Raw genomic sequence first — 1153433 nt, 5'->3', positions numbered from 1 at the left:
TTCTTGCTTTCTGAGCTAAGGTAGAAGTGACTCGTGGCTTCTTCACATCTGTCAAAGAAAGAAAGACAGATGTCTTTTAGAATGACAGGATTAACTTGTTTAAGACAGACCTTACAGAAAATTTCTCCTGTTTCCTGATTAGGGGAATTTGTTTGGAATCTGTATAGATATTAGAGGCCCTGGCATTTTGGTGTGCAACAATTACTAAAAATATAAGCCTTGTGATCCCAAGAAAATGTGCTTGTTCCAATGGGCTTGTACAGACTACGCATTGGAGAAGTGATGGGGCCCAGCTGCCCCTGAATACATCAATCATTGCATTGTATTTATTCAGCAATGTAATTTTAAACCTGGGGGCATTCATGGGGTCTACGGGAGTTATTTTTGCTTTAGCAACCCAATTAGACTAGTAACCTCATGGTTCTGGCCACCAGAGACTCTACCTATCATTAAGCTTGAACATAATTGGAGATCATAATATACAGCTGATCAGGTCAGAACCAGTATTATATTTAAACTAAGACTAAAAATGTTTAGGCCTGTATGATACTGAGTTTTGGTTTAAATATAATACTAATTGGTGGGACTTATCTTTTATCTTCAGGATTTAGAATGCAACTCATCACCAAAAACTTCATCGGTATGATATTTATCATAATTGTATTTCTGTCTCCAATGCATCACCTAATAGTAGACATATATTAGGCATTTAGCTTCTTTTTTTCTTTTTTTTTAAACTTTATTTACTTATTTTGAGAGACAGCATAAGCAGAAGACAGACAGAGAGAAAAGGAGAAAGAGAGAACCTCAAGCAGGTTCGCCACCATCAGTGCAGAGCCCAAGGCAGGGCTCAAATCACAAACTGCAAGATCATGACCTGACCTAAAACCAAGAGTTGGACGCTTAACCAATTGATCCACTCATGTGCCCCTAGCTTTTTTTTTAACAAGTGGATGAATGAATACATGACTATAAAATTAATATTCCATTTAAATAAACATTCCAGTGAGCAGATTAAAAGTGTAAAAAGCAGGAAAAGCCACATACATAGTGATTTTCTATTATATTTTATTTCTAAAGTTGACATAATTTGGCTTCTATGAAAAAGAATACCTAGGAAGAAAATGGGTCGTCATCTCCTTTTAGCAGAGGTGGGAAACTCTTTATTCATTTATTTATTTTTGAGTATGAAAACATGAATATTTAGACCTCCGAATAGGAGCCATATGATGGGTGTTCATCAAAGACCCAGAGGCTTCCAGTTTTGACTATAAGAGGAGGGTTTAGAATCTGGTCTCTCCACTGCCCTCAGATATGTTAGAATTAAATGAGAATACTTTTTTTTAAGGTTTATTTATTTTTGAGAGAGAGAGAACATGAGTGGGAGAAGTGCAGAGAGAGAGGGAGACACAGAATCTGAAGCAGGCTCCAGACTTTGAGCTGTTAGCATCGAGCCTGACATGGGGCTCGAAGTCATGAACGGTGAGATCATGACCTAAGCTGAAGTCAGACACTCAACCTACTGAGCCACCCAGGTGCCCCATAAATAAATGAGCATAATTTTAACTTTTAAAGTCACATGTACAGCTGTGGAAGGGAGACAGAACCAGAGAACCAGACTTGGAAGCACCTTACAGTTTCTATGTATGAGTCTCCTTATCCACCCACCCCCATGAAAACTGAGGCCAGGGAGGAATAGTTATACAACATATCTTTGCAACAGAATATGAACTGGGGCCATGATGGAAAAGAGGTGTATGATATAGTAAATAAAAAGTAAAGTACTAAATTTTATATATGATTCCATTGTAACTACCAAAAATTACAACATATAAAAGATGACTAGTGATTTTTTTTTTTTTGCATTTTTCAAGCATTCTCCTATGCAGGCGTTAGGAAACTTTTTTTTTAAATGTTTGTTTATTTTTGAGAGAGAGAGAGACAGTATGAGTAGGGGAGGGGCAGAGAGAGAAGGAGACACACGGGAGTTATTTTTGAAGTAGGCTCCAGGCTCTGAGCCGTCAGCACAGAGCCCAGTGTGGGGCTTGAACTCGTGAATCATGAGATCATGACCTGAGCTGAAATCAGACGCTTAACCACTGAGCCACCCAGGTGCTCCAGGAAACATTTTTTTAAAGGGCCAGATAGTGATTTGTTTTAGCTTCACAGGCCAGGAAGTCTTTGCAGCATGAAAGTAGCCATAGACATTGTGTAAGTGCATGATCATTAGTGTGTTCAGGGACCTTGCAAAATAAGGGATGGCCAGATTTAGTTCAGTGGCCACAGTTTGACCACCCCCGTTTTCTTCTCTCAACAAATGTTCATTTATCAAACAAATGTTACATATTAGGTGTTGTGTTTATATACTGGGAACAAAGGTGAATAAAATCCGGTCCTACTGTCCAACTATATCCCAGTCCAAATAATAGTAATTGCCTTATTTTTAAATTAAAGCCATTTATGAATTAATTTCCTCTTTATCTTGTTGACATCTTTCTAGTGGGTGTAACCTGAAAAGTAGACTCCTTCCTTCAACATGCTTTGAGAATCTAGGGAAGGAAGAAATGCAAATGAGTAAGGAAACTTTGAGCCTATATGAATAATAATTTTTCACTGAATATAAATTACCCTCAAAATATGTGGATACTACTGTTTAGCTCTGCAAAGGAAGAACAGAATTCCGTGTTCATGTTGAATTTTGCCTTCAAAGACAATGGAGTCAGTGAACTACAGAATCCTTGCGATCCTTATGGAATATTCATGCTTGGCAAATCCCACTCTGTGTACTATTATTGCTCAAAGCGTGCTCAAGGGATATTGAGTAAATGCTGCTAGAGAGGAGATAAGACTTCAGAAAAGAAGAGTGCAAATAGAAACGTACATTTTTACAAAGGACTAAATTGTGTGAGTGCTAATAAGAATGCAATCTAAGTTTAATCAGGAGCGCCTTGTAGAAGTGGGGTAAGTACAAATCTGAAACATTCTGATGGCTTTGCCAGAGGATGTTCTACATGCTAAAACTTGGGCAAAAATTCTTATCAAATAATGTTGTGAGTTTTAAAAATATTCAGTAACTATACACTGATAATTGTGCCCTATAATCAGTAATTTGAGGTTTGAGAGAAAGACACATTACCTCTTGCCCAATGGGAGGTGGTGCAATGGGAATTTAGTAATCTAACATAGAAATGTTGGCCATGAGCTTGCCTTTCCCCACATGGAAATTTCATTAGCTCTCCAGTTTGGATGAGTCTAGATAGCAGAGGGAAAAACCACCTCAAAATCCTTTCCATCCTACATGAAATGCCTGAAAACGGAACAGTATATTGTAGACACACTTATACTCAAGAGACACAGCTGGTTCTCAAAAGACAAGTTCAATAAGGAAAGAGAAGTGAAAATAACATAAAAATGGGGAGGGGGACAAAATGTAAGAGACTCCTAAATGTGGAGAACAAACAAAGCGCTGCTGGAAGGCTTGTGGGAGGGGGAGTGGGCTAAATGGGTAAGGAGCATTAAGGAATCTACTCCTGAAATCATTATTGCACTATATGCCAACTTGGATGTAAATTAAAAAAATAAATTAAAAAAAAAAAAAGGCAAGTTCAATTTAAAGTTCTTTCAACGTGATGAAGAGTAGGGTAAGCCTGCAGGTCCCATGGTGTTTTAAAGCTATGCACAGTTTTTTTCCTGCTTAAGGATTTATGTTGTTTACCATCTTGTATCCTTCTAACATTGATAAGTTTATCTTTGGCAAAAGATGCTACCCATTCACTGCTCACCAGTCACTCTGTTGTGTTACTTCCAAGGAGCACATAGAGAGAATGCACATCTGGGCTTCATCACATGTTCCCAGGCCTCTCACCTTAGAATTGCTGCCAAGCCTCTTGTTTTCCTTAACTCTAAAGGTGAATAAAAGTAGTACCTACTTTACAGGGTTGCTAGAGTAAAAGCAGGTAAAGCCTTTGAGGTACCTGAAAGTATCTTTTCATAAAAAACTAGAAACTATTAATAAGAATACCAACAAAAATATATTTATGGTCAGCAAAAGTTCAAGCAGCAATTCAGCCCTTGTGCTTATTCTGAAATTAATTTCAAAACTTTTCCTGAATTATCAGTTGACTACTAAGACATTGTATATAATTAACAATCCTGGAGCCAGAAACTTGAATATCTTTCTTCTTTTTTTTAATTTATTTTGTCATTTAGCATAGTCGATCACTAGCGATTTTTAGTGTAGAGGTAGAATTCTTCACATAATATGTGGCCATATCATTCATCAACCAAATAGGGCATTTGTAAAAGTAAAAAGGATATTAAAATAATTAAATGCCACAATTATCACAATATTGATTGATTGATTAATACAATGGATTTATTGATTTTGTAGACCTGTATAACTCGAAATGTATTTTCAGAAATTGAATTCTTTCAAAATATAATAGCAGCATATACATTTTATTAAATCAAAATTAATCTTCCTTTGTATTTATTATCTGGATAGTAAAACTATAGCATATGCAGCTTAATTATTCTTGGTACACATTTTCATACTTTAATCAATTGTTATTTGTATCTGTTTCAAACCTCATTGCTTGTATATTTCTGAAGAATGTATATTCACTTGCAATATGGTCTTATTTAAGTTATTTTTCATAAAAATATGAAGTCTTCAAACATGTAATCTTCAAAATTGCATTTTATGGTTAATAACTTTGAAATTATTGAGATCCTCATTTGACGCTCTTTGTAGACCATAATATTTTTATTTGAGAGCATACTTTTTTATATACACTAAACTCACTCCTAATTATGAGTCAGTTTCTTAAAATAAATCTCTCTCTCTTTATACATGAATATGTGTGTGTGTGTGTATGCAGATACACACACATATATATTCATATATACTTTTGGTACTTTTGTTTATGTCTCTCTAGAAAATCCTAGTATAGGGGCGCCTGGGTGGCGCAGTCGGTTGGGCGTCCGACTTCAGCCAGGTCACGATCTCGCGGTCCGGGAGTTCGGGCCCGCGTCGGGCTCTGGGCTGATGGCTCAGAGCCTGGAGCCTGTTTCCGATTCTGTGTCTCCCTCTCTCTCTGCCCCTCCCCCGTTCATGCTCTGTCTCTCTCTGTCCCAAAAATAAATAAACGTTGAAAAAAAAATTAAAAAAAAAAATCCTAGTACAAAAAATAAACTGTGTAAAGTTCTACTTCAATTTCATGAATTGAAAGGAAAAAAATGGAACTACTATTGAAATTAACTTTCTGTTTGATGAGTCTAGCAACACTGATGTAAAACTAGATTCATTTAACTGTTTCCAAAGTTCTTTTATTCAAGCCAATAAATTAGCAGCTATCACTTTGTATTTTATTCTTGTACATGAAAACTTGGAAGTAAAAGTGAGCAAGATGAATTTAGAAGAAGAATAATTTGATCTAAATTAAAAGTCACTTTGCATAGAATGGTATATGTCTTTTGTTGCTGCATGTATTAAATCTTTTTTTTCCAGTATAGTTATCTTAAATTAACTATAGTATTTGAAGGTCATTGAGGTGTTTTTAAATAGACTTGAGTTCCCCAGTTTTAGTATGATCAGTGATATTGTTACAATTATTATGGGGAATAGTCACTAATGACATATATTTTGTGCAAGTTACATTATCAACTTTCTTGAGAAGCAGAAATCTCATCATTAAACTGTAATTTTTCATTTATTTCATTATTTCATGTCATTTTTCCTTTATTTCTCCTAAAGTGGATTATTGTGAAATAAAGAAATAAAATGATTATTTTATGCCACAAAATGAGGAAACAACAGTTGTGGCACCACACATCAGAATACTGTATCTCTTGCTAAGGCAGGGCTTCTTCTGTTTCCCACTCAAATTTCACATATACATTTCCAATATTTCCTACATTTTCCATTGGTCTTGCTGACTAATACCTTGGTCGCTTGAACTTTTTAGGACTGTGGGACTGGCTATGGCCCTGGTGGAAGCAAATGGTGCCCCAAGTGGGTCCTCAGGGGGTAGCATCAAATTCTTCTGCTTCTTCTCCAGGAGATTTGAAGCATTTCTGAGTGTGTCTCATTTTATCAGAAGGAGCCCGCCACGCTCTGCCTTAAAGAGTTAAATTAAAGTTGTGGTGCATTTAGAAGGATTGGGAAAGAAGTAAGGTATGGATCTTGTTTATCTTTAAATTTAACCACCAGTTAAAGCAAGAACTCTGTTCCGTGAACCTAAGTGTCCCATGTGCTAAGAGAGATCACAGAAACTCACAGTACAAAGTGGAGAACTCCCAGACCTACACTAGGTCATTTGAATTCAACTATTTAAAATAAAATGGCATTGTTTAAGAACGAAAATTCTGGAACAGATGCCAAATCAGAAAGGCATCAAGGCAACACTTGTAAATTGGACTTGTCCCAGAGAAACTAGGACACATGGTTAGCCTAAGTATGAGTCACCACCTGACCTTCTGACTGCCACTTACAAATAATTTATCTGGTATATATATGTAAAATATTTGTCATTTCACTATTTTCAAATTTAATTATCTCAACTTTCATTTCCATAATAATTATGTTCTTCCTATATGTTCTTAAAATATCTTTCATGCTTTTGTAATTGTTGGCTATCATAAGAATAACAATGTGAGTCAAATACTTCAAAATTAAACCCAAACTCAGCAAAATGTGATGTTTGCTCATGAGCCTCACCACTAGTTATTGGTATGGGCAGAGCTAATGTATTTTGTTATGGAGCACAGCTTTTTTAATAGGTGTGACAGTAAATGACAGGTTCACAGAAGAGAAACTTAGTGTTTTAATACTATTGAGTAGATTATACAAATAACTCAACCCATGTGAAATTACATATAATGAAGATTGAAAGAATATGACCCATCGCAGAAATGCTCAGTTACGTACTGTGCCCCAAACTGAGAACCATAGCCTTTAACAACAGGGAGAATATTTGTTGACCTTTCATTTCTGTATTGGAGGACCATTCTACACCTCTCTGATAGGAGAAATCTTGTTTCAAGTTTCAAAAGTCATGCCTTTCATTACCTACTGTCTCTCCCATGTTTTGACCTCAACGTGTACTTACATGTAATGAATTGTCATCATGTTCTCTCATATGTACCTGTTTATGTTTCTGTATTCTGTAAGTCTCTGTCTAGGACAGGGCCAAGTCTTATTCTTTGTATTTTAACAACCACTTAGTGTGATTTAAAATAGAGTAAATAGCTCAAGATGTGCTTGTTGAAAAAAAAAAATGTCAAGATTGCATTCACTTTCTGGTCATAATTGTCCTACTGACCATCGTTAATGATTACCATTTTTAAAATTCTAATTAATGTATAAGTCAAAAATTTTGTAGATTTCAGTGTGACAGTTGAACTCCAAATAACTCTAGCTTGAGACAAAAACAGTACCAAAAACGATTCTAATTACTGTGATGGCTTTAAATAAAGGTATATGCAAGCAGAATTTGTGTAATTTTTAAAAACCAGTAATACAAGTATGTTTAAGACCACCAGTTGTTCAGCCTATAGTAATTGGTGTACATATCTATCTGTGGCAGCATGCTGCTCTAAAAGGATCTTTGGTATTGTGGCTGGGAAGAAGACCATTGGGAAGATGGTCTTATATCAATAAATGAGTTATATCTTTCTGCAGAAACTTTGTCTCTTTCACATTACAGAGTATCAGACTCAGTGTTGAATTGCTGACACTATAATAATGAAAAGAGTTTTCAGGTGAAAGGTTTTATAAACTACTTTATTTTTTCAACATACTTACCTATACAAGAAAACAATTCAGTTCAAGTAGTTAAAATGACATATTTAAAATTACTTAGTAATTTGTCATTTAGGCTGCCTTTAAGCCATCAACATTTTTGCTAAGTGAAACAGGCTTTCTCACACACAAAAAAATGAACTGTTGTTTCTTTTTTTTTTTTTAATTGTGAAGAACATAGTGTGTTTCAGGAAGAAACCATGTTTAAAACATCTCTCTTTGTCAATGTCATGAGGCTTATCCTTTTTTTTTTTTTTTAACGTTTATTTATTTTGGAGACAGAGAGAGACAGAGAATGAACGGGGGACGGGCAGAGAGAGAGGGAGACAGAATCGGAAGCAGGCTCCAGGCTCCGAGCCATCAGCCCAGAGCCCAACGCGGGGCTCGAACTCACGGACCACGAGATCGTGACCTGGCTGAAGTCGGACGCTTAACCGACTGCGCCACTCAGGCGCCCCGTCATGAGGCTTATCCTAATCAGAGCCCCCATTTGATGTCTGCAAAATTTAGAGTATCTTTAAACACAGAATCTACACATGCTTACAGAATATGTTGTGTTTCTATTTCAAGGGAAAATTGTGTTTACCCTATTACCTATCATCATAATACCTGTCTGAATTGTTGTTGTAAGTCATTCATCATCTTAGAAGTAAATAATTTTCTGGGTGTGTTGAAGGAAAAATACATCAATATAGAGAATCATGATGGTGTGATTACAGTAATTATCCCATGTAACACGGGTAGTTACTACTATTTAGTTCTCTTCTAATTCATTATAGAGCTAGTAAAAGTCACATTAGGGAGGATATACAAGGTGAAATAACATTAAGGAATTTTTACTCACTGGAAATGAAATGAATAAAAGGCTTTGAAGTAGATTTGATTTACAATATTTTTCTGGCTAAACTCTAGGGTAAATTTTAATTACCTATATTATAGTTTTGAGAGGGATCAAAATAACTTTCAACTGGAAACATTATTATAAATAGTCATTGAAAAGATGAAAAAGTCAGGAAGACAACAGACTTGAAAATATTCTATTTTTCTAAAATTTATCATTTGTGTTGTTGATTATTGGTTTCTTTTTCTAGATCCTGGATTATGCAGAGACAGAAATCACATTATTTCTCTTTTTTCCCTAATGCCAAACAAAGTGGTATATGGAATATAGTGGTATATGGAAAGTGATATGTGAAGTGCTGGGTCTCCCTCGTGCTAGCGTGTGAGAGCTGATTGTTAGGCTTTAAAGAACTGTTCAGGCTGTTAAGTGTTGCATTGGTAGTTTGACATTAGGCGTGGTGGGAGTATTTCTAATACAGAATTAGGTAGGGAAAGAGTTTTTCCCCAGAGAGCATGTGACTAAACATTTACTGGCATACCATCAGAAAGTTTTCAATAAATGGTGAGTGAACAAAGAATGAGTGAATGATTAAAACAAAACAACATAGTGATAATCTGCAATAATACAAAGAAATGCAAACCATTCATGACATAAACACATCATTAAATAAGATAAAATATTGTCATTTGGTGTCACACAAGCTTCTCTTTCTAATGTGAGCTCTTGCACTGACTTGTTGTGTATTCTTATGCAAGAAATTTACACTCTTTGTAATATAAGCCTCTTTTACCATGTGAGGATACAATGAGACATCTACACCCTGCAGGAGGGTCCCCCACTGATGGCATCCCAATCTTGGACTTCCAGCCCCAAGAACTGTTATGAACTAAAAGCTGACTTTAAAGTGGGAAATGATGAAAATGAACACAAGTTTTCTTTAAAAACAATCAGTTTAGGGGTTTATGCAGAGGATGAATTGTACATTGTGGAAGCAGGGGCAATGAATTGTGAAGGCAGTCCAATTGTACTTCACTGACAACTTTGAAAATGTTGGTACAGTCACTGGTTTGTCTTGGGGCTCTGAAACACCACCACCTGTGGTCTTATGGCTAAGTATGGTTTGGGGTCTATGCATATTAGCAAACAGGACTCAGTAGCTGTAGAGGAAGATGCTGAGTCATGTGAACCCCCTAAGTACATCTGGAAAATGACCTGCTTCTGGAAGTGATAGCAAGTTTCCACAGAAAAAAGCAAAACTTGGAGTTGATAATATTGATGAAGATATTGAAGATGATGATTTTGATAAGGAGGAAGTGAAGCAAAAACTTCAGCAAACAAATGTATATGCAATACTATATGTAATACTCAAGCCAAAAAATGCACAAAAATCAAACCAGAATGAAAAAGATGCAAAACCATTAACACTAAGATCAAAAGGTGAAGAATCCTCAAAAAACAGCAAAAACATTCCCAAGACACCAAAAGAACTTAGTTCTGTAGAAGACAGTAAAACAAACATGTAAGCAAATATAGTAAAAGGTGGCTGTCTTCCTAACCTGGAAGCCAAGTTCATCAACTGTGTGGAGAGTTGCTTCTGGATGACTGACCAGTGAGGCTATTCAAGGTCGCTGGCAGTGAAGGACGTCTCTTAAAGGAAATATTTTATTTAGTTTGTTAAAATTTCCCATCTTATTATGTAGCAGTTGATACACTAATGCAAAGTGTCAACTTTCCATACCATGTCTGATAATTATTATCCAGGTCCCATTGCCAAAAATGTGTTGTCCAAAATGTCTGTTTAGTTTTTCAAAATGGAGCTTTACCTTTGCTTGGTTATAAATATGTGTGGAATGTTATGATAGCAGTGGTGGTCAGATAAATGGAAATGGGGAGACAAAAATATACATGTGAAATAAACTCAGTATATTAATAAAATACAAAATAAATTATATGAAGCTTAAGTAACTTTCTCAATGGTGTGTGTGTGTATGTGTGTGCATACACATGTATGTATGCATGTGTGTGTGTGTGTATGAGAGAGAGAGAGAGAGAGAGAGAGAGAGAGAGAGAGAGATAAAGAGAAATGCGGGTAATAATGTTCACCATATAGGAATATAATGGAGATTGACTAAAATTTATGAGATCAAATCATAGGGAATGGATTTTGTTATACATCAAAAACAGTTAGGTCAATTATTTCACATGGCTTGACTTTTATAGTAGGTATGCAATAAATATTGGAAGGGAGACAGAAGTAAAGAGAAATAAAAGAGGTTAGGAAGAAAGAAAAAAAGAATATAGAAGCTATCATAATTTTACTCATTTTTTTCCTCTGTGTACGTACACATTTTTTCTTGCCCAATCATCCATTTCACTACTATTGTCAGTGACTTACACAGCAAAAACTAGTTTGACTTAAGACATTGAAGCCCCTACAGATGCCATCTGAACCATGCAATATATGTTTAAATGTGTAATGTCTATTAGTACATTGTAATCTTTTGATAAAAGTATTCCATTTAGACTGTGTTTTGGGGACAAAGTTAAGAAACACCTTTTAATCTATTTCTGTTGCTAGCTCATTTTAAAATCAATATATGTCCTTAAAAAATCCTAACCATATTGAAGTTTAAAATAGCTGTATATCAAGGAGAACACATGTAAATATTAATTAGGACATAAATCAGATCATGCTGTGCATACTGTTCTGCAGAATGTATTTCAGACTAACAAATATGCCATGGGTATCTTTCCATTGAATGCAGAGAGATCTATTTCGTCTCTTATTTTTATATAATATTCCATAGTATGGATGAGTCAAAGAAGACTAAATCAGTCTTCTCTCACTTTTGGCTTTCACAAACAATGCATCAATGGACATTTGTAAGTGCATGTATATATGTGTGTATATATATGTTTTTGTATATTTATGTATGTACATACACTATTACATATGTAGGCACACACATATTGTTTTCATACATGGATAATTATATATGATAAAGTCTTAGAGTTCGAAGTGCTTTAAATTTGGCTAAATATGACTAAATTATTCTCCAGAGAGGTTAGGCTAATTTATATTTTCTGCAAAATAAAAATGATCTTTTCTCTGTATATCAAAAAAATGGTTTACAAATCATCTCTGGAATATCTTCAAGTTTGATATATGAAAAAACCTTTAAATTTGCATTACTTGATAATTAATGAAGGTGACTATCTCCACATATATTTATTACTTCTCAAATTTTCCCTACATCTTTTTTTTGTTTTAATTTTTTTTTTCAATGTTTATTTATTTTTGGGACAGAGAGAGACAGAGCATGAACGGGGGAGGGGCAGAGAGAGAGGGAGACACAGAATTGGAAACAGGCTCCAGGCTCTGAGCCATCAGGCCAGAGCCCAACGCGGGGCTCGAACTCACGGACCGCGAGATCGTGACCTGGCTGAAGTCGGACGCTTAACCGACTGCGCCACCCAGGCGCCCCAATTTCCCTACATCTTATGTTCATACTTTTTGCTCATCTTTCTATTGGGTTGTAAGGCATCTTTTTTAAAATATATCATTATGTCAGTTTGTTCCATATAAGGTTTATATTTTTGTTTTCCCTTAACATTTTCTGTGGTGCTTTTTACTGTGCCATTTAAAAATTTTATGTGGTGAAATCTGTCAATACTTTGTTTTAAGATTTATATCACACACACATTTCCTCACATTTTCCAATATTTTATACATATTTTTATATTTAAATCATAGATCGTATGGAATTTATTTTGGTGAAGTGAGAGAGCACTGGCTTATTACGTAATGGCTGGAAGTTATCCCAATAGCACTTTTTGAATAATCCATCTTTCGCTTATCCATTTGAAATACTTGTTTTCCTGTATTCTGATTATCATTCTGTCCTGGGTATATTTAAACTTCCAAAAAATTTTTCCAGTGGTTATTCTAGTCTTGCATCTACAAGATCTTGTTGTAATTTTGGTTGTTTTGTTATATGTTTTAATATCATTTAGGATAAGTTATTTTTCATTATTCTGTGTGTACGTGTGTGTGTGCTCTTGATTTCTGCTTGGGTCATGATCTCACAGTTCATGAGTTAGAGCCCCACATGAGGGAGAGCAGAACCTTTCAATGCAGAGCCTGCTTGGGATTCTCTGTCTCCCTCTCTGCCTCTCCCCAACTCAAGCTCTCTCTGTCTCTCCCAGAATAAATAAACATTAAAAAATATTTTGACACATTGCAATTTAAACACAGAGAGACACACAGATGTATACTCATTGAAATTTTCACTGAGCTTACACTAAATTTACTAATTGGTTTATAGAAAACTGACATGATACAAAATGGAATCTGCATTTCACCATTTTTTTAAACTTTTCTTCTTGCTTCCACAGTCTTGTAACTTTATTCATATAAGTCTTGTATATTTTTAGTAAAGGCATTTTCTTTTCTTTTTTTTTTCTGGTTGTTGAATATTTATTGATTTAAGCAGAGTTAAACTTATGGGTTGTTCTTTTTTTTTTTCAGTATATGAAGTTTATTGTCAAATTGGTTTCCATACAACACCCAGTGCTCATCCCAAAAGGTGCCCTCCTCAATACCCATCACCCACCCTTCCCTCCCTGCCACCCCCCATCAACCCTCAGTTTATTCTGTTTTTAAGAGTCTCTTATGCTTTGGCTCTCTTCCACTCTAGCCTCTTTTTTTTTTCCTTCCCCTCCCCCATGGGTTTCTGTTAAGTTTCTCAGGATCCACATAAGAGTGAAACCATATGGTATCTGTCTTTCTCTGTATGGCTTATTTCACTTAGCATAACACTCTCCAGTTCCATCCACGTTGCTACAAAGGGCCATATTTCATTCTTTCTCATTGCCACGTAGTACTCCATTGTGTATATAAACCACAATTTCTTTATCCATTCATCAGTTGATGGACATTTAGGCTCTTTCCATAGTTTGGCTATTGTTGAGAGTGCTGCTATAAACATTGGGGTACAAGTGCCCCTATGCATCAGTACTCCTCTATCCCTTGGGTAAATTCCTAGCAGTGCTATTGCTGGGTCATAGGGTAGATCTATTTTTAATTTTCTGAGGAACCTCCACACTGTTTTCCAGAGTGGCTGCACCAGTTTTCATTCCCACCAACAGTGCAAGAGGGTTCCCATTTCTCCACATCCTCTCCAGCATCTATAGTCTCCTGATTTGTTCATTTTAGCCACTCTGACTGGCGTGAGGTGGTATCTGAGTGTGGTTTTGATTTGTATTTCCCTGATGGGGAGCGACGTTGAGCAACTTTTCATGTGCCTGTTGGCCATCCAGATGTCTTCTTTAGAGAAGTGTCTATTCATATTTTCTGCCCATTTGTTCACTGGGTTATTTGCTTTTTGGGTGTGGAGTTTGGTGAGCTCTTTATAGATTTTGGATACTAGCCCTTTGTCCGATATGTCATTTGCAAATATCTTTTCCCATTCTGTTGGTTGCCTTTTAGTTTTGTTGGTTGTTTCCTTTGCTGTGCAGAAGCTTTTTATCTTCATAAGGTCCCACTAATTCATTTTTGCTTTTAATTCCCTTGCCTTTGGGGATGTGTTAAATAAGAAATTGCTACGGCTGAGGTCAGAGAGGTCTTTTCCTGCTTTCTCCTCTAGGGTTTTGATGGTTTCCTGTCTCACATTCAGGTCCTTTATCCATTTTGAGTTTATTTTTGTGAGTGGTGTGGGAAAGTGGTCTAGTTTCAACCTTCTGCATGTTGCTGTCCAGTTCTCCCAGCACCGTTTGTTAAAGAGACTGTCTTTTTTCCATTGGATATTCTTTCCTCCTTTGTCGAAGATTAATTGGCCATACATTTGTGGGTCTAGTTCTGGGGTTTCTATTCTATTCCATTGGTCTATGTGTCTGTTTTTGTGCCAATACCATGCTGTCTTGATGATGACAGCTTTGTAGTAGAGGCTAAAGTCTGGGATTGTGATGCCTCCTGCTTTGGTCTTCTTCTTCAAAATTCCTTTGGCTATTCGGGGCCTTTTGTGGTTCCATATGAATTTGAGGATTGCTTGTTCTAGTTTCGAGAAGAATGCTGGTGCAATTTTGATTGGGATTGCATTGAATGTGTAGATAGCTTTGGCTAGTATTGACATTTTGACAATATTTATTCTTCCACTCCATGAGCACGGAATGTTTTTCCATTTCTTTATATCTTCTTCAATTTCCTTCATAAGCTTTCTATAGTTTTCAGCATACAGATTTTTACATCTTTGGTTAGATTTATTCCTAGGTATTTTATGCTTCTTGGTGCAATTGTGAATGGGATCAGTTTCTTTATTTGTCTTTCTGTTGCTTCATTATTTGTGTATAAGAATGCAATTGATTTCTGTACATTGATTTTATATCCTGCAACTTTGCTAAATTCCTGTATCAGTTCTAGCAGACTTTTGGTGGAGTCTATTGGATTTTCCATGTATAATATCATGTCATCTGCAAAAAGTGAAAGCTCAACTTCATCTTTGCCAATTTTGATGCCTTTGATTTCCTTTTGTTGTCTGATTGCTGATGCTAGAACTTCCAACAGTATGTTAAACAACAGCGGTGAGAGTGGGCATCCCTGTCGTGTTCCTGATCTCAGGGAAAAAGCTCTCAGTTTTTCCCCGTTGAGGATGATGTTAGCTGCGGGCTTTTCACAAATGGCTTTTATGATCTTTAAGTATGTACCTTCTATCCCAACTTTCTCGAGGGTTTTTATTAAGAGAGGGTGCTGAATTTTGCCAAAGGCCTTTTATGCATCCATTGACAGGATCATATGGTTCTTATCTTTTCTTTTATTAATGTGATGTATCACATTGATTGATTTGCGAATGTTGAACCAGCCCTGCATCCCAGGAATGAATCCCACTTGATCATGGTGAATAATTCTTTTTATATGCTGTTGAATTCAATTTGCTAGTATCTTATTGAGAATGTTTGCATCCATATTCATCAGGGATATTGGCCTGTAATTCTCTTTTTTTACTGGGTCTCTGTCTGGTTTAGGAATCAAAGTAATACTGGCTTCATAGAATGAGTCTGGAAGTTTTCTTTCCCTTTCTATTTTTTGGAATAGCTTGAGAAGGATAGGTATTATCTCTGCTTTAAACATCTGGTAGAACTCCCCTGGGAAGCCATCTGGTCCTGGACTCTTATTTGTTGGGAGATTTCTGATGACTTATTCAATTTCTTCACTGGTTATGGGTCTGTTCAAGCTTTCTATTTCCTCCTGATTGAGTTTTGGAAGAGTGTGGGTGTTCAGGAATTTGTCCATATCTTCCAGGTTGTCCAGTTTGTTGGCATATAATTTTTCATAGTATTCCCTGATAATTGTTTGTATCTCTGAGGGATTGGTTATAATAATTCCATTTTCATTCATGATTTTATCTATTTGGCTCATCTCCCTTTTCTTTTTGAGAAGCCTGGCTAGAGGTTTATCAATTTTATTTTTTCAAAAAACCAACTCTTGATTTCGTTGATCTGCTCTACAGTTTTTTTAGATTCTATATTGTTTATTTCTGCTCTGATCTTTATTATTTCTCTTCTTCTGCTGGGTTTAGGCTATCTTTGCTGTTCTGCTTCTATTTCCTTTAGGTGTGCTGTTAGATTTTGTATTTGGGATTTGTCTTGTTTCTTGAGATAGGCCTGGATTGCAATGTATTTTCCTCTCAGGACTGCCTTCGCTGCGTCCCAAAGCGTTTGGATTGTTGTATTTTCATTTTCGTTTGTTTCCATATATTTTTTAATTTCTTCTCTACTTGCCTGGTTGGCCCATTCATTCTTTAGTAGGGTGTTCTTTAACTTCCATGCTTTTGGAGGTTTTCCAGACTTTTTCCTGTGGTTGATTTCATGCTTCATAGCATTGTGGTCTGAAAGTATGCATGGTATGATTTCAATTCTTGTATACTTATGAAGGGCTGTTTTGTGACCCAGTATGTGATCTATCTTGGAGAATGTTCCATGTGCACTCGAGAAGAAAGTATATTCTGTTGCTTTGGGATGCAGAGCTCTAAATAGATCCTTCAAGTCCATCTGATCCAATGTATCATTCAGGGCCCTTGTTTCTTTTTTTTTTTTATTTTTTTTTTTTAATTTTATTTTTGAGACAGAGAGAGACAGAGCATGAACGGGGGAGGGGCAGAGAGAGAGGGAGACACAGAATCGGAAACAGGCTCCAGGCTCTGAGCCATCAGCCCAGAGCCCGACGCGGGGCTCGAACTCACGGACCGCGAGATCGTGACCTGGCTGAAGTCGGACGCTTAACCGACTGCGCCACCCAGGCGCCCCAGGGCCCTTGTTTCTTTATTGACTGTATGTCTAGATGATCTATCCATTTCTGTAAGTGGAGTGTTAAAGTCCCCTGCAATTACCACATTCTTATCAATAAGGTTGCTTATGTTTGTGAGTAATTGTTTTATATATTTAGGGGCTCCTGTATTCGGTGCATAGACATTTATAATTTTTAGCTCTTCCTGATGGATACACTCTGTAATTATTATATAATGCCCTTCTTCATCTCTTGTTACAGCCTTTAATTTAAAGTCTAGTTTGTCTGATATAAGTATGGCTACTCCATCTTTCTTTTGACTTCCAGTGGCATGATAAATAGTTCTCCATCCACTCACTCTCAATCTGAAGGTGTCCTCAGGTCTAGAATGAGTCTCTTGTAGACAGCAAATAGTTGGGTCTTGTTTTTTTATCCATTCTGATACCCTATGTCTTTTGGTTGGCACATTTAGTCCATTTACATTCAGTGTTATTATAGAAAGATACAGGTTTAGAGTCATTGTGATGTCTGTAGGTTTCTTGCTTGTGGCGATGTCTCTGGTACTTTGTCTCACAGGATCCCCCTTAGGATCTCTTGTAGGGCTGGTTTAGTGGTGACGAATTCCTTCAGTTTTTGTTTGTTTGGGAAGACCTTTATCTCTCCTTCTATTCTAAATGACAGACTTGCTGGATAAAGGATTCTCGGCTGCATATTTTTTCTGTTCATCACTTTGAAGATCTCCTGCCATTCCTTTCTGGCCTGCCAAGTTTCAGTAGAGAGATCTGTCACGAGTCTTATAGGTCTCCCTTTATATGTTAGAGCACGTTTATCTCTAGCTGCTTTCAGAATTTTCTCTTTATCCTTGTATTTTGCCAGTTTCACTATGATATGTTGTGCAGAAGATCGATTCAAGTTACATCTGAAGGGAGTTCTCTGTGCCTCTTGGATTTCAATGCCTTTTTCCTTCCCCAGATCCGGGAAGTTCTCAGCTATGATTTCTTCAAGTACACCTTCAGTACCTTTCCCTCTCTCTTCCTCCTCTGGAATACCAATTATGCGTATATTATTTCTCTTTAGTGTATCACTTAGTTCTCTAATTTTCCCCTCATACTCCTGGATTTTTTTATCTCTCTTTTTTTCAGCTTCTTCTTTTTCCATAATTTTATCTTCTAGTTCACCTATTCTCTCTTCTGCCTCTTCAATCTGAGCCACAGTTGTCTCCATTTTATTTTGCAACTCATTGATAGCATTTTTTAGCTCCTCCTGGCTGTTCCTTAGTCCCTTGATCTCTGTAGCAAGAGATTCTCTGCTGTCCTTTATACTGTTTTCAAGCCCAGCGATTAATTTTATGACTATTATTCTAAATTCACTTTTGTTATATTGTTTAAATCATTTTTGATCAGTTCGTTAGCTATTATTATTTCCTGGACGTTTTTCTGAGGGGAATTCTTCCATTTCGTCATTTTGGATAGTCCCTGGAGTGGTGCAGGACTGCGGGGCACTTCCCCTGTGCTGTCTTGAATAACTTGCGTTGGTGGGTGGGGCTGCAGTCAGACCTGATGTCTGCCCCCAGCCCACGCTGGGGCCACAGTCAGACTGGTGTGTGTCTTCTCTTCCCCTCTCCTAGGAGCGGGATTCACTGTGGGGTGGCGTGGCCCGTCTGGGCTACTTGCACACTGCCAGGCTTGTGTTGCTGGGGATCTGGCGTATTAGCTGGGGTGGATCCGCAAGGTGTACAGGGGTGGGAGGGGCAGGCTCAGCTCACTTTTCCTTTGGAGATCCACTTAGGGAAGGGCCCTGTGGCACCAGGAGGGAGTCAGACCCGCCGGAGGGATGGATCCGCAGAAACACAGCATTGGGTGTTTGTGTGGTGCAAGCAAGTTCCCTGGCAGGAACCGTTTCCCTTTGGGGTTTTGGCTGGGGGATGGGCGAGGGAGATGGCGCTGGTGAGCGCCTTTGTTCCACGCCAAGCTGAGCTCTGTCCTCCGGGGCTCAACAACTCTCCCTCCCGTTGTCCAAGCAGAGCTGTTAGCTTATAACCTTCCAGATGTCAAGTCCCGCTTGCTGTTGGAACACACTCCATCCGGCCCCTCTGCTTTTGCAAGCCAGACTCAGGGGCTCTGCTTGGCCGGCGGGCCGCCACTCTGCCCTGGCTCCCTCCCGCCAGTCCGTGGAGTGCGCACCGCCTCACCGCCCTTCCTACCCTCTTCCTTGGGCCTCTCTTCTGCACCTGGCTCTGGAGACTCCATTCTGCTAATCTTCTGGTGGTTTTCTGGGTTATTTAGGCAGGTGTAGGTGGAATCTAAGTGATCAGCAGGACGCGCGGTGATCTCTGTGTCCTCCTATGCCGCCATCTTCCCAGGATCCAGTAAAGGCATTTTCAAGATTTTTTTTTTACTGTTGATATTATGAATGGGATATTTTTAAAATTTCATTTCTAAACTGCTATTATTTATGTACCACAAAGATAGGGTATTTTGTATATTAAACATTTTTTTTTAACATCTATTTATTTTTGAGAGAGAGAGCACACACACAGAGAAGGGGCAGAGAGAGAGGGAGACACAGAATCTGAAGCAGGCTCCAGGCTCCAAGCTGTCAGCACAGAGTCCAAGGTGGGACTCGAACTCACGAGCCATGAGATCATAACCTGAGCCAAAGTTGCACATTAAACCAACTGAGCCACCCAGGTGCCCCACAAATAACAGTATCTTAAACCTGACTTTGATGGCAAGGCTTTTAGGATTTCACCAGTAAACAGGATATGTATCAGCTGGTAAGATGTGTTTATATGTGTTTATCAAGGTACATAATCCATTAGCTCCTAGTTTCTTATATTATTTTTAAAAATTTATTAGGCATTTATTACAATTTTCCATATACTTTTCCCTTTACTGTTTTTAGGGAGTAGTAATCACATTTCTAATCAAATTTGGAATGTACCTCTGTTGGTTACATTTCATTGAAACTTTAATATGCTATTAAAACTGATTTGCTAATATTTTGCTTGGAATTTTGCATTTGGAGATGTTTATAATTTCCTTTCTTGGTCTTATCTTGTCAGTTTTCCTAATGGCACTGTTATGATTATGTAAGAAAGAATTGGAAATATTTCTCTCAGTATATGTCAGTCATTCCCAACCCTGGCTCTCCATTAGAATTTTTCAACTATAAACATTTAAAAATTACTAGGGCCTGGGCCCCATCCCAGGTCACTTGTATGGAGTTGGGTGTATTAGTGATTTCAATATAATATAGTCTCAAATTTCTTCTCATTTTGCCTTGTGTTGGCCATGCATGCCACCATGACTCATTCTTTTTAACTGAGCAGAATAAGGGAGTCCGCGTGTATCTGAAGCCAAAACAAGCATGTTCCATCTTTCTCTGGAACAAAAGTAAAAGAGGTTACCCAAGGCACTAACCATTTGGGACTTTCATAAGGTGTGTATTACCCTTATGTAAATGTAATAGTTAGTGATACTAAAGTATTAGGACCTTGATGAAATAGCAGATTCTGCCAAGTATCTCATTTTGAAACTGTTGTTTTCCTCACCACCTCTTTGTGCATAGATCTCATTTTTTTGTGTTCCTTTACCAACTTCTCCCTTCCTTAGAGTGATGGTGATCTTCCATGCTTAGATTCTCCCCTCTTCATGATAACAAATTTGCTATCCTCCAGGACTCTCTTTTTTGCTGTCCTTACATTCTGTTTCCCTATTTACATTATAAATGTCCCTCTTCTGCTAGCTGTGACTATACGACTATACCATATTGTTCATCATGCCTCAGAATTCATCCCTCAAGTGCAACCTGCCCACCCAGCCACTGCTCCTCTGTTCCTAAGTTCCAGGCTCGCTATGGATGCCCCTGGTTTTTGGATAGGTTCAGAAAAACCAATCCCTTGGATAACTTTCACGACATTTTTCATTCTTGCAAAAGCACTTTCATCTGCTTAAGAGCTGACTTCACATTGTTTTGTAAATATCATAGCCAGATAAACTCACTGTTGTTTTATCCCTGTTACTCTCAGTCACACTGCAAGATACAAATCTCTAGGACCATCCACCCACTGGCGTGTTCACCTACCCACATGCTCTACCAAATTCACATCCTATTTTTCTCACTCTGAATTCATTTTTTTCCAAGTTTATTTATTTATTTTTTAAAATATCAAATGTATTGTCAAACTGGTTTCCATACGGCACCCAGTGCTCATCCCAGCAGGTGCCCTCCTCAATGCCCATCACCCACTTTCCCCTCCCTTCCATCCCCCTTCAACAATCACTTTATTCTCAGTTTTTAAGAGTCTCTTATGGTTTGCCTCCTTCCTTCTCTGTAACTTGTTTCCCCCCTTCCCCTTCCCCATGGTCTTCTGTTAAGTTTCTCAGGATCCACATTAGACTCCCTCTGAATTTCAATACTGCTTGCCACTGAGAGATTCAGTGAAAACCAATGTTGTATTCTCAGCTGCTTCCCTGACCACGTGATTTCTCTCTGGCCTGACTCACTTTCTCTGTACTTTCTTACACTAAGATTTCTGATTTCTCAATGCTATATACCTTGTGTAAGGATTTGAATAAAACCCACTCCGCATTCCTACACATAACTCATTAATTTTCACCTCTATATAAGAAGTTTTGCTTATCTGGGGCTTTTATCATCTGGTAACTACCACTCTCCTACCTCTCCCCTCAATTCATTAAATATTTTAGCTTCTCAATTATTGCCTTTATTCATGCCAAGCCCTGCTACCACCCCATGTGATATCTCATCACAGAACCCACTCTTTCAGTTTGACCTCTTAAACAATGGCCTTCATCATTATTTCAGACTAATCACCCTCCTCAATGACAGCATGTTGAAATTTTCTTTCTCATGTAACAGATAATTCTATTATTTTACATTTGCACATTCTACTTAACTTCCTGTCCTTCCACCTCTCTACTGAATTATATCTTTTTCTCAATTATTTGCCTTGTTTCTTCATATCAGATGCATAAGCAAGTCCTATTGGTGTTGTTTCCAAAACTTACCCTGCATCCAAACACCACTTGCCACTTTTACCACTATCATAGTCATTCTGGCTGCCATTTTATCACACCTGGACCTCTCAGTATTCTCTTATTTGGCTACCAGCTTGACTTTTGCTCCTCTGCTTTTCTTAGAGACTAAATCAGATCCTATCACCACCTTCTTATAACTCTCCATTGGCTTCCTGTTGCCAATAGGACATTATCTATACTCTTTGAAAGCCCTGTACAATTTGTTCCCTACTGACCTCTTAGATCCTATTTCCTATCCCTCCCCTTTAATCACTATACTCTAGTTACAGGAATTTTTCTATCTCCTTTCTTTGAAGAGGCCAAGCTTAGTCCAGCCTCAGGATTTTGTACTATTTTTTTTTTCCTTCTGCCTGAAACATTTCTCTTAGATCTTTGCTTGGCTGCCTCTTTTGCATTATTTAGATTTTTGCTCAAATGCGTTCTTCTCAGAGTTCTGTTAAAATACTCACTAACCACTCTTTCCAGCAAGTAGCTTTTATTTCCTACATAGTTTTAGTCCTATGAAAATATGGTTTTTTCTTGTTTACATATTTAGTTTACACATTTATCTCTGTGCCTCCCACTACATCATAAGGTCCATAAGAATAAGAATTTTTTCTGCCTTTTCTGTAAGTCACCTCAGCCTTAGAACAATGCCCAGAATGTAAAACATTCCCATTAAATAACTGCTTTAAAAAAACAAAAACAAAAAAGCATGAGAGAGAAAAACTTCTTTCACCCCATCCTTTGCTCTTCCTCTTTACTGCACTCCCATATACTTTTCAGACTTTGGGGCTTTTTATTTTACTCCTGTCCCATATGGGGATCTCTGAAATATGACTATATTTGCACCCACGTGGCACATCCCCAAGATGAGTCCAAGATCTTGTTATCTCCTACCTGCACCTAGCCTGCAAAACCCTGCGGGGGAAAATCACATGGCTGCACACATACTGCTCTGTGTTCCTGCCACTGCATCGTCATCAGTGCCTTGCATCTCCATTTCCTTCTGTTCATTCTTTTTACTTGCTATGAGGGAGGATGTGTCCTCTCTTCTGTGTAAGGATAGTATCTTCACTCTTTTCAGGATCTTCTTTCCTGCACTTCCCTGACTATAGAGCCCTGCACTATTATGTTTCTCCTTTCTTGGAATCAGCTGCTCCCTCTCTACTTGCTACTCTTCATAAGCGTTTGAGCTTGCTTAAATCTCTGTCATCACTCATCCCTGCATTTTCAGGACTGAACTTCTGTCTCTTTCCTCTTTCTCTCCATGCTTCCCCATCTTGCAGACAGCTGGCCTCCCACAGGACAATGTTGATCATGTAGTTCCCCAATATAGAAAAACCTTTGATATGTCCCCATCTATTGTATGATCCAAAGGTCCAAAACCTTTGCCCGGGCCTCCACTTACTACACACATACATCCTTTTTTCCTTCCATTCTTTCTCCCTCTTTCCGTACCTAACATTTTCCTTCCTTCCATCCATTTATTCAACAAAGGCTAGTTTAGTGCCTGTCACGAAGTTGATACTCAAATTTGTAGTTAATTTATTTAGCACTAATAGATACATTATCTTGGCAAAAAAAAAAATCAAACACTACAATTAAGACTGATAACCTATTTGGTCACTACCTTTAAGCTATCCTCTTAAGAGGTATTAATTATTATCAGTTAATATGAATCCTTTCAAATACCTATTCACTTACAGAAATTACATAGTATGACATGTTTTTATTTTCGTCTTATTTTTTAATTTTTGTAATGTTTGTTTGTTTGTTTTATTTGAGAGACAGACAGAGACCGAGGGCAAGCAGGGGAGAGGGAGAGGGAGACAAAGAATCTGAAGCAGTCTCCAGGCTCCGAGCTGTCAGCACAGAGCCCACAGAGCCCAATGCAGGGCTTGAACCCACGAACTGTGAGATCTTATGACCTGTGCTAAAGTCGGATGCTTAACCGACTGAGTCACCCAGGAGCCCTTATTTTTTAAAATTTTTACATGAATTGAATTATTATGCAAGAATTTTCAGTAGCTTGTTTTCTGCACTAAACAATAGGTCTTGGAGTGTTGGAATATGGGTACACATATAAATCTGATCATTTCAACAGCTACATAGTATTAACCACTGTAATATTTATTTAGTTCATTAGGTTATTCAGCTATTCATCCATTAGCAGGCATTGGGGTTATTTTTATCATTTAATAACTTATTTTGCTGTTTTTTTTTCTTGACAAAGTGAATATTTTTTTATTTCTGGCTTCTGGATACATGTCTCATGGTTTTCTAGGGTAGATATGTCGAAGTGTAATTTCAGTGACACAGGAGGTACATAATTTAAAATTTGCTGACACTACCAAATTGTCTTCCATATTGCCTGTATTAATTTATATTTTTACCATCACAATATGAGAATTGGCTATTTCTATAAATTCTTATTTGCCAAAAATGTTTTTAATAAACTTGTATATTTGACATTCTGATAGATAAAAACACACAAAAGAAAGATGTCTTTTGTAGAAGTTTTTCATGTTTGGGTTACTGGAAAAGTTGAATATCTTTGCATATTTCATTGGTAACTTTTATTTCATATTCTATAATAAGACCATTTATATTCTTTGCTTTTTGAAATTGAACAATTTTGTTTGTAAGAATTTTACTTTTTAAGATCTTGTATAGATAACTGAAAATATGTTCAACTGTCTCTCACTTAAATTTTAACCATATTTTTTTTATCATGCACATTTCTTTACATTTTCTAGTATGGATATTGCTTCTGAATTTAAAATTTTTGTTTATTCTTAAAGGTATACATGTATGTTTTCTATAATTTCCTTTAATTCTCATTTAGAGAATTTTTGGTGTGTGTGCATGTGTATACATTTTAGAAAGTTTGATCATCAATTTATTTCTGGAAATTTTTTTATATTAAAAAATATACCAGTTATATTAAAATATAATTAACACATAACATTGTATGACTTTATACAGTGTGATGATTTGATACATATATACACTACAAAATTGATTACCACAATAAAGTCAGTGAATACATCCATCATCTTACATAATTACATTTTTTGTAGTGACAACAGTTTAAGATCTTCTCTCTTAATAACTTCTAACTATATAATACAGTAATGGTGAACTATAGTCATCATGCTGTACATTAGATCCCCAGAACTTACTCATCTTATAATTGGAGTTTCATCCCCTTTGACCAATATGTTCCCATTTGCTCTACCTGCTGGCCCCTGGCAACCACAATTTTATTTTCTGTTTTCTATGAGTTCAGCTTTTTGTCTTTGGCTATCTCACTTATCTTGCTTAACATAATACTCTCACAGTCCATCTCATGGTTGTTTTGAATGACTTGATTTCCTTTTTTTTAATAGCTGATTAATATTCCATTATATTTATCTCTTTACATATCTTTATATATTTCATATTTTCTTTACTAACTCATCCATTGATGGACTTAGACTGTTTCCATGTCTTGGCTATTGTGAATAATACTGCAGTGAACATTAGGGTGCAGACATCTCTTTGAGATAGTGATTTCATATCCTTCAGATACACCTAGAATACATGCATAGATAGAGAATGGGATTTCTAGATCATATGGTGTTCTATTTTTTACTTTTTGAGGAATCTCCATATTGTTTTTCATAGCAACCATGAAATTACATTTTCATCAACATGCACAAGCGTTTTCTTTCTCTGCATCCTCACCAGCACTTGTTATTTCTTCTCTTTTTATAGAAGTCATTCTAGCAGGTTTGAGGTGTCTCATTGTGGTTTTGATCTACATTTCTCTGAGGATTAGTGATATTGAGCACCTTTTTATGAACATTTTGGCCGTATTTTTATTATCTTTGGAAAAATGTCTATTCAAGTCCTCTGCCCATTTTCAATGTGATTATTAATCTTTTTGCAATTGAGTTATATGAGTTCTTTATATATTTTCAACATTAACCATTTACCTTATACACGGCTTGCAAATATTTTCTTTTACTTCACAGGCTGCTCTTCATTTTATTGATTCTTTCCTTTCTTGCATAGAAGCTTCTTAGTTTTATGTAGTTCCACTTGTTTAATTTTGCTTTTGTTAGCTGTGCTTTTGGTGCCATATCCAAACAATTATCAAGGAGATTTTCTCTATGTTTTCTTCTAGTCTTAAATTAAATATTTAATCTATTTCACGTTAATTTTTGAGGGTGGTGTGAGAAAAGAGTCCAATTTTGTTCTTTTGTATGGGGATATTCAGTTTCCCAACATCATTTATTGAAAATATCTTTTCCCCAATTGAGTGAGTATTATTGGTTCTCTTGTCAAATATTAGTTGACCACATGTGTATGGGTACACTTCTGGACTCTTGAATTCTGTTTCATTGGTCTATGTATCGTTTTCTGTGCCACTACTGTATGTACTGGTTGGATTGCTATAGTTTTGTAATATACTTTGAAATCAAGAATTGTGATGTTCCCAGCTTTGTTCTTCTTTCTCCAGATTGCTTTGACTGTTCAGGGTCTTTTGTAACTCCATACAAATTTTAGGATTATTTTCTGTGAAAAATGACTTTGGGATTTTAATGGGGATTGCACTGAATTTGTAGATTACTTTGGGTAGTATGTAAAATTTAAACATTTTAAATTTTCTGATACATGAACACAGGATTGCTCTTCATTTATCTATGTCTTCTTTAATTTCTTCATCATTGTCTTACAGGTTCAGTGTACCCATCTTTCACGTCCTTGGTTAAATACATTCCTAATAAGTATTTTATAGTTTTAATATTATTGTATTTTTTTCTCTCTCTTTCAGGTAGTTTGTTGTTAGTATAGAGTAATAAAACAGATTTTGTATACTGAAAATTTACTGAATTCATTTATTGTTGTAATAGTTTTATGGTGGAGTCTTTAGTATTATCTTTGCATAAGATCATATCATATGCAGTCGGAGACAATTTTACTCTTTTTTCTATCTGGATGCCTATTATTTCTTGTTATTGTCCAGTTGCTCTGGTTAGGACTTCCAATCCTGTGTTAAATGGGAGAGATGAAAGTGGGCACCCTTGTCTTATTCCTGATTTTTGAGGAAAACTTCCAACTTTTCACTGTTGAGTACATTGTTAGCTGTGGGTTCTTCATTTATGGCCTTTTTTACATTGAAATATGTTATTTCTAGACCCAATTGATTGAGATATTTTACCACGGAAGGATGTTAAATTCTGTCAAAAATTTTTTCTGCATCTCTTGAGAGAATGATATGATTTTTATCCCTCATTCTATTAATGTGTGTCATGTCTATTAATTAGTGTATGTGGAACTGTTTTTGAATCCCAGTAATAAATCCCACTTGATTGTGGTGTATGATCTTTGTAATGTGTTACTGAATTCAGGTTACTAGTATTTGTTTTTTGTTTTTATTTTTTTTATTTTTATTTTTTAATATGAGATTTATTGTCAGATTGGTTTCCATACAACACCCAGTGCTCCTTCCAACAGGTGTCCTCCTCAATGCCCATCACCCACCCTCCTCTCCCTCCCACCCCCCATCAACCCTCAGTTTATTCTCAGTTTTTAAGAGTCTCTTATGGTTTGGCTCTCTCCCTCTCTAACTTTTTTTTTTTCCTTCCCTTCCCCCATGGTCTTCTGTTAAGTGTTTCAGGATCCATATAAGAGTGAAAATATAAGGTATCTGTCTTTCTCTGTATGACTTATTTCACTTAGCATAACACTCTCCAGCTCCATCCACATTGCTACAAAAGGCCATGTTTCATTCTTTCTCATTGCCAAGTAGTATTCCATTGTGTATATAAACCACAATGTCTTTATCCATTCATCAGTTGATGGACATTTAGGCTCTTTCCAGGTTACTGGTACTTGTTAAGAATTTTTGCATTTATATTCATCAGGAATATTGGCCTGTAGTTTTCTTGGTTTGTAATCCTTAAATGTCTTTGGTATTAGGGTAATGTTGCCCTTGTAAAATGAGCTTAGAAGTGTTTAATCCTCTTCAGTATTTCGGAAGAGTTTAAGAAGGATTGGCATGAGTTTAAGTGTTTGGTAGAATTCACCCATGAAACCATCTGGGTCCTGGGCTTTTATTTTTGGGATTTTTTTAATGTTTATTTATTTTTGAGACAGAGAGAGACAGAGCATGAATGGGGGAGGGTCAGAGAGAGGGAGAGACAGAGTCTGAAACAGGCTCCAGTCTCTGAGCTGTCAGCACAGAGCCCGACGCGGGGCTCAAACTCACGGACTAGGAGATCACGACCTGAGCTGAAGTCGGATGCTTAACTGACTGAGCCACCCAGGCGCCCCTCTTTTTGGGAATTTTTTGAAAACTGCTTCATTCTCCTTAGTTTTTATGGATCTGTTCATTTTTTATACTTCTTCAAGGTTCAGTCATGGAGTTTGTATGTTTCTAGGAATTTATCCATTTCTTTTAGTTTTGTTGTTCATAATTATGATAACATCTTGTAATTCTTTGTATTTCTGCCCTATCAGCTGTGATATCTTCTCTCTCATTTCTGATTTTATCTATTTGAGTCTTCTCTCTTCTTTTCTTTTTTGGTACAGCCAAAAGTTAGTCAATTTTGTTTATTTTTTCAAAACAAACAAACAAAACCCCAACTGTTTGTTTTATTGATTTTTTTTTTTCTGTTGTCTCTTCAGTCTCATCATTTATTTCTTCTCTAATCTCTATTATATCCTTCCTTATGCTACTTTGGGACTTACATTATATTTTTTCTATATCTTGAGGTATAAAGTTAGGTTATTGATTTCAGATCTTCCTTTTTTTCCCTAAATGTAGGTGTTTATCATTTTAAGTGATTTTGATAAATGTTGGCTTGGAGGGGCTTGAGTTGACTCTAAGCCCCTTCAGGATCTCTGGGATTGCAAACGGGATTGTCTCCTGCTGGGTCCCTGGATTGGCAGGTCTACTGTCAGACTTTGGTTGTGAGGGGAACCAAGTATAGGGCCCTTTCAAGATCTCCAGTGGCATAGGTTACTGTATTAAAAGGACTGTTCACACACTGTGGCAGAGACAGTTTGGAGCCCAGTTACAGGGCCCTTGCAGAATCTATGATCTGACTAAATTTGGCAGCTTTACCTCCAGGGGCTCCAAGACTGTGGTCAAGAGGAGCTGAAGCTCATTCATGAGCCACTTCAGGGTCTAAAACTGTGACCAAATCTTGAACGTCTTTTACCCAACACACACATGAGTGAGGTAACTCCTCCCAGGTCCCTTGGCATGTGGTGCTAGTGACAGGACCAAGACAAATAATGGTGTGGTGAAGTCCTTAGGGAAATAGAACAGTTTCTGAATATGTAGCTGTGAATTTACTTGGCATGTCAGCCACCTGGGAGCAAATCTGCCTTCTCATAATGGCTCTCCTCAGTTTTGACCTTCACTTGGGTTCCACATTCTCCTACCTGGCTCTTAAAACCCCAGGAAGTCATTTTTATCTGTGGATGAATGCCACGTTATTGTTGCTCATAGGGTATGCATGAGGGGGACATCTTGTTTGGCCGCCTTGCTGATACCCCTCTATTGTTGTGTATTTTTGTGTATGATGAGTGAAAAGCATTCAAGCTTATATTTTCCAAATAGATATCTTATTTTTTGAATATAATTTATATAAATCTGTATTTATGAATTTTCTATTTATTGGGATTCAAGGTCACACTTAAAAACAGACCAAAAAGCATTCAAAGAGAAACAGTGTTAATGGAAATGATAGAATTATCATGTTTTCTTTCTGGAATATAAGTTTCCTCTGTCTGTCTTTTTCTCCCTTCTTACCTCTCTCTCCCATTCTCCCTACAAAGAGGGTTTGGATAGATAAATTAGGTAACTGTTTTTTGCGTGACTGAATTGTTTGTGTTGATACTCTGTGATTGCATATTTATGTCAACACTTTCTGATTATGTTCCATTTGTAAAATTTGAAATCACAGGCTCCTTCCCAGCTTCAGGAGATAACAGATGAAATATGAGGCAAAGAAATGGGGAGGATGTCATGCTGATTGCTTTCTGGAAGACTCAATTTGTAAGCTAGTGAGAACCCATATCTTTCCCAGTTGACCTTTCTTGTTACACTTTTTGTACTCTTTTTCTTCTAACACAAAAATTATCATGGGGATTTGTGGGAGATTGTTTGATTCTGGGAACTGCATGTGTTACTTCTTGTAATTTATAGCAGCTCTCCACAAATAATTTATTAGTGCTTGTTGTTAAATGCTCTGTGAAATATCTACCAGTCCATACTCTCACAAAAAATATTGAGACCTTTTCTCCATATGCAGATTCTTTCTTAATTACATTTATTCCTAGTACTGGGATATTCCCAACAGTGATGTCAAAAAGAATGATATCAGCCCTCCCCTGTGTTCCAGGGTCCTCCCAGTTCCAATAACATCTTTCTATTGTATTACCTGCTGTTCAGTGAATTATTAGCCATCTGCTACTGGCTTAGTACTGTGATTTAAGTATTATATTAGGTGGGTACAAAGGGTAAGAAGATAGATGTAACATTCTCTTTCTCAGTATGCCACTTAATTTGCTTGACATATTACACCTTGTAAGTTCCTGTGTCTGTCAACACATCCTCTCTACCCCCAACCTAGCCTGCAAGTCTGAAGTGTGTTGTTGATTTTAAATCTGTTCCCCTTCCATAGCTCCATATAGTGTATAGGATGGGCAAATAGTTTGTAATTCACATGTAGATTCAGTTTGATAGATAACGGTAACTGACTGTGCTAAGAAAAAACTGAGGCCATGCATTTGCCACTCAGTACTTGTCCAATAGGGAAGATTTGGTGACTAGTGGTTTGGTTTCTATTTTTGTTATTTTTTTTCCAGTGTCATATTAAAAACATTGATTTTCATACATATAACATTTTTTCTATTCTATCGAATGCATTCATTTAGCTATAAAAATTTAGATCATATTTTTTAAAATATTAATTAAAAGCAAGTTCATTAGTGAATTTATTGCATGTCAGTACTAGAACCTATGAATACTTGAACTTGAATTTCTTGAATGGCAGTTATATTCCACTGTAATCTGTCAGGAAACAAAGAATCCTAATGAATTAGTTAGACTTATAAAACTGAGAAAAAATGTTTTGCATTAGTGTGAACTTTATATTGCAAGTTTTTTTTATTTTATTTTTCTAATAATTGAAGTATTTCATGGAATATGTTAAAAAATTTGAGGGTTGCCTTGGTGGCTCGGTCAGTTAAGCGTCTGACTTTGGCTCAGGTCATGAGTTTGTGGTTTGATTCGTGAGTTCAAGCCCCATTTTGGGCTCTGTGCTGACAGCTCACAGCCTGGAGCTTGCTTCAGATTCTGGGTTTCCCTCTCTCTCTGCCCCTCCCCTGCTCACGCTCTGTCTTTGTCTCTTTAAAAAATAAATAAAAATTGGGGCGCCTGGGTGGCTCAGTCGGTTAAGCGTCCAGCTTTGGCTCAGGTCATGATCTCATGGTCCGTGGGTTCGAGCCCCGTGTCGGGCTCTGTGCTGACAGCTCAGAGCCTGGAGCCTGCTTCAGATTCTGTGTCTCCCTCTCTCTCTGCCCCTCTCCTGCTCATACTCTGTCTCTCTCTGTCTCAAAAATAAATAAAAACATTAAAAATTTTTTTTAATTAAAAAATAAAAATAAATAAATAAATAAAAATTAATTAAAAAAAATTAGAAGTATGTAAGGAAATTTTAAGTGGAAGAAAAATGACTTTTATGATCCTGACTCACTGTACTATTAAAAGTTTTACATACACTGTTGCGTTTTTTGTTATGTGTGTGTTTTTATAATTCAATTAAAACTATACTGAAAAGATAATGTATATCCTATTCATTTCACCTATCATTAAAACATAAGTATTCTCTGATGTTTGTAAACTTTTCATAACATTATTTTTTATAGATTTAGAATATTCAATTAACTGAATGTGTTTACTTCACTGAAGCGTTCCTAATATGGTACATTTACATGGATTTCTCATTTTTACCACAATTAACAATGCCCCATTGAATGACGTAATATATTTTAGATTATTGTATTTTACCACAAGTGAAATTCTCAGAGCAAAGGGAAAAGTATTTTAAGGTTTTGAGTAAAAATCTTCTTTTACAATAAACAAGTGTATGTAACAGGATCCATCTGTGCAGTGTAGCTTTTCAACTTTGTTATTTTCTTAAATAAACAAGTCATGCTGGTATTGGCAAGGAAGATCCCATCCTGGCAGGTAATAAATTTTTAAATGGCTTTGTTCTGGCAATGATTCTGGACTTTAGATATCTCTTGTTGTGATAGATACCATGGAGGAAAGAAAACTCTAGAAAAGTTGTTATTTTCAAGGACAGTTGATCGAGTAAAATGCAATATCAGACTTCAGACCACATATTGTATAGTGTGCTCTTTGAAATTTCTTCTAGAAAAGATGGAACTAAATTTTTTTAAAACAATTAATTTTAGTTTATTATCAACTTTAGGTTATAGTAGCAACTGTGTATGATTATTGGAAACTAAAAAAAAATCAATTTTTCAGCATATTTTTCTAAGTTTAAAGTTAGCAGAATCCTTCACTCGGGATGATTTCTGCACCATGTTCATAAGCAGGGTCCTTTTTATATAAATCTTTGGTACATCAGCAGTTTTCCCAAGGACCTCACCTAATCTTTTGAAATTCAAGTGATTCTCTTTGAAACTGTCTTTTTATGATCCTCCCATATCAGCTTCCCAGATCTCTTCCTGCTAACTGATCTATCTCTGTTGGAAAGTTATTTGCCAATGGCTTTGCATGTGGTTCTTCAACATCACTTATGTGAAATCCCAGATCATTTGCAGAAATGTGAAGTTCCATAATCTGACCCAGTTGCACATGGATTTTAAACATCGGATACATTTTTTTTGAATAACAAAATGGGAAGAGATAACTGTCAGTGGTAGCCAGGAGAACTGTTTGAATAGGGGTTGATTTGATAAATCATCAGTTATATAGCAAATATTTTTTTATTATGAGTCCTGACCAATATCAGGACTTTAAGATTGTGACTAATAAATGTTTGGATATAAAGAGCCACGCATATGCTGTGGTCCTACTGTGCAATCTGTCCTTCTAACCTAGTGTCAGGGTTTACAGTTCACAGTCAGGAGGGGACGACTTGATGGAGATATTCTTCATACTAATCATGAGGATTAGCTCTATTGAAAACAAGGGGTTCATAATATTGGCTTCACATTAGAATTGCCTGGGGAGCTTTTAAAAAATGCCAAGTATGCAACCCACACTCAAATAAATTAAATTAGAATTTTTGAAGTTCGGCCCCAGTCATTAATATTTTTTAACCATCCTTCTAAAAGAGAAAACATGAGTATGAACTCATGTTCTGACTCTTAATCCTAAGAGAGTCATTTGAGAGTCTTCTAGATTGAGAGTCTTAATCCTAAGAAACTCATCTTCTGACTCTCAATTCCTACGAATTCTGATTAACCATATTTGGGGATTTGGTATCTGAGAATTAGCACTTTTAATTGGCCTCTGTGACTGTGATATAAGTTGTCTTGGAGAGCCCTTTAAGACAGTGCTGACCTTCAAAGACAAGAAATGGTATATAAAGAGATTAGGGGTGACTGGGTGGCTCAGTTAGTTAAGCACCCAACTCTTGGTTTGGGCTGGTGTCGTGATCTCACAGTTCATGAATTTGAGCCCCACATTGGGCTCTGCTCTGACAGCATGAAGCTTGCCTGGGATTCTCTCTCCCTCTCTCTGCCCCTCCTCTGCTCTCTCTGTCTCTCAAAATAAATAAACAAAAAAGAGAGATAGTTAATCTTATCCTATGGAATGGCAATGCTCAATAATTTTAATTTTTATTTTCTGATTAATATCATCAAACATTTTTACTTCTCTGTAAGACATTGGCTACTTCTGCAGATAACAACTAAAACTACTTAGCATGCCAATTTTACCTGTTTTATGGTGAGAATTGCTAGTTATAAAGGATTTCACTGCAACTAATCAAATACTGGTGCGCTGGGTATATGACATTTTATACATAATTATTTGCACATACACACACACTGTGTCATAGCCATCACTCACAAAACAATTACCATTAAAAGCATCTCTAGATCAGTGCTTCTATAAGTTCATTGTGCATCCAAATTACCTGAAAATCTTGCTAAAATTTCTGTTACGTTTCCAATTCTTATGACTGAAATGAGACCTAAGATTCAGCATTCCCAACAAGTTTTGCAGCTTTTGCCACTTCTTTTAAATTGGACCAAAATTTGAGTAAAAAGATTCCAAGACTATCTCTGTATACATCTGTCTCATAGGATTAGATCCAACAAAATGGACCATTCTCTTGATATTGACCCATTATAATCTTCTCATAATTAAATACACTTGAAAAATATATTTACTAGGTATTCTGAACCTTCCAGGACAGAACACTTTAAATATCAAACATCAAAGATATAACTTTGTTTATTATACCCATTTAACTGAGGCTTAGAGAAAAATAGTACTTCACCCAAGGCCACACAGTTTGAATGGCAGGACTGGACTATATATTTATCTTCATCTGGTTCCAGTCAGCTATCTTAGAGTCTTACAGTCTGTCATCTAACTGAACAATATAATCTTGTCCTGGCTTCTCTGCCTCCTACCACCCCCTCAGCTGACCTCTCAACCTGTTGTTTGGTAATGATCAAAAATGGGTGTTTGAACTTTATCACATGCTACATACATATTGCTCTTGAAAATAGTTGTCTAGGCAAGACTATTAATTAACATCATTCTGGCATACATTTAAAAAAGTAAAATATGGAATTGTTATTGCACATTTGGGTAGCACCTCCCTCTGTATTCAAGTCTTTTTATACTAACTGGATTTGAATTTCTTCTGCAGAAAATGACGATTGACCTCCATCTTTATTTTTGGATGAATGAAACCAAGGAAATAAATGCTAAGTTACTTGAGGGTTGGCGTGGATCTTATAGCGTTTCATCTAATAGAAAAATAACTTTTATTGATCTCCTATTCTGCACTGAATATTATGCTAGTCACCTCATGCACAGATTATGCCACTCAGTCATCACAAGCTACTAAATTATCCCCTACATTGTATAGATGAAGAAACTAAAAATAAAGGTGTTAAAAACATGCCTGCCATTAACAGCTGCTAAATGACAATGGCAGTGTTTGTCTTCTTAGTAAATCAATATAGTTAAAGGAGTATCATGTTTATTTCTATATAAACTGCAGATAAGAATTTGGAGTACATTAGATGAATTTGTAATATATTGTGGTAAAATAGATCTGTTTTTATTTTGGAACAAATGAAGGCATGTTTAATCTGATGATCATTGCAATAACTCTAGCCTGATTGAGATTCATGAGGGTGGTTATTTATGTGAGGAAGATAAAGTAACATTTTGCAGAAGGCACACCCAGCCACCAGTATTTTTACATGTGATTTATAAAGTGAAAGTGAAAGCTTCCTAAAATAAAAGATATGGAGTGTTTCACTTCCTGTATCTTCGCATTTGTGATAAACCATGCCATGATGAATGAATCACATTATATTGATTAGGTTTTTGCTACAGTCAGTTATCATTTTACTTACTAAGCCCTTCTGCTTGAGACTAAGAATTAAACAAATGGCTTAATTACAATGAAGAGGAATCCTTTTTCACTTCCAACTAGTAGGCAGGAAAATTAGAAAAGAAAAAAAAACACATTTTGGTGATGACTAACTTCTCATTTATGATAAAATCATAAATATATTATAAAGCCTGTGCTTGTCTTACTATTTCTGGATTAGATCCAATTTCCAAATATCTGAGTGAATTTTTACTTTTTTGTTATTATTGTCATTCTGTTTCATTCTTCCTGAAAATTGTTTTCACACTAGTCCTATATTCCCATACGAGTGCTATGTTATAGCCATGGGAAAAATTTGGAACTGTACTAACTCTGGATTCTTCTCCTTTGCCAACTGAAGATGTTGGTTCATCAGGTCTGCATGTTTGCTAGCGAATGGTTCTTTCTTCTCTCTTCTCTTCCCCCATGTCTTTATTTCATTTCTGCTCCTATATTGTAATTATTATTTACAGAAGCCCTTGAGGGCAGCATCTATTTTTTTTTAATATTTGAATCTCCAGGCATCACACATGATGAACACTCAGTAAGCTCAATAAATATTGGTGGACTTAATAACTATTAAATACCCATGCAGAAAATTGATTAAACATTACTAGCAAACTTTCCATAATTTGGGCTAGACATTACTAAAATGGTAATTGCCTTTTCTTATCTATATTTACTCTCAAATTTATCATGATGACATGATTTCTAAGGAAATGAACTCTTCAGGATAAAAGTAATCATTTAGGCAATTCCTTATATTTTCATTTGGATCAGCACATGGACGCATCTCTGTAAAAGAAGTCTTTTCTCAGCAGGTTGTTTATGATTAGAAACCCATTTCTGTCCTCCAACAATCTGAGACCCTCATTTTGGTTTAGAGCATAGATTTCCTGAGTAGCAGTGGCCATGGTAATATTGTACACAGAGCTGGAATGTGGTTTTCAAACAAGGTCTGATTACACCCCAGTGGTTCATGAAACTCTAATGCCGGGCAGTCGTTTCAAAGCATTTTATTTGTGAACACCTCAAATGAGAATTCTAAATTTTATTTGCTTGGAGCAGAAATTGAAATACAGAGAGGCGGAGCTGAGATCTGTTGTTACAATGTGAAAAAAACATCTTGGCTTCCAGTGCAGAGAACACTTCCAGGGAGAACCATAAATGGTCTGTGGAATTATTCCTTTTCTACCTAGTATGATAATAGAGTAATTGTTCTCTAAAAGGCCTGGCTGTTATTGTAATGGTACTAACTGCTATGTTTTAGACTCTTCTTGTTCATATTATAGTATTTATTTAGAACTAAATATTAGAAGACTCTTGGGCCAGTGAGTAAATCTAGGATGTGAGTTGCCTCTGCATTTTGCCCAATTAACTTCCTAGAAAGCTAAAAAAAAAAAAAAAAAAAAAAAAAAAGGAATAATTAATTAATTAATTTAAAAAAATAAGAAAGTCTTTATTCTGTTACTAGGAATAACTTCGATTTTAAAGCTAGAGGATCTGGATTCAAATCACAATTCCCCACATTCTAGTTGCGTGTCAACAGGTAATTTTTATTAACCATCTGGGCCTCTTTTTACTTATCTGTAAATTAGAAATAGTTGACTAAGTAGTTGTGACTATATATTATAAATATACATACACACACAGAAAAGAAACTGCCCATACCTGACACACTGAAATGTGAATAGACATGATTTACTCTGCTATGGCAAAACACTGTATGTAATTGGTGGTATACTATTAAGAGATAATTGCTGCAACTTTGCCAAAATTAGATTGAAAACAAACCCTAGGTGTTCCTACTACAGAATTTTTTGTATCATTTTAATGAAGAAATATTCAGTTTTTATGTCTATAAGTTATCATAAATTCCTGATGCATTATGACACTTATACTATAGGTTATGAGTTAACAAAATAGCTGTAAGGAAAAGATAGTAAATATTTTAGACCCTATGACTCATATGGTCATGGTGGCATCTGCTCAATTCTGCCATTGTAATAGCATAGACAATATATCAACAGGTGAGCATAGCTTTACTGCAGTAAGGCTTTATTTACAAAAAACAGATGGTTCGCCACATTTGTCCCATGACCCCTGCAATATGTCATAGGTAGTATGGTTCATGATTGTAGATTATTAGCTAGTATTGCAGAAATTAAAGCACTACCTAACTACTACTGAGTTGATGAAGGGGTGCGTGTGCGTGTGTGTGTGTGTGTGTGTGTGTGTGCGCGCCTATGTATATTTTATTTCTGAGTTTGTGGGAGTGAAGAAGAGGAAGCTGTCAGTCTTACTTCCAGTAATGTTTAGGACAATAGGAGGACTTTAGATAATGCATCGTAAATTGCTTTTTGGAGATACATCTGCTAGAATACATTTTTAAGAAGGATTATGAAATCCTGCCTTCAGGCTCTCTAGCTGATTGCAAGAATGCTTCACACTCTCATATTGTACAATCCTTTTTTTTTTTTTTTTTAAGAATTGAGAAGTTAATTTCTGTTATAGTGTCTGTCACGGAACAAGAGCTGGAGCATTAGTGTAGATTACCCCTAGCCAAGTAAGCCCAACATATTGAAATATGTTGACAGGTGGTAGGATATAGGAAGTGACTCTGCAGTCATGACAGGATTCTCCACAGGTATTTTTGAAAAATAACTCTCCTATTTAAAATAGGATGTAATTGATGGACATCCATTTGCCCACTCACCTAGAACACATCTGTTGGCACATCTGTACTTTATATTTTATGGAACTTTCTCTTGAGGCTTATATTTGAGGACATCTTCTAAATACTGTAACATCAGTGTCCAGGCAAAAAAATATTATGAATATTATGAATATTAGCATCTACATCTAAAATGAGGGAGAGTGATAACATGCAGGTTTTAATAAGAACTTTCAATATTTTTGTCACTGATGTCTCTTTTGGGAAATTCATACAACATTATTTCATGGTTTCCATAATTTTGTGATCACTCCAGCCTACAGTTACTTTCTGACCTTTTTGATCTCCTGTGTGTTTGCCATCAAAACTATCTCATCCCGTTTTGTACACCTGGGTCCTGTGTTATAAAAGGTTTGTGAGAAGATTGAAATAATGGCTTGAAATTGAAGATTGAAATACCTACTCTCGTTCCACATTATATACTCTGTCTTAGAAGTCTAATTTTATTCTTGAAATCCTTAGCTTTTAAGAATTCAATATTTTGTCTCTCTTTTTAAAAGCTAATGATGCATTTCTTCATTTCTTAGAATAAGTGGTCAGTTGAATAAAAATGTGTGTAAAAACATTAGTGCAAACCAAAATACATTTGGTATTATTTGAATGCAGTGAAATAATTATTTTTAAGTATAGGGTACAAAATATGAAGTACTGATGAATATAGCCCTGAAAAAAATTAAGCAAACTGATTTTTTTAATTTGTTAAATCCATTCCCTTAGAGATTGTTTACAAAGACAATTCAAACATACATTTTGGGGCCAGTCAACTACATTTTCATTAAACTATAGACCAGACACTGTGCTAAGTCCCGGAAAAGCAGATATGACTAAGACATGGCCCTTACATTAAAGGAACTTGGAGAGGAGATGAATTTTGACTGCTACATAGTAATGGATGTCTTTCCAGGGTTCAGTCATATCAGCCAAGCATTTTGCATTCTTCGAATTGCTCTATTACAGCTTTTTGGAAAACACCATCAGACTGCCTAGTGCAAAGTCCATTACAGTCTAATGTATAGATCAGTCCCACATTCCCAATGACTCTCTTGCTCCATTTTGATTCTTCGACACCAAGAATCTGGAGTGTAATGGGAAATCTGTCACTCTGTAATCACTTGCAGATTTCATTTGCTTTTTCTTATGGACATTCTCATCTGTTCTTGATATTTTCTTCTCCTAAAATAATACCTATCTATTTCATGGGGACCAGATAAGTTGGCATGAGGAACAAAATAACAATTACTTTTCATTAAGTAAGATCTAGTTCAGAGATGCTTATTGTTCTGACTGTATTCCTGATTTCTGAAAGGCCCTTTAAAGGAATTGCCTCCAGTGGGAAAAAGGGAGGCTCTGCATGGGCTGACTGTTATGCAACAGCAGGGAATATCTGTGCATTAATAACAACAACAAATGCTCTGAAAGAATACATTTTGTGAAGTCTATGCTAGATCAGAGTAGACTGAGCATGACTCATTGTTAGGGTTTTAAAATGCTTTGGAAAAAAGATAGCTTATTTTTATTTCTTTGTCATCTAACATTATTATCATGAGAAACAATTAATTTGCTTTATTTTATGTTCCTGTTACAATCTGTGTTGTGAGACAGAGCCGTGGCATTATGTTGAAATCATAAGAACAGATAAATAGCACTATGGTGCTTAGGGAAGATTACATTATTTCCAACTATGGACAGTCTGGCAAATAGCAAACACCTGACCTGGTTTTTGCCCAGTGGCAAAACTTAGAAGAGATGACGTAAAGCATTTCTCTATGACCCAGCCCCATTTCTTCAGTAGGAGTGCTGAAAACTAAGATTCAAGTCCTAGGTCTTGTTGTACTCATTTCCAGCATGGTATAATTGACAGCATTTCCTAGAACAGTCAGCGGGACTCTTAAATTAGTTCGTTCTTTCTCTCTTTTTTACTCTTGCTCTCTTTCCTTGTCTTTCTCTGAAAAGTAAGATACTTTTAGACCTGTTCTTCCATCTAGCCAAATCCAAATCATCCTGAAAGACTCCAGACTGGGGGCACTTGGGTGACTCTGTCATTTAAGCATTTGACTCTTTGCTTTGGGTCAAGGTCATGATCTCACGGTTTGTGGGTTGGAGCCGCATATTGGGCTCCACATTGACCGTGCAGATTCTCTCTCTGCCTCTCTCTCTGCTCCTCCCCTATTATCTCTCCCTCTCTCTCTGTCTCTCTCTCAAAAAAATAAACTTAAAAAAAGACTTTGGACTGGCATTCATCTTCCCAGGATTCAGGTGCCAGCTGGAAATTGGAGACATGGTTTTAGAGACTCATTCAACCCTGACATTCTGTGGTTCATGATATTTGAGTTTACTTTTGATCCTTCCATTTTTTTTCTTTTATATCTGATAATACTTCCAGGATGTGGTAACCACTCTCAACTATTTAATTGTAGAAGATTATTTTATTGTACTTTGCCTAAGCCCACAGTTCTAGATGTTTTTACCCAGCAGTCGATTCTAAATTGCAATTGTCAGATTGTTGTTGTAGATATTCTATTATTATTATTATTATTATTATTATTATTATTATTATTCTGCTTTCAAATAGTATTGGATATGCCCTTAAAATTGGGTATACTTTTTCCCTCACTAAGTAAAAGTCTACATAAAATTTAAGTTGGGAAATTTTAGCCTTCTTTATGATACCATCTTCCCAGGGGATATTTATGTTACTTGTGGAACAAGTACAAAGGGCATTTATATATTACATGCTATCTCTGTTCATCCTGTAGTAAAACCACCTTCGCTCTCCAGATTATGTATGACTCATGTTTTCATTCTTTAGTCAGGGTTTCCGTTTGGAAAGCTAAAGGGTCCTGAATGTCTAAAGCTTTGTTTATCACTGCAATAGCTAGCATTTACCAAGTGTGTCTTATGGACTAAACATGGCACTAAGTACAATTATATATATTCTTTCTCCTTGAATCCTCTTAGACCCTCCTTACTGAGGTGCCGTAGTTTCCCCCCTGTTGCAGATGAGGACACCGAGATTATGAGATGTCAAGTAAATGACTCAACGTAAGATGAATTCTTCCTATTTTATTTTTTCCTTCGTATGTATTTTCTTTAATTGGCAAATATTTATTTAGTGCCTATTGTGTGGCAAGTACTGTGCTGAGCACTAAGAATATATGGGTGGGCAAAACCAGAGTGGTCTTTGTTATCATGTAGCTATTTAACAACTGATGGATATAGAATCCACATACAGATCCATCCTTCTCTAGGGATGAACTGTTCAACACTCTGTGTCTTTTAAAGAACGTTTTTGTTCCTTCCTGCATCGCTATTAAGAATGTAATAGGGACAGTGAGTATGAGTGAAGTTCTAATGTGGTCCCTGCTTGACTGACTTCATCCTGCTCTTTCATGAGAATGCAGGTTTTCTCCTATCTTAGACTCTCTGCTGCTGCTACCTTGGCCTGCAGAGAGTCCAAAACACCAGCCCCCTGTAGCAGCGACATCCCATCTTTCAATATTTATTCTCCTGGACCTCAGAGATTCTCTTACTTCCCAAAGTCCCCTCATGAAATGTTCAAACCCACTGCCTAGGTGAGAGGTGACCAGCACTAGTATTTCTGTGTCATGACACAAATACAAAATGCTCATATTTGTGTAGGAAAGCTACTTGTAGCCGTGATAATAGGTTCAAAGGTTCCGGCTGCCCCAGATCTCCTCTGACCACCCTGAGCAGAGAATCCTTGTCCCAGAACCCTGTAAATTATTAATAGCATTTGGAGTAGGGAAGATTTTTTCTTAGTCTATTCCCAGCTTAAGTTGGTTTTAATGTATTTTATTTCTCAGGTAACCCTGAGCTGAGTCCCGTGGGAGTTAAAAGTCAAGTGGACCTTCCTGGCAGTTACATAGAGAGAGAGCTCTCAGGGACTTTCCTTTTCACCCTCTGACCACTTTATGAGAAATGAAAGTTCAGGGCATTGATTTCACTCTACCTGTACTTCACTATGGCTCTCCATGTGACATGTTCATATGGCGTTCAAAGTTTAGAAAGAAGTGGATCCTGTAGTACAGAGAGAAATATAAAAGGCAGAGGCTAAAGCAAAGACAAAAGGGGAAAAATAGGATGAGGTCAGCACATGAAAGTGTTTTCTTTCTCTCCTCCTGGGCTGCTTTCACAATGTTCACACACCAGGGTGGCTGCCTTCCTCAGTACTTTGCTAAAGGGCTCTGATTGGGTAGGAATCTTGACTGCACTAGAGGATATCAAACATCCAGCAAGCCTTTGGTCTTACCCAGCTGCCAGCAGCTGGGTCCTGTGTTTCTCTTCTCCTGTTCACCACATTTTGCTGGTGGAGTTCAGCTTGCTTCAGACACTAGGTTACCTGTTCCACAAAGGAAAGGGGGTGTTGGATAGAAAATGATCATCCTTTTCAGTAGGTGAATCAAAGAGGACTTACCATCTCTTCCATCATGAGAAATCTGTGCTAACATATTGGCTTCATGTGTGTAGGCATAGTTTTTTACTAATTTCTGCTATGTTTTTAACATGTTTAATATTTTTGTAAAATGGATCAGACTCTACCTAAGGAAGCCCACAGAAACCCAGTCAGTGGTCATGGCTGACTGTGATTGAATTCTTAACTAGTGAACCTCTCCTTACAAAACAGTGTACCTATCAAGGTCACCAAGAATTTCCTGGTGAGTGTATTAAAAGGGCATATTTTGGGGGCTCCTGGGTGGCTCAGTCGGTTAAGCATCCAACTTCGGCTCAGGTCATGATCTCGCCGTCTGTGAGTTTGAGCCCCGCGTCGGGCTCTGTGCTGACAGCTCAGAGCCTGGAGCCTGTTTCAGATTCTGTGTCTCCCTCTCTCTCTGACCCTCCCCCATTCATGCTCTGTCTCTGTCTCAAAAATAAATAAACATTAAAAAAAATAAAAATAAAAGGGCATGTTTTTGTTTTCTTTAGAGATATTTTTAGTGCAGTTACCATCATAAATTTTAAGCAATTAGGGACTATATTTTTATTAAGCATGTTTTTATAATGTTTCTTAAGTCATATTATTAATAAATAGAAAATTTCAAAATTCAAAGAAACGTGATAATTTTCTGCCCATGCAAGAACCATATATTGGTAAAGTAAATATCCTTTTTCTTTTACTCTATTTTTCAGTAAATCATACATTTTTTGACATATTTACATCCCTGAAAATTTTCTAAGTGGTGGTATGAAAGTAATTTTAAGTCTACAACTAAATTCTTTGTTTTAATTAATTTATTTTTTAATTTACATCCAAGTTAGTTAGCATATAGTGCACCAATGATTTCAGGAGTAGATTCCAGTGATTCATCCCCTATGTATAACACCCAGTGCTTATCCCAACAAGTGTCTTCCTTACTGCTCCTTACCCATGTAACCCATCCTCCCTCCCATAACCCCTCCAGCAACCCTCTGTTTGTTCTCTGTATTTGAGTCTCTTATGCTTTGTCCCCCTCCTTGTTTTTATATTATTTTTGCTTCCCTTCCCTTATGTTCATCTATTTTGTATCTTAAATTCCTCATATGAGTGAAGTCATAGGATATTTGTCTTTCTCTGACTAATTTTGTTTAGCACAATGCCCTCTAGTTCCATCCACATAGTTGCAATTCACAAGATTTCCTTCTTTTTGATTGCCAAGTAATACTCCATTATATATATATATATATATATATATATATATATATATATATACACACACACACACACCACATCTTCTTTACCCATTCATCCATTGATGGATATTTGGGCTCTTCCCATACTTTGGCTATTGTCAATAGTGCTGCTTTAAACATTGAGGTGCATGGACTGTTTGAAAACAGCACACCTGTACCCCTTGGATAAATACAGAGTAGTGCAATTGCTGGGATGTAGGGTAATCCTATTTTTAATTTTGGGGGGAAACTCTATACTGTTTTCCAGAGTGGTTGCACCAGTTGGTATTCCCACCAGCAGTGGAAAAAAGATCCTCTTTCTCTGCATCCTCGCCAACAGCTGCTATTGCCTGAGTTATTAATGTTAGCCATTCTGACTGGTGTGAGTTGGTATCTCATTGTAGTTTTGATTTGTATTTCCCTGACGATGAATGATGTTGAGCATTTTTTCATGTGTCAGTTGGCCATCTGGATGTCTTCTTTGGAGAAGTGTCTATTCATGTCTTTTGCCCATTCCTTCACTGGATTATTTGTTTTTTGGGTATTGAGTTTGATAAGTTCTTTACAGATTTTGGATACTAACCCTTTATCTGATATGTCATTTACAGATATATTCTCTCACCCTGTTGGTTGCTTTTTGTTTTTGCTGATTGTTTCCTTCTCTGTGCAGAAGCTTTTTATTTTGATGAGGTCCCATTAGTTCATTTTTACTTCGGTTTCCCTTGCCTCTGAAGACGTGTTGAATAAGAAGTTGTTGTGGCCGAGTTCAAAGAGGTTTCTGCCGCTTTCTCCTCTAGGATTTTGATGACTTCCTATCTTATGTTCAGGTCTTTCATCCACTTTGAGCTTATTTTTGTGTATGGTGTAAGAAAGTGGTCCAGGTTCATTTTTCTGCATGTCTCTGTCCACTTTTCCCAGCACCATTTGCTGATGAGACTGTTTTTATTACATTGGATATTCTTTCCTGCTTTGTCAAAGGTTAGTTGCCTATACGTTTCTGGATCTATTTCTGGGTTCACTATTCTGTCTGTTCCATTGATCTGCGTGTCTGTTTTTGTGCCAGTACCACACTGTATATTGATGATTACAGTTTTATAATACATCTTAAAGTCTGGGATTGTGATACCTCAAGCTTTGGTTGTCTTTTTAAGGATTGCTTTGGTATTTGGGGTGTTTTTGGGTTCCACAGAAATTTTAGGATACTTTGTTCTAGTTCTGTGAAGAATTCTGGTGTTGGGGTGCCTGGGTGGCATAGTCAGTTAAGTATCCAACTTCGGCTCAGGTCATGATCTCGCCATCTGTGGTTTTGAGCCCCATGTTGGGCTCTGTGCTGACAGCTCACAGCCTGGAGCCTGCTTCAGATTCTGTGTCTTCCTCTCTCTCCGCCACTCTCCTCCCCTCATATATAAAAATTTTTTAAAAATTAAAATTAAAAAGAATGGTGTTATTTTGTTAGGGATTGCATTGACTATGCAGATTGCTTTGAGTAGTATCGACATTTTAACAATATATGTTCTTCCAATTCAGGAGCATGGAATATTTTTTTCCATTTTTTTTTGCGTGTGTCTTCTTCAATTTCTTTCATAAACTTTCCATAGTTTCCATTGTACACATTTTTCACCTCTTTGGTTAGGTTTATTCCTAGGTATTTTATGGTTTCGGTGCAATTTTAAATGGGATGGATTCCTTGATTTCTCTTTCTGTTGCTTTATTATTGATGTATAGAAATGCAACTGATTTCTGTGCATTAATTTTATATCCTGTGACTTTGCTGAATTCATGGATCAATTATAGCAGTTTTTTGGCGGAATATTTTGGGTTTTCCATACAGAGTATCATGTCGTCTGCAAAGAGTGAAAGTTTGACTTCCTCCTGGGCGATTTGGATGCTTTTCATTCCTTTGTGTTGTCTGACTGCTGAGACTAGGACTTCCAATACTATGTTGAATAATAGTGGCAAGAGTGGACATCCCTGTCTTGTTCCTGACCTTAGGGGGAAAGCTCTCAGTTTGTCCCCATTGAGGATGATATTAGTGGTGGGTCTTCACATATGGCTTTTATGATCTTGAGATGTGATCCTACGACTCTTGAGGGTTTTTATCAAGAAAGGGTGTTGTATTTTGTCACATGCTTTCTCTGCATCTGTTGAGAGGATCATGTCATTCTTGTTCTTTCTATAATAGAAAGTTTCATAAGATCTTACTTCCCAATTCTAAAACTACTGAGCCAAGTGACTTTGGAAAAATTATCTGCCTTTACTGATTATCAATTTCCTTATCCATTTTGCAGATAAAAATAATAACATCTATTTTATTTTTTTTAATTTTTTAAATATGTACTTATTTTTGAGAGAGAGAGAGAGACACTCACAGAGTGTGAACAGGGGAGGGGCAGAGAGAGAGGGACACACAGAATCCAAAGCAGGCTCCAGGCTCTGAGCTATCAGCTCAGAGCCCGACATGGGGAGCAAACTCACAAAGTGTGAGATCATGACCTGAGCCAAAATTGGAAGCTTAACCGACCAAGCCACCCAGGCGCCCCAGTAATACCTGCTTTAAACGGTTTGAGATACGTTTGTAATGTTCTCTATTGTTTGGACTTTTTAAAGCAGCAACAAAACAAGATATAGTAATTTATTAATAAACCTATAGTACCTCACAAAATCAAAGAAAAGAATGCCAAAACAAGGATAGACCCATAGACTGAAAGAACTAAAAATAAGAACATAATAACCCAAGGATTTACTCCTTCTATTTCTTATCTTTGCTTCTAAGTTCCTTTCAATTCTCACTCTCCATGATTCCAAAAGATAGAATTTACCCTGTTAGCCCCATCAGAAAAACTAAGATGCTAACTCTGATTAGCCCTCCTTGAGTCACATGTCTTAACATTAGCCTCATCCTTATGGTAGATAGCATTGGGCCTTGAATTATTTTGTCTTAAATTACATGTCCACCTGTGTGGGTTTTTTATTCCTTTGTTATGCCATTCCTAGAAGGGCTTTTTATTCCTTTGTTATGCCATTCCTAGAAGGGCATGAGCAGGGAAAGAATGTAGCTACTGTAGTCAAGTACTTGTTTGCTAAATATATAACACACACTCTCCCTCCAAAAAACATTCCAAAGCTTCCCTATCTGATGTAATTCGTATGTCACACATCCATTCACTCTTTCAAAGTGTAGAGAACTCAAAGTTATGTCCAACTACTGCAACCTGCCCTAAATTTGAGGTGTGTCTGTAATGTGTATTATTTGAACAATATATAGATGGACACTCATTATTTTGCAGTATATGAGCAAAATACCTATATTTAACCATTCCTCAGATACCTGTTACACAGTGTTGGTGAAGAAACAAACAGTAAAACATGAGTTTTACTCATGTAAAACTGTTTCCCTTCCCTACATGTAGGGAAGGGAAACAGTAATCTCCATACCTTTGTCCCTGTTTGATGGAAATACGGTATATTATTGGACAGTGAGGAGGAACCGTTGACTGGCTCCAGCCCTTTCAGTTACATGACTGGTCATCCTTTATGTCTTCCCCATGTGTCCTCTGTAGTACTTCTGAAGATTATTCTTTTTGGCCACACCTGAGAACTTTAGGAAAAACTACTTGGAAACTGTACTTCCATGGCAGGTCTTTTTTGGTATGGTCACAGAGGTAGTTATTAACTTAGAAGTTAAATATTAACAGGTCTGTCTCTGAAACATATAGGATTTCTTTGGTAATTCAATTACTTATAAACCATATTGTCCACTTGCTTTGGGTATTTTTATTTGGACATATCTCCTTTGTTTAAAAACCAAAGACTGGATTCTTGTTCAATGTTAATTTTTAAACCCAAACCTTGACTTTGAACATTTTATCTTTAATATTAGTCTATAAGTTTTGCCCATTCTGATAAAATACATTTTAAGAGATTCAACCCAGCATCTGCCTCAAAATCCTAGTAGGAATCCCTGAGAACTGGGTATTTCAGTTGAAGGAATTATTATCTCTTTTATATGCCAGAAAGTGATAATGAGGGATCAGGCCTTTCCCATTTCTCTGACTATTGCCATGTCCCAAACTTCTGCCTTTTTTTTTTTTTTGGCATGGCTCTATTGCACAGATACTAAGTCATTCCTACAAACACCTGGGAATATGCAGTCTCCCATCTTTGCAGAATGATCTTCCTTGTCTATTAATTCTAACCTGTCACAGTTTCCTATTCCCATTAAGGCATTTTTTCGATAACAAAACAATTTCTTCTAATTCTATCAAAAACATTTTTTCTCCCCTTGAACACCCAAAGATGATAAATTTAGCACTTTATAGTATAATATATTATGCCACTCTCTATTCCTATGTGTGAGTCATATCACCTCAAAGAAATTCACAGGGAAGAACATGTTATGCAATTCTATTTTATTTTCTACAGTACCCAGTTCAAGGTTGAATTTAATTCACCTTTTTATTCATCTATCAGTAATCATTTATTATATGAATATTATTTGCTTGTTATACTATGATAGGGTGTTGTGATAGAAATATTAAAAACATGGTACTCCAACTCAAGATACTTATAATTTAGTGGGTGGGACAGAGAATAAAATGAACAATTAGAGTAAAGAGATCATGTGTTGTAATGGCTGTAAACGGAGGATACTTGTAGAATACTGAGAAATATGTATCAATAAGCAAAATGAGATCTTAGAAGTCTTCATGGAAGAGGTCATCATTGATCTTCAGTGTGAAGGGCTGGTAGGAATTAATCAAATGGATAAGAGGATGGGGCTTAGCATGGGGAAAGTCACAGAGGCACAATCCATTAAAAGACTTACATGTGATTCTAAGGTGTCAGAGCAATGATTCTCCTCTATTTTTCCTACCTAGATGCACCTAAGGATTAGAACATATTCCTTATTGCTGCCCTGTCTAGTGACTCAGACAGTAGTGATTCATCCAAGGAGGTGGAGAAGGCCATACCTTCTTGCAGGAAATATGACAAAAACATCAAGCCTGTGCTTGGTTGGAAAAACTTCCCAGAAGATTCTGTGCTAAAAAATAGTGTTTTCCCTTCTGCTTGGGCACCAATAGGCTAAATGACTGGATTAGTGTGGAAAGCTGGGGGAAAAGGGAGACTAATGATGAGGCTCTCTTGCATTCTTGGCATATAGAAGTGAACCAGCTCTAGTCTCTGCATATGAGGAATCCACAATCCAGGTGAATTGTGGTAAGCATATGTAGGAATAAAAGACCCATGACAGAGAAGGGCACAAGATGCCATGGGTCAGAAAGGAGGAATTAGGTAGGATTCATAAGGGAAGTAATTTCTGGGCTGTTTAATAAAGGATGCTGTATTAATAGTTACCATTATCAATGAAAGTAAATAAACAGAATTATAGTAGTACCTATATTCTTATGTATTCTTCCCTATATTAGAAACCTACTTGGTGATCCTGCCTCATCAAGAACATATTCTAGTAAATTAAACCCAGAGTATCTTTGCTGAAAAAGCTGTAGGCATCAACTCAACTGTTATATTTTACCCTGTTTGTTTTGCTAAAATATGTATGTATATGAGATCCAGTTTTGAAAAAGTTCTGGGGAGACTAAGAAAGCTATTAAATGATGAGAAGAGAAAGGAGGTTCTACTGAACAAGAATAAAGGATCAGGTCTAAAATTTTTGGATTTCAAAGATGCAGTTTGTTTTCCTTATAATTTTGACTTGGCCCAGCTTTATCCTTGGTTAAAAATAAAAAGTGACTGAAAGGAATATTTTGTTGAAATATTATCAGTTCAGGGAGATGATCTAGTTATCTCTAGGAGAGAGCAGCCATGCAAGAATGGACTCTGAATCCATCAATTGTATGGTGGTTTTCGGGTAGAAAGCAAACTTTGGGAAGGGGGAGGGACAAAGGAGTCTTGGTTGGCCAGGTATAGCACAGTAGCATTGAACATCTGGGGACCTTGATAAAAAATAAATGAGTTGGACAAAGTTTATCTTCAACTGTAGTTTTCCAGAGGATTGACACTAAGACATGGATAACCGTAATTGGGCGTGGAAAATGTGTGTATGTGTGCATGCACACTTGTGTTACCCGTGTGCATGTGTGTTTATAGAAGAATGGGGAACAGTTAGCAGTCAGAAAGGACAAAAATGATTCAGGTATGTACTTTTTTCTAATGTCAGAGATCCTGGATCTCCTGAAACCCCTTAAAAGCAAGCCAGAAGAGTTAAATTATTTTCATAATCCATGATATCGATTTCAACATCTTATTGATTCAATTCCCCTGCAGCATGATAAAATTTAGAATTTTATTTTTTTTGCATTATTCACACTTCAGTGTTTGGGTAGACTTATTTTCTACTCTCATCTTAAAATGTAAAATATGTATATAATGTATTTGTAATAAGATGACATTTGTGTGGAGGCACCTGCCCTTAAGTGTGGGATGTCATTAACAGTGCAGAATACTACTCATTTCTCAGTGCTTTTGTTTGTTTGTTTGTTTTGTTTTTTAAATTCCTGAGTTATCTATTTTCTTCAAGATGTATATTATAGTTTACATGCAAAGCTAATTTTATTTCTTAATAGATAATATTTAAAGAAAGATATCTCCCACATTGTTTAGAAATTCTCTATTTGTGTTTCTGCAGGTGTGTCTGTGTATGATATATCCAGAAAATATAGAATGAAGGTTAGTAATATATATATTACTATTATATATATTTAATATATATATAATATATAATATATATAATATATATATAAAATATATATATATTTACATCCATTTTTGGTTTCCTCTTAGTGATGAGTTAAATAAAGGAATATCATGAATGTTTCAGACAGTAGAACATACATTCGGATTAAGATAGAGACTTAAATCCTAGCATTGCCACTTACGATTTGTGTAACCTTGGGGAAATTACCTACATTGCTTTGAACTAATCTTACTACTTTTTAAAATGAAAATGGGGGACCTAGGTGGCTCAGTTGTTTGAGTGTCCAACTCTGAATTTCAGCTCATGTCATGATCCCAGGGTCGTGACATCTAGCCCCATGTTGGGCTCTCCACCGAGTGTAGAGCCTGCTTAAGATTCTCCCTCTCTCTCTGCCCTTCTCACTCGCTCATGCGCTCTCTCTCTCTCTCTCTCTCTCTCTCTCAAGTAAAAATAAATAAAAATAAAAATGTTTTAAAATGAAAATAATAAAGTGCCCTTCTCGTAGGATTGTTGTGAGGATTAAAAGAATTAAGAGTATAAAATAAAACAGCACAGACTAAGCACATGGAAAAACCTCAAGAAATTTTATTTCATTGATTTAATACACACATTCTCTCCACTCCCCCAAATTTTAACATCTTTGTGGAGGGAATATGTCTTACCATTTATGATGTCTTATCTTATAGTTGATGAAGCATAGGATTATTAAACATATGATTAATAGTTGAAGCATAACATTTAGTTTAAAAATGTTAGAAATCAATACTACAAAATCAGATACCATTGGGTATAATTTAGAGTGTAGAATAAATAGGATGGAATTAATGTATGTTCTATTTTGAGTTTATTCATTTATTCCATAAATATCCCTTTGTCGAATTGACAACCATGTACCAGAGTCATTTTAAGTCAAAAATCTAAAAGATGATGCCTACGTGGCTCAGTTGGTTAAGCATCTGACTCTTGATTTCAGCTCAGGTCATGAACTCGCAGTCTGTGAGTTCAAGTCCTGCATCAGGCTCTGTGCTGGCAAGAGCAGAGTCAGCTTAGGATTCTCTCTCCTTCTCTCTCAGTCCCTCTGCCACACACATACACATACTTTCTTGCTCTCAAAGTAAATAAACTTAAAAAATAATCTAAAAGATGAGTAAAACATGATCATCACCTTTAAAGATATAACATGTCTCATGAAAGACCACATAACCATTGGGTACAGTATCAGACATAAGTACCTAAGCCAAGAGTTTATATAGAAAAGGGATCTGGGGCACCTAGGTGGCTCAATTGGTTGAGCCTCCAACTTCGGCCTAGGTCATGATCTCACTGTGGATTTGAGCTCCATGTGCTGTGCTGACAGGTCAGAGCCTGGAGCCTGCTTTGGATTCTGTGTCTCCCCTCTCTCTCTCCCCCCCCCCCCCCCCTCAAAAATAAACATTAATTTTTTTTTCAAATATAAAGACTCTGAAATAGTTAGAAGTGCAGGAAGGTTATCATCGCCACATTATTTCCAAAATATTCCTCAGAATAAATTAAAGCATAGGGGCACCAGCGTGGCTCAGGCATTGAGTATCCAACTCTTGATTTTGGCTCAGGTCATGATCCCAAGATCTTGGGATTGAGTCCTGTTTTGGACTCTGCATTGAGCATGTAGACTGCTTAAGATTCTCTGCCTCTGTGCCTCTCCCCTAACTTGTGCTCTCTCTCTCTCTCTCTCTCTCTCTCTCTCTCTCTAAATTAAAATTAAAAAAAAATTAAATGTGAACTAAAGTGGACAACGTTGGAGACTTGCAGCTAGGGACTTACTTTGATAGTTGTTAATAATGGTACTAGAGATGTTCTAGAATGGGCATATATGAGAGATTATTAAGGATGTGGAATCCATGGGACTAAGTAATTAGTTGGATGTGAAATAGATAATAGAAATCAAGTTTGAATTAGCAATTCTCAGTTCTTATACACCGTTTGTATGACTAGCTTATACACCGTTTGTATGACTCTAGCGCCTAACACAGTGCTGGGTTCATAATAAACATTTGGTACACAGTCGTACATTGTCTGATCACCTATCCCTCTGGAAATTCCTTGTGTATTTCACAGACAGCTGACCATAGTGAATTAATATGTAATTAGCCAGAGGAGGGAAAATCCCTGAGTCAACATTTTAGAAATGTTCAATTGCCTAAAGTGGATTTTCTCGTTGTCTTTTTCCATAACAACATGGTGACTTGGAATACAACATGACACCAAGAAATAGCAAAATAAAAAGGATCTTTGAAGCAGTTCCTTTTTATCTTGCCTTATTCTTAACAGCGTTTCTCTGGTCTAATTCTTTTATGGTTCCGGGGAGAATTACATTTCAAATTCCATAATTGCACAGGAGAATTGGAGTCTTGTAAAAATTTAGAGTACTCTGTTCAAAGGCAATTTTTATTATCAACTGAACCTATGCCATGTTGCAGCCAGAGACATTGTTTAGAGCATCATTAAAAGAACCCTTTTTAATATGACTGCTTTCTCTTGAAAAAATGTAGCACACTCTTATTTAATATTACCATATTACTAAAATTGACTATATATTTGTTGAAAGTCTCATAGTATGGTATTTAGGGTATTGAACCAGCAAAAAATACACATGAACTTTATCAGTTTTCATTTTCCCTTTACAAACCAAGAACAATATTAAATGACATTTTATGACATTTGATAGGTATTTAAAATTTGTTATTGCGGCTGTTCAGTGAACCATAAAATAAAAGTGTAACAGGCTGGCTGTGCTTCCATTAGGAGAAATGCAAGAGAGAAGCACTAAAATCAGCATCCTGTAGTATGTGCCCATTTTCCATCAGTGTCTTTCTCCTGACCCTCTGCCAAGTTCATTACCTCCTCTGTGCCTAAATTTGTCCATATGAAAAATTAGGGGAAAAGAAAAAATAAATTAATACTTACTTGCCTCTAAAATGATATGAAATCCAGATATGGAAAGTCTTATGCAATCTTAAAAACCAATTTATTAACTGCTGCCCTCATTTATTTGAACATACTACAGCGTTCTGTGGGAGAGTAGCTGAGAGACTGATGTAATAGTCCTTTTCACACCTTCCATCCATAAAGATGGTTCTTTTATTTGCAGCTGAGGCTATTATATCTAGAGCCTGTAGCTGTTTGGCACTTTTAACGATGGAAATTTTAAAAGAGAAACAGCAAGTAAAATGTGAAAATGTCCTCTGGGACATTATTTTATTACTACATGTCCCTTATCATTTAGCAAACTAGATGCAATATGAAAAATTCAGTCAAACAGTTTGTTTTGGGGTTGGTTGGCAAAGAATCAAATAACAGGTACTAAAAAAAATAATGCTTAGCTAACTAATAAACAGTGTATGTGTGTGTGTATGTGTGTGTGTGCATGTGTGTACCATAAGCCAAGTTGGAGAGGCAAATCAAAAAGTCATCGGAGGAGAGGCAAAGCTACTTGGCTTGAACAAACAGCATGGTGTCATGAGGGAAGAGTGAACTTCGGGGGCTGGCAAGCTTGGGTTTGGATTATGGCATATTTATTATGTTACTAATTTATGAGCATTAATTTCTTCAGGGAAAAATACATGGTCATACTAATAGCACACAGGGTTTTAAGGATCAAGTAATATAATGAAAGTCAAGCGTGTATAAAGATGTCTACCACATTGTTGGAACTCAGAAATGACATTCCTGCTTTCTTTCAATTATGGAGCTATTGGGAAACCAAAATTTATCTAGACCAGCATTATGAAGACAGCATGCCCCATCTTCCCCAACCACCTCTTCAGGTAATGGGTCAGATCCTTGGTTGATGTCTCTTTCAAGTGAGTATAGTTGAGCTGCCTTTGTGTAGATACAATATCTCGGTTATAACTGATATGCAGAAAAGCCACCAGAAATGACCCTTCTAAGCTACCATACTGGGCCTAAACTAGTCAGCCCTAGTAGAGATTCTTTGGTGCATATCAGTAACTGCCCAACTGAGTGATGGTTAGTTGAAAACCTTTGTCAGAAAAAGAAGATACTAAAGTTAGTTAGTAGATATAAAACAATCTAAGTTTATGGTAAGTTATGCAGGTAGAAGAGCTCATATTATGCATAAGACTTCAAAGACACTAGTAGAATTGAACCAGCAACAATTTTTCAGTAAGTTCAATCTCAATATACCTCTTTGCTGTCAATGAACCAGAAGTCACATTCCAACCCCTTCAGGAGAGGCAGTGGCAGACCTTTTCAAAATATACTTCTATTTTATAGGTAGAAATATAGTTCTATCTTACAGATTTTGGTTTAGTTTTTACATCTTCACCATCATTTAGGTATTTATAATTTCACTGTGACTTGTTTCACTCCTTATATAGTTGGTTTCATATACTATATGTTTTATGTTATATTGTATTTCAGATTCTTATAAATGTCCTTTTCTGGAGAGTCACATCCTATGTGAGGACGTCTAGATTTCGTACTGAAACCTAAAAGTGGGGCATTTTTAACATGAGGGTAGGTGTAATGTGCTTCTAAAATATTCAATTATAGTCCTGCAGAGTGAGTCAAACTTTGTGACTTTGCTCTTAATCATTAACATAGTCACCATTAGCCTAATGATCAGACATAAAACACTCAAGAGTTACCACTCAGCTTCACCACTGGTACCTAGGAGCCAACCAAAGCTTTTTTTAGCAAAACTGGTTGTTTTCCCTGAGAAATGAAAGTAAACTAGTGAACAAGAATCATAGACTTTTACCAAAGATAGACTTTATTCTATGCAAAGTTCTGAGTGTTGCAGATACTAAATTTAGTCAAAATCTCTCACCTGAGCCGGGATGTGGGTCCTCAGTCAACATTTGAGCCTTGTTTCTTTTCTTTGAAGATGTATCACTATTCCTCTTGGGTTCAGTCTAACATGATGGTCTTAGGCATCTAATCAAAGCTCCATTTATGGTTTCACAAAACCTTAGTCTGCTTGAGTATCCAGCTTAGAAGGTGTCAAACTGTCACCTCTTTCTGTTAATGCACACTTCTATGATTCTTTTACTTTCTTTTCCAGATAAACAATTCTTTTTTAAAATGTGCTTCATCTTCTAGCTTTCATTATTTTTTAAAGATATTATACCTCACTATTCCTTTTTCCCTCCTACTCTTCATATATCTTATGGTTAGGAATCCTGGATACTAGCAAATTTTCTTATCATATGGGCCTAATGATAGTATATTTATAGTTTAAAGAAAGCTCCTTTATCCACTTAGTCTTTTATTTTTTATTTATTTAATTTTATTACAAAAATGTATTATTTTAAAGTTGAAAAATACCAAAATAGAGAAAGAAATAAGTTAGTCATTCTTTTTTTTTAAGTTTACTTATTTTGAGAGAAGGAGAGAGCAGGGGAGAGGCAGAAAGAAAGAACCCTAAGCAGGCTCTGCACTGGCAGTGCATGAACTGCAAGATCCTGACCTGAACTGAAACCATGAGTTGGATGCTTAACCCAGTGAGCCACCTAGGTGCCCCGGTCATTCTTTCTTTCATATCTCGAGAATAGATCATCTTACATTTTTAATGCATTTTGATGTGTCATTTGTATTATAATTAAGTGGTTTCATAATTACAACTCTGCTTTTTATCTACTGATATAACACAATTGAAAGTTCACAGTTTTGCCTCTTATGAAGATTGATTTTTTTTTTACTCAACTCCACCATGGTTTTCAGAAAATATGGATGCATTCTTCGTGTATATTTTGATATGATTGAAAGAAAAATACCTGGTAGAGATTTCCATTCCCCCTTATGTCACAGGGCAATGGGAATTGGATCAGAGAATTGGGTGGCCTGTGCAGTAGGATTTCTGAACCCACTGAAGGTATATGGCTGTCACACTCCCAGAAAACACTTGATGATCCCGTTTTCTGGTGACTACATTTTTATATATTCCCCTCAGTATGTATTATTGTATTAAATTGGTCCCTGTGTTAAAGTATTGGATTAAAGTTGGTCTGTGTAGTCAAAAGAATATGATAGAAGTGATGGTATGTTACTTCAAAGATTAGGTATTGGAGACACTGTAGCTCCCCCACCCCCTGCTCTTGTCTCCCCTCTCTTTCTCTCTGGTAATCCTTCGTTGGTCTCTCTGAAGGAAGCCAGCTACTATATCATAAAAAAGAAGCCCATGTGTAAAGGAACTAAGGTCTTGTACCAAGAGCTATGTGAGTGAACTGTCTTGGAAGTGGATCCTCTAGCCCCAGGCAAACCTTCAATGACTACAGCTCCATTCAATACCTTGATGGCAACATCATGAGAGACTCTAAGCCAGAACCACCCAGCTGAGCCTCTTTCAAATACCTGACCTCAGAAAGTGTGTGAAATAAATGTTGTATTTTTAGTCATTACCTTTTGAGGTAGTTTACTATGCAGCAATAAGTAATACAGAGAGATCGAAGGATCGGCTGCTTCTTGCTATACACACAACATATAAAGTCATAAAGTAAATAACAGCCTCTGTAGAAGACTTGATTAAACTATGTCAGGAGAACAAAACTCAATCAGTCAAGAGACCTTAGAAAAGTTGAAGGGAAACTTGGAAAGTTGAGATCAAGACCCTTTGGAGTGACCTATGGTCTGAATGAATCTCAGAAAACAAGTGTAACTGCGTAACTAGCTCCTGCATGTTTCCACCATGCACTTAGAAAGGTGAGCACGGTACATTCCCAGGTGCCTGGGTGGCTCAGTTGGTTAACTGTCCAACTTCAGCTCAGGTCATGATCTCTTGGTGACTGAGAGTCAAGCCCTGCATTGGGCTTGCTATTGTTGGCACAGTGCCCGGTTTGAATCCTCTGCCTCCCCCTCAAAAAATAAACAAACATTTTTATAAAAGGTGAGTTTGGTGCATTCCAATGAATGAAGGCAAGAGAGTCCTAACATATTCTGAATACTGTCTACGTAAGTCAGGGATGTCCCTTCTATGCCATATTTTCTGATTACTATCTTTTGGCTATGGTTTAATGTTACACTGCCATAAATATAAGTTACATTGGTTAGAAATAGGCAATTCCTACTTTTAAATGCTCTCGTGATGTATTCAATGATTCTAGATGTTACTTGCTAGGCATTGTGCTTCTTTGTAGACAAATAGCTTGTCATTTTTAAACAAGTGGATAAGCTGGACCTTATGATCCACTTTAGTAGTATGAACCTATTACTATGCAGGCTGCTCTAAGTATGAGCAGATAAAAGTATAAACCTTTAAGTGGTGATATATCTACAATACTCCACCGAATTGTCTCACAGGTGTAGTCAAACTCAGAAGAAACTTTTATATGCATGTTGATGGTACTATGAAGGAATGGGCCAAGGTGCATGAACATGGAGACATAGAGGGGAAGGGAGAGGGAGAATGAGAGGGAGAAAGATGGGGAGGAGACAAGTCTTTCACAAGAATGAATAATGATAAGTCAATTTCCAGGCACAAAAATAAAATGTCGGATGTGGGAGAGTTCTACTTGAATGTATTTTAACAACATTCCTCCATGGTTATCTTTGAAAAACACAAATATGGTTGTGGTGTATCTTTCCTTAAACTCCTTCGGTAGTTCCTCAACACGTAATGCAAGTATTTCTACCTTAAACATAGGGATTCTTACAAGTTCCTTGGCATTTGGGTGACTCTGAAAAAATTGCAAGCATTATTATGGTAGAATGTTTTCCCCCCCGTCTCCATATCCCTATGAGAGAATTTTTCACTTTCCACTGGGATTCTTGATTCAGATCTAAGTATGAAGAAGAAAAACTTTTCAGTTTTTGATGAGTGAGCAAAGAGGCAGAGATCATTAATATTGTAAACCCTAGAGTTGTGTTTTTTTTTTAATTGGGATGTTATTGATATATAACATCGCATAGATTTGAGATATACCACGTGATGGTTTGATGCACTTACATATTATTATTACTATAGTAGTGTTACTGACACTTTTATCATGTCACATAATTATTATTTGTGCCTGTTGAGAACAATTAAGGCCTAGTCTCCTAGCAACTTTAAGTTTATAATACAGTGTTGTTGATTATAATTACTATGTTGCATATCGATCTCTAGGACTCGTTTATCTACTAGTTGGAAGTTTATAGAGTTGAGTTTTAAGAGAATGCTAGTGTTAGCAGGAGGAAGGTTTGTTTATTAAAACAAACAAATGAAACAGCTGAATAAAATGCAGGGCATAAAGCCCTCCTAATACACTCCCATCTCTGTTGAGACAGATGGAATTAAGTACTGAGAGTTGAGATCCTGCAGTGTGGGCAGAGCAGAAGCACCAAAGGAGAGAGGGACAAGGCAGAGTGCAAAGGAAGCACTGTGTTGGGTTCTGTATGGGCAAATAGAGTATCTATCTTTTTTTTTTGTTTGTTTTTGGCAAAGTATTGTTTAGGATACTGTTGGATACAACCAATCAAAATCTAATTCAGTTTCGTTTAACCACATAAGGGACTTAGTGGCTACCATCAAAAGGGCCCAGTGGTAGGTGGATATCAGTGCTATATTGATTATGGGACTCAAAAGTATCAATAAAAGCCATATTTCTTCCAACCTCTTCATTCTTCTTTCCATGGTACCAGCTTAATTGTAAAGCTTGACTCCCTATCACATTCACAGAATATGGCTGGCAGTAACCCCTGGAAATACTATGTCCTTAACCATATAGAGGAAAAGAGAGAGATTGTGCAATTTGTTTCTGGAAACCCTCCCAGAAAAGCCAGGATGCTTATTTCCTGGAAGCCTTCAGAAAAACTTTTCAGTAAATCACTTGGTCAAACATGTGTCTCATGCCCTCCCCTGAATCAATAACTGTGGCCAAAGGGTAGGATTTTGATGATTATCTTAAAGTGGAGCCACATGTCTTATCTGTAAACCCAAAGATTGAGTAATTTTCTCTCAAAGCGCTTTTGTGTTCTATGGAGGAGTTGTAGCTGTTGAAATGAGAACTGGGCCAGTCTCCCAGGAAAAAGAAACAAAACAAAAAATGATTGATTGATTTTGGAGAACTAGTCCCTATACCCATTACTATTTCATCCCATTGATACTCCATGTGCTTTTATAACAGACTAAAAAAATGTTTTCCTGGCTGTAGACTATACTTCCCACCTTGTCCAGTATTCAGGATATTTTATAGAAGCGTGTGTGTGTGTGTGTGTGTGTGTGTGTGTGTGTGTCTTCCCAAAGAAAGGATGCATAACACTCACTGTAAATTGAAATAAATTTGTAATTCCAAAAATACCAGGAGTCACTGAAATTTAGGTGGAGTTCCTAGATAAGTTGGCTATTTCTTCTCTTCTAGTGTCTCTCCAATTTACATCCATAGGACCAACACAAAAACAATTCCAACATTTCCCTTTGCCTTCTTGGACCATTTTGTGGTCTTAGGTTCTATAAGCATGTCATTTCCTCTTCCACCTGTTCTGCCTGGTAAACCCTCACTCTACCTTCAAGACTGACTTCAAGTGCATCATCTCAAGTGGAGCTTCTTCTTTTTTGTTTTTATTGTGCTTTGTTTCTGAACAGAGCTTATCCCTCTCTTCTGTACCCTAAGTGCGCTGTAACTATCAGTACATATTGGTATTTTGTTTGTATGTCTCACTCCTTAGGGAGACCATGAGCAATAAAAACATAGGATTTGTGTCTTTCCTCTTCATCTTTACATTCATTAGCCTCTTAGCTTGTTAAGCCCTTGCTTAGTAAACACACAACCATTGGTAGGTTTAGTTGTCAGTGAAGCAGCAGTTGAAAATGTTTGGTGCAATATTTTCAATATTATTTTTTTTGTTATGGTGCAATATTACTGCTGTTGACTTTTAAAAATTTTTTTTTAATATTTATTTTTGAGAGAGAGAGAGACAGACAGACAGACAGACAGAGCATGAGCTGGGGAGGGGTAGAGAAAGAGCAAGATTCAGAATCCATAGCAGGCTCCAGGCTCCAGCTGTCAGCACAGAACTTGACACAGGGCTTGAACCCATGAACTCTGAGATCATGACCTGAGCCAAAATCAGATGCTTAACCGACTGAGCCACGCAGGTGCCCCACTTGAGAGACTTGTCCTACTCTTCAGTTAGGACTTAGGTACCTCCAGGACAATGTGTCCAAAATGGATCTTTGGATAAATGATGTGATTCCATATTATATCTTGGGAGTTCACACATTATGTCCCTAAATCTAGTTAACAGAAAAGAATCTTAAAAGTTGACATCTATTGAGTGTTTTCTATGTGTTTGGCACTTTGCTAAGTGTTCTACAAAAATCATTTCATTGCATCTTTACAAAAACATCAGCAAGTGGATTCTATCATTATTGTTTCCATTTTGTCAAAGAAAATGTTTAGGTTTACAGAGGGTATATAATTTGCCCACTGTCATACTATCTGTAGCTAGAGGAGACAGTATTTGAATTCAGGTCTCTCTGACTATAGTTAAATGCTTGAGATAAGTTAAAGATCATGCTTTAGGATTTCTGTATACCAGGCAGAGAGCTAGATATTTTATTATGAATTAAAAAAAAATGTTTACAACAATCCTGCAATGTAGGATTTGCTATTTTCATTTTACATGTGGGAAATGCAGGTTTATAAAAGATAACCAAATTTTCTAAAGAAAGCATAATCTGTAATTGTTAGAGCCACTCTTGAACAATAGTTTTCTTGACTCCTATGTGCATGCATACATTTTTTTCAGTAAAAACAAAACAAAACAAAACAGGAAAGCAGAGTGTTAGCTACATCCCAGGAATTGATGCTGTGTGTTTGTTGGAAAAGCCAAGGCAGTTATGGAAAGAAGGCTCTGCCTTGTGGGAATTTACAGCACTGTCAAGATGGTAAAATATAGTATTATAAAATCTCAGAGTTGGAATGGCTATTTGAGGTCATCTAAGAAGATAATGTGAAAAGTTAAATACAAATGAGAAATTTAAATAGCAATTCAGCAAAGCCTAGAGAGATATCTCTGGATTGAAAGTGATTAATTATTCTATTGGATGAATAATTATAAATATAGGCACTTGGGGGAGAGGATTTGAGCTCAAGATGTATTCTCTTTGAGGAAGCCCCTCCTCTGAAATTTTATGAGTGACTTTACTGTGGTATGATGTGACTGTCAATTTCTTTGCCAATCAACTTCACTAGACTGTAAGTTGCTTGAGGGTAACTAAGAATCATACATTGTTGTATTTTGAACGTATCCCAATTTGTGGTACTTGGTAGCTAGTTATTTAGTGAAAACTTACTGCACCACGCCAGCATCATTCCAACTATGAGAGCAAGGTCAGAGAAACCATCAATGAGGATGTAAGTTTTGAAGTGAAGGAAGGATTTTGTTAGGTTAAGGTGATGTGGGCAGATCTTTTAGGAGGGTGAAACAGTGTGAGCCACTTCCAGGTGTCAGGAAAGAATCACGGTGAATGTCTCTGTTTTCCACATCTTCCTGGTCCAGCAGCAGTAGGTGGCCATCATTATCTGGGTATGGCCCTGCATATAGGGCACAGGTACCAGAGGCTGTCACAAATGACAGAAAACTGTAGATTCTAGAAGTTCTCATCACAGCTCGAAGGTTACTGTGAGGTACCCTGGAAAGTACCGTGCAGGAACAATTAACATTTGTGCTCTTTTCTTTTCTTATTAATTTTTTAAGTTTATCTATATATTTTTGAGAGAGACAGAGACAGCATGAGCAGGGGGGGGGAAGAGAGAAAGGGAGAGAGAAAATCCCAAGCAGTGTCTGCACTGTCAGCACAGAGCTCAATGTGGGGCTTGACCCCATGAAACTGTGAAATCATGACCTGAACCTAAACCGGGAGATGGATGCTTAACCGACTGAGCCACTTAGCGTCTCCATTTGTGCTCTTTATTGAGATGACACTTATTTTATTTTGTGATACTGGAGAAGTCATTTAACTTCTCTGAACCTCAGCTTAGAAAATAGTACAATAAGCATTTTTATATGATTCAAGATGTTTGCCCTTGATCTTGAAATGATTAAATCTTACCCCATTTCCTCATATGCTTTGCTCCTTCTCCCTGGTCCATGAGGCCACTTCAAGGCAAATATCCATTTAATTGCTAGCTGGAAACCTGGCCTTATATTTCCTTGTCATATTAAACATTGATGGTGTGGCCTACTCACATGGGAGTCACAGGACCTCTTCTGGCATGCAAGAGGCCTTACAAGACTGATATATCCCTTACCTCTTTGGACCCATCCTGGATTCTTCCTCCTTCTTAATAGCAGGATCTAGCTCTAAAATGGGTGGCAGCCCCAGATCAACCAACTGCAGGGCTGGAAAGGAAAGAAGTGAGTCCAAAGGAAGCCTCTGGAAGATATTTTGCAAAAAAGACAGAGTCTCTTATATCTGTGCTCTTGCCATAATCTCCACTACCTTTGTTCTTTGAGCAGTTTGGGGCCCATATTGTCTCTGACCTATATTTAAGTGTCTCTGCACTGGAGTGAGTACGGTAAGTAGGATGGGGAAGGGGATGGCAAACTGATGAGCTTTTCTGGAGGTTAAAGTGGCTTATCCATGTGAAATCACTTTTGAAAAGCACTAATTAGTAAGCTAACATTTGAAGTTAGATGATTTTATTGATATGGAGGCTTTACAGTAAATACTTACTTATTATTTTTTTTTAAAATATTTATTCCCCTTGGGGCGCCTGGGTGGCGCAGTCGGTTAAGCGTCCGACTTCAGCCAGGTCACGATCTCGCGGTCCGTGGGTTCGCGCCCCGCGTCAGGCTCTGGGCTGATGGCTCAGAGCCTGGAGGCTGTTTCCGATTCTGTGTCTCCCTCTCTCTCTGCCCCTCCCCCGTTCATGCTCTGTCTCTCTCTGTCCCAAAAAATAAATAAACGTTGAAAAAAAAATTTTTTTTAAATAAAAAAAAATATTTATTCCCCAAAGAAAGGATATCTAAATCTCTTTCTCCTGAAGAGCTATGTTCCTCATTCTGGAGAAACAAACAAATAAACCATTAAAAGATAAAAATGAGAAAACAAAACAAAACAAAAAACCAGAAAAACCATAGATAGGTGTACAGAGCTACTAAATCTGCATTAGATCACAACTGTGATTTTACAATACATCTTAATAAAAAGACTAAATTACTTTTCGTTTTCACAGACATAAGTTTGCTTCTAGGCTTGCCCAAGTGGATTGATATACTTGTTTGAATGTGATTTCCATTTACCTTTATATTAAAATGAATGGAAGTGAAAAGGTCAAGTTTATTTAGAAAATTGTTAGCTATCCTTGGGAAAAAAATAATTCTGCATGTACGATTTTAATCAATTTTCATTCGTTGTTAAAGTTCATACAAAGTTTACCTTGATGTCCATGGGAAATGGAAACGGTGACTGGTTTTATAAGTATAATAAATATACCTGAATCTAAAGTCCTCTAGACAATATTGTTAATAAAGCATATTTGTCTGGCTCCATAAAATAGAAATGTTTAAATTAGAAGAGCTGCTTGCTTAGATGCTAGGTTAATAGGAGCGTTTTCAATTCTGAATCTTTATTGTTTACAATGGCAAGAGGGAAAATTGACTTGAACACAGTGTCTGTGCTGTTAATCAGAGTAGTTACATAATATGGGAACAGCCATAAGGGGAAAGACCTGGAAGTGGGAGATACCAAAGAAGGGATTTAGGCCTTTTGCCTCCTGCTGTTCCAAAGTGGGAATACACCCCAAGTTTTTCCGAGTCTTTAGTCAGCTCTCCACACAGTGCTTAGGACCATGTAGGCAGCAAGGGAAGGCTTGGTCTTTTTATCGTGTGATGAGATTTAGGAATAGGGTGACGCTCAGAATGATGTATTAGAGAAAGAATTCAGGCCCATAAATACAAAACAAGCAAATATGGGATTAGACACTGAGCCATAATTGTGCAGGTAATAATGAGTCGAAGATGGAGAGGATCAGTGTAGCCTGGAATAGCAGAAGGGTTAGGAGAGGAAGTAGGTCTCGGTGTGAGTTGTACAGTAAGGGAAGGATTTTAATGGGCAGAGCTGGAATAATTATTTCAGGCCTTGGAAACATGATCTTAAGTAGAGAAACAGCGATAAAGATGTGGTGTGATGGAGCTCTGTAGATATTAGCCTAATCTTCTATGGACAGTGTGTTTATGTGTGTTGGGTAGTTTGATTGACTGGGGCAAACTGGATCTGAATAAATAAACTAAACAAATAATGCCTATCTCAAAATAGGATGCTGACTGATTTCAACTTTTTGCAGGGTCATTATGACTAAAACTTTGGAGCATCAATGTCCCTCAGTTAATGGTAATATTCTTTTGTAAATTGGTTTTAAAATACCTCCTTTTCCTTTTAGATAAGTGTGTACAGATGCATAGGATGATTGCATTATATGGCTGAAAGACAAAGAGGTAGAGTTAACAATAAAAAAGAGGGGTGCTATGTGCTAAAGTCTGTCCTTTCTCAAATTCATACATTGAAGCCCTAATCGACAATGTGAATACACTTGGAGATAGGGCTTGTAAGGAGGTACTTAAGGTTGAATGAGCTCATAAAGGGTGGGGGGAAGTTCTTAATTCAATAGGACTGGTGTCCTTTGAATAAGAAGCAGAGACAGCAGGAATGTACATACTAAGAGAAAAGGCCATGTGAACACAGCGAGAAGGTGGCCATCTGCAAGCCAAGGAGGAAGGTCTCAGCAGGAACAAGCCCTGTTAGCACCTTGATCTTGGACTTCCATTCTTCAGAATCGTGAGATAATACATTTCTGGTGTTTAAACCAAGGCAACTCAAACACACCAATATCAGGGATTACTTCAAATAGCAATTACAAAATGACACAAAATCAGAAGACAAGTTGAATTAGATCCTTTCATGGACCCAGCCAGAGGACTGTGACTTTGTCAGCAGAATGGAACTATTTAATTTTTTTTAACATTTATTTATTATTGAGAGACAGAGACAGAGCATGAGCATGGGAGGGACAAAGAGAGGAGGAGCACAGAATCCAAATCAGACTCCAGGCTCTGAGCTGCCAGCACAGAGCCTGACGGGGGGGCTTGAACTCACAAACTGTGAGGTCATGACCTGAGCAAAAGTCAGATGCCCAACCTACTGAGCCACCCAGGCATCCCAGAATGGAAGTATTTCAATCCTGACCTAATCTTTCTTCCCAATACCTTATGAATAGCTTTGTTATGTTTAGGGGACTATAAACATATGTTAAGTTCATCATGTTAGGGGAGGAGGTTCTAAACCTCATGTTTTATAACTTTCTGAGAAAAAAAAAAACACAATATATTCTTCTTCTATAGAAAAATTGTGTTCTGTCTTAACTTTTCTATCGACAATTAATAACTCAATTTTGTCTTTTTATTTTACTTTCCTTTATCATCAAAAAGTGTATCATTTGGCAAAAGAAAGTGGAAACACCGATATATTTTGTTATGTTTATACTAAGAAAATTTTGGCAAACTTTGGGAATAACACACTTCAAAACAAAACAAAACAAAAAAAAAAAAACACCAACAAACCAGGAAGCACAAAGACCTACAATACAACAATGACTTAGTAACTACTGAATTTATAAGTGACAAAAAAAAAAAAAGAAACAGAGAATCAGAGAGATAAAAGGTTACACTAGCTAGGATATTTTTAGTGGCAAGTGATAAAATATCCAATACAAACAGACTTAAATAATAAGGGTTCTTATGCTCTAGTTATTGAAAAGACTGAAAGTTTCATTCTTCAGGTGTGGTTCGATCAAGGTGGCAGCTCTTTTTCTATTTTATTCTCTTAGGTCCTTGTGTTAGCTTTATCCTTAGTCTGCCTTCTCTCATAGTAGCAAAATGTCTGTATTGGTTCCAAGGCTAGACATGAATATCTAATGCAAAGAGAAAGGAGAGAACATCTCTGTTAGGTCAAGTTATAGACTGGTGCACCCTGACACACAGGTTATATTTTAAACTTTGTGCAGACTAATCTCATAAGGTTCCTATCATCTTAACTATCAGTGAAAGTTCTAGGTCACAGGGAGGAGCCAAGATGGTGGAACAGCATGGAAGTTGTTTTTTGTTGGGTTTTTTGTTTGTTTGTTTGTTTTTTGCATCTCCCATCTTGGAAATATAGCCAGATCAACACTAAGCCATCTTGCATGCATAGAAAACTGTTTTGACAAATAACACAATAATCTGCATAACCTGAACCAGAGAATTCAGCAGGTACGTGGTGTGCAGAGGTAAAGTGGGGGAGAGAGAAGCCATGACGGCAGAGAGCTGTTTTTGCTTGTAGAGAGAGTACAGACAAGGGGGGAGAGTACAGAAAGCATCTCCTCCACCCAAAAGAAGCTGGGGAGAAAAGAGAGAGTATGCAAGGGACTGAACAAAAAAGGGAGAAAGGAGAAAGGATAGGGTTTAAATTCCGTTAAGACTCTATAAACAGGGGGAGTGCAAAGTCTGAAACTCCACAGCTCAATACTTGGTGGTGCTCTGGTAGGAAGGGTGAATCTGCAGAAGCAGAAAGCAAGGTCTACGGGGTCCCTGGGCCACACAGGGAGAGGCAGTTCCCCTGCTGAGGGACATTTAGTAGAAGCTCTGGGACCACCCCACAGGTGAAGTTCCCAGTGGACCCTGGAGAGCAACCACATTTGCTGCTGCTGGAACAAGGACTTTAAGGGGGAAGCCTGTAGCCAGATGCATGTTGTGATTTTTTCCATAAACCCTGAAATGCTATCACGTGAACTTTTTATGGAGCGGGCTGGCACCCAGCTGCAGTCTCTGAGAATTGGCAACAGCGCAGTCTCCCAAATGTTCCTGGGGGCAGGCGGGCACTTGGCCATTGCTCAGCAAGACCCTCCCCCCAAAACTCTCAGTGGGTCAAAGCCACAGTTCCTCAGAAGTGAGGGGTTGGGAAACACTGCCGCATCTGAGCTAAAACTCAAGAGGGAGATGCTGCCTGGCAACCTAACGGCTTGGTTATGGACAGTGTAAAAGCGGGGAGTAGATGGAAGCTGGAGACAAAGGTGCATGATTGCTGACCAGGGAGAACAGAGTTCCGATACTAGAGACTGGGTAGCTGGGTGACGCCATATTCACCCCTCCCACACGTGCGCCTACATACCTATAGGTGCCACAACAATTCATCCCAGTAAGCTAAGCAGCGCCATCTAGTGGAGAATGGAACCATTACACTAAGCCCTGCTCACCTGGGCCAACCTCGCTCTTCAGGTACAACACAAGTCTTTCCACCTGCTTAGTGTATGGACTATAAAGTGCCTCATAGTTCTCCCTAGGGGAAAGCGATATAATTTTAATCATACTTCAGTCTGTTTGCTGGTCCATTTATTCATTTTTTTTTCTTTTTCTTGAATACAGAAAGAGAAAATATTTTTATAATTCTGTTTAAGGAAGTAATAAAGGAATAAAGATTTCTTCATACTGAGTATATAGATTAACACTATGACCCTCACTGGATCTGTGGGTCACATGGGTATGCCCATGTCATGGGGTGTCATCCTGAGTAGGGAAAGAGGTTCTACACTGATGAGGGGCTGACAATCAGGCCTTTATTAATCTATTTGCTTTCCATGTACTGTAACCCATTGTTCTACACAAGAGCCCCATTAAGTAGTGTTATTAATATTTTTTACTTTTAACTAAAATGACCCTTACCAAATGAACAAGAGCCTTGAAATATTGCTATTTGAAGATAGTATTAAAAATGCATGAGTATGTAGAATAAATAGGAAGAGCTGGTACTTCCACTCTTAGCATTGACTCTTAAAAGGTAAAATCAGGGTGATCTAATTAGATCTGAAAAGCAGTTAGCTAACAAAATTCTAAATTTTTAGTCACGCACTATTTATATCATGAATTTATATCCACAGCTGTTAGTTGTGACCCTCATCTTGGGTCTCTGATGTGTCTTGAGACAATAGTCTTTTAAGTGTACGTATTTTGGGATATAAACTCAAATATGTTTCATTGCAAAGAAAATACAATTTATAGGGGCGCCTGGGTGGCTCAGTCGGTTAGACGACCAACTTCGGCTAGGGTCATGATCTCATGGTCTGTGAGTTCGAGCCCCATGTCAGGCTCTGTGCTGACAGTTTGGAGCCTGGAGCTTGTTTCGGATTCTGTGTCTCCCTCTCTCTCTGCCCCTCCCCTGCTCATGCTCTGTCTCTCTCTGTCTCAAAAATAAATAAAAACATTACAAAAAAAAAAAAGAAAATACGATTTACAAGTTTTGGGGGCTACTTGTTTAACAGAACTACTGCACTGGTTGGGAATCCAGTAGTTCTGCTTGAGGACCTCTCTGGGAAAAAAAAAATGGGTCATGAGAGCACTGTGAGTCCTTTCAGTAGCTGGAATATAGAACCATGGGTTGGCAGCCCAGGGTAGGTCAGAAATTGAGAGCCCAGCTTAATGCACTCTTCTGTTGCCCAAGAGCAAAGGCCAGAGCAGTGGATCCACAGACCTTGCACGTGATAGTTCCCTGTGTCCACCTCCAGTGTTCCTCCTCCAGCCCCACCACTGACACTTGCTAATGGACACTACAGAGACAGAAAACTAAGCACCTCACTTTTCAAGGAGACAGTGCCTCAGATGAACAATATTTTTAGTTTAATTGCAAGTATGGCTCAGCTGAACAGCTGGGTGGTTGTGTTGTAAAAAGGGAGGGGGGAAGCAAAGGCAAGAAAATGGAGCAGGGAGAATTTGAAGCTAATGCCATGTCGGGTGAAAATTCTTAGCAGCATTCCTCTCTAACTTATTTAGTCAGTAAATATTTACTGAGGGACCACTCTGTACAGGTCAAGAGCATGTGGTTTCTCAAGTCTCATGGACTTTGTAGTCAATGTCAAAGTGTCTGTTCAAAGTTACCCTTTCACCTTTTTCTTTTGTACTGTTCCAGACATGTTACCCTTACATTCATTTTTTTCCTCTTTCTCTGCTTAGCCCCTTATCATAAGGAGCTAACCCTTCGGGCTGTTTCCCAGGCTGTTTTGTCAGCTTCTTTACAATGGAGTCAACCAACAGGAGGCATTGGTGGGAGACACGAAGGGAGAAACCAGGACTATTTCTCCTCTCTAAGCCTTGGGGGAAGCTCAGCACTGGCTGCTTCTCAGTGATCCACCTCTTGCATCAGGACCATCCTGATTCCTTTGGGTTCTAGTAACATGGCCTCTTTCCTCTTTAGCTTGCCAATTCCTTAATTACATATGTACACAATCTCCTGCCTTGCATTTCCTCATTTAAATACAAGTTTCTATTTCTCTGGTTGGGCACTAATTAATACATTGTTTAGATTAGAAGTAAAAAGGTGATCATTATTGAAATACACTTTACCACTTAGTTGCATGGTGCTTTGCATCTGCCTCTAATTTTATTTCCAACAAAGATTTTTTTCAATATAGATACTTTTTCCCCTTTGCCTTAAGAAATTGCCAAGGACTAGTTTTATTTCCAATATCCTAAAGGGATATTATAAGAAAAGTGATGGAGTTGATTGATAAAGCAAAATCCCAATTTATAATTGGTGAATCAGAGATCAATCTATATGATGGTGATAGGTCCTAATAAGAATATTTTCCTTCATTTCCTCTTTGCAGAGAGATCCCTGAAAGCACATTATCATTAATAGGAATTTTTTATTTATTATCTTTTAAACGTTTGGAAGGATGAAGAGTTTTAAAGGAAAATTGAGATGAATTTAGGAAAAGATTTCATGCAGGGAAAGATATATAAAATAAACCCTCGTATTTTCTTTGCATATGCAAATGAAGCACTTGACATATTTTCAGGAGGACACATTCTCATGAGGTTTTCTAGTAATGGGAACGGTTTTATAGATAAATTCATTCTCTCTCCTGCCTAATCTACCCTTTGGTATGTAGGAAGAATGCAAAGAGAAAACTACAGTGTGGGGCTTAGTAAAGAACAGAAGTTAGCAAACCATTATGGCCTGTGGGCCAAATCTAGCCCACACCCTGTTTTTATAAATAAAGTTTTATTAGGACTTAGTTGCTTTTTGTCTATAGCTGCTTTCATGTTACAAAGGCAAAGTTTAGTTACAGCAGAGGCAATGTGGCCTGCAAAGCAAAAATGTCCCTTTATGAAAAAGTTAGCCAACTTCTGCTATAGAATACATTCCTTGTTTTTATGAAGGTCATTTTGGCCTTTTGCCTTTAAAGATAAAATATTTCTGGAGCACCTACTAGTGCCAAGTACTGTCTAGATGCTATGTAGAATAAAAGCATAGATAAGAAATAATCAGTGTACTGGAACATGTCTCACCTAGACTCTTTCCCATAATACACTTCAAGCCATCTCACCAACTCTCCAGGTCAACTCCAGCCCCTCCTTCTATATAACTCAGCTTTCCTTTCTTTCTTTTATTATTTTTAATTTTTTATTTACATATAATCGATATACAAGTTACGTTAGTTTCAGGTGTACAACATAGTGATTTGACAAATTTATACATTATGCTCTATTCATGAGTCACTCCCAGGTACCTTGATGGCCTCACTGCTGGCTTGCCAACTTCCCTTCTTCAGATTTCATCCCGGTCTCTGAGGCCCATCCTTTCCCAAACAAGACTCTAACTTAATAAAGAGACTTTAGATATTCAACAAAAATTTTAAAAGAAGAAGAAGAAGAAGAAGAAGAAGAAGAAGAAGAAGAAGAAGAAAATAGTGTAGATAAAGAATTCATTACATAGTAGAGATGTACACAAGGACTGTTCTAGAAGATAAATTTCTTCCAACTGAGGTGGAGCCCACACATTGGGGATATGGATTTTGCTTTCTTTTCATATCATGAAGGCACAAGTCCCCCAAGGCATATAGAGAAAAAAAAAGGTCTAGGCAGTATGATTTGTGCTTTAAATTTACCTGTTGGGCCTCACATACTTCCAAAGAAAGCAGGATTTAAAAAAAAGATTAAAATTAGGGGAAAACAAATTTGGATTATTATCAATCCATTTGTCCATTTACTCATCAATATGTGCGTATCCTCTCTTCCAGACACTGTACTTTGTGCTGTGTGACAGTAAACATGGCAGGAAATAGTTCTGTCTCCAGGGAGTTTATATTGTAGTGAGTAGGTATTATATATACCCAAGCTCGGCCCACTAGCAAAGAATTCCATAGAAATCCAGTAGAAGCTTTAGGGGAAATCTTCAAATCAAGGTACAAGAAGAATGCACAGAAGTGTTGATTCAGGAGAGCTGGGAGTTGGAAAGCATGGGTTCAGGATTCAAAATGCCTAGGCTTGCTTTTAGGTTGCCCTTTATCAGTTGTGTGACCTGGGGGAACTTACTGAACATTTCTGTGTATCAGATTCCTCACCTTGAAAGTGAAGATGATGATAGAATCTAGCATAAGAATGTTGTAAGGGTAAAATGAAGGCTTGTTTGCAAAGTGCTTAAATTGGTGAGTGCCTGGAACATAGTAAATGCCTTGTGATATTTATTAATAGAAGAACCAGCCTGACCCTTTGCTTGTACTTTAAAATTGCCCACATTTTTTTTAATCTTTTGAGATATCTCTCATAGGATGAGTGAACAAATCTGAGAAGAGTGAAATGTTTTGCTCTTTATTTATATTTTAAATAAAACACTTGAGGGTTAGAAAAATCAAGCTAGCATGAAGTTATAATTTAATTAGCATGCTATGCTTTCTTTACTTGATTTGGAATTTTTTACTCCATATATGCAGGACTGCTTCTTTCAAAGGTCCCAAAATGTTTTCTTTGAAAATATGCAATTTTCCATTGAGTGATGAAAAGCAAAACCAAATTATAATCATCATTGTCATCTACATTTACTGAATGGCTACTGCATACTAATTTTGCAAGTTGGTTTAATGTATTTATTAACTCTTTTTATTACTCATAGAAATTCTATGAGTAATATATAAAAGCTAATGTTGTGATCCCATTTTAAAGTCAATAAACATGGGGCGCCTGGGTGGCTCAGTCAGTTAAGCATCTGACTTCAGCTCAGGTCATGATCTCACAGTCCGTGAGTTCAAGCCCCGCATCGGCCTCTGTGCTGCCAGCTCAGAGCCCGGAGCCTGTTTCAGATTCTGTGTCTCCCTCTCTCTGACCCTCCCCTATTCATGCTCTGTCTCTCTCTGTCTCAAAAATAAATAAAGGTTAAAAAAATTTAAAAAATAAAAAAATAAATAAAGTGAATAAACTCAAGTGATCCTGTCAAGTCACATGTGAGGAATGAGACAGAATAAGGACCTGTTCACAGGAAAACTTGACTTCAGAGTACGAGGTCTTTCTTTCCTGTGATGTGGTGTGACCTCAAGGGCACATAAAGTTAACATAAGTTAACTATAAGTTAACATTTAAAACACATGACATCTTTTAATAATAAGGTGTTAGTATTATACTTTATATAAAAGATAAAATTATACTTATTTCTCTCATTTATCATAAAAGCATTACATATTTATCAGAGAAGTTTTGAGAAATTTAGAAAACCATGAAGAAGATGTATGTCAACCATAATCTTATTCACTAGAAATATACATTATTAATATGTTTTATATATTCTCTTAAACTTCTCTCTGTGTCTTTTTATATACACACCACATACACATTTACTTTTTTAATTTTTTTTTAGTGTATTTTTGAGAGGCAGTGAGAATAAGAATGACCGAGAAGGGGCAGAGAGAGAGAGGGAGACAGAGGAACCAAAGCAAGCTCTGCCGTAGCAGCACAGAACCTGATGCAGGGCTGGAACTCATGAACCATGAGATCATGACCTGAGCTTAGTCAGATGCTTAACCAGCTGAGCCACCCAGGAGCCCCCATATATAATTTCTAAATGGTTTCTTACTATATCTTAATTCTGAGTTTTTTAAACATGTAATTAAGAGTTTTATGGGTTTTTTATTAAAAATTGTTCAATATCCACATGGTATATATTTATGTCTATAGCACAATAAGATTTAATGAGATATTTTGAATGCTTTCATTTTTTTACAGTTATAAACAATTTTATAATAAAATGCTGATGTATTTTTGATTCTAGGATTATTTATAAGATGAATTCTTATAAGTAGAATAGCTAGGTTGAACCATTAAAGTGTTTTAAGGCTACGAATATGTCTTCCAGACAGACCACATGAAGTCAATGCTAATTCATCTAATGGCCTTTTGTAACACAGAAACATCTATATAGTTTCCCACCTTAGTCATCAGGAACTTTATTAATTTTCAGGTTATACTTGGCACTGGACTGAACAATACAAATTATTTAAGACAGCATGCTATCCCCCTTCTAAGGTTGTATAATCCAAGATAAAATCATTCAAACTATCATCCCTTCAAGCAATAGGCATTTGTTTAGTGCCCATAATTTTCAAAAAGAAAAATGGTAGGGCCAGGTGCTAAAGTTAAAACTGTAACTTTTGTGTGTTTCTGACTCTGTGGGGTGTGTGTGTGTGTGTGTGTGTGTGTGTGTGTGTGTGTGTTGGGGAGAGGTGGTGATGTGGAACATTCCCAGGAATTTTCTAAAATCTTCCAAAATCTATGGATATGATAAGCATTCCTAGGATACTAGTATCCTCAGCAGTGTAGTGGTAGCCAAAGTTTTTTTGGGAGAAAAATATAATCTAATTCCTAAAATACAGAAATTAATTTCAAAGCAACACTTCACAATTCTATACTTCATTATATTACCTAGGAAATAGATAATCAAGTTCTGGATCATGTAGCCCTAATACCCCAGTAAGAGGTGATGATATCAGAGATGGCCCTTTGACTTCATGATACCCAATGCTGGCACAGAGAGAAGCAGAAAAGACCAGAGGAATTCTGGCATGTTGATGGTTGAGCATCAAAGAAAAACCAAAACAATGCCCTTAAGAATGAAGTTATGAGCTATCTCGGTGTCCAGAGGCCTTGCTTGGCTCCTTGAAATTTCCTGAACTATGTTTTAGGTTCTGTAAAATTCAAGCCTCTTTGGGGTTTAGCTTTCTAAGGATATTTTTAAGGTTTTCTTTGGGTTTCTGTGAGACCTAGATGATGTAAATCTCCATTATTTGGAGATGATATTATCTCTATTAGTTGATGCAATCTGAATGAGCCTCTATTTCTTGTTTTATACTACACTAATAAAAATGAATTCTGAGGGTTCTGAAATGTTAAGCTTTTACTCTCTATGTGCCATCAGCAATAATTTGGAAGTAAGAACTAAGAAAGGCACAAACAAGATTATAACAACTAAGAATAAAAAAGAGAAAAAAAATTGATCTTATTCCATAATGGTAACAGTCTCCCTGAATAGATAAGTTATTTGTTAAACAGCCTTTCAATTAAAAAAAATATGAATGCATTAGTATTATAGTACATCTTCTAGCCTCTACCTGAGGTCTGAGGACCATGTAGAGATTTGATAGCAGAAAAGAAAAACATATATGGGACTATAAATCTTTCTGTTATCCCTGAGCAGAAAATGTGCTCTATAAAAGGAATTGTAGAGTCACTGATCCCACTTGAAAGTAGGAGAGTAATTAAGCACCAAACTGATGGTAACAATTGAGAAGAAAATGTCCTCTAGTGGAAAATTCTCAGTAATTCAATTTGTATTGATAATAAATAATCTTCCCCAACTTTCTTTTGAATGTTGTATAATCTCTTAATGGCCTAGTTGTCAGTGGGAGGAAAATTAATGCTTTATTCATTGAAGAGGTTAGAATATGAAAGGACCATCCTCCTTGGTTGAAAGTGCAAAAAAAAAAAAAACTAATACTGATATGTTTAAGATATTCTTTTCCATATTTCTTTGAAATAATTTTGCAAGTCTCATGAAAGACAAATATTTTATTCTGCCAACAACATTTTTAAGACCTTTAACTATGAATAATCTGAAAAATGTTAGAACCTATGTACCACTAGCTTTATATTAAAACTCCTAGTATAAAAAAAAGGCATGTTAAAAATTAGAATGAAAGATAGGGAACCTGGGTGGCTCAGTTGGTTGAGCCTCTGACTTCAGCTCAGGTCATGATCTTGTGGTTCTTGGTTCGAGCCCTGCATCGGGCTCTGTGCTGACAGCTCAGAGCCTGGAGTGTGCTTCAAATTCTGTGTCTCCCTTTCTCTCTGCCCCTCCCCCACTCTCACTCTGCCTGTCAAAAATAAATAAACATTAATTTATTTTTTTAATTAGAATGAAAGCTGATTGGTAGAGCAAGGTTATTGTTAATCAGAATGCAACTAATCAGAATTGTTAATTCAGTAATTACTTTATTGTGATACAAAAGCATTGAACACACAAACACGTACGTACACAGGCTGGTATACATGTGTGTATATATGTATACATGTGTATGTGTACATATACAGATACACATGCATATGTATACACATACATGTATGTGAATGTGTGTATATATATATATATATATATATATATATGGCTGGTATATTGACAGATGATTATTAATATATCACTATCCACATATATCACTAAGTACTCAGTACACACAATGAATTTAAGAGAATATTCCTTTTTACAGTATGATCATAGACATGATAAATACAAATGATGAAAACAGAAAATAACATGTTACAGGGTTGCTAAATAAATGGTGTAGATGTCTGATTTTCACACTGGACTGGAGACACATCAAAAACAGTGTGCTGATAATAGTAAAATTCCCAGTGAAAATGATTATCTTTTTAAAAAAAATAATAAAAGCACTTAATGCTCTTACTAAAAATTTGCTCCTATCACTCAGTTGATCTACAAAATGTTTAAGAAAAGAATTTGGAGTTACAACTAGCTTGCTTAGAATTATACACCAAAGTGTGCTTGACATAACCAGTGTTTTGGTTATGTGTCACTTAGTGGACAAAGTTTGTTGTTCTTTGGTATAAACAATAAGTACAGTCAACATGAAGACATGGACCTCGGATGTGTCCTGCTAACACACTATATCATTTCTTTCTTAATCTTCCATATCTAAACCCCAAAATAATGATCATAATATCCTAGGTTGTCTTCCCTTGTACAACTAATATTTATCCTTACACCAAACAGTAAATAGGAAGTAGGCCTTACATACATAATACAAGCAGGGAGAGATATGGTCCACACCTCAGTTATGTAGTAATTTTAGCTAACTAGGAGATCCTTCTTCTTGAGCATTCTGTTTAAACAATGTCTTACTGTATGAAAATAAGACAGTCATCTTGACTATGTCCTAAACTAGTTTATCTTTGAAGTGGACAATTCATAAGGTCTCTAAAAATCATAGTATTTTAGAAGTATAAAGATCTACTCTTTGGGAAAGAGTGGTAAATTGGCCTCATGTATCCCATTTTATGGATGACTCAGTTAATTAAAGAGACTTGCCTAAAATAATGACTACCATATTTATTCAAATATAAGACACACACACATTTGAAAACACAACAACCACTTGACAGCTGAGAAACAGAGAAAGTGATTTGTGACAGTCATGACTGCTTGGGTCTCTGTGAATCAACCATGCATGGAAGCCCATCCAATCATCCACACTGTTAATTTTCCTGGTATCACCACAAACAATTAGAATCTTAACTTATTTTATACTCTTAACTTACCACTAAGATTTCTCTAAAAATGTTCATTAGGAGACCATTTGCAATGAGAAGTTATTGCACGTGAAGTAGATAGCATGCCGCATGCTGTGCAAAGCCCTCAAAGGCAGTAGAAAGTGCTTGATCCTTCAGTGTAAATCTGAGTAAATCTGAGAGAGCTCAGACTGTTTTGTGATTGATCCATGTGTCATAAAAGAGTATCACTTAGGCATGGAACATCTGTCAAAAGTGTCTTGCTGGTATTCAAGAAAAGCTTTTTAATTTAATTTTTAGAAATATATAATTCCATCAGAGAAAAATAAATGAAAGTAAGAGTTTCAACAAATAGGAAATGAAGATGGAATCTTGTTATTGCTCAATTATACCATCCCTTCTAAAGAGGTTGAAGAAGTTAATCTAAGTTTGGAGAATAAAAAATCAGCTTTCCCTTATGGCGCTTTACAGACTCACAAATGACAAAATCATTTATGAGATTTGTTAGATTGTACCTGTGGAGACATTTTATACTCTTAAATGTTGCTACTGAAATTTAGGTAGTAGCCTCTTTAATGAAGGCTACAGTCAGTTAGCTGGAAAACCTGATGTCTTTCCTCTACAACTACCTTTCTTCCCCCAAAGCTGCTTTTAAATTCATGGTGAATTTTACATTAATTGGTAATTTAGCATAAAAGAAAATAGTCATTGGGGTGCCTGAGTACCTCAGGTGGCCAAGTGTTCGATTCTTGATTTCAGCTCAGGTCATGATCTCAGGGTCGTGGTATCGAGCCCCTTGGCGGTCTGTGTGCTGAGCATGGAACCGGCTTAAGATTCTTTCATTCCCTCTCTCTCTGCCCCTCTCCCTCTTGCTCTCTTAAAAAAGAATTAAAGAAAATAGTCATTGATGACAAAGATAAAACTGAAATTCAGGGCTCCAAATTTCAAATCCAGTAAGTTGCTAAAGACTTTTATATCTACACTTTTGTCCTGCTACTGTCTTTGGCAAAGAACCTTATGTAAATATCTTAAATCTCTGATGAGACATATTGTAAGAGACCATTGCTACTTTTTTTTTTCAAGAAAGTGTTGATATTTATCTAGGTGAATTAGTCACTCTTCTGACACAGAGAGCTACAGCTTGAGAAATCATCAATCTCTTTCCCTGCTTCTGAAAGGTCTGTATCATCGCAGAATAGATTGTTACCTAAAATCTAAGAAAAAAAAAAGAAGTCTACAATTCCATGTGAAATTGGAAGCCCGACTGGTTTTCAAATATTAATTTATACATCAAAATAGTATCATTACCTCTTAATTTCCCTTTTGTCATTCACATTATACACTCCTCCAGTCCTACATTGTTCAATATGGTAGCCACTAGCCACATATGGCTGTCTACATTTTTAAATTTAAGTAAAAGTAAAAATTCAGTTTTTCTGTTGTACTAGCTGAATTTGAACTGCTCAATAGTCACATGTGACCAGAGGCCATTGTATTAGGCAGATATAGACCCTATCCATTGCCACAGAAAGTTCTACTGGACAGTGCTGCAGTTTAGTGAAAAAGAAAATCTCTTCAAGGATTCTTGGGTGCTATTTAAGATGAGCATTGAGGAAAATGATCTTGCCTCGGGTTGTAATCAGTAGATGTAGACGTTTGCATGTTAAATTTGTAAGGTGAGCTAGTCATAGAATTTTATATCTGTAAGGACCCTAGGAGGTAATTTAATACAGTTCCTCTTATTTTAGTGTTGTGCAAACTGAGGTGCAAAGGGGCTAAGTGTTTTGTGTAATGTCACTTAGGATTTTGTGACAAAGTTTAATCATCAGAATTGTTAGTGACACACATTCAAAAATTTTGAAATAAGGATATAAAATTAATTCTTGCCCTGAAACCAAGTAGTGCTCCCACTTGGGCAGATTCAAATTGGTGAGTGTGCCCAAGAGACCAAATTCAAAGTTCCAGTCTGGAAATATTTTTATCTAGTCATTCAGACTTGGTGTTTGGTTGATTCAATTAGGAGTATCTCTAAATGTGCACTAAAATACTTTTTTCAGCTTTGGCAAAACACTTAACTTTTCTGAGGTGTCTATTTAGCTAGACCTGTAACTGTTTTAAGGGTTGAGGATCTAGGGTAAGAGGTAATAAGAGGAGAGACTAAGTCCCAGCATATGTATTGCTGCTCCTAAGCTTTCCTCATTCAGTTTGATCCTGAGGTGACAGGCAATTTTGCATTTAAACCTCACACTGACATTTAGTAGCATTGTGAGTCAGCCCATTTGGTCTAATATAACAAAATACCACAGAATGGGTGGCTTATAAACAACAGAAATTTATTGTTCATAGTTCTGGAGGCTGGGAGTCCACGATCAGGGTGTAAGCATTGTTAGGTTAGGGCTCTGTTCTTGCTCCCAGACTTCTCATGGTGTCCTCAAGGGTGGAAGGGGCTGGAGAGCTCTCTGGAATCTCTTTTATAAGACCACAAATTCCATTCATGGGGGCTCCATGCTCATAACCTACTCACCTCCTAAAGGCCCTAATTACTCTATGGATCATTTCTGGGGGATTAGGTTTTTAGCATATGAATTTGATGGTAGTAAGGGGGCACATAAATATTTAGACCATAGCAGTGACCTTGCATAAGATTAGGTGTGTCGATTACTATCTGCCTGCCCACTCCACTTTCTGTAGGTAGCTTCCTGTCCTTGCTCCTGCCCAAAGTGTCCGTGCCCACTGCTTCTCCAACTTCTTTTTTTTTTAATTTTTTAATGTTTTTATTTATTTTTGAGACAGAGAGAGACAGAGCATGGGCAGGGGAGGGGCAGAGAGAGAGGGAGACACAGACTCTGAAGCAGGCTTTAGGCTCTGAGCTGTCAGCACAGAGCCCGACGCGAGGCTCAAACTCACAGACTGTGAGATCATGACCTGAGCTAAAGTCGGACGCTTCACTGACTGAGGCGCCCCTCCAACTTCTTTGACCAAGACACAGGTGCATAGGTTTGTGCTTAGTTGGGTGCCAGATCCAAGAGCAGCTGATCCTTAAGTGGGCTGATGACATAGAATTTACAAGGCCTGGTTCATTAGAATAAACCAGGTATACAGTATTTTGAAGTTTGCAACTGGAATGTTAAGAGACCAGGCCAGTTAGTAGTGAGGGGACTACCCATAATTCAGGGTGGCCAAGACACAGAGACTCCTGCTGAATGATTTTGAGGTATTTACAAGGAGCAGTGATAAAGCACTAAGAGACTAAAAGCAGAAAAAGGTGGGTAGTGACAGAGGATGTAGGACAGGCCTGTAGAGAGAGAAACAGAACCAGACAGACTGCTTCAGAGAAGCTGAGAGTTGCTTGCGGAAGACAGGACAGCTCCTGAGCAAGCAGCAGCAAATTTTGAATAAAACCCAATTGCATTTGTCGGAAGTTTGGTTTCCCTAAGACTTTTCCCATTTGAGTCTCCATTAGCCCTGGGTCTCTTCAATATAATTTCTCCTTTTAGGTTTGTTTTTTTTTTTTAACTTGAGGTAATCTATTAATTTTCTGTTATTTGCCACCAAAAAAATTCTGATCTACACTGGGGCTAACAATAGCAATCTCAGTAGCTTGTTGCAAGCATTAAAATGAAAAAATAAAGATTCCATCCCCTGGAAACTCAATAATTCTTTTTTAAGATAGTCAGTTATATTCGGAAGGAATGAAGTTAAACAAGTTATTTCCCTCAAATCTATGAGGAAAAAAATGTATTTAGAGTTAAGATAACATTAGAGTTTTCTGAAATTTCCAATTAGTCTTCTCCAGTTTCCAGCACCTGTTGCAGTGAGGGATAATTCCCAGAAGCCACATACTATTAGAAAGAGGCCACCAGGAAAACTGAGTTTTGGACCACTCCTGTGGTAGAGATTACCAATGTCCACCCATATCTGATTCTCCTCTACTTTCTGGACACACGAAATACTGCATTTTCCAGACCCTTGTTACTAGTTTTGGCAATAGACTATGGGCAGAATTTACACATGTCATTTCTAAGCTGGGTCTGTCTTGACTAGCCCTGGCAACTCATGAGCTCTCTTCATCTGGCACAGTGTTTCTAAAAGGGCAAAAATATGATGAGCTCACAGAATGGAAACTGTACAAGTCTATAAAGTCATGTCTTAGAAGAAAATCATGACTTAGAACAGCACTGCCCTGGTGAGCTGTCCAAATTGTAACAGATTTTGTATAGGCAAAAATTTTAAAGGCTAAACCACTGAGATGTTGGGGTTTATATGTTACATAGCATAATCTTTTGCGTCCTGACAATGCAATAGGTGAAGAAGTCACTGCTTTTTCCTGTGCTCCAATATCCTCATGCATATAATAGAAGAAGTTAGACTAGATTGTCTCCAGTGACTCTTCCAGGGTATACATTCATTCTGTAATTCTTCTCTAGTGCCTGCCCTACTTATCTTGCAGATTTACTGTGAAGATGCTTTGGAAAACTAACAAGGGCCTTACCAATACAGTCTTATAAACAAAAGATGTTGCTGTCAAAGCTGACAGCTTCCCAAAGAGATCTTGCTATTTCTGAATTAAGCATTTGGAATGACATCAATTTTAATTTTTAATTTGGCTATGTGAAAGTTTTTATCTTTTTCAGTGGGAAGATTTGAATAGACTATTTCCTCTTGTTTTGCCAGTATTTGAAAGCACAATTTTGAGAGTGCAGACAACCATAACTGACTGAGCAAGTCTGTTCCTCTGCTATGGCTCTTCTTTGCTTGCTTTTCTCTATCACCTAATTGTGAAAGCTTCCCTCCGGTGTGCTTAGCTAGTACTTTGATTTGTGAGGTCAACCCTGACCAAGCCTTGATGTAAAGCGGGAGCTGTAAAGCAGTCTCCTATTTGATCTTCCTGCCTCCATGCCTAGTCCCCTCTTACATCCACCTTCCACACAGTTTCCATGATTCAAAAGCTACATCTGATGATGCACCTGCTCCTTCAGTTGCTCTACATCTCCTATGAAGGAAAGTCTTGACTCCTCTTCATGGCATCTAAAGCATTTGATCTGATAATGGAAATGATACATGTGGCTAACATTTACTGAGCATTCCTATGTACCAGATCCACTGTACTAGGTGTTTTTATGTATATTACTCTACCTCTTAAAATAGTCTTCTGGAATAGATACTAGTATCCCTTTTATAAGGAAGAAGAAACTATTTCCAAGATTTGTTTGCCCAGTTAGTCAGTGTTAGAGATGAAATTTGATCAAGATCAGTCATTCCCCAGAGTATGTGCTCATAGTACACTTCCTTTGCTCTCCTAAACTAAAATGACAAATAAGAATAAAAGCTTCTTTTTATCTTGTAAGAGGTCCAGTGCGTAATTGAACAGAAGTGGTTTCAGCAAAAGTCTTGCAATTCATTTGAGAAAAGCTAAAGTAGTCAGTCAAGTGCCTCAGATGAGGCTGTGATTCCTTAAATCAATGTTCAGGCCCAAGGCAAGCAGCTATGGGGAGCGTTTATATTTTGAAATACTCACCTCCTCAACTTTTCATATGATTCACACTTTTATCTGTTATCGGATGATACTTTCAGTGCCTCTTTTGTCGGCTAAATGCAAGTTTCCAAAAGCCACTGGGGAATAAACATTTTAAGTGAGACCTAATAGCATGGCCTCCCAATCAGTACTTCTGTTTCATCATTATCTCCATTTTTGTCTGTGCTGAAATATTTGTTTTTGTAACTATTGGGAAATTTTACTTTGCTTTATTTTTTGTTTTGATTTTTTTGTTTCAATTATAGAAGAGCAAAATGTACTGACTATGAATATATATTTACATTTACATTTCTGAACACCTTTTAAGATTTAAGCAGGTCAGCTGTGTTTTGAATTATGAAGGAAAAATAAAAATTCAAGAATATTCTTGTTCCTGGAAATTTATCATGAAAAGATGTGCTTAAAGGCCAAAGTGTGATTAGGATCCTCTAATATTATTAATTGCTCGGAATGGAAACCCTCTTTTTAACATACACACACGGTTTGAATCGCGCAGTCTATCTTGAAGTGTGTTTCCAGAGAGATGCTCTTTCTTAGAGACGAGGACATATGTGGTTTTCTAGGTTTTCTGCATGGAGAAGGAAGGGATTCAAATGTTTGCACCCTCATTTTCCTAGCATCATCCTTTCTATTTGCTTAACAATCTCACTCAGAGGAACTTTTTTCATTTTTACCAACAAAAGTACACTGTTGGCCTCGTGCTTGATGTGGTATGGAGCCAGTAGGTAGAGGCCTCTCTGGGGGAGACTGATTAAGTAGGAATTTGGGTAGCAGGTAGACAGCTGGGAGAGCGGTGAAAGTGAGCCTGTGAGGAAGGCTGTGGCAGCAAATAGAAGCTTAGTCTGCCTCTGGTGACAAGATCTTCAGAGACTCTTCCTCCAGGCTGGGTTTGCAGCTGGGAACATCAATCTCCCTCCTGACCAGAGGCTTATTAGCATTCTGAGTATCGCTTTCAATTAAATTTCTTGAATGCTCATTTAGTTTCTAGTTAATAAGGCAGGATTGGATGTCATGTATGATCCAGCAGGCTGTTTTTAAAGGATAAAATAAAAGGAGCCCTGGGATATGTTAATTGGCAGCCTGGGTCCCTGTGCCAACATGGTGCCCAAGTCCCCAAACCGCTGTCCACTGCTGGCCTTACAAATGGACACGGGGCAGGGTTATTTTTCCTTAATGGATGATTTCAAATATTCACTCTTAGGAAAACCAACATGTTATTCCCTGATGGCTACACAAATTCAGTCAGCTTTTTTAGTCCAAATTATTTGAGATTTGTGTAGTAAAGGACTACTACAAGTAGGGGACAGAGGTAGTTCTAAGTAGGGAAGAGTAGATCTGTCACTCTGACCACCTTTTTTTGAGGTGATAATGCCAATAATAAAAATTTTTGCAGTGAGAGTCATTCTTTTTTAAAAAAAAATTAACATTAATTTTGAGAGAGAGAGAGACAGAGTATGAGTGGAAGAGGAGCAGAGAGAGAAGGAGACACAGAATCTGAAGCAGGCTTCAGGCTCTGAGCTGTCAGCACAGAGCCCAACATGGGGTTCGAACTCATGAACAGTGAGATCATGACCTGAGCCAAAGTTGGATGTTTAACCGACTGAACCACCCAGGCACCCTGAGAGTCACTCTTTACTGAGTGTCTTCTATCTGTCTATCATTGTCATCACAATTCACTTAATTTTCATATAATCCTGTGAGGCAGGACTAATATCAAATGCCAGAGGCTAAAATTAAGACACTGGGATAAATTTGCTCACGAACAAGAACTAGTTTGTACTAATAGAGAAATGGAAATTGTACAAATAAGGGTCAGGTTTTCATCCTTAGTCTTCACCTTTGACTCTTTTCCATTCCTCTAAAGTCTGAGAACACAGTATGGAATAGTCTTAACACTGGACAATCTTTCCCTAGTCTTACTCAGGTGGAAGGGTGACTGAATGGGAGGCAGGCAGGGAGAAGGATAATGGAGACCTCATTATGTCAGAGGAGTTGTGAGGAAAAGATGCAGAAAGTCATCACTTTCCCCTCAAGATCATCTTTTTATGTCCTACCTATAATTCTAACTTAGGGCAGTGAAGGACTGAACACTCCAGGGCTCTGGAGTCACAACCTCATCTGAGCTCCAACTGTGCCTTTTTCTAGTTATATGCATCTAGGAGAGTGACTTTATTCTAAGCCTAGGTTTTTTCAAAGGCATGACTTTCCCAGGTCAGGTCAGAAACCTTGACCCTTGATCACAGGGGTGGGAACATGAACCAGGCTTGTCAATTGCATCATTGCATTCCTTTGGACACAGAAATGGTCCAGAGATAGTATTTGCACTCTTGTGAGCCAGGTCTGTCCAGAGAAGTAGGCTGTGTTTGGAAAGAGTCCCAGCTCTGCCACTAAATACATATAACCTTGAGCCAGCTTTTGACCTTTCTCTATGAGGCAAAAATCACGGGGTTGATTAGATTAAGTTCTCTACTTCCAACAAACTCCAATGGTCTATTTTTCCATCTGAAGGAAAATACACAAACAGCTTTTCATTCAATAGTTTTAGGTTCTATGAAATATCAAATATGGGGGTGGAGGGTGTTTTGAGGACAAATCTCTGTTAGGTGGACAAAGGTATTTTTTAAATGAGTTTTACAAAAAAGACTATTCACTGGGATTTGATGCCTCTTGAGAAATAATCTTTGAAAACCAGCCTACTCACAAGAAACTTAGTAATATTTGGTATATTTTTTGGCACATGACTCCAGACTCATAAAAGAAGGGAGGTTTCCTTGGGCCAGAGTTGATAAAAGACTGAGGGGCTGTGATTATAGTACAAGAACTTCATATAGAAATGTGCAAACAGGAAACAACAAGCAACATTGAAAATAAGAGACCCAAGGGAGAAAACAAATTCATGAAGAAAAGATCTTAAAATAAATACTTGCTGAGTACCTAACAAATTCAACAAAAAGGAAAACCCTTAAGTATATACATTTTCAATTGAAAATCAGAAGGTGGCAGTACTGCTTACTGAATAGACCCAGATGAAGACTCCAAGGAAATCTGCAGAAAGAATAACCCATTTTTTAGGTTATGAGTAGCAGCTAGAACTTTACCACTAAAAATGAAATGTGTCTTGGTAAAATGTATCCCATAAACTTCTGAGCATCTTTGTGGGTTGTGCACACCAGCCCAATTATGTATGGCTTTCACCTCCAGGATGCAATGAACCTAGAAACTTACCAGAACTAAGAGGGAGACTAGGCACTGTTTCTGGCCTTTGGCTAAAGTCCTTTCCATCAGAAATAAAAAGTAAAGGCCCAAAGTGTGGTCAGTCTCCAGAAGTGCAGCATCAGAGCCACCTGGAAATTCTTAACAAATGCTAGTTCTAGCCCCACCCCAGACCTACTGGTCAGAATTTCTAGTGACAGGATCTAGAAATCTGGGTATTCCAAGCTTTCCAGGTGATTATAGTACATATTCATCTTTGAGAACCAAACATATAGATGTTGAGGCAACTTTTATCTGCATTTCAAAATGTAGGGCAAATCCTCAAGTAATAGGAGGATTTACCAATTCTATGGTCTTCTTTATAACTTAAAGTTATAAATGAGTTTGAATAGCAAGTGTAGTCAAAGAAGGGTAACATGAAAGAAAGCAATCCCTTAGAAATGGACCAGAACAATCAGTGAGAACTGTAGGAAGAAAGTAGTTTCTCCCCACTGTCACATCATTTGAATTTCTACCTACTTGCCAATAGGACAGAAATTTTCAGAAAAATAGCGTTATTTTAAAGTAATTTTCTCTATCAGAAATGCTCACAACTCATACAATGAGAAATAAAGCTCTGAAAATGATTTTTAATTGTTCTCAGGTAGAATAGAGGCATAATAAAAGTATAATGCAACCTAGCTGTTCAAACAGGAAAAGAAAGAAAACAAAAGCTGGATGTGAAAAGTCAATCACACTAAAAAAGCATAAAGACTCTTGGAAAAAGCAATTTTGCCACTTTAATAGGCATTGACTAAAGTCTAGTCCAGAAACATTTCTGTTTTATTAATTAATTGTGTGGTTTTACAGTGGATGGTAGATAATGGAACTGTTATTCCATTAAATAAAACAACACAACCACAGAGAGCAAGACCACAGACAAACACTGACCACTCACTCTAAGAGGACCTCAAGAAAGGGCAGTCCTTTTGTGTGGCTACACATTTCCAAGGTTCCATCTTAATTTAGTGGATCCATGACATTAATTTTGGAATGGCATCCAGACTTGTTCCGTCCTTCAGAGATGGTCTCTTTTTATTTTTTATTTTTATTTAAAAGTTTTTAAAGTTTATTTATTTTGAGATCAAGAGAGAGAACCAGTGGGGAAAGGGCAGAGAGAAAGGGGACAAAGGATCTGAAGCAGGCTCTGTGCTGACAGCAGAGAGCCCAATGCAGGGCTCGAACTCACAAACCGTGAGATCATGACCTGAGCAGAAATCAGATGCTTAACTGACTGAGACACCCAAAAGCCCCTAAAAATTTTTTTAAGTAATCTTTGTGTCCACTGTGGGGCTCAAACTCATGACCCCAAGATCATGAGTCACATGTTCTACTGACTGAGCCAGCCAGCTTTATTGTCCTTTTTCTTTTCTTTTTTCTTTTCTTTTCTTTTCTTTTCTTTTCTTTTCTTTTCTTTTCTTTTCTTTTCTTTTCTTTTCTTTTCTTTTCTTTTCTTTTCTTTTCTTTTCTTTTCTTTTCCTTTCCTTTCCTTTCCTTTCCTTTCCTTTCCTTTTCTTTTCTTTTCTTTTCTTTTCTTTTCTTTCTAATTTAGAGATGGTGTCTTTTTAAAAAAAAATGCTTATTTATTTATTTATTTTTGAGAAAGAGAGCATGAGTGTGGGAGGGGCAGAGACAGGGAGAGAGAAAATCCCATGCAGGCTTCTTGCTGTCAGTGCAGAGTCCAACTCGGAGCTGCATCTCATGAAATGTAAGATCAGGGCCTGGGCTGAAATCAAGAATCAGATGCTTAACCAGCTGAGCCACCCAGGTGCCCTGAGATAGTCTCTTTTTAACCAAATCTACGAGAGACTCTTATCAATATTACTTACCATACCAACTTTTTTTTTTATTCAATTTGCTATGAGCAGCAGAAGTAGAGAGTCAGCCAGAGAGTTTTTTAGCTGATTGATGCACATGTAGCCTTCCTGGTGAATCTAAATGGAGAGTCAAATTAAAATTAGAAGTGTGCTTCAATGAACATAATATTATATCACAAGAAATTAGAGAGGGATTTTAATATCCTAGTGCATCCATCTCTGCTATGAGGGTACACTTGTCAAATAAACCTGTTCAGGTTCATAAGTTGTGGCATTATTGCCCTGGACATTGTATTCTGCCTTTGTGACTGATTTGTCCATATTTTGTACTAAACTACCCCCTGCACCCAGTTGACATTTTCTTGTTGGAGGTATGTTAATATCACTTATTAGGATTTGATTAACTTCAATTAAATTTCCAAGTTCCAAGAAGAACTTGGTCCTGAGAAATACTTTTTGTTACAGTTCTGTAGGGCTGATCTTCTTGATGATGGCTCTCATGGTTGAGTGCCTCACAGTGCTAAAACCTTTTAATGCCAGAGAGCTTAGTTCTAGACCTTCTCAGTTTACATTCCAATTGAGACAACAGACCATAGCATAGGACATGCAATGAGAAGGGAAGTAGTGGGCAATGATCCATAAGAGGGACAATTGACCCTATTATTGAGGTCAGGAAAGCCTACCTTGAAGAAGTGGTCTTTAAACTGAGTCCAAGGCTAAGGAAATGGGAGAGAAAGAGGGAGAAGTCTAGGCAAAGTCAGTGGCAGGTGGCAGTGTAGAATCCCAAAAGGAAGGAAGAACATAACAGATTTGATGAATCAGATGGATTAATATGGCTCCAGAACAGAGTAGAGGGAATGAGGGAGAGTGAAATCGAGGAAGATCATATTAGAGATGTAAGCTGGGGCCACATGAAGAAGGATCTCATTAATGTCGCTAAGGACTTTGCTATTTATGTTACTGTGATATGAACCATTTAACAGTTTTTCAGCAGAAGACTGACTCAGTATAATTTTTATTTTAGAAGGCTCATTCTGGCTACAGTATATACTATAGATTGAAAAGGGAACAAGGCTTGAGGGAAGAATAACTTAACATTTCTTGTTTTGTTTGTTTTTCAGTATAGTCCTATATGAAAGTGAATAATGATAGCTAATAGTTTTCTCTTATTATATACCAACAATTTTACACAAATTCCACTTAATGTTTGAAATAATGCCATAAGGTAGGTTCTATTAATATCACATTAATATGTTAACATTGGGGCACCTAGGTGGCTCAGTTGGTTAAGCATCTGACTTCTGCTTAGGCCACAATCTCACAGTTTGTGAGTTCAAATCTTGTGTCAGGCTCTGTGCTGACAGCTCAGAGTCTGGAGCCTGCTTCAGAGTCTGTGTCTCCCTCTCTCTCTGCCCGGCCCCTGCTTGTGCTCTGTCCCTCTTTCTCTCTCAAAAATAAATAAACATTAAAAAAATGTTAAAATAAGCACAAATAAGAAAAAACTTGTTAGGAAGTTTAAATAACTTGCTCAAGTTACAGAACCAATAAGTGTTACAGTCAGGATATGAACTCCAGTTCTTACCCCCATACCACTGCCCCCATATTAAAGGAGAAGATGGTGTGAACTAGGCAGAGGCAGAAAGAAAGCAGAGACCACACATTTGAGAGGTACTAGAAATGGCAGGTCTTGGTGATTGCTTGAAGGTAGGCTGTGGGTGGAGTAACAGGGATGGTATGAAGTCTTAAGCCTGGTTCCAAGTCCCTACAAGTTTTGCTCCCAACTTCAGTTGCACCCTGGATACCTTTGCACAGATTTGTTACTTCTTTTCTGGCCCCATCTCTTTTTCTTCAGAGCAGACATCTCCAACATTACCTGTTCTTCTGCAGATGCTGTGCTATTCCACCTTCCCTCAATATCAGTCAGTAGTTGATTAGATATCCTACTTATTTTGAGATCTTTGGCTAATACTGGTGATGATGTTCTTTATTTTTTTTTCCAGGACCAAATTGATTAACTGGTTCTTTTTCAAAATGTTTAGAACATACTATGAAGAGACAGAAATCAATGAAAAACAAGACCTCTTTATTTCCTACCCATTATAATATCAAACAAGAGAATCTATTTCCAGCCCTGGTTTCTCAGCCTTTTGCTAGAGAGGTTTTATTCTTTTGTTTTAAATGCTCAGGACTTCTAGCCTCAGAAGGGACAGATAGTCAAAATGTTCATCGATGGTAGAGCCTTGTAAATACGACTTGGTCACTCCTTTCTCCAGAAATGGCAGGAGGTTCTCTGACCCTCTTCTTAATATCTACCTACCTATGTATCTATCTACCTACCTACCTACGTATCTATCTATCTTTGAGTTTGTTTAGTTATTTTGAGAGAAAGGGAAAGACAGAGAGTGAGTGAGTGAGTATGAGCAGGGGAGGGGCAGGAGAGAGGGAGAGAGAGAATCCCAAGCAGGCTCTGTACTCTCAGAGCAGAACCCAATGCCAGACTCAATCTCATAAACTGTGAGATCATGACCTGAGCTGAGATCAAGAGTCAGATGCTCAACCGACTGAGCCACCCAGGCACCCCCTATATTTTAGATGTTTGTAGTGATGATATCCACTATCCACTTATTTTATCATTTGGGCTAGAAAGGCTTGACTTTGCTGTTTTCAAATAGAATTATTATAAAGTAGCAGACATAATCATGCCAGAGAAAGATTCAGTTGCTTCCATTTCCTTCCATAGGAAGAACTTATAGAAATAATTTCTTGAGACAAAATGGACAAGGCCTTGTGGTACCACACTCTAGTAACATTGGTTTGTTAAGCCAATTGCTTCCCAGATCCAGGAAGAATTATCACAGGAAAATGTATAAGAAGATCTAAGATAGCGTACTTCTGAATTTTTGCTGTTATTTGGAGCAGTTAGAAATACTAATCTTTGTGGCACTGTATATGCGTTACTTTGCCACACCTATCATAACAAGATACCACAGGCTGGGAGGCTTAAACTACAGAAATTTATGTTCTTACAGTTCTCTAGACTGGAAGACCAAGGTCAATGTGTCGGCAGGTCTGGTTTCTTGTGAGACCCCTCTCCTTGGCCAGCAGGTGGCAGTCTCCTCCCTGTGTCCTCATGTGGCCTTTACTCTGTGCGCGGCTATCCCTGGTTATCTCATCCTCATACAAACACCAGCCAGACTGGGTTAGGGTGTACTGTAACAGCCTCATTTTAACTTAAAGATCTCTTTAAAGATGCTGTCTCCATATATAGTCACATTCTAAGGAATTGGGGCCAGGGCTTTGACATAGGAATTTTGGGGAGACATAATTCTGTCCATAAAAAGCACATCCTTGTATTTATTTCTACAGTTATCCAAAAATAACAACAACAAAAGAAAAAGAAGAAAAAGGCTTCTGGCCCAGAAAAATATAGAGCTATTATAATAATGACACCCACTTTTTATAACATTTCCATGCTTTGAGACCAGAGAGTTTTCAGTGCTTGCAAAAAGGCAGACATGAATATTTTCTGCTAGGTTAGCCCTATTTTGCTTTCCTTAAATAAGCCAAGGGTCCAGAAGTTTCAGGAGTCCAATATAAAAATCTTTGAGACAGTTGCCACTCTCCTTTATTTCTCTATTTTAAGCGATAATAAACATACTGATTATTATCCATATCGGTTCCATCCCTCTGCTTATGAGATTTTATTCTTTTTAACGTGCAAGCAAATCATCTTTTTGCAAGAGTGACAGAGGGTTTGCTTATAACCAGGCATCATCATCAAAGGGGAAATATCCTGGGTCTCTCATAAGACGGTAACTACCATCTTCAGGTATTTGAGGTGTCAAATGAAAACCTGAATTTGTGAGAAAAGAGCACACAAATATTGTTCATAAATTACAGTTAATTTTTTTCTAAGATAAATACAAAGTCATTAACTAGAGCAATTAGCAATTATTAGGGGCCTTTGGAATGTTCAAGGGGCAATTTCTCCTGGTTTACTCTTACAGCTATCGTTACCTCCCCAAACCTCTCTAGATTTCTGTTACTCATATTGTTCTCCCTACTTGTGTTGGAAGATGGGTCTCAGGTCCAGTCCAAGCCCCCTTCATGTACTCTCAGGACTCCACCTTCTTCTATTTCCTCTGGGATTTTGCATTTTCAACTTCCCCTTTCTAGGCAATATCACACGTCACCCTCTATTGGTTTTCTCCTCCTAAACTGCAAACATGCTCATGCCTCTTCCCAGTTACATACTCTTATGATAAATCTACCTTTGTGTCTGCCTAAAAACTAAATTTCTCAAGTACAAAACCCATCTTGTTTGTCCTATGTCCCCACTGCCTAGCATGGTTCCTAACTTGCTCCTTGGTAAGCATCTGATAAATGAATGGAGAAATGCATGAACATCCAGGCAAAGGTTTGAATAACTAGTTGAACATATCTTAATGATGCCAAATAATTGGATACTATTTAGAAAGATAAACTGAATGTTTGATTTCATGAATGACAAAGTTCATTAAAATCAGAAAATTTTATGGTTAATTATTTAGAAAATAAAATTTCTGAAAAGAGTCAGTACTGATAATTTGGGTCAAGATTACTTTCCCCTTCACTTTACTTAGACAGAAGTGGGGACTTAATTTGTTTGTAAAAAGTGATCCAGGAGCACCTAGGTGGCTCAGTCAGTTAAGGATTTGACTTCCAGCTCAGGTTATGATCTCACATTTGGTGAGTTTGATCCATGTCAGGCTTTGTGCTGACAACTTGGGACCTGAGCCTGCTTCGGATTCTGTGTCTCCCTCTCTTTCTGCCCCTCCCCCACTCACTCTCTGTCTAAAAAAAAATATCCAACTTTCCTTTTATTTTTATTTTTTTTGGCTATGTGCTACATGGTACAAACTTAGAAACTAAAGCCTAAACGTTTTAGTGCAATACATCTGTATTTCTGATCACTTAGACTTTTTTCATGGTTTACAAACAGTCAGGCCATGAGAGACTCTCCCAGAATTTTTGGGATTATTTTTAACGATAACCCTAGGGTGGATAACTATCTACTACATCAGTCCTTCAATCAATAAGTGTTTGCTGAACTCTCAGAAATGCACAGTAACTGTGTTAAGTATTACATAGAACACGGAAACCTATATGAATGTAACCTCTATAATTGTCACCATCTACATTGATTAACAAAAGCAATAGATGTGTAGTAGAGAAGAAATGGTTATGATCTTTAGCAATTGTAACAACCTTAAAAAATGTAAAACAAAAGAGTATTTTTTATTTTCTGCTTATAGCAGTGACTAGGATAGGTACTTACAGTATGCTAGATATTAATTATTACCAGCTTATTTAACTCAGTTTGTTGGAATTTAATCAGACAAGTCTCCATAAAGCAGGAAAAATTCACTAAGACTTTGCCCTCACCTGAGCTAAATAGAGGGTCTTGAGCTATGGCCTGAACTTGTTTCTGACTGAAGGTGTCTCCTCCATCATTCTGGTCCCAGAAGACATCTCTCAGTTTACAACACATTTTTAAGGCAGGATGCAGTGGTGTGTGAAAAGGCTAACATTTCTGCAGGAGAGAAATCTGTCTGACAGATAAACATCCCTCCAGCCTTTCCTAAGCCCTATTTGTAAAGAAAGCTTGATGGAAAGGGAAATCTGTAAGACTTCAAGGAGAAACAGTGGAGCGATAGAATCAATAGGAGGCCTCCTTATTCCCATCTCAGGAAATCCGGAGATCTGTGTGTTCTTATTTCAGAAGGCTGGCATCCAAGAAGGTCACATAGTGACTTGCAATTATCAGCGTCCCAAAGGATAGCGCAGGACAGTGCAAAAAGTGTGAGACTGGGAATCAAGTGACGTGGGTTATATTCTCAGCCCTGTCAAGGACTAGCTATGTGACCTTGGGAGAGACACTTTAGCCTGCTTCCTTGGCTGTGTGATGCACATTGTCTTACTTGCCTGACAAAGCTTTTGTGAGGACAGAATGAGATAAAATATGTAAAAGCACCCCTCACAGTGCTTGGTACATAGTCAGAATTAAAACCGCAATTATAGCTGAAGACCTCTGTAGTCCATGAGCATGCTGCCTGCCTGGGTGATTGGAGGAAGGCCAGGAAGTTTTTACCCACTGTCCCCCCCCCTCATTACTATGGTCCAGTCTCCAGGACATACAGCTTCTCAGCTGATTGCTTAAATATCTTAATAAGGAACAAACTGTTTCACCCCTAGGTGGGGAAAATTAAGACTGGGAAACAGTGTGGCCATATAGCACAGGGTCAGAAGGGGAACTCTAGGGGCTAAACGTTCTGCTCTAGAATTCCTGTTCAAGTACTGCTTAGCTGTATGGACTTATAAGAGAGTTATTTTATTTTATTATTTTTTTGAATCTCAGTTTCCCTGTCTGTAAAATGAAAATGATAGAAATGTAGGATAGAACATTTAAGCTGGACTAAGATGGAAAGGAAGGACAGGTAACTGCCTGCTCTTTCAGCGGATGCTCTGCCTGTGAACCGCACATCTGTGACCTCTGTTGGAGGGGCACAGACTCGTTACTACTTATGATACTTGCCCTGGAAGCTGTCCACTCTTGCGTTCCCTCTCCTCTTCTCAGTCTTCCTTCTCTGTGTGAGATGCTCAGGGTGACTTGTGGAAGCCCAGGAGCCCATCCCTGCAGCCCTCACCTCCCTAACGCAGGACAGGGATCTCCCAGAGTACTGTACTTAGAGACACAGCCTCTCCTCCTACCTGTCTCCAGTTTACTTCCCTGTTTGCTAGGATGAGGTTTCATCATATCGTTTTGCCAGCAGGATGAAAATACCAAAGTAACTTAATCCTCCATCAACATCTGACAAATGGTTGGCATGCTAGAACAGGTTTTTTACATGTTAGGGAAATAAATGCTAATCAAAATAAAGGACTTTTCACAGGAGAAATTCTTCGAGAGATTTAGCTGGAGGAGTCTTTCTTTCCTAACATCGCTTTCACTACCTGGTCCTCCTTTTTCTAAGTCCTTTTAGGAGCAAGGCAAGCCATCATTCATTCGGGTAATGCATTTAATTAATCATATGAATGACAATTGAAAGTCAAGGTAAATCTCCTCTTAAAATGACAACACACTAGACATACGTCAGTTTTACTTGCTAGACATTCATTTAATTTTCTCTAGTAACAACAGCTTGTCCTTTGGGGAACTTCTCCAGTGCACGCAGTCCTATTGAGACTCTCCAACTAAGGGCTCTACATGCCCAGGACAAGTGGTGGGAAGTGCTAGCTCAAACAGAGCATCTCTTCTCAAAATTATGCCTCTTATGGCACCAGGTTATTCATTCATCATGAATTAGATGTATATCTGCTCTTGCTGCTTGCCTCTTCTGAGATAGCATGTTCCCATCTTTTCTATGATCAGGCTGTGCCACAGTTCTTCTGATTCTTTGAGTTACCCTCTGCCTTTTAATAAATGTATTTTTCATTCTGAGGTAGAATGCATCTAGAAATGCATATAGAATGATAGAATGGCAACACCCAAATAATCCAAATGATAAAGCTAAGGAAAATACAACATATTCTGAAAGCATGATGTTGGAGGCAGAGGCAGGCTTTGGCAAAGGTCTTGCCTTAAATTAATTAGAACCCTTATCAAAGGAGTGATCAGGTTGTTTTCCAAAAATTCCGTACTAGGTCAGTTGTTTAAATGTGGCATCCATTCCCTTCATGGATTGGTTTCTTTAGCATACACTGCACTTGCACTATAGACTTCATGACACTATAGAATCTGGTTATCTGGCATCATTTGAATTTGGGAAATTTGTTCAGAGTTCCAAATTAAAAAGTTAATTTGCTAAGGAATGCTTAGATATTAGGCACTTTATATATTGTGGCATTTTTGTCATTACAATAATTTCAGAAGATAATTTTATCTGGATTTTTATGTTATAAAGAACTTGAAGTTCAAATAGGCAAGAAATGCTGAGCTTATAAATAAAGGATTTGGATAAGAACCTGGTTTTCCTGGATGGCAAAGTTTGTACTCCTCTGTACCAACAGAAGCTACTTTCCAGACACCAGTAACCAGTTTTTTTTTTATAATACTTGGAAAAATTTTAATTGTTCATCTAACAACATTTGACAACCAATAAGCTCTTCTGTGTTTTCTGGTATTTTTAATAATGGTAGTTCTGCAAGGTGTATTTCATACAGGGTTTTTAAAATATTGTACATGCATATATGCAGACAGCATGCATACATACATGCACACACACAGAACTCTGATTTTACAGGCCAATTTTTTTTTAATATGAAATTTATTGTCAAATTGGTTTCCATACAACACCTAGTGTTCATCCCAAAAGGTGCCCTCCTCAATACCCATCACCCACCCTCCCCTCCCTCCCACCCCCCATCATCCCTCAGTTTGTTCTCAGTTTTCAAGCATCTCTTATGCTTTGGCTCTCTCCCTCTCTAACCTCTTTTTTTTTTTTCTTCCCCTCCCCCATGGACTTCTGTTAAGTTTCTCAGGATCCACATAAGAGTGAAAACATATGGTATCTGTCTTTCTCTGTATGACTTATTTCACTTAGCATAACACTCTCCAGTTCCATCCACATTGCTACAAAAGGCCATATTTCACTCTTTCTCATTGCCACATCGTATTTCATTGTGTATATAAACCACAATTTCTTTATCCATTCATCAGCTGGTGGACATTTAGGCTCTTTCCATAATTTGGCTATTGTTGAAAGTGCTACTGTAAACTTTGGGGTACAAGTGCCCCTATGCATCAGCACTCCTGTATCCCTTGAGTAAATTCCTAGCAGTGCTGTTGCTGGGTCATAAGGTAGATCTATTTTTAATTTTTTGAGGAACTTCCATACTCATCCTAGCATAATAGAGGAGTATCTGGTTATCAGAAAGAATAAGGATAACATGAATATTTTCCATAACTATTCTTGCAGTTCAGGGTGGTTTCTGGGCAATAAGCAAAGGCTGAGAGAGAAATAGAGAGCAGGATTGGTTCTGAAAGAGACAGTGTCAAGGAGGAAGGAGTTGTAAAGACTAGGGTTTTTTGCTTCAAATTCCTGGAGGATAGTCTACCCTCTTTGTCTTCCTCATGTTGGCCTATGGGGGCAAGAAGAAAGGGAGAGAAGGAGTCTGACCCTTTGTTATATGTTAAGTTTAACACCGCCCCCCGCCACACACACACAGTGGTATGTTGAAATCCTAATTCCTGTGAATAAGATCCTACTGGGAAATACAGTCTTTGCAGATGCAGTCAAGTTCAGTGAGGTCATTAGGGTGTGTCCTAATGAAATCTGACTAGCATTCCTGTGGAAGGAGAACACCATGTGAGACAGAGACACATGGGGAGGAGATGGTCATGTGAAGACAGGAGTGATGCTACCACAAGCCAAGTGACACCTGAGGCCACAAGGAAGTAGAAGAAGCAAAGAATGATCCTCCCCTAGAGGCCTGAAGAGAGAATGACCTTGCCAATACCTTGATTTTAGTTATCTGTCTACCATAATCGTGAGAGAATAAACTATTGTTTTCATCCACCAGTCTATGTTCCTTTGTGACAGCAGCCCTAAGAAACTGATGATGCACTCCTCATCACTGTCTGGTCCCCACCCACTATTCATTCTGGACTCCTCTCTGTACCTACCGAAGCATTAAGGAAGAGTCTGAGGCATCAACAGCCCAAGACAAAAGGGAAAAGAAAGATCTAGTCACCATCAAAAGGAAAGATTATTGTGGACACAGAAGAGATATATGGAATCCACCTTACCCAGTCCAGTGACATACAGATCAAGGCAGATGTGATGACTCTCCAAGATTTATATATATATATATATATATATATATATATATATATATATATAAATATGTGTATATATGTGTGTATGTGTGTATAATATGTGTGTGTGTGTGTGTATATATATATATATATATATATATATATATATATACTAGGGTTTTTAATTGTTTTTTTGAACTTGCTTTTGTGGTCTGTATATCAAGGCATGATACATCAATGTAGGTAAGTTAATATTGCCCAAAACACTCAGCAGATCTGTGTTTAGAAACATGGCAAAACCCAACTTTTATTTATAGATGGGTTCTACGATACTTACTAGTGATTTCCCACCCCTCTCCATGAAGAGAACAAACTATATTGTAAGTTTATAGATGAATAGGAGAGGACCTTTGCTTTAATATTAAATGGACTTTGCTTTAATATAAAAAAAATCATATCCAAACCTGAAGTTTGGATGAAAATGGAAAAACGTAATTTAACTTGCAAAGTTAATAAAAGTAAAGGCCAGTTAGATGGGATTTTTAAATCTTGAAAAAACATAACTATTTTAGAAATAATCAAGGAGAACACTATAGAACAGATTGTAGTTTTCAACAAAAATTCTATGCCTGAGGGTTTTGTTTCAGAACAAATGTACCCCATATCAAATACAGTAAAACCTTGTTTTATGAGCATAATTCATTCCAGAGACATGCTTTTAATCCAAAGCAGATTTCCCCATAAGAAATCATGGAAACTCAGATGATTCGTTCCACAACCCAAAAATATTCATATAAACATGATTACCGTATGACACATGATACTGTACAATGATACTGTAATATAATACAAATAATAAAATACAAAATATACAGAAAAATAAATAAATTAACCTGCACTTACCTTTGAAAACCTTTGTGGCTGGTGTGAGGGAGACATGAGAGAAGAGGGTTATTGTGTAGGTAGCTTTCACTATCACCAACGGAAGTTGACACAGTACAGTATTAATAAACTGTTGTCATATTGCCAGTTTCATTAAATACAGTATAAGACTCATAGGAAAGGGTATATATCTGCGGGAAGCCTGACCTAGAATGAAGCAAAGCATTCCTAAGCTCACTCTTGTATGGAAAACCAAAGGACTGTCCATTGGTGCTTTGAAGTGACAAAAAATACACTAGTGCCAGTTGTGGGCACCTTCCAACATTCTGAAAAATCACTGATTTCTGCCAAACACTGTGGCCTGAGACAGAACATCTGAGCATGGGAGATAGTCACCCACAATTTCTCAATGAGAGAGAGAGAGAGAAAGGAGCCATTGGCTCACTTGTGATCGTGTGACGTTCAGCATCATGGACTACTCATATTGCAAGACATCGCTCATTTTCCAAGTTAAAATGTATTAGAAATGTTTGCTTATCTTACAGAACACTCATAGCCCAAGGTTTTACTCTACATCATAATTCTGACCAAGGAGATGCCACTAAGGCATAGATACAATTATTACAATCACTATTCAAAAACAGCAGTATATATTTCAAATTCTGTAAAATGTATATCCTGTAAAAATCTTTTGAGAGATGGTTGAATGAAGAATCTAAAGTTCAGGCTCCCAAGCTGCCCTTTTCAGTTTGGTATCCTCTGCAACCAAGTAGCCATGAAACTCTGTGACTGCTTCCGTATCCATAAAATAAACATTATACAATCTACTTGGTTTGCTCAACTGTAAAATATGTGGTTGTAAGGATTAAATGATTGAATACTTATAAATATGTAAAACACCAAGTTTTATAGTGCCAATAGAAGGCAGTTGATAAATATTAGCTTTCGATAATGATGTCCTCTATGAGCAGGATTGCTGATTCAGGTCTTGTTTCTTGTGGTGATGGGTTCTTGGTCTTGTCCCCACGTAGTTTAAGACTGAGGGTAATAAGCATTTTAAGGCACAAAGTTTTAGAATATAGATGAAAGAAAGGATAGCTCTGGTGGAGAAGAACCTAAGACACTTCCTGAAGATGGTGCCATTTGAACTGGTCTTAAAGCAAACTGAGAATTATCTCAGTTTGGGATCCATACAAGGATTAGCACAACCAAAGCACAGAACAGTGTAAAGATTCTGGATTGGCTGAGTATAGGATATATAAGATCAATGATTGGATGTGTACATAGCTAGAAAATTCTGATGGCAGGCATGTCTTACTGAGGAGTCTGAAGCTTATTTCTGTGACCAACAGAGAGTCATAGAAGATGTCTGAACAAGGAGTGACAAAATTATAGCTTCCAGAGTAAAAAAAAAATCAGTATATCTAAGTAGACTATACTGGAGGCATGGTAGGATACAGAAAGACCAATTTGGAAACTATTTTCAACAATCAAATGAGAGACAAAATCAGTGAAAACTGAATTGTGGTCGAACTTGTCATTGGAAAGAGTAATGATTTGCAGATATCAGAGGTAGGGATGACTGGACCTAAGACTGACACAGGATTATCAGGAAGGGGGCAGTTCTAAGCAGGAGCAGGAGAGGATGTTAAATAAAGGAAACTGTCTACACTGGGAAATAAATTTGAAATGGAAGCAGTTATTCAGAGAATGAAGGTTAAGAAAAGATTTTCCCTATAGGGGAGGGTGGGCAAAGTATGGCCTACTGGCCAAATTCTGCCTGCTGCCTGTTTCTATAAAGTTATATTGGAACAGAGTTACTCTCATCAGTTTGTATTTTGTCTGTGGCTGCTTTTGTGCTATAAGAGCAGAGTGGAGTAGCTCATCCACAGAGCCACAAAACCTAAAATAGTCACTCTCTAGACCTTTACAGAAGACATTTGCTGACTCCTTATCAGGAATATCATAATATTAAGGTAAATTTCAGAAATTGAATTGGCTCATGGAACCTCATTACTCTTCCTTTTTGGGGTATATTGGAAATCGCTTCTGAAATGTTGAAGCCTTTAATTAGGGACTTGGGAACCAGTGTTTTTAAAAGAAACACTTGGAGAATAAATTTGTTTCATACCATCATTTTCTACTTTGATGACAAAAGACGGCCACATAAACCTATGTAATAACAGATTTTTTTGTTCCACTAGAGGGAGAAAAAGAGAAGAAAGGCATTACCAGGTTCTTTTAATTAAGTCATCGATTTAAAAAAAAATGTTTGCTTATTTATTTTGACAGAGAGAGAGAGTGTGTGAGAATATGTATGAGCAGGGAATGAGCAGAGAAAGAGAGGAAGAGAGAGAATCCTAAGCAGGCTCTACACTGCCAGCATATATAGCTCAGTGTGGGACTCAATCCCCCAAATTGGGAGACCATGACCTGAACTAAAATCAAGAGTCAGATTCTCAACCGACTGAGCCACCCAGGTGCTCCATGGCATTTTTTAATGAAGCCTGAACTCTAGTCTGTGTAGGTGAATGCATACAGAGCATAAAGAAATGGATGGCATGGTGATTGCCCTTCAGGAATTTCTAAATCTCCAAGAGCAAAATGTCCATATATGAAAAACATGAAAATAATATAAGCACTATTGACTATACCAAACGAGAATTAATGTGAGAGTTAATTTCCATTTCTTGACTTCTTTCCTTTTTTCCTTAGGAGTAGGGACAAACACACATGTCCACAGCAACTAAAGAATGTTTTGAAAATCCGAACATTTCAAACACAAATCCTGATATGTGGTTTCTCTTGAAATATCACAACAGCTGGCAACACTGGGCTCATTGACTTACCAATGCGGGAGGCCCCTGGAGCTGAGTGGTAACTGCCCCTTCATGTGGGAAATATGCTCTTTTGTTCACACAATTCCTATCATTCCTTCTTATGTCAGTATGCAGGAGATTCATTTATTTATACAGTAGCCCCCCTCCCCCCGTTTACCTACAGGGGATCTGTTCCAAGACGCATGCCTGTGGATGCCTGCAACCAGAGATAGTACTAAACCCTATATATACTGTTTTCTTCCTCTCTATATATATCTAGGAATAAGTTTACTTTATAAATTCAGAAAGAGATAAACAACAACAATAATAAAATCAATCCATTATAACAATAAGCTGTAATAAAAATGGTGTGAAAGTACTCTCTCTCAAAATGCTGCCCTGTGTTCATCCTTCTCCTGATGCTGTGAGATGATAAAATGCCTACATAATGACATGCAGTGAGGGGAATGGCCCCGGCACTGTGATGTGGGGTTAGGCTACTATCAACTTCCTGAAGGATCACCTGCTTCCAGACCATAGCTGAAGGGGGGGAGTGAAAACAAAGAAAGTGAAATTGTGAATAAGGGGAGATTAATGCATCAGTCACTGGATTTTCGAAGCACTTGAGTTGCAACCCTTGATTTATAAGCACTGTAGCCTTCCTATTGGTGACTAGCAGGAGAGAAGAAAGCCCCTGATGATGTGCCTGCTGCCACTTCTTTGACTACTTTTTTGTCATCTTGTGTTACGTCTTCATTTTATCTTTTATTTCTGACTCTTGTTTTCCACCAGAAGGAAACTGACCAAAGAAAATTGGACAACTGCCTCTCTTCCCCACTCTCCATTTCCTTTCCTCTTTCCCTCTCTCTCCTCCTATTTTCTCTTGTTCTGATCCTTTACCCAAATGTCTTGTGAAATGCCAATAAAAATAACTACGATGACACATAGCTCAATAGATGTCCCCAGGGCTCAAAGAGCGGAGTCCTCTTTGGCTTCATCCACTGGGTTCTGTTTCTGCTGAGCCAAGTGCATTTAATTCACTCATTCATTTGCTCTGACCCCATTATCAGTCTTTTCCCCCCTCCTTCCTCTGCTCCTAGGGCAGAAAAATCAATATATATTTTAGCAATTTTAAAAGGGAATTTAAAAAATCAGTCAAAGAAATGAGGGAATGAAGCCCTAAATGGGCAAGTGACCTGCCCATAGCTACAGAGTTCAGGCATGAACAATCTCTCCTCAGAAGAGAGAAGCCTCCAGGACTTGTTGTGTCTGGACTTAATGTGTCTGGAGCCCATTCTGGTTGCAGAGAAAAGGAGAAAGTCTTCCAGAGGGCTGTGGAAGGTGGGCTGGAGAATAATGCTAGAACAAATGTCCAGCACATCTGTCTTCCTTTGTATTTGATGAGCAGATTCCAAAGGAGCCAGGAGACACATTGTGGCTTAAAACTTTAGATAAGGAGTCAAAGCAAAGTGCTCAAGGCATTTTCCAGGGACAAGATGAAAGTGAAAATGGAAATGAGTATCATAAGGAGCAAGGTGCTATTATCCTTCTCCAGCTACCTCATGCGCCTTCATCATTTAAGCCTAAAATGAGTAAAAATCAGAAAAGCAAAGCTTAACTCACCAGTGGCACATTGTCCCCGAAATGCAAGTCGAAACATAAAAGGGATTTCCTGGGCTAATCACAACATATATATGAGGTATGCATATATACCATAGAGTTCTGAATAATTTTCTTGGCCATCTGAGAGTAAAGGTTGAGTAAAGGAGTGTCCCCTCTTTCTCTCAAGCAACTGAAACATAAATAACAGAGAGATGGAGGGAGAGTCAGTAAGACTGTCCTTTCTCATCCCCAGTCTCAGGCATTTAGATGTAAGTCACACACCCACAGTATTATTCCTCTAGGATGCATCGTACCTGACAGCTTTCCTTTAAGAATAATAAACTATGTTCTTCACTAGTAAAAATAAGTCTTTAGTCTGGCTTTGTTTTATCAGTTGTTTATTCTTTGTAAAGGTGGTAAATATGAGATCTTTTATTTAAGGGCCATCACAAGGAATCTGAGACATAAACACTGTACTTTTTGAATGTGAAGTTACCAACGTCACCTACAGGGTACACTTTCTGTTACTTAGCTGCATTCACTTGTGCTGATAGAGAAGCATTTTTCGCAGATAGCCCACAGCACACATTAACATATAGGCAAATATAAAGCATTTGTAATTATAAAGTATATAGAACAGCATAATCTTATGAGTATGTTTAATTGTTCTAAGGAAAAAACCTGTAAAACCATTGCTAGGTCAAGAAATAGCACATTTTTGGAAAAATATGGACTCTTCGTGGGTTTACATGCTATCTCATGCAGTAATGCTCTGTTCTCTGGATCATTCCCACTATAGTGCATGAACTTATGAGCCCAGTGTGTGTCTAGTATTGTTCATGACTACTACATTCTACCTTGGTTATTTTACTGTTACCAAAAATATTACTTTGACTTTGTGTTTCTACGACAACTTTGCTAGGGAACTTTTTCCCCATTCAAACACTGGGTTATTTAATTTAGCTAATGCATCTCCTTGAGAACTTGCTCTAAACTGGTGCCACTCAAATTGTGGTCCATCAGTGAGGAGCTGTAAAGTTAGTTACTAGCCTGCTATGAAACTGACTATACAGTTTGTGAGTAAGCTCTTAAAATATTTATGGCAATTTGTCAAAGAAATTTTATGACTCTTGCATCTAGTAATAAAAAAAATGGGCCTTGTTTTTTGTATGTCATTTTTATTTCATTTTTCTAGAAATTCATTTTTATACTATTTTATGAAAGTATATATCCATGAAAAATTGGAAGTAAAACAAAATGAAACAAGCAAAAATCTGGCCCGGCAGCAAGACGGTTTGGGAATCACTGCTGTAAACAAACAGAAAGTGCTTGCAGAACACTTTCACTTAGTACAGCCTGTGAGAAACAGGTACCTTGAGCATCCAAAATTCTCCAGTAGGTCAAAGAGAATTTTCCAGTCTGAGCAGAAAACCTTGACATGCAAACCATGTCTTTTATGAAGACTCAGCTTCCAGAAAGAATGGACTACTTTATTTGTTGTTACCAAGGTCCTCTGTGCCTGAGGACCACCACCCCATCAGTAGTCATGAAAAATGGCAAGGTTAACATCGCTATGTAAACAAAAAAATTCATCTCAACACTGCTTTTCATAGCAAAAATATTGAAAACACAAAAACTCCAAAAACCAAGTGATTAGTATACTAATTTATGGTGCATACAATGATGGTACATCCCCGATCATTCAAAAATGCTTGTGGTAAAAGAATCATTTGTCATGGGCACTCTAAATAATGTGCCAGGGAAAATATTTCAGGTTCAAAGGAATATATTTAGCATGATAAATTTTGGTAAAGAAAATGTGTAGAGATACACATACACAAAAAAATAGTGTCCATAATTATCCTTGAGTGGTAGGATTGTTATTTTTCTTTAGAATTTTCCTTTGTGCTTTCCCATGTTTTGTATCAAATACGCTTTTGTAAAAAAAAAATGTTTAAAATACATGAAAAAAATGGAATGGGTAGAGCAGCTGGGACAGTTTGTAAGAAAAATAGGACCATTTAGGAAGATAAAGAGTCAAGTAGTCCAAACAAAGATGTGATGAAAGCAAAGTTTGTGGAAGGCTGAGTGGAGAAGAGGAAGGTAATTTGTGCAATGACACCAGAATTTTGGAAGCTGTTTAAAAAAAAATGGTGACTGGACTCTACTTCAGACTATATAAATGAGTATTCAGGAAAGGAGCAGGCATCTTTAGTTTTAACACCTCCCCAGGTGATCCCAATACTTTCTGGGTTAGATGCATCATTGGGGTAGATGCCAATTCTACCAAATTCTACCAAATCAGTCCATGTTGTCTAGCTGGCTCTCAGGAACTGAGGTTGCATTATTCCAAAGCACAAAACTAAAAGGGAGGGATAGCCCTCTCCCAAAAGCCTTTCTCCCCTCAGTCCTGGTGGCCTACATAAGGCTGTGGATAATGTGTGTGTAATTACAAGTTTTGGAAACACCAGTTGAAATAATCTAAGCATTCTGAATATTAAAAGCTAATTCTTTAATGAGATAAAGCTATGATCTGGAAGTTGAATGGAGTGATTGCTTTGGGGTATACAGAGCTGCATCTAAGTCAATCCTCTTGAAAATGTTAATTAGCACCAAACAAAGAACAATGGAAGCCTTTGCATTCTTCCTTGGAGACCAAGATTGGGACAAGTCATTTTGCATGTGAGCAGAATGTAGAAATGGCAAAGAGATTTAAATAACAAATTTTAATAGGTTTCATCCCACTGGGAGAGACACTTTTGACTGTCTATGACCTGTACCAATTATCATGATTCTCCCCACCGGCTGACCATAATTTTAATAACTAATCAAACTCAGCCTGCAGGTTCTGTGAAATGCCAAATTTGTACAGGCACTTTTGCTAGTTACAAAGCTAGTACTTGCTACCTGACCTTTTTACAATTTCTCCAACTACTTATTCACACTCCAGCCACCTGTTTAAATGCTCAGTGGTGATTTGGTCCTTATTGATCCCAGGCCGCTACCTGTTTGGGCAGAGAAATGACCTTCTGTGGACATCGGCAGTGGGGGAGTGGGGGTGCTGCCCTGCTGTGAGAAGAATTCCAAAAGAAGCTTGGTTGGGAATTTATTGCAGATCTAAAAAGGTGGCTAGTGCAGGTTCCTGTAGTGAAATGAGATACAGTTAAGTCCCTGGCAGTTGTCTAGGCCCAAGCAAGTTACAAGGGGGATTAACCAGTGAGTCAGCCTGAGATCATGAGAGCAACCAGACTGAAATATGTGCCTCGGACTTTTAGATTTCCACACAGCAACCTCTGTCCACTTTTTCGTGCATTTCCTCACTTCTTAGATAGTAACTTACATGTTTGTACTTTGGGCTAAAAACCTCATTGAAATCCCGTTCACTTCTCTTCCCTGATATGGCATTAGCATCCTCGACTCAGTGCCGGTGCTTCTAAAACTTTAATGTGCTAACCAATCACCTGAGGATTTTGTTAAAATGCAGATTGTGAATAGGTCAATAGGTTTGGCATGAGGCCTGAGATCTGAACTTCTAACATGCTCCCGGGTTGCACCTCTGCTATTGTGCCAGACCACACTATGAGTCTCAAGGCCCCTACTATGGTTTTCACACATTAGTGTGCGTTACAGGCTTGTTCAAACTCAGACTGCTGGATCCTTTTCCTGAGTTTATGATTCAGAGGTGTGGGCTAGGGCCAAGAATTTGCATTTCTAATAAATGCCCAGATGATACCGATGGTTGGGGTCCACACTTTGAGAACCCCTGCCTTGGGCTATGCTGTTCCCAGCTGAATTCAGCTGTAAATTTTCAGGAAGACAGGTGGACACCCCTTCCCCTGATCAAGTGCTCCTCCCTCCTCCTCTTCTGGTAGTTTATTCAGGGATGACAATGGAAAGATAATAATCTTCTTATTCTTCAGCTATCTGTAAAATAGAAAGAAAGGGAAAGCCTCCCAGCCTTTTAGATAGACAGCGAAGTGCTACAGCAACAGAGAAGAATGAGACAATGAAACAACGCACAAGAAAATCCGGAAACCACTCTGATCAAAGCTTGGAAGGAAAAACTGATAGATGGCATGTCTCTAGCCACAGTCGTTTGTCAATCTGTGCCATCCATGTCTGCTTAGCAATCATCCTGTACCGACTCATGCCTGAGCTTAGACTCAGACTCTGTTGCCTGGAGCTGCATAGAAAAAAACAACACAGGGTGCCTAGGTGACTCAGTCAGTTAAGCAACCGACTTCAGCCCAGGTTATGATCTCGCCATTCATGGGTTCAAGCCCCACGTTGGGATCTGCACTGACAGCTCAGAGCCTGAAGCCTGCTTTGGATTCTGCGTGTTTGGGTCTCTCTGCCCCTTCGCGACTCGTGCTCTTTCTCTCAAAAATAAATAAAAACATTAAAAAAAGAAAAAAGAAAAGAACATCACCATTGCCTACTGTGTCAGAGTTGAAAGAGACCAAACCCAAGGCGCTGTCCATAGCAGAGCTTCTCACACACTTGGAGGATGGCTAAAGCACAGATAGTTTGTCTGGGATGGGGCAAGAGCACTTGTATTTCTACTGCACAGTTCACAGGTGCTCCTAAAGCTGCTGGTCCCAGACTACACTTAGAGAACCACTGTTTTAAGGGATAGATTTAAAGAACACTCCTGTTTCACTTGCTCCTGTTTTTTCTACCAATTAAGAAAAGACAGACAAGGAAATGAAAATGTTACTTTTGCTAATGAAGTTGATAGTGGCGAATATGATGTAGGCATTATGTCAACAATGACTTTCATGAGACAGAGCCCCAGAATTAGATGAGTGCACCCGTTCACAAGCAGCGCTGAACCCCACCAGCAACCCCTTATGAGGAGGACCTGCCCCTACAAAATGGATAGAGCAAAGAAGCAAAGCAGAATGCATGCTTCCTGCAAGCAGCTAGCTCCTGAAGAAAATAAAGAGAAAAAGATTACTGAGCAGACTCAGTTCTTCCCATCAATCAGGTGAATCACTCATCACTCCCAAAGAAAGGATATTCTATGAGAGAATAGAAAGAGACCAGGAATGATGAACTAATGGATGTCCTATTTCTGCAAACAGAAGTGAGTGATTAATTAGTAGTCTCCCCATCCCTTCCCCCTAAAAAAAGCCTAAGTGTCAAGTTTACCAATCCACTCTCATCTCAAATGTCAGGTTAATGTTCTCCTCACCCTGCAGTATTTAATTAGTGACTAAATTGAGCTCAAATTCTATGCTTTCTTAGTCTAATCTCTCTGAGCCTCAGTTTACCATCTACATATTGGGGATGGTATGATAAATCACCAGAGACTATTGTGAAAATAAAGCAAGATACCACTTTATATCTAGGAGGGACTCTTTATGGCAATTTTCCTTCTCATCCTTCTTTCTTCACCCTTTAGCCTTGTGACTTAATACAATGAAATATTTCATATTTTACTTGACCTTGAAGAACGTGTAATCTTGAGGAAAAAGGCACAAATATGGCAATGTAAAATGCAGCATAAGACAATATATTAGATGTCTAAAAAGAGATTAGCACGAAGACTAAAGGAAATAGTGTGAAATTCCTAATGGTAATACTTAGTACCTAATTAGTTTCTCAATTCAAGATTTAAAAAAAATATATTTCTGGGGGTGCCTGGGTGGCTCAGTTGTTTACGTGACTGACTCTTGGTTTCAGCTCAGGTCATGATTTCAGGGTTCATGAGTTCAAGCCCTGTATAGGAGGCTCTGATAGCACTGATAGCCACGGAGCCTGCTTGGGATTCTCTGTCTCCTTGTCTCTCTGCCCCACCCCTGCCCTCTCAAAAAATACACAAACTGGGGCACCTGGGTGGCGCAGTCGGTTAAGCGTCCCACTTCAGCCAGGTCACGATCTCGCGGTCCGGGAGTTCAAGCCCCGCGTCAGGCTCTGGGCTGATGGCTCAGAGCCTGGAACCTGTTTCCGATTCTGTGTCTCCCTCTCTCTCTGCCCCTCCCCCGTTCATGCTCTGTCTCTCTCTGTCCCAAAAATAAATAAAACGTTGAAAAAAAAATACACAAACTTTAAAAATTTATAAAAATTATAGTTCAGACTACAAGATGGGGAAGGGGAGCTAGAACAATCCTGTGGCACCTCCACTGGTGCTACATCATGGCTTTGGCTCCAGCAGGAAAGGCAGACTGTTAACAGCAGGAGAGGAGAAGGACATGGCAGGAATGTTGTAGGAACGGAGAGCTGCATGGGCAGAGGCTTGGCACAAAGCATCTAGGGGCCAGAGAGATAGACGGCCGGGCTTGGATGGGGTGGCCATTCATTCTCCTCACGACCAGATCTAGTTCCAAGCCAATCACTAGATTTAGCAGCTCTCCAGCCCAAGTTTTTTATATCCATCGCCTGTGCAGGTTGCCAGCACGGAGAACACAAGTAGCAGTAATTTCTCTGCCTTTCATATGTGATGTTTCAATTGATTTGAATGTCTGGACCACTCTCAAAGTCTGGAGAGCAAGCGGTCCATTGTCTGCTTGAGCATAGTTCTTTTTCTTTCTTTAAATCATTGATTCTCAACCTTGGCTGCATATTAACATCACCTGGGAGCATTAAAAATAGTAGAAATCCCCCGAGTCTACCCCAAATCAACGAAATTAAAATCTCAGAGAGTGGAGCCTGGCATCTGTATTTGTTTTAAAAGTTCCCCAGATAATTGTAATTTACAGCCTGAGTCAGGAAAGTCTGTTTGAGGCCAAGGTGGTCTGCTCCCGTGTGTAGAGGTGACATTTCTCTCATTGATTTTTCTCAGGAATGATTATGAAACAATTAACAACAATTAACCAGACTGTGAGTATCCAGTGGATAAGAACAACACTTGCATGAAATTATGAAATAAAATAACAAAGGAAAACATGTTTTTCAAATATAAACTGGGGTTTGACTTCCAAGAAAAATAAGTAGTCCTGCAAACAAACTGTATTTAAAGAATTAGTTAAATTTCATGTTAGTAAATTATATAAGTTATTTAAAAAAGATGGAGGATACAGTAACAACTTAATAAAATTATCATTGTGACTATTTCAGTTTGGATTACATCATTTCATATATATTTATCTTTTTTTAATGATATAATGGGATTAATGGGATGTTTTTGTTGATAAAGTGGTAAGTTGTTTAAATAAATATATTGGTGAAATATTATTTTAGATATAAAATTGGACTGGGAAACATCTGTCTTGGTGCTCATTCTCTCTCTTTTTTTATCGCATTTATTCATTCATTTATTCATTCACTCCTTCATTCCACAAAGATGTATCGAAGCCCCTCCTTTGGGTACCCAGCACTGGACTAGGAAATTGTTACAATATTTGTGATTAACATGGATTAGGTTTTTGACCTGTTGTTATTTACAATTTGATAGAAGAAAGGTAGTAAATAAGGAAACAAATGAGAGGTTGTATTAAGTGCTATGAAAGAAACAAACAAGATATCGTGATTGGGAAAACTGTGCTGGAAAAGAGGAGTCTCTACTGAGATAGAATCTCAAGGTCCTCTCCTCCCTTCTGAGTCAAGGATAGTGTGAGGTGATGTCAGTTGTGGGACAATGGAGCTGCAAGGCACAGGGAGCAGAAGCAAGACAGGGTGTTCAAATCTCTGAAAGGAATACGTGCCAGAATGTTGTCACAGCATGCATTCATTATTATTTCTTTTATTGTACCACTGTATTCTTTATACCTTTTGTGTGCCTTTTTCCCCTCCTTTTGACATCAATTGAAGTTGATACTTGTTGAGTATTTGCCATGTGGTAGGAGTTAAGATAGACTCTGAGGATGCAAGGACGAAAGAAAGAGACGTCTGGAAGGAGGAAAAATTGTGATGTAAGAGAGGTGTTGCTTACAAGATATAGAGGTGTGTTGGTTCAGGAAAAGGCAAAGGAACATGTCTAGCATTATTTGAGGATCTGCAAAATTAAGCAGGAATTCATCCATGAGAAGGACTTTGTAGACTCTGGGGAATCAGGGTCAGGATCCAAGGTTGTTTGGTTGACAACAGTTGAAGTTGGAAGAGAAAAATGCATGCGTGTAAATATAAACAAAAATATTATTTAAACCTAGGTAAGAAAATTGGAGAACCACCTCAGTTCAGCTCTCCATATTTGTTACCCAATATGAGTGCTTCAGAATAGGTTAGAGTCAGAGCTGATTTCACAGTGGTTCTCAATACCACCTGCATATTATAGTGACCCAGGGAGCATCATCAAAGCCCTGGGGTCTAAGCTCTACAACAGGCAATAAATCCAAATTTCTATGGAGTAGGGCCAGGGGACAACACTGGGAATTGGGAACAAATTTAAGAAAGATTATAAATCACCAATCTCCATAAAATGTCAACCCAAGATGATAAAATGGCACGAACACAATGTCTCCCTCAAGCTATTCTTTCCTAAACTCTCTTTCCATCCCTAATTGTCAGACATTCAGAAATTTCTAAGCACAGTCTCATGATGTCTTTTTTTTTTTTTTTGTCTTGAAACACCACTTTTTTTTCCTGACTGGGAAAATTTGACTCATCATTTAAGAATAAGTTCCAATATTATGTCTTAAGTGAAACATTTATTCATAGTCCTAGGAAAAATTAATTGTTCCTTGGCAAAACAGTATGAGAAGAGATCTGTTGCAGTACCTCTTACCCAGGTCATCATGTGAATACTTTACATATCAGATGGTAACCTTCTCAAAGGGTTAGTCATAGTAGAATGCATAGCACCTGTCTTGGGGTCTGCAATATATTGTCTTGAATGTGTGGAGAAGGGAAGGAGGGAAAGAGGGAAGGACACAAGTAAATAAGAATGAATAAAAATTGCACAGTGGGATGCCTTTGGCAGCCAGAGGGGTGCAGGTACCGGGGATCTCAGGGAAAAGGGTATAAAAAGAAAAAATAAATATGCCAGAAAGACTTTAATTATGTAAGTACTTCTAACATTTGAAACTTATTTTTAGCTTGAAAATGCTTTCTTCAAATAAATTCTTATTAAGTGATCCAATGTATAACAGATGTTGAGAATTCTCAAAGTGGGACTCTCAGACCAATAGCATCTTGGAACTTGTCAGAAATACAAATTTTCACAACATACCTTAGGTCTCCCAAACCAGCAGATCTTTGGATGGAACTCAGCCTTCTGCTCTTAGAAGTTTTTCCAGGTGTTGCTGATGTGTGGCTGTATGGTGAGGCAGGAGAGCAGTGGGATTACTTTTGTTGAAGTCAACAGCTCACCATCCCCACACTCTGTTGAAGTCACAGGTCACACACCCATTTTGGTTTTGCAGGGACCCTCTACATAAAGTCCCTAAATTCTTACAGAAATAAATCTAATCAGCTGGCCTTGTAGGTTCAGATCCTCTTCTGTGTCAAATACGATTCTCAGTGTGGCCTGACTCCAGATGGTTCTCTGCACATGTACTTCAAGAGGAGTTTTTTTTTTTAAGTTTATTTATTCATTTGAGAGAGACAGAGGCAGTGAGAGTGGGGCAGGGGCAGAGAGAGAAGGAGACAGAGAATTCCAAGCAAGCTCCATACCACCAGCTCAGAGCCCAACTTGGGGCTCAAATTCACAAGATTGTGAGATCATGACCTAAGCTAAAAGCAAGAGTCAGATACTTTAACTGACTGAGTCATCCAGGCACCCCCAGAGGAGTCATTTCTATTGATTAGTTTTAGATCTAGATTTTGTCGATTCATACAACTACATATCTAATTATTACCAGAACTTTTGCCTGAAAAAAAATCAGTTAAAGCAGTTGCCATTTTAATACACACAGCCAGTTCAACACTGCACACTTTGTACCAAACAGTGTCTTCGTAATATTGTAACCTTTGTGACTGGCCATCCACACTTCTTTTTTTTTTTTCAATATATGAAGTTTATTGTCAAATTGGTTTCCATACAACACCCAGTGCTCATCCCAAAAGCTGCCCTCCTCAATACCCATCACCCACCCTCCCCTTCCTCAGAGCTCACCAAACTCCACACCCGAAAAACAAATAATCCAGTGAAGAAATGGGCAGAAAACATGAATAGACACTTCTCTAAAGAAGACATCCAGATGGCCAACAGGCACATGAAAAGATGCTCCACACTTCTGCAGGTAACTTAGATATAGCATATGCTGAGCAAATCCCCAAGTTTCCATTTTAGTGAATCACATGTTAGACAGTTGAAGTCCTTATTCTGAGAAGCAGTCTAATCTGAGGATTTTTTTCCTACTCTACTTAAGAATTCATAGCTGTGTTAATTTAGCATCCCTCCTCATTACATGGCTTCTGAGTAAGTTATATAGTAATGATGAATGATAAATCAGATGGCCAGGCCTATATTACTCATGACATTTTAATAGTATTAATCTGGGATAGCTTTTAATTGTCCATTCTACAGTCTTTAATGCTAAGAAGATATAGATGTTTCTATTATTCTAATTGTATTTCAAATAAATGTATGGGCTCAGATTTTCCCTCTAACCCTGTAAAAAATAAGGCTAAATTAGAGATGTCTCTATGCATGAAAAATGAATTATTTTACAGCAAAACCTTGATTAATCACACTGGAACCTAACAGAAACCTCAATTAACTGTACATTGTCTGCACTTGGCTTGTCAGAAAATGACATAAGGGATAGGAAAATAAAGTTTCATCATGAAATTTAAAAAATTTTTCAAAAAACTTTCAAGGCAACCTCCCTAAGCCTTTAATCTAGTTAAGTGACAGTTGTTCAGATAACCTTGTGATCCAGTAAGATTTTCAGTTATAAAACAAAAAGTCAATTATTTTCAAAGGCTCCATTTGCAAGACAAGAAATGGACTAATGCATTTTCAAAAGAGTTTCACCAGGACTATTGAGACAAATTGGGTTAATTTCTAAGTTATCAAAAAGACCACTTTCCAAGTGTTCTACTCAATCAAACTTTTATTACACTAACTGCATATATTGATCACATTTAAGAGAAAGAGGGAATCACCCAGAAAGGTAAAATTTCAAGATAATTAATGCCTTCCATATGAAGCACCAAATATTTGTAAATAAGTCAATTTGGTTGTGGTCAAACTGTGACCTGATTCAACTGGAAAGCGATTGTTTTATGTGTTACTGATGGCATCAGTCTCATTCATAAGAGAATAGTTGATATGGTAGTAACAAGACTATAAAATATTCTTATACTACAGACAATAAAACTCACTATATTTCTTTGTTTCTATAGTAAATAGGTCCAGGCTGTAATCTGTAAATCTTAAAAAGGAAGGAAGGAATGAATGGAAGGAAGGAACGAAAGGAAGGAATGGAAGGAGAGAAGGAGGGAATAAAGGAGGGAAGGAAGGAAGGAAGAAAGAAAGAATGAAAACCATTTTGGTTTTATCTGTAGCTTCCCTTCCTGCTATTTCTGACTGCTACTATGATCTGGAGCAAGATTTTCTGCAAAGTTATTTGGGTTCTAGTCTGCAAGTGGCTCTGTCTATGCTACTTCACAGCTAGAAGGTTGTGGGGACAAGGCAGGCAATTGGGACCAGAAAAGCAGAGTACAGGAGATTTATAAGCGTTTAGGCAGTAGTATGTCAGAGGCCAGGGAAATAAGTTGAGATCAGGAGTGCAAAATGAGATTTCTAAAGGCTGTGCAATAGACAGTACCTGGGAAATTGCCAACCAAAGGGTCAGAATAAAACACAAAGTCAAAGTGCCAGGCAAAATAGTTAGCAACTAAGAGATTTATGGAGATTGAAGCAGATTGAAGAATTTCAAGAGGAGACACAATGTTTGGAATCAGATATAAGGAAAGAACACCAACAGAGAAGCAATTGATAGATCTTACCTTTAGCATTCATTATTTTTTACATCCTGCATCCACCCACTTCACTCCATCTGTGATATCATCACCCTATACTGAGCTATTCTATCTCTTACATGAACTTCACTGCTATCAAAGTCTTTCTAGCTGGTCTCTTGCTGCAGGAGATTCTGTTGCTGTCCCACCCAGGTCCTCTTTACCAGGTAGGGCTGCTAATGGTGGGGAGTTGCATCCTTCCCCTAAGACTTGTTTTAGTGTAGAGGGAAGTAGCAGGGAGACCACAGCCTCTGCTCTGAAGGTATCCTGCAGCCAGCATCTAACTGATACCAATATGCCACAGGCCAGCTTCCTTGCCTGGAGAGTAGATGCATCTGTGATGCCACCTATGCTCCAGAGTTCCCTGTAGGAAAAGGCTGACTGATACTAGCTAGCAGTTAAACCAGGTCTTCCTTGAGCTTCTAATCTGGCTGTATTCCAGTTCCCTCTATTCCTTACTGGTTGTGTTTGGAGTTTACTCACGCCCTACATACTTGTATCCCTCCTTCTTAGGCCCTGCTTCTTGGAAACTTGATTTAAGTAAGATACACTGACTGCACCAGTAAATCTAGTTCTTTAACTTACAGTAATAGCATGATTTGCCAAAATTGTATTTTTAATCTCATTCCAGAGAGAAAAAGTCCACATCATTAAAATGAATGAAATTTGTATTAAAAAGGAAAAAGGGGCAAAGTCAATTTTTGACTTCACAGAGATTGGATATTGTGTCTTACTGGATGTGTCTGGAATATGTTTGAGGAACTCTCTGAAAATGAGCAAATACATACAACTGAGAAAATGAAGGTACTTTAGAAAGAAAAAGGATTTTTTTTAAAGAAGTGAAGCAGAGGAACTAAGAATTCTTGTTGGCTACTTTGACTTTTTCTTGGGTACATCACATTCATGAACTTTGTCACAATGATTCAGTTTTTTGTTGATTTCCTTGACCACTGAGGCTCTTTATGACTTAAGAAACTTGCTCAAGATCATATAACTACAAAGTCTTAAGCTGTCCTTTAAACCAAGGTATCTAATTCTGAGCCCTTTGTACAATCCATCCACCAATGTATTTCAAAGAGCATTCTAAGGAGCATTGGACTGGGGAAAATGCATAGGAAAAAAAGAAGGAAGGGTAATTTTAGTGATTTATGTGAATTTGGAAAACACTACATGTTATATCCTTGTTGGGAGTAATTCTCCCTATGTGTCTCATATTTTCATACGTTCTTCTGAACAAAAGCATTTTAAGAATTTTAGAATGTCAATGTAAGAATATTTGTATGGGGAGACATTCCAAGAGAGTAACGTAGAAATGCTTCCCTCTCCTCCCTGGCCAGATTTGCTTATATTTCTGGTTAATAAAGGTAATGTCCCTTTCTGTAGGGGAGGATAGATGGGTTTGCTAGCAGTTCTCTTGTAAGATTAGGGGTTGCCTAAGCTCGGTGTTCCTCTGATGTGACACAGACAACTGGGCCCTCCAGGCATCACCCCTGTGGAACTTGGGAAGCCAGAAGGACCCAGGAAAGCATGGAGCTCATGTCACCTGCTACAATGATAATAATACATGGTTTAAATCCATTGTCTCTTTATTAGCCAAATCTGTGGAAGTCTGAAAGCCAGCCTGGCAGCCTCCTGCCATGCTACTTCATAGGAACTGCATGACCACTTAAAAACCCCCTTTCTAGGGATTCCAAACTCCAAGAAAGTGCTCTAAGAAGTGTTCTAATAAGGAAACACATTTATTTTCTCTTTTCCCTAATGTGACTAGTTTTCTTCTATCGCGCATTGATATGGAATATAACCCCACGGTGACAGAAAGGCAAAGAGCAGTGCTAGTTTGGGGGCTCAGAAATAACATTATGCTAGCTGCCACTTTCTGTCTTACTTGAAGTTTGATTCTCCCCTTCCAAGCACAAACAGAGGAATTCAAAAAGCAGCTGCTACGCCTTCTTTGAGTCACTGCTTTTATTTGCTTTTCCTGTATCAACTACCTTTCTGGTTTTAATTACATGGCTTGGCACATTCTTGAAGTCAGGATAAATTCCTAACAGAGATTTTCTCCTCTCAAATGGCAGCTGTGGAGGAGGCCTTAAACATTAGATCAAGAATCTACCTGGATGTCTCTGCGTCCACATCTTTTCTTCTGCTTACTCTAATTGCTATGCAGTACTATCTAACCTCTCAAAGAGAATCTGACTTTCTTCTCCCTCCTGTTGCATTCCTCACTATAATGGTATAAACAACTAAGAAACTGGAATAATGTGATGTGAACTCTTCTCAAAGCCCGTCTGAGAATTCTGCAAGAAGAACTACCAAGTAATAAAAAAGAACTCAGCTGGAAATATACATTGGAAAAATAAATTGGAAGATGGCTTTAAATGCTTTTGAGTGGTCCCAAGGAATATAAAAGGAAGCAGAATACAAAAAAAAAATGATAAACAAAACTTTCAGGGCTGACTCAATAAGTAGCTCTTAAAATAGCTGTGAGTTTGCCTCCTAACACCCAGCAGGCTGCCAATAACTAGATAGACAAATCGAACAATTAGATGTTATGAGGCAGCATCAGAACAGACCCATAACATAACATCCTGAGAGGAGCCTTAACCGTTGTCTGAATAAAAATGGTGCTAGGCACAAGAGATTGTTCCTGACCTGCACAAAATAGTGGGAAAACTCTTATGAAATGCATTCCTTTATTGAGCATCTGTGATGTGTCTGATGGTCTGATGTGTACTAAGCATGCTGAGATGAGAGACACAGATATTTCCAAAATCCAGAGGAGGAAACAGATGAATAAACTAGTTAATAAAGTATGGTTTGGTAAGCATTATGAAAGCAATGCATATATGTGTTGTTGGGAGATCAGGAAAAAGGCATTTCACCCAGGTGTGGGATATATGAAGGGGCTGAGTCCTGATATGAGTCTTTCTCAATTGGTAGAAATTTTTCGGGTAAAAAAAAATCCAAGAATAGACCTTCTAGGAAATGGTTGTGGTGTGTTCAAGGGCATCAGGCTGTGAAAGGGCTGGTGCTTTTGGAGATACTGCAGGCCACTCTGAGTGTAGTGTTGCAAACACATGAGGAAAGATTCAGAAATAAATCTGGAGATTGGGAAGAGGCAAAATCATGAACGGTCTTTTGTGCGATACTCAGTGACTTGGGATTTCATCTGGAGAGTTAAGAAGAAACCACTGACATGGTTTACAGTCAGGCAGTCAGGTATCACTCTTTCTTCCTCTTATGACCTTCAGGGGGCGCTAACACTAGCTAGCTGAACAGCTCACTCAGTTTATAGATCAAAGTATACACTTCTTTATTTTTTTAAGTTTATTTATTTTTGAGAGAGAGATAATATGAATGAATGAATGAATGAATGAATGAATCCCAAGCAGGCTCTAAGCTGTCAGTGCAGAGCTGGACATGGGACTCCAGCTCATGAACCAAAAGATCATGACCTGGGCTAAAATCAAGAGTTGATGTTTAACCAACTGCACCACCCAGATACCCTGTACACTTGTCATAAAATGAATTCTAAAGTTGGTTAAGCTGCTTTTGAACACAGTGTTTCTGTTTCTTGATCTAATTTATATTTTTCTCCTTATTTAAATTGTTTCTACAAGTAAAGATTATAGTTTCTGTGCTTTACAAAGACTAAAAAACACTAAGGAAACTGCATGCTCAATTATATATGGTAAGTTACAATCAGAAAAAAAAAATTGACAGTGTTAATAAAGAATCCTGAAAACCAAAGAAAGGATCTTGTTTAATTGGCACATTTATAATGCCACATATCCCAGCGGCAGTGGAAATGAGAAGCGGAAAATTGGCAGCAGATACCTTAGAATTTGGCATATGTGTGGACTCTGGCCTTAGGCCAACTAATGCATTTCAGCCAAACCTGAGAATGGCAGCCCCCTGCACCTCCTCCTTCCTCTTCCTCTTCCTGTGGATTATTCTCTCAGGTGGTGTCATCCTTGTACCTCTCTGGTAAGATCCTGGATCCTGACTGTGCTTTCCTTTATATTGTTTCCACAGACCTAGCTTTTTTTGCAGAAAGACATTTTAAAATCTGGAACACTCCACAGAGCACATCAAATTCCAAAAGCTGTGTTTTATAAGGCTCAAAGATTTGCTTCTTTACGAAACTACCTTTGGTTAATACTGCCTAAATAGTTACTTGGATGCTTCAAACTATAGTACTAAATAGCATTGTGATGAGCATCAAAAATGGTAGGATAGTTTATTTAATCTGAAAAACTGCATATTTTTCTATTATTTATACTGTAGTGCTTGACATATCTCACTGTGTTTTTCATTTCCTTGCAATTGCCAGCCTCCTAAATTGCTATTTTTTAAATCATGTTTCTATTACATTCAGATTTCTTTCTAGACAAGTTACTCTGAGGGGTAAAAAACCCACTTTTGATCTCAATTTTCCTGGCATTAAGATTCATCCATACAATTAAAAACCCTAAAGTTTATGCCTAGAGAGAAACTAGAATTCTTTCAGACTTATTTTATAAGACCAAATTTCCTCAAGTCTATGCCGTTGCTTACTTTTGCCATGTAACTATTTGTTATGGAGCTAGTAAAGTAGAAGTTCTGGCATTTCTGTTCATGATATAAAGGGTTTTTTTTAATTTTTTAATTAATGGTATTTGTCCACATGAAGGCCAATAGTGCTTCAAAATTACCAAAATAAATATGAAAAATGAATAAATATGAAAAAAATATTATGAGTTCATTATGTTTATTTTGCCTTAAAAAGTATTGTTGCCACATATGAATAACATTTTGATGTATTAAGAAAGGAATCAACAGTTAAATAAGCCACCAATTACACTGAGTAGGAAAGTATTTCAATCCTCTAGCGATCAATGCAATACTTTTTGCTTAAATTTTCTATGTATGTGTGTAATTCTAGAGAAGATAAGACTTCATTATACTGAGTATAACAAGAATATTAGAAGAAAAAATGTTATCTGCTATGACCTTGAAAGGTTAGGCTTTTGTAATATAACAAATACACTGTCTAGACAGCAGAGGTGTGATTCTAGCTTTTGAATGAACATGGTTTCAAATGATTTGTCTGTATTGGGTCAGTCATTTCAATCAGGAATCACCAGCTCTATATATTCAGATTAGTCACCTGTAACATGTCACATTTTTATTTTTTTCTTTTGATTTTTATTGTTTCATAGGTAGCGTCATCTTTGACCTTCATCAGCTTTCAAAAATTATGCTTTACAGTTTTGATCTGTTTTTATCACACAGTGATTTATTGTTGTGGCAAAATCATACAGATGTGTGTGTTGGGGAGTATATAGAAAATTTTGTTGTTAAAACACCATAGCTTAATTCCATTTTTTGAAGGGAAGTTTTCTAAGAGAAAGCTGTTTGAATCTGAATCTGATACATCCCAAAGAGGTGATGAATTGAGACCATGTATCTACACTTTTCATTAATGTATTCATTCCTGTGTTTGTTCATCCATTAAGTGAGCATTATTTGATGAACAAAGCACTACTAAGAGGCAACCATAACAACTATGAGAAATGGAACCAAGGACATATGCTTCTGGCAGTAGTACAGACGACACGCTCAGCAACGCCCTCCTACTACAAAATAAAGATCTTAGGTCAATTGTAACAGCATATATTGTACTAAATTCCTAAAATTTTAGGAAAGGAATTCTCCGATGATCTAGACACACTCACAATAGCAATAATTAGCTAAAACTTAGAAAAAAAAATTAATGTTAAGCAATCTGGAAACCCAGCATTCATGCCTGTAAGTTCTGAGATTGGAAACTAATGTGGGAGGGAGGGTCTCATTAAAATGCTGGAAGTGAAACTGAGATCCCTGCATTTGGGACCCTCAAGAAAGGCTAAAGGGATCCCAAGTCAGCAGCAACTTGTGGCTGCCAGCATGAGAGTCCAAATCCTATCTAGAGGAAATCTTCATTTTTGGCTCTCAGGAATCATACACATTAAATTCAGCCAAATGTGAGCTTATCACAAAATCGAAGTAATGAATATATAAGATATAAACCACCACAGTGGAGAGTCTGCAGAAATAACAAACATATCTCGACTTCCAAGGACTTAAACTAAAATTATTAAATATTGACTATAAAATAATACATATGAAATAGTTAAGGAAATAACAGCTGAAACACAAATATAGCACAGAATGAGAAATTACTATAAACAATTAAACAGTTATGGAAAAGATTCACATAGAACTCTGGAAATCATCATCACTGAAATGATAAACTATTGGTCACTGCAAACCTATCAGAACAGCTAAATTTTTTTTAAAAAGTGATAATATTAAATACTTGCAAGGATGCAGAGAAACTGTATTTCTCATACATTTCTGGTGGGAATATAAAAGGGTATAGCCACTCTGAAAGACTGTTCATCACCTTACAAAATTAAATATGCAATATCATTTGACCCAGAAATCACATTCTTGGACATTTATCCCTAGAGAAATGAAAACTTATATACACACAAATACCTGCATACAAATATTCACAACAGTTTCTCTGGAAACAACCCAAATGTCCTTCAGTAGGTGAATGGTAGAAAGTTCTGGTATATTCAGGCAATGGAACTGTTCAGCAGGTGTTCTAAATGATATATTATGGAAGGAGAGAAATGATTTAGTAAAGGTTCAAGAGTTAAATGAAAATAGTAGAGAACTTGGTAAGTACATAGTAAATACAGCGTGCATTATATGCCAAGAGGGGCTGATGGATCAGTGTTAGTATTTCAAGTACTTGAATCACTTGGAGTCAGGGCCATTAACATATTGATTGACTTTAGACATTAATAAGTCTTTATGATGAACAGTTAGGGTTACCCACTATCTTGATCTGTTTGGTACCATGACAAAATACCACAAGCTAGATTACTCAAACACCAGAAATTTATGGGGCACCTGGGTGGCTCACTTCGTTAAGCGTCTGATGTCAGCTCAGGCCATGATCTCACAGTTCTTGAGTTCAAGCCCCACATTGGGCTTACTGCTGTCAGCACAGAGCCTGCTTCAGATCCTCTGTCGCTTTCTCTCTGCTCCTTTCCAGGTTTCTCTGTCTCTAAAAAAATAATAATAAATAATAATAATAATAATAATAATAATAATAAATAAATAAATAAACAGAAATTTAATTTCTCATAGTTCTGAAGGCTACGTATATATGATCGGCCTGCCAACATGGTCAGCTTCTGACAAAGGGTTTCTTCCTGGCTTAAAACAGCTGCTTCATGGCAGTGTCCTCGCGTGTTAAAGAGAAAGAGCAAGCTCTCCAGTGTCTCTTTTTTTTTTTAATTTTTTTTTAACGTTTATTTATTTTTGAGACAGAGAGAGACAGAGCATGAACAGGGGAGGAGCAGAGAGAAAGGGAGACACAGAATGTGAAACAGGCTCCAGGCTCTGAGCTGGCAGCACAGAGCCCGACGCAGGGCTTGAACTCACGGACCGTGAGATCATGACCTGAGCCGAAGTCGGATGCTTAACCGACCAAGCCACCCAGGCGCCCCTCCAGTGTCTCTTTTTATAAGGACACTAATTCCATCATGAGGGATTAAAACACACACACGCGTGCGCATACACACACACACACACACACACACACACACACACACAGAGAAAACCCTCCATGTGTGGGATAAAGACAGTTAAAAAATTCCTAAACTGAAAGACTTGAAGAAAATAACCAAAAAGGAAAAGGTAAAGAATATGAAACTAGTGTTAAAAGACTTGGATGATGAATGGACAGGTCTAACACAAGCCTAATGGGTGTCCCAGACAAGTGACACCCTCAGGATCTCATGACTTCATCTAACCCTAACTGCTTCCATCTCCAAATACTATCATACTGGGGATTAGGGATTTAACATATGATTTATAGAAGGGATACAAATATTCAGTGCATAATACCCACTAACATAATTAGAAATAAAGAGAGAAAATGATGTACCTAATAAGGATGAAACTGGGAAATACAAAACACTGAAAAGGTATAAAGAACAAAGTATGAATTAATAGCATAGTATTTCTTTAATCTTGTAAGCTATCTTGGGAAAGCAATGATCAAATAAATGCATTGCTTAAATGAATGACAGAGATAACAAATTGAGGAAATAATGCTATCACTGTGGGGTAAAGAGAAAAGATGGCTTCAGGACTGGAGCCTGCAAAATGGGTTGAATTTGAATAGAAAGGGCATTATGTGGAATATCCAGAGCTGATTCTTGGAATCTGATGAAGGGACCTGCATTAGTCTTCTCTTATTGCCACACCAAATCACCACACACTTGGCAGCTTAAGCAACACAAGTATATTATCTCGCAGTTTCAGAGGTCAGAAGTCCAGAAGACATTGGGCTAAAATCAAGCTATCAGCAGGGCTGTATTCTTTTCTAAAGGCTCAAGGGGAGAATTCATTTCCTGCTCATTAGTATTATTGACAGAATTCAGCTCCTTGCAGCTGGAGGGTCCATGTTCCATTATCTTGCTGGCTGTAAAGTGAAAACCATTCTTACCTTTCCTCTAGAGGCTGCTGCATTGGTTGGCTTCTGGTCTTTTCCTCAGACAGCAAAAGCAGGGGTTTGAGTCCTTTCAAATCACATTTCTTTGACAGCACGAGGACAGCTTCTCTAATTGCAACAGTTCATGTTGTTAGACTACACCCACCTAGATAATTCAGGATACTCTCCTTATCTCAAGGTTCCTCACAATAATCACATCTGCAAAGTCCCTTTTGCAACATAAAGCAACATATTCATATTTTGGGGGACTAGGACATAGACATCCTTGGGAGCTATTATTCCACCTACCACAGGAACATCTGGAAGAAACAGAGGGTCTAATTTAAATGATATAGGATAATGGAGGACTCTGAAAGAGTCAAGATTCTGATACAATTTGATATATAAACAAAGTTCATTGCATTTGAACCAAATCAATTGTATAAAGAGTTTAAATTTTTTTCATAAGGGCAGCAGGAAGCCTCTGACGTAGTTGAATGCATCAAGAGTAATACCAAATCAAAGTTACATGCTAGAACTCTCTGCTTGCCACTTAGACAATGCATTGAAAGGGAGAAATCTAGAGGACAGAATTGAAATCTAGTTTTAAGGCTTATAGTAAATTAAACTAAAGAGAGGACCATATAAAGAGATAAAAAGCTGTGGCAGAATAAAACATAGGAGTCTGAATCTGAAAACTTGGGGTGCATTAGTGGTTGTTCTGCATTGAGATACTGCCTGTTACAGACTTAGGAATTCTGTGAGCTTATTTTTAAACTGTTGGCAGTTTGAAATCAGCTCTTACAGGAGTAGTTACACCAGGAAATTTGCTAACTCTGTCTCTCAATCTGTCTCTCTCTTTCTCTCTCTCTCCCCCTCCCACCATTCCTTCCCAGAAACAGAGTCCCAGCATGCTAAAGGTAGAGTGATATTGAAAAACCTCACCTTTTAAGCAGAGAAACTAATATTGACTCAAGATGAAAATGAGGTGGTATGCATGAGGGAGCAAGGTAGACAGAATTGCTAAACTGTTTTGATGCTTTTGCAATCATAAAAAAGGTAGTATGAATCCTGTTAAGATCCTGTGAATAGATCATAGGTAAAATTTTATGTCACTAATAATTTTCAGTAGCTCAAATGCATTCTCATCACTAGAGTATGATCTATTTGGATAATTGCAAGTAGGAATATAAATACCTAGGTAAATGAATATGGTTCCTCATATGTAAACATACACATATGCATACATGCACACACAGTCACACACACAGAGAGGGTTAAGGAAACTTACAAACTTCTCTTGATCTTCCAACTTTCTATTGAGTTAAACAAAAAGAGAGACAAATTGAGATTAAAATAATGTCACTGCTATTCTGACAAGCTGATTCAGAAATAAGGATTTAGATCTTTGACCAAAGAAGTTAGCTCACTCTGCCCCTCAATTAGACCAAAACAACCACTGATATCATTGTAGGCAATGCTGGAAAACCATTCCTTCCCAACATGAGCAAAGCCTTCTGCCATGTGCAGAGCACCAATGGTCTTCCTTTGTAAGCAGCCTGGTTCTAAAAGACAAAGGGGAAAAAAATATCAAAACACATTCATGCCAAATTCCTTCTCTCAAAGCCAGCAAATCAGAAGAGAAGCATCCCTCTTTCTCTGGGGAGCTAGGAGTGTGAGGAGAAGAGAACGACAGAGAATGACTTTAGTGCCGTGGTTAAGTGATAGGTGGCTCCCCCATCATGGAGAAAAGGGGGAATTTACATTATGGAAGGGAAAATATCCCAACGATACTATTGTAGTATTATTTTTATTTTAAGAATGACATTAATTTTATATTAGCATAGAAAATCACATACATGCTAGTAGTAATGATTGAACTACATGGAGCATGAGTGAGAGAGAAATGACATTTCTGCAATGGTGCTAAGAGTATGAATGGATCCAACTTTTGCAAAAGAAAAATAGTAGTATATTTTACAACCAAAAATATGCTTTCCCCAGGGTGCCTGGGTGGCTCAGTCAGTTAAGCATCTGACTGTTGATCTCGGCTCAGGTCATGATCTCACTGTTCTGTGAGTTTGAGCCCCACATTGGGCTCTGTGCTGACAGCAGGGAGCCTGCTGGGATTCCTTCTCTCCTCTCTCTCTGCTCCCCCCACCCCCACTGGTACTGTGTCTCTCACTCTCTCAAAACAAATAAACATTTAAAAATTTTGTTTAAATATGCTTTCCCCTTGATTAAGCAAGCACACTTGAAGGAGTTTAATTTATATTTAACAAATAAAAGCTGAAGGAAGACATAATACTTGCAAGTTTATGTAGTTGGGAAAGGAAGGGAGCACGTGGACTATAAAAGATAGAAAAATCTTTTATATAAGGTATGACTTTGGCCTTGAATAACAATGCCATTCTTTAGCTTGCAATTTCTTTTTTAACCTGGGTCCTGCTTACACCCATTCTGCTGTTTTTCTTTCATCTGTAGGTCATTTCTCCACATGGAATAATCAGGATTTCCAGGAACTACTCACATATTCAAAAATTCTGAAAAAAATAAAGGAAAAAGAAAAGTTCTGTCTCAGTATTGTCTCCTTGATAGTCTTTAGCAAGAAATAGTTATAAAACAAATGAAAAAAAAATGACTATAATAAGAGATGTTTTAGTGTCAGATATCCTAGAGAACTCTGGATATCAATGTTATGTTTAATGCATGTAGTAGTCTAAACACTTACCCACTATGTTGTGATTGTAGCTGGCAAGTGCCATTCTTCAGAGCTAATTCATTTAGGATATGTTGAGAAAAAATTCTGTGGGCAGCAATAACTGAGGAAAATTGAACGCTTGAAATTTTGTCAGAGAACTGGCTCCACACATCTTATCTATTAACCAAGAGGAAGCTGACAGCTTGTTATATCCTGAACTTGTTTTAGGGAAGATTATGGTTGTGCAGGGCATGGGTCCACCTGCAGTGGTGTGCAGTGTGGCCACCCATGCCAGTGCTCAGGCAGTCATCCGTCCTTCCTCACCTGGACTGCTGCCTTACGGTCACACCACCTGAATATCCCTCATTGTTTGGCCTGTCTGGCTCATCATCTTCCTGATTCAGCAGCCAGAGTTACCAGAGAGAGTCCATCCTCATAAGGATAAATGACTTGAGGAAAACAAAGTCAGTGTTTGGCTTCTTCTTCAAAGAATGCAATAGATTTTGTGAAGATAATATCTTGGATACAAAAAAAAGGAGTAATTATTTCTGAAAGGATCTTGTTTTATCTTTAGCGATAGCATCCATATGTCAATAGAGGAAAGGAGACAGAATCTTAACATGCGGGAAAACCCACATTCACTACCACTTGACATCCTAAGTTGAACTAGAAAGGGGAGTATTCAATTTTTATCCATTGAACACTTCCAAGAATTGCATATTTTTCCAGAGTCATACATAATCTTAATCTGATTTAAGGCTAATAAAAGATTAAACATGTCTGACTTTTAAAAAATATGTAAGCCCCATGGCCTAAAAATATAGCAAGCACATTTATGAATACTGTGATTTTTCCAAGGAAGCAGATTACTTTTTTTTTCAATGTTTATTTTCAGTGGGGGGGGTGGGGTGGGCAGAGAGAGAGTTGAGACAGAGGATCCGAAGTGGGCTCTGTGCTGACAGCAGAGACCCTGATGCGGGGCTCAAACTCACAAACCATGAGATCATGACCTGACCAGAAGTCAGATGCTTACCCGACTGAGCCACCCAGGCGCCCTTAAAGCAGATTACTTTTTATAACGCCCTTCATTCTCAGGCCAATATAGTAAGGTCAATAATAGCTATCAAGTAAGATTAACTATTAAAGAAAATTCTTCATTCTAGAATCTAAATGATCTCTCCTGGTAAAATTCTTTTCTCCCCAATTCTCACATTATATCAGAATTACCCTAATATTCTTTGCTAAGATATGAAATCATCTATTAGAGCAGAGGAACATAAAATTATTTCTAATAACATGTTACCCAAAATTTTTGTCTTACTTATTCTTTTTAAAATAAAATATAAAACGTATTTGACTTAGGCTTTTATAAGAATAGAGGAATGTATATACCTTGGCTGATAAACAATTATGTCATCCTCATTCACAGAATGGGAGATTTTTCTATAAATATTGTACCTTGTGGATAAATTTTCTCTATCTCAGTGTATGTTTCTTATGTCTTCCACCTCATATCTTATTTTCAGCTGAAGCAAGTATTTCTGCACTGACTCAGTCTCATTTTAAGAGGTATGGTAGACCAGAACATTAGGGCCATCTCATCATGACCAATTCCTAACTTTCCTTAAGAATTCTTTTTTTTTTTTTTTAGCATCTGTTGAGCTTGATGTTAAAATGCTAGAACCAGGTGGTTCTGATCCAGTGACCTTTCCACTTATGTGCCAATATGTCAGCATTAGCTAGATGTGAGCAGATACCTAAGTAATGGATTTCATTAACATTATCCCAAAAGTATCATCTCATCTTTTTTTAGATATGAGATAAAACCTAGCTTAGGGTAAGTCTCTTAAGCTAAGACTTCATTTTCTTTTCTATAAAATGGAAATGACAACAAATACCTCATAGGGTTTTAGTAACAATTAAATTATGACATATGGTAAAAGAAGCCAGACAAAAAGCCTACACATACTGTATAATTTCTTTTATGTGGCATCCCTGAAAAGGCAAAACCTTAGGTATGAGTCAGATGGATGCTTTCCAGTGACTGGGAGTACAGGTAGGAAGTCAACTAGTAAGGAGCACAAGCAGAATTTGGGGGATGATATATACTTGTCTTTATCAACTGTTGTGGCAGTTATACAGCTATATACATTTGTCAAACCTCATCATGGACTTTTACTTTATGTAAATTATAACTCAACAAACCTGTTTCTTATTTTTAATGAAGATGTGTAATGAGTTTCACACATAATGCAGGATCAATAAACATTAGTTCTTTCCATACCCTTTCCCCAAAGGAGCTAAGCATAACAGTTCTTAAATTAATGTCCTTTATCTTGCAAGGTATAATTGGAAACCAAAGCAAGCATTTTCATTCTTAGCACATTTCTAAGGCCTTTGCATTTCTCTAAAGAAGCAATGCAGACGCGTGATCTGATTCTAGGAATCTAAGCTTACTAAAAAGTCCTTGAAAATCACTACAAAAGCCTAGATCTAAAAACATTCTGAAATCCATATGCAATCAACTGATGGAATAGTCCATATAGATACAATCTCTACACTTCGTTGCTTGTTTTTGTATCTGCCAATGTGTGCACACACACACACACACACATAATCATAAATTAAAAAGTATCAGTAACCCAATGTCTAAGAAGAATCGAGTATTTGTATTTATTTATTCAACACATCCACTGCGGGTTTTAATCTGTGCTGGGAGTTAGGGACCCAGGGATGATTATATAGAATTTCTGTCCTTAAGAATCTCATAACTTAAAATGATAAAAAGATATATATGGTGAAATTGACACTCTTATGTGAGCCTGAATGGTTTCTAGGCAAGCAAATGGTCTTCATGTACAGCATTCCCTAACCATCCTATCCATAACAGTAAATGGGGCCTTGAGGCTTTGTCTTTATTAACTTGCTTGTTAAAGTGCCCCATATTTGAACTTCTCAAGAGAGGGGGAAAAAATAGTAATCTTAAGACATACTTGGCTATTAGAGAAAGGAACAGAATAAAGAGACAGGAGGTTTGGGGTGACTCTGTTAGAGTCAAATAATTTTATTTTAAGAAAAACAAGTATATACCCTAACACTAGCTTTAAATTTTTACTAGAAAATTGAAGAGACTTTTACAAATTATTGAAGTTCAGAAGTTAACTGTGAAGCAGAAATGACTATATTTATCATGATTGCAAATAATGGTATATGATCTATAAATGCATTGGGAAATTCATTGATGAGCTGGTAATAAATGAACAATAGTGACTGAGTAACATCAATGGGCCAAAGCTTCACAAGAATTTTTTTTTTAATATAGTAGGAACCCTACAAGAGTTAACTTGTTTTCCTGAAACATGAGATTCAACTACTTCTTTGATCTGATGCTAACCTTTATCTCAACTTCATCTCTGTTAACTATGGACAGACCCTGTCTTGAACTCTTCATATAATTTAATTCTTTCAAAAATTTTTGTAGTAGTTATTACTATCATTCCCATTTTAAGGATGAGAAATCTGAATACTAGATAAATCAAGTGACTTACCTAAGATGACACAACCACTAGGTAAGAGAGATGGAATTTGAACTCAACCAGCCTGGGTCCTGCTCCTCACTCTTGACTCTGTAAGATACATTGATATGTTAAGTGCTTAGATAGAGATACAACTAGAGGGGAAACATTATGCATCATCTTATTTAGTCCTCAAAACAACTCCATAATTTACTTACTATTATTATCCCAATTTTATATATGTAATGAAATATCCAAGGAAAGATTTAGTAGTGAGTGGAACATACCAGGAGAATCTACTGCTAGACTTACAGCCTGTATATTGCTCAAATTGAGATATGCCAATGTAGATATCTAAAAGTCCTTTCTAACCCTGAAATTAACTGATTTTAACTGGGAGTTTCGGGTTTCTGTAGCCGGTAGGGGGTAGACTCAGGTTGGTGACAAGTTTAGAAATGTCCTAAAGCCATACACAGAAATTCAAGGATCAGCATTTCTATCCCACTTCTGGGCATTATGGAAATGTTCTGTTATTCTTATCAGTTTCCCTATAATCTTGCTTGAGCTGAGCTTAAACTGAGTAGATTTCAGCCTGCAGGAATATTCTAGCAGGCCAGAGGAGCCTCGTAAATTTTCATTCTCTAAGCAATGTTTCCATGAAGTCTTAGAACTGATTCCCTCTGAGTATATGGCAGCAATAATTAGAAAGGTGTAGCCAGAAAACAGAGAATATTCACATTTCCAACAATTAAAATCACAGCACTTTTTGTTTAACCATTTGAATCGCAATCTAAAAACATATCACACAATTAAACACAGTTCATAAATATTGGATAACTCTAGTCTATGCTGTTCTAGGCTTCGGCAATAAAAACAATAATAAGCTGTCTCAGATTTCAAAGAACTACCCTTTAAGGTGACAGAGATATCTAAGTAAATAAATTTACATTCTTGGTAATAAATATACAGAGACACAAGGGAACTGCCCTGAAGGAGACAAAGTTCACTGTGATAGGTTGCATAAAGCAGGAGAATTGGGGAATGAAGTCAGAAATGTCTTTCCAGGAGAACTGGAAAATGAGATGGGTTTTGAAGGCAGGATGGGAAAACATACTGATTTAGATAGAGTGATTGATAAAGAAACAAAGTTTCAGAGAAAAAATTAGGTGCACATACATCTTAGTTGTTAGGGACTTTATCTAATTGAGTGAACAACTAGACAACAATTAGCGATCAAAAAGTCCTCCATGATCTGAGTCCTGGCTACCTCTCCATTTCTGGAAAATTTTCCCATTGCACCATGGGTAAACAACCATGCCCTGGTACATCACACATCCATGCCTTTGGACACATCACTCCTTCTGCTTGAATGGCTTTGGCTACACAGAGAGGGAAAAGACCCACACTTATCCTTAAGGTTGCAGCACTTCAAGTACCTTGTCAACGAAAACTTTCCTGACTTTCAATTCCCAAATTATGGATCATTCTTTCCCTTGTAACATACTTTCATTGCAACAGTTGTTCTCCAACATTATATATATGTATATGTATATACATAAGTACCTTTATTGAGAAACCATATATCATACAGCTCACTAATTTAAAGTATACAAGTCATTGGCTTATGGTACATTCACAGAGTTGGACAATCGTGATAGCAATCTAATTTTAGAGTATTTTTATCATCCCAAAAAGAAACCCTATGCCCATTAGCAACCGCTGCTGATTTATCCCAGCTCTTGGGCCCTTGGCAGCCATTAATCTGCTTTCTGTCTTTATACATTTGCCAATTTTAGACATTTCACATCAGTGGAATCATACAATATGTGGTCTTTGGTGACTTACTTCACTTAGCATGTTTTCAGGGGCTATCCCTGTTGCAGCATGTATCAGTATTTCATCCCTTTTTATGGCTGAATAACATTCTGTTTTATGGCTAGAAAAAAGTTTATCCATTCCTCAGCTGATGGAAATTTAGGTTGTTTCCACTGTTTGGCTGTTATGAGTAATGACACTTTGAGCATTTGAGCATTTGTATACATGTGGGTTTTTTTTTTATGCCTGTTTTTTTTTTCATGCTAAGCTTTATCTTTTTAAAAAGTTTTTATTGTAATTCTAGTTAGTTAACATACAGTGTTATATTAGTTTCAGATGTACAGTATATTGATTCATCACTTCCATACAGCACCCAGCACTCATCACAGCAAGTGCATCTCTGAATTACCTGTAGGGTCATTCTTCCTTTGTCTTGAAGAACAATTCCTGGCCTTTACTGAAAAGGGTGATCCACACTAACCTCCTTATCTAGTGGTCTCCTGGCCACACTCTAAGTATTCTCATTTTTTGCAATATGAATAGGCTGAGAATTTTCCAAATATTTAAGTTCTCCTTCCTTTTTGCTTAACAATTCATCTTTAAGTTTTTTCTCTATTCTAGTATTTTAGTATAGGTAATCAGGAGCCAAGACTCTATTTCAAAGATTTGCTTAGCAATTTCTTTTGCTAAATATCTAATTTCATCACAAATGTTCTACCTGTTGGGGTGCCTGGGTGACTCAGTTGGTTAAGTGTCCAACTTCAACTCAGGTCATGATTTCTTGGTTAGTGAGTTCAAGCCCCTCATTGGGCTCTTGTTGATTCTCTCCCCTTCCTCTGCTCTCTCTCTCTCAAAAATAATAAATGAAAATTAAAAAAAAAGTTCTACCTGCTATAAAACACTAGAACATAAATACAATTTAGCCAAGTTCTTTACCACTTTGTAATGAGATTTGCTTTTCCTCCAGTTTCCAATAGCACATTCTTCCCTTCTGTCTAAGACCTTGTCAGAATGCCTCTTACCATCCATATTTCTTCCAATATTTTGTTTATGGTTCTGTAGCTTTCTCTAAGAAGATGGAAACTTTCTTTACAGTTCTTTTCCTTCTGAGTTCTCTCCAGAATCGCCTTTAAAGGTCCATTCACAACAGTATGGGTTTTTTCTAGAATGTACCTCAAATGCCTCAGTCTCTATCCATTACCTGGTTCCAAAGCAGCTTCCACACTTTTAGACATTTGTTACAGCAACATTCCACTTCTTGGTACCAGGTACCAACTTCTGTCTTAGTCTGTTCAGGCTGTATAATAAAAATACCATAGAGTAGGTGGCTTAAACAACAAATATTTATTTCTCACAGCTCTGGGAAGTCCAAGATCAAAGTGCTGGCAGATTTAGTGTCTTGTGAGGATCCTGGATCATAGATGACTGTTCATTCTCTGTGTTCTCACGTGAAGAAGAGAAAAGGGAGCTTTCTGGGTGCTATTTCATAAGAGCATTAATCCTGTTGATGAGGGTTCCACCCTCATAACATAACCACATCCCAAAGGTTTCACTGCCAGATGTCATCATGTTGGGTATTAGGTTTTAACATAAGAATTTTGGGGGTGGCCATATTCATTCTATAGAAATTTTTAGATCCTCTTTTTTTGTTTTTTCAATTGAGTATTGAATTTGGATATATTATTCCTACTAACTCATATTTCTTCTAGACAAAAGTTTCAGAAATGGGCAATTGTCCCATTTCAATCTCTAATGTTAAGCCACTTGCTACAGTCATGGACAGCAAGTAGAGAAGGGGGTTTTACCCGATGCAACTAGCTGGGAAGAGCAGCCATTTCAGAAATGCTAAATGCCTTGTGCTGAAATCCATTATAACAGAACTTGAGAAATAAATGTAAAGTAGTATTTGAATCCTCATCTCAAACCTGCAATCAGTAATAAATATGAAACCAACAGCAGCAAATATTTAAATGACAACTTTACATCTCTTTAAATGCAATATAATGTCCTGCCTATATGGTAATGACATCATTAAACAGAAATGCCTTGATCTTCAGTACCGAGATATTTTATAGTAACTTTTGCCAAGTGACATCCTCCAAAAGCTCCATGCCCTTTAACTAGACTCCTGTTCACCCATCATTTGGGTGACAAGGTCTGCCTAAAAAATTGTAGGGTAGTGGTAAAGCATGGTCTTTAGGCTCAATAATCTGAAGATATGAATTTGAATATTTCTTGTCTTTTATTAGTTACTTAACATTGCCTGGTTTCAGATTTAATACCTTTAAAATGGGAATAATAATGTTCATCTTGACAGTAAGATAATCAAATAAACTATATTACTTATAAGATGTACTTATAATTCAGTAAGATATTGATATCATCATTATCACCATCAATCATCATCTTCATCATCATCATCATATTTAAGTAATATTAAGGGATTATGTTTGTAACAGTAGACTAAGTCTTATCCTAGGTTCAATGGATCATAGTTGATTTTCACAATGCAAGATGCTAAAGTGTACTACCCATGAAAAAGTTTCACTTTTTTTTGTGTGTGTGTGTGTGTTTTGAGTGAAAAAAATAAGGCGAGTGACATTGGTATGGTTGGGATTATATAATGTGATTTAATCAAATAATAATATTCAAAAATATCTACTGTGTCAGATAACAATAGTTGCAGTGGATAAATCTATAACAACTCCAAGTTTTGATGGCTTAATATAATAAGGATTTATTTCCTATTCATGTTATAGTTGATTTAAGATACATGGGGGAGGAGGGGGTAGGTTGGTTCTGCTCCATGCAATTATTTAGGGTTTCAGGCTTATTCTGTCTAATGGCTTTGTTAAGCTTTAGAGTCTTGGAGTGTCCCACTGGACCTGCTTTGATCAAACTGGGAGATGAAAAGAGAAAATATCATAAAGGATGACATAGGAGAGTGCAGGAACCAGGCCTGAAAGTGGTATGGGCCAATTTCATGCAATTCCTATTGGTCTCAACTTGGCACATGGCAGCACCTAATCCCAAAACAGACCAGAACCTGGAGGCCACATATATGTTTAGGTAGAAAATATAATGGAAATTTGGTATTGCCAGCAGCCTCTGCCACAGGGTTCTAACATATTAAAACAAATCATGAATTTAATTGAATGAAAGACAATGTATAATTTAATAGTGTCACAATCATTTGTGGTACTTATAAAATTGATGTATAATCTATTCTCCCCTTTCTTATACAAGTAAAAATTAGCAGCACCTTGATGATGGTCTTCTAATTAGTATATACCTCTGGGGAACTTCAAGATAAAAGACTTAGTTTTCTCTCCTGAATGTGCATGTGGAGATTAAATGCTCTTCATGTGAATGAGGAACTCTGTTTCATAAAGATGAAGCTAGGTTCTCACAAGAAAAACAGAACAGAAGCAACCAGACCCTTCTCAGGATCTTTCTCTAGAGATAGAGATGATGAGAGAGAGAGAGAGAGAGAGAGAGAGAGAGAGAGAGAGAGAGAGATGGTCCAGAATGACTTTAAGTGTTAACAAAATGACAACTTTCTCTCTGGGATTTAGCTGAGGTCCATGGCAGCTTCTCATCAAGGTTGTAGCATACCTAGGGCATCAGAGGTCTCCCAGTTTCCTTAGAGGGTCTTTTTATCTTATAAAAGTTGAACTCATGACTGAATACTACTAATTTTTGTCAGGGTCCAATCTAATATCAGTTTACACTTTATATCTCATCATAAGTCCAACTTGACCTTACTTGCCATTTGATTCTATGGCCTGTTTATAACATGTTCTTCTCGGTGATAATCACCCCCTTACCATATCCTGGCATTAGGGATGTCCAGAACTGTGCTAGAATCATCTGATAGCACTCTGGAATTCTGTCAGTACTATTATTTCATCAAGTGGAATTTAGCCATTCACACTTTTGTGACCATGGTTATCAATAATTCCAAAACTATTTCCTTATGAGGGTATCATGAGAAAGAGGGAGGGAGAGAGGAAGGGAGGGAGGAAGGAAGGAAAGAAAACAGAAAGGTAAGGAAAGAACAGAAGGAAGGAAGGAAAAAGGAAAGATCTGTCCTGACTAATTCAAGGAAATCAAATGCAGATGATACTGCTGTGATAACATAGGAGGTTTTTGTCACCAAACTCCATCAACAATTTTTAAAGTTTTACTTTGAGGAAACAAAACAAGTGGCAAACTGTCATACTTCATTTTTTCCCCCATGGAAACTTCTTTATATGTGAATTGTATATTCCTTAGAAAATACAGTTCCTTGGAAAATGTAAAAGACATAATTAGTCAAAGTGAGCACCAATCTAAGTGGCAATCTAATTCCAGAAGTTGGAGTTCAGAATTATTTAATGCCTTAGGATACAGGAGACAATTTGGTTTTAAGATATATACTAAAAGACAGTATGTTTATATATCAAAACAAAAATTAGCTGGTTGTTGTTCTTAATTCCATTAAATTTTCTATGTTTACTGTTACCTTAACACACCACTAAATTTTGTATATACTTATTTAAATGCCACATTTCTCAAGAAAGATGCTTTGGTGTTTGAAGGGTATTATTATTTTCATTATTAGAAATTTTGTTAAACTATATTCAAGTAAGATGTCTTAAATGCTTACAGAATTGATTGGTGAATTTATCAACATAAAAAGGACATTTTAAATTAATAGACTTCCTGGTTAAATTACTTTAATGCATTCTTATTTTGACTTGGTCTGAATGAGAATTTTGCATATGTTGAGGGTAGATATGAGACACTCTTGAAGTCAAGAACATTACAGTGTTATTGGGAAGATTATTCTGTTGAGTGCCATTTGTCAGTTACTGAGAATATAATGGCGAATGAAACACTTAATTTACATGTGATTGTCTTGTCTCTCCTTCTAGGATAGAAGTTTCAGAAGGCAAGGGATGTGTAATATACTTTTTCCTTTTTTTAACCACTCTAAGATTCCCATAAAATGCCATATATTTGCAGCCAACAAACAATAGTTGAATAAAATTAAAAAGAAAATAAGTGAATAAACACAAAATAACTTTTTACAGAGAGGGAGATCAGTACCAAAAAACGTCCATTCTCCCAGTGAAATGTCTCTGCATGTACAGTTTGGAGGCAAACAGTTCTGGTTTTTCTAAATCTTCTTAATACATGGCTGTTATCAGTTTGCTGTATAGATGATTGTAAAAGCTCACAGAGGCAAGTTGCTTTTAGCTGTGAATCTTCAAATACTTGAATGTTTCCAAATGAATTAAAAGTGCTGTTAGAAATGTCAGTAAGTAATTATGCATGGACTGTGGGATTCATGGCTTACTATTTATTTATGCATTTATTCAATTATCTTTGTGCAAAGGAAAACAGGTATACTCACTGTTTGTGACACATGGTGCAGGCGTATGAAAAGATTCATTGGTAGCAATTTCAGAGCACATGATACAGAAACTCCTATTGTTTTTCCATCAAGAAATAGGCTGGAACCAGCAGACTTCAACATACTGTGAAAAGCATCCTGGGAGAGAAAACCCTGCCACTGTGATCTTCTGCCCACGTAGAAAGTAGGGAAGCAGGGAACATCTAGGTAAATAAAATAATGGAAGCATCTTGCCAAAGAAAATGACCTTTTCAAAAAGGGTCAAATATCATGAGCTCAGTCTATGGGATCTGCCTGTTGTTCCATTGATTTATGTCAGATCTGCAGAGCCAGCTTTTCATTCAACTACCGAAAGGGAGAAGGTAACAAGGGTCCAAGGCCACTCACATTTGCCTCCTCCTGTGCATCTTCCAAATTCTCCATAATCCTTATGTATCATTTTCTTAATAATAAAATAGAATTTTTTTTAATGTTTATTTATTTTGAAGGAGAGAGAGACAAGTGTGAGCGGGGGAGGGGCAGAGAGAGAAGGAGACACAGAATCCAAAGCAGGCTCCTGGCTTCAAGCTGTCAGCACACAGCTGACGCAGGGCTCGAACTCACAAACCATGAGTTCATGACCTGAGCCAAAGTCGGATGCTCAACCGACTGAGCCACCCAGGCGCCCTCATAGAATTTTTTTTTAATAAGGCACATTAAATCTTATATCGTACTTTTTACTCTTCAAATACCTTTTACAAATGCATCCTCCCATTTTATCCTTAGAACTACCTTCGAAAGTAGCCCTAAATAAGTGTTATTCCTGATTCACAGCTGAAGAAAGTAAAGAAATTAAAGTGGCACGAAGTCAGTCACTTCTTCAAAGTCATCTCAGGAAGCTACACCTAAGCCTACTAAATTAAAATTGTGTGTATGTATGAGTGTGTGTGTGTGTGTGTGTGTGTGTGTGTGTGTGTGTGTGTGTGTATGACCATACCACAATTATTTATACTTACCTTTGGTTGTGGCAAAAAGTTAGTCAGAGAAAGAAAATTCCTTCGAATTAGATTATTGAGTTTATAGAATCTGAAGTCACCCATTTGAGTAGGGAAGAAAAATAACAGTTATACTGACTGCTTCTGAGGGGACATGGGAACCAAATGGTCAATTGAGTGCAGTTGTTATCAACACCAGTTTAACTTCTCTTTTTATTTTATTGTCACATTTACAGATTTAGAGCATTCAGAGCCATGGGAAAACACATTATGCAAGAGTAAGTAATTAAGTGGGTAGTGACTATAGTAGCATTTTATGTTAACTGCATCCTTAAAGTAAATGTTACCATATCCCAGCTTTTCTGGAGAATAATTTCAGTGATTTCAATTAGCTTGTTTCAGTAATTTCACACGATGCACCCCACATAGTAGAATGGAAAGAAGAGAGTGAGAACCAGTGGACATCAGCTTGAAAACATTCGTGAGCTTTCTGGTCATAAGAAGAGGGGAGAACCATGCTCTCCCCTGTCATTTCTACCACACAGGGTCTATATAATGATCAAATGAGACAACATTGGTGAAATATGCTAATCCAGAAGTGTAAACCATTTCCTTTACAAGGAAAATTAAAGGACAGATTGGAAACAAAAAGGATCTATGAGCAAAATCATTAAAATTAAAAGCTAGTTTAGGAAGGATTTAAAGAAATTTAATGATGTAATATAAAAACTAAATTAAAGCCTTTAAAAGTAAACAAGATTTGAAAAGACCCTTAACTCAGTGATTGGAAGTGTAAAATTGCATCCGGGGAAAAATGGTAAAAAGAAAGTTAATTGAAAAAAGGAAGGTGCTTAAAGAGAAAAAGCTCAATGCTGGTGATAGAACACACCAAAACAACAGCAAAAATAAGCATTTCAGAACAAAAATCTACACCAGAAAAAAATCATAGTTAAAGCACAAAGGCAACTATTGTTCTTCTTTCATTTACTCAACAGTACTGACTAAAAGCAGGGGTGAAACAAAAGTAAGTGAAAACAATTCGGCTGCCCTCATGGAGCTTCCTTTACTGAGGCAGGAAACAGATATTAAATAGCTACACACATACACATAAAATACATGCATCTGGCATTGCTCTCGTGCCACTTAAAATACTCCCATCCTGAATGCAAATTGGTGCAGCCGCTCTGGAAAGCAGTGTGGAGGTTCCTCAGAAAATTAAAAATAGACCTACCCTATGACCCAGCAATAGCACTGCTAGGAATTTACCCAAGGGATACAGGAGTACTGATGCATAGGGGCACTTGTACCCCAATGTTTATAGCAGCACTCTCAGCAATAGCCAAATTATGGAAAGAGCCTAAATGTCCATCAACTGATGAATGGATAAAGAAATTGTGGTTTATATATACAATGGAGTACTACATGGCAATGAGAAAGAATGAAATACGGCCCTTTGTAGCAACGTGGATGGAACTGGAGAGTGTGATGCTAAGTGAAATAAGCCATACAGAGAAAGACAGATACCATATGGTTTTACTCTTATGTGGATCTTGAGAAACTTAACAGAAACCCATGGGGGAGGGGAAGGAAAAAAAAAAAAGAAAAAGAGGTTAGAGTGGGAGAGAGCCAAAGCGTAAGAGACTGTTAAAAACTGAGAACAAACTGAGGGTTGATGGGGGGTGGGAGGGAGGGGAGGGTGGGTGATGGGTATTGAGGAGGGCACATTTTTGGGATGAGCACTGGGTGTTGTATGGAAACCAATTTGACAATAAATTTCATATATTGAAAAAAAAATAAAAAAATAAAAAAATAAAAAAAATACCCCCATCCTTCCTCTTCTCGAGGCACTGCTGTCGCGACCGATTGGTGACTATTTGTACCAGTTGCTCTCAGTTACAAGGTGGCAGCACTTTGCACTTGTACACGCACAAGCCCAGGGCAGGACACTTGATGCCTATAGGGCCATTCTTGATCCAAAGGTGTTGTGGTGCTGGTGTGGAAATTCTGAGAGATGTTCTACAAAGCTTCTCAGAAGGCCCCCTGGGATCAAGAACCTCCTGTAGTGAAGGCCAAAGTGATAAAGCATTATTTTGGCTTTCTTTCCTTTTCAAATCTCCCTTCTATCACTCACTTTACAGATAAGAATGATCAGGGTTCAGATAGGTTATGTAATTTACTCAAGGTCATCTTGTTTATAAGGAAAAACAACACTTGGTCTTAAGTGCCTTGCTTCAGAACTTGAGTCAGTTTAAATTTTTTTCTTCTTCTATCTGTCCCTAAGTAGGCCTTCCTTTCTCCCTCCCCTCTGATAACTTTAAGACATTCGTGCCCCTTCTCATGTGAAGATATCATTAGTGAGTGCTTATTATAACCCTTTCAAGCATATCCATATGGAAAAATATTACTCCAGAGGGTGGAAGTTTAATCCAAAGGAGCTGATCTCTAGTGAGAACTCCAGGCGTTTTCATTCCTGAAACTGGTCAAGTCTTTTCTTCCCCCAAACTCATAATAACAGTATGTAGATGGCCCCTCAGGTAGTTCCACACAGGTACTGATAAAGCCTCCCTGGTAATAAAAATTAAGAATAATAGTCACTCCCATCTTGGGTTGGTTTCAAGTACATCAATAGAACAACTTATAGAACTGTCATATTTTAGGGAAAATTGCAGAAAACAGTGTTTCCAGTCATTTGCTAACTGAGCCAGAAATTATAATGGCATGCCAAATTAGACTGAGCTGTAAAAGGAAGGTATTCACATTATTCTTCTCTGCCCTCACAATATGCATAAGAAGCTGAAAAGGCAGTAATTTTTTTCTTTTTCTTTTCTTCTTCCTTCTCCTCCTCCCTTCCTCCTCCTCCTCCTCCTTCTTCCTTCTACCTTCTTCCTTCTTCCTTACTAAACTTTTTCAAGATTTTTTCCACTCTAGGAGATAGATTTTTGCTTCATTTATTTTCCTTTGCATCCAATCCCCTTACAGCTACAGTAACTCTGTCACCCTGTAGAGCAAGTGGGATTGGGCTCCTTTCTGGTTACTGAATGGTTGAAAGAAATACATGACTGAACTCTTTAATCACACCTCATCCCTCCCCATTGTGTTTTGAGTCTTATGTGTTTTTTAAAGTTCTTAAAAATAGACAGCATGCTGCTCTTTTGGGAGAGATGATGGAAATAGGGCACCTGTTGTTTTTTGCTTTTTGGGGTTTTTTCCTCTAAAGTTTCCCCTTGCCAAAGTTGCTGCCTGGTCTGCACTGTCTCCAACTATGGAGGTGTCCTTTTCCCTGTTAGTATGTACATTGCTGGAAGCTCTGTCCTTGACCAAGTCCCACTGCCTCCTGCCAAGAAAGGGCCTCTTTCATGCAGGCAAGAGGACTGTAACTGAGGGAGGGATGTTAGATACCATCTTTGAGCCTCATGAATGGCACAGACATGGCCAGTTCCTTAAATAAAAAACCAGAAACACACCTCTCAGCTTATGAGCATTTGTGTTGCCACATCACAATACTTGAACTCAAAAGTATTTATTGAGAATTTACCCTAGAGATAATCCACAGGGCCCTGGGAGTTCAGCAATGAATAAAATGGAATCCTGCCCCTAAGAGATTTCAGTCTAAGGAGCTAAATAATTTGTAGACTGGGATTTGAAAATTCAGAATGCATTTTGCTTTATTAATGCCATTAGGTGTGGGATCTAGTTTTTCCATAGTAACCTATAAAAGGTGCCTTAAACAATAAAGAAATTAAATAAACTGCTAAGGAGAATTTAAGCCTAAATTCTATATTCTGGCAGGAATAAATAGATGGAAGAAGGTAATCCCATTTTCTTTTCCTGAACTCAAGGCCAATAAGCAAGATTTAAAATGATAGTTTGTCTCAGCACACAAAGCCCTAATTTCATTTTCAACTACCTCCTTCCTTCTTTCTTATGCTAATACACTTGCCCCAGAGCTCCTATTTGGAGAACAAGACCAGTAGCTTCATGATACAAAATTGCTGTTCTCCTTCTTTCTAGCAAAGCCTCCAATTTTCACATAGTAGTTCGTCTCAGCTGTGCATTAGGGGAAAATAAGCTGATTAAGCTAAATCACTCTATAATATGAATAACAGAACCTTTGTTCCCCTAGAGATATTAGCGTTTAAGTGTAAATTCTCCTTCATTTAACTTTTTACCTCAATGATTCTCGAACTTCTGTGAGAGACATCATACTCCTTTGGAAGGAAACACATTTTCAAGGACTTCTGAAAATATATCTATGCATCCTCAAGAGTAAGAGGATAATAGTTCAGGAAGCACTGCTCTGTTTCACTGAATCTCAAGGCAGGGAAGTGTGGAGCAAGGAGGAAGATGTCTGTCAAGATGGTGAGGCATGTGGAAATTGGGCCAGCATGTAGTTTGAAAAGATTTAAGCAATATTGAGGTATAACCTCATGTTTAGAAAAAAAGCCACAGTTTCTGTAATCCAGATTACATAAAGTAAAATTTTGTTTTATAAATCATAGAGAACATGCAGAAAAAAAATTGCCACAATTCTCAGGTAAGAAAGTGTCTCTTTAGAGGTTCATTCCAGAACCTCCAGATGTTTGATTATATAAAAAATGACATGAGCCAGTCTTGAGCACCCATCTGGTTACTGATAGCTTAGTTCATATCAAAGTGAGGTGAATTGGAAAAGCCCAGAAGAACCAAATGGCACTGTGGTATTTGGTTAAGAAACCCACCTGACCAGCTCTGGCCAGGACTCTAGAAAGTTGGGATCCCTAGACTCTCCATCTTTTCAGTTATGTTCCCTTGAACCATTTTATCCACACAAAAGAAATAATCCAGACCACTCTCATGGTGGCCATGGCATTTATTCAACAGTATACTGAATATCTATGTACCAAGCATAGTTCTAGGAACTGAGGATACATCCTCTTCTTTCTCCTGGGGTTCCCAAATAAAGCAGAGTGTCAGATAGTGATAGGTACTGTGAAGAAAATTAAGCATAATAAAAGTGATATGATAGGAAATGACAAGGGTAAGAGTAGGTGATTGTTTTCATTTGCCTTTTGGTTGGGGAACTCTGAGGGGCTGACACTTGAGCCCAGGTTGAATGACAAGAACCTAGCCCTGCAGAGAACAGGAGACAGAATTCCCAGTACAGGATACAGCAAGCATAGAGGCATGGCAACAGGAAAGAGTTTGGACTATAGAAACAGAGAGAAGGCCATGTGAATGATAGAGAGTAACAATGGTGAGACAGGCAAAAGCTGAAGCTTTGTAGGTTCCAGAAAGCAATCTCATTTTTATTCCAAATGAGATTATTCTGCAGTGGGGAGACATGGGAGAGTTCTTAGTAGGAGAGTAGCAGGCCCTACTATTTATAAACAGCCCCTTATAATTAATTAAATGCTTGTACGTCAATGATTGCTCAAATATTATGCGGATTCCTTGAGAGAACACATGCCAGAAGACCAGGACGATCTTACTGTTCTAGAAAGTAGTGAAGCCAGTGACAAATTCAGCTTTACTCTTCAGGCCACTGTCACCAAACCATGCAAAGTTCAAGCTACTTTTTGCATGAGCCTGTAAGACTTCTGAGGCCGAAAATTGTCTCTCTACCTATTTAGCATGCACATTGCAGTTTGTCTAACTATCTTGTGGTCTACCCACTTTACTGTGATCTTCTTTTGGAGTATTTTAATGGATTTTAGAAGAGTGTTAAATCTCTGCTTTGTAAAGCCTTATTCCTATCCTCAAATTATCTTAATTCATTACCTTCTTGCTATGATAGTTTAATTGAGTGTAGGATATAAAGCTAATTTATTTCACATTTTTGCTCTTAATAGTTTTCACTTTCTTTATTGAAAAAGTAATTACTGAATTCTAATACAATAACTGGAAATTACTTTTTCTAATAACACATATTATCCCGTCACCATCTGCAGAAAATACTTTGAAGTACCCCCAACTTTGGGTTACTGGAAATGAGCTTAAAATTTTTAATGCGGGAAAATCACTAATTGGTTATCTCAGTGCTGGCCTTTTTATTTATTTATTTTGAAATTACATACTTGCCCAAGTTTATTGAGAGAAAAATGATAAAATACAGAAAAGGAAAAGTAAATATAATCCTAAAACTCAGATATAAGTACTATTGGTATTTGGTTGAAGGTCTTCCATATATGTTTCTAGGTACATATCTATAGATATACATACATAAATACATTTAATAGTGTTCTGGTATTCTTTTATTCTTATGTACTCTAATTATTAAAGTGAGCCCTATTAAAGTGCCATTTTCTTAGGTCATAGATAATTAGTTACAAATTATTTCAATACAGTGCAACATAATGTAATAATTTCTAAATTTTAAATATTTGTTTTTAAATTTTCAGTATCTTGAGAAATACCATGTATACACAATCCTGTGTTTGTCTAAATATATGTAAGTAAATGACATTTGCACACTTGCCTACTAATTTCTTCAGGATAAGTTCTCGGTAGTTGAACTGCTGGTCATGGAAAAGCATATACATTTCTAAGGCATGTGACATACATTTCCCAAATAAGTCCCCTGAACTTATTTGTGCACCAGCAATACATGAGGTTGATCATATCCTCAGCAAAACTATTATTCTTTTATTGGCAATCTTATAGAGACAACAAAATCTTTTCCTTTGCATTTCCTTGACTTACTAATCAAAAGAGTTGAGCATCTTTCATAATATTTTTTCACCATATCTGGTCATTTAACTTTGTTTGAATGGTATCTTTCCACAGATTGCTGTAGGTCCATTCACTTTGTTCCCTTAGTAAAGCCTTCCCAGGAAGGATCATCCCCAAGAATAGAAAGTGGGCTAAGCAGTTGGCATGGAACAGTGAGATAAACTGTGAGAGTCACAGGTGGTTCATCATTATGTGTTTCATAAATTAGCTGTGGTTTGGGGCAGGGGCACTAAAAATCAACCAGCCCACAATACAGATTTCACCAGGCTCTTTTCTAAAAGCCCCATGTAGACTTTCTGGAATCAGAATCTTCACCACATTAATCCATCAAGACATCTGGGTTAAGAGCCATCAGATACAAACATTTGAGAATAATGTATATGAAAAACCCATAAGCCACATTTTTGCCTGACTAGAGTTTTATACACCTTATAGGGAAGGAGGACAAGGGAGTGTAAAGGTACTTATTGACAGAGCAACATGAGAAAAAACTGGCATGTTGGGATTTATTCCCATGATCTCATCCACAAATCAAGTCCTTAGTTCCTTTCACATAGTCCAGACAATAACCGAGGACAGAAGGTAAATGAGCAATTCTGGAATTGCTTAGGACCTTGTTACTCAATGAGGTCCCTGGACCAGCAGCATGGCATCACCTGGAAGTTTGAGAGAAGTTCAGAATGGACATGTCCAAACCTGCTGATTCAGAATGTGCGTTTTAACAGGATCCCGAGCATGCTTATGCATCTTAAACTGTGAGAATCCCTGATTTTGGAGATTAGACTTATAGAGCCTGGTGGCAAGTGAGACACAGAAAGTGAGAGAGACTGTGGGAAAAGGAACCATTGAGTTTCAGTCTCCATAAGTAAATGCATTGTTCAATACACAAGTGGCTGGATATGAGTGGTGAGCAAATGGTCCACGATGGTGTGATGAACAGTAAGTGAGCATGTGCTCCTGACTCCTTGTGATGCAGAACTCTGGAGAAGAGCAAGCGCCATGGGTTGAATTAGTTTTCCTCTGACGCATTGAGAAATGCTTAAATAATTTTCTTGACATCATTAAACAAAAGGATGCATTTCAAGGGCTTACGGGATGCCTGGCATATGGCATGCAGACAACCAACTGTACTTATTATTATGGTTATTATCATTGTCAGTATCTTTGTTATTTGTCAAGTAATTAGATTATTAAAGAAAAAACTATACATATTAAAGAACAATACTGTGCAGATAAGGGTGTGGTATGATTATATAGGCTACCTTAATTACTAAGAAACAAAAAAAGGAGAAGAAAACAGAAAAGAAAAAGTTGTCACTTTTAAAAAGCTCAGCAACTGAATATCCCCACATCAGCACTTAGTGGATATGCTTGCAATTAAAGCCATGGTGAGGAATTCCTGATGACTCAGCTTTTGCAAATTGAAGGGATAATAAATAACACAGGAAGGAAAATGGTTACTTCTTCAAAGATGTATAGAAACAAACATCTAATTTTCATGTTATGCTTGTTTAATTAGGTAATTTACTGTAACATATTTATCAGACAAGAGTATAGATAAGAAGAGACTCTTTTTCCCCTTATATCATTTTATGAGTATTAATTTATACTGCACAAAGGAACTTGCTGATTCTCACATAACAATCCTGGTGATTGAGATTTACAGGCAAAAGACATAAGCATGAGTATAGACTATAAAAGGACAAAAAAAATTGAGGGGAAAATGATTTGAGAAGAATGAAGAGTAACATAAAAAGAATGAAAACACTGTTCTAGTATAGTAGCCAATTCATGTCCTCAGAGTAAAGAAACCTAGACTCAAGTGTGAGGTCACACCAGACATCAAAGAAGTCTGGTGTGTGTAATCACACTGCTCTGGGATTCTTTTGCTCCACCCCTGAATAGAGAAACTGGGGTCAAGTTCAAATCACCTCAGAAATGGTGGATAAATCCAATATTGTCATGTCTCATTTTGGGGTCAGGGCAACTTTAGTCTGCCTCATCCACTGAAACAGCTCTGTGAATGTGATCAAATTGACAGATTTGCATATTAAGAAACAAATGAGTGCTAGATTCCAAGAAGAGTAAATAGTGCTAATAGTATTTTCTGGAAAGTTGCTGGAAAGGAGCTACCAGAGAGGAAGTGAAGTACAGCTTCAGGGCTCCCTCATCTCTTGTTGTTACCTCTGATTTTTACTTTTTACTTGGGCTTCCAAGTGAGAGTTTGTTTGAAAATAGATTTCCTCTGGGGGAAAAAATGAAAACTACAGTATGTATTTCAATATCTTATGTGAGAAAATAACCCAGGTCGTCAACTCTCCTGAACATGCCTACCATCTGTCCCCACTGAGGAGAAGCAGATGACTATAGATTATTGAATGGGCATTATGGCTTAGCTCAATGACCAGTGAACATGGCCAACAGGAAATAAAGAAGGACACCTAGTAATCAAATGGAGGAAAACACTAAAAACTTGCTACGATATTCAAGTATACATATGTGGCAGGCATCTGTACTATAAAATGCAAAGCTTTTAGTATTACAACTATTAGAAAGTTACATAGAAAGGAAAAGCAATTCCTCTGATGAAATGTTAAACTCTGGTGATCTAAACACTCATATTATTGAATTAATATTTTACTTTTCATCTAGCATTGGATAACAGTCATGTCTTCAAGTTATCGTGCCTCTGTTGATTTCTTTACGAGCTCTAAGTGTCAACAAAAGAAACCAAAAAATTTAAATTGACATACCCTATTTCCCTAACTTTGAATTCATTGGTGATTGAGGCACCTATGTGGCTCAGTTGGTTAAGCATCCAACTCTTGATTTTGGCTCAGGTCAAAATCAAATCTTACCGGTTTATGAGTTTGAGCCCCACACTGGACTCTATTCTGGCAATGCAGAGCCTGCTTGGGATTCTCTCTCTCTCCCCCTCTCTCTCTCTCTCTCTGCCCCTCCCTTGCTTGCTCACTCTCTCTTTAGAAAATATATAAATAAAACTTAAAAAAGAAGTTTGAATTAATTGATAATTGGCATATATTCTTAGTTTATATTTTGTGTTCATTAGATACTATTGAAGAAGAGCCATGATTATGGGTAATGAATAAATGAGCCAGTCAAATCTTTAGGGTGTTGCTTCAATATGAGAATACAATGCATGGAGCACCATTTGAACTTGATGTATATTAGCAATAACACAAGGGCTTGTAGTGTTGAGATGACCTGTAAATAAGGCATCACTCAGAAGTGTGCTCACTTTGAAAAGTTATGAACAATCATGTTAATTAGGAAACCACCAAATTCCCCATTAGAGTTGTCGTCCATACACAAACTCAGATGTTTGCCAAAGAGAAGTAGGTAAATTTCTTGTCCAAAAATAGTTAACATAGCAAGCTTGCATATGCTTGGGCATGCTTAAAATGTTGATCCTTGGCTATCACCTGGGAACATGGATTTTGAGAGGGTTGTTCCCTGGCAAAAATGGCTTATTGTACCTACAGTGTTTCTACAAACAATATGCTTGTGCTGAACACCTACTTTTTTTCTGGGTGTCTGGAATTTTGGTAGATGCAAGGCAGAGGATGCCTATATGACCAACCCCCAATGAAAACCTTAGGAACTGGCTCTCTAATGCCAACCTTTCACACACGTTGTCAGAAATTGCTGAAGAATTAAGTATGTCCCATGTGACTCTACCAGAAGAACTCTTAGAATTTTGCACCCTCATTTCCTCTGGGCTTTATCTATGTATCTTTCATTTATTTTGTTTACCTTTAACATCCTTTTACTGTAATAAATCACAGCTATAAGGATGACTACAGTATTGTGGGTCTTCTTAGCGTATCATAAACTCCCAATGCAACCATATTATTGTATTCCTTAATATTTACTTAAAAAAACAGATATTAATTGGTTGCCTACCGTATGTCGAACTCAGTTTGGGCTACTAGCAATACAGCAGTGTTCAAAAGATACTGCCCCAGCAAAAACTTAAAAATGTCACAAACTGTCTCAAGCAGAATGGTAAGATATCCTACACATTGATTATCTGGGTCCCACATGCCTACTTTGGCCATCTACAAATTACTGTCAAATTAGCAGCCAAATTAACAAGACAATTTCTAAAATACTCCTTCACTTGAGACATGCATTGATTCAACGTTTTACTTCTGATACCATGCTAATTTTTTTCAGTTTTCATGTCTGAGTATCAATTCATTATGGCCAAACTATATGTTTTCCTGTATTGTTTTGTAATTATTCTCCAGTATATCATATGGGTACACTTCATCTCTCTAGTAAGTTGAAAGCAAGGAGAATATATTTTTTCTTTGTCTTTTTTATCCTAAGATGGCTCATTCTGGTATCCTACAGATAAAGTGTGCTTCAAAAACATTTAATACTGTTTTAATATTTCCAATGTGCTAAAATTATCATTGCATTTCTACTTTTGAGCTTTATTTTTAACCTCATGGCCACCACAGGTCCATATTATATTTTACTTTTGGGTTTTTTCAGAAGAATGGTGACAGAAGGATGGCATTTTCCCTTGGGATTTGACATTATCTGTGACGGGTCATTCCAGTCTTTGTCCAGCTGTGACTTTTGGTACAGTCCCTGAGCCACCACCAATCCATGCATTATTAACAATGCACAATGCTCAGAGAACTTGTCATTTCAATTACACAGCCATGAAGGAGTACCACAGACATTTGGCTCTAATGAGACCGAGTTCATAGACATAAACACTTTCATGCAAATTTCATAGAACTGAATAGTTCAGAGAAAGGAAAGGTCTTCTGTTCCATTGTTGTTGCTTGCCTGTGTCCCCCATGATTCAAAAATAATAATAGGCTGGAAATCCAAGAGACAGCAGTCAGTGGAAGACTGGTGGGGGCATTTGGGAAGTGAAGGTCTGGAGAGCAAACTTTCAGTCACTTGTCAAAATGATTTATACACATTCTATACCCTAAATAATGGGTAATGTGTGCCTTTGTTGATAATTGGAAAGTCTGTTTCTGTACTATGGTAATCAATCCCCAAAGAAAAGTTATAATTTCAGATATGGCCTCCTTTTCTAGTAATTCCATGTCATTGGGTGAGAGTAGGGAAGCATATCTTAGAATAAGACACATATATCAATCGCTGCTTTATTAGGCTATATTTATAAACACGTTCTCAGTCCTAAGTCAAAATTGCAGTTTCTAATTACTTTTTTATTGGCATCGTTAAACATTGTTTGGCTTCAGAATGATGAAATGGATTAATCATATGTCAAAGAATGATAGTACATGTTCTAAGGACATTGCCTGAGGCATATACCACCATTAATCTGGAGTTGTACAATAGGCACCCATATTTTTGTTCCTATGTTACTGTTGGAGTATTCTGTATACCATTCAGTGACCTATCTTTTACTGGCTTGGGATTAATTTGAAAATTTTTTAAAATTATTTTTTTACAAATTGCCCCAGTGTTATTGGATTTAATGAACATTGAGGAGCCCCCGGGTGGCTCAGTCAGCTAAGTGTCTGACTTCAGCTCAGGTCATGATCTCACAATTTGTGGGTTTGAGCTCAGCGGCAGGCTCTGTGCTGACAGCTCATGGCCTGGAGTCTGCTTCTGATTCTGTGTCTCCCTCTCTCTCTCTATGCTCCTCCACTGTTCACACACACTCTCTCTGTCTCTGTCTCTGTCTCTGTCTCTGTCTCTCTCTCCAAAATAAACATTAAAAAAATTTAAAAAATGAATTCACAGTTGTTAAAATATAGAGGTTTTTTTTTCCCTCTTATGTAAAGAAACCTTTATCAAGAATTCTGAGTGTACTGGGGTGCCTGGGTGGCTCAGTCGGTTGAGCGTCCAACTTCGGCTCAGGTCACGATCTCACAGTTTGTGGGTTAGAGTCCCGCATAGTGCTCTGTGCTGAATGCTTGCTCAGAGCCTTCTCAGGCTCTGTCTCACTCTGTCTCTCAAAAATAAATAAATGTAAAAAAAAAAATCTGGGTGTATCGCGAAAAGCATGATAAATTCTTTTATCCACATTGAGGACAATCCACATTGTGGCTCCAATATGATTGAAGTCCCTTGTTCCCATGTTAATTTAAGTTTAGTGTACTGTTCTAAATTTGCAAGTGTAGCATTATATGACCGTTGAAGACATTTTACATACTTCACCCAATATGAGCATTTTGGCCCCTGAATTTAGGAAAAGTATTTTGACAATTATAAACACAAATGTCTATTTCCTGTGTACAAGTGATAGCTTTCTTTATGACTATGTATAATCCAGTAGTTTGGCCAACGTGATTTAAGTGAAAATGCTTTGGCCAGCTAAAAGCAATACCTATTTCAGAGTGTAACTGATGGACCAGAGTCTTGGAGAGGTCACCTTCTGAATGCTAATAAGCCTTCTCTTGGCTAGATACTGCAGTCGTGGCAGAAATATTCGGCAAAATCTTAGCTGGTTTGATCATAGAACCTTATTTAATGAGATACATACTTGCACAATCTGGAAACCTAAAAGTATAAAACAGAGAGGAAACAAAAAACAAGTCAAAATTAGTTTTCTGTGACCCCATGCATGCCCACAAGAGCACCAAATAGCAACAGAGCTCAGAACTTGCCTAGTTGCTCAATTAATTTTAGCTTTCATAATTAATGTCCCACCAGGGACCCAGCATCCTTCATGCTCCTTCCAGAGGTTCCAAGGCCAGAGAGCTGTTTCTGAGTCCACTGATATTTAGAGGTGAAGTTCTCCTGCTTGGGTCCTGGTGTCTTGTTAGCTATAATTAATCTTGTGAGGTAGGTATTGTCATGCCAAAACCTTGGGGACTTGTGTATCAGAGTTTCTGGGGTTTTTTGTTTTGTTTTTTAAAGTTTATTTATTTTGAGAGTGAAAGAACAGGAGAGAGACAGAAAGGGAGGGAGAATCCCAAGCAGGCTCTGTGCTGTTAGTACAGAGCCTGATGTGGGGCTTGAACTCAAGAACTATGGGATCATGACCAGGAATCGAACACTTTACCGATTGAGTCACCCAGGCACCCCACAGTTTCTGGTTTTAAATATCAGTTCTACTCCTAACTCCCTGGGTGATTATGGATAAGTTACTGGCATATTTTGAGCCTCAATTCTATTTTTAAACTGAGAGTCAACATTCCCAGGTAATGTTGGGAAATTCAAAGAATATCTATGCCAAAACACAAGACAGGAGTAAATAAACATATAAATAAATAAGCACATACAAAGGGATGGTAGTATGTCAAAGGGACATGGGGACCACTCTGAACAAACTCCCAAATACAAAAGCTAGAACAATATGAGTAACAGAATTAATAACATCACACTAGATTACAGCCCACAGTATAAAATAAATATACATGAGTTCATGCTGATATAAATAAGTGTTGACTAAATAAATAGGTAGGAGAAAAGTGGCAAATGATCCTTATAGGAGGATTCCACACAACAACATAGGGTGATACTATTTCTTCCAGGAAGTGGAGTGTAACTCCTATGCCTCACTCCTCCTTGAGTGGGGCCTTGACTTAGTATCTTGTATCCAAAAAATATAGTAGAAAGGGAAGGGGAGTGTTTTTATAGTGAAAATTCCAGGCAGGTTCTACTGTAACCTAAGTGGTCAAGGTTAACATCACCAGTATAAGTCATGTTGATATCATGTACTCTCTGATATAACATGAAGAAAAGAGCACTTCACCTTCCCCCCCAAACTCATAACCTAAGCCAATAAGAAGAGAAACATCAGACAAACCCAAATTCACAGTCTATAAAACATCTGAGCAGTATTCTCCAATCTATGAAAGTCTTGAAAGGCAAAACAAGACTAAGGTATTGTAATAGACCAGGGGAATCTAAGGAGACATGATGACAAAATGCAGTGTGCTATTCTTGATGGGATCATAAAACCAAAAACATCATAATTAGTTAACAACTAGTAAAGCATGAATAAAGTCTGATTTTTAGTTAAAGTTATAGATCACTGTTCTCTTAGTCTTGACAAATGTGTTAAAAATGTTAACATTAGGAAACATTGATAGTTGTTATACAGAAAACCCCTGGAAAACTTTTACAGCTCTTCTGTAAATGTAAAATTATTCCAAAATATAAAGTTTGTTGAAGTAGGAGAAAAAAAAAGAAGGCAAGGAGAAGGAGGAGGGGAAGGAGAGCAAGAAGGAGAAGGGGTGTCAGAAAAAAGTCAGTTCTTTTATTCTCTTTCTTCTTAACCATTTTGAGAATGAGGGTCTCAGACTGTGTGGCTGCCTTAACATAAAGGTCAATGCCAAGAAAAGCTGGTAGTTGTGCTGGAAGTCAGGATGGATATTAGCCTTCAACAGGCAATAGTAACCAGGCATGGGAATGAGGAGACTACCAGGGTTCTGGATATTCCTTGTTTCTTGCTCTGGGTGCTAGTTACATGGATGTGCTCACTTTGTGAAAATTCATCTAAATAGACAATTAGCATTTGCTCATGTTTCTGTGTATTATACTTGAATTTTTAAAGTTTTTATTAAAAAAATGCCGCAACGGAATAAAGAGTGAAGATTTAGAGTTCAGTTAAGAATTGGACCATCTATCACTTCTAAGTTTCAATGTATTCCACTAACTGCATTAAAACTAACTCCAACCTCTTCTTAGGGTGATCTCTAACACAGCCTGTGCGTGCTGCCCTTCAAATGCTAGTAGAAAGCAAAATTCTCGGTGGGGTTACCACCTTCCCTGAATCATACCTTAACTATTTGGGAACTGACAGTTCATTCTGATCACCTCAGATAGCAGTAGAGCACGGCATTGAGACAAGACCCACTTACAGACAGCGAGACACAGTTCTCAATAACTTTGTGCTAAGTCTAAATGCATGGATCCATATATGGATCCTCAGTTCAAGCCTCAGTTATTTTTAAGTTCCTTATCTCTGGCTGCAAAAAATCAGAGAAAAGTCATTCCCCCTTTTGGAGCAATTCGACTGGAGAATGGGGTCCTCATTTTTGTAACATAATCTGAAGCTTTCTAAGGTTTGTCCATAAGCAGTGGCAGGCAAATAGAAAATATTGCTATGGCACAGGGAAAAATACGGAAGTAGTTTTTGACTCAAAGGCACTACTCACTAGAGCAGGCTTTTCCATAAGAAATACCTATTAAGTAGCTTTAAAATAAATTGGAAAAAGAAGTAGAAAAAAAGTGTTTCGGGGTGGGAGGAGAAGGAGTGAATGAAGAGTCAGCAAATGAGCAGGTTTCCATTTGAAATTTAAATTGGCAGCTGGCACTATTTGAGTCATTCTGCATTTAATATAATTTGAATGGGGTAGATGATAGTGTTGCATTTTGAAGAGGCAAAGCAAAACCTTGAATATGAGGAATGTACAAACCTCTGTTATGCTTTGCTCAATTGGACACACTTCCCTTCACTGCGCTTAGAAGAAAATGAGCTGTAGGTATTTTAGCAGTTTACTCCTCATCAGCACAATGGACAAAGCACGTGCTTTGTGGCTGTAAACTGTTCAATGAAATTCTTGAAACAAAGGGTGAAGACAAACTTTGAACTTGTGCTAACACTGAAAGGGAAATATCCATGAAGTGGAAATTGGGTTTAAAAGATAGTCATTGGGGAGACTGGATGGCTCAGTGGGTTGGGCGTCAGACTTGGGCTCAGGTCGTGAGTTTGAGCCCCACGTCTGACTCTGCTAACAGCTCAGAGCCTGGAGCCTGTTTCTGATTCTATGTCTCCCTCTCTCTCTGCCCTCCCCTGCTCACACTCTGTCTCTTTCTCTCTGTCAAGAATAAGTAAACATTAAAAAGATAGTCGTTAATTGGGTGCCTGGGTGGCTCAGTTGGTTGAGCGAACAACTCTTGATTTGGGCTCAGGTCATGAACTTATGGTTCTGAGAGACAGCCTCTGGAAGGGTTCTGTGCTGACAGCCTGAACTTGTCTAGGATTCTCTCTCTTCCCCTCTCTCTGTTCCTCCCCTGTTCATACACATTTGCCCTCTCTCTCTTTCTCTCAAAAATAAATAAATAAGCATTATAGAGGCACTTGGGTGGCTTATTTGTTTGAGCAGCTGATTTCAGCCCAAGTTATGGTCTCAGGGCTCATGGGTTTGAACCCTACATCAGGCTCTCTACTGACAGCACAGAGCCGGCTTTGGATTTTCTGTCCCCCTCTCCTTCTGCCCCTTTCCCCTCTTTCTCTCTCAAAAATAAATAAACATTAAAAAATTTATAAACATTTTAAAAAACTAGGTAAAAGATAGTCAATAGTAAAGTTATCAATCATACTAGCAAAGGTTAATCAGATAGGCATGATATAATTGTAATAGGTCAACTTATAAGATATGAAAGCTTATTGTATGTAAGTTCGGCTTAAACTCACCTTTCATGGGTAATTGAGATAAAAGCTTATGTAGTTCCCTATTAGGGTTATCAGAAATTACTAACCACCCTATCTCGCTTCTGTAACTTCGCCTGCTTGCTAAATGCATAACTTAGGTTGCAAAACACTCCCCCATCCCTTCTACCAAGATCCAGCCTAGGCAAAGACCAACATGTAAAAAGTCAGGAACTCACTGCTCCAAAGTATCTTAGGTGTCTAACTATGATTGGTCATTTTAAACCCTCTTAGAACAAAGAACTTTAAATTGATAGGTTCCCACCAAAACTAACGTCTGTATGTCACAATATAATTGGCTACCATGAAATGCTGTAAATTGTAATTGGTTAACTAAATAATGACATATTCTGACTTGCTAAAATCCATATAAGCTCACTGCTACCTTTGTTCGGGGCCATTCTCTGCACTTTTCTCCTTAAGATCAAGAGATCAGGTTTGGCCCGGCTGTGAATAAAATCTTTCCTCGCTTCTATTCGGCATCTGGTGGGTTTTTTCGACAGCACCCTGTTTCAATAATAGAAAGGAAAATTTAACCAATATCAGAAATATGTAAAATTACTTTTTATAGATCCAAGAGAATGTACTCTATTTCCCTGAACACTGATTTTGTACATTTATTTCAATTAACATTTTGAATACATGCATCTCAAAAATACAAGCACTTCACATCCAAGGAATATAAAAATTAGGATGGAAAATAGAGAACAAATGGATGAAAGCCAAGGAATTTTATGAGCAAGACGTTCTGACAGGCGTACGAGAACACAGTGTCTTAGACACATGATATGTATTTTATCATCTCACATATTAGAGAAGGGAACTGAAAGTTATTGTTCCTCTAGAGAGGATAGGCATTTTGCCTATATTATCACATTTTATCCTCATGACACTGAGAAGTGTGTGTTACTATTTCAGTTTTATCTGTGAAATAACTGAAGCTTGGAACAGTGAGTAACTGTAGGCCCAGACAGCTGCAGAAACCATTAGAATCAGAACCCTGGCCTGATGTGAGCTTGAAAGCTACTACTTTTGTACAATGCTTTGTGGACCCTGCATTTTCCTTAGTGACTACCAGTGAAAACACAGGTATTAGAAAAAAATCCTCAGGGGAATTTTAACACTCATTTGGAGCATGAGGAACAAAATGGGGATGTTTTTAATTGCATTCTTTTCTTGAACCCGCCTTGTGATGGTACAGAAGATAAAGAAAACAAACACTTGATATGCGACACTAGGAAGTACAACTGATCCTAAAAAAGTGAGCAAGAAGTCTGGTCAGGACCCCAACTCTCTCCTTCAAGGGCATCACTGTGATACATAGAGAAGCCAAACTTAAAGACAACCAACTTGCGGTGTGGCGTCTGACTCTACACAACTGTTCGTATGAATTTGCATACAACCTCTGTGTTTCAGTTTAATTTACAAAATAGGAGAGAGAATGTGCATCATTGGAATTCTTTGTGAGTATAAAAAAAGGTGATGCACATAAAGAATTGAATATAGTGCTGGACTGCATTAAATGTTATTTTGCCTCCTCATTTTGTATACTTGCATTCAACAGAATGAAGCAAACTGACAGCAAAGGACTGGGTTCTTTTATGCTGCCTATGGCAAAGAAGTATCCCGAATCCTACTAATTATTCAGCATGATGTGGATCAAGTGGAGAGAGATTTTTTCTTTTATTTTTTCCAGATTCATGGATTCATGTACATAAATTTACTTGTTGCTTAAGGTCCACAGACTGACATATTCAAAGTGGAGTTGTTTCTTTATGTGAATGCAACTCACCAGTTTCCAATTTTTTACTTTGCTGTATGAATGAGATCTTTGTAGGGGTTGTCTCTTGGTGTCCACAGTTCACTCAATCTGCCTAATTCTAGGTATTAAGGCAGTGTTAGAAATAGGAGGGTAAATAAGCCCACTAATTGGTCCAGTATTACTCACTTCTCATTTAAGGTGTCAGTCTGGAGAAGAAAAATATGTAAATTCATCAAAGAAGTAAAAGAATGTAAATTACCGAGTAACCAATATCTTAAATACATAAGCTGAGAATATAATCAGGCGTGAGGTTCCAAGAAGGGTGTTTTCACAGTTGTGCATAATTTAAAAGGAGAGGGCAAGTATAAATATAGGTAATAAGGGATGAAAGTATTTAAACTTTAAAAATATTTAAATGCCATTTGATTACATCCCAAAACAACTTTTCCTGCCCTGTCATCTGGTATAACTAAATATAGCCTTGTGTTCTAGTAGATCAGAGATATATGTACTCAGTGGGTAATTAGCCTCTTGTATTAAAAATAAAACGTATAAATATCACCTCATTAGTAGGATTGTATCTTAACTATTACCTTCTCTCTTCGTGATCTGAAATAATACATGGGACATTTAGAAATCCAATGTCCAATATGGAATATCCAAGGCTAGGTTTTAGGACTCGTGTGTGTCGTTGATCAATAATGAAAAGTGACTGCTCTTGGATTTTAGATCACTGAACTCTGAAAGGACATAAATGAAATGAAAAGAGCTTGGGATTGGGCAATTTACTAGTAGTCTATTTTTTTTATTTACCTTCCTGTATATTCTTCTTAACTTTTCTTGTGTATTAAACCATTGTGTTCTCACCAAAGATATAACAAATGAGTATTTGGTTCTTAGTTGTTCTCTTTCAAGTGAGTCCATAATTCTATCAAAGGCAAATGGTGATACAATAATCCAATTATTCTAAGGATCACCTATCACTGGGTTCATTTGTGCAGACATTAACATAAATGTTCAAATTCTTATAGATCTTAACTGTTAAGAAATTTAACATTTCCCCAGATTTTCCAAGTCACCAAGAATATGTCAAATCCATATATTGCTCGTCTCCCAGTCTTTCCCTGGATTTCGTGAGAACTCAGGGGCATTGCTTCTGAAGAGCCAAGAATTCTACTACCTTCACCTTTGGACATAGAAGTGCTTCCTGTACCACTCTGGTGCTAAAGGGTACTGATGCAGTGGTATGTGTTGAGGGGTAATGGGAATGAGGCATGGGCATCTCCTTCCCTTAATGGGATTATTCCTGACTACACATCCCTGATGCAGATGCTTGGCTCATACACATAGAAAATCTAATCTGAGCAAACTCCTTTGGTCCCCGCTTTAGCCCTTCTCTCATCATTATGCTCTACACCTAAAGCTAGTATTATATGTAAACTATACTTCCATTAAAAAAAAGAATAACTTAGCCACTCAGCCCTCCCTAATATGTGTATGTATGTATATGTGTGTTTGTGTGTATGTGTATTTTTTTTTTCTTCTTCCACAAGATGTCTACCATAGGCCAGCATGGGAGCACTCCCCATTAGAGGTAATCAGAGACTCAGGTGCAGTCATCAGTTCCCATCTCAAATTCTACTGGTTCCTTTTTCATGGACAATTATTGTTTGAGGGTGATACATATCACTTTCACTTACAACTTGGCCATAGTTGTCCTATGACCTTACTCAAGGAAGGGATGATGTCCAGGAAGTATCAGTATGCCAGGTTCCCTGATGGAGAGAGAACTGGAAACACTTGATGAATAGCACCACCAGTTTGCAGTTGGGTGCAAACCAGGCTGAGTGAGACCCATTGGAAGCCTTTTGCCTGGATTAGGCACCACTATTTCCATTTCCTTCTCCAAACCTCTGCCCAGTCACCTCGATACCAGACTATACCTTCCTCAGAAAATAAACAAAATTACCCAGCTATCTCAGAAAATCAATTAATGAAAAAGGATATTTCAGCTTCCCCACTCTCTAGGTTCACTAATCTAGTTTGGACTCCTCTAGGAGACCTGAGTATAACACAGTCTTATTTCTGAAGGATGTTTACATTACAAGTTACTTTAAAAGCTGATTTTACTCTCACAAATACCTTTAAGAGTAGAGTAAGTCTATTTGACAATATGAAATTAAATCACAGAAAGGTTGTGTGGCTTACTTAAACTTTACAACTAGCTAATGGTAAATTTTAGTTTATAATTTTTAAATTCAGGCCTAACTATTCTTTTCTTTCTGGACCATTTTAATTCCTTCTCAAAAAAAAAAAAACATGGAATAAGTGGAATTATACACTAGAGGCTATACAGATTATTTTTTTCATTTTAGTTATACTTTTCATAATAATTGAGAGTGATGGGTGTAAGTCTGAGTAGAAGAATTTGTTCTTAAATCTTAATGAATTATCATAAAGGCATTAACTGCTTGATAATTTTAGTAAGTGGTCATTGGGTTTTTAATTTTACATATTCACTAATCCCAAAAGCATAGATCAGGAAAACTATGCATATTACAATAAAATCAAATGCTAGTTGGTGATATTGAAGTGCATAATAATCTCAGTTAATACCATCACAATCCAACCAATTACTCAAGTAAAACATTTATAATCCTTCCTGACTCTTTTCTGTACTCTTCTATCCCCACCTAATCCAGCGGGAAATCCTACTACAGCTCATATTTCAAAATATATTGAAACTATCCTGCTTTCACCATCTGCACAGCTAATCTAAGCCACCAGCATCTTTCTCTTGAAGCACAGAAACAGCCTTGCCACTTATTTTCCTGATTCCCTGCTCACTTACTGGAGTCATTTTTCACCCAGAAGCCTGAATAATCTTTTTTTTTCTTAACACTTTTTTTATTATGTAATATAATGCAAGTATAGAAAAGTATATAAAACATAAACACAGCACTTAACCAGTTATTATCAGGTGAGCACTCATGTAGTTAACCAATTTAAATAAGAAATAGAAAATTATGCATGCCAGGAAGCATCAGGCACTGGGTATCCCAGATCAAGGTGTCCCTGATCAAAACCATTTTTCTCCCTTAGATGTAATATTTATCTTGAATTTGATGGTAATCATTTCCTTGATTTATTTTGTATGCACCCTCATATGATAAAAACTTTAAAGTTCTTTTCAAATTTTACATAACTAAATCAGAAAATTTGTATTATTTTTGTGTCTAGCTTCCTTTGATACATGTATCCACATTGCTCCTGTGTGTCTGTGGTTTTGTTGATAGGATTCTTCCAGTTCTCCAGTGCTGTGTAACAAAACTGTCCCACTGACACTCCAAAATGGCTTCACATGAACAACTATTTTCTTATGCTCATAGATTCTGTGGGTCAGGAATTCAAATAAAGCATAGCTTGGAGACTTGTCTCTGCTATGCAGTATTGGGGACTAATTGGAAAGACTCAAATGTCTAGACTTTGGAATTATCTGGAGTCTTCTTCATTCACATAGCTGGCAGCTGAACCAAAATGACTCAGCTAATACTATAGGTTAGAGTGCCTCCAAGTGCCCCCTCAAGATGGCATTTTCTTACAGCATGGTGGTGTCAAGGTAGACACTTTTTTACGTGGCAGCTTGGGACTCCAAGAGTGAATGTTAGAACGTTCAGCTTTAGGTAGAAATGCATGCCTATGTATGTATGTATGCATGCATGCATGTATGTATGTATGTGTGTATGTATAGAAAGAGAGAAAGCAAGAGAGGGAGAGAGGGAGAGAATCCCAAGCAAGTGGGGCTCTAATTCATAAACTGAGAACCAAGAACCAAGGTCATCACCTGAGCCAAAATGAAGAGTCAGACGCTTAACCGACTAAGCCACCCAGGTGTTCCCTGTATGCCTTTTTATGACCTAGACTCTGAAGACATGTGGTATTTACACCAAGCTGTCAGAGTTGCCACAGCCCAACTAGATTCAGAGAGAATACATGGATCCCACCTCTTGACTGGAGAAATGTCAAATAATGTTTGGCTGTGTTTTAAATAACATGGTACTGGGGCGCCTGGGTGGCTCAGAGGGTTAAGCATCTGACTGCAGCTCAGGTCATGATCTCACATTTGTGGGTTTGAGCCCCACATCAGGGTCTATACTGACAGCTCAGAGCCTGGAATCTTCTTTGGATTCTGTGTCTCCCTCTCTCTCTGCCCCACCCCCACCCACACTGTCTCTCAAAAATAAATACTTAAAAAATAATAAATAAATAATACTATTCCATTGTATGAATACACTATCATTTATTCACTCTATTCTCTTTTTTAAATTATCTTCTTTAATTATCAACTAATAGCAATATTAAAAGAAAACTGTTCTGTGAGTCACAATTTCACCACCTGAAGTAAACAGGTATTTTTATTACACTGAATTCCCTTACAGGGATTTGTCCATATGGCTGAATATTCTTACCTAGAAGTCATCATACAGTTTTGTACTTAGGTTTTTTCACTAAACATTATAACATTGAACATATCTTTGCTGCTTTTTATTTATTTTTATTTTTAAATTTGATTCATGTGTTTCTTGTTTATATTTTAGTAAAGTCTAGTTGACATACATTGTTATGTTAGTTGCAGGTATGTCATAGGAATTGATAGTCCTATACATTATGCTATGTTCACCACGGTAAGTGTAGTTACCAATGTCACTACACATTATTACAATATTTTTTTTTACCCTATTCCCTATGCTGTACTTTTGATCCTCATGACTTCTTTATTTTATAAGTATACATTCTATTCTTGATAGGTATTAGGATTGTTCCCATTTTGGACTATTGTGAATGATGTCCCTGTAAACATTCCGGGGTGTCTATTCTGGTACACATCAGCATACATTTCTAGGAGAAATATACGTAAGAGTTAGAATTCCTAGGTCTTAGGTATGAAGTATTCAATTTTGCTAGATACTGTCACTGTGTTTATCCAAGTAATTGTACCAATTTACATTGATCCCAAGGATAAAAGTAAGAACACTCTTGCCAACATAAAGTGATCTCTTTAAATATAATGCTTTTTGCTTTAACGTCCCGCAGAAATTCCAACAGCACTTGCTGTGAAAGTTAAAGCCTTTTCCATGGCCTTTATGACCTGGTCTCTGCATACTTCTGTGACCTCTTGGCACATCACCTTGCAATAAAGCTCCAGCCCCACTGGCCTTCTTTGCAGTCCTAACATAAAACACACTTGTCCCCTTCATAGGACTACTGCACTTCTATTTCCTCTGCTTGAAAAGTTTATATCCCCCAGTTCAAATATCTGTTCCTCCGAGATTTTTCTGACCACCAGTCAAAACTATCCCAGCCCCCACCCCTGGTGTCTCTCCTTCATGGTATTCTATTTTCATCAGATCACATATCATCACATAAAATTATCTTTACTTATGTGCTTATTTGTTTTATATATCATACCACTAGAATCTACAATGACTTGAAATGTGTTAAAGACTGCTTTTTGAACTGCATTATTTCTATAATTAATAAAATAATTGAGCAGACTTGCCTAGGTGTTTGGAAATAGAAGCTGTGTTTTATATTCTTCTTATGTGTTTACTTACACCTACTACCATGCTTGAGGCAAGTAAATATTCAATAATATTAATAATTTGAATAACTTGGCCAAAAATAATGTTGAAATTGAATGAAATTGTATGGTGTAGATTGATTGGCTCTCGATAGTTTGAGCTGATCACTACTGAGTCTGAGATGTCAATAAGAACTATGGTCATTCGTGGGTGTGAAAAGGCAGTTTGAAGAATAAAACCTACTTGACTGCCGTCATTATTAATTTTCTCCTTTTAATATCTCTAGTTTCTTTTCATTGTCTCTCCCCCACCCTTTGATAGATAATGCTCGGGCTTCTGCTGCAGGCTATTAGGATGCTAAAATTTGTCTCTAATATTTTCGAAACTGTGATAAAAGTAGCAGATGCTAGAAAAACTGTCTCTTCAACACAGCAAGCAGCTCTCTGTGGAAACTTAAAAAAAGATTTTGGTGCAAATTGTCCCTTTTCGTGTGACCACCACATAAATGGGTCAGTTAATTATATGAATTTAAAACTTCTGCAATGAAAACAGCTGAGAAGCTGTGTAGGAAGAAGTTACACTGCTCTGGAGAAAGACATAAATGCCTTTTAGTTGAAGGCAGTCACATCTCAGCTGAGTGTGGTTCCTTCAGCACAGTGATTTTTCAAGCTTTAGCTGCATGGGGCTTGTTAGGACAGATTAGGTGAGGGGTGCAGAGTTTATTCAATAGGTCAGAGGGAAGAGGGAAGTAGAGCCTGAGAATTAGCCTAAGTTCCAGGTAACAGGCATGCTGCTGGTCTGGGTGTCTCACTCACAGAACCACTGTTTTCTAGGTGAGGTGTTATTCCCTCCATCCCATCTCTGACTTCATGCTCTCTGATCTTCCCTGGGGGTTCCAAGGCCTACACGCAAATATTCAGGTTTAACCCCAGCCCCAACCGCTTTTGGAATGGGACTCTCCTCTCTCTAAATGATCAGTAGACTTCTGTAATTGGATGAGATTTTGACAGTTCAGACTCGATGACCTTGGGAACTTCCTCACTAGAAGGAAGGTCCTCAAATCCAGTTCCATCCCCTCCTCCCATATTTTGGTAAATCATGTACCCTTGTTTCTCATGTTATCCAGATTTAAATCTTTTCCACCTGTTTTACTTCCTTTCAATCGTTGCTTTTGATTTACTTGATTATCATAAATATGAAGAGAGATTTCTAACTACACTAACAGTTACTGATGACAGATAAATTTACTATTGTGGGCAAAGCCCCTACATCAGCTGTTTCTGAAATCTGGTACACAGACAAGTCTTGGTGGGCTGAACAAGAACTCCTAAAGGAGTTTACAAGTAAAACGAGTTCCAAGCCCCACCCCAGGCTTGCAATTTTTATTCAGAAACCCTGAGGATTGTGCCCAAGAATAAGTATTTGTAAAGAGGAGTTGTTGGACCCACCTTTATAATCCAGTAATTTACATGGTGATAGAAGGTATTTCAGTACTGCTTGCTCAAGTCTGGGGTAATCCAAACCTTTTCATCCCCTATGGACTGAGCTGATAGTCACATTTTCCAGCCATATCAGTATTTCCAACTCTTCTTTATCCAACATTCCCTTGGTGTGTGTGCAAATAGATGTTAGTTTTATGTTGCTGCATTGGTGTTATTTTCTTTATTCCCTGCTGATACCCACTTTGGAACTCTGCATGCAAAAAACATGGATAATGATGTAACACAGAGAAGGGTCCTCACCTTGGGTTTCCCTCTGAGCCTCTTTTTGCTAGCATTCTTTTAGTTTGCCATAGCAGTTTATTCACACAATTGATCTTATCCTTCCTGTCAATGAAACTTGCCCAGGGGTTTTCCCCAGAAGATTTTTCTGATAACACAGAGGTGCAACAGAAAGGGCATCATGTTAAAAATAGAAGAGATAATATTTTCTAGGCAATATGATTGCCCCTGCCTTCTATGTCTTTCTCATCCCTGAGTTTCTCCTTTGGATGAATTTTTTTCCCCCAACAGATTTCTTCTAAGGCAAACCAACAGTGAGGAAAACAAGCTAATGCTCTGAGGCCTAACGTGAAGTTTCACAGAAGAGGCCAGGAGTACATTCTCTGTCTCTCCTTCCCAACAGCAACAACAATAACAAGACAGCATTTTGTATTCAGATTTCAGGTGACTGGAGTAGGAAAAACAGAAATTGTACAAATTATAAAATTTAGTTATTGAAGTTGCAACATTTCAGAAAGCTTAACTCAATATGGTGAACAAGGACATATGTCAGGAAATGAAGGACCATGGGACAATTGAGGCGTGTGTTTAGTATCCTCATTGTCCCGTCTCTGTGCACATTTTTCATGCTCCGTACCTTCTTTCCACCAACACCCTGTCTCCCCTGCCATTTCCACTGTCACCATCACTCCATCATTAGCACTGCCCCCCCCCCCCCATCATCATCACCTCCACCATAACAATAACTTCTAATTCCAGTGACACCATCACCACTTTCTACACCTCACCAACCCCAAGCTTCCAGTACCCTCTCTTCACTTCCCATCCTCCCTTCTGAGGAAAAGACCCCTTAATGCTATAGTTTAAAAGATAGATGAGGTCTGATCCATGTGCTCTCTCTACAACATAATAGAAGAGATCCACTTTTTTTCTGAACTCACATGAGTGGTTCAGATTCCCTATTTTTCTCAGGGCAGGCTTTCAAGAACAAAAATATCTCACTAGAAGAGGTTGTCTGAGGCCTGGTGTCTCTGCCCTGACTTTCCAACTCCTGTGGGACCTGTTCAGGGCACCACTCAGCTTTGCCCTGCATTCCTCTCCATAGGTTTCCAAACCGAAATCAGTCCTGTTCAAAATGAAATATAAACCTCTGTGAAAGAGCACTATCAAAGAATGCTTCTTTTGCCTGAAGGTAACACCTACTTTTAATTTTTAAGTATTTTTTGAAAAGTGTGCAAATCTACATACTTTTCAAGAGTGTTCTTTGTGGGAACTATTAGTCAAAACCAAGGGAAATTTGAAGTTAGAAGGCGTCAGAACCTTGGTTTGCTATATTGTAAAGACTCCAGTGTTTTCTCAAAGTGATTGTACCTTTTTCTAAAGAATAATAACTCCCAATAAAAAACCATGCAGCCTCAATGCCTTTGTTCTCCAACCCCACCCACATCCTCTTTCACCCTTACTTCCACTCCCACAATCTTTAGAGTTTTTGTCTTGTTTGTTTTGTGTTATAAACATTCTAAAAAAAAAAAAAAACCTTGGGTGATTGGCACAAAAATGAAATGGAAAAGTTCACAGCTCCATTCCTGCAAAGATACGGTTTGGGGTTTATAGAGGCCAGATCTCCAGTTTACAGAACAAAGCAACACATGCTTGGCTAATGCTCCAGGGTAGACTGCAATTTGTGTTACTCTGTTTTTTTGTTTTGTTTTGTTTTGTTTTGTTTTGTTTTGTTTTGGGGAGAGGGGTGGGATTCTGCAATTCCCCTGAGCATCAGTGCTGATGCAGCATGCAACTTCCAGCATGTTACCTGTGCACAGTTAAGCCTCATGACAACTGAATTCCATACAGGGCACTGTTCATCTGCATTTTCCCTGTGACTGTGTCATAATCACGATTCAAATAGTCTTGTTACTGATCCCAACTATCCCTAAAGGGATCTTTAATTGTGGCCTTCTTAAAGCAAACAAAAAATGTGTTGATAATGAATGAACAGACACTCTGAGAGAAGAATGCTGTACAATTAACTACAAATAATCATGTACAAAAAGAATGCACATATGCAAAGGAAGGAATCATGCAAGCCAGTCATAGACATGTTTGATTTTAGGCTCTAAGCAAAGCACAATCTAGATAGGGGAGCTCTGATGATTTGGCTTCTCAGAGTTTCATTTTCTTAATCTGTAAAATGGGGATAAGAATACCTAAATTATAGACAATATTTGCAAAGTGATTGGATCCATACATAGTATGCACTCAGTATAAGTGTCCCCACAGACTCTGGGTTCTGATAGGAGTCTTTAGTTTCTCCTCGACAACACTATGCCTACAAAAATAGGTCTGTGATTGATGGCTGATATCTGCTATACTGTATGATCTATGATGTAAATTTTTTGCTTCAAAACCCTTCTGCTTTATTCTATTTTTAGCCTTGTGAAAAGCACGGCTAAATGGTGTTAGGACACTCCAAGACCCAGATCTAAGCATTTATTATTATCAGTGTCTTTGGGAGAAGCATTATGTCTGTGGGATTCACATTATTCTCCACTGTAAAGCACTAGGTTGATGAAGAGAGGAAACCACTTTCAGTGGGAAGAGGTTTTTTTGGCTGGGAATGGAAAGTGAATATGGAGTCCTTATCAGGAATATGGCTTTCATCACCTTCTTGTATATTTCTATTAAATATTTCCCTAGGAATGATAGCTAGGGAGAAGGAATTCGTGTTTAATGACTTCATGCTAAACATTGTGTGACTTACATTGGCATAGATGCATAAACACACACACAGCTAAGCTGGCCATTAATTCATTAACTATTTATTCTAAACCTCTACTCCTTATCTTATTTTGGTTAATCGGAAGATCAATACTTATCGAGTGCATATGTGAGTCATTGTTTCAGTAGACACGATGATGAATAAAAACAAGTATTAAGGGGCATTCCTTGCTTTTAAAGCTTACAGAGTCTTAGGAGCAAAAAACAATCATTTGATACCAATTAAGGACAAGTAATAGTTTGGAATGGTGGTTATTTCCAGTGATGTGAGCTTTCAGAGGATGTAAATTATTAATTAAATAATGATGTTTGGAGTCTTTTCTATGTTCAAATTGGGAAATGAGGGAAGGGTAATTTATTTATTTATTTTTTTAATTTTTGTATTTTTTTAATTCCAGTATAGTTAACACACAGTGTTAAGTTAGTTTCAGGTGTACAATACGTAGTGATTTAACAAATCTGTACATTAGTCAGTGCTCATCATGATAAGTGTCCTCTTAATCTCTTTCACCTAGTTCACCCCACCCCTGCCTGTGCTCTGGTAGCCATCAGCTTGGTCTCTATAGTTAAGAGTCTGTTTTTTTGGTTTTCTCTTTTATTCTTCTTTGTTATTTGTTTTATTTCTTGAACTCAACATATGATTGAAATCATATGGTATATGTCTTTCTATGACTGACCTATTTCACTTAATACCCTCTAGATTCATCCATCTTGTTGAAAATGGCTAGATTTCATTCTTTTTTGTGACCCATTGTATATGTATATATACCACATCCTCTTTATCCATCTATTGGTGGGCACTTAGGCCACTTCCATAATTTGGCTGTTATAAATAATGCTGCAAAAAACATAGGGGTTCATATATCTGTTTAAATTAGTGTTCTTGTATTCTTTAACTAAATACCCAGTAGTGGAATTACTGGATCATATGGTATTTCTGTTTTTAATTTTTTGAGGAAACTCCATACTCTTTTCCACAGTGGCTTCACCAGTTTGCATTCTCACCAATAGTGAACAAGTGTCTTTTTTCTCCACATCCTCATCAACACTTGTTTCTTATGTTTTTGATTTTAGGCATTCTGACAGGTATGAGGTGACATCTCATTTTGATTGGCATCTCCATGATGATTAATAATGTTTAGCATCTTTTTATGGGCCTGTTGGCTATCTGTGTGTCTTTGGAGAAATGTCTGTTCATGTCTTGTGCCCATTTTTAATTGGATTATTTGTGTTTTTTCTTTCTTTTTTTTTTCTTTTTGACAAAGAGTTGTAGAAGTTCTTTATATATTTTAGATACTAACCCTTAATCATATATGTCATTTGCATATATCTTCTCCCATTCAATTGGTTGCCTTTCAGTTTTGTGGAGTGTTTCCTTTTCTGTGCAGAAGCTTTTTATTTTAATGTAGTCCCAATAGTTTATTTTTGCTTGTCTCCCTTGTTTCAGGAGACATTATCTAAAAAAATATTGCTACAGCTGATGTCAGAGAAATTACTGCTTATGCTCTATTCTAGGACTTTTATGATTTCTCACATGTAAGTCCTCAATCTGTTTTTTTATTTTTATTTATGGTGTATGAAAGTTTCATTCTTTTGCATGTTGCTGTCCAGTTTTTCTAACACCATTTGTTGAAGAGACTTTCTCCCATTGCATATTCTTGCCTCCTTTGTTAAAGATTAATTGACTATATAATTGTGGGTTTTTTCTGTGCTCTCTTTTCTCTTCCATTGATCTGTGTGTCTATTTTTGTCCCAGTACCATATTGTTTTGATTACTACAGCTTTATAGTATATCTTGACATCCAGGATTGTGGTATCTCCAGTTCTGATTTTTTTCAAGACTGTTTTGGCTATTTGGGTCTTTTATAGTTCCATATAAATTTTGAGATTATTTGTTCTAGTTCTGTGAAAAATGCTGTTGGTATTTTGATAGGGATTGCATTAAATCTATAGATTGCTTTGGGTAGCATGGACATTTTAGCAATATTTGTTCTTATAATCCATGAGCATGAAATATCTTTCCTTTTTTGTGTGTGCCATTTTCAATTTCTTTCATCAGTGTTTTACAGTTTTCAGAGTACGCATCTCCTTGATTCAGCTTACTCCTAAGCATTTTATTATTTTTGGTGCAATTGTAAATGAGATTATTTTCTTAATTTCTCTTTCTGCTTCTTTGTTATTAGTGTGTAGAAATGCAATGAATTTCTGTATATTAATTCTGTATCCTGCAAACTTATTGAATTCATTGATAAGTTGTAATAGTTTTTTGGTGGAGACTTTATTGCATTCTATATATGGTATCATGTCATCTGCAAATAGTGCAAGTTTTACTTCCTTACCAATTTCAATGCCATTTATTCCTTTTTCTTGTCTGATTGCCGTGACTAGGACTTCCAGTACTATGTTGAATAAACATGGGTAGAGTGGACATCCCTGTCTTGTTCCTGACCTTAGAGGAAAAGCTCTTAGTTTTTCCCCATTGAGGATGATGTTCACTGTGGGTTTTTCATAATTGGCCTTTATTATGTTGAGGTATACTCCCTCAAAACCTACTTTGTTGAGCATTTTTATCGTGAATGGATATTGTACTTTGTCGAATGCTTTTTCTTCATCTTTTGAAATGATCATAAGGTTTTTACTCTTTCTCTTGTTGATGTCATGTGTCACGTTGATTTGAAAATATTAAACTACCCTTGTATCACAGAAATAAATCCCACTTGATCATGGTATGTGATTTTTTTAATGTATTCTTGGGATTCAGTTCACTAATATTTTCTTGAGGATTTTTGCGTGTATGTTTATCAAAGATATTGGCCTGTAGTTCTCTTTTTCTGTAGTGTCTTTACCTCATTTTGGTATCAGGTTAATGCTGCCCTCATCAAAAGGATTTGGAAGGTTTCCTTCCTCTTCTATTTCTCAGAATACTTTGAGAAAAACAGGATTAAATCTTCTTTAAATGTTTGGTAAAATTCTGGGTGAGGGTTTTTTATTCTTCTTCAGTTTACATTCTATTTCTTAACCTCTTTGCTCTCCAGCTTTATTTTCTTTCTCTAGAGTAGCACTGTACAATGCCACATAATTTAATTTTTTCAACAGCCATTTTCTTAAAAGTAAAACTAAGCAAGAGAAATTAATTGTAATATATTTTATTTAATCCCATATATTCAAGTATTGTCATTTCAGCATGTTACACTAGTACATTTTAAGTGTTCAATACTCACATGGGGCTAGTGAACACTGCATTTATTGGATACAGCAACTCTAGAGTCTAATCACCACTGAATGACATCAAGGAGATCTGGGCATTACCATGTCTATTGTTACAAAGAACACTGATTTCCTGATGGAGGTTCCACTTGAGGTACATTCTCCTGTCAATGATCTTCTTTTCTTATTATTTCCCTCTTTGTCTGCAGTGGTCCAGGTAAGAATTCTGTCTTAGTTCTCAGCCCTTCCCTCTTTCCTCCAGTTGCTGCTGTCGCTGCTCCTGTCCAGCAAAAGAAGAGGGCAGAGCCACACCTTGGAGAATTTAGCACAGGTTTTGCAGACTTGGGGTTTAGGTACAGAACATCCAAAGGGACCTGGAGGATGTTTAATTAGAATCACAGATAAAGGAGAGAGAGGAGGCAGTGGAGGAAGAATGTGCAAACCTGAACAGAAGGACCTTCCTGCCCTTCTACTCCCTCTCACTTCAGTGCTCCATTAATATGGTCTGCCAAGTTCTACTTCCCCACATGGGGATGGTGCTGGCAGGTGGTGGGGTCAGAGAGTCAAGAGAAGAGACAGAGCCTGATTTGGGCATTTTCAGTTTCACCACATAATTCGAATTACATTTTGCATATAAGTTCTGAGTCCAGAAAAATTCTATCTTGATGCTTGATCTGGAGTTATTTGCATCTAAGACATTCATTTACTTCAAAAGCATAGTCTTAGCATCTAAAGCTGGCCAAGGACTGAGCCAAAGGTTGAGGATATAAGGAAAGGTAGGAGTTGGTCCCTCTTCTCAAGGGTCTCTGTCACACACTAGCCAGGAGGTTGTGGGTATCATCAAATTAAAACTTTCTAAATACATTTGTTCCTTCAATAAAGATGTCTTTAGGACAGAAGGACTATAATAATTCTTGGTTTATTGACTTATTTTTATTTGAATGTCATGTACTTCTTTAATTACGCTTCAGAAAAGTTAGTAACTAAATGAACAAAGTGAATCAGAATAATCTGTAACCTAGGTAGAATTGCCAAATGGTTGACCTTCTATTAGTGGAATTTCAAGCATCACTAAACATGTAGAAGATACATTCAGGGGGACAGACTATGTTTCTACGTTCTCAATTACATTATCACTATGTATGAGAGCAATCATGGTGCACAGGCTGACACACCAAGAACTGGCAATTAGAAGTAAAATGTCTCATTTCTCATGAAGTCACCAGTCTCTTGGATTGGGTAGGTCCCAGTTCTGCCACTTGCCTTTTGATCTCTGACCAGTCACTTAAATTCACATAGCCTTTATTTTTCTCACCTCTAAAATGAAACCAATTATTTTATCTAACTAGATGTTTGTTAGGAAGAAATGAGATAAAAATCTGTACATGAAATACATCTCTTAGAATGTGTTTGGCATTTCAAAAGTAAACATAGGTCATTTCACCTTCAAAATAAAAACCAAAGTGTCTTCATTCCGCATATAGAATAAAATCCAGTCTGCTTATCATTGTCTTGACCCTGCACACAGCAGACATGGCCTCTATCAATTCTCCACCTGTAGTCACATGAGCTTCCAAACTTGTTCCAGCCTCTAAGACCTGGAACTAACCCTTCTTTATTTTTGGAATATTCTTCCCCAAGACCAAAGGTCAACAAACTTTTACTCTAAAAGGTCAGATGGTAAATATTTGGGGGCCATGTGGTCTCTGTCACTGCTGTTCAACTCTGCCTGCTATGGTAACAGAAGACCAGCCACAAGTAATACATAAACAAATGGGAAAAAATACATAAACAGATGAAAATGGCTATGCTGCTCTGTTCCAGTAAAACTTTATTTAAAAAAAAACAGGTGATAAGCTAGATTTAGTCCACTAGAGTCTGCTGACCCCTGCCCTCGACCTTTACACATCTGACATTTTCTGGTCATTTTGGTCTTAGATTAAGTGACATCTGAGGCCTTCCTTGTCAACTCTATCAAAAGTCTCTTTGTACCATCTCTTAGTTGTATTGCCCTGTTTTATTTCCTTTCTAGTGTGTATTTATATATTAAATTATCTAAGTTATTCATATGTTTATCAGTTTATTGTAAATGTTCATTTTCCATACCACCGTAATCTTAGTTCCTATAATAAAAACTAGAACAGGGTGGACGGTAGGTGCTCAATAAATGTTTTATTGCACATATGACTAAATAATAATTGAATGAAATTCCAGATGGAAAATTCCAAATTTTAGTAGTAAGAAATCAAGATTTTAAAAAATTTTTTGTGATATTTATTTACTTTTGAGAGAAAGAGAGAGCAAGCAGGTGGGGTAGGGGCAGAGAGAGGAAGACACAGAATCCGAAGCAGACTCCCGGCTCTGAGCTGTCATTACAGAGCCCAACACGGCGCTCAAACTCATGAACTGTGAGATCATGACCTGAGGTAAAGTTGGATGCTTAACCGACTGAGCCACCCAGGCACCCCAGAAATCCATATCTTTTGGGGACAATCAGGGATATATGAAAATCATGGGTTCCTGTAAATTATGAATCCCCCTACATAATCTTTCAAAACAAGACTTGTAAAGTTCCAGACCTGTAATGAAACCAAGTTATTTTCTTTTTCTTTTCCATATCCTGGCATAAAATAAACTGAATATAACTATTTTTTTTTCTGGCTAAGAAATAAATAGATTGGTCATCACAGTCCAAGTCAAAGGCATAAGTGATTCTAGCTCATTGGCAGCCTGCGTGCCTTGAAATGGTTTTAATGAAGGCTTTTAAAAACAACTTTCAAAAAAAATGAGATAGTGTATACCCTGTGCTGTCAGTCAGCATTCTCAGTCAGATGCCAAGTGCATGATTGTACAGTGGCCTGTGAGGACCCTAGCACAATGAGGCATCCTTTTCCTTCTGGCCTATCAAGAATAATTTTTGTAATGGAACACAGACAAAAAATAGATACTTATAGTGATAATGATACTGGCAAATCAAATGGTAGTTTAGCTAGAACAAAGGGCTCACACCAAAGTTTTAATCAAAGAGAAGTTAAAGAAGCTATGAGAGTACTATTTACAGAAATAAGGACAAGGATAAAGGAACTATCTGGGAAATGTGAGGCACTCAAGGAATTACAACAGTTGGAAGTCATTCCACCCTTTTAGCCAGAAGGAATTAGGGAAGAAAATTATCTTACCAGAGTTCAATGAGAGCTGGGTCCTGAAGGAAAGGCCAGCCAACAGGAACTCCGGCCATGGAGAAGTATGCTTCTAAGAAGAACCTCAGCAAGGCAACCTTTCCATCATTCCACTCTGCCAAACCCAACAGGAAATGAGAGGGTATGGGAACTGACATCTGCCGTCTATAGAAGCCAGGCTTCCTGGATACCAAGTAAGACAGAGAATAGATCTGGCTTTGGGTGATGGGGAGAACAGAAGAAAAATAGCTAGCATGGTAGGTCAGCTACATGATAAGAGATTACATCTTAGAAATCTACATTTATTCAGTTGATTGTATTTGCCCTGTGGTATGGGAATGCAACAGAGAAAAAAATAATCAAAGAAGTTTTATGGGTGTGTATTCTTAATACTTAAGAAAGTGGGTCAGAATAGTTCCAGTATTACTGGCACAGTTTGTCTAACTCAAGCCAATTCATTTGGAGGCCACCAGTCTTGATGAATTAGAAAATACCGTTCCATTCTGAGGCCTGGAGAAGAAACATCCAGAACTAAGTCTAATCTTTAGCCTGGGACAAATAAACTAAAGTAAAATCCTTCATCATCAGGACAACATTGAATCTTCATTATTGCCAATAACAGAAAAGAAAGAGAGCTTACACGTTCCTCATAATTATGGTTAAATCACTCACCAGCAATATTCCCTCTCCCCCCTACCTTTTCTTTTTTTTTGACTATCATCATGCAAAATAAAGTCTCTTTTTGTCTGCCAAAACAAAACTTGTAGAACCAAGTCCTTTTTTAGGTTGTATTACTTTGAAACCAGCATTCTAGGACTATGATCTTTAACAGAAGGCCATTTGGCTTTAACATCTACTAGAATGAATGCATATTATAGATGTTAATCCATCTCTTCTACAGATTATATACTTGCCTAGAGTATATAAATATCATGCTATTCCTACATGTCTTTTCTACTATGTGCACCCTTCCTTCCCACTTCTTGTCGTTGTGCCAGTGCCATTTATTGAGTGTAATATTTTGTATATTTTGCACATTTCTTCAAATAACTATATTTTAAAGTGTTTTTTTTTTTTTTTATTTAGAGAGAGAGAGACAGAGCATGAGCAGGGGAGGGGCAGAGAAAGAGGGAGAGAGAAAGAATTCCGAGAAGGCTCTGTACTGTCATTCTGTTAGTGTGGGGCTTGAACTCACAAACTGTGAGCTGAAATCAAGAGTCAGATGATTATTCAACTGAACCACCTGGCGCCCCTCGAGTAACTATTTTATTTTATTTATTATTATTTTTTAATATTTATTTATTTTTGAGAGAGAGAGAGAGAGAGAGAGAGAGAGAGAGAGAGAGAGAGAGAGTGTGTGCGAGCAGGGATGGAGCAGAGAGAGAGGGAGACACAGAATCTGAAGCAGGCTCCAGGCTCTGAGCTGTCAGCACAGAGCCCAACGTGGGCGGGGCTCAAACTCTCAAGCCTGGAGATCACGACTGGAGCCTAAGTCAGATGCTTATCAGACTGTGCAGCCCATGCGCCCCCCAAGTAACTATATTTTAAACTCTTATTATGAAATGATAAATTTGATTTTCCCGAGTAACTAGTTTTCAAATTTCCTTACGTTACATGTGATCTAATCTTGTTGTAGTCTTGTTGCATGTGTGGCTGCTGGAGGGAAGGAAAGCAAGAAGGAAAGTATGGTTGTTGTCTTAGGAGATTTCACGAGCACAACTTTTTAATACTAAGGTATTTATCTCTCATGATGTTCATAGTTGCCTTCACATGATGCAAGCAACTTATTTTGTAATTTCCTCATCATAGATGTTATTAAGCTCTTAAACAGAAATTTAGTAAGAAAAAAAAAAAAGCACTTTGTATGAACTGTTTTCAGTAGCTGTCTGAAATTAAAGCTGATTTCATTGTTATTCCAGTTTAGCTGCTAACTTTGTGACCTTAGACAAACCACTTACCCTCTGTGGTCCTCAGTTTTCTCATCTATAAAATGAGAAGGATGGGTTAAGAGGTCCCTAAAGCCCTTTATAATTCTAACTGACTGTGATTATGAGTCTATGTCATCCCAGGAAATACCATGAAATTTAAAAATAAAACTGATTGAGTTGAAAATGGTCCAACAATTACAAAGAAATATTTGACATTGTAATCATGAACTCACATCAGTTAGTCTTTTGGCTCTTTAATTTGAGAAACAGATGCTTGATTGCTTGTTTAAAGCCTGTGTAAAAAGCCCAGCCCAGCCTTGTGAAAGCTCAAAATATTCTTAAACAGGGATGTCAATTACATAATTTTCTAGACCTGGCAGTTTGGTTGAAATTAACCCGCAGCATATTAGAAAGCCTTTTTCTTTTGTGAGCATCTAACGTAGTTCCTATTGCTCTCCTCCTGGGTATCCATTTGTTATCAAAACCAGAAGCACAGTGTGGCATCCAAATTGAAGTTCAGTGTCAGCTGAGGTTACTTTTCTACATTTCCCAGAAAAGGAACAACTATTGTCATGGGAGAGGATTGATGTGTGGCCATTTGGGGTCCTTATTATAATCTTTTCTTTAAGAATGAGGGATTGGAATGTTAATGCATTCAATAATCTATGAATTATAAAGGTAGCTATACTTCTTTGACCTTTTCAACATTTGGTATTTTGATTGAGTGGCCATTCTGAGCCCATTCTTTTTAACAGCTCTATTACTCTGCATGAAAGAGGAAGGCTAGCCAGGTTTTGAAAATACATTCCTCTTAAAGCAAGTGGAGTAGGATTTGGTTTCAGTGTGCTGGAGAGAGTGCTGGGTGTTTTAGGAAACTTTCTCATGAAATCCTAACAATGTTACTTATGAGATAGTATTATTATTAGTGAAGATATTGAAGCACAGAGAATTGACCACAGTACCTCAGAGGTGAAAGGGAAAGGCAACAGCAATCGGGACTGTATGGTACCAAGTTCTGTGCACTTTCCAGAGTATCCCAGTCTTGAAGTTCTGAAAGTTGTAAGTGGTAAACACAAGTAAACATCCTAAACTCTTGCCTTATTCTAGACGGAACTTTTAGTATTGGTATCTTCTTCTAAGAACCTACTAAGTACCAGGTACTCTTCTGTGACTGGTAGAGTGATGAACAATGCCAGAATCCCTACCCTCAAGGAGATTACAGCCAAGGAGTTTAACTCAGGATTAAGGGAACACACAAAGGATGATAAAGTACCCAGGGACAAGCAATCTGGGGACACTGGTACCTAACCCCTCTGCCCAGATCTTAATGGATGAAGGAATAAAGTAGTGTTATTGGAGCGTAGTGGAAAAAGGAAGTGGATGAGAAGCTACCAAGTAGGAAGAATATTCCTGGAGGTCTCAGTTAGCTCCAAAAATGAAATATTGTCTCCAGAAGGATGCAAAGAAGAAATACTGTGCTCTCTCTTTCTTATCCTCTTTTCTCTGTCTTCTAAAAAATTTTTAAAATGTTTTTGAGAGGGAGAAAGATAGAGCGTGAGTGGGGGAGAGGCAGAGAGAGAGGGAGACACAGAATCCGAAGCAGGCTCCATGCTCTGAGCTGTCAGCACAGAGCTCCAGGCAGGGCTCGAGCTCACAAGCCCTGAGATCATGACCTGAGCTGAAGTCGGATGCTTTAATGATTGAGCCACCCAGGCGCCCCAGTGTCCTCTGTTCTCTTGACATTGCCTTCCATTAGCTGAATCCAACCAGACAGCAGCCATCACAAAACCCAGTCTGTAAAGGTCAGCCTCTGGTGACTCAGAGCAGACAAGGAACATGGAAAGTGGATGAGGGGGAAACACGTGGGATCACAAGATGGCTTTTCAAAGCAAAGGAATGAGGTGTCTCAAAGATAAATTCATGTCTCTATTTCTCTCAAAACAGAATAACTGCCTGCAGTTTTTAACTGATGTCGTTTCTCAGCTTTTTCACATCAAAAATCTCTGGCGTTTTAGGTGGAGCAAACTTACATGTGGAATGCTGAGCGAATAAAGTGGTACTAGGGATAATGGAATAAACTCAAGTCAATCTGTGCTTATGACCTAGGTGTTAAGAGTGAGAAATGAAAAAAAATATTTTCCTTCCTCATTTTGTTGTAGAGATTCTAATCCTACACTCTTCTTCAATTACTGAGATAATAGCATATAACTAATGATGAATTTGCAGATAACATTGGGGGCTGTGTGCCTTTGAAAGATTGAAAGACTCATGATATTGATAGCCCATCAGAACTGAAGATGAGATTTCAAAATGACAGTGGTAATGAGGGTTCTTTATTGGCTCCAACCTTGATTCTGTTCTATATAAGGCAAGGAAATAAATACATGATTCCCTTGAGTGAAGTTCAAGCAAAAGCTGATTCTGTGACATTTTCAAATTGCTTTAAGAGTCCATGCATTTAGTAAGTTTTTAGCCTTTTAAGATATTTGATAGACTACAGTTTTGTGGGTTTTTTAAATGAATTAATTAATAGAAACAAGCTTACCTAGAATACTGACCAATAAAAAGAATATTAGGAATTATGTTATAGCTAGGAAGGCTCTGGGGATATTATTAAGTTAGAAAGTGAACCATTGTGTGAAGAACCTTGACTTATAGCATTCATAAACCCAAATGCTAGAAAAATATGTAAAAAAATTTTATTTAATAAAATTTCAGGAGACCAGTGAAAATAGCCTTATGATAGAGCTCTGTATCTTCCCCTGCAGACATGCTATTGTAGATAAAAGAGAGACATGTTCTACTAATAAGAAAGATGAAATCTTGGTAAACCTTCTGCAGTGATATTCTCCAGCAAATAGTCCTGAGAGTAGGTTTTGGTTTGATTCACTCAATATGTATTCATTGAGAATCTTCTCTGTCTGGTTAATTCAATGCTGTAGAAAGTAGAAAAGTTATCATCAGATCAGCAGGGTAGACCTAAGAAGAGGAATGCAGTTATCAAGAACTTCAGAAAAGCACACTTCCTGCTGTGAGCATTGGTAACCTCATTTGGTGGCATAAAATCTATCAGGGGTCTTCCCAGTAGGATCCAAGAGTGACTGCACATCTTTCCATCCAAAGCATTTATCCAGGGTTATAATTAGTTTAACATTTAATATCTGGGACTTCCTCACAGGCAGAAAATGTCATGAAAGAGGGAAGCACTGAGAGCTAGGAAAGGGATGATGCAAAAGTAGGAAGGCGTACATTTAGCCTTATTTACCATTGATAAGAATTATATGCCTGCAATGTCTATTTCCTTTATGTTAATGTGCTGGCTGAGTCATTGGCCAACTGGGATTCAGGGTGACCACCCAACCTGGTATACTTATTTCCCCACTGGATATATGGTTGCCCTAGGATTTTCCTGGATTGTGGAATATTTTCTGAACATCAAGAAGTTATCTCTTCTACCTTTCCCCCAAAGCATTACTTTCTTACCAGTGTAGGCATAAACAAAAGACACGCTAGGCTATACATTGCCTAAGTGAATGATTCATTGAAACATTCTATGAATTTTATGTTCTCTCCACCCAAAACACAGGCCCAGGATTTGAGAAGAATAGAGATGTATGCAGTTTAATTTTTTTTTTTTGCCCTTTTTTCATTGGTAGTGAGTCTGAAAGAATAGATGTTCGGTTCAGTAATCTTGCAGTATGTAGGGCAAGCATGGGCACTTTACATGTGGGGCTGTACAGCCTAAACAATGGAGGATAGGAGGAGGTCAAAAAAGTACAATTGAGCTCCCTTATATTGGAAAGGAAAGGAGATGATTTATAATGTAGCAAAGAAATTATCATGGTGTTTCCGTTACCTATGAAACTGGTTTTGGCTTCAAATTAGAAGTTAATCTTTTTTCTCAAAGAAGTGGTGTATAAAATGTGCTGCAATTGCTGCAGTAATGCAGACAAACGGAATATTTAGAGACGAGCAGATCAAAATTCTGTCTTAAAAAACAGAATAACAGCATTTTCAATTAACAAATATCTGTCATCCAGCATTTTGCAGCATATGGAAGGAATAGAGTGAGACTTTGCAGTGAGTAATTAAGAAGAAAGGTTGCAAAGGCTACAGACATTGTAACTGACGTTTAGTGTTTCAAGTCTGAACTTGGTGAAATTGCAGACAAGAGTCTGAGAAGTCGCTCTAAGTGGCAACATGTGATCAAATAGAGCAAAAGTATCCCAGGAAAGTAAGTTCAAAGAGCCCTGATAATATGTGAATTAGGTGTGACTAATATATAATAAAAGTGATTTATTTACACTGTTTATGAATGATGTTTCTGAGCATTTAATAGGCATGGAGAATGTTAAAATAGAAATAACTTAATAGAAAAACAAGTATTTTTTTCCTCAAAGCCTTAAGGAATAAGTGCTTTTGTATATATACTTTGGGAAATGTTTTTATAGGATGTGTATCTGACCCAGGTAAACTCTAACTGGTAAGCATTATGGTTCCTAGAACGGATGGGCTAGATAAATGGCATCCCTTCCAGAAATGTATTTTAACACTTTTGATTCATGTGGTGAGCAAGCTTAAATAAATTGAATGTGCTCTAAAAGTAGAAACCTGATCTTCATTGAACTCACTTAAACAAACGATTATAAAACAAATAAAAGTAAGTGTTCAGTCATCAAAAATGGAACCATGGAAAGATTGGCAGAGAACAGGCAGGTCACCATGATGTGGTAATCTGTAGAGGTGTGTGATCATTAATATGGAATTAGACCATCCTAACCATAGTCAATGCCATTCAGGTGATAGGAGATGTTTTATGGGAAATGATTCAGTGATGTTTCAATTAATGAGTCTCTTCATAGTACAAAAGCAATTGTAGGTACTGATTTGTGTATGAATATATTAAAGAAGTTAGGACATTACTCTGGTGATCCTGACCAGTGGGGACAAGGCCACAGTTAAGACTCTGCATATAAACTCCATTAGTTGGTTAATAATTATTTATATTCAGTAAATATGTTTATTATACCTGACTATGGGTAGTCTCCTCAAACCACTTTTCATGGTTTACTTTGTTGTTACATTAATTTCTTGGTTTGTGTATGTGTGTGTGTCTGCTCACAAGTGTTTAATCCATTAAGGTCTCTTAGCATATCAAAATGTTTTTTGTTTTGTAAAAAGATACATACTCCTTTAGCTAGGAGTGGGGAGGGGTACATAAAACAAGCCCAAATTGTGGGGCTGACAATTTTGTGAGCACGCAAAGCACTCAACATTTTTGTTTCCTGGTGAGCCTCTCTGCCTTTCAAAGCCCAGCATGCAACTTTATTTTTACCCCCTTCTGGCAATCTGCTTTCAGATATGAATTTTTTTTTACCTTCAATTTCACCATTTTCTTATTTTACAATATTCAAAAGCAGGTTTTTACTCACACATGCAGTGGCTGTTTTTCTCACCTTATACAGAAAGCTGCATTTATTAACTATTCATCTTTTTTATTGTCACAGGCAAAATGAAATTTGCTTGTTCCGTTTATTTTGACATTTCAATGCCAATATTCTATTTCTGAAAAAAAAAAGTGGCATAATTCTGTGTGCTCTTGTTTCAGAGACATGAGGAAGAATAGTGAAAGTGTTATTCTTCCATAGTGGTCAGATAATCTCGAAAGGCTCGCATTTTCTCAAAAGGAAGAATTTTCTTTAAGGGCACCTGGGTGTCTCGCTCAGTCAGTTAAGCGTCCAGCTCTTGACTTCCACTCAGGTCATGATCTCACAGTTCATGGGTTCTAGCACAGTGTTGGGCTCTGCCCTGACAATGTGGAACCTGTTTGGGATTCTGTCTCTCCCTAGCTCTCTCTCTCTGCTCCTCCCATTCTTGTGTACTCACTCTCTCTCTCAAAATAAATAAATAAACTTAAAAAAAGTTTTATTTAAGAGGGACAGAACATAACTCTTGTATACAATTGTATGACTCCACATAAGGTTAATTGTAATTAATTTATTGTCATTAGCATTTCTTTCTGTATTGTTACTCAGAGAAACTTCTAGTGACACAATTAAATATATATATTTATAGTGTATGTGTGTGTGTATATATATAGTTAAGATAAACTGAGGAATATCAAAATTTTAGAGAGATTATCTGAGCAAAAATCTATTTGAGTCAGGCAGCATGCTATCTAGCAGACAGAATGGAACTCTGAGGAGCTATACAGAATGAAAGATATTTGCAGACAGAAGAGAACAGAAGCAAGGAAGTTATACTAATGCAGAAAAGTGGGCTGGCTATTGTAAAATTACTTTCCTTTAGGAGAAGGCAGGGGGCTATCAGTCAGATAACCTCACTAGTGCTAATCAGGTGATTTCTGAATGACTGGTTTAAGATTCCATTTCTGGGACAGCCAGCAGTGTAATTAAGTCTTGGTTTGATGATGTGGGACTTAGCCTAAGTGATTACACTCTGGACCTTTTTTCATGTTTTTAACTGTGTGTGTGTATGTTATACATACATATATGTATAATATATATAAATATATGTGTTTATGCATATACATATATATGCATATATGAATATATATTTATATAATTATGCACATATATAACTATTCATATATGTATATAATATGTAATTATATATAATATAAATGTATTTATATTATATATGCAATATATAATATTGTAAAATATACATATCATATATTATAATATAATATGTTTATGCATATATATTTTCAAACTGTGTATAGATAATATATAGTTCATATATATTCACATATATGTAAACAAAACACATTTTTATACATGCACACATGTAGGGAACTGCTATTTATTAAGAGTCTACTAACTTGTCTATGGTAGGACCACAAAATGTGTTACACCATTTTTTCTCTCAGTGATCAGTATTTTAGATGGAGGTGACTTAAAGTACCCATCAAATTCCTAGAATAGTGCCTTTCATGAACAAGGAACTAACTCAATATTTGCAAAGCAATTAACATGAAACTGCACAAATGCAAAGCAATATGTTATCTGGTGAGCTAAAAATGCACTAGGAAGTTCAAGAGGTTTTAAGAAGTGGAAGAAACCTGAAGACCAACACAACTATTGATGTGTTCACAGGGAAGTTATCCAATGAAATGCCCAAGTTTAAGATGGGACATATACATACTGCAATGCACTCATGTAGGTTGGGGCTGGGAGGTTGTGCACAGAGGAATAAGGAAGAAGTCTGTTTATTTGTTTTTTAAGAGAAAGAGAAAATGAATAAATAATCCAGAGCATAGAAACTTTTGTGTAGTGGTGAAAAGATTATGTTCAAGGGAAAACAATAAATAAACTTGAAAAGAACAGGGAGTTTGTACATGGAGGAAATCAGATTATAAAAATGATTATATCTAAGGTCGTTACTAGAAATAGACTAATTGCTAGTGAGTGTAGCCATTTGCAAATTGATACATAGGACATTCTTGTTTAGAGAATGATAGAAGTCAGGATATATGTCTTCTCAAATAGAGAAATATGTTTTATTTGCTTCAAAATGTCTAACATTTTTTAAAAGTTTCTAAAATAGGTGAAGTTTAATACCTTGTTCTCTAAGACCTATTAAAAATATTGAAATAGTGACTATGTCTTTTCTCAACAAAAAATATCTGTTTCAGAATCCACATTATCCCTTCTTTTTCCTCTCCTCACTCCTAAGCAATCAAGTTGGGCTCCAGCTACGACTACAGTCTGTCTTGAATCCCCCCATTTTCCTATTATCCCCTCTGTCTTTAGATTATTAAGTACAACCTCTCATTCCCTTTGAGTGCTATTCTCCTCTGGGCTCTCTACTAAAAATGCTTCCTCTGTCATCTCTTCACCCTAGCTGGTCTTTCCTACCTCCAGTGGAGTTTCCACAGGCACAGCAGAATTTTCTCTATAAATACTTATAGAATACATAAGGCCCCATGTTATAAGCCTTTATCACTCCTTCTTGCAAAGAAGATAATGCCAACTCCCTAGCATTGTACTTATATGTGTCATAACTTGACCATTGATCAGACTCTCTTGCACTATTTCCCATTCCTTTATTTCCACTTGCAATGAGATTCAGTCCCCCTGCTTTGCACTTCCCAAATAGTCTTTGAGCTTCCCAGCCTCTGTGCTGTTTTGGTCACACTATTTTCTGCCTAGCATAACCTCCTTTCCTTCTTTTGGCTGGAAAATTCCTATTCACCTTTCAGGACTCCAGTAAAATGTCACATTCTGTTTAGTCACTCACTGAAAAATATTGTAATCTCTTAACTTTTCTTTCCCTATTTACATACCACCTTCTACAGTGAATTGTTTACTCAGACATGCCTCCCCGCCTTCTTGTTACAACCCAGCAGCATAATGCCTGGCACATACTTCATTCTTGTGAACTGCTAGATGGGATTGTTTTGAAATTGAGGCAGATATAACAAGGTTTTCTTTTTTAAAACCACTTCTGTCCTTTGTCAATTTCCCGCTGCTAATGGGTATCTTTTTTCTATATCTCTGCGACACACAGAGAAAGGTTTATACCTAGTTTCTTTATTAGGCCTAATAGAGAATAATTTTACCATACTAACATAGAAACAAACTCAAACAACTTGCTAAATTAGATAAGCAACAGATTTTTAGCATTAACTCTTTAGATTGTATTAACCAAACTGGTTAGTCACTTTTAAATTTATAGTCAGCTCATCATTAAAAAAAAAATCAGTGACAAAAATTGCTCGAGCCTCTTGTTTAGTGTTAGGTTATCTACACAGATTTTAGTGAAAAGTTTAATTTTCAACCCACAGTGGAAAATCTAGACTATGCAAAGGTGTTTATTTTGCTATACTTTCCAAGGACATCAGAAATCCTTTATTAACAAAATAGATGATATGGTAACAAAGGCATATTTTTTGTGGTAGTAGAAGAAATGGGAAAATAAGAAGTACTATTGTTGTAATTACAGTGTTGCATTGTCTCTGCTTTCTCAAAATGTTATACTAAAATTTCTTCAACAGAATATACCTTTAAAAATAGTTCTCCTTATAATAGGTTCATGTACTTGTGTCCTATATTTCACTATAGGGGATGTTTGTAATATATTTTTGGAATGAGAAATGGGTCAGATATCCAACAGTTCAGTATTTCACATTTATGAACAGAGCCACCAAACTGAAAATTAGCTTTGGGTGTAACCCAGGACCAACTCTGAAATAGAGGCTTTTGGAAAGGACATAATTACGACCCAATTTACAGAAACCATGTTTATTTTCCCTGGCAAAGAGGAGTTATCTATCTAAGTTTTAATTACAGGCATTGAGTATCTCTGGCCAAAAGTGTCTGTTCTGTGGTGTATTAACATGAAAGATCATTTGGAAAGGCTGGGTTTGCAGAAAAATAGTGAGAAAAAAGAAATTAGATGTATAGAGTTAGATATTCTGCACATAATTTGCAAAACCTTTAGCTCATCAAAGGGAGAGGTCAAAATTCGATTTAATGGAATTGGAAATTAAGTTGCAGAGAAGTACAATTTAGCAAAAATGCCACACTGATACTTCAAATAGTTTATCAGAAAGAAGACTTAAAAAAAAAAAAAGAAAAGAAAAGACTGGTTATGTGTCCAGATAAGGTTTGCTTTTCTCTTTATCTTTCCTAGGGGGAAAAAAAAAAAAGAAAAAAGAAAAGAAAAAAAATCCCTAAATGTACTTAGGACTTTAACCAAGGCAAAAAAATAAGAGACGATCTTGATGTCCTTAATCCTGACCTCTCCCCCACCTACTTCTCTATACACATATTTATACTTAATGTATTATTATCTTCTCAGATTAAAATTATTTCAGAACCTCATCTGGACATGTTTGAGTGACATCTTTTGCTTAAATGTATTTTTCATGATTTATTTCCCATTTTTTTCTGACTTTCCAGAACTGAGTCATTCCTTGGTTATGAAACACCCAAAGTTGTTCATGGGAGGAGAACACTTTGAAAGAGCTTTTTATTTCACAATTAAAATTAAGTAACATAAATATATGTTCTTAAACAGAATATAACTCTCTCAGATCTTGCTCAAGATAAATCTTCGAAATGCACACTGCCTCACCCTACCATTGCCAGAGTTTCTATGAAGAAGGGCGGAAAAGATATTTCTAGGTATTTCACCACTTACTACTTAGAGTTAAATCTAACTTACTACAGCAAGGACCTTATCCAACAGTTGTTGACATTGTTTTTTCTTTCGTTTTTGATTCTGCTCAGAGTGTATTGGCTTTAGGTAGACAATCGTAACTATAAATGTACCCTTAACTTAGCAATACCATTTGGTGTTAATGCAAAACCTTTCATCAAAATTGCACAACCTTCATATATAACTTAGGGTAAATGGGCAAAGATTATTGTTTCCTAGGTATAGAGATATCTAGAAACTTAAAGCAAATATTTGAAATCAAAGTTATAATCCAATATATGTATGGATAGATGAATGGATAAATAGTAATCTAGAGCAGTTATGAAATGCTTTGTCCATACACCTCTACCAGAAAAAAAAAGAAAAATAAAAAGGGACATGAATTAAGGCAACATAAGCATGTTTCTGAGAAATTTCAAGTGATCTAAGTATTTATACTTTGACTAATCATGACTGCTATTTTGGAAGTGAAGCCTTGCAAGCAAACATATATACTGTGTTTACATTTATACAGTAGTTCCTCCTCCCCCTCTTACCTGCTGTTTGGTTTTCCATAGCAGTTTCTGTCCCCCTCCCGCCCCGTGGTTAACCATGGCCTGGGAGCAGATGCTCTTTGCACACCATTCACCTTACTTCATCTCATCAAGTGGACATTTTATCATTTCATGTCACCACAGACGGAAGGGTGAGAGAGAGAAAGGGAGAGATTGATCACATTTCCGTAACTTTTATTACAGTACATGGTTATAATTGTTCTATTTTATTATTAGTTATTATTGTTAATTCCTTACTGTGCCCAACTTATAAATTAAACTTTATTATAGGTATGTATATACAGAGGAAAAAAACAGTATATATAGGGTTCAGGACTATCCATGGTTTCAGGTCTCTTCTGGGGGTCTTGGACGTATATCCCATGGACAAGAGGGAATATTGTACCTATTTATCTATATATGTGTGCACACACACTCATACACATCCACACTGTGATTTATAATCTTGGGGAATATGATATTCTAACTGTAATTCAAGATAAAATAACTAAAAATCACATATTCAAAATTGTGTAAACAAGGGTGACTATTTTTCGGACTTGTCAGTGAAAATCTTGACATTCTATTCCTCCAGCTAGATTTTTCTATGGCATATTCATTTGGCATAATTGTCTATAAATTTTGCAATAACAACATACCAGCTATACAGTTTACTAAGTGAACTGAAAGAAACTTTAGATATAATTTGTGGAAGAAATCTAGGATGTGACTGTCATGTTTAAACATTCACAGTAAGTTGTTTAAGAAAAAACTGTTGAAATAAATCAAGCTTTAAAAATATACCCACTTGCCTAACATTTTTGACTTTTTTCAATGAAATTATCTAGATGTTTCTCAGGCTTCACTATATATTTTTTCCTCAGTAAATAACCTTTCATTTCATTAAAATATGTCTCCTGAATAACAAAACATCTTTATTTAACCATGAGATCACCCTTCACACAGATAAAATAAAATAAGGAAAGCTTGAAATCAGTGAGCATAGTTCTTCCTCTTGGTTACATACAGGCGGAGAGTATATAACATCAAGAAATATACTGTGACATATTAATTTCGGGCCCTGTATTTTGGTGGCTTGTATTATACCAGAGTCAGGCAGCTCTAGGTTTGCCTCCTGTTGTTGCCAGTGGTCTCCCTGGGTCTTAATTTTCCCATCAGCAAATGTGATTATTGTTCCTTATCTCATGCTCCTATGAGGATTATATAAAATGAGCTGCTCATATAACGCTTTTAGCTCAAAGCCTGACACACAATAAATATCCAGTAAAAGGTATCTATAGACAAAGGGACAGAAAGACAACACTTGATGTGTTCAGAATCACCAATCCTTATTTGTCCTACGGAAGTCTACACGCAAGACATTGCTGTGACACATGGTGATGCTTTTCTCTTATTAGTGACCCAAAACCAGTCTGTGAAAGCACAATGATTGAGTCTGTAGAACTGCCAGTAGGAGATACATATGTATATATGTGTATACACATAAAATACACACATACACACACACACACGCACACACACATATACACACACACACATATGTATACACATAACTTATGTGACTTTTTTTTATCACATTAGCTTTTAACCAAATCATATTAATGACAAAATAAATATGTGCTTGCTATATTACTCATTTGCTTAGTTCTTGCCAGCATATTCTGGCTTTTCTAGCAGCAGGCTGATCACTTATTCCATAAATCCATCTAATCCAAGCTGTCCTGGAGGGACTCAGGCATGTTCCCAGCTGAGGTCAAGATCTTGTTTCCTAGTCACTAAAAGCAGATTTACTCTTAGTGAACAGAGCATAGGAGCAGATTTATTTTACTTATTAAGAATAAAGGTAAACTCCAGAACCACTTGTGAAAATGCTTGTCAATCTGACAAACACAAATACATGTCATGTCCCCAGTAGGCTATTAAACTCTAGGAGAAGAAATGTGGCCCCTGTCACTGAGTTTACAATTCTATCAGAGGGAGAAGAAGAAAAGCAAAAAGACTGCATATAATTATTTCTCAATTGTCTGATGAAGTCTATAACCGGAATCCTTTTACTGTGAATGCTGATAACTGAGAGAACCCTTTTGAGTGACTAGTAATTATATTTCCTTTTGTCATTTATCTCCTTTTCATGATTAAAATTCAAAAAGATCTATTATCATTCCCTTGTAGGTCTGGACACTTGTTGGTGTGATATCTTCACTCTTACCTGCAAAGCCCTCCTTCCATCCACCCCTAACTTTCCCCTAACTCTCTGACAGTCCCATGCAAGGGGACCAAAAGTAAAGTACAATTCCTTGGCTCTAAAAAGAATTTCTTGAGTCCCCACCTAGAAATAATCATTCTCCTCTGCCTTCCACAGCACTACATGACACTGCTCTATTTGTGAGACATGGTACCTTCTGCTATTGTTCATCAGTAATTATAATTCTCCAGTTGTCCTTCTTGAGGGCATGGTTCTTATCTTATCCCCAACAACAGGTAGCAGAGTCCTGAAGAAAGCACATATTTAAAAATATTTGTGAACCCATGAGTGTATTTCAATAATTTGGGTACTTCAGTCTGGAATGTTCAATGCTTTAACTCAACTTGTATAATGAAAGCGTCTGTTTTCTGTCCCAAGAAGTGCAGAAGTTGAAAAAAAAAAGTGGGAACAATAGAGGAGCAGTAAGTAGCTATGTGTTAGATCAGGCAAATCCAAGCTGTGGCAACAAACCAACGCCTAAATCTCAATGGCAGTTAATATTTATTTCTCACATGATTTGCCATTCATGCCATTGCAGGAGGCAGTTTTACTAAGGTTCATCATTCCATAAAATACTCATTATTTTTCTGACCTCTGATACCAGTGTCCTCATCCTCCACTGTTCAATAATGCTGCCTATTTGCAGGCTTTGGATACAATAGCAGCCTACTTACGGTATTAATTTATAGAGTAAACAGAGCTGTGATAACCAGTGGATACTAAAATATCACTGGCATCCCAAATTAAAGGCTCCCCTCTATCCAATGGTTCTGCCATCTGAAAAATGTATCCTCAAGGTCAACACACTTGAGATGAGAGAGAGCTGAAATACCACATGGAATACTTTGAAGGGCCACAGTATTTCTACCAAATCCATTGGTGTGAACTGAGTCACATACAACCTAACTTCAAAGAAAGTGGGGAGAGCACGTGGATACTTGGTAAGTAATAATAGCCGCTGGCACTAGACCCTACAATGACAATAGAAGTTCACTTAATTTAGGCGTGCCTGGGTGGCTCAGTTGGTTAAGCATCTGACTCTTGATTTCAGTTCAGGTCATGATCCCTGGTTCATGAGTTTAAGCCCCACATCGGGCTCTGTGCTGATAATGCAGAGCCTGCTTGGGATTCTCACTCTCTCTCTCTGCCCCTCCTGTGTGCTTGCTCAATATCTCTCAAAAATAAATATATACATATGTAAATAAATATATGTTTTTAAATTTAAAAAAAGAAGTTAATTCCTATAACAAAGCTGATTTTAAAAATCACTGAAAGGTGATTCCAGTTCCTCCCCAAGACTGTGCTTTATGTCAGCCCAGCAGATGCCGAAGGCATATTTCAAGGGTTGCCATGGAGCATCATTGCGTCTGATCACAGCAGATCGTTGCTGGGTCTTAGAACCTGTCCTATCCCATCCGTGTGGATTGCTTCCCTCTCTCTGTACCTCTTGTCTCTCTGGGCTTGGGTTGACTGTTCCCTATCTCATACATTCTTTGCCTTTCCTTCTGTCACTTCATTTAGGTGTAATTTTATGTTTGGACAAATATTTTGAGAATATTTTTGTTTAATGTTAATTATATTTTGGAGTTGTACTTTGTGTTTTCTCATGTAATGATATATATTTTCATGCTTCAACATGATTTCAATTCTAATAACAGAATTTTGATAAGTATGCTATGGAACATCATCTTCGTGATTAACAGAGATATTACTTTATTTCATTGTAATTTAATCATTGCTTGCCTTATCTTAACAATTATATCTGGGATGGCAAAACTGTATGATCTGTATTGCGACAGGAGGAATATCTAGATGAATGGTAATTAAATACATCCTATTAACATACGGCATGAGAGAGATGGATTTAAGTTGGAAAATTGCTTCTTTGTGACCTTAGAGAGTGTCTAGATTGGTAATCAGATAAGTCTACAACAGATCCCATGGAGTGAGATGACTTTTTTGAGCTAAACACGTATAATATTTCCATGAGTTACTCTGTATATCAAATTCTATTAGCAATCTTCAATAAAAGGTATTAATACCAAAATAATAAGGCCAATTAAAAAATAATTACTACTCATTTGGAGTGACAACAGTACAACAATGAAAATGAAATCAGTGAACTTAGGGAGTTTTGTTAATTAACCAAATATATTCTTTTCTAGTCTTTTAAGGAAATTCAGATGCTTATCAACTGTCATACATATTAACTTTCTTATAAAACTACTTTATTCTGTTGTCCTGCAATTTTGTTCCCTCCCACAGTTGCCCCTTCTCTTTCCACTCATTTTTTGTTCTCTTTGTACCTAGAATGAGAGAAAAAACATTTGTAGTATTGTGCAGGGGAGGAAAACTTTTCTCTTTTCCCTCCAAGTTATTTGACTGGTCTTATAATTAAATTGATTGATATAAGACAGATTAACAGAAAGGAAAAAAATAATTTTGTACATACTGGAACCTCAAAGAGTCAGGCAGTAGAAGTTTCTAAGGCATCCTAAGCTAAGGAGAAGGTTGTAGGGTTCTGAGGCTTCAAAAGGGAGGAAGACAATGCATAGTAAGACAGGAAAAACAAATGTTTGCTAAACAGATATTTTCATCTCATGCAGATAAATCTTTCTGATATAATAGGTTATCTCTGGCATTAGATCTCTTCCTGGTACAGGCCCTCTATCAAAATTCTTTTAAGCAGCTAAGGGAGAAATTTACAAAGCACTTGTTTGTGGCAAATATTTGAGAAGAAAAGATGAAAAATTCTAATCAATCTAAGAAGACTCGGGGTTTAGGATTTTAAGAATTACCTTTAGTAAATTGGGTAGCTTTGCATATTAAGGACCCACAATTGTAAAAAGAAACCTGGACAGTTTTATGCATGAAAAATGCAAGAGAGATCTGCTGGTCTATATAGCATTTCAGGAGACATAGTGGTTCCCTCCAAGTTTATGTAAAGCTGAATTAGAATAATATTTCTCCCCACTGTGAAAATTCTTAGGCCTTCACATAAAACTGTTAAACAACAAACCAGTGTTTTTCTAAGTCAGTACCTAGTACCAGTTTAATGAAATCAATTGAAAACATTCATAAGGCATGCATAATTTGTGATCTGGCCCTTGCAGGGTGGTTATGGATTAAATGGATGGAGAGAATTTTTTTCCTTTGGTTTAGTCTGGATTGTTTTGGTTTTCCCCAGCTGAGAGGATTATTAAGAACATTTTTTGACTAAAATGGGAAGAGTAAGAAAACTCTCTGCTCAAGAAGAGGTACACATACAGAGGGCAGGAGAAATTATATTCAACCAGCTGTCTTGGACAGGTTATTGTATTCAAAGTCACTGAGTTGGGAATCAAATTCAGAATTTTCTGGTTCTGCGACCTATACTCTTTAGTGTATCTAGCTAAATAGAGGGGCTCCTGGATGGCTCAGTCAGTTAAGTGTCCAACTCTTGATCTCAGCTCAGGTCGTGATCTCATGGTTTGTGAGTTTGAGCCCAGTACCTGGCTCTGTGCTGACAGTATGGAGCCTGCTTGGGATTCTCTCTCCATCTCTCTCTCTCTCTCTCTCTCTCTCTCTCTCTCTGCCCCTCCCCTACTCTCTCTCTGCCTCTCAAAATAAATAAATAAAATAAAACTAAAAAAATAAATAAAGCTAGCTAAATAGATTACAAATTTTGAAATAAACCTAAACCTCCCAAAACTTATGAAATATACTTCCTTTTCACCATTTAAAGTAGGGAAACAAGTGAAAAACAAACAAACAAAACTTCTCTAAAATCCGATCATCCAAAACGTTCAGTTTAATGTAACAGATTTATTCAAGAACAGTTGTCATTCTGTTTAGTTAGAGGTGACCTATTGTTTTTTATCCTCTAACTGTATTTGATGCCAGCAATCACAAACTATTTAGGCTCTGTGGTTGTCTTTCCCTCACTAATCAACATAAGGGAGAGGAATTTTATTGTCATACTATTAAACAACTTCTTTGACAAGTTTGTGATTTTCCTGTGATTTTTTCTAAGCCTTATAAGTGACTCATTTAATTATGACTAGAATCCTGGGCAGATGGAGTTTTTTATCCATATCTGCGTCTGCTGCATGGGCAGACAAAATCAGCCTCATAAATGCAAAATATATTACACTAACAAGACTCTACCAGAGAGGGAGACAGGAATCTGAAGCAGGCTCCAGGCTCTGACCTGTCAGCACAGAGCCTGAGAAGGGACTTGAATTCATGAATCATGAGATCATGACCCAAGTCAAAGTCAGATGCTTAACTGAGGCATCCAGGTGCCTCTTACAAATATCTTTTTGTTTGTTTATTTGTTTGTTTGTTTGTTTAAGACAGAGAGAGAGAGAGAGAGAGAGAGAGAGAGAGAGAGAGAGAATGAGCAGAGAAGGGGCAGAGAGAGAGGGAAACAGAGGACCCAAAGAAGTAGGCTCTGTGCTGACAGCAGAGAGCCTGATGCAGGGCTTAAACTCATAAACCATGAGATCATGACCTGAGCCAAAGTGGGATGCTTAACTGACTGAGCCACACAGGTACCTCAATCACAAACATCTTTTTAATGCAATTCTTTCTAAACTGCTAGAAATTTAGGAAAATCCTCAGAGGTGGGAGAAAAAAGTAGAGCCAACTGAAAACCTAAGGCACACAGTGACAGCTGACTAGGCTGAGAAAGAAAAAAGACGCTGGAAATGAGACAGTGGTAGAAAGGCAAATTGCCCTGAAACAGTTATATACTCAGTAATACGGGAGATTTAGAAAAAATCTGCCTACTGTCAGGGAGATAAGAAGAATGTCTGGACTGAGGTGGGAACAATCAAACAAAAAGGTGTTTGAGGCTCATGCCGTAGATATGCCCTTACAATATTTGTCCTTTTAACTTACACCATTCCCCTACATGCCTCTGAACTCCCCAAGATGATAAGTGAATGTAAAAGTAATCCCAGGAAGATAATACTCATCTGATTCTTGGCCAAAACCAGTACAAAAGCTTGTTGGAGAAGCGGTGTCCACAGGGCTTCTAAATAAATCTGCATACTACTCATGTTTTTATCATTGGTCCTCTGAAGAAATAAATATGTAGCCTCAGGGATATTTTTATGAATTGCTATGTTAATTCCGGTTTGAATCTTTGTCCTTTTTCTTACAATGATGCATAACGTTTTTGACTCCATGCTTCCCTATGCTATGATTGTTCAACAAAATAAAGATAATTTAGGAGTGGACAGAGTATGCAGGGGTTTCCTGAACAACAAAAAAAGTAATTTTCTTCTATCCACTGCTTATTTTTAGGATGTGTCCTTAAATTTCAATGTTTGTCATTATTGTTGGTAAAGCTTATCTATATTGACCTTTACTATCCTTTTTAACATCTTAAAAGCTTCAATCATATCTCTGCTCTTCAGTGTCTTTTCTTCAGCTATTGTAATCTCAGTTTTTCTCGCTCTCAAAAGTAATATAACCTCCTTTCCCATTTATCATTCTGGGCCCGTCAATCCCTTCTGCCTCCTCAATGTCTTTCCTGCGACATTATTCCTTTCCCTACTGAGGGAGATTGTCTCAAATGGTAAGTCACTGAGTGTATTTAATCAGCCACCATTACAGTGTCTGGCTCCCCAAGACATGTTTGTGGCCTATTTCATAAATTTATTGTTCTTAAAAGCAAACCTAATTTCGCAATGAAACTACCCAATCTCCTTTTCATCAAAAACCAGGGTAAAATATGTCTTCGGTGTAAACAATACTGTTCAGCTGTGATCTAATTGGGATTAGTTTACACTGTGTGTTCTCTAAAATCATTTCTCTTGGGCTTCTTATTATAGTGGCTCTTGCTTAGATTCCCCCTTTAGTCCCCTTTTGTCCTCTATTTCTCCTCTATTTTAGCTTTCCTTCACTCTTAGATCAGGCACATTCCTGTAACCTAAAGCAGGCAGTTGCCCATTGCCCCTGGTATACTGTAAGTCATAATCTTTGTGCAGTGTTTGTATGCTTCACATCTGACCCTTGGAACAACCCTGTGAAAGAGACAGCATGGCTACTAACACTCAAAAGATAAAGTTTCCTCAAAGGCTGAGTGCCCTGCCCAAGATTAGATAATAGGTTACACAGGAGCCAAAATCAGAGGCTAGATCTCCTCATTCCTCCTCTTTCCCACTTAAACCAATAATCTGAAAACTAGAGATATTTTTGACATCTCATTCTAGGCTATAGAGGTATTACAAAGTGCTTGATAAGGTTGATATTTCTTTTCTGTGATTACAAGAATAAATAGACTTGCATATATCTGCATAACCCTGCCAGAGTCCCCAGTGTTGAAGTACACAAGCTGAAATGTAATGAATCCAAGGAAGTCCACATGATTCTCCTAAAAACTGCCTTTGGGAGTGTCCAACTACATTTCTCAATGCCTGAAATTTAAATAATTCTATTCCTACTTTCTCTATGATCCTCCTTTATCAATCTTCCTCTTTTCTTCCTAGGTTAAGTGATATATGTTATCAATTTATATATTTATACATTTAAACTGAATACTTAGGCAAAAGTATATGAATTCCATGGAGGTATTGATGTAAAATTAATCTTGAATAGAGTCAGGGTTGGGAGGGAATAATAGGAGGAATATAATGTTCACCAAGTTACTTACCAGACTTTGTACTAGATGTATTACACACACTTTCTCAGTAGATGCATTCTCTTATAACATTTTACAAGTCAGTGATATTTTACTTACTTTATGAAAATCAAAAAGAAACTCTGAAGAGTGTATTTAGTTGTTAATAAAATAAAGGGGCAGGATTAACATTTGGGTATATCTGACTCCAAAGTCAATGCTATTTGCACCATATCAAACTCCTTCATGTGATAAGACATCTCTATATAACATCATCTCAGGTCCTACAAGGTTTTGGTGTCTAGATCAGTCAACCAAAGAGCATCAGACTCCTCCCAGATATGGGATGCTGAGAGGTCAAGACATAAGCTTCCTAATCAGGATACTTACAATCTCATTAGGAAAACGAGAATAGAAGATACGAAATGATTAATAAACACTGCATAATAACTCAATAAGGTGCATATGTGAGGATGGGAACATATAGGAACTCTCTGTGCCTTCCACTTAAGTTTGCTGTGAAACTAAATTTTCTCTAAAAAAAATAAACTTTATTATTATTTAAAAAAATAATGTTTATTTATTACTGAGAGACAGAGAGAGACAGAGTGTGAGCAAGGGAGGGGAAGAGAGAGAGAAAGACACAGAATCTGAAGCAGGCTCCAGGCTCTGAGCTGTCAGCACAGAGTCCGTCACGAGGCTTGCACCCACAAACCGTGAGATTATGATCTGAGCCAAAGTCAGACACTATTAACTGACTGAGCCACTCAGGTACCCCAATAAACTTTATTAACTTAAAACAAAATAAGAGATAGTTGAGGATTCCTTGGAATTCTTACAGTTCCGGGAATAAGATTCCTACCGGAATCACTAACCCAACCCAGTGCATCTCTGTGAGGCAGAAAGGGCCATCAAGAACAAGCCTGGGATCTAAGCAATTTTTAACAACATTTTAGTTGTTTTTCAGCAAATTCTCTGTCAGTGGGCTCCCCCAGAGTGTTGTATCACTCGTCTGGGTGGTATGTGAACCACAAAATGAATTCCAGCAACGTTGCAGGTTGACATCTGCAAAAGGTGTGAAGAAATATCTTTGAGTTGTCAAGAAGTGTGAAAAATCTAGCCATTGGAATATTGCCAATCACTCCTAAATGGATACATTTTTCTGGAAGCATGCCTCCTTGCTTGCTTCTCACTCTCTCTTGTGGCAGGGCTAATGTACAATACTTGAAGGTGTTTGAAGAGGCAAACTCCATCTGAATCTGTTTATTTCCCTAGTTGAGACTTTGAAGAATAGACCATGAGCAGTCTGGAAAGAAAACTGCCTTTTTTTATCATGACATCTTCCTTCTGACCCACTGTAGATATTTCTTTCTCATACACATATATGTTTATGTATTGGATCTCACTGAGGACAAGCTTAAGGAACAGGCTGTGCTAACATAACCATGCTTGGGGCCATCACAGTTCAGTGCTCTACTAATAACTTCAGTGTAATATATCATACACATAAGTGGCTCTGATGATGTATTAATAAAAATCTATCATTATTTTAAGAAAATCTTAATGCTATATATTTATCTTGAATTGAGGCTGGTTAAGAACCCAGTTTTCTAATGCTGTCTCAACCCTATGGCATATTATATTGAGAAATCAAAATACCAAGCCATGACTTTCAATTTGTTTTCATGAATTTAAATATGCTGATCAATTACTCAACAAATAATCTAGGAGAAGGCTGTAAGGATCTGTTTGATTACAAAGTGTCTGAAATAGGGTCTTTAAGAAACAAAAAATCATTTCTCAGTTGCAAAAATAGATCTGAAAAGTCCATGGCAGAATAACTTGTAGGGAACTTAATTGTACCCCTGTTCCATCCTTCTTTTCCACAATTTAGACCCAAATAGATAAAGTGAAGTTGTATTTTTCCCTAAATATAAGCTTCACACTCAACTCTGATTTTTCTGTTTTAAGATGAGGATTGAAGATGGCCAAAATTTGTCTTCTGGATTCATCTCTGTACTGGCATGAACCTAACCACAATTGAGACCTCATGAATACTGCTTGATTTCATCAAGCTCCAAATTCTCTATCAGTAGACTGCTATTTCAGAATTGTCCATAGGAACATGAGTGAGGGAAAACCATCTCTATTGACCAGCCTTGTGATTTCTGGCTAAGTTGTCTTCAAATTGTTCTTAAGGGGGGTCAAGAGGTAGAAAAGGACTGGTAACACCTGTTCATATGGTGAGATATTTGGGTCTGATTGTTATAAGAGCCAAAAAGTCCTTCTCAAACAAAAAGTCTGCACAATTTCCTGCTTGATTTTTTTTTTCTTTAGCATGGCTAACCCTCTTTGCTTCCTGACACTTAGTGTGGTGTAGTCCCTAGTTACTTTCAGTACCTTGAGTCTTGCTGGGCCTTGCCTCAAGCTCTGTTCCTTTCACAACAATTTTAACAACTCTGTTACCTACAGAGTCCTGCACAGTTTCATACCTGGACTGTCCACCTCTGTATCCCCCATATACAAACCCAGGTCAGCCTCATCATAGTTGTTTACTTTCATTTTCAATGCTGGGATGATGTCTGACTTTCTGAAGCAATTCCTCCTAGTGTATTAACTGTAGTCTTTGATCATTGAATCAATAGCCCTTTAGTTTATAAATTCCTTAAGAATAAGGACACACTCTTATTTGTTTCTACACTTCCAACCCTTACAGCAGTGCCTAACACAATTGAAACTATGGATAAATATCTCTAGAATGGTTGTCCTAATAAATAAGTGAGCAAAAAATCAGTTCATCTGTAGAAAATTGATACTATGTGAGTGTATCCAGGGACAACTTTTTTGTAGAAGTGAAATAGCAACTACCTCCTTTATTTACATTGTGTGATTTTAATAGTCTTGATAAAAGTTCATCTTCATAAAAGTTATCTTTTAATGGGCCTGCTACAATAATCACTCCTTTATGTAAAGGCATTGGTTTCACTAGCTAAAATGCACAGAATAAATGGTAGGTCAATGCTATAGTTGGGGAAAGAACACTGAACCATGGTTCAGGTGACAGGGCAAACCAACTTTGCATGTATGCACTAACATTAATTATAATAATAGTATCATCATAATAACAATAACATCTAAAAGGGTTTAAAGACAATAAGAGGAAAATTAATAGCTATTGTAATAAAGTCAATGTCAAGGTAGTTAGCTTCACTTATGCTGCCAGAAAATACCAGACCTGAGAAATGGTCTTCCATGTCTAAAATACTAAAAACCAGGGGCTCCTGGGTGGCTCAGTTGGTTGAGCGTCTGACTTGGGGTCAGGTCATGATCTCACAGTTCATGAGTTCGAGCCCCATGTCAGGCTCTATGCTGATAGCTTGGAGCCTGGAGCCTACTTAAGATTCTGTGTCTCCCTCTCTCTCTGCCCCTAACCCACTTGCATTCTGTCTCTGTCTCTCTCAAAAATAAATACACATTAAAAAAATTTTTTTAAATAAAATACTAAAAACCAAAGGGGATCAAGATGTGTGGTCCTGCACCCAGGTGATGTGGGGAGCTGGCCATAACTTGGGATCTTTCAATAATAGCCCAAGTTCATAAAATAGACCCTAGGGGAACTTGGCTGACAGATAGGAGATGACAGATAAGCTAGCCATCTCTCTATCCTATTATTTGTGGAGAAGAAATTTTCCCATGAGAAACTGAAATGTCCTATCTGCTGCTGTGCATGAAAGTTGGGTTGGACTTACTCTACGTTAGTCAAAGTCAAGAATACAATAGATATTGATCCAAGATTCATGACATCCTTAGGGTTCTAACAACAGAAATTTAAAACTATTCTATAGGGATACTTTCACAATCCAGGACACATACTACTTACAGGGCAAATAAACCAAGTCCAACCAAAATGAGTTCTAATAAGAATTGCAGTCCCCTTGAGATAAATAACAATAAGGGAATTTCAGAAGATGCAAAAGACAGAAATATGATACCCCAAGGACTATAAATAAGGAAGCCTTATTTAACATTCCAAATTTTTGAGATTCAAAAACATGGGATCACATAGATACCACTAGGATTTTTATCAAAGAGAAACTTGATGAGAAACTGAAGAAAATGAACTCACTGTGATAAATATCATGCCACAATGACTTACATAAGTCTTGTCTTATCACACATCTATTTGATTTGAAGAGCATTGAGAAGGTTTGTGTTTCAAGAGGAAAGGCCTTCAATGATCTGAAAGACTTTAGAGCAAAAATACTAATGAATGACCTCAAAGATATTTTAAAATAGTAGCTACATGATCTTGGATCCAGTAAAAACCTGTTGGTGCCCATATTCGTGTTGCCCAGTTGGTTCTGAACAGGTTGATTCTGGCTTCAGTCTGATTCTTCACATACATATTTACTCAGATTACAAAGCTTCTATTGATTGATTTCCATGTGGCTGAGTGATGCCCCCGTCCCCAGCCTCTCTGAAATAATTGCTCTGGGTCTCTGTTCTCTTTGCTTTGCTATCCTCTGCCAGGATTCATATGTGTGGAGTGGGGCAAGGGGATTTATAAACACCTTTTACTTAAAGTCACTTCTTAAAAGAAATCTGTATTCCACAGAAAAGTGGATATCACACGCAAATAATTTTTTTTTTCCTGTTAGCAGTAGCCAAGAGGTAGTTCAGGAACAGCATTTGGTGTAATCTTAACATGCCTAAAGTAATCTAGATAATGTACCATTTTTATCTTGCTATCCTTGACCCTGATCCCAGGCACCTTTTATTTTTAGGATGTCAGAGAGTTGGCTTATCTTAACATTTCTGAAGAAAATTAGATCAACATTAACCCAAAACCTAAAAATAAGTGATTAATTGAAAGATTATTAAAGTAGCATTCTTTTTATAGAATAGAATCCTCTAATATGAATAATAAATTTTTCAGATTAAATAAACTACTGCTAATTAAAAGTTTGTACCTGGGGCGCCTGGGTGGCGCAGTCGGTTAAGCGTCCGACTTCAGCCAGGTCATGATCTCGCGGTCCGTGAGTTCGAGCCCCGCGTCAGGCTCTGGGCTGATGGCTCAGAGCCTGGAGCTTGTTTCCGATTCTGTGTCTCCCTCTCTCTCTGCCCCTCCGCCGTTCATGCTCTGTCTCTCTCTGTCCCAAAAATAAATAAATGTTGAAAAAAAAAAGTTTGTACCATTTGACAGAAATCATTTTTAAAATCATCATTATCATGCCCTAAGAGGAAGCCATTATATTGTCCCCAGTTATCATTGTTTTTTTTTTTTTTTCCAAGCTAGCAAGGTTTAATACAGATCCTGGAGACTAGAGCCAAATGGACTTGTTGCTTAAGATGCCTCTCCCTTATTTTTGTGTCCAGACTTGAGAATGGGTTTCTACTTCTCTGTATAGGCACTATGGAGGTTCAAGGAGAAGGGAACACACACTGCAAAGGGGCCTCCTTTCCCTAAGAAAAGAAGAATTACAAAAGACTCAGGCCACAAACTTCACATTATTCTTTGTTGCATTTAGTCTTTAGGAGATCTATCTATCTATCTATCTATCTGTCTATAGATAGATAGATAGATATCCTATATATTTATATATTTATATTTATATATTTTTTCCTGCACTGTAACCAGCAATGTTATCCCAGGTATTTTTTTTCGTGTATTTTTAGTTTCTTTGGAAACCTTCCAGAGATTATTTTGTTCAGTATTTTTTGTACAATAGGAACTTAGACCGTTTATAACATTTAGAATCAGAAATGTTTGTGTGATATGAATGAATTCTCTAGACAGAATTTTATATAACTGCTTCATTTTGATTTAGTACCTTGACTCATTTTTCCCTCATTATTTTTTTATTATAGAGAGGATAAAAGGCCGGTGAAGGGAAGATCAAAAGCTAATTAAAAGTAATCAAAAACTTTTCTCTCTAACATTTATTCCTGACAGCACTTGTGGCTCATATCATTTGTAGCATTTTTAAAATCAATGTTTGGAAAATTATTACCCTGATCCTTATTCAGGGTTTAATGATTTCCTTATAGATATTGTTAGACAGGAGTTTATGTGTGTTACTGAAGGCAAGGCTAATACAATTAACAACTGCCTTGTACCAAATACTTACTCTGTATCATGAAGTACCAAGAACATTAACTCTCTAGTTTAATTTAACCCTCACTGTAACAATGTAAGTACTAACATCCCCATTCTACAGGAGGTGTTTATAGTTTGGGTTACTGATTTTATGCACTCACCAGGATATTGAGCACCAAATATGTGTCAGGCCCTGTGCTAGATTTTAGGAGTTTCAATAAAAATAAGTTCAAGTCCTTCTCTTAAGGTTCTCAGTATAACAACTATCAAGCTTAGTTACACAGTCATTTACATAACTCTACACTTTGACTCAATCTACATTAATGATCCTTTAATGTAATGGTTTTTAGCTAAGTGGGCATAAACCTCAGCTCAGAAAAAATACATCCCCATAGCCCCACAATGCACATATCTCTAACTAACACAATTGTAGGTATAGTACCAGGAGACTTGGGGACCTCTAGAATGCCCTCTGGGAACTCTCAGGGTTCAAGGATGGCAGAAAAGAACCTCTAGAAGAATGAGTTGTACCTGTAATTTTTCCCAGGGAAGACGAAAGAGCCTGATTAGTGCCATCTTCAGGGACCTCTCTGAGATGCTTTTACTTTGGTCTCTGCTCACCCCAGGCCAGAGTCTAGTAGGCCCTCATTGTCTCTCATTTATATCATAATTTATCTCCTTTGTGGCCCTCCTGGTCCCATTTTCTCCCTTTTCCAACTCCTTATCTACATTGCTGCTAGAGGGGCACTTGGGTAGCTCAGTCTGTTAAGGGTCCCACTTGGCTCAGGTCATCTCGCTGCTCGTGGTTCTAGCCCCACCGTTGGGCTCTGTGCTGACAGTTCAGAGCCTGGAGCCTGCTTCGGATTCTGTGTCTCCCTCTCCTTCTGCCCCTCCCCTGCTCGTGCTCTCTCTTTCTCAAAAATAAACAATAAAACATTAAAAAAAAATAAATTCCTGCTAGAGTTATTTTCATGAAAATCTGATCTTGCCTCTTCCTTTACCAAAAAGTTTCACAGGCATTTGATGGCTCATAGGGTACATATAATCTCATAGCCATGACTTGCAAAACGTTCATTACCTGGACAGCTCTCACCTTTGCAGCCACATTTTCTACCCTCACTGTTTTACCCATGCCCTCTTTCCAATGTTCAATGTCTATTTTTTCTGCAAATTTTTATAGGTATTACATCCTGTCTTTTAGTATAACCCCTAATATATACACTGAATTCCTAGTGACTCCTATGAGCCTGCAGGGCATGGTTCAAACATCACCTCCCTGACCCTTCTAGACAGCTAGTGTTCCTGTTCTTGATCTACCTGCTTCCATGATAGTACTCACAGCACTGTGCTGTAATCATCCTTGAATTCGTACACTGGAGCTGCTTTTGATTACAAAGTAGGCCTATTGATATTTACACTCTAGTCATGTATTCCAATGGCTGACACCTAAGAAGAACACAATAAATATTTATTTAATGAGTTGATATAAACAAAACTCTCTGTCTGAAAAAAAAATCCAGATGTTTACTTTATTTCCCAAGTATGTTACTTCATGCTACTTCCAGGAAGTAATACATGATTTCTTAAGTGAATTTTTGGTGATAGAAGTTCCAAAAACCTATAGAGCTGTATTTTGATCAGATGGCTTTTTGACTGGACTCGGTGTAACCATCTACTCCATTTAAAAGTAAGGTGCATTGCACAAAAGAAGCTAGATAAACTTTCATGGTATGATTCTATTTAATTAAATTTTAAAAACTAATCCGTAAGAACAGAGGACAGTGGTATCTGGTAAAAGGTTTGAAAGCCTTCTGGAATATTGAGATGTTCTATAACTTGATCTAGATGGTAGTTACAGAGATGTAAGCATATGTGAAAATGAATTAAGCTAACAAGGAAATGGTATGACTGGTAGTATTACTACTAGTAATGATTTTTATAAGCAGGGCTGACTCTAAGACTTTCAATATAATCTACATCATCAAGTCCACCATTCTGAGTCAGCACTAAAAGAGGGGGCATGGTTGGTTGGTCAGTTTCAAGAAGACTGACTTAACACCCAGGTTTGCAAAATGTCAGGGGTTTTAAAGACCCGCTGAATTTGACCCCTGGGTCTCACCCTATTAATTTTTATAGATGGTGTGACAGTTTGAAACCATCTCTGTGCATCAAATTATTTGATATCCTCCCTTCAAGAGTAGGGCCTAACTTCCCTCCACTTAAGTGTGGGCTGAACTTGCTTCTTTGAGTAGAAAACAGCCAGTGAGAAATGATACAGTGAGATTTGGGAGAACAGGTAGTAAGAACACACTGAGGCTTCTGTCTTTTTCACTCTTTCTGGGATCATTCACTGTGGAAGCAGGCAGCTGCTCTGATGTGAAGGGGCCTGTGGAGAAGGCCATACAGTGAGAAACTGGGGCCTCCACAGCAGCGTGGTAGGAACTGAAGCAGTCTTCCAACACCCATGTGATGTGCGTGGTGGTAGATTCCTCAGCCCAGGTCCAGCCTTCGAGATGTCTGTATCCTTGGCCAGTATCTCAACTGTCACCTCAGTAGAGACCCTGAGTCACAGTTGTACAGCTAAGCTACTCTTGTATTCCTGACTCCAGAAACTCTATATGATAATTAGTATCTGTTTTTCTCAGCTTCTAGGTTGTGAAGTAATTTCTTATGCAGCAATAGATGACTAATATGTAATGGGAAACTAAGGCCCAGAGAAGTTAAGTAGTTTGTGTGGGATCACACATGCACATTGTCATAATCAAGGTTAGAACCAGATTTGTCTCTTCTATTGCCTAACTCCTAGAGCTGTCATGAATCTGAGAAGAGATATTTTTCTAAAGCATTTAGAACAGTTTTGACACATAGTAAGTTGTCAACTGTGTTTGATTTTCACTTATTATTTTTCTTCACAACTGACCTTTCTCAATTGTAATCCAATGTAAAATGCATTGTAGAGTTTGTATCTTCACCTTAACTCCATTGTCATTAAGTATTTTCAAGAAACAAGGATAAAGAGAACTTCTGTCTACAGTGTTCAAAAGCCTAATACTATTCAATTTATATGAATACTGATTGAAAACATAAAGCACCTCTGGCAGAGAAGGCTGTTAATGCCCGAAAGCTTCAAGAATACTTTACAATCTCAGAGGAATAAGAACAGGTGCCATAGTCGGAAGGCAGATATGACCTTGAGTGGTAAAAAACAAGGCTTGAAGAAGCTCTCAAAAAATCTGTCATTTCCTTTGTTATGGAAATTGTAAATACTTGAAGGATAGGGTCCTTGAATATTGCTGTTTAGCACCTATAAAAGTAGAATTAAGGATTTGCTAACCCTTGGGGGCATCAGATATATGACACTTCCTTTTAGGCTCTCTAACTTGTCTTTGAAAGACATTCATATTTGGTCATATTTAAGTTGGGGGGCAAAAGTTTGGGAGTGGATATCTGACTATTTCTGACTATTTCATAGTGAGAGAGCATGTACACATTTGTGTGCATGTTCATTTTTAGAAACCTTGTTTCGATCCACAAATAATTTTTTTTCTTTTTCTATTTTTATTGAGCTGTCATTGACATATAACATTATATTAGTTTCAGGTGTACAACAGTGATTCAGTATTTGTATACATTAAGAAATTATCATGGGGTGCCTGGGTGGCTCAGTCGGTTGAACGTCCGACTTCGGCTCAGGTCATGATCTCACGATTCGTGAGTTCGAGCCCCACGTCTGGCTCTGTGCTGACAGCTCAGAGCCTGGAGCTTGCTTCAGATTGTGTGTCTCCCTCTCTCTCTGCCCCTCCCCCACTCATGCTCTCTCTGTCTCTCTCTCTCTCTCTGTCAAAAATAAATAAACATTAAAAAAAAAAGAAATTATCACCACAATAAGTCTGGCTAACATCTGTCATTATATATAGTTAAAAAAATTTTGTTTTCTTGTGATAAGAACTTATAAGATCCACTCTCTTAGCAATTTTCAATATACAATATTACTAACTATAATTACTACAGTATTTTTACTATGCTGTAGATTACATCCCCATGACTTACTGTTTTATAACTGGGCGTTTGTACTGTACCTTTACCCATTTCTCCCCACCCCACCTCTGGTAGCCACCATTCTGTTCTCTTACTATGAGCTTATTATTGTAATTATTTTTAGACTCCATATATAAGTAAGATCATAAAATATTTGTCTTTCTCTGTCTGACTTATTCCACTTAGCATAATGCCATCAAGGTTTATTTATGTTGTTGCAAATGGCCAGATTCATTCTTTTTATAGATGGGTAATATTCCATTGTGTGTGTGTATATGTGTGTATATATGTGTGTGTGTGTGTGTGTGTCTGTGTGTGTGTGTATGCATGTGTATATAAATATATATACATATATATGTATGTATAATTATCCATTCATCTATTGATGGATACTTAGTTATTTCCATACCTTGGCTATGTAAATAATGCTGTAATAAACATGGGGGTACAGATACCTTTTTGAGTTAGTATTTTATTATTTCATTTTCTTCAGGTAAATATCCAGAAGTGGGATTGCTAGATTGTATGGTAGTTCTACTTTTAACTTTTTGAGGAACTTCAATGCAGTTTTCTATGGCGGGTGCACTAATTTACATTCCCACCAACAGTGCAGGGAGTTCCTTTTCTCCACATTCTCATCAACACTGGTATTTTTTTATCTCTATGATAATAGCCATTCTAACAGGTGTCATTGATATCTCATTGTGGTTTTGATGTGCATTTTCCTGATGATTAGTGATATTGAGTATCTTTTCATGTGTCTGTTGCCCATCTGCATGTCTTCTTTGAAAAAATCAGATCTCTGCCCATTTTTAATTTTTAAAATTTTAATGCCAGTTAATGTTAGTACAGTGTTATAATAGTTTCAGATGAGCAATATAGTGATTCAACAATTCCACACATCACCTGGTGCACATCATGCCAAGTGCACTCTTTAATCCCCATGGCCTATTTCACCCATCACCCTACCAACCTCCCCTCTGGTAACCTCCAGTTCATTCTCTTTGTTAAGAGTCTGTTTCTTGATTTGTCTCTCCCCTTCTTTTTCCCTTTTAATTGTTTGCTTTGTTTCTTAAATTCTATTTTTGAGTGAAATATGATATTTGTCTTTCTCTGACTAACTTATTTCACTTAGCATTAAATTCTTTAGCTCTATTCATGTTGCAAATGGCAAGATTTCATTCTTTTTTATGGCTCAGTAACATTCCATTACATACATGTATACACAGATACTTGGCCTGCTTCCACATCTTGGATATTGGAAATAATGCTGCAATAAACATTGGGGTGCATGTATCCCTTTGAATTAGTGTTTTTGTATTCTTTGAGTGAATACCCAGTACTGCAATTGCTGGATCATAGAGTAGTTCTATTTTTAACTTTTTGAGGAATCTCCATACTCTTTTCCAGAATGGCAGCACCAATTTGCATTCCCACCGATAGTGCAGAGGGCTCCTTTTCTCCACATCCTCACCAATACCTGTTGTTTCTTGTGTTGTTGATTTTAGCCATTCTGACAGGTGTGAGGTGATATTGAACTATAGTTTTGCATTTTGCATTTCCCTGATGATAAGTGATGAGCATCTTTTCATGTGTATGTTGATCATCTGAATGTCTTCTTTAGTGAAATGTCTGTTCATATCTTCTGCCCATTTTTAATTGGGTTATTTGTTTTTTGGGTGTTGAGTTTTTTGTTTATGTTTTTGTTATAAGTAATCTCTGTGCCAAGCATGGGGCTTAGACTCATGACCCTGAGATCAAGAGTCACATGCTTTACTGACTCAGCCAGCCAGGGGCTCCTATGGCTATTGAGTTTAAGTTCTTTATATATTTTGGATAGTAACCCTTTATCTGATATGTAATTTGCAAGTATCTTCTCCCCTTCTTAGGTTGCCTTTTAGTTTTGTTCATTGTTTGCTTTACTGTGCAGAAGCTTTTTATTTTGATGTAGTCTCAATAGTCTAGTTTTGCTTTTATTTCCCTTGCCTGAGGAGACCTATTTAGAAAAAGTTGGTATGACCAATGTCAGAGAAGTTACTGCCTGTGCTCTCTTCTAGGATTTTCATGATCTCAGGTCTCACATTTAGGTATTCAATCCATTTAGAATTTATTTTTGTATATGGTGTAAGAAAGTGGTCCAGTTTCATTCTTTTGCATATTGCTGTCCAGTTTTTCCATTACCATTTGTTGAAGATACTATTTGTTTCCCATTAAGTATTCTTTCCTGCTTTGTCAAAGATTAATTGGCCATATAACTATGAGTTTATTTCTCAGTTTTCTATTCTGTTCTATTGATCTAAATGTCTATTTTCATGCTAGTGCCTTACTGTATTGATCATTACAGCTTTGTAATATAACTTGAAGTCCAACATTGTGATATTTCCAGATTTGCTTTTCTTTTTCAAAACTGCTTTAGTTAGGTAGGGTCTTTTGTGGTTCCATACAAATTTTAGGGTTGTTTGTTCTAGTTCTGTGAAAAATGCTGTTTTTCTTCCCATTTTTAAAATCAAATTGATTTGGTTTGTTTTTGGGTTTTTGTTTTTGCTTTTGCTTTTTGGGATTTTTTTTTTTTGGTTATTTTCTTATTTATTTATTTATTTTTTGCTATTGAACTGTATGAGTTCTTTATATATTTTGGATATTAACCCCTTATCAAATATATGGCTGAAAATATATTTTCTCATTCCACAGGTTGCCTTTTTATTTTTTTGATGGTTTCCTTTGCTGCACAGAAGCTTTTTAGTTTGATGTAGTTCTACTTTTTTATTTTTACTTTTGCCTTTGCTTTTGGTGTCAAATTTAAAAAAAATCATCACTAAGACCAATGTCAAGAAGTTTATCGCCTATGTTTCTTCGAGGGGTTTTATAGTTTTAGGTCTCACATTCAGGTTGAATCCATTTTGAGTTAATACTTGTGAATGGTGTAAGATAATCCACAAAAAAATTAATGCAGAAATATTACTTTCGGTGTCAAATCACTGATCTCCTTCTACCTCCAAACTTCAGTGAGTCCACAGAAAGGCAAAAAAAAAATTACCTATTGAGATATGATATAACAAACTCCTTTCCATTCCAGATAGTTTCAATTTTCAATTTCATTAAGAAGAGGAAATGTTAAGGAGGGAAATGAGAAGGGAAGGAGATAGGGAAGGAAGAGGAAGATGAGAGAAAATAGGGAAGGAAAGGGAAAGGAAGGTACAAGAAAGGAAGAGAGGGGAAGGGAGGAGAAAGGAGAAGAGGGAGGGAGGGAGGGAGGAAGGAAGGAAGGAAGGAAGGAAGGAAGGAAGAGAGGTAGGAAGGGATTTTCTTAAATATATTACAATACATGGTAGTAATACAGACCTCCACTGTAGAACCTCATTGAGAACACCGTTTAACATAAAATGGGCATTTATTTTAGCAACTTCTGGTATATGTTATCCAAACTGAAATGTACTCTTGGAAACTTCCCCAAACTATCTGTAGCCCATATGTGAGCACAACTTCCTTCTTTTCCTCCTTTTTAAAGTTTATTAAAGTTTTTTTAAAAGTTTTTTGAAGTTTATGTATTTATTTATTTTAAGTGTGGATAGGGAGGACAGAGAGAGAGAGAGGGAGAGAACTACTGAGAGAACACAACTTCCTTCTTTTCCTCCTTTTTAAAGTTTATTAAAGTTTTTTTAAAAGTTTTTTGAAGTTTATGTATTTATTTATTTTAAGTGTGGATAGGGAGGACAGAGAGAGAGAGAGGGAGAGAACTACTGAGAGAACACAACTTCCTTCTTTTCCTCCTTTTTAAAGTTTATTAAAGTTTTTGTTAAAGTTTTTTAAAGTTTATGTATTTATTTATTTTAAGTGTGGGTGGGGAGAGCAGAGGGAGAGAGAGGGAGAGAACTCTTGAGAGAGTTCTCAAGAACTATGAAATCTTGATCTGAGCCAAAACAAAAAGTCAGACGCTTAGCCTACTGAGCCACCCCACAGCTTCCTTCTCTGTGATGTTAAAGTTGTATTAAGTATCACAATACTTTTGTGCTCCTCTCCTAAACATATTAAGGTAGTCCTGTCATCTAGTAAGCCTCTGACATGCAAAGCTAACTAGAGACAAGTAGGGATTCTTACCACACCCAAAGATCAGCACCTTATACCACAGAAATAATTTATAAGAGGATATTTTAAAATCACATAAGTCCATGCAATTTTCTTTTTGGTAATTCTAATTTTTTAATGGCTTGTCTTAGTATATAGTCTTGGATGAGATGTTCTGTTATCTTAGATCTGATGTAAATACACTCCAGACAGTTTCTTGAATGTTAGTGTTGCAAAAAGTATTTGACAAAAGTCACATCTTTAGGCGTCTTTGAGGCTGAGTGAAATGCCACAGAACAAACTGCTAATATATTTTTCAAAAATTTTAATGTTTATTTATTTTTGAGAGACAGACTGTGAGGGGAGGGACACACACACACACACACACACACACACACACACACACACAGAATCCAAAGCAGACTCCAGGCTCCAGCTGTCAGCACAGAGCCTGATGTGGGGCTCAAACTCAGGAACGTGAGATTATGACCTGAGCCGAAGTGGGACGCTTAACTGACTAAGCCAGCCACATGCCCCAAACTGTTAATATTTTCCTTCATTTGACAAATTATTTGTATCCTGAACTTAGAAGACATTTTAATGATCCAGGAGGACAAAGGCAATAATGAAAAGAAGAACAACAAGGGAGAGTTCAACACTTCAACAGGAACTTTACGTAAGAAAATACTTTAAAAAGAGCTGAATGTCATTAGTTATCACTGCTATGCAAATTAAAATCCCTTATGTCATTACACATCTATAAATGACTGACTTCCTAAGACAATTGAAAATACCAAATGTTGGTGATGACACAGAGAACTAGAAACTCTCATAAGGCATCAATGGGAGGGTTAAATGTGAAAAAATCCATTTTGAAATTGTCTTGCAGCATTTCCTAAAAACATACCCTTGACCAGCACTTTCATCCCTGTTTGTGTAGAACAGAACCGTACAATAATGTCACCAGAGATAAATGGAGAATTTTCAGGGCAACAGTCTTTGTAAAAACTGAAAATATTTCAAACGTCCATCAACGTTATAAATAGTCATTAAAAAATAAAATATAATATGCAATGAAAATGAATGAACTGCTACATGCAATAGCATAGGTCTCACAAATGTAACATTTTACGAAAGAAGTACAAAAGGAGACAGTTGCACAAAATCCTACCTTTGTAGAAGTCTCAAAAACATGCAGAACTAATCTCTAGTATTAAAAGTCAGAATTGTGATTAAATCTGAGTTGGTAAGGAGGGTGCAAGAGAGTTAATTCAGCTTTTATCTAGATTATAGTTACATGAGTTTGTTCACTGTGTGATAACTCATCTAGCTATACACATGTGATATGTGCACTTTTCTATACTTCGAACTATAAAATGTAGTGGACAGTGATCGTAATAAGGCAGTAGGGGCTACTGTTTTTCAGTGTCCGATACCTTTCCATTATAATAAATATAATATCGTAGTTAATTCTTACAATAATTTTTCTGGATACATATTATTATTCCTTTTTGAAAGGAATGGAGGTTTTGAGGGTTTGAAAGAGGATGCACCCATCTAGAATCACCCAGAGCTAAAAGTTGACAGGAGCAGGATTCTAATGTAGGTCCCTCTGAATCCAAAGCTTTTAATTTTTCCTGACTGATTTTCAGTAGACAGGAATTTAGCTTCTAATTCACCCTGTAGTGCTTCTAGACTGAAAAAAGATTCATTTATACACTATGTAAAAATATTGCCTCCTTTTCCCTACTGTTCTCTAGAAAAAGAAAATGTTCCTGGGGTATTTTGTGAAGGAAATTCTCTTTCCACCCCGTAGAAGTTTTGAATAGCAGTGTCCTTTTCAGAGCCCTCCTTTCTTCTCACTTGCTGGCTGGAGTCTTTCACACCTGACCTTACTAATCAGTGGAAACTTTTATCCTCAGGGTTAAGTAAGATTGCCTATGCCTACTGGCCCAGCCCCCTTGGATACATGCTTTGGCACACTGTCGTCTGAGCTCAGTTTTTCTTCTATTTCTTGTCCTTCCTTTTTGGAGGTTGGCTCTATGCTTTGGAGTTCACTTCATCTTCCTCCTCACAGCCATCCCAGGCCCTGGAAATATCTCTTGGACTTTGTTTCGTAGGGGGGAATGTGGGGTGAATTTAGTAGTGCTCGCATTGTGAAGACTCACAGGTAGGAAGAAGTTAGCTGTTAGAAAAATAAGTAAGATACCTGACTGAAATAAGTCCAGTGAAGAAACTCAGAGGTGGAACTGATGAACAGTCTCTAAGAAACAGTTGCCCTTATTTTAATTAGCAGTCACTAGGTTAACATCCCAGTCTAAATTGAGAGCTGGTTTCTGAGTTTTCATGAGGCAGACACAGTAGTGAACTCTGCCTGCTTATTGTGCACATCACCTTGAGAAGGTAACTAGACTTTTTGAATTTCAATTTCCTCATTTACAAAATGGGAATAAAAATGTCTAACTTATAACTCTATGACAGTTTAGGGAAAATAAATAAATGTGTTTTGTGACATAAAAAAAACTGAAAATGTCGGGGTTTTATTAGTATTATTATTTACTTTTTAAAATCTGATCCTCATTCCTGAAGTTCTAGGATATAATGATACACTTTAAGCAATCTTTATATCCTCACTTTTCTTTTTCCTTTCTTATTCCTTAAAAAAATACTCTGGGGGCACCTGGGTGGCTCAGTCGGTTGAGTGTCCGACTTCAGCTCAGGTCGTGATCTCATGGTTCATGAATTTGAGCCCCACATCAGACTCTGTGCTGACAGCTCAGAGCCTGGAGCCTGCTTTGGATTCTGTGTGTGTGTGTCTCTCTCTGCCCCTCCCCCACTCATGCTGTGTCTTCTCTCTCAAAAATTTAAAAAAAATTAATTTAAAAATACTGTGGAGTATTTTGTGTGTTTATGAATTAACTCACCATGATCTAGCAAACAAAGTGGATTGCAACAGGATTCATATGCAAAAGTTATTAATGGAATGTACGTCGATGGTATTGGCAATGAACATTTACTTAAAAAGAGCTTTGCAAAATTGGCAGTATTCTTTGTGCTTCACTTAGAGTAGTAATTAAAATCTGCACTATCTGTTAAAACTCTGAAAATTATCAGATTATTTTATGAGTATTATAGCTGTGACTTGAATTCCAGTTAAGGTTTAAATAAGACATAGAACATTACTAGAATTACCGTTATACCTGCCATCCCTACGATGTTTACAGTGCACTCTGTGGGTGTTCCTATTCCTCAAAACAAGTCCGTGAAGTGCTTTTTAATATTCCTATTTTACATGAAGAAATATGGAAACTTTTCCCAGGGAACTTAGGAAACTAGATAGCTACTAAGAGGCAGAGCTGGGATTTGTATTTGAGTGACTCAAATCTTTTGCTCTTGTCCCCACATACAGTCTATCTACACAGGCTATCCTTTGTTATAAATCTCAACAAGAGTAGCATCTGAGATTCACCTTGTATTTACATGGTGTCATAATAATTGGTTGAGAAATAAAGTATTTAGTGAATCAGTAGGTTATTAAATGTTCATGTGACCACACTGTGCTTTTGACAGATTTCATATTTTACTTAATTTAAAGTGGGTTTAAATTTATATTCTAACAGCTAATCAATTTGTTTCAATACATTGCACAAAGGAAGAAATATTCAAAATAGTTACTTGATTTAGATATAGGAATAATGTGTTATATTTTATTTGAAATAGAACTTACATATGCCAAAATTAGTGCAATACTTTTCCCACAAAACACAGAGAAAATATATATGCCTATGTCTCACTGTGGCTCTCTTTGTGTCTGTTGTTTGTTCATCCATCCATCTGTCCTCCTCTCTAGGATCTTTCCCTCACAAGTGATTTTGGGTGTCTTTCACTTCTCAATCAGTTGTTTTGACATAATTTTATTGATTTTTTTTTTAGCTAAATCACTGGAGTTTGTTGTTTTCCTACAATTATTTTTTTGTTGTTTTTTAATGAAGAGAAGCTGAAATTAAGCATGACAAATTAAATTTTCAAACTTTACCTGTATAATGAAACAGGGACAAAAATTAATAAACATTATTATATTGAATATTATACCTACTTTACCACTTTAGCTTGCCTCTTTACTTCTCCCTATTGTGCTTACTTACTGTAATGTAATGCATTCTCATAATTCAATATTCAAAGTACATTAAAGGGTATAAGATAAAAGTATTTCTCTCTGTGCTATCTGTGAGCCACTGGATTCTCTTCCGTAGAGGCAACCGATATTTGACTTGTAAATTCCTCCTGGATGTCTTAAGCTTATAGAAGCAAACTTTTCCCCCTCATTGTTCCTTATTTATTCATTTATTTTAAATTTTCTACATGAGGAGCTAGGGGTAAAATCCAGATCTCTCTGAATTAAAAGCCCACGCTTGCAAAACTCTACAACATATCACCTTGCTCTTATTAATACATGGTTCAAATGTAAGTATTTCAGTACAAAAGCAAAATATGTAGGTCCAAAGTGTGTCCCTGACTTGAACTGTATTATTTCCTTAGATCCTGGGTTGTAGGGAGCCACAGACCTTCCAGGGCAGAGAGTAGGCAGGCTGCATCCATCCTGCATTAGACACACTTCCTGTGGCCACACCCCCCCATGTCCACAGGATGCCTGGAGTCTACAACAGTGATGCTACAAAACTCAAAGATGTGATTCTGCCCATCTCCCACATGAGCACACACCTAACCTTGAGTGTTATGAGTTAATAGACCATACCATCAAGATTATGCCAAACCCTTTTCTCAATAACTTTTCTCATAAAAGTTAAGAATATGGTTCTCAACTAACTGAAAAGTACCAATATATTTTCTAAACAAAACAAACAACCACAAAAATATCCAATTAGTTTCATTCCCAGTAAATCATAAAATATCATTACAGTGGTGCTAATTTATTTTTCACTCCAATATCAAAGACACTCAATGCATAAGTTTAAACAAGTTTACTCTTGAGCCTAATCAATCAACAATATTAACTCTGTAACACATGGAAACATGTGCCAGGAGAGGTCGAGTGAATATGTGAGCAAGTTGATTTGTTCAGGTTCTGGGGCTGGTCTTTGGGTGACTTTGTTCAGGCCATAGTTTGGCAAGTTGGATAGTCCTCACTAAGCAGGGTGTCTGATTTGTATAGCTCTTATTTTTCCTAATGTAGGCTCTTCCACAAAATAGCTAAGTAATTGTGGGTAATTTTCCTAAGGACCATCTCTTTGTGGTCATATTTTTATCATTTATAAGGTGCAGAGCTTAAACTAGATATCTGTAGTTTGTTTTGAAGAAACTGGAAAGTTTATTCTTTAGTATTTAGGTATAACGCTTAGGAAAAACTGTAGAGATGGGTGTCCTTTACCTGATAGTAAAATACCCTGAAAGGAGAAAGATTGTGTCTACACACACACACACACACACACAATCAGAACTGATAATTTTTTTAAAACCAATCAATTCAAATAGTTTTATGTGCATGTAGCACAAAATCAAAGGTTTGATTCATATTTTCACTTCAGGTTCAATGACCTTTGTTGTTGTTGTTTTTTAATAAAAAAAATGCCTACAAATCCACAGACAGTCAAATCCAGAATTTTATTATTCATTTCAAAATTCCTCTTCTCAATATAGCAATATTGTAGACAGCAGCACCAGACATAGATTATAAAGTCCAAGAGAACAAAGGCAAAACCAAATAGACTTTTAAAACTCTGCAGATACAACTCCATCTGGAAAGCTATCACATACAACTGTCCAAGTGGAAAAAAAATAGAAAAAAGGACTAAGAACTCACAGCTCATGTAAGATAAAAAGAATTTCTTTCTCCATCATAAGATGCTGCAATTGCATTTTGCTATTTTCCCCCCAATGTCAGAACAGTGTGATACAATATTGGCGACGTGTGTGTTAGCAGAGTGGAAAAAAAAACTAAATCTCACACCCGGGAACCAGATGCTGACAACCCTTTTTGGCAGATGGACTGTGATTCTCTCTCCTGTGAAATCAAACATTCCAATTTAAATGGCTCTTTGATTTTAGGGCAATGATAAAAGGAAAAAGAAGCTACATGAGGAGAAGACAGAAAAGTTAAAACAAAAAAAAATGAGCAAAAGGGAAAGAAGATAAAGACAGGTGAGATAAAATATATCAGAAATAAATGGGAAAGATGGGCAAGTAGAAAAGGAGAAATGTAGGCTGAAGATCATTTGAACAGCAGCAGTACAGAAGCACCAATGATATTTGACAAAAGTCAAGCTATGACATGTGAAGTTTATTTACCCTTTGTAATAAACAAATTTTTCATTTTACTATCTGCTTTAAGCCCACTCGGTTGGTATTATACATCAGGAGTTTTTATTTTAGGACCCAAAAGCCAGCTTTATTTTATAGATTTGTTGTGTGGTTCCGTCGGTTATTCACTAAACATGATTTAGGCCCCTCAGATGTGCCAAAGACTGGTAGGATTTGTAGCAGGTAGGTTTAGTGATAATGCGCATGTGGGGAAGGGGTGTGAATGTGCATGCTCAGGTATCTAAAGAGCATCATGAAATCAACATATCTGTCTTAATTTTCTGCGTTCACTAGTCATTCTCAGTGCTGCATGTGTCTGCTTGAAGCATGTATTCCGTGGCTTGATGGCTACCAACTCCCAGCTTAAGATAATTGACCAGCTTTCTGGATAAATGGCGAGGGACAGGTTAGCCAGAATCTGGTTCCTTATGGGACCGTATGCTGGGTTATTGTACTTGTCAACTTGGTTATTCTGTGACCTACATTTCTAGAGATCCCTGTCCTGTATGATTTCCTTTATTTAAAGGATGGGAGTTGATTGAAAGTAAACTGAGGTGAAGTAAAGCAGAAGCCATCATGTTCTCAAGATGACCAATAGAGGTGGTGTCAGTGGATTCCCTTTTCTGCCCACAGCTCTCCATCCCAAATACCATCCTTACTAATGAACATTGATAGATCTGCGGTCCGACACCAGGCACATAGCTGCAAACTCACAGCCAAAAGACCCACATCTGTCATAGACTTCATTAGCCCCTTTCATGATTTTGGTGCAGGTGTTTTGTCTGCAGCTCCAACTTGTTCACCAGCATAAAGGATGGTTAATGGTTTTGGTCCCTTTTTTGGCCTTTATTTCCCCAGTGCCTCCCAAATTGTCTGAAGTCCAGTTCATAATTTCATAAGAATTATGGTAGTTCTGCTTCCCTGAATTCACCCTGATGAATACAGACAGAATGTCTTCACTACTGTGTGACTTGAGACAGGACAAAAAACAGTCAAAGTTCAACTACTTCTTGAGATACAGGAAGGCTATGACCATGGTTAAAGATACTACATTTTATTTCTATTTATTTATTTATTTATTTATTTATTTATTTATTTATTATTAAAAGGAAAATACTATTTGTCTTAGCAATGCAATGCTATTTCTACCCTCCCCCCCCCCAATTCCCCAGGTGTGGATACATTATTCCCATGCCTGTCCTTTGCACACTAAGGGAAAGATGTGGATGAGCAATTTGATAAACTGCTTCGGGTGGGGCTCGGTGCCTCAAAGTCATGTTTGCATCATACAGCTCCTTGCTTATCTGCCTTCTAGGGAATGTCAGTTCAGTTAATTGAAGGACATTTATTTTGCACAGGGGACAAACAATTTGAGAACAGAGCTAAAATGATAAGATAATAGAGGATATTGGAAATGCTGTTTAAAAAAAAAATGGACTACAGAGAAAGAAAGAGCCAATGCTAAAACAGAAATATAGAGGGAGAACAGAGATGTCTCGTAGAGAACTTTTTAAGTTGCTTGCAGTATTCCATAAGATATAAACTCTCCTATTTTCCTATGGAAGCCAATAAAAAATCTACATTCCTCGCTCTTTTACTTTATCAATGTGACATTTGCAATAAGTACAATGAAGGATAACCGGTTCACTGCTCTAGCAAATGAGTGACCAAGAGAACCACATCCTCTTCATACTAGCCCCACAGTCATCGAGACAGAGAATAGGGACATCATTAGCAATCACATAGTCCAAGCAAAAAACACACTTATTAAAAAAAAACAGTAAAACCTTCCCTTTTGAGACCTCCCCCCCCCAAAAAAAAGACCATAGGTAACTCCCAGAAGATACCTTATTTCTAATTGTTAATTAGTCTTTTAAAGCTGTGTTGATTTTTTTCCTATATAAAAAAAGTAGAATCTCAAAAAAACCCAAAAACACCCTTATTAAAGGAAACAGGGAAAGAGATCAAGAGAATGAACTCAGTCCCACAAATTTGTAACAGCCCACTGAGAAGCATCCTTGAACTCATCACAGCTAGGCATTCCATGGATTGTGCTTCTGGAGAGAGACCCATCCCCCTGCTTCTTACTTATTGATGGGGAACTTGGGAGGAGTCGGGGAGCATGTAGTCGACTACCTATGTAACAACAGGACCTAACTGTCCTGTGAAACTTCTTGCTGGAAAGAGGAATATGCAGGGTTTGGAAGTCAGTTTGTATGGTAGTTTCATACTGATACATGCCTGTGCTGTATCAGCTATGAACCTTGTAGCTCTTTCTGCTGATCTAGCTCCAGCTTGTTTCTAAAGGTGGAGGAGGGGTAGTCATGGGGGACATTCAGCACAATGGACTTGCCTCTCTTCTATAAGTCTTTTCTAAGAAATTACTTATTTGGAAAGTTAGGATAGAGAGGTGAAGAATGAACCACTGCTAGCATCCAGCTAAATTATAAAATCACTAGACATCTTTGTTTATCCAGTAGGACTCCCAAAGTAAAATGGTCAAAATGGAGCCTAGGACCTGAGTGGACATATCCTGTTCTACTTTTAGCATGTCAGTTGCCAATTTCCCAAGATTGACATAAAGATTTTAACAGGAGAAAGCTCTCAGAACAATTTCAAAGTGATTACTTAAGTTAAATTCAAAGAGATACTCTGTAATGTTGCCCAACCTTGCAATGAACCACCTAGTAAGTGATGGTTCACCTCTTTGTTAACCAATGGAATTTGGCTTGGGTACTACTTAGACAAATGGCATGAGAGTACACTTAAACTAATCTTCCCTGATATCACATATTAATTTATACAAAGTAGGAGTTGTAACAGTATTCCGTTTTGTGAAGACATGTATCTTGTGTAACTTTTCAAGCAAATGAATGACTAAAAATGCTCTGAAAAGCCTTATTTGAATGGAAAATACCTAGTATTTAATTTGAAATCTATTGCCTGGATAATAATTTTAAAATTTCTCAAAATAAGATTACCAGTGTCTCATTCTCCTCTGTCTTTCTCTCAGTCACCTTTTCTCTCACATGCACACATTCTTATAGTTTATTAATCTTATTTATGCATTTATGCATTCCATACATTTCGAAGCATCTAACATACCCAATGCATCCAATTTTTATTAGATTCCTTATAAATATTAGTTGAAAAATAAACAGCAATTCTTTAAACCCACTTTGCCATAGGTAACTTTTGGCCCCAACCTTCACAAAACAATTACCACAGTTTTCTCTTGGGAGACAACTGATCATGCTAAGAAATAATGTGAGAAGATTCTTTGTCTATAGAAGTGTTTCTTTCTAATGTTAGAGGTCATTCTAAGAAATTGTAAGATCTGGGAAAATATACAGAGAACAATAGTTCATCCTAGGCTTGAGGAGTAGGAACGGACACATTTTATATCTATTCTAATTGTAAGCACAAGTTCCTGACTGTCTGATACTATGGAAACAGGGACGGATGCTAGGAAAGTTGCACTGTGATTAAAAATTATATTTTCATATTGAGGACCTCTAGGTTTATACACACCCTGAGAGAGTATGGCTTCACTGCAGGAGTCTCAGAAGTGATGTGAAGCATTAAGTCAGGAATGTCTTAGTTATCCATACTAATTGGTCTGAAAATAACAGTTATGTAAAAATCTCAGGGTCAGAGATCTGCATTATTTACTGGTGGAACAAGCTTTCAATTCTTTAAGTAGAATGAAAAAAAATAAATATTTGCTGCATGAATTGCTTACAGAAAAGGTGAGATAAATTCATAAGTAAATCTATTACAAAGCCTGACTGAAAACTAATGGTCTACTTTACACATTAGAACTTAAAATGCAGCACTCAATAATGGGAAAGACATTCTTAATCTCTTCACTGTTATTTAATTTAACATGTTGGGCAACAGGTTCATTAATCATTTCATATTAATATTCAAGTGAGAGAGGAGATGCTGGACCACGTTCTATTGCAAATAACAATCCCATTTGGCTGGGTGTTGTCTTAGGCATGATGGGGAGGAAACAGGAAGGAAGATTAACTTTCTGATACACCTATTTCTGCTCCATTACTCTGAAAGTCTTTTCTGAACCATTAGGAAAACTTAACCAGAGTAAAGCCAATCTTGACATCTACCCAGTTCTAATAAATAAAACCTCTTTTATTTAAAAATTTATGTTTGCTTATTCAAAACATAATCACACTTATAAATCATGGCAAAGGAAGAGTTATCATTAATATCATCCTAGATTTTCACTCACCTTTGGGGCATATGATAACTAATGAGAAAAGAAAAACAAAACAACTATGTATTGAGCTCTTATTCTGGGCTCTGAAATTGCTTTTTTAATATTATTATCTAATAAGTTGATATACATGTGAGAAATCCCTTATGTTCTAAATTCTTTATGCAGAGACATCATATGTGGAAAGTATAATAGAAGAAAGGTGCTGTGTAACTTAAAGCATTTACATTGTGTGTTGAAAGATTATATACATTGTTATTAGTAAATATGAAGCTTTATGAAATATTAATGACAATGTGTAGAAGTCTTAAAAACTTGATCTTATTTAATTCTCACAAAGACCCCAGGAAGTAAATATGTGTATGCGTATTTAATAGTCAAGGCAACTGAGGTTTAGACATGTTAAGTAACTTGCCCCAGGTCACATAACTGAGTGGTGAAGTCAAGAACCAAAATGTAAAGGCTGTCCTTTAGCCATATGTTCAAGAAATGGAAAAAGTGGTAAATTCATCACCCAGAATTTAGTAGCCTGCAACCTAAGAAAAAGAGAAAATATGCTGCACTAACTTTCCCTTGATCTGTAGTTAAAAATGTAGACTGGACACTCCCCTAAGTGCATGTAAAGCTCATTAACACCTCATTAGTCATATTCACATATGCAGGCTTTATTCTTTACTGTCTTGTTAATATTCACTTTGAGCATCTCTGTAGGTTAGGGGAGGTTGTCACAGGTTCTCTCCTTGACCCAACATGTAACTGTCATTTATTTCCATAAGGAATTTTGTATGCTGTATTAATGAACAAGGTACAGAAGATGAAATGCAGGACTCATTACGTTTCTTTACTTTCTTGGAGATCTTTGTTTACCTCTGGCTTCAATCAAAGTGAATCACTTTCCCAGGTATTGTGCCACCTCTAAAACAAGGAGATTCTCGGGTGGAACTCAGACAAATAGTCAGAAATCTGGGTTAGAGAGTCTCTTTGACTCACCCCTGCGTCTCATTTCCAGCACAGAAGAGCATCACCTTTTGAATGATCTTATTCAATATGATTCGGTGGTGGGAAGTTTTTAATTACCCTTTCTGGAACCCTTTGTTCAAAACTTTTCATTCTAGTTTTCAAAAGATAATGCAATCAGAATTGGACTTACTGGATTTTAAACATCTTCCCGAATCCCTTCCTTTTAGGAACACAAATACCAGTTATGCTTTTTAGCTTCTTTTGCCCTCTGGGCAGGAAGTGTCATCCAATTATGCTGCTACAACTTTCTTTATGCCTCTTTCTTTATAAGTTAGAATCTCATTAGATTTTATGAAAAGTTTCAGTAATACGCAGTGTATTGCAATTGTGAGCTTTGACATCTGTCTTAATATGATGTTGCACAAACTTTGAGAGTATTTATTTATGGCTATATGTCTCATTATGCACCAGACTACAGCTTGCTAAAACCAAAACCATTTTTATGCCTGTACTATGTCATGGAAGGAAGGAAGACTCTCTTGACAGATTGCTTATTCTCACTTCTAAAGAAGTCCAAGAGCATAGAAAGATGTTGCTAAAGGCATTTAAGGAAAATAAGGTCATCCTGTCACCGGCAAGGGCCCTGGGATCACTTCTCTCAGGCTTCACATGTGACCCTCAGATCCCTAGACTCACAAATTCAATCTTGTCAGGAGTATCTGAGACTTGATTATATCTGGACGCTGAGTTGAATTAAAACAGCCCTAATGAAATGGTATTTAAAACATGCATGGCCAGGTATTAATTTTTAATTAGATTTATTACTACCGGAGGAATGTGATAGTCATATCTCCTGGTCAGTATTCTCTCCTGTTAGTCCAGTATTTTAAAGCTAAACTATGGTAAAAGTTGCTTAACATTAAAACAGGGTGAATCCACTATATTTGAATGTTCAAGAGCCTCAAGAAATTAAAGCCTCAGGCATTTATCTAAAGAATTCCTTGCCACCCAAACTATACAGGTTGAACCTTTTATTAGGATCCCTTCTCTCAGGCACTACTTGAACAGTACTAGGAATCATCTCTGGTCCCTTACTATTCCCATGTTCTGTTATCAATCAGTGTATTTTTTTCTGACAGACACTTGACCTAAAAAAATAGAGCTTTTGATGGTTACAGTTAAGTATTGCTAGCTTTGGGACCATTGTATTTTGAGAGTTTTTTGTTAAAAGAACCACTCTATCTTAAGGTGATTCTGACTTTATCCATAGGTGTTGATTTGTAGTTTAATCCTCCAAGGGTAATTTTATTTTCCCCATTGTACCACTTTCACTTTCAGTTCAGTCCATGATAGAGTGCTAGAAATGGTCAGTTTGTCACATGGGAGTCATGAGACCAACTTCAGGAGACAAGGAATAAGCCAAAGACACCTATCTAATATGGGCAGACAAATGACAGGACATTGATCGTGTTAGATTAAGCTGGGATGAGTCCTACGGATCCACGGTAGATCTGGAAGATGAAATGCCTTAGGGGGAGAAAAAAAAACCCTACACTTGGATCAGATAGGAATTCCAGGGGTACTTGATCTAAGATTCAAGATGGATATGAATTGTAAAGAATTGTCAAATGAATCTTGAGCAGTATTTATAATCATAAGTTTTAGGGTCATCCAGAGCTGGCTCTGAAAGTGTTTAGCTGTGTGAATTTAGTTAACCTAAATAACCTCTCTGAGTTTATTTCCTCAGCTGCAAAAGTGGGAAAATAATAACGCCTACCTCACAGGGCCAGGAAAGTTAAGGGAGTTTATGGAAAGACTGAATTCAGTGTCTGCACCATAGAAAGCACTCAGTCAGTGAAGACTGTGGTTATATTTATGGAATGTAGGTATTGGTTTTATTTTATTTTGGAAGGATTATCAATTGATGGCTAAAAGCATCATTGGGTTTTATTTAGGAAATAAGTGCATGCAATAAGAAATGAGTTTGGGCTTTTATTGGACTATAAGACACTCTATGTATGTATGTGTATATAATTTATATACTTAAATTCTATATTATATATATATATATATTCTTTAACTGATTGGCAGGACTAGCTATAACAGAAGTATGTGCCACAGGGATGAAGCAGTTGAGAGCACTGACTCTGGAACCCATATGCCTGAGGTATAATTCTGGACTCTCTCTTCGCTAGCCACTTAGGCAAGCTTGGACTTAGGCAAGTTATGTGCCATCCTTGAAACATGAAATAGGGGTAATAATTATAATTTCCAAGAGTTGTGAGAATGAATGAATTAGCCAATATAAAACACCACAAAGAGCACCTAGCCCATTATAAGCACCACTTAAGGAAACTCATTATCACATGGTTGGTTTTAGTTAACCATGACAATATGTAGACATCAGTGTTTCCTATAAATTGGATCTGCCATTAGACCTCCTCCTCTGAAGTCTCATTTCCTTCTGCTAGAGATTTCTCTTTCTATACTTTCCTTGGGACTATTCCAAGTTGCTTTTCATATAAGACCCTACAGTCATGTTTGAGAAGCAGTCAAGTATGAACTCAGGAAGTCGTTTTCAGTAACCCAACTCTTATCCCATCTTTGCCAATGTACAAATTTATTTTTGTGTCTAAAGAAAAGAAAAGAAGAAAGAGAAAAAGAAAGAAGGAAAGAACAAGCAAACATGCATGAAATCACCAAATTCCAGGGCTGACAACGAACTAGCAATTTCTGCAGGTTCACTAGCAGGTAGTGGTGGTGTAGATGCAGTAATATATCTGTGACATATATTTATTCACGCATTCATTCAACAAATATATACTGATCATCTCCTAGAACTTGTACTGGTTGGCTGGTGAATTATAGATAAAAGCAATAGCTCTTTCCCCAGAGATGCTCCAAATCTGGTGAGGGTGACTGACTGTGTCAGTTTGCTAGAGCTTCCATAACAAAGTACCATAGACTGTGAGGCTTAAACAACAGAAATTAATTTTCTCAGAATTTTAGAGGATAGAAGTCCGAGATCAAAGGTGTTAGTAGTGTTGGGATATTCTGAGGTGTGTCTTTTTGGTTTATAGATGGTCTCTTCTTGCTATTTTTTCATATGGTCTTCCTTCTGTACCTATGTCCAAATTTCCTTTATTTATGAGGGTACCAGTCATATCAAATTAAGAGCCAGGCTGATGATCTCATTTTAACTTATTTATTTATTTAAAGACCCTATTTCTACATACAGTCACATTCTGTGGTACTAGGGTTAGGACTTCAACAAATGCATTTTTGGAGGACACAATTCAGTCCATAACACTAATATATGAGCTATTATCACATGGTATATAAGTATAAATATGGAATAAATACACAATAACATGGAAGCCTGACTCTGGTTGTGGCAAAGGGTAATGGGAATTAGGGAAGAAGATGCTGAGGGAAGGTAGAAACTCAAGGACCTTCAGCCTATTCTACACATTCAGGAGTATTTGCAGGGTTCCTGGTGGTCCCCAGATCACCTCCCAAGCTATTGTCTCTTCCTCTTACAGCACTTTGTTCTACAGATCTCAGAAGCTGAGTGACCTGACTTTGTTACACTTTCACCTGTTGCTTTTAGAAAGTGAGCCCTGGGTTTTTGTCTAACTGCAAAAGGGCAATGTGGTCTTATACAACTTCTCATAACTCACCTGAAGAAAGAACACATCTCTTTGAAGGTTTTTAACCATAGGGAAAGAGGCAGTAGAAAGTCACAGCTGTATAAGAGCAGTCAGAATGAAATTCAATCCTGATGTGTATAGGAATCTAAATGAATCTCCTCTCAAACATGTAACTTCCTGGCTCTTCCTCTAATCTTGGACATGGTTCTCAATAAAGAAGACTGTTACCCTGAACATAAGATTTTTGTTCTTTCCAGTAGAAATGTAGCTTAATAGTTAACTTGGTTTCAGTATCCATTTCTGTCTTATTAATTTTTGACTTTGAGCAAACTTCTCAAGGTCTGTTTACTTTTTAGTAAAATGGTAATAATAATGCCTCCTTCTCATTAGTTCTTTGGTGAGAATCAAATGGCATAATGCATGAAAAACACTGAATACATACTTGATCCAGAGTAAACATTCAATGAGTATATTTTCCATTTTACTGAAGAACACACAAAGGTGATTATATATAGGGATGAGAATGGAGAGTGTGTAGTTTGAGACTTTTATTCCCTATAGAATAAAATATTTCACAAGGGAATATAGATGGTCTCCTGTTTGGGCAATAGAAGATATGAATAGCAGGAAAATGGGAGGGAAACCCTTGACTGGAAGAAATATACAAAAGGCTGAGGAGACATTTAAAGGTGAAGATATCTCCCTGGGGTGATTGTTCCAGAATCTCAATAAAATATGAGGTTTTAATTGACACAACAGAGGATTAGTTTTCATTTTTTGTAAAAATAGACTAGTGGCTAGGTAAAGATAGGATTTGTGGGTAATGAAACATCTATATTAACTTAGGTAACTAAAACAAATTTCATTTTATCAATAGATAAAAATGCCTGTTTCAAATACCTGTCCTCTTATATATGACATTCGTCAGGATCTTTCCATCAAGATAGAGCTGTGCTGAAAATAAAACAGCACACCTTAGGTAGGTTTGTTGTACAGCTTATTGATGAAATGATTGTGAACCCTCAAAGGGCACAGGCAGCATTCGTATAACAAATGTCAGCTACATCCACTACCTTTGTCTCTTTCTTTTCTTCTTTTTTAAGTTTTTTTTTTTTTTTGAGAGAGAGAGAGAGAGAGAGAGAGAGAGAGAGAGAGAGAGAGAGAGCATGTGAGCAGGGGAGAAGCAGAGAGAAAGGATCTTGAGCAGACTTCATGTGGAGGCCACACGGGGCTCATTCTTGACCTTAGCTCAAGTCAAGTATTGGATACTTAACTGACTGAGCCACCCAGTCAGTTGCATAAAAATATTTTTGTTTAATATTTTAAAAGTTTAAGCAGCATCCACTACTTTTATTTGTTTTTAATTTATTGCCTATGAGAGATGATAAATTTATGGCCGTCCTGGTTACGGTTATAGGTGTTCCCTATCAGAAGGCTGACATGTACTCTCTAGTTCTTTATATTTGGACCATGTCAAATAATCACCTTGCCTCACCTGGATTTTCCCTTTTTTGGAGAGATTGCTGCCATGAACCACTTTGGGAAAAAATCCATAATCCTCTATAATAGAAAAATCATATTGGGAAAACAAGACTTATGCCCATAAAATAATTACAAAGAAATTCAAGGTGTAAAAATTTTAAAGTGCCCTAAATCCTTTTCCAGCCAAAATGTGCTATATACATCAGGAAAGGGAGAAATTAAAATGTATGGAAGGGCCCTCAGGAAGATCTAATAAAGGAAGTAGAGTTTACTTTGAACCTACAAAGGTAATAAAAGGTAACCCATCATATTAAACTAATAAGAGCTAACATTTACTGAGTTCTTATTCCTGGAACTGTACTCAGTTCTTCCTTTTGAATTTTGGAAATCCCTACACCTCTGTGATATATATAGTCTGTTCTTACCTACATCTTACAGGTGAGGAAATTGAAGCTTAATATTGTTAACTTGCCCACTGCCACACTGCTTATACATGGAGGAGGCAGCTTTTGACCTTGGGCACTTTGACTGCAGAACACCTATTACTAACCTTCTCCTTGTACTACTAGAGAGGAGGCAGGTGGTTTCTTTACTATTCCAATATGCTGGATCAAACAGTCCCCAAAGTCACATCTTTATAAAACAACAGCAACAAAACAAAAACAGTGAGACACAGTTGGTCTGCAGTGTGGGTGCTAGGTCTCATTCGTTGCTGAGAATGTTGTTAGGGAGTGTGGCTCTACGATATAATTTGGAATTTTGTAGTTTGCCTTTAATTCATATTAACCTCAATGACCCAGTGACAGAAGTAACTATCAGATGTTTGGGAATCACATGTGCGCTGGGAATATAATGCTTTTCTTCAATATTCATTCATTCATCAGGCATTTATTGAATCCCTATAATGGTCAGGGCATCATAAAGAAGAAGAGATACAACAAGACAAATAAGACATGGTTTTTATTCACAAAGACCTCACAACCTATTGGGAGAGCAGACACATAAATGAATAAATTACAGCATAGCATAGTCAGTGCCATCATGCAAGATGCTAAGGTTTTGGGGTATTTTTTGTTTTTGTTTTTGTTTTTTTGTACTGCAGCTTATTGCAGAACTAAAACTAATATCTTTATTTTGGCTCTGACTTGGAATAAATCTTACTTTGCCTCCTGGGACACTGAAAGCTCTGTTGAGAAACTAATAAGTTCAGCCCAAATTCTCAGCAGTGAGCTTGATGAGAAATAACAAATTTTGAGAAGAAGAAAAGGAGTAGGGCAGTTCAGCTTACAAGAACTTGATCCAAATATTCAGAGACAAATTCAAGCTCTGGTTATCTAAATAAGCAGGTGGAGACAGTTAAGAAATTAGCCTAAGTTAAATAATGAAACATTCATTTTTACACAATTGAATTACTGAAATCCTTGGCATAAACACATTTCTCTGTCATATGCTGTTTTATTGTTGCTAGTAGAAGGGAAGCATGTATAATTTAAAGAGATACTTTAATTAGAATATCAATTACTTTCAAATATGTATATATAAATAATAAAAAAATAGACAAGGGCATCTTTAAAGCTATAAATTTAAGCATCATTGTATGTCTAGTGGAATGTGACACTTTGGGATGAATTTTTAGAAGTTCCAATATATTTATATACTTTGAATTTTTATAGCGTGGAGTGTCTTGGTCATTTTTTTAGGGTTTTGTTACTATATTCAGTATTCTTGCAAACTAAAGATAAAGTAAATGACTGCTCAAATATTTGACAAGGAGTTTATAAAGAAAAATATGAATGATATAAAATACAGAATGTAATATAATGAAAAGGCACAGCAAATACTTTCTCTTTTATACACTCATATTTCTCAATTTCTGTAACTATCCTCTAAGATATTATGCAATATTGGGAGACAGATGAATTGACAAGACACAGTGAAGGGGATATTCATTATTGACATCACCAGAAGTGCAGGGAAATCCACAGATCAGAGTAGACAAGGAATAAAGTCCTTTGCTCTGTTCGACAGGCTTCCATTCATAATAGGCTCCATAACTTGTAGCTGAGACTCATTCAGCCTGCAGCTTTCCAATTATGAGAGGCAGAGTAGTCAGAACATGCTCTCTGTGAACTCCAAGGTCTTTGGATTTGAATGATGGCTCTGCCCTTTAATCGCTTTGGGATTTTGGACAACCAGTTTTATCCTTCTTTTATAAAATGAGAAAAATTATATATTGTTTCATATCTCTGTTGTAAGGATTGATTAGATGATATATGTCATCACATAATTTCCCCACTGTTTTCTTTTCCTGTTCCACAAGTCCTGAACTAGCTATCCTTGGTCCCTCCCCCTTGTCAGTGTTTTCATGAGAAAGTCCAGTTAACATTGCCTCTAGAGCAAATCTTGTGTCTGTCCACTTTTCACCATCTTCCCTGACATCTTCTAGACCAAGAATTGTCAACTTTGACATTATTGATGTTTGGAGCCTAAGTCAGCTGCATAATTTGCAGGGACCAGTGCAAAATGAAGTCCTTTGTTCAAAATGCAGGAAAACTGTGACATTAAAGTTACTAAAATATAAACGTTTTTCCTGTTTCCTGCAGTCTCTTTCTTTTCTTGCCATGGTATTATTTTTCTATTTAATATTGCTCTAGCAAAGAAAAATTAAAAGTTTAAATTATTAACATAAATTTTGGTATTCATTTTTATATTGTGCAATGCCAGTTTTAAATGTAAATTTAAGAGCCTAATTTAACTCCTATGCAGTATCATGGAAATTATGTAAGTAGTCTTCCATAACTTGTGCATTACCAGAACAATGGAAAAGCTGTGCAAAACTAACTCATCTAATTTTACTTCACCTCTTGATATGTACATTCTAAATTCATTCTGAATAATAAGGGAAAGAAAAAGGAAACAAGGGTCGTCTTGTTTTTTTTCACTGTCATTCAATATCATTCTTTATAAATAAGTTGTTGGTTAATACAATACACTAACACAAGTAAGAAAGAATACATAGGTTTCTTGGTCATGCATGCTGCCTAGGAACTCATTGTTTCTTTGTGCAGTAGTGTGGGCACGTGAGGCTCTTGGGCCCTACTTATTCATTCATAAATGTAAAATGGTTATCTTTTACTCACTTTGAGTCTTACTGAAATTCAACAGATCACCAGAACTCTATTGCTCATCAGGTATGCCAAAACCTATGTGTCAGTGGGCAGGAAGTAATGGAGGACATACCTAATGCATATATTTCCTCTACCTAGAAGCATGCTTCATTGTTCAAAAGGACTTAATTCATAAATCAAACTTTCAAAGAGAAAATTATTAAAAATTTCATGACAGTGAACAATAAAAATGGTATGGCTACGTTCTGAGTGTGAGTGGGGACCTATGAGATTTCACAGGACATAACCCATGAAGTTGTCCCCGTCGACACTGGGTAATTCCTCTCTTGAGGGCTGTTCTGTGCTCTGCAGGATGTTTGCCAACACCTTTGACCTCTGCCCAGTAGATGCTAGTAGCAACACCCGCCCCCCCCCCCCACCCTTTACAGTCATGACCACCAAAAATGTCTGCAGACATTGCAAATGTGCCCTGGGAAAAATATCCCTCCCTCCCATCAAGAACTATTGCTCTAAACCAAGTCACTCTTGTCTCTTGCTTAGTCTACAGCCTGACCACCTAACCAGCTTCCCTGGCTACCAAGATTTACATCTCACATTTCATCCACTACATACCAGAGTGATTTTTAAAAAGATTGCCACTCCCCTGCTGAAAACACTACATTGCCTGCTCCTCTTAACGACCCCTCACATACAAAGGCTTACATCCATCCCCACATCTGTAACAAAATTCAAACTTCTTACCCTGGCTCCAAACACCTCTGAAAATCTTTTTCCTGCCTACCTCCTTCTTCATGTCTCTCTGCTCTCATCTTGCCCACCGCCCACAACCCCACCTGATTTTTTTTTTATGTTTCTCATGACTCCTTATGTTTCTGAATTGAAAAGTTACTTCCTCAAAGTGACTTTCTTGACTGTTTTAACTTTGAGCAGAACAAAGAGCAATTTTATTTAAGTAAGAAAAAAACGAGTTTATTCAGGAATAGCAGGGGTATTGCAATTTTGGACAAGCAAGCTATCATGAACAATAGGCAAGTCTAAGGAGACAAAGGGTAAGCTTTTATTAGGTTTTAGGGGGAAATTGGGGAGGGTTTTTCTGAACCAAAGTTTATTGGAGAAGAACAAGAATTTGAGGTTATTACAGTTTCTCACTGTCTGCAGACAGTGGTTAGTATGTTGTTGCTGTGCAGGGAGGGATCTTCTTAACTTTCTTAAAGGTGAGAGAGAAATTCCTGTGTGAAAAGTGATCTCCCTTGTCGCAATAATTGTCTTTCTTCTTCCTGCCAGTTATGTAGGCTGCTGTGAGTGAAACGTACATGCGAGCTACCCATTCAGGGCTTCCCAACTCTATTCTAGACGAAGTTTCCTTCGTTTATTTTTGCAACTATCAACATAATGTAGCCATCCAGACATTTTCTATTACATCACTGCATTTGTGTTTTCTGCCCAAATCTTATCTCTATTATTTTTTCTTGCTTCATCATTTATGTGTCAGATGTCCCTCTTCATTCCCTACTACAATAAAGTTCTTTAACAACAAAGACCTATTTCTTGTTCTCCATACCCCCAGTGCATTGACCAGTGGGTGTCATGGACAGAGCAAGTAGAGGAGCAATAGGTGTTGGATGTCTGAAGAGTAAGAGAACAAAGCCGGTTATATACTTGTTAAGGAAGCTGAAAGGGTCCTAATACCTCTTTTCTGCTTCCTCTGATTACTTATTTGTTTAACTCTTGCTACTTAGAAATTTAAACCCAGCGCATCCTGAAATTCCTTTCTATTCAACAGTTTGTGATAGCGACTCTCTGTGTTTTACTGATGACTTTGAAGGCTATTGTTTCACCTTTAGGCGGGGCAAACCTCAGGTCCAGAGAGGTAGCTACTCTACTGTGTTCCTAACACTGAATTCCATGTTGCATTTGCTACTAGAAACTCACTTGTTTGTGTCATTAGAGACATTTTTGTTGTTGCTATAGCACACAAAGGATACTATATTTGAGAGTCAGGAAATGTAGGGTCAAGTTATTGGTTTTGCCATTTACTAGCCATTATAGTTTGGACTAGCTTTTTCTTTGGCTTTCACTTTCTTTAACTTTGAATATGGGCTGAGTCTTTAAAATTCTCCAAGTTCTAAAATTCCGTAGCATTTATAAAACATAATCATTGTTTCAGAATAAGAAAGTTCATAAAATTATCAGGAAGATGATATGGCAGTAAGTAAAAGGAAATATTCTCTGGTTACATATATTAATTTACATATAAATATTAATGTATATTTGTATTAATAAAATGCAAAATATATTTAATGACATTTAATAAAATATAAAAAAATATTTGATGAAATAGTATATATAATATGTATATATTATATATTATATATATATAATTTATATATATATAACAAAATCCAGTAGAGCTGTTATATAATCTTCTTAAAATTTGAACCTTTGGGAGACTTTCAAAAAATGTACCCCAAATTAAAACATTAATTAAAATACATCACACATGTCAGAGTAAAGCAAATTAATTGATTTAAAAAATCATCTCTTTTTTAATATCTACAGAGTTAGGAAAGGCTATTTGGAAAAGACTGGTCTTGCTAAAGTAAATTATGAAATCTAGACAAATAAAACCCTATCTCCAGTATGGCTCTTCAATTTCTGAGTGTGTGGAGGAAAAGGATGGGGGGAGTATATATACAAATGGATTCCTTCAACTCTTAATGAAGACATGATGGAGTGCTTGCCCTTGGCAAAATTGTGGTTGACCATTCATCTTGGTGGCATTCCGTCAATTCTCCATCACCCCAATCTACCTTCCATTTGCCCACCATCAATTTCTGCTTGAGGGAAAATATTCATCATTGTCAGAAGCCAAGCAGCCTCTTCAAGGTGCTACAGGGCCATAGCTATCATATAAGTAGGGGCAAAAGAGAAGGACAGAAAGAGGTGGGTGGCATTATTTGGCAGGTAACTCTTCCAATAATCTCATTCTATTCTCCCCTAACCTGTGTACCTGGTTACCAGCATCCTGCTGGAACTATGGATATGAAAACCCTTTAGTGGATCTTTGTTCAGTCCTAAAAGACCCTACTCTTATCTGTTACTATCTCTCTTCCCTCTGCCTCCTTGAGCATTGATGTAACTGACCACTGCTTGTGGGTTATTGATGGGTCTAGCAGTGGCCCTGGAAAGTTGTTGCACATTCTATTGGCCAGGGTTCTTTGATATTTGTCATATAAGATTCATGACTTTAGGGTTGGACAGTATTTTAGAGTTCATTTTTCCAAATTCTGCAGAAATTCTCTCTATTATATCTCCAAAAGATAATCTATCTTATAGTTTCTGCTTGAGCCACATTCAGTGACAGAGAATGCACCAGTTTTTTTAAGGCACTTCCTTCTACTGTTAGACATATGTAATTGGAAGAATATAGCTTTTATCTTGACTCAAGCTAGACTTTCCTCTGACTTCCACTTACTGATCTCAGTTCTATCCCATTTGAATGCCACATACAATACGATTACTTCCTCCCTCCACCCCCAGATGTCAGATTACTTCTCATGTTCTCTAAATCACGAATTCGAAAATCATGTCATGCAGCCTGAATGAAATTCACAATTATAGTTTGGCTTATACAATGATATCCTTACTCTGTATTTTAAAGTATGATTGACTTTTTATTTAGCTCATGTTATAGTGCCTTCTATACGTCCATTTTATTGTTTATTTATTTTGAGAAAGAGTGTGCACATGTGCACTCAATTGGACAAGGGACAGAGAGAGAGGGAGAGAGATAATTCCAAGCAACCTTTGCACTGTCAGCACAGAGTGGAGCTAGATCTTAGGAACCATGAAATCATGACCTGAGCTGAAATCCAGGTGGATGCTTGACTGAGCCACCCAGATGCCCCTAGTCATTTTTTTAAATGTTCTAAAAATACTAATTTGCTACCCTATGAAATAGACTCCCATTATTCTATTATGATCCCCTTTTCAAAAATGAGAAAACTGAGGGACACACAGGAAGTCAGTAGTGGAGCTGTGATTCAAATCCAGGCAAAATGCCTTGAGAACCCATACTCTTCTTAGTAATGATGCTATGCTGTGCCCTTTAAAATATTAACATTTTATAGGATAATCTAGATTTCTGCTTTATCTTGAAACATGAGATATTTTAGTTTTACTGATCTCACAATCCCATGAGACAAGAAACTACAAGAAGTGAGGACCATTTAGATGTTAGAAATGGGCTGTTCAGTTTGCCTCAATTTTAAACCATTCTTCTGTACTCAATAGCCTACCCACTTGTGGATACTCCCTGCCTATGTCCTCTAAGCATTTATGACATTGACTTGAATTTTATCCTTACTGTGTTAAATATATTTTCTTCAACCATTTTTTCATAGGTTCAGAGTTCAAAGTTCTTAGATGAAGACAGAAAGTAGCAAACTTAGACAAATATATGTTTTGGGAAGCCCACTTATGCTTTCTTTTTGTGTGATTACATGAAGGGTATGAGGGGGAAGAAAAAAATTGACCTGATAATAAAACAATTTAAAATGTTCATGATATGTGAATTTGAGGCCATATAGAATTGAAAACATTTGAGTACATTTTAATAATGTTAGTGATCTGAGATTCCATGGGGAACATGGCACTGTGAATATGGTAAAGACTACTGGCTAGTCTTCCATCCCAGCGAAGGGCTATTCCATAATTTGACTATGTTGAATGGATATCTTTGCCACTGAGAATGAAGGCAGAAAGAGGGAAAGTACCATTAAAAATGGTCGCTAAAGAAATGACTAAGTCAAATATAAAATCAACCAATCAAAAATATGTAGGATGGACTTAATATTTACCAGATAACAGTGAACTAACTATAGGAGAGGGAGGATCAGAAATTTCCTTATTTAAATATAGACAATATTCTCAATAATACATTTTAAAACATAGAACTTCAGCCTTAAGAACCATAATGCTTTTGTTTGAATTATTCTAGAAAAAATCTGGATATTTATATACTGTGGATTTATATGTAAGAATTGCTTTCATTTATCCTTCTTTCTCTGATTCATACAATAAGCTTTTGGGTAGGTAGAGTAAATATCATCGATACCTTCATTTTGCAATATGGGTTTGGCTTTATCCTCTTAAAAACTCTTGTCCTTATGACCACATTATTAAGATGTATACAAAACATTTCAAGTATCTGATCTAACTCATGATATTTTTCCAGATCCAGCTTCTCTTTTGCTTGCTCTGAACCTCACAATTCACTGACACCCCTCATTTCTCAAAACCATTTGGTCTCAAGTCTTTGATTCATTCCTTTAGCCCACACAATTGGAAATTCTGGTTTGGGCTGTTTACACTGGATCTCCCTGTGTTCACATGGGACATTAAACCCAGGTTGCGGACCTTTCCTAACATCCTTGGGGCTCAAGGCTCAAGGCTCAAGGCCCAAAGCCCAAGGCCTCAGTCCAGTTTAACAAGGTAAGAGATCAGGCAGTACAAAAGAAAAACAAACAAGTTAGATGATTGGGCCATGATCAGTACTGCAGGTGCACATTTGTAATTATAATTATAGCACTTACATTTGGCTACAAGTATCAGAAAAACTGGAAATCACAGTGGTTTAAACATATGAGAAATGTTCAGAGATTATTTGTTTAAGAATATTAATTGCAGGGACACCTGGGTGGTTCAGTCAGTTAAGTGTTGGAGTCTTGGTTTTGGCTCAGGTCATGATCTCACGGTTTCACGAGCTCTATGCTGACAGTGTGGAGCCTGCTTGGGATTCTCTGTCTCCCTCTCTCTGCCTCTCACCCACTCACACTGTCTCTGTCTCTCTCAAAATAAATAAATAAAGTTAAAAAAAAAAGAAATAGTAAGTACAGGCCAGGGAGGTAGGCTCCTTCTACCATTATTCTCAATGTTACTTCAGGATCCAAGATAGCAGTTAGGTATCAGTCATTTCATTAGTACTCTGAGTTTATAGAACAGAGCAAAGGATCAAGAAGGCCACAACTCTCCACTTAAGAACTTTCTGAATCTTTGTAATCATACTGAGTTTGAATCTTGATTCCTTAAACTATGTGCTCTTGGTGAGTCATTTAACCTCCATGAGCCTCGTCTTCCTTATCTGTAAAATCAAGATATGGTTTTACCAAATGAATGGAAGTTTTATGACATTTACATAAAATTGATCAATTTTAAGTATGTAGAATTTTGGACACCTGGGTGGCTCAGTTGGTTAAGCGGCTGACTCTTGATTTTGGCTCAGGTCATGATCTCACCATTGGTGAGTTTGAGTCTCGCGTTGGGTTCTGTGTTCACAGTGCAGAGCCTGCTTTGGATCTCTGTCTCCCTCTCTTTGCTCCTTCCCTGCTCTCTCTCTCTCAAAAATAAATAACCATTTAAAAAAATTAAAGTATGTAGAATTACTGTGCCTAGATTAGAAAATTATCATCATTAACAAAATCAGTATTATCACTATTATGATTATTAGTCAATTAGTTGTAAAATTTTCTTACACCCCAGACTTCTGGTATTACAGTCTCTATTTCTTGTATCTTACTTAATTTGTATTTAAGAGCAACTGTACTTTAAGTACTTGCTAACAAGTTTAACAAAATCAAGTTCATTCTCTTAAAGCCTTTTTAGTGACCAGGGTGCTTCCTTCTTTCCTCCTTTGGATGTATTCACAGGTATTTTTGTCCACACTGTCTCTCTACCTCTATCTGCTCGTGTGTATTTCTAACCCAAGGTTATCATTTAAAGAGAAAAACGTTATAACTCCAATTGTCTATGTGGCCATTTTTAATAATGAAACAGCAAAAGTTCTGGAAAGAGAAGGCCGCTGGTTATCTGAATATCCCACCCCACTTATTCATGTTCAGATAAGGAAATAAAATGAAAATGACATTACTAAGAAGTTTTAAGGACATGAAAAGGGGAAAAAAATGTCTTTAATAAATTAATCAATACAGATTTCAGAATAAGAAACTTCAAAATGATTCTAAAATGGTTTAGCAGACATTTGACAAGTAGGAAAAAAAGTCACTCAAACTGATTGATTAGCTGGATTCACCTAAGACAATTGAACTCATTTCCTTGTAGACACAATCTGAAAGATCCATTGTTTACCCATTCCCTTAAAAACAATATACTTGGCCAACTGTTCCTCCATTTGTAACATATATGCCTGGTATATCCATGTGAAAGGAACAGGATTTACTGGCAAGGTGTGTGACTTTCTTTCCTAGGATTTAGTGGCAGTTTGGCAAATAATTGTCTTGTCTGGAGTAATGAATTATTTATATCCTTCAGATTTAAAAGATGATTCAAACAGTCAATGACTTTATAGGTAAATTATTTTGCCATTTTCTGCATTTGTCCCTCTCTATTCCTCTCTGACCATTAAACTGAAGTTAGAGTGTATTTATTGGCCACTTAACCACAGTTGAGGCTGGGCATGTGTGCTAAATGTTTTATAAGATGTAGTCCCTGTCCTCAAGGAATTTACTATCTAGCAGTGAATAATGTTTTTGTTATTTTGCTAGTTTTCTGCTCAGTAAATTGTCCACTCTTATTGCTGTTATTATCATCATCTCACAGATATCCTCATTTCCCTTTAACATTCACATCCCTAGACGGGGTGAAGCTGTCATTAGGTGAGGTATTAAGTCTTGCTTTGCTGATGTGGAACTTTAATAGAGGTGACTCAACAGTGGGTCTCTGGGTTTGTTTCTTTTTAATACATGATTCTAAATATTCTAACAAACCTCCATGGAAGTAGGTGGGTTGGGAGTGGGGGTGGATGTCTTTGTGGTAACTGAAATATTTAACAGGTAAAAAAAAAAAAAAAGACAGAAAATGTGGTTTAGAATAGATTTTTTTAAATATTTGTTTGTTTATTTATTTATTTATTTATTTATTTATATGATATTTATTTTTGGAGAGACAGAGACAGTGCAGGTCAGGGAGGGACAGAGAAAGAGGGGTAGAGAGAGAATCCCAAGCAGGTTCCAGGCTGCTAGCACAGAGCCCGATGTAGGGCTCGAACTCACAGAATTATGAGATCATGACCTGAGCCAAAACCAGAGTCAGACACTTAACTGACTGAGCCACCCAGGTGCCCCTATTTTATTTATTTTGAGAGAGAGAGGAGAGGAGAGGAGAGGGGAGGGGAGGGGAGGGGAGAGGAGAGGAGAGGAGAAGAAAGGAGAGTAGAGGAGAGGAGAAAGGAGAAGAGAAGAGAAGAGAAGAGAAGAGAAGAGAAGAGAAGAGAAGAGAAGAGAAGAGAAGAGAAGTGGAGGGCCAGAGAGAGAGAGGGAGAGAGAGAATCCCAAGAAGGCACCTCACTGTCAGTACAGAGCCTAACGCAGAGCTCCATCTCACAGTTTGAGTTCATGACCTAAGCTGAAATTGAGTCAGACTCTTAACTGACTGAGCCACCCAGGTACCCCTAGAATTGATTTAAGAGAGTAAATAACTCAAAAGGACTTTTTTTTTCTTTTACTATTTATTTTGGGAGAGTACAAGTGGAGGAGGGGCAGAGAGAGGAGGACAGAGGATCTGAGGTAGGCTTTGCACTGACAGGTTAATAGCAGCTATCCTAATGTGGGTTTCAAACTCAGGAACCGTGAGATCATGACCTTAGCCAAAGTTGGATGCTCAACCAACTGAGCCCCCCAGGTGCCCCAAGAAGGCTTTTAAGTAATTTTACGTGGAAGGTTGTTCAATGTGGTAACTACTTTCTCCCATTGTCAGGAGGTGCCCTGGGCTGACCACATGCTTTTCTGCAGGTGTTAGGATGCTGGAATCTTTTGAGTTAGGCAGAAGAGACCATGCTCAGTAACTTAGAGAATTTAGCGCTAATAAAGACGAAGATGATTGTGTATAATGGGATTGCAGGATTTTAGCAACCCCAGTATAGATGACAAATGCCATCATATAAAGTATTTTATGACAACATATAATATAAAAGATTATATTTCCCTGTGGAAATTTGTCACCTCCATTTTACCTACTATTAGGATCTGCCCTAAATAAGTAGTAGAAACTATGAAATTTGATTCCTCCCAAACACTAAGGGGAAAATGTTGAATAAATCTGCATAGAAGGCATCCACAACATAAAGTTGAAGAGCTTAGCTTACGTGTTAATCATTGCCTTGTGCTGTTTGCAAAACAACCATCAAATTTGGCCCAAGACAAAATAAAGAATATTGCCTCATTAACAAATTTGGCAGTGCTATAGTGACAGTAATCACATTTTTATTCTATTTTCATATTCAAGACTTCAAAGAAGCTTAAAAAATATTCATTAACAAAGCAGGTTGCAGCATGCCAATGAGGAGCTGCGTCAGCACTGCCATATATAATTTTGTGAGCATTATCTAGGAGGGCAGAGTTTAGTTTTGACTGCGGGAAATATACACACACCAAGAAACCTGCCAGATAAGATTAATGAAAACATTCTCTTAAAAATAAATGAGTTTCTCAACAAAAGGGAAAAATAATTCTACAATGTAATTTGTTGTTTGGATTTTAAGTGCTCTGGTCAATTGTTAATGAGCAATATTATTTAAGGAACTTTCCAAGGCCTGAACTTTCGCTAAATACGATTATATTGAATAGCAAGAAAGTATACAAAATGTACCACGTTTTTCAACTTATTAAAGACAATGAAATGAGTCAAGTACATTAAAGCCTTTTGTTGTAACAGTAAATGATGAGGTGATATGAATGGGACGAGCTAAATACGAGGTAAATGTCATAGAATTTTGTGCGTCCATATTGAAAAAGGATGGAAGTGAAAAAATGAGAAACTCTGGTTTCTCAAAGAAGATTTAGGCAAAAGACCAGACAGGAGCAGAAACATGGGCTAACAGCTCTCTGAAAGCCATTCCTTGTTTATCTTTGTGAGGTTGGTGTGGCCGCAATGATGACAGGTTTTATTTAGTTCACCTTACTTTCACTTCACATCTGCCCAGCTACACCGGATACAGAGTTGATATTACCTGTATATTTTGTGGATAGTTCATGTATTTATAGACATGAAGATCCTAGAAAATAATTTACTTTGACTGCAAAATTAAATCAGAAACCTCAATATAGAGAAGGAGGAGTGGCCCATTTTAACATTGATAGTACTTTGGTCGTTGGAGATTGTGCCACAGCTTGTGCAGAGAATATTCTTTTTTTCTGGGACACTCCAAGAGGCACTAGAGATGTTAATACCCCATAGCACATATGTGAGAGCAAATAAATTCATTTGGTATATACAGTAACCAGGTATATTTGCTTCTGGTCAAGTGTACTTTTCCCACTGTTTCAGGGTCATTTTGCTAAAATCCAAAAGTTGACCAAATAGTCCATGGTGTCCTAAAGTTACATCAGGCATGTGGCTCATTCCTTCTCCTACAAGTATGTGTTTATGTGTATGCATGTTTGTTTTATTTTTTTGTTTTTACATGTTTATTTTTGAGAGAGAGAGAGACAGAGACAGAGAGACAGAGTGTGAGTGGGGGAGGGGCAGAGAAAGAAGGAGACACAAAATTTGAAGCAGCTCAGGCTCTGAACTGTCAGCACAGAGCCTGATGCGGGACTTGAACTCAAGAACTGAGAGATCATGACCTGAGTCAAACAAAGTCTGAATGCTTCACTGACTGAGCCACCCAGGCACCCATGCATGTTTGTTTAAAAAAAAATATTTCCTAGCTTTTTTCAGAAACTATATGGAATCATTTTAAAATAATGCATATAATGAAATGAAGTAAATAATAAACACCTAAAAGAAAATAAAAATAAAAATATCTAAAAAATCAAGATTAGTCAAAATATGAATTATATTAAAGAGCCAAGCAGAATAAAGAAGAAAATAAAAAATGTATTCAAGAGTGTCCACATGGTACCTATGGTTTACTTTCCTGATGGGTGAAGCTGAAAGAGAAGAAGATGCCAATTCAGATCTTTAAGTGCAGAAAAATGAAATAGCTATTGTTCCAGTTAATAAATTTTATCTGTGCTGTTTAGTTCTAAAATGCTAAATTTCATTTTCGTATCACTTTGAGACAAGGAAGGCAAGTTCTTACCTCTCAAACTGTAAGTGAAAAAAGGCAGATACAGAAAAATTAGATGCCAAATCAACAATCACACACTTACTAAAAGCTTTGGGATTAAGATCAAGTATATTGGTTTTGGTCAAGTGTACTTCTCCTAATGACTCAGATTCATCTCTTGCTTGAGGACTAGAGAAGAAACAACTGCATATTGTGTGGGGGTTAGGGAGCCTACTTTTGCTTCCTGAGTGTCAGGTGACACCAACATGGACAAGGCTACTGGAACTTATGCTTGTATGTCTTACAGGCTTCATTCACAGTGTCCCATATAGTACACAGAGGATAGGGCTCAACAAGCACTTGTTGATTGATTAAATACAGTTTCCTTCCTATAGCATTCACAATTCCTAATACAAATTATTAAGGTGAGGTACTATGAAAGAAAATTATTCTTTCCATGAGCTGCTAGACTTTCATTCTCAGTGAGTTAGGAGTAGATATGAATAAGCATCCTGTTTATTGTTTAAGCATGCTCATTTTACTTAATTTGGCCATGATCCTGGCTCATTTTTCCTGGCCTCTTTCAGTGTATTCCTAAAACCATTTCTTATTTACTTGGTCTATAACACAATATTTCTGAGGGTAGTATTTTGATGAAAAATTTAAAAAAATGGATGTATGCATATACATATATATGTGTAATGTGTATATATATATACATATATATACATATGTAATGTGTATATTACTAACTCAGATATTATAAAGCAGCTGAACATCAAATATTTCCTTAAGATGCACCAAAGCCAGCCTGATGCCACCTGGGCTCAGGATGTAGTCTCAGATGGCCTCACTCGCATGTGTGGCATTTAGTTGGGGTAATGGGAGCAATTGGGACCTTGTATTATAAACATCTAGCAGATAGTTGAGGCTTAGTCACCTGGCATTTGGATTCCAAAAGTCAAAAAATAAAAATAAAAAAAGTAAAATAAAATCAAGTACTTTACAAGCCTCTGTATGTACACATAAGGTTTGCTAATGTCTAGAATTAGAAATACCACTGTCGTTTTTATCTTTTGGCAGGCCTTCTACAAAGAATGCTAGCTTTATTTCTTAGTTTTTTTTCTTCTAATTGCCTTATATTGAGTTATTAAATTGACTTGGCTCTTTAATGTTAAAGATATCTTAGAAATCAAATAAAGTATAATATATTGAAGAGCTATTTTATATATATTGGCGCTGTACTAGGTGATGGGAAAGGTTAAAAAGGACCTCTACATAACTCAATTAGTTTATAATAATGGTGGTCTTCTTAGTGAGTTCATGAGATTGTTGTCAGTGTTTTCAAATTTCTGTATAAGCTGTACAGATTTTGTAAAAGAGAAACTTTACTACTGCTAGCTATTCTCTTAACACTGGAAGACCTTTGTTCATACAGAGCAACAGAATGTTGACAAGTCAGTGCTATAAATCCACAGCTACTGCTAGAGTGGGGTCAAGGCTGAGCTCAAAATCAAATATTCCTTACCTGTGGCTGCACCTTCACCCTTATATTTTTTAACTGTTTGCTTAAAATTTGTGGGCATGATGTGAAACTGATTTTCTATTAGAAAGCCTTTACCTTTATTCAAATCTGTGGAATTTATTATTCAGACTCAGCAAAACATGGACCTTTGAACTTATTTGAGTTCGCCTTCATTGTACTATTTTTGCATTGATCACAAATTGATAGTATTTATCACTGATACTCATTATCTCTAGACACCTAACTACTTTATAAAAATAGAGAAGGTATAAAACTATATTCCGAAGTATGTTATAGATGAGGACTATAGAGTCTTGTGGTTTCACAAATGGAACACAGAGTTGATTCTCTAGGTGCAATCCAAGTTCTTCTACTTGATCTTTGTGTCACATCAAGAAAATTATTTAACATTTTTTAGCATCAAAGTCTGCCTTTAAAAAATAAAGATGATGATTTCAGCTTCAAAGCATTGAGGCAAGTATTAAAGGACATAATGCATGAAAAGTTTTTAACACACATTCAGTGTTCACTAAATTAGAGCTATCATCTTTAGTTTTATTTATGACAATGTCCTGGCCATTATAAACTTACATTTCTTTAGGTCTGTGATTTTAATGAAATTATTTTTCTTGTGGACAAAGCTTAAAACAGTACTGAGAGACATAAAATTTTACTTCTAGTAGAATGCAGACTTTTATTTTTAAATCCACATTTTATATGAAAATATGTAGGAAGAATTATTTTTAACATCTGAATAAATATGTAACTGAGGCTACTCTGGACTTTGGACTCCTATCTTTATTTTTTAAGACTTTATCTTTTTAGAGAAGTTTTAGGTTTACAACAAAATTGAGCAGGAGGCACTGAGATTTTCTATATATCCCTTTTCGCTGTTATCAACATCCCTCAAAAGAATGGTAAACTTTTTTTTTTTAACCAAGGATGGATCTCATTAATACATTATAATTACCAAAAGTCCATGGTTTACCTTAGGGTTCACCGTTGGTGTTGTACATTCATTGGATTTGGACACATGAATAGTGGCATATCCATCATTATAATATCAGTTTTGCCTTGTTGGATAGGTTTCTTTCATTTAGTAATATGCATTTAAGGTTCCCCATGGTTTTTCATTGTTTGATACTTCATTTTCTTCTAGGGCTAAGTAATATTCCATTGTTTGGATGTACCACAGTTTACATATACATTCACCTACTGAAGGACATCTTGGTTCCTTCTAAGTTTTGGCAATTGAGAATAAAGCTGCTGTTAACATCCTGTGCCTGTTTTTATGTGGACGTAAGTTTTCAACTCTTTTGGATAAATATCAAGGACCGTGATTGCTGGATTGTATAGTAAGGTTAGGTTTAGTTTTGTTAAGAAACTGTCCACTGTCTTCCAAAGGGACTGTACTATTTTGCATTCTCACCAACGATGCATGAGAGCCCCTGTTGCTTACCAGCATTTGATGTCATTAGTGTTCTGGATTTTGGCCATTGTAATATGTTTCATTGTTGTTATTATGTACATTTCCTGATGATATATAATGTGGAGCATCCTTTTGTATGCTTATTTGACAACTCTATATCTTCCTTTTTTACTTTAAAAAAAATTTAACATTTTATTTATTTTTGAGAGACAGAGCGCGAGTGGCAGAGGGAGAGAGAGGGGAAGACACAGTTTCTGAAGTAGGCTCCAGGCTCTGAGCCATCAGCACAAAGCCTGATGTGGGGCTCGAACCCATGATCTGTGAGGTCATGACCTGAGCTGTAGTTGGATGCCTAACAGACTGAGCCACCCAGGGGGTCCATTTTTTGTTTTGTTTTTAATCTTTTTAAACATTTTTATTTATTTTTGAGAGACAGAGAGAGACAGAGCACAAGCCGGGGATGGTCTATATCTTCTTTGATGAGTCATCTCTTAAGGTCTTTAGCCCATTTTTTAATCAAGTTGTTAGTTTTGTTATGTGGAGTTTTAGGAGTTCTTTGCATATGTTGAGTAACAGTCCTTTATCTGATGTGTCTTTTACAAATATTGTCTCTATGCCTGTGGCTTGTCTTCTCATTCTTTTGACACTTGTCTTTCACAGAGGAGAAGTTTTCAATTTTTTTTTATTTTTTTTAACATTTATTTATTTTTGAGACAGAGAGAGACAGAGCATGAATGGGGGGAGGGCCAGAGAGAGAGGGAGACACAGAATCTGAAGCAGGCCCCAGGCTCTGAGCTGTCAGCACAGAGCCTGATGCGGGGCTCGAACTCACGGACCATGAGATCGTGACCTGAGTGAAGTCGGACGCTCAACCGACTGAGCCACCCAGGCACCCCAGAAGTTTTCAATTTTAATGAAGTCCAGCTTGTCAATTCTTTCATGGGTCATAACTTTTCAGTCACATCTAAAAAGGCATCACCATGCCCAAATTCACCTGGGTTTTCTCCTATGCAACCATCTAGGAGTTGTATATTTGTGTAAACACACAACATTTAGGTCTCTGATCCATTTTGAGTTAATTTTTATGAAAGATAGAAGGTCTAGATTTGTAGTTTTGCATGTGGACATCCAGTTGTTCCCACACCATTTACTGAGGAGACCATTTTTGCTCCATTGTACTGCCTTTGTCAAAGATCAGTTGACTTTATTTATGTAACTCTATATCTGAGTTCTCTCTTCTGTTCCATTGGGCTGTTTGTCTATTCTTTTACCAATACCTCACTGCCTTGATTACTATAGCTATAGTAAGTCTTGAAGTCAGATAGTATCAGTCCTCAAAACCATTCTTCCCCTTCAGTCTACCTTCAATTTTAACTCTATTTCACATCTCATAAGTAAAAGACAATTCATTCCAGGTGTACTTTTTGTTCAAAATAACACAAACAGCAATATATTTTTAAAATCCATTTGATAATTTATCATATAAAAATTTGAATCTCAGGTTGCTGTTGAACTTCAAAAAATTTTTATTAATATAATGATACAGAAAACTCCATATAGTACCTACAAGACATTAACTTTCTCATGGAATCTGTCTGTATAGCAGTTTATATTATAAAAAATATCATGATCTACAGGTTGAAATAACTTTGTCAGGCAGTGATTTTAAAAGTCTTTATTGAAGATGTAGGCTTAGATATATCTCTTACATCTCTTAGCATCTGATTCCTTAATTTTTTAAATATTATTTAATTTACATAAATTTTCAAAGAGTCTGTATGTATATTTTGTCTACACAAATATAAAAATAGAAAATATTTAAATAAACATTTAAATGTAAAAATAGAAAATATTTAAATAAATATTTAAATATAAAAATATAAAATACAAAATATAAAATTCTTCCCTGAGAATCCTTGTGACTACTTTCCTCCCTTTTGGTGTGAGTGCATATTCTACATTCATGCACCCAGACGCCTTTCCCTGGATGTACTGACAAGCAATATATAAATAATTATGCAGTCACGCATATCACTGAGCTGTGTTAGTGAATGCTTTCTCATTAACTTTCCTCCTCCCCTCATGATATTTTCCGTTTCCTCCAGACTGGCATTCCCAGGTTTGACTCATTTTCTCTCATGCTGTCTCCACTAGTGTGAGTTATTTTATTTTGCTTTAATTGCTATAATGGTTGATAATCCATAGTAATCTGTAGTCTCTCTTTCTTCTGTATTCCTTTCTCTATTGTTTGCACTCAATTTCCAAATATCTCCTTTTATGTAGACCCCCCCCCCCCAGGCTTTCCCTTACTTTGCTAGAGCACTCAAGTACGTTCTCTTTGAACATTAGGTCTTCTCAGTAATGGCTGGTGCCTGTGAACATGTTGGGTATTGGATTTCAGGTGAAAAGGGATTTATTATGTGATCACAAATAAATCACTTAGTTCAAAGTGATTGATTGGGTTAGTGACTCAGTGAAGACTGAAACTTAGGTTGCTCAAGATAAGCTCAAGGGGAAACAATATAAATCTAAGTATAAAAAAATTTTTGCTTTGGGATTATGTCCTCTTGGAACATATTCACTTTCACCAGGATACCATTTGGATGCAAATATGGATTTTTTTCTAATTTTAAAGTTTTACAACTCTCCAGTTAATTTAAAACTCCCTAAGAACAAGGTTAATGTTTTATACTGAGACAACCCCCAAAGTCTCAAGGTTTCTTTCATCTTCTGTCTTTCAACACTTGTGCCATCATATTTAGCAGGTTGCTTACTTCCTTTAAAGTGAGAATCTTTCCTCTGTAAAATGGTGATAATTATATATAATTCAGAGAGCTTTCTGGGTAATCACACCATCAAGACAGAAGGCTACCATAAATGTTATTGTCTTTACCATTTTACCATTTGGAGAAAAAAAATATTGTGTGACATATTAAAAAGTGTAGGTGTTGCGGCGCCTGGGTGGCTCAGTCGGTTGAGCGACCGACTTCGGCTCAGGTCATGATCTCGCGGTTTGTGAGTTCAAGCCCTGTGTCGGGCTCTGTGCTGACAGCTCAGAGCCTGGAGCCTGCTTCAGATTCTGTGTCTCCCTCTCTCTCTGCCCCTCCCCCACTCATGCTCTGCCTCTCCTTCAAAAATAAATAAAGATTAAAAATTTTTTTTAAAGTGTAGGTGTTGATGCCGGTGAAAGCTTGGGTTTGAGTATTAACTCATGGGGCATACTTTTGGTCTGATCTTAACATGTGTTATACCACGTGGCCAGGCTTCTCATCTAGAAAATGAGTATCATAATATTTGTCTCTGTATTATAAGATATCAGTAGCAGTGCTCAGAGCAGAGTGGTATCCTCTGACTCTCCTTTTGAGCATAGTTTTGCAACACAGAGTAGAACCTACCAAATGTGTTGATTGATTAATCACCAGATTTTTGAATGCATCATTAAAAAACACTAACTAGGTCATTAGACTGTAGTAGATAAAAGAAAAAAGAGATACATTTAATGGAGATGTTGACACAAAGCGACTTGTCAAAAATGTTCATGTATCTGTATAATAATCAGGATTAAACAAAGTTTTACTTTGAAAACTAAGTTTCATAACTATATTTAACAGAAAATAAAAGATCAAAGAAGTTCTAGTTAACTCAAAGGATTTAAAGTTGAATTAGTTTGTAGGTAGAACTTGAAGTTCATTTAAGAGTGATTTAAGTTATATAAGCTCCTCAAGATGGAACTCAAAGAACAATTTCCCTGCTTAAAAATGTATTTTTTATATTAAGGCATTTTCTTTTGTAATAATGTGCTAAAAAGAAGATTTTTCTCTGTGAGGTAAAACTCACATAGGATTCCCATGTTTCTCTTCCTGATTTCTACTTATAATTGGGGTGTCATCATGAGATAGTTCACCAGAGATAACTTTATCCAGAATCTCTCCATTTACCCGCAGACCGTACAACCAGCTCTACCTTGGGAAGATCTACCTTGAGAAGATCTCATATTCTTTGTTAAAGGCTATGGTATTTGTTATGAAACCCTAGTAAAGTAACATATTTCTGTTCATATTGTCTCTAGCACTGGGTTTAGAAAAATTTCCCAGATTATTCCTTAATCTGTCAGTCTGAACTGTGATCAGCAGGTCTGCATTCCTGTGATTCTAGGTTAGCTTTAAATAATTTACACACATTTTTGCACATATTTCTAATAATAAATCTATAATTTGAACCAAGGACTACATCACTGTCACCTTTACTCATGAAACTATAGCCTTTGGGTTTGAATGTACAATTTTTTAAACATTTCTATATCACATTATAAGCACTTAATTTTTTAGGGAATTTTTATAGGGTTGTTCCTTTTGTCTTCCTGCACAGCTTTGGAAAAGAAGGAAGCCCAAAGAAAATCATTATCTTAGAAAAAATGTCTGTTTTTAAACTTGTCTCTAACTGCAAAACGTCCATATTAAAACCAATGAATGAAGTCATCCTATTGTTGCTTTCAGACATCAAGAAATTTGACAGATGGTTGTTACAAATGTTCCACTTTTTTCTTCATGTTTTGCAGTCTAAAGTGAGAATGACTAATATTTTAATTGAAAACATTTGGCAAAAAGAGAAATACACACTGTATATATATACCTTTATTATGTCTGTTCAAATGTCATTAAAGTCAGCATTCATTTGCAAAAGTCAAGCTTCTCATCCCGGTCCCAAGAAGACTGTGGTTGTTACAAGTCCACCAGTGCTTACTGGGCTGACATTGCTTCCATCAGGTATGGATATATACATGGCTACACCATGTCTCCTCCCTAAAGGATTTCACAGTCTGATGGAGAGACAAACACGGTTTAATGTCATTTAATGCAATATGTGCTAAGAGAGGCACCTGTATATTGCAACACTGATCAAAAAGCTAAAGAAGTGAGCTCAGATTGACTGATGTGTTAGCAGGTGGTAAGATGGATTTTATGCAGGAGCACATTTTCTAAATGATTTTGTGTGCTACAGGGCAAAGAGAAAACATGTTGCCCATGAAATAGAAGACAGTTGGAAAAAAGCAGTTTGATCATGAAAGGTGCAAGAAACAATACAGAGGAGAAAGTGCAGATAGGAAATAAAGTATAAAATCCTCTCCCCCCCCACCAGTGAAAATAGAGAGCAGGAGCCTTGGAGATATGAGAGCTCTAAATAGAACATGTACAAAGAAGGAACAATTTGAATTTGATCCACAAATTCAGAACAGTCCTCAATAGCCCAAGCCAACTTTTCAAAATTGTATAAAAATAAACCACAATTAGAGTAATTTAAATTATCACCCATTTGTTGTTGTAGCCAACATTCAGATACTTATTGGTATCATTCATTCCTGAAGCATTTATTGAATGCCTACTATGTTTTAATAATTCAATGATAAATTAAATCAAGTTTGAAGCCAAGTGAGGCATTGAGAATGCATATCAATTTAGAAATAACAATATTTTAATCTCTCCTATTTATTGAGTATATTCCATGTATAGGACTCTGCAGCAGGGTACAATGTGTGCAAATGCCATCACCCTGCTCAGAAAAATCACCAGTTATATTTGGTACTTATTTTCAGTTGCCAGTAGCTCTGGAAAATCACATCCTGATGAAAGATGCTGTTGTGTAAAATCGAAACTAACTTTTTAAACACACGGGGAAAAATAAGTCCTAGAGAAATTCCAAGGCATGAAGGAATGCTCATCCCAATCAAGTCCATGGACAGACTATCTGCTGAAAGTAGTTTGTAGCCAAGTATTCAAGTAACTGCATAATGGCAAAACAAGCGAGCATGGAAAGTAAATGTCACAAGAAGGAGATATACCAAGAACAAGTTGAAGTAGCAGTTCAAGAAAAAAAATAAGAGGCACCATAGGGTCACAGAATAAGCCTTGACACAAATAATGTGACTAATGTTATTTACCACATATACTTAATGTGCAATTAGAAACCTAATTCTGGCTCTCTTTACCTCTCAGGACTATTATGACTTTGATGTGGCTCACAGGTGTTAAAGTGCCCTAAAAATGTTAAACACCAGATAAATGGAAAGGTTTATTATTAAAAATTAAGCTTAACGGCATCAAGAAATGCCACAAGTAGACACACGTGCAGACGGCTTGTCTTCAAGTATGTGGCTATGAGGAATGAACTAAGGATGAAATATCAGCCTTAATTGTGCCCACACATAAAGCCATTGCCACCAGCAGTGCTTTTATCAAAAAGGAGCATAATCAGTCATTAGCAAACAATTTCAAATCACTGCAAGAAAATCATGTGACCTTGCTGAAGAGTCATTTTGCAACATCTTTCAGTGTATTTCTCTTGGCGGATGATTAAATAGCCTGTTAATCTCCTTGTGCTATGAGTGATTGAAGGACACTGAGTCAAAAGTACAATTTAGAGAAGAAGAGGAAATCTGCACTTATCTTTCAATATCATGTGATATGTTAAATGATGATTTACACCCCAGTCCTTCTTGGCAAAATGTTCTCTTCCAGAGGATGTCTGTCTGTAGAAATAACATATGCTTTTTTTTCTCTTTTCTGGAACCAGTATCAGCTCTCCATGAGGCATAACCTTTAGAATGAGAACCCCTCAGCGCACCTGGGTGGCTCAGTTGGTTAAGTGTCCAACTTTGGCTCTGGTCATGATCTCACAGTTCATGGGTTTGAGCCCTGTGTCAGGCTCTGTGCTGTCAGCTCAGAGCCTGCAGCTTGGAGCCCACTTCGGATTCTGTGCCCCCCCTCTCTCTGCCCCTCCCCGACTCATGCTCTGTTTCTGTCTCTCAAAAATAAATAAACGTTAAAAAAATTTTAGAATGAGAACCTCTCTACTATCCCTCTGGGCTGACAACTAATAACCTCACCAAAATGGTCAGAGATGGTTGGAAGACTTTCCCCACAACTAATGTCTTAAAAACTTTATACTTATTTAACAAATATTCATTAGACACTAACTCTTTGCTATGCACTATAGACAACACAACTGACAAGGATAAACCTCAAGAAATTAATCGGTGGGTAAGAGATAATTCACATACATCAGTGTATTAAGATAACAGTTTGTATTAACCGTCTGTTCTTGCTACCCTTTCCAATCTTCCTTGAATTCTGAAGTTCCATCCTGACTCTCCACCTCCAGTGTCACCAAAGAGACTTGATATACCAATTAACTTGGATAAAATTTTCACAGGAGAACAAAGGAAGGCAAAGTGAAACTCTTGGCTCTTATGTTCAAATGAGATGATCCTTGAGTTATTACACACACACACACACACACACACACACACACACACAATTAAAAAGAAAAGAAAAAAAAAATGATGATCCAATTTGTTCTCTCCCAACCAAAACTAGTCAATGAATCCATAGGCTGAGTGAGAGAATGAGGCCAAGGATCACAGAAACTGAAACGGAGTTTATGAGGATAGTCCTCTGAGCTCTGCTCTGCGGGCATAGTTAGCACTTAGCTCCAGGGAACCACCAGAGCTGTCCAGCTCCTTGAAAAGCACATGTCTTTATGCAGGTAAACCCTATACAATTCCTGTGACAGAATCAAATGAGTTGTTCCTTTCCTTGCCGTTTGATGAAGACACCCAAGGAACTGTAGCATGTAGCTTTTTAATCACTCCTGTTGCTCAAACCCTCACCCCACCCCCAACATATCCTTCCCATGTAGACAAACCTTCTTTCCAAAACCCAGGACAGAGGATAGAGTTCTAGACTTCAAGAAAAATGGCAATGACAAGACAGAAAAAAATTCCTGTAACTGAGGAGGATTAGATTTAGTAGAACGATCTCAAGATCTTCCATTAAGCTGAGGCAGTGGTAAAACTAATGGCCGTTGGTGTCCACGGAACACCAATATACTGTAAGGGAAAAGTGTCCTTATTATTAAAAATTATTAATTTCATAGTTAAACTTTCAAACACTTTATATTCTAAGTACATCCTTGACTATCTCAGAGCTCCAAGAATAAATAGGGAAAAATGACAATTTTCCAAATGTAAATGATCTTAGAATTCTTTTTTAAATTTTTTTTAGTGTTTACTTTTGAGAGGCAGAGAGAGACAAAGCATGAGTTGGGGAGGGGCATAGAGAGAGGGAGACACAGAATCCGAAGCAGGTTCCAGGCTCTGAGCTGTCAGCACAGAGCCCGACATGGGGCTCAAACCCACAAACGCAAGATCATAACCCGAGCCGAAGTCGGACGCTTAACCGACTGAGCTACCCAGGATCCCCAAGAATTCCTTTTCAAAAAATACCAGTGTAAGAGTATACTAATGATGCTTCATGTAATGCAGTTTACAAAACATGTATTCACCATTAAATATATTGCACATGCTCTGTGATTTAAATATGAATCTAAAATAATAAACTAGAAAGCAATGTGAGCCTTAACAGAGATATAGATCAAATGCTATGGAGGTTGAAAGGAGATAATTCTCATTTTAGCCAAGGCAGATGGGGGAGGTTTCAGGGAAATAGCATTTAGGTTTGGACTTGAAATCACCAAGAAGCTTTTGGACATTTGGATGTGTGTGGGTCAGGGAGAAGTCATGCTAGGACAAAGGAATACCAGGAACATAGATGCAGCCATGAAAAAGAGAACCAGAAAGAGCAAGAATAAGTAGCTTATCTTGGCTGTGGAATGGGTAACTCAGACAAATTAAGAGTTATCAAGGTGGAAGAGGCTAGTTGGGACCAAATATGGAGATTCATGATTTCTAGAAGAAGCCACTTGATCTTGACTCCATAGAAATTATACCAACCCTTTACAGACTGATAAGCAAGTCAATAACACTTTTAAAACTTGAACTTAATTTCATCAAATCAACCAATTAATGATGAAAATCTAATTAAAATTGATCTTTGCTCCTGCTCTATACAACCTTGCAAGGATTGAGTCTAGTCCTGTTCTCTGACCAGATAGTAATTTAGCTCCCAGCCACCTAAAAATCTTTGCTAGCCCCTTCTATTTCCCCATGTATAGTTCCATTTTCTTCACTTCTTTCTGCTATTCTCTCCACACCTCTCCATTTGTCAATTATTCTGCATATTATTCTGCACTAGTCCCAGCTAGTGCACTTTAATAATAGCTAATAGTTATATAAGGCATTCTCTGTTTCAAATCTTTTCACATGTTTATTTTATTTGTGCAGTACCTCCATGAAATACGCATTATTATTTTCATTGTACAGGTGAGGAAGGTAAAAAATCAAAGTACTAACTATAGAGAACAAACGGAGGGTTGAAAAGGGAGGTGGATGGGGGATAGGCTAGATGGGCGATGGGCATTACGGAAGGCATTTGTTGTGATGAGCACTGGGTGTGATATGCAAGGGATAGATTACTAAATTCTATTCCTGAAACAAGTCTTACCCTACATGTTAACTAACTAGAATTTAAATAAAAACTTGAACCATAAAAAACAAAAAAAAGTGCTCTGTACAGTACAGTCCATGGGATTCCAACCTGTGCCTACAAGATTCTAAAGCTGTGTACACTTTTAATTCTTTAGAAGCAATTTATTTCTGGGTCTCCAAAGACAGTGTTGCTTAACCCTTAGGTAACTCTAATTAAAAGAAGAACAACAACAAACTTTAAAAGAAGTTGGAGGATGTAAATTTAGCCCCTTAGGAAATCCATAGGCCGTTGAATGTTGGCCCACTCCCACCATCCAGAGGACCACTATGCTTAATAACTTTATTAACTGATATCCATTGAAAAATATTAAATTTTTTTTGTCTAAAGGATATTTATGGAATACTGTGCATCAAAGCAGAAGAATAGTAATTGCAATTAAGTAGTTACTTTTCAGAGTGACACTCAGCACTGGTAATTCTCCTTAAGAATTATCAGATTTTTAAAAATACCTGGCTTTGTATGGTTAACAAAACTGGCTTAATAAGAAATGAATCAAGTCCAAAACCTAAGCATGATTTATGAGAATAAACTTAATAATAAATATGGGATTACGTATCAAATTGTTTTTAATAGCTTGAACTAGGCCTTTATAAAAAGATATAAAAAGACAAAATAAATTAAAAAGTAATACATGTAAAAGATGAGAAAGTACATAATTTATGGCAAAGAGATTAAATATAGAAAAGGAGTAGTATGCTGCCAATTGAGTAAAAATCATTGTTATTACACTTACTAGAAATACAATAATTAAGCAAGTTACTTAAAGTCTGTACTTCAGTTGCCCAATCTACAAAAAAAGATAATACTTCCTACTTCCTACATAGATGTTGAGAAAATGAAACTAGTAAATAATCATAAAGGATGGAGGAAGTGCTTAGTACGTGGTATGAGTTGCATACATATTTAAAAAAAATTAAGGTTATTCATTTTTGAGAGACAAAGAGAGAAAGAGGGTGAGTGGAGAAGGTGCAGAGAGAGAGGGAGGCCACAGAATCCAAAGCAGGCTCCAGGCTCTTACCCATAAGCACAGAGCCTGACATGGGGCTCCAACTCACAAACTGTGACATCGTGACCTGAGCCAAAGTTGGATGCTTACCTGACTGAGCTACCCAGGTGTCCCATATATGTATTATCTATTATTACTAAAGGACCTGAAAATGAGGGCTATGAGTAATTAGCATATCTCTTAAAATAATGGAGTGTGGATGCTCAAATATCAAACAAATTATGCAAATGTGGTTGGTAGTAGTCCTAAGAATAGAGGCATTATGGTAATGGATAGAAACTCATCATATTTCTCCCTCTTCTTCACAGACACGTAGTAGGACTTCATTTCTCAGCCTTATTGCAGTGAGGTGAGGTGAGGCTACTGCAGTGTCTAGAGTGAGAAGCTCTAGACAATGGAATATGAACAGAGATATGTAGGCCATTTCCAAATGTAAAAGTTCAAACTCTTCCATAGGATGCTGGATGTTCTTTCTCTTCTTGGATAGATGTCAAAGGATCCAGGGGAAGACCACTGGCCTTAGAGAGCTAGGAACTAGAGGAAGCCTGGGTCCCCTAAAGGCTAGGGAGTGTGCACAGCCCCTATCCCTCAACTTGGCAGCCAAATGTTAGATTGGAACATTTAAAAAATGAACATTTTTTTAAGCTTATTTATTTAATTTGAGAGAGAGGGAGAGAATGAGAATCCTAAGCAGGCTCTGCACTCTTACTGCAGAGCCCATTCCAGGGCTCAAACTCACGAACCGCGAGTTCATGACCTGAGCCAAAATCAAGAGCCAGATACTTAACTGACTGAGCCACCCAGGTGCCCCCCAAAATGAACATTTATTTGTTTTAAGCCACTTAGATGCTGGGGTTTTTTGTCAAAGGAGTTAGCCTACTGAAACTAATGCAATAAAGAGAAATTATTCAAACAGCAATTAGGGCTCTTGTGTCCAAACTGTACTTCTATAGCTGTGTACCTTTGGGCAGTTTAGATAACCTCTTTGGTTGTCCTTTTATTTGCTATAAAACTCCCATCATAAAAGTTTCAAGAATGAACGAATATATTGACAGAGCTTGGAATAGAGCAGGAAACCTGTAAATGGTAGTTAAATCTAAATGTAAAAATCTCAGGGGTGCCTGGGTGGCTCAGTCAGTTGAGCATCTGACACTTGATTTCAGCTCAGGTCATGATCTTGGGGTCATGGGATCAAGCCCTGTGTCAGGCTCCATGCTGAGTATTGAGCCTACTTGGAATTCTCTCTCTCTCTCTCTCTCTCTCTCTCTCTCTCCCTCTGCCTCTCTTGGCCACTCACATGCTCTCTCTCTTTCTCTAAAATAAAATACATAAATAAATACAAATAAATAAATAATAATACATTTAACAATATCAGTACTTACATACCACTGAAATATCTATACTACATACAGCAATTGGTTAAATTAGGTTTTTTACAATAATACAACTATATAGTTGCCAGAAGGTTTCAGTTTTCAATAGCGTTTGTTGATTTCTCATAGAGGCAGCTCTCAAACTGCTTCATTCAGATACATGGTATGGACAATACTGAAGAAAAGAACAGGGTTTTATTTTCTTCCTGAGGCCTCTGCACCAATTTACCCAAACTCTTCCCTAATAGAGTGGCCCGTATTTAATATGCACAACAAGCTCAGGTCATTAATTCTCTGAGTCACTCCTAAATCAATCCTCTAGATGTGGACTAGAATCTTAATGCAGTTGTGGTAGTTGGGAATCTCATCTAATTTATTACATGGAGAGAAGTGCAACACAGGAAAAATGCATATTAACTACTTAAATGAATATTTTTTTCAGGAATTCACTTTCTTTTCAAAGCAGTCATGAACAGATAGCTACCCAAGAAAGGCTATTCATAGTAGCTTGATCAATATAGAAATTCTGTATATAAATAGACTTTCATGCACGCATACATTTAATAGTTAATTGTTATCTCTTTTCTAGCATCAGCTAGATGGTAGTTAAAAGTGAGTTTCATTTTTTTTGCTTTTGAACTTTTTATTGGAAAATAAAATATATGACCAGAAAAAATGCATTAAACATTGATGTAAAGCTTAACAGCTTGCTATTAAATAAGCTATTGTACAACTACTGCATAGAACAAGAAATACAATAGAGCCAGCACCTTAGAAAGCCGTCTATGTGACCCTCCCCAATTAAAATTCCTCCCTCTTTCCTAGATGAACCACGCTCTTGACTTTCATGATAATTAATTCCTTACTTTCATTATACTTTTACCACCGACCTATACATTTTTAAACACAATAGTTTAATTTTTATAGATTTTTGAAGCTCATATAAATGGAATCATCACTATTATTCTTTTCTGATTTTCTTCCTTAACTCAAAAATACATTTGTAAGATTCACCCATGATAATTCACGTAGCTGTAGTTCATGCATTTTCATTGCTGACGATGTCACACATTTTTTGAGTTGTTTCACTTTGGGGCTATTATGACTGTGTTGCCATTAGTATTTTGGACATGTCCCCTAGTGGCCATGTGTACACCTTCTATTGTATGTATACCTAGAAGTAAAATTGTTGGCACAGAAGTTTATAATTTACATTCCCACCAACAGAGTATGGGGGCCCAATGTCTCCCCTTCCTTGCCATCACATGCCATTATTGGTCTTTTCAATTTGGCAGTCTGGGGAGTGTGTTGTGTTATCTTATTGTGGCTTTAATTTTCATTTGCCTCATTTAATTTTCACTTGCATACTTTCATTCATTTGTATGTTGCAAATATTTTTTTTCATTCTGAGTCTTATCTTTTCATTCTTCTCAAATTTCATTTGGTCAACAGAAGTCCCTAATTTTAAATGTAAGATTTATCAACCTGTCTTTCATGGGTATTTTCTTTTTTCTGAGATTTGTTTAAGATGTCTATTTCAAACTTAAAGATAAAAGGTATTCTCTCATATAACCTTCTACAGACTTTGTGGCAAAATGTGTTTCAAGTTTAGGGATATAATACACTTGATTTATTTATGTGATATGATGTAGGTGTCAAATTTAATTTTGCAAATGGATATTCCCTTGTTCCCAAACCATTTATTGGAAAGAACTGTCCTATTACCTCTGTTCTGCATTGCCACCTTTGTCAGAAGTCAACTGCCAACAGATGAAATAATGTACTTCTGAACTCTATAACTGTTCAGTTTTCTCTTTGCAATTGTTATACTAATACGATATTTTCTTGATGACTATTGCTTTAAAATAAGTCTTGATATCAAGTTGTGAAACTCCTGTGTTCTTTTAAAAGTCTTAGCTATTATTGGCCTGTTATTTTCATGTACTTTTAGAATCAGCTTGTTAAATTCTCCTCAATCCCCAAATTAAAAAAGCATGCTTGCATTTTAAATTGGACTCCGTTGAATCTCAGCATAAATTTGTGGAGAATTGTGACCTTTATAACATTAAACCATCTAATCAATTAATATATGTTATAGACTGAAACGGGTCACCTCAAAATTCCTATGTTGAAGTCTTGACCTCTAATGTGACCGTATTTGGAGATAGAGATTTTAGAAGGTAATTCAGGTTAAATAAGGTCATAATAGTGAGGACCTAATCCAATAGGATTGTGAGCTTCCGAGAAAAAAAAAAAGAGAGATCTCTGCCTCCACATGCATGCACTGAGGAAAACTGTATGAGGACACAGTGAAAAGGTGGCCATCTACAGGCCAAGAAAAGAGGCTTCAGAATGAAATCTCCCTTGCTTGGGATTCTCTCTCTCTCTTTCTCCCTCTCTCTCTCTCCTCTCTGCCCCTCCTCCCTCTCAAATCCACCACTCCCCCTCTCAAATAAATAAACTAAAAAAAAATCATGACCAGATGTTGGTAGAAATATGAATATTAAAAGCCATTCTGATGAGGTCTGAAATGGAAGTGAGGGGCATATTTTTGAAAATTGGAGGAAAAGTAATCCTCGTTAATAAGGTAGCAAAGAATTCGGATAAATTGTGTTTGTGGAAGGCAGAACGTGTAAGCAATGGAACTGTATATTTGGCTGACCAAATTTCTAAGCAAAGTACTGAAGGAGAAGTATAGATTCTTCTGACTGTTTATAGTAAAAGGTGAGAAGAGATGAAGAAATAGTTAAGCAGAAAGAAATAAAACTTGAAGATTTGGAAAATTCTCAGCCTGCTCATACTGCAGAAAGTGAAAAGGCATGTTTTGAAAAGAACACCACTAGTATGACTGGACTATAACTCAAGAAAGAGTTTATGGGGTTATTATATGAGAATTGAAAGGGATGGAGAAGGAAGGAAATGAAGAAAGGCTGTCAAATTCCTTAGACCTGACAGGACTGACTAATAGAGCTATTTGGCTACAAAATGTGCTCTTCTTCAAGAAGAGGGAAATATGACCCAAAAGGTGACTCAGGTATCACCAAGGCCACTACTGCAATTTCACCAGGCCAGATGGCCAGCTCCTGGAGTCTTGGAGGTAGGATCACCCAACAAAGCCAGGGGTTTCTATTACTAGATTATTTGATATCCTTATCTTATTATACATGATGTATATGGTGAAACCTTATTTTCTGTTCATTGCTAGATCCAGCAAAATCTTGCCAAAATCTCTTAATTATAGCAGTTTATCTGATGTTGTTTCATATTTTATACCCAAATAATTTTTCTTAATAGTAAATGGTTTCATTTTGCTTCCATTTCTTTTTATGAATTTACTGTTCTGACAAAAGCCTCTGGTAAAATTTTGAAAAAAAAAAGTAGTGATAGAGGATGTTCTTGTTTATTTTTTTTATAGTTGCCATCAACATTTCATCAAGTACAATGTTTGCTTTAAGTTTTGTTTTGTTTTACAAAAACATATTATGAAATCCCTTTCTATTTTTAAGCAGTTTTATTGAGATATAATTAATCTACCATATAAGTCACACATTTAAAACATAAAATTTGGTGTTCTATAGTATATTCATACAGTTGAGGAACCATGAAAATAATGTAATTTTAGGACATTTTCAGCATCCCCCAAAAGACACTACATTCCCATTAGCAGTTACTTTTCTTCCTACACTAGGAAACCACTGGTATCATTTCTACCTCTGTAGATTTGCCTCTTCTGGACATTTCTTTTAAATGGAACCATATGATAACCTCTTTTTTTGTGATTGGCTTCTTTTATCTAGTATAATATTTTCAGTGTTCACTATTTTGTAGCAAATATCACTACTTCATTTTTTTTATATTGCTGAATTATATTTCATTTTATGGATAGACCACATTTATTGATCAGTTTTACCGATGATGGACATTTGGGCTGATTCTACCCAGGCTATTATGAGTTATACTGTTATGAATATTGGTATACAGATTATTTGTGAAGTTACAGATTTTCATTTATCTTGTATAACAAAGGAGCAGAATTTCGAGGTCATATAATAGCTATATATTTTTAAAGCACTATCAAACTGTTTTCTAAAGTGGTTGGACCAGTTTATCTCATATCCTCACCATATCTCATATCTCATATCCTCACCAACACTTGATATTCTCTTTTTGGCATAAGCATCTTAGAGATTGTAAAATGGTATGTCATCATAATTTTCACGTTTTGCCTAATGACTAATGATGTTGAACATCTTTTCATGCATTTACTGACCATTTGTGTATCACTGTTGGAGAAATGTCTATAAAGATACTTTGTTATATCACATATTCACTTCTTTGGTTAAATTTATCCTTGAGTATTTTATTCTTTTGATGCTATTTTAAATAGAACTTTTTCACTTTGAATTATATATCTTAGTGTATAGGTATAAGATTAATATATATGTGTGTGTGTGTATATATGTTTACACACATACACATGCACACGTTTATATATATTTTAATGTTTATCTATTTATTTTGAGAGAGGGAGCAGGGTAGGGGAGAGAGAGAAGGAGAGAGAATCCCAATCAAGCTCTGTGCTGTCAGCACAGAGCCTGATGCAGGGTTAGATTTCACAAACCATGTGATCATGACCTGAGCTGATATCAAGACTTGGATACTTAACCAACTAAGTCTCCCAGGCACCCCTAATTTTTATATCTTGATTTTGTATCCTGTAAACTTTTCCAACTTGTTTATTAGTTCTAATAGTTTTTGGTGGATTTATTAGGGATTTCTATTTATAATATTATGTTATCTGCAATACAGAGTTTACTTCTTTCTTTCCTATTTGAATGTCTCTTCTTTTGTTTTCTTGTCCTATTATTCTGGTTCAGTTCTCTAACACAACGTTGATAGGAGTAATGAAAGTGGCATCCTTGTCTTGTTCTTCATATTATTTGCAAATGAATCAATCCTTCACCATTTAAAGTATAATATATTAGCTGTCTCTTGTTAAGTTGACTAATTTCTCTTCTAAACCTAGTTCATTGAGTATGTTTGTCATAAAAAGGTGTTGAATTTTGTCAGATTATTTTTCTGTTTCGGTTGAGATAATCATTTTTTTTTCTTTAACATATTAATATGGTACATTACCTTAATTGATTTTTGGCTGCATCCATGGGATAAATCTTATTTGTTCATGGTATGTAATTATATATATTTTCTGTGCTAATATTTTGTTAGATTTTTCTGTCCATATTCATGAAAGATATTTATCTGCAGTTTTCTTGTGGTGTTTGTCTCATTTGATATCAAGGACTCATAGCAGTTTGGAAGCATTCCCTCTTCTCCTATGTTTTAGGAGAATTTGTGAAAATTTGGTATTATTTCTTCAAATTTTTGCAGAATTCACTAGTAAAGCCATTTGAGCCTGGAATTTTATTTGTGGATGATTGTAAGATTTCTGATTCATTCTCTTTATTTGTTTTCAGTCTAGTAAGATATTTTATTTCTTGTTGAGTCAATCTTGGTAGTTTACTTTTCTATCAATTTTAACCACTTTCTCTAAGTTATCTAATTATTACATATTGCTATTCATGGTATTTCCTTATAATTGTCTTTTTAAAATTTCTATACACCCATATTTATTTTAGTAATTTGTAATTTTTCTTGGTCATTCTATATACTATGTCAATTTTATTGACCTTTTCAAAGAACCAATTTTTGGTTTTCTTAACTTTATTTTTTTAACTCTCTGTTTCATTAATTTCTTCTGTAACTTTCATTATTTCCTTCCTTATCCTTGCTTTGAGCTGTTAATTTCTCATTTTTTCCAGTGTGTTCAGAAAATTAGGGAATTTGGGATTTTTCTTCTTTTTAAAAAATATTTATTTATTTATTTGGAGAGAGAGAAAGAGAGCATGGTAGGCAGGGGCAGAGGGAGGCGGGGGGGGGAGAGAGAGAGAGAGAGAGAGAGAGAGAATATTTCTGTCAGTGCAGTGCCTAACTTAGGGCTTGAACCCATGAACCTGGAGATCATGACCTGAGCTGAAACCAAGAGTTGGATGTTTAACTGACTGAGCCATCTGGGAGCCCCTCTTCTTTTTTAATGTAGCATTCACAGTTATAAATTTCTCTGTAAGCACTGCGTTAGATGCATTCCATAAGTTTTGGTATGTTATGTTTTCATTTTCTTTCACCTGAAAATATTTTCTATTTTCCCTTCTTTGACCCATTGGTTATGTAGGAGTGTACTTTTTAACTTCAACCTATTTCTGAAAGTCTCATATTTCCTCACTGATTTCAAATTTATTTCAACTGTGCTTTGTAACACATATTATTTCAATTCTTCCAGCTATTTTGAGGCTTGATATATGGGCCAGCATATAGTTTTGTTTTTAAATGTTTTTATTTATTTGAGAGAGAGAGAGAGAAGAAAGAGAGAGAGAGAGAGAGAGAGAGAGAGAGAGAGAGAATCCAAAGCAGGCTCCAGGCCCCGAGCTGTCAGCACAAGAACCCGACACGGGTCTCGAACCCATGAACCGTGAGATCATGACCTGAGCCAAAGTTGGACATTCAACTGACTGAGCCACCCAGGCACCCCCAGCATATAGTTTATTCTAAAGAATGTGATATGTGTCTGGAGAAGAATGTTTGGTCAGTTTATTGGGTAGAGTATTCTGTATATATTTGTTAGACCTAATTGGTGTATAATGTGGTTTAAATCTTCTGTTTCCTTGCTGATTTTCTGTTTAGTTGTTCCACCCATTATTGGAAATGGACCATTAAATTCTCCAATTACTATTTTTGAATTTTCCATTTCTCCCTCATATTTTGTCATTTTTTGCTACATGTATTTTGGGTTTCTGTTGTTAGATGCCTATTATATACTTGTAATTGTTATATCTTCCTGATGAATTGACCCTTTGTCACTATAAAATATTCCTCTTTACCCCTCATTATATTTTTTGTTTTAAAGGTAGTTTTGTCTGAAATTAGTATAGGCACTCCAGCTTTCTTATGGTTCCTGTTTGCATGGTATACCTTTTTCCATGTTTTTACTCCATCTAGTTGGATCTTTGAATCAGAAGTATATCTCCTATACAGGCATGATTGTATTTTGATTTTTTTAATCCAGTCTAAAAATATTTCACTTTAGATTATTACATCAATTAATGCTTGCTGTTATTGTTGATATTTTTCAATTTATGTTTACTATATTTTTTACTTTTCTATATGTCTGTCATTTTTCTTCTACTGTTCCTCCTTTACTATTTATTTTTATAGTCAATAAATATATTTTAGTGTGACATTTTAATTCTGTTAATAACTTTATATTTTTCAGTTATTTTCTTACTAGTTTCTCTGGGGCTTTCATTATACATTTTAACTTAAATCTATTTTAGATTTATACAATCTTAATTCCAGTGAGATGTATTAATTTTAGTCTTATAAAGCTCTGTTCCTCTCTATCTTTTTATGCTGCTATTCAATATTTTATTATCTATGATGTTCCTATCACATTTTTTTCCTTTGGTAGATAAACATATCAGTAAATTTCTTTCTTTTTCTTTAAATCAGAAGTGGATATGATTTTATGAAATGCTTCTACATCTATTGAAGTTATCAAATAATTTTACCCTTTATTCAATTAATGTTGTGAATTATCTTGCTTAATATTCCTTTTCCAAATAAAATTCTAATTTCTAGAATAAATCTCTATTGATCATGATATATAATTCTTTTTATATATTGTTGAAATTAGTCAAGTAATATTTTGTTCAAGATTTTGTATTTGTAATATTTGTAAGTGAATTTGGTTGAATGATTCTTATCATAGTTTAATATTGAATTTATGCTACCACCAAACTGGGATTTATTCTTTTATTTTTTACAGTTTCTTGAAGAATATTTATAAGAACAGTGTTATGTTTCCTTAAATATTTGAAAGAATTGTCTAGTGCTGCTATCTTGGTCTAAAGTTCTCTTTGAAAAAAGATTTTTAAGAAGTTTATTTGGTGGTTGTTAATAGCTTGCTTTTCCTTCTTTTGTCCATTTCAGTGAGTTATAGGTTTTTAGGAATGAGTCCATTTCACCTAAATTTTCAAATTTACATTTCAAAATTTTCAGATTTCTTATTATAAATCTTTTTTGTCTTAATAAAATTGTAGCCAAGTAGATTGGGTATTAATCTGGGTTCAGCCACCTAACAGCTATGAGAACTTAGAAAATTTTATTTATCTCTCTGGCCCTCAATTTCCTAACCATTAATATGTGGTTAATCTACATTTCTTCTTTTTTTTAATTTTTAAAATTATTTTATTTTATTTTTGAGAGAGAGAGAGAGGCAGAGTGTGAGTGGGGGAGGAGCAGAGAGAGAGGAGACACAGAATCTGAAGCAGGCTCCAGGCTCTGAGCTGTCTGCACAGAGCCCCACTCGAACCCACAAACCATAAGATCATGACCTGAGCTGAAGTTGGATGCTTAACCAACTGAGCCACCCAGGTGCCCCCCTACTACATTTCTGATAGAAGGTTGTCTATCTGAAAGATCCCTGATGTTATAGATTACCTAAAACTCTAGATATAATGTATAAATAATTCTTGAGCTGGGAAGTAAGTAAAAAAATCCTCAGACATTCTCAAACATCAGGAATACAGAGCTAGCTTTGATATTGAGGCATCTTTGAATAACTAATGGCTTGGAAATTGGGCAATAAAAGCCAGAGACCAAGTAGGATGAAAACTTAGATCAGACCCTACAAAAATCCAGGTTCCCTCAAAAGTAATACTATTGATAGAATCCTTGGAAAAATCATACCATTTGGAGAAAGTGTCTGGAGATACATATCTTTCTCAGTCTAGATCCAGAGAAAGGCGGGAGTTTTTTTCTTTTAAAAATTTTTTTAAATGTTTATTTATTTTTGAGACAAACAGACAGAGCACAAGTGGGGGAAGGGCAGGGAGAGAGGGAGACAGAATCCGAAGCAGGATCCAGGCTCTGAGCTGTCAGCACAGAGCCCAACAAGGGAACCCAGGAACCTTGATATCATGACCTGAGCCTAAGTCAGACGCTTAACAGACTGAACCGCCCAGGTGCCCCCAGAGAAATTTTTTTCTGAGAGGCCTTAACTGTAACTCAGCAGTCATTAAATTGGAGATATAATACTTTTTGTGTGAGTCTTGGGGAAAAAATTAAATCATAATTCGTATTAAAGTTCTGAATTGTTCGTATCTCAGGCACCTGGCAGAAGCAAACACAAATCACTTGTAGGAAAGACTTTCAAGTTTAAATGAATTTACACAAAGAAGTTCTGAAGGACATATATTTACACACACACACACACACACACACACACCAGAAACACTTAAGGAAATAAGCCACCATTAGCAAGAGTCAGTAGATGCAACAAACCACAGGTTCAGAACCGCAGACTACAGAAACTGCATGTACTATAACTCAAAAGAATCAACCAGTACTAAATACAAATATTTATATATACTTAAAAACATGAAACACTAAATTGCCAGAAGGCAACCTGCCACAGGTTGCCAGAATGATATTATGATTTTGGTCAGCCCTAGACACTTATTTTTTGCCTTTGTAGGCACCTTCTACCATGCATGCATGGGTGTGTGTGTGTGTGTGTGTGTGTGTGTGTGTGTGTTTATGTATAATATACATGCATATGTATATATTTTAAAAATTATATTTTATGACTATGCTGCTAAAAGGCAAATATATTATTTTATATAAAAACATTTTCTTAACGCTAAAAGTCCTTTGTTCCCCCTTCAGATTTTAAAATAAAGTAAAGCATTTTTGTAGGTCCAAAACATATCATGAGCCCTAGGCATTGTACCTACTGTGTCTAATGGGTAATCTGGCCCTGGAGGAAGGAACAAAAATCCATCAACAGCCAGATTTGGAAAAGAACCAAATAGAACTTCTAGATTTTAAAACATTTAATATAAAAATTTGAATCTTAATAGACACCCTAGTAGCAAACCAGACACAACTGAAGAAACAATAACTATGGTAAATTGAGGGATTGATTTTTGAAATATCTAAAATTCATCAGAGAAAGGAAAAAAAACAGGAAAATTTGAACAAGAAATTAAGAAACACAGAGGAAAGAGTAAGGATATCTAAATACACCTAAACAAAATTCTAAAAGGATAGACTGGAGAGACTAGGGCTAGACAATGGCTGGAAATTTTCCAGAATGAATTAAAGAAATATATTCCTGGGGTGCCTGGGTGGCTTAGTTGCTTAAGCATCCAAGTTCAGCTCAGGTCATGATCTCATGGCTGGTGAGTTTGAGCCCCGCATTGGGCTCGGTGCTGACAGCTCAGAACCTAGAGCCTGTTTTGGATTCTGTGTCTCCCTCTCTCTCTGCCCCTCCTCAACTTGCAATTTGTCTCTGTCTCTCAAAAATTAATAAACATTAAAAAAACTTTAAAAAGAAGAAATATATTCCTATATTGAGGAATATCAGTTAACCCCTAGGTTGTACTAGTAGACCTCAATTAAGACAGACAATCCTTTCAAAACAAATGGCAAGCTGAATTTCTTAAAATTAAAAAAAATTAAAAACTGAAAGCAAAGGTAATTCTCAGCATTTTCAGGGACCCTAATCTGAAACACAAATGGCCAGAACTACTAAGTACAATTTGATAATCTAGCTATTGGTCAGATAAATGAATAATTCATCATATTTAGAATTAAAGATTTTATATGACACAATTTGTTAGCTAATTATCTGTAGATAATAACCAGGAGCTGGGCATAACCTAAGAAGGTATTGATGACTTACTTTAGAGAGAGCAAGACATAATAACTACAATTTATTTGTATAAAAACTGAGACGATTTATTTTGCCAGTTTTTTCTGAAACCTTTTTTTTTTCTGTTGAAATTTCAGTGTTTAGTGTGGGCCTGAGTCACGTTATTTCTCTTGGCAGAGGTGCTTTCAATATATTTTCATTTGTTGCCTATTTTGGATGGTGAAAAGCTCTGTTTTGCTTACGGCATCTCTTCAGATTTACCAAAAGCCTCTGAGTAAACTGTCTGCCCTTTATTCTGGCATTAATATTTTGTTGTTATTCTTAGCAGAGAACATCTGCTTTGCATTTCCACATTCTTTATCCTTTTGTCAATTACCAAGGCTCCAAAGAGCCATATTTTCTTGACTTAACTTGAAAACTCATAATTTCTTTAAAAGTAGAAGGCATTCATAGAATCTCTTGCCTCTTAACATGCTCTTAGATATTTGTAGAATTTTAAATCTGGAAGAAACCTCAGAAATAATTTGCTTTAGCCTTCTTATTTTACATCTGGTATAACTGAGTTATGAAGCCATTTGTTCAAGGCCCCCTAGTATTTCAGGGGCATATCCAAACTTGAAACACATTTTTTCATTTCCAATCTAATGTTTTTACATTCTGACTTTTTTTAACCAGTCAATTTGTAGGCATTAGTCATTTGTTTTGTGTCTAGAACTGTGTGCTGTGACATCATCAGATACAAAAGAGAGGATAGGTGTAGATATAGGTATAAGTATAGTTACAGATGTGGATACCCTTTGATCCGGGAATCCCCCAATTTTTTGTGCCTAGGAAATCTTTAAAAATAAACTCTAAAAGTTTATCCTTTAAGATATAATGGTTCATGCTCAAAGAAATCTAATACTATTTGGAATATAGGACACAAAATTTAATAAGTTTATTCAACTTTGGATGGTTTTTTTTTTGTTGTTGTTCAAAGGTAATCTGGAGCATCATTTTTTTTTTTATTTAACCCTTTTCTCCATGAAGGGAAGTTGATTTTTGAAGAAGTGTATGGATTTTTCTTGTGTTTTAACATTCAAAAGTGGCTACTATCCGAACTATAGATAAGAAATGTGTATTTCTGTATGTATGCCTCATTCAGTAAATATTAAGCAGATATAAAATAAATATATAGATATAAAATATATACAAAGATATAAAATGAAGAAGTGACCTAACATGTTCTCTTTATTCATGTAGCTGGTATGGGTCTAAGTACAAATATGTCAAATAAAAGTTTGAAATCAATAGACTTCCCTTTGTCCCCCATTTATAGGAAAGCCTCACTTTTGAATTAAAATTTTCTGATATTTTTATGTTCTCTACTTCACTTGAATGTATCTTTTTAAATATCATCTGGGATGTCCTTTTAGCATCAAGGTGACAAGTAATAACCAACCAAGAGGGCCTGCAATCTGTTTTTGAATGATTTTCTGTATATAGGCCCAATTTATTTATTCATCAATTCTGTTCTTCAATAGAAATAGAATGCTCAGTCTCTGCCAGGCATGGTGCTTACCACTAAGAATAAAACATAAGAAAAGGCAACAGAGATCTCTGGCCTTCTGGATCATAGTAGGGGAAATAAACACTAAGCAGATAACACATAGAACAATTGAACTATCATTGTGCAGGATTTAGGGTGGGTATTATGACAGAGAATAGGAGGATGATGAGCAGCTACATTAGACAGAATGTTCAGGAAAATCCTTTCTAGAGCACTGCTATTAACCTGAGGCTCAAATGAAGAGAAGCAGCCAGCCATGCCAGAATGTCTGAGCGCAATCCCAGCAGAGACATTGGCAATGCCAACGGCCCTGTGTGGGAAATAAACTTAGTGATCAGGGAATTGAGGGAAGTCTAGATCACACTGGCCTTTATGGGCCATGGCAAGGAAGTTGGACTTATTCTAATACAATGGGAAACCTCTGAAGTGCTTAAGCAGTTGAGTGACAATGAAATTAATGTTTATGTAAATCAAGCTTGCTGCTCTGTGGAGAATGTATGGGAAGGGGCAGTGTGAAATCTAGACAAGGACTTAGGACACATGATGGTGGCTTCACTAGGCATGGTGCTACAGGAAAAATATTTTCATTTTTCTGGATGGTTAGGGCTTTCTGGGCAAATTTTACTGAAACTTGAAAATTGTCCTTAGAACAGGCTTTGGAAGTTGAATTATAACTGATTAGGTAGTGTTAAACCACCTGGAAAGATTTATCTCCTCAAAGATACGCATTTACATTATGAGGGGGGTGATGAGGCTCGGGACCATGAGTATAACCCTATTATGATAGGAAAAGATAGGATAAAATAGGCAGAGAGGGAAAGGATTGGACCTGAGGTCCCTGGGTAGGGAAAATACATATTTTGGAACAATGCTGGGAACGTCTGACCACAGCAAACTATCTCAGACTTAAGGTTCCTCTTAAGAATGTAACCAACACCACCTACTCCCCCTTAGGTTTCCCTCAGGAATTTGATGAAAGACCTGACTAAAAATAAGTAGTAGACCACATAATGTATGAACCACAAGGAATGATATGGCCGTAGACCACCCTTCATACAATGGAAATGAGCCAATCAGGAATGGACAGCTCAGCACATAGAGTTATCCAGCCAATAGGGGTAGAATCTGGGAAGGAATAAGGGGGAAAGGAAGAGTGAGATGACCAGAATCTCATAAAACAAGGACCCTTGCCTATAGTCCTCAGGCATTCACTTCCATATTCCTCTCTCTGTAAAGAGAGCTTTCTTACTATTCTTCCCTTCTGATCTTATACTCTAATAAACTTTTGCCTGCTGCTCATTTTTGTCCACCTCTTCATTCTTCAAAGTGGCAAGACAACAAACCCCGGGTTTTGAGGTAAAAAAACAACAACCCTGCAACACTATGATACAAAGTCGGATACACTTGTCTTCTCTTTCCCTTATAGATCTGTATTTCCATTCGCAAGGGTAAGAACCAAAGGATCTTTCCCATGTTGAACTTGTGTATTCTAGGGAGCAAAAGATTTCACCCAAAAATGGAATTAGGACAGTTTTCTCCTGCTTATATAACTATCCAGCATTGTATATCCAGGATTCCTTATTTACCATAGAGGCCCTATAGTACAGGATGACATCCAATTGTACAAGAACCGGAGAAAAGGGAATACAGTGCGGTTATTTCAGTGAACAAGTAATAACTAATTTGCCTATGTGCCCGAAAACCTCATGTTGGCATTCGGGATAATAATAATTAATATAGATATTCAAAACTTAATACTAAGTTAGTGGAGATAAAGAAAAATAGATGGACTTGAAAGTTTTTGAAGTGATACAAGACGACTTTCTGATGAATTAAATGAAAGTTGGGGAAGAAAAGGGAGGAGTCAAGAATGAGTACAAGTTTATTGAAATAACTGAATGAAGAGTGGCATTATTTATTGAGATGAGGAAATATTAAGTAGGATCAGGTCATGGGTGGAACAATAAAATTCTCTTTTGTCCAGCTTAAGTGTGAGATACTTATGAAACATGAAAATAAGTTGTCAAATTTTGTAGTTAGACGTGCATATTTATGGCCAGAAAAAAATCACATATGTTGTAGATTTAAGAAAATTTGAGAAAAAAAAAAGAAAATTTGAGATCACATAGTTATTTTATCTTACAAAGTCCTCAGTAATTCAGGAGCATGATGTGCTTCCTAAAGACAAACAGTTTGGTGACTACTCAGTAACTTAATGGGACCAGAGAGATGTGAAAGAATGAACGAATCCCACAGAACTAACCCACAAACTAGTCTTTTGACTTTGAAGATGCTAGATTGTAAAAGAGTTAATATCCTAATCAATTCTATATTCTCTAATTCTATGATTCTCCTTAATTTTATGAATTTCTCATTACCGAATCCATGTTGGTAACACCAGTTGCAACGATATCCGTAATCTTCCTGTAAGGTTAAACCCAACCCATACTTTCCTCTTAAAAAGAGATAGTATAGCCAAATGCTACAAAAATCACCAGTTCTGGTTAGCTCTTATTTTAAAAACAGCCACCTCCAAACTCACTGATTTTAAACAATTATAATCTGCTACAGTTCTGCTAGCATAGCTTGGTAGTTCTCATTTCGTTTCTTGTGTACTTGCAGTCACAAGTACATTTGGGCCAGAGTCATCTGATGATATCTTCAATCACATTTTCAGTGCCTGAGATGGTGTGATACTGTGATATATAATAAGCAATGTATATTTGGTGTTTGTTCCTATTTTGGGCACAAAGTTCCTAAAACCCTTGACATTTCCTAAGTAAGGAAAGCAATCAAGGTGTCATTTGTTATGTTGATGTTTGACTTTTGGAAAGCACTTAAGGATGAGGGCTGGTTGCCTTGAGAACCAACCATATGATTAGAGGGTTGGAATTTCCAGCCCCATCCTTTGACCTCCACAAAAGGGGAGAGGGGCTGAAGGCTGAATCAATCACCAACAGCCAATGATTTAATCACTCAAACTTACATACTGCAGCCTCCATAAAAACCCAAAATTACTCAGTCTGGAGAGTTCCTGAATTGGTGAACAATTTGAGATATGGGGAGAGTGGGAGTCTTAGAGAGCATAGAAGCTCCCTATCCTTTCCCTAAACCTTGCCCTATGTATTTCCTCCATCAAGCTGTTCCTGAGTTATATGTGTTTTATAATAAACCAGTCATTTGGTAAGAAAATGTTTCTCTGAGTTCAATGAACCACTCTAGCAAATGAATCAAACCCACGGAGAACACCCCTACAATGTCTGGTCTGTGTCCAGTCAATCAGAAGCACCAGTGACAACCTGAGCTTTTAATGGGCATCCACAGTTGGGAGGAGGGCAGTCTTGCAGGACTGAGCCCTTAGCCTGTGAGATCTGATGCTATCTCCAGGTAGAGACTGTTAAAAAATGAGTTGAATTGTAGGATATCCAGTTGGTGTTAGAGGATTGTTTAGATGTGTGGGGGCAAAACCCCCCATGAAATGGAATTTGTAATCAGAATCTTAGATGGAGAGATTGATTCTAGCTGGGCATCTCTCTGCATGGTCTTTTCATACATCTAGCCTGGGCTTCCTTACAGCATGTGTATCTCAGAGGAGGGACTTTCTTTCCTGGCACAAGACCTAAAGGAAAACTGCAGTGTTTCTTCTTTTCTAAGCACACAGTATGAGTTTTACAATATTTGATTGGTCAGAGCAGTCATAGAATAGCCCAGATTCAAGGGATTAGAGGAATATACTCCATGGCCTAATAGGGTCAGTAGTACCTATCTTGGAAACAATCTATCACATCTCTCTGAGCAGCTTGAATGGAAAAGAGTATTGTTTTCCAAACATCAGCTCCCAGTTGGGGATGCTAACCAGATATATTAAGTAGTGGACTGATAATCAGAGCAAAGATTCTAACATAACAATTTTATAAGGTTTATGCTATCATTTACCTCTGACACATAGTCTTTAAAAGTACTAAAATGTTGGCATATCTGATAACATCCTAGTTTGCCCATACCTTTTTCCATGTTCATGTATTCTATCATTTACAGTGGCAACAAATGCAAACTCTATCAATCTTATTATTCTTTACTTCTTGTTTGTTTCCTCATATCTCTATTTTTAGTAATTCCAAAGAGCTCAGAGGCTCTCCAGTCAACTATAGAATAGTGATCTTTACACTATGGTAATACATTAACCCATGGTGATGCAGAAAGGCTTTCCATTGATGTGTTTGCACCAAGAGTTTCAAGGGAACTTATTTCCATATTCTCAACCTTCAGATCTTTGCTAGAATTGATCAACTTGTGAGTGAAGCAATACTCACAGTATTCTTTCTCCCAATTTACTAAAATAAACACACAAATAAAACTCTTCACTTATACCAAATCTTACTGTGCTATTGTAAAATTGTCCCTGGGTTGTAAAATCCACCAGGGCATCAAACAAAGGAGAAATTAAAATATTGGCTAAGGAAAATATAGTTTAATATTTAATTTAGGCAACATAAATCCATAGGGTTTTCTGTCTTTTCCTGCTTTGTTATATATTTCTATGAGGGAAGGATGAAGTTTGCTATTAGGAAAATATTTTGACCTATTTGGGTATGCATGTAATTTATAGAGCTTAAGCTATAGATTAGTGAAGCCACTTCTTTGAAAGGTAGTTGGAATGCATTGAGGACTGCCACATTTTTCAAAGTGTGTTGTATATAAATCATGTGGGTAAAACTTCTAGATATATTTCAGATATTTTGCATTTCATTTAATACATAGCTAAAATCTATTGTATCAAATCATATCATGAAATGTTCATTAAAGTTATAGTCATTCATATTATTTTATCTTATAGTTTCTAGCTACTATATATAAAGCACATTAATCTAAACTCATATTGAAAATATTTAAATATCAACCTAAAATATGTATGGAAGCATAGTTTATTAAAATTATTTTAGGCATTATGTGAGCAAAATGAATAGACTGTCTTTGCTCTATTATCTATTTTATTTATCAGGTTTTATTGAACAGTTGCTATTAGTTTGACTTTACTTCTGGACCATAGGTCATATTACTCCAGGGATCATATCTATTACAGCGGTATCCCAGATGCCAACTATGATGCCTCACATTTAATACACACTTAATGAATGCATTGTGTTCACATAGGAATGAATGGATTAATGAGCAAAGGGAAAGATATAGAGGATGCGGTGGCGATCTCTTCTTATTTAAATTTGTATTGATTATTATTTAAGCCATATACTGCTGTCCTTTTTGAGGTTTCATTCATTTATCATAATGTTTTTATCCATTTTCAAAAGTATGAGCCATAATTGATCAGTATATATGTTACATATTATTTAATTTACTAGTTGATATTTAAGTAACAGATATATTGGGGTATAATTTACATAGTATAAAGTTAACCCAAATAATTTTCAATGTATAGTGCAGTGGTTTTCACTGTATTCACAGAATTTTGTATTATAATGACAAGATATGATCATGTCATATCATTATAGTTAATTTTATAAATTTCAGCACCCTAAAAACAAACCCCATACCCAGTATAATCACTTTTCCTCTCCCCCTTGGTGACCACTGATCTCTTTTTGTTTCTATGCATTTGTCTATTCTGGACACTTTATATAAATGGACATTTTGTATAAGTCATGCAGTATACAGTGGGGTTTTTTTGGATTGGCTTCTCTCATCTAGAATAAAGTTTCTAAATGTTATACCAGGTGTCAGGACTTCAACCTTTTAAAAATTGCTGAACCACATCCCGTCATATGCATAGACCACATTTTGTTCCTCCATCCCACAGTTGATGGGCATTTGGGTTGTTTCCACTTTTTTGGCTGTTATGAATCAGTTGCTCTGAGCATGTATTTATAGGTTTTATATGGACATGTGTTTTCATTGCTCTTAGGTATATACTTAAAAGCAGAATTTCTGGGTCATATGGTAAGTCTATGTTTAACACTGAGAGACTATAAGCTGTTTTCCAAGGGGGCTGCACATTGTTCATTCCCACCAGCGATGTATGAGGGATCCACTTTCTCTATGTCATCACCAACAGTTGTTATTATCTTCCTTTTTGATTAGCTCATCCTGGTGGATTTGGTATTGATTTGCATTTCCCTAATAACTAGTGATGCTCAGTAACTTTTCCTAGACTTATGGGCTTTGTTGGACAAAGAAGGTGTCCAATAAATGTCTAGTCAAACCCTATGGTCATGTTTAAAATTAGGTTATATGGGGGGCGCCTGGGTGGCGCAGTCGGATAAGCGTCCGACTTCAGCCAGGTCACGATCTCACCGTCCGTGAGTTCGAACCCCGCATCAGGCTCTGTGCTGACAGCTGGGAGCCTGGAGCCTGTTTCTGATTCTGTGTCTCCCTCTCTCTCTGCCCCTCCCCCGTTCATGCTCTGTCTCTCTCTGTCCCAAAAATAAATAAACGTTGAAAAAAAAATTTAAAAAATAAATAAAATTAGGTTATTTGGGATTTTTATAATTAAGTTGCAAGAGTTCCTTTTATAACCTAGATTCAAGTCACTTAACACACACATGATTTACAAATATATTCTCCCATTCTTTGATTTTTTACTTTCTTGGTGGTTTAGTTTGTAGCCCAATGTTTAAAAATTTGGCTACAGTCCAAATTATCTACTTTGTCTATTATCACTGAGCTTTTGGGGTTGTATCTAAGGAACACTTTGATTTTTAATTAGCCTTGTTGAAAGTCAATATTGATCAGTGCCGTCCTAATTCACTTGTTTTGTGTGGCTCCCCTCATTTACAGTGCAAATCCCACGGACTTCCCCAGACCTTCAGCTGGAACTGTTATGTGCTTTCTTCAAAACGAGTCCCAAGTTTTTAATAAGGCTGGGCTTACCAGAAATCCTCTTTCCACTGTTCAGTTGAGATGTACAGGCACTTTGCAAAAATGATTGTTGCTTAAAAAAAAAAGAACAAGAGGGGAAAAATACGTGCAAACAAGAGAGAGGAAAAAAATGTAGAAGATGAAAGATGAGAGTCTCATCAAACAAAGAATACCTAATTTTAAGATAAAACCCAAGGACATCAGAGAGCATAGTGTATTTGGGAAAAGGAAATAAGGCTGGTTCAGTGGAAAACACACCATCTGTTGAGGATGGAATTTCTCCCTTATTATCCTTGGGATGGAGTTCTCAATTGACCAGAAATTTGCATTCCGATCCCTCAGGGAAACCAAACAAAATACAACAAAAAACAAAGCAACAGGCATGAAATTAATTGTAATCATTTGATTCTGAAGAGCTCACACTTTAATGTATGTACATCACCTATTAAAAATGCAGGTTCAAAAAAAAAACTTTTTTAAATGCAGGTTCAAAAAAAAAAATGCAGGCTCTGGGGCACCTAGGTGGTTCAGTTGGTTAAGTGCCTGGCTCTTGATTTCAGCTCAGGTCATGATCTCATGGTTCTCGGGATTAAGCCCCACATCAGACTTCTCACTGACAGCACAGAGCTTGCTTGGGATTATCTCTCTCTCTCTCTCTCTCTCTCTCTCTCTCTCTCTCTCTTTCTCTCTCTCTCTCTCTTTCTCTCTCTCTCTCTCTGTGCTCCATGCCTGCTTGCACTCTATCTCAGAATAAATAAATGAACCATAAAACAAACAAACAAACAAAACAAAACAACAACAACAAAAAAAAAACACTGCAGGTTCCGATTCAGCACGTGTGGGGTAAGGGCTTGAAATTCTTCATTTTTTAACAAGCTACACATGATGTTAATGCTGCTGTTCTGGGACCACAGTTTGACTATCAGAGCTACAAAGGGCAGAAAAGCAGTAGTTCATTCACTCCTTCAGAAGGGGAGAAAATTTCACTTTAGAATCCGGCTCTGTTTATCAAAATGATCTTCTTTGCATGTTTTCAGATTTAAAGGTCAGATCTGTTTTATTCTCAACAGCTGCTTGGGAATTGCTCCTCTTGCAGTTCCTGTATGGGATTTGATTACCTAATTGCATCAAAAAGCTACAAGATAGCTTCGGAGGACAGTCCTTCCAATAGCGTCCAACAGTCAAGGGTTCAAATCTTAACAGGCAAGCTTGAAAAGGCAACTTCAGTTAGTATCTCTGGTCCACTCAAGAAATGAGAGCCCACAGACTATCTCCTCTCAGACTCCTATGGTCACATGTGCATGTGTGTGTGCACGTGTGTGTAGGGAGGTAGATTTTAGACCCTACCACAAAAGTTCCCCCAAGGGAGAAGGCTGTCCTCAGAAGTGCCACTAAAGCATCCATAGGCCAGTGTAAGGCCCAACTATAAAATCAAAGAAATCTGTCCCTGGTAAATACTCAGGCAGACAAATAGTCTGACAAACTGTCCCAAATATCTACAATATTCTAAATGTACTGTTGATATCCTGAGGGACAGAGATTAACAAGTTTCTACTTGTGAAGGCACACAGTTTGCTGGGGAGACTTTCAATTAAATAGACACTAGCAACATGGTAATTAAGGTGGTACAACAGAGTTGAGCACAGGTGAGGAAATGTCCACTTCAGCCTCTGGAAGCAGAAAACTCAGGAATCATTTCTCAGAAGATGTGATGCTTGAAGCTGTTGTCCCTTCCTTTCTCTCTTTCCTCCCAAGTTCCTTTATGCGGCCCAAGAACTCTCCTGTCAAGAAGTGAGGGTCTGCTGAAACTCTTTAACCTAGTATTACTGATGGTGACACATCCTGTGATACTTTGTCCTTTTCACCACCGCAAACTTTTTTTTTAATGCTTATTTATTTATTTTGAGAGAGAGAGCACATTCATGAGCAGGGGAGAGACCAAGAAAGGGAGAGAGAGAATCCCAAGCAGGCTCCTTATTGTCAGCACGAAGCCCGAGGCAGGGCTAAATCTCATGAACCATGAGATCATGACCTGAACCGAAATCCAGAGCTGGATGCTTAACCAGGCATTCCCCTCTGCAAACTATTCTTAAAATCAAAGCATGAATTGATAATAATAGAAATTCAACTATTAGGAAGGGAAACTATTTGGGGGTTGAGGTGTCAATCTAGAATCCTTAAAACAGCACCACTGGATGACTGTGGCCGTTTAAGCCTGAGCAGACCATGACAGCCTTTCCCTGGAGCAAGAGGTATCCTTCAGGACTAAGTTCATTTACCTGGCCAGGCCCTGGATTCTGGAATTGCAGACAAGCATTAGGGAAATGCTAACTGCCTGCTCCCCTGTATCTCTGCAAAAGAGCAATTTATAGAAGTGCCTGGTACTTTCCTCTGGGAGAGAAAGGTAAACCATGTATCTCTTACATGGACCACCTGGCAGGTGACTTAATATGGAATTATGCCTCTGGGGGAGACAGGTGAACCCTTGGTCACTAAGAATAGGTCTGAAAGGCAGCAGAATGTAGATTCAAAGATCAGTGATAGTTTATAGAATATATAATTGCTTATATGGTAAACAATCTGGGTGAATCTCACAGACATCATAGTGAGTGAAAAAAAAGAAATACAAATGAAAATGTTTTATATGCTTTTATTTATATAATGTCCCTAAGTCAGGTAAATCTGATCTATGGTGGTAGAAATCAGAATGGTGGTTAGTGGGGGCATGGGTGGGTTGGTTGTATTGACGGGGAAGGAACATGAAGGAAACTTCTGAGGTCCTGGAAATGTTCTACGCCTTGATCTCATCATGGTTATATAGGTGTATTCATATGTATACATTAATAGCCAGTATAGGTTATTGTACTTTATGTATGTTACACCTCAAAAAGAGAAAATATAATCAGCGTAACAAAGCTTGGTGACTAAAACAACAAAAAATCATGCCTGACTCATACTACAGGGTTTTAAAACTGCCACTCACTTGTGGCACCTAGATGGCTCGGTTGGTTAAGTGTGCAACTCTTGATCTCAGCTCAGGTCATGATCTCACAGTTGATGAATTCAGGCCCTGAGTCAGGGCTCTGTATTGACACTGCAGGGCCTGCTTGGGAATCTCTCTCTCTCCCTCTCTTTCTCTGCCCCTCCTCAGCTCTCGTGCATGCTCTCTCTCAAATACACGAATAAACATAAAAAAAATAAATAAAACTGCCACTCACCTAACTTGGCCCAGTCAAATGGCCACACCTACCTTCAAAGAGGCAGAGAAGTCTATTCTCCCTGGAGGGAGAGAGAATGAGCAGAATATTTGTGATCAACTCCAAAGACTCCACATACTTAGATCTTGGAGTTCTGTGTAATAGACATATTTGCATTTATTTATTCTCTTATTCATTTATCAAGAAAACATTTACTGATTGCCTGTTATGAACAAGGCCCTTTTTTAGGCATGTGAGTGGGATAAGACATAATGGTCTTGCTCTTATGGAGCATATATTCTCGTTAGAAAAAAAAGGCATTACAATTAATACATTAATATTGTGATTGATGCAATGACATTTTGGCCACTCTCAATGCAAAATAAACAAGGCTTTTTAAAAAAAATTGTAGAGAAAAAGGAAAACACTTTTATTGGAGCCCAAGTTAGGACAGCTGCCCTGGGTACACAATCTTCACAAAGAGAAATGCTCTGGAGAAGGAACATTTGGTGCAGGGTTATTTATGTTTGTTGTTTGTTTGTTTTCATATAGAAAGCATTACAAATCAAGACAAAAGACATTCCACAAAGTTGCAGGCTTTATCTTCTGCTTTTAGTATGTGCAAAGCTGTGTGATTTTAATCTTATGGGAACCAGTCAGATTTTTCTTCTGCTTATCTTTATGTTTTGAAGGCCTCTTTTTGGTTATTATTTTTTTTTAATGATGCAGATGTACAATGTGTGCTCAGGGCAGAAAGAAAGCCCATGTTTTGACGTTTTGCTGAGTCATTTTGACCTTGGTAAATGTTAAAATACAGCTTCCCTGAGAGCTCAAGAGAAGAGCCCACAAACATGAAAAGTGGAAAATGCCCTTTATTTTATCACCACTTACCCTCATCTTTTACTTTAAGACCTAGTGTCTCTCTTGTAATCAGGAAGCACCAGCTGACGTTTGTATGACACATTCTGGACCATCCTTCCCCAGCCTTGACACTTCAGCAGCTCCATGAGTCATCAGGAGTTCCACAGATGGGGCAAACGGTCCAAGATTCTAAACTGCATAGCTGCTGAATGCAGGGTTCAGAATAATCAGGCAGACGCAAGAAAATCTAACAGGGCTTAACATTCACTGCCAAAACAGCATACGATCCAACCAAATATTCCAAAGAATTGACTAAGGTTGCAAAAGTAGAAGGTAAAGAAGTATAAGTGTGAAGCCAGAGAAACAATAACAGCAATGACAAAATGTACCAAAGGGTGAAGGGTACAAGAAAGAAAGTATCCAGAAGAATATCAGATACCTGGAATAAGGGTTTTCAAACTTGATTCTGCACCAGAATTACCTGGAGAGCTGTTTACCCAGGCTGCTGGGTCATATACCCAAAGTGTCTGATTGAGTAGACACAGAGAGTTAAGACTTTCCATTTTTAGTAATTTTCAGGTCAGGCTGATTTTGTTTGTCCCTGGACACACTTTGAGAACCGAAGAATTAGAAAAAGGTAATGTACAATTGAACTGCTCTCCCTTCCTTCTGACTTTAAACAAGCTGTTTCTATTCTCAAACAAGAAACTGAGAAGTTCTGCCTACTACTGCTATTATTTTTCTGAACTTCACTATTAAGATGTAGGGATACCATGGCAGTGAAACCTCTTACCCACCTCCAGGGTCTTCCTGGAGTTGACTACAAACACATTAAGTTAGCTACTATTTTCTTATTCATTCTGCAGAAGCACCTTGCTTTTAAAAAAGTGTATTTGTTGGGTTTATACTACAAAGGGAAACCTGCTCTCCAGGACCACAAGCTGGAGCTGGATCAAGTTATAGAAGATGACACACATGAGGTGATCATGGAGACCCTCCTGTAGCAGATGCCAGGGCTAGTGGTGGTGGTCAAGGGAAGTTTAGTGAAATTGTGGGGCTAGAATAAAGGATATTAATAGCTCAGCAGTCATTACCATATTGCAAACATCCATTCTCTGAGCTCATACAAAATAATATTTTAATGTATATTTCCATTAGTCCTAAGCAACTGATAAATTATCACATTATCATTATAATCATGTTCATTCATGTGAAGACATTTTTTGAGCTGTTAATGAGTGCCAATTACTGGTACAGATTTTGGAGGTTCACTAATGAATGAGGTAAATCTACCACAGGTACTTAAATTACAGGGATTTTTTTACACTACAGTCTTTTAATCATGTCGCCTATCCCCTCATCGTTCTGCTCCTCTGCCTCTCAATTTAATCCCTCTACATTTGTTTATGATCCGTTGGTCTACTCTTATCTTGTCCTACTGTCCTGATCAAGATGCCACTTTGGTTGCTCTTCGCATATTCTTTCCTCCTGTTGAAAAAAAAGATCACCTCATTGCTTTTAAGTCTGACTCACCCTTATTCATCTGTAAAGGTCCATATCAACCACCTTTTTTACTGAAACCTCTTACTTTACTGTGGCCCACGCTCTCTCAATTTCTTTAGGACTTAATGTATCCACAAAGCACTTAAATGTATGCACTATTGAATTTGTATTGAGCCATGTTATTTGTAAGTAGCACCTTCACCTTGCAATTTCAATTCATCAGAATTATGGATAAGACATGCTATCCCTTCATAGAATTGTCTTTCCACAGTAGTGTCGTTTAATGTTGATAATTCTTCATAGGCACTAGGATTGCAATCTGGTGACTGGCTTGAAAGAAAAGACAAATTTAGCCATTCCCAAACAAACTTTGGTGGTCAGAAGTAATCACCTGAGTTATGTAAGTGTGCATGTGTGTGTGTGTGTGTGTGTGTGTGTGTATGCACACGCACATGTGCGCATGCATGTGTGTGCTTAAGTCTGAACAATAGACCAACTATGTCAAGATCTCCAAATACAATAAAACCCTAGATTGTGAGTGACTTGTTCTGTGAGTGTTCCACAAGACAAGCAAACATTTCTAATAAATTCTAACTTGATAAACAAGTGAGGTCTTGCAATATGAGTAGTACATGGCACTGAAAGTCACATGATCACAACTGAGCCAATAGTTCTTCTCTCTCTCTCTCTCTCTCTCTCTTGCTGTGAGATTGTGAATGATTGTCTCCCACGCTTGATACTCAGTCTCAGGCCATGGTGTTTGGTAGAAATCAGTGATTTTTCAGAATATTGCCACAACTGGCACTAGTGTATTTTTTGTCACTTCAAAGCACCTATGGACAGTCCTTTGCTTTTCCATACAAGAGTAAGCTTAGGAATGTTTTGCTTCATTCTCAGTCATTGGATAGTTTCCTTGTTAAAGTTGCATGAAAACAAAAGATTCCATTGAGCCAATAGGTAGCCAATAGATTCTGTTAGTGATAGTGAAAGTCATCCTACACAATAATCCTCCTCTTGTCTCCCTCACACCAGCCTGGAAGGTTTGCAAAGGTAAGTGCAGATTAATTTGTTTATTTTTCTTTATATTTTGTATTTTCTTTATTATTTTATATTCCATTACAGTATTGTAATCATCTTATATGAATATTTTTGGGTTGTGGAACGAATCATCTCAGTTTCCATTATTTCTTTTGGGGAAATTCACTTTGATATACCAGTGCTTTGAATTACAAGCATGTTTCTGGAACAAATTATGCTTGCAAACCAAGGTTTTACTGTAATGTGATCTAGGAATCTGTATTTTAAATAATAGCCTTCAGTGACTCTTATGAAGAAGAAGTTTGGGGACCTCTGGGCTGCGTATTAGAAACATCTAGAGTTTATAAAAGACACCAATATCCCAGAATAATTAACTCAGACTCTCTGAGAGTGAAGTTTTCCTGGTGTAAGCATCTTCTAAAAGCTTCCTGAGTATTCCTCTTGGGCAGCCAGGACTGAGAACTGCTCCACAGCCTAATTTAAGACTATCAGTAAAAACAGGAATTTGACACAAAATCCAGTTATGTATGTTTCTTCCACACGGGATGTGAGGAGAGGGCCTTTAGATTAAAATAACAGGCACCTGGGTGCCTCAGTCGGTTGAGCGCCTAACTTCAGCTCAGGTCACACAATCTCACAGCTAGTGAGTTTGGGCCCCATGTAGGGCTGTGTGCTGACAGCTCAGAGCCCGGAGCCTGCTTCCAATTCTGTGTTTCTCTCTCTCTCTAACCCTCCCTACCCCAGCTCGTACTTGGTCTCTCTCTCTCTCTCTCTCAAAAATAAATAAACATTAAATATTTTTTAAAAAGAATATTTATTCCAATTGAATTCTGATAATATAAGTAATAAATATTCATTTTGAAAAATTGGAAAATACTAAAAAGTATAGAAAAGTAAATAAAGTCACACATCATGTTAAGAATCAACACTGTGATCTATCTCATCCTAGCCAGTTTCCTCTCATATTTTATAGATAAATGAAAGATAGAGATATCCTGCTCTATGGACTCTATTAGTCACACAATTCGTTTTATATTTACATATGAATTTAATGTATTTTCTTCTGTTAATATAGTATATATATATTTTACATTTTTCTAAAATATAATTTTATGGGTGCCTGGGTGACTCAGTCAATTAAGTGTCCGACTTCGGTTCAGGTCATGATCTCACAGGTAGTGAGTTCAAGCCTCATGTTGGGTTCAGTGCTGACAGCTCAGATTCTGGAACCTGCTTCAGATTCTGTGTCTCCCTCTCTCTCTACCCCTCCCCTGCTCACTCTCTCTCTCTCTCTCTCTCTCCCTCTCTCTCTTAAAAATAAACATAACATAATTATAAAGAATGCCTACCCTTAATGGGTATAAGAAATTGTTTAACTGAAATTATGTATTTCCATATATTTTCCTGTTATTTATACATTACTTAAAATGACATCATATATTTTTTACACACACAGTTTTGTACTCACCACTAATCATCTTCCAGTATTATGACAGACCTTACCTTTTCCATATAATATGACCTCTACCTTGTCACATAATAAAATATGATTATTTCTAAGTAATTAGAAGTGGCTTTTTGAGTTAAGAGGTGATCATATGATTCTGAATTTCTCTTTAGAAAAATGATAACAGCTTACAAAAAATGCACGGAATTACCTGTATCCATTAACACTCTTATTGATAAACATATTTAAGTGCTGATTCTTTAGGCAAAATTTGTGCCTAGTTGTTCAATTTGCATGATTAAGAAGAGTGACTCTGAATATTTTTTCCCTAGGTATTCATGTAATTATCCCTTTTGAGAACTGCCTTTACTCCCTCATCCCCCTTTTTTAGGAGGGGAGAGTAATTTTCCTAACTCCTTAATTTGTATGAGATCCTTATGTTAGTAAGTTTATCATCCCCTTTTTTCTCTTATCATGCTTTTTCCCTCTTAAGCTTTTCATTTTTAAAAAGTGTTTATTTACTGATTTTGAGAGTGAGACAGAGTGAGAGAGAAAGGGTGGGGGGGGAGAGGCAGAGAGAGAATCCCAAGCAGGCTCCACAATGTCAGCATAGAGCCAGACTCAGGGTTAATCCCACAGACCACTTAAATCATGACTTGAGTCGAGATCAAGAGTTGGCCCCTTAACCAACTGAGCCACCAGGCCTCCTTCCTCTTATGCTTTTAGAAAGAAACCTTTTATGGGAGTGCCTGACTGGTTCAGTCAGAAGAGCATGTGACTCTTGATCTCAGTGTCATGAGTTTAAGCCCCACATTGGATGTAAAGATTACTTAAAAATAGACTCTAGGGGCGCCTGGGTGGTGCAGTCGGTTAAGCGACCGACTTCAGCCAGGTCACGATCTCGCGGTCCGTGAGTTCGAGCCCCGCGTCGGGCTCTGGGCTGATGGCTCAGAGCCTGGAGCCTGTTTCCGATTCTGTGTCTCCCTCTCTCTCTGCCCCTCCCCCGTTCATGCTCTGTCTCTCTCTGTCCCAAAAATAAATAAATGTTGAAAAAAAATTTAAAAAAAAATAGACTCTAGAAATAAATAAATAAACAAGACTTTTATGATAAACAAATCCTTTATTTAGTGACAACTAAAAATCACTTTATTTGGAGTTCTTGATTTTGATATTATACACACATGTCTTTCCTAATTCAAGTTCAGATAATTATTCATTTATTTTTTTAATTCTCTTATAGCTTCATATATAGGATGTAAGTTTCCATGCATGCCAGTATGTATACATAAATGGATATATGTATGTGTGTACTTTTAATTCTTCTAAAATATGTCGCAATAAATGAACTAGTCATCCTTTTGTTCATTTTAGGAAATAATGATCCATTTTTCCCAGTACCAATTTAAAAATAGTTTTACTTATTCTAATTTGTGTACTACTTTTGTCATATACTGAATTTTTCTACACTTGTTTTTCTGTCTATTTTCTACATTGTGCAATTGCTCTGTCACTCTATTTTGAACCCATTTCATGCTATTTAAAATATTTCAACTCCATAGTGCACACAAACACCATTTAGTGCAAACTCTGCCTTACTTCTCTTTTGTAATAAACTTAAACAACGTGCACTAAATCTAAGATGCTATTTATAAAGATAATGAAAGATGAACATACTATCAATAAAACCCATAATAAATTTCTAGTCAGATCCATCACTATTTACATCTAATTCTCATTCTCCTTTTAATTTTGAAGGAAAGTATTTCACTTTGTCCCATTCATATTGTATAAACATCCTGGAATGTGTGTTTAGTTATCTTCGGAAAATTTCTGTATTTCATCCACTTTCCAACCTCTCTGCTCTGCAGGTGGCTGTTAACTTTGCCACATTCTTTATCTGCATCTGTGGCTCTACCACATGTATTAGTAAGCTTGGGCTGCCATAACAAAACACTACGGAATGAGTAACTAAGGTAACAGAAATTTATTTTCTCACTGTTCTGGAGTCTGGAATCCAAGATCAGTGAATCAGCATGGTTGGTTTCTAGAGCTCTCTTCCCGACCTACACAAGGCCACCTTCTTGCTGTGCCTCATGTGGAATTTCCCCAGTAAGTGTGCATGGGGAGAGGGAGTGAGCAAGCTCTCTGGGATCTCTTTTTTACAAGGACATCAATCCTACAGCATCAGGAACCCAACCTTATGATCTTTAACTTCAATGACTTCCTTAGGGGTCCCCACTCTAAACATAATCACACTGGATGTCAGGGTTTCAACACATGAATTTGAGTTTTGAGGGTGGGGCACAAACATTCAGGCCATAACACCAGATCATTCTTGGTGAGATCATTGTTTTACTTTACATATGAAATGTAACTCATAGCAAAATTTTCTCCAATACATTATTGCATAAATTGAGTTATGTGGGCCTATGGTGGATCACAGAATAGATATCCAAAATATACTAATTGGCACCCATGTAAAAAACTTATCAGTGGTCTCTTGTGACATTTAATTACTCACCTTGCTTACACATTCTTCCAGTGTATTTAAGCTTATCTTAATTCCTGGCAGTTGGGTAAACATTCATACATATGTGTAAACAATTATTTCCAAAATGTCTTTCTTCTAGAAGCATGAATAATCACAAGGTTAATGTGCAAGCTAATATTGTCCTTTGTGGATCAAGCAAGTAACTCTCACACTGTGAAACCCTCAGAAATTACCCTCTTCCACTGAGAAGCTTAAACTGCTCTTTGACACACTACCTTGTGTTCCTTTGGTCTGACTGTCTTGTGTTCCAGCTGATACCATAATCAGTTAGAGGCCAAACACATGTTTTATTATAAGAGCAAACAGAGTACATCTGTTCTAGGGATCAGAAAGAAAGAAAGATACAAGATTTGACAGCCATGGACATCTAGAAACAGACTGGCCTGAAATGAAAATTTTTGTAAGCTGCAGCAGTTAGTGTTGTGACAGTCAGTTTACATCTAAACATCAGAATCTCCACCAGAGACCGTGCAGAAAAAGTGATGTTTTAATGAGATTCTTGCATGTTTTCATTGGTTCAGCCAATAGGCAGCATAGCAAACCCCAGATCAAGGTATGAAATTCTGTCTTCACCTTGTGTTAAGGGAATATCAATTAGGTCGAAAAGAAATTAAAACGTCAGGCCTTGATAACGTAGCGTTAGGTGATAAACTGAACTGCCAAGATAGCAAAGCCATTACGTTAACAGTACTGTGCATTACTATGACTTGTGTTTACTTCTGTGCCTCACACATTTTATTCTGCTTGTGCCGTCTAGTCTCTGGACCCTTAAAATGATTAAAAGCTGTAATTTTTCCTTAAATATATCTCCTAGGTCACTAATTACATTCTCTAGACTCTTACATCCTTATTCATGTGACCGTTGCTTGTATTTTACAAGGGGACTATTGTCAGCTGAACAATCTAGCTGTGATGCCCAGGCAAGGCCACACACATTCCATGCTAAATCACATTACTAAATACTTTTTTCTTGGAACATGTTTTATCGACCATTTGAGAGCGGTTTAATTGTAAAGGTGCTAAGTGGGAATCTAAAAACCTGTTCCTTTTTCTTAAACAAATTTAAAGCTGCTTCGCCAAAAAGCATACATGATGCCTGTGGTGTGTGTGGTGGATATGACTCCAATCTCTATGGGTTCCACATGCTTTGCACCCATCTTTTGTCAACTGTCCACTCTAGGGTATTTGCGGAAAGGTTCAGACTTTCTTTAATGATTCTGAGATTTCTTATTTTCTTTTGCGTCTGTTCATTCAGTTCAAAAATCTAAACACCAAATAGCTCCCACAGTGGCCTCTCCATGAGCAATCACTGTTTATTCCATAAATGAACGACGTGTTCCCAGGAAATTAGTATTCCTTGGTTGTTGCCAAGTTAGGGAAAAGATTATTTTCTAGGTATTACAGTGTAGAGGATACATGAATCATAAGCATAAGAATAATATTATTTAAAATGTCTACAGCATTTCATGATACTCCAGGTAACTCTTGATCTTTGAATATACGAAGAATATGGTTCATTGGTCCTGTATTATACTGCAACATATGCTAAATTATTGAGATTAATTCAATGTCATGAAAATACACTCTAAACAGATGATAAGTAGCTGTCATACACTTACTATCTATACTAAGTAATAGACTCATTGTTGATAAACACATCTCTAGCTGCTAAAAAGGCACACTGGCATTAATTATTAAACTTCTATTTATTCTGTAACACCCGTGATGACTTCTATGGAGGAGCTGAGAAATGAGAGGATTTTAGAAAGACCTTTACGGAGAGGCTTTGGAGACAATATGCAATCCGTATAGAGAAATGAAGTTCAGGTGACCTTGGTTCTAGACATTTTGTCAGAGCAAAGATTAGGGTATTGCTATGCCATTGTTAAATATTTTGACCAGTTCAGTTGGTCAGTTCCATATGGGCAGGATGGGTGGAGGATTGAGACCAAACAAATGAGCCAAATCTGCCTTTTGATTAAGCAATCGTTTTTTTTTTTTCAAAATTGTTTTTCTCCTAGTTGATATGCCTCTTATAGCTAAATTAGGCCTTGCTTCTGTCTGCCCTACCTGCTGTGGTTCTTTATGGGCATTTAGAATTTGAGATATCACAGTAAGTCATGTTTTCTGACAATTAGGAAGGCAATTGACTTAAATTGAAATAATTATTTTCTTTCACTGTTTTTTTTTTCTGAATACAATTTAAATCATGAATATATTGGAAAGTATAGAAGTTCTGTAAAACATTTTAAGAATCAACCATCACTCCAGAGAAAATTATCACTAAGGTGTTGCTTTTTGCTTTCATTGTTCTTAAGAATGGTTGAGAGTATAATATGTAGAAAATTCCTTCACTCCAGTTATAATAAAACTTAACAGCACAAATATTTCCCCATGCTATTATTATTTTGCTTTCAGCATAAGATGTTATGAGCGTACAGTATTTCATTGGGTTTGCAGGCTATAATTTATTTACTTACCTTTTTATTATCGTGAGATAGTTCTGTAATAAACATTTTTAGGGCAAATATTTTTGATTAATTTCAATTTCTGTGTAATAGTTTTCAGTGATAGTTTGTGCATTAAAAAATATTTGTGGGGGCGCCTGGGTGGCGCAGTCGGTTAAGCGTCTGACTTCAGCCAGGTCACGATCTCGCGGTCCGTGAGTTGGAGCCCCGCATCAGGCTCTGGGCTGATGGCTCAGAGCCTGGAGCCTGTTTCCGATTCTGTGTCTCCCTCTCTCTCTGCCCCTCCCCCGTTCATGCTCTATTTCTCTCTGTCCCAAAAATAAATAAACGTTGAAAAAAAATTTAAAAAAAATATTTGTGGGCACAAAGTTGCAATTTGCTTTCTCCTGCGTATTTACACTTGGGGGAAATTATTTTCTTGATATTATTAATAATGTAATTTATAATCACATTTTTTGATACTCTACTGATGATAATGTGATTCATTATCACACCAGTATAGTGATGTGTATGTATACAGTAGTGTATATAATTCCGATTCTGCTTTAACTGTTATTGGCTTTGAACAACTTGTCTACGTTGACAGGAGAGTGATGGTACTTTGATTTCGTAAGTGTTTCTCTTCCTCTGATGTCCATGTTTGCTTCGCAAAATTGTTTGTTAAACACTTGTATCTCATTTTTTAAATCCATTATTGTGTATCTTGGCTAATTTTGACCTACATGTTAGGCATTCTTTTCCTTACTGTTTTTTCAACTATATTTCTTGTTATCCAACAAAGGGAAATAAATGGGTGTGACACTTTGTACCAGGAAACATTTATCTCATGACCTGAAGCTTTCTGGAGCCTTAACACAGCATTAAAGGGACTCCTCTTTCCACTGGGAGTATATAACCCAACAACAACAACTTTATGCCACTCAGGTTTTTACCAGGCACTGTACATATATTGTCTTGTTTAGGCCTTCACACTGCATAGGAGATGCTGAGGTTAAAGGAAGTTTAGTGACTACTGGAGATTTTGTTAGATTTGTATTTTTGGATTATTCTTATCCAGTTTTCAGATCAAGAGTTTATTAGCTTACTTAGGGGACTTCTAAACTTTTCCCTTCCCGCTCTAGTTTTTTTTTTTTTCCTTCATACTGATAATGTAGTAAATTGCATTGATTACTTTTGGAGTGTTAAACCAACCTTCAATTTTCTGTAATAAATCCATGGGTTATTAACATTTTTGTAAACAGATGGATTTAGTTTGCTAATATTTGGTTAGGTGTTTTGTTTTGTTTATATCTATGTTAGTGAGACATAGGGGATTGTCTGCTCTTCTCCTTTAAAGGTCTTGACAGGGCTTGGTATCAGGCTTTCTCTGGCCCCACCAGTGTGTTGGCAAGAGTTTCTTCCTTTCTTTTGTGGTAATAATTGTGTAGAATTGATATTATTTCTTCCTTAAATGTTTAGAAGGATTGTCCAATGAAGACATAAGTCTGTGGTTTTCTTACTGAAAAGACTTTTGAATGTGAATTACATTTCTTAAATCTAGAAATATTCAGATGTTATATTTCTTGTGCCAGCTTTGGTAAGTGGTGTTTTTTGGAGAATATGAACATTGCATCTAAATGTTCAAATAGGGGTGCCTGGGTGGCTCAGTTGGTTGAGCGGCTGACTTTGGCTCAGGTCATGATCTCGCGGTCTGTGAGTTCAAGCCCCGCGTCGGGCTCTGTGCTGACAGCTCAGAGCCTGGAGCCTGTTTCAGATTCTGTGTCTCCCTCTCTCTGACCCTCTCCCATTCATGCTCTCTCTCTGTCTCAAAAATAAATAAATGTTAAAAAAATAAAAATAAAAAAATAAATGTTCAAATATATTGTGTGATTTTTGTCTGCTTTTTTTAATCACTTCCTGAGAGTATCAAAATATTCAAGTGAAATTTAAGAAAAAACTTTGTCTTTTGGTCCATCAGTTGTTACTTCATATTTTTTGGTGCTACTTATAGATGTGCATATATTTTCTTATTACTTTCTTTTTTCATTAGCTGGATATATCAGAATATAATATCCACTTTGATATTGCAAAGCTTCACTTCAATTTTTTCCTGATAAGAAAGATGATTACATGATCTTCCGTAATATTTACCTAATATACATTTGTTCCCAACTAATGAATCACTTATTGATATTATCTTAATGGATCTTGTATAAAAGTATCTGAGAGCCAATCTTTATATTCATGAGTTGGATTTCAGTCCTGTACAATGACATAGTCATTGTTATTTTTGTTAGCTTATTTATTTATTTACTTATTTATTTATTTTGAGAGAGAGAGAGAGAGAGAGAGAGAGGGAGAGAATGCATGTGTGCATGAACCAGGGAGGGGCAGAAGGGGAGAGAGGGAGAGGGAGAGGGAGAGGGAGAGGGAGAGGGAGAGAGAGAGAGAGAGAGAGAGAGAGAGAGAATATTAAGCAGGCTCCATGGAGCCTGATCTCACAACAGTGAGATCATGACCTGAGCTGAAATCAAGAGTCAGACACAACTGATGGAGCCACATAGGCACCCCTGTTAGCTCATTTCAAATAGTGTATCTCTGTGCTGTGATTTTCTTTGATTTTTATTTTTTTATATTTTCTTGATTAAAAAAAGAACTTTAGTTGGTTTCAATTTATATATTCTGTTTTTATTAACTTTTATTTCTCAACTTTACAGGTCTTCACATGTTTATTTTTCCTAATCAATCTAAAAATATATTATATATGTATATATTTGTATACACACATATACCTATATCTACTACTTATCTATTATAAACTTTTTTCTACAAATAAGGACATTTCTTCAGCATTTTTCACTCCTCATTCTGTTTCCTCTGTGTGCCATCCCAACCCCCACACAAGCTTTGTTGGGTACCTGTTTTTTGTTATTGCTTTGGTTGGCATTAAAATTCCATAAGTTATTTACTTTTTCATATTGTCCATATATTTTTGCTTTTTGATGCAGTAATTTCTTGAAAAATCCTCTCAAAGAGGATTTTAATAAGATCACGTTTCTGAGCCTGTGTAACTCAGAAAACCTCTTTATTTTTCAAAAATGACAATTCTGATAGACATACATTTTAGGTTCAAAGTCATTTTTTTTCCCCTGACAGGCAGTTCTTCTTTGTAGATGTGTTTTCCCTCAGGAAGTTTTTAGAAATTTTTTTTTTACTTTTTATGTTATTAAATTTAATTTAGTTATGTTCCCAAGTGTTCCCACCCTCACTCCCATCTCTTTGGTTCAGTTTTGTTAAGAAATAAAATTTAACTGAGCAAATTTTAAAGATCTTATTGGCTTTATTCAACAATTCATGAATCAGGCAGCATCCCTTCTAACAGACAGAAAGGAGCTCTGAGGAGCTGTACAAAATGAAAGATACTTATAGGCAAAAGGGAGCAGGACAAGAAAGTTATACCAGCAAAAAATGGATTTGTTGTGGCAAGGTCACTTTCCTTCAGGGGAGGGCAGGTGTCTACCTGGCCAATTACCTCACTAGTGCTGATGAGCTGATTCCCAGTGACTGGTTTTAGATACCATTTCTGTGAGATCCAAAACTGTAATTAAGTCCTGGATTAGTGACCCAAGGCTTAGCATAGTAACTCTATTTGGGGCTTGTTGTCTTTCTTTTTAACAGTATTTTATGAGCTCCTTTAATCTGTAGTCTTAGTTCTGAAAGACTCTTGGTCCTTAATTCCTCAAATATTCTCATTATTTTTTCTCTGCTGGGATTATTATTAAATGGATATTAATATTTCTCTTTATATCCTTAGTATCTTTTACCTTCCCTTTTCTCTCATTATTTATATTTCTTTATTTTGCTTTCTGGAATAGTTCCTGAATCTAATGGTTTGGCTTGCTAGTTTGTTCTTTAGTTGAATTAATCTGGCCATTTAACCCTTCAATAAATTAATTTCATTCTTCTTTTTTATACAAATTATTTCTGTTTGGGTATTCTTTAAAAATATTTTTACTTAGTGTTTCCAATATGACTCCTTAATTTCTAAGGCTATTGATAATTCTTCTGGAGATTTTAGGGAGTTAAATGATTCAGAACAGAGAGACAAGAGTATCAAAATATGAGCTAAACCACTTTCATTTTCCCCTCTCTACCCACTATTGGCCAACCTTTTCTCTCAGGAATTTTTTTTTTTGTACTACACTATCCAGTGATGTTGTTCTTTCATGGAAGGCAAAATTTTTGCCGGAAGCATACCTGTAGCTATTGTTAACCATTTACCACCCAGCTGGGCTCCAGGGCTTCTCAAACTTGAGTGCTCATGAGAAGCTCCTGGCAAGCTTGTTAAAACATAATTTGGCTTCCACAAAGGAAGCTTCCACAATTTGACTTCTGTTCACAGAGTCCCTAGTGGTTGGAGCCCACGAGTTTGCATCCTAATGGATTACACTATATTCTCTGGTTTGAGTTGGGCTAGTTGTACTGATTTTGTTTCTGTTTGCTTTCTCTTTTTCAGTGCAAAGGACAGAAGCATTGATTCCTTGACTGCTGAGTTTCTCCCATGTAGATACCCAATTATCTTTAATCTCTCCAAAAGATATTTCACGGTTTTAATGTTCACGTCTATGGGCCATCGGATTCCTTGTTTCTCTGTGGCATCCCTCTGTAGAGTACATTTCAGCAAACCTGTGTTGGTTGGTCATCATCTCAGAAACCTGAAAGTTAATGTAACTTAAAAGGAAATCCTGACAAAGCCATTTAATGCTACGCTCATATATCCATATGCCATTCAATTACTTTGATAATCACTTGAATTTGAAATGGTCTTCCCTAGCTTTCCATTACTACGATAATGTAAATTCAACCCTATCTTGCCTACATCATACAATGTATTTCAGTGATATTATTTCCTTCAACATCCTTACAAGCCTTTTGTCATTAATGTCAAATTCTCAAAATGACTGTTCTTTGTGAGCTGAGAAGGGATGATTTGAATTTTTTTGAATACAGCACTTTTGAGTAATTTTCAGATTCTAATGTCTGTACTAAGAAAACTTCTGAGTTTTCTACCCATACAATGTGTGGATAGTACACTGTTTAGTTACTTAGGTTCTGAAAGGACAGTGTTAACAACACCAGAAAGAAAAAAAAAATTCTCCAGCATCTGAAAGATTTTGCCAATTTGTGACAGGATTTCAAAAATTGAAAAATGTTGGAGTCTTTTCAAAGACTGGAAAATAAATGACATGGAAAAACAATACATGACAATGAGACAGATGTGAGCTCATATCTGGTAATGAGGGTCCATAGACCACTTATTCGGTGGGTTGGACTAACATTTACATTTATGTCAATTCTATGGATTAGAAGGAAAGAATCTCTTGTTGGGATGACAATAGTAAGATACAATGCTATAATGAAATCTAATTGTTATTAGCTATTGCACTGGAATGTCAATGAGGGGCTGCTTTGTTCAAAAGCTGGCATTGGCAAAGTTATTAAATTGGTTGGTTCATCAGGGAATATAGTACATTAGTGAGGTATTCAGCCGTGACTGAGTATATGTATTAGAAAGCATGCCTTTGTAGGTTTCCAACATCATAAATCAAGGTAAGATTTAGTACACAACACTCACAGGAAGGGGCGATCGTATATTTTACAAAGTTTAGCTCAAGTAAGCTAAACCTTCAATCATATTTGGGTTAGTATTTCATTTTTATAATTTGTTTCATACTATTGTCATGTTTATTATACCTGATTCTTGTACAGAAAACTTTATAAGGAAGATGAACATGATAAATGAGTGATAAAAAGATAATCCCTGCAGATTTCTATTGAGTTTCCTCTGTGCTTGGTAAATAAATCGTATTTTTTTGGCTTTTAATTATATATGCTTAAAAAGTGATCATAATCAACCAACTTTGCATTTATTTCCCAGGGTGCTTCCATAAGTAATTACTCTAGGTTATTAGAAGTAAATCTAAATATTGTAAAATACCCTAAAGCTAGACAGAAGATGAAGGGTTTTAATAATGAGAGGACAGATTTTTTTTTAAGTAACAAATAAGAAATTTATTTTCTTATACATTCCAGCTTAAATATTTCCTCCTTTTACGTTCATCAATTCTTCTCTGTTTTTCCCAATCTGAATTAAGATCACTGTTTTGGATTATATTACTTGCTTTAAATTTATTAGACCTTTGAATTCATTTGGCTCCTCTTAGAGTTTTTACACACTCATCTGCTCTACTGTTTTGTTTGCCTGTTGAGAGTAGGATGCATACCTGATAAATTTCAGTAGTATCTTCCCCTTCCCCTAATATACTAACAGACATTTACAGTCCAATATTTTTTGTAAGAAAAGTAATATTTATATGATATTATTATAGGACTTAATACAATCTTATTAAAAGTGTGTTTGGCTTAGTAATAATTATTACATCAAAACTGTATTTCTTAAATATTAAATAAACAAGTAGTTTACTATGATTAGAGTTATAAACCTATTAGTTACCAAGCCAAAATACTAACATCTCAATAGAAGATATTTCGGGAGGATTATAAAATCAAGTAAATAAATAATAAATATACGTTGTATATGATAAAGTTCCCATGCACAAATTTATAAATATAAGCAGATATATATAAATTACATTATTGTGTAAACACATACATAGCCATAGAAACAATATAAATGAGTTTACAAGAAACACACACATACAAAACAAACTTTCTTTGGATTCAACAATACATCCTCTTGCAAGTACACATAAACGCATCATTCCTGTAGTTGCCATATAAAACACAAATATGTTAAAAACAGTGTGATATGCTAGTGTAATAGCCATAAGATTTGAGAATTGAGTTCTAGACTCAGGTGGAAAAATAATCCCTTAAGAAATTACCTATTTTCTCTGTTCTTAAATAGCTTACCTTTTAAAAGTAGTCAGGGAGCTTGGGTGGCTCAGTCAGTTGAGCATCCGACTTCAGCTCAGGTCATGATCTCGCGGTCGGTGGGTTTGAGCTCCACATTGGGCTCTGTGCTGACAGCTCAGAGCCTGGAGCCTGTTTCAGATTCTTGGTCTCCCTCTCTCTCTCTGCCCCTCCCCTACTCGTGCTCTCTCTCTCTCTCTCTCTCAAAACTAAATAAACATTAAAAAATATTAAAAGTAGTGTATGAAACTCTCTGATCTCTAAAATATCTGACCCAAATGGTAAAGTCTGGCCTGATCCTAAATACGTCTAAGGCTACTATGTTATTAGCACTCTGCTAGGAACTCTTGGCATCTGTGCATGTACGGACACGTGAGTTAGGTCAACATGGGTAAAGGGGTAATGAGGTAGGAAACACAAGATACCTGCTATCCTTAAGGAACATTAATTTTGCTGGTATATGTCTAGGTGTGTAGAACTGGCCCAATAAATAACTATGACATGCCTTGTATATCAAGGTTCTCCAGTCAGGCATAGCCTTTTGAGGAGATGTATGGCATCTAAACTGAGACTTAAGGATAGAAGGAGTCATCCTTTGGCACCAGGCAAAGGCTTTCGGGCAAATGAAACAAACTACAAGTGTGTGAGGCAAGACAGAGGTGGCTGAGTTTGTTCTCTTGTTGTTGTTGTTACTATTTTGTCCTATGTCTCTGTAGGTTATCAGCAGAAAATTCATAGGGACCCAGTAATCCAAAAATCTTTTATAAATAACATTAACATCTTAAATGATTTATGCAAACTTAAAAAAACTCAATCTTGCTTAAGAGAATAAAACAATAGAATTGTATACCCACAGGGAACATCTGTGTCACTGTAGCCCCATGCTTTCCAAGGTCTGTACTGTGGGACTTTTCTGCTCAGCATAGCAATCTCATGAAGCATTTACTTAAAATGACACTAATACAATATATCTTTTTCATTATATTTAAAATTACATTTTAGAAAGGGCACAACTTCAAATGAATTACAAACACAAATTTTAATGTATTAGACACTATTGATAAGATGAATTTTGCTCTACTTTGTGTTTTCTGAGTATGAAGGCTTCAAAATAAAACATTCCTTGCTCTGCCATCTGTGTGCATGTGTGCATGTGCTCGTGCACAGCATGTCATGTGTAGTGCTCATGTTTATTTAGACAGGTTGCAACTCAGTATTGGTATTATCCCTAATCATGACCTCTTCCCCATGTGTACTTGATAAAGTTCTGAAGATATATACCCTCCTATAGCATACACTTGCTATACTTAATTGAATTCTAGTGAAGTTTGAACACAACTTTTTGGTACGTACTGTAATTCTAATTAATAATAGATCATTCAAAAAATAATATAAAACAGGGAGAGGGACAAAACATAAGAAACTCTTAAATATGGAGAACAAACAGAGGGTTGCTAGGGGGCTTGTGGGAGGGACGATGGGCTAATTGGGCAAGGGGTATTAAGGAATCTACTCCTGAAATCATTGCTGCGCTATATGCTAACTAACTTGGATATAAATTTAAAAAGAAATAAACTTACAATAATAATAATAATAATAATAATAATCAACAAGTAAGTACAAAATATCGATTGTCTTACTAAAACTATATTCCAGAAAATTTTGAGGTTTATTATTTGGTATACTCTGATTTGGCCTTTGTGTTTATTATGCATACTTTGATTTGCTTTGCAATTTTCAAGCAACACAACTCAAATGCTGGAATCATTTAATTGAAAATATATATTAATTACAAATAATATTCTAACTATTTATTTGTATGAATAGGGGTTTCTTATAATTGTTCAACCAAAGCAAAATATATAAATAAAATAATTAATGATGCTGTTATGATACTGTGATTCATAACTTTCAATAATAAATAGTTGCAATTTACAATGTTTTAAATTTTGAGGTTATTGTAATAACCTTATTATTTAATTGAAGGCTTTTTAAATAAACAATTATAATACATTTCAAATCATGAGATGACCTTGTAGTTTAAAGGTGCTGCTTTCTGCTTCACCTATTCGAGTTTCATAAAGGGAAGGCTTTTGAAAATTTTGCACAATTCAATATCCTTGTCGATCACTGAGCTGGATCACTCTACTCTTCCTCCCAGCCCTGCTAAAGGTAAGCAACTCATGTTCAGATGGGGAAAGACACTCTCACAAAGACTTCTGCAGATTAGTATTTTTCTGTTTTGTTTGTTTTGTCTGTTTTTTAGTTTGTCAGGGTGTTATTTGTTAACAATTTTATTGAGCTATTATTCACATTCCATATAACTCACCCATTTAAAATGTAAAATCCAGGGGTGCCTGGGTGGCCCAGTAGGTTAGGTGTCGGACTTCCACTCAGGTCCTGGTCTCATGGTTTATTATCCCAAGCCCTGTGTCGGCCTCTGTGCTGACAGCTCAGAGCCTGGAACTACTTCGCATTCTGTGTCCCCCTCTCTCTCTGCCCCTCTCCTACTCATGCTCTGTCTCTCTCTCTTTCTCTATCTCTCAAAAGATAAATAAACATTAAAAATATAAAATGTAAAATCCAATAGTTATTAGTATATTCAACATCACTAATCTACTTTCTACCTCTGTGGATCTGCCTATTTTTGATATTTCATATAAATAGAATGCCTCAATATGTGACTTTCTGTGTCTGGCTTCTTCCACTTAGCATAATGTTTTCAAGGTTCATCCATGTAACATCAATACTTATTCCTTTTTACTGCCAAATAATATTCCCTTGTTACTGTATAGCATATTTTGTTTATTCACTTATCAATTGATAGGTATTCTGTATTGTTTCCACTTTTGGCTATTACAAATAAGGCTGATTTGAACATTTATGTATAGGTTTTATTTGTAACATGGTTTCATTTTTTTGGGGGGTGCATACCTAGGAGAAAAATTGCTGGGTCTTATGATGTCTATTTTTAACACTTTGAGGAACTGTTGAACTACTATATTTACATTCCCACCAACAATGTATGAGGATTCGGTTTTCTCCACATCTTCATCAACACAGGCTATCTTTTATTTTTATTGTATTATTATTATTACTATCATCATCATTATTACTATTACTGTTCTGAGAGGTGTATGGTAGCATGTTATCATGGCTTTTTTCAATAAATAATAGAGGAGTATGCATTTAGTAATCCAGTGTCTCTGATATACAGCAAATACTTTGTTCATATACACTTTTGTTGGATGGGATATGATGAGTTATCTTTGAGTGTAACTGATGGAAAACTACAGTATTAGAATAATTTGCAAAGGCAATATTTTTTACAACTGTTAATTTTACTCACTTAAGAAAATATAAATATAAATATATTTATTATGCATTTATTTCAAGTAGCAGGACCATGAGAAAACTAAAATATGATTTTGCATTTTTAGCTTATACAGGTGGAATCTTATTATCTAGCCTCAAGACCATTTAAATGAAAACCAGTCGCAATCATGATATCCTTCTGCACAGTGGCGATGGGTTATATCCATACAGTTTCTGCTCCAGTAAAATCCCATTTTAAGAAAATACTATGTGCTATTCACTCACTGGACATTCATTGTAATGGGATGTCATCTGTGTAACCAATATGAATTGTAATCTTCTGTCGAGTGGACATATGTTGAAGTACAGGTGGCTTTGAGAGATTCTATACGTGGTAACTGACCAATGTATTTTGCTGCCTCTAAAGCTCAAACGAGTTCAGTGGGTAGAAGCAGTTGGTATCCTATCAAAAATAGACGAAAATACATTCTAACTAAAGTTTTTGTTTTATTTATTTGCATGTAAAAAGACAATACAGATATAGCATAAAATATGTGATGTTCACCAAGCAATGACCCACTATGCTCTTATAACACCTTGTAAAATGTAATCAGAGCATTTGTCACACTGTATTTGTATGTGTGTGTGTGTGTGTGTGTGTGTTTCACGAAAATCTGAGACATAATTAAGAGTATAGAATGTGTGGTTTATCTTCATTTTGCTAGCACTTAATGCAGTCTCTGGCATATAAAAGGCTCTCAATTCTAGTTTATGAGTTCATCAGTAGGGCTGCTGCTGAATGAATACTATTCCTACTATTGATAGCTATTATTTACTGAGTGCTAATTATATGTTATGGTCTTTGTACTTTATCTCATTAATCCCTGTGTGTATGTATAATGTCGGTACTCTTGTTACCCGAATTTTTATCAGTGAAAAAAAATGAGGTCAGGGAAACTAATACTGAGAAGAAGTTAAATATCCTTTTGTCAAGGTGAATTCTTTGGCTTGTTTTTGTGTTTATGTATCAGTTTGTGTGTGTTTTACACATACAGTTTCTTCAGAAAACGTGGAGGTAGGGAGTTAGGATCTAGCATGTGTTTCAAGAATAAGTTACAGTTAGTATGATTTGACCACGTGAGAATTTATTCTATCCCTCATAGGGATCCTTACAAGGGAAAGAGAGTAAGGATGTACACGTGAGTTTTTGGTTCAAGCATCTAAGAGGAAAGATCATGTCTTCTTTTATTTCCCTTTCTGCTCCAAACCCACATTACAAAGCTTGTCCAAAGCGAATACTCACTAAAGATTATTGATAGGCAGCCTACCTGCCACACATCGTCTTTGTTAAGTGAATCATAATGAAAATACTTCAGGTTATGATGTCTGCCCTTTGAGAGAAAGAGAATTTAAAGTAACCACAGCCTTCCTCAGCCTGCTGGAGATATGAATCTCTTGGCACCTATTAGCATAATCTACTTATGGAAGAGACATAAACGTGGAGCTGAAGACCTGCAAAATGATTTGCTGGGCACTATTGTTGAGCCTTAATTTAAATCACTTGGTTTTCTCCATTATTATTCCAAAGCCTCATCTGAATCCTTCTGATGCTAAATGTACTTTATAGGGACAATATATTTTCATAACTTGCAAAATCTTTAATGTAAGATTTATATATCTTCAGTGAGATGGATGAGAATAATTACTTTGAGTCTTGTTAAGTTCCTTCGAGCAATGCTGTTACAAATTTGTATAATAGGAAGAATTAAAATGTCACAAGATATATTTCTGAATCTAACAACCTTAGCATTTAAAAACATTCTTAAGCACACTGTTTCTTTAAACAAAAATCCATGGGTTGTCTTTGCGTATATTTACACATGATGACAGTATGGATTTCCTGAAACTGTTTCTTAACACCTAGAAATAGCGGGACCCAGATTTCAGGTCCATTTGCAGTGTGGCTGCTTTACGTGGAAGCAAAGACTTCACCACAGTCCCAAGGGCACTCTGGTTTTAAACAGCCAATGTGAAAGCATGCCATTGGTTTCTGAATAAACTTGACAAGAAAGGACACAAATTTCACTTTCCATCAAGAGAAATGCAATTCAAAATGCATACCCTTATAACAGTTAGCAGAATCAGTTTTTTATTCATAAGAAAGTTTTAGGTCAAAGAAAAGCTTTCCTTAAGTGATATCTTTATCTAAATACAGATGCTGAGACTTACAGATGCATGGAAAGAGGTAATAGTTCCATAATACGGCATAATTGTATTTTCAGTGAGGGAAGCAGCTAGAGCCAAAAACTCTTCTGGGTGCGTCATCGAACATTTGGCTGCTTGTTGAGCTACCATCTTTAGAAATGCATCATTTTCTGTGCCTGATGTCAGTCTCATTTCACTTACACTTAAAAATCCATTCATTTATTCGTTGCATATTTACTGAGCCTATAGCGTGCCAGGCACTGATCTAGGTTGTGCAGGTACAGCAGCAAACAAAATGTATAAAACTCCCTGCCCTCCTTGAGCTTATTTTCTAGTGGGGGAGACAAGACAAACAAGTAAATCACAGCCCAGCATTTGATCTTACTCCACGTGAGATGAGCAGGCATTGATGAAGCATTTTGAACAGAAGAGTGACAATGTGACTCAGTTTTAGTAGACACTTTCTGGCCGCTTTGCAGAGTTCAGACCAAAGGACAAATGGGGAGGCTACTATACTAATTCAGTGAAGAGTAGTGGCTTGGACCAGGGTGGCAACTGTGCAAGTGGCAAGAAGCAAATCAGGTTGCTCCTTTTCCTTGAGGGTATGTCTGAGTGTCGGTCAGAGAACTAGGGAGAATGCAGATATTTCTTATGCAAAGGATCAAGGGGAAAATACACTTTCTTCATTTTCAATTCATTTTATATTTAATCTCTATCAACATCTCAGTATGGATTATTTTATTTAAATCAGACAAAGACCAAGAGATGACTTCTATATGATGGTAAGTGTCCAGGTAGTCTAATATGTGTATTTTTGTTCCCTTCAACTTATATTTAATTGTTTCAAGTTGTGGGAACAAACATGACCTTGCAGATGGCTTCACAGATTACAATCATTGTCTCACATTGTCAGGCAAGTCCTGAATAGAGAGTATATTTTACTACAGATATAAGCGTGTTGGGGGAAAGCATATTTTTCCTTTCAAATTAAGAAAGAATGGTAAAAATTATTGTGCGTGTTAAGAGTGTTTCAGGTGAGGTTGGCGTGGGGTCTATTGATTCTGCTGTAAGTATATTTAAAGGGATAAAGTACACTGTTGTTCAAGAAGAACACTCTGACAGCTTATGAGTCTTAATGATGCCTACATAATAAAGGAAGAGAAAGTCACCATTTCTGCCATGGCAGAGGTGAAACAAAGTTTTATTACATAGTTCCCTTGAGGGAACTGAATTTATGCCAGGATAAGTGTCCAGGAAGATGTGATGTTAGATGTTGAGCAGTTGAAAGAAAGGCTATGCAAGATTTACTTTGACTCTTGATCTCTCATTGGAGTGGTATTCATAAGGAAAATGCAGAATGAGAGCTGGTAATTTAAATGACTCTTCTAAATTGAAATAACTTATTAAGATAACAAAGTAGTAACATTTCATATATTAACAATCAGGTGTGCCTCAAATATCAATAATTTTCATAGATTGATTCATTCATTAATTTTTCCTCTAACAGAAAAGGTTAAGGAAAGTAAGCCTAGTTTGAAACAGAGGTTTTCTTGGGAAGAATTTAAGTTTAAAAAGTTATTAAAGGTCGATATGGCATTTATTTTCTCAGTGGAATCAGATTTTCATGCAATGTTGGATCATTCAGTGTTCAATCAGAGAAGCGGAACCACTAGGAGGTTGTCCTTTTGTGTGTGTATATATAGTAATATAATATATATATACATATGCTATTTGTGGATGATACATATGGATTATATAGAAATTCTATATATAAAATCTTTACATATGGACTTCTATAAATGGAATCTATATATGTGGAATCTACATTTGGAATCTGTGTATGGAATCTCTACATATAGAGTCCCTATTTAGAATCTGTATGTGTATATATCTGCAGAGGCCAGAGTCCTTTATGGCAACCTAAATACTCACCTGGCCTGGGAGTCTCGAAAGCTGAAGGATTCAGGGGACAGTGAAGTGGTTTCAGGCACAACTGTTGCCTCACAGCAACAAGGGGACAACAGGTCAGTGACCATGTGTATAAGCTGCTCCCTCACTCCTGCTCTCCAAATCTCCTATGAGAATTTCTAGTGACCCTTGAAACTGATAATATATAGGAAAGAGAATTCTAGAAAATGTAGTGCAGCATAGTCACCACACATATAGCGTTTGGGCCTGTGAGACCAAGAACATGACTTAGACTCAAGTCGTAACTTTATTAACCACAGGATTTGCATGGAGTCATGTAACCACTTTGTGCTTATTTCCTTAATCTGTAAAATCTGGTTAATAATGGATAGTTGTGAAGATTAATGTAGATGTTCTGTGTTAAACATATTAAAACAGTATCAGACTGGGGCGCCTGGGTGGCGCAGTCAGTTAAATGTCCGACTTCAGCCAGGTCACGATCTCGTGGTCCGTGAGTTCGAGCCCCGCGTCGGGCTCTGGCCTGATGGTTCAGAGCCTGGAGCCTGTTTCCGATTCTGTGTCTCCCTCTCTCTCTGCCCCTCCCCCGTTCATGCTCTGTCTCTCTGTCCCAAAAATAAAATAAACGTTCAAAAAAAAAAAAAAGGTATCAGATGAAAATACTGATTTTATTTATTTATTTATTTATTTATTTATTTATTTATTTATTTATTTCCTATTAAAAAAACAGTGGATATAATTTGTTTCTTAGTTAATTTCTTAATATGGAATAAGATTTTTCTAAACAATGTGTAAACTGGAGTTAAAATATTCCTGGAACTCCTAAAACATCACTGAGATATTTTAAACTGATTTAGAAAAATTGAGTCTTTTATTAGTAAAGCTAAAACATCAGATGAGAATTTTTCAAAGTATGATTAATATGCAAACTATTTTAGTAAATGGTATTTAAAATCACAACTTAGAGACCATTGCGAGAATCCAGATATATCATCTTTTCTGGAAAAAAAATAAGAAGGATAATTTGTTGTGAGAAAAATGCCTAAGGAAAAAGATAAAACCCACAGATCCAGCCGTTAGATTGAATACACAAGAAGTGTGTGTGTGTGTGTGTGTGTGTGTGTGTGTGTGTGTGTGTTGGGGGTGGGGGTTATAACACACATACAACCTGAGATGTAAAATTTATATGCAGCACTAAAACACCACATTATAGATTCCCTTCTCTCCATAACCAGACTGACGCTCTGTGCCAATGTAAATACAGTTATTAAAGCTCTTGGTGCAGCAAAAAGCAAAGGAATTTTTAAAAAGTGCTGTCCTCAGCTCTCACCTGGCTGCCTTGGCAGGTGGGCTGAGCTTGAGAGTCTATAGGACTGACCCACATCTTCCAAGAAAGCAGTGGGGGGATGATTTAACCTGACAGTCTGGTCTCAAGGGATTTGCTGAAGATCAAAGCCTGAGGATCCAGCAGAGCTGGATAGAGAAATGAGAAGTGGAGGGTTGAAAAAGGAGACCTAGTAGAGCTGAACTAGAGGCAGGGGTTTTCAAAGGTGAAGATTGTCTTAGTCTCTGTGGGCTGCTATAGCAAAATACCAGAGACTGGTGGCTTATAAATAACAGAAATTTATTTCTTATAGTTGTGGACACTGGGAAGTCCAAGATCAAAGCACCAGCAGATTCTATGACTAGTGAAGGCCCATGTCCTCATTCATAGATGGCTACCTTTTTGCTGCATTGTATGGAAGCAGAAAAGCCAGCTGAGTGTATGGGTACAGAAGCATTTAGGGTAGATGTGCAGGGGAGAGCCTGTAGAGGCTCTTTGTTGGATGGTTGTAGGTTTTCAGTGGAATATGATGCTGAGAATAAGACTGGTACTGAGAGTCTATGGACATAGTAGACAGTGAGAGAGTGAGGGAGAGAATAGACTAGAAGAATATGGCAGATTGCCAGACTGCAGCGTGGACGCTGTCCTGGGGAATTAAAGTGTCCCAGTTATCACTGTGTGGGCTATGAAATGCAGATAAACTATATGTAGTTGGGGGTCTGGGTTTACGCAGGCATCTTGTCTGTCAAAATAAGTACAATGAAATGTGGGGTTGGGGGCAAGGCAGGGAAAGTAAATGCAAAGGAGTGGGTATGACTGATCATTTAAGCAAACAAAGAAAGAAGGGAAGTGAAAAAAGGGAGGGAGTGGGGAGTGAAAAGGAAGGACAATGAAAAGCTGAGAGATTTGTACACGTCAGTGAGGTAGAAGGATTATGTCTCTGTTTTAAAAGCTTCTTATTGGTCCTATGGCCCACTGGGCTTAGTTATTCCATCTGCTACATGTCTTCAGCTTCTTTTTATTCTTCCTGGCACTGCTTTATTTCAGGTTATCAAAATCATTATTCCAGGGGCATTTTCCTTGCCTCTAATCCAGTACTAATCAAAGTATGGTTCACAGACAAGCAGCATGAATATCACTTGGGAGCTTATTAGAAATGCAAATTCTTGGGCCTCAACTCAGGCACACTGAATAAGAATCTCTAGGAGTGGGGCTCATGTGATTGTTTATGCACATAGCATGTGAAAATTACTGCCCTTGCTGCAACCCGTTCCTGCCCAATTATCCATGGGATGGTCCAAACAAGCAAACCTCATTATGTCACATTGCCTCTCAAAATGTTTCATTGGGTCCTCTTTACCTAAAGCATAACATCTAAAATTCCTTGCTTATTCTATTCCCTTACCCCCATCTTATGTTCTAGCTTTTGTTTTTCCATGTTTTCATGCCTTAACCTCTGCAATTTTGTTTGCTCTGAATGGGCTCTGTCTTGCTACACTGACAGAAACAACTATGACTTAGTCTTTGCATTTAAGCTGAGACCTTTCCTGGTTCCCCTAGCTCAGCTCAGGTGACCTTCCTTCTTTGCTTCCATTGGACTGAATATAGACTTCTGTTTTAATAGGCATCTCATAATCTCATTACTTTTTCCATTTATTACTCTCCTCTAGAAAGAAGGGCCCTTGATGGTAAGGATATTTTTCTTTTATCTTTGTAGTCCAGCATCTAAAATAGTTATTAGGCATTCACTGTATATTCGTGGAGGATGAGTGACTGAGTTATTCCAAAGTGAAATGGTTTCTGAAGTCAGATGCTATGCGATGTACACATCTGATTCACAATGATTTATTATGTGCCATGCACAGCCAGAAATAATGAACAATCTGTTTATAGAATACATTTCTTTGTACCAGGCCATTTGCAACTATATTAAATAATAAAATATTTATAATATTTTCATTCTTCATATGTGAAAACCAAACATTTACTGATTTTTCAATAAGATTGTGTGATTTGAGAGAGTTATTTTTCTTGAACTATATGGAATTTGCCCCAAGTATTCAGATTCTTTCCCCAAGAGTACTCTTGTGATCCCTAAAAGTATTTGCCCATTGCTTTGTCAGGACAATACTACTAGTCTTGTGGTTATATAGCAGGGTTTTCCAATTTGAACATTGATTGAAGCTATGACGATGGCTTCATAAATTTCATGTTCTGGACAATTGAGCCAACCAGGAACATTCAGATTTGTTATGCATTTCATTTCATGTGGCCACACTAAGCAAACACTTGATTGTTAATCTCCAACAGCTGGGCCAACTGACACAGTTAAATGGTAAGATGTTCTTGGGCACAGGAGATATACAATAGCAAACTGAGTCATTTTGGAATATCTATATCCAATAGGATAGCTTAAGTAGTTATTTTCATTTAATGTTAGGATAGCTTAAGTAATTATTTTCATTTAATGTTGGTGAATTAATAAAATCCTCTGACAGGTAAACCACCAAAGGTTTTAGGTTTAGTTTCAATACTTTTGGCTCATGTAATATACTTTTCAAATAGTAATGCAGACTCATATTAGCTTTGAATTATTACAGAAAATGTGTGACTTCTTTAAGAAATCAAACTACCTCATACTCTTGTTTTAAAGGCGTATGTAAATTATGGGACAACTACTTGTTTTGGAAGAAAGTTACTAATTTTACAAAGGAATTCACATAGCCTCCTTACACAGCATTTTTACAACACAAATTCATTATTTAAATTTTTTTCTCAATTATACAGAGATTACAACCAAGGTATACACACTAAATTAAATGAACCTGTGGAAGACACTTTTACAAAGTTACATACCCCCAAGATTGATACTCATGAGGATCCTCTGCTTGACTTTTTGAGATCTTGACTGTGGCAGATTATGTCAGTCCTCATTGATGTCTGTGTCCTTTCTTTTCACAAGCTTGACTGCATTTTCTAGTATCCTTATTTAGCTCTGGTCGATGCAATATGAATGGAAGTGATATGTACCTCCTTCAGGCAAGGCCCAAATAGCATCTCTAGCCCTCTTTTCCTGCCCTTTGGCTGAAGGTGCAGGATTCTGAGGACCTAGAGGAAGTATCTGATTCTGAACTAGTTCCATGGAACAGACAACACCCACCGTCCACCAACTCTCATTGAATTGCAATGTGATTGAGAAAGTTGAATTGTTTTAAACCACTCAGATTTCAGGATTTACTTTTATAGAAGCTAATATTATTTGCCTTAATTAGCATCATTGGAATCTACTCTCTATAGACAAAAGTTAGTTTTCTCCCACCATTGACTTTTCCTCAGGTACAGTTGAATATCCAGGCCCTGCTTGGCAAATGATTTAGACAATAGGGGAGCGACAGTGAAATTGTGGGCAAGGATTAAGACAGAATACATCCAAGCTTAACCTGGAGCACGCATGAATTTCCAACATGTTTGTCAGCAGGCGTACTTATGACCTCATGATGAAATGAATGGAAAGTTAGAGTGGGGATATAAATCTGCCTTTAATAATCTAGATATGCCTTAGATGAAGTGAAGTCACCGACTAAAAGGAAAAATTTTCTCTTCTCACAGTGCTTGATATATCAAGTGTGTGAGTTTTCCCTCACTTGAGCAATTCTGAATCTAACTTCCCAGAATTAGCCACACCCCATAAGGAAGGGCTCAGTACCACAGGACTGTGTCCCATGTCAGATCCCAACTGCAAGAGCAGAGTCCCCAAGTCACCCATACTTCTGTCCAACTTGACTACAAACACAAGGTTTCCATGACTCCCTCCTGAGATTCGATTATTTGCTATAATGGCTCATAGAACTTAGGGAAACACTTTACTCATTATTATTGGTTTATTATATAGGATATCTAAAGGATACAAATGGACAGCCAGATAAAGAAGTACATAGGATGAGGTCTGGAAATATCCCATGAGGAGAAGTTTAGAACACACCACCCTCCTGGAACATGTGGATATGTTCATCAGCCCAGAAGCTCTCCAAACTCCGTTGTTTGAGGTTTTTATGGAGGTGCAGTACATGGTCGTGGTTGGTTAAGCCACTGGCCATTAATAAGTAGCATCCAGCCTCTCTTCCTTACCCAGAGCTGGGGATAGGGCTGAAAGTTCCAGGTCTCCAATCATAGTTGTTTCTTTGGTATCCAGCCCCCATCTTGAACTACCTAGGAGCCCACGAAGAGGTATGTCAGTAGCATGTCAGGTATGGCTGTAATGGGCTTATTGTAAATAACAAAAGATATCCCTCTCATCCTTTTTACTTGGTGAATTACAAGATATCTCTGTGCTAGGAACTAGGAAAAAAGACCAAATATTTATTTCTTATTATATTGCAATATCATAGAAGCAATAATGGGAAACTTTTTTAGAGGTTTTTAATTATAGGGGTTTATTGATGAAAGCAACATTTAAGCAGCTCATACCCTATGTAGCTCACTTATATTTTAAAAGCCCCTTCCCACCCACTCATAAGGGTGAAAACAAGTTTCCAATGTTGGTAGTATGTTTACATCTAAAACTCTCCCATTATGCATTTGATAAAAGTTATATGTTGTCTCAGCATCACATATAGGGATGTATCCTAGCAGGCCAGATGGTGGCTAATTCCCTAACACCTGGGAGTATCACCATCAGATTGTTTTCTCAGGACAAGGGATAAAATCCAGTCATCTGAATTTTGCTTAAAACCATAACAGCTAAACAGAAACCCTGATATTCAAAGTTTTTTTTCCTCTTAACTATATACATTAGCAAATATTTGGTTCTTAGTAGCAATGTATTAATGCAGCTTTGTTTACTTTACAACAAATTTAATGAGGATTTAGCAATAAATTGATTCAATTTGTTTATTCTTTCATCCAATCCCAAGGTTATTGATCTCTAGTAACTAGATCCCAGCCTTCAAGGGATTCAAAACTTAATGGAGTAGACAGGTATGTGATGGATGGTTGAGTTAAACACAGACTATTAAGGTAGCACATAGGATGTTCATTTAACCCAGACTACAAAGTTGAAGGGCAGCAAAGGGGAGGATTTGTTTAGGAGATCATTAGCATATAATAGGCAAGCCAACTGGATAATTCAGAAATTGTATTTTATAACATGCTTTTTAAGTATAACCCAGATTTTGTGGCTCAATACATATTCAATTTGAATAACAGAGTGGAATTTGAGTACCTCCTGTGTGACAGACACCATGTCCAATGTTTTACTTGTGTTAACACATTTAAAGCTCACGGCAATTTCACAAAGTTGACACTCAATTTAAAAGATAAGGAAGCTTATTCAAATTTGGAGTCACTTTTGGATACCATAATTCATGGTACGCTAGCCACTTTAAGAAACTGCATTTTATAGCATATACTAATTTGCTAACTTATCTACCTATTTACTTACTATTTGGCAAAAAGATAAACCACATTATAATCACATGGTACCATTAATGGCCCCTTGGGAAAGGATTTTTATACCCTCTTAAAGCCACTACCACATACTCACTTATGTTTTGAATCTGCTTGAGAAGAAATAAGGCTTTCTCTCCATTATTAGAGCTATGGTTTTAGATGTAAAAACACCACTGGAAGAAGCAACACATCAAAATTGATTCACACAGAGATATAAATGAATGCCAGCCTTCACTTAGCTTTCGGTGAATAAACAAAATTTTACTTTAGCTATAATGTGACTAAAAAAATAAAAGTTTGAGAGAGCAGGTAGACACTAAAAAAAATGGAGAGGAAGATGCCATGAAGTTCTAAGAGAAACAAAGAAAAAGAGGCAAGAGACACTGAAGAAAAATTTGAGACTGCTTGCCATTTTCCCTAAGGCACAACCTGTTCAGGTGTTTAATCTCTCATTATCAAAGAAGCAAACCAAACTTCCAAAATTAGTTATTTTTCTTGATTATTTTTATATCTAATTTTCATATTGAGACAATCAAGTTTAATTAATTCTCCTTCATACTAATAATTTGCAGTAGTAAAATGGCTGAGGAGAATTCTGTTGTTTAATCATGAACCACTACGAAAATCATGCCAGCAAACTTGGATTCACTAGTATCATTTATTACAGGAGCACTGTTAAAAACCAAGTTAGGCTACTACTATGAATAAGTTGGTTCTTCACTGTTTTGTTAAAATTCCCATTTAGAATGAGACTGATTTAGATGGTAATCATAATTAATTCCTAGTTGTGAATCACTCCTTGGGCTTCACATTTTGCTATTGTCCTGGAGAATCATCAGCTTTGAACTTGATCTGATTCATTTTCCCAACAAATATTAGTTTACATAGAAATGCTTAGGTCCACCCTCACAACCAATTTGACTGACTTAATTTGAAGTTAGGGACACTTCTGATTAAACCTCTGCATTTCAGTGATTTTGTGTTCAGTTTTGAAGATTCAGAAAGGTAGAAGATCATGGCCCAAGTAATACTCAAGCACAAATTTGGTTATTGTGTTTTATGTAGTATGAAGAATTGCTGTTCTTGACTAATGAATGAATGTGTCAATCAGCATGCTTTAGGTGTCCTACTCAATACATCTGCACACACACACAAAAGACTTCCTCACTCACCTAACAGGAATTTTCCTCACAGTGCCAGTTTTGACTTACATTGATCTTCCTAATGGCTGAAGGATGATTTCTATTAGCAACTAGGGCTGTATGTTTCCTCATATATCTGGAAAGGCTGAGATAAAAAAAAATGTCCCTGTCCAGTATTCTAAATAAGGAAGAGCTCCTTGCTTCAACCTGGTTGGATGGTCTAAATCACATGTCCACACTTAATACTACTGTGGTTAGGAGAACATAATTCACTGGTTATATTCCTCTGATGCACACGGGCTCCATGGAAGAAGAGAAGAGATCTCAGGTTTCTTCTGTGAGGAGGAAAGGGTCAGTATATGTTAATCATACAACAAAAGTATCCACTGTAGCTTATTGCCTAGTGTCCCAAACTGAATCAGACTCTGCTGTTCATTGCATTTTTGGTTTGTGTTTTGTGATTTTGTTTGCTTATTTTTTAATTTTATAGTCAATGATTAGTAATACATATGATGATATTAAGAAATTTATATAGTAAAATATAATATGTGGCAACAAAATATAGTAATAAAATGACAGGAACTTTTCCTAAAAAGATACACTAATGAAATATATTACTGGCTATATTAACATCTGTGCTATCTTTGGCAAGTATAATTTCCAGCATCTTTCTATGCATATATATGCACAAAGAAGAATGGCTAAATAGATATATGTATGATGAAATATAAAGAACTAATTTTTAAGAATGAGGTCACACTTTACACGCTCTGGTTTTTAGGAAGTGTAGCATTGACATCCATTTAAGTGACTGTCTGTGGGACAATAGATGTTGATGGTTGGTAGGTACCTCTCTGGTATAACTGTGTACTTATATTCCTACCAGTTAAGCTGTATTTTAAGAGTCAGATAGGGGGCGCCTGGGTGGCGCAGTCGGTTAAGCGTCCGACTTCAGCCAGGTCACGATCTCGCGCTCCGTGAGTTCGAGCCCCGCGTCAGGCTCTGGACTGATGGCTCAGAGCCTGGAGCCTGTTTCCGATTCTTTGTCTCCCTCTCTCTCTGCCCCTCCCTCGTTAATGCTCTGCCTCTCTCTGTCCCAAAAATAAATAAACGTTGAAAAAAAAAATTTAAAAAAAAAAGAGTCAGATAGGTTTGTTCCCAAACCTGCTTATGCAGTTATAGTTGTTATTGTAATATTTTAATGAACTATTATATGAATGGATGAAACATGAAGCTGAAAAATATGAGTTATATCTATGAAAATTAAATGGAATGTTTTTGAAAGACTTGTTACGATTAAGTTGTCAGAAATTTTGGTAGAATTAGTGTGGGAGAAGCAACTGTAAAACATCCGGATACTATTTAAGAAAAAATCTAGAAAGATTCGCAATCAGACTATTTTGCACACATTTTTAATGTTAATGTGTTGCTCTTCTTTAAAAAAAATGAAATTGAACATTGTAGAAAATATCGTTTCTACAATGTGGTATGGTTATTTTGAAAGGAAAATTTTGAACTTGGATTAGTGGGCAGATACTCAAAGAAGAAACATTCTAATCAAATAACTAGTGAACAGTGACTAGTGCAAATATCTTCTGGTTGACATAAAAATGTTAAGACACGATTTTCATTCCCATTTTAACTTAGTATTTTTTAACTCAGTGGTCACTTATTTATGTGAGAGTACTTTTGATTTTAAATTAGAAAATTAAATTTAAAATAAAACAAGTACATTTGACTTTATTTTAATTGAAGTAAAATAATTTGAAGAAAAACAAAAAAATGCTGAATTTTACATAAATGCTTTTTATTACAAGAGCTCTGGAAAACTTGCTCAAAATTTTTTTAAATATGAAAATCGTTAAAATGTGATTAATTTAAACTACACGTATCATTTTTATAGTGTCAATTGATTCTTTCTATGAAAGACATGAGGATTAGCACTTTTTCTCTTCCTATTTCTCTCTCTTACCTTTCCTCCTGATTTTGTTGCTTTATTCATCATTTACATAACATTCTGTGTCTATAATTTTCTTACCACTTTGTCTAAGTGTCATATTTAAATGGATTCAATGTTCACTGCTAGCTCTTCTACCATGGTGTCTCCATTTTTGTGTAGTTTATCTCTTTGCTGAATTTCACCATTGGGCAGTTTATTTTTTTCTCAAGAACCTAAGTGCAATATTCCCTGAAGGAGAACAGAATATTTGAATACCCCCTCTTGCTTTTTTCTCAAATGACAATATGGTTGGAAATAACACAGAATTATTGAATTATACTTTCCATTTTGAACTTTGTAAGTAGTTTTACATTGTCTTTTACTAAAGAATATTTCAGGGGAAGAGGTTGGAAACAGACTTTTTTCTCCCTTATAAGTGTCTTTTGTTTCTGCCTATAGAATAGTAAAATATTTTCTTCATCTTTGAAGCTCAATAAAAATTAGCTAGAATATACTTAATGATAAATTTTCCTGGTATTTTATTTATCGTACCTATATAGTATGTAGGTTCAATGCTCCCTCATTTCAAGAAATTTTTCCATGTATTACCTTCCTCAATACTATTTCTCATTCCATTTGTTGGATTTCTACTTTGAAAACAACAATAATCTTTATATTCAACCTTCTTTGTCCCCTTTCCATATCTATCATTTTCAATTGTTTTGATTTCTCTGTCTCTTTTTTTGCATTTACTCTGATTATTTCCCTCCATGACAGTAATTTGATATTCAAGGGCTAACTTCATCAATCATGAATTCTATTCATTTATTAGATCGGAGTGGAATTGTTTTAATATTCAATTTGTTTTCAACATTTTTATTCTGCTATTGTAATCATAGTATTTTTCCTTTTGTGTTGAATTCATATCTATACTATTTTTATCTTTTGCAGTGGCCTCTGTTTCTTTGTTTTATGCATTTTGCTTATTCTGCTCCCCTCAACATACATCCCATCGTGGTTAAATATGTTTGCATAACTATCATGCAGTTGTTAAAATCTTGTTTATCTTTGCATTAGGCAGCTCTGTCCATACCTTCTATCTACTTCGATATAATGGGAATGAATTCCTCTTCAGACTTTAGTCATCTTATCCAGGACATTTTTTTTTCTTGAAACTATAATTTGAATGGTAGATGTTGAATTTAAACTATTTTTCTGTTCCTGGGGTCATGAAGACAGGGAATGAATGGGGAGGTTTTGGATGAAGCTGAGATAAATTCTTACTGGAGCACAGAATTCTGTTCTCTTCTTTGAAATGATATTAAATGATTTGTACTAGAGTCAACTCTCCTAGTTAGGTGGGCATCCCCCAAGTCAGTAACACTTACCCCCAATCTTCCTCCCCTAAGACATCAATCCCTCTAGGCCTTTTCCATCTTGACCAAAGTCCTATATTGATATGTAAAATTTTACAATCCCAAGAACTTGTTATTCTTAAAATTGTTCCTGCTTAACTACTTGCCTTCTTAATACTTCTTTCTCCAAATTGGAAAATATTATTAAAGTATTGAAATATATTAAAGTATTGAAAGTACTTGTATTGGAAAATATTATTAAATATTATTTTTTAACTTGTATTGGAAAATATTATTAAAGTATTGAATTATATTAAAGTATTGAAAGTTAGTATTTAACTAACTCCCTTTCTCTTCTCAGTAGTGTTATATTCAGTTCTAGATTCTTCCTTTGTGTCCTTGGCTGCCACTTTTAAAAGTTTATGACTATTTGTTGTGGGTGAATCTTGGTAATTTATTTTGACTAGTTTTGCGCTTTTTGCAAATTTGGGAGAGAGATTTTGCAATACTGCTTCCCTTTGACACCTTAGCTCCAAATTCTCTGGTTTCTAAAGTAATCTGACCATGACAAAAATGAAATAAAGAGAAGAAATTGAAAAGAATGAAATAAAAAGAAGAAATTGAAAAGAATTAGAAATAATTAAAGGTAGCATAATAAATTCAGTGGTGGTTTGGATCATTGCCATGACCTAGGCAGTGTTAGCCAAAAGAAATCTCTATGGTCGTGGAAATGTTCTACATTGTTAAAGAACAAAAATTCAACTCAGTAAATTTGAAGATCTAGTTAGTTTTATTAAGTGATTCATGAATGAGTCAGCATCTCATCTAGCAAATAGAGGGGAGCTCCAAGTAGTTATAAAAATGAAAGTTTTTTTGCAAGAAGGAGGGTGGGACAAGAAAGTTATTAGCAAGGGGAAGAAGATTATTCCAAGCAAGTTCACCTTCCCTTAAGTGGAAAGGTAGGGGGTCTTATTAGGTGAATTATCTCATTTTCCTTTGGGGAATAGAGAGCCCATTTGACAGATTACCTTTCTGGTAATTCAGATCCCTGAATGCAGGTTAAGACATATTTCTGGGAGAGGTTGAAACTGCAATTAGTTTAGGTATTAAGCCTCGGTCTGTTGACTTGGCCTCAATAACACCATTTTGGGCCTGTAGTTTTCTTTTTAACAGTATCTTTACTCTGCAATATGGTAGTCACTAGCCACATGTGGCTATTAAGCACATGAAATGTGACTGGTGTAATTGAGGAACTGAGTTATTCTATTTTATTTTAATTAATTTCAATGTAAACTAAATAGCCCATGTGGCTAGCTTCTACCATATTGGAGAGCTGAACTGGTAGTTCTCACATTTTATATGCATGACAAGTTCCTTTTGCATGGATTGCTGGACTCCAACAACAGTGATTTTTATTCAGTAGTTCTGGGATATGGCCAGTGATGATGATGCTGTCTGTCCAGGGTACCACACTTTGAAAAACAGCTCTAGATAATCAAACTTTCTTAACAGATTAAGAACACACCATTCATAAAATTGTCAGAGGAAAAGTACCAGTTTACAAAAAATGGTGGTGTTTAACAATAGAGAGATTCCCAATAACATCAGAACATACTCTCCAATAAAGACAAAACACTACTCTTTGTTCTCTCCTCATAGAAAATAACTACTTTGACTGTGTCCCATCCCTGGTGTCCTGTGATAATAGTTTCCATGCTACAAATCCTGCTTTGAGTTTTCAGAGTTTTTAAAATTATAATTAATTTACTTCTAAACAGAAAATAATGGTAGCAATATTTTAATGTAGATATATATTCAAATAATCCCTCCATGGCATTGCTAGATATTTTATCAATAACTCAGTGAAGGCAAATCTTTTGAAGATGTGGAATCTTTTATTTCATATGTACCCATCATCAACAATGTAGGGATGATAATTATTTCCTCCCCTCAAATCTACTCCTAATACTCTGTTGACATTTCATGTTGCTGGACCACATAATTCAGTATGGCTCATCTCATACAAACTAGGACACTTTGTCATGTTCATACCCAGAGAAAAACACAGCCCTATGTTTCTTAGATAAATAAAATTGGTAGCATTTTCTCCCATTGAAATAATCTCACCATTTAGTTTTATTAGTCCAACAAATTATCATTTTTCATAAATCATTTGCATTTTGGAGCCATTTTCCATTAGTGTTTGACAGAGAGATTCACTGCAGCTCTAATATTTAAAATGGGGAATTTCTTTATCTGTCTTTATTAAAATGTTAACAATACACATGGGGAAATAGAACCAAGATAATCAAGACAGCCAATTTAAAGTTCCATTAGAATTTTTTATCTTTAATTATATGACAGACCCCATCAGTTCTCCCCAACAATGTTGATGTTCCTTATCATTTGTGTTGCTGGTTTTTTTCTCCCTATCAAGTTTATTATTATTTGAGTTGATTGTCTAGTAGGCTTTCCCAACTCTACCTATGGATTTGTACTCAGTTATCTTGGATTTTTATCACTAGTGGAGTGAAGTTCCTTGATATTGGGGAGTGATTACTGAACAGTCTGTCATATATAATAATGTGTAAATATTACGGATATATAACCTCTCAGTTTAAAAACTTTTTGTTACAAGAGATACACCTAGTCCTGAAAAGGGTCAGAGATGAGATTTGTTTAGGGTAGATTTAAATTTTTGCAAATGACTGCATTAACTATTTTCAAGAATAAATGACAAACAATAAAAATGAATAGCTACTTTGGTAAATACATTAGAAAATTAGTGGAGAAGAATCTTTTAAAACTCATAAAATGCAATTTTAATTGTATACACTGCGGGTTTAGATAAATTTATTTTATAATATAGCTACCTATCAAACACACTAATCAAACACACTAATTTTCTGCCTTCTGGCATAATGTCAATTGATTTCTTCCTAAGAAAATTTTGTCAGTGTTCACAGTCTTTTCTAATTATTAATATATAACCTAAAAGTGTTTGTGTGTGTGCTAAATCTCCTTTAATCAACTATGAAGATAATGTCTTTTAGGTTTTTGTTTGTTTGTTGTTTTTAAGTAACTTTATTCCCTTACTTTCTGTAATTTTTCTTGATTTCTGAATCCGACTAACCTTCTATGAGGGCAGTGATGTGCATGCAGTATGTGTCTCTGTGTCTGTTTTATTGCTTTATCCCTAGTATCTAGAAAAACATATGGGAGGAAGTAGAAAGAGTAATAGTATATGAATAACTATGAATCTGATCTTATTTATCTTTTAAAAGTTAATATAGTCACAAATCTTATGCTTTCTAATAATAGCTATAAATAATTCATAATATATTTTATGTTTTTAATGTTTATTTATTTATTTTGACAGGTTGGTTTAGGGGCAGAGAGAAAGGGAGACACAATTCCAAGCAGGCTCCACATTGCCAGCATAGAGCCCCACGTGGGGCTCAAACCCATGAACCATGAGAGCATGACCTGAACCCAAATCAAGAGTCAGACACATAACTGAGCCACCCAGGAGCCCCTAATAATACATTTTAAATATCATTGTTACATGACACTGACATTGAAGAATATAGTTAAGAGTTATTACTCTACAGTTACCAAGATTCCATAAACAAATTTCAGGTACATGTGACAAATTTGGAAAATTACTTGTAACCTATATTAAATACAAAAGAGAAATGCCATGCTTTATAAAGAGCCCCTAGAATTTGGAAAGAAAAAAAAGGATGCTATAGAAAAACAAAAAAAGAATATAATTAGGAAATCTAAATATACATTGTAATATAGAAATCTAAATAGCCCAAACCCAATCATGATCTCAATTAAATAAATACAAGTCTTAACAATGACATAGCAAGTTTTGACAAAATGTAAAGAGGAATAATATCTAGTGTTTCAGAGAGTATGAGAAAAACTGGCACTGTAATATACTGTTGATAGGAGAGTAAATTGTCTCAACTATTTCAGAAAGCAAAAATTTAAATGCTCAATTCCATTAACTGATTAATTCTACTTCTAAGAATCAGTCCTGCGAAGACCTTCAACTGGTGCTTCAATGTCTGTACAAAAGACCTCTGAAACATTGTATGTAATGGTAAAATATTGTAAACAACCTCAATGTCAATATTTGGTAACATAAATTATGTGAAATCAATAGAATGGATTACTTGCAGTCATTAAAAAGTAAGAAACTCTATTTGAAAATTTATCTTTTACTGAAGAAAGTGAGTTGAAAGACAATAGATCTAGTTATAATTATTTTATTTTTTTACAGATAAGATACATACACTTACAAATATATTTGTATGAGCCCATGAATTTTTATCAGTGTAAGGAATAAATCTAAAATGGTATCGTCCAAATTGTCAACCATGATAACATTTATGAACTGGGACTGGGTAGCTAAGTGAGAGATTTTCACATTTTTTTAATCTTTTTTTTTTTTTTAGAATGAGCATGTATTATATTTGTAATTCTTAATTTAATGCCAATAGCATTTTATATTCCACAGTGTAGAACAGTATATTACTCTTATTTATTTTAAGAAAAATTATTTAAATACATGAAATTTTATCTAAACATGTAATATCATTCTTTTGACCCAACTGAATAGCATAGGAGTCAAATTTATTATATATGTCATACAGTAACATGCAATATACTTTCTTTTTTATTTTGCATTAAATTATTAACTTTAAGCATTATAACAAAAATAGATTTTGATTTGTACCACTGTAGACCATTAACATTTCTTTTCATTCTATTTCAACCAGTTATTTATTTTAGAAATTCTTCAGCTGTTCCTTCTCAACACAAAGTTTATAACAATCTATAAAAAATCTCACAGGAACAGAGCCAGTAGTTATGATGAAACCTTTTACAATTTTCCCATTTTACCTATCCCACACATTTTATTGTTTTAGTGATGGGTGGTTGTAATAAAACTAATTGTAGTAAGCATAAGCTTTCTTTTAAAACTAATGAAATTTCAGCAAAATAACAAAATATTAACATAAATCTTTTTTTTTACTTCAAATGTAATACAGTTTTCATTTTCAACTTTCAAATCTGGAAGACTATTTTCATTACTTAAGTTTTATTGTCCTATTAAAATATTATTTCTATATATTAACTGTCCTCCAGTGATTTTAGGTTTGATATCAAAACCCATTTTCTCTGAAACAATAGTGATGGCACTATTCAGAGCTAATGATACATTATACACTTGATTATTAATTTTGTGTTTTTTAAGTGAATATGAAAATTGGATATGAAGAGAATGAAAATGGTCTTCATTGCTGTGAAGAATTCCTTTCCATGATTTTAAATCAGAGTTACCAGATGATCCAATTTCTCCCTAGAAAGATTTAATTAGTTACACTGGTTGAAAAGTTTGACATAGTTCCTAGATGCTTTATATTTAAGGCTATTTTATAATTAAATGTCATATTATAAAAGCCCTTCTTACTTCTGAATTAACTTATTAATGGATATTGAATTAAAAATCATAAAGTTTAATGCTAACTGGTGAATATTTCTTGAGTCTTGACTAATAAACAGTTGGCATATGAACATTCTTGTTGAAATATAGTACATTTTTATTGGTGAATACATTTTCTATTTAAAAATTTTTAGGTTAATATAATATAATTGGTTCCATTAAGCCATTATAATATAAATTGCATTCCCCTAAGGTCATTTTAGTCTTTACACATGGTTAGAGGCATTCATCAGTTATATAAAATTGAGTGCTGTCAATGAATTTTACTATTGAGTAGGGAACTGTCCAGTAGACTGAATAACTAAAAAACAGTAGAGAAAAAGCAAAATACAATTGACCCTTGAACAATGCAGGGGGCAGGGATGCCAACCCTTCACACATCTGAAAATCCACTTAGAACTTTTGACTCCCCAAAAACTTTACTAATAGGCTACTGTTGACTGGTGGCCTCACAGATAACATAAACAGTGGGTTAATATATATTTTGTATGTGTTACACACTGTATTCCTACAATAAAGTAAACTAGAGAAAATAAAATGCTATTAAGAAAAACATAAGGAAGAGAAAATACATCCACAGTACTCTACTGGATTTATTTTAAAAAAAAAAATCCACACATAAGTGAACACACTCAATTCAAACCTGTGTTGTGCAAGAGACACCTGTAAGCTTACACCAGTCATGCGTTTTTAAAATTGTCTCACCCATATTAAATAAATTCTTATAAAACTCTCTAAGAGTTTGATCCTATTATTAGGTCCATGTTAGAGTTGAAGAAACAGGCCTGGAGAGGCTAGGCAATTTACCCAGTGCCATATAGGTAGTAGGAGATTAAGCCTGAATGTGAGCCCAGAGAATGTAGCTTCACAGGCCATGCTCTGACTTAACCATTAACCTACCCAGCCTCTGTACAAATTAGTTTTGAGTGACTGAATTAGGCACTTGGAATCAAGTGACATATAAAGTTGCAGACACAGATAGACCCGAGATTCCATAACTTTAATTTGCTACCAGAAGCCCATTTGACAAAAATTCTAATTCCTCTGCTTATTTACCATGTTAATAGAGCTGTATACACCAAGAAATCTGATTTGGTTCAATTTTGCTGCCACTTGGTATTAAAACCTGAAGAGATTTAGCTGATTTCTTCTAAACTCCTGCCAGACAGTTAATGTCAAAAAAGGATAAACTTTCTCATCCAAACCACTGATGCTTTGTCTTCTTTAAAGAGTCCCAGTGTTTTCACATTTTTTTTTTAGAATATGTACATTTCATTTAAAATATATACCCTGAGTTTTGGAGTGAACCTGGTACACATTTGTGACTGTTGTCTTTGGTTTCAAAAGGCCATATCAAACCAGGAGGAATCTTATCTAAGGTGAGTACAGTTTATAACACATTTAGCAAAAAGAAAAGGGGGAAGAAAAAGGAATTGGTCCAAGCTGTAAGTCAGCAGAGTGTATCAGTCCCACAGACGTGTTAAGAATGAAAACAGGGGGGCGCCTGGGTGGCGCAGTCGGTTAAGCATCCGACTTCAGCCAGGTCACGATCTCGCGGTCCGTGAGTTCGAGCCCCGCGTCAGGTTCTGGGCTGATGGCTCAGAGCCTGGAGCCTGTTTCCGATTCTGTGTCTCCCTCTCTCTCTCTGCCCCTCCCTCGTTCATGCTCTGTCTCTCTCTGTCCCAAAAATAAATAAACGTTGAAAAAAAAAATTTCTTTAAAAAAAAAAGAATGAAAACAGGAAGATTAATATTAAAAAAAAAATCAGTTTCAGATAAAAATAGGTGTTATTTGTAATGAAAAGACCTCTCAATTACAAGTAATACCAAAATCGGTTTTAAATAACTTTTGTATTGTCTAGCATATTGTTATAATATTCTATTCTATGAACAACAAATAAAAGGGTAAAAAAGGAATAAAATAATAATAATAATAATAATAATAATAATAACCATCAGGCACCATTGCTATCATCAAAAGGCTAGCATTATCTTAGTTTTTTTCTTTTCCTAATTTCCTTGATCTGATGTCAGAACCATTAGGTAGCCCGGAGGTTCACTTTGAAAATGAAGGTAGATGAGGGATACAGGAGTGCTGATGCATAGGGGCATTTGTACCCCAATGTTTATAGCAGCACTTTCAACAATAGCCAAATTATGGAAAGAGCCTACATGTCCATCAACTGATGAATGGATAACGAAATTATGGTTTATATACACAATGGAATACTACTTGGCAATGAGAAAGAATGAAATATGGCCTTTTGTAGCAACGTGGATGGAACTAAAGAGTGTTATGCTAAGTGAAATAAGTCATACAGAGAAAGACAGATACCATATGTTTTCACTCTTATGTGGATCCTGAGAAACTTAACATAAGACCATGGGGGAAGAAAAGGAAAAAAAAAAATAGGGAGGGAGCCAAATCATAGGAGACTTTCAAAAACTGAGAATAAATTGAGGGTTGATGGGGAGTGGAAGGGAGGTGAGGGTGGGTGATGGGTGTTGAGGAGGGCACCTTTTGGGATGAACACTGGGTGTTGTATGGAAACCAATTTGACAATAAATTTCATATTAAAAAAAAGAAAAGAAAATGAAAGTAGAGTATAGCCCCTTTCTCCTTGTTCCCTTCCCCAGTTCCCTATGCCAAGGTGTGATCCTCTCTGCCCTATAGCACAACCATGCCCACAGCTATACACGGATTTCATGGCTTCCACTCTTGACCTCCTCCAAGTTGTACTCCATGACCCATTCCAGAGAACTTTAAGTTAGAAATGAGATCACATCACATCCCTGCTTATTTTAGTGAAAAACAGAAAAATTGGTGCATTCCCATAGATCTTAGAAGAAAATCCAAACTCCTTTTCAAGGCCAATGACTGAACAATCTTGCCTTTGTAACTGCATCTCCTTTTTTTTCTTCCACTTATTCTCCCCACCCCATGGTTACTTATTTCCAGTTATATGGTCCTCTAGTTCTCCAATGAGCCTACACATTCTCTTGTCTCAGGGTCTTTGCACTTTTCTGGAATGCTTTTGTCTGGAAGAATTTTGTCTGGAATGCTCTTCCCAAGCCCTTCAAAAACCTACCTCAATCTTATTCAGGCGTCTGCCCAATATCATCTCCTCAGAGAAAGCTTTGCTGGGCAGCGATTTAAAAGAAAGCCCCTAAGTCCCTTCCTGACACCAGTGTATTTATTTCTTTCATGGCAAATGTGACAGTCTAAATTATCTTCCTTCTTTATTTGTGTGTGTGTTTTCTGCCCCACTAGACTGCACACTTTACCAGAGCAGGGTCCCATTCTTCCTCATTTGGGCTGTGCAGAGCTAGATACTTGGCAAAGGGTGAATGTCCATTGAATAAATGAAATTGGTGGTGAATTAGGTCAAGAGGAATAACCCACTATTGACACTCTGGATGATGAACATGTTCTTTGCATGTTCATTAGAATAGAAAGAGAGGCTGGAGGAAGTCATATTGGAGCTGAACCCCCTGAATGTATTAAATGATGAGGACATAGTAAAAAAATGACTATATATATGTGTGTGTGTGTGTGTGTGTGTGTGTGTGTTATATTCAGTTTTATCCTTTCATGAAAATGTACATTGTATTTAATGGTCTTCAAATCTAATCATAACATGGTCATAATTAAAATAGGAAAATAGATTTGTAAAAGTAGTTAAAGAAATGCACACAATTCTGAGTGTTCAGAAGTTGAAAATTTAAATAAGGATGCCTTGATCCTCAGTGTCAGATTAACTAAAGATATACTCTGTGATGTGGCTGTCAAATCACATGGTTAACTAGTCTTTATAATTGAAATGCTTATGCGTAATTTGTGTATCATCGTTTGAGGTGACAGACCTCCAGCAACAACTGAAATAATTTTGGTTAAAAGTGAAGCTGTCTTTTTGGACGTTAAGATAATTAAGTAGTAAAATATGGAATTTAATACATGTTATATTTATATGGTATTTTCCTTTCATTTAAAGTCCAATAAACCTGTTCCAGAAACCTTTAAAAGAGAAATTTGCGATAAACTGACTTCAAAATGGCCATTGTTTTTAAGTGTTGTTTTTCTTTGTAGTTTGGGCTGGGCCTTGAGTTTACAGTAATTACCACAAAACTTAATTAAGACTTAGCAAGATTTTGAGGAGGAGATCATTGCATTCATGTTCTTTCCAGAATTCGCAGCCATATCATTTACATCCCCTCCCTGAGGTTTCATCTCATAAATGCTTTCTGGATATAATTTTGTAGGGAGTATAAGAATCTTTGCAAACTACTCCAAGAACATGGTCATGATTTGTTTTAACTGCCACAACCAATCAGATCTAAAGAGCAACTTATTTAATGAACACAAGTCCCTAAAAATAATAATGAAATTACCAAACTCATTATTTGACAGCAAAAAGGTAAATAATACAAATAAATAGCATGATTCAATGCTAAGAGGTAATGAGAATCTAGGCATTTAAGAGTATCTGCAAAAAAGGCTAAAGCTGACTTCTACAAATTCATTGCTGTAGGACAGGCTTTCTAATTGCCTTTAAGGATTTTTGAAAAAAAAAATGAGGTGTCAAAAGCTCATTGAAGTGTACACTTATCTGGTTGAGTTTTATGGGACACAAATTATACTTCAGTAAAGCTGCCAGTACTATTTTCCAGCTTCATCTCCCTCTACATCTTCAACTTTGTTCACTCTGTGCCTTCAACACTATCTCCCATACTTACCATGGCTTTCACTTCCCAGCCTTCTCCTGGCCCGCATTCCATCACCTATTTAAATAATTCATTCTTTTCAAGGGTCTTACACTGATATAACCTCTCCACGATTGAGCAGCAAGTGTTTCTAAGCTATAACTTAGTACAACTTCACTTGTTGGTCCTCCCTCCTCTCCTACCTTCCTTCCTTCTTTCTTCTATTATTTTGTTTCTGTCTCTATAACCCAGTTATTCTCTCAAAATGTTTTCCTTCCTAATGTATATAAGATGTGAAAGGCTGTATTTCTTTGAAGTTGCCTTACTTTTGAATGGAAGTTAGTTATTAAGCACTTTTTAAATGTGAAATTAGTAGGAACTGCCATTAATCTTGTTCATATAGAAGGAGCCAGAGATATCTTTTATCTTACTGGGGTGTTATCCTTCACTACTGGTCCAAGACTGTGCTCCTAGAGTACCAAGGCTGTATGTATGACAAAGAGATGGCAAAAAGCCAAGACTGTCCCTTTTTGTAGTAACTTTGTCCCAGATTCTTCAGGACCTTATACCATAAATCATTTTTTTTTCATCATGCCCCCCTACTTGATCTACCTTCTAAACATGCATTCAGTCTCAGAACGCTGCTTCTTAAAAAAAAATTCCCTTGACCCCATGATAAAGTCATTTTTCTCTTTATCAACAATACACCATCAATATTATCTACACTTTCTCATCCATCAGCTCAATTTGGCATTTTTTTCCCTAAGTCCTTGTTCTCATACTTCTGTGGAAAGGTCCTATATGACCCTCTTAGTAGTTAAGTTGTACGGTTTATAACCAACACTTTTGCCTATCAAAATACATTGTTTCTCACATTTTGTTTGAAGCAAATAGCATTTAGAATTTGTAATAATTGAAATGGAGCTAAATTCTCTGTGACATTTTAAGATTTGCTCATGTTCAATGGCAAGAAAACTTGAGCCTGAGTTGACAGTGAATCAGTTAATTCAAATCCAAAGATATTTATTAACAACCACCTGTTATATGAAAGGTGTAGCAGGAATATAGCAATAAATGAATAAACCAAGCAGCATTTTTCCCTAAAAAGATTATTATGTAGTGGCAAAAAACAAACAAAAGTTAATTATGTTATAAGCCAGACTATGATGATAGAAAACAGAGAGTCACTTTGCTAGGAGAATGGTGATTCTGCCTGAGAGTGGGTGTTTGTTTGTTTGTTTGTTTGTTTTTATTTTTTTTAGTTTGTTTTGTTTTTAGTTTATTTATTTCTTTTGAGAGAGGTGGAGACAGTGCGTGTTGGGGAGGGGCAGAGAGAGAGAGAGAGTGAGAATCTCAAGCAGGCTCTGTGCTGTCAGTGCAGAGCCCCAGGTGGGGCTCGAACTCATGAAACTGTGAGATCATGATCTGAGCCAAAACCAAGAGTCAGACTCTTCACCAACTCTGAGCCACCCAGATGCCCTGAAATAGGTGTTTTATATTTCTTTTTATCCTTTCTTTTTTTTAGTATTACTGTGGTTTGTATTACCCACATTTCTCCGTTCTTGAAACAGTATCATTATGGATCTCTGCAAGGATCACTTCTACTTTTTGTATTTATTTACTCCCTGTAACATCAGTCTCCACTGAGGAAAATTTTATACAGATAAAGTATGAACTGGACCTGGACCTGGTGGGGTGACTGGAAGTCTACCATTAGAGGAAGAGAAGAATGCTCCAGGAGAGAGAAGGTGAATGGAGCAACTAAGAACTGATTGCTGCTTCAGGCTGGGCGTGGTACAGCATATGTGTCTAGGAAGACAGTTGCAGCCAAGTTGTAGAGGGCTCAGATTCATGTAAGAATTCTAGCTGAGGAATAGAAAATCTATTCCAGTAACTGAAGTAGGGGAATTAGTTTGTAGATGGTCCATACTGAAATCATAATCACAAAACAGAGGTCTACTTGCAATTAATCTTTTCTCACATACTGATCCTATAGGCTTTATGCTGAAATTCTTTTAAAAATGCTCATGTTTTCCCTTTAACACTTACCACTACTGGAGTTTTTGTTTGCCTTCAGAAACATGAGTGAAGTTTATCATTGTGTTCATTGCTAAGATTAAGCCATAATGGATAAAGTTGTAGACTGGAAGATTTAACTTCTTTAACTTACCACGTATCTTTTATGACTTTTTTTTCTCTTCCTGCTCCCCCTTTCCCCTTCCTCTTTGTCATCTTCCTCCTTCCCTTCTTTTTTTGACATTTCAACACAACCATTCTCACCATCACTAGCGATGTATTTCCCAGGTATTTGTTTTCTCATAAACTATATTTTTCCTTCCTCTCTCTGAATTAGTCCCTATCAGGGTGAATAGCTGAACAAACGTGAATTAATTATTAATGCTCCCTATACCAAAGCTAATTAGTTTTCTTTTGTTGCACAATTTAAATAGACTGAAGTCTTACAAAAAGAAACAGCTTCTTTTTCGGTAAAACTGACATGTGTATAAACATATAATCGTAGTTTGGGCATATTAACAATGTAGCTTTCAACACAGTCACATACAGAAACTGGAAAGAGGGAGATGCTAAATCTTGTGTGATGACACTCTATTAAAATCTAAGTTGAAAGGTGAGAAAAAATTACTTTAAGATGTGTGTGTGTCTATCTCTCTACCTATCTATCTAGCTCTTCCTCTTCAGCTCACCCTCTATCTATCTAACCTCCTTCCTGACTTTAAATTTGTTCATGATTCTCTAATTTCCTGGTTTCCATGTGTTATATTTGTCAATAGCTGAGATTTTGGGCTTGAATCTGCTCTGATTCCTTTATTATTCTAAGCAAATCAAAATTATTCTTTCTTATTCTAAAAACATAAATGATTTGGGGGCACCTGGGCGGCTCAGTCAGCTAAGTGCCCAACTTTGGCTTAGGTCATGATCTCGTGGTTCGTGAGTTCAAACCCTGCCTCAGGCTTGTGCTGACAGCTCAGAGCCTGGAGCCTGCTTCACGTTTTGTGTTTCCCTCTCTCTCTTCCCTGCCCCCACTCATGCTCTGTCTCTCTCTGTCTCTCAAAAATAAATAAAAATATTTTTAAAAATTAAAAAATATATAAAAATATAATGTTTTTTAGGCCCAACAGTTACCTGACAACTTCCTTATATTAGTATCCCTTTCCTCATTCAAGTATGTAAAGCAGTATTCTTTTTACTTTTTCCTCCTAGCATTTTTGTTGTTGTTGTTGTTGTTGTTTATAAAAAGAGCCTTGACTACTTTCGATCTGGGAATCTTTCTGGTCAGAGTTCAGACATGCCTTTGAAGTTAACATCTTGTGTTTTTTCAGAAGAGAGTTTCTACTCCTTTTTCATATTCTTTGACCTCAGACCTGCCTTCAATAATGCATTGGATTTGCTGTCTCTTGCACGACTGCCACTGACATTCCATCACTGTTTCTCTTGCTCTATGGGGACTCAAACTCTTCATTACTCTCAAAATATTTTAGTAGGATTTATTAGCACTTAACATTTATAAATGACAATCAATGGCATACATGTCTGTTCCACATGCTATGTAATAAATTTTCTATACATCAAAGGATACGTTTGTTTGAGGATAAACTTTTATCATACCTCCATAAGTGAATAACAGGTAAGAACAAATCAGAGTTACACCAACTGAGATTACTTGGGAACTTTTAAGGATGTTTCATATTTTTATCGGTAGATATAGACTTGATTGGGCTGCCGTAAAATAGCAACTCCAAAATATCAGTGTCTTAAAGCAAGCAAATTTTCCTTGTATCTTAAAGTCTGCCATAGGACTGGCCAACTGTCCAGGGCAGCTGTCTTCTGAACTGTGGCTCAGCAGTCAAGACTCCATGATCATCCAGAGGGTGGTGGAGAGTTCTAGAATATTCACACCAATAATTTAAGGCATTGACCTACAAGCAATAAAAGGTTCTTCCCTGAGAAGTCATTCAGCAGAATTATTCACAGGTTTTCACTTTAGAAAAAGGCAAAAAAGAACAAAGAAGGATAATTTCCCTGAGTAGCCATAGAAATGCAGAGAATCAGATATAGGTAATGACTAGAAATGTCTACCAGAACATTACACAATGAACCTACATGTTAATGCTAACACCATGTTAACTTTTTTTGACCCCCTGGCTGTCAACCCCAGGAGGTATATTAAATTATTAGCAAGTGTTAAAGGAAGAAAGAAATTCACATCAGTTCTAAGCCATCTGGTTTTCATCTCACACGTGCTGGTGGTCTGTTGCTGTATACCTCTGTAGCCCATTCCTTGTTTCTGTTCAGAGAGATCCCCGCCCACCTGTGGACTTGCCTGAACATAAGCATACTCAGATACCGTCTTTTGGTGCTTTTAATAGTCATCATGAAGCCACCATATCATTTTTCCTATCTGTTACCTTTTTCTCTATTCTTCCCATGCTTATCTCCAAAAAAGCTCTCAGATGGGGCGTTCATCCATTTATTATGGATTTATTATTATTATTTATTATGGATGAGGCATTACAGGCCTGATGAATGTAAACAAATTATCTGGGACTAGAATAGGTCATTTAAATACAAGGAAAATAAAAAGGATATATCAGCTAGAGGGCAGGAAGCATTCTGAGAGCTTTTTTTTTTTTTAATTTTTTTTCAACGTTTTTATTTATTTTTGGGACAGAGAGAGACAGTGCATGAACGGGCGAGGGGCAGAGAGAGAGGGAGACACAGAATCGGAAACAGGCTCCAGGCTCTGAGCCATCAGCCCAGAGCCCGACGCGGGGCTCGAACTCACGGACCGCAAGATCGTGACCTGGCTGAAGTCGGACGCTTAACCGACTGCGCCACCCAGGCGCCCCATCTGAGAGCTTTTTTGGAGATAAGCATGGGAAGAATAGAGAAAAAGGTAACAGATAGGAAAAATGATATGGTGGCTTCATGATGACTATTAAAAGCACCAAAAGACGGTATCTGAGTATGCTTATGTTCAGGCAAGTCCACAGGTGGGCGGGGATCTCTCTGAACAGAAACAAGGAATGGGCTACAGAGGTATACAGCAACAGACCACCAGCACGTGTGAGATGAAAACCAGATGGCTTAGAACAGATGTGAATCCAAAATCAATGACCAAAACACTGACTTATGCCCCAAAGAGGGCTATTTTGGAAGCTGGGGTGAATAGGAATCATGATGGAGGAAATAAAGAAGTTTCAAAGAAGAGGAACTTTTTCAGAACTACTGAACCACCAAAGTGGACACACATTCTTCTGTCCATCTGCTTAGAGCTTAGACTGGCTTTTCTTATTTATAGTCAATGAAATGGTAGCCATCTGCCTGTCACAAGATAACTTGCTTCTGGTTCAGAAGCAAGTTCCCCAGTGTGAAGTTCTGAACCTGAGATACACTAATGCCAGCTTCCTACGGAGAACTTATACAAACTCTTGCTGTTGTGTCTTCCGTTTCCAACCTAGGTCCTGCCTTGTACCAACTATTTGTTTAACACTTACTCTGATTTATTTCTTTTAATAAATCCCCTTTTGGGTTATTTAGCCAGAAGCAGTCTCTGTTGCTTGCAACCAGAGAACAATAATTAAGACTGCCCTCCCTCCACCCCCTGAAATACTGAAATTTCTGCACCCAGGTGATTGAGAAGCATCTGGAAAATGAATAATGGGTTTATTTTTTATTTTTTAATGTTTATTTATTATTTTGAGACATAGAGTGTGAGCAGGAGAGGGGCAGAGAGAGAGGGAGACACAGAATCCAAAGCAGGCTCCAGGCTGTAAGCTGTCAGCACAGAGGCCACAGTGGGGCTTGAACTCACAAATCATGTGATCATGACCTGGGCCAAAGTCAGTCACAACTGACTGAGCCACCCAGGTGCCCCAAAAAGCAGGTTTTAGACTGCAGATGCAAGAGACATATAAAGGGAGAATGAGCAGTATTTGAGGACTAAATTATTTTAGTGAGGAAAATTTAAAAAGAAAAAGAAAAAGTAATTAAGAGTTTTAAATTTGAGGGCATCCAAAGGGTGGGGTACTTTCAATAATTACAGAGCATTAGCCTATGGACTATTTATGGATAGTCAGTGGTATTTGGGTAAGTATACTCTTCCATAAACTTGAAACTTACCGTCACAGCAATCCTACAAGGAAGAAGGGGCACATGGCTCCTTTTTCTCTCCAATTTTATTTTTCCTCACAATCTTGATTCCAACTACACCCAGCTAGTTTCATTTCTCTGAATATTTCATGCCCTTTAACATGTATGTGGTTGTGCCCGAGCTAGATCTCCCTCATTGTGTCTCTTTCTCTCTTGTTTGTCCTTTATTTCTTCCATCAGATGTTGTTCTGTGAAACCTCACAAACAACAGTACGAACAACTGCAGAAATTATCACTCACTAGTGTCTTCATACAGTTCCTGGCACGTGCACTTAGTATTTCATTTGTCAAATTGCAGTCTACTATTTAGGTGTATCTATTCTCTCTACTCCACAGAGAGTTCCTAGAAGTGAGGAACATTCTGCATTGCATCCCTGGTACTTAGTACAGTCAGAGTGAGTAATCCTTTTTTCAGTTATTATTATTACATGGATGAATGAATAAATAACTGATCTACCCTTAAGGTTTTTCCATGTCAAAATCTGCTAACATGTACACACAGATTTACAAACCTTTAAGTTAAAAAAAAAATCAATACACTGAAAATGATACTGTCCTGTTATATTTAGGCTGAAAATTCAAAGTAGACACTGGGTGAATTCTTATTGTGTGTTTATACAATGTGATTAATGCTTTAATGTGATGGTAACTCTCAGATTTATGGAAGAGTATACTTACACAAAATCCTCTTTACATAAAGCCTAATTTTATCCTGTGAATATAATTTGCATAGCATGCAGGTGCTTGCAAATAATTTATGTTATCTTCCTATAATCCACTCATGGGTTGTTATGACTGTGTGCGTGTGTTTATATGTGTGCACATGTATGTATGTACATGGGTCTACACATGTAGTGGATTTTAAGAAGCGATGCAAAGCACAGTGGAGTCCAGATTAAGTCTCTGAATATTTCTATGACAACTAAATAATTGATCTCAACACTTCCTTCCTGGTTAACCTTATCCCTAATCCCCATCTTCTCATTTATCACTCCATGTTTCTGACCTGCACCTTTTTTCCCTCATCATCTCTTCGTCACATGTACTCTTCGTGAGACTAACTTAGGCTTTATTTTAAGACAGTAACTTTATTTTCTTTGAAACAAGTTTTTAAAAAAAAGCCCAATTGTCTAAAGATTCAAGGTTTTGTTGCTAAGATTATTAATTTACAATCTTATATTTTTGTTTCAGTTTTGCACAATCTAGTGGTTAGTATTTATGTTTGAATATAAAAGGGAATTTTTAATACACTAGAAAAAGTTCATTGAAACTCTGGATAGAAGTTGTGAAGTAAATGTAATTACTATGTAAGGTAGCATAGTATTTATAAATTACATGAGAAAATTACCTAGGGAAAAAAATCCTTCCTATATATATATAATTTCTTTTTAATTCAAAATGACCATTATCAGGACTAAGTCTCAAAAGTTCTGTGAAGCAGTAGAATTCATATTGGGCACTTCCAAGACTGCCTTTTTACATCCAACCCTCCCCTTCAATATAACCAGTGTGCTTTCTGGGTCCCTCACTTCACCCCTACTCCCCACCCTGTTAAAACCTACTCTACTGAGAATTATCCAGCGTGGCATGTATGCTCTCCAACCTGTGACTTCCAATTTTCTGTAACTCAAATCCTCAACACTCAGGCTACCTTTATCATCCATAGCTACAGCTGATGTACTGTCGTATGTTATCATTATAGGTCCACTTACTCATTTTACTCACTTTCGATATATTCACAATATCTGAAATGCCCTTATCTCTCTGGCAAATGACCATCTCACTTCCTCTGAAATCACCTGCTCCAGAAAGACTCTTCCAATCACATAGCAGTTGTACAAATTGAATTACACCCATTGTCTATTTTATCAATTTTATTATTGTACTTACCACACTAGATTTATTTCTGTGAAATTTTTGTATTAGTTGAAAGACTGTTAGGTTGCAAGTCATTATCTCGCCCTGTTTCCTTTTGAAATGTTACTTTGTGGTATCTTCCCACTTTGAGTTCAACCATGTAAATCACTTTCTCCAATACCATGTAGGCAAATATGATACAAGCAGAGGTTTGAAATGTACTTGCACACTGAAGCTTATTTGCTCTTGCCTTTTGATATTAGCATGAGAAGCTGCCTAGACTACCCTGGTCTAAATACACATGGAGCAGAACCATATTGTCCCAGTTATCTCTGCCATTGTCATCTTGCACCAGCTGATAACCAGCTTATAAGCAGATATGTTTGCTAGGCAATACTATCATAGCAATAGGTAAACAATATGATCGTTTTGACTCCACCTTGTGAGCTACTAGAGGACTCAATGTCTTCAGTAACGGTTTCTTTCATACTTAGAAAAGTAGTTGACCTAGTATGTTTTCGTTGAATTGAACTTAATAACACCATCATTTTTCCTTTCCCAAAGGAAGTGCATTCTATGTCTTCTTTCTAATAGTTAAAATTTAGTCTCCTACCTAAAGAGATTCTAAACAAAAATAAAGATATTGGAAAGAGAATTATGTAATCTCCCTAATCAGCATATGCACATGACTAATTTACATATCTCTACAGCCAATCTTAAGCTCTAGAAGAGAGTCAGTATTATATATTTTTCCTCAGTGGTCTTCATGTAATGTTCTGCATTTCTCTAAAACTGATTGTAAGAATTGTGCTTGTCTAGGAGGAGGAGACAAACTTTGAAAACATCATCAGTGTTCTTTTTCCGTCCTTCCTCTACTGATCATATTAAGCTCTGTCCGTTTTCAGTAAACTGCATATACAAATTATCTCCCCTGTTTCATGTACTTGATAAGGTACTTTTTCTCATATACATTTTTAGAATAAAATTATGTATAAATTTGCAATTCTGGGCAGTAAAACCAAATAGGTAAATCTCTCCCTTTTATATAAATAAAGAAAACCATACACTTAAGATATGGATGTAGAAAGATTAGGAATTCCAGGATTCAGCTATTTAGAAAGATTGCTCTGACCCCCCTCACAAAGGACTTCTCTTTCAAGCTTTGAAAGAATCAATCTATGTAAGGATATTTCTCTAAGCTGCTAGTGCAAAAGTAATAAACATCAAGCTTATGGACGGGTGTGGAAACTGAATGGCTTTGCTTTTCTTCCAGGGATTTAATTTATTTTTAATATCACAGGTGGCTTGAGGCAAGGTGTAATCATCTGTCACTCTTCAGTTAAATCATATCCCCTCACTTCTGAAATATTCTTTGATCTCCCTACCTGTAAATCACATTCTACTTTCTTTGTCATAGACTGTAGCATATAGATATAATAATGACATTATAAATTGCCCAAGAAGGTGGGGAGTACATCCATTTAAACAGATGATTAAGGGACAAAACACATGCAAATATTAACTCATACATTCATTATTTTTAATGTTTTTTCTTCTTTTCTGACTTAGTTACCAGAAAATAGAAATTACATAAAATAGAGTTGAAGGCAGTTTTTTAATTTCTTTAATTTAAAAGACACCAGACATTTTTTTTACCGGCTTTATATTTTAGGCAATATTGATACCTTAAGTCTACAGCTGTCTGGTTTTGAACACATAAGTTTAAATGCTCTGATTATCAGTTGGGCAGATCCTGGCCCATACTGAAATTCTCTAGATGAATACTACCTTAATAGTATTTTGGTTTGTAGTGACAAATCTTAGTTCACAACAGATTTCCTTTTTTTTTTTAATGTATGAAATTTATTGTCAAATTGGTTTCCATACAACACCCAGTGCTCATCCCAAAAGGTGCCCTCCTCAATACCCATCACCCACCCTCCCCCTCCCACCCCCCATCAATCCTCAGTTTGTTCTCAGTTTTTAACAGTCTCTTATGCTTTGGCTCTCTCCCACTCTAACCTCTTTTTTTTTTTTCCTTCCCCTCCCCCATGGGTTTCTGTTAAGTTTCTCAGGATCCACATAAGAGTGAAACTATATGGTATCTGTCTTTCTCTGTATGGCTTATTTCACTTAGCATCACACTCTCCAGTTCCATCCACATTGCTACAAAAGGCCATATTTCATTTTTTCTCATTGCCACGTAGTATTCCATTGTGTATATAAACCACAATTTCTTTATCCATTCATCAGTTGATGGACATTTAGGCTCTTTCCATAATTTGGCTATTGTTGAGAGTGCTGCTATAAACATTCGGGTACAAGTGCCCCTATGCATCAGTACTCCTGTATCCCTTGGATAAATTCCTAGCAGTGCTATTGCTGGGTCATAGGGTAGGTCTATTTTTAATTTTCTGAGGAACCTCCACACTGCTTTCCAGAGTGGCTGCACCAATTTGCATCCCCACCAACAGTGCAAGAGGGTTCCTGTTTCTCCACATCCTCTCCAGCATCTATAGTCTCCTGATTTGTTCGTTTTGGCCACTCTGACTGGCGTGAGGTGATATCTGAGTGTGGTTTTGATTTGTATTTCCCTGATAAGGAGCGACGTTGAACATCTTTTCATGTGCCTGTTGGCCATCCGGATGTCTTCTTTAGAGAAGTGTCTATTCATGTTTTCTGCCCATTTCTTCACTGGGTTATTTGTTTTTCGGGTGTGGACTTTGGTGAGCTCTTTATAGATTTTGGATACTAGCCCTTTGTCCGATATGTCATTTGCAAATATCTTTTCCCATTCCGTTGGTTGCCTTTTAGTTTTGTTGGTTATTTCCTTTGCTGTGCAGAAGCTTTTTATCTTCATAAGGTCCCAGTAATTCACTTTTGCTTTTAATTCCCTTGCCTTTGGGGATGTGTCGAGTAAGAGATTGCTACGGCTGAGGTCAGAGAGGTCTTTTCCTGCTTTCTCCTCTAAGGTTTTGATGGTTTCCTGTCTCACATTCAGGTCCCTTATCCATTTTGAGTTTATTTTTGTAAATGGTGTGAGAAAGTGGTCTAGTTTCTACCTTCTGCATGTTGCTGTCCAGTTCTCCCAGCACCATTTGTTAAAGAGACTGTCTTTTTTCCATTGGATGTTCTTTCCTGCTTTGTCAAAGATGAGTTGGCCATACGTTTGTGGGTCTAGTTCTGGGGTTTCTATTCTATTCCATTGGTCTATGTGTCTGTTTTTGTGCCAATACCATGCTGTCTTGATGATGACAGCTTTGTAGTAGAGGCTAAAGTCTGGGATTGTGATGCCTCCTGCTTTGGTCTTCTTCTTCAAAATTCCTTTGGCTATTCGGGGCCTTTTGTGGTTCCATATGAATTTTAGGATTGCTTGTTCTAGTTTCGAGAAGAATGCTGGTGCAATTTTGATTGGGATTGCATTGAATGTGTAGATAGCTTTGGGTAGTATTCACATTTTGACAATATTTATTTTTCCAATCCATGAGCAGGGAATGTCTTTCCATTTCTTTAAATCTTCTTCAATTACCTTCATAAGCTTTCTATAGTTTTCAGCATACAGATCTTTTACATCTTTGGTTAGATTTATTCCTAGGTATTTTATGCTTCTTGGTGCAATTGTGAATGGGATCAGTTTCTTTATTTGTCTTTCTGCTGCTTCATTGTTAGTACAACAGATTTCCTAAGGTAGTCACTGGGTATAGTATGTACTACTTGCTTATATTGGAAATGGTGATGGCTAGGACAATAATTTTTGTTACACCTATATGAAAAGCTACCTTTGCTTCCCCTAGTCAATGTAATCATTAAATACTTTAAAAGAAATTTAAATGTTGCAAAAGGACATCAGTCCTCATGGATGAAGGTCATAGATGTTACACATTTCTGAGACACTTTATGTGTGTGTGTGTGTGTGTGTGTGTACAAGAACTGGTAAATGGCAAACAAAAGAATTCACTATGAAAACAGCCTTGGCTAAATGAATCATAATTTCTGGAAATATGAGTGGTGGGATAGAAGGAAGGGCTTCTATTTCCACGAGGGAGGAGATCTGGAGAAAAAAGGGAAAATCGTGTACAATCCTTATCTGCTTCTACAATTCTTAAAGCAAAGAATCTTGAATTTGGTATCATCCTGTTGAATGATTTTAAATGTTGGGGTTCTTTGTCACATCATGACTTGCTTCTTCTCTGTAGTAGAAACAGCAATCACTGACAAAGAGAATTTGCAGTTTTGAGTGGGTTTAGAACAACTAATTTATACGAGTATACAGAAAAGAATGACAACACTCATCCAAACCAACAAAACTACATAGGGAGAGGGACCTGAAGCAGCTTTATTAATTTCCAGTGTTTGGCACAATGAGGCTGAAACTGTTTCTATATTTACAGTGAGCTGACTAAATTTGGCAGTTTGTTCAAGTCCTGGCTTTGGAAAGGAACCACATGCATGTATTCATCAAGACCTTAATCTGAGAATTTCTATTTATGACTTGTATGGTTGACAACAACTACCTTGGAAACTACAGATAGGGGGCACCTGGGTGGCTCAATCTGTTAAGACTTCAACTTTGGCTCGGGTCATGATCTCACAGTTCGAGAGTCTGAGCCTCTTCAGGCTCTGTGTTGACAGCACAGAGCCTGGAGCCTTCTTCCAGTTCTGTGTCTACCTCTCTCTGCTCCTTCCCTGCTCATGCTCTGTTTCTCTCTCTCTCACTCTCTTTCTCTCTCTCTCTCTCTCTCAAAAATAAGTAAAACATTAAAAACATTTTTTAATAGAAACTACAAATAGGACTCAGTCTGAAATCTCCATGCCTCACATGTTTTCATGGAGTGCGCTTGAGTCTCACAACCAAACTCTACCCCAACCTGAGCAGTTCTTTATGGTCTCATTACGACTCATATGATTCCAATCTGGGCCTCTAGAGATACAGCCTTATTTATGGTGTTCCTGTAAGGGAGTACACAGATTCATAATCCAAACTAAAAGCTGTTGTCTTCCATAGGTGTCTTACCTTAAGAATACGTAGCCTTGAGGTAAGATCATGTGCTTTTTTTCTTTTGAGCTTTGCAAGAAATTTATAAGACAGTAATAAAAACACATACAATTATAACTGTCTAATAGATGAGAAGACTATGTAGTCAGTTGCCTTGACCAAGGAAAAAGTTCTCTAGTCTATCGCCAAGCCTCTGCTAAATAATGGCCTTCTCCTTCCATTGTCAAAATCTAACTGGATAGAACATTAAGAACATTGCTTGCTGCCAGTATCTTTAATGGTGTATTACAAGACAATTCTGAACTAATGGTCAGCAAAAACATAGTTTCCAGTTTTCTTGAAAATAGTACAGCATGTTCCATAAACAGTGGACTAGTTACTAGGACATACGCTACAATATAATAGTTTATTGTGTTCCATTGGATGGATTTATGTTATTTTCACGTTCTTCTCTAGTAAATACTTGTCTTTCATATGCATGTTGTTAGATCAAAAAATAAATAGGCATATTAAAGTACTTAGGACTTTTAAAATAACTCCATTTGCATTTTTGATAGTTTATTTCTCTGAATACTAACAGCTCAATTTTTGAATTCTTCACAGTACACCTTGACATATTGACTCAGACTCTTACATCAAGAATATATAAATTTCTGATGGGGCCCCTGGGTGGATCAGTAGGTTGAGTGTCTGATTTTGCCTCAGGTCATGATCTCACAGTTCATGAGTTCAAGCCCCACATGGGGCTTGCTGCTGTCAGTGCAAAACCCGATTCTCTGTTTCCCCCTTCTCTCTGGCCTTCCCCTACTCATACTTTCTCTCTCAAAAATAAATAAACTTTTGTTTTTTGGGTTTTTTTAAAAGTAAATTTCTGGCTTTAATGGAATCTCCTGCTGTATTGGCCAGCATCCCTTTAGCTGCAATTTAAAAAAAAAATGAGGTACCATCAAGGGATAGTGCAGCACCCATGGGCTAGGAATAGCAAGGAGTTATTAGATCCAGGCGAAGTGAAGCAGGAGTGGAGCAGGGAACACAGAGAAGGAAGCTGCATGGGGAAGACTCCCAGCAGATAGAGGGACCCCGCCCTGCTGATCTCTGCCTCCCCCCACCTTCTGACCTCCTGCCCATTCCACCCATTGGCTGAAACCAATGAGAAACCAGGGGACCAGAGATTCTAACGGTCACCTTTCCAGAGCACAGAACTAAGGGCAAAGGGGTGGAGAATGATTTAAAGGCACAGACAAAAGGTCCAATAGGTTATGACTCATATTTATTCTTTTTATAATTTTATATTTTATAATTATTCATATTTCAACAATTCTTTATAAAACAGGTAGTCATTTTATAATTTGGAGGCAAAATACTTTTTAGTTACCGTGGATTAAGTGTGAGTGTAGACATTTGCATGCATACCCAGGGACAGAAATCCACATATTCCCCACATCGCAAGAGCTCCCAACCCAACACGCAAATCTCCTCTACATCTTCCACCTTCTCATCTGTTCTTAAAAGAGAACTTCTCTGCTTTACAGTAAACTTGAATTCTAAACCCAGCTCTGCCATATTGTTCAACAATCAGGAACAAGTTGTTTAAAATGTATGCTTCAAATTTCTCTCCTGTACAAAGAGAAATATTCTTTCAGTAAAACTTTTAATAAACCAATCTTTCTACAACATTTTTTTTGTTTTTCAGGCCCGGAGTTTTCTTTTTTGGTTCCCACATCTAGGGCCTGGAAATTAACTTTGAGTTCAAAATTGTCCTATCTCCATGAAACATATCAGTGTCATTTTTTCATAGGACACATGGTTTACAAATTAATTTTTTCAAAACATACTTTCTAAGATGGCAGTTATTTAATACAAGTAACCTAATGCTTAAAGTCAACCAAGGTCTATGATCAGAGAAATGGCATGGGCACTGAACAAAGAGTATGATAGGTTCAAATCCTAGCTCAGTCACTTAACTGCATCAAATGGGAACAAAACTTAAATTACTAGGCTACAGTTTTCTCATCTATGGGGGAAAAAAAAATCCCACACATCATATCCTTTTATGAGTTTCCTATTACTGCTGTAAAACACTTACTACAAATCTAGTGACTTGAGCAACACACTATGTTCTGTAGGTCAGAACGAAGTCTGGGACAGGCATCACCAAAATCAACATGCAGGCAATACTGCATCTCCTGCAAGTTCTAGAGCAGAGTCCATTTCCTTTTCATTTGGGTTCTTGGATTCAGTTCTGTGCAGTTATAGAACTAAATTCTCTTTATCCTTGCCAGCTGCCAGATCAGAAAGTTCCTAGAGGTATCTCTCTGGTCCTAATCCATTGCACCTGGTATCTTGGAACCCGAAACAGGGATCCTACCCAAGCTGCCATTTCTCAGACCTTTCTTCTGTTGTCATATCTGCTTCACTGACCACAACCAAGGAAAATTTTTCCACTTCTCAGGGTTCATGTGATTGCACTGGACCTCCCTGAATAACCCAGGATAATCTCCCTATCTCAAGATTTTAACTTAGTTAGAGCTACAAAGACCCTTTCATCAGGTAATGTCACATACTGATTGGTTCTGAGGATTAGGATGCAGACATCTTTTAAGGGGTCATTATTCTGGCTATCGCAATCCTGAATTTGTTACGTTATTATAAAAATTAAATGAGATAATGCATATAAAATATTTAAGGTAGAGCTTTACAGAAAATAGATTGCAATAACTGTTGAAACTATAATAGTACATGGAATGTTACAAAGAGGAAAGCAGTGACCTGTTTGATATAATTTCAAGAAATTGAAATGACTTTTCATGATCCGAAAAAAACCCTCTTTGTTTTAGTGCTTGAAATGCCACCAAAAGTCATGTTTTCCTTTGGGTGCTAAAAAAAAAAAGGAGATTGTCCTCAATAACTAAGTAATGAATCAAACATTTCATGAAGTGTGGGGATATTGTACTTGAAACAGAGATGACTTTATTTTGCTTACTGCTATACCCTCAACGTTTATAAAAGGAGCAAAATAAATATTAGTTGAATAAGTGAATGAATGTATGAGTGACCGCGTGGGGAGAACAACCCTGAGTGAACAGACGTGTAGTTTTGGGAAGTGAGAGAGAGGCGGGCTTCAACAACAGAGCCACTGCCACTTCTTGAAGCTTTCATTATTTCTCTCCCGTATTGCTTCCAGGAGTCCCTCTGAGTTCTTTTGAATTGCTCTCTTCTCCAGTCTATTCCTCATTTTACAGCTAGAATGTGATTTCTTTAGCCAAATCTCATCACTCATTTCTCTGGTTAAATTCCAACCGGAGTTTTCTTTTGCCTGTTTAATAAAAACAAGTTCCTGCAATGCCCCTGAAGATCTGGCCCCAACCACCATTTTTCTTACACTTGACTCTGCTGCCACATGAAGTTGGCTGTTTCTTTGCTTACCTCTTGTCCATACTTATCTTGACACCTTTGTCCATGCCAATCCTGCTTTATATCCTCCTCCATCTTGAGATGCCCTTGTCTGGCTTTGTTTTTAATGTCTATTTATTTTTGAGAGAGATAGAGAGAGACAGACAGACAGAGAAGCAGAGAGAGAGGGAGAAAGAGAATCCCAAGCAGACTCTGTGCTGTGAATGCAGAGCTGATGGGGGGAGGCTCAATCTCACAAACCATGGAATCATGACCTGAGCTGATATCAAGAGTCAGACATTTAACCGACCGAGCCACCAAGTCACCCCATGATTTTAACACTCAACATGGGTGCTACCTTCTCCAAGAAGCCCCCCTAGCTTTCGAACTCCAAGGCTACTTCTGTATCATTCTGTGTATAGTTTTCTCCCACCCCAGAGGATGCTGTGTCTAATTACTTGGCTCTCTCTCCTATCACCTCCTTTCCGCGGGGGGATAGCAAAACAAAGGAAGACAACCTTTATTTTTTTTATTTTATTTTTATTTTTTTTTTGCATTCCCTTTGTCTGACACAGTACTCAGCACATAATAAGAGTCTTAAGAAAAAATGAGCTAAAAACTACCAAACAATGGATATCCCTCTTTCTAACAGAAAAATAGACATTAGGAAAGCCAGGCATTAAAAACATAAAGAATGCCTTTCTACTTTGAAATTGCATCCTGGTGCTCCCAGCATACAGAAGTGGGGAAAGAATGACAAAGATAAGTTTACCCTCTCTGCTTTGCAATTTTGTGAGACACCCACCAGCTATACTTAACCTGCAGTTCCTTTCTGTTTGATATATGTAAGGGTTCCCCAGGGGAAAAAGAAGAGTCTAGCAATAAATGCTGCTTCTCTCCTTTCTCCCAGTATTCAACACCATTTCTATGGGTGAGAAGAACCCTGAAGGGCTACTGTAAAACCAGAGAATTTGACACCCAAAATTGGGAGAAGAAGCGTGTTTTAGAAAACATGGTAGTCTGAGACTGTGAAACCTTTAAATGAAGACAGTGGCTCTTGTTCCTCTCTGTTGACCATTGTGCCTAACCTATGCTTGGCTCAGAGCTAGAAAACAGGCTCTATTTGTTCAGTGACCCAGGATTCATGCAGAATGAACTCTAGGTGCAGAATGATGAGTAACAGTGTAAGTTTGAGCAAATTTGGTAAATGTTGAGCCTTGGTATTCTCATTTGCCAAACAACAATAATATCCAACTGCCTGTACAGAGTTGTGATAAGATCATAGGAGACAACAGCTAAGAAGTCCCATTCAACTATTAGCTTCATATAATATGCATATGGCTTCTGAAATTTATTTATGAACAGCAAACTCACAAGTGAGTAAACAAAAATGGCCAATAAATTTATGAAAAGACTCTCAAATTACCTAGTAGTCAGAAATATGTAAATTAAAACAAATATGAGATACTTTTTTTCATCCTTCAGATTCTCAAATATTTTTGAAGATTGATATCATCTGGTGCTAGTAAGAAAATTATACCAAAAGCAGTTGGAGAAAGTGCTATAATATTTCTAAAAGACGGAGGACTTCCAAAATTTTATTTAAAGATTCTGTGACTTGGGGCACCTGGTGGCTCATCAGTTAAGCATCCAACTTCAGCTCAGGTAGTGATCTCACAGTCCGTGAATTTGAACCCCATGTTGGCTCTGTGCTGACAGCTTGGAGCCTGGAGACTGCTTTGGATACTGTGTTTCCCTTTCTCTCTCTCTGTCCCTCTCCCACTCATGGTCTGTTTCTGTCTCTCAAAAATAATAAATAAACATTTAAAAAAGGTAAAGATTCTGTGACAACATTTTAAAAGGTGTACAATGTATCATGGAAAGTCAAAGTTCTATTTGGATTTTCTTACATTTATGATATTTTTTTAATTTAAATTATGTAGGTGGGAGTAAAGAGATACTACAAGAATTTTAGTGCTTAGAGTTCAAAGTTTATTCTAGCTTTAGGTAGAAATATAAATTGCTGTATCCTGGCAATATCCATTATAATGAAAATGTAAAGAGTATTTTACCAGCAATTCTAACTTGGGGGATATTTTTCATGACATAACAAACAAAAATAAATCATGTTCTATAAACAGGCATTTGCTACAGTGCTGTTTGAAGGCAAAAATCTAAAATCAAGCATATTTAATCAATAATAAAAAGTTGACAAACATCTATTTAAGGGAATGATTTGGATGAGTATGAATCTGGAGAGATGCCCATGGTGTGCAATTGAGACAAATGAAAAAGGGAAAGAATAAATGCAAGTTTTAGAATAATGTAAATGGTAAAATAACACTTAAAGAAATACAAATTCTATATAGATGATAAGCATTTAAATAAATACAAAGGCAGGTGATTTTGTAAAGTTATACATCTCAAATTTCTTATTTGGGTTACCTTGGTGGGTGAATGTAAGAGTAGAATGTTAGAAGAAATATTAACATTTAAAATATCCAATTATGTTTTATTTTCCAATTTCAAAAGAATATTCAATTTTTGGCTAAAAAATTGAATAACCTATAAAAATAAAGTTCAAGACGGCAAAACTTGCTGGAGGTGGAAGTAATGGTTGGAAAGAGGAGTGAGAAAAATCTTGGGGGTGATAGAAATATTCTTTTTTTATTTTATTTTTTTAAATTCACATCCAAATTAGCATATAGTGCAACAAGGATTTCAGGAGTAAATTCCTTAATGCCCCTTACCCATTTAACCCATCCCCCCTCCCACAACCCCTCCAGTAACCCTCTCTTTGTTCTCCATATTTAAGAGTATCTTCTGTTTTGTTCCCCTCCCTGTTTTTATATGTTTTTTGTTTCCCTTCCCTTATGTTCATCTGTTTTGTGTATTAAAGTCCTCATATGAGTGAAGTCATATGATTTTTGTGTTTCTCTAATTTCACTTAGCCTAATACCCTCCAGTTTCATCCACATAGTTGCAAATGGCAAGATTTAATTCTTTTTGATTGCCAAGTAACACTCCATTGCATGCATATATATATATGCATGCAATGGAGTGTTTATATGCAAGATGTGTTATATATATATATATATATGACACACATCTTTATCCATTCATCCATCGATGGACATCTGGGTTCTTTCCATACTTTGGCTATTGTTGATAGTGCTGCTATACATATTGGGGTGCATGTGTCCCTTCAAAACAGCATACCTGTATTCCTTGGATAAATGCCTAGCAGTGCAATTGCTGGGTTGTAGGGTAGTTCTATTTTTAGTTTTTTGAGGAACCTCCATACTGTTTTCCAGAGTGGCTGCACCAGCTTGCATTTCCACCAACAATGAAAAAGAGATCCTCTTTCTCTGCATCCTCACCAACTTTTGTTGTTGCCTGAGTTGTTAATGTTAGCCATTCTGACAGGTGTGAAGGGATATCTCATTGTGGTTTTTATTTGTATTTCCCTGATGATGAATGATGAGCATTTTTTCATGTGTTGGTTGGCCATCTGGATGTCTTCTTTGGAGAAATGTCTATTCATGTCTTTCGCCCATTTCTTCACTGGTTTATTTGTTTTTAGGGTGTTGAGTTTGATAAATTCTTTATAGATTTTGGATACTAACCCTTTATCTGATATGTCGTTTGCAAATATCTTCTCCCATTCTATCGGTTGTCTTTTAGTTTTGCTGATTGTTTCCTTCCTGTGCAGAAGCTTTTTATTTTGATGAGGTCCCAGTAGTTCATTTTTGCTTTGGTTTCCCTTGCCTCCAGAGACGTGTTGAGTAAGAAGTTGCTGTGGCCAAAATCAAAGAGGTTTTTGGGTCCATTTCTAGGTTCTCTATTCTGTTCCATTGATGTAAGTGTCTGTTCTTGTGCCAGTATCATACTGTCTTGATGATAACAGCTGTGTAGTATAGCTTGAAGTCCAGGATTGTGATGCTTCCTGCTTTGGTTTTCTTTTTCAAGGTTGCTTTGGCTATTCAGGTTCTTTTCTGGTTCCATACAAATTTTTAGGATTATTTGTTCTAGCTCTATGAAGAATGCTGGTGTTATTTTGATAGGGATTGCATTGAATACGTAGATTGCTTTGGGTAGTATCGACATTTTAACGATATTTGTTCTTTCTATCCAGGGGCATGGAATCTTTTTCCATTTTTTTGTGTCTTCTTCAATTTCTTTCATTAAGGTTTCTGTAGTTTTCTGTGTATAGATTTGTCACCTCTTTGGTTAGATTTGTTCCTAGGTATTTTATGGTTTCTGGTGCAATTGTAAGTGGGATTGGTTCCTTGATTTCTCTTTCCGTTGCTTCATTCTTGGTGAATAGGAATGCAATCAATTTCTGTGCATTGATTTTATATCCTACCAATGTGCTGAATTCATGAATCAGTTCCAGCATTTTTTTGGTGGAATCTTTTGTGTTTTCCGTATAGAGTATCCTGTTATCTGTGAAGAGTGAAAGTTTGATCTCCTCCTGGCTGATTTGAATGCCTTTTATTTATTTGTGTTGTCTGATTGCAGAGGCTAAGACTTCCAATACTATGTTGAATAACAGTGGTAAGAGTGGATATCCCTGTCTTGTTCCTGACCTTAGGGGGAAAGCTGTCAGTTTTTCCCCATTGAGGATGATATTAGCGTTGGGTTGTTCATATATAGCTTTTATGATCTCGAGGTATGCCCCTTCTATCCCTACTTTCTTGAGGGTTATCAAGAAAGGATGCTGTATTTTGTCAACTGCTTTCTCTGAATCTATTGAGAGGATCATGATGAATCACGTTGTTTTGCAGATATTGAACCAGCCCTGCATCCCAGGTATAAATCCCACTTGGTCGTGGTGAATAATTTTTTTAATGTATTGTTGGATCTGGTTGGCTAATATCTTGTTGAGGATTTTTGCATCCATGTTCATCAGGGAAATTGGTCTATAGTTCTCCTTATTAGTGGGGTCTCTGTCTGGTTTTGGAATCAAGGTAATACTGGCTTCATAGACTTAGGAAGTTTTCCTTCCATTTCTATTTTTTGGAACAGTGTCAAGAGAATAGGTATTAACTCTTCCTTAAATGTTTGGTAGAATTCCCCTGGAAAGCCACCTGGCCCTGGACTCTTGTTTTGGGGGAGGTTTTTGATTACTTATTCAATTTCTTTACTGGTTATGGGTCTGTTGAAATTTTCTATTTCTTCCTGTTTCAGTTTCGGTAGTGTATATGTTTCTAGGAATTTGTCCATTTCTTCCAGATTCCCCATTTTATTGGCATATAATTGTTCATAATATTCTCTTATTATTGCTTTTATTTCTGCTGTGTTGGTTGTGATCTCTCCTCTTTCATTCTTGATTTTACTTATTTGGATCCTTTTTCTTTTTGATCAGACTGGCTAGTGGTTTATCTATTTTGTTAATTCTTTCAAAAAACCAGCCTCTGGTTTCATTGATCTGTTCTACTGTTTTTTTTGGTTTTGATAGCATTAATTTCTGCTCTAATCTTTATTATTTCCTGTCTTCTGCTGGTTTTTGGTTTTATTTGCTGTTCTTTTTCCATCTCTTTAAGGTGTAAGGTTAGGTCATGTATCTGAGATCTTTCTTCCTTCTTTAGGAAGGCCTGGATTGCTATATACTTTCCTCTTATGACCACCTTTACTGTGTCCCAGAGGTCCTGGGTTGTGGTGTTATGATTTTCATTGGCTTCCATATACTTTTTAATTTCCTCTTAAACTTCTTGGTTAGCCCATTCATTAACGAATGAACTACTAACGAGTAGGATGTTCTTCAGTCTCCAAGTATTTGTTACTTTCCAAATTTTTTCTTGTGGTTGATTTCAAGTTTCATAGTGTTGTAGTCTGAAAATATGCATGGTGATCTCAATCTTTTTGTACTTGCTGAGGGCTGGTTTGTGTCCCAGTATGTGGTCTATTCTGGAGAATGTTCCAAGTGCACTAGAGAATAATGTATATTCCACTGCTTTAGGATGAAATGTTCTGAATATATCTGGTCCAGTGTGTCATTCAAAGCCATTGTTTCCTTGTTGATTTTTTGATTAGATGATCTGTCCATTGCTGTGAATGAATGTTTACATGAATGAATGTCACATGAATGTTTACAATTGTTAGGTCTTCTTGGTGGATAGATGCTTAATTATGATATAATGCCCTTCTTCGTCTCTTGATATAGTGTTTATTTTAAAGTCTAGATTGTCTTATATATGTGTGACTACTCCGGCTTTCTTTTGTTGACCATTAGCATGATAGATGGTTCTCCATCCCCTTACTTTCAATCTGAAGGTGTCTTTAGGTCTAAGGTGGGTCTCTTGTAAACAGCATATAGATGGATCTTGTTTTCTTATCCATTCTGTTACCCTATGTCTTTTGATTGGAACATTGAGTCCATTGACATTTAGAGAGAGTACTGAAAGATATGAATTTATTGCTATTATGATGCCTGTAGAGTTGGAGTTTCTGGTGGGTTCTCTGGTCCTTTCTAATCTTTGTTGCTTTTGGTATGTATATATGTATGTATGTATGTATGTATGTATTTACATTTTCATCTTTTATCCCCTCAGAGAGTCCCCCTTAAAATTTCTTGCAACACTGGTTTAGTGGTCACAAACTCCTTTAATTTTTGTTTGGGAAATGATTTATCTCTCCTTCTATTTTGAATGACAGCCTTACTGGATAAAGAATTCTTGGCTGTATATTTTTCTGATTCAGCACATTGTATATATCCTGCCACTCTTTCTGGCCTGCCAAGTTTCTGTGGATAGGTCTGCTGCAAACCTGATCTGTCTTCTCTTGTAGGTTAAGAACTTTTTTTCCCTTACTGCTTTCTTGATTCTCTCCTTGCCTGAGCATTTTGTGAATTTGACTATGATATGCCTTGTTGATGGCCAGTTTTTTGTTGAATCTAATTGGGGTCCTCTGTGCTTCCTGGATTTTGATGTCTGTGTCTTTCCCCAGGTTAGAAAAGTTTTCTGCTATGATTTGCTCACATAACCCTTCTACCCCTATTTCTCCCTCTTCCTCCTCTGGGACCCCTCTGATTCTTATGTTGTTCCTTTTGAATGAGTCACTGATTTCTCTAATTCTTAAATTGTGCTCTTTTGCCTTAATCTCCCTCTTTGGTTCTACTTCATTATTCTCCATAAGTTTGTACTCTATATCACTGATTCTCTGTTCTGCCTCATTCATCCTTGCTGCCGCGGCATCCATCTGTGATTGCAGCTCAGTTATAGCATTTTTAATTTCATTCTGACTATGTTTTACTTCTTTTATCTCTGCAGAAAGGGATTCTAGTCTATTTTCGACTCCAGCTAGTATTCTTATCATGATTCTAAATTCTGGTTCAAACATCTTGCTTGTATCTGTGCTGGTTAAGCCCCTGGCTGTCATTTCTTCGTGCTCTTTCTTTTGGAGTGAATCCCTCCATTTCATCATTTTGAAGGGAGGAAAGGAATTATTGAGGTTGACAAAATTAAAAGAAATTAAAATTTAAAAATATTAAAATTAAAAACAAACACACACACATAAAATCGAATAAATGATACTAGATCCTAGCTGTGTTTTGGTCTGGGTGTTGAAAGTGTCTTAATAGATTAGGGAAAAAAAGGGGGGGGGGAGAAAAAAAAGAAAAAAGGAAATTGTTTGAAAATTTGAAAAAATGAATATTCTGGGTGTTGAAAGTGGCTTGATAGATTAGAGAAAAAAGGGGGAAAAGAGAAAAAAAGAAAAAAGGTAAATCATTTGAAAATTTGAAAAAACAAATACACTGAAGTAGACTAAAATGAAATGATGGAAGTAAAATAGAATGTGAAAAAATTTACACAAAAGTAAAAAAATATAGTAGAAAAAAATTAAAGAAAAATATTTTTAGTAAAAATTAAAAATAAAAATGAATTTTTTTTCTTTCTGTAAGAAAAGAAATGAAAAAGAGGAAAAGAAAGAAAGAAAATTGAATAGTTGGACCAGCTAACAGACTGGAATATGACTAAAATTACTTTGTTTTCCCCTAGCAGTCAAACTATGAAGCACTTTATAGTCCATAAACTAAGCAGGCAGTGAGACTTGTGTACTTGAAGAGCAAGGTTGGCCCAGCTGGGCGGGGCTTAGTGTAACATCTCCGTTCTCCACTAGATGGTGCTGCTTAGCTTACTGGGGTAGATTATTGTGGCGCTTGCAGGTGCATATGCGCATGTGCAGGAACGGCTGAAAATGGCTTCACCCAGGTACCCAGTCTCTAGAATCGGAATTCTGTTCTCCCCAGTCAGCAATCATGCACCTGTCCTTCATCTTTAGGTTCCGTCCACTCCACTTCTGTCCACTCCCACTTCTCCACTGTCTGTGACCAAGCCCCAGGCAGCACCTCCCTCCTGAATTTTGTCTCAGATGTGGCTGCCTTCCCCGGCCCCCCACTTCTGAGGGACTGCAGCTTTGACCCACTCCTCCCCTCTGTGGAGTCTCTCACCAAGCAATGGCTGAATGCTGGCTGCACCCAGGAATGCTTGCAAGACCGTGCTGCTGCCAATGCCCAGAGACTGCGGCCAGGTGCCAGCCCGCCCCAGAAAAAGTTCATGAGACAGTTGTAGCAGCAGTGCCTCAGGGATTATGGAAAATCACAACACACATCTGGCACCAGGCTTCACCCCCAATGACCTTGTTCTAGTACCAGTGAATGTGGCCATTCTCTGGGGTCTTCTGGGCCCAGGTGGCCTCACAGCCTCTACCAAATGTCCTTCCAGCAGTGGAAGTGCTTCTCCCCATGTGAAACTCCCCTGAGAAACTCCTGGACCCCACTCTGCTCCTGGGGATTTGCCCTTCCCACCAGAGCACCACCAGGTATTGAGCTGCAGAGTTGCAGCTTTTGTGCTCCCCTTGTTTACAGTCTTAATGGAATTTAAACCATCTCCTTTCTCCCTTCTCCCTTTTCAGTTTAGCCCCTGTGGCTGTTTCCAATTTTCAACTTTCTCTCCAGCTGCTTTTGGGGAGGGGTGCTTTTTCCATATTCTCCCCTGCCCTGCCCCTGTCTCCATCCTCTCTCTGCACTCAAAAGTGGCTCCCTGCCCTCTGCAGCTTCTCTCTCCCCAAATTCACCTCTCCACACCGCAAACCTGCTGAATTCTGTGGTTCAGATTGTGCAGATTGTTGTGTTAATCCTCAGATCATTTTCTAGATGGGCAGGATGGTTTGGTGATGGTCTGGCTGTATTTCATGGACACCAGACACACAAAAAACTCCCATGCTGTTCTGCCATCTTGGCTCCTCCTCCAGAAATATTCTTTATCTTGACTGTGGTAGAAGTTACATAAATGTATGTATTTAGCAAAACTCATCAAATTGTGCCTTTAAAATAGGTTCATTCATGGGTTGATATGGCTTATTGTTTTCTTTCCATCCTATACTTACATGTACTCCAAAATCTGTGGGACTACTGTTCTCCTGGCTTTGTTTCAGTGTTAGCAAAGGAGCACACAAGAGGGTAACTGCTTAAAAAGCTTTTATTATTCATCCTACTAATCAATCTAATTTTCCCTGTGGAAATGCTAGATGTGTGTAGGTCTTTTTCCTGTTGTTATTCTGACAAAACCTTTTTTAATTGATCAATTTCCTTTTTCCTCTTGTTCATTCCCAATCAGTCAAATTTCCAGCTCAGTTATACTTAATTTAGTATATTTTATGGTCTGCCCATTTGTGTTTTCTAACTTCTCTGTCTTGGAGAGATAGGAACCTAGTGTTGAGAAGGCCCTCTTTAATTAGCTTTTTATTATTTTTAGAAATTAATTATATTTATATACTTTAAAAAAATAGGGGCGCCTGGGTGGCGCAGTCGGTTAAGCGTCCGACTTCAGCCAGGTCACGATCTCGCGGTCCGTGAGTTCGAGCCCCGCGTCGGGCTCTGGGCTGATGGCTCAGAGCCTGGAGCCTGTTTCTGATTCTGTGTCTCCCTCTCTCTCTGCCCCTCCCCCGTTCATGCTCTGTCTCTCTCTGTCCCCAAAATAAATAAACGTTGAAAAAAAAAATTAAAAAAAAATGTAAAAATAAAAAAATAAAATAAATGGCCTAAAATAATTTGTAGAAAAATAAGAGCAGATGATTTAAAAATCTAATTCATCAAGCTTCAAATTTAGTGTTTGTTATACATCCAGGACTGCTTGGAACATAAAGAGAAATTAGGAGACATAAGTCCTAGAGTTGAAAATTGTTGCCATCATCATTGTTCCTTTTTTGGAGTTAACAACTCCGGAAGAAAAAAAATCTTCCAAAATAACTGTGTTATGTAATGTGGAAAAGAAAACAAACCTTGTTAATTCTTTCAGAAGATTTTTTCAGTACCTGTAGTTAAGAATAAATTTGCATCTTTTATAATAGTTTTTGTCATTACAGTAAATAGCCTCGGATGGTTATAACCCACTCTGTTGCTCATAAAACCCATTTGATGTGTGTTTATCACTTGCTCTATAAGTAGCTTTTCATTTCTGTTTGTTCCTGCCATGGTTATAAAATATACTACCATAACAATTCTTAAACACACAATAGCTCTATAAAACAGTATCTTTGGTGGATATTTAAACTATTTTAATGTTGAGGCAAAATAATTTAATGTCCCACCCATATGTTGAATGTTTCTAAAAGCATTTAAAAAAAAAACCCTAAAACCGTCACACCTGCAAATATCTCAAATTCTTCTAAACCTGTTCAGGCTTATGAGTAATTCCACCACCAATCAAATCATGGCCATCAGACAAGGAGATAATTCATGCATGCTCATTTTCTCTAATAGCCATTGTTTCAGAGCTCAGAAAGTGAATACCAATTTCATCTCTTGGTTTTGTGACATCTATGACTTCCGGGGCATAAGAAAATAAGAAGAGCCTAGCAAATGAACTTGGAGTCCCATTACTTTGTCCTGCTCCAACATTTTCTATGTAGCCAAATTAATATCCTCTGTATTATCAATGAACATTTTCTATTTATGCTCATGATCTACCTTTCCTCATTTTCAACACTAACCATCAACATCTAAATAACTTAGATTTTGACATTTTGACCTCTGTGAGGATTTTTTTGAATGTCATTATGAAGTGAATTATGTGAAATATTTAATTTGTAAGTTAAATATTTAACATGAGGATATGGAGAATTTTAGAACAATAGCATCACTTATGTAACATGAATAACTCACAAATAAATTTCAAAGCATACATAATTCTCCAAACTGCCACAAACTACTGGGGAGAAATAAACATTTTATAGTCATGCAGATATTCACCAACATTTCCTCATATATGTAGGAATTAATATATAAACATAAAGCAACTTTTAATAACAATCTTCCCAAAGTTATATACTTGATTTATTATATTTTATAGCAGTATTATATTATGAACATATATCATTAGTTCATTCATCAGTCCAACAAATATTTGCTTAACCTTACCATATGCATGGAACTGGGCTATGTGCTGAGGGTCTAAAGCTCAGCCAGATCATTTCTGGTCCTCCAGGAATTTCATTTTGAAGAAAATAAAATAGATATTTAAAATGTAGTGTGATAGGTACTCTGATAGTGGGTGGTAGGTCTTCCTAAACTTCCCAGTTGGTCTACCTTTAGTTTGTCGTTTTCTTCATTTTGTTAAAATAAAATGTAGTTGAATATTTTTTGTGCTTTTCATGATCATTTTGCCATTCATAGTTGATTTTTACAAGTACACAACTTTATGATTTTTATAAATATATTTTTTTTAATTCCCTGGTCATTGAAGTAAAGGTAATGCAGCAAGCTAGGCACCAGGCTTGTAATAGATGGTGACACACTGTGAAAATGTGCACATATGAATGTAACAATGGAATCAAGTTTTAATTTATTCCTGCTGGTAGATAATAGCAGTAAGTCAGGCAGACTGATGTGCAATTGCTATTTATCCAGTCACATATTGTTTGTAACTAAGCACAATGCATGAGACCTTTTTTTCTGCCTCACTAAATAAGTTAATCATGTAAATCAGAGGGAAATTTCTTAGAAAATATGGGTATAGTTTAAACACAAATGATGCATTTTTCATTGCTAAGAATAAAAACAGATGTGACAATGCCCAGGTGTCAATTACAAAACATTATCATTCTTTATCACATATCTATGTGAATTAATGGAAAATTAACAGGTTACATTGATATACACGGTTATCTGTAGAACATGATCACCAATACACATCATTCTGCATAATTAAAATAAGTCTAAAGGGCTCAAATACTGTGATAAGAATTGAAAATGAGATGCATATTATTTCTGCAAATTGTGTTGAGATGCTTTTGCAACAGAAGCTCAAATATCCATCATTTAGTCGATGAAAAATCCATTAATGTATGTTTAGTGAGTTCATAACAACAAACTGGGCATGGCTAAATCCTTTTATTTTTCTCAATCTCTCAATGTTACACATGCCTTCTACTATTATAAGCAATAGTAGCAAGACAGAAGAGGCAATACCTGAAAAATTGATGGAGAGGAAGGGAATGAATGAAGAGGAGGCAGCAAGGATGGCCATTACAATGTGCATAATTAAGGTACTGCCTCAGGGGACAAATATCAGCCTGGATTCCTTGATATGTTATATTTTCATTTCCAATCAGTTCAAACTCCTATCAAATTTTCCTTTGGTTTTTTTTGATTAACATATTATTTAGACATATTTTTTTTAAATTTTTTTTAATGTTTATTTATTTTTGAGACAGAGAGAGACAGAGAATGAATGGGGGAGAGTCAGAGAGAGGAGACACAGAATCTGAAACAGGCTCCAGGCTCTGAGCTGGCAGCACAGAGCCCGACGCGGGGCTCGAACTCACGGACCGTGAGATCATGACCTGAGCCTAAGTCGGACGCTTAACCGACTGAGCCACCCAGGCACCCCAATTTAGACATATTTTATTTCATTTTAAATACTGGGGAATTTTTGCATATATTCTGTTTTAATCCTATTGTGGTCAGAGAACATGCACTGTATGGTTTAAACATATTAGATGTATTGAGGCCTGTTTTGCCGCTCCAAATCTGGTCTATTTGATAAATGTTCATTGTGAACTTGAAGACTGTACTTTCTGCTTTTGTACAGTGTTCCATAAATGCCAGTTAGATCAAGTTTACTGATAGTGTTTTTCACATCTCTTATATCCTTATTGATTTTCTCTTTGTCATTTATTCAGAGATGAATCTTGAAATTTCCAAATATAATTGAGGATATATCTACTTTTCATTATAATTCTATCATTTTTGCTTCATATGTTTTGCTTCATTATTAGGCATATAAAAATTCAAAATTGTTAGGCCCTTCTGAAAACTTGACTTTATCTTTTTGGTTTAGTGTTAGCATGATATTTCTTGTTTCATTATCTTACTTTTAACCACATTGCATATTTATATTTCAAGTGAGTTTCTTGTAGACAATATATAGTAGAGTTTTGGTTTTAACCTGATAACAATCCCTTATCTTCATTTCACATTTTTAGGCCATTTACATGTACTGAATGTGAATATTAATTAATATGCTTGCCACTTGCTTTCTATTTATCCTATTTTTTTTCTTTTTTCCTATTTCCCTCTTCTCTATTTGTATTAATTTTGTAACGATTTCAATTTTATTTCCTTTTTGGCTTATATGTTATAACTCTGGTTTATTGTTTTTTTGTGTGATTATTTTAAGGTTTATAGTACTCATATATCCTTAATTTAATTCAGGTGATATATCTATTTGCACATAGTATACGAATCTTCCTAATGTTACTTCCATTTCTACCATCCCATGCCTCTGTGCTATTGTCATACATTTTATTTCAACAACATTTTAAATTCTTCAATATGCTTGTACTGCTGTGGTTTAAATAGTTAGCCACCTTTTAAATAGAATTAAATAGTAAGAGAAATAAGTCTTTTTATTTGCTTATATAGTTACCATGTTTTGGTGTTTTTCATTCTTTTGTGCAGATCTAGGTTTCCAGACCATTTTCCTTTCACCTGAAGGGCTTACTCTAATATTCCTTATAGTACAAGTCTGCTGGTAATTAAATTCAGCTTTGATGTGTGTTAAAAATTCTTTGTATTTCACTCTAAATTTTGAAAAACATTTTGACTCAATCTAGAACTCCAGGTTGACAGGGCTTTTTTTTTCCTTTAGTGCTTTAAAGGTTTTACTCAACTGCCTTCTGACTACATTGTTTCTGTTGAGAGAATTGGCTGTCATTCTTATTATTATTCCTCTCTAGGTATTGTATTGTTTTATTCTGGTTGCTCCTAAGACTTTATATTTATCATTTTTTTTAAATTACAGTGTAGTTAACCTGCAGTGTTATATTAGTTTCAAGTGTACAATATAGTGCTTGAGCAATTCTATACATTACTCAATGCTCATCATTATAAGTGTACTCTTTAATCCCCATCACCTATTTTAGCCAACTCCCCACCAACCTCCCCTCTGGTAACTATCAATTTGTTCTCCATAGTTAAGAATCTGTTTTTTTGGCTTGTCCCCTTTTTTCTTTGTTTATTTATTTTGTTTCTGAAGTTCCTCATATGAGTAAAATCATATGGTATTTGTCTTTCCCTCACTGATTTATTTCACTAAGGTTTATACTTTTTACATCCATCCATGTTGCTGCAAATGTCAAGATTTCATTCTTTTTGTGGGTAATATACCATTATATTTATGTGTGTGTGTGTGTGTGTGTGTGTGTGTGTGTGTACATACTTACATACATATGCATACCACTTCTTTACCCACTCATCTATCATTGAGCACTTGGGCTAATTCTATAATTTGACTATTATAAATAATGCTGCGATAAACATAGGGGTGCATATATCTTCTTAAATTAGTGTTTTTGTATTCTTTTGGGTAAACTTGGGAATTACTGGATCTTAAGGTAATTTTATTTTTATTGTTTGTTTGAGGACCTTCCAAACTGTTTTCCACAATGGCTACATCAGTATGCATTCCTACCAACAGTGTACAAAGGTTTCTTTTTTTCACATCCTTACCAACACTTGTTGTTTCTTGAGTTTTGATTTTAGCCATTCTAATAGGCAAGAAGTGATATCTCAATGTGGTTTTGATTTGCATTTCCCTGATGATGGGTGACGTTGAGCATCTTTGTATGTGTCTGTTGGACATCTGTATGCCTTCTTTGGAGAAATGTCTATTCATGTCTTCTGCCCATTTTTAAGTGGATTATTTGCTTTTTTGGTTTAGAGTTGTATAAGTTCTTTAAAAATTTTGGATACAAAACTTTTATTAGATGTGTCATATGCAAATATCTTCTCCCATTCTATAGCTTGTCTTTTAGTTTTGATGATTATTTCCTTTGCTGGGCAGAAGGTTTTTTTTTTTATGTTTATTTATTTCTGAGACAGAGCATGGGGGGGGCGCAGAGAGAGAGGGAAACACAGAATCAGAAGCAGGCTTCAGGCTCTGAGCTGTCAGCACAGAGCCCAGCATGGGGCTCGAACTCACAAACCGTGAGATCATGACCTGAGTTGAAGTCAGTCAGTCAACTGGCTAAGCCACCCAGCTGCCCCCAGAAGGTTTTTATTTTGATGTAGTTCCAAGGGTTTTGTTTTGCTTTTGTCTTCTTTGCCTCAGGACATATATATAGAAAAATGTTGCTGTGGCTGATATCAGAGAAATTACTGCCTGTGTTCTCTTCTAGGACTTTTATGTTTGCAGGTCTCACATGTAGGTTCTGAATCCATTTTGAGTTTATTTTTGTATATGGATGTATGAAAGTGGTCCAGTTTCATTCTTTTCCATGTAGCTGTCCAGTTTTCCCAGCACCATTTGTTGAAAGGACCATCTTTTCCCCACTGTCATTCATTCTTTTCCCTCCATTGTCAAAAATTAATTGACCACGTGATCATGGGTTTATTTCTGGACTCTCTATTCTGTTCTATGGATCTATGTGTCTATTTTTGTGCCAGTGTCCTACTGTTTTGATTACTACAACTTTGTAGTGTATCTTAAATCTGAGATTGTGATACTTCCAGTTTTATTCTTCTAAGATTTCTTTGTTTATTCAGTGTCTTCTGTGGTTACATACAAATTTTAGGATTATTTGTTCTAGTTCTGTGAAAAATGCTGTTGGTATTTTGATAGTGAGTGCATTAAATATGTAGAATGCTTTGGGTTAAATATAATTAAAATATAATTTTCTAAGAATGAGAGTCAGTATATAATGTAAGGAATTAATTTATAATATTTAATTAAGATATCATTTCCGAATGTAGCCTTACAATTCTTGAGATGCCATTGTCATTAGCAATCTTTTGATATGATGGCCCTGGCTAGAAGCTTTTTTAGCATAAATTGCCACTTTTCTCATTCAGACATTTCTCACTTGGAAGTAGTCAAGACACCATACAACAGGTTTCTTATATACTCAAAACTCCTCAAATGTCTCATATAACTTCCTTTCCTCCAGAAGAATATTTCCCAAGATCTTAGAAGAATCACTTAGGGGGAATGATGTCTCCTGTCAATTCAATGTATATTTGGAGACAGGGGAAAAGAGCCTGGAGTAACTTGAGGAGATTCAAATTCTGGAAAACCTCTCTGTGACATCATGGCACTGATTGATTTATCTTTGTTGATAGCTAATGGGTCTTACAGGCTGTCTCATTGGCTTCTCAGAGAAGATGACTAGAGTTGGCTTGGTTTGTGTTTGCGAATCAGAATGCATTGGCAATCCAATTAGTTAATTTGTTTTCACCTCTGTTCACCTTTAAGAAAATAAACACAGGAAACTTCCTAGATCATTGAGTCATTGCTTTCTCTAAATTGAAGTCATTCTTCTGCATGCAGATTTTACATTAAATATAAGCAGTTTTATAGATGTTAGAGTACTGATGACAGAAACAAATAGAAAAGGTGAGATTTTTTTCTGTTTATCCTTTTCTCCAGTGATTTCATGGAAGAGTAAATCTTTACAAAAGCTCTCAAAAATAGCTTAAGAATAGCTTTTTACAACATGAACAATGCAGCTTTTAACAGTTTAGCATTTCTAACCTTGCTATCTGACTTAGGGGAAATTTTCTTTGCTTTCATCATGTCGGGTTTCTCACCTGAAATATAGCCATAATGCATTTTACTCTTGCATGGACTACATAAGATAATAGTTGTAAAAATCACTTTGAAACACAGACTACCCATTACCTACATAATATACAACCACAATAGTATGTATCATTGCTGAATTATTCCTTTATAAATGCTTAGTATAATGGAAGAATGCAAAGCTTGAGTCTATCACATATAATTTTCTTATAAAACCCTCTAAAAGAAGAGTCAAAATAGGAGAACAAATTACTCCATGACTTCAGTGTAGGCTTCATGAGAGTGAGAATAAAGTGGTTAAAAAATAAAACAAATAGGCAGTATTTGCTAACAATAGACAGAAATATCATGCAATCCATTTTTCTTAGCAATGGACAGAGTCCTTTTTAAGTCATATTCACTCTGGAAATTGCCTTTTTTTCCTATAAAAATGCCAAGAATACCCATACAGCAGAGCAGAGACCTTGCAAAGCTGAGAAATCATTCCCAGAGTATCACCGAACTTTGCAGAGAGGGAAATGAGATAAAATCCTGAAATCTCAGTATCATACATGTGTATGTAGTTAATATAAAGAGGTGATCAGGCTTCATTATGTCTACACCTTGAACCATTATATAGACAAAGACTGAAAAACTCTGAAATTAAGTAGTTGTGATTAATGTGACTCAGAATAGGAGGAAAGATATTTATTTCCCTTAGCAACAAACTGAGTGTTAATATTCCTTAGAGATATGGAATGTTTACTTTATAAAAAATAAAAACAGAATAAAAGAATATTCCACGCATGTGTAGAATATAGGTTTATTGTTAGCCTTTTAAAAGAATATTCCAGGGGCGCCTGGGTGGCTCAGTCGGTTGGGCGGCCGACTTCAGCTCAGGTCATGATCTCACGGTCCGTGAGTTCCAGCCCCGCGTCGGGCTCTGTGCTGCCAGCTCAGAGCCTGGAGCCTGTTTCAGATTCTGTGTCTCCCTCTCTCTGACCATCCCCTGTTCATGCTCTGTCTCTCTCTGTCTCAAAGATAAATAAAACGTTAAAAAAAATTAAAAAAAAAAAAAAGAATATTCCGTATATGTGTAGAGTCTAGGTTCATTGTTAGGTAGCCTTTTAAATTTTTTTGTCCCGTTTTCCCTTCTTGCTTTATCACAAAGACTAGTGATTCTGCTCCTTTATACTATGACTCCTTGCACCTCTCTGTTAGATATAACAGTTAATTCTTCAAGGACACTTGCCCAATAGTAGTGTGTTCTGTTCTCAGAAGACTTATCTCATTTGATCCTCCCAGTGACACTGGCACCGGGGGGTGGCGGCGGGTTGGGGAGGTACTAGTAGTTTCCCATTTGGCAGATATGAAAGTGAGACACAGAAAGGTTTAATAATTCTTAGTTCACACAATTAATAAATGGGAGAGTCAGGATTAAAACTGGGCTACTTGACTCCAAACACTGAGGCCATAAACACTGTGAGGTACTGTATTTGTTACAATAACCCGTTCTCTCACTTTGTGGCCTCCCCCAGGACTGCACTCCATTAATACTCACTCTCTGCACCCCACTGACCTTCCATCACTACCTTCTACCTTTGGCTTCTGCATCTTCATTGGCTCCTTTTGCTCTGTTTACATGTTAACGTTTCTCATTTTTTTCTAAAACCTTAATAATACCATGATCCTTGCCCTCCACCCCCAACTCTTTCTGTTGTCAAATCCTCAAAGCAATAATCTACTTGGCCTCTGTCTCAACTTCTCATTCACTTCATCACATTTAATGAAACTAAAATGTACTGGTAAAATTTACCACCCCTTCCTAATTCCCAAATTTTTACTTTCAGTTCATTTCCTACTCAAATTGAATACAAAACTTGACATTTTTACCATACTATCTTTCTTTAAATGTTTTCCTTTTTTATCTTTTTCCTCCTGATTTTCCTTTTACTTTATTTTGCTCACCTGTATGTTTTGTCTTCTCTCCTTTTGTCTTCTCTCCTTTTCTTTGAGTATTTATGTTCCAAGAATTCCAAACCTTACTCTCCCCTCTCCTTGTTCTACAAAGCACCCTTGATCCATGTACAAGAAGAGCTATACATTTATAAACCTAGTCCTGATCACTCTCTTCAGTGTGGGATCCATGTTACCAACAGCATGGTAGACATCACCACCCAAAGGGTATGTAGACTTCTCAAACAAAGCAAACACATTATTTCCCACTGCCCTCAGTATTTCCTCCCTCTCCTTTATTCTTTACATGTGAAATGGGAATCATCATTCAGTTATCCATGTTCAAAACTCAAGGCCTTCCTAAATGAGTTAAAACTTGTAAAATGTTTGAGTCCCTGCACCTTGTAAGCTCTCAATATTTGTGAGGTAACAGTAGTATTGCCTTTAACTTGTCACTCTTCCTTACTGCTATATCCAACCAATTTCTAGTCATGACAGTTCTATTACTGTTCAGCCCCTGGAATATCTTCTTCCTTTTCCACTGCCACTACTTCAGTTTTTTCATGCTGCGGATTTTAAAACAACTGAACTGGTCTCCCTGACTGTAAATTCTAACCTTTCCTGTTATATTTTCTCACTGCCTACAGAGTTATCTGGCTAAAGTACTCCATGTGATAAGTTCATGTAATCATGATATGTAAGGTCTTTCTCAATCTAAACACAAATTACCATGCCAATCATACCAGTTGCCATTTACCCCATAACACATTTCATGCTGTGCACTCGTCAGGATTGCTTCTCAACACTGAGACTCATCTTTCCATGCCCTAACACATCATGCTCCTTTTATACATTTACTCCATGCTTTCTCTTTTTGCCTGGAAAACTCCTACTTAATTTTTTTGTCATAAGCTTGAACATAAATCTTTCCCTATTCATCTCTCTATCCACTTCCATGCTTATCCCCATAAGGCAGAATGGAGCACTGGCTCCTCAGATATCTATGCAAATTTCTAGAAACCAATTTTTAGCACAAATTATCAATTGTTTCTATAATGTTGTATCTTGACAATGATATTCTATTTTATACTAATTGAGCATGAATTAATTATAATCATTATTATTAATTATTAATTATCCTATGTCTTCAAGGAGAAATTCAGTCTTGTTTAACTTTGTATTTTCAGAACAATTCATATATTTAGCACATAGCAATTCTCAAAAACTATTTATGGAATGAACGAAATTAAACAACTCTTAAATTTCACCTTCTCAGCCAACCCAATGCTGAAATGTGATTATAGCAGAAACTGCCTTTATATTTAACATCCTTCCTTTGCATCCTTTAAAATTTCAATGTGTCAATGTGAATTGGTAGAAAGCCTGAATCTATATCTGAAGACTGAATTCTGTATCTCATTTTCCTCAATTGTAAAATCATGCAACTACTTCATAAGGTTGTCATGGATATTGGTAAGTTTATACACATAAAATAATTAGCATTAAAGTAGTACAAGATTAGCAAGTAATAAAATTATTACTATTATGACTTATTTACTTTGCTGGTGTTTTCCCCCTCTGGTATCTTTGTGCACAATGCCTCCTATAAATGATGTTAATATTGTCTTATGTTTTCCCACCTACAAGGGAGAGATCAATGATTCCTTTTAAAAGTAAAGACATATAAGTAATTAAGCCCTGTAAAGCTCTTTGGTGAAAAGTGATGAGAGTTGTAACAGAGTACAATTATTATTATTTTTGGTTTATTGTTATTATTATTCTATTATTGTAACAGCAAGGGACTTTTAGTCAAATTATTGTAGTCTCATGTTAAAATCTAAAAAAAATGAAAAGTGGTATTTAATTATCGCATAATTCTGAAAGGATAAGGAAGAAAACATGAGGTGTTGAGATTCTTGTTCTTATTTTCTAACTTAACACCTCAATGTACTTAGCATTTTCTAGATTCTCCTCAGTTAAAGCTATATCTGACCACAATTTTTTTTGTAGTCATTTTACATTGCTGTTTATTTTTTTCAAAGTACTTCATGTTCATTAACCCATCATCTGTATATATTTACAATTCAATATCTCGACATAAAGTTTTCTTGTTATAAGTGTTTTTTTTTAATGGAGAATTAAAGAAACCCCAATCTTCTATAGTAGAAACACATTAAAATGTAGAATACATGTCTTCTGCCCCCCCCCATCTGTAAAATATAAACCACCTTCCATTATTCGCTTTTGGGGGTCTCAGGATGGAACTAGCTCTGAGAGAAGACAATGTGATATTTTTTGAGAGAGAAGCAGTGGGAGCCAGTGTGATTCTTCTCCCTTGCCAAGTGGATCAGGCTGCCTGGAGAGTCATTTATCTACCAAACACAGACTAGAACTCAGTGGCTAAACACAATTCATGTGAAATGCAGTAACCTATGGAGGAGTGTGTATTTACAAATTTTGAAATAATCTTGTTTTGATCACACATTTTTAATAGTTATGCTTTCTCATTAAGTTTATACTACCTGAATATTACTGTTTACCCATACTGAAGAACTAAAGAATTATGAACGAAAGATAAATAATGAATATTCTAAAGTTGTTATGGGAAATTTTGCAGACTAACATATATCACACATACGTGTGAAAAAAATGGTTTTTTTTTTTTGCTTTCTGTCCTCATTTTTTCTAAAATATCAGGTGAACTCTTGGTTCATTTATTCATTTTTTTTTCATTTACAAAACAAATATACATGTAGCTGCCCCAAATTTCCAGATGCTCTGCTAGGCAGGAGAAAGTAAAGATAAATAGGATTGCCCTCAAGAAGCTTGTATTTCCTGTGCAGTGATTGTCAAAGTGTGGTCCTGAGACCACAGACATGAGAAGTACCTTAAGTATTTGCTAACTATGTAGATACCTGATGTCACTCCAAATCAGGGCTTCCAAAGTCTCTGTTTTTAAGCACCTCAGTTGACTCTTTTGCTTTTTAAAAGTTGCACATTCAGGGTACCTGGGTGGCTCAGTAGGTTAAGTGTCCGACTTCGGCTCAGGTCATGATTTCATGGTTTGTGAGTTAAGCCTGCGTCGGGCTTTGTGCTGACAGCTCGGAGCTTGTGTCTCCTCTCTCTCTCTCTGCCCCTCACCTACCACACTTTCTCTCTCTCTCGCTCTCTCTCTCTCTCAGTCTCTCTCCCTCCCTCCTTCCTTGCCTCTCTCAACAATAAATAAATATTTAAAAAAAATGCACCCTGGATTACCTTTGCTATACCAAGTATGGTCTGAGAAACAACAAATCTTTCAGCACTTCCCATTCCCATCCCTTACTTAATTAGACTATACAGTTTAACTCATTAAATGGTTCACATGGACTTTAAAGTCTGAGAAGCACTGGTCTGGTCTATGTGGTTTCTGAGGCCAACCATACAATGAAGCTCTGTGATTGTATTGAAGAGTGATGTGGGAGACACTAAGTCAAATGTTCTCCAGAACTTGAATTCCACCATTACCTATTAATCTATTTTTAACATTTCTCAAGTGAATCTGTTAAAACTACTATCTTTACTTGTGTTTCTTGTTTGTTTGTCAAGCTCCAATGGTCATTGAATATTTAAAGAGTAGTAATGCGTTGCTTGGGCTGATCAGTTAGTGTCTGTTATTTGACTGATGCAGGGGCATGTGGACAATCAGTACAGATGTATTACAAAAAATGAGAGAAACAATAGAAGTCACTGCAACCTGTCTTCGATCATCCGTTCATTCATTTTTATTAAATAAATATTTATTAAGCTTCTGCTATGAGCCAGAGTTTGAAATGGAATTTAAGGTATTAATAAAAGCAAATATTTATAGACCATTTTTACTATGTATCAGTGAATCTTCTTAATTGCCACATGTGTTATTGCATTTAATAGGCACAATCATATAATGAAGGGCCTGTGGTTACTCCTGTCTTACAAGTGAGGAAGCTGTGACCAGAGATGTAGAAGACTTGCTCAAAGTCACCCAGCCAGAATAAATTTTATTTGGAACTTGGATCCACCTCTATTTCATCACAGGCCTTCCTTTTTAACTTCTATGCTATATTACTATATACTATATTATATTATTTCTAGCACCTTATTTTTGGAATTAGACCATCATAGTTCTTAAGTAGACACACAGGTGAAAAACTATGGCAAGCATACTACATTTGAGGCCCAAAGGAGTCTCAACGGAAACACAGAAGAAAGTAAGAATCATTGGTTTAGGTAGGAGTCAGAGAAGGCCAGAAGATGTTTCCATGGTCCATGCATGGAGAAGAAAGAGCAAAATTCTGGAAATATGGAGCAATGTGTACAATAGCACAAAGCATGACATAATATGCCATATCTAGGTGACTATAGTTGACCCTTGAACAACACAGATTTGAACTGGGTGAGTCCATTTATAAGTGGATTTATTTTGATACAGTACTGTAAATGTATTTTCACTTCCTTTTGATTTTCTTTATGACATTTTCTTTTCTTTAGCTTACTTTAGTGTGAGAATACAGTATATAATGCATATAACATGGAAAACACATGCTAATCAACTCTTAAGGGCTTCTAGTGAACAGTAGGCTATTAGTAGTTTAATTTTGGAGGAGTCAAAAGTTACATGCACATTTTCAACTGCATGGGGTTTGGCACTGCTAACTCCTGCATTGTTCAAGGATCTGCTGTGTAAAGTTCTTGGTTTTGCTGGATTGCATGTAAGTTTTGCAGTGGGAGAGAAGTACAAAATGATGGACAGAGAAAGCAAGTGGACAGATATTGCAGAAAGTTGTATGTCATTCCAAGGATCTCAGATTTATCTCATAGAAGGTACAAATCTATTGAATGGGTTTGAACATGTAAATCATCAGGTTTTACTTCAGGGAAATTAATTTTTTTTATTTTTTTTAACATTTATTCATTTTTGAAAGACAGAGAGAGACAGAGTGCAAATGGGGAAGGGGCAGAGAGAGAGGGAGACGCAGAATTCGAAGCAGGCTCCAGACTCCAAACTGTCAGCATGGAGCCCGATGCAGAGCTCGAACCCACAGACCGCAAGATCATGACCTGAGCCAAAGTCGGCTGCCCAACCGACTGAGCCACCCAGGCTCCCTAGGGAAATTAATTTTTAAAGAATGGTAATTAATAGTGTAAACTTTTGATAACAGTGAATCCAAATTTTCTGTCGCTGCATATTTTGGCTTCATCAAGGAAATTGTATTGCTGAGAGTTTGTAGGCATTCTGGCTCCAAGAAAGGGTAACTATGATATGATTTCTTATATAGACAGTCAACCTTCCCAGCAGGTTTTTGATCTGGAAAATTATGGGTACACACATTTTTCCCACGAGTTAGTGAATTCAGGTGAGTTATGAATTCTCGTAGGTCAGGTTAAAAAATTATTTTGTGATTAGCTCCATAAGCATGGGCCAATATTTATACCATCATTTTTGTTTTTAAGTAATTTTTAGGTTGTTTGGTACTTTGGGATCCTAGAGCCTACGTATTGGGCACAATAATCATGGTGCCAGAATCTACTGAAGTACAAGTGTTCCTGTCCATCAGCAAGTGTCTTGTGGACAATTTTCAAGCAATGCCTTACTAGCAACACTAATTCCTAGGACTGAACATGACACTTAACAAACCTTCATCTGATGAATCCATCCAAGGCCATATAAATATAAACATAGATGATGCTAGAATTTAATTCATTCCACCTCCCTCAGGTCTATTCAAGCTACGCACATGTTTCTTATTTTATTGTTAAAACTTCTAATTCCAACTTGATTTAAAAATTGACTTGCTTATGAGATGCCTGTGTGGTTCAGTCGATTAAGCATCTGACTCTTGGTTTTGGCTCAGGTCTTGATCTCATGTTTCATGGGTTCAAGCCCCATGTCTGCAATGTCACTGCAGAGCCTGCTTGGGTCTCTCTCTCTCTCTGTCTCTCTCTTCCTCTTCTCTCTCTCTTCCCCCACTCCATATGCTTTCTCTCTCCCTTTCTCTCAAAAGAAATAAAGTTTTAAAAAGTGGTTTTTAACAATGGAGTAATTTATAATTGACTTTTTAATTTTTTAATGTTTATTTATTTTTGAGACAGAGAGAGGGGCAGACCCTGAGTGGGGGAGAAGCAGAGAGGAAGACACAGAATTTGAAGCAGGCTCCAAACTGTTAGCACAGAGACTGACGTGGGGCTTGAGCTCAGGAACTGGGAGATCCTGACCTGATCCAAAGTCAGACACTTAAACCGACTGAGCCACCCAGGTGCCCCGACTTATGTTTGTTTTTAATTGAGTAAGTTTAGTTCCAATTTCAGGTACAAACCAAGAGGAAAGGAGATTTTACCCACTTATGGTCATGTCTAGAGCAGATAGATACTCTTTTTTCTTTTTTGGTATTCTGTGATCACCTGGCTAATGGAATAAAATTATTTATTGATATATATATTTATATATATTGATATATATATTTATTGATATATATATATAATCTTTTTTCATTAACTAAGTTTCAAGGAATACTAGTTCTGCTCCCACCAATTTGATTTCCAGTATTTGGTACTTGTATCATATGAGACAAATAATCATTGGTTTCTTACTTTGAGTTTGGCCTGGAATTCACCCAAGAGAGAAGTGTTATTCATCATTCTTCCTAACCTCGAGATGTTGCTTATCTGGTAGGATAAAATAGAGAAGATCTTCAGCTTAGTGATTTTTTTATGACCCAAGTCAGGATGTGAACTTCAGGATCTCTGCCTTTATGCATTAACAAGTTATATTCTTTATACATTTTTCATAGGAACCGTGCTGTTTTCTTTGTTGTATTTTTGTCTTTTCTTCTTTTTCTTTATTTTTCCCCTTTTTGTAGCACAGTGGAACTTCTTCACTCTTTCTTCCACATAGTATATCTTTCTAGGTCACACCCTTGCTGCCTCAAGAATTGTAACGAGAGTTATAAATCTACAGTGTCCACATACTTGGAAATTCTCTTCCGGACCTTATCCTTCATCATTTTCACATGAGAATTTGTTATGACTTTGAGTAATGGTGTGTTTTAAGAAAACATATTCTATAAATAGGTGGTGCCTTTTGTGACACAATGAGAATGCCATGAGCCTACTGGCCCTCTGTCAATAGGCCATTTGTTGTTTGTTGGTTTTTCACAGTACAGTTGTGATGAAGCTTGCATCTCCCATTCTGAAATTAAGCTATGTTTTATTTTTGGTTTTGTTTTGCTTTCTCAATATTTTTTCTCTCAAGAACCTATGGTTTAGTGGGAAGAGAATTTAAAATAAAAAAAATGCAGGTTTCAATTCTGGCTTGATCACTGACTCATGAAATTATTCTCAGTTCCCACATCTATTAAATGGATAAAATAAAGCCAACTTCAAAGGATTGATTTAAATTTTAACTTATGCAATATAGGTAAAATGCTAATATATTTTTATATGTTTATATTTGAGACTGAGAGAGAGAGGGAGAGAGTGCATGCATGTGCAAACAGGGGAGGGGCAGAGAGAGAGGGAGACAGAGGATTCAAAACAGGGTCTGAGCTGAGAGCAGAGAGCCTGATGTGGAGCTCAAACTCAGGAAGCAGGGCTCGAACTCATGAACCGTGCCAGATCCAAAGTCAGACGCTTAACTGGCTGAGCCACCCAGGTGCCCCTAAAATGCTAATATTTTATCTTGAAGACTAAGTTCTCATAAAAACCTGGCGACATTGCTATTTTAATATTGTGAATATGTTTTATTCTTGATTGTTGATTTATGGGTGTTTGAGCTGAAACCTTTCTTAATTTCGGCCCTTCATGTTGCAGACTAGGAAAGTAAGACATAAAAAGGATGTTGCTCAAACTGCAAAAGGCAAAAATAGACTAGTCTCCTCAAATCATCATGATACTCCAACTTCAATTCAAGCCATGATCCATTTTATTTTATTTTCCCCATGCTGGTATTTCTCTACCAATAGAGTTCCTCCTCTTCTCACTTCATAGCATGCGCTTCTCGACCATTTTAAATGTGAACCTAATGATCAGGGACCCTGCCTAATTAACTAAGTCAGTGTAATGTTTCATGTTAACACCTTAAACTTTGATATTTAACATGTTAAATAATTTCATACTTTTGAGTTTATTTCAGTAATGATATGTGCAGAATTACTTTACTGAGGAGTGTTGTTTGACCAAAGCTACACTCTTCCCCACAGACATAGGCAGGTTTCCCTTGTTCAAGGCTGCTGCATTCTATTTAAGCCTTGCTAGCCAAACTAATGAAAATATATCATTTAAGTAGTTCTGAGTGTCAATTTTTTTTGAGAGTCTCCAATTGATGTTTCATGTCTTACTAGAGAAAAATTTATTTTGTAGATTTGTTTCTGCTTAAAATACAATGTGATGTTGCATGACTATTCTAGCCAGTCCTGAATATTAGAAAACAATGCATAGTCACATGAATCTTGAAAGGGTCATGTTTATTTGAAAAATAAGGTGATTGGATTTAAATTAACTCACTTTCCAAGATCACAAAACTTGAGAGACCTTATACGTTTGTTAGGCTGTTGTTTGTAAGCACCCTTATCGCAATATGTAGACATGTATATATCAACAATTTGTGTAGCTAGTAATTTAAAACGCCTTCTTCCATGGAATGCACATAAAGCTTCATAACTTTTAGTTTCTAAAACCTATCATATATGACTATTAAAATTGAAAAAAAATTGAGTGAACTCTCAATTATTCAGGGATGGACCTATCAGTTGATACAATCACCACGTTCTTCATTTTTCTTTCTCTCTCCTTGCTGCTTGTCTTGTGGTCATTATCAGTACTCACTAGCAACTCAATCAAAATGAAGAAGAGAAACAAAAAATAAATCCATATTAAGTGTTTTTTTATTACCAAATTATCTTTTAAATTTAAAATTATAGGGACTCCTGTGTGTCTCAGTCAGTTAAGTGTCCAACTTCGGCTCAGGTCATGATCTCGCAGCCTGTGAGTTCAAGCCCCGTGTCGGGCTCTGTGCTGACAGCTCGGAGCCTGGAGTCTGCTTCAGATTCTGCATCTCATTCTCTCTCTGCCCCTCTCCCACTCGCATTTCTGTGTGTGTCTCTCTCTCAAAAGTAAATAAACATTAAAAGAAAATGTTAATTATAGAGAAAGCATTAGAAACATTGGCTTTTATTGGAAGTTTTGAGAGTATATATTAAATATATCAAAACTCTTCCCTTCAATAATTCTGTGGTTTTCAAAGATATATTTGGGCCAGATAAAGAAGGCTACAGATGATACTTTTGATTTATCAAAATATCAAAATTTATCAAAAATATGTTAGTTCAGGGGCGTCTGGGTGGCGCGGTCGGTTAAGCGTCCGACTTCAGCCAGGTCACGATCTCGCGGTCCGGGAGTTCGAGCCCCGCGTCAGGCTCTGGGCTGATGGCTCAGAGCCTGGAGCCTGTTTCCGATTCTGTGTCTCCCTCTCTCTCTGCCCCTCCCCTGTTCATGCTCTGTCTCTCTCTGTCCCAAAAATAAATAAACGTTGAAAAAAAAAATTTAAAAAAAAAATATGTTAGTTCATATTTTTTTGTTGAGCTTTGTTCCATTTTGTTTCTTTCACTAATTTGATGAGTAATTTTCTTAAGTTGGCATTTGCACAAGAGAGACATTTGATGTGTGCTAGGAGACTGTATGTGTGTGTGTTTTGATTGATGTTAAATGAATTCAAACCATTGGTAATTTTGAATTGACCAGCTATTTTCATGTCAAAGCAGTAATAGACACTTTGGTGAGATAAAAGGAGAACTGGAGTTTTTAGAAATTAATTAATGTGTAAACAACTTAGTATTATCTTCATCTACAAAACCATAATTTTCAAAAATGATACAGTTTTAAAGCAAGGACAGAATACAGCTCTGGTTACAAAGGACATAAATTTTTACCTAATGAAATAAAGGTAACTATTCAAAACCATACCATTTGAATTCTTGGAAACTTTAAAGCTTAAATAGATTTCTACCCTTCACACCCCACGGGCATTTTTAATAAGCCACATGGTATGATTCTCAGCTTGGGTGAGGAAATAAAATGGGAATCTCTCTCTAGAGAACTCTTATATATATTACATCCAATTAGGCTTGTCCTGGTTCTGTGAAGTCATCCTAAATCACAATAGATGATAACAGTTTGTAATTTTCAACCAGAGAATCCACTTTAGTTTGTAACTTTGATAGTCAATGCTTGGCAGCAGTAACTTATTTTGATATAGGAGACATTTACAAATACCTTCTAAAGGCTGACAATCAAAACATTTAATTGTCCAAAGATATTATGGAAAGAAGGACATATCCCAATATAATTACTTTAAACATGATGACACTATATTTGTTAAGAATGTATTATTATTTTCCAAGTTCTTCCCAATTTTTGCACAAATTTGCTATATAAGAATTTTATGTGTATTAGCTTATACTTTATGTTTCTGGCTCCTGTGAGCTTTTTAAAAATCAAAATTGCCATTTCCTCAATATTAGTATAGATTCAAATGTGTGGCTATATTTTGTGTTTTAATTTTGGTTTTGTTCTGTAAGCTTTATCAACAAAACACCATCTGGTACATGTTAAAAATGGACCATATCCTCATTCAATTTGGTTGATGTTCAGAATACAAAGTTGAAGAGATGTCCTTCCATGTTATTTTTTAATCATTAGTTGTTTGCAAGCATATGTGAATTAACAATTTTAGCAGTGGTAACACATTATATATCATTCTACTGAACAAGATCTGTTTTGATCCAGAGAAAACATTGAAAACTTTATAAATTATAAAGATGCTGGTTAGGTGTATCTCATTCCAATGTTGAATAAGTTAAATGTTTTTTCATTCCCTCAATTTATCCCACCAGTTATCTGATTTTTACAAATATATTTACACTGTACCCTTTTAAGTCCATTCATTTTGTCATTGCTCTTTGCCAGCAATGCTAAATGTTAATTAAATTTTCACTATATCAATCACTCTTACATTGCAATTGAAAAAATACTGTGTCTTCAATTGAATCTTAATATTTCTCAACTTTAGGAAATATATGTCCATGCTCGTATTTTCAATAGTAAGAACTATTTTGGAGGAAGGACCAAGATGACAGAGATGCATCGAAGTTCTCTGTTTCTCTCATTCCTGAAATGCAGCTAGATCAGCACCAAACCATTTTGCGCACCTCAAAAATTGATCTGAGGACTAACACAACACTCTGCATAACCTGAGCCACAGAATTCAACAGGTACATAGTGAAGACAGGTGAACTGGGGGAGAGAGAAGCCACAGAGGGTAGAAAACTGTTTTTGTTTGAGGAGAGAGGACTGAGACAGTGAGAAGAGTAGAGGAAAAGTACTACCCCCGAAAGCAGCTGGAGAGAAAGAGAAAGAGAAAGAGAAAGAGAAAGAGAAAGAGTAGAAACACCCACAAGAGACTGAACAAGAAAGGGAGAAAGGAGAAAGGACAGGGTTTCAGTATCATTTGGACTCCATAAAGAGGAAAGCACAGAGTTGCAAACTCCACAACTCAATACATGGCGGTGCTCTGGTGGGAAGGGCAAATCCCCAGGAGCAGACAGGGAGATCTGAGGGGTCCTTGGGCCACACGGGGAGAGGCAGTTCCTCTGCTGTGAGGATGTTTGGTAGAGGCTGTGTGGCCTACCCCTGGTCAAAGGTCCTAAAGGACCCCAGAGAACGGGCACATTTACTGGTGTTGGAACAAGGACGCATTGAAACCTGGTGCCAGATGTATGTTGTGATTTACCATAGTCCCTGAACTGCTGCTACACAATCATGTGAAATTTTTCAGGGGTGGACTGGCACCTGGCTCCAGTTTCTGGACCTCTGTGGTGGCACAGTCACTCAAGCATTCCTGGGGACAAGGTGGCACTTGGCCATAGCTGTGTGATCCTCCCCCAGAAGGTTGGAACAGGTCCAAGCTGCAGGGCTCTCTGAAGTGAGGCATTTGAAAACACAGCCCCATCTACGATAAAATTTAGGAGGGAGGTGCTGCATGGCAGGCTGATGGCCTGGCTTGGTTGTGGACAAGTATAGAAGCAGAGAGTGAATGGAAGCCAAAAACAAAGGAGGGGTGTTTGCCCAGAGCACAGAGTTCTGATGCTAGAGACTAGGAAGCCTGGTGACACTGTTTCCACCTCTCCTGAATATGCACACATAATATGCGCACACCACACCCCACCCCAGTAAGCTAAGCAGCGCCATCTAGGGGAGAACAGACCTGTTGTACCAAGCCCTGTTCAAATGTGCCAGCTGAGCCCTAGAGGACAACCACAAGTCTTTCCACCTGCTTAGTGAATAGACTATAAAGTGCTTCAGAGTTTGACTTCTAGTGGAAACTGGATGTAATTTCATTTGTAGTTCATTTGGTTCACTGGTCCATCTATTATTTCTTTTTCTTTTTCTTTCCTTTTCTTCTTAATTTCCTTTTATTATAGAAAGAGAAAAAATATTTTTGCATTCCATTTTTATAAAAAAAAGATTTTTTTTACATTTTTACCTATTTTTAATTTTTTGTAAATTTTTTAATTCTATTTTTTCATTTCATCTTATTCTGCTTCAGTGTATAATTTTTTTAAATGTTTAAAACTTATCTTTTTTTCTCTTTCTCCTTTTTTCTTTTCTTTGCTTTCCCTTTTTTCTCTATTTATCAAGCTTCTTTCAACAACTGGACCAAAAAACATGTAGGATCTAGCTTCCTTTATTTGATTTTTTTGTTTTTTATTAATTTTTTTAAATTTAATTTTATCTTTTATTAATTATTTACTTCCTCTAAAATGACAAAACAAAGAAATTCCCCCCAAAAGAAAGAACAGGAAGAAATGACAGCCAGGGGCTTAATCAACACAGATATGGGCAAGGTGTCTGACCCAGAATTTAGAATCACAACAACAAGAATACTAGCTGGGGTTGAAAAAATCATAGAATCCCTTTTGTGAAGATAAAAGAAGTAAAAGCTAATCAGGAAAAAATTAAAAATGCTACAACTGAGATATAAACTTGAATGGTTGCCACAGGGGCAAGGATGGATGAAGCAGAACAGTGAATCAATGACATAAGGACAAACTTATGGAGGATAATGAAGCAGAAAAAAAAGAGGGAAACTAAGGCAAAACAACACTATAATAAGAATTAGAGAATTCAGTGATTCATTAAAAAGAAATAACATCCAAAGCATAGGGGTCCCAGAAGATGAAGAGAGAGAGAAAGTGGTAGAAGGTTTATGTGAGCAAATCAAAGCAGATTTCCCTAACCTGGGGAAATCCAGAGAACTCGCATTAGATTCAGCAAAAAACAATCATCAACAAGGCATACCATAATCAAATTCACAAAATACACAGACAAGGAAAGAATTATGACAGCTGCAAAGGCAAAAAGTCCTTAACCTATAAGGGAAGACAGATCAAGTTCACAGCAGAAACTTTCCACAGAAACTTGGCAAGCCAGAAAGGAAGTGTCAAGATATATTCAACGTGCTAAATCAGAAAAATATGCAGCCAAGAAGTCTTTATCCAGCAAGACTGTCATTCACAATAGAAGGAGAGATAAAAAGTCTCCCAGGACTAAGGGAGTTTGTGACCACTAAACCAGCCCTGCAAGAAATTTTAAGGGGGACTCTCTGAGAGGATAAAAGATGAAACAAAACAAAAAAGACCAAAAGCAACAAAAACTAGAAAGGACCAGAGAACACCACCAGAAACTCCAACTCTACAGGCAGCACAATGGCAATACGTTCATATCTTTTAGTACTAACTCTAAATGTCAATCAATTAAACTCTCCAATCAAAAGACAGAGAGTAACAGAATGGATAAGAAAACAAGATTCATCTACATGCTCTTTACAAGAGACGCATTTTAGACCTAAAGCCACCTTCAGGTTGAAAGTAAGGGGATGGAGAACCATCTATCATGCTAATGGTCACCAAAAGAAAACCAGAGTAACCACACTTATATCAGATAATCTACATTTTAAAATAAGATGTAACAAGAAATAACAAATAGTTAAGGGATCTATCCACCAAGAAGATCTAACAATTGTGAACATGTATGCCCCCAATGTGGTGAGACCCATTTATATAAAACAATTAATCACAAGCATAAAGAAACTCACTGATAATAATACCATAATAGTAGGGTATATTACCCCACTTGCTGCAATGGAGAGATCACCTAAACAGAAACTCAACAAGGAAACAATGGTTTTGAATGACATACTGGACCAGATGGACTTAACAGATAAATTCAGAACATTTCATCCTAAAGCAGTGAATACACACTCTTCTCAAGTGCACATGGAACATGCTCCAGAATAGATCACATACTGGGACACAAATCAGCCCTCAACAAGTACAAAAAGAATGAGAGCATACCATGCATATTTTCAAAACACATGCTATAAAACCTGAAATCAACCACAAGAAAAATTTTTGAAAGACAACAAATACTTGGAGAAAAGAGCATCCTACTGAAGAATGAATGGGTTAACCAAGAAGTTAAAGAGGAAATTAAAAAGTACAAAGAAGCCAATGAAAATGATAACACAACAGCCCCAAACCTCTGGGATGCAGTAAAGGCAGGCATAAGATGGAAAGATATAGTAATCCAAGCTTTCTTAAAGAAGGAAGAAAGGTCTCAGATACATAACCAAACCTTACACCTTAAAGAGCTGGCAAAAGAACAGCAAATAAAATCCAAAAACAGCAGAAGATGGAAATAAAGATTAGAGCAGAAATCAATGCTATTGGAATCAAAAAAGCAATAGAACAGATCAATGAACTCAGGAGCTGGTTCCCTGAAAGAATCAACAAAATTGATAAACCCCTAGCCAGTTTTATCAAAAAGAAAAATGAAAGGACCCAAATAAATAAAATCCAGAATGAAAGAGAAGAGTTCACAACCAATACTGCAATAATACAAACAATACGAAAATATTAAGAGCAATTATATGCCAATAAATTGGGCAATCTGGAAGAAATGGACGAATTCCTAGAAACATATACACTACTGAAACTGAAACAGGAAGAGATAGAAATTTTAAACAGACCCATAACCAGTAAAGAGATTGAATTGGCAATTAAAAATCTCCCCCCAAAAAAACAAAAACAAAAACAAACAAACAAAAAAACAACAAGAGTTCAGCATCGAATGGCTTTCCAGGGGAATTCTACCAAGCATTTAAAGAAGAGTTAACATCTATTCTTTTGAAGGTGTTCCAAAAAAATAGAAATGGAAGGAAAAATTCCAAACTCATTCTATGAGGCCAGCATTACCTTGTTTCCAAAACCGGACAAAGACCCCACTAAAAAGAACTACGGACCAATTTCCCTGATGAACATAGACGCAATAATTCTCAACAAGATACTTGCCAACCAGATCCAGCAATACATTAAAAGAATTATTCACCACAATCAACTGGGATTTATACCTGGGATGCAGGGCTGGTTCAATACTCACAAACAGAAAAGGACAAGAACCACATGATCCTCTCAATAGATTCAGAGAAAGCATTTGACAAAATGCAGCATCCCTTCTTGATAAAAACCCTCAAGAAAGGGATAGAAAGATTATACCTCAAGATCACAAAAGCAATATACAAAAGATCCACTGCTAATATATTCAATGGGGAAAACTGAGAGCTTCTCCCCTAAGGTCAGGAACATGACAGAGATGTCCACTCTCACCACTGTTATTCCACATAGTATTGGAAGTTCTAGCCTCAGCAATCAGATGACACAAAGGGATAAAAGACATCCAAGGAGGAATTCAAACTTTCACTCTTCACAGATAACATGATACTCTATATGGAAAGCCCAAAATATTCCACCAAATAATAGCTAGAACTGATACATTAATTCAACAAGGTGCAGGTATAAAAATCAATACACAGAAATCGCTTGCACTTTTATATGTTAATAATGAAGCAACAGAAAGAGAAATCAAGGAATCAATCCCATTTACAATTGCATCAAAAATCGAAAAATACCTAGGAATAAACCTAACCAAAGATGTGAAAAATGTATACACTGGAAACTATAGAAGGCTTATGAAAGAAATTAAAGAAGACACAAAAAATGGAAAAATATTCCATGCTTATGGATTGGAAGAATAAATATTGTTAAAATGTTGATACTACACAAAGCAATCTATATATTCAGTGCAATCCCTATCAAAATAACACCAGCATTCTTCACAGAGCTAGAACAAACAATCCTAAAATTCGTATGGAACCAGAAAGGACCCTGAATAGCCAAAGCTATCCTAAAAAAGAAAAAGCTGGAGGCATCACAATTCCAGACTTCAAGATGTATTACATAGCAGTAAACATCAAGACAGTATGATACAGGGGACACCTGGGTGGCTTAGTTGGTTAAGTGTCCTGTGGCTCAGGTCATGATCTCATGGTTCGTGAGTTTCAGCCCCATAACAGGCTCTGTGCTGACAGCTAGGATCCTGGAGCATGCTCTGGTTATGTGTCTCCCTCTCTCTAACCCTCCCTCACTTACATTCTATCTCTCTCTCAAAAATAAATAAATATTTTAAAAATTAAAAGAAAAATAAAGTATTGTACTGGCACAAAAACAGACACATAGATCAATGGAAAAGAACAGAGAACACAGAAATGGCCCCATAACTTATGGCCAACAAATCTTTGACAAAGCAGGAAAGAATATCCAATGGAATAAAGAAAACCTCTTCAGCAAATGGTACTGGGGAAACTGGAGAGTGACATGCAGAAAAATGAACCTGGACCACTTTCTTACATCATACACAAGAATAAACACAAAATGGATGAAAGACCTAAATGTAAGACAGGAAGCCATCAAAACCCTCGGAGAGAAAGCAGGGAAAAACCTCTTTGACCTCGGTCACAGCAACTTCTTACTAAACACATCTCTGGGGACAAGGGAAACAAAAACAAAACTGCGCTATTGGGACCTCATCAAAATAAAAAGCTTCTGCACAGCAAAGGAAACAATCAGCAAAACTAAAAGGCAACCGACAGAATGGAAGAAGATATTTGTAAATGACATATCAGATAAAGGGTTAGTATCAAAATCAATAAAGAACTCATCAAACTCAACACCCAAAAAACAAATAATCTAGTAAAGAAATGGGCAAAAGTCATGAATAGCCACTTCTCCAAAGAAGACATCCAGATGGCTAACACACACACATGAAAAAATGCTCAACATCACTCCTCATCAGAGAAATACAAATCAAAACCACCATGAGATACAACTCATACCTGTCAGAATGGCTAAAATTAACAACTCAGGCAACAGCAGATGTTGGCAAGGTTGAGGAGAAAGAGGAATGCTTTAGCATTTTTAGCACTTCTGGAAGGAATGCAAACTGGTGCAGCCACTCTGGAAAACAGTATGGAGGTTCCTCAAAAAAACTAAAAATAGAACTATCCTCTGACCCAGCAATTGCACAACTAGATATTTATCCAAAGGATACAGGTGTGCTGTTTCGAAGGGACACATGCATCCCAATGTTTATAGCAGTGCTATCAATAATAGTGAAAGTATGGAAAAAGCCCAAATGTCCATTGATAGATGAATGGATGAAGAAGATGTGGTATACATATACAATGGAGTGTTACTCAGCAATCAAAAGGAAAGAAATCTTGCCATTTGCAACAATGTTGGATGAAACTGGAGGGTATTATGCTAAGTGAAATTAGTCAGAGAAAGACAAATATATGACTTCACTCATATGTGGTATTTAAGATATAAACAGATGACCATAAGGGAAGGGAAGCAAAAATAATATAAAAACAGGGAGGGGAACAAAACATAAGAGATTCTTAAAAATAGAGAACAAACTGAGGTGTGCTGGAGGGGTTGAGGGTGGGGGTAGGGCTAAATGGGCAAGGGGCATTAAGGAAGACACTTGTTGGGATGAGCACTGGATGTTATACATAGGGGATGAATCACTGGAATCTACTCCTGAAAGCATTATTGCACTAGATGCTAACTAATTTGGATGTAAATTAAAACAAAAAAAATGAATAAAAATAAATTTAAAAAAAATAAAAATAAATAAAAATTTTAACAATGAATTATTTTGAATCTGATTTTAACCAGTTGCCTTTCATTCTTTTAAATCAGTGAAACTTCAATATTTTTCTTCCTTTCTTATTTTATGAGTCAAAATGTTATAGATAACAGTGATCAATGTGAATCATATATACATTTTCATATATAAAATAAAAAGGCATCAAACTTGACATCTGAACAATAAATTAATGAAAAACTATTAGGCATGAAGAGAAGCACTTGTATGATCCAAATGAGATGAAATAAAGAGATAAACACTCAGTAAGTATAGCCTTTAAAATTAGAAAATCTGAAAGTAATACATATTATAGATATCAGTAACTGAAGAGAGTCTAAAATATTTCCTGCTGATTTTCACTACCACAAATCTCTTTTGCCAGTACCAAATAAATTTCTCTATTCTTAAACTACTTCCCCCTGTTTACCCAAATCTCGCTTCCTACTCACCACCCTTTTTAGTCCTCCATCCTTCATGAATTGATCCCTCATCTACTGTGCCCACAGTTTACTCTGCCTTGTAAATAGTAATAGCCTATGTGTATACAGTTTAGTTGTATAATTTTCCTAATCACCAATAAGATCTCATCCATTTATTTTCCTTTTACATATATATGTCTTATTCCTTCAACCTAAGTGTAAAGCCACGAAAGACTAGGAACATGTTTTATTCTTTGCACTACTTGTGACATGTGATACAGTGTCATGGCCAGTAACCTATTTTATACCCTCACTTGGATGTTTTCAATAGATTGAAAATTTGACCCAAGATCAGCTTTTCATCTCTTTTTTCTTGTTTTTCAACTGAGTAGCTCCAGCATTGGTCAAACCAGATAAAGAATATCATTCTCCTTAGGCCAATAAATCAATAAGTTTTATCTTGTGTCATTTCAAGTTTTGTGTTTCTACCAATTGTCTACAAGTAAATTAAATTTAAAGAGCTGTCTTCATAGTTTCACCCCCAGCAATTAAAGAGAATATGTTTAATAAATATATTAATGAGAAAATAAATGGTTGAATAGATAAATGATGAGATAACTAAGTTTTAATTTATAATAAGTATGTGTCAAAGGAATGAGCCATAAATTTATGAGCCATAAATTTATAGATTACAGATACAGATATTATTTTCTTTTCAAATATTTTTTTTATGATCAAACCCCATTCTATGCTCTGTGTTGACAGCACAGAGCCAGCTTAAGATTCTCTCTGTCGCTCTCTCTGCCCCTCCCTTCCTTGCCTCTCTTTCTATCAAAATAAATTTAAAAATAAACTGTAAAAATGTGTTTTAAGTCCCTTTAATAATCCACTAAATTTCATATAGTATAAGTGATGATAATAATAATGAAGTTGTGCATCAAATATCTTAAGAAGTAATAATGTTGAACATTTAGTGTATGCTTGATATTATAATATGTCCATTTACACCAACATCATATATACCCCACTTAATTGTAGATTTTCCTACCAGTCTTGAGAAACAAGAGTTTATCAGAGTGTAGAAAGCCAGCTCTTGTTTCCATGTCATCACCAAAACTATCTAATTATAGTTACTCATTCTTTTCCTTATCTATGCAATGGAGACACTATTTGATGACTTCATGGCACTATAGTTATGAGAATTGAAACAAGATATTGGACATGATTTTAAACTCTTAGACTGTAGACATCTGGTAGAAAGCTATTCCTTTCCTCAATTGTAATCTATGTCTTTTTAATATCAGAAAAGTGTTACTCGTATTCATAACAACATTACTCCACATCTGAATCTTTCTTTCCAGGCAATTGTTATACTCATTATATCTCAAATAGTCCTGGACACCACGTATAAAGCTATTCTTATGTTGTGTATTCCTGCACTGTTCCTACTGAGTTCAACTGATAATTTGACTCTGATACTTTCCCTTTTCTAACTTTTTTACTCTTAGTAGATTTTTTAAAAATATTTGTTTACTTTTGAGAGAGACACAGCACCAGCAGGAAGGGGGCAGAGAGAAAGGGAGACACAGAATCCAAAGCAGACTCCAGGTTCTAATCTGTCAGCACAGAGTCTAATGTGGGGCTTGAACCCATGACCCATGAGATCATGACCTGAGCCAAAGTCAGACATTCAACCAACTGAGCCACAAAAGTGCCCCTATCTTACTAGATCTTTTAAATAGCATATATAAGTCACCTCAAATCTGTTTCATAATAAACTAGGGGAAAAATGAGCTATAAGTTGTGAAAATAAAATGCTGTTATCACTGGAAAGGAATGAGGATTGTGTCAGCTGTATGGTTATATTATCTTTTTTTTGTTTTTAACCACTACATTAAATGAGTGACTTATTTCAAAGGAAATTTCCAACAAAACAATAATGGCAGAAGAAGGAAGTCCAAAATTCCATTGTTCCATAAATAGAAAAGGCTCATAAAAGCTATCTGAATTGATGTTTTCCATTTGCTAGGAAATAACCAAAATCTTGCAGAAATCCAGGGAGTCCTTAGTCAGGAAACATTAGCTGAATCTTGGTAAGGGGTAAGTTCTGTGGTATTTTAATTTGTTCTCATCATATCATTTCCCTTACTCCTCAGCTTAGTTGTGGCACTGAAAAATATATTCTATATTTCTAGTACAAGTATCATTCAGTACTGATGGGAGCAAAACGGACCTCATTCACAAAGAATTGTAGTTGATTGTTTTGACCTGCCTGGTAGCTCCCTGAAGGACAAGCTCAAAGGGCTTGCCTTAATCTCTCATAGCTTGAAACTCTCCAAATGCTAAGGTGGCTATCAAAGGGGCATTTTTCAAAAACATTAGCTAATATATTAATGGTATATTAACATGAATTACCTGCTGCAATGAATAACAGGTAGACCAAACAATAGACCAACCAAAAGCTTTAGGACAAAAGACTGGAGAATTAAATGTTTGGGAAAATAAGGGCTTTGAAAATCTCCAACAGATTCCAGGAAGTCTAGAAGGCTACACATAAACAAGGTCATGAAAATGCTCAGAAAAAAACAGAAAAGGCTTTAAGCTTTCACTTCTGGTTAACTTTCAGATTCTTTGCCAGCATGAAGTAAATACTAAGATTGGGATGTAGATTGCATTGAAGGCATGCCATGACATTCCATTTCCAGTCTGTGAGATTTGTTTTGTTTCTTGGTTCTAGACACGTAAGGAAATCATTGTCCAAACACTAGCAATTGCTAGCATAACAGAAAAGGGACTTCATTGACCACACATGATAAAGAATACAGACTTCATAATATTATTTTAGTAAAGTTATTAAATGGGGGCACATGGGTGGCTCATTTAGTTGGGCGTCTGACTTCAGCTCAAGTCATTATCTCGCAGTCCGTGAGTTTGACCCCGTGTCAGGCTCTCTGCTGACAGCTCAGAGCCTGGAGCCTGCCTCGGATTCTGTGTCTCCTCCCTCTCTGCCCCTTCCTGGCTCACACTCTGTGTCTCTCTCTTCTTCAAAAATAAACATTTAAAATATTAAAAAAAAAAGAGAAAAGTTATTAAATGAACAAAAACAATTACCACAACAAAGCAGCCACAAACCCTAAGGAAGGGAAATAATCTGAATTCCACACTTGCCATCAGATTTGAAATGCCAAGTTTTCAATGACAAAAACATTAGATATACTGACAAGAGGTTATGACCCATGTACAAGAAAATAATAATTAATATAAACAGTCCCTGAATAATCTCAGACATTGGTGCAAGTAGATTAATCCCTATTTTATTTTCAAGGAGCTGAAGGAAATCATGACTAACAAACTAAAGGAAACAGTGAGAACAATGTCTCACCAAATAGAAAATATTAATAAAAAGTTAAAAGTTGTAAAAAGAAATTCTGGAGCTGAAAAGTATAATAACTGAAATGTAAAACTCAGTATAGGCACTCAACAGCATATTCATGCAGGCAGAAAAAAGAAACAGCAAATTTTAATATAGATTAATTGAGTTTATAAAGTCTGAAAAATGGAAAAATATTTGGAGCAAAATCAATAGAGCCTAAGAGAATTGTGGGACACCTTCAAACATACTACCATACACATAATGATTTCTAGAAGGAAAGGAAAGAAATAGTGAAAAAAGAATATTTGAAGAGATGATGGCCAAAACTTTCCAAATTTGATGAAAATATTAATTTACACATATAAAAACCTCAAGAAATTCTGAATAGTACAAATCTTAAAAGTCCCACATTGAGACACATTATAGTGAAACTGTCAAAAGACAAAGACAAAGAGAAAATCTTGAAAGCAGCAAGAAAGATGTATCTTAACTTGTGCAAGTGATACTTAATAAGATGAACAGATGACTTCTTATCATAGACCACTGAAGTCAGAAGACAATGGGATGGCATATTTGAAGTATTGAAAAAGATAAACAGCAACCTACCTACCAGCCAAGAATTCTACATATGGCAAAATTAGCCTTCAAAAATGAAGGAGAAAATATGTCCCAAGATAAAAAAATACATAGAGTTTCTCATTAATAGACTTGTCATACACGAAATGCTAAAGACAGTCCATCAAACTGAAACAAAACACTAGACAGTAACTTGAATCCACATGAAGAAAATAAGAATTCTCATAAAAGTAAATAAATAATTTTTAAAATGTAAATACATTTATTTTTTATAACTCCTTCAATTTAAAACACAATAAATAGCTAACATAGAAAAATAATTATAAATGTATGTTATATTGATGGGCACATAATACATAAATATATAATTTATAACAATAACAACATAAAGGTGGTAGATAGAAGTATACAGCACCAAAGTTTTTGTATGCTATTGAAATTAAGTTGATATTAATCCAAACTAGATTTTTTAAAGTTAAGATATTAATTGTTACCCCCAAGGCACCCACTAAGTAAATAACTGAAAAGTAAATAGTATACAAAATATCAAGAATTAAAATGGTACACCAGAAAATATTTATTTACTAAAAAAGAAGGCAGTGATGGAGAAATTGAGGAACAAAACAATAAGACTAATGGAAAATAAATATAAAACTGGGAAAAGTAAGTCCTTCCTTAACAGCAGTAATTATATTAAATACAAGGAGTAAAATCACCAATTAAAAAGTAGAGATTGGAATAATGGATAATAAAGTATGATCCAACTGTATACTAGTTGTGAGAGACACATTTTAGATTAAAAAATACAAATAAGGGAGGCACCAAGATGGCTCAGTGGGTTGAGTGTACAACTTCGGCTCAGGTCATGATCTTATAGTTCATGAGTTCAAGTCCCACATTGGGCTCGCTGCTGTTAGTGTAGAGCCCACTTCGGATCCTCTGTCTGTCTCTCTGTCTTTGTCTCTTCCCCACTTGCATGCGTGTGTACTTTCTCTTTAAAAAATAAACATTAAAAAAAGAGAAAGAAATATTAAAAAATACAAATGAGGGACACTTGGGTGGCTCAGTCAGTTGAGCATCTGACTCTTGATTTCAGCTCAGTCATGATCCCAGAGTCATGGGATCAAGTCCTGTGTCAGGCTCCATTCTGAGTGTGGAGCTTGCTTAATATTCTCTGTCTCCCTCTGCCCCCTCCTGGAACTCTTTCTCTCTCTCTCTCTCTCTCTCTCTCAAAGAAGAAAAAAATGCAAACAAGCTTAAAGTAAAATAATAGAAAAGATAACACATGAAAAGTAATTGAAGGAGACCTCAATAGTAGCTGTATTACTCTCAGGCAAAATAGGTTTTCAGATGAAAATTGTGTATGAGATAAAGAATGTCATTATATGATGACAAAAGTCCAGTCCTTCAAGATGTAACAATTATAAAATATATACATATCTAAAAATAGAGCCCTGAAATACATGAAGCAAATATTGACAGAATTGAAAGGAAAAAATAGACTGTTCCACAATAATAGTGGGAAAATTTAACCCCACTTTCTACAGTGGATAGAAGAAGATGGAAGGTCAGCAAGGGAATAGAAGACTTGAACAAAATTAAAACCAAGAAGACCTATCAGATGTGTCTAAAACCCTCCACCCAACAGCAACAGAATACATATTATGCTCAGGCTCACATGGAATATTCTCCAGGGTAGACCGTATGTTAGGTGACAAAAGAAGTCTCAATATTTTTTTTTAAATTTATTTAATTTCAGAGAGAGACAGAGAGCACAAACATGGTAGGAGCAGAGAGAGAGAGAGAGAAAGAAAATCCCAAGCATGCTCCGCACTGTCGGTGCAGAGCCCAACATGGAGCTTGAAATCATGAACCATGAGATCATGACCTAAACTGAAATCAAGAATCGGATCCTTAATTGATTGAGCCACCCAAAAGCCCCTAGAATTATTATTATTTTTAAGATTGTTTGTTTGTTTATGTAATCTCTAAACTGAAAGTGGGGCTGCAACTCATGACCTTGAGATTGAGTCACTTGCTCTTCTCACTGAGCCAGGCTGGTGCCCCTTCAATAAACTTAAAGTGATTGAATCATACAAAGCATTTTCTCTGACAATAGAATAATTAGAAATTGATAAAATATGGATGTGGAAAAGCACAGGTATTTATTTTTATTTTATTTTTTACATGTCTTAAATAAACTCAATAACCTAAATTTCTACCTTAAGAAACTAGGAAAGAATAAACTCAACCCAAAGCAAGCAGAAGGAAGTACACAATAAAAATTAGAGTAGGGAGAAATGAAAAAGAGATTAGGGATAAAAACAAACCAATTAAGCCAAAAGTTGTTTTTCTATAAAGATCAAAAAAAAATTAGCAAACATTTAGCTAGACTGTACAAAAAAGGAAGTCTCAGATTCCTAAAATTAAGAATAAAATCAGGAATATTACTACAGACCTTACAGAAATTAAATGCTTAAAAAAATCCTATAACAAAGATATGCCAAAAATTTAGATATATAGATGAAAATGGAGTAAGACCTAGAAACCCACAAACTACCAAATTGACTCATAAACAGAAAATTTGAATATATTTTTTATAGATAAAGAGTCAATTAGTAATCAAACACCTCCCAACAGCAGACCAGAATCACTGGTGAATTCTACAAAACATTTGAAGAAAAATACCACTATTTCTCAAACTCTTCCAAAAAATACAATAGACGACAACATTTCTCAACTCATTATATTAGATTTATGTTACCCTAATACCAAAGACAGACAAAAGCCACACAAAATTATAATGTAGATCAATATACCTTATGACTGTAGATGTGGAAATCCTTAACAAAATACTAGCAAACTGAATCCAGCAGCATATTAAAAAGATTACACATAATGACTAAGTAAGATTTATCCCAGAAAATAGAAAGTGGTTCAACCTTTAAAAATAATGTAATGCAATACACAATATAAATAGAATCTAAGAGAGGAAAAACACCATACGATCTCAGTAGACCCAGAAAATTTTTGGCAAAAATCTAATATCACTTTTATGACAAAAATATTCAGGACAATAGCATGATAATGGAACTTCCTCATCTTGATAAAGGGCATTTATGAAAACCCACAGCTAACTTCACATGAATGGTAAAAGACTGAAAGCTTTTCCACGAACATAAGGAATAAGCCAAGGAAGTCTGATTCCATCACTTCTATTCAGCATTTACTGGAGTTTCTAGTCAGAACAATTAGGCAGGAAAACAAATAAAAGGCATCTGGCATGGAAAGTAAGAAGCAAAACTATCTCTATCACAGATGACATGATCTCATAAATAGAAAACCATAAATAATCCACAAAAAGACCTATTAGAGCTAATAAATGAGTTCACCAATATGCAAAAACTCAGTTATATTTCAATACACTTGGAATGAGCAATTCAAAAGTAAGAATATTAGAAACATTCCTACATATAATAGGATCACAAAGGGTAAAATACTTCTGAGTAAATGTAAACAAGGAAGTACAAAATTGTTCATTGAGAAACACAAAATGTTGAAATCAGCTAAAAATTTAAATAAATGACATCCTTGTTTATGGATTGGAAAATATAATATTAAGATGGCAATATTTTCCCAAATGTTCTACAGTTCCATTGCAATCTTATCAAAATCCCATCTTCCTGTTTTTCAGAAATAGCTAAGTACACTTCAATATTTATATGTATTTGCGAGTAATTCCAAATAGCCAAAACAATATGAAAAAAAGAAAAATTTGGAGAATTTACAGTCCCTGATTTCAAGACTGTCTCCAAAACTACTGAGATGATCATACAGTATTTTTTCCTCTCTTCTATTTTGTTTATATGGCGTAATATAATAATCAAAATTGTGTGGTACTGGCATAAAAATAGATATATAAATCAATGGAATAGAATTGAGAGTCCAGAAATAAATCCATATATGTAGAGCTAAATTGATTTTCAATGACAGTGCCAAGACAACTCACTGGGGGAAGAAAATCTTTTTAACAAATTGTGCTGGAACAGCAGCATATCCACAAGAAAAAGAATGAGTTTGGACCCTAATTTCACACCATGTACAGAAAGTAACACAAAATGAATCAAAGGCATAAGTGTAAGATCTAAACATATCTATAAGTCTTCCTATGCTTGTGTTAGGCAGAGTATTCTTAAATATGATACCAGAAGTGCAAGCAACAAAAGATAAAATGGATATCCTGAACTTAATCAAATTTAAAAACTTATTCCTCAAAAGACATTATCAGAAAAGTAAAAGGGCAGCCCATGGAATGGGAGATCATCTCTGCAAGTAATACATCTGTAGGAGTCTAGTATCCAGAATATGTTAAGAACTCTCACAACTCAGCAGCAAAATGATAGACAACACAACTGAAAAATCAGCAACCAAATGATGTGAATAGATATATCTCCAAAGATATACAAATGGCCCGTAAGCATATGAAAAGATGATTAACATGGAGTCATTAGGGAAATGCAAGTCAAAAATGCAATGAGATACACTTCAAACCCACTAGCATGGCTCTAAAATAAATAAAATGTGAAATAACAAGTGGTTGGTAGAGAAACTGGGATCTTGGCACATTGCTGGTGGTAGTATGAAATGATGCAGGGGCTGGGGCGCCTGGGTGGCGCAGTCGGTTGGGCGTCCGACTTCAGCCAGGTCACGATCTCGCGGTCCGTGAGTTCGAGCCCCGCGTCGGGCTCTGGGCTGATGGCTCAGAGCCTGGAGCCTGTTTCCAATTCTGTGTCTCCCTCTCTCTCTGCCCCTCCCCCGTTCATGCTCTGTCTCTCTGTCCCCAAAATAAATAAAACGTTAAAAAAATAATAATAAAAATAAAAAAATAAAAAAATAAAAAAAAAAAAAAAGAAATGATGCAGGGGCTATGGGGAACAACTTGACAGTTCCTCTAAAACTTAAACATAGAGTTATGATGTGATCCAGCAAGTCCACTCCTGGGTATAACCCAGAGAATTGAAAATATCCTTTCACATAAACACTTGTGTATAAATGTTCATATCAATGTTATTCACCATACACAAAAGGTAGAAACAACGCAAATGTCCACCAAGTAGTGAATGGGTAAATAGTGTGGTATAACCATGCAATGGAATTTTATTCAGCCATACTAAAGGGCAAAATACTGATACATGCATGAACCCTAAAAACATGAGAAATGAAAGAAGCCAGGCACAAAAGGCTACATATTGTAAGATTCTATTAACATAAAATGGCCAGAATAAGTAAGGAATTCATAGAGACATAAAGTATATTACTTGTTAGAAGAGGCTGGAGGTTGGGGAAAATTGGTAGTGACTGCTGAATGATTATGAGTTTTCTTCTGGGGGTGATGAAAATGTTCTAGAGTTAGATACATTGATGTGATGGTTGGACATCATTGTGACTGTACTAAAGATGACTGAATTGTACACTTAAAAATGGCTAAACTTGGAGGTAATATCTCAGTTTTAAAAATTTGGAAAAAGAAATATCTAATAGAAATTTTGAAAACTAATAAGTATGGAAAACATATCTCATGTGCCTTCAATATAGGTATATTTACATGAAAACTCAATTCTTTCAGACTTTTTCTCTAAAATGTATAGCATGTTATATTAAGGTTTCCCAATATCTATTTGTAGAATACACTAGAGTATATCATCTTTTCTTCTAAACTATATGCTCCTTGAGGAAAACAACCATTTTTATTGTTGTTGTTGAGTTTCTATTACTGTTTTCAACTAGCTTAGTCACTTACAACTTACGGCCATATTAATAAATAGTTGTTGAGTGACTTATTCACATTCTGGCTTAGAAGAAGGAAGTTAATATGCTGTCATTGGCAGTGCCTGGCCCAATTTTTGCCTTCCAGAAAATGTGTTTTTTTTTTTCGTAGTTACAAAATGAATGGAGCAGCCAAAACATGGTAGGGTAATGGAGATCATTCACTTGATGAACATAACTAAATTTGAGTAATTTCCTGGTATCTTACATTTTGCAGGATGATCAGTTTTTATCATCTTTGGTTTCAGTACTAAATGCTTTGCAGCTCCTCAGACCCTAGAACAATGTAAAAGGAGATAGAGACTCTACTCATTGAGACTTTCAAGCCTTTATGTAGTTGACATTGATGAACATCATATTTGACTTTTGCTTCCTAAAGGCATTCTTAAAAGCTGAAGTCTGTTGAACTCAGCTCCAGCATCACTTCCATATATGATACTTCACTGCAAGTGACAGAATGGACTTCTCTCTGATAACATTCTTGGGAAAAAATTCACTTTTTGGTTCATTTTTGTAGTTTCTTGTAGCAGCCAGAGTTAAACTCAAGTTTTAGCTAAACAACTTAAGGTAAAATTCACTTTCTTAATTCAGTCTTTGGTCTATGATATTCTCATACTTGCTTTTTATTAGAAATATGTATCATATTTGATATACACAATTTCTTTAAAAAATATAATGTGTTTGGCTTCCTCCTTTCACTATATTTCTTTGCTAACATATTATTATTTTATTTTAACATCCCTTTTGAATTGCCCACAATCCTTTAATAACAATACTGCTATTTATTTTTGTCATGATTGAGATAAAACTGTGCTATTGGTCTGTCTAATCTACAATTTCTCATACAACTTGGTTTTTTTCCCATTGAGTCTAGCTTTTAGTAAAACAAAAGGATGGCATGAACAACTAATGTCTTGACTATTCCAGTCCCCTGAAAAATGTTTTTTTTTTTTCCATCATTCTCTTGAATTTCCACACAGCCTGTCCTGGTTTTAATCTATTTTTCATACATTGTGGAGATGTGGAACACAACATAGGAAGTAATAACACAAATAAAAGTTACTTCAGAACTACCACCAGAAATTTTTTGTTGTTTTGAAACTTTCTGTAAGTGATAAATAGAATTCCAAATAACTCATCAATGTCATTCTTGGAAAAAATAGCTTTCGTTTTCAGTGATGGTAGAACTCACTTTTTTTTGACAAAGTGTTTGGTAGAAGATAAACAGCAGGCTAAAAACCACTTGAACAGGTAATTTTAAGGAACTTTTCAAACTTGAAATTCTATTTTCTCAAATTCATAATTTTTACACTAACCCTCAGAAATGAAATTAGTATTTGATGAGCAAACTATTTGAAAATGCATACTTCAACCAGTTGTCCAAGAGTGATTTGAAGGGTACTCTGCATTTGCTGATAGAAGTAGCAGAATTTGTCTTCCACCTGCTTCTGGAATGGAGGGCTGGCTGAATGTTATTGCACCCAAGCTACTGTAAGAGAGAATTTGCTCATAATTTCATTTATTATTTTGTAATTTTTAGTCTCAAACATTTGGTATTGTTTGGCCTTTCCTGTCATATAAAAATTTAGGGTTTTATTGATATAAGACTAAACGTGTCTTATTAGATTCACTCTTTAAAAAATTAACCCATCATGCTGCATTTAAGACTTAAAGAATTTATAAAGAATGCAATGAATAGCCATATCTAGTGCCAAGCTTAATATGTAAAATATTGTCCCAAGTCAAATATCCTTTGTCTCTTGCTTCCTGAGTATCTCTCCCAGAGATAAACCTCTCCCAGAGGTAAACAGGATTCTGTAAATATGACTACCTTGAATCTCCCTATTTGTTTCTTGCATATGTATGGATCTATAAGTAACATCCTGGGGTTGTAAGGTGAAGCATATAGGCTATCGTTTGCAAAAAGGATGTGTGAGTCAAGGAAACTGTATGAACTGAATATACCCAAGTTGCCACTGAAATACTATTAGGTCCAGAGTTCGAAAAACGTGGGTCACTGAGGAACACATGATAATCATGTCTCAGATAACTATGAGCCATGTCAGTGTAAGTTCAATGCTGCACATCCCCTCTCTCCAAATGGCCCAAAATGGAGGACAGGGAATGGGAAAGTGAATCAGAAAAGAGTGAATGGGAAGAAGAGGAAAAACAGAAGTAGCCAAAATGGGGACATCGATTCATCATGTCTATCTTTACAACCTTGTTCATTAAAGTGGCCACCGTCTCTTTCTTCTGCAACAAAATTGCTTAAAACATTAAAACAAGAATGGGAAATAGGTTTTCATTTTCTTACCACTACAGCATCTAACAGCCAATGAGAGAAGACTGATAATAGATATCATTTTAATTATAGCTTGAATTTAAGTTGAAAAGAGGAGAACCACTCCCTACACAACAACAAATAATAATAATAATAACAGCATAACTGTATCTCTTTTAGATATTTCTACTGAAGTTAATATCTGGAAAGAATTTCACAACTGAAGCTGCTACTTCCTGTTCATCTCTTTCTTGACTTCCTTGGAAAGGAGCTATAAGAAAATATACCAGGATACCAGCTTATCTCAGCCCCACTACCCCACTACCCACACCATGTGCCAATCTCCCTGTTCTGGTGCCTAAGATGGGAATAGAGTTTTGACTGCAAAATGTTCCCTTCTCCTTGCATTTATTATACATGAGAAAAAAATATTTTAGAACTGATTGGTATAATGGAGGGATCATGAAAACAAAGCTTTACAGTTTAAGGATTTAGAAGTTTCTTGCTTTTTCACATTCATTATTTCAACTACAAAAGAAGGTAAATATACCACACGCATCCATGAAATGAAGCAGCCAGGACTCAGTGACTTGCTGAGAAGGTGTAGATTCGTAGTTTTACTGGGTGAAGTTATCTTTCTTTGGAAGAATAGAAGGGATATAGTGTCTGTATTTGTTTTATTTTGTTTTGTTTTGGTAAATGCGCATGTTATTACCAAGAACAAAACAGCAAGGATGGTAAATTATTCACTTCATGACTTCAAAGAACTTCTACTTTATAGATAGTCTCGTAGATCATAGATCATGGGCATAAATAAGAGTCACAGAACTTAGGAGATGGACAGGGCTTTTGTGGTCATTTAGGGCAACCCCTCCTAGGAGGCAATATTTTCCCAACATCTCTGAGAAAAGATGTGCTAGGCCAGACCTTCCTGCTGGTGTGGGTCTGAATTTGGGTGAGAATTTTCACTGGGATGTGGTGCACACTTGCTTTCTCTTTGGCTTCTTTGCAAAGCAGCAAATAAGCAGTCCAAAAACTACACAGCAGCTAACAATGTTGTGGGTCTTCAAGTTCTTGCAGTGTTCACACTGGGGGCATGCTTCCCTCCTGTGTGCCTGCCCTGGAGGGTCTAGGAGATTTACTATTTTGTTTGTTTGCTTCCATGGTCAGAGTTGTCCGTGATCTAACCCAAGAAATAGCTCAGACTGTGAGAACATTTTCCATAATGGGTGGTTGACAACATCATAGTGTTTTCTCTTTCAGTTTGGGAAACATAATTGTCAGCCTTTGCTCGACAGCTGTCGTATTGAAACCGAGGCTGAGTTTAAGTCACAATGACAAGAAACATATTCCTTAAAAAGCCCAGTTTCTAGTACTCTGTTAACACCTTCTTCCTCTCATGGAAACATGAAATCCATCTCTTAAATTTCCAACTTTTTGTTCTAGTCTGAAGCAGCGCCATAAAACTTAACAACCTTTTCTGCAAAACAACCCTTCAAGTATCTCAATGAATTACCTCCTTTCTACAATCACGTTTAGCCTTGGTCTTATTTTCTTTTCTAGTCCCCAAATCCTGATACATCTCTTCCCATAACACAGATTCTCTTGCCTTTATATGCTCTCACTAGAACATTATCCAATGAGTCATTTCCAAATTTAAAGTGTAGATTTCTGGGGCACCTGGGTGGCTTAGTTGGTCAAACGTCCAAGTCTTGATTTCAACTCAGGTCATGATCTCATGGTTTGTGGGATTGGGCCCATGTGGGGTTCTGCCCTGACAATGTGGAACCTGCTTGGGATTCTTTCTCTCCCTGTCTCTCTGCCCCTTCCCCACTCATACACATGAGTGCTCTCTCTGTCTCTCTCTCTAATATAAATAAACATGAATAAAAGAAAAAACAGAAAGTGTAGATTTCTTAGCAGACCCTTGCTGAGCCACAACATTCTCCCAGGATGCACATCTCCACCAAGGATTCATTCCTATCTACATTGGAAATCCTTTATTGCAGTCTTTCCACTAACAGTTGTACGTGTTCCATCTCAGGAAAGAAGGGAAAAGGGGAGGAAGGAAGAAATGGAAGGACAGAAGGAAGGAAAGAAGGAAGGAAAGAAGATTAAAGGGGAAGAGAATAAGAGGGAGGGGCAGAGGGAGGAAAGGAAAGAAGGAACTAGAAGGCAAAAGAGAAAGAGAGTGGGAGAGAGGAAAAGAGGGAAGGAAAGAAGGAAGGAGGTAAGGAGGAAGGGAGGGAGGAGAGGGAAAGAAGAGGGAGTCTGAGGGAGGGAAAGAAAAAGGACCAAAAGAAAGAAGAAAGAAAGAAAGAAAGAAAGAAAGAAAGGAAGGAAGAAAAATTATTTTGGCATGATATGTTCTTAATAAATCATGCAAGTTTTTAAAAGTTTTCCTTCTTTGGCTTCTAACTACTCATAAACTGTTTGATAAATATTACAGTAGGTTTCTGTTGTTTGCCTAAGTAATATCCATTCTCCATTTTTCTAACATTGCCCAAATCTCCTAATGGATCCAGGCCCCGTCACTTCCAGGGCAAGTGTTTTGGGAGAGATGTGTCTAATGTGAGCTTCAGTGGGCCCATGAGATTCTGGTCTGCCCAGTCAAAACACTTTATTCCTTCATCCATGATGACTAGTTCAGAGATAGACATCTGACCCATGTGAAGCCAGAGCTAACCCCAGAATTTTGACTGAAAAGATCACCATAAACTGTATATCATCAAGATTTGGAAGAAAGCTTGAGACTGCTAGTGGCTCCAAGAGGAAAAAGCAGATGTGGGGGGTAAAAAAGCCAACACACACACACACAAAAAAAGGAGCCAGGAGATGGAAACAGCTTCTTGATAACCTGGAAGTACAGAGAGCACACCACACCAGAAAGTCATTTCTACCAATGAACTTTCCAGTTACTGACAGTTTTTGTTTAAGCCCCTTTCATCTGGGTTTCTTTATTTGCAATACAAAGTCATGACTAGTAATATCTACTTTCCCAAAGCAAATATCAAATTGCACTAGAGTTTCCAAAATCAATTAGTCCCAATTTAAAACATGAGGATATTGTTTGTACATCTTTAGCATCATTCCTTTTTCTAATCCTTACCCTTAATGTACCTTATTAATTGTCTAATTATTTAAACAACTCTCTCCCAGGCTATTGTAAGTTACATGGAAACAGGAAGTGTTTATTTGTTCTGTTGACCTTTATATGTCTAGCACAGTGTCAGGCACTCAGTTAACACAACATACATGTTAACATGATTGATAGATAGATAGATAGATAGATGCATACATACACACATACGCACATAGAAATAATTAAATGAACTTTCTATCAACTCTCCCATTCTCTACCGTTCTTCAGAATTTAGTAGCATATGCTTTGGGAACTCATTCACAACATCTTGTATTATTCTAACAGGTTTCATCTTTTGATCACATACTCTCCTGAAATCTTCTCCCTTCTGATTGCATCCTCGATTATGAATTTTCCTGTCTAAGGAATGTTCATTTTATGCAAATAATGTGAGCTCAGAGAGATGCTTCTCAAACTCTTTAACCTTAGAAAATGTCCCTGGTAATGTGTGGTGAGGGTGCTCATCCCATCTGGGAGAACAGATATTGTATCTCCACACTCATACATTTCAGTCTCCTTGAAGGTTTATGCTTTTATGCTTTCTGTTGCATCTCAAGATGAATTAAAATTCCCTCTGATGATTTACTCCCCTTTAAACAATTATCCAGGATCTTTTTGGTTACTTTGGAGACTCTTTTAAGACTCTTAACATTTTATTTGTCTTCTCCCTAGCCATTACACTTAAGAAGGCTATGAATTATCACAATTAACAATATCGTTAAATGCCAGAGTCATTATTCATCCTGATTAAAAACAATACAAGAGCAGACATAGAGATTTCCCTCCTATTCAGGAACTTGTTTAAGAAACATCTGACCTCTGAAGAAGCTTCTGGGAAAACTTACATTTTGTCTATTTGTTATTAAAAATTGATAGGTAAATGCAGATGAAAATGACTCATTTACTTTTATTCAGTCATGCCAAAATTAGCCAAATGGTTTTTGAAGCTGGTAATTTCCATTGCTCTTTGCAATGGAAAAGTGCTACCAATTTACGGAGGCGGGGGTGGGGGGCATTATAGTGGTATCCAATAATGCAATTTGAGCAATAATTCACACACAAATAGCAAATTTGTTACCCTCTGTGCAAAAGCTAAGGCATTTGCATCTGTCAGTATGAACTTACACTGAGTTTGTTCTCAAGAGATTTAAAAATACATGCTAATTAAGTGAAATGCATAGTATCTATTATTAGGAAAAATAGCAATTGTAAGGATGATGATGATAGTGGTAGCTAGATAGCACTTATAAAATTGTTTTGATTTGTTTGTTTGTTTATTTATTGGGGGGGTGTTACAAGTGTGCCAAGCATAGCTTTTAAGTGCTTTATACAAATTAATTTAATTAAATTCTCCCAAACACCGTTTGACGCAGGTAGTATGATTATCCTACTTGAGAATGGGGACAAATATTACACAGATTAGGCGGTAAACAGCCAGTGCTGAGCACCGGAGGTGATGATGATGAACCACAGAGGGTCAGATGCTTTCGTGTGATCATATCTTATAATTTCAATTTTCATTTTCTTTCTAGTACATGGGTTATTTTTAAATATATTAAAAATTTTAAGGACAGAGGTATTTGTTACTCTTGTTGGCTATTTCTGGCTGTTTCTTTTTAATTTTACCTTTTAATTATTTTGTTCAAAGAATGCAGCCTTCTGTTATATAATTTGTTCTGCTTTTAGTTGTGATCTATTACATGACAATTTTAAATACTCTTTTATGAGTGTTTGAAAAAATTGTATTATTGTCTTAAGGGTAGACCTCTCTCTCTTTCCCTGTACATGTATATATAGAATATAGAATATATATACTATCTATGTATAGCTATTCAAATTGTTGCTTGAATTTTACTATTTCTCTTTATTTTGATTTTAATATTCTCATAAAATACATTTACAATGAAGTATCCTAAGGTTCCCACATTTAAGGATTAGTAAATTTTTCCTTATATTTTTATCAGCTTAGTTTTTTTTTTAATATTTATTTTTGAGAGAGATAGAGAGTGAGCAGGGGAGGGACAGAGAGAGAGGGAGACAAAGAATCCAAAGAAGGTTCCAGGTTCTGAGCTGTCAGCACAGAGCCTGATACATGGCTTGAACTCACAAACCATGAGATCACGACCTGAGCCGAGGTCGGATGCTTAACTGACCAAGCCACCCAGACGTTCGTATCCATTTTGTTGTGTATAGTTCAATACCATATTTTAGGTGTATAAGGTATTATAATTTTACTGTTACCAATATAAAATATTTTTAGCTTGTCTCATTCATCAGTTTGTTTTCTGCTATTATAATTGACTTTACAATGCTAGTGCAATGCTTGCTTGTTTTTGTTGGGGTGGTGGTTGTTAAAATTTGCCACATGTACTTTCCCTATTATTTTATTATCATATTTTTAACTCTCTCACTCTCTGTAACATATAGGTAGGTTTGAGATTGTTGTAAAGTTGATGTCTTTCATGATTTTATTTTATTTTATTTTATTTTATTTCATTTTTTGCCTGGTGTTAGGGCCATTGTTTTATAATAAGAAAATGTAAGTAATTTGTGTTTATGGTTCCTACTAACTTACTTAACATTTCTTAGGTTGGGGTCCTCAGAGAGGAGAGTGAGAAGGAAAGGTTTATGTGCTTCTGCTACATTAGAGAGTGTGATCCCAGGGAAAAGCAGTGAGGTCAAGAGGAGGCAAGAAGGGGGAGTCAGTAGAGAATGTGTTATTGAGCTGGCTGCCACAAAATAAAACTGATGCTTGACCTTCAGAATCCCTCGCCCAGAAACCATACGACTTAGCACAGTATGAGCTAGGGAGACAGGGGTGAAAATTTTTCCACTCACTCTTGCTGACATACTGCTCAGAATTTTAGATGATGGACTATTACTTCCCCATGACTCTCTTCCTCACCGCCCCATATGCTGGTTGGATGTAGATGAGCATTAGGTGAGGATCCTTAGCTTTCTACACTTATATGTGAGAGACAAAGGGTGGGAAGAGGAGGCATGAATGGGGCACAAGGCAAGGACACTTAAGTGACAAGCCATGAGGTTGTACCTGTAGAAGTTGGTCATAATATTCTCAGAGCTGATCATCACAGAGGTGGCCTAGAGAAGAGCGGTGGGTCTGAGAAAGTATAAACAAATGGTGCATTAGAGCCTTTTAAAACAGTTTTCTTCTTGACATTTAATTGTGTTTCTATTTAATTTAATTTAATTTATTTTATTATTTTATTTTCTTATACTGAATTGTTTCTTCCCATATTCTTTCTAGTTTAAGGCATAATGCATCATACACCTGTTACTGATAAATGTTTAATATACATGTTTATGTTAAATTTTGAAGAATAATTTAAATTAGTATCTATTTTTTTTAAGTTTTATTATTTTTTTTATTCTGAGACAGAGAGAGACAGCAAACCATGGAGGGGCAGAGAGAGTGGGAGAGAGAGAATCCGAAGCAGGCTTCGCACTGTCAGCACAGAGCCCAACGTGGCTTGAATGCAGGAACTGTGAGATCATGACCTGAGCCAAAACCAAGAGTTGGACATTCAACCGATTGAGCCACCCAGGTGCCCCTAAATTAGTATCTCTTTAGAAAATGGACATCACATACATTCACCATCCTTGTACCCTACATGCTCCACCTCTGTCAGCCACTCCCTATGCTCACATTCTCAGGGTTTAGTATCGACAAAAATTTTGCAATATCCCTAGGTTGTTACACACAACTGTGTTACGTGTTTCTTTTCTTTTTAATTTTTTTTAATGTTTGTTTATTTTTGAGAGACATAGAGAGAGACTGAGCATGAGCGGGGTAGGAGCAGAGAGAGAGGGAGACACAGAATCCAAAGCAGACTCCAGGCTCTGAGCTGTCAGCACAGAGCCCGATGTGGGGCTCAAACTCATGGACTGTGAGATCATGACCTGAGCCGAAGTCAGACACTTAACCAACTGAGCCACCCAGGTACCCCTATTTTCTGAATTTTTAGAAAAAAAATCTGTTTTTGAGCTCACTAGTTTCCTTTATAGCTCTATCTATTTCTCAATTCAACCCATCATGTGAGTTTTCTAATTGTTTTATTTCAATTTGAAACTAAAAGTTTAAAGCAAACTCTTTCTAATCGCAGCTGTTTCTCTGCTTGGGAAGGGTAAGGGAGGAGTTACCTATCTGTTCCAGGAATCGCCATAGTGAATGACCAGGTAGCCATCCATTCACTCTGATCATAAGGGTCCTCTGGCCTGTAAAAACCTTGGCAGATGATCATTCAATACAAAATTGGGGGGCTCTGGTTTCTTATGCTTATTTTATTTTCTTCATAGTGCTTTTTAATCTCCATTCTAAGTTCCAGGGATTCCTCAATATTCAGGTTCTCTGATGGTGCTCTTCAGGCTTTTTGGTGCTCATTTTGAATGCTTATTTGTTTTTGAGAAAGAGAGGTACAGGGAGAGAGAGCAGGGGAGGGACAGAGATAGGGAAACGGAGGACCCAAAGCCATCTCTGTGCTGACAGTAGAGAGCCAGATGCAGAGCTCAAACTCACTAACCCTGAGATCATGACCCGAGCTGAAGTCCCTCTCCTAACCCACTAAGGTCCCAGGAGCCCCTGGTGCTCATTTTGAAGATGCACGTGTGTGTGCACATGTGCGTGCATGTGTGTCTATGTGTGTGGGAGTGCGTGTGTGCCTGTGCATGTGTGCACATGTGTGTGCATGTGTGTGCGTGCAGGTGTGTGAGTGCAGCCACCTTTTCCAGTGGTACACCCCCTACCTTCTCCCTCTTGCTCTCTTCTGTCCTACTTTGTTACCTGGCTTTTTCTCATTTTATGGGATTTTGAAAAACAGCATAATAGCGTTGTGTACTCATCCTATCCCTTTAATACAATCTGCAGTACACTTTCTAATTAAGTATACACATTTAGGACACTTGGTTTTCAATAAAACATACTTACCAAAAGGAAAGAAAAATGAATTCATGTATCTGAGTTTATACAGTGGATAATATTTCTTATCTTAAATTTTTGTTAACTTTAGCATATTGCCTGCCATCCCGCGGTGGACTCAGTTTCTGAACCAGAATAAAACTTAAAGTGATACATTAAGAAACCACCAAGTCTTGAGATCTACCATGTTTCTAAATGATGTGACCTGAAAAACTGCATATTATCACCTGAGATAAATATTAAATATGTAAACTTTAAAAGATATAAACTGTTTACAATAGTTTAATCTAGTAAATAAATCATAAGTATTTATTAATTTCTATATATAAATCGCAGTCTGCATTAGTTGTTACAGATTATACGGTCTTAGAATTTAATTTCAGTTGCAATTTTTGTCACGCATGTGGCTGCATGTGTACACATTTAAATCTCTATATTTATAGATTATCTCATTAATAGGAGCTTCATTCAAGGATATTTAGCATTCCAAGGAAATACAAATATAAATATGAAAAAAGCTAGTGTAGTTATCTACACAACCTAAATACAGAACTAATCCTGCATGCTTCAGGGATCTAATGGGATCTTGGGGTCCATTACATGGCACAATTGGTTTAAAATTATAAAGTGTCTCAAATTTTGAAAATTAAAAGTTACCTACAAGTAAAGCAAATGACAATAACAAAATGTTAGAACAACATATGGCACTAACCAAATTGATTCTAAATGGCCACCTGTCCTTATACCTGTAATTTCCCCAACAGATAATTATTGGGTACCTGCTTCTCAGTACTGTTTTAGGTATTAAAAATATGAAGATGAACACAGAAACAAATTCCCAATCTAGAATGATTCTTACTGTTGCATTTCTAAAAATATCTAGTAAGATAAGAAACAATAGTAACAGTATTTTTTGTTAAATATTGTGCTTTACAGTCAAAACAAGAAGTTATTAAAGATATGCCATGACCATAAATTTAAAGAATTAATATTGTAAAATGTCCATACTACCCAAGTCAATCTGCACATTGGATGCTGTCTCAACAAAAATGCAAGTGGGATTTTTCACAGAACTAGAGCAAATAATCCTAAAATTTGCATGCAACCATAAGAAACTCTGACTAGCCAAAGAAATCTTGAGGAAAAAGCAAAGCTGGAGGTATCACACTCCCTGACTTCAAGCCATATTACAAATCTGTAATAATCAAAACATCATGGAACTGACACAAAAAGAGACACATAGATCAAAGGAAAAAAATAGAGAATCCGGAAATATATACATACTTACATGGTCAATTAATCTTCAACAAAAGGCAAAAACATAAAATAGGGAAAAGATAGTCTCTCCAGTAAATGGTTGAGGAAACTGGACCATTTGTCTAACACCATATGCAAAAATAAACTCAAAACTGATCAAAGACTTAAATGTAAAACCAGAAACCATAAAACTAGAAGAAAACATGGGCAGTAAGCTTTTGGACAATGGTGTAAGCAATATTTTTTTAGATCTGTCTCCTCAGATAAGAGCAACAAAACAGAAATAAATGGGACTACATCAAACTAAAAAGCATTTACACAGCAAAGGAATCCATCAACAAAATGAAAAGGCAGCCTACTAAATCAGGGAAGATTTTGCAAATAATATAACTGATAAGGGGTTAATATCCAAAATATATAAAGAACTTATACAACTCATTATCAAAAAAACGAACAATCCAACTTGAAAATGGGCAAAGGACCTGAGTAGACGTTTCTCCAAAGACATATAGATGGCCAACAGACACAAGAAAAGATGCTCACCATCACTCATTATCTGGGAAATGCAAATCAAAACCACAATAAGATATGACCTCACAGCGGTCAGAATGGCAAACAGACAAGAAATCACAAATATTGGTGAGGATGTCAAGTAAAAGGAACCCTTGTACACTGTTGGTAGGACTGCAAAATGGGCCAGCCACCATGAAAAACAATAAAGTTTCCTTGATAAATTAAAAATACAGCCATCATATGAGCCAGCAACTTCACTTCTGGGTATTACCTGAAGAAAATGAAAACACTAATTCAAAAAAATATATACACTCCATGTTGTTTGCGACAGCATTTTTTTTTTCAATAACCAAGACATGGAAGCAACAACCTAAGTGTCCATTGATAGATGAATGAATAACGAAGACACAATATACATACACAATGGAATGTTACTCGGCCATAAAAAAGAATGAAATCTTGCCATTTGTGACAACATGGATGGACTTAGGGGATATTATGTTAAGTGAGATTAGTCAGACAGAGAAAGACAAATACCATATGATTTCACTTATATGTGAATCTAAAAAAACAAAACAATGGAACAAACAAAACAGAACAGACATAGACTCAGAAAGACAGACTCAGAACAGACATAGACTCAGAGAAAACAAACTGATGATTACCAGAAGAGAGAAGGGAGGGTGGGATGGGCAATATAGGGAAAGAGGATTAAAAGTTACAAACTTCCAGTTGTAAAATAAGACACAAGATACAATGTATAGCACAGGGAATATATTCAATAATATTGTAATAAATTTGTATAGTGGCAGATGGTGGCTGTATTTACAGTGATGGTCACTTCCTAACGTATATAAATGTTGAATCACAATGTTTTACACCTGAAACTAATATACTATTGTATGTCAATTATTTTGATTTTTAGAGGAACTATTTTAGGAATTAATAGATGTCTAAAACTAGGTTCCCCACCAAGTTTGGGAAATTTAGGGATTTGTGAAGGTCATAATGGGTATTCTTCAAACTATTCAGCATTTTCTTAGAGAAATTACAGTTTTAGTCTCGGTGTCCTCAGTAAGGTTGCAAAGACTCACTAAAAGATTAATATTTCTTTTCTTTTGTTGGAAATGCATTAACTCAGTCTTTACTCAGTTTAGCAGCGGTAAATGTGTAAGCTTTGACATTGATGCAAATTTGAATTCTGGTCTCATAGGTTACATTATATACACATATAATAGAAGATTCAGCATAAAATAACCACCTACCTGTAGGCGTTCAATGTGGTGTTTGTTAACAAATGTAGTATGTATGTTTACATAGTGTAAAAATTTAAATACAATTGATTTGAGCTTAATACCCCGGTAGGTAGATTTATATCATCATAATCTATTAGGTTAAAATGTGGATGCTCTAAAACAAACAAACACAATGAAACCCCATGGGCTCATAAAAATATAATGAGAAATACATTATGTGCTGATAAGAGATAATACTTCATGCAAATGTGGCATTTCATATCTCTTTGTGTTTAGGAATTAGCTTGTCAGCTATGCAAACGCTAGTCATTATTTCTTAGCATCCTCTGATCCTTAAGTAGCACACAGAAGCAGGTGCTATATTTCACTCATTTAGTACATTACAGAACTGTAATTTTTTCGATAAAACTAAAAAGAACTAGATCACACTATCTTCTTTGATCAATGTTCAGAACAAATATATGGCAGAGAATTATTAAACAGTACCTCAAGCATACTCTGTCCAGAGGGCAATAGATTATTTAGCACCATGTCAAATCACATAAGCTAATTCAGATATGATAAATTGCAATAAAAAGCACACTGATGTTTTTATTCCTGTATTCTAATAATGAGTATAAAGCAATGTTAACTATAATCAATCAGACACATTTATTAGCATGATAACCCACCGATTACTATGTATTGGCTATGAAACAGGTAACAGGATACGATAATAAAAAAGATAAAGACATTACTTACAGTATATGGGCTCTTTTACTTTAGGAATAATAAGTATAAAGGTAAGTGTAACAATACTAATTTGTTGAAAATGCAGTTAAATTCACAAATATTGACACTTACTGGCTGCTTCTTTTTGCCTCCCTGGGTTGTAAATAAGAAGTACATTAAATAACTTGAAATTTTCTCACATTCATTTTCAGTGCATTTAGCCTTCACCTCATAAAAATGTGTATTGGCTCCAGGCATGAAATTTCCCAGATAGTCAAAAACAAATCTGCCCAATCAATGCCAATAATTTTCTAAGTATTTTGAAAATTAATATTTATAAAGGACGAAAGGTTACTTGCCTAACTTTGCAATTAAATGACTATTTTCTCTTCCTAAATAGAAATTAATGAATCAATGTTTATGCAATTGTCTGCTTGCCAATTAAACACTTATCTTAGAATTCATAAATGTCCTTGCTCTTCAAGGAGTCAGCAACAGAGCATTCTTTCTTTTTTCTTTGTTTATAAACTTTCTTTTGTATACTTTTCCCTTATCCTTCATGCTTAACTATTTTTTTTTTCTCATCCTCTTTGTTTTTTACTCCTTGCCCTTTCCTTTTCTTCTTCCCCCTGAGCCTCCCTGCACAGGGAGAGGCTAGCGATGGACCACAGTCCAGCAAGGTGGGAAGCAGCAGCTGAGGGCCTGGCTGAGGCACGGGAGAGACGCAATATGTTCAGAAGTGCTGATCACCTTAGTTTAAAACATTTTGAAGCCACAAGGGAGGACATTCCCTGGCCTATAATCTAGGTACTCAATTTTTTTTTTCCATTGGGTTTTCTCTTTCTTGCTTGCTTGCTTTCATTTATTCTTTTATTCTTTCTTGTGTTTTTTTTTTTTCTGCAATGAACAGAAGATTTCAATGTTCAGCAGTGTTCAAAGTGCTCAGTCATTGGCAGTGCCCCTGAGGCAGGGCCAGGCAGTAAAGAGCTAGGCATCGTAAGGATGGCAAGGAGAGACTGTCCAGTTGTACACGTGAGAGCTTAACCCAAAGTTGAGACAATGGCTGTGCATCTGGAAAAGACCAGGAAGATACTGAGAATAAGAAAAAGAGACTGTAGAACTCAACAATAGGTTTCGAAAGGACAGAAATGAGTCACAGATTGGAAATGGAATAAATGCACATTTATGCATTCTTTCCCATCTGTTTTTTTAAAAAGCACATATATCACCTGATGGTTATCTGAACGAGAGCCCTGCTGAAGAAGATGACAGTCAGACTAAGCCAAGCAGACAAGTAACATCGCTAGAGGGAACAGTCCTAGAAACAGGTTTTACGATTTAGCATAGATATGTCTTTTTTCTTAAAAGAAACAATCTTGGCTTATATTTTATTCATAGAAGCCATTCTTTACTCTATTGCCTTGAGTGATTTTGGCTGTGTGGAGATGTGAGTATAGTAGTTTTAAATTCACCTGTGCCCTTGAAACAGCAGCCTCTGGTACATTCAACATTGTTACCCTACTGCTATTCTGCCTTCTCTGTGAGCCTCTCTCCTTTTTTCAGAAAATTGTGTTCTGGTGCTATTACCGAATTAACACTTTGCTTAAATATATACATACAGACGGACACGCACACGTACATTTGGGACCGAATGTGTAAAACCCAAGAACAGCAAAAAGGCATCTTCTCCATGAAGAGGATTTGAAGTGTCTAAAATACTCTTTCTCCCCTAGTTGTTGGGGAGACTTATTAATAATGAGTGGAAACGATACATATTAAACAGAAAGTATATCTTTCCTTTCATTTAGAAATAGTAAGCATAATGTTCCTGAATCTGCCTCCCATATTAAAGGATAATTTGCCTGTCTACAATTTAGTGTTCATTTGTATACTAAATTTAAAGATGTAATGATACATTCCTAAAAAGAATTTGAACTGTACTTTCCAACATTATCTGCATATTGGGATCTTCTGGAAAGCTTTAAAAATACCGAAACCTGAATTTCACCCTCAGAAATTCAGGTTTTTAAAATTCTCCCTGACCGAGGTTCCTGGGTGGCTAAGTCAGTTGAGCATCCGGCTTTGGCTCAGGTCATGATCTCACGGTTTGTGGGTTAGAACCCCGCATCAGGCTCTGTGCTGACAGCTTGCTCAGAGCCTGCAGACTGCTTTGAATTCTGTGTCTCCTTCTTTCTCTCTGCCCGTCCCCCACTCATGCTCTGTCTCTGTCTCTCAAAAATAAATAAATGTTAAAAAAAATTAATTCTCCCTGGTTTATCTCATGAATTGCCCTGGTAAAGAATCACTATATTAGGGTCTGCCTATACATGAAAAAGAAAAATTTCTTCTCCAAACCTACCTAACTATATAATAGGATGTTAGAGGAAAGTTCCTCCTGAAATCAACCTCATTCCATTTATAATTCTTTCACTGAATAATCCTGGTAAAGAGTTAATCTGGGCCAACCCTGACCTGAGAGAACATAGTCTATAAAGATTAGAAGAGGGATTTTTGAACCAGAGTCTTCAACTGGAATGGTGGCTCAAACTTTTATCTGCTGAGATATTTAGGAAAAGATGAATCCCTAATAAAACATCATAAATTTCCTCATCTATAAAGTAGAGGTGATTAAAGATCATATTCAACGGGGCGCCTGAGTGGCTCAGTCACTTGAGCATCCAACTTTGGCTCAGGTCATGATCTCACGGCTTGTGGGTTCAAGCCGCGTGTCGGGCTCTGCGCTGACAGCTTGGAGCCAGGAGGCTGCTTTGGATTCTGTGTCTCCCTCTCTCCCTGCCCCTAACCCACTCGCATTCTGTCTCTGTCTCTCTCAAAAATAAACATTAAAAAAATTTAAAGAAAAATCATATTCAACAACCCAGGGGCTACTCAAATGAAATGGAAGATAATATGTGTAAGACTTAGCACGCAGGAAATATTCAGTGTGTATATTCTCCCTCTCTACAACTGACTTGTAACCTTTCATGTTATCTGCTGCTCATTTAGTATAAAATAGGAAGAAGCAAGTGAAGGTAATCAAAACCAAGTCAGTCTACTAACTACTTTGGCAATATCTCTTTAAAGACTGGGGAAAAGGTTGGTACTTACAAGTTTAAGGGGGGGGGGATGATTTAAAAAACACACACACAAAGCAAAATGTTTTTGTCTTGATAAGTACCATTCAACTTAAAATACTGAGCTATGAGAGATATGAGGTTATACCAAAGACACTGCTGATGCTGAAAAAAATTCATAAGCACACATGTGAAATTGTTTTCCACAATTTAGGGCACAAAGGCAGGATGACAATGTAATACAATTGCAGAGTGCTAGGAATACAAACCTGAGAAAAACAAGCAAGTTTCTTGACTCTACAGTTAACCTTCTGGAGAAAGATATATTTTGATCAAGTAATCCTACAGGTCACTGGAACAAATTGAATGCTGCAGATAGAAGGGAATCAAATGTGGATAACAGCATACTATTTAGTGGTAACAAAGTTGCCCGCTTGAGAGAGATGTAAGCACCCTGGACTAGGGTGGGGTGGTGGAGACAGCGAACAGTTGATTTGCACAAACTATGTGGTCAAGAGAACCACTGGGATTTGCATATAGAAAGGATTTATGCATGTACTATTTAGGAGGTTCGTTAAATCAACAGGATTTGGAGAAGCTTACCTGTGATACTTATGTATCTGACTTGAGTTGCCAGACCAGCTAGGCTACTATTCAGTAAAATTGTGTATACTAAATAAATCTTTCATTTGGAGTGGAAGACCATGTTATGAACAAGTGAGTTTGATATTCCCTTGGAGTATCCAAGAAGAGAAGTTAGGTAAGCAGTTGGATAAATCCTTGGCCCCCTCAGAGGAGAGATGTGAGAAGCAGATAGACATCTGTGGGTATTGACTATGGATGGTGAGGGGGCAAATGAGGCTGTGTGCATGGGAGATCATAGTCAGATAAAACACACAGCAAGAAGAGTGCACACATTTTTATTGAGGTCTGCCTATGCTAACACTAACTGCCAATCACTCTGGTGTTTAAAATAGCCTACCTAACCCACAGGTACTCTTCCTTAGAAGCTGTTCGGAAGCAAAAATAAAGGGAAGCCTGGGTGGCTTACCTGGTTGAGTGTCCATCTCTTGATTTTGGTTCAAGTCATGATCTCATGGTTCATGATGTTGAACCTGCATTGGGCTCCACACTGACAGTGCTGAGTTTGCTTGGGATTCTCTCATTCTCCTTATCTCTCTGCCCCTCCCTTGCTCTCAGGCATGCCTGTTTCTCTCTCTCTCTCAATAAAATAAATAAACTTAGAAAAAAAAAGTGAAAGCAAAGCTGCTCATCAACGACTGTTTCTTCCATATATTTGGAAGTCCAAGCAGGAAGCCAAAATTTCCAAAAGGCCCTTTGATACAGTCATTGTGTAGAATGATCAATAGAATATCAGATTGAGAACTTGGAAGACTGTTTTGCCATTTCAGTTTAGAATTCAGTTCAGAATCCTAAGATTGTTTTGAATCCCTAAAGAAATAGTTACCCCTGGGGATTTTGCCAAAATCGTCTCCTTTAAAAAATAATTTTCATGTTTGTCAGCTGCAGTCCATAATCTAAAATTTAATCAGAGATCTTAAATCTCTTCTGAATCTCCAATGATCTTAGCAGCTTTAAAGGCATTTGAGAATTACTAGTTCTGTCCATCTTACTGCAGGGAAAAGAGCAAAAATGCAATATTGAAGGATTTTTCCTATGTTAAGCAACTCCCTCTGCTCCAAAATGCAGAAAACACCAGCTTTTTACTTAAAATTCTATTTCTAACCACCTTAGGCAGAGTGGTTGAATTCTTACTATTCAGGGACAGTCAGTTTAAAACTTCAACAAGTTGGGGGTGCCTGGGTGGCGCAGTCGGTTAAGTGTCCGACTTCAGCTAGGTCACGATCTCGCGGTCCGTGAGTTCGAGCCCCGCGTCGGGCTCTGGGCTGATGGCTCAGAGCCTGGAGCCTGTTTCCGATTCTGTGTCTCCCTCTCTCTCTGCCCCTCGCCCGTTCATGCTCTGTCTCTCTCTGTCCCAAAAATAAATAAACATTGAAAAAAAAAATTAAAAAAAAAATAATAATAAAAAATAATAAAACTTCAACAAGTAAAATTAGGCTACCATTTCTTAAGTTTAATCTTACCATTCCGGGTCAAGAGTGCTTTGGTAATTTGGATTCCAAATGGAGTGCAGGAAGCAATTAAGAGGGTGCTGCTATGAATCGTGTACCACACTCACAATTGAGAGGCCCAGTTTCCATTCAGCCCATCTAGCCCACAGTACATGTTTGTGAACTGAACTCTGTGTTAACATGAATTTCTCACCTTCCCTAGCCCTATATCTTCCTTATAAGGACTGGATGTTTTGTGGTTGTTGTTGTAGTTTTACATTTAATTGTTAAATATTTCAGACCTTCGGGTGAGAAGTGTTATAATGAATAGCAAGTTTCATTATGTTAGTTTAGGAAATAACTATTTTTGATTTTTTAAAGAAATTAAACATTAAGGATACAGTCAAGAAGCACCTGGGAGGCCCAGTTGGTTGAGTGTCTGACTTTGGCTCAGGACATGCTCTCACAGTTCATGAGTTCAAGCCCTTCGTAGGGCTCTGTGCTGACAGCTCAGAGCCTGGAGCCTGCTTCAGATTCTGTGTCTCTCCCTCTCTCTGCCTCTCCCCCACTGCTCTGTCTCTCTCTCTCTCTGAAAAAAATAAATAAACATTAAAAAAATTTAAAGATACACTCAAGGTCCCCTTTCTAGACTTCTCCTGGATTAGTTTTTCTTCTTCCTCTGAAGTCATCACTTTTGGAAATTCAGTGTACATAAAATAAAAGCTTTTTTTTTTTTTTTTTTTAATAGCCAAAGGTCTACCAGATCCTCACCTGTGACTGTAGAGGGAGGGAGTCAGAGACTGTGCTAAATCTATAGGTATTGGTCCCTTATGTGTTAAAATTATAACCATTCCTATATGTAATATATATATATATTTATTATATTATATTTATTTTTTATATATATAATTATGAAAATTTTTTTCAGACCATTTAAAACTATTGAAATCTGTGGAGTAACAAACAGTATTTTACAACTTTGGATTTCAAATTATTTTCATCATCATAGGTGACACATGGTTTTTAAAATAAATAATGAAAATAATTAAAGCTATCTGCTTCTCAAAGTTGGAAGTTTCAAGTGAAGTAAAGTCCTCTGCAAATTTTAAAATCAAATGCTTTTTTAAATATTTTAATTTTTTAAAAGTTCATTTATTTAGATAGATATATGTGTGTATGTGTCTGTATATATATATATATATATATATATATATACATATACACATATATATTATGTGTTCTATATTTTCATTGCATAATTGTGTATCCATAGTGTTTTGGTTTTTATTCCCTTTATTTAAATAGGATTATACTACATGTAATATTGGTGCCTTGCTTTTACTCAGTATTTCATTTATGTTGGTAGAGCTAACTTTAATTCATTCCAACTAGTACATAGTGTTGGAACTCAGGACACACTACCCCAAGATATGGCACCTTGGCATACTAAATAATATAAGTTTAAGGAATTTGAGAAAACAGCAGAGCAGGAAGGTCACTCTGATCTCCACCTCCACTTCTCTTCCAAAGCAGGTCGTAAAACCCTCATGTAAGAGATGCCCTCCCTATACCCACAGTAAAGGAGCATCTTTGTCTCCAAAGATGTGGGGATACCAGTTGAATCCAAATAAGCAGGCTTTGCTAAGTTTCCTCCAGTTTAACTACACCTATCTCATATTCTTTGGCCCTCCACATTTCTCTACAATTATCCACTTTTCATCAAGCCTAGAATAAAAACACTTAGATTTAACTAGGCTCTGTTTCCTTGTAAGGCTTCTGTGTAACTTAAAACCTATATTAAATAAACATACATACTTTTCTCCTGTTACTCTCTTTTTGTCAGTTTAATTTTCAGACCCAGCCAGGAACCCTAAGAAAGTTAGGAAAATGTTTCCTCCCCTACAGTAGTATTCCGTTTACCAATATACCACAATGTACTCTTCCATATTCCTGTGATGAATGCTAGGTTGTTAATAATTTTATTACTATAAATAATGAAACAGTGAGCACTATTGGTCTGGCACATGCCTTCTTGTTCATATGTGAAAGTCTACTACATAGAATATTTATTTTTGGATATAGATTATAAGATTGTTAGCCTTTTCCACCACATTGCATAATTGCTCTCTGAAGTAGTTGTAAAACTGTAGTAACAGTGGGAGTGTTTGTTTGTTTGTTTTCATTTCTTTACCAAAATGTAGTATTTTCTTTTTTTCATATGTTGGCACAATTTTATCTCAGAGTTTCACAGCTACATCTATGAAAAGTTGGTACCACCACCATTGTCACTTTCATCTCTATAAACACCATCAGCTCCCTGATTCTTTTCATATGCACAGTTCTTAAACACTTATGTACAATAGAATGGACTACATACTGTAATCTGATATGTAACTGGACATAAATCAAAACATCATAAGCAAAATCTTTATTTTGTTCACCATATATTAGCTAGTGACAGTGAAAACAATTATAATTCTGATTCTCTAATAAAAAGGGGGGATTACATAATCATTGATGAGGCCATACCACATGTACCATGAACTTCAAGGAGCCAAGCACAAAATTCTGCTCCTGCTTGAGTCAGACATGGCATCTGACCCATCGTAAACTAGGAATTCGGTCAAATTATCAAACCATTTTTTAGCTCCTTTTAGCTCCTCTTCAAAATCCCTTCATTTCATGTATTTGAATTAAAGACACTATGCTTAGTTTTGACCAAGCTCCTTTTTTTAAAGTTGAAAAGCGATTTTTCAAATTTTGCGACCCAAAGAAGTGAAATAACTTGATGAAGTCAGATTACAACCTTTAACTTTTAACACGTTTTACCTGATTTTTTGGCAACCTAGGGCCCTGAAATAAGGTGCACTGCCAAAACATGCTGACCCTCTTATCCTGGAGAACAGTTCAAGCCATCCACATTTTGCTGCTCCACATATTTACTCTAACATCTCAACTATTACTTACCTATTATTTGAGGACTTTTCTCCTTGCTTATCAAGCTGGTAAACGAACTAACAAGTATTTACAGTGGCTTAATGCCCCATCTACCCTAGAAAATATTTGCCCTGGAGACAATTATTTTACTCAGTTTCTTTTTTAAGTCTCTCAAAAATATTTTTCTATAAGTATCAAACTAAGCTTCTTAAATGTAGGGGGAAAACAGAAATAATCTTGGAAGGTTTTTATTATTATTATTATTATTTTGATTTACTTAGGTATCTTTAAGAAAACTCCTCTACCATCACCCACCCCATAAAGTCCTGAGACAATAGCGCTCACCATTTAAATTCAAAGACACAAGCACAGCATGCTAAAGGAAGTAAGGCGAGTACATAGGTAACTGTTTTTAGTGCCTATTAAATATTGTTAAATTATAATGAAACATTTAAGAAAATATATGTGACATTCAAATGAACACCAAATGATTTCATTTCACACTAGTCAATATTAAATTAACTCCATATTACATGAAAACATTAAACATTACTGAAATAAGCAATAAAAGAAAATTATGCTGCAATATCACAAACATATCATTATTGGAAATTTGTTATTAAAAAAAAGAATAGGGTAAATATTGTAAAACTGTTTTAAAGTCATTTATTTTAGAAATAATTAAAGGGAAATAACATCATACCAGAAGTTCCATTATGTGTTTTAAATCAATGAACAAATGGAACACACTCCAATGTAGGCAGGCATAAACAAATTGCAGTTTGCACAATGCAGTGCTTACTAAAGGTAATTGAAGTGACTGAAAATAACCAAATATCTAAACAATGTATAGAGTCTATAAATGCTCACTTTTCTTTTTTTTTAAATTTTTTTTTAACGTTTATTTATTTTTGAGACAGAGGGAGACAGAGCATGAATGGGGGGAGGGTCAGAGAGAGGGAGACACAGAATCTGAAACAGGCTCCAGGCTCTGAGCTGTCAGCACAGAGCCCAATGGGGGGCTCGAACTCACAGAGTGCGAGCTCATGACCTGAGCCAAAGTCAGAGGCTTAAATGACTGAGCCACCCAGGCGCCCCAATGCTCACTTTTAAAATTATGTTTTAAAATTAAAAATTAAAATAACTGACTGAAGGGATTGCTAACCTAAACAGTCCTGAATTTGTAATAGACACACAAATTTGGCCAACTGATTTGAATATTTAAATTGTTCCAAATTATGCACTTCATTAAAACAAAAAGTTTATTTTGTCTTTATACCCATAACCATTATTTCCACACATTCATTCACATTGCAGACATATTTAAGTATTACCAATAATTTAAATCACTCAAGTGATTAGTTAAATTGCAGAAAACATAACACCATAATTACTCTACAATAATATTTTGATTAATTTGACCTCTGTTTAATCATGCTCAATAGATATTTATGGGTTATTTGATTAATGGGCCATTTTGATTTAGATTGATTCTGTAATAAACTCAAGGATACCAGTTTCATTGGGTTTTTTTGGTTAGTGTTGTTCTTGTTTTGCTTTATCCAGTCATTCCTCGAAACACGCATACACACTTAACTGTATGCCCAATCTACAGCAAGCTGGGACACATACATAAGAGATCCTTAAGGAAATCACAGATTCACATGGAAATCAGACACACAGGACATATTGTGTGGCTCACTGTGCTTGGGGACTACAGTCAAGCCCTAAGAGTCCAGAGAAATTGTGCGTGTTGGATTTGGGGCATCATCACTTTCTGGAAAAGAACAACCTGGGTGGAGTCTTGAAAGACTATGTCAACTAGACAAAGTTGAGGAGAAGGATCAGTACAAACAGCTCATGCACCCTACAGCAGCATCCAGTGCACCAAGCTCAGGAGACCATGATGCCCAGGTTAAGTGGTGAGATGAGCTTGGATGGAGTGGGAAACAAATGGCCACAGTAGGCAGGAAATATCAACACCAGGTCACAAGGGCGCTCATGCCATTGTGAGGAATTGGGGCTTGATGACCACAAAGAAGCCCTTAAAAAAATGTAAACAGGGAAATGGCATTGTCAGATGTGTATTTCAGAAAGCCATTTTAGCTGCTTCATTATTGTTAAATATTTCTTATAATTTACATAAATTAAGTAGACATAAGAGGAAGCTATGTGATGACCTCCCAGTATCACTCTGACCTGTGTCTGTAGAAGGACTCAGAGCCTATGCTAAATATATGGGTACTGGTCCTGTAAATGTTAAACTACAATAGTAAAGGAAAGGGTGGGCACTTGTTTGGTCCTTTGTGTCTGCCCGTTAAGCATGGAGGTAAACCAAAAGAGCTCAGGAGTAGAGCTGGAAGTTCACTAAAGTTAGGATCTGTAAACTCGTGGCCTGCAGGACACTTGTGGCCCATTTCCTGCTTCTCTTAACATAGTTTGTTGGAACACCGCCATATCCTCCTACCTTTACACATTGCCTATGGTTAGTTTTTCACCGTATTAGCAGAATACTCCCCAAAGAAACCATAGGGTATACAAGCCTAAAATATTTACACTCTGGCTCTTATAGACAAAGTTTGGCAATTCCTGACTTAAGAGATCACTCAGTCCCAAATCTGTATTTTTTCCAAACAATCATACTTTATTTGCTCTTTATTTCTTCTTATACCCCACACATGCCTGGGATCATTTTCCTTCTGCCTGAGGTACAACTTCGAGATTTTCTTCTGTAGTAAAGTCTGTCACAATGACCCTTGCTTGACTGGGAACAACCCTTTTTCACCAACATTCATGAAATGTTTTCTGGGTTGCAATCATTCTCTTTCACACATAGAAGACATGATTCCTCTATCATTTGTCTTACTTTGTTACTGTTAACAAGGCAACTGTCAGTCTAACTCTTGCTCCTTTGAAGATAACCTTTTCTTTTTTGTTTGCCTCTGGCCTCTCTTAAGATTTTTCTCTTAGTCTTTTTTTTTTTTCCTGCACCTTCAATGTAATGTACTTAGTTGCAGATTTCTTTTTAAGTACCCTGCAAGAGATCTGTGGGCTTTTTGAATCTGCAGATTACTGTCTTTTTGGGTCTAGAAAATTCTCAACCCCTGTCTCTTCAGATGTTCGCTGACCCATAGACTCTCTTCTCTCTACCTAAGACTCTGATCGCCTGTCCCAGAACTTGTTAGGGTGTCATTCATGCTTATGTTTTTTTTAAGTTTATTTATTTATTTTGAGAGAGAGAGAGAGAGAGAGAGCGCGTGGAAGAGAGCACATGCTTGCATGTGTGAGGGGCAGAGAGAGAGGGAGAGAGAAAATCCCAAGCTGGCTCTGTGCTATCAGTACAGAGCACAACATGGAGCTTGATCTCACAAACCACAAGATCATGACCTGAGCCTAAACCAAGAGTTGAGTGCTTAACTGCCTGAGCCACCCAGCACCCCTGTTGTCCATGGTTATTAGTTTCCATCTTGGGTCTTTCTGGTTTTTCTAAATAATTCTTTTCAAATCATCTTCCTGGAGACCATGCCTGTCTTTAGCTCTCCTTAGCTTGTTAAGCCCACTCACAGAGATTTTAATTTCTATTCTGCATTTTTCCCAGAACTTTTTTTTTTAAATTTGCTATGTCACTTTTTATAGTCCCAAGCCCTCTGCAAATATCTTTCAGTTGGTCCTTCATTTATTGAAGTTTTATCAGCATGGCTGTTTTTCAGTTGGTGTCTAATTATTCCAACATCTGATCTCTTTGCCTTTTGTTGCATTTCTGTTTCCATTTCTGCCCTTTCTGCATATCTTCATGGAGTGTGGCATATATTTGCACCTAGTTATTATTTTTCATGTGATGAACTTTCTACTTGAAAACTGTTTTTTGGACTAATTTGACAAGCAATTTTTCAAAGAGAAAGGCCATTGTTGCATCAAGTTCAGGGCTTGATACGGATAATTCAACACCTGACTGTAATTCTACCCAAGCTCTGCCACTTCCAGCTGACCCTCAGCCTGAGGGTCAACTCTTTAGGGTCTGGCTGACCAAGAAGGAATCAGATTCAACTTCCCGGGGTTATGTACTTCTGGCCTTTGATTTTGGTCCCATTCTCAGAAGCTGTCTGCCAGAAAGTCATATACCTTCAGGGCAGAATCACTTTCTGTGCTGGCATAAATCTCTGGTTTTTGTTATTTTTTCACTTTGGCCTGGTAATTCCTTATTATCCCGTTGTCTATGTGATGTCTTTAAGAAGCTTTTTTTTTTCTTTTTGTAATATTTTATCCAGCTGTTTAAAGTTTTCGACATGCCAATAACCTGGCCCTCCCATTACTAGAAGGAAAAAGTTTTCTGAACTTGCATTTAAAAACTAAGGAGACTAGATTAAAAATGAAGCCTTACCTTTCTGCTTCCTCTGCTGCCTTGGTGGGGCAGGGGGAAGTTTCTCAGCCTATAACTGTCTGTACATGTAAAGGTCTATAGAAATGCTTCATGCTCTTTTTGCTCTGACATTATAAAAAGCTCATGCTGAAATAACTTGAGGCCATTTTTGTCCATAAAGGGCTGTGGCTATGGCAGATAACCAGAACCCCAAGAACTGTCTGTTGGTGCTGCAGGAGACTGAGAAAACGGCAATTCGTAGAAACTCTTCCACTCTTAGAATCTGGGCAGACTCTTATCTTTGGTAGATAGAGTGCTGGAGAAAGGATGTTATATGTTTTATGGGCAAAGTTTTAAGTATCTTTGAGCACATCCATTCTTACCTTCAGAACCCTGTGAATTTCACCTGAATGAGCCAGTGATAGACTACCAGATGATTTGAAACCATGTAGGCAGATGCCCCAGTCACTCAAGCCATGGAAGCTACCAGCTCAACCGAGATTACTCAAGTCTGTCCCAGATTAGAAGAACTACTTAGCCAAGCCCAGCCAAGGTTGTCAACTTGTGACTTCATGAGCTAAATAACTGGTTGGTCCTCAGAAAAAGCTAATTCATGTAGCTATGGTAGTTATTACAATTATTCTTGTTGGGGCACCTGGGTGGCTCAATTGGTTAAGTGTCAGACTCTTGGTTTTGGCTCAGCTCATGATCTCAGGTTCTGAGTTCAAGCCCCTCATCAGGCTCTGTGCTGACAGCATGGAGCCTGCTTTGGATTCTCTCTCTCCCTCACTCTGCCCCTCCCCTGTTTACTTTCTGTCTCCCTCTCAAAATAAATAAATAAACTTAATTTTTTAAAATTATTCTTGTTAAAGTCACTAATGACCTCTTAACTGTCAAATCAATGAGCATTTTTTCAGCCCTTATCTAAGGAGACCATTTGTATCATCTGACAGTGTTGGTTACTATTTAAAAATTCTGGATTTCTGTGACACCGTACCTTCTTGCTTCTGCTAAAAGTTCTGCCCTGTTCTTTCTCCATTACCCTCACAGATTTTATTTCTTCTGGTTGTTCATATAAGTGTTAGCCAGATTTCAGTCTTCTTGCCACTTCTCTATCCATACACTCTCCTCTTAGCTCTCCTCCATTTTTTTTCTTTCAATGACCATCTGTATGGTTATGATAACATTATCTCTATCATTGTAGAAAACCTCTTCTTACATTACAAACTTGAATATGTAATGTGACACTTAGTTGACAGTTAGATACATGTCCCCAGGCCCTAAGATTGAACATATCCCAGAATGTGTAATCCTGTTCTTCTCTGCCACCTGCTGGCTGGCTGGCTACTCCTCCATTTCACATCATGTCACAAGTAGTCACCCAGAGGCCAGCTAGAGAAACCTGGGGGTGACACTGGACTCTGCTGAATTCCATCCTTTTCATCACGTGTCCTGTGTCCATCCCACTGCCCCAGTCCAGGCCTTCCATTTCTCTCTCCTGAAACACTGACCACTTCTGGACCAGTCTCCCTAACTCTAGTTTGTATCTCTTACAGCTGTCTTAAACTAAGCTGCCAAAAGAAGTTATTAAAAACAAAAAACAAGAAGCAACAAACTTTCAGAAGCTTAACATTTACTGCAGCAGATTCAGCAAACCATTAGCACATATGATACGACAAGTATCTTCTCTCCCTCTGACAATCATCATGAAGTGATCTCTGCTTTAGTTCATGTTAAGTCTAGAATCCACCTCTATGAGACAGCCACTACCATTGACGAGGAAGTAACTTTAAAGCTGAAATCTATTTGACTTAGGATTGTCAGAGGTAAACAAAGCTGGACACTAACTTGTAAGGACAGATTTTAATCAGTAATAGGGAAGAGGACCCAGTAAGAACTGAACTCAGTTTTTATTGGTCCAGAGGTGACTGGGTATTTTAAAGGGAGAGCGAGCAAGTAGGAAGAGGGGCAAAGTCGGGGTCAGTAGAATCAGGGAAGAGAAAAATTACAAAGGATTGATCCGTGTAAATGCTGATTAGACCCACTGTGTCTGATAGCAGGCAAATAAGGAAGTCAGGACTCTGTCCTCCCACAGATACTGAGAAACTGAGACAATATCCTTTCTGATGTTCATATTTTAAAGGAATGACTTTCAGGTCCTTGAGAAAGATATTCGTGAATTGAAGGCAATAAATATACATCTCAAAAGGACAGGGGAAAATTTCAATCGAAACCCCTTTTAGGAAATGCTCTAAAGAAAAGGTGTTTAAAGCCTATCTTCAGATGTTGGCTAGAAGGAAACAGTAAGTCCTTTTGGGACCCTTGAGTTTTCTCAGGCAGGCACTTTAAGGGAGACTAGAGTCATCCTAGGGATGAGGCTTTGAGCTGCCAGTAACTGTGTTAGTGTTTGTTTAGTTCTTTTAATGTGGGAGGAGGCGAGTGGACAGAATTATTTGTGTTGAGAGTCTGCAGTGCTTATAAGCCAAGGTAGAGACCTAGTCAATAGGAAGGACTAGAGGAGTCTGGCTAGAGGTTGGTCAAGCAGAAAATCTTTGTCAGGATTAAAGTCTAAACTCCTTAACCTTATATTTTAAGAATAGGGTAAGCACTTAGAAAATACTGACTGATTGCTCCAGTTAATTATATTGCTGCATGGCAAATAACCTCCAAAGTCTTTACGTTATTCAAAATTATAATTTGGGCAAAGCCTCACCTCTACTCCATGCAGCACTAGCCGGTGCAGGTAAGCTGGGGCTGCAGCATTTACTGCCAGAATGGGTCATTTACATGCCTAGCAAGGTTGGATTGACAGTAGGCTGGGTGGTCAGCCAGTGCAGTTGGGAAGGAACTTCTATTTCTATAAAAGTATCTGCATGTGGCTGGTTGGGCTTCCTCACAGCATGGTGGCTGGATTTTAAGAACAAGAATTCTGAGAGGCCCACAGTAGAAAACAATTCCTAGGACAGAACCTGGGAAGTCTCAGAAGGTCACTTTAATCATATTTTATTAACCAAGCAAGTTGATAAGGCTGGCCCAGATTTAATAGGTAGGGATGTTGATGAGGAGAGTGTCAAAAGTGTGCCCATTTTTAACCCCCTGTACTGAATGTCTGAATGAACATAGTCAATGAGGAATATTTATTAGCTGTCGCTGTCCATATCTTCTGAATTAGCTTTTCCATTGCTTCTTGACCGTTTTCCTCCAAGATAAACAAAAATACAACCACTCATTATTCTTCTCTTGTATCTTCCTTTCTTTGCCTCCTTGTTGATGCTGTGTCCTCAACCCAGAATGCCCATCCATTCTCCTACTATTCACTCTATATAACACTACAGTTCTTTTAAGATGCAACTCTATTTTCTTTCATGTATCATTTTATGAAACATCTAGATGCTCTTCCCTTGGATTCTGTCCAACTCCATGTGGATCCCTATAAATACTCCTGTGTACAGTTTTGCAGTTTTTTGGTGATGTGCCCATTTACCTTATTAGATATCTTTATATCCCGAGCATTTAGCACAATTCCTGATAATTATAAGCATTCAGTGGTTCTAAATTAAACAACAACAACAAAATGCCTACAGGAAAACACTGACCTCCCCAAACTCCAGTAATACTTGTGGACTCAACATCATCTGAGAATTGGTCATTCAGTCAGGATTATGATTCCAAAATAACTAAGGGCTATAAGCAACATTTTCTCTTATCTCAGGGAAATTCCCAAGGAGTCCTATGCTCTATAGGCAAGTGTCATTTGACAAAGGGTTGTGAAATCAGGTTCACTGCTCTTTCAAATTCTGCCTGGTGCTATGATTATAGTGCCTAAGCAGCTTGAATTTCCTGGGCAAGAGTACACTATGCGGTAATAATTCAGAAGCTGTTTTTTTTTGTTCTTGAAACATATGGTGCTAGCTAAGATTTATCTTGGGAAAAGCTGGTCAGGAAGGGAAAATGCTGAAGAGCTGAAATATCCTCCCAACAGCTAAGGAAACGATAGAGGGGCACTGGCGTCCTTCCTTGGAGAGCTCAGGCTCTCTGCCAGTTTGTGGTCCATATGTTGGACCCAGAGAGCTGCTCCCGTTATAATAATGATTGCCTCAAGTTGTGTGGGGCTGATATTCCCCCAGAGGGCTCACGGTTTCAAGCATACCTAAATGCACTCTGTTAGACAACACAGCCTCAGAAAAATGGATTAGCACTTCTAAGAAAAGTTTATTTTTATTCTTCCTGGTTACAGAATTGCAGGTTGGCTCCTGGAGAGTAAGTTCTGTTTTTGCACCACACTGATGTTCAGTTGGGTGCAACATTTATTCTGGTGAGAGTACAGAGCACAGAGTGTGAGAAGAGAGAAAATCTGTTTCTTGGCTTATCTCTTGTAAAAGAATTTGCAACAGGGCTAAGGCTACCTGAAATGAATAACATCCTGAAAGTACAGTCTGCATTTACCTGTGATTCATTATTTATTTACATGAGCCAATAGTTTGACCAAGGAATAAAAAAATTTACTTGATTTGTTTTATGTGCTCTTTTGTTTTTTTTAAATTTTTTTAATGTTTATTTATTTTTGAGAGACAGAGACAGACAGAGCACAAGCAGGAGAGGGCAGAGAGAGAGGGAGACACAGACTCCGAAGCAGGCTCCAGGTTCTGAGCTGTCAGCACAGAGCCCGATACAGGGCTCTAACCCACAGACAGTGTGATCATGACCTGAGCCAAAGTTGGACACTTAACTGACTGAGCCACCCAGGTGCCCCTATGTGCTCTTTTGTAATATTTGTTTTATCTATGTACTCAACCAATCCCGTCCCCTATTCTCCTTCACCTCCTCTTTCCCTCTCTCCTCTCCTCTTTCATTATCTCACTCTCTTTGCATGTGTGTGTTTGTATAAATTAAATATGCAATTATACATGTATATGTAAATAAATACATATATAACTATATACCATTTGCATGTATGCATATTCAATATAAATTAAACTGTCCGGTTCAGTGAATACAATAAACCTAGGACGTGAATTTTATACTCAGATACCTTCTAGGTAGAAGAGTAAGGGTTAGTTTCCTAGCATTAACAGAAAAAAAAAAATAGGTTAGTAAGCTTGTAAATACTATGTACTTGAGGGAGGAAATTTTAGGAAAATATTGGTAATAGTAAAAGGTATACAGGAAGTTGAAGAAAACTCTAAATTAAAAAGAGAAAAAAATTGTTAACTTCCTATTGGAAGGAATGGTGTTATATGAATTATAAAATTTAGTTACAATAATGATTAATAATGGAGAATGACTGAAGTAAAAATATTCTGATTAAAGTATTTTAATGGTTTTTAAAGGTGGTTTTATTCTAATCTACATACATCAGACTTAAAGAAAGAGGCTAAGAGAGTAAAGACTAGTGTTACTACACTCATAGCAACAATTTCTAATCAGCTTATCCAGGAAATACATGTTCTAGATAGGATAGCCCGATTTCCTCTGTATATAAATTTGAGCGTGTGTGCATTCACATCCATTCTGTTATGATAACTGAAAGCATGCCATTTGCTGGAGGAGGTTAAATAGTTCCCCTTAAATATGAATATGTTTGGAAAACCCTTTTTCAGAAAGAATAGAAATGTTAATTTCAACCCAGTCATTTCCAAATTATAATAAATTACTCTAGTCTGAATAAATGAGTTTGTAGTACTATATTTAGAAAATACATAGTTAAAAAGAAACATTCTAATAAAATAATTGTTCTCAAAAAGGTGAAATTTAAATTGAGAAGTCAAAAGTAGATGTACCTGAATATTTGGCCAATCCCATTAAGATAGATGATAGGAAATCTCAGTGTTTCCCTCAACCTCCATCAAAAGAAAAAAAAAAGTGTTCCTCCAAAAAACAAAACATATCCATATCCCATTTAAATCAGCCTTTCTTGTGTTGGCTCATTATAATGCTGTTTAAATCCAAAATATTTTATAAAATATGTTTTATAAACAGCTAAATATCTTACCTTATGCTATCATCCAGACTATGTTCTTAACCCATGGCAACAAGCACTACGGATTATGTGACCTATTCTAATCCCATGAATATTATCCAGTCACAGGGCCAACATTCTCAGCCAATAAGCACTCTGTGTGTTCCAACTTGAGTTTAATGTACTTTATTTATTTTGCTGCACCCTCTAATGGTGCTTCCATTTATCTTATAGTAAACAGGTTTGATCTCTCATGGCTAAAAGGAGCCTCTGCCAAACAGGGATACCCAGCTAAATACACTGGGTGTTAAAATAGTAGTGTTGTGGTGTTTGTAGGTACCTTCAAGGAAATGGCTGAAGAAAGAGATGAATAACAAAGACTGGTAGGAAACCATGGGTGTCAAAAAAAAAAAAAAGATTCAATCAATTAGTGTAAATAACCTCTTGAGCAGTGGTCCTAAAACTCAGGCAAGTGTCTGAATCACTTGGAAGTCTGGTTAAACCACAGCACAGAATGATAGCCCCATCTTGAGTTTCTGTTCAGTAAGTCTAGGGTATGGCCTGAGAATACTTACTTCCAACAAGTTTCTAGGGGATACTGATGCTGTTAGCTGGGGAGCCCGCTTTGAAAATCATTTTTCTAGAGCAAAAACTATTAAAGAGGGTTCTTCAAGCTGAATTTCATCAGAATTACTAAAATTTTACTTTGAGAATTGTTTCAGAAGAGCAAAAATGGTGCTACCTGGCTAACTTCCATAAGGAATAAAAAAAAACACATATAGAGTAGGGTTTATAGTCATTTTATATTGCTTTTCTACTGAATGATGAGTGAAATGTGGAGTGAATATTCAGCCAAATTTAACTAAGAAAAAAAAATCTCAGTCCTAGAATTATCTAAATTCCTGCCCACAGTAGACTTCCACATTCATTACTTCTCTCCTGTTTTGGCTACTCAGTCCCAGAATAACATCCTGGAAAACTGTCATTATGCAAACCTTCTCCACCTCTTTTTTTTTTTTTTTTTTTTTAATGCTGATATGCGACCCTCTCACCTCCTCAAAGCTTCCAGACTCTGATTTCCTCTGTTTCTCTTTTTTTTCTCTTTTCTCAAGTTCTCAGTTCACTCTCTTCTGCCTCGTTTTTTCTGAAGCCAAGTCATTACCTAGATTTTATGGGTAAATATCACAATCATGAAGAAATAACTATTTCTTTCTACGATTAAAAATATCATTGTTTTCTTGTCATTCTTGCACATGGCCAAAATAATCCAATCTATGGGGCACTTGGGTGGGCTCAGTTGGTTGTGTTCAACTCTTGGTTTCAGCTCAGGTCATGATGTCACATTTTGTGGGTTCAAGCCTCATGTGGGGCTCTGTGCTGACAGTGCAGAGTCTGCTTGGGATTCTCTCTCTCTCTGTCTCTCTCTCTCTCTCTCTTCCTCCCTCCCTCCCTCAAAATAAATAAACATTCTTTAGAAAAAGCAAAATAATCTAATCTAGTCATATTTTCCCTTCTGACTTCTGTAGTACTGATCATTGATAGAAAAATATGGTATAGCCATCCTGTGAATATGCAACTGGAAATGTGTGAGCTCCAATATTAGTTGGGCAGGAGTTATACATGTCCTTGATTAGCATCTCCTGTCATTGTCCCCAATCTCTATTTCAGCTTCTCCTCACTGAGGTCCCTTTCTCACTATTGATGAGGTAGCATAAAGCAAGCTGTCAGGCCACAAACACCTCCCTCCCCCAACCAGGTGGGATATGTGTGATATTCCTTGGGCACTCCAGGTTGCCCAAGATCAAAGAAAAGGGGAAAAACAGTTAACTGATAGAAATCATAGTCCTCCAGGAACTAAGTTTTCATCACACCTCTATAGTGAAGTGGGAAACAAAGACAGAAGGAAATGGCAGATAGAAGTAAATTTCCTCCTAACCTGCAGCCCATTGACAAATACTGGAGGCTGGCAGAGAAAACCATTTATCCAGGAACTCCCTACTGTCTTAATGTTAATGCTTTGCTAGAGGGAAAAAACGACCTTAGCTTGACAATAGCTAGGCCTCCACTATCCTGTAAGTCTTCTTTAGCATATGAAAATCTCACTGGAAATTTCCCCTGGACTTTTACCTCCTCTCCCCCCCAATGCCATAGTATAAAACCAGTCTCTCATGGTCCCAAGGCAGCTCTTTGGGCCAGGGGTCCTGTCCCCATGCTTCAATAAAATCAGCTTTTTGCACCAAAGACATCTTCAAAAATTCTTTCTTGGTCATCGGCTCTGGACCCCACAAACCCCACCATCACCCCCCCAACCCCCCCCCCCCAAAACCCTCATCAAATGCCTTCTCTGTCACACTCTGGAAAGATTTTTCCTCCCATGCCAGCCACATAAAGTAATAATAGTAAAAATAAATAATAGTTTTAATAATAGCCACCAGTCAGTTGTCTCCTTCCACTTCCTTCACCCATCCCTATGCTGGTACTTCTGTCTGCACTAGTCTGTACAGCCTCATTGCTTCCTGCATCGGAGGAACACAGAAGAAACAAGAGACTCAGAGGAACACAGAGAAGAAACAAGAGTCAGCACATGGGTAGTGTTGGCTAAGTACCCCCATTTCACTTTATATGTCCCCTCACCAGAGGAGCACCTGAGAAAGTAGGCAACACTTAAAAGTTCAGAAACAGGGCCCATTGTTGTTTTAAAACAAAACCAAAACCTCGCCCAACTGAAATCATTTCTTTCCTGGCCTGTCTCCTAAACTAGACTGTGCACTTTTGGTTCCCTGTGACTCTTGCCTTTCATCTCTGATTCCAACAGCTAGCTCAGGAGCTGGGACATCACAGGGAATGCTCAGTAAATGAATCAGTGGGTCATTCCTCTTTTTTTCATTGTTCTAATTTTTCCTGATTCTTACTTGGTGCTCCATGGCTATTACCACTTAGTTTTCTCTTCTTCACTATTACATGGTAAAATATGTTTCATTTCCTTATCCACTTGCCTAATGTTTACATCTCATTTTTTAAAAGTGTAAGTAAGACATAAAAGTGCAAAGAAAAATTCTACTCACCCAGAGGTAACCTTCACTGGCATTCATTAAATGACATTCTGAACACAACTCTATGCATATTTAAATTTTTCAATCCCTGGATCTCATGCTGGTTTCTTTCAGTTCTTATCCCTATTTCAAAGCAGGTAGTGGGAAGCCATGGTAGTGAAAACTACCTGGAGTAGCTATTTGAAGAATAGAGGGTGGAGCAGAATGTGTTTGGGGTGGGGGGGAGGCACTTGCCTTGGAACAAACTACAGTTTCATTCAGGTTTGTTGTTTCAAACCCCCTCTCACAAAATCTATTATGACTTCCAATTTAGGAACATCTCCCTGTTCAGCGTTTGGCTTTTAGGGCAAAACTGCAGCTCACAGTGAACTCCTATGGTGCAATTAGATGACTTCTGCTTCCCCCTCCATTCTTATTCTTATGTCCAACCACCTCTCCTAGCTAGGAAGCAGAAAAGAAGACAATACAATGACACCTCAGCAGGGATCCACGTTAGGTGTTTCTCTCCTGTTCTGCCTTGTACCTTTGGGTCTACACAGGGTCACTTTCTCTTCCTCCCTCAAGCCATGCACATTTCTGGACTCTGTCAACACTCTCCACAAAGAATTTTTGAAGCACATTTTCAAGACCATCTTACTTTTTAGAGAAATTGCCAAGTCTGTAGTTACCTAAAGTCTGAAGAGCTAAGTATCAGCTCTAAGGCGCCATAACCATTTTGGTCCATATTATAGTGTATGACACAGATATTTTTAATTTTAGGTTTGCAGTTAGGGTCCTTTCTTAGCACTTTGAAAAAAAAAAATGTGTCCCCTCTATTCCCCCGCCCCCTCCCCCCATGTGTCTATATTTGTTCAGGGAGACTTAAGGGAAGGTGTAGAATAAAAATGACTTACCTCTGCCATTTTTCGTCAGAAGCCCTGTCAATTTGCTTTGAAATTATCTTTATGAACAATGTACTGGAGAGGCAGGAATTACAAAGAAAAAAATGAAACCTGTTTGTAGTCGTACTTTGCTCTGGGAAAGGCTTCCTTTTGTTTTTATTTGCCCCACAGCTGAGTTCAGTTTCTCTTCTAAGTGTGGAGAAGTGCCCCCTATCGGTGATTTCTTCCTCTGCAGTTCCATTCCTCCCACAGACTCTTTCAGAAGCAGATGATCCTTCTTCTGATGAATTGTCAAAAGGTCAATAGTAAGCCTAATGTTAATGTCATAGTACCTGTGTCATTCACCTCATTACTTAGGCATTTTATCTTCTCAGGTCATCACAAGAAGGGTGAATACAGGGCAGCACATATTTTGAGAGAGAGACAAAGAGAGACCACATTCACATAACTATATTATGTATAATATGTATATGACAGTATATTGGTATAATTGTTCTATTTTACTGTTATTGTTCATCTCTTACTGTGCCTAATTTCTAAATTAAACTTTATCATAGGTGTGTATGTACAGGAAAGGAAAAATCACAGTATATACAGGGTTCAATACTATGCATAGTTTCAGGCATCCACTGGGGGTGGGGGTGGGGGGTCTCAGAATATACTCCCAGCTGAGAAGGGAGAGCACTGTACATGCAGCCCACCTGCCTCTGCCTTTTGTTGTCTGGTGTCATAGCTTGTTTGTCATTCAGTACTGAGAAAAACACCCTGTTATTAGTATAAACTGAAAACAGTCACAATGGTGCTCTGGGACTTTCCAGGCAACACCATTAAATAGTGATCCTGAATCTAGCTACCCAGAGATACTACCACTAACAGTAACCACTGTTGAGTGCGTGCATCATGCCAGACAGTCTGCTAAGGGCTTTCATACATTTTAATTGCTTCAGCAGCCTGGAACTTGTCTGCTTTACACACACATTTTTTTTTAAGTAGGTTCCAAGCCAGCGTGGAGCCCAACATGGGGCTTGAACTCACGACCCTGAGATCAAGACCTGAGCTGAGATCAAGAGTCCGATGCTTAACCGACTGAGCCACCCAGGCGCCCCTTATATAAGTTTTTTAATAAAGAAACTAAACCAAGAAAGCTTAAATGATTTGTACTCCTTCCTCATACTAATAGATGGTGGACTCTCTCTGCTTTCCTCCAGACTATATTCTTGAACACCATCCAAATACCAAATAACTCACTTTCCAAACAATTTGTGTCTATTATCATGTGATTCATACATTATCACCTCACTAATTTGTTCATTTTATTACTCATTTCCACAATGGTTCTGCCACTCTTTTTAACATAAAACATCCCATCCAGTATTATAAAGCTAGTTTATATCTCATCTTGTTCTTCCCCTGATTTCTCAGCATGAAGTAGTATTTCTTTTTCTCTTCTACTAAGGTATATCTGTTTCTAACCCTTGTTTTTAATGTCCCAGTTCATGTTAGAAGAACACTTACCATCTTTAGCTGTGTCTTTAGGTCTCACGAGTATACTTTACATGTCCTACACTATCTGGTACACAATTGTTGCTCATTTTAGTTCTCAGTACTTGATTTCAATAAATAATGTAAAGAGAGAGACATGATAAAATGGAGAAAAACAACATAGCACTTGAAATAAGGAGATTTAAGGGATACCTGGGTGGCTCAGTTGGTTGAGCATCTAATTCTTGATTTTGGATCAAGTCACAATCCTAGGGTCCAGGGATCGAGCCCTGCCTTGGTTTCTGCACTGGGCGTGGAGTCTACTTATGATTCTCTCTCTCTCTCTCTCTCTCTCTCTCTCTCCCTCTCTCTCTCTCTCTTTCTCTCCCTCTATCCCCTCCCCCACTCATGTGCACACATGCTCTCTCCTCTCTAAACCTAAAAAAAAAAAGTTTAAGTTTAATTCTAGCATGTACTAGCTGTGTAATAGTAGAAAATGCAGTGGGGGGCACTGGACCTCATATTGTCCTATGGAAAAATGGTAATAACAATAACAATATTGGATTACTTTTCACTTTAAAGAAAATCAAATAGAATAATGGATGTGAAAGTGTTTTATAACTTGATGAAGTGTTATGTAACTGTATTATATCATCGTTACTAAAAAAAAACAGTTGATTAATTACTTAATGGACTTTTAGCCAAGTATATAGTACACAGTAAAAAAAAAAAAAAATTCAAAGCTGAGACTGTGAACCTGAAATACAGTTGTAGTTGTTGAAACTATCTTTCCTTCAGGAGAAGTTACTTGGCTCTGCATTGCCTCAGGGGGTTTTCACCACCCATTAAGGTAAAAAGGCTAGAATCTAAAGATCAGGAAAAATAGTCGAGGTAAGGTAACAGTCTAGCTCCAATTCAATGAAACAAACCAAGATAAATAAAAACCCACCTTGGAGAAGAGGTAGAACTGTGGAAACCATTACTGATGAACTACACAGAGAGCTAGAGGTACATAGAACAGCAGAAATCCGGGGGTTCCATTTGAATCAGCAGCTAACGTGGGCTGTCACATATACGTAATGGTATGCATCACAGATCCCAAAACAAGACTGTAAATCTCCACAATGAGTTATATAATATCCTAATACAAAGAATATACTAGAGCTCCTGGGCGACTCAGTCAGGCTTCTGATTCTTGATACAGGCTCACGACAGGATCTCCTGGTGATAAGATGAGGGCCTGCATCGGCCTCTGCACTGACAGCACAGAGCCTGCTTGGGATTCTCTCTTTCCCTCTCTCTGCCCCTCCCATGCTTGCACTCTCCCTAAAAAAATAAAATAAGATTTAAATATAAAATGAAAAAGAAGCAAGAGTTTACTACAGAACTGTCCAACAGAAAAAAAATTCTGGAGCTGGACAACAAACTCACCCACCCCAAGAAAAGCAGGCCTAGAAGAAGACAAAGAACTGGAGGAAGGAAGCCTTTGGCGTTCACGGAATACAGAGAGGGCAGCCATACTGTGTGGCTTTTTAATAAAGCTGCTGGAGAATTTCTTTCCATCACACTTCCATTCTTCCAGAAGAGCCCTCAAAATGGGAAACAAAACTTGTGCACCCGGTTTAACTTGCAGGCATGGTTTTCTTACATTCAGTCCAAGGCGATTAAAAAATCATAATCAGGGGCGCCTACGTGGCTCAGTTGATTGGGCATCCCACTCATGATTTCCGCTCAAGTCGTGATTTCAGGGTTTGCGAGACAGAGCCCTGTGTGCCTGTGCAATGTGAGCACAGACCCTGCTTGGGATTCTCTTTCTCCCTCTCTCTGCTCCTCCTCTCCTTACACGAGGGTGCACACACTCTCTCTCTCTTAATAATAATAATTCAACAACAACAATAATACTAATTAACACTTTGAAAAAAGACTATACCATACTGAAGGACTACACTATCCTTTATACAATTATTTGCCATTTGTAAAAGACAGTTAACATTGAAAATGAAACTTTCTATGCTTAATCCAGACTTTAAAATGGGTATTTATACAAAGTTTATTTAGTTTGCTTTGGAGGGAAACCAAATTTGGAGAAATAGCGATACTTTCATGTCACATACTGTCTAGGAAACAGTATACACCTAATAAATATTTGTTGAGTGAATCAGTGAAAGCAGCCCCTGGAATATAAGCAGAGCAGCCTTTCTGGGTAAAAGACAAGGCTGAAACTGGGATTCTTTTGACCCATGAGTGCTGGGACATTAATTCTATTTAAAAACTTGAATTCTAAAGGAGTGTAAACTTTAGGAAAATGCATAATATGTCACCTAATACATTCTTTGTTCTACTAAGTGAATTTCTTGGCATTTATGAGAGTGTATCTTGGCTCTGTGTGGACACACTTGTGAACTACTTCAAACAGATCTTTTTTATCTTTAATTTTCTAACAATGGAGAAATTCTGCTTTGTGTTCATGAAACATACATTTTCAAAGATATTTTATGAAACTGAATGGATAACTTAGGGATAAAAATGTGACATATGTTACAGTGTATTTTCTTTTAAAACTGAGTGGAAGACTTTGAGACTTACTACTCTTGGATTTTTTTAGGGGTGTCATATAACTCTGAAGTATTGAGAAGTAAATTGTGGGGGCACCTGGGTGGCTTAATCGGTTAAGTGTCCGACTTCTGCTCGGGTCATGATCTTGCAGTTCGTGGGTTGGAGCCCCACGTCAGGCTCTGCACTGACAGCTCAGAGCCTGGAGCCTGCTTCAGAATCTGTGTCTCCTTCTCTCTCTGGCCCTCCCCTGCTCACGCTCTATCTCTTTCTCTCTCTCTCAAAAATAAAGATTAAAACAATTTTTTTTTTAAAAAGTAAATTGTGAATGATAGAGTTCATGTTTCTGAAAATGAAAAGAAAAAAACATTCATATTTTAAGTTTAAACACTTACTTTAACATAGTGATGTGCCAATTAAAATCAAGTACATGCCATTTAAATAGGTTTATTCTATTCATATGACAGCAGCTGACCTTTATGGTTATGCTTTACTGCAACAAAAGCTTTGTGGCTGTTATTCAATTTCTAGTGTGAATTGACTGAAAATGATAAAAGGAGTCAAATATCTAGACTGGGTATATGTCTTGGGAGAAAGAAAAATTATTTTCCCACCTCCAGCAAACTTTCTCATTGATCATAAGATTCAAAAGGCAATCCTCAAGACTGTAATTTACAACAGGTGGTAAACTACTTCAACTGTAATACATACAATGAAATGTAAAGGACATAGTCTTTGAGTAAAATGGGAAGGTTTTATTGAATTGTAAGCTTCCTGTCTTATTCAATTTTACATCCCCTAGACCTAGCACAATACTTATTTTGAAGTAGAAGTTCTATGAGTATTTATTGAAGTTAACAAAATTTGACTATTGGAATTCAAGTGTAGTTGAATTATGTAAGCAATTATTTTTTCTTAACTAGTTATACTTAGCTAACGGTGACAAACAGCATGAAAATGGGCACAGAAATAAGTATACTGAAGTTTTGCAAGCATTTTCTGGAAAGGACCAGATAGCAAGTATTTTAAACTTAGAGTATCAAAAAGAAAAATTGAGGCTATTGTGTGGTACCTATATACCTATTTAAAATGTAACCATTTAAAATCATAAAAACCCTTCTTAGCTCACAAGCCATACAAACACAGAAGGCACATTTGGTTCTTGGGCTGTAGTTTACTGACCTCTGAAGTAGATCCCTCTGCAATAAATCTGAAGATTTTGTTCACGTAGGTGACCTAAATATTTCTGTAGATTTGGTCCTTCATGATGCAAATTTATGGACAAAATGGTAATCAGGTGATGGATTGAAATCAATTTCCTGTGAATTTAAAGCAAACAATTGAAATGAATTGTTTAATTATGCCTTTCTGTCACACATAAGTTAGCAAATTCTGGGAGCTCTGTGGGTGATGTGGATAATAGGGCTTAAATAAGTGTGGAGATGCTACTGAGAATGACATCATCGGAGGAGAGAAAAATCAATGGAATTTAAAGTGCCCCTTAGAAAAGGGATGGATTTAGATAAAAGGAACATATCCTTCCTGGCAGTAGGAGGAAGTTCATAGGCAAATGGACTTTGGAAACGATGTGAGGGTGAGTTACTTGGAGTAGGAGCTGCTACTTGCTCTATAGGCATGACAGGTCATTGTCCTTGAGATCTGACTTCCGACACAAGAGTATCTAGCACTGGGAAATGTTAAACACAAGTGAGGTCTGTTCAGGAAACTGCTACTCTTTGCCAATAGGAATTCTGCATTTCTAACCGAACAACATGTGCAATAAAACGTATGTGAGCAATGGAAATTAACTGTAATCAACTTATTTCTGTGTTTTAAATGAGATTAGACTGTGGTTCATTAATGTTGCATTATAAAAGGAGTCACATGATATTTTCCAAACTGTAAGGTATCTTACATATAGTACCTTCAAGTGGCATAATAATAAAATTTGAAAAACTATGAGATGGGCAAAGCCCTTAAATGTTCTGAGCCTTAGCTTTTTCGTGGGTCAAGTGAAGAGACTACCTAATGATTGCTGATGAGCTATTTATCTTTGAAATGCCAGGAAGCCACAAACTTTCTATAAGTTCAATAGCTAAAGTGCAAAATTACTCACTAAACCACCCAAGGTACACAGATGTAAACATATGTAAACATATTGATGTATAATGATTTAATATGTGAACATATTAATTCAACCCTAGACCCATAGTTCCCAAACTATATGTCAAAGTGCCCTAGGGATCCACAGTGAACTTACAGAGATGTTTGTCAGACACTGTGCAAACTTTTATACGGACATACAGGTTTCCCTCACTATCCAAAAGTTGGCCAAGCCTATGAAATCATTCATCAGCCAAAATGGCATAAAGCAAAGCAGCAGTTACCACTGATTTATGTGGACAAAATATATGAGTGTTCCCAGAACCAAAAAGTAACCTCTGTTAGGCTTTTCTGATACCAAACATCATTAGCAGATGCTAATATCTTGCTAACAAATGTACAAAATAAATAAAATCTCTCAGATGTTGAGACACCTCATTCTAAGCTATGACGGCTTAGTGCCGAGATGCTCAGTGTAGACCCAGGGGAAGAGCTTGGCGGGGCCTCACTTGTGGCTCAAGTGCCCACTGCGTCTATAGCAGCTCCCTACAAAGCAAACGATGAACACTATTCTTGCTTTTCTCTTTATATATATACATATATATGTATATATATGTATGTATATAAATATATATATGTATATATATACATACATGTATATATATACGTGAAAATCCTCTTTAGATTTATTTTGGTTAGAGAAAACAGGTAGTAGTATAGGTCTTTCATGAAAGCAAAGTGCCATAACGTGAACTTGCAAAAAGTGGGAGGTACGTATAGTTCAGTTTCAGCTCGTTCCTTTTAACCATGTCCTATCTTTTAGAAACTGGCTTTTTGGCAGTTGCTTTGACAAACAGCAGGTATCATGTGAAAATCAAGGTGAAACAGGAAATGAAGGGTACTGTGTAATCCAGTTCCAAGTCCTGAGAAGTGGCACAATGCTCAACACGTTGTTAGGACATAGACAATCATTACTTCTTTCATTTATTTTTTATTGTTTATGTTTATTTATTTTTGAGAAAAAGAAAGACAGAGAGTGAATGGGGGTAGGGGCAGAGAGAGGGAGACACAGAATCCGAAGCAGGGTCCAGGCTCTGAGCTGTCAACACAGAGCACAAATTGGGGCTCAAACCCACAAACTGGGAGACCATGACCTGAGCTAAAGGCAGACGCTTAACTGACTGAGCCATCCAGGCTCCCCAACAATCATTACTTCTTAAAAATATTACTATGTCACTAAGCATGCTGTGAACAAGAAAATTTGGGACCCTCTGACATGATATGTACATCATTTCTGGGTCATGTCTTTCTAGTACATTTGATTTTCTAAGGCTTATTAAGCCAAATATTAAGTATAACTGTCAGAGTAATTGTAATTTAAAAACTCAATCACATTTGCTTTTATTCTGCACTGTTCTAACCACAAAACCACCTAGACTTACAAAGCAACTCCTGACCCACAAGAGGTAAGCGTTCCTAAAGAATTGCATGCAACCCTAAAAAACAATTTTTCCATAATAATATGGTAGTAGTGGACAAGGGAGGGAATTTTAGTCATTCTCAAGAGACATTACATTCATTATTATTATTATTATTATCTTAAAGAGAGAGAGAGAGAGCATGAGTTGGGGGAAGGGGCAGATGGAGACTCTCCACCAGGAGCCCTTTGTGGCCTTCATCACAGTACCCTGGGATAAGGACCCGAGCCAAAATCAAGAGTCAGATGTTCAACTGACTGAGCCACCCAGGCACCCCTAATTATAATTTTTAATGTTATATTATATTTTCATTAATTCCTAGGAGTATGATGAGAATTTAGAACTGTGGGATGCCTGCTAGATGGAGAAAGAAAGTAAGCAGAGAAGATTCACTGGGGTTTAAACGTCTGAATAGGCCATCTGCATGAATTTGTTAAGGTGAGGTCCCATTAGTGAGTATGATTCGTGGACAAGCAATCATTAAAATGTGAAAACTTTTGTGAGTAAGTAGTAAATTGTCCTTTCCATGAAGGTATAAGTACTCCTTAAAGGAGAGGAAAACTTCAGACTTTTATTCCTACTAATGTACCAGTTTCAAAGACTGAGCTTCTTGCTGGAGAAAACTCTAACGTCATAAGTAACTGTACCCAGTATACATGGGAAACTAAACCCAGCAGAAATTAAAATATGGGTCAAAGTAACACACACACACACAATCAAAAATTGCTTGCCTACATAGACTGAGAAAAATCTCTCTTTTTAAGCAGCATGATGCAATGCAATATACAGGTGCAAAGGAGCAAACAGACCACAGTAAGTCAGAGAAACAGGAAATCAACACCAGCACAAAGGCTGGTGTTTTAAGAACTAATCTTAACTACGTACAGAAAGAGTCAGAGGAGCCCCACCAGATGTGAATTCCCAGGGCACTTATATGAGTAAATAAACCCAGTTTAGTGAGGAAAAAATGCAGATCCAAGGAAATGTTAGTATAAAACCAGGCTCTCAGACTCAAATGCCACATGGATTGGATGGGCAACCAGAAGGAGAGGACGTGTGTTGTCAGAAAGAGCAGTGAACCAGAGAATGTTGTTTGGTCAAATGCGTCAGCAATCTTCCGGCTTTTCTGGATGATTATCAGGTGGGAAAGCAATGCCATCATTGTCAGATCTGCTAACTTTAGATGAGTCAGACATCTAGCTTTCTTATGTGAAATCTGCAAATCTTAATATGTTGGCAACTAGCTAATGACACAATTTTGATTTTTTTTTTCAACGTTTATTTATTTTTGGGACAGAGAGAGACAGAGCATGAATGGGGGAGGGGCAGAGAGAGAGGGAGACACAGAATCGGAAACAGGCTCCAGGCTCTGAGCCATCAGCCCAGAGCCCGATGCGGGGCTCGAACTCGCGGACCGCGAGATCGTGACCTGGCTGAAGTCGGACGCTTAACCGGCTGCGCCACCCAGGCGCCCCTAATGACACAATTTTGGATGCCATAAATATCACACAAACACGTGAAGGCCAAAGTGAAATCCTGGTTTTGCAGACCTTTTGCTGAAAGACTTCACCAATACTAGTATGTAAAGATTAGGGGTCACTTGATAAACAAGATTTTATTACATAAAATGTATGTGTGTGTGTGTGTAAAGAGAGTGCAATTTCCAATTCATCATTAATATGCCTTTTCTTAGTCTGTATTGATTGTTAGAAAATGCCACAGACTAAGTGGCTCAGAACAGAAATTTATTTCTCACCATTCTGGAAGCTGGAAGTCTAAGATCTGGGTGCTAGCACAGTCAGGTTCTGCTGAGTGCCCTCTCCTGGGTTGGAGACTGTTGACTTTTTGCTGTGTCCTCACGCGGTGCAAGGCGTTTCTTTTATAAGAGCACTAATCCGATTCATAAGGGGTCTACCCCAATGACCTAATCACTTCCCAAAGGCCCTACCTCCTGATATCATCACATTGAGCATTAGGATTTCAACATGAGTTTTTTGTGTGTGGTGAGGAGGGGCCATAGACATACAGGTCATAGCACTTACAAAGTTTTGGGTTTCTTCCAATGTCTTCCAGGCTCCTTGTTAGAGAGACATGAGTTTCACACCTGGACACTGAACCTGAAAAAAAAATGTCCTGAGAATTTTTAGTGACTTAATCAAAGTAAGTTGCATTAAAACTGCAGACTGTTTAGGGAGGGCTTCAATGAAAAACTACATATTTTGGAAGTGCCTGGGTGGCTCAATAGGTTGAGCATCTGACTTCGGCTCAAGTCATGATCTCATGGCTTATGGGTTCAAGCCCACATCGGTCTCTGGGCTGACAGGTCAGAGCCTGGAGCCTGCTTTGGATTCTGTGTCTCCCTCTCTCTCTCTGCCCTTCCCCTGCTCATGCTGTGTCTCTCTTTCTCAAAAATAAATAAACATTAAAAAATTTTTTTAAACTACATATTTTTCCTTTGGATGCAATCCTAACATATTTTAAATGTAATTTTACACCCAATGCCTGGAAACATAAAATTAGAACAAGAGAATAAGATCTGAGGATATTGCTAAACAATCATAGAATTTAAAAAGAGCTATTTAAGCGCTTGGTTTAGGGGCAACTGTTCCATACAATCATACCCATCAATAACCCCACTGGGGCCACTGCTATATTAGAGGCCTATATATATAAATGACACCAAAGAATGACAACTGTGAATTTTTTGAATTTTTGAATTTTTTCATGAATATAGGTTAAGTTAAATTCAACATGTTCTCTACAGGAAGATAGTATAAAATGCCAGAGTACTGAAAGTGTTCTATCATGAATATTTCCAAGTTTTCATAGATTTGTTTTTGAAGTCCTTTCCTGGAAAGCATTTCTATAAGGAACATTTCATTTCCTGAAATTACCGAATAATATGCTATCAATGTAATCTGTATGAGAATGGTATATTGCAAAAAAAAAAAAAAAAAAAAGAGAGAGAGAGAGAGAAAGAAAAGAAAAAAAGAAAAAGAGAGATAATAAATCATTCAATTTCTATATGATAAGCTTTTAAAATGTGATTTTTTTTAATGCTTCCAGTATGAAATTGTCAATTTTTACAACCCCTTGAAATTTGGTTTGTCTCATGGCTTTATTGGACCATTATAATTTGATGGATGTGATATTCCAAACATAGGACTCTAAGCTATCTTCCAGGTTGTGCTCTTGTTTTCTTAAAATGCTTCCCTAATAGAACCTTGAGGGGAAAAAAAAATTGATGCTAGCCTTTTAAAGGATAAGAGACCAAGTAAGAGAAGTCCCGGCCAGTAGTCACCACCAACCACTAGAGACAAGAATGAGTCCCTCTTGGACTACTGACTCCCTGCTGAGCAACCAACTGAGTGAGTGAGCCCAGAGGAGACCTGTGGCAGAACTATCTGGATGCACTCAGCCTACACAGCCAACATTCAGCATCCGAAGCAGATAAAGGACTGCTGGTTTAATCTTTGAAGTTTCAGGACTAATAGGATGTGTAAATGTCAGGGGTCAGCAAACTTGTTCTTACACAACCAGATGGTAATATTTTAGGCTTGTGGGTCATAGTTTCTTACACATCTACTCAACTCTGCTGTTGTAGGATTAAAGCAGTCATAAATAGCGTATAAAAAATGAGTGAGATACGTCCTAATAAATCTTTATGTATAAAAAGGGGCGGCTATCACACAAATTGTAGTTTGTAGAACTCAGATTAGATTTAGATACATTTAGATACATTGTGCAGATACATATTATACAAACATATGAGGAGTTTCCTGGTTGGTGAATAGGATAGAATGAAAAATAAATACCTATGTGGAGAATGGGGATAAAGAAGACAGGAAGTGGATTAGAGATAACTGGGCAAAAAGAATGAAGACTACCAGAGTAAAAAGCTTAATAAGTTTAGTATATAATAAACACATCTATGCATGTATGTATACCTGTATGTATTAATGTCAGTTTCTCTAAGAAACATTGCTAGCAAATTCATTCTATATTTGTAGCAATGCTTATTTCAGATATGATAGTATCTAGTTTATATTTCTCTGAAACTTGTGTTTCAGATAAATAAATCAATGAATGTTCATTTTAAACCTATTTCTCAAATTTAAACTCATTCCCATGGTGCCATCTCTTAAATAGTAATAAAAGGTTTTGCTCAAACCGAATGCCTGCCTAATCTAGACATTATACTCTTGTGAAAATAACCACTTTAATAGTAATGAGATAGCCCAGTGTGGTAGAGATTGAACTGAGACAGCTATGTAACTATGTGGCTGACATTCCAATTGGCTGCATTATCAAGACCCTGGATATTGGAACAAATTATTTATAGAATTAAGGGTGATAATAATAATAAGACTGTTGGCAATCTGGCTAGCAAAAACCCTCAAAAAATCTTTTCTACTTAATAAATATTCCCCTAACTTCATGTTAAAGATTGTCACTGATCCTAGATAAGGATCAAATTTTTTAAATATAGATACTTCAGATGCGTATCTGTATTGAATTCTAATGTGAAGATCTTTGCTAGAATGCTTTGCAAGAGATTAGAAATATTGATTCTCATTTAAGTACTCTTAGATCACTGAAATCTCACTAATGAAGAATTTCTTTAGATAATGACCACTATTGTCTAGTTAACAAACTATATCATGAACATGTAATGCATTAATCCCTCAATACACATGACCTGAAATCTCTATTTTTTTAAAAAAATTTTTTTTCAACGTTTATTTATCCTTGGGACAGAGAGAGACAGAGCATGAATGGAGGAGGGGCAGAGAGAGAGGGAGACACAGAATCAGAAACAGGCTCCAGGCTCTGAGCCATCAGCCCAGAGCCTGACGCGGGGCTCGAACTCACGGACCGCGAGATCATGACCTGGCTGAAGTCGGACGCTTAACCGACTGCGCCACCCAGGTGCCCCTGAAATCTCTAAATAATAAAATTACCACCTTGCTTTCTGCCTATAATTGATTAAGGTATAGCATTAATGAAATATACAATTCTTGCTCAAAATTCAGAAGGGTATAACTTTTAAGGTGTAATAAGGCTCCAAAACTTGGAAATCATATTTGACTTTCCTTAGGAAATAGAGGTATGATTAGGTTACCCTGAGTGGGACAATGATTCTATATAAAAAATAAGGTTTATTCTGCTACCTAGAAATGTTTTGCTTGGTTTGGTTTTGGTTTTGGGATTTGGGGTTTTGGATTTTTTTTTAGATAGTTCTTATGGCTGAATTCTTCTCGTCACTCAGGTCTCCGTTCAAAGCCCACATTTGTGGAGAGACCACTTTTCACCACTGTTTTAGGTAGGACTCTCCAGAAATTAGACTATGGGACAGAGATGTGCATGCAGGAAGTTTACTAGTCAATGTCCTTGGGTTTAACACCCATGGAGGAGTGAAGGAAACCCAACTGGGCAGAGGCATGCAGTCAGAATTAAGGCCTCAGCAGATCCATCTTTCCCACTAACTCTAGTGCTGGGATGTTGATAAAGAATTATCCCAACTTGCTGCAAAGGAGACAAACATTTATACCTCCTCATCAGTCAAGCATTGAAAAGAGGGTGGGGGCATAATTGTGAGTATATCAGCTCTCATTGGCTGAGGTTAAGTCCCAGAGGAAGGTCCTGGCTGAGAGCTGTCCGCCAAAAATACTCCCAGAAGCTAGGCGAATAAGAGTTTCAGTGCTGTGGAGAGAAATGATGGTGTATAAGAGCACCCACTGCATTCCACTTCCTGCATTACTCAGATCCTTGTGCTTCACACATGACATTCTGGGACCAGCTCCTCAAAATTCCTGGGGAAACACACAAATGATAAATGGAATGAGCTATAGTGCATATCCTACAGCTAGTCCAAAGCCATAGATTAGGCTCATTGTTCCCCTCCCTTTTAGTTAATGTCACTGCTAATCTAGGTGTCTTACAGACTGGGTGTTGATGAACATTATGCCAGAGGAGTTTGGGCTTATTTACTATATGCTTCTCAGGCTTTGTCTGTTGCACTATCCAGTTGCCATAAAAAATTGGCAAGAGAATACAAAGAGATGCCTGGTAAATCATCAGATACATCATGTGGGGACCATGCAAATTTTTCCCTGTCCCCAACATGCCACAGTAGCCTTATATTCTCCTGATGATCAAGGTAAACTGTCCTCCCAGGATAATTTCTTTATTATTCTGCTGGTGTATCAGTATAAAAAGTGCAAAGTGACTTGGTATCAGCTATAGCTTAAAGTTTAATGAGGCTTTTGTGACTCTTTGCAATCTGGGGCTTTAAAGTTATGGAATCAAAATTTGTGGAAGCACAAATTCCCTAAGTGGGTCCCTGGGAGTAATGGTAAGTGAAGCCATCCCATGGTTCCGATATCATATATTATATCTGTTGAGGACACAGTTATACATAATGGTCATTGATGCACAGTGCATATTTTATCCACTGGAGGATGGAGCCCCATCCTCTCAGTCTGTCATACCCAAGCTGGAGTCTCAACTTTGCCTTTATAAGTCTCCTGTTGCTCTATAAGGCTAGAAAATTCGGAGTGCTGTGGTATGTGATGGAGTCTCTGAATCCCACAGTTATCTCCTTTGTTAAAGTGTGGATTACTTAGTTCAATATGATGCTATTTGAAATCCACGTTGATAATATCAAACACTCTTTAGTCCATTGTATAATGGAGCTGATAAGGCCTTGTGGGCAGAAAAGGCAAATCCACTCTTTGGTATATGGGCAGTTCTATTCAAGATGAATTTCTGCTCCTTCCTGGGTAAAAGGGATCTAATGCAATCAATGCACTACCAAGTAGCTCTTTGTTCACTTCAAAGGGTGGTGCCACATTAGAGGTACACCACTAGTTTCTGTTGTTAGCAGGTTAGGCATTTAAAAGTGGCAGTAACTCACTTAAACTGGGTGAGTGTGAACCCATACTATTGGATTTATGCATAGATTCCCTCCCTGTTACCATGGCGGCTCTATTTATTTGCACATTGCACTAACACTGAGATGGCAGATGAGAAAACCTAGCTCACATGAACTGGCTCACTTCAACTTGGTTTATAAATGCCTCTTCTATATTGGATACTCTCTGCTGAGTGTTCACCTATGACAAAAATGTGTTCACGCTTTGTGACTACCCCCATAGATCCATCCACATACCTATTTCTCATATACTGCCTTTATCTCCCTCCCTCCCTAAATGTCCCTCCTTCCAGACCCCTGACCAATTAGGCCATTCACCCTAGCCTATGATTCCATATATATTCTTACCTTGACACCTTTTCTCTTAACACACCAGGTAGAAAACCAGATGCACCACCTGAAGCTCTGTTTGGGAAAGTCTGGGAAGATTTACTCAATATAACTGTTATTCAGGGTCATTTTTTAGTTTGCACTCTCATAATCAGCCAACCACCTATAGCAGAACTCAGTCATTTTCTCATCTGTTAGCTAGTCGTAATGGTCCTCTGTGTGTCTTTGTGAGCCACATGTATGAGCTCAGGGAGAAATAAGGGTATAATAGTGATGGATGACATGAGGTCTAAGCTACTCTCTTCTGCATCTTACCTGTGCCTTCTGTCCCTGCTCTTGCTCTGTCCAAATGTACCTTTCCATCTTATGATTAATTTACTTTGGGCTCTTCCCATCTTAGTACTTTTTGGGCCTCTTGGAAATCAGTTAATGATGGAAAGCTCTGGCTGAATGATCACTTGGATATCTCATGGTCAGCTGACCCATATCTTCTGGGAAATGTTTTTTGAATAGAGTGCAATTCTCCACTGCAGGTAGTAAAATCTTATACCAGAACCCTTGGGGTCATATTGTGGTTCTTTTATTAGAGCTACAGTAAACACCACACCGCATCATTTCCCATCACTGATATATGTAATAGTAAAGAATCTGGTGGGTCATATGCTCCAAGTAGTATAAGCACCTGCATTCTGGATCTGCTACAGAACTATTATTTTATGTTCTCATTTCTGGTGAAAACTGGCAGCCTTTGCTGTTACCCAGTTAACTGATCAAAGAAATATCCCCAAGTGTGATAGATGCTGTCTCTCAAATCCAAAGTGGTGTGATAGCTTTGTCTTTTAATTTGGTTACATTGTTTCAGTGTGCCCCAGACCATTGGATTCCTAAAAATATCACTGATGTGGCTGGCTCCTAAATCTTAATAGGTTTTTATTTTCTATTTTCTGGAGCATATGTATCTTTTCGAGGCCCCCAACACATTTATAACATCTTGTTATTCTTGACTGATTAACATGATATCATTGATATGGTGGGCTAATCAAAATATCTGGGTACCTGAACCAATTCTGCAAAGTACCTACAGTGTCCACATTTCTTCCGACTGATTATGAATAGGAGGAATGGAGATGTCACCATAGTGCTGGATCAAGACAGTAAATATAGAGTGAAGTGTGTTAGTTTGCTCAGGCTACTATAACAAAGTACCATAGATGGAGTGACTTAAATAGACATTTATTTCTCACAGTTCTGGAGCCTGGGAAGTCCAAGATTAAGATGCCAGCAGATTTGGTTCCTGGTGAAATTTCTCTTCCTGGCTTGCAGATGGCTGTTTTCTCTACGTGTTCTAACACGGCAGAGAAAAAGAGCTCTGAAGGATCTTCCTCTTTTGGAAGGACACTAATCCCATCACAAGGGCCATATTCTCATGACCTCCTCTAAACCTAATCACCCCCCCAGAGGCTGCAACTCTAAATACCATCACCTCAGAGGATAGGGTTTCAACATGTGATTTCTTTGGAGGGATACAAGTATTCAATCCACAACATAGGGGAATTCTGGTAAAGATTTCTTTCATTGACTGAAAGATAAAGTAATATGGACAAAGGTCTTCTTGTAGCTCCAGTCACCCTCCCTCCACACCTTACCCTTTCCACATCTTCCCCTCTGTATAATCATAGTGTCTGAGGTTATGGCAACTACTTTGTGGCCATGTAACAATAAACACAAGCACAAAGGAGGCAATGCACTGAAAATGGTGGAAGAATGATAGTCTTCCAGGTTATTGACAATATCCTTGAGCTGCAAAACTTCACTGGGGTTCTTATTCCATTAAGAAGATTTTTCTTATTTAAAGCCATTTGCATTAGTTAATGCAGCTACACATGCTATAAAAATAAACTCCAAAATATCAATGATATCATACAAATTACATCTCTTTCATGTAACAGTTAAATCAGGGTGTTTCCACCTGGGTGATTCTCCTGCAAACAATGATAACAGAACCATGGCTTCCTTCAAATTTTGGGTCCACCAATCTCCAAACTTTGGCTACAAAATTATCCTGGGGATCACTTCATTTCCACCATTTGGGAAGGGGCTAGAACATAGAAGATTATGCAGGGGAGGTTTTGAATAAATCAGGCCTAGGACCAGCATACATCACTTTGCCTACATTCTCCAGACTATATGGTGACTCTTAACTGCAATCAATAATGAGAAATTATGTTTTCCAGAAAGAGGCATAATGATCAGCTAGCTGAGATGTCACAGTACAGTCTCATGTGCCTCAAATATCCTTTTGCCCCATATTAATTTTTTTTAGTGTTTACTTATTTTTGAAACAGAGACAGAGCATGAACAGGGGAGGGGCAGAGAGAGAGGGAGACACAGAATCTGAAACAGGCTCCAGGCTCTGAGCTGTCAGCACAGAGCCCGACACGGGGCTCGAACTCATGGACCGTGAGATCATGACCTGAGCCGAAGTCAGACACTTAACCTACTGAGCCACCCAGGCACCCCTCATTCTGCTACATATTAAACACCTTCTAAAGAGAAACAACCCAAAGTTCTACCCAGCTACTTACTATCTCCAGCTCAAATTTCCGAATTTTCAGGTGAGGTGCAACATGTTTTTTCATATTGGGTGTGGCTCTTCATGATGTAGCAAACTGTCAACCAAAGTAAAAATTACTTGTATCCTGACCTAATGTGCACTGATGGAACTGGCAGATAATAACTGGTGATTATCTCATTCAGTAAAGGAAGAAACACAAAGCAATTCTTGGTCCACAGCATTTATGAACCTTTGTATGAATTATGAAGTCTTCCTAAATTGGGGGTAACGAAATTCTTGATCAGATCCTGATTCTGTTCTCTTTCATAAATTCCTTTTATCCGTTGTTCTCTGTGGTCCTTGATTGCCCCTATCTACAATGTTTGCTAAACATGCATGTAGGAGAATATCTCCCACATGCTTCCTGCTCCTGGAAGGTTATGAGTCCAAGAATTGTTGTCAGCTCCAAATGCCAAAGACTTTTTAAAAAGCTAAGTTTATGGAAATTTTGTAATACAATTCTTCAAAAACTTAGTAGGTATGATCTATTTTATTCCAGTCATGTTCTGTGTACTTGTAATCATATCCAAAGTTTTTTCTATATATGTTTTTCAAGACAGATTGATTTGTTTAATTGTTTGCCTTCACAGTTTATATTTTAGTTCATGGAGATGTTGGGGCTTTCTGGCATGGTTTCCAGATGGCCAGAGCTATAATCTGATCCTTGTTTCCAGACTACATAGGAATACCCTTTATCATTCAAAATATTCTGCTGTTCTTGGTCTAAGCAGTAAGCTTTGGTAACCATTTAGCACTCTCAAATCTGGTCTCTTTAATTCCTTTTTAGTTCTTTTGGCGATTTAACCAATTTTTTTTCCCCAGATAAACTTTTTTATTATATTACCATCTCAATACACACAATTATATTACTATCTAAATTACTATATTTTATACTATATTTTATATTATATTTTTATATTATATTATATTATATTATATTTTATATTACATATATATTTTATACTATATTTGTATTACTATCTCAATTACCGTATTATATTACTATCTCAATACACACAATCAACCTTACCTTTCCAACTATTTTCTCTAGAGGTACAGGCTCAGTAGGTGCCAGTCTAATTCCTAAGTTACCATGGGCCATGATTTTACCAAATGGTTTATAGCAACATACTCCATACATTGGTTCCCATCTGGACTGCTTTCTCATATCATTAGTTCCCTCCCTGCCTGCTACCTAAACACTCAGCCACTGCAGTATATTTAGTTGTTATAACAACACCCCGTTTCCTTGTACTGATCTCCATTTTAGGCTTTTCAATTCTGCTTCTCACTATCAGAAATAATCATGTTTTGTTTCTTGTTTCTGTTTGCTTATTACCTGCCCTTTCTTACTAATATATAAGTTTTATGAGTTTAATGCCTATCTTTCATCACTTAATCTTTTGTACATAGAGCTGTGCTTGACTCATAGCACACACTCAATATCTAACTGTTAAACATATGAATAAATAAGTAGTTTTCTTTGCTCTGTTTCACAGCCAACATTGTATACTGGGAACCAAATATATGTCTTGTCAGTGTCTTACATGACCATAGTATAGGACCTTGGAGGATCTTATATATACATACAAAACAGTAGCAATCTACTATATCCTTAGTAACAATATATGTGACCTTTTTGGTTCTTCACACTAAGTGAAGTCTCATCAGTATAAGTAAGATATAGTCTTTTCTTTTTCTTTGCCAATAATTTAGTGAGAGACCACTGCCCTGAAACATTTTTACATAACACCAAAAATGCCTGATCAACTAAGTAATATATTTACTCAATATTTTGTTAGAAAAAGACCTATTTCATAAAATGAGTGACTGAATTGATTACATTTCCCATGGTTTACAAGGAAAGAATCTAATTTGGCTAAGATGACTTAGAACTGATTTTATATGTTATCCTTCACATCTATTTGGGTCTGGCTCTTCCTCACTATTGATTGTCCTTCCTTTTAATTCTTCTCTTAGATGGCCACACTCTGATTCTAAAAATCTATATGATTTAACACATTAAAATGGGTTAGCACAGTTATAGATCATTAAGTTTCAAAGACTATAGTTAATATCAATTCTTGCTAAACAAAATACTTATATTTTCTAATAAAATATGTACTAAAGTTAAGCACACAAATCTGATGAATCATTCACTGTTGTTGGTGGTGGCATTGGTGGTGGTGGTGGTGGGATCATTACACACATTTTTAGTGATTACATGGAAAAATATACAAAGAGTCCAAATACATAAGTGAACATATTTGGAAGAGATATTGCATACCAATGGCAACACAAAGGTTTTCATATTTATTTTTAGACACTTTAAAGCATAGGTCAGATTAACTCCTGACATAACCCCATTTATTAAACTTTGTCTCCTAGTTCTAAAGACATAGACATACATATGATTTCCATCACCAAAAGCTATTTTGACATCATTGTGATGGCCTACTGTACTTCTGCAAATTACTTCATCTTTCTTACTGTTTTATGATTCTTCCTATCAATGCCATGTCTCTGATAATGTCACTTTGAACAGTGATTGCATAAATGCTTAGAATTACTGATAATTTCCACAGACAGCATCTTGTAGTGAAGGGAAGTAGTATGGGAATATTTTTCTATTCTGTGCCGATGTCTTACAATGACTGATTTCCTACAAGATGGCTTTTTTGGCATCCAAAGCAAGGACTCTAGTCCCAAGAGATAACTCTGTGCACAAATTAGAAAGGAATGAAAAAAGTTTCCTAAAATAGAACTGCATTGGAAGATGCATTCTGTCTCAACAAACTTCTAAATTCCAGTAATCTCTAATTAACAAAGATTATAACTCCAAACACAGAATTTTGTGAGGTAACAGACATACAAAAGCTTTTTGTCTTGAAGATTTTTATATTACTTTGTTTGGGTATTATAACCTGAAGGGAATAGAAACCACCTATTTGACAATCATTGCTTAGTCTAATTGCTTACAAAGCTGAATTTACTTAAAATATTGAAACTCTAGGTTAAAAATAAATGATTTAGAAGAAAAAGAGGAAAAAAGGAAGCAAGTGGAAAATACAATAAAGAAGGAGAAATAAAAAGGTTTTTGTATTGGTTACAGCTTTATATTTATTTTATTTCATTTTTTAAGGACTATTAATAAGATTGACTATATGTCAGGTAGCTAGAAACTTAAAGCCTATATTTTAAAAACCAGGCCCATAAATTTGGACAGATACTGTTTTAACAATGATTCAAACAATAGATAGATAGAAAGAAACTTATGTGTAATGATTATATATGTGTGTGTGTGTGTGTGTGTATGCACTATATATATATATATATATATATATAATGCAGCATCTTTTTAACTAAAGTCAAAATGCTCTTATGCATTACCACTTGATCAGAAATTCAAAATGTACTCTAAAATGCTAATTTCCAGAAAATATAATGCCTAAGGCAATTTTACAGTACTTATGATTTGTGCCATTACTGTCTTACTTATTATAATTTCAAAAGATTTATAGAACATTTCTAGTCATTCTTTTTAAGAAAACCTGAACACGCAAAATTTAAAACAAGACATTCTCTTTTTAAAAAGAATATATTAATATATTTTCATCTTTATTTGGAGAAGAAAAGAAGCTGAACATTTATTTTATTGCAAATTATTGAGTGTGCACAACATAAGCTTTTGAGATTACTTTATACAAACTTAATCTTGTCATAATTGGTATTGTGAATCTGATCATGAAGGATAACATTGAGTCACCCATTATTTTTCCTGGTCCTGGTTTTCTCTTTGACCAGGCTATTTCCCAGGGTTATAGATAAACCCTCTCTAATTATTTATTCCTGAGGAAAAAATCTGCTCATTACCAATGTGTGTGTATCGTAAGTGATGTAGATGAAATGGGCAGGGGAAAGAGATTGTGGATGTGTTAATCTGGAGTAGGATCAAAGGCTCGTAGCACTTATGGACTAGAGTTTTCAAACTTAGATGCCAGTAGAGGCTTGGAAGGTAATATAAATGGATTGAACAGGCAGGTATAATTCAATAGACTGTGGTGAACATGAAAGCCTACACTCTCTCAAAAAGAGAGAGCATCTACAAAGGTCAAGCAATTGTTTTCCTGCTGAAATGTAGACTAGATATTACCCAAAATTAGTATAGGGAGAGACGTCAGAAATAGTTCTTTTACATCAAGTTTCAATTAAATGTGGGGATCTCATTCAAATTATTGAGCAATGTGCAAGCCATACAAAATACATCTCTGTGTTGGGGCACCTGGGTAGCTCAGTCGGTTGCAGGTCTGACTTCGGCTCAGGTTGTGATCTCATAGTTTGTGGGTTCAAGCCCCACATCAGGTTCTGTGCTGACAGTTCAGAGCCTGGAGCCTACTTCAGATCTGTGTCTCCCTCTCTGGGCCCTCCTCTGCTCACACTCTGCCTCTCTTTGTCTCTCAAAAATACATTAAAATGTTAAAAAAAATTCAAAATACATCTCTGTGATCTACCAACAGAGATTTAAGCCTAATAATAGATCTTGTGTAGAAATGAGAAATTTGCTATAACAGAAGTCTACAAAAATTTCTTTAATTGAATTTCTTAATGTTTATTTATTCTTAAGAAAGAAAGATTGGGCACACATGCATGCACACTCATGTAGGGTAGGGGCAGAGAGAGAATCCCAAGCAGGTTCCTCTATATCTGTGCAGAGCAGAGCCCCAAGGGGGGCTCCATCTCAGTTGGTGAGATCATGACCTGAGCCAAAATCAAGAGTCAGATGCTTAGCTGACTGAGCCACCCAGGTGCCCCTCTTTAATCTAATTTTAATATTTTCAACATTGTTAAATTATGGGCCCTATCATTTCTTATCATTTAATATTTGTTAGCTTTTTTTTTTCATTGATTTATTTGCCTTTAGGCTTCTGAATACTCCTGAGATTATGACCACCATTGGTCCAAAAATCCCAATGACAATGTTAGCGACCACTCATCAGTGGAAGAGAGGGTGGGTGTAAGATTGAGAAATGAATGGAAAGAAGAGATTTAACAGATTCATTGACAGGTTGATTCAGGGAACTGCAACAATCCCTCTTCTCTATCAGGAGTGGCAACTTTTCATCCATTTGGGTATCTGTAGCTATGTGGAACAAAAACCTGAATTCATGTCATTAATGGTGTTTTATGTTAAAATAGCAACAGAAAATTCTAATCTAGGCTATCAGTCCTAGGCAATAGAACAAAAAGAGCTGGAAGGAACCAAGTCCAAAATTTGGGTAGAGAAACAATAATTTTTGAAGGCAATAATTAGCAGAACAGGCAAACAAAAAAATGGCTAAAAAATTATTGTACATAAAATTCAGCTACTGGTGGAACTGGTTTCACTCTACCATTTCTCTCCCCTCCCCCTCCTCCACACCCCCACATGGGCTCTGTTTCCTGCTAAATTACAGAATAAATTAAACTGGTTTCAGGACAGAAGAAACACACTCAGGGGATAGTTCTGACATGGCTACAAAAGGTAACATCTCTATGGCAGATCAAGTTTTGGCTTTATTTCTGTTCCACCTTTGCTCCCTTGAACTAACCTTGTCAATGGTGAGCCATTTCTTAGTCACTGAGACTGCTCTTGGAAACAGGTTGGCTTCCCCTCAACCCAGACCTTTGGGAGACAGCTTAAGCAAAGGTTCTGTGCCTCAGGCAATGAATCTCATCACACTGTTTTCTCATTTAGAGTCATTCACTCCAGCTAGCTTTGCCCTGACCATTTTAGTACTCAGCTGACATGTCAATTGTGTCCTATGCTGACAAATGTACAGATGTTAGCTCTTGAGCTGCTATTGTCTCTTGCTTCCAGCCTGAGGGTTCCAAACAGGCCCACTTAGAAGGCTGTGAAGACGAGCAACCTTTGAAGTCATTGAATGAAATACCTTATTTTTTTCCCTCAGTTATCTATTTACAGTGTACATTCCACATACTTCTGTTTTTTTTTTTTAATTAAAAAAAATTTAGGTTAAATGCAGAATTTTGATTCTGTCCTAAATGGCAGATACATTAAGTCATTGGCATTCCTTTTTGTTTGTTTGTATATGTTATCATAATGTCAGATAAAAAAACAATCTGGATCTAGGGAAAGAGAAACTTTATTTGAAAAAAAATACTGCAGTAGAGTGGGGGGAGGGGATGAATTATTGTAGCAGCAGGAGGGGGTTATTAGGAAGAGCTTCTAATCATGAGATCTGCCAGCTTCTCAAATGTTAGCCAGAAAAAGCCCTTTTCTTCAGAAAGAGGAGTAAAAAAGCTACAAAAGGGTTGAGCTTTGAGGAAGAGGATGAGCAAGGGTGAGGTGGTCTGACAGTAGAATGTTTTATGCAGAAGTCTGTCTGTTCTCAGGATGGGGACTATGAAGAGGGGTTATATGTAGGCTCAGACTAAGGGTAGATCAAAGTCCAGAGGACTGGGAGGAAAGAAAGGTAACCAATTTGGCTGTAAGCATTTATCAGTGGGGACAAAATAGTACATCCAGTCATTTATGAGGCAAAGAATGGGAATTTGGAAGGTCTGTGTCTGGCCTTGTCAGAGGTGAACATGTGGAACATCTGTTATTTTATATAAGTCAAATGGGGAAGGGTGGTTCCTTGCAGTAGGGATGGAGGGATTGCCTAATCATTGCTGCTCTCTAGACTCACAAGGCCCAGATAAAATTCACCATCATAAATAAGAATTTCACAGTAAGGTACAAAGAGAATGATAAAGAGAATCCAAATTCAAGGGATTAGAATCCCATTGCGGGGGCGGGGGGAGGGCAGGAGGAGATTTCCCAATATGATAAAACTCAAGAAGGTAATCCATACCGATAAAGCAGTGGTTCTCAGTTGACAGTGATCCTTCACTCTGTCCTCTGGGGCATCTGGAAATATTTTTGGTTGTTGCAAATGGAGGTGAGGGTGCTACTGGCTGTTTAACATCCCCCATGAAATAATTAGCCAGCCCAAATGGCCAATAATGCCAAAGTTGAGAAACTCTGCTTAGGGGGAAAAATACAAGTTAGAGAACTGGATAGTTTGCTGCCATTTTTGGCTGTGTAAATGGTCATAAGTAGCCTAGTTTGAGCCTCGACTTCCTTATATATTAACTGGGACAATACTATTCATTTCATAGGGATTGTTGTGAGGAAATAAAACCTGACACCTACCACAGTGCCTGACAAATAAAGTCAGGTAGAAAAAATGAATTGCTTATGCATTTACAAATTCTCCTTCTATTTACTTTGATCCATTTCTCACATTGGCTCTTCTGGATTAACTCTTTTAGTTATCATTCATTTCCCATTAATTGGGAAGAGAGGTTAGCCATAAGAATCTGGCTTTGGGAGGACAAGGAACAAAGCTTTAGTACCATCAGGATTAGTTTGATGACCTTAGGCAAAGCAACTTACTCTGTTTTAGTTTTCTTAACTGTCAGAAGGACGAAAGACATTTTCCCTTATCTGTCTCAGAGATGAAAATAAATGACTTAACAGGGAAAGCAATGGCTTGCCCAGAAGAAGTGATCAATAAATGATTTTTGCTTCAACAACATGTGAAAGCTTTCTGAAGGTATGAGCATTATCTAAATTGAGGGACCTAAGTGGCTATTAAAATTTATTTCACTATAATTTATTTACCTAGTCTTTTGTTGATATGGGTGCTCTTTAATTTTTTTAACTTCTATTTTTATCATTTATCATTTATTTTTGAGAGGGGGGGGGAAGGGACATAAAGAGAGGGAAACACAGAATCCGAAGCAGGCTCCAGACTCTAAGCTGTCAGCACGGAGCCCGACGAGGGGTTCTAATGAACCACGAGATCATTACATGAGTTGAAGTCTGACACTTAACTGGCTGAGCCACCCAGGTGCCCTAAGGTCTATTTTACGTTAAAGAAAAAATCTTTATAGATGAGTCTCCAATTAAGAGTGCAAAATTCCTTCCACATTCATATCCATTTCTACTCAGGATAGTTAATTTCTCTTAATAGTTTCTGAATTTTATTTGAGTTCTGTCCTTTATATACTTAAAATAAATATTTTGATATTTTTCATGATTTACTAATTTTTGACAGTATTATTTGATTCCAGTCTTTGAAAGATTAATCATACAATGACTTATCCAACCTTGTGTCTTTTTTTCCTTTCTCCCCTAAAGTTTATTGCTTCTATTATTATTTTAAAATTTCTATGTTTATCAATTTCACATTTGCAATGTAACTAGTTGTGTTCCAGTTTTACCATGGGTTGATTACAAATATATAAGCACAATAAAAACATTTACAGTTTTTGAATTATGTAAATATTTTAAATTATGTAACTATGTAACCCAAATACTGAAACTAAAACTGTAAAGAAAGAAATGTAATCTTACGATACTGAAATTTTAATGCTCAAGAATATCCCAAGCATTTGCATCTAGTGACTTTTCCTTTCTATTCATTTGAGCTTACATATATATATAATTTCATGGACCATTAATTCATAATTATCTTGTCATTTTCTTTCTTGTCTACTTAAAAAAAAATCGCTGTGCACATTCCTATTGCATTTAAGTTTCCCCAGGTAGCAGACTCTGAGACAGAGATCTGTGTTCAGGAAATTGAATTGATTGGGCCCTGCTTCTAAGGATCAACATGGTGTGGGATGAGGGGAAGGAGGATGGATTGAAAAAAAAAAGAAAAGCTTGTCTGTGAAGTAATCCTAACAAAGGCCTCACATGATCTCATGAGGATTTCTTGACCAGAAATGCTCCTTCAGAATTATCCAAAATCAGGACAAGGATATAGGCATTGGGTGTGTGTTATAAGGAGGCATGAGGTTGGGACAAGATTGGGAGGTGGGTGGGGAGGAGACCAGCTGCAAACTGTCAGCAGTCCAGCAGCTGGGGAAATGCATGCTCAGACCTGAAAAGGGTCTTAGCCAGGGAACGAATCCAGCAGCCCCCCCAATAGGATCCAAAACAATCTCTAAGGAGTCATTTTCATATGAGGTCCTTGAACATTTCAAATACTGGATTTGTTTTTTTCTTTATGCTTCACTGAGAATTTGAGTTGACTCCATTTTCCTCAAGTTGTATCTTTATTGTCTTTTCAGCAGTAGTGTTCTTATCAGAAATTGATCTGCCAGCAGATTCTCGTGGTACGTTGTACCTCCTTTTCTCCCTATGGAAGGTCATGGAATTTCTCTTTACCCTATGAAGTTATGTAACTCATCAGGTATGGGTCTTTTTTCATTCTAGTCAGCAATAGAATATGAACATTATCTTCATATTATAATATGAAGATGTATCTTTCTTTACCTAAGACCATCTTTATTTTATTATTTGTTCCATTGTTTCTTAACACTCATCTCCATTCTTTTCAACTAGGATTCCTATTTGATGATTCAGTAAGATCTAGAGTCCTGGGTCTTTCCTCCATGGGAAAAATCTCTCCTTTTATTATGCGTCCCTTTGTCTTTTCCTCTTTTTGTCTTCTGGGGCATTTTGTCAATTTTTCTCTTTCAGATCAACAACTACATCCTTAGTTTTGCTCATTTTACTTTTCCTTCTATATGCTGACTTTAAAAATTGTCTAGGTACTTCTTTTAATACTTTTTTTCTTTGACAGCAGTCTCTTTTATAAATACTGTAAATGCTTGTTTTCCTCTGAATACACTAAATATATCTTGTAGATGTTTTCTTCTGTGTATCATTTCTATTTCTGCCTAGTCAGCTATATGTTTCCCCACTGTAGTATTTTCTTTAATATTTTTTTCATGTTTGGTGATTGATGATTCAGCGTTTCATGAATAAAAACAACTCGTTTGATTAGTATAGGTTGTTTTCATAGGTTTACTCTGCAGATAGATATAAATATTTTTCCCTAAGTGACTATGAAATATGCATGGAGTATGCATGTATGTGTGTATAACTGTGGGCTAGGTTTTATATATACATATATATATGTATATATATGTGTGTATATAGGTATATATATTTTATGTGTGATATATTTATATATAATAGTTACTTATAGATCTATATGTTAAATATATAATAGTTTGTATATTTATATATTTTATATATGCTATATTTCATGTTTGTTTTATATGTTTTACATGTTATGTTATAGATGATTTATACATTTGCATATATATGAATACATACACCTTTTTCAAACACATATTTATATTTATATGCACATATATACTATGAGTCTGTGTGTTTGTTTAATCTAAATGTCCTGAATGGTTCTTCTGTCCCCAAATGTCTCCTCTGTTAGCCTCAACTTCTCATTATTTTAAATATTTTCATAAGGTATATTTTTGGTCATGTTTTTCGTTCTTTTCTACCACCAACCATCCTAGCTTTACTTCTCATCCCCAATTCTACACCCTGGCCCAAGGAAGACATTTCCAATCTGATTAGTCAGCATTCAAACAATAATGAAGTTATGCTCCCTAATGTTGAGTGTGCATTAAATCATACACATCCACCTTCTCTATCTCTATTTCTTTTTCATCTCTTTTCTATCTTCCTTGATGTTTATATGTAGGTGGAAGATCTCATCAGGGGCCAGGTTTCCAGAACTGGCCATCATAAGCTTCTTCTCATCTTTACTTTTTTAACTTATGTGAGCAGTCTGAGGGTGATAAGTTCTTGAGGTAAAGATTTGGGGGCAACATAAATTCCCATATAGGCTACTAAAAATTGGACTTTACCAGAGCTGTGTATTAGGGTATCAGGCTTTTGTAGAGCACATAATAATGTGTTTTGTTTCCTACTCACTATTATTCCTTTTGTGTATTGCCCTTCTAAAAACACAGACAAAAGAAGGTATGATAATCAGGAATTTAATGTGAGGAATACCTTACCCTAATTCCTGATAGTACCCAATCATTTGTTTTCCTAGGTCTACATGATTCCATTTAAAATTATAACTATTAAGAATAAATCATATTGATAGGGATGCCTAGGTGGCTCAGTTGGTTAAGGGACCAAATTCAGCTCAGGTTATGATCTCACAGTTCCTGAGTTCCAGCCCAGCGTTGGGGTCTGTGCTGACAGCTCAGAGCCTGGAGCCTGCTTCAGATTCTGTGTCTCCCTCTCTCTGCCCCTCCCCATTCTCTCTCTCTCTCTCTCTCTCTCTCTCTCAAAAATAAATAAATGTTTAAAAATTTTTTTTAAAAAGAATAAAACCCATTTATCGGTTAGCTTCCACCAAAATTTTTTCTCAGACTTTTACTTACAATCGATCTTCTTTGTGTGCCACCAACCACGACACCCCATCTTCACCCCAAGCCCACTTGGATTACTGCATTTTCATTGTAATTCCACTTATTTAATTTCTCCTAGGAGAAAATAAAAGCACATTTCAATACAAGTGAGTATTTTTTATACTGATAACACTGAAGAAATCTAGTTTAAATAATAAAATTTCCTTCATATAATTTTTGCATTTTATCTCATGTTAGTAACAAATTACTTTTGGCATGGCTTTCTCTTGGTTAGGGGATATCAACGTGTTTCTAATTTGAGATTTATAAGTGTAGTGTTAACCCATTGGCATAGATTAATTCCTTGATTTAACTAGAAAGCTCAAACAAGGGAAGTGGGACAGAAATGGTTTGTTAAGAATAAAGAGGATCCAAAACATCCCACTACCTGCAAAGAGCAGTCCTTAGTAACTTACCACTTTGAGAAGAGGTGAGCAGCATAGGGCAGCACGCAGTTACAGGTACATGTACGTTGTGGGTGTGCATTGAGGAGGTGGGATGGGGGATTGGCAGAAGACGGTCTAGAAAACTGTTCCTTCTTCACAGTTTTGACAAGAGCTTTTGTTGTTCCCCAACATCACTGTGTGGAGAGGTAGTGGGACCAGAGAGCATTATTTGAATAAATGACAGAGATCTGGGAAAAGAAGGGTGAATGACCTGAAGGCAGAAAGGTGTGAAGAGGCTTGCCTGGGCTTCGGAGTCTGTCACTCCGTTGCTGAGGCAACCATTGCTAGCATAAAAATAAGGTCCATTGTTACCTTTATGGTTGTGTTGAGTTGTTGGAGGAAAATTAGAAAAGAATTTGGATCATCCATTCTCAAGAGACCCATTTGAATCATCGAAGCTTAATGTCATTTGTCTGTATCTCTTTCAACTATGCATTCCACATACCAATTTGCTTAAATGGTGGATGCACATGCCAAATCTAATTATCCCTTATCTCACAAAGTCATTAATCATTCCTATCCATTATTCATTGACTACCGATAGCTACTCCAATCTTTAGTACATGAAACTTCAATATGCATTAGAATACCGTGTTTATGAGTGGCATTTATTTCTGAAATGTACTGCATGGCATTTCTTAGTTAGATGAAGGATTCTTGGCATGGAAGCTGGTGGTGTGTTTTATGTTGCTCTCCTCATAATCTATAAATATAATAAAATAAAAACAGTATGCTAGAGACAATTGTGAAGCTGCTGATAATTATTCATTGTGATGTTAATTAGCACAGTGGAGTGGAAATGTTGTGCAGCCTAAACAGTATCCAAGAATTTCAAAGCACACGGAAGAGAAATTGTAACTTATCAAAAGTATCAGTGGGGAATGATGTGAGGGGAATATAGGCCTAGTTAAAAGAAAAAAAATAATGTGAAACAAGGGTAACTATAGCATCCTCTAGCTATTTAGCATCCTCACAATTCATATTGCCTTGTATGTATTTTGACCTTTTGTGTTTGAGTGATATTGAAATACATGCGAAGATCAAGTTCAAGCCCCTTTTACTTTCACATACGTAGTCTATTGCATAGCAGAGATTTGAACTCACATCTCATGACTGCAAACCAGAGCTTTCATCCATGGACACCAAGGGATGTGACCAAAATTTTTTCAGTGCCTCCTACATAGCCAGTTATGTAACACATATTATATTACATATGTAATACATATTATTTTCACTATTGAAAAGACTATCTATGTTAATATCTCTATTTATATCTGTAACATCTATCAATTGATCTAGGAAGAGTCAAGGCACATCATGGTTAAGTATCTGGCCCAGGTTTCCTAGATAACAAATGGGTTTGCCAAGATTTGAATCCTGGTCTGTCAGATTTAAACAATAATCTATTTCCAAACACTCTACCTTTTGCTGGCTTCATATAATGCTGGACAAGTAAGAACTTGCTCTTTCTTTATAATATAAACTAATGTTAAGTTTCAAAGATTCTGTAGAGAACACTTAATCCAACTCTCTCATTTTAAAGGTGAGAAAATGGAGAAGGTTACTGCTTTGCACATATATATAATTATTGTTAAGGTGGTTTTAAAGTGTAAATTTCCTAGCTTTTAATCTCGTTGATACATCCTCTACAATACCACAATTTACTCTTGAGCTGCTCATAATTGGAATATCCTATCAACTTTTCCTTTCATTTCTTCTCTTTCCAGCTAAAATCTTTGTATTGTAACATTGAGCTCATAACCTCTATCTTCCATAAATCTTTACCAAATTTCCAATGCATAAAAATTTCTCTTTTCTTGGAATTAACATAACACATACATGGTACAATTAATCCACTCTTACTTGCTGTATCTTTTTATTTATCCTTCCTTGTTATTACTCTTCCTTTTAAAAATATGTTCAGATCTTGTCCCACCAACTAGACAGAAAGTTCTGGGAGAAAAACTTGTACATTTCCTTGTAGCTCCTCAGTCTTCTCAGTATATTGACTTTGCCATGATAGGTGCTGAGTCATTATTTGGTGATTGCTTGATAAATTTTGGTGATGACAGCAAATTATTTGGTTTATTTGCAAGGTACATCAAGTCAAATAATATGATCTTTTATCATTGAAATGAAAGAAAGAAAAGAATTATAGAGGTTAAAAATTCACTGTCTGCTACATCAGAGGTGGAAACTCAAAATAGCAATTTTACCAGCCAGCTTTTTCTTTTGTGTGCCAATAAGCTCCATATTTCAATATGCATTGCCTGAAAATAATTGCTAGTATTTCTATTTCAAGGTGTGTCTATATTTCACATATTTTTTCACACCTTTGGAGCACTCACTTGTACACAGTTTCCTGAAGAGATTTTGCAAGCTTAACATATGATGAAAAGGAAGATGATAAGGACTGCCCTGATCTTGTTAAAAAACTTACGGTGGTATGAAAATATATAGCTACAATTAGAGGAGCTTAAGAGAAGGTGGAAGAATGTTCTTTTTGTTCTCTTCTATAAATATATATATATATATATATATATATATATATTGATTTCCTCAAACACCTTCAGAGTAACCATGCTGAGGGGAGGGTGGAAGAGCCTGGAGGAGAGAGGAGATACTGGAATATAAGACTAGATTCCCAAATTCAAGGATCCTCAAGGGTGGCTTTTCAGGGATGATTTTGCCAGACAGTAACTTTTGTCTTAGCATGCCTTCCTTCTCTAAACCCATCCCTTCTCTGGGATAGATTCCAATTTTGATAAATGACTCCAGCATCCAGCCAGTAGCTCAAGCCCCAAACCTAAATGTTACCCTTTATCCCTTCCTCTTTCTCACCTACTACATCCAATCAACCACCACTTTCTGCTCATTGTCTCCCAGATATGTCTTAGAAGTCTTTCTACTTTTCTCTAGTCTACTGCTATCACAATAGTCTAACCAACACTGTGTGGGATAAGCTTAGGAATCCCCTAGGCTTACACCAATGGGTTAAAAAGGCTTAAAGAAATAAAAGCCATAAAATGGTCACACCTGAGTTTGGGTAAACTAGATTGGCACCTCAAGAATAGGGGTGCAAAGGCACCCTGAGAATAGGCAGGTGCAAAGGTGCCAGGAATAGGAAGGTGCAAAGATCCCCCAAAATAGAGAGGGGCTGCAGAGTCCCTGGAATAGAAAGGGAGAGGCAAAGGCCTAAAATAGTTACAGCACAAAGGTGCCCAATACATAGGTATATGAAATAAACAAGATTAGATATTCAGGGTGGAGGCACCCCCAATTTAGTACTATAGCAGAAAAGCTGCTTTCACAGGAGGAAAGGACCAAGTTAGGTAAACAGGTAAATTGGGCTATAGACCGCTGCACTACAGGTGTAGCAGCCCAGAGTGGAGATGATTAAGAAAAGAAAGTTGACTTGTTAACTCTGAGGTTATTTCCCCTGTCTCATCCCCAAAGCTAGCTAAGATAAACAGAGGTGCTACCTCATGTCTGCTGTAAACAACCCTCCTGATTGCCCAGCACCTGGATTTTGTTTTGTATTAACCCAAACCCCTAAACCCAAATATCCTCAAGACCCCCTTTCCCTCATTTCCACAAGTTAATGTTCACAGATTCACTGTCCCTTTGTGCACGTCCATTGCCATGTTTGTAAGCATTCTGATCCTAATAAAAATGGGTCGAGGACCCTTATTCAGGGTTCTTGTTTTTTCCTGGATATTAGCCATGTCTTGCTTTCAGTCGTGCATCCTGCTTTTTTGCTAAACAAGAGAGAACTTTAGACCCAGAGTCTACAACACAACACCATCTCTTACCTAAACTATTTACTCTTTCAAACTAATTTCCATCTCTTTCTACCATCAAATATGTAGAGAGGTTAAGATTGCTATAGCTCCAAATGAGCTTCTTTGATTGACCCCTACACACCTCTCCAGGCACATCTTTGCCATTCATGTGTTGATTATCTGATCTCTGGAACCACTGGTTAATTCAAATTTCTTATATATGTAAGACTCATTTTGGTCTAAGCTTTCATATAAGCAGCTTCCTTTTACCTACCTTGGGCTGAACCATCTCATATCTTTCCTTAATTCCTGTTGTTTTAGAACTCATCTTAAGAAGCACTTCCTTGGGGGCATTTATTAAGTGACATTATTGTTTGACTACTCAAGACTAGATCAAGTTTCCTTTTATATGCAGTTTCATAATAACTAGAATTATAACTAATTAATTACTTATGTAATTATATGTTTTTATTCCCTTCTATCATGTAAATCTTATTACATTAAGTTTGTTGTGACAAATGGGCAATGTCTGTTTGCCCACTAGTGTCTAAAACAGTGCCTAACATCTAGCTGTTGTTTATAAGTTCTTATTAAAACAATCTATCAACCAATGGATTAGAAAAATAACTAGAGGTACTCTGATTCTATTCTTTGACTTACTAGGGCCTCATCCTACATCTAATTACCTGGAGAGAGCCAGGGACACCTTGGAGATAATCCTTCCTTATTCCCCATTTTAATTTTTTTAATGTTTATTTGTTTATGTTTGAGAGAGAAAAAAGAGAGATAGAGCAGGAAAGGGGCAGAGAGAGAAAGGGGGACACAGCATCTGAAGCAGAGAATTTGAAGCAGGATTGAGTCTCTGAGTTGTCACTGCAGAGCCTGACACAGGCTGGAACCCATGAACCCTGATATCATGACCTGAACTGAAGTTGGATGCTTAACAGACTGAGCCACCCAGGCACCCTCCTTAGTCCTCATTTTAGGTAAACCCACCAATTCCATGCAGTAATATAAAAAGGCCCTCTCCACTGTTTTTCTGTCAAAAGTTCAACTGCTTCTCTCTACTGTCACTGTGGAAGGAATCCCAAACACTAACAGGAGCATTCATGAAGATTAGTTAGGCAATTTATAAAGTTGTGCATGGCTAACTGTGTTAATCTAAGGGTTCAAAATTCAAGTGGTAGAAGTAATGATATCAATAAAATACCAAGATAGAAAAAAGTCTTGGGGACCATAAACAAATATTTCTCCTCCCTCATTGAATTAAAATTGTCCCTGGGCATGCAATGTAAATAATGATAAATATTGTTAAAGGTTTTTCAAACTAACTGTAAGTAGAAAAAGGCAAAATAAAGACTAGAAACTTGGATCTTGTCCGGTGCCTTAAAACCTGACCTGTTCTTGGCAATGTGGAAAAAAAATGACATTTCCAATTCAAAGAACACCAAACACATACAATACAAACTTGGAAATCAATAACATTGGAAGTCAACATAAGATTTTTAAAATTATTTAATTTTGTTGTTTCTTTAAATAGTGAGTCATTACAGATGTTTAGTTTGACTTTAAAAAATATTTCAGTTAGATTTTTAAAAAGCCATATTATTAGACTAAGTAAAACTCACCTGTTTCATCCTGGAATTATATCTCTATTTTCACACTGGACCTAATACAAAGTTTTGCTGAAAGGACTTCATTTGTTGAATATTTCTATTCATAAAATTTTGTTGTAGTTTACAACATCTTTGCTATTGATTAAAAGTATATAACACTTCATTCATTTCAGGTTGTTTGTGTTTTCTGTGTTTAGGCAATCTTGATTGACTATGAAAGCTCTCTTTTTGTTAACCTGGAGTAGTTGAAACATATTTATTTAAAAGTAATATTGGGGCACCTGGGTGGTCCAGTCAGTTAAGCGTCTGACTTTGGCTCTGGTCATGATCTTGTGGTTCATGGGTTTAAGCCCCACATCAGGCTCTGTGCTGACAGCTCAGAGCCTGGAGCCTGCTTCAGATTCTGTGTCTACCTTGCTCCCTGCCCCTCCCCTGCTCGTGCTCTGTCTCTCTCTGTCTCTCAAAAATGAATTAATGTTAAAAATTTTTTTAAGAAATACTAATGATATACACAGATACACTTGGCTAAGAGTTTTCAAGTGAGAGAAAAGTTTATGACTGAAGTGGAGAAGGTAAGGTATATATATAGAAAAGTCAGTTGTTTTGTACATTTAAAGTTCAATTGTTCTTTTTGTTCTTGTTGTTCTTGTTCAGATGATCTCTCTCTTGTTTCTTTTTGTGTGTCACAGACATTTCTAGTCCTCTTTTCCTAACCTAACCTTTCCCTGATTACAGACATTGTGCTAATTACTGTGATTCCAAGGTTCGACACAGCCGGCTTTGTTCCCACTTCTGCAAAAACACACAGCTGCATCAATATTCAGTAGGGAGTTCTTGAAAATAACCTAAGTGGCATTTGGGAATAGATCTTCCTTCAGTGGGTAAATACCTATTCAAATCAACAAAATATACATTCAGTAAGCATATTTTTGAAATGCTACAGACTTTCCAAATGAGTCTTTTTACAATGAAAGATTCATAATATGCTAATACAAATGTAAATATTATACCGGGTCACATCTAAGGATGGGAAAGTCTAGTAAGTAGAAATGCCCATTACCCTGGGGCTTCAAGATTTTCTGCCAGAAAAGATGCACGGTGCTATCATTTCCTGACTGTAAAGGACCAGGAAGTTGTGTTGCTATTTGTTTTGTTTCATTTCGTGAGTATGTATAAGCACAAGGTGCAGGCTATAGAGACTAGAATGTGTTTTGTTTTACTAATATACGCTGATCCTCTTGTTAAAATTGTTAATTCCTATTTTTTAAAAGTCAGAAATTATCACATAAGTACTAGATTTCTATCTTCTCTGGAAAACCATGAGGATCTGCCTACTTTGGGCCCCATTCCTGCTTGACAGCAAGAGCTGCTGCTGGGTGGTGGCTGCCCCCTCAGAGGGAGGTTGACTCTCCAGTCAGCGACCTTCCTGGACTGTCAGCCTCCCACACACTGAGGGTTAGAGTCAGGTACCATTCATCTATTGTTTTTCTAAGGTTAGAGCTGACAAAGTAAAAATTTTTATACTTGTATTTCCAATGAGTGTGGTAACATTAAACATAGCCAAATGTGGCTATATGTTTGAAGTAAAACATAGCGCAAGGGTGTAGTGCAAGAAAGTAGTATATTTCCTTGTGGAAGGCAAAGAACATTCTGTGTATTTAATTTGTAATGTGTCTGTGTGAAAGACTGCATCTTCAACACCTCACCCACTCTAGCCTGCTACACAAATTTATATTAATTTACTTACCTCTTAGGAGTTTAGTTTATAGCCACTATGACATGGAGTGAGCTGACTTTTCTAAAAGAAGTGTGTGAACAGGAAAAACTGGCAAAGGATACTCCCAATGTCAACCTCATTATCTCTGGTCACATTGCATTCCTAAGTGATTTTAACTTTATTTTGTTTACTTTTTTTATCCTATAAAATTTTCACCATGTGCTTGTGTTATTTTTAGAAACAGAAACAAGAATGAGTTTTTTTTAAAAAATGAAAGAAATGGTTTGGTCAGAATACTAAAGACATATTCCCTATTTGTTCCCCTCTGGATGTAATTAATGCATAGTTCAATCTTCATAGAACCTAACCCAAAATGCAAGGGTCCTTATAATCAGCCTTGCCAAATTGATTTTCACTCAATCAAAACCCTCCTTTCCAGGCATATTGATTTTCTCATTGTGGCTTAAACACACCTGAACCCTGAACTGTTTCCTCCTCTACATTTTTATTTATTCTGTTAACCCTCTCAACTTCCACCCAAACCCAGAATATCTTATTTTGTCAATGCTCAAAATACTCACATCATTCAATGTCAGTTCCAACTTCTCAGTAATGCCATCCCCAGATTTCCGAAATGATCGCCAGCCTCTCTAACTGCAATTGCACTTAAGTGACTATAGCAGTTTAATCTTTACAACATTCCCTTATTTGTCCTCGGAGGAATAGGACTAAGTCCTTGAAATAGCAGTAGTTTTTATTATATAAAATAGTTTAATGGTTTAAGAAAAAAAATTAAGAAATTTTAGAAACAAAATTAACCATATTTATTTACTGTAGTAATTCTCAGAGTCGTTACAATTTGCATGCTCTTCTGTTCCTATTGTAGAAGAGAAGTTTTCATATATGGCATTTTACAAACTCTTATCAGCATCAAATTCTCTTTGAGTCTCTACTTCCATTTTATGGACTACTATTCTGCAAAAGACTCTTTGGGCAATGCTACTTCATAATGTACTCTTATGTTAACCCCTTCTTCTAAACCAGCTAGCAAGTTACTAAAGACACTGAGCTTGTTCTTACCACTCTTTTTGTGCTTCAGTGTCCTTGAACAGCTCTGAGCACTTGGTATGTACACCACAACCAGATGGAGAAAAGAATGGCACTAGCAATGTGTTATCCATGGGCTAAGATGTTGGAGCAGTAGCAAAAAGTGGGGAGGGGGGATCCCAGATTCAGCAAACAGGAGTAAATACCTAAAAGAGCACTAGGTAATCTCTGAACATCTAATGTTGTTTCTCTCTTCATGACACTTGTTCCTAGTCATGTCTCTTCTCTCTGGACCAAATGATTTCAGACTCACGCTTCATGTAGCTCTCCACTGTGAAAGAGGCTTAAAGAGATAAGATCAATTCAAGGTGCAGCCTCATTTTTCCCTCTACAATTCTCAAATTGATAGAAACTTTACATCTGTCATGTCTTCTTTTAAAGATGAATGAAAGGAAGGTGGATGATAATGCATTCAACACCAGAATGAAGGGCCAGTTGAAAACCCTTCATGACATGCAAAAAAAAATAAAATAAAAAATTAATCCAAAGAAATATTTCAACTGTCTACTTACCATCTCTAAGAAGTGTTGACCATTGTTTATTTCTGAAATACTTATGTATCTATGTACTAATTATTAACATTTTGTTTATGTTTTCTTATACTTATTAAGATGTCCTTAAACTCTCAGAGGTTCTGCCTCTGTGACTCTCCTGCAGTGTCTCTGCAAAGGAGAGGCATATGCAGCTTAAATAAGAATTTAGTACATTCTTAATGAATACATGAACTACTTGTAGACAATGCATTCTTGTTGTTCCTCTTTGCCATGTTTTTTTTTTAAATTTTTTTTTTGACGTTTCTTTATTATTGAGAGACAGAGAGAGACAGAACATGAGCATGGGAGGGGCAGAGAGAGGGGGAGACACAGAATATGGCCTGCCTGAAGCAGGCTCCTGGCTCTGGGCCATCAGCACAGAGCCCGATGTGGGCCTTGAACTCAGAAACCAAGAGATCATGACCTGAGCCAAAGTGGAACGCTTAACCAACTGAGCCACCCAGGTGCCCCTGCCATGTTTCCCACCCACGCTCTCACTCCCTTGGCCAAACTAGGTCCTTATTTTGCATTTATGTTAATTACATTCAAGACACATGGGCCTTGCTCATGCACTTTCCATTACGTCCTTATTTCCCAAAGGGTCATCAGGGAACCAGTACCACAGGCATCACCTAAGAGCTTGTTTGAAATACAGAATCCTAGGTGCAACTCCAGGCATAGTGTATCAGAATACGTGTTTAAACAAAATCCTTTGGGGACCCCTGGGTGGCTCAGTCAGTTAAGCTTCTGACTCTTGATTTCAGCTCAGGTCATGATCTCGCAGTTTGTGAATTTGAGCCCCATATAGAGCTCTGCGCTGACAGCGTTGAACCTGTATGGGATTCTCTCTCTCCCTCTCTCTCTCTCTCTATCCCTCCCCAACTTGCACTAGTTCTTTCTTTCTGTCTCTCTCTCTCAAAATAGGTAAATAAACTTAAAAAGAAATCCTTGGGTAATTCTTATGCTTACTGAAGTTTGAGAAGTTTTGTTCTATTTCTCTTTTGGACTTCCACTGTGGTCTCAGACACATGGCTTCCTGAATGGCTCCCCTCTCCACTGTCCCTGTTATCCAGGGAGATTTCTTCAGCTTTTCTCTCTCCTCCTTTCAGCAAGTCACCTTGGATGGGACTGTCCAAACCACCTTCACAATTAATGTTCTGTCCAATCACCACACTTCTATTCATATATCTTCTGTTACCACTCCAAAAATTAAAAAAAAAATTTCTTAGTACCTGCCTTCTTCTAGCTTGCTAGCTCAGATAGAATGCCCTTCTCCTTCAAGATACTCTGAAGAGTGGCCTACTCCACTTTCTAGGCATTCTTGGTCTTATTGTCTTCCCTTCTGCTCTGTCACTCTCCTGAAGCTTCTCAAAGTCACAATTCCTTAAAATTACTGAACATATTGAGCATTTTCCAAACTTCAATTTATGCCCTACTCTTTAAATCTCTCTTTTCTCTCCATTTCTGTGGCATAATCCTGATCTGATTTTACAAAGACTCGGATCTTCCATTTTAATTTCCCTACCTCTCCTTTTTTATTAAATATATTGTCTACAGCCACCCATCCTCACTTTCTCCTTTTATCTCTCTACACATTTTCTCTAAGTAATATTACCTACTCTCAAGGTTTCAACTACCAAGTTCAGTGCTACCGGTTCCTTTGATGGAACTCCTGAGTTCCAGCCTCATGTTTCTCTTTGCGTATTAGATATCTTTCCTTGTCAGCATGCCCCAAACTGAACTTATTTTCTCCTCCTTTATTCTACTCTATATTCCTTAGCTGGGCTGGTAAAACTGAAATGCCTTTCTCCATTCCTCCTTCCCTTTACCCTGCATATCTAATTATCTCTGAGTTCTGCCAATTCCACTGTCTTAATAACTCTCATTTCTAGCCTACGTCTCTTAGCATGTTGTTACTGACTTGGTTCAGCATTTCTTCATTATTTCTTACTTGTACTGTAATAACTGTCCCCTACTAGATTTTCTTGTTCTTCACCTGCAGGGCTGTTTCTAATTAATCTTTCTCACTTCCTCCAGAGTGAAAAAGCTTTCTTCTTCAAACTGTAGTCACCTCAATGGGTTTCTCCCTGCAGGTCCACCAAAGGCAAGGAAGGTCTCCTGAGTTTGCAACAATGTGAAAGGGACAGGAAGGTAAATAATCCAAATGATATGTAGTTTCTCAGGCAACATTTCCTTCTAACAACTATGTATAAATGAAAATAAAGCAAAAATTTTACATTGATTCTGGGTCAGAAACATGACTGCAAATTGTTCTTAAAATATTCTAGCTTCATCTTTAGCTAGTAATTCTTAAACTCCACAACTTGCTCATCAAATTTACGTGTGGTTTATTCATATACATGCAACATCTTCCTCCTTTACATCTTTGACTTATACCTGAAAATTCTACTCAGTGATAACCTTCTTTCATTCCTGAATTCTCCATCCCCAATTTCCTTTTTCTTTTCCCAAACCTACTTCTTCTAAAAGGGAGTCTGGAGACAACTTATAATTCATGGGCTAATGTTGGGAAAAGGGAATTATTCCAGGAGTTTGTGAGGTATTCCAAAATCAAAACAAGAAAGAAACCTCAAAAATCACCATTTTATGAGTCAGAAGATAGGGAGCAAGATTACTAAAAAGTTCTTTCATAATGCCAGTACCAAAGTTAAAGCCTATGAAACCAGAAATCCAAGATCCTGCTAGGCAAGAGTGTATCCAAGGAGAAAAGTCTGTGGCAATCACTGGTAATTACAATGAGACACTGCCTAACTCACTGCCTGGGGTTGGAGTTCAAGCACTTGAAGGGTTCAAAGGTCAGCCTGCAATGTTTATAGGAACTGGATTGGACAGGCACCATCCCCTGTCCCTTAGGTATGTGGAACAAATGCTTTTTATTACCCTTGTATCCTTTATTCTACATTAGAAAGGTGACTATGTGAGAAAGCCCAACCTAAATGTGGATGCATTAGGGTTCTCTAGGTTAATAATAAGGGTGACAGCAACTCCTGGCAGAGAGCCTGGCAGCTCCCTCAGGTGGGAACTGTCTTATTCAAATCTGTCTTCCCAGGGCCTGTCATACCCCTAGGCCCCCTATATGCATTAATATGCAAGTCTATTATTTGTAATGATCAATTCTATGTGGCTGTAATTAGCAAGAAACAAACACAGGATAAATGCAGAAGAAATTGAAAGAAATATGCAAAAGAAATATGAAAGAAATAGAAAAAAGTTGAAACACATAGAGAAAAGCTGAAAGTTGCACAGATTTGTCTGCAATGACTGTTCTGGTGTTCATCTGGTTACCAGGGTTTTCATGGATCAAAAATACAGTTACACTGGATGCTGTTTGGGAAATGGGGACATTTCTAAATGTAACTCAACTATAGGACTAACAGAAAAATTAGTGTGCAAACTTGAAATTTCATTACTGTTAGAACAGTTAGAAACATTCCATCTACTCAAACCAGCAGAAAATCAGGTATTTTTCATATGCACTCGTCAAACCCTCCCAGGTGGATAGCTTTTGGAACCTGTTCAAAACGTTACCAGAGTCAGAAGAGCTAGGAGTTTTGTTAAAGAATCCCTCTATCGTGTCTACAAAAGTAAATGTACAGTGCATGCTTCCTTTGTATTCTGATACAGAAACTAACAAGCAGCCCTTTAATGCTTCATTTCCTTTCCTCAAGAACATGTAAATATAAGTTCACACATGAAAAGTGACATTAATGGATAATCCTTAAAAGCACAGATCGACCAGGGATTTCTCTTTAGGGACCTAAAGATCAAGGAACTGACTTAACACTGAGTACTTACTAGATTCCAGGATCTTTTACTCGTGGGCATTTAGATGGGTTTTCTCATTTGATCTTTATAAAAACCCTGTTAAGTAGGTATTATCAATAGAAAACAAATGAGGAAAAGTAAGTGAAAACAATAACAAATGAGTACTTAATGCCTAAGACTTTTTTAGACATGTAGATTATTATCTAAACCTCATTTTGCAGATGAGGCATGCTGCTCAGAAATCCCAGGTGACTTGCTTCTAGAAACAACACCTTTAAGTGGTAAAGGAGAATGTGAAGTTTTCCTAATTGACTGCATGGCCCAAGCTTCTTTCCTTTCAAGCACCTGCAATCTTTACTTTTTTTAAGAGTCCCCATTGAGATTGTCTCTCTCCTTTTTAAATGTTTATTTATTTATTTATTTATTTTGAGGAGAGAGAGAGAGCACATGAGCAGTGGAAGAGCAGAGAGAGAGGGAGAGAGAGGATGCAAAACAGTCTCCACATTGTCAGTGCAGAGCCCGATGTGGAACTCAATCTCACAGAACCATGAAATCATGACCTGAACCGAAATCAAGAGTCAGATGCTTAACCATCTGAGCCACCCAGGCACCCCTATTTGCTTTTTAATCAGATCTCCTTGCGAAGGAGTCTGCCAGATAGTTTGTATTTGCCCTCTAATGCCTAGCACTGTGTTCTACCATAGTCAATAATCAATAAACACTGGCCCAGTTGATAGAGGATCTTTAGCGTGCTATTAAGGAACACTTGTCAAACTTCAGGAACTGCTTTGGCCTCACGTTAATAAACAACTGATGATGATGAACCTTTTAAAGAAAATTAAATTATTCTCCTCTGCAAACATGTTTTGTAAAAATAAAAATTTTATTATTTGTGCTTTTGAATGTATTAATTTTAAATACAGTTTAATAACTAGAATAACAGGAATAGGATTAGAAAAAACATTCCTTTTATGAGACATAACATAATGAGACATAACAATTATTTGTTATATAGATTTAAGTACAAATTCATAGAACTCCTTATAAAGAAATTACTGAAATTACTGATTGTCCTATGCTTGAGAATCCAATCAAATATCTCTTAATAGATAATTTCATATATATGCTACTAATCAGTATAACCCCCAAATAAGTGTAACAGCTTGAGCCTTATCCTCTACACACGAGCAAAGGAGATGATATTTATTATGTCTGCTCTGAATTAGGTAGCTAGCTAGGTGCATACAGACTTCCTAATGTTATATTCCAAACGATCATATGAAATATGTGTGCCTATAATCTTAATCAGATACAGAGACTGAGTCTAGGAAAGGTTATGTTAGTTGCCCAATTCACACACCTTACTTGTTAAGGCCAGAATTTAAACCTGCCTATGTGATGCCAAAATCTTTGTCCATTCTACTTATAGTATGCTAACTTCAGTGACTCAAAATACAAGGAAGACACAGTGATGCAAATGCAGCCTTCATCTAAAAGAATCAGAGCAATAGCGTAATGGATAATAAAATATTTATAATATCTACAGGGTCAAGGATAAGTGCATTTTTGGGAAAAAAATGACTGGAAGGAAACACACCACAATGTGAATAGTGGTTTCATTGCATTACATTTTGTTATTTTAGTAATGGAAAAATTTAAACTCATAATAAAGCAGGATAAGTGCATTTTAGGACAAGGCTCTACATCAAATTATAGAAGAATTCTGGGAGTAGAGCCCTGTGAGGCTATAGTCGAGCTTGGACAGAGGGAGAGAACCTTCCACACTGCTGCTCTGGCTAAACACAAACTATGGTAGCTAGCACTAATTTGTGAAATTACACTTTTCATTTCAAACCCAGGATAGGAACAGTAGTCATGGCTGGGTGGGAATGCTGAAAAAGAAAACAGTGCTGAAATCTTCTAGTTATTTATTTCCTGGCATAGGCAGGCAGGTACCAAACTGATTAGGCACGCAGTAGGCTAGATATTGGAGGTAGAAAGGTGAACAGTCACGTAGGGAAGTCCAGCATCCTAGGGGATCGATCACCCTACTTTAACAGGGTCCTACTCCTTTATGGCTCACTTGAGATGGGGTGTTCAGGCTATCTCTCACTGTATTGTGTACCCTCTCCCTGCAGTTCTGATGGTGAAACACAATCCAGAGACTGTCAAGAGGAGAGTAGAATGGTAATGAAAGCAAACAGAATTTAGTAGTATTTATTCCTCCTCCTGCATAGCTTTTATTCCCTTCCTCACTTCTTTCAAATATATGTCCTCTGCACAAATTCTCCAAGTTACCTCCTTGCATATCAGACACGTTTGGAGAATATATCGATTTTGGCTTTATCAACAGCACCCAACTACCTGTTTTATGAAAAGGAAAACAAAACTCAGGTTTTACATTCCGTGTTTAATGCCCAGAAAGAAACAAAGACACCAGCATTGTGATAGTGCTGCCCGATTGAATGGCCTACCCGTTAGAACACTGTTCATGACTTAAAATGGAACATTGTAAAGTTCAGTGAAACAGTGTCTGGTCCCTGTACAATGAACTTTGGTTCTCTCACCTCCTGAGGAGATATACCTCAACATGGTAAACTGGGGTATTTTTAGTTCTAGTGAATGTGAGTGGTGATATGAAACCACCAACCTAGCCCAAGATGTATTTTCCTATGTGTCTCTGAGGCTGGATATTCAATCTTTAATGTTTTACAACCAATCCTCAATCAGTGCATAAAAGGCTTTTTGACTTCCATCTCAAGGATCAAAGGTGAGTTTTCACGGGGTTTGCAACTCTCATGCCGTAAATGAATGAGCCGGAAAGTCGTAAAGCTTTTCTCCCTCCCCTTTAACTTGAGGAGTCAGGCCTGCTGATTCAGTCTCATGCTGTCATTCAGAATCTTCCACCTGAAGAGTTTTTTAAGAAGCAAGAGACAGAGAGAGCACTTAGGCAAAGAGGTAGTGTTAATTATTTATTTTTAAGGATTGGGGAGAACGGGGGAGTGAAAGAGATGTCTTGTGTCTTTGAGGAGTCTTTCATGAAACTTTCTTTGTGAAACTTTAGAGGGCGGTAAGAGCAGCTACTTGGTTTCTCCTGAAAAGAAAAAAAAAAGTGAATAGAAATCATGCAGCAAAGGCTCTGAGGTGGTTTCTACACACACCCAGATCCCTGTAAGCCTAGGTATGTGTGTTAAGTTGTCTATCTGGGAAAATTTGTTGGGAGTCTATAACTGCGAGAAAGCACTTGTGTGAGTTCCGTCTCAGTATTTCTGTGTGGATGTGGATGTGCTATGAAGATATTTGGAACAAATGGCAGTGTTTTTCTAGCTTTTATGCATTCTCATAGTGTTTGCAGGGACACATCGACTGGGCAGAGTTACAGCTATGAGCAAGAAAGTAAGGACATAAGATTTCAAAAATTATTTTTCCTAAAATTTCATGTGTATATTCTCAAGAGACGTCCTCAGGCACTCAGTCAGAACCAATGTATTTTTATGTTATGACCTATTCTACCAAACATGGCTATCTCATTTCGCAGGTCAAAACAGATTAAAAGGGGAAATGCTGCTAGCAGTCGGCAAAGGCAAAAATTGCAAAGAGATAGATAGAAAAACCATAAAGCAGACATAGAGATTTACAGAGCCACGCAGTGTGAGGACACCTATTTTAGGAGCCGGCAATTACACCTCCGCTAATAATCTTTGGGGGCATAGCACAGAAACTGATGTTCCAAATGTTGACCAAAGTCATCATATTTAAAATCCCCAGGGTAAGAAACCAGAGAGCAGTGTAGTAATTTTAGAAAACTGCCCATCCAAAATAGATTTTAAAATATTTTCAGTTAAAGAGAACATTTCCCTTACCAATGATGTGGGATAAACTATGTGTTATTCCATTTGGGTCCAAGGTTCAGTTAACTCAAGTGTTTTCAGCAGGTGCTGGTGGTGGCTACTCCCTTATGTGGTCCAGGTGATTCCACTCTTTTTCAACAAGGCAGTGCCAGTGCAGTTAGCATGCAAACCATGCACACGTGTGGGCCGGTGGGGGCAGACGTGAGGAGTGGGTGGGAAGTGGAGGTCATTTGCATTGATGGGAAGTAAACTCAAAGGGTATATCCAGTCTCACCTTCATAGGTAAAGGGCATCTATTTGCTTTCCATTTTCTGATAGGGAGTGATAGATTTACAACTAATACAATAAATAGAGCCTTAGGGAGTGCAACAAAAGAATCCCAGCCCTGGCCAGTGATTTGATTTGCTCTAGCACATCTATCTGACTGAGCCATCTGGCAGAAAAACCAGTGTATCAGCAAAGCAAAGGGTGTAGCCATGAGGCAGGCTAGCCCCTTATCACACAGGCTGGGGAGACAGCTCAAGATGTGACAGGCCTGAGGCAGGTCAGTTACCCAGGCTGCAAAGGCTATCAACATGGAAAAGGAAATGAGAGGTCCACACCAGTGTGTTTGACCAGGCCAGGTGCAGAAGGCATCTAAGCTCAATACTGAAGAATGTCTAACAGGTGGGCCGAGCATTAGGGGAAGTCGGGCTCTAGTTAAGAAGACACTGACTAGCACTGTGGTTTAAGAGAGCATTCCATTCATAATGAGGGGGAAGGAAGGACACTAGGAGGGAGAAAACTTTCCCCAGGTGGAGAAGTAATGAAGCGGTTGACAGGGGTGCCTGGGTGGCTCAGTCGGTTGAGCATTGAGCTTCTGACTTTGGCTCAGGTCATGATCTCGCAGTGTGTGAGTTCAAGCCCAGTGTCGGGCTCTATACTGACAGCTTAGAGCCTGGAGCCTGCTTTGGATACTGTGTCTCCCTCTGTCTCTGCCCCTCCCCTGCTCATGCTCTGTCTCCCTCTCTCTCTCAAAAAATAAATATTAAAAAAAAAAAAGAGGTTGACAGAACTCGAACTAAGAAGATGTTAAATTACAAAAATTCAACTGAGTAAATTTAAAAGATGGGCTTTATTACACAGTTCATGAAATGGGCAGTATGCCACCTAGCAAGTAGAGGCATTCCCAAGGAGTTGTACAAAAAGGAAAATTTTCATAGAGGAGGGGTGGGGCAAGAAAGTGGTTAGCAAAGGAAAGGATGATTTCAGGCACAGTCTTATCATGCTGAGGACCTCCTCTTTCTTTGAGGGGATGGAGAGAGACCTTCTAGCGGGCTCCTTTGCACTGACTGAGAAACTGACCAATTTCTGGGGGAGGTTGAAATTGCAATTAGGTTAGGTCTCAAGCTCTGGTTTGGAAACTTGGTCTAAGTAACACCATTTTGGGCCTCTGGTTTACTTTTTAACAAAGGCCTATCAAGAAACAGGAGAGTTAGATGAATAAGGAGGGATATAGAGAATGTTGTGACTTAGAGCTTATGCAACCACTGTGTTCCAAACACATTTATGCTATTAGACAAGGAACTAATTCAAAGTTCTATTCAACAATGAGACTTAGGCTGCCAGTAGTTTGCAAAGTGTTACGTGTGGCTGTGCCTGACTGAGAAATGTGGGTCACCAGTAGAGAGCTCAAGGTGTTCAGAGCTTAAAGATATGATGTAGGGACTGGCAGAGTCACAGGCATGCCTTAAGAAGAACCTTACAGAATTGGAACAAATATGTGTTTTATTCTAATACTCTTACCCAAAAGTCGCATACACAAGTGCTTGTCAATTCTCCATCTCCTCTCCACATAGTGGGGGCTTGGGTAGCTATATGGAGGAAAAAGGAAAAAGCTTTTCAGGTATTTTTTTAGTACCCTATTGAACACATCACTGCATTTTAATCTGGGACAGAGGGTGGAAAAATAGCATCTGGTTAATCAGAGGTTTATAGATTATTTGGTGATACAACTTAACTGTGTTGATGAAATGAAAAATTGTGTGTCTTCCCTAGAGCAGCATTATAAAGCATCCTGCCTGGTACTTAAAATTGATTGTGCATTATATTGGTTAAAGAGTGGCATTTTGAAAATAAAATTAGGGCTGATTTGCATTTGTGTTGAAATAGTTGCACATGCATTTAATAAGAATGGTTTTTCTCTTTTCTTCTAGAACACATTTACAGTTTGCATTAATTTATATTAACTCAATGTTTTCACTCAACACTATTTTAAAAGATAAGACAAACATAGATACAATTACTCACTAGGAAAATAACTCTTGTGAGTAAGAATGATTGCTATATATTTCATTTGGGAAAATAAAATGCAAATGTGTTTATTAATTAGAGCACCAGCGGTACCTCAGTAAATAAACCAAGGTGATTTCATTATTTTAACTGACAATTTTATAAAGCACCGAGAAGCATTATATATCATTAATTTTCACACCTAGAGTTGCATTTGTAGATGCTATCAGAATCCTCAATCAATATCTGTTTATTAGGATTTAAGCTCCATGACTTTGCTGCATTATTTTAAATTTACATGTATTTCCTTGATTCACAATCTACAGTAAATTCTTATAGCTTAGATGTGGGCAAAATGTCTTTGAAATCATCATTGATTTCTAGGAAGTAGAAAAAATGAATTTCGTATTGATGGTAAAGGAAAACAGCTATGTGTGATTCACACAGATTTATAATTTAAATAAGTCTTTATTCTTCCTTCAAATATGATTGAGAGTTATATTCTCTCTAGAAACTTCCATTTGCCAAGAGGGTGTTTGCAAAAGCATTGTATTAACAATTAAAATAGCAACTATTCCAGGAATTATAACAGAGAACTTAAAAATATATTCAAAAAGAACAGAATTACTATATTATTTAATTTATGGTATATTATCTTTGAAGAGGGAGTCAGGAGACTTAGTGTTCAAAAATTTTAATCACATAAGTGAAAAAAACTTCTTGCTATTATAAAAAATCATGTTGTAAGTAGTGTCAGAGACAAAAAGGGAAGTTCATAGATTTTGTTTTCAATTTTTAAGTTGATATATATCATCAAAGGACTCTGGGAAGACATTCTCAATTTCTCTCTCTCTCTCTCTTTCTCTCTCTCTCTCTCTCTCTCTCTCATACACACACACACTGTAAAAGCTTCACATTTTAAAAGACCAGGTAAATACTACTGAAACAGTGAAATATATAGTAAACATCTGGTTGTAAATCTAAGCGTAATCATCTAGAAAAATTGGCTACAAAATGGACATTTTGGGCTGAGTATCAAAAGTTTAATAAATGAAGCTCTGTCAGGCAGGAGAGGGGACTGAGTTTCAAAGGAGCCCAGAAGTGAAAAGCAGGCATAGAAAGATGTGTCTGTGATACATTAAGGGCACGAACAGAAGAGCCTGAAATTTAAAAATCTGAGAAATACAATAATAAACAAAATCTTGACACTATTTTGTTGTAAAATAACTTGATGATTACATATTAATGATACATGCATGAATCTGTCATCAAGACAGGGACATGGTCAGTAAACTGGCTCGAATATGAACCTCATTGTCCCAGACAAATGGTTCTAGGCCAGAAAATCTAAGCTCTAGAATGCTGGATCACACTGAGATCAAGATTCACACCTGTCTGTCAAATGCCTCCCATGTGGCAGACCCCATGCTGTGTACTTCAGGTGTGGAAGTGGACAAAATAAACAAAGGTCTCAAGATGTGGAGTTTGTTATACTAGAAGAAGAGATGTAATAAGCAAATAAACCTGTTCCATGCGGTGATGGGTTTCACTAAGAAATAATAACAGTAATGAATCAGAGTAAAGAAGAGAGAGAGAGTAACAACAATGCTATTTTACAGTAGTTGGGAAAGAACTTTCTGGCACAGTGGCATTTGACAGAGACTTGAAGAAAGTGAAGAATGAGATATGTGGATTTTAGAAAGAAGTGTGCTCCTGTCAGGAAACAGGGAGACTCAGAGAGTTTAAGGACCAGTAAGGTGGCTAGTGAGGCTGTAGGATGTGAGCGGAGGGCCATGATGGGAAATGATGGCTCAGAGGTCGTGACAATAAAGGGGCCAGATCATTGAGAGCCTTTGGGGCACTGTAAGAAATTTGGCTTTTATTTTCATTAAGACAAGAGGCCATTGGACACTTTTGAGTAAAAGAATGACATGAATTGAGAAAATGTTTTCTCTGAGAAAATTCAAGAGAGGTGAGGGTGTAGGAAGGGCTGACAGCAAGCTTTTGCAACCATCCGGACAAAAGGTGTTAAGGTTTCTAGCAGTGGTAGTAGTAAGGAGTGGTGGGATCTGAGATCTGTTTTGAAGTGAGGGTCAACAGTGGTTTCTGATAGATTGGATATGGTGTGTGAGAGGAGAGAGATGGGAAGAGAAAAGTAATTGATGACTGGGTTTTCTATTCCAAGTAATTAGAAGAATGGAGCTGCCATTTACTGAAATGGGGTAGGTTATGTGTGGGAGATAAATCAGGGGTCTATATTTGTGCATGATAATTTTGAGATGCCTGTTGGAATTTCAAGGACAGAGGAAAAGATGCAAAGCATTTATCTTGGCAAGTAAGAGAATGCATAGAGTAGGGGAATATGGTAAGTTTAGCAGATCGGCCTAAAAATCCACCACAGTTTGTGAATTTCCCTAAGGGATGTTAACTTTCAGACAGGAATGAAAACTACTGAATAGGACAAGAAGTTACAGGTGTTCAGTTAAGTGGTTAAGGCTACTGAAATTACTTGGAGTTACTCTGACATCTACACATTACGGTGGTGGTATCACAGGGAAGAGGCTGCAAAATGTGTGGCTTAGAAATCTTCCCTCACTGATTCTCACAACCTCATCCTAACATGAAAGTCACCAATGCAGGAGAGAAATTTTTCTAGCTTCTTTCAGAAGCATTCTCAAACTAGGAACCAGAAACTTGACATTTATGAAGGGAGGCAAAGAGAAATTCATGGAATGCATGTTGTATCTCAGTCATTGTGTTTGTTGGCCTTTCACATATTATCTTAATATGATCCCCCCAGCATACTTTTGAGATGAGACTCTTAGCTCTATTTTAAGGGTGGGGAAAATAAGGTTAAATCATTATACCTAGGTAACACAGCTAGGATGGGCTAGAGCTAGCATTTTGCTTTACTTGTAGTCATTTCTATCTTAAGTTGAAAAGATGCTTCCAAACATTTTGGTGTAAGGTAGGGGTTTAATAACTTAAGTGCATATAGCACATTAATATATTAGATTCTGGAAAGAAACACTTCCAGATTTGTAATTTTCATGAGGAGAGAGTCCATAGTATCCCATATACAGGTGTATTCTTGTATTCATTCATCCATCTAACATTCATTGAGTGCTTTTGATAGGCAAGGAGCTATGTACTCCATAGCTAAATAAGACACAGCTCTTGTTCTCAAGGATTTCCTATGCTATCAGGAGACTCAGATAATAGCACAGTGTTTCTGCTTTAAAGGCTGTACTCCTCTTGCTGTTTAATATTCATCAGCTGCCTATAATCCTGGGCTTTGCAGAAATCATTCACTGCCTTCTGTAGTGATCAGTTAATCAAGCATGGCCACAAAGGGGCTCAAGCAAGGGTGGTACAAGTCTAGATTTTGGAATTCAGGAGAAGCTTTTGCTTGTCAGAGCCCAGGTTCTAACTACAGACAAAATCAAAGCCTGGGAAACAAAGCAATGTGTGCTCTTAGGTACCCTGAACCCAGGAGATTAGCCCAAGGAATGGAGGTCGGATGAAAGCCAACACTGCTGATCTAAATAGAGGCAGACCAAGTTTAGAAATTCTAGCTCAAAAACTCAGATGTTTCAGAGGGGAGAGTTATTGCTGAAACATGAACTAAAAAGTAGGGGTGGGTGTGGCAAGGCCCAGAAGCTCCCAGAGAGGGATGACCAACTGGGACACCCCTCTGGATCCTCTTGGGTCTCACACTCTTCTGAATGGACTCTATAATTTTCTCTATCTGGACTCAGGGGAAGAAGGTCTGCTCCCTGGGAGGGCTTACTGCTGTACCAGTAGGAAGAGACAAAGGTCAGACCCCAGGTCCCCACCTCTAGAGTTCCTTGGGAGTCCACGGAAGTTCCATTTCTCTTTTAAATCCACTTCACTCTGAGTGGTGTTTCCCGCCCACCTCCCGAGGGGCCTGCTGCCTTTGGTGGTGGTGGTATGGTGTCCCAGAGGTGACTAGTTGCCTAAGAATGAAGTTAAACCCCAGAATTGAATTTGAGCTTTTATTAAAGGGCAAGGCTTTTGACCCACTTTTCTTTGGTGATTTTCTATTTCCAGAGAAGGTCCAGTGTTGAGCTCTCTAGAATTGGGCTTGAGATTTCTGGAGGTACTGAGTTCTAGATTCCCCTGCCAGATTTGCCTGTCTTAGGATGTTGCCCATCCCTAGGAGGGACAGAAGGCCATATCACGGCAGACATGGATGAGCATGATGCTGTGAGGTTGCCTGGAGTTGACCTGGAGTTGTAGGTGAATGGCAGGCAGAGGGATGCATCATTTATACCTGGTAGGATAGTCCTTCCCCAGCACATGGGTAGATGGGTAAACTATAGTTCCTTTCAGAAGCTGGAGGTTGAATCACTATTTATGAAACTAAAATAAATATATAGACAGCTGTAAGTGATGGTTCATTATGAATATTAAAACAACAACAGTATTGGCACTTCCCAGGCCAAGGGGATTTAAAGTATTATAGGATGCTCGGGTAGAACAAACTTTATCAACAGACCTGAAAAGATTAGTAAAATAAGAGATGAAATAGATGACAGAGAATGAATGGATCTGCTCAGTGAGTGGGGGCATTACTCAAGGTACAAAATAATTTCCACAAGGCTATGAATTCTATATGTCATTAATGCCAGGGCAGGCACAAAAGGTTTAAAATGCATTGGGATCTTCCATATGCCAAATATGTTACAGAGTCCAACAGATCCTACTGAGAATGGCTATACCTGAATAGAGTTTAGTCTTCTGAATGTCAGATCAGTTCTTTGATCTAATGGCATAAATATGTTTAACATCATGAATAAGGTGAGACCACATTGGAGTAATTGTCTCAGACACCCACGAGTACCCTGGCCTGTCCCCTTCTGTATTATATCCCAGTACTAGTAGAGGGTGGAGAGCCTCCCAGGTAGAGCGTCAGCCAGTCCACAGATCCCCTGAGCATATCTCCTCCTATCCTCAGGGAGAGACGGTCCTCACTTCTCCAGGACCCACTTACATACCCTTTTGAAACTATATCAAGCAAAATACTGGAATAAAATGCAGGTATGATTTAGGCTGAAGTCCTGTATGTTGCATCATGTCAGAGAATCGTGAGGGCTGTGTATAGCATAGGGTACAATGCACTTATTTTTCAACATTTAAACAGTAAAACTTTTAAATCTTTTATTTGGTCCACTCAGTCATTTGCAGGAAGGTAGAAAGCTCCTGAAACATCATTTTTGAAAGTTCAGAGTCTCACAGAGGCAACCAGGGCCATCTGATCAGGACATCCAGGAATGGGAACAAGGATGCCCACATCAGAGAGACCAAGTGGTACTGATTGACTTGAGATGATACTGGCACATTACCAGTCAAGACTCTGGAGGTGACTTCAGTCCAGAGGTGGTGACAAGACAGTTTGGTTGTAAGAGGGGATGGAGAATTGGGGTGATGTCCAAAGGATTAAACTGTCCTTAGTTTCTTATTAAAACTCATCAAGGGGGGGCGCCTGGGTGGCGCAGTTGGTTAAGGGTCCGACTTCAGCCAGGTCACAATCTCGCGGTCCGTGAGTTCGAGCCCTGCGTCAGGCTCTGGGCTGATGGCTCAGAGCCTGGAGCCTATTTCCGATTCTGTGTCTCCCTCTCTCTCTGCCCCTCCCCCGTTCATGCTCTGTCTCTCTCTGTCCCAAAAATAAATAAAAAACGTTGAAAAAAATTAAAAAAAAAACTCATCAAGGGAAAATAGTGATAATAAAAAAGAAACTTATACCTTAATTAAGAAAAATAATGAAAGATCTTTATAAGGCAGTCAGGACGTTGATGAGTATCTAAGAGAGAGTGGTAACATTTGGAAGGCTTTTTATATTCTGGAACACTTGCTGAGCATTTTGTAGATCACTGCCCAATGGATATATAATGTGAACTTGCAAAATTTTAGTAGTCATATAAAAAAATAAACATGAAATTAATTTTAATAATATATTTTACTGAATGTAACATGTTATTTCAAATAGTAATCAATATAACTTTACAAATGAGATGGATTCATTTTTTTATACTCAGCTTTTAAAATCCAGCTGTTATTATTTTTTTCACCTAGAGCATTGAGTTCATAGCCAGTGTTGTTTCATCAGTATCACATTTTCATATTTAGCCATGCAAATAACACCTACCTTTTTTGTCTTGGTATTTGTTTTGTACTTATTGACTTTATTTTTATAAGCAGTTTGTTTTCAGAATGAATAGAAAGTAGACTTCCCATAAGCCCCCCCCCAACAAACCACACACACACACACACACACACACACACACACGCACATAGAGTTCTTGCTATTATTATTTTTTTTTTAATTTTTTTTTCAACGTTTATTTATTTTTGGGACAGAGAGAGACACAGCATGAACGGGGGAGGGGCAGAGAGAGAGGGAGACACAGAATCGGAAACAGGCTCCAGGCTCTGAGCCATCAGCCCAGAGCCTGACGCGGGGCTCGAACTCCCGGACCGCGAGATCGTGACCTGGCTGAAGTCGGACGCTTAACCGACTGTGCCACCCAGGCGCCCCGAGTTCTTGCTATTATTAATATCTTACAGTAATGTGATATTTCTTTTACAACTGATGAGTCAGTATTGTTTTTATAAATTAATGCTCACAGTTGATACTAGAGTTCACTATATTGTGTACACTGTGGGTTTTGACAAACATGTAATTATATATAGCAACATATAATCGTGTTTCAGTATTATACAGGATAGTTTCACTGCCTTAAAAATCCCCATTATTTCACCTAGTCATCCCTCTCTTCCTTCTCCCACAAAACACTGGCAACCACTGATCTTTTTAATGTCTCTATAGTGTTGCCTTTTCCAGAATGTCACATAGCTGGAATTATACAGTATACAGACTTTTCATATTGGCTTATTTAACTTAGCAATATGCAGATAAGTTTCCTCAGTGTGTTTTCATGTCTTTGATAGCTCATTTCTTTTTATCATTTATGTGAACAACGTTCCATTGTATGGATATACCACAGTTTATCCATTCATCTATGGAAGGATATCTTACTAATGACTTGTAATTTTTGGCAATTATGGGTGAATCTGCTATAAATATCTACATGCAGGGTTTTGTGGGTATAAGTTTTCAATTCATTTGGATAAATATCAAGGAGTGTATTTGCTGAATTGTTTGGTAAGAGTGTATTTAGTTTGGTCAGAAACTGTCAACCTGTCTCCCAGGATGTGTATACGTTTTGTATTCCCATCAGCAGTGAATGAGCATTCCTATTGTTCGATTGCCTCACAAGCATATGGTGTTGTCAGTATTTTGGTTTTTGCCATTCTAATAGGTGTGCAGTGGTATCTCACTGGTGTTTTAATTTTAATTCCCAGATGACATATGATTCTGAGAACACTTACATTTTTTACACTAGTAATACCACCACTATTACTACTTGCTGACAATTATTACTTCCTAAGTACCAGGCAGCAAACCAATCACTTTTCATGTATTTTCTCACAAGGCTATGAATCACATACCATTGTTATTGTGCATTTTACAGAAAAGGAAACTGGAGTTTAAAGAATTTAAATACATTGCAAGTAAATGTATTGAATCAGGCTCTCTGGTCTTTCTGACTCCACATGTCATCTCTTAACTACCGTGTCTTTTATTTTTGTCTTAAAATGTGATCCCTCAATCTCTTCCAAAACAACTAGAATGTTGGTTAAATATCATATTCCTAGACACCACTCTGTTGGATCTTCACATGGAGATCTGGAGTCATAGACTCTGAAGGGCACCCAAGACTGAGAACCACTATGCCATCATACTAGGATGACTCAAAGTCCAAATAGAAGTTTTGATATTTTGTTTGTATCTTTATTCATGCATTCATCTTTGAAGCATACTTTCCAAAGCACAATTTTTACATAAAATAAATTATACTGGAAAGAGTGAAAGAATATGTTAAATGTAGGTGAATCAGTGTTTGCTGTGTACCCTGATTAGAGAATACCATATAAACTTTTCTCCACAGCTTTCCATACATATATCTGAAAATTTCTACTAGAAATTCTTATTATTAGTATAGGATACACTTTTAAAACACAGGTCTTCTTACTTAGATACAGATTTTTGAATAACATATCTGAATGAAGAAGACTGCATGAAACCAATAGTTGTAAGGATCATGGGGAAGCACAGAGATAATGTTGATAGCAGGAACATGTGATCCCCTACTATATATCCGTCTGTGCTACATAAATTGGACAAAGACCTTACAAAATACTTTCAATGTTACAAACCATCTACCTATTTAAGTCCATTTATTGCCTTTTTATTGAGTAGCTCTGTGTATATACTATTTATATAGATATATATTATACATATATGTATGTACACACACATACATTTATAAAGTTTATACTATATTACATAGTAATTCCAAGCAAAAAAACAAAAACAAAAAATCAACACAGCAGGCACCCTATGAAACTTTACAGATTAAACCAAATAGACACCTATTCTTTGTGAGTTTTGATCTAAGACAGGATATTATTAAGGATATTTGCAATAGTATCACCTGTGTTCAAATCTCTGTTATGCCTCGAAGGAGCTGTGGAACCTTGGAAGTCATTGTTTGAGCCTTGGTTTACATGATTCTAAATGGAGGTAGATAGAACATCTACCCTGTAGAGTTGTTGCATTAAAAGCATTAGACAGTGCCTGAATCACATTAAGCAGTCAATAAATGTGAGTTATTATTATTTCCACTATTATTATTATTCATAGGAAAAATTGCAAAATGGGAATAGACTCGATAGAGTGGTGGAGTGGAAAGCATGCTATGATGCCAGTGTGACGGCTGGCGGTATGAGAAAATAAATGGCACGCGACAAATGCATGGCGTAGAGATTAAGTGCTCTAGGAATGGAAAACAGAAGAAATCACTTTTCACTGGAGTGGGCAGGGATAGCTTCTGTGAAGAGTCTAAATGAATTTGCAAACGTTTGTAGGTGGAGAAAATGCACATTTGGAGGGGGTATCTTTTCAGTGATGTACAAATTCAGAGATTTTAGCACTTCTTGGCAGATGGAAGAACCCCATTTGGACCCTCAGACACAGCCCACTGTGCCAAGATCTGGCAGTGTGGGCAGGGTTAGTGCCAAGGCAGGTGCTACATAAGAAAGAAGCATGGACATAAGGGAGGAGAAGGCATCCTTCTAATACTAATTGAAGCTCAGCTTGAAGAGCAACTGTACACCTGTTTATAGCTAGACAGATGCAGATGAGGACTATAGCCCTTCAAATAAGCATGTCACTGGGTCTGGGAAGGCAAGAGGCGTAGCCCCCTGAAGCCACAAATCCTGCTAAGAAGAGCATGAATTGTTCTGTACATCACACAGTCTGTGTAGTTCTGCAGTCAGAGAGTGTGGGCTCGCACTGGGACTCATTGCTTTTTCCACATAAACTTGGAATTGAACGAATAGATCACAGTCTACAATTTTCTCCATTGTGTCAAATGCCAGCTAAGTTGCTATAGTATTTAACAGTATGCAAGTGAGTTAATGGCCTTGCGGTGAGGATCCCAACGAGGATCCCCAGCAAAATATAAAGTGCGTCTCTCCTTACAACCTCCTGTCTGTCTTAGTGTTTGCTAACTGAGGAGTTCTAAAAGCATAAACAAGGTTAGCATTCCACTTTCGATGCCATAAACACATTTTAGAAAGGCAGGAGCAATTTTGTAGCTGTACGTACATTGGGGAAAGAGCATGACCTTGAGAGCTGGAGGTTTACCATCACTTAAAAAAAATATGGAAGGAATTGTTCTAAATGTAGTGCTTATCTTTTTACTTTATGGTCTTTAATAGCCACTCTTTATGGAGTGTTTACTAGGAGCCAAGAACTCTATTAGGTATTTTTTAAACTTTTATTTAAAAATACAGATACAGGAAATCACACAAAATTATTATTCAAGCAAATACCATTTTAGCCATCACCTAAGTCAAAGAATAAAACATTGCTAGCTACCCGAGCCTCTCCATATACTCTATCATCTCTCCTTCCTAAAGTAAACACTGTCCTGATTTTTATAGTAATCATTTCCTTGGTATTTCATTATGGTTTATCACTTAAGTGTCCACCCGGATGCACTATAGCTTAGGTACTAATGTTCTAATTGATATGTTTTGTCACTTTGTTTTAACCAAGGTATCCATTCCCCCAACCCCCCACCAAACTCCTTTCTATTCTTTAATATTCCTCTATTCCTTTTAATTTAATTCTCCTTTCTATTCTTTAATATTCCTTTAATATTCTTTAATATTCTTTAATGTTCCTCTGTTGATGAACTTGGGCCACTTGTCTTATTGAATTTGCCCCAGGGTAGAGTGGCTGTTATATCCGTATGGTGCAGCTTCCCCGTGTTCTTCTCTTCTCTGTATTTCCTGCAAACAGGAGTGGACCCTTGGTTGGACACAGCTTTGATGTTTTTGGCAAGATGATGTTTTTGGTAACACTTTGGCAAGTGTTATGTTCTCTTATCAGGGGACACATTGATGCTTAATGTGTTGATTTATTATTTTACTGGAGCTTCTAAAACGGTAATACTCTAATTATATCCATTGTTTTTACCCATTAGCTTGAATAATTTTATTTATAAGGAGATGCATCTTCTTGTCTACAATTTAGTTAACCAGTCATGCAGTTCCCAAAAGGGCCAGAATCAATGTTCTATTTTTTTCTTTCACCTAATTTTCTTAAGTTGCAATAATGTGATATTTCTGTTACAACTGATGAGTCAGTATTGTTATATTATTATAAATTAACACTCACAGTTGATACTAGAGTTCACTATATTGTGTATACTGTGGGTTTTGACAAACATGTAATTATATATAGCAACATATAATCGTGTTTCAGTATTATACAGGATAGTTTCACTGCCCTAAAAATCCCCATTATTTCACCTAGTCATCCCGCTCTTCCTTCTCCCACAAAACACTGGCAACCACTGATCTTCTTAATGTCTCTATAGTTTTACCTTTTCCAGAATATCATATAGCTGGAATTATACAGTATATAGACTTTTCATATTGGCTTATTTAACTTAGCAATATGCAGGTAAGTTTTCTCAGGGTGTTTTCATGTCTTGATAGCTCATTTCTTTTTATCAGTGAATAACATTCCATTGTATGGATATACCACAGTTTATTCATTCATCTATGGAAAGATATCTTATTAATGACTTGTAAGTTTTGGCAATTATGGGTGAATCTGCTATAAATATCTACATGCAGGTTTTTTGTGGGTATAAGTTTTCAATTCATCACTTAAATACACCTGATGGATTCCCATCAACTATAATTTCTATCTTTATCAACGTTCAAATTTTTCTTGACCAGATAGAGCTTTTTCAAGGCTGGCTTTTAATTCCATTTAATATTATCCTGGTATTTTTTGATAGCTTCCATGCTGGTTTATATCAAAATGTTCCAGGTTTATCTGGCACATTTCTCATTCACAGATGCATTTCTCTAAGAAGTCATTTTTTTTTTTTTTATGAACGAAATCTGAGTATAAGTGTTAATCATCACTCCTATGGTTGCTAGAATTAACAAATACAAATAGAGGACATCCAGTTAAATTTCAATTTCAAATAAATTACAAATAAATTTTAGTAAAAGTCTACCCCCAAAAGTCTACAGTGGGCAACGTATACTAAAAGTTTGTCATTTATCTAGAATTCAAAATTAATTGGACACCCCGTAATTTTCCTCACAACTGATTCCAAGTAGGTTGGTCATTGTTGCCAGGCTGTGTTAGTCCAGGTCCTGTGAGCAGCAGGTGTGGTTAGATATGCAAGAGTTATTGGAGGAGTGCCTATGAAGGAACAAAGGGGAGACTTTAAGAGTAGAGAGAGGTCTCAAATAGTGATCCAGTCTTCACCACTGTGAAGGGCAGAATGAAGAAAGGACAGTTAGATAAGAGTTTCAAATTATGGTTTAATTCTATGAAATACAGACACATATAAATACATAAAATTCGTGGCCCATATTTTATTTTCTTGAATAGCTTAGATATAACTTCATTTTCCCCCTGAAGGTAAGGTGTTCCTGGGGGGAAGTCTGATAATATTAGTTACTTTTAAGTCAAATGTTGTTTTTGCCTAGGTGCCCAAATAATTTTTTATTTTTTATTTTTTTACTGATCCTTTAATTTTACTCGGTGTTGATTGTGCTATGTTGACCTCAGGTACACTATGTGATTTTTCAATAAGTAGTTTATTTTATTTTATTTTTTTTAATTTCAGGATCACTCTCTTAAATTAAAGTTCTTAGTGTTTGTCTCACCCCCATCCCCAAACCTTGCTTTTGATTTGTTCTCCCACTCAGAACTTCCCTAATCTGTATGTTGGATCTTCTTTGCCATCTATAATATTTGTTGGCAATATTATTGCCAACATTCTCCTTAATGTCTTTCTTTATTCACTTGTTTTTGGTTAAGTTTTCCCTTCCCACCTTCATTAGAGTATCATTTCTTGTGCTTATTTGCTCTAATATACCTCCTAGATTAATCTCTATTTCTAACATGATATTTCTTTTATTTCTCACTCCTTCTTGAGTTCTGTCCTATTTTATTTCTGGGTTTTTCTAACTCTGACTAGTGTTATTCTCTCATGTATTGTATAATTTTTTTTAATGTTCTTTAGCTCATTTTGAAATAGTAAGTTGCAGTTTTGAAAAAATTTTGAGGCTGACTTTTTTGGCAAGCTTTCTTTGTCAACAGCAGAGGTTGGCAAACTTCCCATAAGGTGCAAGAGAGTAAATATTTTATACTTTGCAGGCCATATGTTCTCTGTCACAAATATTTAACACTGCCATTGTAGCATGAAAACAGTCATAGGCAATATGTAAACAAGTGAGTATGACTATGTTCCAAGAAAACTTTATTTATAAAAACAGGAAGAGGGCTGCATTTAGCCTGTGGGCTATAATTTGCCAATTCCTTGTCTGTAGGGGTATTATTCTTTTTATTTCTCATAGCAACTTTGTTTTTGAGTCCAAACTTTTCATGGGATTTGACTATGATTGGTCAAATGATCTGTTGTTCATTTTTTATGTGAATTTAGTTTTCTTAAACTTTGAAAGTTTTTTTTTGAACTTAAATAGTTAAAAGTACAGATAGTCTTTCCAACTTCAAAGACATCCTTAATTTTTTTTTTCTGTAGTATTTTAAAAAATATGATGGCTTGTGCTCTTAAATTGCCTGAATCTTTTACCTTTGGGCTGGATTTCCTCTTTCCTTCATCTCTGTCATCTCTGTTATGCTCAATTTTGATTCTCTTTCCAGTCGTTTTTCCTAGTATGGGGTTCTGCATTGGAAAGAAACCCTTTTTTCGGCATATCAGATTCAAGGCTTCACAGGATCCAGACTTCTCCAGCCACCTTAGACATTGACATCAGCCTATTAAGAATTGAGATTTTATATAACTTGCAAGCTAACAAGTTAACCTACCAGTTTTATGGATATTTTCAAAAGACATGAAGCTCTTAGGGTGCCTGAGTGGCTCAGTCAGTTAAACTTCTGACTCTTGGTTTTGTCTCAGGTCATGATCTCATGGCTTAGTGGGTTCGAGACCTGTATCAGGCTCTGCACTGAGAGTGCAGATCCTGCTGGGGATTCTCTCAGTCACCCTCTCTCTCTGCCCCTCCCCCACTTGTACTTTGTCTCTCTTAAAATAAATAAACTTAAAAAAAAAAGACATGAGGCTCTTGAGTCAGAGACAAAGAACTTTATTACTCATGGTACATCAAATAGCATGACCATCAGCATATTTATTTGAGCAGTCCTTGTCCCCATGTCCCCCATTCACATGAGGGTGAATGATTGGACCAGATGGATATCTGCTCACATGGTGGGTTTCAGTATAGAAGCAAAAGAAACCCAAGTATTTTATAATGAGAAGGAAGCATGCCTTCTCTTGGTTTCAGAGGGAGACATTATCCTTTTTATACTGGAGAGAAAGCATGCCTGCTTTTTGCACTGGAGAGGGAACAATATTTATCTTGCAAGTCTGTGAACAAACGTATTTTGCTCACAGGGAGATGCTATTCCCCTTTCCAGGATAATTGCTATGCAAATATTCTTCAAATGATATTCTAGAACAAATGACTATTTCTAGGTAGTAAGACTCTTAGAAATGTGAGAGATCAATGGGAAATCAGCTCCCAACAGGGCCCCTTTTACTAACTGTTGGAATGCACAAAAGTCTTCTAGTTCTACTGGATACTCTTAAATTGATCCATTGTGCTTTCTAGTGTATATCTACTGACCATTTGGGGGTTTTCTTGAATGTTTTGGCCTGCTCAGTCATTTGTCCCCCCACTTCTCTGTGCTTTTTCCTACATGGATACCAAAGACATTCAAGCGGTATGGCTTTTGGTATTTAGAAATTTGGAGAGATGTCTTGCTATCTAGATTTGTTGTAAATGTTGTGCTTTTGGGTTTGATATATAGTTCTCTATTTATCCTAAACCCATGCTGGCATCACTGCAGTCCATCTTCTCAAAATAACCCTGTCTTTTAAAGAAAGTATGCCTAGCCTGATTTTACTTTTTTCAAGTCCACATTTTGAACATCAACGTTACTCTGCCATAATATGGTTATGTTCTAAGGTCCTACTGAGTTACATAGGGATGTTTTCCTCTCTTCCCCTCTCCACACTAAATGATACTAAGTTGTTTTATTACTTTGAGTGGAAAAGCCATTTTTTTCTTTTTTTTTCCTTTAAGATTATATATTTCCCTGTCTTGGCATTATTTGTGTATCCCATCCAATGACCATTCCTCTCACCCTATATTTGAAATGAGGTCCAAAGACTTATAAATTAGAGAAAAAAAATCATTTGAAATGTATGCAGAGGATGCAAGGCAAAAATAATTATGTACTAAGATTGGGCATAATTCTGGAAGATTCTGTTGACCTTGTGATAATTTTTGGCATTATATTGGCAAGCTGTAGAAATTTAAGCTATATTGAAAACAATGAAGCATCTTATTCAGTTAAACTTTTCCGTATCATTTTACCCAGTATAGCTCCTCCTTTCTCAAGAAGTATAATACTTATATATTAGGGGGAAACAAATAAGTTAGGAGCAACATTGCCAATGTTGTTGTCTCCAAATTCACTTTACCCTGTGAGTTCTCAGCATTAGAGGCTCAGTACTTTATAACATATAGTATCTGCTCATTAGTGTGGAAAATTCCAAATTGATCTGGCTTTTACTTAATGTTCTGCAATCAAGCAATATCTTGTGGGCCTTTGTCCATATCCAGCATCAGTAAATCAGAGGAATATTAAGATTATGTAACTTATACATGTCACCGAGAAACGTGAACTATTCTAAGACAATAGAGAAAAAACATTTCTCCTGAGTGACCCTGTTCTATAAATTAAGAAAAACAAAACAAAACAAGTGCATGGAAGTTTCTGAAAGAGCTTAATATTCGGGGGGTGAGGAGAATGATTTGTTTTTTTCAAAGTACATTTCCTCTAGGATCTTTCCTTGAGCAAGGAGACTGATGTTGACCCCTACTCACAACCCCTTGCATGTATACAAACTGTATGTCAGTCCCCGAGTCAGTCCCCAAGGGGTTGTTCTCTTTCCCTAAGAATTTGCAATTTGGTTGGAAAGGTAAGAGGTAGCTTGTGACAATTGGAATGGTAAGCCAGCCAGTACAGAAAAGCGGCATAAACTGTGTGGTGACATACACATGATATGAGAACAGTGGATGAAGAAAATCCCTGTGAACTTGAATTAAGGGTGGATGGGAGAGGAGCTGGGGCTTAAAAAATCAGTCATGTTTGGGACAATGGACAAAGGAGTGGATGGCTTCTCTACAGGCAGGACTCAGGGACCACAGAAGAGAGCTGCTCATTCATCCTGTGAGGCAATTTTGAAGTCCTATCAACTTGGATTGAATGCACTGATGATTCAATAAAATAGCTAATTAAAGGGTATTTCTCTAGTCATTGATTTGTATAAACTGTGCTATTTGTTATAGATTCTCTCCGCCTCCTCCACTGGTGCTTATAATCAACTAGTAAGTGCAAAAAATAATAATAAAAAAACCACAAGAAAATACACACTTGATATTATTGATTGAAAACATCAAATATAAATCACCTACAGAGAAATAAAATTTGGACTATACTTTCTAAAATTATAAAAATACATAGAATATAGCTAATACAGGAGCAGCGTGTAGGATCTAACCAATAGGAAATAAAGTATTTCTAGTCCTTATGAGAACAGGAATGAAAATATTAAAGGCTTAATATACTCTGATATCTCTAACACCTTCAGAATGCATTCTTTTGGCTTTTCTTTTTCCTCCTCTTTTTTTTCCGTCCACTTCTCCCTAATCTCTTTTTCCTCTTTCTCTGATTTGAATAAAGATAGGACTTCAGTAAATATTTAGATTCATAAGAGATATCAAGTGACTCAATGATTCTCCTAAATAGATATAGATGGATGAGCGATAGGTGAATATAAGTGTATAAGAAGTGATCTACACCAGTAGGAAGCAACCCATCTAGGCTACTAGGTTAAACAGAGTTAAACAGTGTTCAGTAATGAGAGATGTATCTTAATGTGCCTCATTTCAATAGAGGTCATATCCCAAGATGTCCTGAAACTATATTTGTATAATCTAAACAGATGACTCTGTGTGGTAAAAGGACTAGCTATGAATCTAAGGACTTGGCCTTGATTTTTGTTTTGTTTTGTTTTGTTTTTCGAAGATGGTAGAATAATTCCCAGTGTTGTTAGAGAGTCAATTAGTGGAAAAAAATAAAAAAAACACCAGGGGCCCTCTAATGTCAGCAGATGCTCTGGAGCAACTTCACCTGTATCCTAGACTATGTCTTGTTTTCCAGAAGAAAATTCATGGGGGAGTCTGAATCTACTACTAAATCCTTCAGAATAAATTGAGCATGGTGTATTTGTTACAAAAGATGGAAATTCTCCCTTCCCTCCAAAAATTAGTCAGGGTTTCACAGTAGCATTTTCTCTTTCAATTCATGAAAGATTTCCCTGAATGGGAAATGTGCTTTGTGGTGGTGTGGGAATTGCATAAGGGAAAAAGTCAGGTAACCATTATGAAATCTGAGTGTAAGAGACATCTCAGTAATAATGTACTTTCCAAGGACAAAGATAAAGAGGTATTTTGAATCATTAGAAAATCTAGTGTTGGTTAAGAAAATGAGAAGTCTTAAGTTCAGAGAAATGTATTCATCAAATACAGATGCACTCTCTGAAAAGAACAAATGCTATGCCAATATTTCTAAATACTCTTCCACATCTGACAACCTTTCTGTCATTTGCAGACAGAATGTGATTTAGAAAACCTGATTTTATTTCTAAGGAAATGTAAAGATGTGACAACAGCAACAACAACAAAAAGAACTGACCACTATCAGTCAAAAAAGATAGTCTTTTTTTTTTACTATGCCAACATAACTAATTCATTAAACAATTACCCTTTAAGAAATCAAATGAACTCACATGAACCCCTTGTCAAGCATCAAATGGGTAAAAATAATGACAACAGGTAAATTTTCCACATTCTCAAGTTGTTTTGGTGCTTTGATTCAGCCATATGTATGGAGAGAAAATGTTACACAGAAAAATCATATGCATTAATCTCCTGTCTTAATACAACTGTGTACATCTTAGGAGGGCTATTTAAAGAAGATGTGAAGTATGATAATATAACAACTAAGCGGACTCACTGCATCTGAGCAGTTTGTCAATATCTTCAGGTCTCCAGTGAACAACAAGAATGGCTCTCAGGATATTGCAACTCTGTCTGCTTCCACCAGAGATCATAATTGGGCTATGAATTTTTACAACAGGAAAGTCTTCCTGTCATGGAGACTGACAAAAAGTTTAGTTAAATTAATGCCCAAAGAATCTCTGAACAGTTTGAGTAGTGTACATGGTTATCACATAAATATGTGGTGACTTCTTTTTCTTCCTTTATTTTTTTTCTTTTTAAAATAAATTTTTGTGATAGTTCACAAGTTAGAGCTTTTAACATATAGCTTGTTTCAGAGGATTGCTCAACATACTGGTTTTCTGCCTAATGACATGATGTGCAGTTTGGGAAATTCAAGAAGCCGATTGAGGTGAGTAAAGGTGATTGATAAATCGAAAGCAAATGATAGCAGAAGATGTGAACTAAAGCTATTTCTTGATCTGTGAAAAGCTAATTGGACACATTTCAGGCCAGGTCTCTGAAGGCACAGCTCATGAACTCTGCCTTCCTGATGCTGTGCTCATTAAGAGCACTCAATAGAGGACTGGCTAATGCTAGGGAAAACCCCATCATGGTGGCCTTTACATGACACTGCAGAAGTACCTCAAGAAAGGGAGAGAAGGAAAAGGTAAGGAGAGGCTTCAGGGCACTAGCTGCTTACAGAATCCTATTTGCCTTATCGGAATGATCTGAAACTGAAGGTTATCTCTAAAGGCTACCCTGCTTCACCAAATCTCAAGGGACCATTGCCTTTCTCTAACATATCAGAGTTTAGCCAGGCCTTGTTATTGGTTGTTGTTGAAGTAAATTTGGGATTTGGGGGTCCCGGGTCTATTCTTTGATATGGAAGACGGAATACAGAACACATGACTTAAATATTTCTGGAACATCCTATATTTGCCACTGATGCTTAAACATTTTAATGATTATGTTGAAATATTAGATAAATCTCATAACCCATACTCAATTATTCATGTTAATACTTCTAGGTAAAATGAAATGTACTGAATTGGCATCTCACTTTTAAAGAATCAAATATCAAGGGAAGACATTGTAGATGTTCACAATATTTTGTGCAAGAAAATTTTTGAGTGACTTTGGAGATTCAAATCAGTACGTTGAGGATGCAGCATGGTGGATTATATCCACATGGGAACCTAAGATGAGGATTTGTACCAATGAAAATTTTCAGAAGAAAGTGGCGGAGTCTAAATCATAGAAATCTTGGTGATTATGTTGCAAAGTATAGAAATGTATAACCTAAAGTAGAGGGAATTTTGCTAGGCAATCTCTTCATGTCTTTTGCAGTTATGAGAGCCTGATTCCATTCCACAAAAACTAGGAAAACCTATTTTACCACTGTATCACCATTATAAGATGTATGGTTATCCATGAGTTAGCTCATTGAACATATTATGTAAGGAAAAATGGTCAAAATATTCTGTTAATCTCTGCAAAACTCTCTTTAAATCTTTTCTTTTTAGAAATGATAAACTTTAGAGAGATTTTTTATATGAATTTTCTGAATTTTAAAAGTGTTATCAGAACAAGAATTGTTACTGTATGTTTATATGTAACTAGAGAGCATGGGGAAGTTTGGGTATTAAGGATTCTTCATGAAGTGGCTAACTTATCTATAGAATTTTTTGTATTTTTATAAATACCTGACTCCTACTAAAATTTAAACATGCATTAGTAATTTATCATTCATAGGATAGTCTTTTGATTCATAAAATTACAATATAAGCATAGAATTTTAGAGCAGGGAAGGATCCTAATGGTCATGTATTCTAAAATGTTTAATTTTACCAATTAAGGAAGCAGAAGCAGGAGACTAGTGACTTCATTCTTGCCCATACCTCGATGCTGTGATGGGTCTAGGGCGAGCCCATTCTGCTGACATGTAGGCTGGTACAGGTCCTCTTGTCCAGCTGCCCTAGGGTTATATCTACTTGGGTAGATAGATTTTGGAGATGTTTGATTATAGTAGATAGATTTTATAGATGTTTGATTATAGATTGGTGGTTTGTTTAAATGACATCCTATTATCAGAAGTCATATACAATTGAGATGTAGACATTCTCTCTTAGAATGTAAGCATTCCTTTATTTTATTCTTCTTGGACATTAGAGTTTTTCCTTCATTAAGAAATGAAGTAGAAAATTGTACACTGTAAGTCAAGTGCATCACATTTCAAGAAAATAGTGTGTGTTAATTTACATGTGATTTTTAATTAACTACCTTAACCTAGACCCCAACAGATATAAATTAATGTTTTTAGTTTAGACAAAATAACAACCCATGCAAAAAAACCCTCAAGTCAAAGAAACTTTCCTTTATTAAAAAAAATAATATATATTATGTGTATATATACACATAATATATATAATTTTTCTTGAGAGAAAGATGGGGGGAGGCTAGAGAGAGAGAAAGAGAATCCTAAGCAGGCTCTGCACTGACAATGGTGCCAGCCTGATGTGGGCCTGACGCCAGCCTGATGCAGGCTCCAACTCAGGAACCATGAGATCATGACCTTAGCTGAAATCAAGAATCTGAGGCTTAACAGACTGAGCCACCCAGGCACCCCAAACAAAACTTTCTTTTTAAAAAAAGAGATCAACAGACACAAATACACATTATACGAGAAACATATAAAGCTTCTATCTTTATTTGTAACCAAAGTAGATTTTATAATGAGTACTGAAGAGGAGTACAAGTTGAACAGCTGACTTTAACCAAATAATCAAAGGGGATGAGAATAATTCCCTCTTGTCTATACTTGTCTAATGTCAACAGAACTCTTTGTACATACACTTTCAAGTCAAATCATTTGTCCAAAATGGAAACATAGTCATCGTTTGAAAAGCAAAATGTGAGGACAGAAGCATTTTTTGGAATAATGTAGATCCCTTTCTTTCCAGAAAATATCCTGTGGGAAAATATAAATTGCTGTGTTTATACTTTTACAACTAGGGAAGTTATTCCTGTCAAAAAATTCTGTTGGGCCAACACACTATTAGAAATTACTCATAATATGCATTTGACTACCCATGTTTGAAAATGCCAACAAATTTCCACCTTTCTAAAAATAAAATTTTTATTTTCTAAACTAATCAAATCTAGATATAACTGATTTTTCTTTATTTAAAAAATGTTTTTTAAAGGAACTATTGTTGCAATTAATATTTAGGGCAAAGGTGACAATTCACTGACAGACATGAGCACAACTCCTCGATTTCTGTGGTAGCTCCTCTCTAGGATCTGGCTAGTCCAAGGACAGAGTAGCTCAGACAAGGATAAGGGATCCAGCCCTTAGCCAATAAAACCAACTCAAGGCCACTGGACACCCTCCCCTATCCATATGCTCCATCATTTCTCACTGGAAGCTAGTCACCACCATGGCGCTGAGTCTGGTAACATCTGGCTACCTGTGCCTGAGACTGGGGACTGCTTGTTACCCATCTGATCTGGGCAGGCCCTTTCTAGCAATAGGGGAAAACCATGTTGTGATGCATCTAGGTGAAACCGGTGGACTTTCTGTGTTATACCCACCCACAGGAATTCAACTTGCAAGACCTTCATTGACTCATTGATTCCTATCCCTGCTCCAGGCTCCCAGTGCCCACCGTGTCAGGTAAACTTGTAGGCATGAAATTTGGTAAATTTGTCGGGTATTTAGTCTCCTTTCTTTGCAATCCCTCTAAGCCTTACAGTGTGATACATGATAGATGCCCAGAAAACGAACTTTTAAGGGGAGAAGGTTGTGTTGAGCCAAGGGAAGGCTGGAGAAAGGACTTAAAATGTCAAGATTTTTTTTACGTGTCGTGGGGAAAAAAATAAAAAAGAAAAAAAGAAAAAGTGCTAGAATATCATCATTAGTTATTATTATTTGTAATCCACCTTTCAGAATTCCTCTGGCCTTACTTAACCAGGCAGCTGGCAGGGAATCCAGGCTGGAAGCTAAGGATAAGAATGTCCATTGCCCCAAATCGGGAGGTGCAGAGCCTCGGGCCATAATCTGGGACCACCCCTGTGTCCCGACAGGTGTTGGTAACCCTTATGGGGCTCCGGGTCCCCAGTCCCCAGCGGGCCCCTGCCTTCTCGGAGCGCTGGAGCATGCCCAGTGGCAGCGATAGAGCCACCGAGGGCTTCGCACGGGCGCGCTCCGCTTCTCCGGGTTTTAGCAGGAGCCCGCGGGGGGGCGGGGGTGAGGGGGCCCGCGGAGCCCGGCAGCCTTGGCCGCGCGTGCGGGGAGCTCGCGCGACGCGCAGGGCTCTCTCCCGCGTTGCGGTTGCTCGGGAGATGCTGGAGCGCGGAGCCCGGCCGTTCCACCTGGCGCGCTGAGCGAGTCGCGGGGAGCCCCCGGGGGCGGGCGGGGGGCGCGGACTGCAGTAGAATGCGAGCCGGGCTCCTCCGGCGCGGTGAGACGTCGCTCCAGCGCGGTCAGGTGCCTCTCGCTGCTCTACTAACTTGCCACTTGGTCGTGTTTGGTCTCCGAGGCTCTCTACCCTTTGGGGTGGTGGGGGGCGGGGGGAGTGGGGAGTTCAAGGGTCTGCGGTAGCCGAAGGAGGGATCTTGCAAGGGGGAGCCAGCCTGGTGCCGCTCGTCTTCCCCTCCCCGTCACTCCCCTCCCCCCACCCCGTCGCTGCCGCTTTCCCTCTGCCAATTCGGAGAGCGCCGGGCTCCTGTGACATGCGACCGCTGCCAAGTGACGGTCCCCGAGTCTGAAGTGCCCGCGAGGAAGTGAGCGTCAAGGCGGGCCGCCGGCGATGACAGCCATGAAGCAGGAGCAGCAGCCCACCCCGGGGGCCAGGGCGAGCCAGGCGCAGCCGGCGGACCAGGTGAGAGTTGGCAGCTGCGGCCAGGCCCTCCCGGGAAGGGTGGCTCCAGTCCGCGCTTCCCACGCCTCTCTCTCCCCACCCTCCCCCCGCCCCAGTTCCAGGCTCCCCTCGCTCCTCCATGGACTCCGCAGGAAGTTAGAGCATCTGAGTGCGCTCTGGGGCCGGGCGAAAGGATGCGCAAGGTGGAGAGCCGCGGGGAAGGGGGGAGAGAGGTAAAGGCTGGGGGTGGCCCGGGAGCCCCGGCGGGTGGGCCACCGGAGGGGGGTGGAGAGGCGGTCGGGGCCAAGGAATGGGGGCCTTCTGGTTACAATTAACGCACACTGGAGGAATTGCTGCGCTCCTGGAGGCGTCCGCTGGCGGGGGTCTTCCTGGAGCTGAACCGAGCGCCCGGTCAAAGCTGCCTAGTAGGCAAACGACCTTTAGGCCGACAGAGTTTTTCCTTTCCTTTTTCTTCTGAGGAGCCCCGGACGGGGCAGGGGGACAAAACAGGGGAAGGAGGCTTGGCATGCATCTGTGGTCTGCTGAGTGGAACGGAGCTTGGGAGCAAAAAGGCATTAATTATTAAGGGAAGCAGGCAAGGTGCTGGCCTCAGTGATTTGTCGGGTCCAGATGTCTTGTGTCTGCAGAAATGGGGTGCTCTGTGCCGGCTGAGGGTTATTTCTGTCCCGTTTCCGTCTTTCTGCACCGGCCACCCCCTTTTATTGTTTTGGTTTTCAGAGATTTGTAGCATAACCGTACGGGGATGTTCATCTCGCCTCCGTCCCTGGATTGGGGTGACTCGGGAGTTCGGTGTTGCTTTTTCCTAAAGTTGTAACGTCGGGAGTGCTGAGGCTCCCAGGCAAGGAGGAGGGAGGCTGCGGTGAGCCGGCTCCAGGTGTTGTCACGTTTCCATCCATCAGGGACTCCAGCCGGGAGGGCTTCCAGTTAGGTTATCGGCTAACTACGGAGCTGGAGGTTGCCGGCGCCCGGGTACCGGCCGTGGGCCCTTTGCCCCGAGTGCACAGTTGAAGGCCGCCCGACGCCTTTCTGCCACAGACACTCCTAGCTCGTTGCTGGAGGTGGGGTGAAGGAGGTGCAAGCGGCTAGGCTCCGTTAGCGGCTCCGCTTTTCGCATAGGCTAACACGGAGGAGCAAGTGAAGAGAAGCTGTCCAAACCGCGGAGTGGTGGTGATGAGGGCGGCGGAGATGCCAGGGCTGCTGTTGTTAATATTCTAGTCTTGGTCATCTGTCCTGGCTTGTGGTCTCTCTTTTCTCCCTTCCCTCCTCATTTCCCTGGCATATATTTCACACAGGTGGTGGCGATTGCTTAGTGCCTTAAAGCTCCCCCTCGATTTAGGGGGGTGAATGTTTGAATGTTTACAAAGCAGCTGTTTCCTTAAACCAGCCTCTTGATTCCCTACCCTGAGAGAAGTATAAACATATTAAAACATTTGTATTGTATGATCTGTCCCTTTCCCTTACATCTTCTTCCTCTGCTTCCTTCAACACACCACAAGGTAGCAACTGGTTAGCACATTATAAAACTCATTTCGGGAGAGGAGCATGGCTTTAGCCTCCTCTTTCAAGCTGACAACCCTTAAATTTCATTAACAAGCTGCTCAGCCTGTCTACTGCTCTTGGAATGATGCTTCCAATAAGAATGATTAGTCAGGTGAGAGTCCCCACATGAAATCTTTGCTCACTAACCTGTGACACCAGCTGGTTACTTGAGGTGCTGCAAACAGCTTAGTGGCCTTGGAGGTGGGGAGGAAGAGACAGAGCGGAGCTCGCAGAAACTGAAAATGTGTATGTAAATAGTGGACAAGCCACATATGCACAGTAAAGCCTTTTGTCAGGATTAATCTGGTGCTTAACATTCAGCTGAAGAGAGAATGGAGTTTGAGTCCCTTTATCGAGTTAGCATGCATTTTTGTTTATGGCCACTTCAGATATTCAGGGAGTGGCCATTTTCAGAACTCCTGTTTTAACTGAGTTTTTAAAGTGCCTTTCTGAACGTTTACATGAGTTAAAAACGTCAGTGATATGCATATTGTGTTTGAGTTAGAATGAAAGAGATGGCTTTTGTCAGGGGGAGGAAAGCAGAGTGAAGTATATATGGCAGCATCCCACTGAGGGTTTTCCAAGCACTTCCAGAAAATATCTAGATCTAGATCTATTCGTCTGAAGGTTGACATACGAAATGATGACCAGATAATGTGGATGATTGCTGTGACCATTTAAACTACTTGCTCTGAGATTCCTAAGTTTTTATTAACAGGATTAGTCATTGTTGTATGATTCTGCAACAGTCATAAGATTCTTATGTGGTACTAGCTATAATACCCCCCATATAGACGTGAATGATAGTTCTGGTTTCTCTGTTTCTGAAAAAAATGATTCACAAATTTAAATAAAAGTATAGCTTTATGAAGTCCTACTTAATGTTTAAATAGGGGGAATGTTCCAGCTAATCACTCACCGTATATTGATTTTGAGTGATTTAGGATTTTGAATATTGCCAGAAAGGTCTTTCACTTTCATGGTATTTTATGAAATCTCAAAAATGCCTTGTCCGAGGCCATCAGCACCTACTTCCACTTACTGCACAGAGGAAGACTCAATTACAGAATCTGGTTGTGGTTATGGTCCTGTCGTGAGCTCCACCTCTCTGTTTTACCTCATCTGTGACTCTCCTCTGACATGTGGTGCCATGACCAGAGTCACCCCTTGCCCAGGGACAAGCAGCAACAAGAATAGCAGGGACTGTGTACTTTTATTAATATTCTGAGTCATTGGAAATGTCTTATCATTTTAGTAGTCTCTCCTTTAAAGCTTCCTTGATCACGTGTTTATGACAGTTATTTCTGTTGTTCTCATAATGCTCCACATTTACAAAATGTCTCGATAATTGCTTTGACATGGGTAGATACAGTCATTCTTAATATGATTAGTATCCCATTTTACATTGAGGGATCTAAAATCTTGAGTAATTAGTTATAACTCACTATTTTTAAAAAAATCACTTCCTACATGCTTGCCATGTGCTGAGTACCGTCCTCTGGACTGATAAGGTAACGCTTATTAAATACATTTTTTCTACTTGATCCTCAAAGCAACTTTTTTGAGTTAGGTCCTGTGGTCATTCCCATTTTAGAGATGAGAATACATAGGATTAAAGAAACTAACTTGATAAAGTTTGTCTTCATAAGTGGTGGAGATGAGACTTAACCCTAGTCTGTGATAAGTAAGATAAAACAAGGTAGTTTAATTGTAAAGTCCCACCTTCTGACTTCTACACAATTACAGTTCAACACATTATTATTAGCGTAATGCAAAATAACTGCAAATATTGTGTGTGTACAAACTGAATATAAAATGGATGAAGAATTTGTTTAAATCTTTGCTTATAAATGTAAATAATAGCTTTTGAAATTTTAAAATTAACTTAATAGCTCTTCTATTGATGGAAATAATACAAAAAGAGCCAGGTAGGTCCTGATAAGTACATAGGAACTTAAAAAAAAAAAATCTTGGTAATGATGGGACTTTCAAGCTTTCTTAAAGGAATAGATAGAGGTTTATAGTTAGATCTGGTTTAGAATTCAACCACATTTCCACCAGGTGGCACCCTTCTGCTGAATCCAATGGGTAAAAATACTTCCTAAAATGTTGGAGGGTCCTCTAAGCTCCAAATAAAGCAAAACAAACAAACAAACAAACCAAAAACAACAACAGCAAACAAAACAAAACAAAAAAAGCTGACAAAAAAACCTAAAACAAAAAACTAAGCAAACAAATGAAAAACCACAATCCTACTTTCTGAAGTATGACTAAAAAGTGTATTTTTATAAGCAATTATTTGGCTGCAAAGACATCATTAGTTCTGTATTTCTCCATAAAAAAAAGTATTGGAAAATGAATCTCTTAAAATTCAGTATGCAGCAGCCTATTATGATGAAATAATTCATGGCCAAAATTGAAATTAAGTATATAATGTGCAAAATGCCTTTGTAAAATATCTATTGTACTTTTGACTTTTAGGTAATATTTGCCCAAAATGTTACTATACAGAAATTAAAGTTCTGTTTTTCTATTTTACCTTTGGTGTAGTAAACGATTAAAATTTTCAAGTGTATGCTTAATGAAAACTTACCAAAAGTTATTCTTCCATGTTTCCCTGACAAATATAAAAATATATTATAATTTAGTCTATAAACTATTGATTTTTAGCACAGAACCTCAAAAAAAGCTTTTAGAAATCATGTTGAAAAAATTTAATGGATGATTTATTCTTCTTCTTCTAGGCATTGAACATAAAATATATAGTATCTAATGGGAGAGTTCTACATGATTTGGTTATAAAAGATAATTTAGATTGGATAAAGGTGTTATGTCGGAGTCGTTATAACTTAGGAGATACTATGCATTTCCTACTATCCTTTAATGTCTTATTACAGATGTAATGTATGTCTTATTACATGTATATATGACATTTTATCTACTGAGTTTAAGACATACCACAAAACATTCCTAGCTTGTAAGCTTCTAATGTATTTATTTCAGGGACTGAGCAAATTTCACATTTAAGAATGATTAAACTATATAAAAACAAGTTAAAGAAAATTGCATTATTAAATATTAATGCTGCATTATCTTATGCAGTGCATTACATTAGAAACAAAACACTGGAACCAAATTTCTCCCAGTCTGAGTAAAAATAAAGCAATTTAAAATTTTTGGTTCATTGAATCATTTATGAATATGTAATGTTACTATTGTCTATGGGTTATGTACTAGAAACCAGAGATTCAAGTTCATATCCCAGCTCCACCAGTTATCACTGTTTTTGTGGTCAAGATCACTCACTTTCTATATTTAATTTGTGAATGGGGGTGACTGTAGGTCCTTTATGTGCCTGTTGTAAGAATTAAATGAAATAATATGTAGAGACTTTTGAAGAAAGCCTGTCTCATACCAACTGTGCTCCCATTCCCTAGTCTGGGAATAGGAGCCTAGAAAAAGCAGAAAAAAGGCTTAAAGGATCATTGAGCCACCTGTAACTAGTATGCTAACATTTTACAAAACATTACATTGTTCAGTACACATGTTTGAATGATTCCAAATGAACTTGCACATGTATATAAATATTATGTTAATAATCTATAGTATTTGCTTTTAACACGAGGGCTGATTTGGCAGACATTGCACACTTAAATATACTCTGTTAAATCTCTGCCTCCATTCAATCAAAGCTCACTTCTTTACTGTCCTACTCTATATGGATCCAGACTGGAAATAAACATTGGCTAATTCTCACTGACAGGTGAATTAGCTGCAGAATATGTTTTCAGTGTAATACACCTTATAAGATTATGAGCATGGAGAAAGGGGATGTTTGATATGCTCTTTAATATTTAAGTTAATATTTCATACTTGGGTTCCAAATATAGAACTACCCCCATGTATTTTCATACTTGCTGAGTGACTTCATGTGTGTTCTAATCAAGCTCATGTTTTACTGAAACATTATGCAGTAGTCACCCCCACCCCCATTCGTTGTTTTGCTTTCCATGATTTCAGTTCCCCACTGTCAGCTGAGATCCCAGAAGCAGATGCTCCTCTGTGGAGACCTGGTGTCAGGAGGTCAGTAGTAGCCTCGCCCTCAGTACCAGTGCCCACACCATTCACCTCACTTCATTTCCTCACATAGACATTTTATCTTCTCACAGCATCATCATCATCATTATCATCATCATCAGAGGGTGAGTACAGTCTAATAAAATAATTGAGAGACCACATTCACATAACTTTTATTATACTACATTATAAAAGTTCTATTTTATTAGTTATTATGAACCTCAGACTATGCCTCATTTATAAATTGCACTTTATCGTATGTATGTATGTATATATATATATATATATATACATCATATGCATGTACATACATGTATACACACAAAATAACAGTATATGCAGGGTTCAACACTGTTCGGGGTATCAGGCATTCTCTGGGGGTCTTGGAATATATCTATCCCTCGTGGATGAAGGAGGGATGGCTGCAATGAGGGGCATATAGGAATACATGCATCAACTAGGAAAGTTGGAAGTTTGTCTCAACTGAAGACCTTTAAAAGGTCCAAAAAAAGGGGGCAAATGAGTAATGGAATGCAAAGGTCTTTGTAAACATGTACTCTTATAAATTTAGAAGTGTTTCTGCCCGAGTATATGCTGCCCTGCCTTAAGAAGTCCAATAGCTCAGTATTGATTATCCCCAGCATACTATTGTTTTAAAAAGTTTGTACTGATCTGATGCATAAGCTTTTTGTCAATAGGCAATTCTTCGTTACTTTTTCCAACTAGATAGTCCCTGTTCTCCAAGGCTTTTAAGTTGTACACCCACCACCGCCCTATCTGGTAGACATTCTGATTACTCATTATATATTAACTAAAAGAAATGCTTGTTATTTCCAGGATGATAAAGATGGAAGTATGTGTGGTGGGGAGGATGGGGTGCTGAAGACAGAGCTCTTCTCTTAGAGATTCATTGTTATTAAGCTCTCCTGAATCTTCAGGGTTTCAGACAGGACTTGATGTAATGGTGAATGTAACACTCACTGCCAGACTAATACAGGAAACTTACTTTTATCCGAAACTGATAAAATATTTTATTTCAGACTGTTCCGTTCAGTAATTGAGGTTAACAGTATCCCTTGTATCATCTTCCATATAACAAGAAATGATTTTCATTTTCTATTCAAGGTTGACATGCCATAGTTTATTTGAAAGTTGCTGAAACTTTAATAATTTTTAAATCAACTTTCAGATAATATGGTAATTCAATTAACCAGAATAGTATATCGTACAATATTTTGGGAATTGCCAAATGATCTTCAGATTTAATTATGTTTGGGGGAGAGGCGACACAATGTAGGATTGGGAAGAGAGAACAGATTTCAGATAGAATCTTCTATCATTCTCTATGCAATCTAGGGCAAACTGTTTAATCCCTCTAGAACCATTCCTTCACCTTTAAAGGAAGAGGATGTCAAGAATGTTGCAAGAGTTAGAGACATTCTGTATGAATGGGCACACATAACATCTGGCCCAAGATAGAACTCAGTATTTTTATTCTTGTTGCTACTGTGTTTCTAGACTATCTGAGAAGATTATTTCATATCTTGCAAAGGCAATTTTCCATTTACATTGATGAAAGTGCAGAATATATGTATGGGTGGGTGTGTGTACATAAAAAACACCACACATATATACATATCCATTTTTACACTTACAAGCTAAATAAATGGGTTATTTTAGAGTTAGATTATTATAGGTCATAGGTAGAAATCAATGTATAACAATCTGACTGATTTCTTCCATTTTTAGATGATAACCTGTCTTCCCGAAAGACTCAGGATCTTCTTTGAAGTGTTCATGGTTTAATATCCTCTTTCCGGAAGTTTGGTTTCCAGAAATGACTGACTCAAATTCTTTGCATATAGGAGCTGAGTGATATGTTGAGTTGAAATTTAAGAAGAGTTAGTTGAGTGCATAATCAAAACTGACTTTACATCTGAGAGAGCCAAGGCAAGCTGTGTATTCCCTAGCCAAGCTGTATATTATCTGACTTTAATATTATTGCAATTTATCATATTTACTGATTTTCTCAGGTCAGTGCAAGAAACTGTTTATCTGGTTAGAAGATAGCAAATGAAGAAAAGTGAGGAAAAAAGGGCATTTTTATTATATTTATCCTCACCCCTTTTTTGAAATCTAAATGAGGATTCAATTTCTTATACCACCCGAAAGCCTCTGCTCTGAAAACATAATCTGACAAACCTGAATTTTATAATTGGGAACTTGAATGGCAGGCTGTCCTGCGATTTATTTTCAAATAATGGACCAGAGAGACCACTTGAAGTTGCATTAATAATGCTTGTACAGCGTTAGAAGTAGGCCTCCCCTGTTATTGGTACTTGGGTTTACTTTTGGCAGGACGAATCAAATAAGTGAAAACTCTTAATACTGTTGCTTCCATTAATCGTATCTTACCTCCAAGAAAAGTTTTAATATAAGTTAATGAATGCAGGACATGGCTACTATTTTTTTCATTTCACATGTTTTGAAACAAGTGCCAGAAAGTCTTTTTTTTTTTTTTAATCAACACTTTAAATCAATGTCTCACAAACATGCATACTCATTCTTCCCTCTTAGACACCAAATCAAAGATTATGAGTCAAGGCATCTTCTGAATAGAGGTCAGAACTATATCTTTTCAAGAAGAAAAAAAAAATTCATGAAGAATTTGTCCAATGTAGAAATAGGTGATTTGGATAGATTGGTATATAATTTACATTTCCTAGTGTCTAGGAGTTTATGAATAGATTATGTACTCCACTAGGTTTATGGGTTTTTAAGGGAAAAGACTGTACATTTTACTGTTTGTTTCTTTACTAGAGTACTATAAAGGGATTATAAAAGGACTATTCCTTTCCTTTGATCCTAGGAATTATGTGTGTTTCACTTCTTGACAGTCCTATTGGCAGTGACAGGTGGATGTGAAACGAGTATGGAGTTGATATGGAAGGGACCCACGCTTGTTCACATTTATGGAGGTTGCTTGTTACTGCTTTCAAATGGGGTTTACCAAACCTTAGTGCCACAGTGGCATTATATGAATGTCTGACTGCTCACAGAGTCATTGCCTCTTGTGTTATAGGATGAGAATTTTGATTCCTTTGTCTCAACTTGCATCCGTGCTCTGTCCAAATCCAAATCCAGTCCCTTCCACCTCTACATGTCTTGAGATCAGTCTCTGGCCAGGGTTGATTCCCTGATGTCTAAACCACAATGATGTCCGCGGTGGCCTTGCCTTTCCAGATTCTTCCTTGAAGTGGCCATAAAGTCATAAATGATGATACCATTTTGAGAAAGCATTCCCATTGCTGAATCTAGTGCCTTTGTTTTCAAATCAAGAGATAGCCTATGGAGAGGTGAAGTGTGTTAGATCACACAGTTGTTAGATCAAGAGGCAGTACTTGATTCTGGGCCTCCTTACTTACAGCCGTTTGCTATGTGTCCTGCTGCCAGATTCAGCTGTGAATAAAGCATCTTTGTTCTTGTCTTGGTGACATATCTGCCTTCTTAGCACTTGACATCAGACTAACTTAAAAATTTTTTTTCCCTTAAAATCTTTGAGTCCTTAGGCAAAACTCACTTGACATTCCTTGGTTTCTCCTTTGTGATGTGTTGGTTCTAGGCCAATGGTCCTTAGACTTTTAGTACCTGGACACAAAACTTTAGAAAACCATATATGCATCTTCTCTAATTTGCCATGGCAAGAAGTCCCTTCCGTGCCATAATATCATTTTGAAAGTAAACTGAGATCCACTGTTCAAAGGACATGCCAACACCTTCCATCATACATGCAGACACTGGCATTCTTAAATCTCTTCTTTTCCCTTTGATGAATGACCTTCCATTTATCTCCACCCTCAGCATTTGAAATTGCAGTTCAGTAGTCAATGAATTAGTGACAAGATGACTCCCTCCTTCAGAAAGTAGGGATGTACTTTGGAACTCTGGAAAGCATGTAGGTGAATTATAGAACTTCCTCGAAAAGTTAATAGAACAGGCCTTTGATTCACTGGATTGCTTGGAAGATAAAGCTGATAGTTTTTTCAGAGTACCAAGTTCCAATACTAGATCTGAGACTTTTATATGCAAAATAAATAAGAATTTTTGAAGGACACAGAATTTGTTTTAGTGGAAAGAACTAGGGCTTTCTTTTCATTTAACTTCAGGTTAAATTCTATTTACTCATTTGAACAGGTTCCTCAGTCTCTCTCTGAATTTAATACTTCACCTGGAAATGGGATGATGCTTACATTGCAGGAGTGTTCTGAGGATTAGCAATGAGATGGGTTTATTATCCAGGAGGTGCTGAAAAGTGGTGGTGCTTATTTATTTGTTTTTTGTTGTTGTTGTTGTTATTAATATGTAGAGGCAAGCATTGTGAAATCAGTGCTACACTGATGTTGAGGTTCCCAGATGATGGGAATACCAGCTTTAAAGCTCATTTCTCCATTACTTTGACCACAATTCAGAGCACCTTTAATATTGAGCTTCTATTTTTGTTGATATGGAGATTATATGGAATAGTCTTGGCTCCAGAGTAAACATGGATTAGGGATTTGTTAAGAAAATTCATGGTATCCCTTTTTGTATTACTGATAAGTACAGGAGAATCAACAAAGTTTGTATTTTGAGGTTGGAGAACTGAATATGCATTTGCTTTTCCTGAATTTGTTCTTTTCTTTTCCCATCCCATGGTTAAATTCTCTCTCATGCTTATAATGCATTCTACATTTGGAGTGCTGCTTCATTCCTACTCAGAGCTGTAGTCTTTGAGCTGTAACAGCGAATCCAAAAAAACTAATATAGAATCACAGATGGTGCAAATATTTGAAAATAGGTAAATACAATCTAGGATTAGCTGCTTGGGCTCAGAAATGTCAGCTTCGTATTGCTTATTGGTCACATAAGGCACTTTTAGTTAAGGGAAAACCTAGGACAAAAGCATCATGATATAAAATTGCTGTTTTGGAGCTACGCAACATAACAAGCCCATAATTGTTATATAAACTCTAAAATGAGTCACTCTGTAACAAGGAAAGGTGTTTCAGAGAGGTCACCAAGTACCAAGGGGTTATACAGGGGATAAAAATTAAGCAGATATCATATCATGGAACTGCTGTATAATACCATCTGTTGACCTTCATTTAAAGCCATTTTTTTAAATGGAAAATATCCATTCTTATGGGTATGCTGTAGGTAGGCACATATTAAATGACCTGAGCATGGGAGCGAACAAATTGCCATCATAAAATCCATAGGTGGTGATTATTAATTACATGTGCTGTGTGTCTCTACTTCTGACTGAGAATTTAAAACCATACAGTCTTATTTTCCTTCGGTTTTGCCTTTTTAAGAGATGCATGTTTTTTAAAGGATCTTAGAACCAATCATGGTGACTAAGTCACCTGATTCACTGATAAGATAATTGAGAATGATAAAGGATGACTTGTTCAAGGTCACACCAGTGATGAATTGGGTAGGTGGGAAACCAGAGCCTCTCCCTCCTAGGTTGGGAGTTGGTATGAGACTCACTCAGTCATCAGGATCATAGGTCATCTTTGGTTGAATGTAGTGATATCAGATGAAGAAAAAGTAGATGAGAATTAAGATGGGAAGTTTCCAGCTATTTTGAAAGTTTTTTTTTTAATTCAATTTTGTTTCCAGGCAGATTTAATAAAATTAGATCTATTATATAGATTGTATCTGGACGCATCAAGGAGCAGGTGGTTACATGTGTAATGGTAGGATGCAGTTTACGTTCTCTGTAGTCTCTCATTTCTCAGATGAAGTGGCAGAGATTAGGAAGGGCTACTGTAGATCATATGTGAAGGTCTGAAGAATACAGCACTGATTTCTCTCAAAATACATGTTCACAAGTAAAAAATCCTGGCTCTCATATAAATATACAGTGAACATATGTCAAGGATTTACCTTATTAATAAAGGAACCATGAAGATGGTAAAGCTGGTTCAAAGAGCATTTCTTTTTTTTTTTTTTTTTTAATTTTTTTTTTCAACGTTTATTTATTTTTGGGACAGAGAGAGACAGAGCATGAACGGGGGAGGGGCAGAGAGAGAGAGGGAGACACAGAATTGGAAACAGGCTCCAGGCTCCGAGCCATCAGCCCAGAGCCCGACGCGGGGCTCAAACTCACGGACCGCGAGATCATGACCTGGCTGAAGTCGGACGCTTAACCGACTGCGCCACCCAGGCGCCCCCAAAGAGCATTTCAAGGAGAGAGATTCATATAGTCACTCAGGAAAGGAATAGTGTGCAATGTTTGCAAAATCAGATACACAACTGGTGAATATCTGACAACACTTAAATCATAACTCTTATGGTTATCTTTTATAGCAGACAGAAATGTTTTGCAACTTACCTATCTTTTACAATGAATGTTTAGGTTTAGATTGCAATGTAAAAAGTAAATGGTCAAAAGTAAATGGTAAGTTTAAGACAGGTGTGTTTTCCTAAAATTGTATAATCTTTGTGTGGGCCAATTGGACAATGACTTAGCCTGACATTGAAAAGATAGAGATGCAGTGATACTTAAATTTTATTTCCAAATTCTCAAAAATTTTCTTAATATCCCCTAACTCACAAAAATGGTGCCATCTGGGTCTACACTTGATGTCACAGCCAACTTCTTAAGCAATTTTATCAAAGCTGTCTCTAAGCCCCTTGGAGCTTCAGGTGTCAGATCTGATTCACCTGCAGCGAGGGCCTGGAATGCAGCCAGTCAGCCAACACTGTCTGTCAGGTTCATCCCAACAAATTGGTCCAGGTGCTTTTGAGGGACGGAAGACAACAACTTGGTAATTTCAGAGAGCTCTTTGTAGAAAAGATGAAGTAGAATAATTGCACGCGAGGTGGTGAAAAGCTATTCTTGAAGATATAGCAAAATAAGGTTCAGATCGAGTTGAGTGGTGGTGGTTGTCCCTAGGAAATGGCCGCTTTCAAAGCTGCACTTAGGAGGAGATACCATACCCATTCACACAGTCTTAAGACCCGCATTAGTTTCCTTCCCTTGATGCTCACTTTCTTTATTGCCAGTCAAGAAATGTGCATCTGTGAATATCTGGAATTCTACCATGACTTTCATTGTTCCTTTGAAGGTGACCTAGGGGCGGTAACAGTTTACGTATGACTTGAATGTATTTGTCTCTCTGTGATGCTTAGTATTGAGAATTTATATTTAGGGGCCATAGAAAATGAGGACCTTAGGAATGTGAAGGGGTAGGGACAGGAGGAAATAAACGTGGAAATGAGTCTGAGAATCTCAAGAGAGAATCATGGTCTGCACAGGAAGCAAGCTACTTAACAGGCCCTCTGTTTTTCTAGTCTGGGTTTAAAAGGGAAAAAAAATAAAATGAGTTTTTGTGTACAGAGTGCAAAGAGGTTTGTGAATAACTTGGGGTTTAAACAATTTTATTGCATTATTGAAACTTATTTTCCTGAAATATCTTTTACTAACTACAGGAGACTTTTAGATTGGGTAGTACCTTCTGGAGTGGTAAAAATGTTCTATATTTGTGCTTTCCAGTGTGGTACTCATCAGCCACATGTAGTTACTGAACACTTGAATTATGGCTAGTGTCACTGAGGAACTCATTTTCATTTAGTTTTAATTAAGTTTATTTATTTATTTATTTTTAAATTTACATCCAAATTAGTTAGCATATAGTGCAACAATGATTTCAGGAATAGATTCCTTAGTGCCCCTTATCCATTTAGCCCATCTCCCCTCCCACAACCCCTCCAGTAACCCTCAGTTTGTTCTCCGTATTTATGAGTCTCTTCTGTTTTGTCCCCCTCCCTGTTTTTATATTATTTTTGTTTCCCTTCCCTTATGTTCATGTTTTGTCTCTTAAAGTCCTCATATGAGTGATGTCCTATGATTTTTGTCTTTCTCTGACTAATTTCACTTAGCATAATACCCTCCAGTTTCATCCATGTAGTATCAATAATTTAAGTTTAAATAGCCATATGTGACTAGTAGCTACTGTATCATTTCTAGACCTTTGTTTTTCAAACTTGAGCATGCATAGAAGTCCCTTGGAAATAATATAATGTGGCAAATTTTAACCCAGGGAATCTGGAAGGAGGTCCAAGATTCTCCATTTACAACATGATGCTTTTTCTGTGGACTGTGCTCTAACTAAGGCTTTATTTCCCAACAGCAAGATTATTGAATTTTAATTTATGGCTTTACCTAGTCTGACCCCTGTCATACAAGATAAGTCTGGTGGCCTATAGCAAAATTACGAAGTATAGCTGTAGAAATATAAAAGGAAAATAATTTTAGTCATAAAATCATTGGCATTTTTATTATAACTAACAGCTAAAATTTTGTGTAATATTCCTGTATACCATGCAGAGGTCAGGTGCCTGTATCTCATTCATTCCTTACCATAAACTCTATGTAATAGATACTACTTTTATTCCAGTTTTACTAATGAACAGCTGAGAATCATATCATATTAGCTATCAACTGCTTCCCTTTATTAAGTTGAAATTACATGATTTGATATTTACATGCTCTTAAATGATTTAAATTATATAAATGATTTGTGGCTGATCAATAAATCATAATTTGATTCTCTTTCATAGATAATAATAGTAATAGTCAGACTTGTAGTTAATGTGATAATCCTCATCAGAACTTGGCACAAGTTAGTATTGTTTTCTTATTGTAAAGATGAGGAAACTGAGGGATAGAAAATAATTTGATTAGGGTTACATGATGTCTAAGTGGCAGAACAGGGTTTTGAATGCTGGCTATTTGTATATATAATTTAAATCATTTAACATCATATAAATATCTAACAAATGATTTAACTTTAATTTAATAAAGGAAAGCAATTTGCGGTTGTTATGGTACATATGATTGTGACCAAAAGGATATTTTCTCCATTTATGAGCTTTTCTACCTTGGGAATCTCTTATTTTCTCTGAACCTCAGATGCTCATTTGTAAAACTGTAATAAAAGTATTCAATTTGTTGGCATTCACTTAACTGCTATATGTTAATATATAACATATATAGGCCTTTATATAACATTGGTCTCTCTATGAGATTCTTTTAACATCTTGAAGAGAGGTTAGCTTCCCTCCTACCCCAAGCATTAGACTCAGGAATAGGTGCCAGCATATGCCATCCAAAAATCTGGTAATAACTGGTGAGCATTTCCCAGTGAGTAGATAAAAGGAAAGGGTCTTTTATTATCACATTTCTAAAGGCAGGTCTATACTCTATGCCTCATTCATGTTAAGGAAATGAGACATTTAGGATTTTTGTGTTTTCTGTATGAATAAGGAAGATTTTGTGTTAGTAGATGAATGAATGGTACCGTGGAGCAAAATGTCTAATAAGGGACAGGACCCAACATTGTGAAAACGTGATTTCTTGTAATTTCATTAAGGGATATAGAGACTTAATAAGCAATGGTGAGCACATATTGTGCTTGCATTTCCTTATATCCTGTGGGATTTACCTCATTTGGGAAATGGGAGGCACCTGTTTAAGGAACATACTAAACTTCATTTGCATCTCATTTGCCCTGGAAAGGCTGTATGTTGCTGTCAGTCACAATTACTTATTCTCCTAGTGAAAGGGAAGGAAAATAATAATAGTTGAGGAAGATATGAAGGGCTTTGGCCTTTGCAGACTCCTTTTTTTTTAATTTTCCCAGAAAAATTACTTCAGTAAATTATAAATTCATGAATTTTTATGTCCCTACCACCTCATGTAATGAAGAAGCTGAGAACCATTTCAAACTCAGAAAATTGATTTGGTCAAAATATTCCCCTTGTTTCCACCAAGTACTACTGAAAATTATTAACAAACACACCAGGAAGAAAAATGGTAGTAATGAAATGTTTTTATTAGGTCTTTAAGGATGACCAAGCCTTCCAAGACTTCAGCTACTTTCAGAGGAGGAATTTTTGGTTAGAATATTCTTAACAATAGGAAAAACAAGGCTTACTTTCCTTATTTCTTTTAAGATTCTGTAAAGATTACAGAGGTATTTAAAAAAGCATCTTTTCTCTGAAAAATTTTAAAGAACAATCAATTTTTTACAATACACCTGGTGAACTATGCTAGGACATACTTAGTAGCTGCTAATCTTTAAACCCCAAAAAAAGCATTTCATTTCTAAAGATTCTGGAAAGTCAAACTACTGAATGGCATGTGGACCAAGCATTAGTCATAGATCAGATCAGGCATTAATAATCCTTGGTGTTCTGTTTGGGATATTAGAAGAAAAATGGGGTCTCAGTTGAGGGGAATGCATTAATGAAAACCAAACAAGCCTCTTATAATTTCTTGTTTTAAAATCTCTTTAAATGACCCAGATATAAAAGGCATATGAAACAATACCAGAAATATTCCTGATTTCATGTTGTAAAGGCTGAATGAATATGACTTAAAATAAACCTTAATATGTTAATAATTACATATTCATAAATGAAGGCCGGTAGTGGTACCATTGGTTGTTCTTATTGTTGTTTTTCAATATTTGAAGTTTATTGTCAAATTGGTTTCCATACAACACCCAGTGCTCATCCCAACAGGTGCCCTCCTCAATACCCATCACCCACCCTCCCCTCCCTCCCACCCCCCATCAACCTCAGTTTGTTCTCAGTTTTTAAGAGTCTCTTATGCTTTGGCTCTCTTCCACTCTAACCTCTTTTTTTTTTTTTTTCTTCCCCTCCCTCATAGGTTTCTGTTAAGTTTCTCAGGATCCACATAAGAGTGAAACCATATGGTATCTGTCTTTCTCTGTATGGCTTATTTCACTTAGCATTACACTCTCCAGTTCCATCCACGTTGCTACAAAGGGCCATATTTCATTCTTTCTCATTGCCACGTAGTACTCCATTGTGTATATAAACCACAATTTTTTTATCCATTCCTCAGTTGATGGACATTTAGGCTCTTTCCATAATTTGGCTATTGTTGAGAGTGCTGCTATAAACATTGGGGTACAAGTGCCCCTATGCATCAGTACTCCTGTATCCCTTGTGGTACCATTTGATTTTATCACATGGAATCAACCCTCCTGTGCATTTTAGCCCAACATCTCTTAGGTTGGACCTATTGCTTTTCCAAATTAACCTGGAAATCTTAGGTCAGATAATGTAAGTATGGTGAAACAGGGTGATTTGTCAGGTTGTCTGGGTTCCCCGGCCCCTGGATGTTACTGTGTTCAGTGGCACAGCACACTTTCTGGTCCTTCAGACTGTCAGAAGAGTCTCATGACATACCCAATGGATAAGTGATAAACTTTGCCCCTTGAAAATTTTAACTTTATAATTCTGTTAATAGAAAGTTGTGTATGTATATAGACACTCAGAGTTATGCACCAAGAAAGTTCCTCTAAATTAGTATGGAGAGAATGTTTTTCCTATTTACCTCAATATCATTGGAGCTTAGTGTTTATATTAGAAGAAGAAGAAGAATTAATATATTAGAAGTGTTTATATTAGAAGGTAACCTCAGGCCTTCCTGGTTACAGTTTCCTTCCTTCCTTCCTTCCTTCCTTCCTTCCTTCCTTCCTTCCTTCCTTCCTTCCTTCCTAAGTAGAGAGACTAGAGACAATAAAGAAGCAGATAAAAATCACTTTTTTCCTTCTGAAAATGTTCATCATTTAACAAAAAACATCTCACCTTTATTTTGATTTGTGAATACAGAAAATTTAAAAGCCATTTTCTAACGTGAACTGCCTTACGCTAAGACCTTGTGAGGCACATCTGTTTCTTTTATCCTAGACCTTGAAAAAACAGTATTCAGACAAATAGTTTTGCTGCAAAAATTCTTCAAATGAGCAGCTTTCATTGTTTTTAAGAAGTTGCAGAGAAAAGTCTGGTGAATTATTGTGCTAACCTGAAGGCATTTAAAAGTATCTCAGGCATAATTCTGCGTTGATTACCTATTACTTCATAACCCATTACTCCACTTTCTGGCTTAAAACAACAGCTGTTTCTTTTTTTTTTTTTTTTTTTTTTTTTTTTTTGTGTGTGATTCTTTTGGTCAGGAATTCAGGAAGGGCTTCATGACAGCTCTTCTGTTCCATGTGGTGTCATTAACTCCACTGAATTCAGCTAGTAGCTAGACTAAGCTGAAAGGCAGAGAAGGCTTCATTCATGTCTGGTACTTTGGTGCTGCTTTACATGGCCTTTCTCTCTCTCCACACAGATAATTTGGACTTCTTCACAGCATGAGTCTTAGGACTTCTTACCAGGTGGTTGTCTTTCAAAAGGGAGCACTCCAAGCAGTGAAAGCAGAAATTGCAGATCTCTTAAGGATGAGCTGCAGAAGTTTCAGAGCTTCTCTTCTGCCACATTTTATTTTATTGGTGAAAGCGAAACACAGGGTCAACCCAAATACAAAGGGGAAAATCAACTCCTTGTCTCCATAAGAGACATGTAAAGAATTTGTAATCATCTCACATCTACCACAGACTACCAAAGAACAGAAAAAACAACAGAACTATATCTGGATATAAGTATTCACTATATGAGCGTGTGGAGAATTTAAGGTGTTTAAATGATGAAAATATTGTAAAGATAAAAGTGGTGCCATGGTGTCAATGCTGTACTTGGCCATAATCTGTCAATATGACAGATTTAGAATGTGAAGGCAAGTTATAACTGATTGCAAACAGTCTTAATGCAATGGTTCTTAAAGTATGGGAATTTATATTTTCATTGTAAAATGGAAATATATAAAACATTCACCTTTATCTAGGTATAGTCATGAAATATATTTATTTGGGAATAAATTTAATGTACTGCTTGGTTGAAAATACAGTATGCTCTAAATAAACTTTTAACTTCAGGGAAATTATGACCATCTAGAGTAATTTGGTGCCATAAAGGAAAACATATATCTAGACTTCTGAGAAGGTATACGTTATAAAGGAAGGGACAACATTGTGCACAGAAGTTGGTTATTATGGCTATAAAGTTACTTTGATTCTGAGATATAATTACTTTAATGAATTCTGCCCCTGTGAAATATTTTATGTTGTCACATTTCATGCTGGATGAAGTAACTAAGCTGAGATTCGTATGTTCCAAAGGTTTCACATAAAGTCACAATTTTCATAAGAGAAAATGATCTGGAACAAAAAAGCTTTGGGGTTTTCAGGAATGCGATAGAATTCTCTGTGGAGTAACTTTTTTTTTTTCAATTTATGAAATTTATTGTCAAATTGGTTTCCATACAACACCCAGTGCTCATCCCAAAAGATGCCCTCTTGAATACCCATCACCCACCCTCCCCTCCCTCCCACCCCCCATCAACCTCAGTTTGTTCTCAGTTTTTAAGAGTCTCTTATGCTTTGGCTCTCTCCCATTCTAACCTCTCTTTTTTTTTTTTTCCTTCCCCTTCCCCATGGGTTCCTGTTAAGTTTCTCAGGATCCACATAAGAGTGAAACCATATGGTATCTGTCTTTCTCTGTATGGCTTATTTCACTTAGCATCACACTCTCCAGTTCCATCCACGTTGCTACAAAGGGCCACATTTCATTCTTTCTCATTGCCATGTAGTACTCCATTGTGTATATAAACCACAATTTTTTTATCCATTCCTCAGTTGATGGACATTTAGGCTCTTTCCATAATTTGGCTATTGTTGAGAGTGCTGCTATAAACATTGGGGTACAAGTGCCCCTATGCATCAGTACTCCTGTATCCCTTGGGTCAATTCCTAGCAGTGCTACTGCTGGGTCATAGGGTAGGTCTATTTTTAATTTTTTGAGGAACCTCCACACTGTTTTCCAGACTGGCTGCACCATTTTGCATTCCCACCAACAGTACAAGAGGGTTCCTGTTTCTCCATATCCTCTCCAGCATCTATAGTCTCCTGATTTGTTCATTTTGGCCACTCTGACTGGCGTGAGGTGATATGTGAGTGTGGTTTTGATTTGTATTTCCCTGATGAGGAGCAACGTTGAGCATCTTTTCATGTGCCTGTTGGCCATCCAGATGTCTTCTTTAGAGAAGTGTCTATTCATGTTTTCTGCCCATTTCTTCACTGGGTTATTTGTTTTTCGGGTGTGGAGTTTGGTGAGCTCTTTATAAATTTTGGATACTAGCCCTTTGTCCGATATGTCATTTGCAAATATCTTTTCCCATTCTGTTGGTTGCCTTTTAGTTTTGTTAATTGTTTCCTTTGCTGTGCAGAAGCTTTTTATCTTCATGAGGTCACAATAGTTCATTTTTGCTCTTAATTCCCTTGCCTTTGGGATGTGTCAAGTAAGAAATTGCTACAGCTGAGGTCAGAGAGGTCTTTTCCTGCTTTCTCCTCTAGGGTTTTGATGGTTTCCTGTCTCACATTCAGGTCCCTTATCCATTTTGAGTTTATTTTTGTGAATGGTGTGAGAAAGTGGTCTAGTTTCAACCTTCTGCATGTTGCTGTCCAGTTCTCCCAGCACCATTTGTTAAAGAGACTGTCTTTTTTCCATTGGATATTCTTTCCTGCTTTGTCAAAGATGAGTTGGCCATACGTTTGTGGGTCTAGTTCTGGGGTTTCTATTCTATTCCATTGGTCTATGTGTCTGTTTTTGTGCCAATACCATGCTGTCTTGATGATGACAGCTTTGTGGTAGAGGCTAAAGTCTGGGATTGTGATGCCTCCTGCTTTGGTCTTCTTCTTCAAAATTCCTTTGGCTATTGGGGGCCTTTTGTGGTTCCATATGAATTTTAGGATTGCTTGTTCTAGCTTCGAAAAGAATGCTGGTGCTATTTTGATTGGGATTGCATTGAATGTGTAGATAGCTTTGGGTAGTATTGACATTTTGACAATATTTATTCTTCCAACCCATGAGCACGGAATGTTTTTCCATTTCTTTATATCTTCTTCAATTTCCTTCATAAGCTTTCTATAGTTTTCAGCATACAGATCTTTTGCATCTTTGGTTAGATTTATTCCCAGGTATTTTATGCTTCTTGGTGCAATTGTGAATGGGATCAGTTTCTTTATTTGTCTTTCTGTTGCTTCATTGTTAGTGTATAAGAATGCAACTGATTTCCGTACATTGATTTTGTATCCTGCAACTTTGCTGAATTCATGTATCAGTTCCAGCAGATTTTTGGTGGAGTCTGTTGGGTTTTCCATCTAGAATATCATGTCATCTGCAAAAAGTCAAAGCTTGACTTCCTCTTTGCCAATTTTGATGCCTTTGATTTCCTTTTGTTGTCTGTCCACTCTCACCGCTGTTGTTTAACATAGTGTTGGAAGTTCTAGCATCAGCAATCAGTCTAGCATCAGCAATCAGACAACAAATGGAGTATCTTTTTAAATTGTTCATGTCCTCCTTAGACATGTAGTGCATGAAAACTACCCTGTTCTCAATGATATAACTTTTTAAAATGGGCTCCAATACCAAGTGTAGATACTTTTGTTTATGGTATATTTCCCTCTTTATGATAAATTTCCCCTTTTTTTACCTCTTGGATCAAGTGAAAGTTATTTAACTAAGGGAGTAGGTAGGAAGGTGCTCTCAGAAGATTGCTGTATTTCCTGACTTGATGGGAATTTCCTGTCTTGTGCTCCCCACTCCTCCATACTGCCTGATCTGCTTGAAGTACTGCTTCCTTACCTCCAATTTCTTTATTTTCAGGGAATATGGGAACGTAGAAAGCCAGATGTTCTAAGTGGTGAGCTTGACCACCTGCGAAGAGCAGCTTATACCACATAGAGCACGGGCTGCTGCAAGTCCTTTTAGGAAAGTGAAAAATTTTAAGCCCCAAACATACCCACACACATTAACTAAGGAAAAAGTCGTCACATACTTGAAGATTTTTCTTGGTATGATAATGTATGACCTGTACCACTAGTTGTGACCACATTTTAACCCACTCTTACTTGAAGCAAAAAGAAATTAGAGAAAAATATTATGATGTCATTCTACCCTAAAATGCCACATAAGAATTATCTCTCACTTCTTAGAGATGGGTTCTTCCTTTAACACTCCAGAAAAGAAACCCTTTCCTCCAAGTTGGTTTTGACTTACTGTTCCTTGGGAATAAAGTTATCTGTAGCATTTTAAGCATCCCTGTCTTGGTGGTTTGGGCTAAGTGCCCTCCAGCTGTAAATCCATAGAACCTTTTCTTGACTCTGTCATACCGTGAAATTGCTTGTTTACTCGTTTCTCTCCAAATAGCTACATTTCTTTTTTTTTTTTTTCAACGTTTATTTATTTTTGGGACAGAGAGAGACAGAGCATGAACGAGGGAGGGGCAGAGAGAGAGGAGACACAGAATCAGAAACAGGCTCCAGGCTCTGAGCCATTAGCCCAGAGCCCGACGCGGGGCTCGAACTCACGGACCGCGAGATTGTGACCTGGCTGAAGTCGGACGCTTAACCGACTGCGCCACCCAGGTGCCCCTAGCTACATTTCTTAAAGACAGTGACTGGGTTTTGTTAATTCTGAATCATCAATGGGGAGGTTTCCAAAATATTTGTCAATTTGCATTTGTAGTAGAAATGCTTTGAAGGAAAGGAATCTGGCATTTAGGAGAGGGGCACATGGCAATGTTTATTAAGCTGATTAGTATTTATAATAGCTCCCAATCTGTGGATCAAGGGTACTAGGCAAAGTGGACTGATGAGTCCTGGATGAACTCATTGCAACAGGTGGAATGAATATTTAGTCTTTTGGTATATAATCTCATAGAGAAAATCTATGGTGAGTTGTTGCACAGCAGGAGGATAAGAGCCTCAAAAGCTAGATCAAAAGAGTTTTAAAGCAACTTAGAAGAGCAAACAGGAGAAACAGAATCCAGAAAGTACTAGGCTGGGAGGGGTATGTGCCTCATGTGAGACCCCAAAAGTCTCTACGGAGGTAATGCCAGTTGGAGACTTCCTGTGGGACCAGGCAGTGAGCCGGGTAGCCAGACTTACAGGGGTATATTGCAATGTTAGTTTTAACTTCAAATCCAATCAGCTTCTTTGGAACTGAGGCCCAAAGGGTGAGGGAATAGATAGCTCAATGACTTTTCTGCTAAGCAATCACAGAGTCTGCAAAATCTAATAAGAAAAATGATGGCTACAGGGGTAAGACCTATCCCTAGTGACATCATGGGTCAAAAAGGAAGCAGTACATTAAACTCATGTCCAGTTATCTGAATGGTATAAACTTCAGCTATTACTATTTTTTTCATCATAATATAGTTTATCTGGATGAATTCTTGTGCTACTTAATTGGGGATTAATGGCACACCGAGCTGACCCTGCTAGCCTACATTGGTAGGGTAGAAGTAGAGGAAATTTTAAAAAGAAGAAGAAAAGAGAAGTTGTGTGAACATCTGTAGATGATCCTTGTGAAGTTGGATTTCTTCTATTTCTTAGAATTTTACAAGATGATGGTAGCCACAACCAGGGACTTGACAAGAGTAGCATTGTCTTTGGAGGCTGCCTTTGAGACATGTTCCCATTTATCACAACTTCACAGAAGTCATACATGGGAGAGCTATAACGGGCAATGCCAAGCCAGCAATAACTAATGGCCTGGGCTAATATTGGTCTTTGAAGTACTTGGATATTAATAAAAGTTAGATAAGAAAGGCAGCTATTTATCTCTTCACCCAATATACTTGCAAACATTTGTACAAGAGATAGATATCCTAATGTAAACATTTTCTGCCAAACACACTGTTGGAATCTCTGAATTGTGACAGGTGACAGCAGGTTGCTTTAAGTAATTGCAATGACACCGAATAATCTAGTAGGAGCTATTGTTATCCAAAATAATATTTCCTGCCAAACAGTGTTAAGAAAAAAGATTAACACTTTAATAATGCATAATGTAAAACTCAAAGAGAATATTGAAAACCTTAAAGGATACTTTATTGCCAAATTTCATCATTGTTGGAGAAAAGTTATGGTAGTCTTTTGTTGTTATGTTTATTGAGTGATGAAATAAGTTACAGTAGGAAAAGAGCATTGCTTGATTTTTTTTTTAATTTTTAGAATTAGATCAGGACTATAAAATGTTATATCACAGTTGGACTGTAACTTTTTGGTTCTCTTAATTTTTTGTAAAAATTTTATTTTTAAGTAATTTCTACAGCCAAAATGGGACTCAAATTCCCAACCCCAAGATCAAGAGTTTCGTGGTCCACTGATTGAACCAGCCAGGAGCCCCAGGTTCTTTCTCTTATAAATGCTATGACATTGTTTTAAAAGTATCCTAAGCTTAGAATACCCAGCATATTAACTGGATTGTTTCAAGGGTTTGCTTTAATAGATAAGGAGGGGTTTTTTTTCTTCTTTTTTTAACTTTGCTACCAGACACATTCAAGGGATGAGCCTCTGACCTGTTTGATGGTGTTTGGAAGCTGAACTACATTGTATTGGGAGAAGTTAAAGTCAGGGAGTTAAATTATTAACATCCATTAACATATATTTAGAAACTTCAGAAATAAATGTAGTGACAAAAGTTTTAAAGTATTATGAAAGACTACTAAAAAAGAACTCATGGAATATTAACTACTGTTTTACCAAACTCATTTTGCAGAAAAATTATCACTAGAGTCCTGAAAATTGAAAAAAAAAAGTATGTAAAATTTGTTATTAATGAGAAGTATTTTAACTTTATCTCAATTTATATTGAAGCTGCAAGCATGTTAATTTCTGTAGAAAATTGCATTAAGAATGTATGGTTATGTTAATTATGATTAAACAAACCAAGAGGAAAATAACACAAATATAGATATTTAATGTTATCTAATTGGGCATAGATGGATGTGGCTCTAATTCAGTGTAGCAGGAACTCAGGGAAGCTAATTTTAACAAAGGGATATAATTTGGACAATTTTACATATGTAGGTCAGTATACTTAGAGGTAATCACTATAATTATAAACCTGTTAGTATAGATTGTAATGCAAGTATGTTCGACTGGAGTTCGTCAGGAGGTATCCTCACTTTTGTGGTGAAAAATATTAAAATTAGTTTCAAGAATAAAGCTGATTACAGTACAACAGAGCAACTCCCCACCACCTTTACCTTGTAATAAATATACCCTACATTATTGTGTTAGTTATAAACTTAACAAAATGCATTAATTGGTTGAATTTTTTAAAGTCTATTATATTAATGTAATTATTTCTAACTCTTTTGCAATTAAATAGAAATTTTCTCTTATTTCTTCCCCTGTTCTCTCTCACCACTTAGCAATTCCACTGTTTTTTATTATCTTATTTGTGGTTTTTGTTCTCTTTATTGGTTTTATTTAATTGTAAACTCATTTTTACGTGTATATTTTTCTTTGTAGAGAGAATAAAAGTATATTTTATATGGTTGGAACAACAAACATTTACTGAATGAAACTTATGGACCAGGAACTGTGTTAATTGCTGGATTTACAGCTTTGAAGAAGACATGATATAACTCTCAGAAGCTAAAGCAGAATAAAAACAGATATACACCAGCACAATAATATGGTGACTGTGATCAATATGCAAAGGATGCTATGAGTCCCTTGTCAAAGCTTTGCTTAGCTCATCCTTGGTGGCGGGTAGTGGAATCAGTGAAGTCAGAGGACGTGACCTTAGACTTGAGACTTGAAACATGGTCAGGAGATAAAGGAGGGAAGGAAGAGGATGGTAGCCATTTCAAGAGGTAGACAGCACCACGCACAAATTGTACACATCCCAGTCATTTGGTACTTATGGGGGAATTACAAGCAATTTTATGTGACTGTCATGTAAAATTCAAAGAAGTGGTGTGAGAGGAGGCTGGAGAAGCGATGTCCCAGAAATCATTGTCTTTACAGGATATTCAGAGCAGCTTGGGCTTTAACCTAGAGGTTGTGGGAGGGCTTTAAGTTGGTGACTGACATAGTCAGTTTTGGATGTTTCATTTGGCAGCAGTATGCAGGATGGACTTAGGGTAGTAATACACTAAGGTAGGGAGTCTAGCCAGACTACCAAAAAATTCAGATAAGATAATAAAACACCTGGACTAAAATTCTGATTGTAAGAAAAGAACATAAGAGGTTGAAAATATAGTTTTAATTCATCAGGCCTTGAGAATCAAGTAGAGTGATGTGTCATCAAGCTGGATATATGAATAAGAACTACTTTAGGGGAATAGCATGAGACCAGAATACCTCCAGATTTTTAGCTCTGTTGACTTAGGGAGGTGATGTGAAGACTCTTCAAATATAATGGGAGAAACAAATACAACTGAGGACAAAGTTGCTTTTGATATGTGAATTTTGAGATATTTATGGACATTGTTTGGCTGAGATGAGATTAAATCTTGAAAGAGGGAGGAAATAAGACATAAATTTTGGAGCCATCAGTATATAATATATATGAGTATATGTATATGTGTGTGTGTGTATATGTATGCACACACACACGTACATATATATAAACTTGAAAGTAGATGGACTTAGGTTTAGTGTATATAATGAGAAAGTGGTGGTCAATGAAAGATCCATAAAGGAGAAAAATCTAATGGGCAGATGGAAGAACAACAGTGCTCAAGGCCACCAACATCCTGTGGCCAGAACAGTAGGAGGAACAACAGGATAAGCGCATCGTGGAACCCAAAGAAGTATGAGATTTCAATGACAAAGGGAGAGCTTCAATGTTAAAGATAACAGAGAGGTCTAGAGTTGGAATCGTACATTTTTGTAGCATTTTGGGAAGTACAGGCAAAAATACCGTGGGTTGAAGCATGAGAAAGAGCAGATGGGAAGTAAAATTTCAAGAGTTTTGCTGAGCACGGAAGGAAAAAGACTAATGAGACTGGAGGAGGCATGGGATTCTGATTTCTTGGTTTTAAATTTTGTTTTCTATTATCTGTGATTTCTCTTATGTTTTAGAATAAGGAAAATTGAAAAGTGTTTATCGGCTACAGGCAGAGTCAGACTAATATTGGGGGTGTGGGAGAAAAAAGGATAATTAAGGAAGCAAGGTCTTGGAGTAATGTCAAGTAACTGGATCATTCCATGTAAAGAAAAGTCCAGACTAAGATCTAGACACTTCATTAAGGTTGTGAAATTTTCTTTGAATTTCACCGAAAGGAAGCATGACTCAAGTAATTTTAAGCCAGCTGAAATTTATTAAGAAAACAGGGTGTACTTTATTGTCTCTTCAGAAAATTCATGGACTGGGTCATAAAATACAGGAAACTAAAGAAAATTGAGCGCTAGAAATCTGGTACAAAAACAGAAATGCAAATGCTTCCTAACTATACATAAAGATGCTTATATTCTCTTATAAAAAGAAATACAAATTGAAACTAAACTCAATGCCAGTGATGACTTTTTGGATTGTCAAAAATTGAAAAGTTTGGTAATATGTATTGTTGACAAAGCTGTTGGAATTGCCGATAGAAATGCAAATTGGTACAATTTCATATGGAGAGGAATCAGGCAGTATCTAGTAAAATTATGCATGCTTTTGCCTTTTGACTCAGCAATTCCATTTTAAGAAATCTGTTTCAATATATATTGGCAGAATATGAAAAAAAAGTACACCCAAGGCTATTCACTGTAAGGTCTATTTATAATAGCAGAAGACTGGAAACAATCCAAGTTATCTTTACTAGTATTGTGATGCATCTATACAAATGCAGCACTTTGCCTTTATAAAAATGATTAAAAAAATGTATCTATTACTATATTACTATCTCTACCTACCTACTTATCTACCTCCCTCCCTCCCTATCATAACACACAAAGTGGAGAGATGTATATTACTATTTTCCCAAGGACAGTATGCATTTTCTTGAGTAAATGATGCATAACATAGTTACATATACATGTAAATGTTCATATATTAACATAAAAGCCTAGAAAAATAAATGCAACATTTAGAAATATTTACCTATAAAAGCAGTGCCTGGCTGGTTCAGTTGATAGAGCTAGACTCTTAATCTTGGGATTATGAGTTCGAGCCCTACATTAGGTGAAGAAATTACTTAGAAATAAAATCTTAAAAAAAATTACCTATAACATGAAGAGGGAAGTAATGTAGAGGGTAATTGGAAGATAAGTATATTCTTCTTTGAATGTACATTATCTTGTAGTAATGAATTTGGATCTCTAAATAATTTATATAATTTAAATGACAGTTTAATTAATAATGGAATCCCTAAATATTAAAAATATACTGATAGATCTAAACAGGTATTTGGTAGGTTATGTGGCTACACAGAGAGAAGCTGTTCCAAGTGATTTTTAAACAGTAATTTGAATTTATGCGCTTAGTGGTATATCCTAAATCTAAATCTATTTTGAAAAAAAAAACTTTTTAAAATATAGAAAATAACTATTTAAAAAATACAACTTTTTTAGTTATATTTTTTGAGTATTGCTGCTGTTATTCTGTGGTTCTGTGTATGTAACATGAGCTAGGCATTATGCTATCAGATGTATGAATGAAGAAATCTGACCAGGACATTCTTGGCTCTTTCTGTACTGCTCTCATAAGAGCCTGAAGTGATTGTCAAGCCATCATTACCTTCTACTTTATAACAGGCTGTGAACACTTGCTGTAACCTGGATGGCTGGGGACCAGAATCGGCATTTATGTGTGAAGTTTAATACACTAATGCAAGATGTTTAATATAATAGGAAATTATGCAGTGTTTCACATTCTTGTCACTTAGTCTTGGCAGAGGCAACATTCAGATCCCCTCAGGAAGACAGCACTTCCTAAGGAGACTTCACTGTGTTATGCATCAGAGGAGAACTGTGTTGGTCAACTTCCTAGCGTTGAGTTTTGCTCTCTGATCAATCTAAATGGGGGCAATATGGGATGCAGATTTGAGGGGCATTTGGTGCATGTTCATCATCATCAGCGAGTGAGCAAACTTATGTTGAAAAAGCAGCATGTAATTAGAACATGAAGGGTGCTCTGTAATTCGAAAGCTTGTTTCATACCAAGGAGATGTTGTAGCAGATTCTAATTCTAACTCATGGCGGCTTTCAAGATGGACATGTCTTTAAGATCATATGATCATTGTCCTCATGTTTTATCATTGCTGTGTACTCTTAAAGATGTTACAAGTAAACGTTATTTATGTTCTAGTGTGGTGAAAAAGACCACCCCCCACATACACATGTAGAGATGAATATTTTGTTAGGTTTGCTACTTGTTTTGCACATTTGTCTTTTAAAAGTGTGAATATATTTCTAGATACTACTTTGAGCTTATGTTTCAAAGCTACCCAGTTATTTATTTATGCACTCAAGGAGTTTACATGTTTTCACACTCTCACGTCTACTTATGTTAATGTGTTTATGTGACTGCTGTATCATTATAGACACTGGTTTTGGCTGTGTATGACCAGAAGTTATTACAGTGTGTTCTACAACTGAAGATTAGGTAATAATACAAACTTGTGGGACCTTGATTTTTCATATAGATGTGGTTGGTAGCTTCTTGAGGCATCGGCAGAATTTTTAAGGCTGCTTCTCCTCTGGTTTTGTTACACAGAATTCCTTCCCTTAATTACCCTTGGCCGTGTGTTTTGTGGCACTCCATCCTAAACAAAGCAGCGGGCTGGTACTCCAATTTTCTCTCGCTTCTCTTTCACATTTACTTGTGTACCAACAAACAGTAGATCACCTACTTTATTACTTCCAGTTTGGTGAAAAAGTGAATTTGCCATGACAACCAAGTATTTAATGGAACAAAAGCCTAGATAAAGAACACATCTTGAAAGGAATACACAGGAGCAATATTTCATGCCAGTCTGAGGTGTTTTCAGCATTGAGGAAAAAAAATGTGTGTCATTGAAGTGCCATTTTTTCAGGGACCAGATGTTCATTTTATTTATTAATTGTGGACAATCCATAAAGCATAGCAATATTTTTCCTGAGATTTCTCCCTATGGTTTTCTAATTTATTTGAAATGTAGAAAAGAAAAATTTCAGCTGGCGCTGAAGAATTAGAGTTCATCTTACGTATATTTGAACACTGGAGCATATTCTTCCCTCTGATGTCAAATGTTTAACAGAACAAATTAATGTCTGCTTTGGTGACTTTGGGATCTGCCTGCTTCTCCTACTGGAGTTTGTGTTACATTGATAGTAACCTACTGGGTAGTTGTTCCTAGTATATTTAAAAATGATTGCTATAAGATCATGCTTACCTTAAACACACTTGAAGTAATTGGAATTTCAGAGATTCCTGTAATGAAATATATTTGTAATTTGTTTGGTGTTGACTCACAGTAGCTAAAACAGAAGCTACGTTAAAAAAAAATCCTATTTCCCCTCCTTTTAGTGGGTAGCTATCCCTATGAAAAAAAAGAACACCATTTAAAAGATTGACTTTTACATTTATTATACCATAAATGAGAAAGATCAAGCAAGACTTCTGAGCATGTCCTCTTGGAGATTGTTAAGGCATGCATGAATCTTCATAGAGCTCTCTGTTTTTGCCTCCCACTTTACTCGAACATATAGAGGTGTGGATATGGTAAACAAGTTAACTGTCCTGAAGAAGAAGCCTATCAGAGAATATTTGGAAGAAAAAGCACAATAAAACTGAAGCATAAAGTTGAATGTAACCACATGCAATGGTGAAATACGTGGAGCTGAATAGGGTAGAGCTTCCTGTAGGGAGTTGCTTTATTCTAACACTGGAATTAAGTCACGTCTTGAACACGGATATACAAGGCTTAGCCTAGCAGTGGTGGGATGGTAGACACTATTGCAGGTAAATATGACATGGACAAACTTTAATCATGGCACATACTGGAGAAACAGGAGACAGGAATAAATGAAGTTGGGGATATGAACTCAAACTTACTTTAGGAGAAACAAGAACGGTTTCACTTCATCGGTGGTCAAAATATCACTACTGAAAGGCAGTCAACTTTAACCACTTTAAGTCAGTGTAATTCTACTCAGAATTCAAATTTTAGGCTAAGAGATCTTACTGACTATATCTTCAAGTGGTTTGACACCTTATTTTCTCTGCTGCATTTAAAGACTACCATAAACCGTCAAGAGATGACTTGATTCATAGCCAGAATTTAGGATGTTGATAAATCTTGGCCATAAAATTTGAACGTTGACCCAGTCTACATCCCATTTGAATGAAGCAGCAGGACACTGAGGTCTTGAAGTATGCTTATGAAAGTGAATATTCTATGGCATTTGTAGTTGGCGTGATTCAGAATTCAACTGGGTTCGCTGCATAGCATGTGTCTACATTCTTTAGGATCTTATTTCCAAGTTTTGTAGCACTCCCCCAAGAGTAATTTTGCTAATATGTGGTGTGTTTATGATCATGATAGATGCTCTCATTTCTCTGTGATATGTAATAGCTCATCTATGCCATGCCTTTCTCTTTGAAATATTTGCTGAGACTTGCTAATTGATTTAGTGCAGTTCCTCTCTTTTTCTATATTCGTCATTCACTGTACTTTCTCATCACAACTTTGTGGTCACGTCAACCTCATTTGATTGAAAACGATACATATAATTTCATGAAGATCAATTAAAATAGATATGTCTATTGTAAATGATTGGGCTAAGACTTAAATGAGCTATCCTCAGCCTAAAATCCTTCAGTTGTCCCTTATCTTGCTCAGAGTAAGAGCCAAAGTTATTTTAATGATTTATAAGAACTGTATAATTTAATGCCCTAATACTTCTCTCCTGAAAATATAATACTCATCTCTTCAAAAACTCTCTCTTACACATGCCGTTCAGCTTTTTGGTACTGTAGGTTGTGGGGAAGTTACCAAACTAAATGTCTGCAGTCTGTGTGTGTGTGTGTGTGTGTGTGTGTGTGTGTGTGTGTGTGTATGTGTATCTGTGTACTCTCACATCTGGAAGATATTCACCACTTATGCCACTCTATACATACACCCTGCAATTCCTGCTTTTCTTCAGATATGCCTTTGTGCTAGCTGTTCCATTAATCAGGAATTATCTTCTCTCAGATATCTTCATGGATTTCTCCCTCAGCTTCTTAATGAGTTTGATCAAATTACTTCTCAGTGATTCTGTCCCTTAAAGGATTTGTTTAAAATTTCACTGCTTTCCTTCCAAGCAGTCTTTATTTTTCTCCACAACACTTTCTAATATATTTTACTTATTTATTCTCTTTGATTGTATCCCTTCCCCATCCACCACAGAACATATGTTCAGTGAGGACGAGGAGTTTATTTTGTTGTTGTTCCTTTTTTCCTATTAAATCTCTAGCACCTAACTCAAATTCTGGCATGGAGTAGGCATTCAATAAATGCATGGTAAATGAATGAATAGAAACATTTTCTAAATCGGAGCCTACCATTACTGCTGCCTCTCAAGTAGATCTTATGATGGAAAAAGATGGAAAAGCCCTTCTTACTTTGTCTTGTAACCAGAAGCCTTTGACTTATTTGAAACATTAAATGGAACCAGATTCTAGTTCTCTATTTTTCATCTTTAAATTATTTTATTCCATCTAAAGACATGCAAGAGACTAATTGTGGTGTTATAGACAATAATAGTAATAAGTACTAGTACTACTAATAATGGCTAATATTTATTGAGGACATTAATTCTCAGCCACAAGTTTTAATTGAATCATTAACAAATTTTAACAAGTTAATAAAAGCACTAATTTTTAACAAATTTAGACCTTTTGATAAGCAATTAGGTGATAATTTTATTATGCCCACTTAAGATATGATGGAAATCAACCAGAGACCTAGAGGAACTTCCCCACTGTTAGACAGCTGGTAAATAGTAGATTCCAAAGGCGGCTGGGAGGCTCATTTGGTTAAGTGTCTGATGCTTGATTTTGGCTCAGGTTATAATCTTACAGTTCACGGGATCAAGCCCCATGTTGGGCTCTGCATTGACAGTGCGGGAGCCTGCTTGGGATTCTCTCTCTGCCTCTCTCTCCCTCCCCTGTTTATGTTCTCTTGTTCTCTCTCTCTCAAAATAAATAAACATTAAAAGAAAAAAAGAGAGATTCGATTCCAGATACCAAATAAGTATCTGTCTCAGAGTCCACGCTTCAGCCAGCATGCTCTATGGCCCACTGTTAACCACTACCTTAGTTAGTGAGTCTAGCTGGGAGGTTGCACAGGGCCCCTTAATCTCTTCGTTGTTTATTTATGTGCTTCTTTGTATTTATTTGTGTTTTATACTTGGGATCTCATGTATATTTATATGTGGGTTTTACAAAAGCCGTATGTAGTATGGAGGTATCAGGGTCAGGTAAGTTCTATTGTTATTATTATTATTAAAAAATTTTTTTTTCAACATTTATTTATTTTTGGGACAGAGAGAGACAGAGCATGAACGGGGGAAAGGCAGAGAGAGAGGGAGACACAGAATCAGAAACAGGCTCCAGGCTCTGAGCCATCAGCCCAGAGCCCGACGCGGGGCTCGAACTCACGGACCGCAAGATCGTGACCTGGCTGAAGTCGGACGCTTAACCGACTGTGCCACCCAGGCACCCCATATTATTATTATTATTTTAAGTTAGCCCTGGGAATCAAAAACTATTATACATAACTATTAAGTTGTTGTCATCTGACTTCTTTTGTCTTCCGCACTGAAGGGATCATGCTTGATTAGTCATTTGAATGTCTAGATGTTAGATTTGAATGTTACCAATACCTGTGAGAACTTTTTGTCCACACACAGCCATGTAACTCTTTTTTTATTCTAATAACATATTTCCTTCCTAGTAGTATTTGAGGGGAAATTTGTGATCCATTTCGGATCTGACCTTTTCTTGGCTCTGGTGTTTGTTTTGTCCTCCTTTTGTGCCCATGCCCTTTTCACATTTGTATCACTGTTCATAGCACTGTGGGCTTTGAAATTTGCATTTAGACTAAAAGGTGATTTAAAGGAAACAGTCATTATGTTCTGGCTTCATTTTCATTTGTCATCTTCATGGGATGGTTAAAAATATCTGGATTTCATAAGGCGTATTTCACAGGTTGTAGATCTGAGTTTGAGACCATGTCAAATAGTATGTGAGACCCTCTGCTTGACACTTTTTGAGATCAAACACTGTCCTAACACCCACAGTGTTTTAAAATAAGGCAAGAGGCTGGCTTCCTACATAGCTGACCTTTAATCAAGAGGAAGGATATAAAATGTCTCTAGAGTGAAATGATTGTATTCCAAACTTAGACTACATAGACATGACACCGGCTCTGGGTCCCATTGCTATTTCTGTGCATCAGTTGTTGCATTTGAGGAGCAGAGTACTTTTTGTCCCCCCACAGTTCATCCAGTTTGAAGCAAGAAAATTGAAGAGCACAGCCAAACAAACTGCCTTTTCCAGCTGAACTCTATCTTCTCTGACAGATGGTTTGGTTGGGCGTCTTTTCCATCCAGAGCTGAGCTATATTTGAAGAATGAAAGCATTGAGAGACATCATTTGTTGTATAGCAGCAGAGTTTCAAATAACCATTACTACCACCAATCTCGGCTGTAATTCTTAGATTTTCACATAGGTGTACAAGAAGCCCTGTAGTGAGATTAAACATTTAGCTAATTTTTTTTCCAAAGTCATTAAGCACCTAGCATTTAATCTTTTCTATAAGCAGATTAAAAATGATGGTTGATTAAGTAACAACAAAGGAAGATTCATTCAGAAAAATTGTGACATAGTCGTTGGTGTCTTGGTGGAAATGACTAATTTATTATGCAGAAGAATGAGACTTTATAAAAGTATTATTTCCCTATGCAGGTACAGCACTTATGAAGGGTATGGAGTATCTGTTTACTTTGCTGATTTAATTCTCTCTCCTTTTCTCTAGTCAATGCCTTTTTTCTTAAATTTTTTAAAAATTTTTATTTTTGAGAGAGAGAAAGAGAGAGACAGAGAATGAGTGGGTAGGGGCAGAGAAAGAGAGAGACGCAGAATCCGAAGCAGGCTCCAGGCTCTGAGCTGTCAGCACAGAGCTCAATGCAGGGCTCGGACTCAAACTGTGAGATCATGACCTGAGCTAAAGTCGGAGGCTTAGCTGACTGAGCCACCCAGCCGCCCCAATGCCTTTTTTTCATTTTGGCAAAGAACACCTCACCTAGGACTACTTGTGGAATACAAGGGCCAGGCCCTAGACCCTTTTTCATCCTGTCCTCATGTATCATGACTTCATTATTCTTTACCTGTGACTATTTGAATCCTTCCACTTAATGAGAGTTTATTTTTTATACTAATTTAAACTAAAATGCTACTGACTGACTTGCCTACTATATTTGCATTTTCCTGAGGGCTTTTGAACTTTATCCTACAGAAATAATGCTGATAGAGGGGGAAGTAGATGCATAAGTCATTTGTTAGGAAAGGGAGAAAACCGGGAATTAATATTTGGAAATAAGAGTTGTTCCTCAACTCATAGAATTTACCTAGTCCTAGTTGAGATCATTGTATTAATCCTACTAAGAAATGGGAACTCACCCATTTTAAACTCTAAAAGAATTTCAAAAGTTAAAGTTAAAAAAAAGACTACTTAGATATTATATCTTATCAGTCCTCACCTAAACATATCTCACATTTTTCAAACAACAGAGCCCTTTTGGTGGCCATGTTGGAGATGGTTCAGATTTTTCATGTCACTTCTAAGTGATGAAGTCTTAAGCTAGGATCTACTTATTGTGAGTGTACATAAACAGCATTGCAGGTGAGTCCAAGAAAAGGAAACAGGAATAAGTCCTTGGCTGGTAGACCATTTCTTTTCAGAGGCCCATGGTAGTCTTCAGTTGTATGGAAATCCTTTTTTTTTTTTTTTTTAATTTCTCTATGCTCAGTCCCAGTCTTTCCCCAACCATTGGAGTCATAAGTGAGTAAAAAAATGCTTGATGTATCTTCAGGAGCAATAATTTTCCATACTTGGAATTTCTGCCAAATCCAGAAATCTTGTGGTTAAAAAACCTTATTTGAAGAAGGAACATATTAGGGAATTATAGCATGAGAATGTCTTTCATGTCCCCTTACATTAGTGTCTTTCTTCAAAAGGTAGTGCTCTCATGTCTTTGGATGTGGCTCCTGTGTTAGGAAAGATCCTAAATTTTATGTTAGTGTTTGTATGTTCTTAAAAAATGCTTACTACCAAGGCTATTTTACATTTGATTGAAACTCAGCCACACCTTCATAATTCATTTCTGGAAATGAATTCAAGAAATAAAGGCCACTGATTTTAAAGTCAAGCATATTTCTCTGACCTAGAAACTTAAGGTACAACCTTTTCTGGTTTTTCACTAAATGAAAAATACCTCCTAATTGAGAATGGGAAAATTGTGGATTTGTGGACCTGAACTGATGTCAGTTTTCCGATTAAACACCCTTGGAATTTTAAGCTCATCTACTTCAGCTTCCTATTGATATGTTTTTGTTGTTGTTATTGCTTTGTTTTGTCTTTAATTGCATAGCTTCCATCTAAGTACTTCCAGTGAACGTTTGCCTCTTTTTCTTTTTTTTTTTTTTCCCTAGGAAGTCTATATCTCTGACAGTTGTATTTATTTGGGAGTATTCATTCTTTTAAGTCTAAATTGGATTTCTTATAACTTTACTTCTCCTGTTTCCTACAACTTTACTATTCCTATTTCCTCTGTCTTCAGAGGAAGTCTGTCGAGTGACACTTTCTGTGATGAGGTAAGAAATATTCTATATCTGTCCAGTACTGATAGGTGGCTATTGAGCACTTGAAATGTGGCTAGTGTGCTGAATAACTGAATTTTTATCAGATTTTAACTACATTAAATGAAAATTGTCACACATGGCTAGTAGAGTGGCTGTAGAAACCATGCTTTCACCAGGGGCGAGGAGAAGAAAATACATTCCCTTGTATTACTGCCTCACAGGCAATAGACCACACACAGTTTTTTCCCACAAAATTTTGAGAAAAAACTTTTAGTGTGAATGGTTATTTTTGCATAGAAATAAACGCATTAGGAAGTTTTCAGTATGTCCAACTCAGGTTTAAAGGATAATCAGTAGGATATGGTAATGGATGAAGGGAGAGATGGGTAGGGAAAGTATGGAAGGAGGGATAGAGAGGGCATTAGAACAAACACACAGGGTCAGTAGTTTGACTACCCGACAAAGCTCATGTTTTCCACAGGAATGGATGGGTCTTCAGTACAAGAAACAGGGTTGACTTGCAGGCTAGGCTTACCATTTTTTTTCTACTCATCCTTCTGATTTTTTTCCCCCAGTTGTTGCCAGTGTGTATAAATTCTAAGATTTCTCAGATCTCTACTGAAGTGTCAGGTGTGTCAGTGTGAAAGTGCTATTAAGATGAGGAGGTGGAGAGCCATGCACGTATATGCTTGTCTTTGGCTTTTGTAGGATTGCTCTAGAGCAGTATAGCAGTTTTCCTGCTCTGAAAAAAAAAAGGGGGGGGGTTGATGATAAACAGAAATACACACACACACCACCATGGAATTAGTACTTTACCTTTGGCCTCTCATATCTCTTTTTTTTAATGTTTTATTGTAATGATGTTTTATTAAAAAGATCTCCTATCTCTTTTTGAACTGCTCTGTGACCTACCTGAACCTCCTTGTCCAAACACAATATTCATTATACTCTGTATATTTTGTCATGTTTGCTTCTGGTGAAATATTTTTTCTCCTTATCCAACAAAAATTCTTTCTTGGCCTATTGAAGTTTACCATAATTATCATAGTAAAGCAACTCATACTCAGATGTGGATAGATTCTCTAGGTTAAGAATCAAAACCATAGAAAAATTTTATTATTCAAATGAATGTCTAACTAGTGAAAGTCTGCAGGAGCGGGTGATTTTAAGTAGAAAAGATTTCCCTTCCCTCCTAGAAATTCTCTTCACTTTTTCTAATTTGGTCTGATTTTAGATTACTTATTTTTAAAAAAGCTAATTAGTGAAATTATCTTCTACAGTTAAAAATCCATTATGCCTTGTCTACCTGCCTCTGCTTAAAGCTATGCATAAGCTGGTGGTGACCAGTGACCACTTCTAATTTAGGCAAGGTAGAAAAATGAGTAGTAAGAAGATAATTTAAATTACTCTAGGGAAGTCTTTATTCATGCATGCACCAAGAACTGGCCACATGTCTGACATTGTCCTCAGCATTCAAGGAATTAAAAACAAAAACAAAAAAACAACAAAGCAGCTGACAGGAGCAATATATACCCGTAGGTCTTTGTAGATCCAGCATGCAATTGTGGTGAATTCCATGCTAGTAACAAAGAATAATCTACTGAAACTTTAGACAATGACAGGACTTGCCAAAGTATTGTATTCACATATGCTAATCTGCAAACAACCCACAAAGCAGGTATTACCACCTACATTTTACACATGAGGATCCTGAGGGTGAGGGAAGGAGCCTTTATGGATGAAACCCTGGGCCCCGCCCCCGGCTGCAGGAACAGAGAAGAAAGTATCCACATTCTCAGGGCAAACAGGTCATAAACGAAAGAGGAAGCAGCTCAGTTTCTTCTCCCCGACTCTCCTGTCAGAAAGTGAGAGCTCCTACTCTGGGGAGTGGTGACTCCATCAATGAGAGGAATACAGACAGGGAACAACTTCTCACTCCTGAAGGAGACCAGTGTATGCTGTTTCTTAATGGGACTATGAGGGCAAGGAAATGTCCCATTCCCCACCCCCCCACCCCCCCCCCCCCCCTGCAAGTGACTGGGCTGCTTACTGGATGTATTAGTCAGGTAAATATATTAGTGTGAGATAATGTAGTAGATGCCATAGGAAACCAATTGTACTTGTTAAGGAATCTATAACACCTTAAATCTGTGTTTTCTAGTATGTTGTTTATAAGTATTCTCGGATCAAGAGTCTCATGAACAAAGAGTTCTGTTTGTAAATACACGTGGGAGAAACTTCCTATTCAATTCTTCCTGTTCAATGTTCTGAAAAATATTACAGTGCAGAATATATTTGTTTTTGTTTACAATAATTCTTCTCACATTTGACCATGGAACCCTGTTGGGTGTTTTTCCTTTTCTAAAGTCAGCCTATTAACATGTCATTTCTGAAGAACACATTGAGAAATGTTTCATTAAACTAAAGGAATGACTGAGGTAGAAAATTTAGGCAAAATTAGGTATCATAGTGAGATTAGGGAAACATTTTTCTTGAGGTGGATTGTGGTCAAACATTTTGTTATGCTATTCAGCTAGGTTTCCACTTCTGTTTAGTGGTGTCTTGTATGGAGAAGGTTGAATTCTCTAGTTTTCTGGGGTAATGGAACCAGTGGACTCTTCATTTATTCTGTAAATGCTAAACAATGTTAAATAAGAATGCTCAGGTTCAGCATGTGCATGTTATTTACTTAATCTAGATGCAAGCTAGGTTCAAAGAATTATGTGACATGAATAAACCAGGTTGAAGGTGGTATCTCTCTAACAGTCTTCAAATATGTGATCATAAGATTTGTAAAACTAGAAAGAGAACGTGACTAAACAAATATGATTATGGGAAAATTTTCCAACTACCAAGAAGTGTTTTGTTGACTATTCCAGACTTTTCAAAGTGCTGTAACTTCAACATTCGAACCTCCTTTTTGTGTGCATAATAAACATTTCTGCTCTGTGTAATTTTAACTAGACTGAAGGATGCTTACACTTTCCAGATACCAGCTGTTGAAGCAGCAACTTTCAAATGATTTTGCAGATCGGCAAACACATTATATCATTGTGGGTTTTGCAGCTGTCTCTTCAGTTAGGCTTGCTTTGCTTTTTGCAGAGTAACTTGTGTACAGTCACAGAAGAGTATTTGTTTTCCTCCAACAGTCTTGGCAATTAGTGCTTTCCTATCTCCAGTTTTCCTTCAGCGCAATAGGTACTCTGTACTGTGAACCATGTACAAACCAAGGTAATGGCTTACAAGTTTTTAAAGAGCAATTACCATAGAAAAATAAAGGAAAAGAAAAAGAAAATGTTTTTTCCTCGTTTGAGTCATTTTAAAATTGATAAACATTTGAGCTGCTTTGTGTTTAAGGCACGTTGCTAAGTGTTTTACAGCCTTTGAACAGTTAATAGTATAAGTTAGTTGGATCAAGAGTAGATGGGAAGGTTGTTCTAAAGAAAAATTCTGGAGGTGAGAGAGTATTAATGTTTTTATGCAATGGAAGGAAATCCAGTGAGGCTAGAGCAAAGAGTCCAAAATCAGAGTATCTCAAGGTAAAACTTGGAACACAGCAGGTAGATTGTGGAAGGATTGTTAAGGAGCTTGGCATGGAGCCTGAGGTAATGAAAAGCCTTTGGAGGGTTTTCAGCAGGGGATACCAAGGTCAGATACATGTTTCTAGGTGAAGATGACTCAGTATAGTAAGGAGGATACATTGGAGAGCCAGGCTAGGTTTAGGGAAACCCTGGGGATGTTACTGCTTCTTATATTACAGTGGATTGACAAGAAGGGGGCAGCGGAGATGGAGAATCCCAGGAGTTTTCTTAGATGCATCTATCAACGGATACATCAGTTATGAGCTAAGGATGATAGAATTTCAGGGCTAGAGAATCCACTAATCTTAGCCCTTGGTTTAGGATGTGGAAACTTAGTCTCAGGACAGACAATTCAATCACCTTGCTAAAACTTGAGGGCTTGTTAGTGGCAGAGCTAAAAACAGACTCCATGTCTCTAGGGAAGCTTTGCTTTCTATCACCTCTCCATTGTGATTTTATTTTGTATTTTATTACCTTCATTTAGCCTTAACTGCATAGTATTGAGTAAAAGAGTAATTTCTTTTAATATAATTATAAATTGCTAGAATGAGGTACCATTGCAAAGGGGAAATGTTTAATGGCAGCTGCCTCCGCCTCAACCTCTTGCTATTTGACTTTGCGCAAAGTGTTCATGTAGCTCTAAAATCTGCTTTATATTCTGTACTTTACCAGTCTCACTTATCTGCATTATTCAGGAAGCATGTATTGATCACTACCTACCTGTGTTCCAGGCACTATAGTAGGTGCTTGGTGTACACAGTGACTAAAGCTCTGTCCATGAGGCCCTTGCATCATCCAAGTGTGTAAGCCAGCAGGTGAGAGGAAGAACTACTTGCTCTGTGGCTGCAGTCACAGGACTTCCAGCTCTTTCTTAGGAGTTAAGAACAGCTTCCTGGGCTTGAGACTTGATTAAGGGAGGTGCCCACATCACAGTTTCAAATTGTCTGGAAGTGAAAGTTTAGGAGGAAATCTACCAATGAAAATAATATTCATGTTTTGTTTTTGAACCCGACACTTCTGATTGGCTGTGACATATTTATTCTGAAACCCTTTCTGGGATTGGCTTGATGGTCAGCAGATCAGTTCTCAGACTAGAGAACAGAGCCATTGTAAACTGGTACCATGTTGAATTACTCGATCCAGAACTCACTCTTCATTTGTAAAACTGATACTCATTTCTGAGGCATTCCTTTCTATCCTAGACTATACCATCCTGATCCTAAGGAGATATCCTTGATCTTGTATACTTTTACCCAACTGTAAGCTGTGACTGAAAGCAATCCTTCTCATCATAAGGAATACATTAGTGCCCTCATAAAACCCACATTCTATCTAAGGGGCCAAATATGCTTCCATACAGAACTTGAACATCTTGGCAGAAAATGTACCTGCTTATACATCTTACATTCAGTACTCACTCATTCTTCAGTTGCTCTTATCAGACACATTTTACTAGCAACATTTAAGATATGCACATTTGTCTTAACATATATTTGTATATATAATATATAACATTAATATGAATATATATTTATAATGTATAATATGATATTTACGTGTATGTGTTTGAAATATTCTACAGCTAGGTTTAAACATGAAAAGTCTTGATATGTGAAATTGCAATAATATCGTCAGTTGCTTTCTTGCTAAAGTAATCTTTATTCTATGGCGTTGGCTTCTCTAGTTTTGCTTTATCACTTTTTTTTTTTTTTGGTCCAGTGTAACTTTCTTCTTTTATACCTTGCTTTAATCATTTTGCTTTTGCTCTTGCTAGAGCAAGCAAACACACCTCTGGGCAATGTTGGTTTTGTAGCTCAGAACAGCAAAGCAAAAAAATAAGTAATATGGTAACTGTAAGGAAGGAACTATGTCCTGGAGATGAATTCATGGCAAAGCAGATGCGCAAAGAAGCTGCTGCAGGGACAGATGTCTCAATGTTTCTACTTCACAGATTTAGTGACACTGATAGTAACACAGATTTAAAAGCACTACGTTTCTACAATATATTCATCACAGATACTAAAGATACGGAGAGGAAGATTAAATAAATCCAAGCAATATCAAAAGAAATACGACATTTATATTTTAATCAGTTTGTTTATTTTGCATACAGCAATCCACAACTATTTGAGCAGTGACGTAAATCTGATAAATCTGTACTTCAAGGATTAATATGTAACTTGACGTGAACAGTACTATTTATTAGCTTTAGCATCAATTTGCTAAATTTGTGTGCTATTCAGAAAAATGAGTTGCTTAGTTTCCTTTGTGGATCTTACTAATGTTTGGCTGCCCTTTTGCTTTAGATCACAACATTTCCAATGAAACTATATTGTTTTTGAAACTGTATTTTTTAAAATTAATTCCAGTGTAGTTAACATGCAGTTATATTTGTTTCAGGTGTACAATATAGTGATTCATCAATTCTCTACATTACTCAGTGCTCATCAAGATGCATGTCCTCCTTCATCCCCTTCACTTATTTCACCCAAGCGAGCCCCAAGCCCCACTGGTAACCATTACTTTGTTCCGTATACTTAAGAATCTGGTTTTCAGTTTCTTTATTTTTTCTTTTGTTTTGTTTCTTAAATTCCACATATGAGTGAAATCATGTGCTATTTGTCTTTCTCTTAATTTTGCTTAGCACTGTCCCCTCTGGAACCACTCATGTTGTTGCAAATGGTAGGATTTAATTCTTTTTGTGGCTGAGTTATATGTCTTATATATATCACATCTTTATCCATTCATCTATCAATGGACACTGGGTTGCTTTCATTGTTTAGCTGTTTTAAATAATGCTGCAATAAATATAGGGGTACATGTCTCTTTTCAAATTAACATTTTTGGCTCAAATACCCAGTAGTGCGATTACTGGATCATATGGTAGTTCAATTTTTAGTATCTTGAAGAACCTGCATATTGTTTTTCATAGTAGCTGCAACAGTTTGCATTCCTACCAATAGTACTTGAGAATTTCTTTTTCTCTACATCCTTGCCAATACTTGTTATTTCTTGTGTTTTTGATTTTACCCATTCTGATAGGTGTGAGGTAATATCTCATTGTGGTTTTGATTGGTATTTCTCTGCTGATGCATGATGTTGAGCATCTTTTGATGAGTCTGTTGGCCACCTGGATATCTTCTTTGGGGAAATGTCTGTTCATGTTTTTGAACTGTTTTTTAATTGAATTATTTGTTTTTGTTTTTTTGTTTTTGGTTTTGTTTTTTGGTGTTGAGTTATATAAGTTCCTTATATGTTTGGATACAAACCCTTTTTCATAATTGTCATTTGCAAGTACCTGCTTTCATTTAGTAGGTTACCTTTTAGTTTTGTTGATTGTTTATTGGGCAGAAGCTTTTTATTTGGATGTAGTTCTGATAGTTTATATTTGCTTTTGTTTACCTTGCCTCAGGAGACCTATCTAGAAAAATATTGCTACCACCTGTGTCAGAGAAATTACTGCCTGAGCTCTCTTTAAGGATTTTTATGGTTTCAGTTCTTACATTTAGGTCCTTAATCCATTTTCAGTTTATTTTTGTGTGTGGTATGTAAGAAGGTGGTCCCATTTCTTTTTCTGCATGTTGCTGTCCAGTTTTTCCCAACACCATTTGTTAAAGAGACTCTCTTTTTCCCATTGCATATTCTTGCCTCCTTTGTCAAAGATTAATTGACTATATAATTGGGAATTTATTTCTGGGCTGTCTATTCTGTTCCATTGATCTATGGGTCTGTTTTTGTGCTAGTACCATACTGGTTTGTTTACTACAGTTTTATAGTATAATTTGAAATATGAGATTGTGATAACTCCAGTTTTGTTTTTCATTTTCAAGATTTCTTTGGCTATTTGGGGTCTTTCATGGTTCCATACAAATTTTAGGTTTGTTGGAATTTTGTGAAAAATACTGTTAGTATTTTGATAGGAATTGTTTTGGGTACTATGGCCATTTTAGCAGCATTTGTTCTTGCAATCCATGAGCGTGGAATGTCTTTACATTTCTTTGTGTGTCTTCAATTGCTTTTATCAATATTTTATAGTTTTCAGATTATGATGGGTCTTTCACCTCCTTGGTTAAGTTTATTCCAAGATATTTTATTATTTTGGTGCAGTTTTAAATGGGATTGTTTTCTTGATTTCTCTTTCTGCTACTTCATTATTAGAGTATAGATATGAAATGGATTTCTCTTATTGATTTTGTATCCTTCCAACTTACTGAATTTGTTTGTCAACTCTAGTAATTTTTTGATGGGGTCTCTAGAGTTTTCTCTATATAGTATTTTGTTCTCTGCAATTGGTGAAAGTTTTACTTATTATTTATCAATTTGGATGCCCTTTATTCTTTTTTCTTGCCTGATTTCTATGTCTAGGACTTCCAGTACTATCTCGAATAAAAGTGGTGAGAATGGACATTTATGGCTTGTTCTTGACCTTAGGGGAACAGTGTTTCACCATTGAGTATGAGGTTAGCTTTGAGATTTTCATGTATGGCCTTTATTATGTTGAAGTTAAGTTCCCTGTAACATGCTTTTCTGGGAGTTTTTATCATAAATGGATGTTGTACTTTTACTTCATCTATTGAAATGATCATATAGATTTTATCCTTCATCATGTTGATTGATTTCTGAATATTCAACTACCCTTGCATCCCAGGAATAAATACCACTTGCTTACAATGAATAATGTTTTTAATATATTGTTGAATTCCATTTGCTAATATTTTGTTGAGGACTTTTGCATCTAAGTTTATCAGAGGTATATATTGACTTGTAGTTTTGTTGTTTTGTTGTTGTTGTTGTTTTTAAGTGTCTTTATCTGGTTTCAGTATCAGGGTAAAGATGGCCTCACAGAATGAATTTGAAAGTTTTCCTCCCTCTTCTAGTTTTTGGAATAGTTTGAAAAGGATAGATTTTAAATCTTAATTAAATGTTTTGTAGAATTCACCTGTGAAGGTGTCTTGTGTTGGACTTTGTGTTTTGGTGAATTTTTTTAAATTACGGATTCAATTTCACTGCTGGTAGTCAGACTATTCAAATTTTCTATTTCTTCTTGATTCAGTTTTGGGAGGTTATATCTTTTCTAGGAACTTATCCATTTCTTCTAGATTGTCCAATTTGTTGGCCTGTAGTTTTTCATAATATTCTCTTATGATCCTTTGTATTTCTGTGGTCTCAGATGTTATTTGTCCTCTTTCACTTCTGATTTTGAGTCCTCCCTCTCTCTCTCTCTGTCTGTCTGTCTCTCTCTCTATGAGTCTGGTGAAGGGCTTATTGATTTTGTTGATCTTTTCAAAGAACCAGCTCCTGTTTTCATTTATCTGTTCTGTTTTGCTTCCTGAGATAGTACTGTTTGACTATAAACTTCCCTTTCAGTACAGCTATTGCTGAATCCCAAAGATTTTTTTTTTTTAATTTTTTTTAACATTTATTTATTTTTGAGACAGAGAGAGAGCATGAACAGGGGAGGGTCAGAGAAAGAGGGAGACACAGAATCTGAAACAGGCTCCAGGCTCTGAGCTGTCAGCACAGAGCCCGACGCGGGGCTCGATCCCATGGACCGTGAGATCATGACCTGAGCTGAAGTTGGATGCTCAACCGACTGAGCCACCCAGGTGCCCCAATCCCAAAGATTTTTGATCATGTGTCTTCACTTTCATTTGTCTCCATGTATTTTTTTTAATTCACCTTTGGTTTCTAAGTTGACCCATTTATTGTTTAATAACGTGTTATTTAAGCTCCATGCATTTGTGCTCTTTCCAGATTTTTTTCTTGTGCTTGATATCTAATTTCATAGAGTTGTGGTTAGAAAAGGTGCATAGTATGACTGATCATTTTAAATTTGTTATGACTTGTTTTGTGGCCTAATATGTGATCTATTCTGGAAAATGTTCCATGTGCACTTGAAAATAATGTGTATTCTGTTTTAGGATGGAATGTTTGGAATACATCTCTGTTAGATCCATCTCGTTCAACGTATCATTCAAAGCCATTGTTCCTTTTGATTTTCTGTTTAGATTATCTGTCCGTTGATATAAGTGAGGTATTGTCCCCTACTATTGTTTTATTATTACAATCAGTTCCTTCATGTTTATTGTTAACTATTTTATGTATTTGGTTCCTCCTTTGTTGTGTGAATTAATGTCTAAAATTTTTATCTTTTTGTTGGATTGTCCCCTTTATTATTATATGATATTCTTTGCCCCAGTACATTCTTTATTTTAAAGATATAAATACTACTACTCCAGCTTTGTTTTCACAGACATTTGCATGATAAATCCTTCTTCATCCTTTCATTTTCAATCTGCATGTGTCTTTGGCTCTGAAATGAGTCTCTTGTAGGCAGCATATAGATGAGTCTTGATTTTTTTCCATTGTCACCGTGTGTCTCTTGATTGGAACATTTAGTCCATTTACATTCAAAATAATTTTTGATTGGTATGTACAGTATGTACTTACTGCCATTTTGTTACTTGTTTTATAGTTGTTTTCGTAATTCTTCTCTGTTCCTTTCTCCTATTTCTCTTTTCTCACATGATTAGTTGACTTTCTTTAGTATAGCTGGCTTAGTGGTAATGAATTCCTTTAACTTTTGTTTGTCTGGGGAATTCTTTATTTCTGTTTCTATTCTGAATGATAGCTTTGCTGGATAGAGTAGTCTCAGCTGCAGGTTGTTTTTCTTTCAGCACTCTGAATGTAACATGCCACTCCCATCTGTCTTGCCAAGTTTCTGTTGAAAAATCTCATAGTCCTAAGGAGTTTCCCTTGTATGTAACTTTTCTTTTCTCTTGCTGCTTTTAAAATTCTCTATCAGTACTTGTTGCCATTTTAATTACTATGTGTCTTGGGGTCCCTGGGTGGCTCAGTCTGTTAAGCCTCCAACTCTTGGTTTTGGCTCAGGTCATGATCTCACACAATTCATGAGGTTGAGCCCCAATATGGTCTCCATGCTGACAGCTTGGAGCCTACTTGGGATTCTCTTTATCTCCCTCTCTGTGCCTCTCCACCTCCCTTCCCTCTAAATAAATAAATAAATAAATAAATAAATAAATTTGAAGAAAAATTACTATGTGTCTTGATATGGAGCTCCTTGGGTTGAATTTTTGGGGATATCTCTGTACTTCCTGGATCTAGATTCCTGGTTCCTTTCCCAAATTTGGGAAGTTTCAACTGTTATTTCCTAAAATAAAATTTCTGCCCCCTTTTCTTTCTTCTCCTTCTGGAATTCCTGTAATGTGGATGTTACTATGCTTCATGGTGTTGTTGAGTTCCATGTATCTATCTTCACTTTTTATTATTAATTTTTCTCTTTGCTGCTCAGCTTGATTGCTTTCCATTACTCTGTCCCCCAGATCACTGATCTGTTCTCCTGTGTCCTCTAGTCTATTCATTCCACCTACTATATTCTTAATTTCAATTATTGAGTTCTTCATATTTTCTATCTCTTTGTTAAGGGTCCCACTAAGGTTCTACACTCTTTTCGAGTCTAGTAAATATCTTTATGACCATTACTTTAAATTCCAGATCAGGCATATTATCCCCTTTTCACTTATGTCTTTTACTGTGATTTTATCCTGTTCTTTCATTTGGGATATTCTTCTGTCTCCTCATTTTATCTAACTCTCTGTTTCTATGTGTTAAAGTCAGCTACATCTCTTGCTCTTGAAAGTAATGGCCTTATGAGGAAGAGTTCCTGTAGTGTTCGGCTGTGCAGTGTCCCCTGTTCTCCAGAATCTGGTGCTTCAGGGATGTCTCTGTGTGTGTTGTGTGTGCCCTCCTGTTGTGGCTCAGCCTCTTTTGCCTTAGTCCAGTCATCTGCAAAGCCTCTTTCCTGTTGTTGGAACAACTGGGTGCCTGCTCCCTGTACTGTTTACAGTCCAGTCTGGGGCCACTTTGGGCTTGAGTTGAGTCAGATCAGGCATTTTCCAGAGATACAGTAGCACCACCCGACAGGACTCTTTACCTGTTTTGTCCCCTGAGAAACTTCTCTTGGTGGGCAGATTCTGCAGTAAGACAGCTGTCTGCCCCCAGCTCTCTACTGGGGCCACAGTCTGGATGTTATGTGTGCTTTTATTCCCCCTCTGTCCAGGGCAGGAGCCACTTTGGAGTGTGTTGGCCACTGTCAGGGCTGCTTGTACAGTGCTAGGCTTGTGGCACCTTTTTGGATGGGCCCTGGCCAGGAGCATATTGGAGGGGGCAGATCCCCAGGAGAACATAGGGTGGGGGAAACAGAGGTAGCACGGTTTGAGTAGGCCTGCTAAGCAAGGAGAGCTCCACCCAGGCTGGAGGGGGGTATACCTACAGGAGAACACAGGGGCTGCCCACACTGTTAGCAAGTTAGGTAGAGAGTGTCAGGCATTGAACTGGTTCCCTGAGGTAGCCATATGTTTATGCTGGTGGGCAGAAGAGGAAAAAGGTGCCTGATATCTCCTTTGATACTGGAGAAGCCTACCGAGGAACCCTGCCCCTCCAGCACACACTCTGAAATTAGTAAACATAGATTCCTCTCATATATCTCAGGTGTCTGTCATACTGCTGCTTCTACACTGTAGGTCCTAAGGCTGTTTGTTCTGTTGTCTCTTTAAGGGCAGGGACTTAGTTTCCTCTGGCCCTCACCACCCTCTTAGAACCGAGCCTGCTGGCATTTAAAATTCCATGTTTTGAGTCCCAGTGATTGCTCATGGTAAGAACTCTTGAAATTCTCAGGCTCTCTGGTTTTCAAAGCCAAATGTTACAGGGATTTTTCTTCCCAGTGTGGGCTCCCTGGTGTGATAGTCTGTTTCTCTTCCCTCTCTATACCTGTGGGGTCATTCCCCCCCTATAGACAGTCCCTCATGTTCCTTTAGCTCCTAACTTTCTCTCTGCCCTTCCCACCCTCTTTAACATGGCCTCTTCTCTACATTTAGCTGTGAAGAGTTCATTCTTCCAGTCTTTGGGTAGTTTCTGGGTTGTTTACACTGATGTGACTGGTATCTAATTGTGTCTGTGGGCAGTGTGTGCTTAGGACCCTCCTACTCTTCTGTCTTTCCCAGAAGTCCCTGAAACTGTATTTTTGATAATTTATCAGTGGGCTACAAAAAGACTCAATTTGCCAACATATATAAAAATGTTTGGCCAAAAAGCAATCGATGATCTTTTCTTATTTTTTGACATGGGCAATTTCACATTAGTCCTAAAGCAGTCTTTTCATTACCTTTTTTTTTTTCTTTTCAAATCATTGTTCTTTACTTTTGAGTAACATATCTGTCATTGATCTGTAATTGTAATGAAAACCATAGTGCAATACAATTTTTTTTTCTTTAAATGGTCCAAATTATTTTAAACTTTGAGTTTATGTGGATATACAATGAAAGATCAAGTTTGAACATGAAAAATGAAGACTTTTATAGATGCATTCTGGAATTTATTTAAATGGCTCTTAACAAATTGGATTTGCTAAAGAACACCTTGGTGTGGTGAATAAGGCATGTGATTGACACATGGCAGCTAAGACTTAGAGGCTTGGCCTCCTGCTTCCTGACTGTGTCTTTAGGTAAGTAAGGATAATGATACTAGATAAGCAGGCTCCAGGCTTCTTCTTTGCAAAAGGGCCCAAATATCAGTACCTACCTGAGAAGAGTTGTGAGACAACACATGAAAATCAATTAGCATAGCCATGCCCTGAATAAATTGCCATTGGTAATAGTATCATTGCCATTTCCTGAGTTCTAGTTCCTGCTTATGAGATTAGTCATACATCATCCATCATACAGTGCAGACACATTTTGGATTTATAATAACATTGGCTTGTTTGCTTATTGAATTATGTTCAGTAAATATGTAATGCATTGTAAATGTTACATAATTCAAGGAATAGCTCCTTATAATATACATATTGTATATAAAATATGTAGTCTAGTATATAAAATATGTTTTACATACTCTATAGTTCAAGGAATCCTTCCTTATAAATATTTTGTCTTCTACTTAGAATATTGACATTTGGGGAATATCCACTCTATATACTTTCATTAATATGGCTGTAGTATACTGATCAGCAGTCAGTTGTGTACATCAGAAGCAATTAAATACCATTTCAGTGTATTCATATTTTGTCAATATATTTACTTTGAATCTCATTAAGAAACAAATGGTGTCAAAATTTGGGTTAAATACAGAGACAAACTATTAGTGATTTACTCATTTTTGGTCGGTTTGTGTTTGAATGTGTGGATAGCAGCAAATGGCTTATTTGAGTGGTTGAAATGTTTTCTCATTCAATGTAGTATTCTTTTCTTGATTAACAAGTAAGTGCTAGTTAACACTATTTGACGCTATGGCTATTTAGCACCTTCTGCAAAAGACAGGTCAGAGCCATTTGATTTGTTGAGGTAACTGTGCATTCAGCATTATGCAAAACACAATAACTCAGGATGCATGGTTTAGCTTTGACCTTAACCGGCAATTATTTCTCCATGAAGCTCTGCCAGTGCCTTTGTCAAGTACTTGTACTTTACCCACCAATTAGCTAATTTTCAAGTTCTGAGGTTAATCTTTATCTGTGTTACCTTTAAACTAAATACCTATTGTTCCCTTAAGCACTTTAGTACTTTAGAAAACTAGTTGGAGTGAACCTCCTTGCCTGAGTCAGTTATGGCATGACCCTTTCATACAGGCTCCTTTGAAGATGTGAGGAGATTATATATTAGGCAGAGATGATCGGAGCAGTCTACTTTATGGAGAGAATCAGCCCAGTATGCATCGCGTGTACCGTGTTTCCTTTTGCCAAAGGACACACACTGGTCATTCAGATCAGAGACGGCCTTCAGTTACTATAGCTGAAATACACCACTTTGATCTGTGTCTTCTTAGATTCAACATAAACTTTTATGGGGTATGCCTTTGAAAGGTCCATGCTGGCACTCAGAGGGTCACTATATAGTAGTACACTCTTTTAACATATGAGACGAAATGATATTTTTGTGTTTGGTGGAATGGTAATCTATGAAACACAAGTGTGAACCCACTTTTCCTCCGCAGCTACCAACCTGAAGCACATACAAGTATGCTAAAACGTCTTTTATCTTGGTATATTTATATTATAATAAAGTTTTTATCAGTGTATCTATACATATTTGGGTATATTTGTTCATAAATTCTTAAAGTAACATGGCTATATATGTTGTGTCTTAAGTTCAGTGAGTGCTATATTTCATTCTGAGTAATGCTTGAGGTTATTCTCATTGAGTTTATTACATATGGAATAAAGAGAGTCTATTTTACTTCTCTTTCACAATCATATGAACAGTTCATTTATATCATTAAAAAGTAGACCCACCACATAACTAACCATGCTCATGAATATTTAGTTTTTATCACTCCATTATTCTTTAAATGGATTCTTAATATAACCCTTGTATGGCCCATAGAATATAATTGAGGGGATAATATGCAGTTACAAGAGAGTAAAGTTTCCAAGATGAAAGGAAAGTCTTCACTGAGGACTCATTTTAGGTAGCTGGGGTATTTACCCACCTCTGGCCCTATCAGGGTACAATGCAATTTCATGTCACATATTTGATCTCAGAATTAATAAGTGATAACTTGGAGTAGGAAGCCTTATTCTTGACTAGCATTAATTTAGAGAAAACTGAGACTACCAACTCAAATGTAGACCCATTTTGTAAATCTCTTGCTCATTAGAAAGTCCCTGTGGTTTTACCCTCTCTCACCTACCTACAGCGTAAAGAGGTAATGAGAGTGATCAATATTCACCTTTAAAGCTTCAGGGTATGTTTTTATATCAAATCTTCATGGATCTATAGTGCCTTCTTTTCTGTCTCAATCCTGACTAATAATACACAGTTTATCTTTCTTCATTTCAGACTAAGATATTATTTTTCTTTTGTTTATTCCTTGTTATTCAAAAATGGTTTCTCTACTATTAGTGTTTCATGTAATTTTGTTTGATGATTTTTAGTAGGAGAAAATAAGGTCTGTATTTTTGTTTGTGATCTTGTCCTAATTTAAATTTTTTAATTAAACATTTTTTAACATTTATTTATTATTGAGAGATAGAGACAGAGCATGAGCATGGGAGGGGCAGTGAGAGGGGGAGACACAGAATCCAAAGCAGGCTCCAGGGTCTGAGCTATTAGCACAGAGCCCAACTTGGGGCTTGAACTCACAAACCATGAGATCATGACCTGAGACGAAGTCGGATGCTTAACCGACTGAGCCAGCCAGGCACCCCTAATCTTGTTCTAATTATACCCTGTTTTGTTTCCAGTTGTAGTTCTGCAATTAATATTTATGTTTGTTAACATCCATGTGCTTAGTCCTGTGAATAGTAGTAGATGCATTACAGTACAATATGTTCAACAAGACTGATGGATATCCATGTCCTAAGTACTATAATGATAAGCTTTGGTGTATAGTTCCTAGATTATATAGTTCCTAGATTACTATTATTTTAGTGCCTACTACAATCACTAGATTTTTTAGGAATATTTCTGAGCTCAATAAACTGACTTGGGTCTTTAAGGCACTGAAATAAGGGCAGGGTTTAGAGATGGAAAAAATAGGCCAAATGCTTTTTTTTTTTAATAAGAAAAAAACTAGGGGCACATAATTTTCTTCAGTATTTAACATTTGGACTTGAGTTATGCAGATAAATTTGGTTTGGGAAGCAAGCCTTCCATGGACAGGAACGGGGCAGCAGACTTGAGACTGTCACATAAACATCCTGGCGCATGTGGCCAGTGGGTTGTAGAGTGCCATGCAAATTGAGAACAGTTGTGGCTATGGAATGAATGGGGGTTTGGTCTGCGTGCCAAGTCAATGTAAGGAATGAAAGCTACATCCCATGAAGGTGGTTTCGTGACAACCCTGGCTTTCAGCAAGTTGATGAAAAGCTTTATTATTCCAATTCCATTACAGTTGCAGGAATCCTTTTGGGGGTTAAGCGTACCCAAGAGTATTACCTCATTTGCACAGAACTTCACAAATTTCAGTGATTGATTTTATAAATATACATGTGTCTGACTTAGCATAATCAAAACCATGCATTAAAATATTTAAGAGTGTAATTGCAATATACCTTTCAAATCGATATGTAGCATCTGTTTGGATTTATCCCTGTATCTGTCAGATAAGCTTCTATTAATCTTCAAGACCTAATTCACATATTAATTTCCATCTTCTCCTAGGTGAATTGTTTTCACCACAAGGTTGTACCAAGATATTTCATAATTAGGAGCAAAGACTAGGCATCAGACAACTTAATTGTTAATCCTAGGTCTGTTAATTACCAGCCGTTTGAAATTGGGGTAACCATCTCATGGCTTTAAATCTTGATTTCTTCATCTGTAAAATGATAGAATAGTAGCAATTTAATAATCGTAACTGAACTTATTTTGGGAGTGATAAGTGACATAGTATATAGTAAACATATATAAAGTGCTTATATAAAGCTCATTTAATATTAGTCCTGTTTTTGTAGGTGGTACTTAATATTATTTACTTAGGACTTTTGATATTTTTGTTTTAAATTTTTGCTTGTAGATTGCTTCCTCTCTTAGATTGGGTCTCTTTCCATACAGCAATAACTTGCTATGTATTGTTCTTTCCTCAGTAGCTAACATGTGTTCTGAACACATATTTTATTAATTTAGGGTAAATAAAGAAGAGTGCCATTCCTTCTCAAAATGCTGGCAGAGAGGGGGCACCTGGTTGGCTCAGTTGGTTGAGCATCTGACTCTTGGTTTTGGCTCAGGTTATGATCTTACCATTTGTGAGATCAAGCCCGCATTGGGCTCTGTGCTGACAGCATGGAGCCTCCTTGGGATTCTCTCTCCCCCTGTCTCTCTCTGCCCTTTCCCTGCTCACAAGGGCTCATGCCTGTATTTTCTCTTTGTCTCTCTCTCTCAAAATAAATAAACATTAAGAAAACTGCTGCCAGAAGGACTTACCAGATACACATTCAATCTTATTTTACCTCAGTGCTACCCACCACCTGTCCTAAAGCCTCTGATATCCCACACATGAAAATCAAGCTCTTTTGAAAACTACCTCACTGGTGTTGATTCCTGTCACTTTGCCCAACAATCTATACATTGAAACCATTTTGTCTCCTCAAACACACTAGTGATTCACATGTGTTTTTGTCCTTTCTCTCACTGTTATTGGTTACTCATATCTAGGATTGTCCTTGCCTTCTTATTTATCTAATTTACTTCAAGTCTTAGCTCAGACATCACCTCTCACACTTTCAGCTAGGTTTACGTATACCTCCCCCATGCTCTATTTTGCCTAGTTGTCATATGTTTCATAATCTTTATTGTTATTAATTGTTTTTGTCTCTCACCCATGAGATTGTATTCTTTTCAAGGGCAGGCACAATTCCAATGCCTTAATTAATTATGAATGTTTTGTCAGAGAATTCTTAGTTTGTTGAAAAGATTGAGATTGGATAAACGTGTTGAGACGAACTGAATATTTTATATAGAGTTCAGCTTTCTTGATACAGCTTTTTGACATGTGTTCAAAAGGACACAATTCTTATTTTTGCCTTTGCCTGTTTAAAATGCTACTTTGAGGCCCCTACAACTTAGCACTCCAATATATGTAAAAAATTGAACTCAAGAAATAAGTAGCTTTGAGCTCTTGGAAAAAGAAAATGGATTTGGTTCTTCTTGAAGCATGGTCTCTAGCCTTCCATATCTTTATGTGATTTCAGTCAGTGCATAGCAAGCAAGTTCTGCAGGATCCTTACATTTTCTAGGAAAACTTTTCTTCTCTTGCTTCTGTTAATACCTGGCTTCTTTAGAGCATGACATTTAGGTAATATATACACCTTAGGAAAATATGTCTCTTTTAAGTTACATGGTTTCTGGTTATCATACTGGCATAAGTTTTACAGCAGTAGCCAGCTGTGTCAAATTTTGTGAAGAAAGTAAAGTCCATGAGTAAACCAAGAAATGCATTTATTTCTTTGAAGGTTTTCCTAAGCTCCCCAACCAACCCCTCCCTAAAAAAGCCCAGCACAATACAAGTAATTCTAATTCTATAAAGCCTCCATCTTCCTGTAAAATAAATTAATTGAAGGCAGTAAGATCTTGTTCCCTCACAGTCCACTGCACCAGGCGGTGTCTCTTCCATCTGAATTTTTTTCCTTTGAGAATGTTGTGAGTAAAACCCTTGGCTTTCTTCTCATGCCAAGGAAATCCTCTGTAGATTAGGGTACACTGGAGATAATTGTAGTAAACTACACTTCCAATTTCCCATGTCTAATGTTGGTTCCTTAACGTTCACGAACTGTGAGTCAGTTTTGTGATGACTGGTTTTTTTTGGCATAATTTAAGCAAACAATGCTACTGAATTAAATTGTGGTTCAATTGAGACAGACACAATGTAGTTTTTATGTTTTTTTTTCCTAAAGGGGGTCAACATGGTATGTTCAGTTTGAAATCGATTAATCTTTTAATGCTAGAAGAATTAATATAACTCCTCCTAATAGCCATGATCATTGCCCACCAAATCACATTGAATGCTTACTATACCCTAGGCTCTGGGTTCAGTGATAACATGCACTATCTCATTTATCAAAGTGTCTAAGGTAACTATTATCTCCATTTTATAGATGATAAATAGGACCATAGAGAGTTCACAGTTACATAGCTTAAAAGTGGAAACAAGTTTTAATTCTACAGCATAAGATAATCACTCAAAACATAAGCTTGGATTTGCCTGTTTGTATCTGAGTTTCTAGGTTGAGTAATTTTGGTTTCCAGACAGTTAAACTCCTTGAAAATGAGGAAAATTATATTGTATTTATTTCTCCACTATTTATTACATAATAGGGATGCAATTAACTTTTGTATCTCAGCCTTGAGTATATGTGTGTATTTACATGATTCAAGATTTCCAGCTCTGATTCTCAGCATTTTTCTGTATTTATTTTACTTCAGGCTACAAATATATACCTTCATTTTATTACTGATCTTTCTTGTCCATGGTCCTGAAGCCCAGAAACTTCCATAAGGAAAAATGACAACAACAATAACAATACGGTGCCATATTCATCAACGATCAAGATAATTGATCCTTATCATATGTGATACCTAACACAGGTTTGTATTTCTTGAAATCTTACCCTAAATTCCCAATTTAAAAGCTGAGAAAACTTAGTAATAAGAAAGCAAAATAGCCGTAAATGTCATTAGCCAAACTATGAGGGACAGAAAGTTAGAGACTGACCAGAGACTCACACTTGGCTTGGAAATGAGCTGGGAAGAAGACCCAGCTGAACTGGCTTATTTTCATGGCCTTTAATGATGCTACCTTGCCTTTACTCTTAAATTAACAGAGAAAAAACTGTCATAAAAGATGAGTGGTTGAATTTTTAATCAGAATTTATCATCCATCATCACCAGCTAGAGAAGTGTGAGCCAGTTAGCCCAGCCTAATTAACTTGCTGTGGTAGAGTGCTGGCTGTGATCCCAATAATCATACCACCAATGACTAGCATTTATTGAATGCTCACCGTGATCTTTATAAGCATTACCCAATCTAATCTTCACTTTAGCCCATAAGAAGTAAAATTCCTATTACGTAGATGGAGCTCCTGATACACAGGGAGATTTAATTGCCCATTTCTCTTGGCATTGTTGAGGGTACATTGTTGAAGCCAGGGTCACCCCACAGTTTATAGTCTTAGTCATTCTTCTGTATTGTCTGCAGACAATACAGAATCTGTTTTTGGTCAATACACCACTGTAATCTGGTAGCTAGCAAAATTGCAGGCATCATCACTTCCAAATACTGACTTTGTGAGTTCATCTAAGACACTGATAAGGAAAAAAATATTTCCATTTTGTTACCTTTGTGTAGATTTTTCCATGTGATCTCATGAATGACACCTTGAGTTCAATATTATTCTAAGAAAAATGCATTCAGGAAGAATTTTTTGTCATCACTTTTCAGGTGATTATGTATGTATAGTGTAGCCGTAACTAATCCTTGATAGGGAACAATATGTCACTGACACAAATGACCTTGAGAAATTATTAAGGCTGCCTTATCTGGGCGTTTATTTAATGGACATTTCCAAAACCAAGACAAAACAACACACTGTGCCTTTGATGATTCTTGAGACATCCAAAAGGGAAATATAACAGTAGTGCACTACTTCCATACCAGATGCTATACTATGTATTTCACATAATTTAATTTTAATTATCATATCCATTCTTCAAAAATATACATATATAAATATAATTTATTTGTATGTAACTAAAATGTTATAGTCAGTGAATTATATAGAGTTAAAATCATACTATTTATTTTGATTCTAAAACATCAAAAGGTATTAACCACATCAGATGTTACAAACTGTCCAACCTAGTCCAAATGAATTGTATATTGCATGTGTACTCCAATATGTATTTTCCCCCCACAGTGTGTATTCTGTGGTTGTTAGAATTTGTTAACAACATTTAAAAATTTCACAAAGAAACCCAGATTTTCAAACTTTTGAAATAATAGTAATCTGGCAGTATTGGGCTGCACAATAATGTGTGTTCGTGTGTGTGTGTGTGTGTGTGTGTGTATTCCTTGGTATGTTTCTAGTTAGAGAAATAGTAAATTAATCAGTGATAGTTTTTAATAAAAAGTGTGGTGGCATAGTAGCCTCAAATATAAAACATACTCTCTTTAAATTTTAGAGGTATCTGTGTGTGTGTGTGTGTGTGTGTGTGTGTGTATACATACATATATATGTATATATTCCTCTTAACAAATGAGCTTAGGGTAATATACAGAGTAACTTTGTCACAGTGTAGTGCAGAGGGAGGCAAGGCCCAGTGAAAGAGTTAGAAAGCATGAGTTTAATGATGGTTGTGCCTATTGCTTGTTAAGGGGGCTTTGACAAATGATTTAAATTCTGAATCCAGCTAGATTTCCTGAAATTGGACAAACTTACAGTCCTAGGTGTAGACCACTAAGTATATAAGAAACTAAAAATTAGATAATGCATATTATGGCAATTTGAGAAATAAAAAGTGAATAGCTTTAGTAGACTGTGTCCAAGATGATGACTGAGCATCAGACATGTCCCTCTGAAAGGCAGAAAAAGATTAAATGAAAAATATAAAGCCAAAAAGAAACTCATAAAAAGGAATGTAGTCTAGTGGCAGCAATATACTAGAAAGTTTGAGGAAACCCTCTGAAATAGAAAGGTGTTGGGATCAGGCTGATAGGCAAAAAATACTGGAGAGGAAACTCTGAGACTTTTCTACAAAATCATTGTAGAAATCATTTTCTACAAAAGTGGTTAATAATGTGCACAGAGATGCTTCCAGAATGTTTATCACATCAGTATTTAGCACGGAATTTGGAAGCAAACTTTCACTCTCATCAAAATACGTTCTTTAATAAATCATGCCATGTAAATACTTTGGGACATTAACGAAACCATTAAAATGATATTACAGAATTGTATCCATTAATATTAAAGCTGAAAATCACATTTTTAATTTATTCAGGAAACAGTTACTCAGCTCCTATTATGAATTGGGTAGTATTATGGGTGCTAAAATGCCAATGGTGATCCAAAACTATCATGACTTTAGCCCCCTTTGGGTTTATGGCCTGTTACATGAAAAACCTCAATCAAGTAAATATGCATATAAATGAATGTGAAGTTACAACTATGAAGCACTGTAAAAATAAGTGTGGTCTTAGCAAAGTATGCAAAAATGGTATCTGCTCTAATTGGCCTTCCTACAATCTCTAGGATGGGAGACTTAAGAACTAACTGTGTGCATTCAGGGGTTAAGAATATAGGGGAGGTCAAGAAAGATAAAAAAGGTTATATGGCTTTTTTTAAAACCTAGAAACGGAAATAGGCATAGGTGGCTAGAGGTTAGAGAATAACAGTGATTGTCGGAGATGTTGAACTGGAAAAAAAGGAATTATGAGAGATTTGTCAGCAAACATTAAATATTTCCTCTGTATTAAGCATTATACAGTTATTACATAAAATACTCTCAGAAACTTTTGAGGTAGATGAGGTAGATATGGCTATTTTCATTTCTACAGATAACAACACTAAAATTAAAAATTTGCCCCTGATTACACAGTCCTGGCAGGGCTGGGCTTTGCATCCAGATTGAATCTTATTCACTGTGTTATATTCACTTTTAAGACAGACCATAGGTCTATTTATGAGATTCCAAACATTAAATTTCATCCTAAAAATAAGGTAAAACCATCAGCCTGTTGTCATTTACATACATTCCTCTGATGTTTGTGGTAAGGAGTTTTTAAGAGAAGCAAGAAAGACTACAGCGAGATCAGTTACAAGTTACTATGCAGGGAAGAGATCATGATAGCTTGAACCAGAGAGAGGACAGTAAAAATGGAGAAAAGATGAAATGGGTAACAAGCAAATTAGATCATCTTTGTGATTGATTTGTTGCAGAGAAGTGTGAGGAAGGTGTTAAAGGGGTCTCAGATTTATGATGGGGTGCCTGGTGGCTTAGTTAAGAGTCTGACTCTTAATTTTGGCTCCGGTCATGATATCATGGTTTGTGAGTTCAAGCTCCGCATTGAGGTCTGCACTGACAGTGCAGAGCCTGCCTGGGATTCTCTCCCCACTCTCTCTTCATCTCTCTCTTTTCTCTTCTCTTCTCTTCTCTTCTCTTCTCTTCTCTTCTCTTCTCTTCTCTTCTCTTCTCTTCTCTTCTCTTCTCTCTCTCTCTCTCTCTCTCTCTCTCTCTCTCAAAATAAATAAACTTAAAAAAAAAAACAGAGGCATCAGATTTTGACTGATAACTGTATGAAAGGAGAGACCCTTCCCTAAGATGGGTGACCCTGAACAAGGACCAAGTGGTTGATTGGTCCAGGTGGTTGATTTTCATATTGCTGAGTGCTTTTGAAATATATAAATGTTGAAACCAAAGCAGATGAATATATAGAGCTGGAACTTGATAGTAATAATTGGACTAAAGATGTAGATTGGTGACTCAGCTGTGGATAGTTGATAGTTGAAACTGTGGACTTAAATGAAATTACCTAGGGAAATATATTAATGGATACAGATACATGTAAATCAAATATTAAGAGTAATTGTTTCTGAGTCGGTATAAGTATTCTATATACTTTTTTTCTTTACCTGTGTCTATTTTTATTTATTTACTTTTTGTGTCAAGTTTTCATTTAAATTCTAGTTACTTAACATACAGGGCAATGTTGGTTTCAGAAGTAGAATTTAATGATTCATCACTTACATACAGCACCCAGTGCTCATCACAAGTGCCTTCCTTAATGCCCATCCCCCATTTAGCCCATCCCTTGTTTGCCTCCCCTACTTTTAAAAAAGTAATCAGCATATCAGGGCGCTTGGGTGGCTCAGTCGGTTAAGTGTCTGACTCTCGATTTCAGCTCAGGTCATGATCTCACAGTTCGTGGGATCAACCCCCAGGTTGGAGTTTGTGGTGGCAGTACGGAGTCTGCTTGGGATTCTCTCTTGCCTCTCTCTCTGCCCCTTCCCTGCTCATGAGTGTGCATGCTCTCTGTCTCAAAAAAAAAAAATAGAAAAAAAACTTGAAAATGTAATCAATACATTGTTTTCTGTGGATCAAAATTAAATAACTTTATTCAGCCTTATTGAGATATAGAGAACAAATAAAATTGTAATATATTTGAAGTGTGTAACAAAATGATTTGTCATATGAATACATTGTGAAAGAACTCCTTCCCTCCATCCTTTCATGGAGGAGAAACATCTATGTATTAATTAACACATCCACTGCTTCATATTTACCTTTTTTGTTTGGTTTTGGTACATCTAAGTTCTCCCCTCTTAGAAAATTTTAATTATATAATAGTGTGTTATCGACTGTAGTTACCATGTTATACATTAGATCCTCAGAAATTATTCGTCCTAAACTGAAAGTTTGCATCTTTTTTTTTTATCAACCCCTCCTTATTTCCCCCACTCCACAGCCATTGACAACCAGCATCCTACTGTTTCTCTGCATTCAACTTTATTTTTCAGATTTCATGTATAAGTGGTACTATGCAATGTTTGTCTTTCTCTATTTGACTTATTTCATTCAGAATAAGGCCTCTAGGTTCCATCTGTGTTGTTGCAAATGGAAGGATTTTCTTCTTTTTTAAGGTTGTATCGTATTCCATTGTATATATTTGCCACCTTTTGTTTATCCACTCATCCATAGATGAACACTGAGGTTGTTTCTATACTTTGGCCTTTGTGATATAAAAGGGGATATGAAGAGATATAAAGATGTCTCTTTGAAACAAGGATTTAGTTTCTTTGGTTATATACCCACAAGTGGGATTGCGGGATCAAGTGGTAGCTCTATTTTTAATTTCTTGTAGTGACTGTACCAGTTTACATTACCACCAACAGTGGACAAGGGTTCCCTTTTTCCATATCCTTGCCAGAATTTGTTATATCCTGGCTTTTTCATAATAAATACCCTAAAAGCCATGAGGTGATAACTCATTGCAGTTTTGATTTGCATTTTCCTGATGATTAGTGATGTTGAGTACCATTTTATGTGCTCATTTGCCATTTGAATGTCTTTGGAAAAATGGGTACTCAGATCTTTTGCCCCTTTTTAAAATTGGTGTTTTTATTGTTGTTACTGAGTTGTATGAGTTACCTATATGTCTTGGATATTAGCCCCTTGTTAAGATATGTGGTTTGCAAATTCCCCCATCATTCCACAGGAATGGGACATTGTTTTGTTGATGGTTTCCTTTTCTAGGCAGAAGACTTTTAATTTGATGTAGGCCCCCTTGTTTGTTTTTGCTTTTGTTGCCTTCGCTTTTGTTATCAAATCTAAAAATTCATTGCCAAGACTGGTATCAAGTTCTTGTAACTCATTTGTTTTCTTCCAGGAGTTTTAGGTTTCAGGCTTTATTTTCAGGTTTTCAATCCATTAAGAGTTGTTGTTGTGTATGGTATAAGATGGTGGTCCATTTTCATTTTTTTGCTTGTGGCTCTTGTGTTTTCCTAACACCATTCATTGAAGAGACTATACTTTTCCTATTGTATATTTTCAGCTCCTTTGTTGAAAATTAACTGAACATAAATACATGGGGTTCTTTTTGTGCTATTTCTTTTCTATCGATTTTTGTGTCTAGCATACTATTTTTTTTTTTGAAAGTTTATTTATTGTCAATGCAGAGCCACATGCAGGGCTGGAACTCATGAACTGCAAGATCATGATCTGAGTCAAAAGGGACAGATGCTTAACTGACTGAGCCTCCCAGACTCCCCATAGCATACTATTATGATTATCATAGCTTGTAATATAGTTTGAAATTAGGAAGTGTGACGCTTCCAGCTTTGTTCTTTATCAATATTGCTTTGGATATTTGTGGTCTTTTTTGCTTTCACTCAAACCTTAGGACAGTTGTTTTTTTATTTCTGTAAAAAAAATGCCATCAAAATTTTGATAGAGCTTGCATTGAACTTCTTGATTGTTTTAGGTAGTACAGACATTATTTTTAAGTAGGTTCCCCACCCAACATGGGGCTCAACTCATGATCATGAAATTAAGAGTCACATGCTCTGCCAACTAAGTCAGCCAGGTGCCCCAGTATTTTTAACATTGGTTCTTCCAGTTCTTGAGCATGGAATATCTTTCCATTTATTTGTGTCTTCTTCAATTCTCTCATCAATGCCTTGTGATTTTCAGTGTACAGATTTTCCTGATTGGTTAAAGTTATTGTAAACATTGTATTATATTTGATGCTATTGTAAATGGGATTCTTTTTCCAATTTCTGTTTTTGTTTGTTCATTGTTAGTGCACAGAAAGGTAAATGGGGGTACCTGGATGGCTCAGTTGGTTGAGTGTCTGACTCTTGATTTTGGCTCAGGTCATTAACTCACAGTCATGAGATTGAGCCCTGCGTCAGGCTGCATGCTGAGCATGGAACCTGCTTGGGATTCTCTTTCCTTCTCTCTCTGCCCCTCCCTAATTCATTCTCTCTTGCTCTCTCTAAATAAATAGACATGTCAAAAAGAAGAAATGTAAATGTATTTTGTTTGTTAATTTTGTATCAGGCAACTTTTCTGAATTCATTTATTAGTCTAACAATTTTTTGGTGGAGTTTTTAGCATTTTCTACATGCAATGTCGTATCACCTGTAACAAAAAATTATACTTATTCCTTCTGGTTTGAATGCCTTTTATTTATTTTTCTTGGTTTACTTGCTCTGGCTATGGTTTCCAGGACTATTTTGAATAAAAGTGGCAAGAGTAGGAATCTTTGTCTTTTTCTGAATCTTAGAGGAAAAGTTTTCAATTTTCACCCTTGAGTATGATGCCGATTTGTGGGCTTGTCATTTATGGGCTTTATTGTATAGAGGTATGTTTCTTCTATACCCAATTTGTTTTAGTGTCTTTATCACAAAGTGATGTTGATTTCATCAAATATTTTTTTCTGTATCTGTTTAGGTGACCACATGATTTTTATCTTTTGTTAATGTGGTGTATCACATTTATTGATTTTCATATGTTGAACCATCCTTGCATCCCAGAAATTAATCCCACTTGATCATTGTATATGATCCTTTTAATGTAATATCCAATATTGTTTGAATATTTTTGTGAGAATTTTGCATCTGTGCTCATTAGGGATGTTGGCTTGTGGTTTTCTTTCCTTGTAGTGTCCTTATCTGCTTGATATCACGGTAATACTGGCCTCATAAAATGAGTTTGGAAATATTCCCTCCTCTTATTTTTCATGGAAGAGTTTGAGAAGTTTTGGTATTAAGTCTTCTTTAAATGTTTGCTGCAGTTCACCAGTGAAGCCATTTGGTACTGGTCTTCTCATTGTTGGGATATTTTTAATTACTGATTCAATCTCCTTGCTAGTAATTGGTCTGCTCTGATTTTATATTTCTTTCTGAAGAAAGAATGAATGTTTTCAGGAATTTATATATTTCATCTAGGTAAATGAAGTTTAAAAAATACTAAGGAAAAAAGTTAAAACTTATAATGATAGAATAAATATCATTGTACATCCTGCAAAGGGTAAAGGTGAGAGTTCAAGAATGGACCCAGGGTTTCATGTCTGGATTTAAGAGGCTTTTCTTATCTCATTCTTTTGCAGTACGTGTTCCATTTGGCTGATGACCATTTCCTCTGACTCTCTGATAGTATCATCTCCATCCAAACTCTCTCTGTCAAATATGTCACCTGACAGCAATGCAAGCTGTTGGCAGAACTCATCAACAAAGCTTGCATTCAGTTTCACTTACTCTTTGACAGAGTGTATATGATAAGCATCCTGTCACTTAGAATGCTGTTGTCATTTGCTGGTGTGCAGATTTAGTTGTCATGATGAAGTGAGCAAATTCTGGTAGTGGGTGAGCTAGACTCACTAAGTAGTATTTTCTGTCACAGTGTGTTTATCATGCACTATTTGCTGCATTCTTTACTAAGAAACTTAATTACTTAACAGCTCTAGATATATATCTTTGTGAGTTGTATATATGTGTGAATATATGCCAAGCTGTTATGTTGCATTTGACACATTTCTGCAAAGACACTGTGAGAAAAGGAAGGCAATGAGACCTTCTGTTTCTGTTTTGAGTCAGAAAAGCTGCCACTTAGTCATCATGTGGTTCTCTACTATATTTCCATGAAAATAATATCAGACATAGTAAACCCATATTTTTAAATTTAATGCTTTAAAATATACTGTCACTCTCCCAAAGCAAAACAAAACTTAACAAGCATGAACAAAATCTTCAAAATGTCAATGTAATATTGTGTTAAGTAATCGTATTTGGCTATGAAATACTTAATGCTTTTCAAATGAACTTCACTGAAGACTTCTATCTCTAACAGAGTTTATTAAAATGCTCATTTTGATTACTTATAACTGTTGTATCAATTTAGTATTTCCAATAGTGGTTAGAGTGAGCACAATTTAATTAAATATCTTGGAGGAGGAAATTGATTTCAGAGCAAAAGTTGCTGTTTGAAATTACTTAATTGGACCTCAGATTTTGCTTGTTAATGGAGTTACCTTTGTATAGCCAATTGTAATAGTTTAAGCTATCCATGTGGCATAATGGATGTGTTCCTGTCTATAGAACTACAAATTTCAAGTAAGTCAAAACATAACAAGAAATCACCAAACCAGAGCACATAAATATTGACTATGGATAGCAAAGCACATTTCATATTTATATTAAAAGTTGGAAACTCCATATAAATAGCCATGTTCCCAGGACATTCTTATATTCTCTGAATGCGGGGAAACTCTACGTCTTGCTTTATTATGCCATCAAAACAGGTGGATGGGATTGATCTTCTAAAGATTAAATTTTAAATTGTTGTTTAAAGTTCTATCTGAAGTATGATAGACATCCTTTTTCTCAAGTTACATAAAATATGTTCTGGATAATCTGAGTTATGTGAAGATGTAAGATTCTAGGAATTTAAGGAATTAAATTGTATTTTTCATTTCAGTACAGATGATTTTTAGCAGAAAACAATTTTTGGCAAAAAATTATTTACCAGAGTTAGGTTAGGTTTCAGAGCACATGAAATCATTTAGAAATAATTCTCTTGCAGTAAAGAAATTTGCTGATTCTTCCATTTGGAATTCAAACTTTTTTCCTTTTGTCAAGTTTATTGAGATTTACATACAGCAAAGTTCATTCTTGATAGTGAACAGTTCTCACGTTTGTCAGATGCATATCACAATTAAAATATAGAAGAGTTCCCCAAAACTCTGTGTGGGCCCTCTTTGGTCACCTTCCATGATTATCAGTTCTTCATAGGAACTGACACGTTTTTGTCTATAGTTTTGCCCTTTCCAGGTTGTCATAAAAATAAAATCATACAATACGTAGGCTTCTTTACTTAATATAATGCATTTGATTTTCATTCATGGTGTTGTATGTATCAATAGTCCTTTAGTTTTGGTGCTGAATAGCATCCCAGTGTATGGATATACCACAATTTGCCATTTTATGTTTTTGTTTTTGTTTTTTTTTTTTGTAGGTAGTGTTCCTATCATGAACACTTTCTATTAGCATTCTAAATATAATTTTGTGTACTTTTTTTTAGGATTTTTCTAATAAACTCTCATTATTTTAGTCTCTGGAAAGAGGGAGCTTTATAAACTTATTATATTATTGTAAACATTTACATTTTAGTATTACATTTAATGAAAAATGAATCATATTAGAAGAGATTATGTTGAAATCCTCAAGGTCTGGTAACACTTTATTGGTTGTACTTTTTGGAGGGTACATTTTTGGTATCAAAATGTAAAAAATGTGAAACTATAGACATATAAAGACTATGAGGAGAAAACTCTGCAGTGCTCTAACACTGCTTATGGTTTGCTGGAAAAGAAATACAATGAGTACTTATTTCAATCTCTAATGTCTGTACACTCAGACTCAAGGATTGAGAACTAATGACTTAACCTGAAAGTTTTAAAAGTGAGATGAAAATTAGTTAAAATTTAATTAACTGAGTTGGGAGAAGCAAGCTGACGCTATGGAGTGTGGGATGAGAAAGATGATTCAATATTCCAAACATTAAAAAAGAAGGATGAAAACTGTAATTTATTATTTGAACTCACTTCCTGGGAGTTCTCTACTTTTATTAGCCTATATACAACCGTGTTTCAAGTAGAATTAAAACTGAGACATTTAAAATTCTGCAGTAGAAAAGTTGCATGGGTGTATAGACTAAAAAATAAATTACTTGCATATAATTAGCAATCTAAGTTTATGAAATACAGAAAAGTGGGGCACCTGGGTGGTGATTTCGGCTCAGGTCATGATCTTATGGTTCATGAGAAATAAATAGATGGTAGATAGATAGATAGATAGATAGATAGATAGATAGATAGATAAAATAAATAAACATTGAAAAATTACAGAAAAGTAACTCTAAACTCAGTAGCTTAAAACAAGAATGCATATTTTTTTTACTTTTATTAAATCTATGTGAAAATATAGTAACATGCTTTCTACTTACAAATGAGTCTGCCTGTCCTATGACACACATATTTCTAATATTTTTGTTGTTAATACTCCTCACATATTCCCATGAAGAATTTCGAGTACCTCATTTATACTGCAATTCATATTAATATTTAAGTTTTATTACAAGTTATATGTTGATTTAGAGCTAGAAGGGAGTTTAGAAAAGATCCTAATAAAACACCTCATTTTCTGGAAAAAAAACAAAAACAAACAAAAAACAAAAGACAAAACAAAACCTCTCTCTTGAGTAGTTAGTGAACAGAAGAGTTCCAAGGTTATAAGAGCTCCAACTCTCAGTTCTGATGAACTTTTCCTATTCCTTATTGCATCACTAAGATACAATGAAAATCACCAGATACAATGTTCTGTACTTTTGTTTGGAACAAACTCTTTCATTCAAGAAGTAGAGACATATTAAGTAAATTTGGCCTCTTGGTTCACTTTTTTTCTGTAATTCTCCTCTTGCTCTCTCCTCGTACCCCCAGAGCCATTACTGTAGGTCATTCCCACCCTACCTCTTGTCAGACCAGTGGTTCTCATACTTTAGTGGCTGTAAGTGTCATCTGGAGAGTTAATGCACACAGAAGCCCAAGCTCATATGGACAGGACCTTTAGATTTGTACAAATTTTGTGTATGATTTTCATGCTCACTAAAGTTGCAAGCCTTAGAGTCCTACGTGTGCATCCGCATGGGCCCTTCCAGTCTTTCTCACTCTGCCTAATCAAGAGAAAATGCTTTGGTGGGCACAGTCTTTGTAATGCCTAGTCTATTTTTGTTGTTTTTGTCCTAAATCAGTGTCATTGGCACTCATTGGACAGAGTCACACTTTCTGCCTTAGTATTTAAGAACCCTGGCCCATCTTTCTAGCCTGTGTCCCTTTACTTCAGCACCACTGAACTCCTTACCTTTGGGAGGCAATATTAAAAGTGTGGTTTCAGCTCTTAAAGACTTGACTTAACATAGTTACTCTTAATAGATGTTTTCTTGGCTTGCATTTTTTCTTTAGAAAAACAACAGCAACAGAGCTTTTTATGAGCTATGAATATACATAATATGTTGAGTCTAGGGACGAAGGCACTTGAGTTAATCTGTGGGTACTTATATGGCAGGCTCATCCCCAAAAGTGTCATGTTGTCCCTTTTCTGATTATTTTGCTGATGATGTATCAATTGACCCTTTGCTTTGAGTTTGCACATAATTCAATACCCAGGTTTGATTTCACAGACTCCCTGAAGCCTTTTATGGCTTCCCTAGTGTTATATATTCTCTTCCTCCTCTGCACATGTGTACAATGGTCATGTGGCCACTGTTATGAAAGAAATTCTGACATTGTGAGTGTATTTTCTACAGTATCCTCACACAAGGCAAATGAGCCAATTTTATTCCTTTTCATAATCACTGCACATGACAAGCTCCCTAAAATGCATATTGAATTCAGTGAATACACTCATTTTGAGCTCTTAATCTGTACAGCATTAATATTTCCCAATAATCATAATAACAGCTGCTGGTTCAGTAGTTAATGTGTACCAGCCTTATTAAGAATGTTATGCATATATCATTGGATATCCTTAGAACAACCACACTGAGATGTAGGTTTCTTAACTCCATTTTAAATACAGAGCAATTTGAGACCCAAAAAAGTTAAGTAACTTAATTTGTTACACTAGCTGTTAGGGACCAGAGCTGGGTCATAAATAGAGACACTTACTAACTCTATTGAAAGTGTCCATGATCATCTTAATATTGGCTGTAAATTACCTTTTTTTAAAAAAAAAATAACTTAAAATGGCAAAGGCAGTAAGTAAGATATGACTATCTCGACATATCTTAAAGGCTTACAATGAAAGAATTTATTCTGTAATACAAAATCAAAGGTGATCTTCCAAACAAGATCAAGGGTTATAATTGTGTTAGACCACGTGTGTGTATGTGCTTGCGTGTGTGTGTGACATTTGTCTATGTGCAATTCAACTGCAGTTAGACAGGTGGTATTATTTTCTCCAGTAACTGCTTCCACTGTGCTTTCTGAAAGAAAACGGTCTGATTCCATATTTCAGGCACATTTTGTTATATAAAGAATCCCATTTTTATAAGACCTGCTTCTAGGACATCATTTAAAGATACAGCCCCGAATATGATTCTTAGTTCTGTCCCTTCCAACCCAGTACAGGCTAGACCTGACTGCATAGGCATCTTTTGGGTTGCCGAAGTCTGTTATTTCCCAACCCGCTTCCTTTGTTCCCTACTTTCCCTTCTGGTGTTCTATTTTATAGGGAACATTTCAATGTGAGTTCCCTCTGTCAGTACATTTGATAGCTCTTAGAGACTTTGGGCATCCCCTCTAGGGTTTCCTGGCATAGAGACTCTGTTTCTGCCAAGAGCAAGTCCCAGCAGAGCCTGTCACAGATGGGAACCTTTCCCCAGTTTGCAACCCTCTTGTGGGTGTGCATAGGATCCTAATCTCCACGTAACTTCTATAGCATCCTCTGACTCAGGCAAAACTCATATATCTTTCCACACCCAATGTGGGAACACAGGCTCTCCTTTTCTCTACCCCACACACATATACCCTGTCTTTGTTCTTCTGTCTCTCTCTTGACCCTTCTCCTGCCACAACGGTAACAGGTGGCTTTGAAACAAAATTTCAGACATGAGATGTAAGGTAATCCACAAATCAGTAAGAAGTTTAGTGAAAGGAATGGGGGAAATGCTTTCATGTTACTTCAACCTTAAAGCAAGGGTTGAATTCTAGTGATGGGATGGAGTTGGAAAATGGCTGGTTTGTTTTTTTTTTTCCAAATTCAGTCATTCCTCAGCTTTATTATCCAGATCAGTATTTATCATTTTTATCTCTGGGCCAAAGTAGGAAATGCATTATGCATCATAATTAAATTATCTGCCTCTATTCCTGTCTTCTATGCACACAGACCTCTGAAATATTTTTTTTAAACCTAATACTTTCCTAAGGGGCCTGAGTGGCTCAGTCAGCTAAGCATACAATTCTTGATTACAGCTCAGGCCGTGATCTCACAGTTTGTGAGACTGAGCCCTTTGTAGGACTCTGAGCTGACAGTGTGGAGCCTGCTTGAGATTCTCTCCTCTCCCTCTCTCTGCCCCTCCTCCACATGCATGCACCCTTGTGCACAAGTTCTCTCTCTCTCTCTCTCTCTCTCTCTCTCTCTCTCTCTCAAAATAAATAAATAATAAAAAACTAATACTTTTCTGTACTACATACCCTGCACTATAATTTTGGTTTCTATCAGTTTTCATTCATTCCTATCAGTTCATTCATTCCTATCAGTTTTCCAGACATTTATTTCATGACCCACTAACCTGATTAGATAACCTTTGAATGGATCAAGTTCCACAGCTTATAAAACAAGGCTGTAGAAGGTAAAGACTAATAAACATGTTGGCCTTTCTCTCCCTGATACAATGGATTCTCAGATCAACAGCTGGACCTTTCTAAAATTTGCCCTGAAAATTTTAGAATCTTAATCTGCAGTAGTTTCTCTGCTGTGATCCCTGCACTACTGGGGAACATTTAGAGCAAGGAAAAGAGCAGCAGTATGTCATGGCATGTGCTCATCGTGGCCACTTTGATTGGTGGGTGGCTGGGTGTGTGTATGTGTACTTATGTTTATTAATACAATTTTATTGTTTTCCGTGAATGTGATGATAATGTATACTCTGGAACTATTCTTGAAACATATAAATGAATAAATTACCCACTCTTACTCATACAGAGTAAGCATTATTTCAGATCTTTCTCAGACCCTAGACAGTACACGAACTCACTCATGCACCCTTGTATTTTAGTAGTCTTTTTATTTCTGCCAGGGCTTTCTTGATTCTAGAAGTTGCTCATCCTGGAAATATGACCTTGACATAAAAGTCAGCTCTTGCTCTGAAGTTTAAACTGGCATCTCCCTATTGCCTTGAAGGGTAGATTTATGCTTTCTCTGGGATAAGAACATGATCTTTAAACTCTATTAGCCTTTCTCTACCTCTCTCTCATTTAACATGAAAATGCTTAGGTTTTTCTTTCCAACTTTCTTTTTTTTTTTTTTTTTTAGCTTTTATTGTATACTTGCTAATTTTATTCTCAGTGTGACCTCTCAGATATCCACAGGGAAAGGCAAATTGCTCCAGAAAACCCCTGTGCAAGGGGAAGTTCAGAAAACAGACTTCTCTTTGTAAGAATAATATGGGCTGGAAAATGGTTCACAGGGGCACATAAAACCCTCTGGATACCAAGAGTGAAGGAGAGTAGACGTAATGATCTGGACAGGAAAAATAGTAATAAAGACTTTGCCTCAATCATTTTTTAAGTATTTATCATTTGAGTTATTGGGGTGTGGGTCTCTGGTTTCCAATTTGCAAAAGCAAGAATCCATAGATGGAGGGATACTGTCTGGTACAGACTCATTTAAAGCATTGCAATTCCATTTTAACATCAAGTTGCCTTACTTGATTATTTCAAAGCCAAGGATAGGATGCCGATTTCTGAGTGCCCCAGTTTATCCTAAAGTTGAAATGTAATGCTGTGACCCCAAGAAGTACAATTTGCGGGATGGCTTTGTCAGTGCTTGGTTTGGTCTCATGGGCAGTTTCTCAGTGAATTGTTTAAATTGCTAAGCGCCAACTATCATTCCTTATCTCAAAACTAAAATTAAAGCTTTACTCTTGGCAAAGGAGTACACGAAAAAAACAACCAAAACAAAACCTATATGCATTCCCCCTTTTATACACACACACTCTCAAAGTTCTCTGTCAGTGTCTGTGATGACAGTTGTAAAGGTCTATCAAGTATATTTGCCTGAGACGATGCTAAACATTCTTGTTAAATCCTCAAAACAGTATTTTGAGATAAATATTATCATTTTTTTTTTACAAATACAATTAAAAAGATTTGAGAAGTTTCTTACTGATCTAACATGCTGGTAGAGCTTTCAACCCACGTTCTCAAGAATATCCTCTGGGCGTGTGCTAGTGTGCAGGTGCCCTTTGCTAGTTAATAGTAGATACCTTTTCAGACATCTGGTCAGAATCTTGTAGTTGTTTAGTAATAATGAAGAGGAAGATGAATAATGAAGAGGATCAGCTAATCCTTCAACCAAGTGATTTCTCTGGTCCTCTTATTTCCAGGCAACATGTTTGTATTAGTAATAACTCCCTAAGCAAGTGTCAGGAGCTCTCATTTGCTCTCATTTCTACAGCAGACTTTACTAACAGATTATAGCAGTCTTTCCAGTGGAATCCTTCATAAACAGCACTTAAGCCACCCATCAGCAATCAGTTGTGAGTGACATCAAAATTGAAACCGTTGTGCCATTCTGGCCTTCTCCCATCCAATGACTCTTCTACTCTGATGTTTGAAAAGTAAGTTTTGAATTTTTAACTTGAATCTGTAAGAGATAGGTTGATTTGGATCAGGCACTTATTAGGTGTTATGCAGAATAAGCTGGTCAACTCATTGGATATCCTTTGTCATGGAAGGTAGATTAAGTTGGCTTTCCCTATTAACAAAAACAATAGTAACATCTTAGTGTTACAATGAGTTAAGAATTTTAGGAAAGCGCATTACATCTATATTCTTGATTTTAGGATTTGACTGAACAACTTGAGTTCAAAATAAAAATCTCATTGTTTCCCTCACAACCCCTTAATGTATAGCATCTAGCAACAACCACCACAATAATTTAAGTTCATTTATGTATTTTTTAAAGAAAGAGATAGTGAATGAGTGAGGGTGGGGCAGAGAGATGGGGGGTGGGGGTGTGGGGAGACAGAGAATCCCAAACAGGCTCCATACTGTCAGCACAGAGCCCAGCATGGAGTTCCAACTCACGAACCCTGAGTTCATGACCTGACCTGAAATCAGGAGTCTGATGCTTAACCGATTGAGATGTCCCACAGCCACCACAATAATAATAAAACTTTCCTGCCTTCCTACTGTGAAGCTAAGGTCTTTACTGACTACTCCCTATGCACTCAAATGCAATTTTCACAAAAATCTTATGTATGAATAGAGCCAAAATAACTACAATTTAACCTTCAGTAATATAGCTAATAACCAGAAAATCCTGAGCTAAATACCAGATTGCTTCTCTATCTTTAAAGCTTATTATGATACAACAGAGAACATAATGATAATAACAACTTTTCATAGCAAATGAGCTAAAATGAGCAGTTTTTCTAGTATCTCCAAGACTTTTTATGAACTGCATGTTTAAACATTTTGCTAGATTTTAATATTTTGATTATCCTTGGTAGCTGCAAATTTCCACTGTCTTTTTTCTTTTTCTTGAAAGAACACAACCCACCTCATCTGACATCCTCAGAATCTTGCTTTGTGCAGATTACTGATATAAAATAGTAATACACTTACTCATAAATATGTTCTTAGATATTATGATTAGCAGTGAATCAGCAAGAGCTCATTGAACTCCCTCTCCTCCCCATCAGCACTGGTGATGTTTGTCCTGTGAATTCTGTAGTCCTGGCACCATAATGAAAGGTATATCCAAGCTAGCCTTCTGCCATCAGCCAAGCCACTTCCAGCTTCACTGACTTTTCATTAGACTTATTTAGTTTCCTATTATATAGGAACACTTGATATTTTGGAATAGGACTGTCCTGATTTACATTTCATCTATCTGTTAATTGTTCAACTTGATCAGCTAATCCTTCTGTGCCTCAAATTTTATCTTGAAAGCAGGGAAGTTCTGGTCATAAAGTTGTCATAAAAATTTTAATATATTCATGAGAGATTCCTTTGAAATTATGAGGCTCATTGACTGTTATTACTATCCCAGGGACTACTATGAGGTAGACAACACATTGATGTATAATTTTAAACAGTTAAAAGAAAGTAAGACATGTAAGACAAACTTGAAGGGACAATATTTAATATAAAATTATTATTAATATTTATTATGTAAATCCTTAATGGTATTTGGTGACGTTTCTATAGCTTCACATGGACTTACTGTTTTTCACATAAATTATAATACATATATACACACGTATATTCATATATATATATGCATGCATACACATGAGAGTGTGTGTGTATGTACATAATGTTTTTTTGTGTTGTACTAACTACTGGGCATATATTTTGACTTCCAATTTACTGCAGGTAAGAGTTTTTACCAATGTTTTGCCTTAGTAATATATGGAAAATCATCTTGACAGCCTTTAGTATTAGTTTCTTGGCACCAGAATGCCTTATTGCTAAGCAGGTGACAACTATTTGTATTATAATTGTGGCAGCCTCCTATTTTTAGTACCAGTTTTGGTATAAGATCAATTACACACATTAATCCTAGTGATAGAACATCTTAGTGGCTAAACTTATAAAGCCTGGTAGTTCTGTTAAAGTCTGAAAATAAAACTATGCTTAGGTTAAAACAAAACAACATTAAAAAAACAAGTAAGGTTAGGAAAAAATATATTTTTATTTCCTCAGATTTTCATGTAATTATATATTTTTTTATATGTGCTATAGTAACAGAAACTGTAAAACTGGTCACCTGGTAAAGAGTTACGTTTTGATAACAGAAGATGAGTGAAAAATCTCATCATAATCTTTGACTTAGTTAATGGCAGCTATGGAAAACAATATACATAAGTTAAAAGGCCATAACCCATGCCACCATCAAGTATTTGATTTATCCAAATTTATATCAAAAAGTCTATTAGCTCAAATGTTGACCTCTCTTCTTTTTTCCCTTCTTATTTTTTTCTTTACCTACTTCTCTCCTCGTAGTCACCAGAGAATGCTTGTGGGCAGTAAGATAAATATTAGGTGGTGTTTTCGAACAATAGCTATGCTTGGCTGGATGAGGATTTGTGCAAAAAGTAGTTAGATGTGTTGGCTAAAGTGGATAATCTATGGATCAAGATAATACTCGAGTTTGGTTTACTACTTATAGTATCTGTCTTATTATTTTGAAATTCAAAATTAGTTTTAAGAAAATATTTTAAGATTCAAGTCTTTAATGTGTTGGCTACTTACTAATCTATCGAAAGTGGCATTTTGAAGTAAGAAACTAAATGCCATACAATAAATACATTAAAAGCCCATTTGATATTAAAAATAATTCTGTGAATTTATTTTTATGTGCTTTAGTATCAGAACTGAAGCTGTACGCAGTGGCAGTATCGTAGCAAATGAGGTTTATCTGAGGCGTGATTATTGCTAATAGTATCAGAACTGAAAATAAAGCCTTGTCAATCTATTAATATGTAAATAACTATATTATTTATATATATGAATGTCCAATATGATACACAGGTCTTTTAAAATCACTTCCACAATTGCTATAAATTAAGCCATATTGATAGCAATTTTTTTTCGCCAATATGAAAGTAATATAAAAATGTTTCTGGAAAAAAAAAGAAAAAGTGTTTCTGGGGGTGCCTAGGTGGCTCAGTCAGTTAAGTGTCTGACTCTTGGTTTCTGCTGTGGTCACGACCTCATGGTTTATGAGTTTGAGCCCTGCGTTGGATTCAGCAATGACAATTAGGAGCCTGCTTTGGATTCTCTCTCCCTCTGTCTCTACCCCTCCCCTGCTTGCAGTCTCTCTGTCTCTCTGTCTCTCTGTCTCTCTCTCTCTCTCTCTCTCTCTGTCTCTCAATAAATAAACACACAAATAAATAAATAAACTTTAAAAGAATGTGTCTAGCATTATAAGAATTGCAATGGAGGGCGTCTGGTTGGCTCAGTCGGTTGAGAGTCCGACTTCGGCTCAGGTCACGCTCTCATGGTCTGTGAGTTAGAGCCCCGCGTCGGGCTCTGTGCTGACAGCTCAGAGCCTGGAGCCTGTTTCAGATTCTGTGTCCCCCTCTCTCTCTGTCCCTCCCCTGTTCATGCTCTGTCTCAAAAATAAATAAACGTTAACAAACAAAGAATTGCAATGGAGAAGTTAGAATTTAAAGCCATAACAAATAGCTTACATAATTAAAACAATTTTGTATGTGGTAAATTGTTTGGCCTGGTGGTATAAATATTTCTTAATGATTCAAAGTAATAGTTGTGAACAACTTGTAAAACGATAGTGAGAGAGAATGCATTGTATTTAAAAGCTGGAGTGATAAATACAAAATCTTGCATAGCTGTGTATTTAAACCTTTCATTGTGACAATTCTGAATACATTTTAGTGGGATTAAAATAAAGTATTAGCATAGATTTTATAGCAAGTTGATCTTTGAACAATAGGGTTTGGGGCACTGACCTCTGCACAGTTGAAAATCTGAGCATAACTTTCAACTTGGCAAAAATTTACCTACTAATAGCGTACTATTGATGGGTAGCCTTATCAATAACATAATCAGTCAATTAACCATATTTTGTATGTTTATGAATCATACGGGATTCTTACAGTAAAGGCAGCTAGAGAAAAGAAAATGTTAATAACAAAATTATAAGGAATAGAAAAATACATTTACAGTGCTATGCCTATATTTAATGAAACAAAGTCCATGCATAAGTGGTTCCATGCAGTTCAAACCTATGTCGTTCAGTATCATCTGTATATGCCATTTCCTCCCATCTGTATCGCAAGACCCTCTCTCTTTACCTCTGCTTTCAGATTTTATTTCACAGAGTTCTAAAAGTTCTGTGATGGAATAGGAATACTTGCCATATTAATACATGGTAAGTTTTTTCTCTTGTAAAACTCAGTCATAATAGGAATAATGGAATGATTCTCATGACAGTTTTAAAAGTTTCTTAATGAGGGGCACCTGGATGGCTCAGTCAGTTAAGCATCTGACTTTGGCTCGGGTGGTGATCTCACAGTTCCTGAGTTTGAGCCCGTAATCGGGCTGTGTGCTGACAGCTCAGAGCCTGGAGTCTGCTTTGAATTCTGTGTCTCCCTCTCTCTGCCCCTCCCCCACTTGTGCACGAGCGTGCGCGCGCTCTCTCTCAGAAATAAAAATAAAACATTAAAAAAATACTAAAAACTTTTTTTTTATATTTCAGATGTATCTTATAAGGTTTTAAAACTGAATTTTGCACCAGTATTAGTTTCTCTTTATTTCTTTTTGTTTTTGTTATGGTGTAATTGACATAACATTGTATGAATTGCAGGCAAATAACAATTCAATATTTGTATATGTTGCAAAATGATTACAACAGTAAGTCCTGTTAACATGTCTCGCCACAGAGTTTACAATTTTTTTCTTGTGATGAGAACTTTTAAGATCTACTCTCCTAGCTAGTTTTAAATATGCAATACAGTAAATACAGGATTATTAATTAAAGTCACCATTCTGTATATCATATCACATCCCCATGACATTCATTTTATAACAGGGAAATTTGTGCCTTTTAATCTCCTTTGCCTCTTTTACCCATACCCCACCTCAGACAACCACCAGTCTGTTCTCTGTACATGTGAGCTTGGTTTTTGCTTTTGTTTTGCTTTGTTTTAATCCTACAAGTGAACTCATACAGGATTCATAGTTTTCTGTCTGACTTACTCATTCCATATAATGCCCTTACAGTCAATCCATTATGTCACAAATGGCAAGATTTCACTCTTTTTTGTGGCTGAATAATATTCCACTGTATGTATCTTTGCCACATATTCTTTATTCATTGATGGGCATTTGGGTTGTTTCCATGTCTTGACTATTGGAAATAATGCTGCGATGAGCATGGAGGTGTATATATATGTTTTTAATTAGCGTTTCCAGGTACAATGGCACTGTAGTGATACAGATGAATCTCACAGTGTGTCTTTCCTATTTAATTAATGTTTTGATATAAAATACACTGTAAGAAGTAATAAGCATGGAGTGCCTGAGTGGATCAGTCGGTTAAGTGTCTGACTTTGGCTCAGGTCATGACCTCACTGTTTGTGAGTTCAAGCCCTGCATGGGGCTCTGCACTGACGGTGAGGAGACCTGCTTGGGATTCTCTCTCTCTCTCTCTCTCTCTCTCTCTTTTTGCCCCTCACCTGCTTGCACGCTCACATACTCCTTCTCTCTCTCTCTCTCTCTCTCTCTCTCTCAAAAATAAATATTAAGAAAAAAATGAAATATTAAAAGAAGTGAACGGGGAGCACCCATTTACTGGGTAGTAACCATCTGACTTTTAATTTGGGCTCAGGTCATGATCTCACAGTTTGTGAGATCAAGCCCCATGTTGAGCTGAGAGCACAGAGCCTGCTTAGGATTCTCTCTCTACTTCTCCCTCTGCCTCGCTTCTGCTCATGCGTGCATGCTCTCTCAGAGTAAATAAATTTAAAAAGAAAAAAGAAAAGAAGTGAATGATCAGGGGAGTTCAAACTGATTACGTCTATATGAAGTGATCAGAAAAAGCTTTGTAAATAATGATGTTGTAGCTGGACCTCAATAATAGGTAGCATTTAAAAATCTAGGGGGAAATATGGTGCATTCCAAGAAGAGAAAACTTCTTACACAAAGTAATAGTAGCCAGTGAGCAGCAAACATGCAAAATGTGGCTTATTTTCAGTAAGTAAGCTGCTTCAAAAGAGAAGTTAAGACAAATGAGGTTGAAAGTGAAGTCTGATGTCAAATCATTGCCTGCCACACTAAAAAGTATCTTAAAAAATTTTGTTGGTTTTTAAAATTTTTTTTTTTAATGTTTATTTATTTTTGACAAAGAGAGAAACAGAGCATGAGCAGGGGAGGGGAAGAGAGAGAGGGAGACACAGAATCTGAAGCAGGCTCCAGGCTCTGAGCTGTCAGCACAGAGCCTGACACGGGGCTCAAACTCACAGACGGTGAGATCATGACCTGAGCCGAAGTCAGTCGCTCAACTGACTGAGCCACCCAGTCACGCCTTGTTGGTGTTTTTAAGCCAAGTTGTTATATGATATGATCTGAGAGTTTAGAAAGAAGTTACTGCCCAACTTTTGAGTTACACATTTTTTTTTAAAACAAGCTTTACAGAAGAAGGAGAATTCAGGTCCATGGACAAATCATCAAAGAAAAGGAACTTTACTTTTTTTCCTTAAGAAGTGCCTAGTCGACATGAAAAAGGTCAATCTGGTTCCAGGAGAGGAACAGTAAATCTCGGGGGTCAGGAAGGGTGCTGTGGTGAATGAATAGCTTCATAAAAATGATACAGCAGTCCTGAATGATGGTGATTATAGCTGTTGTGTATTACTATGATTATCTTGTATTTATTGAATTTTTGCAACGGGTGAGTTACCAGATAGTAAAGGAGTATGTTCACTAGCTGATCAAACGTTGAAAGAATAACAGAAGGATAGTCTTTTGACCTTTGAATTCAGTATTTAAGTATTTCCCAAAGCCACTAGATGTTTTTTCTTCCTGTTCACTGTCTGCTCATTGTCCTTGGATGCAATACTTGCTCATGTTAGAATATATCCCATGATCCGGATCTTTTTCTTAGGCACCTTCCTGGCAAGGTCTGATTTTGCAGGCAGTGTGCATTGTTTAATTCTTTTGTAAAATAGATATATAATGTCCAACTTTAGTGAGACAGACTTTTCACTTTAAATAAGTGAATTTGCTACACAGCTTATCTAACATAAATCTTAACTGAGACACAGATCTTCCTTTTTGTGACAGGTTAAAATTTAAAGTTTGTGTTGAGGAGAGAAACTCATAGAAGAGTTTGGACTCTTGGACTACATACAAGATCTGTGAGCAGAAAGGTCTAGAGGGAAGGGAGAAAAATGGGATGGAGATGTATCTGTGGGGCATATACAGGATAGGGAATCAAACAGTATGAACAGTGGAGACAACTATGAGTCCATGGGGTAGGGTGATGATAATCACAGCTCTCAGAATATTTATATTCACTCTTCTTAGGGTCTTAGAGAAAATTTCCAGGAAAAAAAAAAACTGCTATGAATGCCAACCTAATAACAGTTTATTTTCCAAAACTGTATTTGGTAGTTACTGGCAACTAAGAAAGGCTTGACTTCGGCAAACGTGCTATGAGGTATCTCATTCCCATATTGGCTAGCAAAGTCCTCTCTCAAAACTTCTGTGATTATATTAATGAAGGGTAGTAGCTTGCTATTTCAAATATGGTTTCTATGGGTAAATAAGTATTCAACACCAGTGAAATGCCAACATTCTGTATGTCCAAATTGTGAAAGTCCTGTGTGCTATTAGAGAAGCTTCCAAAAGCTGAGACTTCTTTATGGCAGCAGTAGCAAGAGAGTGAGAATGAGATAGGGTCAGAGATCTGGTCCAGAAAAATATTTCATGGCTTTCTTCTCTTATGGCTTTGGAGGGGTATGCAACTGTGGTTACTGCAAAAAAACAGAAAAACACAGTTAGAAATAATAGCAACAGTGGAAGCTACCCAGGGCAGGTCTGTGTACTTTGGGAAATGAAGTACTTGTATCTGCTCCTTTATCTTGATTGAAACGCAAAACCACTTCAAACACTTTTCTCTCATTTCCAACAGCTTCACTGAGAAAAGCTCTACAGCTTTCTCTAAGAAAAGTTTTGAAAAGTAGGTGTGATTGGCCTAATTTTATTAATGACCATTTTAAGGCATATTGAAATTGAGGCTGTCACTGCTAAACACAGCACCTTTTTTCCCCTAAATACCATATCTCACAGATATACACACATCTTGCTTTTCTGCCACCTTTTTAAACTGTCTCCATTGTCTCTGTGGGAAAAAAGTGATTTTTATATAATTTTATTAGAAAGCTTTTATTTGAACTCAGAATATCCCAAATCTTAGCTCTAAGTTTCTTCAACAAATATCTATGAGGGCTCATAGAAATGCAAAAGCATAAAAGAGAGAAAAAAAACCAAAAAAAAAACCCCAAAAAAGTAGGGAGTGATGTCTGCAAAATGACAGCAATGTTATTTCTAGTGTTTGCCCCCACCCCGCTCCCCAGAACACTTATTTGAACACTATCCACACATAAAAACACCTTCATAAGAGCTAAAAATACCAGCTGAGAGAATATAGCACCTATGTGAAGCACAGAAATAAGAAAAGCTTCAGTGAGGAAGACAGGAAAAATAGATTCACATTGCCCCCCATTACCTCTCTTCCAAGCCTGGCTACCCATCGTGGAGAGAGACACCTTCCCTGTGGGAAAAGGAGAGTGAAATAAGTGTCCAACTTCACTACAAACCACAGAGCCAGCCTGCACAAGCACTAGGTCAACTACAGATGCCTTAGGTGTTTCCCTATGGGCTGTTCCAAACGTAGGTTCTAGGCTCACCCAGGTGTCTGCCAGCTCTTGTGGCCCCAGGTCCCTTGCATGGCCTCTAACAGCTTTTAAGACATCGGGCTCTTGGTAGGATTCCACAAACCCAGATCCCTTGCCCAGCCAGGTACCAACTAGCTCCAGCAGCCCCAGCCAGCATCAGACCCCTCCTGGGGTAAATCCAATCCTGGTACATCTCATGGCCTTTCAGCTCCCCTAGCTGTAGGCGGTAACCACAGGCTTGCAATCAGCCCCATGGACTTAGGTTCCTGGCCAGAATCAGTGTTACAGCAACTACTGCAGCGCCAAACTCCAGGCATTCTCCAACAATAGGCCAGGCCTTATGGTCCTGGATTTCACTGACTCCCTCAGATATAGGCTCCTGACCCTCCACAGGACCAGACCCTGCATTCTCCATGGCCCTACATTCTGGCTCCCACAGACACAGGCTCCCAGCCTGCCACTGTGCCAGACCCCTATAGACCCAACCTTCAGGTTAGTCACCCAGTTCTCAGTTATTCCATGACCAGGACCCAGGACCAGGTCCATGACTGGACCATGACCAGGACCAGTTATTCCATGACCCAGGCTTATTCCATGACCCAGGCTTTAGGATTGCACTTGTGTTAGACTGGTCTCCATTGTCCCAGCTTCCACAAGGCTCTTGGAAAATTAGGCTCCTGACCCGTCCTGGTACTAGAATGGCCTGTGCATGCCCAGATGTTAGGTCCATCTGAGTGGTCCTTGGTATATAGATAGTTTCTCTGGATTCAAGATCTAGGTTTACCCATGTACACATAGATAATAGGCCCATTACCACAGACTTAGGTGCCAGGCCTGTCCAATGAACCCAGACCCCCATCATGTACCCATGCCCCAGGCCTATCCAGACAATAACTTTAGCGAAAGCCCACCCACGGATGTCACCAGATGGCTCACCTCAAATCTCTGGGTGGACTGACTAATGAAGGGCTTTACCTCTTGAAGCCACTGTGTAAAGACTGAAGAGGTGGCTACTTTAACAAATGCATAGATGAAAACCCAAGAACACAAGGATCATGAATAATCAAGGAATAAATACCAACAAAGGAAACAAAGGGGCTTCTGATGGGCTCAGTTTGTAGAGCATGTAACTCTTGATCTCAGGGTTGTGAGTTCAAGCCTCACATTGGGCATGGAGCCTACTTAGGAAGGAAGAAAGGAAGAAAGAAAAAGAAAAGAAAACTAATAAAACTCCAATTACTTGTCCTAAAGAAATGGAAATCTATGAACTGTCTGACAAAGAAGTCATAGTAATTATCTTAAAGTTAGTGAACTATAATCCATAATGATAACTAAATGATATTATAAAAACAATTCATAAATAAAATTAGAAGTTCAGTGAAATAATAGGAAGCATTAAAAAAAGCAAATGGAGATCCCAAAGTTAAAGAATACAATGACTGAACTGAAAAAAAAAAAAAAACAGAGAGCTTCAACAGCAGTTTTTAACCAAGGGGGGACAAAAACAGTGAACTAGAAGATAGGTCATTTGAAATCATCCAGTCAAAGGAAAAAAATACATACATACATACACACACACACACACACACACACACACACAACACACTGGTAAAGGTAAGCATATAGTCAGATTCATAATATTCCAATATTATAAATGGTGATGTGTTGGTTACTTAACTCTCATATAAATATTAAAAAGACAAGAGTAGTAAAATAATTATAGCTACAGTGACTTGGTAATGGATAGACAATAAAAAAGGAAATACTGATATAAAAAATTTTAAATGTGGGGAAGGCAGTAAAAGTTTAGAGTTTGTACACAATCAAACTGAAGTTGCTATAAACTTAAAAGTAGACTGTAACAGGGGACAAAAAGGTTATTATAGAATTATAAACAGATGAATATGTCAAGAGGATAACACAACTATAAATATATATGCACTTAATATTGGAGGACCTAAAACTGTTAAGCACATGCTAACAGATCTGAAAGGAGAAATAGACAACAAGACAAAATAGTGGGGAATTTCAATACCCCATTTTCAACAATAGATCATGTGGTCACAAAATCAATAAGAAAATAATGGATTTGAACTCTAATTAGATCAAATGGACCTAACAGACATATACAGAATATTCTACCCAATAGCAGCAGAATGCACATTCTTCCCAAGCATACAAGGAACATTCTCTAGATACATAGTATGTAAGGTCACAAAACAAGCCTTAGCAAATGTAAGAATATTGAAATCATACCAAGTATCTTTTCCAACCACAATGGTCTGATAGAAGAAATCAGTAACAGGACGACACTAGAAAATTCACAAATATGTGGAATTAAACAGTACCCTACTGAACAACCAATAGGTCAAGGAAGAAATTAAATAGGAAATTAAAGTATATCTGCAAGCAATGAAAATAGAAATATAATATACCGAACTAATGGGATGCAGCAAACACAGTGCTAAGAGGGACGTTTACATAAAAGGGGCATGTTACATAACCACCTAAACTAAGAAAACAGATAGTGAACAAACAATCTAGTTTTACACCTCAAGGAAATAAAAATAGATGAACAAAGTGGCTCAAAGTTAGCAGATGGAAGAAAAAGAAACAAACATCAGAGTAGGAACAGGTGAAATAGAGACCAGAAAACAATAGTAAAGATCAACAAAATGAATTCCTGATTTTTGTAAATAACAAATTTGACAAATCGTTAGCAACAGTAACAAAGAAAAAAAGGTGACTCAAATTGGAAATGAAAGAGGAGACGTTACAAATGATACCACAGAAATACAAAGGATCGTAAGAGACTACCATGAACAATTGTACACCAACAAATTGGATCACCTAAAAGAAATGGATAAAGTCCCAAACACACAATCTTCCAAGACTGAGTCTTAACTAGAAATTTTGAACAAACTAATTGTTAGTAAGGAGATTGAATTAGTAATTAAAAACCTCCCAACAAAGAAAAACTCAGGACCAGATAGTTTTCCTGGTACATTCTACCAAACATTTAAAGAAAATTAACCTCAATCATTTTCAAACTCTTCCAAAATTTAAAGAGGAGGAAACACTCCTAACCTCATTTTATAAGGGTAGCATAACCTGATATAGACGCCAAATAAGGACACTACAAGAAAAGAAAGCTCCAGGCCAATATCTTGATGAAGATAGATGTAAAAATTGTCAGCAAAATACTAGCAAACCAAATTCAACAGCATATTAAAAGGCTCATACACCAAGATCAAGGGGGCTTTCCTCTGGAATCCCTTGGTGTTTTAATGCATGAAAATCAAGAAATGTGATATACCACATTAATAAAATGAAAGTTAGAAATTATATGATCATCTTAATAGATGCAGAAAAAAAATTTGGTAAAATTTAACACCCTCTCATAAAAACTTTCAACAAGTTGGGTATAGAAGGAATGTGCCTGAACATAATAAAGTCCATATATGAAAAATCCAAAATTCCCAATGGTGAAAGTTTAAAAAGCTTTCTGCTAAGACCAGGAACAAGATAAACTTCCCACTCTCATCACCCCTATTCAACATAGCACTGGAAGCAATTAGGCGAGAAAAAGATGTAAAAGCTGCCAAATCAGAAAGGAAGAAGTACAATGATCTGTTTGCAGATGATTCAACCATGTAAATGTGTGTGTGTGTGTGTGTGTGTGCGTGCATTTTGATCATGTAAGGACTCAAACAAAAAACTGTTGGAAGCAATATACAAATTAAATAAGATTGCAGGATACAAAATCGATATGCAAAGTTTAGTTGTGTTTCTATACCCTAATGATGAACTATCAGAAATATAATAAAAAGGCCCATATATAATATCATTAAAAAATAAAATACTTGGAAGAATTTTATCCAAGAAGGTGAAATATCTGTATACACAAAATTAAAAAGCCTTCATAAGAGTAAAGATGTAAATAAATGAAAAGATAGCCCATATTCATCGATCAGAAAGTTAATATTGTTAACTACCCAAAACAATCTACAGATTTAATGCAATCTCTATCAAATTCTCATGACATTTTTCACAAAAATAGAAGTACAATCCTAAAATTGATTTGGAACCACAGAAGACCTAAAGAAAAAGAGAAAGCTGGAGACATCATCCTGATTTCAAAGTTGATTATAAAGTATAGAAATCAAAATAGTATGGTCTTAGTACAAAGCTGACATATAGACCAATTGAACGGCATTGAGAGCCCAGAAGTAAACCTGTGTATGAATGGTCAGCTAATATTTGACAAGGAGCCAATAATACTCAATGATAAAAAGATAGTGTCTTCAATAAATGGTGTTGGGAAAACTTGATATTCACTAGTTTTTACCATAATAAGAATGAAATTGGATCCCTAGCTTCAGATCCCTAGCTTCCCTGCTTCAGGTTCTGTGTTTCCCTCTCTTGCTCTGCTCCTCCCCCACTTGTGCTATCTCTCTCTCACTCTCTCTCTCTCTTTCACTCTCTCTCTCTCTCTCTCACTCTCTCTCACTCTCTCTCTCTCTCTCTCACTCTCTCTCTCACTCTCTCTCTCACTCACTCTCTCTCTGTCTCAAAAATAAATAAACATTGGTGTGCCTGGTTGGCTCAGTCGGTTAAGCATCCAACTTTGGCTCCGGTCATGATCTCAGGGTTCGTGGGTTTGAGCCCCGCATCAGGCTCTGTGCTGACAGCTCAGAGCCTAGAACTTGCTTCAGATTCTGTGTCTTCCTCTCTCTCTCTGCCTCTCCCCTCACTCACACTCTATCTTCTCTCTCTCTCAAAAATAAATAAACTTAAAAAAATAAATATTAAGAAAAAATGGCAATAATGTGATGAGATAGAGGCATTTAACTAACCTAATTGCAATAATCATTTCACAGTTTGTGTATCAAATTATCACACTGTGCAACTTAAACTTATACATGTTACATGTAAATAGTGCCTCAGTGAAGTCAAGGAAAAAAGAGAAAAAAAAGAATAGAGAGTATTTAAGGACATAATGGCTGAATACTTCCTAAGATGTTGAATAAAGTAGAAATTCATGAATATATGCTGATAGAAATGGAAGGAAAGAAGAGATGGACAGAGGGAGAAATAAAAATAAAAAAGGAAAGAAAGAAACCCTTTATTATAGAAGGGAAAATACTATATATACAAGGAATGATGTTTTTTAAAAAATTAAGGGCTTAGATTAGTAGGAGACAGTTTAATGAGGAAAGTTTATTGATATAATTTTAAGTGTCTTATCACAAAATGCCTTTTAAATGCCAATAATGCCACTGTACAGGTCAAAAAATCAGTTAGACATCATTTTAAATGAGTGATTAGTGTTAATGTCACTATAGTTGGGATAAACTGACATCATTGGCCTCTGGAAAAGAGGCACTAAGAATAACACAACATTGTGTTAGTGATAGTGCTACAAAAATGTATAAAGAATCTAAATGTAAGAAAATATCACATAAATGTAGATTGAGATGATTTTACAAAATGGCCAGTGTTCTTCAAAAATATCAATGTTAAGAAAGAATTTGTGGAAATGTTTCAGAATAAAAAAAAGACAAAAGAGATATGATAACTAAGGAAATACACAATACAGGATTGCATCTTGGAAAAAAAATGAGAACCATATAGGATGTTATTGGAAAATTGATAAATTCTGAATTTGTACTGTAAATTAGGTAATAATGTCCTATCATTCTGAATTCGATAAGTAATTCTTGCTCATACTTCAGAAATACAGGGTATTTAGAAATAAAAAGTAAGAAGGGGAAAGAATTAGGAAAATTAATAGAATGTAGAAAATAATTATTTACTCTGATGTATGTACTCCTCTAGGTGTAGTTATTTTCCAGTGTGACTATTTACTGAATATTGACCCCATGTAGAACCCTGATGAAAATAGCCAGGGGTCATAATAAGTATAATAGAATTTGCTCTTACCTTCAAGATGGTTACAAAGTAATGGACAAATACAGATTTGTAAACTATTTCTGAAGAGTTAGAATTGAGAATGTGACAAAAGAGCAGCCTTTGAAAAAATATTTTAGATAGATTTTCTTTGAGCAGTCCCACCCTCCCTGTATCAGTAAAGAAACCTATATAGAAAATTGCTACAAGACAAGGGCATTCAAAAAAGAAAAGTGAGAAACAAATCAAGAAACAGAGTTAATTACAGAGAACAAACTGATGGTTATCAGAGGGGAGATGGTAGGGAATGGGTGAAATAATTGATGGGGATTAAGGAGTGCGCTTGTTGGGACCAGCACTGGGTATTATATGGAAAAGTGTTGAAATCACTATATTGTACACCTGAAACTATAACACTGGATGTTAATTAACTGAAATTAAACTAGAGAGAGGGAGACACATAATCTGAAGCAGGCTCCAGACTCTGAGCTTTCAGCACAGAACTCTGACTCGGGGCTCGAAGCTGTGAACTGGGAGATCGTGACCTGAGCTGATGTCAGAGGCTTAACTGACTGAGCCACCCAGGCCCCCCTAAAAGATTTTTAAGTTTGGGCACCTTGGTAACTCAATCATTTGAACCTCTGACTTCGGCTCAGGTCATGATCTCAGGGTTCCTGGGTTCAAGCCCCCTGTCGGCCTCTCAGCAGTCATCACAGACTCTACTTTGGGTCCTCTGTCCCCTTCTCTCTCTGCCCCTCCCCCACTGGTTCTCTCTCTCTCTCTCTCTCTCTCTCTCTCTCTCTCTCTGTGTCTCTCAATAAATAAATAAATAACTTAAAAAAATAAAAATTTCTTAATCCTATGAATTTTGTATTGTATCACATATTAGTATGACACCCTTAAACAGACTCCAGTAGAACCCTCTCATAAGACCACATAATCCCATAAATTATAGAATTAATGTGTTAATAAAGCCAACTTTCTATCTGATCCATACATTTTGTTTCTAAAATAGATTATTATTTTTAGTTATTATGATCTGACCTTTGCTTACTAATTTGTTCAGTGAAAAGTGTATTAAAATATATATTTGGGCATAATTGGTCATAGATACAAAAAAAAAAAAACCTCTCATTTTTTCCTTCCTTTGTGAGTCAAGTTTTCAAATTATTTAAATAATTCCAGTGAGTGACTTTTACTTAAATTATTTGGATAATTGCATCTATTCAAACTTGACCTTCTTGGGTATTGCCCTATCAGCCCGGAGGACTACATTTGAAATAATTATCAAATTGTTGCTTAGTTAAACCATAGTTTAACTCAGAGACTGTAATGCTTCATTGTGTTCATTTTCTGTATTCTGATCCTTCTTATTGAATAATTATGATTTATGGAGAGCAGCCTTTTTCTTCTGTGTTTACTTGAATCCACGGAGACTTCCTTCTGTAGGAGGGGAACTTTCATAGATTTGGTGCTTACTGTAGTTGTTGGTTCTAAATAATTAAGGTTTTTATTTTAAATGTAGTTCTAAGCATAAAGAATTGTCAGAATTTTCTTTAGGTACTTGAATGAAGTTGCTTAAATTCTTCAACTCTCCAAAATCTTAATTGGGTTTCTCTGGTGTAATGCTTTCTTTCCCAATTCCTTTCTTTGAAATGAAAACTCTCTTCTAACCCTGTAGCTTTTGAGGGTTTGCTGAAGGCAAAGTTGTTAGCAAAGATTTTTATTTCTGACTTATGGTTCCAACTTTCTTTTCATTTCAATAGAAAGAATGCAATATGTCCTAATAACCGTTTTATCTGGAATGGGTGAAAAACTGAAGTAGAAATTCTGTCATTTTCAGATAGATGTTTTTTTTTTTCAGTTAGAAAAAATTGTGGTCTACATTAATCCATTCAAAATACATGTTTGCTTTCATGATATAATATATGTTGTATTCAGGTTTAAAATTATTTACAAGGATGTTTTTGAGACAGTAAAGGCAATGGAACTGAATTTAAAGTTATGAAGAATTCTAGAAGAGGTTTCTGTTCAGGGAAGGAGTCAAACTGAAAGAGAGGACACACATAGGATTTCAGGTGGAATTTAAGAATTTGTAGCCTGACTTTTCTTTTCCTTTTTGCTTTTAGTATTACTTCTAATCCTTAAATGAAACAGCTGTCATTAAAACTTGAAAACATTTCTGTTTAAAAAGCAAATATGATTTATCGATGCCAGAAGCATCGATAAAACCAATGTACTTTCAAGGTAATTTTGTTGGTGGTGGTACAAAGAAATAGAATGTGTTTTGTTTTATGGGTCTGAAATTAACATATTATGCAGAAGAATTCCAACCAAAGACTTCAGCAGGTCTACAGTGACGATTCTGATAGTGGTGGGTGTTAACTGAACACCCACTGTGTGCCAGTTACGTTCATTTTTGTCTCTTAATTTTCATGGCAACCCGCTGAAATAGTTATCATCCCTGTTTTATAGATAACAAAGCTATTCAGAGAGTTTAAATAACTGATTGAAAAGTAAGAGAGTAAAGACAAGAAACTAGGAATAAGTAAAGTTTGAAAAATGTTCAAATTAAACTTGTAGAATTCTATCTGGCAAATTCTCCATAGCATTTAGTTAAATAAAGTATAATTAAAGGTGAAATTAAATTGAATATAAAATAATATTTAATAAATAAATGCATACTCAAATTTTAAATGAGAAATAGATTTCACAGTGAAGGCACAATTACTCTGTTTCTAAAAATGTGCATATAGGTTCAGCCACATTTATCAGAACACCACAAATAATAATGGTTTAAGCAAAGTGGATCCTTATTTCTCTTATAACACAAATCCGGAAGTTGTCTATTTCCTGCATGCTGCTAACACTTATGTTAAAATTGCTGCTGGAGTTACAACCACGATGTCATGCATTCCAGGTAGCAGAAGGGAGGGAAGGTGAGCAAAGAGACATGTTTCAGCTGTATGTACTCCTTTTAAATAAAGAGCTTACTCAGAGTCCACCTCAACAATTTGCTTACTGTTCATTGGTCAAGAACTTTGTCACAGAACCACACTTAGTTACAAGAGACTCTAGGAAACGTGTGGTCTATACCAAAACATATTGCTGCCCTAAGTAGAATTTACACTTTAAATGTGAACAGTATATGGAATGTCAATAATACCTCAATAAAGATGTTTAAAAGAAAATAAAAACGACAGGAAGAAATACATCAAGCAGGTATTAACAAGGGAAACCATGAAAAGATCACTTTTAGCTGTATTTTATGAGGCAAAATAGACATTAAGGCAAAAATCATCATTAGTGATAGAAGATACTATGCAATGATAAAAATTCAATTCTTATTAGACATTTTATGTTTAACTATAAACTTACAAATGTATAGTATTAGATATAAAAATATGAAGTTCTATGCACAGATACTCTCAGAATAGTTTTCTAGCTCAAACCAAAAGGAGATATTGATCAATCCCCAATTATAGTGGAAATTTTCAGTATGTTTAGTAGACTCAAAATTAGTGAGGAATAACAAAATTAATAAATTTGATTTAATGGATATATGTGGACTTACCTGCCCTAAGTTTGATTCTAGGGTGGCCAAAAAACAGTCTCTATTCTGGTCTATTTGCATTGATTGTACAATGATTTTTTAAAAAAATGCACACAAGTGTACAAACAAACTGAATATGTTTTATATATGTGTGTGCATAATTGCATTATCTCTGTGCATATTTCTATAGTTAGAAAATTTCCTTTAACTATACTGATTTTAGTGTGTTCACTAGTGGTTACCAGTGGAGTATATTTTTTAATTTATAATTTAAGAATATTTTTCCCTTATATGTGTATACTTTTAAAACTAACAAATTTTTTAATAATAATTTTGAATATTCCTAATGTTTGTCACTGCTTTTCCATAAATTAATCCTTCAAGCCTCAGTCATTACTTTTCATAAACTACATAGAAAAAATATCAAGGTATTAATTTCAGGTCTTTTGTTATGATCAGAGTATCTTATGTGGCAGTTAGTAAGTAGGATATGGGTTCAAATTATTATGTTTGTGGTACTATGGACTTACTTTCTCTTTCAATGTGTAACAGATTTTTAAAATTTGTTTACTTTTTATCATTCTTGAACCAAGAAATGTGGAAATCTTGTGAATGTGAATGCGCTTGCTGTTGAGTTGAAGGTCACATGTCCAGCTCAACAAAAGCTAGTTGTGAGATAAATCACCATGCTATGAAATGATCCCATAAATCCAAGACCCTGCCGGGTCTAAAAAGAGTAGATTTGCAAATTTCTCAAAATCTCCATGACAAATGCCATTGTTTCCTTGAATATAAGGTACTTTTCTCCATGAATATGTTTTGTAGTTTAGAAAACTGGACCTCAAAAGTCTATATTAGCTAGTAATAGTAAGTAGTTACTTAGGCTAAAGTGATGGATGTATGAATATTTAAAACGTTTTTTTAAATGTTTATTTATTACTTTTGAGAGAGAGAGTGTGAGTGGGGGAGGGGCACAGAGAGAGGGAGAGACAGAATCTGAAGCAGGCTCCTCTAAACTGTCAGCACAGAGCCTGACATGGGTCTCGAACTCAGACACCATGAGATCATGACCTAAGGCGAAATCTGATGCTTAACTGACTGAGCCCCCAGGCACCCCTGATTTTTTTAAAAGCCCTTTTATAACGGTCTTCTTTAGAGTTTTAAATTTTCTTAAGTTTGTTCCTTATAATATATCTTAATTGGAAGTGTTCTTTTGAAAAGCACAACTAAAATTTGGGGAAGGGAAATTAGTTTTAAAGTCAGAACCTCTTCCTGAGTTCACTAGTTCATTAAATTAGAAATTAAAAGTAGAGGAAACTGACAAGGGAATTGGGGCATACTGTGGAATTACTTTCAAAGCTAAACACAAAAGTGAAACTGTGTCAAAACCATAATTAGTATTTGCCCTTGAATTGTCCTTGTTAGCAGAAGTGGAACAGTGGAAAATACTGCATAGAAGCATTGGCTAGAGACCGTGTATTTCTTAGCCAGAACATCCCAATCATTCTAGCAGAATATAATCAAGAGGAGGAGCTGTGATGTCTGTGGTTTAACCCCACCCCCACCACCACACACACATATCTTCTATCTTTCTAACTTTCATCATGAAATCACGTAAATCTGTGCCATTCAGGATCTCATTGACACCAGTTAAAAGCTGTATAGAAATTTAAAAAATAGTGTGTTATAGATGACCTAATTTTGATGACCCTAAAAGTCAGTGATTCATATAATTACTTTAGTAGGTCATTTCCACTTTGGATATTTCTGATGTGTGCCTTATCAATGTGATAGGGTACTTGTGAGGAAGTGGGGTAAGTGAACTTGGACGATGGGAAATTTGTCTTAGTATCATGGGGGATTTTTCTTCAGTTCTGCACATTTTGAACTACCATGGCCTTTCTGTCTCAACATTTCTACAGTCCAATTTATCACTGCTTTTTTGCTGAAGGGAAATAAAATTGCTACATATTTCTTGAGTACATGTGTTGGAAAGGATAAGGGGAGAGAGTTTATTTGTATGGAAGCCAATGTTTTTTGTTTGTTGTAAGACCAGAAGCAAATGTTTGAAGGTGATAAATGGTTTGAAAGGCATGTGAGTTTCTTAGACTACATCCAGTGCTTATGTAAAGCTTTTCTCATCCCTCTTTGTTAATCTTTCTCAAATTCTTCTATTTGGCAGGAGTATTTTACTTATCTCCGTATTGACATGTCTTTTCCAACACTTATTTTAACTCTTCTCAGATGGCACAGACATCCTCCCAACTATGTTCCAATTAGGTTCTACTAAATAGGTGGTGGCTGTCTTAACTTGACCTTAGATAAACAGAGTCTTGGGTGACTTACCAGTTTGGGATTGCAGCTACAGGCAATTGGCAAGGGAGTAGAGACGACCTCGCAAGAAGCCTGCAGAAGGGATGCTGGAGGAAATCTTAACCAGAGTTTTAGGGATGAAGTTGAAATAAAAGTGTCTCATTGAAACACTGATCTGAAAATGCTGAGAAATAAGGTAGAAACAAGGAGTGAGGCAAAGGAACCAAAACAGAACAGGTGGGTATAGAATATGAATTGAGAAGCTAGAGCCAGATCCTTTCCTTTTGGTGCTTAACTAGCATGCATATGTTTTATATAGGACAGCTCAGCCCCACTGGATGGAAAGGGAATTCTTAGGGTCATTGAGTTGATTTCAGTTCTTTTTACAGGGAGATTGTAACCTGAGGGGTATAATAGCATTCTCCCATCTGATCTTGATTAGAAATTGAATACCCAGAGCAAATCCATATGAACCACAGTAGTGAGGCAGTAGGTAGAGCACATTGAGCTGATATCTTCCCCATTATATTGGGGAAAATGGTGTCCTCTTTGGGCAGTTTCAGAGAAAATTGGTGAAGCTGCATTCTTCATTATATTTTCAGTGAAAATCAGTTATAAATCCTGTTGAAATGCTTCATACCCTTTCTGTCCCCAAATTGGGAAACACTGAAATGATGGAATAAACAAAATATACCAAGTAGAATTATAGTATCAGTTCTGTTTTACTTAATCAAATTGTATTTAAAAGATTTTCTTTGTCATTAAGAAATTGACCTGGGCATTAGAGTTTAGACAAGTAGCGGTAGTAATTTTGGAGGGCTTTACTGTAGTCTTTTTTTTTTAATTTAAATATTTATTTATTTATTTTGAGGGGGGCAGGAGGGAGAGAGAGAATACAAGTAGGCTCCATGCTATCAGTGCAGCCTCCACACTGGATGCAGGGCTCGAACTCATGAACCATCAGATCATTACCTGAGTCAAAATCAAGGGCCAGAGGCTTAACTGACTGAGCCACCCAGGCGCCCCTATTCACCACTATTTTATTTTTATTTTTTAAAATATTTTCTCAGAAATCTAAAATGTTATTGGATATAGCTCAGTATTTATTCATTCTTACTATATGTACAGAAAGTCACATAATATAAAGCAACTATTGATTGTGATGTGTACATCAACACTTAACCTTTAACATAATCTTCAAAAAAAACCCCACGCTTATAGCATGCCTCTTTCTGTCCCAAATGTATGTTGGTCAGTAATTGACATTGAGAAAAATTCAGTATTTAAGAAAAATTACAGTTATCAAAAATCAGATAAGGTAATTTTAGTATTGAAAGCATTTATGGTTCTTGGATAAATTGTGTGCTCAGAAATTACACTTTAATAAGTTTTTCTCCCCATATATAATCATCTCCCTTCTGTTGTCCTAGCATCTCCATAGTCACTTTTCTTGTGAATTACTTTTTCCCAAGGTTCTTATTGAGAAGATAAACTCACTGCAGTACACTATGTATTAATCCTGAAATTCCATGTATTTTCACAGGAGAAAATATAAACCAAAATCATGATACTTTTTGTGGAAGCAGCAGAACCATCCCGTGAAGTCACAGTTTGTCGGTGTACCTTTCACAGTAATGATTAAATGGACCAATAAAATATTAGCATTGTTCTTACTCTGGAAATAATAGCTGTGTCCTAGAGCAAGTGATTTCATTTCCCTGGATGTAGTTTTTCATTCTCCAAAATTACATGGAGCTTATCTATGACAGAAGTCACATACCTCTTGTTTTACTAAAATACTCATTTTAGTAAGAATCTTAGCCTTTGAACCCTGGCCTGGAATTTTTTTTTTTTTTTGAGAAAGAGCACACATGTGCAAGCAGGGGAGGAGTAGAGGGACAGGGAGAGAGAGAGTCTTAAGCAGGCTCCACGCCCAGTGTGGACCCAAACAAGGGCATGATCTCAGGGCCCTGACATCATGACCTGAGCTAAAATCAAGATTTGGATGCTTAAGTGACTGAGCCACCCAGGTGCCCCTAGAATGATATTTAAGGATATGTTGAGCTATAATATCTATGACTTTGTACAATGAATGCTTAAAGCTGCTTTGTCTTGACTTTTTTCACCAGAGTTGCTTGGTCAAGCATTGTTCTTCTAGTTAACTATGTGACAGTACTAATATACAATAAGTGATATTCTATCTTTTGAAGATCTTCCTAGGGACAAATTTGGCATTTTAAAAAATGATAGCTGGGTGGGCTACTTTAAGTGCTTTATCCCTTAACTACAAATCCAGAAAGGTCCCACTCTCGTATGAAAAAGATTCCAACAATATTCCTTTGTAGTAGAGTTAGTCATTAATAAGTCAGGAGTTGCTTCACCGGTGTATTATCTATTTCCAACTGCATGTTAGCTATCTTTGTTCTCTGAAAATAGATTCAAAACTTTATTTTTTTCTTTGAAAATGGTAGTGCAAAAATCCAGATGATGTTCAAAATACATACACACATATACACACAAGCTCATTATTAAATACATCATTAAATACATATGGCAGTCAATAAGTCTGTTGATTGTTATATGTCTGAATTCAAGTAATTATGAATTACACCAGATTGCATTGGAAATGGCCAGGAGAAAGGGTCTTAATTCATTAAGGGAGAATGGGAAGTAGTCAAAAGTGATTCCCATAGTTAATATTCAACAAGATTATAAATTAAGAAGAGTGTATATACTAAGGAAATCATGCTGAAAAACAATTGAGGCTTTTCAAGAATGCTAATGGATTTTTGTGATCTGTTTTTAGGACTTTAATTTGGTTATTATGATACTCTTGAGTTGTGAAGTCTATTAATCATTTTTTCTAAAGTTACGCTTAACAAACCATCAAAAATCTCAATGATTTTTCTTCAAGAACAAAAGATTTGTTCTTCATTGAAGAGACTGCTCCTTGGTTGGTGTAACTCTGCTTCAGATTGTTGGTAGGTTCATGTCTCCTCCACGTGTCTCACATTCCAGGACTGATGTTTAACCGGGAAGTAATACTTGCATAGTTTAGGGAAGGATTATATATGCATGCCAAACCATACATACATGTTAAAAACCTAGTTGGATATGGTTCATTATATCAATACACATTGAATGGTTAGAGCAAGTCACAAAATCAAGCACAAAGTCAGTAAGCAGGTACACCACCATGAAGCCATTTCAAGATGGGGAAGGAATCAAGAATTGTGTACAATCAGTACTCTTTGCCACATGGAATGTGCTTCGTATTACTCTGTATTGTTTTGGATACTTTACATAAGAAATTTAAAATATAGTTTGAGAAATTTGGTAGACAAAGATGTCATGTATTTTAGAATGATGTTGTGTAGACAGATGGTGCCGTTTCAGTTTTGTAAGCTATTCAATGTTTATTCACATGCCATCTTTATTTTAAAATAGAAAGCTTTATTTACATAATGTATGTGAAAAGTAGATACCAAATTCTGTATCTACAGGGCTGTGTAATAGAACAAGAAAGGAAAGGGTCATAAGAAAATCATGAATTTAGAAAAACACTATTTATGGATTTTATTAAGAATGCCAAATGTTCCATCTTACATACTGAAGAAAAATAAACCCGTCTTTCATACTGCTGGGTGGTACAACTTACTGGTTATAACCTACTGTAGATTACACTTGAGTTTTATGGTGATCCACAAAGATGTCCTCACTGAAGCATTGTAGTCATTGTGCCACATAGCCTTGTGACAAATCAAAGCCAACTCCAGGTAGCATTGAAAATGAAATTTGGCCTTGGCAATTTGACATTCTCCATTTTTCTCTTCTAGTATGTATTCACTGATACTCCCAATGTCTCCGTTCTGTCCTTTAGTCTTGGCTTCCCATATATGTATCTGATTCTCCCATAGTTGTATTTATTCTCTTGTCCTACCCATTTTAAGCATTAATTTAATATATAATTGTTTGGTAGATTTCTTTTAATGTTTATTTTTGAGACCAAGTATGAGTGGGGGAGGGGCAGAGAGCGGGAGAAACAGAACCTGATGCAGGTTCCAGGCTCTGGGCTGTCAGCACAGAGCCTGACATGGGGCTCCAACCAATGAACTGTGAGGTCATGACCTGAACCAAAGTCGGACGCTCAACAGACTGAGCCACCCAGGTGCCCCTATAATTGTTCATTAGACACTCAATGTTTAAACAAGTAGCAGACATGGTCTACTAAGATGGTTGCTTGCCAGCTTTTTAAAAATATTATAGTACTGTAAGAAATATTCATTGCAGTTCAATAAACACATATCCACACACCTACATAAAATAAAAATTTCGCAAGTAATAGATATCCTTACTACACATGATATGTTCTGATCTATTTCATTGGAGACAAGAGCTGTGGAAGCAACTCACTAACTAAATGTCAGTCCCACTAATATGTCTCAATTCACGGTAAAATTCTACTTTAAGATTTTTAGGTCCAAATGGTGGCCAGAGTTAAAAGAAGAGACATCCACATATAACATATACTGTCTGGTATCATTAAGTACTAAGCAAATGGTGCACATTTTAAGTATTAAAAGTGTTTAGACAAGGAAGAGCTAATTGTGGTTAGAATAGTGATACCAGCCCTCATTAAGGATGAAGCAAGAGAAGGGACTTGGATTTCTTGTTGATGTTTCAGGAGGATTAACATGAGAGAGCATTTTAATTGTTAGATTGGTTTGGCCATCAGCAAGACATAGTTTGGAAATTGAATTGGATAAGATGGATTACACATAAGGGTTCATTTTGAGAATTAGTGTGAGATAAACATGAGATGAAAGATTCATTCCTAAGTTACATCTAAACATGAATGCCTGGCCAGGTGTCTTAAACTTTATTCTTTGAGCAGTGGGGGGTTTCTGATTTGGAAGCTGGAATGATGTAAGAGATGTTTAAAAGGGGAATTTGGTAGGTGACATATGGCATGGTCACTTACCTGTTATTGTATTTTTGCATTTCTTAGACTTTCCAATAAATCCTTTAATGTTGAGGTTGCTAATTGCTGAACCAGTTTACCACACATTATGGGAGTCCATTTTTATTTAAAAAGGAGTTAAATTGAATAGTTGTTTAACTCTGGTGAAGAGTAACTTTAGAGACAATATTGAGAAGCTGTCCATGAGGATATAATGTGTTCATCTCTCAGATCATAAATTCTATGCTGAGAATTTTACATGTTCTTAAAAAGCATTATCCTGAATATCAAATATGTGTTGAATCTGTTCATTACTGTCCACAATGGTTTTATCTTTGCCTGTGGTCCTTTGCAAGTCAGCTTCAGATTTGAGAATGATAATAAATTGGTCATATTTTATGTTCTCATATATTAATTAATAAGAGTTTTCACAAACACTATATAGGATGAAATATTCATAGTGACCATCTATTAAAAAATAGATTTTTCTATTTTCATAAGGTATTTTGTAGAGGGTATCAACAAAGCCCTTATGGTTTCAATTGGGGGGGGTGGGCAAGCATTAGATTAATTATGTTTTAAGGCACTGGCTTTTCTATTATAAGCAAAAACACATTCACTCTTCAGAGTGCTGGTCACTGTCAATGCCAGAGGGCTTCTGAGTTTGACTCTTTACATATCTGCCCCTATAGAAAGGGTTTCACTAGATAAAAACATCTTAGATGCCATATAACTTTGTTTGAAAAGCTTTGCTCTGTAGTCTAGAAAGATGCTAATGTTTATACACAAAAGGGAATTGAGGGAGGTTTGGAGGAACTACTTTTTTTTTTTTTTAGATTATAATCTTGGAAAGAAAACATGGTTTCTGTGTGATGGCCCTCAGTGCCTATCTCAGGGACAGAATATAAGGCTGTGCTCTCATGGGGCTGATTCAGGTGTGGGAAGAATTTAGCTTAACTCATTTCTAACATAGAAACATATATACAATATATATTAAATAATAACTGCAGAAAGATATGTCTCTGTGTCTTGAGACATAGTTATTGAAATTTCTAATTTCACAAACAGGAATGCTTTGGTGTATCAGAGAATTGTCTTTAGGAAAGATATCTATGCATTAGCAACTACTATCATATCTAAGAGTGCTTTTTTTTCAGGCATATCAAGGATAAAATTCTTGGAAATGAGGGCACCATCATCATATAACTGCTTTTTTTTTCTGTGTGTGTGCATGATTTGTGTGTGTGTGTGTGTGTGTTTTGTTTTGCTTTGTTTTTTTTTTTTTTTTTTTTTTTTTTAGAGAGACAGAGTATGTGAGTGGGGAGATGCACAGAGAGGGAGAGAGAGAGAATCTTAAGCAGGCTCCACAGTCAGCCCAGAGCCTGACATGGGGCCTGATTCCATGACCCTGGGATCATGCATGACCTGAGCCGAAATCAAGAGTCAGATGCTCAACCAACTGAGCCACACAGGCATCCCTCATAGAACTGCATTTCAACAGCACTTTTCACTGATGTATGCCCAGGAAACTTTCTCTCTCCCCATTTCGCTTGCTCTCCTTTTCCTCCCTCCGTCCTTCCTTCCCCCACTCCCTCCTTCATTACCTGTCTGTCTTTTAATCTAGTTAAAAACATTTTTTCCTGCACTTTCCATCCTGTGGATATTTATTCATATAGTATCTTCTGCCTTGCATATATCTTTTTTTTTCTATAGGTAAATATAATTTCTAACCATTTTTTTTTAAAGCCATCTTAAAATCACAGTCTTCAAGAGGTTTCCCAAAGCTTTCTTCAGACTTAATCTTATGTCCCCATTTTCACTGTAGCTTGTGCTTTTAAAATTGTAGTTGTTCTTCTTGGCCTTATTTGGCAGTGACTTATGCCTGTCAGATACTCTTTCCCTCATGTTGTACTGTAGGTCAGGGCTCTGTCTTGCTTGCCTACATATTAGTTATTGGCACTGTGATTTGCACAAAGTTGGTGCTAAATGGATATTTATGCTGAATTTTAACTATAAATTGGCTCTCGTTATATATGTGGCTTTAACCATATTTATTGACGTTCTTTAATTAGAAATTTCTCTCAATAACTATATGTACCTTGATGCTGGCAGTATGTCTCAGTCATCTGTGTGTCCCCATGTGTGAAGCTACCACTTACTGTATTCTAAATATATTCCAGACTCACTACTGGGCCCTTTGCTCTGTGTTTGATTCATTTTGTTTCACCCTCAGAATAACCCTTTAAAATAGGTATGTGTTAATGTCTTCAATTTATAGGGGAAGCCAATTATGGGTCAGAGGTTAATTTACTTCATAAGATCTTAAGGGCCCATCACTGACAGAACCAGGATTAAAACTCAGAGAATTCTGATGTGAAAGCTTCATCCCCTTCTGTAAACCTTGAATGATTTAGTGAATAAGCAAACATGACTTCCTAGCTATAATATATGTTCAGCATAAGAGAGAGAGACTGCCATGTGACTTCCTGAAATATGATGTGTTAATTCTATTCAACATGTATTGGAATCAATGGGAGACAAAGATGTTAGTGGACAAATAGAGTAGGAGAGAAGTGGTGAGCCTGTTTATTAAGTATTTAAGTGATTTATCCTTATTTATACTATACTGTGCATACTTAAACTTTTATTTTCTTTTTAATTTTTCAATTTCCATTCTGTTGTAATTTCATTATATGTAATCATGAGGATCAGGCACTTCATTTATCTGTCTTCATACCCGCTAGATAGCTGGAATGCCTTGTATGAAATGCATGCTTATTAAATGCTATTTGGGCAAAAACATCAGTTGATTTAAGGCTTAGGATTTATAAACAACTCAAGATTATGGTTTACAAAATAAAAAAAGGTTCCATTTATTGAGCCCCTGTGAAGGCATTGTGAGATACAAGGAGAAAGAATACAGAGTACCTGTATAAGTTATCTGTTGCTACCTAAGAAATTACTCTAAAATTTATGGCTTAAAACACCAAACATTTGCTATCTCACTCTTTCTTTGGTTAGGAATCCAACACCTCTGATTTAACGTCTCTAATGAGATTGCAGTAAAGCTGTTGGCAGGGGTAGGAGTGCCATCAGACGACTAGGGGAAAATTGCTTCCAGATTCACTCAAGTGAGTCTCCATTTTTTGCGGGCTGTAGCCCACAGCCCTCTTCACTCAGTTGCTTGTCATGTAGGCTGTTCCACAGGGCTTTCTCATGACATGACACCTGGTTTCCCCAGAGTGAGTAGGCCAAGTGAGAGTGTGTGTGAGAGTCCAAGGTGGAAACCAAAGTCTTTTAGACTCTGGATCGAAAGTGACATTCTATCACTTTTGCTACATTCTGTGGGTTTGAGGTAAGTCACAAAGTCCAGACCACCTTCGAGGAGGGAGGATTATAGAAGGGCATAAATACCAGGAAGGAGATCTTGTGGGCCTGCCATAGAGGCTGCCTATGACAGTACTGACGTCTTCCGTTCTCAAACCCACGTCCCCATACTGAGATGTGCTCAAGCTCTTTTTGCTGCATTCTGGTGCTTGCAATATCACTTCATTGCAGCTTCAGTGGGATTCACGTTTAGGTATGTGTAAAATATCAACAAATTGGTGTTACAGGAACAGTTGAGTTTTTACTTCTTAGAAGAAATTGATTTGATTACCCTGATTTAGGTGGCATTAAAAAGAAACATTGCCCACATTCTGCACTTAAGAACTACTAGTGACCATTTTAAGGTAGCTTGGTATTTTAGTAGGTGATGAAGTTTTGAAATAAGGACATTTTGACTGAAGTTTTGAACAGTGTATTCTTTATCCTTTCAAACTGTGAAAAGTATGCACTTTCCTAGAGTAGATTTTAAAGTCACACAAGGAATCAGGTTGAAAATTGACTTCCAGAGTCTTTGCTCTGCAGGCTGTTGCGTTTTTTTTTTTCCCTTATCATCGAAAACCCTCTTGTTCTTGCCCTTTTTTCTTACTGCTTTCAGAAATGTGGTGACAAGCTCCAAATTCTTCCAGAAAGAATAAGCAGTAGAGATACTGGGTACCATTGAACTGCTGTGATGTCTTTTGAAAAAAATTTTTTTTCAGCTGAACTAGAAACTTCAAAATCTACCTAAAAACTAAAACAGAGGTTGGAAAACAAAAAACAGGTTTTAAATAAACCATAGGTAAAAAACACTTGAGTAGGAAAATATGAAAAAGAATGGTAAAAATTGTGGATGATAAAGTGATGAGTCCACTGGAGGAATTCATAATGCAGGCGTTTTTCTGAAAATTTGACAAATACTAACCAAAATGTAAATGTGAAAATAAGGGGTAGGTATATTAATTGAGAAAGATTGAGTTAGCAGTATTTTAAAAATTTCCCAAGAGTTCCATTTTTGTTGATAATAGTATTTTTATTTAATAAAATATATCTACAAAATGTTACCTTGATAATCCTTCTGGAGTTTTAGTATAAGATGCAATCAATGTAAGCATATATATTCAACCAACTAAGTATATTCCCATGCTCTATAAATGATCTGTTAAGATGAAATGTTTTAGGGGTGCCTGGGTGGCTCAGTCGATTAAGTGTCCCACTTCAGCTCAGGTCATGATCTCACAGTTTGTGGGTTCAAGCCCCACGTCTGCCTCTGTGCTGACAGCTCAGAGCCTTGAGCCTGCTTCAGATTCTGTGTCTCCCTCTCGGTCTGCCCCTCTCCTGCTCCTGCTCATGCTCTGTCTCTCTCTCAAAAAAAAAAAAAAAAAAAAGAAAAAAATTAAAAAAAAATTTTTTAAGATGAAAAGTTTTATAAACACATAATAAAATGAGCAAAAAAGCTTCTTGGGTAAATTGATGTTACTGTTGTACCAATGGTTGGTATTGTTATAAAAAATTCTTCATGTAATATTATGTTTTCTTAAGTGTTTTCTGTGAAACAGATACTTTTAGGCTGACAGAAATTTGATGTATATTCTCAGTGCCTAAAATAAGACTTTCCAGGTTTTTTTTTAGGAAAATATCCTATTTGTCTGGTTTGTAGAAATATTACGAATGAACATAAAAACTCTACTTTTTGACCTAGAATATATGAATTCATTAGAGAATAAGTATGTTAGTGTTATACTGATTTGAATTAGTCTTTACCTTGAACCACTGCAAGGAAAAGAGAATAGAACCAAGGTTATTACAGACATGAAATGTTTCAGGATCCACATATTTCTTAACTCAGACATGAACCCAAGTGGTGGAAAAACAAAACAAAACAAAAAAATAAGAACACCTGTCAGATTTTTCACTGAAGTATCTGAAAGAGTCAACTTGGTCTGCCATAAGTTACTGTTATTGCTTATGTTTATTTGGGGAAAACAAACGGACAGACTTTACTAAAAACAGTATTTTTTCTTTTATATATGAAGCATTTTTAAGATGGATGGTTGGTGGGTGGATGGATGGATGGACAAATAGATTGATATGGAGAGACAGGGAAGAGAAATAACTATATTTACTTTACTCAGACAAGGAGAGAAATAACTATATTTACTTTACTCAGTTCTTTGGACATGTTTGTCTTTCCCCCTTTAATGTAAATTGTTTGAATGTTCAAGAGTGGAATGTATTTGTGTTCTAAGAGACAGCAAAATTTTCTGGTTTTATTTTTTGATATATTCACTCTAGATAATCAATTGAATTTACTCTTAGTACTTTCCTGTCTGACCAAGGTTATGCTTTTGATTTTTCAGTTAGTTTAGACTGCTTTTAAAGAGCTCTCACAAATAGTAGCATTTCTGACTACCTTCTGATCTAAAATGTGATATTTCTGAATATATTACTAGAGATTTGAAATGATGTTCTTAAAAATCATTAAAGTTATTGATGTTTTTCTAAAGGTCAATAATGAATATTTATTCTGAAGATTGAATTTGGAACATGAGGCCCATTTAATTAGTTTCCCTAAACTGTTTAGAGTAGAACACAAGTGGCATGTTCTTTTTTTAAATTTATTTTAATTTAAATTTTTTACTTGATGTATAGTTGACACATATTGTTACATTACTTTCAAGTGTACAACATAGTAATTCAGTAACTCTTATATTATGCTGTGCTCACCATAGTATAGCTACCATCTGCCATCATAAAATACTATTACACTATCATTGACTATATTCCCTGTGCTATACCTTTTATCCCTGTGAGTTTTATTCATTCTGTAACTGGAAACCTGTATCTACCTCTCCTTTTAATATTCCTCTGCCTGCCTCCCCTCTGGCAGCCATCAGTTTGTTCTCAGTCTTTATGGGTCTGTTTCTGCTTTGTTTTGTCTTTGTTTTTTTGTTTTGTTTTGTTTTGTTTTTAGTTTCTATATATAACAGAAACCATGTGGTATTTATCTTTCTCTGTCTGAATAATTTCATTTAGCATAATACCTTCTGGGTCCATCTATGTTGTTGCAAATGACAAGATCTCGCTTTTTATGGCTGAGTAGTAATCCATCATATTATATATATATATATTATGTGTATGTGTATATATACTTATATATATCACTCCTTCTTCATTCATCCATCTATCAGTGGATACAGCTTGCTTCCATATATTGGATATTGTAAATAATGCTGCAATAACCATGGAGGTGTATATGTATTTTCAAATTAATGCTTTTTCTTTTTTCTTTTCTCTTTTCTTTCTTTAGTAGATACCCAACAGTGGAATGATTGGATCATAGATTGGATCATATTGTATTTCTAGTTTTTATTTTTTTGAGTAGCCTCCATGCTGTTTTCTGTAGTGGCTCTACCAATTTACTCACCCACCAACAGTGAGTGAAGGTTCCTTTTCTTCTACATCTTTGCCAACATTTGTTATTTCTTGTCTTTTTGATTATGATCATTCTGATAGGTGAAAGATACTATCTCATTGTCGTTTTGGTTTGCATTTCCATGATGATCAGTGATGATAACCACATTCGTATGTGTCCGTTGGTCATCTGTGTGTCTTCTTTGGAAAACTACCTATTCATGTTCTCTGCCCATTTTTTCATCAGATTATTTGCTTTTTTTGGGGGGGGGTGTTGAGTTGTTGAAGTATTTATATATTGGATATTAACTCGTTATCTAATACATCATTGCAATTATCTTCTCCCATTCAGTAGGTTGCCTTGCCATTTTGTTGATGATTTCCTTTGCTGTGTAAAAGGTTTTTATTTTGGTGTAGTTCTAATGATTTATTTTGCTTTTGTTTAACTCTTGCCTGAAGAGACATATCTAGAAAAAGGCTGCTAAGGGTGATGATTAAGTGATTTCTGCCTGTGTTTTCTTCTAAGATTTTTATGGGTTAAGGTCTCACATTTAGGTCTTTTATCCATTTGGGGTTTATTTTTGTATATGGCATGAGAAAGGGTTCCAGTTGCGTACTTTGCGTGTGACTATCCAGTCTCCCCAGCACCATTTATTGAAGAGACCCTCTTTCCCCCCTTATATGCTCTTGTCCCCTTTGTTATAGACTAAATGACCATTTAAGTGTGGATTTAGAGCCAAATAAATTTGGGGATTACAGAGTTAAACCTCTTGTAGCTGTCCTTTAAAAGATTTCTGAGTCTACTATGCTTAGATGCTTCATGCAATTGCTTAGATGCTTCATGCAACTGCTTCTCAGAAACTTAGTGTGAGATGGTGTGTCAGTGATTAGCATGAGCAAAGGACTCCTGCCTCCATCTGTATCGCCTCCAGAGGAAATGCTTTTCGTGTGTATATGCTTTAGATTACTAGTTAATAGTTATCTAAATGAGCTTTACATTTGAATGGTACTTCTATTATGTGTAATATAATTGCACTTGAAAATACATTCCAATTGTTTTGCCTTCCATTTTACTTTTAAAGGTGATTATAAAACTTCACATTTATGGCCCCTGCCATTTCATGTTGGAAGTTCTTTAACACTAGAACCTGCAGAATTAAGCCAGCTCTGATAGTAAAACTATTACGTTGCCATCACCTTTCTCTTTTTCTCTAATTCTTAGGCGATATTTGAGATCTGGTGTGTTATTGCTGTAGTGGTATGGCCAGAGTACCTTTTCTTTTCTTTTTTTCATCCTTTCTTTTTTTTTTTTTTTTTTTTTTTTTTTTTTTTTGTTTAATCTACACAGAATTTCTGAGACCCTCCAGAGCTCTGGTGGGAAGACTTGTAAAGTGTATCCACCGCCCAAAGAGGTCATAAAAAATTTACACAGTTGAAGCCTTGGATAAATGAATTATTCATTGTCAAACGTTCGTCAGGGAATTAGAAGTTTATGGCAACATGAGAGTGGAAAATAGGGAAAAAAATGACCAATTACCAACTTTTTAAGTGGGAAAGTCAGAAATTAAGATAGAATTCAAATATTAACTCGTGCACATATAAAGACACAGTGTAAAAACTGAGACTGCTACTGTTTATGTAGCTCATTATCTGATGAACATAAAGGCTGTCAGGGAACATTTGTTGCCCCTTTCCAGTCTTTCTCCTCCACCTGATCAAGCATAATAATGTCTGTGGAGCAAGCACGTTCTGGTTTGTAACTTTTTAACATTCCTCTGTAAGATTGCAAGTCCTTAGCACTTCAGGCAGGCAGAACTCGCTTGCCAGAATAGAATCTTATTTTGTTTTCTTTTGTATTAGCAACAGTCCATTGCATCTTGACAAGATGTTATGAACCAAAGAGGAAAGGTCAATGATTTAAACAAGCTTTAGTAAAAGCACATATATAGAAGTTGTTTCTTGACTTTCTGAAATGAATTTTAGCAGCCATCTATAATTGAAAGCACTTCATGCAAGGTACTTCATGCAGGGCACTTTACAAAACAGACACTCAAAACCTGTAGGTTGACCCATACTGCAAAAGTAGAGTTGCTCTATGCCTTTGAGAAGTACTCAGGGATAAATCAGGTACGGTCTATATTGAATTCCCTGATTAAATAACAATCTCTTTTTGTTTTATCTCTCTCTAGCCAGCCAGCCATCTATATGCATACACACACGCACACAGAGATGCTCAAATATATTTTACATAATTTATCTATATTGGCATATATTAATAAATAACTACCACGCATCTAACACTTGCTTAAGGCATGTGATTTCACATGCACTTTGCAAAAATCTATAAGGAAAATAATGTAATTAATATTATAGAGGTAGTAAGCCAAGGCTCAAAGAGTTTAAAGGATTTTTCCATGTTTACATAGTAAAGGAGAAAGTTACTATATATGTCACTTTGACAGCAAACACCAGCCTTTCTTCTTTTTCTGGATATTATATAAAAGTTATGTAGACAAGTTTCTTTATAAATTCACACCATAAAAACAATTCTGCAGTTTCCATCATGTTATTGGGGACAGAAACATCTTTCTTATATCTCACCTGGAGGTAAATTCTATCCTCTTTATTTCTTAATGGATATGTGGTGAGGCCAATCAATTACAGTTTACTTTTCTCTTGGCTTTTAGCATAGTTATTGATAATGAGAAAACACACAATTGGCTGGTTGCCAGTTGGAGAAGAAAGAATAAAGGTACATACAGCCTGGCCACTCCAGGTTTGAGACAGTCACCTTTTAAGAAATGGAGGGTTCACTAAGGTTGCTAATGAGGCTTGTCACTTCTGTCACTCAAGAGGATAATTTGTAGATGGCTGGTGGAGAATGACAGACCAGCTCTGTCTTTCCTCTGAAAAGCAGAAAACACATTATATTGAGCTAATTATGCATTTTTGGGTTTAAAAAAAGTGCTTTTATCTTTCCACAGACAAATGCATTGTTTTCTAAATATGGGTTATATCCAAGAATCTATAGTCATTTGTTCTAGAGAGAGAACAATGGTAAGTTGACTGTCTGAGGGACAACTGTCATAGGAGTTGGTACATTATTGAGAAAGGAGACATTACTTCAGAGAAATTTAATGATGCCATTTATTTCCCAGTGCTCTGTGGCACAGCCCCCATTTAGATGGGTTACTCTGAGATCCCTGTAAGATATTCAGTGAGATACAGTCACCTTTATTGGTGGCACTGTAAGGGCAAGCATGAGATATTTTGGCAAGATTGTCTTTTTTTAGAGATACATTTATCATTTTCCTTTCATTCTCCTTTATTAAGTAGGTTCTAATAATGTTTCTGATTCACTTCTATGATGTTCCCAGGATTCTACTAATAGGATAATTTTCATAAAGTTTTTGACCACGATTTCCTGCTGCTGACCTGTGCCTCTCCATTTCTAGATTGATCCAAAGAGTATTTCAGCACAGACATACTTGCCAACAAAAGTGTCAGGTTTAATTTTTTTTAAAGTCCTATTTATTTCTTTATTTTCCCAAGAGAGATTTTTAAATGAATTTATTGAGCAATTTCATTAAGAATAAAAAATAAAAATCTTGTATTTTTATACAAGAACTTCATGTGAGGTATAATTTTCACAATACTTTCACTTACATATATATTTTAAATCAAGAAAATGCCTAAAGAAAAAAAAAACATTTTCCATTTTTTCTTGTCTCAGAATTTGGATAAGCAGCTACTGTAGACTAAAGTAGCTGATGCCTTTTCAGTCCTCTACCAGTAGGCGATCCTGGAGTATCTGACCCTGCATTTCTTTGACACCCACGGAACCTGTGAACTAGAGAGTCAAGTGCAGTGTTAATGAAAAACTTTATAAAACTAGCCCTTAAGGATAGTCAGTTTGCAATCCTACAAGATCTTTTAGTACAATGTACTTTTTGATATTGCTCTAGGGATCAAAGAGAATGGTAATGACACTTAAATCCTGCCAGCTTTTTTTTTCTTTTTTAATTTCCCCTATACTCAATAGCACTTTCCATGTACTCCACCTATGACATTATGTTATAGGATGAAATGTTTTACAACAAAGTCATTTGGGCAATTCAGTCATTATACAAAATATATATATACTATATATATACAATGTGTATATATATAATATATATATATTTTTTTCTTGGTTTCTTTATATTCTACTCTTTTAGTAGTTGAAATTTAATGAAAATATGGCATTATTTGAGAACAATAATTATGATGGCATTTCTTTCTAAATAAATTTTAAAATTTTACTATTGAATGTATCACATAAACAACACTACATGTAATGTTTGTGACAGTTTGAAGCACAGATTTTTAAACTCTCATAAAGTGTATATACAGTTACCATTATAAGTTGTTACAACTTCTGTTGTTAACATTACTGTCAAAAATTAGGGTTGACAGTGTACAGGATGATGTTGACCTTATTGTCAGAAAATGTATGAGCCTAAAGGCCTCCATAAGTATCCTTGACCCACACTTAAAATAGATGCTTTGTTGCTGTATGATTTGATGAGGTGGTTAAGACCACAGCTTCGGAGACAGATGTGGATTCCATTCCTGGCTCAAGCATTTCTAATTATGTACAACTTTGGGCTGTCATTTATTCTTTCTAAGGCTCATTTCCCCACTCTGTCAGTGTGGAAATAATACCTTTCCTGTAACCTAAGGTTCTTGTGAGAATCCAGTGTAATAAATTCTTTCACATATCTAAATATCATGATTACTTCCTTATGATTAGTGTCAGTCAAGCCACAGTCTACTTATTGCCTCTGATGTGAAACTGTCCCTGTGTGCCCTGTGTAAAGACTGAGCCTTCCTTCTTTTCTGGACCAATTATTGACTATACCACTTGTTTGCCTATTAGATTTATTGTTGTAGAGGCCTTTCTGAGTCTGACTACTCAGAAATCAACCTTTTTAAAAAACAGCTTTAGAGATAGTTTATATGCCATACAGTTAACCAGCTCACCGCATATATTTTAACATATCTTAGCATATTAACAGAGTCATACTGCCATTGCCATAATGAAACCAGGAAACCCTTAGAAGAAAATTCAGCAGTATATCTTTATTACCTTGGGTTATACAATGGTTTATTAGATTTGACAACAAAAGTACCAGCAGGAAAAGAGAAAATCAGTAAGTTGGAAGTCATCACAATTAAAAACTTTTATGCTTCAAGGAATACCATCAGAAGTCATTATTGCACCATGTACCTGACCCATGGCCATAATTGATTAATTTAGAAATGGACATTGCACCCATGGATGTCTGACAGATACTCTCTCATGTTGGAGTTTGGGACAGACGTGGGGACTGTCATGAAGACAATCTCTATGGACCTGTAACTTGTAAACTTTAGAAAACTGCACTTACTGTATTTTACTCATTCTGTGGAATGAGGAGGTGGAAAAGCAGTGAAGAAAGAAAAGGAGAGGGAGGAATGGAAGGAGGAGGAGAGAAGGAGATTTATCTAGAAGAGAGTGCTACTCACACTGTGGAGTGTGGATCAGTACCAGACCATGAGCCACTTGTTAGAGGCCTCTATGTGATAAGGAGCTAATGCTGGAATGAATAATGCAGTAGACATTTCCTTTTGGTAGCAAGATTTGCCCAATTAAGTGCACCTATTGATTTGCACTTAATACAGAGTTGTTATCAGAAACTAGCTTTTGGGGTGGCATTCTTTTGGATTATTGGAACATCAAACTTTGTGATAATAGTACTCCTTGTGTCTTTCCCATAATTTTATGCCCAATGGTATCAGGTTGCATGCCCTAATAGAGTTCAACAAGAACTGGCTGAACTGGGGCGCCTGGGTGGCTCAGTTGGTTGGGCATCAGATTTCAGCCCAGGTCATGATCTTGTGGTTCATGAGTTCAAGCCCCGCATTGGGCTCTGTGCTGACAGCTCACACAACACAGATTCTGTGTCTCCCCCTCTCTCTGCCCCTCCCCTACTCATTCTCTGTCTCTCCCTCTCTCTCAAAAATAAACATTAAAAAATTTTTAATAAAAAAGAATTAGTTGAATGAATTTTGGAAGAGTGAATAGGAGGGTAAGATCTTGAGTTTGGGCTTATATGAGTTTTAAAGGGAAAAAAAAGTGGCATGGTGAAAAATTTACTCTTAAGATCAGCAAGCCTGTGTGAATTTGATGCTTACTTGCCTTAGAATTGGTAACAAGTAATGAAAAAGTCATTGCTATTTTACTAAGACACAGATGGAAACTTAAAATCTGTATGTTCTACTTTCAGGTACATAGATGAAAATATTGGTAAAAACTCTTCAAAGATATTTTATCTATTTATAGTAAAATTATACTCTGGAAATTGAATCTAAGGCTTAATAATTCAGGCTTTTCCTGAATTTCAGAGCAACTGTGACATCTTGAGGCATGCTCTCTAAACGATTAGTAAATATCAGTCTTACGGTTGGTTCCCTGGTCACTTTTTATGATTTCTCACATGTGGGCAACATCATGGTAGATGCTTGTGAACAGTTTGCATTGGAAAACCAATCCACTATGAAAAAAATTTTTTGAATGTTTATTCATTTTTGAAAGACAGAGAGAGACAGAGCATGAGCAGGGAAGGGGCAGAGAGAGAGGGAGACACAGAATCCAAAGCAGGCTCCAGGCTGCGTGCTGTCAGCACAGAGCCCAACGTGGGGCTCGAACCCACGAACTGCGAGATCATGACCTGAGCCGAAGTTGGACGCTCAACTGACTGAGCCACCCAAGTGCCCCCAAAACCAATCCACCATAAAGCAAAATGTCACATTTGTTATGACATCCTCTACATGTGATGAGAAACTGCATCGCTCGAAGATTTCTTTAGTTAACCTTGAACAATTAGGCTCTGTTGTAGGTTTGAGATTCTCTTCATTTTTCCCCACTCAGTGTGTTCTGTTACAGATCTTCCACCTCCTAGATTTGTGAGAGAGAATTGCTAACTATTTTACTCTTGGTTATCTAAGGAAGTCATGTGAGGGATTGCCTTGAATACCCTAAATCCACATTGATGGCCAACTTTATAATTCTGTTCTCATCTGATTTCTTTCATACTCGTTTGAACATGAGACTTTTACCCTGTCTCCCACAAAAGGTAGAATTGCAATATATATGCCATATATTTGTTCATAAAATGTGCAGAGATTAGTCTATGGAGATGAAACTGGAATTTGGTGTTCATAAACAATATTCTGCATACCTTTTCTGTTTGCTTTTTTTGTCAGCTAGACCATAAACAAGAGGTTTAGTTTTCCTTTTTCCTTTTTATGTAGTTGCTTCTAAACAGATTTGCATTACATCCCTTAAACCTCAGTTCTCCATTAATATTCACTCTTTAGAATAAAGTAGGATTCTTGCATTGTTTCAGTAGAAACTACAAATAGGTGCCTTAATGAGGCAATTCCTGACTCTTTGTGAGAACTGGGTAAAACTGGTTTTCCATTTCAGAGCAAAAACAAGGCCCTGTGTGCTGGCGTGTTTCAGAGCTTTTTTTTTTTTTTTTTTTTTTTTTTTTTTTTTTTTTTTTACTATTTCTGCTACTTAGAAGTGAGACAGAATTCCCATAGAGTAATTGTATCTGAGACCCCACAAACATGAAAACTTCACAGAAAAGGATGCTTTTTCCTCAGTGGAGCTCATTTGCTAATAGATACTCTGCTGCATGATCGAAGCTGGTGTTAAAATGGAATACCCACTGTAGTTGTGTCTCTTGATAAAATCACATGAGCCCATTAGAAATAAGATGTACCTATAGGACTAAAAATGACTTCTTTTTTTTGTAATTTTTAAAAATTTTAATTTATTCTTGAGAGAACGAGAGACATTGAGAGAGAGAGAACATGAGCAGGGAAGAGGCAGAGCAAGAAAGGGACACAGAATCTGAAGCAGGCTCCAGGCTTTGAGCTGTCAGCACAGAGCCCAATGCGGGGCTCGAACTCACGAGCCATGAGGTCATGACCTGAGCTAAAGTCAGACACTTAACCAACGTACCCGGGTACCCTGATAGATTTCTTTTTTTTTAATTTTTTTTGATGTTTATTTTTGAGAGAGAGAGAAAGACAAAGCATGAGCAGGGGAGGGGCAGAGACAGGGGGAGAATCCAAAGCAGGCTCCAGGCTTTGAGCTGTCAGCACAGAGGCCCATGTGGGGTTCGAACTCACAAGCCATGAGATCATGACCTGAGCTGAAGTCAGATGCCTAACCGACTAAGCCACCCAGGCGCCCCTAAAAATGACTTCTTATTTTCAAAAAGTACACATGAATGTATTTTGTTTCTCAATGCCTAGCAAGAGAGTACTCAATATTAGTTGAATTAACGAAAGCTTTAGTCCAAGAAATATAACCCAGAGGATATAAATATACATGACCAATATTCTGTAAAAACAGCTAGGCATCTGAAAACATTACAAAGTTAAATGTGAAAAAAATTTTGTCGTGCTTGATGATTATAAAAGTAGGGTATGTCCACAAAATATTCAAAAATACTGCAGTGTTGATAGAGTAAGATGGTATCTTAGGAATTTTGGAATACTAATCCAGGAGTAATCTTTAGATTCAGTATTGATTAAATTCTTTTTTGTTATAATTTATTTATTTTATAATTTACATCCAGATTAGTATATAGTGCAACACTGATTTCAGGAATAGATTCCTTAATGCCCCTTACCCATTTAGCCCATTCCCCCACCCACAATCCCTCCAGCAACCCTCTGTTTGTTTTCCATATTTGAGTCTCTTATGTTTTATCCCCCTCCCTGTTTTTATATTATTTTTGCTTCCCTTATGTTCATCTGTTTTGTGTCTTAAAGTCCTCATATGAATGAAGTCATATGATATTTATCTTTATCTGACTAATTTCACTTAGCATAATACCCTCTAGTTCCATCCACATAGTTGCAAATAGCAAGATTTCATTCTTTCTGATTGCCAAATAATACTTCATTTTATATATATATATATATATATATATATATATATATATATATATATATATATATTTCACATCATCTTTATTCACCTGCTGGTGGACTTTTGGGCTTTTTCCATACTTTGGCTATTGTCCATAGCACTGCTATAAGAACATTGGGGTGCATGTGGCCCTTTGAAGCAGCCCACCTGTATCCCGTGGATAAATACCTAGTAATGCAATTTCTGGGTCATAGGGTAGTTCTATTTTTAATTTTTTGAGGAAGCTCCATACTGTTTTCCAGAGTGGCTGCACCAGTTTGCATTCCCACCAGTAGTGCAAAAGAGATCCTCTTTCTCTGAATCCTTGCCAACATCTCTTGTTGCCCAAGTTGTTAATGTTAGCCATTCTGACAGGGGTGAGGTGATGTCTCATTGTGGTTTTGATGTGTATTTCCCTGATGTTGAGCATTTTTTCCTGTGTCGGTTGGCCATCTGGATGTCTTCTTTGGAGAAGCATCTATTCATGTATTTTGCCCATTTCTTCACTGGATTATTTGTTTTTTGGGTTTTGAGTTTGATAAGTTCTTTATAGATTTTGGATCATAACCCTTTATCTGATATGTCATTTGCAAATATCTTCTCCAGTTCTGTCGGTTGCCTTTTAATTTTGCTGATTGTTTCCTTTGCTGTGCAGAAGCTTTTTATTTTGATGAGGTCCCAGTAGTTCATTTTTACTTGTTTCCCTTGCTTCCAGAGACGTGTTGAGTAAGAAGTTGCTGCGGCTGAGGTCAAGAGGGTTTTTACCTGCTTTCTCCTCGAGGATTTTGATGGCTTCTTGTTTTACGTTTGGGTCTTTCATCCATTTTGAGTTTATTTTTGTGTATGGTGTAAGAAAGTGGTCCAGGTTCATTTTTCTGCACGTCTCTGTCCAGTTTTCCCAACACTATTTGTTGAAGAGACTGTCTTTATTCCATTGGATATTCTTTCCTGCTTTGTCAAAGATTAGTTGGCCATATGTTCGTGGGTCAATTTCTGGGTTTTCTATTCTGTTCCATTGATCGGAGTGTCTGTTTTCGTGCCAGTACCATACTGTCTTGATGATTACAGCTTTGTAATACAGCTTGAAATCTGGGATTGTGATGCCTCCAGCTTTGTTTTTCTTTTTCAAGATTGCTTTGGCCATTCGGGGTCTTTTTTGATTCCACATAGATTTTGGGATTGTTTGTTCTAACTCTGTGAAGAATGCCAGTATTATTTTGATAGGGATTGTTAAATTTTTATTTTATTTTTATTTTTTCCACAGAGAGAGCATGACTGCATGCACAAGTAAGGGAGAGACAAAGGGAGAGAGAGAATCTTAAGCAGGTTTCATGCTTAGTACGTAGCCCAACATGGGGCTCCATCCCACAACTCTGGGACCATGACCTGAGCCAAAATCAACAGATGTTCAACCAACTTAGCCACCCAGGCACCCCAGTATTGATTTTTATATATGTACTTTAAAAGTACTATTGTTGCTATTTATAAAGTGTGATTATTTGCAGTATATTCTTTACTTTGAATTTGGGGCGGGGAGGTTCTTTCATAAACTTAGTACTTATTGAAAAAAAGATGTGAGCCCTGCTAATTTGTAACATGTACTTTAGTAAGCATGTTTGAGAAGATAAACACATGAAACAGAATTACATGCATGATATAGCTATGGTTAGCTTTATGATGTTAATTTACATATGATAAATTTTACGAATTTGAAAAAAAATGTTACTTTTTAAAAGATTTTTTTAATGATACTAATTTATTTTGATGGGGGGAGGAGGGACAGAGAGAGAGAGAAGGAGAGGAGAATCCCATGCAGGTTCACACTGTCAGCACAGAGCCCTGCACTGTGTGAAAATGTGACCTGAGCCGAAATCAAGAATCAGATGCTTAACCAACTGAGCCACCCATGCACCTCAGTTTTGATGACTAAGTTTTCCAGGCACCTCAGTTTTAATAAATGTATCTAATCATATAACATAAACATATCATTTATAAAGCACCTCCATCATTCAAGGATTTTTTTTTGTATTTTCTTCTAAAAATTCTATAGTAGCCTTTATATATAAGTCTGTACCCTTCTAAGTTAATATTTTACATGGTATAAGGTCATGATAATGGATCATTACTTTGCATATGGATATTCAATTATTCTAGAATCATTTATTAAAATACAACCCTTTCTCCATCGAATTGTGTTGGCACTTTTTTTGAATATCAGTTGGCCATGGTATGTGTATGTGTGTGTGTGTTGCACTATATTCCATTCCATTCATCTATGTATTTATCTTGACCCCAGCATCATTCTGTCTTTACTTCAGTTATTACAGCAGGTCTTAAAATCAGGTAATGCAAGTCCTCCAGCTTTGTTCTTTTTCAAAGACTATCTAGGTTCTTTGCATTTAAATATAAATTTTGGAACTTGATGTCAATTTCTATAACAAAAACAAAACAATTTGCTGGTGGTTTGATGAGATCGCATTGGATCTGCAAACCAATATGGGTAGAAATGATATCTTAATGTTGCGTCTCCCCAGCTGATAAGATGGTATGTATCTCATTTACTTTGGTTTCCATTTATTCCATTCAGTGAACAGTAGTTTTCAGTTAACAGGTCTTGCACATTCATTAAATTTATCATTAAGAACTTCATTTTGGATGCTATTATAAATGACAATTTTTAACATAAAATGAGTATTAAAATATACATTATACACACATACACAGTCTCACACACAATTGATTTTTATCTAATGAGTATCCTATGAATTTGCTAAACATACTTAATAGTTCTAGGATTCTTTTGTCTGTGTTCACTTGGATTATTTTTCTATAGATAATCATGTCATCTGTAAGTAGAGACAATTTTATATTTTTATTTTTAGTATCTGAATGGCTAGTATTAATACTTTTTTCTGTGCATGATATTTACTCTTGGTCTTCTTAAAATAAAATTTAAACCTCATGAATTTTTTTTCCTCTGAATTCCACTCCAGTTGCATTTTATATTTATAGTGTCTCACCAAAAAAAAAAAATTAATTATAGAATAGAGCCCTTTAAAAGATGAATTCTTTCATTTTGTATTTAGATCCAAGAGGGTTTGCTCCTCAGGGGATCTCATCCAGAAAATAACCCTCATCTGCAACTCTAGTATTGCCCCAGAAAACTTTCCCTAAAATGTGCCAGAGCCTACTTAAATATCAAAGAGAGACTAGGTATTGATTGTTTGGGGTTAGAAGATAATATCCACTTTTAAGCTAGCATTTTAAACCAACAGCATTTGCAGATTTTGAGATTTGGGGGGTTTGCTTAAGTCTCTCTAGCAAAATATGATTTCTGTCTTGTGCTCTGTTTCCCACTTTGAGCCACAGTCTTGACTCAGTCTTTGAATATGGACACTCTTTCCCCTTTCTCCTTCTGATATGTTTGGATAAGGATCATACCTATAAGTGTATTACAATCTACTTTGCACATTTAATTATTTTTTAACTTCTGATGAACCCCACTCACATGCCTTTCTTGAATAGGCTCCTATAACCTGGCCATGGTTTCTCTGTCAACCCTTTCACTAGCTCACTTTTTCCTATTCTAATATCATTTCCTGCCCTGCCTCTTAAGAGCAAAGGTCATAGTATAGCTTTCTGTATCCTTGGGCTGCCTGGAGCTAATGCAGATCATTCATTTGCCATATTGTAAATCATCTATTTGAAGCATACAGCAATAATAGAGCCATTTTAATAATTTAAACTTTAATTCATAGTCATATAGGAATTATCAATGAACAATTTGTGATATAGAACATTATGTTCTGGGGTGGACAATTTTAGTGAAATACTAGCAGCTAGGAGTGATACTTGCTGAAGATGTTTTTTGGCTGGCTCTTTTCATGCTCTTTATTTTCACTGTGTTTATTCTTTATTGTTTTATATTGCTTAATATTTTTTTAAGTCGAAAGAATATGTAGTCAATCTTGATAACTATCTTGACCCCAGTATCTGATGTGTGTGAAGTTATCTGATACAGTTTTTTCAGAGGTTGTGATGGTTGGCTAAGCTCAGTGTTTAAACTCAGTCCAAAGTTGCTGTTACCTGGTAGGGTAGGGGCCAAATTATTAGCTTTAATTTCTAATCAATCTTACCCTCACTAAAAATGTGGTTCTCTGAGTGTGTATACATAGGATATTTTGGTTGTGATTATATTTTAAATTGCAAACAAAATAACTATGTTTTCTCCACAATATCAAAGTCTTAAATAATTCTAAGTAAAGAAGTCACAGAAATAAAGACAATCTACACCATTGTGCTGAAAAATTCTATGTGGGTTCTGAATACTCACAGCTGTTAATGACATACCCCTAATTTTTGGTGACATAGCCAGATTACTTTCACAATATGCCTGTTCTCTGTAACATTCTGATTTGTTTCACCTGGTCATATTTCTGTGACACCAATTGAACGGAGAGGGCCCAACAGTTTAAATAAAAAATGCATTATATTTCAAAAGTTCTGTTAACTTTTTGTGTATAATCTATGAGTGGCCTTGATAAGTCAAAACATGTCCTCGTCCTCTCACCTGTCAGACATTTAGGCACCAAGTAATCTTTCCTAAAGTTTTAATTAACAGCACACAATATTATCTATGAAGCAGATATGTTAAACAGTTATGATAAAATAGGGTAAAAGTAGCTTTTGGCTCAGCGGGGAAGGAAAAAGTAAATGCATTTCTTGTTGTTTGTTTGCAGATACATTATGTTTCAGTGTTTGCTATAGGAAAATGAGATGCTTCTGAACTAGATACAGGAAAGAAGAAAGGTTAAGACTTACAGGGTGTGCTTTGTAAACCTGTGCCAAGTTACCACACTGAGAGGTGGCTCCGTTTAGCAACAGTGCAGTAGAGGGATTTAAGTCAGTGTCAGATTAATTTTACCTTTATCCTGTAATTCATTTCCCTTTAGTTTTCTTTCTCCTAAAATTTACCATTCTCCAAAAACTGCAACTCTTAGCCATGATTCTATGAAATTCTCAGCTTCTCAATGGTATTGCTTATCCATTGTGTTTTAACATGGGAAGTGTGGGTTTGTAATGAATTACCATAATAGCTCTCCCTTTACCGGATATCCATAGCAAGCCTGGCTCTGTGCTAAGAGCTTAAAACCCATTATCTCATATACAACCTACAGAAGTACTCTGAAGTTGGTCCTCTTATGAACTCTGTGGCTGAAGAAACCAAGGCTTCAGGAACTGAGTCACAAATATAGCCCTGTGGCAGAGTAGGCAAAGAGTCCCTGTCTTTCCACAATAAGACCCAAGTCCTTAACCACTACTCATTCCCATATCACCTATTGTATCATTATTGTGCTGATTATCTTTAAAAAGAGAATTAACATCTGCAATTTCATAAACTAAATGATACATTGACTGTATTTCTGGAATGTGATGTAACTCACCATGTATCTAAATGCAAGTGACAATGAGCATATAATAGGGTGTAAATGGGAGGGTACAGTAGGAGGGAGCAAATATGTGGGCAAATTTCTTTTAAAATTTCTTTCTGTATATATTAACACTTCGGAATGTGTACAAGTCATACTGGTGACCTTTCTACATAGAACTCCAATGAGGAAAGGCATCCCATTGTTAGATGAAACACTTTTCATTTCAAGCATGTAAGCAATACTGCACTTGGTGGATTAAAGATCGATTGATCTCAGCAAGCAAAGAACATTGTTAAATTGGTGAGTCCTCTTTTCTGGCTTTCTCTTTTTGCTGGGAATAAAAGAGAAAGCCTCACTTTCTATTGCCTCCATCTGGTACCCAGGGCTACGGTTGCCAAAATCCAAGAACAGTTTGGGTTTGGTTTCTATGTGTAATTACATCATAGCTGCTTCTCTTTGCCCTCTAGTCGTGTTTGCAAGTTGTGATTATAGTATTAGTGGAAATAAAGTAATGATATATTGTAGCTAATTAAACATTTTTTTCTATCTGTTGTTTCTTCATTACTTTTATTTTGTCCCATAGGTTTACATATTTATGTTAATTTTTATGCATGCTGTAGTTATGTGTCTATATATTATTTAAGAGAACTTTTATATTAGCTCTAATAAATAAACTGGTAAGTTTAAATCATAGTCTTTGCTCTACTTAATTTATTTGTATTTATTCTTTTTTATTACTGCAGGAGGAAACAGCCCCAGTGTTTTATTTTTATCATAAAGTACTCTGAGAAAGAGTTATTATGGGTCCTAATACTGGTATGCAAACATCATTAAAGTTTACACAGCAATGGCTTTTCATAATATTTGGAGAATTTTTGGCTAATGCGGTTTTTGTGCTAATATTTCTGCTTTAAAATAAGAGAAACTTTACGGAAGGATTTAATCCTTCCTAGGATCCTGGAAAATGCTGATGTTATTCTTAAGTGCAAATTTAGAAGCCCTTAACTAAATTGCTTTTGAAGTTATACATGTGGAGTCTCATCTTTTTTTTTTTTTATTTTTTTTTAATGTTTATTTATTTTTGAGACAGAGAGAGACAGAGCATGAGTGGGGGAGGGGCAGAGAGAGAGGGAGACACAGAATCTGAAACAGGCTCTGCTCTGAGCTGTCAGCACAGAGCCCCATGCAGGGCTCAAACTCCCAGACAGTGAGATCATGACCTGAGCCAAAGTCAGAGGCTTAACTGACCCAGCCACCCAGGTGCCCCGAGTCTCATCTTTTCAATATGAAATTTTAAGATGGGATTTATTTTCCTGCATCAGGTGGCCTGTAAAGTTTAATGTAAAAATAGAGGCAGAAGGCTGAGAATTGAACCCGTAATGACTAATTGCTGACAATAGCAATTACAATAGGGCTTGGGAAGAGGAAAAGCAAGTGCCTGTAAAGGACAGAGGCAAGGGTGTGGATGAGGGGGTGGTCTAGGGAGGTGATAAGGGGAGGAAATGAAGTTTATTATTAAAATATTCTCTAAAAAATGCTTATTTTGAATGATCATTTTGCTGTTTTGACTCCCTATGAAAAATGAATAAGAGCACTGAGAAAGTAGCCAATTTTGATATGTTTTTGATAGCAAAGGAAGTGTGCAAATTTTTTCAGGAAATTTCCTTAAGTCACATGACACTGCTATGTTATTTTTTTTTTACATTTTTATTTATTTTTGAAAGAGAGCACACGTGGGGGAGGGGCAGAGAGTGAATGAGACACAGAATCCGAAATAGGCTCCAGGCTCCAAGCTGTCAGCACAGAGCCCGATGTGGGGCTTGAACCCACAAACCGTGAGATCATGACCTGAGCTGAAGTGGGACGTTAAACCGACTGAGCCACCCAGGAGCCCCGACACTGCTATGTTATAAACCAGATGTACAATAGCAGTTTATCATGTATAAATTCTCTGCTTCTGGGTGTACAAGACCTCTCTGTAACAGTAGGCTAAAGTCTTATTGAAACATTGCATAGTACAAATTCAAGTACATATTTATGGTCTAGAGTAATTGAGGAGACTTTTAATAATTGCCTTTCTTCACTCTAGAAGGACAGAAAATGTAGGACTGTAGAGTCAGCATTCATGAAATGTATCACAAAATATATCACATGTATCATGTATACATGCATCATAAAGTGGAGGAGAGGTAGGAGTCTGTGGAGATTTCAGTAAAATTTGAAAGAGACAAATATCAAGCCAAATGGAAGATAACAATACCTGATTCATTTAAGCCTTGTATATGTCTCTATGTAGATTTTACCCCTCAAAAACGTTAATGCTTACATAACAAAATAGTAATTCTGGAACCCCACTGCTGAGTTCATGTTGTTCACTATGCATTTTCCTCAACTTTTCTATATGTTTAACAATCTTCTTCATAAAATGTTTGGGAAAAAAGTGAAGCTACCTGAGACAATGGTAAGAAAATCAATAATGCCTGTTCATGTAATGATAGTTGAAATTGTTCAAAAAAGCATTTTGATTGTCATGGGTTATATAAACAGTGCCCATCTCTGTGAAATCCCCAATGTTTGACTTTGTAGGAACACTGAACTAGATAAACTGTGTTTGATCAAAAATATCCAGTTTGGGGGCACCTGGGTGGCTGAACGTCCAACTTTTGATTTTGGCTCAGGTCATGATCTCAAAGTTTGTGGGTTTGAGCCCTGCATAGGGCTCTCCACTAACAATATGGAGCCTGCTTGAGAGCTCTCTCTCTCTTTCTCTCTTTCTCAAAATAAATAAACTTAAAAAAAATCCAGTTTTGATATGCTTTTGATGCAAAATAAATTACAGTATACAAATACTTGGCAGAAACTTTCCTTAAGTCACATGATCTATTGCAAAGCAGATGTGCAGTAGAAACTTTAATATTAAAGTTACCTGCTTCTGGGCATACAGAACCTCTGTGAGAATTGGCTCAAATCTTGTTAAACCATTTGAGACTACAGATTGATGTGTGTGTTTGGGACCTAAACTAAAGCAGGGATGAGAACAAAGTTGAAAATAGCCTTTACTTGGAGACCATTGCCTCAACCCAAAAGGTATCACTGACACTGGATTAGTTAGCATCTCTTTAAGGTGATAAATTATATGTTTTGGGGAAGGACACTTCCTTTTGTTACCTAAATCGTGACATGTCGATAATCATGCGCATGCAGTAAGAATGTCTCTGATTTTTCCCCCACTTATGGGGGAGACGACTCCTTCTGACCAGCGAAGAGAACTGCTTTTTTTCCCTTTAAAAGATGAAGATAAAGCAAATCAACTTTACAGTGTCTGAGGCAGGGGAATCACCACTGATCTGCCCATCTCTCCACTTCTAATCCACAAAGGCTAAAGTTGTTATTTGACCACAGATCAGGCTTTGCCTCTTTATCACATACCACTTTTTTAATCTTCCCCAGACTAAATATTCAAGGCCATTAGTAAAATGTTATTAAATCTGAAAACATAAAAATCCTGACTTTAAGCTTTACTGACCAACATAGCATATTGAATTTTACTCACCACAAATTTCCAATAGCTGGTGAATTAATGATGTGTTTTGTTTTTCCTTTAAATACTGGATGAAGGACGGTTTTGCTATATACTGATACCATAACACTTGTCTTCCTGAACAATTTATATGGCCACTGCATCAATATATTTTATTTATTCACATAGTTTTCTACCGCTACCTTTACATAAATGATCGATGTGTTGACTCTTGAGCTCATTTATCCATAAAAAATGAAATTAACTACTAGTTGGAAACCTTTGTGAGTTATATAGGCATGGAAATGTCAGAACTGATCTTTTATGACAATGACGTGGTCACTGACCAGATCTTCATGTAGACTCATTACTTTTTAACATATTTACCAAAAGCAAGACCTTGATAGTGACTGGACTTTATGTATCTATAGCTCTGTGCCACTATGTACTCTGTAAATATCCATTACATAATACAGACCATGTTTTCCCAAACTTAACACTAGGGAAATTTATTGCCTTTTCTGTAAGATTACATAACCAAAAAAATCTAGAACTGGAAAGTCTTGTAAGTCGAACATTTGCTTCCTTATGTAACTGTTCTTTATCCAAGACAGGCAACACCAAGTTCTTTTGTAAAATATTTTTGGAAAAAAATCTTTATTTAAATAATGTCATATATGTACCCAGTCCTTCATTATGTCCGGTTAGTAGTCTAACTTTCTTTAGTGCTGTATAAGCCTTTATGAATCTACATTTCACCTCCATAGAAATGCATACCTCCTGGTAACACCCTTCATATAATGAATTTCATATTTGTGTAAAACTAAATTACATTTGTTTTTATATGCATACATTCTACATACAAAACAATTATAGTTTCTCTGTGTATTTGTATTTTATCTACAATACACAGTTTAAAGTCTTTTCATCTTAATTTGGAGTAGCATTCCTCAATTTTTTTTCCTAAATAGTAACAAGGAAGACTAGAAACCCAATAAAAACTACTTCTCCTTTTTGTTTTGATTGAGGCATAGTTGACGCACCATGATACATCAGTTTCAGGTGTACATGATAGTGATGTGACAAGTCTATAGGTTATGCTATGCTCAAAGTGTAGCCTACTGTCTGTCGCCATACAACACTATTGCAATACCATTGACCATATTCCCTATGGTAAGACGTTTCATCGCCATGACTTACTCCATAACTGGAAGCCTGTACTTCCCACTCCCCTTCACCTATTTTGTCCATCCTTCCACCCTTCTCCCTTCTGGCAACAACCAATGTTTTTCTCTGTATTTGTAAGTTTATTTTTACTTTTTTTTTCATTGATTTGTTGTTTTGTTGTTGTTGTTGTTGTTTTTAGATTCTGTATATTAGTGAAATCATATGGTATTTATCTTTCTCTGACTTATTTCACTTAGCATAATAACTTCTAGGCCCATCCACATTATCATAAATGGCAAGATTCATATTGAAGCATTTACTTCTGAGGATCTGATCATTGTGACATGGTGTTAGGAGTGTTGCTGCTAAGCATGCTACTGGGAATGGTAACTAAATCCCAGAAATGTGTCTACTGTCAAAGACGGGTGATTGCCAAGTTCAGGCTATCCCTTGGCAAATCAGTTTGCCATATTTCTCATTGCCATTTATTTTGGAGTCTTTACCTATGTGTAAGATCTGTTACTCAAGTTTGTGGCACAGATATTTGATGTTTATAATCACATTAAATTGATTCCTTTCTTGAGTGTGTATTCACATTAACTAGTGACGCAGACTGGCAAGTAAACCATAGTGCTAAGTTAAAAATTAGGAAAGAAAAGACAAATGACCTCACAGCCTGCACGGTTTAGAGTAGTTTGATCATGTGTTTACATCCCTATGGCAGTCATTTCACAGAAGCTACCTGAACATCTAGAAATTGCAGGGAATGTGAGATTAGAATAAGGAAAATCTCTTTTACAGTTACCGTATTTAATAGTCTGAGCCTAATATTTCCTTCTACATTCATTTCTTCAATAGGAATTTATGTGTCTTAAGGATCAGAATTGTCAAGAACCAGGAGGGCACTGCTGCCATTGGCTTTCTGATTGCTGCACACCTTTTCTAGATGTAGGCATTGGGATACAGTGAGTATCTCTCTGTAGACCAGACCCAGTTCTATTTCTTATAATTCAACTCTGAAAAGAATTTCTTCCTTTTATTCCCCTAATTCACTTCAGTACTGCCATGCAGTACAGACTAGTTTCTCGTAAGGAAAGAATAAAGGGAAATGTTCAGCTGTTCAGAAACTGTGGGGCTTAATAACACACGGCACTGTTAAAGTAATGCATCTAGTATGTGGGGAGATAGGCAGAATGGGGATTCAGAAATGATTTTTATAAAAGAGAGAAATTGAGGGTGAGAAGGATAAAGAGCAATTATGGTAGATTCATATATCCTGAGTAATATTATGAAAGTTTATATTTCATCACTGAAATCTAAGTCAATATGCATATCTATAAATTTCTCTTACTAAAGGAGCAAACTAAGGCTAAGAGAAACACTTTGTCTTCCCCAAAACCATATCAAAGGAAAGAGATAAGCAATAAGCAATTTTGTAACATGAAGAATAACAACAAAAGAAATATATCTTTCCTTAGAAAATATTTGCAAATTATTTGCAAACTCTAAACATCTAGAAGGTGTAAGAACATCTAAAATATGTAAGAAAGTCCTGCAACTAAGTAGCAAAAACAACCCAAACAGAAAAATTGAAAAATGAGCCAAGAACTGGGAGAGACATTTTTCCAAGAAGATATAGACATGGTCAATAAGTTCATGAAAACGTGCTCAGGATCAGTAATCATCAGGGAAATGCAAATCAAAACCACGCTGAGGTATCACTTCCCACCTGTTGGAATGCCTATTATAAAAAAAGACAAGAGTTAACAAGTGTTGGTAAGGCTATGGAAAAAGGGAACCTTGTGCACTGTTGGTGGGAATGTGTATATTGGTGTAGCCACTATGGAAAACAACATGGACGTTCTTCAGATATTAAAAATAAAATGACCCTGTGATGCAGCAATCCCACTTCTGGGTATATATCCAAGGGAAATGCAGTAGGGATCTCAAAGAGAGATCTGTATGCCCATGTTCATTGAAACATTATTCGCAATAGACAAGATTTAATGTCCTAAGTGTCCTTCTACAGATGAATGGATAAAGAAGGTGCAATATATAACATATATTCATATGTATATGAATATGTGTACATACATACACATATACACATAAAATGAAATATTATTCAGCCACGAAAAAGAAGGAAATCCTGCCATTTTTGACAACATGGACGAACCACGAGGGCATTATTTTAAGTGAAAAAAGTCAAAGAGACAAATGTATGATTTCACTACATGTTGAATCTAAAAAAGCCACATTCATAGAGTAGAATGGTGGTTTCCAGGGGGTTGGGAATGGAGACGTGGGGAGATGATAGTTAAGGGCATAAATTTCCAGGTAAAAGATGAATAAATTATAGTTAATGATCCATGAAAATTTCTCATAGCATAGATTTTACATGTTCTTACCACAAAAAAGAAATGGCAATTATGCGAGGTGATGGAGGTGTCAACTAACACCTAATTGTTTCACAATTTACGAGTCCATCAGATCGTCATTTTGTATATCTTAATCTTGCACAATGCTGTATGTCAGTTATATCCCAATAAAGCTGGGAAAAATGAGAAAAATGAATCTTTCCAGAAAAGGAAAATACTCAGTCGTAGTATTAGACCATATTCTGTGCCATTCATTCCCACTCAATTCAAACATATTTGTTGATTAAAGATACAGTCTAGTGGAAGAGACATGTACAACTGGACAATCAGATGCAGTTTGACAAGTGCTACCATGGTGGTAAACCAAGGTGCCTTGAATCGAATGGAGAGGGTGCCTTGTGCAGCCTCAGGGCATCCTTGAATCATTCTAGAGTCCCAGAAGGCCATTATGATATGGTAGGTATTCATTAACTAGGAGGTTGACTTATGTAGAAAATATGTGTCTGGTTTTAGAGATTCATTTATTTACCAAGTTTGCATTGAGATCTTATTATGTGCTCTGTTAACACTATGGACACAGTGAAACAAAGTAACAAGATACGGCTCACACGGAGTTCTTATGCTAATAGGTAGATTTTATTTATTTTTGGATTAGGCTTTGTAAATTTATATCTGGAAGAATTATTGTTTTGTTTTGCTCCCTCTCTCGCTCTCTCCGCCCTTTGTTTTTGCTTTTTTAAAGGAGGAAGCTTCTAAAATAGTTTTTATTGCTTTTCTTCTTTGAAAAGTTTGGTATCTTCTCAAATGTCTTCTTTTTAAAATTTTTTTTTAACGTTTATTTATTTTTGGGACAGAGAGAAACAGAGCATGAATGGGGGAGGGGCAGAGAGAGAGGGAGACACAGAATTGGAAACAGGCTCCAGGCTCTGAGCCATCAGCCCAGAGCCTGACGCGGGGCTCGAACTCACGGACCGCAAGATCGTGACCTGGCTGAAGCCGGACGCTTAACCGACTGCGCCACCCAGGCGCCCCTCAAATGTCTTCTGAAAGGGCTTGATGAAATGAAAAGTGTCTAGGTTCATGTTGGTAAGCTTGTCACTTGTGACTATTAACATTGAATCTTTACGCCAATGTATTTTATGACGGGGAAGCTTATGATTGGTTTGAGACAACTGTTAAACATCCCTTGATTCTCAGAATGCTTTTTATGCCAATACATATCACCAGAAGAGGTTTATCATGTGGCCAAAGCAGTGATGCTTTTCCAGGAGGGAGAGATATGAAGTTGGCAATCTTTTTTTTTTTGGCATGTGATTTGTTACTCCCATCTCTTCCTCCCCAACTCAGACAGAAGGTTGATATAATTTTATTCTCTTCTCTTGGAGAATAAAAATGTAAGACCTGCATATAAAATAAATTATAATGTAGGTTTAAACTACCCATAACCTAATAATTCGGGCAAAATGAACCTTTAGAGCAAAACTCTTTTGAAAGTGCATGGGGGATGGTCTGATTTTAACTAGGAGTACTGTGGGGACATTCTACAAACTGCGGCAGATACTGGCTACTGTATTCACAAAGACTAGGGAAAAAGAAGACTCTCTTCAGCAGATGAATAGAAACATTGACTGGCTTTGAGGCAAGTAATTGCCTTACTCATCCATTCAAAAACTTCAGCCAGAGAAGTCCTCCTTTTAAGCAGAGCACAAATGATGCATAATGCATATGTACATATGCAGATAGAGTGTAACTCACCTTGGATTTATTTAATTATTCCTGGTCCACGAGGTTTCTGAAAAATAGTCAGGATACTACCTTACTGCAGATTTACATAAAAGGCCCAAATCTGTGTTAAATTCTTTTCTTCACTGAATAGTGTGTCTATATAATATATATGTGTTAGCATTGGTTATAAACAACACAGAATGCTAAAGAAGTTAAAACATACATACTCTTAACATTTCTTATTAAAAGGAGCATAGGAATATTAATTACTACAGTGGAAATACATTGTTATTTCTTTCTTTCTTAAATACCTGTATGGTACTTATTAACATTTTAATGGCAAAAGTGATAAATATAATTAAAAGCACATTTAGTTCCTGTTCTGCCCCGTTTCATTAATTTCTGCTTTTTTTTTAAAGAAAAAGTTGTAAAATTGATGTCTTAGCTATAGCTGCCTCTTTATGATATTAAATTTCAGTATGTGAAGAAGGAATTAGATTTTTCTCCTACAACATCCTGTCTTTAACACACATGCTATCGTTAATGTTAAAAAAAAAAGTGATTATACTTCGATTCCTACTATATAAAAGGCAACGTTGGAAATTTTTACAGTAGACTGAATGCTTAATTTTCAAAATGTTTTATTTTTTCAGAGTTAATATGTAATAAGTGTTCAATAAGTGAATGTGTCAAAAAATTGAGTCTTAAGCTACATTAAATGTGTCTGTTTCAGTTAAATACTGGTTTTGACTCCTGAAGAACTAAGGTTTTCCTACTGAAAGAGGTGATTTCTTCATAGCCATCAACTCTTCCTCTGGCAAGTCTTACAAAGAAATGACACTTGCTTCTGAAAAGAGGGATTTCCAGATCAGACCCATTGCTGACTTGGAAGATTTTTGGCCTGGGACACGGTGGTCATGGTGGTGTAGAAGGGCAGTTAGTTAACATAAGGGGATCTAGTGAAGTGCTGAATTTCTACCCAGATGCTCAGCAACATCTAAAGGTCAGCTGTGTTTGAAGAGCACATTGATAGTGCCGGCTTTGAACTTAGCTGAAAGCTGTAACTGCACTGGTTCTTTGCAAGCACTCGTATTTTGCCAATGGCTTTATTATTTTCTTAACCTTTGTTTGGAGTCTTATTTGACTACCGGACAACTGCAACCTTTAATCACTAGAAAAGGCAGAAAATTAAGCATACCTTGTTCAACTTGAAGACATAACAGGGAGTGAGGTTTTCCTCCGCTTGGGGTGACCTTCTTCTGTTTTTCATATTTAAGCTCTTCCTGATCAAAGTCTTTTTTTTTAATTTTTTTTAATGTTTATTTATTTTTGGGACAGAGGGAGATAGAGCACAAGTGGGGGAGGGGCAGAGAGAGAAGGAGACAGAGAATGCAAAATAGGCTCCAGGCTCCAGCTGTCAGCACATAGCCTGACTTGAGGCTTGACCCCACGAACTGTGAGATCATGACCTGAGGCGAAGTCAGACTCTTAACTGACTGAGCCACCCAGGTGCCCCCAAAGTCTTCTTTAACTAAGGAAGGATCAACATAGGTTTGGTCTTTAGCATACCTAACATTAGCCTCACCAGGGACCTCTCTCTTTTCTGGAATCCTATCACATGGAGCATCTTACACTACAATGTTGAATTTTTTAAATATTTTTTTTAACTGTTTAGTCAACCAATGGCCTTCCCAACTAGATTGTCATTTATTTGAGGTTATCAAATTGCAATGAGTCATTGCAATGAGCTTATCTGGAGTCCTTCCTCTCTTCCTTTATCCCTTCCTCCCTTCCTATTCTTCTTCCTTCCTTTATTCCACCCTTCTGTCTTTCATCCAGTATAAATCAACATCTGTGTTAGAATAGGCCAAAATCCTACTTATGCTTCATAAATGCATGTGTTTATTAAGACTTTACAGAAGTCTTAAAATGTGTGTGTTTGTGTGTGTGTGTGTGTGTGTATGTATGTATGTATGTATGTCTGTATTTATTTATTTGGGAGACAGAATGCAGGGGAGGGGCAGAGAGAGAGAGCGCGAGAGAGAATCCCCGATGTGGGGCTTAATCTCACAAACCATGACATCATGACTTGAGCAGAAACCAAGATTCAGATGCTTAACCCAACTGAGCCACCCAGGTACCCTGACTTTACAGAAGTCTTAAAACTGTCATTTATTTTTATTAAAAAAATTTTCTACATGTTTATTTTTAAAAGAGAGAGAGAGACAGAGTGTGAGTGTGGGAAGGGCAGAGAGAGAGGGAAACACAGAATCCGAAGCAGGCTCTAGGCTCTGAGCTGTCAGCGCATGATCTCACTGTTCATGAGTTTGAGCCCCACATTAGGCTCTGTGCTGACAGCTCAGAGTCTGGAGCCTGCTTGGATTCTGTTTCCTTTTTGCTCTGCCCCTCCCTCTCTCATGCTCTCTCTCTTTCTCTCAAAGATAAATAAATGTAAAAACAAAACTGTCATTTCAAAGGACCTACTTTCCCTGATTCAGTAACAGTGAATACTCATGAACAATTACATGTAGGTTTTTAGTCTTTAAATTTGAGAGGCACGGTTACAAAACTTAAATTTATGCATACTAAACAGTTCATGAACAGTTTTCACTTGCATTATTTCTTGGAAGGCTCACAAGTAGCATGTACAAGTTGGTAACATCACCTCCATTTTGTATGGGAGCAAAACGAGGCTTTGTCTCATCTAATAGGAAAATGAGGATGGGTTTTGTGACATGCTTGATACATCAGACAAAGCCCAATGGCGTTATTTGGGCATAAAATGTTATTTCTGTTTGATGCCTAAGAAGCTGAAAGTTTTATCTTAAGTCACACAAGTTATTATTAATGTGGGCACACTAGGCTACTACTCAGTTTACTGTTCTCTATTTCTCTATCATGAATATTTCACATTAGACACAGATAAGTCATTGTCAAGTTAGTTTTGCATCACACGTGGATATAAAATTAGTTTTAAAAGAGTATTGAAAATTAAGAATTGAATTCTGAGGGGCACCTGGATGGCTCAGTTGGTTAAGCTTCTAACTTCAACTCAGGTCATGATCTCATGGCTTGAGAGTTCGAGCCCTGCATGGGCCCTGTGCTGACAGTTCAGAGCTTGGAGCCTGCTTCGGATTCTGTGTCTCCCTCTGTCTCTAACCCTCCCTGGCTTGTGCTCTGTCTTTCTCTCTCTCTCAAAAATAAATAAACACCAGAAAAAGAAAAAGAAAAGAATTGAAATTCTGAAAGGACCTTCAAGATGAAGATTTGAATATTAAACAAAGCCAAAAAATAGTTTCTTAGTTTGTTACATTCGTATATTCAATAAAGATGAGTGGATGAACCATGTATCCAAAACTGTGTGGGGCAATGCCATACCATGAGAAATGAGCAGATTCTCCCCTGTTCATAGGCAGGAGGTTAAAGTACTAAAACATTAGAAAGAGTTAGCAGCCTGCTCATTTCCTGAAATAAGGTTCAAAGATGAGATTGCCTGGCCTGTTAGCAGTTCATGCTGGGTAATCAACCATAGAAATTTAGGGCTATTGATCCAGTTTATAGATCACTGAGATTCTTTTAGTGCTCTTTAACCACAAACATACAGCTTCTGAGATGAGTGGACAGCTGTCTTCTGCAATGTCTCTTCTCCTTAGATTTCAGATGAAGATAACTAGTTCACCTTCTAGTCTTCACGTGGCTGAGATGCACCCCTCAAGATTAAAACCCTATTCTTAATTCTTAGGGCATAAACCTAAGCATAGTTCTTCCTTATCAATATTTTTGTGAACATTTACTCTACTTGGTGTTGAGGATACGAAGATGAATGTGAAATGGTCTCTGACCAGGCAGAACTCATTTGAGACTAAATCTTGATTTGATAAATAACAGATCAAGAAAATAACGAAAGTGGTCATTTTGTCTCCGGCACTCCTAGTTGGGTATATAATTATAACAGGTTAGGTCAATTGTGTATGTACTAGAGCTAGTAAGTAGATAATTAGAGATTAAAATCTGCCTGTACTGACTGCAAAGCCACTAAGTTGTAAGGCTTCCACCAAATTCTTTGAGGGCAAAAGGATCGTTTTAGCAGTTCCAGAACTATATCACTCCAGCGTTTAATTTTTATGGCTAAGGTTCTCAAACTTGAGTGTGCCAAGTAATGATGCACAGGGATCATGGAGAGCTTGTTAGAGGAACAGTTGTTCAGCCTTTCCACAGAAACTTAGTAGGTCTGTGGTAGGGCTGAATAATTTGTATTCCTATAATCGCAGAGGTGACACTAAAAATTATTTGAGTAGCTCTGACCTAGGGAAATGTGTGTCATACTTTAGCATGGAGCAGAATCCTCTGGAAGTCTTATTAAAATGAATTGTTGGGCTTATCCTGGCCATAGAGATTCAAAAGGTCTGGGGTGGGACTGAATATTTTTTATTTCCAATGATGATATTTATTTTCAGATGATATTCAGCAGCATCTAAAAGTCAGCTTTGGAGTCTGCTGGTTCATGGACTGCACTGAGCTAAGGAACTATCTAAATGGATTGACAGAAGCACCCTACTAAGAATCCCAGTTTACAAAATATAAAACCTTTGATCAAAATAAGTACTTCACTTAACCTGGAGTTCTCCATCAGTGAGGTAGCAAAAAGTGACAAACTGTGAATGACATGAATTTTATGGGAAATTTTAAGAAGTAAGTACAATAAGTAACAACTGATTGTGATACCTAAGAAAGATGTTAGTTACAAGGATAGAAGGAAAAGTAGGCCGCTTGAAGGATACAGTGATGACCTTTAGCCATCTGTCTACTTAGAGATCAATTTTTTTTCTTTTAAAAATAGCTTGTCTGGGGCACCTGGGTGGCTCAATCGGTTGAGCGTCTGACTTCAGCTCAGGTCATGATCTCACAGTTTGTGGGTTCGAGCCCCACGTTGGGCTCTGTGCTGCCAGCTCAGAGCCTGGAGCCTGCTTCAGGTTCTGTGTCTCCCTCCCTCTGTCCCTCTGCGCTTGTGCTCTGCCTCTCAAAAATGAATAAATGTTAAAAAAAAATTCAAAAAGTAGCTTGTCCATGTGTTCTCTTTTTAACATGAACATATAAAATTGCTAGAAAATTTGCATGATATCAAAAGTGGAATTGGATGGTATCACTGGAAATAATGTTCATGTAGAGCACACAGGGCCAAGGGCTGGGGAACTTCACTGGCCAGAGGTAAACCTGAGAAGGAATCAGTAAAGAAAATGGTGAAGTGGCTAGCAATGGATTCAAAAAACAAAAATACAAACAGGAGAATGTGGTGTTGCAGGAGCCGAGAAAATATTGTCCTCTGAGGATTCAATGGTTAATGGATGATAATGCTGTAAGAAGTCATGTATTAAAATAGAAAAATTGTCTGATGTGGTACCATAGAGACCATGAAGACATCTCATTTGAGTGTTGTGTGGAACCCTAGTTGTCCTTCCTTACAGAAAGAAGGTATAATGAGAAAATGCATGTCAAAAGTAAGCAATTCTCTTGTGTTCATGGGTCTTTTTTCTTTGAAATGTTGTTTCTAAAGTTTTTATTAATATCACATGTGTATTGCTAGCACAGATTTAGATTATGTATCAATATCTGGCATCCATCATTATTTTTCTTTGTTTCAAAATTATTCTATTTTCATATGTTTATTTTTCCAGATGAATTTAAGATCATTTTATCAGTTTAAAAAGATTGAGTTCTGTTAGGATTTTTATTGGAATTACCTTAAATTTTTAGCTTAATCCAGAAAAATGAACATATTAACATATGGCATTTTCTTTACTGGGAATTCATTGATCCCCTTCATCTTTCAAGTGGTCTTGATAAATCTTTCAGTAAAATTTTGTGGTTTTCTTTCTTTGGATACTAAAACTTTCTAAAGTAATTAAAGTATTACTTTAATCTGTTGCTATTGTGAATTCTCCTGTTATCTACATTTTTAAAACTGTGGCAAAATATGTATAACAGGATTTTCCATTTTAATTCTTTAAAAGTGTATAGTTCTGTGATATTAAGTATATTCACATTGTGCAACTTTCACCACTGTGAATCTCCAGAACTTTTTTGTCTTCTCAGACTGAAACTCCACATACACCAAATAATATCTTCTCCTTTCCTCCTCCCCCTGCCCCCCGCCCCCCACCCCCATCTCCTGGTAGGCATCCTCATTTCTAGCTCTATGAACTTGACTTTTCTAGGTAACATTTATAAGTACTTGTATAACTGGAATCCTATACTTGTCCTTTTGTGATGGGCTTATATCACTTAGCATAATGTTTTTAAGACTCATCCATGTTATAGCATATATCAGCATTTTCTTTCTCTTTAAGGATAAATAATATTGCATTGTATGTGTATAACATCTTTTACTTTTCCATTCATCATTGATGGGAAGTTGGATTGCTTCCACTTTTGGGTTACTAGCAAATAATATTGTTATGAATGTGAATGTGCAAATATCTCTTCAAATCACTGATTAATGATAGCTCCCCTAATCTCTCTTTGGTTACTGTTTGCAGGTGATATCTTTTCTATCCTTTTGTTTTCATCCTAGGTGTGTCCTTAGATCCATAGTGAGTCTTTTGTAAACAGCATATACTTGAATCCTATTTTTTTCCTTTTATGCATTTTACCAATTTTTTTTATTAGGGTGCTTGATCCATTTACTTTAAAAATGATTACTCAAGGGCACACCTGGGTGGCTTGGTCTATTAAGCATCTGATTCTTGGTTTTCACTCAGAACATGATCTCACAATTTTGTGAGTTCAATGCTCTCATCGGGCGCTGCGCTGACAGTGTGGAGCCTGCTTGGGATTCTCTGTCTCTCCTTCTCTCTCTGTCCCTTCCCCACCTGTGCTTTCTCTGTCTCCCTCAAAATAAATAAACTTAAAAAAATTACTCAGGGAAGGACTTAGAATTGTCACTTCGTTCGTTTGTTCTATGTCCTATAGCTTTTTGTCCCTCATTCCTTTTTACTACTCTCATTTGTGTTTCATTGGTCTTTTTGTGTGATGTAATTTTACTCCTTTCTCATGTCCTTCTGTGTTTATTTTAAAGACTTTTTTTGTGCTTATCCTGAGGATTATACATAGCATCCAAAAGTCATAACAGTCTATTTTAAGCAAACACCAACATAACAATTGCATACAAAAAGTCTTTCATAGCACTATCCTTCCTACTTTGTTATTAATGTTATAAATTATATCTTCTTATTGTATACTTATCACGTAGACTTATAATTATTTTCATATTTTTTTAAATCCTGTAAAAGACCAAAATGTGGAATTAAGAGCCAGAATTACACTAGTCCTATTTTTTATGTTTGTCCTTATATATTTGCCATTATGGATGAAGTTTGTATTTTCATATGGCTTCAACTTACTGCCTAGCTCCTTCTCATTTCAACGTGGCCTGCTTTTAACATTTCTCATAGGGAAAGTCTACTAGCAGTATGCTTCCTCACTTTGTTTCCTTTTCTTCTTCAAAGGAGAGTTTTTTGTTTGTTTGTTTGTTTGTTTGTTTGTTTGTTTGTTTTCTTTCAGTGTCTTAAATGTGTCATCCTATGCCTCTGTCCTGCAAGCTTTCTGCAGAAATCCTCTGATAATCTTAATGTAGATACTTGTACAATATCTTGTGAAGTGACTTGCAGTGAGTCACTTTTCTCTTTACTCTTTGATATGTCTTTGGCTTTAAGTAATTTGGTTATATGTGTCTCAGTGTGGGTGTCTGTGTTCATCCTGCTTGGAGTTTATTTGTGCTTTTTGTGTTTCTTGTGTTTTGATATTCACATCTTTCCTAAAATGTATAAAGTTTCAGTCATTATGTCTTCAAATAAGCTTTCTGACCCTTTCTCTCTTTGTTCTTCTGGGATTCCTATAACATGTATATTCATTTGTTGGATGGTGTCCATTAAGTCCCTTAACTTCTGTTCACTTTTCTTGATTCTTCTTTTTTCCTTTTGCTCTTCACACTTAATAATTTTAAATGACCAGTCTTCATTGAGTATTTTTCTGATGTTTGCATCTGCTATTGAAGTCCTCTAGTGAGTTTTTCAACTGAATTATTGTGTTTTTCAACCAAGAATTTGTGTTTTTTTTTTTTTATAATTTCTATAGTTCTGTTGATATTCTTATTTGGCTTATATATCATTTTTCTGATTTCCTTTAGTTGTTTGAGCATATTTCTGATAACTGCTTTAAAGTCTTTCTCTAGTAATTTTGAAGGCTTTGTTATTTTACAGTGGATTTGAGAAGATTTATTTTGTTCCTTTGAACGCACCACTTCTCCCTGATTCTTTGTATTTCTTGTGATGGTTTGCTGCAAATAGGGAATTTGAAAATATTGGCATCTTTCTCAGTCTTTGTAGACTGGCTCTGTGCAGAGAAAGACGTTCACTAGTTAGTACAGTATGAAGGTTCAAGATCTTCTCAGATCTTTTTGCAATATTTTGCTTCCTCGGGCTCATGTGTGCATTTCCCCCACCCACCCTCCACAGTTCCCCTGTGTATGTGGATATTTTTAAATATTGTGATTATCCTAAGGGTTTCACCCTAGCTTTTTCTAGAGGCCTTAGGTGTTCTACTGTGTTTCTCTGCCTATAATTTCTTGTTCTCATATTCTGCATGTCTGTGGTTCCATGCAGTTTTAATGTACCATGTACCACTGCCTTCCAGGGATTCTTATCTCTGCAGCCATTTCTCTCTGATCTCCAAGTCATGCAAGACAGAAGTTAACCCCTCAAATAGCCCACAGACAGACCAGTGGGCTTTTGTGGGGAAAAAATTAGAATTAGGCTACTTCTTCTTGACCATACTTCACTGTGTTGGGGGCAGTGGGAGGGTAGGGCATTTTAAAAATGGCATGAAATTTCATTTTTTAATGTGGCTTTTTTTGATTGGGCTTTTGCTTGATTGCTGCAGATCCTTAGCTGGTTTGCAGGGCTCCCACAAACTATTTTAATCAGTCTGTAGTTGTATAGTCTACTTGATATTTGTGTGGGGAAGATGGGGACTTAGAGTTTCTTAGTCTCCTATCTTGCTGCTATCAGATCTGTTTAAGTTTATTTATTTATTTTTTAGAGAGCATGAGTGAGGTAGGGACAGAGAGAGAGGAGAGAGAGAGAATCCCAAGCAGGCCCCACACTAATATTGTAGAGCCCTATATGGGGCTTGAACTCACAAACCATGAGATCATAACCTGGGTCAAGGTCAAGAGTCAGATACTTAACTGACCCAGCCACCTAGGTGCTCCCAGATCTATTTTTTTTTAAACTGGTATGTTTTTTAGTTGTGGTTTTGAACTCTAAATATGTTCAGATTCATAGATGCTCAGTCAAACTCCTAAATCATGATAATAGGAATGTAAAGCTATTACTACATAATATATTGATGATGCTGTCATCCTTGTTTTCTTTCTAATTTAATGATGATCCATCTAGGAGTGTGTCACCACCATCATAATTATTGAGGAGCGATAAATGTCAAAGTATAATTGAGATAATTGCTAGTTCTTTTATAAACAAATTAATGGTGAACAAATAAAACCAAATCAGAATTAAAAAAAAAAAGTAAGGCAGATAGCAATAAAAGAGTCTTAATTTGCATATCTAACAAGCTCCCATGTGGTGGTGAGGCTATTGTCTATAGTTCACACTATGAGTAGTAAACACTGACTAAACACTGCTTCATCTACATTAACAGCACAAAACTATAACAAGCATAATTTTGAAAAAATATATAACTTGTGATCACACTTTAGGGGCGCCTGGATGGCTCAGTCTGTTAAGCATCTGACTTCGCCTCAGGTAGTGATCCCAGCATTGGAGCCCCTTGTTAGGCTCTGTGCTGACAGCTTGGAACCTGCTTCAGATTCTGTCCCCCTCTCTGGTTGCCCCTCCCCCACTCACACTCTGTCTCTCTCTTTCAAAAATAAACATTTACAAAACATTAAAAATAAATACACACTTTACTTACTATAGTCCTCTAATCAGAGAAGCATGATGAATGAGAAAATTGTGAATGACCATGAATGTATTTAAGAAGCAGTAGGCGTTAGGGGCGCCTGGGTGGCTCAGTCGGTTAAGCGTCTGACTTCAGCTCAGGTCATGATCTCACAGTCTGTGAATTTGAACCCCGCATCAGGCTCTGTGCTGACAGCTCGGAGCCTGGAGCCTGCTTCAGATTCTGTGTCTCCCTCTCTCTCTGCCCCTCCCATGTTCATGCTCTGTCTTTCTCTGTGTCAAAAGTAAATAAAAACATTTAAAAAAATTAAAAAAAAAAAAGAAGCAGTAGGCGTTAGAGGCACCTGAGTGGCTCAGTTGATTGAGCCTCCAATTCTTGATTTCGGTTCAAGTCATGATCTCACAGTTTGTGAGTTTGAGTCCTGCATCAGGCTCTGTTCTGACAGCATGGAGCCTGCTTGAGATTCTCTCTCTAACCCCTCCCCTGCTCCCATGCATGCTCACTCACTCTCTCTCTCTCAAAATAAATAAATAAAACTGAAAAAGAAGCAGTAGGCATTATAAATATTAACTACATATTAGGTATGAGATACAATCTTTATGATTATATTTTTATTGATATTCTTTTTTAAAAGTCTATTTATTTTGAGAGGAAGAGAAAGAACAGGAGCAGGGGAGCGGCAGAGAGAAAGGATCCCAAGCAGGCTCCTCATTGTCAACATGGAACCTGATGTGAGGCTTGAGCACGTGAACCTTGAGATCATGACTTGAGCCAAAATCAAGAGTCCAACACTTAACCAACTGAGCCATCCAGGTGCCCAAGTGATATTCTTAATATATGTGTTGTGGGGTACTATGGCTGTATCTCCTGAAATTGGACAATATTTAAGGATTATTTAATTAAGCTCCTGCATTTAATTCACTAAAATTTTATTTCATTAACTTATTTTTATTTAAAGTGAGTTTAAAATTTCTTTATGTGCTATGTTTTTAAGAGATAGTATTGAGAGAGTGGAGGAATTTAATAAAATTTGGAACTTTTCCTTGTTTTAGTACACTCCAAAATATTTTTTTAATGTTTATTTATTTATTTTGAGAGAAAAAGCATGAGCAGGGGAGGGGCAGAGAGGAAAAGGGAGAGAGAGAAACCCGAGCAGACTCTCAGCACAGAGCCTGATGTGGGGCTCAAACCCACAAACCATGAGTTAATGACCTGAGCTGAAATCAAGAGTCCGACACTCAACTGATTGAGCCAGCCAGTTGCCCCCAAAATGTTTTAAGTGGTACAAGGTTAATTGTTTTTTGAAGACAAAATCTGTGGTCCTCTATTTTGGGGGAGATTCTTAAAAATTACCCCAATTTTGTTTATTGGTCTGTTCCATGTTGTAAATTTTGTCAATTAGTTTTGCTAAAAGAAAAAAAAAAGCACACTCTGTTAAACTTGCCAAATACCTAAGCATGTATTTTTATGGACACTTCCCACTTTTTTAAAAAATAAAATCTGTGATTCCTTTTTTCATTCCAGATTTTGCATAGTTATGTAATCTCAGCACTTCCAGCACCTCATAGTTTACAAAATGCTGATTGGATGTTCAAAGCAAATTTCTTATATCATTAAGGAAGTTAAAACTTCTCCCCTCATTTCCCATGGAAAAATTTTTATAATTTCCTGTTTTAACCTTATTTATACAACCTTGTATTAATTATACTGGTGGCTAGCAAAATCTTCATTAGAGTTTATGCTCATTGGGGACAGTTCTTATTTTAATTTGTATTCCTATCTTCATCTAGTTTAATATTTTACCCACTAAAATACTCCCGTATATTTTGTGAAATAGAATTGTTTAAAGATAATTGGCCAACTGTTGATTCCCTACATCTTAAGGTTTTTCAAACCTTAATCCTAATCATCTCTAATATCATGAAATAGTATAGAACATTTGAAAGTATCTTAACTTTGATTAAGATATTTACTAATTATTTGGTATAAATGTCTGGATTCTGTCTAACCTTTTCATTGTTGAGAATGTGAGCACGATGAGTAAAGTAAAATTATTTAAATAAAAATAATTGAACTTCTGAGCTATTTAACAGAAAATGAACTAGTAGAATGTGTCATACCCCCCCTTTTTTTAATTTAAGGACCCCCCTTTTTTTTAATTTAAGGAACTTATTTGAATTCATTTCAGAAAACATTAACACTTTGATTTTGTGAAGACTTCAGTACAGTAGAGAGTTTTGAAGTAATAAAAGAAGTATAGGTAGGGGATAAAATAAAAGTGAAGAGTTGAGTTTTCGGATGGTTGGTATGGTTGTATTGAGAACCAAGCTAAGAATCACTGTATTTAATACTAATATTCTAAGCCTGAAAATCTAAGTTCTCCTTTTCAAATAGCAATAAAGATATTTTAAAGAATCTTCCCTGTGGTTCTCAGAAAGTAGACATGTGGTAGAAGAAAATCTATTTTTATTAAAATACACCCACATCTAATCTACAGACATAATTCAACATTATGATTCTCCCTTTGAATCTTCCTCTAAATGTTATCACTTTTTGAGACTATTATAATATGGAGGGATCATATTTCTTCTCATGGTACATATGGCAGTGAATACATTGTAGTTGTCTAAGGGAAAGTACAAGTGGGATATATAAATTTAAAAAGGCCCTCACATTTTTTGTATTCTTTACTTTTTAGAGAAGATAGGATCACTTTGGCTTTCCCCCATTATTTTGCAAATGAAATGACATATAAATTTTATATGTTTTTTTGTGTGATTTCCAGCACTTTTTTCTTTGCACTTGAACAAATAAAACATGCATTTTGATTTAGGTCAACTATTTTTTTAGTGGACAACCTTGTCATATAAGCTCAACTGTTCTCTGGAAGGTGATGAGCAGATAGGCTGTCGATAAAACATGAATAACTAGGTTACAGACCCAGTTCCTTTCTAGTACTGACTTGTCTCTTGATAGTCTCAGCACTGAATATTATCTGGAATTGGACACAAATGTTTCAACTGATGCATCCGTCTACTAGAGAACTAATTTACAAAAGCAGCTCTTGTATGGATTATTACATACTTGTCTTTGTATCTTTGAAGGTACCTCAGACCTATTCTGTGAATATGATTTCCAGCATGGACTCGGTTCTGCCTCCACAGCATCTAGATGACATCATTGCCAACTCCTTAACATGTTTTCTCAGGTTGCTGCACAGCACCATACCTGTTCTGTGGGCCTAGCAAGTGAACTTAATTGGTTTCAGGTGTTGGCTTGTAGAAAGTCCTTGAAAAGCAAAGCCAGTTAGGACCACTTTCCATAGCAATGGAAATTATGAAGTTTGTTGAAGAAGTTAACTTGAATGTTGGCAACTGCATTTTGGAAAGCTAGCATCAGATAAATGAGGCTAAAAATAACTGCAGAGAAATTAATCTTTAGCAAGTAGCTACATTTTAAAAGTTCGCTCTTAATGTGTATTTAACTAATGGCACTGTATCTCTATCCCCCTTTGGGTTTCCATTTATACCACTTAATTAATTGGGCAATTATTTTCTAAGCACCTATTAAGAGAACCAGAGATTGTTAAGCAGTTTGAGAAATCCTAAGTTGTCTAAGATGTCATTCTTACTTTAAGCAGATAGTGACTTTGACAGGGATATGATGGCGTTTTACATATGGCTTTAAGCATTATCATGAGAACCACTACCACTACCGTCATCATTATCTTTATCATAACTGCTATCATTCATTCATTTGTTTTAGAATTATCTATGGCATGCCTAGTATGTGTCAAACACTTTTCCCAATCCTGGGGATACAGCAAATGTACTATATTAATGACACCATGATGTTTCTATTCTGGAGGGGTGAGAAGGATAGAAGGAACATTTAAACACCTTAATATATATTCTTAAATAGCTTAATATATTACTATAGATACATGACTAAATATGACTTGTGATATACCTAAAATGATAATGCTATGAAGAAAAAGAAAGGGGAGGGAGCCGATAGAAGGGATATGAAATGTTACTTGAGAGAGAGTGGTCAGGAAGGAGCATCAGAGATGAGACTTGAATGTAGAGACAGAGTGATCTAAGTTAAGTGTGTTGAGGAGGAACATTCCAAGCAGTTCACTTCATGTGAATTTTATTGCGAGTAAAAGTTTTGTTTGAAGAATTGATTTTAATCCTTACATTTAAAAATAATTACATTATTACTCCATTTGTTCAGATAACCCCCCCCCCCCCAAAAAAAAAATCTGAGGCTCAGAAAACTACATCTTTGCATTCTCACAGCTATTAAGTGGTAGGGGTGGATTCAGCCTATTAGTACAATGTATTTTAGGCATTTTTTTTTCCAGAGGAAGGGAAATCATATGTGGCTTGCATAAGTAGGTGAAATTCGGAAGAGAAGAGACATTAGAGCTGGATGTTGAATTATGGGCAGTGCCTGCAAGTGGAGGCATGCAAAAGGGATTAGATGGGAAAGAATCCGGATGGAAGGTGAGGTGAAGGCTGAGGCATCAGAGGCATCTGTGCCAAATGGTTACCAGAGCAGTATGGGGCTGTGTTCCTTCTCAAAAGGGATCAAGCTGGATGAGGAGACTGGAGCTTGGCAAGAGACAAGTGTTAGGCTAAATTGTCTCATTTGCATTTTGATTATTTAGCTAGTACTGGGACACTAAAGGACTTTGTGTAATAAAGGGACAGAAGTAAAACCATGTTTTATAAATATTGCCTTGGTAAGAGATGGAAAGGGGAGAATTTTATTAGGAGCTCATTAAGTCTGCAGTTCCAAAACAGACTAGGAGATGCCTTGGGTATTGATGAGTCATCTTAAAAGTAGCCACACATTCGGGGCGCCTGGGTGGCGCAGTCGGTTAAGCGTCCGACTTCAGCCAGGTCACGATCTCGCGGTCCGGGAGTTCGAGCCCCGCGTCAGGCTCTGGGCTGATGGCTCAGAGCCTGGAGCCTGTTTCCGATTCTGTTTCTCCCTCTCTCTCTCTGCCCCTCCCCCGTTCATGCTCTGTCTCTCTCTGTCCCCAAAATAAATAAATGTTGAAAAAAAAATTAAAAAAAAAAGTAGCCACACATTCTTTTGTGAATCACTTTATGAACAGGAAAATTTTTATTTTCCTTTTTTTTTCACTCAAATGTTTTTCGCCATTTTAAAATGGTATATTTTCCCAGTCTGCCATGACTAGGGAAAATATAAATTTATTGGAAAGGCATCGCACAGCTTTTCTTTAATTGTGAATTTTCTCATATAAAAGGTGATAAAGTACAACTGTTACTATGTCGGGGTCCAAATCATTCCTTGACTCATTGATTTATTTATTGCTTCATGCATTTATCCTTGACATATTTATCTTTAGAACATCATATTTAAGTGGTTAAGAGCCAGAGTTTATGGACTGGACCCTGAGATCCCCCACTTATTAATTGTAAGTGGGTTTTTAATTAATCTCTCCAAGTTCCATTTTTCTCATCTGCAAATCTGTCAAAATAATAGTAATCACACCTGATTTTTCGGAGGATTATGAGAGATTATGAACATAAAATATTCAGTATAATACCAAACCTATAGTGAGATATCTAGGCTATTATTGCTGTTAGACCACTTTTGGTAGACATTATATGGTTACATCCTATTCAAAAACTGAAAAGCACACTCTGAAGTCATTTCTTTAATAATTCGCCTTGTGTTTAAGAGTATGGTACCCACTGGATAACTAGTTTGTGGAAGCATCCCATGAATGCTCCTGTTAACTACTATCTTGAGAATGCAGAAATCCTATCCTCCCTCTATATGCCCATCAAGCAGGAGGTATAGAAGAACATATTGTTCAGTGTTCAAAGACAGGGGTTCTGGGGATAGCCAACCTGGAGCATCTCCTTTGTAACAGAGAGTGTCCTGATGGCAGGCCCTGATATCCTTAGAACTCTCGCCATGCAAGGAGGAAGAGGTGGCAGGTAGTTGCTCAGGCAGGTTTCTGTGATGTGCACACTTGCTGCATTAGATCCCAGCAGCAGATGCTTGTCCCATTGGCCACTCATGGACTCCCTGTAAGGAAGTTTCCCCAATCAAACTACATCTCAGTTGCTGTCTCTGGGTCTTGTCTTTGGCCTTACTGGACCATCACCCACTCTAGGCTTAGAGTCTGGTGAGGTGGCTGCCTATCCAGTGAGGAGGAACCAAGATCAGAATCAGTAGATTTAAAATTATAATTTACTCTTGATTCCTTTACTGGAGTGAGATGTCAGTTATAATTGCTAATACATTTGACCCTTGAATAATGTGAGGGTTAGGGACATTGGCCCCAGCATAGTCACAAACCCATGTATAACTTTTGATTCCCCAAAACATAACTACTTATAGCTTACTGTTGACTGGAAGCCTTACCAATAACATAAACAGGCAATTGATACATACTTTGTTTTATGTATTATGTACTGTATGTGTGGGTGTGTGTATATATGTATATAAACACATTTCTTTGTAAACTTGAAAAGTAAACTTGAAAAAGTTTCAAGTAAACTTGAAAAAATAAATTGTTAAGAAAATCATAAGGGAGAGAAAACACATTTACAGTAAGTACTAAACTAAAAAAAAATCTGTGTATAAGTGGACATGTGCAGTTCAAATAAATATGAATGGAGATTCTAACCAAAACGCAAGAGAAATAGGGGTGTTGGATAACAATCATTAATAAGCATAGAAAAGAGGTATAGAGTGAGTCATAAAAAAAAAAAGAATAGAATGGGGGCGCCTGGTTGAGTGCCTCAGTTGGTTCAGGTCATAATCACAGGGTTCATGGGTTAGAGCCCCACATCAGGTTTTGAGCTGACAGTGTGGAGCCTGCTTTAGATTCTCCATCTCCCTCTTTCACTGCCCCTCCCCTGCTCATTCATGTTCTCTCTCTCTCTCTCTCTCTCTCTCTCTCTCTCTCTCTGTCTCTGAAATAAAAAATAAATAAAAATAATAGAATTGATCTCTACTGGATTTGGTTCATCAGACTGAAAGACACAGCAGTTGATCTGAGAAGGGGAAAAACTAGAACAAAATACCTTTCATGCACGTTCTCTTCTTACATTTATTTAGGGTTTAGTTCTTTACATCCAAAGTATTTATGGCAGAATTGGAAGCCAATATCACTATATGAAAATGTGCTCAATGTTTTAATCCATGAGTCATAGGAACTCATTTATAATTTACTAAATGTTTGCCATCCTATTTATCTTTGTTTAAAGCAGAGCTGCTCTGAGGCTTGTTGAGTGATCTGTGCACACCTGGTGAACTGGGTACCTTTACATTTTGCTTCATTTGTCTTGCAAAAAAAAAAATTAGCTAGTTTTGAATAAAAAAGTCTTTGTTGGGAAGGAGGAAGAGAAGCTGGGAGATGGGGTAGGAAGAAAGAAATGAGAGACTCAAGGTTTTATAAACTTCATTGCAAAGAAAATCTGGCATTCGTTTCAAGCCAGTGTGGGGTTTGCTTTGCTTTGGGGAGTTATGCTCACACAATTCTAGTCAACAGGGTAGAACACAGATCATCTGAAAAATGAAAAGCTTTACTTGATGTATTGTGAAAGATGCTCAAGTTTATCCTTCCCCATCCATCTTCCTCCTTGCCAATATTAGGCATGCTGCCTAGGGAGAGGATGCTATCAACCACTGATATAGAAGCACTCATTTAATTTAGTTACTACATCCTGTTGATTTTTATGAGTGGTGGGGGAGCCGTTTAAAAAAGACCTGTTGTGTTGACAGATATGCCCTGCTCTACAGCATGGGGCATTTTGAATGATTTTCCCATCTCTAATCTTTTCCCCCCACTATCCAGTGAGAAAAGTAGTCCACAGTGCTTGGGAAATATTTGTCTAAATCTTTGTCATAGGTTCCATTGTAGTAAGAAAAAAATGTAAGTGGGTGTGCTTTATTTCCATAATTATTTTGCAGAGTACTTTGGCCATTGTCCTAGTGTTTATAGTCAATGCATTTTAACTCCATCTACATTTTGGACAGCAGGCCTAAAGCTCTGTTGGTTTATCTCTTAGAGAAATAAGATTACCACCGCCCCCCCCGCAAAAAGATAGCCATTTATAATATATTCACCTTTGAATAATTAAAGGAGCTACCGAAGAGGAAAAGGATCCTAATCAGCTTTCAAACTGTGATTGTGCCATGCAGTGAATTATTCCTTTATGAATACATTTCTTTTGGAGCATGTATAATTATGAAACTTTTTTTTATTTTTTCTATCTCGGTAGGAACTGGGAAGTAACAGCCCTCCACAGAGAAACTGGAAGGGAATTGCTATTGCCCTGCTGGTGATTTTAGTTGTATGCTCACTCATCACTATGTCAGTCATCCTCTTAACCCCAGGTAATCTGTCTTTATTCCTCTCTTATGATGGTACTGTGGATGATAATTTCACATTCAAATGCCTTAAGAGGGTAGCCATATGTGGTATCTTAAGACACATTAGCACCAGTTGGAATAAAAAAATGCATAACCAGGCATTTTGCAAATGGCACCGTAATTCTGTGGTTCAAATACCATGCAAGATATTTTGGGGAAACTGAAATGTAAAATATATACGTTGAGAATGCCAAGGAGATTTTTGGTCTCCATTACTACTTAGAGACTTATGTTTGTCAGTTAATAAATGCAGGGGACATTTGACTTCTATTGTGGGTTGAAGATGAGGGAGTGGAGTCTGGAAGCTCCCATATATAAGTGATACCTCGACTATAATGATGGCGGTGAAGGAGGATTTGAGAGACAATGAGGGTTTGATGAAAAGAGAATGAGCTAAGCCCCTAAGTGCTTCTTTCTTCTGTTCCTTTCTTTCCTTGTAATTTTATATTCCCAGTTTCCCCTTGTGTAAAGAACATTGCCAAATTGCCCTTGCAGTGATCTTTAAATTGTGTCCTTTACATTAAAGAATTTAACACTAATATATAAATTATCAGAAGGCTTAATTCCTCTTTGGGGATTATTTCAGTACCCAGAAGTTTTACTGTTCTTTAGTAGGTGCTGATATTGGAAGACAGCAAAAGGCTGCTGACTTTTAAAACTCCCCAAAATATCTTCTAGGAACAAATCCACTTGGTATGCTATGACAACCAGCCCATCTAGCTTCCTCAAAGACTGGACACCCATATATTGCTCAGCATTATAAAAAAAATAGTCATTTTCTGGGGTAGGTAGGATTGAGCTAGTCCAAAAATCAATTGATATAATGAAGTTACAGCCTGTTGTTGAATATTATGTATTTACACTTCATTTCTTGCCCCATTTTTGTTACTTAGAAGTCCTTAAACATGTTGGACTTATTTCCCATGTACAAAATGTGATTAACAAGAACAGCTCTCTTTCAGAGTTACTTAGTCAACTAATTATGGTGTCTAATTATACAAATGACAATATCAATTATTCCAGTATGGTACTTTGTGGAATCTATCATCTTGGTAAAAATATTGGCTTTGAAATATAAATTCCAAAAAATAGTTTGTAATTATTATTTAGCATATAAAGAGACTGAAAAAGAAACTAAGGGAATTAGGGCGGGGGGAAGAAAGCAGAAAGAAAGAGAAAGGAAGGAGGAAGGAACTGAGAGAGAGAGGAAGAGGGGAAGGGAGGGAAAGAGAGAGAAAAAGAGAAAGCAATTCCTTGACAAGAGCTGGCTTATCCAGAATTCTCTTCAGAAACCCTGTCTTATCTGGCTCATTTATACATCTGCAATCCAGTGTAATTGAGCAATGTAATGGCTCTAAGTTGTTGCAGAATGCCAAGAATCTTTGTTAAATGAGAATAAGCTTATGTCCGACATCATGTTTGTCTTAAGCATCAGAATTTTAATGTAATTACTAAAAAATGAATGAGTTGAGTGTACTGTCTTCTACTGGGGACTCTTAACCCAATGGAGAAATTGGTGCCCTCATGCCTGTGTGTTTCTCTTCAACTTTCTTCCATCTGATTATAGTATGCTTTTCCAGTGATTTCTTTTCTCAGATTTTCTTGTTCCTCTCTGAGGCTATAGTGACACTTGGAGGTCTTCGAATGTTTGGTATAAGCAAGACCTTATTGGGTTGGCCACTGACAAAATTAAACTTCCTCCTCACAACCTTTTCCGTGTTGTTCAGTATAAAAACAGTATAGTTGGCATCACTTTGTCATGCACTTATTCTCCATTAAAACAAGTGCTCTGAGCAAGGCACACCTTGGTTTGAGTTCTGGCTCCTAGTTTTGTGAAGTTAGCCAGTTATTGAACCTTGTCTGTCATTTCATTCTTCTGTATTATGGGCACAACATACAGTGCCAACTTCACAATGTTATTATGAGGGAGAGATGAGATAATATAATTGAAGTGTTTAGAATAGTATCTAGCACCACCCTTGCTATTCCTCTTATTATTGCTATTATTCCGTACTTATTGACCACCAGACATGATGCCAAACACTGCATTACATGAGGGAAATGTCTTAAGAAAAAATAAAAATCTCTCTGGAATATGGATCTTCTGTGATTTCAAGTTTAAATTATGGCAGGTGGAAAGGGACTAAATATTTAATCGAAGTCAGTCTTTCAGTAGTCTGTGTTTTCATTCATTCATTCATTCATTCATCAGTAATTAATTATAGAGTTTTTACTAGATTCTGGGTACTGTGGGTAGCTGGCCTTGCTCTCTCCTGCTTTCTATCCATCACCTTCAACCCCCCTTTTTCCTAACTACACACACACACAACAACCACAAATCCTCAACCCAAAGACTTAATTTCATATAAGATTAATCACATGTTCAAATGTCTTTGGGTTTTACGGTCATTTTTGTCAAGAATATAATGATACAAAACAGGAGTCAGGACGCTGGAAAAAGTTTTGCTGCAAGGAATAGTTAAACTGTGTTATGCACTCTCTGTTTGCAAATTCAGAGCCACCAGAGACCTGGGAAATCCTAGAAACTGAAGAAGTAGATAGGTGTAGTCAGAGTGGTTAGAAATTTATTTGAGTTATGAACAAGTAAATACCAGCCTAGTTACGTGACCTTCATGGTGGGCTCAAACCGAACATAGTGAAATAGAAGGCTGGAGGCCTAATAGTTTGTGGCCTAAAATATGAGTCCAAAGTCTTGAAGTGCTTTTGCTTTCCTCATGAGACAGGAAAAAAAAAACACCTGCATTTGTTTAATCTCTGGTTCTGAGGACTAGAATGTGCATCGAGACCACTAGTGTAGACTTTGATTCCACACGTGTGCGTGCCTGTGCATGTCTGTGGTCAGAATCTAGTGCTCTAATTACACCATGTCTTTCCTCTTCTGACTGTCAGGTTTGAGACCCCTCTGCTGTACTAGAATAGATCCACAAAGGAAAACACAGAACTAGAAAGATAATATACAACACCCCCTTCTGTTGTTCCCTTTGTCCACCAATAGTCTCCAAGGCCAGATTACTAGGGAAAACTACACAAGCAGATGGAAACTTTTAACCAGGAAGGGGAATCCATGTCATGAGGGGAAACTATTGATCCATAAATCATTCAGCAAAATAGTAGACCTCGAGAACTAAGGGCTGACTCTAGAACAATCCTTCCAGTAAGAGTGGGGGTTCAGAAATCCATATGCCTTTTATAGCTATAGAATCTGGGGCAAATCACTTATCTCATTTGACATCAGGTGTCTGGTTGAAGAAGAGGGTATTTTTGGTTCACCAGACTAGTGATCTTTTGAGGTTTATTATAGCTCATATATCTATGATCTAATCAAATAACAGCAGTAACAACAACAGAAATAATGGTGGTCTGTTTGGTGACAAATGTAGGAACAGATAAAATCTGGTGAACTCACACTAAGCCTCTTCTACTTTGAAAAAATATTTAATGTTTTTTTTTGGGGGGTGGGGATTGGAGAGGGAAGAAAGCATACAAAAAGTTATCTAGTCTAAGAAATGATTTAGAAACTATTTTGCTCAAAATAGCATCCCATTTTGGAGGTAAGTGCTAAGGAATGCAAGCCTATAACCAGAGAAACACATGTTCATTGTAATTTTGGTTTGATTGCAAATTTTATTACAGAAGTAATTTGACACAGGTGTCTTAATTTCCAAGCTTGTCAGCAACTTCCCTGCCTGGTGAAGAGAAGTCCTAATTATATTTGAAGAGTGGGTTAACCATTCAAGTATTTCTTTAATAAGTAACTATTTTTGAAAGGAACAAATTATTCACTTCTTTTTTTTTCTGATTAAAGGGCAGACTTATTTAGATGCATCGATCAAGCCTACATATTTTTTTGTTTGTATTGAATTAAAAGAGCACCCATGTTTATTTTCAGAATATGTAACTGTAAGATCAATACTTATACTGTGCAAGTATATGAGTGTACATTCATGCTTAGAGTTGTGGAAAACAGTGTTATGTAGCCATGCATGCATTTTGCAGCCTCATATTTATATTGAATATGTAGAATGAGAATGATCATGATCCAGAAACATTTCTTGCAGAATGTAGTTACCCATTGTGACCAGTTTTGAGAGGAGAGGCACATTTTATGAGTTAAAATGTGTTTACTGGAGAATATTCTTCTTTTTTTTTTAACGCTTATTTATTTTTGAGACAGAGAGAGAGCATGAAAGGGGGAGGGTCAGAGAGAGAGGGAGACACAGAATCTGAAACAGGCTCCAGGCTCTGAGCTGTCAGCACAGAGCCCGACGCGGGGCTCGAACTCACGTACCGCGAGATCATGACCTGAGCCGAAGTTGGCCGCTTAACCGACTGAGCCACCCAGGCGCCCCGTACTGGAGAATATTCTTTAAGGTTTCAATTTGGTTGCCATATTGAGATAGCCACCTGGGTTGACTGTGTATAATCTACCAATTTTTCAGCTAAAGTGGCCTGTTGCCCTTTGCTTGGTGTCTGCAATCAGTCAGTGTCAAAACAGGGTCATCGGCTTAATTTACCGTCATGGCTGACTAAAGACAACATTGTAAGGCACTGAAATCGTGTCTTCATCATTAGCTGTAGCTCATTAGGCAATTTCCCATTCCTTTAGTACCCTCTTTAGGTGAGCATTCTCGTCTGGTCTTTGCAGGTCTGTCAGAGCAAAAAAGAAAACAAGCATTCACATATAAACTATCGGCATTCATGCATAAGCCATCAGAATTCTGCTTGATCTCAGTTAAACAAGAATTTAATAGGGATCCTCTAGGACCCTATAAACATGCCTTTATTTTTACTTGTAGAAGTATCTCTAATAGTAAGGATTTTACAACAGGCTCAGATGCCCTGTTGGGAAAGAATTTACACATGTTGAGACTGCCACTGTGATGTTAATAGTTAGGTAAATCTTTATGTCAGGTAAGGATTTGATTCATGAAGTTAGGCTCAAAGAGTTCACTATAACCAAGATTTAGGACGGGGAGGGAACCAGAGAAATTTAGACAAAGTTATCCAGAAAAACAAAACAAAATATAGAAGCAAACCTTTAAGGATGCATACTTGTCTTTGAAGAAATGCCAACTTTCCTATATTTTTCCCCAAAGAGTATGTAATCCTATCCTTTATGCCTCATCATACACCAACTTAGAGAAAGTGCAGTTTTCTAGGTAATACAGCTAAGGCCAGGAGAATTTGACTTAGGTGCCTAGTTTGTGGAGTAAGTATAGCAGAGCATGTGATTACATTGACCTTCAATTCAGACTGCCAAGTTCATGCCCTGGCCTTGATAGGGTGGTAAGACTTTGAGGTAAAGAATTCTTTCTTCCTGTTGTCTTTCTTACACTGCAGGTTTTTTCTTTTTTCTTTTGTTTGTTTGTTTGTTTGTTTTTGTTTTTAGAAAAAGAACTATCTGACCCTTTGAAAGGAGGCTTAAAAAAGATTAATCTGTTCCTAATTATTAAAAAAATAATTTTCTAGAAAGCATTTGATAAAATTAAGTATTTTATTGGAATGGTGACAGCTGATTAGTTATTGTTATGCAAAAACTCAAAATGAGTTTATTCTCATTACTCTTATGTTCTACCAAAATAATCGCTCCTGGTTATAGTTAGTTAAAATGTCATGTCATATTATGTTGCAAGCAATCTCTTGGCAGCTGCAATTTAAAAGGTGTCATTTAAGCATCTGACCTGTGTTTTAAAATGTCAAAGCAACAATTAAACTATCCCACTATGCTTTTATGATAGGGAAATAATGTTTTACAGATTTTAAGATTTGCATTACTCACTTGTAAACATCAACATCAACCAAGATGCAAATTGTTTATTTTATTTTGTTGAATTAAAAAAAAAAGGAGATATGTTGTATTGATAGTCATAAGCTAAATTGTCTCTGCTTGTTTTTCCAAGAACAGCACAGATGAACCCATTTGAATATGGTATTACCCAGACATAATCAGGCTGCCAGAGAGAAAACAATGGCAGATTCCAGCAGTTTCCCCCTGGATTACATGGGTTATTGTTCCTTTTCTAACAGATTTATCTCTGATGTTGAATGAAAAATAATTTTCTCTGTCATTAATAAAGTAAGAGTAGTTATACTTTTTTGTCTTTGCTTTACAGTTACATTTCTATTTTTAAGTCAAATTTGATTTCTTAGCCTCATCTTTTTGTATTGTCTAATCAGATAAATAATGGATTTAGTTTACATTATGATGTGTTCAATTTTATCAGTCAGAAGAGAATCTGCTTTAACAAGCTACATTTATTATCTGCTTGTTACAAGCCAGATATTGCGCTAAGTGCTTTGCATGTACTATTTTATTTATCCTTACACCACTAATGTGAAATAGATACGATTAATTTATGCCTCTTCTACATTATTCAGTTGAGTCTTACAGGTTACAGTAAATTATCTCTCATAGGACTGGAACATGGAAAAGCTGGATCACTTATGCCAGGGCTTTTCGGCTCTAGCTGGTGTCTTAACCTTTGAATATAGGTTAAGATATATTATTGCACCCATGGCAAGTATAGGCAAGAAACATGTCAGAAAAGAAAGAGAAAAATGAGTTCTGCTTTATTCTGCCCCTGATTTTTTTAAATAAGTGAATTGATTCTGTACCTGCCTTAAAGGGAGTGCACGACAGAGAAGGAATAAGCTGGGGTAGACAAGGGGTAAATGGGAAGGGAGTGCAGAAGTGAGCATTTGAAAATTATGCATGTCAGGAGCACCTGGGTGCTTAGTCGGTTAAACGTCTATCTTCAGTTCAGGTCATGATCTTGCAGTTCATGAGTTTGAGCCCTGCATTAGGCTCTGTGCTGATAGCTCAGAGCCTGGAGCCTGTTTCAGATTCTGTGTCTCCCTCTATCTTTGCCCCTGCTCCACTTACACTTTGTATCTCTCTCTGTCTCTCAAAAATAAAAACATTAAAAAAAAACCTGACAGATTCCTTTAAAAAGAAAAGAAAAAGAAAATTATGCATGTCAATTCTGTATAAATTCTTTTTTCAGCTATTATATTTTATTGGAACCTCAATATCCATGATAAAATATAAATGCCCACTTTCTTTTCTAAACCACATCGTATAACAATTATTTATATGTCACTGTACAACTTTAAATATTTTGTTATATTTTTTCTTTGAAATAGAAGTTTTAGAAATATGATAGCCTGGCCTCTAAAAATGGGGGGAACAAGGCAGCCTGATCCCTCAGAAGCAAAGTTTCTTTAAAGGAGGGAGTTGCATTCAACTGCTTATCCCCCTGGGGGAAAAAAGAAGACAGCGTTCTTTTTTTAATCTGCAATTATTTTAATCTGCGGGTATTTTAATCTGCAATTATTTGCCAGGGACTTTATCATCCAGTTCTCTGTGTTTGAACTGTAACTTAAGATCTCCCATCCTAGAGTTCATTCATTAGGTGTGAGAGGAGACTCTGTGAAAACAAATGAAAAAAACAGACAAATAAAAACCTTAATTAAATAGCCTTTTAAACTAAATAATATCCCAATTTATGCCTTTGTTCATAAAAGTGAAAATTTAGTTGAAACAATTTCAGTGAATATTCATAGCTTTGGCCTGTTTTCACCAATATTTCTCTTGTTCTAAGATTGTTCTACTAAGTGTAGGGTCCATTTGAATAAACTCTAGAAAAACTGGAATTATTAAAGTGAGACTTGGGAAACATCTTTATTCATATGGAAGACTTCCTTAAATCTCTGCATTACAATTCGCACTTTGAATATGGCATAGAAAGTCTGTGATCCTAGATTCACAGCTCATCTTGCTTTTCCTGGGACATTATCTGTAATTATGTAACATTAGGAGAACAAGGCCAGTAAGAATACTTTCTTTTTTAATTCTTTTTATGTTTATTTATTTTTGAGAGTGGAGAGGGGCAGAGAGAGAGGGAGACACAGAATCTGAAGCAGGCTTCAGTCTCTGAGCTGTCAGCACAGATCCCGACATGGGGCTCAAACTCTTGGACTGTGAGATCGTGACCTGAGCCGAAGTCGGACACCCAACTGACTGAGCCACCCAGGCGCCCCAAGAATACTTTTTTACGTAGATTGTAATTCAACATTTAGGAATTCTTCTTGCTCCAATTATCTTGTCTCTCCCAATCACATTCATTATCTTTATTCTTTGACTCAAAGCCTGGTGTTGAGAACAATTTTTATTTTACTACAGTGCAATTCTCGGAGCGCCTGGCTGACTCAGGCAGTAGAGCATGTGACTCTTGATCTCAAGGTTATGAGTTCAAGCCCCACGTTGGGCATGGAGCCTGCTGGAGAAAAAAAAATGAAATTCACATTTGAAACTATCAGTTTTAAAGTGAACAATCCAGGTCACCTGGGTGGCTCAGTTGGTGTCTGACTTTTGATTTTGGCTCAGGTCATGATCTCACAGTTTGTGGGATCAAGCCCCGGGTTAGGCCCTGTGCTGACAGCACGGAGCCTGTTTGGGAATTTGTCTCTTCTTCTGTCTCTCTATGCCACCCCTGCTCACACTCTCTCAAAATAAATAAATAAACTTAAAAAAAGATAAAGTGAACGATCTATTTACTGTGAATGGCATTTACTACGTTCACAATGTGTACAACCATTACTTGTATAAAATTGGAAAATATTTGTATCACCACAAAAGGAAACCTTATGCCCGGTAAGCAGTTACTCCCCATTTTCATCTTCTATCTTCTGGCAGTCACCAATTTGCTCTTGGTCTCTACAGATTTACCTATTGTGAACATTTCATGTAAGTGTGGCCAAAAAATATATGATGTTTTGTGTCTCACTTTTTGACTTAACATAATGTTTTAGAGATTCAAGTTTCTTAATTTTGATGGATTCAGTATATTTGGTTGTTTCCCATGCTTTTTAGTATCATATCCAAGAATCCATTGCAAAATCCAAGTCATAAGGAGTTACTGTTATTTTTTAAGAGTTATGATTTTTAAATTATCTCTTTAGATCAATGATTGGTTTTGAGTTAATTTTGGCATATGGTATGAAGTAGGGAATTCAACTTCATTTTTTACATAACTTAAATTTCTCTTCACACCATTTGTTGAAGAAATTCTTTTATCTCCACCATATGTTTTTTTTTAACCCTTGTTGATCGTCATTGATTATAGATAATATGAATTTACTTGAGGATATGCAATTTTAATTTATTGTTCAATGTCTCTCTCCTTGTGCCCACATCACACTGTTATGGTTACTGTAGCTTTGGAGTAAGTTTTCAAATGAGAGTATGAATGGTCCAACTATTTTTTTTTAATTGTTTGACTATTCAAAACTCCTTACAATTCTATATGAATTTAAAGATTGACTTTTCCATTTCTGCAAAATTAAACAGTTGGGGTTTTGATAGTGATTGTGTTGAATATGTGAATCACTTTGGGTAATACTGCCATCTTAGAAATATTAGTTTTCCAAGTGACAAACACAAATTGTCCTTCTATTTATGTCTTTGATTTCTTTCAGCAATACCTTATAGTTTTAAATGTGCAAACCTTTAACTCTTTGGTAAAATTTATTCTCAAGTATTTTATTCTTTTGGATGTTAGAGTAAATAGAATTGATTGTTTAATATCCTTTTTAATTTTTTCTTTCTTTCTTTCTTTCTTTGTTTCTTTTTTTTTTTGGATTGCTCAGTCCTGGTGTATACAAATACAACTAATTGTTGAGTGTTGATTGTGTACCCTTTAACTGTGCTGAATTAACTTTTTAGCTCTGGTAGGTTATTAAAGACTCTTTGGGCTTTTCTGCGAATATAGTTTCTTTTTTTTTTCCTTTCTAAATTCACTCCATTTTATTTCTTTGCCTTGTCTAATTATTCTGGCTGGATTCTAGTATAATGTTGAATAACAGCAATGAAAAATGAACATCCTTTTCTCATTTCTGATCATAGGGCTACAGCTTTCAGCCTTTCATCATTGACTATTGTCTTAGCTCTGGGTTTTTCATAGATGACCTATTTCATGTTGAGGAAGTTTCCTGCTATTCCTAGGTTTTTTTTTTTTTTAATGTTTTCATAAACAAAGAGTGATGGATTTTGTCAAATGCATTTTAACATCAATTCAGATTATTGTGTTTCTCCTTTTTTCCCCCCTATTATGTGTTGTTACATGGTTGATCTTGTTTTGTTGAGTTACTCTTATATTCCTGGGGTAAATCCGTCTCATTAATGATACATAATCCTTTGATATGCTAAAACATTTGATTTGTTAATTGAAAAAAACTTCTGTCATTCCTGCTGGAATTGCATTGAGCATTTTTGCATCTATGTTTATAAGGAATATTGATATATTGTCCTTTCTTATGTTGTCTTTCTGGATTTGGATCAGGATAATTCTAACTTTACAGAGGAAATCAGTAAGTATTCCCTCCTCTGGGTTTTTAGAAAAGTTCTAGAAGCATTGATGTTAATTTTTTTAATGTTTTGTAGAATTCACAAGGAAAGTCATCTGTGTTTGTGTATATTTTTTATCGGGAAGTTTTTCAATACTGATTCAACGTCTTGTTTTAAATCTATACAGAGTTTCTATTTCCTTTTGAGTCAGTCTGGTAGTTTGTGTGTTTCTAGAAATGTGCTCATTTTATCAGGTTATCTGATTTGTTGGTATGCAATCAAGCATTCATTGTATTCTCTCACCATCCTTTTCAATTTGGTAAAATTGGAAGGGAATGCTCCCAGTTTCATATCTGACATTGTTTGCATGTTATTTTTTTCTTTGTCAGACAAATGTATGTCAGTTTTGTTCATCTTTTTAAAGGAACAACTTTTTATTTTGTTGATTCTCTCTATTGTTTTGCTCTTTCTACCCCCCCCCCCCACTTCTTTTTGTGTAAAGTTAGGTCACTGATTTAACTTCTTTCTTTTTTAATGGAGATGTTTCTGGCTATAAATATCCTTTTGAGAAATGTTTTCACTGCATCCCATTAAGTATTGGTATATTGCATTCTCATTTTCATTTGTTCCAAAGTATTTCCTAATTTCCCTTGTGATTTCTTCCTTGAAATATTTCTTCTTAAGAGGGTGTTGTTTAATTTCCTTATATAGGTGAATTTTCCAGTTTTCTTTCTGCTATTGATTTCTAGTTTCATTCTACTGAATTCAGAGAAGACACTTAGAATGATTTCAATATTTTTAAATTTATTGAGACTTGTTTTATGGTCTAAAATATGGCTTGTCTTGGAGAATATTCCATGTACTTTAAAATAATGTATTGAAAATAATGTATATATGTTTATATATATATGTATATATATATATATATATAAGATTTTTATAACACACACAACGTATATATTTAAAATGTCTCCTTATTAATAGTGTTGTTCAAGTCCTATATTTTCTTATTAATCTTCAGTCTAAACTTTGTATACATTCTTGAAAGTGGGCTATTGAGATCTCTAATCACATTTGAAGACCTATTTCTTCATTTCTGTTGACATTTGATTCACATAATTTGTGATTCTGTTATTTGGCTCTGGTATCATTATTCTTGTTATAACTTTTGGGTATAACAGTTTTCAGTATGTGATGTCTTTATTTGCCACAACAATTTTTGACATAGTTTATTTTTTGTGATAATAGTAGAGCCACTTCTGCTCTCTTTCATTTACTGTCTCTATGGAATATCTTAATCCATCCATTCACCCTCAACCTATTTTTGTCTTTGGATCTAAAGTAATCATAACAATTTTTTTTAATTCAATTCTGCTGTTCTCTGCCTTTTGTTTAGAGAGTTTAATTCATTTACATTTAAAATTTTTTTTTCAACGTTTATTTATTTTTGGGACAGAGAGAGACAGAGCATGAATGGGGGAGGGGCAGAGAGAGAGGGAGACACAGAATTGGAAACAGGCTCCAGGCTCTGAGCCATCAACCCAGAGCCTGACGCGGGGCTCGAACTCACGGACCGCGAGATAGTGACCTGGCTGAAGTCGGACGCTTAACCGACTGCGCCACCCAGGCGCCCCTAATTCATTTACATTTAAAATAATTGCAACAAAGGAATTACTTCTTCAATTTTACCATTTATTTTGTCTATGTTTTTTACCTTTTGTGTTTCTTAGGTCCTCCAATACTACCTTCTTTTGTCTTTGATTGATATTTGCTTTACTCTTTTGAATTTTATTTTATTTTTTTAGATTTTCTTATGGTTACCTTTGGTATGACTATAAATATATTAAATTTATAAAAATTATTTTGAATTGATGCCAACTCAACATCAATAGCTTGCATAAACTGTATTTTTATATGGCTTTCGCTTTCCCTCATATTGGTTTTATTGCAGATTACATATTTTATACATTCTGCACCCTTTAACATAGATATTTAGTTATTTCTTCATGCATTTGTCTTTTAAATCATATAAGAAATATAGAGAGACATTCCAAACCTAATATACAGCAATTTTCACTTTTATATTTAACTATGTAGTTACCTTTACTGGAGTTATTTTTTAACCTGACCTCAAGTTACTACTACCCTCTTACTTCATCCTAAAGGAATCCCTTTAACATTTCCTGGATGCCAAATATACTTGTTGTGACCTCTCATATTTTGTTAATCTTGGGAGGTTTTAGTTTTTCTCACACAATTTTGAAGGATAGTTTTGCAGGATATAGAATTTTGGGTTGACAGCTTTTTCTTTCAGCACCTTCATAATGCTGTTTCATTCCCATCTGGCAACATAGTTTTTGACCAGAAATCTGCTGTTAAACACATTGAAGACCCCCTGTATGCAATTTGGTTCTCTCTTGCTGCTTTCAAGATTGTATATTTGTCCTTTGCTTTGGCAATTGATTATATGTCTCAGCCTGGATCTCTCTGTGTTTGTCCTTTTTGGAGACTTTAAGCTTCTCGAGCGTATAAGTGCATGTATTTTGTCAAATGTGGCAGATATTTGGCCATTATTTCTTCAAGTATTCTTTCTGTCCTTTGGTTCCTCTCCCTTTTGGACTCCCTTTGCTCATAGGGTGATATGCCTAATGGAATTCCACATGTCTCTTAGGTGTTATTGGTCTATTTTCTTCTTTGTGTTCCCCAGGCTATATCATTTCAGTTAACCTAAATTCCAGTTCACTGATTCTTTCCTTTGTCTCCTCATATCTTCTATTTGAAACCTCTAGAAAGTTTTAATTTCCATTGTGGTGCATTTCAGCTTTAGAATGTCTGTGGATTAAAAAAATTCTTTCTCTTAAATGGTATTCTCTCTCTCTCTCTCTCTCTCTCTCTCTCTCTCTCTCTCCACACACACACACACACACACACACACACACACACATTGTTCTCTTGGTTTCCTTTAGCTCTTTGTCCAGAGTTTCCTTTAGTTCTGTGAGTATATTTAAGACAATTGATTTAAAGTCTGTCTAGTAAGTGTCTTGTCTGTGCTTCCTCAGGGGCAGTTTCTGTTAATCTCTTCTGCGAGTGGACCGTAGTATCTTGATTCTTTTCATGATTTAAATTTTGTATTAAAAACTATACATTTTGATTTTGATAATGTGGAACACTTTTTTTTTTTTATTTTTAGGAGAGAGAGACAGACAGACAGAGCATGAGTGAGGGAGGGCAAAGAGAAAGAGAGACACAGAATCCAAAGCAGGCTCTAGGCACTTGAGCCACAGCCTGCGAGATCAGGACACCTGATGGTTAACCAACTGAGCCACCCAGGTGCCCTTGGAACACTTGATACATGATTTTTCAACTCTTCAGAGCATATTTATGTTATATGCTGTAGGCTGTAGCTGTTTTTGTGGTTGTTTAGTTGACTTTTTGGATGTATTTTGAAAAGTCAGTGTTCTCTGTCATATGTGGTCTCTGAAGTTTCTATTCCTTTAGCTTGTGTTCAGCTAGTATTTTTACAAAGAATTCCTTGAATGCTAGGATCCAAATAAACTCTCCCATTCTTTCAGATTAGTTCTGTGCTGGGGCAATTATTCAGTATTTATTTGTAGCTCTGCCTTAGCCTTTATTTCCTGTTTGTATTAAGCCTAGAGTTTAGCTGGAGCCAAAAACTTAGGGTCTTCTCAGGTCTTTTTTTGAACATGCATCCTGTCCTGGGCATGCATGTGTTTTTCTGAATTTCCCAGTATATGTAGACACTTCAATGTCTAATTACTCAAAGGAAAGCTCTTCCCAGCTTTCCTTCTCTAGCCTGAATGCTATATTTTAGGCCTTAACTGTATCTTTTTTCCCCAGGCAGCCAGGCTTATTCATTTGTCTTATAATGTTTTTGAGAATATCCGCTGATTTTCTGTGCTGAGTTTTCTGGATCAGGTGTAAGAAAAATAAATACCCCAGGTCAGTCCTTTAGGTAACCCCAGGCAGGTCAGAGCAGACAAAAAGTGTTTTGAGAAAGCATCTCCTCTGCTTTCTCCAGAACACAGGGACCGGGGTCCCATACTCTACATTCAGACTGTTAACTTAAAGATCACCACTGAGCCAGGGAGGGGTTTGGAGTAATGCCAAAGAAAAATGCCACAATGCTTTTCTTTTTTTTTTTTTTTTTTAAGATTTTTTCTTTTTTTTTTTTAACATTTATTTATTTTTGAGACAGAGCATGAACAGGGAAGGGGCAGAGAGAGAGGGAGACACAGAATCTGAAACAGGCTCCAGGCTCTGAGATGTCAGCACCCAGCCCGACGTGGAGCTCGAACCCACAGACTGTGAGATTATGACCTGAGCTGAAGTTGGCTGCTTAACCAACTGAGCCACCCAGGCGCCCCGCCACAATGCTTTTCTACTGTTTTTAAGTTGCCTTTTTCTGGATTCCGTGTTTGCTAGGTTGTTGTGAACCTCTGACTCTTTTCCAGAGTTCTGAAAAAGCTCATTCTGACAGTTTTGCTGCTGCTTTTTTTTTTTAAATGTTTCTGTGAGGAAACAGCCTCTTAGAGCTGCCTACTCCTCCATGTTCACTGATATCGCTTTGTTGACAAATTCCGCTGGTGCGGTTTTCATGTGCATTGGTGTCTGTCTGTGATTAACCTGAGTTCCTTACTATATTTGAAGCCTTCAAGCATAGAGTTTATAACTTTATCACCTACACAATTCCCTACACTTATTATACCAGTAAATGTTGACCAGTGACAAATTTATCCATTTAGTCCCTCTTGCATTACAAATTAGAGAATGTAAGAGAAGTATTTTGTGAAAGTTTGTGAAGACGAAATACAATAGAGCACACTCATTAAATCTAATGATATCATCAAATTAAAAAGAAAATGCACAACAGTAGAGACCTAGAATATTATGTACTATAAACTTAGCAGTTTGAAATATAGGCTAAAATAAACTTAATAAAATATGTAATGAAGTACACACAGTAGAGCTTAGTGTAGGGCATTCTAACAGATTTTTGAGGACCCAAAAAATACTTTTTGGGCTTTTGAATTCTGTCAACATTTACTGAGTTAGAAAATAAAATTTAATTGCTGAGTTTTTTTTCTAAAATGTTGATTAATTCACATAAAATGGCAATGATAAAACTATACATGTAAATATACATAACATGTAATAAAAATAGCTATATTTTGCAGAACAAACAAAAAATATAACATCATTATTTTTTATTTTTGCAAATTTGTTTAATGCCTGGATGAAAGACATTAGGATTTTCATATGTGCCCTGTGTTAGTTCTTTTGCAGTAGGTTGTTTTGGTTGACATATATGAAGAATCATGGCCTCATAACTAGTTAGAAATGGAAGATGTAGTTTAATAGCTTTTACATAATTGTAGATGTCCTTGTTTGACCCTTCCTGAAAACTTAACAAATGATTGATCCTTGAAGGTTAGTTGCCATGTGGAATCTGAAAATACGTCAATAAAATATCAGTACTTTGCTACATTTAAACCCATCAGTCACCTTTTACTTTAAAAGGATCTCTTACCTATGCATGATTCTAAGCATTGTGCCTTGGACTTTTGCAAAATATGAGTTCACTGAGTTATGCCAATTTTCCAAATGTTGGTGGGGTTTGTTCTATAACATAAAACAAAACAAAAACATAGTTAACATCACTGATGGTACAACTTATGAATCTCACTAGAAAAGTTTTGGGAAGCTTTCACACTCAAGGGAGAGGACAACCCTTCCAAAATGCAAATATTTGCTTGAAAGTTTAAATTTTATAATTTGTAACAGCCACTTGTGTTTGGTTTTTTTGTGTGTGTGTGTATACATGCATGCATGTGTGCTTTATATGAGAGGTTCATTTCATTTTGAAGGCAAACATTTGCCAGACACAGGTATCCTTTACTCTCTGAAAGTTGGCATTGTGTGACTTTGTTTTTGTGAAAAATTTACATTAGTACAGTGTAGAAGTGCAAATCCCCTTTGGATTTCTTTTGGTTCGCAAAAACAGATAGTGATGTAGGACTTCAATAAAAGTGGAAGTGGTATAATGTGATGTCTCAGAAGGCAGGGGATGCTCTTTGCTTTACACCATTTCAGCTTACAAAGTTTTCATAGGGATGGTCTACTTTCAGACAGTGAATGAAACCTATATTTTAATCTGAAGTCATTGTTTGTTATTCATTACTTCCATTAAATTCATGTTACATGAAGAAAAAACAAAGTGGTTAGTTGAGCACAACCAGCTGCTGCCGAGATGTTTTTCCTTGAGACAACTTCCAAGTTGATGCACAATGGAAGTGTTTTTGTTTTTATTGTTTTTAAGTTTATTTATTTCTAGAGAGAGAGTGTGATAGAGAGCAGGGGATAGGCAGAGAGAGACACGAAAGAGAGAGAATCCCAGCAGGCTCTGCCCTGTCAGCGCAGAGCCCAGTGCGGGGCTTGATCGTACAAACCATGAGATCATGACCATAGCGGACATCAAGAGTCAGACACTTAAGCGACTGAGCCAACTGGGTACCCCTATTTTTGTTTTTGTGTACTTCAGGTTTACTGCACAGATATTAAAAAGATCTTAATAGCGATACTGAATACAATTATCATTTTTATAACTGTATCAGGAAATTCTCAAGTGAAACTGAATTTTTTTTTAATTGAGCACATGTGGAAGTAATAGTGTTGGCTAACGATAAAGTGCTGAGAATTGCACCCCGCATTGGTTTTGTACCAAGGGTGAAAATTTCAACCCAGTGTAAGGGGAAGACAATGCTGTAATAGTATTGTGTATATAATTTGAGTTTAGGACCCATTTTCACTAGTTGTTCACCAATTATACTCTGTAGATAAAGATAGGAAATCAAAATGTACTCACAGTTATGTAACTGGAATAAACAGTATACCTGAGAGAAGAACTTAAACACGTCTAGAGAGGAGCCCAAGGGCTCAAAGTAGAACCATAGCACTCCAGGGTTTAAAAAAAGACATTATTTCAGAGAGAGAGAGAGAGAGAGAGAGACCATCATTGCATAATTTTCTCAAATGTGAAAAGGCTTTGTTCAAGTATATTTCTCATATTTAGCTTTTCTACTCAAATTCAGGAGATGTTAATTTGAAAAAGGTCTCAAAAAGAGGTTTGAGAATGATTAGCATTTTGAATAATTGACCAATTTGACTAATTAAACCTATGAGTAAATCCTAAAGCTCTTGGTTTATTTATTCAAGAGATGACAATTTTGAGGTAGCATTTAATAAGTCCTTCAGAACCTGGAAATACATTCTTTATTTGATGAGCACTTAGAGTCTCTGCTGAAAATAAGAGAAAGTTGAGTAAAATGTAACAGAAATTAGGGGATCTCAGAGATGCAACCTGCTTCATAGGCCATGTGTGTGTATGTGCATGCCAGTGTGTACGCATAGTATTTCCAATTATATATGAAGAGGTCAAAAATATGCTAAAGCAGAGCTGTTCTGATTTTAGAGTTCTGACCATGTAACCCCTGTCCTTCCCCTTCCAATCTCTGTCCTAACAGAGCTTATGGGACTTTCTAGAATATACCTGACAGTGGTGTCATTTGCTCCAACCTTTTCTCTTTACAAAGAGGAAACTGATACCTGAATAGACTGAGTGCTAATGCCATGGGAATACATGGTAGTTAAGGGTGGAATAGAACTAGATTACAACCTCCTAGCTCTAATGACTGTTCTTGAAGCCTTATTGCTTTTTCTTGTTTGAGAACAAAGAATGGGAGAATAGGTCCAAAACTGTGTTGGGAACCTTAGAGAAGGTGAACGCATCATAGGAGGCAAATTGTTTGCAATCGGTACTTGTATTTAATATTTAATGTAAAATTCCTTAAAATCCCTTGCATGTATGGTAAAAGGGGCAGGCTGGGGATGGGGAAGAAGGAGACACATAAATAAATATGGATTATCTTATTTATCAGCTGTCTTCTTCATTCTATTCAGTATAGACACAGCTTTGGTCATAGTTTGGTAACTTTTCACATAGCTGATTTTTAATATGTATTTTTAAAATAATATGGCTTTCTGAGGCACCTAGGTGGCTCAATCGGTTGAGCATGTGTCTTTGGCTCAGGTCATGATATCGTGGTCTTTGAGGTTGAGTCCCGCGTTGGGCTCAGAACCTGGAGCCTGCTTCGGATCCTGTGTCTCCCTCTCTCTTGTCCCTACCCTGCTCATGTTCTTTCTTTCTTTCTTTCTTTCTTTCTTTCTTTCTTTCTTTCTTTCTTTCTCTCTCTCTCTCTCTCTCTCTCTCTCTCTCTCTCTCAAAAACTAAATAAACATCTTAAAAAATTAAAAAATAATAATATGGCTTTCTACATGAAAGCCACATGCTAGAAATAGACTCAAGAAGGAACAGTCATTGGAAGATAATCAGATTAGGGAATAAATTCAATTAGAAGAGTTTATATTAGTAGACTTTATAAGATACCAGGTTAATCTGATTCAAAAGTAGTTAAAATTAACGAGGAATTGACTGGCCTCTTTGTTCAAGAAACTTAGCTATTGCCACAAGATGTTAGAATAAGAAAAGGCAAAAGAAAGAGATCTGGAAGTAAATTCCTGGCATGCTAGAAGGAACAGAGGTCGTTTTCTGGGACCATAAAACAGGTGTTATGTGATGCACTATTTTTTTTTTTGGTGCTTCTGCTTCAGTGGATGAATTGATGTTCACAATAGTAAGAGACAAGCTGCTTGAAGTGTCCTTCACTGAAAAGAATAATGTATTATTTGTGATTCATATTTTTGACTTCATGGATTCAACATAGTTCAGTGTCCTTCCTCCAAAATAGACCTTTGAGTGAAATGAACATTTTATCTTTTTTTTTCATTAATTACTAGAAGAAACTCAACTGTACTTTTGGTAGAGTAGATCTGAGAATATACATTTTGAAACATGTTTGCTTAGGGAAACAACTGTGAGAGGCGAAGATATTCTGAAAGAACCAAAAAATTTTTTTAGGTTCCAAAATTGAAATTTTTATTTATTTTTTTAGTTTTTACTTATTTTTGAGAGAGACAGAGGCAGAGTGTGATCAGAGGAGGGGCAGAGAGAAAGGGAGACAGAATCTGAAGCAGGTTTAGAACTGTCAGTACAGAGCCTGATGCGGGGTTCAAACTCATAAACTGAGATCATGGCCTGAGCCGAAGTCTGATGATCAACCAACTGAGCCATCCAGGTGCCCCCTGAAATTGAAAATTTAAAAGATACTTCTTATTAACCAATACATTTTGTTTTTATTTTTTTTTTTTGGACTTATACATGTTAATGTTTCAATCATAATAATGACAGTGACTGACTTTAAGTGAACTGAATATTTTTCCTAATGATTTTCATGTATTTATTTATGTAAATACATTTATTTAAAAAAAGCAATAGGTGTAACTTGTGACACATCTTGTGATTTTTTTTTCTGTTCTAATAGTGTGTCCTTTTTTTCATCAAATTTACATTATGAACTATCTAATTCTTTGAGAGTTAGTAAACGTTTATTCATTTTCTGGGTAATGAATGAGGACGCTTTAAAGAGAATTTGGGATTGTGTATCTGATCTCAAATGACATAAATATTGACAGCATTTAGTCTGCTGTATAGTGTTTCAGCATCCTAATGAAAGAAAATGGGGGAAAACTAGAAAGTAAGAGGGTGAGTAATGCTACAGCTGTTAGGTGGTAAAACAAAACTTTTAAGTTGTGTCGACTGGTTAGGAAATGTACAAACAACAGATATTTTGTCTAGGTCTGGAATTTAGCAATGACTCTAATGATTTTTATTCTGTGTTTTCAACTAGTTTTATAAGGAGGTGTGGAAGGGATATTATCCTTTCAATGAACTTTAAAGATTTACCCATGTTTCACATTGAAATGCACTAAAAGAGTAGCCCGAACTGACTGACACTAAACACAGAGAATGAGAATAACCTGTAAGACTAAATAGAGATTTAAACACCGTGGTGGGAAATGCAGGTGGTGGTGGTACAGTGGTCATCTGGAGAGAAGAGAGAGTCACAAGAACAGAAAAGGAAAATGGCTTTGTAATTCTCATGGGTAATTCTGAGTAACGGCCAGATTAGATTTTCCTTTTTATTAGTATTTTAACAGGAAATTATTTCAAATAGGATTTAAATTAAAAGAAACATTTCTGAACCTCTGATGTGGAGAGTAAACTAGATAAAAAGTAACACAATTGGTTTCTATAAAGAGAAACCAAGAACTGAAAGTCATAAATTAGTTTTTCTTCAATTCAGTACTAAAGAACTTTGTTTTTTCTTCTAAGATTATGCAGTCAACTTATTTCAAAAGGCCATTTAAAAAAGCAAGATTGGATTTTTGGAAGAAAGCACACAAATACCAGTAGCCGTCTATGATCTTGAATGACAGACTAGAGCAGAAAAAAGAACATGATATGAATTATTTTATGTCAGTTCTGTCATTGCATTCATGTTGCCAAAGCTGGGTATTTTAGCTAAGATTCTGTATCTTGTAACAATTTAACAAATGATTACTATGTTTCTAATTCCTTTGTTATTTGAGAATAGTTGACATACAATGTTACATAAGTTTCAGAAGTAAATCTTTGTGATTTGACAAGTTTCTATATAATGCTGTGTTCCCCACTGGTGTAGCTACCATCTGTCCCTTTACATCCCTACTACAGTATCATTGACTTTATTTTTCATGCTGTGCTTTTTTTTAATTGAAAAAAAATTTTCAATGTTTATTTGCTTTTTGAGAGACAGTGTGTAAGCAGGGGAGGGCAGTGAGAGGGAGACACAGAATTCAAAGTAGGCTCCAGGCTCTGAGCTGTCAGCAAAGAGCCTGACGTGGGGCTTGAACTCACGACTCACGAGATCATGACCTGAGCCAAAGTCAGATGCTTAACCAACTGAGCCACCAAGGCATCACTCTCATGCTGTGCTTTTTATTCCTGGGCCTTATTCATACCATAACTAGAAGCCTATTTCTGCCGTTCCCCTTTACCTATTTTACTTACCCCCTCTCTCCTCTCTTCCCCCGTCCTCTTGTGATTTTGGTTATCCCTTGCGTCTCAGTGCATTTTTGTGCTGCTCTTCATAATTATAACTATAATAGGGTCCTACTTGGTTAACCAGTACTTAGCATTTTACTAGCAACTGTTAACACATATTAGGTTTACAGACTTGCACACATGTTTACACACACAAACACACATACACACACACATACATGCATGCACACATTAGAGAGGTAGCTCCTATTTAGTTGCAAAGTAACTAGAGTTATGTGACCCAGTACTTTATTTGTGAAAAATAAGGGCTATGAGACGTGTGAATATTAAGTAATATTTTTTATCTTAGGAACAGGTAGTGATTTCAGAATTTTGTTTTATGAAAATGTATTAAGAAAAGTTTTACATGAGGAAGTCATCTCTTAAAATTATTTATATTCTGTTACCATTTTCCTTCTGACTTAGCTTCTCAGTGTTCCTTGTGAATGATCAGCACGAATGAGTGTTGTCCGTGATTCTTTGTTGCAAAGTGTGGGCTTTGTGTTCACATACAGAGACAATTGTTAAAATGTATCAAATAATAAGATTTCTCTGGACGATGCTAACATAAATCAGGTTCCTAAGAAATCAGATACTAATGTGGGTTATAAATGTTTGCTGATGGGATGTGGTTGGAAATGCTCCTGAAGTTGTAACACTAAATAGCATGCAACAGCGAGCAGAGGGTTAAGCTGGAAATTTCATGACATGTTAGAGGCCAATGTCTTGAAGAGAACAAACAGAAAGCCCTACTTTTTAGTGAGTGCTGTGGTATCACTCTCTCTGAGACAAGAGAAGGACTGTGGCAATGGCACTTTCTCAGATAAGTTGGACTAGAAAGGAATTCTAGTAAGTTCTGGGGAGGGTACGCTAAGTAGTTGAATTTCAATTTGAACAAGGGTTCTTGTGGGTAAAAGACATTAAGGATATTCTTAAAATAACATTTATATAATTGTGTATCATCTTAAAAAAGATCTAACTGATACAGTATTGAAGAAGATGAGGAAATAAAACTTATTTTGAGAGACAGTTTAACTTTAGTAAGTTGGAAAGATACAGGTTCCAGTTTCAGTCCTGCCTCTTACTATTCACGTAGACCTTTGTCACATTTGACCTTACTCAGCTCAGTTTCCCCAGTGGAATGAAGATACCCAATAGGGTTTGGAGGGCATTTCTAAAGAGGAATATTAATTTTAAAAGATGAACACCCCAAAATATTATGAAGATACTTGAAGAGAGAGGAGATGGAGTATAGAAGTGAGTTTGAGAAGTTTATAGTTGGAAGATGTCTTTATTCCAGGACTGAAAAAAATTCAAGAGACCTTAGGGATTGTGCCTGGAAGCTAAGGTAAATTTAAAGAAAGGAATAAACAAATAAAGGGGAAAAAAGAAGTATATAGTTCATTTTCTAAGTAATGATTAAAACCAAAGTATCCTTAAAACACACATCTGTCTCTCTCTCTCTCTCTCTCTCTCTCTGATTATTGTTTAAAAGAAAGATTAATTACAATAATTTGAATTACTTTGATAAGTTGATTTTAAAATAAACTCCAGGGGGCGCCTGGGTGGCGCAGTCGGTTAAGCGTCCGACTTCAGCCAGGTCACGATCTCGCGGTCCGTGAGTTCGAGCCCCGCATCAGGCTCTGGGCTGATGGCTCGGAGCCTGGAGCCTGTTTCCGATTCTGTGTCTCCCTCTCTCTCTGCCCCTCCCCCGTTCATGCTCTGTCTGTCTCTGTCCCAAAAATAAAATAAAAAACGTTGAAAAAAAAATTAAAAAAAAAGATAAGTTGATTTTAAAATAAACTCCAGGTTCACTTGCAGTTAAAAGAAAAATTCTTATGGGGCACCTGGGTGGCTCAGTTGGTTAAGCGTCCAACTCTTGATTTTGGCTCAGGTCATGATCTCACAGTTCTGTGAGTTCAAGCCCTGCATCGAGCTCTGCACTGACAGCATAAAGCCTGCTTGGGTCTGCCTCCCTCTCTATCTGCCCCTCACCTCTTGCTCTTTTTCTCTCTCTCAAAATAAATTGTAAAAAAATAAATTAAAAAAAGAATAATTGTTATTAAATATGTTAATTTACTGAAGGTCAGAGAATAAAAGTTCAAAAATATTTAATACAAATATGCAACTGTTAACTGATTTGTGTGACACAAAATGGAAAAACAATGGGTCATCTCATTTCATTCATCAATAGTGATCTAAACATTTAAGTAAAGATTTTGCATATTAACCTAGCAGTATATAATAATAATAATTCACTTGGCCAATTGAGCTTTGTTATAGAGATAGAAAGTGGCTGAAATTCGGAATTTCATTTATACAACTTTTAAATTTTTTTTTTTTTTTTTCAACGTTTATTTATTTTCGGGACAGAGAGAGACAGAGCATGAACGGGGGAGGGGCAGAGAGAGAGGGAGACACAGAACCGGAAACAGGCTCCAGGCTCTGAGCCATCAGCCCAGAGCCCGACGCGGGGCTCGAACTCACGGACCGCGAGATCGTGACCTGGCTGAAGTCGGACGCTTAACCGACTGCGCCACCCAGGCGCCCCTATACAACTTTTATATCAATGCATTAAAAGAGGGGAAAATGTTTATATGTAAGAGGCTGAAACTGTATAGTGATATAGTAATAATTTCAAATAAAAATTCTAACTGACATAGTAATAAAAATATTACCTAAGAATGGTAGAGATTCCTTACTAAAATTCTAGAAAAATTATTTTATTCAATAATGACATTAAGATATATAGAAATATTAAGCTCTTTTTTTAGAAGAAAAAGATAGGTGTATCATTACCACCATTATTATTCAACATTGATTTGACATTCAACATAATGGAATAATTCACTAAAATGAAAAGCTGCTTTTAGCAAATGGTGCTGGAGAAACTGGGCATCCAGTAGACAAAAATTTTAAAAAAATATAAACCTCAAACTAATTCTCACACCATCTGCAAAAAGTAACTCAAAGTGCATCAGGAGCTTCCACGTAAAATATAAAACTATGACCCTGTTAGAAAAAAGAAATGTAGGAGAAAATCTTCAGGACCATGAATAGGTGATGCACTCCTGGTTTTGACAGCAGGAACATCATTTATAAAAGGGAAAACTAATTAAAAAATTGGACCACATTGATTTAAAAGCCTTTTCTCTGGAGAAGTCCTTTTTAAGAAAAGGAAAAGACAAGATAGAGACTTGGAAGAAATATTTGAAATTAAAATATCTGACAAATGATCGGTATCTAGAATAAAGAACTTTCTAACTCAACAGTTCAGCCAACACACAAACAAAAACAATCCAGTTAGAAACAGACAGAGGGCATTAACAGACATTCCATTAAAAGAGATACACTGTTTACATTCACATTAATTCACATTAAAAGATGTTCATCAGCTCTTAGGGAAATGCAAATTATAACCACAATGGATATCATTACAATTATATGACAATAGCTAAATTAAACACACACACACACACACACACACACACACACATTGTGGCAAGAATGCAGAGGAACTGGGTCTATATATTGCTGTCCAGACCAGAAAAACCTATGGTATTTTCTGGCAAAACTGAACATATGCTTACCGTGTGACTAAGTAGTTGCACACTGTGGCATTTATCCCAAAGAAAGGACAATTTATTGTCATACAAAGCCTGTTAAACAATGCTCAAAGGGGCATCTGGTGGCTCAGTTGGTTGTGCATCTGGCATGCTTTGGGCTCAAGTTGTGATCCCAAGGTCATGAAATTGAGGCCCACATTGGGCTCCTGAGCATGGAGTTTGCTTAAGATTCTCTTAATGTCTCTCCCTCTGCCCCTCTCCCCCACCTGTACTCTCTTTATCTCTCTAACATTAAAAAAAATGCTCATAGAAGCTGTAGTCCTAATAATTCAAAAACTATAAAGGACAACCCAGATGTATGTCAACAGGTAAGTGGTTCAAGAAACTGTAGTACATTTGTGCCCTAGAATATTACTCAGAGATAAAAAGACACAGAGTACTGATACACTCAACAACTTAGGTGGATCTTAAGGGAATAATTCTGAGTGAAAAAAAAATTCAAAAAGCTTGCATATTGTATGATCCTTTTTACCTAGTATTCTTGAAATAACAAAATTGCAGAGATGGAAAATAGATTAGTGTTTGTCAAATGGTTGCAGAGGGAGGCCATGGTAATAAAAGTACAGTTCTATCTAGTGATAGAACTGTTGAGTATCTAACTGGTGCTGGTTATATATGATAAAATTGCATAGAGCCAGACACACACACACACACACACACACACACACACGTACACAAATGAATGCATGTAAAATGTGAAATCTATCTGAATAATTTTGATAGCGTGTATAAATATCAATTTTTCTGATATTGATTATGCAAGGTGTTGCATGTTATTGAGGGGAACTGGATGAAGTACATAAAGAATTTTCTGTGTTACTTCTTCTTTTAAAAAATTTTTAAAGGTTATTTATTTTTTTGATAGAGACAGAGCGTGAGTGGGGGAGGGGCAGAGAGAGAGGGAGACACAGAATCTGAAGCAGACTCCAGACTCCAAACTGACAGCACAGAGCATGATGTGGGGCTTGAGCTCACGGACCGTGAGATCATGACCTGAGCTGAAGTCGGACGCCCAACCGACTGAGCCACCTAGGCACCCCTGTCTGTGTTATTTCTTAAAACTGCATATGAATCTGCAAATACTTTAAAATCGTATATTATATATATACATTATATATAATATATAATAAAATAAGAATGAGAAATAATTCTGTTCAAAGTAATAAACTTATATAATTATAACTAAATCTAATAGAAAAAGTAAAGGATATATATGAAAAATAGAAGCTGCGGTATTATAGGGGTGCCTGAGTGGCTCAGTTGGTTAAGTGTCCAACTTCAGCTCAGGTCATGATCTCATGGTTCATGAGACTGAGCCCCACACCGGGCTCTGTACTGACAGGTCAGAGCCTGGAGCTGCTTCAGATTCTGTGTCTCCCTCTCTCTCTGCCTGTCCCCACTCACGCTCTGTCTTTCTGTCTGTCTCTAAAAAAAATAAATAAACACTTAAAACATTTTTTAAAAAAGATACAATATTATAAATGTACATAAAATTTAAGTGGTATAAGCAGTTCTAAATTAAAAGCTATAATATTACACAATGGTTAAAGTTTTCCAATTTTCTGTGCATATGTGGGGCAGTTTTAATAAGATCTTCAATTTGGAAGGTTGAAATATGATTTTAAAGACATATAAAGAAACATGTTTGCAAATTATTGATATATAATTTGAAATATTATTTGAAAATAAGATTATTTGCTGTGGTGCCCTTGACTTATAAGGTATTTTTTCACATTAACATCTATATCTGTATTGTAAAAGATCCCATAACAAAATATGTATAAACATCTGTATCATAAAAGATACAATAGACAAAATATGGGGGAGTTTGGGTGGCTCAGTTGGTGGCTTCGGCTCAGATCATGATCTCACGGTTTGTGGGTTCAAGCCCTGCATCAGGCTCTGTGCTGACAGCTCAGAGCCTGGAGCCTGCCTCCGATTCTGTGTCTCCCTCTCTCTCCCTCCCCCACTCCTGCTCTCTCTGTCTCTCAAAATTAAATGGAAACATTAAAAAAATTAAAAAACAATAGACAAAATATGTGGAATTTACCTGGGAACAGAAACAAAAATCTTTGTCAGAAAAATGGGTGTGTGTTTATTTAGACAAATGTATAGTGACTTGTATCTACCATGACAGATCATACAGATCATACAGAATAGTTTCACTGCTCTAGAAATCCTCTGTGCTCCACCTATTTTTCCTCCCACCCCTGCTCCAAAACTCCTCACAGCCACTGATATTTTTAGTATCTCCATAGCTTGCCTTTTTCAGAATGTTACATAGTTGGAATCATATAATGTATATAGCCTTTTCAAATTGTCTTCTTTTAGGGCACTTGGGTGGCTCAGTTGGTTAAGCATCTGACTTTTGGTTTTGGCTCAGGTCATGATCTCACAGTTTCATGGGTTGAGGCTCCACATCAGGCTCTGCTTCCATAGCACAGAGCCTGCTTGGGTTTCTCTTTTGCCCTCTCTCTCTTCTCCTCCCCCACTCACACTGCCTCTGTCTCTCTCAAAATAAATAAATAGACTTAAAAAAAACCCAAATTGTCTTATTTTACTTAATAATAGGCATTGGCAGTTCTTCCGTGTCTTTTCATAGTTGATAGCTCATTTTCTATCACTGCATAATATTCTGTCATCTGGATTTATCTATTTGTCTATTCATTCACCTAGTGAAGGACATCTTGGTTCTTCCAAGTTTGGGGAATTATGCATAAAGCTGCTATAAACATTCATTGCCAGAGTTTTGTGCAGACATAGGTTTTCAACTCCCCTAGGTCAATACCATAAATCACAATTGCTGGATCCTATGTTTAGTTTGGGTAGAAACCGCTTAACCCTCTTCCAAAATGTCTGTAGCACTTTGCATTCACTCTAGCAATGGATGAGAGTTGGTAATTTAATTTATAACTTAGGCCTTCTCTAATTCCCTCTGCAAGATCTTTCTCTTCCTTTCTTTGAACTTCTGTAATACTCTTTATCCTTATTCTGACACTTATCATATTCCTTCTTGCTTTGAAACAAACTATTACAAATTTTCTAATTCATTAGCTTCAAAAAACTGACACGAGATAACTGTCTAATCTAAGAGTTATTTATCCTGAATCCCTCAGGACAGACAGACAGGTCTCCAGCATCTTACAGTAAGTTCTTCATTTAAAATTTTGAAAATTAAAGGTCCATTATCTGTTGAATGAATGAAGAAAGTTCAAATTTTGATGTGTCAGACTATCAAATGGGGCATTTTGTTTTGAAAATCCATATGTAATCCCAATGCCCTACGCTAGGCTTGGCATCATACAATTCTCACTATTGCCATTAGTAATATTTTTTCCAGGTGTTTTGTAGTGATTATTTTGTGGGTTAAATACATGGCTGACTCATGTGAAAGGAAATTGCATTTGAAGTTATTGATTCTCTACCACAGCTTTTCAGCTGGAAGAAACAAAAGCTCTCACTGCAATAAGGCTGAACCTTTAAAAAACAATATCTAATGAGGTTAGTATATGTCTTTGACATTTTAGTATCAACCAGAGTGAAGGTCACAGCTGAAAGGTAACAAAGATGATTTTATACAGTAAATAAAAAATGCTATTGAAAAGAAAATGAAATACTGCTCACTTTTTATCACCTCTAGTATCAAAAGCATGTTTGTTATTCCTGATTCGGGTACTTCATCCATATTATTCTTCCATTTCATAGATTTTTGAATTGAAAAGGGGAGTGCACTTAGTTTTTATGTCAGGGGCCTATATAAATGTGTGCTTTTTATTAATATTCTGCAATTGTATTATTTGAATTTTTATGTTTATCTTTTAAATCTATTTAGTGTTTGTTTGGTAGTAATTGTGGGAACATGGTATTCGTTCTGTTTGGTGAACTTCCTTCTGAGTTGGGAAGTTTCTTTATCATTTATATTATGACCCTCAACTCTTTCATTTTTGTTGTTTACAACAAAAATATAAGTTTAGCGTTAGGAGAATATGTCAAAGTGGTTTTGGAAAGTAATGGAATGGATTATGGTTAAACCACGAAAAACGTGTGGGCACAGAGCACAACAGGAATTCTTAATTGCTTTTATATTATATATCACTACATAACAGGGGATTGATCTATTAAATTTGTGCTAGATGAAGATAATTATAATATTTAAAATAATTTAATGAAAACGTTCATGAAACAAAAAGCTTCAAATGCCAAAGGCCATATTAAAATGACTATGTTGTCCTCAACATATCTTTGAAACAAAATATTCCAAATTTCATAATTCATTAGTTTTGAAAACTAACATAAGACAAGTGTCTAATCCAAGATTTGTTTTATTTTAGATGAACTCACAAATTCATCAGAAACCAGATTGTCTTTAGAAGACCTCTTCAGGAAAGATTTTGTGCTTCATGACCCAGAAGCTCGGTGGATCAATGGTATGTGCACACATCTGTATGTGCTGTATTTATTTTGAGTTCCATGTAACTAAAATGAAATAATTATATTTGGTAGCTAATATTTTAATTAACATTATGCTTCAGCAATTATATATACCAATGTACCATTTAATCAGAAATTAATACCTTGGCTCATGTGAGAGAAAGCCAGTTCCTAAGATAGGTCATCATTCAAATTATTCTCAAGTATTAGATTGTTCTATATCTGCAGTGCCTCATGATTGCTAGTTATGTGACTTTAAGCATGTGCTAAATCTTAACATTTCTCTGGATAATGCTTTTGGTGTAGAAATCTATACTTGTAGAAGTATAGATTTTGGGAGGCTGTGTATGTAAATGCTTCAAATTTGGCAATCAGATTAGTTTTCTTTTCTCTGTGTGGCTTTTCTTTTTAAGTTTAAGTGCTACAAACTAGGGAGAATCTTTGCAAAGTTGAAATACTTACATATGACATGGAAATATACCGCACTTTCTTTTTCTGGCTTGGTAAAAAAAAAGCCCCAAAAGACAAAAAAAAAAAAAAAAGAACAAAAAAAGCATCTCAGTTCTTCTTAGGTTAGTTCTGATTTTATTATTGTCAAAAGTTTTAAAAAAGCTTTTAGATTTAAAAAGGAACAATGAAAAGGGGCTCCTGGGTGGTGCAGTCGGTTAAGCGTCCGACTTCAGCCAGGTCACGATCTCGCGGTCCGGGAGTTCGAGCCCCGCGTCGGGCTCTGGGCTGATGGCTCAGAGCCTGGAGCCTACTTCCGATTCTGTGTCTCCTTCTCTCTCTGCCCCTCCCCTGTTCATGCTCTGTCTCTCTCTGTCCCAAAAATAAATAAAAAACGTTGAAAAAAAAATTTAAAAAGGAACAATGAAAAATAAAAACCACTGAATGGCTCTATGGACTTTGGTTTTTCTTAATGAAAGGTAATGGGGGAAATTATTGGATAAGAAATGTGTTGGTAAAAAGGAAGTCATGTGTCCATTTCTTGAATATTCCAGTTTGCCTGACCATTCTAATCACTGTGGTTAGATAGCTGTTAATCTTTGCCCTTCACTTTATTTAGAGATAATAACTGTGCTTGTTTTCAAGGCATAGACTAGATTATTTGTATGACAGATAAAAGGAGATTTGCTTTTTCATTTAATAAAGATCATCTTACATACAGCCCATTCTTTCTTCTCTAATATTCTAATTAAGTGCACTTATGCCTGCAAATTAAATGTTAATTGGTGGAAGCTATAAAAAGGATGTAACTTAGTTTGTGAGGGCAGAGGCCAAATCATACTTGTTTACCTGGCCCTGATACAATTCCTGGAGATCAGAAGACACTCACGATTTGAATAAATGAATGAATGTATTTAATTGAAGTCCACTGTTATTTTTAGATAAACTCAAGTTTCAGTTGAAATTGGTTGGGATATGAATGTGTGCCATGGGGATGGTGTTATTGATAGAGAAAACAAAATAGAATTTTATTAACTTATTTGTATATTTTCACTTTGAATTGTTCACAATTTTGGGATTTGCCACATTGTTCCCTTGCATTTATGATTACATTAGACATACACTGTATTTATTTCACATGAGCCCCATGACTAAAGAAGGCTAATGGAGAGGTATATCATTACCAGTCATTGCATGGATGTCTCACAAATGTTTCTTCTGTTTTTAATTTCAAAACCGTCTTTGCACTTGCTAGCACTTCTATTTTCTATTAAAGGAGATGACATAAAAATTGTGGAAAAAATCAGGAGTCAATAGATTTGAACTGTTCAGCAATATTCTGTTTTATTTACCACGGTTTTGGCCAAACTATAGAGATTTGCATAGTCTTTGGAAATCAAGAAAAAAAATCATGGACTTTTCTCCTTTCTCAGGTGAACTTGGACTATTTAAAGAGGCATTTACTCCTGTGTATAACTGACACTTTGATATTGAAGTGCCATAGGACTGGACAGATACTTAAGCAGTGAACTGCATGCTAAATTAAGCCACATTTCAATATCTAGGACATACATTCTACTTTAGCACTTTACAAGATACTAAAGTAACATATTTGCAGTCAGTTATTTTCATCATTTTTTTTTTCCATGATTTCTTTGCCAATCATTGGTAAACTTAATCTTGACAAAATATCTTAGGACAAAGCTGCAGTGTTCTTCTCATTATACTCTAAGTAAAACCTAAGACTTAACATGTTTATAAAATAATTTGGCTCAAAAACAAGCTTTTAAACAAGGTGAAACAAAATTTAAGCTCTTAGAGGCAGACACTCTTTATAAATACCCCTGAAGAAATTGACATACTGTTAGTTAGTAGATTGTATATACTGGGTTGCTTTTCAAGTAGAGGAATAGATTTGTACTCATTCATTTCTCTTATCCAGCTCAGATCTGCTTTCTGGCAATCACTAGATACTTGGCCTATTTACATATTCCTCACATAGCCAGAAAATACAGTGGGAACTCTGTGGATAAAATGTGTAACCTTGGCCTCATTATCACAGATTATATCAAAAGGTGAAATGTGATCTTTCTATTTATGAGATGTCTCACTAGATTTTCTTAGTATATGCATGGCTTAAAGGAGTCAAAGCTGAGCTCATTTGGAAGCTTCATTTGATTCTTGGAGGTCACCTAGGAGCACTTACTGCATTACTGGTCAAGGAGAAGGAGGGAGTCGAGATGGCCCTGACGTGTCTAGGTTGTTGTGAAGCAATGTCATTCATTATGCTGCTTCTCAACTAATATATCTGTGAATGTCACTGCAGCCTTGGATAGGTGCTCATATTCATGGTTAGCTTAACAACTCTCTTCCCCCAAATCTGCTCATATCCTTGAAATCTCCATTTTTATAGCATCTTTTTCCTAGTTATATCACCTTGAAACCTGGAAATCCATCTTCTATAACATTATTCATCTCCCCACATACATTTGATGATCAATCAATCATCAAAAAAAGACCTAACATTAATTGAGGGCCTTCTGTGTTAGGCTTTGTGCTAGATATTTTCTATACATATTTCATGAATAGCATGTAAAGTTAAGCTACGAACCCCAGAAAACTGAAACTTAAGCAAAAAGTATGTATCCAAAAACACAGCTGATAAGAGATGGACCCTGCTTTCCTCACTATGTTTAAGTCTAAAACTCAACTTCTTTCATTGTTTGACTCTGAGATGCCAATCCCAGTCTCCAGTACACTTTCCAGCTGCTTTGATAATCTCATTGCTATGGATTTCATTGCTGTTGATCCTGTTATCTTTAATATTGTGGTAATGTCCTCTCCATAGGTATATCTATACAATGTTAATTTATGTGGTCACTAAAAGAAAGATAGATATTCGTTGACATGTTTATGATATAAAAAGTGAATAAAGACATCTTCAAATCAGTGTTGATGGCATGTTATATCATATCATCTGTATGTGATATGTGTGCAGATGGCTATATGCATATGGCTGGATTTTGGCCTGCTTTTTTTTTTTCTTTTTGCCTATACATTATTCTCTCTAAATTTTCTTTAATACATGTGTACGTTTATGTGATTTTTATAACTAATTAAGAAAGAGAATGTCCTTCCCATTTTTTCATCACATGGATCTCCAACCAATCCCTCCATCAGTCTCCTTCTCCTGTAAACTAAAACTTTATAAGGCCCAGCTAAAAACTGTTAATGCATTTCTCAAAAAACACCAGATGGACCCCACTGAATAAATTTCAAACTCTTCCCTTTGTAGCAAGCCTCTTAGAATTAAGCTCAGCCTCTTGTCTACTATTCTGCTTTACATTGTATTTCAGACACATTGAACTTCTTGATGTTTTTCAAAAGCTGGAAAGCTTTCTTGTTCTATGCCTTTGCCTACACTATTTTCTCTGCCCAATCTCTTCCCTAATCTGAAAACCCAAATTTTATCCCACTTGAAACCCAGTGCCCAAAGAGCCAGTGACTATTTTTCCTGTCAGCTGTGAGGGTCACCATCGTCTTCTAAACATCTAAACCTCTAAACTCTCCCATATAGAGACTTCTACCTTGATTATAATTATAACATACCTCGTCTCCTTTAATACAGTGCTTCTAAAACTATTGTGAAATGTCACTATTTTTAAATTTAATTAATTTATGTTTATATTTGACCCTTGAAAAGCACTGGGTTAGGAGTGCCTATTAATATAAATAGTTGATTAATACATATTTTATGTATTACATGTATTATATACTGTATTCTTATAATAGAGTAAGAGAGAAAAGAAAATGTTCTTAAAATCATAAAGAAAAACAAACAGTACAAGATTAGGGATAACTGTTAACATAAACAGTAGATTAATACATATTTTATATATTATACATATCATATACTGTATTCTTATAATGAAGTAAGGTAGAGAAAAGAAAATGTTGTTAAGAAAATCATAAGGAGGAGAAAATACACTTAGAGCACTGTCGTGTATCCAAAAAAAATCTGCATGTAAGTGGACTCACATAATTCAAACCCATGTTGTTATTTCAAATGTGGCATGAATCAATACTTTTGAAAAATACAACAAAAGTAAATTACTAAAAAAAAAGATTCCTACATATTCCAAATACAACCCCAAATTCTACCTTACTCTATTCAAGAGTTCTAAAATTATATTTCAAAAATATATTAAATAAAAATGTAATATTGGAATTTAAAAAAAGAACTTTAAATATATCTTTGGAAGACTGGATACAGGCAGTTAATAGAGAGTATTGCTTTTACTCTTCTTTTTGTTAGTCCTAAATCAGAATTAACTAAATATTGAGAGAGAGAGAGAAATGATTCATATTATATGCCTGTTCTCAGATTTGGAAGAAGCTCTAGCCTTGCTGTTTTAAAGATCTTAATGTAATAAATGAGCTCGCCTCCTTCTTGTTAATTAATCTAGGCTAGACTGATGACAACACTACTTACTGAAGATAAACTTTATCTAGATTATTTCTACTTTTTGTTTTGTCAATATTCATAGTAGAGAAGAAATCAGTCTCTAAAATAAGGATGATAGTGGGGGGAATTTTTAATGCAGTTTTGGTAACCTCAGTTTATTCATTTTGAGCTTTTACCCATAACAAATCAGGCGATAACTTGAGAACTTTATCTTCAACTCTTTACCACTAGCCAGTTTCAAAATTTATCCTGTAGGGTATAGATCCTTTAAATCACCTTTTGATAAAAAAATAGATTTTGGATTTTAAATACATATGGGTTCTAGTAGACAAACTGATGTTAAATTATACAATTGTGAAATGAGGTTTTATTGTGTAGAGCTAGTCTGTCACTGCCTTTGCCACTAGTTCAACTATGCAGTGAGATTAGTCCACTTAGACATTTGGGCCTGCAGGAATGTCAGATTGCCCTTGGAGTTTCTAAATGTGTGCTCTCAATTAACCTTATCCCATTGTGGACCAGTGGCCAACCCTTTACTTTCTGACTGTAGTTTGCCAACATCATCAGCTCTAAGAGACAGAAAGCCCTGAGGAGAGGTGCTTGTATTGTATTCATGTTTGAGTCACCCCAGCAGTTAGCACCCTGCCTGGACTCCTTTTCTGCTCAGTAAACAGTTTACTTAGTGTAGTGGAGTGAACTATTATATTTTCCTTGATATATAAACGTGGGCCCCTTGATCCATAATCAGTACAGGATTCAGTTCGGCTCCTTTTCTCATGATATTCCTAGATTTTCCTCTGATCTGTGCAAACCTGTCCTTCCCCGTGTCCACCCAGCATGTAAGCTGTTGCACATTGTTTTTGAAAAATGGCTATTTGGGAGGAGCAATGATATGTGAGGCTCTGGATTTAATCATGACTTTATTGGACTTCTGTTGGAACCAGTTCAACCCATCTCCCAAGTGGTCTCCAAAAACAGATATTTAAACCTGTTATCTTTTATGTGATGTGTGACCGTATGACATATTGATATAGGGAAGTCACTAAAATGAGACAAGCCAGGGTCTCAGCAATTTTTTAGAGCCTACCAAGGGCTTGTGTTTTGTTTTGTTTTCATTTAAACTGAGGGTAGATAGTCGTTCCTATATGTAGAAACATGGTGAAAATTAAGTAAGCAAAAATGTGTGAATAGCAAAGATAACAAACATAAAGGCAAGAAAAAAATAAAGGAAAGGTAAGAAAATGTGTAAGTAAAAAAGAAAGGTCTGAAGCCTAAAGATCTTTAAATGGTCAGTATCCTGAATAACCACTTTTAGAGATGATCCAGTCACCTGGTATTTCTCTGTAAATGCCCCCCAGGAGTCTCATCCCAAAGAATGGTGTCTGAGATACTGAACAGAAGGTGAAAAGCCATTGTTGTATTCTTAATGAAAAATAAATTATTGAAGTAATATCAATATTATTCCAATAATAGAGGAACTAATATTGGGATAATCAAACAAATGAATCTCGTTTATTATTTTTTTGTTTGTCACTATTTCATCATGCTAGAATTTTGGTCTATCCGTTCAGTTTGGTTGTGTTGCAGAAACTTGGATTTTTTGTGCAAAGGGAGCTAGTTATAGCTTCGACAGCAATCTCACTCCCAGCCCTCCCTGGCAGAAGATTAACTTTTTTCCCTTATTTTTTGTTTGCTTTTACAAAAATAAAATTATAACCATCAATCAAAGTGTTATTCAAAAATGGTAGAATTGCATTCATGACTGTGAGGTTTGGGGGATAATTTGTATTTTTATTACAGCATAATTTATAAGGACAAAATATTGAATAGATAGCAAGTGTACAAAAGTAGGTATGTGATTAGATAATTCATCTTACGTCTGTTTTTCCATCTCTTTAAAATTGACCTTGTGAAAAAAAATAATGACATTAGAACAGCTCAGCATAAAATGTTAAGTTAAAGTAGTAGAATCTAGAATTGCATGATCTTGCATAGAATTATACACACAGTACATTCACAATTACATTACATGCATGTTCACATATGTAGACACAAGGAAAATGATGTAAGAATTAAATATGCTAACATATCCAGTAACTTTCTGATGGAGTGATTATGAGTTACTGTTTTTAATTTTTTCTCCTCTGTCGTCTCTTATCAAAATTTGAGCAAGTATGTTGTTACTTTTGTAACATGTAAATAATCACTGAAATTCTCATTAAAATGTAAATTCAGCTAGCTAAATGTTTTGTCACTGTGTAGGGTACTTTTATTTACTGTGTGAAGACAAGTTAGGTATGTGATGTAAAATGATGAGTGCTTAGGATGCCTGGCAGGGCTGAGGAGTGGGGAGGCCTACAAGATGTGAAAGAAGACACTAGAAATAGAGTCTCATCTCTGGTATACCCAGAGATGAGCCCCCACCCCTGCAACGCTGGGATAAAAGACAGACTCTTCTCTTTTTGCCCAAAGACCGACGTGAGAGGTTCAGAGAGAAGCATAGGTTGTTACTGAGATTGGGAGAAGGGGAATGTTCTAAGAGCAATGCTGGACTTTTTTCCTTTTGTAATTTTTATTTGATTATAGTTGACACACAGTGTTACGTTAGTTCTAGGTGTACAGCGTAGGGTTGGGCAGGTCTTTCTGTTATGCTGTGCTCCTCGTAAGCATAGCTACCATGTGTCACCATATAATGCTTTTGCAATACCAGTGACATATTCTTAATGCTGTATCTTTCATTCCTGTGACTTATTCTGTAACCAGAAGCCTGTATCTCCTATTCCCCTTCTCCTTTTTTCCCCACACACCCCCTTCCCTGGCAACCATGTTTGTTCTTTGTATTTACACATCTGGTGCTGCTTTCTGTTTGTTTGCTTATTGTTTTGTTTTGTTTTAGATTCTACATTTCAGTCAAGAAGAATCAGACCTGTACTGCTTTAAGGGGTGCAGATTCTTAGGACAGCAGTTTTACTCCCTCTTTCCCAAGAGTTTGGGACAGAAAATTCCCTGTATTTTACTAGTGTTCTTTTTTCCCTCAGTGATAAAAAACATATTAGAGAGAATTGATTAGTGAGGTTAAAGATATAGTTAATTGTTATCCTAGTCATTGTTCTTTTTTTTTTTTTGGAGTAACATATGTCAAAATATCTTACAATCTTACCTAATTTCCTGCCAAGATTAAAAAGTACATACAAAAGTATACCATTAAAACATTTTTATGTATCTCTAGTTACCAAAGATGTTTTCCTTATTGCTTTATGACTTATATGTCATTTGTGCTTTTACTGAAGTTTAATCTACATTAAATGACTTGGAATAAAAAATAAAATAAAAATATTTTCTATAAAAATCATACTATGGCAACCTTATACACTAACTGCAAGTATTCAAATTTTTGTTTGAAATTCAAATCTAAATAGTTTTTAAAGGAAATATATTTAAGATTCTAGCTTATCTTAAAATGACATAATTTATACTAAACACTGAGGGAGAATAGGGAAATGGATTTACCCATAAAATTCAGTGTTAACATTTCAAGGAAAAAAATTTCAAGGAAAAAAAAAAAACGATAGTTCTAGGTTTTATAAATACAATGATTACCTTAGAGAATTTAAAGGGAGATGGAAGTAGAAACCAGACTTTAGATTAAGAAAACTAAACTTTGATGTTACAACCTACTTTTCAAATAGGAAACTGTGTTTGGTTTTCCTTCAAAGAAGGAAAAAGGAATCTGAGTTCGATGAAACAGTTATGTTTAAAGTTAATCAGCAAGCATTATTTACTTTTAACTGTAGGCCCTGCACAGGTTTTTGTATATTTCAAGTGGGATCTGTGGGCATTTGAAAGGTTTGTGATAAAATAAATAGTGTTCTCATAGACATAGTGCATTTCACACAATTGTGGTTGCTCTAGGCTTTGTAGGCCCAGGGACTGAGTTTGTCAACACAAATGGTGATTAATAGACACTTTGACATCGACACCTACCTTTCCATCAATTTATTCATTTATCTTTTTATACATTAAAGACTATTTATGGGGTATTGCCAACAATGCTTACGGATACAAAAGCATAAAGATGAATAGAGACAGCCTTTCGCACTGGGAAATTATGAATATTAGGGTTCTTTCTCCATTGTGCACAGTATCTTTTCTGATATCTAGGGTTTAAAGAAGTGAAATTAGTGATCAAAGGCTGTAATCGGTCAGAACTTAGAAATAACGAGATTTATAAGACATATTCAATCCAAAGTGCGATGAGGTTTGATTAACATTTTTTTTCCCCAGTATTGGAAACATATATCCATGTCCCACATCTTTCTCTCAGGTATGATAGAGGAGACACACTAGCACATTTTGCTTTTTGAACTATTCTTTGTTCTTTTTGCCTCCACTTTACTTGATATAGTCTTCACCTGTATGTATTAATAGTTATTACTAACATACACGTGTACCACTGACAAGTTTACAAGGTACAAAATATGAGTAAGGTACGTAGAGGATTTAGAAACTAGATGAAAATTCAGTGATAGATTTCTGGATTATTTTTTGAATCATATAAAACAGTTGGAACTGTAAGAAATTAATTTGAGGTAAAGATAACTAGAGGTCCTTATGGAAGAGATGAAGTTTGGTGTCCCTGTAGAGGGCATGTGAGCATAGAAGAAAGAGGGCATTGCTGGGAAAACAAGACTGTATTGTGACAGTGTCATAGATATTAGCAAAATATGTAGGATTAAAGGATGCTATTGCTGTGTGTGTGTTGTAAGTGTGTGTTTAAAATTAATGGTGAAAGAACATGAGGCACACGGGTGGCTCAGTCAGTTGAGCGTCCAACTCTTGATTGCTGCTCAGGTCATGATTGCATGGTTCATGGGAACAAGCCTGGCATCAGGCTCTGTGCTCACTGTATGGAGCCCGCTTGGGATTCTCTCTCTGTCCCTTTTTCTCTATCTTTGTCTCTCAAAATGAATAAATAAACTTTAAAAAATTATTTAAAATTTTATGGTAAAAGAAGTTGATCAATTTACTATTGACATATAATTAAAATATTAATACTGTTATTTTACTGTGCTTGTTATATCTTAATTTCCTTTAGTGGATTTAATCTTTTATTAGATCACCTTTTGAAACAGAAGAATTTGTGGTTGCTCTGATGATTATCAGCTATTTTATTTTCATTAGAATTAAAATAGGAGATGCTGGTAATAGGAATTTCACCTAATAGGTGAAATTTTTATAGTTTCATCAAAAACCATTTAATCAGAAAGTGGTTAATAATACATCAGAATTTATGATTACTTTTCTACTTTTCTAGGATATTTCCACACGTTATTTATTTGTATTTCTTTGAAAAACCTTCTCTGGAAGTCAGAGTGGCCATTAATTTTGTGTTATAAATGAGTGAATTGAGGCAAAAAAGGTTGTCTTCACCTTTTTGCAATTCAAAATCAGTAATGAGCTCTAGCTAGAATCCAGTCTTCATGTTCAATTTTGGGTAGGATACACTGGAGTAGATAAAATGTGTTAGGTGAATTTTTTGTGTTGTCCTTAAACTAACATTTAATAATGTTTATAAATTAAAAAAAACATTGATAGCTTAAGGAAAGGCATATTAATGGAAAGACCTAAAAATAGTGAAAATTTTCTTTGACATATCTGTCTGAATTTGATTAGAATTCTTAGGTAATTTTGAGAAAATATAATCATTTTGTATCATTGATTGTAAGTGTAATTAAAAAAAAAAAAAACTCTTGCAGCAAACCAAAATAACAACTTACGTTTACATGCTTTTAATTAATCTTCCTTTCCTTGAGTCACATTTTCTGTTTGTGTGTGTGTGTGTGTATGTGTGCATGCACATGTGCATTTCTTTCTAAGGCTAATTTTTCTTCATCACCTTGGTCATGTAGTTAGTTTGGAGACCATTGAGATCTTTAGATAGCACACAGTCAACTATTCCATTAGTTTACATTGAATAAACAAGTATTAACATGTAAGCACATTTCAGAAAGTCTTTAGGAGAATTGCTAGAGATAATATTGTTTATCATTAAATGGCTAGTACTGTCTATGGTAAATCATTTCAAGCACAAACATTGAGTCAACTGAAATATTCTATCCATTTGGTTTCATGTGTGTTCATGTGTTGCGTTCATACATAACAGGAGGTTTATCAGATGTGGTTTTACTTCTTTTCTATATTTGCCTTTTATTTTTGATTTTGACGAAAATTAAATGTTATTTTAATATACTTTAGGGATACAAAAATGATGTTATAATATCTTCCTTCATCAATTTATTATTAATGATAATGATAAAAGTTGTGCTTTTGGGAGGGGGCATCTAATAGTAGCCAGAAGGCATGATTTGCATTTTTAATTTATTATATCTAATTTTATAGTTTCCTAAGTAGAGATATATTCCTTTTATAAATAAAGAAACTGAGGTTTAAAGCAAATAGATAATTTTTTCAAGTTCACACAGCTATTCAACATAGTACTGCAAATCCTAGCTGCAGCAATCAGAAAAAATATATATCCAAACTGGTAAGGAAGAAGAAAAAAATTTCACTATTTGCAGATAACATGATACTCTACATATAAAACCCTAAAGAAGCCACCAAAAAACCACTAGTTCTAATAAATAAACTCAGTAAAGTTGCACAATACAAAATTAATATACAGAAATCTGTGGAATTTCTATATACTAATAATGAAGTAGCAGAAAGAGAAATTAAAGAAAAAACATTTACAGTTGCATCAAAAAGATTAAATTAGGAATAAACTTCACCAAGGTAGTGATAGATCTATACTCCAAAACGGATAATGCACTGATGAAAGAAATTGTAGATGGCACAAATGGAAAGATATTCCTTGCTCATGGATTGGAACAATGAGTATTGTTAAAGTATCCCTACTCCCCAAAGCAATCTACAGATTTAATGCACTCTCTCTGAAATACCAGTAGCATTTCTCACAAAACTATAAATGGTAATACTGTAATTTGTGTGGAACCACAGAAGTCCCTGAATAGCCAAAGCAGTCTTAAGAAAGATGAACAAACTGGGGATATCACAATCCCAGAAATCAAGATATACTACAAAGCTATGGCAATTAAAACAGTACAACACTGGCACAAAAATAGACACATTATAATGGAATAGAATATAGAACCCAGAAAAACCCACATTTATAAAGTAAATTAAGCTATAACAAAAGAGACAAGAATCCATATGAGGAAAAGACAGTCTCTTCAACAAATGTACTGAGAAAACTGGATATCTACATGCAAAATAATGAAAGTGGGCTACTTTCCTATATCATTTACAAAAACAAGCTCAAAATGTATTAAACACCTAAATGTGAGACCTGAGACCATAAAACTCCTTAAAGAAAACATGAACAGTAATTTCTTTGACATCAGCTCTAGACATGTCTCATTAGGCAAAAGAAACAAAAGCAAAAATAAACCATTGAATTACACTACAAAAGAAAGTTGTTTGCGCAACAAAGGAAACCCTCAACAGAGCAGCATTGCAACTTAATGGGAGAAAGTGTTTACAAATGTTATATCCCATAAGTAGAGTTAATATCCAAAATATATAAAGAATTTATCCAAGTCAATAGCAAAAAAAAATAAATAATTTGATTAAAATGGGCAGAGGGCCTGAATATATATTTTTCTAAAGAAGATGTACAAATGACCAATAGAACATATGAATAGCTACTCAACTTCACTAATCATCAGGGAAATGAAATCAAAATCATAATGAAATAATTACTTCCCCCAGTCAGAATGGCTAAAATCAAAAAGACATGAAATAACAAGTGTTGTCAAGACGGGGAGTGAAGGGAACCCTCATACACTGTTGGTGAGAACGCCAACTGGTCCAGCCACTGTGGAAAACAATATGGAGGGTTTTCAAAAAACTCAAAATAGAATTACCATATTATCCAGCAATTCCACTATTGGGTATTTGCCCAAAGAAAATTAAAACACCAATTCAAAGAGAGACATGCACTCCTATGTTCATTGCAGCATTGTTTACAACAGTCAAGATATAGAAGCAACCTAAGTGTTCATTCATAAATTAATGGATAAAGAAGATTTGGTATATACACACAACGAAATATTTTTCAACCATAAAAAAAGAATGAAATCTTGACATTTTTGACAACCTGGATGGACCTAGAAGGTATGATGCTAAGTGAAATCAGTCAGAGAAAGACAAATACCATATGATTTCACTCATAATGTGAAATTTAAGAAACAAAAGAAACTAACAAAAAAGAGACAAAAAAGCGACTCTTAAATACAGAGAACAAACTGGTAAACTGGTGGTTGCCAGATGGGAAATGGGTGGGGGGTTGGGTACAATAGATAAAGGGGATTAAGAGTACACTTTTGATGAACACTAATATATAGAAATGTTGAATCATTATATTGTATATATGAAAATAAAAAAATAAAAGGTATCAGAATCAGAATTTAAGTTCACATATTCTACTGTTAAACTCAGGTAATGACAAACATTTTAGCTATTAACAAATGTAAGCTTAAGGAATAGACTATTAAGAGAAAGACAAAAAGTAGAAAAATATAATTTTTAAAAATAAGATTGGGGTGCTGGGTGGCTCAGTAGGTTAAGCATCCAATTCTTGGTTTTGGCTCAGGTCATGATCTAATGGTGTGTGAGATCAAGCCTCATGTTGGGCTCTGAGCTGACAGTACAGAGACTGTTTGGGATATTCTCTCTCTCTCTTTCTCCCTCTCCCTCTGTCTGCCCCTCCCTTGCTCATGCTCCTTCTCTCTCTCGCTCTCTCAAAATAAATAAACATTTATATATATATAAATGTTTATGTATATATAAAAGTTTATGTATATATAAATAAACATATATATACACATATATATGATTAATATATGCTATATGTCTATATCTATATCTATAGACATATATCTCTATATATCAATAATTTCTATCTCTATATCTATAGATAGAGATATAGATATATATAGTTAATATAGGAAAAAGTAAAATTTCTTTAATCAGTTTATATAAGACCTCTGAAATAATATGCACACACGACTGGAATTTAAAGCTTAACTTGGATTAGAAAACAGAGTATTACACTGAGATTCAGCAGTCCTGGCTCAATAGTTGAATATTCATCTTGGGCAAACTTCATCAGCTTGCTGGACCTCAGATTCTTCATCTGCATGATAAGAGGGTTTGATTGGAAAAAATCATAGAATTTCTCCAGTTTTCTCATTTTGGAATTATCCAAATCTGTATATTGTAGCACAATAGGTCCTCAAGCAAATGACTGTGTGGCTAGTGCATATTTCTAAACTGTGTATCATCTAGTTTGGTGGAAATTTATTATTAGTTAGCACTATTAGTGTTAGTATTTCACAGTTCTCTGCTGTCACTTTCAAAACTTGATGCTACTCTTTGTCACTTTCTGATGGACTTGCTAAATGACATGAGTTAAGCTGATAATCAAATTTATGCTTTTAGGTAAGATGCCAACACTTTTTTTTAATCATCACTAATGACTTAATGCCCTTAATGCACTATATATTTATTTATGTGTTAAAATATGAATTTTGCCTTGTTTCAAATGATAATTGAGTGTTTGGGACAGTGTGAAGAGTCTGAAAATGAGATATTCTGGTTATGTCATCTTTTATACAACTTTTATAGTGGAACTTTTTCTTTGATACATACAAGTGCAAAGAGTAGTGCAATGAACCTTCAAGTAATTATCCCCAATTTGTTATCATCACCATCATCTTATGAATCTTGTGTCATCCAAGGAAAGAGATATGAGTGTGAATAACTAGGTTTGGAAAAGCTCAAGGAATAAATCTGATTGAAGCAAGAGAATTAGTATCCAGTTGTTGGAGATGAGCTCAAGGGAAGAATTGTATGTTGATCCTAATTGCTTTCTGGAATTGTGCTAATTCTGAATGACAGCATTCATTAAAAGTATATACAAGCTGGGGGGCATCGGTGGCTCAGTTGGTTAAGCATTTGACTTTGGCTTAGGTCATGACCTCACGGTTTGGGAGTTAAGCCTCATGTCAGGCTCTGTGCTGACGGCTCAGAGCCTGGAACCTGCTTCAGACTCTGTCTCCCTCTTTCTCTGCCCCTCCCCCTGCTTGCATGTGCATGCGCTCTCTCTCTCTCTCTCTCTCTCTCTCTCTCTCTCTCTCTCTCTCTCTCTCAAAGGTAAATGAACATTAGAAAAAAAGTTACAAAATAACTTTAAGAAAAGAGTGTATGCAAGGAAGCAGACCAGAATTATGAGCTAGAATTCCTGAAATATGGTTGTGGAAATTCTGACCTAGAAAAGCAAGGAATTAGAGGTGTTATCAGAAGCATCATTGGATATGAAAGGTCATCCTGTGAGCAAGAGATCAGATTGATTTTGTGGACTTGAATTAACAAAATGAAAGTCAGAAAGGGTGGGTGTCTGATCAACTATGATAAATCCAATCTGGCAAGTGCAGTTTTCCAACTTTTTGTGAGGATGAGCTAGAAAATAGTAAGTTCTTCATCCCTGCTAATACTATAGAGAGGTTGGGTAATCATGTGATAAGAGTACCTTACTAGGATTCATGTAATTGATAGGAGGTTATAAAAATGACCTCTAAGGCCAACTTTAGAGCTAAGATTTTGCCATTTTATCTCCAAATCAACATAAAGGTTTTGTCTACACCACTATTTTTATAGTTCTTTGGTTTAGGAAACCAGTTGGTTTAGGTCTAAAGTAGTTCCTAGGGAAGGGTGTCAGCTTTCACAGAAATTTCTCCACTACTCATTTGCATACAAGAAACATTCAGTATATGATATGAAGCTCTTTTCTCTTTGGTTTGACTGGCCATATGGAGTTGCTGAAAAATAATTTAAAAACTGATCCCATTTTTCACTTTCAGTTGATAACACCTCTGTATCCTCCTTTGTGCTGTCAATACCCATGCCAGTTTTAATGAGCTTGAACATTAATTGCTGGGGCTGTGTACCCAAGCCATTAACCTGTCACTGCCGTCTGCTTGCAAATAGCATCTGAAAGCAGGTAGCTCACAGCTACCTGGTCTCTGATGATATTTAATTTGTAAGTGAAAAGCAGTACAGATATTAATGAGTTGTATGTGTATGTTTCCCTCTTTCCTGGGAGTGTGAATGTTAACTTGGTTTTCTGCCATTATTTCTGTCACTCACACCCATGTGAAATGTATTTATTTCAAATATTGAACTACTTAGATTTTATTTTTTGTTGTTTCTTTTTTTTTAAAGTTTATTTTCAGAGAGATAGCACAAGTGGGGAAGGAACAGAGGGGGAGGGAGGGGGGAGGGAGGAAGGGACAGAGAGAGAGAGAGAGAGAGAGAGAGAGAGAGAGAATGAGTCCTAAGCAGGCTCTGCACCATTACTACAGAGCCTGATATGGGGCTTGAAATCATGAACTGTGAAATCATGACCTGAGCTGAAATCAAGAGTTGGACGCTTAACCTACTGAGCCACCAGCCACCCCATTGAACTACTTAGATTTTATTTCTCCCAAGATCCTATTATATTCAAAATATCAAAGAAAGATACATATGCTATTTAGAAAAGTGGGTAAGGCTTCCTGGAGCAAAATGGCTCCATAATCTTCCCAGGCTCATGATTAAGTAACTTTGCTCTTGTAAGCCATCCATATGTATAGCTCTCTAAGGTCCTTATTAGTCACCAAGGTGGAGGAGCAGCCTGTCTCTATGTCAAACAGGTGTCTGACAAGGTAAAGTTTAGACCTCCAGAAACCAGCCCTTTACTCTGTGTCTGGTCAACATGGTAGGCAAGTCACTGGACTTCTTGAAGTCGCCATGTTTTTACCCATACAACTGAGAGGATAGTTCTTCTTATGTCTTATTTATTTATTTAATTTTTATTTAAAAAGATTTTGAATTTATTTTTCAGAGGGGGGGGGAGAGAGAGAGAGAGAGAGAGAATATGAACAAAAACAAGTGGGGCAGGGACAGAGGTGGGGGGCAGCAGAGGATCTGAAGCAGGCTCCATGCTGACAGCAGAGAGCCTGATGCAGGGCTTGAACTCATGAACCATGGGATCATGACCCTGGTCAGAATTGGACGCTTAGCCAACTGAGACACCCAGGTGCCCCCTCTTATGCCTTACTTCTAAAGCCACTATGAGCATCACAAAGGATGTAGGTTTTAAAACCAACTTAACCCACTTAATTTTTTTTTCTCTTTTGTTATTGAATGAGAATTGATTTTCACTTCCATAGACTGTACGACCTTGGGCAGATCAGTCAATATTTCTTGGCAGTACTTTATCACGACCCAACAGCAATAACAAATAGTTATTTCAGTGTGTGCCAGATACTGTGCTAACTGCCTTTAATGATACAACCTTACTTAATCTTCACAACAACTCTATGAATTTTTTAAATGATCTCTACAGCTGAGAAAGCAGAGTTCATGGAGCTAAGTAGCATTCACAGGCTCACCCAGCTAACAGTAGCAGATCTGGAGGGAGATGCTTTACATCCTTAAATAAACAGGGAATGGAAAGTACAAAGTTTCATTCATGCTAGATGAATAAACTCTGGGGATCTGATATACAGAAATGTGACTGTAGATAACAATACTCTCTTGTTAGACTTGAAATTTGCTAAGAGAGTAGACTTTAAGTGTTTTCACTACAAAAAAAGAAAGAAAATAAAGAAAAGTTAACTCTGTGGGATGGTTATGTTAGTTTGACTGTGGTGATCATTTCCCACTTTATATGTATATGAAAACATCAGTGTGTGTAGCTTAAATGTGTACAATTTTTATTCTTCACTTATATCTCAATAAAGCTGGGAAGAAAGAAAATAATAAAGAAAACCTAAAAAAATTAGTCCAAAAAGCTTGGCTTAGAGAGGGCATGCATTGGAAGAAAGACAAAGGTAGAGAATGAAACATTTGCTACGTTGTTATTATTTATTTTAATTTTTGTTTTGGCCAATTTTGCCCAGCAGCCTATATGCATTCTCCTTATCTGCTTTGAAGTTTCTGCTGCTGCTGACACTTTGGGAAGCTAGAACTGCCCTTCCTGCTGTTTGAAGTTCCTATTGTTTAAACTCATGGAGTGATCCTAAAAGCCTGGGTTACATAGGTCTGACATATTTCTCTCTTGTCAGTGTATCACCTCACTGCACTACCACTCTGCGCTCCAAGACTCACCATACCAAGGAGTAGTGTTGAACCCATGGAAAGAGAGTACTTTGTTGTGTACTTCCCTCAGTACATGGGTTTGTGTCCCAGACCTACTCTCCTTTCCGGACCAAAAGCAGATTCTTACTTATGAAACATCAGTTCTGTTGTAAATTCATCCAGAATTTCCTAGGCATCTCTAATTAGAAATAAATAAATACATTTCCCTGGGCTATTTTCATTCTGGTCCGTGTTTGAGACTCATGCTTCTGAACTCAGTTTCCTTAGAACATGGATGTTACATTTTTTTTTCTTCTGTATTTCCAGCATCAAAAACAAAGTCTAGCATGTGGTTACTTTGGCAAATGATACCAGTGGCCCACATTTCAATTTGAAAGTAGACATAATTGTGAGGGCAAAATTTGAATTTTAAATTTTAAATTTTAAATTTATAAGGAATTTTAATGCCTTATAGTTTTTGGAGTCATACAAATAGTAGAGAACATTATTTCTCTTTTTAACAATTTAAAACAAGTAAATCCATCAGTTTGCTTAAACCTTAATAAAAGAACAAAATCACTGTGACCAACACTGTCCTACAGTGTGGTATGATTACTGATGGACATGTATACATGACCAATATTGTTTTCCACAGTTGATGAGACAAGTTCTAAGAAATAGAAATATTTGTTTCTTTCAGAATTCCTGAAATACTCATTTTTTTTTTAATTTTTTAATATTGATTTAATTTTGAGAGAGAAAGGCAGACTGCAATTGGGGGAGGGGCAGAAAGAGAGGGATGGGCTGAATTGGAAGCAGGCTCCAGGCTCTGAGCTGTCAGCACAGAGCCCAACATGGGGCTCAAACCCATGAACTGTGAGCTCATGAACTGAGCCGAAGTCAGATGCTTAACCGACTGAGCCACCCAGCCGCCACCTGAAATACTCATTTGTGTCATGGAACTATACTTGAGCGAACTAGACAGACTGAAACTAGACAGACTCTGCTATAATTCAGTGGGCTGTTGGAGGTATCCTGCATGCCAATGGGGCAGTGGATTTTGCTTAAGTCCAGTATTATCTAACTCCAGATAGGATATAAAATAAACATTAAAAAATGCTACTATGGAGATGTTTTTAAATAGGAATACCTCGGACCCTTAAAGAGGGAAGTTTCGAATTATGGGGTAGATAGTTCCTTAGGGCCATCCTGGACACCAAGAACTAAAAGAGCCTGCAGGAATACCAAGATCAGCTAGGGATGATCCAAGTAATCAGGCAGAACATAGGTTAGTTCTTCAAAACACACCATATCTTTAGGAGCACCAATAGAATTTTAGTGTTTAGAAGTTTCTCCTTTTTTCACACTGCGTTTCTATATATTGAATCATTTATTTTTTCTCCTTAATTTTTCTAACTTCTCAGTACTGTGGCAATTAATCCTAGAATGCCAAATCTGGAAGAATTTTTAGAGAGGTCTTCCTCAGTTTAAAATAAGATATTTGAGAATGGGCACCATGTTGAGTTAACTTTAATCCTCTAATGCCTTTTAAGGTGTTCAGTACATATGTATATATTTTGAACTAAACCGAAGCCATATCCATTAACTACCACCATTCACGGTCATCATCCAAAATCCTGTTTTAGGGTTAGAGGAAGTAATTTCTAGGATGACTGGTTTTTCTCAAGGTCACAAGGCACAGAGCTATATTCAAAATCAACCTTGTGATTCTTAGTTTTGTTATTAATCAGTATTAATATTTTGCTGGCTTTTCTGACCTTCTATAATGAAAATTTCTGATTATAAATTTATGGATTTTATGTAATCTAAAAAGTCAATTTCAAAGGAAGAGGACATAAACAGTGATTGGTAGTCAATGCCTGGGATTTTGCTGAGAAGTGACATTTTGATAATAGAATTATCTGGTTTCTTCCCCCAGAGAGATCTATAATGCTGAGGATAACTCTTTACTCTGAGCCCTTTTTATCCATCATTTTGCCCCACATTTACTTTAATCTCTTGACTAACCTGCTTATTCTCAGAGTTCCCCAAATTTACCTTCTATGTTACTTCTTTCCTTTTTTTTTTCTTCCTTTTTTTAGGCTTCAATTCTACTCAGTACTTGGAGTGCTGCTAATGAAATTTTGGTCCCTTGAAGATCTTAAGATTATATTCCTTCTTTATGTAATTCTAAATTTTTTAATCTCCATTTTATTCCTTACAGTTTTATGCTATGATTATATAAAAAGAACATTGTCATATCTTTTAGTTATTAAACAGGTTTTTAAACTTTTTGTTTTTAAAAATAACAAGTCTTATACAAAGAGGCATATATTAGTCACTTCTTCCCCTCTGATTCCTCAGGATGATGTTTTTTAGTTTTTATTTACGAACATTTTTTCCTGCTTATCACTGGAGGTAGGGCTATTTAGACTCAGTGTTTATTGCTCTTGACTTTGCTAATTTTCCAAGATCCACGGAGACATAGGGAGAGCTGCCTAGTTCCTGGGTCACTTCTCTACATCTAAGCAAATTCCAGCTAGTTAGGTCTCATGGGCATTGATATTGCATTTTTTTTCCTCTTCTCTTCATGTCTTGCCTCCCTGACACTCTAAACAACATTGATGAAAAAAAATGACATTACATTCCCAAGAATACCCTTTTAGGAAGGTTCTTCTGGCTTAAGCTCAAGCCTACAATTCTTTACTTGTAGGAGCTACATGTTACACAATATGTGGGCTCCATCACTGTCTTCCCCAACCATCCAATATGTACCAAGGTATTTTCTGGAAGTTGGCATTTCTAATGGATATTAGAGTGATACTGGCGGGAGTAAGAGGGGTACTGGCTGGCTTAATTATCTGATACATCCTTTCATGTTAGATCCCAGAGACAAACAATGTTGACAGATTATAGATTCCTCTTGATTTTTGTATGATGTTGTTGTTGTTTTTATTTTAGACTAGTTTTGGCAACATAGCCTGGTGATCTAGATATTGTAGTTTTTAATCTAACTCCAGGGGCAATATGGATGATAGAAATTCTTCCAAGTTTCTTAGAGACTATTCTTTTCAATATAGTATGATGCATACTAAATATACCTTTATTTGTTTCCATTTATAATTTAGTAGAATTTTGGGAAGACATGTGGAAAGTAATGTTACCCATTAATAGACTTATGACATTTCTTACTTTTTAAATCCTGAATGCCATTTTTTTGTCTTGACTGATTTAAAAATTTTTCAAGTCACCAAAGAATTTCCTATAATTTGAAGGGAGTTTAGGATGAACTAACACTGGAACTTCAATGAGGTGTCCAGTATTGAAGCTGCCTTTTTTGCCAGAAATGAATTATAATTAATAATTAATATTATTAATATTAACTAATTATAAGGACTAATGAACTTCTACATATTTTGTGAGATGTGTGATTGCTGTTTCTTTGTTTTGAAGTTAATGGTAAAATTCTATAAAATAGCTAATAAAATTAGCTCTAATATTTATGAAAACACATGTTGCTATTTGATAGATGTTCAAATAGAAAAAAAAATGATTACTTTAGTTTTAGGATTGGAGTTTAAGATTTCCAAAGGGAATCCATTTAGAAATCAAAGGTACCTTGTCTGAACTCTGACTCCATCATATATGTAACTTTGGAAAAGTTATGTAATCCCAGGGATATCACTTAGTTGGAGGTCACTGATGAGTTCTCTGTACCTTTTCTTACCCTTCATAGTAAATTAAGGTCATTGATAAAAATTGGAGATTTCTGTGAACTTCTTTAAAGCATTGTTTTTTCATATTTTTCTTGTCATAAGATTTGTTCTAACAAAATCATATACATGGAAAGAGACAGAGAGAGAGGGGATAGCTTTTCTGAATAAAGTCTATATCAAGGACAGGAAGTCTGGAATGTGCCATATGCATCTTCTTTCTTCCTGGCAGCCTCTGGGGGCCTTTATGAAATTGCCAGGGTTCCAAGGAGCACAGGATGGAAATCACAACACACAGCATTATTCTGAGATTAAAGGATATATTTGAACACTTCTAGTGGTATGCAAAGCCTATAAATATTAGGCTAAGTATTATTTTATTCTTTTAGCTTTATTATGATGTATCCATCATTGTTTTCTAATGTATTATTTCTTTTAAACATTTGAAATTGTGTATTATTATCTTTTTTGCAATATTTTAATTGAATCAGTAATTTGAATTGCAATTGATAAGAAGGATGAGAAGAAATATTAATTTTTAGAAAATGTGATTATCCCTAGATTAAAGTGTTGTGAATCCACAGTTTTTATGGCCCAATGGATATGAGATATGTTTTAGTGGGATATCATCTTTTTACTGAAGGGCTGAATGTTTTTATGCACTTATACAGATGTGTGATATGTACAATGGTTGATTCTCTTTTTAATATATAGTACTTCAAAGTATTTTCTTTGAGCAAAATTTGACACTATTTTGGAATATCTATTTTGCTGACAATCTGCCTTTCTATGTTAACATATGGTAAATTTATATCATTATTTCTGTGATTGCTATCTAGTCAAATAATATGCTTTTATTTATTTTACTTGCTGATTAAAATGGACTATTTTCACTAATTACAGTAGTTACATTAAATAAGCATGGAATCTACATATATTAATAGAGGGTTTCTGAGTTTGAGCTTTCATTGAAATTGTTGCGTAAGAGTTGGTTGCATACCAGAGGGAAATTTTTCCTAAAATCCCTAAAGATTCATATTTCAGTACATCTGTATCCTACAGCAAATGATCGGACGACTACCCAGACAGTGTGATTTATCTTTAGTCTTGTTACACTAAAAGTATAATCAAATGAATCAACAGAAAACATTAATGGAAAGAAAATGTCCTCAAAAGTATTTAAAATAGCAAAATTAGTTTATAAACTAGTTTTTATGGTCACAATAAAACAGAAAATTGAAGTTTGGATTATTATAAAAAGAAAGCATTTGCTTCAAATATGATCAGTTTTTCTGTGAGTCTTTAAACAATATCAAATTATATTAATTGCCTTAATTTTTCTCTGTATTTTTGATTAAAGTATACATTTACTGAGTGTCTATGATGTGCCAACCTATGCTTTGTGTTGGAAATACAAAGATGAATGAGGTATTATACAGCTCAAGGATGAGATAGAGAGGCAGATAAATAGTTCCAGTAGAATATTTGAGTATCATGTTATCTTAGAAATCCATTGAAGATAAATTTAAGATAACAGTAGGAAGACTGGTCTGTTGTAAAGCCTTTACAAAACAGAATAGAGCTTTTGAATGGGAGGAGATACTTTCAAATCATATATGTGATAAGGGGTTGATACCCAAAATATATAAAGAACTTATACAACCTAATAAACACAGCAAATGGAAAAACGAAACAAAATAGAAACAGAATCATAGAATCAGGAGAAAAACTGTCAATTACTAGAGTGGTGATTAGTTGGGGGATGGATGAAATAGGTGAAAATGATCAAGAGGTACAAATTTCTTGTTATACAATAAATAAGTCATGTGGATATAATGTACAGCATAGACAAGAGAGTCACTAATCTTATAATAACTTTGAATAGTGACAGATGGTAACTAGACTTTCTGGAGATCATATTGTGTGATGTACAAAAATACCAAATCACTGTGATGCCCACCTGAAACTAATAGGATATTGTATAGCAGTTTTATGTCAAGTAAAAAAAAAAAAAAGAAATCCTGACAAATGCTGCAACATAATAAATATGATATACATTATGCTGAGTGAAATAAGCCAGTCATAAAAGGACAAAAACTGTATAAATCCACTTATATGAAGTCCCTATTATAGCAAATTCATGGACACAAAAAGCAGAATGTTTGCTAGGAACTCAGGAGGTAGGAGGGAATGGGGAGTTATTGTTTAATGGGAACAGAATTTTAGATTACAATGGCAAGTTCTGGAGATTGATGTTTGAGGTGGTTGCACCACAGTGTGAACACATTTAATGCTACAGAACCGTCTATTTTAAAATGGTTAAGGGGCCCTTGGGTGTCTTAGTCATTTGAATATCTGACTCCTGATTTTGGCTCAGGTCATGATCCTATGGTTGTAGGATCAAGCCCCGTGTAGGACTCTGCACTGAGTATGGAGCCTGCTTGGGATTCTCTCTCTCCTTCTGCCCTTCTCTCTTCCTATCACATGTGCACTCTTTCTCTCAAACAAACAAACAAACAGAGTGGTTAAAACGGTAAATTTTATGTGTGTATTAACACAATTTAAAAAAAGAAAAAGTATATAGTATAGTAAGCATTCAATACATAAATACTTTCTTAAAAAGAGCTTTAGTAGTTTTCAAGAATGAACAGAAGTTGCTAAATGAACAAATATGGGCCTAATAATATTAATAGGTCAAAAGCTGCAGAAATAATAGTGTCTTTACATGTAGAGATGAAGCCTGAATACTTTTCTACTCAATATCAGGGAAATTTCTTGTTTTTCTCTCTCCTATTCTCTCTTCTAATATTCAATTTGACAGATTATTCTGCCCAAGCCATAACAAACAAACAAACAAACAAAAAACAATGAAAACAACAACAACAAAACACCAAAACTTTTCATTCATGGTAGTCCTTGTAAATCTATTACATGTAATCATACCCAGAGAAAAAATATTTTAGATCAAAGTTTATAGACTTGACCAAGCAAAAACTTGAGATTCAAAGATGTGTGGGTCTCTGGAACTATGGAAGGAACAGTTAAAAAGGTTTTCTGATTCTTTACTTCAACCAGAAAAGTCTTACTATAAATTGGTTTTAATATTTAGGTTTCTTGTTTGGAGGAAAATAGGGAAAAAGAAGATTCTATTGCAAAAAGTAAATGTATAAGCAAGTTACTTTTAACTGAAATCCTCAATCAAAACTTAGGTTTATGGTCCTTTTTTTTGTATAATCTAGATGATAAGGGTTATTTATAGAATTGGAGACATTAATATCTTGACATCTATGTTTACTTATTTGGAAGTCACTCATTTTTGCCCTCTGATGGTTTTAGAAATCAGGACCAAAGATACGCTAATGGATCTTTTTGGGATTGAGTTAATCTATGTAGAATTCAAAGTTTGCTCTTGAAAACATCCAAGTGCATGATGATTTTGAAAGAAAGAGTAATTAAAGACATGGAGAAAGAAGAATAAACATGGATCAAAAGCTGTAGTACAGTGTTGGAACTGGTCTATTGGTCCCACCTCTTTCTTTTGTAAAACAAAATGAACATTGAAAAATTAAGGTTTAATTTTTGGGTTCTGTGATTTGCAAAATGAAGAGAGAGATTCAAATAAAAAGATACTTTATTTTTTTTTAATTTTTTTAAACATTTATTTATTTTTGAGACAGAGAGAGACAGAGCATGAATGGGGGGGGGGGGGTTGGGGGCAGAGAGAGAGGGAGACACAGAATCGGAAGCAGGCTCCAGGCTCTGGGCCATCAGCCCAGAGCCCGACACGGGACTGGAACTCACGGACCGTGAGATCGTGACCTGAGCTGAAGTCAGACGCTTAACCGACTAAGCCACCCAGGCGTCCCCAAAAAGATACTTTAAGCAACTATTATGTGTCCTGGAGTCCTTTGTCTATCTGTATCATCTACTACAAACAGATCAGAAAACCTAAGATAAACCATAAAGCAAACTTTAGCATGCATTAGAATCACCAGGAGCATTATTAAGCCAGGAATTGCTGGACTTCGTCAGAGTTTCTTATTCAGTGGGTTTGGGTTTAGCCTGAAAATGTGCATCTTTAATAAATGCCAGATGATGTTGCTGGTCTCAGAACAACATTTAGAAAACCTCTAAGAAGAGCAGATCATATGAGTTTGAATTTCTGAGATTCTATCATTTTCAAGTAAGAAATCACAATAATGGCCATGCTTCTGTCTGAAAAGCTGTGAAAGCCTTTGTTATTGAAGCAATTAAACTAATTTTTCATAAATTAAAAGTTTCCAAATCTTGTCCAAGTGACTACGTCAGTATGAGCTATATTTGATCAGTTGATGAACTTATCACATTATATACCCTTTGCTTTCATAGTATGCCTGTCATGTATATTTTATATTACTATTTTTTAAATGTTTGCTTATTTTTGAGAGAGAAAGAGACAGGCCATTAGCAGGGGAGAGGCAGAGATCAGAGGACACAGAACCTGAAGCAGGCTCCAGGCTCTGAGCTGTCACCCAGAGCCTGATGTGGGGCTTGAACTCATGAATCACGAGATGATGACCTGAGCCGAAGTCTGATGCTCAACCAACTGAGCCACCCAGGCACCCCTGTCATGTATATTTTAAATTTTACATTTAGTTTCTCAGGATGTTGAACTCTTTATGCTCTCAAATACTTTTCCTGTAATTTGAATATCCTGGCTCCAGATAGCAGAAGTTATATCTTAAATAAATATACCTCCTGAAAATACTTGCAAACATCTTTTTTTTAAAAAGCAAAGCAAGGGGCGCCTGGGTGGCGCAGTCGGTTAAGTGTGACCTTCAGCCAGGTCACGATCTCGCGGTCCGTGAGTTTGAGCCCCGCGTCAGGCTCTGGGCTGATGGCTCGGAGCCTGGAGCCTGTTTCCGATTCTGTGTCTCCCTCTCTCTCTGCCCCTCCCCCATTCATGCTCTGTCTCTCTCTGTCCCCAAAATAAATAAACGTTGAAAAAAAATTTAAAAAAAAGCAAAGCAAGACTTTTCATTTAAATTCATGTACCTGAAACTTTTTATGAAACACTACTTAAAGATGATTGATTTTCAAACAAATTTTACTTTATTATGTCAATTTTCCTTTCTTTAAAGATTTCAAATGCTACAGATTATTTTACCCTTTTCAATATTTGTTTTCCTGCATAAATGTACTCAGTTATTTTTTTTAAAGGTTTATTGTTGAGAGAGAGAGTGAAAACAGGGAATGGGGGCAGGGCAGAGAGAGGGGAATAGAATATACGAGGCAGGCTATGTGGTAACAGCAGTAAGCACGATGTGGGGCTTGAACTCATGAATTATGAGATCATGACCTGAGCCAAAGTCAGATACTCAATCACCTGTACCAACGAGGTGCCCCTGTACTCAGAATTATTTTAATGCTTTTCTTTCTGAGTGTCATTTTTAATATTATTATTGGAGTAAAGGCCCAAAGTTACTAAGAATGCTGGGATCCTCACTGTGGATGAAATGTACTAAATGGAGAATAATACAGATATTCAAAGACTCAAAGGAATAACATTTGAAAAATGGTATATATCTTTATTTAGCCTAGCATCTGTAGAGGGAATTTATAGGGAAATGTATTTTATCCTAATATAAGAAAAAGAAATCTAAACACAGTGGTAGAACAATTGAATAATGTGCTGATACTTTCCATAAATGTCTTCAAATTATGATAGAGTGGATGCTCATGAGAAATATTGTACAAATGGTTCTTGAATAGGATGAGTGTTAGTTTGAATGCAGTTTTGATTTCTTTGTGGCTCTAACAATGACCCTATTATAATTTAAGCTAATTTTTCCCCTAGTGCTTATTTTCTATGTAATTAACTAGCTTTTTAAGTCTTTTTAGTATTCATGTAGTTAAGAGCATAAAATTCCTTGGGGGCTTGCATTCTAAAGACATTTTTTTTTCATTAATAGATGCAATTTTGTTTTTCATATGGTTTAGACCCTGGAACTATGTTGGAGAAATGCTATTCTCAATTCTCAATGCTATTCTCATTATAAAAGGGAAAACAATTGAAAATAAGAAAGGTCTTAGGAAGACAAAAGGAAAAAAAAGAGTCCATGTAAGATCTTTTGGTTTTAAAAGTATGAACAACCAATTTCTGGTGATAGTTTTTGAAAATTTCAGTTCTTTTTTGGATATTTCTTTAGCTTCTACATATCACTTAAGACAGTGAATGAAAAGGTAATCATTACCCTTCGGAGGTAAAAGAAAATCTCTGCAGGTTTTATAGAACCTACTTAATTTCAATAAGTACTCAAAAAGGTTTTGTAATTTCTCAGTGTCCCACATTCAGGGTAAACCCAAGTTGATTCTACTCTGAGCTCAGGATGAAACTTTTTAGCAAGTATGAAACACTCTTAATTGGCCCAAATTCTTTCAGGGGTTTAGCACACAGCCAGGGACCATTGTTTGTGATAACTGGCTACTGACTCAGCAACTGGACCAGAGAAAAAGATTCTTAGTGAATCCTGATCAGAGACCAGATTAGTTGGCCAGCCCCTGGAGTTTATAATCTGGCATATGGAGTAAACATCTAGCCATCATTGAAGTCAGAGTAATTTGAGCACTGTACTAGAGTCAGCACAGCATATAGAGAGGGAGGGCAGCACTGGTATCAGGTTGGTGTTGAATCCTAGCCTAGAACTTTACTGTGACCTCATGTCAGTTATTTAATTTATGCTAAGCCCTAGAAGTGTAAATGCAATAAAGCCATAGTGTTTGCCTGCTCTCAAGAAGTTTATGACCAACAAAGTTGTGATGCAGTCAAGTTATTGATATTACAATATATAATATGTACCATGGCTTACTATAGTAGAGTTTGATGGTGCTATGATAATGGTTGTTTTTATAGTCAGCCCTTGGAAGCCACAGGAAGGCTGCCTGTTGAAGGATATCAGGGAAAGTTCCCTGGGGGAACGAACAACTTAGCAAAAACCAGCAGGAAAAGTAGAAGTAATAACTCTTTAGTAAATATTGAGTGCTTGTCTATTTGTGTCAAACATTCAGGTAATAACAATGTAAGTGAAGTAGTTTAGTAGGACAATCCAATAAGATAGGCAATCTTATTCTGTTTCTTCCAGATGAGAACATAGATGTTTAGGGAGGATATATAAAATTATTGCAATGTTGCAGTCGAGCTGGGAGTCAAAATCAAGTTAATGTGATCAGTCTCTGTGCAGTACTGTGCGGAGTGTTAGACAAATGGATTTCTCAGTCTTATCTGTAAAGGTTATGTTGAAGCTATGGAAATGGATTGATAATAGGAGGGGGAAAGAGATTGGAGCATTACACCAGGGGAACTCCCTCCCATAGGTTATAAGAATGGGAAAAAAAGAGCCAGAAAAATAAGTGAAGAAACTAGGAATGGGAAGAATGTTTCAAAATAGTATAGTCAGGAAGATAACATAAAATCATTATGGATTTAGCACTTTGCAATTCACTAATAGTCTTTGATGGAGGAAACGCATTAGACTGTGTGAAGCCTAGAACAAGGAAGGCATTTGTGGGTAAATAGAGAGAGAGTGAGTGCAGGGAGTTAAACTCACTTTTACTTAACACAAATCAGGGGAGCTATGAGTGGAGGCAGGAGCAAGTAAAACAAATACATTTTTGTTTCCTTGTTTGTGTGGGTGCAGACTAGAGGCTTTTAGAGGAAATTACTTCCCTTGTAATTGTTATACATTTTCTCCTAACTTTTGTGAGATCAATGGGAATGGGGGTACAAACTAGAGTAAGAATTCCAAACTAAAAAATACAATGTGTGGCTTTTATATATGAACACCTTAGAAGTGTTTTGAGTTTTGACCTCAGTTTTAGGAAAAGGTGTGATATTACAGTATCCCCTTCAAAGATTAAAGAGACTAGCATTTAGAATATTACCAAGGAGACAGTCTCTCACTTCTCTCTCTTTCTCTCTTTCTGTCATCTCTCTCCCTCTGGTTAGCTCCTTTTTTTGTTTACTTTTTTAATGTTTATTTATTTTTGAGACAGAGACACAGCATGAGCAAGGGAGGGGCAGAGAGAGAGGGAGACACAGAATCTGAAGCAGGCTCCAGTCTCTGAGCTGTCAGTACAGAGCCTGATGTGGGGCTCAAACTCATGAACTGCAAGATCATGATGTAAGCCGAAGCTGGACATTTAACCAACTGAGCCACCCAGGAAACCCTCTTGTTAGCTCTTCCAAACTGGCATTTTGATGGTTTCTTTCCAATGCCATGTCTGTGTTCAGTTCATATTATTAGGTCTCCTCTCTCATCTAAATTGTTTCTAGTGGAGAAGAGATATGCAGGGAAAGTATGGGTATTTTACTATCAAGCAGAGCTTGAATTGTATATAAAAAGAAAGCATGAGCTGGAATAGTTTTTATCTCACTTCTGCCTTCTGAATTCCCACCCATTCAATTATATTTTTACTGTTTAGTTTTGAGTGAGAGAGTTGGGAGGGGCATAGACAGAGGGAGACAGAGAATCCCAAGCAGGCTCTGCATGGACAGCTGTACCTGGGGCTTAAATTCAGGAACTGTGAGATCACGGCCTGGGTGAAATTAAGAGTGGGACACTTAACCACCTGAGCCACCCGGGGACCCTCAATTATAATTTTAGAAGAGGCTATCTATAGTAAGAGGAAAGTAAAGAGAATGAAGACAAGAAATGTTGAAATCAGTAATCTAAGTTTTCATTTTAGAAAACTGGGGGAAAAGAGCTGATTAAATATGAAGAGAGCAGAAGAAAAGAAATATTATGAATTAGAAAAAAAATCAATGAAATTAAAACAGGAAATTTAATTAATAGGGGTATTAATGGGTGGCTCAGTCTAGTTGAGCAATCCGACTTCTTCTGGGGTCATGATACGGTTCATGAGTTCGAGTCCCACATCGGGCTGTGTGCTGATAGCTCAGAGCCTAGAGTCTGCTTCAGATTCTGGGTTGCCTTCTCTCTCTGCCCCTCCCCCACTTGTGCTCTGTCTCTCTCAGAATTAAATAAACATTAAAAAATATTTAAAACAGGAAATTAATAGAGAAAACTCAACAAGACCAAAAGCTGGGTCTTTGAAAAGTTCTCAGTAAAATTGATATGCTTCTAGCTAGGCTAACTAAGAAAAAAATGAGGACAAAAATTACTAATAACAAATGAAGGAAGGTATCGCTGGAGAGCCCATGGACATCAAAAGGATAACTTTATGTTTACAAATTTTGTAACCAATTCCTGGACCAATTCCTTGAAAGACATAATTTACAAAAACTCCCACATGAAGCAGTAGACAATTTGAATAGGTCTATTCAACAGAAATTGAATTAATATTAATAACCTTGCAAAACAGAGAGTACCAGGCCCAGATGGCAATGCTATCAAATTTAAGAAATTATACCAATTTCTACAGTTACTTTCAGAGGATAGAAGCAGAGGGAATATTTCTTAACTCATTCTATGAGGCCAACATTACCCTAATACCAAAACCAGACAAAGATATTACAGGAAAACTACACACTGTTATCTCTCATGAACATAGATGCAAACGCAAAAATCTTCAACAAAATATTAGCAAATCAAACCCAACAATGTATAAAAGAATTCTACAACAGAACCAAGGCGGGTTCATCCCTGGTATGCAAGGCTGGTTGAATATTTGAAAATCAGTTCATACAATCCATCACATTAACAGGTTAAAAAGAAAAAGTACATGAGCATATCAATCAGTGCAGAAAAAACATTTGACAAAATTTAACACCCATGGACAACAAAATTATCAATAAACTAGGAAGAGAGAATTTCCTTACGTGATAAAGAATGTGTACAAAAAAACCCTATGACAAGGCAAAGATGTTCCCTTTCATCATTTCTTTAAAACATCATACTCATCATACTACAAGTCCAAACAATGCAATAAGACCCCCACCAAAAAAAGGAAATAGTTATATAGATTGTGAAGAAAAAATGGTCTTTCTTCACAAATGAAATAATCATTTATAATCTGTAAGAATCACCAAAATAATTTCTGGAACTAATCAGCAATTATGGCCAGAATGAACACTCTGAGTCTTTAGATGGGAGAATCACAATATTGAGTGGGATAAATAACAATCCACTTAATGAACCTGGAAATCCTGTTTTGCTTAAATTAGTTCAAACTGGGTTTCTGCCATTTGCACCTTTTCCAAGTTAGTCTCAGAATTATCTTAATTTGTAGTCATCAGTTTTATGCTTATTTTGCCATAGTGTTATAAATTTATATCTAATAAAATTTAACAATTTAATAATTTTTTTATTTAAAATTTGTGTTTCTTAGGGGTGCCTGGGTGGCTCAGTCGGTTAAGTGGCCGACTTCGGCCCAGGTCATGATCTTGCGGTCCGTGAGTTTGAGCCCCGCGTCGGGCTCTGTGCTGACAGCTCGGAGCCTGGAGCCTGTTTCAGATTCTGTGTCTCCCTCTCTCTGACGCTCCCCCTTTCATGCTTTGTCTCTCTCTGTCTCAAAAATAAATAAACACTAAAAAAAAAATTTTAAATTTGTGTTTCTTAGAGAATAATGATTTTGAATATATTATGATAGATTCCTGCATTTGCTTATTTCATTAACCAGAAAAAGTTAGGACAATTTCCTGGCAGTGTAGGGCTGTGTCACTGAAAGACTGCCTTACCTTTTTGTTTTCTAATATTAGCCACAACAGAACAAAGAGAGCATAAGAAACATGACCAAATATGAAATATTTATCAAAGAATTAATATAATTAGAATCCTGCATTGATATATCTAAATAGACTTAATGTTACAAAAAGCATGATGTTCATTTTGGTCAACAAAATTGCCAAAGGTCAACATATAAGCTGTAGTGATATTCTAAGCCAAATTGCCACCTGAAACAATTAAGGTTGGCCAGAGACGCAAGGCTGAATATCAGTATTTATTAAATGTAGTACTTTTAAATATATGTTATATAATGGAAGAATTAGTGGTTAGATAAGTTATATACCTCATATTGATTACTCAGAATCTCTAGGGAATTAATTCTATTGGACAACCTTTATAAAGGAGGTCAGAGTAATTGAAATACTATTAAATAAAAGGATCAAGTGAAAAAGAAAAGCAGGCATCCTTCTTTTCTCTGCCCCATGTAAAAGTAGAAAATTCTGTGTAACAGATTCTTTTTTTTTCTCTTTTTGAGAGAGAGAGAGAGAGAGAGCACAAGCAGGGGAGAGGGGCAGAAGGAGAGAGAGACTATTAAGTAGGCTCCATACTCAGCAAGGAGCCCAACATGAGGCTTGATCCCATGACCCTGGGATCACGACCTGAACCAAAATTAGAGTCAGACACTCAACAGACTGAGCCACCCAGGTGCCCAGGACAGATTCATTTTTAAATATATTTTTACCTGCCAGTATTTATTGATTGCATGTTAAATTCAAAAAAAACAAAAACAAAAACAAAACCACAGCTATATGAGAATACTAAATGTGATAGGTATAGTGTATCCACTAAAGTTCCAAATCCAGCTGTAGATACTATAAATATCTAACTTTTTAATGTTCTTTTTTATTATGAATAATTTAAAACATACAATGAAGAAGTGAGAAGAATATAATGAAATCTCTTCAGGTCCTGGATCTCTGTGTTCTTATATACATTCCCCACCTTTGCCTGCCTACCTCTTTTCTGTGCTAATGGAGGCAGCCCTTTCATCTGTGATTTTTAGCATCCTCCACCTGTTCACTTGGCTCTAGCAGTGGAAGGCTCCAGTGGCAGATAGGAGGGATGGGACAAGAGAACCCTCAGGAGGTTTCTCCCCCAACACTGTTTTTTGGCCTTAAACATTATGTTAACGTGTTGCCTTATTTGCTTCATCAACTTTTTTTTTGCTTGTTTACATAATTTAAATAACAGACATCATGTTATTTTACCTATATCTCAGTATGCATCTGGGAAAAAAAATAAAGACATTGTCCTGTAACCAAATCATCATTATCACATCTAACCAAATTAGCAATAATTCCATAATACCATTTAAAAATGTTTTAAAATATTCCTGATTGTCCCAAAATGTCCTTATGATTGATTTGTTTGAACCATGCTCCAATGAAGATCCTCACATCTTAACATAACTCATGCACTATGTAGAGCATAGTTACAGTAAAAGAATATTTTTTGTTTATCTAAATTCCTAATTTAACTAGATGTTCTGCATTTTCATTTGATAAATCTAGCTAGCAATCATACTCACATTCCATTTGGGTATTGGGTTTTTATCGGTCACAAATATTTGCCAAGCCCTGGTTCATTTGCCACTAGTAAATATAATGAAATGGTCCAGGCTTTATGGAGCATACATTATATGATTAAGGATGATAATCAGGCAAGAAACAATTAAATGAGCAAGAGGAAGAAAGAGGACATAAAAGTGGTAGAATGGGATAGGAGAATCGGGATTAATCGCACTCAAGGAAAATTTGTCTGAGGCAGTGACATTGCCCTGGAAAGCACCCATACCTGGACAAATGAGAAGAAAATGTGTTAGGAGGAAGGGATGAGAGATGTATACACACTTCCTGAGGTGAGAACAAATGTATTGTTTTATCTGAAGACTGTAGCACAGTATCAATTTCTGGGATGTTTTGAGTAAACTAGGAGGGTATTCTGAGATAAAGTCAAAGAGGTAGGGTCTACAGTAGTAAGAGGGTTTTATGTTGTGAGATGACATTTGGATTTTACTCTAAGTGTAACAGGAGCTTTCACGTAAGAGGTTGGGATGAAGAGATTGTCTCTGGAAGATCAGGCAGGCAGCAAGAGATTGTCACTGTGCAGGGTCAGGTGTTGGATTGGTCAGCGGCGTAATTATGGTAGATCAGTGGGAGACGGAAGTGGTTTCGACCAGGGTGGTAGTTGTGGAGATAGAAGTAGATGCCTTTTGAAAGCTGTGTGGACAAATACTTTGTGGGGCTTTAGGATGATTCAGCCAGCTCTACTTACTTCTTTATATTTCAATAGGACCATGAGTAAACTGCCATCACAGCATCTAAAATACTATGTTGGAATTCCTGATTTTTTTTCATTTTTCTCCTCAAGACTATAAACCTCCTGAGGACAGGAAAAATGTTTTTCACAGCATGTGCTCATAATCATTGCTCAATACATGTTGTGGAGAGGAATTATTTAATGGGCATCTGGTTTACATTCCGTAAATGCTTTTCAAAAAAACATGCCTCCTGCAATTGTGTTCATTAAAAATTCAAAACATATATGTAGTATATAATTGTGGCTCTTGTATATGATAAATATTGTTATATATGCAATATATAATATGTAATGTATAACGTGAAATATTACACATAACATAGTATTTGTTATATTTGATATGGGAGGAAATTTGTATGTTATAAATTGTTATATATTTGTCATATAATTATATGTGATATAATATAGATATATAGTTATCGTGCTATAGAAACTTTAAAACCTATTTCTTTTTTTAAACTCTTGAAAATTAAGCTGAGATTATGGTTATAAGCTCCCTGAGGTCATGGCAAAAGTAATTAAACACATATGTTTTCAACTTCTTAAAAGAAACCAGATGTGACTTCCTCATTTTTCCTTTACCAAATCATAAAACTGCTGTCTGAACTCATCTTTTCTCCTTTGCTCCTTTTGCAATCTCCCAGTGATCTTGGTAATGAATATAACCTTGTCAACTTAATGAAATCAGTTTTCAAAATGTTATCACAGAAAACAAAATGCACCCAACTGTAATATTCCCCCTACCTGCACTTGCATCTAGGTACTCTTAAAATAATCACACACACACACACACACACACACACACACACACACACACACACACTCTACAATATACAACTACATGGAGCTTAATTCAGCGGTTATGGCAAGCCACATAACTTGTTGGCTTTTTTGAAAAGTTTTCAAAACTTTTTTGAAAACACGATTAATTATTTGTGCAGTAACCTTCAATTTTTTTTGCCCTTTAACACTCCAGCAAGGCGTCACCTCTATGGTGTGTATTCTCCATCCACTCTCTCTCACATGTGCTTGACACTTGGAATTCAGAGTTTTTGTGAATAAGTTAATGATAAAAACTCAATAATAACCTTACTGAACCTAATGTTACAAAGTCAAGTGTGGTTATCTCCAGGGAAGTGTTGCTGGGTGGGAGGATGAGAAGAGTCCTAGTAAGAGAAGTGCCCATGAATTGTACACCCCCTGTCCCCTGCTAACAAAGCAGTGCTCATGCTCGAGGGTAGCTCCACATAATGTGTGAGGACTGGGGACACTCCTGAGAACACTAGTCACAACAAAGTAATATTCAATATATAATTATTTATCTTAGAGCCTCTGAGTGAACACTCATTTGGTAAACAAGTTTCATTTCATAAAACATGAAAATCATAGAATACTCAATGAGTCTTTTCTGTAACTAGTTAGTATCTCATTATTTAGGATAACCCATTTGTTATAAAACAATGGGTTTTATTTTTTAAAAATAATAAGCTTTTTTTAGCTTATTTATTTGAGAGAGACGGAGACTGTGAGAGTGGGGTATGGGCAGAGAGAGAGAGAGAGAGAGAGAGAGAGAAACAGAGAATCCCAAGCAGGCTCCATGTTGCCAGCACAGAGCCTGATGCAGCCTCGAGCTCGTGAAACCATGAGATCATGATCTAAGCCCAAACCAAGAGTCAGATGCTTAACCAACTGAGCCACCCAGGCACCCCAAAACAACTTCTAATCTAACCTGAAACTAACCTTTGTTGACATCAAAGCTAATATATACCTTATTCACCATAGGAAGATCTTGGAGGCAATAGAGAGAATGTGAGAATTCTTTCTGTAGTGTGATGTATAAAGTACTGCTACATCCAACAATAGTCTTTTTTTTTAACGTTTATTTATTTTTGAGACAGAGAGAGACAGAGCATGAATGGGGGAGGGTCAGAGAGAGAGCGGAAGACACAGAATCTGAAACAGGCTCCAGGCTCTGAGCTGTCAGCACAGAGCCCGATGCGGGGCTTGAACTCACGAACTGCAAGATCATGACCTGAGCCGAAGTCGGACGCTTAACCAACTGAGCCACCCAGGCGCCCCAACAATATTCTTTAAACTCAGTTTCTTGGGGACCGTGAGTGGCTCAGTGGGTTGAGTGACTGACTCTTGATTTTGGCTCAGGTCATGATCCCAGGGTCATGGGATTGAGCCCCATGTTGGGCTTGACGGTGATCATGGAGCCTACTTGGGATTCTCTGTTTTTCTCCCTCTTTCCCTCTCCCCCTGCTCACTCGCTCTCTCTTTCTCTCTCTCTCTGTCTCAGTAAACTAACAAATAAACTCAATCCCTCATTTTGTTACATTATTTTTGCTTCTTTGGTTTTTACTGAAGTGATTAGAAATTTACAGATACTGAAGTACTATTTGTTTTAAGTTGAATGAACAAAAAATGGCACTTGAGTTGAAATGGTTGTGTTTATGTGCCGATAGATGCATGTGTTGCTGACACACAAACACCATGCTTAAGTATAATCATCCAAGGAAATAACGCTAAGCTGAGATAATTCCCACAACAACTATTTTTAGTAAGTAATAATTATATGTTAGCCAACTGGTGTTTTCTGCTAAAGGGGAGGTGGCATTTCTGTTGATGATAAGTTGTATGTGTTCTACAGCTGCATCTTTGTGCTGTAACGGGCTTTCTCTAAGTTTCTATACATAGGGAATTAACTGTCACATGATCTTGCTCTTTTTTTGTCATTGCTTTGGCTTTATGACCTGCTTGATGAAAATAGGGGTACTGGCCACTGCTTAAATGATCTTTTTTCTACCTTTCATTCAGCATGCCAGTTGTTCCTTTTAACACTCAAGTTTCATGTTAAGAAAGAAATGAAGTGGCTCCAAAAAAAAAGCTTTTTGATGGTCATATTTAATTAATGAGATAAACATCTTTTCTTTCCGAATCCTTTATACGGTAACTCAGGTGCTAAAATTTTACACTATGTGTAAGGTGTATAGCAACATATGAAACCAAATACCAAAACTCTTTAGAACTAAAAAATGGAATCTGTCTCATTTTAGTCAAGAAGTTTGAATTAGGAGAGATTAAATAATTTGTTTGAAGTGCAGAGCTCCATCCCAGGATTATTGACTACATCCCAGAGTTTGTGTCCTCTCTTAATAACCAATATCAGCATATACTAGCTATCTTTACTCTCGCAAATAACTTGGACATAAAAGTATTGTGTTGTCTGTCACTGCTTGAGATCCCAGCATTGGTTTTGTGAAGTCTGTTAGACACAAGCCTGCAGTATAAGAAGGAAAAGAAGAGCAGGGGAAAAAGGAAAGGTGCTTAGGAGAGTTGATACCTGTGTTCTGAGCACTCCATGAGGATTTTAGATTGTTTTGGAACTCAGAGTGGAAATCCACATTTAGCTAATATGTGACTTATCCATGATGTTACTTTTGATTAGCAAGTGATATTCAGATATTTTAGTGAGCCAGAGTCTTCCAAAGCATGACTATACAACAGTGGGATAATGACTTACAGCATGGATCTCTCTATGCTTACATATCTAAGGTTTCTAATGAATCCAGTTAATATGAAGACCTGGATAGTGGACACAGATAATGCACCTTATATCATGGCACTGATCATGGAGCATGATCATGTTCTGAGATCATTCTGTCTCATCATAGTTCAGGGGCTATAAGAACGTTCAGGATAAACGTTGGCATCCAGAAGGAAGGGACTTTGAGTGGTATATTAAATGGCTAACAGCACATGTTTTGATGTCAGGTCTATGTTTGAGACTTGAATCATCATCCTAATAACTTCACAAGCTTCATCAGCTAACCTCTAAACTACAGTATCCAAATCTATACATCTGGGCTGGGAATATCTAAACCTTAAAGATGCAGTGAAACGTGTGTAATGCACTGAATGTGATTTTAGCACATAGAAATAATAAGCTACCCTTTATCATAATTATACATTTTATCTATAAATAATTGGTCCAATGTTAGTTTTATTAAGTTGAGGCCAGAAATAAAATATTTTTAAAAATTTCTCCAAGTGAATGGGAGAAAAATACAAAGTGAATTATAGAGGTAATATATGAGAGAATCATAATATCTTTACAGTTAAACTGCTTCACTTATTCATTTCACTTTTTAATGTTAAGTAGATAACTGAATTGAACAGCTAGCTAATAAGATGATCTATTAGTTAGTAGAATCTTAATACCATAGCAAAAATTATAATGACCTAGGTGACTTGGGATGTGAGTTCCGCTAGAAATACTTGTATAACCCAGGACAAGTCGGCTATTTGTGTGCCATCTTTATATATGTATAATACAGATAGTGTCTGAGGTTTCTTCTGGACACACATTTCCAAGGTTCTGTGAAAATATTATACCTGTTGATATAATAATACCCCTCCGATTTACTTACTCTTGTGTTGTCAAATGGGAAATCAACTCAAAGCCTCACATTTTAATGTCATTTTATTATTTTAGAAAAAGAAAGATTTATTCGGCATCATGATCAGACTATTACATTTAGCAACAAAAGCTTGAGTACAAAAAAATCTACCCTAAAACCCTTTGTTGGAATGCTTTATACTTTTCACAGAACAGAAGCTAAAATAGCCTGTTGTATAATTAGTCAGAAATATAGTCCTTGAGTTTTTGCCCATACACGTGAGTATCGTCTAAAACATGGCCCTGCCACCACTGTGCTTGGCTGAGTTCACAAATCTGTTGGAACCTATAGCTTCTCTGTCACTTCTCCAGCTCCCTTCTCTTGCTAAGCTTTCTTTCCTGGAAGTAATTAAAGTCTCTGCCACTGCCACAGCCACTGCTGCTGCTGGAAGTACCGTAGCCACCTTGGTTTTGTGGTTTGGCAAAGCACTGGCTCTACCACCATAAAGGCTAAAGCATCTCCCTCAAAAATTTCCTCCTTTCATGGGTCCAGAATTTGAAGATTGATTGTCATAATTGCCAAAATCATTATAGCTTCTACCACCTCCAAGATTGCTTCCATCATTATCAAGGCTGTTGTAGCCATCTTTACTACCATCATATTCACCACCATCAACTGTCAGCAAAGCCACTCCACCCACTGAAGTATCCTCCCCCCAAGCCACCTCCACAACCATCCCCAAAGTTTCCAGAACCACTTTGACCTTTTTGGCTGGATGGAGCACTAGCCATCTCTTGCTTAGATAGGGCTTTCCTTACTCCTCAGTTGTGGGCATTCACAGTATGGTATTTTTGAATGGCAATGTTGTCTAAGGAGTCATGATCATCAAATGTTACAAACGCAAAGCCTCTCTTCTTGGCACTGCCTTGGACAGTCATGATTTTAATCACTTCAGTTTTCTCATATTGTTCAGAATAATCTTTTAGATGATGTTCTTCAGTGTCTTCTTTAATCCCACTAACAAAAATCTTTCTCACAGTTAAGTGGGCATGGGTCTTTGAGAATCTTCTCTTGAGACCACCCTGTTTGGTTCCACAGCTCTTCCACCCACCTTGCCTTCATGGCTGCATCCACCCCCTCCACAGTGGAGGAGGGAGCTGCTGGGATGCTTGGTGTTTGGATCTCTCACTGCCACACAGTCTGTGAGCATTCCTCATTGCTTCAATTTGCTCCTCAGATTCTTGTGGGACTCTCGTTGTTTGAAAGCTCAGACTTCCAAGGAAGAGCTTCCACAGCTGTTCAGGCTTTTCGGGAGACCTCACTTAGACATGACGCCAGTGGTAAGGGAGGCTTTAGCATACTTACTCGGTGGTATCCATAGACAGAAAGCTTAACGTCATTTTAGATTCTTTTGCTTTCTTCCCCCTCAAGCCTTGAATTACTGGAAAGCTGTAGAGTCAGTAAAACATATTGAGGCTCTAATCCTTGCTGATCTTGTGTTTTATAAGCTGTGCTGCCTTTTATTGTCAGTAACTAAGTTCTTTTAAGGAGAGGTGGTCACTTTGATATTGTGTTAATAGAAAGGTCAAAAAAATGTCAACCTTAAGGATATAAATTGTTGAGCTTTGTTTTGTTATTTCTAGTTTTTCATTTTCAGTTTTTATACTTCATATATAAAGCTATGTGCTCTCATTGAAAAATATAATTGCAGTGATACCTCAAAAATATTAAATACACACATGTACATATGTATATGTATATTTTTAGGACACTGTATTAGATGAGCCATGCTGTTTTCTAGATCAGACAATATTTAATATAGTTTATTTTTTTAATTTCATTGGCCATGATTTAAACTATAATGAAGCTAGAATTCTTATAAATACAGTTTTATGGAGTTTAATTATTTATATTAATCGCAATCATTAAATGAGTTTTCAGTATACTGAAAAGAATATTTATAACCCTTGAATTCCATTTGCTTCTAGAAATCCAATGTCAGGGAAATTGGGGCATTTGGAAAAAGGAGAATGTTACTTTCATTAATGATCAGTTTCAGCTTTCTGTCTTTCTGGGCCTTTGTGCATCTTCAAAGAAAAAGAGAAAGAACTTTTGGAATTCATTACTTTCTTTAGCTCATGGGAGGCAGGCCATATTTTGAAATGGTTAGGCTAACGGACCCAATAAAAAGGCAAATTAGCCTTCCAGACCTCATCTGTCTGGCATGGTTTATAAAGGCAGGAAAATGTAAGCTGAGATAGAAATCGTGAAGTTGGTGTAGGCCAAGTAAGTGAAGGTCATGTATAAGCGTATTCGGGCCAATGAAAAATTATATACATTGGTCCATAGATGGGAGAACATGGTTTATTCTAGAAACTGAAAGAAATCTGTAGTTGTAATGTAGGCATAATGTTTGTTATATGTAGGGAGTAAGGATTGATGGAGGGGTGTGGGATGTAGTTGAATTGTTATACAGAGATTGTCTTACTCAATGTTTCATCACACATATAAAGAACTTTGGAATTTATTCTAAAAGCCATGAAGAAACAACACAGTGTTTTAAGTGAAAAGTGACATGATCAAATTTCCATTTTAAAAATTGAAAATTAAAATGATTAGATTCTTGGTATTCTTAGAACTTCTGAAGTTACAGGACAAAATATAGCTTGCAGTCATCTTAAGTAAGAATACAGAGAAGCTAAATTACCTACCTCAACATCACAGTGCTCTTGAAATGGGAGTGGAAGAATTGTTGAAACACAGGCCATCGCTCTTGAAGGTACTCTTTTGGGAATGTGGAAGATATTAAAATTCTTTTTTAAATAAATTACTCTCTTTTAAATAAACATGCTTCACAGGCTGCTGTGAGTCATTCAAACTCAGCAACCAACCAAACAAAAAACAATGAAAGAAAGAAAACTAAAGGGAAAAAAATCTGCTAAATGTTACCTCTCCATAACACTAATGAAATGGCTGAATAAAGTCTTTTTAATAAAGCATTTCTGGGATGCCTAGTTGGCTCATTTGGTTGAACATCCAACTCTTGATTGCAGCTCAAGTCATGATCTCAGTGTTCCTGGAATCGAGCTCCACATCAGGCTCTGTGCTGACAGATTGGAGTCAGCTTGGGATTTTCTCTCTCTCCCTTTCTGCCCCTCCTCCTCTTACTCTCTCTCTCTCTCAAAATTCATAAATAAGCTGTAAAAAATGGCATTTTTCCCAGCATGATATAATTTTCTGAGAGGTAAAAATTTTAAATAACTATCAAAATAGTTCATATCAAGTATAATATTTTCCCTGAATTTCCAGACTATTAAAAAATAGAGGTCCAAACAAAGGAGTTTGTTAAGTATAACTCTGTTTACCATTGGCTCATGGAAGTACAGATTTTATTTCTTTGCAGGTTAAATGACCATCTACTCCTCTGTATCTAGACAGTTTTTGATAATATATTTATCTTTCTTGAATACGGGGATTACAAAAATAACAGTGCTAGGCTTACTTGCTAAGAGTAATGATATCAATGTTATCAAGAGCTGAGGGTGTCACAAGAGACTTAAAGATCAGGAAGAAGATCAAGATCATTTTGACCAAGGGAAAAATAAATGGCTTGCTCCCTTTCTCCTAGTGTGTGCTTTCTAACAGTGTAGAGAAAAAAAAATGCTCGTATTCTCACAAGTATTTTCACTCTTCACCTCTATATTAGTTTGCTAGGGCTGCCTTAGTAAAATACTACAGACTGGGTGTCTTAAACCACAGACATTTATTTTCTCACAGTTCTGATGCTGGAAGTCCAAGTTCAACATGCTGGCAGGGTTGGGCTCCTCTGAGGGCTCTCTCCTAGGCTTGCATATGGTCACCCTCTTGCTGCCTCTTTACATGTTATCTTTCTGTGCATGTGCTCCTTAGGGTCACTGTTTTGTGGGTCCAAATTTCTCTTCTCACAAAAACTGGATTAAAACTGGGTTAAGCTTTAAAGTGAAGCCATACACTGTAATGTATGCCATTGTCCATACATTACAGTGTATGGCTTCATTTTAACTTCCCCTTTAAAGGCCCTCTCTCCAAATACAGTCATATTCTGAAGCACTGGGGTTAGAGCTTTAATATATGAATCGGTTGGGGACACAGTTCAGCTCTATGATAACCTCCAAAGGCGTCAGTGATACCTTATCACCAACTCAGATATGCCTCCAACTTTCTTTCTAGGCCTTTCCCCATTTGCCTTCACTAATTCGTTTGCTCATCCTGGCCTAGGAGATTACTGACCCAATAAATGTCTACACTTTTTATTCCCCTTTCTCTAAAACCTATCTAATCCTGGCTTTGCAACTCAGTTCAAACCTTTACAAATAATTCTATAAAATCTTTACTATGAATGAAACTTAAAGGTTTCTGATACACAATTTTCCACTTAATTTTAACTTTTTATATACTGGGTTCTCATTGTCACATATATTTCTGTTGTCTCCACATATAGATTATAGTTATGAATATTGGAATGTTACTTTATATTCTCTTCATGTCTTTGTAGTGATCAACAGAGTGTTGTGTACATAATACATTCTCAAATAATGCTGTTTGATTGGATTTCTGATTCGTAAAGTATGCAGCTACCTGAATCTGTTTCTTTTCAATGGTACCTTAATGGCTTTGTGAATTCCCAGTACTGATTTGTAACCCTCTATAGTGCTTGAGTGGACTCTTAAATGTTTTAGCACCACAAGCATGACAGTTACCTCAGTGCACTTAGATGTGTGTCTCCTGGATTATCAGGTTTGTTTTTACTGATGTGGATAGATAGTTATCTAGATGTACTCATCATAACTTTCATTTTCTTGTGTGTCCTTTCAAGAAGATGACCTAGCCCAATAGAGAACAATTTCACTTTAATTAAGGTTATGCACACATCTGTGGTCTTTTATGGTAATCTTGGAAGTCATAGACATTTTCGGACTGTACTATTGTATTAGGTGAGAGATTCATGTTGATCTCTATCATCAATGTTTGTTTTTAGAACATTAGTAGAATAATGTTTACAAATAAATTCATGCCTGAACTAAGTAGTTAAGAACTCAAACCAGTTCACCAAGTGATTTTTAAAATTATTTTATTTTACTATTTTATTTTATTTTTTTAATTTATTTTATTATTCTATTTTATTTATGAAGGAGAGCATGTGCTCATGTGCTCAAGTCAGGAGGGGCAGAGGGAAAGGGGGAGAGAGAAAATCCTAAGCAGCTCCATGCTCAGCAAGGAGCCCTCCATGGGGCTCAATCTTAGGAACTCACAACCTGATCATGACCTGATCTGAAATCAAGAGTTGGACGCTCAACCAACTGAGCCACTGAGGCTTCCTCCCTTGTGATTTCTTAAGATGGAAATCCTGTAATGTGGTTCCTTCAAGCTTGAAATAATACACAAAATATCAAAATGAGTAAAGGGCTTTTAGTAGTCAATGTTTATTCTTTCCTTATTCTTTATTGTTTCATAGCCACTTAAAGAGACATGGGGTACAATGTCAATAGCTCCCACTGTGTTAGTATTTTACTGTCCCAACATATGTCCTAAAGTTTAAATTTTTTTTTTTCAACGTTTATTTATTTTTGGGACAGAGAGAGACAGAGTATGAACGGGGGAGGAGCAGAGAGAGAGGGAGACACAGAATCGGAAACAGGCTCCAGGCTCTGAGCCATCAGCCCAGAGCCTGACGTGGGGCTCGAACTCCCGGACCGCGAGATCGTGACCTGGCTGAAGTCGGACGCTTAACCGACTGCGCCACCCAGGCGCCCCTGTCCTAAAGTTTAAAAAGCAATAAAAGTTTGCTGTTCTGAAGTTATTAGCTTTGGTTGTTGCAGTCAGTCACCCATAGAAGTCAGAGCCATAACAGATTTTTCTCCCATCATCGTTGCACAATCAACTACAGCCATTGTCCTTCTTTATCATTTAAAGGAAAATGAACCAAGAAAGCCACCAAGACTCAAAAGTGAATTGTACTGTGAGAAAACTCTTATCAGTTTACTTGAGGGAAGGTATCACTGTCATGTGGAATAAATGATAAAAAAAAATGTGAGTTAACATTATAAATGGAAGTATTACCTTGTCTACTTTAAATGGATTAAACATTTTCTAGTTTTAAAATATGTATTTACTGAAGAAAAAAACATTACTAATTGACAGAAATACTTAAATAATTTTAGGTGAAATTCACTCTTGTCTCAGTGACTTGATCACTTCTATGTAGATCATAGTTAGGAATGCCAGTAAGATTATTTGAACAGAACCTGATCTGTCTATACAGTCAGGGAGTAAAAGGAAAATATAAGATGGTCATGTTTGTGTGTCCTTACTGGGTTATGCAACCTTAAGAAACTTTGAACAGGTAAGGAAATTGATTTATTTTTTTTCAATAAGTTCATTTTGAGAGAATTAATTAGAAAAAGACAATTTTTTTTCTTTACTTAGATCTTAGCCTCTGGTTTTCACACTTTATTTCATTTCAACCCAAGCCACATTCATTGATAATGTATTTTATGCTTCTTACATCATTAAAAAAAAAAGGGATAGTCTAACATGGTCATATAATTCTAATTGACTAGAGTTACATTCCAGATTTTTTGATATTCAGTAATAATTTTTATGATTAGGTTAAACCTGTATGTATGAATTATATAAAACATAGGCTTGGAAATGGCCATCCAAGCCTGATTATGAAAACCCTATACAAGTAGTCTTACTGAATGCAGTTACAACACAACATGCTTCACTGATCAAGAAGGGAGATGATGTGTTAGTTATTCATGTTCAGCTCCCTCTAACCAGTTTTGGCCCAGAATACTCTTCCTGTGTTTTTGATCAGAAGTTTTTAACTTTTTATTATTTAAATTACTAGTCTGCTTCCTATGAGCTAAGATTTTCAGGGTTAGTGTTTGTAAGGGTTGTGGAGACTGTTACCATAAGTATTTCCCCTGTATGCTCATTTGTATTCCTTTGTTTTGTTTTGTGTTTAGAGAGAAAGAGAGCACATGCACATGTGGGTGAGGAACAGAGGGATAGGGAGAGAGAGAACCAACCCTAAGCAGGCTCCATGCCCAGTGAGGAGTCCCACGTGGGCTCAACATGGAGTTTGACCTCATGACCATGAGATCATGACCCTAGCTGAAATCAAGAGTTGGTTGCTTAACCAAATGAGCTACCCAGGCATCCCTATTTATTTGTATTCTTTGGCAAATGGTCTTTGCTCATGTCCAGATGCCTCTGACCAATCCCACATTTGCCCTCTCTGCAAATTGCTAGGTTACTAGTGTGATAGTTGATCTGGTGCCATCACATAGAGTAAATGTTTGTGACCATTTTGTAATTTGATAAAGGGATTAAATTTGTGTATACTTTCTGCCTAAAAATGCTCATCACACAGTTGCATATCGTTTCAAGACTCTTTTTTGAACTTGACTTAGAACTCTTGGTTTAGAGGTGACTTTGAATGCATTTCCTTGTATATTTTCATTGTATGTGAATTTTTTTTCTTATTCTCTTTACTTTGGTTATGTTAAGCTGCTTATTAATAGTTAGGAAAGTACTACTTAAGAAACTAGAATATCTTTTTCCATATGAATATGTGATAAAATTTATTGCAACTTACATGATTTATTGAACTGAGTCACCCCTGAAGCAAATGCATTATTAAGTAGTTAAAAAATTCATGACATGTCCTTAACACAGTGAGAGTGCCTTAGAGGAGCTCATTCATCCGATAAATATGTGTTTAACAAAATTGCTTGAAATGAATCTCTTTTATGGGTTTTTGTAATTATTGTTCTTATTTAAGACATATATATATATATATATATATATATATATATATATATAGCATAAATAACAATGTATTTTTCACATAGCGTTGTGGTTTGTTTTTGAATGCAAACAGTCACAGTGTTTTCTTTGTGAGTATGTGATAAAATGCTTTGGTGCATCATTAAAACTGTTCAATAGGCTGTGATGTCCGAGAATATATTCTCTACATTGTACATTGCTGCCTTTCTATTTTGAGATTTAAAGGAACATTGCAGTGGAAACCTTCTATGATTTCTTATTGTGTGTATTGAACTCCAAGCTCAATTATTTGGCTGCAGAAAGATCTTAAATTTTAACTTTCCTGAATTTTCAACCAGATACGTTCAAAGGAAAAGGGCTATTCAAAAAAAAAAAAGTTCTGTTTCTTGTGCCATCTCAAAGTGGTTTTATACTTATTTTGAGATGCACTGAATCAAAGGCAAACCTAAGTCAATAACCCAGTGTAATTTCCCTACAGCTGCCATCACTGAGAGAGCATGACTCTTTAAGAACTGCAGTTTTCCATTCCTTTAGCACTTGTTCATATTTAGATTGATGTTGTCCAAAGCTGTACGTATTTTGACTCTGTATTCTGAGTCAGTGTCCAAGACCTGTTTTTGGCACCACCCTTGCTTCATTAGTACTATTAATACCAGTACCATTATCACTAATAATTACAACATGAGTACTCACACTGTGACAGACACCCAGGAAAGCACTTCATTTATTTAACCATGTTGCAGATAAAGAGACTGACAAAGGACATGTACTGGGAGGAGATCTATCTATATCTATATCTATCTATATATCAGTATCTATATTTGGTAATCCGCATATGTAAGCCAAGAACACATAATGATACAATTATGGATTACCTTTCAAGCTCTAATTAATTGGACACCTAGGCAATAGGAATACATGACTTAATTTTTATTATTTATTATTTACCTAAACTGTTTGAATAATCCTAAAGTTATTCTCCACTTTTCCAGCTACATTATCTATGTTCAAAAAATTCTTAAAATTTTGCCATAGAACCAGCCGATTATAACCTGCTGTAATTCTGTGCATTTCTTTATCTTTCGTCTCTGAAGTTTGTAATGTATTAATTTATATACTTAAAGGCCAGTTTATGTAACCTTATTTTTGAGTTAAAATCTTATATGAAGACAGGAAAAAATAAGTTTTATTTCGTCACAAATTCATCCAAGTCCTTTATAAAAATTCACTCTTTAGTGGGGGGAATTTACTAGATCTACTGTGAATGGAAAGATGTGAATGAATCCCAACAAATAAATGGATTTCATATTAATTCCTTTAAAGCTAGGAGTAAATATTCCATTTAAATTAACTATAATGGGCTTTCAGTTATGGCAATATGAAGAGGTTGTCAAATTCTCCCCAAAGTGCAAGTATAATATTGGAAAGAATAAATGTTTAAAATATCTCAGGGTACTGGCAGACAACAAGTTGATGAGAATTTATTCTTGTAATAAATACAAGAGCTGAAGGTTAAAAGATTGAGTACCCGTGCCCCGTTTGCCTAGGTTACTTCCATATTTTCCCACCATAAAAGGGTCAGCAAAAACAGCCGTTTTAAGAGTTGGCATCAACAACCAATAGCTTTGAGGTTATATTCAGTTTGGAACAGTAAATGAAGATCTGAGGCTTTGGCAACAAAAGGTGGGAACTTACATGGGAGCAAATGGTAACAAACACACAAACACACAAAGAAACAAACAAATAAAACACCTCATTGTTTTGTTCACATAAGGTGGTCTCCCTGGTTGAGCTGAACAGTGAACCAGCCAGAAATTTAACTGAGAAATCCAAGAAATTAGAGAACCATAGAAGGTCTGAGATAAACTCTCCATGTATCACTGGGTGATGGAAAAGCTTTTACATTTGTTAGTGTTTGGGAAATTTAAATGCTGAGGAAGACTTGAAAACTAGCTACAATTTTAAATGAATTTTCCAAACCACTCACTAATCAAAGTGAAGAGGGTAGACACCTTATGAGAATAATGATTTTGAACATACCCTTTGTCCAAATAATTAAATGACCACTAACTTATAAAGACATGGGAGAGTTCTAGAAAAGTAGGAATAAACATAAGGAAAATTATAATAATAAAAATAAGAAAATTAAGCAGAGATACACAGGCTGCATATCATGGCTGGTACAGAGTCTATGGTAAATTCAAGGAAGTTGAAAGAGAGGAAAGAAAGGAAAAAAGTAAGGAAAAATAGGAAGAGAAGGAGGAATGGAGGAAGGAAGGGGAAGGCCTAAAGGGGGAGGAAGGAGGGAAGGTCACAGAAATATAATATGTATTCCATAACTGGCATGGTGTTTTCTAAATGTTAAATTTTCAACCAAAAATGATGAGACATTCAAAGAAATATGAAAGTGTGACCCATAGTGAAGTGTTTTGAGGAAACTATGTTCAAAACATTAAATATAATGGTAATGACACAACAAACAGGAAATCTCAATAGAAAAATAGAAATTTTTATTTTTAATATAACAAAAATATAGTGTATTTAAAAAGTACAATAACTAAAATGAACAGTTCATCAGTGGGGTCCAAGGACAGATTTGAAGTTACAGGGTTAAGTATCCAGAATTTTGAAGGCAAGTACATAGAAATTATACATAGTGGTAACAGAGTGAACCAAAAATGAAGGAAAACAGACTCAGAGACATGTGAAAGAAGAAAATCTAACATGATATAACCTTCTTGAAAAAAATCTAATGTAATTAGAAGTAAATAAACTGTAAATATCACAGTAGGAATTAATGAAAAAAATATAGGTACATGGAGAAAACCAGTAACCAAAACTTGTTCATTTTTTTTAAAAAATTTTTTTTCAACGTTTTTATTTATTTTTGGGACAGAGAGACAGAGCATGAACAGGGTAGGGGCAGAGAGAGAGGGAGACACAGAATTGGAAACAGGCTCCAGGCTCCGAGCCATCAGCCCAGAGCCTGACGCGGGGCTCAAACTCACGGACCGCGAGATCGTGACCTGGCTAAAGCCGGACGCTTAACTGACTGCGCCACCCAGGCACCCCAAAACTTGTTCATTTTTTAAAGAAAAAAAATGATAAATATTTAGAGTGATTAAAAAATAGAAAAAACAGACTGTTAAAACTGGTAATAAAAAAAGACTTCTGTATAAACTCTTGAAATTAAAAGAAAAAAAAGGAATATTTTTAACTATTTTATTCCAACAATTGTGAACACCTAAATGAAGTGGATATATTTGTGAAAAACACAAATTATCAAAACTAACTCAAGGAAAAAAAACCAGAGATGTGTATGAAATAAAAAATTTAAACTATTAAGTAATACTCTTCCCACAAAGAGTCTATGTGGGCATATGGATGAATTCTACCAGACATCTATGGAAAAATAAATACTAACACTTCACAAACTGTTTCAGAAAGTATGAAGCTGAACACTTCTCAACTTATATTTTGGGACAGTTATTACTCTCATACAAAAACCTGGCAAAGTTTTCCAAGAAAATAAAACTACAAGCAAATATCTTAACGAACTAACAAACTGAGTTGCACATTTCATAAAGAAAAATTATACAATTTGACTAAGTGGGGCTTATCCCAGGAATTCAAGAGTAGTTCACCATCCCAAATCCATTAATGTAGTATTAATTGAACAAAAGGCATACATATAAAATTATCTCAATTGTTTCAGAAGAAGCACTTGATAAAATCTAACACACATTCATGATAAAAGCTGTCACCAAACTAGTATAGAAAGGGATATCCTCAAATTAATAACAGACATTTATGAAAAGCTATGTCTAATATAAAAGGTGAAAAAATGAATAACTTCACATTATGATTGGAAATAATGTGAGGATATCCACATTCATCACTTCTACTCAGCATTAGTTCTGGAGTTGTAGCCAATGCAATAAAACAAGAAACAAATTAAATACATGAAGATAATCAAGGAGGAGTAGAACTGTCTTTATTTTCAGATGACGTTTATTGCATGTAGAAAATCCTAATGAATCTACAAAACAGTAAGATACAGTAAGTGAGGGGGATCCTGGGAAGATAGCGGCATTGGAGGACGCTGGGCTCACCGCGTGTCCTGCTATCACTTAGATTCCACCCACACCTGCCTAAATAACCCACAAAACCACCAGAAGACTAGCAGAACAGAGTCTCCAGAGCCAAGTGCAGACGAGAGGCCCACGGAAGAGGGTAGGAAGGGCGGCAAGGCAGTGCGCACTACACAGACTGGCGGGAGAGAGCCAGGGCAGAGGGGTGGCCCGCCGGCCAAGCAGAGCCCCCGAGTCTGGCTTGCAAAAGCAGAGGGGCCGGACGGAGTGCGTTCTGACAGCAAGCGGGACTTGACACCTGGAAGGTTTTATGCTAACAGCTCTGCTCGGAGAACAGGAGGGCTGGAGGACAACAGGAGAGAGAGTTGTTGAGCACCAGACGACAGAGCTCAGCTTGGCAGGGAACAAAGGCACTTGCCAGCGCCATCTCCCTCGACTATCCCCCAGCCAAAATCCCAAAGGGAACTAGTTCCTGTCAAGGAAGTTGCTTGCGCTGCACAAACACCCAACGCCGTGCTTCTGTGGATCCATCTCTCCGGTGGGTCTGACTCCCTCCCAGTGCCACAGGGCCCCTCCCGAAGCGAATCCCTGAAGGATAAGCAAGCTGAGCCTGCCCCTCCCGCCCCTGTGCACCTTGCCAATCCACCCCAGCTAATACGCCAGATCCCCAGCACCACAAGCCTGGTAGTGTGCAAGTAGCCCAGACAGGCCATGCCACCCCACAGTGAATCCCACCCTAGGAGAGGAGAAGACAAGGCACACACCAGTCTGACTGTGGCCCCAGCGTGGGCTGGGGCAGACATCAGGTCTGACTGCGGCCCTGCCCACCAACGCAAGTTATTCAAGACAGCACAGGGGAAGTGCTCCGCAGTCCCACACCACTCCAGGGACTATCCAAAATGACGAAATGCAAGAATTCCCCTCAAAAGAGTCTCCAGGAAATAACAACAGCTAACGAACTGATCAAAAATGATTTAAACAATATAACAGAAAGTGAATTTAGAATAATAGTCATAAAATTAATCACTGGGCTTGAAAACAGTATAAAGGACAGCAGAGAATCTATTGCTACAGAGATCAAGGGACTAAGGAACAGCCAGGAGGAGCTAAAAAATGCTATTAACGAGCTGCAAAATAAAATGGAGACAACCACAGCCCCGATTGAAGAGGCAGAGGAGAGAATAGGTGAAATAGAAGATAAAATTATGGAAAACGAAGAAGCTGAGAAAAAGATAAAAAAATCCAGGAGTATGAGGGGAAAATTAGAGAACTAAGTGATGCACTAAAGAGAAATAATCTACACATAATTGGTATTCCAGAGGAGGAAGAGAGAGGGAAAGGTGCTGAAGGTGTACTTGAAGAAATCATAGCTGAGAACTTCCCGGATCTGGGGAAGGAAAAAGGCATTGAAATCCAAGAGGCACAGAGAACTCCCTTCAGACGTAACTTGAATCAATCTTCTGCATGACATATCATAGTGAAACTGGCAAAATACAAGGATAAAGAGAAAATTCTGAAAGCAGCTAGAGATAAATGTGCTCTAACATATAAAGGGAGGCCTATAAGACTTGTGACCGATCTCTCTACTGAAACTTGGCAGGCCAGAAAGGAATGGCAGGAGATCTTCAATGTGATGAACAGAAAAAATATGCAGCCGAGAATCCTTTATCCAGCAAGTCTGTCATTTAGAATAGAAGGAGAGATAAAGGTCTTCTCAAACAAACAAAAAGTGAAGGAATTCGTCACCACTAAACCAGCCCTACAAGAGATCCTAAGGGGGATCCTGTGAGACAAAGTACCAGAGATATCGCTACAAGCATGAAACCTATGGACATCACAATGACTCTAAACCCATATCTTTCTATAATAACACTGAATGTAAATGAACTAAATGCGCCAACCAAAAGACATAGGGTATCAGAATGGATAAAAAAACAAGACCCATCTATTTGCTGTCTACAAGAGACTCATTTTAGACCTGAGGACACCTTCAGATTGAGAGTGAGGGGATGGAGAACTATTTGTCATGCCACTGGAAGTCAAAAGAAAGCTGGAGTAGCCATACTTATATCAGACAAACTAGACTTTAAATTAAAGGCCGTAACAAGAGATGAAGAAGGGCATTATATAATAATCACAGGGTCTATCCATCAGGAAGAGCTAACAATTATAAATGTCAAATGTGCAGAATACAAGAGCCCCCAAATATATAAAACAATTACTCACAAACATAAGCAACCTTACTGATAAGAATGTGGTAATTGCAGGGGACTTTAACACTCCACTTACAGAAATGGATAGATCATCTAGACACACGGTCAATAAAGAAACAAGGGCCCTGAATGATACATTGGATCAGATGGACTTGACAGATCTATTTAGAACTCTGCACCTCAAAGCAACAGAATATACTTTCTTCTCAAGTGCACAGGGAACATTCTCCAAGATAGATCACATACTGGGTCACAAAACAGCCCTTCATCAGTATACAAGAATTGAAATTATACCATGAATACTTTCAGACCACAATGCTATGAATCTTGAAAGATACAGTAAGTGAGCTCAGAAAGTAGCAGAATTCAAGGTCAAAATGCAGACATCAATTTGTGTATACTAGCAATATGACAATCTAAAAAATAAATGAAAAGATAAAATTTTATTAAAAAGTAAAATATTTAGAAATAGATTTTTAAGAATAAATGTAAGTCCTATAGAATACAAGTCACAAAATATTTTTGAAGGAAGTTAAAAACCTAAATAAATGAATATATGAATATATATATATATATATATATATGCCACATTATTGAATTAGAAGGCTCAGTATGTTTCAGATGGTGATTATCAACAAAATGGTTTATAGATTAGATACAAACCTTATCAGAATTTGAGTAGGCTTTGTCTTGTAGAAATTGATACTTAATGCTAAAATTTTTATGAAGATGTAAATGACTAGAAACCAAAATAGTTTCTGAAAAGAAGGGCAAATTTATAGGTTGTGTGCAACTTGTTTTTAAAACGATTATAAAGCTACAGTAATCAAGAGAGTACGACATTGGCATAAGGAAAGATATAGATCCGTGAAACTAAATGGACAATCTAGAAATAAACCTGGACATTTATGGTCAATTTAATTTTGACAAAAGTACCAAGATAACACAGTGGGGAAAGGATAGTCTTTTCAACAAATGGTACTGAAATAATTGTAAGTCCTTACTTTACACAAAAACTAACTTGAAATGCATCATAACACCTGAATTATGAGAGCTTGACTATAAAATTTCTGAGAAGTATTAGAGAGGCAACTGTTTGTGATCTTGAAAAAGGTAAACATTTCTTAGAGATGTCACCAAAGCATAATCAATAAATTTTAAAATTGACCAACCAGACTTTATCATATTAAAACCATTTACCTTTCAAAACACATTAAGAATATGAAAAGGCATACAACATAGTGGGAAAATATTTGCAAATCGTATATCCAAAAATCACTTGTGTTCATAGTATACAAGGAATTGTTACAAATTAAAAACCAGAAGGCAAAAATGTTAAGAAATGGACAAAATGTTTGAACCGTCCACTCCTTTAAGGATGCTATATGAATGAATAAGCACATTAAGTATGTTCACCCTAGTTGTTAGAGGAATACAGATTCTCTTCCATGTGATATTTCACTTAGCACTTATCAAGTGTTTATAAACAAGTTAACTAACATGAAGAGCGGGTGAGTATATGGAGATCTGGAACCCTCATCTATTTCTGGTGAGAATGTAAAAACAGAAGAGCCACTTAGGAAAACAGTGTGCAAGTTTTTTTTAAAAGTTAAACATTTTCTTACCACCTGATCCAAGATTTTGATTCCTAGGCATCTACCTGAGAAAATGCAATCAAATGTTCATACAGAGACTTGCACAAAAATGTTTAGAGAGCAATATTCACAATAGCCCCAAAGTGGAAACCAAATGTCCGTCAATTGGCGGATGGCTAAACAGACTGATACATCATACAATGGAATACTAATCATCAATAAAAAGAAATTAACTATTAGATTATGCAAGAGCGTGAATGGACTCAAAAAGTTTGTTGAGTGAAATTGGCCAGGTACAAAAGCCTACATATTATACGATTTATTAAATCATATTGTATCATACATTAAATTTTTTGATGAGGGAAAGTTATAGAGACAAAAGTCAGTATTTTCCTGAGACTGTGTTTGGGACTGACTGCAGATTGATACTAGAGGATATTTTGTCATGATGGGAGTGATCTAAAACTGAATTGTGATGATGGTCATAAAACAATGTAAATTTACTCCAACTCTTCAAATTGCACAACTGAAATTGTTCAGTTTTATGTTATATAATTTACACTTACTTCATAAGAGCTATTAAAATTTGGCAATTCATTGTCAGGATTTGTGCATGGCTTGTTTGTTATTCTTTAATACATGTTTAGTAAAAAAGAAATCATAGCTAATCACTTATTTATTTATTTTTAATTTTTTTAATGTTTATTTTTGAAAGAGACAGAGATAGACAGAATGCAAGCAGGGGACGAGCAGAGAGAGGGGGAGACACAGAATCCAAAGCAGGCTCCAGGCTCTGAACTGTCAGTACAGAGCTTGACGTGGGGCTCAAACACACAAACCATTAGATCATGACCTGAGCTGAAATCGGACATTTAACCCACTGAGCCACCCAGGTGCCCCATACCCAGTCACTTATTTATAAACAAGTAAGGTTTTTGGTTTTTTGTTATTGTTTTTGTTTCTTTTTTTTTTGTTTTTTGGGGTTTTTTGTTGTTGTTAATTTGTGTCAGTTAGGTGTTGTTTTCCTGTGGGAATAATATTATAAATGTTGGTTCCTTTTTCAAATAACCCAACAGATTTATTTCAGATCATGATAAAGTTAAAAATGAGTAGTTATGATAACTTCAAATTTAACATTTTTTTCTCAACATCATATTATGAAATGTTGAAACATATGGAAAATTGAAAGAAGTTCAAGGAACACTACATCTATTGCCAACTTTAAAAATTGATCATATTTTGCCATAATATACAGTATTTTCCTTTTTATATAAATTAAATGTTCTTTTTAAAAATTTATTTATTTTGAGAGAGAGAGCATGCCACAAACATGAGAGGGGCCGAGAGAGAGGGAGAATCCCAAGCAGGCTCTGCACTGTCTGCACAGAGCCTTGTGCAGGACTCTAACTCACAAATGTGAGATTGTGAGCCACACTGACACCCAACCAGCTGTACCACCCAGGTGCACCTGTAGTATTTTTCTTTTAATTAATCAAATGCATGAATGTAACTTGGAGACATCATAGCATATCATTCTTAAATACTTCTGCATGCATGTGTTCACATATTCAAAGTTCACATATTATGTGTAGTTATGTATTGCTATTCTCTTTTAATCAAGAAGTCTTCTGCATTTACCTATACATCTATCTATCTGTATGTCATCTATCTTTGTTGTGGTTTTTTTTATCATAACTGGGGCAGTTGTCTTGGAGAAAGCCCCTTATTAGGGATTTGATTTATTCTCATTTTTTGTAATTTGTTTTGTACCCATATCCCCTAAAACACTATAATTTTGGAAGCTGGGTTTAAGGGTTTAATTATTTTTGGTTTTGGCAAGAAAACTCAGAAGTTATTTATTTCACATTGCATCACATCAAAACCATATTTTGTCAGGTGGTTGATTCATTTATTAGGGATCCTAAGTTTGGGCATTTGACTAAGGGAGTAATGATTTGCACTCTCCATTGCAAAATTACATTCTTTTGTTCCTATTAGCAAGAGATTTCTGAGATGCTAGTTTACTTAAGCATCCTATTGTTCTTCAACTGCCTTTTATACCTAAGGGTTTTATCACATATTTGCAATTTTTACATAATTGTTTTTTAATTGGGAATTTGCAAAATGGTGATTGTTTTCATAATTTTATTATCCATTTTATATTTATTACCTGTCATTTTGTAAAAGTTAGCTTTTTCTTTGCAGATGACAATAAATGCCTTTTCTTTTTTAAAAAGCCAAATAAAATCATTCTATTAGGCTTAGAGTGATAGCAAATGAGTCTCTTTATGCCTGTGTGTATTTCTTTATCTTCCTTTTTTCCTCTCTCTTATTCTGGACTTTTGATTCCTTAGTATCAATTATAGTTCCAGACTGACAAGAAATTACCACTTTCTACAAAAACCCTGATTTTTTACAATAAGGAGTTAAGGAGTAGTATTTTAAAAAAGAAACAAGCTTTATGGGTACATATGTATGTGTATGTATAATTTTAAAAATGCATAAAGTAATTTTAATAGTTAACATTTATGCTTAAACAGGATTTTTCTCAAGTTTTTTTTTTTGTATTTTTGTCTCCTGTTTTACATTGAAGTTTTTGGTTCCTAATATAGTAACATATTTATGCATTTATTCTGTGATATTCATGCTAGCTTCAAATTACAATAGAGTATTATTAATAACAACAAATCTATGTGTGAAATAGGACATTTATTTGAAGTTTGTCTTGGCCTTAGAATACTAGAATATATATAAGATCAGTGAAAGAAGTTGTTCGGAAGTCACTGAAAGTGATTATTTTTTTTAAATTTTTTTTAACGTTTATTTATTTTTGAGACAGAGAGAGACAGAGCATGAACAGGGGAGGGGCACAGAGAGAGGGAGACAGAATCTGAAACAGGCTCCAGGCTCTGAGCTGTCAGCACAGAGCCCGACGTGGGGCTCAAACTCACGGACCGCGAGATCGTGACCTGAGCCGAAGTCGGCCACTTAACCGACTGAGCCACCCAGGCGCCCCTGAAAGTGATTATTTTATATCAGTGGTTATATTAACATTTTGATATACAGATAGGTGAATTTGTCTTCCATTTTATCATTTTCCTTCTTTTTTATTTCATTATGTTTGTTTTAAGTTACAACATTTTTACATGGTTCAAATTTCAAAGCATATTTTATGAGTGAAATCTGTTCAGAAATGACTCATTTCACTCTGTTCCTTGTCACATGATGACTCCTCAAAACTATAATAACCAAAACTGATTGATTGGAAAGTTAAGTGTATCCTCACTGTAGTACAGGAGCATATTACCTTCACCGAGTCTTAGTAGAGTCTTGGAAGGAGAACAAAATTTGGATATCTTTGAGGGTTTTAGAATGTGATTTAAAGAGGGTCTTTTCTTGAGAGAGCTTGATTAGGGATGGGTAAGGGTTTTCATGTACTAGTTTTGATTTGTTTGACTCAGCAATCTGAACGTTTGGGAGAGGACTTAGAAGAATCTTGGGGAGTAAACTCTGCTGAACATCATGCTAAACATCATGATGCTAAACATCAAAGATGATGTTTACTTAAATGAGATTTTCAGGAAGCCTCTGGAATAAAGAGTTACTTGAAAGTATTAGCTTCCTGAGAAAGTTTCCAGGAATTTAAGGTCATGCTAATGCAGTTAGTGCAATGGTGAAATCATGAGTACATAGGCAGTAAGCTCTGTGAGAATGGATGGTTTTGGTACTCACCTTTTACCCTGATGTACCTGCTCCCTATGGGTTGTCACTTCCAGTAGTGTCTGAATTATCCGTCAAGTGTTTATTTTTGGGGAGGAGAAAAGCAATTGCAGCTAGCATTACTTCTTAGACATTTATTCAGTCTCATCACACATTTATGTGAGCACCTACTATGGTTTGTAAACCATGCAAAGTACCTGGAATTAGAGATAAATCTGGTTTAACAAACAAATGAAACATCAGAATTTTGCCCTACATAAAAACTCATTCTAACTTGCTGATTAAGTTGCTAAAGGCACACAAACCAACTGAAATAGTTGTCAGGGACTGGTAATGATTTGGGAGGAGAGGAAAGATCTTATCTACTCTGTTCATATTTAATTGTTGGTAGACAGCTGTTACCTGCATTGATCAAAGGACTATCTATCAAGATTTCACATTTCAAAAAAAAAAAAAAAGATTTCACATTTCATTATTACATTGGAAAAAATTAAAAAGAAACATGATATAATATTTACATAAGTTTAAACCACCCATTAATTAAAATATTTTAAAATTTATGGAGAATAGACCATTCTTAGACAACTTGACTAAAAAGGGCAGATTTAGAGGAGCAAAAAGAAACCACTTCATAAAGACAGGTATGTATTTGTGCAGTCATTGAAATTTAAATTTGTTTTGAATTCTTCACAATGAGCTCTGAATAGCATTTTCATTTGCAGCCTTATTGGGTTATTGGTCTTGGGTTAAGATACAGTTGCTATGATGATCTTTGTTTCCTTTATAGTGACTCTGGGTGACTTATAACAGGCACCTTGACTTATAATAGGTACCAAGGTTTTCCTTAGTCACAGGACTAAGTTATTCTGACCTATTTAATGCAGTGTAAGGACCTGGGATTGTTCATTCTTACTACTTAATGTGTTGAGAAAGTTTTCCTCTCATTTTTCTTTTTTAAACAAGTTATTTGGGGGAAACAAGACGTTTAACTTTCATTGGGACTGAAGATGGATTTTCTAATCCTAGTATATGGCCGCTTGGTGTCAGTTGTTATACCAGGGCACAATGGAAATATTCACAGCTATTGGTTTCTTTCTTTATAGAAATAATGTAAGGAATTGTTCTTGAAATACTAATACCATCAAGTGTTCTCTAATGTCTTTTTTTCTGAAATGTCTCACTGGTATGTATGACCACATCCATTTTCTGAGGGGTTCCCCGCATATGGGGCATCCAGCATTGTGCCGTGAAGCCTTCCCGTTTGCAACACAGCTAATTGGACCAGAGAAAGACACTGAAGGAAGAGGCTGTTTTTGGTAGCCTGGCCAGGAGATGACAGAATGCCTGGTCCCCAAGCCCTGCCCTACAAGGTTACTCTGCTGAATAGTAACTTAAGCTATTCACCTATTCTCTCTTATGGTGTCCAAATGTAAAGCATATAGAAGACAGATGCAAAGAGAGACACAGGGGAAAGTAGAGACCTTGAGTCGGTAAAACTCATGAAACAGAGTAAAGAGAAGGACAAAAAACAGAAGATACTGGCAGGGTCCCCACAACAGTGGAATGCTAGTCAGTTATCTCTGTGTAGTAAGGTTTGTGTAAATTCAATTTCTTTCTATTTTCCCTATTTTTTAGATAGTCTGCAATAAGAAAATGTTATTTTCATGATTAGAACAATATATTCAAATCACATAAATGTATCTAAAATTTTTGGGAAAAAAATCACTGGTTGATTTAACTAGATTTTCTTTTGTTTATCATCATGACTCTGCAAAAGCTACCACATCTGTTGCTTTATGAATGAAATACTGATTGAGCAAACCAAAACACGTTTTTTCCAGATCTCATATTCAGGCCACTGTAGAAAGTCTTGTTTCCAAGTACAAGCCAGAGGTTTCTATCCTGTATTCCAGCACTGGGGCAGTTGATGGTGGGGAGTTTCAGTACCTTAGACATGAAGTCTGATTCTCCAATTGCATGTTTTAACCATTTGCCTTTGTCTCAGTAAGGTAATTCTACATCTCCCAGTGATTCTTTTCCACTTAGGTTTCTCTGTTATAACCAATGTCTTTGACATTCTGGCTAGAGCCTAAGGGATTTGATATATACTTCCGATTCAGTGGGCCAAGTGTTAGGGACACAGACTTATTCTGAGGAAGAGCCTTAAACTTCTTTCTTCCATTAGTATTAACTAGGTTTATGCCAGGTTTATCCAAGTGCTACCTGGATGAGTAATAAAATATATATAATTACCATGCCCCAAACTCCTCCTATGAGGGATGATTTCAGAATCTTATTTCAAACTCTAGACTTTAAAAATAATTTAATCTAACTATTGTCGTAAAGATGAGTAAATGTACTCCAAGTTAGATGAAGTGACTTGCCAAGATTATATAAAAAGTGCATGACAGACCACAGGCTAGATCCATATCTTCCTGTTTCTTGCCAGATGTTCGTTCTGTCATGTTCTAGAGGAGGTACATTCTCATTGATCTTTCATCCCAACGTTAATAGTATCCATGACACATAGTAGGAGATTAATTAATGTCATTTAAATGAATACTGAGTACATTCTGTAACACATATCAGAGACATAATTTGTCTTCAAAGAAGTGTTTATTTCCACAGTATACATTGTTATGGGAAATTTTGAAACTAAAATAGTTTTAACATCAAATAACACTTATTAATATACACGAATTTGTGCTTGGCATCTGCCAGGATTTGCCAAAGAGATTAATATAAAATTATCCTTGCCTTTCTGAACATGTAGTGTCTCATGCAAAGTCAAAAGAGAGAGGAAGGGAGGAAGGGACATTGGGAGGGCAGAGAAAGAGAGAGAGAGAGTTAGAGTTTAGGGGGAGAGAGAGACTTAAGGAAAAGCTCTAGAGCTCCTAGAATGCCTCAAGCAAAGCGTGTATCAAAGGCCAAACCGCAGAGCCACTGTTTCCCAAGTCAACATTAATACACAACACTGTCTTCCAGAAGCATATTGGAAGGAAAACATAGCTATTCACTCAACATAATCCAGATTCTCACTGATAAACCGTGTTTCTTAAGATGGGGACAGATTTCTCTAAAGTGCTGTTGCCAGGATCAACTTTTGAACCTTCCCATGTCATCAGAAGGCTTCATCTTGATCTCAGATTTTAGTGTCTCTTGTGTTCTTCTCTGTTCTTGAGCTCTCACAGGTGCCTGCGATCTGTGGTATGGTTGTTAATCTAGGCTTACTAGCTTATTTGCCTAGTAAGAGAGGTGTTTAATTCTGCTAATTTTTTCCCTCTTGCTTCTGTTTTAAACTGGACTTAAACTTTCTGTTGATTAGTACTCTGCCTCAGCAACTATTTGTCTGGTGGTACTTTGGCCAGTTTCATTGTTTATGGTTATTTGGTTTTGATGCCTGTCTATATTATCAATTCAAGACCTAGCTCGGTTGGAAAATTCCATGGCCCCATCATACACCAGACATTGACAGCAACAGCTGCTTCTGTATCTACCTTTGGCCTATGTGCCCATGTATATTAATATTCTGTCAACAGTTGTTTCTAAAGGGTTAAACTCTAAAGTCCATCCTTGTGTATTTGATCTCTGTTTAAAATGAAAACAGGAAGTAACACAGTCTGTATTAATTAAAAGGTCCATTAAGGGCTCAATGCCAAAAGCTGGGTAGATGAAAGCTTGCCAAGTGCATAGGGCCAGAAACTTAATTGCACCTTTCTTTAGCAAGAGTTCCATTGACTGTAATTCTCAAATATATGACCTTGCCTTAATTTCGTGCTAATGCATAAAATGAGGGTCCTGCTTGTCTTTGTACTTGCCATTTCCATGATATATATGCATGTGCCTAAAATGGAGTTTGCATATGTATACGTGAGGGTAGAGTTCCTGCCCTGACGTCAGTGGGAAATAATCAAGTTTGTGTAGGTGGGTCTGTCTGTATATCTGATATGTTTATGTAAATATATACACATTCATATTTATTTTAATGACCAAAATATTTTAAGGCATGTACAATGAGTTTTCAATATAGCAGTATTCTAATTCTAGGATTGTTGTTATTTTTACTGCAGCTTCAAAAGGAATCTTTACACAAATCTGAAAATGAAACTATAAACTTGAAGTCATTGGGGTTTACTCTATTTTCTGAGGATATCAAGCAAATTATGCTATAAGGTATCCTTCCAAAATTGAAATTATATTTTGATGCTTGCAACTAGGTTATGCTACAAAATATGTTGCCATGGAATGGCCACTCTAGTCGCTGCTGAACAGACATTTTTCTTTGCCAAGTCACAGAGGGAAGAAACAGGACAGGAATAATGTTGATACAGTGCAAAGTGAATCCACACTTCTAGCTCCCTGATGTGCATTGGAGTGCACTCTGGGATTTTGGAGAAGGGTTAATTAAGTTCGCCTTCCCTCTGTTCTCATAATTTGCCAATATTGTTTTCATCCTTACTTCAAATAGAAAACAAACCAGCTTTAACTGGTAGCTTTTTCAGTGGGTAGCTAATGCAGGTGGATAAGCAACCTTGAAATCATGGCTGAATCTAACAAAAATAAGTACACGGAAAACTGATAGTACATTCTGGAGATATTGAGCTGTACTAGTCTGTATTATTTTTCTGTCTTTACCTTTCCTTGTTATCAAGCACTTAACTAATAACTTAAGGATTATAATGGAGAACAGAAGCTTGGGAAATCTTTCTTAGGCATTTTTATACTTAAAATACCATTAGTGAAGTTGCAATTTATGTGTGCCTTCCATGTAGAAAGGATGCCATTATGTCTGGTCTTAGATAAACATAACACACCATATCTGCCCACTGAAAGCTCAAAGGCTTTTGTGGAAGTCACACAGAAAGATGGGCAGTTACAAGACTGAGTTCCAGTTTCATGAATAGTGGTTTACACTTTTCAGAAGTGACTGAGAAGGACTCATCAAGTGAAGGGACTCTACTGGAAGAGGGTGTGTTGCTTTACTGTGTTATCGTTTGCCTGGTGACATCCTACAGGCCTTACTTTATAACATTTCAGAGACTTATTCTGTAACTCATACGTAAGGAACGGAATTCTGTCATTTCCACTCATACTTGCTGTATAAGACTGATATCATCTTGTGTTAGCCTTCTCTATGAAGAATAGATATTGGACATAGGTGCATATATTTGAAATAAGTCGTCCTTGGTGCAAATAGAGCTTTTCAACATTGATGCCGGCCTTTCAATATTAATTTCTTGGTACTGTATAGTATAAGTTGCTATGGGCCCACTAGAAAAAGATGAGATCAGAGGATACAGACTCCCAAAATAACGTAAGATTATCATCTCTCTGACTCTTAGATAAAGCTGTCAACTTCTTTCTAAAGAATATGGTTACTGTGCTCTTCAGAGAGGAGTACAATTTAGAGGGGATGGGCAAACAATTTGCAGTTTGAAAAAGGGGTTATGTTTGAAAAAGGCTATATTTATACAATATAACCTATTGTATAAATTTTAGCAATAGCTTATGTCAATATTAATAATGTCATAACAATATAGCTATTATACCAAACTCTGTATCTAAGAAATATTCCCAGTAGTTAACATATGTTAATTATTTTGATACTTATAAGAACTCCATGACACAGCTCTGTGTAACTCCATTTTCCATGTAAGAAACGAGAGGGAAAAAGAGGTCAAGGTTGTTCAAGATCACAGCTAACACATGTCATAGTTTGGTTCTGGATGTTAGTCTCTCCAACTTCATACTGTCTCTGAATTCATGATGTCTCACTCTGTCTTCCATGCTGTGTTTGGTGTGTGTTGCAGTTGGCTAATTTTTTAGTGGAATCATCTGTGCTTTCCAGATATTCAGTCATGCCACCAGTGTATTTTTATACCATTAATTTTAATTTTTCTCTCTATATGTTTTCTCTTATCTAATTGTGTTAGCCAGTACCTCCAGAATAATAATTGTGATAGTGGGTATTTTGTTTTAGTGTAAATGCTTCAGTTGTTCCCCACAGGGTGTGTGCTATTAGCTTTGAGGTCCACCTACATATAGTTAAAAAAAAAAAATTAAGGTTGATGTGAGAAAGTAACTTCAATTGTTCCAGGTAAAAGTTAGTAGTGTGAAGAGAGGTAGTGAGAGCCTGACTCATTTTGAAGGTAAGTTTATATAATTTCCTAATGGATTAGATGTGATGTACAAGGGAAACAACTGAGTCAAGGATGTTGTAGTTGTTGTTGCTGTTGTTATTTTGATCTGAACAAATGACAATAAAAAGTACGTTATTTACCAAGATATCGAAAATGCCAGAGGAACAAGTATGGGGGAAAGTTAGGAACTTTTTATTTCACATATGTGGTAGGGTTCTCCGGAGAATCAGAATTAATAGTAGATGATGGATAAGGACGCCTGGGTGGCTCAGTCGGTTAAGCGTCCGTCTTCGGCTCAGGTCATGATCTTGTGGTTCATGAGTTTGAGCCACACATCGGGCTTGTGCTGTCAGCTCAGAGCCTGGAGCCTGCTTCGCATTCTGTGTCTCCCTCTGTCTCTGCTCCTCCCCACTCGTGCTCTGTCTCTCTCTCTCCCTCTCAAAAATAAACATTTAAAAATTAAAAAAAAAATAATAAAACATGCACACCAAAGCATGTGCCATTAAAAAAAAGGAGGGAGATGATGGATGGATGGATGGATGGATAGATAGATAATAGAGAAAGAGACTTTAAGGAATTGGCTCAAGGGAGTGTAAGGCTGACAAATTCAAAATTTGCACTGCAGGCCATTGGGCTAGAAAATCTGGGAAGAGCTGATGTTGCAGTCTGGAAGCAGAATTCCTTCCTCTTTAGAAATCCTGACTTTCCTTTTAAGGCCTCAAGCTGATTGGAGTTAATACATAAGAAGGTAAAACATAACACTATTACAGCATATTAAGCTTTGGATACCAATTAGACGTCCAGGTAGAAATGTCAAATAGCCAGTTAAGAACACATTCCTCAGCACAGAGATGTCTTTTAAAGCCTTGCGACAGGCTAGGAAAATCATGTCCCAGAGTCCACGTGAAGAAAGTGGTTCAAGAAAATGGTAATTATCTGTATTCATGCAACTGATGGGTCAGCTAAGAGTTTGAAAATTCAACTATTGGTTATAGTATTGTAGAGGTCATTGTTATTGTGACAAGTTTAGTTTCCATGGAGTAGGTAAAGTATAAACTTGAATAAAGTAGAGCCAGGAAGGAGTGGGAGGTACATGAAATAGAAGCAGTACTTCAGTCAGTTTTGCTGTAAGGAAGAATAATAAGAAACAGTAGTTATGAATGAAGGGAGATGTGGGGTCAACTGATTTTTTTTTTAATACAATACATTTTGTCATGCTGTATGTTGATGAAAATAATCTAGTAAAGATGGAAAAGTTGATGAAAGGAGCATGTAATTGCCAGAGGTTTGCCCTTGATGAGGTGAAAAGGTTAGGATGTCAATCTCAAAAGGAGGTATTTTCAGAGAGTAGAGCAAGAAGGTTGATCCACAGTAACAGGGAAGGCAGAGCACATAGAAACAGACAGGTGCATAGATAGGGTGCTGGGATAATGAGATAGCACTCTTTTGATGGCTTCTATTTTCTCTGCGAAGCAATGCCATCTGGTGAAAGTAAAGAAGAAAAAGGAAGTATTGTGTATCGAGGAGAAAGAAACTATATGAATTGATTGTCTAAGAGAGTGGTACATTTGTACAATTCAGCAACATCTATTCTTTAAAAATGATGCTTTTCTGTCACCTGCTAGAAAAGTGTTCTAATACATACAAATCTGCAGTGACTGTGAATGTGAATGGTACCCTCTGTGGTTGAGCAGTGCCCCACAAATACATGTTGATGCTCTACTAGGAAAATACAGTAAAAGAGCCTAGTGCTTATTTGCTGACTAAATAAATACAAAGCAGATAAATCCCTTAAAAGAAAACTAATGACATCAATTTATTATGGGTAAGAAAGATTATACATATAGTTTGCCCTTTGAGGTATACCAAAATTAGGAGTGGGATTAAGAGATAAAGCCCATCACTAGCTTTATGATTTAATGTTTGGCCTGACGGTGTCCAAATTATTAAAGTCAGCTTTCACACATTTATTTGAAAATAGGCCATCCTTTTCTGTTCTTTATGACTTAAATTAGTCCATTTTTCCAAAAAAAAAATGTATGTGCTGCTTGAATTCTATAGAAAAGAAAGAACTAAGGTACATTTTAAAAATATCTAAAACCATTAAAATGTCCCCTGGTGATATTTAAAATGAGAAATAGGGCACTACTTATTTAAGTAGTATATTAATAATGTATAAATGGGTTGAATCTTCTCCTCTTGGGGTTCTGGAACTTTCCTCTTATAATTGTATATATCCATAGGTGAATTATATTGTTGATAACTGAGAGATAATGTCTTATGAAAGTACTCTTGACTCTGTTTAACATAGTTTATGTAAAATGTCAAATGTTTGTTAGAGGTAAAGGTGAGATTTTGTTGTTTTTCCAGATTTTGATTGGATTCTTAGTAAACCCAAATCCTGTCCTACCAATCATGAATTCTCCACATGGAGTTCTTGAGAAGTTCTTGAATATCAAAGTATCATCTCAATAATAGTATGTCATTGTCTCATGCTGCAACACACATATGTGGAGAAAGCAAGAGTTGTCACAACTGACCTAGACTCAAGACCTGAGAAATTTCTATATCCCCAGTAATATCTGTCTATTTCCTGGTATACACAAGCCTGCATGCAGGAGAGACAGGGTATATAACTGAGCCAAAAAGATTCCATCGATGTAGATACCGCAGAATAGAGCTGAAGTAGAAATGCCAAGATAAGGAAGGAATGAATCATGGATGATTTCTTATTAAGCACTATTTAAACCCAATAAATACCGCATAGTCTGACCAATGAGATTTGCAACTTACCCTTCACAGAAAGATCTGGAAAAGGTCTGTGTAGAGCCAGGACTAGTTTGAGAAGTTTGGCAGAAGCCAAACATGATGTTTTAGATATGTTTTACCCCTTCTTTATTCTGACCACAACTGATTTAGTTTGGGGGATGACAATTACTTTGTAAGACATTTACTTTAACTCAGTGATAGTCAAAGAGGTGTTGGAAATTAAGAGGGCTTAAGTGACTTATCCAGAGTTTCAGAGAAACTTAATAGAACTAGTACTAGAATTTGACCCTTCTTTTGGGATTTTTTTCTGATTCATACAGTTCATATATAAAATCTTTGACTGTTTTCAGAGGATTCAGAAATATCTGGCCACTTGGTGGGAATATACCACTGGTAGTCTATTTCACATGAAAAACTGGGATGTGTCCTGGAAGGGACCTCTATCCAAGGCGAGTTCTTTTGTGGCTTCATTCAGTAACTAACCCTGAGTTTGACAGAGCCTTCCATAAAAGGGGTAGGGTGAGATTGTTAGGTGAAGTACCCAAACAGCTTAATATCTGTGATTCCCATTTATTGCTCTGACACAGGATGCATGTACCTAGAGATCAAAGAATTAAAAACTGTGTGAACAGAGTGAATTAAATGTTTTTGCCATAGATAGTATGAGGCATGGAGCTCGAAACCTTTATTGCTAGGTCTCTGTCAAACAGTGTAATATACACAGAGTAGGGTCTTTCCCTCTATAACACAAGACATCATGTTGCTCAGACATCTTATAACTTCGGTTTATTAAGGATGAGGGAATCAGAAGCTCCTGAAAGCAAAGACTGATTGAGACCTCTTCTGAGAAGGAAACCTCATCTGTGATCCAAAAGAAGGATGGTCTTAGCTTCCTTCCAGGTAGCCAGGTAGCCACGGTTACCAAGAGACATCAGCAAGTAGCTTATGGCAGCAAGACTGAATGGGAGACATCAGAAGGAGGATCAGGGTAAAAGATGGAAGAAAATACCAGATACCCAAGAAAATATCATATGACTAAGAAGTGAATCAGAGAATGCTGAGACATCACAGTAACGTGTGGAAATAGGGACCAGAAATGCCTAATCAGTTTTACTGCTGGGATGATCCAATTAGTAACTTTTCTTGCTGGATTCATCTGATCGTGGATCTGTTGGCCAACAAACAGAGCTGCCGCTACCCCAACGCCAGGGGGCAAAAGTTATATTTTTAGTTTATAATGTGGTGGTCTTACCTAAATTTGTCACTTTTTGCTTTCTCTGTTCCCCAGTTGCATGTAATTCACCAATTATTTATTAAATCCTTTACCACATTCTTATCAAGAACTTTATACCTGTGTATATTCATAGAATGTCAAACTTGAAATGATCTCCAGCAGCATCAGTTTATTTATAATAATTTGAGTCGATTAGACTTAGGCAAATAGTGAATAATATAGGAGAGAATTCCATGAGGGACTAAATTAAATATACATTCATCTTTTTTTTTTTTTTCATGCCTGTGAAAATGTAAGGATGCCAAGTTCAGAGACTGATTTCTATTTCAAAATTCCCTTCCATTTCTAACAAGCTGAAAGCCCTCCCCCTACCCCAAGGCTCTCTGTAGATTAGAGACTATAAATAGGACTTTCAAATCACAGGGGCTTTATTCCTGGAACAGATGAGAAGTGACTGCACTGTGGCGAGCCTCTATGGGAGATTCCTTAGCAAACTCAAATGGATTTGAGGGAGAAAATTGTTGGTGAAAAGCTGTTAAATGAGTTCTGTTACTTTGAGGGGAGATCAGTCCTCACAAGGATCATTCACTGTGAGAGGCAGAATGGAAACTCCCTAAATATTATAAATTGCTGTATTGATATTTTTAGCACAGGCCACATAGAACTTTGGAGTTTGAGGGTTTTTTATTGTTTTTGTTTTTGTTTTTGTTTTTTTTCTTCCCAGTGAATACATTTTAGTATTATTTATTTCAAACAAAGCTATCTGAGAGAGCAGTTCTCTTTGGGTGGTGTTCTTAGCTTTTCAGTTTAGGTGAGAAGTCTTCATGACTATGCCAGCGGCATATTTCTTTGTGATAAGAATGTGCATCATTCTGCTAAGCAAATGACAAAATCATTTACTGCAAATAAGCACAAATTGTTGGAAGACTGAAATCACAAGTAATGAAAGTTTTACTACCCATAGATCTTAATTTCCATGACTTTCATTCTGTCCCTGTGAATAAGAGAATGTTAGAGAATGATTTGATATGGTTTTAGTAAATAATCACACTTCATATTCCCAACCGTCTTTTTTTAATCCTGACTAAACTTGAGTTGATAATGAGGAGAATAAATAATTTCCAGTGATTTTAGATATTATTTAGATATTTCCAGTGATATTATTTAGATATTGTGGGTTCAGTTAAGGGAGATAAATGAAAATTATATAAATTTGTTCATGTCCCATGACTTTCTCAGTGGTAGGGTTGTTGGCGTAGATTCATTTACATATGCAGCAAATTTTTTAATCATTTAGCATTGAATGAGACAATGAAATTCCTTCAAATGTCACACTTGTACAATGCGTAGCCACAGTCCTAAGAGTGTAGAATACGCTTTTGTTATCCAACTGACATGTAATAAGAGCTACAAATACAAGCATATGAAGTTGAAATTGCCTAGTAGCCACAATGGAAAAGGGAAACAGGTAAAATTAATTTTAATAAAATAATCCATTTAACCCTTATAAATTTCAGCATTTCATCATGCAATTAACATAAGAATTATTAATGATATAATTTACATTATTTAAAATACAGTTGGCATTTTATAGTTACATTTCAACTCATTCCAGCCATATGTGAAGCACTCCATAGTTAAAGGTGGCTGGGATGTCTACATTATTTGGAAAGAGAATTCTACAGTGTGTTTTCTTATTTATATACAAAGTTATTATTTTGAGGGAACATCATAAGAAATACTATTTTTAAAATCTTAATTAAAATTTCAAATGAGAAAACAAACTCATCCCCTTTAAATAAATGGCTTGTTCGTATATATAGCTATCCCTGTCTGTGCAGTTTCTGCAGAGGAAAGAGCCGGTAGCTGAGGAAAAGAATGGCTTTTGCCTGGGATTGTGGGAGAGAAAACTGGGTGAGAAAAAGAATGCTCCAAGGCTAGTTAAGCAAACATTAACTTAAATGTTGGACATCATAAATTATATAAGGGGCTTTTAATGAGAGAAGTATTGTAATGTACATTACACAGCGAAGGGATAATGCCTTAATTGCTGTCTGATACAAACTAGAAAACAATATTTGAGCACTGTGATTGTTTTGTTGTATTATAACTATATTTGCAATACTTTCTGTAATGCCTGTTATCTTTGTTTACCTTTGATTCACACTTGTATGCATTTATCTTTAGCAAAAGCTGATTTAAAAATCTATAATTTGCATTCCTGGGTATGTCGGATTCCCCAAACACAGCTATAAAATACCAGTGTCTTCTGCACCAAATGCTTTCAGTACCTGATGATTTAGAATCTTTGTTGGAATTTGTATAACTATACTCCAACCTGGTGAGAACCATAGTTACTCAAACACTGGGACCTCACTATAGGAAATATCTGTTATAAATAGGACAGCAAAAGCAACAGGCAACCGGTAAGGTTAAATATAATTCTAAACATGATCAGTTTTTACTTGTCAATATGATAAAAATAGTATTATTACTATATTTAAGATCTGAGTGTTGTGCAGCAGTAGTTTTTACATTTGACCATAATTAACTTTTTGTGAAAATATTAATGTACAGAGCTTTGTTTTTTATCATGAAATACCTAACTGGAATTAGAATGTATAACTTAAAGACTTTTAAAAATTTAGTGTTATTGTGTTCTAAAATAGTATAGTATTTTTACCACAGATTTTGTCCCCTGGTGTAGGGGTGAGGTAGGTTCTTAGCTGGTAGAAAACAGAAAAATAATTAACGAAAATAGAGACAGGTCATATAGCAAGATTGAAGGCTAGCATAGCAGGTCCCAGCACTTACCTGTTCCACAAAAATGAACAAACAAACAAACAAAAACAATAAGCAACTTCAAACTGACAAAAAACTAGGGAAAACTGTTCTATAATGAAGAAGCAGCAAAAACCCCGTGGAGCTTAAAAACTGAGGAGGACCCCACAGAAAGGCATAGGAAGCATTTTATCTGTTACTCCATCCCACAGTCCAGAGCAGTTTGGTGACAAGAGGCATTCCGTCAGAGGAATTTCACCCTGTGGGGCAAAGGAGAGCTGGAGAACTCCAGTGAACTTTACCACATGGACATTTGCCGCCTTTGCTATTAAGGATTCCCACAGTCTTCACCAACATTGATGTCTTTTTTTTTTAATATGAAATTTATTATCAAATTGGTTCCATACAATACCCAGTGCTCATCCCAACAGGTGACCTCCTCAGTGCCCATCACCTACTTTCCCCTCCCCCGGACCCCCATCAACCCTCAGTTTATTCTCAGTATTTGAGAGTCTCTTATGGTTTGTCTCCTTCCCTCTCTGTAACATTTTCCCCCCTTCTCCTCCCCCACTGGTCTTCTGTTGAGTTTCTCAGGATCCACATAAGAGTGAAAACATATGGTATCTGTCTTTCTCTGTAGGACTTATTTCACTTAGTATAACATTCTCCAGTTCCATCCACATTGCTACTAAAGGCCAGATTTCATTCTTTCTCATTGCCAAGTAGTATTCCATTGTATATATAAACCACAACTTCTTTATCCATTCGTCAGTCGACGGACATTTAGGCTCTTTCCATAATTTGGCTATTGAAAGTGCTGCTATAAACGTTGGGGTACAAGTGCCCCTATGCATCAGTACTCCTTTATCCCTTATGTAAATTACTAGCAGTGCTATTTCTGGATCATAGGGTAGATCTATTTTTAATTTTTTGAGGAACCTCTACACTGTTTTCCAGAGTGGCTGTACCAGTTTACATTCCCACCAACAGTGCAAGTGGGTTCCCATTTCTCCACATCCTCGCCAGCATCTATAGTCTCCTGATTTGTTCATTTTAGTCACTGTTACCTGTGTGAGGTGATATGTCAGTGTAGTTTTGATTTGTATTTCCCTGATGAGGAGTGACGTTGAGCATCTTTTCATGTGCCTGTTGGCCATCTGGATGTCTTCTTTAGAAAAGTGTCTATTCATGTCTTCTGCCCATTTCTTCACTGGATTATTTGTTTATCGGGTGTGGAGTTTGGTAAGTTCTTTATAGATTTTGGATACTAGCCCTTTGTCCTATATGTCATTTGCAAATATCTTTTCCCATTCCGTTGGTTGCCTTTTAGTTTCGTTGATCACTTCCTTTGCAGTGCAGAAGATTTTTATCTTCATGAGGTCCCAGTAGCTCATTTTTGCTTTTAATTCCCTTGCCCTTGGGGATGTGTCAAGTAAGAAATTGGTGCGGCTGAGGTCAGAGAGGTTTTTTCCTGCTTTGTCCTCTAGGGTTTTGATGGTTTCCTGTCTCACATTCAGGTCCTTCATCCATTTTGAGTTTATTTTTGTGAATGGTGTAAGAAAGTGTTCTCATTTTCATTCTTCTGCATGTTGCTCTCCAGTTCTCCCAGCACCCTTTGTTAAAGAGAGACTCTTTTTTCCATTGGATATTCCTTCCTGCTTTGTCAAAGATTAGTTGGCCATATGTTTGTTGGTCCCATCAAGAAAGTCGGGATAGAAGGAACATATTTAAACACCATAAAAGCCATTTATGAAAAGCCCACAACTAATATCATCCTCAATGGGGAAAAACTGAGAGCTTTCCCCCTGAGATCAGGAACACAACAGGGATGTCCACTGTCACCGCTGTTGTTTAACACAGTTTTGGAAGTTCTAGCATCAGCAATCAGACAACAAAAGGAAATCAAAGGCATCAAAATTGGCAAAGATGAAGTCATGCTTTCACTTTTTGCAGATGACATGATGCTATACATGGAAAACCCGATAGACTCCACCAAAAGTCTGCTAGAACTGATATATGAATTCAGCAAAGTTGCAGGATACAAAAATTAATGTACAGAAATCAGAAGAATTCTTATACACTAATAACGAAGTAACAGAAAGAGAAATAAAGAAACTGATCCCATTCGCAATTGCACCAAGAAGCATAAAATCCCTAGGAATAAACCTAACCAAATATATAAAAGTTCTGTATGCTGAAAACTATAGAAAGCTTATGAAGGGTATTGAAGAAGATACAAAGAAATGGAAAAGCATTCCATGCTCATTGATTGGAAGAATAAATATTGTTAAAATGTCAATACTACCCAAAGCAATCTATACATTCAATGCAATCTCAGTCAAAATTGCAACAGCATTTTTCTCAAAGCTAGAACAAGCAATCCTAAAATTTGTATGGAACCACAAAAGACCCCGAATAACCATAGTAATATTGAAGAAGAAGACAAAAGCAGGAGGCATCACAATCCCAGACTTTAACCTCTACTAAAAAACTGTAATCATCAAGACAGCATGGTATTGGCACAAAAACAGACACATAGACCAATGGAATAGAATAGAGACACCAACACTGATTTCAAATGAAGAAGCTTCCTAGAGTCCTTGTTGGTACATCAGCTTCTTCGTCTACAGCTCTTACTGCAGTGAGACATGTCCCCAAGGATCCCAGTACCAAGGTCTCTAGGATCAGGATACCAGGGTGCCCTGCCATACACAGGACCAAGGCTCCACTGTTCTGTACCCTGATCCAAGTCCTAGGTCATAGCTTTGTTCTGCCATAATGGGTGCAGCCACAATGGGTACACACAGCTGATGCCCTCCAAACTGATGCTTCCCAGCCACTTCAGGTGAAGATCTTTTCACACTGAAGCCAGTCTGAAAAGATTGGAAGACATTAATGATCCCTCAGATATACAGACATTAACACAAAACCATCAGAAACATGAAAATAACACACACACACACACACACACACACACACACACGAAACACAATCATTTTTCATTAATGAACTCCAAAGAAGCAATAATCTGTGAGTTTCATGAGTAATAATTCACAATAAATATTTTGAGGAAGCTCAGTAAGTCAAGAGAACACAGACAACTCAATGAAGTCAAAACAGAATGCATGAACAAAACAAAAAAAAGATAAAAAGTATAAAAAATAATTAAACAGCTGAAGAATACAGTCAGTGAAATGAAGAAGGCAATAGAGAGTTTCAGCAATATGTTCAAGCACACAGAAGAATCTGCGAACTTAAAGACAGATATCTTGAAATTATCCATAGAAGACAAAAGAAATTAAAATTAACAAGAAATAAAGAAAGCCTATGTGGACTATGACGCAATCAAACAAAGTAATATTGACATTATTGGAGTCTGATAAGGAGAAGAGACAGAGAAAGGGACAGAAAAAATATTAAAAAAAAATAATGGCTAGGGTGCCTGCGTAACTCATTTGGTTGAATGTCTGACTTCAGCTCAGGTCATGATCTCATGGTTCATGGGATCGAGCCTCATGTTGGGCTCTGCGCTGATAGTGAGGAGCCTGGTTGGGATTCTCTCTCTCTCCCTCTCTCTCAGTCCCTCACCCAGCATCTGCACACTTGCTTTCTCTCTCTCTCTTTTGAAATAAATACACAAACTTAAAAAAGATAATGGCTGAAAGCTTCCCAATTCTGAGGAAAGATATGGCCACCACGTACATGGATCTTTAAGATTCCCAAAAGATTCTTCCCAAGGAGAACTTCAAGACACGTTATAATTGAGTTCTCAATAATTAAAGACAAAGAGAGCAGTTTGAAAACAGGAAGAGAAAATAGACTCACAAATATAAAGGGATCCTGATAAGACTGTGAGAAAACTGTCAGCAGACACCTTGCAGGCCAGAAGAGAGTAAAATGATGTATTCAATATACTCAGGGGAAACACAAACAAACAAAAACAAAAAATCAGACAAACAAAAAACTCAAAAACAATATGCCCTGCAAAGTTATCTTTCAAAATGAAGGAGAAATAAAGACTTTCCCAGACAAATGAAAACTGTGGGGATTTATCACCACTAGACCTGACTTATAAGCAATTCTAAAATGAGTTATTTGAGCTGAACTGAAAGAACAATAATTAGTCATATGATATATATATATATATATATAAAATCTGTGAATATATATGTGTATATATGTGAAAGTATAAAATTCACTGCTGAATATAAATATGTACTCCAATTTGAACTAATCTGACACTGCAATGTTGGTTTTAAACCACTTTGAACTTGGGTGCATGGGTGGCTCAGTTGGTTAGCTCAGCTAACTTTGGCTCAGTTGGCTCAGCTGACTTTGGCGCAGGTCATGATCTTGCAGTTTGTGCGTTCTAGCCCCATGTCAGGCTCTGTGCTGACAGCTCAGAGCCTGGAGCCTGCTTCAGATCCTGTGTCTCCCTCTCTGCCCCTCCCCCATTCATATTCTCTCTCTCTCTCTCTCTCTCTCTCTCTCTCTCTCTCAAGAGTAAATAAACATTTTTTAAATAAATCACTTTGAACTCTAACATACAGTTTACAAGACAAAAGCATTAAAATTAACTATAATATTTTGCCAATGGATATAGAATCCAAAAAGGCATAAACTGGATCAGCAACAGCATAAACTGGACGGGAGGAAAGTAAATATGTAGAACTTTTAAAATATAATTCAAGTTATTTCAAGCTTAAAATAGACTCTTATGTACTATGAAAGCTTTATAGTAAACACAAAGCTAAAATCTATAGTAGATACACAGATGATAGAGAATAAAGTACACCACTGCAAAAAACTCATCATCTTCTAAGGAACGACAGCAAGAGAGAAAGAAAAGATGAAGAATTTTGGAGAGCTGTTAACAAAATGGGGATAATAAATCCTTAACAATCAATAATATTTTAATTGTAAATGTTTTAAGTTCTCCAATTCAAAGTCGGAGTGACTGAGTAGATTTCACACAAAACAAAACAAAACAAGAAAACAAGATCTGACTTCCCTGACTACAAGAAACTCACTTGAGCTTTAAGCACATTCCCCAGCTGAAAATGAAGGGATTGAATAGATATTCCATAAATGAGGACTACAAGAAAACGGGGTGGCCGTACTTATATCAGACAAAAAGACTATAAATCAAAAGCTGCAATAAGAGACAAAAACATTATATAATAACAAAGGGGTCAACTTCTCAAGAGAATAGAACAAATATAAATATATACACACCTAATATTGGAGCACTTAAACATATTAAACAATTTCTAACACTTCTGAAGGCAGAAATAGCAGTGTAATAATAGTGCAAGACTTCAGCAGAATCACACTTCCTGATTTCAAACTATAATATAAATCTGTAGTAATCAAAACAGTGTGGTATCAGCATGAAAACAGAAAACTAGATCAATGGAACAGAATAAAGAGCACAGACATAAGCCCACACAGATAAGGTAAGCTAAGTTTTGACAAGAGTAGCAGGAACACTCAATGCGGGAAGGATAGCCTATTCAGTAAATGGTATTAGGAAGATTGGATATCCACATGCAAAGGAATGAAACTGGGCTCCTTTAAAAAAATGTTTATTCATTTTTTAGAGAGAGAGAACATGAACAGTGAAGGAGCTGAGAGACAGGGAGACAAAAATCAGAAGCAGGCTCCAGGCTCCGCTCTGTCAGCACAGAGCCTGATGCAGGGCCTGAAGTCACAAACTCTGAGAGCATGACCTGAGCTGAAGTCAGACACTTAAATGACTGAGCCACCCAGGTACCCCGAACCCGGCCTCCTGTCTTAGACATCTTACAAAAGTGAATTCAGAATGGATTGAAGACTTAAATATAAGACCTGAAACCATGAAAGTGCTAAAAGAAAACAAAGAAAAGGATCCTTGACATTGGTTTTAGCAATGGTTCTTTGAATAAGAAACCAAAAGCAAAGGAAATAATAGATTGAGAAGGTAACATATAGGAATGTGAGAAAATATTTTCAAACGATATATCTCATAAGGGGTTAGTATCCAAAATATATAAAGAGCTCCTACAACTGAATAATAAAAAAGTGAATAATCCAATTAAAAATGGATGAAGGACCTGAACAGATTTTTTCCCCAAAGAAGATATAGATAGATAGATAGATAGATAGATAGCTATAGATATAGCTATAGATATAGATTAGATATAGACATAGATGGCCAAAAAGTGTATGAAATGGTGCCCAACATCATTAATCATCAGGGCACTGTAAATCAAAACCACAAGGAGATATTACCTCATACCTATTAAGATGGCTTTTATCAAAAAGGTAAGAGGTAACAAATGAATTATAGAAGTTGAGGTGATAAAAATTGTCAAAAAGGTGAGCAGCTTAAGACTTGCTTAGAATACAAGGGCACCTGAATGTGGCTCAATTATTGAAATGTCTGACTCTTGGTTTCGGCTCAGGTCATGATCTCACAGTTTGTGAACTCAAGCCCTGCATTAGGCTCTGTGCTGACAGTGAGGAGTCTGCTTGGAATTCTCTCTCTCCCTCTCCCTACCCCTCTCCTACTTGCTCACTCTCTCTCTCAAAATAAATAAATAAACTTAACAAAAATTTTTAAAAACTTATTTAGAATACATAGATTAAAAATGCCCTTAGTTGTAGAGTATATATTATGAAAGACACGATTGATTATTTTAGTGAAAGTATAATTTTTATTTTTATTTCTTTTGAAGACAGTGGATGATCTAACATTTCAGTTTCTAACGTAATTTTATTATACAAGCTTTTATCCAGCCACACCACTTCTGGAACCTTCAAAATGATGTTCCTTACAAAACTATTTGTAAAAGTGATAGAGTAAAACAAATTAATATTCTGCAAAGAAGAAAGTGGCTAAAAAAATCAGTTAGTTCCTTGTAATAGAATATTGTTCAGCTGTTAAAAAATTAAATGTATGTGATGAGATGAAAAGTCATCCAGTCCTTTTTTTCTGTTAGTTTTTCTTTCAGAAAAATAGATGATTGATAGGTAGGTAGGTAGGTAGATTACCTAACGGGAAACGCAGAAAGAAGTGACTATAAAGGAGGAAGAAAGTAAAGATGCATTAAAAAGAAGTGGAAATGGCACATGTTAGAGTTTAACTGTGGTTATTTTTGTGATGAAAATTATGGTGAATAAGTAAGGAAATTTCATTTTTGCTTTACCCATATAAAATTTTTTCCCAAACCCCTTGTATTTCTTTAGAAATATTAAATTAAAAAAATATTTTATACATGCATATGCTTTACTTTTTGCTTTTATTTGAATACAAGCTACTATTGTATTTAAACTGAATTGTATTTATTAATATACCCCTTACCTTATTTGAAAAAAAACACATTAAGTTTTATAAGCATACATAAAATTCAACAAGCTAGCATAAATATAATGTTTGGGAAAATAAATGATAAGGCGAGATGTGATCATAAAATAGAGTAACAATGAGGCTTAAAAATGCATAACATAATGTCCAAAAATATGTTTCCATGCTGTCTGGCATATAAGAAAAGCACAAAATAGGAGAGATTTATTTTATATGCACATTAATAAAAGCCAAATGACACTTCCCAGACACAATATCCAGTGTTTTGAGAACTTTTAAAAAAATGCATATTTTACAATTAGAATAAACATTAACTAAGAGCCTGACTTATTTGCCCACTTCCCCAGAATCAGATCTAGTCTGGAACCTTTATTTGGTCTACTTTGTTATCGGATATACAGAAACATAACCTTCCCCCCTCAGAAAAACAAACGGTGAGATCATTAACAGAGTAAGGAAGGTAATGGAGCAGGTTTTTATTAGCAGTCCTGTAGATCATTCAATGACTGTGATTATCACACTCTGTTGAACAAGTCATGCTTGTAGTTGTGTGTTCCGTTCTCATTCTCATTTAAAAATACATATATAAGGAACCTGGAGCATGTTCAGAGAAAGAGGACTAGAAGGGTAAAATCGCTATATATGACAAGGAGTTGAAAGAACCTTTTTTGTTTGGAGAGGTTTCAAAAAGAAAAAAAAAGGAGGGGCACAAAGCTGTGTAATATCCATTATCAAATGCTTTTTTTTTTCATTATTTGTAAATTTTTTTAAATTCATTTTTTGAGAGAGGGAGGGAGGGAGGGAGGGAGAGAGAGAGAGAGAGAGAAAGCAAGCCAGGGAGGCACAGAGAAAGAGAAGAGAGAAATCCCAAGTCACCTTCCCAGAGCCTGACACAGGGCTTGATCTCATGAACCAAACCCTGAAGTCATGACCTGAGATGAAACCAAAAGTCGGACTAAATGAGCCACCCAGGCGCCCCTCTATTATCATATACTTAAAGAGAAATTGCCACATAGAAAATGAAGGAAATGAATGAATAAACTTGGACTTCCAGTTGGAGGTCAGAGGGTGGTGGATCTGGGTTTAATCTAAGAAAAAAATTTTCTAACAAGTAAATCTGTTCACTGGTGAAATTAATTGCCTCACAATGTGATGTTTGCAATTTAGCTGTAACTAAATGGCTGCAAGATCAGGGCTCAAATACTGGAAAAGTCCTTGGACTAGACAGTTCTAATTTCTAAAATGTTACCAGATTTATGGCCAGGTTCTCCTCTTTCCTTGTTTAGTAATTGAGGGATATGAAACTAATGCGAAACATCATGAAACACACACACATAAAATATAAACGTACTGTTTTAATCTGTCCGTGTGGCATAGGGAAACGATATTCTTTAACACTGAAAAAAAGTGGCTAACAGTAACATTAGGATTCCTCTTCATCTTGGTGGCTTGGGAAGGTCACTGTCAATAGGGGCTTTCAAGTACTTGAGGAATTCAGCTGTTTATCAGAAATAGAGTAGACCAAATCACACAAAAACAACACCATACAAATAAAATGTAATATATTCTAAGAAGCAAATTAGAAAATAGCACTCTTTTTATAACATATATGAAGAAACAGCTAAATTGATAATCTTAGGTTTTTGCTTTTTATTGAATTTTCTAACTGAAAACCCTCAGGTGGTACATTTTTAAGAATGGTGTTCTTTTTGTAGAGGACTTTAATAAAGATAGCACACTGCCAAGATCCGTGAGATCGTAGATGAGCAAATTGCTCTGCGTTTTACTTCTCCGTCAACTCCTCCATTCATAGTATTTGACAAGAAGGACTTAAATGGGAACGCTTTCTTCTTCTCTCCCCCACCCCACCCCAGAGAGGGCAGTTTCTCTGAAAGCTTAAATGAAACATATTGGAGTAAGGTGGCATAAATTTCCCTCCTCATTTATTAAGATCCAATCCTCATGCAAACTCTGCCAGGCACATTATATTAGATTGGTTAAACAGATATGATACTAGCTTTTTAACAGAATGAAAATCAGATGACATCAAAGTAGGGATTCAGGACTATTATTCATGTCAGCGCACTGGGATTCTTCATGAAATAATACCTTGCAAAAGAAAAGAAATCCAGGAATGTTGTAATAAATATTAGACAGCATGTCCTGACCAGAGATCTATGAAATAAAACTGGGCCTAAGAGGCTTTCAGGAGCCTTAGAGGACAAGTCCATGAATCTCACTAGACAATGAAACAGTAGGTAAATAGTAGCACCAAGGCATGGATTCAGGTAACAGAGAGTAGATGTTCAAGTAAACGGACCCAGGAATAGAAGATCAGTGAATATACCGGGGTCAGCGACCCTAGCACAGGATCACCACAGCATGGAACCAGGAATCCCAACAAAATCTTCTACATGTTAGAGGTCAGAATCTATAGTAGGTATGGAGTACACATGGACTACAAGAATAGAGTTTGATACTGAAGTTATTAAGGGATGGTGCTACTTAAACCATTCTGCCTGAGGCCAGTGATCTTTGAATGGGAATTGACAAAAAACAAGTGGTTCTTTTTAGCTTGAGGACTGGGAGTCTAAATAAGATAACCAAACATCACAGCCAGTTCCATATTCCTTCACAGCTCTTGAACTCTCCATTGTGCTAATCATGGGTCTTTGTTGGTCCCGAACACTTTAGTGGTCTAACGATATAACTTGCCCTATGTCTGTGACCCAACTTGCCCCAGATGTCCATGTTCTGGGTATCAGTCATCTCTTCTAGGCCTAACGTTTCCTCTTCACTCCTTGCAGATCTGAGTATGGAAATAGGACAAACAGGCATTTGTATCTACCTACATATTCATGTGAACTACATTTGGAACACTAGGATGCTGAATCTTTATTACTGCAGGATGTCTATAAAGTTGGATTTGGAATTTGTTTAGAATAATGCCAGAATTATTGCTAATGATGCAAATAAGCTGTTTTCAAAGCTGAGCAGGAAACCCATATACTTTATTCTGAGAAAAATCATGCCAGTGAGCGTAATAATCAAAGCTGTGTATAAACTACCCATACTCCAAATAGAAAAGCAGACAAAAACCCATTATCCAAAAAAGGGGTTTGGGACAATATAGTCAACATTTGTACTCAATTTTCTACACTGGGATTCATTGTTGTCTATCAGTTCTCTTTCCTCAGCAAATATCAAGTCTATGGACAAGTACATTTAATTATGTTAGCTGAAATGTTAAGCTTTATGACAGGCCTCATCAGTTGCCTGGTCTTTTATTTAAGCTGTTATAGATTTCACTAATATCTGAATGAAAACAGAGGCCGTTTCTTACAGGAAATAATGCTTGAAATTAAAAGACTTGATTTCAAATGACAAAGATACATGTAAAACAGAAAGGTTGGTCTGCTGGTGTGGTTACTGTCTAGCTCTATGAGGGACTGTAGGCAAGCCATTCAATAATGCAGAGTTTGCTTCTTATCTGTGATAAGGTTAAGGGATTAGATTTGATAATGTAGAGGGACTGTTCCTTTCTGTAATGATGTAAATAATTATTGATGGATGGACAAAATAATTGGTTGAAGTTTAATATTGTGTTCTTGAAATCATTTGCATTAGTTTTGAGGGGTCCTTTTTTTATTATTTTTTTTAACGTTTATTTATTTTTGAGACAGAGAGAGACAGAGCATGAACGGGGGAGGGTCAGAGAGAGAGAGAGACACAGAATCCGAAACAGGCTCCAGGCTCTGAGCGGATCAGCACAGAGCCCGACGCAGGGCTCGAACTCACGGAACGCGAGATCATGACCCGAGCCGAAGTCGGCCGCCCAACCAATGAGCCACCCAGGCGCCCCAAGGGGTCCTTTTTTAAAAGGCATTTACAAGTGAGTGAGATGGAGATAGAAAATCTTTTAAGTCATTGCTTATCAACGGGGGCAATTTTGCCTCCCAGGGGACATTGAACAATATCTGGAGACATTTTGATTGTCACAGAGATGTGGGTGCCACTGGTATAGGCCACAAATGCTGATAAACAATATACACAGCACTGCCCTCCCAAACAATGTTCAGTCCAAAATATGTTCAATGTTGAGAAATCCTGCAATCACTTATGGCTAGACTAACAGCATATCCCATCCTTCTGCATACTGTGATCAGTCCAGAAGAGGCTTCCACTTAAATCAGATGCAGCAGATGCATATTCCTGTCCCCTCGCCCCCAGCGAAAGGATCTTTCTACTTCCTGTATCAAACACTAAGAGTTGGGGGCCATGTTTCTTTCCATGGTTGAGATCATACCTCATTATGAGGTTAACAGTTCTTAGGCAATACAGTCTATGTATTTCTTTTTTATTATTAATTTATATATTCTTATGTCCTGATGTGTATATTTTTTATAAGTGTTTCATATGCTATGAAAGAAGTGCACTCCTCATTTTCATTTTAAATCCATGGATCAAATTGCCATGGCTTTTTAGGTTGTCTATATATTTGTACCCAATTAAAAACCAATAAGGATATGTTTGCTGATTTCTGTCATAATCTTAATGATTTTCTAAATTCAGGCAGGATTGATTTGGCTGTTTGTATGTGGGATATATGCAAAGGCATATCTATAAATAAAAGAACTGATTTTTACTCCCATGACATCATTCATTCTATTAGTAAGATACTGTTTTTCTCTGTGCAACACACAGTTTCTTTTTCTATTTATGATTCACATATACTAAATGTTTTCTATACTCCTAATTTTACTTTAAAAGTGGAACATCTTGTCTTCTTCACACTGGGTCCACCTTCAGGGCCTCCCAAGTTGGAGATACCCGAGATTTTGTTCCTGATTCCTTTATTAACTCCATTAGTTTTCCCCCTTAAAAGGACCGGTATTTTCAAAGATGAAGTTGTCTAAATGAGCTTGTCACTTAACTTTAACCGAGATTTATGTTTCATGTGTCTTTCAGATTTAATGACTAACATGCTCATATCCAAATGCACATTTCTGCATTATGATATTTCCTAAATTTCTGAAAATTGAGTTCCAGACCAATTCTAACAGTCATTTTCTATGTATCTTTAGATAAATAACAACTATAAACTGTGACTCACTTTATTTTTTAAGAATCTAGACATAGCTTTCTGCTCAATTTCTTTCAGAAACAGGGTGGGATAATAAATATTAAGGAACTCTGAAAAATATTAATGACTGTATATATAGGTGGTGGTGATAGTATAATTTATAAGCTAGACAACAGTAGCAAGAGCAACACAAACATAAAATTGACCAGGAGAAATAAAAATCTATGGTGTGAAAGTTCTTGGGTCATTTTACATTTAGATCATGTTACTCGTCTAAAATTGGGTACTTGAAAAATTAATTCAATCTTTATCACCAAAGTTTCTGAAATACTGGCTCATTTCAGGGCCAAGTAAATTGTGTTCTGTTCATTAAACAAAGTTGATTGAACACCTACTACTTAACCACATATTGAATTATGTCTTGAAAAATTGCAGGATGAGTGAAATTGGCTCCTCATCTTCCCAAAGCAGCCATTTCGGGTGAAATGGAGTGACAGATGAGCTAAGAGAGCCATATACATTGTAGAAAGGGACACACAGAAGCATGGATAAACCCTTCTCGGTAGGAGGACTCAAGACAAGCTTCACAGTGGAGGAAATGTTTGAACTGATTTTTTATGTGTTTGTGCTTGTTTTGAAGGAGGTATCAATACTTAGGGGCAATTTACTTTCATACTCTGGCCTGTTTGGGAGCAAAGGTCTTTGGTAAGTGTGATAGAAACTTCATAGAGAGAGGGCCAATATTGCTAATGTGGACTCTGGACTCTGGAAGAGTGGCATCAGTCAGTGCCTTTTGGACTGTGGATTTATTTATACTATTATTATGATCATGCACAATTTGAAATGCCATGCAAAAAGTCTTCAAGAGCTTTCATGGGATTAGAGGTTATACACATTTAGAATAATTTAAATAATTATTTTTATATTTAATACTAACTATCTTATTGTTCCATTTTCTGGAAAAATATTTAAGTCATCAAGAAAAGATACTTTACTGTTACCCCCCTCCCCAACTTTTGGCAAGAGTAGATGTATGTTTTATATTTCCAAGAAATAGGTAGAAAAATTCAGTTACTGTTTCCTTTGTCCTTTTAAGGTAATCAATAACATTAGGATAGAAATGTAAGATATTTTGCCACTTAGTGTTTTCCCCTTGTTCTTTCTTCTAACCTATTATACTACTTGCAAATGTGTGTCTGTTATAATTGCATATTAAAATTCTTTTCCAAGTATCTGAGCAAATTTGCTATCAACTTCAAAAGTACAAAGTAATTTTTTTTACTATAAAAACAATAGGGTGTATAAACATACTTCTTAGAAAATAAAATCTCTTTGGAGATAATTTGAAATGAGAAAACCTATTCTGCAAGTATAATCTGAAATATTTGGGACAGTGTCCAATTTAGAGCCAAGAACATTGATTGGATTTTGAATCTCAGTCTATATCTATGGCAGTGTGGCAAAGTGTTTAAGAGCCCAGACTCTGCAAGTAGATAGACCTAGTGTTTAATTCCTGCCATGTCTGTGATTAACTATGTGAGATTTGGCATATTGCTAACCCTCTCAGATCTTTAGTAGGTTCTTCAAAATTGTCAGGCTAAAAATAATACCTTCTAAAAGGATTGATGAGACAATCCAACCAGATTGTACTTGTTTATGTGTATGTGTTTAGTAAAAGGGCTGGCAAATACTTGATTAATGTTAACTGTCATTATCTTATTGGTTTATTGTTAATATTATGGATTTGTGCAAAAGTAATACATTGTGGAGCTTTCTCATTCTCTTCTTCAGATATGTACAGATGTTGCCTATGTGAAATAAAGATCCAGGATATCCTTGAAGGGAAGGGTGTGCCAAGATAAAGATGAAATATTGTCCAAAGAGCATGTAGGGGGTGGAAAAAGTAATCTCTATTTGCAAAGGCGGGGTCAAAGCTTTGTTCACATGACTTTTCTCTTCCTAAAATGGCATATTCTTCAGGCACTAATTTCATTTTTCACAGCTATGCTCAGGATACTTTCCCTGAGTAGACCTTTCTGAACCTTTTGTGCTTCCTTCTACCCTTGTAGAGCTCACCACTTGTCCCTTGAATTCACACTCTTGCTATCTCTAGTGCATGCTTGGCATGTAATAAATCACAACACTTAAGTGGAGGCTTAAGTATATGCATATATTCTTTAATAGGATGTAAATCTTTCCAGGCTTTATTCCTATATCTCTAGGCCCTTGTAGGTTGTAGGGATTTCATAGAATTTTGACGTCTGAATGAATATGGTGGACTCTGTGTCATGCAAGAGGAACAGAGGCTGTCTGCTGCAGCATATCAGGTTTTCTTGGGTTGGGACAGTGGCCTCCACTTGATGTACTACTGAACTATTTCTGCAACTAGAATGAAGTGTCAGAAAGTATGTCATTATTACCCCTCTGTGAGCCCAACATTGTATTTTGTGGCCTTGAAAACCCAATGGCCTGCATTCATATGAATAAACAGGAGTGAAACACTCTTCTGAAGGACATACATTGGCCCTTCTGAAGATGGATCCATGATGGTGGTTTTAATACCATGTAGAGCAATCCAGGGCCCCATGTTTAATGGGGATAAGAAGGGAATGGACATTTGTGTGCTATATTCAGCTGTAGGACATTGCCAAGAAGCATTTGCTTAGACCTTAAGAAAAAGAGATTATGGATTTAAGAAGGTAAAGAAGTAATCTGCTTTGTGAAAGCTTTGGGGGTTCCGATGAATTTTTTTTTTTTTTTTGAAACTTACAAGTGGGTTGAGAAACCTAACACAGTTTACAGAAGACAAATGTGTGTAGCAGGTTGATTTTGGTATTGAGAATAGGGTCATGCAGAACAACAATAATAAGAGAAAATTTGTTTTGATCTAGTCTTATTTTGTTCTTTTTTTCTTTTCACTTTAAACTCCTGCCTCAGATGACTTTCTATCATCACTCCCACCTTCTTTAGAAGTATGGTTCTTTTATTTTTCCAAAACATACCCAAATTTATTATCCATTTTTTTTTGTTCTTTAATTTATTTAGATATCCATGCTTGTTGTCATCAATAAGCTTTACTAATCTTAATCCCCTCTCCGCATTCCTTCTACATGCTTGGAATGCCGGCTACTCTTTGACCCTTCTCTCAATTATTTTTGTTTTACTTCTTTACAAAAGCAGTAAAGATTTCTTTGTATTTCAGTCCTCAGTAATTGTCAAGCCTTGTGTATTGTCTTTCTCCGTGGTTTCTAAATCCCACTGATTACAGGTGGCATTTAATCATATAAAATTTTAGACTTGTATCAGTGGAAATTAGACTTTGGTCTAAGTTTATTTCCACGAATGTCTAATTTTACAAAGCACTCTGAGTGGTCATGACTGTCATTGGGCTGATGATCACAGAAAATATATTTCTAGAAAACAAAAACTACTGACATCTTTCATCTAATATATTTTAATTGTTTATTCAATTATTTCATATTGTTTGGTCATTCCTTCTTAAGTATATTGGAAACTCCTTCAGTTTTGAGGCTACGCATTATATTCTCATATGTAATAACTGAAGTATTTTGAATTTAGTTGATTCATATATATACACATATATTTTATAAATATGGGTATTTATAAAATATACTTATAAATATGTGTATTTATAAAATATATTTATAAATATGTGTACACACACATATATGTTACAGTAATATATACATATGTATATATTACTGATATATATTACTGTTCATCATTTTAATGTCCTGGAAAAAGAAGTGCAATTTTGTTTCTTAGGGTGAGGCACTTGTTTAATGACAAGTGTAATTAGATGGAATAAATAAGAGGAAGGCAGTCTCACCTAAGATGCTTGGGATCTGCTAAAGCTAGAGACAAAAATGTCTATAAAGTTCTATTTATTTATTTTTAATTTTTTAAATATTTATTTTTGAGGCAGAGAGACACAGAGTGTGACTGGGGGAGGGTCAATGAGAGGGAGACACAGAATCTGAAGCAGGTTTCAGGCTCTGAGCTGTCAGCACAGAGCCCAACGCGGGGCTCGAACTCACGGACCGTGAGATCATGACCTGAGCCGAGGTCGGACGTGCAACTGACTGAGCCACCCAGGCGCCCCAGTAAAGTTCTATTTCTAACAATAAAATTGGCTAAGTTATCATCTTGGCACAAAACACAACAAATATTAGAACACACACACACACACACACACACACACACACAGTTCTCTTTTTGCATAGTTCTGATAGGTAGGAATTCAGGTACCATGGTTTAGCTCAACAGCATCAGTCCTCCAACACTATGGTTCATATTTAAATTTCCATGGTATATTACCTGTGTGTAATATGCATAACATGCAGACTTTACTGCTAGCTCTTCAGTCCACACCTCACTGTGTAAATAAAAGGTGTGCATTGTGATCAATGGCCAATCATGTTATTTCTTCAGGGTCTATCTGTCATTGGTCATTGTGCATCTTTTATTCAGTTTGTAGACCAGCTAAGTAAAGCGCGTCACATTTTACAGAAATGAATAATCAGATGAAGAAGATGGCCAACAAAGATAAAAGTGCATCAAACAAATGAAAAGTGATAATGAGCAAAGTGAAAATTGAATGTAAATGGATTGTGATGTAAGTGGATTTGTGGAAGAAATAGCTGATGTGGGGATGTTGATAGCTGCCAATCCAGAATCTAGATAAAGCCAGAGAAACTTTAGGGAGGGGGAATGATGGACATAAATGAGAATAGGGTTTTTGACAAACAGAGGAAAGTGACCCAGAGGAAGTAACAAAACTTAAAAAACTTAGCATTAAAAGAATTCTTAGAGTTATTTCACAACTTTTAAGGCATGAAAGATAAAATGTTAGAAACAAATCCAAACATACAAAATGGTTTAACAATTAAGGCATAGAAATGACGCTGTGTATCATTAAGTTATATACATAAAACAAAAAGACCAGTAAGATTCGAAATACTCTTTTTTGTTTAAAGTACTCTTAATAAGTATCTCATAAAAAAAACAAAAATGTAAATCTCAATGTTTATAATGTTTTAAAATACATTGTATTAAATATTAGTTTTTTTACTCTTTTTGTCATTTCCCCATATATTTATAACTAACCATAAGGAAGTTTATAATGTTTTGAAAAAAAAACATTAAAGTCCACAGGACAATCATAGTTTTTCCACTGATCATTAAGATCACTTTGCACAATGTCAACTTTTGTGAGCATTTTTTCAGTCTCACATAATGTGTAACGCAAGGATTAATGTGTAGTCTTTATATGATGGGATTGTGCTTGCAAGAGAGTAAGGAAACCCTTTGGGCCCGTAAGCAATGCAAGTGCCAGGTTATATATGTTAGTACTAACATATATAATATAAAAACTTTGAGTCTTTACAGGGGCAAGGACACTTTAGACATGGGGACAAAAATGAGCAAGTTATTGGCAGATTCTTGGGCACACTCAACAGTACACTGATGTAGCCATTCAGCCATTTTTAAACATCATTTACTGATGCCCACGTAGAGGCATGGTATTGATCTTTGGATACAGTGGAACAGGGTGAGGACTACAAAAGAATTATAATAAATGGAAAATTAAGACTTCAAGAGTTTTAAAAACATGGAAAACTCATCTAATTTGAAACTTCCTGGTTCTGAATAGTCATGTAGTTTGTGTGCCAGCTATATTCTAAAGTAAGGATTGGCGTTTATACGAAATACTTTCAAAATTAACTCTATTCATTCAATCAGTAAATTTTCTACCAAAATAATGATTAGTAATTTATTCTGTCAACAGTCAATTTAAAATTCAGGTTTAATAATCTGTAGGATGTGACAATTTCATAAAGTATAAGGTGCAGTATTTCCTTAACAGAAGCATAAAGTCTCAATGGTGATTAAACACATGACTGCATGAAGTTAAATCAGAATATCATTTTTTGATAATTACATATGAAAAAATGTTAACCTTTTAGAATCATAAGAGATTTCAAATGTCATCTGATCCAGCCCCCTACATGATTTTATCTGATGAACAGTTTCCATGAAAAGTTGATGTTTGAATTGAACCAAAATGACGTGACATTCCCTAATATTGCCGAAGAGATTCCTTGTGAATCTTGTCTAGTGTGTTGATCAAGCAGCAAACAACTCTGTGTCTGTTGTTGCAGCTCTTTTACTAATGCAGACTACCCTTTGATTTAACCACAAAGATAGGTTTCCAGCTTTAAAAAAGTAACATGTTACCAAGCTCTACACTTTGTAGGGCAAAATGAAGCTGTTGACCCAGAGTTCTACCCATCCCCATCTTGTGATCACCTAAGTCTGAAAAAGCTACTTAATTGCAATACTATTTTTATTGGCCCAAGGAGATGGGATCCATCTCATTTCTTCCCTGGAGATTTGCAAACCATGGCATAGATTCAACAGAGGGAGTCTGTGGATTCAAAATGGAGTAAAAGTGATAGAAGAGGCACTTCCTCAGCCACATTAATTATATCAGTGGTGGGAAGTATGTTAATAGATGATCAAGTTGAATCTAAGACAGCGGGGCAGAGTTTCATTCCCCAAGTGTTAAGATTGATAAGCACAACCTTAGTATTGTCTAAGTTATTTACAGCTACAACAATAGTCTCTGTGATAAATCCCTTAGAGATAAATGTCTCCAGGGTGCTTTTAAAAATGGAAAATGATGCTGAATAGGAAAGCAGATGGCAACTTAAATATTCATAATCCAGTGTCCTCTTTCCTTAATCATGTAGTAAAAAACAGCTTGCACTACAGTGTGTGAAACATATTAAGAATATGACTAATCTGTGTAAATTTATTAGACATAGGTGTGAATTCTGAAGGTGAGAAATGACTCTTGGTTATTCTGTAAAAGCTATCACTAAGAAAAAATGAATAAAAATGATAACAGAATTTTTGTGTCTGAATTTTTGTTTACACATAATTTATTTTATAACATGTATTATTTTGTAATTTTTTTAATGTTTATTTATTTTTGACAGAGAGAGAGAGAGAGAGAGAGAGAGGGAGAGAGAGAGAGAGCATGAGCAGGGGAGGGGCAGAGAGAGAGAGAGGCACAGAATCCGAAGCAGGCTCCAGGCTCTTAGCTGTCAGCACAGATCCCGACACGGGGCTCAAACTCACAGACCTCGAGATCATGACCTGGGCTGATGTCGGACGCTCAACCGACTGAGCCACCCAGGCGCCCCAACATGTATTTTTTTAATTAAATTCATTTTATGAATCTCTTAGTGCTAAACAGCTGACATTCATGAACCTTAAGATTAAAAGTAATATGGGTTTTCTAGTACATACTAAAAAATAAATAAGTCTCTTTATAAGACTTGGAGTTCTAGCTGTAAAGAAGAGGGAGAGAGGCTTATTAATGTGGATGGAATTTCAAATTAAACACGAACTATGATGGAAAAACTGGTGGGCAAAAAGTACTAAACTAGACTAATCATTAGAGAAGTGCAAATCAAAACCACAAGGAGATACCACTTCACACTCATGAGAATAGCTATTGTCAAAAACAAACAACAGAATATAACAGATGTTGACTGGGATATGGACAAATTGCATGATTTGTGCATAGTTGGAGGGAGTATAAAATGGCACAGCTGTTATGGAAGACAACATGGTGGCTCCACGAAAAATTACACGTAGAATTACTACATGATCTAGAAATCCACTTCTGGCCACATGCCCCCAAAGAACTGAAAGCAGGGATCTGAGATATTTGCATACCAACGTTCATAGCAGTATTATTCACAGTAGCCAAAATGTAGATGCATCTCAGATATTCATCAGTGGATGAATGGATAAATGAAATGTGGTATACATATGCAATAGAATATTATTAAGCCTTCAAAAGATATGAAATTCTACTCAGCCTTAAAAAAGAATGAAATGTTGCCATTTGCAACAACCTGGAAGAAGGTAGAGTGTGTTATGCTAAGTGAAATAAGTCAGTCAGAGAAAGACAGTACCCATATGATTTTACTCATATGTGGAATTTAAGAAACAAAAGAAAAGAAAAAAAAAGAGACCAAGAGACTCTTAACTACAGAGAACAGATTGATAGTTACCAGACAGGAGGTAGTTGTGGGGATGGGTTAAATAGGTGATGTGGATTAAGGAGTGCACTTGTCATGATGGGTGATGTATAGAATTGTTGAATTGCTATATTGTATACCTGAAACTAGTATTACACTGTATGTTAACTGGAATTTAAATAAAAACTTTTTTAAAAAAAGGAATGAAATTCTGATACATGCTATAACATGAATAATATACATATATATGTATATATATGTATGTATATAGATGTATGTGTGTATTTATGTGTGTGTATATATATATGTGTGTAAATGTGTGTGTGTATATGTGTGTGTGTGTGTGTGTGTGTGTATAAAACCAGCGGAAAGAGGCAGAGGGAGAGAGAGAGAGAGAGAGAGAGAGAGAGAGAGAGAGAGAGAGACTCTTAAGCAGACTCCACATTCAGTGTGGAGCCCAACCAGTGACATCACAACCTAAGCCAAAATCAAGAGTCAGACACTCAACTGACTGAGCCACCCAGGTGCCCCTACGTGAATGAATTCTGTAAAAAATATACCAAAGTAATATTTTCCAGGTTCTAGGGATAAGAGGTAATGAGTTATGGTTTAGAAATATCAATTGTGTGTGTGTGCATAATATTTCCATATATTAGGGGGAAAATGAACTTCGGTGGCATAAGTTTTCTTCTCTAAAAAAACCCACTCTGTTTCTTTCATTAAGGTACTAGGGATTAATAGACTGATGATGTTTTTCTCTTACATTGGTTTTCAGCAAGTTCAATGACATACTCCATCCTATGAACCATGTAGAATTTCATTAGTTTATTTTATCCTCTTCATCTTTTTAAATTTTATGTCCCCCTTATATTGTATTTTTCTTCTTCCTGATTTAGTGTTCTTCACATTTTATTATTTTACAGTACAGTTTCTTATTTTAACTCCAGAAAGATTTTGAGATAACTAAAAAAAAATCCAATAAAATAAAATGATAATATTAGTCACGAGAAAAAAAAGTTGAGAGCATAAATAAATGTAGCATTAAGAGCCAAAGATGAGGTTGAGTAATGGTGCTGTGTGAAACTAGAGGCAGGAATATAGGCTTCCAGCTGGGCGCCTCAGCATGCTATGATTTATATGACTTAGGGTAAGCTTTTTGCTGTGGGATTTGGTAGTGGATAAAGATTCTATGTGAAGTAGTGAGGGACAAGGTTGGGAGGGGCTTTTATATGTGACCCATATATGTCTATTTGAATTTTGAAGTCAGATGAACTATTTTCTCTTCCAGGAAACTTTTCTACTTTTACCTGTTTAGGTATAAGTTTAGGATAAATGATTACTATGGTTTTCGAGGATGTCCTATGGTTATGTTTGCAATATCCTTTACCTGTCTCATTCTCTGGATCTGCAGTGTTCAGTGCAGTAGCCACAAACCACATGTGTCTATTGAGCCCTTGTAATGTGCCTATTTCTTGGCTCTGAGTTTCCAAAATCACATACGGTTAGCATAAATTTAGACTCCAAATTTGTGCAAGAACATAGACCTAGTAATTTTATTTATCATGGAACTCTTTTGTCTTTCAATCCTTCTCAGACCCAGATCAAGACAAGTTGCATCTTAGTTTTATGCATCAGTAGGTGAAGGTTTTTTCTTCAGTAAGCTTATAATCCTGTAGAGTCTTAGGTTTGATGCAGTAGTCTCACTACTGCCTGAAATGGACATTATAGTACAGTTTCCTTATTGTAACTGTTCACTACCCCTGCCCCTTTTCACCATGGCTCTTACCATTCAGCTTGAATGTCTATTACTCTAGATTTCTATTTTTCTTTCAATCTTACAAACATACCTGTTCTCTCTCTCTCTCTCTCTCTCTCTCTCTCTCTCTCTCTCTCTGTGTGTGTGTGTGTGTGTGTGTGTGTGTGTGCGCGCGTGTATTTCATCCAGTATTTCTAAGTGTTATTATGGGAGTGTTTCTGAGCTAGCCTAATTCTTGATTTTCCAAAATCAGAATTTTTTTGATAGTATTTCATTGTTCAATTAAACACTGTTTAAGATTTGTAAAAGAAAGGAGATCAGGGTGGAGCTTTAGGGAGATTTTTTTCATTACTTGCATGTGAGTAGATCACAAAAGAGAAAAATTAAATCAAATTGCTATTTATTTAATGCCTTTAATGATTACTGAGAGATCAGGTTTTATATTGATCACAGGTCTAAAGAAATAAATCGCTAACTATATACTGTGTGTTTTAAATGTATATGGAGTAGACACTCCTTGCAATGACATTAAAATTTATTATTGCAGACTTTATTTTTTCCTTTCAAGAGGGTTTCATAAGTGGGAGAAATGTAAGGGGAGAAAATTAAGCTTGTAATACTTGCCAGAATTATCAATGTTTGCTCCGTGATCTGTCTAAGTAGAGGTGTCTTTAGTGGTTCTGTACCCAGCTTGGCTTTAGTTTTATGTGGGAATACAGATTAGAAAACTGGAGATAGTATAGTCTCGGTAAGAAGGGAGTGATGAATAAAGGTTGAACCTATTGGTCTGTATTATATTATACTTATTTATTCCTTTTAGTTTGTCTTTTTTGTTTTGCATTCATGCTAATAGTCTTTTTTTAAATTTAACAATATGTTCTAGTAAGTCAATTCTTTGATTTAGTGAGGCTCAGTTATGAGATACATGGTTTTCATTAGTGTCAACAACTTATATAAATATTTTAAGTAAATTCTTAAAGGCTTCAAACAATTTGAGCAGTTTTGTTGAGGCTTTCAACTTACAAGGCAGAAGATATATAAACGGTAGTAAATGTTCCCCTACCAGACTTTTCTCTCCTAATATTAAAAATCTGTGATTAAAAAGCATTTTGTTGTTGTTCTATAAGGAAAAGAGCCTTCAATCTCTTAGATTTTGAAACTTTGTAGCAGTATTCTAAATAGTGAAGTTCAATAAATTTTTTATTCACTGGAAATTTGAGTGACTGTTATGTGACTAAGCAGTGATAAATGGAACAGACATTTCTCTTGCTTAATTGAGCTTAGAATCTAGAAAGGAAGATGGACGTTATATTTTTTACTGTAAATATATCCTATATGAGGAGAAATGTACGATTTTATGAGTGCTTCTATCAGAGGGATTTAAGTCAAGATGATGGTTCTCAAAATGTGGTGCCAGACAAGTAGCATTAGCAACACTAAGAAATTTCTTAGAAATGCAAATTCTAGGGGCTTCCGGGTGTCTCAGTTGGTTATGGGTCTTGACTTCAGCTCAGGTCATGATCTAGTGGTTTGTGGGTTCGAGCCCCATGTTGGGCTCTGTGCTGACAGCTCAAAGCCTATAGCCTGCTTCACATTCTGTGTCTCCCTTTCTCTCTCTGCCCCTCCCCCACTCATGCTCGGTCTCTGTCTGTCTCTTAAAAGTAAAGAAACATTAAAAAAATTTTATAAAAATATTTTTAAAAAAGAAATGCAAATTACAGGAACCCACCCAAGACCTACTGAGTCAGAAATACTGGGTATCCCACTTAGGAAGCTCTGTTTTTAACAAGTTCTCCATGTGGTTCTGATGGCCAAAGTGTGACAGCAACTGACCTGGGTCAGAGTTTCTCATTTACTGATATTAGGGATAGATAATTTTTGATTGTGGGGGCCTAGCTTATGCTTTGTAGTCTGTGTAGCAGCATTCCTGGCTTGTGACCACTAACTGCCAGTAGTACCTCCCACTTGGGTCGACGGGCCAAATATTTCCTAGGTGCAAATTCTTGTTCCAATGCCCTCCCACAACAGTGGCCCCCTCCACGCACTCACGCAAGATCATATTCAAGTAACATGCTCTGTGTTTAACATGAAATCTTGAATGTTTAACATGTTTAACATGCATCTTGTTATCTTACAGTGTGTCTTACAGTTACTTGTCTGAAACAAGTAAAAAGGGACTCCATCATGTTTCTTCAACAGAGGAGCCCTAAATAAATTTGCTCTAACATCTAAACAGAGAGGATCTAAGTTCTAGTCACTTTCATATTTCATATTTTTTCTTTCTTTTGATGGCTTTCCTTTTTTTTTTCTCACCTTTTCTTCACTCTTCACCCTGGTTTTCCCCGTTTCTTTTTCAATGTAGGAAGTGAATTACTCCTCTTCTAGATTAGTCTTATTGTGACCTTAATAGTAACTTATTCTGTGTATGTTCCAAACGTAGCAATTTGATGAATCTCAGGTAATTAAAACGGGGTTTGTTTTCACATAAATTAAATTGAGGCACCTTTTCCTTCCTAAGGCCCTTGAATGTAACTAGGAAAATGTAAGGTGTATTTTGTCTTATATTAATAGTAAGTCAGAATATTCTCATTGATGAGTTATGTCCTATAGAATTACCTCTCAATCATAGACTACCTTGGGAATTCATTTATTTCATTTATTACAAAGTTTCTTTTTTTTTCTTTTTGTAGTAGTGAACTATTTTATTTCAGAAACTTTTCCTAAGCCTCATCTATAAAGTAGGAAGATGTTCCAGTTTTTATCTCTGAAGCAAACTCCAAAGTGTTTTAGTTTCCTGGCTTTCAGATAATAGAAGATCCTGTTTGAGGACACATTGCTAGGAGCCAAGTAGACAAAAGTAGTTGCAATTAAAAAGCAGAGATAACTACAAGTATATCAGTAATGCCTTTTGGTAGGTTCATAAACATCTGCACAGCTTCTAAAATAGTTAGATAGACCTGGACTTATAACATGTTTCTACAGGTTGGTTAGGCCCATACAGGATTCAAGTCCCATTAACATTTCACTCATACTAACTGGTAAGTGTCAGTGAGGGTCAGTGATATTTTATCTCTAATAATAACAAATTCCTGAACAGGATGGTAGTTGTATACTAAAGATGATGGATATAATGGTGTGATGATGGTAATGATAATGGTCATAATAAATAATACATATTTTGAACAAGCTTCAAGTGGGTATGTTTCAAAGAGAGCGGAGGGTTGTAAGATATGGGTGGTAATACAAGAAATATAACACCACCTAGATTTTGTACAGAAGATTTTAGATATAACAATCTTGATTTTTTTGAATTTTTAAGAGCTTTTTTTTTGGTGACAGTGCAGAACTATGGTGAGGATAAGGGGTAGTGGCCCAATGCTATATGCAAAACATGAAAAGAAAATCAAATAGACCATGGAGGGGGGTGGGGATTCGGTACATTTTGGTCTGTGGGGGCAGACCTGGTCACAGCCTTGTACCAGTACCTACAATCCCCAGTGACACAGATTGTAAGAATCCATGATCCCTCAGGCTTAGTCACAAAAATAAAATCTCATGTTGCCACTGAATCCAACTAGAGATGACAGCTGGAGGATCAGGGAGTGAAAGGAGACAGATGGCAATAGATAAAAACAGGCAGAAAAAAGACAGAGTGGGAGACACAGGAAGGAGGGCCAGGAACAACCAGAGGCACCAAGACGATCTGAAAAGACAGCTAGAGTCAGAGCCAGAGAAAAGACAGCCTGAGACAGACTGATCCATCTTGTACAGAAGCCATGTTTCCAGTTCAAAAGCAGGCTCTGAGGGCCAACGTGAGGTAAGCAGAGGTTACAAAAGCTCTTCCCATGCATACTCACATACATACCTACATGTAATATATTTATATATCATAGATGCAGTGCCTTTTGGAAACCAGAAAAAGGTTAAATAGCCACAGGAGGGGCACCTGGTTGGCTCAGTTGGTTAAGTGTCTGTCCGAATCTTGATTTCAGCTCAGGTCATGATCTCAAGGTTGTGAGATTGAACCCTGCATTGGGCTCTCCTCTGGGCATGGAGCCTGCTTAAGAGTCTCTCTTTCCCTCTCCCTCTCCCTCTCCTCTGCTCACGTGCACCAGCGCTCTCTCTCAAACAAACAAACAAACAAACAAACAAACAAACAAACAAACAAAAGGTATAGGAGGCCTCTGGGTGCAGGGCCTGAACTTGTTTTTCTTCATAGCCCTAAATATTTGCTTTTTGTTTAATGTATGCTTTTAGCTGACAGAGACTGCTAAACCGTTTATTGACTCTTGACTCATTCAGACAATTGTGCTGAGTCCTAAAGACACCATCATTTCCAAGGTCTCTACCTCTGTCTTTCTCAACTCACCCATACATCTGTGCATGTTTTTAGATTTTATTTGTGTGATATTAAAAATAGGAGATACTAGAAATATAAACATAGAATTCCCTAATTTATAAAATGCTATTTCTCATTTCATATCAAATCCTCTTTCATGAGGACAAGTGTTTTTATGGTCGTCTTACTCATAAAGAATCTGAGGCTCATTGATTATATTTTGAGACAATTGACAAACCTCCCAAATGATCAAGAACAGGGCAGGGATTTGTGACTCAGAAACCAGTGGTTTTCCTGCTGTACTGTTTGCCATATCTATTCACAGGCATCGTTGTTGTTTCAAAAAAATGTGTCATCTGTTTAAATGGAATTACCACTTAAAATGTTCATTAAAAATGACATTATCATGGGGTGCCGGGGTGGCTCAGTCAGTTGGGCGTCCGACTTCAGCTCAGGTCATGATCTCATGGTCTGTGAGTTCGAGCCCCACATCGGGCTCTATGCTGACAGCTCAGAGCCTGGAGCCTGCTTCGGATTCTGTGTCTCCCTCTCTGTGCCCCTCCCCCACTTGTGCTCTGTCTCTCTCTCTCAAAAATAAATAAAATGTAAGAAAAAAATTTTTTTTAAAAAGTTCTCATCACAATACAAGACTATGTGATGATAGTAGTAATGAGACTTTTTTTTTTGGTAACCATCCTGCGTTATATAAATGTATTAAATCATTGTTGTATACCTAAAACTAATATAATGCCATAAGTCAATTATATCTATTTTTTTTTGAGGTGAGTTAGGGACAGGGAGAGGAAGAGAAAGAATCTTAAGCAGGCTCCATACCCAGCATGGTGCCCCTTGGGCTCAGTCTCATAACCACGAGATCATTACCTGAGCTGAAATCAAGAGTCAGAATGAAGAGGCAGACACTTGACAGACTGAGCCACCCAGGCACCCCAAAAAAGCTTTCTAAACGCACAAAAAAGTGAGGGGAAAAAAAACACCTAGGGATACAATTAACAAAATAGGTGTAAAATTTGTGCCCCAAAACTGAGAATTTGTGGAGATTCATGAAAGATTCAGTGCAATCCCCATCAAAATTCTGTAAGTTTTTTGGAGGCACAAATTGACAAAGTGTTCCTTAAACTTATACGAAAATTTAGAGGAGCTAAAAGAGCCAAGATAATTTTGAAAATGAAGAAAGAAGTTGGAGGACTTGACCTACCTGATTTCAAAACTTTATAAAGCTACAGTAATTAAGAGATTGAGGTGCTGTCATCGTGAAGACATATGAATCAGTGGAATAGGCATTGTAAGTCAAGAAATAAGGCCTTAGATTTACAGTCAACGGATTCACAAAACCACAGTGGCAAGGCAGTTCCATTGGAAAGATGGTAGTATTTTCAAGAAATGGTGATAGCAGAGTTGTATATCCCCTTCAAAAAGCTGAATTTCGCTCCTTATCTCACAAGATAAAAAGAATTGAGGATGGATCATATATAAGACCTAAATGTTAAAGCTAACACTATAAAACTCTTAGAGTATGGCCTATGAGAACATCTTTGTTACCTTGGTTTAGACAGGTTCTCATATGATACCAAAAGCATGATGCATAAAAACTAAAGATTGATAAACATGACTAAACCCTGCTAAGAGAGAAAAAAAAGCCACGGGGGTAGGGGGAGGGGAATGATGCAAAACTTACATCCTAGAAGGAGTCTATCTAGAATATATTTGAAAACCTAAACCTCAATATTAAGAAAATTACATCATTTAAGAAAGTGGCAGGAGATTCAGAGAGATTTCTCCAAAGGAGACATATGAATGGCTGGTAAGCAAATCTAAAAAGGTGCTCAACATCATTAACCTTTATGAAATACCACTCCATACCTACAAGAATGGCTGTAATCAAAAAGAAACTACCAGGGCGCCTGGGTGGTTCAGTCGGTTAAGCGTCCGACTTCGGCTCAGGTCATGATCTCACAGTTCCTGAGTTCGAGCCCCGCATTGGGCTCTGTGCTGACAGCTCAGAGCCTGGAGCCTGTTTCCGATTCTGTGTCTCCCTCTCTCTCTGCCCCTCCCCCACTTGCACTCTGTCTCCCTCTGTCTCAAAAATAAATAAACATTAAAAAAATTTCAAAAAGAAACTACCAGGTGTTGGCAAAGATGTAGAGAGTTTGGAGCCCCCTACATTGCTGATGGGGAAATAAAGGAGCGCAATACTTAGGGATACATTTTCACAGCTACTCTAAAAGTGAAATACATGCTAATCAAATGACATGATTACATGACTAGGTATATGCCCAAGCACAGTGAGACCTATATCCATGCAAAACCTCATATTAGAATGGTCATAAGAGCGTTCTTATTATAGCCAAATACTGGAAGCCGTCCACAAGTTTAACTGGTGAATGGACAAACACAACACATAGATCTATGCAGTAGAATACTAATCAGTAATAAAAAGACCAAACTCCTGACATACGCTATAAAATTGATGAACCCAGAATATATTATTGTATGTTTTCACTTAATATGAAATGTCCAGAAAAGACAAATTTCTAGATACAAAATGAGGATTGTCTGCAGGGGATGGGGCATAGATGATGGAAAATATACTTGAGAGAATTTGGGGAGGATGATAGAAATGAGCTAAAACTGGATTGTAGTGATGCTTGCACAAATCTGCAAACTTATTACAAATATTTGAATTCTATACTTACAGTGAGTAAATGTTAAGGATAACCATTATATGAAAACATGTGAGAAAGAGAGGAGCCATTGCCATTGAGGGTGCCATCAGAGCTATTTGCAGATAAAATCTCAGTCTCTGAGATTTAATGAGGCTGATGTTAATGGCAGAAGGATTCAAGAACATGTTTATTTTACTTGTGAAAAGAACAAGGGGATTTTAATTTTTTTTTAACATTTATTCATCTTTGAGAGACAGAGACAGAGCATGAGTGGGGGAGGGGCAGAGAGAGAGGGAGTCACAGAATCTGAAGCAGGTTCCAGGCTCTGCGGTATCAGCACCCAGTCCCATGCAGGGCTCGAACTTGTGAACTATGAGATCATGGCCAGAGCTGAAGTCGGACGCTTAACCAACTCAGCCAACCAGGCGCCTCAAGAACAACGGAATTTTAAAGAATAGAGAAAACATTCTAAGGATAAGTCCTCATTCCATTTACGTATTAAATTCATAGACAATTGTTTAAGGGGAAAATTTTTCTTTTCCTTGAAACCATTTATCTAGACTGTCTTACTGCATTGACAAAGAGTACATGAGCATATAGAGCATATATATAGAAAGCTTCATCTAGTTGCATAAATCCTTCAGACACTTCTTACATCCCTCTCTCAACTCTTAAAGGGAAGGAGAGTGAAGAGGAAAATATGGGAGAAGTTTTATTCAAATTATTATTTTTATGCAATACAGTTTGGGATCAGTGAAAGCCAATATTTGGTCCATGTTTTTTATGTCTGTGTGTGTACACAAACACACAGTCCTGTATAAGGAGAATAAATATTCACCATGGTAATTTTGAAGTGTTGTCATGAAAATAGTACATCAATGCTTACTAGCTTTTACCCACCAAGTCAAATCTAACGTGTAATCTAGTATTTATTTTAAAGAAATGCTTAACTAGTATGTGTGAAATAAATTATGAGTTAATCAGAAGACTTAATCAGGATCTAATATCACCCCACCTTTCTCCCTAGTTAAATCAGAAATTATGGTAAATTTTGTGATTAGTAGGGCAAAGCTATACATTTCAACTTAATAATCATTTGGGACCCATTAATGCATGAAAAATATACATTTGTGTGTGTGTGTGTGTGTGTGTGTGTGTGTGTGTGTGTGTGTGAATTAAAGCCATACCACAGATTTCTTCATAGCAGTTGTGTTTACTCTGTCACTAAGAATATGTTATTATATTGGTATTATTGCTAAGGATTTAACTTCTCTCCCAATTATTTCAACATTTAAAATTAAAACTATGTAGGTAAATGCCATTGTAAGGTCTGAACACTTATTTTCATTTGTCACGGAGAGCGGAAACTGAGATGTCTTTGAAGAGACAAGCCATGATCAAACTATGTTGGCTGAGCAGCTATGACTTTGTTGTGTGTGTCCTTAATCAAGCTCTCTCGTCATTCACTTATATGTTGGTTTTGACCCTTGCTAGAATATTGAGATTTTTGGAATTATGAGGTATATTAAATTATGATACAGAGGACCAGTAAAAAGGAAAATCATTTTTTAAATGAAAGGAGATAAGATGTATTTGTACAGTCCATATCCTGTAAAGATGTAGTCTGTCTACATAAGTACGTGCCTGTTTTTATTAAATATGTAGTATAAGCATTCTAATAATGTTTAATGTGAAATATACATGCCAGCAATATATGGTTGATATTTTGCTGGGTACTCCTTTAATTGCAAGGAATATTAATCTGATTAAGACAAAGCTCTTTCCTTTATGCCTACATTCCAACAGTAGAGTCTACTACAGAGGCCCATAAAGGGACGGTCTCACTGACCTGGTGTATGCTCTCGTACAGGCTTCCGATTCACAACTGCCACTGCACACAGCATTGCTAAGCACCTGTGTTAAACTTCTTGGAGGCCACATTGGTGACTTGGATGGACATATAACAGTTGGTTGTCAGAGTTTGGGATAAGTCAGTTTTTATTTTGCAAGTTTGATTTTGATGCTTTCTAACCACATGAGAGGCTGTTTCTGTGGCTTTATTATCACGGCTATCATTGATCTTTTTATTCTTCCACACAGACAGCATTAGCATTATGAAACATAAGATATGTACTAAACTTAATTCCCCCAAGTGCCCAACCAGCCCTTCCCTTAACTAACTGTTCTCTAGGAATGCATAAGGCAACTTGAGGAAAGGTGGGACATGAACAATTCTGTCAGGGGATCAACAAAAATGGAAATTTTAAAGAACAAACATTAAATACAGTATGAATCCAAATTAGTGTGTTCATTTCTAAATACCATTTTTGCAACTTCCACTTGAATGATTGAAATTATTGTTAACTTCTGAGATTTAATTTTAGTCCAACTACTAACGTTTAAAGAAAGAATTGGAAAGGATGGCCATCTCATCAGGCTACCCTTAGGTATTATTACCTGCAAGGCTTATATAAAGAACATATATATTGGGCATCTTTGTTCACATCACTCTGGTAGATAATATGGATATAAAGCTGAATAGGATACAGAATTTGTCCTCAAGGATGGAAAACTACATTTAATTTTTTTCTCCTTAGCATATAGCAATAAATGTGGTAATTTTCCTTTTTAGAATTAGTAACCATAGTATTCATTTGAATATTCAGTGGTGATGGGAGTTTCGAATTTTAGCTTTATAGGTACTTTCTACTGACTGATATAATAGGTTTCAGAGGCCCATTAACTCTGCCGGGTGTCCACATTAGTGATCACACGTTCTTTTGTATGAATGGATTACATTTTTCATAGCGACTTGAAAATATAAAACCTTTCTTTCTCTCCCTATTAGTTATTCTCTTTTGGCACATAAGTAGAAGAGACATAATGAAGTACTAGGAATTTTATCTATTTGAACTCAAGTAATATCTCCCAAGGTGACATTCCATGGCTAAAAAAGCAGTCTTCTTGGTTTTGTGTCTTAAAACACACCTATTTAGATCTAGATTTAGTTGATGCTTTTCTTGCAGGAGTTTGAAAATGCTTAACAAATGTAAAGTTAATCATTTCTCTTTACGAATATATTCAGGATTCTGAAGTTCTCTAATTAGCTGTTCTTCTTGGCCAGCTGCATGTACATGTCTCTAAAAAATTTGCATCATCTTCACAAGGTAGTAGTTACACAACTGTGACCCTACCGTTTGATTCTGGGTCTTTCTCATGTTGCCCTATCAGAATCCTGAGATATGGCAGAGAAAGGTCACAGCAGGGTTGCAATGAACAGAAGTTTGACTTAGATACTAGGTTTTGTGAATGGAAAGAGGGAAGAGTTGATGTGCATGATAATCAGTAGTTAAAGTGCTGTAAAATACATTTGATCAGGAGGTATTACCTGGTCTAATCAAAGTCTGCTTATACATGGGCTGAGTCCATATGAGGGCACGTAATGGTTAAGGAAGTGACCATCTCAGATTTAATTTTAGAGTTATGGGGGCTTAGCTGTGGAGTACAATTTAAGATAACATCCCAAGGGAAAAATGAAAAAGAATGTCACAGAGATGCATTCAAGAATGTAAAATTTATTACTTAATGAATTTTTATTGATTAGCTCCTCTGTGCTTTGTGTCAAAAAGATAAATAAAGCAAATAAAACCAGTATGCCCTTATATCTTGTCATCTCAAAAACTCGGAATACTCTTAAACAAATTAGTAATTATTTTTTTTCTTTTTCACTAAAACTTAAAACTTAGTTACTAAAAGGGGAACTTCTTGGAGTAGTTGAGAGTTTTATATTTTGATTGCTATAGTGGTTATGTGCCTATATGTATGTATGTATGTATATATATATATATATATATATATATATATGTATACCTACACATGTATACATATACATATGTTTGTGTGTGTGTTTGTGTGTATTTGTCAAAACTTAATTGATATATAAAGTGAAAAGCGTGAATTTTATTGTATATAATAATTATACCCAAAGAAAGCCAATTTTAATTTTTTTTTCAACGTTTATTTATTTTTGGGACACAGAGAGAGCATGAACGGGGGAGGGGCAGAGAGAAAGAAAGCCAATTTTAAAAATAGCAGATTATCTTTCTCTAATAGACAACTGTGTGTATTATTTTTACTTCAGGGAAGAAGTATTATTATGGAGAATAGTGCCAGTATTTATTTATTCACTAATAAATAATGTCCCCTTTGCTCTGATACTCTTATTGTGGAGTAATTATTGATTATAGAGTCAATTCCAATCTCCTTCTCTCTCTTCCTCCTTCTCTCTCTTTCAACCTACCCTAAAAGTATGTATTTTTTTTTATTTAAAAACACCTTTTTCTTTAGTCCCCTCTGATCATTTGGTGCTTTGAAATTTCTTTTATTCAATTATATCTTTAAGAAATTTTTTAGCATCTTGCATTACTTTTCCGAGTTTCTCCTGAAGAATCCAAATTTTAACTCTTCACAGGTACCTCGAACTCAACTTGTTCAAAGTTGAACTCACTGTTGTTCCTTGCTAACTCTACTGTTTTCCAAACTATGGTGAATGATACCATTTTGTGCTAGTCCTTCAGCATTCCTCTGTGACTCCCTTTTCCTGATCCTTTTTATCCAAATGACATCCAATTTCAATTAATTCTACTTCCTTATGACTTCTGGTACTCACTTCCTTGTATTCATCCTTTTTCTCCCACCTTAATTCAGACTCCATTCATCTTTTTCCTTCTTCTGCGTGTTCTCTTTATATTAGTCTTGCCTTCCTTCAATCCATGCACCTTGTAGCAGCAACAGGATCATTATATCATACTGGTCATATCAATTCCTGGCTTAATCTTTCTTCACTGACTCCTCATTGCCTACTAGGTTGGATCCAAATCCCTTGATAGGACACAGGAGGTTCTCCATCATATGGAGTCTGTCTACCTCTTCAGTAATTACAGGACCCAGCTAAATTTAATAGTTTGGTCTTTGTTATGGGCTAAATATTTATGTTTCTTCAAAATGAATTGTTGAAGTCCTAATCCTCAATGGGATGGTGTTAGGAGTTGGGGCCTCTGGGAGGTGATTATGGCATGAGGGTGGAGCTATCATGCATGAGATTAGTACCCTTATTCAAAGAGACTGGAGAGCTTGTTTTCTCTCTCTACTTTTGCCCTGGGAGGATAGAATGAGAAGACAGCCATCTGCAAACCAGAAACAGGGCTCTCACCAGACACCAGTTCTTACAGCACCTTGATCTTTGAAATTCCAGCCTCCAGAACTAGAAAAATAAATCCTTATGGTTTAAGTCACCCAGTCCATGGTAATATGTTATAGATTCTTGAACTAAGGAAGTCCCTAAACAATGATACGATGTCTAATTCCTTATAATTTTTGTTTAAACTATTTCCTCTACCTTGAATGGCCTTACCCAAAGAGGTAGAAGAGCCACTCAGCTCCAGCATCAACTGCATTTGGAAATTATTTATGTTTATCTGAGGGGGACTTGGACACTCCTTCCCATGTAACCACAGCAGCATGTTTCTAATTCATCCTTTCCTTGTTGTTTGAGGACAACATCCATGAGTTATTCATCTCAGAGGCTCCTACACTTAGCATGGCATCTGACACATCGTAAACACAAAACCCTGGCAAAGTGCTGATAGCTATTCCTATTTTATGTCATTTATTTAGGCTTAGAGAGTTATGATACTTTAAGAATTTGAATACCAGACTTTTAAGATCAGTGAAACCCAAAAGAGATACTTGAAGTGTTGGCTTCTGAGCTTTTTAGAATGAAAGGAACTTGGGTAAAGTATCATAATACTATCAGTAGCATGTCTTTAAAAATATAGGGGTGATATATAAACACATTTATCCCTAAGTAATGATGTCACAAAATTGCAAATACTTCAACTTAAATAAATAGACAGTGCAATTTATTATTTTTTTTCTTTAACCAATTTTGTCTTTCCTAGTACCGCCAAGTACTAGGAAAACATACTTCATTTTGGTCCATTTATGTCTAATCTATTGCATTAACCTGTACAGCTCTGGATTAGGCTATCCTTTTAGGCAGTGCTGACTCCCTAGACTAAAAATGATCAGTCTCTCAGCTAGTCCCCCTCTCCTGACTCTCACTATAAACTGGCATCTGGGGAAGAGTTGGTTTCTTAACCTTGTGGTGCTCAGATAAGATTCATGCTTTGTAATGTCATCTGGTATCTCTAGACTCAACTGTTTTTATCCTGTATGCCTGTGGTTGATGCTCTCACTGTTGATCTTAATGGCTGAGTTCCTAAACTGTGGAGCCCAGACTGGCCTCTTTACTCTGCATTGAGTATAGACAGTGGCAGTCTCTTGTCAACTCAGCCTTTCCTTAGCTCATAATGGCTCTATAGATGTCCTGAATCATAGCTTAAGCCTCCATCACATCTTCACTGTTCAGTCACCCAGGCACTTTGTCAATCCAATTCTACTCAGCATTCCTCCCAAATGATTCAGCGATACAATGTGCCTCTCCCCAATAGCAAGTATAATGTGATCAGAACAGGACCAGTCATAATGTTTTTAGAGCCAGAATGAGGTATAAATGGAGATACTTTTCCACATTAAATATTTGATTCATAAATCAAGCTGAAATACTGTTAAATGAACTACATTCATTCCTCCTACTTTGATAAGGCTATCTCCCTAACAATCTGCAAAGTCAAGTTTGAATTGAGAATTACCAGACTTTTTAGAGTTTTCCACCAAAACTCAATGACACAGGAGAATCAATACCTGGCATCTGGCTGTTATGCCCCACACCCTCTTATCAGTACCTTGAGGAACCTGAAACAAATATGTGTGGGGACCCCAGACTGCATTTTGAAAATGTTTACACCTTCCCATAAACATATCCCCTGCCACTCATTAAGCCCAGAGATATGGTACAATCCATCCTAAGGAGGAAAGACTCAAGGAATGAACTATTGAAGAGAGCTCACATAGGAAATTTTAGAGTCCTAGGCAGGTATGGACTCTGGATGGATATGTTACCAGTAGATGACTATGGCATCCACTGTGCCTTATAGAATCCTTGCTCCATGAATAGGGGTACAGTTAGAGGAGGGATAGAGAGTCCTATAAAGTACAGGGGCCAAAGTATCCTTCATCTTAGGGCAGTCCCTGATCAACTTGCAGATTTTTTTCTCCCATAATCACAAGTAGAAAACGTTGTGATCCTACCCACTATTACCATTATTTAATACTCTGTGGTCTTCTCTTTATTTACCCCATACTCTGATTCTTCTTTTATATTCCTGAAGAGGAAAAATCACCAACACAGTCTACCTGGGAACAATAAATTTTTGGCCCCATCTTAGAAAAGATGTAATGAAACAATGTAAGGATAAAATTAATAGATATTGTTAAATATTGGCAGTCCATTTTTCCTGTTATATCTATATAAGTTTTGTTCTTGACTCTTTCTATTTTTTTTTATTTTTTTTAATGTTTATTTATTTTTGAGACAGAGAGAGACAGAGCATGAACGGGGGAGGGTCAGAGAGAGGGAGACACAGAATCTGAAACAGGCTCCAGGCTCTGAGCTGTCAGCACAGGGCCAGACGCGGGGCTCGAACTCATGGACCGCGAGATCATGACCTGAGCCGAAGTCGGCCGCTTAACCCACTGAGCCACCCAGGCGCCCCTTGACTCTTTCTAGATTGCTGTAACATGTACTCATAAATTCAGCAGTTAACTCCTCTGGACTTGCAATAATGCTGTTGATTATTTCTTTAAAGAATGCAGTTATCCTATTGTGCAATGTGAACTTTGGAGTAAAAGTACATTTTAAAGCAGGACTAAAAATTAGAATGGCTCTTAAAGGCAGTAGAAGTGTTGAGTTTCAAAAGAGTATAATTTTCACACTGCGGGGGGGAAGCTATTCAAACAAATTGGTACTGAGTCAAAATATTTAATACGGCATATAAGGATTAGTGACAATGGTCTAATATCCTTGCTTAACTATGAGAAATTATATTTTAAGATTTCAGGAGGGGAGAGTGGGCAAAAAAAAAAAAAAGATTTGAGGAAATGCTAAATGTATTGAAATGGACAGGGTGAAATAATGAGCATATTTTGGTCATTAGTTGGTATGTGTGCACGTAGGTTTGAGTTTGCCCTGAGTCAAACACTGGCTTCCCAAATTAGTTTACTTTCATAGTAATTTGCTTTTTAAAAGACTTCATGTAAAATTCCATTATCGGTAACAATGTTAACTGTGTTTTAAATAATTCAATAGCTATTAACTAACTATTTAAGGCAGTACTGATTTAAAAGTGTGAAAAACATTGTTTTGGATCAGTATCATCAAAATGTTTATGTACAAGTCCCTGATTGACTTATTTTCTTCCTCTATAAGTAATAGGCCTATGTATTACAAACCAATGTGGAAATATCGATCCATACATATCTTTACCCTCCTGCCTCACATCAGGGACCTCTCAGATTCTTTAAACTGCATTTTGAAACACAGAGTTCCTGAACTCTTCAAATCATGGAATCCTTCACCTGAAGCTCCAAGTAACATTTTGTACAGCTAGTATTTTTCAGAAAACAGAGAAATGCTTTAATTAAAACATTTTCCACAAATAGAACATTTCTAGGAATATTAATATTCCCCAAGTTAAACTCAGCATTTACTCTTATTTGCTGTATCAATAATAAAGCAGTTTAAGTCATTTTAGTTTTTGAAAATTATTGCCAAAAGTTCTTGTCTATAAAAACATCCTCTAATGTACTATATCTATAGTGCTAATAATATTTATGATGAAATTAACATTTGAGATGACAAAGTAATATAAATCATGCTACACTTGTGAACAATTGGAAAGGCTACAGAATAAAACCTTAAGTTTCCTAAAACATGCCTTTCTGACTTTGTAACTACTGATGTACATAGAAGCTTAAATCACTTTGATGTAGCACTAAATCATAGGTGTTCCTGTTGGAAATCTAGTTCAGTGCTGGCTCCTTCCCTAATTATCAGTGTGATGAGAGGCAGGTTACTGGATCTCTGTAGATTTGTTTACTCATAGATTAAAATGATGGTAATAGTATTTTCCTTCAAAGGTTGTATTGTTAAAGAGATGACCTATGTGTCTATGTGTGTGTATTTAATATATATGTATATTAAATATATATATATATATATTTAAGGTATATATATTAAATATATATATTTAGGTTATATATATATATGAATATATATATATATATATATATATATATATATTCATTTAATGTTTATTTTTGAGAGACAGAGAGCGGGGAGACAGAGTGTGAGCAGGCGAGAGGCAGAAGGACAGGGAGACAAAGAATCCGAAGGAGACTCCAGACTCTGAGCTGTCAGCACAGAACTCAGGAACCATGAGATCACGACCTAAGCTGAAGTCAGATGCTTAAACTCAATGAGCCACCTAGGCGCCCTGAGAGATGACCTATATATTGAAAGTACTTGTCTGTCATGGGAATATTGATTATAGTTTACCTCTCCTCTCTATCCACTTTCTTAAATCTTAAAAATCATTCTGCAGAAGTACCTAGATTTGTTAGAAAATTTTAAAATTCCCTCAGAAATGGAAAACATAGGGAAAATTAAGGGTAATGATGAAGGAATAAGAAAGAGAAACAGCATCGGTGGCATTGAAGAGAAACTGTTAATACATGTACCCTTATGCACACATGCCCACAAAACACAAACATACTACAAATGAAATAAGTCATTAAAAATGGGAGAAAATAGACTAGGAAGCTCCCTGGGCTTGTGGGACTGGTTGAATTATATTGCTGTTTAATATGGCAGACTTAAAGACCCATTTTAACAAATTTTTTAAAATTATTATTAGACAAATGACACTCAAAGCGTTTGCATTGGCTTCTGTAGAAAGTTTCATTCATTGTTCTGTGAACAATCTGTACACAGGTAGGAGGAGCTTGTGAAACAAAAATTGTAACCCTCAGTGAACAGGATAGATTCCAAACGTAAACTGAGATAACAGAATCGGGGCCTTGTTAGAATACTGCAGTTTTGCTAAATTGTGTTAGGAGAATTGGAGGGAATAAGAATCTAAAATATAATGTAAAGAAAAATGAAAGATAAAATTATGCTTTTTAAAAAACATTCAGAAGGGGTAACAAAATACTTAAATCGGTTTTCAAATTAAAATATTCTAGAAGGTTTTCAAATTGAATTTAATATGGTGAAACATTGTCGATTGGTTTTGGGGTGACAATGTGCAAAGTATCTGACTGAGATAATGAAACTGCATGACAGATTTACCAGTTGTCATGTAGTACTTGGTGATTTAGCTTGTAGTTGGTTTTAGAGGTCTGGTGTTTAGAACGTGTTGCCTGTCCATGATCATGACTGAAACTTTTACTACTCTAATTTTATTTCTGTTTAAAGAATTAGCACCCTTTCAAAACTTCTACAATTGCAGATTGAAATGCTTTTGAAAAAAATTTGCTTATCTAGGTATTATTCAAGAGACTATTTGCTTAAAAATTTGGGAAATCAGTTAAAGTCTATGTGTTTAATTGTATTTTGAATGCTTTGGATGGATTAAATTTTTAAAAAAGTAATGTTTATTTATTTTTGAGAGATAGAGGGAGACAGAGCACAAGTAGGGGAGGGGCAAAGGGAGAGGGGACTCAGAATCTGAAGCAGGCTGCAGGCTTTGAGCTGCAGCACAGAGCCCGATGCAGGGCTTGAACTCACGAACTGTGAGATCATGACCTGAACCAAAGTTGGACGCTTAACCGACTGAGCCACCCAGGCACCCTGGCATGGATTAAATTTTAAAATGAAATGTGCAACAAATCTTATTTTAAGGGCACAATCCCTCATGAAATTGAATAATTGTATCTTAAGATGTCCTTCTATTTTGGAGTTTTTAAAATATGAATTTGGTTCAAGTTACAACAAACACACAGCATTTGTGTCTATACAAGTCCCCTGTTCTACAGCAGGAATTGTGAATCTGGGTAGCTATGTAAAGACAGAAAGAGAAGAGTTGCCATCAGTCTCTTTATATACTGTGGGCTTTGGCTGTTTGCCTTTAAAACTTTATAGAAGAATGTATTTCAGGGCAGACATGTTGGTAAATCCGTTTCTGTTGCCAAGAACAGAAGAGGACAACCCAACCTTTTAATTTGGTGAACTTCATTTATCATCCTGTCACTGCACCATCTTTTTCCAGTTTCATCCTGGACCAGGATCTCTGGCATAGAAGGAAACCTGGGCATCAAAGTACAGCATATGAACAAGTAGATGGCCCAAATGTTTGAAAGCATAAACGTGTCTGTCTCATCAGGCGCTGGTTGAGAGGGTTGAAGCCCATTATTTTAATTGCAGTGCAGACTAGAGGAAGAAACTGTGTCCAGATGAAAAACAATTTGAATGTGTGTGTGGATTTGGATTCTAACAGCTTCTGTCACATTCCATCACTGTTTGCTTAAGCATTTCCTAGTCGGCTCTCCCACCACCAAGGCCATTTCTCAATTATTGTTTTTTCTAAATTGTTCAACACTTTAAATTTTGGGTTTTCTGTGCTCTCCTCCTAAAAAATAGTCACAGTGAGATTTACAGTTTATATAACAGTCAGTAAAAATATAGACCCCCTAGGAGCTTAGGTGCCTAAACAACATTCAAAATAGTTTAGTATAATGTTTACTTTTACATTTTTATTTCCTTTGTAGTTCTCATTCATCTGAAGATGCATCTGTCTTAACTAGAATTTTATTTTTTTAAAAATTTGTCATTTGTGTTCATTAGTTTTCAAATCTGAAGGATAATATACATACATACATACCTAGATCGAAGAAGAGGCAATTGGAAGATTATAGTGTTAAGCCATGAGTGACTAAATGCGGTCAGTAGATGAGCCTGCATAAGAGAAAGCACTGTCCTATGAGAAAGAACATGCCTTATGCAAGAGCAAAGGGGTTGACCTGCTTCAGTGACACACTCAACACTGAGGTGGGGGGTGGCGACGAGATGGGACGTAGAGAAACTCTGAGAAACATGCTAATAGCATATGACCAAGAAATATTTAAGGTATTTATTGGATGTCAACTGGGAATATGTCCTCAGGTGCTGTCACAGGATGTTGATATAGACCAGCTCTTTGTATCTAGCTGTTTAAACCATTGAAGACAAAGCAGCAAATCGAAGAGAACACAAAAGAATGACTAATCAAAAGTAGAAGTTACTTCAGATACTATTGCTGTTGCTTACTGTTACAGGTTCTCCTATCATGCTTTTAGTATATATTATAGGTATATATGGATACATGTATTTGTCTTTTTCACTTTTTTATAATGTTTCTTTATTTAACATATTTAAAATTTAACCCACCATATTTCTTCCGGAAGAGTCACCTTTCTCATTATTGTATTGTCCTCATGACATGCCATTGCAACTGCTGTTAAAAGAAACAAGGAGGCCATTAGGCTGAGGCAGGTCTGTTGCTTAGGTAGTGTATGTAAGTAAACCAGTACCTAAGCCAGAGTCAGTGCACTAGAAACCAAAAAACAAAACAAAGCAAAACTTAAGAATAATCATAAACAGCCTATGAGGCTTTCTCAAATAAGGCAACTGCTTAATGCTTAAAGCAGACCAAATGTTTTGTTTTGCTTCTGTGCCTTCTCTGTAAACACTTTTTCCTTACTCCTGCCAGCAGAGAGGTCCTAACCACTTTCTGTTTGGCATTGGCCACTTTGAACCAATGTTTGTACGAATTAAAAATTCTTATGTGCCTCAGTTAATATTTTACTCCTGCCTGTATCTCTAAGACAATGTAACCCTTTTCAGATAGCTTCCGACATTTTCTCTTTCTCCTGGGAGGTAGGTCTTTGTAATTCTATTTTGTCTGTGTAAGTTAAAAACGACTTATAAGAATCTGTGTGTATCAGTAATCAGAATAGAATCCGAGCAGTAGTATTTATTTTGGTGGCCTTGCCAATTTACAGAATTCAAAACTGTTGGCTTGTTGGCTTAACAGGCTCAGTTAGTGGAAAAGGATAACTTTCTAGCTATCAGAAGCAGCCTGCCTTGAGAGTAAGCTAAGTGGGGAAGAAAAAGTATGCCTTACTCCTCAGAAATTCTTTTATTAATATTTTAGCATTCACCTACACGACATCACTTTTTCTCATTTCAGTTCCTCTCTGTATATTTAGCTTTGATTCTCGTGGGACAGTGTGGCTGATTTTATACAGGGAGTTCTCAATTTCCTCACTTCCTTGGAATAGGATAGGGCAGTGCATTGACCTGGCTTTTACCTCTTCTCTAGTCTCTTTTCCCACCACTGCTTTGAGGAAGTTTGCAATATTACACCTTAAAAACCACTTTCAGTTCCTGGAATGGCCCGTGGTTCTCTCCAGTTTTGATGACTTTATTCGTATTGTTCCCTATTCCTAGAATACTCTTCCCCTGCTATTACACTTGGACAACTCTCTCACATTCTTTTGAGGCTCAGTGAAACCATTTTTTTTTCCTTTTACAAACTCTTCCTTGAATTTACTTCTCCTGGCCCGAAGTGGGTACTCTTCTGTGTACTTATTTAGTAACAGTAACCTTTTACATGGTTTAATTCATTTACTCATTCCAACAACCTTTTCAGTCAATAATATTATTTCTCATCAGCCTCTTTTTATGCATGACCAAACAGGTAAAGAAAATTAAGTAACTTTTGCCTAAAGTCTCACAGCTATGAGTGATTGAATGAATTTTGAAGACAAGAGTTCTTACATAAGGGTTCATGCCAGTGTTATCCAACAGAAACCTAATGTAAGTTACAAGTGCATTGTAATTTTCAGATTTTTCTAAAGGACACATTAAAAAATAGAAATGGGTGAAATCAATTGTATTAATACATTTTTAATACAATATATCCTGAGAGCAGTTCAGTATGAATCACTGTTTAAAAGGAGATATTTTATATTTTTTCATATTGAATTTTTAAAATCAAGTCTGTATTTTACGCTTGTAGTTTATCTCGATTTTGCATAGTGTCTGAAAATAGAGGTGGCTAATTGCAACCTATGTTCAATAACTCAAGTCTTTACTCTTAATCACAGTACTTCTCTTTGTATTGAAACAGTTTTATTTCCCTATATCTTTCACTGACCTGTGAGCTGCTTTACCGTGAGAGGATGTGTTATGCATATGTTTTTATCCATAGCACATAGACTAGTTAGTACCTGATATATAGTAGAAACTTAATAAGTGTTTATTGAGTTTTATTGCTGAAGTATTTTAATCGCTTCAGTGTTTACAGATTTATGGATATAATTTTTCATCATGGTTGAGTTGAAACTTCAAGATTCAAAATGCTTGAGCAAATTTCTAAATGGCATGCATTTGCACTCGGGCAGATCGAGAAGATTGAGAAGGCATTCAGGAAGATGGTTGTAGTTCTCAGGAACATTAGAATATATTTAAGATTCCACTTAAAATATATGTAAATGCTGAATTTCACAACAACCATATATTGATATAATAAATGAAAACACAATCAGGAGTATTCTGAAAAATGATTTTATTATTACAGAATACAGTGTTCTAGTATAATTGTTAAGTAAAAGAGGGGGGAAGAACTAGGATTATAATATCATGTTGAGTAAAATCATGAGTGAAACCATGCCTCCAACATAGTAGATGCCTAATAAATGTTTTTAAACTTGATTTATTTGAGCCAGGGGTAGTAAGTACAACTCCTGCAGGTGTTCATTATTTATTTGAAATCCTATCCAATGTGCCATCAGTTTGGACAAGCTGGGACAGTCCTCAAAATGAACTCCATTATAGTCAAATTGTTCCATCTGTTTTCCCTAAATGAAAGAAGCTTCCCTTGATGCTAGTCAAAGAGTGAGGGCTCCTTGACTCAGAACCAGATGCAAGCTTAATACCAGCCTTCCATTTCAGCACAATTACATTCTTGGCAGCCTATGAGGCTCATGGGGTAAACTTTTTATAACAATTATCAATATCAGCCAATTTTTCAGAATGGGCAAGAATAAACTTCAATGGCTCCAGCATGAGTTTTCAGTCTTCCAAAGGCTTTCTCTGGCTGACTGCCATAGAGAATATGTAGGAGCATAAAGAGTGCAGTCTGTGTAACACTCTAGAAATCAGCTAACTTTATGTCTACTTAGGTTGTAAAGATTTAATCAATTAAAATTAAATCTTTAATGTTGGTTTAGAGTACTGTTTTTGTGAAAGCAGATTTTTTTCCCTCTGGTATTTTATATACAGAACTGCAGGTGTGTGTGTGTGTGTGTGTGTGTGTGTGTGTGTGTGTGTGTACATTATCTAGAAATACCTGAAGGCTGACTTATCATTGATTTCCTCATGAAACTATTGTGGAAGAAAAAGAAAACATCTTACTGATGGGCTATAGCTTAGTAAGAGCCTGGAACTTTTGGATTTCCAGGAGGTCAGGGTGTGTGTATATTGTGGTTGAAATTATGGTTAGGGATATAATTGAAATTCAGGGCGCTGTGAGATGACTTTATATCCTTGAATCCAGAATGGCTAAATCCTCTCATTATTCAGCATTCCTTATACCTTGTGATCTTAGGCAGGTCATTGTACAAGGGAAATCCCAATTTATAAACACATACTGCTCTATTAGTTATTGAATGTACATAACAACATAAGTGGATTTTTTTAATTGCAGTGGGGCACCTAGACCTTTCCTTTTTTCAAAAGCCCTAATATTAGCACCAGACTTCTGTAAAAACTGAAGCAATGAATTCACATGAGAATAGGGTGAGAAGTCATAAGGGTCATCTTGCCCCTCAACCAGGCTCTAATGGATTCAACCCATGGGAGCAGAAAGTGACAAAGACACCAGAAACAATATAGGCTTTAGTTTCTTAGGAATTCAGTCCCAGAATGTATGGTTTTGGATACATAATATCTGAATATGTAATTTTATAATATCCACAACTAGAAGTGGTGGGGATGGAGCTGTAAAGGAGCAGAGACTTGTATATTAGTGAGGATAAACTAGTATAAATTCAATTAGACTGTTACAAACTTTAAGATGTTAAATGTAGTTCCCATGGTAACTGTAAAGAAAATAGCTGCAGAATATACACTAAAGGAAATGAGAAAGGTGTTTAAACGTTTCAGTATAAAAAATCAACTAAACATAAAGAAAACTAATACAGGAAATAAGAATAAAAATCCATAAAGCATATAGAAAACAAATAGAAAAATGACAAAAAACAGTTTTATTTTTCTTGTGAACAGTAACTTCAAATTACCAGTAATCACAAATAGATTAAACTCTCCAATATAAAGATCAGATTGTCACATGGATTAAAATATGATCTAACTATATCCTTTATATAGGAGACACATTTTCAATCCAAAGACACAAATAACTTGAAAGTGGAAGGATGACAAAAGATATTCCATGCAAACAGTAACCAAAAGAGATCTTGAGTGACTATCCTAATATCAGACAAAATAGACTTTAAATGAAAAAAGTTTATAAGATACAAAGAACAACATTATATAGTAACAGTAGTTTTAGTACACCAAGAAGGTGTAACGATTATAAACATTTACACACATAAAAACAGACCATCAAAATATATGAATTAAAAATGGATGGGATTGAAGGTAGAAATAAATAGCTCTATAATAGACACTTGAATACCCCATTCTTAACAATGGATTTAACAACCAGATAGAAGGTTAAACAACACTATGAACCAACTACCTCTAACAGACATCTAGAGTCTGTAAAACAACAAAATATACATTTTACCCAAGTGCGCATGTGATATCTTCCAGGATAGACCATAAAGTAGGCCATAAACCAAGTATCAACAGATTTTAAAACATATATAAAGGCTCTTCTCTGATTAAAATGGGATGATATTAGAAATCAAATTTAGAAGAAAAACTGGAAAATTCAAATATTTATGGAAATGACATACACTCTTAACCAATTGATCAAGGCAGAAATCACAGTAAAAGTGAAAAATAACTTAGGAATAAGTAAAAACAAATACTCAGAGATAAATGAACATGACAACACAAGGAGCCTCTAAAATGTATGTGACACAGTGAAAGCACTGCTAATGGAGAAATTTAGAAATGTAAATATTAGCATAGAAAAAGAAAAAAAGATCACAGGGGCACCTGAGTGGCTTAGTTAGTTGAGTATTTGACTTCAACTCAGGTCATGATCTTACAGTTTGTGAGTTTGAGCCCCGCATTTGGCTCACTGCTGTCAGCACAGAACCTGCTGTAGGCCGTCTCTCTACCCCTCCCTTGCTCAAGCTGACTCTCTCAAAAATGAATGTGCATTTATTAAAAAAAGAAGAAAGATCTCAGACCAACAATCTAACTTTATAACTTAAGTATAAAAAGAAGAAGAAGAAAAAAAAAACTAAACCCAAAACTAGCAAAGGGAAGGAAATCATGAAGACTACAGTAGAGAAAAATGAAATAGAAAATAGAAAAACAATAGAGAAAATGAAAAAATAAAAATAAAAATTTGTTTCAAAAAGATCAACAATATGACAAATCTTTAGGTTTAAAAAAAAAAGACCATTCAAATTACTAAAGTCAGAAATGAAAGTGAGGACATTATGATGGATTCTACAGAAATCAAGATTTAAGAGAGTGCTATGAACAATTGTGCATCAAAAAATTGGGTATTTTACATGCAATGTACAAATTACTAGAAGCATAAAATGCCCCAATACTAAATTATGCAGAAATAGAAAATCTGAATAGAGCTAAAACTATGGAAGGGCGAGCTATAAGTAAGGAGATTGAACCAGTAATCGATTATCTCCCAAAAAAGAAAGCCCTAGACATGCTTGTTTTGCTAGTGAATTCTACCAAAATTTTAATGAAGAACTATCACCAATCCTGAAATAAATTAAAGAAGTTATCAATAAATGGAAATATATTGGGGCGCCTGGGTGGTGCAGTCGGTTAAGCGTCCGACTTCAGCCAGGTCACGATCTCGCGCTCCGTGAGTTCGAGCCCCGCGTCGGGCTCTGGGCTGATGGCTCGGAGCCTGGAGCCTGTTTCCGATTCTGTGTCTCCCTCTCTCTCTGCCCCTCCCCCGTTCATGCTAGGTCTCTCTCTGTCCCAAAAATAAACAAACGTTGAAAAAAAAATTAAAAAAAAATAAATGGAAATATATCTAATATTCCTAGATTGAAAAGCTTAATATTGTTAAAATCTCAATACTACCCACAGTGATCTGCAGATTCATTGCAATCCCCATCAAAATCCCAACAGTATTTTTTGTAGCATAGAAAAACACACCCTAAATTACATATGGAATCACAAGGGACTCTGAAATAGTTAAAACAATCCTGAAAAAATTGAAAAAAGTTGGAGAACTCATGTTTCCTGATTTTGAAACCTACCACAAAGCTCTAGTAATTCAAACACTGTGGTAATGGTATAAAGACAGACACATATCCCAATGGAATAGAATAGAGAGCCCAGAAAGAAATCCTCTCATATATGGTCAAATGATTTTTGACAAGAGTACCAAAATCCTTCAATGGAAAAACAACAATCTTTTCTACAAATGATACTGGGATAGCTGGATATCAACATGCAAAATATTGAAGTTAAACCCTTACCTAACACTGTATACAAAACTTTACTCAAAATGGAACCATGACCTAAATTCAAGGCTTAAAAGTATAAAACTTTTACAAGAAAACATAGCACAAAGTCTTCAGGACATTGGATTTGGCATTGATTTCTTGGATCTGACCAACAGCTCAGATGATCAAAATTTAAAATTGACAAATTGGATTTCATGAAAATTAAAACAACTTGCACATCAAAAGATACTATCAGTAGAGTAAAAAGAGAGCCCACAGGATGGGAGAAAATATTTTCAAATCATATATCTGATAAGGGGTCAATAACAAGAATACTTAGAAAACTCCTAAAACCCAGAAACAACAACAACAAAAAGAAACAACGGCAACAAAAACCAGATTATGGACAAAGGACACAAATTGACATTTTTCCAAGATATACGAGTGGACAATAAACACACGAAAATCAGAAACAAGCAAATCAAAAACATAATCATAGAATGGTTACTATTAAAAAAATAAAGCAGAAAATAACAAATGTGGACAAGGATGTGGAGAAGTTAGCACATTGTGCACTCCCAGTGGGAATGTGAAATGGTATAGCTACTGTGGAAAACAGTGTGGCATGTCTTCAAAGAATTAAACAAAATTACCATATGATCTAGAAATTCCACTCTGAGGTATGTCCCCCAAGAATTGAAAACAGTTTCTTAAAGAGATATTTGTTCATCCATGTTTATAGTAGTATAGTTATACTATCCATAGTATAGTAGTAGTTCATCCACATTTATTTGCAAAAGTTAAAATATGGAAACAACTCAAGTTTGCGTTGATGGTTGGATAGGAAGACGTGGTATATACATACAATAGCATATTAGTCATCTTTAAGAAGGAAGGAAATTCTGACATACGCTGCAACATGCATGAATCTTGAAGACATTATGCTAAGTAAAATAAGCTAATCACAAAAAGACGAATGCTGTATGATCCCACTTATCCAAGGTATATAGAAGCAGATGGAATTGTGGAAACAAAGTAGAATGGTGATTGCCAGGGACTGTGGGAAAGGGGGATTGGGGAGTAATTAAACATGTATATAGAGTTTCACTAGGGGAAGATGAAAAGAGTTCTGAAGATGGATGGTGGTGACGGTTGCACATTATGAATGTACTGAATACCCTTCACTTGTACAGTATAAATTGCTAAGATGGTAGGGGCACCTGGGTGGCTCAGCCAGTTAAGCGTTCGACTTTGGCTCAGGTCATGAATGATCTCACAGTTCGTGGGTTTGAGCCCCGCGTTGGGCTCTGTGCTGACAGCTCAGAGCCTGGAACCTGCTTCCAATTCTGTGTCTCTCTCTCTCTCTGCCCTTTCCCTGCTCGCACTCTGTCTCTTTCTGTCTCTCAAAAATAATAAACACTCAAAAAGAATTGCTAAGATGGTAAATTGTGTTATTGTTTCTTGTTTATCACAAGAAAACAATTGGAAAAAAAACCATGTACTGGGGCGCCTGAGTGGATCAGTCACTTGAGCGTCCAACTTTGACTCAGGTCATGATGGCATGGCTTGTGAGTTCAAGCCCCATGTCAGGCTCTGTGCTGACAGCTCAGAGGCTGGAGCCTGCTTCAGATTCTGTGTCTCCCTCTCTCTCTGCCCTTCCCCTGCTCATTCTCTATCTCTCTGTCTCTCTCTCTCTCTCTCAAAAGTAAATAAACATTAAAAAAATTAAAAAAAAAAGAAACATATACTTACTTTTTTATTAAATCACACACATATATAAATATTTCATATGATGGCATAGAGTCTAGTATAAAAGCAGGAGGACTGCATCATCTTGCTCCAGCCTCACAGCCTGCCGTCAGCCCTTTGAAGGTTATATCACTCCGTTCTTCCTGAACTTCAGAGGTGAGTCTGCACTAGTGGAGCATGGGCAGGCTCTGCCATCAGCCACATGCTGTCGTGCTGTTATCTTGGTTTCTGAAAGGATTCTGACAGCTGACACTGAGGAGGCTGAAAGAAGAAACATACACCTGCAGAATAGACATAGAGGCATAGGTTCTTCCATGTGCCAGGCTCAGACCTCAGTTGTATCCCAGAATGGAACATTGCAAGGACTCTCAGGAGCTGCCCCATCAATGACCACCTCTGTTCGCTGCCGGTCAGGACACCAGCGTAGACTGGGAGGGGTGTGTGCTGGAAGGGGATAGAGACCCAGAAGTAGCCTCCCCGGGGAGCGGCTATTGTAACTCTCATCATCAAATTGTATTTAAATCTGTGCCCTATCAGAATTCTGGCTCCACCATTCTCTTAATTCTATAGTATTAGTCCAGTTATTGAAGCTCCCTGAGGCTCAGTTTTATTTTCTCTTGGGTAAAAAGGGCCATAGGAATTAAATGAGATAAGTATAAATGTCTAATGAAACACCTTCATTGTTGTAGGTAATAATACATGGTGGCTATTTTTTTTAATGTACCACATAACCATATTTTATTCTACAGTCTAGATTTTAGGTGTTTTTTTTTTCTCCCACTTCACATTTCTCAGGAACATGGTAAACACTTGACAAGAAAATAGTTGAGTGACTAACCAGAGATTGAAAACCTGTGTATCGCCTTGTTACTTGTAATAGCACAGTTTGATAAGGATAAAAATAGTGCTTGTTTTCTGTATCATACCTGCATCTGTGAACACAGATATCTGCTAGCTGATCGTATGTGTGTGTCCAGCTGTGCTCCAGAGCAAATGTTAGGAAGGGAAAATGCAGGTGAAGCGAGGCAGGGTCTGCAGATTGTGGCTCCTATCTGCTTAATGTGGTGACAGCAAGTGTCATATTAGGAAGAGGTACAGGAAGGTTCATCTTTTTGAAGCAGAAACATAATGTTCGGCACAAAGAATCTCATATCATGTTTTCTAAAAGATTATGGGAGACCAGGAAAAAAAAAAAGGTGAAATAGAATGCGTAAGGAGAGACATCTGTTCTCTCTGATTCTTTAACTCACTTTAAACTTGGAGAAACAAAGCAAAGTGACAGTTTAACTCATGTTTTGTCAGGCCTAGATCTTTAGCTCCTGCATAAAAGTGAGCAAGCTGCCATCTGTGCAAACAGGTGGCTTGAATTAAATATGATGTTGAGTATTAAAAAATTATAGTTGGAGGGATGGCAAGGAGTGGAGAATTTAAGAAAACCCAGAGTACTTTTCGTAAGATGAGAAATGGGGACCATCCCGTGTGTCAGTTAGAAGATAATGTGGGAGTACTTATCCAAACGGCTTTGAGTACCTGCAGACTTCCCATTTTCTCTTAGTAATTCTGTCGCCAGTGTGCTCATCCCAAGGAGCAGACGGAGCACCATTACCCTTGTGCCTCCCTCAATGGGCTACTGTGGGTCAATTGAGGCCGTCTTGGAAACAGTAGTAGGGAGTCACTGACAGCTAATGTATTGCCTACCCGTTACCCATTGCTTAGTTATGACTTAGCAGTGCCTCCTTTAGCTTCAGAAAGGAGGTTCGTGAAACTTACCACTAAAGGGAAAGGGAATATACAGATGGGAGGGCTAGCTGAAGGAAGCAGGATAGGCCTCAGACATTGGTTAAGAGATAGCCAGAGTTGCAGAAATTAGACTGGATTTACAATCCCAATCCAGAAGTTTTACTTACTGATTCCTCACTGTGTTCACCCCAACTTTTCTGTGGTTTTAAGTTTCACTGATAAAATGAAGGGATTGGGCAAGATCACCTCTGTCATTCCTCCCAGATCTTCAAAATATTTTGGAGACAATTATGTTGTCAACTTTATTCTAAGGACTCCCTTATAGAAACAATGTATAAAAATTACTGATAATCTGTATAGATTATACAGATAATTTACATCTGTGTGACTAATATATTAATATATATTTTACATTGATTAAGTGTATATGTGCATGATATATGTGGATATATTTGTAAATACACATATATATATTTAAATAAACAAATTGTTTGGAAAGGATTTAAGATAGAGGGATAGACTTTGAACTTGCCTGTGATGTTTAGTAAGGGAGATTTGGATGACAATAATCCTAGGTGGGTCTGCGTCAGCAGTTTCAGGAAAATAACCATGGCAATAAAATACATACCGCATTGGTGTTGTAACACTAAGTGATAGGTTTTACATAGTATGTTTAGAGTTTATCCTTATTGGCAAGACTCATTTGTAAATTCAGTCTGTTCCTTGGCAAATCTGATAACTCTTAACAACTCAACAGGAGACTTGAAAATTTGATGGAAATTTGTAATTCTTCCAGGACATGCATCTATACCCCCACAGCAGTCTCACCCTGATCGCTGCCAGCAGGTTTCCCCGCTCTCAGAGCAGTGAAATCTCTGACTACACATCCTGGCAAAAGCACACATTCCTCCTGGCAAGCTTCCCCAGTGAGCCACAAAAGTCTTGTGATTTCAAGCAAAATCATTTTTCTCTAGGGGGAGCATGACTTGGGAATATGGCAGGACCTCAAGCAAACTCCTTTTTTTTTTTCCTCAGAATTTTAGCAATTACTACAGTACATTTCCTATTATGGACACAAACCTCTGCTTCCAAATCTCTCTCTCTCTCTCTGTCTCTCTCTCTGCCTCTCTCTCACTCACTCACCCTCACCATCTATTCTGCTTCACTTTCCTATATAATGAAGCACCAATTTGTGTTAGGTTTGGAGATGCATTGCTTTTGTTCTCAACAACACCCTTCGTATGTAAAATCATTCATTAGCAGCACAGATATGCTGTGTGATACATCTGTTGTCTGTATCACTTAGCCAAACTTGGCCCTTTTCTGACATCCACAAAATAACTTTTTTTTAAAATCAATCCTCAACCCTTGGCACGAGAGGACATGGGATTTAGTCTTCTGTATGCTAGTGCATTGCACATCCCTAACATCCAGAGCAAGACTGTCTACCTGGCCCAATCAAGACCAACAGAAGTAATGAATCACTCTCTAATTGAGAATCCTGGAAAAAAAGAATCTTGATTTTTCCAATCGGGGTTGAAAATAAGAGGCTGTAAGCTTTCCAGGCTGTTACAACCATCTTTTGATTGCAAAGAGAAAGCCTATCTGAATGGAGCCATCCGAAAATAAACTATGGTAAGATACTACTTGTGCCCATGATGACAGCATTTGAGCCCCTGCTTAAAGTCATACTTGAAGCCAGACATACAATACAATCCTTTTGTGTGTGTGTGTGTGTGTGTGTGTGTGTGTGTGTGTTTTGTATGTTATGTTCATTTAGGTTGAGCCTTTTGATACTTGAAACAAAAATAGTCCTTTCCTTACCTCCCCGCTCCTACCCTGAAATAGAAAATAGTAACAGTGACTTATTCAAGTATTCTTATCTGATCAATTTTCTTCTAAGGACATCAGTTTGTATAATAGCTGTTTATGGTTGAGTAAGTTACGTCCTTGGCATATGACAGAATATGATTAAAACCATTTTTCAACTTGAACTTAATGAATATTTTTCTTTAATCAACCCAGCTTTTCTCATGAACTCTCACAATGTTTTTTTACAAAATGCCTAAATATGCTTGAGAAGTGATTTCATCCAAACTCAAAAACAAAAACCTGCTCCCCAAAGTTGCTGCCTCATTTCCACTAAACTCAGCCACAGAACTAACTATAGTTTTCTGATGTTGGTGATTGTCTTATATTCATTTTAATATATTTAACATATCTGTTATTCATTCCTGGCTCTGATTTTCCTTGAGTATGTGAATTTTTTTAATTTTTATTTTTGAGAAAGAGAATGAGAGAGCGAGAGCGAGAGCGAGAGAGAGAGAGGGTGTGCAGGGAGGGGCAGAGAGAGACAATCTCAGTAGGCTCCACACTGTCAGCATAGAAGCACAGAGCCCTATACAGGGCTTGACCTCAGAAACCATGACATCACCACCTGAGAAGAAATCAGGAGTCAATGTTTAACCAGTAGCCACCCAGGCACCCCTGAGTATGTGAATTTTTAATTATTCCTTTTATCACCTCTTTCAATGTTGTTTTTGTTTAAATCGATGCAATACTTCCATATTATTCAACTAAATCAATTTTCTATTTAATGAAGTCTTACCTTATGGTTCAGTTGCATACTTCTTGGAGTGCAGTGATCAATGTTAGTCTCTAGAGATTTAATTGAAAAGTGCAGAAATTGATAAAGGTATGCCATTATGCATTTGAAGAGAGTCATAGCATCTGTTGTTTAGATGTATGAATTAGTTTTCCAGACAACAAAGTTTCTCAGTGCTACTTTGCGAATCTATATTCAGGGGTATCTTATCTACTTTTTTTCCCCTACATTTTAAATAGTGCCGCTTTTCCTCTTTCATATTACCAATGATTATGTTTCAATTTATTTTTCTGTCTAAAGTGTCATTTGGGCTGAAAGTGTTAAGAATTTGAATTAGCTAATGAAGAATTTTTAATAATGGGATATAATGCCTAATCTTCAATTTTAAAAGAAAGGATGCAAATTGTGATATACATTGAGATCTCAGCTGTGTGTTTTATAAGGAAATACATTAACAGTTTCACAGTTATTTTTCCTTGATATGTTGGCCTTATACAAATTTTCCGTGGTGAATATATATTACTTTAAAATGAGGGAAGATGCAAAACGTTACTGTCCTTGACCTCATGTATTTTTCTTTCTCTTTTTTTTCCATTTTTTAAATTTGAGTACAGGTAACACAATGTTACATTAGTTTCTGGTGTTCAACGTAGTGATTCAACTTTTCTATACCTTATGCTGTGTTCACCACACATGCAGCTACCATCTGTCGCCATACAACACTATCCCAATATCATTAACTGTATTCCCTCTGCTGTACTTTTATTCGTGTGATCTATTTATTTCATTACTGGAAGCCTGTACCTCCCACTCCCCTTCAGTCATTTTGACCATCCCCCTGTCCACTGGCAGCCACCAGTTTGTTCTCTGTATTCTAGGTCTTATTCTGCTTTTTGTTTGTTTATTCATTTGTTGTTTTTTTTTAGACTCCACATATAAGTGAAATTGCCATATGTCTTTTTCTTTTGACATCTTCAGTATGCTGATAATAAACATGGCCAGAAAAATACTGCTGTGGGACAACAAAATCTGTCTAAGATGAGTTGGCACTAGATAGGCAAAAATCATGATTTCGTATGTCCATTCAACTGAAAGAACCATGGCAAAATATTGCATCTTGAGAAGAAGGGCATAACCTTATCAAAGATATTGGAGAATAAACATGTTTGTCATTGGGACAATGTCAATAGTAAATGGAAATTCACTTAAGTGCATGGACTGGCCAGGAAGGATCCAAAGGGGATATCAAAATAGCTAAGTGATGGGTGGTTAAGTCTCTACAGATACATATTTAAATAGTGTAATTCAGAGCTTTAAATTATAGTCATTTTGCAGTATGCAAGCACAAATTGAGTGTATAGAATTAATGTTCATTTTTGAGTTTTTAATTTACAAGTTTGATGAAAGATTATTTGATTTGGGATTAAATTAATAAAATGTCACCATGTAATATGAAGCTATTTTATTAGTGATGTAGAAATTAATAATAAAATTAAAACCTGAGAGAAAATGGGGGGATCCTTAGAATTAAGGGAGGAAAACTTTTTTCTTTCAATTTTTTTAATGTTTATTCATTTTTGAGAGAGAGATAGAACACAAGCCAGGGAGAGACACAGAGAGAGGGAGACACAGAATCTGAAGCAGGTTCTAAGCTCTGAGCTGTCAGCACAGCAGGGCTCAAACCCACAAACTATGAGATCTTGACCTGAGCCAAAGTCAGATGCTTAACTGACTTAAGCCACCCAGGCGCTCCCTGAGGGAGGAGACCTTTTAAATAAATGCAGGATCTGAGGTTTCACCCTACTTGAAAATGAACTTGTATGTAAAACATCAGAGACGAAGAGAGTTTATTACTCACAGCAACAGACAAATCACCAAGGCAGTGTGGTGAGGACCAGATAGTATCTTCACATCCAGAGAGGCGCCTTGCATGAGTGGACCCTGAAATAAGAAAACCCTCATTTTTTAAGGGATTACTGGCTACCTGCCCCACCTCCAAAGATACATTTGGAGGCTGAGCTCAGCCCAGTTTAATCTTCAGAATGAGAAAAGAAATGGTGGCATATTGGTGGCTGACTCCAGCAAAAACAAAATGAAAGGAGAGAGAAGTGCTTCAGATATCTGCTTGTCTTCTTTTTGTTCCCCTATATTTTGCAGTTTAGATGTTACTTTAAAATAAGCTCTGTTTTCTACAAGTGTTACTGCAGTAGAATTCTAGCCCTTTAGTATCATGGAAACACACGCACCATTTATGTTCATTTTACATGAGACACTCAGTGCAGAGAAGGCTTGAATCAGCATGTGTCTTCCTTTTGCCTGCAGGCTTCAGTAGACTGGACCACTTAAGCACATCTTTGATTATGGGAGTCTGAAGTTAAGAAAACTTTCCGTAAAACTCGTGTAGGTTTTAGCTTAAGAAACTGAAACAGTTACAATCTGGTACTTATGACACTATTATGCAAACAAACCTTTTGGTGGCAACACATATTTGAAATTCTAGAGAGGGGTGCTTTATTTTCCTCTTCTGTGAGTTTTTTTTTTTTTGCAAATAATCTAAGGAATGAAATGATCATCAGAAAATTGCTGCTATTCACATTTTAGCTACAAATCAAAAAGACATCATTTAGCTGAGTGGCCATCAACTGCTCCATTACTGAGCCTGGAAAGGGCTCTTTATTACAGGAAGTGCCATTCATAGGATTGACACTTCTATATGAATTAATGATTACTTACAATTACGATGACTTTTAAATGAAGGTGACATTTATTTTGGTTGCTTTTTAGGAAAATGCATTTATTTTGCGCACCTAACTTTATCCTATTTGCCAGGAATTCAGATCACTTTAAGGCAAATATATTTCTCATGCCAGGTTGGAAAACAAAACAAAACAAAATAACTCTTTGGAGTATATAGATATTTTGGGGATCCAAAGAACATTCTTCTAGTGGAATTGCAATGATCAGTAGCTAACATTTATAAATATAATAAACAATGTATTTTCTATGATGAGTCAAGCAATTAATAGTCTAACACAGAGGTCAGCAAACTTTTTCTTGAAAGGACCAGAGAGTAAATATTTTAGGCTTTGTGAGCCATTTCATTTGTTGCAGCTATTCAAACCTACAATTATAGTGTGAAAGCATCCACAGGGAAATATAAATGAATAAATAAATAAACATGATTGTGGACCAAATTTGGTGGACATAGATTTGTCCCATAGCCATAGCTAAAGTTTGTGGACCACTGGTCTAGTGTACTAAACTAACTCTGTGTGTGTGTGTGTGTGTGTGTGTGTGTGTGTGTGTGTGTATTTCTTTGAGCAACATGTGGGTTAGGGATGCTGACCCTCCACACAGTAAAAAATGTGCATATATTGAGGCCCATGGTTGGCTCAGTGGGTTAAGCGTCTGACACTTGATATCTGCTCAGGTCATGATCTCATGGTCCTGAGATGGAGCTCCAGTTTGGGCTCTGGGCTGTCAGTACAGAGTCAGCTTGGGATTCTCTCTCCCTCTCTCTCTGCCCCTCCCCTCCTCATTTTCTCTCTCAAAATAAATAAATAAACTTAAAAAAACTGTGCAAAAAGATTTGACTCCCTAAAAACGTAACTACTAATAACCTAGTGTTGACTGGAAGCCATACCAATAATATAGTCAATTAACACTTGTTTTGTATTTTATATGTATTACGTACTGTAATTCTTACAATAAAGTAAGCTAAAGAAAATGATGCTTTTTTTTTAAGTTTGTTTATTTTGAGAGAGTTGGGGTGGGGAGAGGGGGAGAGGCAGAGAGAGGGAGAGAGGGAGAGGGAGAAGAAAGGGAGAGAGAGAATCCCAAGCAGGCTCTGCACTGTGAGTGCAGAGCCCTACACAGAGGCTTGATTTCATGAACCATGAGATCATGGCCTGACCTGAGATCAAGAGTCGGATGCTTAACTAAGTCACCCAAGCACCCTGAAAACAAAGTGCTTTTAAGAAAATAGTAAGAGAAATTGTCTTTATAGTATTGTACCATATTTATTGAAAAAAATCTGCATATAAGTGGACCTGTATAGTTCAAACCCATGTTATTCATAGATTAACTGTATGTATATAGTTTATTGATATGAATGTATTTTATATAATTTAATTTATAGTAAATTATTAAATTACATTAATTTAATATTAATAACATATTAATTTATAATATATAACATATAAGTTAAATTTAATACCAGAATGTTATTAAAGTAGGTTACCTAAGTTTAGATTTCCAAGGTAATGCTAAAGAAAAATTAATCTGACACTTGTTAAAATAGTAAGGAAGACTTTATTCATGATTATTATAATAGAAGTGAGACTATTGCTATAGAGGGAGAGAGTCTCAACTGAATTCTGAATACAGAAATGGAACTAGAGATTTATTGCCAAAGAACCAAGTGGGGGGTGGGCAGTAGGGGCAAATTACTGAGAGGACATATGGAGGTTACAGGATTCTTACTAAACTGGCCTAACAGGATTCTCATTAAATGCAAGTCCAACCACTTAGATTTCACAGCTGGAGGGTGAAGAATTTGATCAGACATCAATGATTGGGCATATTGTAACTAAACTGGCTTAGCAGGATGTGGTAAAGACAGGCCAAGGTCAAGGACTAGTCTAGAAGAGGGCTCAGAGGAGGCTGACTGAATTTTGGTCAAGAAAGGAGTCTTTGTCACTAGTGCTAAATCTATTTCTAATTAAATTCGTAACAGTGAAAAACATAACATGTGAAAGATAGTGGAAAGATTTAGTCCTGTAGCAGAGAAAACTATTTCTTGAGATCCTTCAATTGGATATATACTATACATATTATATATTTTATATAATACAGAAATTTCAAAGAACTGAATGTTGGTTCCCAGCCCCCCCCCCCCCAATAAAAACATCAAGGTGACAGCTGAAGCTATTGCTCACTTTGGTAAAGGAGATCACCGTCTTGACAGAGAATGAACAGCACATGGAAAAGAACGGAGAAAGGAAGGTATGTTTGAGGTTTGGGGGATCTAGTTTGACAGGTCTGTCATTAGCAGTCTTGATTGGAATTGGGGGAGTTTGTGTTGTAGGAGTTTAGGATTGATCTATTCAAGGAGGTGAGGGTTTGGGGAGGCTGTCAAATAGTCAACAGTCATTTGGTTGAGCTGTGTATTGTTCTGAGAAAGAGATATTTGCTTTAGTAGGTACTAGTCCAGTATTCTGTTTTTCAAACAAATGGGTTTTCACAAAGTTCTCTGTAGGAGTGGAGGAGATGAAGTTATTTGCAACCTCATCTTCCTGGCAAGAGTTTCCTGAAATATTAAAGTCATATTAGTGCAGACAGTTGAATGGTAAACTCATGTTAATATAGATAGTAAGATTTGTGGGTGTGAATCCTCTCGCTTCTCAAAGGAACAAGAAATAGGTCCTTTCTTGTGTTTATAAAGTAATTGAAAACCCAAAACAGTGTATTGAAACTAAATAAAATAGATAGTATTTTTTTTAACTTTAACATTTACTTATTTTTGAGAGACAGAGTGTAAGCGGGGGAGGGGCAGAGACAGAGGGAGACACAGAATTCAAAGCAGGCTCAAGGTTCTGAGCTGTCAGCAGAAAGCCCGATGTGGGACTGGAACCCATGAACCCTGAGATCATGACCTGAACCGAAGTTGGTCCCTCAACCGACTGAACCACCCAGGTGCTCCGTAAAATACATAGTAATTTTTAAAGAAATATACTATTAAATATTAAATGAATTAAACATAGAAATTATGGAAAGGGAAAGATTGAATGAGGGCTCTGTAAATTTGGGGAACTTAATGGTGCTTGGAAACACAGAGTCGGGGCAGCACCTGGGCAGTGTGGGTCATTATCAAAATAGAGTAGGGGTGAGGTACAAGATGTGTAAACAAGAATAAACAACAGATGATATGGACTATTTTATAGAGCATCAGGTGACAATAGCTATGTAAATATATGTTGAAGACAGGTAGTGAGTAACCTGACTACCAGGCTTTGATTTTATACTTTATTATTCGTGAGCCATGACTATTTTTGGTGCATATGACAAAATACAAAGTGGTGTTTAGAATGTGTTAGGCTGTGTGATTGGAATAAACTAGAGGCATAGAGAACATGTGAAAAACTGAAACACTCTTCCAAGTGAAAGGTTATAAAGAACAGTATTAATATAGGAGGTGAAGAAGTAGAGAAGACACAGTAGACACACATGTGTGCATATATATGGAACTCCGAAGGAGGATATAGCCATAAGTATAAGGAGTTGACTTTTTGTCTACTGACCTTTCTATAGCTGCAAGACATTTATGTGATCTGACATAGAATTGGACACACAAAACTGGCATACGGGGAGGGGTCAGAACCAGAGTTGAAAGTTGAAGAATCAATATAGGAAGGTCTGAGTAGAAGGGATCACTCAAACAACAGCAGTTGGAAAAAAAAATAAGTAAATAAAGCTCAGTGCTGAACTTGAAAGGATGTCTTTGTTTAGGTAGCAAGGAGGCGGGTTAGAACAGATAGAAATTTTTGAGGAAATCATTCCAGGGCAAAGCAATGGTTCAAAGTCAAGAAAGATGATTTCGAAATCCTTCTGTTCATCATCATTATCATACACTGCAAAATCAAGTGAGGTAGGGATTAACCTTGGTGGAAGAGCACATTGGATTTGGTTAATTTCAGGTCAGTGGTAATGTTGCACGTTTGCAATTTCAGCAGCATAAGGACAGCAGCTACACAGCAGGAAGATACAGAGAACAGCACATAGGGCAGAGGCACAGAATAATGCAGAAAACTTATGTAGAACGTTTATTGAAACAAACCTGGGGGAGAGTGAAAGAGCTGGATGCAGGTGATTATATTATTATTAATTATTGTTATTAAAAATAAATATGTATGCTCTGAAAAGTACAAGTAGCTGGCAAGAGGTACCAGAAATCAAAGATACTTAAAAGTTTGGAGAATACTGATTTGGCCATGAAACAGCATTTTGCTTTGCAAAGGAGAAAGATTACTTCATTCTCAATGTCTGGGAAAAAAGGAGTATGTATAGAGCAAGATTTTGAGGTAGGCAGGAAAGGTAAATGAAGCCACTTTTGATGTCTTCAGTTTTCACAGGTAAATATGTGGTTCTTTAAAAGTGACGATAAAAAAAAGTGAGGATACTTTTACATAGTTATGAGCAGTGTTTTAGGAGAGATGAATGAGGGGTCTGCTGTGTTTCAAGTATGATTAGTTCAGTATTCCAGATTTAATGTTGATATGTTAAATGATTAAATCTTAACTTGATATTTAACAAATTCTTTCAAAAATCATTTGAGCATTTTCTGTGGTAATCATTTCATTATTTTCTTTCACTGTTTTTAGATTTTTTTTAGTTCATTATTTGAATGTGACTTAAGAGATTTTAGATGCCATGGAGTTTTTATTTTAGATATCAAAAACAGATTTTTTAAAAAATTTTTTGCAAAAGGGAGAATGTGAGCAGAGATGCAGAGAGAGAGGGATAATCTCAAGCAGGCTCTGCGCTGTCAGCACAGAGCCTCATGTGGGGCCCAAACTCATGAAACTGTGAGATCATGACCTGAGCAGAAGTCAAAAGTCTGATGCCTGACTGAGCCACCCCAGTGCCCCCAAAACAGATTTAAAAAAAAAAAAAAACAAAGATCATATTTGAATTAATATCTCCAAAATAGTTGATTTGCCATACTTTTTTTTCCAGTTTTTGAAAACTGTCTTTATAGATAAATGATAGATTTTGTTTTGAAATGTTCAAACAAATTATCCTATCAAAATTAAATGCATACTTACATTATCAATAATAACATCAATGACAACAAAAACAAGAAAGTACTTTTATATTGATGCACATGGAAGGTGAATTTTCCGAAGGTTAACCCTCAGAATAACCTGTTAAGCAAAACTGATTTTATTACTTTTTGCAGATACAGAGGACATTTTGTCAGTCTTAGAAGGTCCAGAAGGAGGAGATAATTGGGTGGGGGTGGGGATATAAGTATAGGGCTGGGGATCTGGGCTTGAATGGTTAATGGTCTTTCTCTGTGAGAACCTGTTTGAAGTTTGCCATGTTTCATGATGTAATAGCTTAGGATTGGTGGACAGAGAGGCAGCAATCTTGAGGTTAGTATTAATTAACAGGTGTTTAATGATTAAGAATTTGCTCAGTTTTAAGAGTTTATTATTCAGATTAATTAATTTTTATTGAGTTTCTGAAAAAATGAGTTTGTATAGTTTTATAATTTCTATGGGCAAGAACTTGGAGTAACTCAAAATTAAATCTTATGGATGTAGTCTCCTTTGGTTCTTGGTCCTGAACATTTGGAGCAAACATCAAGGCCTCACTTCTCTCAATGTCGTTAGTAAATTGAGAATTGAGCTGTTATGTGAAGTGCTTTACTACCTGCTTTGTGTAGGTCTAAAATAAAAATTATAAAAAACACACTTACCTGAATGATCTAACGTCTATTTATTTATTTTGAAAGAGAGAAAGCACGGGTGTACATGCATGAGGGAGTTGGGGAGGGGCAGAGAGCGAGGGGGAGAGAGAATCCCAAGCAGGCCCTGCACTGATAGCAGTGTGGAGCCTGCTTGAACTCACAAACTGTGAGATCACAACCTGAGCTGAAATCGAGAGACAGACACTTAACCTACTGAGCCAGCAGGTGCCCCCCTGAATGATTTAAAGCTAAAATATACTATTATGTTTTTCCTTTTGTTAGACACATTAAGGAAAATAGGAATAGAAATTACAGTAATAATAATCATTTAGGGAGACAGACACTAAGAATATATTTTTGGACCTCAGGATAGAGAGGCTAGATAGTGATTCTATCTTGTCACACCTTTTTATTTAAAACAAAAATGACTGAATCAAATATGTGTTCAGGACAATTGACTCTTAACTTTCAATGATCTGAAAGAAAGAAAGATGATTTAGTCAATGTGCTGTATAGACATGCATGATACTGTGTTTTAAAGAATGTTTCAAATACACCTCCCTTAAAATTTCTGTGCTAATGCACTTTATTCATTGCTCTTACTCACTCGTATCTCATCACCTAATATTAAACAAAATATGACATGGCAATTTTGAAATATAGTTCTAGAAAGTAATTTAATAATGTAATAACAGGAGTATCAAAATGGGAGATTCTACTAGTGATTATAAATCAAACAGGATAGGATAAATAGGAGACCCAGAAGACCAAATTTTGAAGACCGGAAAAAAAATTAGATGCTTTTAAAATAATTCATGCAGGGGTGCCTGGGTGGCTCAGTCAGTTGAGCATCCATCTTTGGCTCAGGTCATGATCCCATGGTTTGTGAGTTCAAGCCCTGCGTCAGGCTCTGTGCTGACAGCTCAGAGCCTGGAACCTGCTTCAGATTCTCTCTCTCTCTCTCTCTCTCTCTCTCTCTCCCTCTCCCTCTCTGTCTCTCTGTCTCTCTCTGCCCCTCCCCCACTCACACTCTGTGAATTTAAATAAACATTTTAAAAAAACATTAAAAAAATTAAATAATTCATGCCAAAATCTGTATTAAATTTTAAGCTAGAGAGTTACACTTGAATTAAAGAAAGTAGTTTTCTCCTGCTAATGCAATGTTGAGTCTAGTGGTAACATTTGCAGGTATACAGATCTCAAGGTATTTGTAAATCTCAAATCTCTGTACATGTTTTTCAAGTCTAAGTAATTATTCAGCAAAGTTTACTTTTCAAATATTAAATTTAGTATTTATCTTCTCAAACAAACTTCGCTTCCTTCTACTTTGGTTCTAAGGAGAACAAAACCTAATTTTCCTTCCTCTACTCTTGATATAATCCATCACCTGCTTAGAGTTTTCTCTTAATGTGAGAGACTCTGGGGCCATACATTACTCTAACCCTTCCACTGAAGAAGAACCACTATTCATATTACAGTTGCTCTCTGAGCTCTTCCTTCTTAAGGCCAAAGACCTCATCCCTGTTTAGAATTCTGTGATGTGTTTGTCCTCTAGAAGAAGAACCACACATTGCTGGCTTTTGGTTTTATCTTCACAGTATAATAGAAAGGGGAAAATTTTTTTTCTTTTGACTTATAGTGAAAATATTATGAGGATGTCTTGATAAGGCATGCTTGTCGGGTCTTCAATATCAAGAGGTGGTCCAGAATTGAGAATATCAAGAAAAATAACAGAGGTGTTAAAGTTCGACTCTTTATTCATGCAAACATTAACTGAGAGCAGAAAGAAGACTCGAATCAGCTGGCAAAGCCAAATGAATAACCCAGACCAGTGTTGCTGCTGAGTTATGGTCCTAAACACAGGGTAGAAAAGAAAGGCCAGAGAGGAAAGGAATATAAATCAAAATAAATATTTATTATTTGTGTACAACTGTTGTTTGTTCTACATCACTAGAAAAGACAACAGGTAAAGTTAGTGAGAGGAGAGCTCAGTTTATTTATAGCTGACGAGAGAAGTTCAGAAGGTGATACAGGCCTTATTTTGAAGATCTGCCCATACGGCCCGCTTCAGAAAGTAACTTGAATATCTTTTTTTTTTTTTTTGCCTCTTTTCCTACTTTCTTAAAACACCATTTGTTGTTCCTGATTCAATGTTCCATTGTCCTCATTAAGCTCAAGAGGAACTACTGGCCTCCTATGCCATCCTTAACCTTAGTAGGAGAGTCATATTGAACTCTCAGTCTTCTTAAATGAAACACAGATACAAAAAAGACAAACTTAATTTCTGCTAGAATTGATTGCTTCTCATCATATGATTTCTGACTATAGCTTTTTATAATATTGAAATAACTACAGAACAAGAGAGAAAACCTAGTTCTGTCTGAATTTTCAGACATTTCTATATAATCTTCAGAACCCACCATGGAGTACTTGTTTACCATTATACATGTGAAGACATTTGGGTTCTGAGAAATTGTATCTTGTATAACTTCATTCACTGTGGATAGTGGACCCAAACTCCTTCAATATTGCCTTTCTTCCAAGAATGGACAGAGGGCTAGGGAGGTGCAATACTATGCAAAAGTTAGAATTGAGCAAAATTGGACAGAAGATTATCATTAAAAAAAACACTCATGTCTACTTTTATTTGGGTATTTTTTACACACACACACACACACACACACACGTATATGTAATATGTATATATTTAACTTCTGAGTATCCTCTCTGACAGCTTTCCCTCCTGTTGATATTTTCATTCTGACATATTCTTAGGATGATTTAATTTCCTGACATATGTGGTTGAAGTTAACTCCTATATAAGATCAACAACTGTCCAGAAGCCATGTGGTTATTTAAAAAAACCTCATTTCCCTCAGAGATTTTGGGCTGCGGTCACACAAGCCAGATAACCTGTCAGAGACAAAATTCCCAACCCTAAGGAGAAAGATTGGATGGGAATTGAGGGGTGGTAGGACGGGAAGCATAAAGTGTACATGAGGGTGGTCCAGTAGGAGTAGCTTAGACTTGTTTCCAGTTACGGTAAATGACAGCCTTTATTGTCAGCTTAACTGGATTATGAATCAGTAACAGCTTATCTTGGTAACTGGAGGCATTTTTTGTCCCTTCTTTCTCATCCCGGAATGGCAGATTTCCCGTATTTTAATTAATTTTTAGTTGTTAAACCAGAAACCTGAGTGGCCCTCTCACTAACCCTGTTTTCACTGCACAATAGACCGTGTGCTAGCCAGGCTTCCTGATCACTGCAGAAGATTAATGTGAGCCAAATACAAAAATTTGCTCCGTTATTAAAGGCTAACAATGATTGTTCTAAGTGTGTCTGTTTGTTATGCACATTTTCTCCTCTACAGTTCATTGTATTACCTAGTAAATGTGTTTGTCAATTGTTAATATCTTTGTTGTTGCAGATACAGATGTGGTGTATAAAAGCGAAAATGGACATGTCATTAAACTGAATATAGAAACAAATGCGACCACATTATTATTGGAAAACACAACTTTTGTAAGTAATGAAAAATTAATTACTTTATGCATTTCAGTGTTGTTTTGAATGCTCTCTAGGTGCACATAACTGTTTTCTTCTTCAGTTCCAGCACCTGCAAAACATTTCAGGTAAAGAGGGCTGGAATATCATTACAATCAGTACATCTATTAATAGAAAATGCCCATGTGACCATCTGCTTCATTTCTCTCCGTTTCTCTTCATATCTCCCCATTTTAGTAAATGAGAAATGTGTCTAAGAATGAAATTTCCTTACAGTGAATATTTCTTCCAATATTTTCTATGTAAAATCAGTCATATGAATATCAAGATTAAAAAAAAATCTGACGCAAGTTATCACAACCTTTTTCTCCCAGTTTTCATTCTTCCTGACTTCTAATTTTGTTGTGGTTTTCTGGATCAAGCAGAAGGCAGGCTTTCTAAAACTGGCCTTCTGCTGGAGTTGATGTGTTTTGCTTTTATGATTTAGGCTTCTATCATTTTCAGTTTGCTTCTCCAGAATCACTGGTTAGCCTGACAATGTTTAAATAATGGAATGTATTTGTTTTGCTCTTACAAAAGAATATGAATCTTGTCTTTCTTGTAAATTCAAACTTCTTAAGGCTAGATTTTGTGATGATTATCTGTTGAGTGAGTGTTAATGAATGAAATGTTGCAGATACTCAAAATTCAGTTGTCAAACACCACTGAAAAATAGTGCACAGTTATTTGCTGACAGTTTTATATAATCAAAGGTTCAGTATATTACCTATAAGATGACTTTGTATGAAGCCATAGTCCAGAGCCTCAGAGGACCTTCTATGCAAATTAAATCAGTGAGCTAATCATGAGCTACTTTTTTTTTTTCTTTTTTCTACTTGTACATCTGAAATAGACCTCAAGACTTCATGTTTATTATAGGATGGCCAGGTGAAATAGACTGGAACCTTCTCTTCTTTAGTATTTTTATATATTAAGAAAAAAATAGTCATTGAAATCATGAAGTGCTTATATAGTTATATATCTATTAGGCTACATTAAACCAAACATCTGATGTACTTTAGTAATTTGGTCAGCAACTAACAGAATAAGGACATTTTTGTTTTTAAACTCATTGGTTAATTCACAGAGATTAGAGGGACAGCTTCTGAATGCAACTGTTCATAAGGCATATTACTCACTTTCTAAATAAATGGATTTCCTTAGGGCAGAAAATACTAACCCTAAAGAAAAAGTTTAATAAACAGAATAGAGCAATGTGTATTATTTTTTAATTGCATGGTCCTCAGGAATACTAGAGAAGAGGCTGAGGAATTACCAAGAGATGTTGAAATGAATGGAAAAGAAGCCTTCTGTAGGATAGAAGGCAGAAAGCAGGAATTGGTAATGACAGAGGGTATGCTAATGATTGGCTGATTAAAGTCAGTATGAATTGATTGTCAGTAAAATTAGTTTAGGGAAAAAAAACTAAATGCATTTTGTTGTTGCTGTTGTTTTGTTGTTTTATCATAAAGTGTCATTTTTGATGTGGAGTATAGACCTTCAGTGGCCAGACATTTAAGTTAGTTATAGGCGTTCAGTACATGAAGATTCAGTTATGTGACTATTCCTTACTGACCTTTGCCTTTATACAGGCTAGTGAGGTCTTCACGGTGGTCACAGATTATGTATTTTTTTTTGACATTTGGTCCTTGCTTTCTTAGCTTCTATGATACATGTTTTGTTGGTACCTCACACCACCCCCACCTCATCTTGCTGTAGTTTCTCCATGTGTTGATTAATACCATTTTATCTTTGTGCATGTGTGTTTAATCTTTTTGAATCCTTTTGAGGTCTCTTCTACTCTCTTGTATGTAGGCAATGACTCTTAATTACCAGAGTCATATTTAGCAAATATTCCAATTTACTGATCTTCTAAGATTCATGGGCTCCCTAAAGACATTTATCTCACAACACAGATAATTAAGCAATTTATAAGTCCTAGAGGTGTCGAATTGACTGTGGGCGGGGGGGGGGGGCGTTGGTGCAAGGATAAGGGATTGGAGTGTGGCATATATTTGCAACTAGTTAACTGAAAACTGTAAAAGAAAACAAAAAACAAATATACAACCATGATTCTATATTTCTTCAGAGGAATTCATTTAATCATTTCCTCTCCACTCCATGATAGCATTATTAAATGTAGTTGTATTTTCAAAGCTCATGCTAGGCTACAGTCTGGATTTACTTTCCTCAAAGGCCATTCTGTTGAAAAAAAATCTCTTACTAGAGCATAAGAATTTTATTAACACAGCAGTTTTTTCATTGAACAATTATCAATATTTTAATTGGAATCATAATTAATTGGCTATGATCACTATAAAGGCTGTGTAGTCAAAGTGCCAAGTCAATTAAGAAAATAAACACATTACTGATAGAAATGTGATAACAGAATAGCTTATTATTTGGTAGGAAATATTATTCTAAAATGTAACAGTCATTTTATTATAAAAATTAAGATAACACCACATTGTGATTTCCCTCTTAAAAATATTTTAAATATGAATGGTGTGTACTTTTTAGCTATGTAATCATGGTTAGCAGACTCTGAGTAACAATAATACTGGACCCGGCTTTCAAAAATAAAACAAAAGTACATCATTTTCCTAAATTATTGTCTTAAGGCTTCTTTTGGATTGAAGATAGGTAGATTTTTTTAATGAACGAGGAAATTAAAGAGTATATAACTTTTTGAAGATGAGTTGTGCAAAAGAACTGGTTTAGCCTCAAAACTGCTCTTAATCATTTTTAAGTGTTTGGAAATTTTATCTCTTAAAGCCAGACTATTTCAAACAAAAGCTCATTCGCAATGAAATAATGAAGAAATGTTTCATAAGTATTAGCTGTATTCTTTCTGCTGTCAGTAAATTGAATATCACCAGTGGTCTTAGCAGAATACACCAGCAACCATAAATAGTTCTGTCAAATCACCAGTTTAAATTAGAAGGGAATTGGAAACATGGGCATGATGTACTAATATGGAAATGGGTGATTGATGGATAAGACTCATATCTTTTTGATTCTGAAAATCTGCAAGCTTTTAAAAACATACTAAAGGGAGGAACTTTATATATGGAAGCAGATGATTCCAAGGAAAATGTTAGCTACACATTTTGGGGGGCCCAACTGTCTTTTTATAGGCCATTAAAAAAATAGTAGGTTTGACTGGAACCAGGGAGTATTTATTGACTCATCATGTGTGGAGAGATCTTCCATTGGCTTGCATGCCATCATAATATTTCTATTTATTTTTTTAATTTGTTTTGCCACTAGGTCTGTGGGGGTGGAGGGAATAGATCCAACTGATTTTTTACCACCATGAAATCAAGAAACTTATTTTTCAGTTCATGTTGAAGGAAATAGGTGCCCTATCAAAAAATTCTGGCACCAATAAATACTTACTGGATAGAGACACCCAAAATTTCATCTCTTAAAATTTGAAATAAAGATAAGGAGGGCACTTACTGTGATCAGCACTGGGTGTTGTATGTAAGTTATTAGTCACTAAATTCTATCCCTGAAAGTAATATTATGCTAACTGGAATTTAAATAAAAACTTGGAAAAAATTAAAATAAAGATAGGTTATTAGACAGTTCTGACTGCCTGAGTGGCTTTATATGTTGGCTCTAATCCTGGAGAATTTGTTTTTGTTTTTGTTTTTGTTTTTGTTTTAAGATCTAGCTTTAGCACTATGTGTTGGTATCCTGGTAGTGAGTAATATCAGTATTGTAACTAATATTGATGGGCCAATGAAATCACAGGAATTGCACACTTATGCAGTTGCTGTGTCCATGACAATACAGTTTCTTTCTTTCAAGCAGTGTTTCTCAGTTGGTCTAACTTTGTCATCAAGAGACATTTTGCAAGTCTGAAGACATTCTTGATTGTTATGGCTGGAGATGAGCAGTGAGTGTGCCATGGGAATCTAGTCACAGATGCCACTAAACATTCTACAATGCACAAGACAGCTCCTTCCAACGACAACAAAAATTGGCTAGTCGAGAACATCAGTAGTGGAAATTTGCAAGATCTGGTTCTAGGCAGGAATACCAGGGAAACCATGAGATAATTAACAGGTAGTTTTTTAGTTTTTTTTTTGTTTGTTTTTTCTTCTTAAGATGACAACAAGGAATGGTTCTCTTTTTCTGTCAGAAAAGATTTTCAGCTGAAGCTTCCACCTTCATTTTCTTGAGACATGTTTCTTCTTTTTATGGACAGTCCTGGAAAAGAAGACCAGCAGGCATGAATATAATCATTTGGCCTTGGATTTCTCTTCTTTGGATAGGGCAGAGGACAGGCTAAAAGTATGACCCCAGATTTCATATAATTTTCTGGGGTACTTCTAATTGAGACATGTTGTTATTGTTCCAACAAGTTAGTATCACTTACTGGCTATTGTCAACTATTTGACAAAGAAGTAAGTGATTTCCTTTAAGTTAGAAGATGAAAACTCATGACTACTTGATGTTCCAGTCATCATGATTCTTTTTTTTTAATTGTTTTAATGTTTATTTTTGAGAGAGATAGAGCTTGAGTGGGGGAGGGGCAGAGAGAAGAAGACACAGAATCTAGAGCAGGCTCCAGGCTCTGAGCCATCAGCGCAGAGCCCAACGTGGGGCTCGAACTCGAGGATAAGGAGACCATGACCTGAGCTGAAGTCAGATGCTGAACCAACTGAGCCACACAGGTGCCCCAGCCAGCATAATACTTTACATTGGCATTATATTGTTTAATATAAAATATAACAATAATAATATATTATTTAATTTAATTTTTAGTTAACATAGAGTGCAATATTGGTTTCAGGAGTAGAATTCAGTCTTCAGTTTGGGCATATCTGTCTTCTACCCAAAAGCAATAACCACTCCCTATCATTAGATACATTTATATTTCTGACATTTTTTTATTATTCACCTTGAAAGTATGTAGTTCCTTTGTACACCCATATTCATTTTAAAAATGATCATTTGTATTTAATTAGATGATGTACATAATTTCCAGCTCTTAGGCATCAAAGAAGTATCATACTATATTCACACCATCAATGCACATTCAGGAGAATGGAAATAAGGTAGTATTTTTCAGCAAGGATTGGAATATTTTGTTTATGTTTTTTCATTTAAGAAAGAGGACATGGAATCTACTGTGAATATTTAGGTTGTTCAAAATTTTCTCTAAGTTAGATGAATGTGAAAATGAATTCCTGCATAGTTTTACAAGTAATCATTGTCAAAACATGAGAATCGGAAAGGAAAATTTTGATCCTCACCCTGGAAGTTTCTTCAAGGACAAATATAAAATGTGAGAACAGATACTCTTGTCTCCATATGTTGGCGAGTGTGACATGATTATTCTAAAATTCCATACACTTATTCATACAGTTCCCTATAGGTGATAAAGACTTGGAGACCACTCCATATTCTTTTTCACCCTTAATTAGCATTGTGAATGATCCAGGAAACAGATGCTACTACATTTATTCGCTGGGATAAAATGTCTGGGATGGTATAAGCATTTTTGCCTTTAATATATCAAAGGTCTCCTTTGTGTAGGAACAAAACACTACTTTCTATTTAAACATCAATTACTTAACCATTTGAACAAGAGCTTGTTTCAACTATATCTAATATTCCTCTTAAATATGTGCAATAAAATTATTACAATTCCAGTATTTGCTTCTTTAAAGATTCTTACTTAGTGTTCCCGGGGTTGGGGCTATAAATTTCTTTGGTGTGTGTCAGATAGGATGATGGAAGCTAGCTGGCTAGCGTGGTGGAATTTGTGCAAGCAAATGCATTTTAATAAACCTTTGAATGTTTGCAAGGTCCCTATGACATAAGGATTTCCTTTGTTCCTTCCTTCCTTCCTTTTTTCCTCCCTCATCTCTTTTTCTTTTTCTTTCTTTTTCTTTCTTTCTTTCTTTCTTTCTTTCTTTCTTTCTTTCTTTCTTTCTTTCTTTTCTCTTTCTTTTTTCTTTCTTTCTTTCTTTCTTTCTTTCTTTCTTTCTTTCTTTCTTTCTTTCTTTCTTTCTTTCTTTCCTTTCCTTTCCTTTCCTTTCCTTTCCTTTCCTTTCCTTTCCTTTCCTTTCCTTTCCTTTCTTGTCTTTCTTATCTTTCTTATCTTTCTTGTCTTTCTTTCAGAAAACCTTGATTAGTGAAGCTTTGGTTAATGGAAAACCATGCATGAAGCAGAATTTTGCAACCATTTGCACTAAAGAGTGCAGATATTTTCATAGTACATTGGGACTAATATAGTAAATTAGTGTTTCAGTGTGCTTATGGAATGTAATATAGGGCATTCAGCATTCATTAAATGATAATGGGAGCCCATTACAGAGCTAAAAAGCATTCTCCCTGTCTTCTACTTTAGTTTCAATAAAAAGAAACTGAGACCCAGAGAAATACAGTGACTTGCTCAATGATTTAGTGGAGTTTTAAGACTGGAATACAAATTTCTTGACTCCTAGTCTAGTGTTGCTTCTAATAGGCCTAGATAAGTTTTTCATTTTAAATTCTTCTTAAAGAAATGTAAAATAAATTAAAATTCTTTCATATTTTTGTATAAGGAATTTCTATATGTATTTGTGTACTTATTCCTTAAACTGTTTACAAAAAATACTTGAATCAAATATAGGTACATGTGTGTGTGTATATGTGTGTATATACATATATGTATATGTATATCTGTGTATATGCACATACACACACACATATTTTATCACCAGTTAATCAGGAAGAAAGCAGCAGACAGTGAAATGAAAATTAAAAAAAATAAATAAAAAGTAAAATGTGTTTTAAATGTTTTTTGTTGCCTTGGCTTTGCTGAAGTCACCATATTTGTTTTTAGCATATTTTGAATTTTCACGGACTGTCACCTATGTCATCATTGTTTCCATGCAGTTATTTTCAGTTCTTGTGGAAATGCTGCTCATGTAAACAAAGAGAAACAACATTATCTGCATTCCACAATTACACATACACACATACACATACACACACTTATATCACCAAGCCACTCACGGCTCTGCTATCCCTTGATTAATCTTTCTGAAAAAATCTAGTCTACATTTGAGATTCTTACATCTCTTAAAAGGTTACAGAGATTTTTCTCCCTCTCCATTTCTGTACTGTTGCTGCATCATTGTTAAAATGACTCATCCTGTCTTAGTCTATTAATGCATTTGCCAACTAATTATTGAGCCCCTGCTACTTATCAGATTATATTCCAGGTTCTGGGGATACATGTTGAGGAAGACAGATATATCAAATGAACAACAAACAAATGCTCAAGTAGAAATATAAGCAGTTGCAGCTAGTACTAAGTCCTTAGAAAAAAAAAGGTGGTATAGAGTGAGGATTAGACAAGGATTAGGTGCCTAGGAAAGGTCCACTGTAGAAGCAACATTTCAAGGTCAGGTAGAAGAGTTTTGTAGGCTCAAAGAAGAATCATTATAAAGAACCTTGGGTAGGAACTGCATAGATCTATTGTAAGAAAATATATAAGCAGTGGAGAATGCAGAGAATGGTACCAGATGAACCCAGTAGAATAACTACTAGAAAAATTATGTTGTTTTGTTTTGTAAGAAATAGGCACACTTTGATATCTGAGTCATACTTTAAAAGAACACTTTGCTATGTGAGGAATATATTCTAGGGATTTTGAAGTCGAAATTGTAAGACCATTCTGAAGGCTACAACAATGGTATTTCCCCTTTCTCTGTATCCTCACAAACACCTGATGTTTCTTGTGTTGTTCATTTTAGCCATTCTGACAGGTGTGAAGTGATATCTCCTTATGGTTTTGGTTTGTGTTCTGATGATCAGTGATATTGAGCATCTTTTCATGTGTCTATTGGCCATCTGTATATCTTTTTAGAAAAATGTCTATTTGTGTCTTCTTATTTTTAATTGGATTATTTGTTTTTTGGATATTGAGGTTTTTTTAAGTTCTTTATAGATTTTGTATACTAACCCTTTATCAGATACATCATTTGTAAATATCTTCTCCCATTCCATAGGTTGTCTTTTAGTTTTGTTGATTGTTTCCTTTGCTGTGCAGAAGCTTTTTATTTTGATGAAATCCCAACAGTTTATTTTTGCTTTTGTTTCCCTTGCCTCAGGAGACATATTTAGTGAGAAGTTGCCATGTCCAATTTCAAAGAGGTTACTACCTGTGTTCTCCTGTAGGATTTTGATGGTTTCCTGTCTCCCATTTAGGTCTTTCACCCATTTTGAGTTTATTTTTGTGTATGGTGTAGGGAAGTGGTCTAGTTTCTTTCTTTTGCATGTTGCTATCCAATTTTCCCATCACCATTTGTTGAAGAGACTATCTTTTCCCCAAAGGATATTCTTTTCTGCTTTGTCAAAGATTAATTGGCCATATAGTTGTGGGTTCATTTCTGGGTTTTCTATTCTGTTCTATTGATATATGAGTTTACTTTTGTGCCAGTATCATGCTGTTTTTATCACCACAGCTTTGTTATATAACTTGAAGTTCAGAATTGTAATTCCTTAAGCTTTGCTTTTCTTTTTCAAGGTTGTTTTGGCCATCCAGGGTCTTTTGTGACTCACATAAATTTTAGGATTGTTCGTCCAAGTTCTGTGAAGAATGTTGTTGGTATATTAATAGGGATTGCATTAAATGTATAGATTGCTTTGTGTAATATAGATTTTGTGTATAGGGATTTATGCTTTGTGTAATATAATAGGGATTGCATTAAATGTATAGATTGCTTTGTGTAATAATATTGTGTCTTTTACCTCTTTGGTTAGGTTTATTCCTACATATCTTATGATTTTAAGTGTAGTTATAAATGGTATTGATTCCTTGATTTCTCTTTCTGCTGCTTTATTATTGGTGTATATAAATGCAACAGATTTCTGTTCATTGATTTTATGTCCTGAGACTTTACTGAATTTATTTATCAGTTCCAGCTGTGTTTTGGTGGAGGCTTTCAGGTTTTCTGCATAGAGTATCAGGTTCCTTGATTGAAATGTTAAAATTAAAACTTTAATTTCAAAAGACTCAAATAGATGGTTGACATAATTAATGAACTAGTTATTGATTTAGAACCCAGATATATGTAAGCTTATCCAAAGATAAATTTTGATTATGTTTTAATTAATTCGTTATGATACATTTTTATATCTTTCATTAAACGTTCACTAGTTTATGAATATCTTAAGAGAAGAGGCCAACCAAAACTTACTCAATTTTTTGTTTTCAGTGACTAGAACAATGATGGCATAGCACAAAGTAGACATGTAGTGTACATTTTATGAATTAACCAGATTTATTTTCTTTTCCACATAGCATCATTTATTTAAATATTTTATTCATACTGGTCCATGAGAGAATGTAGGAAAAAATAAATTTAATTAACTCTCCTAAAATTTGAATCAGTTGCAAAAAGGGTAATTTATAAGCCAAAATAATAATTTTCCCCATTCAATACAGGTGTGATCTCATCAGATTACAAGCAAGTAAAAAGATCTTCCAATTATTGAAGTGAATGATATTCATTTTAAGCAGAGATTGACATTTACAGGAAACAATTACTTGATTCTTTGCAACATCTTTATTATTTTGAAACATGGTTAATTTGTAGGCTATCCAAGAAATGTATATAAATATAAGAAGCTTCATTTTATCCCCAGATGCATTCATTACTGATTAGACATTGAAAGAAATGTCTCCACCATAGTTTCAGGAAAATCTGTTCATCTATTTGATTTTTTTAATGTTTATTTATTTTTGAGAGAGAGACACAGAGTGTGAGCAGGGGAGGGCCAGAAAGAGAGGGAGACACAGAATCCGAAGCAGGCTCCAGGCTCTGAGCTGTCAGCACGGAACCCGATGTGGGGCTCGAAATCACAAACTATGAGATCATGACCAAAGTGGGCCGCTTAACTGACTGAGCCACCCAGGAGCCCCTCTGTTCATCTATTAATTAATGACACATGATAAGCAAAGTAGGACTCCTGTAACTGATTTTTTTTTCTTGCTTTTGCCTAATGGGAAAACTAGATCTGAATTAAAAGTTTACTTTAACACTTGGGAAAGAAATTAAACCATGCAAATAACACTGAATCCTCTAAATGTATCATACTACTCTTCAGTTTCTTTTCTAATTTATCTTCCTCCTCTGTGTGTCTGTGTGTGTTTCTAACAGATTTATTGGCATATACTTCATATACCATAATTGTCACTCATTTGAAATGTACAGTTCAATGTTTTTTAGTATACTGACAGAGTTGTGCAACCATCATCACAGTCTAACCTACCCTTAAAGAAACCCATACACACTAGAAGTCTTTCTCCAGTTCTGGAATCTTTTCTCTGCAACCTCCTGCAACTAGTAGTCTACTTTGTATCTCTATGGATTTATGCATTCCATTCATTTCAGATAAATGAAATACACAGTATGTGGTCTTTTATGACTAACTTTTGCACTTAGCACAATATGTTCCGGGTTTATATATGTTTTTGGATATATCAATACTTCATTCTTTTTTATTGTTAAATAATATTCCATTGTGTGATATGCTACTTTTTTGATCCATTCACTAGTTAATAAACATTTGAATTGGTTAATTTTAGGGCTACCATGAAACATACAAATGTTTCAACTGAACATTTGAAGTTTTCAGATAAACATTCGTATGCAAATTTTGTGTAGGTACATGTTTTCATTGCTCTTTCTTGACATCTTTCCACTATTGTGCAGTGTAATTCTGGGTCATATGGTAACTCTGTGTTTAGCATTTTGAATAACTATGAAATTATTTTCCAAAGTGGTCTTGTCTATTTACCTTTTCACCAGCAGTATGAGAGGAGCCAAATTTCTTAACGTCTTTGTCAATGCTTGTTCTTGTCTACCTTTTTATTGTAGTCACCTTAGTGTGTGGGGAGTGGTATAGCATGTGGCTTTGGTTTGCATTTCCAGAATTTACTAATGATGTTAAGCATGTTTTCATATGTTTATTGGCTATTTGCATTTCTTTAGAGAAATTTCTGATAACATCCTCTGCCCACTTTTTAACTAGACTCTTTCCATTGCTAAATTGTAAGTGTCCATTTATATCTCCAAAATAGAAGTTCCTTGTCATATATAAAATTTGCAAATCACTTCTGCCAGGTGTGTAATTTTTTACTTTCTGGGTGGTATCCTTTGATGAACAAAGGATTTTATGTTCAATGAAATCAAGTCTATCTATTTTTCTTTTGTCTTATATAGCTTGTTAATCCAAGAAGTTATTGGCTAACCATTATCATAAAGATTTACTCCTGTGTTTTTGTCTAAAAATATTACAGTTTTTATTTTTACATTTAGTTCTGTGATTTGAGTTAATTTTGTGTATGATGTGAGGCAGGGTATCCATTCTTTTGCCTGTGGATATTCACTTGTTCATGCAACATTGTTTGAAAAGACTATTCACACAGAATGATTTTAGCACCTTGTAAAATATCAGTTGACCACCGATGTATAGATTTATTTCTGGACTCTCTATTTTCTTAATCTGTATGTTTATCTTTATGCCATTATCACAATCTTGATTACTGTAGCTTTGTGGTAAGACTTCAGATCAGGACCTGTGAGTACTCAAACATTCTTCTTCTTCCAGATTGTTTTGAATATTCTTGGTCCCTTTCATTTCATATGAATTTTAAGATCAACCCATAAATTAACATTTGGTCTATCCCTAGAGAGTGTTTCATTTGAATTTTAAGGTCAACCAGTAAATTAACATATGGTCTCTCCCTAGAGAATGTTCCATGTGCTTCTCCTTAAAATATATTTTTTTCTAGGGATTTCTGTCTGTTAGATACTTTTGCTTTATAATGTTGTTCAAGTCTTCTTTTTCCGTATTGATAATCTGCCTAGTTCTATCCATTATTGAAATTGGGTCAGGAAGTCAAACTATTACTGTTGGATTGTCTATTTCTCCCTTCAATTCTGTTTATTTTTCTTTATGTATTTTGGAACTTATGCTTTTTGTTATCAAGTACATATTTGTTTACAATTGGTATATTTTCTTGATGGAAATAGTATACAAAAACTGTACCAACATATTTTTATTTCTTCTCTCTCCTTTGCATTTTTGTTGTCTTACAAGTTATGGCTTTATACATTTTAACCTAACAATACAATTTTAAAATTATTTTTTATGAAGCCATCTTTTTAAATAAATACTGGGAGAGAGGAATTAGAGTGTGTTTATGCTGCCTTTCAGAATTTCCATGCAGTTACCTTTATTAGATCATTTTGTTTTCTTCATGTGGATTCAGGTTACTGTTTAGTGTCCTTTAATTTCAACCTGAAGGACTCCCTTTAATATTTCTTGGACCACAGGTCTGGTAGCAACAAAAGCTCTCAATTTTTGTTTATCTAGACGTGGCTTAATTTCTCCCTGATTTTTGAAGGAGTGTTTAGTTCAATATAGGATTATTTGTTGACGATGTTTTTTTCTTTCAATACTTTGAAGATGTCATCCTAACATGTGACATGTATGGTTTCTTAAGAAAATTTAGCTGCTAATCTTATCCATTCTGTGTGATACATTATTTTTTTTTTTCTCTTGCTTACAAGTTCATTCATTGTGATTTTTGACTATTTGTGATTAGTTTAGGTGAGGACCTTTTCAAATTTTTTTAACTAGAAATTTGTTGAGCTTCTTGTACATTAATATTTTTCATCACGTTAAAAAATTTTTACTTATTACTTTTGAATTTTTTATCTTCCTATTTCTCTTCTCTGCATTTTATATTCTGCATTCAGTTTTACCAAAGCAGGAAGGAATATAAGGAATTCCCCAATACAATATAACTAAGTATAATTTTCTGTTCTCACCTTGCTTAGATATTCTCTGTAAAACAGTGAAGTCATTTTCATCATGAGAAAAGTGGCACTTTGTCTTTAATATTCTCTTCCTTCCTTCCTTTCTTCCCTCCCTCCCTCTCTGCCTCCTTCCTTCTCTCCCTCCTCCCCCTTCCTTTCTCCTCTGTCCTCTCTCCCTCCCTTCCTTCCTCCTTTCATTCCTTCTTCCTATCTCTTTCTTTTAGATAATAGACTCTCTGTATTAACTGAATGATTGCAACTTCTTAGCCATTAATACAGATAATCAATGGTTAAGAGTTACTATATGAATTGGGAGAGATTACAATGAAAATCCTATCCTTTACCAGCTATACTGTCTGACATTATGAACATTTTCCAGCCTATTTTAAATACCTGGACTATTCTTAACTAGTTCTATCTTATTTATACAACTTTTAAAAATGTTCATCAGGTCCCAGATATTCTTATTTACGCAACTTTGAAAAACATTCTTCAGGACTCAGTTGTATATACTATTGATTTTAATGAAACATTAAGGAAGAAAGAATATCTAAGATAAATGAATAACCAGATTATAATTTCAAAAAGTAAATTATAATGAAATATGTATTTCTAACTAAAGAAGTACAATCATATTTTATTCAGAATGAGAGATTATTCACATCATTATAAGTGGCAACACCATGGTGTTATTCATTTTAGAAGAAAAATACTTAGAATAGCATTCTACTTTTTTATAAAAGAAGTGGTAAGTTAAGATTTAATTCATATAGATATGTGGAGAAATCTTGTATCCTTACATACACTCATATATTTTTTCTAAAAATAAAAACAAATTCACACTGTGAATTCTCTTTGTTAGGAACAAAGCATTTATAAATTCTGAATAAATCAGAGCTTATATTTGTATAATACAATTCTATGGCATTCTTCTTTATCCTTGGTCATTCCCTACTGTATCTATAATTTATATATGCCCCTTAAAATATTGACATTTAATGGATATTTCAGTAAAATATAATTAAGGACACAAATATTCTTAATCTTTTTCGTTGACATTTCTAAAAACAATAGAATGAAAATATATGGTTAAAAACTATAAATAGTTTATTGAACTATCTAATATGAGTCATTAGCTACATGTGGTCTGTTTACATTTATTTTTAAATTCATCAAAATCATGTGAAAATTTAAAAATCCATCTCTTAGTCACATCAGCCTCATTTCATGTGTGTAATAGCCCAGTGAAGCCAGTGGTTACACATTAGACTGTGTGCAGAATATTTCCATTATCATAGAAAGTCCTGTTGGACAGAACTGGTACTCATGTGCACATACAGTAAAAATAAAAGTTTTCCTCCATATCCTTTTTGAAGACATCCATGTCCATATTTGTACCAAATAATATCAAACAATTCTCCAGAAATAAGTCTGTATATCTTCATAGGTCTCTACATAAACAACATAATATTTTCAAATATATACACTCTGTGTGTGTGTGTATATATTTCAACAGTATGGAGAGCTTACACTTTTTATTCACTTAATAATGTAACGTGAGGTTCTGTTTACATAAACCCATTTGTTTTTCTCTAATATTATTTGATGGTTATATAGAATTTCTTTGCATGATGTGCTATTTATTTCCTGTTATGCACTTGTAGATACACTTGGAAACAATTTTTGAAATGTATTTATAGGCTAAATTCACACAGTGGCATTGCTGTGTCAAAGGAAATTTGAAATTAAATTGAAATTTAATAGATAGTATCAAATTGTATTAAACAAGTCAACCAGTGGTATATGATATTGCTTAATACTGTACTCTTGCTGTCACAACATGTTTTTTTTTTTGGTTGAGGCAAAATAACCCTTAATTATTATACTGATTTGTACTTACTTAATTATGAGTGAGGTTGGGCATCATCTTGTCATACATGCATTGGCAGTTGGTTCAGTTTTTTCCTATGAATTTCTTTGCACGAACTTTTCAAATTGGAACTTTGCATTGGTGCTCATGTGCAGCAATTTTTTTTTCCTTCAGATATTTCTATTTGTCCTTGATATCATTGGAATTACTCATTCACCACCATTTGGAAAGCCCTGTGAAAGGATTTTATTTCAAATCTCTTGGGTGTTATGTATCTATTATTAACTGGTAAAAAGGAACGAGTAATGAGTCTTAAAAAAAAGAAAAAGAAAAAGAAAGGAGGGATAATGGAGAAGGTGTTGACTGAATGTCTATAACAAACTCATTCAGCCATAATTACCTATTTAATAACAGTTAAAAGCATCATCTGCCCCATAAGACCTTAGGAATGTACCCCATAAGTTTCCCCTCAATTTTCCACGTGAAATAAAATTCATATTAAAAAAAAAGAAGAAGTGTAAAAACTGAACACCTTCTTCATGCCTTAGACTTAAAACAGTCTGCATTGGAGACTTAACTATATGCAGAAAAGTTATTGATCTTTGTCTTCTATATATTTCATGAGAAGATTAAAGCTATTAATGAACATTTCTGAGAAAGGGGGCAGTACAGGAAATGACTTGTAGATTTGGGGCAGTAAGATGCAATGTTAGTAAATGACAACTCTTAAGCTAATTTACTCTGAAAATTATTTTTATATCCATCTTTGGAAATCTGGTGAATCTCTAACAGAGCTCCTAAGCACAGTTGAGGAGACCAGCAATATTTGCAACTCTGACTGTGAGATGAGAGAAAATAATACTGTTCTTCAGACTTGGGGATTTGGTCTCAAGACATTGAATGTGGAGGCACTTTATGATTGTTCCCTATTGTCATTCCATTGGGTTTGACTTACTTTGCAGTTCCTCTTTCTTTCCACAACTAAATGGAAAGTTTTGTGCCACCATGAACGTAAATCTAAAATTACTCTTTTCCTTTACTATTGCTCTTTGCTTTAGCAAAGAAGGGTCATGTATGATATCTCTGCTTATCAAATAGATACTGACAAATGAGAAACAAATGGAGAATCAATTTATCATTGAGTCCTGAGCATGAGTATTCAAAGACCACCTGTTAATGTACTTTAGAAGTACTGATGTTCATAGGTGAAAACCCAACATTTTTATTCTGTTTTTTTCAAATAAGTTGCATATTCAGAATCTTCCTCTTAAACATCATATCTTTATATTTTTGTTGTTTATATCTTGTATGTATTATAGTTTCACTTTAAAATTAGAGTGCACAGACAGATATTTTACCATACTAAAGAATGCCAAGTAGTAAATGATAAAGATATGGTAAAAAGCATAAGTTAACTTAAAAAAGATGTATAATTAATAATAATAATAAACACTTTCCCAATTCTGATGAAAAATGAGCAAAATCTATTTATAGACTTTTTATAAAAGAAGCATTGTTAGTAAACAAATAAATAGATGCTTAATATTATTTATAAAAAGAAAAATGATGACCAACAATGGGATTGTATTTTACACCTGTCCATTTGGCAAGGCTTAACTCTGATATTCCCAAGTGTTGGAAACAATGTGCAGAACAGGAACTCTTACTCATTGCAGATAGGAGTGTGATTTGTGTTTTTACTCTGGGTAACCATTTGTCATTACTGTGTGAAATAGAGACTTCATATGCCCCACAGCCCACAAATTCCTCCCTTGATATCATAAGAAAATAGTTGCTTGTGTGCATCAGGAAATGAGAATACAGACATTTATTCAGTCGTAGTTGCAAACAACCTCTGGTGTGCTCAGCTGAGCTTGGGCCTATTAATGGACATTATGGAGAAAGTGGACAAGAAGAATGACTTTCGACTTTGGACCATTAAAGTGCAATTTAGTAAATGATAACTGTTTTTTAACTAACTCACTCTGAAAATTATCTTTACATCTTTGGGGATCTGGTGAATATCTAACTCCGCTTGTGTGTGTATGTGTGTTTGCCTAAATGACATGTTATTTAGTCTTAATTGATTTTGAACTTTTAATAGATGCATCAGGCAACCCATGATCTTCTTCCATTTCTCTTTATTACTCAGCATTCTGTTACTGATTCGTACATATTTTCATTTAGCTGTGGTTCACTTATTTTCATGATTATTATAGGATATTCCATTATTTTCATATTATTTTCATAGTTATACAGTTATTATTTTCATATTTATGATATATTTTTGTTTATCTGATATTTATCTGGGCATCCTGTGTTTTCATTTGATTGTGAATTATACTATATCACAATTAAAAATTTATTAATCTAATTATTTCCATCCAAGACCCATTAAGATGAAAACAACTAACAAATATACTCTATATAATGTTATATGGAGTATATTTATATGAAATTATTATTTCATCCAAGATAGAAAATAGAGACAGGGGAGTAGATATCAAACATAGTATTATTGAGGAATATTCCAGAATATTTCAAATCTGGAATAAATATGTTTCTTTTTAGTTGCTAGCTTGTCTTCTCTCTTTTTATTTGGGATTATTAATGGTAATGTAAATTAATGATGTCATACAAATTTTAAGTAGGCCTTTTATCCATAAGAAAAAATGATGAGTTCTCAAGCAAATTTACTTTTTGAAGCACCAATATTTTCCCATTTCTCTCACTTCTACAGAAGAGTCAGGTTAAAGCTTTTCTTTTTAATAAAGCAATATTAATCATTAGGTTTTTCTTTCTTTTTAAATATAGGGTAATTGCAAGGGCACCTGAGGGCTCAGTCAGTTGAGTGTCTGACTTTGGCTCAGGTCATGATCTCGGGGCTTGTGGCTTTGAGCCCCACGTTGGGCTCTGTGCTGACAGCTCGGAGCCTGGAGACTGCTTTAGATTTTTGTCTCCCTTTCTCTCTGACTCTCCCCTGCTCACGCTCTGTCTGTCTGTCTGTCTGTCTCTCTCAAAAATAAACATTAAAAATAAAAAAGAAATAAAAATAGGGTAATTGCACAGTTCTCAGTAGCCATCTTCTCGCCTATGGCAGAAATAAAATTGTATGACTAACCTAAATACCTGAAATGTACATATCGCATTTAAAAAAATAACTTCATTAATTAGATCTGTGGAATCATAGTCTCTAATATTTACCTGATGGAATATTTTAACAAGAATAGACAAGTGGGGCACCTGGGTGTTTCAGTTAGTTAAGCATTCGACTTTAGCTCAGGTGATGAGCTTGCAGTTTGTGAGTTCAAGCCCTGCCTTGGGCTCTGTGCTGACAGCTCAGAGCCTAGAGCCTGCTTTGGATTCTGTGTGTGTGTGTCTCTCTCTCTGTTCCTCCACTACTTGCGCTCTCTCTCTCTCTCTCTCTCTCTCTCACTCTCTCTCTCTCTCTCTCTCAAAAATAAAAATAAAGATTAAAAAAAAATTTTTAACGAATAGACAAGTAATTTGCTGCTGGAGAGCTCTAGTCCACCCACCTTAACTTATAAGCCTTCTGTTGAGCATGTATTAATTAGGTCATGATGAGGAAAACTCACCCAGAAATTCTGATGTGATAATCTTTAGGGCTTCCATAACTTTTGATATATTTCTATATGCTCTATTATTTTTCTCTTTTTAATGTGTTTTAGATGGGGTAGGGGCAGAGAGAGGAAGAGAAAGAGTCCCAAGCAGGCTCCACATTCAGCATGAAGCCCAATGCAGGGCTCCATCTTACGACCATGAGATCATGACTTGAGCTGAAATCAAGAGTCAAACGCTTAACTGGCTGAGTCACCCAGGCACCTCTACTCCTTTTATTTTAATTGAAGAGTGTTTGACACAAAATATTACATTAGTTTCAGGTATATAACATAGTGATTCAAAATTCTATAGATTATGCTATGCTGACGGCAATTGTAGCTACCATCTGTCATAATACATCACTATTACAATACCATTGAGTATATTCCGTATGCTGTGCCTTTCTTCCCCATGACTTATTCATTCTATAAGTGGAATCCTGTGCCTCCCACTTCCCTTCATCCATTTGCACCCCACCCTTCTTCCTTCTGGCAGTTATGAGTTTATTCTCAGTATTTATGGATTTCTTTCTGTTTTTTGTTCACTTTTTTTTTAGATTCCACAAATAATTGAAATCATATGATGATTTTCTTTCTCAACCTGACTTCACTTATTTTAGCATAATATCCTTTAGGTCTGTTTATGTTTTCATAAATGGCAAGATTTCTTTCTTTATGGTTGAGAAATATTCCATAGTGTGTGTGTGTGTGTGTGTGTGTGTGTGTGTGTGTACATACATACCTACATACATCCTACATCTTCTTTATTTATATATCAGTGGATACTTGGGTTGCTTCCATATCATGGCTATTGTAAATACTGCTATAAACATAGGAGTGCACATATATTTTCAAATTAGTGCTTTCATTTTCTTTAGGTAAATACCCAGTAGTGGAATACTGAATTGTATGGTATTTGAATTTTTAATTTTTTTCATGAACATCCAGTCTGGTTTTCACAGTGCCTGCAACATGTTACATTCCCACAAACAATGCACCTGGGTTTCTTTTACTCCACATTTTCACAAATATTTGTTATATCTTGCCTTTTTGATACTAGCCATTCTCACAGGCGTCAGGTGATATCTCATTGTGGTTTTGATTTGCATTCCCATGGTGATGAGTGATGTTGAGCATCTTTTCATGGGTCTGTAGGCCAACTGCATGTCTTCCATTACTCTATAGGCTCTATTCTTTAGTGCAGCTGCACCTGAATGCAATCACTTAAAAGAAAATTATGCTCGAAATATAATGATTAGAAAGCCCTAGACAATTTGAAGTCAGTAGAATAGCACACACTGAACTTCAAAGAAATAATTTATATACATATACATGCTACAATATCCTTTTCCTCCTTTCTCTAGCCAAAGCGTTTCCAATTTATTGACTTTTGGCGTAGAGGAATATTGACACTCTTCTCATCAAAGTCACCTTGTCTGCCCTGTTTTTTAGTTATTAATAAAATTCAGAGACTATTAGTTTTCACCATCTATTAAACATAAAAATTGTTGGGCCGCCTGGGTGGCTCACTCGGTTAAGCGTCCGACTTTGGCTCAGGTCATGCTTTGCACACTGACAGCTCAGAGCCTGGCTTTGGATTCTGTGTCTCCCTTTCTATCATTGTCCCTCCCCCCGCCCCTCCAACTTGTGCTCGCTCGCTCTCTCTCTCTCTCTCTCTCTCTCTCTCAAAAAGCATCTTTGTATATAAATATTTAAAGAGTAAATAAATAAATAAAAATAAAAATTGGTTTTTAAATGTTTTAGTGTATGGTCTATGATCCAAATCAATAAATATTAATTTGGCTATTCACATTTATTGAGCAATAAATACATATGTGAGATACTCTACAGGGTATCGATCAATAGGTCCCTATTCAATAGTTTTAAAAACTACCTACTTGTACCATGGCATTTTCTGCATTTAGTACTTTACACAATATTCTAGTATCAATAAAATGCATGGTTCCAAGAAAAAAGAGACCATCTATTAAGTTTATACAACATGGATGTCATGGGTATCACAAAGAAATATAACTTAAACACTATACTAACTAATTGAGTAGCTAAGAAAAGAGAGCATGAAAAAAATACAATAAGATATTTGATTTTTAAGTTCTTTGCATATAAACACAGTTATGGCTATAAAAAGAAATCATGGCTTGGTTCAGAGCTACAAGATAAAAAACAATCTATTTGCTTCTTCTTTGTTCATTTAATTTGAAGCCAGGCAGAGAAGGAGAGCCCATTCTTAGCATCATATCATGGACTAAATTTTGGTTTGCCTTCTTTTCTAGCCTCCCTTCATCTCCTTTTCCTTTGTATCAGTTAAGTGCGTAGTGACCATTTTCCTCCTCTCATCCATTTAAGGTCAACTGACTTTCTAAAATCCTCCATCATGTATATTCCATGGTCTTTTATAGACTGCAGTGTTAAAGAAACTTATTCATAATATATACTTAATCACATGTTTGAAAAATTAGTATTTTATTTTTCTAGAATAAGAGATGATTTTTTCTAAACTTTTTGTCATGTATCAATAAACTAAAAATGAGATTGAGTGATGAGGGAAGTTATGGCCCTAATAAATTAAACATAAGGGGTATAGGTATCAGTCTGTAGGGAGCTTGGTAGGGTACAGGTGCAGGGAGCAGGAAGAAAAGATCATAGGGTCCACAGAGACCTACCTTCTTGTTTTAATCATTCTCTATGTGTTAAAAATATACCCACTGACACTTGAAGGCTTAGAGCATTATCCAACTCAAGGTCCTAGGCCAGTTGTTTTGTTTTGTTTATTTACTTTTGTAAGTAGAGATGGCTATAAATATTCTTATCACCAGCTTGTTGCAAGATCGTGCACAATACCCACCCAAACTGTACAGTTCCCATGTTTCTCTTGTGTCTCAATCTTAAGACAACCAAATCCTTCTTACCAGTTAGTGCTAATTTTAACCCCATCTCTTATTCTTCTCCTCTTGCTCTGTCCTTTCTCATCCTCAAGTCCTACAAATGCATATTTTATCTTTTCTGGCACTTCTGACATTTAAGTTTGTGTTTAATGATTTCTTGCCCTGATCTTCAGTATCTGACACCTTGCAACACTATCATTATCTTATTTCTACCTCAAGTTATAATGTTTCTGACAAGAGTGAATCATTGCAATAGAGCCTCTTAATAGGAGCATTACTGTGGCAATAAAAGATGTAAATCGCAGTCCCAAACAACCTAGAAGAGCAATCATGAAACAGTGATCAATGATTAAATGAACTGCACATATAATTATATACATATAAGGTCAGATGAATCACTTGAGCTGAAAAGGACAGGGAGTATTTTAGAGAAATACAATTTGAATAAGGAGCAGATCAAGTTGTGAAAGTTTTATAGCAGGTGGAGCAGGTTGAACGAAAGTACAAAACAAAGAAAGCATATACATTTAAGGAATAAAAGTAATAGTAAGCAATACTTGTAATAATTGCATTGTTACTGATCCATCCCTTGTAGGGCATACTGTTTTAGGGGTTTAGTCTCTTTTATGATGGGGATAGATTCACACTGAATACAAACAAACTTTCATCTAATGCTTTGTATAATGATTAATAATGAAGCTCCTAGGTATATCTCTTAAACTCCAGGCTTTTATTATTTAAAAAAATTCAAACATCCCCTGTAGGATCTTATGAATATATATTTTTAAGTTCTTTTTATTTTAAGAGAGAGAGAGAGAGAGAGAGACAGAGAGAAGAGGGGAGGGGGAGAAGAGAGGAAGAGAGGAAGAGAGAATCCTAAGCAGGCTTGACATTGTCAGTTGTCAGCGCAGAGCCCCACACGGGGCTCCATCTCATGACCTTGAGATCATAACCTGAGCCAAAATCAAGAGTTGGTCGCTTACCTGACTTAGCAGTGTAGGTTCCATCTCTCACTCCCACCCCCTGCTGGATATTCTAAAAGGACTATAACCATAACACGTCTGAAATTGAAATGTTTCAGAATTTCCTCAAAATATGTTTTTTGTTTTTCACTTTTGCCTAACTTAAGTTACAATAGCAACATTCACCCAGTGCTAAAAACTTGAAACAGAAAATTACTTTGGATACTTACTTGTTTTTCAGTGTTCAAATCTAATCATTAAATTCTTTGTTTTTATCTGTCATCTCTCTTGCATGTGTCTCTTCCTCTCTATGCCCCTGCTTCACCCTTGACTTCTTGGCATTGCTTGACTAAATTGTCGTGAGATCCTCTTACCAGATCTAATGACCTTAGGCTGTCATCAGATCCAGCTCAGTTTTTACCCAACTGCCAGAGTAATAGTTATAAATTCAAATATGATTTTGTTGCTTTTTTTGACTTTAAACTTCACCATTCATGAAACACAGCAATCAGCTCTGCTATATTCCTGTTAGTAATAGTGCATGCATTATTAATATCAACAGTAATCATGGGGCTGACCCCCATTTCTCCAGTAATCTTTTTAAGCTACTTGTGCATAAGGTTATTCTAATAACATAGTCTATAATTTCATTTAAGTGGGAAACACTACATCATGAATTTTTCACTTATATTTCCAGAAAATATATGAAAAAGTTACCATTCTGTTCTTTAAGTCCTATAACATTGTCTTCTTGCCCTTTCCTCATCCTTATGGCAATTATTACTTTACCCCAAATTAGCAAACTGGTGGCCCGCAGGTAGAAATTGGCGCCTATAAATATATTTAAAAGTATTGGTCTATAGTTAAAAATCATGAGATTGTAAATTAAAGTCTTGGTTTCTAGCTTATCTTGAAAAAAATGCAACACTAGAAATACTATATGAACTTTTTTAGAAGATGATGGTTTTCTGGAGCCGAGGGACCACTGCCCCTTTTAGATAGTCTGACTATTCCATTTGCCCTCAATTTATCCATACAGCTTAATTCTACTTGTCTATACTCTGTCCCTCTAGGCATTTGGGTGTGGGAGTCCTACTCTACCATAGACTATAGAGAAACAGAATGCTTGTCTCATCCTTTCCAATATTAGATGGAAAGGATTTTAATGAGCCTGGTTTCTCAACCTTCTAGCACTTTCAGTTCTATGGTAATGGTAATATTGTGAATGTTCAAGAAGTGAGTTTTGGTAGAATTGAATGATACATGTGAATGAGGTACTGCAAAATCTTCCCAAGCTGCCTAGAAACATGCATTTTCTTCTCAACTTGATCAAATGTCTTGCCTCCCTAAATTAATTGGTTTAGTTAACCATCTGCATATTTATTTTCCTCTGTTTATCCAACCTTGCTTGGCTTTAATTGAATGTTCCTGGATGGCAGAGTTCATGCATTTTAATGCCCTTTGTACCCTGCCCAGTGTCAAAAAATGCACTGGTAGGTGTAATTGCTAAATAATTCCAATAAACACATGCAGAAAATATTTCTGCATCCTTTTATTTCAATAGTAATTAAGCGATTAAATATATAGATAACTTAATAGCCTTATTGGCAATAATAAACCTTTCAAAACACTAATTTAAAGCCATATCAAGTTGAGACTCAACCAGAACTGTATTAGTATCTGTAATTAGGGTCATTGTAGATCAAAGGGTCTCCTGTGGCCGCTAGAAAGAATGAATCTCCCAGATGCAACAAATGATAACATTAATGGTTTATGCTAAGAGAGATTTGCCTGAGACTTCTGATGTCCTGTGACTAAGCTGCAAGAATGTGTTTCTTACACGTGTACTATCATCAGCAAGTCACTTTGTAGCATCAGTGACCTGCTCACAACTCTCTAAATTCAGAGAAGGTTCAGAAGCTTGGGCCCCTGAAAAGGTATTTGGAAAGTTTCCCAGTTTATGTGCTGTATAAGCTGGAGGCAGTATAGTGATAATTAATAAAGTGCCAGACTGGATAATTGTAGGAACTGTAAAAGATACTATAAAATGTTGTTACCAGAGGCACAGACACACCTGTGAATGTGTGAAGTTAATTTCTGTGAGGAACATCACATGTGAGTGGATGAGGACGACAGAGGTGAGATGTTCTTTAAATAATTCAGAAGGGAAGCTCTCTTCCAAAACGTAAAGAAAGGAACTCCTGCTGGTGAGATAATGCAGGATTTATTCAAGGAGTTTCTCTTGTATTCTCTTGTTATACATACTCATCTTCTTGAGCAATTTTTAAATAAATAGTAAACCTCCCTTTATTGTGTAACAATACACCTCTTGACACTGTAGTATTGAAAGACCTGATCTTATTTTCTCAATGTCACCCTAAATTCTGTGCAGACAAATTTCCATTAAGTTTTCCTACACAGTAAGTTAATGACAGAGAAAAGAAGAATAAGAGTGAGGATACCAACCTCATAAAATTTTCATGAGGAATATTGAGGACTATTGAGATTTGCTAAATTATAAGCAATTTACAGAGCTGATAATAGATCAATGGTAGCTCTCTTTCTATCATTTTTTGTTGTTAGTTCCATTATTATTGAAATGAAAGCTAAAATCCTTGAGGTGAATTACTGCCAATGACTATTCTGATCTTCTTTTGAAGTGTCTTATACATGGGCTGTATAAGATAGATGTATGGAGGCAAAACTCCCAAATCTTAATATTGCCATATAACAGTATTTTTTCCCAGACCATCGCATTCTCTTGTGTATCAGGCTTAGAGATTAACTATGTTATTCTAACAATTTTCTAACACCAGCTGGGTGTCCTATAGTTTGATTCAATTCTAACCACCCAGAATTAGTGTAGACCCTACCAGTTAAGGATTTAGTGCCTGCCCCCACTTAAAATACCAGCTGCATGTCCCAAGTCCCTAGGCTACCTGCATTTCAGACTAACTTGGCTGTAAATTTGGTGGTTCCCACAGTCCTCCTTCAGGTTTGATAATTTGCTAGAATGATACAGGAAGTGCTATACTTATGAATACTCATTTATTTTAGAGAATACAAATGAAGAGCTAGATGAAGAGGTAAATAGGGCAGGTTCAGAAGGGTCCCAGCATAGTCTCTGTCTCTGTGGAGTTGGGGGATGCCACCTTCCCGGTACATTAGTATGTTTACTAATAAGGAAGCACCTCCAAATTTCATCATTCATAGTTTTTTTATTGAGCTCTCATTACCTAGGCATGATTATCATTGGCCATGCAACTGAACATCTCCCGTCCCTCCGCCCACCCTGGCCTCCAATTAGGGTTAAAAGTTCTAATCTTCTAGTCAGGTGGTGGGCACCCCCTCCAGAAGCTGTCTAGCCACTCTTCCTTGGCCTCTATCTACCCCTTGAGTCATGTCATTCCTATACACCAAGCATGGTTAAAATTATTAATAATAAATGACATTCCTTTCACTCAGAAAACTACAAGTATTTTAGAAGCTCTGTGAAAAGAATCAGGAAGAAAGACTCAATATATTTTTTTTATTATACCACACAAACTATTTCAAATATTGATTAGGCTGAGTTTCTTGTCCTTTCCATTGTGTTTTGAGGATTTCTAAATTTAAAAACCTTGACTTCTCTTTTTTTTCCATTTTTAAAAGAGTTCAGTCTTATAGAAATTGGCCTGACATAAAGTATACAAAATTATTTACATACGTATTTCTCTGCAGAAGCTATACAAACTAGTTTGCCCAAAATGCATATATGGTTTATTTTATTTTTTGTATTTTGTAGACTTTTGGCACATTAACTCAAATTGTTTGCCTTTTCTTTGCATCTGAAATTAAATATAATCTCTATTTCAAATCAAATTATTTCTCCACTCAATATATTTCTTTTTCACTTCATTTTCAATTATTTCTGATAGTAGGCCTATTCAATGATAGAATTGTAGGCTCAAAATCAATCAGGTGCAGTGTAGTTATAATCAAGTATAATCAGTATTTATGTTTTAATTAATTTTACTATGGGAGTGTCCTCTAAAGAGACTCTGTGTTTAATATAAGTATCTTCTTTTTTTTTTTTTTCAACGTTTATTTATTTTTGGGACAGAGAGAGACAGAGCATGAACGGGGGAGGGGCAGAGAGAGAGGGAGACACAGAATCGGAAACAGGCTCCAGGCTCTGAGCCATCAGCCCAGAGCCCCACGCGGGGCTCGAACTCGCGGACCGCGAGATCCTGACCTGGCTGAAGTCGGACGCTTAACCGACTGCGCCACCCAGGCGCCCTAAGTATCTTCTTTTAAATACAAGTATGAAACCTATAAGGAAACAAAAGTAGAGACAGAAATTATGATACCACAACATGTTACTCTTTCTTCCTTCCTTCCTCCTTCCTTCCCTCCCTTTCTTTTCTTTTTTTTCTTTTCTTTCCTTTCCTTTCCTTTTCTTCTTTCCTTCCTTCCTTCCTTCCTTCCTTCCTTCCTTCCTTCCTTCCTTCCCTTCTAACTTGAAAATATAAAAGCATTTTGGTTACTTAAAAAGTTCAGTAAGTTTTTGCTTTTTTCTTATGAAAATATTAACATAGTCTTCACATGATATACATAAAAAAGATATGCTAGAAAATTTTCTTCCTAATGAAATTTGTAATATGGCCTCTCCAAGTGTTTATATCCATCGGAATAAGTATACATACACACATGCATATTTATAATAGAAATCAAAATGCCTTTTCCATAGAGTTATGATGAGAATTCAGATCTTTTTAAATATCTACATTAAATATCTAAATGCATATTAATGTCTCTGTTATTAAGGTTTTTACTGCCTTTGTAACTGCCTTTTTTTTTTTATTTCTAGGTAACCTTCAAAGCCTCAAAACATTCAGTTTCACCAGATTTAAAATACGTTCTTCTGGCATATGATGTCAAACAGGTAAAGAAGTGATCTTCTTTGAAAATCTTTCCTTGTGATTCATTCAGGTAACAAGTCATAGTTTTATTTGGTCATCTACTCCTCTAGAAACAATTTGACATATCCAATAGCTGCAGGGGGATACTGATAACCGGTATTGCACAAGAGAGGTTTGGAGAAAGTGTCCTGTCTTCCATACCTGGCTAGCAAATACCTGCAGCAGTCTACTAGGTCTGCATGCTTCCTAGTCTGTCTCTTTTAGAGGGGAGTGTGGAAGGTGTATAGCAAATGGGACAAAGTAAGCCTTTTGCCATTTTCAGGACAGCCTTATTATATATGCAAGTGCTTCATGTATGTATAGATTAAGGAGTTTGCTGATGGCTGTGTCCTGAGATGCAGTGTACATAATGAGAAGTGACTGGTGAAAACATTGATTCTGGTTGTGGTCAATGAGTTCTTTTGTGGTATTTGAGCATAAGCCTGTGGTTGTAGAAAATTCTGAAAGCAGGTCAAACCAAGGAATCAATTCTGAACAAATAAAATGCTCTAATTGCAATTAGCATTTCATTATTCTGTGTCAGCTCTACAGCACACAATTAGAACAATATGTATGGTTGTTGAGTATTTTGTATTTAGATATAATTTGCACTGTTAAGAAGCAAAGTAAATGTTGAAAGGCAATTCAGCAGATTAGCTTTTGTAGAAAATAAATGATTGGAAATCATTCAAGAAATTTTTATGTGCTTTAAGACAATAAAAATTTATAGACTTAAGACAGAAGTCCTCATATAAAGCATTGAAAGCCTTTGAGCACATAAAATTTCACAGTTCCAAGGACCTTCTAAGTAATGATTTTAGTCTTTTAGTATTTTGGAATATACATGCACTATGTTTTTAGACAACTTTATGTATTTTCATTTAAAATAACTAATTTACACTGCAGAAGATGGGAGATTATGATCAAAGATCTCTTTTCCCCTTATAAATCTTGGCCTTTTTACTTTACTTTTGTCCTGTTCCCTGTATTCATTGAGATTTGAAAAATACATGTGATAGGAGAAAAACATTTGTTTTATAAACAAAATATTACAATTTCCAAGTTTTTAAATAATACTCAGTATCTAAACATTTTTAACTTCATATAAATCTGTATTAAACTGATCATGAATTTAAAAACAAAACAGGTTTTAGTAGCTACCATAATCAAGAGTGTGTGGAATGAGCAGGGGGATAGACATAGACATCGAAGAAATAGTTTAGAGAACTGGGAAACAGATCCATGCAAATTTGACAGAAGTGCAAATGTAATTCAGTGGAAGAAAATAGTTTTTTCAGTAAGTGTTGCTGGAACCATTGGGCATCCGTAGGCAAAACAAACACACGAGCAAAAATATACTGATCTAGGCCTCATAGTATATCAAAACTCAGAATGGAGTTGGTCTGTAAAAGAGGATGAAAATCCAACCTACAGGCTGGTAGGAAATATTCACTACTCCCATATTCAACAAGGACTAATATCTAGATTATATATAAAAACTCTCAAGACTCAAAGTTACAAAAGACAGAACAACTGTACAGTCTTGTGTACACGTCCACGCAAGATTGAATCATCTAATTCAAGAAACATACAAACAGGTAGAGGTAATATGACACAAACACTTGTATCCACTGTGTACAGCATTGTGTGAGGTGTTAGGGAAGTGATAGTATGGAAGAATAGAGAAAATTTCCATTCAAGATGATCATGGTGGGAAGGGAAGCCTTTGATGGGAATTGAAGAGCAAATAGGTAAAGATGAACAGAAAAGCATCCCACATGGGCAATAACATAGGGCTTTGTGAAACTAGCATTACATCTTGGAGGGATAGCAGTCAGTTCAGACTAACTAGCCTACTGGTAAATAACAAAACTTTATACCTAGTGGAGCCCAAATTATAGAAGAACTTGAATTCCATTTTATTCTTTACAGTTTATACTGGGATGGTCGTTTGGGAGCTTTGATGGTTTTAGAGTAATGAAAGGCCATGATTTAATGTGTGTGTCTGTGTGTGTCTGGCTGTGTGTGTGTGTGTGTGTGTGTGTGTGTGTGTGTGTGCGTGCACATGTGTATAATGCCCATTAACAAAGACGGGAAGAAAACAGTCATACAAAATGCAACCACTTAAATGCATCCACTAAAATTATTTTGGTGTGTTTTATTCATTCCTTTTATCCCCTTTATGTGTAAAAGTAGGTAAACAGGAATTATCATATATTAAGCATTATTTGGGGCAGGCTGGAGTTAGACGCTTAATTGGCTGAGTCACTCAGGTGCCCCAAAAGTAACATTCGGTAACTGAACTGAAATTCACAACAGTCAACACAAAATAAGCTGCTTTAAAGTGTACGATTCACTGCAATACAGTACATTTACAATGTTGTGCAGCTACCCCCTGTATCTAGTTCCAAAACATTTTTATCACCCAAAAAGAAATCCCTGTATCCATTAATCCATCAGTCCCCATTGTCCCCATCACACCTTTTGGTAGCCACCAATCTGATTTCTATTTCTGTGGATTTACCCATTTGGATATGTAACGTAAATGAAATCATATGGCATGTGACCTTTTTGTCTGGCTTTCTTCACTTAATATAATGTTTTAAGTTTTATCCACATTGTAGTATGTATTAGCACTTCATTTTTTATGGTTAAATAGTAATCCTTTGTATGTATATATCACAGTTTGTGTATTCATTTATCCTTTGAGCAATATTTGCCTTATTCCCACCTTTTGTCTATTAAGTATAGTGCTGCTGTGAGCATTTGTACTCATGAATTTCCTGAGTGCCTCTTTTAAATTTTCAGAGTATAAACTGAGGTGTGGAAGTGCTGGGTAATATGCTAATTCTGTGTTTAACTTTTTGAGGAACCACCAAACTGCTTTCCAAAGTGGCTGCACCGTTTTATATTCCTACTAACAATGTATGAATCCTAATTTCTTTGTATCCTCGCTAAACACTTGTTTTTTCCATCTGTCTTCTTTTTTTATTTTTTTAATGTTTATTCATTTTTGAGAGAGAAAGAAAGAGAGAGACAGAGTGCCAGCAGCGGAGGGGCAGAGAGAAAGGGAGACACATAATCTGAAGCAGGGTCCAGGCTCTGAGCTGTCAGCACAGAGCCTGACACGGGGCTCAAACTCAAACCCTGAGATCATGACCTAAGCCAAAGTCGGATGCTTAACTGTTTGAGCCATGCAGGCGCCCCATTTTCTGTGTCTTATTATAAACTATCCTGAGTGTACAAATTGGTATCTCCTTGTGGTTTTGGTATTCACCTCCCTAATGACTAGTGATGTTGAATATATTTTATATGCTTGTTGGTCTTTTGTATTTCTTTTTTTGAGAAAGGACTCTTGAATTCCTTTGCCTATTTCTTTATTCTTTTTGTAGTTGTGTTTAAGAGCTCTTTTATATTCTGGACAGTAGACACTTATATGATACATGACTTGAAAACATTTTCTTCCACTCAGTATATTGTCTTTTCACTTTCTTGATAATGTCCTTTGATGCGTAAATTTGAAAAATTCTGATAAAGTTTAATTTATCTACATGCAAGCTCTTGAAGTTGTATTTAGGAATCCACTGCCAAACTGAAGGTCATAAAGTTTTATCCCTATGAATTTTTCTGAAAGTTTTATACTTCTAGTTCTTATATGTAGGTTGTTGATTCATTTTGAATCAATTTTTATATATTGTGTGAGATAGGTTTCCAAGTATAACACATTTTAAGGCTCCTGATATATTTGGAAGCACTGCTTTCCAAAATCGTCACGTTGCTTTATACTGCCCTTAGGCAATGTGCGGCTTGTTACATTACCATCTTTACCAACTTAGAACTGTATTTTAAAGAAAAAGTAATTATTAACTTGATTATCTACTGATCAAATACATATACACATTATCACTCTCTCTCTCTCACACACACACACACACACACACACACACACACACACACACACAGAATCAGTATTAGTTTTATATAACTATGCAATAAATTGCCCCCAAATTAGTGACTTTTTAAAAAGAGCGTTTATTGTACTCTGTTTCTGTGTAATGGGAATTTGGGATTGGGTTGGCTGGATGGTTCTGACTCAGCATTTCTAGTGAAGTTACAGTCAACCCTGAGCTGGGTCTTCAGGCATCCGACAGCTTAACTGAGATTGAAGAATATGTTTTCAAGGTACATCATTCACTTGGGTTTATGTAAATTGGTGCTAGCTTTTGGCATGAGGCTTCAGGTTTCTCCCTGGGGACCTTTCTAAAATACTGCTTGAATGTCCTAATAACATGGTACTTGGATATCTCCAGAATGCATAATACAAAGGATAAAGGCAGAAACTTAAATGTATTATATAATCCTTCCTTAGGACTTACCTGTTACTTTGAGGGTGCCTAGGTGGCTTAGTCAGTTAAGTGGCCAAATCTTGATTTCAGCTGAGGTCATGATCTCAGGGTTCATGAGTTCAAGCCCCTGCGTCCGGCCCTGTGCTGACAGCACAGAACCTGCTTAGAATTCTCTCTCATGCTCTCTCTCTGCCCCTATCCCACTCACATGCTCACTCTCTCTCTCTGAAAAATAAATAAATAAACATTAAAAAAAAGTTACTCATTACTTTCACAGAACTTTTGTTTTAATTTGATTTATTTAAATAACAAAAAATAAAAATAAAAACAGTTCACCCATTTTTCCTATGTCCCAATCCCATGTCTAGCGACTACCAATATATTCTCTGTATCTATAAGCTTAGTGCTTGTAATTAAATTTTTTAATATTCTGCATATAAAAGAGATCATATAATATTTGCCTTTCTTTGTCTTATTTCACTTAGAATAATGCCCTCAATTTCCATCCATGCTGTTACAAATGGAAAGATTTAATTTCTATGGCTGAACAATATTCATATACATATGCATGCATATATGTGAATATACCTGTTGAACCCCTCTAGTGTATTTTTCAGTTCAGTTATTATATTCTTCAGCTCTGTGACTTCTCTTCACTACTTTTGTCTATTATCCATCTCTGTTGACATTCTCATTGTGTTCATCCATTCTACCTTTCGGTTCAGTGGACTCTTTATGAGCATTACTTTGATCTCTTTATCAGGTAAATTAGCTCTGTTTTATTTAGTGTGTGTGTGTGTGTGTGTGTGTGTGTGTGTGTGTGTGTGTAGTTTATCTTGTTCTTTCATGTGGAACATATTCCTCTCTTCTTTATGTTGAACTCTGTGTTGGTATCTATATATGAAACAATCACCTTGCCCAGTCTTAAGAGATGGGCCTTGTGTAAGAGATGCACCTTGTTGTTCATCCCCGCCTGAGCTCCTGGTTGTCTCTCAAATCTCTGTGCTTGTCCAAGCAGCCTATTATATTTTTAAAACATTCTCAGTAGTTGAGGCTATGCCAATACCTGTCAGCATCCCAAAAGAGAGGATCCTAGCACTTCGATTCAGGCTGAGTGGAAGCCAGACCTCAGGCAGCAGCTTCTTAGAATATGCCAATATATATATTCTGTGGTGGGCCTGCAAGTGTAAAAGCCATGTGATACGAAGGTGTACTTTTTCTTCTCTTTTTATTTTTATTTACTTTTTTTTTTTGGTCACAAAGGTCAGTTCTAATTCAGTGTAGGAGACCACTAAGAAATGAGGATTTGGGGGACCATCTTAGCAGCTGGCTAACTTAGTCCCTTATTTTCTTATTTTATCTATCTATCTATCTATCTATCTATCTATCTATCTATCTATCTATTTATCTATCTGTCTTACACGCAAAGTATAATCACTCTTTCCGAGGTTCCTCAAATTTTCATCCATTGCAGTTCAGCATTTTTGTTAAATCAGGTCCAGATCTTGAGAACTTTCTGTAGGCATGGCTCCTTGGCTGTCGTTCTCTGAGTATATTTATATATTCATACACAAAATTAAATGTATTTATATACATCCATATAGATATAAAAACCACACACATATTTCCTAGTTATTTATATCTTATGTATTTGAATACTGGTTTAACTAACATTCTCAGCACCTATTTTCAGTTTTATTACCTTCATTGTGAGTAATGTATTTGTGTATGCCATTCCTTTTTCTTTTGTTGTCTTTGTGTATTTTTTTAAGCCACATGTTTGTGTAATTCAATGATAGGTTTTATTATCTTTTTTAAACATAATGTTTAAAAACTATTTCGCCTTTAATTTTATTTTTCTTAAAAGAAAATTTGAATTTTGTGATAAAATTCATCTTTTACTTTGCTATGTTTTTTTTTTTTATCTCTAGGCTTAGAAACATGTCCACCAGTATGAAAATACATCATTGTACTTTCCCCCCCCTCTTTTCTTGGTTTTTATGCATATATGTTTATTCCATCCTATTTTCAATTGTTCATGATGGTGATTAATACCAATCTTCCTAAAAAGTCATAATAATGGAAAATACCTCTCTTTTGTATAAATTAACATTGATAATAGTCACTTGGGAGGACCACAAAGGAATATTTTTGATGTATTATTAAGAGGTCACACAGCACAGTTGAGAAATGTAACCTGACTCATGGTTACCACACATGTCCTCAGCCTCAGTTTCCCCATTGCTGTTATAAAGAAGAAGAAAATATGAATTACTTCTCAAACTTACTATATTGAATAATTGCCTGGTATGAAGGAAAGTCATGTGATGATAATTCTGCCTTGAGCAGATATCTATATCTGTATATCTATCTGCCTACCTATCTATTTATATATGGTAGATTTTTAATTTTTGTATTGGATAATTTCTCTGATCACTAATTTTTCTATTACCCTGTTTCTTCTTTGACAACTAGTTAAATAAGAGATTGCAGTAGAGGGGACAAATTTTTGTTGAGCACTCATATTGTGCCTATAATATGGGAAATGTGTGTATCAATTTAAACCTCCCAACGTTCTTGCTTGTTGTACAGTGATAACATTTTTTACAGAGGTAGGAGACTTGGAAATCTAACTAACTTAATGGCCCCACCTCACCATTTCAACATTGGGACACTATCCCATCTTTCTAGGTCCAAAGCCCCTTGTCTTTTGATCACACAGCCATTTTGAAAGTCTTTATATATCTTCATAGCTTTATTCTGTATGCTGGAATAATTATTTTCTCATTCATTTGAAATCATATCAACTGTTCTAATTAAGTAATTGCAAGACAAATGGTACTTTTATTTGCAATATTCATGCAGCATTTATTATGCTTCTCCAGCCTTGTGGTTTACATTTCATTTTTGTATCTGCTTCTTAGAAGGTTTTTTTTTTTCGTTTCTTTTTTTTTTTCCAACTGTGGACTGAATTTTTATGCCATAACTTGAAAATGGTAAAAAAAAAAAAAAGAAATTATGTTAATGATCAGATTATTTGTGGTTAAAAATTGGCTAGTCTTTAGCATTTCTTGTATTAGGCAACGTTATTTTTTGTTATTTGAGTCATAAGTCATAAATAGTTTCAATTTAAACATTTAAATACATTTATTTTATTTTTTTAATGCTTATTTTTGAGGGGGGAGGGGCAGAAGGAGAGGGAGACAGAAAACCTGAAACCTTCTCCACACTGTCAGTGCAAAGCCCATCGTGGGGCTCAAACCATCAGTGCAAAGCCCATCTTGGGGTTTGATCCATGAACCCTGAGATCAGATCATGACCTGAGCTGAAGTCAGACATACTAAGCTACCTAGGCATCCCCAAATCCAGTTTATTTTATTTATTTTCACAATATGTTTGAAACTATTGGTCCATTTAAATTATTTAACAATTGCATGGGGCACCTTGGTGGCTCATTCAATTGAGCGCCTGACTTCTGCTCAGGTCATGATCTCCCGGTCGGTTGGTGGGTTTGAACCCTGCATCAGGCTCTGTGCTGACAGCTCAGAGCCTGAAGCCTGCTTTGGATTCTATGTCTCCCTCGCTTTCTCTCTTCCCCTCACCCACTCATGCTTTGTGTCTCTTTTGCTTTGCCCCTCCCCACTCACGCTCTGTCTCTCTCTCTCTCTCTCAAAAGTAAACATTAAAAAATATATAAATTATTTAACAATTACATTTTTGAGCCATCCTTGAGAAATCAGTAGTGTTTTTATATACACATTTTTTAAGACAAACAAGTAGAAGAAGTATTTAAACTCATTTTCATTTGTAGTTTCCTTATTGTTTGGATTAAAAATACACATTAAATGGACTAATTAATAGTTAAATTAACCATTTATTTTACATTAACTCCCTTTCTTATTGTGTCTTATGTTTGAGGTCAGAAACTTTAATTAAATTTACTGTCATTTTAGCATAATTAGAACTGTCCTTTATGCATGATGGGCCATGTCTTGAGAATAAGCTTCTTCTGAATAGAAAAGTTAAAAACTGAATTAATCTCTTAAATAGTATCTAATAGAAGGAACACATAAATTATATATGTGATACAGTTGCTCTGTTGTTGTCTGTCCTCCAGAATTGATGCTCTGCAAAAAAACAGTATTGTTATCCTCTAGAGTTGGATGCATTTATTTCCCTTTATGTCCCTACTAGTTTGTAACTTTGTAGACAAGGCCCGCTTTATGATAAATATCTATTTTAACTAAGATGTAATCACTGTAAAGTGAATACTGCATGCGCTACTGCCTGAAAAAGTAACTCGTCTCTAGTGAATTATCTAATTAAATTCTGAGCCTTAATACTTCAGTGCTTTACAATTACAGACACATATTGAAGAAGTCTGTGGGAGTGCATGATCTGGTCATGGGATTATCTAAGCTATTAAACTTCATACACTTGGGGCACACAAATATTTCAAATAATCCTGTTAATAATAAACTCAGGGAAATTTCAGCCTAGGAAAGTGACTATTCAAATACATGGGTCTTGAAGTTGACCCTGAGAGCCTCCTCCTTCCAGAACCCATAGAATGCACCTTCCATGTTCTCCTGTAGCTGCTGCTACAAAAATGTCTTCCTAGTTAACCTTCTCCTTACTAGAGAGAGATTATAAAGTATGAAATGTATATTAATGTCAATTTTGGATTATTGTTGTTGTTGTTGTTGTTGTTGTTGTTTAAAGGAGAAGAGTCCTAGAAGGGAGAAGGAAGGGAGGGGAGAAGTGGGGAGGTAAGGCAGACAGGCAGGAAGGAAGGAACCTAAGCTTTGGAAAACATTAGTTACAATTTTTCCCTTTTACAGTAGCTACTAATATATTTTTTGGTTTATCACTAATTCAACTGCACAGCATTTATTGTCTTTTGCTTTTGAAATAGTAGGTTTATTATAGAGAATCTGAAAATTCTGAAAGATATAAACAATGATTCTAGTGCCTATATTTCCCTCTTTGAGAGAAAACCAGTGTTAATATATTGATTTATCTTCTCCAAATCTTGTTTTTGTCATATTTAAGTGCACTCTTTCCAATTATAGACAAAAGCATTAGAATACATTGAGAAATACTATATTAGCAAAACACTGTCACACTAAGTGTTAAGATCATGTTCTGGTGACCCAATGCTGTATAATTAACTCAAAAACTTGGTAGTATAAAATGGGAATTTATGATTATTATAGATTCTTTGGGTCAAGAATTCTGGAAGGGCTTGTCAGTTCAGTTTCCACTTGAGGCCTCTTATGTGATTACTTTCAGATGTCACATGGGGCAGGGCTGCAAGAGGTCAGGTAGAGTTCCTGGGGCTGGTGGGCAGGAGGCTGGGCCAAAGAGGAGGAATAGCATCCGAAGGGCAGGGATCATCCTGCTCATGGAGCCCCGTGCCCCCATGTTCTGTCCTCCCAGGTCCTCTGCCCTGGGCTCCCTGGCCTCGGGCTATTCCAAGTTTAGCTCAGATCCTTCTCCCTGGTGGCACCTTAGCCTATAGGCCTCCTACAATCTAGGCACTCATGTGTGGCCACAGCTGCTGATGGGTACCAATGAGTGGTACACCTCCAGACTGATTGGGCAATTGTACTGAGCCCTGAGGCTGCTGTTGCTACCCATGGGCCTCCTCTGCTCACCCTCATGCCCCTGTGGCTGCCTTTGCTGGCCTAGCCCCTAAGGCTGTATCACATCTCCATTTCTGGGCCAGCACCCTCCCTTCCCCCACCAGCTGCCATCATCCTTGGCCCAGCCCATCCTGGCCTGCTTATATGTGGATTGTTTTCAATAAATATATGTATAGTACAATAAATGTATTTTTTCTTTTGATTTTCTTTTTTTTTTTTTTCATCTTTGTTTATTTTCGAGAGAGGGAGAGAGAGTGTGAGTGGGGAAGGGCAAGAGGGAGAGGGAGACAGAGGATCCGAAGCTGGCTCCAGGCTCTGTGCTGACAGCATGGAGCCCCATGTGGGGCTCAAACCCAGGAACCGTGAGATCATGACCTGAGCTGAATTTGGAGGCTTAACCAACTGAGCCACACAGGCGCCCTTCCTTTTGATTTTCTTAATAACATTTTCTTGTCTCTAGCTTACCTTATAATTAAAATATAAATGTACAGTGTATATGTTAATTGACTGTTTCTGTTATTGGTAAGCCTTCAAGTCAACAATAGTCTATTATTTAAGCTTTTAGGGATCTGAAAGTTTTGGGGGATTTCCACCCCTGGGTGAGGTGGGCCCCTATAACCCCTGCATTGTTCAAGGGTCAGCTGTATTACTTTCAGTTTATACAACATACTGATTCAATATTTGAGTATATTGCAAAATGATCACAAAAAGTCTAGTTAACTACTTATTCGTAAAACTAGTTAACTAATTTATTTTGGTAAACCAGTTTTAAATAAATAAAGGGATACTTATCAAAGTGTAGAATGAGCCAGTCAAAATGGCAAGTTGATTTAGTAAACTACAGAGTCAAGATTACAGATAATCTGGAGGTGGGTATGCTGGCCCATGTGAACATGCACCTACCAGTGCTTAGAATGAACTTGAGCATGTGTTTTATAACAAAAATATACTTCTTAAAATATAGTATGAGGAATAGTAACTGATAGGCCAATTTAGATATTTTCATTGACCATATGCAGTGTGAACTTAGATTGTCACATGAACTTTAGAAACATTGATATAATTTTAGGCTGAGCTAATAAACTATCTAAAACTGTGCTGTTTGGTACTGTAGCCACTGAACATGTGGCTATTGAGCACCTGAAATGTGCCTCGTCCAAATCGAGGTGTGTCGTAAGTATAAAATACACCAGATTTCGAAGGCTTAGAGAAAAAAAACAAACAAGGAAAAATGTAAAACATTAGTAAAATGTCATATTCTTGACAGATTGAATTAATGGTTTTGATACATTGGGTTAAATAAAACATCTTAGTATGTTGATTTCACTTAGTTCTCTTTATTTTTTATTAACATGGCTACAAAAAATTAAGCTTATACATGCATGGTTTGCATTATATTTATGTTGCTTGGTGTTGCTCTAGAACACAGTAGGTAAATATTCTAGTGTTTGAAATGCCAATTAAAAGACACCTGAGATGCTGTCCCTTAATGAAGACTATATACAAGGAGACAATCATAATTCTCAAAGATTTAGCAGCTATAATGAAGGAATTAGAAATGTAGCTATGGAAAGAGACAACATGGCAAAATATGGGGAGGATGGTATCTATTATGAGTGTTGAAAGGGCCGTCACAGAGAATAGAAATTAGATGTGTTCCTTCGTGTAAAACTAAAGCCAGGGATATTAGGTGGCATCAGGACTGGCAGATTTTGGCTCAGCATAAAGAAGGCCTTTCTAACAATTGTTTGATAAAACCAGGGCGAGTATGGGAAGGAGCGCACCTACTTTCTTTAGAAACTTTTTAAAAGGTGGATAGATCATGTGCCTGGGTGGTTCACTTGGTTGAGTGGCCAACTCTTGATTTTGGTTCAGGCAATGATCTTACTGTTAGTGAGATCGAGCCCTGCATGAGACTCTGCACTCAAAGCACAGAGCCTGCTTAGGATTCTCTCTCTCTCTCTCTCTCTCTCTCTCTCTCTTTCTGCCCCTTTCCTGCATGTATGTGTTTCTTTCTCTCAAAATAAATAAATAAACTTTAAAAAAAGTGGATAGATAACTCTATTATAGACATTGTGCAGAGAAATCTTACATCTTTTTAAAAGGTGGATGGGTAAACTGTGTTGGGATAGGTCAATTACAATATCTATCATTAACCCAAGAAAAATAGTAGATTTCCCTCTGAAATATAGTATTCCATAAACATGAAAAGAAAGATAAATGTGTCTCTTTGGTATGTTTGAAATTTTGCAGATTGTATAGTCCCTGATTTTTCTTGGTACAGACTTGAAACAAAATCAGGTTTGCTTTATTTAGTCATATCTATTTTGAAAAGGATCAAATAGAAGATAATGTTTCATAAAACGGTAATAATAGTGGGGTGCCTGGGTGGCTCAGTCAATTAAGCATCCAACTTTAGCTCAGGTCATGATCTCACAGTACATGAGTTTGATCCCCACGTCAAGCTCTGTGATGACAGCTCAGAGCCTGGAGCCTGCTTCTGATTCTATGTCCCCCCTCTTTTCTCTGCCTCTTCCTCACTCACACTCTGTCTCTCTCTGTCTCTCAAAAATAAATAAATGGTAAAAAAATAAATTAAAAAACAGTAACAGTAGTGAATCTTACTAGAAATAGAAAAAAACATATGCACATATAGAAAGAAATCCACAAGTAGTGTTTTCTGATTATACCAGGAGACAGCAATATTATGATTCCTAATTGGAGTTTATACTAATTAACTTCTCATTGCTTTTATGTTGCCTATTTAACAAATAAAAACAGTTAAAGATTGTGAGTTGGTAAATTAAGCAGCCCAAAGATAGTGTGTGGTGTAGGGGGCCTCTTAATTAGCCAAATGAAAGAAGCTTAGCATTTCACAATAAAGAGGGAATAGAAAATACAATTAGAGTATGAGGCCATGCATTTTTGAAAGACCTCAGCCAGAAAATGACCAAGGCTTATTGTCAGAAAATTGAGACTTGATTTTTAAGAGCAAAATGTGTGTTTATATATAAGAATTAATTCAGTGTACCTGAAACATAATGAAGTATTGCATAATCGTACTTAGTTTTACTTACTTATATTTAATGATGTTTATTTTTTAATGTTTATTTATTTTGAGAGAGATGTGGGGGTGGGGACATTGAGAGAGGGAAGAGAGAACCCCAAGCAGGCTCTACGCTCTCAGTGCAGAGCCTGATGTGGGGCTTGATCCCACCAACCATGAGATCCTGACCTGAGCCAAAATCAAGTCTTTAAACTGACTAAGCCACCCAGGGGAACTTAATTAAGTTTAATTTAAATGTATACACATTTTCTCCCCTTGTGCTTTTGAGATTATAGAAGGCTCTAACTGGAGCTTAATCTGTGTGGCATCTCCAACACCAGGTACCATGCAGTGGTACTCTACTGCCATTTGTTTCTTGAATAAATGCATAGCTCGGGAAAGAAGTGGTCAAAGCTTCATCACTCAGGGAGAGAGGATGCATTCCTTGCTGCTGCTTCTTTTCTCCCTCTGCTTTTTCTTTTTAACAACTCTTCAGCACCCTGTCTCAAAGTAAGAGATCCTTTACACAGATGATGAAAAGCCAATGGTATTCATCTGAAATTTGATCTTTTTAAAAGAGATTCATTAAATAATTGACGTTCTTCACATATAATTTTTCACCTCAAACTAGTTTTATCACGTAAAATGTTGCACTCAAATTTATGAATAGGGGCTGATTGACATGACTTAATCACTTTTTCTTTCTCAATAGAAAAATGCCTATGATATTTCAAATGCAAAATATTAATAATTTCAATATAAAGATATCACTTTGTCATCATTACTTTGCCCTATGTGTGGAATTGAGGAACAGATATTTATTTACTTATTTATTTTTTAAATTTTTTTAACGTTTATTTATTTTTGAGAGACTGAGAGACGGATCAGGAGTGGGGGAAGGGTAGAGAGAGAAGGAGACAGAATCTGAAGTAGGCTCCAAGTTCTGAGCTGTCAGTACAGAGCCTGATGTGGGGCTCAAATTCACAAGCTGTGAGATCACGACCTGAGCTAAAGTCAGTTAACCCACTGAGCCACCCAGGCACCTCTAAATTATTTTTAATGTTTATTTACTTTGAGACAGAGAGAGAAAGAGAGACAGATAGAGAGACAGAGAGAGAGAGAGAGAGAGAGAGAGAGAGAGACAGAGCATGAGTGGGGGAGGGGCAGAGAGAGAAGGAGACACAGAATCTGAGGCAGGCTCCAGGCTCTGAGCTGTCAGCACAGAGCCCGATGCAGGGCTGGAACTCATGAACTGTGAGATCATGACCTGAGCTGAAGCTGGATGCTTAACTGACTGAGCCACCCAGGTGCCCCTATTTTTTTATTTAGCAATTGCGTTTCATTTAGTATGTATGCTTATCATGTATAATAACACAATCTGGGAGAAGAGCATTTTATTAATCACTTACATTATCTTTATTTGTAGATTTAATAATGACAGGAGATCAAAATAGTGGGATGCATGCTTAGTTAATCTCCCTTATAAATGACAAATGAAATTATTTTTGCAAATACAGGCATGTTGCAAAAGGTAAGAAAGGAGAATCTTTTTAAATAATGATGTTGGTAGTGATGACATTAATAAAGAACAGAAATTTAAAATCTGCCTATGACTAAGTTATAGATTTAGATCTATAGGTTTAGATCTGTGCATAATAAGGAATAATTCATAAAATGAAATGAAGTCTTTGTTTTCAGAAAAAAAATGCTCCAGAGTACTCTATAATATGCTAAAATCATAGCTCTTTTTTTTTTATTATTGGACATTTACATTTTTTCCAATTTTCTCACTACAAAAATAATGTGATGATCATCCCTGCTCTTAAAACTATGTCCACATTTCTCATAAACTATAAGTCAAATGATCTTAGTTTTATAAGGTTATTGAAGCATATTCCTCTAATTATTTCCAAAAAGATTATCTCAAATAATATCCCTCTATCTGTATTATTGTGTGTGTATGGTCTTTTTTTTTTCAGTTTAACCTTTTAAGCATTATTAATTTTTTGGATGAGAAAATAGAATAAAAAGTTCCAAGAGATTTGATGAAGATTTACTAGATAATAGAAGAGCTGGGATCAAAATCAAAGGTCATGATATTAATCACAATGTTAAGATGATTTTTAATGTAAAATATATTCATTAATCATAAATTTATTCAGTATCTATTCATAGAGAGCTTACTGTGTGCCTAGAATTATACTCTGTAATGTGGATACAGCACTGAACAAAAATAAATGACAATTCCTAGTCTATATTGAGCTTATATATTAGAGGAGAGAAAATATCGAAAATAAATAGTAAATTGTACAGATGTTAGATGGTAATACGTACTAGAAAGAATTTTTTATTTTAATTTTTTATTTTATTTTTTCTTGTAAATATAGACTCACATGAATTCAGCATAGCACAGATGTGTCTGTCTTCTGTACTCATCACTAAAGCTTCCCCCAATGGTAACATCTTTCATAACAGCACATTATCAAAACCACGAATAGTGCATTCATGAAAAATTACCCTAGTGCATTTATTGAATATTGCACAGTAAAATTGAGTGGACTATGGCTCTTCCTTGTATTTTACCAATGTTTTCAGACACTCATTTTTTGGCATATCTTTGTGCTCAATTCTATTGCATTTGATCACATATGACCAATGCTGCTCCTTTATAGCACATCCTCCCTCCACTTTTCTAATCCCTGGCAAGCATTCTCCATCTTTATAATTTTTTTATCGACAGCATGTTGTATCAATGGAATCACACAGTGCGTGACCTTTGAGATTGGCTTTTTTTTCTTTTTCTGCATTCAGTATAATACCCTTAAGATCCATCTCAGTGGTCATGTGTATCAGTAGTTCAGTCCTTTTTATTGCTGATTAGTATACAGAGATATATAAAGCAGAAAAGGAAATGCCATTAAGAAAGGTACAGTTTTCAAAGGAGAGAGTGCTTAGTGAAGGCATTCCTGAGGAAGTTACGGCAAAGCATACAGTTAAGGAGGTGAGAAAAGGCTGATGTGCCTATCTGGGGAAGCATTTCCTAGGTGGAGGGACTATCAAGACCTTCATCCTGAGTAAAAGTCTGGAGAAGCAAAGACCCGTGTGGAGAAGTGGGAGAGATGGCATCAGGGTTAACAGGGGGACAGGTCTTATAAAGGTCTTTAGACCCTATGTGGTTAGTGTAACTGCAGTGATTCCTTTAACAGTAGTGACTCACCAATTTCCCATGATGCTGCTTCCAAAGCTGGGAAGGCTGAAAGTATTCTCCCTTCTCTGAGGGTCTAGTGTACATGAAACACACTTCATAATAGCAAAACACCTTGATTAGAATTCTATCTTTAGATGGGATTATATGAAACTTATATTCCATTTATGAAATATTTACGTTGATTATATCAAATCTTTAACTTTCACATGAAGTGAGAAGCACATGTATTCTATTATTTTTCATTATATATCACTCATCAGTGCCTGCTGGCCTCACTCTTTTGTTTCTTTTTTTTGAAATTAAAAAAATTAATTTCAGTACAGTTAACAGTGTTATATTAGTTTCAGCTATACAATACAGTGATTCAACAATTAGACACATTACTCAATGCTTATCACTAAGAGTGTACTGTCTTTAAAAAATATTTTTATTTTTAAGTAATCTCTACACCCACATCAGGCTCCAACTTACAACTCAGAAATCAAGAATTACATGCTGTACTGACTGAGCCATCCAGGCACCCCACAATAAGTGTCCTTTTAATCCCCTTGACCAATTTCACCCATCCCCCCCACACCTCCCTTCTGGTAACCATAAGTAAGTTCTTTATGGTTAAGAATTTATTTTATGGTTTGTCTCTTTTTTTCTTGGTTCGTGTGTTTCCTAAATTCCACATATGAGTGAAATCATATGGTATTTGTCTTTATCTGACTTATTTCACTTAGCATTATACCTTCTGGACCCATCCATGTTGTTGCAAATGGGAAACTTTCATTCTTTTTATGGCTGAACTACACACACACACACACACACATACACACACACACACACACACACACACACACACACACCACAACCCACATAGTTTTTTTATTTTATTTTACTTTATTTTTTTTTACAACCCACATATTATTTACCCATTCATCTCTCAGTGGCCACTTGAGCTGCTTCCATAATTTAGCTATTGCAAGTAATACTGCAGTACACAGGGGCTGCATATATTTCTTTGAATTGGTGTTGTCATTTTCTTTGGGTAAATACCCAATGGTAGAATTACTGGATCATAAGGAAGCTCTATTTTTCATCTTTTGAGGTAACTCCATACTGTTTTCTACAGTGATTGCACTGGTTTGCATTCCTACCAACAGTGCAAGAGGGTGCCCCTTTTTCTACATCCTCACCAACACTTGTTTCTTGTCTTGTTGATTTTAACCATTGTGACAGGTGAGGTGATACCTCATTGTGTTTTCTTCTTTTTCTTTTCCTTTCTTTCTTTCTTTGTTTTTAAATTTACATCCAAGTTAGTTAGCATAAAGTGCAATCATGATTTCAGGATTAGATTCCAGTGATTCATCCTCTATGTATAGTACCCAGTGCTCATCCCAACAAATGTCTTCCTGAATGTCCTTTACTCATTTAGCCCATCCCCCCCCCCATAACCCCTCCAGAAACTCTCAGTTTGTTCTCTGTATTTAAGAGTCTCTTATGTTTTGTCCCCCTCCTTGTTTTTATATTTTTGCTTCGCTTCCCTTATGTTCATCTGTTTTGTATCTTAAATTCCACATATGAGTGAAGTCATATATTTGTTTTTCTCCAACTGACTAATTTCATTTAGCATAATACCCTCTAGTTCCATCCATGTAGTTGCAAATGGCAAGATTTCATTCTATTTCATTGCCATGTAATACTCCAGTGTGTGTGTTTGTGTGTGTTTGTGTGTGTATCACATCTTCTTTATCCCTTCATCTGTCAATGGAAATTTTGGCTCTTTCGACACTTTGGCTATTGTTGATAGTGCTGGTATAAACATTTGGGTGCATGTGCCCCTTCGAAACAGCACACCTGTATCCCTTGGATATATACCTAATAGTGCAATTGCTGGGCTGTAAGGTAGTTATATTTTAAACTTTTTGAGGAACCTTCATACTGTTTTCCAGAGTGGCTACCCCAGTTTGCATTCCCACCAGCAGTACAAAAGAGAGCCTCTTTCTCTGAATCCTCACCGACATCTGTTGTTGCCCGAGTTGTTAATGTTAGCCATTCTGACAGGGGTGAGGTGGTATCTCATTGTGGTTTTGATGTGTACTTCCCTGATGATGAGAGATCTTGAACATTTTTTCATGTGTTAGCCATCTGGATGTCTTCTTTGAAAAAGTATCTGTGTCCTCAGCCCATTTCTTCACTGGACTATTTGTTTTTTGGGTATTGAGTTTGATAAATTCTTTATAGATTTTGAATGCTAACCCTTTATTTGATATGTCATTTGTAAGTATTTTCTCCCATTCCATTGGTTGCCTTTTGTTTTGCTGATGATGAGTGATGGTGTGCGTCTTTTCATGTGTCTGTTGGCCACCTTGATGTCTTCTTTGGAAAAATGCCTATTCATGTCTTCTGCCCATTTTTTAATTGGATTATTTCTGTTTTTTGTTTGTTTTTAGTTCTTTTTGGTGTTGAGTTGTATAAATTCTTCATCTGTATTGGATAGTAGCATTTTTAACAGATATGTCATTTGCAAATATCTTCTCCCATTGTCTCTTTTGCTGTGCAGATGCTTTTTATTTTGACGTAGTTTTAGTAGTTTGCATTTGTTTTTCTTGCCTCAGCAGACATTTATAGAAAAACGGCTATGGCCAATGTCAGAGGAATTATTGCCTGTGCTCTCTTGTAGGATTTGTATGGTTTCAGGTCTCACATTTAGATCCTTAATGCCTTTTGAGTTTATTTTTGTATATGTCTGTAAGAGAGTGGCCTGGTTTCATTATTTTGCATATGGCTGTCCAGTTTTCCCAGCACCATTTGTTGAAGAGATATTCTTTTCCCTATTGCATAACATGCTTCCTTGGTCAAAGATTAATTGACTGTGTAAGTGTGGGTTTATTTCTGGATTTTATGTTGTGTTCCATTGATCTACATATCTATTTTTGTGTCAGTACCATACTGTTTTGATAACTACAGTTTTTTAATATATCTTAAAATCTGGGATTGTGATATCTCCAGTTTTGTTCTTTTTTTTTTTTCAAGATTGCTCTGGCTATTTCAGGTCTTTTTTGGTTCCATACACATTCTAGAATTTTCCTTCTATTTCTATGAAAAATGCCTTGTTATTTGGATAGGGATTGAATTAAATATATATATTGCTTTGGGTAGTATGGACATTTTAATATTTTTTCTTCCAAATCATGAGCTTGGCATACCTTTCCATTTGTGTGTGTCCTCTTCAATTTCTTTCATCAATATTTTATAGTTTTCAGGTAACAAGTCTTTCACCTCCTTGGATCACTTTATTCCTAGGTATTTTACTAGTTTTGGTACAACCATAAATGGGATTGTTTTCTTAGTTTATCTTTCTGTTGCCTCATTATTAGTGTATAGAAATGCAATGGATTTCTGTATATTGATTTTGTATCTGTGATCTTACTGAATTCATTTATCAGTTCTAGTATATTTTTGGTGGAGTCCTGTCATCTGCAGATAGTGAACATTTTACTTCTTCCTTACCAATCTGGATGCTGTGGGCCTCAGTCTTAAAGCTTAAGAATTTATTGGCAAAACATAGATGGAATCTTCTATGACTCAGAAGGCATTGCCTCAGAGTAGAGGCCTCAGCACAGCAAACTCTCATGCCAGACGGGAAGTGCAGATGAAGTCCTATCAGGACTGTGGTTCTTTGAGGTCATGTGTGATGGCAGACCCTAAGTGAGTCCCACCCCCCCAAATCTACTCCATTTGGGAAATTGTATGAACTTGAGCTAATCTTAGCCTTTGATCCTGTCAAAAGTAAGGGCTACTAAGTCCCATTGACAGGTCTCAGAAGCAGCTCAGTAAATGAACAAAACTTAGGAAGACAAATCTGCAGATATTAATGAAAACTCTGAATTAATCTGATTTTGGGGAAAGCTGGCAATCCTAATTTTATTCATCACAAAAATGCTGATAATGATAAATTCTCAGCTAAAAATAAAGCTCAATATATAGACATTCATTCATTTCTGCTAAATAGTAAACTTCCCATGAAAACTTGATCTCTTTTATTCTGTACTATGTAATTGGACACTTACCCCTTCATTATTATATGTTCTATTTCCGCTGTCATTAAGCTCCTTGAGGGCATACACTATGTTTTCTTTTTTCCCCCTTTTACTAATTTTCCCTACCATGCCTAGAATGTAGTATAAAGAAGTAAGCACTCAGTCACTATGTGTGAAAGCCATGCATTCATCTTATATCAGAGAACATAAGTTATGATTTGCAGGTGCATGTGGCAATGTTACTACTGCTATAAACTATTCTAGACAGTACCTTCAGTGTGCCCCAACATTGATTATTCTCCCTCTTGGTTGCAACAAGAATTAGGAGATGAAACCTAGCTGCCAAGAATGTATTAAGGGGAAGTCATCATTTGACTTGAATGTTTGATGATTTGAATGTGGTGGAAATCACATTAATATTAAATGGGTTTTTATTTAACAATTGCATCTTTAAAGGGAAAAAGTAATTACCTGAAATAAATTAAAACATTCCTATCCCCAACTGCCTAAGTAAAGGGAAAAAATAAAACAAAACTGAAGAAACACCAACTCTCACATGCTTATTTTCTTTCTGAAAGTGTGAGATAGTGAAAACTGAGAAACAAATTAAAATGTGCTTTTGGCTATTTATAATATCACATCACAGAAACTATAATAAAATTAAGAATTCCTTTATAGTGTTAAATATTTAATTCTTAGGAAACTGTCAATATCGTTAGCTTTTGGGGATTACAGGTATTTGCTGTTACTATTTTAATTTCTTGTTTATTTATTTTTAAGAATTTTGTTTATTTTAGAGAGAGTGTCAGGGAGAGAGAGAGAGAGAGAGAGAGAGAGAGAGAGAGAGAGAGAGAGAGAATCCCAAGTAGGCTAAATGCTCAGTGCAGAGCCTGACTTGGAGCTCAATCCCGTGACCCTTGCATCATGACCTGAGCTGAAATTAAGAGTCAGACACTAAACCAACTGAGCCACCCAGGCACCCCTTATTTCTTGTTTTTATATTTAGATATTTTTCATTACTGCCACATAGGTGCCCATGAATGTTTTGACGGAAGATGTTCAGTTGCTATTTCTGCAGGTGCTTTTATACTGATACATTTTCCCATTTACTTCTTCTTAATTCCTTAAAAATTAGGTGCAAGAGGGTAATCTCAGTAGAGGCCATAGAGAATACCAGACAACTTGGTCAAGGTTATAAACTTCATGTACGGGATTATTTTGTATTTGTCCCATAGTTTATTTCTGCAGAAAATTTAACATATATCCTATAACTATTTATTCTGCCCTTTCTCCTGATCAAAAGTAGAACTGTGGTTACAGGCTTTCAGTCTGGCTCAGTTTAGGTCTGGCTCATTTTAGGGCTCAAAGCCAAATTAGGTTGATCATATTTACACCAGTTGTCACATGTTCTGTCCCTAAGGGCAACATAATGCATGCCTTTTGAGCATGTGCTGCCTTAAAGTTGGAATCCCACATGAAAAGAGGTGCATTTTTTTTTGCCAACTGCCACAGGTAAACTGAATGGTGAAAATGAGGTTGCTTCCAGTTTGAGGTTATTTCCTTTTTCATTACTTCATCATGTGTTTTCCATTAGATTAATAGACTGTTTGTCTTAAAAGTTTGTCTTGACCATTGCCTAAGTTGTTTCCTTCCTTCTTGGTAAAGAAAGTGCTCTGGGAGAGTTACTAAGAAATTAGAGCATTTTTATGTGGGAGGGGACTTTAGAACACCCTGATTTTTTGCTGAGGAAATTAAGGCCCAGAGAGGTCAAATGACATTAGGTGGTGGCAGAGTTTGACCTACATATTAGGTCTCTGGATTCTCAAATAGAGGACTTTTTCATGTTATTTAAAAAAAATATTCCTGGTGTGCCTGGGTGGCTTAGTTGGTTAAGTGTCCAACTTCAGTTCAGGTCATAATGTCATGGTTTGTGGGTTGGAGCCCTGCATTGGGCTATGTGCTGAGAGCTCAGAGCCTAGAGCCTGCTTTGGATTCTGTCTCCCTCTCTCTCTCTGCCCCTCCTCAACTCACATCTGCCTGTCTCTCTGAAAAATAAATCAACATAAAAAATATTTAAAAAAATATTCCATATCACTGGTAGAGGGAAAATTGTATTGCTTCCAAAAAGTTAGAAAAAGACACAGGTAATTTAATCCCTTTTCATACTAATTACTTTGCATTTTTAACACACATCTACTCATTCATTTTCGAATTATTAAATATGAGGAAGTGTGCTATAGCAAATAGGAATAAAACTGGTTATGTATCATTCCCACCTTTCATTTGAAGAGTTTGCACTCAAGTGGGGATGTTGGTATAAATAGAATTTTATAGTACGTAGGGGCAAGGATCAGCTTGCAAGAGCCAAAGAAAGTTCAGAATTCCCAGGAGAGAACATCAAAACTGTATCTTGAAGACTGAGTAGGAACTTTCTAGGGTTAAAAAATAAAGTGGGAAGATTCCCTAAAGCATGTACACGACAGAGTATGCAAGGTCCTAGCATGTGTTCAGAGCAATGAGATACTTGGTGTGGCAGGAATGTTGGAAAATGAAGTGTGGAAGTTGTTCAGAAGACACGTAAGCCATCTACTTGCTAATTATCTTCAATCTCTCAAGTTGGTTGTGGTGAAATAAAATAATGTAACCTCAAATCCTTAATCACTTGCAGGCTCACAAAAGAGAATATGAGTTTTTGCTATCAAGTAAAGCCATCGATTTATTATCTGTGAGTGTTTACCTCTGACTGGAATGTTTAGTCTTAACGAACTTGGCAAGATCACAAGAAACTACAATGTCTCCATTCTACTCTCTAACTAAGGGCAAGCAGTAAAACTTGTCTTAGTCTCCTCTCTTCCATGTTCTTATGTTTGGCATCTAGGGCTTTTCTAGTATGTTATGGACCTTGATACTACCCTTTCTGGGAATCAAAAGGCAGGGTCGGGAATGGGCAAAAAAAAAGCTGTGAGTGACCCCTATACCTGTACTCCTAAACCTAAAATAGTCTGCATTGGGATTTGGCACCATTTTCTTTAGGTTTCCCACTTCTAGAAAGCAGTGATATGGAAGGGTTCCATCCCCTCCCTTCTCAATTGGTTACTAAAACTTCTATCAAAGTTAAAACAGCCAGGACCTACTTGACTGCTATTTATAGTCAGATGAATGTTTCTCTGGTTAAAATTGAAATAAGTAAATTCATTATCAAACTTTGTTCTAATCCAATGCTGAGTATGTATATGTTGAATATGTGTATATATTTATATGCATTTTTTTTTTTTTGGTGTAGGTAGATCATCCTGCTGTTGTATTTGTCAGGTATTGTCAGTCTGGATAAAACAAAACCTGTAGCAAGTCCATCGTTCCCTTGTTTTGGGGTCGGAAATGTATCTCTTTCCCTTCCTGTTCATTTTGGGTTTTCCACATTATACCTTTAGTTGTTTTCTTCAACAGTCTCATTCCTCATTTATTTTGCATTCTGGCAATGGTAACTAAAAGGATTATGTGCTCTCACTGGGATGGACTAAATCATCAATGCCCTAATAAAATATAGGTATAAGGGTAGGATAAAAAGGAAGACACTGATAATTGAGCATCTCAGAGACTAGTGATACCCCCTGCATTCAGCTCCTTTCTTTGCAGATGGTAACGAGCTCAGAGTGTTGTTTGAGGACCTGAGGTCTAAAGCTTTGGAAGACCAGTCCAAGTAGGGGAAGCATGATAATGTTGGGGAACATAGATGTTTTTTGTTTATTTTGCTATTGCGGGACTACAGGTTTTATCAGCTCCTCCCATTCTGTTTACCATATTGCAGCCTCATCATATATACAAATGTAATTTACTTTGTATATTAGTGAGCTCTTACTAATCTAAGTAATATCTGCTGAGGCTGATGAGGAATAAAAATGAAATCCTTAGAAGCTCTGAACCTAGCCTGAGAAGCTTGTAATTTATATTCTTTCCTTCACTCATTTTTAGTTCTGCCTACTACCCTGATATCCCTGGTACCAAATGCCACTTTATATCCATTTCCATCCCAGTACTGCCTGACAGAAAAACTCCAAGCAAAAAGTGAATGATAACTTACTATAAAATTCCAAGTGAAGTCATTCTTCATTCTGTTAAATAATTGGAGAACTATTAATAAAAGCTGTCTGGGTGTAATGTATAAAGCCATTTTGAAGGATGCTTCTGTAGAATTATAGCGCTGAAATCTTTTTTTATTAGAGCTTCACAATCTTTGAAAAGTCCCTTTGATATGAGAATATTTAAGTCTTCCATGCTACAGTGGTAGTTTATATTAAAAATAAAACACAATTCCTTATCTCATTCACCGTTTCTAAATTTGTTTCATAAATCAGATAAACTTTTCTTAAAATGACTTATAAATGATTTTATTAGGATGAAATGTTAGATAATCTGGCGTATTTTATATTTCTTTACATGTAATAAAAGCACTCACCTAATAGCCTTGACTAGAATCAGTATCTTTCCTTCTTAGACTAAATTCCACTTCTTTTATGTTTCATTGTTCAAATGCATTTTACTTAATAAACCAATTGGACTTGAAAATAGTACTTGAATAAATAAGTCATTTTAACTTTTGCACAGTAAAATCTTGATTAGTTGGGACAAAACTAACAGGAAATATCAATTAACCAAAAGAATGAAATTTTAAGGCGAGTCAAAAGTACCTTGAATTTAGAAAGCTATAATAGAAAATTTGGGGAAAATGTGCTGTAGGTTATAATCATCTAATCTGATTCCTTTGCTTTTTATGGTTTTAAAATCACAATTTAGACATTTAAGTCTTCTGGGATCTTTAAAGCAGGTTTCCTGTGTGCATTCGATTCTTCTTACAAACCAGGAAAGGAAAATAGTGTCATGATAGTACAGTCATCAAAGAATCATCAGCTGATTATTCCTCATTAATTGGCACAGAACACAACCTCTGCTTTCACTGGCATTGTGCTGAAAGTACACATACATGGAGGAGCTGATGCAAGAGTTGGTCAAGTAGACAAATTAGGATGAAAGAGTGCAGAGAGAAGACTCATTATGCAGGAGGATATTCTTCAAACCTCATCATAGAAAAATCAGTGGCGCCTTGAGGAGCTTTGTATGGGAGTCTTTAGCTACCTCCTTGACAGATCTCAAGACCCTTTATTTTTTCCAGACATTACTGACTACAGAAGACAGTTTCTGGCCTCCATGAATTCACCAACTAATGATGGATGGTGGAGGGAGGTCAGTAATTACACACCTAAAAACAGCCATTGATAGATGATGACATGACCATTGTGTCCACAATGTAAACACATGTGACTTTTAAGCCATCATTTGAAAATAGCAATTGTTCCCTTCTCAGTTACAGCTGTCACTTGATTCTATGGAAACATGGCAATGACATCACATCACATCATTTTAACATATTTATACAATTACCCTCTTCTATAATGTTCTCTTGACTTTTCTGCTTGTATTAATGGTATCATTACCCACCTAACAACGAAGCCTGAAGTCTCAGTTATTTTTTTGCACCGATTATCCTGTTATGCTTTGATATCAACAAATGGCTAGGATTCGCTTAGGCCTCTTTCATTCATCTCCTTTTCTGGAATTCTAAAGGCCATGCCCCTACTACTGCTAGGTACATACTATTAAAGCATAGCTTTGTTTGGATAAATTGATTTTCTGAAAACCTTCAAGGGGCCAATGCCTACTGTTGAATAATGTACAAAGGAGTAAACCTGCTGTCAAGGTCAACACAATAAGCCCAGAGCTGACTTTCTCACCTTGTTTTCTATGTCTGCATTAAGTGTTTCCTTTGTGTCCCAAATGTGTGTAATTACTATTCACCCTGCCCAATAGTCTTTGTCCTTTCCCATCTTATTAACTGTGTTCCCAGATGCCTCTCTGACCTCTACCTTTTTTCATCAGACTCTTCTATCCTTTAATGTTTAGTCTAAAGATCTTATCATCTATGCATCCTCTTCTCATTCCCTCACTTTAAGATGACCTTTTCTGTCACTGAGATTTTACAAAAGTAGCTACTACTCCTGTGATACTTTGTAAATATTGATGTATGGGAGTCAAAACATCTCTGTGCTACTTGACCATGTGTATTAATTGTCTCTACAATACCACACTGGTCAGAATCTCTATCATCTTTCACCTGGATGGCTAAAATAGCCTCGTAAGTTGTCTCTGTACAGCCAAGACATCCTGTCTTCTGACTAGTCCATTCTCCACACAGAGAAAAACCAGAATGTTTTTTTTTCTTTAAACTTAAATATGACTATGACAATTATTTGCTTGAAATTATTCAATGACACCACATCAGGATAAAGTCCCCATCCTTTTCAAGGTCTACAATGATTTGTAAACACAGCACTGTGTCTACATCTCTGGCTTTCTTTCTCCACTGTCTTTCTTTACTATCCAGATTCCATGTACATTAGATGTGATATGTTTTGGAGTATATCATATATTCCTTCTTACCCCAACCTTCACATATACTATTTCCCCAATTGTTATTCTTTTTCCTACGCCTATTCCCTTCCAGTCACTGTGAAGATGTGATTCTACCACTCAGTATATAGAAGTCAATTCCATCAGTGCAGCTTGAGTGGAATTAATCCCACTCAAATCATTTGAGTCCTACAAAGAGGGATAGAGAAAATTTCTAAGGTAAGTCAAAATTCTGCTAAGAAAATGGAAGACAGAATAGATGCAGTTAGGCAACTTTGAAACTCTACTACAGTCAGTAATGGATCTTATTATTGCAAAGGCTTTTTTTCACAATTGCAAAGTATAGTGAATTAGTGATATATGAATAAAAAATGAGGAAAAGTCATCATCATATATTGTACACATATCGGTCCAATGGCTATAGTAGCTGACTTGCTTCTGTGACCCAGTTAGAAATTATCATTCTCATAACACCATCTCTTTAACCTGATAACCTCTTTAACCTCATGCAATTGTCATCGCGTCTCTAAGACATTTTTCAGACCTGACAGCTATAATGAAATAGATACTTACAAAATGTGCTCAAAACATATTCATGGGAATATACATAGCATGTTGCTGAGGCAGGTTAAGAAAGAGTCCCCAGTGCACTTAACAGCACAGAAATATCTGCTTCATTTTCTGACTATTTTACATGTAGAAACCAATCCCCCCCCCTTTTTTTTCTTTCATGAAGTTCCGAGTAGCCATCTGCTTAAGGCTGTGACCTATTTTCTTTCACAACTTTTCAGTTGAAATGAGAATCAACTTTAAAGCTTATTTAAAGGGATGTGAAAAAGCTAAATATGGGGTTGCAGCTGGTTCAGACTTTCTATTGAAATTCTCATGGCCTGGTATAATTTAAGATCTATTTGTGTAATTGTCATGAAGTAGGAAAAACAAAGAAAGCTGCATGTTACATCATTTTGTCAAAATGAGATATGTCAAAAAGGACATTGTCTTGGTCTTCTTGTTTAAGAAAATTAACTCTAAAATAGTAATTTGGCCCACACTCAGATATGTTCAGATTGACCCTTACAGTATTTGTTCAAATATGGACTAAAAAATATAAAAAATAATTAGTTGTCACCATTTAAAATTTGGGAAATTTTACATGCAAACCCATGTTTCTTCTACTTTTCTCTTGAAAACTTGGAATATATGGCAACGTTGACATATTGAGATAGGATTTCCTCAGGGAAACAGTGACCAGCCATCATTAGATTGGTCATCCCTCTTCAGTTAGATGTGGCACCCGTTCTAGTTAATATTTTCTTGTTCTTACACACTTCACTTATTTATATTAACTGTCAAACTTGTGTAGACTTTTCAGATCATAACAATTACTTATCACCTCCAAAACAGAGGATTTGACCAAAATGAGCAGTAGAAGGAGCTCAATGTACAATATCAATATTAATTTCAGTCTTAAGAACAAATCACTCAAGTGGTGAACAAATTGAAAACTGAATAAAGTAGACATTCCTTCAACTGAAAGGAAAAGAAAATATAAATGCAGGTGTTAAAAAAATTGTGACTTATTAGTTTCACAAGAGAAAAGGTCCGTTAGCAGGCAGCTGAAGTTCTGTGGCTCTGCAGTTGCATGACTGGCATCTCTAAATGCTCTTAACCTTTCCCTCACGCTTGTCACCTACTTGTTATAAGATGGCTACTGTAGTACCTGGTGTCTCATATCTATTCCAAGCAGAGAGGTAAGACAGTTGTGTAGGCAACGGACACAATTTGTCACATAAACCTTCTAGGCCCCCAATCAATTTTGAAGAACTTCACTATAAATTCTGTCTTGTACTTTAGGAAGCCTACTCCCCGGACAACCATTGTCTCACACTTACAGAGTTATTATCAAGCCAATCAATATTTTCTGATAGATGAGCTGTTCACTCTGTAGGGCTTCATACTTCTCATCTTTTACCTTGGACTGCACTAGACCTTGGCATGTGATACATGTGTGGAGGGAGGTGGAAGATGTCTCTCAGGCAGTATTGTTTTAGGGTGTGATAAAGTTAAGGGACAACAAAATAGTTTTAACAGAAAGTATCTTTGTTGACTTAACAAGCATCATGCGATGTGAATATTAAATAATCATTGATGAAAAATATTACTAGTTAATAAAATTCAGGATCATTATTTCCAGACTGGGATGGCATTAAAGAATGTGTTAACCAGAGAAACAAGGCAGGGAAGGCCAAAATGTACCCATGACATCTATATTTTTAAAGCATTCTTCTTTCCTTTGACTTTAGACAAGAGGAAATTATACAATTCATGAAGAATTTACTTACAATTTAAAGTCCTAGATTTGGAGGCCTGAAATTTGAAATTAGGTTGATCTAGCTGTGATAAATGAAAAGAAGATACAGAAAATGGAAGACTTGGACCAAAATCTTCATAGAGTTTTGTTGCCTGGCCTAAGAAATGAATGGATTCAAAGGGAATTCACTATGCCAAAAGCAATTCAGATAAATTTAATGTGAACATTTTAGTGTACACTCTTGCATTATTCATGTGCTATCCAGATATTATAATTTTATATGCAAGGCTGTAGTCATTTGACTTTCAAAGCATATCCTGTAGATATTATAGACCTGATATGCTTGGTATAAATTATGAAATTACACGATAACATTACCATGAATCTTTATATTAAAATGCAGACTGTGTTTTTCCTCATAGCCGTTCTTCTCACTCTTCTAAATAATATAGAGCCAATATAAATTATATTTGTAAATGGGAATTATCACTATTTTCAGGAATAATAAGTATATTAACATATATTAATAAACTTTCAAATCTGTCATGGCACACATTTAGAGTTCTTCCTCAAGAAATGGATAACTCTTTCTCATTTTAACATTGAATGGATAAATAAAATGGTATATTAAATTAGCATAAAATATTCTGACTATTGAGTATAATACACTTGTATGGGCTTCTTGTGAGAAGAAAAAAGGGATCCTGATTGGATTAGGACATGGATTAATGCATTATTGAGTGGAAGATAGTATTTACTAAACAAATGGCATATTTCACTTTATCGCTGCTATGATCTTTATAGCAGAATAATCTATTCTGATTCTTTTGTAAAGACCACCCCATAAACACATGATTTGGATTCACAAACTGTGCTGGGAATATGCTCTTACGATGCTGTTTTGGTTCCCAAAATTATGCTGGGGTGTGCTTTGCCTTAGATTATTTTTATCAAATTAGTCAAGCAACTTCCTAAATAAGCCGCTGTGGACTGAATTATTCAATGTTTCAGGTGGAGTGAGGAGTAGAGAGGACCAGATCCAGATCAGCCTCTTAGCCCTAATACTTCCCTCTCCCTCTCCCTCCCTGCCCCCCTCCCCATGGGGAAAATGAGCAGTTTTCTCTAGCCCCATAAACATATTCACTGAAAAAAAAATTATCTTGGTTTAATGTCATTAATTACTTAAGTAAGTGTCCTTCTCCCAAAGCTATGTTACCTACCTAGAATTTTGACATTACATTTGGAAAAACTTGGGAAGTTAAAATTGGTTATAACTGCAGAAATTTCATCACATGTGAGAAGATAGGATGTAAATATCAGATGTGTCCTTACATAAGTTTACTATAAGAAAAGCAGATGGAGAGAAGGGAATCAAGTTTTTGTTTTCAGTTACATTATTTTTCTCTCTGCCACTTAAGACAGCCATCTATCATTTTAAGAAGGACACCATCTGAGATGCTTTTCCCTGGGTTTACAAATACAGTGAAGACTAATATTTGCTCTTGGCCAATAGCAATTTGAACACCTACTATATGACGGGGAGGTGAAATAAATATATTAAATGCATTTGTTCCCTACCCTCAAATATTACATGCATTGATCAGAATAGCACCAATCTATGCTATGTTCACAAGTCAATCTTGATATCTCAAGGATTTAATGTAGTAGCATACCTTAGAGGTAACTATGTTAAAGGCTCTTCAAGGGTCCTTCTAGAAACTTCTCTCTTCATAAACACATACACACTCATGCACATATGTCCTTTGTACAAGGGGACTAGTATGCTGTGTGCTGTTCTGCAGAGGGACCTGATTAATATTAAATCATTTTCATGACATATCTTTATATGACCAAACAAGATACAGGCCTCTTCTTTTACATCAAATCATCTTAAAAAAATAATTTCCTTGGTTTGTATTATAACCTTTGTCCTTTTTTTCTTAACAAATTCTGCCTATTTAACCACATAAATCACTCACTACATATTAGATTGAGCTCTTTGTTGATATTCTTTCCAGAAGCTTCCTCCTCTAATACAGAGGCAGCTCGTACTCTTCAGTTCCTTTTGGGTGCTAGGAGAACATGTATAATAAATAACTACACTAAAATGTAGCTTTTCACACCTCTGAAACAGAGAGGAGAAGGTGGCTGTGGACTGACACCAGTATCTCATTCTTGTTTCCCTTACTTTGGTATCTGATATTTGATGTGGATATTGATGTGGGAATTAATTCCCAATCTAAAATCAGAGGCAAAAATGAACCTTCTCAAGCCATTGCTTCCTCTTTCGTGTACTGTTCCCTAGAAAATTTGAACACGTTGTTATGCACTTTTTTCTTTTCTAAAAAATATATCCCCTAAATCATCCTTGACCTTTCCTACCTTCTTACTTATTAGCACTTGAGGATGCTAAAGTTTGGAAGCCAGACTGATGATTTTTTTTTTTTATGGTGTGGGTGTTTTGGGAGGTACATGTGGAGATTTCTCTATAACTTCTAATTTCTTCAAATCTATTCCCAAGTTCTATTTTTCTTTCTGTATGTGTTTCCAAGTCATTGTCATTAACATGCATGAACTCTTGAGTAGTCACTTGAGAACCAGCAGTCTTTTACATCTTTAGAATAGGAATAATTTTTCTGAGTATTAAAAATGTAACCTAAGGTTAGCTTGTAGGTTATTTCTTTATTATACCCTAAGTCAATTGTATACGAAATGAACAAAATTTTCTTAATAGACTTTCTTTTTAATTTTTTTTAATGTTTATTTATTTCTGAGACAGAGAGAGACAGAACATGAGTGAGGGAGGAACAGAGAAAGAGGGAGACACAGAATCCGAAGCAGGTTCCAGGCTCTGAGGTGTCATCACAGAGTCTGATGTGGGCCTCAAACTCAAACTTACAAACCGTGAGATCATGACCTGAGCTGAAGTCGGTCGCTCAACCGACTGAACCACCCAGGCGCCCCCTTAATAGACTTTCTTTATACCATTTATATCAATATGGAAAAAAATAAGAGTAGAAAACTGTCTAGAAGATGGGAAAAGACACATTTACAAATGTGTCTTGCTCAAGTATAACACCAATGTCAGAATTGTGTGCCAAATTAAAAGTATTATTCAAATCTTTCTGCTCTTACAAAAGATTTAGATAGTGCTCACTTCTAAGCATGTATTCTGTGCATCGCACACTCTCATGTTGTTTTAACCAATGTAAAATACAATATATACCATTTCAATTCCTACATGGACATTCTGGCTAAATCAGTTTAACCGAAGTGCTAGTATCTAATGTTTTCTCCTCCATTGTGAAACATGTATGTGAGAGCTCCTTTCATCGTCTGAATAGGTCAAAACTGACAGAATAGCTTTCCGTTGACTTCTTTATACACTTTTAAGAAGTTATAAAATGTAGAGTTGCACAGCCTTGGGATAGATACATGTTTATGCCATTTTCAGATGAGGATAATAACATACTGTGTCCCTTTCCCAAGGTCGCAGAACAGTGCTAAACTCAAGATTCAAACCTTTTTTTTTTCTGACTGCAATGAGCATTCTATTTCCACTTTCTTAAGTAAACAATGAAAACCAGTAGCTTTACAATTGCAGCTTAGAAGTAGTTCAGAAATTATACAAATAATACATTGGATCATATCAAAAATTGAAACTTAACCAAATGAAGAATCAAACCAAATGTTTGAACATTCTGTTGAAACAGGTTGAAGCAGCTTTTAATACAGATTATCAAACCAGCTGCCATTTTGACTCTGCATAAGACAACCATAGAATTATGCAGTGTTGAGTGTTTTTCCTCAAGAACCCTGCCCTTCACCTTTACAGAGACTGCACATTGAACCACTGTCTCACTCAAAATTTTCTCTGTTGCCTTAACCCTGACTTTTTGCAGTTGCCTTGCTTTCATGATAAAATTTCTCAACAAATTAGGTATAGAAGGAATATACCGCAACATAACAAAGGCTATAAAAGCTAAATCTACAACTAACATCATATTCAACAGTAAAACAAGGTGGCTTGTTTTCAATTTTGTGTATAGGCATTTGGCTTTATATCAGGTTTAAGAAATTACAAACGGTAACTCAAGGAGAATTTCTAGATGTTGACTTTTGGGGGCATATGCAGTTTTATTGATTAAATGTTACTAAATTCCCCCCTACAAAATTTATACTAATTTGCATTCAAAATTGCATTGCTGAGAGTTCCTCTTTCACTTGAACTTCACCCAGAGAATGTGTTGTCGTCTTGTTTCATTTTTGCCAATGAAAAATAGTATCTTAGTGATTTGCATGTGCATTTCTCAAATTCAGGGTGAGGCTGAGCATTTTCCTTATTTTAAAAAAAATTTTTAATGTTTTATTTATTTTTAAGACAGAGAGAGACAGAGCATGAGTGGCGATGGGGCAGAGAGAGAGGGAGACAGAATCTGAAGCAGCTCCAGGCTCTGAGCTGTCAGCACAGAGCTCAATGTGGGGCTCAGGCTCACCAACTGTGAGACCATGACCTGAGCTAAAGTTGGGCGCTCAAACGACTGAGACACCCAGGCGCCCCAGCATTTTCCTTATGTTTAAACACATTTTGCATCTTTCTTGTGAGCTGGTTTTGTCTTTTGCTTATTTTTCTACCATGTAGTTGGTCATTATTACAAACCCACTAAATGGGTAAGATTCTGTATATTACCTATGATTATATGATATTAACACTCTATCTGTAATACACTTTACAAACATTTGCACTCAGTTTGTCAGTTTTCTTTTGAATGTATTTATGGCAATTATTTTCTGTCACATTTATCGTGTTTTCTTTTATTGTATTTGGATTTTGAACTATAGTTTCTAAACCTTCACATGTAAACAGGACAGATTATAGTAGAATTCACACATGTTATTTTGCAATATGGTTTAATTTTTTATATTTAGACCTATAAATCAATTGAAATTTATCCTTGTGTATTGTGAGGTATGTATCTAACTTGATCCTTTTTGACAAATGGTCACCCACTATCTTTGGTTGAGATACTCCTTTTATCATATTATATAGATTTCATATTTAGTATGTATTTTGTTCTATAAATTTTTGTTTTGTTGTTTAATTCTGCTCCATTGTTGCCTTACTTTATATCTCTTTGGAGGTTTATAATCTCTGGATTAATTCTTTTGCTTTTATAAATTATATGATCTAAAAATCCTTGAAATCATCAAGGGTATTTTATTTATTTATCAAGTCTTATACGTTTACTCACATATCTTTTTCCAGATATCTAGTGTCACTTTTAGTATGCAAATGCAGGTCTATTGTTTTTTGAAACGTTCTTGGATTTCAATTTTAAATATTAGTACTGTTCCATTTTATATTTTTTGCTTGCATTCTCTTTCAGCCACTTTCTCTTGATCTTTTCAATTTATTTATCTCAATTTCATTTCATTGACATTTTTTTCTCCATTCCTTCAATCCCTTATTAGATTTTCATTTGTGTCTTTTTTTCATCGACATTATTAAAATTAATCCTAAGGTCTGAGATATTTTTTGCCTTTTTCTTTCATTGATTTTTAGATTAATCAGGTATTTCTCTTTTTAAAAATGCTTCTTTATTATCTGATTATTGTTTTACATTTTAATTTCTCTGTTAAGGTGTTTTTTTCAGGGGCACCTGAGTGGCTCATTCAGTTGGGCATCTGATTCTTGATTTCAGCTCAGGTCACAATCTCACAGTTCATGAGATTGGGCCCTGCGTCAGGCTCTGCACTAACAATGTGAAGCCTGCTTGGGATTCTTTTTCTCCTTCCCTCTCTGCCCCTCCTTTTCTTGTGCACGCTCTCTCTAAATAAATAAATAAATAAATAAATAAATAAATAAATATTTTTTAAAAAATGTTTTTCTCGCATCGTCTTTAACTCATTTTGAAATGTTTAGCTTTGTGTTTTTCTGTATATGGTTAATGTTCGTAGTTTCATATGAGGATATGGAGTTTCATCGATTTAAACACCTTGGTCCTCCTTTCCTGCTATATTATAATTTTGTTGTGTAGATTTCTATAGTTTTCATATAATCACTTGGAAAATTTTTGATGTTATGTAAGATGGAGTCTTCAGTGGTACTCTTGTATTTCTTTACTTTTGTTTCCTTTTCATTTTTGCTTTTGAGAAAGAGAGGGATTCTATATAACCTCTAATTTGTTGCTTCTTTTTTTCACAGTAGGACCCTAAATGTCCCATTTGCTAATTTTTTACTTCCTAAATGATTTCTAAAATTTCCTCTTAATCTTCTTTCCTAGAGGTAATGTTTCCAGATTGCAACCTCAGATGTCATGTGCTTTCCTGCAGTAATTGTTCTCAAACCGCATGACTCTTTTTTGGTCTTGTACACTTAAAAGGAACTCTTCCCCCCCCCCCCCCCCTTCTCTATTTGTAGTAATATTTGGCTCAGTTTTATATCTGCCACTGGCTCACCTCCTCTCTCTTTCCTGACATTCTTACTCCTGGCAAAGGTTTTCTGTAAAAGCCGAAAAGATAGCTCACTGGGGATAGGTGTTTTTTCTTTCACCCACCCCTCCCCTTTCCCCCTCTCCTCCTCCTCCTCCCTGTTCTTTTCTTTCCTCTTCTTTTTCCACAGAGGTAATTTCTTTTTATCTTTTAATTACACATGAATTGGGTATTTTTCTAGTTCCATTTGTTTTTCTTGTTATGTATTGTTTCTGGAGAATATGTAGGATATGCCATTATTCTCCACTATTTATTTGAAAGTCTTACACACACTCACACACATTTGACTGTCATTATTTTTCCTGTAACTCATGAAATCATAAGTTTGTAAAACTACTCAGAGTAAGAGTAATATTTTTACCTGACATTCCTGTCTGTAATCTTGTATCTCCTCCATATTCAGTCCTACCAGGGAAAGCTCAGGAGCCTTCTTTTAGTAATGCCACTTCCCCACTCTAGTTCTCAATGGCATCATTATTCATCTTCAAATAAACTTACAATTCCACCCATGAGTTTTGTGGATTCCCAGGTTGCCCACTTTTTGTTCCATTCTGCCACCTTTCTACTGGCTCCATTTCCTTGCCACCTAGAAATCACTTTTCCAGAATCATCTTGAGCAAGTATCCTCAGAATACATTGACTCTGCACTGGCTACCTTGGTTAATGAGAAATCCCATTAATCCCTTTGTGACATTTTAATCCTTTCTTATTCTGTGTTTCTGTTATCTTGGCATCTGTATTTTAATATGGGTACTTAGCAGTCTTTAATTTCTTTCTGCTGTCCATGCCATAGACAAAGATTTTTCCTTTGGCAGCTGTGCTCAAATAATATCCTAAATCTTCTTTTTGTACTATATAACTTATCCTTTGCAATAAGTATATGAGTTATGTACTTTTACTAACCTTCAGTTTACAGATAAAAAAGAGAGGGGCGCCTGCATGGCTCAGTCAGTTGAGTGTCCGACACTTGATTTTGGCTCAGGTCATGATCCCAGGGTTGTGGGATTAACCCTGTAGAACCTGCTTGGGATTCTCTCTCTTCTGCTCCTTTCCTCAGCTCACATGCTCTATCTCTCTCTTTTTCTCTAAAATTAAAAAAAAAGAGAGAGAAACAAAATTAAGAGTGATGAAGTAACTGAGTTTAAATAGCTAGTAATTGATAAAACTGGGTTTTGAACCCAGGTAGACTGCTTTCAGAGCCTGAACTCAAAACTGCTAATCTGTTTGTTGCAAAGGATGAATGTATTTCATTGATTTTGAAAAGGTGAAGAAATATAAAACCATATCCTAAGCTTTCAAATGACAAATGTTTGCCTGAAAGTACAGTAGGGAAATGAGGTATCTGATTTTAATTAAAAAGCAATAGTATGCTATAGTTCATATATTAAATAATTACAATTCTCTAGTGTCAGTGGTTTTGAAAATTAATTTATACTTAATGAGATATATCCAAATATTAATTATACTTTGAGAGGGAGAGGGATTAATACAGAACTCATTAATAGATCACATTGATTTATTTTAATATGTACTTATATCATGTCTGCATGATTTAAAGGATATTTTTTGGTTTATTTGGTGCAAGAGTTACATGATCCAACAGTAAATGTTCAGTAGGGAAGTACACTGTAGTCTGATTAATTTACTTAACAGAAGTAAATCTGGCATGGACCACCATTGATATGTATTCACAGTCATACGCATATGCAAACTACATAAATACCTGCCCAGGCTAGGGTACTGTAAAGTTATCAGAGTCAGAAATTAGGGAGAACCTAAGTGATTTCATTGACATTGGCTTATTATCACAATCCTATTCTTGTTATTATTATTAACATGTATTAATTTACCACATCTAAGAACCAATATTAATTTGAAATAAAATGATAATGTACAATGTTTGAGTACGAATTATTCAAAATACAATACTTAAAATGATCAGGAAATAAATGTTCATATCACCAAATTCTGTTTAAATCAGGCTTATTGCAATTGAAATTACCTTACAATGATGTGTGTAAAATAGAGACTGAGGCCAATGGCCTGAGGAGAAAATTTTATTTAATATATTTCTTCTAGCATTAAAGTGTTGCTTTCTGAAGAGTCTTTATTCCTGCAGAGAAATCAAGACAACTGGAAAACCCTTGTCTTTCATGCCTGCTGTTTTCTTACTTTATGGAAGTGACATTCATCATTGGTTAGTTGATAGAAACTGAGCAATAAAAGGTTCTGAGACCACATCTGCAGAACCCAAAAAACAGAAGGCCTTAAAATATTCCCATGAACTCAGAATAGTCAAAATAGAATAAAGGAGGAAAATCCTAAATCCACATTTACGTACATTGGCCCAATAGTTTCAATGACACAGTTGTAAAAAGTCATTCTTTACTGTGCTAGACATTTTCCGTATATTTCAAAAGTAAAATGTTTGACTGGAATTTCTGGTATTAAATATTCTGGTATTTCAAATGGAGTCTATGCTCCAGGTTCCACGTAGAATCAATGCCCACAAATTCTCCCTCTCTGTGCACCTGTTTCATTTGAACTTCATTCTCTATGGTAGGGATTTCCTCTTAAAGAAATCACCTCTCTATCTGCAATTTTGATTGGTCATCTTCAAATGCTTGACAAATAGTTGTCCTGAGTTAATGCTGCAGTGTCATTATTCTAAACTCCTAACAGGAAAGCATCAATTAGGGTTGAAAAAGATCTGAAAATAAAGTTCTTTTGTTAAAAGTACTGATTTAGAAATGCTTTTAAAGTATACTTTTAACCAAAATACAGAAATGGATACTGAACTCCTACATGACCTAACACTCTAAGTAACTTGAGTAACAAATGAACGTAAATAAAATAATAGAAAAGGACAAGCATTTCCCTCAAGATATTCATGTCTCATATACTGCCTTGTGTCATTCTTTGCTGTTATTGAAGCATTTACATGTCCTTTGTTGACTCGCTCAGCCCTGCCACCTGAGAGGGGGGTTTGTGGGTATCAGCCAAAGTGTGAATCAGGATGTGGAGATTCAGAGTCAGTCCTTTCCCCTGACACCCACACACCTACTTAATGTTTGAGGAAGCTGGGACTTGTTCCCATGTCACTGCACTCTTAGCTTGGTCCATTTTACTCAACTCACTAAGGAAGCAAAATAATTAGATCCATTGAGACATTAGGTATGAGTCAATGAAATGCAAGAACTTTCAAAGCATTCAGTCCCTACATCACCTTGAATGTTGCCAGTATGTTTAATCCAATATGCAACGTGTAGAAATGTGTTAGGAATAGCAGTGAACTGAAAACAGGCAATGACACGGTGTCACTTTGCATTCCCTTAATCCCAAGGATCCTGCCTAAGAGGGCTGAACCCTCTTTTGTTCAAAACAACCTGTAGACTTGAGGGTATTTTTTTCTGATTTTAGAAGAAATCTGTTTTCATTATGGAAAATGTAAAAAAAAATTAAAAAGAAATCGAAAATCACTCCTAATCTCAAACCCAAAAAGAACCCCTGAACAATGTTGATGTATTTTCCTCCAAAATCTTCATATGCACATGGATATGTAAACATATGTGTGTATGTATGTTTTATAAAATAAAATGTGCACTCCCAAATGGGGATATAAAGTAAATCATTTTTACCTTCCAAACCAAATTATGAAGGGCAGTTCTTCTACTGACAGTCATATCATTCAATTTAAATAGAAAGTTTTGGGGCACCTGGGTGCCTCAGTTGGTTGAGTGTGACTGTTGGCTTTGGCTCAGGTCATGAGCTCATTGTTTATGGGACCGAGCCCCACGTTGGGCTCTGCACTGGCATTGTGGAACCTGCTTGGGATTCTCTCTCTCCCTCTCTACCCCTCCCCAGCTTGTGCTCTCTATCTCTCTCTCTAAATAAATTAATTAACATTTAAAAAAGAAATAATGTTTTATCCAGCTATTGTCTGAACAAACTAAAGCTATCTAATTGCAGTATTATGTAATCTTTAAACAGCTTGATATATTTACAGATCAAAGTGTGTAACACAACACCTGGGTTGCTACAGAGATGTCTAAATTTCATCAAGATTAAAGAATTAACAATAAGTAAATTTGTTTCATAAGGATGTTAAAGATTTACCGTAACTTACATACCTACAAACATTTCTTGCATGAGTTTTGTGGGACAGATACAGGTGCAAGATACTATGTGCCTCCAATTTGCCATGTTTTCCCATCTCATCTGTTTTATTCTTCTGATGTATCCTCTCTATTGATCTATTTCTTCAGTTTAGAATTATTAGTGAAAGCGTTATATTCTTTAAACTTTCCAACGTGGCCTGCCAAAATGATAATGTGATGGGTACACACATATATGTACACAGACATGATGTGTGCATGCATATATATTCATTCATATCTATCTTTATGTATGTGTGAACATATGTTAGTGAAGATTTTTATGGTGTTCACGGAACAGAATTAAGGTCATCTGATCTATGTAAGAGCCAACATACAGACACATTTTTTTTAATTGCCTGAGAGTTTGGGAAGGATATTTCTCTAGCGATCTAGAACCTTAACACTAGGCTATTGGTTTGACAGAGTCTTTAAGAAATCACTCTGTTATTAGTGAGACAAAAGTTTGCCATTATTATGTTGGTTTTTTAAAACTATTTTTGAAAAACTTTGGGGGCAACTTTGGTTTGGATCTTATGGGAAATACCTGACCTGTGTTGGCCATGAGTATTTGATGTTATTGGTGAGAAAGGAGGTGAAGAAGAAAGTGTAACTAGAATTGCATCTATAACAACATGCTGAAGGTGTACAGATTATTGCTTAAGTTATGTCTTGGTGCCATGTTAGAGTCTTGGAAAAAGGCTGGCGTTGTCCTTTGGAGGTAATTTAAGCCAAATTTGGTAGTAACATTCCAAAGAAAGCAGACATGTTAGAATGCTGACTGTATGTCAGACAGAGCTAGCACTACAGCAGTCAGAATTTATAGATCTTCACTTTATAGTTCTGCTCATTAATATGACTCCACCAGATTCTGACAACTAATCTAGCTCCTATTTGGTACTAATAGGTTTTTCCACTCTCTCCCATATGAAGCAGTGACTTTACGACCCTAGAAGCATCAAAGGACCTGAAATAGGCATTCACTATTTTTATAGATGAAGTTCATAGCTGACATAATATAAAAAATATAATTTCAACAACTGACTGGCATTAATCATTGTCGTCATTGTTGTCATCGTCATCATCAATACAGGCTGAATTGTGCCCACCCCCAAATCCCCATGTTAAAGCCCAGCCCCCAGTATCTCAGACTTTGACTCTATTTGGTGGCAACAAAAGCTGGCAGCATAGCTCCAACGCCTCACTTGTTTTCAGATAGTCAGTGAAGCCAATGCCTTTGGCCTCTGAGGGGTTTTGTTACTTTAACATGAAAAACTGTCATATAAAAACAGGGAGGGGGACAAAACAGAAGAGACTCATAAGTATGGAGAACAAACTGAGGGTTATGGGAGGGGTGTGGGAGGGGGGATGGGCTAAAGGGTAAGGGGCACTAAGGAATCTACTCCTGAAGTCATTGTTGCACTAGATGCTAACTAATTTGGATGTAAATTTTAAAAAAATAAAAAAAAGAAAACAAGTTAACATTAAAAAAAACTGTCTTCAAATTATGGTCCCATTCTTCCACTTCATTGGGACATCCAGCTTAACTGTAGGAATGCTGCCAATGACAAAATAAATATGGAAAGTAGCAACTTTTTTTTGCAGCAACTCTAGATCCCCTTCTGGGGGAGAAACAAACCACTAAAACTGTCATGGTCATGGTTAACTGGCATTTCCTGTTAGAGCTGCTCTCCAACTAGGCCCAGAGACTCACTGAGGAATTGAGTGATAAGGTTATATCCAGTCCTCAGAGGAGCAAGGATGTGGATAATGAGTAACATTTATCCTAGGGAAACTGATCAAGGAAGAGAAGCCATCTTATAAAAAACAAGTCCAGGAAATCTGCATACTCAGAATTATGATTTGAGATGCTAATCCAGAAGTGTGTTTTATTGGTCTATTTAATTTGATTTGGGGAAAAATCTCCCATAAGGATTTGGGGATTTTCAGACCTAAGACACTGGCATAAAAAGTAAAGTTGGATTTTACTATATCAGTTGCCCCTGTGGAATCAGTTCATCAAGGCTCCTTATAACCAAAGCAGTGTCTTTCAAACTTCAATGTCTTTAAGAATTATCTAGAGAGCTTGTTGAAATGCCACAGGTTCAATAGATTCTGATTTTATCTGGTCATGACTGGGACCCAGAAACCAGCATTGTATCAAGCCTTTCTTCCCTGATGTAATACTTTTTTCTAACGCATTGTGTTTACTATATACCAGACACTGTTATGAGTATTTTATTAATGTTAACTTCTTTAAAATCAGAAAACACTACATTTTGTTAACCTGTATTTTATAAGAGAAATGGAGGCAGAGTTTGTTTGTTTTTGTTTGTTTATTTTTTTGTTTTGTTTTTTAGCCAAGGACATAATGCTAGTAAGCAGCAAAGCTGGGATTTGAATACAGGCTTTGGTTCCTGAGCCTATGCTCTTGGCCACTATATTATGTGGCCACCTCCTTTTGATGCAAACTTTCCAGCATTCAGGCCTTGAGAAACACCACAGTAAAGAGTATTTACATAGATGTAATAACTGACCCCATAAAGTAAGGGATTCCTATCAATCATGTATATTTGTTTGTCATCAATAAGCATTTATTGAACAAATATACATTGTGCAGATACGGATAATGAGGCCCAAAGAGGTTAAGTTATGTGATCAAAGTCAAATTTCTAGAAAGTGGCAAAGCAAAGATGTGCATGCAGGCAATTGGTCATAGAGCCTGTGTTCTTATTTTTATACATTTAGTCACCCGAGAAAAACATGAGGACCATGACTGACTCTCCTGTTTTAAAGTACTGGGGCTTATGTCTTCTTAGTGGAAAAGCTGAATGCTCATGCACATGTCTCTTTCTGTCTATGATCAGTGTGCCCAACTCAGGTGTAGAAAAAATTAGTTTTGTTACATGCGTTATGTCATTTTACTTTATAATGGGCCAGTGAAATGGGGCACTGTTCTACGGATGAAATTAAATCTCAAGGAGTTAGTTATTTCCTTAAGGTCATATAGCAAAAATGTCCTTGAATCAGAACTAAGTCCCAGGTTTCCAATTTCTGACCTGATCATTTCACTACCAAGCTTCTTGCTTAGAGCCACACATACTACTGAAGTCTCTTATACAAAATAATACCCTGCTAAACAGAATTGACAAGCCACTGACTCATACAGAATTGTAGGTATAAGAACAGAGTTCTCAATGATACCCACAAATGATCAGATTGCTTGGAATTAATTTTACTCAGCAGTGCTAAAAGATTCTAGGAAGTTGAACAAGGCTGTCTGGTCAATTGAGGATAGGCATGTAGTGATAAAGTGGGCCTGAATGTTACTGTGAAACCAGAGCTGGCTTGCACGTGACTAAGGGGAAGTGGAAGGTAAGACACAAGCATCTTTTCTGTAGGAATGACTGTTGTCCTTATCACAAATCGCAATGACATGAAACCGAAACATGGATCTAGAGGTTTTAGGTCCAGGAAAATAATAGACTCGTCATCCTCAGTGGTCAACATTAAGATTTCATATTTTCTAGCATGTTTTAGCTTCATAAGCTCTGTTAATAGCAGTTGGACATATTTGAATCCCAATACAAAAGACCCAGTGAGGTTAATGGATAAAGTAGCAATCCCCTTCATTGTAAATTTGGAACAGGATTTCTTAGAGATGTCAATGGCTTATCTAATATCTCATAGTTAATTTTACTCAGTCTCCTGATGCCAAGTCTGTCCTCTTGTCACCCATCTGCAGTTGGGAGTTCAGCTGGTTCATGCCTGCCATGTCCTAGGCCTTGAGGCAACATTAGTTTTCTCTTTTCTTTCTTTCTGCTAATTAAATTATTTTATTATCTTAAAGTTCTGTGAAATGATCAGGCATTGTAATCTTTATTTTTATGAAGGAGAAACTGAAGCTCAGAAAGCTTCTGTAACTGAACCAAATAAAAGTTAAGCCCAGCAAGCAAAGAATAGGGGAAATGGTACACTGAATATTTGCATTAGGTTTTACATGTTGCAGGTCACATTACAAACAAGATGATTTTCCTCTTAGACCTCTCTCTGTTGTCAGGACTACTAGGAAATGAATTCCTTCGTGGTCCTCTTTGAATCATTTGCACTTAGAATTATTTCATTCTACTCTACTTATTTATTGTTATATAAGAAAACAATCTCAGGGGCGCCTGGGTGGCTCAGTCCGTTAAGCGTCCGACTTCAGCTCAGGTCACGATCTCGCGGTCCGTGAGTTCGAGCCCCGCGTCGGGCTCTGGGCTGATGGCTCAGAGCCTGGATCCTGCTTCCGATTCTGTGTCTCCCTCTCTCTCTGCCCCTCCCCCGTTCATGCTCTGTCTCTGTCCCAAAAATAAATAAACGTTAAAAAAAAATTTTAAAAAAAGAAAACAATCTCCAAATTTAGTAGCATAGAACAATGGGATTTCATTATGTATCATGGTTTTTATGGGTCAGAAATTTGGGTAAGGAGATTATTCTTCCGTTGGACATCAACAGAGGTTACTTGATGTTAGTCATTTGCAAATGTGCTGGATTGGAAAGTCCAACAAGGCTTCTCCTCAGTGCCTTGGAGGAGATAGTCTTTTGGAATGGATGGTACCTTAGGAGTAGATGGATGGGAGGCTGGGTTCAGCTGGGACTATTGACTAAACACCTCACGTGCCCCTACAACATGGTGGTCCCACAGCAGTTGAATTTCTTACCTGGTAGCTCAGGGCTTCCAAAGAGAGTGTCCCAAGAGACAGGAAGCTGATAGTGGATTACAGCCTGGGGACAAAGCTAGTAGCATCACTTCTGTATTCTACTGCTCAAAGCAGTCACAGGGCCTGTTCAGATTCAAGGGATAGAGTGTAGACACCACGTTTCAATGAGAAAAATGACAGATAATTTGCAGCCATCTTTAAATATTCTTATTTTTTATGTTTCTACTCAATAATGATGAGCATGCAGCATCTAACATGGTTAGTCTAACCTATACAGCATAGAGAAGGAGGGTAATGAAATCCGGAGAGTGATAAGCATTAGAGGGTATCTCTTACCTCTGAGGACAAAGAGTTCCCTAGGCAAAAAGAAAAAAAGTTAAATAGTAGTTGGTCTTTGCTATTCTTCTGATATTTTTCTATCAACCTGTGGGGTGGAAGTATTGGCAAATATATTGAATAACTGAATTCTTTTCCAGCAGCCACTTCCTGCCACAGCCATATCCATGAGGTTTCCTAAGTCAGTGGTTTCAAACTCTCTGTAATTCTGAATCATACTATTTTGTTTACCTATTTTTAACTTTAATTGAGCCTATTACAAACACACACACACACACACACACACACACACACAACTTTTACCATTATAAAGCTTTGACTTTGAGCCTGAACTAGACTAGAAAATGAGTTGCAAGAACTACTTTTGTTCTCTGGTATAAGATCAAGAACAGCATTTCTCAAGTTGCAGTGAAGTGAAGTGTTAAGAAACAGGCACAAAATATGAAGGTTCCTGCTATTTGGGGGAATGCTGTAATTGACAACCCATTTTTTGAAAATTCACAAAGTTCATATTAGTATATAAAAGTCATTGAGGAAACCAGTTTTACTCAGCATTAGAATGTTTTTTTCCATGGGCCTCCTGTATTTCATTCAACATATAACTATTATATGCCTACATTTTGCCAAATCTTGTGTTATATCTTGGAATGAGAGCAGTGAACAAAGCAGATGTCAGCCCCTCCCTCAAAGGTTATACAGTGTAGTGGGAGAGCCAGGCATCACCCAGGCTCTAAAAAGTCAGTGCCTCCTTTGCACTAGTCATATTTCAAGTATTCAGTAGCCACTTGTCCCAATGGCTTCTGTAAAGAATAGTGCAAAATAAAACCCTTCTATTTTTGCAGAACATTCTCTTAGACCACCTTGCTCTAGATCAGGGTTCCTCAAGTAATAGCCCATTGGCCATACACTGTCTCATATTTTGCTGCATATTTTTAATATAATTTATTGTCAAATTGGCTAACATACAGTGTGTAAAGTATGCTCTTGGTTTTTGATTCATCGCTGTGAGTCATTGCTTACATACAGCACCCAGTGCTCATCCCAACAGGTGCCCTCCTCAATGCCCATAACCCATTTTCCCCTTCCCCCCCCATCCATCCTCAGATTATTCTCTGTATTTAAGAGTCTCTTATGGTTTGCCTCCCTCCCTCTCTGTTTATACTATTCTTCCCCTTCCCTTTCCCAATGGTCTTGTGTTAGGTTTCTCAAGATCCACATGAGTGAAAACATATGACATCTGTCTCTGACTGATGTATTTCACTCAGCCTAATACCTTCCAGTTCCATCCATATTGCTGCAAATGGCATGATTTCATTCTTTCTCATTGGCAAGTAGTATTCCATTGTATATATAAACCACATCTTCTTTATCCATTCATCAGTTGATGGACATTTAGGCTCTTTCCATAATTTGGCTATTGTTGAAAGTGCTGCTGTAAACATTGGGGTACATGTGCCCCTATGCATCAGCACTCCTGTATCCCTTGGGTAAATTCCTAGTAGTGCTATTGCTGGGTCGTAGGGTATTCTCTGTTTAATTTTTTGAGGAACCTCCACAGTCTTTTCCAGAGTGGCTGTACCAGTTTGCATTCCCACCAACAGCGCAAGAGAGTTCCCTTTTCTCCACATCCTCACCAGCATCTGTTGTTTGCTGAGTTGTTCATTTTAGCCACTCTCACAGTTGTGAGGTGGTATCTCAGTGTGATTTTGATTTGCATTTCCCTGATTATGAGAGACATTGAGCATCTTTTCATGTGTTTGTTGGCCATCTGGATGTCTTCTTTGGAAAAGTGTCTACTCATGTCTTCTGCCCATTATTTGTTTTTTGGGTGTTGAGTTTGGTAAGTTCTTTATAGATTTTGGTTACTAATCCTTTATCTGATATGTCATTTGCAAATATCTTTTCCCATTCTGTCAGTTGCCTTTTAGTTTTGTTGATTATTTCCTTTGCTGTGCAGAAGTTTTGTATCTTGATGAGGTCCCAATAGTTCATTTTTGCTTTTAATTCTCTTGCCTTTGTAGATATGTCATTGCTGCATATTTTTTAAAGATTCAGAAATATATGATTACTGAGCCAAAAGCTAAATAAATATACAGTTTGTTTGAGAAATGTCTAGTTCTATTCCATGTTTCATTTCCAACAGTTATGGAAGAAAGCCCCAGGCTTCCCACAGGCTTACCAAGTTGCCCAACATAGAATTCTGATTGTTCTCTCAGGGGAAAAAAAATGTTGCTTAGTATAATTTTAATTGCCCTGTTATTATTGTGAACTTGAGCATCTTTTAATACATTTAAAGAATATTTTTAATTTATTTTACTCTGAACCATCTCATCATATCTTGGGCCCATTCTTTTTTTCAGTTTGTTGATTTTATTCTCCTCAATTTCTTGAAGCTCTTCAAGTATTAGGTATATTAAACTTTTGTCTGTGATATAATTTGTAAGCATTTCCTGAGATAGAAGTTACAATTATTATTCTATGATACAAATATTTGTCCCAATTTGTCATATTTTGCCTAGATATTTTTATGGCATGTAAAAGAGTTCAAAAGTTTATGTAATCAGATTTATTGATCTTTTCCATCAGTGCTTTTGGAATCTTAGACACAGGGAATTTCTTATGTCTAGAAATATGAAAAATATAAACAACATTAAAAAATACTTGAATAATTTTGCTTCAGTTTTATTTCTGACTCACTGGGAATTTACTTATTGGGAAGGCACTTTGAGAATTGATTCATGGTTTTTTTTTTTTTTCAATTTTTAGTTTGGTTATCCAGTGGTTTGTGCATCATGTATTTACAAGTTTATCTTCTTATTTGAAAACTCATATTTATCATTCATTGATGCAGTCTATCTTTCCTTTTAGTGTTTATTTCACTTTCAAGAAATGCAGGGGGTACTGGTTAGAGGGAAGTACATTTCAGGAACTCAGTATGTATTTGTTATATAAATGAATGAGTAAAAGAATGAATTCCCTGAACCGTGGCAGGGATTTATGTACTCAAGTTTAAATACTATTCCTCTGTACAATTACAGTTAGGGCAACTAAAAATGAAACATACTTAGAGATCTCCAGATCCCTCCCTCCAAAAAAAGTCTCGGACTACAAAAAAGACTCAGATAAAACTGTAGATCTGATTATTAAATAAAATAAATTATTTATATATTAAATTGATGATATGAGAAAGAGCCTGATCAGTTGGATATTAAATATTAAAGAGCTTTTAAAACGACATCCCCAATTGTGAGCCTTCATTCATTTGGCCAACTAAGGTTCATGTTATACTTCCTCCATAGTTGACCAGTCTATGAAGAATTCTTTAAATGACAGGTTTTTGAGAACTCATAAAAAAGTACTTAATAATCAGAAAGTTCCCACTAGAAGTCACTAAAGCCATGTAATGCCAAATCCGCTCTGGCTTGCTTTTTGATAGATGACTCTATTAAATTGTTTCATAGAAATCAAATATTATTATATAATACATTTTTATTTTAGTGGCACATGATTCAGTCTTCCATGTTGTTTATGGGATAAATCAGATGAGCATGGCTTAAAATTGTTCACTTAATGTGAAGCAAGGTGGACAACCACAGACTAAGTACTGATTAAAGTCTGAGATCAATCCAGAGTTAAAGCTCTTGAGATCATTTTCAGAACTCTGTTCAGGCTCCTTTTTACTATCTGTCAATAACTTCAGTAACACAGAAATGGCTTTAATAAAAAAGTATATAATTTATAGTCAATTTAAATCTGGAATAGGAAGCAAATATGAATTCTAGAAACACTACTCACATTCTAAAGGCTGACATGCCACAACAAAGCAAACAAAATGAAATCTAACCAAAATCTAACTGGATTGGCAGACCATGTTTTAAGAAAACATTTATAAAAGTACATGTGTAGGGAATCTAGGGTTGCAGCAGCTCAAGAAAAAAAATGTTTAACCAAGCAAAATTTCAAGTTGTGTTGACACTTTAAGTTCTAAGATATAAGTAGTAATGTCCTAAAAGTTCCCTTCATCTTTGCCAAAATATTTGCCAGTATCCTAATAGATTATTCCTGCCAAATACTTTCCTCAACAGACATTTATGCAAGTGAGTATCTTTGCTTTTATATGTTCATCTATTCAACAAAACAGAGTGTGTCCTGTAAAGCATGATAGTGTTGCCTACACTATAACATGTTTCACTGTGCACAAAACTAATTATCTTCCTTTTCTTGCTGAGTCTCTCTCTCATTCTCATTTACCTTGAATAGCTGTGAGACCAATAGTGTATTGTAGAGTCTCAGGTTAAGGTGAAGCTCCTGCCTGTGTCATTCATGACTGAGGTGAGCTAGGAAAAATAACATGCAGAGCAAGATCAGGTCCCCTGATCCCCTGATCTTACCTACTAAAAGAGGTTGGAAGTATCACAAAAAGTTGGATCTTATGTTTTCTCAGTCGCTGACACCCAAGTAAATATCATCAGAGTTTCCTAGAACTGTAATAAGAGGACACTGATAACTTGGATACTAATTTATTCTGCTTAGGTGTCTGCTCAGGCTTTCCTCTTATCTGAAACACTCCCAAGTTCTTGCTTTGTTCCCTCTGCCTGCAACTACAGTCCTTATAAGAAGCCTGCCATTCCTCCTAAATTGGAAGTGATCTTATGTTCTACAGAACTTCAGTACTCATGACTACTTGTTCATAGTTTATCATATACCGTCTTATAACATCACATGGTTCAAAGAAGACAGGATTGCAGTCATGAGAGAAAGCTCGTCTCTGGAAAACACATGGTCTCTGAGTACCACATCTTCATTTGTAATTATAAAAGGTCATACTAGAATATTATTAGAGGCGATATCAGTCTAAGACTGTATAGTGTAATGTTTGTATTATATTTAATTTTTTTTAATTATCTCTTGGAATACAAATATCTTGTCTTCTTAAAAAGATTATGAGCTCTTTGGAAGCAAGGGAATATATGCATATATATTTATATGTATATATGTATGTGTATATATACACATATGTATACGATACACATATCTATACACACACACACGTATATATGTACATACACATTTAATACACTATTAGTATCTTAAACTTTTACAGTAGGGAAGTGCCTAGGTGGCTTAGTCAGTTAAGTATTGGAGTTTGCCTGGTCATGATCTCGTGGTTTGTGAGTTTGAGCACCACATTAGGCTTGCTGCTGTCAGCACACAGCCTGCTTTGGATCCTCTGTCCTCCTAAGAGTACTGATTTTTCCAGCTTCTGAACATGGTATATCCTCCTAAGAGTACTGATTTTTCCAGCTTCTAAACATGGTATATCTCTCTATACATTTAGTTTTTTTCTTTTAATTTTTCAGCAATTTTCTCTTGATTTCAGAGTACAGGTTTTGCACATCTTTTGTTACATATATATATATATATATATATATATATATATAATATATGCATTATTTTTTGTGTTCTTGTACACATAATTGTTTTTGAATTTTATTTTATTTGTTAGTAATATATAAAAACAGATTTTAAATATTAACCTAATAGCCACTGAGTTTGCTAAAATTGCCAGTGATAAGAGTTGTTTTGCAGATTCTTGAGGATTTTTTATGTCAATAATCATATCCACAGATAAAGGCAATTTCACTTCCTTTCTTATGACTTTTTTTCTTTACTCATTGCAATGGCAAGATTTTGTAATCTAGTGATGAACAGAAATTGTAAGAACAGACATCCATGCCTTGTTTCTGATCTTAGAAGGAAAGTGTTTAATATTTTATCAGTAAATATGATTTGGGCTGTGTAAGTATTTTTCATAGATTCTATTTATCAGATGAAATACATTTTCTTCTATTTATAATTTGAAAAAGATTCCATCATAATGTTAAAATTGTCAAATTCCTTTTCTTTGTTAGATCAGATGGATATTCTCCTTTTTTATAAACATGATAAATTATAAAGTACAAGTGATTAATTACAAATGATTAATTTTCAAATAGTAAATTGACGTTGCATTTCTCAGAATATTCCCCAACATTGAATTGTTACTACTTTGTTAAGGATGTTTATGTAGTTTGTATGTGTGCTGTTATTTGCTTGTTTATTGTTATAGTTTTATCTGTTTTTGTTATCCAGTTATTGTCAAAGTCACAAAATAAGTTGTGAAGTGTTGTCTTCTATATTATGCACAAGTTCGTGTATAATGATTTCCTTTAATTATTTACATGTCTGGCAGAATTTACCCATGGAGCTATGTGAATTTGCAATTCTTGTAAGACGGTGTTTAAATTTTTATGTTAAAAAATATATATAACTAGTAATATATATAATAATTACATAATTATATATAATTACATATAATATAATTAATTTATATAATTAACCTACGGCTGTCCAGGTTACCTATTTCTTTTTGAGTGAGCTTTCACAGTTGTTATTTTTCAAGGAATTTTTTCATTACATCTAAGGTGTCAATTTCTTGGCAGAATGTTGTATGTAATATTACTTCATCATTCTTTAAATGTCTGAAAGACCTTCTATTTCTGATACTAGTGATTTGTAGCCTCTCTATTTTTTGTGAGTATTATGATCTTAATATTTTCATTGAACAAGTTTTGGCATTATGAATGTTCTCTACTGTGTGCCTCTTTTCTGTATGCTGGTTTTGCTCTTAGCATTAATATGTCTTTTCTTCTGTTTAGTTTGGGTTTACTTTGATCTTCTTTTTCTGCATTCTATAGGTAGTACTTAAAGGTGTACATTATCTCATAATTCCTCAGGCTTAGTTCAATTATTTGTTTTACATATATATTTTTTCTCACCTTCTGATTTAATGAAATCTGTTGATAGGTTTTCAAGGTGCAGTGGCCCTTTTCACTGGCTTCTTCAGTCTTCATTTTATTATGCTCAGTTATTTTAGATGCTTATTTCAGTTCTAACTTTTCCTCTTATTTATTTTTTATGTTGAATGTATCTTTGCTGAGATTTCCTGTTTCAATTCATTATGAATACATTTCATTTACCTTAGAAAATATAATTGCTTACCATCTTCATCTGATAATTCTGGCCTCTCAGCCATCCAATTTGTCATTTGCTGATTATCTTTTACCTTGGAATTGGGTCCCTTTTTTGTTCTTTCTGTATCTAGTCATTTTGGATTGTATCCTGGACATTATGAGTGTTATGTTGTATAGGCTCTGGCTTCTGTCCTATTTTTCCCCCAAGGATTGTTTGTATTTATTTATTTCAGCAGGCAATTTATTCATTAAGTCTCAAATTATAGACTGTCACACCTTCAGTGCATAGTGACTCACACCTTCCTTGGGTTTTTTCTTTGTTTGTTTTTTAATTCTCAGTTGTAAGTTGCTTTAATTCTTTTCATCATCACTTACTTCCCACATTAGTGATTTAGTGATCAACCAGGAACTTAGGCTGTTTATGCAGTATGTTAATGGTTCACTGTCTCTGGATCTCTCCTTTCTGCCCTTTCCTCCTCTGCAGCCTTTCTTATTCCATGGCTCTTTCTCTAGTTCCTCTGACCAGTTATCATTTGTCTGTCTTTACTGAAATCACATCTACCACAAGGGTGAAGCACCAATAAAATGGGGATATATTATGTGCTTGTCATTTTTCTCCACATTTTGACTCCCGTCTAGAAGCTCCCTTCTTTGTTCAACCTCCAAAGCCCTCAGCTAATTGCTTTTTGTATTTTATCCAAAATTTATTGCTTTTATTTACCTGAGGATAGGTTTGTTAGGAGCTCATTTCTCCATCAGAAAAGTACAAACTTCATACTCAATACTTTTTTAATAACTAAGAGAATAATGAAATGAATTTTCCCTCAAATGAAAGATACAGATTTAAGAAATTATGTCAGATTCTTTAGCATTTATTTTGAAAAAGAACAATAACAATGGCATATTCTTGAAACTTTTATTTACATATCAATCCTATTAAATGCCTTAGTTGATTTCAATATATATATATTGAAATGCACAGGGCTAAATTGTTCAGGTAATCTATTTTTGTGCATCTTTGGGGAAATGATTTCTGCCTGATTGCCTCTAAAGCATGGTTCATTCACATTTAATTAGCATAAGAGTGGGCCACTTATAACATTAATCCACAAAGCTGAATTTATAATTTGTAAGATATGGCAACTTTGAAGTTGACATTTCTTTTATATCAATGAGATTGCAGCTGCAGATGAAGTGCAAATGGCGTATTATGCAAAATAAAAGTTTAATTATGAGGGAAAACTTCAGTTGAATATTTCTGTTTGATTAATAATCCATAAGCAGATACCATCTAATTTAAATTTACACAAAAGCATAACTGCTGCTGAAAAATTGCTACAATTTAACAGAGACATGGATCTCAATCTCTTTCACCTCTTCTCTGTGTATAGGCAAAGCTAGTAGTCACTTGGATGTGAACTGACCCTTTTAGAATTAAAACCTGGTGAATAGAAAAGCAGTAAAAACTTTAAGCAATTCTGTTTCATGTTCATTCACTTATGTACCTTATTCATATCTTTTTTTGGTGTTTATGAGTCTAGAATATATTTTTCGATTTTGGCTGAGATACTTCTTACAAGAGGAAAACATTTATTCATTCATTCAAACTTTTTTTTTAATATGAAATTTGTTGTCAAATTGGTTTCCATACAACACCCAGTACTCACACCAACAGGTGCCCTCCTCAATGCCTATCACCCACCCTCCCCTCCCTCCCATCCCCATCAACCCTCAGTTTATTCTCAGTTTTTGAGAGTCTCTTATGGTTTGGCTCCCTCCCTCTCATTCAAACTTTTTAAACCATGGCTGATATTCATGGGAATTGTGCTAGTTTGCTAAAGACCGTTTTGGTGTCTAGAATTGAACAAAGAATGTATTCAGGTAAAATGGGCTTCGTGTAAAATATGATGGGTTTCAGTTTTCTCATTATCTGGACTTCAAAATTCTATTCACTTATCCTTAGGATTACTTTTGTTTTTGTTTTTGTTTCATTTGTTTGTTTTAGCAGCTCTATCACTCTTGTAACAACGGCGATACAAAAACCAACTATCCAAGTAAAAATTCACGATTAAAGGCTATGTCTTTTTCACATTAAATACAGTCATATTGTCATGTGGGATTTACCACCTGAAATCTGTAATGCAGATAAATGATGTTATGTGTGTTGCTATTAAAGTTGATCATACTGACACAATTTGACTATTTGGCAGAAGTTCTATCTCATTAAATAGGAATCTATAGGGGCTAAAGGATGAATTATCACTTAGGTTAATAAGTATTAGATAGGGGTTAGAAAGTCTAATTCCTAACTAGTTGGGCTACACTAATTAATTGTATAACTTTAGGCAAATCATGTGACCTCTCAAGGCCTCTGGTTTCTTCAACTGTGAAATTGATATATTTCACATTAAATCACCTCTTAGATTTCTTTTTTTCTCTCAGAAATTAACATTTCCATGAATAATACCCTGAATGCAAGCAAGAATTTAACAGCCTCCGAGTAAAAGTCTAGTTTTCAATAGGATAGAAGGCTTTAAGCCATGATAATCTTCTCATAATCTTATTTACCTGTACATATTTTGAGGACTCAAAGGTCTATTAGACGTGGTCTCTGTCTGAGGAATGGACTACTTTTATGGAATGACAAGGTTGTACATTAGAAATCATAATGAATATTTCAAAAAGTGATACAGGAATGGATACATTTCCAAAGCCAATGTGCATTTTTAACTCAGAATCTTATAAAGACCTCATAATCAAATTTATATCACATTAAATAGTTTATTTCAATCCTTTATTTTCTGTTTATCTTAACAATTGTGTGTAGTAAGGGAGATTATTTCATTCAGTATCTAAAAGAATTTCTTCAAAAATACTTTCTTGGGCATTTCTCTTTGCCCTTTCAAGTAATATACATTTTGCTTTTATTTTTCTTTCTCTTTTTTCATGTGAAGTGGCTGATCTTATGAGACTGTGTCTTTTATGAAAGGAAAAGAAGGTCTTCCTTGCAGGCATATGTTTTATGTGAAAAAAAAATGTATATATTTGCAAGGTTACATTTCTTCAAGGAGTCAGTCATTGTACAGTCTGGGTACACACAGATCATATGACAGTGGCTGCAGGGAAGAAGTCAGAGTTTTGCAAATTGCTTTAACTGTATCTGCCAGGGATTCATCTAGTGACACAAAAATGCCACTTAGTCACTGGCTCTTTTGAATAGCATTGCAGTGAATAGACATACATATACATTGGCATATGGCTGTCTTCTTATTTCCTTGAAGTAATTTCCATGAAGTATAATCATTATTAACTAGCTTAAAAGTAAATAATGTAAGATAAATTATTATAATTAATGTCCTTGATATACATTGATATATTACCTTCCAGAAATTTGGCACATTGCCTATTCTACCTGGAATGATTGTGAGTAATGTTTACTTTCATGTTTATTAATTCTAGGTATTATCACTTAAAAATAATTAATCCATATAAATTTTCCCATCTGATAACTGGAATATTGCAAAAATAAAGTCTAGGTTTTCATCAACATTTCCTAGTCAAGATACAGCCTGTCATTGTCTTCTACTTTTTTTAATGCTTATTTATTTATTTTAAAAATTTTTTAATGTTTATTCATTTTTTGAGAGACAGAGAAACAGAGCGTGAGCGGGGGAGGGGCAGAGAGAGAGGGAGACACAGAATCTGCAGCAGGCTCCAGGCTCTGAGCTCTTAGCACAGAGCCCAATGCAGGGCTTGAACTCATGACCTATGAGATCATGACCTGAGCCGAAGTTGGATGCTCAACCCACTGAGCCACCCAGGTGCCCCCAATGTTTGTTTATTTTTAAGAGAGAGAGGGAGACAGAGTGTGAGTGGGGGAAGGGCAGAGAGAGACAGAGACACAGAATCCGAAGCAGGATCTAGGCTGTGAGCTGTCAGCACAGACCCCGACGCGGGGCCTGAACCCATGAACTGTGAGATCATGACCTGAGCCCAAGTCAGACGCTGAACCAGCTGAGCCACCCAGGTGCCACATCCTCTACTTTCTTTAGATGGTGAACAAGGGCTCCATAAGCTCTGTGAATTGTGACTTGGAAAAGGCACAAAAAGGAGTCCAGTCTCAACTCTGACAGTGGTAGTGACCAAGAAAATAAAACAGATCTGTTTACTCAGCTTTCTCTGTTCTCAGTGTCTGAAGCAGCAGGGGAGATAAGGTATGAGCTCATGTTCCTGCATAACATTTGGGCATGACAAAGCTTGACTAGAAGAACTTGGCCTCCCTTCAGCTATGTATTTCTTTGGTTTTCCTGACAGCTATTACCATGTCAGCTTAAGAGCAGAGAAAAGGAGAAAAGTCACAGTCCTGCCACGTGCAATGCTGGCATGTTTTTAAAGCTGCACCTTGTGCAAAATAAACTGTAACCATTTCAGAGCAGTGATATTTCTTCCACAGAATTTTGATCAATGAACAAGTTTGGCCCACTATCCCAGAGGTGGGATAAGCACAGGGTCCATTTTTTTTTCTGTAAGGTAGAATATTTGTGAGATCATTTTTGTCAGGAGACACTTACTAAACAATCTTTATAGACTCTACGCTTCATGCAGAGCTATCTACACACAGTTAAACTAAGGTAAACACCTAGGAGTTTACTTCTTCAGAAAGACATAAAGGGTACCGACAAATGAATGCTGAATAAGAACATGCATTTATAAAGCCTTGGTTTATAAAAGCAGAGACGCCAATGTACCTTAGGTTGTTGGAGAAAACACAAAGAAAGGGACAAACCACAGTCTGAATAAACTTCTCTTCAAGCTATCTTATTTGACAATAGTAGCTTTTGAAACAATGCAATCTTTCAGGATCTATAGATGCTCTTTCAAACAAATTGATGTTGTGTGACCCCAAATGGTGCTTTTTTAATGCAAAACAGGTGATGACAGTTGATTCTCAAGGTTGTCCTCTTGAAAGGGTAGCCTGGTTCTCCTTTTCTAGAATTTGTCAACTTTCTCGCCTTCCCAGTACATCCCTCAGAAACTTTAGTCTCCTCGCAGCAGCCTTACATAGAAAACTCTCTCAGCTTCTGATTTAATATCAAGCTGCCAAAGTGCAATTCTCACACCTGTCATTTCTTCTCTGACCCCAGAGGGGCTCTCTCACCCTAGAGCACTTGCCCACTGAGTGCAACATAACAACACTCTGAGCCTGAACTGGCCAGCCACTGTAGTTCTGTTCTGTCAAGGTAATTGCTATCATGATTCACAAGCACTGTCTCTTTCCCTCAATGAAATGTCACTCAGATTTATCCTACTTCCTTCACCTTGAATACCATCACCTAAATCCAAGCGTTTTTCATTTCATACCCTACATCTGCAAGAGTCTTTTAACTATTATCTCACTCTCTTCCACTATGCCAATACCAATATTCTTGCCCATTCTACTTTTGTATTAGGTTATTTACTTTTTGAAAACATTAAATAACCACGTCTTTTCCTTCCCAAAACCTCTTCATGAGACTGTTAAGGTTATTTGTAATCTGAAAGTCTCCAATTTGATCTCTCATTATTACCACAAAAAGTTTAGGAAAGATTAGTTACCTGATGAATTATAATGGTTTCTATTGCATTTTATTCTAATTTTTAAAGTGCTTATTGTAATTTAATAAGTGACTTCATTACCCACTGCAATTTCTTTTACCTTATTCCTTAAATATGAGTTCTATACAGTCTTCCATGATCTCACAGCAAAATATTAGGATGGTTAGATGATGATAATGTTACAGAGAAATCAATGTTCACCAGCTTTACAGGAGTATATCGTGGCTATACTTTTGGAAAATAAAGGAATTTCATAATTGCCTTTTGGGGCAGATGATGATTAACAGGCATTTATTGGGTATTATCAGTTTCTGAGATCCTCCATATGTTATATCATCTAATGCTAATAAGAAACACACTAGTTACATTATTCTCTCAGTTTGAAGTTGGGAAGACTGAATTAGACATATCATATAGCATAATTTTTCTATGAAGACACAATTTGGGAGATGGAAGTCAAAATTTTAAACTTTTCTGTCACCCCACGCTGTCTCCCTGGATGTTAAAGATAAAAGTTTTAAACAAAGCCATTGCTTCTCTAATAAGCTCATTGTTTTCTATTCTACCCAAATTCTTATTAATTTCCCATTCTTAGAAATCAAAACATTTTCTCTTTTTGTCTCAATATAGAATTTAATTATATAGTATATATTTCAGTATCTACAAACTTGTTAAGGCATGGGAAATAGGATCTATTAACACCTAGATAATTATCTGTTGAACTCCTGTGATGATTCCCAACCAGAAACAGATAGTACTTTCTTACATTTAAATTTTGTAATCTGGGAGAATAAACAAACTTGGAGGAAGAGGTAGAAGGGGAGGTAGAAAGGTAGATGGGAAAACAGGTAAAAAAGAGGAAAAAAGAGAGGAAGAGGGCACCTGGGTAGCTCAGTCGGTTAAGCATCCGACTTTGGCTCAGGTCATGATCTCATGGTTTGTCAGTTGGAGGCCCGCATTGGGCTCTGTTCTGGCACCTCAGAGCCTGGAGCCTGCTTCGGATTCTGTGTCTCCCTCTCTCTCTGCTCCTCCCCCACTCACATTCCGTCTCTCTCTCAAAAACAAATAAACATAATTTTTTTTTAAAAGACAGAGAGGAAGAAAAAAAGAATATGTTTCAATGTCCTAGCATATAAACAAAATTGGGGCTCTCCAATACTAAGATTATGCCACTCTCAAATACCCAGAGATAAGCATCCTAAGTCTTAACTGAAACTAAACAAACCAATAAACAAACCAGCCTGCACCTGGCATCCTCTCTTATGCTCCATAATCCCAGAATGACATCCATTGCTTATTTCTTTTCTAAAAGTCTTCATAGAAATTGAATTGGCATGGACATAATTGAAAATTCTTTTAAAAATACCTAAATTTGGATTTGTCATTTCCTCAATCCATTTTGGCCTGCCAAGAATCTTCATAAATGTTATAGAATTTTAACAGATTCATAATTCTTCATCTTGTGTCTAGGTCTTTCTCTTAGTCATTCTCTGCTTCTAGAAAATAGGTTTTATATTACTTGATTAGCCATTCATTTAGCTCATGCTCTCTAGAAGGCTTTTCACTCATCTTGGTAGTTAGGTATGACTATAACTTGGAGTCCTACAGAATCCAGTGACTTAATGGGACTATGTCATAATTGAGTAGCCTTCCAAATTGCGAATTAAGCTCTTTGCTTTAATCAAGAGCCTCCAACACCAGTCTTTATAGGTTCTTTTATTTTTTTCTTTTGATAAATATTTTCCCATTTTTATGTGATTTCTAACTTTTCTCATATTCTGAATCAGTCCGTGCTAACAAAAGTGTTTTTCTTCTCAAATTTAAGTGAAGAACTTGGCATTTGACTGTAGTTTTCCTCTTCTTCCGTCTAGAATAAACTATAGAGAAATGGAAGGAAAGAGAAGGGGGAGGAAGATGAGCAGTTTCTACCAGGTGTCAAACCATGATATATATTCCAGCCAAGAAGTTTCCCAGCTTGGGATCAAAGGAAATAAAATGTACCCAAGTAAATTATTTTAGAAACAGGAACATTTGCCTTGCCTTGTAAGCTCAAATTCAAATAGTGTTTCTGGAGTACCTACTATGTGATAGCATCATCTTTTTTCAATTTCCCAATGGCATCATGAATGGAAATTACTATGTATCAGGCAGAATCAGCAACTAAGCTCAGACGGGTTGAGCACCTAATTAAAAGTCACACAGATCTCATGACTTCAAGATTCAATGCCTTTGCTATTCTGTATATCTTTATATGATATTCTAGCCCTCTACAGACTTGTTAATATGAAGATCTCTAGATAAGAATTTCTTTTAATATTTTTAATGTTTATTTATTTTTGAGAGGGACAGAGATGGAATGCGAGTGGGTTAGAAGCAGACAGAGAGGGAGACACAGAAACAGAAGTAGGCTCCAGGCTCTGAGCTGTCAGCACAGAGCCCGATGCGGGGCTCGAACTCACGAGCTGTAAGATCATGACCTGAGTGGAAGTCGGATGCTCAACTGACTGAGCCACCCAGGTACCCCCTCTAGATAAAATTTAAATTGACATACAAGTTATTAAAAATTTACTAATTCCTAACATATTTTTAAGTTTTTTGTTGGTAACTCAAAAAACTAAAAAGTTTTTGCTCAGAAGTATTTGTTCAATAAGGTTTATTTTTAAGCATTGATAACAATTTTAGAAGCAATCTCAATTCCTGAATCAAGCAAATAAAAATGCTTTTTAAGATTCTATAGAGGAATTTAACCATTAGATATTTACTTCTCAGTATGCACTTTTACAGGTTTTTTTAAATTTTTGAAAACCACAAATAAAAGAATATAATTAAAATAAGTTTTCATTAATATCACAAGCATTTTTTTATCTAAAATAATAGTTTCAAATTAAGCTGTATGTCTAGAAGACAAAACCAATCTAAACCAATGACAGTACTTAAAAATATAAGCCAAAATATGTTCCTATTTTTTCTTGTCTGCTTCATCCTGTGCAACTTGTCACTGAGTACTGATTAATTTCCTTCAAATTGTTTCTTTCCTTCTCCTCTTGAGAGGTGGGTTGTTGGATTGAGCAATGGATTATAACTACACTCATAAACACTTGGCTGGAGGACTCTCAACCTCTCTAATAGCAGAGCACTTTGAGTTCAAATGAGCCTATGATTTTTGAAGGGGTATCCTTCAAACAGTGCGGAAACATGGTACATCTGTTCATTAGACTCACCCCTGTCTATAAAGATACCACAGAAGTCAGAGTTAAAAGTACAGGATGTGAATGCCAGCAGTGCTGATCTCCTGGGCTAGTTCTCAAGGAGGTTTCTACTTGCCTGGCAAGTCTGGTGTAAGTGCTCCTACAACAGAATCCTTAGCCCATAAAATGTTTTGTCCCTTACTACTTTGAAAAATAGAAAGTGATGGAAGGCATGTCAGGCAAAAAAGAATGAGCTTTTTAATTTTCCTCTTTCACCTCGATTAGAACTGGTCAGTTGCAATCTAGTGTGTCATTAACCGTCTCGGGTTAAGATAACTCTTATGTGATTCCAAACTCTCTAAAAGCGGGAAAGAACAAAAATTGTGAGAAGAAAAAGCAAAGATTCACCAAAAACCTTAAAAACCAGAGCCTAAAGTTTTTTGAAAGGATGTTAGCTCTGATGAAGTACTCTTATGACTTTACCCTGATCTTTCATGTTGGTACTTCCATACTAATGTCAAAGAAGGTATGCTTATCATGTTTGTAGATGGCATAATTCTGGGAGACTTGGTCAATATATTTGGAAAATTATACAAGTTAATTCAAATATATCTCAAAGTGTAAAATCTAGATGTTTCTTCACAAAAGGAATAAATCTCACATTTAGTAAAAACAAACCAATGAAAGCAAACATATTTACACAAATATATAGAGACAGGAACTATTTAGCAACTGTTTATGTGGTGGTGAAAACACATGAACACTTTAATTGATTACCTTTAGTACAGTGTCAGTCAACTGCATAATGTGGCTGTTAAAAAAAAGCATCAAGTCATTTTAGTATCATGTTTAGAAACAATGTGTAAAAATACACTCAGATAATGCTTTCATTGCACTCTATCTTTCTTGGATCCTTTAGCATTTGTTACAGCTTAATGAATTTACTTTAATGAGTGTCTTTCCCACATCTGTGATCTCCACATCACACCTGTTTTATTCACTAATACATATTCAACCTATGCCCAGTAGGGTATACTAGTATACTAGTACATGTATGCTAGTACATGGTCCAAGGTGTATGTTCACAGTGTTTGATAAATGGTATATGAGGATACTTTAATGGGAGTAATATAGCAAAGCTGGGGCCTGGGAAGGTATATCATATATTGCAACCAGGAAACAAGCCCAGAATCATGTGGAAATAATGCAGAGATGAATTTAAATTCAGCATATTTTATTTTAATTATTCTAAAGCTTAGAGATATCCCCAAATGGAGTAGGTTGCACTTCTAATTAAACGTGGTGGAATAAAAAATATGTGTACCTCTGGCCTTGAAGACACCAAGTCAGACGGGGGCACAAGGGCTTACTAAACAGGAACAAAGTGTTAGTCTGTGTCCTAAATGATGAGACAGCTCCCGCTCCTTTCCCAGCTGAGATCCAGAAACTCTGCCTGCTAATTCTACTCTCTCATAAAGGAATTTGGAAGGCTCTTAGCTGGGAATGGGATAGTCCAAGTGAAAATATGCACAGATGATGGCACATACTTACCCCAAATAAATGTCTGATCACTTTACAGTGAGGATTATTATTCTTCAAACTGTGTATGTGATAAGAATTTCCAATCATCCGTTAGTGTCTCTTTCTGAAATGAAAATGATTCAGTGATGATCAGATAGTGTGAATAAGCTTTCAACATAAAAGAAACAATAAGCAAACTAGAGAAAGGGAACATGAGAGTAACAGAGACAGTGTGGGGAGCATAAGAAGAAAATAATATCATTAATCTCCACAAATAAATTTCAAAAAGTCTTTTGTTAATGAAAAAATGCTATATTAAAGAATGTTTGGAAAACGAGAAAAGTAGGTGTTGGAAATTTCAAATAACTGATGGATACAAGTTTTTTAATTAATACAAATACAAATAGATAAAGATACTGAAAAAGAGCAAAGAAATGTGGATATATAATATAAAGGAAAAAATAAAAAAAAAACAATCCATAAAGGTCAATGTGAATTCCAGAACGAGAGAACAGAGAAAATTGAAAAGAATATTTTTTAAAAATAATATTCTAGACTGAGTACCAAAAGAAATGGATGGTGTGGAAGAGGGGACATGCACACAAGGGCACCTTATGAAATTCCAGAATGTAGAAGATAAAGAGAAGATCCTAAAACTTTACAGAGAAGAAACAATAGATCTGGCAATACAAGGATGGAATATCAGAGTCTTCTCAATGGCAGTTCTAGATGTTAGAAAACATCGGGCAGTACCCTCAAAGTGCAGAGGGGAAATTATTCCCAAGGTACAGATCCATACCTAGTCAATAGAGCATAGTGTTAAAATGGAGACATTTTCAGGTACACAAGGTCTTAAAAACAGTGACTTTCTCAGGAAACCACTCGATAATGTTTCAGGGGGGGAAATATATGAAAATAACAGTAAAGGAGACATGAGATTGGTATCCAGGAGTCAGAGGATCTGTCAAAGGAGGCATGAAAAGGGAATTATCAGGAGGGTAATGAAGAGATATTTCAGGATGCTATTTAGAATCTAGAGAATGGCAAGCTGTCACACAGATGTGTTCAAGTTAAAAATAAGTAAAAAAAATACATAAATAATAAATAAGCAAACACTGATTACTAGAGCCTACTGTGACATTTACAATCCATTTGGAGAGTGGGAATAAATTGGCTTTCATTGCATATAATACTAAGAAAAAACTGTTTTAAAGAGTGAATTGTTGGGCCACCTGAATGGCTTGGTCAATTGAGTGTCCAACTTCGGCTCAGGTCATGATCTCATGGTTTGTGAGTTTGAGACCCACATCAAGCTCTATGCTGACAGTTTAGAGCCTGGAGCCTGCTTTGGATTCTGTGTCTCCCTCTCTCTCCCCCTCCCCAGCTCATGCTTTCTCTCTTTCTCTCAACATAAATAAACATTAAAAAAAATTTTTTAATGAAAAAATTCAGTGAATTTCAGTGAAACTAGATTCACATTAAAAAGTGTAATGGATCGGCTCTTAATAATATATATATATATATATAATATAATCATCAATAGCAAAACTACTAAATACTTACTAAAGATTATAATATACCTATATTGAATGGATGGATAGATGGGGAATAAATGGTTCTTGGTGGAGATGAGAGTGGATATGTTAGAGCTACATTGTCATCTTTGTTAGGGGAAAGTCAGTAGAGAACACGTAAAATTTTTAAATCCAGAAAATGCTATGTAATTATTACCAATTGCTGCATAACCCATTATCTGCCAATTTAGTAGCTTAAAATAATATTAAAGATTGGTTATCTCACATAGATTCTGTGGATCAGAAATACGGGAGAGGCTTACATGTGTGGATGCGGTCTCTCATGAAACTAAAGGTAAGATGTTAGCCAGGACTACAGTCACTAAAGCTTGACCGGTGCTCAAGGATCTGCTTCCAGAATGAATCACTCACTTGGATGGCAGGCAGACTATTAGGGGGAGGCCTCTGTGTGTCCCACATATGTCTCTTCCTTAAGAGACCCATGTTTAAGACTGGCTGTTTAAAAGTCACAGCATGGCAGCTGCCTTTCTTATAACAGAGTGAGTGATTGAAGAGAGCATCTGCAGCAGAGGAAATGTCTTCTCTGACGAGTCTCAAAAGTCACAGGTTATGTTCACAATATGCTATTGGCTATTGAGATCCATTCTAAATTCATGAATTGAGAGCACTTGACATTAAGAATACCAGCAGAAGATCACGGGGCCTGTTTTAGAGACTAGCTACCACAATCTGTTTGTGTGTGTGTGTGTGTGTGTGTGTGTGTGTGTGTGTGTACAACTGTATGTACATGTACATACACACACATGCTTAATATGGAATAAATGCTAGAACCATTCCCAACATAGCTAACAGAGAGCTACATGAGCAGAGATCTTAGTATCTGAAAAAGAATAAGTATTGTAATTACCCATGTGAATGAAACTCCATGTTTTGGATCTTCTTGTCCTAAAATGCTTATAAATAGTTAGCATCTTAATCATTGAAGGATATCTTGAGTTACCTAAGAATAAGCTATGTGCCTCCTTTAAATTCTTTTTCTCTGTTTCCCAGTGCCACTACCACAGTGCAAGCAGGATATAAGTACTTAGAATTCACTGCTTTGCAGTAATGCCTTCAAGAGAACTGTAAAATTGTCAATACTGAGCAGAATGGTAAAGAAAAGCTAACAGCAAAAAAATAGATGGATGAAAGAAAAAAGAGAAAAGCAATAGTGACCAAAATGAATATCTTTAGAAAGCATACTTCTTAGTAGAACACTGATATTTCTAGGCATGTCAGGAAATTAATCCAACCGCTTGACAATGGTTGGAAATTGGTGTCTTAAGATATACGTCATTTTGTCTACATATCTATATTACATCAGATCGATATAGCTTACATTCTCACAGTGAAAAGGAAATAGAATTTTAATAAAAGCTGGATTGTGTGACTAATATTCTTGAATTGTAGTGCATAAAAAGCCTTCATGCAGGAAATGAAAGAGAAAAAAAAATAACCAAGATCCTAACTTTTCAGTAGGGGAATGAAATGTAAAATGATTATAGAAAATAGATCATTTTCAAATTAGTATTCTGCACTTCAGGGGAAGAGCATATCTTTCTCCTGCATAAATTATGTGGGAACACATTTCAAAAACCCAATCTTAATCTAAGAAATGAACATTTCAAAAAGTAAATTAATATCTTCAAGGGAATGAAATATAGCATCTTCGGGAGCCAGCTCTAGCGCCACAGTAATTATGGCTTTGCCAACATTTCCACAACATTCTGAAACTGCTTTTTCCTGCCCTCCCAGCCTTGTTGATGACAGAAGTTAGTGTCTATACTAGGCTTTGAATACAAAGCTGACCTATTTTTTTCTTCTTTAAGTGAAACTCCTTTATAACAACATGACTTTTAACTTCTTCAGATGAATATGCATGGCTCCAGATTTCTCTCCTGCTTCAAATATTCTAGTTTACAGAGAGGAGATTATCACAGAATGATTGCATTTCAGGATTAAACTTTGGAATCATGTTGCTGAGGCCATATCATAAGGTGGGGAGCAGCCCATAAACCTTTAAAAGGTGCTGTTCCTGGAGTGAGAAGCCCTGTGTTAGCCTGGCTGCCTATAGTGCCTTAGTCCATCACTTCACTTTTAGGAGACTTTGTGTTGTTTATTTTTTTAACTTGTAAAATGAGAGTGCTGAACTTAATACCCTCTGAGATCTCTTGGGGCTCTGATGTTACTCAAGGCTGAATGGCGAGGTGAGGTTTGAACCAAATTTAGAATATATATTTCTTGTCTCTAAGTTGGGTATCTTAACAGATATTAAATGTATGATTGTTTGTTTGTTTGTGTCCTTTCTTTTCCTTCCTTTCTACTTTATTTTTTTTTAATTTTAATATGGGTAAGAACATTTAATATGAAAAAAATTTAACATGAGATCTACCCTTTTAAATGTTTAATTGTGCAATACGTTATTTTTTACTATAAGTATAATATCGTCCAGCAGATTTGCTAGAATTTGTTCATTTTATGACACTGAAACTTTATACCTGTTGATTAATAACTAACTTTCCATTTCCCTCCATCCAGCCCCTAGCAACCGCCATTCCATCCCTTCATTTTATGAAGTTGGCTCTTGTCAATACCACACATAAGTGGAATCATGCAGTATTTGTCTTTCTGGTGACTGGCTGCTTTCACTTAGCATGATGTCCTCAAGGTTCATCCATGTTGTCACATCCAGCAAACTTCCCTTCTTTATTTAAGGCTGAAATCGGATCTGTTATATGTTATGTACCACATTTTTCTTTTTTTCTTGATTTTTTAAAATCTTTATTTTGAGAGAGAGAGAGAGAGAGAGAGAGAGAGAGAGAGAGAGAGAGAGAGAGAGAGATCACGAGCAGGGGACAGGCAGAGAGAGAGGGAGACACAGAATCTGGAGCAGTTCCAAGTTCAGAGCTGTCAGCACAGAGCCTGAGGTGGGGTGGGGCTCAAACTCACTCGAGATCATGACCTGAGCTGAAGTCGGATGCTTAACCCACTGAGCCACCCAGGCGCCCCTGTACCACATTTTTCTTGAGTCACTTGCCCATTGATAGACATTTGGGACGTCTCCACATCTTGACTGTCCTTAATAGTGTTGCAGTGAACATGAGAATGCTTATATCTTTTTGAGATCCTAATTTTCATTATTTTGGGAAAACACCCAGAATTAGGATTGCTGAATGATATGGTAGAGAAAATTTAAGCATTCAGAATACACTTTTTGGCATATGAGAAATATTTACAATATGGCAGGAAAATGATACCCACTTGTGACACTTCCCTGTCTCTCATCACATACAGACATAGCAAGACATGTATCTAGCCAAAATTCATAATTTTATATTGTAGTCAGCTTCTGTGTGCTCGCTTTGACATCTTCTTAATATGACTAACATTTTAATGACTAACATTTTGTGACTAACATTTTTGACTAACATTTTAATGAAGCATGAAATATTCCAAACAAAATCTCAATTAAGAAAATAAGACCCAGGGCACCTGGGTGGCTCAGTCAGTTGAGCGCCTGACTTCAGCTCAGGTCATGATCTCACAGTTCAAAAGTTCGGGCCCCACATAAGTCTTGCTGCCGTCAGCACAGAACCCATTTTGGATCCCGTCCCCCTCTCTCTGCCCCTCCCCTGCTTGTGCTCTCTCTCTCGAAAATAAATAATCATAAAAAAAAGAGAGAGAGAGACCCAAATATAGGCATTTGGTGACTATTTGCTAGGATTTTTTCCTCTGGACCAAAGGTCAAATGTCATTCTGGAAATCAGGAGTGTTTGATTTGAATATAGCATTGCTTTAGTTTAGAGTGATGATTATCCTTGTGAGTTTCTAATTAACTATTTGCAGGGTTATTTTACAATGTGGTTTGGCCAAAAGACTTCAAGCGTGAAGTGTGTGTGTGTGTGTGTGTGTGTGTGTGTGTGTGTGTGAAATCCACTAGAAAATGCATCATTATAACCATAGTTTCATTTATATACATTTCTTCCACAAGTAACATGAAGTGGTGTGTATCTTTCTAGTTCCCATAAAAACTTCTAACTGGTGATACCTTCTGCCCAAATGTAGGATGTGGGAAGCATGTGTTTTGCACATACAGAATCAGAATCTCATTTGCGCGTGTCAGAGTTATTTTGATCCTGGGAAATTTACTTATGTCTCTGAGCCTCAGTTTCTTCCTTTGTAAAATCAGTCCGGTAGTGCCTCTCTTGTAACATTGTGTGTACTGATATTTATTTTAAATATATATAGGCACCTCTTTGAACTTTTGTTGATATTCCTAGTACAGTTAGATGCATTAAAAATGCAGAACACAAGCACCTTTTTTTTTTCTTTGCCACTTCCATTACTTTCCATTTAATCACAGTGAAAGTATCACAACTGGTAATTTTAAGAATAATCTTACCACTAGGCAGAGTTGATAAATCAATTGTATAAAACGGGACATAAAGCAGAGAATGTGTTTCTTTTTTTAATGACTGTAACCATGACTGTTACATGGCTTTCATACTTTGCTGCTGAGAGAGAGCATATTTAGTCAAGAGCTCAAGGAATTATATTCTCATAGTATTTAGTGGTTTGTTTCTGTAACTGGCTGCTGGAGTGATTTCTAGGAAAGCCAGATGCTTGGGTGCTATTTTTATACAAATAGAAAGGAAATCTCTCCATTTACTGGAAATTCCCGGCATGGTATTTTCTAATTTAGTGGGTGACCAGGTGAAGTCTCATATTCATAAATGAAGCTCAGGAAGACTCAATGTTTGGTTCAGTGTTTAATATGCACCAAGAAATATTTAAGGTGCAATGTAGCTGTGGTTTATGACTTATATGCTGATAGAGTATCTTTTGGTCCTTGCTGTATAGCAACTCTTGTCCGACTGTGTCATCAGATCAGTTCTTTGCCTCAATGTCCATGAGTTCTTTATGTATAAGTGTCTCCAATTTGTTTATGTAATATGACATGATGTAAAATCTTTCCTGTGACTTCAAGGCACCTGTGCACCGAACAGACTCAGTCTTGTAGTGTTCTCTCTGTTCCAGTTCAATTCCCTGACTCACCCAAGCCTTCATCTTCAGAGAATCTTTTCCTGATGGCTTGACGAAATACTAAGATACATCCCTTCTCAGAGAAGAAATTGCTTAGAGCCAATACATTACTGTCCCATTTGCATTTCCAGAAGAGCAGACTTTGAGGCATAGATTTGAGTAGAAGTAGGTTGTTTGGGAGATGAGCTTAAGAAACCCCAGTAAGAAAGTGAGACAGGGAAGGATAGGTACATTGTCAAAGCTACCTTGTCATCATGTTAGCATTGGGAGAAAAGTCTAATCCTTTTGAGAAGCCATGGGAGATTGTATATAACACATGCTTTGCATGTCTGCCCACAGGACACAGAAGGATGGGATCAGTCCTTGATTTAAAGGCAACCCCAGGGACATTCATTACCAAGCACTTCTATGGACTGTTGAAGATAATAGTCATGAAACTGGTTATATATATGCATTTTATTTGTGAAAATTTGCTGGCCAATTGCAATGTTATATATTCATTCAGTTGATTTTAAACACATGCATGCACACATATACACATGCATTTTTTTAAAAATTTCAGACTGTTTTAAAATGGAAGCACATGTTTCGAACAACAACAAAAGGACATTATTTATCTCACTTGGTTGATTATAAATTCTAGAATGGTGTGGAGTTATAAGCTGCATCACTCTTGACTCCACAGACTAGGCAAATGCAAATTCTGCTCATAAGATCACAGCATTACAAAGTAAATGCATTCTTGACATGCTGGACTTATCTGTGAAAAAATATATATACATGATAAAAAAACAGTTCATTTTATATTAAACAAAAATCTAGAAACCACTACTTCAAACTGGGAAGTCATATCTGTTTAAGATTGTTGAAATTATTTATAGGGATTATGAAAATTAGTGCCAAACCTAGTATTTTGGAAAACTAAAAGAGTCAGTGATTTCACCTGGAATTTGGAATTCCATCTTGAAGTCCCATTCCTTTTTATTTCCAGAGGGAATTTAAATGGAACTTATATTAGAGAATTAAGCTCTGATAGTACATTTTTCAAAAGTAATGTTGTAAGTATTAATTAAATAGAAGTGAGAGATGTATGGAATTAGTCTGAGTTGTTAAACTGACCATTTCAAAAATTAGAGATTTCTTCTTTCTACTATAGGACCTGTAAAATTATTAGCAATTCTAAATTATTCAGACATGCTTAAATTTGATGAGTTGTGATTTAGATGAAATAGGATAGTAACTTCATTTGTTAAAACTGTGTAAATTAGCTTTGGGGTCCCAACCTAAGATGCCTAGTTTCATTTTATCATACCTGTGCTGAGTGAGATAGCTTTGAAGTTCATATGCTGAGTAACAGGGCATATTACGCTGGGGAACAGAATTGAACAATCATGATCATAAAAATACTTTTCTGCACATAAAGCAAATATCTATTGTGTGATAATTGTGTGCTAAGTATGTTATCTATATATTATCTCATTCACTTCTCATAAGTCTATGCGATAGGTACTGTGAAATTTTCCATTTTCCCAATGAGATAACTGCATGACATAGAATTCGGTATGATGACCTTGGTTAGGCAGCTGGTAGGTAAAGGACCAGCTTTAACCTCCAGTGTCCCTGTTGTATCCTAAGTAGGAACGTAGACATTCTGATGAATATATATGTGTATGTATAATGAATATATATGTGTATGTGTGTATATCTATATATGTAGATATATTGGTACATATGTATCTATATAGATACATATCTATATAGATCTATATAGATGTATCTATATATCTAGATATATATGTAGGTGTGTATATATATATATATATATATATATATATATATATATATACCTATAGATGAATAACTGATGATTTAATACTAGGAAATATGTGTGTGTGTGTGTGTGTGTGTGTGTGTGTGTGTGTGTATACATCACAAGCACAATATGTCACAAATTACAGGGTTAGTGCAGGTTATGTTTCTTTTTATTTTATTTTCTTGGTTTTTTCTTATTGTCTCTGTAGCATATAACAAAGTTGGCCACAACATCTTTCTGGACCCCATTTCCCTTGTCTTCCCAGATAAGTACATCCTTCTGGTTGACCTCTTATCTCTCTGATGGTTACTTTTCTGACTCCTTTACAGAGTTTTTTTCTGCCTTTGCAAACTACAGTGGTAGTTTCTAGTGTCTTATTTTTATACTACATATTCTCCTTGGGAAATTTCCCATGTTCAACCACCGTCCCATGCTACTGACTCCAGTCCAGACTGACCCAGATTTTTAGACTCATATATCCAGCAATCTGCTGGATACCACCATTAAAAGCTTGACCTAAGAAGTTTATTTACATATAATAAATTATATTCCTATAAACATGTTCTTTTTTTAATGTTTATTTATTTTTGAAAGAGAGAGAAAGAACATGAGTAGGGTGCGGAGGGTGGGGGGAGGGAGCAGTGAGAGAAGGAGATGTAGAATCTGAAGCAGGCTCGAGGGTCTGAGCTGTCAGCACAGAGCCCAGCGCAGGGCTTAAAATCATGGACCGTGAGATCATGACCTGAGCCGAAGTCAGATGCTTAACCGACGGAGCCACCCAGAAGCTCCAACCCATAAACCCGTTTTTATGCCCAATCACCTACACTAGAACCCAGAAAGTCTTACTTGACTCCTTCTGCTTTTTCATAAGCTTCCAACCTTAAATTTCATTTTTCAATCTTCATTCATTTTTTTCCCAAATGCTTCACATTTATTTACATATGAAATGTGTTTAATAAAGTCATGATGGATGTAGTATATAACACCTGAAAGCAGCAAAATGAAATATTTACTGTAGTATATCATGCAAGTATCTGTATATACACAGATTAAATTTATATATTTTTAAAATATTTATATATTAGGAATTTTTCCAGATGATGGGATATAATTATAGACATGATTAAGTACTGCCTTCTTGAGACTTCTATTCTTGTTGAGGAGTTGGGATTGAGAAGACAATAAATCTGTCAAGAGAGAAACATGTTTTCTACTAGGGATGAGTGTTTTGAAAAGCACATAAAACAGGTCAGTGGGTAAAGAATGGAAGGAGGTAACATTTTATCTAAAATGTCCATTAAGAGAAATGTGTCAGTTAAGTGAACTTTGTTGCAAATTACCATTGAGGCGGTCAGAAGCCATAAAAGCCTTAGGTACAGAGGTGGTATTTAGTCAGGGTTATGAATGATGAAACTAGGGAATTAATGGGGAGTTGGGAAAAGAGGCTGTGGGAAAAGCAAATTCAAAGGTCCCGAAAAATTAACAAGTAGGCACATCTGTGGGCTTCACTTACTGTAAGGTTTTCTCCCTGCAGTATTTCTGTGTCCACTACCCCGGTTCACCCAGGTATTCTAAGCTCTGATTTTTCTTCCTGTAAATCTCTTCACTATGTAGTCACAGTCACTCATTTATCTAACATACAAATCAGATTGTGTGACTTCAGTGCTTAAAACCTTCCAGTATTCCTGCGTATAGCTGTGTACCACAAAACATGACAGGCTATAATTCACTTAGCCTGTGATATAAATAGTACTCCCTAGAGTTGTATGCCATGGTGGCCCTGAATTACATGCCATCAATAGTGAGGGGGGAGGATAAATTCTTTATGGCATTCTATTTTCTTCTTGATCTGCAGTGTACCTTTACTTGCACTCCTATTCCTCACAATGTCCTACCACTACCTTTATGCCACATGATAGTATCTCATATTTCTGCATCTAGTATCCATCCTTCTCTCTGTAAGGACTTGTCAGGTTAGCTCCTGTTCATTCTTTGAACTATAGCTCAGCTATCACCTCCATGGAGTGGCTTTCCCAACTGAGATTCAATATCTGTATTGCCACCCCTGCTCACTTGTTTTTTAATTGTTCATACCATTTATAGTTCTAAAATCCAGGTCTGGACATTATTAGTTCCCTGCTTAAAATACTTCATGTGCCCCCATTATTTATAATAAAGAGTCTAGTATCCTTGGCATGACATTTTCTGTGCTTCATATCTTCATGACAGTTCTCTCGTCCTTTTGAGAAAAGATCAATACTCAAGTATAGACTCACCTATAGCTTTCTGAATAAGCCCAGCTATTTCTAACACTCCTGCCATTACCCCTGCTGATTCCTCTGTGTAACCTTCTGCTATTCTAGTCACCTGCTTTTCTTTTAAGGCTCAGTCAAGATTCACTTATACAGTGAGCCTTTTTCTAATCCAGACATAGAGCTGCCTTTTCCTGTGCCCTTGCTTTCCTCTGTGTGAACTTCTATTACAACACCTGTTATCATTTATTGAGTTCAGTCATTTGGTATTCTGTTTTCTTCAGTAACCTCACCAAAGATAAGACTTTGCTCTGACTTTGTTTTCCAACAACAGGTGGAGTGGGCACCTGAGAATTGGTTACTATTTGATTGACTAGCTGAATGAGTACTTTTAAATATTCAGAATGGATATTGAAATGGACTCCATAGTTGAAACCATATTCTTAATAAATATGAGTTAAGGAAAGAGATCTATTCTATCAGTTCAGTTTTCCCCTCAACTTTAAATAGCTCCATATTTCATATATCATATGTTGGAATGTTCTGACACTGCTACTGTATTAATGGGCTTTCTCATCTCTGAATTTTTTGCTCACTGCCATCAGTATGTATCAGCTATCCTTCAGGAAAATGGGTGTTACAACCTTAAAAGCAAGACTTGCTTCCCAAACAGAGCCCTGGTCCAGGTTTGGACTTGACATCTAGTCGCCCATTGTGTGCTAAACTAGCCCGCCTTTCCACTTTACCTCTCTTCTCTTTCTATACACACTCACACAGTTTTTATGTCAGAAACACAATGTTATGTTTAAGTCATAGCACACATGGCAGAGTTTTAGTTGAAAGAGATCAGATTGTCTAGATTCAGAAGCCTATAGCACCAATTTTTAGCTTTCTCCACAGTTAGTGTGGAGTAGGATTTATAGAACATTCGTTCTCCACTCTTTGCAGGTTAAAAAAATCTTACATGGTCACATAGAAGATTAACACCCACAAAAAGATAACATGCTATGGTTAGAAATCAGGCCTGTAAAATATTTTCAACTAACAAAAAGTTTGTCATATTTGTTTAATGAAGAAACCATAATTCTTTCCTGTCTATACTAACTATTCTCTTGGAGTTGATACTCTTGGACTGCTTAGGGAGTCATGATCCTCTATCCATTTGCTTAAGAGTATGCCTTTAAAAAATTTTTCTGCCTTTGTATATGATAAAGATCAGTGATGTCTTCTTTCCCAGACACTTCTTTTCTAATCAAATCTTTGCATAGTTACTTAGATATTTCCATGAGAAATATGGTATTAAGGTAGAATGGCCATATAATTTATTGCCCAAGTCAGGTCAGTTTTTGAGAATAAGGAAAGCTCTTACTTATAATTACATCAGTATGGCAGGCATAAATTGGAATGTATGGTCAACCTATTTTATGAACGTCATTTCTTGTAAAGGGAAATATTTCCAAATAACACAAATCTTAAACACCTCCAGAGACTTACAGCCCATTCTGAAAACATAATGTGCCTTTTATATTTCAAAATGACATGGTTATCTTCCAGGGGCAGAGAGATGGTGACAATGAATGATGTATGATGCATCTGATGAAATCTTTTTGTACTTACGTCCAATTGTTGGGTCCAAACACCAAATGCAGAAATAAGATGCGGAGAATTGTAGTGTTCAAGCATCTCATTTTTGGATCGTAGAGTGACAATTAACTTTTAAACTATTTTAGATACCATTTCAAACAATTTTTATTTGGGGCATCTTTTGAACCTAAATGCCAGTGTTCAGAAGTAGAAATAAGCATAAATACTGCAATTACCCTTCTCTCATAAAATATTACATTTTAAATTATAGTAATTATTTTTAGCTATTAATCTTCAAATGCATGATGCTTTACTTGTCTTTGATAATACATAGACAATGCTTTGTGATACACAGTTGCCTGGGAACATCCCTAAATAAGAAAAAAAGGAGGATGAGCCCTATTTTTTTTAGACTCAAATTGTTTTTTCCTTGACTTTACTTTCTATTTCTGTGGGTTCTAAGCTTCATGGATGGTGTAAGGAGGATTTTAGGCATGTAAGGAATATTTCTATAATGGAATTTGATAATGTAAAATATAAATTTCAAAATTAAAAAAAAAATTCTGTGTATATATTCCTAATAATATGGTTTCTCAAGTGGACTAATCATACCATATAGAGTGTCATCTACTTATAGGTACTTGGTCAACTTCAGAGGTCAATTGCCTCATATTTTTCTCCCTGAACTGTCTCCTGAGCATGCATGAATGTTTTCCTCACATTTCTTTACACCTCTACATGCATGATCTTGGCCCTCGTTTGGAAGAAAATGGACTATGTTCTTTTTGTGTGGGAATATTTTCCTTTCTACTCTGTAAACTTGACTCTAGAGAAAAAAAAGATCATCATCAAATGAAACAAATATGTCTAAGGATGAGTGTGGTTTTTTTTAATGTTAGAGTTTTTTGTTGTCATTGTTTATTTTATTTTTCGCATTAAGAAGACCTTCATCATATTTTTTTCTTCTCTCTGTGAAGGTCAAATTAATTGTAACCTTTGTGGATGATCTATGAATAATTTTGCATCCTTCAGGTTTGAGTTAAAAGCAGTGCTTTTCAAATTATCATTCTCAGTGATCCCAATGACAGCCACGTTTAGGAAATGTTAAATGTGTTTTTCATTATATTTATTAGCATTACCTGGAGCAGGCATAAAACAACACTTTTTGGAAAATGCTGATTTAAAGGGACTGGGAGCATTTTTAAAGGTATTTCACAAAGGAGACCCCAATGTTGCAGGATTTTTTACCTCAATACCCAGGATTAATTGTCTTGCCACTTCAAAGAATGAAGAGGTGGACACAAATGATCAGCAGGCAAAATTTATTAGAATATAAAAGAGTAAGAATAGAATGAAAGCTCCCTTTACAGAGAGGGGACATTGGAAGGACGACAGTAGGCAAGGGCCCTTGTTTTATAAGGTTCTGGTCAGTACCCCCAACCTTCCCTCTGGTTCCTCCTCAGGTTCTCCCCTTACTGGCTGGATAACTCTAAGTACTGGGTTGTCCTTTCCTGATTGGTTCAACTCCATTGTGTGAAGAATCAGGTCATACTGTCCCCTGGTCATACTGTCCCCTCGTGTAACATAGGTTTTATGGTTTACTTTTTTGGTGAGGTATTTTGATTGTCAAATTGCTGAGGGAGTACCTAAGGGGAAGTAGGTGGTGTCTGTTACATCCTTAAGAGGGATCTTATGCCCAAGGGTTTGCTGTGGTCAAATGCTCCCAGCATTGTTCCAAATCACATGTTTTTCCCTACCCAGGGACCTCAGGTCCTAACCTTTCCCTCTCTGTTTATTTTATCCCATTTTTTCCCTATCATAATAAAGTAACCCAACAATCACACCTACTATTAAATTAGTGCACGGGGCTTTTTTAAAAAGCTGGTTATAGACAAATGTCATTGAGTGTTAGGATAACAAATTCAGTCCTCTCCTGAATCCTTCACCTAAGTCATTCTAGACTAGCTGCCAGTAAATATATCCTGTTGGTCATTAAGTCAACTGAAAGAAATCCATTTTCACTACAGGCAAAATATTGCCCAGTAGGTATAAAGTATAAGAGTTTATTCTTTATATGTGGATTGTAGCATAATCTATTATTACCCAGGCAGTGTGTAATGATTCATTTCCTTGGGTTTAGTCTTTTTCTTGTAATTAGTATCAGAAAAGGATAAGATGAGTCCCCTAAACTCCAAGTCTGTTGTATCTTTGTTCTTGATATTGATGAGGTTATAACAGTTTGGTAAAATTATTCATAGCATGTAGGTAGCCATGAGCCACTTTGGGAATCAGATCAAACTGCAGACCTAGAAAAATGCAAATAAGCACATAAATATACATATTTGCATATAATTCAGGGCTAACAACCTGTATAGTTTATCTTTGGGTCCATGATCTCCAGAGTAAGACTTTGTTACTATAAGACTTGAGTCTCTTCTTTTAAGGATTTTTACTATTATACACGTATAATCATTACATCAATTTTGAAGTTTATAAAAATTATTTTCATGTATTTGATAGGATCCAGTATCATCAATTTTGTCATTTCTGATTGAATATACCTTTATGAACCAGTGACATGTTCTAATTTTTCATGGTTTTAAATTAATATGCAGACAGTTCATATCATGCTTTTTAAACAAAAAAAATACTTATTTTAATAACATGAGGGAGCAAACTATTCAATACAGAAAATGTTTATGAATCATCAACCAGATGTCAAGCATTGTTCTAGCAATGCATTCGTAAAGATGGCTATGATAGAACACCTGCCTTTGGCAACTTACCATCTATATATAACTATAATGTAATGTAACTGACTTTTTCCATGTAATTAGATTCCCTAGCCACATTCAGGCATGTCTATAATACACATGAATGCATTTCTTCTCTTATATGTGTATATATTCACACATCTTGCTTCAAAGTTCCAAGAAAATTAACCTGAAAAACACAAAGACAAATGGATAAAGGCACATCTAAACTAATGGTAATAATCATTATATCGGATATTTCTCTCTTTTTTTAATGTTTTTAGTGTTCATTTATTTTTGAGAGAGAGACCCAGTGTGAGTGGAGGTGGGGCAGGGAGAAGAGGGAGACACAGAATCTGAAGCATGGTCCAGGCTCTGAGCTATCAGCACAGAGCTGGATGTGGAGGTTGAACTCACAAACTGTGAGATCATCACCTGAGCCAAAGTTGGACACTTAACCAACTGAGCCACCCAGGTGTCCCATATCGGATATTTATAAAGCACTTTTTTTAGGGTTTACACAGATCTTTCATATGTATTTTGTAAATTGAATAGGAAGATTTTTATCATTCCATTCCATTTTCTCTGCCTGGACTAGCCATATGCCATAGGTCAGGACCTTAGCAGTTTTAAAGGTGGGGCTTTCTAATTCTAAATCTTAGGTACTTTTTTTACTTCCATGGTTTCAGTGTATAGCAATTAAGAATTTTTACTTAATTTCAAAAATTAAGAATTTTTGAAAAGTACTGGGCCGAGTCCTAGAGACTGTAAGTCAGAGTCCTTCATGCTTAAAATCTAGAGATCAATCCAGAAAATCAAGGAAGAACTTAAGAAAGTATAGAGTTAATATGAGGGGCAATGGCTAATTCAGGCTAACAGAGATATGCCAGTTTCTCCATTGTCAAGGGGCAGGAGAATGTGTTTATTTGCATACAGGTGTTTTTCTGAATTCATGCCTATGATTTGCCCAAAATGTGGGCTAAAAACTTTTTCATCTGCGCCTGTGTCTGTGTACGTGTGCGTTCTCATAAAATACACGGGCTCTAAGATCATGCACATGCACAACTCATAGTTTGGAAAATTCAATTATTTCTCTAGTAAAAAGAAGCCTTATGAATCAATTATTTTAGAGGTTGGAAACACTCTGCCACTTAAAATAGTTTTTCCTTGTTTTTTAACAAACAAATTAGATATAATTTGCGTGCTATAAAGTTCACTCACTTAAAGTACACAATGTGATTGTTTTTAGTCTATTTCCAGATTTGTGCATCCATCACCATAAAATTGTAGAACATTTTCATCATCCCCCAGAAAGAAACCTTGAATACATTAGCAATCATTTCCCACTCCCTCCACTGTCCACCCTTCACCCAATCCCCAGCAACAGATTATGCTTATCTACCTTGTCTCTCATATTTGCCTCTTCTGTATAAGTCACATGGCATTGTGCAATATGTGGTCTTTTGTGTCTGGTTCTTTCACTTTTGTATAATGTTTTTTGAGGCTTATCTGTATTGAAGCACAGTATCAATACTGTATTTTTTTATTGTCTAAGAGTAGTCATTTGCATGAATATATCACTTTTATTTATCTATCATTTATTTTAGTTCATGGAAATTTGTGCTGTTTCCACTTTTGACCATTAATGCTACTATTCATTCATACAGTTGTTTTTGTGTGTTTGTTTTGAATATGTGTTTTCATTTCTCTTTGGTAGATTCCACTTATGAGTGGAATTACTGGCTCAAATGGTAACTGTCTGTTTAACCTTTTGAGAAACTGCCAGACGGTTTTCCAAAGTGGCAGCACCATTTTGCATTACCACCAGCAATGGGTGAGGGTTCTAATTTCTCCACATTCCTGTCAAGACTTTATACACACACACACTTTTTTTTTTTAGTTTAGGCATTTTAGTAGCTGACTAATGATATTGATCTCCTCTGCTGTTGGAATAAATGAAGGTTTTTCTGGAACATAGACACACCCGTTTATTTATTCTTACCATCCGTGGCTATTTTTGCAGTGTAATGGCAGAGCTAAGTAGTTACAGAAGAGATCCTATGGCCTGTAGAGCCTAAATTATTTAGTATCTGACCCTTTCTAGAAGAAGTTTGGCAACCCCTGCTTTAGCAAATCAGAAATTCACATCTTCCATTGTGTTGTGGATTTGCATGCATTGTAGTGCTTAATGAGAGATAAAAGTGTATCCAATTATATACTGCAGGGGACTATGAAATGCCTTTGTTTGGATACACATGTGAACTTGCTATTGGTGTAAACTTTGGTGTTAGCTTTCTATTCATTCACTCACATTCATTCACCTTCATTCACTCACATTGCACTCACAACATTCATGTGCATCAAATATTCGTGTATTCTGTATGCTTATTAAAGTCTTACTATGTGCCTGTTGCTGTGTAGACTCTGGAGGTATTTCAGTGAGGATGCATAGGGTCTCTTCCCTAACAGAGCAGAGGATTTATGGAATGACCCCCCTTACATGGTGGAAATAGTGAGGTGCAGGGTGCACAGTGGAGTCGCAAGCCTGAGGGAAGATGCGAAGTGAGAACGGATAAGGATTAGTGGAAGGAACCTTCAGAACAGCATTTCCCCAAATGTGAGCATATTTCTCAGTGTTTTGAGAGAAAAAAAAATCTGGTGTAATATATTTGGGTCTGAAAAACAGTTCTCTTTCCATATAGTTTCTCAGAGCCTTTAATATGTGAAATGTGCATCATAGATCTCTAGCAGGATTTCCCAAAATTGCCTACAGCCTTTCAGGTTGACAGAGCGTTTTCGAGGAGTCTGGGTTCCATGAAAAATTTTCTGGAAAAAAAAAAAAGATTTAGAACTTTGCTGTTCAAGAATTGAATTGAAGTTAGCAAGGATTCAAAAAAGCTCCTGGAAGCAAAATGAGATCACATACTCAACACCTTTGGTCTCCTAGTACAATGTGACCTTTTAGATCTTGAAACTTTCCCTTGTGTGGATGTTAGGGCTGTAAATTAGTTATGGTAATGCCTCCTTCAAAGGTTCTTTGAAGTTAAGTTTTCCCTTTATTAAATACCTGTCTTTCATTTGAGTTTTTCTAAAGGACTTTAAGATCCTGGAAAAGAAAGTTCAAGGAAAGATAATATAATAGATTATTCTTTCTTGGGCTTTCACACTTTTAAAAGGATTATTCCTTACCTTGTTAAATTAACTTAGATAAATCTCTCAAAGTGAAGTGTTTGGTTCTCAAAAGCTAGGGATATCGTTTTATCCTTTTTTCCTTCTAATATTTTCCTTCCTTGACTAATTCATGGCTGGATAATAGTCTGAAAAATACCATCTTAATCCTCTTGCCAAATTTTTGTCAAACTCTCAGAAACTACCACCCCAAAAAGGAAAACAGGCATTGACAAGGAGGGTCCGTTTAGCAACACTGGAAGCACAAATATCAGGCTGTCTAGGAGAGCACCCAAACTTCTGTGTACAGCCAGTTACAATTCTGAACTGTGTGAAACTCAGCCTCCATTGCCTGCACTGCCGTTTGGTACCTGTGTGTTTTGCATGAATAACTGCCTTCCCCTATAACTCACTTTCTTCAGTTGTATGGCCAAGAGAATTAATAATTGTTATTTCAGCCAAGTAGATAGGTGACATGCAAGTAAAGGTAATTACCAGTACATAACATCAGTCTAAGAAAGGAAGAAGCATCTGTTAGAAAAAAACAAAAATTTTTTTTGAGAAAAAACTTAGTGGCCAACAGCAAGATTCATCTCCTTGTGTGACAGTTATTAGCTGGTAAAATCAGTGAAATATAAAAGACTTGCCGGATACAGATATTGTGATATCATTATGATCATGAAGGAAATGGACTCAAGTGTAGAAGAGTTAAGGATTCAACACTGGATGGATGTGCAATTATAAGCAATGGTTAATATTTAGAAAGAAGGTCGTTGAGGGTTACTGTCCTCAGTCTGGTCCACTGACTATATTTAGCAGTGTCTACAATAATGATATAAAGCAATTTAATCAAATTTGCCATTGACTTGAAACTGGAAAGGATTGATAATATGTTGGCAAACAGAATGATGACCGTACCATATCGACAGGTGCCATGATGTATCTAATTTATGAGCTAATATGTAAAATAAGGAAATGTGAGGAAAGACCCTTGTTGAGATCAAAAATGCCATCTTAACAGTCTGTGAAGATGCAAGTGTGAAAAACACTTAGGTGTTTAAAATGACTGTAAGAGTAAAATAATTGTTAATAGTGTGATAAGGAGGTGCACGTGCCAGAAATAGTCCAGTACAATTATGATTATGATAACTGCCCACATAGATACAAAATATCTGCAGCAATGCAGATGATGGCTCTACTCAAATTCAGACTTGCTTATAAGTGTTAGAGTCGGTTGTCCTCACTCCACTCTGAGGGATAAAGATAAATGTTAATGTATTCTGGGAGAGTTAAGTAGTAGGTGGCAGCTGTCAATAAAAGGATTAAGATATTAGGGTTAGTTGTATAGATGTGAAAATCAGATACAAAAATTGTGCACAGAGAAATAATCTACCAAAACATTTGACTCCGGCAACCGCATATCTGGGAATTTACCGTAAAAATAGTTCTCCACACCCAAGGTTTTGAATTTCAGCATTGCAATTTTAAAGTTACGAGACTTTAAAATACTGGAAACAACCTAAGGTGCTGGTTGAGTGATTTATGTGCGACCACCCAAGGGAATCCTATTTTTCCATGAAAAAAAATAAAGGATAAAGAAGTTTTCTATGAACAGATATAAAGTGATTTCTAGGATTTATGGTGTAAAGAATGATTACAGAATGTTAATATTTATGTGTCAAGTATGGTGAATAAGAGTATATGATTCTCAAGAGGTTTCTATTATCTATTTGCCAATACTTCTGGAGCAAAAAGAAACGAAGACAAAACAGAAACTAATGAAAATAGTTACCCGTGAGGAGTAGCTGAAAATGGGGGAGAGAGACTAGGAATGGGAGTGTGATTTTTCTGAAAACCCCTTTTTATATAATTTGTTTTTAAATTATGAAGCTGTTTCATGCATTCAAAAAGCATAATTAAATGGATGAAAAAGCAGTTGAATGAAATAGAAATAAATGATCCCAACTGAATATTGAATTAATAACTACTACACCAAAACAGTAATTAATTCAGGTAACTTTTACTTGAATAATTTATTGATGAACATATTAATTAATTAAAATACTTAATTCACATAATGTTATTCATGAACACATGTTTGGATGTATTTTGAAGTACAAAACAGCTATACAAATGTGAGCTTTTTTTAGTAGGTTTGTTGTTGGTAGGTTTGTTGTTGGTCATTCTGAAATGGATGTCTTTATCCTAGGGCAAAAAATCAAATGAGTAAATTACACATATTGTCCAGAAAAGGGAGATAAAATATAGAATATGATATTGTAGAAGAACGCCGTAGTACCAGGTTTTATTTAAAAGTATCAGGAAATTTTTTTTAAAATAAATAAAAATGTCAGTACACACACACATACTTAATATATATTTCAAGCATAAGCACATATTCATCCACCATGAATCCATCTAACTATTCTTTGTTCCAATACTATATTCTGCCTTTTGGTTAAAGGATATCATGCTATCTTTTTATGCATCCAATGCCCACATCCTGACTTGTCAGTGCCATTCACCACACACATATTAAAAACTGGAGAACTTAAACTCATAACTGATTTCAGGTCTGAAAGAGGAAAGAATAAGGCAAGTCTGAAGCATCTTGTTATGGCAGTAAGCAAAAAGGAGTGTTCAAAGATTAAGAGGGCAAGAGGCTGAAAGAGTACAGATATTATGTATAGGGAGTTCACATAAAACTAATTATTTTATTAGCCCCCAATCTGGGGCTATATTTCATCAATGAGAAATACAGAATAACATGTTAAATTTAAAAATAAATGCATGGGTCCATAGTGACACAAGAAATAAAAAAGAAAGAAAAAATGGGGTGGGTTGGCCCTTTTTTCAAAGGATAATGTGTTTTGTAAGGTGGCCTGGACTTTTCAAAGAATTCAATATGAAAGAATAGGAGACATCAGATCAACTATTCTAAATGAGAACAGACTAAGATGGCATAACCACCCAATGCAACGTATGAACATTGTATAATGGATTATTAAAAAGATAAATGTAAAGAATGTTTATAGGGCTACTTATGAAATTTAAACATAGGTTGCGTGTTGGATAATGTTAAGATTGATTTTTCTCAGGTATGGTAATGGGTTTGTGGCCATATGTGCTTGAGTGAGCCATGCTGAAATATCGTGTAAATCTTCTTTAGATGATTTGATAAAACAGCTCTGTGTGTGTGTGTGTGTTCGTGTGTGTGCGTGTGCACATGCATGTATGTATGTGGAGAAAGAAAGAAAGAGACGAAGCAGATATGGCAAGAAGTAGTGAGTTTGTGAATCTAAGTGAGGATTACTCAGCTCTTCATTATACTGTTTTTTCCATTTTTCTTCAAGACTGAAATTCTCAAAATTAAAAATCATGATTAACATATATCTGAATGTGAAAGCAGATTATTATACAGAAATAACATAAAGACGGACACAAAATTCTATCCCCATGTCATATGCATAATAGTAAAATTGCAAGAGTCAAAGGAAAATGGAATCTTAAAAGATTCTGAAGGAATGACAGACTACAGAATATGGGAAATTTATTAAACTGGCCTCTTACCAACAACCAAGAGAAAGAAACGCAAATATAGTGGAATAATATCTTCAGTGAGCTGAGAGAGCTTAATATTCTACTCCTAGTAATAAATATTTCATGAGCAAGGGTGAAAAAAGATATTGTGAAACATAAAGGACTTTTTAAAAAAAATTTTTAAATATAATTTATTGTCAAATTGCCTAACATACAGTGTGTAAAGCGTGCTCTTAGTTTTGGGGATAGTTTCCCGTGGTTTATCGCTTACGTACAATACCCAGTGTTCATCCCAACAAGAGCCCTCCTCAATGTCCATCACCCATTTTCCCTCACCCCTCCCCCGCCATCCTGCAGTTTGTTCTCTGCATTGAAGAGTCTCTTATGGTTTGCCTCCCTCCCTATCTGTAATTATTTTTTGCCCTTACCTTCCCCCATGGTCTTCTGTTAAGTTTCTCAAGATCCACATATGAGTGAAAACATATGACATTTGTCCTCTGACTCATTTCACTCTGCATAATACCTTCCGGTTCCATCCACATTGCTGCAAATGGCATGATTTAATTCTTTCTCATTGCCAGGTAATATTCCATTGTATATATAAACCACATCTTCTTTATCCATTCATCAATTGATGGACACTTAGGCTCTTTCCATAATTTGGCTATTGTTGAAACTGCTGTTATAACAATTGGAGTACATGTGCCCCTGTGCATCAGCACTCCTGTATCCCTTGTGTAAATTCCTAGTAATGCTATTTCTAGGTCTTAGGGTAGTTCTATTTTTAATATTTTGAGGAAACTCCACACTGTTTTCCAGAGTGGCTGCACCAGTTTGCATTCCCACCAACAGTGCAAGAGGGTTCCCATTTCTCCACATCCTCGCCAGCATTTGTATTTTCCTGAGTTGTTCATTTTAGCCACTCTGACTGGTGTGAGGTGGTATCTCAGTGTGACTTTGATTTGTATTTTCCTGATGATGAGTAATGTTGAGCATCTTTTCATGTGTCTGTTGGCTATCTGGATGTCTTCTTTGGAAAAGTGTCTATTCATGTCATAAAAGACTTAATAAATGGAATTCTGAAGGTATAATTTAGGCAGAAGGAAATGGTACTGTGTGGAAAGATGCAAGAAGAAATTGTGAGCAATTATATTGGTAAAATGTGGTTAAAGATTTTTTTAAAATGCCTGTATAAAGCAATGATGATTGGAAATTTTTTCAAGAGGAAGCAATCTTCTTAGAGCTTAAAAACAAAAATACAAAAACATCACCACAAAATCACCTGTAGAAACATGAATAGAGTAATAGACTATAGTCTTTGTATGGTTTGGGAAGTGGGTAACTTAATTATCCTTAAATTTGTTAAGTTAAATTAGAATAACTACTGAAAGAATAAACATATAGCACAAACATCCAAAACTGAGTAGAAAAATAAGAAAACAAGAGACAGACAAGCAAGCCTCGGGAAATGTGAAAAATGCAATTCAGTCACAGAGGAAGATTGGGCAACAATGACAGAAGAGATTGTGGAGTTGACAAGAACGTGACAGTTCTTGGCTCAGAATCCTCTTAGGGGAGAATTCCCAAGAGCTGAAGAAATCTAGCACTTGTAAATTATGAGTAGTGATTATTTTATGAGAATTAAGATGAGAAATATTACTGAATTTACTAGTGAGTCCAGAAATAGAACATATTCTATAGGCATGAGTCTTTGATGAATTTTACCTTTACTTGGGGGAGGAAGGTCCATAGAAATGATCTAAGGGCAGGTCTACACAGCTTTCACCAACTGACATTAATAGTGATGATGCCAGTCAGAACAAACTTGTGTGAAGTTCGGTAAGCCTGATTATTATCAGTCTGTGACCTCTAGTAAGATTCCTGTGTCCAATGCATGCATGACATTCAGTTGCTATAATTGAAATGTAAGTGAAGAGCGAAGGCATTGAATCATGGTAAAATGAGAGAGTGGCGTGTAGGATAATAGCCAGAAACCTGATGCCATGTTAGCTTTAGAAGAGAATCTGAGGGTTAATAAAGTCTTTGGAATGCAAAGATCACTCTTCCTCTGAAGAGGACTTATAAAAATCTCTGATATATATAGTTTCATATGCATCTGTGGTTCTGCCTAATTTTAATGGGTACTGCTTTGTGATTGTTTGGAAAGAAAAGTATCATGAGACTTTGAAATCTATCAGTTGATTGCACATTTCTTGTTCAGTCAAAACTTACTCAGAATTCTAAGTGTACATTGACTAAGACTGCTTGAAAGGTTGGTAATGGGTGATTTAATTCTCTGATATTATATGTGATTGCAATCTGGAAGGCTGAACTCTTTTGGTGATGGCCAACCATGCAGTAAGGAGGTTAACACAATTTGCAATGGTAATCGTTCCTTCATCTATATATTTCAATCAACCTTGGCATTTATCTCTAAGGACAGATCCAAGTGCCTGTAAACCAGAATTCTTCAGGAGACAGAATTGGCGTTTTCTTTTCTTAATTCTTAGACTCTAGGTCAAACCATCTGATAAAGGTTTTATGGCTAAAATATCAATATTGATCTCTGGGGATAAAAGAGGAACACCTGAATTTTTCTTTATGTTTTCCCCATAGGTCACTCAAAATAACCTGGTATGCTCTCTTTAAAAATAAAGTAGGTCTCAATTGTCCTACTGTGTTTTTTATATCCCCCGTGGACCATAAAATATGAAGGGTCTGGACTAAGATTTGAGTTGCTTTATTAAGTGTTTACATTTGATTTCAGTCAACAAAACAGAGCTACCAAAATCATGGGAGCATAGGGAGTTACTATAGGAATTTGACCTTAACACAAATATGGGAGCAGCAGATGAGGTGAAGGTCTTTAATGGGGAGTAGAAGGGCTAGGAAAAGAATCTTGTCCAAAACTCTGGCCCAAATAGCCAGGTGAGAGCTTGCAGGGAAATGAAAGTCACCAAATATGTCTACCACCAAAGTAGAACGCTAATGGGGGAATTTGAGGCAAGAGTTCTAGGAATATGTTGTCTACAGGAGCCATGGCCTCTGTGGGCCCATAGCTATGTGCTCAGTGGTAGGTCAAGGGCTGCCATTGGTCAGCAGGATTGGCATCTGGAAAGATGTGCTGGAATCTAAGAAGAGGAGAATGAGAATAAGCCAGGGCATGCCATGCACCTGGGTTTATGCATCCGTGTGTCCTTTCTTTGAAAACCTTCTGAAAGTAGTGGCTCCTTTTTCTTTTCTACCTTCCATATCTAACAAAGCTTTCTCTTCTCTCACCTGGAACTATAGAGGAAAGAGTATCTGGGAAATGTAATACCCAGGATTAGCCTGACGTAACACAACCAAGTTCCTCTAGTGAGAAGCTGATGATTTTCATGTAGCTTAGTGCAAATAGGAGTCTAACGCAGTTGGCAAACTGGGAAGAAGAGACCAACAATCATAAGAAAATAAGTCAGGTGCTGTATACAAAAAATTCATTATCCAGAAGAGGGAAGACAGGAAAAAATGGAAATCCAGAGGATTTCCATCTTCTGTCCTGATGTTCTATGTCGTGCCAGTATGTAGGAGGTCAAGGGTCAGAAGTTGGCAGTGGGAGCCAGAGTTAAAAGAAGGCTTCCCTCTGAGATATCAAAGGGTCATAGATAAATGAAGCTCAAATTTGTTGCATTTTTTTCTTCTCCAACTATAATTAGCAGGACATTAATATCAGCAAATTTTGAGGTTCTTATTAAAAATACAGATTTCTGGAACCTACTTTCAGATCTAGGAATCAGAGTCTCTGGGGTTCAGACTCAGGAATCTGAATTTTTAACAAGATGTTCAGATGGTTCTTCTGTACAGTGAAGTTTAGAAACTTGTAACTAGTGGAGTGGCTAATATGTGCCAAGCTTATGTCAGATCTTTGAGGCACTGTTGTATTTCAGCTCTGAGAGGAGAGACTGAGTTAGAGTCATTAAGGAATAAATGAAAATTTAAAAAAAAAGAAAAAAAGAAAAAAGTAAAAGAAAAAAGCGAACCAAGAAGTTTTGCTATCTTTTAGAGAAGAGAAAATTGAGGTTAGAAATGACAAATAAATTATTCATGTTGCATATCTACTAAGTGACCAGGTCCATATTTCTAATTTAGATCTGTTTAGTTCCAATATGTATCTTTGGGTTGTTGAATATGGTTAACAAACAAATAACAACACACACACACACACACACACACACACACACACACACACGCACACAAGCTTGCTAAATTAGTCAAACATACTAAACAAATATTAGTGATACCCCACAGGAAAGGAAAAGGTATACTCATCTCCTAAGCCTGTGTCTCTCATTAAACTAAAGATATTTTTTTTAATTTTTTAACGTTTATTTATTTTTGAGAGACAGAGAGAGACAGAGCATGATTGGGAGAGGAACAGAGAAAGAGGGAGACACAGAATCTGAAGCAGGCTTCAGGCTCTGAGCTGTCAGCACAGAGCCCGATGTGGGGCTCGAACCCACATACCGTGAGATCATGACCTGAGCCAAAGTCAGATGCCTAATTGACTGACCCACCCAGGCACCCCTAAGCTAAGGATTTCTAAGAAAAGTCCTTGAGGCTGAGATCCTCCCTGAAAAGCAAGCAAAAAGTAATGCATAAAGTAAAGGGACTGAGAAAATCCCTCCCAAGGAAGTGAAGACTTCACATTTTACCCTGTTTCCTGCTCAACCCCTCCTCCCTCGGCAGACCCACCATATATACCAAACAAGTTCTGTGTATGATTTTTCTCATCTTTGTGTGTCCTTAGCATACTGAGAGTTTATATTTATTCTCAAAGGGGAAAAAAAATCTTTGGCTTGTTTAGTTGGTATTAATTTTACAATTAATACACAAAACCTGATTTCTTTCCCCTACATTTTTGAGAGCAATACTATGGACTCAGGTTGGCCAAGTTATTTAATTGTATTTTTGAAGGACTAGGCGAGTGTGAGTGAGCAAGCCGTGGAATCAGATTGCAGCCTTGGAGGTAAGCCTAGCTGTGGTAGCTGAAATGTGACCTGAATCCCTGCATTCTAATTTAGACTCTGCTCGGAAGCGTCCTGGGCACTGCTACATTGCTGGGCTTATAACAATTAGAGCTGGCCCATGTGGTGTCAGTTGCCTTGGGAATTAGACAGTTCTTCTGTATGAAAGATGACTTTGCAGGAGCTGGCTTTTATACATGGACATTACAAACATTAGTTTACAAAATACAAAATTTCAGTCCCTCAGCCTTAATTTTATCCTATTAGCTATCCGTTCACCAAATAATGGTTAAAGCTGTCTTTCTTCACATATTTTGCTGAATTCCTTCTTAGACCAAACAGATATAAATTATAAAATCACTTTGGAAATATGTAGAGTAATATATGTGATATGATGTATTTATAGCACATGGGAATCACTTTTATATCAGCAGTGATTCCAGTATCTCAACTCTGGATGCTTTCTAGTATATCTCCTAAGTCAGGCCATCATCTCTCACTGGCTTACTAGTCTCCTGAGCCATCTCCCTGTTTTCTGTTCGGCTTCCTCAAGAGTCCATTGTCTACTCAGAGTAATTGAGGTCCTATCTTTCCCTTGCAGTAAAAGTCTGTCAGAACAAGTTTTTCCCAGGCTTCAAGGCCCTGCATGATTTGTCCTCACGTGTTTTTCCAGGCCCCATATTTATAACAGTGTTCATTTATGTCTGTATATTCTGCCTCATGGACTTGCTTTCCAGTCATCAAATGCACCCAACTCATTCCTCTTCCCATTTTGTTCAAATATTACCTCAGAGAAACCTCTTTTAAACCAGCCTCAACCAATTAACCCAGACTTCTTTCCTCTACCATTATTCTCGTTTTATTTTCTTCATAGCAGTTATCACTGTCTGAATTTATTTACTGACTTATGTGTTTATTATTAGTTTCTTTTTTTTAATTTTTTTAAAGTTTTTATTTATTTTTGAGACAGGGAGAGACAGAGCATGAACAGGGGAGGGTCAGAGAGAGGGAGACACAGAATCTGAAACAGGCTGCAGGCTCTGAGCTGTCAGCACAGAGCCCGACGCGGGGCTCGAACTCACGGACCGTGAGATCACGACCTGAGCCGAAGTCGGCCACTTAACCGACTAAGCCACCCAGGCGCCCCATTAGTTTCTTGATACTAAAGTACAAGCTCATAAGGGTAATAATACTTTAGTCATGTATCCCCAGTTCCTAGAAGAATGTGTGCCATATACTGGGTTCAATGCAAATGTTGAATAAGTGAAAGAAAAATGGAAGGGATTCACTTATATGGGATAACGTGGTAACTGGCCAGATTCAGGGAAATTATGGGATATGAATGGCACCAAAGAAAGCCTTTTTATGTCATTTCATATATCAGAGCCTTACAAAATATCATGCTTTTCAGCCACAGGGTCTGAAATAATGAAACAGAACATACTAGCTGGCCTTGGAACCAACTTTGCCCTTAGGCAGATGGAGTAATGAGCAGAAAGCTCATGCAGAATTTAAGTTGATCATTTAAATAAAAATCCTCTTCAACACACAGAAAGGATGGGTATGGCATTAGTTTCTAAGTCATTGGATTTGCAGTGGTTAGATAATTATAAATATGTTATTTGCTTGTATATTACTATAACTCTAATCCAAATGTCGCCTCTCTTTTCAACTTGGGTATAAATTTAAATAGAAAAGGAGCAATGCCTCATAAATACAATCTGAAGATATTTCACAAATAACATACTGTGGTGTTTAATTTTATGTTTGACCAAATATTTAGACAAACGTTATTCTGGATATTTCTGTGAATATTTGTTTTGTTTTGTTGTTGTTGTTGTTGTTTTCTGGATATGGTTAATATTTAAATCAATAGACTTTTTGAAAGCAGATTATCCTCCATAGCGTGGGTGGGCCTCATCTAATTTGTTGAAGGCTGTAATAGAACAAAGACTGACTTCCTGGAGAGGGAAAGAATTCTGCCAGCAGACTGCCTTTGAACTCAATCTCAATCTTTTCTGAGTCCCCATACTGCTAGCCTACTCCATCAGATTTTGGACTTGCCAGTCCTTTACAATCATATGAACCTATGACTTAAAATATATCTCTCCAGATAGATGGATAGATAGATAGGTAAATAGGTAGGTAGGTAAGTAGATACAGACTGATAGACTGATTGATTGGCTTTGGTTCTGTTTCTCTGGAGAACCCTGACCAATACAGACAATATTTCAGATTATAGATGTAAAATACACTGCTGAGAAAAGTTTACATAACCTGTCCAAATATTTATCTGGTTATTATTTCAATTAAATATTATTGGCCCCATCTGTCACTTCTGAAAGTCTATCAGGAGATTACTACTCAGAATCAAGAGATGATAAGTAATGTCTTATGAAATATGATAGCATTTAAATTATTTAACATACATGAAGAAGGAAAAGAAGGAATAAATTGAACTTAGTTCTTTTCCTTTGCTTTAGCAATTGAAGTCAGTCTTGGCCCTGTCAATAAAATTCTCGGGGGAGAAGGAGAAAAGATAGAAAAAACAAGTGTGACAATAGTAGTATTAGTGAAATTGCTGCCTTAGTGGGTTAGTCGTAGAGAAACTTAAAAGACGTACAACTCGTTGCTGTAGTTCAAAGTTATGCTCAGCAGTTTTTCTTTTAATTGCTCTAGATACTCTACTGTGACATTGGCTGCTTTGGCTGCATAGAGAGTTTAAAGAATCAAGTCATTGTATTTTATAGTTAACATGATTGCTAATAAAGAACAGTATAGCATGAAAAATTCCAGAGACAGTAAAACTGAAGGTTCAAGGGCCCTATGTGTGCAGATTGTGAAATACATATTCCACACAAAGGTGTGAAAAGGTGAATAAAGATGAACCCATGACATAGTGGATGAACTCATGACAAAAGGTATGGTGTCTAATTCCAAATCCTGGATGACATTGGGGGCATGGGGTAAGTCCCATATGAAGTCATATCAACAGAATTATTCTCCAGGTCTCTTTTTAAGTTAACAAGAATTACATATATTTTTGGTAGCATTAAGGGTGCTTGTAAATGTAGCCATGTTCGGCATACTTTTAGAAAATTGATCACAGGATTTTTGGTGTGTGTTCCCATGAAATGACGTCAGTTCTATCTAAAGATTTTTACTTTTGTTAAGGTAGCTCTCAATTTAACAACCACTTATGGATTCCTACAACACACCAGCCACTGATGGGCTTAGTTATTTTGTGTGTGGTCACAGCTCAGGACAAGGCAAGCAATTTTCTAAATACTCCTTTTGGAATATCTGGTGAAACTTGTATTAGAAATGCACTTAGCAACATGGGGGAACTGGAGAGTGTTATGCTAAGTGAAATAAGTCATACAGAGAAAGACAGATACCATATGTTTTCACTCTTATGTGGATCCTGAGAAACTTAACAGAAGACCATGGGGGAGGGGAAGGGGAAAAAAAGTTAGGGAGGGATGGAGCCAAACCATAAGAGACTCTTAAAAACTGAGAATAAACTGAGGGTTGATGGGGGTGGGGTGGGAGGGAGGAGAAAGTGGGTGATGGGCATTGTGGAAGGCACCTGTTGGGATGAGCACTGGGTGTTGTATGGAAAACAATTTGACAATAAATTTCATATTTAAAAAAAAGAAATGCACTTAGAGATGCTTCACGTGGTTTCCACGCTCATCCTTGTTGGTGTTCTCCTGTCATTGTCAATTATCAGAACCGTCAGCACCTGACTGGCCAACCAGGTCAGTCGAATTTGATTCTCTGCAATCCACTTAACAGTTCTGAACCCGGTTGCACACTGTATACCAACTGTGGTTAACCATCCTAGAAATTAGAAAAAAACTGAACCATGTCTAATGTGCAAAAAACAAACATTGTGTTTACATATTATGAATAGGAGTGTTTGTGTGGGGTGATATTCAATACCCAGCATAAGTTCCCATAATTTAATCAGTTTATATGATGTATACCTACCAAAGATATAATTATTTATGTTGAAATATAAACATGTCCAACAACTTAATTGTGTTCTGTGTTTCTTTGCACTGGTGAGCAAGATAGGGGAAAAGTTATAGGGTAGTGAAGTCAGTTTCCTAAGGCAACTTGCACAGGAACTTGACTTTTGGGTTTACAGCTTCACCCTGTTGTTTTAAGTGTGTACTTTAGTGGTGCTGTGGAAAGATCCTGTAATATCAGATAAGAAGCCAGGACCCAGACGCTTTTATGAAAAGGGTCCTGAGAAGTGATATTGCTTTGAAGTCCCAAACTCATTTCCTTGTATTCCAAGTCCAACCCCCCCCCCGGATGTATATCATTTTGTTGCATTGAGTTTTAAAATTTTTGTATTAGTTACCAACATTGAGAGTGGTGAGTTTTTTCACAAATTTATAATTTGCAGTTTATTTAGAAAATTTATAAGACCTGGTATACATTCCTGCATGCCCATGATCAGTTGCAGCTGAAAACCATGATCAGTTGCAGCCTTTTCAGATGAGTCCAGTGATCCCTGGGGCTTCACAGTCCCCATCAGCAACTTTCTCTTTACATCACCTGCCTGGACTCTGTAATCATATGTGTTCGTAACCCCTCATTTAGCTTAAATCCTTCACTTTCCCCCATGTAAATATTTTGCCTAAAATTGTGGAAAATGAAACTTGCTTGTACAGAGTCATCCTGCCATGTGCCCTTCTTCCTTACTATAAACAACTTTATATTGTTTAGGGTGCTATATATCTAATTAAAAATCAAAACAAAACAAAAAGTATAAAATCCTTAAGTGTACAGCCTCACCTCCAACCAAGTGTTGGTCATGTGACATACTATGTTCCAATATTATATAAATAGAAATATACTGGGGATTCCTGGGAAAGTTTTGTCTTAATGTAAGACATTAAAGTGACACTGGAATGGCCACAAGATAATGATTATTGAGACAAAAGGCATAATATAAGTATCATAATCAGGAAACATAGAAGAGCTTGAATATATTAAGCCATTGTGGTTGACTCTTTTTGTTGTTTATTTATTTTGAGAGAGAGAGGATGAGTGGGGAAAGGCAGAGAGACAGGGATAGAATCCTAAGCATGCTCCCTGCTATCAGCACAGAGCCTGATGCCTGACTCCATCTCACAAACGCTGAGATCATGAGTTGAGCCAAAATCAAGAGTTGGACACTTAACTGCCTGACCAACTGAGCCACCCAGGTGCCCCCGCGGTTGACGTTTCTTAAATGGAGCAAATATTACCCTGATAACTGATAGACATATATATTTCCCTTTTCATCACACACACACACTCATGGACACACACATTTTGCTCCCTTTTGACCTTGCTATTTATTGTTTTATTCATTAGAGCAACAGAGGATTGTTTAGGGCTTGTTAAAAGTCAATCACCGTACTGGTCCTGTTTCTATCTGGGAGTAACGGTGATCAGACTGTGGCACATTGCTCCAAGTTCTCATATTCATATTCTCATGAAGACCAATAAAGTGAGTCAAAGTAGTGCATCCTACTTAGATCTTTAAGGATTCTTACGGTGGGGTTGTCGGCACTGTGAATGGGAACACAGCCTGACTCTTGGTAAAAGAATTGAGGACTTAACATATGGGAACTTCTATTATTTATTCACAAAATTAATAGATAAGGAAATAAAGGTGTATAAACAAACAATAAAATTGATTCTCAGGAGGACTCTGTTAGTTCTATCTGCACTATTATTGGTGCTGAAACACTAGTGGATTTAAAATGTAATGCCATTAAGACATAGGTGAGAGTATGTGTATGTGTTTTTTATGGGTGTGTGTATGTTTAATATACATTTAGATGTTTTATTTGCCTTTCTTGATTAATAGGTAAGAAAATATTGTGTGGTTGGCTATGCTAAAAGATTGTTTGACCTAGTTTAACATATTCTTAGATCTTTGAATGAATCCTATTTTCAAAATATTTCATATTGGAAGGTTAAAAATATTTAACCTGAAAAAGTTTACAACCTTGAGCCTCAGTTTCCTCCTCTCTAAGTAAAATTGTTGACTTGTACCATTACTAAGTTCCTTTCAGATCCAGTGTTTTTAGAATTCTAGAAAGCCACTTTCTAATGCATTTTTTTCCTACCACTCTGTGTGTATTACTTGTTCCTGGATTACTCTCAACAGATGAGGAAGATCATGGGCATATAAATTAATCAGAAGTGGTAGGTCATGAATATGAAGTAAGATATTTTCCTTTTATAGTAACCACAAAAAAATTCCCATCACATTGAGATGAAGGGAAATCATTCACTTCACTCTAGAGAGTAGAGACTTATCTATATATTTGCAACTCCTTTGGGCTCTGGAGCATGGACAGAAAGAAGGAAGAGAACGTAGAAGTCAGAAGGCACATCAAGGCCTTTTCTTTTCTTAGCATGCAGCAGCCAGAGGAGGAAGACAGCTTCTCTCATGTGTATCACTGATTTAACGAACATCCCTCTAGGCGATGTGCACAGAAATGCATTCCTAATGATAGAATTTCAGGCACTAAAATAGGCAGTTGAGGATGAAATACTGGCACAAAGGAAGCTTTCCAAACCTCTCCAAGTGTCTATATAATGATTATACTCATTCATTAATTCTTTGTACAAACAAGAACTTAGTGGCTAGTATTTGCAGGACACTGTGACAGAAATTTCAGAAACACTATTATATAAGGCAAGATATTTCCTATAGGGAGTTCAAATAATTAAAATATAATAAGATAAATGCTGTGTTAGAAATAGTACATGATACAAGATAAATTCGTAAACAGAGGACTGGGATAACTTGGGTAAGGATGTGACTAAATACACCCAGGAAAGACTCTTATCACTTTTATTTTGGTAAGAAGGAAGAATTGTTTTTTTAAAGTTACTTTATCTGCATGTCCAGAGGGATAGTAAGTAACCACCCCACCTCAATCTAACTTACCAAGAGAGATACAAGCAGGTTTTCACTTAAGGGACCATGAAAAGCATCCACCAGAGTAAGACGAATGGTGAGCCTTTATGATTCCTTTATTTAAAAGTAATCCATAGGCATTTTGTTCACCCTAGGATGCCCTGACTAATTTACATCAATTATATCAACATGGGAGGGAGGCAATAAGAATCTGTAAAAGCAAGAGTAGAGTAAAGCATGAGTTCATAGATTAATGGAATAGAGATCCCAACCCAGTTGGAAAGCAAAGCAATAATTGAAATCATATGAAGGATCGTCATCATTTATCTTTGTTCCTTTAGCACCTAGCAAAGATAGAATGAGCCAAAATTTAATAGATTAATGGAGTAGAGATACCAACCCAGTTGGAAAGCAAAACAATAATTGAGGCCAAGCAGAGGTCCTAGATAGGTGAGTCCATGTTATTATGATTTTCCTAAAAATATCTTTCCAGCATTGATGGGAAGGAAGGCATTGGGAAAAGAGAGGAAACACTGTAATAGCAAGAATGAGAGTATTAATAACAGAAAATAATGTATCTGTCCTTGAACGGATTAGTGAATTAACGTTAATAAATAACCAGAGTACCTGGGTCAAACTTCAATACAAGCGAGAACAGTTACTCTTATGTTATTTTCTCTGAGTTCATTGTCGACCAAAAGGATTATTATGGACTTTGACAGGATTAAGTGCCAATTAACAAAGTAAGATGGAAGTTTATTATGGAGAATTTTCCATCATTTATATTAATTTCATAAAATACATTTTAGAAAGTATAGTTTAGAAATTCCTGTATTCATATTCTTGAAATTCAGTCTTTATTCTTCCTTCAAGATGCTCTTTATATAGGAACATAATGTTTTCAGGAAGCTATTGATCAATGTCCTATTAATATATTCATTCTTTTATATGACCTTTTAAAAATATAGTTAATTTGATTTTAAACTACTTTAAAGTAATCTTTGGGGTTAACAATGTTCTGCTTTCAATGGTGAAAAAGGAGAGAATTAAATTTCACATTTATTCACCATATGGATTTTTATGTGTTTTATATTATTTAATTAGAATGGGAATGTGTCCTATATTTTCAGAGTAGTTTCTCCCTTAGTTTTTCATATTAATTCAAGGAGTTAGAAAATAAATATACCTTCATTCTTCTTCCTATGTATTTTCTTATACTTGTCTTCTAACCAGCCACCAGACTTCATTTCCACCTTTAACACCTAGAAACAAGCCTGGCTGCTCTTAAGGTCATCTGCCAAATATCGCATTTTCTCTCTTATGGAAGAACTAACACACATTTTTGTTCATGGTGTGTCAAATATGTCAATTCAATTAAATTCTGGATTTGTTGACAGAAAACAGACTTTCAAAAAAGCATATGATATTTTCCATGTGGCCAGTACTAATTCGTTGGCACAGAGAATTTCTATAATATGAATGATACTCAGTTTTCTCTTTGATGGATGGCCCCACTCTAAAAATAGATTTTAAATCAATAGATCTTAGTGACACAGATTTTCAATCATGAGGTTTTTTTTTAAGGTAGATTCTTAAAAATGCCTTTAGTTACTTCATCTTGAGTCTAGTGCTGTTGAAAGATTTCTTATTTATGCGATCATTTCAGGGAATACCTTAAAGTTTTCACTTTTTTGACATGACAACTTTTATCTCCTTGATCTTGAAAAATCTGTGTCAATATAAAGGTATGTGTTGGCATACAGTAGACAGGGAGTTATACAATTGGCATCTAATAAGGATAATTGTGTTTTTACTCTTTTCTGATAAATGAAGTATTAATGTATGAGCCTGATTATGACTATAATTTTCTTTTTAGTTCTACATATTGCTGTCAAAGTTCTTGGTACTGTCTCATATATTTTGGCATATAACCCACCTGCTGGAAAAAAAAATAGAGTATCTTTCTATTGTTTGCAGAATTGTTTATTTCTTAGAATGTAACTTCTTTCACATGCTGACTCTGCTCCCCAGCCTCATCTGCCCTCTTCTTTTCATGGTATTTTCTGCTCCAGCAATGTTGCTATAGTTTAATCCTGACACACTCCCTGATCCCCCTAGGTGTCCATGTTTTACCCATAGTTTTACTCTTCTGGCAGTACTTAAAAAAAAAGTTGCAGACGGGGGAAGGGAGGGGAAGGAAGAAGAAACAAAGAAAGAACTCCTACTCATTTCTCAAGACTCACCTCAAGTGCGCCTTCCCAAACCTCCCTCCCACTCCCAGATAGCTCGTTTCTACTATACCTTGTACTGTCCTACCACCTACCAAATTCTTGTGGTGTTGTAAAGTGTCTGTGTGTGTGTGTGTGTGTGTGTGTGTGTGTGTGTGTATCTTTGGCATTCATATGATTAGAAAGTGGAAGGAAGCATCTGAGTTTTGTCTGTCTCTGTGTGCCTTATCACCTAGTAGTAACTAGGGCTAAAACTTTCTTTTTGAAAGAAGCAATAAATGGAAATTGTAAGTTTATATTAAAATAAAAAAAGAGAACCAAACAAACAAGCCAACACAATAGAAATGATACACCTAACCCTGTTTATATAATGGAAGTAGACATGTAAATTAGTCTTTCTAGTTGGTACCACATTGTAAGTGCCACATTATAAACTTTGTAAGAACATAACTGGGAGCTTTCATTCCTTCTGTTGCCCTTCTTTCCCTTTCTACCCTGAATTATCTTCTAAACTGTTTCACCCAAGTAAGAAGTTAATTTATATTAAACAATAAGAGGAAGAAAACTAATTTTCAGAGAGAGATGGCATATTCTTTATCCTCCATTTATACTGACAGTTTTACTTGTGAAGAGAATTAGCGGATAGTTTCCAGGCATTGTACACATATTCATCTACCTATCTGTCTATCCATCTATCTATCTGTCTATCTAGGCACTGAGATTCAAAAGGAATTGGCTCATACAATTGTGGATGCAGAGATATCCAACACTGGCCCTCAGCAAACTGCAGACTCAGGAAAGCCAATCATGTAGTTCAGTCAGAGTCTAATGGCCTGGGTACCAGAAAAGCCAATAGTTTAAATTCTAGTCCTAGCCTGAGTCTAAAGGCAGGAGAAGACCAATGTCCCAGCTTAAAGACAGTCAGGAAGAGATATCAAATTCTGTCTTATTCTGCCTTTTGTTCTATTCACGCCTTCACTGTGTTGGCTGAAGAGAGCACACAATGCCCATGTTGAGAGCAGTCTGCTTCACTCCAGTCTGTTGGTTCAAATGTTAATCTCTTTCAGGAACACTCTCACAGACACACCCAAATTAATGTTTAACCAAATAACTAGGCATCCTAGGGCCCAATGAGGTTGATATATAAAACTAGCCATCATAATACATTTCAAACAAGGGAAATATTGGTGGATATATGGTAGGGAAAGATAGGATTCAGTAGGCAGAAAGGGAGAGGCTAAGGCTTGAAGGTCCCTGGGGCGGGGTGGGGAGGTGGGGAGACACAAATTTTAAAACATTTCTGGAGTGTCTGGGTGGCTCAGTCAGTTAAGCGTCAGACTTCCACTCAGGTCATTATCTCAGGATTCCTGGCTTCAAGCCCTGCATCAGGCCCTGTGCTAACAGCTCAGAGCCTGGAGGCTGCTTTGGATTCTGTGTCTCCCTCTCTATGTGACCCTCCCCCACTTGCACTCTCTCAAAAACAAATAAACATTAAAAAAAATATTTAAAACATTTCTTCTGGGAATGTTGGACCTCAAGCAAACTCCCTCACATATAAAGCTCCTCTTAAGAATGCAACAGATACCACCTATTCCCCCTCAAGTTTCCCTCAGCAATTTGACAAACAAAAGATCTAACTAAATATTAGTAGACCAAAAAACAAATGACCCACAAGGAATATTACGGCCATATACCACATACAATGGAAATGGGCCAATCAAAAAGGAAGGACTAGTTATTTAGAATTACCTAGCCATTGAGGGTAGGGCCTGAGAAGAAACGAGGGACAGGTGGTGACCCAAACCTTATAAAATAAAGTCCCTTGCCTATAGTCACTGGCATTCACTTTTGAATGCCTTCTGCTTGTAAAGAGAACTTTCCTACAATTCTTACCTTCTAATTTTATACTCTAATAAAATCCTTGCTTTCTTGCTCCCTTTATCCTTTATTGTCCACCTCTTCATTCTTTAAAGTGGCAAGACAACGAGCCCTGGGTAATGAGGTAAAAACTCCTGTAACAGATTCGCTTAAAAGTGAATTTTCAACATACAGGTTATAATCATATTTTACAAGAGGCACAAGGGGAGTGAAAGCACAAAGGAAAATGGATTCCATGCCTCACACACAGCAGCAATATTTATTCAATGAATAATTGAGATCATCAATTAGTTAGATATGCCAAATTTAGAATAGTTACAGGTAATTCAAAGGACAAAGTACAAAATCAAGGCAAAAGAGAAGACAAAATAGGTAAGGCAGAATAAGAGAAAGTATAATAAAGGGTATATCCATTTAGCTCAATATGTAAGATAACTACAAGTGTAGGTATGGTCTCAAGTAGACAAAAAGGAAAGTATTCTTAGAGTAACAAACGATGACCACACACAAGAAATATCCAACTGTAGCTTCTCCTGTTGTGAATCCATCCTAATTAGTACCAGTAGCTTGCTGTTTACACTAGAAGTCTCATTGTCATCCACATGCTTAAAAACGTCTTAGAGAAACTCCACTGTCTAAATAAAATTCAAGCTTCTTTGTATCCCACAAATGAACCTACCAATTTGCCTTGCTTTTCATTTCCAGCCTCATTTCTCACCACTGCCTTCCCTGGATGCCATAAATTCTGTCCATAATTAACTTAAATTCCTCCTCTCCCCTAAATGACTCCATCCCCCTTTTCCAACCCATGAGCCCTATTCCTTGAAAGGCAAGTTTCTGTTGATAATGACAATGATGAGGATGATAATGTCATGGGGAAAAGAGGAGAGTGGTGTTTATAGTTCTCTTTTATTGATTATTTCTGGCCAGCCCCAGTAGAGAATCTCATACTGTATTATTTTATTTAATTCTAATAATAAGCCTAGTTTTTATTATTCACAGTTTATTGTTGAGGAAATTATAGTGTAAAGAGAATGATTGACTTATTCAAGGTCACTCACTTAATAAGAATAATTTGCATTGAGTCTGAAAACCAAATCCACTCAGCAAACTACCAAAATGGATTTTCTAAGGACTCTTTGATTAATAATAAAATTTAAAAACTCATAAAGCCCTCCTGTATGTTCTCTTTATATTGTATCTAATTATATCAGAATTATTTACACATCAGTCTACTCAATTTGATTTAATTTCCTTGAGTCTAGGAATCAGTTCAGTCCAGCCGGCTTCCCCCATGCCCTGTATAGTGTTCAGTTCATCATAAGCACTTTATAATCTTTTATTAACATAAACAAATATAAAAAATTAATTTTAAATATACCCAAATGAAGGCTATAAACCTAATACTAAAAATAAGAAAGCAAATTGCCTTTGCTATTTTAAACATTGGGAGAGAAAACCTTATTAAAATTTCCCTCTATGGGAATGTCAATAGATATATACATCGGATGAAAATAAGCACAAAATTTAATTATTTTTCTTAATTATTATTAAAGGAAAGTCTTTGAAAAGAGAAGTGCCAAAGGATATAAAAACAGAAAGATCAGGAAATGTACCAAATTGACAGTGATTGGCTATGCAAAGCGAACAGTCTATAAATCATTGTTTTGGTGTGAGAGTTCTTGTATCAGTCACAGAAAGCATGAAAATTAAGTAATTTGTTTAAGTAATCTTGTCATAGGAAAACACTGTGTGCTTCTTCCTATTTTTTTTTCTTTTCAATGAATCCCTTGTATGGTGGCCCATTAAGAGGTAGGATAACAATCTTTATTGTTTATAGACCAATCAATATCTTTCAATCCCAATGTGTAAGCTCTTTGTCACCATTATGACAGGAGAGGGCAAAGGAGGTACAATAAATATTAGCATGGACAAGATGAAGTAGCTGATAGACTCATTAGAGTAATTATCAGGGACAGAGAAAGCTGGCTCCTGACATTAATTCCCGAAACTTTGACCTTAGGATTGGACTTTTTCATGGAATTCAGTTTCACTTTTCTAATTTTTAAAACTTCTGCATTTATTCTCTAATTTCTTTTGTCTTTTTCAAGATTTTTTTTTTGTAAATAATTCGTCCAACTAAATAATTAAACAGCAATTAATGTTTTTTGTTTGTTTGTTTGGAACTTTACCCTGTTGTGGTTTTGTAAATGCATTTTACTGGAGGTAGAGGTGGGTTGACATTTAGACTTCATTATCACTTTATACTAAAGCATATATTGCCTTTTTGTAATATGTATAGTGTCCCAAATACACAACTTCTTTAAGTGTCTTTATTTATAAGTATTTGGCCAAATAAGCAGAGTAGATATTGAGTAATTATGTGATTCTGGGGCTCAGATTTGAAAAAATAAATTAAAAAAAAAAAAACAATTTGCTACCTCTATAGTATGTATTCTTTATATAGTATATATTTAAAAAGCACTTCTTAGTAGTGCACATGTATCAGAATAAACTCTTTTTTTTTTGCTTTAATCAAGTGTACCAACACTTCAGAAATTTTTTCATATCAAATTCTATAAGAATTAAATCATATTGTATAAACTTAAAATCTGTGAAAGTCACAATTTGTACTTTACTCACCGATTATATTTATTTACATCATATCTACTACATCCTCCCCTTTCTAGATGACTTTATTGAGTGATTGGTTCAGGTACATAGATATAAATTATCAAGTCATATCAATCCTTGTTCTTTTCCTCCTTTAAGTAAATTGTCTTCAAATTCACAATTCTTATTGCTTACTTAAATCAATAGAAAAAGAAAATTAATAAATATACAAATTATTGAGAGGTTAATCACATAATTACTCAATAGCTTCCTATTGAGTTGATTCTAATCTTTAGAGGATTAGCTCTTTATTTAAGATAAATAAGTTTCAGGGCACCTGGGTGGCTCAGTCAATTAAGTGTCCAACTTCAGCTAGGTCATGATCTCACAGTTTATGGGTTCAAGCCCTGTGTTGGGCTCTGTGCTGACAGCTCAGAGGCTGGAGCCTGCTTCAAATTCTGTGTCTCCCTCTTTCTCTGCCCCTCTCCCACTGTGATCTGTCTCTGTCTCTCTCTCAAAAATAAACATTAAAAAACCTTTCAAAAACAGATAAATAAGATTCAGGGTACCTGGGTGGCTCAGTTGGTTAAGCATCTAACTCTTGGTTTCGATTCAGGTCATCATCTCACAGTTCCTGTGTTCAAACCCTGCATTTGGCTCCATGCTGATGGTGCAAAGTCAGCTTGGAATTCTCTCTCTGTCCCTCTCCTGCTCGTGCTCGCTCTCTCTCTCTCTCAAAATAAATAAACTGAAAAAAAGGACAAATACGTTTCTAGGGGAAGACAGAGAAAAGATAAAGTGAAGAAGCTTTGGTGATTGGGTGTTAAGTCAGTAATACAGTGATGCATTGCAAGATACTGTTCATATTTTGTAAATTTTTTTTTAACGTTTTTATTTATTTTTGGGACAGAGAGAGACAGAGCATGAACGGGGGAGGGGCAGAGAGAGAGGGAGACACAGAATCGGAAACAGGCTCCAGGCTCTGAGCCATCAGCCCAGAGCCCGACGCGGGGCTCGAACTCACGGACCGCGAGATCGTGACCTGACTGAAGTCGGAGGCTTAATCGACTGTGCCACCCAGGCGCCCCATATACTGTTCATATTTTGAAGTGCATTTTCCTTTTTCTTTGTGTGTGTGTGTTATGTATGTATTATGTAGGCATTTACTTATATTTAAATTCAAGTTAGTTAACATCCAGTGTAGTATTAGTTTCAGAAGTAGATTTTAGTGATTCATCGCTTACATATAACACCCAGTGCTCATCCCAAGTGTCCTCCTTTATGTCCATCATTCATCTTGCCCATCTTCCACACATCTCCCTCCAGCAACCCTCAGTTTGTTCTCTGTATTTAAGTCTCTTATGGTTTGCTTCCCTCTCTGTTTCATTTGTTTTTTGTTTCCCTTCCCCTATGTTCATCTCTTTTGTTTCTTAAATTCCACATATGAATGAAGTCATAGGGTATATGTCTTTCTCTGACTGACTTATTTCACTTAGCGTAATAAATTCAAGTTCCATCCACATTGTTGCAAATAGCAAGATTTCATTCTTTTTGATTGCCAAGTAATATTCTGGTGCGTGTATGTATGTGTACCACATCATCTTTATCCATTCATCAGTTGATGAACATTTGGGCTCTTTCTATAATTTTGCAGTTGTTGATAGCACTGCTATAAACATTGGGGTGCATGTGCCCCTTCAAATCAGCATTTTTGTACCCCTTGGGTAAATACCTAGTAGTGAAACTACTGGGTCACAGGGTAGTTCTATTTTTTTTTTTTTTGAGGAATCTGCATACTGTTTTTGAGACTGGCTGAAACAGTTTGCATTCCCACCAATAGTACAAAGTGTCCCCCTTTCTCTACATCCTTGCCAACATCTGTTGTTTCCTGTGTTGTTAATTTTAGCCATTTGACAGGTGCGAGGTGGTATCTCATTATGGTTTTGATTTGTTTTTCCCTCATGATGAGTGACATTGAGCATCTTCTCATTTGTCTGTTAGCCATCTGGATGTCTTCTTTGGAAAAGTGTCTATTCATGTCTTTTGCCCATTTCTTCACTGGATTATTTGTTTTTTTGGATGTTCTGTTTGGTAAGCTCTTTATAGATCTTGGATACTAATCCTTTATCTGATAGGTCACTTGCAAATATCTTCTCCCATTCTGTCAGTTGCCTTTTAGTTTTGTTGATTGTTTCCTTTACTGTGCAGAAGCTTTTTATAGTTCATTTTTTGCTTGTGTTTCTCTTGCCTCCAGAGACATGTCTAGGAACAAGTTGCTGTGCCTAAGGCCAGGGAGGTTGCTGCATGTGTTCTCCTCTAGGATTTTGATGGTTTCCTGGCTTGCATTTAGGTCTTTCATCTCTTTTGAATTTATTTTTGTGTATGGTATAAGAAAGTGGTCCAGTTGCATTCTTATGTATGTCTCTGTCCAGTTTTTCCAACACCATTTGCTGAAAAGATTGTCTTTTTTTCATTAGATATTCTTTCCTGCTTTATTGAAGATTAGTTGGCTATACATTTGTGGGTCTATTTCTGGGTTTTCTATTCTGTTCAATTCATCTATTGTTTTGTTTGGTTTGGTTTGGTGCCATACATACTGTCTTGATGATTATAGCTTTGTAATATAGCTTGAAGTCCATTAGCTTTGGTTTTCTTTTCCAACATTACTTTGGCTATTCGGGATTGTTTCTGGTTCCATAAAAATTTTAGAATTGTTTGTTCTAGCTCTGTGAAGGATGAACTGCTTTTTTAAGCTTAAATTTGTAATTTGGCACATATTATTTTTTAATTCTGGGGAACTGAAAAACTGGAAGATGAGATAGCTGTAGAATTTTTTATATATAGTACTGAAAATATGAAAGAACCTGGTTTTCTTGTTTTCTTGCATCTTTGCATAAAAAAGAAGAAAGTGAAATTTGTGGGTATGAAAAAGGAAAATTAGAAATTCTAGTTAATGGTTTTGTGTTTACAAAGTTTTCATGATTTTGATTAGAGATGTTCATGTTTAAAGTTCAGATAATAAAAGTGTTATAAAGAAGAAAATTAAAGTTAACTGAAATTCTACTAGTTGAAGGAAACCACCATTATGTTTGACATATATTCATTCCTCAGGAAATACATAAGATATATGTATAAGCACAACTACAATGTTGACATGCTCACTTCCTTATAAAAATGTAATCATTCTATTTTTTCATATAATTTGTCATGGCCAGCTTACATAATACTATGGTAAATTTATCTTAAATTATGTTTATCAGCCCTAGAAAATTAACATTATTTTGCTCTCTTGGCATTAAAACACAATTATGTATCAGAAGTAAACTTAGAGTTAACCTCTTTTACTTGTTTATTTTATGAAATGAATATTTCTACAAACCTAAAAGTAGGTAAAGAGACAATAACGGCAGCAATAGATTTTCTCGGAAAATTACATGTGAACTTGATTAATAAATGGTGATAATAATGATAGAACAAACTTCTCATGACTTTAAAACCAGCTGTGTGAAAATTAGGCACTCATAGATCAGGTTCAGTATTTATAGTAGTACTTGAATCTGAAATCAACAAGAGTACATTTCTTATAATTTATGAAACTTAGAAAATATAGTACCTTTCTCTAGTTCTTTTTTTTTTTTTGAGCCATTAATTCATCCTTACCTTTGCATTTATTGTTTTTCCTCCTTTTAATCTTACCCATTTCTTTTCTTTTTTTAAGTTCATTTATTTATTTATTTTGAGAGAGAGAAAGAGAGCATGTGCATCCAGGAGCAGAAGAGGGCCATAGAGAGAGGGAAAGAGAATCCCAAGCATGCTTCACACTGTCCTTGGGAGCTCTGGAACCATGAGATCATAACCTGAGCCAAAATCCAAAAGTCGGCTGTTTCACCAACTGAACCACCCAGGCACCCCTTACTTCTTTTCACTCAGTTAAGTTCACTTGCTCTGCTTTATTATGTAATGCCTTGAATTCTCAACCACAATTCCAAACTTGCCTCTTCAGAACTTAAATTACTAATGTGAATGGTCATTGATTATTACTTTTATAGATTCTTTTTCTTTTAATGTTTATTTATTTATGAAGGATAGAGAGACGGACCATGAGCAGGGCATAGGCAGAGAGAGAGGGAGACAGAATCTGAAGCAGGCTCTGAGCCATCAGCACAGAGCCCTACACGGGGCCTGAACTCACAAGCTGTGAGATCATGACTTGAGCCAAAGTCGGATGCTTACCCAACTGAGCCACCCAGGTGCCCCAGAAATTCTTGGGTTTTTTTTAATGTTGCTGAGCAATCTAAATGAATCTAAGATATGTAATCACAACATTTTTCTAAATAAAAATGATAGATATGTTTTAATTTGCATTAGGTCCTTCATATTTATGTTCTTTCCACATTAATGGCTACTAAAAATAAACAGTATCAAAAAGTTATCTTGAAGACTTTGAATACTGAATACTTAACATGAGTATTTAAATCGGCACATCTAAAAAGAACCCACTTCAGTAGCCCATAGTGGAACATATATTCATGTTGCCATTTTTTCTTCCAATATTTAAGTTATTATATGTGATGTATAAATTGTATTATTCAATATAAAAAACTAATTAAATTTTATGTGACAGTGATATATTAATCTTTCAAGATAAATTGTATGCACTGTTCTTTTTTTGGAAATAATTCACCTATTCTGGATTGCTGCATTGTATTTAGAAGTATACATCCAAATGCTAGCAATATCTCTCTCTCCTTAAAGCTTAGCAAATGCAGTCTGAAAAAGACAACTATAGCTTCTTAAAATGAACATAATTGATTACTGGTTGATAAGTACATGGCAGGGGTTCCTATCCACCATCCCATCACTATTTTTCTGCTAAAACTATATAATGCACTTAGGTTTGACACATTCACTTGTCTTTTTTTTTTTTTTTTTTTTTTTTTTTTTGCCTAAGTCTCTTTCCTGACCATGTTTCCCTCCTTGACAGCATTTTTTTTTTCTTAAGGATGAATTAAATGTATTAACTTCTCTCTCTCTCTCTCTCTCTCTCTCTCTCTCTCTCTCTCTCTTTGTATTTATTTTAGTTTGTCAGCAAATATTAGTTATAACTTGCTGTATTTCACTCTCCAAAGTGTTACTATCATTTATAAATTATGACCCATGGTAGGCACTGGTTGTTATCAATCACCGGGGAGTAATTGATGCTGATTGAATGAAATCAATGTGATGTTTGCAGAGCTATGACCTTGTCAGTTAACTTGGGTGCAACAAATCAATTAGATCTGTAGGGACTGAATCTTAAAGATAACTGAAAGTAGATTTCCATTAATTTAGAAGAACAAAAATGGCTTTTATCTTTGACTAGTCCTTTCTTTATAACATGGGATAGTCTAAAAACTCTGCAAAAAATCATTACTAATCTTTTTTATGTGGAATCACATACTAATGAAAGTTGTTGAGAGTATTAAACATGAAAGAAAGCTTGTTCAACCTCACATTTTATAAATAAACTATATAAATGCAAAGACCAGAAAGGGGGAATTGTTTCAGGTAGTAAGTACAGTGAGCCTTTATCAAACTTGGGACCAGGACTCTCTCTTCCAGACCAACTCCTCATCGCCTCTCCTAAAAAATGCTTTTTCTTTTTCTACACTGAACGTGATTTGCAAAACATAATTTATGATTAAATCTATTTCCAATTAGCTTCAAAATGCAGATAGAGTCCACTTTAATATACATCTGTAAAAAGCTCCATTCAGCCAAGACCCTAAGACTGCATTTAGATATGGAAAGAAACAAATTTTCATGAGTGATGTTGATTTAGCCAAGAATCAGTGGTTTTGATTTAGCCACTTTTTTCCCCAAATGCCTATGAATTTGATGTTGAGATAGTACTTTCATAGTATGCATTTAAATGTAAGATTATAGCTTTAATAATAATATAATAATTTTAATAATACAGTAGGTTTTTATAGGTCTGCTATGCAGAGACACTTTCAAAGATCATGAGTCTTGGTCAGTTTAACAGAAGGAATTCAGTCAGTAACCACTGCAAAGAATTCATTAGTTTTCATTCATTTACCAGTTCCACCAGCCCCAGACCAACTTCTTTCTTTTTTCACTTTTTAATTAATTAACCATACCTTAAGTGCTAAAAGCAATGAGTTATTTTAAGAATTTATTTATTTTTTGTATGTCATCATTTCTAGTTTTGCCATTTTATACTCACAAACAAGTCACAAATGGGTTAATCATTATGTTATCAAAGGATATAAATACATGGTGTGGAGGCCAATTTAAGAAGTAGATTGTCCTAGAATTTTATAATAGCTTCCGTTTGTTGAAGGCCTGGTAGGTAACAGTGAACTGGGCATGCTCCATATATCATTTCCAATTTGTAACTGGCAATTACTAAAGGATTATCTCATTGAAATCCCTCCCTTTACGAAATGAGAAACCGAGTCTCAGAAAATTTGAGCATATTACCCAAGTTTAAAATAACTGAAGAATGGAAAACCCAAATGCTACCTAGCTCTTGGTCTCTGGATTCACAGTCTTATGTTTTCACCTCTACCAACAGTCTGATTTTGTAAAATTAGATTTTGAGAATTTAGAGGTAATAACTTTGGTCTTTTAAGTCATCATCAGTTGAAGCAAATAGACTAAGGAAAAACCATGTCACTAGATAGTGTGATTATTACTGAATGTCAGATTTCTTTATTAATTTCTTTGCAAAATTCTTTTTTTAAAATACTTTATTATAAGTATTTTGAGACCAAAGCTGGTTTTACTGTTCATATGGTTGGAAGTAGAACTTAAATAAATGCTGTAAGAAAATATGGTATGGAAACATCAACGAAATCTTACTCTCAGCTGGTAGTCAGACCTGCTATATAAATTGTGGGGCCCAGGGCAGAATGAACAGGAGACCTTTGTTGATGAAGCAGAAAGAAAGTGTCATTAAACTTACTAAAAGATACATATTTTTTCATTCTTCTGTGGTCTCAAATTGTCATGGTGTTGGATTTGTATTATTATTATTATTATTATTTGCTATTTAATGTTATTCTTATTAAGAAAAATTGAAACTTAAATCTTGGCATCAATTTTAGCATTTGTACTTATATTGTGCAATACCGATTTTAAATGGAAATATGAGTTTTCATCTTATCTGTAGAACTGCTGAAATTACACAGTTCCTATTTCTTTGTTTGTATATGCGTATGTATTTCTTTCCAACTGGGCAATGGCAATGCTGAATGAAATTAATTCAACTGGTTTTATTTTACATTTGATATGCACATATTCCGCCAATAATCTCTACCTTTGGCTTAATGATGAGTAAGACAGGAACTTAAATGGTAAAGGAATTATGGGCATTTGTCTTTCCCTTTCCTCCAGTGACATTATTTTAAGCATACATGGTTGACTAACACAGGGACGTAACACATGTAAAATGAATACAGTATGGTTCCTTGATCATTGATGTTTCTCTATTTATTCAAACAAGCTCTGCTTCAAACAGAGAGCCCCTTGAGGCTGGCAGCATCCCCTCTTACTCAGTTGTAGACATAACATACTTATCTTGTACTCAATTTAGGTATCACTGAACTCAGACACATTATGGGCTTACCAGAATTCTGTGCTTAGGAGGCATCATAAATACTACATGTGAACGGAGCGCATGCCTGTTCTGAGTGTCTCCTCTGATCACGTGCATGCTCTGCTTTCCCAACAAACTTAAATTACAAAACACAAATTCAAAGATGTAATTGTTAAAAATGTCAAGGTGGTAAAAACCAGTCCAGTTTCATGTCCCTGAAACCAATTCAGCCAGTAGTACCTGCAAAGGGAAGAACATACTGTATCTTCAGAACACTTGTTATGTAAAGAGGAATTAAAGAAAGACTTTTCCATTCGGGAGATTTTTTTTCCTACAAGAATGTCTCTTTGAAATTTGAGAAATTTCAGGAAATCAAGGAGCCTTTAAGAGAATACTTAGTAAATTTGATAGTGGACAAATTACAACATCGTTTTATTGTTTGGCTCCAAAGTCTCTAAACTAGATTGGAATTTAAGCTGTATTGGAGCTGTGCGTTTCTTGGGAGAAAACACATGTGCTTTAGAATCAGAAAATCTGTTCTTTTGCCAACTATGTAAACGCAGGAAAATTATATGACCTCATGTATAAATGGGGATAATTGTGCTCATATCTTGGAGTTTTGTTTGAACCAACTGTAATAATACAGAGAAGGTCTAATCATGGTTCCTAGATGAATATGTCATTTGACATAATAGACATTTTTTAGATTATAGCTTTTTTTTTTTTAATTTTGGAGATACCCTGTGACCCTGGAGGAAAAATCTCCTTATTAATATGCTCTAAATGCCAAAAATACTTTTGGAAATTAAATCAAAATTTGAACAGTGTATACTGGAGCCATTGAAAGTACCACCAAAGATAAAAACAGAAAGTAAAGGGGAAAAAATTCCAAGATTTCATAATGAGTTGTTCAAAACTGCAAGGAAAGAATCAGACCAAAGAGAAAGCTATTCCACAAAGAGAGCATTGTTCAAGGGGAATCAGGAGTGCATTTTAGAGATCTGTCTGGAGGACAGTCCGGGAGCAAGAGTCCCATGAGGCCCTCTCTGCTCTCTGTAGCCTCTACTAATCTTGTTTTCCTTTCAGTCAGTACCTTTCACTGTATCATTTAATTCTGTTTTTTTTTATATCATTATCTACTCCAAATGTCTGTTTCTCATGTTCGTGGCAACATTTCAGATTTCTTAAGCATTGAAAACAAACAAACAAACAAACCTCTAAAAAATGTGCCTTTTTTCTCTTTTGCTTCCCCATTGTGGAGTACAGTCCAGGTGAATTGTTTTTCAGATGCTTGTCTTGTTTTTCACATTTCTGTGACCATATCCAGAGTCATTATAAAATAAAGTAATACATCAAATATTTGGATGTAAAATGAGAGGCTTAGGCTAAATAAATAATAAAGATGTGGGGTCCAAAATTTTATTATGCAAATGTCTCTGGGAAACAGGGATTCCTTTAGTGAAAGTAGAGTATTTGGAGCCTAATAATTCAGATTGCTTATTTATATCATGTAAATCCCTTGGAAAGTAATATTCAATCTATTTGAAGTACAACAACCTGATTGAAATTACCATCTTATTACAGGTCCCATATAATTCTTGTTCTTATGCTTTCTTTTCATTTTCTCTGGTTTTAAGTCTTTTTCTGATATTATTTTCATAGTTGCATTGTGTGGATGTGTGTGTTTTTTTGTTTCATTTTGCTTTGCTGTAATCATGAGAGTCTTTGTTTATATTTAGAATCAATAGTCTGTCCTATAAGAATATCCTTTTTGTACCACATTTATAGACCAACTTCTTAACTAATTGTTGGGTTAATGTTATTTCTACAACTGTTCTTAAAAAACAGTAATTTTCTGTGTCATCATGCAAAAAGCCAAGAATAATAATCATGAGGAAATAATTATGTAATCAATTATTTATTTGCTATAAATGTTAACATGATTGTTTTACATGAAATATTATATTTCTATTTGGATGTGCACAGGATAACATAATTTAATTGGCTTCTGTGGGGATTTCTTAGAGTTAGGATGTAGGCATGTAACTTAGACCACCAATAACGAACTTCAGTTCAGAATTATTCCATATGAAAGAGAAGGCTCCCTGTGGCGTCTCTAAGTTTTGTTAGGTTGGTGGTCACACAAGTGTTGGCGTTCCACTGGCATCAGCTGCCATCAGTCATGTTTCTAGTCCCGAAATGGTTTTGGTGGAGAGAAAGTGGTGCAAGTTTTCTGTAGGGTTCCATGTATCACCATTTTGTGTGTGTGTGCCAGCCAGTTTCATGGTATAGTTTCAACCAATATTCCAGAAACTTAGCACCTGTCATTGGTCTTTTAGTGTTCCCAACTCTTCTTTGAGATCCCTCATACTTAACTAATACATGCCTTTTAGGTTTAATTAGCTAAAATCAAATTCTGCCACTAGTAGTCAAGAATTCTGATAGAGTTTTCCTTAAGCCTTTATTCAAATAATGGAGACCTAAACATGAATAAACATAGCACTCTACTGGGAACATGTCTAGGCACATGTTAGGACCACTGCATCTTTGTGTTTAAAAAAAAAAAGTACTCCTACTTCAGGTAGACAAATTATGAAAAGCTCTTTCTCGATGCATGTTCATCCATGGGCACACTGCTTGACAAGTGCTCAGCAGGTTGTGTGATGAAAGGTGCTTTCTCTTCTGGTCAGACGCAGTTCTGTGCAGGAGGATAGCCAGCATTTAGGTTGGCCTTCAGTCTTCTCTCCTCTGCTGGGTTGTTTTATATACAGAACAAGGTGTACAACCATATAAAATAGCCCTGATATAACATATATATAGAACATATATGTATGCATTTATGTCCATACGTGTGGTACACCAGTGATGGTATTTTTTTAAGTTTTTTATTTTGAGAGGGAGAGATAGCATGAAAGTGGGGGAGGGGAAGAGGGAGAGGAGAAGGAGAATCCCAAGCAGGCTGTGCACTGTCAACTCAAAGCCCTACACCAGGCTCAAGCTCACAAAACTGTGAGATCGTGACCTGAGCCGAAACCAAGAGTTGATGCTTAACCATCAGAGCCACCCAGGCACCTCTCCCCTTGCCCTAAAGTGATGGTATTAAATTATTTTAAATTGCTTTTGTTAAATCATTAAATTTTATTCAGAGTCAAATTACCATCTACTTCTTAGAGTTTAAACATGTTAAGATACTTTGGAAATGATATGAATTTACTAATTATTTGATACTGATAACATTTTTAATTGAAAAACTCCTTAGTCCAAGCATATAATAAATGAAATACAAAAATATACTGGAAAAATGCAAAGTGCAATAGCCAAAAGTGATATAAAATGTCAATTACTGATTACAAATTGTTGGTTCTTCAGCAGGGAAGGTTGTGACCTCTGTTTAATCTCCGTACAGATCCGGGTTGAAGTCCTCAATCTTATTATTCTCACCATTAGCTGTTATATATTTAGACTACATAACTAATGATACTACTTAATCTGCATCTTTCAGTTGTGTTATTCTCCCTGCTATCACACTGAGAAAAATGATGAAAATAAAATCAGGGCTGGGAGAGATTTGTCTGCCGGAAAAGGGAATGCTTAATTGCATGAAGGGTGACAAAGGAGAAACAGTTGGTGTTCTTACTGCGACCCAATGTCTCCTGTGCTAATCTTCGTACTTGTTGTTTCTCCCTTATCCCAAAAACAGGTTGATGATGCAGGACCATGGAGGCCAAAGCAGTGCTGATTGATACTTTCAGAGCTGTGTCATAGTCCTTTTATACGAATCCTAAAACAGCTTCAACCCAATGGCTAAGTCTGTGTTGTCCACACTTATCAGCATGTGGCCTTTTGAATTTAAATTAATACTAAATAAAATTACATGTTCAGCTCCTCTGTTGCACTAGCCACATTTCAAGTACTCTTTTGCCACCTGTGGTCTGTGGCACAGAGCAGATTGAACATTTCCGTCACTGCAGAAAGTCCAGTTGACCATGTGGGTCTATGCACTTACTTTGAAATTAATTTTCATTTTGAATTTACAGTTCCCTGGAATCTTGCTTTAAATATTCCAATGACATAATAAAATCCCATTCGCATATTGATTGTGTTCTTCCCATTTAGTAGTTGACACTGGGTAATTAGGGAATGAAAGGCAGCAAAGCAGCATTTTGGCCTTTAACCCTTTTGACAAAGATATACTTCCTTTTAGCACAACTTGTTTGCTACAGTAGACTACTGTACTTCATCGAATCTGACATATCATCACTTAAAAGATGCACCATTATTTTGTGTCCCAGTAAGCTTGGCATTCTATTTGTTTCAGAGTCCTCAATTTCAGAGGTGTTAAAATGTGAGAACAGTGCACAACTTAGATTTCTTGAAATATGATGAAAATCTAAATCTTTACTTATAATATCTTGCAACATAGAGTAAAACAGTTTAAATACAGAAAACCATTCTTGGTAGTGTCTTAATAGATTGAGAATTTTCTTAAAATAGCCCTCTATTCCTTTCTTCATCTATACCTGGCTTTATCTCAGATAGCAAATAACTCCTCTATTTTTTTTTTTTTTTGGTGGGGGGGTTGTTTTATTAAGATATAATTTAGGGGCTCCTGGATGGCTTAGTTAGTTAAGTGTCTGATTCTTTATTTCAGCTCAGGTCATGATCTCTGGCATGAGATCAAGCTCCGTGCTGATCATGGAGACTGCTTAAGAGTCTCTCTCTCCGTCTCTCTTTCCTTCCCCCACTCGTGTGTACACAGGCTCACATGCTCACTTTCTCTCCCTCAAAAAATAAAAATATTACTCTTGAAACCAATACTATACTGTATATTAACTAACTTGAATTTAAGTAAAGTAAATAAATAAGTAAACAAAATCTTTGAAGATATAATTTAAATGCATGAAAATAAGCCCTTTTTAGTGTTCAGGTCTACAAGTTTTAATAACTCCATGTAGTCATGGCACCTACAGTCAAGACACAGAATGGTGCCATCACACCAAAAAATTACCCCATGTTACATGGTACTTAGCTCCTCTCTCTATTTTTTTATTTTTGTAAAATTTATTTATTTATTTTGAGAGAGGGAGAGACAGTGTGGGTGGGGGGAGTGGCAGAGAGAGAGAGAGACAAACAGGTAATTCCAAACAGGTTTCGTGCTGCCAGCACAGAGCACAACACGGGGCTTGAACTCATGAAACTGCAAGATCATGACCTGAGTGAAACGAAGAGTCAGACACTTAACCAACTGAGCCACCCCGGCACCCCCTTAACTCTTCTCTTTAATCTCAGCTCATGGCAAGTATTGGTTTGTTTGCTGTCTATAGTTTCATGTTTTCTAAAATGTCATATAAATGGAAATCATGTACCTTTTAAATCTAATTTCTCTTTTTCTCTTACTTATGAGTGAGGTCCATGCATATTGCTGTGTGTATCAGTAATTTGTTTCTTTATATTCTTAAATTATATTTGTTTGGATTGATATACCACAAGCTATTCATCTATTTCTCTAGTTGAAGGACATTTAGGTAGTTTCAAGTTGATGATCATCTAAAAATAAAGTATAAACCTTTGGACACAGGATTTTTTTATGAACATAGATTTACATTTCTCTGAGAAATACCTAAGAACGGGCATGGCTGAATCTTATGGTAAACATAAGTCTAACTTTATAAGGAACTGGGAACTTATTTTCTAAAGTGCCATTTGACAATACCATCAAAAATGTTTGAAACTTCCATTTGGTCCATATAATCACAATTTTGTATCATCAGCATTATCCTTATTTTGACATTCTAATAAGTGTATAATGGTATTTGAATTTTCCTAATAACCAATCATGTTGAAAATTTTTTCATTGCTTAATTTCTATCTATGTATATTCTTTAGATAAGTTTTCAAATCTCCCACCCCTTCTTTTTTATTTATTTTATTTATTTTTTGGGTTGGAAGAGTTAGTTTTATTATTTATTATTATTAGTTATTATTTTATTTATTTTTTTGGTTGGAAGAGTTAGTTTTATATATTTATTATTTTGGTTGGAAGAGTTAGTTTTATTATTTAAATAGGTGAGGGTGAGGGTGAAGGTGAAGGTTCTTTGTTTATTTTGGAACCAGGCCCTTTATCATAGAGGATTTCAAATACTTTTTCCCAATCTGTGGTTAACTATATCATTTTGATATAAATGATATGTTTGAAAATCAGACATTCTTAGTTTTGATGAAATCCACTTTAATTTTTGTCATTTATGCACTATGTCTTTGGCTTTCTAGCTAAGAAATTTTGCCTAGTCAAATATCACAAAGATTTTCTCCAGTATTGTTTCCTTGTGGAACTTTTAGGTTTTACATTGAGGTCTAGGATTCATTATTAGTTAATTTTAACATATGATACAAAATATGGATAAATGTTTATTGTTTTATACATAAATATCCAATTATTCTAGCACCATTTGTTGAAAAGTCTGATTATTCCTTCTCCATTAAACCATTGAATTGCCATGGAATCTTTGTTTGAAATTCACTATGTGTATGTATGTGTGTGTATACACACACACACACATGCACATGTGTATATATATGTATATATGTACATGCATGTGTGTATATATGTGTGTATATATGTATATATGTGTACATGTACATGTATGTGTGTATATATATGTGTATATATATACACACACACACATATATATATACACACACATACATATATATATATATATACATACACATTTCTAGACTCCTTCTTATTCTGTGATTGGGCCCCTCATTTCTTTAATATCATATTGTGTTGAATACTGTACCTTCATAAGAAACCTTAAAATCAGACTGTGTGTGTCCTCCAACTTTGTTCTTACAAATTGTTTTGACTTTTCTAAGTTCTGTTTTGGTTTGGTTTGTTCATAACTCATATACATTTTATAATTATTTTGTGTATATATTTTGCTGGAGTTTTATTTGAAATTGTGTTAGAGCTATAGATCAGTTTTGGGAGAATTGACATCTCAAGTACATAGAGTGTTCTAATCCATGAATACCATATATGACAGCACACTTAGGTTGTCTAATCAGTGTTTAGTAGTTTTAAGTATATAAATTTTGCATACTTGTTTAGATTTATATTTAAGTATTTCATAATTTTGACACTATTATAAATGGCACTGCTTTTTCAAATCAATTCCCAGTTATTTATTGCCAGCATATAACTTTTTGACATTTTTCTATATCAACATGTTATCCTTTAACATTGCTAATTTATTAACATTGTTTCATTTATAAGTTCTAGTAACTTATTATAGATTCTTTGGATTTTCTACATAGACAATTATGTCAGTTAAGAATAGACACAGTTTATTTATTTTTCCTTTCCAATAAGTATATATGTTATTTCATTTTCTAGTTAGGAATTCCAATATGATGTTCAACAAGAATGGGGAGAATGGATTCCTTGCCTTGCTTCCAAGGGTAGATAAGCATTTAATATTTCATCATAAAGAATGACATTAACTGTATGTTTTGGTAATACTATATATCACATTGAGGATATTTGCTTCTAATTATAGTTGTTCAAAAATTTTAATCATGAATAGATATTAAATGTCAAGTGATTTTTCTGCATCAATTACTATATAATGTGATGGGGGGTGTTGAAAGTGAAATATAATACTTGATTTTCAAATACTAAAGCAGTCTTGCATCTGGAATAAATTCTATTTGGTCATTATATATATATATATATTTTTTTCATTAGAATTTTGTTTTGAGGCTTTCTGTGCCTATGCTCGTCAAGCATATTGGACAGTTGTATCTATTTTTTTTAACGTTTATTTATTTTTGAGACAGAGAGAGACAGAGCATGAACGGGGGAGGGTCAGAGAGAGAGGGAGACACAGAATCTGAAACAGGCTCCAGGCTCTGAGCAGTCAGCACAGAGCCCAACGCGGGGCTCGAACTCACAGACCGCGAGATCATGACCTGAGCCGAAATCGGACGCTTAACCGACTGAGCCACCCAGGCGCCCCCAGTTGTATCTATTTTAATGCCTTTATCTCATTTTCGTATTAAATAATGCTGGCCTCATAAAATTAGTTGGGGAGTATTCTGTTCTCTCCTGTATTCTGGTAATGTGTGTGTTGTATTGGTATTTGTCCTACTTTAAAGGCTTAATAGAGTTCACCCATGAAGCCATTGTGACTTGCAGTTTTCTTTGTTTCAAAATTACATTAGCTATTAATTTAATTTCTTTAATATATCTAGTACTCTTTAGGTAACCTATATCATTTTAAGATTTTGTAGTTTTATGTTTCAAGAAATTTGTCCATTTCATTTATCAAATTTATAGATATAGAAGTGTACTAAACTGCCCCCTTATATCTTTCTAATGGTTTGGTGATACTCTTATGTCCAATGTTTCTGGTTTTGTTTTCCCTTTTCTTTTCTTTTGTTAGTCTTATTATAGGATTGTCAACATTAATGATCTTTGAAACGAACATGTTTTTGCTTTCAGTGATTTTATTATTCGTCCTCATTTTCATTGATTTTTTTTTTCTTGTCCTTGAGTATGGTAGTATTTAGCAGGATGGTATTACAAATAAATGCAGTTTTATTGTTGAGTTGGATATCTCTTATCCAACCCCAGAATGAGTTAGTTTAATTTCTTTCTTCCTAACAAATACATTTCAGCGAGTTAATATCATGTGGAACATGTCTAATTAGGAATAATATAGGCTAAGAAGGAATTTTGTAAGGAACATTTTCTATCTCTTCATTCAACTCCAAGTATCATAGTCTTGAATGGAGTTGTTAATTAGGAGTTTAAGGAGTCTAGATTTTTTAAAGATTTTATTTTTTTTAGAGATTTTATTTTTTAAATAAAAATAAAGATTTTTTTAAAGATTTTATTTTTAAATATCTCTACATCTTTTTTAAAGATTTTATTTTTAAATATCTCTACATCCAGTATGGGGCTCAAACTCACAACCCCAAGATCAAGAGTCATAGGCTCTACCGACTGATCCAGCCAGGTTCTCCAAGAGTCTATATATTTCTAAGGATAAGTGATTACACATAATTGTGCAATTAAAACCCAGTGTAGTTCAGGATGACTACATTAATTGACATTGTATAAAAAAAAAAACTCTACATAATATAATTATTTAAAGCATTTTTAAAAACACATTTTTTAATGTTTATTTTTGAGAGAGAGAGAGAGAGAGAGAGAGAGAGAGAGAGAGTATGAGCAGGGGAGGGGCAGAGAAAGAGGGAGACACAGAATCTGAAGCAGGCTCTAGGCTACAAGCTGTCAGCACAGAGCCCGACACGGGGCTCAAACCCACGAACCATGAGATCATGTTGGGGAGTATTCTGTTCTCTCCTGAGCCGAAGATGGACACTCAACCAACTGAGCCACCCAGGCTCCCCTCAAGCATGTTATTCCTAATAACCATAGAAGCAATGTTAATAACATCTAATGTTTATTGGACCCTGAAGTATCCCAAGGACTTCACAATATCTCATTTTATATACACAGTAAACCTATGAGATAGTCCCATGATCATCCTTTTTTCCAGATATGGAACTGAAACTGTCCCCTTTCCAGAATATAGTCAATGGAATTTAAATGTAATGGGTTGCTGAGACTAAATCCCTGTAGCACATCAAGTGCCTTAACCAGGTCATTGACAAAGCTGTATTTCTTCTGTCCGGTCTTTGTTATCTACTTATTATTCAGTGTCTTCTCTATTTCCCTGAGTCCCCATCCTGTTTTCTTCTAATCCAAGTCAGAACCATGATACTGTTAGCTCAACTGTGGGTTCTTATTTCTATTTCAGAAAGTTCAAAGCCTCTATTAGGAATAATTCTTTTAAATTAAAGAAAATACAGCATCTTCTACAATGGTCTTTTAAAAAAAAAGATGGTTTCCCTATACAATTGAGTGTGTAATACCAGATTAGTGTCTATTACTCTGAGCCTAGCTTCTCTCTTTGAATGGGCCAGGAATGATATTTGATACCTGGGTACTTCTGGATTCTGACCATGATGCAGCATTGGGAAGAGATTTTAAAACCTTGTACTTTTGCTGAAAAGAATAACTTCCTTCTTGCAGTCTAAACTGAAAAGGATGATTAATTTTACATTAGGGAAGAACATTGACTTTGAAGCCCTTTTCTCATATTCTGTAATGAAACTTCTTTAGCCCCCGATTGTTCTGTCCAATTACTTTCTGTCCAAATGAAGAGAATTTTGATAGAGCAGAAGAACATTTCCCAAACCTGCCTGACAATAAGGTGACATGAGGCACCCGGCAAAATACAGATTTCAATGTCTCATCTCAGGTGATCTCCTAGAAATCATATTTTTATAAAGTGCTTTAATCAATTTTATGATTCAGAAAATTTGAAGAACATACATACAGAATACAATTTTTTTAGAAAGAGGAGGGTCAGGATAATTTGGAGTCATAAAACAATCTGTCAAAGTGTAACACGAGGCTTTTGGAATGAAGCAGAAATGGGCACAAAAGTGAGGAAAACAGATCTATGTACTTCAGTTTTAAAATTATTTTCCCTGGATCTTCTGATTTTTGTATAAGTCATATATACTAACCCCCCTTTGCAAGTAGTTACAAGTTTGTGGCATTTACCTTCCTAAGGGAGAAAAAAATCTGTTCTTGAACCTCAGGTTCTGATTCCTTGTCTACGTGATGGTTTCTGGATGATCTCTGGCATTTTCTACTTTTTAAAAAAAAATTTTTTTAATGTTTATTTCTGAGACAGAGAGAGGCAGAGCATGAACAGCGGAGGGTCAGAGAGAGAGGGAGACACAGAATCCGAAACAGGCTCCAGGCTCTGAGCCATCAGCCCAGAGCCTGACGCGGGACTCTAACTCACGGACCGCGAGATCGTGACCTGAGTCGAAGTCGGACACTTAACCGACTGAGCCACCCAGGCGCCCCTCTGGCATTTTCAATATCCGGTTGTATTGGCTGAGCTTCAGGGCTGAAGATTTGGCCCCTTCTGGAAGACACCCCTGTTTGGGGCAATAACCGGGATGGCATGGATCACATGCCAGGCCAGTTGAATATACATGCAGCATGTGAGATTGAAAGTCAATTTGTTATGTATTTGAGTTTCATGCCACCGGGAACCTTACAAGTATAGATGTCAGGGGGATTTTATGTTGAAAGTAGTGGAGTATTATCTTTGCTACGAGAGAAAACAACTTTCTTCAGATATTAATATCACCATTAGAATAATTCCTCTGTAAAGTTCTGTCCTGAGTTCTCTTTCCTTTTGGGGAAAAAAAAAGTATTTTTTTTCATCAGGTTAGTATTCAGGTCATTTTTCATAAGCAGCATATAAAAGACCACATTAATCTTTATCAGTGCCTGCCTGTATTTTTATCACAAGGTCAGTTATTCTGAAATACTTCCAGCCCACAACTCTTTCCCTTTAATAAGAATCCCTCTTTATTAACCCCCCCAGTAACCACCCATCCTTTAAAGAAAAGCATTGATTTTCTTCAAAGATGTTATCATCTCCAGGAAACTAAGGCAAGCAAAGTTTTGTCACTTGTCCAAGTTTTCATAGTAACTGTCGAGCCATACACACAATCCACACAAACACTTTAATACCCAGCAATCTTCACTCCTACCATGAAGACAGATAAATATGAGGATGAAAGATATTAAATAAAAACAGGAACAAATGAATGATGCTTATGACCGATATATTGGTGTTTTAAGAAATGACTCAGTTTTTTTTAAGGTGATGAACAAAAACATTTCCATTTACAATATTGAATCCTCTTAGTTTGACTAGAATTTAATCAGAAGATTAAGACTTGTACTTGAATAATCAAGATTTAGAATATATAATGTCACTAAAAAAGATGAAAATGAACTAATCTTCTCAGGTGTGAAAGTATATTTTAAGGTTGTATTATAGTGACTCTAGTCAGGTAAAGGCAAAGTAATAAATAAGGTGAAAATCATCCAGAAAAAGTCAAGCATATATAAGATGTAGGAATATTTTAATAAAGAAAAAATACTAAACTGATTATATTGGGCAACTTCTTGCTTATTTGGGGAATACAAAAAAATACACAAAAAACAAAAGACAAAAAACTGGAATTATACTTCACACTTTTAAGAAAAAATGTTTTTAATTGGATTGAAGAGATCATGGATCTTATCTTTCAGTGTTTTTTTTTTAAATTTTATAAATTTTCAAAACATATTTTAAGTCTTTTTAAAAGCTTTTACATTTTTAATGAACTGTAATCTCAAATAAGATTTGGAGAATAAATACAAATTTTTTTTCACTTTTAATTTTTTTAGTGGAAATATAGTTGACACTTGGTTACATTAGTTTAAGTATGTTTTACATAGTGATTTGACAAGTTTGTACAAGAGATCATGGATGTCAAATAACCATAAAAAATACTTGCACAAAGTGTGTAATGTTGAGTTAGTAAAGCTTCTCTTGACCTACTACTAGTGTCTAAAATAGGAAATGACTGTTAGAAATAATCACATAAAGATTTTAAATTTGGGGTGCATGGGTGTCTCAGATGGTTAAACGTCCGACTTCAGCTCAGGTTATGATCTCACAGTCTGTGGGTTTGAGCCCCGTGTCAGGCTCTGTGCTGACAGCTCACAGCCTGGAGCCTGCTTGGGATTCTATGTCTCCCTCTTTCTCTGCCCCCACCCTGCCACCTTGCACACACACTCTCTCTCTCTTAAAAATAAACATTAAAAAAAAAAAAGATTTAAAATGTTTCTGTAGAACACACACAGAGTTGAAAAGACAAGCAATTGTGTAAAATATTTGTTTCAGTCATGAAAACAAAATTATGATTTACAATGTAAGAAGAGCTTTTATAAATCAATGAGAAAAAAAGAAACATGAATAACCCCATAGAAAATATACTGATAGACACAAATGAAGAAATATAAAATATTAAGAGCTATGACAAGATATTCAAACCAAATCAAAGTCAAATTGCAACTCTAAATAATTATGTTTGTGTTTGTTTTTGTCTTTCAAAGAACCCAAATCAGCACAACAGGTAACATTATTTTATTGTGGCATTAAGCGCACACATACACACACACACACCCCACACGTATATCACATAGCAGTATAAATTGTTTTCAGTCTTTGTAGAATTTGACTAGTTAATATGAAACAAAATATAAAACATGAATATCTTCTGATCTAAAAGTTTGTTCCTGGGAATATATCCTAAGGGTATACATGAATGGGCAATGAACATAATCTCAGCATTTTGTATAATATGTGAAAAATCTGATCATCAGAGCTATTAATATGTAAATACTTCTGTAAATTATCATACATTCTTGAAAATGATATTTATTATTATTTTTTCCAATATTTAAAAATTATTCAATGCAGAGGACTATTGTCTATGGAAGTATAGTGTGAAAAGTGACAAATACAAAATTTATACAACTACTATTTTTTTTTCCTGCTTAATAGTAAGACTTATTGAAATATAACTGACATAAAATATTCTATCAGTTTGGGTGTATATGATAGTGACTTAATATTTTATATATTGTGAAATGTTCCCCATGATAAGTTGAGTTATCATCTGTCACCATATAAAGTTACTATAAAATTATTGATGATATTCCCTATCTGTATATCCACATGACTTATTTATTTTATAACTGGAAGTTTGTACTTATTAATCCCATTCACTTTTTGTGCCTGCACCCACAGCCCTACTGCCACCGGTAACCAACAATTTGTTTCCTGTATCTGTGAGTCTCTTTCTGTTTTGTTCCATTCATTTGTTTTGATTTTTAGATTACATATAATAAGTGAAATCATACAGTATCTGTTTGACTTATTTCACTTAGCATAACACCCTCTCAGTCCTTCCGTGTTGTCACCATGGCTATATTTCATTCTTTCATAATGGATGTGTAATATTTATATGTAATGTATATAATAAAATAGATGAAGATATCTATCACAGCATCTTCATCCATTCATGTATCTACGGACATTTAGTTTGCTTCCATATCTTAGATACTGTAAATAATGCTACAATGATCATAGGTGTGCATATTTCTCTTCAAATTGGTATTTTAATTTTCCTCAAATACCCAGTAGTGGGATTGCCAGATTGTATGGTAGTCCTATTTTAAAAATTTTGAGGAGGGGCGCCTGGATGGCGCAGTCGGTTAAGCGTCCGACTTCAGCCAGGTCACGATCTCGCAGTCCGTGAGTTCGAGCCCCGCGTCAGGCTCTGGGCTGATGGCTCAGAGCCTGGAGCCTGTTTCGGATTCTGTGTCTCCCTCTCTCTCTGCCCCTCCCCCGTTCATGCTCTGTCTCTCTCTGTTCCAAAAATAAATAAACGTTGAAAAAAAATTAAAAATTTTGAGGAACCTCCATGCTGTTTTCCATGGTAGTTGCACCAGTTTACATTCCCGCCAACAGTATACAAGGGTTTTTTCTCCACACCCTCACCAACACTTGTTATTTTTTGTCCTTTGGATAATAATCAATCTGACAGGTGTGAGGTGTTGTCTCCTTGTGGTTTTGAATTGCAATTCTCATTTGATAAGTGATGTTAAGCCTTTTTTCATGTGCCTATTGGCCATGTATATGTCTTCTGTGGAAAAAAAAATGTCTATTTAAGTCCTTTTCCCATTTTTAATTTTTTGTATTAAATTGTGTAGCATCTTTTTTTCTATTTTGGATATTAACCCCTTATTGAATGTATGATTTATAAGTATCTTCTCACATTCAGTAGATTGCCTTTTCATGTTGTTGGTGGTTTTCTTCACTGTACAAAAGCTTTTTAGTTTCATGTAATCCCATTTGTTTATTTTAGATTTTGTTGCCCTTGCCTGAGGAGACATCCCCCCCCCCCCCAAAAACAACTGCTAAGATGATGTTAAAAAGTTTATTACCTGTGTTGTCTTAAAGGAGTTTTATGGTTTCAGGTCCTACATTCAAGTCTTTAATCCATTTTGAATTTGTTTTCATAAATGGTATGAGACAGTTGTCTAGTTTCATTCTTTTCCCTGTAGCTGTTCAGTTGTCCCCACACCCTTTGTTGAAGAGACTGACTTTTCCATTTTATATTCTTACCTCCTTTGCAATTGCCATAGATTAATAGACCCTAAAGCTGTGGGTTTATTTATGGTCTTCTTTATTCTATTCTCCTGATCTATGTGTCTGTTTTTGTGCAGATTGTTTTAATTACTACTACATCTTTGTAGTATAGCTTGAAATCAGGTGCATGATACTTCCAGCTTTGTTTTAATTTTTCCAGATTCCTTTGGGTATTCAGGGTCTTTTGTGGTTCCATACAAATTTTAGGATTCTTTTTCTAGTTCTGTAAAAAAATGCCATTGGTGTTTAAATGGGGATTACATTAAATTTGTAGATTGGTTTGGGGGGTATCAACATTTTAACAATATTAATTCTTTCAATTCATGAGTACAGTATATTTTCCCATTCATTTGTGTCATCTTCAGTTTCCTTCATCAGTGTCTTAGTTTTCAAAGTACAGGTCTTTTCCTCCATGGTTAAAGTTATCCTTAGGGATTTTATTCTTTTTTGATACAATTGTAAATGGGATTATTGTCTTAATGTCTCTTTCTGATAGCTCATTATTCATATATAGAAATGCAACCCATTTCTGTATGTTAATTTTATATCTTGAAACTTTACTGAAATCATTGATGTGTTCTAGTAAGTTTTTGGTGGAGTCTTTAAGGTATTCTATATAGTTTCATGTCATCTACAAATAGCAACAGTTTTACTTCTTCCTTTACAGTTTAGATGTCTTTTATTTGTTTTCATTGCCTAATTGCTGTGACTAGGACTTCCAGTACTATGTTGAATAAAAGTGCCAAGAGTGGGCCTCTTGTTACCGATCTTCAAGAGAAAGCTTTCAACGTCTTAACACCGAATATGATGTTTGTCATGACCTTGTTGTCATATGTGGCCTTTGTTATGCTGAGGTATGTTCCTTCCATACACCCTGTGTTGAGAGTTTTTATCATAGATAGATGTTAGGGGTGCCTGGGTGGCTCAGTCAGTCGAATGTCCGCTTCTTGATTTCAGCTCAGGTCATGATTCCAGGTTTGTGGGATCTAGCCCTCTGTTGGACTCTGTTCTGAGCATGGAGCCTACTTGAAAGTCTCTCTCTCTTTTCCTCTTCCCCTCTCATCTGCCTGCATGCTTGCTTGCTCTCTCTCTCTCTCTAAATAAAATAAAATAAAATAAAATAAAATAAAATTAAATTAAAATAAAATGAGGTTAAATTTTGCCAAATGATTTTTCTGAATCAGTAGAGATGATCATATGATTTTTCTCTGTTCTGTTGTTAATGTAGTGTATCATGTTGAGTGATTTGTGAATGCTGAACAATCCCGCATCCCTGGAATAAATCTTGATTGTGCTGTCTGATACTATTAACATATTGTATCAAGTTTGCCAATATTTTTAGAAGATTTCTGCATCTATGTTCAAAAGAAATATCCGCTTCTAATTTAATTTCCTTTCCTTTTTTTGTTGTTGTTGTTTTGTTTGTTTTGTTTTTCATAGTGTCTTTGGTTTTGGTATCAGGGTATTGCTTGTCTGGTAAAATGAGTTTGGAAACATTCCTTCCTCTTCAATTTTTTGGAATAATTTGAGAATAATAGGCATTAACACTTTAAATGTTTGGTGGAATTCACCTATAAGGCCATATGGTCCTGAACCTTTTGTTTGTTGGGAGTTTTTAAAATTATTGATTTAATTTCATTACTAGTTCAGATTTCTATCTATTCAGATTTCCTATTTCTTCATGGTTCGGTTTTAGATTTTGTACTTCTAGTAACATCCATTTCTTCTAGTTATTTTTTTAATGTGTTTGCATATAATTGTTCATAGTATTCTCTTTATGATCACTTGTACTTCTGTGGTATCAGTTGTAACTTCTCTTTTATTCCAGGTTCTATTAATTTGATCACTCCTCCTTTTTTGCTTGATGAGTCTGGCTAGAGGTTTATTGATTTTATCTTTTGAAAGAAGCAGCTTTTAGTTTCACTGATCTTTTCTATTGATTTTAGTCTCTATTTCATTTATTTCTGCTCTTATCTTTGACCATTTCTTTCCTTCTACTAATGTTGGGCTTCATTTTTTTCTTTATTTTTCTTTTTTCAATTCCCTTACATATAAAATTAGATTTAATTGAGATTTTTCTTATTTTTGAGGTAAGCCTATATCACAATGAACTTCCCTCTTGGGGCTGCTTTTGCTTCATCCCAAAGATTTTGGAATATCGTGGTTCCATTTTCATTTCTCCCAAGGTATTTTTTAATTTCTTCTTTGATTTCTTTGTTGAGCCATTTGTTTGTTTTGCCTCCATGTGTCTGGGGTTTTTGCAGTTTTCTTCTTGTAATTGATTTCTAGTTTTATAACATTTTGTTAGAAAATATGCTTGATATGATTTTAATGTTCTTAAATTTATAAGTATCTGTTTTATGGCCTAACTGGTGCTCTATTATGAATAATATTACATGTGCATTGAAAAGAATATGTATTCAGTAGTTAGATGAAATGTTATATATATATATATATATACACACACATATATATTACATATATAGTATGTAATATGTAATATATAATATCATATATAACATATACACAGACACACATATGTATATATTAAGTCCACCTGGTGTACTCTGTCTTTTAAGGTCAATGTTTCCATATTGACTTTCTGTCTGGATGATCTATCTATTGATATAAGTGGGATATTAAAGTCCCCTACTATACTGTGTTCTTGCCAATTTCTTTCTTTATGTCTGTTAATATTTGCTTTATATATTTAGGTGCTTCTATTTTGGGTGCATAAATATTTATGGGTTATGTCCTCTTCTTAGCATTATCATTATGTAATATACTTCTTTGTCCTTGTTACATTCTTTGTTTTAAAGTCTATTTTGTCTGGTATGAGTATTGCTAATCCAACTATTTTTCTTTCCATTTTCATACAATATCCTTTATCACCCCTTCACCTTCTGTCTGTGTATATCTTTAGGTCTGTGTTGAAGGCAGTGTATAACTGGATCTTATTTTTAGTTTGTTTGTTCAAAGTATAATAACATACATGTTAGTTTCAGGTGTACAATATAATGATTCAGCAATTATATTATTCATTGCTCATCACAATAAGAGTACTCTTAATCTTCTACTTCATCTCTGTCCCTTCTGGAAATCACTTGTTTGTTTTCTCTATTTAAGAGTATTTTTTTGTGTCTCTTTCCATTTGTTTTCTTTGTTTGTTTTATTTCTTAAATTCCACATATGAGTGAAATCATATGTATTTATCCTTCTTTGTCTGACTTGTTTCACTTAGCATTATACCCTCTAGGTCAACTCATGTTATTGCCAATGCCTAAATCTCCTTCATTTTATGATTAATATGCCATTGTCTCTTTATACGACATGTTCTTTAACCAATTACTTATGGACACTTGGGTTGCTTCTATATCTTGCCTATTATAAATAACGCTGCCTTAAACATAAGGGTGCATGTATCTTTTCAAATTAGTGTTATTGTTTTCTTTGGATAAATACCCAGTAGTGGAATTACTAGATCATATGGTAATTCTACTTTTAATTTTTTGAGAAAACTCCATACTTTTATTAAAATGGCTGGGTCTTGTTTTGTTATTGTTTCTGTTTGTTTATTGCATTTATTCAGTCACTCTATACGTTTTGATTGGAGCATTTATCCCATTTACATTTAAAGTAATTATGGGTAAGTATGTACTTACAGATATTTTCTAATTTTTTTTCTGGTTGTTTTTGTAGTTCTCTGTTCCTTTCTTTTCTTGGTCTTATTTTACAATTTGATGACAGTCTTTTGTGTTACATTTGGGTTTCTTTCTCTTTATTTTTTGTACATTTATTGTAGATTTTTGGTTTGTGGTTACTATGAGGTTCATACATATTGACATATATATTGTAGATTATTTTAAGCTGATTGTCACGTAAGTTCAAATGCCCTATATTTTTATTCCTCCTACCCTGTTTTTAGTGACATTATGTTTTACATCTTTTTACTTTGTATATTCTTTAACTACTAATTGTTGTTATAGGTGATTTCACAATTTTTGTCTTTTAACATTCATACTAAATATTTAAGTGGCCAATCCACATCCTTTTTAATATATTTGCCTTTACCAGTGAGATTTTTTCTTTCATATGCTTTCCTATTTCTAGTTATGGTTTTTATTTTTTAATTAAAGAAGACCCTTCAACAAGTCTTATAATGTTAGTTTAGTGGTGATAAACCAGTGCTTCACTTGGAAACTGTTTATCTCTCTTTCAATTACAAATAATAACCTTGGCAGATACAGTATTCTGGTTAGGTTTTTTGTTTTTTGTTTTTATTTTTATTTTTCCTTTTAGCACTTTAATTATATCCTGTCACTCCTTTCTGGCCTGCAAAGTTTCTGCTGAAAAATCAGCTTGTAGCCTGCCAGTATTTCCCTTATATGTGATAATTTGTTTTGTTTTTCTCTTTTCTGTCTTTTATATTCTGTTTACCTTTAGCTGTTGCCATTTTAATTATATTATATCATGATGTATATCTCTTTGGGTTCATCTTCTTTGATACTCTCTATCCTTCTTAGACCTGGATGTCTGTTTCCTTCTCTAGGTTAGGGAATTTTTTAGCCATTATTACTTCAAATTAGTCTTCTGCCCTTTCTCTCTTTGCTTTCTGGGATCCCTATAATGTGAATGCTATTTCTTTTGATGTTGTCTCTGAGATCCTTAAATTATTCTTAATTTTTTTTAAATTCTTTTTGTTTTTCTTTTTGCTGTTCTGTTTGCATGACACTCTCTGTCTCTCTCCTGGAACATTGATCCATTCTTCTGTTGTGGATTTCCATAGTGTATTTTTCATTTCAGTTACTGTATTCCATAACTCTGGTTGGTTCTTATATTTTTGTCATTGTTGTTTTTGTTGTTGTTGTTGAAGTGCACACTGTGTTCTTCCATTCTTCTCCCGCTTTTGTTAAGCATCATTATGACCATTACTTTGAAGTCTTTATCAGGTAAATTACTAGTCTCTGTTTCATTAGTGTATGTGTCTTTTCCCCACTTTTTTTTTTCTTCTTTTATTTGGAACCTATTTCTCTGTCTCCTCATTGTGGTTTTTTTATGTTAGACAAACATAAAAACATTATGAGTTACATGGGATAGCTGCCTCTCCTGGCCTTGAAGGAGTGGCCTTGTGTCAGAGTATTATTTTTGTAAACTGTGTATGCCTGGTGGCTTTGACAAGCCAACTGGGGCTGAAGTGGGCACAAGTTGTGGGAGATCCCAAAATGTGCATTACTGGGCTGTCTTGATGGGATGGCTGGAATTGGTGAGGGCTAGGAACTCAAGGTGCACTGGGGCAGCCCTAGCAGTCCACTTAGAGTATCTGGACCCTACTCCCATCTGTGCTATCAAGGTAGAGAGAGAACATAAAAAATTAGCACCTCTGACCCCAGAGAGAATTCCAGTAGTTCCCTGCCTGTGTGTCAGTTACTCTAGGGTTAGTAAATGGATTTTTTTTTTTTAATCTCTAAGGCTGTAGTTGTCCCTTAAACTGCTGGGTTTTTGTTTTCATTTTGTTGTTGTTTGTTTGTTTTTGCTGTGCCTCAGGGCAGGGGAGACCCTTCAGTGGTATCTCCTTACTGTAGATTTCACATCAGTGTAGGGTTCTTGTCATTACTATGTCTGTGTCTCTTCTACCCTTCTCTATATGGTCTCTTCAGTGTTTGCTGTGTGGAAGCTGTTCAATCAGCCTCCAGTTCTTTTGAAGAAATTACTCTACATATAGGTGTAGATTTGGTGTCTCTTTGGGAGGAGGTGAATTAAGAGTCTTCCTATGCCACCATGAGACTTTTATTCAAGATATTAAAAAGTTGCCAATTGAAATTGGTTTGAGTTTTTCTGGCTCTATTCTCTTGGCATAACTTCATGGAATAACTAAATAATTCCTATATAGTTTTTCCTCTAAATTTTGTATCAAAACAGTTGGATATATCTTGCTTGCTGTATTTTCCTGATGTGCAGATTAAATATTTCAAATAAATTTCTCACGAAAACATAAACTACATTTTAATTCAATTTAAATGAAGAGAGAACTTTTTCACCAAAGTTTGTGGGGAAAGAATGGACCACTTTCTAAGTTACATACTTGGTTCAGTCACTGGGAACCTGCAAAATATTTGTATGTGGAAACGTTGATTTTCATTCTTGACTTTTTAGTTCTAGCACTACATAGGAATAAGGTTGAGTTTGTCTCTCACTCTGTCCTCTTACAATGTATTTATTTCTGCATTGACATGCTAGAGAGAAAACTAGTTTATACATGGTTAGATGATGTATAAATTTATTTCAATACCAACTGAAAACCTACTGTACCAGTGTCAGTAATTAACCTTTACATGCTATTCAGGTTATCAAACCAGATATTTTCAGTGATTGGACATTCGAAATAGTTTAATGCCAATTGGTGTGAAAGTAGCTTATTTGCATTAATTAATGCAGAAAGGTCTGGTACATGAAAATATTTTTATTATAAAGAGTGGCATTGTCAATGAGGTTGGTACTTTAATCAGAGGTATATTATGGTGAAATTTCCATGTCAAATAATTAAGAAACTTTGATTATGGAGTATCATTGAAATGAAATTTTGTATTATAGACCTCTCATGAACTGAATTCTAAGATCAATTTGAAGGGGTTTGTCTGTGATGATCAGTTAATTTATCTAACATGGAATATATCAGAGATTGGCTATTCTACTTATTCAAAGATCTCCTATTGTATAATACATTATATTCATCTTGTGCTGGCTATGATTATATTCTGAGCACAGCAGTCCTACCTGGAATTGAGAAATGATGCCCAGGTAATTTTTGGTGTTACCTGCTTTTTAGACTTGAATCATCAACTATCCTTTTTCTTAAGTAAAATTAATGTATTATATGGAAACATGTTTACCTAATACAATCTCCTATTAGGTTTCTACTTACACACTATGCTGAAAGTATCACATTTCAATTCAGAGTGACTATACTATTTAGTTCAGAATGAATACATGATGAATACTAAAATAGCCAGAATAATATCCTATTTTTTTTTCCAAATGGGAACCCAACTAGACCCAATTAGGGCAAAGAGAAATATAAATATTACTTTTACTATGTATCTTCTGTGGTGATGGCTTTGTGATGCCTACAAACTAACAGAATGACTAAATTTGTTTTCTGGCAGATAGTGTTTTTTTTTTTTAGTAGTAGTAGTAAGTTTATTTTTATTTGTTTTATTTAGGTTTGGGCATAAATAGAGATGAAGTCAAGCAACACCTAAACTTTATCTTTTTCACCAACATTTATATTTAGTTTCACCATCTCGAGTATGTTCCTGTGCTTACCACTTATTGTAATGGTGAAGTAATTAAAGAATACTACATAATTCATGTTTGTGGTAACACATTAAAACAGTCCTTGCCTGTTTGGAATCAGTAAGATTTAGACTGCAATCTTGGTTTTATTAACTGTATATCTTGGTGAATAATATCTAAAAGTTTATGATGAACATTAAGTGAGAAAACAAATGAAAGATTAAAATACTGAAAAATATTAATATACCCTTAATCCCTCCGATGTTTACTTTCCCTTTCAACCAATACTTGATCAGCATTCACAAAGCTTTTTTCATATAATGTTTTAGGAAAATTTCTGTAGAGCTGCAGCTTAAAATTATATGAACTGTTTTTACTATATTTGAGTATTCTGATAGCTTAGTTCTTCACTGAATAATAAAAATTTTTCCAGCAACAGAGTCACTACTTACTCATCTTTTTTTTTTTTTCAACGTTTATTTATTTTTGGAACAGAGAGAGACAGAGCATGAACGGGGGAGGGGCCGAGAGAGAGGGAGACACAGAATCGGAAACAGGCTCCAGGCTCCGAGCCATCAACCCAGAGCCTGACGCGGGGCTCGAACTCACGGACCGTGAGATCGTGACCTGGCTGAAGTTGGACGCTTAACCGACTGTGCCACCCAGGCGCCCCACTACTTACTCATCTTAAAAGGGATTCCATCATCCTAGAACAAGCTTGACGTCATCATACCACTTACTTCCAAGAGAAACAAGTGCCCTTTTACCTTTATTGTTTTTTTCTCTCCCTGGCATTTATTTGTAAACGCTATTAACTCAGAGACTTGCTTCCTCACACTGTAGTTAACGAACTGCTTGAGTCCATGGCAAATCCATAATCCTATTTTAAATATTCTCCAGGCCATGAAAATGCATGCTCTTTATACCAATTCGGCAGTTTAACTGCAGTGCAGAAAAAGCTTTGGCACCCTGAGATATAAACCTCTGGTTTAATCATAAATTACTGGAGTGCCCTGTTCTTGTTTCCTGTAAGCGTAACTCTCCTTGACACGAATCCCCATAGATGTGTTAGGTAATAACTGATATTCCAAGAAAAAAAAATGTGAAAAACAGCTAAAGGAGAAGGGGATTTACATTTTTAATCTGATCTATTAGATCATCTTTCTAAAATGAAATCTCTCTTCACTGTGGTAATCACAATTAATTCATGCCTACTCCTGTCAATAAATCTTTGCATGATGGCTTAATAGGTCTTTCAGAAATGAATCTTTTGCAAAGCTGGAGCCGTGCTTCCTGTCCCAGCTCCCTGAAAGAGAATGTGCAGAGAGATTAAGTCACAATAATCAGACAGATGTGAGCTCAAATTGTGGCTCTGTCTCCTACTTAAACTTTCAGTGCTTCACTTATCGTGAGAATTGTGAATGACAGTATATATTTCTTACGGTGTACTTAAATGTTAATATATTTAAAGCACTCAGCTGAGTCCAGTGTATAGTATATGCTCAATTCAAAAATTGTTCTTGTTAACAGTTACAATCTTGAAAGCAATAAGATTAATTGATTCTTGGAAAGCCTATAGGTTTATAATCTGCAATTCCTAATTTAACCATGACCTGCAACAGAGTGCTCTATACTAATGTAATGCTTCTCAACCTTGTCACCCTGACTGGATCAAGAGCTCCTTGGGGACAGGAATTACATTTATTATGGCCTTGGCATTTGGCAAGGAACTGAACTTACGAGCTTGCACATAGTATTCAATAAATGTTTATAAATTGACAGATAAAATAGAGTAAAATAAAAATGATCAATTGATATTCTTTTGTATTTTACCCTATTTTTAAAATAATCTTTACTATTGCAAGCTTGTTTAAGTGTTTATTTATTTTTGAGAGTGAGAGAGAGCAAGGGAGGGGAACAGAGACAGGAAAAGAGAGGATCCCAAGCAGGTTCTGTGTGATAAGCGCAGAGCCCAACGAGTACCTCGACCCCACGAACTATGAGATCATGACCTGAGCTGAAATCAGGAGTCAGAAACTGAACTGATTGAGCCACCCAGGTGACCCACAGTTTGTTTTTTTTTTTTAATGGTACTAAGTGCAGGGCTTGCGTCAAAGAAGTTGCTTAAAAGATGTTTGATAAATGAATGGAGGTAGCTAGCTTGCATTTACAGAACATGAATGCCACCATTCTGGATAACTTCTGTGCTTTTCTTGCATCCAAGTTCTGGCAAGTCTTAAATATGCTTATTTTTTGTTTCTTTCTTCCAGTAATATAGCATGCTATGTCTATATTACCAATACTGGTGATCTTTATTATTTGTGGATTCCAGATTTCCAAATTTAGTTGTTTTCTAAAATTTACTTATAACCTCAAGATCAATACTCTCTGTGTTTCTTGGGCATTTCCAGACACATGCAGAGCTGCAAAACATTTGGGCTGCCTAATACATATTTGCCAAGCTGAGATCAAACAGGATGACACTCTGCCTTCTTGTTTTAGCTATCATATGGTGAATTAGTGTCCTTTTCATAGTCCTTTTAGCGCTCTGCTTTTCACAGTTGTATTTTGTGTTGATGTGTTTGCTGTTTAAAATACCCCCCAAGCACAGTGCTGAAGTGCTCTCTAGTGTTGTGGCTAGGTACAAGAGGCTGTGATATGCTTTACAGAGAAAGCACATGTGTTAGATAAACTTTATTCAGGCATGAGTTATAATGCTGCTGGCCAGGAGTTCAGAGTTAATGAATCAACAATATTAAATATTAAATAGCGTCTTTTGAAAGAAATACACATGAAACAATGTTATGTACTGATTGGTTGATGGAAATGTTGTGACCAGAGACTCATAGGAAACTAGCTGTGTATTTCTTCTAGGAGGCGATGGTTCTGTATTTGCTAATTCAGAGTTTGTGATGACTTACAGCACAAAACTACAGCAAATAAGGAGAACCAATTATACTACCCTTAGCAATGAACACTTAGTAATCAACCTCTTCTTGAGGTTCCAAAGTAACGTAGAAAAGATAGGGATGAGACTAGATTGCAGGATCTTATGAAGCTTTCTGTTCCACCCAAAATCTTTGGCATCATGAGATTTAATAATTGGACATCCCAAGGCTAGTTTCCAGAAGTAAGCTTTGATCAAGTTGTTACATAGTATTTCTTAAGTTTGCCCCACTCCCACTACCTTTGCCATAACCCTTCACACTCCCTAACAGGCAGTGGAACATCATTTGCAGAGATGCAATGAATATGTGATTTCGGGCTGTGAAATATCTTTCTCCCCAAGGATCTCATCAGACGTTCACTTTGGCTCTCATTATGCAGCAGCCAATCATTACAGGAAAAAGACTGTTCCTAACCTTCGTGACTCGATCTTTATCCTCTCATCCTGCAATAAAACCTACATAGCTAATGTAGAAGAGGAATTTGGGATAAAAGGAAATGAGGAAATGATAAAAATAATAGACATCCTATCCACGGAGTAGGAGGGAGAAGGAGAGAGAAAGATTGGGAGAGAAAGAAAGAGAGAGAAATGCAGATTAACACAGTGTTAGACCAGTGCACCTTAATAAAGATGTTCAGTAAAGCTAAATCAAATTCTCTTTGGAAAAATCCCCCTTTTGAAATCTCTGCAGCACTATGCAAACAAATGTACGAAAGGAAACTTCTACCTCTAAACCCTGTTCAAGATCCTTCCTACTTTATACTTATTATATTCTATTGTGGGCATAGAATACTATTTTAATTATGGAAAGTTATAAAACAGGAAGTGTTTGAGATCTGCTGGAAGTATACACACACACACACACACACACACACACACACACACACTCCAAAGACAAGTGGACTCAGAGGAAAGCCCTAAACTAGGAATAAATGGTTAGTTTCTAGTTATCTGTAGATGGCAGACTACTGGCTTTGTGAGACACCTGTAAAAGAGGTGAAACCCCGCAACTGGTTACTTCAGCTTTCTGTGAGTCTGAAGACAAGTTAAGATTAATTTTATTGTGGACTTCCACCTCAACGCATGAACTATGGGGGAAAATGTTGTACTGGGCGAAGAACTATGAAGCAAAAAGTGGGTTTATATATCCCCCTTTCCAAAGTACATCATTTGGAGGACATCATTTGGAGACCTTTCAATTCATGCATTGAGAAGAGTCAGCAAAGTCTATAATAAGAATTACAGAAAGAGAGCAAAATTCAGTGGTTATATCTGGTTTTGTCTTAGTTGTTTTGGCCTCCTTTGACTAAAACAGTAATGCCCAGGAACTCTTTCTCTCAAGATGCCTGTGAACCTAGAATTCAGCTAGAGTGTGTTGGCTAATTAACAGGCAGGATGAAGAGACGAACTCCTTTTACCCATAACGTCATTGACACATTTGTCTGCTTGGAAGACAAAGTGCTCACTTGGCAGTTTGCTTTGGCAACAGAACTTTCTGAGATGGGGAAAAAATGTTTATAGAGGTGGTCACATTTCTTATCTTTTTGTCAGCTCTTGTAGTAAATTCAAGGTTTAAAATTTGTAGTCAAATATGGAATTTTATAGCATAAAGTGTGAATGCCAAAATAGCAACCAGGAAAAGTTATTTTTGCTTCTGCAACTCTACAGCAAAGGCAATCTTAGATTTAATAATTATTTTAAAAGGAATGGGAGAATAAAGCTTCATTATAAAACACAATACTATAATAAATGGTGGAAGAATTGTGATTTTAATGCAAATAGACAATGCTAGTATTGTCTTACCAAAATATGTGGCCAATCATGTTTAATTGAAGCTATTATTGCAAAAGGAAGAAATAGCAATTTGACTTCTAGGGAGTTTTAATTGACAGTATTATAATATTTGTGCAGTGTACATCCAGTACTGGAATAAAAGAAGCTTTTATAATTGTGTGCTGAGAAAAGAAAGTAACAATATAAGTTTTCCCCAAAGATGTCCTAGCGGGGGGAAGAAAAAGAAAAAGTTCAGGATATACAGCAGGAATGTGTCTAATGTGATTGAAGCATAGACTAGGTAAAGGGAAGTAGTGGATGGTAAAGCTGGAAAAGTGTGTAGAAACCAAAGTACCAAAATCCTTGAACATCAATGAAGCTTGAACTTTATTTTATAGGCAATGAGGAATCATTTGGTATTTTAAACAAGACAGCAATATGATCACAATTATACTTAAGTATGGACTAGGTTGAATAAAGCGTTGGAAGGACAGTCAGAGGAGTCATGAGGCTTCTGGAGTAAGGCTCAGAACTGGAACAGTTCACATTTGATTTCTCTCTAAAATCAATTCTTGGACTTCCCGGATTTTGTTAAGAACATATCTGCACCTTAGGATAGAGCTTTTATTGCAACCTAGGGTCCATAACTCTTTTTTTCTTTTAATTTCAGATTTTTCATTATTCCTATACTGCTTCATATGTGATTTACAACATACACACAAGGTAAGTTCTTTGATGCTGGTCTTCATTAGCAGTTGTCCAACTAAATTATTGGTGTAAATGTCAATTTGTTCATGTAAAAATATTTACCTTTTTTCAAGGGAAGTTTGGGAGTTAAATCCTCCAGAAGTAGAGGACTCCGTCTTGCAGTATGCAGCCTGGGGTGTCCAAGGCCAGCAGCTGGTAAGCACAGGCGTGGGTATTCACCAAACACTGTCAGCCATGGCCCCGTAGAAAACGTTTACAGAAGCCACTTCCTTTTGCAAACTGTCCTGTTATACTTGATGTTTTCTATTTACCTTCCATCTTCCATCTGGTATTCCAATTTAAGAATATATAAAATAATACAGGTATTATTTTATTAATTAATTAAAAAAGAAAAAAAAGTTTATAAATCATGGAACCTAGAAGAGATCCAAGAATACCGAGGTCTAGTTCTGTGGAATTTCCATTACATAACATTGTCAAGTTTATTTATTCTTTCTTTAAAATTTTTTTAATGTTTATTTATGAGAGATAGAGACAAGCATGAGTGGGGGTTGGGGCAGAAAGAGGGAGACACAGAATCAGAAACAGGCTCCAGGCTCTGAGATTTCAGCACAGAGCCTGATGCGGGGCTCGAACCCACAAACTGCGAGATCATGACCTGAGCTGAAGTCAGATGCTTAAGTGACTTAGCCACCCAGGTGCCCCATCGTCGTTTATTTATTCTTAATGCATTATTCAGAGTAAAAATTTAAGACAGAAGTCTACACTTGACACTGGTTTCTTAGGGGAAGATTTCTTGTCATATTACATTTTGAAATTATCACCAACTCAAAAAGAGCATTACTGATGCATAAAAGCAGTTTGAGCAACACTATATTTTTGTCCATGTCTCATGGTGAAAGTATAAAGACCTTAAGGGGATATTGCTCAGGAAGTGGTATTGCTTGGTTATATGGCATGTGAACGCTCAAATGCAGTACATGCTGCCAAACTGACTTCTAAATTGCTTGAATATTTATATGCAGACCAGCGACACTTTGAGAATTCCCATTGGTACTATATTCTCACCAATGCCTTCTTTTTCCGTATTATCGTATTGTTTCTTAATAATGACATTATTGCTTCTTCCATTCCAATTTTTATACTTTCTGTCTTATTAAGATGTGCTTGCTCTACTTACCCTATGAATGTGGCTAGGTTTGGTGTGGTATTTATGTGTGTATGGGAGAGATTTTTAAGAACTCATCCTATTATGGTAATAAAATTAAGTTTTGCATTTTTAAAATTAGTTTCAATAATTTATACATTTCTTTTTTTTAATCAAAAAAATGTTTAATGTTTATTTATTTCTGAGACAGAGACAGAGCATGAGTGGGGGAGGGGCAGAGAGAGAGGGAGATACAGAATCCGAAGCAGGCTCCAGGCTCTGAGCTGTCAGCACAGAGCCTGACGTGGGGCTCGAACTCACAGACCGAGAGATCATGACCTGAGCCAAAGTCGGACGCTCAACCGACTGAGCCACGCAGGCACCCCAATAATTTATACATTGCTAAAAATCCATCTCACCTAAACTTCCACTGGTTAGCATAATGTTTTTATCCCTTTTTAAAGCATTTTTTAAATCTTTGTATTTTGTACTTTCTTCTTTTCCTATGTTATTTAGAAGTACTTTCTTCTTTTCATGATCAACTTTGATATTGGTAAACTTCACATATGTCTTCTCAAAGGCCAAATTTTAAATTTATACAGTCCTTTCTATTATAATGCTAGTATTTTATTTTTCTTTTCTAATACAGAAACACTGATTCTATATTTTCTCTAAATTTTGCTTTATCTTCATCCAGCAAGTTTGATAATAATATTTTTATTAGTATTTAATTTGAATATTATTTCAGTGTTCATATGTTCTTCTTTTCACATGGGCTATTTTGATCTTTGTTTTTAAGTTTACAGAAATGTAGAATTAGTTTTAAAACTATATATGGAGTTCATAAACATCTTTGTAATAAACTTGATCTATTATCTAGTTTATAAACTTTGAAGTTTATAAGACTTGATTTTTACCTTATAATAAACTTACGTTTTCATGTGATAGGTGTGGTGTTTAATATATGCATGTTAGATCTGTCTTGATAATTACATTTTTAAGACTTTTATTTCTTTGCTGGTGATAGTGGGTGTGGTCTTTTACTTTAGCATGCTATCAGTTTTGCATTATGTAATTTAAACTATGATTTTAAGAGTGAGGCGGTTTAAATGGTAAATAAATCTTTCAGGATGGAATTGTTGATACTCTTATCAACATAGTATTCTACTTGCCTTTAATGGTTCTAATTGACCAACCCTAACTCTGACTTTTAGGAGAGTCCATGAAGGGAAGTTAGAATCCTCTAGATTTTTTTTTTTTTGAATTGTTGCTTCAACAACGGCTGGGTGGGCTAAGGTGTGTTTCTTATTGCCTATGGGCCTCAAATTCCTCATTATAAAACAGAAATGTCTGCATCATCATCTCATTATGATAATTAATTTGGGAAATCTAAATATTCCCCTTAGTACGGTATACATTATTATTTTTATTTCATTTTATAAATCTAAGAAATACTTTTATAGGCTGATTGGTGAGATAGGGAGGTAGTACAAGATATGTCACATCTCAAGAAGACTGTAGAATAATATATTGCTATTAAATAGTGCTTCTGTTCGTTAGAAAAGCTTCTCCACCTAAAATATTCTAGAATTGAATATACCTGTGATAGAACCTCTGCTAGTGATTGGCCATGTGATCTTGGCCAAGTCATTTTTCCTCTTGGTACCTCATTTTCATCAGAAAAGTGAGGACCTTTGACCATGCTTGTTGGCTTTGTTCATGGAATATGATATATTTTTATATATCCATAATATATATATTATGCTACATAATATATTTTTAAATATTATATTTTTAAAAAAGAATGAAATTATTTTTAAAAATATTTTCGGAATGACTGGAATAAAGAAGGGGGAGCATGACAGGTTGAAAAGGGTTGTAGAGTAATTGCCTTAGCAGATTTTCTTCTTTTCTTTTTTTGTTGTTGTTTCTTTCTTCCTCCCTCCCTCCCTCTCTCTCTCTCTTTCTTTCTTTCTTTCTTTTTATCTTTTCTTTCTTTCTTTCTTTCTTTCTTTCTTTCTTTCTTTCTTTCTTTCTTTCTTTCTTTCTTTCCTTCCTTCCTTCCTTCCTCTCTTCCTTCTTTCCTTCCTTCTTTTTTCTTTTCTTTTGTGTTTTCTTTTCTTTCTTCTATAGTTTTCCACTCTGAAATATTTCCAGAGTCAACTGTGCAGTAGATGACTGTTTTAGAGTAAGAAATACATTTTTCACATGCAGAAATAACTTTCATTGTATCTTGGTGGATGTGTTCCTTAAACATGTAAACTAGTTGTTTGATGGAATATTAAAAAAAGGAAACTATTTTCAACATAGAAAAAATCAACAATAAAATTTTTTATTTAAAAAAAAAATTTAACGTTTATATATTTTTGAGAGAAACAGAGCATGAGCAGGCGAGGGGCAGAGAGAGAGAGGGAGACACAGAATCCGAAGCAGGCTCCAGGCTCTGAGTTGTCAGCACAGAACCCGATGCCAGGCTCCAACCCACACCACGAGATCATGACCTGAGCTGAAGTCGGATGCCCAACTGACATAGCCACCCAGGATTCCCAATAATTTTTTTGAAAGGATATTTATTTTGAGAGAGAGAGGGAGAGATAGATAGAGAGAGAGAGAGAGAGAGAGAGAGAGAGCGCGCATAAGCAAGGGAGGAGGGTCAAAGAGAGAGAAAGAGAATTCCAAGCAGTTTTTTGTTGTCAGCGTACAGCTTGACATGGGGCTCAAACTCATGAACTGTGAGATTGTGACCTGAGCCAAAATCAAGAGTTTGATGCTTAACCTACTGAGCCACCCAGGCACCCCTTATCTCTGGTCTTTAGTCCCCTACGTGTTTAACATGGCTTTAGGAACTCAGACAAAGAAGACTTTGGGAAAACAAAGGTTTACCAAAAATATTGAAAGAAGCATACACAAAGTTGCCAGACATTAGAAGCTGCTTAAACATCTTTACACTTGTATTTCACAAAGAAATCCTATATAACACTGTATTCACTGTGATATCCACACCGAATGGTTGAATGATTGATTAAATAATTATGAAGGAAACAAGCTAGTAATTTAAAATGCAGTGAATGATAAACATCATGCTTGCCTTTATCTTTTTCATATTCAAAAATTTTTAGAACAGTGTATTTCGTATACATATATAGATCTGTCTTAGATCCATTCCATTACGATATTCCTAAAAAGTGGCAGCAGAAACTGCCTAGGATATGCTAGATATGGAGATGCCAGGTTGGATTCAGAGAAGGCATGAATCAGTGTAGGGCTGTGGTGAGTGAGCAGCAAAAAATGGGCACTTGCTCTAGTTTTACCTGTTTTACTCTGATGATGTCAACAAGAGAGCTGGTCCATTAGGCCAAAGGCAAATTCCCAACACAGAAATTTCCAGAAACTAAAAACCCAAGACAGTTTCATGTTTTTCTCATTGGAGAGTCCTTCAGAAAATCTTTGAAACTTTCATGAGTTTTATCTAAGTCTCATTCTCCTAGCCTTAGAGGTACCAAAATTTGTGCCAAAGTAATAGTTTGACACCCTGAGGGAAGCTGTATTAATTGCTGGCATTTTCTTTAATGCTTCCTACTTGTTATGGATTGTTTTTCAGTATAGTTGAGAAAATAATAAAAAGGACTAAAAATTTATAAAAATCATAGATCCTCTCATGGGAGTCGTTTTTTAGGTGGTTAATTCCTGGATCCATTTCTTACTAAATGTTGACCTTAAGAATATTACGTAATTTCTTATGCCTTACTCTCCTTATCTTTAAAATGGTGGGGAACTGGAGAGTGTTATGTTAAGTAAAATAAGTCATACAGAGAAAGACAGATACCCTATGTTTTCACTCTTATGTGGATCCTGAGAAACTTAACAGGAGTCCATGGCGGAGGGGAAGGAAAAAAAAAGTTAGAGAGGGAGGGAGCCAAACCATGAGAGACTCTTAAAAACTGAGAAAAAACTGAGGATTGATGCGGGGGTGGGAGGGAGGGGAGGGTGGGTGATGGATATTGAGGAGGACACCTGCTGGGATGAGCACTGGTGTTGTATGGAAATCAATTTGACAATAAATTTCATATTAAAAAAATAATTAAATTAAATTAAAAAAAATAAAACGGTGAGAGTAGTGGTACTTCACCAATAGCGCTAGTCTGGTGTTTAACATATAAGCATAAAGCACATTGAATAATATCTTGCATATAGTATTTTAGAGGTTATTTTTTTTAAAAATTTTAATCTATTTTTTAAAAAAGATTTTTTAGGTTTATTTATTTATTTTGGGAGAGAGAGAGAGAGAGAGAGAATTAGCAGAAGAGGGGCAGAGAGAAAGAGGGGGACAGAGGATCTGAAGTGGGCTCCGAGCTGAGAGCAGAGAGCCTGATGCCTGTGGGGCTCGAAGTCACAAATCATGAGATCATGACCTGAGCCAAAGCTGGATGCTTTATTGACTAAGCCACCCAGACACCCCTAAAATGATTTTTAAAAGTATCTTTGTCACTTGAATTTTAACTTGTTTGGGAATTTTTGTTTCACTAGTTTTGAGGAGAATGAAGTCTAAGTTCTTTGTCATGGCATATCCCAAAATCCTTTGGGTAAGTTTTGGGATAAAGTCCATATTTGTCAAGGTTATCCTTGGTGTGCATGTAAACATAGATTCAATATAAATTAAAGGATGCATCTCTACAAATGGCTAATTGTCCATTTCATGTGAGTATGACAGGCTTTGTCAATATTTGAAGCCATCAGCAAACTTGGCAATATGATTTTATTAGATGAGTCATTATAATACTTTAATTAGTTTTGCATTAAATTAATTAAAGAGGCCTGTAGCGTTTATAAACTAAGGACAATTAACTTCCCATCCTTAAATCTCAGTTTTTAATTTTATTTGCTATGAAAGAAATCCCTGGTTGTAGAGAAGAGAGGTAAGAGGTTGATATAATTTGTAGATAAAGAGGGTCTGAATTAGAATCAAAGGGAAAATTTTTCAGTACCAGTGAGATGGGGGAAGGCATTTTGCAGGTGGTAAACTTTGTGGGGAAAAAAAAGAAACAAAACTGACACAATACAACATTATTGACACATACAACATGTACGCTCTAAATAACATTTAGAGCAGGTTGTGAGTAGACTACTATAGCGGTTATAAAACAAAATGAAGTGTCCCAAAACATGTATACCAAACATATGTGTACTATATGTATACATGGATGTGGATGTGGATTCTCTGTAAAGGGAAGAAGATTTTAAGGAATCAGCTCATGCAACCGTGGGGCAGTCTGGCAAGCTGAAAACTCAGATGAGAGTTCATTTTATAATCTTGAGCAGAAGTCTTGAGGCAGAAGGCCTTCTTTAGGAAACCTGTTTTTTGCTGTTAAAGCCTTCAACTGATTGGATAAGGACCACTCACATTATTCTCTTCTAAAAATCAACTGATTGTAAATGTCAATCACATCTACAAACTGCTTTTACAAGACGGGTTTGACCAAGCAGTCAGACACCGTAACCTAGCCACGCTGACACATAAAATTAGCCATCATGGCATAGTAACCGCTTGATTTGATTCCCACTTGTCCTTTCCTACAGTAACACACTTTAATTCAGATCATCATCTTTCACATAAATATCCCTCTTCACTCGCTGGCCACTCTAATCCATCCAGCATCCACAGAGGTATGTGTTAAAAATGCAGATTCTTAACAGCTCCCACAGGTGATAAAATGTCATTGCTATGACACACAAGATGCAGCTAAGGTGACACATCCTGTGGCTCCTGCCACTCCACTGCAGAGCAGAAGCACAGGTTTTTTTTCTCTACGTGAACCAAAACTCTGTAATCTCGAGAGTGATTACACCCTCTGAGTGTCCTCTCCCGCATAATGTTTGAGCCTTTGAATCATTCTCTTTGGTGTATCCCCTCATTGTTTTCTTTTCATTATATGTCTTTGTCAAATACTAAAATGCAAAATGCTAACATATTCCTCTTCTCTGATAATCCCCCCCCCCGAATTTCTACAGGCTAAGTGAATTGCTTGCTTCTCAGGAGTCTAACTTTCTTCTATTTTATCTCAGATCATTTAAGATTTTATTTATTCACATTGCTGTCTTTCACCACTGACTTCCAGTCATTTCCAGAGCATATGGAATACAGAATATGCTAACATTTCCCTCCCTCCCTCTCACCTAAGCCCTCCCTTCCTCTATGTCTCTTTCTTTCCCTCCTCTTCCTCCTTCTTCTATGTAAAACTCATTTTAGCCCAAGGCAAAATGTAAATTTAATGAGTATCTGGTTGCATTATGAAATTAATGAAAGGCTGACAGTGGTTTGTGTGGACGATCAGATACAGCAAAGAGTTTTGAGGATGGCATGATGTGAAGCGTAGTCATGCATGAAAGGTTGGGTCTGGTCAAAGAGTTTGTGTTAGACTGTAAGTAATTGAGTTTAGAGGCAGAGAGCTAAGTTTAGAGGCTACTATAATCTGGAAATGATTTGGTAAAAAATATATTTAAGAGATAAGTATGTCAAGTATTTAACTGAGATATAAAACTTGATCACAGTCAAGTAATAAAAATTGTCTTCTACTCATTCACATACATTAAGTTATACAAATATGATTTATCAATGTATTTCTACACTTAATATACAAGTGTATTCCTCAATCTCATTTTAGACTCCCAATTTTTTAAGCCACTTTATTGAGAACAAATAAAGATTGATACATACAGATGGCTGCACTTTGCATTGAGTACAAACAAAAAAAGTGTACATATTTTGTGTAAAACTTGAGCTGAAGAGAAGTGTATACCTGTGAAACAATCATCACATTCAATACCATAAATGTATCCATCAAGTCCAAAAGTTTCCCACTGCCCTATTCATCTTTTGTGTGTGATGAGAACATTTAACATAACATAGATTCCTTCTTTGATATTGCTAATATCTTTTCAATCTATTCAGGCTAAACTAACATCACTACACCCATCCTTCCAGGGGCATTAACCTTTAAAAATATTCAATGTTTTACTCATCACAATCTAGGTATTTGGAGAAATTACTTTTTCTATATTTTATTACCTATATTATTGAAAAATGTAATGTTTTAGGTAATTCTCCAAGTACAAATACAAAGTCACAACCTTTCCCATCACCTGCATTTTTTTTTTTTTTTTTTTTTTTTTTTTTAAATTTTTTTCAACATTTATTTATTTTTGGGACAGAGAGAGACAGAGCATGAACAGGGGAGGGGCAGAGAGAGAGGGAGACACAGAATCGGAAACAGGCTCCAGGCTCTGAGCCATCAGCCCAGAGCCCGACGCGGGGCTCGAACTCACGGACCGCGAGATCGTGACCTGGCTGAAGTCGGACGCTTAACCGACTGCGCCACCCAGGCGCCCCCCCATCACCTGCATTTTTGTTATTACTAGTATTGCTTTAAAATTGATAATAAACTCTTCAGTGTTTAGCAATGGTTCCATGCCTCCAGGAAATTTTCAATTTCCTTGATGTAATTGTTTACATTTAATAGTTCATTAATGGAAATTTTGAACCATTTCCTTGACTGTTCTAGTATGACCTTAGTCCTCATTGGTTTAAGGGAGGTGTTTAAGGCAGCGTTTTTCAAACATGTCATCGAAATCTCATGTTTCCTCGTAAATACTGTAATGTTTTTACTGGACATTCCATTAAGTAGTTTTTAAGTATAAAAGTAATTATTTTAATTATTATTAACATATGTTTGGGACATATATGATAAACATATACAAATATACTGTATATAAGAGATACATATGTATATACCCATGCACGCCACAAATGCACACAGACACACACACTCACACCTGCTGCTGACTTCATGTATATTTTGGGATGAAAGGCTTAGGCCTGAAGTTGTAGCATATTCGAGGTGTTCCAAGTAGATGAAGAAAGGGCCAATAAGAGTCAAATTCTAGTTCAAGTCAGTACTTCACAGTAGTGTGTGCGATGGTCATTGCTAGTACATTAATTGCTACAGGAAAACTGCTACACCCTGAAACCGGAAAATTTACATCCTTAACATCCTCAACTATTTATTGCAATGACTATTTCCATATAAATGAATTTTGAGCATTTTTTTACCTCATTCATCTTCATTAGTGGAGATGACTGAAAACATATTACCTTTTTCATGTTATCTGTTACAAAATTTAATGTTCCTGTTTTTTGTTACAGAAAACAAAAGCAATCCCTCTTAGCACATTTAGTACTAGGCACACCTAAAGTCAAATGGGTCTCATTTCAAATTTGACATAAGGAAAGTATCAAGAAGCTGATATAATTTCTTTACTCAGTATTAGACTGGAAAGAATCCAGTGAACCATAATAGGATAACTGCTTGGGTTTAACAAAAATAATAAAAACACCCTTAAAATGTCCCGAACATCTTGACTGGTAAATTTGTAGTATATTGAGGTATATGTTTACATTAATATAGTATGTATGTAAATCTGACAGGAAATACATTATCATACAAGTAAAATACCATAACAGTGTAGGTGTATGCATAGAAAAGGAAAAAGAAATATGCAATTACCATATATACTGTAAAGGAAAATTAACTTGCAATTGCTGTAAAGATTACCTACCCACATATCAATTAAGCACTCCTGTAGACCACTTGTGCCTTGTATTTAAATAGTATATTTATGACTTTTCTATCTAAAGTCAGAGATTTTTCAAAGAAATAGAAAGTTCTGATTCTCTATAAGCATACATTTCCTCTAAAGTGTTGTATATTTCAGTGTAAGGAGAATCTGAGCAACTTGCATACTGTTAGTTCTACTCTTACTGCCTTTAAGCTATCTGTACTGGCTTTAGTAAAAAATCACTTGGTGGAGCGCCTGACTGGTTCATTCGGTTAAGTGTCCGACTTCGCTCAGGTCATGATCTCCTGGTTCGTGAGTTCGAGCCCCGTGCCAGGTTCTGTGTTAATAGCTCGGAGCCTGGAACCTGCTTCGAATTCTGTGTCTCCCTCTTTATCTGTCCCTCCTCCACTCACACTCTCTCTCTCTCTCTCTCTCTCTCTCTCTCTCTCTCTCTCTCAAAAATAAATAAACATTAAAAAGAAAAAAAATAAGTCACTTGGTAAGTATATGCTGACTTGGCCTTGCAGACTGCCTGGGACTGTGAACCCTCTGAAGGCAGGTGCTCCAACTGTGCAATGCTTATAGCGTGTATAATTGTAAAGTGAGCTGCAGGCATGTGTTTTCCCCTGAGAATAATAAAAGAGAAGCTGCTGATGGAAGATGTTGCAACCTGTGTGAGCATGTGAAAATAGAAGTTATTTAAATGCTGACAGTTTCTAGTTGAGGCCAGCCCTAGAGATTTTGAGGGAAAGTAGAAATATTGTCAGGCTTCTACAAAAAAGAAAAGAAGAGAAAATCATCAATCAGTGCTGTTTGAGATAAACTTTACCTGTGTTATGTTTTTAATGTTTTATTCCACACTTAGAAAAACCAAACGGAAATCAATTCTTTATCATAGAAAGTACCAATATTAATAATGAGACATCTGAAATTTACTTACTTCTTTTGGGGGAAAGGAGGAGACTTCATCCCTATTTAAAGTGCTCCCCTTGGTTCACCTAGATGAGTTATAAAATGTTGTAGAGGTTCTAACTATATGTTATGAACATGCAACTCACTAGGGATATAAAAGGCACAATTTCGATATTCCAGGACCTCACAGAAAATAGAGCTAAAGGTAGGGATTCCCACCTCTTGGAACACCTGAAACAGAAGGGTTCCAATGTGGTCTTCACCTTGCAGGGGGCCCTCTCTGAGGTGATGGGGCAGTTTCCTGCAGAAGGTGACCTGAAAGCTGAGTGTTGAAGTTACACAAGACCCTTGAACAACAGTGCAGAGGTTAGGGGTGCCAACCCCACGTGCAGTCAGAAATCCACCTGTAACTTTTGACCTCCCCCAAACTTAATTACTAAGAGCCTACTGTTGACCGGAAGCCTTATCAATTAACACATATATTGCATGTTATATGCATTATGTACTGTACTCTTACAATGAAGTAAGCTAGAGAAAACAAAATGTTGTTAAGAAAATTATAAGGAAGAGAAAATACATTCATGGTACTGTATGGAATTTGTCAAAAAAAAATCGACATTATAAGTGGACCCACACAGTTCAGATGCATTGACATTCAAGGGTCATCTGAACATTCCAGGACCTTAATTTAAAGGCATTCCTCTAGACTATAAGGAAGTTCTCAATGTAAGAAGAAACAGAATATATGTATATGGAATCACATGCTTTAATTGATTGGTTTATATTTTTAATAACAAAAAGCTATAACTTAGATGTTACTGACAAATGTGAAAAGGTAAAAAGAATCAAATAAGCCAGAAGAATAAAATATGCCAGCAGATTTGTATCAGAAAGAATAACTATTGTTTGTTTCCTAGTTCTAATAAGAATTCACTATGTTTCCCTTAACTTATGTTTAAACAGTTTTGAGTTATTTAGCAATAATGAGGTAAATGTAATGACCATATCTTTTTTACCCATTTTCCCACAAAATAGCAATTTTTCTGGCAATTATTTTCTCAAGCTGCTCCTAACATTAAATTTAATAATAAATTTTGGTGTAAGAGCCACGGAGGCTCCAGGGTTGCAGATTTTTTAACTATAAATTTAGGTCATGCATAACCCGATGTACTGAACAGTGTAGACAGTTCCTGCTAAGTCATTGGAGTAGAATAACAATGTAGATGATAATCACTAAAATCTCTTATTTCATTGCAACCAGGGTTTGGCATATCTCTTATGCTTACTCTGACCATACAGGGTTATCCTACAAGGATAACAAGGCACATTCTATCAGTGGTCTAAGTAGAAACTTTAAAAATAAAAGTATAAGAATGTTATTTTAAGATGTGAGCCATCCTACACAACCCCTAATGTTAAGAAAAAAAAAAAGATCCCAATTATGAAAGTTTAGTATTCTAGTGATTTACTTTGTCTTATTAAATGACATGAAAAGAACTCACTGATGGAAATGGTTGTCTGCATTATGGCAAGATTTTTCTTGTCAGAAATAACTTTAAATGGTGCATTCAGGAGCTCTCTCCTTGTTCTGGTCCTTAAAAACAACAAAGGAAATGAAAATGTGAAAAGAAACTCAATCTTTTATGATACTATTAGTCAACCACAGCATAAACTGTAATCTCTAAGGAACATAAAGTAATAATTCCCCAGAGCCAGAAAAAGATTGAAAGCAAATATATACTTTACCACCTTATGGGAAACACAAATTGACAATTTTAGCTGGTAATTTCAACACTTGTCTTACAGTACAAGATAGGACAAGTAGATAGAACATCAGAAACAATATAAAATATATGGTCAACACAATCAACCAACATGATGTCATTGTCATTTACAAAACACTATACCCGGCAATTACAGAATACATGGAATATATACAAGTGCACACAATGGGCCATGAAACAGTTTCAATAAGTGTACCAGAATGGGAATTATACACAGCATGATTTTGGACCACAAAAAAGTTAAATTAAAAAAAATCACACACACACACACACACACACACACACACACACACACACACACATTTTTACTGGACTAAGAATATGTCCAAAAGAAATAACAGTATTAGATATCTAGCAGTTCCAAATGTAGATTTCGTCCTGTAAATATATTCCACATATGCCTAAAGATATATGAAAAGAAAATTCATTGGAACACTGTTTATAATTTAAAAAGCAAAATAAAACACTAGAAACAACTTAAATAAGTTATCATTAGACCAGTAAAAATTTAGGGTGCATAAATATAAAATATTGAGAAGCCATTAAAATTAATATGATTCTTCTACATGTGCAGACATGCAATGCCATCCAGTAATAAAAGGCCATAGGATTAATCAGTATGCTCTCAATATTAAATAAAACACCTATTACATATATTATATACATATAGCTCTAAGATATATTATATATTAAATATTTATTCTACACATTTATATTATTTATATTATTAAATATATATTTAATTATAGTTATGTGTATGCATATATTTATATATCATATATTACATTTCATTATATTATATAATATGTATTTTATATTATATAATGTAACATAATTATATATTATATAAAATATATTGTAATTACAATATATTGCATACATTATTGATTTAGTGTAATATTATGATTATATATTATAAATTATTATATACTATAAAATGTTTATTCAATATAAAATCATACATAATTACAATTATACTATTATATTAATTTATACTATACTATATAATACTGCACTGTTTATTATATTATATTATATTATATTATATTATATTATATTATATTATATTATATTATATGTGTTGAGAAGTGACCAGGGTTGTCCTCTTTAGAGGAATACTCCCCTGAGAGAACTGGAGTTTGAGAGACATTTTATATTATTTAATTTTTGTCAGAGCATTTCTTATATTTTAAATGAAATATTTTTAAAAATTATTATAAATGACAAAAAGTTTTAAAACAAAGTTGAGGGGCACCTGGGTGGCTCGGTCTGTTAAGCGTCTGACCCTTGATTAGCTCAGGTCATGATCTCATGTTTCATGAGTTTGGGCCCCAAGTCAGTCTCTGCACTGTCAGCACAGAACCTGCTTGGTATTCTCTCTCTTCCTCTCTCTCTGTGCACATGCACATGTTATCTCTCTCAAAATAAATAAGTATTTTTAAAAAATGGATTACCTTTAACACAGCATGTAGAATCAGGCACTTCAAGGACTTTCAAAATAGAGAAAATTTTGACAAGTTTTATATATATATATATATATATATATATATATATATATATAGTACATGTATATATGTATGTATATATTGTAAATTTAAAAATTTATAAGTACTTTATATATATACACTACAGATACTTGAAATACTTGAATTATATGTATATATATATCCATATATATATCCACTATATATATGTGTGTGTGCGTGTGTGTGTATGTGTGTGTGTGTGTATATATATATATATATATATATATATATATAGTGGGTAAACAGAATGTATGTGTCTTGTGTCTGAAGTATGTGTTAGCAATGATCATATAGAATGGTTAGAGGTTTTACCTCTGCTACAAATACGAAATATAACTGGGGATAAAGGTGGCAAAATGGAGGGGTGCCTGGGTGGCTAAGTTGGTTAAGCGTCCGACTTGATAACATCTCAGGTCTTGATCAGGTCATGAGTTCAAGCCCCACATTGAGCTCCACACAGGATGTGGAGCCTACTAAAAAAAAAAAAAAAAGTAAAAATAATTACTGGTTCAGAGTAGTATATTAATAGGTAGTTTAGTCTTTAAAATATATTTGAGAGGTGCCTGGGTGGTTTAGTTGGTTAAACCTCCAACCTCAGCTCAGGTCATGATCTCACAGTTCATGGGTTTGAGCCCCGCATCAGGCTTTGTGCTGACAGCTCAGAGCATGGAGCCTGCCTCAGATTCTGTGTCTCCCTCTTTCTCTGCCTCTCCTGGACTCATGCTCTGTCTCTCTCTCTCTCAAAAATGAATAAACATTAAAAAAATAAAATATTTAAAACATATTTGATACTGTTTTATATTAGAAGATAAATTATAGTTTGTGAAAGAGAAAGGGACATAAAGAATTACATATTTAAAGCTTAATAAAAGAACCATAGCTTGGTCCTTCAGTTTCCTTGTGAGGGGGAAAATAAATGCTGATAGTGAAGATGAATGTTAAAAGATTTTGGTCAGGATGGCACCTGGTGGCTTATTAAGTTAAGTGTCTGATTCTTGATTTCTGCTCAGGTCATTATCTCACAGTTTCTGGGATTGAGCCTGTCAGTGCAGAGCCTTCTTGGGGTTCTTTCTCTCCCTCATTTGATCACACTCCATCTCAAAATAAATAAATATTAAATAATGTGCTCAGTATCTTGATTCTAATGTGTTCTGATATGAACAGGAGAATGAAGATAATTATATATAAAATTCGGTACTTAAATCTTTATTAAAAATTATCCTACTAATTGCATTCTACATCCCAGAAGTAAACTAGAATGAGCCAGGGAACATAGCTAAACTTGGCTATTCATTTAAGAACACACAAATAAAGCGTGTTCATTAGTTTCTCTGTCTTCTGTTTATGTTATCCAAATTCAATGTCTTCCTAAAGAACTTTCCCTAAGAAAACTTACAGCATCTTCTGTTTTTTTTTTTTCTGATCAAGTTTATGTCTCTCAAAAAGCCCTATCCTGTCCCCAGAAAGGTAATGTCGTATGTCTAGTGGCATATCAGATCTTTGGATTCTTTGAACTATAGTTGTCCTTAAGCGTAAACCGCCGTCACTTTTTTGAAATTACGTTATTAGCCTGATATCAAGAGATTCAATCTTAAAAGGAAAAAGGAAAGTATTACCCTAGGAATATGATAAATGTCATGCTGGAAAATAATTTTCCATTTTTGGAGCATTGTCCAATTAAAAGAACTTTGACTAAAGTTGAATACATGACTTCTCACCTCAGATAGGTAAGAGTGGACTGTTACAAGCTTCATGTGAATTCACCTGTAAAATCCAGACAAAACATTAACAAAGCAAAATGAAACTACCCAAGGATTCTGGAGACTAAACAAAACTGTGCAAACTTGGAAAGGAAGTGACAGATCACAGAAAAGTGAATAGTAAAGTGTGTGTGCTCCATTTTGTTTTCTGTAGGGTTGTCTCTTACAAGCAGGTATGTTTGAGACAGAGGTGGATATGTAGGGAGCTGATTCTCTGAAAGGAAAACCCAGTCTCTTCTGACAGGAGCAAGAGTAGTAAGAGCCACTGGGTGACCATGACCGTGACTCCCAGAGTAAGGGAGAAACCCTGAGTTCGAGAAGAGGTGTGACCCATTGCGTGAATGAACCCAGCCAGCACTGTGGCTGGACCTGAACTACAGATGCTTGAACTTTCACGCCACGTCTTTACAGTCGCTTTTCTGTGTTCCTTGAGAGTCAGGAAAATAAATGCATACAAAGGAATGAAAATCTAGGATATATCAGCATACGTGTGTGTGTGTGTGTGTGTGTGTGTGTGTGTGTATGTACTGTATTTTAAGTACACACATACAAAAATAATAAAAAAAATAGCATTGGACATTCCTAGAATTGAAAAATACCTAAAATTAAACAACAACTAGATGGGATTCAAGTAGAATGGAAATGACAGATCAGTCCATGACATACAGATCAATACATATCATTAAATCTGAAAAAGAAAAGAAAAATAGAAGATTAAAAAAAGAAAAAAAAATAGAGCCTAGGGACCAGCAGGAAAATTACAGAAAGTCTTACATGACGGTAACTGGAATTTTAAAAGGAGAGGAGAGAAGAAAACAGGAAAACTCTTTGAAGAAATGATATCCAGATATTCTAAAATTATTGGAAGACATAAATGTACATATTCAAGGTGTTCAGCGACCACACCCCCCCCCAAAAAAAACCCCAGTAAATTCTATGAGAACCTCCCCTGGGCACATATTAGTCAAACTGTTGAAAATAAAAAGAAAGAGAAAATGTTGAAGCTACCAGAGAAACACCACAACATGTTAGATACAAAAGGACAACAGTTAGAATGCCTGCAAACTTCTTGTCAGAAACCATGGAGAATCAAGGTGAAATGAAGATAATTTCAGATAAAATAAAATAAGATAAAATAAGGGAATTTGTCTCAACCTGTCCCATGCTGTAAGAAATGTTCTTCAGTCTGAAGAAATACAATACCAGAGGAAATCAGATCTTAGGAACAAAAGAACAGCGGAAATGTTAAATGTATAAGTAAACAGCAAACACTAAGCTGTGTCTTCATTTCTGTATAAAACATGTAACCATTAAAAGAAAAATGGCAATAAGGCTTTGAGGGTATACAGTGTATGCATGTGTGATAGTCTTGACAATAGGAACAATGAAAATGTTAAAAGAGTGAGAAACTATACCTTTTCAACATTTCTATATTTTTCATGACCTTCTTAACTTCCCTAATGATAACTTAGACATGGCAGTTCAAAATGTGAGTTGACTAATAAAAATCAAATTGTCTTAACTTTAGAATTTAAGGGTATGTGATCGTTTATTTCCATCAAACACTAGGTGGAATCATGCATTCATAAACAACGTTCTTTTTTGTTAACATTTTTGTTCCTAGTACATTTGAGAAATTGAGACAAGGCATTTTGAGAGTGCCTCTTGAATGATCAGTGATTTATATTTGTTTTAACATTTTTCTAGAACATTGTAAACTTTTGAGATTTCGGTTAAGGGTCTTATTTCCAAAACCTAAGCTGAATTATCTCAGTAGCTCATCTAGTTTTAATCATACAGTTTTCCTAGGAGCATGAATTACTCCCAAAGGTCAAGACCTTCAAAAATCTAGTGAATAAAATGTGGAAAATATTTACTGAAAAAAACAAAAACAAAAACAAAACCCAGGCACTTGAATTTGGAAAGAATAGTAAGTTTGTTGTTAGAATCTGCTATGTGTTAGTCATTCTAGATCATTGGTTGGAGTAAAATTCAGTAACTGCTGAGCCTATAAAATCCAAAAGCAGAAGGTGATAAGTCAGGAAATACTTGGAACAAAATTGCAATGCATATAGCATAGTAACATGCAGATAAGGCTTATTAAATGCATCTCTTTTAATTAATTAATTAATTTTTTTTTCTTTGAGAGACAGAATCCCAGGATGGAGACAGAGACAGAGAGAGAGAGAATCCCAGGATGGAGACAGAGGGGAGCAGGGAGAGGGAAAGGTAGAGGGAGAGGGAGAGAGAGAGAGAGAGAGAGAGAGAGAGAGAGATTGAGAGGGAAGTGGGGCTCACCCAAAGAGGAGCTTGTGCTCACATTATGTGGGGCTCACGCTCACCTGGAGCAGGGCTCAAGCACACCCCATGTGTGACTCGAACTCACAAACTTTGAGATCATGACCTCAGCCAAAGTCAGACACTTAACATCTGAGCCACCCAGGCACCCCTAAATACATCTGTTTTTAAAGGGAGAAAATAGCGGGTTTGTTTTCTTGAAATCATTGTTTCTTGATTTAGAGTTTGCCACTGATGTGTATCTATTCATAGAAAATAAAAAAAAGACTTTACAAAACAAAAAAAAATATTGGAAAGATACTTGGGAATGATTTGACATGTTTGCTCAGGAAAGTTAGCTTGTTATATCAGAGAATTTAAAAGATAAAAAGAATGAGCGATATGCTAGGATAGAAGGAGTCTGGCTCTGTTGATCTGGTGGCATTATATTTGTGGGGTTTTTTTAGTGTTTATTTATTTATTTTTGAGAGGGAGAGAGAAGAGGGGAGGAACAGAGAGAGAGAGGGAGAGAAGGAATCCCAAGAAGGCTTCAGCTGTCAGCACAGAGCCCGACGCAGGGCTTGATCTCACGAATTGTGAGATCATGACCCTAGTGGAAATCAAGAGTTGGATGCTTAACCAACTGAGCCACCCAGGCGCCCCGTGGCTATATATTTGATGGGACTATAAATTGAGAGTTACTTTGGATTCTTGTGCATCTCAAATGGAGTTTAAGGTAACTCTAGCAGGTGCACATAGGATGGATATGTCCTAGTGTGGGGGACTGAGTTGGATGAAGTCCTGACGTGACTGTCCTTCTAATAAAATAATGAAATGCTAACCCATTACAATTGTGGGTATTAAAGGAAAAGCTGTATAATAGTATGGATGAGAAGTATTTTAGAATGTATTTATTTATTTGACAGAGAGACAGAGACAGAGAGGAGGAGAGGGCAGAGAGAGAATCCAAGCAGGCTCTGTGTTCATCTGGGAGCCCAACCCAGGGCTCAGTCTCTTAACCCTGAGATCTCAACCAGAGCAGAAATTAAGAGTCGGACACCTAACCAACTGAACCACTCAGGCACCCCAGGATAAGAATTATTTTTGTGGATTTTTAGTAAACCATGGACATGTGAGGAGACCTGTTGTCCTGCAAGACAAGATAAGAAAGATCAGAGTTAAGTTCTCATGCATGACTTGAAAGGCATAACAAAATGGTGGATCCAAGGGGAAAAGAATGGAAAGTTGACAAGTGAAGCCTGTCTTGGACTGAGGTTTCCCTTTTAAAGTATCATGTAGTTGAGTAGATTCGCATTGAAGTCAGGATAATATGTAAATACAAATCGGTCAGTTTGGGAGATCCTCACCCATGCTTTTAAAGAAAATATGAAAATGTTCTAAATTGATCACATTAATTCCAGTCAATCTTTAACATTATTTTCTTTGGGATGAGATTTGTGATTGCTACTGAACTTTGATGTCATAGAGTTGACCCACATCTTAGAGGAAGTACTATGCTATTTGAAAGCTATGAAAATAATTGGTCCTTAAGGATGCAAATAATGATCCAGATACCAGTTCATTTTTATTTAAGAAATAGGACCTATTTTAAAATGCAGTTTAAGATTTTTCCCTTAGAATATTAGACCTGCCAGATAACCTGATTTAAAAAAAAAATCATGATCAAGTTCATTTAAGAAATGCGATATCATGAATTTCAATGATTCGTAATGGGATAAGCGAAATTTTTGAAGAATTCCATTTTTTTCTGTTTTTTCAATTTTTTTTTAATGTTTATTTATCTTTGAGACAGAGAGAGACAGAGCATGAACAGGGGAGGGGCAGAGAGAGAGGGAGACACAGAATCGGAAACAGGCTCCAGGCTCCGAGCTATCAGCACAGAGCCCAACGCGGGGCTCGAACTCACGGACCGTGCGATCATGACCTGAGCCGAAGTCGGATGCTTAACCAACCAAGCCACCCAGGCGCCCCTGAAGAATTCCATTTTAAAAAGAAAATAGAAAGAAAGACAGAAAAAAGAAAGAAAATAATTTTGCTTAATTCAGTGTTTTGTTATATTGCCCTATACCAAGGGACAGTAAACTTTTTCTGTAAAGGTCCAGATAGTAAATATTTTTTTTTAATTTTTAAAAATTATTTGTCTTTATTTTTGAGAGGCAGAGAGAGAGCGAGACAGAGCGCAAGTAGGGGAGGGGCAGAGAGGGAGACATAGAATCTGAAGCAGGCTCCAGGCTCTGAGCTGTCTGCACAGAGCCTAACACGGGGCCCAAACTCACGAACCGTGAGATCATGACCTGAGCCAAAGTCAGACGCTCAACCTACTGAGCCACCCTGGCGCCCCGAGATAGTAAATATTTTTGATTTTGCAGGACAACAGGTAAAATTGAGAGGGTTTTATACAGGTACTTATGTAACAAGACAGAAAACAAATTGTCATAACATTTTATTGAGGTAACTAAAAATCATAATTAAGTGCAATGTTTTGTAATACATGTCTACTAATGAGATTATTTTTTGTGGGCAATCTTTTTACTTACCTGAAATTCCAAGTAAGTGTCCCTCTCATCAAATCACAAATGTTCGTCTGCAAAAACCATTCATAGCTTGTGAACCATGCAATATCAAAGACAGGCTAGACTTTGCTCATGCACCATAATTTGTAGAACCCTGCCCTTGACCATGGCACTCATTTTCATATAATGCCTACTTGTTAGAACTAGTGCTTTAGAATATCACTTCACTCATTTGAGGAGCCAGAGATTGGTAAAGCTGATTGGCATGAACCTCATATGAAAAGGATTTTTTTATAATGGGGTGGAAAAGTTATGTTCTAAAGGAACAATACAGAGCAGTGAGCAGCTTGAGGTGTGAGATAGTAATCAAGTGTCACTAGACAGGGCTACCGGGTAATGATGCCCTCAAGGGAGACCGGATTCAGTTACAGCGAAGTGATAGAAGGAACTTTCAGAGAAGAAACAGGGTCAGGGGCAGTTGGTTGGTTTGGGAGTGACTGTTTTCAAATGTAGCGTGAAAGAGTATGGACACGGGGGTTGGCAAAAGGTCCGGGAGTGCTGAGCGTTATTATTGTGATGACAGCAAGGTGAAGGATCAGTTGTCAGTAGCAACAGTTACAATTTTGGGATTACTGAAATGACCAAGAATAAGCGATAAGTGAGAGATTTAGTTGATTAAGTCCAGGAGAGGAAGGTGATCTCAAAACCTGGGGCAAGGAGACTTCCTTGTTCCGATGATGGGATCCTAAGGAAGTCTGATGGTCTTCTTTGGTTGGATAAATGCTATTATAAAACATTTATTGCTTAAACTATGTGAAGGATTCTGGACAGCAGACTTGAAGCCTAAATATTTTGAGGAAATAAGTGAAAAAATTCTGGGTGCATTTCCTCAAATCTCAGTCTTCTGCTTTTTGCAGTTCTCTTTTTCATCCTTCTCCATATTACTTTTAAATCCACCCCCCCCCCAAAAACAAAATCTTTTCATAGAGATTTTCCTGAAAGCTCCAATCACACTATGCTCACTTTTCATCTTTTCTTATCCCATTCTCCATTTACAAACCCAGAAATGGGTATGCACTGGTGGTGGCACCCCAGAATCCCGCTTCTTCAATCAATCGTATATCTTTTCAAGTGTTATGATACCCAGTCAACAGTGGCAACTGAGTTTGGACTTTCTCAAAAACCATCTTGCTCCCTGCCTAAGCATCTCTTTTCTCTTTCTGTCTCTCTTTTTTTTTAAAGTTTGTATTTAAATTCCAGTTAGTTAACACAGAGTGTAATATTAGTTTCAGGTGTCCAATATAGTGATTCAACACTTCCATACATCACACAGTGCTCATCAGGACAAGTGCACTCCTTAATTTGCATCACCTATTTCCCCCATTCCCCCATCCACCTCCTCTCTGGTAGCCTTCAGTTTATTCTCTAGTTAAGAATCTATTTCAAGGAGCTTGGGTGGCTCAGTCCCTTACGTGTCTGATTGATTTCGGCTCAGGTCATGATCTCACAGTTCCTGGCATCAAGCCTGAGTTGGGCTCTGTGCTGACAGAGTGGAGCCTGCTTGGATTGTCTTTCTCTCCCGCCCCCTCTCTCTCTGCCCCTCCAGCCCTCGTGCTTGCTCTCTCTATCGCTCTCTCTCTCTCTCTCAAAATAAATGAAAATTAACAAAGTAAAAGGGTCTATTTCTTGGTTTGCCTCCCTCTCTCTCTTCTTTTCCCTCTCCTCATTTTGTTTCTTAAATTCAAAATATGAATGAAATCATATGATACTGCATTTTCTTTTCTATTTGTCACTGTTTTATCTGTTCTAACATTAAAGTATTATATGCATCAAACTTAGAAACTCACCTACCTCCCACTAATGGCTAATATGAAAAGCAGTCCATTTTAACACAAGGCATATTATTTGTTTACTGTATTAATACCTGTAGAATAAGGACACCCATGTGGGAACAGTGTTTGGAGGTTCATTCTGAGATAGGCTTTCCCTTAGTAGTTAATATTACAGTATCACTGGGATCCCATTTTACTTCCTAATGCTCAACCAGAACAGGGTACAGAAAATAATAGTTCAGACTAATTCAAAATGAAATGAAAGATAGTAGGATCATGATTTAAGATATTCAGGGCACTTGTATCTTCACAAGTGGACTAATATTTTAGTGTGTTTTTAGTTTGAACTGGTTTTCAGAATGATCATCCAAACCACTAAAAGGAAAATTGTTAAGAAAGCATCTCCTTATCTTCATATGTTTCCCACACTTCTCTCTAGTTTTCCGATAATTCTTTGATATCTAGTCTGGCCTCACTCCCTCCTATCACATATCTCTTTGCCTTTTCTTCTCTCTTATTTTCCTTTCTGTTTTTTTTTTTTTTCCTCTTCACTGTGTTTTCAGTTTCAGATCATCTAAACTTGTCTTTCCTCATGCTATTTCCTCTACTTGGAATATTGTTTTACCTTTCTCTGCCTGGAAACATCTACTGGAACTCATAGGCTCAGCTAGAATGCCACGTCTCATCTGAAACCTTTTCTCTTCCTACTTTTCCTCAGTCAACTTTGGACTATAGGCATCCTCCGCTCTTGGAAAGTGCACGTTACAGCACCTTGCCTTACAAAGCACCTACCTTAGTATGGTCATGGGTTTTTCACTAAAAGCGAAAAATTTTCTCCAGACTTATTACAGTTAGTGAAAACAGGTACAAAGGTAGGTGTTTCACAAAAGTGAAGTGGCCTAACCCAAACTTCTGGAAAGCGGGGGAAATCCATATTTCATGTCTTTGGCTTACATTCCAGTAATGTATGCATCACTGTATCACAGAAGTGCCATATTTTGTTAGCGTTTTTCTTATATTTCTTATTTTAAACTGTGAATTCATCAGCAACAGGGACTAAGACTTAGTGTTATCATAGATGTGGTACATATTAGGAATGCTATAGAACTGCAAATGAATGAGTTAAATAAAAAATGTACAACCATCACCCCTCCATGTATACCCCTCCCTCACCCTACACGTAACTTGCTGTCTTTTTTCCTCTTTAAACCTTCTTCATTAAGAGAGTTAAAAATATTTCCCCATTCGTAAATATATAGTATTTACATATGTCTTCAAATAATATGAAACATGTAATATCATCTGACATTAGCTTTTGAAAAAGTGCCATTTTGCTGGGAATTCTATATAACCGATCTGTCCAAGGTGGATTTTTCTGTTTTGTGTGTCAAGACCTTTTTCAGGGAGAAACAAATAAAGCAAATACAGATAAAACCCACATATATGTGATGGCAAGTCGATGAGATTACAAAGGCAAAGGTTGCCTTATAGGTGGGTTAATACACGAGTCCTGAAGAGTATGTTTTGCTCATAATTTTAGCCTATACAATTTAGGCTTTATTCTTTATTGAATGCTGAGTAATAGAATACTTCTTTGAGCATTGACTATGTTGAAGCGCTGACCACAAGATGTAGTTTTGTGATTTTACTAATTGGATGGAAGTAGAGACCTGAAGGGAGGGGCACCACTGAATAACTGATGGAAAAGAACCAAAAATGAAATGCTGAGAGTCAGAAATTGCTCTTTTACGTACCCTCTTACATGCTTTTATCCACAAAAATAAAAAGTGATTTGGGTATATTGTGTTGCAATTACACATACATCAGAGGTAGGATTTGATCACACCCCGTTGCAGTAGGCAGATTAACTGAAGCATGACGGATGGCTGTTTCAGTAGAACCTCATGAGGTAGGGAAATATTTCAAGTGCTTTTATTCTGAATCCCACGTTATGCTTGAATTGAAAGGATTCTCATCTTCAGTTTATCATTGGCTCACTTAAATTCGAGTTCATAAGAACATTAACTAGAATAAACAAATTAATTCTGGACATAGACATTACATTACCAAGTTCAACCTTTCTATGTCATTTTACTGATATCCACTATTTTGGGAGGATATAGTAAAAAAAAAAATTCAGGTGTTTCTGTATTGTTTAAAAAAAAAAAAACAAAAACAGCCAAACAAACAAACATCCACATTTCTTCATTTGTGGCCGAGGATCCCCTGAAATTGCATGAAGTGGAATAAAGAGTCTAGAGCCGTGGGAGAATGTGCATGGGAGATAGCCAAGGCTGGTTCCACCTTCTGCATTTTTCAATTTGTTTTCTTATCAGCATGCCTATAAACTGGAAAGCATTAGGCACAGACTCATTGATAAGCATATGAGAATTTCTTCCAGTCTCCCTCAACCCTCCTTCAGGGACTCTATTTTAAGAATGTAGGAGTCCCCATTTGAAATAAAAAGAGTCATAATACAAATACAAAAACAAATTGTTTTAGCAACAGAGGCTAAAGTGCATATGCACCATGCTTTTTTTTTTTTTTTTTTTTTTTTTTTTTTTTTTTTTTCAAATCTTGGGGTGGATGAAAGGGAGGACAGCTAGCTGCAGAAAAAAGAGGGGTTAACTCAGTTTGTTCCCAACACAAGACGGTGAAGGGCTTTCCTTACCCATGAGGTGGCTGTTAAACTGTTGCTTGCCATCTGGCAATTAGGGTTCCTGGAAGTAAGCAAGAGAAATACTCAGGTTCATTTCAAGAGAAAATGAATTCACTAAAAGAATAGCTGAAACCTGTCAGAATCAGTGAGAAGGTTGGAATTCCGTGACCAGGAGTCACGAGGAGTCAGGCACTGTTGAACACTGGAATGCGTTCAGGAAAATTTGATTGGGATGCCACAGGAAATATGATTAGGCTGCTGAACTGGCAGTATGTCAGTGGGCATCCTGCCTCCGCCTTTGCTGGACCCTTGAGAATTTGCTGTTGCTCGTGTGACTTGTTTTTCAACTGCAACTTTATTCCTTCAAGATTCAAAGTCATAGGTGGAATCATGACCTAGGGGAGTTTATCTGGCTTTTTGTCTTTAAGATTAGAGATTAGGCTCTCCTTCCCCACCCCCAACCCCGCCCCAGTACTCGCATAATGCAAGAATCTTCCAAAATAAATGGAAGTCAGATCTAAGTGGCCAAATAAGACAAAAAAAAAAAAATACATTATGTACGTTACATTATGATATAGAGAAACAGAGGGTAAAGTAATTAATTCACCTTCTTCAAATCCTTAAGCTTCTTTTTAGGGTAACTGGATAGGACTGTTTGATTTTCCTGAAATTATAATAATATTTTATGACCAATACTTACTAGCTTCAATTCATTTTGTAAAAGTTGAGCATCTATGTGCAGGTACATACAGCAACATTCATGATCTGTTCTAGGTTTCTTTAATCCTGTAGACCACCATGAAAAGTAGTAATATCACCACATTTTAAATGAGGAAACACTATCAGGGAAGCAAAGTAACTGAAGTGCCCAGTTTTATAAAGAGATCTACCAGGATTAGGTCTCATGCCTCTCTGATAAAAATCCCATTCTCTTGCTTTTCTTTTTATGTTCCATTTCGGGTTCGAATGCCATGACACATATTAAGCAGTCCCCATACATTGGCTTTATGTTTTGTTGTCTACCACACCTAACTTGTGTGTGCTTGTGTTGGGAAATCACATTAGATCGTAAGATCTTGTCCTTATATGCCCGAGGCTCAGTACAGTGCCTAGAATATAAACGGTACCAGATACATCATACATGCTTGTTTTTTGATGGAGAACTAGAAGGGAAGAAAGGCAAGCAGATGGGTGGTGAAGGAGAAATGAAAGAGGAGAACATGGGGTAGGGGGGAAATGGATACACAGCGACTAGGTCATTCCATCCTCTAGCATTTGACACATAAATCAGTACATAGGATATTTTTAATAATGTAATAATGTTTATAACTGTCTTCTGTAGTTCCCATTTTATTACTGGAGACCCATAAATATTTTTATTAATTTCAGTTATCAAAATGTGCTATTTACCATAAGGCCTTCTCTTATCCTAGATGAGTTTGATGGACTGACATTTCCAACTGATAGTCTGCCATTGTCACATTTCACTGATTGGAGTGTACTGTCAGTTGTCTGTTTGCTAACTTTTATCTGGGGTCCATTTTTCTCCTAAAAAAGCATGGATGCAAGGGCTTTGGAACTGGGAAGTGACTTACATAATTATGAATTTAAGACAAAGGGATATATTTCACTTCTTTGAAAATGCATAATGTTCTGTAAAGGTTTGAGGAAATAGGAACTCTTTGAAAGGGCTGCCTGATATGAATAATTGCAAATGTCAAGGGATGAGAGTTCTCTGATAGTGATTATATCTCTAGAATGTCAGGTACTGGTGCAAAGGTGAGATGAATGATTTGAGTGAGTTGTTCTATAGCCGAGAGATGGTCCCGCAGAGAAATGAAAGCACTACTCCATAACCAACAGAGAGGTTTATTCAAAGCCAAATGTCAAAGGTAATCAAACTATTTAACTTGTGCTCATAGCTTTACTTTGTATTATATAAACGGACACTCAGAATTTATTACATCCTGGCAAATTAAGGAAACAGAATTTTTATGAAGTTGAATGATGCACTATAGTTTTCAGTGAAATATTGGTAATCTTTTTGGTAGTATTTTAAATGAATTATGGTTACACATAAATATTCTGCATATTATTTTTTTTCTTTTTCTTTAGTTTTAATATAGATGTAGTACTTTCTCATATACACAGTGTCCAGAATAGAAATCAGAACCCCTCTTCTGTCCTTTACTAGTCACTGTTCCCCTCCAAGGATAATCTTTGTCCTGACTGACAATATCATTATTGGTTACTATAAAGAGCTCTGCTATGAGCATTCTTGTATATGTCCCTTGACTGACTGATTGACTGACATATATGATTGAAAATTAAAAATCTGTTCTTGGAAAGCAAAAGGCAAGCAAAGGTTCCACACGAATTTTGGAACCTGTGTTGGGCCAGGGAGTATGATGAAGTTGGAGTATAATTGGTGGTTCAGGGGCCAGAAGGAGCCAAGGCCATGGTTGACTGAATGTTCAAATTCTCACTGAGCAGGATAAAAGGTGAAAACTGCCTATGATTTGAACAGTATGAAAGTAGTGTTAAAACTGCAGTAATTGACTCTGGAGAGTGAAGCTTTAAAGGATCCAACTGAGAGATACTCAAATGGAATCCACAAATGTTTTAGACATAAGCAGGATATTATATGTTAGGAATAATTACTCCATATTTATAATTATTACACCTATTAAGCAGAATATTTGAATTATCCTTCTGCCAGGGGTCTCATATTTCCACCTTCAATTCATTATTGCCACCAATTATTTTCCTAAATATTTTCCTAATTACTCACCTGCTTGTAAACAACTCATAGCTGTCAATTATTGAAAACACAGAATTCAAATCATCCGGTCTAGCATCCAAGCTGCTCTATGGTTGACCACCATGTTAACATTTATTTTTATTTCTTAAATTTTATTTATTTATTTTGAGAGAGAGAGTGAAGGGGAGAGTCAGAGAAAGAGAGAGAGAGAAAGAGAGAGAATCCCAGGCAGGCTCCATGCTGTCAGCACAGGGCTCGAACTCACCAACTGTAAGATTATGACCCAAGCCAAAATCAAGAGTTGGACACTTAGCCAACTGAGCTAACCAGGCACCCCAATTTTTAGACAGTCATAGGTAAATAGGAAGTGTTCCTGAATCTTTAAAAAAAAAAAAAGTTCCTCTAAAATTTCCATAGTTGTTCACTTTTGGCTTTAGCTCATTCTGTTCCCTTAGCCTGACATTTCTTTTCTCTACCTTCCTAATCCCATGAAATCATTCCTTGTCTTTTATGACATTGTTTACATTCAGTATCTCATAAATGTCTCATGAGTCACTTCCCCCACCCTGAGCTCTGCCACTCATGCCTAAGCCCTGTAATATGTATTTTTTTCCTTCATTCAATTTTAGGAATTTACCTGCCTATCACATAAAATTATAATCTTCTTGAAGATAGGGACTACACATTAAAATCTTTATAGCCCCAGGCACACTTAGCAGAGTACTTTTGGACAACAAATTGCAAATTGGCTTTTAAAAGTTTACGGAATTAAACTAAATTATTTTATTCATGGAGCATACACATGCAAAACAATTTACCTCAAAATCATTGGTTCTCAGCTGGAGGTGATTTTGTCCTTCCCCTCCAGAGGACATTGGGTAATGTCTGGAGACATTTTTGGTTGTCACAACTGAGAGAAAGGGCTGTCACTGGCATCTTGTATGTAGAAGTAAGGGATGCTGCTAATCATCCCACAATGTCAGGGTAGTCATCCACAACAAAGAAATATCCAGGCCTCAAGGCACCTGGGTGGCTCAGTTGGTTAGGCATTGGACTCTTGATTTAGGCTCAAGTCATGGTTTTACAGTGTGTGGGATCTAGCCCTACATTGGGCTCTGCCATGAGTGTGGAGCCTGCTTGGAATTCTCTTTCTCCCTCTCTCCCTGCCCCTTCCCTGTTCATGCTCTTTTTTTCTCTCTCTCTCAAAATAAATAAATAAAAATTTTAAAAAGATAACCAGTCCTTAATGTCAGTAGGTTGAAAAACCCTACTACTCCAAGAAAACATCCTTTATCATTAGTTTCATATTTTTAAAAAATTAATATAAAGAATCACCTACTATTCATGTAGAGCCTATATGCCTAATTTCTGTATCACTGTCATTATTTTTTATTATCACTGAAATTATTGTTGGTACTTTACACATCTACTAACCTTTATACTTTACATACACGTATAAATGTAATCAAGTCTTTTTAGCATATTTTCCCAGTCTTTTCTGTTTGACTACTTGTTTCTTATTCCTTTCTCTTACTGTATAGCTACTTTCCAACACATAAACCCATATTAAAAGGCTAGCATATATCCTTGCAGAGTCACAGGCATACATACATATATTTATATGTGGATGTATACACATGTATGTAAATATAATACATACGTATATAGGTATCCTTAAATTTCCTCATGTTTATATATATATGTGTTTATTTATAATATTTATAAATATTTTAAACTACCACTGAACCACTATGGCTTAAGTTGACATGCTAGACCAACTGTTAATGGCAAATGTCTTCAATTCCTATCTACCAACTCTCTTTTTGCACAAAGTAACTAAAACTCATCTAGCAAAGAAGATGAGAAGATTAGTTTGCAAGAGAGTCTGGGAAATGGGAATTTGGGGCTTTGAATGGCCCACAGTTATAAAAGACTATATTGGGGCAAGCATGGAACTAACTACAACAGATAATGAATGACCAATGTATATCTGTTGGTGATATTCCTGCTAGTATAATTTTGTATAAGTAGTGTTATTATTTAGTGCAAAAAATGGGTTCACATTGAAATAACTTTTGTTTTATGTCTTTTGTCCTTTGACAATATTTCAGTGAAACGTCTTCCCATCAGTTCACATAACACTACTTTGTTTTCCTCAAAACCTGAATGTTATAACATGATGCAGATGAATCATAATCCATCTAGGTATTTGCTTTGATGGGTTTTCACTTTGACTTCTCCTTTTGGCCATTATAAACACTGCTGTTATAAATATTATCCATCAGCATTTCCTACTTATTAGTGATTTTTCTTTCTTTTTTTGCCCTACAAGAGAAGGTCCCAGGTTTGGGATAGCTGATGAGATTTCCCATATCATTTTCCCATATGGCCATACCACTTTATATTTTTACAATCAACATAAGAAAGGACTCCATTCACTACATTCCTACCAGCAATATCTGTTATCTGGTATATTTTCTTAATTATAATTTTTTCCCAGAAAGCAAGTCACAATAAAAGGCAACCCAAATACTATCCCAACTAGACTGTTTCATATCCTCTAACACCATTACAGTGCATGGGGATTTTTGAGTAATTCACAATTTTCTTTTTTGTTTTTAATTTGTTTTTTTAATGTTTTATTTATTTTTAATTTTTAATGTTTTTATTTATTTTTGAGATAGAGAGGACAGAGCATGAGCAGGGGAGGGGCAGAGAGAGAGGGAGACATAGAATCCCAAGCAGGCTCCAGGCTCCAAGCTGTCAGCACAGAGCCCAATGTGGGGCTGGAACTCATGGAGCTGAGATCATGACTTCAACTCATTTCAGACGGGTAACTGACTGAGCCACCTAGGCACCCCTATGTTTTATTTATTCTTAAGAGAGAGAGAGACAGAGCATGAGTGGGTGAGGGGCAGAGTGAGAGAGGGACACAGAATCTGAAGCAGGCTCCAGGCTGTGAGCTGTCAGCACAGACTCCGATGCAGGGCTCGAATCCACAAGCTGTGAGATCATGACCTGAGCTGAAGTCGGACGCCCAACCAAGCCACCCAGGTGCCCCTTCACAATTTTCTAATTTAAAATTATCGTGACAGTCAGTGAATGTGGAATAACTTTTCAGTAACATTTCAGCAAAAATAGGTCTGATATTCAATTATATTCCTGTTTTATTTTGCTGTTTTTCTAAGCTCATTAAAAGTTTGCAAGAGTCTGCTACTATCAGGCATTGTCTCTAGTTGAATCAGGCACAGTAGGCTAATGTACATTGTCATTACTCTCAGTTCCAAAATCATAATGACTTTTAACATTAAATGTTCACTTCTTGCTATGTGTCCATCACAGTTTGGCTATGTGCCCTAAGCTTCTTCACCCAGCAATCAAGGCCACTGGGTGCCCACCATCAGAAGCATTGTGTGTGGTTATGGCAGTGGGAAGAAAAGGTGAATAATTGGCCCTTATAGACGCCTGCTCAGCAGTGGCACATGCTATGTCCAATAACTTGAGAATGACCTATCAACTAGCACACTGATTAATTTCTTGGAACGTTTATTACATACTTGTTGCCATGAGTTGGCACATAGTACTTTGTCTTCCTGTTCCCTTTCTGATGTCTTTACCAGTTTTGAATAATTTTGTGAGTGTATTAAGACCATTGATTTTGGGGATTCTTGGGTGGCCCAGTCAGTTAGGCTTCCAACTCTTCGTTTCGGTTCAGGTCATGATCTCATGGTATTGTGGGTTCAGGCCCTGTATCTGTCTCTGTGATGTCAGGGTGAGGCCTGCTTGGGATTCTCTCTCTACCCCTGTCTTTCTCTGCCCCTCCCCCACACATGCTGTCTCTGTGTTTCTCAAAATAAAGAAATAAACTTAAAAAAAAATTTAGAAGACCATTGATTTTTAAAAACTGTGTAGTTGGCTTGCTTTGTAAATTGAAGAGTTAAATGGTCAAATAGCTATCCATTCCTATTTGTTATACTGTTTAGGTGGCTCATTGAAAGAATTGATTAACAGCATCAAAAAAAAAAGTAAACAGCTTAATCAATAACACTAGGATAAATAGCATTACAGTTTGTCATATTTTCAATGTGATTTAAATCTAGTTTAAGTCCTCGATGATTGACATTTCGATCCAGTTTAATTCTATCAGAGTGCCCATGTAGTACCTGTGAATATTTGCAGTTCTCCTATTGTTAAGCTAGTAGTTAGAGTTTGTGATGATTATTTGAAACTAATATAATTCAAGAAAAAACTTTGGCTATTTAAAAGAGGTCAGAAGATTACAAATGTACATTTTCATGAAGGCAGCTACAAATTTTTCGTCCATAGAAGAAAGATCTTGTGGACATTCCCTGGTATTTAAGCTTTCAGCAAATGGCATTAAAATTCAGATTCCATATTGCTTGTTCTTTTACATTGAAGCAGATGTCAGTTTCATATGGATTCTGAATATCATCCAATCTGTTCTTCAAATATAAATGTAATTACTGGTCAATGGTTTTGGATAATTTATACATCTGCTGAAATCGTGGAGGTTTTATCAATTGTTTTGACTTAGAGTTTGTTCCCTTCAGAAAGCTGAGGATCTGGAACTACATTACTTTGGATTAAGTCACCTCTACCCCCAAGAATAGCCACATGTCCTTATGTATTCTGGGTGTAGATGATCTGAACTGTTGTTGCTCACAAGCCCTAACAGAAGATTCAGGTACAAAAAGGGTATTCCTTCCATGTAGGGAAGACTTTGTGTGCCAGTTTGTGAAGGCACTTTGTGTGTGCCTGTTTGTGAAAGGCAAAAAGAGGTAGTTGACAAAAGATGTAAAGCTTAAATTAAGCTCTAGATGGCTAGAATAAAGTTAATATTTTTCCTTGGGTTATAAGGGATTGTGCAAGTTGTTAAAACCAACTTCCACCCAGTTTTAAGACACCTGAGGTATAGTTCTCAAGCTTTAAGCTAGGTATGATGCATGTGATTTCAATAATGAACTTCTTTCTGGGGTTCCTGGGTGTCTCAGTGGGTTGATTTTGGCTCAGGTCATGATCTCACAGTTTGTGAGATTGGGCCCTACGTCCGGTTCCATGCTGACAGTAGAGCCTGCTTGTTATTCTCTCTCTCCCTCTCTCTCTGCCCACATGTACCCCCTCTCTCAAAATAAATATTTGAAAAAGAAAAAAATAAATAAATTTATTTTCTTTCACTTGAAAACTTTCTAAACGAAATGAAAGCAGCAAGTGTCATTTGTTATTACCTCTCTTCTTTCATTATTAGTAGAACACTACTACTGTTAGTATATTACTACTACTCCTAATCCATATTTTACCAACATAATATGCAATGCTGGCCAATAGTTTGGGAGAATTTACACATTGGCTGAAGCTGGAGAGGGTTTTTGTTTTGTTTTGTTTTATTTATTTAAAATTTGTAGCCTCCAAAAAGCTTAGGATTTTGAACCAAATTAGCTCGTGTTTCTAGTGATAGTCATGTTATTATTTGTTCTACACTTATTACGTCATGTATGCTTCACAACAGATCACTAAGGCAGGTGTGAGACGTCCCACGTTTTATAAAAAAGAAGACTGAGATTTAAAAAGGTTAAGAAAACTGTCAAAATCATTCAAATTTTGAATTTAGGCTGCCCGATTATAAAGCCCTCTCTTTTGAACACCCTGTTATAGCTGTCTTTCTCCCCACCCTCCCCCCAAATCCTCATCCTTACATTGGCATTCTTACCTGTAATACAAATTACATGTAGTGTTGGAATGATTAATTAGATCTGCTGTTTATATCCTTGCCAAATCACCAGAATCAAAGCAGAATATCAATGAGATTTTCTGGATATTAATATGGTTTTCATTATTTTTCACACCGAGATTTAAAATCTAGGACCTAATGAGAGGATTATATCAGAAGTTCTTGTGTTTGCTCTGTTTGCTACTGTGCAGTGGTCCTGTAGCATGCTGGAACACAAGGGCACTAACCATCTTCTACCTTCCTAGTAGAATGTTCAGTCTAGATATCAGCTTGTTTTCCATTTGACAGTCTTCTACTCCCCCCAACATGTGGATGGAACATGATTCTCTGAAGGTTATATTATCACATGGATGAGCAGTTTGAAAGGTTTGCATTAAAAGTATTCAAATGTAGGGCGCCTGGTTGGCTCAGTCAGTAGAGCATGTGACTCTTAATCTTAGGGTTGTGTGTTCAAGCCCCACATTGGATATAGAGATTGTTCAAAATTAAAATTAAAAAAATCAAATATGGGTTATAGATAATTTTATCCTGAATTTTCTCTATTAAAGACACATCCCTGGGGCGCCTGGGTGGCTCAGTCGGTTAAGCGTCCGACTTCAGCTCAGGTCATGATCTCATGGTCCGTGAGTTCGAGCCCCGCGTCGGGCTCTGTGCTGACAGCTCAGAGCCTGGAGCCTGTTTCAGATTCTGTGTCTTCCTCTCTCTCTGACCCTCCCCCATTCATGCTCTGTCTCTCTCTGTCTCAAAAATAAGTAAAACATTATTTTTTTTTTAAAGACACATCCCTTTGTGTGGACAGATTCTGCTCAATTTCTACTGTTGTTCCTATTGTGGGGGCTGTTGTTGATGATGATATTATTTTGGAAGACTTTGTGATGTGTTCAAATTAAAACTCTCTCTTGAACCCTCAAACACACATTGATTATTATTGCTATGCTATTAAGGAAAGATTTGCCAGCAAAGAGTGGGGGCATAGCAAGATGTGTTCCATTAATCAATTCAAGGGAATTTTGCCATCCTTTCCTTTCATCAGGGTATTAGTGAGTCAGGATGGATGGAATCAGAAAGATTCTCTAGAGATTATCTTATTGATGACCAAGTCCATTTTTGTAAAAGACCCCAAATTGAAGCTCTTAAGCCATCTGTTGGCTGTTACTAAAATGGCATCTGATACAGTTTATCAGTCTCTTAAGTATGCAAAGAGTTAGTAAAACCCAAATCAATTTTGTGGTATAAAAAATAGATGAAAGAGATGAAAAATTGTTGTAGAAAAAACAGATATAAAAGCTTAAATACCAGTACTATGTAATTTCTAAATGATAATTTGATACTGATATGATAAGGAAGGAAAGTGCCGTTAATAATTGAAAACAATGCAAATGTGTGCACTAAATAAAAAGAAACAGAAAGCAGGAAAATAATACGACACTTAGGTCCTCAGCTATTATTCTATAGCATGAAAGTATTTTATTTTTTTCAGTATGAAAGTATTTTTTAAAAACTTCCTAATATGTTGGTATTTTTTTCTTTTTCTTCTTTCTTGTTTGGTTTGCTTTATATGTTTCTGGAACCAGATTTATATTTTTGAAAATAATATCTACTATCAACCTGATATAAAGAGCAGTTCATTGCGGCTGACATCTTCCGGAAAAGAAGGAATTATTTTTAATGGGATTGCTGACTGGTTATATGAAGGTGAGTTGAATAGATTTAGTTTCAGAAGAGCACAAATGACATATTTTTATACAAAATCTGTAAAAGAACTCTATTCGTTCTAGAACAAGACTTAGAGCTCCATTTCTTCTTATTTTCACTCAAAATTGCCTTCATGATTTCATATCTTTGCATGCACTCGTATTTTGACTGGTTGTGATTCATGTCTACTAATATGATTCCACATTTGGTGTGTGTGTATACACATACACATACATTTTGTTCAGATTAGATAGATTTTATTTTGGTGATGCTTAACTAATGAAAGTGAATGATCACCTTATGTCACCCTGGAATTCGATTCTGAATTTTTCTGACTGGGGAAAAGAAGAAACAAAAACCTTTACTGTTGAAAAAGTACTTGAAAGCCACTTGATTTTAGTCATTCCCATTAAGAACAGTCTGTCACATTTTAAAAGCCATTGCATGGGGAGCAAAATAAAACCCACCTAAAGAGTTATTTGCAGTTATTGTTGAATCAAGTTTTCATGAGAGTTAAGAATATAAAAAGGAATCAGGTAATGAAAATATCTATCCAATTTTAGCATCCACCAATTGTCACCTAGGTTATAGGCACAGATTTCCTGGGGAAGATTCAAAGCTTGAGGTTAATACCTAGGTTTCAGACTCCACAACTGATCTTGGCAAAACACCGAGATTTAAACTAAGTTAGTTGTATTTGATTAGATATTATAAAGCTAAGGCTCTTCTAGAAAATAAATTTTATTTATTGAGCAATACTGCCAAATGCAATCTTCCTACCTCAGAGTCGATATTTTTAATTCTGTAAGAAAAGTAAATCACTTACCTCATTCTTTTGTTCATCCAGTCTATCATTAAACAGATATTATTAAAGACTTACTACTTTCCAAGTATTTGTAAGGGTGCTAAGATACATCAGGGAACTAAACAAAGTATACTTTGAGGACCTTACATTAAGAGAAACATTTTGCCGGGTGTAGCTATTTTATTAATGAAGAGACATTGTAACCTTTGAAATTTATATGCATATGTGCACATGTATATCTATATCTATTTTTTTATATATATGCTAGCATCAAATAATAAAATATTTTAGAGACCACAGTTTATTCTGAGGAGTAGTGGAAGCTACTTTGGAAATATCAATAATAATTATGGTATGAAATTTAAAAAATTCAAACACGCAGAGTAATAAGTAGGTTTCTTTGGTTCAGAGTGTCAGAAGCTGACAAAAAGGTAAGTTATTGGTGGGGCCTGAGATGGCCCAATGAATTAAAGAAACATCTGGAGAACAAACTTGAAACTTGGGTAGTTCCAGAAATCTAGTTAGCAAGAACTAACCATCTTTTATGTAGAGGAACTGGGTAAGAGATGCCCTTTATCTTCAAAATATTGTCAGTACTGTGTGAGACCCTGAGGGATGAAGAGACTATGTTAGTGCAGCGTGGTAAATGGTCAAATCACAGTAAACATAGGATTCTATAAGAACAAAGAAGATTTAGCCCATTCTAGGCATTTCCAAACATTTTCCTAAAGGAGAAACCCTCTGAGTTGACACTGAAAGATTAACAAAGAAGAAAGTAGGTAAGAAACAGCCCAAGTATTCATCAATTGATGAGTGGATAAAGAAGAGGTGGTGTGTATATACAATGGAATATTACTCAGACATTAAAATGAATGAAATCCTGCCATTTGCAATGACATGGATGGAGCTAGAGAGTATTTTGCTAAGCAAAGTAAGTCAGTCAGAGAAAGACAAATACCATATGACTTCACCTATATGTGGAATTTAAGAAACAAAACAAATGAACAGAAGAAAGAGAGAGAGAGAGAGAGGCAAACCAAGAAACTCTTTTCTCGCTCTTAAATGTAGAGAACAAACTGATGGTTACCAAGGGGGAGGTGGGTTGGGGAGTGGGTTAAATAAGTGGTGGGAAATAAGGAGTACACTTGTGATGAGCACCAGATGTATGGAAGTGTTGAATCACTGTATTGCATACCTGAAACTAACATTACACTCTACGTTAACTAAACTGGAATTGAAATTAAAATACTTTAAAAAGAAGAAGTTAGGGAAATGTAAGCAACAGTTTGCAAAAGCATAGCAAAGTTAAATAGCTCCGTGTGCACCTTGGGAACTAAAATATGCTTGATATTATTGGGGCATAAAATTTGAGAAAAAGGAAGACAGCAAGAACCAAGGGATGGTGACCCTAAAAATAATCCAGGATTTTGATTATTTTTTCACCTCATAAAGGGGGAAACTAATAGAGCTTTTCAAGTAAGGGAGTGTCAGCATTAGATCTTCCATATAAATAGGCCATTTTGATTACAGCGTAAAGCTGGGATCAAATAGCAGAAAGAACCAGTGAGCAGCTGGGGGGCTTTTTCTATGTTCAGTCAAGAGATAATGAGCAATAGTACCAGGGTTAAAGCAGTAAGAAGGAGGGGAGATTCTAAAATTGACGAGGCAGCAAAATAGATCTTAGTGGTTAAAAGGATGGAGTAGATGAGAAGTCAAGAATGATTTTTTGGCTTCTGGTTTGGGTTGTTAGTAAACAGTGGTGACAGACCCAGTGAGCAGGCATTCCTAGTGATGCATACATCAGGGATGCAAAACTTAATTTAGTGGGAACATTGGTGCCTCACAGTGTGCTAGCATGCTACCTTGGGTAACAAAATGTGATCCAAGGAACTTCTAAGTCAACTCAGTGTAGAATGTACTGACTTGACCACTGAACAAGATTATTTGGGTCTCTTATCCTTTACATAGGATATGTCATATTGCGTGACTTTGTGTAATTTTTGGCATTACATTTTTAAGAAAATTGACAAAAGAGAAATTAAAGACCATTATCTTACAAATAAGGTTATTTTCTTAATTAAAGAATGAAATTATATATATATTCCAGTACAGAGTGAACACTGTGTGAGAGACAGGAAAGACAAAGAAATAACAAAAGTCTTCCATAATAAGTCTGTAGGCCTGACACTTTCCAAAAAAGAAATTGAAAAATTAGAGTTTTTGCCATTCAAATGAAACTCAGTCCCTTGGCTCTTATACTTATCTTATCTTATCATATCTTATCTTATCTTATCTTATCTTATCTTATCTTAGGCATACTAGCAAATTCCAAATGTGCTATGTGATTAAATCCTCACAGTACTAGCATATTTATTCCTTTGCAGAAGAAACCAAGACTCAAGGATAGGTGACTTGGACGTGGCCTCAAAGTTCATGAGTGCCAGAGGTGGCACTTGAATATGTGTCCTCAAATCCAGTGCTTAGTCCTGATCTACTTTACCTGTTTCATGTCAGTGCCTTTCATCGTTCCCTAAGGAATGGCATACATTATGGACCCGAGCCATTAGATTTCCCTGGTCTATTTCCTCAAGCAAAGACTCTGACCACAGACTTACCTCAGTCCTCACTTTACTTCCAAGAGAAGGAACTATACCAAGGGAATCAGTGTTAAGGTTTGACAGAGGGATTTAGGCCATTCAGATGTCATTAATGTTTCCCTCAATATTTTGCCTGTCATCCCCAACCTGTATTTCAAGAGCCACACAATACCTTCACTTTCTTCTATCACTTTGCTTTTCCAAGATTCCATCAGCTCCCAGATTCCAAACCTTCTCTTTTCCCTTCAGTACACTCACCACAGCACAGTGATCTTCAGCAGTATGTATGTGCAGACATTCTAGTGTGGAGATTTCCTTCTTGTAACTTTACAGAAATCAATTACAATCTGAATAGTGTGTGGGGGAGACCTCAGAAGTAACATGTAACATTTCCACCTTGTTTATTGAAATTTGCCTTTAGCAAATATCATAGGGGAAAAAAAAAGATTCAAGAAGGAGTCACAAAGGATAATAAAATGTTTTCGTGGCACATTTAAGGGCATGGCTTAAACTTTTTAAGTCTAGGCCAATCTGTAAGTGTGTCTGTTAATCCCAACCAAAGGCACTTATGTCGAGATTTTAAGTCTTTAAAAGTGTAATTTTAAAGCCTCTTTGTATTTGTAGTATTATTCAATTCCTAAGGAAAGTCAAGGAAAATAAAATATGTGTTTTAAAGAGTTGAAGTTCAGAAGAAAAATAAAACATCATGCTCAAAATGAAGTATCATTTTAAACATAATTCACACAAAATGCATCTAATGTTATTCATATAAATTGGCTCACTTAACATAGTAACTTAACTAAATAAAATATCACATGAATGTTTTGCTAAAAAAACCCTAAAGTTCACAGCTGCCAAGTTTACAGCTTTGAAAAATTTCATAAAGTATTGAACCTATTAACTAGAAACAAAAATTGACTATCACTTTAAGTTATTTGAGCATATGAAATATTGGAACTACTGTGCCTAAATGATGTATAAATGTATTTTTAAGGAATTCTTCCTCGATATTCAATTCAATAGTTATTGAGTATATATATCTTTCCAGGATTATCTGAGTACAGTGTGATGAGGAATAGGGTTTCTATGTTTTGGGTATTTCCAACTTACTGGAGTGAAAAACTGTAAACAACTATTCTATAAGGAACCATTTGGAGCATGGTCAATAGATATATAAATAAAAGTAGAATTAATTCCAATGGGATAGAGGAATATAGAGTCACTTAATAGAAGAAATGGTCTGTGCATTGAGCTTTAAGAATGACAAGAAGAAAGAAGTGAGAGAAAAAATTCACGGCATTAACAATACCCTTTCAAGAGATGGAAATCGGTACATTTTTGGTTGCTCACTGAGAATAACACAAAATGCCTATTTTTGCTTTTTTTCCTTCCTTCTCTTGGATACAGGACGTCTCATTCATCCATTCATTGATTTAAAAAATATTTATTGAGCACTTACTAACTCTCAGTAAAACTGGACTATGGCAGATAAGAGAAAAAAATTAGAGGGGCAGCCATGGAAGCCAGAGGAAGACAGAATAACAATGCTAATTCTCTGGAAGTCACATAAGCTAAGGATTCCACAGTTACTGTTGGATTTGCTACCAGAAATGGATGAAAGCAAAATCAGTCAATTTGTGGTACCAGAAGCAGGACAGCAGTGGATAGAGGTGTAAATGGGAAGAGAAAAGTTTATGAATATAGACAACTCTTTGAAGAAACTTGACAGTGAGATACAGGAAATAAAGGGGAAAAGCCATCCATAGACCCCTATGGCTGGCAGTAGCATACTCAGGAAATCTTACATGTCTAAATTGATACGCCACAAATAGATGAAATCAGCTTGCTTTTCAGAATAGCATGTTAATCTGAACACAATGATTATATATTAGATTTCTGTAAGTGCTTTGTGTTGAGGCTATGTTTCTAAGTGTTTTTGATATAAAACATGTGTTGAAAACTCCATCTGTTCTGCACTGAGATTTTCTAATCATTGTAATAAAGACAAAGAACCAAACCTTTGTTGGAATGGAATGGAATGCAATTTGTAGAAATACATTGTTTGTAAATAATATAATATAATTAAACAGGAAGTTTCATTCCATGAGTAAGAGCCCCTATTAGATGTAATTAAAAAAGTGTGTGCATTATCCAAGAGAACTCTTAAGCAGATGCATATTAAAGATTCTTTTATTTATCTCCTGCCCATTTCAGTTAGCTTGATTTTTTGTACCTGAAGGAAGTCACCTAACTTTTTGTGTGTACTAGTTTGCTATTTTAACATTTTTGTGAGGAACAACTTTAGACATAGATCGCACTAAAATAAATTAGAATAGACGATACCTAGTTTCTCCTGAATAGTGTTCTCAAATCTGGGCCATTCTTATTTTGGGGCAGTACTTGTGCATACATATTTGCAGCTAGGATAGAACCCACTTCTTAGAAACCCTGAGTGTTGATTTTAGGCAACGCAATCTGATCTCTCTGTACCTTTAATTCTCACAAGAATTTACACCCATTTGGCATTTAGCCTCTTTTTTTCCTCAGTGTGTCTTGTGGATGGGTCTCCTCATATGAATTGCAAGTAACTTGTACAAATCAGGATCAGAATTCCATTTGGAAAAAAATGGCACATTCAAAGTAGTATTAAACAATTTATCAACGAAGGGGTCACTTATCAAAGACAAGGGATATGTAGCAATCTGTGGCTGGTAATGATTTAGTCATTAACACCTGAAATGGAAAGGGTACATAAGCTGTTACTAGAACCTACAAAGAAGGAATCCTATAGTTTTTGCAGTAACAGAAGCAGTAAGTTTTGGTTGGGAAACATAGCCAGACTCACATGATTCCAATGGGTGAGAACCAAGAAAATAAAAAAGCATGCAAAAAAAACCTTTATTTTCTTCATTTGATTTGTCTGGTTTCATCTTGGCCATGGCCAACAAAAACTCAGAGATCAAGTGGTATTATTATTACTTAAACAAAAACTTTGTGTCTTTGAAAGAACACATGAAATTCCATCTGCTACTGTTTCATTGTAGAGTGGCATCAGTCCAGTTTATATTCCTGTCTGAAATTTATAACTACAGCCAACACTTGTGTTTTTCATATAAGGCTTCAGGGGAAATGCCCCCATTAAACAAGAAATAAGGCCTTACCTAGTAATCATAGCTCCTTTGTCAATTAATGATTCACTTTTGCCTTTACCTTTTGCCAGCATTTTGACTACATAGGTTATTTACCTAGTAGATCAAACCAAAATTTTATCCCTGCCCAATCTTATTCCTTTGCTTCTTTTTCTTAATTAGGTTGCTACAATTTCAATTTTGCATTGAAATGGAAATTGGAATGTGGAAAATATAGAATTGGAAAATGAGATAGAGTTGAACAAAGGAGTATTTGTGAATCTCCTGAGTCCAGATATATTTTTTCTTTCCTCTCCTTTGTATAGTGAAGACATATATATATTCTTCCTGGCAGATGAGATTGATTATCAGACAGACACACAGTGACTATGTTTTCTGTCAGTTTTTTTTTTCCCCTCCAGGCCTATTGAGCCCCAAATGGTCAGGGGGAAATTTCAGCTTCTAATTCAGAGGAACATGATTATGACATTTCCTGTTAGAAGCAATCCTCCCTTAGGCATTTGGACTTCTAAAACCACTGATCTCCTTATCTTGAATACAAGAAACAAAATATGTCCAGTGTCCAGTGGGTTAATGGGGTGATCGTGAAAGAGAATGCTACACTCCTACCCCTTAGTTCCCAGATCTGTGCTTCCTGGCTATGCGAGAGAAACACATATGTATGATGACATCCTAACTTTAAGGTTGTTATAGGGCCAAAACCAAGGTAGAAAAGACTAGTTCACCCTTCCATCAAGCCAGGTACATATAGCTAATGGAGAACACTGAATTTTATGGTCTGAGCCTATTGCCCTTCTTTTTTGCTGTAAAATCTTTTCTGTTCGGTGGTGATGTGGGTGAATCATTGTGATAATGGGTACGCTATTCTGTAAGTCCATGAATAGCAGTGCTGACAGGACTTCAAGCAACCAAGGCATATCTAAAACAGAGTACGTGTCTGTCTTTGTAATGACAAAATGCTACCCGTTCTTGATGGAATGGCTCCCATGTGATCTACCTGTCACCAGGTAGTCAGCTGGTCCTTTTGGGAAATCATGCCATATCAAGAGTTTAAATGACAGCCACTCTTGTTGGCAGGTAATGGTGGGAGCCCAAGCAGACTGACCTGTACTTAGTAGTCATATTGTCCATCTGATGATTGAGAGCCTCCTCTGGTATGCAGTGTTCTGGTGGATATCAAGTAGGACACTACTATCTTCACATTTTTACATGTTTACCCCTCCTGATAGATGGATGCAGTTATCTTTCCCTACATTTCCTTGTCACTAGTTTTCTAATTTTAGTCTTCCCATAACACTGATCAGGTCTTTTGTTAGTTACCGTGCATGAGTCAGGGTGGACCCATGCTTCAAGCCAATTCTCCTTCCACAAAAGGTAGAAAACTAAGTATCTTGTTCAAAAGTCTGCCAACTTGGAGGATTGATGTTTAGTTTGGTCTTTTAATGCCGTTCCTCAGTCAGACTGTAGTACAGAGCCTATCCAATTTCACAGTCTTCAAGTACATCATACAGACCTGCCCATAAACCAGGCCTGCATTTATTCCTCCCCTGTCAACATGTATTAGAAAACACATCTTGAGATTTTGACATGAGCTGAGGAGACAGAGTAAAGCAGAAGATGCAGTACTCTGGGCATTTTACTTCTGTGTTCTGTCCCAGTCCCATATATACCCCTTCTGTTTTATAGTGGGATATTGCTTTATGTGTTTAGTTTTATGGTCAGTGAATCGGATAACATTTAGTGCATGATGGGCAATCGGGGTTGCATAGACACTTGGCATCCCATGGTCAGACTAATTGCTTCTGCAAGTGTCCAGTAGAGATCTGCTTTTGAAATAGAGAACATTAATCAGCACAGGAGGAAATGGCCTTTCTCTAAAGCCTGTAATATCTATGTTTTGATTGCCATATAGTGAGTGTCAGAAGTTCTGCACAGCATCTCTGTTTACCATGAATATTTATATTAACATTGTATCTGCTGGTTCACGAGGTAAAGGTGGCAGAAAGGGTTGTACCATGGCCTTGATGTGCTGAATAGCTCTTTCTTGCACAGACTCTGCTCAGAACGGGCAGCTTCACAGGTTGTCTGGGAAGTAGAACAGGGCATCATATGTGAATATGCTTTAAGCTGTTTCTTCAGAATCTGAAGAATCTATTCCCTCTTCACTTTTGCATGAGTACAATTCCAACAAATTTTCTCTCACTTTAGAAGATATATCTCGGTGTGTACCATGCTACTAGATCTCCAAATTCTCCCCTAGGGATATAGAACTCATAAACTTTACAGGGATTTATCTTCACTCTGCCTTTATGCAGAGGATGTCTCCCTCCCTTGGATAGAGGCTGCCTCTGTCAGCAAGAAGACTTGTGGGAATTTTCAGGTTCAGCATCTTTAGCCATAAAATTAGACACATACAGCAACATTCCACTATAAAATGTTTTATTTATGAGACTGGTACAGAAAGCATAAGCATACTACACACATTTACCTAAGCATCTTTATCCTATGTGCCAGGGTCCCAGTACTTCTCTGCTAATATCTCTGTCTTAGCTTAAACAAACAAACACACACAGAGTTGAGCCACTAAATTTGTGTTGTAGCCCTGCAACCCTTGCTGTGTACTCTTGGACCTCTGCCTTACCTGCAACTACAGAAGAGACAGACTCCTTCAAAGATGCCCTGATGATCTTTTTTGTATCCCTGATTTTGCAGTCATGGTTTCAATTTCAGTTTATGTCTATGTACTCTCCCTGAGGTGTCATATGAACCATGTGAACTTCACTTTATAATCTGTAGAGTTGCCATTGTTGTGGAAATCAAGTGCCACCACCAATTACCCTCCCCAAACCTTTCCTCTCTATCTGCATTTTATTCTGTGTCATCACCAGTGACAGTGGATTACTCATGATTCCATCCTTTGCTACAGATTATTTATGCTCCAATTCCTTCCTGGAAGGGTGATTGTTACATCGAAGGTAGTGCAGTTATAGATGGATATAGATATACAGATATAGATACAGATATAGATCTCCAAGGTAATCTCAAAATCTCACTTTAAAGGTCCCTTTTCTGAGTCTATTGCTGGTATTCTTCACGGCATTTGTCAAGGTACCAAAAGGAAAGAGCTGGCACATTCTGAAGAAGATCTATTTACAAAGAGACCACATTTATGAAGTGAAACCATAAAGGACAGAGATATAATCTAGACCAGTAGCAACCAAGCTATTATACCACCCCTATGTCCATAGAGATGAACCATGCATTACAAGATACAAAAGGAGAACATTTCATGGAAAAGACTGCATCCATAGGAGTAGTGACATTATTTAAAACATACAGCAAGCCTGAAGTGCCGCTTCAGGATAAGGCCAAGGGAGTGAATACTCTGATTTCACTCTTCTCCTTCTAATCTCTTGCCATTGTACCCTAATGGCCATGCTCTGGAAAGCATGACAGCCCTTTTACTGTAGTTGATACAAGTTAACTTACTGGGACAGAAGGCAGGTATAGACAAGTGAATAGTGGATCTGGTCACATGAATGATATCCAATATATTTGTTATTCTATTTCCTGAGAGCTCAAAATAATTTCATGAATCTAGTTTGTCAAGGCATTGACAAATACCGAAATTCAACTTGTTTGATGATGGAGATATGATCGAATGCAAATATAAATGAATGGTGACATGAATATGGTTTTATGCCATATCTCAGTCTTCAGTTACTGTTCTTAGTCTTTTTATTCCAATAGTGCTTTCACCTTCTCTCTTCACATTTGCTGATGGTCTGTGAAATCCTGACTTCATTGCTTCATTCTTTCTTTCCATTGCATCTGCTTCCCCTGGGACTAAACGGGTAACTCAGAAATAAAGAATTCTTCATGATGTTGATAAAACCCAACATAGGAAAAAAATGTATATGTGCAATGGAGATTTCAAGGACAGATGTTTGTGGGTCACTGAGCCCACATCTCTACAGTTGGTTTCAAATAACACTCATTTATTCTAGAGGAACTTCTGCATTCTCATATTGCCCACTGGTGGTCACCAGATGGAGAAAGGCTTGCCTTCCTGATGATAAATGACTCGTTGGTGCCTAACATGATTATTCCTCGATTTACCGGAGCATTGTATCCCAAAGGAAAGCAGTATCCATATCCTAAGGTAAGTATCGTAGAAGCACTAGTTTGTTCTCTCTGCACCATTGACTTGATTGATAGTATCCTTGGTTCGCGAACAAATTGTCTTTGCAGAAAAAAAGAAGCTTTTCCTACCGGTCAGCTGACTCATCTTTTTAGAGCTTGCAGTAGCCTATACACACTGTTCTGGTAGGAAGAGGTAGAGATGATTAAGGGCTTGGGAACGGTCACTTTTGCTGCATTTATTTCCCTTTGATGCTCTCATTCTTGTTTTCCCTCACCTTCCCAGTTAGAAAAAAGGTGAGAAGACATAAGGGGCAGCACTGATGCTAAGGCACAGGTTTCTCCAAAAGTACATTCTGTTTGTTAACATTTATCATGTTCTAGTTGGTAATAGGTGTTATAAGGGAAGAAAAAGTCTCATGGTTAAATGAGTTGAAATTTCTTAGTCAAAAAAAAAGAAAATCCAACTTCTCTCAGATTATTTCGTAGAGCATTTAATATACTATATGTTAATGTGTATTATAAATCTCCCATAAAAAATCGACTAAGCATAAAGTATCTCCAGTAAGGAATAGACTAAGCATAAAGAATCTCTATAAAGAATTTATTAGTATTAGTATTAACATCAGCATTATTTTGGCAGAGCATACTCTGGAACATACTTTATAACATGCTGGGGTAGAGCCATAGCCAGGCATGGCTAAGATAGATGGAATTGTTTTATTGAGTGAGGCAAATACGGAAATCTTGCCCAGAGAGCAAAACCATTTTCAAGTAGGGAGCAGGTTGCAAAACATCTGGAGTGTAACTGTTTTTTCTATTGTATGGCATTTTTGATACCTTAAGTTCTATTTTTAAAGGTGTATTTACCCCAGGATTATATTACAAAGAAAAAGGCTCACAAGTGAGGACCCTTATGCATTAATCATGTAAAGATGTTTTATAGGAAAGTTTTTAAATTCCACTTTACACAGTTCACCTCTTAATTTGGTAAGAGATGGCTGCTAATTCGATTTAGAAGCTATTTTTAAGCCATTCCTTTCGTGTGTTGTACTTTATATTTCCCAAGCATGATAGGTTTTGTACCTTTCAACTTGTGCATTACATTAATTGGTCAAAGTATTGGACAAATTACCCATGACACATGTTATTCTATACTTGCAGTGAAGGCATGGTCTGGGTAGGGGTGACTTTCTCTATTTTCCTCTCATCTACCAGACCCAAGTTACTCAAGGTAGGGAAAGAGAGGAGAGGAGAGGAGAGGAGAGGAGAGGAGAGGAGAGGAGAGGAGAGGAGAGGAGAGGAGAGGAGAGGGAGGAGAGGGGAGGGAGAAAGGAAAGGAAAGAGAGGAAAGGAAGGAAGGGAAGGAGGGTGGGAAGAAAGGAGATGGAGCGGGGGAGGGAGGGAGGAAGGAAGGAAGGAAGCAAGCAAGCAAGGAAGCAAGGAAGGATGGATGCTGGCTTGAATATAGAGAGGAATAAGAAGATTGTTTACTCAGTGAGATTCTGTACCATCTGTTGTGGTTTTGTTTTTTGGGTTTTGTTTGCTTGCTTGTTTGTTTTCTCTCAATCTTGTCTTCCTTCCATAGACTGTAGGTAGTATTAAATGACTGGCTTATAGCTGAGAAAGACAGGAGAATTGAGAGGAATCTAATTTTATGATTTTGAAATATTACGTATAGGGTCTTTTCTGGATATAAGTTAGAAGCCGTATATATTCTGTGCTCTTCAGGAAAAAATGGCAACCTGGCCTAACAAAATAATCACATTCACGAAGAGATTTTTATTGTACTTCAAGTACACAACTTATGACTTCTCTAATATAGATGTAGCCATGTTTTACGAATGACAGTTTGTTCCTATAAGATATAACTGCATCTTTCCCCCAAAAAATGACTGAAAAGACTTCTCAAATGTATTAATTCTCACATCATTTGATTTACTTATGATAATGAAAATTCACCTGACAATTTAAATACAAAATGAAGTGGCATATTGTGAAAAGCATATGTGAATAGGCAAGATATTCACACACAACTGTTTGTTCACTGCAAAAAGGAAATAAAATCAGCCCCAGGGAAGAAACAAATTTTTTGTAATTCATGTCCCAAGAGGAGTGGGGAATTGTAGGACTCACGCTAAGAACCATTCGCAATAGGTGCATTTTCAAATTGCCTTCTCAGTTAGAGGCTGCTGGTGCTTGAACTGGGACACTCCTAGACCTCATAATTTTAAAAGGCTGAGGCAAACACATAAACAAATAGAAATATCTGAGAAAATTTGATTCAGAAAATACTGGGTTGATAAATCTAGACATTTTGTTATTAATAGGTTAATTATTTTATAATTCTCAATAATAAAGCTAGACATAAAATAATCTTTGCTATTATGTAAATCATGTGTGCTAATAATATACTTCATATTTTCAGAGATAGTTTCACTATTTTTTTTCCTTATTTGGACTTCTTCACAATTGCCTCTATTTATAAATGGACAAACTGAGCTCTCTAAAAGGCTAAGTCCTTCTATAAAAGTCAGAGTTATTTTAAGAACAGGGAAATAACTCAAATTTATTGATTCTGTCCCTTTTTGTAAAACTACCAGAGGTTAACTTATATATCTGAGGACATATCTGGAATCGAAATATCATCTTGTCAAATTAACAAATATATGTGTAGCTCTGTTTGCTCCATTTACTCCTAATGACTTAGTAAGATATACATATGATTCTTAGTCTCACACATGAGATAGATAGATGGATAGGTAGGTAGGTAGGTAGGCAGGCAGATAGAGAGAGAGAGAGAGAGAGGAGAGAGAGAGAGAGAGATAGGTGATGGATGGATGGATGGATGGATACATAAGATATATAAATAATAGATACATAGATAAAGACAGGTAATGCAAGGTAAAAGTCCTGAGTGTGTGTTAATTACCACCACTGAGGAGTATTAAACACAAAGAAACATTAGCTATTCTAGCAACCATGCCAAGAGAAAGAATCATAAATCCTCGGGAGGTTTTCAGTAGAAATCCCTGCCCAGGTACTTAAGACCATAGGACTGGAAGAAAGTAGGTCTGAGCTTGATCCTTGTTCTCAGAATAAGTTTCAGTATCATTTTGGATAAATTACTTAAACTTTGAAAGTTATTATTTTCCACTCTGGTTTAAAAAAAAAACATTTGTCAGTTATTCCACTAGCAACTGTATTATTTTGATTTGCTCTTACTTTTGCAATAAACTTACAAAAAGTAGTACTTTAGACATTGAAGTAATTCATAGAGTTCACACTAAATTGTGCTTCAAATTAAACTAGATTAAAATAAGTGCAGCAAATACTCAATGTGGTCAGATTTACTAATGAAATACTTACACTAAACAAATATATTTGTATTTTACTTAATTCAGCATGATTCAGAACTCATAAAATACCCTATCATTAGCAATTCAGCACAAAAGAGATGCACAGTTCTATCTCAGTAACCTCAGGTTAATCTTCTTAATTAAAGCATTATCTCGTTTAATGACAATTTAGTTGCCAGTAAAATAAGGTTAATTATTATTGAGGCTTGTGTTTCAGAATTATAGAGGAAGGATTCTGTAGATATGCAGTCTTTCTGGAAAATGTGACTGTAAAAAGCAAATAGATGAACTCCTCTAATTTGCAAAGTATTGAAATGATCCAGATATTGAAAGGTGTGAATGAACTTGCACTGTGCACTTAATTTCAAAACTCCATGGAGAGATAAAAATCTAATTGAGATTATAGACTGATGGACAGCTGAGTTTTGGAAATAGCCTAATGTTTGTTTTTTATCTAAAATTGGCCACACGTGTACACAAATTTTAGTTTGTTTTCATGTAAAAGCTAACAGGGTTATCGGTGATCCCATACAGGTAGAAGCATAGCAGAGTTGCAAACATTAAAAACAAACAAATGAACAAAAAAGTATCTTATGATATGGTAAATACCATCTGTGTCTTTGACAAAGTATGTCATAAAATTATTCATCATTGATATGAACTGACAAAAAATCAATTTCTCTTTTTCTAAATGAGTTTATTGAAAAATAAAAAGTAATAGGCACAATTTTTCACCAACTAGAAAATTCAATGTCTTTATGATAGCTATCTTTTTAATTTGCTACTATATACTGTTTTAGACATTTTTTAAACTTTAGACATTTTTAGAAATTACTGTTTTGTTAGTCTATGTGACAAAATTATGAGCTATTTTTAAGCTACAGAAGGGAAACCTACTTTGACTCAAAACTGCTGACTTGTGACATATTCTCAGAGAAGTATTGTCTCATTTTTGATAATCAAACAATACTTGAGGATCTTTAACATCTTGCTCATCGTCTATATTCAGTAAATAACAGTTATGTCCCATGACATGAGAAATGCTGGTTAAATCTTATTAAACAAGCCTTCCTGCCCTCTGGGTAATTCTGATGCAGGTTAACACCTTTGGTAACCACTGAACTGTAATATATAATATATACATGTATATATTACACATGTATCCAATATGTGTATATATGTATACAATATTATATATTATATGTTATTATATATTATTATACATTATTGAATATATATGTATTACTACATATACTAGCAATAATATATATTATTGAAAAAATATATACATATATATCAGTGTCTTATAAAATTTGCATACTAATTATAGCTATCTGAGAGTCTTGTTAAAACACAGAATCTTGGGCCCACGACTATGGATTCTTATTTTGAGTTTGTGTAGGGCCTAGTATTTGTGTTTCTAAGATGCCAGGTGATACTGATGGATACTTGCTGCTGGTCAAAGTTCAACACTTTGAATGGCACTACTAAATATTGTATCCCAGCTCTAATTTTTAGTATATGTGGTCAAACTAAAGAAATGGTTAGATTGAAAAAATGGATAAGGCCGTTTTTTTTCAGGGAGGGTCATGACAATTAAATTGAAACAGTAGTGATGTGAAAGGGAGCTCCTGTGTGGGGTATAAAACTAAATTGTCCAAGACAGATGTTCCCAGAACTTGAGGGTTTTAAAATAATGAAAAATTTTATAAAATCTGACACCAGATCCTACTCCATGAGGCAGGATCATAGCTTATCTTCCAGGAAGCCCTTCAGTATATGAACCGTTGCCATCATCTCTCTTTATAGCATTGTTTCTGCAGTGGAAGACATTCCTGACCCCTTTCTTTGGCTCAGAACCTCTGACCTGTGTATGATACACTTCCACAGGTGTGCTAGTTATTTTTGTTTATTATTAAGACTTTATTTTTAGAGCAGTTGAAGGTTCACAGCAGAATTGAGAGAAAGGGACAGAATTCCCATATGCCATCTGCACGCACACATGCATAGCCTCTCCCAATATCAGCATCACTCACTACAATGGTGCATTTGTTATAATTGATGAAGCTACACTGACATATCATAATCACCCAAAGTCCATAGTTTCAATTACAGTTCACTTTTAGTGTTGTGCATTCTGTAGATTTGGACAAATATATGACATGTATCCATGATTATGGTATCACAGAGTATTTTTTCACTGCCCTAAAATTCCTCTGTGCTTCACCCATTCATCCCTTTGCCTTTCCCTCCATGCTAGTCATAATTTAATAGCCTAATAACACAGTTCTCATGGAGCTATTACTGAGTGTTGGTGGAATGCATTACGTTGCTTCTGGTCCTGTTCAACTTTGGGTTTTATCAGTGCCAATTACTTGGACATGGATTTTTCATTTTCATTCTCCTCTTTAAATCACTTTTATCATCCTCCTTAGATTTTGTCAGTCTTCTAATTTAACCCACTTTTAATTTCCTTGTCTTTCTTTGTATATCTCAGATAGCCTTCTCCTAAAACATCAGTCACACCCCAACAACACATCGGTACTTTGTTCAGAAACACATTGCACCACCAGTAGTCAACTGATTCTGTAAGTCATTTATTCACATACACATTCTTGTATTCATTCCAAACTGCTTGGAATATATTGGTAAAAGGTCCCTTTCTTCCCCCTATGAGTTCATAGTATATTTAGAAAGACTTTGGAAACTATTGCCTAGGAATGAACTGACGCATAACTGCAGCAGGGAAGAGCATCCCAGGTTTACATGCCGGCTTCCTCGGTTATTAGATATCCCATCTTCCGCTGTTTGCTTGGCTTCTCCATTGTCATCTGGAAAAGGGTTATAATTATATCTTAAGTGGGAAGTAGGAATATTTAGTAGGTTGATTAATGTAATGCCTTTACTATATACTGTGAGCCAGAAACATACTAATGCTCTAGGCTAGTTATTACCTATTCTTATCACTGTCTTTCTACTCCTCTAGCTCGGTACTTAGTGAGGGCAGTATGCTCTGTGGCCCACCACCTCTGAAGGGGCACTTGTACCCCATGTAGTGTTCACTACAGTTTAAAAGGAAATTTAGGAATGTTTAATGCAATGGAAGGGATTAGGTATTGGGGAATTTTAAGCATGTGCTACCTAGATTGGCAGGTGGTCTTCGTTTTCTTCTTCTTCTTCTTCTTTTAATTAGCTAAGCTTTTCTCTCATTGCATTTCTTATCCTATAATGTAAGTAGCAGCTTGTTCTACTCATTGTTTTGTAAAGCCAGCCCTTCTGGTGTTATCCTAGGGAAAGAACACAGTAGCGATGCCTAATGAATAAAGCCATCATGATTTTCCATCACCTTTAATTGTCTGACTAAAATGCTTGAGAAACAGCAATCTACAAAAACAATTGAAGGCAATCAGGTTGTTGAATTTGAAATCATTTCTACTTTAGAGAAATTAAACTTTTTCCGTATTCTAATGCAGAATTGTAAAGGAATCGAAACACTTTCCTTTTCAATATAATTTAATGCTTAATATGTTTGTATTACAACTCTCATTTTCTCAAAGGCAGGTCAAATGAACCCAACCATCAAATTATATGTTGTAAACCTATATGGACCAACTCATACTTTGGAACTCATGCCACCTGACAGCTTTAAATCAAGGTATGCAATCTCCATTTTATTTTTACTTGGAAATAGTTACTTTAACTTCAATTATCATTTTGTTGCAATTTAGAGAGAGGTGATAAGCTCAACAAATCCACTTGAAAATAAATCTGAGGTTGTCCCATTAGTGCAGGAATGAACTCATTCTGGATTTCTTGTTCTCAGGGAGCATTTAAAGTTTCCAAGTGATTAGCAGCACCACAAAATGACTAAATGTAGTGATACTGAGAATTAGGCCTTTTGCAGGAGATGTGACAGGGAGATGGGAGCAAAGGATAATTTTCCATTGAATTTTCTTCCTGGAAATGCCTCTTTTAAAAGGACCTGAAAAGAGATCTTCTTTAAAAGAGTACAGTCTTCCTAGAATTTGTGTGGTTTTTCCAGAAGAAATTCTCCCTATAACTTGGGAGTGATTCCCTAGGGTTTTTTCTCCAGGCAGGGAAATGTAATGAGATGTTGTTTTAAAACATCCTACATAAGAAGCCTTCTTATTTAGGAAGTTTGAATGGAAATAGAAGAAACACTTTATGTGTCAGAAGCATAATTTTAATATTAGCAAAATTTCTAGTAGTGAACAATGAATCAAATATCCATGTGGATTTTGAAATTCAGAGTGGTCTCAAACTTCAAGGGTGTTCTTTCAAATAGTGCAGCCCTTTAAAACTTTACAAAGGTCCTGGGGAAGGAATAGGTAGCTGACTTGGGAAAATACTTTCACACTATATTGGATGATATGGGGCTAAGCTCAAACTTTGTTTTGATGCCATCAACAATCAGTCCTAGGGCATTGATTCACCTATAAATTCCACTCAAACGTTGACCCATCAATGTATTCAGGAAAATTTCATCAGAATTGGGGATTTTCACAGATATTATAGCTTGAAGTATGTGGAAATGTTTCCTACTTATAAAGTTATTAAAAGTTTATGGAAGGCTTACACCAGTAGGGCACCCATAACTACCTAATATAATTTGTTCCTATTAGTGATGGAAAAGATGAGGTTCGGGGAGAAAATTGAACCCCAAGATTAGTTGGTAGCAGAAGTAGAAAATGTGGTAAAGCCTCCTACAAGTTACAGAGCATTTCATGCAGGTCATGATGGAAGACCTTACAGGACCACTGGAATTAACATTTAGAAGGCAATAGAGTTGGCCAAATCAGGTAGGAACTCTAATTCCGTACTCGGTCTGCTAGCCATGAAGGAATTAAGCACAGATGAAATAATGATGGAAGCCATTTGTATTTTATGTCCTGAGCTCTTGTCTTTTTCTTCAGTTTGTTTTAATGCTCTTAATTAACAGAGAAGGTCACTAGACTGGAGTGTCTGAGTCAAATCTCTGCCATCATTTCATTAGGTGACCTTGGGCAAATCTCTCTCTCTCTCTCTCTCTCTCTGGGTCTGAATAACTTCATTTTAAAGTAATACACACACACACACACACACACACACACACACACACTTCATTTTCATTAATCATTTGAAATCTTTGAAGTGGAAGTCAACTTTACAATATCTAGTGTTCTTCTGAGAAAAAGTGGTGATTCTGTACCTTGACCTTATAACCCCAGAGGCTGCTAGAGAGTTCACCCAATCACCCATGCCGAAAAGGGATGTATGTATGTGTGTGTATGTGTGTGTGTATGTGTGTATGTATGCATGCGCAATAATATAAAAGATCCCGCTAAAAGTGAGGAAGAATCTTGTGAAGAAAGATTTCTTAAATGTAATTCAGGTATGTTGATTTAGTGATGAATTTGGTCTACAATTTTGGGACAGTCATGTATTAACTTATGTATACAATGCACCAAACAATTTGGCTTTTTCTGCCTCATGGTCTTACATTAAGTGCATGTGAAGTGCATGTGAAATGTATGATTTTTGTTGAAAAACTCAAGATCAAAATTTACTTTAAAACTGATACTTTAAAATATTTCTCCTGCTTCAGTTTTACAGAAATGTATTTCCTTACTCATTCGTTTCTGGTAGAGAGCTTCAATCCAGTTCACAGAGGAGTAATAAATGAATTTTAGATCATTTTAGAGCACTTGATGCTCTATGTATAGGTATTAGGTCCAGAGACACACAAACATGAACAAAATAAATATATCCATGGTGTGAATCAAACAAAGTTGCATTCCTCTAGCTTCACATAAGATGGAAACCAAACTTTTATGTTTTCTTTGATTTTGTTTTTGGATTATTAACATCTCTAATATATAATACTTAGTATTTTAGCCATATAGAAATTAGCTAGAAAACTACTGTGCCCTCCTAGTGAGAAATCTAAAAGAGTATACTGGTTTTCATAATTGAATGGTCAGGGTCCTAAAAATTAACAAAATGGCACACTCAAGACGGGTAAGTGAAATGCAATTAATTAAGGGACTATTAACAAAAATGTGGGCAGGATTAAGGGGAAACACAAAGGATGGGAAAGCAATTTAAAGTCGGCTATCAGGGAGAGGTATGGTGGTCCCAGGACTAAAGGAATGAAGCACAGGCTGTTATGAATCCAGAAGCCTGTAGTTCTGAAGAATAGGATGGACCAGTAGGATGTGTCCACAGATTAAGCAATTCAGTCATTGCCAAGCCATACCCTAATAGTGAGTGGATCCCGGGAATTAATACCCTAAATTCTCTCTCCTCTCAACCTTTGAGTATCCTGCAGAGGACTTCCACTGTCAAGGCATGCTCACTGTAGAGGCCAGCCTCTGGAAACTGCAGAGGGACAGTTGGAGAATGGACCTGGCAAACAGAGAGTATTGCATACAAATAATTGAAGAATATATTTGCTCTAAGAAGTTTATCATTGTTTAGGCATAGGTTGGAGATGTCCCCGCCAGAACACAATGATTTTTCTGAAGCCACGTGAGAAGTGTTCTGTCTCTGTGTCTAGTACTGTTTCTGTTTCTATCTTTCTGCCTCTCTGTCTCTCTGAGTGTGTGTGTGTGTGTGTGTGTGTGTGTGTGTGTGTGTGTGTGTCTTTCAGTATCTCTATTTCTATACAGACATATACACATACACACTCATATGCAAACATATACACATATCTATGATTTATCTGAACTGATGCATGTGCTTCTCCTGCAAACTTCCCATATTTTTCTTATGTGTACGGTGAGTCATGTAACTGCATTAGTGTACTTTGGACATGATGCTTACCTTTGGTAACACTTGTTTCCCTCTCTTAACTTATTTTCCTTTTTCTCTTTCTAATTTTCTTTATCATGTTATTCTTAAATCTTTCTAAGCTAACTCAAATTCTTTTTTATATTAAAAAAATTATATATGTAAATATATAAAGTAAATTTTTGTTGTCAACTATCAGTACCAGTATTTTCATATTTATTAGTGACCATATTCCTACAAATTCCAAGAAATACAAATCATTATTTTTTAATGTATAAATGTAAACAAGCATAAATTAATTTTATTAGTTTTGTCCTTTCCCCATGCTCTCTTAAGACCATCATATGCTCTCTTTTTTGTGGAGTTTGTGTTGTGTTCATAACATATGGTTTCATAGTACCCATATCATTTGAAATTCTATTTAAACTCTCAGTAGCAGAATACCCAAATAGTTAATTTGCCCCATAATAATTTACATATCTACTCCTTTTTTGGGTATGCTATCTAAACATCTACTATATTTTTATAATATCTTCAGATCTGCACAACGGCAATCAATACATGACTCTTATTCAATTGCTCTGTGTATTTATGAACTATCTTTTTTTTTCTTTTTCTTTTTTCCACTAAATCTGAACCTCATATATGACCATCTCCTAGCTTTTTTTTCCCTCTCGTAAAATCACTATCATGACAATAATAATAATTGAATATATATGTGCATACCATATAGGGAGGAAGACTTATAAATAGAAAAAGGGTCTCTTAGGCCTTGAGCTACCTTATAAGCTCGTATTCTTTCATTCCCGTTCCAAAGAGCAAGGTTTGTATAGAATTTGAAGACGTTAGGTCATTTGTTTTGGTCTATTGATTCTTTACTTGGTTAATTGATTAATTGATTTATAACAACTAATGTTCGTAATTATAATAGAAATATGTCCCCAAGGTAGAATCAGCATTCGGTAGATCTTCCCTTCAACTAGATACTTAAACTCTACTCAAAGAATGTAAAATAAATTTCTATCCATTTATATGGTTTTAAAAATAAAAGGATACCATAGCTTAGAGAAAGGCATAATTTCTTTTTCTTTTTCCTTCCCCCATACTTCTTTATTTTTTCAAAAAGCATATTTGTGATTCAGCTAAAGATCTTTTATCAAACAAATTCAGATCATGAATGAAACTTTTCTTCAACAGTAATTCAGCTCATACTGTTTAATTATTGTCTGTGTTGATTCTTCAGAATGTAGCACAGTAGGAAATAAGATAATGCCCTTTCATGAACATTCCAGACCCATTTGGGAGTTAGATGATTCACCTCATCTAACAGATGAGCAGCCTCACTCTCTTATGAGTGGAGGAGGAACAGAGAGGGAGAGAAAAAATCCCAAGCAGATTCGTGCTGTCAGCACAGAGCCAGACACAGGGCTTGATCTCATAAGCTGTGAGATCGTGACCTGAGCCAAGATCAAGAGTTGGCCACTCAACCTACTGAGTCACCCAGGCTCCCCCGATAATTCATCTCATCTTAAGGGGAAGTAACATTTTGTAAATTTTTACACTATGAGTGTAAGGTATTATAAGCATTCCTTATCTTTACTGGAATTTATAAGTAAAATTTTAAAATATATATTTAAGTTCTAGGCATTTTCCAGATTGTTTTGAGGAAGTGATTATCCTTTGTATTCAGATATCTCCAGGCTGAGGAGAAACAGTAATGTTTTATCTGTAGTTTCTCCTTACTCTGTGTCTTTGACTTGCTAGTTTGTCCTTCCTGTATCGTTGAAGTATGTCTAGTCTATACTGTATCTTTTTTTTTCTGCCAAGGAATGTTGTTTCTTCCAAGAGAATCAAGTTAATAACAATTTCTCTGTTCATAGAAATGTCCTAAGTGACCCTTCTTACAAGTAATGCATAGTTATTAACAGAAGCCTTTGGAATTGACTAGCGATGAGTTGGTCACGCATGCCATGACCATACAGTCATGGGTTGAGATCCCGGACTATCTGGAAGAGAGAGAGTTTGGTGCCACTATATACGTACAAATATTATGTTGTGAACTTGGAGTAGTGATTGGACAGGAAGCCAGTGAAAACGCAGGTGTGACTTCTACCATAGTACCTGTCTGCTGATGATGCTGGGGCCTCCATTCCACGTGCCCTTGTGAACAATTAGATCTTCTGTGCCAGACCACCCAGCTGATAGAAAGTCTTTCTTGACTTGAGTGCAATCCCTCTAACCTGCTTGTCTCTGTCTCTGTGGCTCAAGAGGATGAACTCCTCGAGGACTTCCTGGGTAATCCAGAGCCATGGAGACTAGGAACAACCAGGAAAGCCAGTTGTAAGGAAGGGACACTTCCGCTGGTCACTGGTCGTGAGACACCAGATCTAATGTGTTCCTGAGATGGATTTCCAGGAGGACATCAGCAGCAGGCAGGCCAAGGAGTGTGATTTCCAGGTAAGGGCCCTTCCCTATTCCCTCATTTGAGGAAGCCTGATTGCTTATGAACAAACTAAGGAGAAGTGCAGCTAGGATCCTGAGACAAGGAAAGAAAGAATACAGTGTGTGACTTACTTCTTATGTGCGAAGCTTCACTTTAACTTTCATTTTAGATAATCACAACACTTTATCGTGGAAATTTCAGTGGTTTGAAGTTACCCCTGATAAACCTTATAAATTCAATTTTGGGGAGAACTCTCATCTTTCAGATTATAAATCAGGGTATATCCTAAGATAGATGGCATCACAGTAAATTGTGCTTGTAGGCATAAGACACATACAAACACACTAATCACATTATCTAATCAAAGAGAAATGTTAAGTGGTATGAATATAAATTATTTTAACTTTATTTTACACCTAAATTAGTGTTTCCCTTTAAAAATCACTTATCCACCAGATTTGCACTGGTTGAATTTCAGTTGTTTTACTAACATGAAATCCTTGTTAAAAGTCAAGATTTTCTACTGTAGATAATAAATATGTGTCAATGTCTGTGAAGACATTATAAAGAAGATGTTCTTGCAACATTACACTTGAGGGCTACTTTGGAAGGGAAAACCCTTAAGATGAATATTTAAATTATGTTTGTTGTGGCCGCTGTTAATTATTTTAAAAATTGTTCATGTTGGTTGTCATCTCATTTGGCACAATATATAATATTACTCACTTTAGCTAATTAAGACAAATTTCTGATTGGGTTTGAAAATTTATGTATGCCAGTTCGATCTAGATTTTTCTATAAATTAACCTCTGTGATTTTGTAGTCTGTGGTCAGTTGTTTACAATAATCACACTATTTTTTCTTGAAAAAAAATCACACTATTTTTTAACTTTAATTGTGAATAACATTTGCACCAATTAATCAGAAATATATATTGTCAGAATTCAGCATTTCTTTTCCTGATTATAGTATCCACTATCATTTTATTCCATGATAAATCCTCTAGAGAAATCTATTAGAGGTTAGTACCTATATTTCCCCCTTTTTGATATTCACACTGCTGAACATGATAATGCGTGCAAAATAGTTTAAACAAAACACAGTAAAAATGAACAGGGCATCATTCTTTGAAGAATCCCAAAGACTTATCCTAAACCAGTTGCATATTTGATTCAAAGTTGCCTTTGTTAGCTATTTAGAGAACTTCATGTAATGATTTCAGTGGGTTTCTTGGCAAGTTTCAAGTGAGACTTAGCTGGTGTTGAAGGGTGCCAGATGTCTTGAAGAGATTGCTGAAGAAAATATGGCAGGGTTCACTGTATGATAAGTTTTGCTTGCCTTTCTACTGACATTTTCACTCTGATGGGCTGACAGGTTTTCTGGAGAAAGTGGTAGTTATTCAGTAACATTAGAAACGTAAGATTCATGTAACTAAATGTCTAACCCACCTTTGTCTAAGGACAGGTGATTTGTATCACAAAGCTTTTCTCCCATAGGTGGTTTTTTTCTAAATCACATAAAAACTGGGTGGATTAATTTTAAGACAGTGCTTATGGATGGCACTTCTCAAGCCATTTCTAAATCACCTCATCTATTCTGAAACTGGGCAAATTTGTTGGAAAGTTTTTTTTTTTTTCCTTTTTATTATACATTGAATCACTGTTGACAATTGTATTTTGTCTGTATGGGTTGAGATTTTTTGATACAGTGTGTAATTTCCTAAACATAAAATCTACAATGAAAGAAATATATACTAATTATAAGAGGAAAAAAATATAAGCTTTCCTAATCTAGAAGTAGCCTTAGAACATTCTGGGCCCCGCTAATTAGCATCCTCACTATACCAAAGGTTCAATATCCCTCATCTCCCTCATTTTGATTTCTTCATTTTAAACTGTTTTAAATAAGATTTTAAAATTATAATATATGTATATGTATATATTTGTGTGTGTGTGTGTGTGTGTGTGTGTGTGTGTGTATGCATGTGTGTGTAAAATAAGATTGGCCCCTGGGTAAAGTGAAATAACACAGAGATCATGTATAAGAAAAAATTGTGAAATCAAAAATAAGGTTTGCCTTTTAATTAATGGTTGCATTTTTTTACAAAAATAGAATATAGCTTAAAAAATTATGCTTATTGCACCTGTTAGTGTTAATCAATAGAAAATTAAAAAATATATTCATAAATGTCTATCACCTTGATTATTTTATTTTTCCAAGGATTTCCTTTCTGGTATATCATTCACTTTCAAGTTTATTCTCAAATTTTCTGTATATTTGTACCTGTATGTATATGTACATGTGTTAACATACACACACATATATTTGTATTTATGTGTGCATGAGTATTCAGAATAGCAGATGTGTAGACATACATAAATAGAAATTAATGTGATATGGCATCCTTATAGTGTTTCATTTATCCTTATATATAAAATAATAAGTGTATATTATTGGTACCATACAGGTTCTCTGGCTCTAAATGTAAATTTTAATTTTGTTTCCGAACTAGAGAATATTATATCACTATGGTTAAATGGGTAAGCAATACGAAGACGGTGGTCAGATGGTTAAACCGGCCTCAGAACATTTCCATCCTCACGGTCTGTGAGACCACCACTGGCGCTTGTAGTAGAGTGAGTATAATTTACTTTTTTTTCATGCCTCAAATGAAGTATTTTATGCTACTCACAAAGGGAAATCAGGCAATCCATTGTACAAAGACCAATATTTAACTTCCAAAGGTAGTTGGGAAAGAGTCCTTCTATTAGGAGTATATATTTTAATCCATAAATCATCTAAACTTTGAAGTGAGAAATATATGATAAGCAAAAGAGAACAAACCAAGATTTAAAAAAAAATGAATTCTTGTATTAAAGGGATTCTAAATCACATTAGTTTAATTCCGAAATACATTTTTCTCTCCATAGTTTGACTTTGATTAACTTGAGAATATGGAATATTTTTCCTGTTTTCTTCAAACACATTCCAAAGTTCAATTTTTATGGTCATTCAGATTAGTCTTATAAAATAATGGACAGTATCTCTATTTTTAAATTAAGTAAGAAGAGTAAAAAATAAAATGGTCCTTGAACCACTATGATTTTGAAAGCTGGTTGCATTTCTATTTCTATAATCAGTTTTTATAACTCTGCAATAAATCCTGTACATGTAATTTTTAAACTTCTTTACAGAGAGGAATACTATAATCAGTTTAAGTTGCTCTATTGTACGCTTCTATTGTTACTTGCCAAAGTATTCCCAATTATTTAACAACAGAAATTTTCAAACTTCTGTTTCTAAAATTTTTTTGATGTTTATTTATTTTTTAGAGAGAGAGGGAGAGAGAGGAGAGGAGGGAGAGCAAGCAGGGGAGGGGCAGAGAGAGAGGGGTGTCACAGAATTCTGAAGCAGGCTCCAGGCTCTGAGCTATCAGCACAGAGCCCGATGCAGGGCTCAAACCCACGATCTGTGAGACCATGACCTGAGCCAAAGTTGGACACTTAACTGGCTGAGCCACCCATGCGCCCCTCAAACTTCTGTTTCTGGACAAGATGGTGTACATGTTGATAGTCTAGCATCTCTGCTGTTGCCAACTATAAAACTATACAAAATGTATTAAACAACTATTCTCAGACAATAGCAGGATAAGGACATAAATAGTGAAATAAAATAAATACAGAGGATAAACCTACCTTTCTGTGGGGGATACTTTGAGATCACAGTGCAAGTTAATGAGGCCCTAGAAAAGCACAGTGGTATCACTGATGTCAGTAGGCAGGGAGAATCAGTTTGAGACTGTTGTGCTGGCTGAAATTTGGAGGACAAGTACACCAGATTTGGAGTTGCAGAGAGAAGAGCTCTCTGGCAATCCATGTAGAGGGACTCTCAAGACTGTAGCTCAATGCTTAACTGTGCAAGCACATGGCACGCTTCACACAGAGAAGCAAAAGGAGAATCTGCAGGTTGCACAACGCTTGGAGACTTTGGAGTGCTCAGCAGCAAACATAGAGCACTCTCACTGAAAACCCTTTGCATTCAACTCACAGCCCAGAAAGAAAATGCATTAGGAATAAGGTTGTTCTGTACTCTTTACAATAAACCTTTATATCCAACCTGGGAAGGATGAAGTGCATGCCTATAAATTAGCTGTCTTCCCAGAAGATAGTTTACTCTTTAAAAGGAAAATTAAAATTTAAAATATCAATTACACAGTCAAAACATTCTATATATGTAGAAAAATAGAAAATGTAACCTGCCTGCCTCTCATCCCCCTGCCAAAATATTTATAAAAGCAGACTTACACACAATAGAGTTACTAAAATTAACAGATACAGACTTTTTAAAAATCTGTTTGAAAGATAGTTGGTAAATTAAAGGGTGGCCCTAATTAATGAATAGATGAGACATTTCAGTAGGTAAATAAACTGTAAAACAGAGAACAATGAAATTTCAGGAACTCAAAACAACAGTAACCGAAATGAAAAATTGGATGGATTAAAACACAAACTGGACACTGTTGTTGTCAGTGAAATAAAAACAATTCAAACTGAAGTCCTGAGGAAAAAACGACCGGAAAAAAAAATGAACAAAGCCTCAATTACCTGTAGAACAATATGAGCTGATGTATACGTATGATGGAATATACACAGAAGGCAAGATATGAGATACTGTGGCAGGAAAAAAAACGAATTAATGACTTAAGGGGCACCTGGGTGGCTCAGTCAGTTAAGTGTCTCACTTCATCTCAGGTCAGGATCCCACGGTTCGTGGGTTCAAGCCCCACATCGTGCTCTCTGCTTTCAACTCAGAGCCTGCTTGAGATCCTGTCACCCTCTCTCTCTCCCCCTTGCCCACCCCCCCCTTCTCTTTCTCAAAAATAAATAAGCATTTAAAAAAAGAAATAATGACTTAAAATATCCCAAATTTGAAACAAAATAAAACAAAACATTAACCTATATATCTAAGAAGTTAGCAAACCCCAAACAAGATAAAAACAAAGAAAATAAGTAGGCACATAATATTCAAATTATTTCAAACCAAAGATTAAGAGGGAAAAAATGAAAACAGCTTGAGAGAAAAATATATTACATATGGGAGAATATAATGATGAAAATTACTGCCTCTGTGTCATCAGAAACAACATAAGCCAGAAAGCAGTGGAATGCATTTTTAAAGGACTAGAAGAAAAACAGTGTAAACTCGAAGTCTATGTCCTATGAAAATAACTTTCAAACATGAAGACAGACATTTACAGATGAGTAAACACTGAAATAATTCATCACAAGTAGATCTGTATAAATAACATCAAATTAAGTTATTCAGTCTGAAAAAAAAATAGCACCAGATGGAAACTCAAGTCTAAATGAAGGAAAGAAAGGTGCCAAAAATGGTAAATATGAGAGTAAAATAAAAATGTCTTCTAGTTTTTTTTATATATTCTAAAAGGTAATTGATAATTTAAGTAAATCAAAACTATCAAACTAAAAGGCTTGTACACAGCAAAAGAAACAGTCAAGAAAATTGAAAAGCCGGCCTATGCAATGGAAGAATATATTTGCAAATCATATATCTGATTAGGAGTTAAGTCTAAAATATACAATGATCTCATATAACTCAATAGCAAAATAAAACAAAAACAAAAAAATCTAATAATCTCATTTAAAAATGGACAAAGGACCTGAATAGACATTTTTCCAAAGAAGATATTCAAATAGCCAACAGGTATATGAGAAGATGCTCGGCATCACTAATCATTAGGGAAATTCAGTCAAAACCACAATGAACCTTACACTTGTTAGCATGGCTATTACCAAAAAGACAAGAGATAAATAGAATCAGGGCGATGGAGAAAGGGAATCCTGTGCACTGTGGTAGGAATGTATATTGGTACAGTCACTATGGAAAACAGTATGGCAGATATAAATTAAAAGTAAAACTTCTGTATGATCTAGCAATTCAACCTCTGGGTACGTATCTCAAGGAAACTAAATCATTATTCAAAGGCCTCTTTGTCAGCCCATGTTCATTGCAGCATCATTTACAATAGCCAAAACACGGGGTAAATATGTCCATCAGTGGATGGATGGATAAAAAATGTCACATACACACACACACACACACACACACACACACACACCACACTGGAATAACTATTCAGCCATAAAAAAATAAAGAAATCCTACAATTTGTGACAACAGGGAGGGAACTTGAGGGCATTTATTCTAAATGAGGTAAGTCAGACGGAGAAAGACAAATACAGTATGATCTCACTTGTATGTGTATTGAAAAAAAAACTTAGAGAAAAAGAGATTGTTTGTAAAGGGGAGGGTATGGGTGGGAGTGGGGAAACCGGGTGAAGGTGGTTAAAAGATACAAACTTCCAGTTACAAGATAAGTAAGTTCTGGGGAAGTAATGTACAATATAATTATGATAGTTAACAATACTTTATTGTATATTTGAAAGTTGCTAAGAGAATAAATCTTAAAAGTTCTTATCACAAGGAGAAAAAATGCAGTTACGTGGGGTAATGGATATTAACTAAACTTGTGGTAACCACTTCATAATATATAGATATATGAAGTCATTATGTTGTATACCTTAAACTTATACAATGTTCTATGTCAATTATATCTCAATAAAACTGGATAAAAAGGAATAAATTTTATAATTTCTACAATCTCCAGAGAGTGGAGAAGGAAGGAAACTTTTCAGTTCATTTTGTAAGCATAGTATAATTCTCTTAACAAAACGAGGCAAGGCCATATGAGAGAACACTTTAGACTGATGTCTCATGCATGTATATACAAAAAATTCCTTAAACATATTAACATATCAACTGTGGCTATATAGAGAATTGTGCACTGTGACTAAATGGGGTTTATTTTGGTAATTTATGATTGGTTTAATATTGAAAAACAATCAGTGTAATTCATTATTTTAATAGAAGGCAAGAATTAAAATAAACAGTTATCTCAATAGTTAAAAAAAACAGTTGACAAAATTCATCACTCATTCATGATAACTTCAACATAAATGAATAGAAAAAAAATTTTCAATTTGATAAAGGATACCCACAAAATACCCCAATAAATAGACTCTATGGTAAAACATTTTCCTTAGTTATCTTAATACCAGCAATAAGGTAAGGATATACATTCTCACTCTGTTATTCAAACTTTATTAGAGATTCTAACCAGAGTAACTTGGTGAGGAATAAATATCATGGTGATTGGTAAGGAAGAAGTAAAATTCTATTTGTGGATGGCATTATTGCATAAATAAAAAGTAAGAAATCTACAAAAAAAGACTAGAATGGGTCACAATTCACAAATCAGTGTACCAGTTTAAATTATTTATTCAATTTCCTGATTTTTATCATTTTACTATAAATAAATGTGAGTATATAGGATACTGTAATTTTCTTGAACACTTACTGAATTATTTAGGGGTAAATGGATATAATGACTCAAAATTTCTGTTAAATTGTTTAGAAAAAGTATATTTTTAACATTCAATTGATTTTGAAAAAATATATATTTTTTTGCCTTCTTTTCAAGTGGTTTAAGAACAGGAGAGAGATATAATAATAAAGCAAATGGAACAAAATAGAAATTAATGAGGGATATGTCTAAAGGCTGTGCAAATGTTTCTTGAACTGGTCTTTTAACTTCTCTGTAAGATTGCATTTTTTTCAAAATAAAGATTTGAGAAGCATCAAAATGTGTTTCTAGATTCATAGTAATACAATGGGAAAAATGCCACTAAAATCTTTAAAACATTAAATACATAAGGATAAATTTAACAAATAGCATGCAAAATCCTCATATTGAAAACTACATTTTTGAAAGGCATTAAGGATGACCTAAATAAATAAAAGATATGCCACATGCTTGAGCTGAAAGGCTTAATATTGTAGATGGCATCCTACTCGAAGTGAACTGTAGTTTCAATACAATACAAATTCCCAGCAGATTGATCAATTGATCTGTCTATCTAGTAGAAACAGATAAGCTGTTTTTGAATGTATATGGAAGTGCAAAAGACCCAGTGAGCCATGCAATCTTGTTAAAAAAACCAACAGTGCTGGAGAAGTTGCACTACTGGATTTCAGGATTAACTGGAAGCCACAGAAACTGAGAGATGATAGTGGAGGCATAAGGACACACAAACAGATCAACTGAATTGACTGATAAGAGTTTCCGGAAATAGATTTCCCATTTATATGATCGATCGATTTTTATCAGAGGTGGCAAAACAATCCAAAGGGGGAAAATGATTCTGGAACAATCAATAACCAAAGGAAAAATACAGTGGTATTTAACATCATGTACCATATTCTCAAATTAATTTGAGATGAATTGCAGTCCTAAATCTAAGAGATAATACTGTCAATCTTCTAGATAAAAATATGAGCTATAACTTAGTTACACCGAAGAGGCAAAAAGCCATTAATCATAAAAGAAAAAAATATACATTAGGCATCATCAAACTTAGAAAGTTTTCAACAAAGTCACCATTAAGAAACAGCCACAGGGGTGCCTAAGTGGCTGAGTGGGTTGAGCCTCTGACTCTTGGTTCTGGCACAGGTTTGTGAGATGAAGCCCCACATAGGGCTCTGCGCTGAGAGCTGCTTGGGACTCTTTCTCACCCTCTCTGCCCCTCTGCTTCTCTCTCTCTTTCTTTCTCTCTCTCAAAAATAAATACAAAAAAGAAAAGAAAGAGAAACAGCCACAGAATAGGAGAAAATATTTTGCAAAATGTGTTATCACACAAATATATGCATCTCAATAATGAAAAGACAGACCAATTAAAAAGATCAAAATGTGAACAGAAATGTATAAGGAAGTAATAAATTCATGAAGAAGTATTCAACATTATTAGACATTAGGAAAATATAGATTAAATCATAATAAAATAGCACTACATACCATTAGAATGACTAAAATTAAAACAACAAAAAAGTGACATTAACTATTGAGGAGGATGTAGAAAATTTCAGTTCTTATTCTTTTTCTTTTTTTTGCCATTATTAGTCTATTTTTTTGTTTTGTTTTTTTTTTATTTTTTTTTAAATTTACATCCAAATTAGTTAGCGTACAGTGCAACATGATTTCAGGAGTAGATTCTTTAATGCCCCTTACCCATTAGGCCCATCCCCCCCTCCAACAACCCCTCCAGTAACCCTCAGTTTGTTCTCCATATTTATGAGTCTCCCTGTTTTTATATTACTTTTGCTTCCCTTCCCTTATGTTCATCTGTTTTGTCTCTTAAAGTCCTCATATGAGTGAAGTCATATGATTTTTGTCTTTCTCTGACTAATTTCACTTAGCATAATACCCTCCAGTTCCATCCACGTAGTTGCAGATGGCAAGCTTTCCTTCTTTTTGATTGCCGAGTAATACTCCATTGTGTATGTGTGTGTGTGTGTGTGTGTGTGTATTATATATATATATACACACACACACCACATCTTCTTTATCCATTCATCCATCGATGGGCATTTGGGCTCTTTCCATACTTTGGCTATTGTCCATAGCACTACTATAAGAACACTGGGGTGCATGTGGCCCTTTGAAACAGCACACCTGTATCCCTTGGATAAATACCTAGTAGTGCAATTGCTGGGGTGTAGGGTAGTTCCATTTTTAATTTTTTGAGGAACCTCCATACTGTTTTTCAGAGTGGCTGCACCAGCTTGCATTCCCACCAACAATGCAAAAGGGATCCTCTTTCTCCGCATCCCCGCCAACATCTATTGTTGGCCTGAGTTGTTAATGTTAGCCATTCTGACAGGTGTAAGGAGGTATCTCATTGTGGTTTTGATTTGTATTTCCCTGATGATGAGGGATGTTGAGCATTTTTCCATTGTCGGTTGGCCATCTGGATGTCTTCTTTGGAGAAGCATCTATTCATGTCTTTTGCCCATTTGTTTACTGGATTATTTGTTTTTTGGGTGTTGAGTTTGATAAGTTCTTTACAGATTTTGGATACTAACCCTTTATCCGATATGTCGTTTGCAAATATCTTCTCCCATTCTGTTGGTTGCCTTTTAGTTTTGATGATTGTTTCCTTCGCTGTGCAGAAGCTTTTTATTTTGACAAGGTCCAGAAGTTCATATTTGCTTTTGTTTTCCTTGCCTCTGGAGACGTGGTAAGAAGTTGCTGTGGCCAAGATCAAAGAAGTTTTTGGTTGCTTTCTCCTCGAGGATTTTGATGGCTTCTTGTCTTACATTTAGGTCTTTCATCCATTTTGAGTTTATTTTTGTGTGTTGTGTAAGAAAGTGGTCCAGGTTCATTCTTCTGAATGTTGCTGTCCAGTTTTCGCAGCACCACTTGCTAAAGAGACTGTATTAATTCCATTGGATATTCTTTCCTGCTTTGTCAAACATTAGTTGGCCCTACATTTGTGGGTCCATTTCGTGGTTCTCTATTCTGTTCCATTGATCTGAGTGTCTATTCTTGTGCCAGTTCCATACTGTCTTGATGATTACAGCTTTGTAGTACAGCTTGAAGTCCGGGATTGTGATGCCTCCTGCTTTGGTTTTCTTTTTCAAGATTGCTTTGGCTATTCAGGGTTTTTTCTGGTTCCATGCAAATTTTAGGATTATTTGTTCTAGCTCTGTGAAGAATGCTGGTGTTATTTTGATAGGGATTGCATTGAATATGTAGATTGTTTTGGGTAGTATCGACATTTTAACAATATTTGTTCTTCCTATCCATGTGCATGGAATCTTTCACCATTTTTTTGTATCTTCAATTTCTTTCATAAGCTTTCTATAGTTTTCAGTGTATAGATTTTTCACCTTTTGGTTAGATTTATTCCTAGGTATTTAATGGTTTAGTTCTTATTCTTCATGAGAAGAAGTGTAAGATGATACAGCTACTTTAAAAAATGATTTTGCAAGTTCAAGTAAAATTAAATGTACATATATAAACATATATATTATAGTGTATATTATGTATATGAATGAATGTGTGTGTGTGTGTGTGTGTGTGTACCCATGCGCATGCACACACACACACACACACACACACACATACATCCAATAGCTCCATTCCTAGATATTTGGACAAGAAATAAAAACCTGTGTCCACCAAAGGATGTGTAAAAAAAAAACAACTTTAGAGATGATTCATTTATTGTAGCTAAAAACTAGAAGCTATCAAATTATCCATTAACAAGGAATAGATAAACAAAATGTGCCATATCTGCACAACAGAATTCTGCTTGAAAATTCAAAAAGAAACAATACTGATATGCCCAAAAAATATGAGTGAATCTCAAAAACATAGTGTGACAAAAGTCCCTCTTAGAAGAATATATAATATATAATTTCAGTAATCTGAACTTCTAACACAGGTGAAATTAATGGGGAAAGAGTTCAGAAGAGTGACCACCTTTTTGGAACCTCTAGGAAGGAGCACAAGAGAATGTGTGAGGAAGTAAAAAGACCTTGTATCTTTATGGGAAGTAAATATATTTGTCAAAACTCATCGCTTATACTGAAGATCTGTACATTTCATTATATGCAAATTATACTCCAATATTTTTAAAACAGAATTTTTAAATGGTCTATAAAAGAGAAAAGAGGAAGAAACTTATCTTTGGAGTGATGAGCATAGATGTGTAGATTAAGTTTGATGCGTCAACCATGTACTTACTGGCTTTGGTTAATGCTCTTTACATATAGCTTATATTTATTAGAAATATTTCAATCAACCTCTTTCATCTGATTAGCTTATAGACAGACTAAGATCTCACCATTCATTTGTTAAAGTGTTCTAGACGATTTCTTGTTCAGCTGATTGCTAAATGATTTTGAAATTGGCATGTGTATATTCTAGTTACAGAAAGCCTGTTATCTTTTCTATACAATGATAAGCTATACAGGCAATGTCAAGAATGTATCAAAATGCTTCAGTAGAAAATAGATATAGGAACTGTATCATACTGATTTGGTACCTTATTGGTATTCTCTTTCTCATCCATCTATGGAGTTAAATAAAGGTTTTACTCTCTGCTGGAACTGAAATAAGACAAATGCATGTGAAACTTTAGACTTTCATGAATTCTAAAAAAATTAGTAATGCTTTGGGGTGCCTGGGTTCAATTGGTTAAGTATCAAACTCTTAATTTGGGCTCATGTCCTGATCTCACAGTTCGGGAGACTGAGCCCTGCGTTGGGCTCCACACTGACAGCACAGTACCTGCTTGGGATTCTGGCAGTCTCTCTCTCTCTCTCTCTCTCTCTCTCTCTCTCTCTCTCTCTCTTTCTCTCTGTGTGCCCCTTTCCCATTTTCACTGTTGCTCTCTCTCTCAAATAAATAAATAAACAAAAAAAATTACAAAAATTTTAATAAATAAACTTATTAAAAAGGGGCATTGATATATTTGTGTGTGTCTATGTTTTATAAATAGCAAGGTGCAGGAGATGCAAATAGAAAATCAAGGAATAATTTAGTTAGATGTTTCCTCAATATCCACATGTAGAAAAATCTATTAATAAATAAAAAGGCCCTGAAAATAGAAAGTGATTGATTTTAATGTAATAATAATATGGCTTTAAAAGAGAAAACTGGTAAAAAACATTATAAATAATTATTAATAACAATTTAAAGTGAATACTTCTGCATATTGATAAAATTTATAGTATATTGTGATTTTATTTTCATTTAAATACCTTTAGTATAGACTTACTTTTCTAGTATACAAGATTTTCATAAATTACTGTATGTAAACAGTACGAATAAAATTTATCTACACATATTTAACTTGACATTAAATTAATCTAGTTTTGCTCTGTGAAATAATGACCTCAGTTCTGATCATTTGCAAGATAATTTTAATGGAACATAAAATTTTGTCATTTCAAATTTTTAATTCTTTTTCCTTAAGAAAAGAAAATGACTATGAAGGAGAGTGCATTGAATGTTAAAAGAACATCTACCTTTTCATTTCATTGTTGGCAGTTAGCCCAGTTCTTTTGAAGGACTTAATAATTTTGTTTCCTGATGATGCCTAGAGGTGAAAAGAGACAGTGCCTAGTGGTTCAAAACAGTTTGAATGAGGTAATCAAACAGCACTGGAAAATGATCTTCTATCCGTGGTGACATACTACTGGGAATTCTAAAGGAGTTCACCAAAGAAAAGATTTTATAATTAAATTATCATTTAATCCCAATTCTGTACTTATTCATTCATTTTAAGTCAGTAGTGACAATGGGATCTCTCAAGGTATTTCATCAGTTGAAGAGAGAAAAAAAAAAATAATACCTTAAGGATAACGTGTAAAAGAAGTTAAATTGATGCATGCACATTTTTGTGTTTAGATGCCTCATGGAGTTCATTGTTTCTTTTCAGAAATATGAGATGACATCAGATACGTGGCTCTCCAAACAGGTATGGCACAGGAGGTTGCTTTATGTTGCATTTTGGCCATTGTGCTCATTCTATTTATCCAGTGCCTGTATAATAATATTCTCTCAAAAGTTACCTCAGTAATATGACTTTAAGGCTTTGCTATGTTTGGCTAAGTGCATCTTTTCCATTAAAATATTTATGACTTGGCCTTTCTGTGACATCATTTATGAAAAGGCTAGTTCCTTTTTTTTTTTTAAGAAGGTAAGTTACAGAGTAACTACTAGGATCCATTTTCAGGATCATTCATATAAGTAAACTTTTGTGTAGATGAAAGAGGAAAAAGTTGTGACCCATTAAAGCTGGAAATTGTCAGTATTGTTCAAATTTCCCAGAAGATTGACCAAACCTGTGGACATTGTTTAGATAGATGCTTCTTTCCTTAGATGTATCCTAGATCATGATGCTAGTTTGTGACATACTTGGGGCTGGAATCCAGACCACAATAGAATAACTACTAAATGTCCCCACAACATGGTCTCATACCAGACATTTCAGAAGGAAACACAAGCAGAGTATCCAAATATGGCTGAGCCCATTTTACTACTGACTCCATTACTGTTTTTTTCTTTTCTTTTCTTCCCCTTTTTTTTTTGCAAAAGGAAGTGTTTTGTTTGGTTTGCTTTTGATTTTTGTTCTTTGCAGTGATCTTTTATATTCTCTCCTGAAGTGTCATACACATCTATGGTTTCAGTGACCACCCAGGTATTGAGACCTCTAGATGTATAGCCCTAGGCAGCTCACTTGGCTGAGTTCTCAAACATCCAAATTCATTCTTGGAAACTTCTCCTAAGTCTGTAAAAGTAACTGCACACTCCACAGGTCCACAGTGGACATATTCCCCTTCTAGTGACTATATGCATTCTTTTCATCATAGGAGTCAAGGACATAATTACCCATCCAGCTATTAAAAATTGGAAACCTAGCAGTCATTCTTAAACTTTTTCCCATTCTTTTCTGCACATATTATTCATCACCAAGTTCTTCAATTTTATATCAGAAGATCTCAAGTCAATTTACTTTACTCCAATTCACAAACAGCATCCAGGATCAATCTGCTGGTACTGCAGCACCTCTCTCACTGCTAAACACTCAACCCCTCGGGCACACGCCAGTCTGTTCACCACACTGCAGGCTGGCTGAGAGACCTGTGCACAGCATGCATTTTGGTGCCTCTAGCCACGTCACTGTCACACTCCCCCTCTCACAACTGGAACGATTCTTGTTGATTCCTTCTCCACTGTGGCACATTAGCACTCATACTACAAGGTTTGGTATGAACCTTTCCTTTGAACAGAATTCTCTCAACTACTTTCTTTTGTGAAGCCTGATCATTTTTCAAACCTCAGCTTAAATCACCCACTTAAAAAGTCACCTCCTCCAACCACCATAACCAAATCCCATTTCTTAATAAGAATTATTTGAAAGTCAAGTGTAATCTTTTTTGTGATACTTACACAATTATTTCTGTGAGCTTTTTCCTAAATTCACAAGGGCAGGAGGAATATTCATCTTTTGTTTCCCATTATAAACTAAATGCCTAATACAGAGTCTGGTTATAACAAAACTTCCATAAATACTTGGTGAGTAAATAAAAAGAAGGTCTGTAAATAAGCTAAAACTTTTCTTGTTTGAAGCATAGGCATACCAAATCTACAGCTAGATAGATAAATAGATATTAATATGGACTACTTAATCTTCATGAAATTGGAGGAAAAAACCCAACTTTGGTCTTATAGTCAGTAATGGACTTTCTTAAGTTAGATACTGAAAATAATAACAATGAGAAACAACATCATAATGGATATTGATATATTCTGAATTGTACTGTATTATTAAACCTATTTTGCTATCATTTTTATTGCCAGTGACATTCATAATAGTCTGACATGTATCAACATAATGTATGCTCTTTTGGAATTATGTTATCTACATTTTAAATCCAAAATTTATGAATGTTTAATAGAAACTTTTTTAAAGCAAAGAAACTAGTTATCAATTATTCAGTAAAAAAAAATGCAGGTGGTAGTTTGTCACAGTTGAGGTTTTCTCTAGAAGTTCTTAGGGAATTTTATAAAATATTTAAAATTTGATGAAATTTAAAGTATGACACTGATAGTATTGAGATGAACCAAATTTCTAAGACAACTAGGAATTAAGTATAATCATCATATGCTCACTTTCTGGATAGTAGGAAGAACAGAGAGAATGTGGCCTGGCTTTCAAGAGGCTTGTGATAACCCATGTACAAAACTATTGGTCAAGAAATAGAGTTTGGTATCCCCAATCCATTGTTCTGTGTGTCATAAACATTGACTTGCTTACAATCATAAAAGTACACAGTGAAATAGGCTCCATTTCCATTATTTGATTCTAGGAAAAGGTTGGCATAGAGCCCTATTTATATGTAGATATTGCCTCATGGTGAAGGGTTTTAAGCCCAGCAATGCATTTAGGAATATAGTCTCCATCTGCTCCTTTGCTGAACCATTTAGAAGGCATTAAAATTGGAAAGGGCTTGGGGGGGCGGGGTGGACAAATATAAAAAGGAGAATTCTCAGATAATCCTGTACCTTAAAAAGGCAATTTACTTTTGGAGCAAATCACAAGGAGAGAATAGGGAAGGAGCTGATAAGTTGGAGCAAATGTGGATAGAATGATATATATATAACAAATATTTTGCCTGTTGTAAACATGCATTCATCTATCCAATTATGAGTTGGACACCTACTGGGTCCTAGGCAATAAAGCTAAAAAGATGAAATTATAAACTTAGTTTAATTATTACTTGCCTAGTGAAAGAAGCCAACCATATAATAGAATGCATTTAATGTCATGATAGAGATAAATACAGTGTAATTGTTAGAATCTCTAAGGAGAGATTTCTTAACTACGAGACACTCTAACCAGGGAAATTTGGTAATGGTTTCTGTTCCTTGAGTTTAAGAAAAAAAAAGTAAGATTCAGTACAAAAAGCAAAACAAAAATGTTGTTCCAAGCAGAAGATGTTTCATGTACAAAGGCAAAAGAGAGATTCCAGAGGGCAAGAGAGGGAACCTACAGAATTATTGACTCTATCATAGTTGAAAGATGTGATTCACTCAGGTATCTTGTCAGTATTTATTATATACCTAGCAATGCAATGTTTTTATCCTTGAACTGTATATTCCTTCAGTTTTACATTTTTACATATGTCATATATTTTCATGAGTGTCCATGAAGTAGAGAAGAAAAATATTAGCCTTATATATCTATCAAGGGAGGTTCTCACTAATAAAGCTGAAACCAGACTCTTGAGATTATGAAAATAGTTACTAATTTACTTATTCAAGTAAAATAAGTAAATAATTATTAAGCACAATTTATATAACAGTCATTATCTAGGTGCTGGAGGTAGAGCAGTGAAGAATTCAAGGGTCCTCCCTCATGGAGTTTACATTCCTGAGGAACTTCACCTACTTGCCTATCTACTTGCCCACCTGCATACATACACGCATATACAAAAAAAAATGCATACCTACCTGAAATAAAATATGTTGGATACTGTTAGGTACTATGGAAAAAAACCAGAAGTAGGTAAAAGGAGATGAGGGATTCAGACAGAGTTGGCTGATCTGGCTTCTAAGATCACCCTCTGTATGGGGTAATGGGAAAACACCTCACTGTTAAGGTGATACAGAGCCAAGATATGAAAGAGATAAAAGAAAGAACCAGGCAGAATAAAAAGTGCAAAGGCCCTGGAGCAGGATCATGCACAATGAGGAAGCAGGAGAATGAAAGGAGATGAGATCAGAAAGAGAGTGGAGGGCCAGATCATCTGAAAGGGTTTATAGGGCATTTTAAAGACCTGCAAAAAAAGTAACCATAGCAGAAGTCTTTCTTTTACCGGATGTATAATCATTGTCACTAATCCAACAGGAAAGAACTGAATGTTTGTCAGACAAATCCATTTTCTTAATGTTTCCCCTGGAGCAAAAAGAAAGCAGTCTATATGCATAGCTTCCATCATTTAATTTTCAGAAAATAATTCTATTGATGTAACATGCCACTTAGAGCTTAATTAAAAAATCATCAAATGGGCATTTGTATTTGTGTATTTTTGGAGGGGTGAACAGTGAAGATGGGAAGTTTGAATTAAATGATTTTCAATGGATTCCTTCCAATTTTGCAGCCTTTTAATTTCAGCGTTTCAGTACATTTATATATGCATCAACAGAAATGTATGTTCAAGTAACTAGAGTGGCTGGGTGAAATATTTCAGAAAAAAATATATTAGATATTGTTTGGTTTTTGTAAGCCAGTCATTAAAGAATTTGTTCTGGTAGAGTCAAAACAAAGAGACAGAAAGGACATTGATGGTGCTTCCAGGGAGTGGGGTAGGGAGGAATGGGAAGTTACTGTTTAATGGACACAGTTTCTAGTTGGGACACATGAAATTTTTCTGAAGGTAGATGGTGGTGGTGCATTCACATTATTTTTAAAATAATTTGACCGTTTTGCAAACAAAAGTCCAATACCATCCTGATGTCATCACGTGCACTTCTGTTTTTAGAATGAGGAGCCAGTGTTTTCTAGAGACGGCAGCACATTCTTTATGACAGTTCCTGTGAAGCAAGGGGGCCGTGGAGAATTTCACCACATAGCGATGTTTCTTGTCCAGGTACGTGCTGGCTCCTTTCTGTGTTTGGTTTCATTGCTGTCATACTCACGAAGGTACAATTCTTAGGGCATATTCTGAACCTACAGTTAATGCCTGTGAAATCCAGGCATACATTTAACCCAAGGACTAAGTTCTAGAAAGAGGATCCCCCTCCATAACTATAAATTCAAACTGTACTTTCCCATATAATAGTCTCAACACTCAAGAGAATTTAGTGAGCCATAATATATGGTAAGAGACTTGGGCCTTGGATTAGAGAGAATTGAATACATGAAAATTACCCAGCCCCTACTTTCAGAGATTGGAGGACAATTTAGAGAAAATTTTTCATTCAACAAATATGTATATTCCCTATTTTGTGTAAGCAGTATTTTCAAGGTGCTATAAATGTTTTAAATATTTGAAGCAAACTAATTTCTGGGGCACCTGGGGGGCTCAGTTGGTTAAGTGTCTGACTCTTGCTTTAGGCTCAGGTCAGGATCTCACCATTCATAAGTTTAAGCCCTAGGTTGGGCTCCACACTGTCAGTTGCAGCATCAGAATACTTGGTATTCTCTTTCTTTCTCTCTCTGGCCCTCCCCCTCGGATGTGCTCAGTTTCTCTCTTTCAAAATACATAAACATAAATGAATGAATGAATGAATGAATGAGTGAACAAATACATAAATGCTTGAAGCATACTAAATGTCCATCAAAAACTGAATACTTGAATACTTTATGGTAACCCCCCCCCCCCACAAGGAAATACAATGCATATTTGAAAAACCAGGATAAAATGTATTGTCAATGACACAGAGTCTGTGCTATATTTTTATAGACTTTCCAATAAAAATAAGGAAAGTGTTATTTTTCTTTTAAATTCCAAATGAGTTAGCAGACCATACAGTTTTATCCAATTATTTAAAAACGGGAGAATTCACAAATGGTTTAAATGTGACAGGGTTAATGAGTCAATTGGAATGTAATGGTCAATAACAAACATTCAGGAGAACTGGTTTCCTTCAGAATCAAATAAACAAACATCCTAGTCTCAGGCAAAAGATGATTTATAAAGGCAAAGGATGTGGATAAACTGGAATCCTCTATGGGAGTTTACAAACAAAGTAGCCAAGAATCAATTTCGCACTTACAAAATATAGAGTAAATATAAATGCGCCAAAAGATCCCTAAACCACCTGGCTACATTTATGTTGTTAGAACCTTCACAAGCCTCGTGCAAATTCTCAAACTTTTATCATAATCTATATACATATTTATGTGCAGCAGCTCAGTGCCTTGAATTCTCAAAATCTTATGTCAGTAGTTTAAAATTTAACACATGTCTAAGTTCTGTACCTATTAAAACAACTGCCATGACTTTAATTTGAATTAAAGCCAGAATAAGTAATTTGGAACATATATAATTTTCACAATAAAGATGTAGATTAATTTTCATAGTATATCATTTAAGTTGGAAAAAGAGGTTATAGACTAATCTATAATATCTCATATATGTTTGAAATAAATGTATCTATATATGCCTAAACTTTTTGATGATTTTATATGTATTAAAATGATTATATCAGACAGCACTAAGGGGGCTATTTTTTTTTTTATGTAAACTGGAAGAAGTTTCACTAGCAAATTATTCTACCTGATTAACTTTTCCTAGCTAATTATAAATTTTGTTATCATAAATACTAGATCTTTTGGTCAAAAATACTGTATCACACTATAAGTGTGGGTGCGGGGCTCAAACCCACTAAACGCAAATGTTAACACTGTGACATTTTATTAAATTTTTAATGTTTATTTTTGGGAAGGAAAGAGAGAGAAGCAAGGAAGGATCAGAGAAAAAAAGGGAGACACAGAATCTGAAGCAGGCTCCAGGCTCCGAGCTGTCAGCAGTAGAGCCTGATGCGGGGCTTGAACTCACAAACCTCGAGATCATGACCTGAGCTAAAGTCAGACACCCAACTGACTGAGCTACCCAGGCACCCCATTTTATTAAATTTTTAAACCACAGTATTTTATATTCACAAAACTGTGTGAAAACCCAGGTTTTCCAAATTGCATACAAATTGTAAATACAGCAAATGATAGGGAAAGATGTATAATACACTATTATATATACAATTCCAAGAAGACAATCTATTTAACAAATTGAGAGAAATAGTGTCTTTTAAAAAGTGTTGGATTGGAAGGGAATGGGAGGTACTAATGCTGGCCTGTAAGAATTGAGACATTTCTTTATAAACAGAAGTTTCTTTATAAGCCTTGGGAAGAAATACCTTCTTCCCCCAATCAAAACAGCCTGACATGCAGTCTAATTCATTATTCCTGAAGTGTTCAGAACAACTTCATAGAGTAGATGTGTTTACTTTGTTCCTCTTCTATATGAAGATTATAACAAAGCTTTCATTGAAGTAGAAAAGATTTTGATCTATTCCGGTTGCAGTTCAGAGAATTTGTGGCTTGCCTCAATGAGAAATAAACATGACTGCACTATTATTTATGGATGTTTTGGCAATGTGGATAAAATTAATCTACTTTGTAATGAGTTAGAGGTCAGTGGTTAGATAAATGTAAGTTATGCCTAAGTTTATAAACAGACACAATCTTAGTAAACAGTTTGAATTCCTTTCCCTCAAAAAAAAAGTTTTTAAAGTTTTTATTTATTTTTGAGAGAGAGGGAGAGAAAGAGAGAGCATGAGAAGGGGAGGGGCAGAGAGAGAGGGAGACACAGAATCTGAAGCAGGTTCCAGGCTCCAAGCTGTCAGCACAGAGCTTGATGCGGGGCTTGAACCCACTAAATGCAAGATCATGATCAGAGCTGAAGTCGGATGCTTAACTGACTGAGCCACCCAGGTGCCCCCACCTCAATTTTTTTAAATAGTTTACAAAAAAGATCTTTTAAGAATCCTCTAAGATTATGATATTGATACATATATATGCTATGAAAATATTAGAATTCAAAGCTGAATTAACTCATTTAAAATCAAACACAGTCTCCTCACCTCACACATCACACTGTAAATAAATTTGTATATATAGGTATTTCTAATTCCTTTTAACATTGAAAAATATTTAATTTTCTTTTGAATATTGCAATCAAAGCACATGTATGGATTTGTGGTATTTAAAGAATAATGTATAAGAATTCTTATATTATTTATTATATTCTTAATGTTTAATATTAGTCTCCAATGTATTTTAATAGCTGTTCAACATTCTGCCAAATAGGTTTAGTATACTCTATTTAAATGAATCAATTTTAATCAGCATTAAAGTTACTCTAATTTTGATACGAGAAATTACTCAGAGGTAAACATTCATATGCCTAAGTATTTATTTATGATTATTACCACAAAAATATATTTTAAGATATCAGAGATATGTAGGCAAAGTGTATGTGTATATACGTTTTTAAGTTTTGCTATGGAGTGGCAAATTGGCTCTCCAAAAATAGTGTAATAACTTAGAGTCTAAATAGTAATGCATATACCAACATTGATGACTTTTTACACTCTTTCTTCCTTGACCTGCTGCCAGTGAGGAGGAATGACAAGAACAGAGTTTGACAGCCAACCAGCAGGATGAGCACCCTTTGATGCTTAGCTATATTTGAGAGCTTCCTCACTGACTGAAAATGTATTTGTCTGTATGAAGTATCTCACTAAATGAAGTTAGTAATTTTCTCCAAACATTTTGCTCTCTTTGACAATGAGTAGGTAGATGGAAACTATTAATTGGAGACTAGGGTATAAAATTAGCCTTTCAGGCTATTTTCGTTAAGAGGGTGATGGTTGTCATTACACATATTTTAGTATTCATTTTTCTCATTTACAAAGGCATTCCTTACTAATTTCAAAAAATAAAACTAGAAAGAATTTATGTTTCTCTCCTTTTAGACAAGATTATAATTTTATGTTAACTATACAATTTCATAGTTTAAGTTCTAATTATAAAGCATGCTTTTCCCATAATGCTACATAATTTTGAGAAACCGTTCTTTAGAAGATTAATATTTAGTTGACTGGATGTAGATAGTTAACCAGTATAATTCAGTGTTTAATTCAGTGGCAGTTTGTTGTAACTATATCTGTCACTATACAAAAAGCTAGTTTATATTATGGATCCTTTATTTAGTTTTGATTAACAGACTTGGAGTTCCTGCATCAAAAGTAAGATATTTGTAAACTCATATATATATATGTATATACACACATATAAACTCATACATATACACATATATGTGTGTGTGTGTATATATATGTATATAAAATTTATTTCTAGATTACTTTCCATATGAATATGTGATAACAGAATTTCTCTACTTTCATAAGTTACCTTAAAGATAATATGAATAAAAATAAAAACTGGCTTTTCTAAAAATCTATAAAGTAATTGCTCTTTTGAGTAAAATATACACTGTGCAGTATTAATATCAGTTTATGTGGTTCTTGAGTCAAACAATGATGCAAAACTTCTTTCCCTCAGAACATTAGACTTGCAATTGCTTCACAAGTTTTCTCCTACCTCTCTCTCCACAGCAATCCTCATATAGACCTTTAACTTCTGAATTGCCTTGTCTGGAACTCTAATATCCTGCATTCGCGGTAATGCAGGCTGCAGTTAAGTAAAAAGGTTTTTGCCAAAGACATGGCTACCTTTTTTCTCTCAGATATGGAGTAAGCAGAGTTTCAATCATGCTAAGTGGTTCAGATTCATAAATGAAAGGAACTGCCCTGTCATCTTTCTAAATTGTGTTAAATGAAAAATTATATATGTTGGTGAATCCATTCTCTTTCTCTACGCAGCAATACAAAGTTTTGCTCATGAGAGCTGATGATTTCACTTGGAACAATTTTAAATGCCATTATTCATTACAAAAACTGTAGAAAATGGCATGCCCCCAATTCACAATTCTATCACCTAATCAACCCAATAATTTTTTTTTCATTAAATTTCACTGCTGTATCTGATTAGGACATAGTCTGAAAACAATTAGCTCACCTCGTGTGATAAATAGTAAATTATAGCATGCTATTTTAGGCACTATATCACTTATTTAGAAGCTGTAGAAATTAAACAGAATTTAATATAAGAAATTTGAATGAACAGTGTGTAATCAGGTAAAAAGCACATATATTATGAAATTTTCACTGATACCAATCTTCCAAATTTTTAAATAGAAATACAAGATTAATATTTAACTTTTCTAAGTAAGAGAAAATCTATACCAATTTGAGGAGAGGTAATCTGATTTCTAATGGTGTCTAATACCTTATTCTCAAATTTTATTTGGCAATAAAAACACTTGATCTGCATCCTAGATTTCCATCCCACTAATGAATGAAAATCATTAGTTGTATCGCCATTTAGTCTAAAATTAAAAGTGAAATATGAGTTTAAAGTACATTGCCATGTTGCCCTTGTCAAAAGTCCACTATGCTTTCATATTTATCATCATTTTTTGTATTCTACCAAGTTAATATAATAGAGACCATGGCTGCATGGAAAGAATTATTACTGCACAGTGAGAATGATTCTTCTTTCCTCTTTGTTCAGTTATCTTAGCTGTGATTGTCTTTGGAAAGTGGACTGAAAACTAACTGAGATACAGACACCCCTCGGGAAGATTAGTCAAGTTCCTTGGTATTTATTTTGAACTCACTGTATGAGCCATGTACCATATTTTGATTTGTATCAGGATTATTTACCTCCAGTCCAGATCAAATGTAATATGCTCGCTGATGCAATACAATCTGATATGCAGTAGTGGAGAATAGTTGAGTCTTACAACTATAACTGTAGAACTGTAAAAGACAGCCCAGATTTGCCCTCGTGGATATAAAGTGAGCAAAGCAATTACAGATGCTTGAAGTGAAATCTAAAAAGTGTGAGGTTGTTGTTAAGGCTTCCAACAAGAAAACGTTTGGTCCTAAGTTAGAAGAAAAATATTTTTATGCTGATGCATCATTGAAATGAATAATGTGTAATTTTTAATATTGGGTACACTGTGTTCAGACATTGTCTCAAAGCATTGAGTTTTGCTCATGATAACTTGTACTTTTTAATTTTTTAAGTATTTTTTTAAGTTTATTAATTTGAGAGAGAGAGAAAGAGTGTGAGCAGGGGAGGGGCAGAGAGAGAGGGAGAGAGAGAGAGTCCCAAGCAGGCTCTACACTGTCAGTGCAGAGCCCCATTTAGGGCTCAAACTCACGAACCATGGGATCATGATCTGAACTGAAATCAAGAGTCAAACTTAATTGTTTGCTTAACCGACTGAGCCAGCCAGGCTCCCCACTCATGATCACGTTTAATGTGGACACTCTTCTATCCTTGAATACATACCTACAAATAACAAAATTTTCTGAAAAAAAAATGGAGAAAATATAATCAAGCTAGAAATCTTGAAACCAAGGCATCTCTAGATATGTTCAAATAATAGAGCACAATTTCTGTACCTTTCAATGTTTTGAGATATTGTTCATCTTAAAATTGGGCACCAAAGATGCACTAAAACCTTAAGCTGTTAGGGGCGCCTGGGTGGCTCAGTTGGTTAGGCGTCCGACTTCAGCTCAGGTCACGATCTCGCGGTCCGTGAGTTCGAGCCCCGCGTCGGGCTCTGGGCTGACAGCTCAGAGCCTGGAGCCTGTTTCAGATTCTGTGTCTCCCTCTCTCTCTGCCCCTCCCCCGTTCATGCTGTCTCTCTCTGTCTCAAAAATAAATAAAACGTTAAAAAAAATTAAAAAAAAAAAAAACCAAAACCTTAAGCTGTTAGTATTCTGTCCTTGGCTCATTCAAAGCAAGGTCTGATAATGACTACTGGAATCCAAAGTTATAATCAAGAAATTATAGGTTTGGGGTGTCTGGCTGGTTCAGTCGGTTAAGTATTCTACTCTTGGATTTTTGTTCAGGTCATGATCCAATAGTTCGTGAGTTCAAGCCCTGCATGGGACTCTGCACTCACAACGCAGAGCCTTCTTGGGATTCTCTGTCTCCTTTCTCTCTGACCCTCCCCTACTCATGGCTTTCTTTCACTGTCTCTTTCAAAAAATAAATCAACCTAAAAAAAAAAGTGTAAGTTATACAAAGGAGGCAGAACTGCATATTTAAACTGTATTTTAAAATACTATTAACTTTATGCCAACAAATTTGAGAACCTAAATGAAATAAATAAATTCTAAAAAAAAACCCAAACATATTTAAGAAACAATGTGATTGTCCCATAATATTAAGGAAATGGAACAGCATTTTAAAAGTGTTTTCAGGGACGCCTGGGTGACTCAGTAGGTTAAGGGTCTAATTTCAGCTCAGGGCATGATCTCGCAGTTCGTGAATTCGAGCCCCATGTCCGGCTCTGTGCTGACAGCTCAGAGCCTGGAGCCTGCTTCAGTTTGTCTGTCTCCCTCTCTCTCTCTGCCCCTCTCCTGCTCACACTCTGTATCTCTTTCTCTCTCTCTCTCAAAATAAATGAACATTAAAAAAAATTAAACATTTTCACATCAAGTACAGGTGGTTTTGAAAACTGGGCTCTACCAAAATTCAAGAAGCATGCACTTAAAATGTATAGAAATATATTGAAAAAGGAGAAAAAGATGGAATATTTTTTGATACATTTAATGATACAGATATCATCTTATAACCAAAATCAAATGAAGACAGTATGGGAAAGGACAGTTACAGGTCACTTAAGAACTTAAAAACCAAGTAGTGGCAAACTGAATTCTTCAATGGATTAAAAAAAATACTGTTATTTTTCACAGAAGAATGCTGTTTGCTTAAAATTTAAATATCTGTGATATAATTCACTGCATTTTCATCTACATGAAAAAATATAATCATCTTAATAGATGCAGAAACAGCCTCCAATAAATTCCACAAATCCATGTTCAAAAACCTTACAAATTTAGGAACAAAAACAATTTCTTTATGCTGATAAAGGCATTTACCAAAAGCTTAGGTTATATAGCATAGTCTATACCGTGGAACATTAGTTACATTCCTTTTAAAATTCAGCATTGAAACTTTGTATATTGACAGATGGTAAGTAGACTTAACCTGGGCATCACTTCTTAATGTGTGCAGTATTGAAGCACTATGATGTACACCTGAAACTGTAAGATATTTTATGTTAATTAAACCTAAAGCAAAAATAAATGAAATTTAAAAAAATAAAAGTTAGCACTGAGACAAGGAATCACAGTGAAGTACCTTGAATATGCACAAAACCAAATATGATTTTTTTTTAATACCACCTAAGAAAGAAAGAAAGAAACAAGCTTGACAGACCCATCTCTTGGAATATTGTGGTGAAGGGAAAGGTAGAAACTAGAAACTGGTGATAGAAATTAAGGACCCCCCAGGGAAAAAATGTATATCTATATATATACACATATGTATTAACCATATATATATATATATATATATACATATATATATATATATGTGTGTGTGTGTGTGTGTGTATATATATACAGGGCTTGGACTGTATGTATATATATATATACACACACACACACATACACACACACACACATATATATGTAGCTAACATATATATATATATACACATACACACACACACACACACACACATATATACATATACATATAGGCTGTCAGAAAACACGTATCTACTCCTAATGGTGCTACATTGGGGTGCTTGAGAAACAAGTTCTTAGGGTACTAGAGATAGCATTCCTTAGGGATGCAGCTCCTTAGGGTACTAGTGATAGAAGTTTAGTGGCTCACCTAATCTTTCACCACTATTAGGCATCTATACCCTAGGAAATCCAAGATTTTTATAAAGAAGAAATATGGCTGGCAGTAGACATGCAGTTGCTATGTGAGGTAAACAGAAAGTGAGAATAAAAAAAATATTTAATAGATAAAGCTACCCCTCTCCCAAAATCAACTATGAAGCAGAAGGATCCAGTAGTATAATACTCCCCAAATAACTAAGTATCACTAAATAAGCACTTGTAGATATGAAATTATCAAATGTGAAATTCAAAACTCAGAAAAGCCTTCATAAAGTATAAAGAAAAGTTGTAACCCAAAAAGTAACAGATTTCAGGAAGAATATTGAAAAAAAAATAGTACAAAATCGTAAGAAACTAATGGAAAGATGACCAAGGGTAAATAAATATTGCCAAAAATATACTAGTGGTTATCAGGAAAAGAGATAAAAATAAGTAAATAAATGAAATAAAGTAGAGAGGATCAGAAGTAGCTAAGACAGGGAAATAATATGCAACTGATATTTAATTGGGTTTCTTAAAGGAGAGAAGCAGAAGACTGGAAGAAAGGCAACATTAAAACTATAATCCAGGGGGGGCGCCTGGGTGGCACAGTCGGTTAAGCGTCTGACTTCAGCCAGGTCACGATCTCACGGTCCGTGAGTTCGAGCCCCGCGTCGGGCTCTGGGCTGATGGCTCAGAGCCTGGAGCCTGTTTCAGATTCTGTGTCTCCCTCTCTCTCTGCCCCTCCCCCATTCATGCTCTGTCTCTCTCTGTCCCAAAAATAAATAAACGTTGAAAAAAAAATTAAAAAAAAAAAAAAACTATAATCCAGGGGCACCTGGGTAGCTCATTCAGTTGAGCCTCTGACTTTGGCTCAGGTCATCAACTTTGGGGTGCGTGAGTTTCAGCCTCGTGTCGGGCTTTGTTCTGACAGCTGAGAGCCTGGAGCCTGCTTCAAGATTCTGTGTCTCCCAGGGCACCTGGGTGGCTCAGTCAGTTGAGTGTCTGACTTCAGCTCATGTCATGAGATCACAGCTTGTGAGTCCAAGCCCTGTGTTGGGCTCTGTGCTGACAGCTCGGAGCCTGGAGCCTGCTTCGGATTCTGTGTCTCCCTCACTTTCTGTCCCTAACCCACTCACATTCTGTCTCTGTCTCTCTCAACAATAAGTAAACACTAAAAAAAAAAAAAAAGATTCTGTGTCTCCCTCTCCCTCTCTCTGTTCCTCCCCCGCTCGCACTCTCTCTCTCTCAAAAATAAATAAAGATTAAAGAAAATTAAAAACCATAATCCACAACAAATCAGAACAACAGAAAGGGTCAAGAAACAAAAGATAACTGTGAGAGGGATAAGAACATTATTGAAGTTGTTAATATAATGATAACATGTAAAACTAAAATAAAAACCTAGCACTGGATTTAAAAACATTTTTAAAAATTACTAAAAGACTTCCTACAAAAAAACTCATTAAGTATGACATCAATAATGAATATATAAAATATGATGGAGGTTTTTAAAATAGTTTTATAAAAGAGGTTTATAAAACAGTTATACCCAATAAATGTATTTGGCTTAATTTATGTACGACAATTTAAAAAAGTTTTTCATATTGCTTCTTGAAATTCATGCAATTCAGTCTTTTTGCAAAATACACATTTAAGAAAAAAGGATTTAGAAAGGGTAAATCCTAATGCTACACAAGAGAATTTTCATGCCGCAAAGCATTAAGAAGACCAAAAGAAGATACTTTATAATGTTCAAGGGTGCAAATCACAAAGAAAGTATATTAGTTAAAAATGTATCCACATCTTGGATAGTATAGTCACCACCTTCATAAAGTAGATATGCACAAAAAGTACTTGATATGTGGAAACTTCTTTTACTTTCCTCAGTCCAAAGTGAATTATATGATGTCCATATATATATATATATATATATATATACACACACACATATATATGCATATATATGTTCATATATACACATATATATTGTTATATATAATATATTGTATTTTTTATATTTTTGTTATATTAACCATATTATTACATATAGTATAGATTTTATTTTATAAATATAAATATATAAATATAATATATAATTTTGAACACATCCAAATGAAGAAATCCTTTTTAAGTGTATAGGGAACACTGACAAAAGTTAAACATACATTAGTTATTTTAAAAGCTCAAAAAGTTCTATAAATTAAAAATTACATGAAAGCATGCTGTGATTACAATGTAATACGCCTAGAAATCAAGAACTCCTAACAAGTTTTCTGGCTAGAAACATTTTTAAAGCAAATCCAATTAAACAATTCCTTTGAAAAGTTCAAATTTGCAAAGTTATAAAACAGTAATAATAAGAATGAAAACACCTTTCAGAATCAGATGTCAGAAAAAAATCATAGCTCTAAAAGCCTATAAAAACTAAAATGGAAGTATGAAATTAAATGAGTTTAATTTCAGGTAGCAAATTATCAGCAAAATCCAACATAAGTCAGAAAGATGAAAATAAATTTAAAGCAGAAATGAGGTACATTATACAGTATATAGAAAGATGTAGAATAAATTTTAAAAAAGTAATGTTTTCTCCTTGAAAACACACACACATAGACACACACATACACACACACACACACACACACACACACACACGCACACACAAAACATAAGCTGGCCCAATCAAGGAAAAAGGAGAAAGAAAACACATATAATTGGAAATGGCTGGTGGGAAATAACAGGACATTTCAGTAGATTTTGAGAGAGTATTTTGTAGAACTCTATGTCAACTAATTTGAAAATGTAGATGAAATGAACAATTTCATGAGGAAATACATTTAGCCAAAACTGCCCCAAGAGACACAGCTCACATTGACTCATGATAGAGAAGAAACGTAATGTCATTAAAGAACTGCACCACAAAGGAGCACCAGGGCCCACGTGATTTTATAAGAGAACCAGACATTCAAGGGTAATGCCAACACAGTTTGAACTGTTCTACAGCATAGGCTTTCTTTATAGTTGCTATAAAAGCCTTTTGCAAAATTTCATACCAATTCCTGGTTTAAAAAAAAAAGAAATTAAAAGGACACCTGGGTGGCTCTGTCAGTTAAGTGTCCAACTTTGGCTCAAGTCATGATGTCACGGTTCATGAGTTCAAGCCCTGCATTGGGCTCCCCACTGACAGTGTAGAGCCTGCTTGGGATTCTCTTTCTCACTCTCTCTCTGCCCCTCCTCCCTATCTCTCTCTCTCTCTCTCTCTCTCTCCAAAATAAATATTTAAAAAATTAAAAATATAGGAATTGGAGGATAATTTCTTAATGTGATAAAACCTATATGCCTCAGTCCATAATCCAACAAAGTGGCATTCCCATTAAGCTCAGAAAGAAGGAAGGATGCTCAGTATCTCCACATTTTTGTTTTGGACGTATTTGTGTAAATTAGATGAAAATAAACAACTAGCCATAAGATTTGAAAAGTATTCAGTGAGATAGGATAGATATTTAGCATATGGAAATGAACAGTTGTTCCTATATGCTAACAATAACCATTTAGAGTATATGGAATAGGAAGCCATTCACAATAGCAACAAAATATAAAATACTTAGTGACATAAGAAAATGAAATGTATTTGAGATATATATAAAATATATAAATGTGCAAAATGTGCAAAACCTGTATGAGGACGTTAAAACATTCCTGAAAGACATAAAGTAGACTTGAACAAATGGGAAAATATCCCTGCTCTGTGATAAAATGAAGATAGTAAAGAGGTGAGTATTGGGGCGCCTGGGTGGCGCAGTCAGTTAAGCGTCCGACTTCAGCCAGGTCACGATCTCGCGGTCTGCGAGTTCGAGCCCCGCGTCAGGCTCTGGGCTGATGACTCAGAGCCTGGAGCCTGTTTCTGATTCTGTGTCTCCCTCTCTCTCTGCCCCTCCCCCGTTCATGCTCTGTCTCTCTCTGTCCCAAAAATAAATAAACGTTGAAAAAAAATTAAAAAAAAAAAGAGGTGAGTATTAATTATAAATTTTATATTATCCCAATAAGAAATTCTAACAAGTTTTATATGTTTGAATGAGATATGCTTATTTTTAGGTTCATTTAGAAAAATAAGTATGCAGTAATATCTGAGGAAATACCAAAAAAAAAAGTAAGAAGGGCTGAATTCTAAATAATATGGATGTTAAAAAATCTATAACTAGAAATGTGTGGTTTTAGGACATGAATTAACAGAGATTAAAGGAACAGAATATACAGTATAGAAAAAGACATATATATATGTATATATATATGACAAATATAAGACGTGTGTGTGTGTATATATATATATATATACATATATATACTATATGTGTGTGTGTGTGTGTGTGTGTATATATATATATATATAAAATAGAGATGGAACTTCAAAGTACTGGAAAAATGAATTTTTTTAATAAAATAGTTTTGGAAAAATTGAATATCGTAAGGAAAAAGAAAAGTAGTTACGTACTACCATAATTCTAAAATGATCAGAAATCTAACTTTGAGAAATAAAACCTTACATGTACCAGGAGAAAACATCAATAAATTATTTGTAATCTTAGTTTGAAGAAAGCCTTTATACTATGCACCAATAGCCAGAGACAATATAAAAATACGATGGTAAATTTTATTACATAAAGATTAGAAGAATACTTTTGGTCTTTCATCCATTTTGAATTTATTTTTGTGTATGGTGTAAGAAAGTGGTCTAGCTTCATTCTTTTGCATGTTGCTGTCTAGTCCTCCCAGCACCATTTGCTAAAGAGACTTTTTTCCTCTGGATACCCTTTCTTGCTTTGTCAAAGATTAGTTGTCCATACATTTGTGAGTCCAATTCTGGGTTCTCTATTCTATTCCATTAGTTTGTATGTCTGTTTTTGTCCCAATACTACACCGGCTTGATGACTGCAGCTTTGTAGTATAGGCTAAAGTCTGGGATTGGGCTGCCTCCAGCTTTGGTTTTCTTTTTCAAGACTACTTTGGTTATTCTGGGTCTTTTGTGGTTCCATACAAATTTTAGGATTGTGGTTCCATTACAAATTCTAGCTCTGAGAAGAATGCTGGTGCTATATTGATAGGGATTGCATTGTATGTGTAGATTGCTTTGGGTAATATGACATTTTAACAATATTTGTTCTTCCAACCCATGAGGATGGAATGTTTTTTCCATTTCTTTGTATCTTCTTTAATTTCCTTCATAAGCTTTCTACAGTTTTCAGCATACAGATCTTTTACCTCTTTGGTTAGGTTTATTCCTAGGTATTTTATGGTTCTTGATGCAATTGTAAAGAAGATCTTCTGTCGCTGCATTATTAGTGTACAGAAATGCAACAAATTTCTGCACATTGATTCAATATGCTGCTACTTGGCTGAATTCAAAGACCTAAATATGAGCCAGGAAACCATCAAAATCCTAGAAGAGAAAACAGGCAACAACCTCTTTGACCTCGGCCACAGCAATTTCTTACTTGACATGTCTCCAAAGGCAAGGGAAATAAAAGCAAAAATGAACTCTTGGGACCTCATCAAGATACAAAACTTCTGCACAGCAAAGGAAACAATCAACAAAACTAAAAGGCAAGTAACAGAATAGGAGAAAATATTTGCAAATTACATATCAGTTAATGATTAGTATCCAAAATCTATAAAGAACTTACCAAACTCAACAGCCCAAAAAAACCAAATAACCCAGTGAAGAAATGGGCAGAAGACATGAAGAGACACTTTTCCAAAGAAGACATCCAGATGGCTAACAGACACATGAAAAGATGCTCAACATTGCTCATCATCAGAGAAATAAATATCAAAACCACACTGAAATACCACATCACAGCAGTCAGAGTGGCTGAAATTAACAACTCAGGAAACAATAGATGTTGGCGAGGATGTGAAGAAAGGGGAACACTCCTGCACTGTTGGTAGGAATGCAAACTGGTGCAGCCACTCTGGAAAACAGTGTGGAGGTTCCTCAAAAAATTAAAAATTTTATTACCCTGTGACCCAGCAATAGCACTACTAGGAATTTATCCAAAGGAAACAGGAGTGATGATTCATAGGGGCACATGTACCCCAATATTTATAGCAACACTTTCAACAATAGCTAAATTATGGAAAGAGCCCAAATGTCCATCAACTGATGAATGGATAAAGAAGATGTGGTTTATATATACAATAGAATACTACTCGGTGATGAAAAAGAATGAAGTCCTGCCATTTGCAACAACGTGGATGGAACTGGAGGGTATTATGTTAAGTCAAATAAATCAGTCAGAGAAAGATATCATATGTTTTCACTCATGTGGAATTTGAGAAACTTAACAGAAGACCATGGGGGAAAGGGGAAGAGAAGGGGGAAAAATAGTTACAGAGAGGGAGGGAGACAAACCACAAGAGACTCTTAAATACAGAGAACAGACTGAGGGTTGATGGGGGTTGAGGGTCGAGGGGACAGGCGGGGAGGGAAAATGGGTGACGGACATTGAGGAGGGCACTTGCTGGGATGAGCACCAGGTGTTGTATATGGGTTACGAATCACAGGAATCTACTCCTGAAGCCAAGAGAGACTATGCTGTATACACACTGTATGTTAGCTAACTTGACAACAAATTATATAAAAGATACATATATTGGAAAAATAGTACCATAACCAATGTCAAGATAAAACAACAATCCAGAACATACCTGCAGCTTATAGCTCACATAATGAATATAAAGACAAAGAGAACTGTTGAAAAATGAAGACCAAAACACAAAAGAAATCTGATAATAAAAACGAACATTAGCAGAGATTCAGATAATGATTGGCTCTCATTTATAATTGTGCAAATGACACATTATATATGTTATATTATACATATATGCATATATATGAAGCTCAACTTTTTTCCTCTGAGAAATACAAAATGAAATTACACCAGTATACCTGTGGCAAGTTGGGTTTCACAAGAAGCCAAGTGAAGAGAAGATTAGCCTGCAGGACCATTTTCACACAGGACATCAATAACTTTGGAAAGTTACACAAGGAAGCAAAATTGGCCAGAAAAATGTGGGCTGCAGGGCCATCTGAATGAAGGCCTCCGCTGATTCCACAAAGAGTTCTAGACTGAGGTGGCTCTCAGAGAAGTCCTAAGTGAGAGCAATAGGGTTGGGCTTGTATCCTTCAGTACTGATCAGTCCCATTGGATGTGGACTGCCCTTGAACAGAGGTCTAATCTTGGATGAGACATTGTCTTCAGTCCCGGCAACCCTCAGAGAAGAAGACTGACAGCTGAGCACTTTCTTCCAACAGCACTTCTAGGTGCTGCCAAGGTCCTTCCTTCCAGAGAGGGTTCCCATTGGCATGTCCTAGTGTCTACTACACCACCATTTCTCCCCTATCGGATTGGCAAAAATTCAAACACTGAACAACATACTCTGCAACATGCCCATGAGAAAATAAGTACCTTATACATTGCTGGTAGATGTGCAAGATGATACTTCCCTTATAGAGGAGCATACCCTGACAATATTTCCCTACACATTAAATCACAAGCATATGTACAGAGTTAACCACTGTGGCATCATTTGAGATGTGCATCTTAGGAGGCTCATTATAGTATATCCACACTTTGGAGAACTATGTAGGAATAAAAAGGATGGAAGAAGATCTGTAACAAGAAAACATGCCCTGTGTTCTCTATCTCTAGCTTATATGTGTATGTGGATCTGGGTTTACATTTATAGTTATGAAATATTAATGTTTCAGTTATAAAACATTTCCCCCCAGAAAAGGATAAACAAAGACCTAATAACTTTTTTGTATGTGATGAGAATGGCATGAAACCAAGACTTCTTGCAGGGATGCTCCCTCTGTCTGTCTGTCTCTGTCTTTCTCTTGTAATCTTAGTTTGAAGATATATATATATATATATATATATATACATATATATACACACACACACACACACACACACACATACACACACACATACACTATATGTTTGAACTATCTACATATTTTTAAAATAATATTGGGGCACCTGGATGACCCAGTCAGTTAAGCATCTGACTTCGACTTCGGCTTAGGTCATGATCTCATGGTTTGTGAGTTTGAATCCCACAGCAGGGTCTCTTCTCTCAATGCAGAGTCTGCTTTGGATCCTCTCTCTCCTTCTCTCTCTGCCCTTCCTCTGCTCACACTCTTGCTTTCTCTCTCAAAAATAAAATAAACCTTAAGAAAATAAAAAGAGGGGCGCCTGGTTGGTGGCTCAGTTGGTTAAGCCTCCGACTTCGGCTCAGGTCATGATCTCGTGGTCTACGAGTTTGAGCCCCACATCAGGCTCTGTGCTGACAGCTCAGAGCCTGGAGTCTGCTTCAGATTCTGTGTCTCCCTCTCTCTCTCTGCCCCTCCCCCACTCATGTTCTGTCTCTGTCTCAGAAATAAACATTAAAAAAATCAAAAAAAAAAAAAAAAAGAAAACGAATATTAGATAGAAAACATGAGGACACCAAAGCTATGTTGAAATACTAAGAGAAGCAAATGCACCTGAACGTAAATCAAACGGATATGGATTTTACTTAAAGATAATACTAAGAACACATACACACACATGTACACAGAGAGAGAACATAGGGATATCTCTCTAGCTAGCCATCTATCTCTTCTGAAAAGGCCCACAACTAATAACATTAGAGTAGCAATTAGCACACATAACTCCAGATCTTTATATCTAAATACTGTAATCCAGTAGAAAAAACTCATTGGCAAAATGACTGATTATAGTTAGGAGGTAGGGGAAGTAAAAGGATCTCAGAACATGTGATTGTGCAGAAAACAAGGAAGCGTTCAAAGACCAATGTAATCATTTCTAAAGAATAGGGGTGTTGGTTTGAAGGAGTGCCCAATAACGAAATTGTGACAATGTTAACATCATAAAGAATAACAACAATTATGGAATGTAATATATTACATTAAATATGATTAAGTATGTAGTGATAATGAAGAGGAGGGAGAGCAAGGATGAGAGTGAACACAGGCAAGGGGAAATAGTTTTCTTCACAGAAGAATGCTACCTGATAAATACAAAAGTGATATTAGAATTAGAAAATCACTTTGAAATGATAATTTATTCAGGGAAAGGTCATGAATGGATGCTAAACCTATGGAGTGAAAAGTTAATGGAGAAGAAGATGCTCACATAATGTGCAAGTATCATCCCACTTTTAATTAAAAGGCAAAATGTATTTTTCAATGCATATATCACAGTTACCATGTAAACAGCATTGTCATGAGTGGGAAGATGTGTAATGGTATTCTTCCTAATATGAAGCAGAAGAGGTATCCAATATCACCTGTGTAATATTCTTGCCAAAAATATTTAGCCTAAATTAAAGCATAAGAAAACAGACAAATCCAAAATGCTGGACATTCTATAAGACCATTGGACCAAGAGTCTAAAAAATGGTTAATATTATAGAAATCAAAAAAGATAAATGTTTTCCTTTAAGAGAGATTAAAGAGATGATAACCCAATATATGTAAATATTTATTAAGACATCTATTTTATCTAAATATATAAATGTACATATTTATATGTCTAAACGTAATATACACACACACACACACACATATGGTTACTTGGGCTGTTGTGGAAATTAGGGTATAGACTGTATGTTTAGATGATATTAACATAAATATTCGTATGTATTATTTGCTTACATGTGGAAATCATCTTAATCTTGAGAGATGTATATTGAAGTATTTAGGCAAAAATATCCTGATGTTTGCAACTTACTTTTAAATGATTCAGCAAACAACGAAAGAGGGAGGGCAAATATTCAACGTGTTGATATAAGATGGTGAATCCAGGTAATGATCTCATGGGTGTTTATGTAGTATTCACTCAACCTTTCTGTAGGCTTGAACATTTTCTCAATAAAAAGAAAACAAATGTGGTACCATTTCATACTCATTAGATTGACCAAAAATTAAATAATCTGATGAAATTAACTGCCAGTAAGGAAGCGGCAAGGATGAGAAGCAATGGGAACTCACATTGCTAGTAGACTGTAAGTAGGGGCAACTTTGGAAAATACTTTGTCACTATCTAGTTAAGTAGAAGACATGTTTACTAATGACAAATCCCACTTCTTGGCGCTTGTCTCAAGAAAATCCTGCCATGTGCATCACGAGACCTTGATAAAACTGTTCATAGGCGACTTGTTTTTAAGAACTAAAATTTGGAAATGCTCAAATGTCAATAAAACATAAATTATGCTATATTCACATAAAATACGACACAGTGGTGGAAACCAACTATGGCTGCAAACATCAACATAAATTAATCTCAGAAATAAATTCTTGTGTGAAAATAGCAAACCATAACATGATGCAATGGTGTAAAGGTCAAAAGTATACAATAGCGTTTATTTACAATAAAATTTGTTGTGAAATGTTTCACCTAAAGCTGTCCAAACTGTAGTTGTCAGCCATTTAGATGAGTGTTACCAAAAGTCCTGTGTCTTTACTAAATGCCAAGATGACATCCTGTGTCAAAGTGTTGCACAGGCAATCATCACCTAGAGGTGTCTTCTAATGCTTTTCCCACAGTAATGGAGAAAAGGCACTCTCCTACCCGGATCAATGTTTACATGAATGTGTGTGCATTCTCGAGAATGAAAACAAGAAACTAAGTGTTAGCTGCGAATTGCAGAATTAAAAGTGATACAGGTAGTTGGTATTTTTGTGTTGACCAGAAAGATGCTGTTTAAATAAAAAAAAGAAAATCAATATTTTCTATTTCTTTGCAGAGTAAAAGTGAGCAAATTACTGTGCGGCATCTGACATCAGGAAACTGGGAAGTGATAAAGATCTTGGCATACGATGAAACTACTCAAAAAATGTGAGCATTTTGGTTCTCTAGTCAGGTTGGTAGTCGCAGTTGTCAAACGCAATCTTTCGGCCAGATTGATGTTTTGCTTACCGTGGTCATAGTCCAGACACCTCGGCCATGGAAACAGCACCATTCTCTTTAAAGAGTCTCCCTACCCTTCACCCAGAGAGACACTTGCACACACACATTTACACAGATACGTACACACTTAGACTGAGAGAGATCACAGAGAAGTGTGATATGATGATATTTTAAGAACAAAAAGATGTGTTTCCCAAAGGGATCAAAGTTCGGTGGTTGAATGAGAGAACAGGCCAGAGCTCGAAGATTCAAGTGAAAACTCAGCGTGGCAAAAATTGATCTGTGCCTGATGTGTGTGTTTTCTCTTTCCTGGGCAGTTACTTTCTGAGCACTGAGTCTTCGCCCAGAGGGAGGCAGCTGTACAGGTAAGCAAGGTGCAAAGACGTGGCTGCACAGGTTGATTTCTCAGTGGCCATCTACACACCTTAAGGATAGGATGGAAAACTCTGCAGTTTCATTTTTGACATGACGGAACCTCACGCTCTTGGTCCAGTCTCTCACGTCTGGACCTTTGCAAGCCTGAACGTTGGGACCTGATGTGAAGACCATCCAGCTGCTCCTTTTGTAATTTTTTTCCTCACCTGCTTTTACAGTCTCAAAGTGTCTTTTTTTAAGGCTTGCATTTCTCAACTACCCACCTCACGGGAGTTTACGTATTTTCCTGAGTGGACTTTTCTTCCGCTAAGCCTCATTTTGAATTTTCAGTGCATTTATATTGTACACCGGTAATTTATTCCCAAAGTAAAACCACTGTGAACACTTAGAAGAGTAGATCAAGGGGAAGTTTTTCTCCCCTGCCCCCATGATGTGCAAAACCTGGTAAGATTATTATTTGAGCCAGTAACACTCACTGCTTAGTAAAATAAAGCATTAGATGGGGAATGTTCTCATCTGCCCAATTTTCCCAGATGGAAAGTTATATTCATAAAAGATGCTTAAGGTCATACCTATTTAGTATTAAAATGTCTCCTCACTCAGAAAGCTTTCACCAGAACCTCATAAGAATGACTTTTATTTTTGTCTGGCAAGCAACTTATTAATTCTAGACTTTATATACACTTTCAAATTTCCATTTCACAGATTCATTTTTAAAGTGTCAAAACTGCCATGGCATATTCTCAGTGGAAATTCATCATGTTTGAAGAAGTGTCACCACTGATTCTTACCCAGTAGCCTAGACTTTCCTTTGAGAGTAAAAATGCATGTTTAAAGCACCCTAAACTCCCTCCAATACACTGCACACTCTTATTTATGCATAAATTGCTTTCATCCGAAGCGTCGATTTTTATCACCTCTCTCAATAGGTGATTTTTTGTTTTATGGGGTTTTTGTTTTGTGTTTCTCTTGAGTCTGAAACCCATAGTCTCAATTCTAATGACTTCCAAGGGAAGGACAGCTATTTATTTAAAGAGACTGATGCTAGTGTTGATTTAGAGATCTTGATGAACGTAGTGGTCACTTTGTGCTTTTTGGTGACCTGAAGCTTATCTTGAAGTGTATACTCCGGTTGATGCTGGCAGTTGTGAACAATTTAAGGTTGTGGAACTAGTATATCTAAGTGTTATTTCTCTCATTTTATGAAACTCTTAAAGAAAAATCACAGTGTCAAAAGATTAGACTAGGCCCATTTCAGCCAATGGAACTATCTCAATCTCTCTTCCCAATATGATTAGCCTAAAATGTGATCTGAATCAAAATGACTTCTTAGATTTGTGTGCTTGTCTTTGTTCTCTAGTGACTGAGGCAGCAGTCTATCTATGAACTGTACTAGTGGAGCAGGCCATGTTATAAAGGAAATATAGTACCAATAAATTTCCCCTTAAGTAGCTCAGCAAATGCCAGTTGGCTTGACTGTAAGATAACGTTACTGTTTAACTCAGAAAACTCAATCACTGTCTTACCCAGGTCATAAAAATAATCATTGGTTGACTAAATTTATGGGATGAGATATACCCGTGAAGAATCACAGATGCTGCCATAGTCAGTGTTAGAATGAATGTTGTCTCAAAATGTGCATTTCTTTATTTCAATAGATTATCATAATTTAGACTATGATCTAAGTAATGATAAATACTAACATAAATCTCTGAGGAACTTGAATCTGAAAAGTTATATGAAGGAGGAGAGAGGGAAAGGGTTTAAATCCTAGTTATGTCATTTCACTAGGCACGCATTCTTCTCTGTGGAGAGTGCTGCACAACATTGTGACTATAATTAAAGACACTGAATTTTATACTTAAAAATGATTAAAATGGAAAGTGCTATGGTGTAGGTGTATTTGAATGTATATACACACATAGAGCAATTTCGAAGAGAAAAAATAAGGTATGATTACCTTGCAAGTTATCGTAAGGGTGAAATGGCCTAATGTATTAAGTGCTTCATGTGTATATTGATCGGTTAGGCCAGTAAAGGAAAATTTGGATTCTAATGAGCTCAGAATGTTTCAAATGTGAAATTTTGAATTCATGAACGATACTTAACATCTATTCTCAATGGCTTCTGGTGCCCACGCCAATATTCCTGTACCCATCCCCGTGTCTACAGCATACTGCACATCAAAATGACTATCATTCATTTACAAATGCATATCTAGAATCATGTTTCAGTATTTTCTCCAAGTATAAGATGAAGCTTCACCAGCATTTCCAACTGTCAGAATAATCTATGATACATCTCTCTTTATAAAATATTCTACATAGGAAATTTAACCTTGGGTAAATATCTCCATCCCTCTGACCTTAAGCATCATTGTTTGTGAAATAGATGATGACTTGTCTCTTTACCTACCTTCCTGATGTATCAAAGTATGCATGCTCATGAAGATTATATTATCTCACAAAACAATTTTCCTTGACCAAAAAATTCAGGGCAAGTGTTAAGTGCCAGTATTTCCCATGTATCTATTTACTGGGAAAATTTGACAGATAACCAAATTCTAATGTTTAGAATTCTGAATTCAGGAAATCATGAGATTGATTCTTTGTGTGACTTGTGAAAACTTTCATTAGTTCTTTCAACTAATATTTATTGATGGTGACTTTATTCTAGTCTCTGTGGGCACTTCCTTTTAAAACTTTACAAAGAAATATCTATGGAGAAAAGGCAGATAAGAATAAGTTATATTGAGTCCTGTGGAAATCAGTTCCTTTATTTTAGAAGCATGCATATATACTTTAATATACATATAAGCATACATGATTTTAATTTTATCACAGAGAAGAAAACTGTGTCTCTTAACATTAGTAATGGAAATTGACTTTGTGTTTATATGGTAAGTCCTAATTGACAAGGAGCCTCAATAAAGCAGTGCCATAGCTCCTGAGTTTATGTTAATGTTTAAATATATGCCACATATTCACGTACCTGGAATGGTACCATTTCTAATTTTCTTTTTCTTTCCCCAGTGCTTCTACTGAAGGATTACTGAATCGTCAATGCATTTCATGTAATTTCATGAAAGAACAATGTACATATTTTGGTGCCAGTTTTAGTCCTATGAATCAACATTTCCTATTATTCTGTAAAGGTAATAAATTATTTGATCAGTATCTATTACCATCACAAGTAACTATTACTCTCTAGCTATATGATTTGATACTCTAAATTTGTTTGTAATAAATTATGAATTTACTGAGATAAAAATTGCATCTTCATGTAGAAAACATAATTGGGAGTCAACATTTACTCGTGACCACTAAGGGCTGTTTGAACGTGAACTGTTTAAAAAAGTGAACAAGCATATTTACATCAGCAAAGTCCTGCTACAGCAATAAACTAATTTACCTAGTCTTTAGGGAAAAAAAAAACAGCCCTCATTGAAATATTGGCTTGGCTGTTAAGAGGTTTAGGTTCTACAGAAATTTAACTGCCTGGGTCTAGCATCCTGAAGTTCAGAGAGATTACATTCACCCTAATTAGATCTATCAGGTAAAAATACTCTATAGTCTTATATAGGAGTATGGTATATCTATGTTATACTGATAGGAATCATTGCCCCTTAAAAAGATACTGTAATTCTCAAAGATCAGATGGGAGACATCTGTCCCTTATAATGTGATGGACTGAGTGTTGTTGCTTTAGCTGGTACCTGAAGCTGTCCTGTTTTTAAGACACCCTGAGGAATAAATCAACACATGCTCTTTTTAGTTGTTTTTTTTTTTTTTCCTCTTGGTATCTGAAAACAAAGTAATCAAGAAAGTACTTGTTTGATGACATCAGGGAAAACCATTAGACCTCTAGTTATAGTTCTGCAGAGGAATAAAGCTTCAAGATAACATCTTACAGTTACCTGAATTAACTAGTATATCTGAAATATTTGGTGATTCCAGTTAAGGTATTTTTTTCAATTAGTATATAATTAGAACCAAATTTTTATTCATCTTATGGATGAGATATTTCCATTCCAGAGTGTGCATCCTTTCTTTCTTGGCTGAGTGGAAACAATTTAATTTTGGATGAACAAATGAGGGGTTATGAATCAGCATTCTGAGTATCACTGTTCTATAAAAGAGTAGTGAAAGAGTAAGGAGCTTATGATTGGGAACCATAGAAATGTAGAAGTACAAGGGCATTTTGGAGAAGGGAAAAGCTTAAAAATAATCTCTGCAAATGGTTTCTTTCCCCATATATTCTTTTTTTAATAAAATAGCCATAGGTAGTGATTAAATGTAGTTATCTGGTTTCTGTTTCATTATGTTTTTAATATGAAATACTTCCATTTGGAAAAAAATAATACTGTCATGAATTGTTACTCATATCTTTAAAGTATTTATACAAATTTTTAATTTATACATATTTTTAATATGTATGTTTTTAAAATCCAGGCCCAGGCATCCCAATGGTCAGTCTCCATAGCACGGAAAACCCAGCGAGTAAGTACACAAACAGGACAATGTGGAAGAGTCATGGTGGGCACTGGTATGAGGTATTATATATTCTGAGTGTCATATTCTTATAGAATCTTTTTCAAAGGTGTTTCCAGTATGGGGAAAGATGAGTAAGTACCATCAACTTGACCTTATTTATGTAAGAGAAACAGTAAAGCAAGTGGTTTGAGCCATGTTGCAGCTGGAATTGAATCTTGCATGCCTGAAATAGGGTGTCTACTGTATCTAAATTGGTGAGGCCTGATTGAAGAGGCCCATTTAGGTACATTTCAGCCTACTAGCCCCTTAGTGCTCTGGTTCGTATTTTTCCTGGGCTTCATATAGATTATTCCTCCTTTTGTGTACATTTGGGAAAAATATGAAAAATGTTACTTTTTATATCCATTTCCAGATATCCAGGGATTTCTAGTTTTATACATTCATTTATTCTTTTATGTATTTAACTCTGCATCATCTATTAAGTGAGAATTTACTTTATAAAACGATAGGACAGAGGTTGGCTGGACCTTGCTTGTCCTATATGGTCAACGTGTTTAAGAAATTAGTAGAGTACATAAGTAAATGTGTGCTTGATTGAAGCTTGATTGAAGTAATTTTCAAAATGAATAGCCAGATACTTCCTGCCTTCCTTTCTTCCATGTTTCTTTCCCTTCTTTAAATTTTATTTGATAAATACTCTTCTGGTCTAATGATTTACATTAGGCCACTAGGATCTAATAAATCCTATATTTATCAACTTATTTCTCAGAACACCCTCTGAGATAATTTTTTTATTATCCTCTTTTAAGGATGAGGAAACTTAGTCACAAGGAGGTTAAATAACTTTCCTAATTCATACTAATAGGTAGCAGAGCCAGGAATCATATGAGATGTCTGACTCCAGAATAGGATTTGTAATTGATGTAGGAGACTTAGAAAGGAGAATGAGTCACTATTGCTTGGTGTTAGGGGTTCCTACTGGAAAAGGATCTAGGGTCCATGTTCCTTTAGAAATCCAGGGTAGGGTCCAATCAAAGGTGAGTGACAGGTGAATAATAGTTGTTCTTTCATGAATCATCAAAGGTAGGAGGTATTTATGCCAGTGTCAGCGGAGGTCTATTTGAAGCTAATGTCCTGGAACATGTTTGTTTGGGATCCAGTTCTTAGATGTTAGTTATCACGTGGTAAGGACCTAGGACAAAACCCAGAGAATGATTAGCTTTTTTGCTTCCCCTTAAAGTGGGAACATGGCTTCTTTGGCATGTTCAGAGGCAAAATATAAAAATGTGGCCTAGCAGAAAAAACAGCAGAGACCTAGCCTCTCTAAAATGGATTCCCCTCAGTTTTCCTACTTCATAATCACAACTATAAGATGGAAACTTATTGTGCTTTTGTCTTTCACATCTTGTATTTAAGAAGGAGTCTTACTTAGATGCCTTGACATAATGGAGATGCAGCCATTAGACTAATGTTGAAAGACAATATTATTTTTAGAGAACAGAGGAAGACCGTTTATGCTCTTCAAATACCAACATATGGAGATTTCCTCCCTGTTCTAGAAAAAGACACGATTGCTTAGTTTGTAATGGAGTTTTGTGTGGTTGGGAATAGGTGAACATATCATTTAGTTTCTAGTTATCAGTATACATTTTAAAGAGGTTATGGTAAGCAAATTAATCTGTTCAGTATTAACGCTAATGTCAATGATAATAAAACAGAATATTTGATAAAATAGAGGCTTGCATTTTACAGATTATGAGTTCATTACATGCCTTTTGTGAGATCTGAGACAAATTAGCATCTCATAGGATCAATTTCCTTGTAGGCAAATTAGCAAATGAATTTTTCAGGAAGATGAGATATATTTGCAACATAGGATGCACTGAATATGTATTATATTGCATATTCTGCCAAAATGATGATTTTCTAAAAATTTCCAATATGACTTTAACAATGTTTTCTAGTAATATCTACTGCAAACAAACATTTTTGTTATAAGTGAAATAAGCCAATTATGATTATCTCAGGGTCAAAAAAACCAAAAAGGGGCACATGGAGTAGTCAGGTGCTTAATTTTCTTTTTTAAAAGACATGTATTGAGATAAAACACATTCAATATCAAGTAAATTTTGGGGTTAATGGATTTTGTATTAATCTTTGTTACACTAATGAACTAATCATAATTCATTTGGGGCCACATGAAGTAAAATAGGATATGAAAAGAAAAATGAAAATAACAAACATGAAAACCTTTAAACCTAATAGTTATCAAAGAAATGCAGAGTGAAACACTGTCATATAATTTTCCAAACAATAACATCAAAAACTTACATTGCTAATAAGGATATACTCTCATAACTTGCCGGAGGAAATATAAATTATAGCAATCTCTTGGAAAAAATAAGTCATAAGCCTTAAATGTTCTATACCTATTTACCTGGTATTTTTTCTCTTAATGGTTTATACTGAGGAAATCATGATAAGTAGAGAAAATCTAACAGCATTATTGATGATAGTGGGGGAAAAAACAAATAATAAAAGAGGGGGATTTGTAAATAAACTTTAATTAAATATTAATTAGTGCCCTGAATATTTTCCGATTGTCCTCCCAGAACCACTGGCTCTCAGTTTCTTTCCCCTTTGGTTTCTGCCTCAGAAGTTATCTATACGGATGACTTAGGTTCTGTTCCATTTGGCTGCCAGTTAGTTTCAGCTAAAGTGAATCTCCTGGATGACTGAAGAGAGGGAGAAAAGAGGTTTTGGGAATATCTATTCTTCCATCCCTATCTACCCCTGTGGAGTTACCCCAGGTTGCCACAACTCCTAGCTGAAGGTCACATTGGATTCACACAACCATCACTGCTCTCTGCCCTTGACCTGCAAGCATAGCCACTAAGCCCTGGGTTACTGTCCCTTATGAACTCCTGTCCATTGTCCATATATTTGTAAATAGTTTTTCATTAAAATGTTATCAAATTATTCTAAGTCAACATCGGTTTCCTATTAGGATTAAAAATAAAAATGTTTACAAAAGACAATTCTTCAAAAATGTTTAAACTATATTTTTAAGTGATCAAGGAGTCCAGATGTTTATGTCACACTAACAAAACTGTTTGAAATGCATCTAAAATTGTAAGAAAATAATACAAATGTTAAAATTCTTGGATTTGCTTAGCAGCCTTCCAGGTGACCTTTGTTCTTTCTTCTTGAGTATTCCCTAACACTCTACAATGAACATGTATTGCATACATATACATATATATACGTATGTGTGTGAGTGTATATATACGTACACATATACATACATATATATGTGTGTACATATGTGTGTATATAAAGAAACCCTTCTTTAAAATGCTCAGTGCCTTGAGAGGAGGTATAAATATGTAAAACTTTAGTTATTTCAAAAATCCTTTATCTCATATTATTACCATTTTCTCTTTCTTCTTTTTACATTTTCATCTTTTCTCCTTAATTTAGCATATATGATTGTCTCCTCCTTCCCATCTCATCTTGTGTTCTCATCTCTCTTTACTTCTCTTCTACTTTCTTTTCTTTCCCTTTCTTCTTCCCAATTTTCTGTTATCAATTTCTTCTCTTTTAAGATCACATCTTAACATTTCTTCCTCTTCACACTATTTTGCCAAAAAACTGTGTATTGTGTTTTTGGAATTTATGAAAAAAAATGCTACCAGCTCTTAATATTTTCAAAATGGCTTTACCATTTCCTATATTTTTTTCTTACAATATTTCTTTGTTTAAAATAGAATTGACTTTTTCCCCCATGCCTAAATGAATGGCCTTTTTATTTAGAAGTAAAAAATTTCTCAACTGCCCTGTACTCATGTATTTAGTTTATATGTAATTAGGTTTATTTTTTGCCATTGATATTTGATAATAAAGAGAAATCATTAATATATAACACTCATTGGTGCCTCTGGCTGTATCTATTCATTTGTCAATTAGCCATGTTAATAAACCACTTGTCATTTATTTAAAAAACAGCCAACAAGATGATCTGCTAGAGGTATAAAAGTAAAAATTTAACAGGATTTATTCTTTAAAAACCGTCCTCCTTGTAGTTAGCAAATATCAGGTGACACTGGCTTCTTCTAAATACAAAACAAATGGTTTTATCCACAATTAAGTGCATTTTTATGACTATTCTTAGATTATAGATGCTGAATCTTTGATTAAGGTATATAGAGTTTAAGCATACACATTTTAATTTTTATAACAATATTTGGTATAGCTGCCTTGAAAATATCCTATTTGAATATCTGGAATTTCTTACATTTTAGTGATAGAAGAAACCTCTGAGAACATCTAATTTCCCAAATTTGTATTGTAGAGGATGGCACTTATTTACAAGAGATGTGGTTTGATGTGCCTGCAATCACACACAGAATTCAAAGGACAGTGCAGGAAACATAAAGTTAGATGGTTCTAATTTCCTCTGATAGAAGTGGACACAATTTCAAGGAAGCAAGTCAGTAGAAAGGCAAAGAATGTGAATGTACAAAGATGAAGGGATGAAAAATTCAAACTTGCAAGATAAAAGTTGTTCCATGTGGCTGGAAAGAAACATTTAAGTTACAAGCAAAGATATATGTATGGGTGATAGGGGCAAGCTGCAGCCAGGTCATAAGTGTCTTATGTTTCATTCTAAGGAGTTTAGATTTAACAAAGTATCGATAGGGGCGCCTTGGTGGCTCAGTCTGTTAAGCATCCAACTTCGGCTCAGGTCACCATCTCATGGTTCCTGGGTTCAAGCCCTGCATCAGGCTCTGTGCTGACAGCTCAGAGCCTGAAGCCTGTTTCAGATTCTGTGTCTCCCTCTTTCTCTCTGCCTCTCCCCCACTCATGCTCTGTTTCCCTCTGTCTCAAAAATAAACATTAAAAAAAAAATTAAAGTATCAATGATAAACCACTGACAAAAAAAAAAAAGAAATTTGTATTCTGGCCATGGAGTCACTGAACTAAAAGTAGAAAAAGCCTCTTGCTAGGGGGGAAAAAAAAAAGAAAGGAAAAGAGAAAAACTGGATAAAATAAATAACACTTTTCAAGCATCTGACAATAGTCAGGATAGGACTCTGATCCCTAGAAGAAGGGAAATTAGTGAGATTAATGTAATCGCCCTGGCTTTCTGGCTGGAATCTTTTTCTGAATCTCAGTGCAATGAAGAACAATCCAAGAAGAGTACAGTGGTATCTCAGAGTCATACTAAAGACAGAGACTGGAGTTCAGAAAGGTTGAAGCTTTGGGAATGTTGAGAAGATGGGCAAATACAATGGATAGGAAGAGGCAAATGGGGACAAAACAAACAAAACAAAACAGAAATCTTAATAGGGCTGTGGAGGATCATCTGAAGTCCACTGCAGAAAACACCTAGCTGGGCAGACGTAGGAGGATGCTTTGTGAGCTTGGGAGAAGCCAGAGCTCAAAAAGTGCGGGGATATGATAAAAGTTCCAATCAGGCAACACACTAGAATGTTCTCCTAGGAGACAGCCCACAAGAGTCATGCCTTAGTAGTAGAGCAGCACTAGCCGCATAGCAGAGGTCAACCAAACCCACACTAAAAAAGATATTTTTCAGAGCCTTGAAATGATTATGCTGAGCTGCAAATAGCTTAAACATATGCCAGAACAAAGTCCAACAGTTTCCAAAAGAACAAAATCCAAAGCACTGTAAATATCATAATGGTCAGAATCCAATAAAACACTACTGGCTTTGTGAGGAAGCTAGAAAATGTGATGCATAACTGGGAAAAAAGCTAGTAAATAGAAACAGACTCAGAAATGACAGGGAGGGAACCTTCTGACAAATACAGTAAACCAGCTATTACATATATGATTTTGAAAATCAAGCAAAGGTTGAATACAATGTGAATATAAATAGAATATTTTCAAAGGAACTTTATGAACTTAAAATATCTGCAATAAAAACTTCACTGGAAAATACTGAAAGTAAATTAGACACTACAAAAAAATCAGCAAAATTGAAACATTATCAAGAGAAACTTCCAAACACAAAAAGAACAAGAATGGAAGACGTGAACAGAGCCTAAGCTAACATAGATCATGATCTGTATCTATGATATTTTTAACTGGAGTCAAAAGGAGAGGCATGCAATAAAACATATGATGAAATAATGGTCAAATCCAAATAAGATGAAAAGTATAAAATAGCTCAACAAGCCTCAAGCAGGATGTATCCCAATAGAAAAGGTTATTTAAAAAATAAAACAACCTTACATCATCAAAATTAGAAGGACATATTACATCCACACATTACATACATGGTAGCAAAGCCAAGAATTAATGCAAATGTCTCACCAGGGGGAAAAAAATAGAGCAGTCTTTAAAATGATGATGGAAGAATTCCAGAGAAGGTGGCAGAATAGGACAACCCCAAGCACATCTTGTCCCAGGGATACAACTAGGTAACACTCACATCAGTGTAAATAACCCAGAAAATGCCAAGAAGACTAGCAGAACACAGTCCACAACTAAGGGGACTCTGGCACTGTCTGCGGGAGGGAGGGATGCTGCCATGGCACAGAGGGGAGTGAAGCAGACTGTCACATTGGGGAGCCCACATGGGGAAAACAAATCCTCATGACATTTGGCTTTAAAAACCAGAGGGGCTGAACTTCACGAGTTTTTACAACCAACAGTACTCAAAACGTAAAATTTGAAAACTGAATGCACTCAGGGATCTCCTGGGTGGCTCAGTTGGTTAAACTTTGGACTCATGTTTTAGGCTCAGGTCATGATCTCATGGTTCTTGAGTTCAAGCCCCACCTCAGCCTTCACACTGACAGCGGGAAGCCTGCTTGGGATTCTCTCTCTGCCCCTCCTCTGCTCATGTGCTCGCTCTCTCTCTCAGTAAATAAACTTAAAAAAAAATTTAAAAAAAAATGAGTGGACTCAGCTCTGGGAGAACGCTGAGAGCAAGAGGAAACTGAGTCCCCACCCTTAAAGAGACAGCACAAGAAACAGTCCACAGAGACACAGCATAGAGGCAGCATACAGAAGGGAGATTTCTTCACTGATCAATCTCATGAGTGTGCTGGAGTGGCAGGGATCCTTGAGAGACTTCAGAAACAAAGAAGCTGATGGGCACCATTTCCTGCCCCCACCTCCCACCATAAACACATGACCACTTACAGGAACCAGCAGGGTCCAGACACTCGCTATTTGTTAACACTGAACATCCTGCACACCTCCGTACCCTGCACTTCGGATCTGCCCCCTCCAGCCAGGCTGGCCTTAGTCCTAGAAAATGCAGATCCCCTCCCCCAGAGGATAAACACAACCTTACTAACACCACCACCCCTCCCCCATGCACTTTGTGGATCCTCGCCCGTGGCAGAGCCAGCCCCTCCAACATGCTCTTGGCCAGAACCCATCCAAAAGGTGCCACAAGTCTGGCAGTGTGCAAGGAGCCCTGACAAGGGCCAACAGATCTCCAAAGTAACTCCAGTCCCAGGAACAGGGGAAGATAACCACATACACTACTCCAGCTGTGACCCCAGTAGTGGGCAGGAGACAGAGTGCTGGTCTGACTGAAGGCCCCACCCACCAAGAAAAAGCTTCTCAGGGGACAAACAGGTAAAGCATTCTGCAGTCAGGTTTGACTGTATCTGTGGTAAACACCTGGTCTGACACAATTCAAGCCCAAGGCAGCCCAAGACTGCCCTGCTAACACAAAAGGACCAAGCATTGCCTACAAAAGACAAAGAGAGGCATTGCAGAGGACTGGACTGGTGGAAAAAGTGGCAAGGCACACACAGCACATGTAGGAATCACCCCCGAAGTGCCGGTTCTGCGGAAGAGGGGACACTGCACTGAAGGGCGCTACAGGGCCTCGTCTTTGTAAGGCACTACTTTCAAGAGCATGAGACGTAGCTGACTTTCCTAACACACAGAAACAGACGCAAAGATTTAGACAAAATGGGAAGAGGGAGTATGTCTGAAATGAAAGAATAGGAAAAAAATTACAGCAGGAGACCTCAGTGAGACAGACCCAAATAATACACTTAATAGAGAATTTAAATTAGTGATCATAAAGAGATCTACTGGACCTGAGTAAAGAATGGAGGACATCACTGAGACACTTAAGAAAGAGCAAACACAGAACAAAGAACACAATCAGATATGAAGAACTTAATAAGTGATATTAAAAATACACTAGACGGAATAAATAGTAGACTAGAGGAAGGAGAAGAATGGATCAGTGACCTGGAAGACAGAGTAACTGAAAGCAATCAGCCTAAGCAGGTGGAGGAAAAAAAAAGTTATGCAAAATGAGAATAGACTTAACATCAAGCGTAATAGCATTCACATTATTGGGATAAGAGAAGAAGAGAGAGAAAAGGGTGTAGAAAATATATCTGAAGAAATAATAGCTGAAAACTTCCCAACTCTAGGGAAGGATCCGGGAGGCACAGAGAGCCCCCAACAAAATCAACCCAAAGAAGTCCAACCAAGATACACAGTAATTGAAAAGGCAAAAATAGTGATAGAATATTAAAAGCAGCAAGAGAAAAGAAAATAGTTATATACAGAGGAAACCCCATAAAGCTGTCAGGTGATTTTTCAGGTCAGAAAGGAGTGACATGATATATTCAAAATGCTAAAAGGAAAAAAATCTGCAGAAAGAATGCTCAATCCAGGAAGGCTATCATTAAGACTAGAAGGAGACAGGGGTACCTGGGTGGCTTAGTCGGTTAAGTGTCTGACTTTGGCTCAGGTCATGGTCTCACAGTTCATGGGTTTGAGCCCTGCGTTGGGCTCTGTGCTGATAGCTCAGAGCCTGGAGCCTGTTTCAGATTCTGTGTCTCCATCTTTTCTCTGCCCCTGCTACACTCTCATTCTGCCTGCCTGCCTCCCTGTCTCCCTCCCTCCTTCCCTCCCTCCCTCTCTCTCTCTCTCAAAATAAATAAACATTAAAAAATAAAAAGACTAGAAGGAGACAGAAAAGGGTTTCCAGGAGCTGGCTATTTGAAAAGATTAATAAAATTGATAATCCTATAGCAGGACTCATCAAAAATATTAAATAATTAAATAATTGAGAAAGAGAAAGAGACAGAGAGGACTCAAAGAAAATAAGAAGTGAAAGAGGAGAAATGACAACTAACACCAGAGAAATAAAAAAGATTATAAAGGAATATGAAAGGTTATATGCCAACTAATTGGACAACCTAGAAGAAATGGATAAATTCCTAGAAACATATAACCTCCCCAAACTGTATCATGAAGAAATAGAAAATTTGAACAGACTGAGTACAAGCAATGAAATTTAATCAGTAGTCAAAAAACCTAAAACAAAAATAAGTCCAGGACCAAACAGCTTCACAGGTGAATTCTACCAAACACTTAAAGAACAGATAATAACTATTCCTCTCAAAATACGCTATAAAGCAGAAGAGAAAGGAAAGCTACCAAATTCTATGAGGCCAGCATTACACTGATGCCAAAACTAGATACAGACATTATGAAAAAAGAATTATAGGCCAGTATCTCTGATAAACATAGATGTAAAACTCCTCAGCAAAATACTAGCCAACTGGATCCTACATTAACAACAACAACAAAAAAATCATTCACCAGAACCAAATGGGTTTTATTCCTGGGATGCATGCGTAGTTCAACATTCACAATCCACTCAACATGAATCGTCACATCACTAAGATAAAGGATAAAAACCATATGATCATTTCAATAGATGTAGAAAAAACATTTGAAAGGGTACAACATGATGAAACCCTCAACAAACTAGGTTTAGAAGGAACATAACTGACCATAATAAGGGCCATATATGAAAAAGCCACAGATAACAATATACTCCATGGTGAAAACTGAGAGCATTTCCCCTAAGGTGAGAAAAAACACAGGGACATCTCACTTTTATTAAACATGATAGTGGAAGTCCAAGCCACAGCAATCAGACAACAAAAAGAAATGAAAAACATCCAATTGGTGAGTAAGAAGTATAAAATGTTTACTATTTGCAGATGATATGATAGTATATATAGAAAACTCTAAAGAATCCACCAAAAAACTAATGGAATAGATGAATTTGGTAAGGTTGCAGGATACAAAATCAGTATATAGAAATCTGTTGCATTTCTATTCACTAATAATAAAGCAGCAAAGAGAATTTAAACAATCCCATTTACATTTGCACCAAAAATAAGAAAATACCTAGGAATAAAATGAACCAAGGAAGTGAAACATCTGTACTCTGGAAACCATAAAACATTGATGAAAGAAGTTGAAGAGGACACAAAGAAATGGAAACATATTCCATGATCACGTACTGAAAGAACAAATATTGTTAAAATGCCCATACTGCCCAAAGGATCTATAGATTTAATGAAATATCTATCAAAATATGAACAGCATTTTCCAAAGAAATAGAATAATCCTAAAATTTGTATGAAACCACAAAAGACCCCTAACAGTCAAAGCAATCTTGAAAAAGCAAAAGTTGGAGGTATCATGATTTCAGACCTCAAGTTATAGTACAAGCTGTAGTGGTAGTAGCAGTAGTAGTAATAATAATATAGAGTATTTTATATACACACACACACACAAACCATATATATATATATGTTTATATATATTTTTATATATTTATATATATATATTTATATATATTTATATATATATTTATATATATTTATATATATATATACACACACATATATATAGTATATACATACTGTATATAATATACACATACTGTATAATAATTACATACTGGAATATAGTATATGTTCTGTTCCATTGATCTATGTGTCTATTTTGTGCCAGTACTGTATGTATATATGTATATATATGTAAATATATGCACACTATATATGCATTATATACACAGTACTATATGTGATATTATTACTACATATATACTATATATACTATGTACTATATATATGTATACTATATATGCAGTACTATATATTATTATGTATATACTGTAATATACATTACTGTATTACTATACTATATATAGTTATATACTATACTGTAATACATATTACTACCTATATATGATGTATATATGGTACTATATATAATATATATAGTACTAGTATATATGCTAGTATAGTATAGTATAATATACATAGTACTATATATACTGTAATACATATTACTATACTATATATGTAGTATCGACTATATAATTATGATATATATATATGTAGTTTATATATATAGTATATATATAATATATATACTATGTATATTATACAGAGTACTGTATGTACATAGTATATATGTAGTAATTATATAACATACATATATAGCACTATGTATATATAATATAGTATACATAATACATACATAATGTAGTGTGTACATATATACATATATACATATAGTACTAGCACAGAATAGACACACAGAATAGAAAGACCAGAAGTAAACTGACAATTATAGGGTCAATTAATCTTCAATGAAAGAGGCAAGAAAGTGCACTGGGTAAAGACAGTCTCTTCAACAAATGATGTTGGGAAAACTGGACAGCTGCATGCAAAAGAATGAATCTGGACCATTTTTTTTTACACCATACACAAAAATAAACACAAAATAAGGACCTAAATGTAAGACATGAAATCATAAAAATCCTGGAATAGAGCACAGGCAGCAGTAATTTTTCTTACATCAGCTGTAGCTGATGTAGATTATTATCTTCTAGATAGTTCTCCTGAGGCAAGGGAAATAAAAGCAAAAATGAACTATTGGGACTACATCAAAATCAAAAGCTTCTGCACAGTGAAGGAAATAATGAACAAAACTAAAAGATATCCTAAAGAATAGGATAAGATATTTTTGAAACAACATATCCAATAAAGGGTTAGCATCCAAAATATATAAATAATTGATACAACTCAACACCCCTAAAACAAATAATCAACTTAAAAACTGGACAGAAGACATGAACAAACATTTCTCCAAAGATATACAGATGGCCAACAGACATATGAAAAGATGCTCAATATCACTCATTATCAGGGAAATGCAAATCAAAACCACAATGAAGTATCACTTCACTCTTATCAGAATGGTTAAAATCAACACCACAGGAAACAACAATGTTGGCAATAAAGAGAGAAAATGGAATCCTCGTGCACTATCAGTGGGAATCCAAACTGGCACAGCCACTGTGAAAAGTAGTATGGAAGCTCCTTAAAAAGTTAAAAATATAAGTACCATACAATCCAGTAATCACACTACTGGATATTTACCCAAAGAATACAAAAACACTAACTCGAAAGGCAATATGTACCCCTATGTTTATTGCAGCATCACTTATAATAGCCAAATTATGGAAGCAGCCCAAGTGTTCACTGATAGTTGAATGGATAAAGAAGATGTGAGATACACACACACACACACACACACACACACACACACACACACAGGAATATTGTTCAGCCATAGAAAAGAACACAATCTTGCCATTTGCAACGACATGGGTATATCTATAGAGTATAATGCTAAGTGAAACAAATCAGAGAAAGACTAATACCGTATGATTTCACTCATATATGGAGTTTAAGAAAGAAAACAAATGAATGAAAGGGAAAAAAAAAAGAGAAACCAAAAATCAGAGTCTAACTACAGACCAGTTTACTCTGGTAAACATGGCTACCAGAGGTGAGGAGTGGGGGATGGGTGAAATAAGTGAAGGAGATGAACAATACACTTATGATGAACACTGAGTAATGTATAGAACTGTTGAATCACAGGGCGCCTGGGTGGCTGAGTTGGTTAAGCGTCCAACTTCAGCTGAGGTTGTGGTCTCACAGTTCGTGGGTTTGAGCCCTGCATTGGGCTCTGTGCTAGCAGCTCAGAGTTTGGAGCCTGCTTTAGATTTTGTCTCCTTCTCTCTGTGCCCCTTCCCTGCTCTCTCTCTTAAAAATAAACACACATTAAAAAAATAAAAAAAGAATTGTTGAATCACTATAACACTGTATATTAAGTGTACTGGAATTAAAGTTAATTAATTAATTAAATGATGCTGAAAAAGAAAACATCATTCTTAACCTGGATAATGATATTAGAAAATAGCTTTCAAAAGTGAAGCCAAAATAAGGAATGGAGAAGAAGAGCTGAGAATGTTTTGTTATGAGACCTGAACTTCTACGTAAGACATAAATCAAAGAATAATTTAGAACACTAATTAGAAAATATTTTGAGCCACAGGAAAACACCTGACAATGTGACAAGAAATTTTTGGCTCTAAATTCTTGCTTTGTAAAGAAGGAAATCAATTATCTAAGCTTCTGCCTTAAGTAGGTAGAAAAAGAAGAACAAATTACATTGAAGGGGGGAATAAAAAGTGGAAATAAATGATAAAGTAAATGGACTAGCAGTAGAGAAAATATACAGAACTAAAGATGGTTTTAAAGATCAATAAAATTGATAAAGTTCTGTACGGTCACCAAAGAAAATGTACATTCTCATCATTTTCATTAACAAAATACATAATGTTAATAACAGATCCTACACACATTAGAATGATAGTAATAGAATATTATAAGTAATCTTAAGGCAGTAAACTTCATATTTTAGATGAAATGGGTCTAAACAGGCAGGGTAAGTACAATATGAAAATATCTCATTATCTACTAAAAAAAATTCTTCCCGGGGCGCCTGGGTGGTTCAGTCGGTTAAGTGTCTGACTTCAGCCAGGTCACGATCTCGCGGTCCCTGAGTTCGAGCCCCGCGTCGGGCTCTGGGCTGATGGCTCAGAGCCTGGAGCCTGTTTCTGATTCTGTGTCTCCCTCTCTCTCTGTTCCTCCCCCGTTCATGCTCTGTCTCTCTCTGTCCCAAAAATAAATAAACGTTGAAAAAAAAAATTAAAAAAAAAAATAAATAAATAAAAAAAATTCTTCCCACAAAGAAAATTCCAGTTACCTTCACTGGTGCATTCTGTGCAATATTCAATACATTTATACCAAGCTTACACAAAATCTCAGAAAATATAAGGCCAGCATTCCAAATTCCAAATCCAGCATAAACATTACAAGGACAAATAATAATAAAAACAAGGAAGGAAGAAAGGGAGGGAGAGAGGGAGGAAGACCTTTTTAATGAATATAGATGCAAAATTTGCTAACTAAATACCAGCAAGTAAAATCTACCAGTTTGTAAAAGAATATTATGAGTACATTGGGGTACCTGAAGAACCCATGATTGCTATAATATTCAATAATCAATCAATGTAATTTGCCTTATTTTACTGTTAATGCTGAGGATTAGAAGAAAAAATTTGATAAATATGAAAACCAGTAACAATAAATTAAAAATAGAAAGAATAGAAATTTCTTCATAAGATGAATTGGAATCTACAAAAATCCTACAACTGACATCATCCTTAATATTCAAAGACTGATTGCTTTCCCCCAATATTGGGGAAGAATGTCCACTCTCACCCCTCTATGCATCACTGTATTATTTAGCCAATGAAATGAGGGAAGAAATATAAGTAGAAAACTATCTTTCGTTGCCGAAGATATATCTGTAAACAAACCAAATAAAAATATGGAATTGAGACACTTTCACAAAACTTTTAGCAAAGAGTGAATTTTTCATGGTTACAGTTATAATACACAAAAATCAACTGTTTTATGAAATACAATGCAATGCAAAATTTGAAAATAGTTCAAAACATTTAAAGTAACAAGAAATCTGACAATATCCAATAGTAAATCTAATAAAAATGTGAAAGTCCCCTAAAATGAAAAAAAAAAAAACAATCATTGCTGGGAGATCTTAAAGGCTCAGTGGATATACATACATACTTATGAATTAGAGGGCTCACTATGTGAAATCTCTCCAATAAATTTATAGATTTAATGTATCAATAAAAATTCCAACAAGTTGCTGATGTTCAAATTCCAACAAGTTGCTGATGTTCTTTTCATGGTTTGTCAACTTGTTTTTTGATTTTTTATTTTTTACATTGTCTATTTGCCATAGTCTCAAATTCACTAATTGTTTCTTCTACAGTATCTACTATGCTACTAATCCCACCTGCTATTTTTTTCATTTTAGATCTTATAGTTTTTATGAATATCAGATTTTACTGTTTTTAATCTTTAGAATTCTAATTTGTGTCTTATTTTTAAATTTCATTCATATATCCCCTTAAGATCTTCATGCCTATTTTTTTTCATCTTAATAAACACAAGCGATAGAATTATATTCTCTATTTTAATGTTATTTTCAATCCATTATATCATTTGTATTATTTCTAGGTTATTTTTATTGACTGGATTTTTTACTCATCGTGGGTAATATTTTCCTGATATTTCCAATAATTTCATATTTTATTTTATTTACTATATTTATTTATATATTATATTTTATTTACTATGCCTGGGCATAGTAAACGTCATCTCCAAATCCAGCATAAACATTATAAGGACAAATAATAATAAAAACAAGGAAGGAAGAAAGGGATAACTTTGAATTCTTTTAAATATTCTTAAGCAGAGTAGGACCATGATCAGATTTGCATTTTAAAGATATAAATGTTAATTCCAAGAATAGGGCATGTGGACAAAATTTCACTGAAATAAGAAAGGTCAGTTAGAAAACTTGTAGAGATCTACAAGGAGAAGAATTTTAAAGAGTTTAATCAGTGCTTCACACAGTGCTTAGCAAATGACAATCACTGGATAATTATTTGTTGTGCTGCACTTATTCCTGATCAATACATAGTAGTTAGTTATTTAAATTAACTTTTTTGATTTATAGAGTTTTTTATATTGGAAAGCAATTCTATGCTGAAGGAAGCTATCCTGAAGAAGAAGATAGTGAAGTCAGAAATTAAAATGCTTCATATTGATGACTATGGTAAAGTTTTGTGCATGCTATGTTATTTAACAACAATTTTCTATGAATCATAGTTTTTACATGTAAATGACTCTCCATCTTTAATATTTTGCTCTTTCTTTAAAAGAACTTCCTTTACAGTTGTCCTTTCCCAAAGATTTTACGGACCGAAACCAGTATGCTCTTCTGTTAATAATGTAAGTATTTCACTTGTTTTTGAAATGAAGGAATATAAAGGCTTTATAATTTTTCATATGCCTCACACGACAGCATTCTGATTAAAAAACAAAAGAAATCCTATGTGTGTAGTTAACTGGGGCAGCTGTCAGTGGTATGGATTTGTCAAGGACACCACCACTAAATAATATGCAGGGATGTGTAATTTGTTTGTACTTCTTACCTCTCAAATTGAATTTGATGTCACTACTGGGAATAGTGACACATATGGTTTGGTTTATGATATCTGTTTAGCAATTACTCAAGCCCTATGTTCACTTTTTCATTTTGTTTGTTTCCATATATAATATTGGTCTATTGTTTTCCTTCTTTGTGATATTTTTGTCCTATCAAAGTTATGCTGGGTTCATAAAAGCCATTTTTTTTTGTTATTGGAAGACTGCTTAATACGAGATGTACTCTCTTGACAAATTTTAAGCACACAGTAAAGTACTGTTAACCATAGGCACAGTGTTGTGTAGCACATCTCTAGAACTGACTCATCTTGCATGACTGAAACTTTATACCCACTGAATAGCAACTCCCCATTTCCCCCTCCCCTGGAAAACACCATTCTACTCTCTGCCTCTAGGAGTTTGATTATTTTAGATGCCTCATGAGAGTGGAATCATGAAGTATTTGACTTTTTGGCTTATTTCACTTAGGTCCTTAATGTCCTTAAGGTGCATCTATGTTGTCATAGTTAGGACCTATGCTCTTTATCAGTTGCTTATGCAACATTGAGGAAACATTTTCTTCCATTGCTGAAACCACAATGCTTATACTTGTATCACTCCTGCCAGTTTTCCTTCCTGGCTTCATAGCCAGCAGGAAGCACCCCCCCATGCTCAGAAAACCTTTTAGGTTTTTTCCAACTTGGAATTGAGTTCATTCATACTTTCTGTGAGATCATACTTTGACATATAGCATTAGGCACAGAGGCCCATAACATGTAATGGTTGATTAAACTGATATAGATGTAGCATTTCATTCTCAAGAGTTATTATTTTCCTTATTAAGAAACCAGCCAGAATATTGCTATGACAATGCTTAAAATGGTCTGTAATTATATCAGAGCCTTAATAGGAAAAGAGAAATGAAAATAACATTACTTGTTGACTACTTAATATAGAGGGTAAGTATTCAGTCTGTGAAATCAAACCTCCTGGCTTCAAGTTCCAGTTTTGTCATGTATTAGCTGTGTCCTTGAGCAAGTTACTTAACCTCATATAAGACTCAGTTTCTCCAAATATAAAACAAGCATTAAAGTACAGCCTACCTGTTATGTCTGCTTTTTAGATTAAATGAAATACAACATGTAAAGTGTCATGCACGTATGATTGTTTTAATTATTTTGATTACAGTTCATTATTTGTATACAGATTGCATTCACTTTAGATTCTTTAATAAATAGAAACAAGTTGTCACTTAATTTTAAGCAGCTAAACACAGAAAATATTATACTTAATATTTTCCCACACTCCAGTATCTATTCCTAATGTTAATGCCTTGACCTCATCTAGTTTGTCATGCCCATCTGGTTCTCCTTTGTCCCTAATAACCAGAAGGCCCTGAGAGTTCTTGGTGGCTTGCTGAGAAGGTTGTTATTTGCTCTTTTATAGGTCTCTTCTCTTTCACTACCTGTTTTCAATCCCTAATTGAATTTCATGTGTGATTTATTGAAAATAAATTTTTAAGGCATTCAAATATTTGAAAGGCATTAAATATTTTAAGGCATTAAAATATATGAAAATATTTAAGGCATTAAAATGAAACAAAAAAGAAAAAAATCTTAACCCTGTCTTCTGTCTCAGTCATATCTCCAAAAGGGGCTGTTCTTTTTGTTCTCTGTGTGATGGGGATGTGGTTCTCAGGGAAAAGAACCCTACCAGGCATTCTTCTGTGAAGCATGCCTCACTTGTTCACATAGACGTGTAAGAAATTATCCTCACTTGCGTATTCATTGGCTCCAGAATAATGTCACACATAGGGGGAAAAAGTAGACAGAAGTTACAGATTCTCTCTGTAGCCTTGAGTCAGAGAAACTAATGGGCTCGTTTTGGTATCCAATATGAGGTTTAGTCTGAGTGACTTTGTTTTTAAGAAGAAATTAGTTTGTAAGAGATTAGCACAAGACAATTTCTGTTGTTAAAAAGAGATAATCATTTTTTTTTTAGAGGCAGGATAGTACAATAAAGTTACTGATTTAAGAGTCAGGTAGCCTGGGTTCAAATCTCAGCTCAAAGATTTACCAATACATTGCTTATGTTTTCTAAGCTTCAGCTTCCTTACAAATAAAAGTTGGAGATGATAACTTGGGATAATTTATAGAGACACGTCACCATAGTGTTTGATGGAGGATAAACACTTGCATGTAGTGTTTAATAAACTGAAACCACAAACGTAGTTATTTTTGGTACTAGTAATTTTAATATTTAAAATTATCAGCTTCCACAGATCCACCCCTTCAGACAGTGTCTCTCAGTCTGGGTGCTGCAGGGCCCTGCCTACAGAAAAATGGCAGCATTCAAAGCTTACTAGCCCCAGCCCTCCCTGTGGGTGCTGCAGCCCTGGCAGCATGAAAGCGGCCCCTACAATAGTCAGCACCATTCCACTGTGACTCATGCCCCTGAGAGAGGGAAAGATAAAACACACACACCAGTCAGAGACATAGCAGTGGGCCAGAGGCCGACAACTAGTCTGACTGCATGCCCCACCCGCCAATGAAATCTTCTCAGAGGACAACCAGGGAAAGTGTCCTGCAGTTTGGTGCTAATGTCTTTGGCAAATGCCTGGTCTGACTCAACTCAGGTCCAAGGCATTCCCAGACTGGTCCACTGACACTACAAGGGAGTAAACACTGCCCACAACAAGCAAAGAAAGCTATTGCAGATGACTGGGCTGAAGGAAAGAGCAGCTCAGCCACAGCAGGGTTCGCACATCACACATAGAAGACCTTGCACCAGGTTCTGGTGAACAGCAGACACTACACTATACAGCAGGATACTAAGACCCTCTTCTTCATACAGACATTACTTGCAAGTGCAGATGTGGCTGTCTCCCTTCACACACAAAAACCTACACATAAAGTTATACAAAATGAGGAGACAGGAATATGTCCCAAATAAAAGAATAAGAAAAAATTACAGCAAGAGACCAAAGCAAAATGGAGATAAGTAATATGTCTCATAGAGAATTTAAAGTAATGATGATAAAGATACTCATCAGACTTGAGAAAAGAGTAGAGAACATTAGTGGGACACTTAATGAGGTAAAAAAAAAAACCGATTATGGATAAGGAATACACTAAACTGATTTAAAAATATGCTAGATGTAATAAATAGTAGACTAGATGAAGCAGGATTGGATCAGTGACCTGAAGGACAGAGTAATAGAAAGTAACCAAGCTGAGCACATGAGTGTGTGTGTGTGTGTGTGTGTGTGTGTGTGTGTGTGTTTTCAAAAAGGAAACTAGACTTAGAGAACTCAACACCACCATCAAATGTAATAATATTTGCTTTATATGGATTACAGAAGGAGAAGAGAAAGAAAAGGAGACAGAAAATTTCAAGAAATAAAGCTGTAAACCTCCCAAATCTGGAGAAAGAAACAGAAATCCAGATCTACTAGGCACAGAGATTCCCCCAAAAAATCAACCCAAGAAGTCCACACCCAGATACATAGTAATTAAGTTGGGAAAAGTAGTGATAGAGAATTTTAAAAGCAGCAAAAAAAAAAAGATAGCAGTTACATAAAAAGGAAACATCAAAAGGCTGATAGCTGATTTTTTAGTAGAAATCTGGCAAGCCAAAGGGAGTGGCATGATGTATTCCAAGTGCGGAAAGAGAAAAATCTGCAGCCAAGAATATTCTATCTAGCAAGAAAGGAATAGGAGAGAGAAAAGAGTTTTCCAAACGAAAGTTAAAGGAATTCATGACCACTAAACCAGTCCTACAAGAAATGTTATAAGGGACTCATTGAGTGGAAAGGAAAGACCATGAGCTAGAGTAAGGAAAGTAGGAAGCACAAAAGCAGTAAAAATAAGTATATTTATAAAAATAAGTCAAGGCACTCACAGGGATGAGAATAAAAGGATGTAAAGTATGATACCATACACCTAAAATGTGCTCAGTGTAGACAGCTACATACAGAAATGTTATATACAAATCAAATGGTAACCACAAATAAAAAACCAGTGATATGCCAAAAAAAATAGAGAAAGGAATCCAAGTATATCACTAAAGAAAACCGAGTTATCATGAGAGAAGCAAGGGAAGAAAGGAACAGAGAACTATAAATAACCATAAAAAATAATAATAATAAATACCTTCCTATCAGTAATTATGTTGAATGTAAATGGACTAAATGCTCCAATCAAAAGACAGAGGGTGAAAAATGAATGAAATAACAAGACCTATCTATATTCTGCATACAAGAGACTCATTTCAGACCTAAAGATACATGCAAGTTGAGAGTGAAGGGATGGGGAAGCATTTGTCATGTAAATGGATGTGAATAGAAAGGGCAGCAATACTTGTATTGGACAAATAGACTTTAAAACAAAGACTAGCAGAAGACAGAGAAGAGCACTATATTATCATTCAGGGGACAATCCACCAAGAGGATATAACAATTACAACTATTTATGTACTGAGGGGTGCCTGAGGTCTCAGTGAGTTAAGTCACTCTTGATTGGGCTTAGGTCATGATCTCACTATTGTGAGACACTGTGGAGCCTGCTTAAAATTCTTTCCCACACTCTGCCCCTCTCCTGCTTGCACATTTACTCTTTCTCTCATAAAATTTATAAACAAATAAATATGCATCCAATATGGGAGCACCCAAATACAGCAGTTAATAACAAACATAAAGGAAGTAATCAAAAGTGATACAATAGTAGCAGACTTTAACACCCCACTTACATCAATGGACAGATCATCCAAACAGAGTATCAACAAGGAAACACTGGCTTTGAATGACACATTGGATCAGATAAATCTAATAGATACATTCAGAACATTCCATCCTAAAAAAGCAGAATATACACTCAACTGCACATGGAATGTTCTCCAGAACAGATAGTAGGCCACAAAATAAGTCTGAACAGATTCAAAGAGATTGAAGTCATACCATGTTTCTTTTCTGACCACATATCTATGAAACTATAAATCAACCCCAAGAAAAATTCTTTTTTTTTTTTTAATTTTTTTTTCAACGTTTACTTATTTTTGGGACAGAGAGAGACAGAGCATGAACGGGGGAGGGGCAGAGAGAGAGGGAGACACAGAATCGGAAACAGGCTCCAGGCTCTGAGCCATCAGCCCAGAGCCCGACGCGGTGCTCGAACTCACGGACCGCGAGATCGTGACCTGGCTGAAGTCGGATGCTTAACCGACTGCGCCACCCAGGCGCCCCCGAAAAATTCTTGAAAGAACACAAATACATCGATGTTAAATAAGATGCTACCAAGAAATCAAAGAAAAACATACATGGAGACAAATAAAAAAGAAAAGGATCCAAAATCTTGGGATACAGAGAAAGTCCCTCAAAATACAAGAAAAATATTAAACAACCTAACCTTACACCTAAAGGAGCTAGAAAAAGAACAAACAAAACCCCAAACCAGTAGAAGGAAGGAACTCAGGTTAGAAAAGAACAATGAAACTAGGAGCTGATTCCTTGAAAAGACCAAACAATTGTGAAGCACATTTAGCCATATTCATTAAAAAAGAGAGAGACTTAAATAAACAAAACCAGAAAGTAAGGAGGATAAATTACAACTGATACCACAGAAATACAGAGGATTATAAGAATATTATGAAGAATTACATGGCAACAAGTTGGACAACCTAGAAGAAATGGGCACATTCCTAGAAACATATAACCTAAACCAAAACTGAAGCAGAAAGCAAGAGAAATTTGAACAGACCAATTACTACCAATGAAATTGAATCAGTAATTAAAGAATTCTCAGCAAACAAAAATCCAAGACCAGATGGGTTAGCAGGGGAATTCTACTAAACATTTAAGGAACGGTTAATACCTTTTCTCCTCAAAGTATTCCAAAATAAAAGAGGAAGGAAAATTTACAGACTTATTGTATGAGGCCTGCATTACCCTGATACCAAAACCAGATAAAATAAAGAGAGAGGAAGAGAGAGAGCAAGAGAGAACTACAGGCCAATATCTGTGAAGAAAACAGATGCAAAAATCTGCAACAAAATACCAGCAAATTGAATCTAACAATATATTAAAGAAGTCATTCATCAAAGTCAAATGGGATTTATTCCCAGGATGCAAGAGTGGTTCAACATTTGCAAATCCATCAATATGATACATCACATCAATAAGACAAAGGATAAAAACCATATGATCATTTTAATAGATGCAGAAAAAGACATTTGGCAAAGTAAACCATCCATTAATGATACTAACCCTCAGAAAAATAGGTTTAGAGGGAATATACCTCAACATAATAAAGGCCATATATGAATACTCACAGCTAACATTATGGTCAATGGTGAAAAACTGAGAGCTTTCTCCCTAAAATCAGGAACAAGACAAGGATGTCCTCTCTTTCCACTTTTATTCAACATAGTACTGAAAATCCTAGTCATAGTAATCAGACAAGAGAAACCAATAAAAAGCATCCAATTTGGTAAAGAAGTAAACTTTCACTATTTGCAATGACATGGTATTATATATAGAAACCCAAAAGACTCCACTAAAAATTACTAGAACGGATAAATGAATTCAGTGAGGTTGCTAAATACAAAATCAATGTACAGAAATCTGTTGCATTTCTATACACTAATAATGAAGCAAAAGAATTAGAAATTTAAAAAAGCATTCCTAGTTACAATTACACCAAAAATAATAAAATCCTTAGGAAAAACTTAAATCAAGGAAAAGAGCTGTGCTCTGAAAAATATAAAACATTGGTGTCAGAAATAGAAGATAACCCAAATAGAAATATATTCCATGCTCATGGATTAAAAGAACAAATATTGTTAAAATATCTTTACTACCCAAAGCAGTCTACCGATTTAATGAAATCTCCATTGAAATACCATTAGTATTTTTCACAAAACTAGAATGAATAATCCTAAAACTTATGTGGAACTACAAAAGACCATGAATAACCAAAACAGTCTTGAAAAAGCAAAGCAAAGCAAAGCAAAGCTGGAGGCATCACAATTCCAGACCTCAAGTTATATTACAAAGTTGTAGTAATCAAAACAGTATGGTAATGGCACAAAAGACTGATCAATGGCATAGAAAACACACAAATAAACACACACCTATATGGTCAATTAATCTTCAACAAAGCAGGAAAGAATATCCAAAGGGAAAAAGACAGTCTCTTCAACAAACGGTATTGGGAAACTGGACAGCTTACATGCAAAAGAATGAAACCAGACCATTTTCTTACACCATACACAAAAAGAAACTCAAAATGGATTAAGGGCCTAAATGTGAGACACAAAACCATAAAAATCCTAGAAGAGAACACACACAGGAAGTAACTTTTACATAGGCCATAGCAACATTTTTCTAGATATGTTTCCTAAAGTAAAGGAAATGAAAGCAAAAATAAATTATTGGGACTACATTAAGATAAAAAGCTCTGCACAGCAAAGGAAAAAAATCAACAAAACCAAAAATTAACCTGTGGAATGGGAGAAGATATTTGCAAACAACATATCTGATAAGGGGTTAGTATCCAAAATATATAAATAACTGATACAACTCAGCAGTCAGCAAACAAATAATCCAATTAAAAATGGGCAGAAGACATGAGCAGACATCCAAAGAAGACATACAGATGCCCAACAGACACATGAAAAGCTGTTCAACATCACTCATCACCAGGGGAGTGCAAATCAAAACCACAATGAGGTAACACTTCACTCCTATCAGAATGGCTAAAATCAACAACATAAGAAGCAACAGGTGTTGGCAAGGATTTAGAGAAAATGAAATCCTCACACGCAGTTGGTAGGAATGCAAATTGGTGCAGCTACCGTGGAAAGCAGTATAGAGGTTCCTCCAAAAACTAAAATAGAGCTACTCTATGATCCAGTACTGAGTTTTTACCCAAAGAATATAAAAAAATAATTTGAAAGGCAATATGCACCCCTATGTTTACTGCAGCATCATTCACGATAGCCAAATTATGGAAGCAGCTCAAGTTCCATCAACAGATGAATGAATAAATAAGATGTGTATATATATGTGTGTGTGTACACACACACACACACACACACACACACATACACAGTGAAATATTATTCAGCCATAAAAAGAATGAAATACTGCCATTTGTAACAACATGGATGCAACTAGAGAGGGCAATGCTAAGTGAAATAAGTCAATCAGAGAAGAACAAATACCATATGATTTCAATCACATGTGAAATGTAAGAAACAAAAAGGGAAAAGTAGACAAACCAAGAAACACACTCTTAACTATTTATACTTACAATTACTTATAGTTATTGAACAGACGGGTAGTTACCAGAGGGGAGGTGAGTGGGAGGATGGGTGGAATAGATGATGGGAACTAAAGAGTACACTTAGCACAATAAGCACTGAGATATGAAATTGTTCAATCATTATATTATATACCTAAAATATAACACTGTATGTTAACTGTACTAGAATTAAAATGAAAAACTTAAAAAATAAAAATGTCAAAGATCATAAAAAAATTATGGAGGAGAAAGATGATCCAGTAGGTATTATGGTCTTTGAAAGCTATTTGATTTTACACATATCATACAATTAAAAATATACTTTTAGGAAATATTTTTTAATTATCAGAATTATGTAATATGTAATTCAGCACCCATGAAATTATTTAATAGACATTCATTACAAAAGCAGATAAAATAATGTAGTCAGGCCTATAGAATTTGCTAATTTTTGGTTGATACAGGGAAAAATGATAGTATTTTTTTAAGTTTTATTTGTTTATTTTGAGAGAGAGAGAGAGAGAGAGAGAACATGAGTGGGGGAGGAGCAGAGAGAGATAGGGAGAGAGAGAATTACAAGCAGGCTCTTCACTGTCAGAACAGAGCCCAATGTGGGGCTCAAACTCAAGAACCATGAGATTGGGGCACCTGGGTGGCTCAGTCGGTTAAACGTCCGACTTTGGCTCAGGTGATGATCTCACAGTTCCTGGGTTTGCGTCCCATGTTAGGCTCTGTGCTGACAGCTCAGAGCCTGGAGCCTACTTCAAATTCTGTGTCTCCCTCTCTCTTTGCCCCTCCCCCACTTGCACTATCTCTTTGTCTCTCAAAAATAAACAAATATTAAGAACCATGAGATCATGACCTGAGCTGAAACCAAGAGTCAGATGCCTAACCAACTGAACCACCCAGGTGCCCTGAAAGAATTTTTTTAAGTTTATTTATTTATTTTGAGACAGAAAGAGTGATTGGGGGAGAGGGAGAGAGAGGGAAAGAAAGGATCCCAACCAGGCTTCACACTGGGCGTGGAGCCTGACACGGGCTCTGTCTCACAACTGTAAGATCACGCCCTTAGCCCAAATCAAGAAATGGATACTTAACCAATTGAGCCATCCCAGAGCCCCTAAATGAAAGTATTTTTATTTATATATGCTGATTATACTAAATGTTAATTTACTTCATCCAAACTGCTTGTTTTTCAGAGGTAAATTCCCAGAACTTTTACAGAATAGGACTTACTAAACCAACCCAGGATTTTTCTTTTTTGATGTCATTTTTAAAAGTGGTATAGTGTTTTAAGCTGATGATTTCTAAAATATTTATGCTTGGAAACCTACATGGGTGAGAATGGCTTAAGCGGTTTTTAAGTGTTTTTGCCGGTTGCTTATAATTTAAAGGCATATCTTTTTTCTTAAGATTAAAGTATCTGCAGTGACAAGTAGAGTCCCCACTGTAAAAAAAATAATAATAAATATTTATTTTTTTTACCTAAATGGATGATTAGATAGTGAGAAATAATAAAGTGACTATTACTTAAATGACGCTAAGATACGATTTGGTGATTTTGGTGTCACTACTTTTTTGCTTTTTTGTATAGTGTACCTAGCACTTAACAGACTGTAAGTCATTTCTTCACCTGTACAGATGGAATTACATCCAGGAAATTCTAAGATGACTGCGTTAGTTGGAGACAGGCTGCAGCAAATACCAGAGTAGCTGGAAGGAAGACTGGCCTTGAAGAAAGTAGACTCTGACAGTTTGGAATTCCCTTTCTACCAAATCTTCATTATGGAACCTCAGAAGAAATGGTCCTCTGAGGCTCTCTGTATGGCCAGATTTTCTGAAACCCAAACCTAATTTCATGATATAGGAAGTAAAAGTGAATCAATGGTAACAGTATATTTTACTGTAATAGAAAAGCTAAGAAGCATTACCACTACAGATAAATCTCATGACCTCCATTTACAGTGGTCTCTATGGAGTCATGACCACCCTTCTCTTTCCTATTCTGTATTCTCCTTTTGGATACCTAATTATCGTTCTCCTGTCTTTCTATTTAACATTATAGGGAGCCCTTAAGAACCCAGTGTCTATATTCATCTTTATAACTATACTATATACATGTATATCCATTTCAGCATTTATCATCTTGAATTTTTTTTTAGTATTCTTATTTTCTACTCATATATACATAATTTAGTGTAACACATTTACATGCTGCTTTATGTGCAAAAAACTACGCCAGTGGCTGTGGGAAGATAAAAAAGATCACAAGCATCTTGAAATACATAATCCTTTTTTAGATTTGTTAAATGTGTCTCCATAATGCCTGGCACATATAGAAGAATCCTATAAAAACTTACTAATCTGTCATTCTTTTAATAGTGCAAAACTAAGGATTGAGATAGCCTACAGTTATAAATGTTTATTTTATACATAAATAAATATGAACTTAAATGCCTAGACCCTGGTAGGAAGCAATCCAGACAGATGTACTACTATTAAAGATGAAAGGTTGTTTGTTTGCTATATCCATGAAGAGAAGCAGTATGGATCTGGAAAGTTTCGTTCAGTGCCAAGAAATCACTGTTCCTTTCCATTTTCTACTCTTTCATGTTCAACTTATCCATGCTACACTTGACAAAGGTCTAACTCTGCGAGGCAGTGGCTGTGAAACAAATTACATTAATTTTAAGAATACCTCTATGACTTTGTTTCTTCTTCCATCCATTTTCCTTCAAATTCTAATAAATTTATGGCCATCCATCAAGTCTTATGTTCCTGAAGCTTTCTTTCACCCTCCTTATCCAGCCGTCTGTATCTTATTACAATTCCAAATCTGTGTTTCCTCCTACAGCCACAGCTTTCTGTCCAAAGTCTCTCCAAATATCTTGAATCATATCAATCATATGGTCACTTTTCTAGTTTACTCTAATTTTTGTCAGGATGTCTTTACACACTATTTAGGAAATTTCTGACTCTCACTAGATTTTGGACCAAGGTTTCTGGAGGAAGATCCACAGTCTAGAAGTGAATATTGAGAGAAATAATTCATAGAATGGTTTATGGAATATTTAAACAATTTAAGAAAACATAAAAAAATCTTTACACATGCCATATGCCTCCTAGTGGTTAGCTTTTGGAGTAAGAGTCACTCCACAAAAACATATTGAGTGAATAAATGGATGATGTCCAGAAAGCAAATGACATGATCACTATTAGTTTTCACATTAAGCCATTCTAACTAGAAAGCATGATTCATTTTTTTCTAGAGTTTCATCAATCAGTGTTATGCATATCAGAGCACTGCAACATGGTCATCTAGATGGAAGTGAGCTGTTTGTCAGCTCTGTTCTGTATAATTATTCCATTAAATAGCAGGATATAATTAAGTGATACAGATGTAGTGAGTGAAATTATATAGCCATGCATGTCCCACAATCAAGATAACATCATTGCTTTTTTCATAAACACACTTTCAACAAACAATGGATATTGTTTATAATTTTGAATAATATCATGCTCATGGGACCACAGTGTCTTGCCTTGATCTTTGAACCAATGGGGTTGTCCAAGAGCCCACACTCTTTCTGAAGCCCCATAGAGGCAGACACCATGTCCGGATGAGTCAGTTCTTTTTTCTTTTCTTTAATTTTCTTTTCTTTCTTTCTAAGTTTATTTGAGGGAGGGAGAGAGAGAACATGCATGAACAAGGGAAGGGGCAGAGAGAGAGGCAGAACAAGAATACCAATTCCACTGACAGTGTGAAGCCTGACACAGGGTTCCATCTCACTAATGAACCATGAGATCATGACCTGAGCTGAAATCAAAAGCTGGACATTTAACCAACTGGGCCACCTAGGCGCCCCTGGATGAGTCAATTTAATCTGCTACACTGCTCTCTACCTACACTTCCTTTTCTGTACTTTATTGTTCCATCTGCTCTAAGTTGCTTTTCCACTCTGATGCTAGAGTGAACTTTGTGTGATCCATATCTGGAAATGTGGCACTCTACCCCTAGTAGAGATTCAATCTCTGGATATTTAAAAAACAAACAAGCAAACAAAAACAACCAAACAACAAAAAACTATTTTATTCTGCAAAATAGGAGCTTCCCAATCATTCCTCTGTGTTTTTTACAGTCTTCCAGTACCTTGATTTTTTTTAAACAACTGGAAAAGTTCTCTTTAACATTTTAAGATGTATTTCCTCATATTCTGTGCTCACCTCTGTTGTACCATGTAACCACAACAGATTACAATATTTTATTTCCTCTCTATTAACTGTAAACTCCTTGTTTATAAGAACTCCTTTTGTATGGTTTTGTCTTAACACAGTGACGGGCTTTATCTGTATTCAGGAAATATTGAATGAATGAATGAATAAATGAATGAATGACCAACAAATCAGTCAACCCTGAGTTAGTCATTAGGAATGAATTCAGCCAAGATAGGGAAAAAGGGAGAAAGAAATGATTTGAGGGTTTATAATGTGTTTAAATTCAGCCTTTGAATGAATCAATTTCTTTGCAGTGTAGTTTCCCCTCAGAAAAATGTGAGGTCCATTTCTCATTTCTCTAATAGTCTTTCTGGAAAATGCTTAATAATGATTGATTTTCATGTTATCTTTTCACTGTTTCTCTTTTATTTTTGATTATTGAGCTTCTTAAATTAGTAAGATTATTTATTGGATAAAGGACATCATTTTAAGGATGTATAGATACCACCTTTAAAGCTTACTGAAACCATGAAAGATAAATATCATTGTCTTCATTTTAACACAAGGGAACTGTGACTAAAATATATCATGTATATTATCTCTAACATCAGGAGCAGGACAAAATTAGGGTTTGAACTTAAGTTTTATTTATTTCTTTTTTGGATCAATAATCTCTTTTTATTACTCAATTCTTCCTGGGTACATAGCCCATTGCATATTTGATTTTGGAAAATTATCAAAACTGCTGACCAGAATTAGAGACTTCACTACAACCAAATTCTTAGGACCTTTTTTGTTGTTGTTGTTGTTGTTGTTGTTGTTCCCAGTTAAATGTATAATAATCTCTAGATTATAACCTTTTCCAACAGGACCATGTTAATGATTATAGGAATAATGATTAAGTTCCTGGATATTCCACATGAGAGTTCAAATTCTCACCTAGACTATTTAATAAAATTCCAAATTCTAATAAAATTGTTCTCTTTCTGAAAAGTGTTTATAACCACCAATTTTTCTGTGGATTCATATACTTTTGAATGGGTAAGATAGCCAGGAGTAAGTTTGTTTGGTTTCCCAAGAGTAAATGCACATCTATTCCACAAGTTCTCTAACATCTTTTGATCTCACACTTGTTCATGCCAAATACAGACCTACTTCACTATCAAGTTCTTACGAAACTAACACATATTGAATGCATATGGATAAGAGGGTCAGTACTCGCCTCAAAGAGGGATTATTTCGGGGCGCCTGGGTGGCTCAGTCGGTTGAGCGTCTGACATCGGCTCAGGTCATGATCTCGCTGTCTGTGAGTTCAAGCCCCGCGTCAGGCTCTGTGCTGACAGCTCAGAGCCTGGAGCCTGCTTCGGATTCTGTGTCTCCCTTTCTCTCTGACCCTCCCCCATTCATCCTCTGTCTCTCTCTGTCTCAAAAATAAATAAACATTAAAATTTTTTTTTAAAAAATAAAAAAAAGAGGGATTATTTATAAGGGGCAAAGCTTAAATTGTAAGTTTCTGATTTTTCTCATTTTTAAAGATTTCCCACATTTAAGTGGATAGAAAATTCTCCCACACTTTAATGCAGATGAAATGATTAGGAAAAGACAGTGGCATTTAATCCAGGTAATGGAAGGGGAAAGGGTGATCATCACTTCTCATATTTTTTATGAACAAATTGGACCTTGTTCTTTCATAATCTATAGAGAATGCATCTTAAATGTCAGCATTAATTTCTGTATTATTTAAAAGTGTACAAACTCAAAATTGATATCTCGAGAAGGTTCCACAGGGGGGAAAAAATCTAAGTTTACAGAAAATGTGTATATAATGCAGCAGTATTCAGATTATCTTTTACGATTCTTTTAAATTGACAGATTTTTCTCTATATAAATACATAAAAATCACTTCTATGACTTTTTTATTGTAACCATTTTAGCTCTCTTCTCTTAATACAGATATTGATGATTTCATATGAATGACATGAATTATAGTTTCATATGAACAATACTGATTACTAGTACCAATGAAAACATACAAGTATATTGTATATTTAAAGGTATAGCTCCTAAACACTTTTCATAAAAAAAAATATTTGCTAATTTACTGTTTCTAAAGTTTTGATGGTCATACACTGGGTCATAAATGTAAGAATATACCTATATTTAAATCATTCTCTTTTTCTGGTTTAATTATTTTTTTTCTAAAATCCACAATAGAAGAAAATATTAAGTATGTTACTAGTTTAACATGTATTTGAAAAGTTAAATCAAAGATGCTGAGAAACTTTCTCCTTTGATAATCTAACAAAACCCCAAGTTAGAGTACATCAATGACGTGTTATTTGAGGGTTCTCAAATCTTCTTCCCTTTTGCCTTAAATATAAAAACATTCATATAAGACTATACAGCATACAGGCAAAGCAGAATTAAGGAGTATCAATGAGGATTAGAAGCTCTGCCAGAAGGAAAGGCTTTTCTTTTATGACATCACACATATATTACTAAGAAACAAGTATTATACAAAATCACATGCTAACATTTACAGAGTATCTAGGAGAAATGAGACTGGGGAAGAAATTCAAAACTATTAAACTTTTGTAAACAAAACCACAATTCAGACGTTAAGATTCCTAGTAAAATTCTTGTAGGGTTAAATCAAATAGCATTTTTAATCTAGAGTTACTCCATTTTATTCAACCTGGAAATGGGCACTTCCTCTTTGAGAGCATTCTCTTTCAGCCATTTTTTATTGTACCATTTTTATAAAAATTACAAACCAAATCTAGGTGTGCCCTGTTTCATTCACTATTTATTCTATTCCCTGTTTTTGCAACATCTATAATCAGAACTCTCAGTTGTCATCAAATAGCCTAATGCAGAGGGACCCAGTGATTTTGAGAGCTACTATGCCATCCGTAACATGCCCTTAATCAAGGTGCTTCTACTGAGTTTCACATTTTTTCTTGAAGTCTTAATATATTGCGAGGGCTTTCCCTTTCATCTTAAGAAAGTGTGTTTCTGACTACCTGCAAATATTAATGTCTTTGGAAAAGCTGTGCAGAAACCACAGTGATGTCTATGTCGCCCTCATTTCCCTTTTAATCCATCACATGAAATACAGCAGATCAACTGAACACACGCCGAACAGAACCTGCTGCATCTTTAAGAATTAAAGCATAAGGGGTGCCTGGGTGGCTCAGTCAGTTAAGTGTCCAACTCTTGGTTTCAGCTCAGGTCATGATCTCACGTTCCTGAGTTTGAGCACCACATCAGGCTCTGTGCTGGTGGTGTGGAACCTTCTTGAGATTCTCTTTCTCCCTCTCTCTCTGCCCTTCCCTTGCTGTGCTTTCTCTCAAAATAAATTAATTTAAAAAAGAATTAAAAGTATAAAAAGATATGTATACATATATATAATACACATATAGCTTCATACGTGTGGATATTCTTGTAAAAAATCATCTGTGTATCATGCAGTTTACAATGCTTATACGTTATTTTATTTTGTCCAATGAGTATAATAGGGCAGATGTTTTAATCAGAAGTGGTAGGTAACGTGTCACATGTTAGACATACACTAAAAGGTGAACACTTAGCCAAAAGGTACACTTTCAGACTTTTACTACTTTTCCCTAAAATTTCTAAGGATAAAAACCTTCAAAAGATATGGTATAAATTCGGGAAAAGGCCCAGAGTCAGGACTTGGAAAAAAAAGGCCTTTATTTTATTTATTTTTTAAATGTTTTATTTATTTTTGAGACAGAGAGAGACAGAACATGAGCAGGGGAGGGGCAGAGAGAGAGGGAGACACAGAATCCGAAGCAGGCTCCAGGCTCTGAGCTGTCAACCCAGAGCCTGACGTGGGGCTCGAACTCACAAACCACAAGATCATGACCTGAGCCGAAGCTGGATGCTTAACTGACTGAGCCACCCAGGCACCCCAAGGCTTTTAAAACCTTAAATTCTTAATTCTCTTTCAGCTAAGAATTCCAAATTCCTTTTGAGAATGTAATTGCTCATATGTAAAAGATAGTGAAGTGGGCCTACTGTATAAGAGATTTACCTAACAGTTATATAAAATAAAGAATGAGGTTGATTCTCCTCTGAGTGATCCATTTATGCAATGTGCTAAACTTTCTTTTGACTGTGACCCTCTCTAAAGAGGTCCAAGGAAGGGGATCAAATGCTGTTTTACCTCAGTGATGATACAGGCATTCCTAGTAATTGAAACTAAAGATCAGCAAATTCCTTCCTTTCTACCTCCTCACCCATTTGTTAGAAATTATCCCAAATGGAAACTGGCCAATGGATACGAATTAATGTAGTAAGACTTTGACAGCAGAGATGATTAGGAGATTGGAACTTGCTCTCATTTTATTGCACAATTTCTATCTGTAAGATATCCCTGAGGCCCTTTTCCATTGGTTCTCTTCCAATATTTTCATGTGCTTAGATGTTTATCCTGAGGTTAATTTTGTGTGGATAATACTAACAGTCCATTTTTGAGTTTTATAGCTGGTTCATTAATATCCATGCTGTTCAGTGTTTCATCCTGCATTCTGATAAGTTTTTCATTTTTCAGCTTCCTACAACAATAGAAATAACTTGATTTAATGAACTGGATTCTGCTTTTTCTTCACTGCACTAATGATAATCATTATGCAATTTTTGTATCATGCTAAGGGTATAATCTGTGGCTTTTAATCAAGAGAAACCAAAGAACAAAATATGATTAAATTCCTTTCAAAGCAAGGAAGAATACCTTTAATAGAAATTGAACCTGATATGAGAAAGGCTACTTATTAAAAATTAGGAAGAGGGCACTGATAGCATGGAGCCTGCTTGGGATTCTCTTTCTCTGTCCCTCCCCCATTTGTGCATGCTTGCTCGCGCTCTCTCTCTCTCTCTCTCTCTCTCTCTCAAAACAAAGAAACAAACCTTAAAAAACAGGAAGTGGGAGAAAGGAGTAGCAGGGTAGTGGAAGGATGAAAAAACAGATCCCATTTTACTAACATAAAATACCCTCCCAAATTCAAGATCCAAATTCTGATCAAGAAAAAGTATTACTTATCTCAACAGCGTTTTCAATATAAAGAAAACTTACTGAAAAAAAAAATAATGCCTTAAAAAAAAAAAACTAATTTCTATGGCATACATTTTATAATCCAGAAAAGTATACCAGGGTAAGATTTTTCTGTTTTTATCTATTTTTATTTTTTATTTTTGGTGCTAGAAAAATTATACATCTGTGGAAGCAAAAGAAAGAACTTACACATACAGGGATGCACATAGTACAAACACATAGCCATGTGTGGAAAGTAACCAAATAGACACACACACACACACACACACACACACACACACACGTCTACATATACACATCTTTCATTCTAATTAACTGAAAGACCCACCCCTGTGAAAAGCAGAACTTTTGTTTGTTTTTAAGTTTATTTATTTTGAGAAAGAGTGAGAACATGAGCAAGAGAGGGGCAAAGAGAGATTGAGAATCCCAAGGAAGCTCTTCACTGCCAGTGCAGAGCCCAATGCAAGGCTTTATCTCACCAACCTGTAGATCCTGACCTGAGCAGAAATCAAGAGCTGGACGCTTAACTGACTGAGCCACCCAGGTGCCCCCAAAGTAGAACATTTTTATTTAAAAAAATTTTTTTTAAACGTTTATTTATTTTTGGGACAGAGAGAGACAGAGCATGAACGGGGGAGGGGCAGAGAGAGAGGGAGACACAGAATCGGAAACAGGCTCCAGGCTCTGAGCCATCAGCCCAGAGCCTGACGCGGGGCTCGAACTCACGGACCGCGAGATCGTGACCTGGCTGAAGTCGGACGCTTAACCGACTGCGCCACCCAGGCGCCCCTAGAACATTTTTAATGCAACTGAATTTGTTCCTTAGACTAAGCAAAATAAAAAAAACTTGACTATTGTTAAACAAAGGCTCAGGAATTATCAATGCAGAATTGCCTAGGGAATCACCAGATATGGCAGCTCAGCTTCCAAGAGGGAAACAGAAAATGAAAAGGTCAAGTCCTATAGCATTGGACAGAACTGGGTTAATTAATATTTAGTATCTATCAAGAACCAGACACTGTGCTATGTTTGCATATATATTTTTTTTCTCATTTAATCCTTGCCATTATTTTACTAGGGAGACAGTCTTATTATCATCCTCTACACCAAAGATAAGCAAACTTAGGGACTTAGGCATAGGGAAGGGAAGTAATTTGTCTAAAGCCACTGGACCTGGGCTCAACTCACTTTGGTTTTACCATCATACCACCCTGTGCTCTTTCCAGGATGGAACTCCCACACCCCTGCAATCCCTAATTCCAGTGGATTGATGCAGGTAGTTTTTCTAAAAGGTTTAATGTGAACAGGATCTATGAATGCAAGTATATGAACACAAGTGTTGAAGAGTAATACAATTTGAGTATTTGGTTGATAAGCCTAATTTTGTATGTATTCTTAACTAGGCTTTATCATTACGACCACCAGAAACACGGGCTTTGCCAGTGTAAGAAAGGGTCTAAGTAGAGGCCTAAATAACCTGGACCATATCATGGGGTGCCTGGGTGGCTCAGTTGGTTAAGCATCCGACTCAGGTCATGATCTTGTGGTTCGTGAGTTCGAGCTCCACATTGGGCTCTCTGCTGTCAGCATGACAGCAGAACTAGTTATGATATTCAGCCAAAATTGTATTATAAACAAACCACAGATCAGAAATTTACAGATATTAGTAATACTCCTAATGGAAGAAGAGGGGCATGTGGACAAGAAGCAGTTCTCTGACAGGCAAAAATAATAATTCTCATATGATATAGTAAATATACAACAAAACTCATTCTGCCATTCTGCATGTAGGACAATCCATCCATGAGAAGAAATCTAAGGATCATAAACTATGAAATAGAAGGAATCGGCCAAGAGGCCTTTAGCCCACATACATATGTATGTATGTATGTATTGCTTCAAAGAGGTCAAACTTCATATATGTTACAACTAAATTATCCCTAACTATAAACTTCTATTTAGTAAAATTCATATTAAGGCAAAGAAAATACTGTTTAAGGCTAATGTCCTGTAAAACTCACCAATTATGAAATGAAGGATCTCCTAAAGACAAAACCAGAAGGGTTGACAATTGATTTTCCTTAAAAATTTAGTGTGGCGATGGCTCTTTGTGGCATCAGTTTCATTTTTGTTTTCCCTAAGCTCACCTTCCATTGTATTCTTTTCCCTTCCTTTCACACGTTTTAAGTCTATCCTATCTAAAATAAAATTGCAACACTTAGTTGTCAATGATTCTAGCTTTCATCTAGCTTTCATGCAGCTGAAATCTATCTATTCTAGGCCCAGAAAGAGGAAAGAACCGAGGTGACTAAGCAATTCTGTGTCTCCTCCTCTCACATCCCACTGGACAGATACACAGCTATCAGTACAGCAGCTTTAAAATTCTGCCATGTAGGAAAACAAATTCTGCCACGCAATGGATCGGTCAAGTAAAGAGTACTCGTTAGAAAATATTTTCTTCGGGCACCTGAGTGGCACATTCAGTTGGGCATCAACTTGATTTCGGTTCAGGTCATGAACCCAGGGTCATGGGATCGAGCCCCATGTCTGGCTCTGTGCTGAGTGTGGAGACTGCTTAAGATTGTCCCTCTCCCTCTCCCCTTCCCCACCTTAAAAAAATCTATTTCCCTTCCATTTATTATAACCTTAGCTTTACTGTTAGGGAAAGGCTTTTAAAAATGTACTGTACATAATCTTAACTATTTACAACATAGTATTTTACAAACAAGAACAGTAAAAATAAAAACAGCATATAATTACTCAGGGAAACTCAGCACTTCCTAACAAAGTCAGGACCAAAATCTAAGTTTTCTGAACATAAATTCAAGCTCCGTACATGAATTTAAGTAGCACTTTGTGAACTTGACCAAACATTGCAGTCTGAACAATTTGATTGTTCTTCACACTTTAATTCAGGTTTGGTATAGGTATTCTGTTAGGTCATAAAGATTGTTTTGTCATTTTAAAGGTCTGTTAAATATCATGTATAAATCTCATCTTCCTTTCTATATTTTACTATATGCCCATATCTTGAACTCTTCATCCACTCAGGCACATGTAGTGTTGAAGGTATTGAAATAAATGAGGAGCCTGTCTCCCAAGAACTTAACCTCTAAGAAAAACTTAGTATTAATTTTATTTTTCTACCTGTGTTAGGAAATAAATGTTGTGATCTTTCCACTGCTTAAAACAGATGTAATTGTTCTTTTACCACAGCTTTTGAACAAAATTGTATGTCCCTACTCTCAGCCTTGAAACGCCCTCCTTTCTATGGGTCCCCAGAGTTTTCAGAGACAGAGATAAAATAGTGCAGGAAGATGACCTGAACCTAATACAATACCATATGTTAACTATACTAGAATAAGATTTTTAAAAATTATATATAAACACTTAGATCTTAAAAAAAATTTACAAAGATGAAGATCACCGCTCTGGAAAGCAGTGTGGAGGTTCCTCAGAAAGTTAAAAATAGACCTAACCTATGACCCAGCAATAGCACTGCTAGGAATTTATCCAAGGGATACAGGAGTACTGATGCACAGGGCCACTTGTACCCCAATGTTCATAGCAGCACTCTCAACAATAGCCAAATTATGGAAAGAGCCTAAATGTCCATCAACTGATGAATGGATAAAGAAATTGTGGTTTATATACACAATGGAATATTACGTGGCAATGAGAAAAAATGAAATATGGCCTTTTGTAGCAACGTGGATGGACCTGGAGAGTGTGATGCTAAGTGAAATAAGCCATACAGAGAAAGATACCATATGGTTTCACTCTTATGTGGATCCTGAGAAACTTAACAGGAACCCATGGGGGAGGGGAAGGAAAAAAAAAAAAAGAGGTTAGAGTGCGAGACAGCCAAAGCATAAGAGACTGTTAAAAACTGAGAACAAACTGAGGGTTGATGGGGGGTGGGAGGGAGGAGAGGGTAGGTGATGGGTATTGAGGAGGGCACCTTTTGGGATGAGCACTGGGTGTTGTATGGAAACCAATTTGTCAATAAATTTCATATTAAAAAAAAAAAAGATGAAGATGACACTCAGAGAAAGACAAAAGGGAACAAAATAAACTGGAGCTCACCAATTGTACATGACCAAAATACATGAATCGTGGCCGCCTCTTATCGGTGGGTGATTTGGAGTACTTCTTTGTGGTCATTCTCACTGCCACGTGTCTTACTATTTCTATCTCACCGAATAAGCAATATTTTTTGCCTTCATTTGCAGAAAAATAATCTAGTATTTCTTGCTCAACACTTTGTGAAGAATCTTCACCCCGTTCCTGCAATTGTCTGGCTTTTTCCTTATAAGGACAATGCTTAGCATAATTCATGTTCTTTGATAACTCATCTTGAAATAGATATGCTTGTAACATACACCAAAAAAGAACAAACAATAAACCCAACTAGATGGAGAAATGTGTTAAGATCTTTGGTAATGTATTGATATCATTTTGTATTCTAACACTGAAAAACTGTAAAGACAATGTTGAAGTTAAACATGGCAATTAAGAGAAAATACCAAAGGAGTGGAATTGTATTTTTTCATTGGGTATTGCAAACTTTAAGGGATTAAAGGTTTTTGTTTATAAAAATCTACAAACATTTATTAATCATTAAGTTTGAAAAATGTGCCTTATTTTAAACTGTATCTTAAGATAATTTGCCTGCCATAAAATGTCTATGATTAACATTTTGTCTACACTTACATTAGCTTTGAACTCAACTCATTAAACTGCTGTGAACAATGCAATGGGGTTCATATATAAATTGGAAAACTATTATCTTACATATCAACAAAACATTTTACAGTGTGATCTCACTCCAAAGGGTCTGTTCATTACTGTTTTATATTTTCTTAGAAGTCTTTAGGTATCATTGGTCCATCTGACATAATACGTCACATGACATGACACATTACCTTTATCCACAGATACTGCCCAGTTTGATTTCTGCACAACTGGCCCAAAGCCTTTATATAGTTTTTTGGGTTTTTTTGTTTTGTTTTTTAACTGCAAGGAAATATGCTCAATATAAGCAAAACTGCTCACAAAGAGAAAAGCAACAGGTTTCTACTGTGTGATAAATCTAAACATTGTTTTACATTTCTTACTATATTTTGTAAAATATTTCAAATACATTATGCCATGTAATGCACACAAAACTCTTTGAGACAACGAAGCCAGTATTTTGCCAGTATTAAAGACAAGGACACAAAGAGTCTTTGAGCCTTAGCGTCCTGCCTATCAACATTCAGAGTAAAGGATGACCATCTGGTCATATTTTTACTAAGTTTAAAAATTGAAGTTAAGGGGCGGGGCGCCTGGGTGGCTCAGTCGGTTAAGCGTCCGACTTCGGCTCAGGTCATGATCTCGCGGCTCCTGAGTTCGGGCCCCGCATCAGGCTCTGTGCTGACAGCTCAGAGCCTGGAGCCTGTTTCAGATACTGTGTCTCCCTCTCTCTCTGGCCCTCCCCCGTTCATGCTCTGTCTCTCTCTGACTCAAAAATAAATAAATGTTAAAAAAATTTAAAAAAAAATTGAAGTTAATCATTGAAGTGAATGTTTTGCTAATATTTGCAATAAATCCCCAAGCTTCAAAATATAGTCCCTTTATTTAAACTAAAGGCTTTTCATTTTTTTTTTAATTTTTTTGTGTAAATGTTCTCCATTTTATTTTTTTTTAAATATATGAAATTTATTGTCAAATTGGTTTCCATACAACACCCAGTGCTCATCCCAACAGGTGCCCTCCTCAATACCCATCACCCACCCTCCCCTCCCTCCCACCCCCCATCAGCCCTCATAAACTAAAGGCTTTTTAAAAGTCCTTCCATTTTAAACTTCACATGAGTATACTTTCCCTGAAAAAATCTAGGTAAACAGCCTTTTCTGTGTTCAGGTACCACAAACTGTGCTAGGCATAATGATTCATGGTACTTCTCAATGGATAGACAAGTTATATTAGTATCACCTGGGAATCTGGAAAAACTAGCAATTCTGCACTTTGTCCTGAACTAGGCAATTAGAACTCTAGCAATTAGAACAAGCACGTGGGTATGTGTAGTAAAAATTCCTAATAAACTGATCAAGAGCTAATGCTGTAAAAACTAAATTAAATTAAAAATAAAATCACAAGAAGAGTTAAAGATTGAAGACACCGTGGAAAGACCAAACAGATCTAGATTTGGCTCACAGGATCACCACTAATTATGTGACTTGGGGGGGATGGTGGGAGATCATGATTAAACACTTTCATGGGACAGTTTATTTACAGTATAGGAGGAATAATGCAGGAAATAAGCCATGCAAAAGACAACTTCATCCCCAGAAAGGTTAAATAAATTCTGGTAGTGTATAGTAAGTAAAATAATGGATCTCAAGTACTTAAACCACAGAAGACATTTTTATTACTTTAATAGGGCTGGGTATGCTAAACAATAAAAATTTATTTTATGACAGTTCTGGACAATATAAGTCAAAGTCAAGGTGTCAGAAGATTTTATTCCTTTTGAGACCTCTCTCCTTGGCTTGCAGTTGGTTTCCCTCGTGTCTCTTCACAAAGTCTTTCTTCTGCCTGGTTCATGTCCCTAGGGTCTCTGTTGTGTACTAGTTTTCTCTTATAAGGATACTAGTCAGATGGATTAGGGCCAACCCTAATGTCCTCATTTCAACTGAATCACCACTAGAAAGGCACTATCTCCAAATACAGTTACATTCTGAGACAGTAGGTGTTAGAGATTCAACATGTAGATTTTCAGAGACAAAATGTAGCCTATAAAAGCATTTAGTAAATTTTAATTGTCCTATTTTTTTTTTCCTATTTCCTACCTCCTCCTTTACCTAACTCACTGATCTCACATAGCCCCTGTATCTGTTCAGTTCTATTTGCTGCCCGGAAGTTATTTTCCTTAGCAAATTTGATAACCTAGAAGCTTGTTGATGGGGGTTAATTTATGTATTGGTATATACTGGTGCTTCTAAGCAACATATTTATATAAACAAGAAGTCAAGAGATTGGTATCCTTACAAGAGTGAATAGGGTAAAGATTTCTGGTACACAGATCAACTAAAATTGGAGATGTTCTCAGAAAATTAGATGTTGATGCTCTTTAAATCTATCACATGGACAAATGAACGTTTGAACTATAACTATGTTTGGACCTAGATTATCTGTGAGTTTATGAGATTCTGCTTTTTTTCCCTTTTCTATATTCTAGAAAGTAAAATAATAAGTACCACTATAATTGGACATTTTAAAGTTGTACCACTTTTTCCTGCCAGAGACAATGTTCATGCTTTATAACTTGTGTGTCCTTCTTTACTTCTAGTTTTCAAATTTTTCAAACATCTGTGTCTCTCTTTTTTAGTTAACTTTAGTGATGAAAAACCGTATTTCCTCAATGTATGCTTAATTTCTCAGTGAGAATTCTACCACAAAAACAAATTCAGGGTATATTAATGTAGTATTTCTATTTGAGTCAGAAAGTCTTTAGGATTGTCCATTTATTGTGTCAAGAAACAAAATTCAACTGAGTAGTTTAAAGATCTAGTTGGCTTTATTCAGGATTCCTGATTTGGGTAGCATCCCGTCTAGCAAATAGAATCCCCAAGGACCTGTACAAAATGGAAGGATTTTATAGGCAGAAATGGGGTGGGACAAGAAGGGTTTTAGCAAAAGAACACAAAAGATTGTTTCAGCCTAGGTCACCTTCCATTAAGGGGAAGATGGGGGCTATGGGAGGGGTCTTAACATGTAGATTACTTCATAATACTGAACAGGAAATTCCTGATTTTCATTGGTTTAAAATTCCAGTTCTGGGAGAGGCTAGAAGTGCAATTAGGTTAGGCTTTATTAAGTTTTGGAATTTAATATAAGTGACTTCATTTTGGGTCTGTTGTCTTTTTAATGCTTGTTAAACTATTATTAAGTCTCCATAACTGGTTCTGCTAACAGATCCTTTAGCCTTTGTACACCATCTCCAAGACATTTATAAAACACACTATCTGGAAGAAATCCAATAAAGTAGGGCCCGTATGTCAACTTGATCATTGTTCTTTAGAAATGCTTATGGAAAGTTAATGTATTTTTCTTCCTTTCTCTCATTTGAAAAATGAGTTACAATAATCTCGTATGAACAGTTTTAAATCGTGTTTCATGTTTTCAGTGCATTAGAGAACTTTTCATTTGAAATTTTACAAAGGAAAATGGCATTATACTTTCAGGTTTCTTATCAAGGATTAACAGATACTTTCAGGCTTCTTATCAAGGATTAACAGAAATTTTAATAGGCAACCTAGGTCTTTTCCAAAATTTTGAAATAGTAAGTGCGAAAGCTAAAATTTCTACCACATGGTCAATTGCTCTTGTTTTGGTCCAATGTGTTGGTATTTACAGGGATGAAGAACCAGGAGGCCAGCTGGTTACAGATAAGTTCCACATTGACTGGGATTCAGTACTTGTTGACACAGATAATGTTATCACGGCACGATTTGATGGCAGAGGAAGTGGATTCCAGGGCCTGAAAATTCTGCAGGAGATTCATCGAAGGTTAGGTTCAGTGGAAGTAAAGGACCAAATAGCAGCTGTGAAGTAAGTGGGTCCGCATTTTCCTACTGTTTTTCCTTTAATGACAGAAGCTAGGTATATGATACATTACCTCTGAATCATGTACTTTAGTACAGCAATCTGTACTTTAGTGAATAGACAATTTTCTAAGTTAGTCATATAGACTTCCATTCATTTCTTCAAGTACTTTTCACTCATCACAGGTAATAAAACAATTATCGAACTTCCGCCTCCTTGGAATTAAAATTCACTTTAGATTTATAAAAATTGGAGCAACCTTAATTAAACCACTCTAATATTTATTTACAATAACCTACAAAGTCTATTATTTCCCAGTTAACTATAATTCTTGAACTTTCACAGACACCATTCCCCCCCTGGCAGGAGTGACCTAGAAAACTAGTAGGTTCTCTAAACCAGTACACAGAAACTGGCTGGGATATTGTCAAAATGTAGATCTGTAGGCCTGAAATGGGGTCCCCAATTCAGCATTTGTATCTTCCTACCAGGTGATGACCAAACAACTGGACCATCACTTAGAGTAGCAAGATAAAGCTCCAACCACTAAAGTATTTCTGGTTTGACTTCTGGGTTTTGTGTGTACATTTGCATGTGTGTGGGTGCCAAAAATGAATTCCCATGCATGTTTAACTCAAGAAAATATAACGGTTTTTTTTTCCTCATTGCAGATTTCTACTGAAACAGCCATACATTGATTCCAAAAGATTAAGCATTTTTGGAAAGGTAAATAGAAATGTTATGCATATGTATATAAGCACAGATTTACATATGTGTATTATACATATATAGGTATATACATATGTTTATACATGTGTGCATGTGTATGTGTGCATATATAATTTCCCCATTTTACTATAATCTCTCTGTACCATTCTTTAAAATGTAATATTATAATTAATACTATATACATTCAGTCATTTATTAATCCAGCAATTATCTATAATCCAATTGGTGCTGGTATTATAAGTAGAGCAGCAACTAAACAACAACAAAATCTATTTTTGTAAAGCAGATCTTCTAGAAAGAAGAACTTGATAAACACATAAATGCAAAACATGGTTTCATATAGCATGGACAAGTCTTACAAGGAAACCAAAAAACAAAAAAAGTCGACACAAGTTAACTCTAGAAAGGGCTAATGTTCTTAGATTAAGGGGTCAAGTAAGGCCCCTTGGATTAAGTGATATTTAGGCTGATACCTGAATAACAAAAGGGAGCCAATTGTACCAATCTCTTGAGGCAGGGTGTTCTCTATAGAAGGATCAAGTACCACAGCCTTAGGGATGACTTACATGGCTCAGAAACTGAAAGAGGACCAATATTCATAATTAGGTCTTTGTGGTGTTTTCTGTGTGATATTTACTTCTCATTGCAGTAATTTTACGTCAGGTCCAATATCATTTTCACAGTGTTGATAGAGACTCCACATAGATACTACTCACTGAGCACCTAGTTTATGCATATCACTAGGCTAGACACTATACAGGTACTAAAATGAAAGGAAGGAGGTCTAGTACTATTTTAGTTTGGAGACAAAGAAAATTATTGGTGTTCATGGATTTAAATATAAAACAAGTTTTACTATCCATAAGTGAACTCAGAGATACAGGACCAGAATAACCGACAGTTTCACTGGGCGTAAATTTTTGTGGTATTCACTGACAAATAGGTATATGGAAAGCTATTTAACAAATGAGTAAATTGTAAATCAGCCCAAACCACCACCACTCTCCCCTGACTTCAGATACCTGCAGCGTACCATGTCTTTGCTTTATTGTATTCTTGCCCTTCACAATATTCAAGAGATTGACAGGGACAATGCTTCTCTGACACAAGTACAAATAAATAAATGAAAACCTACCCCTATACATTATTTAATATTGATTTTATTTTTGAGAGAGAGAGAGACAGAGCATGAGTGGGGGAGGGGCAGAGAGCGAGGGTGACACAGAATCTGAATCAGGCTCCACACTCCATGCTGTCAGCACAGAGGTCAATGCGGGGCTGGAAAAGCAAGAACCCGTGAATTCATTACCTCAGCCAAAGTTGGGTGCTTAACGAACTGAGTCACCCAGGCGACTCCCCCCTCATCATTACTAAGAAAGATATTAGCAAAATAATGGAAATGTCTAAGAAAGTGATCATTCCAAAGAAATGGAAACTCTCAACAAATTAACAAGCGCACAGTGAAGACTTATCACATGCGAGAGCATGGATGAACCTTGAGGACACTGTGCTCAGTGAAGTGAACCATAGAGTGACAAATACTGTGTGGTCCCACTTACATAAAATATCTAGAGTAGTCAATTTCATGAAGACAGAGAGCGGAATGGTGATTACCAAGGGCTAGGTGGAGGGGAAACATAAAGTTTGTTGCTTAATAGGTAATGGGATCTCAGATTTGGAAAATGAAAAAGTTGTGGAGATTTGTTTCACAATACAGACACTAGACAAGACACAATACACTACACACTACTGAACTGTGCACCTAAAAGTGGTTAAGTTGGTAATACTATATTAGGTGTTTGTTACCACATACACAGCGCATAAAATTGACAACATTTTACTCTTTAATGGTCCTGAGATATGTAATAATTTACAAAGGACTTATGGAAATTTAGATTCAAAAGGTTGTAAAATGCCTTATAGAAAAAGTCAAACATAAATTGGATAGTGAAAGTCATTCATCAAGTAGAGGACAAGGAGAAGGCTCTCAGGTAAATGTTCAAAGAACATGAAATAAAATAATTGACTATAATTAAGGCTCATATAAAGGAATGAAAAGTGACAAAACCAAAAGGAAGTCTTGGCACAGACCTTAGAAAGTCCTTCATATTAACTAGAAAGCTGAGTGCTAGTCTATAAACAGGAAGAAATAAAGCTCTAAGCCTCAGATTTAGAAGTTTAAAATCCCGTATTTATCATTTTATTAGGGGGCTGATGAACCTCAGGGTAATTGACAGTCTAAATCTATGAAAGACTGACATAGGATATAAACAAAGAAATATAATTAGATTTTAAATGGAAAAAAAATGTTCCATTTCCAATTAACCAAATATGCCTATGTGACTGAATTATAATTTAGAAGGTGGCTTTCTGAGCATACAAAGGAACATTGTTAGCTTCAAGACTCTTAAGTCTTGTAATTTTTTTTTCTTGGAATGTACTTGTTTTGTTTCCATATCAAATAAAACAATCCTAAACTCATAAAATTGCCTGGGGTCTAATCATCTTGGTTTTCTGGAATTAGATTGTAAACATATCTGGGGCTGTTTCTTTCTCTGTTGGAAAATTTTAATTAATATTTAAATAGATTTAATCAATACAAGACTATCAAGATTTTTCCATTTCTTCTGAAGTCAGTTTTAGTACTTTTAAAATAATTGTTTCCATTTCATATATGTTTAAAGACTATTTTTAAAGCATAGTATATACTGTCTTACTATACGTTTAATCATTTCACTGTGGTGATAAGGTCTCATTTGACTCCCAGTTTGGTTTATTAGTGCCTTTCTGCCTTTGCTTGTCTTAGGTTGCATGCACACTCTCTCTTACTTGCTCTTTTCTCCCTGCTTGACTCCCTTCCATCCCCCATCCCACCTCCTTTTTTAATGAACCTTATTTTGGCTTAGCTGTTCTCATCTTTGTATTCGATTTCCCTAATTTCTGCCCTTACCATCATTATTTTCTTTCTTCTACTTTTTAAATCTATTTTGTTCTTAAATTATTGAGTTGAATGTCTAGCTTATTAACTTTCAGCAGTCTTCCTTTCATTTGAGTCACAAAATCCCTTTGCATTAGTCCCTCAGGTTTTTCCCACCAGTGCCAATAGGTGGCTATCCCCAGAACCTAACCTAACCTTACATAATGTGTCATAATTTTAATGTTCATTCTATCAAGAAATTATATCTAAATGTTAATGGTAAGAAAACTTCTAGAAAAAAATTTCTCGCTTATATGTTAAAAAAAAAGAAAAAGACTAACTATATGAATTGAAAATGGATGGCAAAATTCAAAACCTGTAAACATGATACATAGAATGGATGTTGCTATGATTACCAGGCTACATCAATGGGGAATAAAATTAATTCATTCCATAAACATTTATCAAGTGTGTACTATGTGCCTAGTATGTCTGAATATGCTGGACATACAGCAGTCACAAAAACAAACAAGCTTTCTTGAATTTCTAGTTCAGTGAGTAAAGATAAATAAAAGACAACTTACTTAGTACAATATATGAAATGTCAGTTAATGATAGGACAATTCAGAAAAATAAAGCAGAGAGGCAGATAGGTGGCCCAAGATAAAGATAAGGTAGCAATTTTCATTCATAAGACAGGAAAGATTTCACTAGGAAATCATGTTTGATCTAAGTCAGGGAAATTTGAGGACGCAAGAAACACAGATATCTAGGAACAAAAAATATATATATATAAAGAAAGAAAAAGAAAAGTATAAACACAGGAATATGGAAACTTGTTAAAACTTTACTTAGGGAGGGAATTATTTAAAGCTATAAAATATTCTCCATTGGGATAGGTCTTGTTACTAACATGGAGTCACTTCTAAAAGGTTGAAGCTTTTAATATATAGAATATGAAGGAAACAATCAAGGCAGAATTGTAAGAATTGTGATAAAATTTGTGATCACATTAAACAAATTAAGATTTAATGCAAAATAAAACTGCAATAAACTGTTACTCCTAACGTACAGTATTTTTATTTCAAATTAATTCATTGTGTACTATAAGTGATATGTGGTTTACAAAGAATCACGAATCTAAGGATAGGAAATATCTTTTTGTTGTTAATTTTTTTATTCTTTATTTTTGAGAGAGCAAGGAGCAAGCACAAGTGGGGGAGGGGCAGAGAGCGAGAGAAAGAGAGAGAGAGAGAGAGAGAGAGAGAGACACACACACACACACACACACGCACACAGAATCCCAAGCAGGCTCCAGGCTCTGAGCTATCAGCACAGAGCTTGATGCAGGGGTCAAACCCAAGAGTCCTGAGATCATGACCTGGGCTGAAGTCAGATGCTTAACTGACTGAGCCATCCAGGCGTCCCAGGAAATATCTTTTTTTTAAAATTCTATCAGTATATCTTTTTGACTATTCATGAACTCTGTCAGGAATACTCAAAAAACTCAATGATTATCTTAAAACACAAGGCACATGAAAATGTTAGTCCTCAGTAAAATGGTATTACAGACTCTACTGCCTGCTCCTCTAAGTCCATCTACCTATTAGATTCAGTTTCTTCCACTATGGGTATATCGTTTTTAACATAAAAAAAAAAAAAAAAAAAACTCAGGCAACATTTCTATACTTTAAATGCACCGGACAACAACTTATAAAAGATAGATTCTAATGCTAAAATGCTTTGCAAATGGAAAGGACATAACGAATGGAAAAATACGATCACTGAGAAACCAATGAAATGACAGCACAACTGAACAGAACAGCCTAAGTATTAACTACTTTTGATCTATAGCAAATAAAAAACACCCCCTATTTGATTAAATCAATATGATGACCCACATTTTCTGGCATCTTCCTGATAGATAGTTGTTCTGATAATTAAAGTTATAATACTGTATCCAGCTAGAACTTATATCTGATTTCCACCCTCTTCCAGAATGTATTTTCTCAGAACTCTTTTATGATCTATTCTTGCATTCAGTGAATAAATATAAAATGGCAGAGAGGAAGGTGAGCAATTAAAATTTAATTTATTCTAACGCCTCCCAGTGTTTATTTTTCTTTTAAAAATAGAAGTTATTTTGTTGAAATAAATCAAATTAAAGCAGTATTTTGGGGTTAGGTTTTTGAATGCTATAAAGAGAATTTTATTTAACAGCTTTCACTATCATTAAGTCTTTTTATTTAAATACTTTTTTTTTTTAATTTTTTTTTCAACGTTTATTTATTTTTGGGACAGAGAGACAGAGCATGAACGGGGGAGGGACAGAGAGAGAGGGAGACACAGAACTGGAAACAGGCTCCAGGCTCTGAGCCATCAGCCCAGAGCCTGACATGGGGCTCGAACTCACGGACCGCGAGATCGTGACCTGGCTGAAGTCGGCCGCTTAACCGACTGCGCCACCCAGGCGCCCCATCACTATCATTAAGTCTTAAAGAGTATTTAGCTTCATTAATCTCAAATTTTCATGTAAAAAGTGGTAAAATGTAACTCTTTGGGCAGCAACAATGATTTACAGCCCTGGTTTCACTTTAGAATCACACGGAAAACCCTACAGCCCATTCTCCACAGATTGAACTGTTTTCGAGAACATTGATATATATGTTTAAATCTCCACTGGTGTAGGGAATGCTGATTGAAGCTAGGGAGATGTTTGGGCAGGGATATTCAAAATTATTATTGAAAATGTGGAGCAACAGCCTAGGCATCCCCTGGAATCCACTGAATTAGAATAGGCATTTTAACAAGATCTCCAAGTGATTTGAATGAACTTTCGAATTGAAAGGCATTGTTCTGGAATCTGCCCCTTCTCTGGAAGACACCATTCTATTTAATTCCTGGAGAGAATCAGACTGAGATTTATGTGAAATGGGAGTAAAAAACAAACAAAAAGCATAATACCAATTTATTAATTTATATTAGTAAATTGTGATGTATAGCTGTTCTGTGGATTGGAATATTCACCCATTCTCTCAAAGTAGTCAGGTTATATAAACAACCAAATTATTATCAATTGAAAGTCTGCTGTAATTCCATTGTGGAACTAGAACCAGAAAAGTTATCAACAGAGGTGTGCATCAACTGAGATACATTTTTCACTGTGGAAACAGTGTTGCCCCATGGGACATACTTGAAACCTCTTGGGTTGCAACATCTTGGTCTTACCTCCCTGATCAAGAACAAGGAACAATATACTGGAAAAGCTCCCTTTAAGGACAGAACTTTTAGGGGTTTTCTACACTTTTGCTCTATAATAGTTGCTTACTTACTTGCTTTGCAGAACTCCTCCCATCCCTGCATATTTCTGAAGGGGAGAATATGCCATCCCAGAAAATGCCTCTTTGGCATAAGGATTATTTTGAGCTGATTCTTTTAAAAAACAGCAGACACAGGAGAAGCTTTGGAAACAGAAGTTACTCTTTTGTAAGAGACATTTACATTTATAAAGGAAATCTCTGTTTGTGTCTCCCTCCCTGAACCAGGATGAGACGATTGACTCTAAATCATAAAGAAACCCTTATTAACAGAAGGCACTGACTGCAAATCAGACTTAAATCTGCCTAACCAACCTTATCCTTGTTTATAGTTCTTTTCCTGGTAACCTCCCTTAACAGCTCCCTCCAACATCTATCTTTCTTTCTTTCTTTTTCTTTTTTAATGTTTATTTATTTTAAAAGAGAGAAAATGTGTATGAGTGTGGGGGGGGAGATGGGGGGGGGAGGGAGGGAGAGAGAGAAGGAGAGGGAGAGAAACAAAGAGAGAATGCCAGGCAAGCTCGGTGCTGTCAGTCCAGAGCCTGATGTGGGGCTCAATCTCAGGAACCAAACGATGAGATCATGACCTGAGCCAAAATCAAAAGTCCTGTGCTTAACTGACTGAGCCACCCAGGCACCCCACGCTCAACATCTTTCTTTTGCCTTTGGCTAAAGATGGTATTTAAGGTGGTGGCTTGGGCCATTTTTAAGGAGTTATTCAGTTTCACTGGGTATCTCCCATGTGTACATGAGGTATGCATGTCAATAAACATTTTTTCTCTTTTTTTCCTTTTTTTTTTTTGAGAGAGAGAGAGAGGGAAAGAGGGCACACAAGAGGCAGAAGAAGAGAGAGAGAGAATCCCAAGCAATATGCCCAGTTCAATTCCACGACTGTGAGATCATGACCTGAGCCGAAATCAAAAGTTGGACATTCAACTGAGCCACACAGGCACCCCCCCCAATTGTTTTTTTCTCTTAATAATCTTTTATTACAAGGCATCAGCAATGAATTCAGAGGATTGAGGGAAATTGTTCTTCTTTTCCACTTCTTTCTTTATATGTGTTAACACTCTTAAGCCTACTACTTCTGAATTTTGCTGACCTAAGGATAGTTTTATATCTTACAAAAAGAATGAGTAAAGGCACTCTGTGATGGCTTACGTCTATAAAGGATAATTTTACATCCCTTAGTTCCCAATTGTTGAAGCTTTGCTCAAGCTTCTGGGTACTAGCCAACTAATCTAGGACAAAACGGACATGGGCAAAGGATGAAAAATCATTTTCCCTCTACCCTTCTGAACTCTTGTCTGAGACCCCTGTAATAAAAGACAGATCCACAAGAGAAAAACAACAGAAGTTTATTGACATGTACACCTCACGCATGTATACATGGGACATACCCGGGTAAAGTGAGTAACTCTCTCAGGTGAGTTTAGAATTCAGGCTTACATACGATCTTAATAGGGAAAGGGGAGCGGGATATAGGCCTTTGAGGAGACTGATTATTAGCAAAGATGAATGGGCCCTTAGAAGAACAGATAGGAAATGTGATACTTTGTGACTATCTCTCCAGGTGTGTTGTGGACTTCTAGTGACAAGAGTCAATCTTCCTTAGTTGATGACACTCCCAGGAAGGGGATCTATGACAATTGAGTTCTTTCTGGAGGATCTGTCTTTAGGCAGGTAGCGGGAGTTCAGAGAAAGGCTTTCCCTGTCATTTGTTATTCTCCAAGTGCCTGCAGCTCAAAATAATCAATAGGCAAAGTGGCGTATTTTGGGGTGGCATATTCTGCTACTCTTTGTTCTCTCAGATACTCCGGTAATCTCTGACTGCATTTAGGACTTTGATGTCAATCATCCCAACTTTTAAATAGTCCAAATAAGCATAAATGAGATTCTGTATTTCACATCTCAAGAATTTAGTGAAGATAGCAGATTACTATTGCATAGGACAACACTAATATCATCTGGTAATCTTTAAAGTAGACCTCATCATGAGCGAATTACATTAGATTTTCTGAGGCTAAGGCCTGGGTATTCATTGTTTTTGTATCTCCCAGGATACTCTGATATCTAGCAAGATGAAGAACACTGCTCGGAGTACAGCTAAAAATTAATTTATAAAATGAATATATAACTCAGTAGGTCATTCCCCTTAGCCCAAATCTATTAAATTGTTAAAATCTCTTCTGGAATTTTCCTGGACAAATCATGGACTACAAAAGAAAACTGGACATCTTGATTTTTTTTTTAAGAATTTAAATTAGTTCAGGGTGCCCGAGTGGCTCAGTCGGTTAAGCGGCCAACCTCGGCTCAGGTCATGATCTCACGGTCCGTAAGTTCGAGCCCTGCGTCGGGTTCTGTGCTGACAGCTCAGAACCTGGAGCCTGTTTCAGATTCTGTGTCTCCCTCTCTCTGACCCTCCCCCGTTCATGCTCTGTCTCTCTCTGTCTCAAAAATAAATAAACGTTAAAAAAAATTTTTAATAATAAAAAAAGAATTTAAATTAGTTCAAAAGCTTTGCAGGAGGACATTTAAAAATTAAATTTGAAAAATAATCCAACTCACGTAACTAGTAATATTATTTATCAATCTCATTTCATTCAAATAGTGAATTGTGTGGGACTGAAAGCAGAATCTGTATTTGTGAAAATAGATTATAAATATTTAATTCTTATTTCCTATTTCTACATAAACATCATTTTTAAATATTTCACTAAATATATGTAATTTGCTGAAAATGATGTACGAGTTAATAAGGGCTATATTTCCCTAGCTTTGAATGAATTGGAGTTGTTCCCAAATATACTACATGAGATGAGAGAGCAAACATTGGACACTGGTGATATATAATTAATTTTATATTTTCCCTAAAGTTATTAAAATATCTTGTTAAAAATTTAAATTATTTTCCTTTTTCAGCTGTACAAAGTGTATCTTACTGTATTCTTCCCTCAAGTCTGAGACATGAGAAGACATTCTGTTAGCCATATTACCAAATAGTGATCAAAAGCTAAAATTATCTCCAGGGATAAGTGATGCACGTGCGCGCGCGCGCACGCACACACACACACACACACACACACACCACACGCGTTATTATTATTATTGTTTTTTAATTTTGCCAGGGGTATGGTGGCTATATTGCATCAATGATCTTAAAATCAGATGAAAAGCTTTTTAAATGTGGATCAGTGATTGCACCCATCACAGACTTGAAGTTGTATGGTGAGTACTTCCTACAAATTGACCTAATGTATTGATTTGTAAAAAAAAAAAAAAAAAAAAAAGAAAGAAAGAAAATCCCAATGCAGAAGAGCTCAGTTGTTGACCTCACTTATTGTGTGCTATCAGAGATGTTTTCAGCTGTTTATCACCTCACTGATTCAATCAATTTTACTGGAACATATGAAATGTAGAAATCAAATAATGAAATAAGCTAGTCAAATGATTTTTAAATTCTAAAATTTCTGTTTTCTTGGGTCACAGCCTCAGCATTCTCTGAAAGATATCTTGGTATGCCATCTAGGGAAGAAAGCACATACCAGGTAACAAAATTTAAAATAATCAAGAAAGAGTATACTTGTTCTAAAAATTCAGTCAAATTACAAATATAAGTAGATCTATATAGAGATATTTGTGCTTTCCTTATAGGCATCCAGTGTCCTCCATAATATTCATGGCTTAAAAGAAGAAAATATATTAATAATTCATGGGACTGCTGACAGTAAGTATCGTATTTGCTGCTACTGCTTGATGGGGTCTGACCTTGAACAAAGGGGTACATCTATGAACTTACTTACAAAGGACCCTGTAAACTTTCTGAAGGTGATAGCAGAGGATAGCGGCACAAAGAAGTCAATTTGTGATAGGGAGTAGGAAGAAGCAAGTCAAGACCAAGAGGAAAGGAAGTTGTGAGTCTCAATGACAACACCATCCAATAAAACTTTCTGGGATGATGGAAATGTTCTGTACTTATGCTGTGGAACACTACAGCCACCAGCCACATATGGCTCTTGAGCACTTGAAATGTGTTTAATATGATCAGGAACTGAATTTTAAATTGTTTAATTCTAATTAATTAAAAATTTAATAACCACATATGGCTGGTGACTGCCACTGTGGCGTTACTCAGCACACTTCAAATGGAAACTAGCCGAGAAAACAACAGGATAGCAAAAAGATGCCAGCACTGAGATAAAATTCTGATGAGATCACTCATTTAAAGTTAACACAAAAAACTTTCTAAAGAGCCCTTTTATATCACTTCTCCTTTTTTCATCACTTTAAACACTGGATATGGATGTGATTGATATTACTAGTAATAAATATAATTTTATATTCTCTTTGAAGTGTTTAGGGTTCAAAGAATTTATATATATATTTATTATTTTATGTGATACTTTACAACAGAAGGCTGAGTATTTATAGCTCCATTCACAGATGAGAAAAATCAATTTCAAGGAGGAAACTGATTTAACAACGGCTGTGTGGCTCGTGAGCAGAGTCAAAGCCTTGAATCAGTATTTCCTAACACCTGAACTTGATTTTGTTGGTCTACCCTGCCCTGACTCTGTAGTTTTACCCTAATTTACAGACAATATCCCTAAAAAGGTCTTATAGCAAAGACTATATAAGCTGTTTACCTTAACTTAAAGTATTCCAGGACATGATTAGAGTGTAGATCAATACTGATGTATGTATGTGTGTGTGTGTGTGTGTGTGTGTGTGTACGCATATATATACACACACACATGTGTTTATATATATATATATACACACACACACACGTATATGTATATAAATACACAGTCTACAGCATGTAACGTATGTGTATATAGTGTGTATATATAGTGTATACTTCAAATACACACACCACATATAATGTATTATTCACTACATAAATTTACATAGTGTGTGTATATTTGAATAAACAGGTAAATGGACGAGAAGAAACAAATCACCCTTAGGTGTGATTCCAAATAATTTATGTAGGTACACTCCCTCAAGGAAGCAAAGCTTAACTCTCCTCCCTTACCCCTTAAGAATGGGTTGTACTTAGTGATTTGCTTCTAAAGAGTACTGTACGGAAAAGGGGGAAAAGAGTGACTTTATAATAGAGAAACTCAATAAATAACATCTCAGCCAGGTGATCAAGGTTAACATCTCAGCCAGGTGATCAAGTAACATTGATGATATGCACCTTTGACATCACTTCATGAGAAAGGCATTCTCTATGGTCTTGTCCCAAAAACCCATTACCTCAGTCTACCCACGAGAAAAACATTAGACAAACCCAAATGAGGTATATTTGCCAAACATTTGACCTGTACTCCTCAGAATTGTCAAGGTCATCAAAAACAAGTCTGACGATTTCCCATAGATCAGAAGAGGTTAAGGAGTCATGATATCTAAATGTTTCTTAATTGTAACAAATGGGCCATAATAATGTGAGATGTTAACAATAGGAGGATTTGGGTAAGGGACATACATGGACTCTCTGTATGGTCTTTTCAACTTTTCTGAAAATCTGCAACAATTATAAAATTTTAAAAAATACTTAGATGATCTCATACCTGTGTTGGGTTAAATATAGGAAAAAGAGGATAAACATTTTGAGACATTAGAATCTTATTCTAAGGTATTAAGATCTTACATGTATATTAATAGTGGCAACAAAAAATAGAAATCAACTGTTGAGTATATGTCAGAAAATATGCCAAAAGCTTTTAAGATTACACTATCCTTTTTTCACAAAAATGTTGCATAACAGGTATTATTACTCTTAACTGATTGGGGAAGTAAATATTATGGAATGTATCTAACCTGCCAAATATCACACAACTACTAATTCATAGAAAGGGGGTTTGAATCTGTCATGAAGGCTCCTTTTCATTGTGCTCTGAAGCATCAGTTGTGAGACTAAGTTCTCTTGGGTGTTAAATTATTTTACATCTGATCATTACCCTAGAATGTATTAGTGCTCTCCAAATGTCTCTGTCAATGTGTTGCAGCTATTAAAGAAAATCATGTTCTTCCTGTCTGACTCAGCCATGGATCTGGGTTTTCACCCCACTGATAAAATGCTAGCAGAGGTTCAGCACTGGCCACTTCAGAGGAAAAGCACCTGTGTGTGCATGCACACACGTGCGCACACACACACACTCTCTCTCTCTCTCTCTCTCTCTCTCTCACACACACACACACACACACACACACACACACACACACTTATACACCCACCACATACATACACCTCATAAGGGCCTGGTGGATTATAGGTGCTCAATGGCATTGTAATAGTACTATTATTAATATTATCCCCCAAAACTATCAACAAATTAGTTCACAAAGACAATCAGACCCTTAATACTCCTGTTTTAGGATGGGGGCTAGTGATAAATTCCAACAGGATTCACACCAGAAACTAAACAAAAAAAAAAAAAATCTAACTGGAAGATATATTTGTACATTTATCTTCTCAGCTGAATCCATACAGTGAAATGACAGAGTCCTTTTCAAACTTTTTTTTCGATAATAAACAACTGAGCTCTGTTAGGGATCGTTTTACCTCAATCATTGTCGCCCCCCCCCCCCCATCAGCATTTCTCATAACTCTTACATTTACAGGGCAATTTTCAAACTTACTTAGAAGTAACATGATGGGGCGCCTGGGTGGCTCAGTCAGTTAAGCGACTGACTGCGGCTCGGGTCATGATCTCGCTGTTCATGAGTTCGAGCTCCTCATTAGGCTCTGTGCTGACAGCTTGGAGCCTGGAGCCTGCTTGGGATTATGTGTCTCCTTCTCTCTCTGCCCCTCCCTCACTCACACTTTGTCTCTCTCTCCTTCAAAAGTAAATAAACATTAAAAAAAATTAAAAAAAGAAAAGAAGTAACATGGCCTTAACAGAAGACCATGGGGGAGGGGAAGGAAAAAAAAAAGTTAGGGAGGGAGCCAAACCATAAGAGACTCTTAAAAACTGAGGGTTGATGGGGGAGGGGAGGGTGGGTCATGGGTATTGAGGAGGGCACCTGTTGGGATGAGCACTGGGTGTTGTATGGAAACCAATTTGACAATAAATTTAATATTAAAAAAAAAAGAAGTAACATGGTAATACTCTAAGTACAAAAGGAAGAAGTTGAAAAAGATCTTGGGTAGATTTTAAAAAGATTTAAATGATCTTTTGGAATCTTTTATTGTCTGCTATGTAATAGGATTAAGCAGCATCATAGAATTAGAGCAATGAAGAAGATTAAACTATTTAAGTCCAACCTAGTTTGATAAAGACACTTAAAGGTTAGCTTAAAAGTTATTTAAAGAAATTTAAAGATTTACAAAGTATAGGAATAAATAGCCAGGCAGCATCTGAGCCAAGTGCTGCACAAAGAGGTTTGAGTGATCCATCTGTCTTCAGAGCTAGTTAGGGCAATTTACACAGCCCCAATCTACTGTGCCGTGTATTTCAGAGTTTTGGACCTCAGGTTCAGGCAGAGAGGGAAGACAGAAGGAAACAGGAGAAACCTGTATGATCCCCATTAAATACTGAGTCCTTCAATAATGAGATGTGGAGTCTAATTTCTCAACATGGAATAATTTTTTCCAATTTAAAATAAAACAAAATGTCAGTATCTGACAGAGACTGGGCCCCAGTAATCCTCAGAGAGGAACGGAAAGATGGTTTGCTATATTATCATACAGATAGATATTCAGTGTGTTAAATAGTTGTAATGATATAACATATTTGAACAATTAGAAATAGACAAATGATAAAGTAAATTTAACTACTATCCTTTACAATAAGTACAGCCTCAGTAGTAGCTCCTGTGTCAATCTATTTTTTTGTAATGCTTAGTATTTTTTTTTCCATAAACCTCAAAGTTTTATCAGCATCGTATCTTACTGGCTTTTGAGTTGATGTGCAATGTATGTGAGGTAACATAATCTCTTTAAAAAATGATTTAAAACGTTCTGATCCTAACAAATGTATTTCCATTGAATAATATATTTTAATTTCTTACAGCAAAAGTCCATTTCCAGCATTCAGCAGAATTAATCAAACATCTAATAAAAGCTGGAGTGAATTATACTATGCAGGTAAGCCACTTTTTCACAAGACTGTTTTCCTACCTTGGTTTTTTAGTTATGGGATACAGAACACAGCTTCTGTACTACTCTGTCTCCCATGCTATTATTTTTAACTGTGATTTTTACGTATCAAAGATTGTGGGCTGTTTTCCCGTTACCATGCTGAGAAGGTAGATCAGCTCATGCTTGATAACTAAATTGAATAAACTTCCAAAAGCATCTTTTTCCTCTCAGACTTTTATCTCTATCATGAATAATGAATTGTCCTAAAGACTTAATGTTCTATTTCCCTTCTAGTCCCTCTATCATCCTTTATTACATGCGCAACCACATATAGTAAATGGTATCAAAGACTTACTTTATAGCGATCACTAGGCTAGATGGATCAATACGACAGATCTTACACCTTTAAGGAACTTTCAGTCTGAGGGAGGAGTCACAGAAGGGGGAAAAGAAGTGATTTTCATTTTTCAGCATTTTAAAGAACCAAAAGTAGTTCAACATTTCTACAACGCATGTACTAGCGTTAGGATGATGACCCACGGAGATGTAGAGATAGACAGATGGTAGGTCATGCCACAATACGAAGGAGTAGGAGGCTTACTTAGTCATACTTAGATACTTGCTTCAGCAGCACATATACTGAAACTGGAACAATACAGAGAAGATTGGTAGGGCCCCTGCACAAAGATGGCATGCAAATTCATGAAGCATCCTATATTTTTTGTATGAAACTGTTGAATTACTGTGCTGTGCATCTGAAACCAACATAATACTGTAAGTCAACTGGAATTAAAATAAAAACTTGAACATATTAAAAAAGTAAAAAATAAGTGATGTCATGTTAAAAGTAATAAAAAGTTTAAAAAATAAAAAAAAATAAAAACTTTACACCCAGGAATTGACAAATATTTGTATTTGTAATTTTAGAAAAATTACTAATGTCTTTTATATTGGAGGGGTCACGGTCAAAATAAAATTTGTACCGGACAAGATTAAACAGACAAGGAAGACTTTATTTAAGACTATTGCAAAAGGGGAGAGAAATTAAATCTTTTGAAATAGAGGGCTGGAGAGTATTTAATAACTGAGGTGGAGGGAATCATAGGCTATCTGTGTGTGGTAATTCACCTTACCAAAAGGAAAAGTAAACTTTGTTTATGACAAAAGGTAGTTTTACAACTTGGAGGAGGGTTTATCCCCTTCAGTATTTACATTTAGGAGAAATGGCTTTTAGGTCCTTGAGAAGGACATTTCCTAAATTGTAAAAGTGGCACTACTGAAGAAGATTTACATACAAAGGGACAGAAAATTTACAAAATTGCGAGTTTTCTAGAGTGAATGCTCTAAAGAAAAGAAAGGCCCTATAGTTGGGAAGAAACTTTAAAATTTAGTCAAGCTGAGGGGAATGTTAGTGTTGTCTTAGCCAACACGAACACAGAGAGCTCTACTTTTTTTGACCAATGAATTTTAATTTAAATACATAGAAAATTGTATTTTATCTCAATTATTACCATGGGATTATAATTACAAAAAGAAAAGCTGGGCACAAAGAACTCAAGAGTTAAATTAGGTTAGATTTTGGTCAGATATTACTTTCCAAAGTTCCCTTGCCATTGGGCTAAAGGAATGAATTCTGAGGGACAGTATCTATTTGGTAACTTTAAATCTCTTCCTCCCTCAATATCTTAGATCTACCCAGATGAAGGTCATAACATATCTGAGAAGAGCAAGTATCACCTCTACAGCACAATCCTCAGATTCTTCAGTGATTGTTTAAAGGAAGAAATACCCGTGTTACCACAGGAACCAGAAGAAGATGAATAACGGACCCTATTTATATAGAACTGAAGGGGATATTGAGGCTCAATGGAACCTAACCAAGAGACTGTAATATTGTACATGCTCCAGAATTCCAAGGGCAGCTTAAGGAGGTGACACTGGAACAGCACACTCAGAGACAATGAACTAGAATTTGAAACCAGATGTCGAAGTCTACTGTGTTGCTAAGGGTGCAGAACCTGTTTCTTTGTGTAAGGAAGGTCTAAGGGTTGGTTTCCTGGGAGAAATTAGTTTTGCATTAAAGTAGGAGTAGTGCATGTTTTCTTCTGTTATCCCCCTCTTTGTTCTGTAACTAGTTGCTCTCATTTTAATTTCAGTGGCCACCATCATCTTTGCATAGGATGCACACTTACTTATCAGTACCACACCCCTGATCTTTGATGGCTGAGCTGCAATCTAACACCTTACTGTATCTTTACAAGTGCAATTCCTTCATTGTCTATTATTATGCTTACGAAAATATTCAGTTAATAAAAAACAGAATATTTTATGTAATTTCTGTTTATAAAAAGACATTATTAAATGGGTCAAGGGTCATGTAGAAATACGGATGGATTTCAGCACCTTCCAAAGTTCAGCCAGTTATCAGTAGATACAGTATCTTTAAAACAACACACGAGTGTATGTCTCACAATATATAGACACACGTGTGCATATACAGTCAATAAATCTATCTTTACATGTTATTCATGCTACAAAGGATAAACTTCTGATGAATTACAAGAGATGCTCTTTTACAGGCTGTAATGGATGCTTTGTTTAATGAGCCAAATATGATGAAACATTTTTTCCAATTCAGACTCTAGCTGTTGCTTTCCTATAAATGTTTGGGTTGTGTTTGGTATCGTTTTTAGTGGTTACTAGTTTTCTAGTTGCAATTTAATTTTTTGAATATGATACCTTGTCACATGTAAATTAGATACTTAAATATTAAATTATAGTTTCTGATAAAGAAATTTTGTTAACAATGCAATGCCACTGAGTGCTATTTTGCTCTTTTGGTGGAGAAGGCTTTTTTTAAAACACTTGGTCCTTTTACTTCTCTCTCTCAATGCAGAATCAATTCTCATTTTCATTGTAAAAGCAAAGAGCTGGATTATTTCATTCGCCAGTTCCTATTAGTATTCTGTGCCTGCCCACTTCATCTGTTACTGTTTAATTTAAATCCTTCTGGTGAGAATTAGAAATGAAATATTTTTTATTCATTGGCCAAAAAGTTCACCAACAGCAGTGTTTGCTATTTGAGTTGAAGGCACAAATGCATTAATTCCTGTGCTGTATTGACTTGCAGTAGTAAGTAACTGAGAGTGTAAAATAAACTTGACTGTCTGAAGTCAAATTTAAGTCATGAGAATATTAAATTTGGTTACTAAAATCACTTTGGTGACTTAAGGGATCTTCTCAGATGTCTGAAAGTCTGTAATCAAGCTTAGAAGTTCAGATAATTCTAGGCAGCGTGCTATGTTTTTGTGGTTTCTCTCAAATTCCTCAGGACAGGCTGGATATCATGACATTAGAACACCAGGAGGAAACTTAAAGATGTCACAGAACTGCTCAGTAACCCTCCTGTTTGTTTAAAGGATCAACTCCAAAATCTGGGTATTTGGAAACGTAGAGATTGTTTTTTAGATATTCGACTTTTCTTCTGGATGCTATGGTATTGTGTCTTCACTGCTCCGCTGAATTCAGTTTAAAATGGGAAAGGCTCACTTTTCTGAGAGACCCATTTCAGGTCTTTTTCAAGAATAGTAAACACATTTTTTAAAAAAATAAGTTTTAATGTTTAAAAGGAAAGTTTTGCCTATTTTATTAAGATGGAAATTTCTTTTTAGGCTGATTTGAAGTCCAACTGAAGCTTTTTAATCAATATTTTAAATTTCAACCACTAGAGTTTTTTATGATGCAAATAATTATGTTGTCTGAAAGATGTGGTTTTATTGAATGTCTATTTGAGCAACATTTTAAAAGTATTTACCTTTTACTGTTCATCATTTCTCCTGTTTTATTACTATTATCAATGTTTATCTATTTTTCAATTAATTTAATACAGTTTCTAATGTGAAAGACATTTGTCTGGAACCCACTTTCACCTTAAAGGCTAAATGGACCTCCAGTGAAAACATACTGCTTAATAGGAAGGTGGACATTTTTCATCTCCCGTGATTCTTTGAGTTTTAATCACTGGGCTGCTTTAGAAAAGGGAGTGCTCACCGACATAGACACCAGTTATTAGAAGAATCATGTGACTGAACGTTCTCCTTGATACATTTGCCCTTGGTTACAATCCAACTATTTCACGTGTATTTGTGCATTCTATCTGCTTCCTAAAACTCCAGTAGCAGGCTTTTTAAGTGTGATTTGCCCCTTAAAGGTAAAAACCTCAAGACAAACTAAAAATTCTATAATAAAACAGGTAAGCAGTATCAAATCATCCACATAGATACACACATAACCTTTCAAAACTATGTTTTTAAATTTTTTTTTAATGTTCATTTATTTTTGAGAGAGATAGAGACAGAGCATGAGCGGGGGAGGGGCAGAGAGAGAGAGGGAGACACAGAATCGGAAGCAGGCTCCAGGCCCGGAGTGGTCAGCACAGAGCCTGACGCGGGGCTCGAACTCATGAGCCGTGAGATTGTGACCCGAGCCCAAGTCGGACACCTAACCGACTGAGCAACCCAGGCACCCCTCAAAACTATTTTTAAAAGAGAAAAGTGTTGTTTCTGTTACTTTTTGTGTTAATTGCCTCCATGGAGGTCTCTGATTCAACACCTAGACACTAAGGAGACCATGAGATCTGTTTGAATTTCCCTGGGAACTAAAGGAAGATACTCTTCAAAACGTGGGTCTTCGTTCACCCTGAGAGGGTGTCTTTTTGATTGGATACTTAGCATAGTAATCACCTTTGAGTGTCATGCACATTCCAGTTGTAGATCAACTAGAAAGAGGTGATGTGAACATCGGTCTTTACCATACAGGGGATTATTTAGGCCATTGTCCTCAAGTGGTGGGCTTTGAAACAGAAGAATCTGGGACTGAATTGCTCTCAAATTTCAAAGATCATGGAGGGTGCCTGGCTTGTATAAAGAATCACGTATGAAATACCTCCTTGTCTCTCCTCAAATGCTCTCACCACCTTCACATCGTACAGCACCCAGCAGTGCATAAATAAAACTTTCCCTCTGCTGCGTTCTCTTTCCCTTTCTGTCTGGGGATTCTCTGCCATAATATCAGCTCTCTACAGGAACCAACACTCTCATTCACTTACGCACTACAAATATACATCAGGATGTTCATACCCACACTCAAACCCGGTTAATGGAAGACAGGAGCGGTTGACTACATGTTCCCCATTTTCTTTCCTCAGATAGTCTGCATGGTCCTTACAAGGCCCCACGGGACTCAGCTGCATACCTTTCTATTACCCATTTCCCCTATTCATCTCATCTCAGTCCCTCACTTGTATCTCCTAGAATCAGTTCTCAAAATAAAATACACATGCATCAGGCTATACTCTGGGGGGAAACCTTTTGGCCCACAAGAGTATACCAATGTGAATACTACAGGATGAGCAAATAAAATGAGAATAAAGAGGTGCTTCCTTTTCAGGTTTGAATAGCTGTTTTTTTTTTAATGTTCATTTTTGGGGGAGAGAGAGAAAGTGGGGCAGGGACAGAGAGAGAGGGAGACAGGATCCATAGCCAGTTCTGCACTGACAGCAGCAAGCCTGACATGGGGCCCAACCTCATAAACTCTGAGATCATGACTGGAGCTGAAGTTAGATGCTCAAATCACTGAGCCACCCAGGCACCCTTGGAACAAATTTCCTGGATGCTTACTAATACCAAGTATCAACTAAGTGTTCTACATTCATTATCAAATTAAACTTCTCAGGGGCGCCTGGGTGGCGCAGTCGGTTAAGCGTCCGACTTCAGCCAGGTCGCGATCTCGCGGTCCGTGAGTTCGAGCCCCGCGTCGGGCTCTGGGTGGATGGCTCAGAGCCTGGAGCCTGTTTCCGATTCTGTGTCTCCCTCTCTCTCTGCCCCTCCCCCGTTCATGCTCTGTCTCTCTCTGTCCCAAAATAAATAAATAAACGTTGAAAAAAAAAAAATTAAACTTCTCAATGTGCCCTCAAGTATGTAAAATGATTCCCATTTTACAGATAAGGAAATGGGACTCTCAGAGGAGTATGTAAGGTGCCCACACTAATATAACTAATGAGTGAATAGCTGAAAACCTAGCTCCAGCCATTTGAGAAGCCTTTCTGCTTCTTCAAGTAGGAGGGGTTTCATCTCAGAAAGGATTCTGAGTAAACTCAGAATATAGTTCCAGATATTTTATTAATTTTTTTTAACGTTTATTTATTTTGGGGACAGAGAGGGACAGAGCATGAATGGGGGAGGGGCAGAGAGAGAGGGAGACACAGAATCAGAAGCAGGCTCCAGGCTCTGAGCCATCAGCCCAGAGCCCGACGCGGGGCTCGAACTCACGGTCTGTGAGATCGTGACCTGAGCTGAAGTCGGACGCTTAACCGACTGAGCCACCCAGGCGCCCCAGTTCCAGATATTTTAAAGAATGATTTGATACAATAATACTGAAAGGTAATGATAGGCTAATGCATCACTGTAGCCATATTTGAAGCTACGTGGATTCACTGATGTCAAGAGGATGTATGTAATATTAAAGCATATTTTGTTTTTGATTGGAAATATGCAAGAATTATTCCCATCCATGGAAACCCTTGCTCAGAAGACAATGACCATATATCTAAGATGTCATTAGTAAAATCCCTTGTTTGGACGTTATGCCAAGAACATTCCAAAATCATTCCAAGAGGCATTAAAAACATTATGTTGATCAAAGCACCCAGGCTTGTAAACATGAAAACCCTATCTAATCTTCAAATATTAAAACCCAGAAAGCATACTGCAACATTTAGATCCATACCTGACATCCGCAATCCTCTTTATAATACGACTTAGGAAAACTGCATTACCTCCCATTTGTCTATCACTAGAAGAAATAGATGTTTTTGTTTTTACCACTGATCAGATCTGCTAGCAACAGTCATTCCATTGGGCAAATTTCCAGCAATTTTGGGAGAAAGAGTCTGTAAATTAAAAAATTTCCTTTCTCATCAAAGACAAGGCAGACAGATTAAAAAAAAAAGTCCTATCAAAGTACAATTTTGATTATTTTTCTTTTAGACTTCCAATTAAGTTTAACATAGTCTGATACAAGCATTGTAGGCTTGTGATACAGCAGCTTGGTTAAGAGAAAAGTCTTTGGGCTGATTCTCGCAATGTCCTCTATCAGACTTGGCACCATTTTAACTAAGTAATCTTTGGCATAAGTGAAGCTTAATAATACAGAAGTCCAAAAGAGTCAATAGAAGAGGAATTCATGTATGTTCAACATCTAGGCGCTCTGTCACATCATCTCAATGAATGCCCAAACCAACCATGTGAGACAAGTGCTGTTCTTGGAGGAAATCAACATTCAGAGAAGTTAAACAATTTTCCACAGGGTCACACAGTTATTAAACTGTTAATAAACCAGGAGTGGAACACAGACCATGATGACCTCAAAGCCTTCACATGTGATAACCCTATCTATGAATTTTTTAGCTGGTGAATTCTTAAGGTCCATCCTGCATATCTTCAGGTTGGGTTAAACTTTCAAGTCCCTCACTATTCAGGGTCGCCACTTAGTACGCATCTGATTTCAAGTAATGATGCAAACTTAAAAGTGGCTTAAATACCCGCGACCCAATATGTGGGCAGTTTGGGTACTAGCTAGAGTTCCTTAGAAATGCAGACTCTCAGGCACCATCCTGGCCCTCCAAATACGAAAGATTTGATGGTAACAAATCTCAAGTGATTTATATGCAGAGTAAAAGTTTGAGAGACACTGGCTTAAAGAACAAGAACCTTTATATACTCACATCACAACAGAGCTAAAATTGGGTGCTTCTGGGGGACAGTTGAACAGATCAGTGTGGAAATCAAATCCCAGGCTCGTCCCACTTTGCCACTTCCCCAGCTTCCCTTTGTTTTCTGGCTCCTTCATTAGCTTCTAGATAACCACAACTGCCCCAGCTGGTGTGTCCTTTCACAACAGTATCCCAGGCTAGATAGACAAAGAGTGACTATGGTTTTTATCAGGAAAGATGACTTTCTCCACAAGTCTCCAGCAGAATTCCTTTCAAAACCTTCTGTCCAGGCTTTGGCCGCAAGCCCCTAGTGTACGTAGGTATACAGGTGTGGCAGGCTAGGAAGTTACATATCTGAAATTGCCTTCCCCTTAGTGGGGTGCAAATAAGAATGTAAGAACAAGGACAATGGCTGTAAGGCAGGTGCTCAGTGTAGGACACAGAAGAAATAGGTAGATCCTACCAAAGGTGGTAAGAGCCTACTTGCCGATATTTTCACTACAGAGAGATCAAGACATTGAACAGTGAGGACCTGGGATTTACACACACCCTTTGTTTGAAGGGATCTCACTTTTTCTCCCAGAAATCCCCCCAAATCTGCCCCACCCTCTCTTCTGAAGAGTTGGTATGCTCCTTCCCTAGCTGACATTTTCTCTTTTCACCTTTGCTCTTCATTATCAACATGGTTTCTAGTGCAGGCAGGCAGTTTTGAAATTTGATTGCTGTGCTAGCAGTCCCATTTTGCAGGCTTTATTTGCTCTAACACGATTTATGATGCCTTGATTATCTCCGTATGGTCTGAATTGCTAGTCACACCATTAATTCTCCTGATTGATGGATTACATAAGGCATATTCCAATGGGAAAAGCAAAAGAAACACAGGTAACACAGCCTCCCCATTCACAAGCTCTTTTAATGGGAGTAATTGTCATTACACTCCAACTCTCTATCCCTTTAGGACACCATGTGTGACTTTTAATGATCTGTATGATGTAATTGGATTCTGAGCCTCTGGGGAGAACAAGTTGTAAATTCTCTTGCCCAGGATAAATGGAAAATTTCAACTTCAAGGTTGACTTCAAATCATGTAATAACGAAAAGACGTTTTGTGCCTACTATGCGGCAGGTACTGTGCTATTTGATACAGCATTAGGATCCCCACCCCCACCTTTTTGAACACTTAATTTAATTAACATGTCAAATGTATAAATGGCTATTTTCATTCAAATGTTATAGCTAAAGGAGTCATCATTTACTAAAAAGTATCAGCATATTCAATCATGGTTTGATTTTCACTGAGTCATTTATAATGCTCCCTTATGGCATACGCTAATCCCTTGGACCTGTTCCCTTTGAATAACTATCTCATAATGAATTTACTTGTTTTTCCCAAGTCAAAAGGACTCCACAGTCCACTGTCGCAGTGGCTAGCAGTGGGTCTGTACGCAGCTACCTGTCCCACATCAATTTAGAGAAATTTGGAGTGAAGTCCTGCCATTTCCTAACAATTCTTTCTCAATTCAAATAACCCCTGAAAGAGGGACCGTGATTACAAAATTTTGGGTTAAGTTTAATTTTCTTATTTTGTGGTGTGTTAGATTTGTTTTAACTGAAGAATACATAGCCTATAAAAACAAGTATTTCCACAGGATTAAAAATGATAAATAAAACGAACTGCTGCCCCCAGCTCACTATCTGCCTTAGGATCTCAGTTCAGTCTTTCTCTAGCTTAGACACAATACAAGTCATACACATTGTATTTTACCAACCTTCTTTTGGTATGCTTTCCTCTTTCCTCAAGCCCAGAAAACCATATAATTTGCCGGCTTTCCATTTGTTCCCAAATTGATAGGTATTAGTAAAAGAAGTTAAAAAGTTTGGTACATGAAATCTATACCAGACTAAAAAGTTTGGTATATGTTTTAACTTCATCTGGACTCTGTATCTGTACAATATTTTGAAATTTAATTTAGTTTATCCTCATTTACTTCGTCAAATTCTATCTCCCAGTTATTTTGAATTCTTCTCAAAACCTAAATTCCCTCTCATTACTCTATGACATTGAGCATAATGCCTCATTCATGTATACTTTTTAATGTGTGTAATTTATACTATACCCTAGTCTGTTTATAATTTGCTCAGGAAATAAAAGGTAATAACAGCTAACATTAACTCATTGCTTAGTCTGGGCCAGGACCCAGGGAAGCCACCTTGGCTCCTCTGGGCAATCCACCTGTCTTTACACTTTAGCAAATAACCTTAGCCCAACCTCAGCCCATGTGATTCACCTACGTATATCTATACATTATGCATTCTTTTCTAGAACGAACAGAGAACTTCTGCACATCACAAAACAAAAACCAGACCCTTTACACAATGCCTGGGCACGAAGGGACCAGACCCCCTTGAGCAACCACAGGGCACTAAGGAACCTGACCCCCTTGCACAACCTCCGAGCACTAACATCTGTAGCTGGCACCATCAAGTCTGCATGTAATCAATACATATTATGACCTTACTGATTAACTGCCCTAAATTCCTTTAAAAATCCCTGGGCCAGACAGAAACCTTGAAGTTGACCTTTGGAAAAGAGTCCCCCATTTCCCCAGGTGGCCCGCCTCGGCCTCCTGAATAAAGCTCATATTCCTTTCTAATCAAGACTCCCTCATGAGTAATGGCTTTTCTAGCAATAGGCAGCTGAACTTAAGTTTCGGTAACACCAGGATAAGCTCATTAACAGATTTATTTCACCTTTAAAGCAGCTGCGGGAATTAAGTACAATCACTATCCTAATTATTATATAAGGAAACTGTAAGCTTAATAAAGTTGAGTTACTGAAAGCCTATGGATTACTCAAGTAAGACTCACTGGTTAGTGCAATCAAAGAAAAAACATTAAAGAACTAAAGCTTTCTCACTCACATGAGGTCAAAAATGGGCAGGTGTCATATATATGGTTTTACTCTCACCTGTTATTGGAAACACGTGTCTCCAAGCTGTAACCTCAAGGTTGAAGGAGACACCCAATAGCAGCTTTCAATTGCCATCTCTCATAAGTGATACCCATCACACCTGCCTGTAGTCCGTTTTTCAGGATAGCTCTCAGGGTCCAACCTAATATCAAAGAGATTAGAAAATTCAGGGAGGCAAATATAGAATTTAGGGAGTGCTAGCTATCACTGGCACAGTCCACAATTCTGAATAGGAGACATTTCATGTACTCCTTTGATTTCCCCCTTACACGGAGCACAACAGACCCCACCCCAAGAGACGTAATCCCAATCCTTTCCAGCATAGACCCCGTGATTTCTGGGAGGACAGGGCTGAAGACGGTGGTGTAGGAAGATCTGGCACTCACCTCCCCACGGACAAAACAAATTTACAACTACATATGCAGTAATTTTCTCGGGAAAAGACTTGACAACTGGTCCAAACAAAGCCTCCACAACAAAGGATAAAAGGGCAGCATCCAAAGCAGGTAGAAGAGGTAGGGTCTCACCAGAGAGACCCTCTAACAAACAGACAAAACACTTCAGGTGTAGCAATCCACAATCAGAAGGCAACTCCAAAATAAAAGACTTCCCTGGAAAGCAAGGGCTGTGTGCTTTATTTACATCAGGCACCCCAATCCCTAGATCCTACACAGGAGACATGAGCACCCAAACTCCTGGTTCTGAAGACAAAGGGGGATTCTCTATAGGAAAACCACAGGCTGTAGGGAAAGGAGAACCTCCTCTTAAAGGGCCCATGCAAGGACTCACTTGCCCCACGACCCAGCGCAAAAACACCTTTGAAAAGCTCCTGGAGAATATTTGAAGGAGACACACTTACTAATCTTAAAGTGTCTGCGGCGGAGATGGGAACTCATTGGGACTCGCTCCAGCAAAAGAGACACCAGAGGACGCCACAGTCCGGCGGATGTCGCTCAAACTTGCTAAGGCCAGGCTGACCTGCGTCCTTTGGAAATTCTCGGAACCTGTTAAGTACCAGGGCGCATGCGCTGCAGAAGGTTCCCGTCGGCCTTGGAGCAGCCGCGCCTGCGATCTGAGTGAGTCCGTGTTTGTTGTTATTAGTTACCGAACGAGTCCCACAGTGAGGTGTGGAGACGTTTACAATTTAAAACGGTCCACGACGGTGGACGAGGACCGGATAACCAAAATACATAGTGCCATTTGGAAAGGGACCTAGAGGGTAGGTCGGATTCCAGAGTAGCATGGCTTCCCGAGCTTTCTTGCCTGATAGGAACCCAATTCCCTTCTTCAGTGTTACGCAGTTGCATGCTGTTTACATATTTTTAACATTAAAAAATATTAATGTATTTCTGTGGGGCTGGGTGGCTCAGTCCCTTAAGCATCACTCTAGGTTTTCTCTCAGGTCACCAGCTCAGGGTTTGGTAAATTCCAGCCTCCCCATCCCCCGCCCCTTGTCGGGCTCTATGCTGGCAGCACAGAGCCTGCTTGGGATTCTCTGTCTCTCTGTCTCTCTGTCGCTCCCTCTCTGTGCTTCCCCTGGTTGCACACAGAAAATAAATAAACTTAAAAAAATTAATGTATTTCTTAAATCTACCTGTAAGCCGGTGTAAAGTCAGTAACTAAACCTAAATTATTATTATTTTTTTTAAGTTTATTTCTATTTCTTTTGAGAGAGACAGCAAGCCGGGGAGGGGCAGAGAGAGAGAATCCCAAGCAGGCTCCGTGATGTCAGGGCAGAGACCGACTCAGGGCTTGAACTCAAGAACTGTGAGATCATGACCTGAGCCAAAATCAAAAGCCAGCTGCTTAAATGACTGAGTCACTCAGGTGCCTGAAACCTAAATTCTTTTTAAAGTATAGTTTAAGAATGTGCACAATCTTTGGAGGAATAGGGTACCAGAACTTCTTTACCTATCACTCAAAATATAGGTAGCTAATTTAAGACCATCTGTAGCAATAGAAGACTATGTCCCTTAATCTGAGCTTCATTTCTGTCTATTGAAAAGAAAGATTTTAATCCTGACACTTTCCCTTTATGATCAATAAACTGTGACTTTTTGAATCCCAAGACCCAGATACATAGACTCTTTCTATGACCTTCTACTTAAATTTCTTTTTGAATGAACTCTAATTCATAAAACCATACAAATGATGTTTTAAAGTGTATAATCCCTGGGGCTCCTGGCTGGCTCAGTCAGAGGAGCCTGTGACTCTTGATCTCAGGGTCATGAGTTCAACTCCCACGTTGGGTGTAGAGATTACTCAAATAAATAAACCAAAGAAATAAAAGTGTACAATCAAATGGTTTGTAGTCTATACACAAAGTTATGCAAATATTATTTTCAGAACATTTCTGCCATCCCAGAAAGAAACCTTATATCCTAACCTTATGCCCCATGTCTCCTTTTCCTTAGCCCCTGCCAAGCACTAATCAGTTTTCTTTCTCTACGGACCTGCCTATTCTAGAATTTTAATGTAAATGGAATCATACAATATGTGGACTTTAGTGATTGGCTTCTTTCATTTAGCATAATCCATGTTGTAGCATGTATCAATACTTCAATTTTTTTTGTGGCTGAGTAATAACCCATTAAGTGGATATACCACATTTTCTTAATCCACTCATCAGTTGGTAGACATTTGGCATTTTGTCACTTTGGGGCTATTATGAATAACGTTACTATAAATAATCTAGTTTTTGTGTGGACAGGTTTTCAACTCTGCTGGCTATGCACCTAGGAGGGGAGTTATTGGTCATATGAGAACTGGTTTCGTTTGTGAGGAACTTCCAAACTGGTTTCCAATATGGCTGCACTATTTTACATTACTACCAGTAATGTGAAAGGGTCCAATTTCTCCACATCCTGAAAATGCTAGTTTTTTTTTTTTATTGTTAAACATCCTAGTGCGTGTGAAGTATCTTGTAGTTTTGATTGGAATTTACCTAATGCCTAATGGTATTGAGGATCTTTTCATTTACTTACTAGTCATTTGTCTGTCTTCTTTAGAGAAATATCCAATCAAAATGGTTGCCACTTTTTAATTGTGTTATTTTTTAAGAGTCTTTCAGTATTCTGATACTGGTTTCTTATCAGATATACGATTTGCAGATAATTTCTCCCCTTATGTGGGTCTTTAATATACGATATTGTCTCTTTATGCTCTTCTAAATTTTATATCAACTTTGCTTGATCCATCTGTTCATTAAGTATCCCAAAGTTTGAAATTCTACATCTCTTCCTTCTTAATTAAAAAATTTTTGTAAAGAAAAAAAAGTTTCTATAAAGAAATTTTAATGCCACCAAACCTTTTCCTACAGTATGTGTGGGAAAAGCAGGACAAATGCCTGAGTTTTCCCTTCTACTTAAACATTTTCAAGATGATTAATTGATTTCCTATCATTCTCCAAATTTACCAAGAAATTATTTTAATTTTAAAAAATTGTTAGAAACTTACAAATTTAAACACGTAGTGTGGCTTTTAATCCTTTGAAGTTATTATCCAAACTGATGCTTTACAGCATGCCTGTCTGAGTTGATCTTTAAGTTTGTTCCTGAGTCCTTTTGTTATAATCCAGGTAGTTTGTGATAGCTTCTTTTCTTTGTGTTATGCCCAAATATTCTGTACTTTCTTTGTATTTCTTTCCACCAACTTGGAGCTCTGGTTCTTTACAGTGAAATTGAATTTGTACATTATGATTTGAACAGAAGTGCTCAGTGCTACTAGGTTGACCATTATTTCTAGGCTTTTTCAGTGGACAGAGTGAGAAAATTTAAAAAAAAATGCTATCCACTGGGTACCCATTTAATAAAACTAATTATTCATTTATTTTAACCTATAAATCAACATTAGAGTCTCAGGGAAAACATGCCAGCCTTACCACTAATGATAAGATTAGTAAATCATATTTAGTTTATTTTTTCAGTTTTTTCAATCCTTGGAGTATAGAGATGAATTAATGTATTTAAAAATCATTTAAAGGAAAAAAGTTCTTTGTTTTTAAAACTTTCTTTTTCTTTTAATATTTATTCTTGAGACAGAGAGAGAGAGAGAGAGAGAGGCAGAGATTGAGAGTGCAAGCAGGGGAGAGGCAGAGAGAGAGGGAGATACAGAATCAGAAGCAGGCACCAGCTCTAGGCTCCAGGCTCCAAGCTGTCAGCACAGAGCCTGATGCAGGGCTCGAACTCAGGAAACTGAGGAACCTTGAGATCATGACCTAAGCTGAAGTTGGACGCTTAACCGACTGAGCCGCTTAGGTGCTCCCCCAAAATTCCTTTATACACTTGTTCTTTGTACTCAATATAAAGTTAGAATTATTGGTTTTATTTTTCTTTAAATATTTAATCTCTGCTTATTACACTGAACTTCATTGTATAATAATATAACATACTTGCATGATTAAAAATTAAATATATATAAAAAGAAATAAAAACTAGGTCTTACTCTTCTTCACTCTACTCATTCTCTCCCCATACATACCACTGAAAATATGGATTATGTATTCATTTTAGCAGTATGATTTAAAAAATATGCATAGATTGATACTAATCTCTATCTTCTGAAATAAACAGTAACATATTAAGACACATTTCTCCACTTAAATTTTTCACTCAACAATAAATCCTGGCGATCACTCTGTAGGATTATCAGGATGTATTCCTTATGCTTCATTACTGGTGCATATTGCAATCATGTAATAGTGGTAATACCCACTATTTGGAGGCATTGTATTAAATTTATAAATTAACTTCAGGAGAATATCTTTATAATGTTGATCCTCCCTAAGAAAGAACACAGCATGTTTGGATTTATGTTTCATTCAGAAGTATTTTGTAGTTTAGCTCATATGAATGTACACATCTCATATTAACCTAGATATTTTCATCTATTTTTCTGTTCGTGTGTGTGTTATACGATATAATTTCTTCTCTTAGAATTTGTTTCTCTTTGTATCCATGAAGGCTATTGATTTTTCAATGTTGTTTTCTGAACCAGCTACTTTACAGAATTCACTTAACTTTTAGATAAGTTTATCTTGATTCCTTTAGGAGGTTATCAGATATATATTATCATATGCAAATAGAGGCACTTTTATTTCTTTTTCTGTTTTTATGCCTCTTAATGCTTTCACTAGCCTGTTTGCATTTGCTGAAAATATGGGACATCCCTTTTTATTTATTATTATTATTATTATTATTATTAACGTTTCTTTCTTTGTGAAGGAAAGAGAGAGACAGAACTTCCAAGGGGGAGGGGTAGAGAAAGAGAGAGACACAGAATCAGAAGCAGGCTCCAGGCTCTGAGCTGTTAGAAAGCTAACAGCTGTTTCCATATTAAGAGAGAGGGTAACTATTGGGTTGAGATATTTTATTTAGTTATTTAGCTTATGTGGGTATTAAATTTTGTCATATATCGTGATGGTACCTATTGAGAGGATCACTTTTTTTTTCTTCTAAGATATTTTAATATGAATTGTGAATAGATTTCCTAATATTGAGTGCCCTTGCAACAGTGGTGTAATGCTATATAAGTTTTAAAAAGAATATTAAATTCTCTTTACTAATATTTTATTTAAGCTTTTTGTATTGGTATTTAAAAGGGAGTTTGGTATAAAGTTTTCTTTCATGGCTGTGATTTTTTCCCCCTGGTTTTTGATCAATGTTATGCTTGTTTCATAAAGGAATTGTGGATATTTTTACTTAGTGTTTCCATGTTCTGGAATGATTTAAGTAGCATTGACAATGACAATTGACAACCTTAAAAGGTTTTTTTTTTTGTTGTTGTTGTTTTAATTTCTTAAGAACATCTCAGCCATAGATCACATTTGCTTTTTATTTGTATGAGTGTGTATGTGCATGTGTGTGTGGGGGGGGTGTCTTTATTTATAGTCATCTTGGTCTCTAGTCTTATTGTCTCCAATTTGACTCAAATCTTTATTACCAGTGATTTTTAAAATTCTTTCATGTAGGAGTTAACATTTATTTGAATATATTTGTTCAGAGTAGCTTATTTTTTGTTGTCATTTTGTTTTTCTTTCCATAATTTTGAACAGCACAAAGTATCTTTTCTGATTTTGTGTGTTTGTCTTTGAAATTAAATTATCTATGAGATTTTAGTTTGCCTGTCCCTCCAAAAAATATTTCAATTTGTTTGTTCTGTTGTTTTCCTGTTTTCTAACTTATTAATGTATCCTTTTATCTTATTACCTTATTCTTTGTACTTTATTTCTGTGGACTTTATTCTTCTTCTTCAACTTTTGGGTTTAATGTTTTATTCATTTTTGTTTGGTTTTAATGTTGAGATTTTTCCTTTACTAAGTACTTTTGATCTATCTCATTGCTTCTGTGTCATGTCTTATTATTATTATCAGTAAATTTCAAATTTTTAATTTATTCTTGGATGACAAATGAATTGTCAAATAGAATATGTATGGTTTTATTATTATTATTATTATTATTACAGTGGAAAAGACTTGTTTTAAAATAACATCTGGTGTTATTACACAGTAGTAATAGAACACTATTTAAATTACATGTTTTGAATATGGGATATTCCTTCTAGCCTGAGATATGGTCATTTGGTAATATTTTTCTAATGAGTGTTCATTATGCATTTTGAAAAGAAAGTTTAATTTCTAGAACTGGAGTTCACTGGATAATATATTATATATATATTACTGGCCCTTAAAAAGTCTTAATTTGTAGCCAGTGATTAACATTTGTCCTTCTTGGTAGAGAGGTGAGCAGTGGGGGCGGGGGCACCTTTAAAAAATATAGTCCTGTTTTTGGCAAATAGGGAGAGAACAGAGAGCTTTTCGTGTGTCTGTTTCTTGTCACCTGCTTTCAGCTCAAAATAATCCTTACATCAAAGTGACATATTTTTGGGTAATATAATCTGCTACCCTACAGCTGTTAAGTTTTTTATATTATCACTAATATTTTGTCCACTTCATCTGTCTTCAGTTGAGAGAGATGTGTTAGAGTCTCCTATCAGTCTGTATTCTATATCTATTTTTTCTTACACCCTATAATATCTGCTTTATAAAAGCTGCTAGGTTATCTGGAGCCTGGATGTCTAAACAGTTTTCTACTTTTATAATTAAAGTTTCGTGTCTGAAATTAGTTTTAATTTTTTAAACTTACCTAAATTCTTCCAGTATACTCTTTCAAATTACTCTTTTTCTCCAACCACCTCATTATAAGTTTATCTAATTCTAATATATGCTATTATTTTGATTCTTATGGTATTCTCTTAATTTCTTGAAATTTATTTTAAAATATTTTGTAGTAGCTTTAATCTACTTTGTTATAATTTTCTTATATTCTTCTAGTATCAGCACTAACTAGTTTTAGAATATTTCCATGTAAATGCTTGGCAACAAACAGAAGTAGTGCTGATTACATATATATTATAATTCATCCAAGAATAGCCACATTAACATTTTACTGCTGATGCAAAATCAGTGGGGTTGGGCAGTATAAGTGCTAGCATTTAGCAAACAATCAAAGCAGTGACACTAAATAGAACTAGTAGGCACTGCACTCTTCATTGTCCTATACTTACAGGAAAACAAAACAAAACAACCAAACCAGTGTCACTTAAAAATGTTTCTGATGAAGCAATGAAAAAATATTAACCTTATTAAATGTCAACCAACAAGGACGTGTCTTTTTAATATTTGGTGTGATTAAATAAGCAATATGCATAAAGCACTTTTCCTGCCTACCAAAGTATGATGGTTGTCTTGAGGAAAGGTATTTTTTTGTGTGTCATTGTGTGATTTGAAAGCTGAACTAGTTATTTTTCTAGTGAAACACGATTTTTACATGAAACAAAAAATTACCGACTGATAAATTATGTTTATTCAGACTTGGATTTTTGAAAGAAGTTATTTTTGAAAATTAACAAATTCAGGCTATAATTTTGAGAAAAAGCTGATTGTATTTGTTATCTGTAAAAAATCTGTACTTTCAAATGAACATCAAAATTTAGGAAGGGGCACCTGGGTGGCTCAGTGGGTTGAGCATCTGGCTTCAGCTCAGGTCATGATCTCAGTTTGTGAGTTCGAGCCCCGCGTCCGGCTCTGTGCTGACAGCTCAGAGCCTTGGAGCCTGCTTTGGATTCTGTGTCTCCCTCTCTCTCTCTGTCCCTCCCCTGCTCATGCTCTATTTCTCTCTCTCTCTCTCTCAAATATAAATAAACATTAAAATTTTTTTAAAAAAAAATTAGGAAAACGTAGTTATCTTACACCATGATCTTGACAGCTTTTCAACATTTATGAATTTTAGGGTGAGATTATTAAGAATGTGATTTTTCATATCATATGATAAAATATATAAATATCTGCAAGAATTGCCTAATTTAGTGGATCAGTATTTCCACAATGGCCAGTTAATGATGATACAAAATCATGCATCAATTGCAAGTAGACCCCAACAGTTTCTCATATTTTGGGGGCTCTGTCCTGAAAGGAAATTTTAGTGGATCATTTTAAGAGTTCAGAGATCCCCAATTACTCTAGCACCATTTGACTTTACCTCCCAGCAGTCGATTTCCCCATTCACTGGAGGCTTGAAGCCACTTTCCATTGTCTGCAGCTGTTCTCACATTGCGTCTTTAAGCTCTCCAAACTCTCTTCTCCTTCCTTCTGCTTCCTTCTGTACTACTGCTAGTACAACACAGGTTTCTTATTGTTGTTTTTTTTGCTCCACTTATATTTTGGGGACTATGGATGTGCTTGGTCACTTAATTTTGTTCTAGATGCTGGCCATATGCTTATTGTTTTTGCTGTCTTGACACTTATATTTACTTTTGTGCAAGTGTTCAGGGGCATTCTAAAACTATGTTACTGCCATCCTCTCAAAATTCTCCTGCCCAAAGTAACATGAATTAGAATTAATAATAATGTTAATAATAACAACAACAACTCTTGATATGGGACTCTGCTGCTTGATGTCAGTGATGATGTATTGATAGCCCAAACTCCATTTGCTAAAACTAGGGCTAATATTTTACTGGTAATTACTACAGTCATAAATGATGTGTGCTCTTTTTCTCAAGACAAAGATCTGACTTCAGTTAGCATGTTTTGGGGCGCCTGGGTGGCTCAGTTGGTTAAGTGTCACACTTGGGCGCAGGTCATGATCTCCTTGTTCTTCAGTTCGATCCCTTCACTGGGCTCTGAGCCTAGAGCCTGCTTCTGATTCTGTGTCCCCCTCTCTGCCCTTTCTCAACACACACTCTGTCTCTCTCTCAAAAATAAACATTAAAAAAATAAATATATGGTTAGCATGCCTTGCTTGTGATTAAATATTTTAATTATTCCTGTAAAAAAGTGTAAATGTATGTATTTTATTTATTTAGGTAAATTTAAACCTCAGAAAGACATGAAAAGAGACTGGATAAAGGAATTGGAAGGGACCTGATTTGTTGCCCTCTGCAAATGAATATTTTCTTCCATTATTAATAAGATGAAATTGTTATTAGAACTTTTCCTCTTCAACAAATTTTTATATGCAAGCAGAAATAGTTCAAAAAAGAAATAGCATTATCTAATCACATATTATAAAAGAACTACTCAATTTGTAGCATAAATCTTAAACTGTGAGAGCATATTTTTCCCCAGAGCTCAAAAGAAAACTTAAATATGCAAACACAATCTGTGAGATCCTTGAGTAAAGACATCATCTTTATACATTGTTGAACCCCTGAGATGTAGTAGAAATTGACATTCAGAAGGTACTCCATAAAGATGTTTTGATTTTCTGAAATGAGAGGCCTACTTGAATTAGTGAAAACTACATTCAAACACATATGCTGAAAATATGATTTATAATTTCATGTGCAGTTGAACATTTAGAAATGGAGTAAAATTTGTGATTTGCAGCAGGAGGGCCTTATCCCACTTCTTAAATATGTCACTGAAAATGCAGTTGAGCGCACTGATTGACTGTATGTGAAGAGTAGATTCCCTATTTTCCTAGTTTCCAAATGGAACACATTAGTCTGAAAAATATGACTTACTATGTGAGCAATCTTTCTTTTGAAAAATAGATCAATGAAACCACAGAATTTACATAAACCGATGAGGTATCAAAGGTAATCATTTAAGTCCAAGTTGTTATAGAACAAAGATTCATCATTATGAATCTAAAATATTGAAAGAAAAAATGAGTAAATATCACTAGTAACTTTTAACTGAGGCTGTATCTTATTTAATTTATGTTTTATATGTATATTCATATCTCTAAATGTTTAAATACGAACCAAGTGTGAATGCAAGCAAGAAAGGAAGCAAGCAATTTCCAAGAAAAATACCATGCCTGTAAGGAAACCATTTCAGTCAGCAGTAAGAAAAGAAATTTCCGTATGGAAAAGGGTTCTTAAAGGGAAGGATAGAGATTGAAGACAAAGCAGCAAAAATTAGCCTTGAATGAAATTGCATGTAAGAGATCTCAGAAATTGACTAGACATACACTTAAAACTGATTAAAAAATAAGTAAGTAAATAAATATGGTTGATCATATTCCTTGCCCAACTTTCAGCATATCTCCACAAAATGTTACCTGAAACTGGTCTTTTCCATTCACTTTTATTTCTTAACAGAAACCATTTCAATTACAACATTTTTTAAATTAAAATGTAATATTTTCAAGTATAAATGTGACTATATTTAATTATATTTGCCAAATATTTACAAATAGATATCTTAGGAGAATAGTTTTTTGGAAGAGATTAGAATTTTACCTTAAACAAATACATGTTTCTCAATACGGGTAAGATTTTTCTCTTTCTCTTTTTTTAAACAATTTTTTTAATGCTTATTTTTGGGAGAGAGACAGACACAGAGAGACAGACAGAGAGAGAGAGAGAGAGAGAGAGAGAGAGAGAACACGAGTGGAGGAGGGGCAGAAGGAGAGGGAGACACAGAATCTGAAGCAGGCTCCAAGCTTTAAGCTGTCAGCACAGAGCCAGACACAGGGCTTGAACTCATGAGCCATGGGATCATGACCTGAGATCATGACACTTAACTGACTGAGCCACAGAGTCTTTCTCTTATAAGATTAATTCACTTTGGTATTATTTAAACTCTGTATTTTATATTTTAGGGGAAGTAAAGAACCTTCTTTCTCTATTCTCCTAGGTTCTCTGACTGGGACCCTGCAAATTAGATTGACTAAAGACAGATTAACAAGAGAAAAGCAAGCACTTTATTAACACATGTGGTTCACAAATGTGCAGGAGAAACTCAGTGCTGAATAACTCAAAGGGGTGGTTAGAACTTGGAATTATATAGCATTTTAACAAAGAACAACAGATTTGTAGACAAATGACAATACATAAGAAAAGGGCTTCATATTTCCAAGAGAGACAAACCATAGGAAAGTAAATATATAGGGACACTGATGGAAAATAAGGGCTTTTTAATAAGGTTTATTATATAGATTCCTCTTAATGTCTTTTATGGACTGGTAAGATTCACCAGTGATTAGAGCCTAAGCCTGCTTTGATGCAAATTGAAGATGAGGTGGGGTGGGCAGAAAGCTGTTTTTGCTTCTTTGTGGTCTTCAGCTCAAAATATTTTTTTTGCCAAAGTGACATATTTTGGGTGACATATTCTGATCTTCTACAGTATAAGTGCTTTTGGATACATAAACCAAGACCAAAATTACCTCTTTTACCTATTAGAGTAATTAATACAAAGACAGCTTACTGGCATGGACAATGTAAATTCATGAGCTGGAATGTCCAAAGAGGATCATGAGTGTGTAGAAACCTTTTAGGAGCATGTGGGGAAGAGTGTTTAGTGTCCTGAAAGGTGGATTCGTCTTCCATCTGTACTCCAACCATCTCTGTGATCTTGCCAAGTTATATCAACCAATATTAACAGGAGTGCTTATTGTCCTTGAACTTGTGGTGAATAAAGTGAGTTTATCTTATCTTAATAGTTAAAATTACTCTTTAGAATTTACATTTGTATCTTTCAGATGTTGTCTTAGAGTGGAGGACTGTAAAAAGGTCAATTAACAATTGATAAAGAGTAGGCAGATTGTTTCAGTGTGTTTTCAAGAGTGTTATAAGGCTCTTCTGATCAAAATGTCTCTTGCTCATCTGGAATGATACTTAAAATTCCTCCCATTGAAACTGTTCCTTTAGATTAAGTGATTGTCTCTAGACGGCCTTGAGTGGAATGGAAAGCACCATTATAAAGGGTAACACATTTACATTAATACAAAATCGTTGATGTAAAGAGGAAATAGAGTAGGGACATGGGGCACAGACTATTAGAAAATTTCAATGAAAGGAGTCTTGCTGGGCAGGAAAGACCCAGCAAGTGTTAAGGTGGTAGACTTTACAGCAGCAAGAAGAAACACAGTGCTTTGAAAATAAGAACAAAGGAAAGTCTAGAATTATTTAATGTTCATTTACTAGAGGATGGTTTAGTTAGTGAGCATATAGTACCTCTGGATGTGCATTG

General features: G+C 36.2%; 1 protein-coding gene, 1 non-coding gene and 1 pseudogene across 2 annotated transcripts; all 3 read left to right on the top strand.

Annotated features, from left to right (window-relative positions):
* The first annotated feature begins 492831 nt into the window (after positions 1-492831).
* DPP10 (dipeptidyl peptidase like 10) lies at positions 492832-1133444 on the top strand. The gene is made up of 26 exons (XM_043576604.1): positions 492832-493236; positions 639225-639339; positions 668758-668853; positions 806400-806494; positions 833559-833633; positions 971516-971568; positions 971667-971748; positions 1006682-1006802; positions 1017361-1017515; positions 1024410-1024507; positions 1032597-1032720; positions 1043448-1043486; positions 1048057-1048164; positions 1067705-1067796; positions 1068186-1068233; positions 1071276-1071397; positions 1072695-1072742; positions 1088514-1088612; positions 1088719-1088788; positions 1114973-1115167; positions 1115833-1115887; positions 1125253-1125352; positions 1125614-1125672; positions 1125779-1125851; positions 1130146-1130219; positions 1131903-1133444. The coding sequence occupies exons 1-26, from the start codon at positions 493165-493167 to the stop codon at positions 1132035-1132037; spliced, it is 2403 nt and encodes an 800-aa protein (XP_043432539.1). The 5' UTR covers positions 492832-493164; the 3' UTR covers positions 1132038-1133444.
* LOC122482203 lies at positions 568188-568343 on the top strand (annotated as a pseudogene).
* LOC122482248 lies at positions 1130833-1130935 on the top strand. The gene has a single exon (XR_006297053.1). It is a non-coding gene; the product is annotated as a U6 spliceosomal RNA (small nuclear RNA).
* Positions 1133445-1153433: the final 19989 nt, after the last annotated feature.

The sequence above is a fragment of the Prionailurus bengalensis genome, chromosome C1 (assembly GCF_016509475.1).
Source record: "Prionailurus bengalensis isolate Pbe53 chromosome C1, Fcat_Pben_1.1_paternal_pri, whole genome shotgun sequence".
Classification (NCBI taxonomy): Eukaryota; Metazoa; Chordata; class Mammalia; order Carnivora; family Felidae; genus Prionailurus; species Prionailurus bengalensis.
Note: the sequence above shows the minus strand (reverse complement) of the source record. Positions and strands in the feature narration are given on the sequence as shown.

Bases quoted from the DNA above. Each gene is read 5' to 3' on its own strand.
- DPP10 (XM_043576604.1), top strand. From the start codon at position 493,165: ATGACAGCCATGAAGCAGGAGCAGCAGCCCACCCCGGGGGCCAGGGCG. The intron at 833,634-971,515 runs GTAAAGAAGTGA...TTTTAATTTCAG, and splicing joins TGGCATATGATGTCAAACAG to ATTTTTCATTATTCCTATAC. The intron at 971,569-971,666 runs GTAAGTTCTTTG...CCTTTTTTCAAG, and splicing joins ATTTACAACATACACACAAG to GGAAGTTTGGGAGTTAAATC.